The 1,091,467-nt window shown below is 43.0% G+C and overlaps 9 protein-coding genes, 4 long non-coding RNA genes and 1 pseudogene across 48 annotated transcripts; 3 read left to right on the plus strand and 11 right to left on the minus strand.

The window, feature by feature from the left end:
* Positions 1–844: 844 nt before the first annotated feature.
* TTC7B (tetratricopeptide repeat domain 7B) lies at positions 845–226,249 on the minus strand. Of its 7 annotated transcripts, XM_064486190.1 has the most exons (22): positions 226,091–226,249; positions 206,134–206,288; positions 202,702–202,870; positions 176,030–176,160; positions 160,622–160,743; positions 132,251–132,329; positions 126,714–126,886; positions 122,499–122,562; positions 118,396–118,533; positions 101,669–101,752; positions 100,570–100,674; positions 98,490–98,607; positions 96,490–96,547; positions 90,850–90,922; positions 87,959–88,119; positions 67,122–67,238; positions 60,505–60,602; positions 55,904–56,068; positions 53,430–53,480; positions 44,763–44,903; positions 31,282–31,484; positions 845–1,813 (listed from the first exon to the last, which is right to left on the minus strand). In XM_064486190.1, exons 1-22 carry the CDS (start codon positions 226,209–226,211, stop codon positions 1,592–1,594), a joined length of 2,748 nt encoding a protein of 915 aa, XP_064342260.1. In that variant the 5' UTR covers positions 226,212–226,249; the 3' UTR covers positions 845–1,591. The 7 variants fall into 7 exon arrangements, with proteins under 7 accessions (XP_064342260.1, XP_064342263.1, XP_064342262.1 ...); XM_064486193.1 differs by lacking the exon at positions 55,904–56,068; XM_064486192.1 differs by lacking the exon at positions 53,430–53,480.
* On the plus strand, positions 196,977–202,707 carry LOC135321334 (uncharacterized). 2 transcript variants are annotated; one of them, XR_010381057.1, is made up of 3 exons: positions 196,977–197,282; positions 197,753–198,696; positions 202,482–202,707. It is a non-coding gene; the product is annotated as an uncharacterized LOC135321334 (long non-coding RNA). The 2 variants fall into 2 exon arrangements; XR_010381056.1 differs by lacking the exon at positions 202,482–202,707 and having other exon boundaries at positions 197,753–197,808; positions 198,504–200,096.
* A 37,369-nt stretch (positions 226,250–263,618) lies between the features above and the next one.
* Positions 263,619–434,355, minus strand: RPS6KA5 (ribosomal protein S6 kinase A5). Of its 3 annotated transcripts, XM_031454182.2 has the most exons (17): positions 434,057–434,355; positions 377,939–378,010; positions 362,405–362,623; positions 338,899–339,014; positions 335,842–335,949; positions 314,396–314,479; positions 311,918–312,021; positions 294,475–294,625; positions 291,467–291,628; positions 289,500–289,625; positions 288,981–289,114; positions 288,227–288,320; positions 283,917–284,087; positions 280,014–280,205; positions 271,534–271,693; positions 270,062–270,225; positions 263,619–268,739 (listed from the first exon to the last, which is right to left on the minus strand). In XM_031454182.2, exons 1-17 carry the CDS (start codon positions 434,160–434,162, stop codon positions 268,500–268,502), a joined length of 2,403 nt encoding a protein of 800 aa, XP_031310042.2. In that variant the 5' UTR covers positions 434,163–434,355; the 3' UTR covers positions 263,619–268,499. The 3 variants fall into 3 exon arrangements, with proteins under 3 accessions (XP_031310042.2, XP_031310043.1, XP_031310044.1); XM_031454183.2 differs by lacking the exons at positions 335,842–335,949; positions 338,899–339,014; positions 377,939–378,010; positions 434,057–434,355 and having other exon boundaries at positions 362,405–362,544; XM_031454184.2 differs by lacking the exons at positions 311,918–312,021; positions 314,396–314,479; positions 335,842–335,949; ... (2 more) ...; positions 377,939–378,010; positions 434,057–434,355 and adding an exon at positions 311,021–311,793.
* Positions 433,995–554,157, plus strand: DGLUCY (D-glutamate cyclase). Of its 10 annotated transcripts, XM_064486198.1 has the most exons (16): positions 434,605–434,901; positions 436,782–436,890; positions 474,796–474,843; positions 505,362–505,494; positions 509,504–509,657; positions 511,367–511,565; positions 513,993–514,143; positions 515,270–515,392; positions 517,733–517,936; positions 521,972–522,232; positions 527,389–527,488; positions 530,451–530,599; positions 533,278–533,397; positions 535,259–535,348; positions 541,366–541,404; positions 548,970–549,122. In XM_064486198.1, exons 3-14 carry the CDS (start codon positions 474,817–474,819, stop codon positions 535,339–535,341), a joined length of 1,704 nt encoding a protein of 567 aa, XP_064342268.1. In that variant the 5' UTR covers positions 434,605–434,901; positions 436,782–436,890; positions 474,796–474,816; the 3' UTR covers positions 535,342–535,348; positions 541,366–541,404; positions 548,970–549,122. The 10 variants fall into 10 exon arrangements, with proteins under 10 accessions (XP_031310046.2, XP_064342267.1, XP_010986490.3 ...); XM_064486197.1 differs by lacking the exons at positions 434,605–434,901; positions 535,259–535,348; positions 541,366–541,404 and adding exons at positions 434,477–434,598; positions 552,980–554,157 and having other exon boundaries at positions 548,970–549,121; XM_064486196.1 differs by lacking the exons at positions 535,259–535,348; positions 541,366–541,404 and adding an exon at positions 552,980–554,157 and having other exon boundaries at positions 548,970–549,121.
* Positions 454,699–456,061, minus strand: LOC135321415 (uncharacterized). Its single transcript, XR_010381161.1, has 3 exons — positions 455,809–456,061; positions 455,107–455,255; positions 454,699–454,797 (listed from the first exon to the last, which is right to left on the minus strand). It is a non-coding gene; the product is annotated as an uncharacterized LOC135321415 (long non-coding RNA).
* A 3,486-nt stretch (positions 554,158–557,643) lies between the features above and the next one.
* Positions 557,644–585,822, minus strand: GPR68 (G protein-coupled receptor 68). 8 transcript variants are annotated; one of them, XM_064486199.1, is made up of 4 exons: positions 585,461–585,822; positions 584,532–584,736; positions 579,645–579,769; positions 557,644–560,898 (listed from the first exon to the last, which is right to left on the minus strand). In XM_064486199.1, the coding sequence occupies exon 4, from the start codon at positions 560,798–560,800 to the stop codon at positions 559,685–559,687; it is 1,116 nt and encodes a 371-aa protein (XP_064342269.1). In that variant the 5' UTR covers positions 560,801–560,898; positions 579,645–579,769; positions 584,532–584,736; positions 585,461–585,822; the 3' UTR covers positions 557,644–559,684. The 8 variants fall into 8 exon arrangements, with proteins under 8 accessions (XP_064342269.1, XP_064342272.1, XP_064342270.1 ...); XM_064486202.1 differs by lacking the exon at positions 584,532–584,736; XM_064486200.1 differs by lacking the exon at positions 579,645–579,769.
* Positions 567,922–574,432, plus strand: LOC135321335 (uncharacterized). 2 transcript variants are annotated; one of them, XR_010381058.1, is made up of 2 exons: positions 567,922–568,026; positions 574,170–574,432. It is a non-coding gene; the product is annotated as an uncharacterized LOC135321335 (long non-coding RNA). The 2 variants fall into 2 exon arrangements; XR_010381059.1 differs by lacking the exon at positions 567,922–568,026 and adding an exon at positions 573,505–573,734.
* Positions 585,823–589,117: 3,295 nt separating the features above from the next.
* Positions 589,118–711,152, minus strand: CCDC88C (coiled-coil domain containing 88C). Of its 6 annotated transcripts, XM_031454194.2 has the most exons (30): positions 710,917–711,152; positions 710,058–710,158; positions 702,262–702,370; positions 661,319–661,388; positions 648,941–648,999; positions 648,058–648,141; positions 645,516–645,656; positions 644,906–645,090; positions 644,137–644,218; positions 643,634–643,792; positions 635,235–635,381; positions 634,444–634,588; positions 631,231–631,415; positions 626,820–626,957; positions 624,478–625,548; positions 622,422–622,549; positions 621,103–621,244; positions 620,538–620,726; positions 619,266–619,427; positions 617,746–618,023; positions 615,336–615,479; positions 613,502–613,688; positions 611,631–611,776; positions 608,919–609,008; positions 607,423–607,661; positions 602,219–602,407; positions 598,747–598,815; positions 595,909–595,977; positions 594,674–594,966; positions 589,118–591,425 (listed from the first exon to the last, which is right to left on the minus strand). In XM_031454194.2, the coding sequence occupies exons 1-30, from the start codon at positions 710,974–710,976 to the stop codon at positions 590,433–590,435; spliced, it is 6,054 nt and encodes a 2,017-aa protein (XP_031310054.1). In that variant the 5' UTR covers positions 710,977–711,152; the 3' UTR covers positions 589,118–590,432. The 6 variants fall into 6 exon arrangements, with proteins under 6 accessions (XP_031310054.1, XP_064342274.1, XP_064342275.1 ...); XM_064486204.1 differs by lacking the exon at positions 626,820–626,957 and having other exon boundaries at positions 710,917–711,113; XM_064486205.1 differs by lacking the exon at positions 702,262–702,370 and having other exon boundaries at positions 710,917–710,943.
* Positions 711,153–730,601: 19,449 nt separating this feature from the next.
* Positions 730,602–731,009, minus strand: LOC105096160 (10 kDa heat shock protein, mitochondrial-like; annotated as a pseudogene).
* Positions 731,010–735,799: 4,790 nt separating this feature from the next.
* PPP4R3A (protein phosphatase 4 regulatory subunit 3A) lies at positions 735,800–770,617 on the minus strand. 2 transcript variants are annotated; one of them, XM_031454201.2, is made up of 15 exons: positions 769,607–770,617; positions 760,061–760,116; positions 756,890–756,988; positions 752,652–753,269; positions 749,784–749,861; positions 749,586–749,702; positions 749,032–749,148; positions 746,838–746,969; positions 746,634–746,736; positions 745,178–745,336; positions 740,018–740,187; positions 738,995–739,137; positions 738,149–738,339; positions 737,498–737,724; positions 735,800–736,520 (listed from the first exon to the last, which is right to left on the minus strand). In XM_031454201.2, the coding sequence occupies exons 1-15, from the start codon at positions 769,746–769,748 to the stop codon at positions 736,410–736,412; spliced, it is 2,463 nt and encodes an 820-aa protein (XP_031310061.1). In that variant the 5' UTR covers positions 769,749–770,617; the 3' UTR covers positions 735,800–736,409. The 2 variants fall into 2 exon arrangements, with proteins under 2 accessions (XP_031310061.1, XP_031310060.1); XM_031454200.2 differs by having other exon boundaries at positions 748,993–749,148.
* Positions 770,618–795,572: 24,955 nt separating this feature from the next.
* Positions 795,573–811,200, minus strand: LOC135321336 (uncharacterized). The gene is made up of 2 exons (XR_010381060.1): positions 809,751–811,200; positions 795,573–797,520 (listed from the first exon to the last, which is right to left on the minus strand). It is a non-coding gene; the product is annotated as an uncharacterized LOC135321336 (long non-coding RNA).
* A 13,696-nt stretch (positions 811,201–824,896) lies between these two features.
* On the minus strand, positions 824,897–911,875 carry CATSPERB (cation channel sperm associated auxiliary subunit beta). Its single transcript, XM_064486375.1, has 25 exons — positions 911,792–911,875; positions 909,658–909,798; positions 905,809–905,869; positions 896,306–896,401; positions 889,402–889,551; positions 886,162–886,260; positions 885,908–886,026; positions 884,755–884,787; positions 880,739–880,805; positions 880,419–880,465; positions 879,858–880,010; positions 878,073–878,222; positions 870,645–870,789; positions 857,842–857,996; positions 855,353–855,507; positions 844,047–844,237; positions 841,586–841,924; positions 836,282–836,421; positions 834,051–834,248; positions 833,166–833,276; positions 830,823–830,933; positions 829,397–829,532; positions 827,914–828,014; positions 827,154–827,228; positions 824,897–825,116 (listed from the first exon to the last, which is right to left on the minus strand). The coding sequence occupies exons 1-25, from the start codon at positions 911,873–911,875 to the stop codon at positions 824,946–824,948; spliced, it is 3,228 nt and encodes a 1,075-aa protein (XP_064342445.1). The 3' UTR covers positions 824,897–824,945.
* Positions 911,876–953,092: 41,217 nt separating this feature from the next.
* On the minus strand, positions 953,093–990,286 carry TC2N (tandem C2 domains, nuclear). Of its 2 annotated transcripts, XM_064486207.1 has the most exons (13): positions 990,227–990,286; positions 978,976–979,098; positions 977,404–977,631; positions 971,559–971,726; positions 970,371–970,462; positions 969,184–969,259; positions 968,546–968,646; positions 968,028–968,144; positions 964,756–964,947; positions 960,140–960,254; positions 957,619–957,818; positions 955,547–955,621; positions 953,093–954,061 (listed from the first exon to the last, which is right to left on the minus strand). In XM_064486207.1, exons 2-13 carry the CDS (start codon positions 979,040–979,042, stop codon positions 953,978–953,980), a joined length of 1,515 nt encoding a protein of 504 aa, XP_064342277.1. In that variant the 5' UTR covers positions 979,043–979,098; positions 990,227–990,286; the 3' UTR covers positions 953,093–953,977. The 2 variants fall into 2 exon arrangements, with proteins under 2 accessions (XP_064342277.1, XP_031310062.1); XM_031454202.2 differs by having other exon boundaries at positions 954,040–955,621.
* Positions 990,287–1,014,644: 24,358 nt separating this feature from the next.
* FBLN5 (fibulin 5) lies at positions 1,014,645–1,084,937 on the minus strand. 3 transcript variants are annotated; one of them, XM_031454210.2, is made up of 12 exons: positions 1,084,782–1,084,890; positions 1,084,409–1,084,619; positions 1,080,661–1,080,715; positions 1,078,508–1,078,559; positions 1,075,126–1,075,380; positions 1,039,665–1,039,787; positions 1,035,333–1,035,449; positions 1,031,664–1,031,783; positions 1,027,835–1,027,957; positions 1,026,683–1,026,809; positions 1,023,599–1,023,794; positions 1,014,645–1,015,607 (listed from the first exon to the last, which is right to left on the minus strand). In XM_031454210.2, exons 2-12 carry the CDS (start codon positions 1,084,423–1,084,425, stop codon positions 1,015,446–1,015,448), a joined length of 1,347 nt encoding a protein of 448 aa, XP_031310070.1. In that variant the 5' UTR covers positions 1,084,426–1,084,619; positions 1,084,782–1,084,890; the 3' UTR covers positions 1,014,645–1,015,445. The 3 variants fall into 3 exon arrangements, with proteins under 3 accessions (XP_031310070.1, XP_031310069.1, XP_010986438.1); XM_031454209.2 differs by having other exon boundaries at positions 1,084,409–1,084,937; XM_010988136.3 differs by lacking the exons at positions 1,084,409–1,084,619; positions 1,084,782–1,084,890 and adding an exon at positions 1,083,884–1,084,221.
* Between the last annotated feature and the right edge of the window lie 6,530 nt (positions 1,084,938–1,091,467).

Below are 1,091,467 nucleotides of genomic sequence, written 5' to 3' on the forward strand. Positions count from 1 at the left end.
CACCCCACACTCTTGCACCCCTTAGCCAGGGCTAACTGCTACCCCATCTAGACCTGCCCTTTCCTGCTGGTGTCTTATGTCTCAAATTCCATGACTTGTGACCACCTACAGCTCCAGATGCCGCCTGGCAGGGCCAGTGCTGAGGCTGGGATGCCTACGTGCTCTGCCTATAGTGAGCTCTTGCCTGCAGCGTCTCCCCAGACAACAGATGCTCCCTCGCCAGTGAGTTAGGGAGGTTGTACCCACTCTGAGTGGAGACCTCAAGACCTAGGGCGCCTAAGATCAGAGCTTAGGCCCCCTACCTTTCCCTGGGTCCTGGCAAAGTGGGGCCCCCTGCCACATGCTTGCTAAGCCAGCCAGCTCGGGGGGTTGGGGAGGCCTGCTCAGGTTCACTCTGGTTCTTGATCTTTACCATGCACTCTGCTGGCCTGAGTCTTTGGCTTCACGTTTGGCCCCAACACCTTCATACGCCCTCTCTTCATGGTGGCAGGAGGGCGGCTGAAGTTCCAGCCTCACCAATCAGGTTTAAGTCCAGCAGGCGAGCAAGAGCCTTTCCTTGCAGCTCCAACTGGACCACTTCAGGTCACATGCTCATTCCTGATCCTCTGCGTCCAGTGAATGCTGGATGCTGATTGGCCAGGCCTGAGTCGCACACTCCAATCCCAAACAACATGGGGAGAGATGAGAAAGGTGAATTCCCACACTAAAATCAGAGCTGGACCTCCCAGTGCCGAGGGCTGACCCGTCCAGGGCGGTCCCCAGGTGCCGCTAGCTCCCAACCCCAGGAACTGAGTCTCATCCTCTCTCGGGTCTGTGGCCTTTCATAAATAACACAAGCCATAGGTCCATTTAAAAATCATTTTATTATTAACATCATCTTTCCATTTAGCCAAGTGTCTGTCATGTATAAGGAATGTCGGTAAATATTCCATTTGAAGCTTCTTTGTACATATTTCCATCGATAAATAAACTCTGAATTCACATAAAAAAGTTAAACTTAAATAACTCATATTTCCTTCTCTTGTAACAGGCATATATTGGTAAAATATAAATATTCTTGGACTCAGGCTTTGTTCTAAGTGAGGATAGTAATTTATCACATGGTACAATTATTGACAACAAAACCAAGAAATTGTCAGCTGGTGTCCTGGCTTAGACTAGAACTGAGGTGGAAAACAGAAAATTCACATTTGGTTTCTGGGCCAAGGGTAGGGCAGGAGTGGTGAGGGGAGGAGAGAACAGTTTTCTTTACAGCTCTGATAAAAATAATCTGTTCTGCCACTGAATTTTAACTTTGAATATATTCTTCTACATTTGCTGATTAATTCCATAATTTTACTGAAAACTCAGATGTCAACTAACAAAATATGGCACATAATCCATTTTGAACAATGTCAGATTCAAAAACTATCATTGGGCTGGCAAGAACAACAGAAATGCACATGGAGAGCGATGATCGGGGGTTGGTTTGGTTAGTTCACTGCGGTAAATCGCACATTCATCGGGGCCTCCGTGTGGCAGACTCGTCTGGTCCCTCGGCACCCAGGCAGGGCCCCCTCGGCCTAAGCTGCAGCGAGGGTGGCAGTGCTGCTCAGAGCACGCGGGGGATGATGGTGAAGGGCACCGCGGGGCTGCTGGCCTCCAGCTCCAGGGCCGTCAGGAAGCACTCAGTGGCCGCCGCGTCGTTCCCCTGGGCTTGGAGGACCTCCCCGAGTCCGTTCCAGACCTCGTGGGCTGTGGAGTTCACCTGTACCGCGTCCCGGAGGATCTTCTCGGCCAGACTGTAGCGGCCCAGCTGATGAAGGATCAGGGCCTGCAGAGACAGACAGAGACAGTCAGAGAGATGACCGCTCTGGACTCCCAGCTGTCCTGGAGTTCCAGCACGTTCCTCGCAGGTAGGCATAAGTCTCCGCTGGGCTGGGCACATGGTAAGATCAAGTTCTTCCTGCACTCAGGATTCAGAGTCAAAAGAATCACTTGAACCATATGAAGTTACCAATGTTCAGCCATTTTTGAACCATTAAAATGGCAATTTCAAATGTTTCACTCAGGAATGAACCACGCAGGAACAGCCACGGTCTGTACTGACTCACGGCGTCCTGTGGGTAACCGCTAACACCTGCCTGCACAGAAGAGTGTCTGCCATCTTTTTTTTTTTAAACTAAAGAAATACCATTTGTGGCATTAGTATAACAATTAGAACAGAAATTTTCTACTTGCTCATTGTCCTGATGCCCCTGATCTCACTGTCCCCTGCTCAGCCCAGGCTCGGCCTCAGCACAGCTGTCATTTTACAGTTTTAATCATGGTGTCTATGTTGGTTCCCCAAATGTTTCCAAGTTGTACATCTCCACAACTGATGGGTTTGTACTGTTTCATCCAACAGACAGACTCTCATTTACTCAACCTCTCCCTCACGGTGGGGACATTTAGACTGTACCCAATCTCTCTTCTGCTATAAATCACCCCATGAAGAACATCTTTCCAGACAGCGCCTCTTCACTCTTTTAGACGAATGGATTTCAAATCGTTTTTACAGCCCTGGAAACCTTTGGTTAAATGGAATCTTAGTGAGAACAGCCACATATTGTGGGTACAAATAGACAAAAAGGAACTGCTGGGGGTAGACAATGGGGGAGGGGCCCAGAGTTCCCTGTGGGCTCCTCAGAGGCCCTGGACGAGGCTCAGTGGAACCAGCTTGACGACCATTTGGAGAGTCTTCCTTTAAGGGCAGATTTCCCCAAAGGGGCATTACTGGGTCAGAGAACAAGATTCTTTAGGGTTCTCCAAAATTTTGCAAATTAAGTCCCCAAAGGGCTGTGTCACATTTTTAGCCATTTACAGAGTTTCAGTGGTTGGTCCCCCGCTGTCCTTCCTCTTTAGTTTTACTACTTTTGTTAGAGCAGATTGTCTCTCCTTATGGAAAGCTGTATTTCTTCAGCAACAATTGAGGTTAAGTATCTCTCATGCCTATTAGAAGACATTCACCTGCTATCATAATTGTCGAATCTGTTTTTGACTTTTGAGATTCTTTTTTCTCCTAACAAAAGGTTTTAGTTTTTAAAATTGAATTCATTGATCCTTGTTTATTTATTGGTTGCTTCAAAGCTTAGACAGTTATCCTTTCAAAGAACTGACACATCTTGGATTCCATTTTTTGTGATCTGCCCTCTCCCTGTCGTTGTCCGCCTTCGGGCAGACAGGAACCTCAGTGGATCCTCTCTACTTGGCTGGACACAAACCAGCTACTCACCCTCCCCTCGCTCTTGCAAGGCACTGCCTCTGTCACACAGTGAATTATTCCACGAGATGGGGCCTCCTTGAATTTTCCAGTAAGCACAGAACCTCCCTTTCACATCAGCCCCGGGCTATTTGGATTTCCTTCTTCCACATCAGGATTCAACAGGTGGGATCAGAGCCTTTCCTCACTGCTCTCTGCTGTTAGTATATTTTCTGACGGTCTTGCCCTGTACTATTCCAGGTGAATTTAAAAACCATTTTGCGGATTCCCACTGGGAGTTGTACTTGCATTAAAGCTCAGTGTGTGAAGAAGCCTGACATCGTTACAGTGTTTAGTCTTCCTGCCCAAGAATGCGGCCTGGCCCGCTGGTCCTTCAGCTCTCAGCCAAACCTCCCAACCTCAGGTGAGGTTTCCCCAGTTTTCTCAAGCCTGCCCTTCACCAAGGGGGCAGCACAGGGGCACAAACTTGCCGCCAGAGGGCCGGCTGCTGCCAGAGCCACAAGTCATGGGCACCATGAGCACCGGCGCCGGCAGGCCCACTCAGAAGAGCGCTGGCCTGCAAGATGAGCTCCGAGGGGTCCGGGGTGCCTTCAGCAGGCAGTGTCCAGGCCTGAGGGCTGTCCAGCTGCCCTCGCCCCAGCGTGTGGCCCTGGGGGTGGTGTCTGAGGCCAGAGGAGCACCGAGAGTCACCGGCACCCGTGAGCGCCCGGCACAGGAGCCATGGGGCTGACACGGGAGGAGCTCGTGGTCAGAGGGGTGACGGCCTGGGAGACCCACACCTCAGCTCCGGGAGGAGGGGCAGTTCGGGGAGCGTCCCTCAGTGAAGAGGAGGAGGAGGCCTCAGGCTGACGGAGGCTGCGGGGACAGCGGACTTCAAGGTCAGGCCCACCCTCTCTGAGAGGAGAACTGAGAGGGAACATCATATGGTTCCCTTTTTATTAACATCTACACACGCCTTAACACTGTCCACGCTGGAGTCCTTGGGTAGGACCAGGCCCTGGATTGAGCCTGCAGAGCTGGGGGCTCCCAGAGGGGAACCAGGGCCAGGCAAGGGGGTGGCTCCCCCTTGAAGCTTCAGAACAAGAGAGAGAGCAGAAGTTGGTGCTCACAATTAGGACTACCCTGGCTTCTGGAATGTGCTCTCCTCAGACTGCAGTGAGAACTGCTGGGTTTCAGTGGCCTTTCCAGGCTGGTCAGGGTCAGGTTCGCAGGGACCACCCGTGAAAGCCCCCCACCCCTACCTGTTTGCACCTGAGGCCACCTTGGGGAAGCACTTCCCGTCTCCACGGGGTTTTCTCCGCACAGCTGTCTCCCCAGAGCACCCACTCCCTATCCACCCAGGAGGGATAAGGGAACTGTGAACCGAAATCAGGGGCAGACGTTCAGTGGGGACCCGGGCTCCCTGGCAGGAGGAATGTTAACAGTAGCAGCGAGTGCTAGCAGTGTTCACGACACAGTGGGCACTGCTCTGGGTGCTTACTTCACCTGGGGAACCCTGTGCAGTTTCATCACAGGCGTGGCCGGGACGCACCAGCACCTGCGTGCAAGGCCTGCTGTTCCTGCTGCGGGAAAGAGCCCATGGCTGGGGAGCACCTGTTACGTGGTGGGAAATGTACCCACGCACTGGGTCCTCCTGCTCCCACCCTGCAGGCCTCCAAGAGGCTTGGTCTCTTGACCAGGGCATCCAGCGGGCTCCCGCAGGGCTGGGCTGGAACCCATGTCTCCCAACTCTTAGAGCTTCCCTTGAGGGCCATTTGGTCATGGGGTGCAGAGTGGGGTAGTGGGTAATCACATCCATGCCCTCGGGGGGCGTGCCCCCAACTCCGGCCCTCCTTTAGAGAAAATCTGATAGCTGGACACCCTCACTTCCCAACCTCAGAGGTCAGGCGGGAAGAATGGGGTCGCTTTCCTAGGAGGTGAGGGCTAATGAGCTCCTGATGCCTTTCTCCCAGGGGAGGTTACCAGCCTGCACTTACTCTAGAACATTCTGATTTAGTCAACAGGGAAATAAGAGTAGGGAGGGGAGTCTGGGTAGTGGCAGCAAACAGCAGCGTTTAGAGGTTGCAGAAGGGGCCCCATCGTGTTCCTTCAAGGCAAGACTTTCTCAGTGCATCAAACTGTTGAACACACACACCTTTTCTGAGTGGCTCTACCAGGCAGGGAGACACAGATTGCGTGTTTGGCAAATGGTGATGGGCACAAGCCGCCTGGTAAGCCAGAAAGAGGCGTGCTTGGTTACTTGGTGCAGGTGGAGAACATAACTTAGGTCCCACTGGCTCTGCGGCTGTAGAAGCAGCCCCATTGGGCACTATGCTCGGTGCTTGGACTTGGCTCACCTCGTATCACCGCCACTTTACATACAAGGAGACAGGTTCAGAAAGGCCAGGCTTCCAGCCCAAGGTCACAGGGCCAATGAAGGCCAGCCCAGGTCTGCCTGAGCCCAAAGCCGGGTTCTCCGCACCATGGCTTCTCACCCGCTCACTGCTTCCTCTGTCACTTTAAGAGACAAGCCAAGTTCCCCTCAGGCACTAACCCAGTTACATCTGAGCAACAGCAAACAGGAACCTGCCCTGCTGTCTCTCCTTTCCATTTTCTCCAACCACTGACGGCTGGCTCCGTCGCTCCTTCCCACGGTTATGATGGGGAGATGGCTCCTCTCCAGGGCACAGCTTTTCTCCTTTTTTTTCCTGCTGTTTGGGAGCATCCAGTATATTCACTCAACGACTGGGAGGCTCCTTGTCTCCCTTTGTGATCTTGAGGCTCGGGATGGCTGCAGATGCCAAAGCACTGGGTAGGTTGGGGAGGGGGTCCTGTTAGCCAGAAAGTGGACCAATGAGACATGGAGACTCAGGAGGACCAGGGCCTTGGACCAGCGAGGCCTGGAGGTCACTGCTCTCGGTGGCAATGACCTGTTTTTATCCTGCTGAAGTGGGGACAAGGACATTAGTCCTTTTGCCAGGAATTTTGTTTACAAAGTGGTAGACTGCTGAATCTGCCCTATATGGGGGGTTCCAGGGTACATGGCAGGGCCATGGGCACCCCCCAAAACACCTGCAGGAACCCATTACCCTCAGCACTGGGCAGCTAAGAGCCTTTGTGATTCAGTAGTGTTCCAGGGTTCTTGTGGGCTTGGAAATTTCCAGCCCATTCCTGGATTTATATTCCAAATGTAGGAACAGGCTACCATTTCCAGATGACCTTGAAGCTTCCTGAGCAATCTGTTTAGTGGAATTAATTCCTAAAGCTGGAGTGGCTCAGGGAGACATCACAGACTTGCCAGAGGCTGCCAGCTCAGGCTTGGCAAGGGAATGAAAAATCGGTCTCTCCCCAGTGCCCCAGTGAACCAAGAGCAGCTCAGAAATCAGTCACACAAGGAGATCAGCCAGAGCAAGCTCCAGCTGGGGTCTGAGTCATAGCTTGGTGCCAGCATTGCGGGCAGCTTGGCTGGAGGTGGGCTGGGACCTGGACATGCCTGACCATCAGGACTGACACACCTCCCAAGGCCCTCTAAGGTGGGAGAGGCCTTCCCTGGCTTCGACGTGCTCTTATGCCCTAGGACCCAGATGTCCTTTCATTCTGCTTCCTCTCTTCTCCAAAGATCAAAGGCCTAACTCTCGAGGCTGGCATTTCGCTGTTCTCACCCCAGCTGGATCCAGCGTTCTCCCAGTATGATCTCTTGGTTCACCCCAGCTGATTTGTCAGTCCATGTACTTCTGCAGGATGCAGCCCCCAGCCCCCTCCCACCTCCCCAAGCTTAGTCAGTCTCAGCCTGGACCCTCCTGCTGGAGCTCTGGTCCATCTGCCCAAAGCCCTGACGATCCCCATTCCCCTCAAAGCCCAGGCCACCATGCCCCCTCTTAGGCGGTGATACTTGGAGGCACATGGCTCCTGCCTTCAGCCCTAAGGCTGGCAAGAGACAGAGATTTCGATGACTGATATATTTCATTACCTTAATAACCACCCCACGCCCAATATCAAAAGCACAAAGACTCACTGAGTGATTGCCCAGATCCCAGCCATGTGCTGGGGACACAGGTATGGGCAAGAAGCAGGAAGTAAGTGGCAGAGCTGAGATGTGAACTCTGCAGTCCGGGCTCCTAACGCTGGGCCCGCTCTCTTTCTCTTGGAGGGGATGTGCAAATGGGCCCCCACCTTGCCCTGCCCTGCCATCTCTGGAGCCAGCTAGGGCTGGCCTTCAGGGAAGACGGGAATCACTGAGGAGGTAACTCATTAGTTCCTTTCTTCAGACACAAGTGAAGGCAGTTTCCCAAGCTTGTAATTATTATAATCAGGTGTTTTGTACAAATAAGATCTTGGTGATGCACCAAATTGGAAATAAGGGATGAAATTAAACCTGTTATTTCAAATGAGACAAAATGGACTTGGCTAGTCTGAGGACAATTAGCATCTTCCTCATTCATGTCTTTTTGTGTGTGTGTGATAATTGCTGCCCAAGGACTAAACACCTTGCCACATGCTGAGGGCACCCGTGCAGAAGCCCTGTGCAGGCTCAAGTACCCAAGGAAGGCTTCCTAATGCAGCCCTGGCTCTGATGAGCACCCCTGCCCATGCTCCCAGGAGACCAACAGCAGGGCTGCAGGACAACAGCCCCTTGGGGATTTTAGGCATCCCCGTGGTGCTCTGACCAAGTGCCAAGTCAGCCCTTGAACATGGGTTCAAGGCCATGTCGCAGACCCCTGCTGGTCCCCCTAGGAGTACAGGTACAGGGAGATAACATCTCTGCAAGGAAGCATCCTTCCCAAAGCTGAGTGATCGCTAGAAAAGAAGTCACGTGGCCCCGCTCCGGTGGGACCAGGCAAACAAGTGGTCTCTCTCCATACGGCTGCTGCTTTTTCCCAAGCCTAATGCTTTGGAAATCAAACATCCTGGCAGCAGGATGGAGATGAACAATTCCCTGTGCTTTCCACGCTGGGGCCTGGCTGCTGCTGCGGACCCTGGGTCAGAGTGCTGGCCTGGGTTATGTAGAGGCTGCTGGGCCCCACCAAGCCCAGGTCGGGGAGTAAGTCTGGGGTCAGGGGTGGGACTGGAGCAGTTAAATATCTTCCTATCCCATCCCGGGATGGAAACTCCACCACCACACCACTGCAGGGCGCGGGGGTGGAGGGCCAGGGGCAGTGTGGTCAGGAGGCTCTTCCCAAAACACAAATGATCCTGCAAGGACAAATGCTTGGATCCATCAGGATCTACTCATCTTTAGTGTGTAAAGGATTATAACCAACGTACTGTACATTTTCCTGATTGCAAAGTGCTTTCATAACTGTCCTGTGAAACAGGTGCCACATTAGTCAGGGGCTTATCTCCATTGCTGTGTCCCTACTAGGCTTTGCTGTGAGTGTCAGGGGGGCAGGCACTGGGTAAGCAGTGGTCATACCTGCACTGCTAGGCCTGGTGCCGAGCAGGCAGACAGTCATCAGGGCAGAAGGAATAAACGCACAGACACCAAATATTTAAGAAACAAGAACAAAGTTGAAAGCCACCACTGACTGAATCCAGCTCTGCCCAGCCCAGAGCCCGGGCCCCTGCCCACCACAGCAGGCCTTAGAGAGGGTGAAGGATTCCCCTGGCACCCATGAGCCAGGGGCCCCACCCTGGATGGGGGCTGATGACCAGACCTGCAGCCTTTCCCAGAGCCTGGTCTACACCTGAGTTGCTGGGACCATTCAAGGCAAACCAGTGCCCCGAATGCTTTGGACAAAGATACGTAAGCCTCCTCCTGGTGGAATTTCTGTGGTCAAGACCCCGGGATTGTGAATGGTAGCTAAAGGAAAGCCTGTCTCCTCAGCTTGTCACTCCTGGGGACAATGACAGAGCTGCTGAGTTGGTGCATCGGGGTTATCAGGACGCAGGCTGTGTGCACCCTGGCCACTGCTGGTGGCTCATGTGTTACAGGGACCCACCGACAGCAGGGGAAAGGCCTGGCGCTCTCTCAGAGAGGGCAGAGAGTAGGTTAGGAGCAGGGGCCCTAGGCCCCACAGAACTGGGTTTAAATGCCAGCTCCTGGACAATTGCCTCTGGGTCTCAGGTGTTTTCTCTGTATAATTGGGACAAATACTGAAACATAGGAGAGCAGTGAGGCCTAATGAGACAGAGTTTGTAAAGTGCTCCGTGTAACAAGCCTTCAGTCAATGGGTCTCATCATCAATATTACGATTACAAGCGTTATCATTACTCATTACTGCTAACGACCGAGGGGAAGGGAGGACTTCCGTGATGCCCAGGGTTGGATGGCTGGTCACTGCCGTCCCTGACTCCCTCTTGACTGGCACCCTGTAAGAGCAGGGAGCATCTGAATTGCCTTCGTAAGTGCACCACCTAGACCAGGCCCGGCACATCCGAGGTTCTTGGGGAATGTTTGTTGAGTGGATGGAAGGATGGACGAGGGGATGGTGTGGATGCTGTGTGATGGTGGGAAGGGGGGAAGTGGGCATGGCCCCTCCCAGTGCTTTTGACTAATGAGCCCCTCAAAAGTTCTGGCCTCAGGTCACCCTTGTCCACACTCCCAAGTCAGACCCACTCACTCAGAGCCTTCTCTGCCTTCTAGGGACAGCAGCATGGTGGCCGGGTGAGGGACGGGAGCAGCCCCGGGGGAGAAGGCATTCTGTTCACACCGGAGTCCGGGGCAGCCACTGCCCGCCCCTCCACAGGCTGTCTGCTCACACACTGCAGATCTGACACTGCTCCCCAAGAAAAAGCCAGAAAGTACCACAGACTTTCCAGTCCTATATTATAGATAAGGACACAGAGGGCCAGAGAGGAAAGGAGCCTTATTCAAGGCCACAACCCCTGGATGCAGAGCGAGGCTGGATTCCTGAAGATGCCAGGAGGAGAGGGCCTGGTGTGGTGCCAGCATGTGGCAAGTGCCCTGTGTTTCAGACTCCAAGCCCAGTGCCCTCAATCCAGTTGCTGACTGCTTGTCCTGCCAGGGGTTATGTGCACAGCAGAGCGAGAGCTTTCTGGAGGCCCACCAGACTCCCAGGAGTGGCTTCCAACACTGGCGAGGGAACAGGGACCCCACACAAGCTCCCGCCCTTTCCCAGAGGCTGTTGGTTGATTGGTCTGAGATGGCACGAGCTGAAATGTCAGCATCGAGCGAGAAAAACCAGCACACTCACGTCACCACCCCTTTTCAGGTATTTGCATTTTCCTTCTTGAGGATGCAATCGGTCCAAGAGAAGCAGAGTGGTGGTGGCGGTGGTCTCAAAAAGTCTTTTAAATAAGAATATAAGTAGAGTGCAAGCCAGTGCCACTCTCGAAAGACCACAGGATTTCCTTGGAGCAGCTCTGAATGCCAAGGCGGGGGCTGCCCTCACCCCCCTCAAGAGCATTTTGTGGGTGCAGCGAGGGGGCCGCCCCGAGCCCCGCCCTGCTTTCCCACAATGCCTTGAAAAGGAGTGGAAACGAGCGGATGGGGGTGGTGTCCAGCTTTTCTACCTGGATCCCAGCAGCTCTGGGTGAGGCGTGGTCTACACTGGGCTCTGTTTCGTGTTTCATCTCTGTTTTGAGTGCTTAAAATCACACCGGCTTGCCAGGGGGCCCAGTGTGTGTGTGTCCCGGCAACTACGGTAGCCATGGAAGGCCCGCCTAACCTGGCCAGGAGTCCCAGGGAGCCCCATCTTAGGTGTCCTGCTGATGCTGAGGGCATCTGCAGCCCTGCCTCCTAGACCCCGGTGCCTGCCAGAGCTCCAGAGTGGGGAGGGTCAGCCTTCCCACTAGGCCAGCAAGAGAAGGCCCCCTGGGAGTCCTGCGACTCTGCTTTCCTCTCACCAGATCAGAAGTTTTGGGGAGGCACTGGTGTGAGGTTAGTCTTTTGTTCCAGCCACCTTATTCAGTTTGACCCGTCTTCCCCAAAGGCCAAGGCTAGCCATTCCTGATGAGCCAGGGGAGAGCCAGGCATGTGGGTGGCTGCTGCAGCTGTCACCTGGGGGTCTGAGTCCCACCAACCGGCCCTGGCCCTCAGGTGGGAACAGAATGTTCATGAGGCCACCCGACCTTCAGAGCAACAAAGGACGGCTGACGTCCTGTTCCAGGGCCCTGGACCAAAGCGCATGAAGGGGAGGGACAGTGAGGGCTGAGTGGCTCCGGGGGAAGGCCAGGTACTGGACAGTGACCTTGAGGAGTGGCTCCTGACTGGAGTCAACCAGGATTGAGAAGGGCTGGGGGTGGGGGAGGTGAGCGGGACACAGGCTCCCATGGTAACTGCCTTTGTTCACCTATGACGGGGCTGGAGACGGACATTATAGGAAAATCTCGCGTCCCTGTGGCCTCCATCCTCCACGACCACCCAGTCTCCCTGCTCCAATGTCAGAACCAAATCATGGGGTGGCTCCTTCCCTTACTCCCCTTCAAGTCAACCAGGCCAAATGCCCCATGTCCTCAGGTAAGCATGGGGGTGCAGCGCCCCAGTGGGGGGCCCCATGGCCCAAGGAACTAAAGAAGGGACAGTGATGCTTCTGGTCTAGGGCAAGGGAACAGTGGTCTGGGTGCTGAACGGATGCCCTTGGAGGCGTTTGCTAAGCAGCGTATGCTGCGAAATGGCACTTACTCTTCCAGAAGGGAGGAGGCAAAGACCCCCAGCCATTCCCCTCCCTCCCCCAGAGGACAGCCAGACGTGGCTGAGCGGCTGCCTGCACCTCCGTTCACGGGGACACCTGACAGCTATAGGGGGCTGTGCTCTCAGGGGGCCCCTTTCCAGGTCAAATGTTTTATTTGAAGAAATAAATGCCTTCTGGGGGCCAGGCCTTTCTAGCATTGTACTCAACTCACAAGGAAACAAAACTCAATTTTTCAAAAACCTCTTATTTTTTGAAGCTAGCAGCCAACCAGCTCTGGAAGCAGAAATCCTCAGGGTTAGGAGGGAGGCTTGGGCCTCTGCTCTTTGACACATAAGCCTCTGTTGCAGGCCCTGACAGGCAGCCTCCCACTCTTGCTTGCACCCTCCAGTGACGGGGAGCTCACCACTTCTCTGGGCAGCCCACACTATTTGTGGGCAGTCCAAACTGTCAGTTAAAAATGTGGAGACCTAATTAGGCTTTTTATCTAATTTCTACTCTTTGATGTTTGCTGAGGACTCTGGAGTCATGCAGAAAATTTCCCTCCCCTTTCTATACCACAGCCCTTCAGGCTCTGATGAAAGCTTCCAGAACTCTCTCTCTCTCACACACACACCCCCACCCACCCACCCACACACACACATACACACACAAACACTCCAGGGCTTTGGAGGAATGGTAAGTTCAGACTTCCCATCTTCCTGCCCCCACCTCACTGAATTCTGCTGCTTAATGCAGCACCCGAAGGAGACCTCACTGTGGGTTCAGAGAAAGAAGACTTTAAGCCCCAGGAAAATGTGAGCGTGGCTTTTCCTTTCTTTTTAAGCATTTGATTGGCAGAATCTCTTAAAGCTGCTTTCTTCTGGGATGGCTTGGAATATTCTGAAGAGTTCATCCTACAATTAGCGGAGTGATGGGCTGTCAGGTAGTAAACACCAGCAGTGAGGAGGGGGAGGTCTGGCCCTAGCCCAAAGGGCCTGTCCAGCCCGGAGTGGATTTCGCACAGACTTGGGCCCCTTGGACCCAAGTTTCCTCTGGCCTAATTTCTTTGAAACTGGGTACTTCAGCGTTGTTGCTGAAATATCTGCAGACTGCAGTGACTTTTAGAGAACAGTCGCTGGGGATTGGTGGGACATTCAGGGGAGGGACCACAGCCGGCCAGCCAGCAGCTTCCAAGCACCAAAGACCCACAGCCTGTCGCACCTCCAGCAGACGTCCAGAGGGTGCCCGGGGGCAGTGCAGAAGAGCACGCAAGCATCCCCAAAGGGCACGCCTTATGTGGGAAAGGGGGCCCTGGCGGGCGAGCACTCTGCCCAGGTCACAGAGTGAGCGGGGAGACAGCACCCCAGGTTCCCAGGGAGGGGCTCTCTCACTTGGCTACCACCAAAGCTGTTTCTAGTTCTTTCCTCCCTTGTGCAAACTTCTGTTGAGCGCCGTGCTGGGCGCTGGGAGCTCAGAGGCACATGCTGTCCCTCTGGCCGGGAGGGATTGGTTTACTGTGGGTCCTGCCCCAGATTGAGAGCCCCCTGATCTGGGCGGGTCTGTCATTCACAGGTGGAGGCTCAGCACCTAGAACAGAGCGAGGCTGCTGGAAGGAGGATAAGGGGGGACATTACAGAAGATAACATGATGCTCCTCGCTCTTTTTTTAAAGAAACGAATGGGAAGCTCATAGTTGGGGTGACTGGCTTATGGCCACAGAGCTATGAGGCACTGTCACCCCAAAGTGGATCTGATGCCTTCGCCTCTAAAAGCTTCCTGAAAACTGAAACCTGGTCCTGTGTGTCTCATTCTTCCTGGAGGAGACTGGCTCTTCCTAATTTTACGTGACAGGTCTGCAGCAGGCTCCCATCTTGGGAAGCCACACGGGGTCGGGGTCGGGTGGCCTTAGAGATGACACAGAAATGAAGAAACAGTCCTGGGAGGGCAAGTACCTGGCTCAGCTGCTAAGCCAGGTGGAGGTCAAGTTGGGTCTGAGAACCCAGGTTTCCCAAGGATTAGCTCAAGGCTCTTTGTCTGATGTCACATTACCAGGATCTCTGGAGAGGGCGCCAGGCATTTAGGGTTCAGAGATGCATTCCAAAAAGCTTTCTCTGGGTTAGCTGGCTCTGGACCCCCCCCAGCTCATGGCTGGGCTGCCTAGGGAGCAATCCCCCTTGGGGCAGGAATCTGGGGACGTGATATCCCCATCCAGCTCTGTCAGCCTGCCCCGGTACTGCAGGCCCTTCCTCCATGTGGTGGCTGCCAGATCGTGGGCTCTCCAGACCCAGGTGACCACCAGAAGACCTAGCTTGAGAGGGGCTGATGAGGTTGCACACAGTGAAGAGCGCCCACCTTACCTGGCCCCTCACCCAAACAGCGGCCCTTCAGTCTGGACTCTGCTGTGCAGAGCAGGACGGGATGAGACAGCCCAGCTCGCTTCCCAGAGACTTAACCCTGGCAGCATCCCGCCTGCTGCGCTAAGCTCACAACAAGCCCCCTCTGTAATCTCTGCCAGAGATGAGATCCTTTAAGTAACCAGTCAAACTCCAAATCAGACATGGGGCACCCTGTGCCCTCGACACTCCCTTCTGCCTCCGCGACAGCCCGGCCGTCTACAACAGAGCCCCTTCACTTGCCCTTCGGAATTCACGGTGTGGTGATTTTGCTAAGTCAGGAAAAAGAGGGAGTGCTGACTTCAGTAACAGCGGGATGACATCACCTCAGCATCAGTATGTCTGAGCACCTCTGACTTCAGCACTGGAAAGACCAAGGAGGCGTCTGCTTGCTCCCTGAAAGGCAGCGCAGAGGCAGGCTGGGAGCTGTTCCCTGTCTATGCCAAGTGCTGCTCCCATGCCCAGCCCTGGGAGCTGAATTACTTTGTTTAACAGTGTCGCAAGGCCTAGGTGTTCCACATGGTGGCAGGCGGGACCCTCGGAGACCAGGCTGGTAGGGTGATGTGGACCCTGTGCCCGGTCTGGTGGGGTCCCCACCGGCCGAGGCCTGAAGCAAGACACTCATCAATTCAATGAGTACGCACACAGAAACTCCGGCACAAGCATCTCTAAAGCCTTGCACTGACCTAACTGAAGAAATGTCAGATCAAGCAAGCCCCGTGCAATATCAAAGGACGTGGGTGAGAAGGAATCTCAGGGCTGCCTCTGCAGCTCAGACCGGGCGGGGGCCCTGATGAGGGCTGAAGGGGGACAAGAGGAAACCTCCAGGTCGCCAGAAGGATGTGGGGATGCCGGGCGTCCTGAGACAGTTCCTGGTAACATTCCAGATAAACCTCCAGCCTCGTCTCCCTCAACCTGCCATTGAAATCACGTGCTGTGTTGTTGTAGCAAGTATTAGCTCAGAGTCTCAGTGAACACGATTATTAGCTGCCAGCTCTTGAGAGAGAAAAAGCCACAGCTCGACCCCGGTGCTGCGGGACCTGCCACACCCCAGCCAGTGTTTTCTGTGGGTGCTAACACGGCTCCCCGCACTTGTACTTTTCCATTGGTAAACGGGCAAGAGACTCCTGCTGACTTACTTAAACATCTCCCTGGTTGACTTATTTATTTATTTTTATCCACCTTCCCCAATGACCAGTCAGGCAGGAACAACAGCACAGGTGGCCTGGAAGTCAGCGCTTCCCCACGGCCCGAGTTATCCACGCAGTGGAAAGTTTGGTGCTAATCACCCCCTGGAGGCCGAAGCCCAGCCTCCCAGCCTCAGGGGAGGCTGCTGCTGCTCCGGTGTATGTGGGAAGATGGCACCCCACCCCAGGCCTGTACAGCCCAGCCAGAGACTGAACTGCTTTGGGCCCAGCCTGCCCTGGGGCCCTGGCACCCTGGCCTCCACAGGTGAGAACAGCTGCCCGGGCAGTCACCTGCTCCCCCAGAAGCTGGTGCAGATGGAGTTGGTGATGGGGGGAGGGACGTGACCCCCAGAACTCTGGTGGGGGAAGCCGAGCTTCTCCATGGTCAGAAAAACAATTCACATGTGACCACCACCCACAGAGCTGAGCTGAGGGGCTTCCAGGGAGAAGCCAAGAGTGGGAAGGTCCTAGAAACCCCAGCTCCAGTCCTGAGGTCCAAGGCTGGGACCCCTCCTCAACCAGCCTGACACACCGTCATCAGGCCTCTGTCTCAACCTGGCCTCAGGTGGGGAGGGGTGGGGGCCACATCTTTGACAGGGGTGTCACTATACTCGGGTCTGGCTATTTATCACCAAACACTGAGAAACAGAAGCCTGTCCTGTTACTTCCAGTGAGAAGTTCGGGCCTTCCGTGGGCCAGGGGACAGGGCTGGGAGATGGTGCCCTGGTGGGGGGCATGTCCTCTCAGGCCTAGTCCGTGGTCCACTGCCAACTGCCCACTGTAGGCAGAACCTTTTCTCTAGCTTCTTCCCCAACCTAGAAAAGGAAGGGGCAGAGCAGATGATCTCCAGATGAAAATTCCAGGGTTTGGTAAAATGTTCTGTCCAACAGGTATTTTTAAAGCTCCCGCTACATGTCCAGTGCGCATCTGTTCTTTCAGGACTTAAACCTGAGTCGGAGAAACAAGGGGAAAATACTTCAGGGCAGCTTCTCTTTCCTGCTGTCTGTGGGGTAGAGTGCCCACAGGGTGCCAGGCAGGGGTGAGGGGCGGCGGCTGGCGCGGCTGGGAAGGGCTTCCTGGAGGAGGAGAGGCCCAGAGTGGCTGGACACAAACGGGAGAGCCGTCCTGGAGGCTCGCTCCCTACCACAGCGGCAGCACAGGCGGGAGGGAAAGGAGCGGGCTCTGCCCTGACTCTGCGTGGCCCTCGGCTCCGACCTAGCCTGACTGAGTGGGCCTCTGCAGGGTCACTGAGCAGTGCAGGGAGGCCTTCTCTCTGACCCTTAAAGGCAGCCCGTGGCTGGAGGCACTTCAGCCCCATGTGGAGTAGTGACAGAAGATGGGCTCACTGGGAGTACTGGAAGATTCTTGGGTTTACAGGAAAGTCTGAACAGCTCAAAAACATCAACAGTGCAGAGAAGAGTTACCAGCTGTTGGACCCAGGCTCCTGGAGGCTGGGGCCGTAGGGACTGGTCTGAGTTCCCAGACCCAGTGTGTGTGCCCTTGGGACCCAGTGGACGCTCAGTAAATACTGGCTGACTGAAAGGCAGTCGGGGCCCTTGGCACATGCTGGGTATACTGCAGGCACTCAGGGGGTGGCTAAGCCTAGGTGTCACCTCCAGCCCTGCTCACGTCACCCACTCCCATCCCGTGCAGCGCCCACCCTGAGAAGGGTGTGGGGGCCTCCACGGCCCCTCCGGGTGCACTGGAGCAGGAGGGGGAGGGGGAGAGAGGGCACTGTCGGGTGGTGGGTACCGGGTGGGTGCCTCAGCCGGGACAGCCAGCGGGGCTTGCAGGCTCCACCCCTGAGGCCACCCCGGGCTGCAGGCTCCATTTCACAGAGAACACGGCTACTCAACAGCCGCCGGGACGGCACAGGGCCAAGTTCTCCCATGTCTGGTTTCCAGCCAGTCCTGCTGGGGGCTCCGGCCTGAGGCCCACCCGGTGCTCCGTGCCGCCGCTGGAGGGGGACAGTGCTGGTGACTCACTGCCTGCCGCGGGGAACGTGGTCATTTTGGCGAGCGCCTCCTCATCCCTACCAGGGTTTGGCATGAACTATTTTTCCATTTTTACACAGGAACAAACAGAAACGATAAGCCAGTTTCTGATGAAGGGAGGACAGGAATTGATAAGCCTTTCCACAAATAACAGGACAACTCACAACACGGAGTCCGGGCAGGAAGGCGGGTGGGGCTGGGCCCGGGCTCCTATGCGCTCCCACTACCCTGCGTGCCTGGAGGCCAGAGCCCAGGAAAGCTGGCTTCAGGAGGAAAAGGAAACCGGCAGTGTGCTCGGGCATGGGGACTTTGGCTCCTCGGTTTTTGTTATAAACTTTCTCCCCAGGGCCCCCAGTCCCCATCCCAGGGCAGGAGCAGTGACTATGGCAGACGGGCGGGGGACACACGGGGAGTCCCTGGAACTGCGTGGCGGCCGAGAACATGGAACAGACTCGCCCTCACTCTTTCCCTACACAGTCGAGCTCTTATCATTGACACTTCAATACAGAGTGAATCAGTGTCAAGATTAGAGCCATTTCCTCAAAAATCCCCCATCAGCCCCGACGGGAAGAGCACAGTGATGTGGCCCCTCCACTGAAGAAGCCCTCGGGCCTGAGCTAAGGTGCATGGCCACCCACCGTTCAGTGGGCCTCTGCGCCCGGGGCGTGAAGACTTCTCCAGGCACATGCCTGTGCGGGAGCTCCCAGGTGGATCCCTGAGGGGCTGACCAGTCACCAAGAGGGAGTTGGGACACCAGGAAGGCAGGTTAAAGCAGCTGCAGATATTGCTCCCTTGGTTAAACTCGTGTAACTCTTGCATGTGTGAAGGTAGGGGCGGCAACGCTCACTGGGTCCACCGAGGTGGCTGCTCACAGCCAGGGTGACCTGCCTGCTGTCTCCACTGCCCCAGGAGCTGCAGGGATCCCGTCTCAGCCTCCCTGTTACCCACTTGGACACCCCCTGCTCTCTGACTGGGGTGCTTTGCTGAGAAGTGAGCCGTTTCCTCTCCCAAAGAATGGGGAAGGGCAGGTCCACGGGGGAGACCTAATGCCCCCTTCCATGGCCCGGGGACCTCTTCACTGCACACACGATCCCCACAGCCACGCTGCCTTGGGAGAAGGGAAGGCACAGAAACGTAACAGCTGCTGGGCGGTCGCACGTGCCGGGCAGACACCCTCACCACAGCAGTGTAAGGACGGAATTCTCATTTCTGTATGAGAGAGATCAAACTACATGTCCAAGGTCATAGGAACTGCCAGCGGATGGTAGGGCTAGAACTCAAACATGGGTCTTCTTTGCCCCAGGATGTGAGCCCTGCCTGCACCTGCTGGGGCAGTTCCGAGTCCTGTTCTTTCTCCCCGAAGTCCCCTCTCAGCTGTTGTCTCTACCTAGAGCCCCCACTGCACCTGTGCCACGAGCACCCTCCACCAGAACCCTGGGTCAGGGGCACCTGTTCTCCGCCAATGTCCACTGCTCCCCGCTTCTCCTTTGCCTTCCTTCCCCCCATTAAACCATCTGGTTCTGAGTCCAGTGATGTGCTGGTAAACTGGCTTTCTGAAAGAAAGGAAGGCCTGGTGTGTAGCGGTGGCCAATCTCCATGGTATAAAGACTCCCTCCACAGCTGTGTTCACATGATGTCACTGTAGGCTGAGCTGGGAAGAGGGAGCTCACTGGCCCTGCAGGCCGGCCTGTGTCCACTAACTGGCAGGAGCCGTGAGAGCCCCCTGCCCCCAAGAGCAGAGGGGCCGCAGGGAGAGGCAGGTGATGCTGGTGCCCTGAAACATGCCCATCCCGTCAACCAAAGCATGTGTTATCTTGATGCTGAGGGAGGTCAGCACAAAAATACTATTTCCTTCAGGGCTGAGGGCAGAAAGGGAGACGAGAGGCACGTTTCCTTCTATCATCAAGCAACTTGACTTGGGGATGCTCAGGGCATCGCTGAAATGCCCTCAGAACACCCACACCAGGACACAGGGCCTTTGTCTTCTCCCATTTGGTCTCCAAAGGATCACCTGGCACCACGGCTTTCTGAGCCTGATTTTCCTAAAGCCAATTCTCTTGTAAACTGGGCTGTGTCCTGTCACACTCGTGGGTGGGTGCACGGCAGTGGGGGTGTTTGGAGGGGGCTGCTGTCAGCAAGAAGGATGGGACAGCAGCTGGTTTCTTTCATCATTGCGGAAGCAGAAGCAGATTTGACACCTTTGTGTAAGACACCAGGCAGCAGGTAAAGAATCTAACAGCTTGTGGGAGTTCTAATTAGAGAGCCAATTATAACTCCATTACCTGCCCAGCTTTGAAAGGCCTGGAAAAATGCATGTTTGTCCTTAGGAAGAGGCAGATTTTGCTTCTAGTTTGTTCTGGGAGATTCCCCGCAGGGATCACTTGCTGGCACTTTGATTGTAGCCTCCTGCATCTGTTGGATGCTCGCTGCCCGGATGCAGAGGATCAGAGAGAACCTGTGGGGACTCTGGTCCCTACAGGGGAGGGGCCGTTTTCTGCATCAGGCTTGCTTCGCTCCTTTGTTTATGAAGAAAGACACAGCATCATATCCCATAGGCTCCCCTGCAGGGGCAGGCTTTCTGCTTCATTTGGAAGGACATCAGCCAGCATTTCAATTATGAATCTAATCAAAACCAACCTCTTGGCAAGGCCAGATCCCAGACTCACTCTCTGTGTGTGTGTATCCAAGCCTCCTTGCAGAAACAGTCACTGCTGTTATCAGCTTGGGTCACCTCCCCTCCCTTCAAAGGCTGATACCTGGCAGAGAATCAGGTCTCCAGCAGCCATGAAGAGGGGACGGTCCACATTTCTCCTGAGAACCAAGGTGGGCGTCCACTGTTAGACACCTTTGAGATCTAGGTGAAGCTAGAACAGTCCCCGACACGGAGCAGGGGCTCAGCTACTGAGTCCTCTCCTGCTTCGCCAGCCTTCTGGGCGGCCAGCTAGCTGGTGTTCTGAAAGACTCGGGGAAAAAACAATACCTGCAAAGGTATTTTAAGAGACAGGTGTTATGTAAACACCAAGTAGATGAAAAAAGGGAGGGAGGGAGCACACGTCTGTCATGAACCTGGTGGGTAGGGAAGGGGCAGAGTAACTCCAGGGAGAAGGAACTGCAGAGGCAACACCGCAAAGTGGTCGGGCTCCCAGGACCCTCGGCAGAGGAACTGTCCAGCTAAAGAGCTCCACACAAAGGGCGTTTCGAAACTCTTGAAGTCTGGGAGCTTTCTGGACACCGAGGCCCAGATCTGAGAACTAATGGGGGTGCTCTCAGAGTGGTTCTGCTCTCTCCCCAGGAGGCTGCTGACTGAGGTCTCTGGAGGCACACACACGGGGGCAAGGCCACCCCCAGACCCTGAGCGGCACCCTCACCCACTGCCCCTGTGTGGAGCCTCTGCACTCCTGCACCCCACCCCTCAGTCAGTGGTGCTCACAGGTTTCTAAGGGCAGGGTGTCTGCAATGACAGGCAGGCTTCTGCGCATCTGTGAGGGCAAGTCACAACCTTCTCAGAGTCCGAGGGTTTGCAACCTGGTGGTTCTTGGTATTTTGTCACTGGGACCCGTGGCATTCCTGCCTCCTGAGCGATCCCTCACCTTCACCCCACCCCCTTGGCAACAGGAGCGGTTGCTTTTCTGCACATGCCTGGGCTCTTCACTCAGTGCTGAGGCCGGTGACCTGGGCATGTCCAGGGCTCGGGCAGCTGTGGGAAGGGATGCTACACCAGGGAGAGACCCATTTGGGCAAGGTAGGAAGTAAGAAGAGATCAAGACTCACTCCAGCTGGGAGCAAAAGAGAAAGGAGACGGGCTCCGCAGATGCTGCCTGAACATCAGGACACAGAGTCGAGGCCTCTCATCCCCAGAGGATGGTGAAGATTCCCCTCCCCCCACCAGAGCTAGGGCAGAGTTCCCTGGGGCCAGGGTCAGCCCTGGAGGAGTTCAGAGAGCAGCTCCCTTTCACCCCCACCCCCCAACCCAAGAAGGAAGGGCTAATATCCCAGTTCACAGGCAAGGAAAGTAGGCATGAAACCTTCAAAAGTGATGGAATCAGGATTCCCGGTGGGCCTGACACTCAGTGCTGTGCCCCTGGCGAGTCCCTTCCCCGGTCGCCTCGGCCTCCCCATCTGTAAAAGGGGATACTTAGATGAGGGGATCCCACTGGTGCTCTAAATCCTTTACCTCTCTGGGGAGCTTCAGGTCCAAAGGCTTTCATCGGCTACCTGTCCATCCTGGGCCCTCATCCTTGGTACTGGTGAAGAAAAACCAGAAGCGGTACCTGGAGGAGACTTCTCATGGGAGGTCCTTCCCAGACCTTTGGGCTGAAGAGTTTTAAGCTCAGACTGTCAGAAGGTCCCCACAACACGTGGGAAGACATGGCCCAGAGAGAGTCCAGAAACACTGGTGGGGGTCTCTGGGGCCAGGACCAAATGATAGGGAAGCAATTGAGGCATGAGACGGGTCAGAGATGGCCAGCCCAGGTGGGCTGCCACTTTCTCACGGTGGCAGCCACGCCCTCTGGCTCAGCTGAGAGGCAGGCAGCACTGGGGAGGAGGGTGCTGAGGAACCCAAGAGATAGCAGGGCTAAAAATCCCAGAAGGCCTGAAATAAGGAGGGGGAATTAGGAGCCGGTATCTGAGAGCACAGAACAAGCCAGGTCAATGAAAACACCTGGACCAAATGTACCTGATCGGGGGTGGGGGGGGTGGGGAGGCATTAGGAATACAAACTACTAGACACACAATAGATAAATAACAAGGTCCTACTGTATAGAACAGGGAACTATATCCAATAGCTTGTAATAACTTATGATGGAAAAGAATGTATATATATATTTACATGCATAACTGAATCACTGTGCTGTGCCCTCCAAACTAACACACCATTGTAAATCAACTACACTTCTATTTATATGTATGTAAAATAGCCTGATCCAAGCCAGGGAGCAGTAACTGACAAGGCAGGAAGGCAGTGGAAGCGAAATGTCAAATTGCACTGGAATAATGGGGTAGAATTTCTAAGAATAAGTGGTTTGGGTAGAGTATGTCATATTTTAAATAATTTTAGATCATAATTAATGAGACACCGAACAGCCTTGCCTGTAATTAGTCATCTAAGACTCCGAAACAGAAAACAGAAATAAATACAGAATTAATTTTTTCCTTAAGCTGCAGTAAAGGAACGCCTAGAGGCATGGCTTGCATTTCAGAGCCTGCACTGGGTCTCTGGGGCACTGAGAGTGTCCCTGGGGAGAGACAACGGGGGTGGGGGGATGACCAACAGAAACTCCACTGCAAGAGAACTCACCTGGCCTAAGGGAGGGGGCTTGGGTGTCTGTTGCTTTCAGACAGGAAGTGATATTTCATGATACTTGCTTGGCGCACAGAGCTGAGAATAAGCCCCTCCCCCACCTCCCCCGGCACGCCCCAGGGCTCATCTGTAACCCCAGGACATTAGCAGGGAGGCTCTGGTCTAAAGGGAAGGTGACAGGTGGGAGAGTTCTGGACCAGGAAGAAGCTCTCTGTGCAGTCTGGATCTGGGTCCCCTGGTGTATGCCACGTCAACACATCAACACGTCAACACATCTGACTGGTGCCCCAGGCCACCCCAGGGTGGCTATCTCAGCCTCCCAGACACCTGTCTCTGGGGCAGGCCTCGAGGCTGGCATCTAGCTTAGGAGGTGAGCTCCTCCAGGGAGGAGGGAGAGCATAGGGGGTTCAACCGAGAAAAGGTGGATTCTTTATAAATTACCATATTGATTCCTGGTCTGGAACCAGGTTTCTGGTGGCCATGTTTCTCAGAGATGACTCCCTCTGACTGAACTGAGGGGGCCTCACGGCCCCAGCAGACAGCTGCACTGGACCTGACCGCCCTCGGCCCCGGGCCTCTCATTGCGACACTGCCTGTGAGGACAGAAGACCACTGCAGACGCCAGCATTGTTCCCACAGCAGTCTGTGGTCTAGCGAGGGTGACCACCATGCTCCCCAAATGGGGTTTAGCGTCTGACAAGGACGACTGTGCTCGGGGACAACAGGATGGAGTGTCCGAACTTCAGAGGGTGGTCACTCTTCCCTCTCAGGGCCTTTGAGCAGAGGGCTGCCCCTCCAGCCTCCTGCCACGTTTGGCTCCTGGAGAAGGTGCCACAGGTAAGTGTGAGGCCAACACACCGACAGGCCAACACGTCCTCTCCGAGATCCCATTGCCCTGGAAGCTTCCATTACTTAGCCCTGCCCTGGCCTCCATGGTCTCACGCTCAGCAGAGTGGTTGCATCCTCAGTCCCACCTCAACGTCATTTCCTGCACTGGTGGTGGACGGGACATTGTGCCAGGGCCAAGTCCACAAAGGGCTAGTTGACCTCTGACTGACCAGAACCAGCATGTTCCCACGAGATCTGCTCACAGCCTATTCATGGAAACAGCACCGAGGGCTCTGGGGGGCTTTGCTCATAAGAGGGGAGTAATGGCAGTTGTCAAGCTCAGGGTCGCTTGTAGTAGTTCTCCCCTCTCCCTCCTCCCCACCCCCCAACGCCGGCCACCCCTGGTTGACAGGACCACTGTGCTGCCTCAGGCATGGCACCCCCCACCCCGGGGAGCAGACAGACCAGTGAACAAACAACTCCGTGTTGGTTCTCTCAGTGATTCCAGGGAGGGGGTCGAGGGGCTGAGGGACCCCCTGTCGGGGGTAGGGTGGGGGTGGGATCCAGAAAGGTTTCTCAGAGGCTCCAGGACAGGCTCTGCTCTTCCTACAGCCCTGGCTGCTGTCTGGTGCCTGACCAGCCCCTGCCCCCAGGCCGAGGGCCCACCCCACCCTGGCCTCAGGGAGAGCCCATCTTCCAAGGCAGCCCTGGCCTGGCCCAGCCGGAAAAGATGCTCTCCATCTCTACCTGACAGCAGGTCACGCTGGCCGGGCCTCCACCGTTCCCTGACTCCTTTCAACTTTGATAACCGGGTTACAGGCTTGACAGAAACAGTCAGAAAGCAATACTGAAGAGCGAACGCGCCATGCTTTAGGCCAGCCGTGTGCCATGACATATGCTTATTTCAGCTCCTCCAACTGCTGGAATTTGGTTCAGAAGGAAAGCCACACCTAGTCATTCAGGAAAGAACTCGCTGTCAAACTGATGCAGAGGGGCTTCTGCCAGGGGTAGGTGTGACCTAAATTACGAAGAATGATAGTAAGACCCATAGCTAATGCTTGCAGAGCGCAACGCAGCCTGCGTGAACCTATTTAACCCGGAAAATAACACCCCCGGGAGGGGTCACTATTATCTCCATTTTACAGCCAAGAACATGGAAGCACAGGGACTTCTCTCAGGCCATACAGTTGGTAAGTGACAAGGCTGGACCATGGCTCCAGCGCCACGCCCTCAACCCCTGTGCTGTCCTACCAACTCAAGCCGTAGACTCTTCGATGACTCTGCCTTCCAGTCCCGGCTCTGCTCCTAACTTGAAATGTGACCTGAGGCCAGTCATCAAGGACAGTGTCCCCATCAGTAAAAGAGAAACTGCATTTCACCGCATACTGCAAGAGTAACATCAGGTGTGGCGAATGAGGTTTTACATTTCTTTTTGGAGGTCAAGGTGATATTCATGCCAAGTATTCATAATTCTTAAAAGGGCCTCAAGCTGTCAAAGGAGCTGAGGCAGAGTGTCCTGCCCACTAAAGGACGAGAGGGAAGCTGGAGTGAAGAACAGGGGCTCAGCAACTGGCAGAAGGCACGGCTGTTTCCTCTGCTCTGTTAGTTGGAGTCCCGGTCACAGCCAGTCAAGACACTGGAGAAATTAAGGCCCGTACACTTTTCAAAGCACCAGCAACAGCACACAGATGCACAGCAAGGGTGGACATCTAATACTTCATTAGTCTTTCTTCAAAGAAGAAAACTTGTCCTCCTCATGTTTAAAGCATTTTAAAAATCCTAGAAATAAATAAAATACAATTAATAGACAAGAGGGCCTTCTCACTAGGCTATGGCAAAGTTTTGCTCCCTGCCAGCTGTCTTTCCTAAGTACGGAAAGAAATTGATACCTTGGACGAAACGGATCTGTTTCTAAAGACCAGCATTTGAAAGGGGAAGGGCATCTCAATTCTGCTTCATTACCTTAATTGTACCTGGGTCTTCTCCAGAGCAACAGAAAGGATCAAAGTTCCCTTCTTGTGGACTGGTTTCTCCGAGGGGAAAATGCAGCCCTGCCCTGTCTGTCTGGGCCCTCGGCCCTGGCCTGCGTCCCCCTTACTAAATTGATGGATAAATCAGACTAGACATGGCTGTCAACCTCTGGAGTCACCCTGAAAAGTTTCCCAACTTCATGCTGCATCTGTCCCCAACAGGGACACAAACTGGAAAACATGCTTCTAAATAATAAAATGTGAGACACAAGCAATCCCCCTGCCCCGTCTCATGAAACAGATGGACACTTCAAAAGAGAGAGAGAGAGAAAAACACCGAAGGTTCATAATTTAGCACTGCAAGCTGCCTCAGGCAAGCCGGAGCTCACCTCTTTCCCTTGATTAAAACCCTCCCTGCCATCCTTCTGGCTCGTCATGCATAACAGGATGAAGTACCTTCCCACAGTAAACAAGCCAGGGAGCTTGAAGACAATTTAAAGAAAGCTCTGACTTCAGGCCCCTCTTTGAACTTCAGAAGAGCTGCCACCATCTCAGAGCGATGTCGTTAGCCTTGCTTTGATGAATGCATCTGGATCAAACTTTAGAGCTGTTAAAACAACCTAAAACATAGTAACAACCTAGAAGACGTCTCCAGTGCATGGAGCGTCCCAGGTCCTCTTTCCCGACTCACCACCAATGTGGCGTGCCTCTGGGTATCTCGTAATAAGCCACGCTTTTCTGACAGGGCAGCTGTTCTCCCTGCCAGCCTTTGCCACTAACGTGCTCCCCTGGAACAGAACAGCAACATGAATTCTAAGGTCTCACACTTGCTGTCACTCCAGGTCTCTGATGTTTCAGGAAATGTAAGATTACGGAGAAAACCCTTGAAGACAGCCTGCACTGAGACCTTTAGCCCGGAGCCATGTGGACTGAACTCGGGGTGGGGGTCACGTCACAATCCGTCCACAGAGGCCAGCCAGCACTTTTGGAGCCTTTGTGCCCCAAACAAAAAAGGCTTATTTTCTCATTCGACTGGCCCATTCTGGTGGCCTGCAAACTGTCTTTCCACCTATCAGGAAGCCCTTGCAGCCTCACTGGTGGGTCCTCTCTGCACTACAACCCACCATCGCGGGGCCCTCCAGCCCAGGCAGGCGGGCGGGCCTCAGCCACACTCCCTGGGCGGGTCGCCGGAGCCTAACCTCTGGCCGCCAACGGGTTCTCTTCCCAGTCGTCCTCCTCTTCTTCGGGAGGCTCCACCAGTGGTCTCACTAGTTCCTCTGGAGGAGCGGGTGAACTCACCACCTCCCCGGGCTCCTAGCTACCCTCTTTTCCAGGAGGAATGGCCTCTGTCCCTGTCCAGGAGTCCAGCCTTGTCGAGGGACCTTGGACATTAAAGGGCATGGCCCCTGGTGCTTTCACTCTCTATTTCCTCCCCTCTGGGCATCAGCTCTGAGAGATCCTTGTCTCTCCTTAGCTGAAGGCCCGTCCCTGGGTAGGGGGACGCATCAGTCCTCCTCCTTCCCTGGCTCACAGGACCCCCTGGCCCCTTCCCGTGCGCCTCTGGGCCCAGCCCCTCCCAGCTCACATCCTCCTCAAAGCTGCCTGGGCACGTCTGCCCCTCTCTCCCACACGCTGCCCCCTTACCCCCCAACCCTGGCACGCCCTGAGCGACCCCCATCATCTGCTTCTGTTTCACACCTTTTTCGACCTGTCAAGGGAGTTGGTAATATGCTCCTGGATAAGTGTATTTCTCAGCAATATCTTCCCCTTCTCATCTAGTCAACATTAGCTCCCCCAACACAGCCTTTCTGGGTTCCTTCCACAATCATCTCTCTCTCGAAGGCTCTTGTTCCTTTCCTACCCCCCAAGCTCACACATGGCCCTCGAAAGCCCCGGCTGATGATATCAGGGGGCAAGCAGATGTCCCTGTTTGCAGAGCCTGTCCCCGTCCTGGTCATCTTGTCCTTGGCTAACCCTGAGCCTGTGCCCATCCTCGGCCTGGGCGGCATCACCCCGAGGCCCTGCCTCTGCCCTCAGTTCACTGTGAGCCCTCTTCCCTCCGTTGCCGCCTACTCCAGTGCCAGGGTTACTGGTGTGGAAACAGTGGCTCTATGTTTCATTAATTCATTGGGGAATGGAAAGCTTTTTAACACAGCATGTAAATATATGTAAATTTATATACTTATGCAAAAACGATATGAAAATACGCCTTTAGATTTTCTGGAAAAAGTCTGATCACTCTGTAAATTCCTCCCCTTGTCAACATGACTCTGTAATTCCTCATCCTTTCTGCTCGCCGCTCCCTTAGTATCTGCCCACACTCAGCTCACTGCCTCGCTTGTCTTGAGCTAATTCATCATTCATATTAAAGACATTATTTTTCTTTTTTCTTCTCCCTCTATGTGAATTTAAGTACACATATGAAGGCTGAAACTACGAGGAAACTGTCAATTTTCACTGGGTTTTAATTACATTTCTGTTGTCAAGTCTGACCTTGTATTAACTTTAATACATTTAATACTTTAATTAATATCATCTGGCTCCAAGGCCTTATTGCTTTTTAACAATATTGATGTGTTCACATGTCTCTTAAGTCACACCTCTCCTACGAGCTGGGTGGGGCACAGGCTGCCGCTAACCTGCCCTGGGAGATAGCAAATAACAGTCCTCCTGACTGGGAACAGTGCTCTGTGGTCCCCACCAGCCCCTGTCTCCACCTGTGACAGACCACGTGGCTCCCTCTGACTGTCCCTTAGCTCCTCTCCTTCCTCTCTGAGCTCAGGGCCGACACAGACCACACTTTCTGTTCTCTTGAGTTTTTTCCATGACCCGCAATCTGCCTGCGGTCAGTTCCTTCCCTTGGAAGCTCCTTGGCTGGTCCTTTGGTGTGGTGGCCTCTGCTGCTCATGTTCCTTCTAGCCTTGACCTCTGACCCTCACCCTGGCCGGGCCAGGCAGGCCTCCCTGACCCCGTCGCTTGCCCACCCCTTCCCTGAGTCAGGCGAGTTGTCAATACTCATGTCTGTTCCGGCTCCTCTGCCACAGAAGTCTAGAGCCCCCTACTCTCCCCTGGGACTTGACCTGGTAAAAGGACACTGGTCTCCCTGCTGATCCTTCCTTTCACTTTGGGGCTTGCAAGTCAGTCTGGTTTCCATGAGGGTAGAGGCAGGACCTTCTGTGACTCAATAACAGATTTCAGTTTTCGTGCTTAATTTGTGTGTGGGACTAATGTTGTTTGCCCATTTGTGCAGCCGAGGAAACTGAGGCCAGTTTGGCCTGGAGCCTCCTCCTTAGCTGCCATTTTGTATGCAGAGGCCACCTTCCTCTTTTCCTTCACCCAAAGCCACAGAAACAGAGCTTTCCTGCAGCTGGGGAGGGAAGCAGGAAAGAGAGGGCTGTGATGTTTCAGGGCCAGAGGGCCTGGGTTCCAGGGGCGGCCTCTCCACAGGCACTGGAGGGTCCAGCAGCACCCGTGGGAGCCCCTTGGCTGCAGCAGGGCCCCCATCAGCTGTGGCTGGGTTGGGAGGACAAAGGCCAGCATGCATCACTTGCAAGATCACCAAAAAGGAACCCACCAAGCCCTACTTTAGGAGCCGCTACGATCACAGTCACTGGGCAGTTTCGGATCACAAGAATGTAAGCTCCTCAAAATTGTAGGCCTGTTCGTCTCAACCTGCCTCCAGTCTGGATGGTTTCTGAGTGTATCAGGATGCATCAAGAAGTATGAAGAGTTTATTATCATTACAGTTTTTCACTGGTGAGAGCTGCAAGGCAGCCAATGCCTCCAGGCCAGAGAAGGCTCAGTCGTTGCCCTGGATCCAACAGTCAACGCCTCTCCATCACCTGGCCCTCGCTCACCAGCTCTCCTGGGCTGGGCCCACTGCCGCTCTTTTCAGAAAGGAAAGTGTCTGGCATTTGTCAGGGAGCTCAGGTGTCTTGACAAGCTCCAAGGGTGAAACAGAAAACTTTCCCGGTGCGATTTTCCTATTTGATCTTTTGTCTCATGTGTTCCCCTTGGGGATGAACAAGAAATACGTCTCTGAATAATTCATAGGCCCCGGGGTAGAGACATGCTGCCTCTTTTTATTAAAAAGGCTGGGTACACGGTGTTGATTCTACCTCTTCTGTGATGCTTTAGCAAAAGCACAGAGATCTCGAAAGCTCTTCACAAAGTCGTCTTACAACAGTGAGACAAAAATTAAAAGCCATGTAATATTTTTAATCAAACAATGTTTTGATAATATGTAAAATTATTTATAAACCTCTAGGGAGCAACAAAATGCTCATAAAGGGAAGTTGAAAAAAATTAGCTGTAATTATTATAAGGTCTGATTTATTTTTAAAACTGATTGTCTTCAGTTTTCCATTCGATGAGCACCTACTAGGTGCCAGGTACTCTGCTAGGCTCGTTATGTAAATCATTTCATTTAGTTCTCACAATGAACTGGGTAAGTAACAGAACAACACTCAGAAACACCAAGGATATTAGAGGTTAAGCGACAAGCCTAAGGTGTCCCAGGAGCAGGGACGGGGCTGAGTTTGAACCCAGATCTGATTCAGAAGCCTACATCACCCATGGTGTCTAATGCTGAGAGCCTGGGTCATCTTCTGCTGAAAACCGGTAGTTACTGCTCAGCTCCATCTAAATTTTGTGATGTTACCATAAGCAACGGCGAGAGAACGAAACCTTTGGGATCCTTTGGAGAACATTTTACCTATTGGGTACAAAGTGGTATCCTTTTAGCACTGGACAGAAACTCACACCCTATGGAGTTGAATGTTTTCATTTTACAGAGAGGAAACTGAGTGCCGAGAGCTTATGGGCTCTCCCCAAAGTTCAAAAGCAAGCGAGGGACATGGCTGGGGCCAGAACCTTGTCCCTGGATGCCTTGCCAGTGCCTGCTCCTCCATGTCACACCCCACTGATTAAGGATGCTGGGCTACCCAGGGCTGCCCACCCGAGGGGCACCTCGGTTTGGTTACAAGGCTCTCCTTTCTCGTGTTCATGAAATCAGAGACGTCTTATACCGCTAACAATGAAACAAAAATTCAGAGTCGCAGGAAGAAGACGAAAGACTGTGGCTCCGTGCAGCAGCCGCGCCCCACATGTGTTTCTATCAGATGAGAACCCTCCAGAGTGGTCTGTCTAACCCACCCTACCCCACTGACCCCAAGGTGGCTGGGTGGCCGACTCCCAGGCCAGGGAGGGAGGGGAGCACTGGGGCAGCCCCCGGCTTGTGGTCTGCACTCCCAGAGGAGGGACGCGTGCATTTCTCCACACCCATTCACAGTGTGGAGCCAGGGTGACTTACCTGGGTCCTCTCGGTACAGTGGGGCTGCCCCTCCCTCCTCTGACAGGATGCCCCCCACTAGCCAGCGGCCTCAAGACAGGCTGGAGTCTCGGCTTCCTCAGGGTGAGAGAGCCCCCCAGTATGTAAAGTGCTCTGATTTTTATGCTGAAGTCTCCCTGGACTGTGGACACCCTCAGAGTGGCATGGAGACCAAGATTATTAAACCCAGAGCCACAGGGTGGCTTGAATGGCTGGCCAGGAGACCACTGACTCAAACGCTCCCCTCGCACTGAACAGGACAACCAGGGAGGGTGAATGAGGTTGTGCACAGCCGATTCCTAGGAGCTCTGTGTGCATCAACCATGATGAAATGGTGCCCACTGGCTTCGTGCACTGTTGACAACCTGGCAGGCCAAGTGTATCTGGCCTTCAGCACCAGCACAGGGTTTGAGGGTCATGAGTTACCTGCTGTGTTCAAGGGGGTCTCCAGTCAGGAGCGGAGGCCCGGCCAGCCCTCAGACTCACCAGTCGCTGCATGCTCTTCACGTGTGTGGGGCTGATGGATAAGGCCTCTTCGTACCACCGCCGGGCTTCCTCGATGTTCCCTCGGAGCTCGGCTACCTGACCCCGCATGTACAGGACGTTGTGGGACATCGGGAAGAGGTTGGCAGCTTCTTGGGTACAGGCTGTGGCTTCTGCGGGCTTCCCAATGCCAATGTAGACTTCGGCTGTGAGGAGGAGAGCACAGGCAGATGCTTTCCTGGTCCATTGCCCTTCAGAGGCCCTGCAAACGGCTGCTACTCTGGCTGGGACATTTACACCCCCCATGCCCCACGGGAGTCTAGCAGGGGCCCACCTGGAATACACAGGGCCCAGAGCCAGGCAGTCCCCGACCCCGAGTGGAAACAGCCATGGGCTGACAGTCCTTCCTGCCTGCCCACTGCTACACAGGGACTCAAGTCAAGTCTGTGGGGCCTTGGAGGGGACACTTGTCACCACCGAGAGGGAAGTGAGGCCTGCCTGGGCCCTGCCCCACCTCGGAGGACACCCACTCTCAGGGTCCACCTAGGACACCTGCCCTCAGCTCTGACAACCACAGAGAAAGCGCTGGGTGAGGCCGAGGACAACAAACCCGAGGGCGCGGCCCCCCCACAAGGAACAGCTCTGCCCTCAGGCCTGTTCTGATGCCAGGCAGGTGACAAGGGCGGCAGGCGGTGGCTTACACATCCGGGGCGCGAAATAAAATGGCTGCTTCATCTGACCACGCCCTTGGCCCGACCAGGGAAACCTACCGCAGCCTGGAGACTGCTAACCGTGAAACACTGATGAAGCCTTTGAAAAACCAAGCTGTCACTTTCAAAAAGCAGGAAAATGAGCTCTCCTTCAACCTCGGGCCTCAGGTCGCTCACATCTACGTGGACAGTCCCTAATTGCTCCGCAGCCCCGGCCTCCCTGAAGTAGCCGATCGTGCACGTCCAGTGGCCCCATCTGTCTCCCAGGTGCCCCCTTGTCCTGAGGGTCCTGTGGTCTCGGCACCACCGTCTCTCCAATGGCGGGGCCTGCATCTTCAAGGATGCCAGACTCCTGGCCTCCTCCTCAGCACCATCTATCAAGACCACCACCCAGAGCCCTGCTCAGGTGGCCGCTGTGCTCCCGGCCCGCTGACCCCATCTCCCACTTCCAGGACAGCCCCTTCCTCATCCGTTCCTGCCTGGACCACTGGCCTCCTCCCCTGGCAGTCAAAGCTGTTTGTGCCCATATCGCCAAGTTACATATATATTCATATACTGCGTATAATACAATGCACACAAGAATAGAAACAGTAGAAGAACACAATGAAAGAATATTTACTATTTTCCTCACGCACCTCACGAGTTGTCTCCTGGAGGCAAGCCCTCCTCCCGCCCCCGTCTCCAGCCTCACCTCTGGCCCGACTGTCCTGTGCAGTCACTGCCAGACCAACCTCCTTGGGTCGGGTCCCCCCTGCCGAAAAAGTGCTGCTTCCTTGGGGCCTCCGCTCCTGTGCACCCCTCACCCCTTCAGTCTTCCCTCGAGTGGCCTCCCTGACCATCCTACTTAAAGCTGCTGCTCCCCCACTCCGCCCTGACCCAGCACGACCCAACTCCTTTCCCCATTTTCTTCCCTCCCAATACCAGGTTGACCTTGTCTGTCTCACTGTCTGGGGGCCCCTCCAGAATATAAGCCACAGGCTTCACGAGGGCAGCGCTGTTTACTGCTGGGTCCCCAGTGATGGGCAGAGTGTATGGCACAACCAGAGCTCAGGAAAGGGGTGCTGGATGAGTGAATGAATGAATGGTATCAGTAATGATGACAGCAGCTGACAAGCTGACAATCGTCAAACACAGGCTTTGTGCCGGGAACTGCTCTCATGTCTCCTATCTACACAGTGGTCCAGGAGGTACTAGTGTTTCACCCCCATTGTTCAGATGAGGAAACTGAGGCATGGACAGGCTGAGCAGTTTGTTGGAACTCCCAGGGCAAGTTAGAGGCAGAGCCTGGCATGGAGCCCGTGCTTCCGCCTCTGCAGAGAACATCCAGATGCCTCTGTCTGGCACTCAGAGCCCTGGTGGCCAAACCCATCACCCTTACTGACCCATGTTCTGACTGCTCCCCACACCCCTGGGCTCTGCCACGTAAGCCCCTGCTCTCATCACACTCACTTTTGTTGATCCTCTTGCCTCTGCCTGTGATGGTGTCACCCTCGGCTCCCTTCAAGGCTCAGCTCAATTGCCACCACCTCCTGAAGCCACCGCTGACCCCACCCGGCTCCCCCAGCTGAAAGGGAGGCCCAGCCTCAGCACCTCTCCGACGGCTGTGTCCCTAGACACGTTTTGCGAGGGGTCCTGGCTACGCCCGTGGACAGCAAGTTCTTTGCGGGTCCTCCTTCTGACTCCTCACCTCCTGCTTCAGGTGTGTGTCCACAGTTGTGGTCAGTGCTGACCTGCTGGCTTTTTGACCTCCACCAGCCTCGACGGCTCCTCCCCTCGAGTACCCTCACTTCCCTGGTCAATCTCTCAACAGGGAGCAGAGATGGCAGGCTGGCCCAGGGATGCGGGGGAGAGGCCAGCCCCTCAGATGTGGGAACTCGGCCTTCACATACAACTGAGCCCTAAGGGGTCAGGGCTGGCACCGCGCCTGCTCCCTTCCTCCGAGATTCAGCTCCCACAACACACGGGGACTCCACAGGAACAAAGGCGACACGCATCTGCCCTTCCGTTTGGGCCCAGGCAAAACCTGCCCTCCTGGGAGATAAACACCCGCCTCGGAACACCGCAGGGCCACCTCACGTCTTCTAGTAACACGACTCTCCAGTGTGTGCCCGCGGGGGTTTCAGGTTCCCAGAGCTGCGGTGGCTGGGGAGCCGGACGTAACATTCCTCTCACTGTACGCCGGCTCCTGACTGGAGTCCCCTTTCGGGGGTGAGTTTATGCACTTTTTTCCAAGATCCCCAGGGCTGCCTGTGGGACACACCAGGCCTCCCCCATCTAGATCATTATAGAAAAAGGCCAACTTGAGAGAGCAGGATTGAACATTTTCAGATTTTTTTATAACAAGTCAAGGTATATGTGGTGGGGGGAGCCTTAAACACCAACATGACAATGCACATGAGGTCCTGTTCTGTGTGGGTCCCCGTGAAAACAAGCACGAGACCACGTGTCTTCTTGGTTCCATGTCTTCAGTCATGGGCCTGGTGCTTCTGCCCCAATGTCATGATGAGGCAATGGAACACGGGGCTGAGCTGAGTCATGATTGTGAGGGCGGGAGAAGGAATCCAGGCCTCCGAGAACTTCTTTCCAGCGCTGTCCAGGCTGTAGGAGGGAGCCCATGTCACGGGTGAGGCCTGTGCTTCTGTGGCACAGAGGCAGATGGACGCACGTCCTGGGTGCTCCCCAGTCCCTCCATTTTAAGCTCAAACAGAAAGACACAGGGCACCATCGAATGCGGAGATTTCAAACCATTTTTCCCAATGGAGCCTCTCTTCTCAAAAGAGATCTTAAGACTGGGCAGCTTGCCTTCCTCTTGGTTCAGTCCCCTCTCCTGGCCTCTGAGGCACCACAGGGGACCCCAGGGCTCTAGGGCACCCCATCCGTAAACCAGTGTCAGGAACGTGGTCCCTGCACCTGGGCCTTGTATGTGGCCTTGGCAAGGCCATCAACTTCCTTGGGCCTGTTCACCTGCCAGATGGGGGCCTGAGGCCGGCCCACATCTCTCCTAGGGCAGTGGCAAGGATCGACCAAGAGGGTGGAAGCCTGGAGTCCAGAGGGAGTTGACAAGGGTGAGGATAATGCTTAGCCCAGCCTCATCCTCTCGGAGACAGCAGAGCATCTTAATGGGGCACAGCGTGAGGCTCCAGGAATGAAACTTCAGTGGTGGGATTTCTGACATCTGTCATGTCACTTGGGAAGGAGTTGGGGAGGAAGAGGAAAGGATTACTGGGGCTTCCAGCATCCCTGAAATCCCAGAGGGGCCTTCCTGCCTGGGCACACAGCTGGTCACTTCAAATACAACAAGGCCATGCAGGTATCTACTATGAGCTTGTCTGCTTGGGAAGTCTTCCTTCCTGGGAGTCCGCAGCTCAAACAACGTCTCCCTGAAGAGAGTTCACAAGTGTCCATCCCTGACCCCACAGGGCCAGCAGCTCCCTCCTTTGTGTTCCTGTAGCACCTTGTACAGCCTCTGTCATCCCTCACGTGTATCACCATTGCTAGGGGACCCTCCAGTCTGCTGCTTCTTCCTATCGGGGGTCCATCTGCTGCGGTCCCACACCTGACCTCTCCCCAGCCCTCCCCCAGGTCCCATCTGACTGATGCATCTGGGAGAAGTTTTGCGTTGGCCTGCCATGATTCCGGAGCGCTCTCTGTCCAAAGTTTTGTCCCTTAGATGGCTACATTCTCGGCTTCCTTCTGCAGGCGTGACGTTGGGCTCTGCTGCTGCCACGGGGAGGCCAGGAATTTGGGATGGGTGAATTCAACTCAGCTGTGACGCATCAGGGAGCCGAGCTGGGGCCAGAAGTCATGCCACATTCTCTGGTCACCAAGCTGGGAGTGTGATCTCCACCTCAGTCCCCTGTCTATTTCTTAAATTGGTTCAGAACTCAGGAGGTAAAGAGGGTAATATTATTTACACATCCCTAAAGCCTCCAAAATACAGTCAGCATTGTCTTTTCCCACTAAAACTATGAGCAACTCCCAGCCAGTCAGTCACCTCTGAACCCCTTAGCGCAGAATCGAGCACTTAGTAGGTGCTCAGGGAAAGTGCGCAGATGAGTGGACGCTGAACGGGGCCAGAGGAGGGCAACGTCTCTGCGGCACAGGCCGATGGAGAGTCAAAGGCCAGAGAAGCCGCAGCGAGTGCCGCTTCCCTGACCAAACTTTCACCAAGGGCTAAATTCAAGTTAAAAAAAATAAACAAAGGGCCTTTTGACCTTATTAAGAGATGTAAGGGCTTTCACCGAAGGAACAGCAATGCAGAAGAACACCAGCTCTGGGAACTTAGAGCCAATTGGCACCCAACAAGAATACACTTCAGCGCAACATCAGAGCCCCCGCTGCAGGACGGGCTCTGAAAGTCACTCTCTGAAGAGGTCACAGGGACAGAGATTCCTTCCTGGTCATTGGCAGCTGACAGCCTCGACCCAAAGGTCATGGACACCTTCTACGTCATTCTGAAGCTCAGACTAAGCTCTGGCTGACCTCTTTGTAATGCTTTGGTTTGTCCTTGTTACCAGGTTACTTTGAAAAATGCTGGAAATCCCTCCTCCCCAACCCCTGACTGCCAACCCTCAGCGGTTTCCAACTGCCGGTGAATGTAACCCAAATGGTTTTGCTCAGTGTTCAAAATCAGGGACCTGCAACCCTTCCGTCTCCCTCCATGTTCAATGCACAGTCTTACCTCCACACCTCTGCTGTGCTGATCCTTCTGCCCCAAGTGCCTTCCCTGGACCGCCATCTGTTGAAGACCCATCACCCCTCAGTCTAGGCTCCACCAAACTCCCCCCTGCTCATGACTTGCCCAGGCATGTTGGGTGTACCATCCCTCCACCGCCCTGGGCGCCCTGGGTGCCTCACACCGGTCTGCCTCATGCTACGCTGACCGTGTGCTGCGACTTTCCTGCAGACGCTGTGCTCTGGGAGCGCCAGGATCAAGTCTGCTCCACCTTGGCACTGCTCTGTGCCCCCAACTCTGCCACCAGAAATCATTGGCTGAACCAGAGTAAAGATGTGACGTGAAAAGGGCTGAGCTACGCTGCCAAGGCCTGGGGACTCTCTCTTCCTCCCAACTGGGGGAGCCTGGCACTGGATGCACCCACCATGCCGCGCAGGCCCGGATTCCTCCTGTGTTCATCCACTCTTCTCACACTTGTCAGCAGCTACTCCACATCAGCCGCGAGGCTGGGAACTCAGGGCCAGGCAGGGTGTGCAGTGTGCAAAGGCTTGGGCGGAGCGGGGCTGACCAGCTTGGACCCCACTGATCTGGTGGTCGCCTGGTGCAGGGCTGCGTCTGGCCCTGGAAGGAGAGGAAGCTCTTTCTTCTCACCAAGGGGCCTTTGGCTAGCCAGAGGGGACACCTGTGAAACTCGTACAACGGAGCCGTGTATGTGAGAGGCAGCCTGAGCGCTGTACCTAGTGTGGGTGCCGTCAGATCCTCCATTCCGCCGGGGGCTGGCAGGGAGGCGTGAAGGCAAGTCTCGGGGGCCATCAGCTTCTCCTCAGTCTTATAGGGCAGGCCAGCCAGCACGCAGGCAGGCAGGGGGCTGGGCCGGCAGGCTCAACTGACCCCTCAGAACCATTTCCTTTACCCCAAACCCTGCTTCCCTAAAGAGAGGAGACTTGTGCTTGGGAGACAACCTTAGCAAGCCAGTCCTGGGGTAGCCCCGACCGCGGAGGGCAGAGGAGAGCTGGCGGCATGCGGGTGTCTGCCAGGAGCAGCCGTGCTCCCCAGCTCACCTTCCCGACTTCACCTCCGTGAACTGGCTCTTCTGTGTGGAAATCAGCACGTGGGCCAAAGAGGGCAGGGTCGTGGGAACTGATGAGTTTCTGGTCCCCTGGCCAAGTCACCAAGGCCTGGGGAGGCCTCAGTCCTTATCAGCTCTCACCGGCACTGTCTTCATTCCTTCTTTTCTTGGGAATCGGGATGTGAAGGAGGCAGTGATTTTGTTTCCAGGTGTCAGTCCTACCCTGAGCTCTTCTGGGCCAGACCCCAAGCGGGAGCCTGGAGTCCCCAAGACGAATGCAGCCCAGGTCCTGTCCTCACTGAGGGCCTGGCCAAAGGCCTCCGTCAGGGTCCTGGCTGCACAGCCGACACTGATTTCTGAGTTTGTGAATGGCTGTGTCAGCAGAGTGACCCCTTCCCAGGGGGCTCAGGGGGACGGCAGGACCAGCTCCTTGTCCTTCTACTATGTTTGCAATATACTTCATCCCTCCACCCAGCTGTTTTCCTGGCTCTTAGCCCCTTCCCCAAAGCCTCCTACCCCTTTGGCTGACCTTGACTCATCATTCAGAGACAGAGCAGAAGCCAGCAAAGCAGACCTGGTGGCTCTTCTCGCCACCAAACCCACAGGCTCGTCGCCGTCCTCTGTGCCCATCCTCCCTCCTGCTGCACCTGAGGGCTGACACCGCTGCCTGTGCCGTGGGCCCCACCGCTCTCTTGCCATCTCGAGGGATTCGTGTCTCCACACCCCCTTCTCTCCTGGATGATGAAGGTCCCCGTGAGCAGACAGCATGCTGCTACGTCAGCCACTTAAATCCCCTCTTGACTTCATAATCCTCCCGAGCACCTCTCATACCCCCACGCTGCTCCACAGGGGTTCTTCTTGCAAGGACTGTGCACCCTCTGTCTCCATGTCCCGACTTGCCCCCGCCTGCAGCCCACACCAGCGTGGCTCCGTCGCCACCGCTCCCCTAAACCTGTCTTCTCATGTCACCAATAACCCCCAGACGCCAAATCCAACAAATGCTTTTGTCTCCACCTTATTCAACCTCTCAGCATCACTTCCTGCCTACCACATCTATCTTAAAAACCATGATTTTACTGTGGGGATAGGGAAGGGGTAGGGGCAGCGTAGGGGTAGGGGGCTAAGAAGTACAAGCTATTAGGTATAAAATAAGCTACAAGGATATCTTCTACAACATGGGGGATCAGCAAGTGCTTTAAAATAACTATAAATGGAGTATAACCTTTACAAAATATAAATAAATAAATGGGGGGAGGGTAATAGCTCAGTGGTAGAGCACATGCTTTGCATGCACAAGGTCCTAGGTTCAGTCCCCAGTACCTCCATAAAAAAATAAAGGGACAAGAAATATCAATAAACAAATAAATACCATGCTGATAAAAAAACTGTTATTTTAATGGGTATTAAGTGTTCACCACCTGCTGAGCCCTCTCCACCCATTATCTTGTGCAATTGTCACAGCTGTCCTCATTCTGCAGAGGAGAGCACGCAGGACTCAGAGGAAGTAGGTCCCACTGCCAGACGGCGGAGGGATCAGGACTTCAGCTAGTCTTTGTCCAGGACCCACGTCCTTGATTGTACCGCACAGGCTCCTCTGTAAACCCCTTTGGCTGCTGGGACACCCCTCCCGGTTTCCTCCTTCCTCGCTGACAACTCCCTTTCTATTTCTTTGGCTTTTCCTCTCCTCCCAAACTTTTAATGTCGGGGGGCTCAGGTCTGGGTCCTGGACCTTTCCCTTTGCCATCAACGTTCTCTTCCTAGGCCTTCTCTTCACACCCCTCAGCTGTAAATCCCCACCTCCAAACTTATGTTCCTAGCCCAAATCTCAAGTATAGGCTTGAGTATCTGGCCACCGGCCTGACACCTTCACTGGCATGTCCTCAGGTACCTGACACTCCCAAGTTCAAACAGGGCTCTGGATTCTCTTGCTCCCTGACCCTTACCTGTCAGCTCCCTCCACAGATAATGTGCCCATCACAGATAATGGAATCACTAATCACCACTGACCTCAGCCCCCAACACAGGGTTCTCCCTTCTCCTTCATCCCACATCTAATCCATCAACAGGTCCTAGCAGTTCTACCTCGAAAATGCATCTCAGGGGTTCCCCTATCTCCACCCCCTGATGCTGCCTCAGACCAGCTGCCCCTTTGGTCACATGGATCAATGCACCTGACCTTCCCTTTCAACTGTGCTGCCTTCGGGGCCGTGCCCCACAGTCAGCGGGCGGGATCTTTTAAAAACCTCGCTCTGATCCTTTCACCCTCCTGCTGATGTCTTTCAATAGCTTTTCTGTAGAGATCTTGACCTGGCCACAGTGCGCTGGCTCATCCAGCCTCACCTCGGCCCCCCTACTCTTCCTCTCAGGCTTCACCCCTATGGCTCTGCCACCTGTCTAAGCTCAGAGCTCAGGGCCTGCAGGCCTGCCTGCACACCCGCTGGCCCCAGGTGGGGAAGACCTCTGCTCCCAGTTCTCACAGAGCCCACACTGGCCCTCCAGGGCACTCAGCACAGGGGACTGAGTGCTTCTGCAACTGGTATGTTCCACGTCTGTAAACTTCATGACAGCAGAGCCTGGGTCTGTGTTCTGACCGTGTGCTCCAGAACCTCACCCCGACGGTGGCCCAGAGACTGATGCTCACAGATACCAACCGTGCTCAATGGCTGAGTGCCCTCCCTGGGTAGGGGCTGGATTCTGGAGCCACACTGGTTGGTTTTGAATTCTGGTTTCTCCACTTATTAGCCGTGTAACCTTAGGCAGGTGACTTGAGAGTGGTGTCTGAAGATTCTTCATCTGTAAAATGGGGTTAGTAAGGGTATTTATACCTTATATGGCCTTGACATGGCTATGACAAGGACTAAACAAGTTAAGACACATTATGTCCTTGGAGTAATGTCTGATACATCCACGGTGCTTGGTAAACGCTAACTACCTGCCAGCCGTGGACCATGGATCAAGACGCCCTGGGCAGGAGAAGGGGCAGGGCTGGCAGGGCTGGCAGGTCTCATCCATGGAGACTGGCACTGTGTCAGGGCAGGCCTGACCCCCTGGGGACCGAGCGTTCCCTCCTGCAGGCACTCCCTGTGCAGTGACCCTCTCACCACCTGTCTGGGAGCTGTCTTTGTCTCGTCACGGGGGCCATGCCACAGGATTATCCCTTGACCCTGCCAGTGACGCGGCCTCGCAGTGGCTGGGAGGGGCCGGGCGGCGGGAAGGACACACGGGACAGGCCAAGCCCTGAAGGAATCTGTGAGTGTATCACGGCTTTACATTCCCAGCAGAAATCAGAAAATCTGATCTTGCACATCTAAGAATAGCCATTGGTTTCGACTGTGAGAGGTGCCAAAGTGAAAGCTGTAATTATTAGCAAGTAACAAGCAAAAATTATCCACCTACCACAAAGTCATTTTTAGCTGCCATCCCCGAGTGGAAAGTGAAGGATGGGCACCAAGAGGCTACCTAGCTGGGGAAAGGCTCTGGTTCAAGGTTGAATGACTGTGATTGTAGGGACTTCCGATGGCCAACCATAAGGTGTGCATTCTAAAGCAACTGCATGATTCCTAGGAAGGTATGTCTCGAGATACAATAAACAACAAACGCTCTAACTCCTGTCCCAGGGAGACCGCAGAGGCACTGACTTCTATTTGGCCTGGGTTTCCCTTCTGCAAAGTGAAGGAAAATAATCCTTTTGACCTTCTTTATAAGATGATGTATGCATGGATGGCATTGGGAGATAGTTGGAAGTTTTAGGAAAAGAGACCATAAAAATGGGTAGCTCCTTTCTGAATATCATGTGATGCCCAGATGCTATAAAGATTGATAAATGTAAAAAAAAAAATTGGCAACAACAACAAAACCCCAAAACACAAAGTTAAAATGGGGGCGAATATAACACGTATGATACAAGGCAAATTTCTCTGATACGTAATAAATGCTTACAAATCAAAAAGAGAGGCTCAGTATCAAAGAAGAGAAATGGGCAGAAGCCAGGAGGAGATAAGGGAAATATCACTTCCACCTGTCAGCCTGGCAAAGATCTACAAGTTTGGTAACTCTCTGTGTTATAAAGGACGTGAGAAAACGGGCATTCCCACCTTGTCGGCTGGAATGCGAACTGGCACGATTCCGTCGAAGGCAATGTGACAAAATTTATCAGAATTAAGAGGGCACGCCTTTTGATCCACCAATTCCACTTTGAGGAGTTTACCTCTCAGATACAGAACACTCTGCAGAATGATACACATGGATGCATCGTCTGTAACAGCAACATACTGGAAATAACCTAAACTAGTCAGTGGAGAACTGGTTAAGTTACGGTAAATTCATTCAGTGGATTTACCCTCAGATGTGCTGACAGGCAATGATCTCCAGCGAGCGTAACGTCTCTGGAAGGTGCACACGCTAACGGTGGTTGCCGAGGGGAGGAGGGGGTGACTGATGGTCAGGGATAAGAGGAAGCCTTTCACTCCACGGCTTCTGTGTCTTTATTCAAATATGACTTAAATAAAATTGTCACATAGGTCCAAGCAAACCAAGCAACAAAGTCCGCACAACTCATGGGGGTCGGCTGCCAGGTGTCCTGGGCCGAGCCTGAGGCACTGGCATCAGACGTGTCCAGGAAGGAGGAGGAGGCACAGAGGGAAGGGGGTGCCCAGGGGGCGGTCCCACCACACAGGAAGGGCCAAGCATCCCTGGCCTTGCTGAGTCTGTGCTCCCCGCTGGGCCTGTGGCTGTTCCCTCCCAGAGCAGCTGGAGGCTCAGGTGTCCTAGTCACGATCTCTTTGCCACTCAAATGGACACACAAATAGCCCAGGGACCTGTGCACAAAATAGGCTGGAAACCTGAGGTCGTCTCAGAGTGACGTGACCTGCCACGGGCTCCCATCATGAGCTCCCACTTCGCTCAGCTCACCAGGAAAAACAACGAGAGGAGACCCCCGGACGCCACAGAAACACCACAGCCTTGGGTGCCAGGCCTTGATTTCAACAGTTTCTTCTAAAGCTTGCAGCATGTACAGAATCTGGCAGCATGGCTGGAGCTGACGATGGACGCAGATGTTACCTGGTTTCCATAAGTTGTCAAAGAATGTGGGTCACTGCTGTTTTGCCTCCCAGAGCAGCAGAGCTCAAACCGCATATGGTAAAGCCTTATAGTTCAGTGGAAGCTTGTTTTAGGAATTCCTTCTGAATTTACCTCTTCAAAGACCACATGAATATATGATACAATTCTAATCAGACAAAGTCAGGGCTTTGAAGGAGCCAATGTGGCACAAAGTCTATAAAGATACTAATTTACTCCACTCATTCATATTATACAAGCACGATGCATATTCTGCCCAGCGTTTACAAGGCAGGTATGACATCCGCTTTCCAGGATTCAATTCCACCAACTTGGAGGATGTTAAAAGCCACACCCATCAGCCAGTAGTGAGAGCTGTGTTCTGCCCTGCAGGCTGCCACAGCGAGGAATGGCTATTAACCCGAGCACTGAAAATTCAAGGATCGCTCCAAATGGAATCTTAGCCCCCAAGCTCATCAATGTTCCTATAAACAGCTACAAAGTTTCCTCCAAGAGTTACAGCAGGTCACGCCAAGAGGAACAAAGTGGATAACTGAGTGAGGGCACCAAGCCTGTGGGTAAAGCTGTCCTAGAGCTGAGTGACCCTCACTCAGGTCATGAACTTTCCCAAGACACAAGCAAGAGAAGCAATGCCTGTGAGGTCAAGGGAGCTCCTTCCACCTGGAAGGATCACCTTCAGCCCTTCTGGTGCTTTTAGACATTGGCGCTTCAAAAACTTGACTTCATCCCCGTCTGCAGGGCAACTCTGCCCCTGTGCTAGCCTCACGGGTTCGGCCAGTCTCATGGGGCCCAGGCACTAGGGCATTCTCCTCTTTCTGTACTCTGCCATCTCTGCCCACGAAGGCGACTGAACAGGGCAGGCGCCAGGTCCTAGATGGGGAGCCTGGCTTCTCTGCAGGAGCCACAGGGGCAGGCACTCCTGCTGCTTGTGCCCTTGCAGTCGGCCCGTCTAGGACCCAGGGAGAGGCCGAACACTGGAAAGCGTCTGCACAGGAGGAACGATCAGCACATTCATGAATCATCCCTCTTTTGTACTTCTGCTTAGACGAATATAATTTGTTAATTTACGGTGGTTGTTATGGCTCAATTAAAGATGCCAACACAGACGAGGCTGGCGGAGCTTGGCTCTGTGACACGCCAGGGCCAGGTACATCCAACCGTGTTTCCTTACACAAAGGCCTGCCGGCGGTTCCGAACAAGGCTGAACGTCATGCAATTAGCCTTGGCAAAAAAAGGAGTAAACAGATGGACGATGGTGGATGACAAACACTTGCCCGGCCAAATCTGGGCTTTTACCGGGCACCCTGAGAATCAAGCTGGGGAAGGCCTTGCAGGTCAAATGATAAAACTGGAGAAACAGAAGTTATCTTTCGTATGGAACTATAAATACGTAAGCACATCCACAGCCAGCATCTGCTCCGCCTAGTGGGATGCTCGTGGCTAAAATGCCTGCGTGCCGGATTTATCTGGGGGATTTCTGGCTCTGCAGGAGCAGCCATGTGAAACTGGAGGAGGGGCAGTCATACCTGCTTTCTGGGCCAGTTTCCAGTTCAGCAGCTGCGGCTCCCTGCCTCCCTCTCTGTGGATTACCAGGAGCGCCTTCAGAGAGGGGAGCAGGGACATACCAAACACGGCCCCTTCCCGGGCTTACATAAAGACATCTGTGTCACCAGTACACCTGTCCCCTCTCCCGGGGTCTCTAAGGCTTCGCCGCTAGGATGTCCCAGGCTCTGTGCTCATCAACCCCAGGAGATGGGTGAGGAAACTGAGGCTGAGAGGTGAAGCTGTCAACTCAAGTCTGCACAGCTGGGAAGTAGCAGATCTGGGATGCCAGGCTCTGCTGTCCCCCGCAAAGGAAGTCTGGGGCGGAGATCACTGGCCCCTGCTGGACCCCACACTGCAAAGGTACCCCCCGGCCCAGCGGTGGGAAGGGTGAGGGGCAGAGCAGTACCTGCGTGGAGCCAGATCTGTGCCAGTGTCATCCAGGGGTGTAGCGGGCCCTGCTTGGGGGTGCTGCTCTGCAGAGACGAGGCCACTTCCGACAGCGCCTGCTCCACTCTGGAGGCTGCTACTGATGTGGCGTGGACAGAGCCTGCGAGAGGGTGGCGGGGAGATGGCGTCAGAAGTGAAAGGACAGACCCAACCAGCCAACCACCCGCACACCCAGCCGCCCCGGCCCCACACAGACACGCATTTGAGATGGACACACACACCTTCCCCACGAGGCTTCTGAGTTTCATTGCCCATATTGGCCACACAAGCACGATGGCCTGGACCCTTAGTTTCTACCCTTCGCTTTAGCTGATCTTTCAGTCACAACAGAGCTATGCCAAGTGCTCCCTCCAGGAGCTCAGTCGGGTACAGCCTGAGCATCAGGGGCAGCGGGGTTCAGCTAGTGCACAGCTGTGAGCACCCCCGAAACGTGGCACGAGTGAAGTACTGCAAAGGGAAGCCATAAAGGACCCCTGTCTGGGCCTAAACCTAGAAACTTCCTGGGGGTGAGGAGAGGAGTCACACTTGCTTCCCAGGCTAGTATTCGGAGCAGATGGAGGCCATTCTCAAGATAAACCCAGCAACTGCCCGTTTCAGTCCCTGGCCTGCAAGGGATTTGGAACCATATTCTAGGACATGACTTAAAACCTGTAGAAAAGGCACACTTTTGCCCTCTGTATAGGCAGATCTCCATCATCAAGACTAATCGGAGGCTAATGGAGGATAGGTTAGAGCAAAGAGACCTGGGGCCCAGAGGCTGCACCTGCCTCACTCTTCCGTAAAACTCACTGTCCTGGGAGGCTGAGGGATGCAGCGGACTGAGCACACTCACTGGTCAAAGGGGTCTGGCCAAAGAACTTCTACCCAGAAGTCAAATGAGTCAGGTGACACGTTCCTCTCCACGCTGACCTTCTAGAGGTCCTGGGAGTCAGAGGCCACCTCCTGAAAGAGGCCACCTCTTTCCAACATTCGGTCTCGGAGGAACGGTCTCAGCACAGAGAGCAGAAATCTCAGTTATTTCAAGTTTAAAACTGTTATTCATTTTCACTGGCAATGTTCTTAATTTGTAATTCATCATAAAGTGTAATATGGAGATAAACACTCCAACTCTGTCAGTGTTTAAAATGGTGATAATATAAAAAAAGAGTTATACTCTGGATAAGACAGGATTGTGAGCATAAAAACAATTTCTGCTGGGGCTTTGAAATGCACCACAGTTTATTCATTTTTAAGATTATTTGCAGCGATAGACCATAGGGCCATCCATACTGTGTTTTGACTGTTCGAACAGTCAAAGGAAACATGGATTCCTCAAAATACACTCAGCTCCTTCTGTGGAGGATTGGTGGAGGTGAAATGCAGGAGGCGGATGGGACCCAGACTGAGAATCTGGCTTCTGTGGATAATCCACTCACAGACAGGGCCCATGAGGACGAGTAAGAGGAGGGCGCCTCTGGGGAGGGACCGGTGAGTCCTCCAGAGTGACTGCTGCCCCACAAGAAAGAGGAACTGGAGGCCCAGTTCACAGACACTGATTGGTACCATGATGATGCAGGAAGTTCAGTGAAGTTCACTGAAGAACTGACCTTCCTTAGACAAAGTGTGTCGGACTACTAAAAAAAAAATCTAAAATGATTAAAATGCTGTTGGTTTTTTGGTCTTGTTTTGTTTTTAAACTTTTTATGGAAAATTAATATTTTAAGTTTGATAACAAAGATTTGATGTAGTTTCCCTGAGATTTTTAACAGCAACTATCGGTAAAATAAACAAGGTTGTTGTTGCTACGTCCTGACATTACCAAGCTGTTACCTTCCCACAGACTACCTTCGACAGTGGTTCTCAGCCTTGGCTTCACGCTGAAATCACTTAGGGACTGAACAAATCATGATGCCATAGCTATACCCCAGACCCACAGAATCACCGACTCCAGGGGCGAGGCCAAGCACCGATTTGTGAATCGCCCAGGTGATTCCAATGTGCAGCCAAGACTGAGGCCTACTGATCTGGAGATGGGAAGCAGGTGGTACTCACTGACATTTGGTCAAGAAAAGCCCGGAGGCATCCTCAGCACAGGCCAGCCAGCTTGAGCAATCCTGCTTCCCTGTAGCCCAGTGATCTGGGGAAAGAGTTCTGGGAAGATCTGGTTCTTAAGAACAGTGGTTCTCAGAATCCTCTTGGTCTCAGAATCTCTTTAGACTCTGCAAAGTTACTGAGACCCCTCAAGAGATCCTGTTTACATGGGTTATATCTATTGACATGTTAAACATCAAAACTGAGAAATGTTTAAAATATTTATTCATTCATTAAAAAATAACAATAATAAACTACTGCTCTAGAAAAATTCTACAAATTTTCTACCAGGTTCTCTGGCTCCTTTGCTACAAGGACTTGTGACATTTGGAGAGGCTAATTTTGCTTTTTGGATTAACTGCTTTGTTTGTTTTGTTCAGAAATGAACTAATCAGAAGTAATGTCAAAGTCCCTTCTCTTTGTGACAGCTACATACAACTAAATTAATTAATTCTTCACATAATAATGTTTCACTGTGAAGAAGGTCTGGCAAAGGATGATGATGGTGCCAGTTATCAGTTTGATGATGGGGTTATCAGTTCTAGTGAGCAGGGCCTGCTTCGGGCATCTGATTTGCATTTGACGTGCATTATTTCATTTAATCTTTAAATAATTCTTTGAGGCAGGTCACAACGTTATCTGCATTGTTAAGACGACAAAATTGACATGTAATGAGGTTACGTGATTTCCCCAAAGTCGGACAGCCAGCAGGTGGCAAAACCAGGACTCAAACACTACTCTAACTCCAAATCTAGCCTCTAAACCCAGCTCTGACACCACCTTCTCCAGGAAGGCACCTGTGAGCCTTCCGTTCCTTCTCCCTACCACTCTCGTGTAGAGTTAGGCCTTGGGTCCTTAGTGCCCTCTATCACCCCTGGGTATGGTTATCGCCGTACAAACCACACTGTTTTACGTTAAAGCTGATGTAACTGTCTCTCCTACGAGACTGGGTGGTTTTGGAACAAGGAACCATGCCCTCCATTTAGGTGTTTTCAGGGGCTAACAATGCCAGGCCCATGAAGGGTACTTGCTAAACGCTTGCGGAATGAATGAATAAATGATGGACGAATGAGTGCTGTCAACAGACATATCACTGTATGAAATTCGGAAGAGAGTGGCCCCCTTTTGGGGAAGCATCGCTGTGTGCCCTGTTCTCCTTCCCTAATGGCTCAGAGGCCAGAACCTTCCCTGTCTCAAGGGGCTTCTCAGCGTGGCTGTCCTCACTTCCAACAACCTGGACGAGGATGATGGTGGCACGCAGCTGGATCAACACCGCACTTCCCTGTGGACTTTCCCCGGCTCTAACATAACTAACCCACTTCAACATGGAGGGTAACTGAGGTTTATCGGAAATAACCGTGCCCTTCCTACAGTCCCGTTTCACACGTGTCTCACAGGGGAAGAGACCCATCGCGTTCTGAACTAGGGATGGAGGTCAGAGCATTCAGTATTTATTAATAATAGCAGGTGACTTAATGATAATGGTAAAATTATTTAATACTTAATGTCTACTATTCCTGGCAATAGCACAATGTATCAAATTCTTCCACTGGATTAGAATTTGGAGGGAAAAAAAGGGATAAACATCATTATGAATCCGAGTGTATAAATCTGATTACAAAAATATCAAAACAACCTGTATCTTACTGTTTCATAGGACTGAAACGGTCAGGGCCAAAATAGATTTGGATTGATGTAGGTAAACAACTAGAAATGCTGGTTCTACCCAATAAATTTTTAAAGCAACGCTTTTCTTTCTCACCAAAGCAAATGTATTCCCACAGCGTGCATGGGGGTTAAGAGGATTATTCCCCTAAGTGAAATGGACAAATTGAGGCTTGAGGAAGGAATTAGAGGGAGGAATATAAGACATATTTCTAATTTGAAATCCAAGACTCTGGAGAAATAAGCTTCTGAATAATCAGATTTGTCAGGTAAGCCAGGGAATGAGTCTGGCCGCTGGGTATCTCTTATTTCTCACATGAATTCAAGAAGCACTTATCCCTGTCATAACCCTGAAGGACGAGCAGCTGCTGCGCCCCACCAAGCCCCTCAGTCACAGGACGCAGTGGCTCTGAAAAGCCACTGCAAAACCAACTGAACTGAACCGACAGCTGACTCAGGCAGGTGAGAGCGTGCCCTAAAATCTGACCTAGGTTCTGTGACCTGATTGCCCGAATGGTCCGGGGGGCAGAAGATGCCCTGGAGCTGAGAAGCTCTGAATTTCCTCTCACCTAATGCCCAGGAGAAAATGTCATCTCGGACACCTGAAACATCAGCAAAGTGCCACGTGAAGAACTGTCCTGATCCCTAGATCCAGGGTTTCCACCTGGGTCTCCCTTTGGACCACCCTGTGGGTGGGATGGGTGAGAGGGGTGATGACAGAAGAGACCCCCAGACCTCAGGAAGCTCTAACTCCAAGCTCCGATCCCCTCCAGAGGATTTCTGCCCCTATCAGCTGCTAAAGCCAGTAGAGAAACCCTACCACAAGTAGGACCCTGGGACCAGCCTGCTCAAACTGCCTTTGCAGGTGAAGCCTTTCCCAAAATCCTTTTTCCAAAGCACGCTACACCTGTGGTCAACTTCATGTAGACCTCGAATGTTGCAATCACACGTGGACCCTATTTCAATATTCAAAGTTCATCATTAATCAGTCATTTGTTAAGCAAAAGGCACAATACATGACGTGGCCTAGTTACATTCCATAGCCCTGCATCTTCAAGAGCAGGGTCACTGAATGCACGAAACGCATTTGTATTCTAGCCACTCTTCTGACTGATCTGGTGGCATTAAGTAAACTGCAGCCTGAAGAATGCCACCTTCCCTCTCCCCTCGTATCTTCACAGCACCTAGAAGATTAATAGGTCTCAGATGAAACCTGCCTGCCTGGAGACTTGGTGAGCATTACAGTCCAGGAACAAGGGACAACTATGTTACATGACGTGTGAAAAAAATCCTCAACCAGAGATGTCAGTGGACACACCTCATGTGTGTTCTTTGCTTCCCAGCCCTGGAGAATTAACTCGGAAGCCTCGCGGGCATGACCATGGGAGAATGTGGAGCATGTGGCCCCAAGTCCCACCTCTCTGCTTGTCACCCACACTCTCTCTGCCTAATGCTGCAGCAGCAGGTACCTGCCCTCCCCTTGTTTTTCTGGAAAGAAACTGAGCGTGCAGAAATTACCCGTTGCTAATAAATCTCCATACTTATCTCCCCTCAGTCCTGAAATGATTCAATATTATCTGTCAATAGTTTATTCAGCTCCCAGTTCTTAGAAGCTGTACCTCTCAAACAATTACAGAATAAAAAAAGCAGTGGTTCCCCTCCTTAAGGACCCTGCACACTAAACAGCATCTGAATGACTAAGCATTCTGCCAGACAGCTTTGCTTAAAAATTTTCACTTTTAACAGGAAAAGGATGCCTGTTTCTCAAGATAGGGTTTGGAAGGAAATTAGTGCAGTCCTGCAGACTGCTGGCAGCGCGGTGACCTCCTCACACCTGCCCCCTGCGCTCCAAGAGCCAGCGTGTCCTCGGGGCTCAGGAGCTAGTGATGACTATCTCTCCTTTTCTGAGGGGGAGGAGAGGTGTGGGAGCCCACTCTCACCTCAACACTCAGATTAGGCATGTTTTCTCTGTACTTTAAAAAAAATATTAAACATCTCCCCTCCCCCCACCTCAGGTTGGGACAATTCCCTTTTTGCTGGAGGTGGTCCTGCTTCTCCGAGGCGGCTGATTTGGGGTGACGGGCTCCTCACACTATTCTGAGCTCCGTTTTACATTTTAATTCCCTAAGTAAGTGGCCACTTCCCCTCGTAGCAAGTCCACCAACGTGACGGGGGCACAGGGCTCTGATGGCTTTATGAGCCACCGCCTGGCTCTACGTAATTCCCCATCGACCATGAGGCCTCCTGCTTGTGGGTTCCGCTGATAAATAATTCTGGCAGCCAAGCTAGGAGATACTTCTCTTTTTCACCGAGTGAAAAGGAGACTAAGACAGCCTAGTAAATCCGGACAGCCAAACCCTTGGTCCCAAGACGAGATCACAATTTCCAAATGACTTTAACAGAATATCAAGCACAGTTTAAACCTGACAGGATGTGTCTTCTCCTGAAAGGGGAAAGTCCTTTCCAGGGAAAGCTTTAGGGAAGGATCCCATTAAGGAAGGGGTATGTGGTCACCAGTGGGCATGCGGGGGCAGCCCAGTGTGCTGCTGGCAGGGTCAAGTGGTCGCACGGAAAGCGTGGAGGGGAGGCGTTCTCAAGCATGCAGGGAGATGCCAGCGTCAGAGTGAGCCGAGAGGTGGCTCTGGGCTGGAGACAGCACCTTCTGAAGGACTACACTGGGCAGATGCTTCCACCTCTTCAAACCCTCCCCGCTGCATATTCATGAGGCCCTGTCCCTGGACCGAAGTGCCCTTCTGCTTGGGGAAGGCTGTCAGTCTCTGATGCAGCCGACGGGAGGAGCCTCCCAGGCTTGGGCGATGGTCTAGTTACTGGAAACGTACTCAGCTTCTCTCTGATGGCGATTTATCATTGACTTGTCAATCTGCTAAATTCCACCCAACCTTCTTTAAAGAAAGACACCACAGGACTAAATAAAGAGAACTAAATTAATTTTAATTAAATTAAAATAGCAAAAAAACAAAAGGTTTATACTTGAATTATTAGGGCTGGATTTTTTAAACTGCCACTCCTCAAAAGAGAGATTTTTTTGATCTACAGATAAAAATTTTATTCTATTAAGCAGGAGCAGAGGGTGAAATTCACCACCTGACTAGTCCCTTCCTGAGCAAGACAGATATTTTTGAACATTAGAAAATGCAAAGTCAATAATAAAATGCCAGCCATCATGGAAACAGAAAAAAACTACTACCTTGGCTCTATTTCTCAACCTTATTTCATTTGAGAGGTGTGTGTTTTTTGTTAGTGTTTATTCCCTTCTCCTGGTTCCTAAAGAGCGTAGCAGTTTCACCAGAATCGGTGATATGAAAAATGAACCACGCTTTGGGAGTAGAGAATAAAACAGCAACCCACATTTTTCTCTAGAATGATGATTGCTGGAGGCTCATGAATGGGGGCCCCTGGGGTCCTCAGGTCTTAGGAGTGAGGACAGCGTAGGGGGTGCCCCGGACGGCTGCGTTCCTGGCTGGCTGCTGGGCTGCAACTCAGGGAGAAGGGCACCTGACAGAGGCTTGAAATCAGGATGAGCTACCAGCAAACCATAAAGGTGTGTGTGAACAGAATAACTAGTAAACGTACATCTGTACAGATGAGGAAACGAAGGTCCAGGAAGGTTAAATGAGTTGCCTGGGTTCCTCTGCAGAACTGGCCCTTGAACCTGGGTTCTTGACCTTCCAGAGAGTTGGAGCTGTTTTCATGGAAATAAAGTCCCTTGTATAAATATACCAAGCCTCACTTTAACCAATAAGGGCTGCTTGAAGATTTTAATGTACCCTGGCTTTCTGAAAATCAATTTTTTTTCATGCATTTGAGGAGCCTGCTGTTGAAGAGGAGCCTGATGTTGAAAAGGAGCCCGGCAGTGAGACCTTTTTTCGGAACAACCCTGATGTGATGACGATACCAAACATACCTCTCTGCTATTGTGGACTTCCAAAAGCCAGAAATAAAGCCACATCTAGGCCGAGCTGGACTCAGAGGGGAAAGCAACGCCCTAAGGGGTAATATTTGCCATAAACAGTAAAGGTTCAGGTCGTTCAAATGCACTGGATCACCACGTACATTAGCACTTGCAAAATGCAGTCCCTGGAACACTGATGCTACAGGGTGGAAAACATGACATAGCTGGGAAACACTGGGTCAAAGTTCAGAGAGTCCTGAATCTATTAAATGGCAGGACTTCTCAGAGCCTTTAATGTGCTGATATGAACTGTGAGTCTCTAAGGAGATGCACTATTTCCCCAAAAATATCTGACCAGAAAAAATTAGTGATCTAACAAACGTCCTTTGGGAAATGTGATAATCTACTAATGCCTTAAAAGCATACTTAAAGCACTAGTCCTACGCCCGAGGAACTGCTTAGTCTCCTTCAAATTTTGGTAGAAGTAGTTTAAGTTTTATGATGCCTGTTTAGCTTACTTTAGGAAAATTAATTTTTAGAGTTTTTCTAGGTAGCAATAATGGTTGAACTAGAAAGGAATTTCAAGATTCAACTGGTTCCCTCTACCCTAGATTTAGATGACCCACCCTGGGGAGGCTGGATGTCTCGCACCTTTGATCGGCCCTGGTGGGGCTGCTGACCCGTCCAGTGCACGCCCTTACTCGGGCAGTCTTCCTGCCATGCCTTCTTCTGTAGTCCTTCCCAGACCAGTACTGCCTCCTCAGTATTTCAACCCAAGCGGAGGCAGAAAGCATTAGAATCTCAGGAGAGATGGCCCCAGGGGAGGGAGGGGTTAGCAAGCAGGTGGCAGCTGCATGTCCAGCCATCACGCCATCTCAACATTCCCAAAAACCAGCAGCCACAACACACACGGCACGGTGGAGGGAAGCGTGGTTCTGGAGACCCTCAGAAAGGTTAATAGATTGGTAAACTACTTACTAACTGAAAAAAGGGAGGGAAAACCATGAAAGTATACTTCTGGAGAGTTGCCTTGGAACAACAAATCAAACCAAAAATTAAAACCAAGAAACAAAACATTTGAAAAATCAAAATTCAGGCTAAAAAAGCAAATGGAGTTCTAATAACCTTCCAACTGTAAGCCTGGCTTGTCTGGAATTAGATTTCAATTCAAGAGTGACACATGTTTTTCCACTAACAATAATTTTTTTTTAAAGCAAAGAAAGGCCAACTGGGCATTCCCCTCTGTGTTTAAATGTTCACTCAGCACATGAAAGCTGACCAATTCATGTAATGTGTTTTGTTTCCAGGGCAGGAAATTCCAAAGGGAAGGGAAAAATAATCAAACAAGCAGTTTTCAGATCTTTCCACACATTAACCCTAATCATGACTCCAACAGTTTGTAGGGTTGGGCTAGTTTTCAGTCCTGTGAAGTCAAAGGATTGGAGGGAGAAATTCATAAAACTTCAGGTCTTGGCCATCTGTCCTAAAGGAAAGTGTGGGGATTCAAATTCACTACAATTTAATCAAGAAATTCTACATTTACCAGTAATGTATGGTACGTTTTCCTTTCTCTAACTAAATGTAGTACTTAAGGGGATAAAGATCCTTGGGCACTTCAGTCTTAGTTAAAACACCTGGTTACTGGCTACGCGTTCCCTAGGGATGGAAGATGACTCACAGTTTCACAAAGAATAAACAATTGAGCACGCTTGGTACAGAATACATTCCGCAGAAAGCCTGGTAGGAGCTCACTTTAACACTTGGCTAATTAATCTGATATAAAGTGCCTTACCAGAAGAGCCCGCACTTCAATCTTCAAAGGCTTAACGGGACTTAGGGCCCCTCAGGATGCAACACGATAAATACTGGCAGGGTGTGGACGTAGGTGGTTTGTTATGCAAACAAGAGTGGACGGGGCAGTGGGACCATCTAAGCAGAATGGTAAGATCCCATTTTAAGACGAATAAAACTGGGCAAAAGTCAACGTGAAAAACAATTTTTCTGGAAAAACCAAAGTTGGCAATTGCCCCTAGGCTCTGTATTAAGGGAAAATGTCTATTTTAAGAAGTGGATTAAAAACAACATAGGCAGTTTATAAACATTATCTTCATCTTCCATTTCATAAAACTGGGATTGCCATTAAGGCTGAGTTCAGAACACTTAATATGCAGATAAGTCAGGTCAGAGTGTTTCTTGGTTTGAATGATTTATTTTAGATGGTAGCCTCACTTCTGCCCAACTGTGTGTGTGTGTGTGTGTGTGTGTGTGTGTGTGTGTGTGTGTGTGTGTGTGTGTGTGTGTGTGTGTGTGTGTGTGTGTGTGTGTGTGTGTGTGTGTGTGTGTGTGTGTTTTAACACAGCAGGTTATCATCCAAAAGATGAGCACATTAGGGAAAGTAGTTCTTTCTGGCAGCAGCTCCCCTTATGAGCTTTTGTTCGGCATATAACTGAGCGTTTGGAACAAAGATGAGCCCTTATAAATCATGGATATAGAGATTAAATTTTCTGGCAGTGCTGCGGATAAAGTGAACATTAAATAAATGAGTGAAAGACCAACGGTGGATTTCCTGGGGACATCCATACTGAGGTGCCATTTAAGGACTTTACCAACCAGTGTTTCATTTCAATACAGGGGTCTTTCTTTTTTTTCATTGACAGGTCCCAGAATACCCTAACGCAGACTTTCAGATTTCCATATTATTTAAAAGCAACATTAGATTAAAATACTGTTCAATTTCCCTGCATAGTTTCATGACACAAACCCTACACTTTCTTTCCTTGCAAATGGAAAACAATTTATAGCATTGTTTCTCAAAATGTAATATACAACCCACTGGCACTGGAATCCTGAGGGCATTTTATAAATGCAGATCCCTGGGCCCCACCTCAGGCCTCCTGAAACATAAACTCTGGGGGTGGGGCCCAGGGGATCTGCAGTTTTCAAAGCTCTCTGGGTGATTTTAATGCACAGTAAAGTTTGAGGACTACATATTTAAGAGGCATATGACTGGTATCTTTAGAATACTATCTTGATTACTATATACTTGTTGAATTAACTTCTAAATTGAAATCCAAAAATATTTAGGAATAAATTATTATTTGCAAAATGTTCTAATTTGTCTTTTTTAAAAACAGGATCTTTATGCATTTATATCAATTCCAGGAAAGCACAGAAGTACCCAGGAACCAGAAGCAATATTTTAGAAAAGCTTCTATTTATTCTGCTCAAAGCAGATTTCCTTTACTTTTTGAAGAGGAGGTTGGATCTTGGGCACCAATGTCTCCTTCTGCCCCAAACAGCTTTCGGATTTTCAAACTAGCAAGATTTTTCTCTGAGGTAAATTTGCTGGAGTTTCCTATCCAGCTTATCAGTTAGGAAGATTATCAGAAAATGAAACATCAGGCAAATGAAGCAGATCTAACAAGAAAGGAAAAACCATAAAGCATGTTTACACAGAGAGGGTTCCTGGCGGGGACCTGGGTCACTGACTGAACGAGCTGCAGGGGGCCACACAAAGGTATCGGGTTTGGGATGAGAATGAAGATGAGAAGATACAAACAGGTGGAGAGGAGATTCGGTTCTTGAGAAAGAAGAGGAGGAGGAGGAGGAATCTGACACTAAAAAAGTGAAAGAGAAAAAAAAAAAAGGATAAAGGCAAAAAAAACTTTAGAAACACAAAGAAAAAAAATAAACCAACTTTTAATATACTCACATAAGCTGCAAAGAAAATAAGGTCATGTAATACACAATCATTCCTCTACTTGACAATAGAATACAAGTGCTTTTGGAAGAAAACAAATTGGCTGTTTTTCCACTGGTTATTTAATTGTTCTGCAGCAACACCATGGAATAAAAATAGCTCAGATTTACCTGGGCACATTTTCAGTAGCATGGTCCATTGACAATAATACGTCTTTAACCTATAATATCCAGGGAATTCTAGAGGAAAAGAAACTATTTGCTTTTCAATTGGAAAGGGTTAGAACTTGACTTTTCCTAGATTTTTTTTTTTTTTTTTTTTTTTTTTTTTTTTTGTGAGAAGCACTTATACAAAGTTTACTTGAAAACCTAGGTTTTCCTAGGTGCGGATACAGAGGTGCAACCCTAGGTCAGGCCCCAGCATCGTGACAATGGAGTGCTAAGCTTGCTAGGCTGGCTTATGGTTGGGTGCACTGGCCCGGCACTTTGAAAAGGAACCTATCACCATCACCTTTACAACTTCAGCTGGAGAGATGCACAGCAATGGGGAGACCACCGCAGTGACAATTAAAATATTTCCCAGACAAAATGGACCATACTTTCAACTTAAAAGAATCATTTTGTTTTGGATAGGTGTCTGGTAATAGCTCCCAATGATTAAAGATAAACCCCCTTACTCTACATCCTGTTTTGAAGGCAAAAGGAAGAAAAAACTTTTTTTCTCATTCTCTATTTAAGGAACTAACTTATTCCAAAGAAAAGACAATGATTCATAGCTTCAGAGTTAAAAGACTGTCACTCCATTTGATTCCTCTCTTTTGATGACTGGGACCTATAAGAAGACAGAGGAGGGGGGAAGGGGAGCCAGAGGTGATATGAGAAGGGAAATCAGATTCTTTAAGGATGTTTTCCTGTCTGCCACATCCTTTTAATAAAACCAACGTCCATTCTTTGGCCACAGTGGAGCCAGCCAGTCCCAAGCTTCTAGACATGGGCTCCCCTTCTGTTACTGCACAGATCTGCACATGGACAACTTCAGAGGTGCAAAACCACATTCCAAAATCAAGAACACTGAGCCTGCACTTTATAATGACCCAGATGGTATTTCAGGTTATATTTTTAAAAAGCTCTTATCTGTTTGACATATATACTGTAATTTTAACAGGCAAAATATGATGTTTAGGGTTTGCCTCAAAATTCTCTACAAAAACTAAGTGTGGGACAGAGGAGATGGAGGGAAAAAAGAATACTGATTGTTGAAGGCAGGTGGTGGGTACATGGGGGCTGCATTACATTAGTATTTTTATTTTGGTATATTCGACATTTTTCCACAATAGAAAATCAAAAAATAAAAAGCAAATAAATTTTGGTCCTAGAAAATGAAAACAACTATCCAAGGAGGCCTGTGGCTTCACAGTGGGTGACTCGGAATTGGCAGGAGCAAGACGGTGGCGGTTCGCCTTGGCATTGGCCACGCATCTTTGCGGGCTGTGGGATGCTATGCCCTTTAAATTAGGGCGTTTAGAGAAGCGGAGAAGCTCAGGGTGCGGCACGAACCCGTGCTACGGACAAACTGTCACCCGCCAGCGCTGAGTCCTCCCAGACCACGGCTGATCTCAGGGTCACTTCTGTTTTGATTTGGGGCCATTTTTAGCTTGGACAAAACCCTTTTCTCTCCTCTTCTACAACCCTGTGCTTTCCTGAGTGAGCAGTGCTGCAGTGAATATTCAAGACTAGCCAGATTCCTTCAGCACCACATGAACTGAAAACTGTGGCAAAGGGTAGGAAAACGGCTGAGATGGTACTGGATGGAGGAGTCCAGGCTGTGGGATCTGAGCGCCACGGAACTGCACGTGGCTGTAAAGAAGAGCGAGGACCTTCCGCAAAGGGATGCGGCGGGATCCTCTGGGCGTGAGCCAAGGGGCCCATCCCAGGGGCCCAGCAGCACTGTGTATAGTGCGCTATTTTTAAGTCAAGGGACATGGGAAATATCTATGCTTATTTGCATGGAAGGGTAAACAAAAAGCTAATAAAAATGGTTACCTTTAGGGAAAGGCAAGATGAGGGGCAGGGATGGAAGCAAAACATCTCTATAGAACCTTGGAGATCAGAGTCTAAACCAAATCTATGGGTCGTTCGCAAGACAGGCGGTCCACCCAGGGGCATGACTAAGAACGCACTGCCTCCTGACGGGCCGAGCTATACAGAATTGGGCGTTATTAATCAAGATGGAGGCAGCGTTTCCATTTTGAGGTGAACCTTCCTAATTTTTACGTCTCCGATTTTAATGAGCACTTGGAATGTTTTACCCTCATTTACAACCAGTCTGCAATTGAAAAGGCCTGCTAACACGGCCTTCTGTTTTTCTGATTCCTCGGCCTCCTGGGTGAGTAACTGGTGGTGTGTAAACCAAAAATCTGGGGTTCTGGAGGCAGGGCTGGTGAGAGGAGTCCTGGAGGGATTCACAAAATGGTCACTGTCCAGCACCTGGGAGGCTGTGGTTTTGCCCTGTTTGTCCAAGGGCACCTGCACCAGCCATCTACTCTCCAACCACCCCGGCTCGGAGCCAGTGCGAGAACAGGTGTGTGAACTCCACTAACGAGAAGGGGCCGTGAGCCCCAACTGCCACAGAGACACACCTCACCTGGATGCTACTGGCATCTGGGGTGTAACCTGAAGGGGGAACCTCCTGAGGGTGCTGGGGAAAGGTCCCAAGGGGCAGAGGGGAGAATGAATCTCAGGGCCTCACTCATTTTCTCCCACTGTCTGTTTTCAGTGTGGTTGGATTAAAGTTTCAGGACCTCAGGGAAAATGAAGATTCCCAGCTGGCTGGAAGGAAAAGGGGTCTGAATTTAGTACAACTGTCCAACTGTCCTCGCAGGCTCCTGGGGAGGGGGAGAAGGGGAAGACAGCCCCGGGCAGCCGCAGCAGCTGTTCTGAACCAGCCAGAATGGTTGCTGGTGGTGCAGTGAGTGTCACCTCCCTCTCTTTTCTCCCCAGGGTCCGAGCCTCGCCTCACAGCAGCCAAGTCCTGACAGCCTGACTGTCTTGCTCCTGCAGCGAGTGGCGTCAGACACATCCCTCTAGCAGGACTGGGCCCGCGAGCAGAGCTCTGCAGTGCTATTCCAGGTCGGAGTCTGCCTGCTTCAGCCTCAGCCCACCACCCACTGCTCCTCAATCCCGGGGCCAGGCTGCTCCGGGGGCCGAGTGTGTCTGTGGCTTAGTCAGCCTGCATTTGGAGCGGTGGCTGCAAGCCCTGTTAAACTGCACTAGTTTATAATTCGTGCTGCTTCCAAAGCCCAACACTCTTTTGACCTAGGAGCCCCGGGCACTGAGACCTGGCTTCTCAAGCTGACTTTAAATTTGGGAAAAGGGAGCCCGGCACAGGAAGGCAGCCTGCAGGCAGCTGTGAGGACAGGCCTTGGGGAGCACCACACACAGCTCCCATGCCGCCCAGGGAGAGGTTTTCCAAGGATGGCTGTGCGCACCTCGGGGCTGCTCTCTGGCTCTCTGGAGGGGCTTGGTTGGGAGCCGGGACCTGGCACAGCACAGAAGGCCTCGGGGCTCCTTTCATGAAGCCTGCCCACAGAAGACCAGGCATACCCGGACGGCAGCTAAGCCTGACACAGGCCCCTGCTGGGTGGAGAGAGAAGCAACAGAGCCAGCTTCCAGATGAGGCTCTGGAACTACCTCAGAGGCTCAAAGCACAGTGAATTTCTTTCTATGTTGTGGGTCTGTCGAGTCCTCTAAGTTGCTACTGAAGAGTTGCTATCACTATTAGAATTACTTGTTTGGAGTCCTGGAAATTACAGAGGTCTCTTTACCCCTCTGTACTCGGGAAGGTGTAAAAATGCGCATGGCAGCCGAGGTGTAAGTATTTGCTCCGAGGCAGTAAGTGCTACAGGCCTCCTTGTGGGGTCAGTAGAACCAGAAGCTCGGAACCCACCTGCCGCCCTGCAGGGTTTGGGTTGCGTCTATGTGTGTTCGTATGTGCAGCTGATTAGAAACCAAAACGCTGACTTCAGCAAGGTCTGAAATCTAAAGAGAGAGGGAGAAACAGAAAAGCAGAGGGGAAACTGGATGGGATGGGAACAATCTGATTTTAGTTTTGAATGTTCAGCTCCAAAAGCAAGAGGGAAAAAGAGAAGGATTTCAAAGAATTGTGCTGGGCAAGTAATATTCCTCTCCTCACTCTGAACACACTTGAAAAAGACACTGGAGGAGAGAGTTTAACCTGTTTGCCTGAGGACTTCTTCCAGCCCTAGGCCCTGGTGGTCTTCATCCCACACGGCCCGGGGCCGGGCCCCCCAATCTTGTTGAGACCATTTCAGCCCCTCTGGCTTTTTATTCTCACCTGTCTCAGGATCGCTGAAGTCTGGCAAAGTAATTGTATTAAGTTGTCGTCTGTCAGCAATGGTTCTATCTAAGAGGCTGCTCCCACGTCCAGAATCACTGCAAAACACAGCTACAAATGTCAGTCATCTGAAGGGTAGGCAGGGGGAGGGGATCAGAAGCAACGAATCCCAACACCCGAAATGCAGTAAAACCTTCCGTGCGTTTTTGACGTTCTTCAGCCCCTTCCCACTTATTACGAGGCGTCCTGCTTCCCGGCCGGGCCCGGGCTGGGACTCCTTTCAGTGTCCATATCAGAAACATGGCTTAAACCACACCCATAGGCCCGAGCTAATTTTTGTCTCTTTTGAATTGTTATAAGACACAAAAGTGAAAATTTCAAGCCAGGTTCTCCATCTATCGGGTGGGGGGAACTGACTGGCATCCTGTGCTGCAGTCTTAGACATATCAAGCCCATAAACACGTCAGCCTCAAGTTGTTTTTGGAACCAAGGTTCTACACCAGTGCCTCCAAGCCCCGGCTGCACAAGAAAAATCACCTGGGGCATCTCTGAGATCACTAATGCCCAGGTCCTGCTCCAAATAAATCAGAATTTCTGGTTTCCAAAGCTCCCCAGAATGGTTCTAATGTGACCAAATTAAAGAACCACTGACCCCTACTTTCAAAGGGTGATCACAGCCATAGACTCGTTTGTGTCCTAAGAACAGGCCTTTAAGATAAATGGCGTGGTTGATCCTTCTGTTTAATAGACGAGGAAAGGGAGGCGCGAGGCCACATGCTGGGCTGGTTGCCGGCAGAGCTGGAGCTGCAGTGTTCCTGAGTTAGGCAAGGTCGGGCCTTGGAGAGCACACAGCAGGGTTTGGCTCCGGCCTCCAGGCCGGTGCTCCCACCAGCTTCCTGCACTGAATTTCCCTCTCCCGTCTGCAAAAGCAGGGTTGGCCCCATTCGTTTGGCAAGTCACAGGAGACCACACTATGCCGAACTGGAATGAAGCACCGTTTAGGGAATTTAACTCATAAATACTCTCCCCCACACCCCACAACTCTAAGAAGCTTATAAGCACAAACAATTACATTCTTTTCTCCTCTATAATGATAGTCTGTCAAAGAAGCATATGTCTCTTGTGGTTTGAGTCTTTAACGCTTTTCTTCAAATCCATTTTTCCCCCCAATCTAGGGGTTCTACAAGTGATTTTTTTGTTGTTATTGTTAAGAAGTTCAAATACTACAATAAAGGGACACAGTTTCCTTCCTCTATGCAGCTGTTGCTAAAAGTGGTACAAACAAGATTTGGTATGAAACTTAATATGGTTTGCAGGCTGCAATTTCCACGTCCAGTGATGTAGTTAGAGAAATCCACAGGAAACAGAAGGAAACTGGCTTCAGTACAGACTGTTTGTCAGCCTATACTTATTACATCACTGGATACATGTTTTTGGAAACTGTTCTATTAATTATTTCCACAACTGAGGAACAATAAATGTCTCTGAGCCACAGACAACATAAAAGTATATGCAAGTTTCCATTAATCACATTACCGATAGAATATTTCTAGCATTGGTCTGTTCATGTATGTATTTTTAATATAAACATTACAAAAAAACTACAAAATATTACAAAGAGTTAATTATCTGACTGTTGCAATGGGTCCCCATTTAGGAATTTTTCAGGAGACGCTGTCTCAAAATACAGTTGTATTTTTCATCACCTTAGGGATTCCAGGCCCACAATGAGGTGTTGACATTGCAAAGGAAGGATTTGCCTGGGTTTTCAGTGGACCAGATCTGAATAAGTGAATGGGGAATTTGTTTTAGCTACAATCCTCCAGGCTGCTCATCTCACCAAGTTTCAGAGCACAGAGTTGGCTGCCGTGTGTTGATTTGGGTCCTGGAACCCAGCCAGGGGTCTGGGTTTTTATCCTACATCTGTCCCTAATGGTTGGTGACTTTGGGCAAGGCCACTTTCCCTGTGCCTCAGTGACTTCCCTGTGAGATGAGGGCAAGGACTGTCTTCCTACATAGACCTGTGTCAGGCTGAAGTGAGGTCATGTAGACAGAGCATTTGGAAGAGTTATAACTTCCAGGGACGTGCCAGGTGTCCTTATAAGCACCATATCTACAAACGTGCCTCTGGGGTTAACACGGCTGGCTAACTTCTGAATATGACTGATTCCTAGCCTTCCGGGGCAGCGGTGGGTGTGGGGAAACTGAGTCAAGGACCCCCTACGCCAAATGTTAGAAACCCTAACTAAAACCAAAATCTCAACTTGTGCACCTCACCTGCTGCTAAGGGCCCAGGACCGACGTCCCTTCTACCAGCTGAGAAACAGTATCTGGTTACACTCCTTAGTTCATCTTCCACAGAATACAGGAGACAAATAACTGTTCAAAATGGAGACGATGTTTCCGCTCTGACTTTGTGACTGAGAATTTTGCTGGGTGCTTCAAGCAATTTTTAGTTCTTCCTTTATATGGTGCAGAATTTGCCTTTGCTGTGATCCACAGAATGTGGAAGGATAAAGGGAGCCTAGACAACCCTCGAGTCTCCGTGACTCTCACTCTGGCCTGTGTCTCTCCCTCTGGGGCATGTCTGCCTGGGTACCTCCAGTGGACAACTCCCCCTACCCCACCCCAGGCCAGTCACCTCACCCCTAAGGGCCAGGACCTCCTCCCCAGGAGGATGGCAGGAAGGAAAGGAAAACCGTTCCTGGTCAGTGACTTGTGTTAATAGAGGGTTTATAGAAGGAAAACTGGAAGGAACCCCAAATCCACAGCACATGAGCTGCAGAGATCCACACATGTAGATGTATACATCCAGGTAACTTCTGTTCCCCATTTGGACTGAAAATCCTAAGTAAACTGTAGTGATGGTTAAAGTTATACTAGAAATTGGAAGCTTCTCTTGGAAATCTTCTGTCACCAATACACAGAAATCAGACACAGGAGGCAAGCTGGTGGTGGACTGGGAGTCAGAACCCTGGAGTTCTTGTCCCAGCTTTGTCCCCTCCCAGCTCTGAGATAGTGCCTGGCACACAATAAATATTGGATGTAATAGAGGGGCCTTGGAAAGGAAACCAGAGCGTTTCCCAGGCATCGTAAAGCTGGATTACAACAGTCAAGGCAAATTCCCAACATTCCTGAACTCAATTTTCTCATCAGTAAAATGGGTCTGATAGTAACATGACATTTGCCCATTTTATGGGGCTGCTTTGAAGATGAATCAGAGTACACTTTGTAAAAAGAAAAGCTCCAGCAAAATACTGGTGGATGTTAGCATCAAATGGGGTTTCCAATTTCCAACTGAGGTTAGAGCAAAGAAATAGTCTTTTTAAAAAAAACTTTAAATGCTATTCATTAATGTCATTGAAATGGGACTTAGGAAGAAAAAATTTTCTTCCAATCATAAGACTACATGATGGAGCTGGCCCAAGGGGCGGTGACAAGAGGGGTAAGAAGTAGTTAATAATGAAAAATAAAAATAAAGAGAAAGAAGTTGGTTGCCAACTCAAGAGACGCAGCGAGGGTGGTGGAGAGAGCTTTGATGTTAGGCAGACCTGGGTTTGAATCCTGACTCTTACTAGTTGTGTAATTGGGAAAACTAGGGCAAGTTCTTACGTGGAAAGAACAGTAGTTATCCTGCAAGGCTGAGGCCGGGGTGAGGATACCATATGAACAGCCTAGCACGGGGCTGGCACAGAGGAGGTGCACCATCCCTTCCTGAGATGCTGCAGTGCAGGGGGGCTGCTGGGCTTTCTGGCGAGGCTCTGGCCAGAAGTCATGCTGTCTCAAGTGGCCAAGACCTGAGAGAGCCCTGTGCTTTACTAGGAGAGAAGACAAAACATGAGGCCGATTTCTATCCTAAATGCAAGCAAAAATGTAGACCTCGGGAAATGAACCCAGGCTTCTGAAATGCCAGACACTTTGCCAAATGTACACTCAGGAGAATGCCACCCACCCTTTTGCCTACAGCAGGAGATGCGTTCTCAGCCTGCGGGTGGACCATGCTTGGCTCAGCGACTTGCTCAGAGTGTGGTTCCCCTTCAAGCCAAAGTAAAGCGGAGGGAGGAGTCGCAGAGAGCACGGAGCGAGTCTAGTCTCAGTTTGGCCCTGTTACTGCCCATGTCTTCCTCTGCCCTCCCTGTCCCCTGCTCTGGAGCCTCCAGCCTCCCGATGGGGCTGTTGGGGGTGGGGGTGGACCTTCTCCAGGTAGATACCAAATGCGTCCTGCCAAGATGCTTTCTGATCAGTTTTCTTTTTTTTTTTAAGCAGGGATGCTTCTTACCCACTTGTTCATCCTTTTCTAAAACCCTATGTGACCCGACTCGAGGCTGCTGGACCCAGAGCTGCCCTTATCTGGAGAACTGCGGAGTGTGTTTGTTGTCCCTGTCGAGACACAGCCCTCCCCTCTCTCTGTTTTATTCGATTGCCAGGGTCACGTCCTCCCCGACCACACTGGGGAGGATGTCTAAATTTGCACAATGGTGAGGGCTACAGGAGAAACGTTTATTTTTATCTCCAAGAAAATAAAGTTAAAAAAACAAACAGGAAGCTCCTTAATAAGGGGCTGCTCGATTGCCACCCCCCACCCCAGGCTGGCAGGGTAGCTGGAGGGGGCAGTTCTGCAGAGTCCACCCCCATCCCCCACCCCCATCCAGACTCTGCCTGGAGCCAGGGTTCCTCCCTCTCTGGCCCTGAAAGATCCTTCAGGAAACGGAGGAAGTATGGACGCAGCCCAGGCATTTGGTTAAGTATTTTTAAAAAGCTTTCCAATTCTGCTATTTTTTTCTCCTCACATTCAATATTCTTGGTTGCTAAGTGGGAGGAAATGTGGGGAGGTGGGAGAGGTGTGGAGAACTGAGGGAAAATTGGCAACGTGAGAGCTGATGGATTTATCTTCTCATTTCTAAAGAGGGTGCAGGCACAGGAACGTGCTCCAGTCCGGAAGCAGCCAGCCTGGGGAGCAGCTCCCATCGCTGGGCCTGTGGCACAGACGCTCCTCAAGTCCTGCTGCTTCCGGGGGCCGGGAGTGGGGGCCTTTGGGGGACATAAATACGGACATTTTCTATTTCTGCCTACAGACTTAGGAAAGTAGAATTTTCTTTAAAAAAATTAAAATAATCGTTACCTCCAGAACATCCCCCCAAAGGGGAGGGGCCAGTCTCCTGATCATCTCTTCGCCAAGAGGCCGATGGGCGCAGCGGGCCCAGTGATGTGCCTCAGTCTCTGCTTAGGAACGGGGCTCTCCCGCCTTCTAATTCTGTGACTCCCACTCTGCAGGGGTGGTTGTTGGCCGGTCCCCCCACCTTCTAGCTGCACTGCCCATGAGGCCTGGGCTCCCAAGTCTATCTAATCTCAGCTCCCAAGGACCCATTCCCTTACCAGGGTCCTGACTGTGAACATTTTCTTTAACTACAAACTTGTAAAACAAGATCTCACATGGAACCCCGCCCTGCGGCCTCCCGAACTCCCATCCACCTTTTCTCGCTGGCCAGCAGCCTCAGACCCGCCACCAGCTCACCTGCCTACCTCCTGGGTGAGCCACACCCCTGTGCACATTTATCACACGAGTTATACATTTTTATGCTCCTCTGCCGCTTTTCAGGAGCAGAAGGTGGGCTGTCCTTATATTTTGCTGTGAACTTGAAAAATATTCTGAGTGTATGAGCCGTTGTTTGACTTCACCTGAATCATAAGGTCCCTGTTCATTAAATCACTTCCCTCAGAGGTCAGGGCACACTTGGTAACCCAGGCATATGCTGGGAAAAACTGCCCAAGACTTGAGGACGGTGTCTTTCCGGGTCATGATGGGCGCTGACTAGTGGACCTTCCCCAGACTATCTGCCTCTGCCAGGTGGGCCCCTTTGACCGACTCCCACCGACTAGGCCATTTCACAGCTCTGGGGGGCAGAGTTAGCTGGTGGAAAACCTACGAATTTTGTCTGGTTGAGATACAATCGATTTCCACCTTGCAGAAACGATTCCACAAACAATACATTTCATTGTCCTACAGGATGTTGTTTTTGTATTTCTTTGCAAATTCATTTCGTCATGTCTATTTTCCAAATTCTTTGAATGGGTCTTAACATTTTACTGCTTCCCTCATTAGTGAAGTAAATCAAATCTTTGATAAGTGCTTCTTTTATGTTTGTTTGAGTCATGATTTTAACTTTTTGAAAATTACACTTTATCAGGCCAGGAGCGATGTCTACTTTTCTTACTGGGCTGTGGCCTGCTGTTTACGCAGGTCTTTTAAATATCACTGTGAGAACTGCATGGAATATATACTTGACTAGTCTTTCCATAAATCACCAGAAAGATGATGAGACTTGTCAAGGGAATTACATAAATGGCCAGTGAGAGACATCAGATAGAGACCAACTGGAATTGAGCCTGGGGGGCCACCGAGGCAACAAAAGCTAAAGAAACCCACGATTTGGAGGTTTCGTCAGACACTGGCAGAAAACCCCCTTAAAAATGGAGCATGTGAGGCTCCTGTGGTTCGCGGGGGCCCGGAGTTGCACAGACGTGAAGAGCTCGTCCTTCTAAATGCCAGTCAGGGATGGGCCGAGAGGCAGGGGTCATGCAAAACCCACGCACAGCAAGCACCGCTGGCCTCTTACCTGGGGTTGGTTAGGTTGTAGCAGGATTTCCAAATCTGTAACATGTGCTTACAAGTGAGCAGCGCCTCATCTGGGCCTCGGCAGAGTGACTCCAACTTCACTTTGGAAAACAGTAGTCTGTGGTGGGAAGACAAAGGGAGAAAAGAACACAGCTCAAGCCAGAGTCCCCGCCAGAACAAAACCAAGTGGCCAGAAGCCACTGTGCCTGTTCCAGAATGGGGTGTCCAAAGGCTGGATCCCAGGGAAGCAGTGGCCACAAGGTCAAGGGTTCCAGAACTCCCAGCTCAAGATACGGCTCTGCATTAAGTCTCACCACCAAGGCAGCACAGGCACACCACCACCATTTGTGGTCAGGTTTAAAGCATCAGAGTGGCTAATTTCATTCAGGACACAGGGCTTTTTATTAAGAGTGTGCTTTTTATTTTTACTTATTTCTATTTTTTGTTTTTTTAAGAGCATGCTTTTTAAAACAAAGCCATTTTATTTTCAAAACTTCAAAAATTCATCAAAAGTGAATCAATTTACTTACAAAATACACAGGGGATGTGACTCAGTTGATATAAATATCTACAAATAACCTTCCACAATGATCCTCATCCCATGAAGGTGAATACATCTCATCAGCCTCAAAAAGCCTGACCTGAAAGCACATAAAAAGGGGGCCTCTGGCTAAGGCCCTCTCCTCGCGGATCTTCTCCAGGCCTGCTATTTAGGGGGTAGGACTTCAGCAGCTCACCCATCATCACCAAATACCTCTTCCCTGTTTTTGTTACCCAGATGGCTTCGCGTTCCGTCCAGACCTTCCAAGCGCTCAGCTTAGACCCTTCTCCCTCTCCGCCCCCCAGAGTTGCTCCACTCCAAAGCCTACCTGTGTCTCTCTAGACATCAGCTCTCCTGGTCCCTGGGCTCTTCACAGCTATCCTTGTGGAAACCCCAGCATGAGCCCAGATCCCATCCGGACGGTCTTGCCCGGCTCTAAGAAATCATACTATAAAGATCTCTAAAAATCATTTTCAATCCCAGATCAAGAAACTGCAGTGATCCCTTACTGTCTGTAATAATAAGTCAAAATTCCTTATTGAGTCCTTGAAGACGCTCTGCCCACTGGCTGCCCCTATTTTACCGTCCCATTCGGGGCCACGTATCCCACCGGGCTCTACACTCCTACCAATATAATTCACTGGCCAATATGAATATGTTTTTCATAACTCTAAGAATATATATGCCATGTCTTCAATCTTAACTTCTACTCATCCACATCGGTCCTTAATTCCAACTAAATTCAGCTAACCACCCCCCCATCAGATAAGTCTTCACCGATAACCACTTTCACACCTGTATCTTCTTTACTCTGTGTGGCTCACATTAGCTGGTGTTGTTAATAAAACGAAGACAGAGACAGGGAGGAGCTCCTGTTTTTTAAAGGTCTTCTCTGTGCCTGTGCTGGCACTTTACGAAACAGTATCAGTGTTGTCTTTGTAAGGACCTTTCTCAGTAGGTGGTGTTTACTCCCCTTCAATAAAAGAACCCCATCCTCTCTCTCTCTCTGGCCTCACTCCCACAGTGCCTAGAATTGTGCTCTGAGGTCATTGGGCTTTAAATCAGCATCTGCTCACTGACTATTTTCTCTGTAAACCACAGAAGATAAAGAAATATGCTTCTAGTGATTTAAGTTAGATGTAGAGGAGAATTCCTCACTATTCATTCGAAGGTAGGCACTTTGGAGGAGGAAAGTCTTTTTTTTCCCCTGTGAGAGGTGGACTGAGGGTGGCCCTGTCACCACCCAAGGTGGGAATGGGTTAGCACCAAACACTCCCTCCAAATCGAACACAGGGGGTGCTGGGGGCCCCCAGAGGGGTCAGGCTGCAGCCTCCTCAAGCCTGGGTCTGCAGAAGTCTGGGACGACGGGGCAACGGGCCGGGGATGAGAGGGGTGTGGGTCCTGATCTACCAGCAGGTGGGCAAAAAGAGTGAGGCCAGATGTGAGAACAGCGTTTGGCTTCTTCTCAAAAAAAATCTCAAGCAGTGGAAATCCCCTGAGGCCTCTCTACTAAGAATGGTGGCCACTCAAGGTGCCTTGAGGGGTTTTAAGGAGCCGGAAGCTACTCTGCTGATGTCTTCTAGAGTCCAGAGGGTGGTAGAAGTTCTTTCCCACCAGAATCTCCCACCAAACATGGGTCGACTGGGAGCTGTGTTACAAAGGAAGGAGGAGCTGCCAAATGGTCACCTGTCAGCGCCTGGTGAAGACCTACCTGGAGGCCAGAGATTCTCATGAGTGAGGGCTGATTGCCAAGCAATTTTGGCCAGGGGAGACCCCATCGGGACCCGACAGGGACCAGGATGTTCACCGGAGGCACATCAAGTCCCCTGGATTAGCCTGGCTCGCAGCTTGCCTGCCCTGAGGAGGGCCAGGGGGTGGTGGGAAGGTGCCCCCTGCACGGCAGGCAGCAGTGCGGCTCTGGGAGCAATTATCCACGGTTCCTGTTACTGTACCCAAAGTACAAAATGCCAGGCTCGTCTGTAAGCCGCAGCCTGGGGGAGCAGTTCTGTGCAAGCCTTCTTGGCTGGAAAAAGAACTTCTAATTAACATGAAATAACAGCTTTCAAACACTTGACTCGGGATATGGAGTTGAAAAGGTGTGGGCTGGATTGCAGAGAACCAGACAGGAAGAACAATAGAACTGCTGAGCACAAATGATGGAAAGGGCACCTGGAAGTGAAGCAAGAGGACCAGCAAGAGCAGGAGGCTGGAAAACACGGGCTGGGGAGGAAGGGCAAAGCCTCTTGGCCGCTGTCACGTGTGTGCATCGCGATGGGCAGAAAGCGTCGGGCGCCTCTAACTCTGACACGCCCTTGAGTGCGACAGAGGAGCAGGAGACGTGGAGGCTGGGCCTTCCTTGTCACTTTTCCCCCAGCCCTCGGCTGGTTTGTAAGGCAGAGAACGGTGCGGACAACAGAACAAGGGACGTCTGTCATCAGGTTTGCCAACCCCTGCTCGTATGTTTCATGACTGTTTGAAAACATCTGGCTGGGTGCGTGTTACACCAGCCCGGACGTGAAGAGTACACAAACAACGATAAGTGTTAATTTGCTGCAGTTGATGTCCAAAGAGACTATGGATTCAATCTACTGAGCAAACCCTGAGGCAAAAAACCTGGGATAAACCAGCACTGACCGCACTTCAATATGTGGAACTGTCAACCTGACGGAGAGGGCAAAGGTACAGCCAGGCTGAGATGATTTGCCAGCCACGTCACCTACGTCCCACTGTAAAGTAAGGAAGATGTTTCCCTAAGTACAGCAGGAAGTCATGCTGGGAAAATGGTACATTCCTATCCCCTACCCCGGCTCAAAGTCCATTAACCTAATTACATTTTTTTTTTGTTCAGAGATTCATTGAATATTTATAGGAAATTAATGAAGAAATAGAGGAACCTCGCTGAAATACTGATCTGTGTCTCTGAGAGCCCAGCATCCTGCACAGTGCCTTTTATGATCTGGCTCCTGCCCACATGCTTAGCCTCAGGCTGCCCACCAGCTACGTCCCCCATTCTAGCTGCCATCAACTTCCTCCATATGTCACCCTCCTTCACGCCCCTGGGTCTTTGCACATGCTGGCCCTTCTGTCTAGAATGCCTTTTCCATCCATTTCTGCTTTTTAGGCCTCTACTCATCTTTCAAGATTCAAGTCAAACAGCACTCCCACCCCGGCCCTCCACTGAAGCCAGCCTTAAATAATGCTCTAAAACTCCCAAATGGAAATGCAGTTCCAGAAAATACAAGAGCTCTCAACTGTGAAATAATAAACTATAAACCAGGAAGCTTTGGTGTTCAAGACGAGTGGAATAATAACAATTACAGCAGCAGCTGCCAGATGCTTTACATACGTGATCACCGAGTCTCACAGCACCCCTGCACGCCAGGTTGAGAGCTAAGTCATGTGCCCGAGTTCACACTGCTGGTCACTGGCAGAGCAGAAATGTAAACCCAAACCCATCTGACTCCAAAGCACTGGGCAAAACAGAGAATGACTTAAAATATTCTAACCACACTACTGACACTAGTGAAGATACGGAGCATTTTCTAACCCACTGCCAAATACTTAAAATGCTAAAATGTGCAAAGGTATGTGTTAGATACTGTGTGGAATGAAAAGTGGCATGAAATAGGGTCCCTTGCCCTCAAAGAAATCATAGTCCAATCCACAGAAAAGACCTCGCCTCGAGTATCAGGCAGGATTTCTGGCTTCGGGACAGATCACAGACCTGAAAGCTGCTGGAAAAGAGGAGTCTGGGCTGCTGGGGCGTTGCTCCCAGGATCCATCATCCATGGTTCTTCAGAAACCATCATTTTGCCTGTGCTTCTTGTGACTTGCCTCTTTTACTCAAAAGTCAGGTGCATATAAAACTCTATTGTCATTTGAAGGAGGCAGTTAATCAAGATTTTACTTTTCATTCAAACTAATAGAAATGCTATTTTACCCTATTTTTGGAATTTTTTGAGGATCCCAAGACAACTCTTGAAATAACAACTGTCTGGCTTAGTGCAGAGCTTAGAAAGGAGCCCCACGGCCCCTGGTAAAGCTCTGAGCCTGTGGCATTGTGCCTTTTCACTGGGCACCTTAGGGAATGTATCAGGTATCAGGGTGGCACTTAATCAGGGATGAGGATGGTCTAATCCTCACCCCCAGGAAGACTCTCCTCACCCCCTGGAAACTGCCCCCAGCCAGTAGACACTCGCCTCCAGCACATCCCTCTGGTTTATCTTTATCCTGGACCCCACTCCCACGAGTCCCAGGCTCCACAGGATTCCTCGAGCTTATCGCAGACCCTCACATCTCCCTGCCTGAGTCCGTGGTGTTCCCTCTGCCTGCCTGGAAGTCCTCCCGCCTGCACCCCTCCCACTCCACCTGTGACAATCTCCCCATCGGATATCTCCCATGACCCCCAACCTTGGGCAGCATCTATCTTCTTCTTCATCTCATATATAAAAATGTTTTTTGTTATCTGTTTATTCACCCCATATTTGTACAGTTGACTACCTCTACGTCAATGTGCCAGATAATGAAATTGAATTTGTTCATCCTTTTGTCAGTCATTAAAAAAAAATGCCTGTTATGCCCAAGGCCACAGAGGGGAATAAGACAGAGTACCTTCCCCCTCCCAAAGCTCATAGTCTAGTGTTATATACACATGCTATGTGATGAACACAAACAGGCATATGGACAAGGTTCCTTGGCAGCACAAACAGAAGGAGACAGAATCTGCCTGGGGGTCATGGAAGATAGCGGAGAAGTAGGACCTGCACAATTAGAGTGGGAGAGGCAGAGGGGAGGGACCTTGGTGGAAGGAACATTTTGAGCAAAGGCAGGTGTGCTCAGGGAATGTCTGGAGTCTGGGATATGAGGTTGGGGACCGAGATAAAGCTAAAAGGGTAGATATTGCTAAACTCTGAAATTGAATATGCCTCACAAAGCTTTCTGGTGAAGAACTCTTAATGGAAATAAATTAGAAAAGTTTAGAGGAATACTACGGTAGCAATTCCCTCCAACCTTACTTGGCAGTAATAAAAAATGAGCTCATTAAACGCGTCACGGAGGAAACATAGGTATTAATAAATAAAACTCTAATTAGCAGATCTGTAAACGCTGTATTCAAGGCAGCTGATTCAGAAAGAAAACCACGGGAACCTTGAACGTTTGGTATTTCGCGCTGATCTGTGTTTGTGTGCTCTTGGGCTCAGCATGCCAGGGACCTGTCTTTGTTTATCTGCTGAATGTAGGCATGGATGCAAAACAGCTGTGCAGAGAATGCATGTGGTATCTGCCCAGGAGGGGCAATGGCCACAGGGGCCTTCAATACCGCCCATCTCTCGCTTCCAGGGAGCCTGACCTGAGAGCTGGAGTGGTGCTGGCAGCCAGACACCCGACGGGAAGTGAGCATCTGTTGCCAGATTAAAGGAAATAATAAAAGGCACTTTAAAAGAAATAATTAAAAGAAATAATGCACCAAGCAGAGGTGGGGGTGGGGCTAGGGAGGCAGGTATGTTGAAATGAAATTTTAAATTAGGAAGATGGTCTGGCAGCCCCAGATCAGAATGGTAAGAGCAGTCAAAAGAGATGTGCCCCAAGCACGTGGTGACTAGGAGGAGAGGTGGAAATCTGAAGCCAGTGAGTCAGCTGGGAAAGGAGTCTGAAAGGACTGAGCGGCAGCCCCTCGCTGGTTCTGCAGATGCTCTTACCAACGACCTCTAACCAGCCCCTCAGAGAGGGCTGCGGGCTGCTTTCAGATTCCAGCGTGGTGTCACGAAAAAAAAGTCCATCTCAATTCCTTGTCGCCCACCTTTCTGATGGCCTACTGGTCTCAGGGCCCTTGCTCTCCTGTCTGGGTTCCCAAAGAAATCCAGTCCCAGGAGGTGGTGTTCTCTGTAAAAAGCAGCCTCTGATCCAGGGCTGAGTCACCATCACTGAAAATCCACGCCGTGACAGGCCTGCGAGCAACCGGGCCTGGCGCGGTCCCACAGGCCCAGTCACCACCAGGTGAGCCAATGACAGGTGGGCTGCAGCCACGCCGGCCCCAAGCTGAAGCCTCCAGCTCCTGAGGCTCCTCTGACAACCGCTGGAAGGGCTGGGATGTGGAGGCAGTTCCTGTGACTGCTCCTATTAGACATCAAATGATGCTCGGGGTCTCACTAATGATGACTGTTCAATAAATGTCACCTGAGTGAATGATCTATCTACTCAGCTACAACACAGGAAATAAACAGTTTCCTTGATCATATGGCTCACCTAATTGCTGTACTGGCATGCTGTTCATTGACCTATTAGGGAAAAAGTACAGATTCTTCCCATTAACCCAAAGCTGGAGAAGGCCTTGAGAGGGCCTATGATGCTTTGCTGCTCGGTGCTGCCAGGCCAGGCAGCCTCTGCATCCCCTGGGAGCAAGTGAAAAATGCAGAAAATACCCCTACTCTAGACAAATGGATCAGAATCTTCATGCAACAAGATTCCCAGGTGATATGTGTGCAAATTTGAGTTCAGAAAGCACCACTCTACTTCACAACTCTCCATCCTAACCTTCAATGGTCTGATTTTTTTAAGACCCCTTTAAGAGGAACAGCATTCCCATAGCCCCTACACTTCGGAAATTCTACCTGTGTTTATTTCATCCCAGTGAGAATTTTGAGGGTATTCTATTCTTAAATTCAGAGGGAATTCTGATCAACCACTTACATTAAGCTTACAAACGAAGGCTGCCCTGACCTGTGGTCTGGAACAGACTGCTTCCCTTCCTTCTGGAGAGATTCCCTGGATGGCATCCTGGTGGCTGTGCTATAACCCCGTCCAGGCCCTTCCTGACCATCTCCAGGGAGGGTCAGCGTACTCATCCAGGGGCACCATTCACATTGTCACCCACATAAAGGGCAACCCCCGAGCCTACAGAGCACTAGCCAGTCATCCACTCCCTTGGGGGTCCTCTTCAGGGTGGGAAAACTCAAATGTCTTCCAGAACCAGGCAAATAAACAGGAGCTGGGCTCAAGAGCTCAGGGAGTGTCCAGAGTCATGCCTGCCTGCCTGCCCTAAAGGTAACCAAATGCAGACATTGATGGAACATACATTAACCTCCTGGAACTCTGCTAACACATGTCTGCTCGCTGGGAAATCCCTAGTCTGCCAGCTTTTTAGGGATCAAATCTGAGTACCTGGTTTCCTTGACAAACCCCCAAAGCACATGCTGACTCCTGCTTGGTTTGCTAACAGAACCACCAAAGTAGGGTTTGAAAGGTATGACTCTTGTCACGAGCGCATCTCTCTAAGAACAAAGCCCTGCTGAGCAACCGGCCCAGGTAGCTCGATGGCAGACTTCTGTCTGGTAGGTTGTTGTTTTTTTTTTTACCACTGAGGAAGTTCTAGAAATCTGAGCACTTTCAGGGCCTGTGGTTGCTGGAAAAGAGGGGCCGCACAGTGCCGGCAGATTTTGGGGGGGTCATTCAGCACATTTTCCACGCTGGCCTCCCTGTCACCATGAACCTCACCCCAGTCCAGGCTCCCAGATCTGCTGGTTCCTGGGAAAATCGACACCACGCTTGCTCGACAAAACAAAGTGTCAGGAGCAGACAGCCCGCTGTACAGAACTCAGCAGCCCCTCGTCCTCGCCTGGGAGGCTGCTTGTGAGTGACGGCGGTGCTGGGGACGGTCCCCGCCGTCTCTGAGCCTCTCTGTATCCTCATCCTGCCTCCTCTCTGTGACAGGCAGGGACTCCTGCTAGATTCCGTATCAGTTACATTTTGCTTCTCATTTCAGTCAAAGTGTCAACAATCTGGACTGCTCCCCCATCCTCCTGGTGGTATTTTTAGAACAAACAAACAACTGACATATTTAGCTGAAATAAATCACCTCAAGAAACCCCAGTTTGGCTTATTCTTTGCTCCCACCTCAGCTAGTTATCTCAGCTCCGATCGGTGGCCTGGAACCTAAGCTGGAAATGACCTGGACAGGCTGAACTGAAAACACCTGCAGAATCACTGGCCAGGTCTGAAAGGCCTCCTCCAAGTGACCGAGTTTGACACTTTTATGAAGGGAGCCATTTCATTCAGTGTTATGACCACTGACCCCAACAGTTGGGACGATTTCCTGAGCCCTGTCTGACCAGGCAGTACCAGGAGCTGGGAGGGGTGCACAGAAGTAGGAGGCAGAGAACCCCCTGCCCCCTAGTTTGGTGAGCGAGTCGGTGAGCAAGTGCCTTTGGCCCAGAGACTTATCTGGTACGTAAACGTGGGGATAGGAAATATTTGCAAGCAGGTTTTCTCATTTAACTACTCTGGCTCTAAAAAGAAACTGTTTATTCTCTCTGAACCACAAAGCCACTGGTCATCTCTAAAATGGGGAGGGTGTGAACCAAAAGCAGATCCACTGACCGGCCACTCCCCAAAGGCCATCTCTCTGCAGGACTTCCCTGTCTTTATTTCTGACTCAGCTGCCCTATTGCCCCACATCCCCGAGTCTGAGGATGGGAGCTCAAAAAGAAATGACACATTTGGGCCCATTTCAGGGATAACAGCAGATGTGAAAGGAATGGGAATTCTATAGTCACTGAGACCTAGAAGGTAGAGGGCCTGGCCAGGTGACACATGGACTCAAAGGGATCCCTGAAGTTCTGTGGTTCAGAACTGGCACCCTCCACCCAAAGTCAGGAAGGGCGCTGGAAAGGAAGAAATGGTGCTGGGAAGTTGGCTGGCTCTTTGGGACCAGAGGTGGACAAGGCATCCCCCCGGGATCAGAGGCCGAATGTGGCCATGAGTCCTTGCACAGAAACCTGCTTCTGTGAATCCTGGCCTGTTTTACCCATGTTCTCTCTTTACCTCCTGTATGTTCCCACTTAGCACACCATGAGGTTTGGTTGGTTTTGTTCTGCTTGTTTCCAAGGTGCCAAGGGAGATGGTGGGGACTGCGCTGCTCCTGGATGGCATGGGTGATGGTGGCCGCAATGGTGATCTTTGTTCTTCTGAGGCATTCAGCACAGCCCATGGCAACCCCTCCACATCGCACAGTGAGGTGTGTGAAAGCAGGGACGGCGCCTCCCTTGGCTGTGGCTCTCCTTGGCCTTGGCCTTGGCCTGGCACACACTTGGCAGAAAGCAGGGCTCTCTGATCCTTAACTGGGGGAATAGTTAAAGGACAGTGAGTCTGACTCTCTGCAGGTGGGTGATGTGTCCCCACCAGCTGTTTCAGCCCAGGATCCCACAAAAATGCTTAGGGGATAAATTGGGAGCTTCTCTTTTTGCTCTCCTTTGCACTCAGATGTTTTGTTTTGTTTTGAACTAGTATATTTTCATTACCTTAAAATGCAAAAGACCATGAACTGGCATTCAACTATATTTGGACCTTTTGAGTTTTTTCACGCTTGGCAGGGTAACTAGCAGGAGCTTTATATGACGTTTGCAGAAAGCAGACATCCTCATTTCATCACTTAGCGGAAGTTGGCAGAGTGAAAAAGGAAATGGATGCTAGAAGAAACACAGGTAGACATGCTTAGCTATGGACTAAGGCCTCCGGGCCACTCAGCAAGGTTGTCAGTTTCAACCACTCACTGCACAAATACATAGTGATGTTTCCAGCGAGCCAAGCTCTGGGCTAGAGGCTGGGGGTCCAGAGATTTCCAGGAAACACCCCTCTTCATGATTTCTGAAGATGATACTCCATCTTTTGAATGGTAGAATCAGATCTCTAGAATTTGAGGCGCTGTAAAGTTAAGCACTGAAAAAAATAAGCCTTCCGCATGCCACCATGGGGGATGGTTGGCTCTGTGTGGCTGCCCTGGCCTGGCCTCTCCCAGCAGCCAGGAAGCTCAGCATGCCCTGAAGGTTTTGTCTCCGGCATGCTCAGACAGAACCAGGTAAGGGGGGACTCTCAGGAAAGGAAGCAGAGTATTCCTGTGAGGACTGTAAACTGGGGGCAAACAGCCACATGCACACTGGGCACGCGGAAATGGGGAGAAGAGTTTGTGCCAGCACAACCCCATCTGCGGACGAGCCTCCCCAGCCCTGGAGGAAGGAGGATCCTCTCATAAGCAAACAGCTTCGAAAACATTTCTCCTTCAGCTCCTCTTTTCCAGTTCTTCTCCCCTTGTCTCACAACCCTGATCTTCAGTTTCTAGGACATTTTTCACCACTTTGGGGGGATTCTGTCCCTCTTGACAAGCATCTACTTTTACTGAAGGCAACCCATAGACCCAGAACCTCACAGAAAGATTACAGAAATGGCTGGAGTAGATAGAGGCTGCTTCCTTGCTTCAGCAAGTCCCTCCCAGAAGAATAGTGGCTTAATTATCCAGAACCAGAGAACCCAAGGGCAGAGGGCCCCCGCCACCTACTCTCAGCCCTGCGAGGATGCTGGAAACCCTCCTGCCACCACATGTCAAAAAGGAGAGGTCAGGAAGTTGATTTTTCAAAACTGTGGTAAAATATACAGAACATAAAATTTACAGTTTTAAAGTGTACAGTTCAGTGGCATTCAGTACATTCACACTGTTGTGCAACCACCACCACCATCCATCTCCAGAACCTTTTTCATCTTGCAAACCTGAAATTCTGTATCCATTAAACAGTAACTCCCCACCTTCCCCAGCTCCTGGCACCCACCATTCTACTTTCTGTCTCTGTGATTTTGACTACTCTGGGACCCTCATATAAGGGTAATCATACAGTGTTCGTCCTTTTGTGACTGACTTATTTCATTACCATAACATCGTCAAGGTTCATCCATGTCGTAGCAATGTGTCAGCATTGTTTAGAACAGCAATGTTCTAAAGCTGGATAACATTCCATTGTATGTGTGTACCGACTTTCGTTTATCCATTCATCCATCCACAGATACCTGGGTCCCTTCTACCTTTTGGATATTATGAATAATTCTACCATGAAATGAACATGAGTGTACAACATCTCAATTGAGCTCCTTCTTTCAATTCTTTTGAGTATTTACCCAGGAGTGGAATTGCTGGATCATATAGTTATCTATTTTTTTGGGGGGGGGGACCTCCATACTATTTTCCACAGTAGCAGCACCGCTTTACATTCTCACCAGCAGAGCACAAGGGTTCTAGCTTCTCTGCATCCTCTCCAACACTTGTTACTATCTGGGTTTTGGGTTTGTTTTTGTAATAATAGTCATCCTAATGGTATCTCATTGTGGTTTTGATTTGCATTTCCCTAATGATGAGTGATGCTAAGAATATTTTCATGTGTTTATTGGCCATCTGAATATCTACTTTGGAAAAATGTCTATTCAAATCCTTTGCCATTTTTAATTTGAGTTTTTTTTTTTAATTGTGGCAAGTTGATTTGAAATAAGCTACTGTCCCACTTAATTTGCTCTACTTTGATCTGTGGTGTCTTTTAGGCTGTCACCCACTCTCTGCCCAAAGATCCCCTCCCCAACTTATATCTGAGAACAGGCACCCCTGGTTTGGCTACCTTGCACTCATCCCTCCCAAACACCCTTCGGGTATCCATGGATCATTTCTCTAGTGTAAGAAGATGAACAGCCTCCTTCTTTGTGGTCCAACTTTCTATCAAATGCAAATTTAATGGGCATGTTCATTACTCCATCACTCAGCTCAGGCATAAAAATAGCCCATAACACCTGGCCTCTCAGTAATTGCTACATCAACACATTACTCAATATGATATTTCAGCTTAAACTGAGTTTCTCTGAGTGTGCGTGTGTGTGTTAAGTGAGACACAGTGAGAAAAAGACACAGTCTAACTTGTCAAGTCATGATTTGTTTTTAAACCAGATATATACTCCACTCAAGAAAAGAATGATCCTCATCATGTTTTCTGGTTTATTGGAGAGATTAACAAAGGAGATAGGATAGAAATCCTGCTCATGTGGACTGTTAGCTCTAAAAGAGCATAAACTGTCTTTCTCTTGTTCACAACAGCATTCCCAACCCTACACGTGGCAACTGGACTGTGGGGAGAATGCAGGGCTTTAAAGGCACAGAGTGCAGAGGCCAAGGCCAGCCTGCCTGGGTTCAAAGCATGACTCTGTCACTTACTAGGTGCATAATCTTGGACAAATCACTTAACCTCTCTGTGCGTTAGTTTCCCTAGCTGTAAATGGGGATGATCATACTACCAACCTTTGACGGTCTCAGGATTATTAAATTAGTTTAAAATATGTGAAGTCCTGATAAGAGTTGCCTGTCACAAAGCAGTAAGTAAATGCTAGTGGTTATTATTGCTAAATGAGTGAACAAATGGACGAAATAATGAATGTTATATATCTTCATTTCTTTCCATACAGTTGGTTCCTATTGGTGTAAACAGAAATGTGATTGTCTGACAAAATCTGCTTCCACACATGGGCGAGCAGAAGACGACCTGTGGAAGAAGAAGAGCTCATCTTCCAATCTGGTGACTGAGGGTTTGTTTCGACATCTGAGGTATCAAAGCCATGGATCCGAAAACACACTTTAAAAAGTTGTCCAAACAGCATAATGATCTCACTTCACTTGTATTTGTATTTTTGAGAAGTCTCAAAAGTTGCTTTTTGGTGCTTTTTGTGGTGACACTTGATGGTTTCTTAAGTGTGCTACTGATGTGATGACCTCTCGGAGAGCATGTGAATCAGGGAGTGCATGTGTTCTATTTAAGGAGGAAAGAGTAAAATTCAAATCAACTAAGAATCTGTAATTAGGAAAGTTGTACAACCACAATTTGTCTCAGGGCAAGAAACTGCACCCTGGCGTGGCTGCCCTTAGCAGCTGAATTCGAATAACACATCTCAGTTACACTAAAGTTCTCAAATGCCACCACTGGTATGATATTCTCTGATGTGTTTTCCAAAGACAAAAGAAACCAACTGTCAGTTCTCCTTGCAATATTTTATCTAAAAATAAATAATCCCATGGAAGAAACACAATGTCTGTGAGGGCCTGACTTAGCCCCAGACACACTGTCTTCAGGAGAGACAACAGTTCCAACATTACCTGGCACCTACTTCTTGGGCCAATGAGGAAAATTACTAAGTAAAATGTATTAATCAATTAGAACATTTTTGCAAAGCTGCATTTCAAAAGAAGAAAGATCGAGGCTCTTATACCAAGTACAAGAGATAGTGAATCTCTCAAGATTTACGAACACTGTTCAACATAAAAATGTGTACTTTGTTAAAGTTTATTTTGGGAAAACCTTACAGTGTGTTAGAGACATTTAACGCATAATCAACAAATACTAATCTTTCATTCTTTTGTTTAGGTATTTAATAGTTATAGGTTTTAAAAAACAATTTTTCAACAAGAAAAAAAAGGCAATAGAAGAGGAACAAAAAAGACAAGACACATATATAGAAATGGCAGATATATATTCAGTCATATTTAGTTGTATTAAATGTGAATGGACCAAACACTTGAGACAAAAGGCAGAAATTATTAGACTAAATAAAAAACCAAGAGCCAACTACATGCCACCTATAAGAGAAGAACTATTGGAAGAAACAATGGCTGAGAATTTTCTAGAAATGATAAACAATACAAACCATACATACCAAGCCACAGTTTTAACAAGTCCAGTGGGTCCCGAGCAGGATCCACTCTTAGCCATATCACAGTGAAAAGGCCAAGCATCACCAACAATGGCACTTAAAGCAGCCAGAGAGAAAAGACAGATGACACTGAAATGAACTAAAATTAAACAAATAGTTGATTTCTCAACAACCACTAAAAGAACAAGATCACTTCTTCTGTGAGGAAACGTGAGCCTAGACTCAGAGATCCAGTCTGCAAATCTCTTTTGAGAGTAAAGCCAAATACCATTTTAGACACAAATGGAGAAAGTTTGCCGGCAACAGGCCCTTAATAAAATTTCTAGGATAATCACTAAACAACAACAACCAAAACAATGTTTCTTTTCCAAATTAGTAAAGGAAAAATATGTAATAAAAAATAATCACTCTAAAAGAAGGTAGAAAAGGAGAGGAAGAGATATGAAAAAAGAGCAGGACATACAGAAAACACAAATGAAGTGGAAGACACTAATATAAATATGTCAGTATTTGCAATAAATGGAAATGACCTACATGTTCCAGATAAGACTCAGCCTGAGTTTAAAAAAAAAAACAGCTATATATAATGAGCACAAGAATGCATCTAAAACATAAGAATATAAAAAGTTCAAAGTAAAAGAATGGAAAATGTGTTCCAAGCGCACACACACATATTGTATGTGTGTATATATGTATAGGCACAGAAATATGTGGATATTTGTATATGGATGTGTGTGTAGATCATACAAAATAGACTTCAAGGAAAAATGAATTATGCAACTTCTTACATATTGGTAAAAGGCTGAATTTACCAAGAAGACATAGCAATTCTAAATTTATATGCACCTAACAGCATGGTTTTAAAATATATAAAGCAAAAATTGCTATAACTATGTGGTGAAGCAGGAAAATCTACCATTCTAGTGGTAGATTTCAACATACCTCTGCTCAATAATTGATAGATTAAGTAGACAAAAAATATTGATAAGAATAAAGATCTGAATAGCAGAGTTGCTAGTTTAACCTAATAAAATATAAAATATACAAAAATTTACCCTCAAATGCAGAAAGCATTCTTTTCAAGCACATATGAAATATTTATAACAAGGGACTATATGCTGGGCCATAAAACAAATCTCAACAAATTTCAAATTTGTATAGATTATAGTCTCTGAACACAATTCAATGAAGTTAAAAGCCCATTGACAAAAGATAAGTACAAAAACCCTCAAAAAACACTGTTCTAAAATAATGAGTCAAAAAAAGAATAATGGACATTTAAAAATATTTAGAACTAAACAAGAACAAAAATTCACATATTGAAACTTGTGGTTTATAGCTAAAGCAGTACTTAGTGGAATATTTTATCTTAAATGCTATGTCAGAAAATGAGAAAGTCAAAAAACTAATAAACTAAACATCCAACTTAAAATGTTAAGAAGGAAAACCAAATAAAACAAAACAGAACAAACTTCAAGAAAATAGGAGAAAAGAAATAATAGAAATAAGGACAGAAATTCATAAAAGAAAAAGTAGATGTATAGTCAAGATGATAAAAAAGCTTCTGGTTCTTTGAAAAGATCAATGACAGATTTCTGGCAAGACTGTTCAAGATGAAAAAACAAAAAAAGGAAGGCATATTAAACAATATTAGGAAGGAAAAAGACTTAACCACAGATGCTGTATGACAATAAATAATTTTAAAACATGATAAACAACTCTATGCCAATAAAATTCAGAATTTAGATTAAATGGACTAATTCTTAACGTATACAGAGGATATTAAACATAGCTTAATAAAATAAGAGGTAGAAAACCTGAATATCTTATAACTATTTTTAAAAAGCATCAGAAGTCTTTCCATGGAAAAAAGACCAGCCCCAGATGGTTTTATAGGCAAATTCAACCAAAACTTATTATTCTAGGAACAAATAATTCCAATCTTACACAAAGATTCCAAAACACACAAAAAAGAACTACTCCAACTCATTTTATGAGGCTGGCCTAACCTTGATGTCAAAACCTGACAAGGATATAAAGAGAAAGGAAAATTACAAGCTATTTCACACATAAACATAAATGTAAATCTTCTTTTAAAAATTTAGTAAACAGAATCCATTAAAAAAAAACTAGTGGATCATGATCAAGTTGGGCTTATTCCAAGAATACAAGGTTAACAACATTTAAAAGTATCAATATAATATTCACAGATGAAAGGAGTAAAATCATATAATCATCTCAATAAATACTGAAAAATCATCTGATAAAATTCAACATCAATTCATGATTAAAAAAAAAAAAACAACTCTCAGCAAGCCTTCTTGGGAAGAAGTAAATTTCCTTAACCTCTTAAATAGAGGTTTAAACAGAAAAGCATGGAATTTTTTTCAGGTAGCTAAGAATAAATCTAGTAAACATCATAAAATCATTATGAAGAAGATTATAAAACTTCTCTTAAAAAGCATTTTTAAAAGCCTAAATAATTAGGGAGATAATGGCCATAGATTAGAAAACCCACTGTCATAAATATCTAATTTTCCCCAAACTAAGCTATTGGATTAAATGTAATTCAAATCAAAATCTGAACAGGTTTTTTTTGTGGATCTTGAAAAGCTAATTTGTAGATTTATATGAAAGCTCAAAGTCATGAAAACAGCCAGAACATCCCTGAGGAGCAAGCTGCAGGGGTGGGCTGACCTCACGTGTAATAAAGTTGTAAGAAGGATGACAGAGTGGCAGTCACTCCGAGACGAGACGGGCACCCTGCCCAACGGAACCCAGTGGAAAGCTCAGAGACAGCCCCTCACACATATGGACACTTGACTTAAGAAAAAAGTGGCCCTGGGGAGGAACCAGGAAAGGAATCTTCAATACGTGATGCTGGGACAGTCGGTAACCACGTGAGAAAAAACTACATTGGATCTCTGACACTCACGTACATAAAACAGTCACTTACAGATGGACGCCTAGCTTCAAGGGTGAAAGAGAACATGAGAGAGCTTTAGAAGACGACCTAGGAAAGGTGTCTTAAACTAGACACAGAAGTACTAACCATAGATGCCACTGATAAATTCAACTATACTTAAAAATTAAGAACTTCTGCTCATCAAAAGGTATCATTAAGAGAAAGCAAAGACAAGACACAGATTGGGAGAAGATTTTTACCACACATATAACCAACAAGAGCATTTTTAACCATAATATATAAAGAAATCTTACAAATTAATATTGAAAAATACCAACCAAATAGAAAAGGAAGAAAGACTTCTATGTGTGCTTCATAAAAGAGAAAAATTTGGTGACCAATAAGCAAATAAAAAGGTGTTCAACCTCATTGATAATGAAGGACATGCAGCTTAAACTCACAATGTGACACCACTGACCAGCGATCAACACGCCTAACACCTAGCGTTGGTGTTTGGACCTGCATGTCTCCCGGGCGCTGTTGCTGGGGATGCAAATGACATGTCGGCTTTGGAGAACAGTTTGGAATTATTTGGTAGAATTGAAGATACTCGCAGCTTATGACCCAACAATTTCACTCCTAGGTGTCGACCTAACGAAAAGCTTACACTTGTGCACCAGGAGAACCGTGCAAGGACATTTACCGCAGCATCGTTCACAATAGCCGAAAACGGAAAACAACCCACATATCCACTTACGGTAGGCTAGAAAAATAAACCTTAATATATTTATACAATAAAATACTATCCATCACTATAAATGAATAAACTGCTGCTGTATGCAAGAAGGGAGAACCTCAGGAACATCATGTTAAGCAATGAAAGCAAGTAGCATATTGTACATGTTTGGTACAATTCCATTAAAATTTTTTTCAATATGCTAAACTGGAAATTTTTATTCTTTGCTTTTTTTTTCTTTCTTTTTGGTGGGGAAGGTTTGTTTGTTTGTTTGTTTATTTTAATGGAGGTACTGGCGATTGAACCCAGGACCGCATGCATGTTAAGCACACACTCTACCACTGAGCTACATCCTCTCTACCTAGAAATTCTTATTATTTAGGAGTACAAACATACATGGTATAGAAACATGAGAGAATGCTCAACACAGAATTCATGATGGTGGTTAACCTGTGAGGCCAGAGGTAAGGGAATAGGACAGCGGGAGTGCACAGGAAATTCATAGGCAACATCGATGATCTTTTTCTTTTTGTTTGCTTTTTGGGGGTGAGGCAATTAGGTTTTTATTTTTTATTTTTAGAGGAGGTACTGGGGATTGAACCCAGGACTTCATGCATGCTGAACATGCTCTCTACCACTTGAGCTATACCCTCCCCCACAATGTTCTTTTTCTTAAACGAAGAAGTGGGTACACATATGTTAGTTGTATCATTATTTTAAATAGATTTCATAAATAGTCTTTTGCTTCTACTCAATATTCAATAATTTGATTCTAAAATATCACAATTAAAGACACTGTACTAGTAGTAATGACAATATGAATTCCTACTTATTACTGGGTGATTGCCACGTACAAATGCCTTAAATGGACTGGTGAGGACAGCTGAATGCCCTTGGAGGAGCAGCTGGTCTCTCCAGTGTTACTCATCCTTACTGTCACCATGAGACAATAAAGTTGGTGGTTCAGTATTTTGAATAACCTTAACAGGGACCAGAAAGTTTTGTAGTTCTCTGCATTGAGCTAAGAGGCTAGTTCAATCAATTCTCGGTTCAACGGGTTCAGTGCTCAACTGTTGGACAGACCTGACCCGAACGGAGGGCAAGGCTCTCACCCCTAGCTAGCAGGGATGGATAAAACACCCATGACACACTCAGTCTGTGGGAGGTTACGGCTGCTAGGACACAAGAACCACGAGGCCACCCCAGGCTTCCAAGAGTCTACAGTTCTGCTGCAGACAAGCTTGTCACAAACAAACAGATGCTACCTGGCACTTGGGACAAGTGCCTACATAATCTGGTTTAGGTTGGAGTCGAGACATTTTTACCCAGGTCGGAAAGAAAACATGCGATCCACTCACTACATCTGGCCCTGACTTTTAATAAAGTGTTCTTGGGAAGAAGTTTCCCATCACAAAGGAAGAAATACAAATATTTAAAAAGCAAACAAGTCATCGGCTGCTCTCAGCCCTGCTGCCATATGCTTTGCTTTTTTGAGCTTACAGCTTAACATTAAAATAACAGGCTCGCATTCCTCAAATATCTCCACTGCTGTTCCTTACTTCTACTACTTGAAAAGGCTGTCAGCTGCTGTCACTTGGAGGCATTACCATATTAGCCACCACTGTTTACTGCTTACTGTGTGGTGTGGCTATTAGTTTAATAAGCCTCGTCTCGGATGATACCCCAGGCTGTCTACGCAGGAGCCACACGCTGGAGTCTAACATCTAACGTCTAATGAAGGTACTTGGGGAGGGAGGCAGAGACGGCCACTTTATAAATATTGATGAGAGAAGCTGAATTCAATTGCATCAGGCTATACTTCACTGATGGGTGAAAAACCGAGTATTTTTAAAAGTGCTTTAACCACTTTAAGGTTCCATGGACTAACCAGCTTTGGATAAAACCCAGAAATATGCTCGGTGTGCAAAAGAGCAAGTTTGAGACCTGCAGGAAGTGAAGCTCTGCGGCAAAGCTCTTTAATTCACTCTGCATAAATAGCTGAACCTACAAAAGAAATCTCTCATCAGAGGTTTCCTGGATGATAATGAGAATTTTCTCGACAGGGAGAAGAGAAGTGCCCTTTCGCTTGAAGACAAAGCAATGTTTGTAATGGAAATGTGTGAACCAATTTTCCAAGGGGAGCTGCTGAAATGCACTGATTAAAACCACAGAGAGGTGATGAGGCAGAGAAATAAAGCCAAGGCCCAGCCACTTAAAATGTGCGACTGTGTTATTTCTCAGAGTGAAGCGAGCCAGCCTTCCCTGCTCCCCCTGCCCCGGCCGCCCCCCGCACTGCTGACCCTGCCACTTGGACAATTAGAACCTGCCAGCCTGCAGGACTGTTTACTGTTTCTGGCCACTGTGTACCGGTTACTAAGCTACTCCGCGGAGGATAAAATAAGAACCGAGTAGCCCAAAAGACAATGCCCTTCTCAACAAAGCCTAACCAACTGGCCTGGCTTCAGTGATTCAGAGGAAAGAGGTGAAGATAAGCTGACAATTCCAGCACCTCACAGTCTGTGATGACAACCCTTAGGTTACGTACACATATCGTTGACTGATTGAAGGAATTCCACTTCCCACGGAATAAAACTGAGACACAAAGAGGTCAGGCATCCTGATCAAAGTTGCCTAAAATATAATAATCACCTGGAACTAGTGGAAGTCCTTGGTAACACAGGACCAACAAGCTATAAAGCAATGTTTTCCAAATTTCAGTCATCGGAGTCTGTTCAACATAGCTTTTGACATATCCATGTATATTAATATTTTCCTTTAAATTGACTTTAAAATAACTCCTTTAAAAACTCTTCATCTCACTCTGAGCAATAATTTCTATGAAGTCACACTTTGATGTGCAGCTATAATTTTTCTAATAAATGTTTAAAAACACATAACTATTAAAATTACAGTGTTCATCCATAATCCATTTAAAATCATCTTGTGTGCCTCAAAGGTACACACTGGGAGAGAAAGGAGAAAGTATTTCAACTTAGTAAGGTTGACCTGACAGACTACGTTTGTTTCTAAATATCATGGAAAAACAAGAACAAAGGGCATTTTGTACTATTTATCGCCAGGATGCCCACAAAGGACTGTGACAGATTGGAGAGAAGGAAGAATACCAATATGTAGTCCAGGATCACTTACATAAAATTTTCTGGGTATTCACTCAGGGCCATGTCAATGATGTTCAGAGCGTCGTGGTAATGCTTTTGTGCTGACAGCAGGAGGGCAAGGAGGTGCAGGGAGTTGGCATCATCGCCCTGAAGTTGAAGAGCTTGGCGTACGTATCCCAGAGCCTCTGGTATCTGGTTTAAAAGAAAACCAAAAAGAATTTTTAGAGACACACACACACACGCGCACGCGCAAGAAGCCACCATTTCAGTGTCTGATTCTCTGTAAACACCAGAAGTTGTCTCACCTCGTGCCACACTCAGATTTTAAGCTGTCTTTATAACAACCCCAGGATATTCACGACAAGCATGAAAACAGAGGCCCCTCCAGTGACAGGATGACTAATGAAGTGACACAGGAGGCTGTTTCTCAGCCTGTCAATACCAAATCTCTTCTTTCTCCCTAAATAAATAATCTCTCTTTTTCCACAAATCTGATTTACTCTTGATTATGCCCAAGATTATTTTACTCTAAATGGAGACAAATAACAAATTGCCAGAAGTTTTTATTGGAATTAAACTTCCTTAGCTGAAATTATTCTCTCTCTCTCTTTTTTAAAGTATTGCTGAAGTGAAAGTGCTTAATAATTTTCAAAACCTTAAACGGCTTTCCAAATGATCACACACCTGTGATTCTTTTCAAATTCCTCTGTCCTGGGTCTCCATTAGACATCAAGGAAATAGGCAAACAAACAAACACCCCACACCTTCCCAAACTACAATCCGAAACAACTACATCCAAGAAGCAAATTGCAATGCCACATACAAAGCAGGTGTATCCAGATTCAAGTAGGACCAGATACAACCTTAACCTTTAAAATCCAACAGCTGTTCAAGACTTTCTTCAAAATCATCCAAGTGCAGGAGTTGATAAAATGCATACATAATGGATATTTGAACACTCAAGATTCTGTGCAGGTTTAACAGTACCCAGGGAGAATTAGGACCTGAAGCTGGATTTTGAAACAGGCTCAGGACTGCAGCATCCTTACACAACATCCAGGGACTCCTTCCTTTCTCGCCTCCAACTCCAGGCCCTGGGCTGGACCTCTTCTGGCTCTCCTGCTTTTCCCCAAACCCTCAGTAGCCTCACCCCTTAGCAGGGAGCCTTCTCTTTCCCAAATCTGTTTGTTTTCCTCTCTGAAATCCCATTTTTGATGAATATAAGTTAAAATGATGGTTATAGAGGCTTTCAGCTTTTAAGCCATAGACTCACAGCCGGTACAGAGGGAGGAAATCATCCCGCCCCACCTGCCATTTCACAGGGAGGGCACTGAAGTCCAGAGAGGTGACATGACTGGAGCAAGGTCACCCAGCCACTAGACGAGAGTGGCTCTAGATCTGACTCCTCCCCGTCCTCTCCTCCTGGTCAAATGGCGTTGGCTCTTGACGATGAGGGCCATAGCCGCACGCCCGCTGAGCAGGAAAACACTGCACGCTGTCATGCTGCATGCCCACGAAGGCTTCTGCTGCACCCACAAGGCTCCATCTACTTCCCCTCTCCCACCCCCAGGGGACAGCCTGCTGTGTGAACAGCACTCAGCTGAGTATTCTGGGAGGGTCAGACAGACGGTACACTCACGATGTCTATTCCCAGGGATGACCAGCACCATCGAGAAAAAACTGATACAGGGTTCAAAGTGATGTCCTTAAGGGCTAGGCTGATTTGAAGGAATTCAATGCTGGTTCCTTCATTCAGCGAGTATTACTGAGCTCCTGCCACATGTCAGGCAGCGTTCCAGCTGCCAGGGCAGAGCAATGATGACAGACGTGGGCTCCTGCCCTTATGGAACCTCAAGTCTAGTGAGAAAGATACTGAACAGGAGAGCTAGGCTGGAGGAAGGAGAGGAGCAGGCTGCTGCGGGAAGGGGGCTTCACGGAGGAGGCAAGAGGAGCTCTCAGGGGAGGAGAGAGACCAGGTGGTTGCCACCAGCCCACAGCTGTTGCAGAAGCAGTCCAGCTGTGAGCCGCAAAATGCCTGATGAGATGACCTTGACAGGAGAGCTCTTTTGGTTTCCTCAGGCCCCAGGTCGCCTACGGGGGCCACTTCTGAGCACCGTTTCCAGGCCTCGGGGAAGTCAGAAGCATGCCTACAGCCCAGGCCTGCCAGGGGAATGGCATGTCTGAGGAACTGACCTTTGATTCACCCTCCAGTCAGCACTCAGGAATGTGCTGGGGTGACCACCAGTGTCTTGCACCTGGTGGGCAGGCAGGCATGTGGCCAGAGTCTCCAGAACAGCTGGGCGGGGAAGGGAGGGGATGAGAATGGCAAAGGCAGCTTCTGGAAGCTGCCGTTGGGAAGACGAAGGCCAGCAAAGCTTGTCCCTCCATGGAGGAGCATGCCGTTGAGTCTCCTATTTGGAGGAGCCACCGTGTGTAACTGTTCATGTCTACAGATTTGAGAGGAACCAGCATCTTTTGTCTATGCCTGTGGGCATCTTCCTGTCAATTACTGGTATCCTCATGACAAGCAGGCCCCACCAGTGACTAAATCCCCACAGGGCAGCTCAGCACTGGGCTCTGGTATAAAGTGACAAAGGCTCTTTGATGACCCCTGGGTTCAGGGTATACACTGCATGCTACAACCCCGGGAGCCATCTGACCCCGGGGCTCGGCCCTCCAGACTTGCGGATTTAATCTCCAAAAGCAGAGCCTGGTAGGCCTGTGTCTCCACAGCTGATGCTCCAACTGACCAGAACACCAGGGTCTTCGCCGTGAGGAGTCCACGTGCTCTGGGAGGAGTGCCTGCTCCAGGTCGGCCTCGGATGAATGAAGGAAGACCAGCCACCCCTTCAGACCGAGGCACTGAAGGAGCTGCGCCAAGGCAGAGCGGGCGGCCAGGGCAGGGGATGCTGGAGAACTGACCTGTCTGGAGATGGCAAGCTGCAGAGCCAGGTAGAAAGCTGCTTGGTGGTCTGTGGGCGACAGGCTGTGGGCCCTGAAAAAGTATTCACAGCTATTAGTACCCCAAGGAGGCCATTTGTACCTTCCCTGTCAGACAAGTGTCTGTATTTGCATTTTTATCCCAAAACCACGTGTTTATTTAATGTTTCATTTAAACTTTTCTCCTCTGTCCACAGACAGAAGGACTTTCCTCTCGCCACCGTCTATGGGACGACACAGGAACATGTTTCTGTGTTTGGTCCAGCATCTGGAAGGGCACCCGATGGTCCTTGGCCTTGACAAGGAGCCCTGAGCTCTGAGCCCCCCAGCAGATGCCTCCCTTGGGCTGAACAGGAGGAGCCCACGTGTCACGCTGGGACACGGCGAAGCCGTGGGTGTTCTTGGCAAGGCGACCGCTGCTTTGGTTAATTCTGGCTCAGCCTTCATGCTACTTCATCCAAATTTCTGGATTTCAGAGAAACCATATGAAAATCAAAGGCCCGGCTTTGCTTGTAAAACGAGGTTTTGGGTTTTGATGAACTATAGGGCGAAAGGGAGCATGCTCATCCAGTCTTTTGAAGCTTCTGCTAAGTCCCATGCAGTTGACTAATTTAGTCCACGTAACCGTGACACGTAAGACTCCATGCCAGACCCTAGACTTAGTCTATCAACTGGCTTTCGACCCGGAGGGGAAGAGGCTGTACTGGCCTCCTACTTGATGGCAAACATGTCATTCTTGCTTTCATGTGGAAGTCAACTGTATTTTACCACAAGCAACTCACAATGTGACTGTATGCAGGACATAATGCTGTGTTTAACAGTCTGGTGAGAAGAGACAAACAAACTTTTACTTTCTTTAAAAGGCACAATGGAGCAGACGAAATTGCAAACGGTGGGGCCCAGATAGTAAACAAACCTTCAGGCTGCTCTGTCAACATTCTGTGATTAAGGGAGGATCTTCTAGCAGCAGAAAGCAGATTCAAGATGGAATAGAGCCAAATCATTATGGAGTCAACTCTGGCAAACATGCCAAGGATGGCTTTCTGCAGTAACAAGGCCTTTTTAATGGAACTGCCTGTCTGCTGTGGGGAAAAGGGCTTAAAAGCCTTCTGGGTGTTTGCAAGCCAGAAAATGTGTGAAGTTCAAAAATCTGGGGCATTGTTTGTGCTCATGTGTGGAACTGGGGGATGGTGGAGGGCTAGGGTGGGGGCATGGTCCTCTGTCCTTTTATTCATCTTAAGAGCAAAACTCTCATTCCTGGGGAATCTTCACTAGTAACCTCGCCTCAAGACACAGCCTCAGGGCTCTTCTCACTTTCAGAGGCTGGGTCTGAGGATTTGCCTGTATTGCCCTTTCCCACGTCGTATTTCTCCTGGAGGCCTGCTCAGTATGCTCTAGTTCTTATTACTTGACAGGTATTGGTTTTCCATGAATTTGTACATCAAAGAATTTTTCTCTTTGGTGTTCATAAAAAGTGAGATTGGAATGTCATGGTTTCTGTCTCTCCCAATTATTCAGGGAAAATGAATACAAAATGAATTATGAAGAAGCTTTGAATTATTTAGCACTATTTATTTTACCTCATCTTCTTTCACAATTAATAAAACCAGCTTTCTACAACCCTCAAAAAGAATTCCATGGAGGTATAAGTTTTCTCAGTACAGTTTAGATTTTTTTTTTTTTCAAGTGAAGTTAAATCAAATCCTGGTTGCCTCTCTCCAACACCAGCCACGTGGAAAGCTGGTGATGGTCTGGTGAACTCAGGGTGTGGATCAGAATCATTCTGACCAAAGGCCCCACCTTGGCCTCCTCAAATGACTATAAACTGTTGGCCACGGCACTAAGAAACAAACAGAAGTGCTGGAAATCTTGGCATTTCTGGGGTGCATTGGGATAACATCTGAAGAACTGTCAACTTGGCTAACGATGGACAGCCAACAGCCAACAGCCAAATTTCTAACAAGGCACAACTTAAACATGCACGTTTTAAAAAAGCATTATTTCAGTAATTCGGCCAATCAGTTAAACTGGCCACTTCAGTTTATGAAAGGAAAAAGGAAACATGGAGATGCCCAAGAAAACTAGGAAAAGTGCGTGGTCACCATCTCAGGTCGATGCTAGAAAACTTGCCTCAGTCGTGTGGAACAAATGCAGCAGCTAGGCTTCCTGCGACAAAACCTCGTGCGGATGCCCACAGGAAACTTGTTCGGCAGAACCAGCAAGTGATGCAGGTGAGAGGGAGGACATTAGTGATCTCAAAAACTGCAAGCCCGCTGGACTCTGCACGTGAATTCATTCAGAGCAGCCCCCGTAAACCCCATTCCCATGGGATGAGCACCTGGTGAGGCAGCTCGGAGAAACCCAGAGACCTAAAAATGTCTCCACAGGGACACTCACAAAGTGCTTCCTTCGTCAAAGCACCTCCATGTCCATTAATTCTATTTCTCTTCCACAGGAAAAGAAAGATGGTTAGGCTACTGGCCCGCTGAGATCACCCATCCATCCACTTATCCATCCATCCATCCATCCATCCATCCATCCATCCATCCATCCACATTATGCAGTACCTGCCGTGATGTCAGGCCCTGTGCTAGCCCTCAGGGAGTCCAGAGATGAATAATACAAGTGCCCTTCCTTGAGGAGCTCCTCCTGGCCCCACAGAGGGGGACCCAAAGTGATCAGGATGGTGCAGTGGAGCAGTGCTCTGAGAGAGGCCTGCCAAGCTGCTCCTGGAGAGCTTGGCATGGGCCTCCCAGACCGCCTGGCTAAACCTTAGAACGCCTTGAGGTCCACCCCATCACTCTGCTAGACTCCAGTTGCAGCATCCTCTAGAGCTGAACCAAGAATACACAGACCACTGATCAATTTTGACCCTGGTCCACAAGACCTTGTAACAATGTTAACTACAACTTATGAAGCAGCTACTCTGAAGCACCTTGTTGGAGAACAAGCATCTTTCTTGAGCCAGAAGTGAAATCCCGAGGCCTGGTCTCTCCACCACGTCACCCTGCTGCCTTATTTAGCCAATTTTCCTTGACGTCCCCTTCAGTCCTGATTACAGTGGACATGGGCTTAGTGTATTACTAAGTCAAGAAAGAAAAGTGCAAACCTCGTTAATCTATTATTCAGGAACCTCCCATTAGTTACACACAGAGGATGACCCGTTTGTCCTGGCCTGCACAGTATTTTCCTGGTTTTAGCACTGAAAGTCTCATATTCTGGGAAACTGCTCAGTTCCCAAAAGACGGGGATGGCCGGGCACTCCATACCCACAAACATACCACATTCAAACTTAAACTCAAGTTAGGAGTGAGAGAGGAAACTAAAGTGAGACTGTGCCCCTCCACCACACTGAGGGACAAACACCGATGACTCCATGTCACCTCCTCCTCATGGAGCAGCTGGGCTTCCTGCCTGCTGGGGGATGAGGCAGGGAGACATGCGCTCGACTGTTTCCAGCCTTGCTTGTCTCTGCAGGATGTGAGAGCCCCCAGGAGCAGCCGCTCAGATCAATTCAGCATCTTAGGAAGCTTTGCAAACAACACATGTCTTTCTTCATCATACTTTTGGACAGGGCGAATGAACATGTTCAGCCTATTGGGCTGAGCTTATGAGTGTACAAACAGCCAAGGGTCTCAATATTAAGATGAAATCATGCAACTGGGATGTCTTCAAAAAATCACCTCTCTGAATCCAGGAGCGAGCAAAGCTCTCTGAATTCTGACTCCAGTCATAATTAAGAGTTACTACTCACATAGCTATGTCTGCAACTCCATCCCTTTTTGAGCTATACCATTTTCTTTTTAAACAAAAAATTGCCAAAACAAAAAAAAGGATAAACAGAATTGTGGAGAGAAGATTTAAAATACATAGTAAAAAAAGAGTTTCTCATCTAAGTGATTTTTAAACATCCATTTACATTTAAAAAATAATACAAGTCATTCTTAGTAAAATCTTTCCCTTATAGGCTTCTGTGAAGTCTACAGTGCACCAGGATAGTCCTAGTTAATGTGTACTTGAAACAAAGAGTTTTATTCCTTTGAAAAATATACTTTATTTCACACAAATACTAATCTAGGTTAGCCTTCCTCAATATAATCACGTAGGTTAGTAGGATTTTATAACTCTTTATTCCCATATGAACTAATATTTTAAAAAAATCTCTTTGAATTAAAAACTAAGCGAAAGAGGAACAAAAAGAAATTCAGGCCAATGGAACATGTTATGTAACATGAAGTTATGAATTCTGCGGCTCAAGGCAGACCACCACCATGGCTGTTTTTAGAGAGCCAGTACGATGTGCTGATTTAAGAAAAGTGAAACAGATGTAATGACCACTTTCTTAGGCATCCATGTGTGGGTTTTACAAACTAGGACTGAAGAATTTAAAACTCCAAATCATTTGAAATGGAAATGCTTTCCACACTCTGTGCTGAAGAACACCAACAAAAACTTAGCACAGAGAGAGGAGATCCGTCTGCAGATGTCACTTGGTACTTTCTGTCATTAATCAGTCTGGGACCGACAACGTGCAGGAGCTGTTGGCAAGGAAATGGGAGGAAAAGAGATGAAAGCGTTTCAGATGAACTGAAACCAAGCAATGATGATTGGGGGAAAAAAAAGGAGCATGTACCCTGTGACAAATCTGCAGGCAACCCCAGTTCTAAGGAAACTCAGGAAAATCTAACAACAGTTATTAGGCATTGAGAGGGCCTCGCGAAATTTCTGGAAAAGTAACTAAGTTTCTCATACAATTTCAAGAAATCAATATAACTCAGATATATTTAAGATGGCAGGATCAATACCAATTCTAGATGTGACATCATGGGGTTATACTTTCAGGCAATGGTTCACGTTAGTGATTTATTATACCTGCAATAAGAATTAGCTTAGGGCAGTGTGGTGGAGTGGGTAGCAGAACAGCTGGTCAGCATCAGGAGACCTTGACTCCATCCTGACTACAATGCGATGCTCTTCATTCCCGCATCTCAGTCCCTCACCTGCAGTGAAAGCGCTAATTGTTCCGTCTACCTTATTGCTGAGGGGTAGGGATCAAGTTAAATAAGGGATGTCAAAGAGCACTGTGACACTCAAGCTTTCTCTAACTATAAGGAGGTCTCCTAATCTCCTGAAATGTACAGTGATGGAGGCGAGCACAAGGTATTATGGAGCGTGGCGGGGGACTTGCGGGCCTGACTGTCTTGCATAGTATTTCAGAGACTGTCCTGAAATCTGGCCTTTTCATGTCTTAATATAAAAATCTGTAGCTTGACACGTTCAAAAAAAAAGTGGAAAAGAATGGTCCTTTACCTAGATGATGAGAAATGTCTTTAATAAAAAGCATCATCTCCCAAGACATAAAAAAGCATCTAGCTTAAGAGCTCAAATCGCTTCATTGCAATGACTAAAATGTGCCCGAATGAAAAAACAGATGAAGAACGCAGATTCACATGGCAACAAGTGATGCAGCAAGTTTTGATACTGTATGTTCGGTGCTCAAGAAGAAAGACTCTCCGGGTAAAACGCTGTTTACATAATCTTTATAAATATCTCTTCTTTTTATACTTATCATACTTTGGTGTCATTATGTACAGCCGAGTGAAAAGATGAACTCCCACTCACCTCTGAAATGCAAGAAGCGCCTTCCTCTGCAGGACCTCCTGCATCCCTCGCAGAGAAGCTAAGAAAAGGGTTCCATTAGTCAGTGGCATGGGAGATCAGTCGGTTTTCAACAAATACAAGATTTTTCACAAAGACTATACATTTGACTGGATTATAGCAACAAATTCTGGGTGCCTATGTGCCCCGTCCTGTCCCAGGTCAGCCTGAAGCCGTTGCACTGGTCGGGCATAATAACTGTGGCCTCGTGGCAACGGGTGAGTGTGAGTTGGCTGGTCACTCTTGGTACCCCTGGAAACAGGAGCCCATCTTCAAAAGACCGACTGGGAACTCCAGAGAGGAAAACATTCTCAAATGCAGGCACATAACTCCTGGGGGAAGAATGGCTCTGCCAGTACGGAATAAAGAGATTCAAGCACCAATGCTGTGGATTAGATGCCTTCAGAGTTCCTTCTGGCACCGAGAACCAAGGATGCTAGCCTGATGTCATGAAAGGCCACTTTAGTTCACAACGGGCAATGGTCAGGAGCTTTATTTATGTGAACACAAGGGACAGACCAGGCAAACCCAACACTGATACTAGAAAATCAACTGGATACTAGAAAAAGTCCTGGAGGAACCTGTTTTTTGCTGCAACTGGAGATTGCCCTCGTCTAACAAATCCAACATGGCAGATGCCATCCTTACATCACTCTGAGGACGGTGGAAGGCTGCCCAGAGAGCTGCATGTGGCTGCAACCCACGGCTAACTCAGAACAACAGTGAATGGGCTGGAAGGAACTGGAGAGGGGACACAGGTGAACCATGAATAACCCCAACAGGGTCGTGCGACTCCCCCAAAGTCACAGGGCTAATTAGGGGTCGAGTCCCAGCGAGGAATTTATATGGACAAATATAAGGTATTAAATTGACACTTCACTGGAAGTCTACTATAGTTAAAAAACGTTCTGCGTGTTGCCAATATATCATGTGTATGTGAAAAATAAACAAAAGATCCATTGTTGAAAATTGATAGGCAAAATTCTCCAGGGTCTTTGGTACTTCAGGGCAAAGAGAAAAAGATTTGGGGTAATGTGTAATAAACTATAGCAAAATTAGAAAGAAAGTGAGTGCCATAAAGGTCAGGGAAGTGTTTTCTCTGAAGGGGGGGCTTGTGATTGCCGGAGGGGTGCATATGAAGGGCTCCCAGGTGGCCAGCAAGGTTCTATGTCCTGATCAGGATGATGATCACAAGAATATTTTCCTTTATACCAATTCATTGAGTTATACATTCATTTTTGAGATTTTTTTGGTATTCATGTTATATTTAACAACAAAATGTTAAAGGGATAATAGAGTTCAGAAAAACAATTTATCACTTTACGTTTTCTGCAAAGATATAATTGAAAACTTCATTAAGTATAGAAAATATAATTAAGATTTTTTTTTTTTGGCCAGAAGCCCATCCAGCAAAACAGTAAGCACACCCAAAATGTATAATGTCACTGCACATACTGTGAGCTGCAACAGCACACGTGTACATATCTGTGAATTAAAATGTGTAGGTGGAAAAGGGGCAAGTACTAATAAATCAAGGGAAGCTTCCTGGAGGAGGTGGGCCTTGAATGCTTCCATAAGCTTATGCCTAAATCTCAACATCCCTTCATGTGGGGAGAGCTCAGGCCAAGTGTTGAGGCAGAGTCAGGTGCAGGCTGGGTTGGGTAAATTGTCTCTCAAGGCCTTGCTCACTCAAACCTCCTGGTAGATGCCCTGCACCTGCCCACTGAGCAGCTGTGCACCACTAGCACATGCACCTGTGGACAGGGCCTTCGTCCCTTCCCGCCCATCCTCCAACCTGTCTGAGCACAGAGGACAGCAGTCGCGGGCCCCACTGGATGGCACATCAGAATGACCCAGAGATGCGCCCTCCTAAGACAGAGCGGACAGTGGGAGTCCTGCAGGGCAGACTGGGGCAGCCCAGCCCTGTGGCCCCACAGCCCCCAGGGGGCTGGGACTTCGCTCACCGTCAGTGGCCTGCAGACTGTACGTAAGCCCCAGGGCTAAGTAGCCTTTGGCCTTGAACTCTGATGTTTTCTCTCCCGCATCAACGACAGTTTTGGCAAACTTCTCAGCCTCTTCCAACTGAAAAACCAGACAAGTTAAAAACAACAATAACCTGCAGAATTTCTAACATGAGTTCCCATAAGCATCTGCTGCCCAGAACAATTTCTGATGAGTCATTGTGAAAATAACTCCCGAATCTTCCAGTTCCACTCTGGTGATTCTGTTCTCTTTATCTGAGCCTCTCAAACTGTCCTCTGGATTCCCACCTTGCCTTTTTTTCTTCACACTTTTCCTTATAGCTTTTTTGCCCTCTTTTCCAACATCACTTTCATACTTGGTGGGAGTCTTTTGTGTCTCTATTTTTCACTGATTTCCTCTATAATACGGTTGTGCTAGGTATTCAGAAGTTTATATGTAATATGTGTATATACATATAAAACTTGTAAAGAATAAAGTTCTTGAAATGTTTGGTGCTTCGGTCTTTCCTATTTTGTATAACAAAGAATCCATTTAGGTTCAGATTCTCTTTCCCATAAGCTGTTAAAAATTTCAAAACTCCATGTATTTATTTTACAACACACAGCACATGGATCTTGCATCAGCAGATTCCAATGAGAAAATGTGCACCTGTAAACTCCACCCACATTAAAGACTTTTTGCACAACTCATTAGAGGCAAAAATAAAAAGATCTATTCCTTTGAAGTATGAAAGTGTTGATGTTATCGAAGCTGGGTGACAGCGCGTGGTGATAGTTGATGATATGCTTTACTTTTGTGGTATTTGGATATTTTAATAATAAAAATATAAAAAATACAGAAAAGATCTGTTATTCTCATCTTGAAAAAAAAAAAGAAGTTTATTTTGGGCGTCAGAGATGTATATGGCACCGCTGGAAGGGATGCAGCAGAATCACAGCTGGCATCTTCAAAACCAGAAAAGGTTTGATCCACTTCTCTGGCCGCTCTTGGAGCTGCCTGCATGCCCTGCGTTTGCCGCACCAAACTGTCGAAACCCGCGTGGGCCACACAAAGAAGCTATGTTTCAGGGGAGAGCCTGCTCTTTCAAAATGTCTTTTTTCTTCCACATTTTCCCAAGAAAAATTAAACAAAAGTAGAACACTTTCTTTACAAAGCTTACTTTTGTCCTGCTGGGTGAGGATAAGTGAAAAAAAAAAAAAGCAGCAGGGACCATAATGGTAAAAAAAAAAAAAAAAAAAAAAAAAAAAACCTCAGCATCAGTATTTTGGGTAATTTCTCATCACTAACTTTGATGTGAAGTTAAACAAAGAAATTAAAAGCCCATCAGAGTTGAGTGGGGAGGGTATAGCTCAGTGGTAGAGTGCCTGCCTAGCATGGATGAGTTCCTGGGTTCAATCCCCAGTACTTCCATTATAAAAACAAATACATGAATAAACCTAATTACCCACCCCCCCAAAACAAAACAAAATTTTTTAAGAAGTCCACCAGAGTGGCAATTGTCCACAGCACCATGTCAGCAATAGTCTGAGTCTCCTACTTTCTACACAAATGGTGTATTTTTGAGGGACTACAACTGTTAGAAATCAGGCTCTCCCCAGATTCAAATCTGGACAAGAACATTTGAGGAGGAAAGCCTCTGTGGAGGAGGAGGAAGGAAGGAAGTGGGTTTACACAGGAGCTCAAGTGGGGGTGACTCTGCTTCACAGAAAAACTCAGGCTCTGCTAAGATGCAATCACTGAGTGACCTAACCACTTTCCCTCCCCCATTACTTGCATCAGGATGTATCTGACTGTGAATTCCAATTCTGTCTTACCATTTCTACTTTTGAAGCACATTCGCATGAAAAAGAAAAACCTGGAGTGTTCCAGGAACCTGCTGCTTGTCCTAAGTCTTTGGGGTGACGGGTGAGGCCTGAGGAGGCCAGTGGCCCAGGCCAGGGGTCTGGGGCTCTGAACAGCCTTGTTTTGGGGTAGCTGATGAATTACTACTATTTCCCTTCTGCCAAGAAATGGAAACGGGTGGCAGCCCCACGCATGCGCCGAAGCCACGGCCCCACTCACCCAGTGAAGCGAGCCCATGCACAGCTTGGCAGCCAGGAGCGGGATGGTGGCGTCATCCGGCTTCAGACGGATGCACTCTTTCAGCACCTTCACGGCACGAGCAGACTTGGCAAAAGGAGATCATTTCCGTGAAACTCAAAATTTTTGACAGAACCAAACACTAAAGCTTTCCTAGCGGGGGTTTCTGGTTAGGGTGCCCTCTCAGTGAGGTTTTCCAACTTTGAGCCCAACTAAGCAGAGGCCCGGGGATGGCCATCACCACAGCTTGCTGCTCTTGGGGGAGTAAACTGTGGTTAAAACAAGTGAAGATGCTTCCATGGAATCGCCCTAGCTTTATTCCCTACCTGGGAAGCCACTGTAAAAATAAGAAAAAAAATAAAGACAGTGGAGGCTTGTTATTATAAAAAATAAACTATCCAATTGAAAGCATACCGTATAAAATTTCTGTCTCCACTGTGCTCATATAGTCTTATGTCTCAGGCTTAATTCACTAAAGAACCCAAAAGCACAAGAATAACAGTGGCTATCATCTTTACTGAGTGTGTTCGTGGTGGGGGTACTATTCTAAGCACCTGGTGGGTGTTACCTCATTACCTGATGGCAATCCTATGACGTCGGTACAACTCCTTCTCCACTGTGAGGAAGAGGACACTGAGACACTAAGCCACTTGCGGTGTGGCGCATGGCTGTGAGGGCAGCACCAGCCTCTCTCTCCATGGCCCATGCTTTCGACCAGTATCACACACCACCTAATATCATATATTGCTAAAGGTAACTAAAAGATTCCCCCTCCAGGAACAGTTTACATGCTCAAATGAGTGAAAGGGGACAGTGTGAAGAACTAACCCTGGTTTAAGCTACATCTTCAGATAATAAAGTTACAATGACTAGAAAAAGGCAAGAATTTCAGAATTCTTCTTCTCAGTGATATGTCCATGTTGGCCCCCTCCCCAAATAATTAAATTTGCTTGTTCACTTGTAAATTACCACAGGACAGTTTCAAATAGTTGGTTTAGACTTCTACTAGGTATCATGCCATCCCATGAAATTCAAATTAACCATCAACATAGAGAATTGCGTATCCCAAAGGGAGACTCACTTTTCCAGCAGCCATGAGTGACAGAGCAAACTGGTACCAGAGGTGGAACTCCTCAAAGGCAAACTTCATGGCTCTTTCCAAGCACTGGTTTGGAGAGAAGAACGAATGCAGATATCTGAGAATTGCTAATGTCACAACTGGACAGGTGTGAGTTTGTGTCTGTGCACACCAAGAGAATTCCTACAATATCTGCTTCCCTTGAATGCTTACAACATATTCCTCCACCACATCCCTCCTGAGGACTCCCCACAGGGTACCACGCACTGTGCCAGAAGCCAGAACAATCCGCAGTTGACTACAACACAACCCTTGATCTCAAGTGGTTTTTCATCCAGTACAGGGAAAGAGGCAGGTCCACAAACTACTCCAACACAAGGTCCCCACTGACAAGTGCCCCAAAAGCAGGACACAAAAAGTCCTGCAGGAAAGCGGTCGCAGGGGACGGGAATGGCGTCCTGGAAGAATGGTACTTGAGTTGGGTTTTGATTGAGGAGGGAAAAAACAAAGCTGTGAGCTGTGATTTGGAGATGGTACTCCAGGAAGAGATGGGATGAGCGAAGATGTGGAGGCATGAAAGAGTATGCTTCCACATGCCAATGGCAAGTGTCCAGTATGCACCTAGGCCCACAGCTGAGATCGAGTGGGCCTCGGGTGCACGGGAAGGCAGGGCAATCAGGCTGGAAGGCAGGCGTGGGCTGGGGCCACGTCACTGAGAGTCTGACACGGTAGCTCCTTTTCAAAGTCGTTCCATTTCCCTCCTCCACCTCAGCTTTGATTCTTCCTTCCCTGTCCTCCTAAAGTTCATAACTGTATGTTAATGGGATGTCTCCCCCCAGCCCAGCCCAGCCCAGCCCCACTGTGAGAAACCATCCCTGGCAGAGACCCTGACTGCTCTGCCTCCCCAGTGCCAGCCTGCGGTGGGAAACCTACAGATGGAGGTCACTCTCAGTCAGTCAGGAGCCTCTGGGTTCTGTGCAGAGAGTGACATGATGACATCAGCACTCACAGACGATCATGGGGTGGGTGTGTGGTGACGGGGTGAGTGTAAGACAGGGTGGATGAAGGCCAGGAATAAGGGAGATAGAATGTTCTAGGACTTCAGAACCAAGAAATGTGTCCAAATTAGAATCAGCAAGGGAGGGCTACCCAAGGAAGGTGGGGGAGGCTGGTGAGATGTGGGAGTAAAGGAGACCCCAGTCTCTGACCTGCATGCCTGGGAGCAAACCCACGGCAGGCAGGGCCCTGTATATGCAGGTGTGTGTGCGCGCGTGTGTTTATGCGAGCGAAAGACAGAGACACAGAGAGACAGGGATTTTTTAGGATAACAGGAGTGTGGGGAGGCAACAAGCAGGCAGAGAAGAAACTGAGAAGACAAATTAGAGAGCCAGGTCCCTGGAACAAGGGCCCCTGACATAAGGCCTTCTCCCAAGGAGGCCAGTTCTGTAGGATGCAGAGGAGAGGCCGCAGGGAGCTGTCCTGCAGCGGCTGTTTTCTCTCTGAAGATGGAATGAGGTGGTTGCTGGGAGGAAGGAAAAAGAACAGGGCTAGGAGTTTTTTAAAAGAACAGAAAAGCTTTCAATGACAACAAAAACTTCACCCCAAGGGGATGAGAGTTCACATCAGGGTCACCTCAAAGACTGGCGTAGACGTGCCGGGGCACCTACGGCTCCACGTAGCCGTTTTCTCTCGTGGTGCTCCGGGCGGCGGGAGCAGAGGGGGAGGACGGGCGGGGCGCGCGGGCTTGCTGGATGGACAAGGAGGGAGGGGCAGGGGCTATGCCGACAGACAAAGGAGCCACAGAGAGGGTGACATGCTGGTCACAATACAGCTATAATGAAGGGTGAGAGGAGAGGAAATAATTCCAGAGTTTTAAATGGTATTCACAGAGACAGTCCCAGGAAGTACTATGCTGGCTGGTTTACTGTGAAAACCTGCCCTAAACAATATATTAAAAAGCGAAGTGTAAGCAGTGACTAAGTCCCTACTGGCGAGTGTAGGATGTAAGACGGACACTTGTTTGCTCGTTCTGATCACACTGGAAACGCACTTAGCCAGAAACTTGGGGGTGGACCTGTGACTCCAGCTCGGACCAGGATGTCGGCAGAAGTTAAGGGGTGGGCGTCCTCAGTGGGCACACACCCTGCCCTCGGGCCTGGTCCTACTGCCTGGGACCCAGACTCAATACGGGAGGTGGGGCGGTCAGGAAGAGAGAAGCAGCATGAGGACACATGCCACTCTCTCGAATGACTGAGCAGAAAGAGAGGAGGCGCCGGGGCCCTGATGCCACGAGATGCTGAAGCTCTTCAGATGGCCGCCTCTCACCAGACTTCTCTGATGGGGGGAAAAGTAAACTCGTACTGGGTTAAGTCCCTAGAAGCTGGTTTCGTTCATTACTTCTGGATACACCTCTCACTAAGACACACACTGAATGGCAGAGCTGGGATCTGAACCTGCCCCCAGGGACCCTCTCACCTGCTCTGCTACACTGATGAGCAACAAGAAGGCATCACTGTGCCTTTAAGAAGCACAGCAGGGAAAGAAGATGAAAGCAGCTGGCTGAGATCAAGTGGGCAAGATGTGGTGGGGGGAGACGTAATCCAGGTGTGGGGTGGTACGGGCTGGGAACACGAGGGGGAGGACAGGTGTGATGGAGAGAATGCCAAGCAACGAAAAGCCAACGGTGCTTGGAAACTGATTTAGGGAAGGGGGACGAGGGATGATGGAGGAGGAAACAAGAATGATGATCACACTGGGCGGAATCCGGCAGAGGAGTCAGTATGTGGAGAGAAGTTGGTAGATGATGATCAAAAATGAGGTTTGTTCTAACAGCTCTACTCAACTAATTCATGGCACTATAACCACTAAGTACTTAAATATATACACAGAAACATTTAAATGTTTAAATGCTTTTCTTCCTCCTTTTGCTGAAAGGAATGATAAATATCAACTGTTTTCCTGATAAACAAAAGGAGCCCACAGCTGAAACAGTCTGTTCTGATTCAAAAAGCTCGATGCTATAAATAAGCACGCGTCCTTATTTCCTTCTGTGCCAAAGGCTAACTCACTCGTTATCCTCAGTGAGAAACATTCACCGGGAGCCTAACTGGTACAGAGCTCCATTCCAGGTGCCGCCGGGAAATGCCAGCCTCATGAAGAGGAGACTCACAGGCTTGGGGCTTCCAGGGAACTTGGGGAGCGTCTAGCTGAAGCCCTCAAAGGAGAGGACATCTGTCATTTTGGCTGCCTATCACCTCAAAACTCTTCTGACTTTCTGTTTTGTGGCAGCAGTGGGGGAGGACACCGCAGATAGAAGGGAAACAGACACCCGCTTCCCAGTGGCAAAGTCTGAGGGCAGAAGAAGGAACAGCAGTGTGCCACGTGACCCAAGCACGGCCGACCGGAAGCTTCTGCCAGCGGGCTGACTCCCGAGCTCAGGGCAGGCGGCTGGCTGTTGGAAGTTGTCTCCATGGCCAGGTCTGGGGGGGCCACAGTAGCAGTAGGGTTGGTGGAGGCCCTCCAGAGTTAACTTGTGTCCTCCCAAACTGGGGCAGGTACCTTAATTCCCTAACTTCTGTCCACCCCAGGTCTTCAGCTTTCTGTGCATCTGTGGGCTAAATGGTAAGCAATCAATTGTTGCCTTTTCTGTTACCTATAGCCAAGGCCCTGAAGGTAGACCCAATCACATGCTGCTGGCCCCCAACAAATAGTGGCACTACTTCTGCCTGAGAAGCTTCCAGCATTCACGACCCAAACAGTGGCTAGAAATAAAGAATCTAGGCATCACCATAGATGAAATATGTGCATCTGGGCAAGTCAATGAACCTCTCTATACCCAGATTCCTCACTCTAAAATGGGAAACATAATAGTAATTAGTGTAGAGAGTTATCAGAAAGATTAAATTGGTTAATACATAATAAGCAACAAGAACAGTACCTCAGATACAGGCTAGTGGTGCTAAATAAAGGTTAGCTATTACTCCTTTTTTAAAAAAACTAACATTCATATATTATTACCATATGATCCAGCAATCCCACTCCTAGGCATATATCTGGAGGGAACTCTAATTCAAAAAGACACATGCACCCCAATGTTCATAGCAGCACTATATACAACAGCAAGGACATGGAAACAACCTAAATGTCCACTGACAGATGACTGGATAAAGAAGATGTCTTATATTTATACAATGGAATACTACTCAACCTTAAAAAAGAATAAAATAATGCCATTTGCAGCAATATGGATGGACCTGGAGATCATCATTCTAAATGAAATGAACAAGAAAGAAAAATACCATGATATCATTTATATGTGGAATCAAAAAAAAAAAAAAAGACACAGATAAACTTATTTACAAAACAGAAATAGACTCACGACATAAAGAACAAACTTATGGTTGCCAGAGGGAAAGAGGGTAGGAAGGGATAAATTGGGAGTTCGAGATTCGCAGATACTGTATATAAATAGACAAAAAACAAGTTTCTACTGTACAGCACAGGGCACTATATTTATATTTTGTAGTAACCTATAATGAAAAAGAATATGAAAAGGAATATACGTATGTATATGTGTTACTGAAACATTATGCTGTACACCAAAAATTGACACAACATTGTAAACTGACTATATTTCAACAAAAAACCTCTGAAATAGAAAAGAAATACAACAAAATGCCTCTCATTTTACCCAAATTTAATATATGAAATTTCAAACTTATAATACATTATATCAGAAATAATTACTTACATTACTAAGTGTTTCCTTATTTTAGAAAAGGAGTCACTCTGAGACCTCTGAAAATAATGTCCAGCTTTACAGAGCTAAACTAGAACATATGTTGATAATTTCCTTAATAAGCAGTGTGGACAGAATGTTTGTGTTGACCCCCAAATTTATATGTTGGAACCTACTCCCCGACATGATGACGTTAGGAGGTGAGGCCTTTGTGGGGTGAGGAGGTCATGAGGGCAGAGCCACAGAGATCCCCTGCCCCTTCCACTGGATGAGGACATCGTGGTGAGGACAGTCTGCAATCAGAAGGTGGGCCTTCACCAGACATCAAATCTGCCAGAGTCACGGTCTTGGACTTCCCAGCATTGCAAGAGATAAACATTTGTTGTTTGTAAGCCATGCAGTCTGTGGCATTTTGTTACCACCGCCTCAACTGGCGGAGACAACGAGGTTTTTTACAACACCGTGAAGCCAGGCGTTCTTCTAATTGCTTTACAAGAATTGCCTCATTTGCTCGTCCTAACGACCCGACAAGGTACAAGCAAGTACTATTACTTTTACAGAGGAGGAAAATGGCGCACAGCTCTGCCATGTGACTGTGCAAGGTTGTGGGAGAGCCAGGATCTGTATCCAGGCAGTCTGGTTCCAGAGCTGGAGCTCTTAACCACAACACCAAGACTGTAATTACAGACCAGCCACTCAACTTATCAGGCCCACTTGCGCTGCATAAAGCAAAGTATAGCTAAATAAAAGGCTCCTAAAAATGTCACATGTTCCCTGAACTATTTTGGAGATTCAGCAATATTTTTGACTGCTAATGGGGCCCTTGCTCCCATGTCCTCTTTGGGAACCCCGAGGCTCTGACGGATGAGGCCTGTCCAGCTTGCAGAATTTTCAAGAAACTTCACAGATCCCATGATGTCTACTGGCACCACAGTGGCCAGTTATGCAGCGTCTCCAGCCCATCTCAACGACGCACAACTTGACAAAGACTTACATGGTCATGCATTTCCTCTCCACGGCAGATCTTTCACAGTCCCTCCCAGTTTGGACCCCTTTCTTAAAACTGTAAAAACCCACATCCCATTAAACCATAGGGGTGTCATATAGAGAATTAGGAAATGCAAGCCAACAATTACAAATTAACCCTTCACCCCACTTCAGAGGTATCTGAGCTCCCGCCTCACAGCTGATGGCTCTGTCTTCCTGTGGGCTCTTGGCATCCTACACCCGGTGATGGCAGCTGGCCCAGACAGCTCCAGATGCTCCTGAAGACTTGATGCCAAGCACACCGCTTGGCTAGATAACATGTCCTCCCCTATGTTCCTGTAAACATCGAGGTTATATAAACCCCTAAGCAGCTCAGGTCAACAGACCTCAATCACAAAGGGAAGTCCTCTTCCAAAGGATGCATCTAAGAGCAAAGGGAACTTAGGTTGTCACTGGGGGCATCTGCTATCCACACTCTCTGCCCCATAGACCAAGTCTTTGCTCACCCCAATCCTGTTTGACGATCCCCTTTTAAGTGCCCTAATTATATAAATTTGTGATAGAGTGAAAATTTCCAGTTTTAATGAAATAGGGAGATTGTAAACAGAATATATGCAGTAAAATAATTTTCATTTTAACAATGGTGCCAGTCTAAAAGAAGTACTGATGAAAATGGGCTTTTAAGAAGATGTAGGTGTTGGGGGATGGAGACGGACGGGGTGAGTGTATATAAGAGGCGGCTTCAGTCACCCAGGCCCAGCACGGCTGGGGGCAGCGAGGGCTAGCGAGGCAGCACCAGGAAGGGAGCAGAGCAAAGCCCTGCAGGTGTGCGGCCCTGAGTCCGGACCGCCCAGGCTTAACCCAAACTCCGCTCTCATGAGCCAGAGGCTTATTCTGGGGTTAAAGGAAATAATATATGTAAAATGCTTAAAAGAGTGTCTGGCACAGAGCGAATGCTGTAAACATGTTACTGTTGTTGCTTTTATGAAACAAAGACGTAGCAGACGCTGCAGGGCTGGATCTGCAGCAAGAAGCCCTCGGAATGGGGTAGGGGTGCCGGCGGGTGGCAGAGGGAGACGGAAAAGGGGAGGTGAGAGCTGGCCCCTGGCCCCTGGCCCCTTGTCCCTTTCCACTTCCGGTGTCCAGCGGAGAGATGGCAGAGAGGGACAGGGGGTCCAGTCCAGATCTGAGGATCCCTGAGTCACCCACGTGAAGCGGCAGGTGACATCTCCAAACCAGCTCCCGTACAAGAAAAAAAGATGGATTTGGCAACAGAATTCTTCCTGCCAGGAAAGAGAGGCCCATTCACTGTAATCATACTACTGCCACCTCTCTAAAGCCCAGATAACATTCACTTAATACCAAGAATATTTGGTAGAACAATAATGAGACTCTAACTGGCATCCTAATCATTTGAGTGGTAGTCAAAATGTCACTTCCAAAAAGGTTTCCTTTTGGGAGCGAGAGCTCAACCTTTCCAGTCTCCTGTTTTGGCTTTTCATAAATCAGACATCTCTGAGGGGCTCCTGGAATGAGAAGTTCTTCTGGCATAAGAAAGGGATTTAGCAACTACCTTCCTAGCACGCAAAGCCCAGTTACACAAACTGGGTGCATGGCAGTGACAGCTGTACAAGACCACAAGCAGGGAAAAGCCAACATCTATTTTTGGAATTCAAGGGTGAGACTCAGCATCCAGAAACCCATGGGGGTGGGGGCAGGAATAAAATAAGCAGATATTCCTCAAATTTAGCCTGGAGCTGAAGTCTAAAATTCATCACTACTAAAATAGAACAAATAACTTACGTGAACTGTCTTCATTGTTCATCTTTGTGGACAGGTTGGCCAAATCCTAAAAATTCCCATAACATAGAGCCTTCAATGGATTAGGAAGGTTTTCTTTTCTACATCATATATATTTAATGAGTCAATTAATAAATGTAATTCCTGGCAGTTGGGTAACAATTTTTAAAAAATTTAACATGGTATATGAGTAATATTTCAATTCTTTACTTTAGCAATGAAAAACCATCTAGGCAATTTAGACATTTTAGACCATTATGCTAGACCCACAGATTGACATAATGAGAGAGCGTGTTAACTTTTAAGATTACCTTGTCCCATTCTTACTTTATGACGTGGAAACTAAGACCCAGCGAGGAGACAGGACCTGTCCAGGGTCACACAGTGGCGGACCTGTAATTAGAAGCCAGGTCCCATGATGCTCAGTTCAGTGCCCTTATTTCTAGATTAACTAAATATAAGAGTAGATTACAGTGGAGTTCAGGAGATCTGCTCTACAAGGAGTCTGGGGCCAGGAAAAGCTTCTAAAAGGCATGCTTATGGGACTCAGCTACAGATCAAAGTTCTCCCATCCAGTTTTGAGGAAGCACAGACAACACCTGTCAAGGCTTACTCAAGTTTTCTCCCCTTAAACTGGAAATAAAATAAGGCAAACCCCGCATCCGTGCCCCCGCTTCCCATTTCTCTTTCTGCCCTAAAACAGCAATACGGCTCCAAGCAGAGGAGTGTCAAAGCTTTAACGCTTTGGCAGATGCTTAAATTAGAGGACATGACTGCCTCTGGCCATGGTGGGAGGAGCAGAGAGTGGGTTGTTTTTCAAAGGTCACAGACTTTATTATAGAACGTGAATACTGGACGCCAGCCTCTGGCAGCCTCTCCGTTCAAGTACAGGAAGCAACTGGATCAAGTCTGCACAGTGAGTAAAGGGCCACCAGGGATCTACTCAAGCAGTGCTCCATTGGCTCCTTTGCTGACGTGGCCCTTTGTTATTCTTATCAAATGAATCACTAAATTCTCAAGAAGTGGGCCTTTCATTCCTCTACCTTCTCCTTCCTCAACAGCCCTCACCTTTTTGGCCTTTATGTTCAGTCCGTCTCCCCTGACCCCCTGACTCTGGGCGCCAGGGACTTCAACCACGGCTGCCTCTGGACACATGCAAGACCTAGCGGGGAGGCGAGGAGTCCAGGGCGCTCCCCAGGGGTGTGTCTTATATAAAATGGGCGCTCAGTGAATGCTGGAACACAGACTGAATGTCAGCATCCGTTCTTTCGGGGATGTCCTTTAAGGGGGGCCACGGACGAACAAGGAAGCGCTGGGAGAAGAGCAGTGAAATGCAAAGAATCCAGAGATGACGCTCTATCAGAAAGGACTAAAATAGAGGCTGATAAATTACAGCCCGAGAGCCAAAGCCAAGCTGCTGCCTGTTTTCATGGAGTCTAAAGGCTAAGAATCGTTTTGCAGATGAACCCTGGCCATCAGTTTGATGAGAGGAAATACTAACTTTGAATCCAAATTAAGAGAAATGCCAACCCTCCCCTCCCAACAATCCCATTCCTATTAAAGGAGCTCACAACTTCCCAATTTCAAACAAAAAAGTTGTACTTGCTAGTTATAGTTTGAATTTTATCAGTAAAAAATCTTGTGGAAATTTATTTCCTCTCTTGTTGTACCTACACAATGCCCTTGATCCTGCCTCTTGGTCCTCAAACCCTAGAATATTTATTGTCTGGCCCTTTATAGACATATTTGCCAATCCACAGACTAAAAGGATAGAGCATTTTATGCTAGAGGAAAGAAGACATATAATAGTTGTCTTCAAAAAATTTGATGGGCTGTCTCTGAGGCAGGACTGGACTTGCTCTATGGCTCCAAAGAGATGGAACAGGTGAAAGTTACAAGGAGATACATTTTCAGATCAACCCTTTCTAATAACCAGAGAGGGATGGAATGCAGTGTATTACACACCAAGAGCTGTGCTGGCTGCCTGACACCTACTGAAGTCCAGAGTGGCTGAGCGTCTTTCCCAAAGTCAAGCAGCTGGGAAAGACCAAGATTTGAATCCAGGTCTGCCCAACTCCGTGGCTGAGTTTTTTCACCCAACAAAAGACCCTACTAAGGGTCAAGGGTCAGTGGCCAGGGTTATTACAAAGGGGATTTTTACATTAGAAGGCAGATTATCAACACCACTAGTAGCAATGATAACAGTAACACGCATTTTGTATACACTGTTTCTTTACTCCTCACAATAACCCTAGGAAGTAGGTCCTATTATCACCTGTATTTTCCACATAAGGGGCCGGGTTTAGAGAGGTAAAGGAATCTGCTCAAGTTCATACTCGGCATGTAAGGTAGCAGAATTGAGATTCAAAGCCAGATCTGCTATCAAAATGTGAGCTATTGTTAAGACGGCAACACCATCCCAGTGATCTACAGATTCAATGCAATCTCTGTCAAAAGTCTTTTTTGCAGAAATGGAAAAGCCAAGCTTCAAATTTATGTGGAATCACAAGGGGCCCTGAATAGGCAAAGCAATATTGAAAAAGAGCAAAGTTGGAGAACTCACAACTTCCCAATGTTAAAGCTTACAACAAAGCTACAGCAATCAAAACAGTGTGGTACTGGCATAAGAATAAACATACAGACCAATAGAATAGAACTGAGATCCCTGAAATAAACCCACATATCTGTGGCCAGCTGATTTCTGACAAAGGTGCCAAGTCCATTCAATGGGGAAAGAATAGCCTCTAAACAAATGTTGCCAGGAAGACTGGATTTCTACATGAAAAGGAATGAAGTTGGACCCCTATCTGACATCATATATGAAAATTAGCTCAAAATGGGCCAACAACCTAAATATATGGGTGAAAACCAAAAAATTCTTACAGGAAAACATAGGAGTAAACCTTCATGACCTTGGATTTGGCAATGGATTCTTAAATATGACACCAAAAGCATGAGCAACAAAAGAAAAAAAATCAATAGATTAGACTTCATCAGAATTAAAACCTTGTGTATATCAAAGGACATTATCAAGAAAGTGAAAAGACAACTATAGAATAGGAAAAAAATATTTTCAGATCATGTATCTGTTAAAGGCTTTTATCCACACTAAATAAAGAACCCCTATAACTCAACAACAAAAAGACAAACAGCCCCATTTTAAAATAGGCAAAGGTTTTGAATAGACATTTGTTCAAATAAGATACACAGATGACCAATATGCACATGAAAAGATGTTCAACATCATTAGTCAACAAGGAAATGCAAATCAAACCCACAATGAGATACTATTTCACATCTACTAGGATGGCTATAATAAAATGAAAAAAAACAAAAATAAAAAGTAAGTGTTGGTGAGGATGTGGAGAAATTGGAACCCTTGTGTCTTGCTGCTTGGGACATAAAATGGTGCAGCTGCTGTGAAAAACAGTTTGATAGTTCTTCAGAAAGTTAAATATAGAATTACCTTATGACCCAGAAATTTCACTCTTGGATACAGACCCAAAAGAACTGAAAACAGGAACTCAGATATGTATACACCAAGGTTCATTGCAGCATTATTCACAATAGCCAAGAGGTAAAAACAATCCATATGTCCATCAATAGATGAATGAATAGACAAAAATGTGGCATAGACACACAATGGAATGTTATTTAGTCATAAAAAGGAATAAAGTCCTGATACACATGATCAGATATATTATTACAACAAGGCTGAACCTTGAAAACATTAGGGTAAGTGAAATCAGCCAGAAACAAAAAAATTAGTACTGCAAGATTCCATTTATATAATGTACCCAGAATAGGCAAATTCATAGATGCAGAAAGCAGATTAGAAGTTACTAGGTTATGGGGGTTGCTAAACAGGTAGAGTTTCTGTCTGATGGTAAAGTTTGGACAAATGGTTACACAACACTGTGAATCCCACTGATGCCACTGAATTATACACTTTAAGACTGTTAACATGGTATTTTAAGTAAAGAAATTTTTTTTCCTTGAGGGCCACAAGAAGAGAGCAGTCATGATTAATTAAAAAACACTTCCATAATGGTAGGACTGTAGGTGCCAGCTGCCATTTCCAGAGCTGAGATTCTTCAGGGCAGGCCTGTCATTCAAAAATGATGTGGCTGATCCCCACAGGGCTGTCCCTCAAAGCTGGACCAGAGTTGGGATCTGTACCAGTGCTCTGCCTAACGCAGGGCCCACTTCTTCCTCTGCTGCTTAGTTCCAAGGTAAATGACCTTTAACCTTTAAGCCAATCTGGGGAAGACACACTCATTGCACATCTAGGGCCAGTTTACCCCCAAACCAAAGAAAAGCAGGATGGGAATGTACATTAGTTCTGAAGCACTGGTTTATCTGGCAAGCTGTTCCTGGGCACCTATCATGAACCTTGGTTTCTCAGGAGTCTTCAGCTTCACTTGTGCCAGGCCACTCCGATGCCTTCTGGGGACCTTGGCATGTGGGTCAAGGCTGGGTTTCTGCAGAGTGAGTGGGGCTGCATGAAATACTAAATGCTAATGTAAACTAACAAACAGTAGGCTGCTGAGATGTTCAAGTGTTTTCACAATGCTTCCTAATTAAACAAGTGTCTGGGGCAGAGATGTGTAAGGGTCCCCTTGGTATAAGCACTAGCCAGACAGTTCTACCCACAGAACTATAATGTTGTTGAGATTTACCATAAACAAATGAATACGAGTTCAAGACGAAAGATAAAAATATCACTTCTGTCTTTAAAGCTGCCATGTCTATGTAGGGGGGACACACACCCCCTTCAGAAAAGACCCCATAATGTTCTGTCAAAATGGAGCCATTAATAGTCAATTCAAGAAATAAACCTTCTTAGCAGCTTGGGTTCATTCTAAAAAACAGAGAAAGCGGTGCTTATTGCTTTACTTTTAATAGCACAGGTTGTCATGCCAACTAGTGCTACTGTTTAAACTGAAAGGGGGAAAAAATGTTCCTTCCTACACAAACCTTTCAGGAGGGCTCATATTAGTCTTTAAAAAACACGAGAACTCATAGCACTGGAGATACGATAAACACTGCGCTTATATTTAAAACCTGTCAGAATGAGGATGCGATGCACCTTTGGTTTGAATTTCCTTTGCACAGTGCTCCTCGTCCAGTATCTGGCTGAACAACGCCCCGAGAAAAAGAAAGGCATTGTGTGGGCGCACACCAAGGCAGCCGTCTTGAGATGGGAGAGGAGCCTTCCATCTTGAGCAAGAGAGACGGGCTATTTTTTTTTGGAAAGTGGCTCTGCTCCCCGAGTAAGCACAGTGTTTAAAGGGCTGGGTCTGCACAGTGCTTACAACACACGCAAAGGTGTGGCAGGAGGGGTGGCGAGAAGATGGGCTGGGCGCCGCGGCAGAGCCACCCCGACCCTGTCCCTGCTGGTGCAGGAGTGCCTGGGGCCCAGGGTGGCCGCATCCTGATGTGGAGGTGTTGTTGCTCAGGGACAAGAGAAGGGAGGAAAGTATGAGGACAGGGTGAGGAGGCAAGACTTCTCTCACAGTAGCCTGGTGGTGGTGAGCTCGCCTGCTCATGAAAGCTTCCACCCGGTGCAAAGGAAGATCCCGGCAGCGTCGCGGGGGCAGTGGAAACAGCACAGCAGCACAGGCTTCTGTTTAATGAGCTCTACGTACTGGGCTCTGTTCTGAGCACTTTACATGGATGAGCGAATGACCCTCACAATGACAGGAGACAGCTGTGATTATTATCCCTACTTTACAGAAGGAAAGACTGAGGCATAAGAGGTGAACGACTTGCTGGGATCACACAACTGCTAAGTGGCAGATCCAGAACTCAAACCCAAGCTCTCTGACTCCCGGGCCTGTGCCCAGGACACACAAGTTTGCTGACCCGGATTGGGAGGCTGAGGAGGCAGGGATGGGGAGGGGGCGTCGATGGAGGGGAGAAGAATGATGGAGAAGATCCACAATAAAATATCTACCTCAAAATGCCACCCCATGCCTTGAAACCTACATAAGTGCACATGCATTTATGCATAAAGGGATATGTGAAAAGGTGGTCTCTAAAATGCCAGTGGGCAGTCCACTGTCTCAGGAAGAGTGGGATTCTCAGTGACTTTTATTTTCCTTTCCATACATGTATGGATTCTTCAAGGAGTCTGCAGGGCTCCTGCATACGGCAGGAAGACAGAAAACGAAGACGATTTCATTACAGGAGGAAAAGGAAAGCAAAACAAAATAGAGGGAGGAAAAACAAGGGTGGGGGGAAGAGCCATGAAATGTTTCTCAGCAGGAGGGTGTGTGAGAGAGATCACTCTGGTGCCGGTGCAGGAGAGGGGGAAGGGATATGAACAACCCCCCGATGAATGATGCTAGTGACGTCATTGACCAACACCCGTGGGGCCCAGAGAAGTGAAACGGGAAGGGGAAAATCCAGTTACCCCTCCGTGGCACTATTCGCCGTAGCCAAATGCCCACCAGCTGATAAATGGAGAAGCAAACTGTGGTCTGTCAAAGGAATGTTATTCAGCTGTAAAAAGGGAGGAAGGACTGACACCTGCTATAGCACGGATGACCTTGAGAACACGATGCTCAGTGAAAGAAACCGGACACAAAGGGCCATATATTGGATAATTCCATTTATATGAAATACGCAAAATGGGTAAACCCACAGAGTCAGAGAACAGATGAGTAGCTGACAGGGACTGAAGGGAGGGCGGCATGGGGAACAACTGTTCCGTGGGGACGGGGTTTCCTTTCAAGGTGATGAAAATGTTTCGGAATTAGAGGTGATGGCTGCACAACAGCATGAATCTGCTAAACGCTGCTGAGTTGTACATCTTAGACTGGTTAAGTTTATGTTATATGAATTTACCTCAGTTTTTAAAAAATCCAGTTAGCCTTTTAATCTAAAGTCCTCAGAAGAATGGAAGAGCAGATGAGCAGTAAAGAAAAAGAAGGAAAGAAAACCCCAGCAAATGAAGCAAGCGAGACACTTGAAGTAGGATGTGGCCTGAGACCAAGGGACAAGGGTCCGTGCTCAGCCAAGGCTGGACCACGCCCCTGTCTCTGCGGACAGGACTGGCCCTTGAGATGCCCTGTACTTTCGCCTTCCTGTTCTCGTTAGATCTGAGACAGCGTGGCCGCCAAATATTTGCTGGGGGAAGCTCCACCTGCAAAAATAAGTAGAAACAGCAAGAAATGTGAAGGCCAAGGATTCAAACCCTTCATTACTGGATGCAGGCCCTGCATGGAGTGCCCCTCCTCGGCCACACCAGATGCAACTTCCTGCTGCTTGGCTGCCTCCCTCTGGACTGGGAGCTGCTCGGGGCAGGGACGGTGCCTCGCTCACCGCTGAATCCCTGGCCTTAATCACAGGCCCTGGCACAGAACCGGGGGCTGCACTTATGTGTGTTAAAGAAATGAATGTCTTCCGTTTTATATATTTGATCCATTGATTCATATTTTTAATAGATAAAACACAAGATATGGTACAAAAGTCATAAGGCCCCCAGGGAGATATGGTGATAAATTTCCCTTTCTCCCACTGTTCCACTCCAGCACCTTCAAGGCAACCCCTGGCACTGTCTCCACCATTGTCAGTGTGACTAGTGCCATGAAATTCTGAATCGCAAAGGCACTGGCAACCAACGACTCGGGCATCAGGTCACCACCACCAGAGGAAGCTACATGTGATGTCAAGGTGAAAGTCATCTGGATGAAAGCAAGGTCCCCGGATTCTGGAGGCACATGCCAGGGAGCCGTCAGCTCACGGAGGAGTGCGGCTAGGATGCAGCTGTCCCCCTGGAGTCATTCATGGCACAACGAGAAGTCTGTAGGCAGGGGCCATCCAGCCTGTCCACCACGCCAGCCACCTCGGGCTCCTCACACCTGTTCCAGACACAGGTGAATTTCAAGCTGGGGACAGGTTCTATGGCTACAGGATGGGAGGAAAGTAGATGTGCAAACCACGCTCAACCTTGGGCTCCGAGAGATGTTTTGTGGTTTGTCTGGGAGGAAAAAGTTCACCTTAAAGGAACTCAGCTGTGAGCTGGGTGGCCCCCTCCCCACAGATGGGCTCTGTGGACAGGAGCTAAGCTGGCCAGGAGCAGAGGGTCCCTGGAAGCCAAAGCCCCTGGGGTGGCGAAGAATCTGGGCCAGTCCCAAGGCTGGGCAGAGTCCCAGGGGGTGTCCCGTGTGTGACAGGAACATCTGGACTCGCTGCTTTATCCAGCCAGATTGTGAGGGGCTTTTTTTTTTGAGGACTGAGTAACCATTGCCCTGTATAGTCACCAAACCAAAGACTAAAAAAAGATCCAAGCCACGCAGGCTCGTCTGTTCTCCGAGGCTCCTGCCTAATGTGGCGATGAACCGGCAGGCTAGAGGGTGAGCCGGGCGCTTATCTGATTTCAGCCAATCTGTTACTGCATTTCATTCCCTGTCCCTGTGCCCAGAGGCTGTTGCAATGTGTATAAATTTAGAAAAAAGAAAGATAAATAACATGGAAAAGTTCATTTTAACAAAAGGAGTTGTTTTTCTTTCCTTCTTTCTTTTTACTCCAAGAAGGAAAAGAGAAAATGATTTTGTGACTGATTTAGCCTCTACCAGGGTGGATTTGGTATTCTAGGCAGCAACTCAGAAATGTATACCAGCTTCTTCTGAAACTGTAAAACAGTCGAGCTTCCATCCTAAATGTTTCTTAGCAGCTGAGAGAATGAGATGGCGATGCCTGGTGCGAGATCTGTAAGCAACTAGGGTCTCTTCTGAACAAGCAAAGACTCTATATGAAGACAGGGCTCATTTACGTGGAAGCCTGTACCAGCTCGTGTACTAGCCTGAAGTTACCATTTCACCAGGAGTAATGCACTGATACTTTAAATAAAATAAAACCTGTTTTACAAAGAAATTAATACCATAGGTGGGAGACCCGGGTTATGGTGGAAATTACACCGAAGGAGAAACTGCTTGAGACACACTTGCCTCATCTCACACACAAACTCACCCCCAAGAGGGTTTAGGGACCACTGGTAGGAAGTGATTGCCAATGAATTCCACCACCTAATCATTTAGCCCAATTCCCATTTGGCAGAGGAGGAAAGCAGATGATGGGTCCAGGGTCACACGGCTGCGGTGAGAGGGGGTGGGGGCCAGAATAGGTCCCAGGGCTGGTCCCAATGCTCACACGCCAGCACCACCCACTGCCGGGGAGTAACCAGACCCAAAGGCTGTACCTCTGACAGCATCTCGTACTGGCCTCTCCTCCCGAGAGCGATGGTCAGTAGATCATAGACCACAGACGCGCTCTGTAAACTGATGAGGCGGTCGCTCTTGTGCTCAGGAATCCTGCTCAGCACAGCATCCCGGTTGGCCTGAAAACAACAAGAAGAGAGAAGCAGATGGTGTGGCAGCCCGTGCACGCAGCCAGCACGCTGTGTGGAGAAGCCATCCAGGCCCTCTTGCCCCTGAGAGCTTGCTGAGGGTCTGGAGACAAGGGCAGGAATGAGTAAGGGGTCGCTTATTCACAATCCCCACATGGTACATGGCATCATCCAAACACGGGAGGCCTGGAGCCGCAATCCTAGGGGGCACTGGTACCCGTGAGCAGGCATCGGGAGGAAGCTTTAGGAGCTGATGCAAAGCAAGGTGGTTTGTCTGGGGCTGGGGCTCACAGACAGCCTCACTGCAACACAGCTGCGCTCTGGGGCACAGCGTCACCCGTCGAGCGAGGCCGTGCTGCGCCTCACTTGTAGACCCTGTGTCTGCTCGATATTAAAGAGCAGGGGGAAGTTTCCAGCCCCACACTGCCCATCACCAAATGGCGTCATCAAGTTCCACCAGCCCTATAGAGATAGATCGCACTTTTCCCCTGTCACCACAGCAACATTCAAATCTTTATGTGACATCTTCACTGGAACAGACTACAGAGACTAATTCAACCTTGTTTAGGGAAGCACAAAACAGATGCATGAGAGAAAGCAAGAAGCAAACCGATTTTTGTTTTGAAAGACAGAGGACTCAAGAGAGCCTCGCTTGCCTATTTCACTCCTCCACTGCTTAGCACAGAGATACAGCAGGCACATTCAAGCTTATTCATTTCATCTGCCTAGAAATCAACGGCTCTTCACAGCGACTTGTTTTCATTACTTTTGCCTGTATCGTTTGTTTTTAAGAGGGGGAAGTAATTAGGTTTACTCATTAATTTCTGCTTGAAGGAGGAACAGGGGATCGAACCCAGGAACTCTTGGCTGCTGAGCATGCACTCTACCACTTGAGCTATATACCCTTCCCCTGTTTTCATTACTTTTGACATCTCCCTCGATTCCTCCAGATACACCACGTGTACTGGAGACTCTAACTGCAGCTCATTTTCCTTTTCTCCTCAGTAGGAAGCTCGGTATCAATCAAGTCTTTTCTCCCCTGCTAATTAACGAAAGTCTCCACACCTGTCCGTCTCTAAGGAGCACAGAAAGGGTCCCTCAAGTTTCCCCATGAAGGTGGCACAAGAAGTACCAGGGTCACTGGTCCAGGCAGGCTGATGTTCACCTTCCTGCCTGACATGCGGAAAGGCCACGCACACACCTTCTCTCTCGCTGATGAGGTGAACGCTTTCTTTTGTGTGTGAGTCCAAGGCTTTGATTTGGAGCCACCCATCAGTACTTACTCATTTTAAAACTCCTTACTCTTAAATGTCAAAGACAAGTAAGAATATAGAAGACAGGCCACTTCCTACAAAGTGAGTCATCTCTTATGGAAATAAGCCTGCTTTTGAAGATTTCATTCTAAGTTTTTCTTGTTAGGAGGTGCCTTTTGAGGCAACAAAGGAAGCTCCAAGGGAAACCGGGCCTGCTATAAGTGGTTTATTTTATTTATTTGCTCTAAATGTTCCATATTGAGACCAATGTCTGGAAGAGAAGGGAACAAAACAAAACACTATTTAAGATTTTCAAGTTATGCCAAATGCATTCTTTTTTTTTCTTTTAAGAGAAAGCCTATCAGCGTCTTTTGATTAAAAAGGTACAATGTAGAACCTCAAACAGATCCCAAATAATAAATATCTCAGAACACTCTCTCTGTGGTAGTTGTGCAAATATAGTTCTGATGACCCCTTTCTCCCAGGGAAACTGATTTGCTTTAAGGTGAGAACGCAGTCCGATTCCAAATGAGTTCTTGTAGGTGGAGAGACTGTCAACAAATTTATGCTTCCAAGTTGAAGTCGGAACCAATGAAGAATATGATTTTCTGACACCAAAAAACACTACTATTCTCATTTTGGTTCTGAAATTAAGCACATCTATTTTCCATCTAAAAACTGAAAAAAAAATCAAGGAGTCAAGGGATATGAAAAAAGGCTTCCAAAGGCAACTTAATTTAGACTTTTGTCTACATAATTATGGAACAATTTACAGGGAGAACAGCATCATTCTCGTTGGCAACCTTGTCCTTCGTATTTACTGTCACTGGATTTCACCATCCTCCGAAGAGACCTGCTGGAAATTCAATGCGACAGGGCCACATCCGAGTGTCTCAGAGGGACCCAAGCTCTGAGTATTATTAGTTTCTATCGCTTCAGTGAGGGAGCAGGAGAGCTGGAGGCACCATTCCCAAGACATCTAAACTTAGAGCAGGCATCTTAGAGAAGTGGACCTGTGTCCCAGATTCCAAAATGGAACACAGTATTTTCAATCAGAATTGTCCAGGAATTCGAAAGTGTGTGATCACCCTGCTTTCAGAACGTTTACACTGTCACTAATCAAGTTTTCCCAAAGGGAGCTAACTGCCAGGTTGGGAGCACCCAGCCAGGAGGAGGGAATGTCAGCGAGGCCAGTGTGAGTGGGCCCCTCAGAGAACTGACGGCGAGGCTCAGGCAGCCCCGCTCGCCTGAAAGCCAGCTCCTGGGGGCCACCGCGCGCCAGCCTGTGCACATATGTGCCGCCGCAACCGTGCCAAGGCAGAGGAGAGAGTGTCAATGACACCGTCCTCAGTTACCAGCTGACAGTCAAGGAAAGATGAGCCACAGGGGCAACCTGTTTCCTTCAGAGGAAGTGGGGCCAATAACGTCAAGAACTTCCAAATAAAAAGAAGTGGTAACTCAAGCAGTCTTGCTCTTGTAAACATCATGGGGCCATTTCACAGAATAAGAAAACCCAAAGTTTTAAATTAAGGCAAGAAAGCTACTCTCCCTGCCTAATCCCAGCCTCTTCTGAGCCTCCTTCACTCAGCTTGTGGGCTCCGTTTCTAAGCCTTTTTCACCGGAGTGTGTTCCATGCCTCGATTTAAACCGCACGCTTGGGGAAGGAGGAAAATGCCTTCTCTTGCTTTAGCTACGATTCTTGTTTCTACTCCTTTCTCCTCCTGCCTGCCTGGCGGGGTGGGAGTTATGCATGGAGGCAGGACCATCTACTAGAAAGAGCAACAGACCACTGCAGGGGGCTTCCTTTTTGCCCGCTCTGGGTCTCTGGCTCCTCGTCCGTAAATGAGTGGGTGGACATGAGGACCTCGAGGTCCTTCCAAGTCCCAGGGGCTTGCCGTTCTGCTCAGGTGCTCAGCACACGCTGTTCACTTGCCAAGGTACAAATTAATTGTAACACATATTACTCTGGAATGTTTCAAGCTGGGTCGTCATGCCTGGCAACATGCAGAGTAGAAACCCAGTAAAATGATGAGAGGTGAAATTCTAGACCTAAATTCGATATCCTGGCCAAACACTAAGAAGACATTTCAAAGGAATCTGATGGTCTGGCAAAAACTCCCTCACAACAGCAGGGCCAGGTAACAGCAGTGTGCTCTCCCGGGCTGGGACTGGGCAATGCCTGGGGAACAGGCTGGGGTTCAGGGAGAGGACCTGGGCAGGAGGACGAGGCAGTTGCATCAGGCTGCTACTATGGAAACCAGAGGTTCGTGTATATAACGAGTGATTTACCCCCAAACTCCCCCTCCCTCCAAGGCAAATGGAGAACCTCATAAAGGTTACCTTTTGGGGGCTTCTTTTCGCCTTTAAGGTTCCTTTGGTGGTCATGTTAGCTGTAGTTTACCCATACACAGCTGTGTTGGTGTTCAGTCAACACTTGGTGGATAAATGAATGAACTCAGAGGCCTGCTAACTGCTAAGGGAAGACAAGCTCTGTGCTCCAGGCCGACCAAGGGACATTTCTAGCCAGTCCAAGAATTAAGAAACATCCTTCCTTCTAAATCGCTATGGTTTTTCCCCACCCAGGTATCCCCTTAAGAAAGTATTATTCTCCAAAGAAAAAGTCACATTCTGATGCAGTCACCATATCAAAACAGGGACTATAGAAACAGGGGAAAGAAAAATGTGAAAACACGTTCTACTCACCATTGATTCACTAATCAGCAATAACAACAGGGCTTCTTCAGTATTTTCTTGAGGACAAAAAATGCTGTATAAAGAAAATTGACTTTGATAGATGGCAGTTTCAAAGTAACACAAAATAAATGTCTAAGAGCAAAACTGAATGCTAAAAGCTTCTAGATTTTTATATAATATAGAACCCATGAAAAATATTGTATAATCTGGACACCCGAGTTCATCTGTCTATTTCTATGGTAATCTATGGAATTTATAATTTGAACTTTATAATTTGAAATTTATAATTTCATAGCAGGCAGCAGGGTAAAGCTGTAAAAACCAAGTTAAAAGCCAAACAACATTTGTGCCTATTATAAAGGCAGAAATTTCTATCACTACAAACTGACATTATAGAAATAATACAAGCTTTCTCCTAAACCCATTATGAGGTATAAATGCAGACGTGTCACTGTACAGTGTTCCTCTTACCTCTTCCTTGCCAGCTGGCCTATTTTATATTGTCATTTAGATGAAATAGGAGATTGGAAGCAACTTCAGAGTTTGACTAATTTCTGGAATACTGTAAGAATTTAGTGAGCTATCATACTTCAGCTGTCATTATGGGATGGCAGGCAAGCGCTGTCGTACTAATCAATATTATGGCCAAACTTGAACATCTTGGATTAAAAGAAAAAGCTTTTAAGCTCAATCATGCTCAGGATTACAGGACCATAAAAACCAAACATAACTCCGATCACCAATCTTGATATTCTGTTTATGTGTTTTGAGCATTTTAAAAGATCTCCAGCATTTCCCCTCCATTCTAAAGCTCTAGAGTCGTTTGAGTAGAACTGTGAGTGTTACCACCAGTTGGGCCAAACTCAACTCTTTTTTATGGAATGAAAGAAGAGTGCAATAAAAATGAACTTGGTTACCTGCAAATCTGAAATCCCAATTAACCACTATATAAAATAAACAGCAAGGTCCTACTGTATAGCACAGGGGCTATATTTAAGACCTTGTAATAGCCTATAATTAAAAAGAATATGAAAAGGAATATATATATGTGTGTGTGTGTGTGTGTGTGTGTGTGTGTGTATATATATATATATATATATATATATATATATATATATAAAACAGAATCACTATGCTGTACACCAGAAATTAACACAACACTGTAAACTGACTATACTCCAATAAGAAAAGTATTAAATACTAAAAAAAAAACTTGGTTAAAAAAAACTCCTGGATGTTTTAGAGATGACTAAATAAAGACTAAATTTACATCTTCCCAGGTAACACTACAATCATTTAACTTAAGACAAGGGATAATTTCCCCCAAGATGGCCAAAAAATGTTTTCCAAACCATTATAAATACTTGTTCTCTTTGAAGTGCTGGCAGCTTTTGTATTGCATCAGAGCAAGACAGAAAAGCACAGTGCCTCATACTGTTTTTACAGCCCTGAGATCCCCAGAGGTAAGGGAACCACCAGTGGGATGGCTCCAGTAGCTCTTGTGGGGCTAAAATTTTATAAAAGGGCTGGCCTGTGAATGAGGAATAAGATTCCGGAATCTGCAGTGACTTCCTTAAAGAGATGGCTTGAGGTGATGTGGGTTTTTAGAAGATGGAACATTTCTTTGCCCTTAAATTCAGAAACAGAGCCTACAGGCTTCACAGTAAAAATGTGGGGGGGGGGGGGTGTGCGTGCCCCCACTGAGCAATCATTTCCTAATATCCTGGCTTGTGCTTACATGCAATTGGGACCTTACAAATGAAGCAGTAACATTAACCATTTTCACTTCTTTGTGGCTCACCACGTCTGCATTGTCCAGACTAACTGAGAAGAGAAAGCCCATGCTAATTGTGACTTAACACCAGCAAATTCAGTCCATGGATAATCCCCAAATTCCATTTGAGCCATCAGCCTATTTACGTGCTAGGTTATGTTATTTTTACCAGAGCTGCTAACAAGTCGCACATTAACTGGTTTTAATTCTACTTCCCCTACCCTTCTTTTCAAGGCAGGCAAGGTGGGTACAAAGCTCTCAGGGCTGGCAGGAAGAAGGGGGGGTGGGGGAGCGGGAAAGGATAGTTTTAAGAGACATACTTGAAAAACTACACACTGGAATCCCCCTGCTCCATAATTAAGAATTCTCTAGACCCAGTTCTGGCCATTCTTTCCCTCTTCCCAGTTGAGGGAAGTATGGAGCTCAGGGTAGACAGTCAAAGTTGTTGGGAAAGCATCCAATCTTTCACTATGAGTATGAAGTTAGCTGTGGGTTTTCATAGGTGCCCTTCACCAGGCTGAGGAAAGCCCCTTCTATTACTAGTTTGTTACGTATATTTTATTGTGAAAAGGTGTTGCATTTTGTCAGATGTTTTTTCCGCATCTACTGAGATGGTCACCTGGGTTTTCTGCTTTATTCTATTGATGTGATGTGTGACAGTAATTGATTTTCAGATGTCAAGCCAACCTTGCATTCTGAAGTGAATCCCACTGGGCATACAGTCCTTACTTATTGCTGGGTTTGATTTGCTAGTATTTTGTTCAGGATTTTTATCAATAGTTATAAAAAATTGATCTGTAGTTTTCTTATCTCATGATGTCTTTGTCTAATTTTGTTATTAGGATAATACTGGCCTCATAGAATGAGTTGGGAAGTATTCCTTCCTCTTCTGTTTTTTGAAAGAGTTTGTGGAGAACTGGCATTAACTCTTCTTTAAATGTTTGGTAGAATTCACCAGTGAAGCCATCTGGGCCTGGGCTTTTCTTTGTGGGAATGTTTTTATTACTAATTCAATCTCTTTACTTGCTATAGATCTATTAAGATTTTCTGTTTCTTCAGTTTTGGTAGTTTGTGTCTTTCTTGAAATTTGTCCATTTCATCTAAGTTATCTAATTGGCTGGCATGCAGTTGTTCCTATATGGTTCTTTATATATATCACATGTATCTAAAAAAGAACCACAATTATACCCCTAAATAGTTCACAGTGAGGGGTCAGCATTTGAAAAGTGAGAGTCTAATTTTTTTTCCCTGCCCATCCTCAACAAGAGTTTGGGAATTGTGAGGACAATTGTTCCATGAATCTGGATGAGGACTAAGGAGTAAATACAACCTGTGAATTAAGCAAACTCATGGTAAGAGGCCCTGGAAAAAAGGGGATAACAACTAAGTTAAAGTAAGCCTAGGGGAAAAGTTAACAATATGCTCAGCAGTCTGAATTCATACAAGCAATGCAAACTGAACAAGCTAAGGAGGGAGGGAAATGCCAGGGCTGACTTGAGAGGATTAAGAGGCAGCCACTTTGAGAAATGCTGCCCCTTTGAAAACGCAACAATCATTTTCGGAATAATAACTATCTAGTCACCCCCACCTCTGTGTTTTCTGGGGCCTCAGAAGCAGCAGCCTGAGGTCTTGTCTTTCAGCCATTTTTCCCATTTGTGATGAGTGAAGAGGGGCTCCCTGTTTATTCGAACATTGCTCCCCTTTCCTTCATGGAGAGGTTCTGAAAAGCCACCTCGCACCCGTCCTCGTAGGAACAGGCAGAGATGGGGGTGACACTCAGAGCGGAGGAATCAGGAATGAGTCAGCCGCTGTTCCCGTCTCCCAGCCTTCACGTGGCCCACCTCCCTCCTATTCCCTTCCTGTCCTCCGTCCCCCGGACACGGGGAAGGTCCTCGCCGCTGAGATGGGGGTGCTCCGCTAGCCCATTTTCCTCAAGGGTGGTCAAGTCCCAAGTTCAAAACTTAAAACAATTAAGAAGTTCTAAAGAGACACCACCTTCCAATTACTTGCAAATGATTTAATTCTACTTCTTCTTGTAGCTTATTCAGCTTAAAACAAGTTTTTAACAAAAGGATCAAGGAATTGCTGAGGAAAAGAAAAAAGGGTTAACTCTGGCTTACTAACAGCTTTGTCGCTGATGGCTGTATAATGCTGAGGTTCTTGTAATAAATGGAATGAAAATCCTAAAGACCAATAGTGATGGCTGAGAACGGCAGCCAAGCACTAGATGAGAGCATCTTCCTACTTAAAATGCCCCCACCTGTGCATGGATATTTGCTGAAGTTATGAAAAGTAATGAGGTATCTCTATTAAACCGGTAAATGAGACTTGCTCACCTGGTTCTCTTTTAGGGGAAAAATCGACCTTTGAACTTCTGTTCATTGTTAAATTTCCCTGAAGTTTCCCTCCCATCCCCTAGCCTACAAATGAACACATGTCAACTCCCTTACTTCTCTCCTGAGTAGACACGGGCTTTCCGGGTGAGGGTGTAGGTTTTTGTGTTTGCTCCTTTCCGGAGGGGATCGTCCAGAGGTGACTGGCATGGCGGGTCCTCCAGGGGGTTCCAGTAGCTCTGCTCACACATGCCCCGCAGCAGTATCTCCGCCAACTGCCTGGCTATTGTCTGGGAACACAAAGGAGCAAAGGCACAGCCATGAATCTATTTTGTATCATTCATTCATTCACTCATTTAATAAATATTTTTCAGGCATCACCTTGTGCTAGGCACTATCCCAAGACTCACAATGAAAAAATTTTACTCCTATGATGAAAATTATATCAGTTGATGACAAAAAAGAAAAGGAAATATGATACACTAAGATATTTGAAATACTTAAAAAAATAAGTTTATGCCCTCCAAATGCCGCCCCGCCTCTGCCACAGTCTGGAATGCTAAACATGTTTTATACCTGAAACAATGGAAACTTTTAGTTAAGCTCTTTTCCAAAAGCTCTTATAAATAATAGGTGAACTGCAAGTATTTTCAGCAACTCCTGACTGATGCCTACTAAAGCCCGAATTTGGCAGAAAGCCAGTATTCAAGCTGGATGATGTAAACCCTGAAAAAAAATCTCTTCATTGATGATAAGCTGACGTTCAGTGCAGATTTTTAGAATGTCTTCCTTCTTAGGAGTGCCAAGGGCCAGTCCCACATGGCCCTGCCCTGTGACTCAGGCCCTGAGGCCCTGTTCCTCCTGCATCCTGGGCTTCCAGCCCAAAGGCCCCCCCTGGCCTTGTGCAAAGCGGAGAGGTGGGAAGAGGGGATTATGGCTGCTGATCAAGACTTTTTCCAAAGCTGGGTAGGTATCTCCCTTCTTACTGCGAAAACCCAGAAACATCTGGATGTTGTCCTCCTAAGTCAGATGCAGACGACTACACTTTTCCAAACTCTATAGCTGCCTAGCATAGGGGGAAGGAGGCGTGCCAACTACTAAGAAGTATTTTGTTGACTGATGCATATCAGTTAACTTACCTCACAATCTTCCAGTGACAAAGAAGAGAAGTGAGAAAAAAATCCCTCTGAAAACAGAAACACTGCACCTCAAGGTGGTCCGGGCTACCTCATGATCAGCCAGAGGCGGCCAATAAAACTTCAACCAGCAGGTTTTTCCACAAAGCTTTAGCATTCTTTGCAAGATGCAGACAAAGGATGCTGATCATCCCTGAGAATGAACCTTTTTAAATAAATATGTTCCAGACGATAACTTTGCGAGGCTTTGTGAAAGCTCTTAAAACACCACAAGGAAACCTAAATGCAACCAAATCACTAGCTTAGTGGTTTCTGATAACCACTGGGTAAAGGCAAATTTTCTTGATTATTCTCAGGTAGGACCCACTGGCTTTAAATGTCTATAAAAATGGGAAATTAAATGCACTCCTATCATCCCCAACTGAGCCATCAGTAAAGATCTCATAAGAACACAATTTTCAGTACCTAAACAGTTCCTGAACTGTTTTCTTAAACCTTCCATTATAGTTTCATTTTGATCTCATTGCAGTCATATAAGCTAATGACTTCTGCTGGAAGCATCGCCTGGCAAAAATAACCTCCACTCACTGTAGCTGAGGAAAAAAAAAAAGCGGTAAAGGAGAAAAATGAACAAGCAACTTCATTTTCTGTATCTATTTGCCGTGGAGGGATTCTAAGGTTGTAAAAGTCTCTGCCCTAAAAACAGTTTGTTCGTCCACTGCTGGACAGCTCATGCTAGACCTCATTTTCCCCCAGGGTATTAACCTACCTGAGGGACATTTCAAATGCGGTTTTGATGTGATTGCATATTTTAAAGGCATCACCTCATCATGCATTACTGATTAGGAAGGATGTTGGTTGTGTTCACTGAAAGCTTAAATGAAGCTCAGAAAAGGAGATTAACTATGAGAAATTATGAGCAAGATCACCAATATTTATCATACCTTTTACGTTTTATACTCGTTATATTTAGCTTGCAGTTTAAATGCCTAAAAATTGCTAGTAACTATCAAATAAATTTAGAATTAAGGAAGCTGGCTTGAAAAAAGACTTCTTGTACAAATTTGGCCATTAAATGCACTTCTTTGTATATGTTTTAAAATTGTGATAAAATTCACATAACATAAAATTTATCGTTTTAACCATTTTAAAGTGTATAATCCGATGGCATTTAGGACATGCATAATATTGTACAACCATGACCACTATCTAGTTCCAGAGCATTCTTTACCCTAAAAGGAAACCCTACACCCTTTAAAAAGCCACTCTCCGTTCCCCTCCTTCCAGACTCTGGGAACAACTAATCTGCTTTCTGTTTCTGCAGACTTGCCTATTCTGGACATTTCATTCAAATAGAATCATATAATGTGTGGTCTTTTTGCATCTGGCTTCTTTCATTTAGCGTATGTTTTCAAGGTTTATGCACATTGTCGCATGAATCAGTATGTCATCCCTTTTTGTAGCTGAATGATATTCCACTGTATAGATATACCACATTTTGTTTATGCAGGATAGACATTTGGATTGTTTCCATCTTTTGGCTACTGTAAATAGTGCTGCTATGAACATATACAAGTTTTTGTTTGAATGCCTGCTTTCAAGTCTTTGGAGTATTTATCTAGCAATGGGGTTGCTGTAAAAGTACCTTGTCCTTCTCTGCTATGGTCTCCACCAGACAGAGTTCACAAAGCAACTTTTCCATCTCATAAAGGTATCAGAAGTTTGCAATTATCAGCTAATCTAAAAAGAATCATACAGTAATTAAGGCTGATAGAAACATTGCCTTATGAATGGCAATAGCTGGAGAAGCTTCCTGATGCCCAGTGGAAACCAAGACACCAGTAAAGACGACTCAGGGAGTGCTTCTCAACTGGGGAGGTGGGGCAAAGAATCACTTGTGTAACTAGAAAATGTAGCTTCTCGGCCCAGCTGGTGCTTCCGAGGTGAGGCTCGGGGATATGCGTTTGTTCAAAGTTCCTTGGATAGTTCTGGTGCACACCTTTGGTTAAGCGCTCAAGGAATTTAGAAACAGTTTAACTTAGGTCACTTGAGGGTCATTAATCAAGACCAAAAGTGTACTTGAGTGGTGATATTGCATGCTAACATTAACCAGTTAGTTAACAGCTGAAAATGTCCGGGGGCAGCTTTAGTCTACCCAGACTTTCTTTAGAAGGCTCTTCATTGGACTTCTCAGAAAAAAGAGAAGAAAAAAACAAAACAAGATGAAAGCTCTCTCCCTTCCTAACATATCTCTATTCAGAATCTTATGTCACAGGATTTTATAAGTTAAAAATACATCGATTTGAAAATCATAAACCTTAGACAACAAGGAAGATATTCCCTAATTCTAAAAAATAATGTTGAATAAGCAGCACGCAGATTCCCACGGTGCACTCACACCTTTTAATGGGAAAAACCATTCATTTCCTAAATGAAATAAACATTTTTGGAGAGTCAACAATATGAACAAATGCTCCGTATTTAAGTAATTGTGAAAGATTGGCTTTTTAAATGTGCTTTTAAAACAATTGTAAGAACACTTGCCAATAGAACTAGTTACTTTAATTGTGCTTCCAAATCTTAGAAGAATCTGACCAGTTGAAAAGTGCATGGAATGTTGGGAGTAGGTCAATTTAAGAGAAAAAACATTTGGCAACAATTTTTATCTCTATTTTTGCAGGGTTTTTTCCTTTAAAAACCTGTTCAGATCAAGATGTTTTTAAAAAAATTTTATGTTTATTTATTTTAGTGGGGGAGGTAACTAGGTTTGTTTGTTTGTTTGTTTGTTAGTTTATTAGAGGAGGTACTGGGGATTGAACCCAGGACCTTATGCATGCTAAGCATATGCTCTACCACTTGAGCTATACCCTCCCCCTCAAAATGTTTTGTTTGAACTTCTTAGGGCACCCATAAATCACATCAATATGCAAATAAATATCAAAGACCAAGTGAGTTCTTGGTGGGGTATGTATGGGGAGTCGCCCAACTCGTCTTACCCCCCATAACTCTAGGAAAGCTATGGCTTAGCCATCTGGCCCCATGAGTTGTATGTCCACATCCTAAAACTCTGGAAGCACCAAAAATGAAGATACAGCCTCATTTCCCGTGACAGAAATCTCTTAGTCTTGCCCAACAGAGCATCCTCTCACAGCACTGAAAGGGTTCTCAACAATGGGAGGAAAACAGCGTGCATGACGGAAGACGACAGAAACTCAGCCTCACGTGGGGTCGCTGCATCAGCTGTGATGTGGGGCATTTGCTCAGCTTCTGTGAGCACCAGACCTTCCCCTAAACGTGGCTCTGAACAGTAAACTACAGAGGTAGAATGAATGAGCCTCCCAGACAGGAGAGTGAAAGGATTAAAAGGAAAGAGAGAGAACTCAAGTCAACAGAGAGTCAGACTGCTGATCAACCAGTTTATTGAACTAACTTTTCTACTTCTGAGCCTAATAGTCAATATAGTTAGTCAAATAGCCAGGTACTCCTCAGGATCTAATCTGCTTTGCTTTCTCTGGGTTTGTTATGAACCATCAGCAGACAACCAACGCCTTCACCACCGTGGCATCGGGAGGGCTTACGTTCTAACTGCCACACAGGATGTGTTTCTTATGTTTCGAGAGACAGCACTATCAAGCAATTGAAAAGATGCTCAACATCATTAGCCATCAGGGAAACGTAAATCAAAATCACCAGGGGAGAGCACTTCATACCCACTAGGATGGCTATCACTAAAATGATGATAACAAGTGCTGTTGAGGATGTGGAAAAATCAGAACCCTCATAATTTCTAGTGGGAATGTAAAATGGTGCAACCAATTTGGAAAATAGTCTGGCAATTCTTCCAAATGTTAACTAGCAATTACGTTCCTAGGTATATTCCCAAGAAAAATGAACACATATATACATGTAAAAACTTGTATAAGAATGTTCATAGCAGCATTATTCATAATAGCCCAAAGGTGGAGACAATCCAAATGTCTATTGACTGATGACTGAATAAACAAAATGTGGTATATCCATACAATGGGTATATATCATTCAGCTCTGACAAGGAATGAAGGATGGATACACGCTAAAACATGGATGAACCTTGAAAACATGCTAAGTAAAGGACATCAGTCACAAAAAGACAATATACTGTATAATTCCATTTATATGAAATGTCCAAAGTAGGCAAATCCATAGAAAAAGGAAGTTAATTAGTGATTGCCAGAGGCTGGGGAAAGGGGAAAATGGGAACTGACCACTAATCAGCACGGAGATGTTTTGGGGGTGATGAGAATGTTCTGAAATTAAATATGAGTGATGGCTGAACAATTCTGTGACTATACTAAAATGCAGTGACTTTAAATGGGTAAATATATGGTGTGTGTGTGTGTATACTTCATTGAGATATAATTTAAAATGTATATTTGTATTACACAACATATTATGATATATAATATATAACTTACAATACATACGTGTGTGAGAGAGAGAAAACACTTGAAGTGCCTTCAGGCCTCAACCAACACTTACCATTCGCAGGTTCTGGGTTGTTCTCGTTTCGACTGCTCTGAGGATCTCTCTAAATCTCCCGACTCCTCTTGTCAAGTTCCTGTGTGCACACAGAATTTGACAGGGTTTCCATCTGGTGTGTATTGATATTAAATATTTTATACACGTTTCAATGCATTTTGTCTACATAAAAACTGTTGGCTAGACTTTAAGCAAACAATTATTCTGCACATGTCTGCCCTTCTTTGTTCAATGTTGAAAAATCTGACCTACGATTGATGGTCTTTTGTGCTTCCACAATCAAATTTTCTCAAGAAAATAAGTGTCGGAAAATCAGATCTGAGGCGCAAAGGCAAGATATCTTTCAAGAGTGTATCTTCCACCTTACTGAGTGGCTCAGTAGTTTTCCTGCTCTGCTGAGCAGTACTGAAGTCTGTCTTTTCACCTAGAAGGTGGGTGGCAAAAGGGGATAGGAGTATCAGTGAGGCACCGTGTGCAGTGTGGTAAAGGCTTCTTGTAACCTGCAACCTTTACAGGCAAGACAAAGAGAAAAGGTATGAAAAATGAGGAGCTCCACCAAGCAAGCGCTCTGCATCTTTGAGAGCATACGTCACTGTCTGGTCAATCCATCAGCACCCCCTGACCCCAGTCAAACACCGACAAAAAGAAGCAGAGGGTCAAAGCCCCTCCTGCAGGGAGCGTGTGGGGACCGGAAGCTCCAACTTGCCTGGGATCAGCACATCTCATCTCGTTGCCCTACGTGCCTCACAGAGACACATACAGTGACATGTTTCACTAAGGGACAAATAATGCTTTAGTAAATCCTGGTCCATATACCCAGACCCGGCATGTTGTCTGTCCCCTCTGAAAGCTGAACCCGGCCTGTTCAGCTGGGAGCACTTCCCAGCAGGTCCTTCACATTGAGCTCTGCTACCTCCTATGACATAACCCACTGATATTTATAACCTGCTCATTAGAACACAGCTCATCTTTCCAAAAAGCCACAGAGCAGGTCAGCCGGTGCGAACCTGTCAGCCAGCCTCTGCAGGCGGTGGCAGGTGCTCTAGGGATTTGGCTCTCTTCTTGGATGACATTTTAAATCGCACAAAGGTATTAAATCAAACTGAATGTGGGTTCTGTAAGTTACCAGCACTCACCGGGGCTGTTAATTTGTATCTTATACCTATGTGACATCCCAGGACTCTCATTCACAAGAACAGCCCCAGAACTTTAAGATAACGGTTTACTGGCACAGGGACATAAATACTGCCACACTCCTCTCACCCACACATATCAGATGATATCTGATCAGAAGCTCTACAGTGGCATAAAAAGAGAAGCGTGTGCTCAGGACGCCCAGCAGCACTACAGGAGACGTTAGCAAAAATTAGGTAACAGGCCCTGGGACCTGCAATCTATCCTGCTTTCCCCTTCATTTGTTTTTATAGGATCCGCGTTCACAGGCAACAGAGTACATTTGCTTTGGACTGAAGCTCGGTTCTCTTAGGTAACATGGGGGGGGGGGAAGGAAACAGCTACAGCTAAAAAAGGGATGGGCAGGACACAGTAGCCTAATTTTATTCCAGAATCACAGATTAAGCTCCTACTATGTATAAGAGGAATGACATTTTGAACTGGATGACATAAGGGTGGGACTGGGACAACATAACTGCAGACGCAGGTTTAAAGGGCTGTTTCACTATAGTGGAAATTAGGCCTTGAGAAGGCAGAATCAAATCCAAATATCCTAACTCAGGGAGGGCTACCACAGAGGACCTGGCCATTCCGAATGTCTGCCATGCCCTCCCTGCAGAGTGCGATACTTAGCCAGTCGCAGAAGCACAGAATTTTCTAGCTATGAATGCTCCAGCACAGCCTGGTCCATTGTGACACAGAAGAGAAATGGCTTGTTCAGGTTTGCACACCCAGTGGAAGAGCGAGCTTGGAGCTTTCCACCGTCCCTGCCACCTTCCTGGCAAAAGAAATGTCAGCTCTCAGACCAAAGTGCAGCTCCAGAAGAAAGAGCAAAATATACATACAAGAGAGCTCAGGTCTGGTGCTGTACATCATTAATATGCAAATTAATACATACATATGATACAAATCTGATGCGGTCCAGTCATTCTAGCTAATGAGCTACTCCCCAGGAACTGGTTCAAAATTGGAAAGAAAGTCGGCTGGCCCAGGTGAAGCAGCCCACTGTCTGAGGGTGATGCCCTAGCTGCCCTGTACGAACGAGAAAGGATGGGCAGAGAAATTCACCTCCCTTCAGGGGAGCGGTTTCTCCCGCGCAGGACTGAGGCCCTCTGGTGGCCACTGGAGGAACGCCCCGTGCCTGAAGGGACGCCACACAGGCTGAGGACAAAACCAGCAACAACTGAGGGCGTCTTCCCAACGCACGACCTTGCCTTTGAGGCGAATTCAAGTTTCTCTCAGACTGTTTCAAGTTTATTTCTGAGGAGACCTTAGGCTTCAGAATCAAATTCTTCCTCGAGCTGGGAAGAATCCTGCTTGTAATCAAAGGCTGCACAGTAATCACAGGATGTCTCAGAAGGGCCCAGGCTGTGCTGGTCAAACGAAGGTGGCACTGTCAGGACAACCGTGAGGCTGGCTGTCCGGCCGCAGATCAGTGACAGCAGGGGGAAGGAGGGACTGGAGGTGAGAGACTGCAAACTTTAAATATCAGAAAAGGAAAAGAAGTATCCTAAATGCAAAAACATACAATTCTCAGCAATTGCTGTAACATTCATACATTCTTCTAGTCACATAATTTTATTCAAGTAATCACTTCCACGGTTGCCATGACGGCAGAAAAAATGTTCTTTAAAGCTAGATGGATTATCACGATAGAAAGGAACAAAAAAAGAAATTAATTTGCAAGAATTACATTCTAAATGCTATGAAAGACCCCAACTTGAGGGAAATAAAAGTCACATGATTGCTTTCATGTCTCTAAACTATTCATTTATTCTTAAAATGTTGAGCTCTATTAAATATCTAGAATGAACTGTTGCTTAAAAACTCCACTCCAAAACGAAGGGAGGAGAGCCAAGGAATTTCCCATTTTGAGGGTTTCCACGGACCCTTGGCAATAAGTGGTTTCTTCCATTTCGACACCCTTGACTGAGAGAGTGCAATGATGTCAGAATTCATTATGGCAAACTGTTCTCAAAAGGAATGTTCTTGCCAGCGTTCAGGCTGCCGGCACTGGCCAGCTGTCAGAACTTGGGGTTCATCTCCCACACCTCGCTGCAGCAAGCTCCCTGAGCTGGGTGCACTTTCCTCCACGTGGAACGGTTTCCAACGGCTCAGCTGTCACCAAGGAGAAAGGGCCTGCAAGTCCCTTGAGCACCAGCTGGTTGTTCAGCCCGACAGGCAGGCAAAACCCTGCCAGCATCACTGTCCGTTCCCAGCCCAGCACGGAGAGCTCAGGCCAGTGTCCCTCAGCCTTGCTCTCGTGCAAACCCAGGCAAGCTACTGCTCCGTCTTCAGCAGGAAAGCCCGCCCACGGTTCATGGGTACACATTCTATTTCTCCCTGACCTACTTCCATTTTTTCTTCTCTCCTTTCTTTTCTATCTGGTTTCACCATCCTCCTCCTGAACCTCCTCCTTCAAGGTCTTGTCTGCTGGTCAGTGCAGAAGCATGCCTTCCTGGGAACAGCCAGCGAGGGCACTGACTGGCCAGCACTCGGCCTCCATCTTGACCTCTTGCTGCCCTGAAATCAGTACTTTTGAAGGCTGGTCTCTGAAATTTACTTTCTTATGTACAAACCTATAGCAGCACCTGGTCTTGTCCTGTTCTGTTCTGTGACTCTGAACCACACTCTCAGCTATTTAATACGGTCTTTGTATGCCTCTTTGTACTTTCAAACCAAAGGGGAAATGTATATGGGAAGGAACCAGAGCTTCAAAAGCAAAAGCAAAATGGAAGATCACGGCTGGGAGGAACTCGGAGACCGGAGAACAAGTTCATCTTGGGATGGCAGCTACTTCAACAGCGAGCTCAATAATACATTTTTGTTTACATTCATTTACATTTTTTACATGCATTTCTTGGGAGAATACAATTCTCCCCTCAACTTGTCCTTCTAGATCGTCTTCTAACCTCAGAGTCTGGCCCAGGTCACCAATGCTCAACATCAATTATCATTGTCATGCAAACTCAAAGGTCTGATGTGAATAAAATACTTTTTATACTAGATGTCAAAATCCTGGGGAACAAGGGAAAGGTACCCTGCTGGCATATGTTCAATAATTTTTCTCCTCCGTGGTTGAGAACTTTGTAACTAAAGGCTAATTACAGAACAAGTCAACCAGTAGATCTCTCAGAACTAAGAAATCATTAGGCTTTTTCCATGTGCTTTCTTACCAACTGGTGCTTCTAAAACTCTTAAGCAGCACATAATTTCAATAATTTTGAGAATTATCATGCATCAGGTTCTAGGCTCATCCCTGACGACACACATTGAACAAGGGACACTGTCTGTGCCTCAGGGAGCTCGGAGGGCTTCACATCCCCCGTAAGAACGTAAGTGCCTTGAGGACCGGGAACTTTGTTTTGCTCACTGACATACCACAGACCCCTCAGACAGAGCCCAGCATCCAGAAAGTGCTCAATAAATATGTGTTGAAGGGATGAAATTCACAACCACCAGGAGCTGAAAGAACCAAGATCAGAAGGGGTGCATTTTTGACCCGTTTCTTGACCCTTCTTTCTCACTGCACGTGGACTGGCAGGCAGCACGGCAAGGGCTCCCTTAAATAGCACACGTCTCACATGTCCTGGGCGATGTTTGTAGCATGGGTGCCCGGGAGCAGTGACACCTGCAGCAAGCTAGGGCCCCAGGCTGCCCAGCCGGACAGCTTCTTAAGAGTTGTGTGGATAATGAGGACTTCAAGACTTTTTAAAAAAACTTCCAGACATTTCAGGGAAACTTTGCTGCCATGTGCCTTCCAACATGCTCTCTTTTCTGTCGAAGAGACCCGAGTCATCCTTCAAGACCCAGGTTGAAGGCCACCCTTGAGAACCTTTTCTGAGCTTCCCCAGGAAGACACGGCACTGCCGCCTGGGACCAACATACCTGCATGTATTTGGAGCACAGACAGCACTCAACACACTGATTTTTGTTTGTATTTATGTCCATCCGCCAGCCAAGCTGTGGCCTCCTAGAGAGCACCGGCCCTCTCTGTATCCGCCTCATCCTGTCCCAGCTGCCTCACAGAGCCAACCAGGTAACCAGAGACCCTTATTAAGCTGTGTACCCCAAAAGAAAGAAACAAATGAAGGCAATCTTACATTCTGAAATCCCTTTCCCCATCTCTTGGCTTTCCCCATCTCAAAGAGGCTAACTGAAGCAGATCCGTCTTACACCAGGAGCTCCACCCCATCAGTGTTGGAGACACTGCAAACACTTAGAATCTAAACAACAGAAATGCACCATGTATCTCCAGGTCAATTTCTCTTCATTCACAGGCTTGGGAATTGCTCCCCCCTTCATTTATACAACCCTTAGTATCATCTACATGGAAAAAGTCTGAAATCAAAACCAGATCTCCAGATCTGGAAAGTGGGAGAAGAAAAGACAGCCTTCACAGTCCAAAAGGACACTTCTGGCCGGCTGTCAGGGAGCTGCTTTTCCCAGAACAGATTCCAGCTTCTTCCTCTCGACACGTTCTTCGCCCCGGATCCACTGACACACATTTGTGAAGACAGATGGCTTGCTGGAGTCAGGGGCCAGGGATCAAACCCACAACCTTGGCCTCATTAGCAAAGGACTCTCTCTGATCAACGGAGTGAGCCAGCTGCAGCCTAGATACAGTGATGAGGCTGTGACAAGCAGGCAAAGCTTCCGGAAGTCTCATTTCAAACCTAATGAGAGTTGTACTAGGCTTAACAACATTTTTCTGACTACTTCGGCAAGGAAGGCTTCCTCGTGACCAAAGTAGAGTCAACCAGGCATTCTGGTCAGCCAGCCAGGCGGCAGGCGGCAACGTGAGAAAGCGCCGTGTCCCGGGCAGCAGGTGCACAAGTCCAGCGAGGCATAGGGAGCCTTGCAGAGCCGGGCCAGGCCGCACTAACGGGCCCTCCCGCACCGCGTGCTAAGGCCTCTGACACAGGACAAACTGCCCCAGGGGCTCGCGTGGAAGAACAAGGCATCCACCTACCTGTTCCCTCCCCTCACCCCCACCTCGGGTCTCTGGGGAAACACGGGGTACAGAAAGGCCTGCCCGTCTCCTGCCCTTCTTCCTTTCAACCTTTGGAAATGAGTCAGAGGATATCGATCCTCATTCAAAAAATATATATCGAGAGCCCGCTGTGCAGGAGGAAAGGAGCCCCAGGGATGCGATGGTGGGCCGGCCAGTGAACACGCTGCCTCACAGACCTGTATCTTAAGGATGCTCTACTTGACCCTTGACCCGAGACACCTCACAGTACCTAACATAGGTACTGCCTCCGCAATCTAAGAACACTTCCAACAGACAAACCAGAGCTTATCTAACATACGAGGCTCACCCTGCCGAGAATTCGCCTGGAAATCCGGGTACTTATCCCTGTCCTCAAACCTAACAGACGAAACAGAACATGGACGCTGAAGCCAGACTGTCTGGGCTCATAGTTGGTGATCTTGGGCAAGTGCTGTGCCTCAGTTTCCCCATCTGTAAAATGGTGATAACAAATGTACCCACCTCACAGACTGGCTGTGGGCATTAAGTGAGTAAATACATGGGCTCAGTGCTTTTTAAGTGCTCGCCACTATTACTACTATTATTCTCAAAACTCTGCCATTGCTAGAAGCAGTTTTGGAATTCTGGAATCTACCTTCCAGTTAATGTACAGACATGAAAGTCTGTTTCACTTCTCTGGAATCATTTAATTTTGAATAAAAAAAATACACTTCCTAGTTTGGTTCATTCATTCACTTTGCTATAAATTACTGAAAGCCTACCGTGCATGCAGTGACAAAAGACAACAACTGATGTCAGGTGAGGGGAGCGGAAAGCTCTCTCCTGGGGCCCTGCGGTCACTCTCACAGGAAAGGATGGTGACATCACCTCAGAGTGCTGGTGTGTGTGGGGAGGAGCACAGAGACTCCACCAACGGCCACAGGGGGAGGGTCAGAGACAAATGCAACACAGATGAAGTAAAGGAAATGAGCTGGCAACAGAGTCCTTCTTGTTCTAGCTCAGTTCATACAGCTAACCTCTAAGGTTGTTCCTGATCCATCAATAAGGGCCAGGCCAAACTGAAAAATCTGAGCCTGGGTGTTGAGCCACGAGAGATGATTCAGTGGCTCCAACTAGTGGTTTGGGTGGTTGAGCCACTGAAGTTCCAGGAGAGCATGATGCAAAGCTGACAAGGGAAAAGCTCAGCACCAACGTGATTTACTTCCACGGAGGGAAGTGTCTGGTCCAGACCCAGCCTGAGCCGGGAGACACGCACACGTAGCATGAGGAGGCAGGAGAGGCTGGGGTCCACGGCCTGCCCCTAAGAAGGGACACAGTTCATCACACAAGACCCTGATGAGCAAGAGGCCACTTTAATGTTCATTTCAAATGTCAACAGCAGAGTGGAAGAAAGATAATCTAGGAGGCAGAACGGGTCTGCTAACAATCTGACTTCAAACATTCATGAATTCTAAGCAGCAGAGTCACACAGATGAAAGGACTTTGGCCATCCCGTTCTAGTCATTTGGGTGGTTTAGAAGGAGAAAGGCAGCGAGGACAGCAAGGGGAGGACGGCCCTTCCAGATGGACCACGACACTTGAGCTGAAGGTTCAGTGCAAAGCAGAGAAGGCGGTGTTCACTTCCCTTTCAATGGCAGCGGACAGGAGATCGCATTTCCGAAACAACCTCTGGGGACATTTCAAAAGCCCTGACAAGTGAGAAAAAACTCCACGGACTCAGTTTAAAAAACAAGTGAGAAAAAACTCCATGGGACTCAGCTAAAAAAAAAAAAAAAAAAAAGCCTTTAACTGTCCAGGGGTAACTGGTCTAAATGCCTTCAGGAGCCAAGCAGGCAGCAGACCCTCCAGACACACGGTGGAGGGAAACAGCACGGGGCGCCGGGCCTCCGCGGGGAGGGCAAGAGCCGGGTAACCGCCTCTCTCACTGCTTCCTCACCCGGAAAATGGGACTAACGCTGGCCCCCGAGGCCTGAGTCAAGTGGCTCCTGGACGGCTCCTGGCCCAGCGCTGACAGTCACGCCCAGCCCCCCTTCCTGCCCCCCCACCTCCCACCCGCCACCATCTGGCTCTCCACTCCACAGACAAACGTTTATTGGGGAAAAGCCAAAAGCAGCCACTGGTATGTTTGTGTATCTTCGGTTTGGCAGAAAATAATGCAAAAATCAGAACTGGTTTTTATACATTATGTCAAAAAATTTTTTTCCCCAACTAACCAAGTATTTATTTAGCACCTTCTGTGGTTTTATACACGAGGAAACAAAGCTCAGAGAAATTACATAACGTGCCCGTGATCACCACGCAGCCCACAAACAGAAGAGCTGGTATTTGAACCCAGGCCCAATCTGACTCCAGTGCCCAGAAAAGCTGATGATCACTGTCATGCAGAAGCCTCTGCAAACAGTCTGGAAACTGTGACTAACTTGCATGACACAAAAACAAAAGCACGACACAGGCAGGAGAGGAGCACGGTTGGGAGCAGCGAGGGCCAGACCGAGGCTCTATCTGGGACACACTTGGCTCTGAAGAAAGGATGTGATTCATGGTCCTGCCGGTGGGGGCGGACGGCAAAGGGACAGCAGAGCCTTCCTGCTGCGTGGGCTACCTCCACAGCAGAAGCCGAACTCTGAAATAGGCTGTCAGGCCAAGACTAACATCGACAAAACGCTGACGATACGGAAACAGGTCTGTCCACAGTCGTTAGGACGAGCGTCTAAATCAAATGCTTCCATCACAGAATGCCTCATTTATGCGGCCCCTCCCAGTCGGGATTCACAGCCAATCGCTCTGACGGTGAGCTCCACTGGACCTTTGCACCATCCACAGGGAAAAAGCTTTGTTAAGCACATGAGCAGGGCAAATGTGATCAGTGGGGAGAATATGTCATTTGCTCAGTGGAAGACGCTATTTTCAAGCCCCTCTAAGCCAAAGAGAAGAGCCGACATTTGCTAGTAGACCGCTGATGAGACAATTACAAATGAGACCCTCTTTCTCCAAGAAAGCCCCCCTAAGACTTCTGGCTCCTTCAGGACAGAGACGGGGTCCTAAGAGTAAGACCAGCTGCACACCTGCTACTCGCAGGGCTGTTGTTGTGAGGATCACAGGAGCAACGTCCCTGCTCAGCGAACATTAGCCATCTTCACCTTCTTCTGAGGTCATGTGAGCTGGTCCCCTGCCATCCCCCGCCCACTGTTCCAGATGGTTCTCCACCCAACCAAGTGAGCAGACAGGACTTCGTTACCCTCAGCTGGCAGAGGAGGGAACAGGTCCCAGAGAGGGGACAGGAGAGGCCTGCCAACTGCACCGAGTGAGCGGCGGAGCCTGGACAAGGACCCTGGCCTCTTGATACCCAGTGCAGGGATCTCCACCGTGTCCCCTGCTGGTCTCCTTCTATCCCATCTTTGATTGACCCCCACCTCAACTATTTTTAAACTTTTATTTATATAAAATAAAGATACAGAGAGCCACGTAAAACAAATATACTGCTTGGGGAATTATTAAAAGGCAAAACCCCTTGTAATTATCACCTAACTTTTTTTTAAAAAAAGACCATTGTCACTCACCTCATCCCAATAAACAGGCCCCCTCCCTCCATCCAAAAGTAACTGCCACCTTGACTTTCAGAGTCATCGCTTCATTCCATCTCCTTATGACTTTATCACTCAAGTATATATCCCCGCATTATAGTTCAGTCTTGCTTGCTTTTTCTTACTTGATAAGTCTTTAAAATCTCTCAATCCACAGGTTCCCTTTCTACCTCTTTCTTTTCCTTATGATCCATCTGTTAAAGAATCTGAACTGTCTGACCTGTAGAGTTGCCCACCGGCTGGAAAACCACACAGTCATGCAGCTGGGTATATCCCTCCGTCCCTTGTATTGCTTGCGTTTGGAGGCTAGATTTCGAGGCTTGACTGATTCAGGTTCAGCCCCTTGCAAGACTTCGGCGGTGGTGTGGGCTTCGACCAGGAGGCACGTCTGATCTGGCTGTCATTCTTTTTTTGACATTAGCAGCCCTTGATGCTCGATGGTTAGAGACACTAATTCACTGGGAGTTACCAGATGGTGATATTCTAATTCTCTCACTTATTGGCTGGAATCATTTTATAGGGAGGTGTTCCCTTTTATCTAATATTTGGTTTTCCAGTTCATATAGTAAAGGTAGGATAAATGTTTGATTCTTTCTTTTCATCTACTTCGTTAGATACTGAATTAGAACTCATGAATTTAAACATATTTCATGAGACTACTGCAATTTTTATCCTCCTTGAAACTCAAATTGTCCCATATATGGCCTGAATTTCATGTTAAAAAACACAGCCATAGAAATCTTTGATAGTTCTTTTGCTATCTGGCTTGTAAAGATGACACAGGCTCATCTTCTTCATTTCCTGTTCCAGGACTGGAATGAGGTTTCTTTTATTGGAAAATGCTACTTCTAGATCACAATCCAGGCACTAGGGACGTTCACTGCTACTGGGTCAGTCACTAAGCTAGACCACTTCTCCTCTCCTTTCTTCTTTGAAAGACTTATTTAAAGGATCTCCCATGTGTGTGTGTGTGTGTATGTGTGTGTCTCTCTCTCTCACACATACACATATATGTGTATACATATACACATGCACACACAAATACACACAAAAACACACATACAGATACCCCATGATATCATATTGAAATTTCCAATTTAGTCATTCAAATGTAGGGCTACAGAGTTTTTCCTTGATCTCTTCTATCGTAAATCTATTTTACTTTCTTCCATACCAAGAATCCTGGTTCTCAAAGACATGGGGGGAAACAGAATTAGAACATTCCATAACTATTAATCTGCTTCACTCTATGGTATACAAAAACATTTCAAAATAGCAATACTAATCATACCACCATTATTATGATTACTGAAAGTCTGAAAACCTTATTTTCTGCATATGTGATCAGCATTCTTCTTTCAGTTTTTAGTCATTGGTTGTACTGCATCTGTTATGAGACATGCAAAGAAATAGGAAAGCATGATCTATGCTCAAAAAAAAAAAAAGAATAGTTAATATAAACTCACTCTTAATGGGCTCACATATTGAATTTAGAAGACAAAGACTTAAAAGAAGCTATTGAAGAGTGACCAAAGAATTAATAGAAACTATGTCTAAAGATTAAAAGAAAATAAGATGACAATGACTTACCAAGTGTGGAATCTCAACAGAGAAACAGAGACTATAAAAATTAACCAAATGGGGATTTTAAGGTTAAAAAGTATAACTAAAATGAAAAATTCCCTAAATGGTCTCAACAGCTTTGAGATGGCAGAAAAATTACCAACCTTACAGATAAATGAATAAAAATCATCCAATCCAAAGAAAAAAGAGGAAAAAAGCTAAAGAAAAATGATAAAACTGCTGGAAAACAAAGAAAAAAATCCTGACAGTAACAAGTGAAAAATAATTAATCATGGAGAAGGGAACAACACTAAAATTGAGTGACTTCTTACCAGATGTAATGGAAGATACACTCAAAGTGATAAAATTAAAAAAAAAAAACTATCACCAAGAATTCTATATAAAGCTGTCATTCAAAAATGAAGATAAAATAAAGATATTCCCAGATAAACAAAAAGTGGGAGAATTCATACCTAGCAGACATGCCCGATACAAAATTTTAAAGAAAGTCCTTAAAACTACAAGGAAATGACCACAGAGGGTAATTTGAACCCACAGGAATAAATTAGTAAGAGTATTAGCAATGCAAACATGTGGGTAAACATAAAATATTATATAAATGTATTTTAAAATCTTTTCTTTTAATTTCTATGAAAAATAAGATTGTATGAGGGAATAATTATTATAACACATTGCTGTGTTTATAACATACAGAGACATTAACAGCAAAAGAAGGGGGGAAGTGAAGCTATCTTAGAGCCAAGTTATATATTCTACTGAAATTAAGTCAGTATTAACTTGAAATAGATTAAGATGTATTTTGTAATTCATAGAGAAATCACCATAAAACTTTTTTAAAACTACAGGTGAAAAATCAACCAAGGAATTAAAATGTAACACTAACAGGTATTTGTTTAACCCAAAAAGAGGGTAACAGGGAGGAACAAGAATCAAAAAAGACAGGAGACACATAGGTAACAAAGAACAAAACGGCAGATGTAAATCTCACCACATCTCTAGTCAAATTACATGTGAATGAATTAAACATTCCAATCAATACATTTTTTAATACTGGATAAAGAAGCGAGATCCAACTATCCGCTATCTATAAGAGACACACAAGAGAAGTGCTTTAATTCAAAGACACAAATAGGTTGAAAGTAAAAGGATGAAAAAGATATACTATGTAAACAGTAACCACAAGAAGGCTGGAGTGCTTAAGACAGACTTCAAGCGAAGAAATATCACTAGAGTTAAAGAGGCATCTATGAAAAACCCACAGCTAACATCTCATTTAATGGTGAAACACTGAATGCTTTCTCCCTAAGACTGGGCAGGAGGAAGATAAGGATGTGAGCTCTCACCACTTCTATTCAACATTGTATTGAAGGTTCTGGACAGTGCCATCGGCAATAAGTAGAAATCAAAGACATACAGTTTGAGGGGGAGGGTATATAGCTCAAGCAGTAGAGTGCATGCTTAGAATGCACAAGGTCCTGGGTTCAATCCCCAGTACCTCCCCTAAAAACAAATAAATAAACCTAATTATCTCCCTCACCCACCAAAAAAAAAAAAAAAGAAAATAAGAATTAAAAAAAGAAAAAAAAGACACACAGTTTGGAAAGGAGGAAGTAAAACTGTTTTTATTCAGATGACATGATCCCATAGGTAAAAATCTTAAGTAATCTATTAAAAATTATAAGAACTAGTTAATAAGTTTAGCAAGGTTGCAAAATACAACATCCATATACAAAAATCAACAGTATTTCTATCTGAGAACAAAGACTAACCTGAAAATGAAATTAAGAAAACAATTTCATTAACAATAGCATAAAAATGAATAACACTTAGGAACAAATTTAAAAAAAAAATTTAAATCTGTACAATAAAAACTACAAAACATTTTTTAGAGAAATTAAAGAAGATCTAAATAAAAGAAGAGACACTGGATTGGAAGATTCACTATTGTTGATACGGCAGTTCTCCCTAAATTGACCTTCACTGCCATCCTGATCAAAATCCTGGCAGGCTATTTTATTTATTTATTTTTTTAGAAATTGACAAGTTAATTTTAAAATGTATATGGAAATAACAAAGACTGAGAATAGCCAAAATGATTTTGAAAAAGAACAAAGTCAGAAGACTTAAAGTTATCTAATTTCAAAACTTGCAATAAAGCTACATATTTAAGACACTGTGCTATTGGCTTAAGAATAGACATGCAAAACGATGACACAAGATAGAGACTCCAGAAATAAACCTTTACATTTATGTTCAATTAATTATTTTTACTAATTATCTTTTACTAAATTAAATTGTCAAGGCAATTTAATAGGAAAGAGTTGACATTTCAACAAATGGTCCTTGGACAACTGAATATCTAGATGCAAAAAGGAAAAAAAATTAACTTAGACCCTTACCCCACACCACACACAAATACTAACTCAAAATAGATTACAGACCTACATGTAAAAGCTAAAACTATAAAACTTCTAGAATAAAACATAGGAGAAAAATCTTTGTGGTCTTAGATTGGGCAAAAATTTCTCAGACATGACACCAGAAGGATGATCCACAAAAAGAAAAACTGGTAAGCTGGACGTCATCAAAATTAACTTTTCCTCTTTAAATGACATAATTTTTTAAAAAAAATGAATACCAGCCATAGACTGGCAGAAAATATTTGCAAATTGTATATCTGATAAAAGACTTGTGTCCAGAATATATAAGGAACTCTTACAACCTGGTAAGAAGACCGCCCAACTGAAAACAAGGCCAAAGATCTGAACAGGCATTTCACCTCAGAAGTTATAAGAACAGCTACAGGCACACACACAAAGCTGCTGAACATCGCTGATCGTTAGGGAAATGCAAATCAAAATCACCGTGAGATACCACTACAAACCCACCAGACTGGCTTTAATTTGAAAACTGGTAATACTGAGTGTTGAAGAGAACAGAAAGAAGCTGCAAATCGCAGACATTGCTGGTAGGAACGCAAAATGGTACAGCCACTTTGGAAAACAGCTGGGCAGTTGCTTAAAAAATTAAACATCAACTTATGATCCATCAATTCCACTCCTATGAATCTTACTAAGGGAAATAAAAACATGCGTCTACAGAAAGATTTGTACTTGAATGTTCATAGTGGCATTATTCACAATAGGCCAAAAGTGGAAAGTGTTCAAATGTTCATCAACTGGTGAATGGATAAACAATGGAGTAACTATTTTGCAACAAAAAGGAGTGACTTACAGATACATTCTGCTGATACATTCTAATGCAGGTAAACCTCAAACACATCATCCTAAGTGAAAGAAGCAAGACCCAAAGGACTATATATTCTGTGATTCCATTCATGTGAAATTTCTAGAAAAGACAAATCTACAGAGACAGGTTATCGGGGGTTCAGGGTAGGAGTGGGGATTGATTGCAAATAGGCACGAAGAACTTTTTAGGGTGATGGAAATGTTCTAAAGTTGAATTGTGCCCATGACCACAATGCTTGCAAAAATTTATTAAAAATAATTGAACGATGTGTTTACAACAGGTGAATTTTTGATATATAAATTATAACTGAATAAAGCTGCTTAAAAAAATATAGCAGCTTGCTTTATGACCATTCCTGGCTGTCTCCCCTCCTCCCACTTTTCAGCTCTACCTTACTGTTCTTTTCTCTCTTGTGTCACTTCTTGGTCAACTTTCATTCCACGCTCAGCATTCTCCTCGTTGTGGGGCCCAATCCCAGCAAAGAGCCCTAGCGGGTCAGTTTCAGGTCTTCAGAGGGACCAGACTGCCCCAGCCCCTCAGATCTCACTTGGCAAAAGCCTCTCATTTTCAGCTGCAAATCTCAAACTGGCCCGACAAGCTTTCCAGTCAATTCTGGTTGGCTATTTCAGGGTCTCCTGTTCTCAGGTCCATCAGATACCCTATTGCTTCCTTCTGTTTCTCCTAAACAAATGCAAATAACATGCTAGTTTACAGCTGTTGGTGGTTTGAGTTTGTCCCCATCACCTTGTACTTGGAAGTTCATGAGTTTACCTTGTCATCTAGTTTTGTTGTAAATGTAGTTCTGCGTCTTGGGTTTTGCTACCTGGTTACTGTGTCGTTTTTGTGTCAGTACATGAGAAGGTCCCAAAACTATGCTGGCACTGTTGTTACCCTCTTCCCAGATTTCTCAGCTGCCAATTCTTACCTATCTTTCTAGGGGGCTGACCAAAATCAAACAAAAAAACAAACCTTCACCCTGCAGGGTTTTACTAATTTATTTATCAAACTCTTGTATAGTGCTTACTATGTGCCAGACTCTGTGCAAACACACTCTAATTACTAACTCAATTAATCTGCCTCACAACACTATGAAGCAGGTACTATTATCATCCCCAGTTCACAAGTGAGGAAAGTGAAACACGGGAAGGCTAAGTGACTTGCCAAGGTCACAGCGCTTGCAAACGTAAGAGGGAGGGTTCAAACCCAGGCAGCTGGATCCAGAGTCAGTGCTCTTTACCCACTGGACAATGCTTGGTAGCCCTAGCATTCAATCACAACTATCATCCCTCCCCTCCGCTCCTCCCTAAGGTGGGGGTACCCTCTCCCTCCTCAAAGACCAAGTTCGAATGTCAATGTTTCTAAGAAACTTGATAAACTCACCCAGACAAGTGCTCCTTCCTCCTTCCTCCCCCCCTTCTCCTTCTCCCCCAGCCCATCTCTTCATTATAGTGTTTTTCACCAGGTGTTATAATTATTTGTCGACATCCTTGTCTTCCCCATGAGTTCAGAGAACATTTTTTATCCACCTCATATCCCAGAGCTTATCCTAGTGCCTGGCGCCCAGCAGGCTCTCAATAAACATACATGGAATTGAGTAGGCAATAGCTTTTTTTTTTTTTTAAACTAGCTCAAAATGTACTTGAAAGCAATATAATTGCATCTTTTAAAAAAAAAATCGGGTAATTCAGAGGTTTTACCAAGTCTGGCTAATGAGTTTTCTGGGTATTCTTTAGAAGAAACACAGCATCAGATTCTTCCTGGAATTTTAACTGCTTGTTTCCAACATGCAGATTGCTGCTTCTGATGCTAATTTGCCAGGGAGATTCAAAGGAGAACCAGCTCCCATACCCAACAACTAGGCACCTGCCAGCAAAGAGAAGATACAGGAGGAAGGTACAGTGTGTCTGTGCCAGGCCTAGAGAACTACCACCAAAGCCACCTGGAAATAAAAGGTAGAAATTCAAATCTAAAACAGAGAGGAAGGTGGAAAAACCAAATGTCAATCGAAAAAAAAATTCATTAATTTAAAAAAAATCTTACAATTTAATGCAGCGTGAGAACATACAATGATATTGTAGATTTCCTTATTGTGTACAGATCTATGGCAGACATTGCTACACAAATTGAAAGGCAGGTATCTATAAGAAAATTTATGGCCCCTCTCATTTTCAATAGAAGGTTCTAGTCCTTCCTAAGAAAAGTCTTAAATTCTCCAAAGATGTCTCAGTCATTTTCTGGGCTTTAGCTCAATCTCTCTGCAGCTCTAAGAGTTGACTGAAAATACCTCTGCAAAAAAAAAAAAAAAAAAAAAGGAATGGAGAAAAAAATGGTGATTTAAAAAGAAATATGTAGGAAATATCCCTTGAAAAGAGCTGGGGCTTCCGCCTCCCACCCTGCCCTCATATAAAATATTAATGCAGTTGACATCTAAATCACGGAAGGGAAAAAGCAGGTTGATGAGCTGTGTTCTGGGCAAGAGCCAGAACACAAACGCTGCGCACTTTCCCCGCACCCTTCCCATCCACCCTGCTTCCCGGGCAGATGCATCTGGACCCACTCTGCGGCGCAGACGTCACTAAATTACCGAGAAAGCTCCCCACAGTCTGACAGGCTCAGAGAGGGTGAAATCTGGCTTCCTTCTTGACCAGACAGGATGTGAATTCCTCTTTCCCAACACACATGTGTCATTTCAACAGTCTGCCCTCGAGGGGCTGCCTACAAAGGCCACACTTAAACAGCCTCGCAGGCTTCTGTGTCCAACCTCCCCCCGTGAGGTTTCAACTCAAAGAGCTACATACTCTTAAAAAATATGTGGGTCTGGGAGGCTCTGGGAGCAAATGTTCTCAACACTAAACCATGGAAGATGATCATTCTCTTTCCTGCTGTGGGAACTCTGGAATCCCATCCAGATGTGCACACGCTTAGGCTTAAGTCAAGAGGGCCACAAGCACCAAAATTCTGCCAAATTTGGAGCTTCTCAGAAATGAAAGAGTCCGTCAGGTCTGCTTGAGGAGTGTCATAAAAAAGCCAACGTTACTGGAAACAGCCTCCAATTTTAGAGATAGGCAGACAGCAGAAGTCCCTGTGATCCTCCCAGAAAACATATTATTTCTTACTGAGGTCAAAGAAATTGATACTTCATCCTCTTTCAACAGAAGGACGTCATCTTCTAGGCAGGAAGACCCAGACAGTCAGAGCACAGCTCCCTCTTTACCACCAAGTCCGAGAAGCCCGTCCCGGTTGCCTTGCTCATCCTGACATCCCCGCACCTAGCACAGTGATCAGCATGTCTAGCCCTCAGTAAATACACGCTGCACTCACTAATGTTAAAGAAAACACACCACTGCTAGGCGTCTGTGAGCCACTGCCGTCTCAGCTGAACAAGAGAAGTGCATTCACTCACTCATTTGTTCACGTACAACTGTATACCAGACACTGCTCAAGGTGCAGAGCCCTCCCAGACAAAACGGATAAAAACTCCCAGGACTTATATTCCAGTGATGGGAGTCAGACAATAAACAGACAAGTGAAAAAACACAGTGTGGGCAAAGAGTTAACAAATTCCTCTCCTCTTCTGCTTGAGAATTTGACCTTAGGTTAACTTTCTCATTCTGTTTCCCTGGAAACCTAATAAGGATAAAATGTCAATTACGTTACTAGGCAACATTGCTTATATTAGAAATGACCCCTGATTGATAAATTGCATCTGGACTGGAAGGAACTATAAATATCTGATGGGGTCAACGTAGCTTTGGGCTTCCCTGAATGTGAATGACTTACAACTGAGCATATCCCTTGGGGAGATGTTAAGCCGGGGCAGATCCCACCCCTACTTGATGTGAAGCTCTTTCTCCAGCATGTGAACTGTCACTTGACAGGGAGGAGCAAAGAGAACAGCTCTTGGGTGGCCGTATGGACTGTGGAGAGCACAGTTCACGTAGGAGAGAAACCCCTGACACTGCCCTACTGGCAACTGACGATTCTGTTCGGGACCTCTCTCAATACATGGGTGCCAAGTGTGGCCAGTGAAAATCTTGTGGGTCAGAATGTTTCACTGCATCTAAGAAGATCCCTGGTAAGCACTGTTCATAGTCTATTTGATGCTGGTTAAATGTTAAGGAGAAAAAGCAGAGAAAAAGGGTGGGTTTGTTGGACAAGATGCCCTGATGCTGGAGGACCCTTTGAGGTCTGAACACCTTCCCACCCCACATTGCCCTTGTGAGTCAGCTCCTATTCATTCATTCATCTTCAGACGGTGCGCAGTTATGTCCTCAGGAAAACCTCCCCCAACCACCAAGTGCAGGTCAACTTCATTTTCAAATGGACTTTCACGGAAATGGGTACCTTGCCTCCTGAGCGCTAGCTCAGGGTGTAGTGATATATCCAAGAATATAATGACCTGGTTTCTCTCCGAGAGCAAGAAGCATGTCTGGCTGCTCACCATTTCGCCCCCAGCACCAGAAATATGTCTGCCAGGAGTAGGAGCTGAAAAGATGCTGGCAGAACAAGTGAATGTTGTAACAAACCATCTGAAATCCAACGGAGGTGGGCAGTACTCCTCACGCCCCACCGTGTGTTCCTGCTGTGTTGATGCTACACCCATCCAGAGCATGACCCAAGAGTTGGCTGCAAATATTGCCATCTAATCAGCAAATTTCAGGGCCTCAATCTCCGACCATATCAAGAGTTACTGGGAAATACCAAAAAGATTAAAGTCAATTTTAACGTTTAGGCACTATTGTATAACCATCTCTCTTTGGGAAGACTTGCAAAGTGAAAGGCTAAATTAAAAAAAAAATAGTATTGTCTTCTTTCCTAAGGCTTAAGCCCACATGTAATTATTTATTTTCCTGCTGGACTAGAAAATCCACAGGGATCAGTTGCTGTCTCGACCCTAGCTCCTAGCACATAAATGTTTGATGGATGAATAAATAAGTGAATGAATAAACAAACAAAGAATCTCTCCCTCCCCTCCTGCCCCCATTAAAATAGAAAATCAGTACCCTAAACAAATCCAAGGTGAAGAACTGGGGCAAGCCCCTGTACCTGTTCATCTTTCAGGGAATTCTAATTCTGAACAGTGGCTGAAGGAAGCAGCCTAGAGCTGGGAGAAGCCACATGGGGAGGGGCCGTCATGAGATGACATTAACTGCCAATTAGTTCATTAGTTCCCCTCCCCACACCCCACCTCCCCGCCCCTCCTTGCACTTTGGAACACTAAAATGACCTACCCCCATTCTTGTGCTGAAGCCAAGGACAGACCAGCGCGATGCACACACCTTGCTGAACGCTGGTAACGCTTTCAGACAGTGCAGGACTCGAACACTCACCAAGTACTTGCACGTGTAAAGGACACTGAAAGCGAATACCCGTCCCTGTAATTCATTCCCCATAATTCATCACTGAAAGTGGTCCTGGAGTTTCATAATTAAAATTGACCAAGATTCTTTTGTTTTCATACTAAAGTTTTGATGGGCATTAAGGGATGAGCCAGACCTAGTATACATTTAAACAAAATAGAGAAGGTTTGGCTGACGCTGTTTATTACCTAAATAATCACATGCAGACTGGCTGTAGAAGTCCTGGTTTTCTAAGTGCAACATATTCTTTGGTGTTTTGCTGCCCAGAGCGCCATTTTACAGAAGACAGCACTACCTGGGCCTGGTAAGTCTGGCCCGAGTGGTAAGAAAACTGGGCTGGGTGTCGGGAGGAGGCACAGGTCCCAGCTCTGCCACCAACCAGCTGTGTGCCCCTGAGTAAATCACATTTCCTTGTTTATTCATTGTTTCCATAAGCAAAACGTAAACCCCATCAAGGCAGTGACTGGGTCTGACTCACATAGAGTCGCGTTTGGCACTCATAAGCAACCTAGTGAGGTTCTGGATAAATATTTATTGAATGATCATTGAATGTGAGTTCTCTGGATCTCAGATTCCTCATCTATAAAGGACAGTGCTTTTTTTTTTTTTTTTAATGTGCTGTAATCCATTTGGGCTCCAGAATTTTCAGACTCTATACCCTGCCATCAGCTCAACTATTATAAAAAATTTCCTTAGTAGTGAAATGACTCATGGGAAGTGCTTATCACAGTAAGCTGCGCTGATCCAAAGTCTTCCAGACACGTGGCTGCCTGAATGACACGTGGCATCACAGAGGTGGCCCTGGCTGGCCAGGCTGCAGGACAAACCTGGTCCATAAACTTCCCGCCTGAAGCTGTTGCAGTAAAGGAAGTAGCCCCTTTACACAGACTCCCTCCATCACCCCATCTTCCTCTCGGTCAAATGCATGCACAGTTCTTGCTGAGATCAGAATGTAACCTATGGCCCAAAACCAAGTAAAACAGACCAACTCCAGCTGAAATGGTGGGCATGACTCTGCTGGCAGGAGACTGCTGCCAACTGGAGCACCAGGTCTGGACCCTTCCTGACACCCTGCCCTTGTGATCAATGCCTTCTCCACACCTGGAGAATGAATTCCCTGTTCCTGAGCCCGGATCTGAGTCTTCCGTCATCTTTCTACCACCCATCCTTCCAGAAAGCACTCACTTGGAAAAGGAATGGGAACACGGCTCGCTGAAAGTGACGCACATCCAGTGCCGCCACTTGTTTGCTCCGCTCTGTCCCCCAGTCTAGCTTCCGCTCTGTCCTTGCAAGGTCACAGACGCTTTCCACGTTATCTAGTCCAGTGCTTTGGTCTCTACCCTTATTAACATCTCAGCACCACTCACACAGGCGATTGCTTCCCGCTTCTCACACACACTTTCCACTTCAGGCTTTCAGGAGAACACATCCTCATGGCGTCCCTCCTGCCTCAGGCAGCTCCTCCACGGGCCCCTCCTCCCTGACCCAGCTCCAGCTCTTGCAGGTTTCCAAGCTGGGTCCCAGGCTGTCTTTGCTTCTCTCTTTAAACTCTGTCCCTCCCTGATCTCATCCACTCTAGGGGTTTAAATATAATCAATGTGCTGAAACTCTCAACTTATAACTCAAGCTCTAACTTCCCCTGTGCTCATATATCCTCCTGACACTTCCACTTGGAAATCTCACAGGCCTCTCAAATAATGCACATCCAAGGGCAAATCTTTGATTTCTCTTTTTCCAGATCTGACCCTCTCCTAGTCCCCACTCAGTTGCTCAGACTGAAACTGGGGAGTCATCCCTGATTCCTCTGTTCCCCTCCCACTCCCCCTCAAACCCAGTTCATCAGCCAGTCCCCACACCAGTTGGGGCCATCAACCAACACCAGCGCCATCAGACGTCTCAAATCCACCCACTTCTCTAGTCCCCTACCACGACTGTCAACTTTCAGGAGAGCATCTAAAGCCTTGCCCAGACACTGTCACCTCACCTCCGTTCTGGTGACTTGGGGATTTTTTTGGACAATCCCCAGTCTTCCACTGTATGCTGCCACAGTGGATCTGCCCTTTTCAGGGTAAGCCAGACCAAGGGACTCTGTGATTCTCCCCTCTTCAACTCAGCTTCAGCCACACTGGACTGTTCAGATTCTTAAACACATCAAGCTGTTTACTGGGTCAAGACCTTGCACATGGCAGGCTCTCTGCTTGCAAGACTTTCTCCTGCTCTGGCATATTTACCTCCTTTTCATCCTTCAAGCCTTGGTCACATGTCACTGCCCCAGGAGGCCTGGCCCGACCGCCCTACCTAAGCAGGAGCCCTCTGATATCTGCTGCACCCATTCATTTCCTAGCACTTATTATAGTTTGTAATTAGATACATTCGTTTACTTGGTTACTGTCTCCCTCACTACACTGTCTCCTCCCTGAGAACCTGGACTACGTGTCTTATATTCACCAACTTAGTACCAAGCATGGTATTGGCACATAGCAGAACTCAATAAATACCTTTTTTCTAATTGAAAGTATAGGATTTTTATTCTCTTCTTTTTAATGTTATTCTTTATTGAAGTGTAGTTGACTTACAATGTTAGTTTCTGGTGTACAGCAAAGTGATTCAGTTATATATATATATATAATTTTTTTTTCCTTTTCAGATTCTTTTCCATTTTATGTTATTAAAAGAAATTGAATATATTCCCTGTGCTATACAGTAGGTCCTTGTTGTTTATCTATTTTATATGTAGTAATGCATATCTATTAATCCCAAACTCCTAATTTATTCCTCCCTGCCCTCTTCCCTTTGGTAACCATAGTTTGTTTTCTATGTCCATGAGTTTGGTTTTGGTTTATGAATAGAATTTGTATCATTTTTCTTTAGATTCCACATATAAGTGATATCATGTATTTGTCTTTCCCTATCTGTCTTACTTCACTTAATATGCTAATCTCTAGGTCCACCCATGTTGCTGCAAATAGCCAAATAGCATTATTTCATTCTTTTTTATGGCTGAGTAGTATTCCATTACACACACACGCACGCGCGCGCACACACACACACACACACACACACTCTTACATACACATATCACAATTTCTTTATCCAGTCATCTGTCATCTGTCGATGGACACTTAGTTTGTTTCCATGCCTTGGCTGTTGTAAATAGTGCTGCTAAGAACTCAATAATACTTGTTGGATGACTGACCAAATCTACTGCATGCCAGGTCTTATTCTGAGAGGTTTATGTAGAAATCCACACATTTCTATATAAACCTTTGCTCCACCCAGCGTGGTCTCCTCATACTCTGCAGAATATATACAATACTGAGTACGGTTCTAACCCCATGTTTCTGCCAACTGCTTGGAGTGTACCCCTGATTTTCCCCAGTCTGTCTGCTCTTACATCATTTCAAGCCCACTTCTCCAAAGCTTTACTCCTCATCCCAGATCTGCAGCTGTCTCAACATGCAGCTTCCTTATTTGCTTTGGTGGCAGCTTCGGCTTTCACTGTCACAACATAGACAAACTCTCCTGCAACTGCTTGTTTCAATTCTTAATTCTCTGAGGCAACGTTCTAGGAGGGCAAGGGCTTCGTCTCTCTTTTCACTATCAAAACCTCAACGCTAAGACAGGACCTGGCTCCTAATAGGTATGCAGTTTATCCTCATTAAATGAATGAATAAATACTGAATGAATGAACGAAGGGGCCTGGAAAGGTCAGCTCAGTTAAAGTGATTAGGTGTTCTTTCATTGTCGACCGTTTCACACAACCATGCTGCCACATTTAAAGTCACTTATTTTCAAATCTCACCCTTTTCCTATTCTCCTATTCTTCCCAGAGTGCAGGCTCATTTTGTTCTCTGAATCTCTTGAAGAATGTCACGTCCAGAAAGTTGACACATCTTAATGCTTACTGGAAATGTGTCTGAATTTTCTCATGGTCATTGCATTTCACTCCTAATGTAAAAAGTAGTGTACAGTTTAAAAAGTGACCACTTCTACCACTGCCAGAGGGAAGGCAAACCGAAGGCTAGAATGCAAAGGACAAGGCCAAGTCACCCAATGCCTGAGGAGACCAGCGCTTCGAGCAAAGCCCCATTACCTCCTGGCCGGCACCCGCCCCACCAGCACAGGGACTGCGGGAGCCCGTCTGCTGCTACAGTTTCTCTGAGGCCATAAACCCAGGAAGCTCGCAGCCCATGGGACACCGCAGGCCTCCAGCCCCTCTTCCTGCCTTCAGGGCTGAACAGTTGCAAAGGTCGACAAGATTACTGGGGAAGTTTAAAAACTTTGTAAAGCCAATGCATTGTGGTAATTAGTGGTCTATTTAAAGTCAGCGCATGGCGGTGACTGACTATAATAACAGAACTCCAAAAAGCCCTCCATCCCACTTTATTCCCTGGCTTGGCTGCAAGCATCTTGGGGAAGTCCAAAGTCTGACCGTACTGCCTTTTTACCTTCTCTGAGTCCGGGTCTCCCAGGCAGAACTCTGTGATGCCCCCTAGGAATGAGTACAACCTGGGAGGTACCTCTCCCAGGCACTGACGCTCATTTGCCTTCTTGCTTTAATTTAGCTCCACCCTTCCTGAATTAAAACTACTGCAGAACCAGGGAAAACACACACTATAATCCATTTTGCTGACCCAGTACACCTGATGTGGCAGACATGAACAAAGCTACTTGAAATGTCCTTTGCTACCCTTTGTTTATAAGACGTGGTTAAATATTCCTAAAACAGCACAGAGTAACTCAGCAGTGTCCCAAACCCAAGCTCCCCTGGCTGTTCTGGCTGCAAGGACTCAGGTGGGGGTAACATTTCTCTTCTTAGACGGCTGAGGGGAGCCCCAGGCTGAGGCCGTTTCTCGGCCGTTAGCTGTGCCGCCCAGAGCATCCAATGAGACTATGTCAGACCACCAGCTCACCTCCTTTCTCTGAAACATGTGGTATCAGTTCTTAGGGAGTATCCAAGCTAACTGCTATGCACCTCGAGCAGAGTCCACACAAACCAGCAGTCATAAATAAATGCCATTCCTTGAAAACTGGTGTGTGAGGCTCCACAATCACGTGAGTGATGCCTGCTTCGAGAACCTCCACACGTCAGCTGGAGTCTGACCTTCGTGCGGTCCCACTTCCAGCCGGGAAGTCAGCCGGGCATCACCATCACTGGAAAGTACAATTTACCACTTGCTGTTTGCCTGACGCTGCGCCAAGTGCTTCCACGTGCATTTTCTCATTTGCACCTCACCGCAGCCCTCAGAGGTGGGCGGTAGGGGCCCTATTTCACAGACGAAGAAACTGACACCCAGCGAAGAGAAGGGCCGGTTCCTTATCGGGTCCTCTGGCTCCAGCGCCCTTGCTGCCCCTCATCTGAGTGCTTGCTGGGGGCAAGGCGACTGGGGAAGCTGGGAGGCAGCAGCCCTGGCCAGCGGAGGGTAATGCTCTCTGACTTCACCCGCTGCAGAGCCTCAGCAAGATGTTTCCTTCATCCTTAACAGGCCTGCTGCTGCCACCCAGAGGGATAAGAGAAACTGATGTGAAATCATCGACTGGGTGCCTGCCAAGGCAGACCACGCCCAGGACACGTGGGGCTGGGATGACAACCAGGGGTTCTCTCCCTCCGAGGGGGCTGCAGAGAAGGGGGAGGGGGCAAAATGGCGAGGGAGTGGGGGGTGGAAAGGCAGGAGGAGAGGGGCAGCGGGAGCAGGAGAGAAGAAGAAACCGATGCTGCAGATGAGACAGGAGGAAAAGTGATGAGAAAAAACCAACCAGCAGAGGCTGGGAACCAGCCCCTGGAAACATCTTGTCCTCGGGTCAAGTGTTTTCTCACAAGAGAGACTGGGCGATGGACATGGCCATGGTTTGAGGGTCCGACCAAGGCCCTGCACATAGCATTTCCTCTGCAGTAGGGCAGTGCTGAAAGGACTAAAGTCAGAAGCCCGGCAGCCGGGTCATTGTGAGTAAAATAGAGGCAATGCTATTTATCCCGCCAACCTAACAAGGGTGCTGGCTGACATGGAAGAGACAATGCTGTGAGGGTCCAAGATGAAGTAAAAGTACTTGGTAAACAGAAAAGCGTCACTGGGATCTTAGGGATCGGGAAGGGCCCAGGAACTGGTTCTGGGGTCAGGTTCTTCCCTGAAAGAGATCCAAGTTCGTGGGTTTGGCAACCAAAAAGCTGAACATACTTCAGCTCTAGAGAAAAAGATACGCTTTATCAGTTTGTATCTCTTGTTGCTAAACTCTTCCACAATGCATTTTCCTGTTCCCGGAAATCAATCAAATCGTGCCCATTATATTCTTCCAGATACATATTTTTAAAAGGGTAGAAACATAAAAAAGGAGACAAGGGAGCAAAACACATTAGAAGATGGGAAGCCACTGGTGCTTAGGGACGGCAGCCGTCTCCATCTGTCCCCACTTGCTCCGTAGAGATACTGGTGGTAGGTGTCCCTAACGAATGCCCCCTGCCCAGGAGTGACTCTCGGGCCTTGAGTGACTGACTGTGTAAGTCTGGCAGCCCTGACAGTGCCTGGCATGTCCAAAACCTCCCTCTGGCTTCTCTCCTTTCATCCATATTTTGTGGGCTCAAAACTGGCCCTCACCTCTACCTACCCAAAAGTAACCTCTCATGACTGCTCACAACCCCAGCCTTTAGAACTCTACAGTTGGCAAGGGCGCTCTACAGTAGTTGGCTCAATGCATCACAGGTCTTTAGCGCCCAGGGAGAAGACAGAGAGGACAAGAAAAGAGAAAGGGCTTCAAAATCAAGCAGTCCCTTGATGTTGGCTATGTCAATGGGAATCTTCTTGAACTTGGGGAAGATAAAATGAGACATGAGCCAGTAAGCCATTCCCAGCATGTAATCCATCACCTAGGGCAAGGCTCTCATCATTATTTTTAACTTGGGTTCTGGGGGCATCCAAAGGTTCAGGGCAAGAAGTCAGAGCCCAATAGCCCTGTTTCTTCTTCCTCAACAAATAGGCTTCAAAGATGAAAACAAGTTATCCAGCCTACGCTTATCAATCTCTCACAAAGCAATTCAATAGAGGGTATTAGTTTAGGACTCCTGAAAGCCCCAGGAGAATGCATTCCAGCCCCTGGACTTGTACATCAATGGCACACCCACAGGCAGAGGGAGGAGAGCCAGGGTTGGAGGTTCCTCTGTGATGACCGTCATTTATTGTGAAAAGGGAGAAGAAATAGATCACTAGAAAAATATTTCACGTTCCCTCCCTTATCCCTCTATTTATAACAGAAAAGAAAGCAGAACCCGAAACTCAGCTTACAGGACATGCACCATCACTCAGATGATCTCAATCAGTGGCAGATGAGCTCAAACTCAAAAGCATCTTTATGCCCAAGCCACCTAGCCATTCCAAACCTTGGGGTATTTATTGCAGCCTTTTCTGGGCCATGACAACCTGAACACTTGGAGCAAAATAGGCCTTCTCCAAAACAATTTAATAGAATTTGGAAAACAAGCATTTATTCTCCAACAAATGGAAAATAGAAGCAAGTGGCTCTGGGCCACTAGGCAGATGAAATCCCATTTCCCTGAGCAATGCCCCAAGGTTTGAAACTCTTAAAAATGAAGAGGGAGCAACTCTACTGTTCATTTAGCCAAAGTCTGGGACTCATGTCCCCTCTACAGTTCAAAGAGCTACTGGACTATTCCTAGAGGGAAGGGAACAGGTCTCTAGGGGCCTCCTACGCACAGCCTAGGAGGAGCTACAGGGGAACCAGGTACCTACTGTTGGCCTCCGTGCACATCTATCCTGCAACACAAATGTCAAAACAAGGGACAGCTGAAGAGATGTGGAACACAATCATTGCATTTCATAGAAAAGCAATACGAAAAGGCAAACAAACATCAAATGCATTAGACAGCCACCCCTTACATTCAGGAGCTTAAACCTTTTAAAGACTCTTTTCAAAGGCAGCTCAAGGAGAAAAGCACTTGGTGGCATCACAGCCACACTCACTTTCATAAAAACCGCCCAAGACTCGGCAAATCCAGTTCTCTGAACTGATCAGCCATTCAAAGGGAGATGCTCCTGTGGGTCAAGGTTTCCAATTCATTAACTTCTCCCCCAGCAGAGCAGGGAGGCCTGTGCCATCCCCATGGCAGAAGGGCAGCCCAAAGCACGGCTCCCATCACAGCCCCCACTGGTCCTGGGGCTCCACACTGTGACTTGCACTCATGTAAGAGCCTCCTCCTCCCTTCACCCACCTTCAGATCTCATGGGAAAGCGAGAGAGCCAGGTGGAGAAGAGACAAAAGGGCCTATGTTCATTCTTAAAAAAAAAAAAAAAAAAAATTTCCAATTGTGGTTTACATTTAAAGTTGCTTTACTGTAATAACTAAACTGAAGACAGCATTATAAGGCTTTCTATTTTCCTTCTTTAGGAACTTGTTTTAAAAAAAGAAGAAGGCTTACCCATTTTTGAAATAGAGGACATGGGCTCTCTGGAGTCCTGTTTCTAGGAAAAAACCTAGTTCTTGATCGTGGGGAGCAGGGCCAGGCTTAGGACTTCTGTTTTGAATATTAGAAAGTATTACCTAGAAGGGGAGAAAATCGGAAAACTAATCAGATCCACATCCAAGCCTACCTCCTTCAAACCCTATCTCCAAATCCACGCAGGACCTGGGAAATCAGCTTCCTCACGCAAACATCAGGGCAAAGGCCCTGGCGTAAGCGCAGGGATGAGAAAAGCAGAGAGAATGACTTCTGTGAGCCAGGGAGCAATGGCTCACCCAGGGGCATGTGGGGCCCTCCTGGCACCGAAGGCTGAGGGGTGAAGGGCGCTGATGAGTGCTCGGGCCAGGAGAGGCATCAGAGGTGGAGTGGCTCTGCCAAGTGCCAGGATGCTGACAGAGAGGCTGAGTGGCACAGAAGCAGGTCCCAGCAATGGACGGAACCAGTCACCGTCCACCAATGGCTGAGGTCACGGATGGGCAGCCTGCAGCTTCAGCCCTCCGTGAGCTTGATGAGCTCCAAAAAGGGCTGGGAAGCGCCGTGATTGGCTGGCCCTGGAATTACCCGGAGAGGGCAAACTCACCAGGCTCCGAAGCTGAGGCCTGTGGACTGGGCAGAAGTCACCTATTCTTAAGGGCAGAGCTGAGAAAAACAGCCTCCGCTCCCTCTCTCCTCAGACTTGACCTCTTGTCTACAGATAACAAGGTTTGAAAGGTTTACGTGTTTATCCCTGTGAGAAAGACTGCCGACTGATCAGGAGAAGAACTTGCAGTCGAGTGGGTTACGGCGAAGTGTAAACACCTATCTACTATTACAGAGGCTACTCTCTTTAAACTCCCAAGTCAAATAAAGCATTTATCAAACAGAAGCTACTTGTGGCCCGTTTAAAAACCACACAAGTGTTCTCCAAACATGCTGTCCAGATGTCTGCAAGTCAGCAGCTCCCCAGAGACCCAGCTGTTAGCCAAACCCCCAATATTCTAGAGGTCTTGAAATTATTCTCCAAATGGAGTTGGAGCAATTGCTGGTTCTCTACCTTGTGAGCTTCGGGAAAAAGAAAAGTAGAAGACACACAATGAACAGTATGTTATGGAATGAAATCCAGGTGGGCAGCCCTGGCATTGGAACAACATTCCAGCATCTTATCAAAACTGCCTGGCTTCTTCCTGACTTAGCACTTGGCTCTGCAGGTGCGAAGAGGTAGGTGTCCCTCCTACCTCCGGGAACTGTCATTTTTGACTCCACTGCAGCTCCTCCCCCTCCTAACCCCTAACTGTTGCCAATGCACAGCGTGCAGTCCTGGGCACCTGTCCTTTCTCTCTTAGGTCTCTCTCAAGACAATCTCATCCCTTCCCCTGAACTTCAAAAATCATCAACATGCTGCCAACTTCCAAATTTATCATCTCTGGTCCAGACCTCCCCAGACTCATATATCCAGCTACTTCCTTGACATTTCCACTTGGAGGTCCAATGCTGAAACGTTAAAAAATTAGCCTTCATTTGCTTTGAAGAATTGTTTTTACCTTTTAAAAATGCTATGATTGTGTTAAAGCAAAAACAATTCAGTACAGTGCAAAAAGAAAATTAAAAACCATTCCAAAAACCTACCACATAAAAATAACCAGTTAAAACTGATAGAACAGTAATCCAGCTATCTCTGTATACATATGTAATCAAGAGGAGAGAAAGATAAAAATCATTTTACAAAAACTGAGATTGTGTTATATATGCCTGTTTTAAATTTAAACCATTACATTTAACTTTAATTAAATTTAACAGAAGAAACCAAAGTATGACCAAAGTAATCACTCAACCTTAGGAAAATGTGTTTTTTTTTACATATAGTTCATAAACGGTCTCTCTAAAGTTAAAAATGTATCTTGTATTTATTATACATATGTATGTGTGTAATATGTATGTGTGTGCACATGTATGTATGTGTATGGACAGAAAGAGAGAGACAGAGAGAGAAGAGAGAGAGAAGGTAGGTCACTCTTTTACCCACATGTGTCAGCTTTATACAGTATCTGTTGGCCCATGATAAAAATAAGGAAATTAGCATATTCATACTACCTTCTACTTTGCCTTCTCCTCAGCCTCCTATTTTTAATTATATTACTGTTTTATATTGCCAAAGTTCCAAACAATTATGTTCTATTCCATAATTGTTTCACATCAGTTCTATATTAAAATGCATTTGAGAGGCAAGATAGGGGCAGGGGATTCAGAGGTACAAACTAATATGCATAAAATAAATAAGCTTCAAGGATATACAGTACAATACAGGGAATATAGTGCATATTTTCAATAACTATAAATGGGATATAACCTTTAAAAAGCTTGAATCACTATGTTGTACCTCTAAAACTTATATAACATTATATGTCAACTATACCTCAATCAATCAATAATATGCATTCATTGTTTCTTTAAATCTTTATTTTAAATCAATTCTTGCTTGGTGGAATATTGCCAAAAAGGGCTCTCGATGCTATTGGCCCTGAATTCTTACATGTTTGAGAATGTCTGTCTCTTGCCTCCGTTCCTCTAAACCTGACTGAGTATGACGTTGTTGGATTTACACGTTCTCTCCCTCAGAACATGGGGGATGACACTCCCGTCTTCCAACACTGAACGCTGCTGCGGAGAACTAGGAAGCCAGCCTTCTCGTTCTCCCTGTAGACGATCTGCAAAGAGCAATCCTTTTCTCCTGAAGCCTAGAAAATGACCAGGAGGTGCCCTGCCACTCATCATTCTCCATCAGTTCTTAGAACACAGCATGAACTCTCCATCCACAAATTCGTCTTTAATATCAAGTTAAGGCAGTGGAGTCGGGCTGCCCTCCTGGGTTCGAGGCCCAGCTCCACCACTATGGGCAAGTCACAGTCTCTCTCAACTTCAGTTTTCTCCTTGGGAAAATGGAGGTGGCAATAGAATTTTTTCACTTAGTGTAGTCCTATGGACTAAATGGGATAATAAATGGGTAGAACGCTTAGCACAGTCTATACCAAGTGCTCAATAAAGCTTCACTTTGTTAAAGAATTTCTCTTTGATTATTCAATTGTATTTTTTATCTATTCTATTTTTTCCATTTTCTTTTTCAGAAATACTGTGTGTACTGTCTTAATTACTGTAGCTTTGTAGGAAGAGATTGGGAAGCGTTGAGTCCCTCACCTTTGTTCTTTTTCAAGATTGTTTTGGCTCTTCTGGTCCCTTGCACTTCCATATTAATTTGTAAATCAGAAAAGAAAAAATTCGTAAATCAGCTTGTCAATTTCTGCAAAAAAGGCACCTGAGATTTTGATGGGGATTGGTTTGAATTTGTAGATCAATTTGAAGAGTACTGTCCTCTTAACAAATTGAGTCTTTGATTCCATGAATGTAGAATGCCTTTCCATTTATTTAGGTTTTCTTTGACTTCTTTCAACAGCGATTTGTAGTTTTCAGTGTATAAGGTTTAAACTTCTCCTTATTATCCCAATGTATTTTAATCTTTTTGATGTTATTATAAGTGGAATTGTTATTTTAACTTCATTTTCAGATTGCTCATTGCACAAATAAAAGTGATTTTTGTGTACTAACCTTGGGTCCTATAGCCTTGCTGAAATTGTTTATTAGTTATATTTTTTGTGTGTGTGAGTTCCTTAGGATTTTCTACACACAAGATCTGTAAATAAAGATAATTTTACTTCTCCCTTTTCAATCTGTATGCCTTTTATTTCTTTTTCCTGCCTAATTGCACTGGCTAGAACCTCTTGTAAATAGAAGTAGTGAGAGCAGATATCCTTGTCTTCTTCCCGATCTTTGGAGGAAAGCATCCACTCTTCCACCATGATGTATGCTGTTAGACGTGGGTCTTTCATAGATGCCTTCTATCAGGTTGAGGATGTTAATTCCTAGTTTGTTGAGTGTTTTTATCATGAGGAGTGTTGAATTTTGTCAGTTGCTTTCTTTGCATCTACTGAAATTATCATTATCACGTGGTTTCTGTGCTTTATTCTATTGATATGTTGCATTACATTAATTGATTTCCATATGTTAAATCAACCTTTCATTTCTGAAATGAATCTTGCTTGATCATGGTATATAATTCTTTCTCCATGCTGCTAGATTCAGTTTGCTGGTATTTTGTCGCGGATATTTGAGTCTGTATTCATAAGAGATATTGGTCTCATAAAATTAGTTAAAGAGTGTTTTTCCTCCTCTTCTATGTTGCTATCATTTATCCCTTAAATTGAATTGCCCTTTACCATATAATATCACTAATATGTGGGAAAGAAAGAAAGAAAGAAAGAAAGAAAGAAAGAAAGAAAGAAAGAAAGAAAGAAAGGGAGGGAGGAAGGAAGGAAGGAAGGAAGGAAGGAAGAAAGAAAGAAAGAAAGAAAGAAAGAAAGAAAAGGGCACTATGACCTCATCTACAAAACAGAAAGAGACTCGCAGACGTAGTAAACAATCCTATGGTTACCTAGGAAACGGGGTGGGAAGGGATAAATTTGGGAGTTTGAGATTTATAAATGTTAGCTACCATATAAAAATAAATTTTAAAAAAAGTTTCTTCTGTATAGCACAGGGAACTATGTTCAATATCTTGTAATAACCTTTAATGAAAAAGAATATGAAAACGAATATATGTATATATATTCCTGACTGGGACATTATGCTGTACATCAGAAATTGACACATTGTAACTGACTGTACTTCAATTAAGAAAAAAATTGAATCTCCCTTCATTGAATTCACCAATGAAGCCAACGTGACCTATAGTTTTCTTTATGGGAAGGTTTTTAATGATAAATTCAATTTCTTTAAAACATATAGGAATATCTGGGTTATCTATTCCTTTTTAAGTGAGTTTTGGTACTTTGTGTCTTTCAGGGAACTTGTCTATTCTCTATAAATGATCAAGTTTTTTGGCATAAAGTTGGTTATAACTTTCCCTTACACCCTTTTAATGTCTATAGATCTATGTCAGTGCCTCCTTTTTTCTGGGTATTGATAATTTGTGTCTTCTCTCTTTTATTCTTGTTTAATCTTATTTTATTAGAATCCATTTTCTAAGAATCTATTTTTTTGTTTCACTAGTTTTTCTCTACTGTTTATCTGTTTTCTAATTCACTGGTTTCTGTTCTAATCTTTATTATTCCCTTCCTTCTGCTTATTTTGGCCTTAATTTGTTCTTCTTTTTCTAGTTTTTTGAGTTGGAAGCGTAGATCACTGATTTGAAAATTTTCTTCCTTTTTAATATAAGCATTTCATGTTATAAATTCTTTAACACATTTTGTTTTCTAAATCTTGAGGCTCTATTATTAGGTATACATACTTTTAGGATTATGTCTCAATGAATTGACTCCTTTTAGTATGAAATATCTCCCTTTATCTCATGTAGTATCCCTTGTTCCTGATTCTATTTTATGATACAACACAGCCATTCTAGCTTTGTTTTGGTTATCATTTGTATAGTCTACAATTTTACTTTTGTCTACCTAGGTATTAATATTTAAACGGTTTTCTTGTAGACAGCATATAATTAGGTCTTACTTTTTTTGTGTAGTCTGAAAATCTCTTCTTTTTAACTGAGATGCCTAGACAATTTACATTTAATGTAATTATTGACATGATTGGAACCATGTTTTTTATTGTCCCATGTGTTCTTTGTTCCTTTTTCTCTTTCTGCTTTTTTTTTTGAGGTGGGGAGGATTGATGATTCCATGTCATTTCCACTACTGACTGGCTAATAATGTCTCTTTTTTCCTTATTTTTTAGTGGTTGCTCTAGGGTTTTTAATATACCTTTTTAGCTTACCACATTCTATCTCTAAACAACATTACACCAATTCATATATAGTATAAACATCTTATAACAATATACTTCTGTTTCCTCCCCCTCCCTTATCCTTTTTGCTATTGTTGCCATACATTTTACTTCTATATTATAAGTCTCACAATACATTGTTAATATTTTTGGTTTAGGCAGTCAATTATCTTTTAAGGAAATTAAAAATAAAAAGTCTTTTATATTTACCCTCATTGTTACCACTTATGATGATCTTTATTTCACCGTGTGGATCTGTATTTACTTCTGCTTGAAGAACTTTAACATTTCATGTCATACAAGTCTATTGGCAATGTATTCTGTCAACTTTTGTTTGTTCTAAAAAAGTTTTTGTTTTGTCTTTCCAGTGTTTTCTAATTTGCATAGTTTCTGATGACAAGTCTGTTATAATTCTTATCTTTATTCTTCTGTATTTAAAATTTCTTCTTCTTTGGTTGCCTTCGACTTTTGTCTTCGGTTTTCAACAGTTTAACTATGATGCGTCTAAGTGCGTGTTTAATTGTCTCTGTGTGCTTGTGCTACAGAGGCGGTCTCTCTCATGCCCCTTTCCCAGCAGGATTCTGCTGTTACATGTTACCTGGTGCTGTGTTTGTTATGTGGCTGGTGGTGGGAGGGAGAAGTTCTTGGATCTCCTGGTCCAGCCTCAGTCTTAGGCAGGGTCTGTACATCAAGACTTCAGGGATGGGGCTCATCCCCAAGGGCCCATTTCTGGGCATCTCCCTCCTAGCTCCCACATGCCTTTCTAAGACAAGAGCCACCTAACTTCCACCTCAGAGAACTTCTGAGCATGATTATGCTCCTAGGAGTCCAGGTTCAGGTCCAAACTGAAGCCTCTATGATCACCCCATCTTAATCAATACAATTGGCCCTCTGTATCCATGGGTGCCACATCTATAGATGTGGAGGGCTGACTGTACTATGCCATTTTACATAAAGGACTTGAGCATCTGCAGATTTTGGTATTCACAGGGGGTCCTGGAACCAATCCTCCACAGACACCGAGGGGAGGCTCCAATGTCATCCAGTCAGCTGCCCAAATCAGACACTGCTGAGTGAGCCTTCACACCTTGACACTCTCTCACATCGAATCTATCACCATTTCCCTCATCATGTCTCAAATATGTCTGTATATATCCATTTCCACAACCGTGACCCTCATCAAAGCTACTATCACTTCCTATGAGATTTCTACCATAGCCTCCTTATAGAGTCTCCACGTCCTCTCTTGCTCCTTAACGTCCCTTCCACCACCTACAAGAAGCCCAGATAATTTTTTATAACACAGTCTGGATCATGTTACTGTTAGGTTCTTTCTCATCTCTCAGGTGTCAGCTTGATTGTCACTTCTCAGAAGGGCCTTTCCTGACCATAAAGTAGGCCTGCCTTTGTTAGCCCCCTCACAGCATCCTAATCTATTCCTTCATTGTGTTTATCAATTTTTTTACTTGATTATTGGCTGTCTCCCTCTATGGTATTGCAACTGCCACATCTATTTCATTTACTAATGAATCCAGTGTCTACTCCAGCGTCTAGAGCAGGGTAAGCATTCAATATACACAGTAAATGAATAAAATACATAGTAAATGGATGAATGAGTAAGTTTGTCGGGCCAATAAGAAATGTAGCAAAAAAGAGCAGTAAGAAAGTAACCTACTATACATTAGGCACTAGGTAGGTACCTAGGCTATCTCATTTATTCCCCCACAAAAACCCACTGAGATGCACACTATTACCCTCTCTTTACTGAAGAGAAACTGAGACTTTGTTCTACTGAGCGAGCTGCCCAAGTCACATGATTAGTGAGTGTTACAGCTGGTGTTGAAACTCAGGTCTACCTGACTTGGCAGTCCAGCTCCTTCCCCTTTGTCCTATTAGTCTGCGCTGGCCTGCAGAACAAAGTTCGAAAGACTCTGTCAGGTCAGGGCTTCCAGGATGAGGCTTTAGGTTATCAATGGGAGAAATGGGGAAAATGCAAGTGGGGAGGCAGAGGGAATGGCTTAGCTCAGAGTTTGCCCTGAAGCATCTTGGAGTTAATCCTTTCCTCGCAAAGAGGCTCTAACACATGGGTCTGGGCAGGAGTGTTGTCTGGCAGCTGTGAAGCCACCACTTGTTCTGCGGATAAACACTTCCCTGTGAGAGGACTACCAACAAGGATCCCTAACAATTACAGCCAGCTTCGGGGAAGGCACACACCCAGCGTCTGAGGAAGCAGGACTGCTAGGGGGTGGGGACCAAAGATTTTAGGTCAAAAGACCCAGGTTCAAGGTCTGGCTCTGACAGTCCTCAACACTTGTGGACTTAGGACAACTCCTGTGATCTCTCAGATCTCATTGTTTCCATCTGATTAATGAGGATCATAATATATACCTACCTAATTGTTATGAACTGCAAATGAGAAACTTAATGAGCTTGTAAATATTACATTCCTTATTGGAGATATTTTATAGTGTCACCTTCAAGAAGAAACAAAGTAAGGATATTTTCCACTACCTTTATTTTAACATTGTTTTTAAACAGTCTGGAGATGACGCACGAGAGAGAGATATAATGGAAAATATTAGAAAGGAAGAAACAACAACAGCACAAATCATTTCCTCTGCCGTATATTCATATTCTTAGAAAAATGAAAAGAATCAACTCTGTTTTTATAGAGGAGGTATTGTGGCTAATGATCCTATAGTGCTGTCCTTGTCAGCCTTCAAGATACAGCTCAGGCGTCATCTCTTCTAGGAGCAACCATGAACTTTCACACTGGTCCAAGACCCTTCTCTGGGCTTGCAGAATTCTGAGTGTTCTCCACCAAAGCATCCCACACTGTTTATGGACCTGTCTCCTCAGAAAATGATGAGTTTCCCAAGGACGTGCACTGTGGTTTATTCCTTCTACTGCCCCTGGTGTCAAGCACAGTGTGCAGAACAAAGAAGGCACTCATTAAATGTTTTTGCAATTGAATTTAAAAAAAATCGAAGCACTGCTGTATGTGAAAATACAGTGGAAAAATAATGATCCTGTACACAAAGCCATAGATACAGCAAAGATCTGGGAAATAATAAATCTACTGAAATCTGCAAAACAAGAAGTCTTACAAAATGGAAAGAGGTATCATGGTCATAGATGCGTGAAGACTAAATATAAATCTCCAAAGCAATGTACAGAGTTGATAAAAATGCAACCAAATTCCAACAGGATTTTTCAAGAACGCAACAAAACCACTCTAAAATGCATCTAGAAGTATCAACAGGAAAGGACAAAGGATACTCTGAAAAATAAGAGCAATAAGTAGTTACTGATTCTTTTGGATGTTAAAACATATCATAAAAAATTTTACTGAATCACTTAAAATACATGACAGAAAATACGAAAAAAGAAAGATAAGATCATCTTAAAGTGGCACTGAAATTTGGGGAAAACATGAATTTAGAGTCATATCTAATATCATACACCAAAATAAATCTCTCCAAGAAGATTTAGAAATTAAAAGTTGTTTATAAAAATATGGAAAATGATTGAAAACGTTTTAAATCCTAGAGAAGGCTTACCCTAATATTTCAGCTTTAAAACAATGAAATAAGTGTAATAAAAAAGATAATCAGATTCAACTACTACACACAGATTTAAAATTTATGAGCTACTTAAAAACGGAAAATTACTGATTGGGAAATCATTCAGAGCAAATAGATAAAGGGTTAACATATTTATGATATAGAGACTTCATTTAAATTTTAAGAATAAGACTACATTCAAAAACCAATGAGAAAGCATAAACAGATAAAAAAAAAAAGAAATACAAGGTTAAACATAAAGTTACCATATGACCCAGCAATTCCACTCCTAGGAATATAGTCAAGAAAAACGAAAGCATTTGTCCACACAAAATCTTACATACAAATCGTTATAGAGGCATTACTATAATAGCCCGAAGTGGAAACAACCTAAGTAAGTGATAAAACAATGACTGGATAAACACAATGTTGTATATCCATACAATTGCATATTATTTGTCAACAAAAGGAAATGGAGTATCAGTACGTGCTACAATATGGATGAATCTTGAGAACATTATGCCAAGCCAAAGAAGCCAGTCATGAAAGACCTCATAGTGTATGGTTCTATTGATATGAAAAGTCCAGAATATCCAAATCTATAGAGACTGGGGAAATTGGAGGTAAATGAGGAGTGACTGACAATGGGTACAGGGTTTCTTTGGGGGGATAATGAAAATGTTCTAGAATTAAATATTGGTGACCGTTGCAAAACTCTGTGACTATGTTAGAAACCACTGAATTCAATACTTCAAGTGGGTAAATTCTAAGGTATGTGAATTATATCTCAATAATGCTGTGATTAAAAAGAAAAGAAGAAAAATATAGCTAGTAAGCAAATAGATGGAAAAAATTTCAACCTGACTGACAGTCAAAGAAATGCAGACCAAAACTGCAGGTTACTGTTTTTACCTAGCAAATCAGTGAAAAACTAAAACAACTGCAACCATTTCAAGACTGCACAGCAACCACTACCCTCCTGTACTGCCACAGGTAGAAGATGTTAGTCTGACTTATAGAAAGCAGTTGGACACAATATGTAGTATTGAGAATGATAAAAATGTCCCCACTTCTTGGAACTTACTCTTAGGAAACAATGCAAACCAAGGGAAGGGTTACCTGAAGGAAGCTGGCATCACTGCATCATAAAAGCAGGTGATACCCAATTGTAAGCGAACTATATCAGAGAGGCTGTCCACTTGATAGAATATTATATAGCCATGAAAACACTTTAAAGTTCTGGCCTAATGTTGAGTAAAAACAGACAGACATAAAACACTTTAATGTTATAAAATTATAAGGGCAAAGACTGACCAAGAATATACAAATATTAAAATAAGCTACTCTTCCTTTCTAACTCAGTTTTAAGTGTGTTGTAGCCTCCTTTCCCAACCAGTCAGATGGCAGGCTCAAAGTCAAGCAACTTCCTGGCCCATCAGTTTCTTGACATTTCTTTAAGGAAGTAATTTAATCAGATATATGACATTAAGTCATGAACTACAACCCGCTGCTCTGGCTTGAGTAAAAAGACAGGGACTGCAAAGGGGAAGGGAAGAAAGAATCTATCTTTTCTTTATCGTCACTCATTTTAAATACAAAAGCACAGCCACATGGACCTCCTGAGTCACACCCTGCCTGCCACACCTGCAGCACTGGGTACTTTACCTAGGACATCTGGTTTGAGTTCAAGACACACAGTAACCTTAATCTAATCCGGTTCTGAATCCAACACCACAGCTAGGTCACTGCGAGATCTTCCTGTAGTGACCATGCAATACACCCCAGGACTGAGCACGATGACTAGTGAACAACTCCAGATGATCTGGGCCCTGCAATATTTGGGCAGATGTTGTTTCTTCTTAAAACTTTAGCCCTCTAACAGCCCGGGGAAGGGGGGGTTTAAAAAAAATCTATAGATGTCCCATAACTTAACATTAACTTCTTTTCTAAAATAGGGTGGAAAGGAATGAACTGTCAGCAGAAGGTAAAGTTCCACCCTGGCACTGCTTCTGCTCAAGAAAGCCATAACCAGCTGGTTGGCTGGTGCACGCAAAGGACAGAGACAGGATGATTTCATCTGCCAAGAGCAGGGCTCATATTCTGAAACTCAAGGATGAAGTCACCTTTATTCCTATCATTGCACCCCTAGAGCTCCTTGGGGGGCGGGTAACTTTATTTACTGTTGGCGCAATGCCCTCGTCCGAAGATAAACTAATCAAGACCATCCCATGTCATTTCTGATTCCATCCGTTCTAATTTGATTTATTTGATTAGATTATCCTATATGCACAATTTTGGAGGTATCTTTTATTCCCCTTTAGAGAACAAACTATCAGAGAAAACTATGAGTAGACGTCTCTGTAACCCCAACAGAACAAGGACAACACTAAACAAGTATTCAATGTACACGACTTTTGTGTATTCAAATTTTCTTTGGTCCCACCTCCACGTTTGAAACAAGGAGGGAGAATGACACATGGAAACTCCTATCGTACTGGGCAGAAACACTGGTGGCTCACTGGTTTTCTAGCCTGAGACACATCAGGCAGTATCAGCTCCACCATGGAAGTGGGAAGCTGAAAGGAACAGAAATAAACAACTAGACCAAGGTCAAACAGCCGGGGTGAACAGAAATTCAGACCCCAGATATGAACAATACAGGGGACTTCAGGCAAGTTGTTGTCCCCTTAGCTTCCACACAAGAGACGGAAAACCAAATTCTCCTGAAAAAACTACTCCATGTAGATCTCTTTAAAATTATTTCACACTTTTAATAAAATAGCATGTTTATAATACTGCATATTTTCATCTGAGTATCTGAAATCTTCCAAGGTTAGGAAAGATTCCACTGCCAGGTGACACAGGAGCAGATAATGACAACAAAGCTAACATTTACTGTGTGCTGAACATGTACTGGGGAGCACATGAGTTAACCCATTCCATCCTCACAACAGCCCTACAGCAATTGTTATCACTGTTTCACGGATGAGGATCCTGAGAAAGCACAGAGAGGCTGAGTAACTTGCCCAATGCCCCACAGCCAAGAGGTGGCAAGGCCAGGATCCCAACAGCCCCTTCGGCCTGCTGCCTTTCACAGCGGAAGTCCGCCGCCTCGAGGGGAAGCCACAGTCAGTCCCCTCGCTGAAGAGCCACTGCTCCTCAGGAAACAAACAACTCTAATATCACTAAACATACCCACTTTTAGAGAAATTCAAGGAATGAGGCTGCCTTGGAAACACAAATTGGTCGTTCCAGTTTATGAAAAAACATTTTCCACAGTACTCCAAACTGCCCTCAAAGTTCTCCCCAAATTTTATCCTTGCCAGTGAATGATGTCAAGACCAACAGTAATAAATAAAATGAAAAAAAAAAAAAAAAAAAAAGTCCAGGCAAACAGAAGTTTCTTCACTATAGAGTGGCTGGGGATGAGGGCGGAGCCATGGAGACTGCCCCCGCCCAGCAGAACAAACACAGCAGCAGAGGGTACCAGCTTTCCTCCCTGATAGGGCTGCCTGCCTGGAAAAGCAAAGCACTATTTATCCAACTTGCCCCAGCCTTTTATTTCATTCAGATTTTATTTCCCTAACATTTGCTTTCAATTTAGCATAACTTTTAAAATCATTCAAGTTTGTTTTTTTTTTTTTTTAAAAAAAAAAAGGCCAAATGGGTACCTTCTTCTGCAAAGCACCCATTATCTTGCCTCATAAAAACCCGTGAACTTCCACTAAGCCCAGGGGTCACTTAAGGAAGGTCATCTTCCCCCTAGAAGTCTTATCAATCGCAGGTAATTTCTGGAGCATCCACTACAGTCAGAACAGATATTCAGTTCATTCAGTCTCTCATTGCCAGTATCCCAGCTTGCTGGAACTGGGGAGCATCAAAGCGGTTTCCCATGAAGGAAAATTCAGAGCCAGAAATGGGAAAGTCATCTACATACCCTGACATTAAAGCCCAGGCTGAAGCTGCTTCCCCGCGTGACTAAGAGCTATGGCTTGCTTGGTCAGATATGCATTGAGCACTTTCTATGTCGAAGGGTGTGAGAAACTACAGGGTTCCACAGTTACTGGTTAGCAGCCGGGGATGATGAAGTGAGTGACACTCAAGCAGGTGTCAGGAGAGCTGGGTTCTAAGCTCAGCTTTGGCCCAGACTTCCTGTGTGTCCTTGGTCTTTCTCTTTCTGTGCCTCCATTTTCTTCTCAAAACGTAACATTCTGGATCACTCTTTCCTCAAAACCATGAAAAGTAGTTATTTTAAATCCTATGATTGTATGAGTCTCCCTGACGGTCTGGCTAAAGACTCAGTGGTGAATACGTGGTTATAAGTGAACACAGCAGGAGACACACCCTGGAGTGCCAATTCCCACGTCGTTAAAGACACACGTTAACAGATGAACCTCCATTCTCCCAGCCAGGAGGAGGCAGCCCCAGCGTGACAGAGCCGGACCGCGGTTAGAGAGTAAACTGCAGATGCAGGTCCTCTAAGTGGCAAGGACTGAGGGGTCCCCAGAACAGCTTAGCCGGGGTAAGCAGACTTCTCGCTGCCAGACACTGACTGTCAAGGAGGCAGACGGCGAAAACTGTGGATTTAAAAAGCAAGCTGCATCATCATTTCTCTAAAGATCGTGTCATAAATTCTGGATAACAAATAATTCCCTTCTCATCACAGACTTCTGATACAACAACATTGTGACAAGACAGCCGGAATATCTTCCTGAATTCCTGGACATGACGAACCGCGGTTTACAACCCATTCGGGTGGAGACCAGGTGGAGACCAGGTAAGACGCCACTCCCACCACGTTCCACCTCTCCTCTGGGGCTCTCACCCTACTCTCCCTGCTCTTAAAGGCTAATTCTGATCCTTGTCACACCCACCAACACACTACAAAGATTCATGAAAGAAATGACGTCCAGTCTGCACACTTACAGAATAACAAAAACTAGCAAGCCTGTGACAGTCCTTCTCTAGTCCTCAAGGAAACAGAGAGCCCATGAAGTTGATGGGAAACAAGATGAGGACGATTTTCAAAGTCTCACAGGACATCTAATCATTTCAGACAATCTCACAGGATACACGTCTGGGTCTGAAGGGGAAAACACCAGGGTCAAGCCTTGGTTAGAACACCAGGAAACTGCGGGGGCAGACATGGCTAGGAGCTAGTGCTACTGGTAAAAACAAGTGACACTGACCGAGAATCCAATATGGTCCTGAAGCTGGGCTAGGTGCCTTTATTTACGTGGCCTTTTAGAATCCCCACAAGAACTCCGTGAAGTAGGGACCACTATTAGGCTCCTTTCACAGATGGGAAAATCGAAGCTGAGAAGTGAGGGAAGTAACAGTAAAGTGCGGAGCCAAAAGCCAGTGATCCTTCTAAACAGACCAGTTGCCCACACATCCCCATCCCCATCCAGCCTCCAGCCTCCTCTGCCTGAGCGTGTGAACTCAGGGCCCCTCGCTTACTCGTTCTCTGCTCAGGTGGCCCTCGGCTCAGCTGCTGGTTCTCCCCACACCAGAGGCTAACCACTGGCTGCTGGGAGAAAACCATCCCAGATGGTCTCGGGGATACACCACCTGCTCCCGATAGCTCAGTTCAGAGTCCCCAGGAGACCTTGGCATGACCACTGAGGGAAAGCTTCTCAATCCCAGATGTACCCTCTGTCGGTACATAGTCCACACAAGAACAAGTGAAGCTCAACCCATTTTGCATACGAGAACAGGAATGATTGGCCAGTCTCAGGACACTGAGGGTATGAATAGATGTGTACTGTCATTTATGCCCAGGGGATGTTAAAATGCTTCCCAAACATTGACCCATCTATTTTCACAAGATGCTACATTCACCACCACACTCTCCTTAGCATTAAAGATTACAAGTAAAGCTTTGCACCCAGAGACAGACAAGCTGAAGGTTTCCAGAGATTGATCACAGTTCTGTACAGTCTGATTTGAAATTGTAAAAAATTATCAACTGAACGAAGACATGGTCCTCACTTACCTTTTCTATCTCTTGGAGGTACAAGAGTGCAATGTCCCCCGCTTTTTCGTAACAGGTGATGACATCCTGTTCCCGGTCCACGTGGAGATTACTGGCAGAAGAGGAAATAGGCAACTTCTCTAAACAAAGTCCTAAAATTCAAACATACAAAAACGGTGAGTTATTTTTCATAGAGCTTAATTTTTTACTATTGCTGGCCAGATAACATTAGAGAAGCATATTCTCCACCCTCTCTAAGGACAAAATGGAACATCAAAATGGAGCACCGATAACAATACCCACAGAAAGCACCATTTGATATTCAAGCTGAAAATCTGTCTGGACCACTGTATACCATTTTTTTTTTAAAAAAATAGCTCTGCTGAGAGATAATTTACATGCCATAGAATTCATTTACTTTAAGTAAAATTCAACAATTTTTAATAACTCATAGAGTTGTGCAACCATCAGCACAATCCAGTTTTAGAATATTTCCATCATCCCCAAATGATCCTTTCTGCCCAAAAGAAGCTGATCCCTATTCTCACCCCCAGCCTTCAGGCAACCACTAATCTGCTTTCTGTCTCCGTAGATTTACCTTTTCTGGACATTTCATAAAAATAGAATCATAGAATACATGGTATTTTGTGTCTAGTTTCTTTCACTTAGCATAATGTTTTCGACGTTCATCTAAGTTAATAGCAATGCTCCATTTCTTTTCACTGCTGTATGGTGTATGTTGTATGTTGCATTTTATCTGTTCACTTGCCAGTAACGGACTTTGGGCTGTTTCCTTTTTGGCTAATATGAATAATGCTGCTGTGAACACTCATGTATAATTTTTATGTGTAGACATATGTTTTTAATTCTCTTGGGTAGATAACTAGGGGTAGAATTGCTGGGTCAGATAGTAAATTTATTTTTAACTGTTTAAGAAACACCTGTTTTCCAAAGTGGCTATAGCACTTCATATTCCCACCAGCAATGAGGGTTCCAGTTTCTCCACATTCCTGTCAACACTTGTTATTGACTATTGTTTTATAGCCATCTAAGGGGATGTGAGGAGTAACTCACTGCGGTTTTAATTTGCATTTCCATCATGACTAATGATACTGACCATCTTTTCATGTGCTTGTTTGTTATCCATACATCTTCCTTGGTGAAGTGCCTATTGAAATCTTTTAGTCACTTTTATTGGGTTGTTCGTTTTCTTATTACTGAGTTTTGAGAGTTCTCCTTATATTCTGAATACAAACCCTCTATCAGATATGTGATTTGCAAATATTTTCTCTCAGTCCGTGATTTGTGTTTTCATTCCTTTAACATGTCTTTTGACAACTGGAAATTTTTAATTTTGACGAAGTCAAATTTACCAATATTTTCTTTCACAGACTGTGCTTTTGGTTTCATGTCTTCAAACGGTTATAAAGGGTTTCTCCTCCTATACGTTCTTCTAGAATTTTTACACTTTCAGGCTTTACATCTAGGTCTATAATCCATTAAAAAGTAATTTTTGTGTATGTTGCAAGATATAGATCAATGTTTACTTCTTTGCAAAAAGGCATCTGAATGTTCCAGTATACTTATTGAAGATCTTCCTTTCTCCATTGAATTGCCTTGCACTTCTGTAAAAACTCAGATGGGCATAAACACATGAGGCTATTTCTAGACCCTCTATTCTGATCCAATGATCTTTTGTCTATATTTATGCCAGTATCACCCTGTCTTGACTACTGCATCTTTATAAATCTTGAAAGTAGTGTTAGTGCTCCAATTTTATTCTTCTTTTTCAGTTTTTTGGCTACTCTTAGTCCCTTGCATTTCCACATAAAATTTGCTTGTCAATTTCTAAAAAGTTGGCTGGGATTTTGATTGATTTGTGTTGAATTTGTAGATCAATTTGGGGAGAACTGAAATCTAAATGGTATTGAATTTTCCAACCCATGCACACAGCATGTCTCTTTATTCACGTATGTCGTCTTTAGCAGCTGTCAGCGATGGTTTGTAGCTTTCAGGGCACATGTCCTGCAAACCTTTTCTCAGATTTACCCTTAAGTATTCCATATTTATTACGCTGTTATAAGGTACTGTTTTAATTTTAATTTTCTTTGGTTCACTGTTAATGTACAGAAATACAATGATTTTTGAATTCTGAGCTTGTATTCTGTAACCGTGCTAAATCCACTTACTAGTTCTACTACCGTTTTTGTAGATTCCATAAAAATTTCACACAATCATGTTGTTTGCAAATAAAGACAGTTCTACTTCCTCCTTTCCAATCTGGATGCCTTTTATTTCTATTTATTGCCTTGCTGCTTTAGTGCCCTGTCAAGAACCTCTAGTACAATGTTGAACAGTAGCAGTGAGAGCAGACGTCCTTATCTCATTTCTGATCTTAGGGAGAAAGCAGCCTTTCACACTAAGTTTGATGTTAACTATAAGGTTTTCCTTTTTTAGGTTGAGGAAAACCCCTTCCACACTAATTTTGCTAGGCATTTATATCAAAAATGGATGCTGGATTTTCTCAGGTCCTTTTTCCATCTTTTGAGATAATCATACGGCTTTTTCTTTTTTAGTTTCTTAATGTGGTGAACTACATCGATTGATTTTTCAAATGTTAAACCAAATTTTCTGAGATAAACCTATTGACCATGATGTGTTATCCTTCAACAATCCTATATTGTTAGATTTGATTTGTTAAAATTTTTGCTTGGATTTTTTTCCATCTATGTTCATGAGGAATATTTGTCTATAGTTTCCTTGTAATCTCTCTGTCTGGTTTTCGTTTTAAGGTTAAGTGCTAACTTCACAAGATGACTTGAGAAGTATTCCCTCCTCTTTAACTTCCTGGAAGAGTTCATGTAGAATTATTATTTTGTTCTTAAATGTTTGGTAGACTTTTCCAGCAAAGTCATCTTGGCCTGCAGTTTTCTTTGTGGGAAACTTTCTAACTATAAATTCTATTTCTTTGATTTAGGGTTGTTCAGATTATCTCTTTGTTCTTCAGTGAGCTTTGGTAGTTTATATCCTTTAAGTAGTTTGTCCATTTCTCCCAAGTTGTCAGATGTATTGGTGTGGTGTTGGCTACAATGCTCCCTGATCCTTTCAGCATCTGTAGAGTCTCTCATGGCGACATCTCTCTTATTCCTGACAATGACAATTTGTGTCCTCTCTTTTAATTACCTTTAACAGTCTGGCTAATGGTTTATCAGTTTTGTTGAAATTCTCAATAAAGATCTCTTGATTTCATTGATTTTGGTTTCATGGATTTTTCTCTATTACTTTCCTTGTTTCCTATTTCATTTATGTCTGCTCTGATCTTTATTATTTCCTTTCTTCTACACACACTGGATTTAATTTACTCTTCATTTTCCAGTTTCTTAAGGTGGAAGCCAAAGTATAAAGCTGGGACCTTTTTTCTTTCCTAATATAGGCATTTAGTGTTATAAATCTCACTAAGTACTGCTTTAGCAGTATCCTACAAATTTTGATATATTGTGTTTTAATTTTCACTCAGCTCACAATACTTTCTAACTTAACTTTTGAATTCTTCTTTATAAATGTGTTATTTAGTTTCCAAATACTTGGGTATTGTCCAAAGATCTTTCTGTTATTGATTTCTAAATGAATTCCATTATGGTCTGTGTAGCAAAGGGCTAAACAGGCTTGAGATGTTCAAATTCTGCACACTGCAGAGAAAGGACTGGCCTTTGACCAGCTGGGAGAGAAGCTCTAAGCCCTTGGAATATCCTACCCGATAAGAATGTCTTTGTACATCTGGGTCCTCAGGCCACACCAGATAGTTCTACTTAGAATGTGATTTATGGTGTAGGTCTTGAGTCATACTGTATCAGTATGATCTCTAGAGAGACTAGAGAATGAATAATTAAGTCCCACGGGCACTCTATGCCTACATGACTCATCCCTCATACAAACGCTGGACATGGTGGCCTCAGCGAGCTTCCCTGACTGGCAGTACACCATTAGTGTAGTGTTTCTGCATCGTTGCTCAGAGAATTAAGTGCTGTCCATACCACCCACTGGGAGAAGATGACAAATCTTGAGCCTGGTCTCTTCTGGACTCTGCCCTATGCACCTTTGGCCTTTACTAATTTTAATCTGCAGGTTTTTGCTGTGATAAACTCATCATGAGTATGACAGCTTTCCTGAGTTCTAGTGAATCACTGATCTGAGGGTGGTCTTGGGGATCCCAACACAGGTCAGAGAACATACTGGAACCTCCCCCTCTAAGTTTCTTGAAACTTACTTCTTGCCCAGAATATGGTCAATCTTCATAAGAATCTTGAAAAGAACATATATTCTGCTGTTGGGTGGAGTGACATGTAAATGTCAACTAGGTAAAACTAGTAGATTGTCTTGTGCAAGGTTTCTGTATCCTTACTGATCATCTGTCTACTTGTTCTGTCATTTATTGAAACTGGGTATTGAAGTCTCTGAGCATAACTGTCAGTGGTTGCTTTAAGGTTTACTATTATTGACATTATACCACATAATTTTACTATCGCATACTACCATTTCTCTCTTTCCAGTTCTTATTTTCTTATTATATACTCTATACTCTTACACAGATTATAAATCCCCCACATTACACGATTATTACTTTTATTTGAAATGGTCAGTTATCTTTTAAAGACACTTAAATAAGGAGGAAAAACTGATAGAGCTACCCATATTATTACGGTTTCCAGGGCTCTTTGTTTCTTCATGTAGATTCGTGTTTCTTTCTGGTATCCTACCTAAAGGGATTCCTTCAGCATTTCTTGTAGTGCAGCTCAGCTGGTGATGAGCTCTTTCCATCACTGTATGTCTGAAAAAGGCTTTATTTGGCCTGTACGTTTGAGAATACTTTCATCGAGTGTGGGATTCAGGGTTTACAGCTTGCTTCCCCCCATGTCCCCCACCCCCCAGGACTAAAGATGTTGCTCTATGGATTCTCACTAGCATGGGTTTTGACAATAAATCTGCTGTCACCGTTATGTTTATTCATCTGCATGTAATGTGTCTTTTTTTCTGGCTGCTTTTAAGATTTCTCTCTATCACTGGCTGTGAGCAGTTTGGATTACAACATGCTTTGGTTTTGTTTTCTTCATGTTTCTTGTACTTGGGCTTTGCTGAACTTTCTGGATCTGAGGATTTACAGTTTTCATAAAATTCGAGAAACATTCAGCCATTATTTCTTCAAGTTTTGTTGTTGTTGTTACCCTCCCCCTTCCTTAGGGGACTCCAGTTATACACATACTGGGCCACTTGAAGTTATCCCACAACTCACTTATGCTCTTTCCAGTTTAAAAAAAAAATCACTCTGTTTCACTCTGGATGGAGTTTGTTGTGACATCTTCAAGTTCACTAATCTTTTCTTCAATGTCTAATCTGCCATTAATCACATCCAGTGTGTTTTCCATCTTAGACATTGGTAAGTTTCATCTCTAGAAATCAGATTTAGGTCTATTTTTAACTTCTATGTCTCTACTAAACTTTGAATGTGAAGAATAGATATAATAACTGTTTTAATGTCCCTCCAGTCCTCAGTGCTCAATATTCACTCCCTTTCCATTTAGAGCCAAAGTTGTTAATGCATTTGCAAAAAAAAAAAAAAAAAAAAAAAAAATCACTAAGCAGTCTCTCTCTAGTGTAAACTCTGTTTCAACCTCTTGAAATTTTCTCTGAAGGAGAATACAAGATAAACTGAACAAATACCACTCCTAAATGTGCTTTAAGTGCTCATTTGTGCAAAACTAAAACCACCAGAAGACAACAAAAAGAAAGAAATTGTTTCATAATCTGCCTTCTGCTTGTATGAGAAGCAATCAAATAATATGCAAGTTGATATCAGGGATTTAATACGAAGGAAGCAAATTCTCCAGAGTGTGTCAAAGGGCCAGGAAGAAGTGGGTCTAGTCTTTGGCACTCTCTACTACTACAGGATGGACTCTGACCACTAATGCGCACGAAGATGACCCAGGCCCTCAGGGACCTGCCAAGCCCACGGAGTCAAAGAAAATCCAGCTCAACACAGTCCGACTGTCACCTGTACTGTGTGTTCTGAAATCTCTGAAATCCAGTCATCTAGGGCTGCAATTCACAGCCAGGCAGTTGGTAAGAATATTCACTTCAGCTACACAACTTACTCCATGTGAGGAGAGCATTGTGTTCTGTGGATTCCTATTCTAATGAGGCAGAAACATGGACACCCAACGTCTTGGCTGGCAAATGGGTCCTTGACAAGGAGTCCATTCTCAGGTAGGAGGCCTTTTATGGTAAATACTGTTCCTTTCTTTCTCTCAGATGATGTGACGTTCATTCCACGGGCACTGCGCACATCTCAGAGCAGCAGCGGAGTTGTTTACCACAGTGAACTCATGGCTGTGCAGCTCAGTTATCTGTCAAAAGCTGTGTACAGGACCTCTGGACTTGACTATAAATTTTCAAGTGTCTGGGATCAGATCAACACTGTCTGAGAAGCAGAGTCCGGAGGTCATGGTCCAAATTGGCCCCCATTAAAATGTCAGATGACACCTTGTCAGTTTGGATAGCTATCGTCAATAATGCTTTTAGTCACTTTCTCTTTTCCAGAGGAATGCATGACAAAAAAGTGAAAAACAGATTTGATAAACAGCTGGTGCGACAGCAATGCCTAATGAACATCTCAATATGATCTGCAACTGCAAAGTCAAAGCTGTGTAAAAAAAGAATAGAATCTAAGTGTTCCGTGACCAGTCATCAAGGCCAGCTTAAAAAAGCAAGGGTGAGAAAAGTGGCTGATTATGTGTCGTGATTTCAAGAACGCTGAGTAGCCACTGGACCCAAATTTATCTCCCTTCCCTGTGGAAATGCCCACAGATAGACTCACTTCTGATTCTGAAAGTTCCTTTCTGTGAAGAGTAATAACACATTTTAACTAAACTGATGATAATAAAATCATTTAGGTCCCATCTGACTGCTTCAAAGCTCCTCCACATGCATTAGTAATTTGAGTTCTGTCTAACAGGTTACTGTCCTTGTCCAAATCTTGTAGGAAAAGAAACAGGAGCTCAGTGACTTGCCGAAGGTCTGTGCAGGGGCCAGAACTGGAGATTACAAGGGGGCCCATGAGCTGGGACAAGTGGCTCCTGCCCCAGGTGATACTCCAAAAGTCCGAGGCAGGGTGGGCTCCGGGAAGTGGAGGTGCTGTGCAGACGCGGGGGAAGCAGTGGGACATCATGGTTGAGAGGGGCACTAGGCAGTGAGGAGCAGCTGAGGACCCTGGACATGTAAGAGCTCCAATGCACTCAGCCTCCACGTTGCTCTATTCAGGTGTATCTCACAGAGCATAATATGGCAAACTGGACTCCCCATCCTTTGTTTCCTTCCAAACCAAGGTTTCATCATCTCTGAAAAGGAGCCCCATTTTATTTCCTCAAGAGCTACACATCCTTGGAGGTTCGGCTGAGTTAGTGGAGAGCTACACGTCTCATTGCCAAAAAAAAAAAAAAAAAAAAAAAAAAAAAATCCAGCGATCACTGATAGGTTAACACTCCCAAATACTTTCAGGATTTACTAAATTTGAGATCCCTCAGCCAGGAGCCTGATCTGAGCATGTAAGATTGAAGAGTTTCAATAACTGTAAAGGTTCATTTCTCAAGGCCATACTCAGCACCCAGGACTATGCCTAGGGTTTGACACACACCACTTACTTCAAATCCCCACAGCCACCGTGGCAAGTAAGGTGTTAATAGCACCTTATAGATAAAAGTGAACTTCAGGCCCCACAGCTAATAAACGGCAGAGCCAAGTTTCGACCCCTGGTCTACCCGACCCCCAAAGTGCTCACAATATCCTGCCTCACTGAGCTGCAGACAGCATATTCAGTGTCTGATAACAGGAGTGACAATAAAAATGAGTTTCAAATTGTAAAGGCATAGAAATCAAAGTCCAGAGCCTCAGGGCAGTGGTGTCCTTTCCCACCAAGAGCTGCATCACCCTAGGCAAGCCCCTGGGTCGCCAGGCCTCCCAGTCCTCGTCTGTGTCGTGAGGGTTGAACTTCTGGGATACCATCTGGAGCTGTATGACTTTGGAGGAATAACAGCCAAAACAAATATTTTGATTTTTTTAATCGCATTAAAATGAACAGGGAATTAATTTCTTACGGAGTTATGCAACACAATAAAAGGCCATAAAATATAATTATAGGAACTATGTACTACAACATTAGGCTTTGTTTCCTCATTTATCTTAACCGCATCTCTGAAGCCAGGCCCGAGACAGGTACACTCTGATGCTTTGCTGTAACATGACCCACAGGGGAGTTTATAACTGGAAGTACCAGAAAACCTTTATTACAATACCAGGCCTCTGTGGCAAGGACTTCAAAGACAGTAGGACAATTTCCAGGGATCTCAAATTCCAAGGCTAAAAAGAAACTTGGAAAAGTGATTCAAGATTCTCGCAGCAAAGTGCTGGCAGGAGCAACTCCAGGTTCTCGCCTCTAGAACAGCCAGGTTCCCACAGGTGCCAGATGCACTCAACTCAAGACAAGCCCCGACACAGGCTGCAGAGCAGGGATGCTGAGGGAAACCCGCAAACGCTGAGGGGTCGGGGCTGGCCAGGACCTCCTGTGAAGTCCTTGTTAATCCAGAGCTTCCGTGATCTTTAGTGGTCTCTGGGCTGGGAGCCATGGTTAGCCCCTTCTGGGTGCTTTAAGAAATTGCTGTCTTCCTTCCAGAGTCATCATATTCCTCTGAGGAGGTGTGCATGTACACACACACACACACACACACACACACACACACACACCCCGCTTATAAAGAAGGAGATGACAAGCCCTGAATCAGACATTCACTTGCTACAGCAGATGATCTTATAATGTCCCTTCCAGCTTTATAATTCTGTGAGCAAATGAGAGGCTGATTCAACCTGAAATGTTCACTAAATAATTTGAATTAATGCTCTTCAAGTCTCTGCTTAGTAACCATAGGATAGTAATAACAACATGCAGTGAGCGCTACCTACATGCCAGACACCCTTCTGAGAGTTTGACATAATTTTCTAATCTTCCCAAGAAGGAGGGAGAATCTACTATCAGCCTCATTTCAGAGGGTAGGGAACTGGGGCTCTGAAGTGTCACGTATGACTCTGAGTCCTTGCTCTTAGCCTCTCCATACACTCGCGCGTGTCTCGGGTTTACCTGAATTCACGTGTAAAGCAGTACTCCCTAGCGGCTGAGCACGTGGGCTGGAGCCAGGCTCCCTGGTCCCTCCTCCGCAGCTGACGTTATATGTAAAACATTATGTGCTTAGAACAGTTCCTGGCGCATGGTGAGCACTCACAGCCCAGTAACTATCATGATTGTTCGTTACATCACTATTATCTTTAGGTAACAGTACTCTGGCAGGTCTCCAAGTGGCAGGATTTATTCATCTGTTATATTATCTTTATATACATTTTTAATAACAGTTTTATTGACATATTACTCACATAACACAAAATTCATTTGTTTGAATGTACAACTCAGTGGCTTTAGTATCTTCACATAGTTGTGGACCCATCACCACTAGCTATTTCCAGAACATCTGCTTCACCCCAAAAAGAAATCCCACACCCATTAGCAGTTGCTCCCCATTCCACGCTCCTCCCAGACCCTGGCAACCGCTAATCCACTTTCTGACTATGGATTTCCCTTTTCTAGATATTTCACATACATGGAAGCATACAATACGCGACCTTTTGTATCTGACTTCTTTCACTTAGCGTAACGTTCTCAAGGTCCATACCCACTGCAGCATGTATCGGTACTGCAGACCTTTTTTTTAAATTGAGAAGAAATTCACATGACATAAAATTAACCACTTTACAGTGAACAAATCAGCGACATTTACTACATTCACAATACTGCACAACCTCCTTCTCTAGTTCCAAATACTCCACTCTTTTTTGTTGCTGAACGATATCCCATTGTATGGATCTAACACACTTTATCTATCTGTTCAACAGTTGATGAACATTTGGGTTGTTTACACTTTTTGACTATTACGAATCATGCTGCTATGAACGTTCATGTACTGGTTTTTGTATGGACGTATGCGTTCAATTCTCTTGGGTATATACCTAGAATGGAATTAGTAGGTCAGGTGGTAATCCTATGTTTTGTTATATTATTTTTAATCTCTGTGCTACAATAACCAATCTGCTGGGTAGAATATTAAGAAGTGAAAAAAATACATGGACATGGAAAATACATGAAAATACATGAGTAGACAGACCTGGAAGAATCAAACCCGTGCTTCTCCACTTTCTAGCTCTGCGGCTTAGAGCAGCTTCCTCAGTATCTCAGGGCCTCTGTTGCCTCATCAAGCAAATGAAAACAACAGCACTTGCTCCAACTGATTATCATGAGGCTTGGCCCTCAGTCCAGCTACAGGAAAGGAAGTACTTGATAGACAGTAACTACGATTATCAACAAGCATCTTTCCTGGGGGGATGACAATCCTCCTCATTTTTTTTCAGGATTATCTGTACAGATACAGAAAAGCACTGAGAAGAAAATAGCAATCATCTACATCCCCACCACTCCCCACTAATCCCCACCACTGCATTAAGCACAGCTGATGTTTCAGCACAGCCCTCAACCTTGATAATACATGATGGCATGTAAACTTTGGTTTTGGTTCAAGCCTCTTTTCTAAGAATTACGGGATTCCTGCCGTGCTAAGCGCAGCCCTGACTACAGCAAGGAATGACAGCAGCCAGTGCACAGATGTGCTGTGCCTCTCCCTTCTCCATAAATTCTCCCTGAGCTCCACAGCTGGGCTTCCCAGAGCAGGACACAGTCTTCTCCCTCGAGAAGGCCCGGCTCTAGGGAATGCAGGAGAAAGACATTTCCAAAACAATGTGAAAAGTACAGTGACTCAGACAGACGGGGTGTCAGGGAAGAGCTGGGAACAAGCACCTCGGTGGACCTTCACCTAAGGCTCCAGCCCCCAAACTTTTTTGGGGCTCTTTGAGTCTCTGCTTACTTGCAAAAAAAGAACCAATGAGGAGCCTGACAACACAACCAACATTAAATATGAATATGGGTCAGCAGCAGTAAAAGGGCTCTTACTCTTCTTACACCATCTAAATATAAACAGGAAGCTCTGACTAGCAACCTGAGATGAGTGGCTACATGTAACAGGGCATCAAGCCACCCGCCGTTTGTGGAATCACTAAATCTAGATGGGAAGAGACCGGAGAGATCACCGAGTCCGAGGTCAACAGCTCCAGGAGGCTTACACAGCAGATCCCCAGCAGGCCACAGGCCTCTCAGCTCCTCCCAGTCACATCCCTCTCCCACATCTTCTGGATTTTGCACATGGGCAGAAGCACTGCAAGGTCTCCCCTGGCCCCACCTCTGCCACCTCATTCTCTCCACTCATGGATAGTTTTCTGTCAAGCTACCTTTATTCACTGCCCCTGAAGGGATCTCAAGGCTTCTAAGAAAAAAGACAAGCAGCTTCTAAAGGAAAAAACTGGATCCCTTATCTTCTCTCCTCTCCTCATTCTGCAGATAAGGAAATTTAAACTCAGAGAGGGTTCATGATTTGCCCCAGGTCACACAGCAGGTACTGGCAGAGACAACCCTGAGCCCTGCTGCAATGTGCTCACTATAAGCAAAGGTCCACGGTAGCTGAGACACAGCCTCCAACAGACTGAAGAATTTTCCTGCAGGGAGGAAGCATCCTGTCCAGGCTGTCCTCAGGCTCCAGGATACCTAGAAGGTCACGGTCATTAGCAACTATCCAATTCATAAAGGTCAGGATTAGGTTCTGTCACTTTAAGACTTGACAGTAATCTACTAAGAAGTATTTTAGGAAAATCCTCCTTGGGCTTCTACAGTTCTTATGACCAGGGATTTATTTTTCAGTTCATGAAAAAAAGGAGGCACATCAACTTCTGCTAAACCTCCACTACCAGAACTCATACTTGTAACTCCTTTCTCTTTTCAAGTGATCCGTGCACTGACTGTTCAATGTCCTGAAGGCTGTCAGCTCCAGTGGGAGTCTCTGTTAACGCCGTGGCCACAGAACAGTAAACGCGCACATCAGCAGAGGTTCGGTTCCGGCCTAATAAGAACCGGTGGGCATGTGTGTAATCGCCTCCACAAGGCACAGCTTTCGAGAAACGGCCCAGGAGTCTCTTAGGAAGCTCAGTGATCCAAGGTTAATAAAGACGGCTGGCAAGTTCACGCTTCTTCTCCGAACCCTGACCTCGCGTAGAACCTCCGAATGATCCAAATTTCAGGGCCATGGCCGCTGGGACGGCTCCGCGCATGCGCGAGCTCCGCAGCAAGGACGCGCCGCCCGCGCCCTCTGGCGGCGGCGATCGGCACTGCGGGAAGACCTCGACTGGCGCTCGCTGCCTGCAAGTCCCCTCACCCCCCACCTCAGGTTGGTGTGGTCCAAGACTGAGCTTTTAGCATGTGATCCGCTCAGAGATCTAATGTGGAATTCCTGTTGTTTAACATGCCCAGAATACTAAAGAACCCTGTTTCAGTAAGAAGGCTGTTATTTACGTTGTCCAGGGAAAAGGATGTTTTCCAAGACCTCCTGCAACGTCCAACCAGCTCTGGGTGCCGCTGAATGCAAACCAAGGCACCTCACAGAGCACCAGGGTAGACTTAGCCTCTTTCAGTGTGGCATTCACAGTCTCTGAACCTGGGAGTTCTTACACAAAGTTTACACCACCCACAATCTACAAAGCAAGCACCTGACAGGAAAGAAGAAAAAAAATGGGGGCTGAAACTGAGGGTCCACCTCCTCTTAACTGAGGACTCTTCTCTACCCGTGTGAGGACTAAGGACGTTAAGGGGCAAGTGCTTAGAGGCCATTTAGCAGGGTTTTTTTTTTTATGTTGTAATTACTATTATTAATTTACTACTATTATTCCAGAACCTGGCACATAGTAGGAACTTAACAAACTTGAGTTCCTCTCCCTGTCTTGTGAGGTTGTAGTGTCTCCTGCTGGGCGGTCACAGTTCTCTGTCCCATGGGTCAAGGGACTGTGCAGGGAGGCCCAGCCAGGGCCCAGCACGGCTGCCTGCTCCTCTGCACCAGCCCCAAGGTGCCTGGGGGAGGGCGGCAGTGCGGGCTCTGACACCCTCCCTCTCCACAGAACAGTCTGTGCTCTGCTCCCGCCCCCAGGGAGCTCTGAGCTTTCCAAATATGGATGCTTTTTTCATTCCCAAGGCATCAGGAACATTTGGGGGAAGAAAATGAACACCAGACGTGGTTTGGAAATGATGGAAGCCAAGTGATGGTGGGGGCAGAACAAGCACTGTACTAGAAGTCGGGAGTCCTGGCTTTAAAATATTAAATGGGAGTCTGGACTAGGTGGTCTTTTATAACCTGGCCAGCTTTGTATGAGTCTAGGCCCCAAGGAGATCCTAGAAATAAGGACCCAAGTCCTAAGAGTGAGATGCAGAGTGGCTAGCACACAACGCAGGGGAGAAAAACCACATTAAGGAGTCCCTGGCTCTCAAAGAAAATGAGCCATGGGAGACGGGCTCTTCACAGCCAAACAACCTGAAAGACAGTCCACAATTTGGGATAATCCAACCTGAAGGCAAGTGTGGGTAGAAGAGGAGTTAGAGACAAGATGATTTGTTTCATATCACACCCAAACCAGAATCTGTTTTCCTTTAAAATGACGAGTGTTTCAGAATATGCTAAGAACACTGCACTTTTGCTTAAGCAACTTGTGTTACTCAGATAGAGTCTGTCTTTGGTGGTGTGGTCCTGGATGCCAGGGAAAAACATTTAAGGAACCATCGCATAACAAGTACCCCTGTATGGCGAGCACCGACGTGGTGCAAACCTGGGATATGCAGCAAAAGCTTAGGTGTGGCACAGCCTCCGGGCCCCCCAGAGCAGGCACTCACATATTTGCTGATTTAATTAATTAACGACGCAATCTAGTCTGGGAGAGGAAAGTGACAGATGTGAAATAATTAAACAAAAACAGCATGCCAAACTGGATGGTTCTAACTATCAACAGAGGTGCGATCAGAGGAAGGAGAGGCTGAAGTCACCCAGGTGTCCCCACGGGTGGACTCCTCGCAGGGAAGAGGAAAGTACTCCGAGCCGGAGGGAGAAGACAAGCAGATGAGGGAAGAGGCCTGGCAGGGGCGAGCTGGGTGGGCCGGCAGGCCGCCTGGAACAGGGCGTGGGTGGGTCAGAGCAGGCCATGGGCCCAGCCTGGCCAGATCGGGACAGAGGCTGCAGAGTCTGGAAGAATGCACCACCGTGCCGGGACTTGTCGTGGTTCGCAGAACTCAGCAGGAGCCCCAGCTTCAACGATAAGGGAAAAGATCATGACCGCGGGGAAGGCAGTCCACTCCTGACCACCCTAGCATGGATTTTCCCATAGTTCATTAAGCCTCACACTGCTTACTGCCTTCACATTTTAACTTACTTAAGAATATAAATCTGCCACAGATGTACAAATGCTGATGAGTTTTAGGTCCTGTAAACCCCGGGGGGAAGCTCTCTGTCATCTGCATCCTGCCTCCCTGCATCCTCCCAGAGCCTGGCAGGCACCCAGCCAACAAGGAGAACTCCCCGTTACATGCTGGGCCTCTTGCCTTCCTCACTCTCTGTGGTCCTCATAGCAAGATTCAGCCCTCCTGGGTTGTAACCAAATCTACACACAGTCCAACGCTGAATCCTGACCAACAAATCAATACAGCCTAGCAGCCCTGGCCCTAATGCTGAGCAGCAGCTCAGGAATTGGAACTGTTCCCTGTACAGCGCCCCCTTGTGGTCTCAGTGGTATCACCATGTTCAACTCCAACCCAGCACCTTCTCCCCAGCTTCTAAGGAAAAGTGGCTCCTCCTCCTGTAAACCTTACCTGATTCAACAGCAGCATTACCTGCCCAGTGAGCTAAGCGAAAAACCTCACAGTCATCTTGATGCCTCCCTCAACCACCTTCCCACAGCAATTCCGCAACACACATACCATCTCAATGGCCTCCTGCAACCCAGGCTTTTGCAGTATCTGTCAGGATGCAGCTAGGACAAAGGAATCACTCCAGTTCTTTCAGTTAAAGGAGATTTGATATATGGGATTATCTACATAAGGGATGAAACAGATGAGAAGCCAGACAGGGTGGTATGGCACCCCCGAATTCTGTAACAGCAGAAGGCCACTAACATCACTAGGGCTGGAAAAGACAGAGAGAGGGGATGGAGTTAGAAGAAACTGGGGACAGAACCCAGTGGGAGCTGAAAGCACAGAGGGAGGGTTTGTCTGCCCACAGCTGGAGCAACTGAAGAGACACAGTTGCTGTCAGAGGTGCTGCCTGAGGGACACAGACAGAGAAATATCTGGCTTCTCCCTCCTCTTGCCCTCTAATTTCCTGCCAGTGGGCTGCTGGCTGAGCCCAGGCAGAAGCCAACTAATTTCAGCAGCTTGAAATATCTTGCAAAAGTCAGGCCCCCTGAAATGCAGAAGCCAAAGCCAGCTCACCTCTCCAGCCACTCTCCTTCCCCATAATCTTTAATTCCTTCTAATCTATTCTCCACTCTGTGCCAGAAAGATCGTTCTTGCTTATGAACTTAATTAAGCCATTCTTCCTCCTGCTTAAAACCTGGCAGTGGCTGGCAGTTTCCTAGCAGGAAAAAATAGGACTCATCCACCAGGCTGATCTTGTCAGTCAATTGCAAATATAGGAAGTGCTGCTTCCCTTGACTGGGACGTGTACTGAGTTTACGTTATAACATGGAGTGAGCTGCTACTCAAGGGATTATTGTGGAATAAAACAGAGACTGCTCTTCAGAGTCATCCACCCCGCAAATGGGAACTGGCTAAAGATAATTCCTCTCTGACCAGGACTCTTTGCCATGATCAAAAGGCCCAGCGCTCCGATGAAAAGATGCCGTGTAGAAAAAGAGGGGACCAAGTCAAGGCTATTAAAATCTATTAAAATAGCAGAGTATCAAGAGACTGAATTAGTAATCAAAAAACTTCCTACAAAGAAAAGCCCAGGCTCAGATGGCTTCCTGGTGAATTCTAACAAATATTTAACGAAGAATTGACACCAGTCCTTCACAAACTCTTCCAAAAAATAAAAGAGGAGGTAACACTTGACAACTCACTCTAGGACACCAGTATTAACCTGATACCAAAACCAGACAAAGATATCACAAGAAAACTACACCATTATGCATACAGATGTAAAAATCCTCAACAAAATATGAGTGTGCCAAGCTCAGAAACATATAAAGGATTATATACCATGACCAAGTGGGGTTTATTCCAAGAATGCAAGGCTAGCTTAACATGTGAAAATCAATCAATATAATACACCCTACTAGAAGAATAAGTCACAAAGATCACACAATTTCAGTAGAAAAGGCACTTGGCAAAATCTAATACCCTTTTATGATAAAAAAAACACTCAACAGACTAGAAATAGAGAACTTCAACCTGATAAAGGCCATTTATGGAAAACTCACAGCTAGCATAGTACTTACTGCTCAAAGACTGAAAGCTTTTCTCCTAATTCAAACATCTCTGCTCTAGTCACTTCTAGTCAACATTGTACCAGAGGTTCTAGCCAATGCAATCAGGCAACAAAAAGAAATAAACGGCATTCATATTGGAAAGAAAGAAGTGAAACTATCCTATTTACAGGTGACATGATCTTATTATAGAAAGCCCTAGAGAATCCACAAATAATTGCTGGATCTAATAAAGGTGGTAGGATAAAAGATCGATATACAAAAGTAAGTTTGTGTTCTATACACGAGCAATGAACATTCTGAAAAAAACAATTCCACTTATGACAGCATCCAAAAGAATAAAACTTGGGATTAATTTAACAAAAGGAATGTAAGACTTGTACCCTGAAAATTATGAAACATTTTTGAAAGGAATTAGACATCCCATGTTCGTGGACTGGAAGACTTACTATTGTTAAGATGGCAGCACTCCCGAAATTGATCTACAGATTCAACACGATCCATATCAAATTCAACATAATTCTTATCAAATTCCAAGCAAGCTTTTTTTTTTTTTTTTGCAGTAATTGACTATTTGATCCTAAAACTTATATGGAAATGTAAGGGATCCAGAAAAGCCAAGATAATCTTGGAAAGAAAAACAAAGTTGGAAGACTCACACTTCCCAATCTTAAAACTTCCTACAAAGCTACAGAAATAAAGACAGGGTGGTACTGGCATAAGGACAGACACATAGACCAACATAATAGAATTGAGAGTCCATAAATAAACCTATACATTCACATTCAGTTGAGTTCAACAAAGACATCAAAGTTATTCGAGGGGGGAAAATAGTCTTTCAACAAATGGTGCTGAAATAACTGGATATCCACAGACAGAAGAATGAAGTTGGACCCCTACCCCACACTGTATCAAAAATTAACTCAAAGTAGATCATAGACTTAAATGTAAGAGTTAAAACTATAAAACTCTTTTAAATTTTTTTTAAAAAATTTTGTGACCATGATTAGGCAATGGTTTCTTAGCTATAACACCAAAAGCACAAAAGAGACAAAAGAAAAAAATAGGTAAACTAAAATTAATCAAAATTTAAAGCTTTTGCATTTCAAAGGATACCATCAAGAAAGTGGAAAGACAACCTATAGAATGGGAGAAAATATTTTAAAACCACGTATCTGTAAAGGGACTTATATCTAGAATATATTAAGAACTATTACAACTCAGTAATAAAAAGACAAACTATCCAATTTTAAAATGGGCACAAGCTTTTCCAAAAAGGATACACAAATGGCCAATAAGCACATGAACAGTTGTTCAACATCATTTGTCATTAGGGAAACAAATTAAGAACCACAGTGAGATACCACTTCACACATACTAGGATGTCTGTAATCAAAAGAAAAGATAATAAAGTGTTAACAAGGATGTGGAGAAACTGGAACCTTTCAGAGTAGTATAGCCACTCTGGAAAACAGTTTGCAGTTCCTCAAAACGTTAAACATGGAGTTATCAGATGACCCACTGATTGCACTCCTAAGAATATGCCCAAGAGAAATGAAAACACTCCACTCCAAATGTTGTACACAAATGTTCATAGCAGCACTATTGGTAACAGCCAATGGAACAACCTCATGTCCATCATCTGATGCACAGATTAACAAAATGTGCAAAATGTGGTACCTTCATGCAATGGAATATTATTCAGCCATAAAAAGGAATGATATGTGCTGCAACACGTGAGAACCCTGAAAACAGTATACCAAGTGGAAGAAGCCAGACACCAAACCTCACATATTGTGACATTCCACCTACCTAAAATGTTTAGAATAGGCAAGTGTACAGAGAAAAAGCAGACTACTGGCCAACTAGGGCTGGGGTTGGGGGAGGGGGGTGGGTAATCAGACAATGGGAAGTGACTGTTAATAAGTACCTGTTTTTTAGAGGGGTGCTGGAAATGTTCTAAAGTTGACTGTGGTAATGGTTGCACAACTCTGAACATATTAAAAACCACTGGATTGTACACTATTTTACGGGAGTAAATTATATCTCAGTAAAGTTGTTTTTCAAAAAGCTATCGAGCATCTTTGTAATATGAAAACCTGAAGCAATAGATGTTCCACAGGCAACTGTTTCAAAAATATCCATAGGGCACAGGGCTGTGTAAATCCTTAAAAGCTGTCCAAAGATATTTAATGACTTGGAAAAATAATTGTCCACACACACACATATATACATGTAGTGAAAAAAGTAAAATAGTACATATAGCAAAATCCTTACTGTGTATAAAAATATATATCTTTATATATACTTTTATATAGTTAAAGAAATATAGATAGATACAGATTTTTTCTATGTATCTATATATATTTTTAAAATATGTCTTTAAAAGTTGTTGACTAACTCAAGTGGCAGTAGGGTGACTGATTTTACTTTCTGCTGTATCTTTTTCTTTATTTTCCAGATAGCCTATACTCATAAAACTGCAGAATAAATGTTCACTTTCCGATCAGAGGTCAGAATGAGAGGCGGCTGGTCCCACACACTGCAGGCAGGAAAGCACACAGTTACAGTGGTTTTGCAGGACAGTCCAGAAATACTTGTCTTTTGACCCAGAATCTCCACTTCTGGAAACCTCTCCTAGGGAAATCATTAATTTAGAACAAGCACAAAGACCAGGCTGAGAGAACGTTCATCACAGCCTTACATGTAAGAGTGAAAAGCTGAAAACGACCTACATGTCCAAAAATAGAGGCTTTTTAGTTAAATATATTATAGCTTATCCATACAACGAAACACTGTACAGCTGCTGAAATGCTGCAGAAATATAGCTGTTGTCACGGAAAGTGTTAGCAGGTCACAAAGCAGTATATATGATATAAACTCACTTTTCTAAAAAAAATCACACACTTGATAATAAGTGTGTGATAAGGTGATCTGGAAGGTAACACACTATAATGTTAATGGAATTTGGCTCTGGGTGGATGGGGCGATGGTTATTTTTATGTTCTTTTGACTGGTCTGTATTTCTGGTTTTTATATAATGCACAATGTATTTTGTCCGTATTAAGAAGAACAAAGTAAAATTATTCAGGAAGAGGCAAGGGGTCAGCCGAGGACAGCGAGAAGCATTACCGGCTACCCAAGCAAAGGAGCATGCTAGAAGGTGGGGAGGGCTGGGACCATCCCAGCCACCGCTGTTCCCAACCTCAGGAGTACCTGAGCTCGGACTACATTAATCCCCCACCTGCTGACCTCGGATTTCTATTTCTCAAAGCATTTCCCATTTTTGTCTTATTTATTCTTCTTGGTACTCTTGTCAGAGTATTTTTATCTCCACTTTGCAGACAAGAAAAGTGAGACTTACTAAATTACTTAAGAATCACAGAATAAAATCAGGGGTTAGCAGGTAATCCTCCATGAGAATTTCATCGACCACATGTCCGCTCCGAAGGCGAGGTTACGCTCCAAAGGAAAGGCAGCACAATAAAGCAAATACAGCATGGCGACCTCAGGCCTTGATTTGAATCCCTCCTCACCTCTGAAATTCGAGCTTTCACCCTCTCTGCAGGGAAAGATAATCCCCACAGTACAGGCTTGTTCTTGGGAGGAAGTGCAACCAGTAACCCTGCAAGCATCATGCCTGCCTCCCTCGAGGAGGGCTGACTCAGTACTAATCCAACAGGAGCTGCCCACCTCACGGTGCGGCCGCTAGAAAGACTTCCAGATAGCGGCGGGGGTGGGGGGTACCCCTGACTAAGGCTATATGCTTCCTCCGTGGTCTCAACATGTGACAGCCTGTTGGGAGTATGACAACACCCAAGTCATAACCACCCACCATCTGAAGAATTTCCAAGTCAATGTGTTTCATTTTTCGATACCACCCAGCTGCCCAGGACTGAGCAAAGTGTGGTGGAGAAACCCTCGAGCGACACCTGACGAAAGCCCCTCAACAATTAACCGTGTCCCTTGTGCTGACGGATCTGAATTCTGCCCTGGGAGGAGGCCCATGGAAGACAGTGAGCAATTCCCAGGGGCCACTTTCCCAAACATTCTGTCAGTGAATGTTTTAAGTCTTCGTCTTCTGGCCTAACGGCTGATCATGCCAAGCTGAGGTCAATGGGTCTGAGAAGACACTGGTTTTCAAGCTGGGGAGAGCAAGGCTGAGAGCCAAACCTTTTTGGAGATGGGTTCTGTATTTGAAGACTATCGCTTAGAAGCTTCGGAGGAACAGGCAGCACTTGTAAAAGCCTCCCCTGAGAGCACCCTAGCCCCTCGGCACTGCCCACCCTAGAAGCAGGCGTCTTCGTTCCCTCTCAACACTGCGCCCGGAGGTGGGACACTTACAGCACACAGCAGGCAGTCCAATGAAAGCCACGGGGCCAATGTCACACGAGGAAGGATGTAACCTCTGCAAGGGGAGGCCGTTACATAAGTCAGTTACCACTTCCCCACGGTTGCTCTCATCACAACTGCACTTCTGCCGAGCATGAGAGGCCCACAAGAAGGCCTTAAGAGAAGGGGAGGACTTAAGGGATCAGCCCTGGCCTCTGGCCAAAAAGGAAGGTCCGGTCAGAAGAGACAAGCCCCTTCCCTGGAGCCCTCCAGAGATGCGTTCTCCTCCTCTGCTGGCTCCTCTCCTATCAGCCAATGTACTAAGCAAGTTCCTTATGAAGACACCTGCCTGAGGACTGTGTGAATTACTCCTGCCTCTTAAAGGAACACTGCTTGAATCAACAGACCCATCCCAATGTGAACAGCCTTTCGTGATAAAACCGTTAAGGTAGGTCCAACTCTAAAGACCTCCAGCCTTCAGGCCAGCCCGGGGCAAGACTGGAGAAGTGTGCAGTGAAGTCTGTCTCTGGCCCCGCCCTGAAGCAGTCCCTTTAGGGTACCTGCTCCACCTGCCCCTGGCCGCTGGGGACTCCCCATCCTCCACACCATCAACAACTTTCCTCCCAAAGCAGCACTCCAGGCCTCAAATCGCTGCTGAATCTCCCACCTCTTGAATGCCAAACTCTCTGACAGACAAAGCAGACAGGGCTTTGTGTATCTCTCCCCCTCCCCATAACTGGGCATTACTGGGGGCTTCTGGAGAGACCTACCCATTTGGGGTCAAACCCAAGGGATACCTAAAAATAAAAACAGCTGACCTTTGTTGATCTGCCAGGCACTGTGCTAAGTGCTCTTACACATGTTCGCTCACTCAACAACCTCTCTAATGCAGATGGTATTATTATCTCCATTTTACAGATGAAAAGATGGAGCCCCAGTGAGGTGAAAGTACTCTGCACAAGATCCTAGAGCTAGTAAGTGACAGAGCTAGAGACCAAACCTGGGCAGCCTGGCTCCAAACCCCACACTCTGAACCAAGGTGTCAGAAGAGGAGTTTCAAACCCAGGAACAAAGGAGGAATAAAGAAAATGGAGGGGGCTCCATGCAGCTCCCCAACACTGTGACGCCGTCTCCACCTGGGCACAGGTGTCACGCAGCTTGACAGGGAAGCTTCCTACCAAGAAACGTCCCCCCATCCTGGCCCTGCCTACAGTTGACTGTGTGATGTCGGGCAAGTCCCTTACCCATTCTGGCACGTATGACAGATGGTTGCGAAGGCCCCGTCTATATTTTGGAATCAGTCTTTTTCTGCTTTGGTACCGTGCCACCTGGAAAGGAAGTTTAATACCACACCGTTGCTTCCAGGTTCATAATTTCCCTCCTCTTGGGCACCAATCCCAAGCCTCAGGTCCTACGTGTCCCCTTTCATTCACCCGAGTGCAGCCTACTTCTCTCTCCCTGCACCCTCCAACAGGTCCCACCTGGTTCAGAGACCAAGCTCTGATGGACATGTCCAAAAGAGGCTTATATGTCCCCCCAATCTCTTCCTTTTCCCAAGTGCCTGGTGGCTATGGTCCTGTAGCAGCTTCTCACCAATGGATGTCAGCAGAGCTGATGTGTGTTCATTCTGCTCACTTTAGATACCTCTCTCTTCTTTCCTTTCCATGAGCTGCAACACGCCAGCCAGCCAGCTTCATTCATCAATCACACAGATGAGGACTGCGCCCTAGCGGATGGGGGAGGAACAGCATCCTCGGAGAACACAGCTGCCCCCAGCCTTGACCAGCTGGACTATCACAGGACCAACACAGGTCTTCCCTCATATTGGAGCCAATGCCTTCGTGGTCCCTTTACTGCAACAGGTACATACCAAGGCTATTTATAAAAGCCATCCCTAGGAAGGCAAGGCACTTACAACTCCCACTGCCCTAGCTGCAGAAAGCTACCCAATGTCCAGTAGATTTAAGTCCCAAAATAGGCACTGGCCATGTGTTCACTGTTCCCAAGCTTCCCCACTTGGGAAAAGGACGTCTGTGGACACTCAGTGTCCTGGAGATGTCACTTGATATCTCAATCTGTACCCAGAGCAAAGATCTCTACTCACTTCATAAACCCAATTCTACCAGAAGCTAAAGGATTTCTCAGTTTTTCTATTCTCATTCTCTGTTTCTCTACTTAGGTTTAAGAGATAGGAGGAGGAGCTGGGGGGATGGAGGGGAATTGAGATCCACTTAGAGGCTCCTTGATGATGGAAATGAACTGAAACGTATAACCTTTGGGAAAGAGATCCATGTTGGGCTCTGTTAGAGTGTGAAGTTGGCACGCTGTTACAGGTATTCATCATAATTGGCAGGGAGTGAGTCTTCATTACCAACATACACTCAGTATGTTATCTAAAGGCAGAGAAAATGCATCTGACAATGAGAGGCTGGGAGCAGAGTCACCCCGAATCACCTGAATTACACGATGGGCATCTTGGTAGATATCTGAGCAGGGGAAATTCTATAAATTTTAATCAATAATTGAGCATCAATCATGATGCTCTGTGCTAGGACACTGTGCTAAGTTCTAAGGATGGCAGACAGACAAAACAAAGAGTTCTTCCTGGAGTGGAACTCACAGACTGGCAGGGTGTCTGATTACAGTACAACTAATTCTAATATGACTTTCACGCAATTCTAACCTACTGCGTATGAGAATTTCAAATATGATGGACTCTGAGCGGGTGAGTCCCAGAGGGCTTCAGGGAAGACAGGACATGTGAGCTTGAGCGCCAGAACTTACAGGAAGGAACTTGGGCAAGTCAAGAGTTAAGGGGGAGGAACAAGTGAGATGGGGCTGAGAGGAGGGGTGTGCATACAAGTCTAGGGTGTTCTCTAGTGGCCTGAGTGTCTTCTACCCGCAGAAACCTTACCTGGCCTGAGTGCATCTGAAGCACAGACCAACAGAGCAGAGTGATTCAGAACGAGGGCTTTGGAGCCGAACACTCTTCAGACTGAGTCCCCCTTCTGTCAGTCAATAGGGGTCTGGAGGTTTAAAAGACAATAAAACCCTAACGTGGTGTTGGCCCACAGGAGGTTCTCATAACTGAATGATGTTGGCTTCTGATTCCCAGCAACCCGAGGCTAACACTGCCCGGCTGGGGAAAGTGCTCCCGGCCACGGCCGGAGTGCAGATGTGGGGGTTCACTGACCTTAGGCTCCGGCTGAGAGCCCTGGTCAAGTCAGACCTCAGGGGACCACGGAAAAGTTGAGGTGACATGTGAAAGCGTGTAGGTCAGTTCCACGGCCTACAGCAGCCTGCAGGTGGCACAGGGAGGGGAGATTGCTGGTGGGGGTCCAGCCAAGGGGCACCTGCACTCGGCCCCAGCTGGGTCTTGCTCTGGGGGACTGAGGGGACAGCTCTTCCCTTCTTTCCACAGAAGATGGAAAGCCAAATTTGTAACTGGATGGTCCCAATTTGGAAATGTTAGCAGCCTTGGCAACACTGAGCCAGCTTTCTACACCTGCCTTGGGTGCCCACAGGCTAGTGGCTCACAGCTTCTGGCTCAGGAGTTCTCTGTGCACGAACATCCATCACATCCTTGTCGCAACCTCCCCTTAAAAATCCTCAAGGACCTGGATGAGGCAAGAAACACCAAGAAAAGTCCTGCACAGTCAGGACCAGGAGCCTCTTGAGCTCCTTAGAGAACTGGCCTGTGTGTGGGCATCTCCATGAATTAGAGGGGTGATTTCTGTTATTATAAGTCACTTCTTGTGGTCCCCCCACCCCACTTATCCTGTAAGCTAACGTGGACGTCATGTTCACTCTGTGCCAGACACTGTGGTAAGCATTTCACATATACCACCTCATGAAATCCTCATGACGTGCAACGAGAGCCTGACAGGTGGAGAAACTGAGGTACAGAGACGTTAAAAACTTGCACAAGGTCACAGAGCCAGCACGTGACAGAGTAGGAGTTGGACCCAGGCGGGTGGTTCCGGGTTGGTGCCCATAACCATCAGTCTACACTGCCTCTCGCCTGGCTCTCAGGGCCTGGGTCCTCCCAGGCTGTAGGCCACTTCCTCCAGGCAGAAATGACCTGTCCTACTCTCTGGATGTGTGTGACTCCCTGTGCCTACAGAAGTCAGAAACTAACCAGGACTGGGTCTCCCATGAGCCAGCCAGCATGTCCCAGGAGCCACGTGCCTCAGCCCGGTGGCTGGGCTCACTGCTAATCAGCCAGATACTACCCAGGGCAGGACTCAGGGCTCCTGTCCTCCTGGCCACCTTTGCATGGCAGTCACGAGACCAAGCTGGCGGGTGCCACCTGCAGACAGTCTGTCCCACCAGGCTGTCTCAGAGCCCAAATCAAGACCTGAGCTCGTGGTGCTAAGCAGGCCTTAGAGCCGTCCCCGCCCCCCAACAGGCAAACTAACTCGGCTACAGTCCACACGCCCCAAGTTGATCAGATGACTGGAATTGCCAGGTGAAGTCTTGCTCTTTTTGCAGAAAATAACACACACACACACGCACGCACACACACGTACAGCTCCCATAGGCCTAGGGCACGTGAGGTGCTGAGTGAACACAAGAGAGAGAAGAAGGCAGCCATCTGGCCCAGACCCCAACACACCCCCAGGCCCGGCACTCTCAGAATCCGAGACAGCCTCAAAGGACTGTGCCCATTAAACTGCCAGGTGCCCTGCCAAGAGTCACAGCATCTTTTCCTAGCTCACACGGACACTGAAAAGATTAATGAGAAGAACCTGGCAGTACTCAAGTGCAATTCCCCAGGGAACGGAGTGAATACGCCACCCCTGTCACAAAGTTCCTAGGCCTGCCTCCTGCTGGGTCTTTGTTCAGCATTGCACAGGACAACCAAGGCAGACGGCTGGCTGCACACAAGTGGGCAGCTCACTGCTGTCCCAGAGGATCAGCCCGCCCGGGGCCCAGGGTCTGTGCGGCCACAGTCAGCCACTGCGAGCGGTTTGGGTAGTGGGTGGCACGAAGGAAAGGAGCTGCTTCAGATGGTCTCCTTCTTACCCAGGCCTTTATGAGTCCAGTTCAAAGTGTCCCTTCTCCTCCAGGAAGCCTTCCTGGCCCTGCTGGCCTACGGTGAGCTTTCCTGCATCTGAAAAGCTGTAACGCATGCCTGGCTTTTCCCATTTGCTATTTTGTTTGAGGCCAGCATTTTAAAATATCATTTAGTAAGTGCTTTACATACATTATGTAACTTAATCCTCACAACTCTTATGAAGTGGATGTGATTACACCCATTTCACAGATGAGGAAATGGCAACTTGGAAAGGTCAAATAATGTATGTGTCCTGCCTTTCTGTCATTTTTTATTCCCATGGGACTGCACTCCCTCACATTAGATTATAAATTCCTCTGTGGCGACCAGGGCAATATTTACCTCTTCTATCCCCTGAGTCCCAGGGCACCCAGGTGGACACTGTGTGACTGGCTGTCACAGTGACCACTCAGCCTTAAGTAACCCAGAGGTGGCATTAATGAAGAAAAAAGTCATCAGCCACGTGGCCAACTGGCCATATGATAAGAATTCCTATATATGCTGTGAAGCATCTTAATTACCAAGGAAGGTCCCTGCTTAAGCTGCACATTAACCACAGGGAAACTTTACTGAAATGTTTTTCTTTCATAGACAAGTGAGGAGCTGCAGCCCTAAGGAAACACTGTGTCACTGGGCTTAAAACTATCCAGTGTATGTGGCGGGGCCGACCCCAGCAGTCTCACTGGGAGCTGCCCGAGCTAACCGTCAGCCGAGGGCACAGGGGTCAAACCGTGGGCTCCAGGGAGGCTCTGCGGCTCCAAACAGTGTGACCCAGGGCAAGTCCCCCAGAGAGAGAAGACGCGGACCTCACCTTTGGTGGCGTAGGCATCCGCAGCCATCCGCAACCTGTAAGGGGGGACACCTGTCAGTGGCCAGTCCTCGAGGCCCACCCGGGAGTAAATGTTGAGAGCTTCTTCATAGTCTCCTTCCACATAATGCAACTTGGCCATGATCAGATTGGACTCTTGTAGGAATTCTGACTAGAAGGAAAAGGAGAGAGAAAAACATTTTCCTGTGATATTCTGTGTGGTGCTCCTGCGGGGCCCTGCGGCTCTCCGCCCCACAATGTGCACACAGGTGTTCTTGGCGGTATTGTTCACAATGGCTCCAAAGTGGAACCAGCCCACGTGACCATCAACCAATGAGAGAGGTTAGCAAAATGTGGTCCAGCCCTACCACGGAATCTTACTCAGCCACGACCAGGAATGAAGTACTGACGGCCCCTGTGACAACACAGGTGAACTGCAAAAACATTATGCAAGTGAAAAAGCCAGTCACACAGGCTGCATATTGTGTGTTTCCATCTGTGTGAAACGGCCAGATTGGTCAAGTCTACTGAGGCAGAAAACAGCCTGGAGCGGCCTCGGGCTGGGAGGATGGCGGAACAGGAGGTGACTGACTACTAATGGTTACGGGTTTATTTCCAGGGTGATGAAAATGTTCGAAAATAGAGGTAACAGTGGCACAACTCTGTGAATATACTAAAAACCACTGGATTGTGAAGTGGATGAATTATATGGCATGTGAATTGTATTTCAATAAAGCTGCTGTAAAACAGGCTCCCCTCAGGCCTTGGGCTGGGCTGGGCCAAGAATGGAAGGCGTGTGTTATGGACAAAACCCATGAGCACCGGTCTCAGGAAAGGAGGCCCCCCAGACATCCTGGTGGGTCGCAAAGCACTGGGGGTGCACCAGACTGTAACCCAAATGACCCGAGGAGAGAGGCTTTCTAAACTGGTGCAAAAAACAGGACTTGCTTTCTTTCCAGGGACGGACTCTTCTCACTGAGCCATTCCAGCTTGTTTCGGTGCTGACCCCAGGCCCCCTCCCAGAGGCTGCAAGTTCTAACAGTCCTTCCTCTCCGTCAGGCAGTCCACACCCATTGGCCTCATCCTCTGCCCTCCTCCCACCCCAACTCATCAGCCAGCAAAGAGAAGGTGGCCCAGCCTTCCAAATAAGGAAACATTTATCATCCTCTCCCGGGCCTTCTCCTTGGATCCCTGGCTACACGAGGCCGGATTTTTGAGCCCACAGAAGCCTACCATGAAGCTGTACTCTTTTGTAATCTCTGGCTGAGCTGAGTGGGCAACATATAAGTGACCGGCCAGAGCAGGGTGAAGCTGTTTCACCAAGGGAGTCGGCTTCCAGGCTTTCCCTGAAAGGGAGCAGGGACAAGAGGCAGCACTGGAGAGGATGGCAGAATGGGCACAGAGACCAAAGGGAGCAAAAAAGTTTTAAGAGTGGTCCAAGGGAGTGGCACTGATGCAAGACATCAGAATTATATTTGGAAACAGAGAAAGAAATCAAAGCAGACTAAGAAAAGAGAAAAAGAGCTGTGAAAAGAAGCATCCACCACAGGGGCTCCCCACCAGGGTGGGGGCCAGGGCAGGCTTGGGTGTATAGAAAAGGCTTCACCTAGGAGATCCCACTGTGTCCTCCTTGTGTCCCCAGAACTGAGGACCATTGGCTGAGAAGCAAACTGAAGGGGGAGAGGGAGGGGAGTGTTTACTGGGTACAGGGCTTCAGTCTGGGATGATGAAAAGGTTCTGGAGATGGATGTGCTGATACAAATGCAAATACACTTAAAACCACTGAACCGTATACTAAAAAATGGTTATAATGGTAAATTTTATATTTATATTTTACAAGAAAAAAGTTTTAAAAATCAAACCTGAAAAAAAAAAAATTAATTAAAAAAAAAAAAAAAACAGTAAACTTGAAGGCGCAGATGGAAAAGACACAGCAGCCTGAAGAAAATCCCAAGTGTCAAGCACAGCATGGGTGCCCTGGGAGAGCCCTGCCGGGTGAGTCCAATCCGCAGCCCTGAGCAGGGGAGGGAACAGCTTGGCCAAGGCCACTGGGCTGCAGGGGACGGCGGAACAGCCCAGCCTTGTGCCCAGCTACCCTGCCCCTCACGAGTGCAATTTTCTTGACTTGAATCGGAAGCCAGGTCTCCTGTCCTAGTCCAGGCTCTTTCTGCCGCCACCCTGCTAGCTTGCTCTGGCCTCTCCAGCCTCAGTTCACTTGCGTTTTCTGGGCACCTACGTGTGCCTGGGGCTTTCACTAGCTCCCAGCCAGAAGACACTGGAACCTGAGGTCAACAGGAGAGGAAGCATCACATCAGCCAGTGTGAGGGGGCGGCCTGGCCAAGCAAGAGCTATACGACTTTGGAGAATTCTTGATAAGGCAGAGGAAGCCAAAAAATGGCAACAGGAGAAAAACTGTCTAGGTAGAGAACCAATAAAATAGCGGGGAAGAAAAAATGGCATGTATCTAGCTCTATTCAGCTGTGAAAGGACGTCTACACCTGAGACTCAGAACAACCTTGAGCTCAGTACACTTACAGATGAGCAGGAAGGAAAAAGTAAGTCAGAGCTTTAGAAGTTCACTGAAGACTGCCTTTCCCCAACAGAAACACAGCCTAGACTGAACAAGGACCCTAGAGAGGCTGACGGGGTGGCGGGATGCAGTCAGCTGTCTTAATGAGATCTGCCTCGGGACAGCAGTAAGAGCCTGACTTCAGGGCAGGGAAGTGTCCAGAGCCCAGCAGGTGACCTAGCAGCGGGCGGGGGGCCGGGCAGGGGCCTGAAGGCGAGATGAAAGGGGATTCCAAAGAAGCCAGAAAGGAAAGACATGGGAGAGGGAAGCTGAGTACAAACAGAGACCAGAACACAGGGCAGATGACAGAAGGGCGGCGTGCGGGGCTTCCTGTGTCCTGAGGGTCACAGCTCAGGCAGAGGGAAGTCCCTGCCCTGGTTCCTCCCACACCCAGGCGCCAGGCCTGCCGCCGCCAGTATGAACCCCCACGTGGCTCTGGGCCAGAGCAGCCGGGGACATTCACAAGCTGCACATTTTAGGCAGGATATTGTGCAGTGACACTCCTGATTCATTTCTTTCTTTCCAGTGGGACAAAGTGTCAGGTTGAGTTCTGGGCCACATATAACAGCTCTATTCTAAGCACCTGGGGAAGATTAGTGCCATGTTTCAGGATAATGTGCCATTGGAGACTCATCAGAGAGGCCCTATTGGTCTGGAAGCCCCACAAAGAGGTCAGCCAGCCAAGGGCTGACACAGTGACCGCACAGGGAGCCAGCCTGCTTCTAGGAAGACGAGCCCCAGAAGCGTGCGGGTGTGTTCCGACCATTGCCCAGTTCATCCCAGGCATCCTTTCATCCATATGCTTCCTGGAGGAGGTGGAGCCAGCATCTCCCCAGTGTCCCCCTCATCCCAGAGACCCACGGTACCTTGAGGTTCCCTCGGTCCAGGGCAGCGGTCAGATGCTTGCGAACCTCGGTAAGCTGGGGCCTGGGGCCTCGGGGACTGGCCCCCTGCCGCAGAGGGTGTTCCTTCAGGTACTGCTCCAGCTTTGACTCCCCGAGCAGGAGTTCAGCCATGTCATCTGAAAAGAACACAATGAGAAGCTAAATGGGGGCGAGGAATGGTCTATGTGCTGGGAACCGCCCCCCCCGCCAAGGACCTTAGGACGGCAAGTAGGCACCATCTGACAGTGAACTCTGCTCATTAGTAAAGAATGTTCCAGAGTGTGTATGCAAAAGCTCAGGTATTTAGTCATTCCTCTGAACTAGAAAGATGGACACACATTAACTTGGAGAGATCTCAAGTTCAGTAGAAAACACCAAGTTGTCTTATGATTTATTGAGTATGATCTTTACAAAACCCAATACTCTGTATTTTCCAAGAGTGATGCAGTGAAATCTTCTAGCTCTTTTGTACTTGTACATGGACATGAGCTGGTGAAACATCTTGTGTAGTCAGATTCTTAAAACAAGTTTATGTCAAAATGAACTGATTGCATGCAGTCTGTTTCTACCTAAAAATCAAAGCTATACACACGTGATAACTGGGAATGTTTGTATGAAGGTTTTACTCCTAAGGGTACATTACTTATAACTTTGTTAACGTCTGTGTTGGCTTGTTAATTAGAATAAAAACCTCACTCCATGAAGACCTACTGCATAGCACAGGCAACAATACTCAGTATATTGTAATAACCTGTACAGGAAAAGAATTTGAAAAAGAATAGATATAGATATACATGTAGATATGTATAACTGAATAATTTTGCTTTACACCTGAAACACTGTAAATCAATTGAACTATAGTTCAATTAAAAAAAAAAAAATTCCAAGAGCAAGTAGCTCTTTGGAATCCATACATCCAGGTAGTTCTGAATAAACCCAGAATGATTCATACCCCAGCCTGAACATGGTCCATTTTTTTTCTGTGATGGGATAGAACATAACTGTATTAAAATATAAAAGCAGTGTTTAAAGGTCTGGAAGGATATAACTCAAACTCATGGCACCGGGGTGTGGGGAGGACCTCAATGGGGCTGAGTAGAAAGACGGACTTTGGCTTTATCTGTAACAGCCTGGCCCTAGAAAGGAGAATAGGCTTGCCCATTATTTGTGCAATCTAAAATTAACTTTAAAAACAAAAATCAAAGAGGAGCCACAGAGATTTTGAAAACCAGGTCCCCTGAAGGCCGAGAGCTGTAACGAGAGCCTTTCCAAGTCCTCTGGTCAGTGACTCAAAGCTGCCGAATCTAGTTCTCAGCAGCCCCTCTATCCGTGCACTGGAAAGCCAAAAATAATCCTTTAGAGATGAGACCAAAGTTCCTGGGAGGAGCCAAGCAACACCAAAACAGGGCTGAGTTCAGTTGCTGGACACAAGAATTCTCTAGTGGTCCACAAAGAGAAAGCAATCGCCTACAAGATGCGGAGGATGTCAGGCCGGCCCCACGGCCGCGTGGAGACCATGAGGCCATGTCTGCACAAGAGCCCAGGGACACAGAGGGAAGCCCAGGTGAATGGGCCCAGCACAAACCCTGGTCAGGCACGAAAGCCACGGGCAGCTTCCCCCCAGAAGCATGAGCCCTTCTTAAGAAAGAAATGTAGCTAATAGTCCTGAAGTCCAGGACTCAGGGATGACCACGTGTAGGCGGAGGTCTGATGGTGAGAATCAGAGCAACTACATGTAAAATACGAAAGGCCTTCGAGAAGTACAGAACAGAACATGGGTGTTACAAACCAAAGTGATGCAAAAACAGTAATACGTCAAAAACTGGGGGCAGCTTCAGGGGCCACGTCCTCATCTTTCAAAACCCTGTACTATATGTTTAAAGGAAACAGTGACTGGATAAAGAAGTTGTGGTATATTTATGTAATGGAATACTCTTCTGCCATAAAAAAGAATAAAATAATGCCATTTGCAGCAATGTGGATGGACCTAGAGATCGTCATTCTAAGTTACGTAAGCCAGAAAGAGAAAGAAAAATACCATATATCACTCATATGTGGAATCTAAAAAAAAAAGGGACACTATGAACTCATCTACAAAACAGAAACAGACTCGCAGACTTAGTAAATAATCTTAAGGTTACTGCGGAAAGGGGGTGGGAAGGGATAAATTTGGGAGTTTGAGATTTTAAAATGTTAGCTACTATATACAAAAATAGATTTTTTTAAATAAGTGTCTTTTGTATAGCACAGGGAACTATGTTCAATATCTTGTAATAACCTTTAATGAAAAAAACATGAAAACAAATACATGTATGTATGTGCATGACTGGGACATTCTGCTGTACACCAGAGAGTGACACATTGTAATTGATTATACTTCAGTTTAAAAAAATTCATTTGTAAAGAAAACAAACAAACAAAAAAATAACATGACTCCAATCTTTTTAAAACTTCATTGGACTCTTTAGGAAATGATGTCACATGGTGAAGCATGTATTAGGAGCTCAACAACTCCTTCAGATTCAGTTCCTTCTTTCCATGAATACTTATCAACACTTTATTTTCTAAATACAGCATTGCTGCATAGAAATATATGCAAGCCACACGTTACTTTAAAAGTTTTAGTAGCTATATTAAAAGACAAAAAAAGAAACAGGTGAAGTTAATTGTTCATTTTAATAATATATTTTACTTAACTCAATATATCCAAAATATTATCAGTTTAACAAGTAATTAGTACTTTCAATTGTACTTAAAAATTACACTTATCTTACTGAGATATCTTACATTCTTTTTCATATTAAGTTTTTCTAAATCCAGTGTACCTTACACTTGCAGCCCATCTCATTTCGAACCTGCCACATTTCAAGGGGTCAACAGCTACACAAGGCTAGTGGTTACTATATTGGACAGGAGGATAACGGGTGTTTATAAAAGTATGTCCATGTCTCTTTGTATCTGTCTGTGTCCCTAGGAAGATGTCTAAAATGTATCACTGGAGTAAATGACAGGAATTTCTGAATGACAGCATTTGGGATAATTTTTAATTCTCATCTTTGTAGTTTGAATTATTTATATTGAGCAGAATAATTTTATATTACTTTTAGAAAAATTTCTTTACAAATTGGAACTCTTCTTTAAAACTGGAAGTATACATATATATACTTTCAGTTTATATATATATATCATGTATATATGTGTGTATATATATATATCATGATATTAATAGTGGTTATTTCTGAGTGGTAAGACTACCAGTATACACAGAATTTCTTTTCTGTATACTTTAAGTTTCAAAAAATAACATAAAGTAAAACGGGATTCAGAGTCCTAGATTTAAATCTCAGCTTGTCACTCTGTGACTCTGGCCCTAGGATTTAACCTCAGCATTTTGGGGGGCAATTCTAAGAAAGGCCCTCTGTACACCCGAGCTGAGGGTTCCTCACCCATTGTTGCACATTATTCTGCATTATCCCAAATTATCCCACATCATTCCCTGCCCCTCCAGCTCACCTCTCTGTTGCTGACCCTCTGACCCTGCATCTGAGCAGAATCCCCAGGCCAGAGAGCAGAAAGGACAAGCAGCAGGACAGGAGGAGCCTTGGTCTCCAACACTCAGGAGCTGCCATCAAGCCCTGGATGCTGCTTATGATCAGTTATTATATGAGAAACATTAACTTCAACCTCATTCTGCTTAAGCCGTTGTTATTCTGACCTTTGTTATGGCGGCCACACTGGAATCCTAAGCAGACCTCCCAAACACAAAAACAGGCTTTAAGCTGAGAACCACTGGGAAAACTTACCAACACCCATCCCCGAGTTCACCGCTTTCTAAACAGCCCTCTGCAGACCCAGCTGAGAGCTTTGGTGGAGCCCCTAGACACTCCACCTCTCCTCTTTCATGGGTTTTTACTTCCTAGGCTTGCAAAAATGTTCATGTAAACAAAGGACTGCATGGTTAAAGCAGAGTGTAAAAACCACTCCTGTGATGCTCTGTGGAACTCACGTCCTTTGTGTTAACTGATCTCCTGACACTGGGGCCACGCACCAGTCTTGATGCAAGAAGTGAGGAGAACCCGGCACTGTAGAGCAGCTGGGAGGGCCCTGGCAAAGGCTGAGTTGAGAGGAAGAGCCTCTCCTCAGAATCAGGAGACACCGCCCCTTTTCTCGTGGAGGCTGGAGTCCTTCAGGACTGTTCAGCACGGTGCGGGATCTAACAAAGATGCCGGCAGCCCTTGCTGGCTGGAGGAGGTGGATACAAAGCCTTCACCAAGAGTGTTACAGGTATATGTTTGCCAGGAGGAAAATATAGGGAAGGGCATTCTGGGCAGAAGGAACAGAATATGCAAAGGCACGACACAGCACAACAGTTGTTTGGGGCACTTCAAGTAGTTTGTTAGAGCTGAAACATGAGACGAAGAGGGAGAGGGGTAGTCGAGGGAGTATCCTGCCAGGTAGGAAGGATCAACACCTCAGTTCTGAAGGAGCTGCACACTCTGAGCAAAGAGCTTACAGTCTAATTTGAAATTTAGCATGGTAGCTACGAAATCATTTTAGCAATTTTAAAATTTCCAGCCTCCAATCAATCTCCCAAGCAAATTATGTTTTCTTGGCTTCCCTTCAAAAAAGATGACTTCCCTGCTACACAGTCTCCCAATGAGGAGGGCAGAGATCGTGAAAATATCAACCAGCTCATGCCAGACGAATGATACAGTCCTAATGATGGAAGGGGCTCCACGGGCACTGGCTGCACTGGTCCAGGACCTCACAGCTTCCCAATCAGAATCCACTGTCAACAAAAGAAACAGATGTCACCTACCCAGCAGTTTTTGTCCAACTGTGGTGTCCCACTACATGCTAGGACAGTGAGGCACAAGGAAAAAAGGCACCTTGGGGCATACAAGAAAATTAATTCCAGCTGGATTAAAAGAATTAAATATAAAGAGGATCAGAATGTTAAAAATAGACTTTCACTTCCAGCCAAGATGGACCAACTTTACCCTCCCATCTGAAATCAGGCAACAGAGGAAAGCGATCTCTGAGACCAGGGTGGCAAACGAGGTGCACCCTACGATTGCCTGGAGGGTTTTCCAGCCACAACACAGGAACAGGGAAAGCGGACATCAGAATCTTGCCCCATAAAAGACTTCAATCTGAGTATCTCTTCCTCCACTTGCCTACTCCCACTCCCGGGCACAGGGCAGAGCACACGGATGCCACAGCTGAGGGAGGGCAGCAGGACTGCAAAGTGGGGCCAGACGTGGACTTTCCAGAATGGGGAAGCCCGGTGGTACAATGCGAGGGAAGAGCTTTGGCCTCAGGCAGCCCTGGGCTTGAACCCCTGCCTCTCAGCTTGCTAGCTGTGTGGTACTGGGCAAGTTCCTTAACCCCTCTGAGTCTTGGTTTCCCCACCCGGCTACTGCGAGGACTAGAGACGACACATGTAATGCATATGGTGTCAGGCAGGTGCTGAATACATGTTAGTTACTGTTGCTGTTATTTTCATTCCTTCAGGACTTACTATTTCCCAGAGTGGTTATGTTGGATGTGGTGGGGCCAGAGAGCTCTCTGAGACACAGTCGCTGTGCTCGAGAGGCCTGCAGTCTAGCTGAAGTATACGGATGCTGCGCACCATCCATCACTAGCCAAGCCATACGGAGCTCTTACCAAACGCCAAGCAGCGTGCCAGGCAGTTCACATCATCCCGTGAGTCCTCCAAGCAGGACACTGAGACAATTATTATCTCCACCTCACAGACAGGGAACCAGGCACCACAGGTGGAGCAACACGCCAAAGGCCACAGAGCCCATCTGTCCTGGAGCTGGGGTTAGAACACAGGCCACTCCCTGCCCTGACTCCCCAGCAGGCCAGGCACAAACCATGTGAACGACATTTTGAGAGAAGGGGATCGGCCTCCTTCCCAACCCTGGCCAAGCCGCTTAACCCCTCCACTGCAAGGGCAGGACAGGCAGTTTCTAAGTCCCTGTCCTGCACCACCAGCTGGGATTCTCCGGTGACTGAAGTGAGGGGGCGCTCAGGGGTGCCTGGGGCTGGTCTCACCTTTCCCACGGGCATTTTGTGGGGGTTAAGTGAAGTGGCAGAAACCAGCTCCCCAGTGAAACAGAGAGCACTCCTGAGGACCCTCATGGGAAGAGCGAGGGAAATTAGCCCCCCGCAGGGGACTCTGGTCCCCGTTCCCTCTCCACAGACAATCCCATAAGCCTCGCGGCCAGTGTGGCTCTGCCCAGGGGTCCTTGGCCTCCCTGATGCCCCCAGGGAAGGAGTAGCTATACCCTTTGCCTCTTAAGTGACTGTCCCTTCCTCACAGCCTTCTCCCTTGTGGAATGAACAGCTGGAACTGAAATTTGATCAGATGGGGAAGAAAAAACTTAAGATTTCTACTCTGTTCCAGGGAGTACTTGATACCAATACAAAAAATCTCAACCACTCGGTTTATATGTCAATAGAGAAGCATTAGGTCTATTCAACCCATTCCTGCCGTGGCTCTGATCCAAGAGGAAAAAACAAACCCCTATTGAAGTAGGAACTGGTTCTTCAGTGTCCCCTTTGTTACCAGCAGAGACAGCCAGGTTCTCCATTTCCCAGTCTCCATACAACCTCAGTGAATTTCATCCCTGCGTCTGTTTGGCTTCTTGTAAATCACAGGTACCTTAACAGTTGCAGTCCTTGTGCTTCTCCGGCCTCCCAAGGAGTGTTCACAGAAAGACAGAGGCTATCGGATAGCACTGGGAGGAGTATAGCCCAATACGAGTGTCTACAGAGTGCAACGTAGCAACACCTACAAAACAAGGTATGCACCCGTGCCACGTGACCCAGAAATTCCAGTTCCCCTTCGTCCGCAGACACACACACTCTTGAGAACAAAGGTGCACATATAGGGATGTTTACTGCACGCAGCCCTACTGGTAATGGCAAAGGATAGAAACAATGCAGGGGACCTGCTGAACCGATGATGGTGTACCCCAGGCAAGGAGACAGAGTGTGTCCATTAAACAAAGGGAACAGATCGAAATACAACTCTGGGGTAGCCCAACTGCACCAACGGCCAGGTCCTCATGCTTCCCTGAATCCACATGCTTTGGGGCCTTTCTCACTCACCCTGGGCTTGGCCTCATGACTTGCTTCCATTAATATGACAGTAGTAAATCTGACGCACACAGAAACTTGGAAAGGGGCCTGCTCAGTTCTGCTTCCCTCTTGCTTCTCCGTGACCACCATGAGAACAAGCTTGGCCAGCCTGGAAGTAGAAGGCTGAAAGGCCACATGCAACAGGGCTGAGGGGTCTCCATGAGACCCTGGCACGCAAGAGAGCCCAGCCAAGGACAGCGGTGTCCCTGAGCTGACCTACCGCAGGCGGCTGATGCAGGAGCACGCTCTGGCCAGCCCAGAAACATGAAAAATAATAAAACAGTGATTGTTTCAAGGCACTTAATGTTGGGATGGTTTGTTACACAGTCAAAGGAAACAATCTCAAAGACAGAGGGATAAAAATAGGGAGCAGAGTATGTCACCACTGTGTGTGAAAAAAACCCAACAATACACTTTCTTATAAATGTACAGGTATACAGAGTGCTTCTGAAAGGACCCCTAGGGAAGTCCAAAGAGTGGTTGTTTCTGCAGAAGGGAGCAAGAGAACCTGGAGATGATATAGGAAGGCAGCTGCTTTTCGCTACATACTCCTTTGCATTATTAGATTTTTATAACTGTATACATTTGTTACCTACACAAGACATTAACTGGTTAATTTAAAATGAAAAAAAGGTGGCCTGTGTTACAGTGTGCTCCAAATAGAGAGCGGCTGGTCTGGTCATCCACAGAGAGGTTCCCACGACCAACACGGGAAGGTGTTTCAAGTCTGCGGTTACTACTGAGAGCCCATCTCCCGCTCTCCCTGGGCCTCCTACAGAGCAGGATCCAGGAGAGACAGACAGACAGGCAGACAACTGATCCTGGGGCGTGGGGAGACGACTGCGGGGGCTAATCTGGGAAGGCGAGAACAGAAGGGATTCAGAGCAAAGGTGAGGGGGCTGCAGGCCTTTGAGGAACTGAAGTCTCCAAGCAGGGAAGCAGGAAACCAGGTCAACTCGGTGGGAGGAAACGAGCGGGTCCCCTGATTGTTTCTATTTCCTAGAAAAAGAATGAGGCAAGGTCATGAGCAAGGAGTGAGAGCATGGCATTGAGAGGAGGTACAGGGTCTAAGAAGGGAAGAGAACATGCGATGGATGTTCTGGACAGTGGGGACAAACCTACTGGAGGAGCAGCAGCGCCTCTGAGGTCCCCGGTCACTAAGGGCATGTGGTCAGCGAGGTGAGGGCGTCCCTCAGCAGCATGCCTGGGTAGGCGGGGCTGGGCTGAACCAGGCAGGGTAGGGGCACTGTCATGCAGCAGGACGGGGAAGGGAAGGGCTCACACCTCAACTAGAAAAATGAATTAGCCGTCCTATACCTGTCTTCAAATCTAAGTCAGATCACGTCACCCCTCCCCTCAAAACCCTGCAGTGGCCCCCTCTCTCCCAAAGTGAGGACCCAGCTCCTTGTAACTGATCACCTTAGCTCTGACCTCCACCCTGATCTCCCTTACATTCAGGGTCGACCTCCAGCGCTGGGCACATAGCAGGGGTTCCAGACACATTTCTGGAATGAGCCAATCATGTCTCCCCTCCATAGACAGGGCCCAGCCAAGTACCTTAGTCTCTGGGACTCAGCTCCCCTGCCCGCCGGGCGCCTGGTGCACAGTCGGGGTGTCCCTGCTGACTGAGACCCAGGCCTCCCCATTCCTACCTTGGGCCCCCACTGTCCCCCTTCCACTATTTTTGTTTAGGCTGTGACCCAGTTCAGGGGGCCTGGCTACCTGGAACTCTGGACTGACAGGCAAAGAGGGCATAAGGCAAAGACTAAAGAGCTCAGAAGAAGTTGGCAGAAACAACATTTGGGGAAAGTGTTGGTAGTCAGAGTCCAGGCTTCATGCCAAAGCCCCCTCCCACCTGCCGTCCATACACAGTGCAGAAGCTGAAGGACAGGACGGGAGAGTAAAACGTGGAAGAGAAGACAATGCTTCCACTGCACTGGCAGAACCGACAAGTACACTGGTCTCACATGCACACACGTGTATGCACATGCACACACATGCATGCACACACACACACGTGCACACACACACACGCACACATGCACGCTTCCCCTAGAGAAACCTCGTCTGAGAAAAGACAAGGTAACTTGAAAGTCATGAGCTTGGAGTTGACTTGGCCTGGCCCCAGAGCTCAGCAGGGCAGGAAGTGACTCTGATGGGCAGGGGGGATGTTATCAGGCCAGCCCAGAAGGCTTGGAAATGGCTCTCAGGAAGCCAGCCCCACACAGACAAGTTAAACGTACACCCACACAGAGTCCATGAGTTCCTCCTGAAGACTCAAAGCCCCGGCCCAGTCCTTGCCTTCAAGGAGAAGGGTCTGCAGGGAGGCAGGCACCCCTAAGCCCTGTTCAGTGGCTTGGAAAGACCACCAGGGACACTCAGAAGGGTGTCAGAAGCAAGTGAGGTCTGAGGAGCCTGAGGAATTTCTCCAAATGAGGTTCCAGGCATAAGGGTGACTGGACACAACTGGGGTGTGTGCTGGAGCAGGGCAGGGAGGGGGCTGCCAGGCTGTGGGGCAGCTGCAAAGGGCCTGGGAGACCCACTTTCCCAGACCTCCAGGCCCAGGACTCAGTAGAGGGCTGACTCCCTTGGCCTGCTGCATGGGGGGCCAAGGAAGGGGGTGCGGCACCCTGGTCTTGGCACCCCACCCAGTGGTATCACCTCTCTGACCGGACACCCCTCCAAGGCTGGCTAACTTGAGAGAAAACTGCTGCTCATTAGGCTGAGAACCCACAAGGGCAGAGAGGGCAGTTCCTCTAGGGAGCCAGGCCTCACAGCAAAGAGGCTGAGCCAGCCCGAACGTGGGAAGAGAAGGACAAGGGGGCAGTGAGGGGATGGGCCTCCCAGCAAACGTCCACCCTGCAGTTGCCCAAGAAACAGAAGGGAAGGCCACCGGCAGTCGGTCAGTCCAAACGATAATCCACCAGCCTGGACTCACCGACCCCAGGCAGGCCCCAGCCCAGTCACACTTGGATGACACCAAGAAGCTCAGATGTGAGACCACATGGGAGTGGACCCTCCCGCCCCGGGGCCTCCACAGCCCTTGTCCCTCCACCACCCTGGCTGCACCACTTGTCGGCCACCTCTCCATGTACCAGACCTGGCGATCACTCTGTTCTGGGCCCTCAGCACAAGGGCAGGCACCCAGGAGGTGCTCAGTAGGTGTCTGATGAGTAAATGAAGCCAAGTTAACTCTGCAGAGCAGAGGCCAAGTTGTTCACTTAATGTTTAGTTGAGTATCTACTGTGTGCCAGCCTTGTGCTTGGTCCTTGAGATAGAGCAACAAACCAAAGAACAAAACAGTCTTGCCCCCTGGGGTGGCTAGCCCAGGGGTCTCACTCATCTTTGTGTCCCCACAACCCATCACAGCACCCCCACATCCCACCCTGGGCACCCTGGCTGGAGGAGGAGTCCTGAGGAGTCTGTCAGACCTGGGCTGAAGTGCTTACCCGTTCTGTGACCCAGCAAATACGGACTGTTGTCAGCTTCAGGCCTCAACCACAGCTTAGCACGGCAGGAACCCCACCCCCATCCCCCCGCCGCCCCGAACATCTTTGCTATCATTGCTATTGTTATCCTACCCGCTTCCTCCACACACACAACCCCATCCCCCCATAAAGGACCGAGTATCTGGAACTTTCTACCCTCCTTCCACACATAATACTCCTGATTCAGTCAGGCTGAGGCTGCTTCCGATAAACACTGGTGTTGGAAACTGCATTATCTTATTTACTCCTCAAAACAACCTTAGAGATAAAGAGTGAGGCTCAGAGAAGCTAAGTAACTCGCCCAAGGCCAGACCAGCAGTAAGTGTCAGTCCCGGGATTTGAACCCCCATCTAACAGGGCAAAGCCCATTGCTTTCTCCTGCACCAGGTCCCTTTCTTCTTTGCTAAAATACCTTCATCCGTCTAACAGGATGACTTGCCATCCTGCTGCCCAGGACTGAAGGTGTTCCCAGAACACAGAACTCAGTGCTAAAACCAGGAGAGCCTCAGGCCACCTAGGATGAGTTGTTCATCCTAAAGCCATGCTCTGCCAGGCCTCACCCACTGCCTCAGTCCGCTAGTAACCCAGCTGCACCCTGCAGCCTTAAGTGATGCTGTCACTGTTCTCAGGCTGCAGGGTGACACTCTGTCCCACCACTTGGACAATCATGTCTAACGTCTGGTCCTGGAACTCCCTGGACCACAATCCCCCTGGGTGACAATTCTACTCCATGAACCCAGACCAACTAAGATCTCCCCAAGCAGAAGCTCGGGCCCAGCCTGGGAATCCAAGTTGCAAAACAGCCCCACATGACTCAGCTGCCCAGAGGTTGAGTGACTGCCCCAAGCTGGAAGCTTCCTGTGGCTGGTGGCCTGCTCACTCTGCTTCTTCTGGTGCAGTGCTCCCCCGCACCACCCCTCGAGGAGGTGCTTATTAAACGCTAAGAATAGTGGCTGAGGGCAGGGGCTTCCAGACCTGCCTGATGACACAAATCACCAGGGGTTAAATTTTAAAATGCAGATTTCTCGCCTGCGTCTGGGACCAAGAGAATCACCACCCAGAGGAGAGGTATGGGAACTCATAATGTCCAGGCTCCCCTAATTCAGTGTTTCTCAGAGCACATCCGCGGACCAGTAGCCCGGCATCCTCTGGAAGCTTGTAAGGAGTGCAGAAGCTGAGGCCCCACTCCAGAAGGTCTGCATCAGGATCAACAGAAGTGAGGCCCAGAAGTCTAGATTCTAACAAGCCGGCCTGGTGATGCTTTGATCTGAAAAGTTTAGAAAAACATCAGTGTAGATCAGTGGGACCAGCGTCAGAAGTGGGCTAGAATCCTGTTCAATGAACATCTCCAAACCTCAGTCTACTTACGCCCTGAATGGGAATCATGACCCCGACCCCATTCCCCACTTGGCTGCTCTGATGATTAACTGGGATCCACGTAAAAGTTAGTGCTCAGAATCCAGCACATGGCAGAAGCTTGAGAAGTGCTTTTTCATTCTTCCTCCTTACTGGCACTGATTTAACACTCATGAAGTCAGGAAAACTAAGGTTCAGTGGATCAAGTGATGTGCACAACAAGGTCACTCAGAGGGCAAATGCTGGGAATTCAGACTCCAGGTCTAGCAGGCCTGGGAAAGGACCCAAAACTGTCTGTTCTGCCTGGTTCTGGCACCTGCACCACGCGCTGCTCTTGATGAACAAGCTCAGACAAACCCGGAGGGCGGCAGGGGCTGCGGCCGACCTTTGGTTTCTGTGGCACATGAGTTCACCCGCCTGCCAAACACTGCTCATTCTCATCTTGGCTGACGGGGATGGTTTCAAGAGGACTCAGAAGACCTCTTCCTTCTTCCTGGCTTCTCAAATGGGAAACACTGGCTTTCACACAAGTCAAAGGTCTGGAACCCTCCACCACCTGCCAAGCATGAGGTCATCCAGAGGGGCAGGGATCCACCCATGTGAGGGCAATGTGAATCAGGAGCAAAGGCCCTTCTGGAGCGGTGCCCCGTGCAAGGCTGGCGGGCAGCAGGGTGCTCTGGATAAGTGAGGCAGTGCACCAGTTAGAACACCTTCAGCAGCAAATAATGACTAAACACCCAACTCAACAAGAAGGTGTTTATTATCTCCCAAAACAGAAAGTCCAGGGGAAGACTGCTCCAGGCGTGGAGCCATCAGCAGCCCCGCGGTGTGATCAGGCCATGCTCTCCTTGTCTCTCTGTGTTCCCACCCTCCTTGGGTCAGCCTCCCTCCTGGGTCAAGGGCCTCCTGGCCACAAGATGGCTGCAGCTCCAGGCCTCAAAGGCATGAACAGCAATTTGCAGGGAAAGAAGAGAGAACATTCTTCTTCTCCTCTTAAGCCTGTATGTCACTCTTAAGCATGAAAAAATCTTCCCCAGAAGCCCCCCTCCCACAGCAAATGCCTCTGATGTCTCATGGGCTGGAACTAAGTCACATGCTCATGTCTCAACCAATGACGGGCAAGGGAGTGGACCCCCTGGGCCGAAGGCCCGCCTACAGTAAAATATACGGTGCCCGGAGATGCTGACTGTTGAACAAAATCGGGGCTCAATTAGGAAGGAGGAAAATGAGTGGAGGTGGAGAACGCCGGGCTGTCAACCAGGGAACCCCTGACCACCCTGACTCACTTGACACCAAAGGTAAACACCAGTCCCTGCAGGACGCCACTTCGCAGGGACGGGGCCATCACCTGTACCTCGGCCCTGGAGTCCATTTTGGAAAGCCCTCAGTCTTACTTTCTGAAATACCTGTTCCAATTGATCAGAAGCCTCCTTTGCAAAATCTGTGGGCCAACTCAACACAGCACACCAAGTACGGGCTACGAGGCTGACGGCGCCTTAAAGCAGGCCCAGGCCCTCTGTCCTCTGGAAGGACCACCCAAGCGTGAGCCGACGCACTCGCCCAGACAGACGACGTGAGGGAGGGGAAGGGGTCCTGAACTGGGAGGTGGGAGGCGACATCGCAGCCACCACCAGCCGGCAGCTGACGTCTCCTGAGGGCTCCCTGTGCAGGCACCATGCTAAGCACTTTCGGGAGCTCTTCTGTTTACTTGCTTTGTTTTGTTCTCATTTGGTCCTTCCAACCACCCTACCAACTGAGCACCATCATTACAGGTTCATGATCCCTTGTCTGTAATTTCCACCATCCAGACGTCTCTACAAACCAAAAGCTGGTTTCTGTTGTTGTTTACTTACTGGCTTGCAAAACTGAAACAACACGAGGTTATTTGTAGTCTATGTATCCCTTCTGAAATGACTGTTGATATGTTTTGAGGCAGAAATAATGATGTGTTTTATCATGAAGTACTACTCCTGACCCCACTGGGAGTGTCACATAAATGTCCAGTCATATATAGCGAATTCTGAAAAACTCTGCATCCTGAAACACAAGAGTTTCAAGAAAATGACTTTGGATGTGTGTCCCCACTTTACACACAGGGTTTCACAAGATGGAGTTAGTTAGGAAAGAGCAGAAACCCACTTTGAGCTGAAGCAACTGAAGCCGGGCCCAGACCTCTGACCCACCCTGCTGGCCTCTGCCATCACCAGCTGGTGGCTTTAAGGGAAGTCACCTCTCTCTGGGCCCGTTTTCTTATCTGTAAGATGAGATGGCTGGACTAGATCAGTGGGTTTCAAATGTGTTTTGTTAAGCACATTAGCCCATCCTTCAAAAGAGACCTTCAGGGAAAGTGTAACTGCTCCAGTGCCTGAGGCCTGCACACCCCAACCTCCAGGCCCCAGAAGCATGTTCCCTGGGGGTCTCTCGACAGGACAGTGTGAAAACAGCTATACAGTGTGATCTCTCAGAACGCACCTGACTCTAACACTCTGCGGTTGTCTCTCAGAGGCAAACAGCCTTTTCTGTGAGGACAGCTGGGAGGAACCTGAACTAGTCCTTGACAGATGGGTAGGCTTCTGACCTGCAGAGAGGGTTCCGGAGCCAAACAGCAGGAGCATGGATGGAAAGACGATAAGCAAGATGACGGAGAGGGTCCCCGGCCAAACCAGTCAAGGGGAGGAGGGTGCGCCACAGGGGTGGGAAGCCAGGCTGGAAAGGCTGGCTGACCAAGCAGATGGACTTCGGGAATCCTCCTCCCTCTCCACTCAGAGCCTGAAATTCCTGCACCCAGGAGGCCAAAGTCACCATCCTTCTGCCCTGACCACAGCAACCACGAGCCCACATGCCTAGCCCAGAGAACCAATGTGTTATTGTCGAGTAAGTGAATCTTCTGGATCCAAAAATCAGGATGTGTGGTCTGCCACAGAGGCATGTCTTTGAGACGGCAGGACAGAGCGTTTGAAAGTAGAACGCTGGCCTGGGAAGATCAGGAGGGAGCGTCACTGAAGTCTCCTTCCCCTCTGTCTGGGGACGGTCTGACTGCTGGGAGTGGTCTGACTGCTGGGAGTCTGCTCTACCCCAGAAATGTCCAAAGAAGCCATTCCAGGGCCACCTGCTCACCCTGCAGACGGCTGACAGCTACACCGCAGCCCTGTGCCCCAGGAAACCTCTAGGGCCAGCAGCGGAGCCCCAGGGCCACCATTACATCTCCCCCTCCCTGGGGAAGCTCCAGGGGCCTGAGCAAGACCTGCGGGCGGTCCAGGAGCCCTGCCCTCCCCCAGAAGGGAAGCCACAGTGCCACCAGTGCCCCTTCCTTCAAACAACAGGACTATCTGTTATTGGCAATGCAAGAACCTCACTCCCACTCAGTGGTCTAAGTACATTTTGTAACCAAACTTTGCCCTCCCAAATAGTCTTTGTTTCAGGCACCATTCCCCTACCTACTCATCACCAAGAGGTAATTAAAATGTCTCAAAATCACATCTAACCAGAAGGGCGATGGTCTCTTCAAGGAGACACTATCAATAGGGGCCTAATGGTTCTAAGTGAGCTCGGGGACTGGGCCACAGAGATGAGCAGCCCAGGGAAGGAGAGGCAGACACCGCCTTGGAAGGGAGCGGCTGTCTGGTGGGGTGGGCATGGGCTCCAAAAGGCCTGTTCTGTTCTAGAAATACACAGGCGTCTTGACCAAACACAGCTCAGATGTGTCATCTCTCAATCTCCCATGCTTTTTTCCCAACCAGGTGATATCCAGGACCTGGCCTGCCTTGCCCAGGGTCACACTGAGTCAGCAGGGGAGCATGAACACCAGTATTTCACATGTACCAAGTGTAACATATATCAATTCAAAAAAAAAAAACATATATCAACTCATTTCATCCTCACCGCCTAATGGAGTCAGAATTATTAACCTTATCTTACCGATGAGGAAACGCAGGCCCTGCCAGGTTGAGTAACTGGATGGGGGTCACCCCGCCAGCCTCAAGTAGAGTCCAAACTGAAGCCCAGGGCCAGATCACTACACCTTCTCACACAGCAGTGAACCTCGCCATCGGGAGGCTGGATGGTGACTTTCTGGGGACAGAAGGCAGGGAGGGCTGCCCTCCCAGGGGCCAGGGCTGACCTGTGAGCCCACAAGAAGCCAATGGGTGGTTCTCCATGTCCACCCCGACCCCCTCGGGCTGCCACCTCAGGTCAAGGGCAGGATCCCCAGACCTCCCAGTGCCCACCAATCCCCTGGACACCTGCTTAAGGTGCAAGCTGTGACCCTGCACGTCTGGGGTGGGGCCCGAGAGTCAGCACTCTGCACATGCTCCCAAATATTGCCCACGCTGCGGGTCCCCCGACCACACTTCATGCAGCAAGAGCCCGGACTTGAGTGGAATCTTCTCCCATCACCTTAGCTTCTGAGATCCCTCTCTTGCTGGAACTCATCAGGGCCTGGCAATCAGCTGCCACACATTTTGGTTTCTTGAGATGGAGTGATTAAAATGGTGACTTCAGTGGGGTAGGATGCAGAAAAGGGATTTCTGGGTTCTGTTTTCAGCTTGGCATTTGCCCTTTTCTTCCTTATCCGCCTCTTGGCAAAACTGTCTAGAGTAATTTATCTCAAAGGAGTTGGGCTGGAGCAGCGTGCCGGACAGTGTCCACTATTTACAGCCCTTTCTGGGGAGGGGCTGCTGTGCTCCCATCGCGTAAGCTGCTGTGCTGAGCAGAAGGCCGCTGCAGGCAGGAGCATCGAGGATGAGTGATACCTCTGCTCAGACCCCCCTCATGGCTCCCATGTCACTCAAAGAAAAGTCAAACCCTCAACCATGACCTAGGAGGCCCCATGCTATCTGGCCCTGCCATCGCTCTGCCCTTCTCTGCCCTTGAAGTCCCCTCCCTGGAATGCATTCCTCCACCACCTGAGCTCTTATCTCAGACGCTGCTCCCAGTGAGGCCTTCCCCAGCACCCCCCTACCCTGCTCCCAAAGCACCTTTCTCCTTTTCCCTCTTTATTCCTACCACTTACCACCATCCACCGTCCTGTACATTTTACTTAATGATTTTACTTATCTGTCGCCCTGCCCCTTCCCTATTAGAATGTGGGCATCATAAGGGCAGGGATGATTGCCATTTTTGTCTGTTTTGTTCACTGGTATTTCCCCAGTGCCTAAAACAGTGACTCGCACATGGCAAGGACTCCATATCTGTGGAGTGAATGACTAAGTGAGTGAATGAAGGGCCTACCTAATTAAGATCAGGTCAGCTGTCAGCCCTGGGCGTCTTCTAGCTCCTCTGAACCTCATAACAACCTTTACAAGGTAAGTCTTTTAGTCCCTATTCTAAGATGAAAAAACTGAGGCTCAGAGTGTTAAGTAACTTGGCCAAGGTCACAAAGTTAGGAAGTGGCAGGTCTAGGATTCAGGCACTGGTCTGGCTGGTTCCAAAGACCATGCTCGTTTCTGCCTCTGACTGCCTTCAAGGTAACTGCCTTGGTATGACAAACATGACATTAACTCGCTGTCCTTATTCTAAACAGTAAATGCTTTAGCGTAAAGATCTTGCTAAATCTGCCCAAAACTTCAGGTTTAGTGCACTAAAGTGGGTCTAAGGGGGAGCTGGTGCCCCCAAAGCCAGGAGGAAGTACCAGCCAAGGGAACCCCATAATCCAAAGGAAGGGAGAGACCTTCCTTCAAACACTTCTCTGAACCCTAAAGGAGAGCCACAATAATTCTGTTTTATTTTACTCTTTTTCTTTGCTTTATTATTATTATTTTTAATCTTCCTGAGCAATCTCTTTGACCTTTTCTAGTTTGGGTGAACTTTTGCAACTAAGTAGCCTTTGCCTAAGGCTGCGCCTTACCATGTGAGGTCTGGAGCAGAAATCTATCTCATGAGTTTTCCAAAAACCAAACTTGCACACAGACCCATGGACCACAATGGCCCACACAACCCGCTCCACCAGAAACCCCATTAATGACTGGCTTAGGTCACAGGGACCAGGTCTTGGGAAGGGAGCCAAGCCTGGGAGGAGCCATGAAGGTGAGTAAGATGGGCCCAAGACACCAAAAGCCCATCTATCTCTCATTCCAGGAATGATCACAGTTCGAGTCGCCCCTCTTCCCCTCCCTATCACTCTCCATCACACCACCTTGTCTGTTTTCTTTAAATCACCTCTATCTGAAGCTACCTTGTTTACTGACATCCATATTTTCTGTCTCCCCTTATCATCCGTCTCCTCAAAGGAGGTAAGTGCATGAGGGTAGGAGCTTGGTCAGTGCTGGCCACCACCATTGATGCCTGGCACATGTGGGCAGGCAAATATTGTTTGAAGGAGTAAATAAAGCAGGAAACAAGTGGGTTCTGAAAGGAAAAGCCAGGGGACGCACAAATGAACCCATTTAACCCTAAAATCAACCTGCCCTGAAGATACTATATGCTTGCACAGCTGAGAAGTCACGAAGCGGGCCCTGGTCGAAACCTGAGAAGAAACGAGAAAACATTGCAGGTACGGAAAAGAGAAGCAAGAGGACAAGGTGGTGCCCCTCACAGGGAGGGCGAGGTCAGGCTGCCTCTGGGGCCCAGGGGGCTGAACTCCTTTTCCTCAAATGCTGACATAACTGACAAGAGTCAACATTTTCCACCACACTGGGCCCAGGCAGGTCCGTGGTTCCTCCATGCCCCGGCACAATCATAGAACCTGCACTCGCCCGGGAAATACCTGCCCGAAGCACGCTACCATAGTTGAGAGTGCACAAAACCAAGTTCGTATTTTGAGGCACTAATGCCATAATAGGCACAAATATAAACCACTCTTGAAGAGGGCACGTGATATCCCTCTCCACTTCTGGGTAGTTTGAGGTGAGAAGGTTGAAAATAGTGCAGATGTCTTTTCTTAGAAAAATGTCATTCTATCATTTACACATTTGTTCAGCCAACATGTGCTCACCCAGCCTCAGGAAGCCAGAGATGAATTAGGGCAAAACCTCTGCCCTCTCGCCTGTCCATTGGTGCCTGCGGTCTTGGCGGGCACTAAAAGACAAGCAAATATTAAGGATACTTGCTGCCAAAACAAATAAGGCCACGTGGAGCTGCCCTCTGAAATGGGATTTGGGATGCAATTTTGATTCAATTGGGTATAAGAACCTATTGAGTCAAAGGGGTCACAGAGTAACTCCAGGAACCAGAGTCCTACTCAGTGACTTGCTCAGAGCCTCTCTTCCTCTAGGCACCAAGCCCCTCACACACCCAACCTCATTTTCCAACATTCCTCAGCCACATTCCCACCTCTCTCCACGGCATTCTCCCTCCTGACTCCCCTGACTCTATTTCCCTCATATTCCCAAACCCGACCTCTCTAGATCCTCAGTTTTGACATCCTACCCTCTGAACCCCAGGACACATCTCAACCTGCCTTCCACTACTATCCCCCCCCCACACCCCAAGTCTGGGCTTCCACCTAGAGCCCTTTGAATGCCATGCTTACAAAGCATATTTCCCAGGGGTCTCTTCGCAGGACCCTCCATAAACACATCCTAACTCCATGCACACCATACACACCCTGGATCCCCAGGCATCCACACCCATGTCCTGACGGAGCTCCCTCCCCCATCACCTCTAACTTCTTAGATCCCATAGGCCAGCCCCTGACCCCTTGGGACCCCGGTGCAGCGGCCGACTCCTTGAGACCCCCGACTCCCTGACTCTGCAGAAGCCCGCCCTGCACGACGTAACTCTGGGACGCCGGACACAAGCCCTCGGCCGCGGGACGCCCCCGCCGCGCGACCTCGGGGACCCGGAGTTCCCGAGGCCCTGGCCCCGCCGCGCACATCCCCGGGCGCAGTGCCCTCGCGCCCCGGCCGCGCCCCTGCCCGCGCCCCGCGCCCCGCGGCGCCTCGCGGCCCCGGCCATCGGCGGAGGCCCCGGCGCCCCCCGCAGCCCAGGCCGGCGCGCCCGGCGCGTACCGTTGGCGATGAGCTTGGCCGACAGCTGCTTGACCAACTCGGGGATCCGCTCCCACTGGCACTCGGACCGGCAGCGCTCGATCTCTGTCTCCAGCCGCGAGCCCGCTTTCTTGGTCGCCATCGCGGCCTGGCCGGGCCCGGCCCGCCCGCCTGCAGGCCCCGCAGGCCCCGCAGGCCCCGCCGCCGCCGCCGCTGCCGCCCGGGCGCCCCCGTCGCCGCCTCCCGCTGCCGCCGCGGGCTCGGGCTCCGGCTCCCGGCTCCGCGGCGTAACGGGAGCGCCGGCTGGGGAAGGGGCGGGGAGCGGGCGGCGGCGGCGGCGGCGGGCGCGGCGGGGCCCCGGGCGCCGAGAGGAGCGGCCCCTGCCGGCCAGGGCCGGAGCCGCAGCGCGGGCCGGGGCCGGGGCCAGGCGGGCCGGGCCGGGGGCAGCGGGAGGCGTGGGGAAGGGCGAGGTTTGGCGGAGGCCGGCGAGGGGCAGGGAGGCCCGGGAGCGGGACCTGAAGTGGGGCGGGGGCTAGGACCTAGACTCGAGGTGGAAGGGTTGGGGGAGGGAGGGGAGGAAAGTCAGGGGTGGTGGTAGGGGTCAGGCAGGATTGGTGGCATAAGGGAGGGAGACCCCAGAGGGAGAGAGGCAGACTGGAAGCCCGCAGAACCCTCAAGAATAGGGCCTACAAAGGGCAGTGACCCTGGGGAAGGTCACCGGTCAGGCAGGAATAGTTGGCCTGAGGTATGAGACGGGTGGGAGCTGAAGGCCTGCCTGAGCTTGTCCTGCCATCTCAGGTTTCCGGGAGAATCCTGTGGGCCTGGCTTGGCCTGTGCCCCTTAGCAGGCCCCCTTGTCCCAGACAGCCTTCGCCCCCATCCAGCCCGAGGTGGGCGGAGACTCATCCATCCCAGGCAGGCACAGCACCTGCCCAGGACTCCATAAATGTCTGTTGAACTGAACTCATTTGAGCCAGGCAAGGACTGCCAGCTCAGATGCCAGCTCCCCTGCCCTCCGAGGAGGATGTAGAGTCACCCGTGGGGTTTCCTTGTCTTGGTCCTGGAGACTAAGAGCCAGGGCAGGTGTCCAAGCTGCGCCTTCTTTCAGTTATCCCATGACTATGTAGTGATCACCTACTATGTGCCGGGCCATTTTAGGTGCTGTGGATACAGCAGAAAACTAACAAAATACCTGCCTTGGTTACATTCCAGAGAGGGGAATAAATAAGCAAAATGAACTAGTAAATTAGAAGGTGAAAATGGTTATTTGAAGAAACAGAGCAGGGTACAGGGAGAAGAATAAAGAATTGAGGAGGTGTGGGTTTTGTCATTTTAAATTGGGTGTAATGGATCGCATTGGACAAAGACTTGGAGGTGAGAGGGAGCCATGAGCATATCTCTTGGAGAAGAGCATTCTAGGCAGAAGGAAATAGCAAGTGCAGAGGCTCTGGGAGCATATTTAATGAGTTGGGGGAAACAGCAAAGAGACCCGAGTGGCTGGAATGGAGTGAGGGAGGGGGCGAAGCAGGGGAGCTCAGAGGCGGGAGGAAGAGCTGCAGTTCGTGTTGGGCCTGTGGGCCTTTATGAAGACTTTGGCTTCTCCTCTGGTGAAATGGGGCATCCATGCAAGAGTGTCATGATATGACCTACATTTTGTGAATATCGCTGTGGCAGCAGTGCTGAGAATACTGCCAGCATTTAAGGAGTGAGATGGTGGTAGATGGGCCAGGGTGACAGCTGTGGCTGTGGTGAGAGTGCTGGGTTCCGGATACTGCATCTGAGGATGGAGTGACAGTCTGGAAAGCTGGTATGAGTGAGCACCAAGTCATACGCAGCATCATCCCTTCTAGGGGTGCCTGACACTAGCTTTCCAAGAGTTCTCACCTGCGGGTTCGTCTCTCATCCCCTCAGCAGCCCTGAGGCTGTTCTTAGGAAGAAAAGACGTGGACCCCAGTTAACCAGTGACAAAACTCAGACACTAAGAGATGTGAGGAGGGAAGATCAGGAGATGCCTTCTGACGTGACCAACACAACATCAAGCACCTCCAAGGACCTATGAAGTGATGAAGTTTGGCCTGATGGGCCTTAGATGCTGTGGACAGCCCAAGGAAAGGGAAATAGAATGTCAAAGTTTCAACAGAGGTCCCTTTGGTTCCACCAAGAGGAAATAGGAAGGGAAGGAAAAGGAATCTCCAGAGGAAATATATACCTCCCCCCAGACTCTCCTTTTCTCCTCTCCGCTCTAGCATGGAAGTCTGTCTCTCCAGATGCTTGTATGGGATGGTTTCCCGCCTCTAGTCTAGGAGGAAAATTCCTGTGCATTCTTTGAGACCCAGGCCAAAGGTCACCAAGAAGCTCTGCTCACCATCTGGCAGATTCTGTGTGATTCCATGGCAGTTGCTATTTCCCTCTGTGATGAGGCTTCTGATAAACTGTGGCTGATCTTGTAATGACTGATGCTTCTGCTGCCTTGGTTGCCACGCTGTAAGGCAAATTTTTGTTGTCTATCTCTCTGGCCACCCAACCCCTTCTCCACAGTTGATAAGTTCCCAGACAAGGCCTGTGTCTTCATGAGGGCAGAGTGGAACTTGAACCCTGACGCAGCATGTGCTGCCTGGGCAGTTCCATTTAATCACTCCATGCCTTACTTTTGACAGTTCCTCAGCTGTAATACCTACCCCATAGAGTTGATTGAGAATTAAATGAGGAATTACAGGTAAAGCACTTAGAATGGTGTTGGTAGACCATAAGAGTGCAATAAATGTGACCTGCCATCCTGTATCTCTGTACCCCTTGCACCCAGCATGGAGTCTGGCACAGTGTAGGAACTTGAGTGAAAGAATGAATGAGTGAATGAATGAATGAGGCTGGAGATCCCCAAAGTCTAGAAAGAGCCTGCAAATGTTTTCCTTCAGGATTTAACACGACGGTAATAACTGACTACATTTGAGGCTTCCACCTTCATGGCAGTCTGCCCTGGAAGTGGCCAGCATCCACCAGAGTATCCTTCAGAACATCTGCTTGAGTGCTGAGGTTGCTGGGATATGGGCCTTGGAAGCAGAAACTGACAAACATTGTCATCCTGACCTAGTCTTCACGGTGTGGAGCCCAAGAACCGGGCTCCTTGATTTCTGGGCTCACTCCCACATCTGCGATGTTTCAATCCTCATGCACTGCCCCAGCTACTCTGACAGCTGCCACAGCAACCCTGGAGACAAACAGGTGATCACAGGAGGAGACTGTCCAGTCCCCAGATAGTTTTCCAGGTAAGTTTACCTGCAGACGGCCCTCAAGGAAACTAAGAAGTAGAAAGTCATTCATGCTAATAACAGTAATTAAGCCAACATCTTTTTTCCAGGCATTGGTATTATAGATTTGACAAGGGTGTGAAAAATCACAGCCTGTAGGCTGAATCCAGCCTTAAGGCCTTGCGATGCCGGGCAGGGAAGAAGCTAATTGGAAGATGGCTCGGGAAGTCTGACCCCAGGATCATTCCTTGAGGAGAGCTGGCTGCCAAGAGCCGCGGAGACGGGCTGTAGGATCAGAGCAAAGGTCATTGTGAATGGGGGAGCTTCTGAGGTCTAAAAAGACCTCCCAGCCTTCTTCCCCCAAAAGCCTGGGCCCCTGTACAACTAGAATAGGGCAGAGGTGAGCAGAGGGGCGAGGGCTTCAGAGGGATGGCAGGCTGTGGAGGTAGGGGGTGGGGGGAGGGAGTGGAAGGCAGGAGTGGGGGGTTGGGGGAGAAGTGGGGCGGGGAGGGGCTCCAGGAAAAGAAAGAGATCGAGTGAGAGCAGGGGCCGGGCCTTTGCCCTTGTGCCTCCCTCAGCCTGGAAGACCCTTCCCCACATATCCACGTCGTACCCTCCCTTTCTTTAGGTCTCTGACCCAGGCCACCCCCGCAGAGAGAACTTCCCGACCACCCAAGCCAAACCTGCTCCCTGCCTTTCCCTCCACCCTCTGTCCCCGCACTCAGCTGTAGGCTTCTGCTTGTCACCGCCTGATTTACATTGATTAATTTAATGTTAGTCTATCTCTCTCACGAGAATGTAAGCTCCGTGAGGGCAGGGACTTCTGTGTGGCCTTGTTCCCTGCTGCATCCCCAGCACTGAGAATGGCACTTGGCACATAGTAGGTGCTCAGTAAATACTCGTTGACTGGATGAACAAGTAGAAGGAAGGTGGTGGGGCTGGGGTTGCACTCCAGGCAGATGGGCTCATGGCGAAGCGGGAATCAGCTTGCTCAAGCATATGGGTCAGGTTTAAGGGGGGAGGGAAATCCAGAGAGGAAGTGACAAGAGTGCTAACAGAACAGTCACTGCTAACCTTTGACCTCCCCATGCTGGGCAGCAGTTCTGTCATCCGGCTGCCTGAGCCAGAGACTCCCCAGAGCCCCAGGCGGGTGTGAGCCATGCAGGCTAGGCCTGTGGGCGGGCACTAGAGCAATGCTTGGACAAAACGGGAAACCAGCCACAGCGCTCGTGCTTGGGTAATGATAGTTATAGTGCCTTTGCATGTCTTTAACTATGAAATATTTGACACATGCAAAAACGCATATAATCAAGAGGTGCCTATATAATAAAATAATAAAATGAACACCAAGGAATCAACTAACCATCTCAGAGTTTACCATGAGCTAATTTTTGTGTTTATTACACCCTTATTTTGTTTTTAAAGTAGTTTTACCACCAAACTCACTTCCTGCCACCTGTTGTAATGTAAGTCTAATACGTAACCCTATGACTCTGGTTTCACACTTTCTAAAATGGTCTCATGTTCTGTAACTTGTTTTGTTGCTCTTTATGCTTCTTGATTTGTCCTTATTGTGCGGAGCTGTGGTTCCTTTCTATTCTATGGTGTGTAATAATACTCCATGTATTATCCATCCTCCAGGTTTATCATACTTCCAGTGAACAGGTTTGCTTTTATGAATGAGGCTACTGTTTATAAAAGCTACATCACTGCTGTTGTTTTGAGCAGGGTTTCTGGGGATGATGCTAGATGACTCTGTGCCCCTCCCCCGCCTTGAAATACCGTGGGGTCTCCTGGCTTTCTTCCCAGGGCCATCTGCTGCTTCCTGGAGCCATGGTTCCCACTCAGGAACAAACCAGTGGGAAACTTGCTGAGCAACCCCATCGCAGGCAATGAAGCTCATGTTCCAATTAACCATATGCTGCCATTTGAGAGGGCTAGCCAGATGTAGGAGGCTGGCTGGCTGCTCAAGGAGGGACCCAGCACAGCCTGACCCGGGTGCAGAAACCACTTTCCTGGGTGGCCTTCAGTTCTGCAAGTGCAGAAACACATGGGCACTCCAGGATGCTCCACCTACTCCCACTGAGAAAGCCCACCAGAGACCACTGCTATGCTCCATGCCAACTTTCATTGATGATGGAAGCCACCCCGCAGTGTCCCATATCCCAAGACTCAGTTCCCATTGTCAGGATGCTTGCAAAACTGAAATGGTTCTTGGAGGTTGCTTGGTGAGCATGGACTTAGAACCAGAGAGACTGTCTCAAGAAGTTCATTATCCAAGCCCTGGAAAAACTCTGTGAGCCATCTTGGTACCATTTCTGAGCCTCCCTCTCCAGGCCTGAGAATATCCATAAGTCTCAGATTTGTGTCCCCCTGCCCAGGATGAGGCAGGACCAACTCTGAATTTTCACCTTTCATCTCCATTCACGGTGACCTTGCATAGACATTGGACACCATAAAAATAATCAGGTTGGTTTTTTGTTTATGTGATAGAAATCACTTATCTTCATGAGTGTTTTTTCTTTCACACTCAGAGTTCTGGGGACACTTTCCTGTTACCCTATATATCACCTGTCCTACCTTCTTCCAGAAAGGCAAAGAGTGGACTTCTTTTAACATATTAAAATACCCATCTATATCTGAAAATGAAAAAGTAAAGATCAGACGCTATGTGGATACAAGGGAGAACACTATACCTGTCACCAGGGAGAAGATTGTTCCTAAGAGTGTGGCTAGAATGATTTTTGAGTTTCCCAGCAGACCAGGCGAAGAAGAAAAAAATGCAGTGGTTTGATTTGAATAATGAAATTCTCACATCCGGAGTTTTAAAGGACAATCAGGAATTAGGTAAGCACAAGGGATCTGGTTGTTCTTACAGAGGTGTATTACAAACAGTTGTGAAGTTTTCATTTCAAACACTTTACTAATAAAAAGGAGCTAATTCTCATTCTGTGTGGGGCAGCCTCATAGACACAAAATCTGCCTCTGTTAAGAATTGTGAGTGATCATCCCCTGCACAAAGGGCCTAGCACGCAAGGTTTCCACAGTTCAACAAACATTTGTCATTTATGTGTCAGTGTTAGGTCCTGAGGATACAAAATTGTACGAAGTGTGTGCCATCGCTCAGGAATTCATTGTCTAGTTGGGAAAAGGGACAAAGAAGTGAACAATAGCTCTACAGTTGGACTCAGATGACTGGGGACTGCAGGAGACCTTGGCCCACCTGGGGGTTCTAGGAAGCCTTGTTGGAGGAGGTAAACCCTGAGCCAAGCCTTCAAAAAGGATCTCAGGGTAGTCTGTTCGCCAAATCTCCCCATCTAACAGAGTGGTCCTGAGTTTTCAAAAATCCTTGACCCAGAACTGGGTCACAGCCCCCGATCACCAAGGTCAGATGAGAAAAAATCCACAACTTGGTCTCCATTTCTGTCACAAAGCAGCTGTTAGAGAACTTGGGGAAGAGGGCTCATCTGAGCTGCTGGCCAACCGGAGAAGCAAGCACTTCCGATTGTTTTCTCACTCCCAAATCAGATGGTTTCAGTACTGAAACCATGCTGACTGCAGGGAACTTTTCCTGAGGACTTGTGGGCTTTCCATTCTTTCTGACATTTGGGGCTCATCACTGGACGAAAGAGCAAGAGGCCTGGGTCAAATCCTGCCTCTACCCACCACCACCTGTTTTGTGATCCCATCAGTTTCCTCATTTGTAAGCTAAGAGCTGCTCTAGGAGAGTGACGTCCATGATTCTACCATGTCAAAATGAGAGTTAGGCAGCCGCTAGAATGTGAGGAAACCTGGATTATCCCTTATTGGTATGTGGGTTCTCCTTCAGGTAGAGGTTCCTAAACTGCAATGCTGCTCTGAGCTCTCAGGCAGCAGATTGGTGTGTGTGTGTGTGTGCACGCGCAACACTAAAGTTGGAGTTAGGAGCCCTGGATCTGACTCTTACCTCTGTAACTAACCAGCTGGGTGACCTTGTGAAAGTCATATCCCCTCTCTGGGCGCCAGCCAATTCATTCCCAGGTTAAAGTGGGACAGATGATCACTAGCATTCCATGGTAAGGTCGGGCTTGAGAAATTCACCCACTGAGAAGCAAGACAAAACTCGTTAAAATACATGCTTAAAATAAGTGAGAAATAACTGTGATCTGCTAGGTACCGAGGAAAGGCTGACGACACCAGCTAAACTGCAGTAACGTAGCAGTCAAAGGTCAGAGCAGAAAAACCAGTACTTTGGGTAGTTGAAAGGCACTCAAGTCTGTCAGAAAGCAGAATTTTTCTTCTGAGGGATCTGTTTGAAAAGAAGCCCGAAAGGCTCGCTGACCAGGTTAAGAACTCAATCCGTCTTCAGCCTAGGGGCGGGGTCAGCGCAGCTTTCCAGAGCTCTAATGGAAGGGGCGGGCCCAGCGAAGTGAAGACAGCCAATGAGAGAGTCTCTCGATGAGGTCATGGAGTTCCTCGGCGCTTCATTGGCGGATCCCCCACGAGGCTTCGGCGCAGACTGCAGGGCGGGTCGGCCAGTGGCAGCCCGGGACCCTGGGATCCAGGGCTCGCACGACAGGTCTCCAAACTTTCTCCCAGGTTTTATTCACCCTGAGCAGCAAACCGCGCGACGGTCTCTTCTTGCAGAGAGAAATGAAAATGCTCGGAAAAAGAGCTCTTACCTACCCCAAAGGCCGGATTTACTTATCCTGAGGTAACCTGCATTTTCTTTGGTGAAAGTGGAGGGTTTGTTTGTTTTGTTTTTTGTTTTGTTTTGTTTTGTTTTGTTTTGTTTTAATCCAAACACACTGATTAATTAACCACTTTAACCATTGAAAGGCACTGAGCAAACGTCCCTTGGCTGGTCACCTTTTATTTCCCCATGGTGACACTCAAGGTTGGGAATAAAGACATTTCCGACGTTTTGAAACATTTAAAAACCGTGATTCTCAAACCGTGGTGCACAGAGGGATCCACAATGCTGGTCGCACACACTGGGCCCCACTTCTTGACTCCAGTCCTGACTCTGGATCCTGCAGGTTGAAGAAACTGGTAGGGCCAGGGCCATGGACCCCACTTTGGAAACCAAAGCATTTAAAGCATGGTCAGAGCTTGTTACAGATGCAGATTCTCAGATTGTGCTCCTCTAGACCTACTGAATTCGAAACTCTGAGGCAGGGTGTGGCCATCTGCGTTTTAACAAGTCCTCCAGGTGGTCCTAATGCACCCTCAAGTTTGAGAACTGATTTAAATCAACTCCTCCTGACCCTTGAGACTGCTTCAGAACAACCCAGAGTTACTCTGCAGTCCATTCACTCCTCCTGCACTCTCAGAGTCCTACAGCTAGGCAGGGGCCCATGTGGTCCAGTCCTTCTGGGGTAGATAATTTTGGAATGCCTGCCCTATTCTCACCATGAAGCTCCTGGGCTTCTGACTAGGTCTCAGAGCAGCCGCAGTGGTTTTGACTACAAGTCATTGGACCAGAGACACACGTGTGATAGTCCTTTCATGTGACTGAGATGGTTTTTCTGAGTGACTAGACTCTAAGGGTGAACTTGGTACCCAAGGGCAGCCTTGATCTGCCATATGGCCTGGGAGCAGAGGAAACCAGTCTACAGAAGGAAGAGGGGTGAGGCAGACACAAAGGCCCAGAGGTGGGAGGTAGAAAGAGAATCCATTCCAAGATGCCCTCCAGGCCCTGCACTTACAGCCCCTGCCTCTCTCAGACTTAACTCAGGCTCTGGCTCTGGCTCTGGCTCATGGGACCCTAGGCACATTGGTCTTCAAGCAAGAATAGCACAGGCCCACCTGAGATTTGTGCAGGCTGTTTCCTCTGCCTGGAACTCTTGCCCCTTATCATTCTCATGCTGCCTCATTCCTGACAGTCAGGAATGTCCTTAAATACCACATTCTCAGAGCATGGCATGCTGAAGTGGCCCCTCGTCCAGCCACATCTATCACATTAGCCTGCTCTAGTGTCTTCGTGGCATGTGTCATCTTCAGTGTTGTCACATGTATTCATTTGCTTCCTGGTTCATTCTAAGCTCCTTGAGAGCAGAGGTCTTGTGGGTTTGTTCATCACTGATCTCCAGGGCCTTGAACACAGTCTGGCACATACAGTGATAGCTCAGTAAATATTAGCTGATGAAAAGATCACTTCCAAACCTACCTGAGGTCCTGCTGCCTTCCAGCCCTCAGGTAGCAGGTGATTCCCCAGCCTGTATTCTCTGATAACAAACACCCCTCCTGGCTGACCCATGTGGATTCCTGGATTTGCTACCCAAAGACTATTTAGCAGTTCAGCTTTGTTTTACAAACGGATACCCAAGTGACCCACCCACGGTTATGTGGCCAGTTAGTGGGATAGTGAGAACAAGAGAACTAAGCCTTCAGGCCATAGCTGCATCCCCAGGGGACTCACCGTCATGACCTTGGGTCACAGCCCAGGGCTCTCCCCACAGCAAGACAGTCAAGTCAACCTCAGGCCTTTCGCCTGATCTTGCAAGCTTTTAATAAATCAGTTTCATTTTCAAAATACTATCCAGAATAGTCTGTGGTCAGCAGAAGGATGCTGACAGCACTGTCTATTCGAGGACGTTATTTTATTTTCTGATGAACTATAGCGGGAATGGGTGGTTTGAATATCTGTTGCTGAAGGATCATGACAGATGTTACACCTGTCCTCACCCCACCCAGATTTCTTTTTTAAGATGTACAATGATATGACCCAGTAATTCGACTTCAAGGTGTTTATCTGAAGAAAACGAAAACACAAATTCAGAATGATACGCACCCCATGTTCACTGTAGCATTATTTATGATAATACTCAAGACATGGTAATGGCCTCAGTGTCCACAGACAGATGAATGGATAAAGAAAATAAGGAAATCTGAGATATTATGTGTGTATTATGCTATATTTTATATATGTATATGTATATATCTTAGCCATAAAAAAAGAACGAAATCTTGCCATTTACAACACCATGAATGCACTTGGAGGGCATTATGCTAAATGAGGTAAGTCAGACATACCATATGATCTCGCTTTATGTGGACTCTTAACACAAAACAAAGTTCACAGATACACGGAACAGACTGGTGGTTGCCAGAGGCCGGGGTAGGGGTTTGGCAAAATGGAAAAGGGTGTCAAAAGGTACAGATTTCCAGTTATAAAGTAAATAAGTCATGAGGTGTAATATATGGCATGGTGACTATAGTTAATATTGTATATTTGAAAGTGGCCAAAAGAGTAAATCTTAATAGATCTCATCACAAGAAAAAAGTTCTTATCGGTGCTTTACCTGAGTGACTGTTATCAAACTCAGAGATTGTGCTGGTCAGGGAAGGCAAGGAGCAAAAAGAGTGTAATTACTAGCTGCCCTTAGTTGTGGGAGGCAGAACAGCCATTTCTCATGCCTTGTGGCTACCTAGGATCTTTATCTCCTTTCCCGTATTTGGGGAGTCCCCCACCTGGTGAGGCAGAACCTTCCTCCCACTGGAGAGGCTGAAAATGCCAGGCGCTCACTGTGCCAGACTCCCTTGTGGCTACAGTGAATGTGGGTAACCTCAACTCTCCCAGGCAGAGTCCAGGGGCAGTGGCCTCCGACACAGTTAAGGTTGTTCTGGCAGCTGTGGGTGGAGTTGGTCCAGGCATGCCTGCGAACCCACACGCAGCAGGGGTGGCAGTGCATTCTCTCCTTGCCAGGCCAGTCCTGAGGGGGATTTCCAGCCTCTGCTGCTGGCCGCCCAGATTTCCAGCCTGGTCCTCATCCTCCCAGAGATTGTGAACCACCTGAGATTTAATTCCATTAATGCCTAAATCAGCCAGCATTGGTTTCTGTGGCTTATAATGGTGAACAGGACTGATGGATGATGCTTCCTGAAGTAGGGCTGGGCACTGGCAGGGCTAGAAGAGGATGCAGGTGCCCAGGTAGAAGAAATGGCATTTTTGATAGGGGAGAGGTACCGCTGCACCATTGTCCTGCGGACCAAGTCACAAGTTGTGCGGAAGGAAGTGAGTCACCGAGCAGGTCAGAGCGTCTGCCAGCTCCTCACAGGGCTTCCAGAGGGTCAGAGGAATCATGAATGGGCTGGGGTGGGGGGGGGGGTTTCCTGTAAGTCTGGCTTCTTTCCCTTTGCTGCTTTCTGAGCTTTTCATTGAAGAATGTGAAGCTTTTCCTTTGTTGAAGGGAGGTTAGGAGGTTAGACTTTCCCAGCCTCTGCATAGGCAATTTCTCCGGTTCTGTTGTGAAGCCTTAAGGGTGCTCCCCCACCTCTAGTCCTGAGTTATCTGGAACTTTAGGTTAAGTTCTTCACCTAAAGCACTATTTAACTAGTGTGGATTTTCTTTTTTCTTCCTTCCTTCCTCCCTCCCTTCCTTCCTTTTACAATATTGCTTATGAGCATAGTAATTCAGGTTTCAGGGTTTTTTTTTTTTTTGGCAGATTATATTCCATTATAGGTTATTATAAAATATTGGATATAATTACCTGTGCTATACAGTAAATGCTTGTTGCTTATTTATTTTATGGATAGTAAAGTATAGTTTTTATCCGTTTATTCCATACTCCTAATTTGTCCATCCCCTCCTCCCTCTTCCCTTTGGTAACCATAGTTTGTTTTCTATATCTGTGAGTCTGTTTCTGTTTTGTATATAAATTCATCTGCATTATTTTTTAGATTCCACATATAGGTGGTACTATATAGTATTCCTTTCTCTGACTTATTTCACTCAGCATAATATTCTCTAGGACAATTCATGTTGCTACAAATGGCATTATTTCATTCTTTTTATGGCTGTATTCCATTATATATATACATACACACATACTACATATATCACGTCTTCTTTATACATTCATCTGTTGATAGACACTTAGGTTGCTTCCATGTCTTGGCTATTGCAAACTGTGCTGCTGTGAACATTGGGGTGCATGTATCTTTTCGAATTAGAGTTTTCATTTTTTCCAGATATATACCCAGGAGTGGGGCTGGATCATATGGTATCACTATTTCTAGTTTTTAAAGGAACCTCCATAGTGTCCTCCATAGTGGATGTACCAGTTTATATTCCCACCGACAATGTAGGAGGGTTCTCTTTTCTCTACAGCCTCTCCAGCATTTATTATTTGTAGACATTTTGATGATAGCCATTCTGACTGGTGTGAGGTGATACCTCATTGTGGCTTTGATTTGCATTTCTCTGATACTTAGTGATGTTGAGCATCTTTTCATCTGCCTGTTGGCCATCTGTATGTCTTTGGGAAAATGTCTATTTAGGTCTTCTGCCCATTTTTTGATTGGGTTGTTTGTTTTTTTCAATATTGAGTTATATGAGCTGCTTTGTATATTTTGGATATTAACCCTCTGTGGGTTGCACTGTTTGCAAATATTTTCTCCCATTCCATAGGCTGTCTTTTTGTTTTGATGATGGTTTCCTCTGTGGTGCAAAAGCTTTTAAATTTGATTAGGTCCCATTTGTTTATTTTTGCTTTTATTTCTTTTGCTTTGGGAGACTGATCTAAGAAAATATTGCCATAGTTTATGTCATAGAATGTTTCACATCTTGTTCTCTTCAAGTTTTATGGTATCATGTCTTACATTTAGGTCTTTAAACTATTTTGTGTTCATTTTTGTATATGGTGTGAGGGAATGTTCTAATTTCATTGATTTATATGTAACTGTCCAGCTTTCTCAACACCACTAGAAGAAACTGTCTTTTCTTCATTGTAATTCTTGCCTGCTTTGCCATAAAGTAAGTGATTGTAGGTACATAGGTTTATTTCTGGGCTTTCTATTTTGTTCCATTGATCTGTATGTCTATTTTTGTGCCAACACACACTGCTTTGATTACTCTAGCTTTGTAGTATAGTCTGAAGTCTGTAAGAGTTATACCTCCTGGATTGCTTTGAATTCTGGGTCTTTTGTGATTCCATATAAATTTTAGGATTATTTGTTCTAGTTCTGTGAAAAATGTCCATGTGTATTTCAATAGGGATTGCATTAAATCTGTAGATTTCTTTGGGTAGTATAGTCATTTTAACAATATTAATTCCAACAATCCAAAAGCACAGGATATCTTTCCATTTCTTTGAATCATCTTCAATTTCCTTTGTCAGTGTTCTATAGTTTTCAGCATATAGGTCTTTTACCTCCTTGGTTAAGTTTATCCCTAGGCATTTTATTTTTTGATGTGATTTTAAATGGGATTTTTAAAAATTTTCTCTTTTTGATATTTCGTTACTAGCGTAAAGAAGTACAACAGAGTTCTGTATATTAGTTTTGTATCCTGCTGCCTTGCTGAAATCATTTATTCATTCTAATAGTTTCTGTGTGGCGACTTTAGGGTTCTCTATATAGAATGTCATGTCATCTGCAAAAAGTGACAGTTTTACCTCCCCCTTTCCAATTTGGATACCTCTTATTTCTTTTTATTGTCTGATTGCTGTAGCTAAGACTTCCAATACTATGTTGAATAGAGTAGTGAGAGTGGGCATCCTTGTCTTGTTCCTGAATTCAGTGGGAAGGCTTTCAGCTTTTCTCTGTTGACTATTATGTTGGCTGTGAATTTGCTATACATGGACTTTAATATGTTGAGATGTGTTCTCTCTGTACCCACTTCGGTGAGAGTTTTATCATGAATGGATGTTGAATTTTATCAAATGCTTTTTCTGCATCTTTGAGATGATTGATTGTGGTTTTTCTCTTTCCTTTTGTTAATGTGGTGTATCACATTGGATTTTTGATTGCAGGGAGGTTTTTTTTACAATGCAGATTCTATTTTACTTCTAGTGATCAATCTGTTCAAATTATCTGTTTTTTCTTAACTCAGTCGTGACAGACTATATGTTTCTAGAACTTCTAGCAACAGCCAAGGCCTCGGGAACCTTCACCACATTAACAAACCAGTTATAGGCTGGCTTTTACATGTGGGGTCTCAAACATTTCTGTTGCATAAATAATCAAGTCATCCAGGCAAATAATAACCCCAGTGGCTGTTTGAAGGGCTCCCAGAAAGGCTTGTACCCAAAGGCCCTGCCCTTCCTCTCCCACTGTCCTTAGACATTCTCGCCTTGGGCAGGTGCCCTGTAACATGCCTGCCTGTCTGAGATAATACATGAAGCTATGATCACCTAGCTCAGATTAACTTCTTATCTCCCTTTCGCTTGCAGTTGGCAGGGAATTGTTCCCAGCAGAGCAAGGTGCCTCAGGTGGGCTGTGAGGGAAGCAAGGGGTGGAGAAAAGAGTAGAGGACCTGCCTCCCTGGAGGGGGAGAGGGTGGGGAGGAGGGCGCCTAGGAGAAACTTCCCTGACATGATTTTCCAAGACCAGGACTAAACAAATTCATGGCCGAATTCATGGCTGTTAAGAATATTAGGGCCAGAGGGAAGTCCTCAGAGAGCAGAGGGTCAAAGAGCACAGAGAAGGAAACCAGATCAGGGCATCAAAAGGACACATCTGCAGTCTGGAAGTAAGAGCTGGAGGTGAGACTGGAGCACAGGGCTCCATCTCCATCCTTCCCTGCGCTGTGCCTCCCTGCCCCAGAGGTCATTTCCTTCCAGCTCACTGAGTGTGGCGCCTGGGACAAAGCCAGATGCTGGCGACATGCAGTGGGGAGCTGCAGTGGGGAACTAATGGGGAAGGGATACATTCATTAGATTGGGTGCTGAACTGGGCTCTTCAACCTAGCATGGGGTCTGGGAAGTCTCCGTAAGGAGACGGTGATCTGAAGGCCTTGGGCTGAGAGCGGAGAATAGGGAAGCATCCTGACAGGTGAACTACAGTGAAGATCTGTCAGGAGGGGGTTGGGGGTGCTGGGGAAAGAGTGGGAAGGGCAAGGAGTGCCGGGGCCTAGGGCCTGGTCCACCATGAGGAGCACCCCACAGGGCTCTGGGGCTTCTCTCGGGAAGTAGTTGGGAGCCACAGAGGGGTTTCAGTGGGAACGTGGCACGATCAGATTTGAATTAGATGGTCACTGAGAGGATGTCCACCTCTAAAATCCCTGACCCTGCACCCCACTGGAGCCCAGGCTCCAACCCCAGAACTGCCACCCAGAAAAGCCTCTGCCAAGGATGGCTGCTCCCTCTGCATCCAGATCAGTGGCCCCTGTGTAGAAGCCACAGCTCAGGCTTCTCTCATTCACTTAAGAACAGGGGACACTTAAGCCCACTCTTCACCCTAACTTCACAGCATTTCCTTGGCTCCCAGAATCACCCTTTCTGGCCTTCTCTGAGCTGAAGACCCAGGACACCAGAGCACACAGGGGAGTTTGTGGGCTGGCTGGCCCCTAACCTGTGCCTAGGAGGCATAATACCATTCTTTCCAACTCCCCGAAATCTCAGGACAGCTACAGAGCCACCTTCTGACAAGAGTGGAGTGCTCCAGTCAGCGTGGTCCACCTGCAGGGGCAGAAGGATGCTGGGCGGGATGCTGGTGAACAGACAAAACCAGCTCTGGGACCCATCCCTTTGTCAAGGGAGCTGGGTTCTAAATCACCTGTGCTCCTCCTCTGTGGCCTATTTATTTGGGGTGTCTATCTACAAAGCTGGGAATGACATCTGTTTGTCTTTTTCTCTTTCTCTCTTAGGAAAATTTTTATAAAAAACAAAAAGAAACATGGTGTCCAGGGTGGAGCTATCCCTGAAGGTCTTTCCACCGGACTATGGGTAAGTCAGTTAATCTTTCTGAACCTCAGTTTTCTTGCTTGTAAATATTGCTTGACCTCAAAGTGTCTCAGAATAGGAATGTCTGGACACCCTACCCTGGTCAGCATCCAACTGTACAGTGTCTAGAAGCTCAAGTGTATTAGACCCTGGGCCTCCCGGGTCGTCCAGTAGGTTTCACCAGGAGGGTTTCACCTGATTGCAGAGTAGTAGACCCTGAGCTTCCAAGGGGCCGTCTGTGTCCATGACATCACAGAACAGCTCAGGGCCCAGCCTAAAACTTCAGGAAACATCCATGTATCAAAGGACAGTCATCAGGGAATATGGTTTTGTCTGTTTGTGAAGTTTTTTTTTTAAAGTGCTTTTGAAAAGAAATCTATGAAACTGTATATGATGACACAGGAGTTTGCCAATTATTCTTTCATGCTCCTGGCAATAGTCTGAGTTTGATCTTTCGCTGTTTAACACGTAAGAAGCAGACGGTGTTTATAAGTTCAAATAGTGGCTGTGATTTCACCAAGAAACTAGGGAAGCTTATTATTTCACATGTGGACCATGATGAGCAGATCAACTTGCTCCTGTGAAGGCTGGATTGCCCCGATTTCTCAGAGAGAATGTATGGCCCCTAATTACAGCGGCTACACAATTACTTCAAAAAGTAAGGTGTGCTGACAATAGGGAGAACAGATGTGACCTTTGACTGAGGCACTGAGTCATGTCCTTTCAAGATGCGAAGGGAAAGACCATGGGCTCTGGCATCAGTAGACTGGTGAACCAACACAACTTTGCTGTAATTGGCATTCCTCTCTTTCTCAAGGATGGATATTAATATTTGGCATCTCTTGAGTCTTTTTTCAGACTATCACAGACTAAAACCTTCACTGTCAGGTGCAATATCTTGATAGTAAATGGCAGAATTATATCCTGCACCACCACAGAGAATTGCTCAGCCTGAGCAGGGCAGGGGTGAGGAGCAAAAAGGAGCTTCCAGGGTAAAGTGGCCTCAGAAGCATAAAGCCAATGTGATATAATTAATCCTTGTCACTCTCCCTTAGAGCGCAAAAGTGTTTTGAACTGCCAGAAAGCACTTGGCAAAGATCTGCATTTCCATTTTTTGTTCTCTTTGATTTTCCTGAATTCAATTCCACGAGTAGTTATTAAGCAGTTACTGAGTATCCCGGATGGTGCTGAAGCCCCTCCCACCTCCTCCCGGCTCTTCACCTCTCCTCCCCCCGCACGTTCGTATAGGACGCCCCACTGTGTGGGGCTCACTGCTCAGAGGGGCCCCGTGGATGGATTCAGTTCCACAGGTCACTCATTCTGCAGGTCCATGACCCCCAGAAGCCTGTTGGCCTAACTGAGTGAGCACACACGGCTCCTCAAACTGAGCTTTGTACCATCTGCTCATTCACTCTCGGGATCATCTGGGTTAAAATGTTAATTCTTGGATGGCCTCCTCTCGCCATCCATCATGCTCAGGGCGGACTGCCTCCCCTTACAGTTGTTCAGGGAATGTTTTAAAACTAGTCTGAACAAACCACTGGCATGCCAGTCTGCTGCTTGTGGCGTTCCCTCTTACTGCATCTCTGTTCCTCTCTGCCAGGTTATGTAATCAAGAACTGACTGCTCTTTGCTGGTGGGATGGGGCCTACGTTGTCCTTTAAAAAATCATTAACAAATATTCCTGATATGCAATAAGGCATAAGGAATGCTATAGGGAACACCTGTGTGCTACCACTAAGCTCAAGAAATAAAACATCAGAAATATAACTGCAGCCTCCTACTTAAAGGGCCCCAAGCTCTAAGGCAGAGCTTTGCCACTTGCTGGCATGCTTGGGATCAATAGTGATTCTTTGGGTCACAATTAAACATAGCTTCTGAGTCTGATCTGGTAAGACACTGCAGAGTCGAAATGGGTCTAGGAGATTGCTAACAGCTATTATCCCTACCACTGTATTTTTCTGCATCCAGAATGGGTCACCAGTAGCAAAATCAACAGGGGCAGGCCTGTGTGAGGAGTTGGAATTTTGACTTCAGCCCACTGAGCCCCCTTCTCATCCTAATAATAACCACACTGTCAAGGTAGGGGGTTCTGGTCAGGCCGGAATTATGAAGTGTCACCCAGGCCCATGACTTTTCCCTCTGCCCAGATCTCCTGCAGGGCCACAGCCCCAACTTCTTCAGGTCATGCTGGCTCTTCCCACTCTGGGCGCCCCCTTTAAGCTGCATGGTATATTATTGGCCTTAGACACTACCTCAATATTTATAATCCACCAATAACTACCAAAATTTTTGAGCACTTCAAATGTATCAGACATTTTATATAGACTTTACAGCATAAAGAATTACCCCCAGAGAATGTCCCAGTCTTCTATGACAAAAGGATAACAATAATGTTATACCTATTTTGCAGGTGAGGAAACTGAGGCCCAGATGAGTTTGACCCTCCAGGGGTCGGAACATAGGCAGTGTCAAAGGGTCATATCAAACTTGCTGAGAAGGTAGGATTTTGAGGCACAGTTCTTCCCCAGACCTTCCACCGCAGGCTGATTGTTTTCTTGACAGGCTGGTCCATCCATAGTTTTGGGCTATCTTTCAGCCACTCGTGTTCACACTACATTATTCAATGGAGGGACTTAGGGTGGCCTTAATCTGTCTTTCCCATGAGTTCCACGTCAGTACCAGCTGCAGCCTTAAACTACCACTAGGTACCATCTGGAAGAACTGACTGCTGGTTTTGCTCAGCTGTATCACCAGTGACTTTGAAAGTCTGATAGAGTAAACACTAATAATATTTACTAGAAGCATCCACGGACACTTTACATATGTTATTATCTTACAAAAATGAGATTCTTGACTCAGTCCAAGCATGTGGCTCAGCATCATTTGCAGCTAAACCTTCTGCAAAGTAAACAAGCAGGTGGCCGCAGCCAGCCAGAGCCACTGTCCATGGGTCTTGGGTGGCCCGAGGTTATCGCCTTCACCCCACACCTTGCCTGGCTGCTCCATTCCCGGCCTTGGCATCACCTGGGGCTTACTTCTTCTTTGTCTTATAAATAGCCAGACACATGCCAGGGTTAGCTGTTAATCCGGGGGCTGGCTCTGAGTTTTCAGAATCACGTCTTCTTTAGACTGAGCTGACAGCTTACAGAGCCCAGCTGACCAAAGTTAAAAAAACATAGTAGGCGAAGCTCAAGTCCAGTTTTCAGAGTGTGGCTGGATTTGAGAATTGATCAAAGAGTGAAGTGTGCTACAAACAGCCCCTACAATGCAATCCTGTCTATGTTATCCTGTGTCCCAGGCCCTCCTGCTGCCGAAGACTCCACTACTCCCCAGTAATTCTTTGTGGTGAAAGGAAACTTCTTCCATTTGATCAGGAGGCTTCAGGGCCCAGGGAGAGCGAAGAGAAGGGGATAGGAATGGAGAGTGAAGGCTCCGGGAGCAGGAGGATGGGCCATAATTTCCAAGAAATAAAAAAAGGATAAAGAGTACAAAAAGAGAGGGGGAAGGTATATAGCTGAAGTGGTAGAGCACATGCTTAGCACACACAGGTCCTGGGTTCAATCCCCAGTATCTCCTCTAAAAAGCAATCCATCCATCAATCAATCAATCTAATCCCACCCCCAAATTAAAATTAAATTTAAAAAAATTGAAAAGTACAAAAAGGGGGAAACAAAGTACAAAAAGAGCTACGCCACAAGGTTGTCAACACTGACGAACAGCCTTCCTTCTCAGCAAATTAAAATCCCATTGCTCTTTTTTATTTTTATGCATCCAGTTTTAAACAAAGCCTTAGAAAAGATGTCCTGCAGTTTTAAACTTGATGCAAAATATACACAAATACTGCACTGGACACAGCCCAGCTGCAGGAATCCAAAAGTCAACTGTAAACAAATAAAGCTTTACTCTTGGGCCTAATAACAACCCAGGCTTCTAAGCTGAGGATACATTTATTTCACTCGCAAATTTTGGTTTTAGCTGGTTGAGCTCAAGATCAAATTGTCTTGAGAAGAGCCCTCAGGGGCATGAGTCCCAAGCAGGGCCACTCCTGGAGGTTGGTGGGAAGGGGGAGAGATTTGCTCATTTCTGGGAGCACTGGGCACTGGGAGATAGGCACTGTTTTGTCCCTGGCTTTTAAGAGGGGTCTCCTATATGCTGTGTTCCTTTGGTGTAAAGTAAAGCTTGTCTCACTCAAGGTGAGTAAAAAATACATCTGCCCCAGATGCTTTGCACTACCAAGGACGAAGAAAGCAGGTGCTGAGAGAGCGTGCGCACAATAGGGAGACCCAGCAGTGGGGTCTTGGCCAAACCCATGGTGGCCAGAGATGGGCATGTGATGTGTGTTTCCTATTTGCTGTAACAGTTCTGTACAGTAAACCACAGATATTTCAGATGTACAATTTGATGGATTTTAATAGATGTATACACCTGTGAAGCTTTCGAACTTCCAATTTATCTGTTCCCACCCGCTTTACCCCTGGTAACCTTAAGTTTGTTCTCTATGTCTGTGGGTCTTTCTGTTTTGTAAATAAGTTCATTTGTGTCCTTTTTTTTTTTTTTTAAAGATTCCACATATAAGCAAAATTATGGCATTTTTCTTTTCTCTTTCTGGCTTACTTCACTTAGAATGACAATCTCCAGGCCCATCCATGTTGCTGCAAATGGTGTTATTTTATTTTTTTCTATGGCTGAGTAGTATTCCATTGTATAAATATACCACAGCTTCTTTACCCAGTCATCTGTCAATGGACATTTAGGTTGTTTCCATGTCTTGGCTATTGTAAATAGTGCTGCTGTGAACACTGGGGTGCATGCGTCTTTTCAAATTATATTTTTCTCTGGATATATACCCAGGATTGGGATTGCTGGATCACATGGTGAGTTTATTTTTAGTTTTTTAAGGAATCTCCATATTGTTCTCCATAGTGGCTGCACCAATTTACATTCCCACCAACAAAGTAGAAGGGTTCCCTTTTCTCCACACCCTCTCCAGCATTTATCGTTTGTGGACTTTTAAATGAGGGCCATTCTGACTGGTGTGAGGTGATATCTCACTGTGGTTTTGATTTTCATTTCTCTAGCAATTAGTGATGTTGAGCATCTGTTCATATGCCTGTTGGCCATCTGGGTGTCTTCTTTGGAGAGATGTCTGTTTAGGTCTTCTGCCCATCTTTTGATTAGGATGCTTGATTTTTGGTATTAAGCTGTATGAGCTGTTTGTGTATTTTGGAAATTAGTCGCTCATTCGTTTTGTTGATGGTATCCTTTGATGTGCAAAAGCTTTTAAGTCCCATTTGTTTATTTTTGCTTTTATTTCCATTACTCTAGGAGCTGGTTTGAAAAAAAAGTATTGCTGTGATTTATGTCAAAGAGAGTCCTGCCTATGTTTTCCTCTAGGAGTTTCATAGTATCTGGTCTTACATTTAGGTCTTTAATCCATTTTGAGTTTATTTTTGTATATGGTGTTACAGAATGTTCTAATGTCAGTCTTTTACAGGTAGCTGTCTAGTTTTCCCAGCACTACTTATTGAAGAGACTGTCCATTGTATATTCTTGCCTCCTTTGTTGTAGATTGACCATAGTGTGTGGGTTTATTTCTGGGCTTTCTATCCTGTTCCATTGATCTAGGTGTCTGTTTTTGTGCCAGTACCATACTATTTTTTTTAATCTTTTTTGAAAAACTTTTTTTGGGGGAGGAATAATTAGATTTTTTAAATTAATTAATTACTTAATTTTTAAATGGGGGTACTGAGGATTGAACCCAGAACCTTGTGCATGCTAAGCACATGCTCTACCACTGAGCTATACCCTCCCCCAAGTACCATATTATTTTGATTACTGTAGCTTTGTAGTATAGTGTGAAGTCAGGGAGTGTGATTCTCCTGGCTCCGTTTGCCTTTTTCAAGAATGTTTTGGCTATTAGGGGTATTTTGTGTCTCCATAAGAATTTTAACGTTTTTTGTTCCAGCTCTGTGAAAAATGTCATTAGTAATTTGCTAGGGATTGCACTGAATCTGTTTATTGCCTTGGGTAGAATGGCCGTTTGAACAATACAGATTCTTCCAAGAATGTGGTCTATCTTTCGATCTGTTTATATCATCTTTAATTTCTTTTATCAATGTCTTATAGTTTTAGGAGTATAGGTCCTTTGCCTCCTTGGGTATGTTTATTCCTAGGTATTTTATTCTTTTTGGTGCAATGGTAACTGGGGTTGTTTCCTTTATTTCTTTTTCTGCTATTTTGTTATTAGTGTGTAGAAATGCAACTGATTTCTGTATATTAATTTTGTATCCTGTAAATTTACCAGATTCATTAATGAGCTCAAGTAGTTTTCTGATAGCATCTTTAGGATTTTCTATGTATAGTGTCATGTCATCTACATGACAGTGACAGTGACAATTCCAATGTCAATTCCTTTTATTTCTTTTTCTTCTCTGATTGCTATGGCTAGTACTTCCAAAACTATGTTGAATAAAAGTGATGAGAGTGGGTATCCTTGTCTTATTCCTGATCTTAGAGAATATGCTTTCAGCTTTTCACCATTAAGTATGATGTTAGCTGTGGGTTTGTCATATATGGCCTTTATTATGTTGAGGTATGTTCCATCTGTGCCCACTTTCTGGAGAGTTTTTACTGTAAATGGATATTGAATTTTATCAAAAGCTTTTTCTGCATCTATTGAGATAATCACGTGGTTTTTATTCTTCAATTTGTTAAGATGTTGTATCACATTGATTGATTTGCAGATATTGAAAAATTCTTGCATCCCTGGGATGAATCCTACTTGATCATGGTGTATGATCCTTTTAATTAATTGTTGGAGTCAATTTGCTAGTATTTTGTTGAGGATTTTTGAATCTATATTCATAAATGATATTGGCCTGTAATTTTCTTTTCTTGTGATACTTTTCATATTTTGGTATTGGGATGATGGTGGCCTCATGAGTTCAGAAGTGTTCCTTCCTCTGCAATTTTTTGGAGTAGTTTCAGAAGGATAGGTGTTAACTCTTCTCTACATGTTTGGTAGAATTCACCTGTGAAGTCATCTGGTCCTGGACATTCATTTGTTGGGAGTTTTTTAATTACTGATTTGATTTCAGTACTGGTAATTGATTTATTCATATTTTTTATTTCTTCCTGATTCAGTCTTGGCAAATTGTACTTTTCTAAGAAATTGTCTATTTCTTCTAGGTTGTCCTTTTTGTTGGTGTTTAGTTGCTCATAGTAGCCTTTTATGATCCCTTGTATTTCTGTGGTGTTGGTTGTAACTTCTCCTTTTTCATTTCTGATTTTATTAATTTGGGCCCTCTCCCTTGTTTTCTTGATGAGTCTGAATAAAGGTTTATCAATTTTGTTTATCTTTTCAAAGAACCATCTTTTAGTTTCATTGATCTTTTCTAATTTTTTGGTCTCTATTTCATTTATTTCTGCTCTAATCTTTATGATTTTTTTCCTTCTACTAACTTTGGGTTTTGTTTTTTCTTCTTTCTCTAGCTGCTTTAGGTGGAAGATTAGGTTGTTTATTTGAGATTTGTCTTATTTCCTGAGGTAAGCTTGTATTGCTATAAACTTTCTTGGAACTGCTTTTGCTGTGTCCCAGAGGTTTTTGATCATTGTGTTTTTCATTTTCATTTATCTCAAAGTATTTTTTTATTTCCTCTTTGATTTCTTCAGTGGTCCATTGGTTGTTTAGTAGGATATTGTTTAGCCTCCACATGTTTGCAATTTTTGCAGTTATTTTACTTGCAGTTGATTTCTAATCTCATAGCATTGTGGTCAGAAAAGATGCTTGATGTGATTTAAATTTTCTTAAATTCACCAAGGCTTGCTTTGTGGGCCAGCATGTGATCAATTCTGGAGAATGTTATGTGTACACTTGAGAAGAATGTGTACATGGGTTACCATGCAGCACTTCTTCCCAACTGAAACACATGAGAGACTCTGGTCTGAGCCAGAACCATCCAGCTAAGCCGCTCCTGAATTCTTGACCCATAGGAACAGGGAAGTAATAAATGGTGGTTGTCACACCACTGGGCTTGGGGACTATTTGTTATGCAGCAATGATAGCTGACACAGCACCTGAGCCTGGGCTCGTTCTGTTAACTGCTGCTGCCTCCAAAAAATAACCCAGTTAGGGAACCATTTCTTTGGAAGACTGAGAGAAGATGGCCTTAGGGGGTGGGAGGTGGGTGAGTTTCAGAGGATAAAAGTGAGGGATCAGTGGCCAAGGTAGCAGGGCCGAGAGTCATTTTTGGGGGAAGATTGGGTGAGAGGTGGCCAAGGAGATGGGAACCAGCTGCCCTGAGCTGTGGTAATGAAGCCCTGGCAAGCCCTCCCTTATGATCTATCAGGGGCTGGTTTCTTCTGAGGCCTTCAGGTCATGACAGAGATTTTTTGAGAAGGGTAATGACTGGGCAACTAGAGGACCAGACCTTTAGGGAACTCTATGCAGGGGAAGCTTCTTCTGCTTTTAAGACACTGCAGAGCAGTGCAGGCAAGCACTATTAGAACAACAGAAAACCCTGCATTCAGTTACCTCCATACAATTTTAGTATAAGCAAGTTAATTTGAGTCATTCTTCTAAGATACCAAATTCCTGATGTATACTGTTGTGTTTCTTTAGTAATCTTATTTAATTCCCAAAATAACATACTATAAACTCCTCTCTGCCACCCAACCCCCCACAAATCCAAGTCAGATATCAGGTATTTTACACTGACAGGTTTATTCTTTTCTTAAAGCTTGAACAAATACATCTCCACACACCCAGAAGTTGGTAAAAGGTAAGTCCTTAATGCTTTGTTAAAAATAAAACCCATACATAAAACTTTCTGGCCAAACTCCCAAGGCAAAAAAAGTCACACTTCTGTAATACATTCACTTTTGATACATGTGTGTTTTTCAGTCAATACAACTCACCCAGACCTGCCTGAACAAAGGGAAAACTAAATTTGAGACCAGGAAGGGAAAAAACACATGCCTCTTGTAAGTGTTAAAGACAAGCAGCCATGGGATTCTGAAAATTCTCAAGAAATAGTTCATAGTATACAAACTTTTAACTCCATATAGTTTACCTTTAATCAACAGTAGTACCAATTATCACTATAATAAAGCATTCAGAGAATATTCAAAAAACTATGCATATTTATAGCAATAAAAGAAACATGTACCATTTAGCTCTTCTAAGATTCTCAGAAGAGGGAAAATTCATTATAAATTAATACTTGAAGATTCTAGCCCAGCTAGAATGAATCAATTTCCAAAAAAAAAAAATTCTACCATAAAATATTATAAATATGGAATTCAGGAAAGCAGCTAAAGAAAAGCTTGTATTTACTTAATGCAGGAGGCATCAAGCCACTCCCTCTGGGGAGAATTAATACTAATAAAAACAATGGAAGATGACATAAAGGCAGATATAAAATAAAATTATTCCTTGATACGAGAATAATTTTATTTCTTGCATTGTAAGAATGTCATATTCTTCTATAGAGACTTAGAAAGAAAGTCATGCGAATAAAATTGTAATTGCACGCCAGTTGAGTGACTTTGTCAGAGGTCTGGCCCAGAAGGGCTTTTTCAAAGACGTTTAAAAACCCATTCTAATTGCCATCCCAAATTGAGGTTTACAACCAAAAGAAGAAATTATATACTCCCAAAGCACACCCTATTGGTAGAATTTTTACTTAAGAGCACTTATTGCTTCTTTCTTCAGTAAAAAGGAATTTTCCGTATTGGAAAATTGGGAGTACAGTGAGAGGGGGAGAGAAAAAGAGACAGATATCCAGGTAAAGAACCTCATTAAGGCAGGCAGAATATGACAGAGATCAACAGAAGAAAAACGCAAGCAAGCATCTGCAAATAGAGTAGTTCCCTCCTGTGATGACGAGTGGTCCTAGCTGGGGGGACCTGCACCAGGCTGCCTGGGAGTCTGAATATAATAGCTGCTCCTCTCATATTTAGGGAATGATGAATTAGCTACTGCCTATCAGGCAACCAACACAGCCAACACCAAAAAGGTTGCAAAGACACCTTCAGAACCAGCCCTTCTGAAACTGGAACAAAGTTTTGGCCAGAGATGAGCATGTACCCATATATATCTGAAAAGAGAAGTTTTTAAAGAGGGAAAAAGACTGTAGGTCTTTCATTTAAGAAACAGATTCACTCTGGTTGGTGATTCTTCTGCCTGAAAGGCCACCTAGGACTGTTGTGTAGCTGATGTGACTGGACAGCAAATAGCTGTTTAAAACTGTCTAAAATAGTTAATTTTGTGGCTACCCACAGATAATCACTGCTACAGGGTTTAGAGTCTAAGGCTGGTTCGTTTTAATACGGTAACCTGGTAACCTGGCTTGCAGCCAGAACAAGGACAGCCTCCTTTAGAAAGGTGGGAGGAAGTAGAAGGAATACCATGGGGAGAGAGAGAAAAGGAAAGAAAGAATGAAAGGGCGAGAGAGAAACAGAGAAATGAACACCAAATGAAAAGAAACAAAGTGATTTACTTTGTTGATGCAAATTTGGGCCAGTTAGCAAAACCAAGGTACTGTCATTTCCCAAAGATAGAACAAAGGGTGGAGTTAAACATCAAAGCTAGATATGTCCCCCACCTGACCTGTTAAAACAAAATCGACACATAGTTTCACAGCTGTCTCACCTGGCAGCTGGTCCTACACTAGAATGCCCTGTCTCTTGGGAGCATGCGCCCTAGAAGAAAATCGTTTCAAACATTGGGACACTCTTCTCTACTCTGGGGTCCCCTCAGCTTCCCTTTCCCCAGAGTTCCCGACATTACTTACCAGGCACTGCCCTGAAAGGAATGGCTTCCAGTTTTGAAGGACCTTTAAGTTGATGGTAGTCAGTCCAGTCGCCATAGAAAGACAAGAGTAGAAATCATGATCTCAGTCCATTTGACAAATAGACATCCCTCCCCTCCTTGCTACCATAAATGCTAAGTGGAAGAAGATGAAAATAAAAAGGGAAGAAAATATTGTCAAATTATGAGGAAAATGGAGAAAACAACCCAGTTAGTGGGGGAAACCATGCCGAAAATAAAAAACCTGAAAACAAAACCTAGGCCCTTTAAATCAGGGTGATGTTCAATACAAAATATTAAATGCCTGCATCTTCTAGTGTAATACATGAATGACTAGGTCCAAGTTTTTGGAAATTCTTAAACAAAAGAATTTACATCATAGCAGTAAAGGCAGCAGTACAGCCCTCCTTCCCCAAAATAATTTTCAGGAAGAGGATGCACAAGCGCCCATCAGTGACGTCACCCAGAAGGAGCCTGGCTCCCTGTAGGAAATCACACTGGCTGAGCTCTAAGGCTCCTACACTCTAAGATTCTGGGATACGCTAAAAATACTGCTATGACTATGGTTTGATCTGGGTTACTATGCAGCCCTCTGAAATAACAAAGTCAACTCAAATAGCCAGATGTTCTACAAATGAGCTGAGTGTAATTATACATTTTAAACCCACACTCAGACCTGTAATATACACTGTACAGTTTTACCAATGCTATTTGATGACTGTAAGTATTAAAAATCTGTGTAATTTTAAAAAAACTATAATCAATTTCTACTTCAAAATGCTAGCCATTGTTCACTATACAGAGCTAGGCAAAGGCACAATTAAATTGTTATATAACAAAGTCATTATTAAATAATAACTATATCTATATTCTGCCCACCTTTGGGATCAGTGCACCTTATAGATTTTTCCCCCCTCTATTTTAATTGATCCTCAGGATGCTGCTGAGGTAGGGGAGGACAGGTATAATTATTCCCATTTTATAGATGAAGAAACAGAGGCACAGAGAGGCTGAGTGGCCAGTCTGGACATTCAGTACTAAACTGCCTTCCCATCTCCTTTTTGCAGAATCATCAGCAATACTCATGGAGCTTCATACATAATAACATTTTATTCTTCAGTTAAAGCCAGGGGTTCAGGGAAGAGAGAAGGAATAAAGTGAGCTTTTTTTGGTAACTCTGTTCTCTTTTAGAGGACAAATGTGCTTTTCTTAAGATGCTGATAAGTATAATTATTAAAAACTGAAGGCTGAGAAACAAAGCTGGGGCACTGACTAAGCTACATGTGAATGACGGGCTTTCTGCTTCATTACTCAGAGCTTCCTGAGACATCGGTTCTCCTAAGAGGCTCACTGTACAATACTCAACTTTGCATCCAACTTCAACACACAGTGTTCCCAGTCACCTCAGAGCTCTTTTCAACAAAAAGAGCTAATTTAATAACACATTGGTTGATATAAAGGAGTATATAGTATTATTTGGTATCAGTCCTAGAATATAGATACATAGCTTCATCTACAAAAAAGTTAAGAATGGAAATTTCATCCAGAATGGCTCCTCAGATCTATGGCTCATAAGCAAACCATTAATTTTCAATGTCTAAATACCTTCAAAGGAGCAAATATTTATGTTAGTCCAGTCACGTGAAATCTGCCCCAATAAGATCTGATTTGAAAACACTTTCAACGTGAAGTGCTAAGTTAAATGAAAAATAGTCTATCTGCACACTGTTAGTATGGTTGGTATCTAATGCTGTGATGGAGTAATGCTAATGTAGAGTTTGCCATATGAGAGGCATATATGCAACTTTAATTTTCTCCGTATGAAAAGTGTTTCTTTAAACAAAAGTTCTAGTCAGTCTCTTATCAGGAAGGAACATTATTAAGTTTGTAAAACAGTCACAATGAAAAGAAGCCCAGAATATTAGCAAAAGCGGCTAAATATGCTTGTCATTCTATACATAAGATGAATTCACTGTGAAAAAAAAAAAGAATTCACTATGATGCTTTGCTTAATTTGCCTATCTCCCAATATAGGCTTTGAAAAATTCCTCTGAATGGCACAACTTTATAAAGGACATATATGTTTCATGATATTTTCTGCTGCAGAAACTTCTTAGTTTATCACCTCCCCCACACACAAAAAATCCCCAAAACCAACCAAACATAAAATTCAAATGCCCAAAACCTAGCAGAAAGAGTTGACTAGTCAAACTAAAATCTCCCATAAGGGCACCAACAATGAAGTAGCTAATTTAAAAAATCACATTTATAAAGTCTAGATAAAGTCAACCACGTAAACAAAATGCATTTCTTACTTAATCTTCAAAAAACAAATACCTACTACCTCTGGATGTTTTAAATGCCCAAGTTGAGGACTCTGAAGTCTTTGTATTAAATTAAAATCCTAACTGTCTTTAAAGCTACGTTGAAATAATTCTGGAACTCTGGAGTGTTATCACCTGTTTTAGCTATATTAGTTATTTAGGAAACCAGTCTGGTGCTATTAGTTTGAACTATTTGTATCCATATCTTTCATTTAAAAAGAAATGAATATCGATATCTCACACCCTATGGCTGATTGATCATTCATACCAAGAGTACTTCATTTTAGGTGGGGACCACAGCAGGGCAGATAGTCAATTTAAGGAGTGGGTCTTATTAATTAGGCATTGTAAGCCCTGAATATATGTGTGTGTGTGTATACACAGATACACACACACACACACGTAAGCACATTTCGCTGAACTATTACGTATCTAGTAACAATTAAGTTAACTGTTAACTAGAAAATAGAATAATATTTTTTCCTCCAAAATAAGATACCTATTTAGGCTGTTAATGCAAACTAATTTTAAGTAATTATAATGCATGTATGAAGATTTGATATTGTAACATAATTTAATAATTCCTAAATATGATACCAGATTTAAAACAAAACTCTTTACTATAGCCACCATAATCTGCTAATTTTTGAAAAACTTAACATGAAACCACTGTAGAAACTAACTTAAAAAGCCTACTTAATGAAGATTATACATTAATTTTAATGATCACAAATAGTTATCTTTTTAGCTTTCATAATATACATATGGCTCAAATGAGTCAACTTAAACTCTAATAAGATTTTTAAAAGACTCGAGTTTTTCCCTAAATGTATTTATCATTAGAAAAAGTTTTCTGGATTTTTAGATGAGTAGAGTTTGATTATTCTGACATTAGAAAGCCAACACTAGGCTCAAAAGCAAGGATATCGAAATAAAATAAAAAATCTGGAATACTTTGACAGTAGACTCTACTCCAATATCTAAAAGAACCACTCAGTAAAATAATACTGTACTTACTACAAATTAATCTTTATCTTCCCAGCCCATTCTTGTTTTAAAACATACGTACAATTAGACTAATGATAGAACAAAATACTTATAATACTTCATGCATTTTAGGTGTGCTTTATTCTAAATGTTTTAAGAAAAATTTTAGTAGTTAGTTACTATTAATAAATACCTTCAAACATTTCCCATTCAAAATTTATAAAAAGTGCTGCAATATATATCCTTCACAAAAAGATTTTATGTAAAACAATTTGTGGTTTGAAACAACTTTATTTGCATTTGCTATAAAAGCATTTTGAAATTTTCAAAGTCTATTTTCTTCAAAATAGTTCATCCTTGCTAGGACAAAAGAAAGTTTCATGTGCTATCTCAATTAATGAATAAAAAGATTTATAAATTCACTCTCATGTGGATAAAGCCTTTGCATTCACTGAGCATAAATAAATTATTGAGGATAAAAATATTTTAAATGCATACATGGAGTTAAGGGAGACAGTGTAGCCTCTGACTACAGTAGACCCTTGAACAACTCGGGAGTTAGGGACGCTGACTGTCCATGCAGTCGAAAATCCGCATATAATTTACAGTTGGCCCTCCTCGTAGGAGGTTCCTCTGTATCTGCTGATTCAAGCAACCGGGGATCATATAGTACTGTAGTATTTACTATTGAAAAAATCCGTGCCTAAATGGACCCGTACAGTTGAAACCAGTGTTAAGTTTGAGGGTCAACTCTACTTAGTAAAATGGCAAAGACATGAGTGGCATAATCTGGTATTTCAATGGTATTACGTTTTGAGAAAAAGATAACTGCTCCAGATGGCTTCATGATTAAATATTTCACTGCACACATGAATGCTTCTGAGAGCAAGTTAACAGAGGTAGGATTAGGGTGAACTGAGAAAAGATTCCCAAAGAAAAATGTACATAAAACAAAAGGCTGGTGGTCCCGTCATGACAATGGGGCCAAAAGCAACGCATTAACCCTCCAAGCAGAAATAACAGCATGAGAAGCTGGATGTAATCACCATGAAAACATAGAGCACGTTGATCTCCATCCAAACATTACCCAACACTGGTAAATATGGCCCAGAGGAGGTGCCCTCTCTCTCTTAGACTGGGTCTTTGTTATCTGCAAGAAACACATTCCATTTGTCTCCAAGAACTTAATTTCTGTTTGTAAGAGAAGATATTCCAGACATAGTATCAGTTATACTTCAAAACCAGAGTTGCTGCTAAAGTAAGGACGGCTGGGGAAGGTATTCTCTGAACAGCAAGGTGTTAGAACTGATGGGCTCAAAATAACTGTTTCCTTTCTGGCTGTCGTTCTTTTATGTGTGTGTGTGTGTGAGTATGATTTTTTAAAAAATTAAGGTAACATTCACATAACATAACATTTGCCATTTTAAGTGTACAAGTCAGTGGTTTTTAGTATATTCACATGGTTGTGCAACCATTACCACTATCTAATTTCAGAACATTTTCATCATCCCCAAACCTTATCACCTATACACATGAAGCAGCCACTTCCCATATCCCCCTCCCACCACCCACCAGAAAGGACTAATCCACTTTCTGTCTGTATGGATATGCCTATCTTGGACATTTCATATAAGTGGAATTATACAATACGTGGCCTTTTGCGTCTGGTTTCTTCTACTTTTAACTGGTCGTTCTTAAATCATTCCAAAAGGGCGGTAATTCCAAGGACATTAAAACACAGGTGCTGAAAATTCTTGATCTGTCCTCTGAGTGCACTCTAGTTTCTACAGAGCTACTACATATGACGATGTTCTAGCTCTTTAACTGCCTTTTGATCACATGAAAATGGACTGTAATTAAAAGTACAAATTATCATCTCTGGAATATGTCTTTGGAATAGAAAATGATCCACTGGATGAAGTTTCTGAAGTGATAAAGGAGAGCAAAGAACAGAGGAGTAAAATTTTTGATTTGACCATAACATCTTAACAGTGACCTGTGCCAAGCTTGTACTCTTTTCTCTGTAACAGTGACATTTAAGCTACTCTGGAAGACTGAGAGCACCAAGTCATTTTTTTAGTGTCTCAGTGCATTTAATAAGTGCTTTGTAGCATATGAAACGTAGCATGTGAAGACTGAAGTTAAAGTGAGAACCCACAAGGAGGCTGATTCTTTATCAGACTCATGTTGACACTCATGGAAAGATTTAATCTCAGAGTTAAATTTGTTCCCATAAGTCAGTTCCTGGAGCTTGAATTCAAATTGTCATAAAATTGTGCTCCAAAATAAGTTTTTCATACTTTTATTGTATCTGTATGATGTAGAAACTCACAGGTAAGGGATTAAGCATAATGTCTTAGCTTTCTGAAGGTGAACAGATATTGATATATTGTGTGTGAACTGTGAACTGAGTTAATCTCTGCAGAATTTTTTAAAAGGCTAAAAATATTTTGCATTAAGTAGGAAGGTGTTGTCATCCAAAAGGTCTTAGTCTCGGTCTTTCTCTCACCCACACATAAGAAAAAGTCTTTAATTAGGACAAGTATGATACAGAAACCATTTAGTAGCCTTTCTCTAAGACAACAGGCAGAGATCTTATCTGATTTACTGTTACAGTACCTGTCTCTAGAATAGTACCTGGCCTGAAGCAGCTCAAAAAATGTTTAGCGCATGACGGAACAAATGAATAAATGTGAGCCTGTGATCACCAAGTTCTCGCCAGAAGCCACTGTGTGGAAATAACAGTAGTGATTAAAAATATTACCATCGGATTTCTGCTTTGGCCACAGTAGAGTAGCTTGTGATTGGAACTAACTCTCCCACAGAAAACAACTATGAAAACTAAATAAAACACACAACATTTATTTACAGGCACTGGGGAGCAAGCCAAGGCAGGTAGACCCTACGGAGCTGCAACCCCTGAAAGAAGGGAAACAAGCTGCGGTGGCGTCCACCTTCGTTCCCACTTCTCCGAAGGTGCTGCAAATTTACAGCACGGGGAAGTGAATGCCTAGCAGAAAGCAGCAGTCTCACTTGGTTGAAGAAAGGAAGGTTGGAGTTTGGATTACCAAAGTAGCTAGGACTTGGGGGGCAAAGTTCCAGAGAGTATCATACCTCAGGAACGTGGGCCTGAGGTGCTGCTCCTTGAGGTGTTTGCCAATCCCAAACCACGTGCACAAGGGGAGACCTCCAGAAACCCAGCAAATGGCAGCAGCTGGGAAGTTAAGGAGCTGAGCAAAGCTCTTGGTGCTGAGGAGAAAGAGGCTGGAGTTCAGGGCCACCAAGGTGAAGGGTCCCCAGTAAACACAACAGGTTTTCAACTGAGAACCAGAAAGGCCATATGACAGGAATAAGGGCAAAAACTGAGACCAACCCTAACAAAATCTAGAATCAGTCCTCAGAGTGGTTACAGTGATCTGCCTGTACTCTACCTGCATGCAGGTAGGAAACAGAGCCATTTTAGGAGGAAGACATCATTCAGAGCATGCATAGTCTTTCCTATGCAACATGTGGTATTCAGCTAAACTTACCAAGCATCCTAAAAAACAGGTCCAAATGACAGAAAACCAAGAGGAAATATAAATGGACAATAGAAACAACCAATAGGTCGTAATTCAGACACTGGATTTATCAGATCAGAAGTTTAAAATTACTTTGATTAATAAGTTCAAGAATATAGAGGAAAAGATTGAGAATTTCAGCAGAGACCTGAAATCTATAAGAGAGAGTCAATGAATATTTTAGATTCCAAAATACAATATATGAAATAAAATATATGAAATAAAAATTAAAATTCATTAGATCCAGTGGGACAAAAGGTAACTGAGTTGGAAGACAGGTCAGTGAATATTACACAGATTGAAATAAAGGGAGATACAAAGGTGGAAAACACAGAAAAGACTGTAAGATACATATGGAACATGGTATAAAGGTTTGGAAGATTCCTAAAGAAGAGGAAAGAGAGAATGGATTGGAAAAAATTATTTGAAGAATGACTGGTGAAGAATTTCCAATATTCAGGAGGAACATCAACAGATTCAACAAGTTTACTATCCTTAGCGAAGATGGAAAAAACACGATACAACAGAGTCAAACTGTTAAAAACCAAATACGTAGACAAAAATCTTAAAAGTGACCTGAGAAAAAAAGACATACAGCCTTCAAAGAGCAACAGTAAAACTGAGGGCTGACTTTTCCACAGAACTTAAAGTATGGAATGACATCTTGAAAGTGTCGCACCTGGAATTTCACATCAGCAGAAATATCCTTCAAAAATAAAGGCAACATTGAATTTTACACTTTAAATGGGTGAATGGTATGTTATATGAATTTTATCTCCACATACATGTTACAAAAGGAAATAAATGCAAAAGAAGGTTTCAAAAAGCAAAAGCTATGATAATTAATTGATAGCAGACCTGGCACTAAAATAGATTCTAAAGAGAATTCTCCAGGCAGAAGGAAAATAATCCCAGATAGAATTAAATCTAAGGTGACTGCTAAATGAATTTAAAAAAAAAATCTCTAAACAAACTAAAATACTAGCAAAAAAAAAAAAAACAAACAAAAACAGGTAATAGAGAATACTTGCTTTATTCAAAGGCAGAACAAGAGAAATAGAGGAACCAAGAGGAAATGGGACAAATGAAAAACAAACTGTGAGATGGTAGACTTAAAATCAGGAATCAGTAGTCACATTAACTGTAAATGGACTAGATACTCCAAATAAAAGACAACTCAAAAATCTTAGGCAAAATATTAGCACATTGAAGCCACTGATACAGGAAATGAGTAATACACCATGACCAAGTGGGATTTATTCCAGGATTGTAGTATCTGAAAAATTAATCAATCTATACAAGAATAAAGGATAAAAATCACATGGTCATCTTAATAGAGGTAGAAAAAGCATTTAATAAAAACTCCCAGAAAGCTAGGAGTAAACAAAAACAATTTGGTAAATGGTGTCTATTTAAAACTCTACAGCAAACATCATATTGAATGGTGAAATACTGAATTCTTATTTTGAGTTCAGGAACAAGACAAAGAGGTCCATTGTTATCACTTCTATTTAACATTTTGCTAGATGTCCTAGTGAGCTCAATAAGGCAGGAAAAGAAAAGTTGGGATGGGAGAAATGAAACTATCATTATTTATAGAAGATATGGTTGTATATATACATGAAGAGATACAAAGGAATCTATAGAATTACAATAAAGTGAATTTAGTAAGGTGGCTAGGTGCAAAGGCAATATAAAAAATCAATTACATTTCTATATACTAACAAAAAAGAATTAGATAATAAAATACAAACATCAAAAATCTAGAAATAAGTCTAACCTCTATGTGTGAACCTTAAAACATTGATGAGACAAATTAAAGACCTAATCATTAACCATAAAATTTAAAAAAAATTAACCATAAAATTTGTATATTGGACTTCATAAAAATTAGTGCTTTCTGGTCATCAGAGGTCACCATCTGGAAAGCAGAAGAGCAAACCAAAGAGAAGATATTTATAATAATACATGAGACAGAAAACTCCTATCAATAAAATATAAAGAATTCCGGCAAATAATAGGAAAAAGACAGACAACCCAGTAAACATGAGCACGTGACTTGAATAGGCACTTAACAAGTGAAAATTCCCAAATGGCTAATAAAGATATAAAAAGATGTTCCACATATCATTACTTCTCAGAGAAATGTATATTAAAACCACAATAAAAAACATACTTACCATAATGGATAAAATTACAATGAAATACACACTTGCCAGAATGGCTAAAACTAGTAAGACTGATGGTACCAAGTACTGCTGAAGACATAGAACAACTGGATCTCTCATACGTTGTAGGTGGGAGTGTAAATTGGTGCAGCCACTGTTGAAAACTATTTGGCAATATCTTCTACAGCTAAATTTACACCCATCCTATGATTCAGTAGTTTCACTCTGATGTATAAACCCTAGAGAAATGAGTGCATGTGTGCACTAAAATATTTGTACAGGAACGTTCACAGCAGCTTTAGATAATAAAAGCCAAAAATTATTTTAAAAAGTCCATCAACAGTACAGTGGAAAAATTATGATATACTCAGTGGATAGACTACTACATAGTAATAAAAAAGGGCAACCTATTGTTCTTGCTACATGCAACAACAGAGATGAATTTCATAGACATAATGATGATCAAATGAAACTAGACACAAATACCAAAGACTGTATAATTCTGTTTACAGGAAGGTCAAGAACAGGCTAAACTATTCTATAATGACAGAAGTCAGAACAGTGGTTATGTCTGAGTATGCACTGGGAGCCTCACCTTGATCTAGGGTGATAGTTATATGGGTGCATATATCTGTGAAAATTCACTGAGCTGTCACTTAAGATTTGTGTACTTTATACATTATACTGCATTAAAAATGTTAAAAATATGATTACTACTTATATATAGTCTTAGTGCTCCATTTGGGCTGGTCTCTTTGGCCACAGAATGTCAGTGGTCTGGGCAGAAGGCAGTAGGAAAAGTTTAGGAGGATGTAGGGAAACAGAAAGGAGAAAGTTATCACATGGAACTCCTAGAAAAAAATAACCACCTTACAAAGCCTGTGTATAACATGTGAAGTAAGTTCAATTATCCACACAGTAGATAATGTTATTATAAGATATTGATCTACGTGGCCACTGAAGTAGCATTTTTGTAAATTAGCCCTCTCCACGTTCATTCCAAATATTTGTATCTCAGAGCTGTAAGACTGCTCACTTTCTCACATAGCATCATTATTTTCCTTATTCCTACAGAATTTTTCGTCCCCCAATTTTCCCTTCCCTGCCCTAATCAAGTCTTTATTTCTCTGATCTTAATTACAGTCTATAACCATTAGTCAGTACGTGGATACATTAAGAAGTAGTGAGTGAAATACCAGTGTAGGGATACATTAAAGTGTTGGTTATACAATTGGAAAACAGAAAAAAAAAATTGCGAGAGTACAACGGCTGTAGTTAATGAAGATGCCAGGGATGGCTAGGAATGGCATTCCTTTGAGCTGTGGCTTGACTATACTTCTATCTGTTCACATAGAACAGAAGTAAAACAATGTTTATCTTTTTATCTTCCATTTTCTTTCCAGCAAGACAAATTCTTATTTTTATGCAAAGCTGTGGAAGAATTTACATCGTTACATAGATTATTGCAGCTTATTTTCAGGAAGTTTTCAGTTCCATACCCAAGGATACATATCGTTTTAGACAGAAGTAGACCAGCTATACGTGAATGTGCCAGACTTTAAAAAGTTTTCTAAGTATGTCTATATGTGGTTTCTTCTTCTTTTTTAAAATTCATGCAGTAAGGTTTTTAGGGATATTTTTTCAGAAGCATTAACTGAATGTGATGCAGTACCTTCTTGTTTCCCTTCTTATTCATCAAAAGAATGAGCATTATTGTAACATTTAATCTCTCCTTTTATCAGTATAATTTGAGCAAATGGGATAGCACTACAGTACCTAAAATAAACTGTTATGAGTAATCAAATGTCTACCACGGCAACAGGTCTTTAATGAGGATATTATCACAGATCCATTCCAACACGACAGTGCCCATTTACACGACCAGCCTCTTACAAAGTTAAAAATAAAACTGCAGTTAAGAGTATCAAGTTCCAAAAAAAAAAAAAAATTTAGAATATAAAGTTCTTCAGTCTTACTGTATTTTAAAGCAAACAAGAGAAACAATGATTTTCCAATCTATCTACAAGCAGAAATGCCAGGAAATAAATCTGTAGTATTCTGTTCATAACAACTTAAATTTCCTTTTCTAAGTAATGACATTTTGGGGGGATATTCTTTCTGTTTTATTCTTCTTTTTTAATACAGGAGTATTTTAAAACAGAAAGTAAAAATCAAAACTGCTCACTATGGAAGGAACAAGTCCCTCTTTGTTTGCTTTTCTTTAGTGAAGAGACAAATTTTCTAAAAACAGTACAAATTTAAAATGTTATGCAGTGGAAAAGACTAGTGGAAACCACATGATGCTAAGTCTTATCCGAGTTTCCTGTGCTGTGGAGAAAAGTTGCTGTATTAAATACTATCTGACCAATCTGAAGTATTCAAGTGCTTGTGACAACCTAGGCAAGTACTCTCACTGGAAAAATAATATAAAATGTCCTACCTATTCCAGCAGAAATACATCAGGAAAATTAAGTCTGATGAATAACTACCAAGAATCCTCTCTTTTAATTCAAGTCTCCTCCAAAATACAAAATATCAAGCTTTTGGCCATGTGCTCAGAAGGAATAATGGAAAGGAAATGGCTGGCAATAAGCAGTACCTACTTCGCACTAGTATGAAGAAGCCAAGACACATAGATTTGGAACCCGCTTTAACTTCTTACTCCTTTTTGGTCTAATAGTAGGTGATTAAAAAAAAAAATGGCACCTGCTTAATTCACAAATTCAGGAACTAAAAAGTGGACAACCACCTTGGGGGAGGGAAGCTTCAGGTACCTAATTAGGTCACAGGGAGCTGGGCATACAAAGAAAAGGTCTCAGAAGAAATACCTTGAAAGCTCAAAGGTCAGAAATGCTGAAGATGAGGACTGGAAGGAGACTAACCAAATGTTCTTAAGACGAAAAATGTTGCCCCCTTGAAAATATACTTTGTCCTCCATTAAAAACAAAATTTAAATAACTACTTTTAGGGGAAACATTCTAAGGAATGACACAATTTGGAGTTACTTAACAAGACAGCAAATAAAACTTGTGCAGCTCCAGCAGCTGTCTTCTTTGGGTAGATTATACTTAAAATATTTATTTGATACATCTGATATTTTATGATCACTTTTCCATCCTTTGAGTTTTACAATGACTCGAATTTAAATTCTGAATTTCATTAGAGCCCGCTTCATTCATTTTAGTGCCAGACAAGGGTATCAAATGAAGAGGGACTCTTGTGTGGGGGATATAAATTAATTAGGGGCCAGAAATTGGGGTGTTTAAGGCATTTGAAGGTCCAAAAGTCAGACAGTTTTAAGATATTTCATTATATTACAATAATTCACCTATAATTATATTGATACAGTGTTAACTGGCACATCAGAATTTCACTTATTTACTGAGATCTTGAAGAATTTTAGAAGTGTGATCACACAAACACCCAAATCATATTCTTATTATTGGTCACATGGGAGAACACCCAAAGTAATCAGGTGGTCTGATGCCCATAGAGGGCCAATAACTTAGAAACTTTCACCATTTTAAGATACCCTGTTCTTAATAAATATGACAATAACAGGTACTTGAAATGGGGGCAAGGTGAACAAGTAGACAATAAACTGTACACTTTTTATAAAGTATTTGAGAACATACTATAAAAAACTGAGATACAAAAGGAATTTCCTTATTTAAAAAAAAATAGTCACAGCTATCCGAGTTGGTTTCTTTAAAATAACTTACCTTATACGAAGCCATTTACGTGGTTATTTGTCGGCATATCATAGTTATTTAAGAAATCAGCAGTAATATATAAAAAAAAAAAGGCTATTTTTCATGGGTAAGTGAATTTACAATTCCAAGGCAGACCAACATGTTGAAATTAACTCAGGAGACTTGATTTTCTGTTCCAGTGGTTCATTATTTTATAGCAGTTTGCAAGAATTAATGAATTTCAAAATAGCTGACTTAACTCATTCAGCCACAGGATCTGGCACAGTAATTAGAAGAAACTGGTCTTTTAAAATGTCTTTCCTTTATTACCTTCCTTTTCTTATTCTTGCCTCTCAGTTATCCACGCCTCTCAGTTATCCACATAGTTTTATAAAATATGCGAGTCAGGGTTTATGATGATATGAAAACTAAATACAATATAATCAGTAAGAGAAGAAGGAAAGGGGTGATTTGGCTCCAAAAGCGTTATAAAAAGAATTTAATACATGCATTTGTTTTTCTTAAATCTACTTCTATTTTACTCCTAATACCGAAAAAGAGTCCTTTCATTCAACATTTTCATATGAAGAATATTTCAGTTGATTTTTGATGTGACTAAACGAAAGCTTTGTGAATTTTGAAGTGCAGTTCACTGACACTGACGGCCTGCATGCGACATAAGTGCCACAGACTCAGGGTCTTTCTGGGATTTATACGTAGGTGAGGATGAAGATAGTCTATAACTGGGCACCACACTGAGTGTTTTCTGAGCTCTTCTCAAAAGCCCATTACAGATTATTCAAGAGGCTCATCCAGTTGATAAATTAACCTTCTCTTTCCTTGCTCTTACACCGCCTGCCATTTTATCCATCTCATTTTCTGTCAAGTCCTCCAGAAGAGGAGGCAAGGAAAAGAAATGAAAATGAAACCCATTAATTTCCAATATTCACCATGCATCAATGACACCATCAATCATTAGTGCATACTGACCTTTTTTTCTGGATCATTTTCCCTGAGCAACAAAGTTCCTTTAGTTTATACTTGACAGCTAGTATTTTCTACTAGAATGCACAGTTTTAAAAATGACTTGAAGAGTTAACTTACACATTTCTGGATGTATTCAACCTGACTATAGATATAAATAGACATTTTCTTGATTAGTGTAACTGTGTACTTGATGGAATCACATTCTGTGAATTAGCAATAGAGTTTGGCAATCATGCAGCTAAGATTTCCCGTCATTACTAGGAATGACCAAAAGCCAGAAGTACAAAATTTTCATTGACTCAATGAGAATTATGTAGTCATTTGGGCCACTGAAAAGTATAGAGTTATTTCCTGTAACCATTGTGGACAAAAATGTGAACAGGAGAATACATTTTGAAAATAGTTTAATATTTGCCATTTTTGTTGCCTGTGCTATTAATATATACATGGGTTCAGTAATAAATATTCTACTATTACATAGAGTGCAGTATTTTTAGTATTCATAACTGGTTGAAGTTAATGCTGCTATTATCTCAAGAATAAATAAATATCATGCCCAATTCCAAACTAATGCTCAAGGGGTTATCGTTAATGAAAACTATAAAATAAACACGTTGGGCATTACCTTTTTAAGCTTGATTCCTGTAAACATAGCAAAAATCACTTTTCTCAGTCCTGACATTTCGTATGATGGCTTTAAAAGAAAATACAGCATACAAATCCTATCGCTTCTTTTTTTGCATAGGGAATGAATTAATCGTATTTTAAAATGCAGCGATCTTTCAGTGAAATGTCTTCGGCACATAGCACTTGTTTTCTGTATGAATTCAGAACTTCTGAGCAATAAAAGTGCTCTGCATAAGTTTATAAAATATGCTTCCTGGATTTAAAATTTAACAGAAAAATTTCAAAACAAGTCATAGTTATGATTCTAAAATACTATGTACATAATATCCGACTACAGGAGGAAGAGCCTCACTGCAGCACAACACAGTGTACAAATAAGAAGCACAGTGTTCAATAGAATTTCCCTTTAGGTTTTCCTCACATCGGTCCCTTGGCGGCTAATGATTACGTTACACACCATGCCCATTCTACCTGTAGCTTCCAAAGTAGAAGGGGGATGTGAGGACAAATTTAAAGTTGATAATAGGGGGGGGGGAGGCAAAATTACAGTACATATGCTTTAAACAGTGCACTTTATAAAATAGCTCGCTTTATTCATATTCTTTTATAAAGTGCAATATTACTTGAAATAGAGACATGTACCTTAATATTTCGCAATAACCATTAAAACAAATTGCCAGGAAAGAGCAGTGCAAAATTAAAAACATACGTAGCTTAGCATGCATCTTAGATGGGTCCCCAAGACAGAGCATGGGACCTGAAGTTCTTATAACTTTTTATTTTTTTTACTTTTTAGAAAAAGATTAATAATAGCAGGTTATCATCATAGGTAACCATAAAATAAAAACAATAAGTTAAAATCCTCTCTCAAGAAATAAGTATAGGCCACACATAAAATTCATTACAGAATATTTTTGAAAACAGTTAGACCTTTTTTTTGCTGATAAATCACGGTTCAAAGGGTGCAAATCTCTTAAAAACCCACAATGCCCACAAGGCGAGCAAAAGGTGTCATCACAGTACGAGGAACTCTTGTCGGCAGACATCTGAAAACGCTGTGACTTATTTTCTAAGCAGCTCAGATCTCACCAGTCCCTACTTAAACGGACAGACCTCTTTGCTCGTTCAGGAACAGTCCTGTTGGCATCACGCTAGGTCACTCAACAGTGTGGGATGTGCTCTATTCACAGTAACATTTCTCTGTCCAGTGCTTGTGGACAAGGATAACCTGTTGGGTTTTCCTGAAAAAGATTCCCTACGAGGCAGATTCCAATGAGACCAACGGGATGTTTTTGAAAGCACAGAGCATGGCCTCAGGCCCACACTCAGGGAGCTGAGGGTACAGGGGCTCACTGGCTACCTTCCTGCCGCTCCTACGCTTTCAGTCCGAGAACTGGAAGAGGGTCTCCGGGTTATTGCTGTCGGCAGGGTGGCTTGGCTGCAGTGCCTTCGTGGGTGTCGTCTTGCCATGGGAGTGGGAGGAGGAGGAGTGAGAGCTCTCGCTGGAGCTGCTGCGCGTCTCCGTGCTGGTGCTGGTCTTCTTCATCTTCCTTCTCTTCGCCAGAGGGGCCTTATCCACATTCTGAAGGCAAAACCCCTCTCTCTTGTATTTGTTAAAGGCCTAGGGGAGGAAAAAAGGGAACCCCTGTGAAGACAAAGGATTGATGTCTTCTTGGCTATTATGACTTAGAGCAGAAGACAACTTTCAGTTGGCAGCCAGAGCTCCAAATTGTTCCGGGAACTCAGTCCTTAAAACCACTGTATCCAAAATGCCTGGCAGGTATGGAAGTTCATGGCAAAGGGTTTCTGAGGGCTCTGTTTAAATCAACCAGCTAGGCTGTGCAGAAGTCACAATTCTAATAAATCTTTTGAAGAGGTCAGTGCTACCCTCCCAATTAAAAAAAAAAAAAGCCCATTGACTGACTGGAAATTCCTTAAGAACATCAGCAATCTAACCGCTCCCCCTGCCCCATTACTTTTACTAGTTCTGCACCTGAGGTTGAAAATTCCGAACACAGAGTGTCAACCCAGAGCCCCTGCTCTCCATCCCCAAGTCAGTGCAATTTGTGTGTATCTTGGACACAGTATATGCAGAGATGAGCTCCACCAACCTCACAGCAGCCTGTCTTTACTTTTCTTAGATTCAAGCTTAGGCATCGCTGAGGTTACTCTCTACAACCTTGCATCATCTGTCACTGAGAAGACTTGGATCATCTGCCTCAAATTCTTGCATTTAATCTTGTCACACCTCAACACATCCTAGTTCATTAGTTTTTTAATCCATTTCTGTAGCTGAAGAGGAAATGCCATCCCTTCTCCTTTCTCAAGATAATCCCTTCAGAAGTAATTTTTATTTCCAATTCATCTACTCCTTATACAATTATCTTAATGTATTTGCATCTGCTTGGCAGGAATGTGCAGAATCTTCAGTTATTGCTGGGGAGTCTCAGCCCTTCAAGTGTACAATCTTTCTTAATACCAATTAATTTACTTCTCATCCCTCACAGTCCCCAGAACATCTCATGCACAAAATGGTTGTTGAGTGAACGGACTTTCACATGTGCCTTAGTTCCTAATGCTTATTTCTGGTTTTTACAGACAGTGACTTAGCTTATTTGAAAGAAAAAAGTTCTAACAGTATGCATATAGTTTTCATTACCTACTGAAAATTTTTAACTGTTCACGTATCTGACTACTGCCTCACCTCACAAACTCATTCTAAATGTCGAATAAGTATTTTGTGGGTTAGCAGTGACTCTGGTCCCCAGGCACCCTCTGTTTAGAAATATGTTTATATCATGAAGGGATTTATAGAAGCATAGCAAAAATTAAAAGAACTCATTATTTTAATTGTATTACTAAGCATGTGTCTCTGAGCCTACAGAGTAAGGATGTCCAATCTCTTTTCAAACCGTCCTGCAAGTGCAGAGCACAGAGCCTTACGTGGAAGGTTGCTTTCACACAAGTATGCACAGCAGCTCCTGAGGATCCTAGAATGTCTGGAGTCATCAGAGGATTTGAGGACAGCTGACTGCCATCCTGAAGCCATTCATTGTATCTCAAGCCAGACATTTTAAGCCTCTTATTTGGATCAACTGTGAGAAGTCCTGGGGGAATTAATAAGATATTTTTATTTTAGGATCTGTCATTTCAAACATAGTTTAAAATCAATCTCAGACATAGATCTCAATTATGTTCACATGACATGATGGTTTCTATAAGGCTTCAACCTCCTACAAAGATAATTATGTACATTTTCATATACATTTAAATCCCCTAGTGAATACTGGACGCTAATAGTAAAGCCCACAATAGCCTATTTCGAGGAGGCTGAAGGCCAGCTGGCTTTCAATCAGGAGAAAATAACCACCCAAAACAAGGACTCCCACAGGTGACCTGGTAAACTCCTAAAGAACAGGGTGCCGAGATGTACATTCATGTACCAAAATCTGCAAGTCAGGGAGTGTGGAAATGTGGAGATGGAGACTCAGAGAGGGAGACACACAGACAAAACCCAGCTGTCATCACATCAGGGGCAAGTGCAGGAGACATCCTCACACACGGCGAGCCCAGGGAAGCGCTCAGCCTGGCGGTGCAGGCACCCTTGATGGCTTCCAGAAGGTGACGCCTGGGGCATGAGCCAGAGCCGGCTCTAAGAAGAAGGGTGCCCCAGGGACTAGGAAGAGCACCTGCCGAATCCGAAAGCTTGGCCCCTTTGAGGAACTGAAGTGTTGGACGCTGGCGGAGGTGGATGATGGGAAGCAGTGGCAGGCGGGCCAGGCCACGAAGTGCAGGCTCCACTCTGGAGTCTGACATAAAGCTTGCAGGGATTCTTGGAGCGATTTTTAACAGAAAAGAGGCCTGATCACATCTGGACACTCGGAAGGTCTCTCTGCTGTCTGGTGACAGGCAGGGAAAGTCAGAGGAAGTAAGGCAAGCTGAAAGCATGCCGGAGGATTTTAGGGGAGCACTGACGACAAGACCTAAGGTGACAGCCGAGAGTGGGGAGGAGGGACGGCTGGGAGGGATGCTGAACCTGCAGGATGGGGTGGCGGCTGTGGAAGGTGGGACAGGTGCAGAGTCCAGGATGATGCCTGGGCTCTGTTTTGGTGATCTGGCTTCTCGGCAGTGCAGAAAGATGGGGAGGGGAGGGTGAAAAAGAAGAGGTTCGCTTTGAAGCTGTTAGGCTGAGATGCTGGTGGATCCAGTGCTAGTTCATACGATGATGTGAACAAGCTCACTGAGGGAGAGTGTGCCGATGAGAAGAAAATGAGGCTGAACCCTGAAGCCTGGAACCCTTTCAGAACACACAGGGATTCCTTGAGTAATTCACCAACAAATATGCGTGTGATGGGTATGATTCCCCTTCAGTACCTACACATCTTATAAAGTATAAATTTTCAGTAGATTCCTACCTTGGATCAAATCTTTAGCTTCTTGGGATACATTCTTCCAGGCTTCTCCTTCAAAGGAGAAATCTCCCTTTTTAATTTTCTTCATGATTTCCACTGCACTGGTGCACGTCAAACTTTTGTCATGAGATTGGAATGGAACTTGCCCTGACAACATTGTATACTATCAAGAGAAAAAGGAACAAAACAGAACGTCTGCCAAAATCACCGTCGAAGCCACTCTAGTACTTTCGTCACCAACCTCATCAGCATAATTTCCCAAATATTACAATTGGCATTATTGTGTTTAAAAGATTACATGACTTCTGTCACTGAAACAACCAACACATTTCAGACCTGTATATAAAGAGGAATGGTTTATTTTAATATCAAGATTTAAAACCATTTTTATAACTGTATTCAGCACAAGAAGAAAAAAGGGATACTTCAGCTATTTCAAAAGATGGTACTAATGTTAACAGAAAATTGAGAGACAGCAGAACCCCTTAATTTTTTTTTTCTGTCCAATTCCACACACCCTTTTCCTAGGATTTTAACTGTTTTTTATTTATGACTTCTTATTTGTTTGTAATTACTCCTATTTTAATTTTATTTTTCTCATTGTTGTGTTAAATATAATGAATTCACTACAACCATCTGTTTTCATTGTAGCCATGTGTTTGAAAATTTATGTTTAAGGTTTTTGCCCTTTAAAAAATCAACAGAGAAACCAAAAAGCTAAGGTGTGACTTTGTAGCACAGGCTGGATTTTTGAAGAGATCCTTTAAAATTCTAGGACGGTTTTCTCCCTGCTCACTGAGAGTTGTACAGGTTTGCAGGGGTAGAAGGCGAGCGGGAGGTGGCGGTGGACTGGCCGGTGTTCCTGTGCAGAGACCAGAGAGAACCGCGCGGTGTGGGGAGATGCTGGTGGGGACAGTGGGAGCCTGCCCACCATGGCAGTTAGTGAGGGGCGGACACAGGGAGGGGGGTCTCTGTTGGACCCCAGCCCTACGTAGGAGGTATGAAAGCTCCGGAGACGTCCCAGGGATCTAGAAGGAATATGCCATTTCCCTTCTGCTCCCTCATCCCCTGACAGGCTCACCTGGGAGGTCGTAGGTCACAAAGGCCTTGGAAGCTGGTCCCACCAGATCAAGCAATCGCTGCTCTTGTAACAAGCAGTCGCCAGCTCAGTAACACACCCAACCCCCATCCTGGCCTTGCTCTGTTTTCCCTTCCTTCTCCTTCCCTGGTGGGACAGCAGCAGGTACCCCATTCCCGATGTAAAGTGGGGCGTCAGACTAATGAGTCATGCAGCTTCAAAGCCCCTTCCTAAAGTTCAGCTTTCTGGGCCACTGTTGGCACCGTCTTAGCCTGGTTCCCCAGAAAGCAAAAAGTCTGAAGCAAAAGTTTATATATATTTATGTTAGTAAGGAGTGCGGTCCCTGAGGAGGGGGAATTGAGGAGAAAGGGGAATGTGTGCATGTCAGAAGACCTGCAGGCCCTGGCTGAAATGCACCAGCGGGGATCAGGGGACACAAATGAGAATGGATCTTGAAAATGCTGCACTGAGGTGGGTGTGTAGAACATAAGACCTGATGGAGAAGAAGTTGTTTCCGTGGAAACACTCATCTGAGACTCAGGGACACCTGGAACCAGTGCCAGTAGTTGGCTGAAATGGCTCCTTGAAGCTTGGAGCAATGGCTTAGGGCAAATAAGGGGAAATGCTGGATCTTCCTCGGCATAGTTTTGAGAAAGTGGTGAAAAGGCTCAAGGAAATGAGAATATTGAAAGAGCTGTATACCATGTAAGACCTGGGAACCTACTACCTGCCAGTATTTCTGGGGGGCTTAGAACACACTCCCTTCATCAAGGCAGTAAGGACCACAGCTGCGTCTTTGAGAAGTTTGATGACGGCTGTCTGCTGTAGGCCAGGGCTGACGGTGGAAGAGGCTGTCATGGGACTGAGCTCTCTAGCTCAGCGAGGTGACTGGATTTGGAATTTGGGCATAGCAGAGGCCGAGCAGCATCACTGAGCCACCAGAGGCAATAAAGCACGGCTGGGCAGACAATCATGGTGCTTTGATTTGGAGGGATCTGTAACTATGGTTAATAGGTCCAGGTGGGCAGAGGGATGGGCAGATGGCTAGTGTTGCTTGACTTGTGTATTATATCTCCCCCTAGGGAACTGAAGGCTAGCATCAGCCACTGAAAGGAAACACCAGCTGTCCCTCACTCAGTTTCTATATCTGAGACAGTTCAGAGACCCAGAGTTCTGATTGATGGGGAAGACAAGTCTCTTTGAAGAAGGGCCTTACAATGCCAGAGATAATATACAGTAAACATTTTCCCAATCTTGCCACGAATAGACATGTGGCCGTTTGCCAGGGTGTACTGGGAAAGGGGAAAACCCAGGTCTTTGGAGACCTGCTTGGGGTCCAAGTGCTGATACCAGGGGACCCAAAATACTATCATGGTCCTCTAGTGGGAATGGTATTTACTTACTCAGGTTTCAGACAGAGTTTTGGCCAAAGTGCATTTTGCAGTGCTTGGTACCGTCACAGCCCTCACACTGGCTTCCTGCCTTGTGGATGAAGAGCCACATGGGAGGAAGCGCCAAGGGGAAGTCCCTGAAGCTGTTTCTGGCCAGGATCCTAAATCATAAGCAATACCTAATCTCTAAGAGTAATGTCTCAACTAAAGACCTGAAGAATATGAGGTGGTAGGCCCCATCATATCTTCATTCAATTTGGCCCCTGCAGAACCCAGATGGATCATGAATGATGGAAGACAACCAACACCTGATTGCCAGGCCCCAAGTGCAGCTGCCATGCTCAATATGGTATAAGTTAATATGTCTCTGGCATGAATAAACACCTATTGATCTGGTCAATGGATTCTTCTTTCCATCAACAGTGAAGATCAAAGCAGTAAGTCTTTACATGGCAAGGACAGCATTCAGTGTCTTGCCCGAGAGCTATGCTGACCCTCCTGCTCTGTTACAATGTCTGCGGGGCCCTTGATCATATTGACAGTCTAGAGAACCCCATGCTGGGTCTCTATATTGATGTCTTCATTAAAGGAGACCTGGTGAGCGGGAACCAGCATGTGTCTTAAATGTCCTATACGCCACATGCATGCTGGCGGGTAGGAGATAAACTGCACAATGCTCAGAGGACTGTCACACTGGTACAGAGTTTAGAGCTCCAATGGGCCGGGCAGAGACAACCCCCTCAAAGAGATAAACTGCTGTACCTCATATCATGAAGAAAGAGGCACGGACACAGTGGGCTCCTTTGGATTTTGGCAGCAGCGTCCATTGCGCTTGAGAATACTGCTCTAATCTGTTTATCAAGTGACTTGGAAGGCTACCAGTTTCAAGTGGGGCCCAGCGTAAAGAGGGTTTTTCTGCAGGTCCGAGGTGTTACATAAGCTGTCCTGCTACTTAGGCTGTAGGATTTGGTGGAGCTGATTGTGCTTGAGAGTCTGTGAGAGCTGAGAATGCTGGGTGGAGACTCTGGCAACTCCAACAGAAGAGTTGCGGAGCAGACCCAAAGGATTCGGGTGCAGTGCCATGCCTTCTGTGGCAGAGAACTACTCTCTGAAAATCAGCTCCCAGGATACTCCTGGTCCCTGGTAGTTTCTGAGTGTCTAAACAAGCGATACCAAGAGCAGTGCATCGTGCACTAGGATTAGCAGATGCACTGATTCATAAAGCCCAGCAGTGATCCATGTCCCATGGACACGAGACACTCAGAATCAACCCGAGGTGGTCCAAAAGGCACAGCAAATTGCATGCATAGGTGCACATCACCTCGTTCTGTTGCAACAATGCTTCTTACTTAATTCACACCTATGGCCTCATTGCGGGTGGTTCCCTATGATCAGCTGATGAAGGAAGAAAGGAATTTGGGCCTACTTGACAGATGGGTTGGCATTCTTTCACTTGGGTGCAGCTGGCCTGTTAGAACATGAAAAGTTCAGTGAAGATACCATTTCAGGACAATGCCCTGGCGGGGCAGTGGGGCTGGAGGGCTGTCCTGGAGGACTGTGCTGAACCAATGGCTGATCCATTCACTGATGCTAGGCCCTCCATATCTAGTCTATGGATTCATGACCCCCTTTCTGCAGCCTTAGGGTCTGCTTAGTTAGAGGTCTTGGTTCCATGAACTCAAGTGATCAGCTCCACTTGGTAATAACGGGTGGTAACTCCATAGTGCATCCTCTGCTCTCCCCCTTTCCCTGCCTCCTTCCTCCCTCCCTAGGATTATGCTCCTTGGGAACATGACAAAACACACGCGTTAGCTTCAGGTTCTGCTTTCCAGGAAACCCAGATTAGAATATCTTTCTATTGTTGATGAACATTTGACTTGTTTCCAATTTGGGGCATTTTGAAACATGCTGCTGTGTCTACTTACATATGTCCTTTGATACATAAAAATACACATTTCTGTTGGCTGTATCTCTGGGATTGGAACTGCTGGGTCATCTGGTCTGTGTACGTTCAGTAGATAACTGCCAAGTAGTTTTTCAAAACCTGCTTCACTTCTTAATCTCATCCCACTTCCTAACAGATACAAACGGGGCTAAATACAAGAAAGTATCCTTTAGAATACAGTTTTCTTGCTTTCTGATGTGTAATAATTCAATAGGCTGTTGGATGGAAAACTGATTCTCTATCTTTGGAAGTATTCAAAGGAGATTAGTGACAGGGACTTTGCAGAAAAGATCCCTTCTCTGGAAGAGGTAGAATTAAACAAACTTTAAGTTCCTCTCAAATCCAAGATCTTACAATTTAGTTGATTATCCAGGAGTCAACTTCTGTTAAGAATAATTTTGTGTCTGCTAACTGCAAATGGCTGGGCAAGAAAGTATCTATATACACAAAGATATGTATCTATGTGTGTATGTGTGTGTGTGTACATATATACACACAAGGAGGAATTAGAATATTAAATGTTCACAGTATTATTCTCCCAAATTTTCTCTAGGTCTGAAATTTTCAAAATAAAATTTTGGGAATTCTGAATAAATCATTTGGAAGAAATATGTTTTAAATGTTATTATATTCCATCCCATGGGTATGCTATGTATACCTATGGGATGGCATATAATAATGTCCTATATTTTCTAAATACTGTATGTTATGGACTGAATTATCATGTGCCTTCAGAATTCATATGCTGAAGACCCAACCCCCAGTGTGACTGTACTTGTAGATAGGACCTTTATGGAGGTAAAGGTAATGAAGTCACAAGGGTGGGGTCCTCATCCAATAGGGTTACTGTCCTTACAAAAAGAGACATCACTGAGTTTGCTCACTCTCTCTCTTTTAAGTGTATGCACCAAGGAAAGGTCATGTGAGGACACAGTGAACAGATGGCTACTTGCAACCTAAGGGGGTTCACCAGATACCAACCCTGCTGGCACCTTGATGTTGGACTTCCCAGCCTCTAGAACTGTGAAATAAATTTCTGTTGTTTAAATCACCCAGTCTGCAGTATTTCATTATGGCAGTCATGAGCAGGCCAAGACACTGTGTAAGCTCAATTTTAATTAAAGTCTGGGTGGGGAGAGTATAGCTCAGTGGTAGAATGTGTGCCTAGCATGCATGAGGTCCTGGGTTTGATCTCCAGTACTTCTGTTAAATAAAATAAAATAATAAAATAAAATAAAATAAAATAAAATAAAATAAAATAAAATAAAATAAAATAAAAAATAAAATATAATATAATAAAATAAAATAATAAAATAAAAAAAAAATAAAATAAAATAAAAATAAAATGTCCTGTATGTTTCCACTGGAAACTGCACTTCCATGAGGTAGACTGAGTTGTAATCAAACCCACATGACACGTGATCCATCTTCGTAAATTACTTGTAAATTACTTGTTTTACTCAATGGGGAGAACATAAATTATTTTCCTATTAGTACCCACATTCATATAGATGCAACATGTAAAAACGCAAAAGATTTCTAAGGCAAACCAGACAAGTCCAAATAAATTTTGTGCTTACTACTTAGACCGTGTATTTAGATCCTCTGGAGAGATGCACTCATTTATGTGGAAAAGTTTGCAAAGCACTCTTCCTTTTGTTTGTTTAATGCAAGTGCTAACTTTGCTTTTCATCTGTAAATATTTTATTTTGTATCTCTAAAAGGCAAGGATTTTTAAAAACCACAATCTATTAATACACATAAAAACAGTTAGCAGTAATTCCTTTGTAGCATTCAATATCCAGTCAGTATTCAGATTTCCCCAATTCTGTTACATGCATTGTATAAATATTATTATAATTACATTTGTATGAAAGAGTTTGAGTTAAATAAGTAGAATCGGAATTCAAGTAAGATGCAAAAACTGTTTCTTAAGTGTCTTTTAATCTATAGGTTCCCAGGCTATTTTTCCTTATAACACTTATTTGCTGGAGAAACTGCATTGTTTGTCCTGTAGAACTTGCCGCAGTCTGGACATTGTGACTGTACTCCTGTGGTATGGCGTAATCTGTTCGTTGTCCCTGTTCCTGTTTAAAACTTGGCAATTAGATCTAGAGAGAAGCCCAGCTTCTCTCCATGCCATTATACAAAGTTATTTCCATGGATACGGCATTTGGAGGTTCTAAAATACCTGTCTGTATGTCTAAGACTGTCTTTTAAAACCTTCAAAGCATGATAATTATAATGGGCCTGTATTTGAGTGAGGGCTTTTTTACAAGGGGTAATCTTTTATTATTGCTAAAAATGAAAGGCTCTTTTTTATTTAGATGAATTTTTTAGGAGAGTGCTACTAATGCAAATGTAATGTTTAAGTCAAACATAACTCAAATCTACAGAAGTTAGTTGTTTAAAAATCGTGTTCATAAATATGTAATTTTAGTTTGAAAATTATAAATGATGACTTAAAATTCTTGAAATAAAAACCATATAAAGCTTAAAAATAAAAACCTGGACCATCCTGCAGGGACAACTGGCTAGCCATTGGAGGAAAACAAACTGACACCAAAATAAATCCCAGATGGAGTGCATAAGTATAAAAATAAAACATATTTCTAAAGGGAAATTTAAGAGAATATTTATATAATCTTGGGTTGGGGTGGAGTGACAATCTGACATCAAAGCCAGATACCATTAAGGGGAAGACTGATATACCTTACAACATAGAAATAAAAAAAAAAAACCTTCCCTTTCAAACCCCTCTAAAAACAAAATTAAAATTCCATATTACTATAAACAAAGTTTTCAAGGTAACAACAAATGCTAGACAAAGGATTAAAATCCTTAATAGAGCTTTAAATTTCAATAAGAAAAATTTCCCCTACAGGAAAATGGGCAAAGCTCATAAGCAGCAGTTCACAAAAGAAAAAAATACAAAATGTTCAAATGCATGAAAAGATGCTCAAACTGAATATTCATTAAATAAATGCATGCAAATTATAATAACAGTAGGAAATAATTTATGATTGAAATTGACAGTATCCAATGTATTTGCAAGCAGTTGATGAGAACATGGTCTGGTAAACCTTCTAGAAGGAAATCCAGGCATATATGTCAAAATAAAGATGTGTATGTCCTTCTCCTAAAACGGCAAGCACATATATTACAATATTCATCTGTGCAGCTTATACTTAATGAAAAAGTAGAAAATGCTAACTGCTCACTAGTAAAGAAATGGTAAATAAACTTTGGAGACTCAAACTACATATATAATATAATCTCATTTGTTAAAAAACCCAAATATCTAAATAAATATACTGAGAAACTTGTAGAAAGATATGAAGCATAAATAACACGGGGGAGGGAGAGGAGAGTGAAAGCTTAGGGTACAGTATCATCTCAGTGTGATGAGATTACAAGTGATTTCACTTTGTTCCTATCTTTCTGTACTGCCTGAAAATTCCTCCCTACGATTATGCATTACAAATTATATGCAGAAAAAGTAAAGCTATTTTGAGGAAAAAACATGCCGAGATTTTTCTAGCTTAATGTTCTGCTTCTGATCCTGGGAGCCAAGGACATTTTGTAAAAAGCCTCACCATGATTACTATAAGTTACTATAAATATTTAAAATTTTTTTCTCTATTAATTTGTTTATTTATTCTAAGTGATAGTCCTTAGTTATAGTTTTGGTCTGAAAACCTCAGAGAATTTTTAAAAAAATATTTTTCTATTAATGAGTCATTTTGCTATTTTGACATTATATCTAATATGCATATCTTATGAAAATATACTATTGCTTCTTTAATATATATACCTGTAATTCATATGAAGCACAGTTGTCTTAAATATTCCCAAATAAACCACAATAAAAATTCCTACATTTTCTCCAATGTAAATTTTAAGAAAGGGAAATAGTCGTCTGTCAGGTCTGTTATTGACTATACAGAAAAGAAACCAATTTGCCAATTTTTTCAGGAATTTAAGGAAAACAACAAAGAGGGAGATGTACAGAGGCCAGAGGCCATCAGGGAACTGGCTGAGTTCAGCGGCTCTGCTGACATGAACTCACCAAAATGACGCCCAAGCTCCAGAGGTCACAGGACTCATCGTAGCCGTTGTGATTCAAGAGCTCGGGGGCGGCGTAGTGAAGAGTGAAGCACGGTGTCTTCAGAGGCTGATTATCAGGCGGCTTTAAGCGTGCAAATCCAAAATCAATTACTTTGATTTCCAAATTGTCATTTTCATCGGTGAACAATAAATTCTGCCAGACACAAACACGTTAATTCATTAGTTTCTCATTAAAATGTCATGGGACTTGGTGATGCCACTGAGGCAGCATCGTCTGTCTATATGTTTGCAATGGATTCAGACACAGAGAGCTCTGCCGGGGGGTCTGGGAGCTGGATGTCAGTGTGCTGGTGCTCTCTGCTTTATGCTGTTTTGAATTATGTCAATTTTACGAGGTCATGTGGAAATTTTCGATGGTGCCATGCCTCTTCTTTGCCTACACTTTTCCCTCAGCGTGTGTTTGTCTTCTACTTCCTCCATCAACCTCCCTTCCAACCTGGCTCTCAGGCACCTACTTCTCATATAGCGATGCCGCCAAACTGAAGTTAGAAATTATTGTATTTACTTCAGGCATTTACTTTTCTTTCCAGTTATCAGCTCTGCATTATTAGCTCAGTGTCTTCACTTGTATTAGATCATTAATTGCATAAGGGCAGCATGTCCAGTTTATTCATGACTCTCATGCAGCATGTACTTGGTAAATATTTGTCCACTGAATGAAGTCATAAATAAAATAGTTATATAATATCTAGTATAGCCTATTAACATTGTAAATCAACTATAATTCAATTTAAAAAAGAATACACAGTGGAGACATACATTTTAGAAATATTTTCTCCAAAACAGTTAATATTTTTGATGCTTTTGGACATCTAACATTTTTTGATGCTTATGGATATTATCCCTCAAAGATTCAGAAAACACTGTTATTTTGAATCATTCACCAACCTATCTCAGTTGCTAAGGTTTTACTGATTACTTTTGTATTTACCACTTGTTTAAAAAATCCAACTGTACTGATTTTGTACACAAAATCACCGTTTTCATTAGTACATGAAGCTAGTACCCACAGTTAGTGAATCTGATTATACTGTCTTTAGACATCCTAACAAAATTTGTTACGCCTTTATGATCATTAAATTATTCCCCAGCTCTGGAACATCATTTGCTTTTTAATATTATTTAAGCTGAAATAAGATACATCATTGAAATCTTCATTGATACAAAGAAGAAAAGTCTTCTAAGCCTCCATTCAAAAGTTAAAAATGAAGGAAGTGGGAGGAAAGACAAGCAAAAAAATTAACTGAAAAGTTTTCTTAAATTTGCTATCATACAAAATGCTTAATCCTGAATATGCAATGGAATTAAAATGTGGGTATATCCACTTATATAACTGTTTTGAAATGATAAAACTGTAGAAATAGAGAACAGATTAGTAATTGCCAGGGTTAGGGACATGCGAGGGGACAGGGAAGTGAATGTGACCTTAAAGGCCAACAGGAGGATCCTTGTGGTGGTGGGACTGTTCTTACCTTGCATGACTGTATCAAGGTAAATATCCTGACTGTGATATTGGACTATAAATAGCATCAATTTGGGGAAAATGTGTAAAGGGTACAAGGGATTTCTCTATTATTTCTACAACTACATGTGAATCTATAATTCTCTCAAAATAAAAAAGATCAATTTACAAAACAAAAAAAAATTTAATGTAGATATAATTAAATGTAAGGCTTCATCACAACTGAAGTCACACCTGGGGTTCATGGATGTGTACTTGGGAGCAGTCTCAGCAAATGACTCCTGAGCTCCTCCAGCACAAGCACTGTGCTATGTACACAGCAGTGGATGAAGCACACCTGGCCAGTCTTCCCTGAGCCTGCAAGTCTTTGGAAATGACTTTAGTGTCTTCTATATTAAGACTGGCTAAGGACTTCCTTGATCTTAGATCTGGAAATGGAGGAGAAAGGCAGTCCCTCCCCACTCCTCTACCAATTCTCAGAGTAGAGTTGGGTGTGCATGGTCAGAAATGGTAGAAAGTAATCATTCAAACCCCTTTTATCCGTTCTGCTGGAAACTGATAAAATTTCTCAATCTTTCAAGAATATGGGGACCAGTTTGACAAATATAAAGCAGCCTACTAAGAATGTCAGCCAGCTTCTAAATTTATTTGATTCTCACCTAGAAATTATCTTGCCTATGCAGAATATGAATACCACATCAGTATCTACCAAAAGATACATAATCAGATCTTAAAATGCTACATCATTGGGAAAGGGATTAAACTTTTAGTCTGAAAATAATATATTCTGCCACTTAAAAGTCAAAGCTATTTTATTATGAAAATGTTAGTACAGGGCACATTTTCATGTCTCCAAAATTTATGCTGATTTGGGACTCTAATAGTAGAATGTCCTAAATAATCAGACAATTTTCCTTTTCAAATGACTGCTGGAAAGAAAAGCTTTATAACAAATAAGAAGAATTAAACTATGTGAGTTATCTTTTTAATCTGTAAAATAGGAAGGCAAACTTAAATTCTGCTGGAGAGGACAGTTGCATCATTGGAGACTCATGAGGTGACAGATGGCCAGTTATCAAAGAATAAAACATGTGAAAATGAATTCTAGACAGTCATGGAACAGATCTTCTCAATTTAAAAAATTACATGCTTGTTCCTTGTCTATCAAAAAAACATTTAAGTGGTGTGCTTTCACTTTTAAAAATAGATGCTAATCTCCAATGTACGGAGCACCATATTTTGAGTGGGTGTTGTGTAGGAGAGTGAGAACTCTGATGAAGGAAGCAGAGGGGTAGCTATCATAGTTACAATTTCATAAAATACAATTCACTTTTGATTAATTACAAGTAATATGACTAATAGTCATAGAAAGTACACAGACAGAGGTTTAAATCCTTTAGGAATCATTCAATTATATACGAATGCACAGAATTCCATTTTAAAAACATCTTCCTACCAATAATCCAAGATGCTTAAATAAAAGGCAAAAATGGTGCCTTTGGGGAACTATTCTTTGTGGTCTCACACAAAAAATAAACACCAACTTATTATTTTAAATACACTTGAAAATGCATTATAATCACATGGTAATTAAAACTGAAATTCTAATTTAGGGAGTAAATATATATAATTTTGCATATGGTAGATGATGATTCATTGTTACCCTTTTATAAATTATTGGATTTTGTTTTCCAATTTTCATTATTTTGATTTTTATAAAAGAGGAATTTTCATATTTTTGGTACTAAAAAGAGATAATTTTAGAGTTAGGACCTTCTTTAAGAACCTTTTGAAAGAAGAAATATATAAAAAGCTGCTACTTCTGCATTGCTACAGAGTTCTATAAATATTACATGAGCAAGGAAAAGCACTTGTAAGGATGGCAAACTAATTAAACTAAGAGAATGCTTTATATTTAAATATTTAGAACAGAATTATAAATACTCCTATTCATGAGCTAATCAATTTGATTATAAAAGTGAAAGATAAGTTTTCAAAATACACCATAAAAAAACCCCTCCAAAATGGTATACATTTAGGAGGGATATTTTCTGCCACAAAAATTTCCATTGCTATTTTTAGTCCACAACTGTTGCATAAAGTATTTCTTCCATAAAAGGCTCTCACACATATAAATATAAGCTCGAGATGATCGGCTGGCAAAAAAAAAAAAAAAAAAAAAAAAAAAGACAAATTTATTTTATACTGAAATAGAAGAGAAAAAAAATCCAAGAAACATGATATTTGCAAATATCTATTTAGCAGAAAGCCCTGAAAATAAAAACACAAAACAAAAACAAAACAAAAAAGCCCACACATATCTGGAGGATATTTAATAATGATGCTTGATTGCATTATATGAGAGAACATGTAATTTTATACCTCGGGTTTCAAATCTCTATGTACCACTCCGACATCATGCATGTGGCTTACAGCCGAAACAAGCTTCCGCATGATGTAGCTGGCTTCCGTCTCACTGAAGTGTTTCTTTCTCTTAATTCGCTCAAACAGCTCTCCTCCATTTAGAAGTTCCATCACTAGAAACGTGTGAAGCTAGAAAAGACAGGAGAATGTGGAGGGGCTTAATGCAGAGGAGTAGAAGCTAATCAATGTATAAAATATTTATTGAATATGAATCACTACCAACACATTTAAATAGTCCCTTGTTAAAATAATCAAGGGCAATCCTTGTATTTTAGAGGAAAGAGTTGAAGGATAATGTGGCTTTTTTAGAATTCTATTTCGGTAATGGAAAATTTCAAGCACTGCAGAGAAATCTTTATATATATCTCCTTGACTAATTCTTTCATTTGAATTCCATTCCAACGCTCTCTATCAAGTTTACATATCTTTCTTTTTAAAGTGTGACCTAGTACTGATAATAATGTGAAATTGGCTGTTTTAAATAATAAGGAAGATTGCTGACAGAACATGGGTAACTGTCCATGAGAGGCCTGACACACACATTTAATGGAAAATTTACCTTTCAAAAAAGGCATTGTTGGATGATGTCACTTTAAATCTGTTAGGGCTCAGCAGATTAGTTTCAGGGTTGCTGTTAATACTCACGGCAAACACTTATAACTCACTGTGGGCTTTTTTTTTTTAACTGCTTTTGATTCCAATGGCATTATCTTAATTAAATAACTTAAATAGTTATATATTTACTATTTCCATAAAGAAAATAACATAGGAGCTATTGAAAAGCAAAGGAATTGTATCAGCTCTCCAATGAACACAAAAAAGTTTAAAAAAGATATCAAGTCAATATTCAAATCCAGGTGCTATGCATTATAGCAGCACCAATGTCACTAAAGAAACAAAATAAAGTATGCTTCCCTTTGAATTAGCAAAGTCCAGAAACATTGCTTCATGGAAAAGACAACTATAAATACATTATCCTGCACGCAACTGTCAAATTCTAGAAGGTGAATAACACTTTTAACGAGAGAATTGCTCCCAGGCTACTAGAGATCATGCTGATTTATCTACATCAGACAGGTAAGGTCAGAGCTAAAGGTCTGCTACAGGTATATGCCAGCAAGCTTTAAAAAAATGGGGGCAACACTTACAGTGGTTTAAGAGATAGGTTTTAGAGTCAAACCTGGATCTGAATGCCAGTTCTGCTACTTATGAGAAGAGTATCTTAATTATCCATCAGAGTCAACAGTATGAGATGGGACTATGGAAACAAAAGATTAAAATGATACATGGAAGGGTCACAAACCAAGAATGTGGGCGGTCTCCAGAAGCTAAAAAAGGCAAGTCAATAAACTGACCCTTCGAATCTCCAGAAGGAACCAGCCCTGCTGATACTCTGACTTTACACCAGTGAGGCTGATTTTGAACTTCTGACCTCCAGTCTGTTAGATGATAAATTTATATTGTTTTAGGCTTGTGGGAATTTGTAACAGCAGCAATAGGAAAGGAATAAAGCAGTAACGTACAAATCATGGAACACAAAACTATACTGCTGTATGGTCAAAGGCTGGAGACACACCCTCAATCAGTTTCACCCATTAGTGAAAAAGAGGACGGTGTTGGATTTGGGGACGATCTAGGCAACTGTCACCATTATGGAAAAAATAACTCAAAGTACCAACAACTGTATATTAGAATAATAATATACTGGTATACGTAGGATTGTAACACGAGATAGTTTACATTCTAATAACTCTTTATAAAAATAGCAAATAATATGGACAGCCACATGTAAATCAATGAGGTTAGAACACTCCCTCACACCATACACAAAAATACACTCAAAATGGTGGTGCAGCCACTATGGAGGACAGTATGGAAGTTCCTTAAAAAACTAAAAGTAGAGTAACCATATGATCCAGCAATCCCACTCTTGGGCATATTTCTAGAAAAGATGAAAACTCTAATTCCTAAAGATAATGCACCCCAATGTTCACAGCAGCACTATTTACAACAGCCAAGACATGGAAGCAACCTAAGTATCTGTAACAGAGGAATGGATAAAGAAGATGTGGTATACGCGCACACACACACACACACACACACACACACAGGAATATTACTCAGCCATAAAAAAGAATGAATTAATGCCATCTGCAGCAACATGGAAGGACCTAGAAATTATCATACTAAGTGAAGTAAGTCAGAGAAAGATAAATATCATATGTTATCACTTATTTGTGGAATCTAAAAAAAATGATACAAGTGAACTTATTTACAAAACAGACTCACAGACACAGAAAACAATCTTATGGTTACCAAAAGGGAAGAGGGGGAAGGGATAAATTAGGAATTTGGTATTAACAGGTACACAGTACTATACATAAAATAGATAAACAACAAAGACCTACTGTATAGCACAGGGAACTATATCAGTATCTTATAATAACCTATAATGGAAAGGAATCTGAAAAAGAATAAGATAGATAGATAGACAGATAGATTGGATTGAATCACTTTGCTGTACACCTGAAACTAACACTACACTATAAATCAACTATACTTCAATAAAAAAATTTAAACAAAAAAAAAGCAAATAATAAATTTAACTTGTGACATAAAGAAAAAATCAGGGATGCAGTTCCTGAGATCTGACAGTGGCCTGAAGGTCAGAGAGTGAATGTCTTGGCTGGGAAGTAGCCAGGGGCACAGCTGCAAAACCACAGAGGGGCAACTTGAAGGTCATCCACCAAGCCCTTGATTGATATGTGAGTCATCTTCGACAGGAGACTGTCCAGGCTCTTCCTAACCATCCCCAGTGGACGGGGGACTCACTACCTCCACTGTAGTTGTAGTCCAATGAGGTGGAGGCAGTACATGAGCAGGGAGAGCACTTCCCCCTGAGTCTTTGCTTCAAAGATGCTCCTTTTCTGATTATAAGCACCAAACAGCAGGTAGATGGTGATGTCATTTCTGGATGCTCACCTCACCTGATGTGAAAACCAGGCTATGTGTCTGCCTCTCCTAAGGCAATAGACAAAGTCATGAAAGGCTGGTTTTGAGGTTGGACTGTGCGAGTTCAGATCCCAGCATTACCACTCACACACTGGGAAACCCTGTTACCTGATTTCTGTGAGTTTTGGCTTTCTCACCTCATAGAGTTACTATAAGGATTGAATAAGACAACACATTTAGAATGAGTGCTACCATACCTGGATCCCAAAAGGTGTATGGTTACCATGCCCCTGCTGCTGCTGCCTGGCTTCCCCACAATGTATCATCCTTGGCCATGGTGCTCGGGGAAAGTTCAGTGTGGTAGAGAACCAGGCCACAGCTCTCCAAGTACACGGATGTTACAGCAGCACCACGGAGAGAGCCCCAAAACAGAGACCAGGTTTTCCTACTAGATATTCACTGATTTGCTATGTGACTTCAGTTGGACAAGTCTCGTGACTACCCCCCCCCCTTTTTTCCCTGTGGGAAAACACTCATTGCCTTCCTGAACATCAGTTTCTTCTTTGGTAAAGTTAGGGCCAACTGCATCTAGGATTGGTTGTAGCTCTTGTGGCTAGCACATTGTCTTGAGTAAGACTGTGTCATCCCACCCAGTCTCAGGAGGAAAGGTGACTGTAATGGGGCAACTTCTGTTGGGGAAGGTGGCAGTGGAGGGGCTGGGAGGAGACATGGGTCTGATGCAACAGCGTTCCTCCCATATCCAAAGTTATACGCTTCTGGTTAGGCTCCTGCTGGAAAGTGATACTGGGGTTAGAAGAGGGGCGGCGAGCAGTGCTCGGAGCAGAATCCACCACCTAGAGGAAGATGCAAGGGGAGCATCTTTGCCCTTCTGCTTCCTATTTGGTCTTTAGTTTGCACTAATGCGGCTTCAGGCTCTCTAAGTTCTACTCTTGAAGTGAAAGGATTAAGTTAAAGGCTGAAAATTACTGAGTACTGAGAAGTACGTGGCAATGAAGCTTCATGGGGTGGCAGCTGAGCTGGCAATAAAAACAAGGAGCTGGTGGCAGTGCCCCGGGGCTCCCCACCCCCCACCCTACTTCTGTGTCCTACATGACCACTACTGAGTCATGAAAAGCAACAGTGAAAGAAGGCATTGATTTTGGGGTGGGTGAGACTGTGTGCGGAGTGGTTTCTCTGCCCTCTCGAGTGGCTGGGTCATGTCCCATATCCCCGACTGACCCAGCGGCACCAACAAAACTGGTGAAAAGTAGAACCTTGTATATGAATGAGGATGCATAGAAAAATAGGTGGGATACCTGATCATGAAAAACTTCATGTAGTTTCACGATATTGGGGTGTCCTTCACAGAGTTTCAGAGCTGTTATTTCTTTCTGAGTATTGGCTTCCATCCTGTAAGATAAAGCAGTTAGTCTCCACGTGCCTCATCACCAAGTTTTTGTAAGTATTGCCCCCAACTCTAATTTTGTTTTTATTTATGGTATATTCAGAATGTCAGTGTCAAAGTATCAGAACGAAGCTTCCATGAAAGTAGTGAGTCACGCACCAACCAGAACAAGTAGTGCATTATTCTTGAGGAAAATGAGTCAGAAAAGAGCTAATCATATGAAGAAACGGATGCCCTCCTTGCTTGACAACTTGGTAATAAGAATATATAATCACAGAGGTAATAATCAGTTACCAAACCAACTAGCTGTCTCTCAAAGCTACCCATAGATTGCTAAGTAATTTCAGAAAAAAATATTTCAAATGTACAACTAATAGGAAAGGCAACAGCTGCTGAATTCGCTAAGCAGGGCAGACTAAATATCACTACCACGAGAAAATCTTTTCACAATAATCTCAAAAGCAGACCATAGTCTGATTTATGTCTAAAATGGATTACTTTCTCAGAGTTAGAATTGTGGATCAACTGATGAGCTGAATGGCTAAAACCATGGTTAAAAACTTACAATATACCATTACTTTCCTTTTAAATACAAAAAAATCTTAATTTATGGACTCTGTTGACTAGGATGAAGACATAAGAGAGACTGCCAGAAATGGTGATACCTTTTGCTGATAATTTTGACTGCAAATGCTTGGTTACTTTTTTTGTGTATGCACTTTCGACAAATGGAAAAACTTCCTTCTCCCAATGGTTTGTCCTTCAGATCTAGGTCATAGTGTTGATAGAACGGAGAGTCCTGATGAGAAACCAACATCATTTAACTTAAGAAAATATTAGTAATACCCAGGGATAGATAAAATTGTAGAGCAACAGAACATCATTCATGTTAATAAATATGAATGGAATACATTTATTATCTTTAATAATTCACCTTTAGCTCATCTCTATCATCTATATCACTTATATAAAATACATAATTTTCTATTGCTGTAAAAAAGGAGCTCATTCAAACTGATGTTAATAATTCTCTAGGGCAAATACTGCTATTTCCATTTATTCATTTTTTTCAAATTACATTTTAGTTGAGTGGAAAGTCTATTAACCTTACTGGAGTTGAGAAAGTCAATTAGTGTTGGTATTTAAACCATAAATATGTCATATAATTAACCACATCTATATACCTTCATCATTGCACTCCTAGCAACATTTGTCACTCCAGGACGGTCAACTCCCACGTGAGACTGAAGAGGGTCTATGACGGCTGCATTACGCTTGAACAGGATAGAAGGAGCAACAAAGGAATAGCCCTAAAAAAAAAAAATAAAGAGTAAAAAAATAAAGATTTGCGATTTTCCAGTTTAGCACAGTCTCAATTGTAGCATTTTTTTCTTAAATCAAGAAAGAAGAATGAAAAGTGCTCAAGTATTTGTTAAGCTGAATCTAATTTTATCTTATTTGTAATCCAAAATGCAAGGTTATTTCAAATCAATAGAATAAGGCTTTTCAGAAGGAGATAATGCCATCTTCTGGTAGAACTAAACCAATTCAAAATTAAAGGCAGAAAGGCACCTCCTCCCTTTCCCATCCCCAATATCTGACTCATAGCTATAATTCTTTTGCATTGCTGATAAGTTTGCTTGTAAACATCTAAATTCTCAAAAAAGGTAGAGTTAAGGTACCAAAAAGTGAGTCAAATGCTACCATTTTTCAAACCAGAAAACTAGCAATTCCAGTTAATTTCTAATTCAACCATTATTTGACTCTGATTATATTTCCTTAGGTTAATTACATTTATAATCAAGTTTTAAAAGAGGAATAAACTCAAACAGCAGAACGATATGCTGAACGAAAAGTGGTACAGATCTTCCTTGACTTACCACGGGGTTATGTCCTGATAAACCCACCATAAATTGAAAATATCACAGGTTGAAAAATGCATGTAACACACCTAACCTATCGAACATCATAGTTTAGCCGAGCCTACCTTGAAACGTGCTCCGAACACTGACATTAGCCTATAGTTGGGCAGCATCATCTAACACAGAGCCTGTATATATAATATATAATATAATGAAGTGTTAACTATCTCATGTCCCTTACTGAACACTGTACTGAAAGTGAAAGACAATGGCTGTGTGAGTCCAGAACGGTTGTAAGTGTGTCAGCATTTATCCTTGGGACGCGGGGCTGACGGGCAGCTGTGCTCACTGCTGCCGCCCAGCATCATGGAGAGGACCGTACTGCGTATCATCATTCCAGGAAAGATAAAAATTCAAAGTGTGGCTTCTACTGAATGTGCATCACTTTTGCACTATTGTGAAGTCAAAAAATCCTAAATTGAACCCATAAATCAGGGACCATCTGCATAATGATGGGTGGTTAATCTGTTCAAGCTAGAACATTCACTAGTTCAAGGAATGTTTTTTTTCAACATCTGCTATGTGCCCAGCCAAGTGCTAGACAGTAGTGTCACCAATGTCCAGAGACAGTGTCTCAAAGGCCAGATTAAACCATACTACTGGGATATTTACTAGAGTCAAAGAAAGGAAGCTATGATGCCATTTAATGGTTAGAATATTTTATGTTAAGTTTGAGAAAAGATCCTAAATATGAAATTCTTTCTAAATCTTTTTTAAGAATTGGGAAATAGTTCAGATTATTCACTGAAAATAAAGAATCAGATAGGTGGGAGCGGGTATAGCTCAAGTGGCAGAGTGCATGCTTAGTATACACAAGGTCCTGGGTTCGATCCTCAGTACCTCCTCTAAAAATAAATAAATGAATAAACCTAATTACCTCCCTCTCAAAAAAAACAATTAAAAAAATCAGATAATATTGCATATGAATTAAGGACTATTTTGTATGAATAGATGTAAGCTAAAGTAGTATTGTATTTTCTATAAAAGAAACTGAACAAAAATAAAATTTCAGGTATAAATTCCACTTACATAAAAAAACACATAAATAATGTCTGCTATTTAACAAACCATAAGCTTCAGTTAACAATTTGCAATATCTCTGTACTTAATTTTGAAGAGATTAGAGAATCATGTTTTTCAAGATGCCAAAAAACTTTCAAATGGGAAAATTAATCTTCTCCTTCAAAGCACACATGGCCAACCAACCCGCGTGCGCCCTTGGAGGTTACCTGAAACAGCCTCTCGGAGCTCTGGGGCAGTGCCGCGGGAGAGTAGGTGGGGTCCATTTCTGTGAACTCTTCTGCAAAGTTACTCACATCTAATTCATCCCGGATGACTGGCTTAAAGGGCGCCGGCACTTTTTTGGCAGCTAAATCATCCCAATTTATTTTCTGAAACAGAGAAAGAAAATTGGTACAACAGAGAAATCAACAAAGTTGAAATGTATTTTTTAAAAATAACAAAGATAGATAATAATTTTAATTGATCAACAGAGAGAGAAGCACATATTTCAAACCAATGATTAAAAAAAAATTTTTTTTTCACAGGCAGGAGCACATTTTTTTTTATTGCAGCTTGTAGCTCCAGCCAATGCTGCGTCTGAAAGATGAGACTGCTCTCCATCACTGTGCCGTCTCATCCTGGCCTCTGGGGGGCACCAGGACACCCTAGTTTACCCCTAGGGATAACAAAAATTATTTTGTCCTGAGTCCCCTGAGAAAGGTGTTAAACCAAAACCAAACTGACCCAATCTAAACTAAACTATAATAAAGCTTTAGTATGGATATGAATACTAACTGCAAAGGAGTATTTCCATTTTCTAGAGGCAGTGTTAACTAGCTCTCCTCTTGTTCTTGATATTCCTCCTGGCCATCTGGACAGATTAGGCAATAAACAAACTCACTCTAACTCATGCTATGGTTTATGTCTGTAAGTCTAAATGATGCTGTGATAGTATGAACTGATGTAAGCACTCTTTTCTCATTCAACTGTATTCCAGCATTTCAACATTGCCTCTTCTCTTCCCCATGGGATAATCCAAGTCCCCTTTCCACCCATGTCAGTCACCTACTATCTGCTAAACTGCCATGTCTTCTATTTTTCAAATTCAACCCTCTCTTCTGTTTTCTTTATGCTCCTTCTGCCACTTAGAACAACCTCAGATAATACTGATTTGAATCCCACAGATATCCTATTAATGTATTTCTCTTAAATCTAAGATATCATCAATAGTAAGATACACCACTACTGAATGTACCATTAAGAAAGAAAAAGCATTACCAATTAGAATAGTAAGCTGTTGTCTGTTGTAAGCTGCATATTGCTTTCAGAGATGGTAAAACGGGAAACTTGTCCTTCCTGGTTGGTGACATTCAGTAAGTTTAATCAACTAACATTAAGTGTTTTTATTATGCCCTCTTGTGGAGGCAATGGAGGTAGAATCATTAAATTACAGATCTTCAAATTTTTAGCTAGAATGGTTTTAGAGATCATTTAGTTCAGTGCCTTTATTTGGTCCATGTGGAAACTGAAGCCCAGAAATAAGAACTAACCTTTTCATTTAAACGTTAGCCAGTGGAAGGGCCAGTCTCTCGACTTTCTAGTTCATGTTCTTTCCTCTATGTGGCTGTAATGTTTTCCATTACAAGCATATGATTTATTCTTGGCTATTGTACATACATTAAGAGAAACTTCCAGAGTAAAGGGGTAATTAAAAGAAATATGTTGTGAGCAGGAGAACGTTTAGTATGTAGAAAATTGAATGTTATTACAATCCTCTCCACCTTCACTCCATTTGGGTCTTTACAAGTAGAATTCTGGTCTTTCCTAGTAGAATTCTGGTCTTTCCTGAAGTATCCCTGTCATTGAAAAAGTCAAAGCAATTAAATAACCTAAAACTACTATTCAAAGCTACAGAAAAGAGAAATTTCTCTAATATGAAAGCTATATTGCAATACTCACAAATACAAGGAACCATGGAGAAAAAGATCCAAGGAAAATACGATTTAGGCTATTTTGCTTGAATATTTCCTTAAATTTTACCTTGTTAATTTTTGAGCCAAACTTCTGAACAAGATATTTGAAATAGTTTGTTTAAATGTTAACCTTTCCAAGCCATATTAATCTATGAAATGCACACACTGAGAAATTAACTTTATTTTAAATGTATTTCTCACCGTTACTGAACTTTTGTAAGATGTACAGTAATATTTTTTAAATGTTTACACCAAAAGACTGAAATAAATGTGCCCTTTTCCGGGCATACAAGTGCAGAGAGATAATTCTTATTCTCAATCACTATTTGTTTTTCTAAATTAAAAAAAAAAAAAACAGTAAGCAACAACATGAAAGCTTACTTTACAGCAGATTTTTTCTTTGTTTTGGTATGATACTTTCATTCATGTTGGTGATAACAATGTAAAAGCTCAGTTTGCAGAATAAAAATAAAACTTGGATGGTCTCTTTAGACCATAAATAGTGAGGTCATGCTTGTTGATAGGACAGAATTATTTAAAAGTCATAAGCTTAGAGTTTTAGAAATCAAGGTCATGTGATCCCAAGTTGACTATTTAGATTGAAATAACTAACCAACTCAGTCAATTTAACTTTTTTTTTCCAGTTACCTAAAATTTTGGTGACTTTTTTGGACCAAATTGAGCAAACTAGGTTGAGCAGATGTGCTGGTGCTCTGTAGAATGGTCTCATTAGGCTTTTTCAGAATAAGAAAAGCACCATCTCAAGTACAAAGAAAATAAATGAATAGTTCTCTAATATATTATAGATATGTAACTGAGAAATAGGCCGATTTTGAATTTTCTAAGATTGCTCCTGGGAGAAGAAGAGATGAGATCACCATTTAAATGGTATAACACAGTGGCAGTAATTACTCATAAACCGGGGAGAGATATAAAAAATAAAAGCAGAAGTCTCCTCAGTCCATATGCCTAAATCACGAGATCATAAATGGAAACCAGTACTCAGAAACTCTAACCAATTAGTATGTAGAAAATTGAATGTTAAGATTCTCCCCGCTCTCCGTTTACGGAGAAAAAGACCATATAGGTCTCTATATGGTCTGATCCTTTCTTAAAGGGTTCCTGTCATTTAAAAGAGATACAACGTACATAAAAATAGGGAAAAAATAACTCTAAAATGGTACATGTTCACTCATTTCATCAAGAATGCCAAGTACCCTGAAAACAGCAGGGCATATAAAACCATCTGTTCAATGTTTCACCTGAAAAAAGAGATGTTCTTTGATTTCATCCGCATCACGTGGACCACATCCCAGTCTTTTCTTGGGATCTTTCATCAAGAGACGCTGAATGAGGTCTTTGGCTACAGCACTCATTTCTTGGGGATACGGAGGCTCGCTTTTTAATATTCTCCTGGAGGCAGATAAAACTTGCTGTTAAAACAACCAGAGGACGAATCTACAGTGACAGTGTTCTTTGCAGAAACGATTACAGTGTGACACACTTTGAAATTGAACTATATATGAAAAACAGAGATAAAAATATTTAAATTGAGATACCATGAAATCACATTTCCGAAACTTAAATAAGCAGAAACAGGAAGTATTGGATCAATTTCTAGTACATCAATCCTAATAGGAAACTACCATCCCAAATATTTAATTAGGAAAAAAAGGCTTGGGGTTGAATTAGATTCCTTATCTAGGGACTTGACTCTATGATGAAAGATTTCATAGTAGAACCAACTTTAATAAATTCAGAGCAGTGAAGTCAGCACTCAGATTTGCAAGGACAAAAGAAACCCCAACTGTACCCGCCTCACTTCTCTTTCCCCGGATGCCAGTGAACAGAAGGCGCCAGCGGGAAGGCAGAGGGAAGGAAGACCGAGACAGGGAGAGTAAGAACCACTTGGAAGTGGCTCAGCTTCTGATATCTGAAAATGAGCACCAGAGCTGGGGGCTTTTCATGGGATGAAAGCATCTGCTTCACTACCTGCTACGATGAAACAGACAGGTAAGCCTTTGAAGGCGAGTGGTGCTCCAAGGTAGAGTGAACATTGCTATTTATTATGGAAAGTAAAAATTGGGATAGTCAGGTTTCCTGATGAAGTATTTTAGATTACTCTAAAGTCACAGAAGAAATCAATCCAATTCAAATGTACCTTTGCCCCTCTTAAAAGCCAGAGCAATAATTTAAAGAGAAATAATGGAAGGGCCTGAGTGAAATTAAGAAGCTTAACACAAGACACTTGGAGATAAATAGCTTCTCAATTATTTGGGTTTGCAAAAAGATTCCTCTGTTGTGCATTAAAATATCAATAACTGTTATGAAACCAAAAACAGATAATAAGTTGTAACAGACAGTATCATGCTGTAAGAACAGGGACTTTGGAGCCAGATCAGTTTCAAACACTGGCTCTGCTGCTTATTGGCTGTGTGACCTTGAAATAGGTAATTAATGTCTTTGCACCACAGTCTCAACCATTTTCTCCACAGCAGTACCTACCTAAATGGGTATTATGATGCATCAATGAGTTAAAGCGTCATATGGTGCTTGGAATAGCACCTGAAACGTAGCATATGCTTGATAAATGTGGGCTCTAGCTTTCCTACTCCCTCACTGAAGGCAACCACAGGAAAAGGGAGACACTGTGGCAAGTAGAAACTGAACATCAGTGAAACGATGGTGGAACGGTAGCTTTTAACTAAACATTCCAACAGGAGTGTTTATTTCAAAGCTAATTCTACTTCTAGGACTCCATCCTGGGAACCTAAGAAAATGCTGAAAGAACAAGCCAAAAAAAAAAAAAAAAGAAAAAAGCAGACCCCTCTTTTCTTTCTGATTCTTTAGTTTTCTCCCATTGCTCACTGCCCATCAGGGTTGCAACATTAGAGAGAAGAAGGCACTTTGGCTGACTTCATCTGAGGGTACTGACTCTGTACCGTTACTTAAACCTGAGTCACCGACCTTTACTGGACGTCTGCTCTGTACCAGGCACTGGGGAAAGGAATGGTCAGTCTTGTTGACCATAGTGGGTTCATGGAGAAGGAGGGCCAGCGAGACAGCAGTGAGCACCCGAAGACAGGCACGGCCCCACCGAGATGCCCAGACTGGAGGGAGGCCCGGGAGGCCCAGGAGACCCCGCGCACTCCTTGGGGCGGTGGTTTGGACACACCACCAGCAACACTGGTGTGTAACCGAGGTGTGCGGCAGGTCCACGTGCAGGGAACAGAAGTTTGGATTCAGATGAGACAGGGATTAGATCCGGAAGAAACAGAGTAGAAATCTCTAGGAATTCCTGCTGAAAACAGTGCTGAGAAGGGAACACAGAAAACAAACAGCGATGGCCCCAAACCCTCCCCTGTCCTAAGTGAAAATCCTGCGACCAGAACCAGCGGGGGCAGACCCTCACGGAGGATGCTGGACACCAACCACCCAGCGTGGAGGAGGGAAAGCGGGAGCCACGGTGGAGGATCACGGAAGGACCATCACCAGGCACCCTGTTGTCTCGTGAGCAGAGTGGCACGGGGTTTCCTCAGCGATGTGGAGAGGCTCGGAAGCCCACGAAGAGGACCTGAAACTGGGGGCAGGGTGGGAAGGAGGGAGGCTTACAGCAGGCTCAACCCTTTTCTCCACAGGAAGGTGATCTTAGATTTACCTTCTCCTTGTACTGTTTCCTTGAAACGCACCGGTTCAAGATGGCTGTGAAGCATCAGGTGCGAAGTCACCCCTGAGACGTGAACTGTGCCCGCCCGACAGGTGTGAGCAGGCACGTGGGCCCTGGGGGTTTGTTTCATCCAGGACTATTTCAAACACCTTCTCCAGTTTCTGTTGTTCTCCCCTCCCCAAGGGTGCCCTTGTTGGGGCTTGGAAGCCATGCTCATGGGAGTTAGAAGAGAGTCCCTCTGTTGAGCTTCCCATGCCGGGGTGGTCCACACCCACCCACCTGGTCTCATCACTAGTGGCTGAGGGTTTCCTTTCTGGGCTGGGAAGCCAGGCCTGGGTAGTTGGAAGGACCCCTGATGAAGATGTGTTTGATGCTGTCATGCCAATACACTGTGTTTCCTGACCTCTATCCTTCTAGAAAGCAAAGTAAAACTAGTGCCAGATTCTGGCCTACTGTGCCCTGTGAGTATGACCATCAATCTGAGTGCCAGTCCACTGGGGCTGTGCAGAGTGGGCACTAAGAAACGCAGAGGCAGGTGGAGGACTCCTCTGGGACGCCCAGTCGTAGCAATACCAGGGCATCCTGCAATGAGGGCTGGGAGACGTTGCTTGAGTGTTGCTGGCACTTCACCTCTTCCAATGTGCTTCATTTCTGAATCAGTAATAACCCAGAGCTATTTTTTTCTTGCTTGCAATTGAATCTTAGAGCCCTCTGTCAAATCAGAACAGGCTCTGAGTTAACACATCACGTTGAACACTGCACGTGTACGCTATCATTTAATCCATACACAATCCTATCCAAAGGTATTACTGTCCCTGTTCTACAGATGAGGAAAGATTCCTTTCAAAAAGCAAGAAATACACAGAGGAATTAAAATTTCAACCAGATATTTTATAACATGGATGATTTTAGTATTTATTCACCAGAATAATTGATAACATAGTTCAGAAAATTTGGAAAAAGAAAATAATTGGGGAGAATTTGCCCACCTACATATTAAAATGTATTATAAATAAAACTGTGAAAGTGAAGTGGTAGTAAAATAAGTGAACGGCCATATCAAGTGGACAGAAGAAACAACTTGAAAAATAGCCAGGCATATACAAAAAACTTACACTGTTTTTAAAAAGTGACCAGCCAACATAGGAGATGCCACGTTGTTTGACAAATATGTTGAGCAAACCAGCTATTTGGGAAAGTAACACACAAGACAAGACCTTGTCTTACATCACAACCCCAAATAAACTCTGAATGGATTGAGGAATTACATGTAAAAAGCAAAATAAAAATAAAATTAAAACCTGTAACAATATATAAATGAATATAACATTTCTTCCTATTCATGAATGTAAGTTTCTGAAAACCCCTGTGGTAAGAGAAATTCACAACTGATTAGCTTGAGAATTTATGGAGCAATAAAAAAAAGAATTTATGGAGTAAAGGGTGAGGACATCAAGATTAAAATGGCCCTAAGACGGAGAGAGAGATGGGTAGATGGGTAGATACATAATTAGCAAGTATGGTAAAATACTCAAGCTAGAATCATGGCAGTGAGTATGTGGGTGTCCACTGTAACAAATATTTGAAAATTTTCATAATAAAATGTGGAAACAGTGAGCCTGTGAAACTTGGCACATGTGTTTTGTATGTTCACTAAAATGTAACAACAAAAGGAACTGTCCCAATAAAAAAATTATCAATCCAAGACATGGAAACAACTTAAATGTCCACTGACAGATGACTGGATAAAGAAGTTGTGGTAAGTATATACAATGGAATACTACTCAGCCATAAAAAAGAATGGAATGCCATTTGCAACAACATGGAAGAACATGGAGATCATCATGCTAAGTGAAGTGAGCCAGAAAGAGAAAGAAAAATACCATATGATATCACTTATATGTGGAATCTAAAAAAAAAAAGGACATAAATGAACTTATTTACAAAATAGACTCACAGACAAAGAAAACAAACTTATGATCACCAGTGAGGGGAAAGGGTGGGGAAGGTTAAATTGGGAGTTTGGGATTTGCAGATAATTACTGTATATAAAATAAGTAAATAACAAGGTCCTCCTGTATTCAGGGAACTATATTCTATACCTTGTAATGAATGGCCTATAATGAAAAAGAACATGAAAAGGAAGAAAAAAATATATATGTATATCTGAATCACTAAGCTGTACACCAGAAATTAACACATTGTAAATTGACTATACTTCAATTAAAAAAAAGTTATCAATGACTTTTAGTACAGTGGTATGCTCACCCCCTCACTCCACTAAGGTCTTAACTGCACATCACCTAGATCTTACAAAATCACTGTTTCTCTACATTCTTTTCCTCTTTACCTTATTTTATTTTTCTTCATGGAATTTAAACACTATTCTATATTTTTGTCTATTATCCATCTCTCCCAATTAAAATGTAAGCTCAATGGCAGTAGGGATTCTCTTTTTTGAAAAAGCAGTCTTGTTCACTGCTTTATTCCCAGGGCCTGGAACACTTTAACACATAGCAAGTGCTCAACAAATATTTACTGAATCAATACATGTCTAATTGTCCTCCGTTTACTATACCAGGGTCTTTCTTCCTCAGTTTCGATAGATGCCTGCAGAGAACTGTTTTGCTTTTTTGCAGGTGGCATGCATTCTCATGGGTTGGTTGTTTATTTCCATTTGGCCTCCATTTGAAAGTTCACAATCTTTCCCATTGTGTGACTTAATGTTGTGGACTCTCACTTCCTGGTTTCCATGTGTTTCCAGAATTACAGAATTACTTATGCGCCTGCCTGAATTAGAAAGAGTTTTCAGTAAACTTCACTTACTCTAAATTTTTGTTCAATAATAGAGGAATAGTAAAGTATATTACAGTGCATCTATTCAATGGTATATTAAATAGCCACTATAAAATTATATTTATGAAGAGTTTGCAATTAGAGAATGCTTATAAATCTACATAAAAACTGCAAAATATGAAGTTACATTTCTAGTATGAGCACATTATTCAGGTGACTAAGACTGAAAGGAAATATTAGCAGTGTTGTCTCTGGGTAATATTACTGCTGTTTTCCCGTTATACGTGCTTTAAACTGTAATGAACATTACTTTTAGAACAGGAACAATAAAATGAACTTCATTTACAGGATGACAGACCCGCTGAGAGCAGTTCACAGACTGGCAAGGACTCCAGGGAGTCTCGAAGCTCCTGTCTGCAGGGCCCTGTGCGTGTTTCCCCACCATCTATCCGAAAGGCACTTCCTTCCACCCTTGGCCTGTGTTGTCTGTGGGCCCGTACTTCCCAGTCCTTTACTGGAAATAAGCATCTGCCTCCCCTAGAAACAGCTGCATGGAACCAAATGTTACCCAGGAGAGAGCATGAAGCAACTTCCCAGCCACTCTGCACTTGACCCCAGTCCCACCTCCCTGGAGTCTGAGCCTTTAGGTAACTAGCTTAGTGTCCTCGTCAGGGAACAGCACACGGCTGCACCAATTTGTCAGGGTTGTGAGGATTCAAGGACACGATGTAGGTGACTTCGGGCACAGAGGCCGGCACACCGCAGTGCCCTGGTGGACGAGGCCCTCAGCCCGGCCACTCCACAGGAGCCCCTTCTCTGAGCCACGAGACTGGCTGCCCAGAGGGGTCAGTCCCCTGCTGTCGCTTCCCTCTGGGCATTACCAAGTTCTTTCTTGACTCGTCTAACCTGTGCTAGGGCCACATCCGCAGGGTGATTAAGAATAATGAAATTAGATTCTGCGGCTGGTACCCTCACCTGCTTTTGGGGAACCTGGGACTCCACTCAAAGTCTCATCCAGTCATTTCTAGGAGTCCCCAGGGTACGTGCTATGTGAGCTGTGAATACTCTTCTTCATTTTCTCACGAAGCACCTCATTCCCTTCTTTCACTCAGCTCCCTGATGAGGTCTGCGACCCCCACTGCCTAGGAAGCCACCCGAGGGGCTCCACTCCTGCCACTGCTTCTGCTGCTGAAGGGAGAAAATGTCTGTTTCTCACAAGGTTAGAGGAACCAAAGTTGTGTGCATGGTCTCATAAATATTTTGGCTGAATTTCTTTTCTTTTCAACTTAGAGCATCTTTCCCCTAAGAGTGATGGATGCGACCCAGGACTGCCCTTCCTCTCTCAACGGCTAAGGCCTTGTGTCTGCTGGGCTCCTCTCCCTGGACTCACGTGCAGTCAGATGACCGATGGGTCTACGAGACCCATTTATCAAGATGCACCTGAACACGTCTTACTCTCAGGCAGGCACGGCTTAGGCCAAAGCTGGGATCCCACTGCCCTCCCGTGGCTTTACTGGAAGACCTCTTCCCAGTCCCTCTTCCTTCCTACCCTCTTTCCCGTGGCCCTGACAATGCTCTCCCAGCTTCGACCTCTCCACCCACTCCATCTGAGAGGGTGCCTTGCCCTGACAGGGCAAGATGAGAGGGATGGGAGAGGACCTTGGGTAATGGGATCCCAGCTGTGGCACGAAGGCAGTGTTTGAGGTCAAGGGCAGAGTGGACACAGGGAATTTCAAAGAGATGCTGAACGGAAAAGAGCCCAGGCAGAGAGCAAGAGCCTGAGGGTGGCGCCAGGATGCTCAGCCACAAGGGGAGGCCCTCCCAGGAGCCCCGAGAACTGCGACAGGGAAGGAATAGCGGACCACGCTGCAGACCAAGGTCAACAGCAGAGTCGTGAATGCAGAGGCTAACTCTTCCCTCCATGGCCTTTTCCACTGGATGGGAGGCTGACCTTTGAGGCTCTGGGTGGATGGGAACAGTGGAGACCTGGGTTGGGGGGAAATCAGAGGTAGCAGTGAAGTGCCAGACAGGGGCCACACCCAGAAAGAGCAGATGCCAGGTCTGGGGGGGGGGGCAGGGAGTGTCTAGACATGCAGCCATCCTGATGGTGTCTCTGAGGGACCCTCTCCATGGCTGAGAGGATTATCCCTATGTCGTATTCAGGGCTCCAAGCCCTCTAGCCCCTGAGGAGGTGCTTAGAGGGCAGGTTAGTAATACAGTGTGACTTGGTCTGACCTCCACATGATATATAAATTTAGCAGCAGTAAAAAGATCTGAAGGCTGAAAAAAGGAAAGAAGATGGAAAGCTGCAGAACACAAGGGTCCAGGGAAGGGTCATTGCCACCTCCCCCTCACCTGTCACTGGACTCCCGTCTGAAGCTGCCGTAACTCGTAAAATAACGTGTAGATGGATACCTCTTGTGACCAACATTAATAGACTTGGGGTAACTAGTCAAAACCCCCCTGGGAAATATAGATACTGCTATTGGATACAAAAAAGCTAGAAAGAGACAGAAGAGAAAAAAAAAAACCAAATAGCATATTGGGAATTAAGAAGGCTTTTTATAAACTATGCCGACAAAAAATTTCATTATAAAGACATAAGAAAGCTAAGGAAAAAAATAAATTTGATCTCTTCTTGAACTACAGTAAGAAATAATGATACTTGTTATTCTACACATCACTGACAGTAAGACATCAACAAACAGAAAATATTTAAATGGGCTAATTCAGTATGTTACTAATTAACATGGACAAAATACAAAAAATTCGACAGAATTACTGTTTTGATTTTGTATTTAGAAGACTAAATTAGCACATCATATCAAATAAATGTATTAAAACAACTACCTAAAGAGAAACACTCCTTGGGAGGACAAATAAATTTTTACCTAAACCAGGGAGGGGCTGGCAAACTTTTTGTAAAGGGCCCATGGTAGGCAGACTTCTAAGATCCCCAGTGATCACCATCTCCTTGTATTCACAGCCATGTGTGGGCTTGACCTGATAATGAATTTCATACAGTAAAGAGAGGATACCACTTCCACAATTAGGTTACAAAACATTCCATCTTCCTGGCAGACTCTATTGCCTTCTCAGCTTGCGTGCTTTGATGAAGCGAGCTGCCATGCTGGAGAGGTCCACATGGCAAGGAACTGAGGGGGATCTTGGGCCAATAGCCAGCAAGGAACTAAGGCTCTCAGTCCAGCAACCCAGAGGACCTGAATCCTGCCAACAACCTCACACACTTGGAAGTAGATCCTCTCTCAGTTGAGCCTTGAGATACTGACAGCCCAGCCAACACTCTGCCACCTATGAGTGACCTTGAAGTACAGAACTTAGCTAAGCTGTGCCCAGATTCCTGATAAACAGAAACTCAGAGATAACAAATGTATGTTGTTGTAAGCTGCTAAGTTCTGAGGTAATTTGTTACTGAGCACTGGATAATGGATAACAGATACAAGGTCAGACAATCAAAACTTCAGGCTTTGGAAGCTCTGCGGTCTCCTGAGCAATGATTCCTGCTGCAGCATGAAAGCAGCCAGACGGGGTGTGTAAATGAACGGGCACACTATATTCTAACAAAACTTTACTCATGGATGCCGAAAGTCAAATTTCATATAATTCTTACGTGTCATAAAATAGAGTTCGTCTTTTGAGTCTTTCAACATTTAGGAATATAAAAACCATTCTTAGCTCACAGGCCACACAAAAACAGGCAGCAGAATGGATTTGGCCTGTGGGCCATAGTTTGCTGACCCCAACCTAAAAAGCACAACTAGAACTCTGTTTAAGCCATTATTGTGATGAAACTTAGACCTGAATTTATGTAACAGTAGGCTTATAACAGCACAATAAAACATGTTAATAAAGTGTATTTTATTGCTAGGTAATGAAATACCAAATAAGCACCTCTTGGCAAATATTCTGTAAATTTCCAAGGCAGGAGAAATGAGACAGAAACAACCCTGCCAGAGATGAGGGAAGAGCTGAAAACAGAAGCTCTCCATCTGATTGCCAGGTGAGGGTACCCCCAATTATCCTGGTCTGTACAGCCCCAGGCAAGTCAGAGCTCCTTCTTGGAGGGGAGGCAGAAAAACTGCTGGAGACTACAGTGACAATACACCTGCCTGTGCAGCAGTGACATCCACCCGACAAGAAGGAGTTCTACAGAGGCAGTAAAAGCTAGTGGGAGGCCCACAAGAAAAGTATGTGCTACATACATGAAATAAAAATAAGAAACAGACTCACAGAAAAGCTAAAGAGGAATCATTCAAAGCTATAATGTTGACAACTTAATGTTTGTTCAAAATAGTACCAAGGCATGAGGAATCTAGGAATGATTTCACGTAAACAGTTAAGAGAACAAGAAAGGTTTACCCTAGATAAAAATACCTTCAAACACCTAAAGCAAAAACTATCTTCAAACACCTAAAGCAATGTCTGGAAGAAACAACAGAATTACTCTGTTCCTTAGAGGACAGGACCAGGACCAGGAATGCTGTGCAGAGATTGGAGGAAGCTAATTTCAGCTTGTTTTAAAGGGAAAAAATTCTGTCCAGCTAAGGCTCAAAAATGGAGGGGGCTTCCTTGAAAATACTTTACACAAGAGAGCTACCTGTTCTCTGATGGCGCTCAGAAAGGAGAGGACCGCCAGGGAGGCCGGTGAAGGGATTCTTACACCATGGAGAAAGTTTTCTTCTCATTCTAAATTCTTACTGTATTTTGAAATTTGATAACCAGAAAAGCATGTTTGTCTTGATTTTAAGCTACCTGTAGACAACAACAGTCAAGCAGGTAATTTGGATTAATACATTATTCTCAAGTATCTCAAACAGACTTAATAGAAAGTACACAGAGTTCAGGGAAGATCACAATAATTGAGGAATGGATGAATTCACTGATCAGAAAAAGCCCTGGCTAATTAAAACACCTGGGGACAAGATAATGATACATTTATCTGAATGTTGCATATTTTATAAAGAATACACTGAAAGATTTTACATCAGGAAAGACAATCAGAATGATTATCTTCAAAGGAAAAAGCAATATTGTATATATAATTCAGTTATTACAGTTTGCAAATTTCAGTAACAAAACAAAACAAAAAACCATGGAATCATAGGTTAATACCAAGCTTTAAACAAAATTATTAACAACATGACAAAGTGAATAATTAACTGAGTAAAGGGAAAAATCCTACTTAAATTCTTGAGAAATTTGCTCTAGTTTTAAGATTTTAGGCAATCTGATTTAGGCTCTCTTTCTCTTGCTAAAATCAAAATGCCAACGAATTGATCTAAAGGTAATAAAAGAAATTTAAATTTGAACATCACTTGGTTCAGAATATTCCTGCCATCATGACCAGCAATATACTATCTTTTCAGAGGTAGACCTGTGGGAAAGGAGGAATGTGAAAAGAAGATTGATTGTGTATGTAGAATCTGAAAGAGGGGAATTAGTCAGAAGGGGCCACTATTTAATGTCGTCAGGTTAAGGGTGCCCTTTCACCTGTCACGACGACAGGTATGACCTTTCAAGGGGACCCAAAATCTCAAGACTATGGTCAAGGTTTCTTGTAATTCTGAGGCATCTTCAAACTGTCAGAAAGCCCATTTAGAATAAGCAAAGTCATGTTTAGAATTTTTAATCACAGGTATGATTTAAATATGATTTTAAGAAGAAATATTCCTGATCACTTAGCTTCGATAATAAATAAGCTGGAATAGTGAGAAATGATTTACTTCCCCATCTGTCCTGTAGAATGTATGTTCTAAAAAATTTAGCAGTTTTATTGAAGTAAAATTGATTTACAATAAACTCACCACGTAAAGTGCACAATTTGATAAATTTTGACATATGTACATACCTGAGAAACCATCCCCACAATCAAGATAATGAACATACCCAACACCCTCCAGAGTGTCATTGTATCCCTCTGTCATCTTTCCTAACCACCCCCTCCAAGCCACTGCCCCTCAATCAATTCCCAGCCTTGAGGCAGGTCATATATCCCCAGCCTCTTGAATAAAGGGGAGGGTGGGTCACCTTGAGGAAGGACCCTGAATATTTATACTATTAATCTTTCTCCCAGCCTTCCCCAAAGGGACCTATGGCCTTTTACCTGTAACTGTAACTTTTAATTGTACACTGGGAAAAAAGAAATAATCAGACCTTTCGGGGACTACCAGTAAGAGGAGGGGCTTATGGAGGTCAGGTGATCGATGGAGTTTTAGCTCAAGTCCATCTCACAGTGGACTCAGTGGATCCCTGACCCCATCCCGTGGCTGTTTTCCCAGGACCAGAATGCATAATTGGAACAGAGATACTTAGAAGCTGGCAGAATTCCCATATTGGTTCCCTGACCTGTGGAGTGATGGCAATTTTGATGGGAAACGCCACGTGAAAGCCATTAGCACTGCCTCCTACCTAGAAAAATAGTAAATCAAAACGCAATATTGCATTCCTGGGGGATGGCTGAGATTAGTGTCACCAGCGAGGACTCGAAACATGTAGGAGTGGTGATTCTCACCACATCCCCATTTAACTCGCCTATCCGGTCTGTGCAGAAGACACATGGGTCTTATAGAATGACAGTGGATTACTGTCAATTTAACCAGGTGGTGACTCCAACTGCAGCTGCTGTAGCAGATGTGGTTTCACTGCTTGAGCAAATGAATACATCCCCTGGTATCTGGAGGGCAGCTATTGATCTGGCAAATGCCTTTTTCTCCACCCCTGTCCATAAGGCCCACCCGAAGGAGTTCCTTTCAGCTGGCAGGGCCAGCAATGATCCTTCATTGTCCTACCTCAGGGGTTATCAATTCCCCAGCTCTACATCATAATTAATTCACAAAGCTCTTGATCACCTCTCTTTTCCATGGATATCACACTGGTCCATTACACTGATGACCTTATGCTGATTGGACCTGGTGAACAAGAAGTAGCAACTACTCTAGACTTTCGGTAAGATATCCCCGGGTCAGAGGGTGGGAAATAAATCTGATTAAAATTCAGGGCCTCTGCCTTAGTAATTTCTAAGAGTCCAGTGGTGTAGGGCACATCTCTTCTAGAGTGAAGGATAAGTTGTAGCATCTGGCCCCTCCTACCACCAAAAAAGAGGCACAATGCCTAGTGGGCCTCTGGATTTGGGAGGTGACATATTCCTCATTTGGGTGTGTTACTCTGGCGCATTTACCACATGACCAGGAAAGCTGCGGTTGAGTGGGGTCTAGAACAAGAGAAGGTTCTGCAACAGCTCCAGGCCGCTGTGCAAGCTGCCCCGCCACTCGGTTCACCTGAACCAGCAGGTCCAACGGTGCCTGAAGTGGCGGAGAGCGGTGCTGGTCAGAGCCTTCGGCAGGCCCTAGAGGTGAACTGAGGCACAGGCCCTTAGTTAGGACTATAGAGCAAAACCCTGCCATCTTCTGAGAATAAATACTCCCCTTTTGAGAAGCAGCTCTTGGTTTGCTACTTGGCCTCAGTAGAGACTGAACACTTAACTATAGGCCCCCAAGTTACATGCAACCTGAGATGCCCATTGTAAACTGGGTGTTATCTGAAGCCATATAGTTGGGAGCACACGGCAACACTCCATCATCAAATCATCATCATCATCATCAAAGAGGTATACACGAGACTGGGCTGAGCAGGCACTGAAGGCACAGATATGTTACCTGAAGAAGTGGCCCAAATGCCATGGTCCCCAGTCCTGCTACACTGTCTTCTCCCTCCAGCCTGCACCTGTGACCTCCTGGGGAGTTCCTGATCACAGTTGACAGAGGAAGAGAAGCCTCAGGCTTGCTTTACAGCAAAGCAAGGTAAAGGTGATAGGGAAAGGTGAAAGCAAATCTTTACAGTGGGCAGAACTCTGAGCAGTGCACCTAGTCGTTCATTTTGCTTGGAAGGAGAAATGGCCAGGTGTGCAGTTTTATACTAATCAGTGGGCTGTGGCCAGTGGTTTGGATGGATGGTCAGAAGCTTGGAAGGAACATGATTGGAAAGTTGGTGACAAGGAAGTCTTGTTGACAAAGATATTTGGGAAAGAGGTTATGTGGACTGGCCTCTCTGAATTGGCAAAAAATGTGAAGGTATCTGTGTCCTATGTGAATGCTCACCAACAGGTGACCTGAGCAGAGGAGGATTTTAATAGTCAAGTGGATAGGATGATCTGTTCTGCTGATACCAGTAAGCCTCTCTCTGTCAACCCTGTCATGACCTGGTGGGCTCATGAACAAAGTGGCCATGGTGGCAGGGACAGCTTACACATGGGCTCAGCAACATGGACTTTGACTCACCAAGGCTGACCTGGGTTCAGCCACCACTGAGCGCCCAATCTGCCAGCAGTGGAGACCAACATCGAATGCCCAATGTGGCACCAATTCCCAGGGTGGTCAGGCAGCTACTGGTGGCAGGTTACTTACAGTGGACTAGAACAGATACTATGGAGATGGATTTGCTTTTCCTGCATGCAGCACTTCTGCCAAAGCTGCCATCTGCGGACTTACAAAATGCCTCATGCACTGTCATGGTACTCCACACAGCACTGCTTCTGATCAAGGAACTCACTTTACAGCAAGAGAAGGGTAGCAACAAGCCCATGCTCATGCAATTCACTGGTCTTACCATGTTCTTCACCATCCTGAAGCAGCTGGCTTGACAGGACGGTGGAATGGCCTTCTGAAGACTCAGCTGCAGAGTAAGTAGGCAGCGGGGTTCTCCAGGAGGCCATAAACGCTCTGAATCAACACCCAACATATAGTACTGTTTCTCTCACAGCCAGAATCCATGGGTCCAGAAATCAAGGGGTCGATATGGGAGTGGCACCACTCACTATTACGCCTAGTGACCCTCTAGCAAAATTTTTGCTTCCTGTTCCCATGACTTTATGCTCTGCTGGCCTAGAGGCCCTAGTTCCAGGGGGAGTAATGCTTCCTCTAAGAAACACAACAGTGATTCCACTGAACTGGAAATTAAGATTGCCACCCAGCCACTTTGGGCTCCTCATGCCTCTGAATCAACAGGCAAAGGAGCTGTGACACTGGCTAGGGTCAATGATCCTTACGACCAAGGGGAAACTGCACTACAATTCCACAATGGAAGGAGGGAAGAGGACATCTGGAATACAGGAGATGCCTTAAGGTGTCTATTGGTATTACCAGGCTGTGTCATTACAGTCCATTGAAAACCGCAACAACTCAATCTAGGCAGGACTACTAATGGCCCAGATCCTTAGGGAATGAAGGTTTGGGGCACCCCACAAGGTAAAGAACCATGAACAGCTGAGGTACTTGTTGAAGGCAAAGGGAATAAGAAGAAGGCAGTGAATGAATACCAGCTATGACCCTGTAATCAGTTACAGAAACGAGGACTGTAACTGCCTTGAGTGTTTCTCCTCATTTTGCCATGAATACGTGTGTGTATAATATACACGTTTGTTTTCTTTCCACCCTTATCCCCTCATCATGTCAGATAAGATGTGTTGACTTTATATTACGGAATTTAAGTATTTTAAATTTATGCCATACTATTTAACTTACGGGATTTCAAGAAGAGCAAACATCACTGTATCACCCAAGGACTTAACGTCCTCTTCTGGGGAAGAGGTTGGTGGGTTTTCAGGACAGATGTATCATGTTAGGTAGAATTATGACCTTGTTATTGTCTTTACTTGAAGATTAAGTATGGTTTAAGGAGATGTGAATGGCTGCCAAGTTGATAGGGGCCGGACTTGTGATGGTTAATTTTAAGTGTCACTTGACTGGGTTGCCCAGATTGAACATTATTTCTAGGTGTGTCTGTGAGAGCGTTTCTGGATGAGTTTAGCATTTGAATCCCCTCCCCATTGTGGGTGGACACCATCCTATCCCATGGGGACCTGAACAGAGGAAGGAAGACTCAGTCCCTGCCTGCTCAACCTGGGACAGTGGTCTTTTGCTCTCGAACTGGGATTTACACCACTGGCTCCTCATTCTCAGGCCTCCGAACTTAGACGAGAGCGGCACCATGGCTTTCCTGAGTCTCCAGCTTGCAGATGGCAGATTGTGAGACTTCTTACCTGCCGTAATAGTGTGAGCCGATTCCTTATAATAAACCTTCTTTTACATATATGAGTGTATATATCCCATTGGTTCTGTTTCTCTGGAGAACCCGAATAGAGTCAGTCTCTTTATTTTCAGCCATTCCAGGGAGTATATACAGTGGTATCTCACTGTGGTTTGATTTAATTTCCCTAAAGACTAATGATGTCATTAGTCTTTTATGTTCACATTTTTTATGTGCACATTTGCCACCCAAAGATCTTCTTTGGTGAACTGTCTGCTTAAGTATTTTTTTGCCCCTTTGAAAAATGGAGGTTTTTTCCTTGAGTTTTGACAGTTCTTTATATATTCTGGATACCGGTCCTTTATCAGTCAGGATTTGGAATTTTGTGCCACTCTGGCTTGTCTTTCCATTCACTTAACAGTTTCTCTCCAAGAGCAGAAGTATTTAATTTTGATGAAGTCCAATTTATCTATGTTTTTCCTTTATAGACTGCACTTCTTGTGTTGTATCTAAGAAATTTTTGCCTAATCCAAGGTCAAAAGAATTTTTCCTTTATGTTGTCTTCTAGAAATTTTGTGATTTCAGGCTTTACATGTAGGTCTATGATTCACTTTTAATTTTTCTATAGTACAAAGTTTTACAGAAGTTCATTTTTCCCCCATGATAGCCAATGGTTTTTAGCATTATTTGTTGAAAAAACTATCTTTTCTCCACCAAACTGACTTTGTACCTTTGTAAAAAAAAAAAAAATTTAGTTACTTATATCTGTGTGGTTCTATTTCTGGACTCTCTTTTCTTTTTCAGGGATGATTTATCTATCTTGATATATACACCACAGTGTATTTTTCTAACTTACAAGTCTTCAAATCAACTTTCGTCTATTTTTTCAAAGGTCGTTTGGCTATTCTAGGTCCGCTGCATTTCTAGATGAATTTTGGACCCAGATTGTCAATTTCTACCCCCACTCCCCAAAAAACCCTGCTGGGATTGTAATTGTGTTGAATCTGTAGATCAGTTTGGAAAGAAATAACATCTTAACTATATTGGGATATTGGGTAGTTTCCTGACACATGTGTGTTTATCAATATTTAATTGAATAGTACTTGAGGGGTAACTTCTGCAAATCTCTGGACTTTTCTCTCTGCAGCTGTCTCCCATTCAACACTGCCCTGCAAACTCTAGCTTCCTTGGTCTTCCTGGAGTATCACTTCCACCTCCTCAATTCTGCTTATTTTTCCCCTGCCTGCACTGCAGCCTGGACACTCTCTCAAGGCAGGAAGCTGGGCAATCACAGGGCTCACCTCGTTCATTTCCCGTCTCCCAGTGTTCACTGTGCTTCACTGCTAGATGGTCAATGTCTTCAATACTGTTGTTTCATACATTTTGCCCATTTAAAAAACTGTTTCAGGCAGGAAAGTAAATCCGGTCCCTGTTATTCCATCTTGGTAAGAAGTGGAAGTCTCAATTTTTAATTTTTAATGTCAAATCTGTTCTCAAAGTTATAAAATTCAAGTAAAAACAGGACAAAAACATAACTAGCAATTAGTATAATGTTTTACCACTCTTCGTTTATTTGTTCATTAGCTCACTTCATTCCTAAAACATTGACTGAACTCTGCATAGTAAGCCCTGAGCCAGCACCTCAGCACACAGGGCTGGGGCTCAAAGCCAGATGCGCCCCCTGGCTCTCACAGAGCTTATCTAGCGGGACAGACATTCATCAAGCAACTACAAACAAAAATGTAACACTGCCATTGTGCCAACTGCTGTGAAGGAAAGGAACAGAATAATGCTATGATAACCTACAACAGGGTGATTTCATGGTATTCATTTCTGTTGTGCCTATATCCATGATTTGAAAAATATCACTACTATTTAAATTAAAGTCACAAAGAAATTACATTATGTACACAGTGGGGGGAAAAGTATCCCATCAAATAAACACTAAGTTAAGACAATATGCTAAGTACTTTGAAGCACGAAAAAATTATGACACTATCTACGGGCAAGTAAGATACAGAGAAACATAAAAAAATGTAAGTATCTACATCCTATAGGAATATAATGGAAATTTACCACTTACACATCATTTTGTCTACCCCCATTAAAAAATTATTTTTTCCATCAGCTTAATTGCAGAAATTTGATCAGTTCCTTTGAGAAAAACAATACATTTATTTTATTTTGTTAGGTCTTACCTAGATATCTCAGCTTGGGAATTCTTCTCTCCATCAACAGTGAAAGGAGATGCTCCAGTTAGTAATTCATACATTAGAACACCTAAACTCCACCAGTCAACTGCCTATAAAACAACAGTAATTTCATTTTCTAGAATATTCACTAATTATATTTTATAAGAAAGAAAACTGAACAAAATTAAGCTATATATTTGGAAAATATTTTGACAAAAAGATTTTGTACATAGCTTTCTGTGTAAGGAGTATTAACAAATATCCAGGCATCCTCAGAACAGAATTTAAACAGAGAAATCAATCAAGGGGCTAAAAATGTTTCAATTATTTCCTAAACTAGTAATGGTTTTACTTTAGTTAATTAAAACAAGTTTTTTAATTTAAAATAAATTTAAAAAAATTTTAAGTAAATAAAATCTTTGGACTTATGGTGGGGGGGTGTACTAATCAGTATTTTTAATGGTTAATTACTCAGCTCCAGTAAGTATGAAATTTCTTAAAGAACAAAAATGAAAAAAAAATCACATCAAAAGGTGTTATTTTTCTTAATAACCACCTAAATCAATTCCTCTTATGGGACCTATCACATAACTCTAAGTCTTCATTTTGTGGGAGGTATGGAGAGATTGAAAATGATATAAAATAAAATGTGATCTACATTGGAATAAAAGCAGTTACCTGAACTGAGAGCACAGCAAATTATATATAATGGAAAGAATCTTGATATGTTGAAAATTAGTTCTTTTACGATTAGGCAAATCAAGATTTCAATAACTTGAATATATGAGCTTATTACACCAAGGAGAAATGAACTGGATGCTAAAACTTTAAACTCTCTGCTTCTAAATTTCAGAGCCAAGTTTTCAGGGAGATGATGCAAAATTTGTGAGCCTAGAGCTATTTTAAAGAAAATTCGTAACAATAACATATAAAACAGGATCCAGCAGACAGAGATCATGAAAGGAAGAGTAGGTGATGGGCACCCTGCATGTATTATCTCATTTAATTAACTCAAAGCTGTCGAGGCATTCCATGAATAAGAAAGAATATTTATTGATGAACTGTACTGTGGACCTTGGTATGTAGATATTCTAGGAGTAATATAAGGTTTCCTTTCCTAAAAATTGGTTCCATTAGGTCTTAGAAGTTAATTTTAACAGTTATAAACTCCTACCAAATTATCTGGTATCTTCAAAGAATACCATGAAGCAAATTAAACCAGCAATTCAATTCCTTTATTTATATAAGCAGTTTTACTGTCATTTGAGTCAGGACCCTCAGAATGTTAGATTTGAAATCATGCTCTCAAACTGATACAGATCTATAATCAGATTCCTAGTCATGGGCTGAAAGCAATACCACACAAACGTGAAGAATGGACTCTTAAATATATGATTAGTCATCTGCAAGGGGATCACTGGTTCTCCACACTTAAGAAATCTGGAGTGTGTATGTGAGATTTTGAAAGGGGGTGAGGAAGAGGTGAGATGAGGAGCAAAAAAAAAAAGTCATAATTCCTTATTTGCATAATGTTATTAATAAAACAAAAGTGTTAAGAAAGAACTGAACAAATTTGTACCCTTTAATATAGGAAGAAAAAAATATATGACCTAGATTTTATAACTACTCAGAAAGCCTCATCTACAGTCTTCATTTTGCATGAAGGGAAGCGAGGAGGTAAAAAATTGAGCTTTTTAGAGGGCTTAGGAAAACAAACTAAGACTATCTTGAATGCAGAATTCTTTTCTTTCTCCAAGGATTGTTACAATTTTTTTTTTCTGCTGACGAGATAAAGTCTCCAGTATCACTACAAAGCTAAAACCAGAAATTGGGAATAAGAAAGAATGAGAAATTCCCTTTTTAATGATCTCTCAGAAAGCAAATATCAACTAAAGGTGAACTAGTCAACTATATGTTTCTGTAAGTTTTTCTAGCAAAAATCAACATCAATAAGCACTGTCCAAATCATTCAGCACGAGGCAGACAGGAGCAAAGTGCACTGTTGATGCATTCAGTGGTACCTCTGCAATGTACTGCGGCTCAGTTGTGTCCTAAAAGACCATGCAACAGGTAAAAAGTGATTTTTGTAAAATAAAAAGAAAAAGAGTGATTTTTGTTCTAAATAGGGTTACAAATGGTGCTTTGCTCAAGACATGACACTTTTAATGGAAATAAAAATATTATTTGAGGAATTAGTCAATTTTGAGGTTTCCTTTAACAAGAGTGTTACTCTATAAAACAAAAAATTATCCTCACCAATAAAACCTGAATAAAGGGAAATCTAGAATGTCCTAACATCTGTATTATCTTTTTCCTCCAAAATACTAGCTATCATAATACGTTTGTGTATACAAAGTAAAGGAAACAAATGAAGACACCAGAAAGAGAGCTCTCTATTGAAGAGACTGTACCTAAGTTACTAACTAGGATTCCCATCATACATTTTATAGAGAGATACCAAGAAGTGTCAAAAACAGAACATACCTTGTCATGTCCTGAATCTCCCCCTCTGACAATATCTGGTGCCATGTATTCAATAGTTCCACAAAAGGAATATGCTCTTTCAGCCTTAAACAATGAAACAAAAAGGGATTTAATTTCAAGCTAGTATGACAAATGGCAGAAGCAGAGATTTAATACTACATGTCAGTGGTGAGATACGTCACAGTAGCAAAATGGTGGCAGACCCTATCTGACATACCCTATTCTCACCAGGGCAGATGCATATATACACACCCATATAGTATGTGGTAAATGGATACATGTAGTGTCAGAAAGACTTCCCATGCCTGAAACCCTACTATCATTCATCCATCCACTCATCCATCCATTCACAAACCCATTCATTCACTCTTCTTTTCTATATGTGTAATATTTCAATTATTGATTTCTTTAACCATTCCTGTAAGAATGCAAATAGTCCTAGTAAGGGAACATGGACTGTCTAATACTTTTAGCATGAGCGACTTTATTTCCAGATAGGCAAGGTTGGAAAAACACTGCGAAACCTGAAGGGGAAAGAAAGATCAAATGCTAAGAAGGGAAACAGGGAACCCAAAGATGAAAAAGGATGAAAAGAATTTTTCTGATCTCACCATCTTGTTTAAGTTTGGCACTGCCAGTGGTAGGTTTAGTGATGATGAGCAGAACTGTTTTTAAAATTCCTGTCTCTTAAAGACAGTTGTTTCTCTTTTGTAGAACTTTAAAAAGGGCTAGTTTAATATATCAGCCTGAAAATTAATCTTAAAAAATTCAGTAATTAAAAAAAAATGACTGAACGTGTCATATCTCAATGTAATAAAGGAGAATAAATATCTGAATTGCTACACAGATATTATCAAATGGGAAAATAATTCCTCTTTAATGAGGTACATTTGTATGGCTATATCTGAAATCTCAAAGGCACTCTGGTGCCATTAAAATATTTTACAAAACTACTTTAGAGGAAGCTTTTCAATTTACACTTTACTGTTCTTCCACAAGCAAGGTTTCAAGAAAAAAAGCATCCTTCTTATTCACCAATTTTAAACATAAAGAACACTACCCTAGAAATGTTATAGAAGTGGTCGAAGTCCCCAGCTTTATTGGGTAAAAGTTAAGCCCAGAGATAATGAATGCAGTAAATTTACTTAAACTCTATGATAACAAATGTATTAAAAGTACTTAATTATGATCTATATAACTCAATAATTTATATAAATAATTATATAATTTTATATAAATAAAATTAATATGGTTTATGACTCATTTCTTTCTTTTCATGGACTACATATACTGAATGATTACTATTCCCCTAGAAACTAAAAGAAATATTAAATTATGCTTAGATCTGCAGAAAATTTTCTTGTTAGCTAGCAGAATAATGTTACTGAATAGCTAATACAAACCATATATTAAATGTCACTACTCTGCTTCATCACTTTAGCATCAAATGCCAATTTTGTATCAAACTACTGGAAAGATTAAAGCTAAATAAAATTGATTCCATATAAATTTGCGTATGAAAAGTAATGAATATTTTTAAACATTTTGTTAGACATACTTAGAAAAAAATATATTACAAAGGATTCATCTCTTCACTGAATTATTTAAAAAGAAATACTACAAAATTACTCTTTAAGAAAATCCCTAAACTTCATAAAACTACTCAGTCTTTCTAGTTAATATACTGTTTATTATGCAATAGCTCTTTGGATATTAAGCAAAAATCATTTTATAGCTGACATAAAGAAACATAAAAAATTACTAAGTCATAGTACTTATCATTTGATCTCATCTTACAAGGTATCTTTAAAACATATTCTAAATCAAGTTTCTATATATGAAAAAGTAAAAATAATCTCCAGACTAGTTTCTGAGTAAAAAGATAATGATTTTTAATTTATTGCTCCTCTAGATTTTTATTTATGTAGAAAATGAGACTTTTTAGTACATACAAATTTTCATTTCCATTTATAGGCAGATTCATGTTACAAACCATTTTAGAATTATGGAAATTTCCTTCTAAGTATGAGACAATGATTAAATTTTACAAATTGAAAGTCATGAAAATCTGCACTCTTTTTCAAAACACTAGATATTCATAAGTTTCATGTAAAAAGGGTATGAAACATACAGATCTTACTGATTACTGTGGGAAAGATTTGACAGTCATCACCACTTCCCATGTCTTTCTTTTTTTTCTTTATCTGACAATGAGACCTATATAACTACAGAGCTCAGTTCTTCATTGTCTTGATATAGAGGAGCTCAGAACCACATTAAATCCTCAAAGATATTTCTTCTACCTTCTCCATGTGATTTCTGAGCTCTTTTTAAATTCACTTTATAGTTTCTCTGGTTTTCTTTTGGGGGGGAGGGGAGGACAGAAGTAGGTAGACTCTACATTAATAAGTAATTAAGAGATAACTATTTGATAAAAATTCTAGGAGACAGAAAGATTAAGCTTAACTGTTGGGAAGGTCCAGTGACTGAGGAATAATAGTAAACAAAGCCAAAGCGTTTAAGTCTCTCTGTTATTTTAAAACATTGCCATTTAAGCCCCTAGCAACTTTGTACCTTTTTCCTCTTTCTCTGCCCCAAATGGACATGGTATTCCCTCTGGGTTCTAACTTTCAGTATGTCAGCCTCAATTGCCTAAGAGTTTATCTTCTATTTGTAAAAATAGCTCCAATTTTAACTTTTTAATTTGTGTTTATCTGCCTAGGAAGATGCATGTTACCTGGAGTGTATACTGAATGCCTTTCAAATAATTCTACCCAGAAGACAAACTGAGGAGACATGGCAGGGGAAGGTCTCTGGTCAGGACAAAGAAGATTTTCAAGGTAATATCTTATGAACTATGATATAAAAAGGCTAGGATAATGTAGCTAAATTCTATTATGATTATTGTTTAATATTTGCTCAAAACTCTAATATTTTTCTCAAGATCGGAAATCAGCCTATTTAGCATTTAAGCCCATACTATTTTATAAGCAGCATTACTTATTATAGCTACTACCGGATTAAAAGATTGTGAAGGAGAATTTAATTGAATGTGAAAATAGTAAAAGCAGCGTGTGCACCACCCTGGCACATAATAAGAGTATCCTTGTGTGTAAGTGAGCAGCTGATCAAGGAGGCTTCACTGTGCCTTAGGGAGAAGGATCAGGTAACACTGGACAAAAAACTGGTTTCCTTCTAAGGAAGAATCCAAATAGGAACTCAACTGCCAAACTCTCAGGTATTTTCCAATCAACACTAGATTAAATCATGCCTAGCTTTTATCTGCCAGCTTTACCTTGATCTTTATCTGCTTGTGATAGATGGATCTGTGAATTAAATGTAAAATTACCACTGAAAAGTTTTTTTCCCCATCCTGTATTTTTTCCCATCTGAATTTTGATAAATCTCACAACAAATATCTAGAAATTCTGGATTTTTAAAAAGAAATACTGCATTGCTAATCATCCAAGTCTGTGCTCACAAGAAAGAAAGGGGAGGCCTAGGTGCCAGCCATGAAGAGGGTGCTGAAAACTAGAGAGGCAGGCCTAGGACCTGGGCTGCAGCAGCATGAAGGGAGGAAGGGAAGTTGTTTCAGGTCTCAGGATTCCAGAAGCTTGAATTTCAATACTCTTATGAGGACAAAAGATGAGGCCCTCGGTGCAAATGAGGTGGACTGGAATTACCACTCTTGTGTAAACCTTGGAATCTAAGAAAGCTGAACCCTCAGTGAAAGTAAAGTCTAGAAAAAATAAATTCACAGGTTTATTTCTGTCCGAGCCCTGGATTAAAAAACAAACAAATAAATGTTCCTCTTGTGAACTGAAATCCCTGGGCTTATGGCTCTTGTAGATTTGGGGGCCTAAATTTACTTATCCCTCCACAGTATGGGAAAGTCAGAAAATCTTGTCCAACATAATGATACTCTGGAACGTACGACAGTAGCAGAGAAATTCCCACAACTTAGCTCAAGATTCAAACAGAAAACGCCCTGGAGTCTCAAAAATCACAGATTAGTGAACTAGACTCTACAAACAAAACAGAAAGATTACTTGAAATACCAGAATAACAATCTAAAAAAGACTAGTATGTTGTAAAAGATGAAAGACATAAAGGGAAAAAAAGATCTGTAAGAAAATATAGCAGCATAGAGAAGACTAGAAAGATATGAAAAATAGTAAAACAGAATTGTATAAATGAAAAAGTATAAAAAATAGGCAGATTAAACAGAGTAGACACAACTAAGAAAGAATCTGTAAGGTATAAGATATATTTGAGAAAACTTCCCTGAATATTGCAAGAGTCCCAAGCAAACTAAATAAAAATATATCCATGGGTAGCAAATTTCTATTTCTTAACTTGAGGGGTGGTTATAAGAGTGTTTGCCTTATAAAATTCACTAAGCCAGGCTTTTCTTTTGTTTTGTATTTATTTTATTTTACAATAAAAAGATATCAAAACCAAAAACCTAGTGCATTCCTAGATATGTTTATACCCAGTTAAATTATCACTAAATATGCAGTGCAAAATAAAGGCATTTTAAGACAAAGACAGAATTTACTATTCACTGATCCTTGTTACAAAAGATATCTAAAGGATGCACTTCAGAAATAAACTCAACTCACGAGAAAAGAGTAAGATGCAAAAAAGCAACAATGAGCAGAGAAATTTGGTAAATGTGAGAAAATCTAAACAAGTAATGAATTTATAAATGAAAATAATAATTGCACAATAATTTAGGGAAATATAACACAAGGTAAGATTAAAATAATAAGTAACAATAATAAATAAAGCGAGATGGGTAACTGAAGCTAAAACATTCTAATGTTTTTGTACTTCTCATGACAATCAGACATAACGGTTAATTTTAGACTCTGTTAAGTCGATATACAGGCATACCTCATTTTATTGTATTTGCTTTATTGTGTTTCACAGACATTGTGTTTCTTGTAAGTTTTAGGTTGTGGCACTCCTATGACAAGCAAGTCTATCAGTGCAATTTTTCCATGATTTCTTGTCTCTGTGTCACATTTTGGTAATTCTCACAGTATTTCCACCTTTTCTACTGTAATTATTTTATTTGCTATGCTGATCTGTGATCAGTGATCTTTGATGTTACAATTGTAATTGTTTTGGGGTTCCATAAACTGGGCCCATATAGGACAGCAAACTTAACTGATAAATGTTGTGTGTGATCTGACATTGATTGGCTGTCCCCCCTTCTACCTCCCTCTCCTTGGGTCTGTCTAGTCCTTGAGACACAATAATATTGAAATTATGCCAATTAATAACCCTACAATGGCCTCTAAGTGTTCAAGTAAAAGAATAAACCACACATTTCTCACTTTTAATCAAAAGCTAGAAATGATTAAGCTTAGTGAGAAAGACATGTCAAAAGTCAAGACAGGCCAAAAGCTAGGCCTCTTGTGTCGAACAGTTAGCCAAGTTGTGAATGCAAAAGGAAAGTGCTTGAAGGAAATTAAAAGTGCTACTCCAGTGAACATGCAAATGATAAAAAAATGAAATAGCCTTATTGCTGATATGGACAAAGTTTTAGTGGCCTGGATAGAAGATCAAACCATCTACAACATTCTCTGGAGCCAAAGCCTAATCTAGAGCAAGGTCCTAACTCTCTTCAAATCTGTGAAGGCTAAGAGACGTAAGGAATCTGCAGACAAAAAGTTTGAAGCCTAGGAGATTTGAAGAAAGAAGCCATCTCCATAACATCAAAGTGCAGTGTGAAGCAGCAAGTGCTCATATAAAAGCTGCAGCAAGTTATCCAAAATATCTAGCTAAGATAATTCATGAAGGTGGCTACACTAAAGATTTTCAATGTAGACAAGACATTGTTCTATTGGAAGGTGCCATCTATGACTTTCATAGCCAGAGGGGAGAAGTCAATGACTGTATTCAAAGCTTCAAAGGAAAGGTTGACTCTCTTGGTTGGGGGCTAATGCAGTTAGTGACTTTAAGTTGAATCCAGTGCTCATTTACTGTTCTGAAAATCCTAGGGCCCGTAAGTATTATGCTAAATCTACTCTGTCTGTGCTCTTTAAATGAAACAACAAAGCCTGGATGACAGCACATCTGTTTATAACATGGTTTACAGAATATTTTAAACCCACTGTTAAGACCTACTGCTCAGAAAACAAGATTCCTTTCAAACTATTACTGCTCGTTGACAATGCACCTTGTTACCCGAGAGCCCTGATGGAGATGTACAATGAGATTAACACTACTTTCATGCCTGCTAACACAACAAACATTCTGCAGCTCATGAGATCAGGATTAATTTCAATTTTCAAGTCTTATCATCTAAGAAATACAGTTAAGGCTATAGGTGCCATAGATTCCTTTGGTGGATCTGGGCAAAGTAAATTGAAAACTTTCTGGACAGGATTCACCATTCTAAATGCCATTAAGAACATTTGTGATTCATGGGAAGAGGTCAAAATTTCAACATTAACAGGAGTTTAGAAAAAAGTTGATTGCAACCCTCATGGGTGACTTTGAGGGGTTCAAGACTTAAGTGGAGGAAGCAACAGTATATATAGTAGACAAAGCAAGAGAACTGGAATTAGAAGTGGAGTCTGAAGATGTGACTGAATTGCTGCAATTTTATGATAAAATTTTAACAGATGAGGAGTTGCTTCTTATGGATGAGTAAAGAAAGTGGTTTCCTGAGATGGAATCTACTCCTGGTGAAGAGGCTGTGAAGACTGCTGAAATGACAACAAAAGGTTCAGAAGATTACATAAACTTAGTTGATAAAGCAGTAGGAGGGTTTGGGAGGTTTCCAATTTTGAAAGAAGTAAGTTCTACTCAGATAAAATGCTATCAAATAGCACTGCATGCTACAGAGAAATCATTTGTGAAAGAAGAGTCAATTGATGTGGCAAACTTCATTGTTGTCTTATTTTAAGAAATTGCCACAGTGACCTCAACCTTCAGCAGCCACCACCCTGTTCAGTCAGCAGCCATCAACATCAAGACCCTCCACCAGCTAAAAGATTATGACTCACTGAAGGCTCAGGTGATGGTTAGCACTTTAGCAATAAAGTATTTTTTAATTAAGGTATGTACCTTTTTAGACATAATGCTATGTATTGCACACTTAAGAGACTACAGTTTAGTGTAACATAACTTCCATATGCACTAGGAAACCAAAAAGTTCACGTGACCTCCTTTATTGTGGTGTTCTGGTACTGAAGCCACAATATCTCTGAAGTATGCCTGTACAAGTTAAAAATTTCAGGGTAATAACCACTCAAAGAATAGATATGGAATATATTTAACTTCTAGACCACTGGGAATATGAAATAAAGAAACCTTAATCATTTAAATAGAAGATAGAAAAGAAGAGAGAAAAAAGCAAAGAGAAATGATAAAGAGAAACACACAGCAAGATAAGAGAAATAAATAAAAATAACAGTAATCATAATATACAGATTTAACTCACCAGTAAAAGACAGAAACTCTCTGGATCAAAAACAAAATCCAGTTATATGTTACTTACAAAAGGCACACCTAAAATATAATGACAAAGAAATACTGAAAGAGATGGAAAAAGATATATCAGACCAGCACTAACCAATAGAAAGCTGGAGTATCTTTATTAATAGCAGGAAAATAAACTTTAAGGCAAAAAAGATTCTTAAAATTATGCAGGGTCATTACACAATAATAAAAGGAACACTGCACTAGGGAAATAACGCCATTCCAAGTCTAAACAGCCTCAAAAATTTCTGAAGAGCATTAAACTATAGAAAGCAAAAACGTTGAGATCTCCAAGAAGAAATGAACAAATGTGGAATCATAGTGGGTACTTTAACATATCTGTTTTACAACTGACTGATCAAGCAGGAAAACAATCGGTGAAACTATGGAAGATCTGCACGATGTTCATGAAAATATACACCACTTTGTATCTAACAGAGAATGACTGTAGTCTTTTCAGGTATACAGAAGACATTTACTAAAATTAACCAAATAATAGGTCACAAAGCAAATCTCAAAACCACAGAAATAAAACCATATATATTTTCTTGTCCAAACAGAAAGCAATAAAATCAAAACTCATTTACAAAAATAAAACTCAAAAATTCTATATACTTGAAAACTTAAGAACCCATTTCTAAATAATTCATGGCCCAAGGAAAAAGTCACAATGAGTAACAGTAAAAAATGCTACATATCATAACTTGTGAGATACATTTAAAACTTATCAGAAATTCATTTTTATTAAAAAAGAAGGATTAAATATTAGTAAGCTGGATGTCCAACTCAAAAGTTTAAACAAAGAATACAAATGAAACTCACAGAAAGTAAAAGGAATAAAGTAATAAAGGAATATCATCAAAGAAACAGAAATAATGAGAGGCTTGATAAAAGCTGTTTCTTGGAAGAAGCTAATAAAATGGACAAATCTCTAGCAAACTGATCAAGAAAAAAGGAGGAAAGTTACAAATCAATAATACCAGTAATTTAAAAGGAAACATTACTACAGTTACAATTCAGATTAAAAACTAAGGAATTTCTATGAACAATATAATGCCAAAGAATTTAAAAAGAAAAAGTATAGTATTTTCTATAAAACTGTAACTTACCAAAATTGACCCAAGAATAAATGGAAAACCTGAATATAATTGTAAGTGTTTTAAAAAAAAATTAAATTAGTATTTGAAAAGCTACCCACAGTCATCTAGAAGGGAAAAAAGAGAAAAAAGGAAAAAGAAAAAAAATGCACCCTGATAGCTAGAGAAGTGCATTCAGAGCTACTGGATCTCTATCTTACATAAATTATTCCAAATTCCTTTCACGATGTCAGTATAACCTTCATGCCAAAGTCAGACAAATGCAATATTAGAAAGGAAAATTATAGGTCAACTTAGACAATAAAATCCTAAATATGATCAAACAAAATCCAGCAATATATTAAAAATACATGTCACAGAAAGTAAAGTTTATTCCAAAAACTGAAAGACGGTTTAACACTGAAAAAGAAAAAAAAAATTACTGTAACTTGCACCACTAGGTGATTAAAGAGAAAAACCATAATAATTTCCTTATATCAATGTATAATTAGAAACTGAGAAAATTAATTTATCTAGCAAAAATTTAGAGCAGATACCATACTAAATGGCTAAAACCAAGCACATGGGCTTAAAGTAAAAAGCAAGAATATATGCATGTAAAACTTAGTAGGCAGAGCAATAAAACCAAACCAAACCACCCATCTCCAAACACACACAAAATAAAAAGTATGGGAATCGAAAAGATATAAAGCCATCATTACCTACAAATAGTGGTTCTGATTTTTTCTTTTTTTTCGTCTACATAAAAAATCCAAGTGAATCTATAAATTAGTAGAACTAATATGAATTTACCAATATTGCTATGTACAAGATCAATAACATTCCTATGATTTGCCAAGAAAAACAAAGATATTCTAATTTTTGTAAATAGGAACAAAATTATAGTTAATAGAAATAGAACTAATAATATATGTATAAATCATTATAAAAATTAGAAAATATTATTGAAAGACATAAAAGACAATGAAATAAATGGAAATACATGAATATTCATTTATGCAAATTCATCAATGGACGTTTCAATATCCAAAGATCACAGTTTTTTCCAAATTAACTTATAGATTCAATTCCACAATTCATGTGGAACAAAAGACCAAGAATAGAGAAGATAGTGAAGAGGGAGGAGGAAGGTGAGGGGAAAGAAGGAGAGAAAGACAGGGTAAGAGTGGAGAGGAGAAAGATCTCACTTTTCCAGATTCAAGACTTACTATAAAACCATAGCCTTTCTGATTTTTTGGTTTTGACTCAGGGAAAGGCAAGCAGACAAATGGAATTGAAGGAAGATCCTAGAAATAGACTCACAAGCAGAAATGTGGCATATGACAAAGCTGCATTTCAAATCAGCAGGGAAGGGATTAAATGACTATTCAATGAAGAGGTCAGTCAACTGGGTTATCTATATAAAAAGAGATAAAATAAGATCCCCACTAAATACACACACACACACACACACACACACACACATATTAATTAATTCATTCATAACAAATTAAAGATTTCAATCTACTAATTTTATAAAGAAAACTAGAGAGTATCTTAGTGCACTCAAAGAGGAATGGGTTTCATTTTAAAAGATTCAAAGAAATCAACAACCTAATTTTATACCTCTAGGAACTAGAAAAAGAAGAACAAACCAAACCAAAAGTTAGCAGAAGGAAAAAAATAATAAAATATTGAAGCAGCAATAAATAAAACAGAGAATAGAAAAATATTAGAAAAAAGTAACAAAAGTAAGAGTTGGTTATTTGAAAAGATCAACAAAACTGACAAACTCTTAGTCAGATTAAGGAAAAAAGAGAAGATTCAACTAAAATCAGAAATTAAGGAAGAAGACCTTGTAAGAGACTAAATTATACACCAACAAATTGAATAACCTAGATTGGAGAAACTCCTAGAAACACAGTCTGTCAAGACTGAATTATGAAGAAATAAAAAAAATTGAACAGACCTATAATCAGTAAGGACACTGAATTAGTAATCAAAAATCTCCCAATGAAGAAAAGCTCCAACAAAGTAAGCCCAGGCTTACCAGGAAATTCTAAAAAAAATAAAAAATTAAAAAATTAAAGAGTAGTAGGACCATTCCTTCTCAAATTTTTCCAAAAAACTGAAGAGAACACTTCCAAACTAATTTTTTGAGGCCAGCATTTCCCTGATACCAAAGCCAGGGAAAGATACATAAGAAAATTACAGCCCAATATTCCTGATGAAAACTGATATAAAACTCTTTAAAAAAAATACTAGCAAACTGAATTCAACAGCACATAAAAAGAACTACACACCATGACCAAGTAAGATTCTGGAATGCAAGAATGGTTCAAGATTCAAAAACAATCACTGTAATACACATTAACAGAATGAAGGACAAAAACCAAGTGATCATCTCAACTGATGCAGAAACAGTATTCCACAAAATTCAACACACTTTTATGATTAGGGAAAAAAAAACACTTACCAACAAGCTAGGAATAGAAGGAAACTCTCTTAACAAAACAAAGGCCATGTATGAAAAGCCCACAGCAAACATCACACTCAAAGGTGAAAAACTGGAAGCTTTCCTCTCAGATCAGTAACAAAGGTAAGGATGCTCCCTCTCACCATTTCTATTCAACATAGCACTGAAAGTCTTACTCAGAGCAGTTAAGCAAGAAAAAGAAATCAAAGGCATCCAAATTGGAAAGGAAGAAATAAAATTACTTCGCTTGCAGATAATATGAACTTATACGTTAAAAAAAACCCTAAAGATTTCACCACAAAAACCCTGTTAGAACTAGTAAGCGAACACAGCAAAGTTACAAGATACAAAATCAACATACAAAAATTAGTCGTGTTTCTACACATTAACAATGAACAATTCTAAAAGGAAATTCAGGGGGGAACCCCATTTAAAATAAGCATGAAAATAATAAAATACTTAGAAAGTAATTTAACCAAGGGGCCAAAAGACTTGGAAAATTAAAATTATAAAATACTGTGAAAGAAATTTAAAAAGACATATATAAATGGAAAGATACCCCATGCTCATGGGTTAGAAGACTTAATATTGTTAAAATGTCCACACTACCCAAAGTGCTCCAGAGATTCAACATAATCCCTACCAAAATCTCAATATCATTTTTTTCATAAATGGAAAAATAAATCTTAAAATTCATATGGAATCTCAAGGGACCCTTAATAGCCAAAACAATCTTGAAAAAGAACAAAGTTGGAGGTCTCACACTTCCTGATTTCAAAACATATTACAAAGCTACAGTAATTAAAACATTTTTGATTGAAATAAAGACAAACATATACACCAATGGAACAAAATAGATTATAAACAAACCTTTATGCAGATGGTCAAATGATTTTCAGTAAGGTTGCCAATGGGGAAAGGACAGTCTTTTCAAAAAATGTTGCTAGAAAAGTGGATATCCACACACAAAAAAATGAAGTAGGATCCTTACCTTATAGCAAATACAAAAGTCAACTCAAAATAAATTTAAGACCTAAAACTATAAAACTCCTAGAAGAAAAAATAAGGAGAAAGTTTCTTGACATGGGATTTGGCAATGATTTCTTGGATATTACACCAAAAGCACAAGCAACAAAAGCAACAAAACAGACAAATGAAATGACATCAAAACATAAAACTTCCTTGCATCAAAGTAAACAAACAAAGTGAAAGACAATCAACAGAACAGGAGAAAAAAAATTGCAAATCATATATCTGATGGGGGTTAATATCCAGAATATATAAAGAACTCCTATAACTCAACAACAAAAAAGCAAATGAACTTGATTTAAAAAAAGGCAAAGGACTTCAATATACATCCACCCAAATATATATAACCATATATAAATGGTTAATAAGCATATGAAAATACTCTCAACATCACTAATTATTACAGAAATGCAAATTAAAACTACAATGAGATATCACTTCATACCCATTAGGTGGGCCACTATCAAAAAAGCAGAAATAACAAAGTAAGTATGTGAAGAAACTAAACCCTTATGCTCTGTTGATGGGAATATAAAATTGTGCAGCTGCTATGGGAAACAGTATGAAAGGTTCCCCCCAAAATTAAAAATAGAATTGTCATATGATCCAGCAGTTCCACTTCTGGGCACATATGAAAAAAAATTGAAAGCATTATCTCAAACAGATATTTGTACATTCATGTCTACTGCAGCATTATTCACAATAGCTAATAAGTAAAAGCAACTCAAGTGTCCATCAGCAGAAGAATGGATAAACAAACTGTGGAACACACATACAATGAAGTATTATTCAGCCTTAAAAAAGAAGGAAATCCTGTTGCATGCAACAACATGGATGGATCCTGAGGACATTATCCTAATCGAAGTTTAAGCCAGTCACAAAAAGATAAATACTGTATGATTCTACTTACATTAGGTATCTAAAATAGACAAACACATAGAAACAGAAAGAGAAATGGTGGTTGCTCAGGGCTAGGAGAGGGGAAAATGGGGAGTTGTTGTTCAATGGGTACAGAGTTTAGTTCTGTAAAACAAAAAGTTCTAGAGATCTGTTGCATAAAAATGTGAATATAGTTAACACTACTGAACTATATACTTGAAAATGGTTAAGATGGTAATTTTTATGTTATGTGTGTTTTACCACAATTTAAATGTTTATTTTTATTTTGGGGTTTTTTGGGGGGGGATGGGAGTAATTAGGTTTATTTATTTATTAATTTAACTGAGGCACTGGGAATTGAACCCAGGACCTTGTGCATGCTAAGCACACACTCTACTACTGAGCTATACCCTCCCCACCCCAAATATTTTTTAAAGAGTCAAAAAATGTAAATCTTGAGAGATCAATAAATTTGATTGTATTAAAAATGTCAAATCTGAAAAAAACACCATTAATCAAATTAAAGACAAGTAAAAGATTTAGAAAAGAAATTCACAAAATATAGAATTATCAAGAGTGGGTATCTAGAATATTTAAAGAACTCCAACAAAACAATAACATCAGAAAAAAGCTGCAACACCATGATTGAGAAAATACAGAAACCTAAATGTATCTCAGAAGAAGAATGAATAAATAACCTAGATAGTTCATATAAAAGAATATTATACAGCAGCTAAAATGAATGAAACAGATTTCTATTTATCAACTTGGATAAATTTCAAAAATAAGTCAAATATAAAACAATTTGCAATGTGCTATGCCACTTATGCACATTTTAGAAACACAAGCTAATAGTATATATTATTTATGGATATACATATATATAAAGTAAGGGTATAAAGCAAGATCAAATTCAGTCTACCATCCACTCTTTGCCTGCACCTGTGCTGCTAGATGTGGTTGGAAAAAAACCATTTTTATTTTGTATTTGTGGATGACAATATGCCTGCTCTCATTCTCTTTCTCCATAGGTTTAAATTGAGCCAGTGCTCAATTTTCAGTCCTCATCTTATTTGACCTAATAACAGTATTTGATATAGCTGATCATTTGCATCCCTGAAATCCTTCTTCACTTGGCTTCCAAGACAACGTACTTGCCTGTTTTCTTCTCAACTTCCAGGTCCCTTTTTCCTCAGTCTCCTCTATTGGTTCCTTCTCCTCTCTTACCTCTCTTAATGTTGGAATAGCTCAGAGTTTAGAACTTTTGTTGTTTTTTCCTTTCTATCTGTACTTACTCTGTTGGTGTTCTCATTAATTTTCATAATTTTAAATATTACTTACATATTGGCAAATTCCAAATTTGCATCTCTAGATGAGACTTCTCTCCTAAATTTCAGATTCATATACCCTACTGCCTATTAAACATCTGTTTGAACGTCTAATAGACATTTCTAACTCATCTGGTTCAACTGCACTCCTCCACCCACCCAAAACCTCCCCAATCAGCCTATCAGTTGATAGCAGCTTCATCCTTCCACATGCTCTGGCTAAAAACCTTGGAGTTACCCTAGGTTCCTCTTGTTCTCTCCCATCCCCTATTCAAGCCATCAAGAAATCTTGTTAGCTCTAATGTCAAAATGCATCTCAAATATGACTACTTCTTACAACCTACACTGCTACCACATGGTCTAAATCAGTGTCATCTCTTGCTGGGATTAATGCAACAGCTTCCTAACTGGTCTCCATGTTTCTAGGTTTGTCCCACTCCAGGACTATCATGCTTGGCAAACAGAATTACTCAGACCATGTCCCTCTTCTACTCAAAACTCTTCAAGGCTCCCCATTTGGACTCAGAGGAGCCACAGTCCTTACCACGGTCTTCCATGCCCTGCATGATCTGTGCAGTCCTTCCTCCATACGACCACCTCCACGCCCTTATTTCCTGCTACTCAAATCCTCACTCTCACGCTGACCTCCTTTTCATCCCAAGCATTTTCCCAACTGAGGGCCTTAACACTGGCTCACCTCTCTCCTAAGATACTGATGTGACTCATGCTCTCAATTCATGTCTCTACTCACCTGTTACCTTCTCAGGGAGCCTTTCCTGATCACCTCATTTACAAGTACAAGCTTTTCTCACTCTGATACTTCATATCTCTCCTTCCTAGTGCACCTGTCTTTGTGTAACTTACCATTATCTAATATATTCCATACATAGTTTCCTTCTTTACTTGTTATTGCCTGCCTCCCTGTCTAGGGGAGAAATTTTTGTCTATTTTGTTCTTTGCTAGATTCCAGCACCTAAATGGAACAGTGCCTGGATCACATTGGACATTCAATCAGTAATTGCTGAATGAGTGGTGGAAAAAACCCACAAAGTGTCCATAACTGTGTATGTGAATAGTGGATGCACAGATTCTGTTATATCATTTTCTCTACTTTATCACATTTGAAATATTTTATAATTTTTTTAAAATTTGGAAAATATAAACATTTATTAATGACATTTATGCAATGTTAGTATTCCAGGGTATCTTTTGCTAAATTCCCCTTAAAGGTTGAAAGTCCCTGACACTTAACATGGTTTTAAATCATTTTTCCTTCTTTCTTAGAAAAGAGATTAAAATAATCTATTTATACATTAATATATTGTTCATAGACTAATATGCCCTATATCAATATAGAATAATAATGTGACTCCTAAATATAGTTTTCAAGTAAGTAAAAAGTACATTTAACATAATTTGAACAAATGGAATACATAATAGAAGTTTCTGTGAAAAGAATCTCAGTTCAAAAGTTGTCCTCGCTAGCTCTGTGACATAATTTACATTAAACCTGCCCACCCACTGAACTTGTGCATCAAACCTGCCTTAAAATAAGAGATAGTATTACGAATAAATCTGACCTGAGCCAATAATTTCTACTATAAGAAAAGTTATAATGGGATCTGTGAGGCAGACACCTGAGGGCAAAGCCATCTCTCCTCCCTCCTCCTCCTCCTCCTGTCCAAGGGTAGGGTATCTGCTCTGAAATCTGGTGGGAAAAAACCTATACAAACAAATGGCTGAAGCTTATGCGTTAGTATCTGAATGTTGTGCAGCACTGTTTGAGAAGAAGAAAAATTGGGGCAACAGAAGAACACTTTGACCAGTTTCTAGGTCTCCTACTTTCCCAGCAGTTCCATCTCAATATTTACCTTAAAATAACTAAAATTATCCTAGGGTCATGGATTTTGGCAAATGACTGATAGGTCTGATTTACAGAGACTTAGTAGGTTCCTCAGAAGCACAGGCAAATGAAAAGAATCATGACTATATGTCACCACAAATCCATCAGGGAAGGAGACAGAGGAAACTAAAAAGCTGCCTTACAGAGCTGGCTGATCTGACTCCTCATGCAAACTCGCTCTTCATGGGTCCTGAACCTCACCTAGGCATCTTGAGACGTGTACACTGTAACAGCAGAATCCCACAAGCGACATTATTAAGTAGGGGTTTATTAGAGAAAGATGTAATTTAAAACTTTCCTACAAAGAAGAAAATTAGGGAGAATACTTTAAGATTCTCATTTGTATGTTTTAATTTTGTAATCTGAAATCTGAATGGTAGCTCTTTAAGTGGAAGTTGACAGTTACATCATGCTTTACACTTTAAAAAGTACTTTTATGAGCATAACTTATTGTGTCCATATGAAAATTATATAAATTAGATATGACAAATATTATTTTACAGACTGAGAGGGATTAAGGACTAAGTGACTTGCTCGGTATCACACAGCCAGGAAGTAAAGAATTGAAAAAAGGGATCCTCTAACTTCAATACGTGTTCTTTACACTAAAATGCCTCTTCCATGATCAAAGGATTAATTAATGAATAACATTATCTCAGTTGAGCAAAGGTTGCATTTTTTCCATTTTCTGGAAAGAAAAAACAGTCACAAATCCATAGGCCTTTTTCTCTTAAGTATAGCTACCATGGCAGTGAGTTATAATTAACTTAGCTACCTCTGTTTTAAATGTCCGGATGTTATTTTTCTTCTAGTTTTATTTATCCACCTGAAGATTCGTGTTGACAATCTGTTGTGAAATTCTTCAAATGCTCAGTGTTAAAATATGGAAACATAGAATGCATACGCCATATTTAAGAATAGGGTAATAACCTATGAATGTATCATTTTGATATTATTTTCTTATAAAGAGGTAAGAACAGATGCCCTTTTAAAAAAAATGCCTTTAAAGTCTTCAATGTCAGAATCATATATCCAATACCTAGCAGACTGTCTGACTCACAGTAAGAACTCCACAAATGTTTGCTGAACTGTACTCTCAAAAAATCCTCTGAAGGATATATTTTAGCCTATAGATATTTAGAAATGTCTTCTTTTATTCTCAGAATCACAAGGGATTTATCAAATTCTGTGGTTGAGAAAAGAACGTGTCAGTAAAAGTATCAAATCTGTAAAGTGTTCATTATCATATAAAAGCTTGTTAAGGTTTCTAAAATAAATCAATTTTATCCAGGATACAACTTAGTTTAGCAAACTACAATCTAGAAATAATTACATGAGGTAATGATGAATACCTCTAAAATACAGGCTCATGAGGGCAAGGAATTTGTTACGTTCACCACTGTATTTCTAGGGTCTAGTACACTACGTGGCACATAGTAGATACTCAATAAGTATTTGTTGGATTATTAAATTAACAAATATACAGAAAGATGAGTATTATACCATAAGCAGAAACTCCAAAGGTATAGCAAGTAAATTCCTAAAAATCAAATAGAAATATATTTCCCAGATGAAATGAGAGCATAATTTGTAACACACAAAATTCTGAGAAACTGAAAGAAGCAAATTTGGGTGGGAGAAGACTGATTCAGTTTTGGAAAGCTTGTGTGATCTATGAGAATCAAGTGGTGATACACTACAGGCACGTTTGGGTCTGGAGCACAGAAGGGAGGTCAGGGTTGGCCATATATATTTGGGCATCTCCAACACATGGGGAGAGAGAGCAGCATAAAAAGAAAAGGGTACCTAGGATGAAACCGTGAGGAGCTCTCAGGTAGAAGAGGAAGAGCCTGCGAAAGACAGCGAGAGAGAAGGAACGGCAGGGGGACACGGTGTCACAAAAGCCAAAGTGAGAGGCAATTTCCAGTTCAATACCACTAGACAGCCAGGTAAGGTGAGAACTAAAAAACATCTGAAACTGAGGTCAGTCCTGGCCTTGGCAAGAACAGTTTTAGTCAACTGGTAGGAGGTGTGAGCCAAATTGGAGTAGATTAAGGAATGAGTGACATGTGGGTAATAAAATGTATTGACAAATACTGACAAAGGAGAACACAGGACAAGAGCTGGAAGGAAACATGGGGTTCTGAGATTGCCTTCTGTCATTCAGTCAGTCCATCCAGCCATTTTTCTCTCTATTTCTTAAATTTTAAAATTTTAAGGCGAGACCAGGCATGTTTAAATGGTGACAGAAAGGGTCCGAGAGGAAGAAGAGGTAGAAAAGGAGAGAGGTCAACTAGAGGTAGAGACAGAGATGAACAATCTCTCTCTAGAAACCGGAAACCAAGGAGGGAACTCCTCAAGGTGAAGTTTAAACTGAAAACCAAGGAGGTAGAATAGCAACAGACAAAGAAGAAACTCATCCCAAGCAAGATGGTATTTTGCTCTAAGTCAGTCAGGCTGACATGTGAAATCGCTGGATGGGGATACATTTGAGGTGCAAAGGTCTAGGCAGGGAAACTTGCTAAGCAGAGGCCACGTAGAATCGGGGAAGCAAAGGACCATTAGATCAAGTCTTAGGGGAGTTCCTACTTGAGCCCCGAGAGTTAAACCTGAACCCTAGCAGGACAGCACGTCCTCTTGGGCTAAGAGGAAGGATGAGATGGTAGTCTGGGAGAGGAGAGAGATGAAACTGTAAAGCTTAATAACACATGACAGTAACACAAAACTGCATTAAATGCAGCTAGGGTGCATTCAGTGAATAATAAGGGAATCTGTAAAGTACTTCTCCACCTCAGATTATTATCCCATCATTTCATTTTTGCACGTAAACAAGTAAGTGCTCAAAAACTACGGCATCTGACAAGAATTACCTTCATTCCCTTGAGGAGTAGCTGTTGACATGACCAGCAGAAAACACAAGTCTCTCTTGTGAGAGGTGACCCGGCTGAAGCAGTTACCTGGCAGTTCTGACTCACTTGTATGACTGTACTTTGTATTACTTGAAACCCAACAACTCAGATCCATGTTTGATTTGTTTACTTTTGCTTCAGTTTCTAACATTTTGCTATTCCCCAGAGCCAAAGGCTGTTTCTGCCTATTGCCAAATGATCAGGCACACGTGCCCAGAAATGCAGGATTCACGAAGTGATTCTTTCATTGTGGTATCACCAGAACCTAGCCTGATACCTAGCAGATATAGGGCTCTCAACAAATACTGATGGTGTGAATGAGTAAATGTCTGAATGGTTCCACAGAGAGGAAAAAGTGATCACCAAATCTCTCTGTGCAGGGGGCATCCCCCACCTTTACATGCCAAGGACCCTTTGACAGTCTGTTGAAGCCGACAGACCCCCTTCTCAGAATAATGTTTTTAAATACATAGTATGACAAACTAATTTTACTGAAAAATACTGAAATCAAAATATGGAAAAAAAAAAAAAACTGCGCAGGCTGGGCTTGCCAAGACAAAGGCATCACTGTAGAGGGATCTGGCTGGGCCAGTTCACTGGCAAAACCACCCACAGACAGCATGTGCAGATTTCTGTTCTCAATTCTCAGAGTGAAAACCTCCCAATTCCTGTCTAGGAAGCGTCGCTCTCAGAGTGACGAGGCAGTGAGAGGCCATAGGCATCGGTGTGTCGGTCTTCACGTCACCCACCAGCTTTGATGGTGTCCTAGCCCTCAGCTGTGCTCCTTGTCCCTGAATCCTGTCTGTCTGTTTAACCTTTCCAGTGAGGGTCAGGAATAGTGTACACATGGATTCTGGGTGGTACCTCTTTCTTATACAGACTTCCAACCAATCCTCTTGTGTTCTATACTCCTACTTTGAGGGACACCTGGTTCCCCAATTCCTGAGCCTTTCTGGGGTTCAGAGGTGCAAATTAGCCTGCTTTGGGGCTTCTCATGTTACTGGCTTAGGATTCAGCTGTTTCAGGGATGCTAAATCAGTTACAACCAGTCTTTCTGCTGTCCATCTTCCAAAATCTGGTTGCTGTTTTCTCTCTCCCTTTTGAGTGCCTGCCTATTTCACTTCTTTATTTTTATTTATATTGGGGTTTAATGAGGAAACAACCGTGAACATACTGTATTTGTCACATTTTATTCACTAAAGCTTTTACAAAGGGGAAAAGTTTTAAAAATCAAACTTTGAAGTAAATTCCTTAAAAATTCATGTAATCTGTTTTATAACTATGATTTTTCTATCAAAGATAATCAATATATTATTATAACCACAGGCTCATGAAAGCAGAGACCATTTCCACTTTATTTATCATTGTATTATTCAATACCCAGCATAGCAGAAGCAGTTGATAAATATTTATTACTAAGTGAACTGAATAAATATAGATATGATAAAAGATTAGGATCCTTCATTTTCACAATTTCAATACTTATCTAACTTACCTAGGACTGCTTTGCAATATTTCAAAAAGCAAACAATCAGAAATAGAAACACCTAATTTGCAACCCAAGAATGTGTTTTACAACAGAGTCCTTTAGTACAAAAACTATATTGTGATTCTGTATGCTATAACAATAATTTCTTGGATAGAAATGAATTAGCATTCAAATTTACTTAGTTGTCTTAAATAACTAGTAGTGTAAAAACATATTTTATTACAACTGCTGCATAAATAGTATTTAATTAAACTAATGTACAATTATAAATGTCATTAAATAAATCTGTAATACTAAGTAAGTTTTAATCAGTACTGAAAATTCAAAGCCCTCCACATTAAAAATCTGTACATTAGCTATTACATTTTAGTTTGTATGAGCAAAAAACCAGCAAGATTAAAGAATTAGGTCTAGTAAATCCTTGTTATTCTTGTCAAGTTAGTTCACAAGGCCATCACGACATGTCCTACCCTGTAATTACAATATAAACCATATATGTGTTGTTTTGTAATTCTTTATTGGCTATTATCTAAGCCATGATTTTCCTAAAAGACTCAAAGGTTTATTGAAAAATTTCAGTTATATATTATGGAGAAAGTTATATGTATAATTTTATTTTGCTTTAGACTGGGGAATTCTGATATATTGACGAAGGGTTTACTGTAATTCTAACAGTATGGTTCCATGGTATTTTTAAACTAAAAAACCTTTATAGTCATTCATGTCAAAATGTTCCTCTGGGAAAACCTGTACAAATATCCATAATCTGTTTGGTACTATCCTGTTAAATCTTACCCTATAGCTAATTTTCACCATTGTTTATATTCTGTTTTACTAACTTCAAATTAAAATATAATACTCACTTCATCAGCCACAAACTCCTTACTCAGACCAAAGTCTGTCAGCACCACATGGCCATTAGAATCAAGTAGAATATTCTCAAGCTTAATGTCACGGTATATAATCCCCAACTGTAAAAACAAACAAATATGCATTTTAAAATAACAACTTCCAAAAAATAAATTAGGAAAGTCTTTCTTATCTACCTTAAAAAACAAACCGAAAGAGGCATTCTCCTGCTCAGGGTGCTCTGACGGCTCTGAGTCACAGGCCAGGGCAAATTTCAATTTTTCCACCTCAAACCTTATCTGCTGGGCTCCCAGGACCTGAAGGGTGCCCCATCAGCGACTGCTTCTTCCTGGATTATTTTTCTGAATGGATTTCATGCTCACTCCAGATGATCTTCAGATGCTTTCTTAGCCAATTCATCACTTACTTCTTAATGCCTTCTGAAGGCTTTCCTGACTAACCAGTTCCCACACTGGTCGTTTGTTTTCATTCCCATAGCACTTATATTTACCTTGTACTGACCTAAAAATAACTGGTATTTGCTAGGTATTTCCTATTTGTCTTGATATAAACATATCCTCGCTCTGTTTTTTCACTTTTTATACATTTATCTAGTATCTAGCAGTGTCATAAGTCAAATAAATAATTAATAAAGGCCTGTTGAATAACACTCTCCTAAACATGAAGGCTGAAGATCATATGTTAATTTTAGTGGCTCTTCAGATCTAAATAAGCAAAGTAAATCAATTAGATATTTAAATATCCTTCTATTTTGTTTTGCATGTAAGTTTTATAGCAAAACACTTCAGCTCTATCACATAAGTAAATCTACTCAAGTCTTTTAAGAAGTTCTTGACATATGTGAATTCTGCATTTCATGTTATGTTAGCCCAAATTAAATGTTTTTAAACTTAGAAACACTACTTTCCTCAATACTAAGTATATGAAAAAGAAGATTCTTAATACTTTCTCAAAATTGAAATAAAAAAATCACACAAGGAAAAACAACTACGCAATTCTCTTCCAAGAACCTCAAGTGTCCTACAAAAAAGAGAGGAAGGACAACATGTACAAACTGTTGAACAGACATGTGACTTGAAGCCTTACAAGTATCTAATAACCAGTATGACTTTTTTTTTTTAACAGCCTCTTTGGAAAAGATTTTAGGAATATGTCATTTACTACCTGCTTTACTTCATCATTTCCAAGTAAACTCCCCATTTTTGTCTCTTCCAGGGAACCCAGTGTTAGTAGCCATATCAAGATTAACATTACTGGCTTTGTATTGTATTTCTTTGTATTTATCTTTGTATGTAGTGAGATTAAGAGAAACTTAGCTAAGATCTAATCTGCTATATATTACTTCCACTCCATATCAATTACATTTATTTATAGGATTCATTGTGTCCTTCATCTCTACATTTCTGATTACCCTGTTGTAATAATAATGAAGGTTCATGGATTTTCCTTTAATAAACAGAATTAATAGTTTTCAAACAAATTAAAAACTGAACTTACAAGCTTACCTGTCATAGCTTTATATTTTGCTTGTTCTTACTCTGGGATTTATGGTGATTTCCACCAACATTTTTACACTATAAAAATTACATCTAATTCCCCTAATCATAAAACAAAGTTTTCCAGCCTATTCCTAGGCCCAGTTTGGCTCATGTATAAAGATGTCCTAACTACTTGATATCCCACAAAAATTACCGCTGGCATAAAGCTCATCGCCACACCAACAATTCCGTCAAAAGGAACACAGATGTCTGTTCCCATCACTTCAGTTCAGCACCCACCTCTGCGCCTCTTCCTCTCACTTCGCGGCACTGCAGACCCGGGCCCACGAGCCTCTCCTACTTCCCTCCTGGTCTTATACATTTGCCCCTCACTGCCCTTAGGATTCCTATTCTGAACTCTATCCCTCTACCTGCCCCGCTATGCTTCTGTTCTGGGCTAGATCAACCCATTTCTTGATCCCATTCTTCCTATATCTTACCATCTTTTCCCACAGCCTCTTGCATCTGCTGTCTCCATCCTGCAGTTCTAATCTCCCTGCCCCTTTAAAAGTTTCACCCTTCTTCCTTGCCTTTTTCCTTCATTTCTCTCCATTCTTTTCCATGCTCCATAATCCACACTTTAATCTTTTTTATCTGTAATCTAGTATAGAATCTGAATACATAACAAGGAAAAGTAGTGGCTTTATGATGTATCAATATCATCTGAATTTAGTGACTCAAGTCGTGCTCCTTATGGTCTCATACAACTTGGATAAAAATTATTGTAGTATTTTCTATTTCTTAGGAAATACACATAAGCCTAGTCTACATAACGACAGTTTGCTTTGACAATATAATGCTTCCTCATTAAAAAAATTTTAGTCAAGATTTCTTGGATCAAGATTAATAGTATCTGAAATAATACTTTTAAAAAGTTTAAACTGATTTTATAGATCCAAACAGCATCACATACAGACATGAATTCCATTTAAAGTCTTTAGCAACTGAGTTCATGTTACATGAAGGCAATGGAGCAGGAGGGAGGTAGAGGGAGCAGCAGAGGGCCTTTGGGGCAAAACAAATGGAAAAGAAAGCCAGAGTGAAAGAGTGGGATAGATGGGTAGCACAGGTTAAGTGCTTCTTTCAAATATTCCAAGCTAATTGGGATATATGCCCTGAAGATGTAAAGGCAGAGTCTGCAACAGAGTAAGTCACAATTAGGGAAATACATATTATGACTTGTGTTTTCATCTTAAAGGTTATTTTAAGAATGAAAATCTTTTACTCTAATGACATTATGTAGTAAGCACTAGAATTTTTCATGGACAACACCAAAAAATGCTCAGGCTCCACCTTCTTATCTTTTTAATCTGTATCACAGTGACTGCAAAAGGAAAGCAGACTTTTAAAAAGGGAACTAGAAATTGAAAAAATCGGTAATGGTTGCTAAGTGGGCTTTCACAATCTCCACTAACCCAATGACATGCAAACACATTAGTTCTTTTAGCACCATCATGACCTCAGTCAATAGATTTTTCAAAAGAAAGAAACCCCAAAGGTTAAGAATCTTACCTTGTGGAGGTGTTCGAGGGCAAGCACAATCTCTCCAACATAGATCTGCACCTCGTGCTCTGTGAAACGCTCTCTTTGAGAAAGATGAGTAAAAAGTTCTCCACCATTTATATAATCTAAAAATGAAATATATTTTTTTCTGTCTTTGACTTGTATTCATACGCTACAGGAAGTATTTCCTTTTAATCACTTTGGGTTAACCACAAGGCACTGATTTTAATATATTACTTTTGTACAATTCTTAGTATATAGTTTCATATGGAATATACTATTTCAATTCATGTAAATACAGTCTCGTAAGTTAATGATTACCCTGAACCGTGATCAAATGAATTTGTAAAGTATTATTATTAAAACTATTACATGAAATCTGCATATATTTAAACAATTTCCCCCCAATACAGCATATTGGAAACCTCTGCCATCACTATACAATACTTAACTTGCTGCAGAATACCAAAACATCAACCACTAAATACCTAACATAAAAAATGAACAGAATAAGACAAACAAAAATCCCAGCCTTTCCTTTGTAGTAGTTCCCAGTTACTATTTTTAAGCAGATTTCCTATTTTCCACAATTGTCTATGCATAGCCCTTCCAAAAATACATTTTAGGTAGCAGGTAGCTTTCCTATTGCTCCACGTAACCCAGATGTACAAGTAGCACACGCGGCTGAATCAAAACACCTGAAACTAAAAGATCCCCATTTCCCTTTCAATCTACCCTTTTTATCCCAAAAGGAATAATGAAATAAGAGACAAGAAGGCTACAGTGAGAAATAAAGAGGTGACTAATAATAATTAATCACAATTATGTTCATAATTGGCTCCAAGAAGACATTTATTGATAATTGATAATAGTTTCATCAGAAACTAACCATTACTACCTTATACAACATTTGTGTGTGAGAAACAATGTACACCTAGAAAATCGTCAGATATAGATCAACACTGTTCTCCTAAAAAATGTGAAAAGCATGTGTCCCAAGTGTATTCATTCGTCAAGTTTACCACAATTTGATAAAAGAACAAAGCAAAATCTTCATGAACTCACAAATGTTTATCTTGCCCATTTTACTTTATATTTTTCCCATTTTACTTTAAATTCCAAAAAGTAGATGCAATAGAATGAAAGAACTCTAAAAGCTGGTTGTTTTGCAGTATATTTTATAAAGCACATGCCAGCAAAAAGCTTTGCCCTTCCAAGGCTTCTGTATTTTGCCAAGGGGTTTTAATTATATCTTAACACAAAGCTAATTATTAAAAAGGTGTAAAGGAACACAGCATCCCTGCAAACTAACAATGAATTTTTTTCTACTTTTAAATAGTTATTTATTTAAATCTAATACTGATGTTTATGCACAAATGGTTTCTGTAGTTAGTCATGACACAGAAATAGGCATTCATAGGTCAGTTGACCAACTGACAAACTCCTACACATCCTTGAATGTCCTACTCAATTATCTCACCTTCAATAACAACTCCAGCAGAGTGGATCACTTCCTTTTACGTTAACCACTGTACTTATTAAAGATTTATACTACTGCAGTTACCTTGCTGCACTGAAAATGTTTATTTGCATACTTGTTTTCTCTGCTAAACTCTGGGTTTTTTAAAGTCAAGATCAATGCATTCATCTTTAAAAACCCAACACAGTGCCTGCATGCAATAAGCACTCAATAGATATTTATTCCATTAGTAACTGAACACAGATTCTTTATATTGGAATAAATATTAGAATCTGAAAAAATCTCTCTGAAACTCAAAGGCAAGTGGGTTATAAAAACAAAAATCCAACGTATTCCTGTCTTTGAGGCAATCTGATATAGTCCAAAGAATCTGGGTTTTGTAATCAATAAACCTGGACCAGGCAATGACTCCACTGTCTTGCCTTGAGCAAACGAAGTCTCTCTCAGTGTCAGTTCTTTATCTATAAAATGAGAATAATAGCTACTATGAATTATTGTTGCTCTGAACATAGAAAGTGTTTTATTTTCCATTTACTGGGGACACTAAGAAAAATTACAAATCTAAGAAGACAAACCTAAAACGGTATCAAGTAACCTAATTCCTACTTTTGGAATAGACCAACAGCCCAAGATGAAGACCTGACATTCATAAAATAAATATGCTTTATTTGTAGGTATATGGTTGCATCCTTTACAAGGTGAACAGCCAACTTTATCCAGTGCTGTTAATGATGGTAAAGTAGATACAGAGGCTGCCAAAGGGCTATAACAGCAGGAATTACGACACTTGGAGGGTTGTTACGGGGTGAGAGCTACAACCAATGGCAGGGATATGAGATTAATGGAAATCCCTGTAAGATAAGAACTTGTTATTCTCAGTTTGTTATAATTCTAGTTGTTCTGTTTAGTGTGTAGTGGTACCTTATTATGCTTTTAATTTGCATTTTCCTGAATAATAAAGATATTTAGTATCTTCTCACGGCCTTACTGTATTTTTTTTCCATGTAGGTACTGGGGATTGAACCCAGGGCTTCCTGCATGCTAAAGCATGTGCCCCCTATATCTTCTTTTGTGAAATGTCTATTAAGGTTTTTTTCTTTGCCCCTTTTGGTTTTTTTTAATTCGAAATTCACCCACATGAAGTGTAAAATTCAATGGTTTTTATTGTATTCAGAGTTGTGCAACCGTCACCACATTCAATTTTAAAATATTTTCATCACCTTCCCCGCCAGAAATCCAAGTTTATCTGTTTTTCTTTTTGTTGTTTGTTCTTTTCACGTCACATCTAAGAAACCACTGCTAAAACCAAGATCATAAAAATTTACCCCTGTTTTCTCCTAAGAGATTTCTATTTTTAGCTCTTACTTCTAATCTTCAATCTATTTTGAGTTAATTTTTGTATATGTTGTGAGGTATGGGCTCAACTGCATACTTTTGCACGTGGACATCCAGTTGTACCAGCACCATTTGTTAAAAAGACTGCTCTTTCTTCATTGGCATCCTTGTCAGAAAATTGACCGACCATAAATATGAAGGTTTATTTTTGGACTCTCAATTTTATTATCTACATGTCTGTCTTTATTCCGGTGCCACAGTTTTCTTGATTACTGTAGCTTTGTAGTAAATTTTAAAAGTGTGAGTCTTCCAACTTAGTTCTTCCTTTTCAAAATTCTTTTACCTATTTTAAGTTTCCTTGATTTTTCCATATAAATTTTAGGATGATTTTGTCAATTCTGATTTTGTCAATTCTGATTTTTTAAAAAGCTGAGATTTTGAGAGAGGTTTGTTAAACCTACAGATCAATTTGGGGAGTATTGCCATCTTAATATTATAAAGCCATTCAATCCGTAAACATAGGATCTGTTTGACTAGGTCGTCTTTCATTTCTTTCAACAGTATTTTATAGATTTCTGAGTACATGTTTTGTACTTCCTTTACTAAATTAATTCCTAAGTATTTTTGTTCTTGTTGATACTCATGTAAATGAAATTTTCATAATTTCATTTTCTCATTTTTCACTACAATCATACAGAACTACAATTAATTTTTGTATATTGATCATGTATCTTGCAACTTTGCCGAACTTGTTTACTAGTTCTGATAGTCTTTAGTGGATTTCTTAGGATTTTCGGTTTAAAAATTTTCGCCCTGCTTCCGATTTTAGGGAGAGAGCATTTAGTCTTTCCCCATTAAGTATTATGTTAGCTGTGGGTTTTTCAAAAATGTCTTTATCAGGCTGAGGAAATTCACTTCTAATCTTACTTTGTTGAATGCTTTTTATCATAAAGGAGTGTTGAATTTTGTCAAATGCTCTTTCAATGTCTATATGATTTTTGCCCTTTATTAATATGGTATGTTAATTGATTTTCATTTGCTAAACCAATCTTGCATTTCTGGATAAACCCCACCTGCCTATGGAATATAATCCTTTTTATTTGTTGCTGGATTCAGTTTGATAGTATTTTCTTGAGGACTTATGTGTTTCTAGTCATAAGAGATACTGGTCTGTAGCTTTCTTTTCTTGTGATCTTTTTACCGGGTTTTGGTATTGGGGTAATACTGGCCTCATAGAACGAGTTAGGAAGTGTTTCTTCCTCTTTTTTTTTTGGACATTTGTAAAGAATGGTATTAATTCCTTTTTAAATGTTTGGTAATGTTCAGTAGTGAAGTTATATGGACTGGGCTTCTCATTGTGGCTAGCTTTTATTACTACTACTATTACTACAACTAGTTCAATCTCCTTTATTACAGGTCTATTCAGATGTTGCATTTCTTAAGTCAATTCTAGTAGTTTGTCTTTCCAGGACTTTTTTAAAAATCTCATCTAAGTTATTTAATTTGTTGCTATATAGTGATTCATGATATTCTCTTATGATCCTTTTCAATTCTGCAAAGTCCCCTCTACCATTCTTGATTTTACTTGAGTCCTCTCCCTTTTTTTCTTGGTAAGTCTAGCTAAAGGTTTGTCAATTTTGTTTATCTTTTCAATTAACCATCTTTGGTTTCATTCACTTTCTCTATTTTCATATTCTCTACTTAATTTCTGCTCTGATATGTATTATTTCTCTCCTTTCTGCTTGCTGTGGGTTTTGTTAGCTCTTCTTTTTCCACTGCTTTAAGGTGGAGAATTAAGTTACTGATCTGAGATTTTTCTTCTTCTTCTTAAATTTAGGTAATTACAGCTATAAATTTCCCACTAAGCACTGCTTTAGCTGCATCACATAAGATTTGGTTTGTAGTGTCTTCATCTTCTGTCATCTCAGAGTGTTTTCTCATTTACCTTTTGATTTTCTCTTTGGCACATTGGTTATTTAGAAGTGTGCTGATTAATTTCACATAGCTGTGAAAATCCCAAATTTCTTTTTGTTATTCATTTCTAATTTCATTCCATTGTGGTCAGAGAACATACTTTGTATGATTTTAATCTTTTTAAATTTATTGAGTTTTTTTAAATGGCCCAGCATATGGTCTGTCCTGGAGAATGTTTCATATGCACTTAAGAAAAATATGCATTCAGTTATTGTAGTTTAGACAGTTCCATAGTGTCTTTTATATCTTGATGGTTTGTTTTCTACTTCCTTGTCAATCATTTGCCTATTTACACATTATTGAAAATGGAATATTATTGTTGAATTGTCTATCTTTCCCTCAATTTGTCAGTTTTTGCTTTATGTATTTTGAGTCTATGTTGTTGGATACATTCATGTTTATAATTGTTATATCTTCCTTATGGATTGGTCCTTTTATCATTATAAAGTGTCCCTTTTTATCTCTTTGTCATATTAGTAAAGCCACTCCTGCTTTCTTGTGGTTGCTGTTTGCATGATTTATCTTTTTCTATTCTTTTTCTCTTTAATCTATTTGTATCTTTGAATCCGCAGTTCTTCTACTATAAACAGTATAGTTGACTCTTTCCCCTTATCTGATAATGTCTGTTTTTGGATTGTACTGATTAATTTAGTCACATTTAATGTTATTATTGATATAGTTGGATTTATGTCTGCTATTATACTTTTCCATTTTCCACATATTTCATATCTTTGTTTATTCCTCTATTCCTTTTTACTTCTTCCTTTTCCATAAAGTGAATATTTTCAAGTGCAACATTTTAATTCCCTTCATGAATTTCACTGTTTTAGAGTTATTTTCTTAGTGGTTGCTCTAAGGCTTACCACACACACATTATCAGAAACAGTTTCAGATTTATACCAATTATACCATTAATTCCAGTGGTATATAGAAACATTACTCCTTCATAGATAACTCTATTCTCTCTTCCTCCCTTTTGAACTATCATTGTGAAACATGGTACAACTATATATGTTACAAATCCAGCAATATATTATAAATATTACCTTATACACTTTTATGTCTTTCGAAGAGGCTGAAAGAAAAGAGAGCAAGTATATATTCATAGTTTGTCATATTAGCCTTCCCATTTCCCATTTTTGGTTCTCTTTATTTTTTCTTGTGGCCCCTGGAGCTGGGCAGCACAGAGGTTCTGGCCATTGTATTTCATCTTTTACTGTGAATGAAATAAGAAGCCTCTAGAAGATTCTGAGTACAACAGTCGTATAAGACTTGCGTTTTAATAGAATCAATGACTCCAGCTGCTGTGTTGAGAACAGCAAGAGTGAAAATTGGGACATCACTTTCAATAAACACGAGAGATGATGGAGGCTAGGAGAAAGGTGACATCTGTGGTGGTGGTAAGGATCCAGCCCTACTTGAGCACATGAAGAGATGGAATTGATGTGACCTGAGATGGAGAAGGCTGCAAGAAGGACAGATTCAAAAGGGATGACCAAGAGTTCACTTTTGGATATGAGGAATGCACAGTGTCAAACAAATAGTAAAAGTTCAATAAATGGTAATTATCATCATCATCTTGAAAATTATACATTCTAATGCTGTTAAAAGGTACTAGAGAGCCCTTCTGGAATCTCTTCAGGAAGAGGAAGACAGATTTCTTTTGGCCAGCTTTAGATAATTAAAAGGAGACTCCACATAAATTCCTTGAAGTTATGTGCAATTTCTTCAGTATATGTAAGCATATGTGCATTCTTCTGCGAAGAGAGGGCCCACAGCTTTTATCAGATTCTCCAAGGAGTTGTAAGCCAAAAACAGTTTTAGGAACATCACCCTAAAGACAGCATTATAAATTTCAATGGAAAAGTGCCTATCAAGTTTATTTACAAATGAACCAATGAATGCGGACTGCCAGCATGTGGGAAACATCTGGGAGCAGCATCCTACAGCTTGCCAGCACCATAAACCTCATCATCACAGAGCACACACTCAGCACCGTTTCTCCTGAGCATTTAGATCGCTTCTCCCTGACTTCTAGCCTCGCTTGGCAGAGCTCTCCTGGAGCTTATTTGTATTTCAAATTGGACTGCTGAGGTTCAGAGCTTAAAAAAGTGAAATGGAGCATAAGGTTTCCATTTTCAACAAGATCTCTGACTACTGAGGATGTGCTGGAGCTGCATTTCTGGTGTCTTTACACCTCCGTGTTTACCCAGAGAGCCAGCCACTCTGTTAGGGGAAGGCCGGGGCCTGCTCTTGAAACTAAAAACAACTTAAGACAGGCAGTGAGACAACAAATAAAACATAACTGAGAAAGACTACAGGGATAGTATTAAATTTGAGTTGAATTATAAAATTTTTATTCTCTTGAAAGAAAACATTGGAATTAGGAATGCAGGCAGATGCTGGGACAGAGTTAGCAGTGACATGAATAGGGTCAGGGACGTCATGAAAACGCAGATTGTTACTGACATCTGAGAGAAAGATTCTTGTCAGCTTTATAACTCAAAGGACTCCCTCCCTTACCCACCCCCCAGCCCCTTTCAAATTGGGCATAAATTACATTTTTCCATATAAAGGAATTATTAAAAAGCTCAGATGGAACAAAGCACCTGAGTGGAAATTGTCTGCTACTAGAATTATTTAAGGTCCACTCTGCCTGATGGGCCCTTGGTCCAGGCCAATTTCTGCACCCTATATAACTTCCCTGTCAAAATTATGGATTCATTAGATTTCTAGAAATTAGATTTCTCAAATCTTTGCCAATTTCATCTACAACAACCTGTAAGCATGAGGTTTTGGTTTTTTTTTTTTAAGCCAATGCTGACTGTTCATACTCTCTTTATAAGATACAGCTTGAGAATGTTCAGTTTTTACTGCTACTCCTGAGGCTTTTTGCCTCTCTGGACATACAACGAAAATGGACTGAGTGGTGTTGGCTCAATATACACTCCTGGCTACTGCCGTTTGTGCAGAAGCAGCATCTCAGTAACCCCAGTTAGTCGTGGAAGTAGAAAGGGCTCCTGATAGATAAGAACTAAGTGATGGAAAACAGGGTTTTGGCTGCCGTCCTTTAAAGTCTGTATGTTAACATAGCTCACTGCCTTTAAGACCAGACAAAGAAATGATAACAACAAGAAATACTGGGCACTTTCTATGTGCCTGTTCTTTTTAGACATGATAACAAATTTGATCTTCATAAATAATGCTACTAAGTAGGTGCTGTTATAATAACAGCATAATTGCCAGAGAAAATAGGTAATCTCTAGAAAATAGTGAAACTCAGGAAGGTTAAACAAATTATCCAGAGTAACATATCCTTTAAGTGGGAGAAGAAGGATTATGAACATGGGCAATCTGAGTCCAAAAACAGTGATTTTTTTAATGCTATATAGAGTTACCCTTTTTTCCCTCCTGATATGGTTTTTACTGTCACTTAGTAGGAGCAGCCCCATCAGACAACTGGTATTGGGAATTACTGTTAGAAAAACTGACTAATCAACTACTCTGTCCTTCAAATACCTGAAAGGCTTAGAGCTGATAATCCTACACATTTGGTCATATAACTTCTATTTTACATGCTTTCATCCTGAAGTTTTGGCAGGCTCATTGAAAGGTCACAGTACTCAAAAGGAGACACTCTTAGGGGGCTATACTAAGATTTCTTTTTAACAGCCATGGTAAACAGTGATTTTCAACCTTTCCTTAGAATGTGCCAAACTGAAATTATCACTGACATATTTATGATACAGAACTTAAGAAAGTCAATTTATATCTTGTAGGAGTGGACCCAGGGCTGTTTTCTGAAAAAAAGTACTTGGCCTTCCTTGCTGCATTTGTCCCTTAACCCATTTTTTCTGTTAAACCAGATGGATCTGAATTTGGCAACAAAGAAGAGCTACAGTCTAGGTTCTTGCCAGAGACCAGAACCTCAAATTGTCTGCAATTCAAGTCCCATCATATGTTCAATTGTGAGAAATAACACACACAGGACAATAAATGTAATTTATAACATCTTTCTGATTATAGTAAAATGACTTTGAACAAAGAGCAGGAGAAAGCTATCAACTTGGATAACACTGTTTTGAAAAAAATTACACCCTAATCTTGTTCCACAGGCTGCCATTATAAGGAATAATGGCATGAAACTTGGAATGGTATCTTTTGTTAAGGAAGGCTGGTGAAAACTATCCATTATATCTGGGCCCTATTTTAAAATTTTTCCTAGATCACAATACCTTACCTTACCTTACCTGTGGGTTTAAAAAAAAAATTTTTTTTTAATCTTGATACAATTTCAAACTTACAAAAAATATTTGCAAGAGCAGCACAAGGAATCCCCATACACTCATTATGCAAATTCACCCATTATGCAAATTCACCAGTTGTTTACATTTTGCTTCACTCGCTTTAGTACTCTCTCTATGGGTTTTTATATGTGTGCATAATTTTCCTGAACCATTTGAGAGTAAGATGGAGACATGATGCTCATACCCCTAAATCCTTCAGTGTGCAAATACTAAAAAAAAGAACATCCTTTCATATAACCACAGGACAACTATCAACACCAGAAACTTTATGATAAAAACACTAGTATCTAATCTATACTCTCCAATTTAAAATCTGTCATTTGCCCCAGTAATGCTCTTTGTAGCTACTTTTCCCCAGCCCAGGATCTGGTTCATGATCACATATTCATTAGATATCATAGCTCTTCAGTTTGGACCTTCAGTCTTCCTTCTTTTCTACCTTTCTTGAACTTTATATCTTCGAAGAGGATAGGTCTCTGTGGGCCAACCTTCAATCTGAGTTTTATCTGCTGTTTTCTCATGATTGGATGCAAGTTATGCAGTCTTAGAAGAAATATCGATGAAATGATGTTACTTGTTTTAGAAAGTATAAGGAAACATGTGATGCTAGTTCTTCCACTACTGGTGTTAATTTGGATCACATGATTACTGTGGAGTCACTAAGGTGGTGCTGGCCAGGTTTCTCCTCTGTAAAATTACTATGTTTCCCTCGGTAATTAACTGCCAAACTGTGGGGAGATGAATTAAGACTATGTAAAAATACACTGTTCCTCATCCAACTGTCACCTACCCACTTAGAATCCAATAATGATTTTCTAACTGCACCTTTCCTACTCTATGTTGGTTGGACATATATTTCATCCACTTGGGCAGGTACAGATTAGCAGAACAGATTCCTGAAACTGGATTGCTAAGGTGCAATATACTTACAGAATAATTTTAATAGCTGCTGCCAATTTTTTATAGGTGATTTCCTCAAAAAAAAATCATTTATATTCCCCACTAACAGTGAATGGATGCCTTAAAAAACAAAGTTCTCACCAACTCTTGATATTATCATTATCTTTAATTTTTACCAATTTGATAGGCACTTCCAAGACACAAAAATTTTGAAGGTACAGAAGAAAGCAGACAGGAGGAAAATCTGAGATTGTGGAGCAGCTGGACTTGATATATTTTCAGTGGCATGAGGACAAGTGGTCACCTCAGGGAAGAAGGCAGTGACGGGGCTGCAGGATTGAGAAGTAGTGAGAGGCTGGAAAGACTCACACACAGCTCACAAGAGAGGAGTGAAATGTTTGCTAACCTCTGTGAAGTTCTGTTGAGACTCTCAGTGTGAATTTCATGCCAGACTCAGCTGACACACTTTGGAGACATATGAGGAGAGCTTAGAAAGCTGGCATTGGAAAAAAAAAAAAAAAAGTTGAGAGAGTAATCAAAGCAACTGCCATGTCAGGAAAGGAGGAAGGTTAACAGGGCAAGTGACTCTAGTGTGCCAGCCCAGGCAGGTTCCAGGCCAGTAAGGATGCACATGGAACCGAAAGACAGTGCATGGAGAGGTGCAGGAAAGACTCAAGGTCAAGGAGGATTAAAGAACAGGCTCAGGGAGTGTGAGAAAGGAGAAAACTGGAAGATTACGGTCAAAGAAGAAACCTGACTACGAAGGTGCACCTGGTTTGAGTGATAAAGCCCAATGTCTGGCTAGGCTTATAAATGGCAAAAGTGAAGTGAAGTTCAAAATGTTACAAGTCAAGGAGGTCTGGCATGGTGCTGAACGGTTATCAATATGGCTACTAAAATTGTGGAAGGGGATGGAAGGAAACTGGAGGAAAGGCAAGCTAAACCTGATGAGTAAGTCATTGGAAAAGGTGAGCATGTGTCCTAGGAGTCAGTTAACCACAGAACTGAGGGTAGGGAGTTAGAAAAAGTTCCTTCCAAAAGAAGCTCTGTTGAGAAATGACTTTTAAATGCGTTTCACCATCAACACTTTGTGGAGTGTAACGAGCAGAATGGGCAGATAGATGGTCTTCTGCGAAAGGGGCTGCTGGAGAAGTAGCATCCTCCAAGGACAGGAGGTTTTACTGAAGATGAAGGGATAAATGAGGCACACTAGGTTAAGACTTAGGGCACGTGCACATGGGGTCATCCAGAGGGCACGATGGAAGGGGTTAGTAGAGGAAGATAAGGGAAAGAAGAGGATTAAGACAGGGGAAGAATAGTTTTTAAATCCTGAGGATATTTTTTAAAAAACCTCTAAAGCTTCTAAAATAACAAGCATATACAAAGCTAAATTTTATAGACAGTACAGTCCATAAATAGACTCATACCTCTCTAATGACATGTTTTACCTTTTATTCTAGAAGCTAATTTAAATGTAATCTGTCAGAAATAACAGTTGATATCTGGCATCCATGAGGCAAATCGAAGTCCTAGGGAAATTTTTTCTCTGCCAGGCACAGGGTCTGACACTAGCAAGTACAAAGCATTTACTAATATTGGCTGCATGAAATGAATAAGCATGCAATACTCTGCTTACTGACTGCTGTAGCCATATAGGAGTATTAGGGTAGATTTTATCTCAACTTTACTAACAGTAAAAATAGAAAGAAATACTTAAATACTGTAATAGCTAAAAACTGCAACTGAGATGGACCAATGGGCAGCAGAAAAGAAGGGGAAAAGGAAAGAGGGAAGTGGTAATAACACAGTAAGAACACCTTTCCTTGTGGACATCCCTCTCCAGTTCAGCTCTCTTCCCCTCCTAAGAAGGTTCAGAATAAGTCTTATGATTCATCCTATTCATCACTGAAGAAGAAAATGGGACCATCAGTAGTACATCTTCTTGACAATAATTATAAATAAACAAGTGGATAAATATGAGGAGCTCTCAGGAGCTGTGAGGCACATTTCATCAATGTGACTCTTTGCAAAATATGTACCAACTTAAAGTTATACTGAGATTTATTTACAGTCCATACGATGGAAGACCTAATAAGATGATTGCACAGACTAATGGTTCCTTGATTAAACTAAAAGGAACTTCTTATATGAAAACGATTATATTTTTAATTCATTTCTATTTACTAAATGTTCTTTATATGTAGAATGGCTCCTACTCTAGATCTATAAAATACGAATTCCAACTCCCATATAAGATTGTCATGAGGATTAAATGAGTTAGCAAGAATTAAACATGGGCCAAATACACAATAAGCACTTATATTAAAAAAAAAACCTATTAATTACTGTTATTATTTATAGACATCAGTTATTATTTACAGAACTAAAAAATAATGACGTGTTTAACAGTAATGATTTTAAAATAAAATTCAAATTTATGCTGTACTGACTTATCTATTCTTTCAAAGTAAGCATAATTTCAAGGCTTATAAATGTTTAACATATATTTCTACAAAGTTCTACGGTCTAATTAGTTTTAGTCAGTATTAAGGGAAAGAGAAATTTTCTTAAATAATTAATATGTTAGTGTGGTCCTCATTTTTTAAAATTGCAGCGATATCTGGTTTTTATTCAAATGCATATAAATAGCTTTTTAAGATTTGTATGTGACCGTCCGTAGTTGGAGTGCCAGAGGAAATACAACTCTGATGTTGTATTTTTAAGAAGCATAAAAATAACACAGAAATCACAGAAATAACGTGAAAATTCAAAATCACAAAATCTCTCCCACTTTAATACACACTACCATCCTCCCTAAATGCCGTGTGTTCCATCTTCTCTTCCTCCTTCCTTTCAGGGAAAAAGTTCCTTAAAGAACTGCACATCCAATCTGACTCTCCTCACTTATCCTGTTTGCTTTGTCCTGTTGTAACAAATTACTACAGACTTGGTGGCTTAAAACAAGACAAATTTATTATTTTATGTTGCAAATTAGAAGTCTGATGTGGATGTCACTGGGCTAAAATCAAGGTGTCTGCATTTACTCTGGAACTTCTAGGGGAAAGTCTGTTTCCTGGCCTTTTCCGGCTTCATGAAGCTGCCCATGTTTCTTGGCTCCTGGCCTCCGCCTCCACCTTCTAAGGCAGCGTTGGCAGTTGAGTTACTTCTAACAGCACATCACCCTAACCTCTTCTGTATCCCATCTCTGTCTGACCCTCCCCTTCTGCCTTCCTCTTCCACTTTTAGACACGCCCATGATTACACTGTGCCCACCCAGATAATCCAGGATAATCTCTCTATTTTAAGGACTGTTAACTAACAACTTTAATTCCATCTACAACCTTAATAGTCTTAATTTGTTTTTCATGTAACCCAACGTACTCCCAAGTCCTGAGAATTAGAATGTCAGCATCTTTGTTTATTCTGCCTACCATAACCTCTGTGCACTCCTTGACACACTGCAGTACAATGTCCACCACCATAATATTGGCAGAGTCTGAGGGTTAAAACAACTTCATGTCACTAAGGTAAATGGATACTTTGAAGTCTCGTGTCTCTTGACTCTGCAGCTATACTTTGCAAACCAAGAGAAAGAATATTTCAAGAAGAGGAAAGAGACTAGCACAAGAACCATCCCTGTGGGTCCAGCCCAAAGTGAGTCCCTCCAAATGGCTGTGTTAAAGCCATTTAATTTGGGGTAGTCTGTTATGCAGAAAAGGCTAATGGATACATCAGTAAGTTGTGATCATGCTTGTAGCCAAGTGATTTGCTCAAGGTCATACAGTTATTAAATGACAAAGGTGGAATTTAAATCCAAGTCCATGTGGCTCTGGAATCTAAAGGCCCTGGACGATCCGACTTTACTACAGTGTGTTCACACTTACCTTTCTGCCTTCAGGCTATCACAGATGCCGGGTGCCTGTGCTGTTGACCCCTAACCTCTCCTGTTGCTCCTCTAAATTCTATTTTTCCTCTTAAACTACACTTTAAATGTCACTTCTCTGAAAGGCCTTCCCTAGTAACTCAGAATAGACTTGGGTCTTTTCACTAGTAAACTCTGCATTTCCTTCCACCTACTTATTTTAAGGGTAATTGCTTAATTGTGTACTAATTTGCTTAATGTCTGTCTCCCTTTTAGATTATAAGGCTCTGAGGACAAGAATCTCGTCTAGGTTGTTTGCTGCTATCATCCAAGAACCTGGCACATAGTAAACAGGCAGGAATTTGTAGCATGAGTGAAGAGTTCTAGAAGTGCCAGTGTCTTGATGCAGTTCACCTACTGTATCAGAGGGGTCAGTATCCCAGGAGCCCGCCAGGGACTTACACAATCAACATGAAGAATCTGAAGCCACATATCATCTCTCAGATGAGCCATCATTTACTCTGCTTTCAAGTCCTGCAAGGCTCCTGTGCTTCTGAGTGGCTCAAAATAAGGCCCATTGATTGAGAAAAAGGTTTCACCCCAAAATTTGGGTGAATTTTATGCCTAGAGAAGTAACAAGTTAGAATGCTTAAGACTTCTACCAATGTGCAATAATTCCAGTACTGTGACACATTAATATGTCCTTTGGAAGATAATTTAAAATTGCATTGTTACCATGCCAGATGCTTTATTTATTGTTCTCTTTTTATAAAAAAATATCTTTTTCTCTATTTGACTAGAATGACATTTCTTTAATTTAGGTCAAGCTTTTCTCATATTAAGGACGTAATTTATGTCTCATTTCAATGATACTTAACTGACACAGATATTTAACAATAGGAAGTAGATTTCATTTTGTTGCTGTAAGGTTACCCCACCCTCAATCACATTTCCTTCTTAGATTTAGGATAGCACTTGTCTGTGTGTGTGTGTGTGTGTGTGTGTGTGTGTGTGTGTGTGTGTGTGTAGGAAGGTGGGTGGAGACTGGAGCAGTAGCCTTTGAGCTAGTTAATTTATTTTTTAAAATAGTGAATTAATCTTAAGAACTTGTATTGAAGACCTCCACAAAATTTCCAGGATCCTAGCAACTCTAAGACAAAATTATTAATACAGCTCCGATATTTTATGGGGCTATCATTAACAACATTATATCGTGAAAACCTTTACGAGAGTCGATCTTAAAAGTTCTCCCTACACACACACACAAAAACTATGTGAGGTGACAGATGTTAACTTACTGTGGTGATCATTTCACAATATATACATGTATCAAATCATTATGTTGGTATCTGAAACTAATATAATGTTATATGTCAGTTACATCTCAGTAAGAGTGGAGAAAATATATCTTATGGGATTAACAGAGCAGACAGCATCTGTTTTCAATCAAAATTATTACTTTTTAAGTACACACTATTTAATTATTTACATTTCAAAGCAAAAAAAAAATTAGGTGTTCAAAGTCACTTGTTAAGTATTTGCAACAAGTTTTTCTGTTCATACTATTAACACCACTGTTGAGAAGCCATGCTCTTAGAGCATTAAGAGCACAGAACAAATTCACTTTGTTGAGAAGAAACTAGTTCTGCTTCAGTTCTAGTTTAATTACTAGTTGGTGGAGGACAGTTTCAGCTTTTCAAGACTTCTGCACATCTGACTCGGCTTAGTGTTGAACACAGAAACCTCTCCACTAGTTGTAGCTTATGTGCTTCTATTAACAGATCGAGAAACTGAAATCCACTGGAGATCCTGAGTTCCATCTGCCTTAGAGTATTGCTGAAAACTACAACCACCTAACAGCACTATTTTCCATTGAGGATGCCTAAGGATAACCTTAAAAAACTGCCCAGATCTTTCCGTGGTTATGTCTTGTTCATGCAATCTCATGGAAATCAGATAGTAGAGAGGAAGTAGCCAAGTTAACTAAGAGAAAGGGATAAATCCTACATCTCCTGCTTCTAAAGGAAAGATTCTGTGTTCTGCTTTCACTCTCCAAACACCTACTTTTATCTAGTAATACCCTGACTGACCTCTATCATCTAATCTTTTGATGTCAAATTCTCTTATTTAGAACTTCTCTCTTTCATATTTCATCTACGGTGGCAGCTTCCAAAGAGCTAACTACCATTATCCCATATATCCACCCTGATTAAGGACTCATCCGCCCCCAACCATGCTCTGTTCCTTGGTCTTATTTTTTTTTTTTTCCTACAAATTTTTCTATTCCTTCAGATACACCTCACATACATCAATCCCACACATCCTAGTTCTCATTTCCACCTCCTCTTCCTCCTCCAGACCACCTAAATCTTGCTTGACTGGCTCCTTTTTCTTGCCTTGCATCTAAGGTAGTTTTAACGTGATGCACCACACACACCTGAAGGTGATTTCTTTTCAATGTCATGCCAAAGTCATCTCACTTTTTTCTTTTTGGTTTTAGCTCAACATTCTAATAGCATCTCTTGCGAATGCATTCCAGCACATCAAAATCATTACAAAGTTCTGACTAAGACGTATCTATTTATCAGTGCTGTGGATTAGTCACATTTACTTCAAAGCAAGGAAGCTCTTTCAGTTACCGCCTGTTTTATGTACACTACAGACTGCCGTGGGCCATGAACCATTCTAATTGTTACCATCTCAGCAAGTATCCTCACCCCTGCAATTTTTTGAGATGCAATTAATACTCGAAAGTGAAACATTAATGTGGTAAATACCTTTTAGCTCATGTTGAAAGGATGACTCATGATGACAGAACTGTCTGCAAGGCAGGGGTGGCATTCATTACTGAGAATGCTCCCTGGCATCACCTTTATAAATATCTTTGTGATTTGTTTCTTTAGTGTCTTATGAATTCTACTGATTAATCTGACAGTTTATACAGTCATAGATCAGCTGGTGTTTTGACAAAATTACTACTAACAGAGATCAGAGAACACCAAAAGAAAAAAATTTTTATAGATTATTCTCTACATAGAATTCCTTCCCACTGACAGTTGAAATGAGTACGAGTCTTGAGAGAGAGAGAGAACAGATGAAAATATTTTTATATTTCTTGTTGTAAACATGCAGAGGTGCAGAAAAAGTTATAAAAAGAGGTATGGTCTCCACGTTATAAGATTTGGAAAGGCTGAAAAATACATAAAGGAGAAAACGTATCAAATCTGTATGATACCATTAGATATAAATTAAAACAAAGCCTAAAAAGATAATAATGATGCAGAATTAAAAGAAAAAAAAAAAGAGATGTGACTTAGATGGGTTTATTATAGGAGTCAACAAATTATAGCCCAGAGGCCAAATCACTGCTGCTGACCCTTGATTTAGAGCAGAGCAGACACAAGACAAATGGATGGAAAGCAATTACAACTAAACAAAGCACACTGTGGGAAACAAATCACACACAGTTCTGAAAGAAATGCTATATTCCATATCTGGCAAACATCAAAGCAGGCATCTGTCAAGGTCATACTAACATTATAAAACTCTTATCATTTGAAGAAGCATGTGCCAAGCAGGCAAATTTTATCCCAAAGGAACACACCTGGTCACAAAATCTCCCGTGAGCCATGAATCCTAGTGGAAGCATGATGATGACCGAGACCTGAATCTCCACATCTGCTCCCAAAACATCTCACAGAACAGTAAGGATGACTATAAACCTCCATGACCTATTCCTTCAGCAAAACTGCGAGAGTAAAAAAACACCGTGGGCAGGCTGAGAAGGGGGGGGGGGGGGGGGGGGACATGAGCCCTGCAGGAAGGTAAGGAAATGCAGCTAGATGACAAGAGATAAATGAATGTACAAAAATTAACATCTCTCGGAGAAGATACAGTGGAAGAGAAGACCCCATCTACAATAGCAACAGATGACTGAATATCTAAGATTAACTTAAGAAACGTGGGTAGGAGGAAAATGATAGACGCTCCTGAAGGTCTCAGAAGGAGATTTCAAGGTATGAGAAGACATACCATGTTCTTGAACAAGAACAGCCAATATCCTAAAAATGTCAATTCTCCCTAAATTTTTTTTAATTTAAAACAATCACAATAAAAGACATCCTAACAAGTTCCCCCTCAAAACTAGACAATTTGATTCGAAAGTTCATGTTGAAAATAAACATGATGAGCTCCCCAAAAGCTCTGAAAAATAACAAAAATGAAAGATAAAGGGAATCTAGCCTTGCCACATATTAAAACATACTGTAAAACTTTGATAAACTAAAGCGGTATGTTCATGGCATATGAGTCAACAAAACAAACAGAACAGTCAGTCAGGAAACAGACCTGAACAGACATGAGAACTTAAAATACGAAAAAGGAAGCACCTCAAGTTAGGGTACTTGGACTTTTACTATATGGTGCTGGGAAAACTCCACAGGGATGTTCTCCGTGCAAAAAATAAAACTCTACAAGTACTGAAAAAAAAAAATCAATGAATTTCTATATAACCTCAGAGTCAAGATCTTTCTAACTATGACTTAAAATCAATAACCCATAAAGACAGTTTTAAAACAAATTCTACTACACATAAATTCTAAAAATTTACATGGTAAAAACATCATCAAGTCAAAAGACAAATAGAAGACAGGGAAATATTTACAGTGCACACCACGAATGATTAATTTCTCCAAGAGCTCCTAGAAAACCGAGAAGAAAAAAAATAGGCAAAGGGTACAAACAAATAATTCTCAGAAAAAGACAAATGACCTTTTTAAACATATGAAAAGATGTTCAATCTCACTAAAAAAAAAAATGCAAATTAACTCTACACTAAGACCACTTCTCATCAATGAGACAGGCAAATATCCAGAAGTTTGAGAATACGCTCTGGGGAGACATGGGCGCTCTAATACGAGGAGGGTGGGAGTGTAACATGGTACAAAAGTACATGCAAAATTACAGACGGCAAAAATACAGACCAAGCACACTCCTTCCAGGAGTCAAGCCTACAGTTTTTTCCTATGGAGAGGGAAATGACACATGCAAGTTGTATCCTGAACCGTCAAAATAGAAGACTGGAAACAACCCAAGGATGCAGTCGTAGAGAGCTGGTTAAGTATGCTATGGGACAGAGTGTAATACTAAGCAGGGATAAAAAAGAATGGGGAAGATGTTTATGAACTGATAAAGGGTAAACTCCAGGATACTCTGTTAAGTGGAGAAAAGAAAGGTGAGAACAGTACACAGAGCAGGCTACCTTTGGTTATTACTGATGACAACTGATTATCAGGGACTCTGAACTACATAGCACTGGTTGAGTTAGCTCTTTAACTTCTTATTTTGAATATTGACAATTAAAGAGAATGAATCTTGCCTTTCCCTTAGAAACTGTATCTCAGGGTAACCAAAAATTTAGAGTGGATGAGAGAAAGCCAGAGTTTACAGAAGAATGCCAACTAATAAATACAGAAGGAATGACAATTTAGAAAAGTCATCATTTTGCAACTCATAACGAAACAGTTGATTTAAGCAAAGAATAATGAAGTGTTAAATGTTAAAACCATAAAGGGTCAAAACATCATACTGATTATTTTCACTTCAAAAGAAAATCATCACTCTATTTTAAAGGGACCAGGCTGTTATCTCTGAAATTTAGTCTTAGCATTACTAACAACCAGATAGTAGGTTTCTCCTGATATGATAAAATATGAAATATGCAACATCACATATGGTGTGTTCCAGCTAAAACATTTAATGTCACTCTATCAAGACCTTAGCTCTACCTTCCCAACTACTGGAATTCAGCAGAGGAATAAGCTAAAAACACTACGAGATATTTTTCTGGACCAGTTAGCCAAGGATATAAAAAAGGGAATGTTCCAGACTAAGAGACTTCAAGGATATAGCAACCATTGAGTGTTCCTGGTTTGACAAACCAGCTGTCAAGGATATTATGTGACAATCAGTGAGTGTGAACATGAACTTGTGTGGTAGATGGCCACAATTCTTTGCAATCACCTCATTAAGAAGTGAAGTCTATCAAGGACATGGAGACACGGGAACCCTTGTGCACTGTTGGTGGGAATGTAAATTGGTGCGGCCACTGTGCAAAACAATATGGAGGTTCCTCAAGAAATTAAAAATAGAACTACCATATGATCCAGCAACTCCACTCCTGTGTATTTATCTGAAGAAAAAAAGAAGCAAACATTACTTGAAAAGATAAATGCATCCCCAGGTTCAATGAGGCATTATGATAGGCAAGGTATGGAAGCAACCTGTGTGTCCATCAAAGAATGAATGAGTGAATAGAGAAAATGCTTGTGTGAGTGTGTGCGCACGCGCAGTGCACGCGCATGCATGCATAAAATGGCACATCACTCAGCCATAGAAAAGGATAAAATCTTGCCATTTGCAACACCATAGATGAACCTTGAGGGCATTATGCTAAGTGAAATGTCAGAGACAGAAAGACAAATACCACACAATCTCACTTATATGTGGAATCTAAAACAAACAAACCAACCAAGCTCACAGAGAACGGACTGGTGATTGCCAGAGGCGGGAGCTGCGGAGGGGTGGGGGGGTGGGCGGCAAAATGGGTGAAGGGAGTCAAAAGGCACAAACTTCCAGTTATAAAATTAAACAGTTATTGGGATATAATGCACAGCATGGTGACTATAGTTAATAATACTGGATGGCATATCTGAAAGTTGCCGAGAGAGTAAATCTTCAAAGATCTCATCACAACAACAACAAAAAATTCTGCAACTGTGTATGGTGACAAATGTTAACTAGACTTACTGTGGTGATCGTTCTGCAAGATATACAAATATCAAATCATTGTGTTGTACACCTGAAACTAATATAATGCTGTATGTCAATTATAGGTCAATTAAGAAAATCTACAAAAAAAAAAAAAAAGACATGAAAATTAGTGAAGACTCTCTATATAGCCATTAAATCTGGGTTGGTTTTGAGCTAGGAGTGAGGCTGTGGAAGTTCCAGAGTCTGGCCTCAGAAGGCCTTGCAACCTCCACCTTTGCCTTCTTGCTGTTTCATGAGCTGCCCTGAGATGGCCACAAAATGAGGAAGCTGAGCCCCTGCACTGGAGGGAGGAGGAGAGTGGTGCCCCAGGCAACAGCAGCACCAACTTTCAGACACAAGAGTGAAACCACCTCAGCTCTTCAAGCCCAGCCACCTCTCCAGCGGACCACTGTATGAGCAAGCCCGGGCAAAACCAGCCAACCCATAGAATCACAAGAAAATAAATCATCGGTTAAGCAACAAAATTTTAGAGTGGTTTGTTATGCAGCAATAAACAACATGTGTCACTAGATAGCAAATGAGATGCAAATTATTAACCAGGAAACGTAGATATCAGTAACCAGAAAAAAAGAGAAAAAGCAGGTGACAAATCCTGTGCACAGTATTTGGAGAACTGACCTAGTGTGTGTTCTGAGCACTGCAAACAAATAACTGAACCATAAAAACAGTTTGTAATAAAGTCCTCCTCTAGACTTCTGAAGAGTTTTACCTTTAAAGTCAAATAACAACTACAGCCATGCACCAAGAGAATTACAGTAAACATATCCATGTGGGGAGGAGGCGGAGGGCAGGCTTTCTAAATGCACTGCCTCACCTAAGATGGAACAGATACACTGTCTAGTCTGCACTGCACTCTCGAGCTGGCACAAGAGATGGGTCTTCTCGTCTGGTTTGTATTTCTTCATTTGTAGGCCACTGACAAACAGCAAAACTAATGGAGCACCAACAACGAAAAACCAACGTTATCCAAGACTGCTTTTTTTAAATCAAATACAAACGATTTCACTCATCTACTTTTAAGTTAAACATATTTACAAAAACTACACTATTTACAATAAATAATTTTTTAAAAATTGTGAACAGAAAAAGAGAGGGGAGAGAGAGAGAGAGAAAGCTGTGGTGTGATGGTGCCGAGGCCAGGAGCCTGGGTTCTTACTGCCTCTGGCTCGCACTTAGTTGTATGATTTTAGGCACATGATTTAACTTTTATGAGCTGGTTTATTGCAAAGAGAGAGACTTGAACAAGAGAATCATTTCTCAACCAGTCTTCATGAACTCCCTGAGGCTTCCTTGGCAATTTTGGTAGGGGGAGGACCAGAAATAAACTGTAGGGTTCGGTGCCCTTAAGCTCAGATTCAAATAGTGCTACTCATTTCTACTTGTTTTCCACTTGAATGTTTGTTTTTTCACTTGAGCGTGGAGTTCCGCTGCTAAAAATGTTGAAGACATTGTACTAAAATGCTCTGTCCCCGACAACCTACTAAGTAAAAGAAGTGAAGAAATACATATTTAAAAATCAGTAAATAACATAGCTGAGCAGACACGCACAAGAGGCAGAATGAAGGGCTGGAACAGCAGGCAGATGATAACAGCGGCGACTCTGACAGGACAGGAGAGACTGCGGCCTGTGTGTGTAAAAGATTTGGGATGGCGGGGTGATGGGAAGCATTGCAAAATGAGTCTGAATTGTAACTTCATGACTCAAAAAGTGAACAAAATTATAGGCATCATTAAGAAAAGTATAATTTCCAAAATGAGAACATTCAATACAACTGCCAAATTTATATATTAAAAAAAACCTGTTTGTACTACCAATACTCAAGAAAAACAGGCAGACTTTGAAATGAGTAAGACCGAGTTTCAATCTTCATTCTCAAGTTTATACAAGGTATATAACTTCAGGAAATGCGCTTCCAGAACCTTCAATATCATCACTGAGGGGGCTTTGGCAGTGTTGTTGTGAGGGTTAGTGATACTGCTGGTAACACCTAGCGTGGCGCCGGTATATTGAAGGCACTCAATGCTTACAGAGTACTGAGTGAAATTCTCTCTCCTCTAATACTCAGAAGAGTTCAGTAACAGGTGATTATCATACATAAATGCAAATTCTCATGAGAGTGGGACTAAAACTGTAACAGATGAGACGTACAATGATGGCAGAGTGTAATACCAGGAATATTGCCACTTACTTATAGTAGGAACAGACAATGGTTCAACTTTTCTGCAAAGTAACCTGGTAATGTCCACAGAGGACATTTCCAAAGTCCTTACATAATGATCCAACTCTATCTGGGAAAGGAAAGCATTCAGGAAGTGTCCGGGGGTAGAAATGGGAGTGATCAAGGGTTGACTAACTTGTGAGTATCTCCATTAAATGCAGGTTTTTCACTAGAAAAGCAAAGCATCTCTAGGAATAGAAACTTTTTCTTTCTTTTTTATTTTTCCCAGTTACTGATGTCTATAAATATCCCCTCGTTGGCCCAAACCTGTATGTTCCTAAGAACTCCTAAAGCAGGAATTACAGCCCACTTCACCATTCAGCTCCCCATGTTTGAATGGAAAACACCACTCAGGGAAGCAGCCACTCCTAGTGACTAAGTGTTTAAGATTAATAAAGGGGGGTGGAATAGAAGTACGTAAATTCCTTCAGGTTGAGACGTCCCAAATCCAGAGCAATTAATGATGCTCAAGGAAATGTCACTGCAAAGAGAAGAATGAAAGTCAAAAGATTTCATTTCTTCTAAATCTGAAGTATGCTGCCCTCTGAGTGCACTTCCACTCAAGATCCAAGTTTTTGTAAACAGTCAAAAGTCAGCTGACACTTACCTAAAATGAGATGAAGTTTGGTTTCTGTCTGGAAAGCATAGTGCAACGTCACCAAAAACGGAGACTGCCTGATGTGCTCCAGGACCTGTCGTTCCGTCCTCGTGTGCTCGGTGGTTTTGGCCTTTTGAACTATTGTTGCCTTTTTCAAAACTTTCATGGCGTACAGCTTTCCAGCATCGTGACCACTTATTTTACGAACCAGAAATACTTTTCCATAAGCTGAACATGAAAAGAAAAAAGAAGAAGAATTAAAAGGCTGCCCAGGCAGAGTGGTAATTTAGTGGAAGTTGAGAACTACAATGCACAAAAGAACACTCTTTGAATGAAAAAAGTATCCTTAGTGCTGTTTCTAATAGTTCTTTGACAGATTTCTTCAGTTTTATGCCAAATATATGTCTAGGTCTAACCTTCAGTATCTACGTATCTACCCACTGCTGACAAAGTTATGCTTTTACCTTTTTACTGTTATTCTCTACTCAATATTTTTAGCTGTAGGAAACTAGCTGTTATTATGGTCAATTAACCACGATCCAATTTTGGAACAGCTAGGACACTTTAGACATCAGATAGAACCTCTTGGTTTTGCTACTGTTGTAAACAAATGAAAACAGTTCTTAAAAAGAATCTCAACCACACCTATAAATCAAGTACCTCAAGTACCCCTCTAAACTTATTTAAAAAGTTTAAAGCAATATAAGCTGATATTATATAAACAAAAGAAATCTTCAGATTTAAAAGACATTGGAAGACCCTAAATTGCAAGCAATCCTGACAGAAGCCCCTTCACATCTCTGGGAGGAATTCTCTGGTTAGCAGGTCAACCTCGCCACATTTTCCCTAAGTGAGGGCTCAGCTGGGCAAATCCTGTGTAGAGTGCCACTCCCTGAGGTGGAAGAATTGGGCCACATGCACTCTGTGCACAGAGCAGGTCTCTGTGTTTATGTCCCTAGAGAAGGCGGCGGGGTGGGGCAGGAAGAGGTGAGAGGAAGCGGAGGCAAACACAGTGTGAGAGGGAAAGGGTAGGTTCTCAATTCATCCCCATAACGTACAAAGTTTCTTCCCTTTTCAAAATGCAAACACCTCCTGGGATGGTTGAGCCCAGTCCCACTTCTGAGGTTAAGTGCTTTAATCAGACTATTCTGGAGTTGGTCTGAGTTCTGACCCAGGCCTGTGCTTCCATGTACTCTGCCCACAGCTCTACAGTATTCAGCACATAGTTCTGTTTTAATCCACCCACTAGAATAAGAAAACTTTAAGGGAAGGGCTCTTGTACCCTGTATCTTATTCAGTTCAGTATTTCAGTAAGTAAACTGGTGCTGACACATGATGTACGGTGGGTTGGAGAAGACGGTGATGCTCCTGAAGGGAAGAGACAGCACATTTCTAAAGGACTTGGCTAGGGCAGACTCTGTGCCAACCACATTCTATGTAATGATTCACTTAATCCTCAGAACAGCCAATAAAGTTGGTACTTTGAGTAATTCCATTCCACAGATGAGAAAATAGGTTCAGAATACTCAAGGAAGTGGCCAAAAGACTTAGGGAAGAAGTGGCAGAACTGATTCAGATGCAACCTGTGTGACTCCAGGGACCATACGCTTAAGCATGAATGAGTTTTTAAAAAGGAAAAAAAAAGGTTCTTCATGAATACCAGACGTCAGATATTCTGGATTTTAATAAAATCAACACCATAGACATACTGAACACATTCTGGAATACCGGAAAATTTCACAAAAGGTTTGTGTCTTATCTCATGGAAAATAAAATAATTACAGATTGAGATTTTAGTAAAACAGAAATGAACCAAAAGAGAAAGTGACAACTTTTAGAACCTAACAAATTAACCTGAAGTATAAAAATGAAAAAAGTTAACCTATTCAGAAGCAGTGAAATGAAGCCAGAAAATATTCTAATAAACCATCCCCTCCACAGAGTAAGGCACTAGACAAACTCAGGAGAAAGTCAAGTCCTCTACAAGCACGGGGCTTTGTGTTCCTTACACGGGGCCCTACCCTAAATTCCTGTTCCCTGAGACACCTATCTGCAGAGTGCCATGGTCCTTAGAAATGATGCTATCCATCTCTCCTTTCCAACAAGGAAAATTCTTCTACAGCATCTGAAAGATGACTGCTGGCTTCTTCCCAGCACTCACATGTGTCTTTCAGCCCAGGTGCTGACCACATGGCAGACAGATCACAGGGTGTTAGCGTGTAACAGCTGAGAACTTGTCAGGCACTTTAGAAATAAACTCATTCTATTCTTATAACATCCCTATGAGGAGGTGAGGAGGATTACCTCCACTTTACAGACGAAGAAACTGGAGCATAGAAGAGTTGTGTCACTTACCCAAAGTCACACTGCCCATTTGGCCTGACTCCTGAGCCCACACTCTCAGCAGAGCTCCAGCCGCCTCCCTTAAGTGAGTGAGCTCATAGGCAAGTCAGTAAGGAACCAGACATTAAACAGAAGTCACAACAGGGGCTAGGAGTTATAATGGTGGAATGGACACAGTACTACTATTTCAAGAGGAGAAAGTTTTGTAAAGTAGCCCATTTTATTGATGGGAGGAATCTAAATAGTTGAAAATGTTCCTTACCTTGAGTGGAAACAGGCCTTTCTATAATATTGACCTGTTTGTCCTTCTATACCTTCTGGACTTACAGAAAGGAATATTAACTCTTCTATAAGATAACTTTTAAAATATCAAAAAATACTACCATGTCATGTCATCTAAGCAAAAAACTCCTTACACCAATCTAAAAGTAAATGACTTTGAGACTTTGTACCACTAGGAGGTTCCCTTGATGTGCTGTGAGTTAGTAAATATTTCTTCTTTGATTTCTTTCTTGTTATTTTTTAAAATGTCACATTTCACCTCAAGTAAATGTGAGGCAGCATAGGATGCTAATGTATGTGGGCCAATAATATAAAAGCATCCTTACTGCCACGTTATACACTGGAAGGTCACATAATAAACAAGTCATCCTCCTTGCCATGTGATGACGCCCAGAAGTTCTCCAATAGTACGAGCTAAACACTACGTGTCCTGCCGTTACCATTATTTTTATCAGAAAAATGTCAGGGGGAAAAGTGTGATGAAGCTTACAAAAAAATCTTTTGTTTTCACTTTTAGAATTGCCATGATTAACTCAAGCTATGGTACTTCTATCACATGGTAAGTGCCAATAGATGGTTATGTCAATACAGTTCAAGGAGTGCCTTACAATGTTTCAAACAACAAATATTTCAGACAAACAGGATCTTACTCGTGAGTAGGCTGCTTAGCGAAAACACAGTTGCCTCCAAACAGCCTTGTGCTTGAAGCACCGCTAAGGCTGCTTATCACATCGCAGGAGAAAGAAAACACACTGTTGGAGAGACCTTGAAGAAGCCACCTTCCCCGACTAAGTTGGTGTGCAGATCAGTGCGGAGGGAGAAAGTGAAGCAGTCCTTCTGTTGAGTAGTGCCATCCAGTCCAGAACCGCCCACATGTTTTCCAATATTTTAAGAGGGGTCACTGAAACTGAAATTGGTGGCAATATTATTTCCTTTTAGTTGCGACAAGATGAATGACTGACTGCCTCAAAGTGGAGCCAGTTTCTGGCTTTCATTTGCTATGTGTGCTTACAGTGTTAGAGAATTCTTGTTTTGAAAGCATCTTTTGCAAACTGCAAAGGCTACCAATGGTGAAACCAAAAAAGGCAAAGAGTAGTATTTCCTGCTTAGAGGGAGCCCCTGATGTTCAGCAACACACCTGGATTTGCTGCTCAGGTAAAGAGACTAAGTCTCATACGTCAGCACGGCTCTAACTTATGCATCAACACACAATGGCTTCAGATGCACTCCTAGCGATCTTCACGAAGTCCTGTGTACTGCTCTGAATCTTACCGATTTCTTCAGAGCCAGGGCCTTTCCAAGATACTCTGTCAAGAAATGTCAGCAGAAGAGGGCATGGAGTTCACTGGTTTCCCAGAGGACTAGCCTTGCAGGGCTTTGAGGGGACTTGAGGTAGAGGTTCTACTTATTTCGAGATTGAGGGGAAGTAGACTCTAAAAATAAATGACAAGAAGGATTAATTCCTGACTTAGCTTGACAGACATCTGTGACCATATGAATGAGGTAAATCTTTCAATTCAAGGCCGACAGACATTGTTTTGGATACTGCCCAAAACCTTACAGCCAAGCAGCCGTTTCCAAAGACAGGATTGGACCACGACAACTACATAAGCTTTTCCAAAGCTGGCAAAATAATTCCATAAGTTGGGGGAGGGGGGAGATGATGGATCTTTTGAAAGTCACTTCTGTTGAAACTGAAATGTGGATTTATAATCCCATCCCACCTGACGCAGGCAGCACGATGTTGACAGATCTTGATGACAATGATCTCAATGGCTTGATGATTAAGGAAATCACGTAAAATGAACTAAATGGAGTGTCATGGGGAAATGTCTAGCTCCTTGGACTAGGTCTCAGTTTGCTTTTCCACTGGTGTGATTCTCATTCCATTGGCCACAATTATCATTATGAATCAGGTTTTTAGCACTTGTCATAATAAAGAAAAGTTAAAACTGACTGACGGCTTTAAAGCAAGATGACATTCATGCTGTCACATTCAAAGCCACTGTACAATTTCAGCTCCTTTTTCAAGCTGAACAAAAGCAGCCTTCTTGCTGAAACTTACTTTGAGCACAATTAAACTAATCTTTTCACTTTATTTGTAAAATCCAAATTCAACAAAAATTTTTAGGAATAGCATTTAATCTTTGATTAAAATCAAAGGTTTTTAAATGATGAGATCAATTTGTTAAAAAATATTTTTACAGTCTATCTGTAAAAGCAGTCAATTTATAATGCTATATAATTAAATGCAAGGAAACTCTGTGTATGTTTACCTGCATTATTCTGGAGAAAGAGGTTAAGAACTGAAGGTGTCTGGTTTAATTCCTCTGGAGAGCGCTCACCTAGGACATGCTGCTCCCACTGGGATCCAAATGCTCAAGCACTGCGAGATCTCTGTTCTCTGTCACTCAAACTTCTATTAATGCTACTTAAAACTGCATACTCTGCACACACTGCTTACCAGCCATGCCACACTGCGGGTTCATACCGAACTTGTAGCATAAACAACTGTACCTGAACTACAGCTTTTAAAAAAATATGGCAGAAACCCTCCTGGTGACTTCCACTTAGACAACGCCCGAGACAAACTGGTACTCCCCTTTCTGTAAAACGCACCACTGCACGCCTACTACTGGTTCTCCCGTGCCCTCCTGTCCCCGCACAGTTCAGCTGTCTGCTTCACACCAGTCACTGATACACACTGCCTTACTTGTGTGTACATGTTATTTTCTTACGATATAATTTAACTCTATATTACATAAACCACTGAAATGCAAGTGTGAAATAAAAGAGAAAAAATGAGGTGGAAAGCTTTGGAAGAACTAGATAAAAGCAAGGCACTTAAAGAAAAGAACTGCTGAAAAAAACAAGGTATGGGGGTAACAATTCTAAAAGATTAGGGGAAAAAAACTGTGAAAATCTAAAAGGATTTTGTACCCAGACTACTTCAAATGTGTCTCATTCTCATTCTACTTCAAAGAATCAGAAACTTAATTTTAGATGATGCATTACAAGTATAGTTTATACAAAACAAACCATTGTTTAAGAAGCTCCTCTCAGAGCCTTGGGCCTACAAGTAAAGACTGGCAAGTGACATTTATACATTTTAGGTGATAAGTAATATGTTCAAAGTACATGTTTATATATCCTTTTAAAATGATTTTTCACTTTAAACAACTTTTTTTGATTAACCACAAGTACCAATCACGTCATACGAGAGAGATTCCACTAACGAAAGGGACATACTCATCACTGCTGGAATTTTTCCCTCTCTCAAGACAGTCATCTTGTTAAAGAGTGACTTGGCCATCAACCATACTAGCTATGTTCCCAGCTTGCTTTCACCCTCAATCTGGTAAAATATACCTTCTGTGTCGTCATCTAAATTGTTGATAAAAATATAACCCTTCTGGCTCAAAACACTTGATTTCCCATTATGCTTAAGATAATCTAAATTATCTGGCTTCTACCTACCTCTCTCCATCTCACCATCCCACTGACTCACTCCTTCAGATATACAGCCTTTTCCTGATTTCCCGGGCTACTACAGTTCCTCTACTTATACTCTCATGACATATGCATTCCCTACCATAAAAGTTATCAGAAACATGTGTTTTCATTTACTTGTGTGATTGCTTCACTGTGTAGCTTCCACTGGACTGTGAATTCCACAAAACCATGGACTACATCTGATTTCACTCACTTTGTATCATTAGCAAATAACTATGGAGCCAGCACACCATGGAAACTCAAATAATGTTGAATACATGAAAAAATAAGCAAGATAGCAAACAAAGAAAGAGTTCTGTAGCATACAGCCAAAACCCCTCTACTCAGTTGACAATTCTGATCTAAAGTTGAAGGTGGGTCTTTAGGAAAAGAAACTAACAATGCAGATCCACAGTAGAGAGCTATAGCCAGCTCCTTCCCTTTGGAGAAGGAACAGGCTTTTCATGAAGTAATCACTCTTAATGTGAGTATTAAATATGATTCCTGACAACATTCCCTGATGAAAAGTGAACTCAGGAAACTTAGCTGCCACCACTGTAAAAAAAAGAAAATAACATGGTGACATCTACATATGGCCACTGCTCTGTAAACTGCCACAACTACATAAGAATGGATTACAATGCCTGGCCACAACCTTTTCTCATATGTAACTTAAGCCGAAGAACGATTTCTATCTTTTCACATGTGATGTGTGCTGAATCCGCCTGCCTTCCCCTCCATCATGCCCTGTAGAACTCCACTCACCCCAAGTCAGCAGTGTCAGAAATGGAACTAAACAAGAAATACTCTCTTGGAACTCTAAATTTCACTTGTCCTGCCCTAGGAAATTGGTATCAAATGTACATATAAATAATGCTAGGGTGGTATATATATCAAGCCCCAGGAAAACCACCATCACTGGAAGGATTCTCAGAAGAGCAGCTTCATTTCAGTGTCAGCACAATCAGTGCACAAAAAGCTAACACTCAGGGGCTTCAACCGGGAGACTTGACCATCATCTGGTACTTTTAAAGACTCATTTGAAATATCTGATTAGTCAGACTTCAGAACTGAAAAGAAGCATTACTGTGCATCCCAGTAACTCCCTAAAATCTACCCTGTGTTAAGACAGATCAACAGAAAGCACCTCACTTGGTCTCTAAATTCTACCCGGAAACACTCTGGTGAGCTGAGGTTTAATCTTCTGTGTGCCACTTTTTAGAGACCACATAAAACAAAATTATGTGTCTTCAAGAATATCTCCGTATCTTTTATCGAAGAGGCTGTTCTCATTATATTATTTAATGTCCGTGACAAAGGAACCATTTGATAGCTTCAGCACTTGTTAAAAGTCTCTCTACATCAGTTTTTTTCGAACTGTGGGCTGTGACCCATTAGTGGAGGATGATATCAACTTAGTGGGTCCGACCAGCATTTTAAAACTAAAAAACTAAAAAAAGAAATGAATATACTAAAAGTGTTTCATGAAATTTCTCTTTCCTCTTTATATACATACACATGTGTAGGTATATGTGAATGTAAACAAGTCTAAGCACATGAAAGAGAAAAAAAATAGGGCAGAACAATGATGAACATAGACGCTGGTGCCTGACTGTCTGGATGTGAACCCTAGATATGCTATTTAATAACTGGGTGGCATTGGGCAAAATAGTTATCATGGCTGTGTCTCGATTTCCTCATTATGGATAGTAATAGTTCCTACATCACACGGTTTGGGGATTAAATAAATTAACATAAGGATCAAGAATAGGGCCTGACAGATAACAAACACTATGTAAGTGTTAGTGGAAAAAAGCATGTTAGTGTGTGTGTGTCTGTATGTCTGTATACATACATAAATACACATACTGAACTGCAATACAAAAATGTGCCTATTTTGTCCTATGGGTAATAGTCAAAAAAGCTTGAGAGCCTACTCTGCATGAATATATATGCCATTCCTTTAAAAAAAAACACATACACAAATTATGTAGGCCAAAGAATGTTCCCGTTATCCCTACCTCTTAGTAACCTCAGAGTTAAATTTAAGATTCAATTATAATGACTATCTCAAGCCCAGATGTCTATAATATCTATTCCACTTTTCTGTTATCTGCCTTTTGCTCTGTGTTCTTTTGTTTTTTTTAGGTTCCTTTTTTTCTACCTTTGAAAAATGCCCTTAAATCTCTTTTTGAAAATAGGTACATTTCAAAATACATTCAAAATAAAATGCACTTGACTTTACATCTTTATCAAACAGAAGCACTGATTCCTAAATTCCTTTATGCAACAGATGTCTTAATTGCACACTAAATTCCAAATTAAAAAAAAATACATACCTATAAAACTAAGTATTTCAACATGATTTTAAAATAAAAAAGGATAATTTTAACCATTTGATACAACCATTTTTTAAAGTTAGCCACTGTTGCCAGGATTTGTAAAATCATAAAAACAAAATGTCTAAAATGAATAAAGGTAGACTGATTATAAAACAGACTATTTTTCTAATATACAAGGAAAAGGTATGAACCCAAAACATGCTTGATTAAATAAACAGATGCTAAAGGCAAACGAGAGACAGTAAAAGCACATGAAATCACAGGCAATAATTTTTATGAAAGAGACTGAGATAGGCCATTTGTTTTAGGCATCAACACTTATACCCTCCCTAGAAGATACATAACAAAGAGGATCTGGAAGAAACTTAATAAAAGTGACAGCATTCCAGATTTAATTCAATTTTAGTTTTTAATCTAACCAGGGCCATTTGACTCATTTGCTTAACTACTTTAAATGGTCAAAAACAGCTGTACAGCTGAAAGAGGTTCACAATCAGAATGTTTTCTTGCGGATGGTCACAGCTTCTAAGAAAGACTTAATATGTAAAAGGTTGAAAATAAAAAAGTTACTGGACTGACTACCTACGGATTCCATTTATGCATACTGTTAGCTTGAATATTAGAGAATAATTGTATAGTATCTTCTAGATCAGCACTTTCTAATTTCAGAAAAAGTATTAAGATACCACATGCATTAAGCCAGCTAATAACTGCATGTATGCATGTGGTTGTGGCCAACACCAGACTGTCTCCATACGGATGGTTCATGTAGTCCATAGGCCATTTCTTACCCCTGGTCCCGAATGACCTGAAAACCAAAGATTCTGATTCAGCAGGAAAGGAGAAAAAGCTGCAAAGGAAACCATGTCCGACTATGAGGTCTAGGCTTGAATTGACTACCCATGGAATGTGATTACTGGAAGATCTTACTAAAAGAAAATTATAGGAAGACAAGGAAATAAGGACTAAGAAGCAAGTTCATAAATCATTCTTTGTTTATATCTCAACAAACAAGCTGTCTGGGTACAAAAGCCTTGCTTCCTCACTCTTGCTCCAAAACTCCCCATGGTTTAGGCTGAACCCAGACCCCAGCTTTGACCACAAGCTGCTTAGCCTCCTCCTATGCCCTGCCATTTCCCTCGCTCTCCCCTGAGAGCATTCCTGCAATAAATCAAATGTGCCCAAATCCTTGTCCCAGGTTCTGCTTCTAGCAAATGAGACCTACGACAGCATCAGTGATAAGCTTAATTGGATTTATACCAGGGAGACAATGTCAACCAACATCTTCAAACAGAATCATCTTTTGATTATGGTATAAAACATCACAAGCACTTAACCTCTAAGATTTCCTTAAACACTGTGTAGGCTTACACTGAACTATAAGATATGGGGGTACACACAGATGCAAAACTATAAACTTTTTTCGAATGTCAATTTTGACAATTTAATGAATACAGGCTTTTAAAAGTACTATTTTAATAGGGATACTTTCCAAACACTTAAGAGCATTAAATGACAAATGATGACTAAGTCATCATACTTGTTAAAACAGTCTTACATGACTCAGCCAAAGTTTTTTTCCCTTTGATCATATCGCTAAAAGGTAGCTGTGTCTTTAACTTGCCTAGTGCAATTCCTAGCACCATCTAGTGGCAAATTACCCAGGAAAAAAAGAAATACATTTAATAAGACGAGTTTCTGAAGTCTGCAATTAAAAAAAAAAAAAAAATTCAAAAAAGCTCTCATGTTGGGAATGATTTTCATAGAGTCTGGGACCAATGAGCAAAGACCTATCGGAGTTAATATTTCAACAATAGCACTTAAGGCTGGGGTAAACAACCCAACAGTATTCTCCCTACTCGATGAATAAGTATTTCCATGGAACAGCTTGCAAGATCTGTCAATTACACGATCCCTCCTACCACCAAAATCCACACGATAAGGAAAAAGTAACCTTATGAGGGCGCCAGGGACTGAGGTAGGCACAAATGGTTGCTGCTCATTAGACATTACTGGAGGTAAGGCATTTTGATTTCTACAGTCTGCCAGCATTCATCTGAAGGTTTCATAAACCCAGAAATAAATATTGAATGAAGACCATATTATTCAATTCGCAAGTTTGTATGTAATATATCTTTTTTTTTAATGCTCACTACTCTATCCCCAACACCCAGAATGGTACTTGCCTCTTAATAAATACATGTGAATGAATGAATCCCAAGAGCAATGGGAATGAACTGAAAGATTTTAAATAGAGAAGTGATATGATCAAATTTGCACTTAAGAAAGATCATTCTGGCTGTAGTGTGGAGAACTGATTAGAAAGGAACAGCCTGAAGCCTGGAAGACCTTTTGTGGTTGTATGTCTCTACTTATCGCTGGACATACTTTAGGCTTTACAATAAAATATCTGTTAAGAAATGACTATCACTTATGTATCAAGCTAATCTAAGACACTGGTAATGCATTATATCAGCTCTCTTAGAAGATGGGCTTCTTTCCCTTTCAAATATACAAGGAGCTGAAGTTTATATAGCATTTACTACGTGTCAGGTAATCTAAATGTTTCATTACTCATTTTATGCATATTTTAGCATAAGACTGTTAACCTAACACACAAAAAGTCATTCAGAACCTAAAATATTTGAATAGTTAAGATTAGAAAACAAATAAGAAGGAAATACAATCTTTCATTTGATATATTATTTTTAAGGTAACACACAAATAAACTTCTTAGAAATGCTAATAAAATTTCAACTATCAATATCTCATTTATGAAATATGTTTTCAATTGTTAGATTTTTATTATTAGAAATATAACTTCGGCTAAAATTACTCCTACATATGCTAACAGAGTGACTGTATGAAAGAACTAATTATCTACCCTTATGAATAAGGCCTAAATAATTTTGTCTTTCTAATTTAGGGTACAGTGTTACAGTGGAGTTCCCTGTTGAACACATAATCACAACTGATGGTTATCTAGCAACTGGCAATTCATATCGATTATCTCACATTATCGATTATAACAACATTAGTGAGGTAGGCATTATTAACTTAGGCCAAAAAGGACATAGGCTTACAGAGTTCATGTGATTTACCCAAGGAACACGAGTAGGCAATGATAGTGTCAAGATTCAAACCTGAGTCTTCTAAGTCATCCCTGATATCCAAGAACCTCACAACTGTGAATGCACCAGAATTAGAAGAGGAAATCAACTTGGCTGCACCTTTTATGGTTACATGGCAAAATTTATCTTTTTTTTTTTTTTGTCATAATGACAAAGGATCTGTGAAGTCCACATCAAGCATGATGAATAAAGAAAATTTAACAAGAATACATGCTCTAATTCATTAAGCATCAGAATTACTAATAATGTTATACAATGGGTACATTTAAAGACCTCCTCCCATACTTGGATAGATGTCTCAAAGAAAGCAAAATGGTCAAAAGGAAGGCAGCAGAAAAGGTAAAGAGAGAAATTTTTTAAAGAATCATTCATTACTCCACAAATAAGCCAAAATTACATCATGAAACAAAATTCTAAAAGAGGAACCAAAGATACTTCCTGCACTTAGGAGTATCAATCTTGAAAATAATGCTGGAGACAAAAGCATGAACTATATTCTTGTTAGACTATTATTAAACTTCATACTGTTGTGTATGGGGAGAAAGTAGGGCAATAGTGTTGGGAACATACATAAGGATGACCCTAAGAGCTTACAGTCTAGAAGAAAAATAGCAGATGTGAAGGAAAATTCAGAGAACCACTTAGTGACATTTCTCTATAAAGGACTTTCAGGGTCACAATTCAGAGAATGAAGTGATCAGGAAGGATTGGGACAGATGGAAAAGAGAAGAAGCACTAGGAAGGAACAAGGTAAGACAGGGCCTCAGAGGCTAGGAAAGTACACATAACCATGAGGAGTAAAAGAAAATCACCTGACTGGTACATAGGCGGAATATTGGGGTAACTGGAGGAAAAAAGACAGAAGAAAAGAGGGCTAAGCCTGAAAGGAAGACAAAAATGTGGGCTTGAATAGTTAACTGGAAGCAAAGGCGCTATAAATTCTGAAACAGGAGAATAGCAAATAGTGTTAAATTTTAATAAGGCTGAATATTACTTATAACAGAATGTGTATAAAATGCATAAAATGGAAGTGAGAACTTGCAGAAAGACAGACCAGTGAAAAAAAACCCTAACAACAATCCATGCACAAGGTAATATGAGCAATGGCCCTAGGAACAGAAAAGATAAACCCAAGGGTCATTTTGAAAGCGAAATTATGGGACTTTGAGAAATAAGACATAAAAAGGCCAAAATAGACCAGAATCAAAAATTATTTCCAAGTTTCTAGTTTAGGAAACTGATCAACAGACTAACAACAGAGGAAAAGAAATCAGATAGCTGAAAAGAGAAATAAATCAATACTCTGAGGTAAGAGAGCTTTTTTTCATGAATATTATATGTTTTTAAGTATGAGATCAAAAAGTAAATCTTTCATATTCCAATATTCCACATAATCTTCAAGATATTGGATGAACAGCATTTTTCTAGTTCAAAATATATAAAAATTAATTCATCAAAAGAGTTCTCAGTTTCATTTCCAAAGAAAACCTGACATGACACGTAAAGACATCTGATGAGGCTTTTCTATTATTCTAAGTTGTGCTGGAAAAAAGGTACCTTAAAAAGGTAATGAAACTGAAAGATTAGTGGTAAAATTTTTGAATAAAAATTGAGATTTTATTATGTTCATAATAGAAGTTTCCACCTACTCCATTTAGTCATCAAAACTGTGATTTTAAATACAGAAATACCTACGATGACATTTATTATTCTGTCTTCTTATAAGAGCAGGATACTGTCAGCAGACAAAAAGGAAAGGCAGTATCCATGGCTAACAACAGACCAGTTATAGGAAGAAGCATGAACAGAAATGCAAGTAAAATGTTATTGGCAAACGTTTCTCACCTTCACAGAATTATCTTAAAGATCTCCTATGATCAAACCACTCAAAAAGTTGAGGTAAAATAATGAGATAAAATGTTAAACATGTTAAAAGAAACATACAAGGATTTTACAAATTTGATATTAAATTTTAAAAATTTTTTAATTGATTTTTTAAACTGGCCTATAATTCTTCTTCCTCATACCCTTTTTGCATGTATTTGGATTCAAGGTGATACTAGCCTTATACAACAAGTTGGAGGAAATAATTCCACATTATATATTCTCTGAAAGAGTTTGTGGATTATTAGAATTATCTATGCCTTGAATGTTTGGCAGAACTCATTTTTAAAACCATACAAAGCGTCTTCCTAGCAGGAAGATTTTTACTTATTGACCAATTTCTTTAATGATTATAGGACTATTCAGGTTCTCTATTCTTTTTTCAATCAATTTGATCTCTTACACATTTCAAGATTCATACACATGTTAAAATTTGAGGAATACTACATCAGAACACTCAATTCCTATCACCTCCCAAATTATATGTTACTTTTGTCCAATATTGCAGTTTTCTTTTTTTAACCCTGCAAATTAGACATTTTGACTATGGTTTTACAGTCAATATTGTTTAGATCTTTTTTATTCATCTTAAATTTTTGCATCTTAGAAACTCTGAGATCAATTCCCTTCTCCCTACAATTATATCTTTAAGAAATTCTTTTAGTGAGGATCTATTTGTGGAAAACACACTCAGCTTTTGTCTGTCTGAAAATGTCTATTTTGCTCTCGCTGCTGGAAAAGAGTTTTGCTGGGTATACAATTCTAAATTGACAGCTATTTTCTCTGGGTATTTTGCAGACATTCTTCCACTCTCCTGCAGCTGTAGTTCATGGTTGCTGTTAAAAAGTAATTTGTTAATCACTCACTGTTCCTCTATAAATAAGTCTTTTCTCTCTGGCTGTTTCTAGGGTATGTTTCTGTCTCTGGTGTTCATAGTTTCTCTGCTGTATCTATGCAAGAATTTCTTTATACTTGTCTGCTTCAGATTTGCTGTTTCCTAAATCTGTAATTTCATACATTTAACCAATCCCAGAAAATTCCCAGCTATTATCTCTTTGGATAGTAGCTCTCCCAACTCTATCAGCTCCTTCTGGGATTCTGATTAGAAAAATTTATATCCTGACAAGACTAGCTACGTAATTGGCAGGATCAGTGCAAAATGAAAATGTGGGATGCCTTGTTCACAAATTATTTAGAATTTCAGAACCGTGAAAGCAGAACATTAAACCAAACTTAAGGGTCTTCTAAGTGCAGGCATCTCTGCACCTGCACAGGTCATACGCCCATGAGGCCCGGACTTTAGAGCAGCAAGAACAGTGATAGCAAAAATTCAGAAGACACAGAAAAGTGTAAAGCAGAAAATCAAGATCATATAAAATCTCAACACCCAGGGACAGCCACTGTTGTCATTCTGGTGTATAGCTCAGAGATTTTTCTATATATTCACATGTAGACATTTATTCATACAATGTTTATATTATGGAAATGGTATAATATACATTATCTTATCTAGTCTTTTTAAAAAATATATTACATTATGGGGAGCTTTCAAAAATGTTAGTAAATTCAAATCATTTCAACTCTACTTTATAGATAATAGAACGTACAGATCCATGTTCTTTTAATGAACTTCATACTGTTAGGTTTCTGAAGAGTCTAGAGTTTTCATTATTAAAAATGATGAGCATGGACTGTCAACAGAGTTGAGTGAGGACTGAATGAATCAATCAGAATAAAGCACTTCACACAGTACTTGGCAAGTAACAAGCTCTCTACAAATGTTAGTGATTTTTTAAAAAAACATTGTGTCCTGTGTGAAAACTGAACTCATTTACATTCCAACAACAGGGTAAGAGAGATTGGTTTTTCTAAATCTTTGCCAATCTTTAAATTTTGCATTTTGTATTTCTTCTATGAATGGCTTGTTTGTGTTCTTTGACAGTTCTCCTATTGGATTCCTTACGCTTTTTACATTTTAATTGATTTTGGTATTGAAATATCAATCCTTTCTGTTGTAGGGATATCAAGTACTTTTTTTTTCCTAAAAAAATAATTAACTTAAGACTTACCTCCAGTTCCTAGGACCTTCAGGAGCTCAAAATTTTCAATCCCCACCTTCTCTGCATGTCCTGTTAAATTAGCTAAAAAGGAGAGAAAGAAAATAAATAATTAAGGGGAGCAGCAACAGGAGGGGTCCACAAGGGCTTCTGAGGAACCAGCAATGTTTTTATTTCTTCACTTGGGTGGTTAAACAAGGGTTCACTTTATAATTATGCTAAGCTGTACAGCTATGTTTGGTACAATTTTCTGTATATTATACACTAGGATAAAATTTTTTTTAGAATTTATTAACTATGGATCATTTGCATCAAATATTAACATAAAAATAAAGTGCTAATAGACTCTCTACTGACCAAATAATCTGAAAATGAACATGAATTCTAGTATGTAGCTAGATATGTAGTGGAAAGAAAATTGGACAGATTTAGATGTATTCATTTATTCAACAAATATTTACTGAGTGTCTTATAAATGCCATTCGCAGGTTTTAGGCTGGGTTCCACTCCCACTTCTGCCACTAAGCACTTGAATATGAAGAAGCCTGCATTTGTCACCTGACACCCTGTATCTCAGTTCCCTCGTCTCTGAAATGAAAGCATTGGTCTCAATGAATTCTAAGATCTCTGATAGCTCTAAAATTCTACGACTATATTTAAAAATATAAAATCTTCAAAAACATATTCTCTAATAAACAAAATTAGGCTATCTTATAAATGAGCATTTTCTAGAGTATATTCCATTGAATTCTGGTCCTAACCTATGAGATGGTTAATAGGTATTATTTCTGGGGGAAGGGTGGGGAGCAGAGTTCTCTGGTTGAATATATCTGGAAATAAGTAGCTTAAACCAAGTTAAATAAGTTTCTTTATTGCTAAACCTCACAGATCCTGTACCATGAAAATATGCATGTGGATCTTCAAGATCGAGATACTTATATCTGTCCAACTTAATTGGACCACAAATTGCTTTTTATGGTAATACCTATTAATATTATGTGATTAGAAAGAAGCAACTAAGAAGGGCTTGGTCCAAATCCTAGTTCTACCACTTAAAAGCTGTGTGACCTTGAACAAATTACTTAACTTCTCTGTGTTTCAGATCCCTCTAGTGTAAAATGAAGATAATAAAAATGCCTACCCTCAAAGCATGCTGGTGTCTGCAGTTTACTTTGAAATGCATTTTAAAGAGGGACTGATGGACAAATACAGGTCTGGATAGATAAGTGATAGAGCAAATAAAACAAAATGTTAATTGCAGAATCTAGACAGTATAAGGATGTTCAACATAAAATCCTTTCAAATTCTCTGTATATTTGAAAATGTTCATAATAAAATGGCAGATAATAAAATAACACCTACCTCACAGAGCTGTGATGAGGATTATATGAGCTAATTCATACAGTGTTTGCTGTGCTCCATTAAGATTATTAGTGTTTGTAAATAAATTAATGTTTTGGGAATGCAATTTGAAGAAAATTAGACCCAACTAAGAACTTCTAGAATTAAATTTTTTCAGGGGATAAGTAATTTCACAAAATTTACCATCTTAACCATTTTTAAGCATCCAACACAGTGTTAACTATAGATATTTTGTTTTCAAGATCTCTGGAACTTTTTCACTTTGCAAAACAAACTCCGTTGAACAACTCCTCTTTTCCCTCTCTTTCAAGCTCTACTCTCTGTTCCTAAGAGTTTGACCATTAATGCATAATTTCACAGTAGGAACAAATCAGTGTACATAGCCCAGGACTCAAGTTCACATCGGCTTTAATATAAATCTAAAATGAATACCAAAAACATAGGTAGTATCTTAAAGAGTACACACCATTGCATATCCTCCTGTAGTATGTCAAACAGATTACATTTTAAAAGTCAAGCTCACAGGAAACCACTACTTTTGAAATAATGACTAGGCTCTCTTTTAACTGAATGTTAAATTCTGTTATTTTATTGTGCAAAAATTGTTAAAGTTTAAGACATTATTAAAGAGTCATACATTAAAAATTATCACCCCTGATTGTCACTATTAGGAGTCATCTTTTATTTACTAAGAGATGTGCAAAAGCCTAGCTTTCCAAAAGCACTGTCCGTATACTGTCTTTCTTGCATATCCATATTTACAGCTAGACAAAGAAGATAAGGAACTACCTTTTGACACACAGGCACTCCAACCTTTCTTCACTAACCAAGGAATTACTTTACAGGAAATTAAAAGAGGCCACAGATTAATTATACTTTGTTCTACAAAGTATACCTTCCAGGAAACCCTGGTTATTCACAAAGATCTTTCAGATAATCATGAAGGCCTGTTTTTGTTCATAATCTCCTACCTCTGCTACTTGATTTCTGACATAAATGAACACTTTGCCTGCAAAGGAGGCTGAAAGCTTCCCCAACCTCCAGTCCTGGGGGCGGGGGGAAGAACTGACAGGGCTCGAGATGAACAGCACTGACGCCTCTGTACTTGGGGGAGGAGTGGTGGTGGTGAAGGCTTCCCAGAGAAGAGGAGGTTTCTGCTTTCTTCAAGACACGTTCTCTTTGGATTCTCCTCTCCTGGCCTTAGCTGCTAAGACTTTGTTTACACCTTGTATTGCTTTCCTATTAATCTTGTTCCTAGGTGGCTGGTGAGGTAAGGCAGATCTTGGGAGAGGCTCTTTTCCTCCCTCGTACCTCAAGCCCAGGTCCTAGGAAAACCCAACAATGCTGGGCTTGAAAAGAGCTTAGCCCTGGGCTTATAAAAACACACATTTTCCACCTCAAGTTTCTCCGAGAGTTTTATCTTTCCTGGGCTTTTCTTGATTAAGAATGGGGAGATTCCAGTGAACAAGCTTAGAGGGTAGCATCTGCTTAGGGTACCAGTAAATCTTGAGCAGGTCCACGTGGCCCAGCGCAGCTTACCCAGAGCAAGGATTCGGTTTGTGGCAAGAGACCAAAGATCAAGCTTGTCATAAAACACTCCTTTCCTTCATTCTGCTGTGTCTTAACCTTACTTGGGGCCCAAGCAGGTGTAACTGTAACAGGGTAGGATACAGAGATCTTAATCTTGACAACAGTTCTCAAAGCTATTACCTGGGATTATCAGAAAACATACCATTGATTCGTATTTTTCTACTCTGAAGATATGAAAGACAGTAACTTTTTTATTTAATAGAATTAATTACAATTTCACTGGTGTTGAAACAAAAATAATTGTATTATTCACCATTTAACTCTGATTTTTCTTTTATTATTTTGCTTTTAAAGTGAGGAGAAGTAGAACAAACTTCATGGGTCAATTTTTTGCTCAAATGGAAAATTAACTGAAGATGTTTGAGCACTAAAAATCTACTGTTAATATTTCAAAGTTTTATGGAGGTATAATTTACATACAATAAAAATCATTCACTCAAATGAACAGTTTGATGCTTTTGATAATTGTGTCCAGTAGTGAAGCCTCCACTACAATAAAGATATAAAACAGTGCCACCCTCCCGAAAAGTTTCAGGATGTCCCTTTGAAGCCAGTCACTTCCCTGACCACTGACTCAGGCACCCAATAATCTAATTCCAGTTGCCAGAGTTTTAATTTCTTTAGAATTTCATATAAAGGGAGTCATACAGTACATAGTTTCTTTGCATTCTTCATTCACTTAGCCTGATGTTTCAGAGGTTTATCTGAGTTTTTTTGTGTGTTACTGCTTCATTCTTTTTTATTACAATATACAACTCTAACTACTAAAAATGCACCGTTTCACATAAAATACAGAAACCCTGCAATCATCCTTTCTCATATAGCCACTATAAATTACACGGGATTTGTAACATCTTCTGTATGTTATAAACTTTACAAGACAATGTTATGAGTTTTGCTTATATAATAAAGCAATTTATAAAGAAATTTACAAAGAAATAAAGAAAAAAGAGAGAGAGACTTTTGCATTTCTCCAGACACTTATCATTTCTGATGGTCTTTGTTTTCCAAATATCCAAAATTCTACCTGGTATCACATTTTTTCAGCCTTGAAGAACATTCTCTGACATTTCTTGCAGTGCATAGTATGAATTCTCTGAGTCTTCTTTTATCTGAAAAAGTCATTCTCCTACCTTCAAATTTTTACTGAGATATAATTAAGATACCATAAAATTCATCCTTCTAAAGTGTGTAATTCAGTGGTTTTTAATAAGTTCACAAGGTTGTACCATCACTACCACTGTCTAACTCCAGAATCATCTTCATTCTTGAAGAATATTTTCCTTTGACATAGAATTCTGGGTTGTATACTTTTTTTCTTTTCATCCAGCACTTTAAACCATGTTCTTCCACTCTCTGGTTTATGAGACAACGTTAGTCATTAAATAGATTTTGCTCCTCTATTTGAATGTGGTTTTTTTTCCTCTTACTGCTTTCAATATTGCTCTTTACCTTTGATTTTCAACAGTTTCGCCACAATGTTTCTTGATGTGGACTTCTTTGGGTTCATTCAGCCTGGTATTCACTGAGTATGCTGTATCTGTAAATTCTTGTTTTTCATCAAATTTGGGGAATTTTTGCCTTAATTTTTCAAATATTTGTTCTATCCCATTCTCTCTCCCCTTTATCTTCTTAGATTCCAATTACATGTATGTTGGATTGTTTGATACTAAGAGGTCCCTGAGACTATTCACATTTTTCCAATATGCTTCATCTCTGTTCTTTACATTAATTTCCTTTCTTCTATCTTCAAGTTCATGTATTTTTCCTTCTGACATCTCTATTGAATTGTTAAATCCATCCAGTGGATTTTAAATTTTCAAACAGTGTATTTTTCATTTCTAGAACTTCCAATTCATTTCCTTTTCATTCTATTTATCTGATAGGATTTATTTTTTCACTCACGGAGAGCATGTTTTTTAATTTCACTGAGGATACTGTAAGAGCTGCTTTAACATTCTTGTCTGCTATTGCCAGTTGCCAATGACTCAGTTACCTCAGGCTAGGACTCAGTTGTTTTTACTTCCTCCTGGGATGTGTTCCATTTTCCTGATTCTTCATATGTAGAGTAATTTTGAATTTTACACTTAATTAACCTTAACCCTTAAATGTTAATTTGTGAATACTCTAGATTGTTTTTGTTTTTGTTTTTTCCAGCAAGAGTTGTTTCTTTTGTTTTAGCAGGCAAATTATCTTGGCTTGGCTTGGCCTGACTTGAACTATAAACTCTGTTTCTTAGAAGGCAGTTTTAAGGCAATCCAGATTTTTTTGTATTTAGCTGAGTTGTTCTGAGTCTGTTGTACTCATGCATGGTTCAGAGGTCAGTCAGAGATGTATGTACAAATTTTGCACATGAAATTTGAGGATATCCCCTCCTTTGAAGCTCTCCTCCTTCCAGGATTCCTCTACTATCTTCAGTGGCCAGAGTTCTCTGGTTTTAGTTTTCTAGTTTCCCTGGCCAGAGACACTTTTTTTTTCTTTATTCTTTTATTATTATTATTATTATTATTATTATTATTATTATTATTATTATTATTATTATTATTATATAGTCAGTTATAATGTGTCAATTTTTGGTATACAGCACAATGTCCCAGTCATGTATGTATGTATGTATGTATGTGTGTGTATATATATATATATACATTTTCATATTATTTTTCATTAAAGGATATTGAATATAGTTCCCTGTGCTATACAGAAGAAATCTGGGGTTTTTAAATCTATTTTTATATACAGTGGCTAACATCTGCCAATCCCGAACTCCCAAATTTATCCCTTACCACCCCCTTTCCCCCAGTAACTGAAAGATTGTTTACTATGTCTACGAATCTTTTTCTGTTTTGTAGATGAGTTCACTAGTGTCCTCTTTTCTCCTTTCTTTCTTTCTTTTTTTTTTTTTTTTGATTCCATATATGAGCAGTATCATATGGCATTTTTCTTTTATCTTTCTGGCTTACTTGGCTTAGAATGATGATCTCTAGTTCCATCCATGCTGCTGCAAATAGCATTATTTTATTCCTTTTTATGGCTGAGAATTATTCCATTGTATATATATATATACACAACTTCTTTATCCAGTCATCTGCTGGTGGATATTTAGCTTGCTTCCATGTCTTGGCTATTGTATATAGTGATCCTATGAACACTGGGGTGCATATATCTTTTCAAATTAGAGTTCCCTCCAGATATATGTCCAAGAGTGGGACTGCTGCACCATATGGTAAGTCTGTTTTTAGTTTTTTGAGGAATCTCCGTACTGTTTTCCATAACGGCTGTACCAAACTACATTCCCGCCAGCAGTGTGGGAGGGTTTTCTTTTCTCCACACCCTTTCTAGCATTTATTTTTCATGGACTTTTTAATGATGGCCATTCTGACTGGTGTGGGGTGATACCTCATTGTGGTTTTGATTTGCATTTCTCTGATAATTAGCGATACTGAGTATTTTCTCATGTGCCTATTGGCCATTTGTATGTCTTCATTGGAGAATTGCTTGTTTAGGTCTTCTGCCCATTTTTTGGGTTGGGCTGCTTGGTTTTTATTATTAAGTTGTATGAGTGTTTATATATTCTGGAAATTAAATCTTTGTCAGCTGCATCATTAGCAAATATTTTCTCCCATTCCATAGGTTGTTGTTTTGTTTTACTTATGGTTTCCTTTGCTGTGCAAAAGCTTATAAGTTTAATTAGATCCCATTTGTTTATTATTGCTTTTATTTCTATTGCCTGGGTAGACTGCCCTAGGAGAACACTGCTAAGATGTATGTCAAAAAAAGTTTTGCCTATATTTTCTTCTAGGAGGTTTATCATGTCTTGTCTTACATTTAACTCTTTAAGCCATTTTGAGTTTATTTTGTGTATGGTGTGAGGGAGTGTTCTAACTTCACTGATTTACATGTTGCTGTCTAGTTTTCCCAACACCACTTGCTGAAGAGATTGTCTTTTCTCCATTGTACATTCTTGCCTCCTTTGTCGAAGATTAACTGACTGTAGGTTTGTGGGTTTATTTCTGGGCTCTCTATTCTGTTCCATTGATCTATATGTGTGTTTTTATGACAATACCATGCTGTTTTGATTCCTGTAGCTCTGTAGTATTGTCTGAAGTCTGGGAGGGTTATTTTCCAGCTTTGTTCTTTTTATTCAGTATTTCTTTGGCAATTCTGGGTCTTTTGTGAGTCCATATAAATTTTAGAGTTGTTTGTTCTAGATCTGCAAAAAATGTCATGGGTAATTTGATAGAGATCACATTAAACATGTAGATTGCCTTGGGTAGTATGGCCATTTTAACAATACTGATTCTTCCAATCCAAGAGCATGGGCTGTCTTTCCATTTCTTTAAGTCATCTTTAATTTCCTTAATCAGTGTTTTGTAGTTGTCCATGTGTAAGTCTTTCACCTCCTTGGTCAGATTTCCAGAGAGACTATTGTTTTTTCACCAGAATCCAAATAATATGGCCTGTACTTAGCTTGAAACTAAAATCAGTGAAAAGGCAATACTAACTTCGTTCCCTCCTCCAACTTTGTACTCCCCATAAGAGTCTACCTGCTTGTATTCATTTTCAAGTGCCTTAAATGTTGCTTTTTGTATGAAATTCAGTTTTTATAGTTGTTTTCTACAAAGTAATTCTCTAGCAGGGGGTCTTATTCTGGCATTACAAGAAGCAAAAGTCTTCCTACAGTCAACATTAAATAGTAGTTTCTACTTTTCCCTTCAACTACTGCTCTAGGAAGTCAACTTCAAAGAGTAAAATAAAACCTTAAAGGTGAAATGATATAGGCCCATCTCAGGGATCTTCAACTTCATATACATATGATCCTTTTTTTACATTATATCCGTTAGGTAAGTAAGAAACCACATATGTGGAAGCAAATCTATAGGAAGTTCTATCGTAGTTAGGCATGGGGTAGTATTTGCTAACTAAAAGATTTTTTTCATTGTGTTAATGACAAAACACATAAAAGCAAGTGGTAAATATGATGCTATATAGAATCCAAGCAATGGCAAGCATATACTCAAGCATGTGAGTGCAGGTGTCAAAATGGTTTTCATTTCTATGTTATTATTCGTCGCTGTAATTAGAAGCCTTTGAGCATGAAAGCTTAAAAATAAACTACAATTCCCTTAATTAAACTGTTAACCTAAGAGCAGGAGCTCAGATTTCCCAGCAACAACACTAACATTTATTAGAAGAATTCTTAAAATATTTACAACACTTTATTCCACCCTAGAGATGAAAGAGACATCAGCCACTTACAGAAATACTCTGTATTTCTGAATCATTCACATGCCTTAGGAAAGTCCAAAATGATATGTTGACCAGATGGTTTGGAGCAACCTGCATGCCTGGGACCAGACTGTACTAGAAATAGGCCTGCATGCTTTTGCCCAACCCCTTGTCTCGTTCTCCTCAAAGATAAGAGGTTATTAACCTAATTATCCAAGAGTCCAATATCCTAACGGGAGAAAGTCAGTAGTAGATGGAGTCTTTGTGTTAAGAACAGTCTTCCCACAAGGTCTGTTTTGTGCCTCAAGCTTCTGGCCTGGCCTGACCCCCTGGGAGCGCATGGCCATTCACCTGCACTCCTCCCTCCACCATATACAGTATTTAACTAAGCAGTTGTGCAGGTTCTCTTGGGATCTGGTGTTCATTCATTCGTTTGTTCTCCCCTCTAAAACTTGTAACTCGCACACCTCAACATGCTGGCCCCAAGATTATGATTAGACGGGGTTGGGAGGGAAGCAGGAGTTCTCACCTAGGCCGTAAGCCTAAATTACACGCACCAACGCAGCTTTTAAGAAGACTTCTACACTGTCGTGTTGGAAGCTCTCACAGCTTGTATCAATGTGGTGCTGAGTCCCACTAGCTACTGTTTCTTGAAGACGGTTCCCTCATGACTCCTGAGGGGTAAGAGTAATTTCACTGGGCAGAGTTTGGGCATTTTTGGGTTTCTGGGTATAGTAGCTTAATGGCAGCAAAATCTCATCATCAGCCCCTAAATCCTAACTGAAAGAATTAACTCCTTCCCACAGAAACAATGCCTATGAAAACTCTTCACAAACATATAAAATAACAAAGAATACCAACAAATGTACACAAGAGGTATTTAGTTGGTACACAGTATAACCATATCAATTGTTTCTCTATGGCATCTATTTTGATGCCCACATCATCTGAGTCATTAAATATTAGCAAACTTGGACTAAAACAACAAACATTTTTAAACTTTTCAAGGTCTACTTTAGGCTTATCTCTATTATTAATCAGCTTAGACTGTCTCCTCTCAGCAAACATTTATAGGTTTTTTACATTAATACAATACTAAGTTTAATCATTTTGAAAAGTTAGGTATAAACAGCTTTAATGCTTTCACAAAGCAATTTTAACTGACTTTTTCCTTATTAAAATATTACGAATGATCCTAGCAAAAATCCTTCATTTCTTGATTAGTGTTATTATCCAATAACATACACTCCTTGGTTAGGAAATCACTTTTAAGACTGAATTTAACTAAGCCCTTTACAAGAAATCAGTGGATTTTTAAAAGTATACTTGCCAAAACTCTAATAAATTTCAGTATTTAAATGACTCTCTTTAGAAAACAGTTTGACAGTTCTTAAAGAAAAAATCTTGTATTCCACAATGAATATAAAACACTTGGTTCTTTATAACTGGATTCCGTCAGCTCCTCCTATAATGTTAAAATGGTTACATGCAGTGTGGGAAAATGTGACTGGTGTAACTTTGAAATTAATAAATTTAGACAAAGAAGATAACTGTCTTTTGTCCCAAATTTAAATAGCTTTTGGGGTTTTTATTATAAAATAATCCAGGTTCATGGTTTAAAAAGATAAACAATATACATAAGCCTAAAGTGGACCTTGAGAATCTCCCATAGTACCACCAAAGATAACTACTGTTAATTCTTAGTATACTTTTCCAAGATTTTAGCCATAAACACATGATTGATAAATGGCTTCTTAACCCAAATTTCTAGGCAATTCTATTACCAAACAATTTGTAATGCATGTTACCTATAATCTTTTTTTTTTTTTTTAAGATGTGGGATATTTAACTTGGAACTTCTCACTCTTCGGGAGGAAAACAATCAGTAACAACACTTTTTTTTTTATTCTGTTGCCATAGTTTCTGCTAAGCTGCACAAATGTAATTGCACAGAGAATGTGCCGAAATCATTTGATTAGATCCAATGATTCATTTATGTTAAAGCTAAGAAAAGGCTTAATTTAAAACCACTTTTACAATAAACGTAGAAATAAAGAGAGTAATGCTTTTGAAGCCATTTCAAGTAGCTTTCTTCGTATATGACTAAGTTACTCATACACCTGATTTTATTCAATGAATTAATTACTTAATAAATTTACAATAAGCTGTGAAAATGTAATTTAATAAAAAAAAGATGATGGAGTCCATGGACATTAAGGGGATATCATTATCATGTGAAGCTAGTCAGATAAGCTCATTGAAAACACCAGTCCTCATTCACTCATTTAAGAAACATTCGCCAAGTGCCTACTAACACCTGAACTGGGTGTTACGTCTTTAGCTAACATGTGCAGGATTTGAACCGGCAAAGAGAACAGCTGGGAAATTCTGGACTAGAAGAGTAATTAGAGCATAAGCAGGAGTAAGTATTTTCCTAGCAGAGAGTAAGAGGACTGTTCTATTTTACCATAATAAACATGTGGGGAAAACAGTAAAAAATATGACATAAAATATGTACATGGAATGAGCTGATTCCAAACCTGGAATGCCAGACTAATTAGCTTCAACTGACTCTGTAAGCAATAATGGCGCTTGACAAGAGGAAAGAAGGGTTTTAGGAAAATTACCCTGGCAGTAGTGTGCCACGTGGACAGAAGCAAGAAGGACTAAAAGATGATGAAGTTATTGCAATAAACTAGATGTGTGCTAATGAGCATCTGGTCTGAGTAGACACTAGAAGGAAGAGGAAATAATGAACCTGAGAATCACCCTAATATTCAGTTCAAGAAACATTTGCTGAACACCTGATGTGGGTGCTGAGACTGCAAAAGCAAACAGGACAGGGGTCCCCATTTTCAAAGATAAACGAACTGAACTTCTGTTCCATTTTCTCCACACTGGACCCATATCTTGACTATAAGAAACGAAAGTCTGGTGAATGGTAGTGTTATTGACAGAATTCTGCTGAAAGGGGAAGTTGAAAGGGGAAGTTTTGGGGTTTCAACACTGATTTTGAAGCGATGCATGACATCCCCAAAAGTCTGCCATGTGAGCAGTTCTAGACAAGGAACTAAAGTTCTGCAGAGACAGCATGGGGTTCGGGACATGCTATCCCAAAACACAGTACCTTGGTATATGAATATTTTAAGCTGAAGGTATTTGAGAAACAGCACATGCAAGAAGGATTTTCTGACCTTCCCCTGAAGCACGTCATAAAATCCTCTGGTGCAAGGGGCCCTACCTATGTCCAGAGGAAAGGAGCCTCCTTATCTCTGAAGACAGGGGACACACAGAGGAATCTGAACAAATAGGACTTGCTGGGTTTTCCCCCATTTACTACATTAACCTCATACCCTTTGTCCTACCCACACCCTTTTCCCATGACTCTCCATTCTTCATCAAACCAAAATAAAAAAGCTCAGATTTAACCATTTCTTCAGGTCTTTATTTCCTGATGAAGGCTCCCATGTAACATAAAACTTGCATGAAATAAATGTATATACTTCTCTCTTGTTCATATTTTGTTACAAGGATCCAAGCTGAGAACTTAGAAGGGTGGAGAAAAAATATTTTTCCTCCCCTACAATGCACAAAAGTTATTGGAAGAGGGGCAATGGTGAAAGCTTTAAGAAGAAAGCCCTTTGGAAGGCCACACAAAAGAAGGACAAGTCTTGAAGAGGACCAGGAGTTAGGATGCAAGAAAAAGAGCCAAAGAAATGGTTAGGAAACAGTGTATAGAATCCAAGAAAAGACAGAATGGCAATAAAAATGGATCATCAATGAAGTCACACTGGTACAATGGGAAATACACATATTTGGTCTTAGTCCTTATTTGGTCTTAGTCCTAAAAGCTTAGGAATCTCCAGAGTGGTAAGAGTCTTTGGTATGCTAATGAATGAGGTGGCTGGGCCTACCCCCCTACCCCCCACCCCCACCAACCCCCGGACTGCGTCAGGATGGGGACTGGTTGCTAGAAACCAAGGACTTTCAGCCCCACCCTCTCACACTCCTTCCTCCCACCTCTGGGGAAGGAAAAGGGGCTGGTAATTCAGTTAATCACCAATGGCCATTATTTAATCTATCATGCCTAGTGAAGAAACCTCCATATTAACTCCTAAACAATGAGGTTTGAGGTACAGAGGGGTTCCGGGTCGGTACACACACAAGGGTGCTGGGATGGTGGGTGGTGCGCCCTGAGAGGTTATGAAAGGCCACATGTTCCATGGCCTCCCCCACCCCAAGTGCCTTGCCCTATGAATCTCTTCCATTTGGCTGTTCTTGAACTGTAGTTGTATAAATAAACAAAACTCGAACCTCAAGTTTACAGAGGGAGGGCAGGGTGTGAAGGTGGGGATGGAAAAACAAAGTAACATTCTTAAAAGCAATGAATATAGACAGCTTTATTCAGGAAATGGGGATATAAATGGAAGGGACAGAGGAAATGGTAAAGAATCATATGAAACTTTTTTCCAACTTAGAAGGCAGATGAGTGAGAAAGCCCATGGATAAATACAAGAGAGGCCGGAAAAAGTGGAGATGGGTAGCAGTTTCTTGGGGAGCAGATCCTTCAGAAAGTGATAAATAATGCATCCTTGAATAGAAAGGGTTAGAGAAAAGAATTAAAGGACAGAAAGAAGGATAAGGATAGGTCAAGGCATTAAGGATGGGAAAAAAGATTACATGTAGCCTTTCTAATGGACACAAATGGTCTCCAAAGAGAGTGCTGGAGAGGCAGTGCATTGAAACAAGAGTAAAAGACCTCAGCAATCAGCTTGGCTAAAATACACAACAAAGGATGAAATGAGATCTATGAAAACTTCCTGTAAATAGGGTAGAAGGATTTGAACTATCCTAACCAAAAGAACTAAAATATTTAAAGAATGGACAACAAAAGACAGCCTGGACAAAATGAAAACAAAAAACAGAATGTCAAATTGGGCAGTGTGTTTCTAGCACTTTCCTGGGGACAACCGAACTAACAGCTACAAACACCAGGGTCCCTAGGAAGGAACACCCCTATTTCAGACACGGCTGTATGGTGCTCCTGAGCCTTCATGTCCTCAGCTAGTAGAATACACAAACAACCCTCTTTTTTTCTAATTCCATGATCGCCAAGCAACCCAATTTTAACTTGACACATTTACCCAAATAGAAAAATGCACTAATCAAGCAAACACAAATGTTCCATATACTTGTTTATCCACATTGCCCACTGTAAGTTGGTAAAGTGTCACTGGAGTTTATACATCAGTCTTTTGCGATTATAACTAGAGCTTATATGCATGGAATCAGAGCATGAAGAGAAAACACAAATAGCATAATGATCTAACATTGAATCCCATTTGCCATCAACAAGGAACACTTAATTAACAGCAATATATGCAAGACACTGCAGTACAATCCTGTGACCCTATCAATGGTTTTATGACTTTTTTCTTTTCAGGAGAAAAGGAGAAAATTATAAAGCAACACTGTGAGATTTAGTTGTGAATGCAACAGGAAGTAGAGAAACTCACAGCTTGTTGCAGTTGAAACTGAAATAATTAAGCCATAATTTATTATAAATCTATGATCTATAGAATACGATCAACTTCTAAAACTTAAACACTGTCTCCACAAAATCGTACCAATTTTCAGGTACTTAACATTTTTTTTCTCTTTAAGACATTAACTTATAGATTAAAAAAAAAAAAAAAAAAGAGGGAAAAAAAGCCTAACATGTTAATTAAAAAGTTCCTGTTTTTGGTAAAGAAGGGAGTTTCAGTCCTGGTCCAAATTCCCTATTCCTCAATAATTATTTTCACCTTCCTCTTCCCAGCACATTCAGTAGTAAAGAACTCAGCATTAGCCTCATTTCCAAGTGCTGGTGTGAATAAGGCAACATCACGACACTGCAGACATTTTCCTCTTTTTAAAATTTTTCTTTTGTTGTGACCTGTAACAGAGAAAGTCTCAGAAGTGGGGGCAATTATAACCCCACCATCCTAAGCCCCTCTCATTTTGTAGTCATTTCCAGCCTTTTCCTGTTGTGTATGTATCCTAGTTACTACCTGGGCTTTGCCAGCTCCTTAGAATCTAGACTGATGGACTCAAATCCTGCAGAGCCCTGGCCAGTGCAGGTCCTAAGCCTCCGCTCCTTCAAGGCTTCTATCAAGTCCTAGGAAGCTGACATCCTCAGCTCCCTCTAAAGTACTCAGTATCATCTCTGTTCTGTGCTGCACCAATTCAAACAAGAGTGGGGGCCTTCTTTGAGTTCTATAAAAGAGAAAAACAAAACCCAAACTCATGCAGAAAGCATTCCTTAGCATGAAAGACTTGGGTGAAGATTTCTGGAGAAAGACAGAGAAGCAGCAAGCGTGGCAACAACGAAGAGGAAACTGGAAGTAGGAACATCCTTAAGCTCTCTTCCCTTCCCATCCTTAGGGGAGGGCGTTATCTCACCTACTCCCTGGCCTCCATCCTTTTTCTGCCTTTTCTCCTTCTTTTCCCTTTCCTTCCTCCTTCAGAACAAAACCAACAAATCTGGCCCCTTGTTTCCTGTCAGGCAGCTTCCTCCACTTCGGACCTCCCGGTCCCAGCTTACATTCCTACTCACACCCCTAGGAGAGCCTGAGAACAAGGCGGTGCCTCAGGGCTGTCCCTCCACACAAGGAATTCTGGTGCCCACCGCTGTGATAATACGTTTATTAGTCTCATCTCCTTACTTGTCTTGTGGGTTTTATGTAGTCATCATACTCTACATATACATATACAGTTTACTAACTGAAGAAGCATTCTGCATTCTCTCTTGTATCCAATACTGTGCAAAGCCCTGGGGAGCAGACACACTCTCTGATATCAAGCAGCACAGGGTCCAGAAGAGGCACTTGGGCAGGTTAAGCAGCCCAGGGTTCAAGCCTCGAAGAGGGGGATGAGGTAGCAAGTGAACCAGCTGAGCACGTGAGAGCATCTCACCCCATCTGAAGTTCTACACAGTCAGGCACTGATGGACAGAATACAAAAGCTCACCAAGAAGTCAGAGAGCACGGCGCATCTGGGAATCTGCAATGAGTGCAGATGGGCAAACACAGGCAAAAGGAAGACAGTGAAGGCCTGGCAAGACGAGGCAGAAACGAATTCATGGAAGACTCTGGTTTTAAAAAGATGGATTTTGTTCTAAAAGCAATGGAGAGCCAGTGAAAGACTTTAAGCAGAAGATTAAAATAATCAGCTCTGTACCTTAGAAAGGCTAGCAGCAGCAGCAGTGTGGAAGATGAATTAGAAAGGCATTCCCATGGAAGACAGCAAAACCAGTGCACAGGTTGATGCAACAGTCAAGGCCAGAAACAATAAAGGCTAACTTAAGGCACTGGAATTAGGGAAACAGAGGAAAAAGTACATTCCTTAATATGTTATTCACTAATACTAGTAAGCATAAGTGAAAACACTGAAATTTCTAAAATAGCTATTATGCAATCTTTAAAATTCACACTGATAGTCCTTAAGTGACCACGAGATCATAAAGCACTCAGAGTAAGAGAAGTTCAATTTTCCAAAATGTTGCACATGGACTGTATTCATTTGCCAAAATTCAAAACTATATGCCAAGAAGAACACACTTTCCTGTATATAAATTATACCCCAACAGAAAAAAATTAGGGCCATAAAGTAAGAATCATGAAAATATCTTCAAACATGAATATGATAAAGAAGAAATTTTCAGATTCAATAAGTTTTCTTAATGTTTACTCGGTTATTGTTTTGCACACATATCTATTTACTTATCACAGTTAATATTTACTTTTTTACAGAAGTCACATTATCTATAAATAGCAATATAAAGCTTCTAAGATAAATGCACACATCTTACACTACTTCATCTAAGCAACCTGATTTTAAATTTTATTAAAATAGATTATTTGTTTATAAGTGCATTATTCTTAAATGTTACAAGTTTTTCTGTCCTTGCTGGATTAGCATGGGATTTAATAGCGTATCACTACTTAATATGCAGCTTTGTGTGCGCGTATAGGTTTGGTGAACATAAACTTTATGAATTAAAAAGAAGTATGTGAAATGTCTGTGGAATTTCCAAACGAAGATGGCCAATGTACAATAAAGAATTTTAACTGTAGTCAGATTATTTAAAAATTCACAATCATTTTAAAAGATATGGCTTTAAAAGAACAATCAGTTCAAATACTTCATTTCCTGGCCATGTCACACAACTGAAATTAACATACACAAAAATATGCAGTAAAAGATAAATCAGAGAACAATATAACACATCAAAAGGACTGCATAAGTTTTTAGTAGACTTATTTTCAAAAGCAAGTTCCCATGGTGTTACCTTATAAATCATTAACTATCTGACAGACAGTTTAAAGACAATCATGCTTCGAACCTAAATCTGAATTAGACAAACAGAACCTCATTATGTACACTCAGCATGGCTTTCTTTATTCTCAAGTTAAGGTCTACCTTCATTTATGATTGGAGACATGCTTCAGTATTTTGACAAGCAAAAACTTAGATATCTATAAATGACAAAACTTAAATCATTACAGCAAGGTAAACATTCCAGCTTCCAAAGTGCTACCTTCAAATATTTTGATATTTGTTGATTTTTTTTAAATTATGTCTTCCATGCAAGATACAAGATAGTTTTTAATAGTCACAAGTAATATTCCCAGGGATCAGATTTCAACTTGATGTAAGAAAATGCAGCAGCTCTTTGTACCTCCTAAGTCATCACCTCATTTTTCCACTGTAATTCTACTGTCACCTCTACACTTAATTCCATTGTGAGAAAGTACTTTATCAACACCCTTTCCTTTTTCTCTTTTCCAGACTGCACGCTGCTAAGAGTGCCAATCTTGTTTCTATTAGCACTTGAATCAAATACCAGTTTGCAATAATTTGTGCTTACAGCTGTGAACTTTCGTAGGGCAACTGCCAACTCGTTCTTCAAGAATAATCCTACTTTTTAAAAAGGTTAATTTTAATTTTAACTCGTAGTGAACTATCTAATTTCATAATACCATGACCACTGGAGAATAAAAAAAAATTAAATCCAGCCTGTCCTGGCCCATTCTTCCTCTCCTATTTCAGTATTAGCTGTGTTTTCTTCAACATAGCCATGCTCCGATGCCAAGTCTGTGATTTAGAAAGAAAAGGTCAAGGAGTGCTCTGGAGGGACTTACAGGCACTAGAGCCCTGAGGCGCATGCTCCCTGCTGTGCCCTCCTATTCTTACTTCAAGTTGAAACCAAGTTGAGCAATTAATGCTTCCAATTCTCTGACAAGGGTATGAGCCCAATTATGTTGCCACATAAAAGGTCACGGATCGTTTGTGCTTCTTCACATTCTGCCGCATTTGTTTTCTCTCATACACTCACACCCACACTCACATACCCATTACTTCTTTTTTTATCTACTTCAGAGTAGTTTGCATGCATCATGCATCTTTACACCTTAATACACTGTGTTGTTCCTAAAATTTGTCTTAAGTAATCTCAGTACAGTTACCTCGTTCAGAAACTTGAATACTGATGAAATACTTCAATTTATAGTCCCTATTCTGATTTGCCAACTGTTTGGTGTACTTTGTGATGGTTAATTTAACGTGTTAACTTGGCTGGACCACAGAATGCCCAGATATTTGGTCAAACACGATTCTGGGTATTTCTATGAGTGTGTCTGGGGATACAATTAGTATTTAAATCGGTGGACTCTGAGTAAAGCACTTTGCCCTCCGTAAAGTTAGGCGTGCATGGCAACACTCCCTCATCAAGTGGAAGTGACATACGGGAGACTGGGCTGAGCAGGCCCGAAAGGCACAAGTAAGTTACCCGAAGAAGTGGCCCACGTGCCCTGCTACACTGCCTTCTCTCTCCCCGCCTGCACCTCCAGCCTCACAGGGAGTCCCTGAGATCAGCAGACAGAAAAGACAAGACTTGGGCCCGGTTTACAGATGGTTCCACACAATATGCAGGCACCACCTGAAAGCGGACAGTTATCACACAAAGCTCCTTTCTGGGACATCCATGAAGGACGCTAGTGAAGAGACCACGTGCCCAGCTACAGAGATGAAGGCTGCAACTGTCATGAGTTTTCCTTCCTTATTTTGTTATTTTGTCATTAATATGTGTGTGTGTATAATAACAAGCGTCTGTGTTCTCTTACCTCTCTTATCCCCTTAGGCTGTAACATACGATGCATTACCTTTATGTCATAGTATTTAAGTTATGGGATATGAAGAAGAGCAAACATCCCACAAGGACTATGAATCCTCTTCTGAGGAGTTAGTGTGTTTCCTGTTTTCAGGAGAGTTGTAAGATATTAGCTGAAAGTACGACCTTGATGGTCTTTATCTGGAGATTAAGTACGGTTTAAATAGATGCATATAGGTAGCCAGATATTTGGATAGTCAAACATTATTCTGGGTGTTTCTATGATGGTGTTTTTGATTAATATTTAAATCAATGGACTTAGAATGAAGCAGACTGTCCTCCATGATATGGGTGGGCCTCATCCAATCAGTTGAAAGCCTGAATAGGAAAAAAAAGACTAGCTTCCCACAGGGAAGAGAATTCTCCAGCAGGCTATTTTCAGACTGGACTGGAACATTGGCCCTTCTGGATTTCAAGCCTGCTGACCCACCTGCAGATTTTAGATAGATTTGGCCTCCAAAATAGCAGGAGCCAACTCCTTATAATAAATCTCTTTCTCTATTTATACACATCCTATTGCTTCTGTTTTTTGGGAGAATCCTGACTAGTAATCCTTTAACAGCATTTTTTGCTTGCATACAAAATCCAGCATATTGTCACAAACTGCATTTTCTGTCACATCTCTTTAATCGTTTAATCTCAAAGACTTCCTCAATTTATCTTTTATAACTGACTTTTTTGAAGAATAGAGGTCCTTATTTTTTGTTTGTTCAAATGGAACTCTCTGTTTGATCAGCGTTCTCTCATGGTTGAAGTCATGCACGCCCTGCTAGGATACTAGCTAAATGATGCGCGTTTCTCAAGGTATCACAACCAGCAGCATTCAATGCCAGTCTGTCCCTCATCAGCGACATTATTTTTGATTACCCACCACATGAGTACAATTTTCCCCCTGTAATAGGTTATCTTTGGAGAGACACTATAGGGCTATGAAAGTATCCTGTTTTTCATCAAACTCTTGCACCTAAACTTAGCACCCACTGATGAGTCTTGCCTGAACCAATCTTTACTATAGTGGTTACAAAATAGTAATTTTCAAACTCTTCCACTTCTTCCACGTTTATCAGTCAGCACTGTACTGTGAGAAGAATCCTCTCCTTTTTCTATCTAGTTATTATCATCAGACTATTCATGACTTACTATTTCTTCAATGACTTCCTTGTCCATTCTTGTCCTTAACTATTTTGATGCATAAATTGATCCAGATTTGGTCATTGGAAGCAAGCTGGCTTCTGTGCCTTTTGCCATGATGCCTTCATTTTCTTTCCTTTTCTTTTCTTCCTTTCTTTTTAAGCCCTTCTTTGCTTTCTCTTAAGTAGCCTCGGTTCCTTTCAATCAGAAATGGTATTAGAAACTAAGATCTGGGTGCCAGGTGTGCTCATTGCTACCAGAATATCTTGCCTTCTAGGCTCTTTCGTGAATAGAGCTAGGAAATGCATGTTTATATCATTTTATATATATTTAAATCTGTTGTACAAATACTTATGCTGTAATATGGACCTATGTTGTACACAGACTTTATGTTGTACACATATGTGGTATGTGTGTTTCAAAATGTTATAAGGGATACTTCATTCAGTTGGAGTATAACCATTTGCTTACAATTTACTAATGCAAATTATTTCTTTGTGAAATTAGAACAAATTTCTTATTTACTGGTTTAAGTCATGACAAATGAACCAAAAAGCATATGGTCAACTCACCCAGAAAAATAAGAATATGATGAGCACAAGAGTAATGATCTAACTTTGAATGATAAAACTGAAATAGTACAATGCTGAACTGATGGAATGTGAAGTATATCAATAATGCCCATGTCTCTAAATGATCTGCCATGCCACCATAAAGTCACTTCTCATCCAACAACCTGTGTGCTCACCTCCCTATGTCCTGCCAAGAAACATCAGAATGTCAGCAACTAGAGGATACCTGGTGGCGACTGAAGCAGAAAAAGAAGCTGAGCAATCTGAGGAGTCAGTGCCTATACCCCTTTCCCACCACCTTTTAAGCTTGGAGATAAATGCCTGGATTTGAGAATGTTTACATAGTCTGAGTGGTTTCTTGGTTCTGCTGAGTATGCTACATCTCAAAGAACTAGATTTTTGCTGTGACCTCAGGTTAAATTGAAACTGAATTTAAAACTGGGAACAAGCATGGATACATACTTACGCTCTAAGCACACTTGAGCAATTCAAATTACAATTATATATACAATACGATTTAAGGCTTACAAACTGTTCTTCTATCTGTGGCCCCATCTTTGCTTCAGTCTCAGCTCTATAACTAAATATCAAGTGCTCATCATCAGAGCTTTTCCTGTCTGTCTGTCTGGAGGGAACTCACTGTCCAGCAGATGCCTTAGGAAGCCTACTTGTGTAGGGTATCTCTGAGTTCTTGAATGCTCAACTTTTTTCCCTATTGCTTTAATCTTGAAAGCCGAATATAATTCTTGATCTGTACTTTCTTTAAGTTTCTTTTAAAAAAAAAATGTTGTTCCAGGGTTGCTTTGCTTTGTACATTTCTTTTGAGAAGTCTGATGTCAGCTACTTATGCTACCATTGTGTAATTTATTTTGTCTTTTGACCTGAAGCTCTGAGAATGTCTCTTTAAAGTCTAACAGTATTACTAGGATATGTTTCAGAGCTGATCATTACATCATTATCAATTTTTCCCAGTACCAGAGGCCATTTCAAATGTGTAGACCCAAGTCTTCTTTTATTTTTGGAATTACATTTCTTGGATAGTAGCTTATTTTTCATCTTTAAGAAATCCAGTTGTACATGTAACATCTTTGTCTGTCTTCCATTTCAACTACTTTCTCGCTGGCCTTTTTTCTTTCTTTCTTTCTGTATCTAATTTTTAAAAATTTGTTTCCCTGCTTTTCTTTAATCTCCCTTATTAAATTTTCATTTGGATCTATTCTTCCCTGAAGACTTTGTTAGTCTGCATTTCTGATTTGATTCTGTCTTTGCCTTCATTTTTTCCCCTGAATCCAATCAACTCTCACAGCATTTCCTTCTTCTTCTTCTTCTTTTTTTTTTTTTTTTTTTTTTTTTGGTCCATTTCTTTCTTAGTTTTTGAGTATCTGATTCAAGGTGTTTTTTTAATATCACCTACTGCTTTTCTAAAGATATTTATTCAGTTGAAAGTATTGTATTCCTGTTTTTCTTCTGCATAATTTGGATTTAGGTGAGAGTTTGCACCAGCCGAAATGATTGATTTGCGTTTTCTGTTTTCTTTTTACAGTAGTTTTGCGTTCATTTTCTTCTATTTCTAGGTATTTCGTGTTTAAGTTTCCTAGTGCAAGAGGGGCCCTATCACTTTAGTGAGGTATATTTTGTTTAATGGATGATAGGGAGGGATTGGTGGGCAATTTTTGTTTCTGTAAAATCTGTAATCTTCTGTTTCTTTTTTTTTCTCTTCACTGGCAACATTCCCAAGGTGCCCACTCCTTCCATATTTATTCTCCTCTAGAAGCAATGCTTCTTTAACACTGCCACTTCTGATCCTGCTCACTTTCAAGCCCTTTTCCTTAGCCAAAGCTGTGAGCTACCAAGTCCCCGGGTGGGAATCAGTTTTTGGCACATGCTGTTGAAACTTTTTCCTTCTGAGGGTGACTTTTGCCTATGTTTTGTCTAAGTTTTTTGTGCCTCTCTCTTCTCTTTCAACGAATCTCTTAAGACTACTCTCTCCCACTCTCGGCCCCACAGGACTGTTGCAGCAAGAGCTCTACTGGAACTTGGTGCTGCTTTCCTTCCCTACTTAGATTCCCCATCTCCCAGCAAAGCTAAAGATATGGATCAAAGGTGGTTTTATTTGAGTTTCTTATTGTTATGAGGGGTTTTCTTGCGTGGGGGGGTGGCAATACAGAATCGGGCAACTGTCATTATCCTCCAGACCTAGAATATCTATCTTTGTCCATTGTTAAAGTATCATTTCTGGAGTTCCCCCGCAAAAAAACAAAACCTCCTCAAGGCAAACTGAAAATTTCAAGCCTGGTCTGCGAGTCTCTTAGAGAATGTTCCAAAAGTTTAAAACCCTCCGACCCCATCTTCACCTGACCCTCAATGGAAAGCTAAAGACCACTATCCCTTTTTTCTGAAAAATGGTGGAGTCTTTGCAGCTTCATAGTCTTAAAAATTTAGAGAGGGCTCATATAAGACTTTCGCTACAGGAAGTTTTATCACTCAGAATCATCGAATTATACTGTAGCAACATATTATTCCAGTGGCTTAAAACACTAGTTTATTTCTCACTTATTCTACATGTCCATCATGGGTTGCCCAAGGGTTCTGTTCCATGTCTTCTTTACTGTGATACAGAGGATCACAGAGAAGACACTATCTAGAGTACTGACTGCTGCTGAAGCAGTAGGAATGAAATCTTTGAAGGATTTCACACTGGCAATCAAATGCACCAGCACTGTAGTCTTATATGTAACTTCTGGTCAATTTTGCTAGCCAGAACTAATCACATGACTCTACCCAACCACAAATGGACCTACCCTGTGCCAGAGAAGAACTAGAAACCTGTATAATAGAAGCTTCATCTTAAACCTGAAATGTTCCTAAGTATTTCTGTTAATTGTAATAAGTAAATGTACTTCTTAGCATGTGAAAACTAGACTGACTCAGTATTAAAATCAAAGAAATCATATTCTAATGAAATTGAAATGACATGTAAATCCAAATCAGGCCTGTCAAATATATGAAAAATATATGTAATATTTTAGTTGGCCAAATGATGGAAACTAAAAGGCTTTAATTAGAGTTCCCAGCAAACAAATTTAGCTGTGGCCAAAGTAAGCTATTGCCAACTTTAAATTATGGAAGATGACTGTATCCATAATACCCTTATGAAGATAATTTTCACAGATTTTAATAAAGGGAACAACTAATATATATACACAGAGGCTTACATTTATACACACAGAGATGTTTATGTAAATATGTATTTAGAAGTTGTTAATTATCTACTTACTTATAGCACAAATACATCAGCATATCAGAAGGGGTAATAAACACAAAGTAAGGTATTTATTTAATTTTGTTTAGAGCCGTTCTCTAACTTGGGCCATACACCTAGAAGGTAAAAAGACAAGTTTTAAAGTAGCTATAGTATCTGAACAATAGTACGTTGACAAGCATAACCATTTTTTTTTTAAATTCAAGGACATCCATACAGAAAGAAGATTAACCATAGAAAAGGCTTATTCTTTCTTTATTGTATGCCTGTAAAAGAAAATTTTAAAGGAATATTACAAGAATAAAAAGTTGAACACCCATAGACTCCACATGGGAAATGACATAAAAAATTCAATTTTGGTTTCCCATTATTTGCTTTATTATTGCCTCTCATTTCCTATAACTATTAAAATGTGGATGAAAACATAATAGCTTTTAAAAAGGAGGTCTCCACTTTACTAAGCTGTCCTTATTTATGATACTGAAACTGAATCTGAAAATAATGAGAGAATTTTAAAAATTAAGATTTCATATAGAACAGGATAGAAGTTGTCAACAGCTAAGCAAAAAGTATATCCTTCTCAATTAAACAAATTAAAACCCAGAGTATACTTTCAAATGTTTATTCTACAAATATCCAACCAGTTCTAAGTACATGTAAGCAATGCATAGAGCTATTTAGAACAGCAGTGACCTAGAGTCTCACTGTGTAGGTTAGAATCCAGGCGCTTTTTACTAGCCGTGCATTCTCAGACAAGCTGCCTAACTTCTCTCTCTGTACCTCTGTATCCTCATCTGTAAAAGGAGGATATTAATACCACTGGCCTAACAGGATTTGTTGTGGAGATCAAAAGAGTTAAAATATTCAAAATTCTTAGGAAAGTCAGTGTTTGGCCCAAATCAGATGTTGTACTGATTAAATAAGATAATGAATGTATTACACCACTTAGAATGACGTCACATATATAGTAAGTGCACGATATATGTTAACTGTTGCTATAATTTGTTGAAAGGAAATCATTTATTGACTTCCTATTTCAAGATGGTAAATACCTTCCTATATTCCAGTCCTCAAAAAACAAAACTAAACAAAACAAAGAACTGCTCCCCGACAATAAACAAGAAACTGGAACACATCCTACAATTAATAATACCCTAACACATCTATAACCCTAAGCTATAATGCGTGAGGATGGAAAATATTTGAAAGAATGGTAAAGGACTCAGCAAAGGGGAGAAAAGTCAAGTCAAAAAGCCTGCGGAGGAGCTGTTCATGTAAGCAAAGCTGGCTACCTCACAAAAGGCTCAGGACCTGGATGCACCAGAAACCATGGACAGCAAGGGACTGGGAGGAGAGGGGGGTGAAAAATGAAAACAGGGGAAATGAGTGAAAGCCTTTTGAGGAGTCTTATTCCCCAGGTCCCCACAGTCACGTGACACAGAATTAATAATTTCAGGAGGAGAAGAACCAGATTTGGGGTTATCAGACACAGTGAAGGGCAAGGATGGGGTAGGGAACTGAAAACAGAGAATTAAGAAGTCCACACCTCACCTGCTGGCTCAGGAAAGCAGAGAGCCAGGCTAGGGCCCCCCAAGCAGCAGAGGATCCCTCTCTGGAGAAATAGACAATCTTGAGTAAGACTTGTGGATATTGACATGTGGGATTCCCAATGAGAAAGCTCTAGAGTGTAAGCCTCCAACTAGCAAGGCAGGTATCCCTCACACTGAGTTTCTAATCAGTGCCTTAGCATCTTATCCATATTAATAGTCAAGGATCACCATTTAACTGAGAAAAGTCCCTATCACGCATGACATCAAAATAAATAGGAAAAGGGGAGAATTCAAAAAGAAAGAGCAGCAATTCAGGACACAAGGAAAATAAAGTTTTACAGAAAGTAAATTAATTAATATCCTTAAGGAAATATATTTTAACTATAAAACAGAAACAGGGTGCAATCAAAAAGAAATAAATTAGAACAATAAATAAGTGCTTAGAAAATTTTAAAAGCTGGGGGGGAAAAAGATGTCTATTAAAGATCTGGATATAAAGTTAAAAAAATAGGCTAAAGTAGAGTAAAAATTCAAGGAGATGAACAATAGGAGAGAACAATAAGAAATAATCAGAATAATTGTGGAAAGCCAGTATCTCAACAGAATTCTAGAGAGTGAACAGAAGAACCAAGAGGAAGAAATAATCAAATATGTAATTTAAAAATATCCCCAGATCCAAAGGAGTTTTAAGGGGGCACACTTGATCCTTAGCATAATGAATAAAAAAGTATCTACACCAAGCCATGTAAAATGTGAAATTCTAAAATTCCAAGCTAGGGATAAAGAGAAGATTCTAAAACTTCCTGAGATTAAAAAAGCTGGTCACATAACAAAGCACTTGGAATCAGAATGGCAACAAACTTCTCATCAGCATCATCAGAAGCTAGAAGACAACAGGACATGCCTCAAAATCCAGAGTGACAATTCAACCTAGAATTTGATACCAAGCCAATCACAGATATGAGAACATAATCAAGACATTTCTAGACCTGAAAAGTCTTTAAGAAAAAGAAAGCCACAGGATCCAGAAAACAAGATTAAGCACATCATTCTCAGGATGATAGCGAAGAAAAGTCCCATGATGACAATTACGCAGTAGCTGAGAGAGTAGCCCAATCCGGATGGCAGAGGACAGAGGGTTCCAGAAGGAATGTCTACAGGAAAAAAGTAGCCCTTAAATGTTATCTCAACGACAGAAAATCATACGGACAATTATTTTACAGAACTGCTAAAAGAAACACTTAAGAGACTCAAACAAAAGTAAATGAATGAAAAGACTGAGGCCATTTAAATTCCAGGAAAAACAAAGAATTTGCACAGGAAAGGAAACAAAAACATACTTGGCTCAACTATGAATATTTACATAACCGTTAAAGAGTGAACATGGATTCAACCACATAACTTCATTAAAACATGAGCAGAGAAATAAAGGAGGTCTAAAACTGATGAGATTTAAAATGTTATTAAAAATCGGTAGATGTTGGGGGAGGGTATTGCTCAGTGGTAGAGAGCATCCCTGGCACGCATGAGGTCCTAGGTTCAATCCCCAGTACCTCCATCAAATAAATAATAACCCTAATTACCTCCCTCTGAAAAAAAAAATGGTTGACAACATTAGAGGTAGAAACTGGAAATGGAATGGCAGATGAGGGTCGGGGGCTGATGATTTTGTTTTTGTTTTTGGTATAAGCTTTGTGGTGCTATATGATTTAAGTATCTATATGGATTATTTTTGATTAAAATGTTTAAATTAAATAAAGAATATTCATTCAGTACTCTCTATGGCAGATACTATATGCTGGTCCACCCAACACCATTCTCAGCCACCACTTTCCTTATCTAGAGAGGTTGGGAATAAATATTCAATCTCACAGCCTCCTTTGCAGAAGGATGGCCATATGACACCATATGGCTAAAACCAAAACATATTTTAAAAGTCTATTAATGAGGATTTCAAATCCTTCATAGGAAGAAAACGCCTCACAAACAGAAAGTGTTTTCCTCTTGCCCCATATTCCGACCTGAATGTGGAGAGTCAATGTCAATAGTCACCATCGAGGATAAGTCACTCACTGATGTCAGCAGAGCAGAAGGACAGAAAAAGCCTGGAGTCTTAGGAGCATGGGCTGCCTGACTCCAGACTCCTTGTTAAGTAGGAGTTTTTTTTAAAGCCTACTTTTTTAAACCACTGCAGCTGAGTTTTCTCTGACCGGTTACTATAACAGGCCCCGGGAACCAGTTTTTCTCATACCAGTTACTATGATAGGCAATAGGAAACAAAGACGAAGAAAACAGTTCCTCTCCCCCAAAGCTTATTATCTAATCAAGTAAACATTGCCAATAAATAATACCAAATAAGATGCACTTCTACCAAAATGTGATGCTGTAAGAAGTCAGAGGAAGGAGAGATCAGATCCAGTTGAAACATGAGGGAAGGCTTCTCCTGACTGCTGTGGGTCCTGCAGAACTGAGAGTTTTAATGAAAATATACATTCCATATTAAAGAAATAGCACAAAAAACAGAAACAGACTCACAGATTTAGAAAACAAACTTTTGGTTACCAGAGGGGAGAGGGGGGAGACAAATTAGGGGAATGGACTTAACAGATACAAACTCCTATGTATAAAATAGATCAGCAAGTGCTTCTGAGCTGAAAAGATCTAGTTTCAAACCTCAACTGTATAACTTACCAGGTTTGTGACCTTGGAAAATATACTGTATTTGAGATATATATCTATATATACACATACATATGTGTGTGTCTATATATATAAAACTGGCAAAAGATTACTATCCCAAATTTATAAAGAACTGCTACGTAAAAGTAAAGAAAGCCAAACTACCCAATAGAAAAACAGAAGCAAGCAGTTCCCAGAAGAAATCTAAAAAGCCAATAAACAAATGAAAAATGTTCAACCTCATTAGTAATCAGGGAAATGTAAGTTTAAAATCACAATAAGATCACAGTAAGATTCACACCTCCCATACTGGCAAAGATTTTTCTTAAATCTGACAATAAAAACTGCTGGGCAGAATGAAGAACAATCAAATTACTTATACATTGCTGGTAAGAATATAAATTAATACAACTATTTTGAAAAAAATCAGTATTACAGTATTTAACTTCTAGGTATATATTTTAGAGAAACTCTTCTACATATGCACCAAGAAAAATGTAACCAAAAAAATCATAGCAATAATGCTTTTAAAGGGAAAAAGAAAACAACGCAAGTGTTCATTGACAGAATGAATACATTGTAGTCTTCATATATGCAATAGTTTAAAACCATAATAATAAATGAAATACACTTACATGCAACAGCATAGATCAATTCAAGAATAAAAGGCCAGGTGAAAACACTCAAGTTGCAGAGGAGTGCATATAGCAGGATATTATGTTCATATTGTTTAGAGACCTACACATATGATAAAACTACAGAGAGCCAGAGAATGATTACACAAAAATCAAGATAATGATTCCCTCTCTGAAAAGGAAGTGTGGAATTGGGGGCTGGTCTCTAAGGTACTTCAAAAAGAAATTATTCTTTTTCATAAACTAGGTGATTGATTATTGGACAATTGCTATAGCATTATTCTTGACATTTTACATATATTTTATAATTTATTTAGTCTATTCCAGAGTTTAAATATTTTTTAAGTACACAGGATACACTGTGGACAAGATTCATCCTTAACTACAGTCCAAAAAAAAAAAAAAAACAACAACAGAAAAGACAGAAAAACATGCAGATAATTTGAGACAGAAAGAAAGTGATTTAAACAAATATAAAATAACCTTAATCTTTAAAGTCAACTAAGTCAGAGTCTGTTACTAAAAATAAGGAAGATGGAATTCATTCCATTGTACCTTTCCTCAAATATCTGAGAATCTACCATGTTCCAAATACTATTCTAGGTGATTAGATACAACCATGAAGAAGACACAGAATCTCCATTCCCAGAGAACTTTAATGCCAGTGGGGAGTCCAAAGCAACAGGGGAATAAAAAACACTTCAGAACAGCCAATGTGAACATAAAAACTCAACAAGCAATGTTAAGCATTGTGGAGGCCTAGACACACACACACACACACACACACACACACACACACACACACACACACACACACACTCAGGAAGATTTCAATACTGCTCTAACAACACTCAGAGTCCCTAAAGAGAAAAAATTTACTTTGGAAAGTTGCAATTCAGAATTTTAAAAGATAATTTTCATGTTGACTTACAATAATACATGCCAGTCTCAAAAGCTTATCATCACTTCTGATAGAGAACAGCAATGTCCACACTAATCTACAGGTCACAGTTCAGCAAATGCAGCCACTCAGAGTCCAAATACAAGCTCCCAAGAGGAACAGACCTCAGAGAGGCCTCCCAGATTTGGGGAAAGTAGTTCATCAAAGCACATTCTCTTCCCGAAAGACAAAATAATTCTCAGAGCCTCACCCAGTTAATTTTATCTAAATCAGACAGCAGAGAAGCAATTAAAAGCATCGAAAGCATCAAGAAGGAAACCAAGAGAAGAAAAGAAACAAAAGAAGGAAAAAAATAGTATAAAAGTAAACAGTAACTATAAAGGCACAGCAATTTAGGGCCACTGAGTACGAGAACACCAAGTCTCATATACCTTCAGCATTTCTGTCAAAACACAGCATAATAAATGCTGTTCACGGTCATTTTTTTTAAAGTTAAATTGTATCTAAGTTAAATCATATCCAAAATACTCTCTTTAAAAAGTTAGGGACACAGGGCATGTAACCACAAGAAATGAAGCATAAAGGACTCCTTTTAAACAAAGAAAACTAATCCAATTTTTAAAAACACAATTTTTAAGTAACAGAAAAATGATAGGCAATTTCACAAAAGAGGGAAACTAAATGGTCAAGAGATTTATTAAACCTATCAGTACTCAGGGAAATGCTACAAAAAGAGAGATTACTCTACCCCCACCAAATCAATTTAAAAATTTAAAAACCCAATAAAAGCAAGAATTGGCAAATAAAGTAAAATGAACACCTGTATCTCGTCAGTGGGAATATGAATTGGTACAATCAATTTGGAAAGCAATTCAGCAATACTGAATACAACTATTCTACTCTATAGAAAAACTCTTGCTATATGTATGTGGACAATACGTCATGCAGTCACCATTACTGCATGACAGCAAAAATTCAAAAATTAAATGTCCATTAATAAGAAAATGAATAAAGAAATTATGATAAAATCATACAATGGAATACCACAGAGCAATGAAAATAAATTAAAGTTACAGATGTCCATATAAGTAACTCTCACTTATAATGGTAGCATGGAAGGATATGTATGATACATATTATAAGGATATGTAAATGTTTATTAAAGATGTATATAATACAGTATCATCTATATAAAGAGAAAGACATGCAAAACATTATTATGTACTGTAATTTATACACATATACCTATGTTGTAGAAGTATAAAAACATAGCTGGGATGACAACAACTAAATTCAGGATAATGGCTACTTTTGGAAAAGAAGACAAAGGTGGGAGATGAGATCAAGGAGGGGTACATAGGGCTTCAACTGAATTAGTAACAATTTCTTGAAAAAACAGATACGAACCCAACATCACAAAATACAGTTTACTTACAATGCAGTGTTACTTTCTGCTGTACAGCAAAGTGATTCAGCTTTATATACATTTTTTTATATTCTTTTCCATTATGATTTATTACAGAATATCGAATATAGTTCTTGTGCTATACAGTAGGACCTTGTTGTTTATTTTATATATAGCTAATATATAAAATACCTGTGTATCTGCTAATCCCAAATTCTAATTTATCCCTCTCCTACCTCCTTTCCTCTTTGGTAACCATAAATTTGTTTTCTATATCTGTGAGTCTGTTTCTGTTTTATAAGTAAGTTCATTTGTACCATTTTTTCAGATTCCACATATAAGTGATATCATATATTTGTCTTTCTCTGTCTGACTTTTTTCACTCAGCCTAATATTCTCTAGGTCCATCCATGTTGCTGCAAATGGCATTATTTCATTCTTTTTATGGCTGAGTAGTATTCCATTATGTGTATGTCCCACTTCTTTATCCAATCATCTGTCAATGGACATTTAGGTTGTTTCCATGTCTGAGCTATTGTAAATAGTGCTGCTATGAACACTGTGGTGCATGTATCTTTTCAAATTTGAGTTTTCTTCAGATACAGGGCCAGGAGTGGAATTGCTGGATCATGCCCATTTTTTGATTGGCTTGTTTGTTTTTTAGTTATTAAGCTGTATGAGCTGTTTATATATTCTGGAAATTAAGCCCTTGTCAAGCACATCATTTGCAAATATTTTCTCCCAGTCCATAGGTTGTCTTTTTTTGTTTATGGTTTCCTTTGCTGTGCAAAAGCTTGTTAAGTTTAATTAGGTCCCAATAGTTTACTTTGCTTTTATTTCTATTGCCTTGGAGACTGACAATAAAATGTTGCTATGAATTATGTCAGACAATGTTTTACCTATGTTCTCTTCTAGGAGTTTTATGGTGTCATGTTTTATATTTAAGACTTTAAGCCATTTGAGGTTTATTTTTTTTTTAGGGTGTGAAGGAGTGTTCTAACATGCAGCTGTCTGGTTTTCCCAACACGACTTGCTGAAGAGACTAACTTTTCTCCATTGTATATTCTTGCCTTCGTTGTTGAAGACTAATTGACCATATGTATGTGGGTTTGTTTCTGGGGCTCTCTATTCTGTTTCACTGATCCATATGTCTGTTTTGATTACTGCAGCTTTGTAGTATTGTCTGAAGTCTGGGCAGGTTATACCTATAGCTTTGTTCTTTTTTCCTTAGGACTGTTTTGGCAATTCTGGGTCTTTTATGGTTCCATATAACTTTTAGGATTATTTGTTCTAGTTCTGTGAAAAATGTCATGGGTAACTTTATAGGGATCACATTTAAATCTGTAGACTGCTTTCGACAGCATGGCCATTTTGACAATATTAGTTCTTTCAATCCAAGAGCATGGCATATCTTTTCATTTACTTGAATTATCTTCACTTTCCTTTATTAGTGTTTCATAGTTCTCAGCAAATACGTCTTTCACCTCCATGGTCAGGTTTACTTCTAAGTATTTTATTTTTTAATGCAATTTTTTAAAAGATTTTTTTTTAACTTTCCCTTTCTGACATTTCATTATTAGCGTAAAGAAATGCAACAGATTTCTGTATGTTAATCTTGTTTCTGGATGCCTTGCTGAATTCATTTATCAGCTCTAGCAGTTTTTGTGTGGAGTCTTTAGTTTTCTACACATTGTGTCATCTGCATATAATGACAATTTTACCTCTTCCCTTCCAATTTGGATACTTTTATTTCTTTTTCTTGTCTTATTGCTGTGGCTAGGACTTCCAGTACTATGTTGAATAGAAGTGGTGAGGGTGGGCATCCTTGTCTTGTTCCACATTTTAGTGGGAAGGCTTTTGGTTTTTCACCATTGACTATTATGTTGGCTGTGAGTTTGTCATTAATAGCTTTTATTATGTTGAGCTATGGTCACTCTGTACCCACTTTGATAAAGAGTTTTTATCATTTATCAAATGCTTTTTCAGCATCTATTGAGATGATCATGTGGTTTTTGTCTTTTCTTTTGTTGATGTTGTGTATTACATTGATTGATTTGCATATGTTAAACCATCCTTGTGACTATGGGATGAATCCAACTTGACCGTGGTATATGATCTTTTTAATGTGCTGTTGGAATCGGCTGCTAATATTTTGTTGAGAATTTCTACATCTATATTCATGAAAGATGTTGGCCTGTAATTTTCTTTTTCGGTGGTGTCTTTATCTGTTTTTGGTATCAGGGTGATGGTGGCCTCATAGAATGACTTTGGGAGTGTCCACTCTTCTTCAATCTTTTGTAAGAGTTTGAGAAGGACTGGTATAAGTTCTTCTTTGTATGTTTGGTAGAATTTCCCAGTGAAGTCATCTGGTCCTGAACTTTTGTTTACAGGGAGTTTTTTTAAATCACAGATTCCATTTCACCTCTAATGATCTGTCTGTTCAAATGATCTATTTCTTCTTGATTCAGCTTTGGTAGGCTGTATGTTTCTAGAAACTAGCCCATTTCTTCTAGGTTGTCCAATTTGTTGGCACATAATTATTCATAGTATTCTTTTTTTGTGTTTTTGTTTTTGTTTTTTTCTTCAGTATTGGTTGTTATTTCTCCTCTTTCATTTCTTATTTTGTTTATTTGGGTCCTCTCTCTTTTCTTCTTGGTGAGCCTGGCCAAAGGTCTGTAGGTTTTGTTTACTCTTTAAAAGCATCAGCTCTTAGTTTTACTTAAGTTTCGTTTTTTCATCTCTATTTTATTTATTTCCTCTCTGATCTTTATTATTTTCTTCCTTCTGCTGACTTTAGGTTCTGTTTGTTCTTCTTTTTCTAATTCTTTCAGGTAGTAGGCTAGTTTCTTTATTTGAGATTTTTCTTGTTTTCTGAGAAAAGCCTATATCACTATGAACTTCCCTCTAAGGACTTTTTTTTGCTGCATTTTGCAGACTTTGTATGGTTGTGTTTTCATTGTCATTTGTCTCAAAATATTTTTAAATTTTCTCTTTGATTTCCATGTTGATGCATTGGTTTTTCATAGCATGTTGTCTAGGCTCCATATAATCATTTTTTTCTCATTTCTCTTCCTGTGGTTGATTTCTAGTTGCAGGCCATTGTGGTCAGAAAAGATGCTTAAAATAATTTCTATCCTCTTAAATCTGTTGAGGCTTTCCTTTTTTTTTTTTTTTTTTTTGCCCTAGTGTGTGGTCTATCCTAGAGAATGTTCCATCTGCATTTGAAAAGAATGTGTATTCTGGTTATTTTTGGATGTAATGCCCTGGAAATATCAATTAATTCTAACTGTTCTAATTTGTCATTTAGGATCTCTGTTGCCTTACAGATTTTCTGTCTGGAATATCTGTCCATTGATGTCAGTGGGGTGTTAATGTCCCCTACTGTTACTGTATTCCCATCAATTTCTCCCTTTCTGTTAGTATTTGTTTCATGTATATGGATGCATATATGTGAACAAACAAGTGTAATGTCTCCTCTTAAATTGATCCTTTTATCATTATATAGTGTCCTTCTTTATCTTTTTATGGCTTTTGTTTTAAAGTCTATTTTATCTGATATGACTATTACTACCCCTGCTTTCTTGTCATTTCCACTTGCACAAATATCTTTTTCCATCCACTTACTTTCAATCTGTGTGTGTCCTTCACTCTAAAATGGGTCTCTTGTAGGCAGTATATTGTAGGTCCATATTTTGTTATCCAATTTACCACTCTTTGTCTTTTGATTGGAATATTTAGTCTATTGATATTTAAGGTAACTACTGATAGATATGTATTTACTGCCATTTTAAACTTTGTTTTCCAGTTGATTTTGTATTTCTTTTTTTTTTCCTTTGTTTTGTTTTTCCTTTTGTGGGTTAATGGTTTTCTTCTGAATTATCCTTGTATTCTCTTCTTTGTAGTTTTTATAAATCTATTGTATGTTTTTAATCTATGATTACCCTGTTTTTCAAATACAACATCACAAAATATTAAGATTAGATAGCACTAGTTGGTAGGTTAATGGGTGTTTCCTCTCTACATGTATCAGAAAAGGTCCATGCTTTTAAAAATGGCCTCTTTAAAACTAAACTAAGGTAACTGATAAACTAAATTAAAGTAGCTGATAATTCCTAAAAAAAAACAAAAGCATTAGCTTCTCTTCCTTGGCTCACCACCCTCACTCCTCATCACCCTTGTTCTTACACCACCCCTGATTTAAAATACATAAATGAATAAATCAAGGTATGTACTTCTAAGGCAGGGTGGAAAATCAGTCATGAAAAAAGTGTTAGATAGAGCAGCCTCTGGAGTGCAAATATGCAGGTTCACACCCAGTTTTGCCACTTAGAAGATGTGTGAACTAAAGCAAAGCCTTTAACCTTAGTCTCTTCTTAGGCTCTGACACAAAGACAGTAATGGTACTACTGCATAGGGTAGCTAACAATTTCATGAGAATGCACATGTAAAGCACCTGCCTGAATTATACTACTTATAATAGTATTCATAACTGAGTAAAAGCGTAATAAATCTTATGCCCTGTCTCAAAAGGTCAGAGTACTGTATTTACAATCTTTTGAATGGCTTACAGAGGACACTGCTAAAAATAGTAGGGTTAAATGTCTTCTCATAAAGTCCACCTGAAATTTAATTTTTCCAAATCAATAATTCCACAGTTCTAGTTCCATGTGGCTTGCTCAGCATTTCTTTACAAAACAGCAAATACATAGTCAAAATATAGACTGCTAAAGTTAAAATATTATCATAAAATTAGTATAACTAAAGAAAATGATCTTTCAACTAAAACACTGTTGAAAAGAATGCCTATACCTTATGGCACACAAATATCAGGTGACTATCCATTCTGTTTTCTTTTGTCTTTTTCCTTATTAGGTTTTTATTTTCTCAGTTCATTTACAGAGACAGATTTCCCTTCTAACCTGTACATCAGTGAACTAATGTGGTACTACACTAACACCTGCTGTTTATAACAATATCTTTCTATAGAAAATTCTGGATGAAGTCAGGTTTTTTTAATCCTACAATAAAGTCTTTATAGATCTCTTACTTAATCTTCAAAATCTTATTTGATTTTTATATCTAAAAATCATGGCCTACAATACCAAATGGAGCATTATAATTAACAAAGAGGTTAAATGGATCCCTTGGTCTGAGAAGAAACAGTCCTCACTTTAAAAATGTTTATGTTATGAAAAGCTGAGCAGGAAAAAATAATTTTAACAATAGAATATTTAATAATTATGTAAAGGGTCTGTATTTTCACATATCCAGTTTCCATAAGGATGTACACCCATTTGTCAAATTCTTTATTTCAAAACCAGCTATAGAGAAAGCACAGGCCAGATCTCTGCAAGGTGCTAAAAAGTAGCAAAAACTGAGCAGAAGATGGATTTTGGCACTCCTATACCCAAAATCAATCAGATAAACTGAACATTGCACATTTAAGAACACAAACTTGTCTTTTCCATAGGTATATGGAACTTTAGCCATATAGCATATAAAATACACCTTGTATAGCAGAAAAGTAGAAAGTCACTTATACATTAAAATGATCCATTAAAAACAGTAATGTTGCAGAATCTTTTAACAGACACTCTTTAAAAAAAACAAACATGAATTATTTCAGATTCCAGACTTTTACCACTCAGTAATATTACAGGTAAGAAAAAGTTATTTCTGAAAGACATTTCAATTTTCAAAAATCAAATCAATTAACATTCAAGCTCTGTGGGGAAAAGTGTCAATCTTGTAACCTTAAACTTTAGTATTATAATATAAACCTGATCGTTATTCACATTTTCTACCTATCTTCTTTTAAAACTGAAGATCAATATGACCCAAAAAATATTCGCATTATTCATAGTGGATAGACGTGACATTCATCAACTGACTGTGCTTCTCTTCTGCTTTAAGTACATTAATCCAGTTAATGGGTACCACTATGTATCAGAAAAAAGAAAGATGTGATTTGCTGGTTAAAAGATATTCACAATTTGATGAGGGGAGGGGAGACAAACAACTATATAATTACAATGTAATATAACACATGAAATTAGAGAGAGGTAAAAGCAGTCAGGAATACAAGGTAGTGTATTGTATCTGAGCATGGAAACTGGAAAACTATCATGGAAGACTTCAAAGAAGAGAAGATGGAAAAGTTTGAGCTGAGTCTTTAAAAGTACAGAGAAATATCTGGCTTAGGGAGACAATGAAGGCTGCTGAATTTCAAACCTTCTCATTCACCCTCAAAAAAAAAAAAGACAAACAAAAAAAAACCACCACCAAAAAACCAACAAAGAGAGGAAGTAAAACCACATAAGACCCATGTCTTCAGCACTACAAGGAGACAAAGAATACTACAACCTTCAAATGACCTATAATAATAGAAAAACAAACCAAATTCCAACAGAGCTCCAGCCAACCCCACGGCAAGTCTGCAGATTTAGAGACAGAGAAGGACACTTAAGAGCCACTGAGAAACAGAAGAAGGGCACTGAGGACTTAGACAAAGCAAGACAAAATCATCCTCAGAAAAGGTCCAACAATAAAAGCCATAATATTGTACACAGGGCAGGACTTGGTACCTTAAAGCCCTGGTGAGGAAAAAGACTTGAAAGTCCGCGGACTCAGACAGAAATCGGGGAAGTATAGCTCCTGAGGGCAAACCAGAAAAAGAGAGAAGGTGGGGGTACCCCTGGAAACATGGCAGTGAAGGGAAAGGGAACAAAAGGGGAAAAATTAAGAAGCCCACAGAAATGAAAGAGAAACAAGACATATCTTACCTCCTCCCCCAACACCATCTAAAAAGCATAGAGGAAGGGGCTGTGGAATTCTCTTAGAAGGGAATGAACAGATATACAAAAAAGCAAAAAGCAGGCCATAGACACAGAAAACTACTGTTAAAAAAAATCAGAAAATGCTAATAAAAGCATTTCAGCTGATGAATCCCTACCCCTCCAAAAGAAAAGCCACAAAGCTGAAGAAAATGGTAATATAACACTCAGAACTGAATTTAAAATCTTCAAACAAGCATTTGGGATATGAAAAGGAAAAGTCCTGAAGCAGAAAATGAAACTCAGAACAGAACTGAGCAAACAAACAACAACCAGAAAAAGGAAGAAATGAAACAAGAGTTGATTGAAATCAGAAAAGAAACAGAAAGATGCAGCAACATAGACAGACCTGGAGATTGTCATTCTAAGTGAAGTAAGCCAGAAAGAGAAAGAAAAATACCATATGATATCACTCATATATCACTCATATGTGGAATCTAAAAAAAAAAAAAAAAAAGACAAATGAACTTATTTACAGAACAGAAACAGACTCACAGACATAGAAAACAAACTTATGGTTGCCAGAGGGGGAAAGGGGTAGGAAGAGATAAATTGGGAGTTTACGATTTGCAGATACTAATATATATAAAATAGATAAACAACAAGTTCATACTTTATAGCACAGGGAACTATATTCAATATCTTGTAGTAACTTATGGTTAAAAAGAATATGAAAACAAATATATGTACGTTCATATATGACTGAAGCATTATGTTGTACACCAGAAATTGACACAACATTGTAAACTGACTATACTTCAATAAATACATAAGTAAGTAAGTAAGTAAGTAAGTAAATAAATAAATAAATAAATATAAATTGTGTGTGTGTATAAAGAAAAGAAACAGAAAGAAACGGGCATTTTTCAAATACACTGTGTGGGGCACATCCTCCCACATTGAAGCACAAGAAAAGGAGAGGAACTCACTGGTAAAGGGATGAACACAGTCATGGCACAACTTGTATACTGGTGAACTCTCAACAACCTCTGGACTAGCAGGAAGGGCCAGCTGAGCATTTTGACGGACAAGCTAAGACCTACTGATTTCATCTTCCAAGGTAAGGCGGCAATATAATCAAGGAAGAAGAGAATGTGTTTTGGCTTTAGATGAACTCAGCTTAGAACTCAAGCTCTATCATTTACTAAAGCTGTGCTGGGCAATTATTTTTACCACTCTAAGCCCCTTATTTGTAATCTGTGATTGGATGAATGAATGGATGGATGGTAGCTAGGCAGATGGATGGTAGGTAGGCAGATGGATGAACAGATAGACAGACACACACACACCAACAGCAACTGTACCTGACTGGTACGTTAGGCCCTCCCAAAAGCACAGCTCAGAAAAGGATCTGTAAATAGGTAATTTCATGGAAGGAGAAGTAAAGGACCAGAAGGCTGAGACTGGAAAAGAGTGTAAGCCAATACAAGCATACCTTATTAGGGAGCTCACTGCTTTGGGTAGCTGGAGCTCAATCCTGCCAAGACTCTCTGAGGAATGATTAGACAGCTCTTAGAATTGTCTGTGCAAAGACAGGGAGAAGCCTTTCTGCACTGTTCCTGCTCCTGCTCCCTCTGGTTAAGGGCTGCCTTAGGGGGAGCATTAACTTCCAGGCACTTCCAGGCTGAGTAAGCCTCTGTGCCCTCCTACTAGTTTCTTCTGCTGGGTGGGCCTTGGAGAAGCCCTGGAGGAGAAAGGAAAAGATGCCTGGTGAGCATACTTGAGGTGAGACACTGTTGTAACAAAGTGAGTCAAAGCCTGCATAGAAGAGTTTGAAGATGATGTGAGCTGGTACTTCAGAGGCAACTGATAGACTATAGCTCAAATCCCCTCCTGCCTCCTTAAGTGTAAATCAGCATCTACATGTATCAAATCACCACACTGTACACCTGAAACTTACACAATGTTATACATCAACTATATCTTTATAAAGCTGGAGAATAAATCAATCAGGCATTGAGTCTTCAAAGAGAAGCTAACGTTGCTACTACATAACAGTGACGGGGAGGAGCTTACCTTGAACCCAAGGGCTTTACTAGGATGCTTCTTCCCACTTCATGACTAGTGAACAATGCTAAAGAGGCATCTGCAGCAACCAAAGTCCAACAAGTAAGAGGCAACTAAAGGCTAAAACCCTCAGAGATGAAGATCTAAATCATAAAAAGACAAGTAACATCCTGGCTGGTTGTCCACCTTTTGGCCCCATCACCTATTAGCCATAACCCCAGAGCTCAGTGGGTCAGGGCACCCTGAATGCCACTCTGGCCCATGATGGCAATTACATCTACCTTGCTCCTGATGGTAAGTACCACCACACGGCCTCTATTATTCCAGAACCACATCATTTCTATGGATCCAAGGGAACCCAGTTTCATGGACGCACCTCCTATCAACCCCAGCCAGCTTCCCATTACTAATGCAGTCTGTATGACTTTAGAATGAAGTGTTTTCTTTGGACCCTCCTAAGGAACACGGTCAGAAAGTGTGTTCTCCACTCCAGTCTCCAGCCTCATTTAATAAATCCACTCCAATATTCTCTTCTCTGAGACTTCTGACCTCAATATTCTGCCAAAGCAATCCTGCATATTTATCTACTTTATTGTAGGTCATATTCATGTCCAGGCTTCAAGAAACCATCCCAGCAGTATATTAGGAGGAGGTTACTAGGATATTAAATCCTGAGTTATGAATGGTGCTCTCATGTTAATAATTTCTCCCCTATCTAGCCTTATTATTCTGCCACTCCTGGGCCAATACCTTCACGATCCACTCCCCCACGCACCCTTGCTCCTCCTGTTCCTTTTGGTACATATTAGCCAGGTCCTGGAATCACTTCCCTGAGTATTTTCTCCCAACAAGAACAGCACCCTCGATCAGATTATGCTGAGATTGCATCTAGGTATCGTTCCAGAGGCAACACAGATTAGGGATGGAAGAGATTCGAAGGAGAACATGCATCGTCTTGAGAGGCATCCACCTCAGTGGGACCTTTACACGGTGTCCAAACAAGGGAAGGCTGTTCTCTTCTAACAAGGCACTGATTCTGCCTATCCAGAGGATTCGGGAATATTCAGGGAGTTCTCACCCACCACTACAGCCCACAATGGTGTCCTTCCTGCAGTCTCACCAGTGGGTGATGCACTCCAATAGCCCATCCAAGGTATGCTTTCTAGAGCCACTTTAGATACTGTCTTAGCCGGGACTCATGTGCCATTGGTTTATTTGGAAGGTAATTCCAGGGAGAAGGAATGAGGAAGAACTTAGGAGAGGGAAAGAGGGAAAAAGGAAAAGCCAATACAAGGATGCATTATCAACTTAATCTGCTGTGGACCTTTTCAGGAACATACGGGATGCCTCTCAAAATTTTCCACTTTAGGATCAATACAGAGAAACATTTACAATCATCCCTTGGTGTTTGCAAGCGGGAGTGGTTCCAGGAGACTTCCCCATTGCCAAAATCATCCAAGGATACTCAAGCTCCTTACATTAAATGGTGTGGTGTTTGCACATAACCTACACAATTCCCCCATACACTTTAAGCCATCTCTAGGCTATTTATAACACCTAATACAATATAAATGCTATGTAAATAATTATAAATACAATGTAAATAGTTGCCTATGCAGAGAAAATTCTAGTTTTGCTTTTTGGAACTTTATAGGATTTTTTTTTCCCAAATACTTTCCATCCTGGTTGGTTGAATCCGTAGATGTGGAACCCATGGACATGAAGTATGACTACTATCAGCTTTAATCCCCCATAAGCTAAGGACAGCCCTAGTGGGACATTAACACCTTACACCTCTGGGATGTACATCTGTGCTTGCCCAGCTAACTCCCACCAGGGTCCTAAACCTTGGAGTAGGAGCCAAAATCCTGGGCAGAAAGTGACAAACGTGCAGCATGCATGTCCAAAATTAGATGCCATCAACCTGAAGTAAGCTGATGCCCACAAGAACTGATTGTCACTGCCACAGCCGGACTCCAGAGTGAGGCAGATAGGATGTGAGCTTTTGCACCAGAGATGTCAGATACAATACCAATTACATACGTGTTGTGAGAATTAAATGCGACATGCAAAATGTTGGCAGAGTACCTAGCACATAAAGCTCAGTAAATGACAGCTATTATTATCAGGTTAGACACTGAACTAAGATCATGGCAGTGGCAATGGTGAGCAAAAAACAAATAAAGGAGACATTTCAGAAATATAATTGACACAACTGGGAGAACAAATTGGTGGGTGGGGAGAACGCCAGGCAGAAGTCTAGGATGTTTCCAGCTAGCATCCTGGCAGGATGGAGAACAGCAATGTCACTAAATAAAACATGGAAATCTGGAGGAAGAAGCTTCATCCTCCAACTTGAGAGTGTGAGGTAGCCGAGGGCTACCCAGATGTTTTATATTCAGTAGGCAGTTGGAAGTAACTAATAAACTCAAGAAAGAGATTTAAGCTGAAAACAGAGACTTGGATGGTGGTTCAAGCCATGATATTTGATTTCCCTGGAAGAGTATGAAGAGTTACAAGAAAAGAGGGCCGACAATGGATGATCACTATTTAAGAGACAAGCAGAGGGATGGAGGCCAGTGAAAGAGGGAGAGGGGCAGTGAGTGACAGAGCAGAACCAGGAAGAAGAGCACAGTGTCACTGGGTGAGGGGAGGACAGAGCCAGCACTCGAGCACCAACTGCTCTATAGGGGTTAAGTAAGATTAAACAGAGACATTTCTACCCGATTAGGAAAAGAGGGAGACATTAGTAAATTCAGAGAGAACACTGTTGGTGGAGGGATTGAGATGGAACCTGATGCTACAGCACATCAAAGAGTGAATGGGAGATAAAAAAGGAGAAACAGCTGGTATAAACTGCTCTTTCAAAATCTGGTGGAAAAGGGACTGATAAGAAAAGCCAGAGGACCATAGAGGATTTTTTTAAAAATATGACGACTCAAATGTGTTTGTGGGAAAAGGAGTTCGAGGACCAGGGAAAGAGGGAAAAAATAGAGTAAGTTCTCTGAGGAAGTGGAAGATTTCAAAAAGACGTGTAAGAGCACAATGTGACTCAATCGTCTTTATTTAATATGCCTGAATTTGTTCTTAATATACCAACTAGGAAATACGCATTTAGCATCTGATTTACTGCAACCACACCAATGAAGTTGTAAAATAACTTTTTTTTGTAAAATCTTGCCTTTTCTTACTCAATATGGCAAAAACATAAGCTTCTTGGACTAATTTAGTTTCAGTCAAAAGGTGACAATTGTATGCAGTGAGAAAAAAAATCTTCCTCTATTTCAGTTCTTTTTCCTTTTTGTCAGGGGGGAAAATATTTATACAACAATTTATCAGATAAACTCTAATTTAGGGGGTGTCCAGCACTGTAGCAACAGCACATACAAAACTCTGAAACCTGACATCGTTAACCCCTGTCTGCAGCATCCAATTAGCCCAATTCTCGAGAGCTTGAAAATAAGCTAAATAGCCAGTGCATTAGGCTCCTTTTCACTGCCAGGTGGTGAGCTATTCTGAAGCTGTTTAGATTTGTGGTTGAGCCTCAAACCATGTCTCTGGACAACATTCGGCTGGAGGCAGAACAAAGTTCTATTTAATATCTGTGTACTTTAAAACAATACTGCCCACTTTTCTCTTACTGCTGGGGTCACTTACCCTTAAGACTCACTGTACTTTTTGGTGTATGAAACAGCACTGTTTACTTATCCAATGATTCTGGAATTACATGACGGAGCCAATATGAAAACTGAGTCAATAAGAAAACAAATGCTTATAAAGCAGTAACAAGCAGTCTTTTTTTCCAATACGTGTACCAAATAAATTTAACTCAGAAGAACTGAACTAAATATAAAACACTTCAAAAAGAAGAAAAAGAACATTCTGCTTACTAAGAACTTTGGCATGATCTAGAGAACATGCTCAGGGAATGACCTCGGTGGAAAGCACAGAAGCATTTCAATGGCTTTGCCTGAAAACCTCTTTCTGGACGGTGTTCTACAACATTCTACCATAAACTTTCATTTTATAGCATGTAAATTCTGGTCAACTTTTTGTGTGTTTTTCTGTATCTAAGAATTTTCAAAAGATCAGAATAACAATTTTTTAAAACAATGAAGCTATTTTTCTCTTCTTGAATAAAGATTTGGCTTTTCTTCACTATTCATAGAGAAGGAAAAAAAAATCCATGAGATTTTATTCCCATATCTTCCTGCCACCAAATCTACAAATGCACCTGTATCCTCTCCCTCTTCCTATCATAACAGAAGCAATAGGCCTTCTCTTATCAGAGGTCAATCTCCCCTCTCCAATCCCCATGTCTCCCTTCTTAGGGACCTTGATGCCTTCAGCTATGCCCTCCTGTTTATTTTTAATACCCCTCTCTCTCCCTCTCTCTTTCCCTCTCACTGTAATGAACTCATTCACACTAGTGGTATTTAAAAGTGTTCAAGCCATCACTCATCTTAAAATAACAAAAAATAACCCTCCCCATGAACCCCACGTTTCTCTGGCTGTCTCTCTCTTTAATCCCCTTCAGAACCACATCTCTCAAAAGTTTTCACCTGCACCCACTCCTCAACGCATTCCACTCTGGCTTCTCCCACCAAATCTCCACCAAAACTGTTCTTGACAAGGTCATTAGCTAATCAGTCCAATCTGACACACGTCCCAAGCAGCACGTTTTCCTCCTTGGCTTCCATAACACTGCAGCTTCCTTGGGTTTTCATCTGGTTTTGCTTCTGGCTGTTCCTCCTCTGTATTGTTTCTGAGCAACTCTAAACTTTGTAGTTTTTCAGGGCTCAGTTCTGAGCCCTCCTCTTCTCTCCACGCTACAGTCTCTCCACCTTGGCTTTAAATGTCATGTAAACGCAATGATGCTAGAACTTTTACCTGCAGCCCAGACATCTTTCTGAGCTTCAGAAACATATCCCATTGATGAGTGAAAGTACAATATCTAGATGGGCCTTTGGGCCAGACCACTTGGTTTTCAAAACTAGTTCCTCTTCTTACTTCCTGTGTAATCCTGAGCAAGTTGGTGACCTCTCTAGACTCAGTTTCTCCATCTGTAAAATTGGAATAATAATAGTACTTACTTCATAAGGTTATTGTGTAGATTTAGAGAGTTGATAAAAGCACCTACTATGTAGCATCTACTAAGCTTTCACTATCCATGACTACTATTACCATGTGTGTCCATTAGATTATGTCAAAGGCATCTCAAACTTTATCTGTAGAAAACTGGATCCTATCTTCTCTACCTGCCCCAAATGCATCACTGCTGATTCACCATCTGTGAATTCTAAGGCAGAATTCTAAGATGACCCCAATGACCCCAATGACCCTTTGCATGATCTCCTCCCCCTGAGTGACTGAGTATAATGAGGAATCACTCTTGCGATAAAGGGTTTTGTTGCAGGTATAATTAAGGTCCCATATCAGTCAATCTTCTGATGGGAAGATTGTCTAGGTAGCTCTGACCTAATCACACAAAGCCTAGAGATCAGAAAGGACCTGGAAGTCAGAGAGTCAAAGCATGGGAAGCATGTGACACTCCTTTGCTGCCTGAGGATGGAGGAGCCCAATGAGAAGGAATGCAGGTGGCTCTACAAGCTGACAGAGTCCCCGGGCTGACAGCCATCATGGAAACTGTGACCTCAGACCAATGGCTACAGAACTAAAATCTGCCAACTACAGCAACGAGCTTGAAGTGGATTTTCCCCCAGGGCCTCCAGACAAGAACTCCGTCTAGTCACCAGCTTGATTTCAGCCATGCTGTGAGGAATTTTAACCTACCGAATTGTGCTCTAATAAATGGGCGCTATTACAAGCTAAGGTTGTGGCAATTTACTATGCAGCAATCGAAAATCAGCACATCATCTAAACAAATGAGACCTTCAAACATGTTTGTTCCAGCCCAAAAATTCCGTATCAGTACAACACCAGGTTCTGTTGATTCCATCTCCTAAATACATCTCAAATATATTTACAATTCTTAATCTCTAATTGTTACCCAATCCAAACTTGTATGTTCCATCTGAACTTCGGCAAGAGCCTTCTAAGACTGGTCTCCCTTCAGACACTCCTTCCGTTCTCCTCACAGCGAGGGAGTCATTTTTTACAGTACAAAATTTGTCTCTGAAAAATCCTCCAACAGCTTCACACTGCACTCAGGATAACACCTGAATGCCGTATCATTCTTTCTGTTTTGTTCTTTGTTTGGTTGGTTTTGGGGGGAGATAATTAGTTTTACTTATTTCTTTTAACGGACGCACTGGGGCTTGAACCCGAGACCTTGTGCATGCTAAGTGTGTGCTCCACCACTGAGCTATACCGTCCCTGCCATGAACGCCTTATCATAACCTACCAAGCCCAGCACAAACTGGCTCTGGCTACCTTCTCAGCCCCACTTCCTATGACTCCCCTGCTGGGATACAATGCTCAACTCACAGAGGCCTTTCTTTCAGTAATCCCGGTGTGCCAAGCCATTTCCCACTTTAGGACCATCTGTGTTACTGCCTTTGGCAAAAATGCTTTATCTCCCCACTCGTTACTGCATGATAGCCAGGGCCTCGGCTTGAACATTCACAGAACCCTTCCCTTACCCCTTGCATGCGGCCAGACCTCCCCATTAGGCTCTCTCATAGAACCCTGTACTCTTTTACAGTTTATCACAACTGCAATCTTATAGTTAGCTGTATGATTATGTATTTAAGGTCTCTGTCTTAGGTATAGTTCAGTGAGGGTAGGAGCCATGCCTAATTTGTTCCCTGCTAAAACCCACCATCTGCTACAGTGCCAGACACACAGTATCAACAAACCCTTAATGGATGACTAACACTGTGGCTGTTTTGCCAAACTTACCCATGACAAAATTAGGTCAAAGTTAAGAATTTGATTTGTGTGTGCCCCACTAGATTTGTCCTCATCTAGCCCTAACTGTGATGTTTCCTTACAAACGAAGGACATTGGTATAAAGGAAAAACATGGGCAAGTTCATGGGAAAGGGTTAATGTAAACTGACTGCTAAGATTCAGTGTTCCTGCTCTCTTAATGGAACATCATTCATTTAGATATGAAGTGATCATTATCCTTATGACATATTTTAAGCAGTTTTTCCTTTAGGAAAAACATATAATTCCACTCCAGTATTGATGTGGTTAGAGGACAGAGTGCTTCACTTGACTGAATTTTCCAGTTAATGATGGGCTAGTCCACTAATGTAGAAAATGCCTGGTACAAAGACAGCCCTGTGTATGACCTCCACCTTTTTGCCAAAAAAAATTTCTATTTAAAAGTATGCCTTGATTTTATTGATTTCTCATTTTTTATTTTTTTAAATCTAAAGTGTTATTAATTAATCAGAGACCTCACATTTTTTTTTCTTTTCAGGAGAAATATAAAAATAACATGCACGCCACATTACAAAGATTTTATTTAAGAAGCAAAACACTGGATAGAAGTCAAACATCTTTTCATAATGCCCGTATTATTCATGATTTATATATAGGTGCTTGTCTATAAATGCATTTATTTAATTATGTATTTACCTAATTCCTGCCTTGGTCCAGAAAAGACTTCAAGCAAATTATCTGAATTAATTAAAGCATAAGAAAATAAGAAGAAAGATTAGGATACAAAATGACACCAGGAAGAGGCTCAAGATGTAAGCTAGACCACAATTTTATGTGGTGTAGGCTTGAGATGGGAAGATTCCCAGCCACCAACTTGATAAAAGAGGTCCGCCCCAGGGATCCACTTCACAGCATTCCTATGAAAAACAGAACAGCTGGTCAAAAGCAGCTCCGCTAGACTTGGTACTAAGATCAGAAAGGAATGTCTTCTTGGGGATTCCCTAGAGAGCACACCATTCTACTTCTACTAAGTACGGCATCTGTTACCATGTTCTACTAAATAGTTGTTTAAATGACTGGCTGCTTCACATTGTTATCACATTCAGTTACCCAAGCCGGAGGCAAAGTTATCTCTTAGTTCATCTAGTCTTAAGCAAGATGTTTTCCTTTCCCACTGCTGCTATAAAAAATTACATAAACTTCATGGTTTATTAACAACATGAATTTGCCTTATTACAGTTCTGGAGATCAGAAGTCTCCAAGTGGGTCTTAACAGAGCTAAAATCAAGTGACAGTGGAGCTGCATTCCTTCTGGACACGCCAGGGGAGTATCTGTTCCTCAGCGGCTGGTGGCTGCTCCCATCCCTTGGCTCGTGGCCGGCTTCCAATCTCTGCTGCCACTGTCACATCTCCTCCTCTCCCCCTGTTTCCATTCTCACAACACCTTCTCTGACTCCGACCCACCTACCTCCCTCTTATAAGGACCCTGTAAGTACCTGGGGCCCACCTGGATAATCACCTCATCCTTAACTTAATCACATCTGCCAGGTCTCTTTGTCACCTAAGGAAACATAGGTTAGGGTTAGGACATGGATATCTTGGCAGGTGGTGGGGGGAGGGGGGTGTCTACCACACAAGACTCCATCATTTACCTGTTTGCAGCTACCTAAATTGTAAGGATTATGTCAGAAAATAGCAATATCTGGCCAAATCTATATCATAACAGTAAAGCCACAAATGGAAAACTTTAAATAAAGATTTTTTTTTAACTCAAGAGTTAACCATAGAATTCATTTAAGTACCAGGCTCACCTTCTATATTCCAAATAATTTGATATGTAAAAATATTATTTGCACAATTTTTTGTCAGGAACACACCAACTATATAAAAAGAAGCACACCTACACAAAAACTTGAGTGTGAAATTAAAAAAAAAAAAAAAACTGCAATGCCGAGTACTGTGCTAAAAATCCAGAACTTTACCATCTTATTCTTCCTGCAGTCACAGGGCAGGATGCCTACTGAGTATTTAAAAAAAAAAAAAAAAGTGACATAGCCAGCTCACTCATAACTTTAGGAAGATATAAAGTCCAGAGAACTTACTTGATTTTTGTAGGAATAGTTATAGCTGAACCCAGAGGGGCACTGCTGGAGACAAACATAATGAGGGCAAGATTCTATTTTTGACCCTATTCATCTTCCCTGAAAAACAAGAGGAATGTAGGAGAGCTCATACCTTTGAGATGCACCAAGATCTGTAAACCATCATAGGAGCTCAAAGGAGAAAACTGTGACAACCCCTCCCCCCACTGTATTTTGGGACTGACATCTCTCAACAGCGTATTTAATTGTGAAACTTCAGTCATCACATGATGTTATTACGCTAGATTTTCCCTAGAGGAATTTTCACCAAGCATCAGCTTCTTTTTCAAGGGAAGAATTCAATCCTGCCCACCAAATCACTCACGGCTCCAGGAAGCTAAGGTTTCAGGATTCTTTCTTGCTCTGCAGTAGAGGTTAATGTTGTGTTTGATACAACAGTAGACTTGCCACCTGAGAAGGTTTTCCCGCTTGTGGGCTGAAAATACAAAATATACTTGAATTCCCCTTAACTTAATGGCTGAGATGCCACCTCCTTTGCCCAGATAGGTCATTTTCTTAATCTCTAAAATTCATGGCAGAAAGTTAAGAAGGGACTTTCTTTTAAGGTCTAGGCTCTTGGGAATTAAGTTAGAGTACTGTCGATAACTTATTTATATTTTTGACTTTCCCAATGTATCCTATAAAGCTAAAGATAGAGCACAAGTTCTGTCTACTCTTCTCAAGGTGAGGAAAGTGTGAAAAAAAAAAAGGGGAGGGGGAAAGAACTATAAAAGTATGAACACGGACATGTATTTATGCATGCATAACATAAAAAGGAGAGTAGGATTGTTCTCCTTGATAACTAAGATTGTCACTGAAATTTTTCAAAGTGTCCTATTGTAGATCAACCTTATGGTCCTAAAAAGCTAACTATAAATTAAATCATTATAAATGGAATAATTCAAAGAGCATCAGGGAATTATTTTTCAGTGGCATTAAATCATGAATCATCTGACAAAACAAATCACCACACCTGACTTTCGTCTATATGAAGATTTCCACAGAAATTCCATAGAACATCAACTTAATGCTGGTAAGTATTGTGAATATAACAGTGCAACACCTTTACTTTATGGACAAGAAAACTTAGGTTCAGAAAAGTGAAATGATTTATCCCAGGTCACACAGCAAGTTGGGGGCAGAGCTAGAAATATAATCTACCCTCAGCCTCTGTTAGCCTTTACTTAGATTAGAAGACTCTAAATATGGATAACAGCAATCACACAGGTAAGCTCTTTTATTGGTGGCAGAAATCAGTCAAGCATGGTTTGGGGAAACCAGACAGAGACATCACAAAAAAAACAAAACTAGAGACAAATACCTCTTATGAATATAGACACAAAAATCCTCTATACCAGCAAACTGAATTCAGCATGGTGTATAAAAAGGATTATACACACTACCAAGTGGAATTTATCCCAGGAATACAAGGTTGGCTTAATACCCCCCAAAAATTAATTAATGTAATACACCTTATCAATAAAACAACAACAAAACATCCCCATAAATGCAAAAAGTCCAATGCCTTTTCATGATTAAAAACACTCAAACAAATTAGGAAAAGAAGAAAATTTCCTCAATCTGATAAGGGGCATCGATGAAAAATCCATAGCTAACCTCATATTTAATGGAGAAAGACTAAAGCTTCCCCTTAAGATCAGGAATAAAAGAAGGATGTGTGCTTTCACCAATTCTACTGTTACTGTGCTGAAGATTCTAGCCAAGGCAATTAAGCAAGAAAATTAAATAAAAGGGATATATATTGGAAAAGAAGAAGTAAAACTACCTCTTTTTGCAGATGACATGATATTGTAAGACAACCACTAAAAAACTATTAGAACTAATATACTAGTTCAGCAACATTGTAGGATATAAGATCGATACACAGAAATAAACTGTATCTCTATATACTTGCAATGAATAATCTAAAAATTAAACTAAGAAAATAATTATTTTACAATAGCATCAAAAAGAATAAAATATTTAGGAATAAATTTAACAAAAGAAGCACAAATATATATTATGAAAACTACAAAATGTTGTTGAAAGAAATTAAAGATCTAAATGAATGGAAACACAGTTCATGTTCATGGATCACTAGATTTAATATGCTAAGATGGCAACATTCTCAAAATTGATGTACAGATTCAATGCAATCCCTACCAGAATCATAGTTGGCTTCTTTGTAGAAACTGACAAGCTAATTCTAAAATTCATACGGAAATTCAAGGGGCCCAAAACAGCCAAAACAACCTTAAAAAAGAACAAGGTTGGAAATCTCAAAATTCCCAATTTCAAAACTTACTTAAAAGTTACAGTAGTCAAGACAGGGTGGTGCTGGCATAAGAACAGACATAAAAATCAGTGGAATTAAGCTGAGAGTCCAGAAATAAACCCATACATTCTATAGTCAATTGACTTTTGACAAGGGTTCTGAGACAATAAAATGGGAAAAGAACAGTCATTCAACAAATGGATCAAAAACCTAAATGTAACAGCCAAAACCCTAAAACTCTTAGAAGGAAATAGAGACATAAATCTTCATGACCTTGAATTAATCAATGATTTTTTAGATATGATACCAAAAGCATAAGAAACAGAAGAAAAAAAGAAATAAATTGGACTTCATCAAAATCAAAAACTGTAGTGCTTCTAACAATATCACCAAAAAAAAAAAAAAAGAGAGAGAGAGAGAGATAATCCACCTTATGGGAGAAAATATTTGCAAACCATGTATCTGACAAGGGATGTACATCCCTAGAATACATAAAGAACTCGTATCTCATAATAAAAAGACAAATTAATCAATTAAAAAATGGGCAAAGGATCTGGATAGACATTACTCCAAACATATACAAATGGCCCATAAGCACATGAAAAGATGCCCAATATCATTAGGCAGTAGGAAACACAAACCAGAACTATAGTGAGATACCACTTCTTAGTCACTAGGATGGCTACAAGCCAAAAGACAGACAGTAACAAGTGATGGCAAGGATGTGGAGAAATTGGAGCCCCTGTACACTGCTAGCAGACTGTAAAGCAGCACAGCCACTTTGGAAAACCTACAAAGTGAAACATAGATTTACCATGTCATCCAGTAATTTTATTCTTAAATACCTACCCAAGAAAAATGAAAACACAGGTCCACACAGAAACTTGTACACAAATGTACACAGCAGCATTATTCACAACAGCCAAAATGTGGAAACAACCCAAATGTCCATCAACTGATGAATGGACAAACAAAATGTGGTCTATCCATACAATGGAATGCTATCTGTCCATTTGAAAAATGAAGTGCTGACATGTGCTACAAATGGATGAATCTTGAAAGCACTGTGTTCGGTGAAAGAAGCCAGGCTTAAAAGGCCACACATTATAAAATTCTGTAATATGTAATGTTCCTAGGCAAATACATAGACAGAATACAGAATCAGCGGTTGACTAGGGCTGGGGATGTGGAATGACTGACACAAATGCATAAGACTTTTTTTAGGGTGATGGAAATGTTTTAAAATTAGATTGTGGTGATGGTTGTATAACCATAAATATACTAAAATTCACTGAACTGTACACTTAAAACAAGTGGATTTTATGATATGTAGATTATCTCTCAAAAAAGCTGTTTAACAAAAAAGACATTCCAGCTTCCACCTTGCTCTTTCTCTTCGATCACTTGTTCTGGGGGAGCCAGCTGTCATGTCATGAGGACATTCAAACAGCCCTACGGAGAGGTTCACGTGGCAAGGAACTGAAGCATCCTGCCAACAACACGTGAGTGATTTGTGTTAGAAGGGAATCTCCCACCCTAGACAAGTCTTCAGGTGAATGCAGTCCTGGCCAGGATTCTGACTACAACCTCATGGGAGAGACCCTGAGTCAGAACTATCAAGCTAAGCAACTCCTGAATTTCTAACCACAAAAATCATGTTGCTTTAAGCCACTAAGTTTGGAATAATTTGTTACACAGCAATAGATAACTAGTACCCCTCCTCTGACCCTCTCCCCTAATGATGGACATCTAAGGAAATGTCTTCCCAGCAACCCTTCCTCTTCTAAGAGTTCAGTTTCACTCCAGTCCATATGCTCATTGTAGTAGTTGTCATGTTAGTGAAACATGATCCCACTCCCTGGCCTTAGCTGAATGATCCAAAAGCAGGCACCTTACAAAAGCCAAGCTAATAAAGTCCTTCCCTAAGATTTCTGTACCTAAAGTTGATAAAAAGGCAGTGTCTTGCAGATACAAACTACTATATATAAAATAGATAAACAACAAGGCCCTACTGTATAGCACAGGGAACTATATTCAATAGCTTGAAATAACCTATAATGAATATATATATATATGTATAACTGAATCACTAAACTGTACACCAGAAACTAATGCAACACTGTAAATCAACTGTACTTCAATTAACCAAAAAAAAAAAAAAAGGCAGTGTCTCGCTGGTACCTGGAGCTGTAAGATGTAAAATTGGAGGTCTGTCATCAGCCATGTTCCTCCCCACGTAAGAAAAGGTAGACAGCAGTGGAGAAGAATGAAGCCATGGCATAGAGACAAGCAAGGATTCAAGATGGAGAGAGTACAGACAACTAAGTCTCTGGTTCCAGTGATTCCCAATGCAACCCTGTCCTTCCAGTGGGAAGACTGTATGTCTTATAACCCCAGCATATAAAACAGTACACAGAGGTAATGTACTGAATAAATGAATAAGATAATGCAATATCCTTCCAATAATACCCCACTTTTTTTTTTTGCTACTGTTGTTCAACAGCCAGATTTAATTATTTGAAACCTAAAAGTCCTAACATCTTCTTTGCTACCTGTATACTCTGTATATCCTTCTATTATTACAATAGGACAATACATCCTAATTACTGGTTTACAAAGCCTCCTCCCCTACCATCAGAGGGCAACAAATTTTCTTAGTCATTTTTGATATTATCAGTACCATTTAGCCTAGAAAATGGAAAGTGTCAAGAAATGTATGTTTAGCTGATCTAATCAACACTTTACTCTTCATTTTTAGCTTTGATAGTCACTATCATCAATTTGCCAACCACCTAACATCTGCAAGATACTGGGAATACAATAAACTGTTAGACTTTGTCCTGGATTTTCGCACAATTAATTTATTCACCAAGTATCTGATTACCTACCATATGCCAGGGGCTGAAAATGGATGGAGGACATGGTGTCTGTCCTGAAGGACCATACAGTCCAGCATAGACAAGCAAATCAATTATTACAGTTCTGTGTGTTAAATGTTGTTGAAGAAATATGTACAGGCTGCTAAGCAGCGGGGATCACTGGTAGTTTACACTCTACTTCAGGAGGCGAGACAATACAGAAAAAGACGACAGCCTGGCAATGCGGCAGAGGCTAAGCACCAAATGACTGATTTGTTTTCCAAGTGACACTGGATTCATTTGCAAACTTTAAGAAAAGACACTGTTACGGGTGATCTTCAGATTTACATGCAACCAACATCTCCTGAGTGCCTATTATGTGCCAAGCAAACTGCTTGGCACTTTTCTAACAGGGCCTCATTCAATTTTTACATTCTATAAAAGAGAGAAGTGACTCTAAGTGAAGTGACTTGCCCAAGTCTACAGAGCTAATAAATGGCAGGGTTGGGACTTAGAATTAAGTCTTCAATTCCACATCCAGATATGCCATGCTACTCAGTCTACACAACTGGAACAATTTCCAAGTCCTTACATGTAACTTGTATTGCTTTTTCACTCATCCCACAGCAGACAATACAGTGTTGGACACACATGGGCGATCACCAACTGCTGACTTGATACGACTATGTGCTTGTCCACATTTTGAGAAGCAAGGGACCACATCAGATCAAATTACTTTGGTGCCTATTATAGCACCATGTGCTGACAGGGGCCCAGTTGGCTGAAGATGAGCGAATCTTTCAAGTTATATTTTAACAGTATTTTTGACCACTGTATCCGGTCAGTTGTTCCATTGTTCAGTAATAAATCAAAATGACTGTTCATTTCCTTCGACAGTTAACAGTACTAATGAATTCAGTATAATCTCACCATCCATCAGAAAAATTTCTAAAATGCAAACTTGAAGCTGATGATTCACACAGTTAGTAGAGAAGGGGAAATAAAGCAGTACTCATTGTTTTCTACAAAACCAGCATTGTTTGCAAAACCCAGAAACTGAGCAGTTGGTTGACTACTAACGAATTAGGTTGCTCCTTGTTCATTTAGCAAAAAGCTGTTTGTTGCACCATGGTCAATGGATGAGGAGCATATGACTTCAAGCAGCTCCTGTTGTACAGCACGATTCTACATATATGAATCAGTGAATCGTTATGTAAGAAAGAAAAAGAAATTCAAAATCTCCAAACCAGAAAGCATCTGACACTGAGCTTGGCACAAATCAGATATTAATTCTGAATAAATGTTTACTGAATGAGTTATTTAACAGCCCTTTGAAAACATCAGTTGTCTATTAAATTGAGAGAGAAAAATCAAGCCAACCAAACCTAGACAGGTTATGTTAGGAACTCAAATAAATTACGGAGTAACTGTCTCAAGATACATGACAAATTCACAATGACCAAAAAATGTTTTAAACCAATGTTTTAAAATGTTGAAATAAGTAAGCATGCATTTGACATCCTTCTTAAATTAAGTGACCACACTGGCACTCACTGGAATGCTAACCAACAATAACAAAATCTAAAAGAATGGGTGACAGATCTAACTTCACAATCTGTTCAAAACACTAACAAGGTGTACTAGGCATACACCTGAAACCTGCTATATAAGCTCTGTGTCTACACAATAAAACAATATCCCGGTATGCCAAAGACACTGAATCAAAAACCTTCATAAATGCTCACAGAACATTTAAGAGTAATAATGAACAATTCATGAAAATGTATTATCCGTTCAGAAATGAAAAAAGATCTCTAATATGAGACTGGGCCCCAAAAATATAAACCCAAACTGTACTGATTAGTCCGAATAAACATTTTCCATTAAGGACCCACAACGAATAAAGTAATCCAACAAGTATACAGCTTGGGACGACTCTAGTGATCTCAAACATAAGAATGTAAGCGCTGGCTAGTTAGTCTCTTTTACCTAGAGCTTTAAATTTACTGAGCCTTCTTCTCAAGAGACCTCTGAAAGAAATTCAAGGCCAAGTATAGTATTTAATGATGATTGCAAATAAAAGCACTCAGTCCCTGGAGCCTGCGATCCCTCGTTATCTCACTAGGGACTGGACTCGGGAAAGGCCAGGGGACAGCAACCCTTTTATCTTGCACAGGACCCGAGCACCTTAGGGACCCCTCTAGGGAAGCAGAGGGGCGGAGAAGTGAGTCACGCTCCAAAACTAAGCGTCGTTCACTCCATACTGAGGAAGGCGCACCTTTCACCCTAGACAGGATGCAGTGACAGATGTGTCACCTGTGCGGGAAGGGGGCGCGAAGACATCCTCAGACATCCCTAGAGTCAGTACCAAAAGGGAGCTGTCAACTGCTCCGCGGGTCCCAACGCCCGCGCCCGCCGCTCATTCCCGGGCTCGGGAAAACTTTCGGCGGGCTCCCCTCGCGTGCGCCCCCACCTCGCGGGACCCCCGGCTCCCGCCCCGCCCGCGAGGCCCCGCCCCAGGCCCGCCCCCCGCGCCCAAGGCTCGGCCCCGCGCCCCCCGTCCCCCGCCCGCGCGGACACCCGCGTGCCCTCGGGGCGCGCCCCCGCGCCGAGTCCGGACGGCAGAAGGCGGGGTCGCTCACCAGTCCGCAGCTCGTGCTTGACGGTAAGGAGCTGCTCTTCCCCGGCGCCGCCGTCCTTGCTGGTCCCTGCGGCGGCAGCGCGGCCGCTGCCGCCCTCCTCCTCCATCTTCTCCCTTTCCTGATCCCGCGGGGTCCTCGGAGGGGACCCGGGAGACAGCGGACGCCTGGCCCCTCACAGCTCCCGCTGCAGCCCTAGGAGCCGCGGTGCGGCAGCTCCAGAACTCGGACGCCGAGACGAGTAGCTTTCCCGCTCTGGCCGCACAGCTTGCTCCTCCGCCTCCTCCCCCTTCGGCGGGCACCGCTAGTACCGCGCAACCAAACCGCCCCCTGCTCCTCCGCCAAGCCGCTCCGCCCACAGCTAGCAAGGTAGAGGAGCCATTCGAGCCGCCATCGCTTATTGGGCACGGGGCGCGCGCATCTGTTAACGCCGGCTCCCATTGGACAATCCGCTCAGACGCCTCAGGAGCCGCCCCGCTCCGCTCCTCGAGTTGTTGTTGCTTGGCGAGGAGGCAGGAGAGGGAGAAGCGCGACCGCTCCGATTGGTGAGGCCGGAATTCTGCCCCGCCCATCTCCCCTGATGCGCACGCGTAGTCTGGACCTTCCCTTCCCTGACATTCCCAGAACGGTCACACCCCTTATTCCCCAGCTTTGATCTGTTAGTAAACAGTGTCTAGTAGTCAGGAGGCGCTCGGGGTCTGTGATTGGCTATTGCTGAAAGAGGCGGGGAGGGCTGATTGGAACGTTTGGTCCGCCAATCACCGTGGGCAGAGGAGGAGCTTGGAGGAAAGCGTTTCTCACGCACGTGTTTGCAGACGTACCTATGGGTCCCAGTGCGCAATATACAGGTATGTGACCAGCTGGACGACAGCGTGTCTTTAAAAGGTGCCACTCGCTCTAGTGAGCCCTAAATAAGTTGAGTCTGTGCTTAAGTACAGGTAGTTCTTAGACATTTCAAAAATTCGCAGTCCTCCGTAAAGACTTTTGCAAAGGATCAACATTTCCATTTTGTACAAACGCACCGTAGGCACCAAAAGGCTACAGAGATTAATAAGATAGAATACAATCCCTGCCCATAAACAGCTTTGGATAGAATATAAGAAACAGACAATCTGTGTATATACACAGAAAACTGTAAAGCAGAATTTGAAATTAAACAGTCGTACAAACTGTTAGAGAATTGCACAGATAGTAATAATTATTCTCAGTAAAGGAGCTGGGGAAGGCTTTTAGGGCAAGGAGACATTCGAGATAACCAATTTAAAGGATGGGTGAGATAGAAATACTAGCAGCAGATATTTCATACAGAGTTAGTAACAGTGAACATAGCCCTGGAATTAGAGAAGAAAAGTGTGGGTTAAGTGATTGATAATAGAATAGTGAATAGAAGTATAACATAAGAGACACAGCTAAAAAAGTAAGGTTCAGTAAGATAATAGAGTAACTTGACCACAATGTTAAGCAGTACATATTTTATTTAGTACAGAATGGGAAGCCTCAAAGAAGAGCTAAAATATCAAACTGTTCTCTTGGAAATTAGCTTCGGTTATACTGAGAAAGATGGATCAAAGGGAGGAGAAGAAAGATGGCAGTTTAAGAATACTGTTGCAAGAACAGAATTTATGGGGGCCGAATTTCTGGCAGTGGACGTGAGAATGAGAAAAGGAGGGGATTAAATATGGACGCTTAGATATAATTCACATAGAAATGAACTTTTAAACTAAGCATGGATTGGATCAGAGGTCAGCAAACTTTTTCTGTAAAGGGCCAAATAGTAAATAGTAAATATTTTAGGCTTTGCAGGCCATGTGGTTTCTTTCACAACTATTCACCTCTGCTTTTGCAGTGTGAAAGCGGACAATAAGTAAACTAACAGATATGGTTGTGTTCCAATAAGTATTTATGGATATTGAAATTAAACTTCACATAATTTTCATGTCATGATATATTCTTTTAATTCTTTTCAAACGTTTAAATATATAAAAATGCTTCTTAGCTTTGGGCCATTGAAACAAAACAGGTAGTAAGTCAGATTTGGCCTGCAGGCCACCGTTTGCAGATTCCTGGATTTGAGTGCCATAGAAGAGAAGGCAGAAGCTTCAGCAGCTCCCAGGTGGCCTTATCAACCTGGGCTTACCTTCCTGGAATGTCTTACTTGTTTTTCTCCTCCACAAATAATGTGCTGTTTGTAGCCAGGGAATGACTGTGTGTCATTATTCGTTTGTTCACTCAACAACTTTTATGCCAGTTATGTACCAAGTACTGTGATGGGTGCTAGAGGCACAGTGAGGGCAAAACAGATGCAATCCTTGCTCCTATAGTGCATACCATCTAGAAATGGAAATAAGTATAAATCACATAAAAAAGTGTAAACTTTCCATTGTAACCATGTGGTAAAGGGAAGTTATAGGATACTGTAGTAGAATGTATTAGGGGGACCTAATTTAGGTTGGAGGAGCTTGAAGGCCTTTATGAGGAAGTGTTATTTAAGCTGATTCTTTAAGATGAGTAGATTTTAACCAGGATGTGGTAGAGATTGACCTGATGCTCACCAATCTCATTTCCTCTTCCTGGACACACAGGAAAACTACATTTTTTTTTCTCCTTTGCAGTTAGGCTAGGGTCACATGACTGTGACCTGGCCAGTAGGTTGTGGGCAGATGTGATATGTGCCATTTCCAGGCCTTGCCCCATGCATAATCATGCACACACTCTTCTCTTTCCACAGCAACTGCAAGGGCCACATCTGGAATATGGGCACGCCACAATATAGACAAACCCTGAAGCCCTGAGTCTCCACTTGAAGAAGAGCCACCCAACCTACATCAGACTGAAATGTGAGCAATAAATGAATCTTTTTAGGCATAAGCTACTGAGATGCTGGGGTTGTTTGCTACCAAGGCATAATCCAGCCTACCCTGACAATTTCACAAATGAATTGTTGGGGGAAGAAAATTATAGGAAGATGCATATGCAAAGTCCTGATACAAAGAGCCTGTTGTGTCTTAGGGATTGAGAGAAAGTAAATGGGGTCATAACACAGTAAGCAAGAGATGAGGTGAGAGAGGCAGACAAAGACCCAATCGTGAAGTTTGTGGTAGATCTGTTAATATTTTTTGAAGTTTTGCCTGTGTGAAGTCAGAAGTAATGGAAGGAATTTAAACAGGGGAATAATATAATTGGGGTAGTATTTTCAGAAGGTCACTGTGGTTCGCGTTAGGAGACTGGGCTGGAAGGAGCAAGAAAGGATACAGGGAGACCAGTTAGGAGCTTATCATGGCAGTCTGGGCAAAGGATGATCCAGGTACAGAAGATATGGAAAAAAATGGAAGGTGTCTAGGTACAGAGTTTGAACTTCCTGAAGGATTGATTTTGTGGGTGAGCATAAAAGACATGTTGAAATGACAGCAGATTTTCTAGCGGGTGCAACTGAGTGGATGGAAGAAGATGGTGCTACCGTGTAACAAAAGGGTTGTGAACTAATGGAAGAGCATGTGCAGAGGAAATATCAAGAGTTTAACTTTGAGATATTCAGTGCCAGTATTAAGTAGCTATATGGACATATGAGCTTGGAGCTCTGCAGAGCAATCTAGGATAGAGATACAAATTCAGGAATCACTGACATTTGGATGGTATTTGAGACTAGAGGTGTGAATAAGATTACCTGGGGAGAAAATGTACAGTAAGAAGAGAAGAGCCCAGGACGGAAGTCTAGGAATTTCAACGTTGAGACCTTGTAATGGGAAGGTGGAGGCTGAAGTGTAGGAGGAAAACCCAGAAAGTTTGTGTCTTGGAAGCCAAGTGTTTTAAGAAGGAGGGAGTGGTCAGCTGAGTTACATGCCTTGACAGGTCACATAAGATGAAGTCTGGGAAAGATCCCATAAATTTGCCAACTTGGTATCATTGTGACAATTTCCAAAGTGATTTTGTGAGAGCAAATGTGAGGCGAAGGAGTAGAAACAGTGGGTATGGACATCTTATTCAAGAAGTTTTCCTCTGAAAGAGAATAAAGAAGGAAGGCCCATGCTGGAGGGACCCAGGGAGATTTTTTTTTTCAGATAATTTTAAAATTGCAAATCAGTTGCAAAAAACAGTACAGTTTCCACATACCCTCCACCCAGCTTTCCCTAACATTAATATCTTACATACCATAGTTCAATCATCAAAACTGAGAAATTAACATTTGTACAATATTATTAAGTAAACTACAGACTCTACAGATTTCACCACTTATTCCATTAAAAAATGGTTTTTGTATTCGTAAATGGTTGAAAAATAATTAAAATAAGAAGAGTATACCATGACATATGTAAATTATGTGAGACTTACATTTCAATTTGCCAGAATCCAATCTGTTTTCCTGCATTACATTTAGTGGTCATGGCTCTTGAATCTCCTCCAATCTGTAGCAGTTCCTTATTCATTCTTTGCCTTTCATGACCTTAACTCTTTTGAAAAGTACTGATCAAGTATTTTTGTAGAATGCCCTTTGATTTGGGTTTGTCTGATGTTTGGTTTATGGTTAATTTGAAGTTACGCATTTTTGGCAAGAGTGCCATGGAGGTGACGTGCTCTGTCAACTCATCATATCAGGGGTCCAAGAAGTTTCTATTCGTATTAATTGTGATGTCAGCCTTGAACACTTGATTAAGGTGGTGTTTGCCAGATTTCTCTAACTTTATTATTTTCCCATTGTAATTAATAAATATTGGGAGGGCCTGTGAGATGCTTTTTGACTATGCAAACGTCCAGTTTCTCTTTAAACTCTCGCCCACTAATTTTAGCATCCATTGGTGGATCTTGCTTATAGCACAGCAGTTATGACTGTGATAGTTTAATTTTCTATTCGGTTGGTTTTTAAGATGAGAAGTACTTTGGTGATGGGGGAAGAGGTTGTAGAATCAATGAAGAGAATCTATAAAACAAAAAGTGGGCGGGGCTGGGAGCCTGAGCTCGCTGAGAGGTTTGCTTTTGATGGGAGGAGGCCTCAAGTCCCTCATTGTAGTGAGAGTTGGGGCGGGGGTGGGGAGGAATGCTGGAGGCAGACATGGACCAGCTTGTAGACTTGGGGATATCTTGGTCATCTCATCTCAGTACCCCTTGGCATCTAGAATTGGCTCTAGCCCAAAACGAGCTTTCAGTAAATGTTTGTTGAATGAATGAAAAATGAATGAGAGAAAGTAGGAAACCTACAATTAAAGAGTAGGTATATACTCAGCCATAAAAAAGAATGAAATAATGCCATTTGCAACCACATGGGTGGACCTGGAGATTATCATACTAAGTGAAGTAAGTCAGACAGAGAAGGACAGATATCTCATGATATCACTTGTGTATTGAATCTAAAATGTGATACAAATGAACTTATTTACAAAACAGAAATAGACTCACAGACATAGAAAAAATTACGGTTACCAAAGGAGAAAGGGGGAGGGATAAATTAGGAGTTTGGGATTAGGAGATACAAACTACTATATATAAAATAGATAAACAACAAGGTCCTAGTGTATAGCACAGGGAACTATATTCAATACCTTGTAATAACCTATAATGGAAAAGAATATGAAAAAGAATATATGTATATATATGTGTATAACTGAAACACTTTGCTGTACACCAGAAACTAACCCAACCATTGTAAATCAACCATACTTCAATTAAAACAAAAAAAGAATTACAGAGTAGGTATAAAAAGAATAGAAAATTATGAGTGTAATCGTAGTAAAGCAAGAATAGGCCCTATGAGCTGAACCCACCTGTAAATAGTTTAAAACCACTCAGATGTGCACACATGTAGCAAAGAGTTTATTTCAGAGAGTTAAACCCTATGTCGAGGGAGAGGGGAGATGGAATAAGATGGATTTGAGATTAGAGGACAGTGGAAACAGTTTGGAACAGTCACTGTGGAAAGTAAATATCGCGAGCCAGCTTAGATGATTGCTGACTAGCACCAGGGGCTCAGGTGGAGTTAGAAAGCCTGAATCAGGACAGTTTAATGTCTTTCTCAGCAACTTACATTCCCCCTCAGGTTTGGAGACTAGCAGTTAGGCAACAATCTGGTTGAAATGAGGGGCCCTGGGGGCCTAGATGGGTAAGAAGGCAGTGAAGCCAGGAAGAAACTGTTAGCCTGGGAGAACAGGGTGGAGTCCAGGAGCTGGAGCTGACATAGATGCGTAAAACAGCAGTTCTTAACCTTGGCTACACGTTGGAATCACCTGGGATACTTAAAAAAAATTCCATCCCCTGAAATAAGTATGAATTAGTTGGTCTGAGGCAGAGCCTGGACTTGGGGATTTTTTTTAAGCTCCCCAAATGATTATAATGTGGAACCAGTTTTGTAACATACAGCTCTGATGTATGACCATTAGACTAGAGGATGATAAACAAGAGCAAGCTGGAGTTTTGAAACAATGGCAACCTTTCGGAAGTAGTGATGGTGCCAGATAGGATAGGAAGAAAAATGATAATCAGTGGCTGAGAACCATATAGAACAGTTGTGTGGGGCTTAACTGATAAGACAGTGTAATGAGAGGATGGTTTGGAGTTAAAGGAGGAAAAGTTGTTGAAGGGGAGTGAGATCATGGACAAGGGTCTGGATGGAGCTGCTGGAATTGAGGAAAACGTCACTACTCCCTCGTGCCCTGAGAGATGGACAGGTAGGGAGGGCAAGTCTGCCCATGAAAGGGGTGGGAAAGGGAAAGTATCCAGGAGAAAGTCAGATTTCTGCTAAGGCTTTCTACTAAGAGGAAAAAGCTTGAAAATAGGTTTGTTTCCCCCTTCAATATTGCCTTTCAGCAGGCTCGCAGCACCTGGTGCTGGAGTTGGGCTCCCTGCTCATCCGTTACCTTGTGGGCCCGTGTCTGTGTCAGAAAGTCAAAGATGACATCATCAGCAACTTGATTCTGTTCTTGACCCTGGCAGAACCTTCACATGTGATGTGGATCCCATAAATTTAAGGGGCTCACTGCATGCACACAGACCAGCAGAGTTAGGGACTAGGAAGTTCATACTCTCAGAAGACAGCAAGCCACCGCTGAAGTTGATCTAGTGCCACTATTCTCAAAAAGGTTGTTGAGAAGGTGCACACACACCTGAGTTTACAACCTGGAAGGCAATCCTGTGAGGAGGACAGCAGCATTTAGACAGTGTCCTCACTCTACTTTCTCATATCCCAGGTGGAACCTCCAAAGCTTAGAAACCCTCCAAATGTGCAGATATGGAGCACTTGACTGAATCAGAGGACCTGGCCCAAGGTCTGGCTATGAGGACGTGTGCCAACAAGTGAACAACTGGGAGAGACTGTAGAGGCATGCACATTACATATATACCCAGTGAAAGACAGCAAAAACATTTTTACTCCCTCCGTTCTCACACACCATCACCCCTCCCCCAAATCTTCTGGAAGCAACGAAAAACAAAACAAAGCAAAACCCCAGAAAAAGCCTCATTTTTAATGAAACAGGGAAACTCTCGAAACCTCAAACCACAAACCATGAAGTATGCCTGCCAAATACTGTAAAATCTGTACTGAAATTGGTGAAATGTTGAGAGCCAACATACACTGCCTCCAGCCTTGAGCAGGAAACATATTTCCTTAAATGTTAGTGTCATTGTCCCAAGGAACCAAATCATCGCTCCTTGGATTGGAGTGGGGTTTCCCAAAGGCAAGGGGGATCTTGTATTACTGGGGGAACAGGAGATAAGTTTAGGCGGTACATCGACAGTCTTTATATCAAATAACATAATGAAAATGTGATTCATTTAGAGCTGCTTTCATTTGTGATCAGATCAAAAGGAGAGTCCTTGTTTGGTGCCAGTGGTCTTTAACTTATTTCTAATTTGTACTAATCTCTTTCTAACCAGGAAAATATAGACCTGTGACAACTGTATCTAGCTAGAACTTACTTTCATTGTTGTGCTTTCATTGGATTTATTTTAATAGCTACATCCTATTTATGGCAAGTGATACTGGTTTTTCATTTATGATAGTGATATGCCTCCTTATTAGATAAGTAAAAATTGGGAATTGATTCAAAGAAGAATATTGATCATAACAGAGCTGAAATGCAGATGAGGCATATATTGCAGAAATGGTACCCAAATGACTGAAATTTAGATTTGAGTAGCAAGATCCAAGGACCCCAGAGGAAGGGCAGGCTGTGTCCTTACAAAAACACAGGATGACAGCAGGGAAGGTCAACATTAAAGAGAAACCACGCTGATGTTTATTTATTTCTATTGTATGTGACCTGACCTCGCCAAGCCAATGGACTTTCCTGGTGATGAGAAGGTGAAGGGGGTGGAGAGAAAATTGCTAGATTATTGCCCAGAGAGCCTAGACTGAGACGGCCCTGCTGAGGACCTTAGGGACCTCTTCAGCACCCAAACCTGAGAATCTAAGAGACATTCTTTATGGAAAGGAAATTAACAAATTTGAAACACACTAAAGTAAAGTACAAGTGAAGCTACAAAGTGCCTCCATGCCCTTCTTCCACCCTTTCCCATGCTATTCTTTAACAAATAACTCTCCATCTCATTTCTCATTGAGAAATCACAAAATTATAATTAAAAAAGAAATCTCAAGGAGGAGGTTCAAGGGTACAAGTAAGGAATTACATAGCAACAAAAGAGGATAAAACTGAGTGGCAGAGCTCAAGAAAGGAAACAGTGGAAGGCCACTTTAGAATTAACCAAAAATAGAATGAACACAAATAAAAACACCATGGAACAATATGGAAAAGAACAAAGAAGTGATAAAAATTAAAGTTGGATAGTTACAGAAAATAAACAGTGGCGATCCAATATATGAATAATAGGCATTCCCGAGAAAGCGCCCAGAACAAATGGAGCAATAAAAGAAACTTAACTAAAAGGAAGACTTTTTGTCAGCAAATAGAAAGCACATACTTGTCAAGGTAAACTCGGTACAAAGTGATCAGTGATAAAACATACCAGATTAAAAAAAAAATCAAAAGCAACACCTAGTATCAAATGACAGTGAAGCAAGTCTACAAAGATCAAGAGCGTAAAGATATGACTTATGAATTTTATATTCTGCCAGGTTGTCCTTTTGTTATAAAGGCTATTGGCAGTCATTCTCAAGCATGAGAAACGCAGGGTTTGCACATTCTTGAAGAAAGTTCTTTACACTTAAATCCAGTCAACCGAAAGATAAATCAAAACAGATCTAGAGGTGAACTGAGGATTTTTAAAAAACTGCTGAAGATGAGTTTTGAATGATTTTAAATAGAGTTAAAACTAAAGAGCTGTGGGATTTACAGTTAAAGAGCAAAATGTAAACATTGCAAACTCTTACACTGTAAAAATAATTTTATACCTGGCAAAAATTGAGATATTGGGGGAAAAGGCAGTGGAAGAATTTATAAGTATGTAAATTTGGTCATCTGTAATGGCAGGGAAATAATTACTAGACAAAATTGAATTCATGAAGTGCAACTTTTTTAAGGAAACATGATTCCAGCTTCTTGAGGATTTTTATATTAGTTTTTCTTATCTTTAGAGGGGATGCTTCAAGAATGTTTATGGTATAGAAACATTTAGCTGAAGTTCAGCAATTCCTTCAATGTTATTTTAGTTTCTTCTATAAAGTTGATTTTAATCATTTTACTTAAAAGTAATTTGCAGAACAAAAATCCCACTGTTGTCTGTTGATCTTTCTGCTGTTTCTATGCACCAGGACCCATTGAGGTAATATATTCCAAATGTTGACGGCTGTTTCTAGGAAGTAAGATTTGGGGCATGTTTTTTTAAAAACTTCCTCTTTGTACTCTTCTGTGTTATTTTTATCATAAAACACACCATACATAAAAATAATAGTCATTTTCTGAGTAGAACAATAAAATGGCCACCACGACCTTTGTCCTCAGGTGTGACTCCCATGATTATGTGACATGGCAAAAAAGGGTTTCATAGATGTATTGAAGGTTGCTAAGTAGTTGACTTTAAGACTGGGAGATGATATGGGAGGGCCAACCTAGTCATACGAGCACTTTAATCCAGAGTGTTCTCTAGCCGGCAGCTGAAGTCACAGAGATTCAAAGCATAAGAAGGCTTCACTGCAAGAGAGCTATGCCAGTGTGGGCTTTGAGATGGAGGGGATCACATGAAAAGGCCCTGATTGCAGCCTCTAGGAGTTGATAGCAACCCCTTGCCGACAACCAACAGGAAGATCAAACTCTCAGCCTCAGAACTGCAAGAACCTGAATTCCACCAATGGCCTGAATGAACTTGGAAGAGATGCTTCTCCAGAGCCCCCAAATAGAAACCCAGCCTGGCCTACACCTGGATTTCAGCCTTCTGATCGCTAAGCAGGGAGACCATTTGATCTGGCAAGTTCTGACCTATAAAACTATCAGCTCATAACTGGGTGTTGTTTTAAGCTGCTGAAGTTTGTGGTCATTTGTTACGCAGTAATCAAAAATGAATCCAAGTCGTCAGCATTTTTCTCCATGCCAGACATACAGAATCAGAGCCCTCCTGGTCAATATCTTTCATCCCCATGCCATTCTCATCCTGTTGCCATTCCTTCATCTGCATCTGCAGGGCTCAGGGTATCTCCAGAAGCCCTAGCTGATCTGTGAGAAAATGGACCATTCTGGGTAATGGCTGGAAGACTCCAGTTTGGGATTAGATATTTGCGGACAGTTTGAATCATATTATGCTTTTGGTACTAGTTCACTTTTTAAACAACAATAACGAAGAATTGGTTTTAAATGGATAAGTCGAACAGTTGGGGCCAGAAAGCTGGAGGCGAAGGGGAGCGGGTTGGAGTGGGTGGGGTAGAGCGTAGGAAAGCAACATGGTGGGAGGCTGAGTTGACAGGAGCAGTGAAAATACCCCTGCCCCATCTCACCTTTTTCTCCCAGCTCCAGTCCTCGGAAATAATCATTTTAGCTCTTTTAGATATTTCTCCTCAGGTTATCTCTATATTTTTAAATAATCTGTTTCTATTACTATTGATTGATTTGCTTTTTACACTGTTTTTCCTTACATGATAAAAAAGGCTTTACCTCATTTTCACCAGCACTCCCCTTCTCTTTGTGTAATTACATAACTTCTTTGTTTTTCTATAGGTTACCTGTGTTACACTCATACACCTTTACTTCTTGTTCCATCAACTAAGGGCAGACTCTCTTGACTGTTCACTTCCTAAGAGGAAGGTAGAAGCAGCCTTGCACTTCTCCTCCACGTCTGCTTCCCAACTTCTGCCATATACAGTTTTAAGGATAAGAACATTTATATTCTATTCTTAATCATAATTAACTTGCCCACAGACTGATTCTACAAAATGAAAATCACTTAAACAGCATTTACACTGTTGGAACTCTGGACGTGTTTTCCTCCAAAGAAGCAAAGTGTTTTTGAAGATTGCTCCTCCCTTTGTGGTCCAGTTTTTTCCCTTGGATTTTCTATTTGCCTCTCTTCTGTGTTGTTGCATTTTTATTTATGATCTCTCATTTCCCCCCAGCTTCTTCATTCAATCAGATATTCTGCTGAGTTTTTAAGCAAGCCCTCCCCTCTGAGGCCCAGCATCCTCCTGCTGCAGAGCTGATGTGATGGATTTTCTTTTATGGGTTTCGTGGGTCAATTCCAAGCTTTCCAAGATCCACATCTCCCCACATCATAGATGATACCTTTCTTTTCCTGCAGCACATTTTTGCATAACTCCCTAAAGAAATAGTGTGTGAGAGGTCAATTTTCTGGGCCTTGGTTTGTCCCCAAAGATCTTTATTCTACACTCACTCGGATGATAGTTTGGCTGAGTATGACATTACGGGTTGAAAGTCATCTTCTTATAGATTACTGAAGGCATCAGACTATTGGCTTCTAGCATCCAGGGCTGTCGATGAGAAGTCTGTTTTATTTTTATTATTATTTTCCTTCCTCTAGAGATGACTTTTTTTTTAAGTTGGAAGTTTTAAAAATTGTTCTCTTTATCTTTGATGTTTAAAATCAGATTATGTGACCAGGTGGGTCTTTTTTCCAAACTCTGTATTTACCCCTCAGTGGACTCTTTCTGTTAGAGATGTGTGGCCTTCAGTGCTGGAAAATTCTCTGGTGGTATTTCTCTGATACTGTCCGCTCCCTTGAACTTCTTTGCTCTCTCTTTCTGTATCTACTATTAATTGGCTATTGGGACTCTTGTATTTACTTTCCATGTCTTTTTTCTCACCTTTTTTAATTGCTTTGTATTTTGGTTCTGCTTTCAGAAAGAGTACTGTAATTTTATCTTCCAAACTTTCTGTTGATTCTTTTATAACTATAAGAGTCATTTTTTTTTAATTTATAAGAGCTCAGCTTGTGAGTCCTTTGTCAGAGCATCCTATTCTTTTATGGACTAAATAGCTTCACAAGCCTTTCTGAATATATTAATTGGAGAGTTTTCATTTAGTTTGCTTTTGCTTTGAGTTCTCTTGCTCAAAATAACTATTTCCTCTGGGTTTGGTTTTTTTTTTTTTTTTAACTGTTTATTTTAGTCTGTCTCTTTTATTATGAAGTCTTCTATTGGAGTGCCTGAAGAATCTTTATTGTCCATTTTTAATTACAAATGAAGCCCCTGAGAACTGATTAGGGGTTCTGTGAGCTTGGACTTATACACTGGGAGGAAGGCTTCAAATGCTTGGAGTTCTGAATACTGTATCTTGTTGGTTTCCCCCACTCTATAGGTATTCCTTTTTTCTTTTTCTTTTCTTTTCTTTCTTTTTTTTTTAGGGTGGAGTCTGACAGTACCTTTCCTGGGTGATAGAGACCTTGCCTCAGGGATAGGGGTGAGATGAGAAGGACCAAGTGTTCTATACGCAGACCTGCAGTTGATTCCACTGTTCTCAGCCCTGAGGTCGCATCCTGAGTTTCTCTGAACTTCAGATAGGAAGATCAGCCTCCTCCCACCTGGGTCCCTCTGTGTGTGCTCCAGAGAAAGGGCCCCAAACCTCCTGCCATTCTGTGGATTGTTGCCCCCACCTCGGGAAACCCCCATCTAGACTGTGACTTTTTCTTCCCTGGGGTCACAAAGCTAATGAATACCAGAGCCTGAACTCAAACCCACCCTCTAATTCCAGAGCTGAGGTCCCTGTACTAACCACAGCGTCCTGGCAACGGCATGGTTGTGGTCTGATCCAGAAGGATGAGCTATGTGGGCCTGTTTTTCAACAGACATGATAGATTTGTTCCCTTTTAAGTGCTTGTAGTGCCTTAGGATCACATTCCTTCCTTCAGAGGTTTCCAACTCAAATAGTTCACATAGGCTAGACAGATAAAGTGAAGCAGCCAGGGAGACAGGGGGCAGAGGGGTACACACACCTCGTTCAGAGTGGCAGTCACCCCTCAGCTGCAGCCAGTTGCTGCCACGCAGAAATGCTGGCCAACCTTAGCCTAATCTTCCAATTTTTCAAGAAACATCAAAATCCAAATTATTAAGTACTAGGTATTATTGGGTAATGATTTTAAGTGTTGGCAAATAGTTCAAGTTCAACGGTGGCTGTAGACCAGCTGCCGTGACTGGTTTACTGCCTCTAGACATTGCACTTGGGAGGGAAAGCCTGAAACAAGATTGTGAAGGGAACAGAAAGTGAAAGCTGTGGCAGGACCCCCCAGCCAATCACAGAAGCCTGGTTAATACCAACCTAGGCTCCTCTCTGAGCCCCAAACACTCTGGGAGGTGGGTCTGGTAATCATTTCCTACTCTTCTTAACATTCACAAGCCCACTTCCTCTCTTAGACTTTAAGCCAGCTAGTTTCTCTCCTTTTCTTCTCTCACATCATTTTGCTCAAAGAAATCTTCTTCCTTTTGGATGACAGAGCCCAGAGCACAGCTAAAGGATTCAGGAATACTATCTAGAGGGTGGGAGGCAGGCTGCGATCAGAAACCCCGCGGACTGGTGACTTGGGGCAGGTTTTAGCCAGAGGCCTGCCTGGAGTCTGGGAAACGGACCAGAAACCATTGAGCATCATTGAGGCTGCACTTCTGCCTCTATAAAACTGAGATAATAAAAACAGCTGTTTATACTTCAGAGCATTGTTCCGAGAATCAAATGAGATAATGTGCAAGAGGATGGTATTGTGATTGCAAATAAACTGTCGCCTCTGTTGAAGAAATTAAGAATGCATTTGAATTGTACAAAGTGGGGGGCAGGGGGGCAGGAAACAAACCTTAGAAATATCCCAAGGTTACTCTGTGATGAAATTGCCAGTCATTTCAAGGTCGACATCATTCCATCTGATGGAACAGCCTGCAGTTTATTTTACTTAATTAAACCTATTTAAATAACAAGATACCCAAAATAACAAGATACATTAGGAAAGGAGGTGAGCCTATCATCAGAAGTCCTTGGAATCTGCTGACTTCTATATCCAAATGACATTCCAGAAGACGTAGATCCTCCCTGATTTTCAGGAACTCCATTTATATGCTGGTCAGTGAATCCCCTTTAGGCCTTACAGTCTTTTGGGAAACTGACAGAAAACTGTGGTGTTGAGGCCACACCAAGTTCTAATTCCATTAGCTGTCAGAAGAGCAGGAACTTCAAGGTTTCCTTGGGTTGGGAGATTATGACCTACTACCCTGACAGTGTCTGCTTTATCATTCAGTTTCATCGTTATTGGGTACATTTCATATTGAATGGCACACAGATTCATGTGCAAATATGTTCGCAGAAGCAATTTTTATAAGAGCAAACAATTTGAAATGACATTTGCTTAACAAGAGGGGAATGATTAAATAAATCATATTTTTATGATATAGGATTATGCAGCCATTAAAAGTGTATTTGCACAGTGGTTCACACTGGGGAATGGTAACGACATAGGTGTCGTTCTGCTGGACTGGACCGAGGCAGAATGGAAACATCCACTTCTGCCCGGTACAAGCCGGCTAAGGCCAAGTAATGCCGCACAGCCATGCAGTGCTGGTGAGCATCTGCATCCTATGGGCAGGTGAGGTCTGCAGCTGTCAGAGGTGGGGCTGTTCATAGCAGACAGACACAGCTGGCAACCTGCAAGGGGAAATGGATGTCACAGGCACTGCGTAATCCTCGCACATTTGCACCTGGGGAAACCCTAGAAGCCATCAGTGCACATTTTCTGAGAAGGCTGCATATGAAGACACTGCCCCCATCAGTGGTGTCTTCCCGAGTGAGAAGAACCAGGTCACCAGGACGTAGGATAAAAGAGCCAGGAGGAACTCAGCTCTGTGTGTCAGTGGAAGCAAGGCTCTGCAGGCTTACTCTAAGCTGTTATTTAATGCAAAAGAAAGTTGCAGTTGAGTCATTGCTTTTATTCTTGACCTTGGGTCATGTAATGGGTGGTGGGGTGGTTGGTCTTAACCTCAAATCCAAGTGAATGGGTTGGATAATCTCAACAGAGGCTGTTTTTTAGAGAGGTTTAAAGACCTCCTGGAATGAACATCCAGGCACGAAGAGATTTCCCTGAAAAGAAATTCATGGTAATCCAAGAGGCAAGGCATTTCTGACATTAGACTCCTAGCTGGGACTTTGAGGCTTTGCCTGGCTCAGGCCCCAGTGACCTCCTCTCTGAGTTCTGTGGGGTGCGGGCTGATGTGGGAAGTATTCATTGTACCAGAAACTCTCTTAAATATTGGGCCATATGTAGTATGGCTTTAGTGCCCCTCCAGCAAGGAACTGTAAACAGGACAGGGTGATCTCCCTCCCAAGTCATCCCAGATGACCCACCAAACCACTCTGGTGTCCTGGGTGGGGTCTGGACCCAGGGCATCGGTGAGAGTCCATGTGCCTGGCTGGACGTGGTGGTGCCCAGCAGGCATGGGCTTGCTTGTACGGGGGGAGGGAGGCACGCTTCAGAAGTCACTGAGGAAGGCTTTAACGGGGACCAGAGGCCCTGAAAGAGAAGACTGGGACAAGTACCAGGGAAACTGGTGACTCCATCTTTGTTCACACCATGTTGAGGCTTGAAAACCAGGTTCCATCTCGATGGGGAAACTGAGGCACGGAGAGGTTAAATCACTTGCCCAAAGGCATAGAGCTGTAAAGGGACAGACTCCAGATTTGAACTGAGATCTTCCTGACTTCTGCCTGTACTATTGTTCATCAGGCCTTTCAGAAGAAACCAGTGAATGTGGAAGGAGCACCAGTAATCCAGTTGGATGGAAAATCAAACTCATTGAGGGAATAATAACAAGCAAAGCTAGAAAGATATTTCAGACTATATTATGGAGTTTGCACTAATTTGGGTGATAATGGCGTAGTCCAGGGGTCAGCACACTGTGACCTACAGGTCAAATCTGCTCACTGTCTGTTTGGGGGCCATGAGTTAAGAACAATTTTTAAAGATGAACATTTACAGTTGATCTCATAAAAGGGGACACTGACTTTGAACCTCACTGAAGTAAAGTGTTATCCCATAAAAAAGAATTCCGTTCTTCTTATTCATAGCTGATATGACAAAATGTTATATTCAATTATCATTGTATTTTGATCTCATCAATAAATATTAGTGAAAATTTGTTTTCTTTCTTGATGCATGAGTATTTATATAATTCCTTGATTTTGCCTTTTGACCCCCAAAACCTAAATATTTATTAGCTGGCCCTTGACAGAAAAATTTTGCCAACCTCTGGCACGGTCAGTGATTGAAAAAGTTCATGGAGTATATGTAATTTTTTTATTGCACATGCTCATCAGTAAAAGTTTGGATATAAATGTCCTATTCATACATATTATTAGGTACATATTGTGTTTCACACTATTAATGTATATTAGCAACATCCATAGAGCTATGACTATAGTTAGAACTGTGAAGTGAGGCTGCCTGGGTTCAAATCCCAGACCTGCCACTTACTAGCTTTGTGACAGTGGACAAATTTCCTAACCCCTGTGCCCCAGTTTCCTCACCTAAAAAATGGGGGTAATAATAGTATCTATTTTATTGGATTATTGTGGGAATTAAATTGATGACTGTATGTAAAGTACTCAGAACAGTCTCTGAAATATATTAAGTGCTAAATAAGAGTTATCAGTACTAGTATGAACGTTATCATCCCCACAAAACAAATAAGAATTTTAAAATGGGGAGATGATAATAAAAGTCCTAAACTTCTCTTTTGTCACGCTGATGTGGTACCTCTCATCACCCCTGGGATGTGCTCAGGACAGACCCTGTGTGTTTTATGATTTATAAGGGGGGAGGTAATTAGATGTATTCATTGATTTCTGTTTGGAAGAGGTACAGGGGATTGAACCCAGGACCTCTTGCGTGCTGAGCATGCTCTCTACCACGTGAGCTATACCCTTCCCCCAAGCAGACCCTGTGTGATTAGGGTGACTTGTCAGGGCACAGAGGCAGGTGGTGGAGGGACAACTTAGGAGGTGATTTATTGATTTTTGGAAGTAGGATAGCCTGACTTTGGAGCTGGCTGACTGTGGGGATGGAGAAGAGGAAATGGAGTGAGAGCTCACCTCTTACTCCTGACCCAATGCATCTTATAATATCCTCTTTCAAGTCAATTCTTGCTACCACTAAATAACCAGTTGCCCAGTGGTTAGTTTGCTCATTCATTCAACAGTCTTTCCTGAGCCCTTTCCATATGCTGGCATTACAGGGGTTGGTTATAAAGATGAATCACAAACTGGCGTGCACTTAAGAAGTTCCTGGCAGGGCAAAAGGAGACAGACATGAAAACAGTTGTGTGGAGGGTTCTGATAGGAGCCTGTTTAGAGCCTGGCGGAGGTGAAAAGGCATGAGTGTTCAAATCCACTTGGGAGGAGGAGAGGGAAACTCAACCGGCCTGGCAATACTTGGGTTAAGTATTGAATTCGAGTGAGCAAGGGATGGAGGAGGCATTCCAGGGAAAGAAAACAGTGAAGGCAAAAACAAAAAGAAACAGCGCAGCAGCGGGGGTGGCAGAGTGTGGGGGGTGCAGATGCCCAGAGCCCAGAGGCTGCACACAGGGAGGAAGTCACATGCCAGGCCACAGGGCCAGGGTGACCCCGCAGGAGCTGGGAAATCACTCATGGCAGAGTAAAATAAATTTCTGTTCAGTAACATCCTGCAAAACAGACCCTGCTTATAATGTTTTTCTGGTACAGTCAACACTGGCAGGCCTTAAAAAACTAAACTAGTTTGTTTTCATTATTTTTAAAGGTAATATCAATGTCAATAAAAGCTACTTTGAAGGGTATGCTAATGAGCAATTAATTTCAGTTTCCCTGAAATTTAATCGCTTTGACCTACATTTACTTTCAAGGGACTTGGCTGTCTGCTTTTATCTTGAACATGAAAGCAAGTGTTTTAGAACCCAATTTTTTATGGTGAGGTGGCAGTGAGTGGAATGAAATAGGTCCCCCTTCCCTGCCGCATCGTTGGGTCTCTTCCTTTGCTATCCGTTCATCCATTAATTCACTAAATTGGTCAGCCTGCCTTTCTGTGAACAAGCAGATGCCTCTTTTGGAAAACAATAGATTGACTGCAACAACTAGAATTAATGTAGCAGTTGTTAGAAAAGAAGATAGCCTATACCCTGGAGGATGTGGCAGCCCCAGATAAGCAAGAACTGTGCCACGCTGAAGTTTTGGGATTTTAGATATTTGGGGGTTTTCGTCTTCAAACTAATCATGTTCTCTGAAGAACGCTGGAGAGTACAGGGAAGTAATAAAGAAATGAGGGGAAATAACCTTTTATCCAGCCATCTAGGGACAACCCCTGCTACTATTCTGAAATATTTTTTTCTAGTATTTTTATTCTATGTTATTTATTTTTAACATACCTGGGGGAGCCCAGTGAACTTCATGTTCAGCGTAGGCTTCATCGTCCCCAAAACAGGCTTTTGGTTAACTCGGTTGGAGGTGGGTGGGGGTTATAGTTCAAATGGTAGAGTGCATGCTTAGCATGCATGAGGTCCTGGGTTCAATCCCCAGTATCTCCTCTAAACATAAATAAATAAATAAACCTAATCACCTCCCTCCCAAATAAACAAAAACAAAACAAACAAACTTGGCTGGAGGCACAGGTTGTGCTTATTTAGAAAGATCTGCAGGCATTGCGTGCCCCACCCCTACTTTCAACCCCAAATTTACATATTGAGAACAGCATAGGGGAGAGAGCCTTATTTGTGAGCCTGCTGTGAGCACACTTACACCTTCACCACGTTGAGGGCTGTGGTCAGCCTCACACTAGCAGAGCAAAGAAACAAAGACCCGGAAAAGAATGAGTCTTCAGACCCAGATGTCCTACTGAGGGCGAGCAGCAGTAGAGGGAGCAAGACAATATGCTCCTTGAAGTTCTTTCCTGGGGAATGGAGATGTCTCCTTGCTCTTATGCCATCTTGAGCATAGGGTTGCCAGCCACGTTTTTTTCTTTAAAAAATTTTTTAAGATGTAAGAAATATGTGTTCCTGCCTTGATGCCATGGTGCATTGCCTCTAGGTCTTCCCCTGGCTTGCTGCTGAAGCACAGTTCAGGGTTCAGCTCAGCTGTCACTTCTTAGTGTCACTTCAGTGACTCCCAAGCCTTCTTCCACCCCACCTCACCCCCATCACTCTCCATCTCCTCACCTCACTTTATTATCTTCCTAGAATAAACCACTAATATGACCGTGTTCATTTATTTATTTGCTTTTTTGCTACACATCTTCCCCTTTCTAGAATACACGTTCCATGGAAGTAGGAGGCGTCCCTGTGCTGTTCTTTGCTGTGTCCCCAGTGCTTAGCACAGTCTGTGGCACACACGATGTCCTCAGAATCAGTGATGCATATTGTTGAATGAATGAGTGGTGCAGCCTGGGTCCGGCCCTGAGCCCCTACAAGCCCCACATCCATTCAATGCCAAGCCTCAACAGTCATCCCTTCCATCATCCGTCTCAAACCCATCTCTTCCTCTCCATTCCCCCCTTGCCCCCAGCACTGATGTTTAGCTCTTAAGACAGTGACAATGGTCATAACTGCTGTCTGCCCCAGTCTCTATCCCACCTTGCCGCACAGTGTTCCTCCTGCATCTCACTTGCTGATTCCTCATTCATAAGCCGACCTTCATGCCCCTCTGTGCAAACCAGTGGGCTGATTTCCATTATGGTGGCAGAGGGGGGCACCTTCTGGGGGTACCCAGGAGTTGGGGGTGAGAGTAAGGATGTGCAGATTGAAAGCATGACAATGCTTTTCCCACTAGCTTTACTCTGTTCTGTACTCACAATAATTAGTTTTTTTGTACCAAATATTGTGAAGGGGCAGTTTGAGATTCTCCGTTTATCAAGGAGGCTAGGGTGTGGTTTTTAAAAGTTAAGAGAGCTGCCAGTTGCTCTTTCTCCTAAATGGGTCATGATATCTCACTCTTTTGTGCCTCCCCACATGCGGGTCCTCCTTGCTGATCTCGATGTGGGAAACTCCGGCTTCTCTTCAGGGACCAGTTCAAAGGCCAGTTCTGGGTTGCCTGCCTACCTCTTTTTCCTCTTCCTCACTGGAGCTAACTGCCCCCTCCCTGAGCCCCATAGCCCTGCATCCACAGCTCTGATGGGTCACTACTCTGTACTTGTTCAAATTCCCCATCAGATTGGGTGGCCCATGAGGGCAAGGCACTCAGTATCCTAGTCAGCCAGGTCAGCTGTCATCACAAAATACCATAGACTAGGTGGCTTAAACAATAGACATTTATTTTCTCACAGTTCTGAGGGCTGGAAGTGTGAGGTCTGGTTGCCAGCATGTTGGGTTTGCATGAGGGCTCTCTTCCTGGCTTGTAGTGGTCATCTTCTGCTAGGACCCCCTATGGTGGAGAGAGAGAGAGAGAGCAAGCTACCTGACATCTCTTCTTAAAAGGACACTAATCCCATCAAACCAGGGCCCCACCCACATGAGCTCATCTAAACCTTATTACGTCCCCAAAGCCCCATCTCTAACTATGAATTTGGGGTGGGGTGGGACATAAACATTCAGTCTGTAAAACTCAGTAAACATTTTTTTAAATAAATAAAGAACCTAGGTTTCCTTAAATTCCCCTTGATCAAGGGCAGGGTTGATCCCAGGGTCCAAAGCAGGGCTGTACCTATAGGCAGCTGCAGTCCATGGGACCCACCTTTGAAAATGAGAGGCACAGAGAGGGTCCAGCAATTTGCTACAGTGTTAATGTAAGCTGATCTTGTCATCTGGTCTCCTTGTCACTGATCAAGAAAGTCAAGCCTCAGAGAAGTTCAGAGGACTTGGTCAATGTCTTATTCATCTGATCTGTGCGTAGAATCAAACATTACTTACAATATCATGTTTGTCCATTCAAAAAGCATGTTTTTGGAGAGGGGAAGTCATCATATTAAGTAAAGTTAACCAGAAAGAGAAAGAAAAATACCAATGTGATATCACTTATGGAATCTTATCACTTGTGGAGTCTAAAATTTAAAAAAAAAAAAAAGGGATACAACTTATTTATAAAACAGAGACCGACTCACAAACATAGAAAACAAACTTACGGTTACCAGGAGGGAAAGAATGTGGGAAGGGATAAATTGGGAGTTCGGGATTTGCAGATACTAACTAAACTATATATAGAATAGATGAACAACAAGGCCCTACTGTATAGTGTGGGGAACTATATTCAATACCTGGTAATGGCCTATAATGAAAAAGAATATGAAAATACATATACATATATAGGCAAAGAATATGAAAACACATATGTATGTATAAATATATATAAATGAATCATTATGCTGTATATCAGAAATTAACACAATATTGTAAGTCGACTATACTTCAATTTTTTAAAAAAGCACTTATTGATTACCTGCTGTGGGCCAGGAATTGTTGTGGCCTCCAGAGGCCTCCTGCTTGTTGAGGAGGCCTGTAATCAGCCACAGTGTGGTCTGTGCCTCAGACAGCCCAGGGGAGGGGCCTCTGACCAACCTAGTGGTCAGAGAAGGAGTCTTAAAGAAGAGATAGCTGAGTGGTCTCCAAGGATGAGGAGTTAGACAGGCAAAGAGCCAGAGGAAGATGTTCCAGGCAGAGAAGGCAAGCCGGAAGCCCGGGAGAACAGGGCCCCGCTGGGAACTGCAAGTAATTACTGAGAATTCAGTGTTATGTGCCAAGTGCGATTCCCAGCTCCAGGGTTACAGCAAAGCAGAAAACAAGGATCCTGCCCTCAAGGAAATTACAGTAAAAGATACTTGAAAGTGAAAAAAACAGCAGTTTGAGCATTGTGTTCCAATTTACGGGGGGGGGGGGGTGCTGTCAGCTAATAAGATGACACTTTAAATCTGCTTCTGAGCCCCTGTTTTTAGAATGCGTTTCTTCCTTTTGGGGGCATCTCCTTCCACAATAAGTCCACAACCCCAGGGGCCCTTCTTTGGTGCGTGAGAGTCCAGAGAAACCAGAAAAACTGGAGCCCTCTGGAGGGCTGTGTTCCCTCTTGTTATTTTTGCCACTACTGCCAAAAGTGCCTCGGCTGACACACGGGAGCCTGGGGCAGAGTTTGTCCAAGGAAGAAAGTTCTTCCAGCACAGACGTGTGAGCTGTGTCAGGAGGAGAGAGAGGGAAGAGGCCTCTTTTCCACAGGGTTCCCCTCAGTTTGGGATGCCGAGGTCATAGTGGACCTCAGCTCCCAATGCCCTAGACCCCATGAATACAGACACACACAGGCACACCTGCAGGTGAGGGGCTCCCAACCTAAAGCCACATGCATTCTGAGAACCAGCATCTTTCCTAAGGAACCCCGTCCTCTGAAGCAAGGAAACCTCTTCCTCTCCTGCTCCAAGGCCAGCTCCATCTCCCACCCCAGGATGAATAACATCACACTGTGGGAACTGAGGAGGAGTATGACCCTTCTCTAGTACATAAGTAACAATCAAGTAGTCAGATAAGTGACACAAGGGTCATTCAGTGGCTGTTTAATGTTGACTGTATTGGACACCATTAGGACTGACTACTCTATACCCTTTGCCCCTTCTAAAGTCCTCCCCCTCCTCCATTCTCTCTCTGGTTCCCTAGAGGGCTACAAGCTTCTAAAGCTGCCTGGCCCTCCTGCCCACAGTGGGGCCGTAAGTCCCTTCCTCAGAGTATTTTTGGGCTCGCCACTGAGAAAGTCAGTGTCCTTCTGATGATGGAAGCTGTCAAATGTACCACTCCAGAGCTGGTGGCAGCTCTGTCAAGAAGATATGGGTGATGCTGCAGTGAGAAAAGGCAACCACAGAATGGAAAGAAGCAAGGAGGAGAGACCATGAGGGATGGGACTCCCTGGTTCCCACCATGTTTGACTGCCCTGTGGTCCTGGCAATAAAATCCTCCCTTTGCTTAAGCTACTTTGTGTGCTTCATGTAAATCTGTCCATCATAACTAGGATGACCAAGTAATTTATTGTCCAAACCAGGACATTTTAAGAATGAAAGAGGTTACTATTAATACTTACCCTGGGACAACAGACGTTATCTGGGTGACACCGCTCACCCTCCTTACAACCCGCTAATCAATAATGGTGGAAGTCAATCTGTCCAGCATCGGGGTGCATGCAGCAGGTGGGGCCGTGAAGATGGAAGGCGTACCTGATGGTGTAGGTATTCCCTGGCAGCTGCAGCACTTTTCCTCCCTCACCAACTGCCTGACCAGACTCACTACCCCATAGAGGAAAGCGTCTTGCACCCAGCTTGTTCCAAAATTGCTTGTAGGGGAGCCTCACAGATTGGGAACTAGACTGGTTCCATTCCAGCCATGGATCTCAGGAAGGACCATTTACTCTCTCTAGACCTCAGTGTCTTCAACCAGAAAAGCAGAGGGGAAGGGAACCTGTTAAATGACAGTGATGTTGTCCCCATGTGCTTTGCCCCCCAGGATGCCGCTGCCTCCTGAGCTGCCACCTGCCTGTGACTTTTTTGTAACCTTCCCTCCCAGGTTCCTTTGAGCATCATTTCTGAGTTGAGGGCGACAAGGAGTTCCTGAAGGCTGGGCAGCGTCTCCTGCCTAGGCTCTGGGGGAGGCCTCTCCTAATTAGGAAACTGGGAGCCACCAGCGGGAGCTCATTGATGTCCAGGAAGAGAGTCCACTGGTGGCCACAGGGTGCATGACTCAGCTCCTGCCACCACATCTGGTGCCGTTTGCCGAGTCACACAGATCAGCTCTCCCAGACAGCTGGGAAAAGAGAGATCCTGGGAGAGTTGCCCACACCCTTCTTCTGGAGCCAGGCTGTCCTCATCAGAAACCCAGGAAGTATACACACTGAGGGTGGTGATGGCCCCATCCTCCAAGGTCACAAAGGGTGCGCTGTCAGGGACTATTCAGGGTTAGCCCTGGCGGCTGCATCCTCAGGTGTAATTCCACCAACCACTCCGGCTTCTCTAAACATCCCAGCCTCTTAGTCTTCTACCCTTTGCCCTCAACAAGCATGGGAGGAAGGTGTGGCCAGTGTGGACTTGACTATATGAAGGGCTGTTGCTTTAAGGAATGTTGAATGTGGAAAGACCTATAAAACCAGCCTGGTAAATTTCCAGTCCGTTTGTCCATTCCCAGAGGGCATAGGACTTTTCCTGAACCTGGAAATAATGCAAAGAGTTCTGGCAACTTGGCAAAGGTCCATAGTCTGCCTGAGCAATTCAGACTTGCATGTCCAGGGCAGAAGATAAAGACACCCAGGTCCTGCCGTAAGAGATCACTCTCAGTTCAGGCCCCTGTTCCATCCCTGGTGGGGTCCCTGTAATCACTGCAGCCTGGAATAAATGCCCTCAGGTCCCCTGAGCCCATCCCTGGCTCCAAGCTCTCCTGCCTCAGCCAGGCTGAGTTTCCTGGGACATAGCTTTCATTCAACCCTCTTCTGCTTTAAAACTTGAGTGGCTTTTGGCTGTTAATCAATCACCCTTGCAACTCCAGTGCTCTCTCCTCTGACCTCCTACCCATGGAAATTGACCACATCTCCCAAATCAAACCCTGGACCCCATGCAGACTGACATCTATCCTCCTATTCTCCTTACTCATTCCTATCTCTACGTGCCTGCAGCCCTCTGCCCCTTTCAAATCTTGCTATTCTTCAAGGAAGAATCTTTCTTGAAGCCTTTCCTAAGAACTTTAGCCCATACTGATTTCATTTATTATCCATATTGTTAGTTTAACAGTGAATCTCATGTGGACACATTCTTTACTATTACACTGGCTTGTGGGTCTGGTCTTCTCAGTTACATCATGTGCAGAACAGAAACTCCCTTCTGTGTATTCATATCCCCACTCCCCCATCTTGGTGCTTATGTTAGTACCAAACTCATAGTAGACGTTCAATAAACTCTCGTTAATGGTTTGATTTCCATACTGAGTGAAAACACTTTGGTTTCTGTTACTTTTGCTGTTTGCTAGTGGTTTCTGATCTCCTCAAATATGATGACATCGATGTGAGGTGAGTGGCACTCTGAGTACTGCAAGATCGAGAAGACACGTGGTGATAAAAGGCTTTTACATGACTTACATTTTATTCGTTCTAACACACATTCGAGAAACAGCCATGCCTGTAGGTTGAGGAGAGAAAGAGTAGCCACTGAGAGTACAGGAGATGCTTGCTGCCTATGGTTCAGGAACAACTTTGTGTAGCTGTATAGCAGAGACCCATAGCTTCATGGAACCCAGACTGAGACCCCATATGCAGTCAACACGATCATTGCAAGTACCTAATCCAGGCAGCTTCTCTCTGCTGCTGTCAAGCCCAATTGCACTTAAGATATTTTGTGAAACAAATGGATAGATACAACAGAGAAGAGGTTAGAGAAATTCATATACTCATAATGATAATATTAGTAATACATTACTGAGCACTAATTGCTGGGTGCTCTTTGTCACTTTATCTGTTGTGTGTGATTTAACCCTCCTAGAATGCGTTATTCCCATGAGGAGACTGTCAGCGGGGGTCATGTGAAAAAAGAGGAAGGGGCCAAGCTTTGCATTTAGGTAGACAAGATACAAAACAGCAACTACAGATAAACAAAATGTGGTCTATCCATGCAATGGAATATTACTCAGCCAATAAAAGGAGTGACATACTGATACCTGTTGCAATACGAATGAGCCTTGAAATAGTCTGCAAGGTGAAAGGAGCCAGACACAAAAGGTCACATATTATTCCATTTATATGGTTCCGTTTATATGAAATGTCCAGAATAGGTAAATCCAGATAGAGAGAAAGCAGATTAGTGGTTGCCAGGTGCTGTGAGGAGGGGGAAACTTCATACCTATTTATTTGCAGGTATGAAGTTTCCATTTGGAGTGGTGAAAAATGCTGGAACTAGAAACGGCTGAGGTTGTACAACATGGTGCATTCATTAACACCACTGAAATTATAAACTTTAAGAGTGGTAAATTTTATCTTATGTATATTTTACTATAATTTAGAAAAACTCACATGGAAACAGGATCCCAGAGGTGGGGGTGACCATCTGGAAAGAGCCCTCAGGAAGCCTTAGACACAGGTGGGAGTGCTTCAGAATTTCTTAAGGCTAGGAGCTAGAGTTCAAGCTGTGATCTCACAAGACTGGGCTGTCTGTTGTCTGGGCATCGAGATAAAGGATGTATAATTTTAGAAAAGGAACCACCACAAGTTGTAGTTAATGAAGCCGGCTCACTCTGTGACTTAGGCACCAGGATCTGAAGCACCGCGGGTGTCCTGTGTCCGGTGACCTCTCCTTGTCTCACAAAGGTCAAACCATCTTCTCCCCTCCCGAGGGGGCACCATCAGAAAGAAACCCACTCCAGGTCTTTCGTGGATTGCCTTGGCCCTGAAAGCAGACAGGAGACATGCTCACTTTTCTTCTCAGCAGCTACAGAGCAAATGTCATTTCTTGGTGGTCCTGCCTTTGAGTGCTTATTGCTAAGCATTAAGTCCACCCCTGCCCCAAGAGCCTCTAAGAGACAAGATTGGCAAATACTGTTTCCCTGTGGGGCACGAGGAGAGAGAAGAGTTGGGGAGCTGCTTCTCAGGATCCTGTAGGGTGAATCTCTACTCCTGGCCTGCGCTTTATCTCACCTCTGGCCACAACAAGGAAAGTGGCCATGAGTGGCCTCTCCGCTACCTTTTTGCGTGTGAGGGAAAGTGACTTGTAGATGCACTCCACGTTTTCTCTTATGCAAGGGATTGTTTTTTTCCTAATGGAGTCAAGCCTCTTAAAAGAAATACACACAGTTCAATCAATTTCTTTTGTGGATTTCAAAAGAGATGCTTTATTCAGTCTGGAAATATGGCAACAGCAGAGAACAAAAGCAAAGAACAAAGACTTGCAATTATTTGGAGAGTGGCATGGGAGGAGAGAGAGAAGACCATGCCAATGAGGGGAGAAAAATGGTGGCTGAAGGGAACAGATGGGAACAAATGCCCCTGATTTTTCCTCAATTGTTGGGGCCCTTTCCTTTCTTCATCTCATCAGTGGACTCTCCATTGATGTACCCCACCTTCTCCAGCATCACATCTGGGCCCATCTTTCCCCTAGACACACCCTCTTATCTTAATAACCTAGAGCTGGCACTACCACCCTGTCCCAAACCTCACATCTCAATGTCCCATGGACGCAGGATCCAATCCCTGCCTCCCATGGAGAGAACTTGCTGGGCTGAGACTCTGACCTGAGCTAGTGTATCTACAAGTCCTTGTGCCTTTCCACTCAAGCCCTCCTTACAAGAATCTCACCTGTGGTGTCAGGAGATAATGTCATAACTCAGAGAAATGATGGGATTTCAGGTGCCATATAGGCTGGTGGCAGGCATAAGTTGATCCAGATTGGGTCTTCATCATACCTTCAAGTTAAATTGTGGAAGTGGTTAACTGAACCTGTGAAACGATGCATTCTTGAAAATTGAGGAGTGAGACCCTCTCTCCACTCCTCCTGGGGCCACCAGGTCAGTGGAGCAGTTGGTACAGCTGTAAGGGCTCTGGGCTTTCCCAGAAATGCCTGAGTGGGAACTGACCACAGCACAGGTCTCCAGAGAGACTCGTCTGCCCTTGGAATGCTTGGAGTTCACACCCACACTCAGGGCACTGCTGAGGTCAGCACCTGCTGGCTCGTGTCTCTGAACTTCTCAACCACCAGGATCGTAGCTTCCAGCTTCAGCCAGGGGCCAGCTCTGATGACAGCTCAGCTCACCCGTGTGGACTTTCCCTTTCTGCTTCTTCCCAGGGAAAGCAGCTGGCCCACTGGGAAGGAGTGGGTAAGCGATGGCTAAAAGACGATTCTACTGACCTCATACTGGGAAAACTGGATAAATTTCTGAACTGGCACAGAGCATGCTACCCAGGAAACACTTTCCAAGATTAACTTGTACAATTTCTGGTTTCTGTGTCAGCTTAAAAAAGAAAAAACCTTAAATCTATAGAAGTTTTCATCATAAAATGATTAGGAAGTGATGAGTTTTGAGTGTGTATCACCTTTGTTTTTAATGCAATGTATTTAACTGTAAGTTTATATAATATGATTTTTAATAATGGCTGTGTTTAACTACTAGCTCACAAAATCCCTGAAAATTGATCCATCAGTTCCTATAAGCTTGAATGAGCCAGCTCCCGCCTGTCTCATCCTGACCATGTTCGTCTTCCTGCTGAAAAGACATAATTCTTAGAAGGGCAGCCTGGATATCCTTCAAAGGCAGGGAGAGTGGCCATCTTGTTGGTCACTGAATCACCCGTGTGGCCTAGTGGCCAGCAGGTACTAGGTACGCTCAGTGCGTGCGTGTTGACTGACAGCAAAGGGCCATGTCTTAGTAACCACGGCAGCAGTTAAAGAATTCTTGGCAAATAGTAGGCTCCTGGAAAGTCCTGGCTGTTTGAACATGGAAAATAATGGAAGAAGAGAAAGTGTAATGCAACTAGGTCTTTAGCTTATTCATCTTTTTAAGTTTAATAAAAATAAAAGATGTCTGTCCTGGGCCCAGGATGGGTGCTCTCTGCATGTGGGGTCCAATGTTAGAGGAGAATGAGAGAAGACGTAGAGTAGAAGGAAGCCTGCTTGAAGCAGGAAGTCGTTTTAGAAGAATTAAGGTAAAGAAACTGGTTTACCTTCTGACCTACAAAAGAGAAACACAAATTAAGAAGGGAGGCAACAACTGGGGTGGGGTCAGCACTTCCAAACTCATTTTAACACTTGTCCTTCACTGATAAGCATAAGAATCTCCCTTCTTTTTTAGAGCTTCTGATTTGTCCCCCTGGGGGATGGAGTCTAACCATTACCTTAGGATGAGAAGTCCTGGGTCACCCCACCAGCCCAAGGGATTTGCAGTTTTGTTTATGAACATAATGTTTTTGGTCAGTTGAGCTGTTTTTTTCAGTGGCCTCTTTCTGCCCTCAGCACCAAGGCTGAGAAACAGAATGTGAGAGACTGAGCCGAGGGCTGGCAGGGAGCAGACCTGGCTTCCAGGTCTGCACCCGGAAAGGCTGACCTGCTGAGCCACCTTCAGCAAGTCGCCACCCCTTTCTAAAGGGTCTCAATTTCCTCACCTTTAGCAAGAAAATTAGATGATTTTGAAGTTTCGTCTCAGCTCTAACATTCTATCAGCCCAAGTTCATTTCTCATCCTGACCTAGATTTTAAAGATAATGTATTTAAAATATTACAGAATTTGAAAGTGATCAGTTATCTCCTCCACTTGGAAATGTCATCCCTGGCAGTGCATTGGTGGGTGTTGGGGGCTATTTTGGTGCCTGGGTGTTCAGAAGAGGAGAAAGAGAGGGTGGAGAGATTACCAATTCAGTAACCTCCTCACGACTTCTGAGGCCAAGTCAATGCTTGTCTTGAATGCCTAATCCAAATAGCTATGAGCTGTGGAGGTGTGTTAGAATGGTTATTTTAAAAAAAAAAAAGCTGCCACTTTCTTTTACTGAGTGCCTCCTTGGAGCCTTGGACTTGGCATGATTCCTTTCTGATTTTCACAACAAACTCTCAAGGTGAGCAGGATGATTCCCATTTTGTAAGTGAGCAGGGAGGTAACTTGCTCAGGGTTCCATAGCTTGATGGAGCCAGGACTGAAACTCAAATTTGATACCAGCGCCTGTCTTCTTCCACTACATGGGGGTTAAAAAGTGTGGTCCCGGGCCAGCAACACCATATCCCTTGGGAGCTTAGAAATGCAAATTCCCTACCAAATAAAGAACTCTGGGGGTGCAGCCCAGAAATCCGTGTTTTAACAAGCCCTCCAGGGGATTCAGATGTACACTCACATTTGAGAACCCCTTATGATGTTAGGGTGCCTCTCGGCAATAGCTTGGCCAGCTGTCACACTGCAATCCCCAGAAATCCAATATTTCCAATGTTCTCATAATGATGTGACATTTCCACCAGGACGCTGAAAACCACCCACCCTCTGGCAAGGGGGAAGCATCCTAACACCTTAGGGAGGTTCCAAATGCCACACGAATCATAAAGTTGGGTTATTGAAGTATTCTTGAGTCAAGTCAAAATAAACCACCAGAAACTGTCTTTCTGGTCTGACTTTCTGGCTTCAATAAGGTGATCAGTATTCTAGACTTCTGGGTGTCTCTCTTACTCTTATTAAAGTTTTCTGGGAGATGATAAATGGATTCCAGAAGGTGGTGTTGGGGTGAATTGCCTCTCATTGAAATTTCCTTTTGTCCCCTATCTAGTAGAGGACTTGCCTCATTTTAGGATGAGCGGATCATAATGTCTGGAGTTTTGCATGTTGATTCTTACCTGGGATTGTTGCTCATACCTGCTGCCCTCTCTCTGGGACTGGAGACAAGAGCAAAAGGGAGGTGTCACTGGGAATGGGAGGCGGGTGCAATTTGCAGAGGAACGGGGCATACATTGGCGGAATGTGGAGGGTCAGCGGACTTTGGTCACAGCTTGGTGGGGTAGAGTAGGACTCACAGGCACGAGCACAGAGAGCGTGGACTTGGGGAACTGGGTGTGGTCTGGGAGATTTATGTGTCTCTGCTCCTGGGCATGAGAAGCTGCTATGCCCCACCCAGTTCTAGATCTTGAAGGTGCACAGGTACACACGTTTCCCTCTGGCTGAAGGAAGAACAACCAAAGGGTTGGGGCTCGGTTCCCGCAGGCTGCCTGGGGGAGCTTCCGCCAGTCACCGAGGCTCCGCCGAGCTGCTCCATGTGGTCTCCGCGTAGATGAAGTTGCTGCAGAAAATCCTCACACCACGTAGGCTGGCTTCATTTCAGTTTCCTGGCCTCAGACTGCAAATGGGCTAACAACACTGCCTGGCAATCCTACCCTCTTCTCCTTTTAGTCTGCTTTGCTCCAACACAAGTATTATGCCTTTTCCTCCCTCCTCCTCCCCGCTCTCCAGCCCAGCTCTGCTGCTGACCGAGCCTCATGCTTGGCTGGGAAAATAGAAGCCAACAGATGGGAACTCCCTCCCCTTGCCACCACCAAATGTACACACCTTCCTACATCTACTTCTGCAGCAGGCCTCTCTTTCCAGTCTTACACGGGAGGAAGTGTCTCTCCTCCCTTCAAGGGCAAATCCCTCATCTTGTCATCCAAATCCTATCCCCTTTTTGCCTATCCCAGAAAATCACAGCTACTGTTTCTCTCTCTCTCTCTCTCTCTCTACTTCATCAACAGATTTTCAGTCTCCTGGATCAATGCCATCAACCTATAGGCCTTCTCTGCTGTTATGTACTTGTGTGTGTACATACACATACACACACACACACATGCATATATACATAATGAGAGTTTTAAAACTTTTATATAAGTATATATGTGCATATGAATGTGTATATATACACACACATATATATAATTCATATATATATATGAGTTTTAAAAACAACAGCAAACGTCTCCCTTGACCCAGCCTCCCGCCTCCAGCCCCCACCTCGTTTCCGGCTCTCCTGCACCTCCCATTCTCTCCTCTACTTACTCCAATCTACCTCTGTCTGCACCACTCTAAAAGCAGCAATTCTTAGCCTGGAGCACTTTGGTCCCCCAAGAGACATTTGGCAATGTCTGGAAACATTTTTGGTTGCCGCTGCTTGGGGGAGGGCTGCTACTGGCCTCCAGCAGGTGAGGGCTGGGAATGCTACTGAGTATTCTGCAGTGCACAGGACAGCCCCCTGCAACACGGAGTTCTGGGGCCAATAGTGTAGTAGTTGAGAAATCCTGATAAGGAGACTACTCTTAGCCAAGTTGCCAAGAGCTTCCATGATGCCTAATCTAAGAAACTATCTTACGTTCTTATCAGGCCTGCTCTCCTGGGTTCCATGACACTTGTCTCTCTTGGTTTTCCACGTATACTTCGGGCCGCTCTTTGCATGGTCCCCCTCTACCTGACTCAATCCTGGGCTTTCTTCTCATATTTCTCTTTCTTCTCTCTTCTCAATTGGTCCATCCAGTGGCTTCGTATCATTTCCAGGCTGACTCTGAAGCCCGAGTGTCTACTTCGAGTAGCTCTCAGTTTCCTGGCTGTGTGTCCATAGTCACAATTTCTTCTGTTACTTGGCAGCCTCAGTTTCTTCTTCAGTAAAATGGGGGTGAGAAGAATAGCACTTACTGCACAGAGTGGAAATAACTGAGTAAGGAAACCCAAGTAAATGCATGGCAGAGAGTTTTATTCATATCAGCTGTTATTATTTTTATTTATGACTCTGACATAAAAATTGCACATTTTTTACTTTTCACCGGAGAGCTCAAGAATGGATACTGAAGACTCACCAGATGAAATTGAGAGAGGTGTTAAGTTCAATCTAATTTAAAAAAGAAAATCAGGGGGAGGGTGTAACTCAGTGGTAGAGTGTGTGCCTAGCATGCACAAGGTGCTGGGTTCAATTCCCCAGTACTTCCATCAAAAATAAAAAATAAAAGAAACAAACAAAGCTAATTACCTCCCTCCCCCCGCCAAATTTTTTTTAATTAGAAAGAAAAACAAAAACAAAAACCACTGCCTGAGCGTGAGCATGTGCCAGACACAGGGCTAAGACTGGGGATTTATGGCACAAGACAGGATTGCTTCCCTGAAGAGCTTAACTGACGTGAGTCCACCAGAGAGAAACATAGAGGAACACATGGAAGTATTAGGCAGCATATGATAGATGCCTGATTATTGAGAGACAGTAGTTTTCAAACAGGATTTCATGAAATCCACTCTTCAGAGATGCTTCAAGGGGGTCTTCAAACTTTTGAATTCAAATTTCCTTCTTTTAAATTGAGATATTACTGGCATGTAACATTATATTGCTTTCAGGGGTACAATATAATAGTTCGATATTCAGTTTCTATTTTAAAGTGTATTTTAAAGTGTCTTAAAATTGTAATAAGAAATTTCAAAATGATAATACCAATACGTTAAGTTTTGGTTTAGGTTGTTAAATTTTGTGCAGGTTGTAATGAAGTGTCTCCTTCCATTTCTTTTTGATAAAAGAAAATTTCCATTTATCTAAATACAAGTTGCAAGAAGGACTATTTTGTTTTAGTTTGTTTAACAACTTTATTGGTGATAGAATTCACCCATTTAAGTTGTGGTGTTTTTGTAATAGTTACAGACTGCAGCAGCTTATCTTAGTGAATCAAGATTCTCCTGAGTTTGTGCAGTCACAGAAAATGCAAATATAGAGTGAAATGAGGATGCTGCAAGGTGGTACCTGAGCCCCACAAGTGTCTATGACATCAATTTCTTAATTTTTATGTTCGAGCAAATAAAAATACTTCCTTTGGCCGCCTTCCTAAGTATTTATATAAATTTGAATGTATAAAATTATTTCATACTAACTAAAAACCTTCATTTATCTGCTTTATATATTGAGGGTGTACCTAAGAGTTAGATTGAAGAGAGATAATTTGACAAATACTAGTTGAGCGTGTGCCACATACCAGGCCCTGGCCTAGGCTCTGGAACTCGGCCATGAACAAACAGACATCAGGGCCTGCTCTCATGAAGCTTAGAGTCTAGTGCAATAACTAGAGAGAAATAAATCAAGTGGAACATCAAGCAGGCTGGGGGGTAGGGGGCAGGGGAGCTCAGGAGCTGGGCAGGGGAGGAGGCAGGAGACAGGGAACAGACCAGTGACGTAAGCATGCACGTGCAGGTGACATTTTGAAATTTCCGTCTTTCTGTGAAATCTTGGTATTTCGCTCATCATAGATGGTGCATTAGTTTTGATTTTTTTAAATCAATGCTTATCTCGGTGACTGTTTGATGCCCTCTTAAATTTTGCAGTACTTGCCCCCTGGTTTAATTCCCAGAAGCAGAGTCTGTGCAAATGGGGTTGCAGTCACCAGTGGAGGGCTTTGGATGCCTGGCTGTGTCTTTAGAAAGGTCACTGAAGGGTCTGGAGCAAATAGACGACGTGGCCAAAATATCATCTGGGGTCTGTTGGTCTGGGAGCACATGGAAAACGAGAGGAAGAGACCTGAACACCAGGACCAATCGGAAAGTTTATTGTGATGGTCCAGGCCCGGGTGTTGGAACAAAAGACAGTGGGAAGGAAAGCTGGTCACTTCATGCCTTTCATGCGCCTCTGCCGGCCTTAAACCATCCCCAGAAGTCAACATGTCCCAAACAACTGCACACGTAATGAATGCCAGCTTCTTGCCTCTTTCTGTTTTTAATATGGTTGATTTGTGCAAAACAGGAAGTGCTGCCGCGATAATGGCATTATTTGTAGCTGAGAAATGTTCTTTTGAAAACTCTGAAAACCATTGGTCCCTTGTGCTGAAGGTCAGCTGTGCTAGTGGACTCTCCCATTGGGTGGGCCCCGTTCCAACAGGCGCCATGATTTCCCTCTGCTCTGCCAGCAGAATGGACTCAAGGGCTGCTCTGTTCCTAAGACTGGCGACAAGGTTGCTTAGCCTTTCAGGAACTTCCAGCTGTGTGGGGCCCTGGCACTGCAGAGAGGGGCTGGCTGAGTGCCTGCCAGGCCCTGTGAAGGCAGAGAGATTTAAAGGGAGGTTACAGGAAACCCTCCCCTGCCCCAGGCTTTGGTCCTAGACAAACAGTTCAATTCAAGGTAGCGGCTGCAGGATAGGGGAACTCAGAGGAAAGGTAATTTCCTGAGACAGAAGCAGACGGGAACGTGCAGTGGGCACCGAGCTAGAGTTGGGAACCAGCCCCATAAGCTGGAAATTCTAGTCTTCTGTTCAGTTGAATCTGAATTTCTCACTTTGATTCACCCTGGTGGCCTCACTCACTCGGACTTCTCTAATCATTTTCTAAAATGACATTTTCACTGAGCCATGAAGATATTCTTTTGGAGAGCAGTCTTTTGGAATCAGAGCCTGGCTAGAAGCCTAACTCCATGGCTTCCTAACTGTGTAACCTTGGGCTGGTTGCTTAATCTCTCTGAGCCTCGGTTCCCTCATGAAGTTTACATGAGGATGAAATGCAGTTTTATGTATATATGGGACCCAACAATAGTCAAATCCCTGCTCTGTTACTTGACATCCCTATGGCCACAGGATATGTCTTGACACTTAACCAACTTCTCAGAGCTTCAGTTTCCTCATTTTTGATATGGGAATAATAAGAGTGCCCACTTCAGAGCCTAGCTGTCAGGGTCAAATGAAACAAACCCCTGAATTAGATAAACCAGAAACATGGCATATGGTAGGAACTCAGTAAATGGTTATTTTGATTACTAGTATGGTTGGAAATGGTAGCTATTATTAACATAACTTTGGGATAGAGTGGAATAAACATGGGAGCAAGTTTAATTTTCAGGATCTCAATGAAATATTTCAGATCTCCTTTTTCAGCTCTTCTGGTTCCCACTGATTCATTCCATCAAGTATTTACTGAGCACGTACTATGTGCCAGGCACTTTGTTAGGCACAGGGGACACGGCGGCCACCAAAACAGGCATGTTTCCTGTTTTCTTGCAGCCTAATGTCTAGTGGAAGAGTCAGACAATCAAATAATTTTATGGATTTAGAATTCTCTAAAGTAATGACTGCTTTGAAGGAAAAGCTTGGCAGCTTTGAGAATTTGTAACAGGAGATGCTGACTTGGTCTGGGAGGGGTCAGAGTGGCTTCTGGAGGAAGTAAAGCTTGATTTTGAGATCTGAAGATGCGGGAAGTGAGTAAGCCTGTCCCTCTGTCCCTCTGTCCCTCCCTGGACCTGCAGAGGCTGTGAAGCCTGGCAGTCTTCATGCCTTGGCCCCCTTAGATTCCAGGCATCTCATCCCCCAGGTGTAAGGTTCAGATTATTAATACTCAGTGATTTGCCTTCCTCCTTTACCTCGGAGTGATGGCGGAGGAGATCAGGGGTGCCACTGCCCTCTGCAGAAAGGGAAAGCTGTGTGACACCTGAGAAGGCAGAGGCCCACATGGAGACCCAGCCTGAACAGGAAACCAGAATCCAAGTCCTGCCCAGCTACCCCTGTGGAGCCAGCAGACGAGAACTTGCGTTTTTCCTGCCCTAACTTAAACTTCCTTGGGCTTATGTAAAAATGAGCATAAGGATGCTAAGGGTGCTGGCTGATGGCTGCTGGTTTCTCCTCTGGGTTTCCAGCCAGGGCCTGGATACTCTAGCTCAAAGGAGCTGAAACAGGAAATGGACTTTGGTCTCCCTGCAACAGTTTGCAGAAACCTTGATTCCAACCAGAGGCCAAATCAACTTTTGAGGACTAATCCCTCGGCCCTCGGCATTGTCAGAGGCGACCATTTCTGGAAGCTCCACATCTAATTCAGGTTGAGGTGTCTCTTTAGGAAAAGTATCTTAAATTCCAATTTCTATCACCCACTGAATCCCTTCAATTGTCTTCCCTTTTCTTAACTTTTAAATAGCTACAATTACCTGGCATACAATAGTTACCTGGGTTTATTTATTTTTTTTTTTTTTGAAGGGGCCTCATTTTAGCTAAGCAATTGCAAACAATAGCTTGGTTATACTTCTGAATTCTTTTGACACAAGCAATTGCTTCTTTTCCAAAGTGTGCTCTGACGCTATCTGAATAGTGCAATATTTCTCTCCCTTAGCAGTTTTGCCTGGATCTCACCCACTGAAAAACCAGCTGTAAATATTTGGCATTCCTTGCACCTCTGGTCGTCCGTCCACACAGTTCAAACTTCCGGGGCTCTGCATTTCAGCTTTAAAGCTGCAAGGAAAATGGAAAGGCTGGGGCTTGTTTCTGGCCCTAAAGCTCTGCTTCTATATAAACAGTCATCCTGTGAGGGGTACAGGTTTGGGTGTTGCCAAAGTTAAGGTTTCTATTGTGTGTGTGTGTGTGTGTGTGTGTGTGTGTGTGTGTGTGTGATAATATATACATAACATAAAACTGACCATTTTAGCCATTTTTTAAGTGTACAGCTCAGTAGCATTTTTAAGTACATTCACACTGTTCTGCAACCTTCAGCACCATCCATCTCCAAAACGTTTTCATCTTCCCAAACAGAAAATCCACACTCATTATACAGTAACTCCCCATTCTTCTCCCCCAGCCCCTGGTGCCCACTATCCTGCTTTCTGTCTCTATGAATTTGCCAATTCTGGTTATCTTATATAAGTGGAATCAGACAACACCTCTCCTTCTGTGACTAGCTTATTTCACTTAGCATAATGCCTTCAGGGTTCAGCCATATTGTCACCTATATCAGAACTTCATTCCTTTTTGTGGCTGAATAAAATTCTGTTGTACGTTCATGCCACGAGTTGTATATCCATTCGTGTTGATGGAGACGGGTTGTCTCCATCTTTTGGCTGTTGTCTAATAATGTTTAACATTAATAGATGGGATCTGGCTCCTCTGTGACCAATTTAACAACTATCTTTTGACTTTATTTTATTCTCTAGAAATAGGACATCAAACAGAGCAATTTGGACCCAGGGCTCGTCAGGCAAGCTGAGGCTGGGGAAGGGGAAAAGTGGGTAGCTTGGTCATTTGTGGACCTTTGCAGAGCTGTATCTGGAGGTCCAACTGGTCAGAGATAGCACCCTGGGTGGGCAGGGCTGCACGACACCGGGTTTCTGATTACATAAGAGAGCTTTCATTTAAACCCATTAATTTATTCATTCATTTACATACTCACTCATTCCAATATTATCGAATGTGGTAGTGAGCTCAGCCTGCCCTGAGCTTCTGACCACTAAAGGCAGAAAGAAAAGTACATCACTGTGCACAACGCCTAAGGGTGCGGGATTCGAGAGGAGAAGCATGGCATGCTGTGGGAACATGGAGGGGGACGCTCACCTGTACTTGGGACCCAGGAAAGGCTGTGGAGGAAGTCACACCTGTGCTAAGTCATAAGGAAAGGGAGGAAGTTAGCCAGGTGGAGGAAGAAGGCAGGAATAGTGGGCCAGGTTTAGGGAGGGAAAGGCAAGGGCCTGGAGTTCAAAGGGGGGGCCTGCAGTGGGCTTTGGTGTGTGCCTTGTGTTTTGAGGTGAGGGTGCCAACATTCATGGAGGCGGGAAAGGTGAAGCCACAGGTGCAAGCAGGAAATTTGCTAAGGGATCTCATATGGTGTTTGGGCTTAATCCTGGGGCAAAAGAGAAGTCCTTATGGCTTCCAAGGAGCCATCCTTGGAAGGGCATGAAACACAGCACAGATCAGAAGAAGGAGATCTGGTCTTCTCGTGAAGAAGGCATCTGGCTAAAGCTCATACAAGCCAGCATCTTCTGAGCACTTTCTGAGTACTGAGTGCTGTTGTGGTTAATCCTCACAACAGATGACCAAGTGATTGACAAGGAAACTGAGGCCTAGAGAGAAACTTACCAAGGCCTCCAAGTTGGGGCGGCAGGTCCAACCATCTTCTCGACTATTCAGTGTGGTCTGTGGACTAAAAGCAGCTACATCTCCTGGGAGCTTGTCAGAAATGCAGAACCTCAGCCTCATCCCGGACATTCTGGATCAGAACCTGGATTTTAACAGGGTCCCCAGGTAATTCTTGAGCACACTAAAGTTTGAAAATCACTGATGGTGATTCCCAAGACTGGCTGCACATTCGCATCTCCTGGGCAGCTTTGAAAATCCTTGGGGCCCGGGTTGCACTTCCAGATCAATTACATCAGAATTTCTGGGGCTGTCATCCAGGCATTAGAATTTTTAAAGTTCCGCAGGTGATGTGAGCTAGGCTCTTGCATTATGCATCCCTATTTCAAGGGAGGTCAGGCTAACTCCTGCAGGGAAACTGGACACAAGCCTGCATCCACCCACCGGGGGCTCTGCAGCTTTAAGAACTGGGACTGGCTGCCTGCCTAGGAGGCCACCCGCCATTGCACAGGCCACGTGAGCACAGGCTGTGGAGCGAGGCTGCGACAGTGCTGGGGCTGGCCTGGGCTTGCAGACCCGAGCCCTGCAGAACAACCCGGGTGGCGCAGGCGGGCGAGCCGAAGAAAGGGGAGCGTTGTGCCTTTTTGCGGGAAGCATACATTCTGCAAGGCGGTGGAAACAAAGAGAGGAACTGTTTGTAGCCCTAGTCCAGACGTCCCAAACAAACAGTAAGTCAGGAGGGCAAGGAACACAGCACAGCCACCCCCCTCCTCTGCCCCAGGCGACATCCATACACCCTACCCACTCCAAGGGCTGAAGGTCTTCAGAGCCTGCCTAGGGCAAAACCAGTTAGCAGGGCAGAAAATTCCCTGAAATCCTCCATGGGGGCCCCATCTGTTCCTCTCTAGGCTGGGCTCAGGACAGGTAGCGCCTGATGACTGACCACGCCTCTGGTATGGGGAGCTTGTCTCCTCTCTGTCCTCCCCCTCCAGAAGCCTTCCAGTGCAGGTCATTGCCCTGAGGACCCCAAGGTCCTGTGAGAGCACAGAAAGTGAAACTGAAACCTGTTAGAACTGTTGGCCTTTGGGCCACAAGCTTGCTGATGAAGGGGCCATGAAGCTAATGGGCAAAACGGGGGGGGGGGGGGGGGGGAGGGTGGCAGGGACTGCAGGAACTCCGGGCCGCAGCAGACATGGGCAGTCAGCTGGTCGTAGTTTGCCGGGCACCCACAGGACACAGGCAGGGACCTGTGGAGGAAGGAAAGGTGGAGGCGAGGCAGCATCCAGGCCATTACCTCCACCTTGGCTGGAGGCGGAGCTTTCTCCAGGCCATTAGCCCCTCTGTGTCAGTCTCCACTGGGGCGCCGGGACCGACGTGGCACAGGTGACCGCAGTGGTGGGCTTCTGACCTGTGGGCCACCAAACACTAGAGACAAAGCCTTGTGACTTTGGGGCGTCTCCTTTCTAGCATTACCTGTGCCTCCCTGCCCCTCCTTCATTACGGACGATCGAGAGCCCGCTGCAATCCCCCTTCCTTCCCAGGCAAGAGCCATCACATGTTGGGGCGGGTGGCAGGGTGAGACTGTGTTGGCAGGAAGACAGACGTTGGCATTGATTGGCATGCAGAGGAGGGAAGCTACTTTGTGTCTTCAAGATAACTGGGTGCAAGCTGAAAGGAAGGGAACGAGAGGTCCAGGAGCAGAAAGCAAAGGGAAAGTGGCTTTCCTGGAGGGGTGGAGTGAAGGTGAGGAAGAAGGAGGAGGAAGGTGGCATGGGGTGAGGCAGGGCAGGGCAGGGTGGGGTCGCCTGAGAGAAAGCTCAACTGTGGCTTGTGCATAATTATGATGAAACATCTTAAAGCATCAGATGTGACTTCTAGCTGCAGGGCTAGATCCCAGGAGATCAACTGGTGACCTCTGACAAATTTTACTTATAAATTTGAGCATCCTTAGGAAATGGGAGAATTTCACATGTGACTCTGAAAGTTCTGAAACACCAGGCTCACACTGCAGCAGGGCAGCTGAAGCAGGAGCTGCCTGTTCAAGCATTTTGCATTCCCCACCTCACGCCCCACCTTCTGTCCCTGCTTCCCAGAGGCCTAGCAGATTGTTGCTACTTTTGCTTTTGAGAATAATGGTTCTCTTCTACCTAGAGCCTGCATTTGTATGGATTTATGAGCGTGTACACGCCAGGCACACAGGTATGCTCTCTTTTAATTAATTTCGATTAACCTCTCCCTTTTTTCAGTTGAGGATGACAGATGCAAAAAAACCAAACTTAACTTTCTCCTTAACAGATTTTGCAGCCTTTCCAGGCAATCTGCCAAATTGCTAGATGGTATTTGCATTAAAAAAACATTTTTTTGAGTGCATTTTGTTATTTAGATTTTAAGGATTTCCCAGCCTGCCTTAAGGTGATATTTCATTTGTGCCCCGTTTTATAGCTCTCAAAGTATTTCTTGAACATACATGAATTTATTTTATTCTTCCGGCAGTTATGTGAGGTCAAGTAGTTTGGGTCTTCTTCCTTCACTCTCTTGGAGAGAACTGTCCAGCAGAGAAGCTAAATGACTTCCTTTTGTCCTGCAATAATTTTTCTTACTCATTTTTAAAAATTGAAGTATAGTTAATTTACAATGTTGTATTAGTTTCAGGTGTACACCAAAGTGATTTAGTTATATATATATGTTCTTTTCCAGATTCTTTTCCATTATGGGTTATTAGAAGAAATTGAATATAGTTCTTTGTGCTATACAATAGGTCCTTGTTGTTTATCTATCTTATATATAGTAGTGTGTTTATGTTGTTGACCAAAAATTAATCAGTTGATCTAAGAATGAAAGGGAAAATTTTATTCAAGCCAAATTTAAGCATTGTAACCCGGGAAGAACATCTCAGAAAGCTCTGAGAACTGCTCTGCTGATTAGAAATCAAGGCACAGTTTTATAAGTTTTTTGAGCCAGAGGGCTGTCCATCAAATGACATCTTATTGACAGTTTATATAATCCAGATTTAAGTGTCATCCTGGTGGGTCATGTGACCTCTTACAAAATCAAGAAGGAATGTTATCTTTTAAGGAGTTGCCTGTTGATGCTCAGAGAATGTTGCTTTTTGCGGTTGAGCAGGTATTCCTGCCGATGGGGGAGGTTTGACAGGTACACGATGCACAGTGCAGGGAGAGAGGAGGTCAAAGGACAGAGAAGAATTTTTATGTTTAAATTTTTCTTGTCTTGCCATAAATATGAATTTTATTCCACAGCGTTAATCCCAAACTCCTAATTTATCGTTCACCTTTTCCCCACTTTCCTATTTGGTAACCATAAATTTATTTTCTGTGTCTGTGAGTCTATTTCTGTTTTGTAAATAAGTTCATTTGTATCATTTTTTAGATTCCACATATAGGTGCTACCATGTGGTATTTATCTTTCTCTGTCTGACTTACTTCACTTAAAATGATAATCTCCAGGTCCATCCATGTTGCTGCAAATGGCATTATTTCATTTTTATGGCAAAATAATATTCCATTGTATATTTTTGTATTTTCTTGATCAGTCCTCTGTCAGTGGACACTTAGGTTGCTTCCATCTCTTGGCTATTGTAAATAGTGCTGCTGTGAACACTGGGGTGCATGTATCTTTTCAAATTACAGTTTTCTTTGGATATATGCCCAGGAGTGGGACTGCTGGATCATATGGTAAGTCTATTTTTAGTTTTTTATGGAACGTCCATACTGTTCTCCATAGTGGCTGCACCAATTTATGTTCCCGCTGACAGTTGGAAAAAAGGAGATTTCCTTTTTCTCCAAACCCTCTCCAGCATTTATTATTGGTAGACTTTTTGATGATGGCCATTTTTACTGGTGGGAGGTGATATCACATTGTAGTTTTGACTTGCATTTCTCTAATAATTAGCAATACTGAGCATCTTTTCATGTGCCTGTTGGCCATCTATATGTCTTCTTTGGAGAAATGTCTGTTTAGATCTTCTGCCCATTTTTTGATTGGGTTTTTTTTTTAATATATTATGCATCAAGCTGTATGAGCTGTTTATATATTTTGGAAATTAATCCCTTGTCAGTAGCATCATTTGCAAATATTTTCTCTCAATCCATAGGTTGTCTTTTCATTTTATTTATGGTTTCCTTTGCTGTGCAAAAGCTTCTAAGTTTAATTAAGTCCCATTTGTTTATTTTTGTTTTTCTTTCCATTTCTCTAGGAGACAGACCCAAAAAAAATTGCTGAGATTTTTGTCAGAGAATGTCCTGACTATGTTTTCCTCTAGAAATTTTATAGTATCCAGTCTTATATTTAGGTCCTTAATCCATTTTGAGTTTACTTTTGTATATTATGTTAGAGAATGTTCTAATTTCATTCTTTTACATGTAGCTGTTCAGTTTTCTCAGTGTCACTTATTGAAGAGACTATCTTTTTTGCATTGTATATTCTTGCCTTCTTTACTGTAGATTAATTGACCATAAGTGCATAGGTTTATTTCTGGGATTTCTATCCTGTTCCATTGATCTGTGTGTCAGTTTTTGTGCCAGTACCATACTGTTTTGATTACTGTAACTTTGTAGTCTGAAGTCAGGGCACATGATTCCTTCAGCTCCATTCTTCCTTCTCAAGATTGTTTTGGTTATTTGGGGGTCTTCTGTGTTTCCATATAAATTTAATTTTTTTGTTGTTCTAGTTCTGTGAAAAATGCCATTGGTAATTTGATAGGGATTTCATTGAATCTGTAGATTGCCTTGGGTAGAATGGTCATTTTAACAATATCGATTCTTCCAATCCAAGAACACAGTATGTCTTTTCATTTGTTTGTGTCATCTTCAGCCTCTTTCATCAGAGTCTTCTAGTTTTCAGAGTACAGGTCTTTTGCCTCCTTAGGTAGGTTTATTCCTAGGTATTTTATTCTTTTTGTGCAATGGGAAATGGGATTGTTTCCTTAATTTCTCTTTCTGATATTTCATTGTTAGTGTATAGAAATGCAATAGATTTCTGTATATCAATTTTGAATCTTGCAATTTTACCCAATTCATTGATGAGATCTAGTAGTTTTCTGGTAGTGCCTTTAGGATTTTCTATGTATAGTATTGTGTGATCTGCAAACAATGACAATTTTACTTCTTCCTTTCCAATTTGGATTCCTATTATTTCCTTTTCTTCTCTGATTGCTGTGATTAGAACCTCCAAAACTAAAATAAAAGTGGTAACAGTGAGCATCTTTGTTTTGTTCCTGATCTTAGAGGAATGCTTTCAGCTTTTCATCTTTGCATATAATGTTAGCTATGGGTTTGTCATACACAGCCTTTTTTATGTTGAGGTATGTTCCATTTATACCCACTCTCTGGAGAGTTTTTAATCATAAATGGATATTGAATTTTATCAAACGCTTTTTCTGAATCTATTGAGATGATTATATGGTTTTTATTCTTCAATTTGTTAATATGATGTATCACACTGATTTGCAGATATTGAAAAATCCTTGCATTCCTGGGATAAATCCTGCTTGATCATGGTGTATAATCCCTTTAATGTATTTGTTGGAGTCAATTTGCTAGTATTTTGTTGAAGATTTTTGCTAGTATTTGTTGGAGTCAATTTGCTAGTATTTTGTTGAAGATATGTTCATCAGTGATATTGGCCTGTAATTTTCTCTTTTTTGTGTGATATGTTTGTCTGGTTTTGGTATCAGGGTGATGGTGGCCTCATAGAATGAGTTTGGAAGTTTTCCTTCCTCTGCAATTTTTTGGAATGGTTTCAGAAGGATAGGTGTTAACTCTCATCTCAGTGTTTGGTAGAATTCACCTGTGAAGCCATCTGGTCCTGGACTTTTGTTTGTTGGGAGTTTGTAAATTACTGATTCAATTTCAGTGCTGGCAATTGGTATGTGTCCTGCAATAATTTTGAAGATAAGTTAACGTGCAGCCCCAGCTCTCTGGAAAACTAAGCTGTGTCCTTTTGACTGCATAGAATTGTGAAGAGTTATGCTTTGAAAACCAAGGTGACTAAGGGTATGGCCCTTCTGTAAAACACCTGAACCAGTGACTATTGTTAACTCAGGGGTCGACTTCATTTGACTATGGTGGTCAGTTTCTCTCTGTAACCAGCATCTCTCTCTAACCACTCTCCTCCACTTATCCTTCTGTGTGATTCCACCTAGCTACACCTCACTTCTAGGACTTTTTTGCCCTGCTCCTTCCTGGGGTGCTGACTGCTGCTGGAGGAATTGGTCCATCATGACTTTCTGGGCTGTCCTAGGGCCCAAGGGTGCCTGGAAACCCTTCCAGGTGTCCCTAAATACTTCCCTGTTCATTGCCTTTGGCATCTCCTCCTGACTGTCCCTCTTTCATCAACCCTTTTTTTAAACCTCCATTTCATTTTCTGTCATTGCCATTGACAGAGAATCCATCTTGTCCATTGATAAAATGGAACAAATTTAAGGTCCCAAGAAACTCTCTCAAAGTCTGCCTGCTCAGCCACCCAACATATCCCCTACTCTTCTCCATCCCTCCCATGCCAGGGAATAGATGTGTTCCTGCCCACAGCTGACCTTCCCCTTGTGCCCCTGAGACCTTCCTCCAGTCATTGCTCTCTCACTCACATCTTCAGCCTCATCTCTACCAACATTTCTCATCAATACCTGAACATGTTCAATCTCTCCAATCTGAAAAATACCCAGTTCTTGATCCTGTATTTCTGTCTAACTTCTCTCTTCAGTGTCTCTTTCTCTCTCTCTCTTCACAGCCAATCTTCTTTAAAGAATCGTCTACACTGGCCATCTGCACTGCCTACCTGCCCATTCAGTCCTCCATCACCCATTGCAATCTGGTTTCTGTTCTCATGATCAATGCTCAGACTAAAGTCATTAAAGGCAGCCATACTCCAGGTCCCAGACAGCGCTTTTCCTCCCTGATCTGGCTCCATCTCTGGAGCTTTGGTGCTGTTGGATGCCCCTGCACCTTGAGCTTCTCACACCGTGGCTCTACCCTCTAGGTTTCCACCCTAGTTTGCTGGACTTTTTGCAGTCTTCTTCACAGAGACCTCCTGTTCCACTCACTCCCTGAATATCCCCTGGGTCTCTGTGTCCCGCCCCCTGCTCATCTTGCCTTCTGCCCTCTCCCTTGGTGTCTGTCCTCAACCATGCATAAGCTGACAGCTCCATACAGATCTCTCTTCTGACATCTGAATGTCCAGCTTCTCGTGACCCTCTGCTTGTGGCTGTCCCACAGGCTCTTCCTACTTAGCATTCTAAAGCCAAACTCCTCATCAGTCTCTTCCAGGACATACCCCTCTACTTGTATCCCTTATTTTCAGGAATGTCACTATTACCCCAGTTGCCCATGCCAGAAAAAAGAAATCCAGTAATTATCTTGGATTCCTTCTTCTCATGGCATCTTTTACATTTGATCAAGTATTCTGTCTTGATGAGTCTACCTCTTCCAATTCCTTGAATCTCCCCTTCCTCTCATTCCCCTACCACTGAGGGGATTGCTTCTCACATAGCTATGTCAAAGAGACCTTGAGGGGCCTTCTCTACTTCCATCCCCCACTGCCAGGGTCATCTCTCCAGTGCTGTCTGTTCAGCATCCTCCTGCTCGTCAGTGTTCCCAAAGCTCTTGGCTGAAGTTCACATTCCTTAGGTTAATCACATGACCCTTCCTGATCCATTTCTTGTCTACCTTTCCAACCCCTCTCTAACTTTACTCCAGGTGTGCCAACCGCTTGGGGGCTGCAGATTCGTGCCCCGGGACATGCCTTCACCGCAGTGCTGCCTTCTCCCTTCCTCCTATGGCTGATTTCCAGTTGTCTGTCCCAACTCAGCTCATGCAACACCTCCCAGGACATAACTGCCTGGTGCTGTCATCACAGTGTCACATGCCTCTTTCCCACTGGCAGTTCCGGCGCTTAAGCATGTTGCCTAACACACAGAAGGGGCTCCGTCAATGGTAAAGGAAACTAACCATTTTTTCAGAGACTTTTAACTCTTACTCACAAAGCCTGATGCATCAGGTTAAGGTTCATTGTAACAACTCTTCAAGTTGTGTCTGATTTTTAAATGCAAGCATCATTTGGCTTTCATAGTCAAATGTTTGGAAGCTGCACACCCAGCCAACTGAGAATGAAACTCACTCCCAAGGAGTTAAACAAAAGGAAGCACTGTGTATCCCTCCTCCTTGCTGCCTTCTCTTTACTCTGGGGTTTCTGCATTCATTGTGTTACTACATTTGGCTCTGGGAGTCACTGTGCAGCAAGGTTTAAGGCTTGAGGTAGGAACTGGGGTGCCTGTGGGGGCAGCTGCTTTTTGATTTGAGGTAGCTTAGAATTTCTGAATACAGCACAGCTTTCCTCAACCAGGAGCACACGGAGGCTTGGAGAAAGTGCTGCTGGGAGGTGACGGTGCATTTGCCAGGGAAACTCGTGTCCCAGAGGGGCTGGTTGTAACTCAGTCTGATTCTGTGGCTGAACAGAAGTAAATCTTCAATGTTTTACAGAACATGAGCGAGCAACATTCTTTGTTTGTTATGATGCAATGTTACCTGCTGCACATGTAATGTTCTTGCTGTGAATCTGCTCTTTGCAATGACTGAGATTCTTTCTAATCTTTCGTAATTAATAGAGCACGTTGAATAAGGTAACTGGCTGCCTGTTCAGCTGAGGCAGGTCCAATGGCCCAGACTCTGAGAACTGGACCTATCAGGAGCCTTGTGCACGTCACCAAGAGGGACCTCTACTTCTGCTGCCCCTTTAAGCCGGGGCTTTCACATGGCTGCGCAGATCTGCTGGGATGGCCACCTGAGAGAATATGCAGATCAGGACCTGGGAAGTTTGCAAGCGAAGATCCCAGCTCAAACTGACATGCAAAAAAGATGAATTTACTAACTGAAAAGGCTGGAGGGAGACCTGCATTTAGGCATGGTTCTTTCTAGGTCCAGAGATGGCATCATTAAGACCCATCTCTCCTGTTGTACCCCTATCTCTGCTCACTTCTCTGTTGGCTTCTTTTCAGGCCAGCTCTCTCCGATGACTGACTTAGTTGGTTTGGGCTGCTAAAATAAAAATAGCACAGACTGGGTGGCTTAAACAGTAAACATGTATTTCTCACATTTCTGGAGGCTGGGAAGTCCAGGATTAAGGCACTGGCAGATTTGCTGTCTGGTGGAAGCCCACTTCCCAGTTCACAGGTGGCTGTCTTCTCGCTATGATTTCACACAGTGGAAGGGGAAGAGAGTTCTCTTGGGTCTTATAGAAGGGCACTAATCCCATTCATGAGGGCTCCACTCTCATGACCTAATCACCTCCCAGAGGCCCCACCTCCTAACACCATCACATTGGGAGTTAGGATTTCAATATATGAATTCTGAGGACACATAAACATTCAGTCCATTGCAGTTACTGTCCCCAGACCAAACACTGTGATCATGGGGATGGGGTATTTTGATAGGTCACCTAGCTCTGAGAGAGTGATTGACAGCCCCGCCAGGAGAGGGACAGTCTCAAAAATGTCTGGGTATGTGTTAGTCTCTTCGGGCTGCTGCAACAAATCAGCACAAATTGGTGGCTAAAAACAACAGAAATTTATTATCCCACAGTTCTGAAAGGCAGAAGTTCTAAATCAAGGTGTCGACAAGGCTGCACTCCCTCTGAAGACTGTAGGGCATAATCCTTCCTTGGCTCTTCCAGCTTCTTTGGCCCCAGGGAATCCTTGGTGTTTCTTGGTTTAAAGCTCATCATTCCAGTCAGTCCCAAACTCCATCTTCACGTGACCACCCGTCCTGTGATTCTCCTGTTCTGTCTCTCTCTTCTCTTCTAGACAGTTGTCATTGGATTCAGAGCCCACTCAGTGAATCCATAATGATCTCATCTCGAGACCCTGTGTTTAATAACATCTGTAAAGATCCCTTTTCCAAATAAGGTCACCTTTACAGGTACTAGGAGTTAGGACATGGGCATTTCTCTCGGGGGTGGGGGTGGAGTGGAGGCATAATTCAACCCATTACAGGGCAGAAAGAGATAACCACTCCACTGCGCTCCCTGACTTCCTAGCATGCTCTTTCCCACACATACAATTTCAGAAATGCACCACTCCTCCCCAACCTGACACAGGCTGCCCATATAAAAGCAAAACTGATCATTCTTTTTGATCAGGTTTGGATGTTGCTCTTAATAATCTGTCAACTGACAGCTAAATGATCAATTTAAACACCCCCGGCATTTAATAGTGGAGAAAAAGTAAGGTACTTGGAATAAAAACTACTTGCATTTATTAAAGAGGAGGAGGGGAAACATCATGATGCAGTCACTCATCCAGGCTCGTACAGAAGAGGATTGACAAGGAGCCACTTCATATCCCCTGGAAGATTTGAGTTCCGGAGTCAGACAGGGGTGCCTGGGATTCTGTCTCTGAAAGACTCTCCCTTGTCCACTGCCCTCCATGGGTAGCATCAGAGAGAATGTCCCTTCTGGAAGCTGTATACTCTAGCAGGCCATTGTTTGAGGATGGAAGTACGGAGGTCGGATCGGGCCCTGGTGATGGAGCAATGTCGTGCTGTGGTTTGCGAGACTGGGATGTCTCTGGCAGTATGACTCTCTCAAAGTCTTAGACAGTTGCTGGGAAGTTAGTTTTCTGATAACTCCTTAAGCAGGCAACCAGAGCCTGACTCCAGTCAAGTCATGCTCTGGAATCTGGACCCTGTCCTCTCTGTGTCTGCCTCCTGACAACCATCTCTGTGCTCTGCCCTCTCCCAGCCTTCATTCAGACTTCGTCCATTTGGCCTCTGCCCTGGACACACTGGGTTGGGGGATGGGGGAGGCAGGGCTAATCTGGCCACTTAGCTGCAGGCTCTTCCCCAGTGGACAGCTGTCTACACTGGGGCAACGGCCACTTCAGTCAGGCCGGGAGTGCCCGGCGGGAGCTGCTGGAGGGGAAGCCCTCTCCAAGTCCCTCTCCTGTCTCCCGCTGGGCTTTCCTTCTTCAAGCCTGTGCCTGCGCCAGCGTTAGCCTAGGGCAGGGATTTGACTGTTGCAATCCTAAAAAAAAATTATTTTCTGGCTCTCAGCTTGGTTAAATTAGTGGCCACAGGCAGAAAGAGGCTTTGTTTTCCCTTTTCCCTGCTTTCAGAAATACCAGCTGAGACTCATGTGTCTTTTCTCAAGGAACCTCACAAAAGGCTGAAGAAATGTCCAACACATCCCGGTAACCTGGCTTTTTTTAAAAAAACAATTCTTCTAAATTTCCACTCTAATTAGGTATGTGGTTTGACTCACCAGATTCAAGGAGAGAGTTTAGTGACTTTGCTCCACTTAACAGATACTGCTCACTGCTCACTTCCTGGTCAGGGATGGGAAACTCCACATGGCCCTGCTCCCCACCCCAACACAGCCAATTTCACCTGTTAGGGTCTGTCATTCACACATCCCTGCTCCTTGTACAAAGTTCTATGCTACGTAGGACACTTTTGATTGCAACTGGATCTATAACTGTCTACTTAATGGGAATCAGGAATGGCTGGATCCAGACACTCAAATGACAGGGTGAGGACTTTCTCTCTCTCCCTTACCTCCTCTCTCTGCCCCTCTGTGACACTCTAATCCTCCTTTCTGCTTTTCTCTCTGCTGGCCTCATTTTCAGCCTGATTTTCATGGAGCTCTTGGCTTATGCATTTACATATAGCAATCCCACCTCTTTCTTGATTGTTCCACCAGAAGGGCAGGGCTGGCTCTGATTGGGCTGGCTGGTGACCTCTGCTCATCCCTGTATTAACCACTGAGGCCAGACAAGTAGAAATACCCTCATTAGCTGGCCTGAGTCACATGCCCACCATTGATGTGACAGGTAATAACACATGAATGACAACCCCCACCCTTGGGTTGGAGGAAAGACAATTTCTGAAAGGAAAAAAATGCTGGGGTGATAAAAATAAGTGTTCAAGGGCCAGGCCTCTGAGCAGGCTCTTAATTTGCATTTTTCTCTTTGTCAAGAGCAGGCAACCTGCCTAGTCTTTACTTGTACCCACAGGGGATTTGACCCTCTGTCCACATTCTTACCCAGCCCTGGAGACACTTTTTATCCTTTCTTTTAATTAAAAAAAATGTGAAATACATATGCGTACATATAACCATATATTCAGCTTAAGAATTGTAAAACAAACACCTGCCCCACCATCCAAGTTAAGACATAGAACTGTGTCAGTTTCTTAGGAGCCTTTGAATGCTCCTTCCCAAACACGTATCCTGTCAGAAGGAAACTGTACAGATGAACTGTGTTCATCATCCCATGCTTTTCTTTACAGTTTTACTACACACACACACACACATACACATCACACGCTTAAATCTCTAAGCATTCTATTTTTCGGTTTTGCAGAGCACAGATACCTATTTTTAATGCTGTATTTAAGAATACAATGTATATTTTCCCATGACTTCTGTTAGTCAGCATTATGTTTTTGAGATTCATTTGTGTTGAAACAAGTAGCTGCAGTTTACTTTTTCCTGCTGTATAATACTCCAGTATAGGATTGTCTCACATTGCATGTATCTATTCAGGTCTTTAGAGTACATACCTATGAGTGGACTTGCGAGGCTGAAGTGTGCTCCCCCATCTTCAACTCTACAGGATATTGCTAATTATTTTCCTAAAGTGACTGTAACAATCTGCACTAGAAGTCAACTTTAATTTTTACCAATCCAGTGAGGTGTGACCTATGTCTCGTTAAAGTTATAATTTGCATTTATTTGATTACTATTGAAGTGGAGGATCTTTTCATGTTTACGGACCATCTGTTTTTTTCCCTCTATTGTGAAATGGCTGTTTGTCTTTTCCTCTGTTTTCTAATGAGCTGTTGGCATTTTTTTAAATTGATTCATAAGAATGCTTTATATATTCTAGATTATAATCCTGTGTTAATTTTTTAAATATATTTTATTGAAGTATAGTCAGTTTACAATGTTGTGTCAATTTATGGTGTACAGCACAGTACTTCAATCATATAGGAACATACATGTATTCATTTTCATATTCTTTTTAACCATAAGTTACTACAAGATATTGACTATAGTTCCCTGTGCTATACAGTATAAAGTTGTTGTTTATCTATTTTATTTATAGTAGTTAATATCTACAAATGTTCAGATATCTACTTGCAGTTTGGGTTTCTCTTTGCATTTTATTTATGGTGATTTTGAACGGAAGCTCTTAATTTTCATGTCAAATTTATCTTGTCTAAGAAAACTGTCCCAACTTGAGGTCATAAAAATAACTCTTTTCCATTCTCTTCTAAAAATTTCTTATTTTGTCCTTCATATTTAGTATTTAATCTTATATTTAAGTGTCTAATCTGTCTGGATTTGATTTTTGTGATGGTTCTAATAGACTTCTATTTTTACTTTTCCCCTCACTTATCTGCCATGTCCTCTCGGTCAGAAATCACGTTCCACATACGAGTGGGTTTTTTACCCCCTGAACTCTCAAGCTTTCTGTGTTGAACTCCAGTTTTGCCCATAATCCATTGCAGAACAATATTCTTGTAAATATAATAAAAATTAATTACTAGAAAAGCAAAATGAAAAAAGACACATAAAAGAAAGGCCCCAGTTATTTCTTATTAGATTCAACAGACATAAACTCACTCTATCAAATGCTATGAAATTTTCTGAATGCTTGCCATTCACTTCCGTGCTGATTGTGGGGCCTGTGACAAACAATGGTAACCGCTGTACAGTCGCACTTTGAGTCATGCTTATTTGTACTGCTCTACTGATACATTTGTTTGTTTCTGCTCTAATATCACTCAACCTTTTTTATTGTGCTAAAATATACATAACATAAAATGTACCATCTTAACTGTGTTTAACAGTATGGGTCAGTGGCTTTAAGTACATTCACATTGTTGTGTAACCATCACCATCACCATCACCACCATCCATCTCCAGAAATTTTTAGCATCCCAAATTGAAACTCTGTCCCCATTAAATAATAACACCTCATTCCCCCTTCCTCCTAGCCCCTAGTAACTGGCATTCTACTTTGTCTTTATGAATTTGACTGTTCCAGATACCTCATATAAGTAGAAACACATAGTATTTGTCCTTTTATGTCTAGCTTATTCCACTTAACATATCTTCAATGTTGACTCATGTTGCAGCATATATCAGAATTTTATTCCTTTTTAAAGCTAAATAATATTCATTATATGTGTGTACCACATACTTTTTTATCCATTCATCCATTAATGGACATTTGGATTGCTTCCACCTTTTGGCTATTGTGAATAACACTGCTATAAACATATATAACCAAATTGAATGAAAAGCAGGTGTCTGTCTGAGTCCCTGCTTTTCATTCAATTTGGTTATATATTCAGAAGCGGAACTGTGGTTCAATACTTAATTTTTTTAGAAAGTATTATACTGTTTTCAAAGAGGTTACACCATTTTACATCCCCACCAGCGATGAACGTAGGTTCCAGTTTCTCCGCATCCTTGCCAATATGTGTTATATTCTGGTTTTCTCTTTTCTTTCCTTTCTTTTATAATAGCCATCCTAATGAAATGTTGTCTCATTGTGGTTTTTATTTGCATTTCTGTGTTGAATATCTTTTCATGTACTGATGGTCATTTGTATATCTTCTTTGGAGAAGTGTCTTTTTTGTTTTTGTTTTTGTTTTTAATAGACTTTTTTTTTTTAGAGCAGTTTCAGGTTTACAGCAGAATTGAGCAGAAAATACAGAGTTCCCACACAGCCCTCCCCCCCCACACATATAGACTCCCCTATCCTCAGTATCCCTCATCAGTGTGGCCTATTTGTTTCAATCGATGAACCAACATGGACATATTATTATCAGCCGAAGTCCGTAGTTTACATTAGGGTTCTCAACTCTTGCTGTTGTACATTCTGTGGGCTTTGACAAATGCATAATGACATATAGCCACCACTAGAGTATCATACAGAATAATTTTATCGCCCTAAAAATCCCTTGTGCTCCATCTATTCATCCCTCCTTCCCTCTCCCCAAGCCCCTGGAAAGCATGATCTTTTTATTGTTTCTGTAGCTGTGCCTTTTCCAGAATGTCATTTGGTTGGAATTGTACGATTTGCAGCCTTTTCAGACTGGCTTCTTTCACTTAGTAATATGTCTTTAAAGTTTCTTCCATGTCTTTCATGACTTGATAGCTCATTTTTTTTTTCACTGCACATATATTTTTAAATTTACATACATGTACTGTTCATTGTTTCTAAGAACGTTTAGACCTTTAGCTTTTAAACTTACATAGTTATCAAAGGAATAAAGCCATCCACAAAATAAAAATTAATTCAAAAATGTACATACACCCTGCTATTAACAGCAACATTATGGAGAAGTGTCTTTGCAAATCATTTCCCAGTTTTTCATTGGGTTGCTTATTTTTTGTTTTTTTGTTTTGTTTTGTGTAGCTTTTTTTGCTGTTGGGTTGTGGGATTTCATCCAATCTTAATTACTATGGTATTATAATAAGTTTTGATACCTGGTATAGGAACTGCCTCCTTACCGCCCAGCTCCCACCCCCACCCCTGCCAACAGACACTTGTCTGTTGTTCCTCTTGGCTTTTTGCTCTTCCAAGTAAAATTTGGAATCAGCTTGTTGAGTTCCTTTTAAAAAAACTTGTTAGGATTTTGAATGAAATTGCCTAGAATATCAGTTTGGAGAGGAATGATGTATTCACAATGTCCAGTCTTCCTTGAACATTTGTTTAGATTTTTTATTTCAAACTTGTAATAAAATTTTTCTCTATAAAGGGCTTTCACGTATTTTGTTAGATTTACTCATGGGTATTTGGTATTTGTTCATGCTATTATAGGTGGTATCTTTTAAAATTACATTTTCTAGCCGTTCCTGGTGAATAGAAATGCAATTTACTTTTACACATTGATTTTGTACCTAGAAACCTTCCCGAACTCTCTTACTAATTTTAATAATTGACTTGTATAGAAAGTTGGATTTTCCATGCTGATAATCATAAGACTTGCAAGTTTTTTCCCTTCCTTTCCAATCTTTACACACTTATATTTGCTTTTTTTTCTTCTTCTGCTTGTTCTGCTACATAGGCTGGTATGATGGGACATCTTAGGCTTTGTTTCAGCTCTTAAAGGGAATGCTTTCAACATTTCATAATTAAGTACAAGTTTTTTGTTCTTTTTTCTCTTCTTGATAGATGTTCTTTATTAAGGGCTCGTTCAGACTAATTGAGTTCGTTAAATTTTTAGTGGATGTTAAGTGCCATTAATTTTTTTCTGAGTTTATTGAGATGGTAAATTCCTTACCTTTAATCTGGGAATATGATGAATTATATTAACCATTTTTCTAATATTAAACCAACCTTATATTCCTGGCGTAATCGCAACTTGGTTATGATATTTTTGTGATAACTTTTTTGATCCACTGCTGGATTTAATTTGCTGATATTCAGTTTGGGATTTTTTGCATCTATATTCATGAGTTAGATTAGCCTGTCACTTTCCTGTCCTGTTTTGTCCTTGTCTTCTTTTGGTCCTGCGGGTTCCTTTGATCCAGATAAACTTTGTTTCCTGCCTAAATAAGGATAGCAGATCAGTGGCTTTTGCTGACTTGGTAATACATCAGCAGCATTTGAGGATTTGTGCTTCTGATGGAGCATGATTCTGAATTATATTTAGACCATAATTTTGAATTATATTAAGACTATGTGCTAAACAGTCAGCTCCTGAGTAGGCTTGATGAGGACTCAACAAATTTTTATGTAAAGGACTAGATAGTAAATATTTTAGGTTTCGTGCAACGCATACATCTCTGTATTAGTCATGGGTCTCCAGAGAAACAGAACCAATAGGATATATATATAGAGAGAGAGATGGAATTGGCTCTCTATATATATCCTGTGGAGGCTGAGAAGTGCCACAATGTGGTATCTGTAAGCTGGACACCCAGGAGAGCCGGTGGTGCAGTTCCAGAAGAAGTCCGAAGACTTGAGAACCAGGAACTCTGTTGGTGTAAGTCCCTGTCACAGGGCAGGAGACCAATGTCTCAGCTCACACAGGCAGGCAGAGAGCAGTCTCCCTTCCTCTGCCCATTTGCTCTTCCAGGCCCTCACTGGACTGGGTGATCCCCATTCGCAGCAGGGAGGATGATCTTCTTGACTCAGTCTATCAATTCAAACACTAATCTCATCTGAAAATGCCCTCACAGACACACCTACAGGTAATGTTTAACCCCATACGTGGGTACCCTCTGATCCAGTCAAGTTGAGGCACACAATTAACTATCATGCTGTTATTATTTCTTCACCCCTTCCTCCTCCTCGTCCTTTTTAACAGCGCTTTAAAAATACAAAAACCATTCTTAGCTCACAGGCCATATCAGAAAACTTGCCAACCCCTGGTTTAGACTGTCTCCCAGATCTACGTCTCAATTAAGTTTTGCTGCTTCCTACAATACAGTGATGCTGTATGATTTCCTAAAGGAAATAATCTGTGGAGTCTAGGGTCAGATAGACAGCCACCTCTCACAGTGCTGATGTACACCCGCCCAGCGTGTGATCCACGCTGCCACACCTGCATCCATGAGACTTAGTGTCTTCTGCAGTTAGTACCAACCTGGACACACCACATAGGTACCCCTTACACGTAAGCATCGTGATTCTAATAGCTGCAGAGTTGGCCTCTGGCTTTCTCTTGCTGCCCTCTCCTGGCTGGCCCATTGCTGAGGTGCAGAGGAGCGTCCTGGGGGAGTTTATATGGCTCATAATATCCTTCCGGTCTGGTTGCTGGTCTGTAGACTTATCAAAATCTTTACCAGTAAAAAGTACTAGCAGGGATCTTGACACTGGTTGTGATGGCCAACTTTATTCCTTTGGTAGAGTCCCAAGACTTTTTGAAGAGTTATCACATAGTCAACATTTACTGTAGTTTACTATATGCCAAGCATCGCTAAATACATGTTATTTCATCTCATCCTTATAACAAGCACGTGAGCTCCATATCCCTTGACTGTTCAGCGTTCCCTTTGTACAGGTGACAAAACTGAGACCCAGAGAGGTTACACACCCAAGGTCCACAGGTAGTAGGTAGTGACGCTGGAGCTGAGAGTTAATCTGTATATATCTGACTGTAAAACCCACTTTATTAACTGCTACTCAAGATTCTCAGTCCTTCACACAGAGACTAATTCAAGAGGAATCCATAGAGCCAGACATTTGTATTTTTTTATCAAGAATGCTAGGACTCTGATGCAGGTGTCCACTTTGAGAACACTATCTCCCATAAATAGAAACTGAACTGCTTCCAGCAGAAGGGTGTAACTCTTCAGCACCAGAAGCCTCATTCTGGAGTGGAACAAAGTGCTGGGCCTACCCACATTCTTTGGGTTCAAGAGGAGATTAGAAGAGGTGATAAAATGTAAAGGAACCTTATCTCTTCTGAAGCTTCCTTACCCTCCCCTCAACTAAGCCCCAGAGAAATGCTGCTCTACCAAATTTACCTAAAGCCACGTAAGGGTCCCCTTTGCTGATGAGCAACCCTGAGTGAGTGTACGCTGGTTATATACTAACACGCACCATCTAAGGGAAGGCTGGCTGCTCGGAGGAATGACTGCACATCCTAATTGAGAGTGCGTCCTGAGCCACCCAGCAAGTCCCCTTTTCTTTCTTTAATAAGTCAGACCCGGTACTCAACCTGTCAGATCTGGAACAGGTCACGGCTTGCTAGGCAGAGGCAAAAGGAAAAAGGCTTAGTTATCATCTAAACACAATGAATTTGCAATGAAACACAGCAGCCTGGGCTACAACCATTCCTGGGTGTGCTCTGGCTTTCTGGCAGCAAATCTGTTTGGCAAGGAATGGGGTGGAAACTTCTCCCCACCTGATGGCCAGTGTTTTCTGGGACTTCTATATCTCTTTGGCAACTGGGTGGGGTTGGCCACCGTCCATTGCAGGGGGTGGGGACAGATGCCTGTGAGAGGGCCAGCCACTGGTTAGTGCCCAGCAAAGAAGAAATACTGTGGGGGAAAGAGCAAAACTGCCAGGCATTATGCTGGGTGTTTGATACGATTCAATCTTCCAACAACCCTGAGAGGTGTTGGGATTATATCTTCATTTGACAAATGAGAAAACTAAAGCATAAAAGTCAAAGTAAGCCAGAAAGAGAAAGAAAAATGCCATGTGATATCACTCATATGTGGAATCTAAAAAAAAAGAAAAGAAAAAAGAGGATACTAATGAACTCCTCTACAAAACAGAAACAGACTCGCAGACATAGTAAACAATTTTATGGTTACCAGGGAAAAGGGGGTGGGAAAAGATAAATTTGGGAATTAGAGATTTGCAAAGGTTAACCACTATATATAAAAATAGGTAAAAATACAGATTTCTTCTGTATATATAGCACAAGGAACTATATTCAATATCTTGTAATAACTTTTAATGAAAAAGAATATGAAAAGGAATATATGTATGTCTATACATGACTGGGACATTATACTGTACACCAGAAATTGACACATTGTAACTGACTATACTTCAATTAAAAAAAAAAAGTAACTTGCCCAACACCACCCAGATAATAAGTAGGGCCAGGAATCAAACTGAGTCCTTGTCCTTTCCACCTAGCCGTGTGCCTCTGGAAGGGACCCCTGCCCTCTGTGTTTGTTCCTTGGAATAGATCCTCCACTTCCAATCCAAACAGGTTGCACTTCCAGGCCTTGGTGAAAGGCCACTTGCCATTGGGTCCAAGAATAACGTAATCACAATGAACCATTTTCCAAAAATGAGATTACATATGTCAGTCACTTAGCCCAGTGCCTGGTCCTTTTAAATTACTCAGCAGACCTCCGGGCATTGTCAGGCCCCTGAGTCAGGGTGTTCCGGGCTGCAGGAGGTTCCGTTGACCAATTGGTAACAAACACTTCTCAAGTAACTACAATGGATGGTCAAAGTAGGAAATAAAAATAGCCTTGGACTTAAGAACTTTATAATCCAACTGGGGAATTGCAACATTTAGGAAAAGAAATCAAAACTTATTAATAGTTAACGTATCACACAGGCCCTCATTTCTAATTGTGGTCTTACCCACTACTAAATGTGTAGCCTGGGAGAAAATGACTTCCCATCCTTTTGGGCCTCAGTGTCCTCTTTGGGAAAATGGAGACACTACCAATCTCAAAGGATTTTATTGTTGGGATCACATATATGGTCAGTACTTAATGAACAGTGCATAGGAGGAAATAGAATCAGGTGGACTTCCTTCAGGACCTAACTTTGGAATGGAGCTCTGAACGAGGTGAGGGCCCTGGAGCTAGAGAGCAAGTGATGTTCCAGGTGCTTTTTATCCTCATGTTATAGAAAGTCCAACTGAAATTGGTTGAAACACAGATGGGGTTGATTGACTCATAGAACTAAGAAGTTCAGAGGTAAGGCAAGTTTGAGACGCTCTCGGTGTTCGTAATGCCATCACGGCCGCAGCTCTAGTTCCTGGCAGAGCTTTAGTTGGTACTCGTCATGTGTCAGCTTTACCTGCAGGCTGGCTTTGCCTGTAGGATTCATGGTCGAATGGCTGGAGCAGTCCAAGCCTCACCTCCGTCGCCCCTGAAGGCCTTCTGTCCCCCATTCTCAGGAAAAGTCCCAAGAGCCATTCTGATTGGACCAGTCTAGGCCACATGAACCAATCCCTGCACGCAGGGGAATGGAATTACATGATTGGCTTAGCTCGGTTTACATGTTCTATCCCCAGAGTAGCTCTGGAGTAGGGAACAGTTCCTTGGAAGCACATGGCTCCCCAAATGTGGGATTTGACAGGAAGACAGCCACAGTGCCCACAAATTGGGAAGGTGGTTTTATAAAGTAAAAAGGGTTGAGGAAGACATGAATGAGAGTGAACCCACAGACTTGTCTGGGAGAGCAGAGTATTCTCCAGGGGGAGTTATGAGAAATGGACCGCTTGAGAGAGAAGTGGGGGAACTGGAGGGACCATGCCAGCCTCTGGGGCCTGGGGTCTTGTGTGAGCCTGGGAGGTTCACTGCAGCACATACGAGCACCACCGGCAAATTCAGGAAATGAGCCCGTTTCCTTCTGTTACAAAGACTAATCCTTTATTCATTAAATAGACTATCCACTCCGCCTTAAAACATTCAGTGTGGGGGTTAGAAGAGGAGGGAGCCCAGTAGTGCTGACTCTGGACTAGAGGGTTTCCTGTGTTTCCTTTAGTGCTCCCAACCTCCTGCTGAGATGGAAACATTACCCCATTCACGGATGGGGGAGGGAAGGGAAGGGAAGTCCCTCAGCTAATAGATGGCAGGGGGAGACTGGAGCCCCCAGGGCTGCTTGTTCCCAAGCCCACAAGCAGGGCACCATGCTGGGATTTTCTGTGATTCCTGAGAACTCCACTGTCAGTGTGTGACAGCAGCGCCCAGGCTGATGACCCTTCTGCATGGTGACACCCACTTCAGAGCACAAGCTTGTCCTCAGGCACAACAATGTGACACTGATGAATGAGGGAGTCCAGAGGCAGGGGCTACTCTGAATGGGGGCCCTGTTTGTACCTGCCCCACTGGGACTGAGGGCCGGAAGTCAGGCCCTGGAGAACCAGGGCAGGCTGAGCGTCCTTGTCCTGGCTGTCATCGCTGTCCTCCTCCTCCCCACACCCTTCTCTCCAGCAGCTATGAGTGTTCTGCTCAGCACTTTAGTGTCTCCTCGAAAACAAAGTTCCTTCAAGGCAGATGTGATTACTCTCCCCATTTTATAGATGAGCAAAGCAAGGAACGGCCATGACAGCTGAGGTCGCAGCAACTGGCTTGTCCCTGAGGGTGTGTCTTCTCATCTCCGTTTTACAGACGAGGACGTTCCCCTCCTGGAGGTTGCCCATCGATCTCACATGCCTGGCAAGTGACTTGAGTTAGGGTTCGAAGTCAAGTTCTGACTCCAGAGACTGGATTAACTGCTCCGCTGTGAAAGGTGACCTTTAATTTAGGGAAAGCCTTCAGGGAGGCTGTTTGGCCTTGTGGACCTTTCTCCAGAAAGAATGTCCCAGGTGCTCCTGACCCACTTGGTTGGAATAAAGACAGATCTTTTCTTGGGTCACCTGTGTACACTGAGGTCACCATCTCTTTCCTCTCCTCCCCACTTCTTCCTCCCGCCCCCCCAATATCTGAACAAGCCCCAGAGGAGTCACTTCCTGTGTGGGCTCCCTCCACCCCAGGAATTTTCTGTCTGCAGCAAGTAGATTGCAAACTTCCTGGAGCCTCAGACCACATCACCCCCAAGATGATGCTGACACTGATAGTAAGCCTGTTATTTTTTAAGGCCACCTACAACAAAAACACAGGAACTGGGGATGCAGAGGTTCACATGAGCAGTCGTAAGGTGTGACAACAGCTGAGGGAGAAGGTGACTGCAGGGAAGCAGTTTGTCCCCCTTTTCTTTATGTTCTTTTTTTAGCCTGTGTTTTTCAGAGCAAGTAGGTGCCATGGTGATAGGTACCATAGAAATAGATGGAGCACACCGCCCAGCCGTTCCCATGGAAATACACCCAGCTGGGGAGAGCCCAGGATTCTGCTCAGTTCTGGCTGCCATGCGCGGCAGGACCCCGCAAGGGCGGGGCTCCCAGACGTGTCAACCACGTGGCTGGGGGAGAAGGCACCACTTTAGGATGGCCCCTTGAGATCTGAGGTCCCTGATAGCACTCTCTCCCTCAAAGGGCACCCGGGGCTGGGCAGGGGAGGAGTGGGCTTCTCTCTGCGTTGTCCCAAAGACTCGCTTATGGAGCTTTGGCTTTGCCCATCTGGGCCAATAGTGGCCCCTAAACTAACACTGCCTGTGTTCCTGTCCCCACAGATGGGAGTACACTGTCCCCATCCTGCCTAGGTGTGGCACTGTTGCAGGAGAGTGGGGGCACGGGGAGATAATCATGTCCCTGGTCTCGGGCGAGTCAATGGGATGGGCTGCTAAGTGAGCGTCTTCAGCTTCTCTCAGGGAAGAGTTCAAGAGCCAGCCACAGTAAAGTGAAAGCAAGTTTATTTAGAGAGATACACATTCCATAGGCTGAATGCAGTCCAGCTCAGAAGGGAGAGGGGCCCGGGCTGTGGGGGCAGCGGTTGGTTTTTATGGGCTGGGTAATTTCATATGCTAACAAGTGGGAGCATTATTCCAGCTATTTTGGGGAAGGGCAGAGATTTCCAGGAATCGGGCCACCGCCCACTTTTTGGCCTTTTATGGCCAGCCTGGGACCCGTCTTGGTGCCTACGGGTGTGTCATTTAGCATGCTAATGTATGACAATAAGCATATAATAAGGCTCAAGGTCTACTGGAAGGCAAATCCTCCAGCATCTTGGGCCCAGCTGATTCTAACCAGTGTATGTCATATCCTCGATGGCTGTCATTCTTTTAAAGGTTGAGCCCTGCCAGCTTCCCTCCTGTCTCAGAATGGTCACTGGTTTTATGCAATGGAAATAAAGAGCTTGTGGGGCAGAGATTGAGTCTCAGACATTTGGTGGCCAGGAATACTCATCAAATGAAATCTCAGAGGATTTCATCCAGAAAGCAGAGCAGGGGGAGGGTAGAACCACGTCTGAGGTTGTGGTTTCAGTTTGTGAACCCTCGGACAGTACAGGCCCAGGCCCAGGCCCAGGCCTCAAATATTTCTGGATGCAGCTTGAATGGATTGAAAGACACTTTGAAAGAACAGTGGGAGCCATCCTGTAGCATTTATGTAAGCCATCTCTGCATAGCTGTCGATAGATGTATGTAAGTGATCCTGTCTGAGCTTAGCTTATTTTTATTTGGGTTTAGATCAATTATATGTCTTCTGAACTATAACACCCTTTAAACCTTTAAATTTTATATTAAGCTTGGCATAAGAGAATTAAGTTTAAAGGACATGTGTTATTATATCTGTCCCATCATATTTACTTCTGCCATGGTTCTAACATATATATATATATATATTATATATATATATATATGTTTCCATACATTTACACTGTCAGATGGCAGCACAAGTAAGATTCTGGACCAATGTATAGTTCTGAGACCAGTAATTCTAAGCACTGCTCAACTGAGGTTAATTTTACTCTCAATTAAAGAAACACACAAGCACAAACGCTAACAAGGAAATTTTTTAATTTAATAATCAATACCACAATCAACTCACAAATTATTGCCTAACTAGTTACAGATTATGAAAATCATAGCACTGGAAGGCGCTAAAGTAATGTGTATCCTGACATATCTGGCTTTTGACAAGAAGAGACCAAGCCCCAAAGAGTCAAGATGCTTAGATATTTAGTTCCACATATCTTCTGTGTGTGCAGGCGGCGTGTCAGGTCATTACCCCTCGGCAAGCCCTTTCCCAGTGATGGAAATGCATGGAGCCTCCAGCTCCTCCAACGAGGGGGTGGTGCTCACAATGACCTTGAAGTAGGCTTCTAGTTCATGCCATTGGTCGAAGTGTGCAGTGGAAGGGCAGCTAGACATTAATGCAGCTTCCTGCTTTATCCCTAGGACTCACCCTTGAAACCATGTGACTCGACATTTACTGTTAGTAGCATCATACATGTAACCTGCATCTGGATTCCATGTGTCATGTTGCGTGGTTACAGGAATTTGGTGTGACTGAGCATTGCAAAACCTCTGATTTCAATAAGCAAGCACATGTGCTCCAGTTTTACAAGCCAAGCAAACTACGAAGCAGAAAGTTTTGCCTTTTTGCCCATAGTAGTGTCATACCTTGGAGTTTTTCCATTTGGTTGGATTGCTTTATTTGACTTAGTAACTAAAAGCAGACTTGCTTTGTAGAATAAGGCTCTCCAATCTTTCACAACTCTCTAAGAATGGACATTCACAGTCAAATTTGGCAGAGAGAGTTTTCCAAGTTTTCACAGAGTCATAAAGTTAACGTTTGGCCATGTAAAGCAAGCACAGAAACCTTCCTTTCCCAAGACAAGCTCCTTTCCATGGAGCTGGATCAGGGAACCAGAGCTAGAAAAGATTTTATATTTAAGGCAAGACACACACAAACCCTGGTGTCACTTCCCACCAACAATTTGAAAATAAACATTTAATGTGAACGTACCTTAACACAGGTTCCTTTTTTTATTTTAATTTTTTTATTGTGTGAAATACATATAACACAAAATTTACCATCTTAACCAGTTTCAAGTGTACAGTTCAGTAGCATTGAGAACATCCACATTGTTGTTCCACCATCCCCACCATCCATCTCTAGAGCTTTTCCATCATCCCTAACTTAAAATCTGTCCCCATTAAACACTAACTCCCTTTTCCCCATTGTCCCCAGCCCTTGACAACCACTCTTCCACTTTCTGTCTCTGTGAATTTGACTATTCCATGTATCTCATATAAGGGGAATCATATGGTACTTGCCCTTTTGTGACTGACTTCTTTTCATTAAGCATGATGACTTCAAGGTTCATCCATGTTGTAGCCGGTGACAGGATTTCCTTCCTTTTAAGGGCTGAATAATATTCCATTTTACATGTGTACCATATTTTGTTTATCTACAATTTAATTTTTCTTTAGTTTATTTCTTGTCATTTAAAAATTTTGAAACAATCACGAAGTGACAGAAAGATTACAAGGTACAAATGCAAAACAAGGTATGAAAAGAAAAACTTTTTTTTTTTGAACTCTTGAAAAATAAGTTGCCCTGATTCTCATCATCTTCACATACTTGCCTGTGTTTTTCTTTATATAAACAAAGACACTTTCTTACCTAACCACCACACAACCACCAACCCCAGGAAGCTAACACAGATTCGTAACTAGCATGGAAGCCTCAGACCCCGTCCAAGTTTTGCCAAGCATCACAATAGTGTCTTTTATCACAAAAGGATCTAGTTTAGAATCAGTCTTGGATTTTGTGATGTCTTTAGTCTCCTGCAGTCTGGAAGAACAGCTCCTCAGTCTCCCCTTGACTTTCATGACCTTGACACTTTTGAAGATCACAGACTTTGTAGAATGTCTGTCTGAGGTTTCCTCATGGTCAGATTCAGGTGATGCAGGAATACCACAGCAGTGATACTGCATTCTTCTTCTTGGACCCTGCCAAGGGTTTCCCCGTTTTAATTTGTTCCTATGCTAATGATGTTCACTTTGATCCCATGATTAAGGTGGTGCCTACCAAGTTATCTCCATTATAAAGTTAGTCTTTTCCTCTTTGTAATGAATAGGTATTTAATGGGGAAGTACCAATTTTTTTCTATTTTATATATAGTAGTGTGTATATGTTAATCCCAAAGTCTTAATTTATCCCTCCCCTCCTCCACCCTTTCCCCTTTGGTAACCACAGTTTGTTTTCTGTGTCCGAGAGTCTATTTCTAGTTTGTAAATAAGTTCATTTGTATCTTTTTTTTTGGATTCCACATATAAATGGTATCATGTGATATTTGTCTTTGACTTGCTTCGCTTAGTATGATATGGGGAGGTTCTCTGAAACTATGTAAATATCCCATGCCTCATCAACTTCAATTATTTTTTATATCCACATGGACTTATGGATTCCTGTGTTAGTGAGTTACACTCCATTTCCATCATTGTTAATTTTAAAGCTCACACTGGCCCCAGTTTGACCGGTGAGAGCCCCTTCAATCTGTGACCTTTCTATATGGGCCCATCATTCTTTGAGCACATCCTCACTTTTTCTGGCATGACAGGATGTTCTAGGCTCATCTTCTGTCCTTGCTCAGTTCTGGAATCAGCCTTTTCTCCAAGGAGTCTTAATCCACTTTAATGGAAAGTGGTATTTAGGATCCAAGATCTGGGCAGTAGACGTGCTCATTCCTGTTGAGACGTTGCTGCTCCCAGGCAGGGCTAAGGAATATATGTTTCCCTGCCCACATGTACGTGCACACACACATGTACACAGGTACACTTCTTACCCTCTGATACCACATGCTGGGCTGCCACTCCCCGACCCTCTGGAGAATCCCCCCACCCCGTTACCCTGATCAGGGTCTGACCCCACAGACCAGGCCACCCTCCCTGGGGGTGTCCTCCTCATCACTTGTGCTCTGAGCCTCACTTTGGGCCTTCATGGCTTTCTGCCCTTTATCCCCACCATGGACTCCTGCCTCTCCGCTCCACCTAATCACTGTACGACTGAACTGTTTAGGAAGAGGAGACCACCATTGGCTTTGGTTGCAAATACTTGTATTGTTAACAATCCTTTGCACATTGGGAGTCCTTGCACCTGACCTGCTAATAGACAATGCTAATCACGACTGCAAGCACTTTCCTAATCTTGTGTCTCTGCTATTGCAATGAAAACATTTTTATGAAATATTTATACAGCTAGGATGCCTTCTTCCTCACGGCAACATCTATTTTGGAAATTTGCAGTTGTATTTAGGCTGCCACCAGCAACTCTCTTGGCAAACACCGAGCAACTCCCACCACAAAAATTAACGAGTGAAGACAAGGTCTGTACACCTACTTATTCCAGGCTTCCATTATCAAGTTGTAGGACTCTGGGGAAGTGATCCAGGGGACATCTACAGAAACCAGAAATGGAGTTTTGTAATACTGGGAATTGCTATGTTGTGAATAATGAGATCTCCCTGGCTAGACTGTGAATGTCTAGGAAATGGGCTGTGTCTTCTACTGTTTTTTGTACCCCTCAAGGTCAGGTCCTAAGTATGATCTGTGCATGTACGTGGTGCTCCCCGTGCTTCTCGGCCAACAGAGCCGTGATGGCTCCGTCATGGCAGTGACGGAGAAAGAGCATGGGTTACAAAATCCCGTGGATGCCTGCTGGGCTTTATCCTCCTTGACCTCCATGACCACAAATTGCTCCTTGAAGCACTTGCTTCTTTGGCTGCTGAGCCACCTGGTTTCTCTCCTGCGTCCCTGGCTGCCTCATCTTGGTTGTCTTTGTACGTCCTGCTTGCTCTGCCTTCCCCCACCCCACCCCCCATCAACAGTGGACATTTACTGGGTGGCTTCTGTGTGCCAGGCACTGTTGTAGGTGCTGGAATAAAACAGTCTGCCAAAAGTCCCATCCTGGCAGAACTGAAGGGAAATAGAAAACCCCTGTGTGTGTGATCCCTTGTCCCCCGCTTCACGGGTGCAGCCTCAGCTGCTCTCTGAAGCGTGCTGAGCACTGGCCGGTCCAGCAGGGCACACGACGGGCTAAGGCAGCCTCTCTCCTGCAAAGTTCTTTTCTGGGAGGGAGACTTTCTAGATGCTCATCTCTCTGGCCTGGCCTCCTCTCTCATCTGCCAGCCTTCCACTCTGCCTGCCTCATAGTCCATCCCCTACCTGTAGCCAGAACCATCTTCATAAAAGGCAAGTCTTTCCAGGTCACTTGATTGCTGAAAACCTTTGTGATTTCCCATCGCTCTGGGGATAAACCCAAATTCCTTAGTGAGCCGGCCTCTGCTCCCCTCCTCAGCCCCTGCTCCCGCACCTCCTCTCTTGCACCATATGCTTCCGCAGGACCAGAAGCTGGTTCCCTCCAGGTGCTTCCCTGCCTTTGCTCCTGCTGCCCCGGCCGAGAGCACCCTCCTTCCCCACCCTTCTGCTAGTCTGAGCCCTACTCTTCCTTTCAGATTCAGCCCCGTTTCCTTCTCCACCTGCAGTCCATCTGGCCCAGGAGTGCTCAGAACAGCATGTGCAGAGTTACGTATTTACTTTTCTGTCTTTCCCTGGGAGACAGACACAATGGTAATTGTGTGTTTAATGTCTGTCTCCAGGGGTGTAAACCCTTTGTGAGCATGGGCTGGGGCTGTCTCACTCCCGCTGTATCTGCAGCAGGTGCTGGGCCGGGCGGGCGAGGAGCCATAAACATGCACAGTGTTTCCACGGTGCTAACTGTGGGCCCCGCCAGGAATTGTTCTGAGAACCTCACAAGTGTCAGCTAATTTAATCCTCACCATAACTCAATGAGGAACATACTGTTAGTAGTCCCTGTTTACAGATGAAAAAATAGACTCAGGGGGGTCAATGATTCCCTCTTAGGTGTAGAGGCAGGTTCAGAATCCAGACCATCTACTCCCGAAACTGTGCTCTGTACCACAATGCCCGTTGCCTGGATGGGTGATGGACTGGACCTGGATGCTGGGTACCAAGCAGGCACTTACTAAGTGGTAGCTGTTGTCACTGTCGCTGTGGGGTTCACACTCCCAGACATACTTGCCTTTAAAGGGGGATAAGTTCTGTTTTACTCACCTCCCTATACTCAGCATACCCCACATGGTCAGGGCTAAATAAATATTTCCTGAATGAATGAAAAAACTGAGTGACCCAAATCCTCAGAAATATAAGGAATAACTTATTTTATTGTAATGTTTACTTCTTTAAAAAGGACCTGATTCTACCTTCCTAATATATGTTTAAATTAAATTCCATTTTTGTGTTAGGTAATACTTCCATGTTGTGCTATTCAAAGGTGCAGGAAGTCCCTCTTCCACCAGGGCCACCTGTGGCACAACTCCAGAGGGCCCCATTCACATAGAATAATGTGGCAGCCGCTACTCCTGCTCAGGCCCCCATCACCCCAGTCTTCCGACTCTGCAGCCACCACTGATTCCAAGCTCTTCCCCATCTTTCCAGAGCCGGTCTATCTGCATTTGAACTGACCAGCTGTGTGCGTGTTATTCAGCATAGAATTCTTCACCTTGCTCTGTTCATTTTATATCTTCGGGAGAGTGCTTCATTTGAGGGGTACAGAGTAACTCATTCTTTTTTCTAGTTATGTATGATCTGTGTAGGGTGTGGGTGTAACCATAGTTTAGCTACTCTTCTATTTAACCAGTCCTCCGTGTATTTAATCAATTTCTATTAGGTTGTTTCTAAATTGTTTCTATTACAAATAGTGCTACCATGTGCTCACACTATCCCATCCGCTTTTTGAACACATCTGGAGGTTACATTCCCAGAACTGAATTGCTTGGGTAAAGCAGAGGACTGACTTTCTAATGGTAGAATTTGAGTCATCTGTGACAGGCATTGATGAGATTTTTTTCACACTAGGGTTTTGAGTGGGTCAGATTGTGCTCAGGAATGGATTGTCCAAGGGTCCCCCACCTCTCGGGAGTGATACTTGTGGACTTGATAGTTTGTTATTCTCCAAAGAGAAAAGAGGGGCCTCACAGCAGAAAGGTGGCTTCTTGGAGTCTGATCAAGGCTCACTGATTGGATCCCATCTTGCCTCACTTCTAGAGGGAGACCTTGCTGGGCAGTGCAGCACCTGAGCCACTCAGCAGTGAGTGCACAGAGGCCTTGAGAAGCCTGAGCTCAGGGATCAGTCCACAAAGAAATATGGTTGAACTCTGGCCCCAGAATCACCTTGTGGGGAAAAGGGAGAAGGCCCCTACTGTTCCTGAGACACTGAGGATGTGATTCCTACTAGGATACATGGTGGATGGGAGGCTGGATGGATACATAGACCCACTGATATCGATGAGTAGATACCCAACAAGCAAGCATGAACTGAGACTTGCTTTTGGATTGGGGCTCTACCACCTCCTATATATGGGACTTTAAGTCACTTCTTTGACCTCCCTGAGCCCCAGTTTCCTTGTCTATAGTGGCATTAGCAATGCCTTCTTTATGGGGCAGTGGTGAGGAGCCAATGGTTGTAAATCAATGAGGGTGAAGGGCCTAGCACAGTGCCTGGCCCACCGTGGTCTCCCCTATGTGGTTGTAGTGCTATCATTTATTTTATGACTGGGCATTCTCCAGTTGGTATATTGACAGCATTTCTTTGACAGGAGCCAATGAGCATGTATTTCATGCTCTGTTAGGCCCTTGCCTTCAAGGGAATGACCCAGTAGGTGGGGGTTCTCAGCCTTCTTACCTCCACCCCAGCATGCCTGGCAGGTGACATTCAAGTGCCTGGCACACTCCCAGCATGCATTTCACAGGGCAGGTCTTCCAGCTGCACTCATCCATCTCCAGGCTAGGAAAGTAACATTATTACAAGAATTACATAGATCTACTTAAATTTATATTAAAACAATAAATAAATAAATGAAAGAAAAGGCAGTAACTCCCAGATTTTGGTCTTCTGGGTATAATTTATTTGCAGAACAGCACCCAGCTTGCCTCTGCTGCCTTACAGAGTACTAACGGGGGGTGAAGGCTAGCAGGTACCTGTAGGGTCTCCCATGTCATTGCGTTTGGGGTAAACTTCATTCTCTCCTCCAGATACCAAGTGAGGACAGTTATCAGAGAGGTCTGGCCCCTGTCCCCACATGGTTAGGAAATAGTTCTCTCTTCGATCTTTGCTGAGGTGCTAAGCCCTCCACGGTGACTCCAGGGAACCACAGACATCCAGGACCTTAACTGGAGCCTTGGCTGCTTGGCTAAGAAGTCAGGCCTACTGGAGCCCAGGCGGTCTCTCTCAGTCCAACAGGCAAGTACAGGCTTGACCTGCCAAAGCAGCTGCTTTAAGCCTCAGGATCTTCAACTGGGGTATGAATCCAACCTCACCTGACCCTCCCAGCAACCCCACCCTAGCCCGCGGGGACCAACTGTTCTCTCCTCTGTGCCCCCACAGCATTGTGTTCCTGCAGCTCCAAAAGCACCTGCTGTCAGTTTAAAATATATCTTTACCCCTTTCAGGGCAGTATGTTTTATGTTTTGTTTGTTAGAGATTTTATACATGCTCAAATTCTTCATTATAATGGCCATGGGGTTTACGTGATTTTCTATCTAGCAGATTAGAGATGAAATCGGTGATTTGGAATCTGATTGGGCTCTTTGTAGATAGAAAGAGTTGTAGAAAATCAAGCTTGTCCAGAACCTTCACTGTCGACACTGCCCTTGAATCCTGCTTTCATCCATTCTCCAGTCAGTCAGTCATTCAACAAACACTTAGGAACTCCCACCTTTGTGCCAGGCACTATGCTAGGCACGTAGTATGATGAGGAAGATGAGGAAGACATGGGCTGTGCCTTTGAGACCAACACTGTGTCTCTCTAGCCCTAGATTTTGCTGACACATTGACACCTCTCTTTCTAGAGTGTAGGAAGTCAGTTTATAGGATTCCTTTCTGAGCATAATTTCTTGGAGCTTTGAAACTATCTCTGTATTTTAAAATGTATAGTATTGATTCATTTACCAAAAATCTGTGTAAGACCCTGTGCCTAGACCAGTGGTGGGAGCAGCAATATAAAGAAGAAAACATAAAGTTTCTACCTTCTAGGACCTAAAACTAAGTATCAGAAATCATACGTAGACGGAAAATCCGGCCTATTAATTGCTTTGTGATTGCACGTGGCAGTCATGCATTTCTTCCTTAACTCCTAACTGGGTTTGTTGTGTGCTGTGTGCTTCAGCTGTGATAAGTGCTGTGGGGCCCGTGGAAGAGCCCTAAATTGTGGCCCTGCCCTCTAGGCACTTGGGGTCTCCTTGGGAAAGAGAATGGGGCTCTGAGTCAAGTAGAACCTCAGGCCAACTGTAACTGCAAGGCCCAAATCAGTGGCTCAGAGAATGCTTTGGATAATTTGGGGGCAAGGTAGCCCTGCACCTGCCAGCGCGAGTCTGTTGGTGCTTCACAGAGATCGAAGATTCTGAGCTAGTTCTGAGGAGTGGAGAGGCCTTCGGGGAAGGAGGAAGGGGTGCGGGTGGGGAGAGCACTTGCTGTGAATGGCAGCCATCCCGGGACAGGGCCAGGAGCAGCCCTGATACCGCAGCTGCCACCTGCCTCCCAGGGAGCTGTGCTTTCTCATCTGCTCCTCTCCGTCCCCTCACCCAGATTCCCTGCGGCCTAGTCAAGAGTGACATGATGACCTTCACTCTCCTCCGGAAGTCCTGCCTTCCCTCTGCCGTAAGGAGTTTGATTCTACAGAAGAAACCAAACATCAGAAACATGTCCAGCTCAGCTGAAGGTGAGTGGTGCTAGATGTTAAAAGAAAATTCCCGGAAATATCAGAAAGGTAGGTCCCTGAGACTTCTGGCTTCTGCATGGGAGACAGAGAGTAAGAGCAGAATGCGGTTCTCCGTTTGGTCACTGCTTAACTTCCCAGAAGGAGGCAGCCCCTTGGACCAGACTCGGATGTGAAGTCTAGTACCATCCAGCTCTGCTTGGTCGCCAAGCTCCACGGGGAGAACCACCAGTGACCTCAAGTGATGAAAAGGTTTTCTCTCCCAGGAACAGTGCCCCCAGTTTACACTGCGTTTTATTCTGGTTTTGATTCAGTCCACGCCTCCCTCCTTGGACTGGTGTTCTTTTCTGGGCAGCACCCATCTCCCCGCTGTCTCCCAGGAGTGACACCCAGGGCTCTAGAAGGACCTCAGGAGAAAACAGACCCGAGTCCCAGCAAAATTCCATAGTAAAGATAGACTGTTCTGTTTACAGTGAGATCGCCAGCAGCACAGAGTAAAGGACTAAAGCAGGACAGTTTGCATCGTTTATGAGACTGTCTGGCCTCTGTCGCTATTTGTGGGTCCAGTTTTCTATTGTGGAATAACAAAGCACCCCCAAACTCAGTGGTTTCAACCATAGTTCTGCACTGAGGCTGGGCTTAGCTGGGTGGTTCTTCTGCTCCATTTGGTGTCTGCTGGGGCTGGACCACCAAGATGGCTTCTTCCTCACATGTCTGGAGTGTCCCCTGGGGTGGCTGGAACCGCTGGGACCAGCCCTCACATTCCTCACTGTAAGAAGTCTCTCCAGCAGTGGAAGCCAAACTTCTTTACGGAGTATCTCAGGCCTCCGTGAGAGAATATTCCAAGAAGATGTGCCCTCATGCACAAGCACACATCAAGCCTCTGCTTGCACCACATCTCCTCGTGTCCTGTTAGCAAAGCAAGTCACATGGCCCGGGCCACCGTCAAGGAGGAAGGGGCTCCCAGGGGGGTGAATACTGGGAAATGTGCTTTATAGAGGGTCAGCAAGTAACAGTCAACCACAACCCTTCACACAGAATGAACCAGCGAACACCAACTCAGCCAGGCTCACCAGAACCTCAGAGGAGGTGCTGAAACAGCGGGGCTCAGACAGGCTGGGTGTGAGTCCCAGCGTGGTTCCTTACCGGCCATAGCTGAGGGTGGGCTGTGTGACCTCGTGAAGCCTCACCTGTTCACTGAAAGTGATCACAGGCTCCTCCCCACGGAGCCGGCATGGGTGAGAGGCCGGGTCCTCGTTAGCGGCTGTCCGTCGTGGCTTCTCTGGGAGGAAAGCAGCTCGTTCTGTGGGGCAGCTGGAACGCTGCAGCTTGAGATGAGCTCTTCCAGGACTTCATGTCCGATTAGGAACGTTAAAGGGCTTTTGCTTGATTTTTTTTTTTTTTCCTCTTGTTATTAAGTTTTTTAGAAAGGTTGGAGGAGAGGGAGCATTGCTTTTTTGGGTAAAAGGATTCAGAGGACTCACTTGATTTCTCTCCACAAAGAAAACACTGTCATGACTTTAGTTGGAGGCCGAGAGGCTCAGGGGATTCATGAATCGCTTCAGACCTGAAGTCCCTCCGGTCATGTGTCCACTGCCCCCTCCAAAAAGACACCCCAGAGTCCTCTATTCGACGTCCTGTTACTCATGGGAACAATGTGGGGACTTTCTGTGACCAGAAGTGGAGATGAACAAAACCAGAACGCAGTGCCTTCTGAAGTCCATTTAATTAAGAAGGAGACAGAGAAGCTTTGTGCACCTAATGCCTCGTGATTTATGGTATTAATCCATTTTGCTCTTGAAACAGGCTTTGCAGGTAAGAAAGGGGTAGCCAGGAAATGGGAGGCCTCTGAGCTGGCAGGATTCCCTCCCTCCTCACTCCGGATGATTTTTGGAGGCATGCTGGGCTCGCCTGAGACATGCAGCCAGCTTCCTTGGGCTTGCGGCTGGGAGTGTGCAGTTGGTCCTCCTTTGGAAAGTCTGTAGCATTGGCAGGCATTGCAGGGTTTGAGATAATGAGTTCCAGGCTCTTAGAGCAGGAGCCAGTCCTAGTCTTTTCCCTGCAGAGGGTCACACCTGCCTCACTACACCATCCCGGAGAGGGTGGTGGACCCACGCTAGGGAGGCTCAGAGGTCACCTGTCTGAGACTTGAATCCTTGCTGTCCCAGCATGTAACCCAGCATGTAACCTTGAATCCATGTCCCAGCGGGGAGCCCTGAGAAAGTCACTCCAACTCTGTGAGCCTTATCCTCCTCTTGTATAAAATACAGATGATTGCACGTATAAATTACTTAGCACAGGGAGCCTGGCACATAATAAGCACTCGGAAAATACTAACTGACAAATATTATTGCAGAAAATAAATGTCCACATGTTGCTAGAGCAAATCTGGCATTTAGGAGATTTGTCACCAAGGTTATTTCTTCAAAAGAGTATAATTATATTTTTCTTTGGGATGATCTTTTTTAAAGGAAATAGTCCCCTTTTTTGAAACACAAAATTTTCTTGTTTTTCCTCCAGATACAGAATAATACCTATTTATTGCATAGATTTTAGAATACTGAAGAAAGCACAAAGAAGTAAATTAAAATCACCCACAATCTTGTCACTGGGAATACATGATTAACATGTAGATGTATCTCCTTCTAGTTCTTTCTCTTATCTTCTTTCAAAAGGAAAATATCCTGAACATACTGTTTGGTTACCTGGTAATGTTCCTTTGATGATACATCCCAAACATTTTTTAATATCATTAAATATTTCTTCTGAACCGTAATTTTAAAGGTCTGTACAAGATTCCTTGAGTGAATGTAACTCCAGTTCCTACTTCCTGAACACCCACGTGTTAGGTAATTTACAGATGGGAAAGGACTCACGGAGTTCTCTTTGAAGTGGGTGTGATTTATGCCACTTTATCCGTGGGAAAACCAAGCCCAGAGTCACACTACTGGCCAGAGGCAAAATCGGGATTCAAACCCGGGTTTGTTTGCCCTCAAAGCCAAAGAACTTCCCACTGCCGAGGCTGGTGGGTTGCCCCCCAGATGAGGTTGTGGTGTGCACATGGCTTCCTCTGTGGCTCCAGTGAGACTGTCTCTTTGGAGGGAAGTCAGGGATTCTGGAGCCTGCTCAGTTATGAACCTGCCCAAATAAAGGACGTGAAGAGTTTCTTTCCCAAAAATGATACCCGAATGGCCACTAAAACACATAAAAAGGCACTCATCCGCATTACTCGTCAGGGCGAGGCCGCTGCACACCTGCCTGCCGGAATGGCTGGAATGAGAAAGGCAGGCAGGACCGAGTGTCAGAGACGATACAGAGCAGCCAAGAGCTCACACCCCGCCGGCGGGAGCGCAGATCGGTACAACCACTTTGGACACTGCTTAGCAGCATTTACTAAATCAGAACAAGTGTGTTTCCTGCAATCGTAGGTGTGTACCAAACAGAGCTGGATACATGGGTGCCCAAAGCACACATTCTGAACAGTTCGCGGCAGCACCATTTGTAGTAACCTACACTGGAAGCCATTCAGATGTCCATCAGCAATAGTTTGGGGTAAATATGTTGTAATAATGAATTTACCACACATCAGGAGAAGAAACCAACTATTGTTAAATGCAGCTCTATGGATGGAGCTCCCAAACAGACTGGTGAGTGAAGGAAGCTAGACTCAAAACTCACAAATACCATGATCCCGTTACATGAAGGACATGTGTGAAGAACAGGCAAAAACGACCTGTGCTGCCAGATGTCTGGCAGTGGCTGCCCTTGTGGGGAGCGTGGGAGGGTGATGACTGGAAGGCGGGGCATGAGGGGGTTCTGGGATGCTGATAACACTCTGTTGCTTGACCAGGATGCTGGTTCCAAGAGTGTCTTCCTTTCGTGAAAGTTCATAAAGCTGTAAACTAACATGCATTTTTCTGTGTGTATGTTATGCTTCAATAAAAACGTTAAATTAAAAAGGCTCTACAAGAAGGAACTGACCGTGCCTTTGTCCTTCTCTCACCAAACCCAGGGCTCCAGCCAGCCAGCGTGGTGGTCCTGCCCAGGTCCCTTGCTCTGGCCTTTGAAAAGTTCTGCCAGGCCAACAGTGGCCCTCTGCCCCTGCTGGGCCGAAGTGAGCCGGGCAAGTGGACCTTGCCTGCCCTGGGTGCTATGCCAGACACCAGGTAAAATGCCTGGGCTTGGGGGTGAAAGCTGAGGAGTGGCCAGATGCTGCAGCCAGGTGTCTGTCACCAGGAAACTCTTTGTCCTGCCTCGGGGACCACCAGTGCCTGGCATGCAGCCCCAGTCATGACTGTGGCTCAGGAAGGTGCTGTCCTCTTCAAGTTCCCACTCCTACACCTGTTCCCTTTGCCTGCCCTGGGAAAAATCTCTGGGATCACCAAGAAAGTCCAGCCCTGGACAAATCCCCCTGGCACTGCCATCCATCCACATCATCACCCAAGCTAGAAACCTGGCTGCACAGGATTAAGAAAATAAAACCATCTGCATTACCAACACCCAGAGATAGACATTGTTAATATGTCATGTATGTTCTTTCATGCTTTTAAATCTAACATATGGGATAAATGGCCTTACTGATTCTGCCTCTGTAATAGCACTCCAGGGAGCCCACATTTCTCCCACCATGCTGGCTCGGGCTCGCATCTCTCTCCTAAACTCTTAGGACCTCTTAACTGTCCTCCTCGCCCCACTCTGACCCTCTCCTACTCCCCCGGCCCACCCCATCGTCTGCTCTCCCACTGGAGTGACTTCTTCTAACACTACATCTGATCGTGTGACTTCCCCATTTAAAGTTCTTCAGTGCCTTCCCATGGCTTCTACCTTAGCCCGATGAGGACGTGTAAGTGACCAGGCCCCCAGTGTCTGCCCCACCCCTGACACTCCAGTCATCCCCAGCCTTCTCCTCAGAGAGAAACCTTCCCAGGAACATTCTTCAGTTATCCTCTGCAGACTCCAGGGGTGGGAGGGTCCTTCAGAGCCCCTGCCTGGGCCCAAGGTCAGCCCCTTTGCCTCTTCTCTAGTCCCTCCCATGCTGCCACCTAAGGGGCTCCTAGAGCAGATCCCCCGATGTGTCATAGGGCTTGACGCCTCTGTGCTGTTCACACATTGCTCCCTCTGCCTAGAATGTGCTATCTTCCTTGTCCAATGGTGAACTCCTATTCACCCTTCAGGACCCAGCTCCAGCACCTCCCTGTTTGTGGCAAAGAATGGATTTCTCCCTTCCCTGAGTCACTCCTCTACCCAGACTGTTAACACTCGCTGCTCTGTATTGCAAGCATCTGATTTCAATGCACTCTCACCTGCCAGTGTAGGATTTCAAGCTTCTTAAAGGCTGGCTGGTGTCAGCTCCATAACTATAGCCCATCACCTGGCCTGTGCCAGGCATGGAGGACCGACTCAGCAAAATGGTTTTGGAGTGAATGAAGACTAGGCTTATAACCAAAGTCTTTCAATCCTGCAAGAGAATTTCTCTAAGGAAAGAGAGGCCTTTCAACTGCTAGAACTGAGAGCTTCCCTGAGACACATGCCTTCTGTCCCTTCCTTTTGTCTGTGGCCCTGCCTCCATGGCAGAGTGGGTGCCTTTGTTTTTGCCTTGCCGGTTTGGCTGGTCTCTGGTTGAGGTTACAGGAAATATAATAGGGTGGGGACAGGGGCCACATTATATTCATGCTGATTTAAAAGTTTCCAGTCTGGCAAGATTTGAAGGATGCCAGCAAGGACCCCTGCTCAAAATTGTGTTCCCTTCCTCAGTATTGGTGCCTGAAATTTCAGCCCCAGATGTCCTCTTTGCTCTCCCCAGTCCATTTTAAAAATGCACTGTCAGAGTGCATACTGAGTCTGGGGGCCAGTGAGCTTTCCCTTGTGTACTCAGGATGGGCTGTCCCCAGTTCCGGAAATACGAGTTTGGCACCTGCATGGGCAGCCTGACCTCGCTGGAGGAGTGCTCGGAGCAGCTGAAGGACATGGTGGCCTTCCTCCTGGGCTGCAGCTTCTCCCTGGAAGGCGCCTTGGAGGAAGCAGGGCTCCCTGGAAGGAACGCAGCTGACCATGGCCACCTGGGTGCATACAAGGTAGGGACGCCACCCACAGGGGCAGGATGATTTGAAAACAGGAGTCATTTTGTATTTTCCTGCTATGGGGAGAACGTTGGCCCAGGAGGTAGGGGACTAAAGCTCTGGCCTCAGCTCAGCTGTTTTCTAGCTGTGCAGCCCAGGACAAGTGGTGAACCTCTCTGAGCTTGTTTTCTCTCCTGGAAAATGGGATCACCAGCCTCTCTCCTGATTACCTCTAGAGGGGCTGTGAGTGCCCAGTGTGCCCTTCAGAGCGTGAGTCAAGCCCTTTGGGGCAGATCATTGTGCTGTGTAAACCCAACCTGTTTGGAATTTGTCTGGCTCCTTTAAACTAGGGCATCTCAGTGAGATTTTGGAAGACGCTCCCTGGCATCGAGCAGAATGCATCTGGCTGGGTAAATGCCCAGGGATCTGTGGCAGAGCCTCGGCCAGGCCGTTAGCTGCTGGGTTATGTCTCTGTCAGGAAAGCTGGGTCATGTTCTTGGCCAGAGGTGGCGGCCTCTCCCAGGATGAGCCCACTCTGGGGTCGCCTCCCTGCTGTGGCTCTGGGGTTTTATTCCAGCCACTGCTTGTCACGGGGAGAGAACCAGATCCCTCCTTCCACCGACCCCTCCTGGGACATTTGTGTGACGTCTGAGAATTTACCCTGCGGGGTGCATGGTCAGCCAGTGTCAGCATCCTGCCCTGGGGTTCCTGTAGGGAGGACTCGGGGAGATTTTGTCTAGGGCTCCAGGACGTTTATTAAAACATGCTTGGTTTGGGCTCCTGCCAGAGGGGCCCAAGCTGCCTCTGAGGAGAAACAAGGCTGCCCACAGCGTGTGCTGCTTTTCATGTGTGAAACGTGTGCCCCAGCGGTTTTCTTGAAGGTCCGGAAGGGTGGGGGCGGGACCGCAGCTGCGGAGGGGCCCCGGGCAGGGCGGGGGCAGGGCTGGCCCTGGCACACACCTCCGCTTGTAGCAGGTAGGAGCTGGGAGGATCTCAGGGCTTGTGTGTGCAGCCTTTCATTTAAGATGCAGAAACCAAGGCTCGAGAAGGAAGGGGACTTGCCCAAGTCCCCAAACCAGGCTGGAACCCAGGACCCCTGGCTCCCATCTATAAAATGCCCCTAGAGGGGGTGTGACAATTACAAGATGCTTTGCACAGAGGTGCCCATCACTTCCTACAGTAAGTGCTCAGCAGAGCCCTGGGTTTTCCACACCTCAGGGCCCCCGGTGGTGAGCAGGCAGCTTTCTGTCAACCACTGACGCCTCTGCGCCTTGACCCCAGGCAGGCATCTTGGGTTCAGCTGGCGGCCTTGAGGGCTGAAGTGCACCCCCAGAAGGAGGCGCCTCAGCCTCGGGGAGCACGGCCTGTCCTCTGTGAGCATCCCGGCATGTGCCCCCTCTCAAGTGCTGTTATTCAACACCAAACTGGCAGGCACACCAAGGTTTCGTACTGCTGCTGACAGGGTGCTAACAGCAAACCCTGCGGGCAGCCGCCCAGACTGTCTCAGGGCATTAGCCTCCTAGCCATGTCCTACCTCTTTCCTAAGCCCCGCTACAGGGACCAGAAACCATCCAGCAGGGAGAAAAAACATCGCTAGTCAAAGTCACACAGGTCATCCTGGCAGCTTTCACAGAGGCAAGAGGAGTGAGGCGAGGCTCTGTGGGCTCAGGGCACAGGCCTACGTCCCCTGAATGGACTCATGAGGCAGAGGAGACCCCGGGGATCCTGCCTCTGATTCTCCCAGAGGCCTTTGTTTGTGGTTTGCTGCGGTCCATGGTCCCCTCGAGTCGGTCTGTGGAGAAAATTCAGAGGGTCCGTGAAATTAGGTGGGAAAAAAAGTACATTTTGATTTTCCTAGCCTCAAACTGAAAATGAGCATTTCCTTCCATTTTGAATGCAGTGAAAAAACGTCATACCAGCAGACCCTGTGACTATGTGGCTGCCCAAAGAAATCAAAGATATTTTCATGTTCCATTGTAATCCTTCCTGATAACTCACAAATGTGCTATATATTGATCACTACTTCCAAATTCCAGTGGTGGGTTTGCCGTCTTCTTCCTTGAACTGTCATCAAGGAGGCATATCTATCACCATTACTACATTTAAAAAAAAAATTTGATAGTTGCATTAGCAGCATAACTGGTTTCCCTGCAATTCTATGCATTTCCTTTTATTCAGTTAAATATGTGACTTCTATGCGGGTCCGTAGCTGCACCAGACTACCAAAGGGGTCCAGGGCACACACAAAGTTGAGTCTCTCTTTTAGACCAATAATTACCAGCAAACGTCCTCATCTCTATGTCACATAAAAAAAGAAGCTATATTTTTGTGATAGCTCCTTGGACCTCCTCCTTCATTCAGCTGCCTTGAACTCATGTTGCTCAGAGCTTCGATCTGTGCTAATCCTATTTTTTAACATTTTTCACTCTGATTTCTGGGCAGACAGCCGTGCCTTGCGCCACCATCGCTGGCTTTTGCTGCCCTCTGGTGGTCACAATGAGGCCCGTTCCCAAGGACAAGCTGGAAAGGCTAGTGCAGGCCAGCTGCTCCGCGGCGGGTGAGCAAGGACAACCCGTTCACATTGGCGACCCAGGTCAGTGTCCACGCTCGTTCATGATTCTGACAGCTGCACTTGGACTTCTGCCCGAGAAGACAGGAACGTGCTGTGTTCCTGAGTTGTCCTGACTTGTTCTCATCTTTCCCAGGGGTCTCCAGGGGTGAAGGCCCTGGTCAAGACCCAGCTTCCTGCAGCAATCCTAGAGCTGGGTTTGCAGATGCCCTTCAGAGTTGAAGGTGATGCCCTTGGAAGAATAGCCAGCCTCACCCATTAGCCCCTGTGAACTTCAAGTGAACCTGGGGTGGGGGAGGACGTCAGCAGAGCTATTTGTCTTGAGATTTGAAATCATAGCAACTGCTAATCTAGGCTATTGTTCAGAGGCATATTTGGGCAGGAGACGGCTTCCTTCCAAGAGTTAACTTAAACTGAAATCCATTGATCCCCAGTGTATTAACTCAGTCTGACAGCAAGTGAGCAGATCCAAGCATGGAAGCTTCCCAGGCTTCTTGGAGGCTCTCAGAGGCCTGATGAGGGCTTGCGATTGGATCTGGGGTGAGAACCAGAGTTCAGCATAACTGAACTTTCTCAGCTGCATAACAAAGAAAATCAGACAAAGCCCAGCATTCTGTAAAAATGCCATCAGCACTCATCACTTTCCTCACAGAATGATGGTCTCAAGGCCACCCAAAGCGAAGTGTCTGCTGAGTTGTTTTATGACTAGTGGGTGGATTGAACCCAGTACATCCATCTTTGCTGTCCTCGTGAGCGCTCTGATGGCTGGACAGGGGTAGGGCCGTTGTTGGCGGTCAAGCAGTGGAGTTTCTGTGTGGGTTGTGTGATGGTCTGTACCAAGACAAACTCAGAATCACTGGCAATGATGACAGTACTGGGCCCCCAAGTCCCCTCCAACAAGCATACCAGGCATTTGAGATTCTGTGCTCTGAAACTGTGCCACTCAAAATGGACTAGAAGTCTGCAAGCATCCTGAGTTGTTAACGTCCTGATTCCTGGTCTTCTTCTGGTCCTTCTCCAGTACAGTTTACGGCAGTCCTGTGACTAGAGTTCCTCCTGGAGAAAAAACCATAAACTACTCAACGTGTTAAACTCGGGTGGTACCGGCCAGTGCGGGGCCCTTGGAATTCTCTTTTTTCCCCCACTGCAGGACTGTTGGGAATCAAAGACCTTTCCAAACCTGACTACGGGGAGCCTGTGGTGTGTCAGCCGGGGGACGTTCCAGTGTTCTGGCCTTCTCAGCTGACCAGTCTCGAAGCTGTCAGTGGCTGCAGTAAGTCTGGGCTTGTGGGGGCAGTTACTCTGACCGAGGATGAATTCAGGTGGGTCTCTAGTTCCTGAATGCATAGGCTTATGGTACAATGACTTAAGGAACAAAGCATAGGCCTACAGCCCACAGTGAAGATCTCTCTGGCTTCTTCCTTCCATCCCAGTGCTGGGTCTCACCAGTGAAATTCATCTTTCAGCTCAAATACGCTTTGATTAAATGTATTTCTTTCAGTGAAAGGCTCACAGCCCCTTCTAACAGAAGCACCAATGTCTAGCAAGACCTCTTGAGACATTTTGGAGGTTGGTGGGGCTTTGAAAGCAAAGGTGAAGGCAAACAACACAACTAAACAAAGCAGTTCACGTGGCTTTTGCAAGGTTATTTGAGACCCGTACTGTCAGTCCATTTTTCCAAAGGCCTAGGGTGATATTACAATGAAGCAACACACGAGGGCGCCCTAACTAGCTCACAGTAAGGTAGGGATGTGACAGAGTCATTAAAAATAATAATTATTGCAGCCCATCGCCGTAGACAGAGGAAAATTCTAGCCAGGTCAGCCTGGCTTGCACTACAGATAATATAATTTAGTGCTACTTTCAATTTATTTTTAAAGGATTCACGGAAGTTTAGCTATCAGAATGGCCTCACGATAGGGGAAGATTATCTCTAACATACGGTGATGCTGCGTAAACACCAGGACACAGGATTCTAGTCATTTGTTTATTTCACATTAATGTATTGGGAACCTGCTCTGTACCAGGCATCTTAGGCCCAGATCTTAGGCGTAAAATGCTGCAGGAAACATGATGCAGTTCTCAGGGAGCCAGCCTGTGATCGTTTCCGAGTGTGTGTGCACTCCCTTGTGTACACACATCCACACACCTGGAGTCAGCATCCTCCTGCCCGGTGACCTCACCCCTCCCCTGCCACCTGCCAGGGGAGGCCCTGCAGAAGAATTCTCCCTGCTGCCGGCTTACCAGCACAGGATCGCCCTTCAGTCCTGACTTGTGATAGCAGGTTTGATTGTAAATGAGGACAAATGACATCATTGGTCAGGGACAACCTTGAATCTTTCTAATTTACCATATCATGCTCAAACGTACATAGTGAAACTCCTAATGCAATCGATTCATTGCTGCATGTCTCACAGCTGGTAGGGCAAAATCCCATGTCACTCTCCAAGCTGACCGTTCTGATGTGTACCTGGCTTTAGAGTGACCAAGTTTAGGTTCTGTCTGAAACAGAAAAACTACGATTGCATTCATCAGTCAGTTCTCCCCCTTTATATCCTGGCTGAAAGTTGAACTAGAATGTTGACGCACATCAGTAGGTTTTCCTTCTGAAATGTTGGCTGACTATGGCTTTCTGTTAGATCTGAGAAATTTTACTGTTTTCTGTGAAATCTAAGATGTTATTAACTCAATTCATATCTGCATTTATTGAGCACCTATTGTGTGCCTTTGTGAGATGAATAAGCCATGTTCCCTCTTCTCAGGGAACATGTAGCTGAGTGGGGTTAGAGTTCTCAAGGACAATAATGACACTGAAAGAAAGGTCTAAATTAAATATATGGAGAATTAAGCACCTAGTCGGCACAAAGACCTAAGAGTGAATAAGATATAGCCCTGGCTCAGTAATGCAAACCACTGCTTACTGAGGGCTTACACTGGACCAGGCACTTGGCTAAACACTTTAATGTGCATTTCCCAGTTATGATCTGACAACAACCATATAAGGCAGTATCATTATTTTATAGTTGAGGAAACAGGTTTAAGGAGGATTAAGTTGCATCTCAAGCTCCAGTGTGTACACCGTGCTAAAGCCATGTTCTTAATAACTATGCTACAGCGGGTCACACTGCCTGGAATCTAGTAGGGGAGTTTTTAAAAGAACAAAATTAGCATAAACCAAAGCTAAATATATGGGCTATGAGAAAACTACAGGCTACGTTCAGAGAGAGCTGTTTGTCAGCAAATCTAACATCTGCTGCAAAGTAAATAAAGCAAGGTGGCCTGATGCATTGTTGGGTTCAGTAAGTGCTTTCTGATATCCGTGGGATTACATTGGTGGAAACTCCTAGAGCCCCATTTGTAGCTGTGGGCACCTCCCTTCTTTTCCCACACTCTACCCACCTTCACTTGCCTAAAAATCAGGGGCCCCTATTTAGATGGAACTTGATTTAGCCATAAGCCAGCTTGTTCTGACCCGGTGCCAACAAGTGGTATAGGGAGTGCTGTTGGCTGACTGGAGGTATGGATGCCATCTTTCCCATCAGTGGTGGGCCAGATGGGAATGGACAGGGTTTGATAAGTGGCTGGGCTTAATCCTTCCTGTTGTGTGCCATAGTGACCCCACTGGCTTTCACCAGCGCACCGGGTTGCACAGTGATGACTGACCTGAAGGGTCCAGCGGCTCCGGCCAGATGCCTCACCCCTGAGGGAATGCCAGAGGTCCATCACATTTCCCAGGATCCTTTGCACTATAGTATGGCATCAGCTTCAGCCGTTCGGAAGATCAGAGAACTGGAGACAATGATTGCTGTAGACCCAGGTAAGAAGCCAAGCAATCACACCCCAAAGGCCTGGAGAAAGTCATCACTGATGTCCCCGTTCAGTGAAAGGTGGCATGCAGACTGTGTCTGCAGTATGATTTTTTAAATGCTGTTAGTGTGTATGAATCCCAAAAAGAAGTCAGTGCACCAAAATACTGATGGTGATCTCTGGGGAGTGTGATTGTGGATGATTTTGGTTTCCGTCTTTATGTTTTCCCCCTAATTTTCAACACTAAATATGTGAGGGAGTTTAGGAGGTGAACTAATTATTAGCTGGGCACGTTGCCACCCAGAACTAAATTGAGGTTGGGTAGGGAAGAAAGACGGAGAATGGTTCCTAGGCGTCAACTGCCACCAGTGAAGCCAAGTCATCAGTTATTCAATAATGTCCCTAATCTTCCTCTTTTATGCCATTGCCCTGGGGTTGGGTGTAGACCAGTTTTGTGTACCAGGCAACAGGGAGAGGGGTGGAGGGCTGAACAGTTCCTCCTTGGGGGATCCTGGTGGGGCAGGACCCTGCAGAAAGACAGCCTCACAACAGTTTGCAGCCAACATGTATGTTGTATACGGAGTCTCAGAGGACAGCCCTTTTGAGGTTTGCAAGCCTCTGCCTTTCTAGACATGAGACAGGGCTGGTGGGGTCTCCTAGGGGTCTGCAGGTTCCAGTTAGGAGGAGGTTTGCTGAAAACGGCTTGAGGAGCTTTGAACTTGCACTGGTTCATTTTAGAACCAAAATGCTAATCCTGGGCAGCCAGCAGAGGGCGCCATCGTGCATATAAAATTTGATTCATTTGCTGGCAAAGGCTCTGGAGAGAACAAAGGTGTAGACTTCACACACACTCCCCATCTGTTTTCTGGGGTGATGACAATTATTCCTCCCTCTAGGGGTTATAAGAATAACAGGCAATAAGAATAGTGGCTATCATCTACTGAGTTTTACTCCAGGCAAAGCATGTGTTTAAAGCATTTACATGCTTCATCTTACTAAGTTCTCCCGGCGACCTTACAAGGAAGCTATGAGGTTAAGAAACTTGCCCAAGTCCACATATGCAGTAGACGGTCGAGGCAGAACTTGAACCCACGCCCACTGACCCAAGGCCCATGATCAGTAGGTACGGGAGAAATTGGGGTCTGAGTCTGCATGGTGTGTCACAGCCTCCCTGGGCAGTTAGAAGTGTCCTCCCAGCTCACACCCCATTCCCTTGTCCGCACCTTCTCACGGACTGTGATCCTAGACCTGCGAGTCCCGTGCACGCTGAATGTCTGGGGAAGGCATACCTGGCCTCCCTGCTGGCTCATCTGCCGTCCGTTTCCCAAGCAGAGACCTGCTCAGTGGTGGTGAGGGCCCTGCGGACAGCAGAGGGGTGTGGCCAGCTGGGGAGTTTAACCCTACAGGCCAGGCCCCGGACAGAGCTGAGCATGGTGACCTTGGTGCGGCAGCCACCTACAGAGAAGACCACCTGGGCCGGGTTGTAGAACAGAGAGCCTGGGTGCCCTTGGGTGTGGCCAGCACTGGGCCCAGAATCTGACAGTGCAGACCAGCCTTAAAGACGTCTGCTCTCTTCCCTGGGGCCCTGGGAGCAAAGGTTGCCCCTCAGTGGCAGGGGGTCCACAGTAACCAGACTTCCTGTGAAACCACAGGGCATAGCTTTTGGCTCATTTGTCTGTTAGGGTGTTCCTTCATTCACTCATTCATTCATTCCTTCTGCAGAGAGCACAGTTTCCTTTACATACAAACACACAGTAAATTCGGGCCATCTGCCTGGACCACGTGCATTCATGGAGGTGACGGCTCACGGCTGTGTCACACAGAGTCTCTTACGTAGTTGATTTCCTTGGAGGATATTTTTTTTTTAATTCTGTGATGCAGTGTCTCACAAACATTTTTACCCAGGCTGACAGCTCTCCTGCTCAGTACAAGGGTCATGAGGGAAGATGAAGTATTAACTGCCATCAGCTCAGATTTAAAAAGTACCTGGGATGTAAATTTATGGCAGACACCAGTGCTCCCATGGCTTAATCAGAATGATCTGGGGGGTCGCCCACAGTAACCCCCTTCAGTGCTTTTGTGGACTGTGTGTCCAGGCTTGAAGCACGAGGCTCAGGGAAAGGGCAGATTTATGACTGTCCAGAGATGCCAATATCGCCTATGAGGGAACATCTTTAATCCTTAGGAACAACAGATGCTTTTGATCCCCACTATATTAAGTAAGCAAATGTAAGATTGATGGCAGGGTTCTGAGCGCTACTCCCTGAGTGTAATAATAGAGCCACTCAGTCATTTTTGAGAGGACGTTGGCTGGCATCGGAGGGCCTGGAGAATATGAAGAAATACCAGGTTTATAATCCTGATGACTGCACTAGTACCGGTCCTCACAGAGGGAGAGACTGCGTCAAAGCCGACAAGGTTCTCTTCCCCTCCTCTCTCTACTGCTGCTCACCGCATCCTGTGAAATCGGTTACTTTCCGATTTTTTCTTTACAAATGTTCTACCATTTTATTAATGTCCTATTATTTAACACCATGCACAGCGTTGCCATGAACGTCCTTGTGACTATGTTTGCATAGCTACCCATGATCACTTTGTTAGGATAAGTTCCTGGATGTGAGTTGCTGGCTCCAGTGCGGTGGACAAATCTAAGGTACTAGTCACACTCCAGACAGGTGTTCCCATTTCCGCTCCCACTGGCATAGCCTTCCTCCACCTGGATCACCCCCGAGCTCCATGTAGGAAAACTGAGGTTCAGAGCAATCAAGGGACAAGGCCAAGGTCACAGAGCTACAGTGTGCCAGCGCCTGGACTGGAGTGTAAGCTTCCAGATTCTAGATGTGGAGCTGTTCCTCCACAAGCACAATCCAAGCCCCGTGTTCCTCCATGTTGTCCAGGCACCTCAGATGCCAAGCTGACGTCCCCTGACATCGTTTCAGCCACAGCTGGGGTGGCAGTTCTTAGTCACATCCCGCCCTCACTCGGTATGCCCTGAGGTGACCTGAGCCTGTCCAAAGGCACAGTGGTATGTGATGGCTGTCAGAGGCTGTGCTGCCTTCTGGGACTGGCTTGGCGGCCACGGTGGCCTCTGTAGCAGATGCAGCGGGGGGCCCGGGGTCACAGCAGCTGCTGTGGGCAGTTCCCAGCACAGCAGCTTCCCACCTGGGCCTCAGGTCTCTCTGCTGCTCCTCCAGAGCACAGCCCGGAGTGCCCACAGCCTCCGCCCGCGGGGATGGGAGCTGGTGAATGTCCAGCGGGCAGGACAGCCCTGGGGTGTGCACCACACGTCCCTTAGAGGCTCTCGGGCAGGATTGAGCCCCAGCCGCCTTCGGAGTTAACCTGCTCACTCACACATTGTTTCATGGCTTTTCCCCTGTCCTATCCCACGTCCTCCATCTTCTGACTTCTTTCCTGGGCTCACTGTCCATTGAGATACCTGCACCAAAGCCCTTGTCTTAGGGTCTGCTTTTGAGGAATCCCTAATTAAGACAGTCCCGTTTCCCTTCCTCCTTCTCTACTCCCTGGTTGGAGTTTGCTAAACTGCTATTGCAAATAATCCCCAAGAAGACAGTAGAAATGTGTGCCCCTCTCTCAGCAGTCCGGGGGGCCTCTGGGTGAGTGTTCCAGCTCAGCAGGGAGGGGGATCCTACGCCAGGTAGCTCAGGGACCCAGCCGCTCTGCCATCACATCCTGAGACCCCCAGGGGCCGCTAGCTGTCAGCATCCCAGACCCCAGGGAGGGCAGTCTTGGAGGGGTGCCTGGGAGGTATGTGGCCAGGCCCTGAGGAGGCCACATGGCTTCCACTCACATTCCCTTTCCACCCCTCTCCGACTGTCACATAGAGAGGACCTGGCCTGTGGCCACTTTCCCAGCCACTCTTTTGACTGGGCTGGAGAGAAAGCACATTCTGGTGGACAGTTTTCCAGCTCTGTCTCACCCCTCAGACCCACTTCTGTAATAAAAACAGATAGAAAAAACAAACTGCGTAAGTTTCTACCTGAAACACAACCAAGTGATTCTGTGATTTTATTTTTTGTAACTTTAGGCAGCCGGGGGATCGGGCACCTGCTCCGCCCAGACGAGCTGCTGCGGGCCTCTCTGTCGCTGTCCCACGCCCGCTCCCAGCTCCTCACCACCGGCCTCCCCACGCACTTCAACCACGAGCCTCCGGAGGAAACGGACGGCCCACCGGGAGCCGTGGCTCTGGCCGCCTTCCTGCAGGCCTTAGAGAAGAGGATCTGCATGGTCGTTGACCGGAGAGCCTTGAGTTTGTACAAGAAGCTGGTTGACGAGGCTGTAGAGCAAGGTGGGCAGTGAAAGGGGGGGGTTCCCTGTGCCCAACGGGCCTCTGTGTGCGGAGTGGGGCGGGACTCAGCGTTTGTGGAAGCCAGGCACAGTGCGTGCACTTGACACGAGGCATTTTCCCTAATGCTGAGAACAACTCTTTGATATAAACAGTTTATCCCCATTTTATAGATGAAGAGACTGAGGCTCTGAGAGGTCCAGGGGATTTACCCAGGTGGGAATGATGATGAGCTGGAATTTGAACCCAGGCCCACCAGGCTCTATGATCCCACCTGTGTACGTGCTGCCCTCCCTATGAGAGGCAGGGGTGACCTGCAGAGAACTCTCAGCAACCGGGGACAACCCTGAACCCCTGAGCTCGGGGTGGGGTGGTAGAGAACAGAGTGGTTGAGAGGCTGAGACAGCTGTGTCTCATGGCCCAAATGGGCAGGGATGCCCTGTGCTGCCCGGGTTCCCGGAGCACCCAGACGGGCCTCAGGGCCGAGAGTGCTGCTGATGTGAGGCTGAGCTGCTGCTGTGGGTGTGCCGAGGGGGGCCTCGGGGCAGGGCGAACTCCTGGTCTCTCCTCCGCTCTGCGCCACTCAGGCATCCGCAGGGAGCCTGGCCACTCTACCCTGCTTCCCACTGCCTGTCTGTCTGCCTCCCTCAAAATGCATTTTTCAGAGAAGTATTTTCTCCTTTTGGCCTCTAAGAAGGGCTTCACCCCCAGTAAGGTGGACCCTAAAGCACCTGTTACACTGTAAGTTGTGAAAAGGCTGTGTCTGGACATACAGAATCCATTTCATGCAACAAGAGTGTGTATTGAGTACCTACTCTGGGCCAGGTGTGATGTAAGGCTCATGAGATCCATTGGTGAGCAAGACTGCCAGGAGTGTGACAGGTAATGAACAACAAAGGAAAGAGATCTAGGAGGTATATATAGGATGTTAGAGGTGAGACACTCTGGGGGACGGTGGGCCAGGACCAGGGGAGCAGGGAGTGTCAGGCCAAGGGGGGAGGGTAAGCTGCTATCGTAAACAAGATGGTCAGGGAAGGCCTTGAGGAGAAGGTGCCGTGTGAGCAAGACACGAAGCATGTGAAGGAGTGGGGCCTGGGCTGGCTGAAGGAGTAGTGTCCCTGGCCGTGGCAATGGCCAGGGTGGGGGCTGTTAGGTAGAGTCGGGGCCCAGCAGGTTTAAGAAAGGGCACCAGCCAGTCGACTGGCCGGGAGTGGATGAGGAGGAGAGAAGCTGGATGGGGGACAGGGTCACGGGGCCACTGTGAGCAGCTGGGCTGCCCTGGGAGCCACTGAACAAAGAGGGCCCTGTGCTGGCTTAGGTTTTAAAGTCTCCCCCAGTTGCTGCAGGGACAAGGGTAGGACTGGCCAGGTTATTGCAGGCAGGAGACGAGGGTGGCTGGGGTGGGTGGCACCCTGTGGCAAGTCCTTTTCTTCCCCCAGTGGTTTCAGCCTCAGCTGGGGTGGAAGTTCTGAGTCACAGACCTGACCAGGCCAGCACACTGCAGGGGATTCTCCAAAAACCGCTGGAAAACTCCCCAGCCAGAAGTATGGGGGCTAATGCCTCCAGGGCCCGCTCAACCTGGGTGGGGGGCACGGGAGCTGGTGCCCTACCTCCTGTCCTTTGGAGATGTGCAGGGCCCCCCGTCCCAGAGGAACTAAGACCCCATTGCCTAGAGCAGTGACCCTGAAAATGCACAAACCCTCCCCTTGGCTTCTCCTTCCCACCCTCACTGTCCTTCTCCCCTCCTGCCTGCCCCCTGGGATCATCTCCCCAATAAACCACCTGCGCCCAAGTCTTTGTCTCAGACTCTGGTTTCAGGAGACTCAAACAGATGAGTGGTTCAGGTGGAGGCTGTGAAAAGTAGCCCTGTCTGTCTCTGTTTTGAAGGTAGAGTCTCTGTTTTGCAGGTGGACTGGCTGTGGGTGTGGGATAGAAGAATGAGGATTGCTCTAAGGTCTGGGGCAGGGTAACTGAAAGGATGGAGTTGCTGCGAACTGGGGTGGGGAAGACGGTGGGTGGGGCAGGCCTGACCCTTGCACCCTGTTGGTGGGGAGGTGAAATGGGGCGGCCGCTGTGGAAAACAGTATGGCAGTTCCTCAAAAAATTAAAAATAGAAAATACCATGTGATTCAGCAATCCCACTCCTGGGTATGCACCCAAAAGAACTGAAAGCAGGGACTCAAACAGGTATTTCCACACCCATTTACACACCCAGCAGTTACTGTTCACAATAGGCAAACGGTTGGAGCCCCCAACCATCCATTAACGAATGGATGGATAAACCAAGTGTAGTGTATACATACAATGGAATATTACTCCGACTTAAAAGGGAAAGAAATTCTAACACATGCTCCAACACAGATGAACCTTGAGGACGTTATGCTAAGTGAAATAAGCCATTTGTCACAAAAAGACAAATGCTATATGACTCCCTTTATATGAGGTACGCAGAGCAATTCACATCATAGGGGCAGAAAGTAGAATGGTGGCCGCTGGAGACTGGGGTTGGGGGGAATGGCAGGGACTTGGTGTTTAATGGGTGCAGACTTTCAGTTTGGGAAGATGTAAAAGTTCTGGGGGTGGATGGTGGTGATTCTCACACAGCAGTGTGAATGCACTTCATGCCAGAGAACTGTACTCTCAAACATGGATAAGATGGTAAATTTTACATTATGTATATTTTGCCACAATTACAATTAAAATTTTTTTTCAAAGAGTACCAGTTTGAGCCTGGGTAACTGAAAGTGTGGACACCTACTAGACACGCATGTGGGGAAGGCAGCAGGCAGTTGGATCTACGAGCTGAGTTCAGGAGAGCTGTCTGGGCTGGAAAGATAAGCAGAGAGCATTTGGCATATTGATGGCCTTTCAAGCCGAGACACTGGATGAGATCACAGAGGGAATAAGTGAGGACAGAGAGGAGGACTCGGATGGTACCCGAGGATGCTCCACGCAGATAGGTGGAGGGGAGGAGGGGGTCAGCAGGGAGACGGAGAAGGAGCAGCACTGAGGAAGGAGGAGGACCAAGACCACGTTGACACCAAGGAGAAGGGACAGCCAGCTTTGCCAACGGCTGACCACAGGCCGGTGGTCCTTTGCCTCTGACCGCCGCCCTGCTGGTGATCGAGCCACCCACTGCCCCCGAAGCCACTCTGCCCTCCAGCTCCCCTGACCGCCGGCCCCGAGGCACCCACCGGACGTCAGCTCAGAACGGGGTCTCGCCCACACGAGGCCTTAGAATTTTGAATTTGCTGTCTTACATTTTGCAGCACTTTCTAGAAGCAATTTGGCCTTTTAATGACAATGATTTCTGTGCTTTTTATTCCTAAAGCCTAGGAAATGTTTAAAGAAGAAAGCTCAGTCATTTCTTCCCTGTCTTGAGCAGAAATGGATAAATTGGTTCTTTGGAGCTCAGGGGCGGGGTGTCCTCTTGCCCCAACCTTTGTCGCTCAGGGCTCTCTCTCTCTCTGTGCCCCACTTGGGGATACGCTATGTTCCCTGCCCGGTGTGGCTCCCTGGTGCCCTGTTTTACTACTATTGTAATCCTCAATCCGATTTCAAAGAAATAAGAGAGTTGGGTTTACTCAACACGAAGCTCACTGCTTGCACACATCATACCACTGTGTGCACAGCGGTCCTGGGACTGGGCATGATTAACCCCGTCCTGCAGAGGGGGAAACCGAAGCTCAGGGAGGTCCGGTGGCTAGCCCCAGGGCACACAGCCAGGAACTGCTGCTTTCCACCCAGGTGGTTTGGTTCTATTCAGCCCAGGCTGCCCCTCACAGTACACAGGGGGGTGGATCTTTCGACTTGCTGTGACCGCCCCCCCATTCCCTGGGGTGAGGTGTCATATGCAGAATGAGCTTGGGGGTTACCCCTTGATACATCACTGCCCACGGCATGTCTTTCCCCCTAGGCGAGGGTGGGGCTGGAGAGGGGCTCAATGGAGCCAAGGCAGGGGCACTTCGGGATCTGACAGTGATCTGGCTCCTCATCCGCAGCTTGCCCCATGGGCCCACTGAGGTGGCCGTGACAGCTCCCGAAGGGCTTGGGTGACAACGTGGGGAAGCTGGGGTGGGAAGCAGCTACCTCGAAGCCTTGTGATTGTAGCATAGACAAGATGCTTACGTGGGTTGGCTTTATGTGAGAGAATGAGGGGCCGAGGATGGAGATGAGGGGGATGACCAGAGTGCCCCCAAGCTTCCCCTTGGCCTCACTGCCTGGCCGTGGAGCCAACGGGAGCTCCTGCAGAACCATCAGGATCGTGAGGGTGGGGTCCACCATCCCTGTCCTGGGCCCTCAAGTCTAGCCTGGACAAGACTTCATCCTAGGCCAGCAAATACACAAAGATTTTACCCCAGACTACTATGAGGTGATTTAGTTAATGAGAATCAGATCAATTTTATTTTACTCTGGGATTTGTGTGCGTGTTCCACATATTTTACCATAATACGTATTATTACTGTAATTAGAAAGTTGTGCCATTTCTGAGCAAGTTCATTTTGGAATCACTTTTATGCCAAGTAGCTAACTCAAGGCCCAGATTCTGGGAACTTTCCTGTTTTCTTGAACTTCCCTGAAGGTAGTCAGGGGGTTGGGGGGTGGGGAGCAGATGAGAACTTAAGTTGGGAACTGGAGTCATGACAGTGACCTACATACTTGGCTTTGCCCAAGTTATTTAGCATCTCTGAGCCTCAGTTTTCCTCCTCTGTAAAATGGGGATAACAGTGGTTCTTACCACACATAACTGTTGAGAAAATTGAGAGCATGCATGTAACATGCTTAGCACAGGGCTGGCTCACTGTCACCAGAGGCACCTAAATGTGTTCCCAATACTCACGATGCCAGCCAGTCAGAATTGGCCTCCGGTCACGTGGGCTTGAGGGCATCTGCCTGCAGCATATTTGCTGGCTGGCAAGGCTGGTGACACTAGCCCGACTCCACCCCCACACCCACCAACCCTAGGGTTTACCCCAAACTGAAAATAAACTTAAGTGTCCTCTGTGTCACGGCGTTGGCTTATCTAATGAAGTATTCTGTAGGTAGGTGTCATTCGGTCATAGTGATGATGCTTTCCAAGGAAGCTTTGGAAAAGCCAACATGAATTCCCAAATGCAGCACCAGGGCTGACGGCTCCACCCTTTGCCTTTATTTCCAAGGTATTCTGAAGACACGGATCCCCCTGCTGACTTACCAGGGCGGATCGACAGGAGCTGCTCAGGCGTTTCTGTGCGCAGATGGGGACCCCAAGTCACCTAGGTAAGTGTGTCCCATCCCCGTTTGAGTGGGTGAAGGTTCAGAAGCTCTTGTGCTGTTAACTTTGGCCACAAAGTGTCTGCACACCTCAGCCTCCCAGAGAGGACAGAACCAGGAGCCCAGGTTTCTGATGGGCCAGACTCACCAACGAGGCTAGAGGATTTCAAGGTGTCTGGGGCTTCGCAGAGGGTCCCTGGAAGTATCGAGTTCCCGAGAGATGTCATATCTTCCTGATAGAGAAGACAGGAAAACTACAAAACACAAAAACTAGCAGTTCCTCAAACTGGGTTTCCATTAGAGAGACGTGAAATCATTTCAGTGGGAGGTGACCAGCACCTTTGGAAAATGAAATAGAAATAGAATATGATTCTATTTCTTGTATAGTAATGGTTAGTACCCTCTTGTGAAACTTTTCGAGTATTTTTTATTTTGTGTTGTAGTCAAACATTTTGAAAAATATTTCTTTATTTTGTCTAGAGACGTATTTCAGGCCTTATAAGTTTGAATACAGTATTCTGCAATTTTTTTACAACAATCCGCCGTAATACATTTTGCATTGCAGATCAATACACACACACGTAACTGAAACAGAGATTTCAAACAATGTTTACTCTTGCTGTGTGCAATGTACTCCAATATTTTCTATTCTACTTTTCAGAAGATGCTGACCTTGCCTAGTAAGTTTATTTCACAATCCACTAATGAGTGTCCACTTCAAATTTTAAAACACCGCTTTAACAGGCCTGGGGGGCATAGCTCTGTTGCAGCTCCCAGCAGAACCCCATGTTTATAACGAGGACCCTGAGACCCTGAGTCACCAAGGAGAAGTTCGATAGTGGATCCGATATGCTATTCAAAGCTGCAAGAACGTGTGTGGTGCACATTAGAAATGTTTATATTCTCCAAATGGTTGGCTTACAAACAAAGCTCTGGCAACTCAAGGAGAAACTAGGAAGTTCTCCTGGGTGGGACCCCTGATGCCAGATTGCACAGGTGTCGCTGTTTGCTGAGTGGAGGGAAGTGAGCCAGACCTGACTGTGGGGAGAGACGATTCCACTGCCTTCAGAGAAGACGCAGTGAGTCCTCCCAGGGAGCAGACTTCCCAGGACTGGGTTACTGCTCCCTGTAGCTAAATGGACACTTCTGGCCAAAAAATAAAAGTCCACCTTCACACGGTAAGGAACTGAGTTCCCCGGGGGAAAGGTTCAGAAACAGCATTCTCCTTCCAGAACAGGGGACGTATTTATCTCAACCGGAACTCTTATTCTAAGCTGCGTTTTCATCACCATTGACATAGGTCTAGAGGAAATTCGAGGTCAAGGCTCCTTCCCCTTCCTGATTCTGCTTCTCAGAAAAAGTGGCTGCCTTTTTCTGTCCTAGACACATGCCTCAGGGCCACATTCCAACACCTCCTTAGTGGCCTGCCCTCCAAGCATACGTGATGTCCCTGCCTTCTAGCACAACTGAAGGACACGGACAGGCGTGTAGGTTTTGTTTTTTTAAACAAGTGCGAAAAAAAAGCATTCAGATTTAAGATTTTCTTTTATTGTTGTAAAGTGTGCATAAGATAAATTTTACTGTTTTAGCCATGTTTCAATGTGCAGTTCAGTGGTAATAAGGTGTATTCACATGTTGTACAACTATCACCACCATCCATCTCTCGAAATTTTTTGTCTTCCCAAACTGGGACTCTGTCCCCATTAAACAGTAACTCCTCATCGCACCCCCTCCCCAGCCCCTGGCGACCACCGTTCTACTTTCTGTCTCTAAGAATTTGATTACTCTAGTACCTCATATAAGTAAAATCATACAGTATTTGTCCTTTGCTGATTGGCTTATTTCACATAGCAAAATATCCTCAAAGTGCATCTATGTTATAACATGTCAGAATTTCCTTCCTTTTTAAGGCTGGGTAATATTCCCTTGTATGTGATTAGCACATTTTTCTTACTTGTTCATCCATCAGTGGACACATGGGTCGCTTCTACCTGCTGCCTAATGTGGCTAATAATGCTATGAACATGTGTACATAAACGTGTCTTTGAGGCCCAGCTTTCAGTTCTTTTGGGCCTGTACCCAGAAGCAGAATTGCTGGATCATTTGGTAACTCTATTTTAATTTTTTTGAGTAGCCACCATAAGGTTTTCCATAGCGGAGTTAAGATTTTGAAGAACTCCATCGTAGGGGAATTTAGAGAGAGAGAAACATGCAATTTTCATGTTCTTAAATTGGTTTATCAAGACAGCATTCCTCCTAATAATGATAGCAACCATAACCACAACCGCTGACCCTTACTCAGCCCTGAGTACGTGTGGGGGTCTCTTGTGCATTTCCTCGCTGAAGCCTTTCGACAGCGTATGAGACATGTATTGTTGTTAGGTCATCTGACAGGTGCGGAAAACGAAGATTAGGGAGTTTAAGGACTCGCCCAAGGCCACTGGCGTGAGGACCTGGAACCCATGCCATCCGACTCCACAACCCACATCCTTCCCACCATCCCATCTGTGTCCTCATCTCTCATCTCCTTCTATCTAAAGAAGTTTATCTTGTGTTAGATTCATTTGGCTTCTATTTCAATTCCTTGGTAGTCTGTTTCATGTCTGTGAACTGAACAAGACCCTGGAAAACGGTGGCGGTGGTGGGCCAGTAGCGGTCATCACTCCCCACGCTGGGTGCCAGCTCCCCTGCTGGTTAACGGATGTGCAGCATGGGGACCCTGCCAGCCACACCTTCTGCTCTCTCAGCCTCTGTCTCTAAAAACTGCTGAAGATTCTGATACTGTTTCTTAAAATGATAGATTAGCGCCCAGCACAGGCTCTGGCACGTAGTTGATGTTCCTCCAAGTTCTGTAGGAATGAAGGAAACACAGAGTGGAGCGTTCTTTGCACAAACACAGGAGGGCATGACCCAGCCAGGCCCCTGGCTCTCTGGAAGGCCCCTGTGCTCTGTCCTTGTACCCCCGCAGATTCGACCATCTGGTGGCGATAGAGCGCGTGGGAAGGGCTGCTGACGGTAATTACTACAACGCGAGGATGGTGAGCATCAGGCACCTGGTGGACCCCATCGACGAGCTTTTCCTGGCAGCGCAGAAGATTCCTGGCATCTCATCAACTGGTAAGCGAGGGGCACTGAGATTTCAACAAGACCAGCACCTAATGCCTTGTCATTGACTGTGGACCACAGGACTGGAAGGAGTTATACAGGACCATTGATTTCCACTCCAGAGAGGCTCTTTGTTTATTAGGGTTCATATAGACAATAATGACTTTGTAAACATTTAGAAATCCAGTGTTCCCATGAGCAGGAATGGGAAATGACACTTAACCGAGCATTTTCTATTTGCCCAACTCTAAAATATTAAAACTGACAATAAAATAATGACAATAATAAAATCAAAACATGGTACATAATTTTGGTCATATAGGAGGAATGTACCATGTGTATTATGTACCATCTTATGAAGTATATTAATTTTTAAATATATCTTAAATTTATGATTAGTGTGATATTTTAATCACTAATAACATAATGGTGTGATCATTCGTGTTTGTACAGAACTCTATAATTTTCAAAGAGGTTTCACAGCCATTGTATTGTTTAAGCCTCTTTAAAATCCTGTAGGTAAGGCAGGGATGGTTTCCAAAAGTGAGGCCTAGGGAGGTTTCTAGAGGTTGCCCAGCTAATCAGTGTTGCCGGTAGGATTAGGAGTCCAGACCCCCAGCGCCCTACCTGACATGCTTTTCATGGGCTCCTTTATGAATCTCTGAAAGGCTGGATGTGACGGGAGCACCAGCATTGCTCCCCCAGGGTGGGTGTCATACCCTGGAGTAGTTAAGATGTGTTTGTCATTCCATATTTATTTCTTCTCTCCATTAAAACTCTTCAGAGAGTTTCCCAGACTCATTAGTTGCCTTTGGCTTTTGAGGTTTTGATGAGACAATGAAAGGCTTCCTGGCTGAGTAGAAAATTTCTGCAAATCACCCTGGTCTTTCCCAGAAGAGACCTTGGGTGTGGTACCCACAGAGCGCTGGGTTTGTACTTCCTGCCTCTCTGGGTGGGGCAGGCGAGGACCTGAGGCCCAGGGAGGTGGCGGGGAGGCATCTCAGGGTGGAGAGGAAGGGATTTCTGCATCCAAAGGGGGAGCAGGGTCCCCAGGAGCCATAGAGCAGGTGCTCTTCCCCCGCCAAATGGACCCCCAGTCTGTGCTGATTCCCCCAGTGATGCCCCCAAGATCCCAGAGGAAACAGGTGGAGCCGGCTGTTTGTGCTTTCAAGTTACCCCCTTTGTGGACCCCTGACCCTTCGCTTGGCCTCAGAAGTCCAAGCCCCTCCTGTGTCTGCTTGCAGCCCCCTGTTCAGCAGAGCTGCCCGCCGCCCAATGCTCCTTTCTCTCCTCTGCTCCATCCACACTGCCTTGTCATGGAATCGCACTCAGTTGAGAATCAAGACACCCACCTCCCACTTACTACCGGGGCCCTGCCCCTCTCAGAGACAGGGAGCAAGGCCACAGACGGGACAGGGGAGTGAACAAGATGAAATTCATAAAATGCTAAAGTGCAGAGACAGAAGTAGACAAAACTCCAACACTGGGGGTTGTTGCTATTGTCCTTCGTTCAGTGGATCTGGAATACTGTTCTGAGAAGACCCGCAGGGTGCAGACCTAAGGCACTCGCAACCTAAGGCCTCCCACCGAGACCAGGTGTCCGGTGCCCCAGATGAGTCAGCTCCAGGCCCCTCTGCACCTTCCCGCAGTGAGCGCTCACCTCTGGTGGAATTCTTCCACGTGCTTGTGGAAGCAGACACGAAACAGTGCGGCATCCCTTCTGCCGGCTGGGGGGCCTGGCTCTTTGTCCTTAGGGCACTTGGACAAGCTTCACCTTGAGGCCCCTGCAACCATCTTCCAGAGGCCGATCCAGCTGACCTCCAGTCTACAGAGTCCTCCAGAAGTACCTGGACACGGACTAAGTGGTGTTTGAGCACCGCCTGACAGGGCGCAGGCTGCAGGGCTTGTTAGAGTTTGTCTCACCTTGTTCCCGCACAGGTGCAGTTGCCTGTTCGCTAGGTGTAGCCCGTTCACCTACTTTGAACACCATTCATCTCACCAATGAATTAAATAATTTCTAACATTTATTTATTCTAACATATTTATTTTAGCATTCATTATGCTAACTAACAACCTTCTGGTGCCTATCAGACTGGCCTTTAGGCTGAGGTCTCTTTCAGATACCACCCGGCCACCCCCCGGGTGTGTAATCCTGGTTAGGCTGCTTTACATGTTAACCAGGTGTCCATCTGGTGTGGATTAAAATTAACTGGCACACAAACACTTTACGTTCTTTAAACGGAAGCCTGTACAGTAAATTACAGAATTGACTTGAACAACCTGTACCAGTTGCCTTCTGCCAGTGGAATGCTGTCTGGTCACATTAATGGGGCTCAGGGGCTGTGGCCCTTCCCTAAGCAGAAGCCACTCAGAAAAAGAGGCAGTCCTGAGAGTCACCATCTCCTGTGAACCTGGCACCTTCAGCATAGAGGGCACTCTATCTGTGACTAGAGAGATGGCCCACTAGGGGACATGGCCACACGCTGGTGAGTTCCAAGCTTTGACTCATTTTTAGCTAGAGAAGTTTCTAGAATACCTGAAGAAGTACATCATCTCCTGGTTGTCTGAAAATGTATCCAGAGTCAACCCCCTCCTCCACCCTATGGCATAAGTGAAGGGGCCTTCCTGCCCCACGACCACCCCCCATCTTGACTGATCCTATACACTGACTCAGTTCCCCTTCCCTCCAGGGGTTGGTGATGGAGGCAATGAGCTTGGGATGGGCAAAGTCAAGGAGGCCGTGAAGCGCCACATACGAAATGGGGACGTCATTGCCTGTGACGTGGAGGCTGACTTTGCTGTTATCGCTGGTGAGTGCATGGATGGCCAGCCAGTCAGGCAAGGCTGCCCAGGGGCAGGGACCTGGCTTAGAGCCTGTGCAGCCAAAAACTCATCTGCTTCACGAGCAGAGTGTAAAGGGCACCAGGGCAAGAAGGGGACAAACTTTCTCATTCAGTCATTCAACAAACATTTACTATGTGCCAGGCATTGCTCTGTGCACTGAGGCTGCAGTAGCAAGGGCCCTGCTCCACAAAGCTCTTGCTCTAGTGTTGGACGATGAGTCTCAACAAATACATACATCAGATGGTGCTGAACAGCGGTAAGAGCCACACAAGGGTGAGAGAGAGCAGTAGGCAGGCCACTTTACAAAAGCGGTTAGGGAAAGCCTCTCTGGAGAGGAGTCACCTCTGCTTTTGCCTCCTGTGTGGTGGAAAGGAAGAGAACAATCTGGCAAATGTTTGGAGGATGCAAGAGACTTCCCACTCTCCTTTCACTAACCCCTGCCCCAAGCTGCCCTGCCCTTCCCTGCAGCTGCAAACTTTCCTGCGTCCAGGTCCTTCCAGGCCCCACCCTTCCTTCCTGGACTGCACCACAAGTTTCAGGAAATTCGACAGATACCTGAGAGGCCCTCTCCCATTTCATTATCAGAAAAAGCCAAGAGATGAGCAGAGATGTCTGAGGGAACCAGCACCTGGATAAGAAGATCTGAACCATAATTAGCAAATTGCTGGACGTTTCCTATGGACAAGTCTGAGTCAAAAGCTCCTGGTAGCCAAGATGGGGGAATATGGAGACCAGTCCTAGGAGCTCCCATGCTTCTATGAGCTTTACCTCGAGGAGCTCTACCAGGTCCACACAATGAATATCAGAGAAAATCCCCTCATGCTTTAGGTAGGGGAGGGGAGGGGAAATGGAACCATTTTGAAATACACCAGAGCACTCTGTTCTTCTGAACAAGGCCTGCCCTCAGAAGAAACAATTTTATCAGAGCCTAGCCTGCTGGGGTTTTATCAGAGCCTAACTTACCTAGGGGAAGGGACATACCCAAAAGGAGACAACATGCAACAACAGGTGGATAAGGTAAACAGACAAATGGAGATTCTAATAAAGAATCAAAAAGAAATGCTAGAGATGAAAAACAATTTAACAGAATAGAGAATGCTTTTGACATGCCCAGCTCTTAAATGCATTGTGTTCCAACTTTTGTCAATGTTGGTTAATTACCATAAATTGTTCTCAGAAACCACTACAGAAAAGAAAGGTGGAATCACGTCCCGTGCATAGACTGGACACACATGAGAAAATAATCTCTGACCTTGATGATATGATAGTAGGAACTTCCAGAACTAAAAAGATAAGAGAAAAAAGACAGAAAGAAACAGAAAAGTATATCCAAGAATTGCGGGACAACTACAAAGATGTAACGTACATGTAACGGGAATACCAGAAGGAGGAAAAAGAGAACAGGGTACAGAAGCAATATTTGAAGCAATAATGACTGAGAATTTTCCCCCAGATTGATATCAGACACCAAACCATATATTCAGGAAGCTCAGAGAACACAAAGCAGGATAAATGCCAAAAATCTACACCTAGATATATGTTAGAACTTCTGAAAATAAACAATAAAGAGAAAATCTGTAAAGAAGCTAAAGGGAAAAAACACTTTACCAAAAGAGGAGCAAACATAAGAATTACATCTAGTTTCTCCTCAGAAACCACCCAAGCAAGAAGAAAATGGAGTGAAATATTATATATAGTGTTGATAGAGAAAAACTACCAACCTAAAATTCTATATCCTGGAAAATTTTTCATCATAAGTGAAGGAGAAATCAAAAATTTCTCAAACAAAAATTAGGGGAATTTATTGCTAGTATAACTGTCTTGCAGGAAATGTTAACAGAAATTCTATACAGAGAAGGAAAAGTATATCAGATCTACACAAGAAAGGAAGAGCATTGGAGAATGAATAAAATAAAGGTAAAATTAAAACTTTTATTTTTCTTATTCTTACTTGATCTAACTGATAATAGTTTATTCAAAATAATAGTGGTGATAATATCATCAATAAATATATGTTTATGTGTATATATGCACATATGTATGTGAAATGAATGACAGCAATGATACAAGGGATGGGAGGGGGGAATTAGGAATATTTTGTTATTATAACATGCTTGAGCTACCTGTGAAATGGTTATTTGAAAGTGGACTTAGATTCGTTGTAAATGTATATTGCAAACTCTAGGGCAAACACTAAAAGTTTTTCTAAAAAGAGGTATTGATATACTAAGAAAGGAGAGAAAATAGCATCATATAAAGTGTTCAACTAAAACTACAAAAGTCAGAAAGACAAAATAGGAAAAAGAATAAAGGCACAAATATAAAACAGTAACAAATATGGCAGATAGTAACCAATCATATCAATAATCACCTTTAACGTCAATGGTCTAAATACTCCAATTAAAAGACAGAGATTGTCAAAGTGGATCAAAAACAAGCCACTACAGTTGTCTAAAGAAACCTACTTTAAATATAAAGATACTTATAGATTAACAGTAAAGGGGTAGAAAAAGATATACCTTGTTAATACTAATCAAAAGAAAGTAGGAGTAGCTATATTAATTTCAGACAGAGTAGACTTAAGGACAAAGAAAGTTACCAGGGTTAAAGGGAGCATTAAATAATTATAAAGGGATCAATACTCTAAGAAGACATAATAATTCTTAATGTGCATACTCCTAACAACAAGAATGTCAAAATATGTAAGACAAAAACTGATAGAACTGCAAGTTAGAATAGATGAATCCACTATTATAGTTGGAGACTTTAATACACCTCTATCAGAAATGGACAAATCCAGCAGGCAGAAAATCAGTAAGGGCATAGTTGAACTCAACAACACCATCAATCAACTGTCTATAACGGACAGCCTATGTCCTCCTCCATCCAACAGCAATAGCTTATGCATTCTTCTCAAGCTCACATGGAAAATTCACCAAGACGGAATACATGCAGAATCATAAAAACCACCTTAACAAGTTTAATAGAATAGAAACCATAACATGTCTGCTCTCAGATCACGATGGAATCAAACTAGAAATCAATAACAGAAAAATAGCTGGAAATTTCCCAAAGTACTGGGAGATCAAACAACATGAGTTTTCTAAATAACATGAGTCAAAGAGGAAATCTGAAGACAAATTTTAAAATGTTTTGAACTAGGTGAAAATACAACTTACCAAAAACTGTGGGATGCAGCAAAAGCAGGAAACTTTATTGCATTGAATGTATATATTAGAAAAGAAGAAAGACCTAAAATCAATCATCTAAGCTTTCACCTTAGGAAACCAGGCAAAGAAGAGACAAATACATCCAAAGAGGGAAAAGATAGTATCAATTAGAACAGAAATCAATGAAATTGAAAACAAGAAATCAATAGAGAAAAATAACAAAACCAAGAGCTAGTTCTTTGAAAAGATTAATAAAATTGATAAGGATCTAGGCATGCTAGCTAAGAAAAGAGAGAAGACACAAATTGCTAAAGATAGTTAAGGGCATATCACTACAGCTGCCATGGAAATTATAAAAATATTAAAGGGAAACTATGAACAACTCTGTGTCCATAATTTGATAAAAAATGAAATACTTAGGTATAAATCTAAAAAAATGTGTAATATGAAGAAAACTCTAGAACTCTGATAAACAATATCAAAAAAATAGATAGTCCATGTTCATAGGTTGGAAGACTCAATATTGTGAAGATGTCTGTTCTTCTCAACTTAATCTGTGGATTCAATGCAACCTCAATCAAAATCCCAGCAAGTTATTTTGTGGGTAGCGACAAAATGATTCTAAAGTTTATGTGGAGAAGCATAAGACCCATAATAAGCAACATGATTTTGAAGGAGAAAAACAAAGTTGGAGGACTGACACTACCTGGCTTCAAGGCTTACTATAAAGCTACGGCAATCATGAGTGCCATACTGGCAAGAGAATAGACAAATAATCAACTGAACAGAATAGAGTACCCAGAAATAGATCCATATAAATATAGTCAAATGATCTTTAACAAAGGAGCAAAGGTAATACAATGGAGCAAAGGCAGTCTTTTCAACAAATAGTGCTGGAACAACTGGACAGCCACATGCGAAAAAAAAAAAAAAAACACCACAGGGTCCTTATACCTTTCAAAAAGTTAACTCAAAGTGGATCACAGAACTAAATGTAAAATGTGACACTGTAAAACTACTAGAAAATAACATAGGAGAAAACCTAGACATTGTGTATGGTGATGCCTTTTTAGATGCAACACCAAGGCATGATCCATGAAAGAAAGAATCAATAAGCTGGACTTCATAAAAATTAAAAACTTTTGGAGAGTGGCCAAGATGGCAGATTAGGAAGACCCTGACTTCACCTTCTCCCACAAGCCCACCAAAATTACAACTATTTACAGAGCAACCATCAATGAGAATGACCCGGAGACTAGCAGAAAAGCTCTTTTACAACTAACGATATAAAGAAAGAACCACAACCAGATGCATTGAGGGGCAAAGATGTGGTATAGTCAAGACCTATACCCAAGTAGGCAGCCCACAAAGGAGGATCACTATAATTGCGGAGGTTCTTCTCAAGGATTGAGGAGTCTGAGCCCCACATTGGGCTCCCCAGCCTGGGGTCCTGCACTGGGAAGACCCCCAGAATGTTTAGCTTTGAAGGCCAATGGGGCTTACTTTCAGGAGAACCAGAGGGCTGTAGGAAACAGAGATTCTGCTCTTAAAGGGCACACACAAAATACCACATACTCTGAGACCCAGGGTAGAAGCAGTAATTTGAAGGAAGCCTGGGTCAGACTCACTTGCTGATCTTGGAGAGACTTCCAAATAATACTATGAAGCTACAATAATCCAAACAGCATGGTATTGGCACAAAAAAACTCATAGACCAATGGAACAGAATAGAGAGCCCAGAAATGAACTCATACTTTTATGGTCAATTAATCCATGACAAAGGAGGCAAGAATACACAATGTGGAAAAGACAGTCTCTTCAATAAATGGCACTGAGCAAACTAGACAGCTACAGGCAAAGGAATCAAACTGGACTACTTTCTCATACCATATACTAATCAAAATGTATTAAAGACTTAAATGTAAGACCTGAAACTTATGAAACTTCTAGAAGTAAACATAGCCAGTACATTCTTTGACATTGGTTTTAGCAATATTTTTTTGTATCTGTCTCCTCAGGGAAGGAAAACAAAAGCAAAAATAAACAAATGGGACTACATCAAACTAAAAAGTTTTTGCACAGCAAAGAAAACTATCAACAAAAGAAAAGCCACCCACTGAATGGGAGAAGATATTTGTAAATGATATATTTGATAAGGGGTTAATATCCAAAATATACAAAGGACTCATATAACTCAACATCAAAAAACAACATGATTAAAAAATGGGCAGAGGATCTGATGAGACTTTTTTTTCCAAAGAAGACATACAGATGGCTAACAGGCACATGAAAAGATGTTCAACATCACTAATCATCAGGGAAATGCAAATCAAAACCACAATGAGGTATCACCTCACACCTGTCAGAATGGCTACTCTCAAAAAGACAACAAATAACAAGTGTTGGCAAGGATGTGGGGAAAAGGGAACCCTCATGCACTGTTGGTGGGAATGTAAATTGGTGTAGTCACTATGAAAACAGTATGGAGATTCCTCAAAAAATTAAAGCTAGACCTACCATATAATCCAGCAAGTCCACTACTGGATATTTATCCAAAGGAAATAAAAACACTAATTCAAAAAGATATATGCACCCCCCTGTTCATTGCAGCATTATTTTCAATAACCAAGATATGGAAGCAACCTAAGTGCCCATCGACAGATGAATGGATAAAGAAGATATGCCATATATATATAATGGAATATTACTCAGCCATAAAAAAGAATGAAATCTTTCCGTTTGCAACAACATGGATGGACCTAGAAGGTATTATGCTAAGTGAAATAAGTCAGACAGAGGACAAATACTGTATGATTTCACTTATATGTGGAATCTAAAAAATAAAACAAATGAACAAACATAACTAAACAGAAACAGAATTACAGATACAGAGAACAAACAAGTGGTTGCCAAAGGGTTGTGGAGGAATGAAATAGTTGGCAAAGATTAAGAAATACAAGCTTCCAGTTACAAAATAAATGAGTCACAGGTAGGAAATGTACAGTGAGGGGAATATAGTTAATAATTATATAATATCTTTGTATGGTGACAGATATTAACTAGATTATTGTGGTGGTCATTTTGAAATGTATAGAAATACATAATCCTTATGTTGTGTAACAGGAAGTAGCATAGTGTTGTAGGTCAATTATATTTCAAAAATAAACAACCAAACTGATAGAAAAAGAGATCAGATTTGTGGTTACCAGAGGCAGAGGGTAGGGGTAGGGGTAATTGGATAAAGGTGGTCGAAAGGTACAAACTCCCAGTTATAAGATAAACAGGGGTAACATACAACATGATTAATATAATTAACACTGTCCTATATTATATATGCAAGTTGTTAAGAGAGTAAATCCTAAGAGTTCCCATAACAAGGAAAAAAATTTTTTCTATTTCTTTAATTTTGTATCTATATGAGATGATCGATGTTCAATAAACTGATTGTGGTAATCATTTCATGACGTATGTAAGTCAAATCGTTATACTTTACACCTTAAACTTATACAATGCTGTATTCAATTATATCTCAATAAAATTGGAAAGAAAAAAATTTAAAATTTCTGCTTGGCAAAAGACAATGTCAGGAGAGTGAAAAGACAAGCCACAGAGTGGAAGAAAACATTAACAGAAGGCATACTTAATAAAAGACTATTATCCAAAATATACAAAGAACTCTTAAAACTCAACAGTAAGAAAATAAACAGCCCAATTTAAAAATGGGCAAAAGTCCTGAACAGACATCTCACCAAAGAAAATATACAGTTGGCAAGTAAGGATACGAAAAGAAGTTCAACATTCTATATCTCTACCACTGATGTGGTGATTTTAGCAGCAGGTAGAGGCCCCCAGAGAGAAAAGGCAGATAGTGAAGGGTGACAGAGGGCAAAAGTACCATCTGTTTCACCATAACACAATCAGCATTTTCATTTTGCATGTTGGTTTCCAATTCTCATACTCAATATATACCCACTTTTGGCTTCTGACTAAGACATGATCTTCAAGCACATAAAGAGGTGATGCAACACAGCATGATGGAGCTGTTACCTGTCCCTCTGAGGATAGGCATCCGTGCAGCAGGAGTGAGTCAGGTTTAGCCATAAAGGAGGTTCGGGAGTGGCTTCCTAGGGTTATTTCCTAATTTTTTTTCTCTGAAAGTCATTAACAGTACATAATCCGGATGGTTTAGAACAATGGTTCTCAAACTTAATTTGCATCAGAATCACCTGGAGGGCATAATTTAAACTCAGTTTGCTCCTTCACTCCCCTGCTGAGTTTGGATTAAGTAAATCTAAGCTGTGGCCCAAGAATTTGCGTTTCTAACAAGTTTCTAGGTAGTACAGGTGCCGTTGGTCTTCAGACTATTCTTTGAGATGAGTTATGCTGCTTAGAGGCAGGGTGATGAACCTGTCAGGGAGCAAAATTTACAATGCCAAAATGTGTCTCCTTGGCATGAGGATTTATTTAGGCTGATTATTTTTAAGAAACAGAAGACTCAGGAAGTCTTTCTTTTCTGCTCCCCCTTAACTGCCTAAAGAATTTCAATAAAGGGCCTATTCCCCGAATAGAGCTACTACCAGAGATAACTGCTAAGAATATGGGCCAGGTGTTGGGCCTGGAGATCAGAGTCCACTCTCTGTCTCTTTGTCTCTGCACAGCGCAGCAAACATTTATTTACCAAACATTTCCTTTCCATCTCCACGTGAATTGCCTTCCTCCCCTTTGAAGTCTCAAACCAACACCCCAACATCCTCTTTTCTTTAGCTGAAGATGGCACTTAAGGTGAAGACTTCAGCCATTTGGGTGAGTTTTTCGGTTCTCTTGTGTCTCTCCCATGTATACATGTTATTACACTTCCGTTTTGTTTTCTCCTGTTAATTTGTCTCATGTCAACTCACTTCTTATACCAGCCTGAAGAACCTAGAAAGATAGAGGAAAATTCCTTCCTCCCTGACAGTTGGCATAGTCAGCAGGATTCAACCTGACTGGCTGGACGCTACTTACCCCAAATTTGCCACAGCTAAGAGATCTTGGGAGAACTGACAAAAGCCGGCAGATGGTAAGAGTTCTTACCTCTCAGTCTCCCAGATCTCTGCTTGCAGGGTCTATTGGAAGCGAGAGTGGTAAGAGCCCTTTATCTCTTTTCTAAAATTAAATTAGCAGGAGAAAATATTTGTGGAGCTAGTTCCTTGGACCCAGCGATTCTTGGTTTGAAAATGGGCAGAGTACTCGATTTGTTGATCCTTTTCCTCCCAAAGATGGTTATTATTTTTCTTTATCTCTGTCTATTGTGTTGTTTGCCATAAGAAGGAAATTCCATAGGTAGGATGCAGGCATCGGCCCTATAAGCCTGTTGTCCAGGCTGGCCCCACAGACTGGTGAGTTTGCAAGTCTCACTAGACCGGCGTCTATTTAGACAAACTTCACTGTGAGTTAATATGTACAAGATAAGAGCTATTGCTAAAGGATATCTTGGCAGTCATAGCTGCACCACTGGTCGGTACAGCTTGAACATTTAAGGGCCATCAGGGCTCTCACCACCTCAAGAAGGCACCCATGAAAGGATAAGTTAGTTGTTTAATGGGTTAAATAAACACTAGGTCACTTACCAACCTCAAGAATATTTCCGTGCCACACAGGGTACACTGTAAAATACCACACAATCCTCAGCCCCACAGTACATCCCTCTTAGGTATTAGTTTAGCTCCAAAAAGCTGTTAATGTGCATATAAGAAAAAAAAAAAACAGACATGGTTTTTCCATCTATCTTATACGTCCTGAAGAGCTTGGTTTGCTGACCAGTGTGCATTCTGCAGCTAGGCAGGCAGGCTGGGATTCCAGGCAGCTGTAGCCAGGTAACAGCCAGAGCTTGTGACCAGCATCTCTTTGTCTGGCCACGCCAGCTCTCAGGGGAGTTCGTCATAAGGGGCCTTTGTCATCTCAACCTTTGTTGCTTTGTTAGTGGTGTAACAAAGTTCTCTGCTTTCTTAGACTATTTTGGCGAGTGAAATTTCTGGATCTTGTGAGATCCTGTACATTCTTGTGGGATGCCTCTTTCATCCATAGTTAAAGCATAAAAAGTCTTACTGGTTTGAGTTGCTGCTAAGATGCTGCTCATCAGTGGCCAGTTGATGGATCCTTTGAATCAGAAAAACTTCTAAATTGGTAAATTTTTTAGAGAGCTCTCATTGTAAACAGCTGTTTTATGGATACCTGTGGAAAGACCAGATTAAAAGGTGGAAAAAAACAAACAAACAAAGGCTAACCTTAAGAACTCCCTTAATTAAACAACAAGAACAACAACAACCTGCCTCCCCCCCCAAAAAAACCCAAGGATTTGGGAAGCCCTGTCTAATTTGGTGTCTAAGCTTCCCTTGTGGGTGGTGCAGATGCTAATAAAAACCTTAGGTTAATTAAGAAAAGAATGGGAGGAAACCAGGGGAAAGTCAGGGTATTCTTCCCCAAAAGGTAGACATTTTTAAAGGGTTATTAAGAAGGTAAATAAAGCAAATATTGAAAGTTGCGGAATAAAGAGGACTCAGAAGGGGAAGACTCACAGGACTTGTGCAGCAGGATGGAAATCTTCAGATGGTTATTAAGAAATGGGATAAATACAATGGACATTGATGGGATTAAAACAGATTTTTCATACAGCACTACATGAGACTGGGCAGGCCAAAGGGACCCCCTTTGGTCCCCCAAACTTAAAGGGCCCCAAACAAGTCTCCTTTATTTACTCCAGTTTGGAGAAATTTTTAAAACTGGAAGGCAAAAATTACAATAAGAAATTTGACCAACAATCACTTGAGGCAACAATTAGATCAATTAATCAAGTTAAAGATTGACAAATGGGCCTGGGTCCTTTGGCTTAACCCCTCACTGCGGACCCAGAGCCTTTTACACAAGAGTGAGTGAATGGCTAGGGGGTGGAGAGACGTTTCTGGGACTCCATGATGCAGGAACCTCACAAGTTGTACCAAAATCCATTGGTGGAACCCTGACTCGGGCCACAGAGATTGAGGAAAGTGAAAAGTACAAGGGTTGGTAAGATTATGACGGACTGTTTGAGCGGATGATAAATGAAGAAGTTATACGATGCTGCATGAGTGTTTTATGGGAATGGATGCTCTGTCTGGTTGGGAATCCTCCCACCCAGTATTGGAAGACTGAGACTTGTTGATGGGGTCCTAATGGAGGCTATGATTAAAGGTATACAAGTTGATGAGATTGAGGTGGAAGCTTATTTAAAAAATTGGTATACTTGAATGGACTTTATGAGAGGTGGTGATGTCTCTTTTGCCTGATTGTATTGTGAGGGTAGATGTTGTGTTTCACTGGGGAATGTTTCCACTGCCTCGTATTGTAAGACGGGGCATATAAATCCACCCTTTGGGCAACGTAGTTAAATATGCATGAGAGCCAACAGGGTGGCCTGAGCCCACACAATGTGAGATGGAAACTGGGGGCTAATACTGGGGCCTGGTAGCAACAATAGTGGAGGCTTTTTGCCCCTTGTGTGAATTGGTCTGGGGTTGACTTGAGCACTCATAAAGAGAGCCTTTCTTGAATGCCTTGCACAGACTTTTTGAAGGCATGATACAGTGAACTCTGAAGTTCTAGAACACAGAAGTCTTTTGATTTCCATTTTAATTGGAAATCTCCCTGATATAAAGAAGTGAATTAAAGAAAATGCAATTGGATGGGCAGATCGGCCTTTTGATATGAGTTAGGTAGTAGCCCAGTTCTTTGGGGAACTGAAAGCAACTGTCTTTTTTCCTGCAAGTCTCTGCAAAATCAGAAATGTTAGCATCGCCTGCAGTTACCAGAGACTGAGCCCCATTAACTCAATCAGGAGAACTTACAAAAAAAAAAAAAGGGAAAGAGGTCTTTTCAAAAGTACAAACTACTGGAAAGGCTCTCTCACCCAAAATCTAATTCACAGCATCCTTACTAAGATTATTTGTCAAGGGCATATACAACTCTTAAAGGTCTTTTCCACAAAGAGTAAAAAGCCTTCACCATCTGAGTGGATAAATTTAACTTAATCCAGTTGTTATTTATAAACTAGTGAGTTTTATATTATGCCTGATTCATGACAAAAGTTTTAAAATGAAAGCTCTAAGGCCCCTGGTTGTGTCTGCCTGTATGTCTATGTATGTATGTTATAGACAGGGTATTTTCCTACCGTCTGATGGTATTGCCAAAATTTGTAAAAGAGCTCTCTTTCATTGGCTTAAAAGTAAACACTTATGAGTTGAATTATTTCTAAATATAACAGACTAACTCAAATCTTTTTTCAAGTTCACATGATCTATGATTAACTTTCAGTATACAGAAACAAATTTAAAGTTAGTGCTTTAGTGAGAATAGACATGTCTTTAGAATTATCAGCATTAAATATAAAACTTTTACTCTACTTGGGTTTACTAGTCACATAGATTCATATTATCTCCGTTACAAGGTTTGTCAGCAAGAAAAACAGCCTGGGATGGTGGCTGACTGTGTGTAACATCTCCTGAAGTTTTCATGGGCACTTTAAACGTGTCTGGAACAAATGATTTAGAGAAATGTAAATAGGATAAGACTTAGAAATAGCTTCCAAAGTTCCAAGTTCTTTTGGTAACTTAAAACTTTATAGAGTTTTGCTAAGTTAAGTGATGGGAATTCGTTGAATGTCTAGATCATTTCCAAATAAAATAAGATATTGAAATTACTAAGCAAGTCTAAGTTTACCTCCTTTTTGTCTTCTTGTTACAAAAAAAACTAAAGATGTTTGGATCTATTAGAAATGTGTCTTATACCACATTGAGAAAAAGAAATAATTATGCTGTTAGGAAATGTATGTTGCTAGAAAAGTATTACTTCTATTAATACATAATACGTGTAAAATATACATTATGAAATGTATTTTTTAAATGCTGGCATAACAAACAGTTCACAATTGTTTTCTTCTTAGTTTTCAGTAGAAATTAAGGTTTTCTAGGGTTAAGAATTCTAATGAACATATTATAGAACTACTAAAATTAATAAAGAAAACATCTGCATATGTGAGGAAGTTTTTAAGAAGGTATAAGGAATGGGAATGCATTTCGTTAAGGTAAAATAAAGTAATTTTGTCTTAAAAAGAGGTTTAAAGAAAAGGGAAAGCATAGGACAAAATCTGAATGTTAAAAAAGGGAGTTATGGAAGGTTTATGGAAAAGGAACTCTAACCCTAACCCTATCCCTAAGAAAAGAGTTTTGTGTGTGGTCAGGACTGGCTGAGATTAGAATAAATTTGAGTGAATGAGTCTTAATATTAAAAGTAAGCTGGTACAAAATTAGAATCTTGTCTTCCTTCTCTGTAAAAGAAAAAAGTCTGTTCTTCATAAGGAAATTGTAAAATATTTTTCTTTACCTTTGAGTAGTCCGCCTAAAAAGAAGGGTTTTATGTTTTATCAGAATAATTTCTTATGTTGATTTTATCAGGTCTTTGATTAATTAAACTGAGTCTTTTCAGTATTATAAGAACTATGTAGTTAAAAAAAAAACCAGTTATTTGCCTGTGAAGTCTTTGTGACTTTGATTAAATGGATAACTAAGTATGGTTTCACAGTGACCTATGATCCTATTTCACCAAGTGTTTTTAAACCTTTTGATATCTTTGACAGACTTCCCCAAATCAAATTCTAAATGCAGTAATTTTGACCGCTAACTAACTTTGGGATTTTTCAGAGGGCCCCTGAAAGATCTCAAAGAGAAGTATTAAACTAATTAGGCTCATTGGGTATGTTTAATTACATGGGAAGCATTGTCAAGTACATGATGATAGACCTTCATAGGTTATTCTGGATGAATAAATGTTATCAACATAAATATTCTAGAAATTATATAAAATCCTAAAAATTCAGATATGTACTGACATAATGTTATTAGTCATAATTCTAGTTATTATCTTAAAATGTTGTATGTTACAGAAATAACCAGGTTCCCTTGTCAACTGCATTATAATCAGATCTTTTACCATGCTATTTTAAGTCTTTTGTCATTTATAAAGTTACTGTTTTACGCTGATGATTTTAAAAAATGCTTCACCTTCAAGAAAGTTCGTAGGAAATACTTTTTGACGAATATAGGTTTCTGAAAACCTTCAGATCAGACCACTGAACTGGGTAAGAAATTACAGAGCTCTAATGGAAAAGCCTGATGGCTTCATAAAACTGCTAACAAAAGGTCAAGATCAACAAGAATTAATTACATGGGACTGAATGAACTGATAATTATAATTCTAATTTTTATGACTTTTTGTCTGAAATATTATTGGCTTTTTAATCTTTGTTTTCCAGATAAAAGAAAACCTTTCCTCTTAAGCTAATTGCCAGTTAACAGCAATTTGATAAATTATACCTTTGTAAGCAGAATTGAAACATTATCTTTTGAATTGAAAAATTATCTTTGTTCTCCCTACCCAATCCCTCTAGAATTTCAAAGCTCTTAGAGAGTATTCTTATTTTCATGACAAAATAGTTATTTACATAAGTTCACTAAAATTCTGTTTTACTTGTAACAGGACACAATTAGAAACACTGGTTTTATTACCAATGTTTTGACTGGGATGTCGTAGTTGAGAATATGCATAGACTCAGTTGTGACAAGACAGGTTTAAGGAACTAAGGTTGACTTTATGGCACCATAAAGAGCCTTAGAAAAACAGCCTGGTGCTCTGTTTATAGGGTTCTCAGTGCCCTACCAGGTGAGTAAGGAAGGTCAATTCTTGGCAGTATAGGAACCTCAGGATATTTTGGGGGCCTCGAAAAGAGAGGAATTCACTCAAATCTATAGGTATTACAGGTGAGTCTGATGGCAAGTTCTTGGCATGGGTTTCCTGGCCTTGAGAGGCTATTTAACGTTCAATCTGGAGATCCCTTATAAATAGTTCCAACAAAGCAGATGTAAAAGAGCCTGTATCATCAATTACTATTACGTAAATAATCAGGTCAAGTTTAATGAAACTAAACTTATCTTGCAAAGAAATTAGTTCCTAGTTTGGCTATCTTGAGTAGAAATGAGACTGATTTTAAAGAGAAAAAATGTCTTTCTATAGAAACTATAATACGTACTTGCGGATATTAGATTCTGGCTCTGTTAGTCATCTTTGAAGTCTTGTTTTTCCACCTGTAAACTGGACTGGATCCTGAATTCTTCTGATTTCCTCAAATATTTGGCTACAGCTTTCCAAACAAATGTTTCCAATTTTTTTCTGACTTTTGACTTGGAATCACTGAGAACCAAAGTTGCCCTTTTCCTGAAGCCCTGCAAGTTGAAGCTGAAAAACTTGATATAAACGTGAGAGAGGTCACCGCCATAGCCCACATTTAGACAATCTTCATGCCCATTGCTGTCTAAGCCACTCAGAAAGTTTACCTGAACACCTGATGACATCATCAAAGGCATTTCAAACTGCAAAAGATGCTTTGAGCCTGACATCTAGAAATCTTCTCAACTGGCAGTTCTCAGGACTCAGACCCTGGGTTTATAATCTACTCCAACTTTTATTTTCTTTCGTCCCCGTAGAAATGCCTCAGATTAAATACCTGATTGCTTGCACCTCATAAGCCCAACTTTGAGAGCCCACCTGTATCAGCACCTCCTGAAATGGGATTAACTGGACTGACCTATTGTCAGGAGGACTGAGAGACTGGTTTAATGAGAGGAGACAATTCACCAAGTCAGCTTCTGGACTGAGACTTCTTTAAGAAGTCTCAAAAGCGGGGATGTAAGGAGCAAAATCTGCCACCCCAAAATGTGCCTCCTTGGCATGAGGATTAATCTAGGCTGATTAGTTTTAAGAAACAGAAGACTCACGAAGTCTTTCTGTTCAGCTCCCCCTTAGCTGCCTAAAGGATTTAGATAAAGGGCTTATTCCCATACTAGCACCTGCCACCAGGGATCCCTGCAAAGAATCTGTGCTAGGTATGCTGGGGACAGCTCGGCAAGACCTAGAGCTCCGAGTCCACTCTCTGTCCCACTGTCTCTGCACGGCTCAGAATACAGTTATGGACCAATCATTTCCTTTCCAGCTCCATGTGAATTGCCATCCTCCCCTTTGAAGTCCCAAACCAGTGCCCCCAACATCCTCTTTTCTTTAGCTGAAGATGGTATTTAAGGTGAGGGCTTCAGCCATTCGGGTGTTTCTCGGTTCTCCTGGATTTCTCCCATATATACATGTTATTAAACTTCTGTTTGATTTTCTCCTGATTTTAATTGGTTTCACGTCAATTTAATTGTCAGACCAGCCAGAAGAACCTAGAAGAATAGAGGAAAATTTCTTTCTCCCAGACAAACTGCATGACCTTTCCAGTTCTATGACAGAATCTTTTTTTGTTCTAGGCGTTTCTAACTGGGGAGGTTATGCCTTGGCCTGTGCGCTGTACATCCTGAACTCATGTGAGGTCCACAGCCGTTACCTGAGGAAGGCAGTTGGGCCCTTCAGAGCACCTGGGGCACAGAGCTGGACTCAGGCTCTCCCATCTGTCGCTAAGGTAACATACTCTAGCAGGCCACTCTCATGGACACAACTTTTTTCTCCAGATGAGGAGTAGACGTGGTATTTCAAGCCATAAGCCAGGGGCCAGCAAGGAATTGGGGACCCACTGGGTGGCTTTTGTGTGGGCTCCTCCAGCTGCAGAGCCAGCTGTGAAGGGCTGTGTGCAGTTCTGGGCATTCCCCATAGACCAGCTGCTGAGATCTGAGTCTGGGCTCTGACTCCGTAGTCTGGGGTCTTCCTGACGTGGCTCAGAAGTTTCTGGATTCCTGGCAATGCCAGGGCACCGTGCGGAAGGGACAGGAAAGGAGGGCTCTGGCAGCTGCAGTGGCATGTTCAGGGAAAATGCTCTGCCCTGATGGGGCCCAGAGGGCCTTCTGTGCTTTCTTTGCACTTCCTGGATCTGAACTGGAAAAAACACTCAGAGGGCTGCCTCACACATGATTCCTGATTCACACAGACACAAAAGACTGAACCCAGCCAAACGAATTCACGCAGCCCCAACCCTTACCCTCTGGGGGTGGAAGTTCTCCTTCCACAGTTCCACCCAGTCTCTCATAAATACATGTGCCATCCTTATAAAAAAAAAAAAAAAGGGAACATCTTTAAAGCAAAAGTAAAAACGTGTTTGTTGAGCCCCGGCTCTGGGCCAACCCTGGGCTTGCTGTGGGAGACAGTGAGGGGTAGGGAACTCGGGATCCACAGGGGAGACAACACCTGAAAGGTGATTTAGGAGCCAGGATGGAAATGCCACACTGCTGTGGAGACACAGCAAACAGGTCCTTAGCTCATTCTGAGAGCTCAAGGAAGGCTGCCTAGAAGAGGTGGCACTGAACTGGGTCTCAGAGGCTGAGTAGGATATAAGGAAGAGGAGAGGAAGTGTGAGAAGGACCTTCCAGGCAGCAGGACACACATAAGCAAAGGCGCAGGGACATGACGCAGTGTGGTGTGCAGGGCATAACTAGGTTCGTCGTACTGGAGTTCTGCAGTCACTCCGCGGGGCCCTGGATGCTGGGCAGAGCTGTGGCCTGAGCTTTGGTGAAGCTGGACTGGTTAGAGGGTGGAGGAATGTCCTTCATCTCTGCTCCATGTGTTGTTTACAAGTAGGGCCTCTATATTCAGGGACAGTTCGTAGGGGATCTGATTGCGACTGTGGCAGGAGTTGTCACCATACTGAGGAGCCCAAGGAAGGTGGCCACCACCATCCAGGGCACACCCTGCCCACTCTGGCCCTTGGCTGTGCCCAGGGGTTTTACTTGAGGGCAAAGCAAATGGCTGGAGAGCATTCCCCACACCTTGTTAGGAGCCAAGAACTGATTGGAGACACCTTATAGAAGGAACTTTGGATAGTGGATGGGTGGATGGACAGCCTGATGGCGGGCGGGCTAGCTGGCTGGCTGGCTGGCTGGGTGGATGAGTGGATAATGGGTGGACGGACGGATGGATGGATGGATGATGCAGAGGCAGCAACATGGTCTCTGACCGCATCCTGGCTCCCACTCTCTCCCAGCCCTTTCATCCCATTCCACTTTTCTTTCTATCTTTGTTTAAACTGAGGTATAACTGACACAGTGAAGTTGTACAGTGGGTGAATTTTTACGTATGTATACACCCGTGCAGCCACCATCAAGATCACGACACAGAAGACTTCCAGCTTCCCAGGAGGCCCCTTTCTCCCACCGCGCTTTGAACAGCAACATCACCTACCCATGAATATCAGCCCCTTATGCTCCAAGCGTGAATTAATAGTGACCACCCCTACACTCAGCCTGGAAGCCCAGAAGTCATCCTGGGGCCTCTTTCCCTAGGCACAGTGAACTAGGCCCCAAGCCCTGCCCACTCTCCTGCTTCAGTCTTCTGTCCCTCCCCTCCTGCCCTTCCTGTCTCAGGCAGCCCCCAGGTACTCTGCCTCCTGCCACTCCCTGGTCAGTTCTCCTCCCCTGCCACCACCACCTCCACTTGGTGGGGCCTCCTGTAAGATGGTGTGGTCATTCCCTGACTCCTGGAAATTTGCAGGCAGTCACTATTGGCCCAGCTGTTCCCTGTGGCTCTTACAGGCTGAGGGCCAGCCGGTTCCTAAGCTGCTGACTGATCTCATGCACCCTGAGGACCCCAAGGGCCCTCGTTGGAACCCAGAAGGATGTGGATGATGGGGCAGGCAGTGTGCTGGGAGGAACTGGTCCTAAGATCCCAGAAGCATTGCCCCATAAAGAAAGGATGTGACCCAATGGAGAAGAGAAATGGGGGAACAGATACCAAACAGAAGTTGGAAAATGCCATTCGGGGCTGGGCAGCCCCTGGGAAGGGCTGCTAGACAAAGAGCTTGCCTGGAAATCCTCCTGGGCCCCCCTCCCGCCTCGTCCCCCAGAGAAGAATGGAAATGCAGGTTCTCAGGCCAGCGGAGAGTAGAGACACATCTTGGGTGACATTTACGAACACTTTCTCCATTGTTTTGAAGTTTTCAGTGAGTGCTCCCCAGACCCCCTGGCTTGGCCCATTCTCACTCTTTCGTCACCTATGGTCTTAGTCATGCCTTGTCCAGAAAGTCTTTTTTGAACCACTTCAATAAATGGAGTTGTGTGTTCCTGCTCTGTGCTCTGATCACCAAGGACTGTGCCTGCCTGATTGCTCATCTAGAATGTGACCCCAGGGACGAGGACTGTGTCACATTCACCACTGTATCCCTGGTTCAGGGCCTGGCACATAGCAGGTGCTCAATAAAACTCCAGTGGGTGAGGGAATGAGTGAGCAAATGCCTGAGCAGGAGGAGGAGAGCCCTCCTCATGTCTTTCCTAACCCTCCTGTCCTAGATTCCTCTGTCCCCCTCCTTTGTAAAGGAGGAGGAGGGTGTGCTTTACTTCTGCCCTTGGGCACCATCTTCTCTCCTGTGACTTTGCCTAAGACTCACCTTCCTCAGGGGGACCTGAGCTATTCAACCAGGGACGGACACATTAGTGGCTTAGACAGTTGGTTCTTTGGGAACTTCTTTTTAGAGGGAGATAGAAGGAGGCAACTCAAATCACTTAAAATAAAAATCAAGTCAGTTTAAGGAAGATAGCACTGGGCTAAAGACCTGGGAACCCAGCCCTGCCAGTAATAATCCAGCTGATTTCATGAGCACCTATTGTGTGCCCAGCACCATGCTAGGTGCTTTATTTGCATTATCTCATTTAGTCCTCACATCAGTTCTCTAAGGAAGCATTGTTATTATCACCAACCGCCCCATTATACAGATGAGGACACTGAGGCACAGAGAGCTTAAAATACCCAGCAGAGATCCAAGTCCGATCTGACTGATCCCAAACCATTCTGCCTGCTGGGCCCAGGTTGGGGCTGCATTTTCTGTAGCCCTGCTCCCTCCAGATGCTCCCACAACCATGCTGGGGGAGATCTAGACTGTAACTGCAGCAGGACGTGGCCCATCCCCACCGGAGGCTAACAGTGGGGTCTCAGGAGGAACTGGGGCGTCCGTGGCACAAAGGCAGATAACGCAGAGCTGGGCAAGGTTAGGTTGGCCGGAAGTAGCCACGCAGCACCTGCAGAAGTGAAGCTTTAGTGTTTGTTAGGAAAATGCAGTTTTCCATAAAAAGGCTACTATTCAGTTACATGAAGAAATAGCCCAAACTGTTCAAAGTGACAGCTTCTAGGGAGTGGATCTGGGGGCTGATGAGGGATGTAGGATGCTGCTATTTTTCATTATGAGTTTCCCAGTGGCATTAGTATTTTTAACCAAAGTCTTATTTTTAAAAAAGAGACTATGTCAAGTCGAACACTCTTTTTCCAGTTAGAAATGTATGTATTTCTTTCTTTTTCCTCCCCCTCTGCTACTTCTATCTCTGCCCCCATTTTTCCCCAGGAAGAAAAAATGTTGAGCATCCTGGTGCGGCACAGAGTCCGGAGTGGAGTCTCAGGCCTCGTGGGCATGGAGGTGGACGGGCTGCGCTTCCACGACACTCACGCCCAGATGATCCAGAAGCTGGTGGACGTCACCACGGTGCACGGGTGACCATGCTCATTAGAGGCATGGGGGGTATGGACCAGATGGTCACGCCTGGATCTAGGGAGGAGGGCCCCAAGGGCCCCAGCTTCCTTCCACAATAGCCTTGCAAATAAACCCTGGCTTCACACTGGCCTGGGAAACTTCATGCCCACCTCCTGGGAGGGCGGTGCAGGTGATGTGAACCAAGGAAAACACTTCTCTGGGGGTTCCAATTTCTGCTATTGTTCCTAAGTGTGGAAGAGGCATTGGTTTCAACCCTCCTCACCAGGGCTTCTTCAGATCACCCATGGAGTCTGCTCTGAGAGTCTTCTGACCGATCACTAATGGGGACACCAGTGAGCAGTGAACTGCCAGGCAGACATGAGGGGGCCCTGAATAATCCCCCAGGCTCATTAAGAAGCAGCAAAATATACAACTGTGTAGTGTATATAATGAAGCTCTGGGGCATCACTCAAGGTTTACTCATCACCACCACCGACAAAATATTTATACCTTTGAAAATCTCTTTTTCAAACAGCATTTTGTTTATTTAGGCAAAAGATGCCTAGAAGCTTATGTTTATCACCATCTCCTCCCTCTGCCCCTCCCCATCTGCTCACCCCAACTCCGAAGCCAGATTCTGCCCTTCTTGCATAGGAGGGCGGCCACACTCCTGGCGCCCGGGGGTGGGTCAGGACCATCCAGGGCTTAGATCACTCACAGAGTCCTCCTAGACAGTCATCAGCTTACTCTGTCTCCTTCACTACCTCCCACTGCACGTTCCCCAACTAAATCCAAGGCGTAGTCACTGACCACATCCCATGACACTCACTACTGAACCAGTAGTGTATCTTGTGCCGAGTGATGGCTGGCTCATCCAGATGGAGTAGTCCTACTTCCCAGCTGCGGCCCCAAACATTTATTGTGTCTATTTTATTTTATTTCCTTAAACATGTCTAGTTTGCTTCCTTTTGGGGCATTAGCTCTAAAGCATGGAACACATGCTGTAGAAATTAAATTGTACACTCAACAATAAAACCTAAGTGTTTAGTTAAGTGATTTGAGGTTAACTTCCAGCACTCCCTACACAGGGCATGGTGAAGCCCCCAGCCAGTAGCTGGGGTGCGGGCTGTCGTGACGTCCCTTTGTCATTCTGGTGGGGAGTCCCCACTGCAGGTCTGTGCTCCGGCTTGGTGAGGCATCAGCGCTCATGTGGCCTCTGTAACATGCTCACAGTCCCTCTCCATCTGTGACTTCTCACAGCTCAGTGACCTGCCTCAGCTCTAAGCCTCACTGGCCAAGTATCCTCCAATTATAATTTGTGCCCCTGACTTGGGACTGCAGAGCTGCACGTAATGGGGGCCTCTGAGAGTGCACCTGACATTGTTGAAATCTTGATGGCTGGAAGAGAGGAAACCATATCTGCTAAGGCTGCCAGCCCTCTTCTGACTCATATTTGGGGGGAATACACTAATGGGCCTCTGGTTTTGCAGTCGTAATAGCAGAAGTCTATCCCGGCATGGGGAAGTTTGTGGCATGACTGTGTAATAGGTTAGCTTCCCTGTGGGCAGAAGTTTACAGGGAGATGATTAAGTTGTTTGGGAAAGAGGCTAAGACCTGGGTGGAGCCCAGAGAAAGCTGACAGTAGGGGTCCTAGTTCTCGAGTGAGGCATCCAAAGTACCCCCTGCAGGGAGAGACAGGCTGTGGCCCTGCAGCAGGGGCTGAGGTCCAAGGAAGGGCCAGGAGAAGGCTCCTTGGCAGGGTCCAGCCCAGAGACCACAGGAGCTCTGAGTTCCAGGATGCAGTTTTATGCTTTTCTGTTCCATAATATGATTCCTGCTCAGGCCTTTAGTTAAGTTTTGCTTGAGTTCATCCTAGTCTTGGCTGCACTTTGGGGAAGGGCTCGTGTCCACATCTGAGGTGCCATGGTGAGCATGGCTGCCACCTGGAGAAGCTTACAGGGGATAAGAGGTGACCTACAGGAATGGTGGGGAGGCCCAGGGAGAGAGATGGGCTGGAGCGTCCACCAGGATGGATTCTTAGGGTGTGTGAGCATCCCTGGCATTTCCACGAATATTGTTGGGGGGACGGTCCTGGTAAGCAGTACCTGGGATGCTCTGTGGGTGTTCAAGGGCAGGCTGGAGACCTTGGGCAGCCTGAGGTGCACATGTCCCATGGACCCTGCAGGTGGGCCTGGAAGGTAAATGAACCAGGAAGGAGGTCAGGGCTCCTTAGTCCCCTGGCTGTCCTCTGGCCACGTGCTGCCCCATTGCTTACCTGGGCAGGGCATTCCTCTGGGGTCATTTTCTGCCTCTCATTGCATAGGCCCTACTGACCACCAGCCCCACCTTAGTCCATCCCACTTTCTGCCCATTCCATGGGGGTTCCACTGGCTCCACAATGACGTCTAACTCTCAGATTCAAAAGACCACTGCTCTAGGCAGGATGGAGAAGATGTGACTTAACAGCATTTCACATCAACTCAGTAGATGTCAGTGATGTGATGTGCTTGCCAGAAAGGCCATGGCATCAGTAGAAGCACAGTGTGGTAAATGGTCCTTCTGTCCCCAGTGCAGCTCATAGTTTGCTTCCAATCCAAGCATCATCTTTGAAGAGGTGAGTGTTGTTCAGATGGGGTACAGGAAGGTGAGTGCTTAAAGCCTGTTATGTGGAGGTGGCTTGAAGAGCTGTCTGTCAGAGTCTGCCAGACCCTCACCAATTCCGCTTCCTCTTCCTGCATACAAAGGAAAACTACATTTCCCAGCCTCCCTTGCAGTCACACTGGGGCCGTGTGACTGGGATCTGGCCAATAGAGTGTGAGTAGCAGGAATACCAACTACTTCCAGACTTCGCGGTAACCTCTCTGTGAGGATCTTTTTATGCTCCTTCTCCTACCTGTATGGATGGAAGGGGAAGACCCCAAGATAATGGAAGCTCTTGATGGACGAATCCTGAATCACTGCCATCGCTTGGGAAAAAGACTTGCCAGAAAGTAGTCACTCATGAACAGGACGTAAATTTTATTGTTTTAAGGCAGTGTGATTTGGGGGGTGGTACATTTGTCACTGCATTATAATCTAGCCTTGCCTAATACAAGCTTTGGAGATTTAACACTGAGAAGCAGGCTATGAGAGTTGTCTTCAAATACCAGTACCTAAAGGGTCGTGTGGCTTCAGGGGTCAGAACTAAGCCCACTTTGGCTCATTAGGAGTTAAGGGTTTTTGCCCAACTTTGGAATGACTCATCTTAGGTAGGAGTGACTTGGTGTTACTGGTGGTTTTTGCAGAGAAACTGGGGGAAATCTGAGGGGAGGGGAGCATCCAGAGGATAATTCATAGAGAGGGAATTGGGTATCACAACCTGTACAGTGCATTTCAACACCAATACCTAATGTCTCATCTACCAATATCTTCCTGACGGTTGTTGAATTAAAGCAAATGGAACTGAAATCCCACCATTTCTCCCAGAGTACTGGGCATTACTGTGAGCCTAGGGTTATTACCATCAAACGCCATCACCTTGTCAGATGAATTCCCGGAGGCTGCAGGAGTACTAGCTCCAAGAAGCACATTCTTCAGAAAAGCCCTGAGCCAAGGAGAGTCAGATTCTGGCTCTCTCTTGGTAGTAGAGCCAGAGGAAAGCAGCAGATGGGGATGGATTCTGTGCTGAAATTTCTCCCACACTTGTCAAGCCAACCCACGGACCAGTGTGTGTAAACAGGAAGATGAGCCTTTATCTGGCTAAGCAACACTGGTGAATAAGAAAGGAATCTAATGGCTTTTGCCACCTTCAGTCCAAACCAGATGGATCTCTTCTTCCACCCATTCTCTCAGGAGAGAAAGGAGTCTTAATCCCCAATAATGCCTTACTTAGTCTGTTTGGAAGAAGGATAAATTCTTCCGGAACACTCCAGGACTCCTGGACTCTGACCCAGGGAGGGATTAAGTGACTAAAACCAAATTTACATTTTAACATGATGCAGTTAATCCTTAGTGATAAACATGGAGCCTGCCACTGTCAAGAAGAAGCTCCAGCCTAGGAAGGCTGATCACCAAAGGTGGGGCTCCCTAAACAAAACCCCAGCAGTGAGGAGAGCCCCCAAGAGGGGGGTGCAGTGAGAAGGGGATGGTCTGATCAAGCTCCCCCTCACTGTGAGGAGCAGTTGCTTAGTGGGTTGACGGAGTTCTGTGTCCAAGGACAGGAAATGATATTCTCTAAACCTCAGGACTGAGCTGTCCTCAGAAGGGAAGTGGCCAAGTTAAATCCCAGAGTGGATCAGCAACACCGTGCTATAGAGCTTAAGACACTCCATGAATCTCAAGAAGAAGGAGAGAAGACCCTACTTCACCTGAAGGCTCCATCCTTCTTGGTCACTGGTGGGTAATCGAGGACAAATCCTCTAATTGCGCTGTTAGAGTTTTCTCTGAGAAAGTCAATCACTGAATGTCCCTGACTCTGTTGGATATTTCACGGGCTCTCTAGATCCCCCTGGTGTTAGAAGACCCTCCTTCCCCATAAGAACTGCAGCACACTCCACCTGTGGCTGGTTACTTTGCTTTATTTGTGACTCAAGTTTGCTACATAAATCCATTGCACGATCCAACACATGTATACTTGGCATAAAAGAGAGGACAGTACAAAAATACAACTCTTGATAGTGAATGGAACCATCCTCAGCTCATCCCAGTTTATCCCAGTGGGAATGTTTAAGATCAAAATGAGGCAGCATGGAGGGCTCAACCAGTGCTGCTGCCCCAGTAAGATCCTGGGTTGGGGCTGGGTAGGCTTTTCTTGGCCATATGGCCATCTCAGCCACCTTCAGACCTGGTCCCTTCCTCCTCCAAGGAGGGGAAGAGAACCTCCCCAGGTTATGGGAGACCTTTCAGAAGTAGCTGGTGCAGCAGCTGCCCATTCAAAGCCAAGTGCAGCCCTGAGGCCTCCCTTCCTTAGGGCCCTCCACCCTGGGCCGTCAGCCTCTGGGCACCCCTGACGGGAGGGTTCAGAAACTCAGAATAAGTTTGCTTCTGGGAGAGGGGAGGGGAGGGAGGGAGAGTGATTGAAGAAGGTGCTCTCCCCAGTTCTCCCTTTAGCAGATTCCAGAAATGTTCTACTGATGCCAGCTTCTATCTTCCTATCCCTGGTCCCTCCCCAGGGTTGAGCCCACCTAGCCCGTTGGCTGTGAGAGCTCAAATCCCAGGCCTTGAGGGAAGTCAGAGCTGGCTCCAGCCCACCGATTAGGAAATCTAAAGGGCTAGCATTTCTGTAAAGGTGGGCAGGTCCCTGGAGCAGCAAGAAGCTCTTCTGGTCCTTGGTATGTTTACCAGGGCAGGGGCTTAACATGATTGGACATGAAGTTGCAGGAGAGATGGACCCTGTACCCAGCCTTGCAGGACAGAACAAGAGACAGTGGTCAGTACCCTGGGCTGCATGTGGCCCACAGGCCCACCGTCACTCTCTAGGTGGGTGAGGTGGGACATCCAGCAGAGGAGCAGTGCTGGAGGACAAAGGAGGCACAGCAAGCCCAGGGCGCTCCTCTCCTTGTCACAGAAGCTATTTAAACCACAGTGGAGCTTCACCCCAGGCCTTTAGGCTGCGAGATGCCAGAGAACGCATCTCTGTTTTGTTCTGTTCTCAGAACTTAGAGAAAATGTCATGCTCCTTTCTGAGACTGCTAGGCACTCTGCAGTGTGTGTGGCAGGGGACACCACCAGCAGTCACATAACCCTAGCCTCAGTGTCTTGGTGCATAGCTATCACGGTGACCTTGGCATTTGAACCATGTACACACGCACACACATACACACACACACACAGTCTCAGGTTTCTGAGTGTGGTGCTTCTGGCCAGATAGGAACAGAAAGTGAGTTAGGAGGAATCTGTGTTGGACACACTGCTTGAGGCCTCTATCCTGACTCTTGAACTTCAGTGCTTCGGAACCACAGACATCATGCCCCACAGAGCCCCAGGGAGCCCTATGAGGCTTCTGTCAGCCATGAATCTGCTCACCTCTCCCTGTGACACTGTGACTGGGCTGGATCTGGGGTCTCCCCTACATACACTCTCAGTGCCCCAGACTCCTCCCCACCTTCCTTCTCCCCATCCAGCCTCCTAGCCCCACTCATCTTCCTCCCTACGTCTTTGTGGATTGGGGCTCAAGCGTTAAGGATGACAATACACCTTCGTGGGTCACCTCCTCAGGTAACACCAGTGCAACTGGACAGGTGTTACCTGTTACGACAGCACTGGAAGGCCCTGGCAGGCGTGCACCCAGGTACCCACCCTCGTCTCCCAGCACCCCCTCACTCCATGTCCTCACACTCTGTGCCCCCCAACCCCAGCTTCTCTTTGGAAACCTTCTGGAGGTGACCAGGTGACCAGGTCTTCCTCCCCCCAGCAGCCCAGCTAGCAGCAGCAGCCCCATAGGACTCAGCCCTACAGCCGCCTCCCTGGAACCAGAGAGGTCTGGCTGCAGCCCAGGCCCGTCGTCCCCTCCAGCAGAAAGAGGCACCTGTACTTAGCCAGGCTGGCGGCAGGTGTCAAGCCAGCCGAGGCCTCGCCCCACCCTGCACGTGGGTGACCTGGCTAAGCCAGCCCGCCCACGGGGCACCCTCTTGCTCCGGACGGGTGCGGGTTCTGGAAGGCCGGGTGGAGCTTCGCCAGCAGCTCGGGCTCCTCGCTCTTCCCGGAGGCCTCGGGGGCGCCCAGCGGGTAGGCCTCCCGGGCGCGGCCGGTCCGGGCGCAGGTGAGGAAGGCCAGGCAGGCCCCGCGGAGGCGGGCCAAGTCCCGGTGCGTGGTCTCGCTGACGAAGCAGTAGAGCACGGGGTCGGCCACGCAGTTGAAGCTGGTGAGGAGGAGGGAGAAGTGGTAGGCGTTGAAGACGCCCTTGGCGAAGTCGCAGCTGGACTCCCAGAGGCTGCGCACGAGCAGCAGCACGTGGTAGGGCAGGAAGCAGGCCAGGAAGATGACCACGGTGCTGAGCACCAGCCGCTGGATCTGGTCCTTGCGGCTCTTCTGGGTGCCGTGGCTGCGGCGCACGGCCCGCAGGATGCCCCGGTAGGAGGCCAGCAGCAGGCAGAGGGGGAAGAGGAAGCCCACCAGGAAGCGGTAGTAGTTGATGCCACGCTGCCGCGGCTCCAGCGGGTAGTGCTCGAAGCAGACGCGGTGCTGGTCCTCGTCCTCCACCACCTCCTTGTGCATGAGGAAGTAGATGCTGGTCAGCAGCTCCTTGACCCAGATGACCACGCTCACGGCCACGGCGGCCTTCAGGGTGCGGAACTGGTGGAAGCGGAAGGGGTGGGCCACGGCCAGGTAGCGGTCGATGGAGATGCAGCAGAGGAAGCCCACGCTGATGTAGATGTTCTCGTACAGGAGGATGCCGCACACCTGGCAGGACAGGTCGCCGTGGGACCAGTGGTCGTGCTGCAGCACATACTGCAGCCAGAAGGGGAGCGAACAGATGTAGAAGAGGTCGGCCACCGTCAGGTTGCACAGGTACACACCCAGCTCATTCCGAGCCTTGATCTGCAGGTAGCCAAAGTAGAGGGACAGGCAGTTGGCCGGGAAGCCCACCACCAGCACGGTGACATAGACCACCGGGGCCAGCGTCTGGTGGATGGTGTGGTCAATGGCACAGCTCAGCGAGGCGTTGTCTGCACTGATGTTCCCCATCTTTGGGCCTGAAGGGGCCTCACCCCTCATGGGCTCAGGAGTAAGCCAGTCTCTCTACCAACATCTTGTTTCTAGGATGTAGTTCCAGCTGTATCAAAGGCTAGGCCTCATTGGCGATGGGTAAAGCCCTGAAAGTCAAAGGTGGAAAGGCATAGGATAATAGGAGCTAACATTTATAAGCACCTACTGTGTGTCAGGCACTGTTCTAAGTGCCTCACTTAGTTTAGAAGGTGATCCAACCAGCCAACTCCAACTCAACTAGAGTATGTGACTGGATCACACACCAAGACACTGAAACGTGATTTATGTCTCCCCAGCCCCCTTCTCTGGCTTCCTGTCCCTGATTTCTTCTTCAGGTCCCTCGGTGCAGCAAGCAAGGCCTAGAGCTCTTGTGAACGTGCTCCCATCCCGAGCCAGCTCTCCCAGGGAAGCTCAAAGTAAAGATCAGCCCCAACCCACAAGCAACAGTGACGGCCCCAGCTACCCTCTTCTACAGCAATAAGCACCATTCACATTTTTGTACTTGCTCCCAGGAAGGTACCAGGTCGGTCAACAGTGAGCCCACAGCCCCTCCTGGGGTCCTCTCCAGGCAGCATGGTAGAGGCCCAACCTCATCTAAATCCTGCTACCTCTCCTCCTTGGAACTGGGGACACAGCACAGGGGACATCACAGGACGAAGCCCTGAAAGATGTGCGCACCAGGCCACGGTCAGTTGTTTACAGGCTGTACAAGTCATTTACCCTTTCTTAGCCTCAGTTTCCTCAACTATAAAATGGGGATAAAAACACCTGCTCTCAGGGTCAGTATCAGGGTCACATAAAATGATAGATGTCAAAATGCCTGGCAGTGTTTTATTGGAGGCAAAGAAGCAAAGTCATAGATGGTATTACATTAGTGAAAAGTTCACCTTGTCAGGAATTTAACAAAGAAAATGCTGTTGCTATATACAAAAATACATTTGAACAAGACAGAATAAAATATTTTGTTGTAAGCCTGCTTTAGAAATTAATATATCAAAAGGAAAGGCCTGAGCTGCTCTGTTGATTTAATACTTCTGGCTCAGATGAAAAAACCTTACTGTGTCTAAATCAACCTTTTTTTTTTTTTTCATAATCATCTTCCCAAGGAGCCTTTTTAGCCATTTTTTCCCTAACCACCCCTCCCCAGTGAACGTGAATACCCCAGCTGTACTGCGTGTCTGTTCATGTGTCATTGTCTTTTGGAGGGTGACAAATCATTGTAATATCTAAGATTTTTTTCACCCCGCCCCCCTTGAAAATGCAGTCTGTGAGGTTGCAAATTCCAAATGAATGGGGTCTGAATTAAGTTGTTTTGCAGTATCAGCAGATCAACCTTGCCCTTTGCTGTCTTTTCCTAGACAAGCTGGGACTCACGGACCAGAAGGGAAGCCCCTCCCACTACTGACGGACCACGTCTCACCACCTGCTGACCAGGGCCCCTCCCTCCGAGGCCTCCATCCTGCTGGCCCCTGGCTGGCCCTGCGGCCCCCAGAGCCAGCGGTCAGCCTGGAAGCTGGCACTGTGAGCTGGGCAGGGGCTCAGAGACATCCAGCCCAGCAGTTCCACTCCTGGGGTTCATGGATGATAAACTTGAGGGCTTCCCCTAAAATCACACGCTCAATCTTGTAAATATTTAAGTATATGCATCTTTCACGGAAAAGGGTCCTGTGGCTTCCATAAGATGGGACTGGCCCATAGCTGTCACCTCTCACCAGGACTCCCTGTGTCTCTGTAGCCAAGCCCTCCCCGACCCCAGTGCTCCCACTCATGCCCCGATCTTTATCTGAAGGGCAGCCACAGCATTCTTTCTAAAATGCAAACCACATCCTCCTCTTCCTTGCTTAAAACCCACTGAGACGGTTTCACAGTGGGTTATCACGCAGTCATACCAAACTCCTTATGGGACCTACAAGGACTGGCATGATCCTGTCCCAGCTCCCCCTACCTTGCCCGCCACCACCACACTCTTAGCCTCACCGGCCAGCTTTCTGTGCCTCAGTCACCCGGCCTCACTCCTGCCTCTCCTGGAGTGCCACTCCTCCCCTCCCCCACCCCCACCTCCATCCCAGGGCTGGCTCCTTTGCTGCCAGACCTCAGCTTAAACATCACCCCCTCGCGAGTCCCTCCCTGGCCACCCGACTAAAGCAGCCCCCTCCCCTGTCACCATCACACCTTCCTATTTGCATGCTCCCCAGAGCACCCATCGGTATGAGATTTTTCTTGTTTATTTACTTGTCTGGTTGTTGATGAATCTGTCTCCTCCATGAGGATGTAAATTCCAGGAGGGCCTCATGCACCTTGAACAGTGCCTGGCACATCATACAGGCACTCCTGAGTCCAATGGAATGAATACGTGAATGCTACCTCCCCACCATCCATCCCCAGAACTTTTCAGCTTCCTCAACTGAAAATCCGTCCTCCTTAAACACTAACTCCCCATTCTCCCTCCCCTCAGCTGCTGGCAACCACCAGACTACTTTCTGTCTCTATGAATTTGACTGTTCTTGGTCCCTCATCTAAGTGGAATCATACAGTATTTGTCTTTTTGTGACTGGTTTAGTTCACTTAGCAAAATGTCTTCAAGGTTCATCCATGTTATAGCACACATCAGAATTTCCTTCCCTTTTAAAGGCTGAATAATATTCCATTATATGTATATACTGCATTTTATTTTTTTGCATTCATTTGTCTTTGGACATTTGGGTTGTTTCTACCTTTTGGCTGTTGTGACTAATGCTGCTCTGAACATGGGTGTACAAACAGCAGTTTGAGTCCCTGCTTTCAGTCCTTTTGTGTATTTCCCCAGGAGTGGAGTTGCTGGATCATATGGTAGTTCTATTTTTAATTTTTTGAGGAACCACCATTCTGTTTTCCACAGTGACTGCACCATTTTACATTCCCACCAACAGCGTACAAGGGTGTTTTCTTGTTTTTTGCTTTTTGTGTTTTTGGGCTTTTTGCTTATATGTTTTGATAGTGAGAAGAAGGGGAAGAGGGGCAGCTGAGGCCTGTGACCCCTAAACTCTGCCCACAGCCTGGGGAGTCAAAATTTGGCCTCACTCGCCCTCCTCTTGCCAGCTCCCCTGTCCCTGAGTCCCAGACCCACACCTGTAGGTCCAAGTGGTTCCCCTGACTCCCACAGCAGCACAGGTCCCCGAACGGTCCCCAGGGGCCCACCCAGGAGGTCTGTGTGTCTGAATTTACCTCAGGTTCTCCACAATCCACATAAACTCAGCCTCAGGAAGATAAAAATTCATTCATAAGCACAGGCCCCCCCCCCCAGACACCCACAAAAACAGGCAAAGGAAACCAAAGTGAAAACAGTCCTGTCAGGTCTTAGGAATTCGTTGGGAGTCACCTGGCCGAAGGCTATTGTTTGCTAGTGTGTGGGGCGGCCTGGGGCAGCGGTTTGTCCGGGCCTCTTTCCTAGGCCAGCTGTAAGCAAATTCTGGCAGCCAAAGTCAGAAATGCTCAGGTCTGCCGAGCAAAGAAGAAACATACACAATGTTTAGATTAAAGTACCTCCTATGTTCACTTTGGAGCAAAAAAGAGGGCTTGGGAATTCTAGAGCAGTGATTCTCAAACTAAGGTGCATCGAAGTCACCAGGAGGATTTGTTAAAACAGATTCCAGAGCCCCACCTCCTGCGTTTCTGACTCAGTGGGTCTGGGGTGGTGCTCACGAATTTGCAGCCATTTGCCAGGTGAGGCTGGTGCCGCTGGGCCCGTGGACCACACTTTGAGTAGCAGAGCATTCTTGGGACTGGAAGGTCTGGGGTTTCACTCCTGATCCAGTGTCCTCTGTGAGTTCCCAGGCTAGGGTGCAGAGGTGGGTGGAAGGGAACTTAGAACCTGGCAGACACCTGGGCAGAACAAGGATGTAGCCCTTGGGAGATCAGCAGCCTGATTCAGGCCCTCAAGACATAGTGAGTGAGTCTGTCAGGGCTCTCACACTTCGAATTTGCAAAATCTTTCACAGTTTACACAGCATCTCACACCTGCCCTCTTGTCTCATCTGCACAGCAGCCCTATTATTTCTCCCATTTTAGGGATGAGGAAACTGAGGCCCAGAGGGATGGAGTGGCTTGTCCAACAGTCCAGTACCTCCTGGTTTCACACCACAGGTATCTGTGAACCACCTGCTCAGGGCACCAGGCTGGACATGGGGACTTAGAGATAAAGAAGAAATGGCTCCTACCCTCAGGGAGCCTCCAACCTTGTAGGAAAGGAATGCCACGTGCACAAACGAGTGCCACTCAGGGCCGTGGGTGGTGGGTGCTGGGGGCATCCCTTCCACTGACATTAAAGCTGGCTTGTCCTTTTGACTCCACACACACTGCACCTCCTCCATGATTTCAACCCCATCAATACTCTGATGAGTCCCCGACATCCTCCCCACCCCCAGGTGGAAGGTTGACAGAAACAGCTTTCTCCCACCACACGGGGCATGCTCGGTAAGGTCCCCTGCTTCCATCTTTTTCTCCACTAGTCTGTTCTTGGAAGTGGCGTCTCCACCTGCCCAGTCACTCATGTTGGATGGCTGGCCTTCAGTTTCTTCCCTCATCTCCATCCACAGCATCCATGTAATTACTCAGTTCAACTCGTAAATATTTCCCACATCCATCTCCTCCTCTTCAGCTCCCTCACCAATGCCCCAGATTGGTTTGGTCAAGACTTCCTCCCCCAAATCAGTGCACAGCCTCCGATGGGATTCCCTGTCTCCATCTCACCACCTGTCTCAAAGCCATCCTCCAGAACACAGATCTAAACTAATTACTCCTGCTTCAAACCCTTCAGTGGTTCTCCAGTCATCCATCCGTGTGCCTACCCATCCATCCATCCATCTGTCCACCAATTTATTCATTCATATAGCAAATCCTTATGAGTATCTATTATCTGGAAGGCACTGCACTAGACACTGGTCCCTGGTGTAACTCAAGTTGCTTTTAGTCTCACAGAAGAGGGGAGAAGGGAGGGGAGATGCTCCTAGAGACAGTACAGGACTTCAAGGGAGTTCATAGGAGGTGACCTAACCCAGCCAGAAAAGCCTTCCTGAGCAGCATGTTACTCTAAGATCAGGAGAAGAGGGAAGGGGCAGGGAGAGAGAGAATGGGCACCTGTGGGGGACTGAAAGTAGCTTGGCAAGATGAGCTAGGTGTGAGGAGGGCGTGGCCAGAGGGGAGACAACAAGAAGCTGAAGAATCTGCCAACTGATTAGAAGCGGGGTGGGGACAATCAGGGACAAATCTGAGATGCTCCTCAGTGCTTGGTCCTACAAGCTCCCCCAGATTATTTGCTAGATGGATGGATGGGTGAGATGTAGCTGGCTGGGTGGCTGGGTGGCTGGGGAGGTGGATAAATAAGATAAGTAAGTAGAAGGATGAGGGGGCCGAGGGAGAGATGGGTGAGTGAGTGGGCAAGTAGACGGATGAATGGGTGGGTGGATGGGTAGGGGGTTTTGAGGCTGGGTGCTGGGACAATGGAAATATCACTAACAGAAACAGAAAAGTGAGAGGCAGGAATTGCTGTGGCTCCCCTCCAGCCACCTGGCATCTGCTCAAGCTGCCTGGGCTGGTCACAGAGGGTCCTGCTTCTTCACCCCGGCCTTATCACAGCCAGCCCTCCCTTCTGCCACTCCCTGAGGACAGGCACCCCTACATGGAAACTACATCTTGCCAGGAGTGTCCCTTCTCTACCTCCTCTCCACAGGGAGCTTGCTCCTCAAAAATCAAAGGCACAGTGGATGCAAAGTGTTCTGTAAATGAAAACAAGTAGATGGGATGGAAGAATCAAGCCACACTGCATGAGCACCCTCCATGTGCCCAAACCGTTTCTGCACATTCATCCTCTCTCTCAACACCACTCTCATCAGCGCTCATTTGACAGATGAAAAAACTGAGGCTGCTCAAGATTCCACAGTTACAATGTAGGGAGCCAGGCTTTGAATTCAGACTGGCCCACGCTTTCCTTTACAACATCATGATTGTTACCAAGCAGCCACCCACCATCTCCAGGCTCCAGTCCTTCCTCAGAGATGCCACCACAAGGGCCAGCAGGCTTAGTCCTGGGCCAGCCTCCTGCACCTGGAGGATGCTCTGCCAGGTCAACCATTTCCTCAACACTCATCGAGGAACATCTGCTGTGTGCCCAGTGCAGGGATCCCCAAGGTGGCAGCAGTTGGGGTGAAGAATCCAAACACAGAGCTGCTGCATCTGCGTCACTTTATCATCCAGCTGAGAAACCCAGCAACCCAACACCTAAGAGCAAACCTGCAGACAAACGCCTATCAGCATAGAGGCTTCCGAGGACTTTAGCATCCAAGTCCGAGAGCAGTTACGTGCCCGAAAGAAAGGAAGGGCCTCTGACTCCAGCTAGGAGCTGTCTGCATGTTCCAAGCCAGAAGGCGGAGGTGCCCAGCACCGTCATTCAGCTGGCGCATAAACAGTGATCTAATCTGTCGCCCTTTGTTCCGTGTGGCGGCAGGCTGGCACGCGCACAGTTACTCACAGTGCCCCGTGGCTCTGCTCGGGGAGCCCCCAGCACTCAGAGCTGGGAGTTTCCTGTGGGCTCAGCTTCCCTTCCCTTTGGCTGGTCAAACTCCCACATGCTTTCAACAGGGCTGTTTCATTTCCTAAAAGTGCCCTTTTCAGAGGCTGCTGATGTTTCCCTCTGGGGCAGGAGTAGAAATTAGGCAGCATTTTTTCCTCGGTCTCCAGCCTTCCCCTAAATTGCCTCACTCCAGCAACAGCAAGGAAACAGTCTCATTTCTAAAGCCCTCCTAACTGTTTCAAAGTTCAGTCCCATCTGAGCTCACAAAGTCACTGTGAACCCATTTCACAGAACCTGAAGCCCAGAGAGGCTCACCTAGTTGCTTAAATTCACACAGTAAGTTGGGGGGATCTGAATCCAGCATCCAGATCCCCAACTCGCTGCCTTTAAGCTCTTTTGACCACAGTGAGGAATGCACTTGACCCTGTCACCAGCACACGCAGACATCATACACACTCACGGACTCACAGAGAAGCACACCTCCCTGGAGCAATACTTACCCTACTGCTTGCGACGCACTCTGATCATTTCCCCTCTGTTTTGTTTTTCTAAATGCAGGTCGTGAGCTACTAAATTGATTTTCTGACCCACTAATGGGTCAGTCAACATCCCCAGTTTAGAAGCAGCTGGACTGACCCTTGCCTGCTCAGCCTCCAGACCCCAGGAAGGGGACGGTCTCTGCAGCCAGGTGAGGGAGGAGTGGGCAGGGAGCGGCAGCCAGTCGAAGGGGCTCTGGGTCCTCTCCGAGCTCTGCCCTCAAACCTCAAACAGCCGGCTTCCTCCAGCACTCGCTTGCTCACAGAGGCCTGGGGAGCAGACAAGCCGCCCCTGGCCCGCCCGGCAGACCCCCCACGGGGGACCCTGCAGCCAGGACCTGCGCTCCCCCTCCGGCGATTTCCCGCAGACCACGCCTCCCAGCTCGGTCTAGAAAATCCCAGCTGGAGGCTGCCCATTCCTGAGCTGAGACAGAATCATGTGAACTCAGATCTGGTGTCAGGCTGGGTGGCTGTGAGGAACCCGCGCCAGACAAAGGATGAGGGCTGCGGAACCACTCCCTCCACGCACACTGGGCCTGCTTTCCACGCACTCCAGATGCAGGGAGTGACCTTGTGGGAGCACCAAAGCCTAAATTAGGGGCAGGGATCCAGGGACTTGAGGGATGGAAGCAGCAGGAGTGGGGTGCACTGATTCTCCCCATCCAACCACCTTTGAGTACCTACAAGACTCCAGGAGATACAGGATGTTGAACCCCAGAGCCGGGGGTCCTCACTTGAGCCAGACAGGTTGACACTCAGATAACTAGAAGGTACCGGCAAGAACAATGCAACAACAGGCAAGGGCAGGGAAGCTGACATTTCCACTCCCACCCCAGGCTATTACCCCTCAGCCGCTAGCAACCAGCATCCCGTCAGTGGGTCACAACTACATTAGCAAATTCTGGGGAGTTTGTAAAAAATAACATCACTGCCCAGACCCTACTCGAGATGAATGAAATCATACTTTCTAGAGGTGAGGTGCCAGCACCAGAGTTTTTAATAGCTCTCTGGACGATTCCAGAGGGCAGCCAGGTGGAGAAGCACTGATGGGGAGGTGGGTTGGATTCTGTCCTCAGATCCTTACTCCTGGGCTGTGAACAAGGCGAACATCAATGTTTTTAAACAGCAGGGCTCAGAGCGGGGAACAAGCACGGGACGCTGGCCTTGTGGGGTCTTCTGGCTGTTGGGAGCATTTCCTAAACTCCCTCAGCACAGCAGCGCTGACAGGACCCCTGGACATTACGTTACCTAGCCCAGCCTCCTCATTTTACAGACGGGGAAACACAGGCTCAGAGGGGCGAAGGCTCTGGATAGGGTCTCACGGCTAAATGATTGAGCCGTGATTCTCAAAACCGCTGCTGAGCTGTTTCGACTTAACCGCCTCGCTCCAAGGTAGTCTCCTTGGAAGCAGATTGTAGGATATGTTGCTGGAGCCAGAAAGCCAATGTCCACTATGCATGGGGGGTCATGAAGGATGTTTGTTCCCCCTGTTCTGTTGGGTGATTTTTGGTTTCATCTTCTCCAGAGAGCAACTCGCTACAGTCCTGCCTGGTGGCTGTATTGGTAGGGGTACCAGGAAAAATCCCCTCTGTGGGGCCTGGGTCTCCGAGCAAATGCTCCCACCCACGTCAGTTACAGCAGAAGCCCCGCCTTGTCACAGCACAGTTGTGTGCACATAGACACAGAGGCTATTTTTGAGTGTAGGGGTCTGGTGGGCTTTCCCTGATGTCGTATGAAAGGACAGGTGGGTTAGGAGTGCAGGATCGACTTCGTGCTGGATGCCTGGCTACCCCCAGGACACCTGGCCAAAGAGAGAACCCCTGACTCTCTTCATAGGGCAGCCCAGCCTAACAGGACACGCACACACAGGCTGTCTATACCATCAGCACCTCCACCGGCAGGAACACTGAGGGCACCGTGTCCCCCCTTTCCCCGGGGACCCTCCTTTCCCTTCCCATTGGGACTGCAGACAGAGGGTTGAAGCTGCCTTCAGTGTTGCTCAGACCGGCTAGCCCATGTCCTGCGTGAAATGCCCACCCAGGAAGAGAAAAAAGCGCCGGTCCTGTGCTCTACTTTGGTGCTAGGACTTTGTCTTAAGTCTAAAACAGGAAGGAAGGACTAGAAACCATGACACCAAGCACCAAGCGGTGGCCTGAAGGGTCCTAGACACCCCAAAACCTCAGCCCCCAAACCTCTCCCAGTAAACTTACAGCTAAGTAAAAGTAGTGAATTTGTGATTAAAACATAACCTCAAGAGAAACCCCCAGCCCCTATTCAGACTTCTCTCTTTAAGCCCCAAACGGCAGAATGTTGGAGCTGCCATTGATGAGAGGGGGCATTTTAGGGAAAGGTGAGAAGGCCTGAGCCATGTGGGGCGCTGGGGTGTGGTGACCACTAGGGCTGCCTCTGTGGCTCTTTCCATCCCGGAAAGACATAGCAGCCGAAGTTGGGCCAGGCCTGCCACCTGCACTCATCTCTCTCTCTCTCAGCCCCGTGACAATAGTCATGAAGCACTGCAGACCCACTGGGATGGCGGCCAGAGGAGGCTGGGCGGAGCCTGGGCATCCCACCTGTGCCCCCACAAACCTGGAGGCTCTGATGGGCTGGTTGACTTTTCTGAGCTGCTCTGGAGGCTGCTTAGAGGGCAACAGGGCCCTAGACCACAAGGCCTTCAGGTGCCTACTGGCCCCCCAGGGGTCCAGGCAGCCTGGGAGTCATCAGAGGGATGGCTCTGGAGTCTGCTCTGAGCTGGTGGCAGAATGCAAGGCCTCTGGCACATGGCACTAACCCCGAGGTCACAGGATGGAGCAGAAAGCGAGGCTCTGGGTCAGACTGCAGAGTTAAGTCCCTGTGCTGCCACTGTCTGGCTCTGTGACCTTGGGACACTGCATTCCTGGATGACCAGTAGACTTTTGTGAGACTTAGAGACGAGGTCCAGCAAGTGCCTGGCACTTAGTGGGTCCTGGATAAGGGGTAGTGAGGATGCAGTGATGATGAGGGTGGTGGTGGCAGTGGCGACAGCACCACACCCTCAGGCTAGAAGGGCCTGCCCCACCATCTGATTCTCCCTAGAGAGGGGGATGGATGGACAGGCCAACCTGGTAAGACGTTTGTCACAGTGTCCTACCGTGTTCCCCACGGGCCCTCTACTGATTTGGGGCTAGCTGGGGTAAGGCCTTGGAGGTTCTCCAAGGGCTCTGAAAATACAAGAAATGTCTGTCATGAGCCATCTGATGTTGGACTGCAGGGACCTTCACTGACTTGTGCATTGAAGGCTGGCCTTGGCCTCCCCAGGCCTTACACGTCAGCACACACCTATATCAGAGGAGCAATGCAAGGTGCCACTTTGTTGCAAGTTCCAAAGTGGCCGAGTGTGAATTAGGATGGCCTCAAGGACCAAGAGGAGGACCAGCAGCGAACCTCCTAAAGTTCCTGGCCCCCCAGCCTCCCTCGTGGGGTCAGAGAAGAGGAAGGAGTCACTTAAAATCAGGGAGCACAGTCATGGCCATATCGGGAGCATGTGCTTTGCACCAGGCTGAGCACCTTCCAAACATTTCCTGTTTTAACCCCCACATCAACCCTATTTTATAGGCAAGGCAACTGAGGCTCAGAGAGTGCCAGCAACTTGCTCAGCATCACACAGCAGGGAAACTGCATAACTGCCTGCCTCCAAAGACAGGGCTCTTGACTGGTTTCCTGTTGCTGCTGAAACACATTACCACAAACTCAGCAGCTTAAGACAACACATATTTTTCTTTCTTTCTTTCCCCTTCCTTCTTTCCTTCCTTTCTTTTTGGTAGCGATACTGGGGATTGAACCCAGGACTTTGTGCCTGTTGAGCATGTGCTCTGCCACTGAGCTATCACCCAACCCTCTCCTTTTCTTTTTCAGCACACATTTCTTATCTTACAGTCTGGTGGTCAAAAGTGGGTCTTGCTGGGCTAAAATCAGTGTTAGCAGGCCTGCATTTCTTCTGGAGGGTCTAGGGGAAAATCTATTTCCTTGCCTTTTCCAGCTTCTAGAGGTTTCTGGCATTCCTTGACTCGTGGCCCCCCTTCCATCTTCAAAGCCAGCAGTGTGTGTCTCTGACTCTGACCCTCCCGGCTCCTCTTCCACTTTTAAGGGCCCTGTGATCACTCTGGGCTCACTGGAATATCCCAGGACAATCCCCCTATTTGAAGGTCAGCTGATTAGCAACCTTAATTCCAGCTGCTGCCTTAATGTCCCTTTGCCATGTGAGGTAATATTCACAGGTCCCAGGGACTAGGAACTCAGCACCATTGAGGGGCCATTGTTTGGCCACCACAGCTACCATGTTGCACCTGTTTAAAACCCTGCACGGCAGTACTGTCTTTGTGCACACGCATCTCCCAGGACTCTTGTTTAAGTGCAGATTCCAGATCTGCAGGGCTGAGGGTGGTGGGGGGCAGCGAGCTTCTGCACTTCTAACCAGCTCCCAGGCCTATGAGCCCACACCCACCTTCCTCTCTTTTGCAGCCTCATGGTGATCGGTACAATGTTGCCCAAGGGGTGGGCACTTAATAAATGCTTGACACTGAAAGAATGAGGACAGCTGAGGTGGGGGGCTGGGGGGTGGGGAAAGAAGAGAGGAAATAAATAAATAAGTATTTAGAACACCCCCCCCCCCCGCCCCAACTCCTACCCTGGACAAAGCCTAACAGGAGAGAGGAGGAAGCACAATGAAACCAAAGCCATCTGGACCAACCAGTAGAGCCATCAATGATGTGAGGTGAGGGCAAGGCATGTTGCCCTCTGGGCGGGGCTGGGCTTTGAGCTCTACCCTGAGAGTGGGGGATTGGCAGCGTGGGCCCCTCCGCCCCCGGCTGGGAGGCTCTATATGTGGCCTACCCACTTCCCGGCCTCTGTTCCTCCTTCCAAAACTCTTCTCATCAGTCTTCAAGGCCAACCCCCCTCCATTCTCCAAAGCACTGTTTCCCAGGTGAGCCACAGGACACCTACCTCAGTATCCCCTGTTCAATGCAGGTTCCCAGGTCCTGCCTTGGATTCACCGAATCAGAATCACTGAGGGATGGGGGTCCAAGAAGCTGTACTTTGGGCAATTCCCTCAGGTTTTTCTGACACAACTAAAGTCTGAGAACTATTTGCTTTAAGGGCGGCTCAAACGCCACTTCCTCCGCACAGCCCTCCCTGACACCCAGGGGACGAGCATGTCCCTCCCCACCCCATCCCACAGCACCCACTTGAGCTTTCCCTGGGTTCTTTTCAGCCTTTCCTGGCCAACTTGAGACTTCTGAGCGGTGAGGCCTGGGTGCTGGATCACTGTGGCTGGGACCACAGAGACAGAAGTTGGCCAGTGAGTTCTGAATGACAGTTGGGTTCTGGACAAGGGCACGTGGGTGGCTGCTTACGTGCTTTGAGTTACCACTACACGGGAGCACTGTGCTTTCCCTAAGGTGCACTGATGTGCCTCACAGCAACTCTGCGAGGAAAGTACTGTTATCCTGGCCTTACCACTGAAGAGACCAAGGGTCACACGGCTGGCAAGTGGCAGTGCTGGGACTCAAGTCAAGGTCTGAATTAATTGTATTTTAATAATTACCATTGCAGCGCATGGGAATTTGTATGATTATTTGTTAGTGTCTGTCTCCTACTCTGGATGACAAGCTTCACGAGGAAGGAGGAGCTGGGTATGTATTGTACTCTGTTGGAGAGAAGGTGGTTTGGCCCAAAGTGCACAACAAAAATGTGCAGAACATCTGAATGAATAAATGACTCTAAGCTCCTCTTTCTTTCTGCAGCCTTCCTGGAAGGCCAGCGAAAGCCAAAATTGGAGCTGGGAGCTAACAAGCTGGGGGAGGCAGTCAGGCTATGGAATGAGGTAACAGGAAGAGGCTTGGTTATGACTCTGAGGGCATGTGGGTGGGTGGCCATGTGTGAAGGAGAGAGGCTGGTCTCTCTTCAGAGAGTCTGTGGTCTGTCTGAGAACGTCTGAATTGTCTGGGGCATCTTTCCGGCTTGGAGCCCAGCGCAAAAACCACAGGCCCCATGGTTACCATGGCAACACCCTGGGCCTGCCACCCCCGTCGGCCTCCTGCCTCCAGCCCTGGAGTGCTCCAGTCCATCAATTAATAACCTAATAATGTCTGACAACAATCACTCCAAACACCCAGGCGGATTTCCTCTTGAGAAACCGATTTCTCCGGGGAGTGAGAGCTACAGAGATGCTCATTACACTCAGTCTGGGCCACATGCTAAAATCTAGTTTTCTGAATTCAAATTACTCTCTCTCTTGCTTCCCCTTTTTGTTTTAAAGGCACGGGGCTGGCAGAGCTGGTGACAGAAGCCTCAGAAGTTCCAGGGAAAGAGACACTAGAGAAGCCACCACGTAGCTCACCTGCTCCCTCAGCCCTGAATCAGGACCAAGAAAACTGACCCTGACCAAACAGGCTCTGCGATAAGGCCCCAGTCACGGACATTTGTATCAATGCTGCTCTTCTCCTAGGAGAAACCCGACATCCTCAGCAAAGAGTAATTAATTTGTCACCATGGCACCCAGAAAAAAAAAAAAAGCAAAAAGGAAGACTTGCAATTTGTGGTAGATTCAAGATGGCTGGAAATTGATACTCTTCTCGTGGAGAATTGGGGTGTAAGTCCCCTTCCTTTGAATCCAGGTGGGCTCTGTGACTACTGGACCAACAAGATAACATGGAAGCCACATTGCGCCAGCTTCTGAGTCCAGGTCTAAAGAGATGGCAGCTCCCACCTCCTGTTTCTTGAGATAGTTGCTCCTGAAACCTAGGTGCCCCGCTGTGAGGAAGCCCAAGTAGCCTCTTCCGGAGGCCCTGCTGAGAGTACCCGAGGCCCTGGGTGGCAGCCCCAGCTGACAGCCAGGATCACCTGGCTTGCCACATGTGCGTGATCTTGGAAGAAGACCCTCCAGCTCCAGCTGGGCCATCCCAGCTGAGGCTGCAAGGAGCAGAGATAAGCTGCCCCCACCAAGCCCTGTCCAAATTGCAGCTTTGTGAGCAAAATGATGAGGACTGTTACTTTAAGCCACTATCTCTTGAAGTGGTTTTTGATGTAATAAAAGATAACTGGAACATAAGTATTATTTTTCTCCAAAATCACGTAAGGGTTTATCACACCTTATGAGATGGGTGTAATAATCTTCATTTTCCCCATGAGATACTAAAGCTCAGAGAGAGGTATCGTGTTTGAGACCAGTCAGGTAGGAAGGATGAAACTCTGTTTTCTACTCTTTGTGTTAGCTGTTAGATGAATCTCCTTGCCCTGCAGTGCGTGCTGTTCCCAGAAGCTGCAGCATACAGTAATGAGAAGAGTACTCAGAGCTCACATTTAGGGGGCACTGCAAGGCCTTCAAGGCAAGAGCCTCACCTGCGTGATCTCATGCTCCAGGAGGTATGCTAGATTTCCATTTCACAGAAGGTGATACTGAGGCTTAAAAAGAGGGCATGTGACTTGCCCAAGGTGACAGCTCTAATAGGGAAGAGCCCAGATTTGGACCCATACCGTCTGGTTCTGGAGCTGGGCTCGTCTACGTAGTCTAACGCATCCACATTGTTCTGGCCCTGTTTCCTCTGTTAGACTCAGAAATTCTTTTCCCTCCTTCCTTCTTCTGGAAGCTTAACATGTGTTGGGGGTGCAGGTGGGTGAAGCCAAACCTAACCATATCATCTCAACTTTGTAGAGTTTCAGACTATTCTCACATCTCTTTTTGTCCTCACAACCCCTCTGTGAAGTGGCGTGATTAGTATTCATCTCCATTTTACAGAGGTCCAGGCACAGCAAATGACCTGCCCAAAGCCACACAGCCTCTGGCTCCAAGTCAGCGCTCTCTCCTCTGCCCACCGCTAAATCCCCAAAAGCCTTGCCTCGCGGTTGGGTTCTCCAGCCGAGGACTACCTGGATCGCTTGACTACAGGCAGGGGCCCTGTCAACCAGACAGCCCACCTCGCCCTCCTTCGACCAATCATGGGCAAGCTTTCCCCTCCCTCCCTCGGTGGCAGGGGGGCTTGTTCTGGCCTCGGTGATGCGCCCTGTACCTGAGGAGCTGCCCTTCTCAGAGGAGGGACCGCGCAGATTTAAGGCAAGAAAAGGGAAGCCTGGTTCACACCCAATCTTTGGATAGCCTGTGCCTTCGAGTTACAGGAGGCAAAGGGTTAGCTGTCTGATTTTTGTTTCGGTGTGTGTGTGTCGGGGGTTGTTAGTAATCACCAGGTGGCCACGGAGCCAGCCGAGGGGGTGACTCCTAAACCCGGCAGCAACCGCAAGCGGGAGACATTCCACCCGCCGGCCCTGCCGCGGCCGCGCCGGCCCGCCGCCCTCCCGCACCCGCCTGGCCCGCTGCGGGCGCCGGCCCATGGCCTCCCCGCCCCGCCCCGCCCCGCCCCGCGCGCACGTGGGGCCCGGGGCCCGGGGCCCGCACCCTCGCCGCGCGCTCGCGGGGCTGCGCAGGGGGAGGCGCAGAGCTGGCTGCCCGGGACCGGAGCTGCCTGCCGCCCGCACGCGGTTTCCTGGGGCCCGCGGCCGGGGACCCCACCACGGTGGCGAGAGGAAGAAGACTGGCTCCGGGGATGAAGGGCACGTACCTGCGCGGCGAGAGACCTGGGCACCGGCCGCAGTCACCTCGCGCGTCTCCCGCGTCCCCTCCTCCTACGGCCGGCGCGCGGCGAGCAGGGTGGACACTGCGTCCTTGGGCTGCTGGCGGGGGTGGCCTGGGGACGCTGGCGGGCCGGTTTACGGGCTAGGCCCGCCTCCTCCTCGGTATGCGGGGCTGCGATGTGCCCCATTCCCCCCATCCCTCCTCCCGCCCCCGTCGGGCACACCCAGTCCTGCCTGTCAGCATCCTGCCTTTCACTGTGACCACAGGCCATAGGCTAGGCGCCGGCCAGGAAGAGTCGCGGTCTAGCAGACCGTCCTGGAGGTACAGCACTCCCCGCCCCCACTACCATCCTGTCCCCGGGACAGTCTCCAGATCTGCCAGTGGGAGCTCAGCCTGGGCCTGGCTGCAAAAGGAGAAGGGTCCTTCTCCAGCCACAGCCAGAACCCCTAGAAGGGTCCACGAAGGGACCTTTCTGTACTGTTCACTTCCTGGTCCCCAGCGCCAGCACATCAGTAGCCACTCAGTAGCTGCAGTGTGCCTTTGCTTTCAGAGCCTCTCTCCACCTCAGGGACCTCAGTGCTAGGGCCCAGCTTTGGAGGAGGAGGATGGGGGAGGGGGGAGGGGTTTGGGAGTAGGGGGTGAGGGGGATGGAGGGGGAATGGGAGGTGTCTGCACTTAGGTTTGCTGTCTCCTAGATCCCTACTCTGATGCCTCCTAGGACCTGGGTGTGCCTGCAGCAGGGGTGGCCAGGAACAGCACAGAGACCAACCTCCTACTGGTTTTGTTGAGAATTCAAAGAAGCTTTAGGGGCCCTCCACCCAACAAGCTCATGGATAAAAGCATTAACAACAGTCACAGGTCTGGGATTTTGAGTACTTACTGTGTGCCAAGCACTGTTCTAAGCACTTAAATACATGGACACATTTGGTCCTCACTGCTCTTTGGGGTAGGTACTGTTATTATCCCCATTTTACACATGCCAGAAAGAGGCCCAGAGAGGTCAAGTAACTTGCCCATGGTCACACAGGTAGTAAGTGGAGACAATAAGATTCAGCCCAGGCAGGTGAGTCCAGAGCCCCTATCACCATCTGCATCCTATCCCAAGCTACCCTTTTCTGTACCCTTAGTATCTTCTGCTCTTTCACATCTGCACACCTTAACTCCTGTGTCCCTCTCAAAAGACCTCCTGCCCCCAACTCCTGAACTCTTGCCTCAGGTGGGAGACCTGAAAGTCACCTCCCTTTTCAAGCCTTCTTGGTGGCCCTGACAATTTGTGCTGAGCCCCCTCCCTACTCCTTTGGCTCCCTTCTCTGCATTCTTTGCACTGCCCCCTGGGGTCACTGGCCCACAGCTATCTCTCCTCATTCCCAGCCCAGTGCCTGGCTCAGAGCAGGGTGCCTTAATTCTGTTTGGGAAATGAGTTTGGGACTGGTCACTGCAGGAGTCTGCAGAAGTTTGTGTGGTTGGTTGTCAGGACAGATGAGCGGGGGTTAGGGATGGAGGGCGGCTGGGGTGCAGGTGGTGGAGGTAAAAAGACAGATTGATGGCTCGCCTTCTGCTAACTCCTCTGGGTGGCTCAAAGCTCCACACTTTGTGACTTGGCCGCTAGGTGAGTCTCTGGAAGGAAATGGACTGTGGGCAAGAGAGCAGAAGATACCCTGGCAGGTGAGGCAGAGGGAGCAGGGGGAGGCAGAGGGAGCAGGGGGAGGCGGGGAATTTTGCTTTTCCTGTTGGGCACCTGCCCAGCAACCTGCCAGCAGGCTCTTCTCAGAGGCTGGTTCGGCCTCTTCTGCTGCTCCTCATTTTGAAATTCCTCCTTCTTGCAAAATCTTCACAAATGGAGTTTTCTGGATTAACTACTCATGCCATAAAAATGCACAGATACTTCTTTAAAATTGCCATAGTGAAAGTAGTTGTTAAGAGTTTGGCTTGGAAAGCCAGAGTGCCTGAGTTTGAATCCCAGCTCCGCTACCTGCTAGTAGCATGACCTTGGACAAATCCCTTCACCTCTCTGTGCCGGGTTCCTAGTGTGTGAAATGGGAGCATGACTTCAAATGGGGCTTGAGAGGATTGCATGAGTTAAATCAAGTAAAGCCCTTAGCTCAACACCCAGCACATATTAGGGTTCAATAGATGTTAGCAGATACCCTTTTATATATGGCTCTTATTTGAATGTTAACTATGTCCTTAGTGCTTATGAAAGATCTCTTTTCATCCCCAAAAGTATTTTTATTCTCTTTTCACAGATTGGGAAACTGACGCTCAGTGAATTGCCTAAGGCCACTCAGTTCTGAGGGTCTGAGCCAGGACTTGAACAGAGTTTCGACCATGAAGCTGTTTCCTGCAGCAATTATGTTCTGCCTCATCCTATCCCCCTGGGGAAGGAGTGGCGTGTTTTAAAGCCCACCATCAGTTACTAGATCCAGGATTCTGACTCTCAAAGGCACAGTGCATGCCATGTAGAAAGCTAATTACAAAGTGAATCCCACCAGGGCTGCCACATTGCACAGTTCCCGGTGGGGGCCACATACACTGTAACCTGTCGGGTGGTGGCTTCTGGAGTTGGGGCATTGTGGCAGCACTTGGTAGTCCTGCCTCCCTGCCTCTCTTTAGCCCACAATCTTTGGTCACACATGTCCAAATATATCTAGAACCTTTCACAGACTAAACAGTCAATTAAAACAAACTTCATTTGACTCATGTTTCGTTTTTTAGAGACAGAACAGCATGGCACCACATACCAGTTACTTACAGATCCAGAACTGGCCTGTGTTTCAGTATTGGCATCTCTGGCCACGTTCTCCCTAAGAAAATGCTAAATTCAGAGAAGCAGAGGTTCAACGCAATGCCTACAAAAGTTGCCTTTTGGCTAAATTTTGCTGTTTGTTGGTGTCAAGATGTCCAGTCCTTGACAGGGGCAGCAGAATTTGTTGTTTCATAAGCAAAATCTGGCTCTGGCTGTATAAACAACAAACAGCTCACTTGGTTAAAATGACGCATACATCATTTTCCAGAACCTTCCAGGACCTAGAGAATAGTAAATTATGGCCCACGCTCATGGAATGCTGATTTGAGGTGCTGCACTAATAACTATCTTTCTTGACCACAGGAATCCTCTCCCACGTTGGGCTGGGCTCCAGAGACGTGGTCAGAATTTCTCCATACCCAGTGCAAGTGACGTTTACGTCCATTTCTTCTTTTCCAGTCTCTCGTGGGTTTTTGGTCTTGGTGTTTGCATTTTCACGGTGTCAAGCCCAAGGCGGCGCACAGCAGATGCTCAGAAATGGCAGCTGGTGGAAAGGATGGGAGAGGTGGTTGCCGCTGGCCGGAAGCGGCCCGCCCAGATCCACTCTTGCCCTTCTCCATCCTACTCCACTGATTGTATCACGGGGTTCCCCTGCCCTCTGGCTTCTGCTGGCTTGGCCAAGGGAAGCCACTCACTGGGATCAGAGAATGGCCAGGGCCTGGTGTTGGGAGAGTATTTATACCCCTACCAGGGTTGCTCCAGGTTGGCTGCCTCCCTTTACTGCAGTCATCAGCTCTTGTTGGAATCACTGTCCTGTACCGCTCTCCCCTCTTCCTCCTCCAGGCCTGGGGACAGTCACAACTCCCCAGAGATGCTGGTCCTGGGGTGCTGCACATTCCGCATTGGTTCCTTTACCCTCCCCACACCCTTGACAACCATTCCTGTATTAACCTCTCCCAGCCACCCTGCTTGAGTGGCCCTGCTTCCTGCCAAGACCCTGACTGATGGAGAAGTGGACATGCCAGATGCGTCTTCACTGCAGACTCACACTAACGGAAGGATGTGTGCATATTTCTGAATGCGTACAGATTATCTACTTTAAAAAACTATTGTTTCTCCAGTTCATTCTTCCAATTAGCACAGCTGGCCAGTCTCGGAGGAAATCTCTCCTCATCCTCCAAACGACAGAATGAGTCCCTGCTCCCTCACTTGGCGCCAGCAGTGCCAGGCCTCGCTCAGCCCCGGGCCTCCCCTTGCAGATGCCCCTGCCCTGAGCTTCCTGACACCGTGAGCTTCCTTGCTTCCCCTTGGGGCAGACGGCTTTCCTTTTGAGAAATATTCGTAGTTGCTGAGTCAAGCAACTCCTAGGATGGTTTTAGGCAACAAGGCGCTGGTTTTTCTGAGAATTATCTTTTCTGGCATCAGCCACACTCCAGCAGGCTGGGGCCTGAGCTGATTAATCAGATAGCTGACCTGATTAATGCCACAATGTTGTTTCCGCTCCTGCTCAGATAATCTGTAGGCTCTCAGACAGAGTGTGACTAACTTGGACACTCGATAGCAGGAAACTCTGAGTCCAAGTCCAGGTGAAGCATGAACACACACATCTGGAGAGCTGAGCTGGGGGACCCGAGTCGCGTCCCTGGCTGGGCTGCAGACTCCTGGAGGAGGCCTTCAGGCTGGGCTTGCTCAGGCTGAGGCAGTTGGGGGTAGGGGTAGCATCTGAATGTCTGTGTGCAAATCCCAAATCTGTCGCTTTCTGGTTGTTAGAGCTCTGGCAAGTTATGCAGCCTCCCAGAGGCTCAGTTTCTTCTTCTTTAAAATGGGGTTAATAATGAAGGTCAGTGTAAGAATGAACTATAAAGGTGATCTCAAGCAATCTGGTTGATAAAGAAAGTGGGAGCCCAGACTAGCAGGTGCAAAGAGAGCAGATTATGCTGGGAAGGCACAAAAGAGGGGTTGACTGACTGAGTCAGGTGGGCCAGGCCAGGCTGGGCTGGAGTTGAGCAGCCTCTGCCTTGGTTCTCCTGCTTATGGAAAATAGATCGCGTCCTGGCTCTTCACACTGGCTGTGTGACCTCGGAAAGTCACATGACCTCTCTGTGCCTCAGTTTCCTGATCTGTGAAATGGGGATAACAGTACCTCACAGGGTTGTTGTATTAATGAGTTAGTAAGAATAAATTTCTTACAACTTTAGTGAGCGCTCTGTAAACATTAGGACACCTTTTTCATCCAGTGCTATGGAAGGCTTATGTGTGCCCCTCCAGCTCTGGTTCCAGGAGCTCCTCCAGACTTATCCATCTGGAGCCCCTAAAGGGAACCCCTGGAAGTTCCCTGCAGCTTCCCTGGATAAGCTTAGGTGCCTCCGATGGGGACTGGGGAGAAGGATGGTGAGAAAGGGCTGAAATGGGAGAATTTGTAGCCTATTTGGGGCCTCACCCAGAAAATTTTGGTGAAAATTCTCCCTGTGTTAGGCTTCAGACCTTGCCTGGCTGGCTCCCAGGCTGTTGGCTGGTGTCTTGGGGGTGATAAAGGTGTCAGGAAAGCAGTGTAACCTCAAAATTAGGAGGTGCTCCCTGGAGCCAGACAGCCTGGGTTCAAATCCCAGCTCAGCCACTTTCCTGGTTATTTAACCTGTCAGGGCCTCACCTGTAAAGGGAGGCTGAGAACAACAGCACCTGCTTCACAGAATGTGCTGTAACGTGCTCTGAACGGTTCCTGGCCTGGAATAAGTGCTCGGTAAACATCAGCTATTATTAATATGCCACCAGCCACTGTGCCCTCTGACTCCCAGGGACCGCTCTTGTGGTGACCAGAATCAAGGCCCCTTTCAAGGACATCCATATCCTAATCCTTGGAACCTGTCCATTTGTTGCTTTACATGGGATGAGGCACTTTGCAGGTGTGATTAAGTTAAAGATCTGGCGGTGGGGAGAGTAGCCTGGGTTACCCAGTGGGCCTGATGTAAGCAGAAGGGTGAAAGACGGAGGCAGAAGAGGGACCGTGTCAGTGATGTAGGGCAGGAGAGACTCCACCAGCCACTGTTGGCTTTGAAAATGGGAGTTGGCCATGAGCCAAGGAATGCAGGCAGCCTCTAGGAGCTGAAAAAGGCAACGAAATGGATTTGCTCCTAAAGCTTCCATAAAGGAACTCAGCTGTGAGACCCATTTCTGACCTCCAGAATTGTAAGATAATAAGCTTGTGTTGTTTTAAGCCACTGTTTGTGGTAATTTATTACAGCAGCAGCTGGGAACTCGTACAGCTGCCAAGACCCTAAACAACTGCATCCTTGAAGTAGGCACCATGTGAAGTCACCCTGTGGTAGTTACTGAGTCCCTGTGGTGTCACCCGTGCTGCATGCCTTCTGGATGTGTGGGGAACACACTGGAACTGAATGTCTCCTGGGCATAGGCACTGCCAGGAATGAAATATTCAGGGTGGGAGAGTGCAGGGTGGGCTCAGTTGGTTGAACAAGAGCTCCTGGAGAAGCTGAGCTCAGCAGGACCTTGAAGGAGGGCGGGTGTGGGGGTTGGACAGGGAGGAGGAGGAGGAAGGAAAGGCATTGCTGGAAGCAGCTGAGTGGGATCAAAGTCAAGGAGGTCAACCTAGTTATTCATTCATTATTCACTCAGTTCCTGTGCTCCAGGGCCTGTCGAGGGGACCTGGAGAGGGAAGCTAGTGAGATAGACCCGGTAGAAGCCAGTACGCCATTATAATAAAACACAACAAGCCTTACAGTGGGAGAAGTATGGCTTGTAGAGGGGGCACATCAGGATGGACTTTCTGGAGGAAGTGACTCTTCATCACAGGATGAACCGAAGGTTTGTTCTCTAACACTTTGGGCTCTGTGTGGTGCTCTGCACTCAACAGATGCTGACTGATAGGAGTTTAGCCATATAGTTTGTTATTCCCTGTCCAATTCTGTCATAATCCATCTTCTCACACTAAGGAGACGGTCTCAAGTAGGCACTAGCATGTCTTGAGCACCACTTTGATTCTTGCTAGTCTCCCTTTATAACCTAGAGAGCTGGTCTCAGATGTATTCTACAGGCAACAGGGGCTAATTAAATTAAATTAAATTAAATTAAATTTAAAAAGTTCTTAATTACCTTCCTTTGTGGCTGGGGGTACTGACTTTCCATTTTGGGGAGTAGAACACAATTTCCTTTAAAAAATAAGTGTATTTAAGTGTAATAGAACCACGAGTGAGTGAGTGGAGGGTTCTTCCTCTTGCCCTGGAGTTGACCACTGGGGTGCAGTTGAGGACAAAAAGGCACTAAGTGCCCCCCAGCGAGGGGCCTGACCACTCCTGCAGGACCTCCCCATCCTACTTCCCATCCCCCACACTCACACGCTGTACTGGGGAGGACAGGCACTGATTGGCTATGAGATTCTCCAAGAGTATTCTCATAGAGCTGAGGGTGGGGCTGCTGCAGGGAGAGAAGCCCAGGGGTCCATCACTGAGTGGACATCCGCTTAGGCAAGGGACATGCTAATCTGCTCAGTGTGCCTTTTTGGACAGGGAGGCAGGAAACCTGGAGAAAGACAGGAGCAGCCAGTGGACAGGGAGTGGCCTGCATGCCCTCCAGCTGTCATGCAGGGTTGTGGGGCTGAGTGGCTAAGGGGGAAAGGAGCTGACAGCTCTCAGGAGGGCTCTCTGATGGGGGCAGGAGCCGAAGGGGCATGGAGGAGATGGTGCTGGAGCCGAGGCTCCCATGTCAGGGATCTGGCCAGCAGAGAGGCCCCCGGGGACCTCTGAGGGACTCTGCCTTGTGCCCCTGTGGAGCTGCACAGGGGGCAGAGAAAAGAGATGATCTACAGCAAGAGGACCTCAGTGGTGACAGGCTGCATCATGGGCCACGGATCCCTGTCCTTCTCCCTCCTGCTCCCAACACACTAAGGGAGCAGGCCCTGGAGGGGTGGAGAAGGAGGGTGCCCTGGGCCCTGTCCTCTCTTTAGAATGTGGGTTTTTAGACCCTTTTTGTCCTCAGTTGGGGGCCCCAGGGGTCATTCTGAGGTAGCAGGGTTGGTAGCCAAGTTACAAAAAAACGTGATGGACTCTGCCCAAGAAGCTGTTGAGGAGCACAGGGGAGATCTGAAAATAGTGATGACAAGTTTCAAATTTCTATTCCCTGAACATAGGTTCTGCAGTAACCCTATGTCCAGAGTAAAATATTCAAAGAAAAACATTATGCATATAACAAAATGGAACTTGAATGGCTGAGTATTTGAAACTGGGATTGACACATCAATTACAGCTATGATTGGAGGATGATGGGCAGGGAGGAGCCATGCTCAAACTCACCTGATCAAGAGGAGGGCAGTCAGGGTAGCCTTCCTGGAAGGGGTGACTTCTAAGCTGAAACCCGCAAGGGAACTAGGTGGTATGCTGGGAATCCTCCCAGCAGTTGGTTACAGAAGGCGCCCTTTGAGTGTTGATGGTGGAGGATTTCTCATTAGTCCAGGGGTGTATTGCCGGAGGCAGATGCCCTCTTAGTTAGATTAGTCACCTGAGGCAAGAAGGAGAAACAGGGCGGACCTCCCACCAGTTACTCCTTGAATTAAGATCTGTCTCCCCAGCTAGAATGTGAGTGGTATGGGCAGGGACCAGCTCCCCTGACTTGGGGCTACCGCCCAGCAGGGAATCCGTTTCCCGAACGAATGAATGGCATGGAACCGGTGGAGGGATCATTTGAGACAAGTTAAAGGAGGTGATGCCTGAGAAGCCCAGGCACCGCAGGAGTTCAGTAGGTATTAGCTCACACTTCTGGAAGGCAATCAGGCTGGGACTGGGTCCTTGGGCTCCTCCCCCAGTGCTCTCCCCTGGGCTTAGTAACTGCAGTTACCTAGGGGCAGGGCATGTCCCCAGGGGACCTGGACAGTATTGGACTTTGGAGATCTGCCCCCAGGGACCTTGGGCAGGGCAGCCCCTCTGGCCAACAGCGCCCCCAAAGGCCACCCTCGCGGCACACCCTCTGGGAGGAAGCATCCTGAGCCCTCGAAGCACGAAAGATTTGGACACTGGAATGGCAGGGACCTCCCTCCCGGGTTTTCTCCCCCTCCAACCCCAGAGGCCTTTATCCGAGACAGGATTTTGAATTTTCTGCCCCAGGAGATGTCGGAGGCCGGCCTTGCTGAAGGTTGGTGGTCCTGTCTGTCGGGCGGCAGCCGCTGCGGTCCCTGCGCGCCCGCCCCGCTGTCTCGGCCCCACCAGAGCCGCCCAGGCGCACTCACCTCTCGGTCCCGGTGCCGGAGGCCGGGCCGCGGCTTGGTCCCTCCCGGCTGGGCCCAACCCCGCTGGAGGGGAGGACGGCCGCGCGGGGGCGTGGTGCGGGGGCCCTGCGCTCCGGCTCGCCCGCTCGCCGCGCCGCCGCCACCGGGAGGAGGAGGAAGGGGCGGAGGCTCCCGGCGGACCCACGGCGGCGGGGGCACAGCTGCCACCCCGGTGGCCGGGTAGGGTGCGGCTTCCAGAAGAGCTCACTGGGGGCATTGCTCTCCCGTGGGGAACATGGAGGGGCCCAGAGGCTTCCTCCCACCCTATTTATTTGGGGTCTCTTGCGGGAGGGGAGGTGGCGAGCAGGTGGCCAGGTTTTGCCTCTGTTGGCTCTCAGACTGCGGGTGCCACGTGACTCGGTGAACTTGACCTCAGTGGGCTGGGCCCAAAACCCAGAGCTTGGAAAGGGGAGGACATTTCTGAGCCTTGCCACAATCAAACCCCCCATCCCTTCCCAGGCACGCGCCAGACCTGCCAAGACCCCCTCCCAGGCTATTGCCTGACCTATCCCTGTCCGCTCTGCCTCGCTTTACAGATGGAGAGGTGATGGGCTTTCCCTAGGCCCACTCTTTCTGGTCTACCCGCTGGAGAAGGGCTAGGAGGGAGGACAGGAGAGAGAAACCTGGGTCAGAGTTTCAACCTCCAGACAGGCGCAAGTGGCCTCTGTGTGCCCTTTACTGGAGAACACTGTCTACGCACACCAGCATCCATTAGGATGGTCAGCTCTGCAAAGCTCCCAGGACCCAACTGCTCCTCTCGTTGCACGTTCCTCCTTCCTCAGTCACTTCTCAGTTATTCCGTCTCTTCCTTTTCAGCCCATGCCTAAAAAGTGGTTCTCCCAGTGGTGTTCTGGAGCCAGCCTTTATTGGCTTGTGGGAGCAGATGGGTGAATTTCCAGGAATTTTGCAAGCCAGTTGTTTAACACAGCCATCATTAACAATGAACTTATGTAAAGCTACGATTATTTATATTAAAAACAATGGTAATAAATACTGAAAATGTGCTGCTTCCTAATTATTGTTACCTGTGCTTTTCAGAATACTTGCCCCTGTTGCATCTGTATGGCAGTGACATTGTATAACAGGGTGTACTGCACATCTTTTTCCACCTCTAGTGATACTGTGGTGGCAGCTTGAAATTGGCCCTGGTGAGAGTATTTATGCCACCGAAATTGGCACATGTTACCAATCAGGGCTTGATTTGTCTATTCTGCAGTATCTAGGGTTTCTAGACTTATGAAAGCAATGCGAAAAATGTTAATAGTGCAGATTAAACTTAAAAGTGTGTCCTAGGTGACTATTATAGTATGTAAACTATATCCCTATTTAAAAAAAAACAAAGTGTGTTGTGTCTGTAAGCCATGACCATGTGAACAGCACAAAAAAAATGAGGAAATTAACCCAACATTCAGAAACTACTACCTGACTGAGCAGTCACTCATGTCATCAATGGCTGAGCGAAGTTCTGACATACATCTTTGGCTTGTTTCACGTTCATCTTTCTTGCTAACATAAAAGAAAACATTAACCAACCTTCATATTGGAACTATCCTCATTCGTCAGTTGCAAGCAGAGGTTGGCTATAAATACACAAGTTTGGCAAAAATCAATGAGAGCATTCTAAGAGAATCAATTGGCTGTATGGATTTTACAATAAAAAGTATTATATCATTTATATATTATAGTTTATTATTTATAAATTATGTGTCTCAAGCCTTTATATCCGTGTGTGTATGTGTCTTCCCTCCCTCTGGTTGGTTAATAAACATTTTGGGTGGATGTTTAACTTTGGCTGGTGCTTCCTTCTCAGGGTTTGTCTTATGCTTTCTAATTTTCTCACTTTAATGTTCTCTGAAGGGTGAGCCCCTCTTGTCCCACAGATGATCACAAATCTCTCTCCAGGTACATCTCACCCCTGAACTGTGGGCATGAGTATCAGTGGATATTTCCCAGACACCAGGTCACGTGTTTCCCAGGCCAGTGCAGACAGGGTCAGGCCCAGGAGCTCAGGAAGGGCACGATCTGGGACACTCCTTCAGCAGCAGAGCTCTGGGGTGCTGCCCAGAACTATCGCCTGGGGTTGGCTGTGTAGGCGAGCAAGATGTGAGAATTGGATCCAACTGATGGAGTGGTGGACAGGACCTGGGGAAGAGGGAGGGGGATGTCAAACACTGGATGTAATGGGACAAGACAGGATGAGATGGGAAACACTCAGAGGCTTTGTTGCAGGGGGAGGATGGCGCACTGTGTGTTAGGCATTTTGAGTTGGTGGTGTCTCTGGGACATCCAAGCTGGAAACACATGTCTGGAGGTTCCATGGAGAGGCTGGGGTTAGAGAGACGTTTGGAGCCTCTCGAACAGATTGTAATGAGAGTTGTGGATGTGTATGAGCTTGTCTGGGGCCAGAGGAGGGAGCGATAAAAGGGCTGGGTGCACCTTGAGGTGAGCCATGCTGAGGTGAGCCAAAGGACCAAGCCAGCAACAGGAGGGGTGTGGCAGGTGTGGTTTGGTGAATGCCCTGAGGTGCCATAAGGGCTGAGCTGTCTGACTGAGGCCGACAAACTAGTTGGCAGGCTACCAACAAATCCCAGGGCCAGGGTGTGCGGACAGGACCTAGGATGAGAACTGCTGGCTAAGGGGGGCCAGATTCCAGACATATTCTTAGGTCCAGGATGTGATCTAGAAAACGTGGGCTGTGGAGAGAGGAGGGGTGAGGCCCGCATCCAGAATTCCGGCTTCTGAGGTTGCACTACAGCTGGTGTCACTGGAGGAGTGAGGGAGGGGAGCTGAGGAAGCCCGCAGTCCAGGTGGGGGTCTGAGGGGCTGTCAGCACTCGGGGGCCAGGGTGGGGCCAGCCCCGAAGGGGTGCTTGGAGGGAGGCAGAACGTAGGACTTAGCACACAGGAAACTTTCAGTGGATGTCTGTGGAATGAATGAGTGAACGGAGAAGGGTAGAAAATCTGAGCACTGCAGAGCTGCCCCAGGACAGGGAGAGTCACTATAGAGGCTGAGAGTTTCAAGGGGTGACTGACCAGGTGTCAAATCCTGCAAAAGCCACACAGGACGAAGCGTGCAAGGTGGCCTGTTCAGAGGGCTGGAGGCAGCTCCTGCTGAGTGGTCAGACGCTTGGGAAAGAATGTGGAGGAGACAAGTGGAGACTCTTTAAAAAGTCTGGTGAGGAAGGAAGGAGACACAGGCAGTGGCAGAAAACCATTAGAAGAAAGATTTTTCACGTGTGAATATTTATATGCCTTCCTCCCTCCCTCCCCTCCCCTCCCTCCATCTGATTTAAGCATCTGATCCAGGGCCCCAAGATTGAATCCCAGGTCTGGCACTTCCTAGTTGAATAGCCTTGGGAAAATCCAAAGGACCACTTTAAGCTGAGTTCCTGCCATGACGTGAATCCCACATCAGAATGGGATTCAATTTACACTAAGTTAAAATAATACAATACTGGAAAAAAGCGGTTGTAAAGAGGAAAACCTTGCTCTCCATATCCCCTGACCTGGTGGCCAAGGGAGCTGTGGATTCCAGTGGCCAGTGCTGAGACGAGGACCCCAAGATGCCACAGCCTGGTCAGTGCTGCCATGCTGGGCGCTGAGGAAAACCAGGACTCCGTACTGTTCCATCTCCTTTTATTACAGCCCTGTCCTTGTGTTCCAGAAGGAATGGCTATTTCATACACAACCCAAAGCACTCCTAAAATTGACCTTAACATTCCCATTTCTTTTTCAGTATATGAAATCAAAAAGAAAAAAAAAAATCTTCAAAAAAAAAAATCACGAGATTTAGTACATCCCAGAAAGAGCACCTTTACTAAACAACCATCAGGAAACAAAACGTGTCAGGAATCTGACCGAATACACAAAGCAGCAGGTGAGATTCCTGATAGGAAAGAATGATGCCCTAGAGAACATAAATAGATCCCCTCAAAGTACATATATTTCACATGAGTGTGTACATACATATGTAATATATTAAGAGAAATTTGGTTTCTACCATGAGAAGTTACTCAGAAATAATAAATCAGCATCTCATCTGAGACAGGGGAGGTGGGGGTGCCGCAGCCACATCACAAACTGAGCGTGCACTTCACTCACACACGCTCCCCCCTGCACACTATGTACACTTGCTGGGTGAGGGTGAGGCGTCTCTCTGCCCCTTCCCCCCAGGCCCAGGAAATCCAGTGTTTGTGGAAAAGTGAGCTAGGGACGGCAGGTGTCTGTGTGGCCCAGAGCCCACTGTGCAGAGCCCAGGAGCTGGCTGCAGTGGGGAGGCACATGCCCAGGGCCACCACCTGCCTAGAAGGTCACCTTGGCCCTGGGGTGAAGGGAAGAGCAGGGGACCCTGGTAATGGCACGGCAGCAAGCCTGGTTTTCACAGCCAGACTGCCTCTGGGTCCACCCAAGGCCATCAAGGTCTTTGTAGTTTGGCCAGGCTGGGCTTCTCCTAGGATCAAATGGCTTTTGGGAAGGGAGTAGAGTTTCCAGACCCACTAGGGCTCAGCCCTGTGAGCATGTGTGTATGTGTATGTGTGTGTGAGTGTGTGTGTGCATGCACAAACACACGTGCTTTCGTGGAGGTCAACAAGTTGCAAACAAGTGTTCTACAAGGGCACGCTCAAATAGTGTCTGCGTTGGGGTCAGTTTAGTCACTGCAATTCTGAGCGTCCCCAAGCCAGAGTGGATTTGTTCAAAAGATATCAGTTGCCGGAGGCTACAGATACGGAAGACACGTTACACACCGGGAAGCGCAGTCCTCTCGGGGCTTGGCACAGTGCTCTCAGTGACAAAACAAACAGAAGAAACGCACAGGAACCCCTCTTCTCATCCTAAAACCCTCTGCCGGCACCACTGGCAGACGGGGAAGCGGCCACCATCGTCAGCAGGTGCAGTGGCTGTGAGGGTCAGGAGCCCCCGGTCCAGGAGGCGAGTCACACGCAGCCGTACTCGTACCACACCGTCTGCTGGTCCCCACCTGGCTCGGGGGACGCCGGCGTGCTCTTTGAGCTGCTCCCGCGACTGAAGTCCTCGGGGGCCCGGCTGCCATGGGGAGCCAGGTCAGGAGACCTGCCCGGACCCTTGGCAGGGAGGCCGTCACTGTGGCCCTGCCCGGGGGCCCCATCACCCTCCAAGGGGCTGAGCCCCGCCCGGACAGGGGCGACGGTGGCCACCTCCCCAGAGTGTGGGGGTGGCTGGGGCTTAGTCCGGGCAGCCGGGGCCACAGCAGGTGAGAAGTGCTGGAGCTGGGAGCTGCTGCCACCGCCAGTGGCAATGGCTGGGGACGTGGCGGACTGCTGCAGGGGAGCCAGCCTCTCCTCCTTTGGGGGAGCCAGCGAGAAGCGCCTCATGTCTGGTGGCCGGCTTCGGGGGCCAGGGCCCTGACAGGAGCTGCCAGTCTTTCCTGCAAGCGGGGTCCGCTCCCGGGCCAGGCTGTGGGAGCTGGGGGGTGTGGAGTTTGGCAGGGTGTGGCTGCCTGTTTCTCTTCCCCCCGAGGCCTCAGGACCCCCTGGCTCCTGTTTGCAGGCCTCTGGCCCGCTGGCCCGGAGAAGGTCGGCGGAGGCCAAGCTGAAGGCCCGGCTCAGGGATGTGCTGCGGCCGGCAGGCGTGTGGGAAGCTGGGGGCATCGTGGCTTGCCGGGGTCTGCCCAGAGACAGGCTCTGGGGCGGCTGGGCCTGCCTCAGGGGGGCACTGGGTGGGGCCTCGGCCTCAGCAGGTCTGAAGTTTGGCCTCACGTACTGCCCGGGCTTCAGCAGCTTCCCCTCGGAGGTGGTGACGGCCAGCTTGATGGTCGGGGCCACAAAGCTGGTAGGCATCTTGGCCCCTTCTTTCCTGGTAGGGGGACCCGGCTGGCCTCCAATGGCCGGGAGGTCACTGGCCTTTCTGAAGTAGTCACTTAGCAGGTCATCCCGGCAGCTGGGAGTGTCCTGCAGAGGAGAGAGGAAGAACTGAGTGAGGGCCAGGTGGTCCTTGGGGAGCCGTCCTCCCGCCAGGATGCTCCGTGCCGCCCACACAGCCAGGACTGAGGTCTCCTGCTCAGCCTCCTTCAGGACGCAGAGCCTAATGACGTCCCCACCGCACACACTGCCCGGGTTATGATTGGGGCAGGGGTGGCCAGACACGGATCATCAGGGAGAGAACCGAGCCTCCACTTAGCAGCCCCCTAACTTTACAAGCAAGAAAGCACATCCGGAGAGGAAACGACTTCCCCCAAGGCTCATCCACTTCAGGAACCATCAGGCCGCCTGTTACAATCTCTTCCCTAGTTTTCCACTGATCAGAGCAGATGCAGAAAGCTGATGGCAGAACTGGACCTCCTCCATCAGCCCACTGCGCTCAGCCACACTGCAAGGGCTTATCATGGGCCAGGGAGGAAGAGACCAGCTCCTGAAAAGCCAGAACCAACCAGCCTCCGGACCCTCACTTGCCACCCAGGTCTTCCTCCTGATGTGAGAAAGGAGAGCAGCAGGCACGAGGGGGTTGGGGGGAACCAGAAAGGTCGACCATCCAGGCGAAGAGCGAGGCGGCCCAGCCCTCTAGACTGTCCGCCTCAAGTGGCTGCCCCCCACTGAGCAGCTGCTGCCCCAGCCGGGCTTCCCCTGGCCAGGGAACCAGTATTCTCTGCCACCACCCTGAGGCCAAGCTCTGTGTCCCTGCTCAGTAACTTCAGCCTTCTGCCAGCACCTCAGCCTGGAGGGGCCAAGCAGAGGTTTTCCTGAGGCTGATGCTGCAAAAAGGGGAAGGGAAGTGAGTTCATGCCGGAGATGAGAGTCAGCAGCGGAGCGGCAGCAATCAGAGCCCAGCCCGCTGTGAACTGTCGGGGGGCGTCAGCCTGCAGGACAGGTCAGCAGCTCAGGAGCCACCTGCACCTGCCAGTAACTCCTTGCCCCTGAAAACATCTGGGTGCTCAACTTGACAGAGGTGCAGCCTGCTGTTTCATGCTAGTTTGAAGCCACACTTGGGGGGGGGGTGTGCAGCGAGACCCCGGGTTATCAATATGGACAGGAGCCATTCTTCGAGTGCTTCCCACGAGCCAGGCACTGCGCTACGAACCACATATGTAATCACAAAAAACTTAGTTTGATTCTGAGAATAACTCTGTGCAAGGTTGTTTAAAGGTGTATTAAAACACCCTTTAATAGGTAAGAGAATTAAGGTTGTAGAGGTTAAACATCTAGAGTGGCAGACTGGGGATTAGAACCCATGGCTGTCTGACTCTGGAGCTGTTTTCCATGCCTCCTGGCCCCCTTCTGCGTCTTTCACATCCACCTTTGTGAGGCTACCCAGGGGCCCATCTTGTGACACCCCCGTCCCAGCAGCATCAGCACTCAGGGAGTGGAGGCATGGGGTGGGGGCATCACTGTGATGTCTCCAGGCCCACTTTGGGGAGGACGGGTGGTGCCAAGTACATGGGGCTGGTGGGGGTGAGCTCCCTGGGCAGACGGGGAGGGTGGGGGTGGCTCCCAGCTTCCAACAGTAACAGCTGCAAGATGATTTGGGTCTCATTTAGGCTGAAAAGGGACAGGTAATGTAGGAGGTGAGGAACAGTGACTACGAGGACAGATCTGAGCTGAGGTGGGAGTATGGGGAGGAGCCCTGCCCCTTGCTCAGGATGCCTCCCACCCCTGACCTCTAGCAAGGGCGAGGAAACTCACTGTGGCAGGACATCATCAGAAAAGGACTGAGCAAGAGGGCCATCCAATTGCAGGCACCCCTGATTTCTGGACTGTTTTCATTTATTCCATTAGATCAGTGCTTCTCAGTCTGTGATGCCTAGACACAGTAACAGTGAGAGCAACATCTGGGAACTCAGCAGAGATGCAAAAATCTCAGAAACCTCAGGTCCAGCCTGTGTCCTGGCAAGCCCACCAGCCAGTCCGATGCACATAGAGTTTGAGACCCACTGCATCAGATCATCAACTTCTGGAGGGCAGGTTTTTGGTCTTTCTCAGCTTGATTTCTCCAGCTTCTAGCCCAGAGCAAGTGCCTGGTACACAGACATGCAAATGAAGAGAGGGCAGGGGCCACATTTTATATTTCTGTTGGTGCCAACCAACCACAAGACCAGGCACCATGCATACTGCCAAACACACAGCAGGTGCTCAATAAATATCTCCTGAACAAGTATTTTGTATTCTCTGTGTCACTGTGGCCCATTAAGGGCAGGTCACAGAGGTACTGTGTGGCTAAAGAAAGTTCAACTGTGTTTAAGGGAAATGAGATGGAATCACTGAAGCATTAAAAAACCTTAAAAGGTCTCAATGTCAAGACAGTATATATGTCATCTGTTCAAAAACCCAATAGCTCAGAGGACTAGATCAGACAAAGTATGTAAAAGACAGACATGCAGCTTCAGAAAAGCTCAGTGGAGACACTGGGAAGGTGAGAAAGGAGGGAGGTCCCAATACAGGTGATGTCTGGGGGTTGGAGCTGCAGAACAGATGTCAGCAAACCCAGCAAACCAGAGCTACGGCCCAGTTCCAGCTTGCTGCATGCACATTTTTATATGGCCTGTGAGCTAAAAATAGTTTTTATATTTTCAAATGATTGAAAAACATTTTTAAAGGAACAGTTTTTCATGACATGTGAAAAATTATACGAAATTCAAATGTCAACGTCCATGAGCAAAGTTTATAGGAACAGGGCCATTAACGTTCATTGACAGACGGTCCGTGGCTACTTTCCTGCTAACACGGCAGAGCTGAATATCTGCAAGAGACCGTCTGGCCTGGAAAGCCTAAAATATTTATTATTTGGCCCTTTAAAGGAGAAACTCAATGATCTCTGCCAGTGACTGCTCAGGAGAAGTGGGTATTCAGAGCTCTGCCACAAAACTGAGTGTGAGATCCCAGCCCTGTGAGTGGGGTGCTGGCCATATCTTCTCTAGAGAATCTCCCAGTAGTGGGCGTCACCATCCCCACCCCCTAGGCTGGCACCAACTTCTGTGCTCTCCTTTCACAGATGGAGAAAACAGCCTCCGAGGTCTGGGGCAGGCTGCCAGCACCTGGGGGTTTGCTGGCCAGCGGGTATCCTCCCCATCCAAGCAGCCCTGCATCTAGGCCACCCCCGCCCCACCCTTCTGTGACTCTGCTATCATGGTTTCTGCCTACAGTCCTGATTCCGGGAGAGAAGGAGGAAAGAGGGACCCGCTGCATCCAAGCCCTGGGCCACTCACGGGTGAGGGGGAGCCCCGGTTGCTTTCCTCCAGGAACTCCTCCAGGGTGACCATCTCACTGCTCGGGGAGGTGGAGCACGGCCGCACCCCGGCGGCGTGGGGCTGGGCCACGCCCCGCTTCTGGACGCCCTCCTGGGGGAGAGGCCCATTCCGGGGTGGGGGGTACTCATGGCGTCCAAGGGCGGGGCGCCCCGGGGTGCTGGCATCCCGTGGTGGAGGGGCCGTGTCCCTGCTGGGGATCAGGTCTTCGCTGCTGAAGCTCTCGGACCTGCCGTGGAGCTGGTCGGAGGAGCCTGGGGTCAGGGCGGGTGACATAGAGGAACACGCGTCAGTCTTCCTGTCTCTCTCGCCTGCCTCCAGTGGACTCACTCCAGAGAGGACCCTGCCGGAGAACCCAGGGCGTACTTCTCCCAGGCAGGGATTTTGGATGTTAAGGATACTCTGGAACACTTAGAACTCAGAAAAAAATAATTCGAGACAAAAATGGAAAGCTTCTACTGAAGTTTAAATTATTAATAGCTGTAAGGCACCAAACTCAGCTCTCATCCATTCATATATTTAAAGGTTTATATGGCACCTGTGACATGATAGGTGTTCTTTAGGGGCTGGCCATGTGGATGTTAAGAAGTAAAAAAATCTTGGGGTATAAGTCAGTGGTAAGTGCATGCCTAGCATACACGAGGCCCTGGGTTCAATTCTCAGTTCCTCCATTAAAACAAACAAACAAAGCTAATTACCATCCTCTCCCAAAACCCTAAAAAATAAATAAAAATATTTTCTAAAAAAAAAAAAAAAGTAAAAAAATCTGTGTAAGAGTTTATAGTCTTGGGACAACAAACACATTCTCTTCAGTTGTACAGGGAACATTCATTAAGAAAGACCATAAAATTAACTTTAAAAGACTTAAAAGAATCAAAGCCATCCACCATGATATCCAAGCACAGTGGAATGGAACTACTGTAACTGTCCCCATTCCAAAGATGAAGTAACTCAGATTCAGAGGATGGGTGACTCGCTTGGGTGCCCAGAGCTGGTCAGTGGGGGTGAAGGGATCGGAACCCAAATCCATTCAAACTCTGGGCCTTCGCTTGAAACCATGTGACATGGCCTAGGAATGCAGGGGGAGGGTGCATGGAAAATCTTGGTAGATGTTTTTTAAATTATAAATATCATCTAAGCCCAGAGCCAAAGATCCACATACACTGAAAAGTGCCCAGAGGGAAAGGCCAGCTTACCTTTCAGGTTAAGGGGTGAGCTGTCGCTGGATGCATTTCTACTGCTCTCCAAGCTCCCCGGCCGGGACACTGAAAAGAAATGCCAACGTTTAACCTGAAGGCAGATGACCAGGTCTGTCCTGGACCAAACTATCTAATCTGAGAAAACTTATGGAACAAGATAGCTCTGTGTGGTCGGAAGGACGGGCTTGGGGATCCTCCGTGCGCGCCCACAAGGAAGTCTAGCTCCACCGAGGGCTAGGCGCAGTAGACCATCCGGAAATGGCAACTTGTCGTATTTTTAATTAGGTCTAGGGCTGTGGCTTAAAACAATCTTGTTAATGAAGGACATCTCACGCAGAACTAAAAAAGCAGCAAAAAAATAAAGAATAAAGGCTGCTCTGGGCGAGCCAAGGGTTGGGTTTGGGGTGCCCACCTTTATTGCTGCACAGCACTTTCTGGAACATGCATGAAAATCCCCTGCCTAGACCACAACAGTGCAGCTTGGAGCGGGCAGGAGCTAAGAAATGGCGGTATGTGCACACACGTGTGTGTGCATCTGTGTGAGGGAGCGTGTGCCTGTGTGCAGGGCGGCTTCGGTCCCATGCACCTGGGAGTGGGAGCTGGGACCCTCAAGAGGGGAGGGGGTATTTCCCCTGGATGTTCGCTGTCCTTCAGCTCATCTGTCTCAACTTCACACCTGTCCCAAAGGGAAAAATCGACCTTTATGGTGGTAAGTGCTAGACGGAACCAGTCCTCCTGGCTGCTGTGTGCGCCTCAGCGTGTTTGTGGAGGTTCCAGGGCGGGTGGCCCCCTTTCTCCTGCAAAGGGCAGGCTGTGCCTTTAAGGCCTCCCAGCCCACATCTCCCAGGTCCCTCCTCCAGCAGCTCTCAGCCTCACAGCCCTTCTCGGCCTGCCCCTGCCCTGTATCAGTGTTTGTCTTGCTGGACCACGAAACCCTGGGGGACAGGGGCTGTGTTTTTGTCATCTCTGCATCCTCCCAGCACACAGCTGGTGTTGAGCTGGCTGCACTGAGAACTGAAGACACACTGCTTCCCACCTTCCCCTCCGAGGAAATTTGCTCTTGTTTTACTGGGTCTTTAGGGCACCCAGTTCCCAAGTGCTGGTGTGTTCTCTGCAAATAGCAGGCATCTGGAAAACACTTGCTAGCAAACAGGGCTTGGGGATGAGCCAAAAAACACATGGTTTTTGTGCACAGTAATAAAAGCTGAGTAAGTCTTCTCTTTGAGAAGGGAATATTTGAAATAAAAAAAATGCACATCTCTCTTTAAAAAGGAAATAAAGAATAAAGTTTCACTAAAAGAAACTTGTGATACAAATCAATGGGAGTTTATCCAAGCATTGCCTCAAAACCCCTGTTTTCCTTCTTTCTCCTGATAAGAGAAGCTCAAGGAATCAGAATACTTAGGAAGAAAACCCTCTGGTCAGCTGGCAAGCATCAATCTGGCTATTCAGGTTCACCAAATGTTGCAAGAGAGTCCTCCTACTGGTATTATCTGCCACTCAGTGTAAAGATAAAAGGGCCCCCTTGTGTCAAACTGTTTCATCACGGAGCCCATCTTTACTCATATAAATTATAAATGTCTGTATTTATAGTATAGAACTTTTAAGACGATGGATAGGGTAGGACGTAATGTTCCTACACTTATTAATCACTTCAGAAGTAAATTGATTAAATGTAAACTTTGAATTTTTTTAAAAAAGAATTATCTCCCCACTCTCCTAGGATTTTTGTTTTTCAAAGATTAAAATTAAAAAAAAAAAAACCCAAAACCAAAAACCCAAACCCAAAGCAGCAGCTTTTAATTTGAGAAGATTGTTATAATTCACAGTTTCCCTTCTGTAGAAATTTACAATATGCCTAAATCAAATGGCAAGTGCTTCTAACAATTTCTAAGACTAAATATAACTTACTCTGGGCAACTAAAGTCCTGAAATCAAGGCTTTCTGTGTGGGTCGCCAGAACTTCCTGGTGAACATGAGGGGTGCTTTAAAGCAAGGGAATTATGAAAAGACACATGCACCCCAATGTTCACAGCAGCACTATTTACAATAGCCAAGACACAGGAACAACCTAAATGTCCATCAACATCAATGACTGGATAAAGAAGTTGTGGTATAGATATGGAATACTACTCAGCTCTAAAAAAGAAGGAAGTAATGCCATCTGCAGCAACATGGATAGACCTAGAGGTTATATTAAGTGAAGCAAGTCTGACAGAGAAAGACAAATATATGATGTCATTTATATGTGGAATCTGAAAAAAAATACAAATTTTATTTACAAACCAGAAATAGACTCTCAGACACAGAAAACAAACTGTGGTTACCAGGGGGGGAAAGGGTAGAGGAAGGGTAGATTAGGAGTTTGGGATTAACAGATACATATTACTACATATAAAACAGATAAACAACAAGGACCTACCATATAGCACAGGGAACAATATTCAATTCTTGTAATGAGCCATAATGAAAAAGAAACTGAAAAAATATATAACTGAATTGATATGCTGTATACCTGAAACTAACACTGTAAGTAGACTACACTTCAATAAAAAAAAAAAAAGTAATGGGAATTAGCCTCCAGAAGTGGGACACTTGATAGGTAGTGACTTCCCCGTCATTGGAGGTGTATAAGCAGAAGCCACATGCTCAGGCCCCTGGGGAGGGCAAGGAAGGGGCCTGGAGGAACTGTGAGGCCCCCTTCCCACACCACCACCACATTCATTTCCTTCCTGTGCTGGACTTCCATACAGGACTTAGCCTGAAGGGAAAGCACTGTGGTTGAGAACAAGTCTGAGAAGCCGGGCGGGAGGACTCATGGCACTGACCACTCACCGTACTGCCTGTGGTGAGCAAACTCAAGTTCCAGGGACGGCTCGCAGAGGCTGTCGTCTGAATTACAGCCTGTGGTGAAAAGAAAAGAGTCAGGGGTCCCGGAACATCCTCAGGGAAACTCAGGCCCTCTGCCAGGCAGCCACCTCTGAACCTTGCCTGAGTCGCAGCAGTGTCCAGCTCTTGGGGACGTGGACCGTGCCTCCTCCATCCATCCCCCTACTCCTCCTGCTGGCACAGCCCTCACACTCCTGACTCCTATTCGATTTAACTTTAAATCACACTTCCGCCTGTGCAGTGACTGGGACTTGAAGATTAAAGCAGCGTTTTGGCTTACGGACAACACAGCAAGTGCGGCTGGATATTCGGTAGCCTGGGGAGCCCCTCCCAACCTCAAAGGCCAGGCTGTGCCAGCAGCTCCCCTCCAGGGGCCACACTGTCTTCAGGTGGCAGGAGGAAGGAAAAGGAAATGCTCCCCCACCTGGGGGGCAGGCCAACACACTGGAGGCCGCCCCGCCCTGCCTGCAGCTTCTAACCAGAAACAGACCTGGAACCCACAGGCCGCCTGGCAGCTGCCCTTCCCCTGAGAAGGGCTCACACGCCCGAGGCCTGCTAGTTTCTCTCTGACAGCACACCCTGGGTCCCCTCCAAAGTGAAAAGAGGGTTCTATGCCTCCAATTCCTATTATAAAAATTCTGGTAGGGAGACGGGCCCAAACTTAAGTATGATCTAACTGCTTCCTCTGCAGGTGAGTTTTGTCCCCCTTAGGAGATGAAGACACGACAACCCTTTTCTATTTTTTTTTTTTTTAACTCACTGAAGGCAGGAGAATATGACTTTTAGTATTCTCCCCTGATGCCTGACTCAAAGTAGTGGCTTAATTAAAACTTGCTGCTTGGATTACAACAGTACAGTATGGCTAGTGACATGTAGGTTATTGGTCATTAAACCTGGCTAATTATCATAATTTTTGGAAAACTCTTTAAAAATATGGATTCTTATTTAGGAAAAATACATATTTGTCTTTTGATCCAGCAATGCTATTTCTAGGAATCAACTCTGAAGACTGGTTGACTGAATAAACTGTAATACCACCATTTGAATTATTATGCACCTATAAAGAGTGAGAAAGATCTCCATGACATATGGCTAAATGAAGAAAAAAAATCAAGGTGCACATATTTTGTTTATTTTTGCCAAAAGAAACAGTGAAAGTATAAATAAGGAACTAAAATAAAAATGGTTATCCACAGGGTGATTCTGGAATGTAAGGTGGGGGAAAGAGATGTGAGACTTAGAAATCTCAGGATGCCTTTTAACATAGTTTAGCTTTAAAATCATGTAAATATTTAATGTATTAAAAACAATTTTAAAAGAAAACTAAGCAGGAGGACATAGTATGCACAAGGTCCTGGGTTCAATCCCCAGTACCTCCTCTAAAAATCAATAAATCTAATTACCTACCTCCCCCCAATTTAAAACATAAAAAAAAAAACCCTAAAACTGAAAGCAGATGCACATAAACCTTACTGTATATCAAAGTGCTAACATAATCATACAGAGAAAAAATTCCAGTGAATTTCGATGGTGCATCCTTAGCGAGATATAATCTGAGAACTAAAAGAGCCACGAAGAAAATGCAAACATCACTTAGTGATTTTATTAGTAGTAATATTGGTATTATACTTTTTAAACCATTATTGCATATTTTCAGGAAAATTAAGTGACTGTTTCAGGAGACAAGACTTTTGTGTAAGAAAAGGACAAATAAGAAATCAAAGAAATATCTCTGTAGCATTACATTGGAATTGGAAATATTGATATGAACTCATAATATCTACGTGTCCTAGCTTTACTGAAAGGGTCTAGAAGTAATGACAACTCTGTAGTGCCCAGATCTTGATTATTCAATTCTACTCTAAATGGGACTAGATTTACTTTAAAAAAAGCTGATTCTAAGGGAGGGTTTCCATTTTGAAGATGGTGATATGGCCACCGCCAATGACTGCCCGGAGTGTGAGAACTGGGCAGCCAGGGAATCGCCGTGGGCAGTGCTGGGCTTATGGTGCTGACGGACCCCTGTGCAGGCTCTGCAGGCGGATGAACGGCCAGTGATGGTTCTAGATCTGGGCTCCAGTTCAAGGATGGGATCCAGGCTGAGACAGCCCGTGGGTTGGTCTGGAGGGCTGGACCTTGAGCCACATAGACCACAGGAACACTGAGGGGGAGATGGTGTTCCCAGCTCTTCCCCAAGACCAGGCAGGGCTTCTGCACCCGAGCCCAGGAAACCAGGGAGACTGGTGACTGGACGAGACACCCTTGCCACGCCGGGCTCACAGCACGTCTGTCTCAGCCAGCACAGGGCACAGTTCCCTTGACATCCAGCAGTAAGTGACGGCACTCGCAGTGTCTGGCCAGCAGTGGAGAAAGACTGTCTGCCCTGTGCCTACTCAACACATCCTCTCCCCAGGGGTGTTTCCTACTTGTAAGCAACCAGGACAGGGCAGGGACCCGCCTATCTTTGCTTTGCTTATGAAACCAAGGTTGTGCACACTCCTGATTTCAAGAGCTGAGTGGGTGGTATTATTATTAAAAATAATAACCACTTCTTGTTCTCCGATTTCTAACACCCCAGGGCAATCACTTGCAACAATTTCAGCTGCTGCTTTGAATTATTATCTAATTTCTAAATTATCAGCAGAATGTCTTTTTTAGTTTTAAGCTTTATCTTTTCTGTTTGCTTATTTTAAACTTCCAAGGGCTCCTCCCTTGCTCTTTCTGTAGCATTGGTTCTTGCTTCACGGGTATGACAGCTCTTTTCATCCCTGGCTGTATCAATGATGGGCATCGTAAAGCTTTCATCTCCATGCTGACATCTGTTTACCCTGATGTCTCCCACACTGGTGTCAGCCTCTGCTCTCAGATGCTCTCCTGGGGTGTCCGTGGGCTTCACCTGGCAGGATGTGACTGAGACCTTCAGTTTGTGAATCCTTCCCCCAGTCCCTTTGTTTTCCATTTGGGACACTTGCCTTCAGCTCTGTTAATCTACCTCCCGTTCAGAGAGCCTCTCGTGTCTCCTCCCCAGAGAATAAATCTCCAGACTTCTACCAAGGTGAGCTGAGGGAGGGAGGGTGCCTGCTTTTAGCCCAACTCTGGCTCATCTCTTTTCGGGAGCTGCTTGGTGCCACCAGTTCCCGAACTGGTGGTGGCAGTGGGTCCTGGGGCTTTCCCACTCGTGGCTTAGGGTCATGCCTCTAAGGCGAAGTTACCTGCCCAGAGTCACCCACCCAGCTAGTAGGCAGTGTGAGGTCTGAACCTGTGTCTTTATGATGCCAGAGCCTGTCCACAGCTCACCCACTCTGCTCACCTCCTCTCAGCCTGAGACTCACCTGCCCCTGAGAGCCTGAGGTCTTTAGGAAGGACCCTGGGCCCCAGCTGCTCAGCTTTCTTGGTTCTTGAGGGGCCCACAACTCACCTTTGGTGCGGCCTGGGTGCCGGGAGATGGGGGTGGAACTGGAAGGGGTGGTAGTGACGGCTGAGGTCGAACAGGGCCGGGGGCCCAGCTCCACGGGCCAGGACTTCACGGCCAGGTCAGCGGAAGCGTCCTTGCGGTCAAGGCTGCCTCTGTGCGGGGAACCCCGCTTTGGCTTTAGGTCCCCAGGACCTGGGGCAGAGAAGGACACTGAGAAACGGGGCTGCAGAATCCTGTGCTCAGGCTGGGCTACACACAGAGGCCAAGAAGCAGGGGCAGCAGGGCACGCAGACCACAGGGACCAAAGCTGAGCTGCCACCTCCCCGGCAGCGGTTTAAACAGGAGGCCCCGGCTACAGGCCTGTGCCAGAGGCCCCGAGAAGCTGGCCCCGGCTCCAGTGACGGGCCACACTGCAAGCCCTGAAACCCTGGGAGAAAATAAAGAACTCAGGAGGACAAGCAAAGTGTTGGTGAAAGTCCAACATGTTAACTATAAGGCACACCCACTACAGAACACTGGGTGTAACTCAATGCTGATTTTAAAAAATCCTGACAGATATCTGCTCAGGCTCATTTCGGACCTGTGTGCATCCTTCCAACTGACTTCACTTACAATCCAAGAAAAAAGTTTACTGTCACCTTAACAATATGGGAACAAGTCTTTAATCTGCATGATGAGGCTGACTGCAAGAAGGATTTTTACTGTGTATTTTGTGCTCTTCTGCAGTGTCTAAATTTTTGACTATGAGGACATATTCTTGTCAATGTTAAATAAAATCTTATATAAAAACGTTAAAAAAAAAAAAAGCCCCCACCTTTCCAACTACCTAGTGGTAGGAAAGGGAATGGACTCTCCAAACACAAGACAAAAATTAATGCAGTTGGAATTCCTACTAGCATTAAGATAATGCTGGGTTTTTTTAAATTTTTTTTTTTTGGCGGGAGTAATTATCTAATTACAATCAATCAATCAATCAATCTATCTATTTATTTAATGGAGATACTGGGGATTGAACCCAGGACCTCACGCATGCTAGGCATGCGCTTTACCACTGAGCTCTACCCTCCCCCCTGACAATGCTGTTTTGTGTACTGCCTCAGTCCAGGCACCCCAAGGGCTGCAGGCCCACTACCAAGATCTCAGCCCCTCTCCACGCTCTCCCACAGACCTGATCCCACCTGCCCCTCAGCCACTCAAAGTCTGGACCCTCTGTGAAATTTTAAGCACCCAAATCTTATGACTTGAAATCAAGGTAAAATTTGGATGTTGAAAGATAACCTTGATGAGAAGCAAGATTCAAGTCTGGTGGAATGGGGGGGACAGACATCCAACAGGTGGAGTTAAAATGAGGAGCAGAGGGGAGGCGGAGATGACCAGTTAGCACGAATAGCGGAGAAACAGCACTGTTCCAGCGGCATGCTCAGGGCACAGGGGCCTGGAGGGCCAGGACCATGGCAGCCCAGGGTTCCCACGGTGGGGTAGGTGAGCTGAAGTCAGTGCCACGTCAGCCGACTTCAACATGTTAACACTTACGTATTTATTGTTATGGTTACCTTGTTTTTATGGTACTGGCTTTCCACTTACAGTACAGGTGTTAATCTTTCCTTTTGAAATAAATTTAAGTGCACACAGTGAGTCAATACAAGGAAAAATATGTAAGCGATCATACAGGTGATACGGCAAAAATCATGGAGATGGTACAAGAATGATTAAAGACAGAAAAAACTGCAGTAGCTAAAGGCCTCTATCGACCAGCCTTTCCCCCACTGTGGGCGTGACTGGGGTGCTGATGTTCTTTCCATCCACTGCTGTTTTAACTTCAGCATCCGAGATGTCAGAGAACTACAGCACAGTCATAAAACTCCTCTCTGGGCTGAACTCTGGCTGAGCAGCATCAATGCAATTATTCAAAATGCCTGAACGGAGCAATAAATCCTTCAAAACACAGAACACCTCTGAAAAGGGCCTCAATGGCAAAAGCCAAGAATTCAGGGCTTTGACAAAGAAAGAGGAGGAAAGGGCAGCAGTTTTAAATTTAGCTGCTTAAAAATAAGTCTAAAAATAAAAAAAAAAACTCACTTGACAGAGGCTGTACATCTTAGGAAGCATAGCGACAACTGACCAGTTCTGCTTTACACACGGGCATGACATAAGCCTGCAGGCGCGAGACAGAGGGACCAGCACACGGCCACTGGACTTACTTAGCACGGACAACCTGGCCCAAGGGCCTGTGCACGGATGTCCCGAGGCTCCCCTACAACTGTGCTGCGCTGGAGAAACGGTCCAGAGGGTGTGACAACTCATCTTCTCTTTTGAAATCAGAATCCACGCTGGCTACTTTAGGTCTGGCTTGGAATTGGGGTCAGGAAGAGGGGTCCACTCTGGGTCATCTGGCCTTTAGGTACTGTTTTTTTTTGTTTGTTTGTTTGAATTTCAGAAATGAAGGAGGATACACGATGAAGACACATGATAAAGGAAAAGGATTAGAAATCTCCAATTTCTGAAAAAGGGAGAGGCTCATTAGGAGAGGATGGGATGTCAGAAGAAGACCAGAACCGCAGGCGTTTAGACAGAGCCGGGTGGGCCGTCGGAGACTTGTCTTTGTCCTTGCTTTTGCTTCTCAAAAAGGGACTCTTTTTGCGCTGAGCTGCTAAACCGTTATCCCCCGGATAACCCAGGTGAGGAAGGAAAAAAAAAAGCAAATAAATGAAATGAATAACAACAAATGGCTCTAAATTAGCTCAATGTACTTAGGAAATGAGAATCCTGTCCAGCCCAGGAAAGACGGAAACAATATCCATGACAAGACGGGAGTCAGGCCTCCGTGAATTATTTATGCTCTGCCTCAATTTAATTAATTTAGTGGCATCTCAGTGCCAATGCTTTACTTACTCAACATGTGAGCAGAATTACATATTGCTCATGGAGCCAAGGGCTTAGATTATTTTTCAATTTCAATGTGTTAAATTATTGAATAAGAATGCTTATTAATTTAGAACCCAGCTTCTCTTACTCATCCATTTTAATGACCGGCTCCCTGACAATTTGGCCCACTCGCTACTCTTATTCCTGTTCAGAGATCTTGGAAATAATAGGTCTCTGGCCTGCTGTAATTAAACAGTCTACCTGAAGTACTCACTAATAATTCTTGTACATCTGAAATAACATCTTTCAGTAGGATGAGTTTAAAAACAATGAAAATATCTTTTTCATACCCCAAACCCCTCAACACCAAGAATTATATCCTGTTAGATCTCTTATGCATTCTCTATTTCATGACCTTTAAATTAGAGTATTATCAGAGCAGACAACTGGTCTAACTTTTTGAACATATACAGAAACATAATTGATGTATCCAACTTCTGACTTAGAATTCAGTTTGATACTAGAATCTCCATTATTTCCTCCTCCACAGCACCACCTGCTGGCCATTGCTCACACCACAGGATAAGGGACCCACTTTATGCGATGCTGCGGCCCCTGGTTAAGCAGCGTGTCTGCTCAGCTTTAACTGCAGGCTGTGCACGTGATGGTGAAGTGCTCAGGCACCAATGTCAACAGACCTGTGTCTGAATCCCAGTTCTACCAGTTATTACATGAGTGGGTAGTTTCACAGTGTCAAGCTTCACTCGATCAGCTCTAAAAAAGGGATGATTAATGATGCCGACCTCATAGGGTAGTCAGGATTACACGAGACAAAGTAAATCAGCTAAAAAGGTACTGAGCCTAAAGGAGGCACTCGATGTGTGGCTACTGTTATGAATAATAATCACCACTGACTTGCTCATTCATGACTGGTGCAAGCATTGTTTTCCTCTGAAAGTTTTCCTAACTCAATTAGGTTGACTATAGTTAACTAAGCCAACTTTAATACAAGTTGATGTGGTAGATATCAAAAAATTTAAACAGCCAATGTGAAAACCTGTGGCCACAGAACCCCTCTAGGTAAAAACAAATGTTAAGTTTCATTATCATTTACCTGCACAAGAGCCTTTTTGCCTAGTCTGCTCCCCTGTGCAGAATGGGGGTGCCAGCATCTGTCCCCAAACAATGTGCGTTTGAATACACATTTTCTTTCATGCATGTGGAAGTGACACAACAGCACCTGAAGTGGTGAGTGTCACCTTCCAAAAGGCTTGTCCACATGCCACACTCAGAGGGCGGCTTGTCACAGGCCCTCAGCACTATAATGTCAGCCCTGACCCAGGGGTGCAAAGGTCTCAGGCATAGGTCTGATCTTTGGGAAGTCCTCGTGTCTTTCATTAAGATTTAAATTATTCCGGGTGCAGGTTTGGCATAAACAATCCATGAACTGATATTTAAAAGCAAGTGTGGAAATTTAATGATGTTTAAGGTAACTGCTGTGTTTAATCGATTCTAAGCTGTACATTTCCCCCCATATCTGAGCACCTCTGAAATCAGGATGCAGCTCCAACAGTATGTGATAGTCACCACTGGGGCCAGATGGAACCATGACAAAACTGCCACATCCACAACCAGTGTATTTTGCTCATATTTCCTTTTACGTATATGCATAAAAATTTGTCTAATTAAGTCTTTTACAAGAGCTCTTCAACAAGAGTATAATAAAAACTCTTAAGTGGTAAGGCACTGCATCGTTTGACTGCCAGAGCTGTATAAAATAATTTTACAGCTTGTAATGGATAGCCTCTTAGATTGGATGAAATAAAGCACATTCAACTAGAAATCCACTTCAGAATCACTGGCAAACTGCAAATGACAGCCCTCATGAAAAGGTGAGCCAGGCCCCCTGGCTGGTAGGACTTCAGGTCAGACTGGAGAAGAAAACCTGCCTTTCCAAGTGATAAGATTAGAGCCACACTCGAACTTGTTGAAGACTAAACATATGCACATTCCGCGTTAACTGCGCCTGGGATCTCCCTACAGAAATAGCTTACTCTAAATCTCTGACACATGCAAGGAAATCCTCAAACATATGCTACTGAGCTGGTCTCTAGTGCCTGCGTGGTGATCAGCTGGTTTGAGCCCCTCCTACACGCTACATGAGTAGTGATGTAAAATTGGTCTGACTTGTTAACAAACCTACGGAGGCAGATGTGAGTGTCCACAGCACCCCCGCCTCACGCTGCTACACACGTGTGCACATCCACACGCAGTCTCCCTCTACCCCGTCCAATGAGAGAGTCCTCTCGGACCACCGCCTGCAGCCAGGGCAGCACTCCTACCTTTTCCCAGGGGTCCATTGTGGGTGTCATGCTCCTCTGCACAGTTTGAGCCCAGCGGGGTAGACTCGGGGTTCTCCGGCTGAGATCTGAGAGGCTGAGAGGCAGATGGTGAGGCTGGGTCTGGCGACTCCAGCTGCCGGGAAGGGCTGTCTGTGGTTGACTTCAGTCGTTCTCTGGAACCCTCTTTCTTTGGTTTGATGAATTTGACTAAGGCTTTGGCTCCAATCCAGTGGTTTTTCCTAGTTAGAAGTAGATTTTTAGGACACAACCAACCCTCACTGCCCCCTCCAGTGGGTCACTGGATGCCCTAACCTGCCTGGGAACCTGGCCATTAACTTGGGGTTTAGACTGATGGCATCTTCCCCGCCACCATGATCATTGTATTTGGGGCTCAGGAGTTAGAACAGAATTCCCAGGCAGGCTCAGGCCCGGGGATGGTAAAAGCATGTATCGTGGCAGGAATCCACACCAGTTGCTCAGGAAACAGAACTTCAGATACGCCCATCAACTCTCGATTATCTCTGTGAAATAGAGGAAGCAGTGCTCCGCTAATGTGATCTGTCAGTTGGCGACTTTTCTGCCAAAATGCGATTTTCAGAAACAGTGTCACATTCCCTGACCATTCCCAGCACTGGGGAAAAGCAGGGCCGTGCAAATTTAACAAGTAAGTGATAAAGCTGTAGCTAACAGGAAACGGAGGCTTCTGTGTAACAGAAGAGAACCACACCTAGGTTCTCACTCTGCTCTGCAACTGAACTGCACTGTGTTTACACAAATCACTCCATTTCCTCATCTGGGCCTCAACACCATCTATCAAAGTGAAGGCTGAGGCTGAGGTTCAGAAATTCTGTGGTTCTGTGATTTCAACAGAGAGGCCATGAAGTATGCATGGTGGTTCTGGCTTTGAGGCTAGGCTAGGACAAGACCATCCGTAGGGCCGACTCCTGGGGCCCAGGCCCAAGGGAAGCACCACTGGACAGATGCTGGCAGTGTCAGGGGACTGAGCCAGCCCTACAACCCACTGCCCTCCGGAGAAGAGGATGTGTTTGTGAAGCCGCCCTGGGGTTCAGCGAATCCAGAGGAATCTGTATAAGGCCAAAAGGTCCAAGTGTTTGAAGACCATGGGTACCGCGTCTGGAGTCCTATTCATGCTTCCTTCCCCAACCAGGAACGTGCTTTTCTACACTTTGCTAAATCTTGTACAAAAGCCAACAAGGCAACCCTTCTACCCTGCTTTCATGGTTCCAAACCACTGACTCTCTGTACCCTTCAAAGGGTTTGTGGTTCCATGAAGCCTGTGTCTTGTCAGGGTCAACTGGCATATGCCACCCCTCATAGGACAAGCTGGAGCACAGGGGCCGCGGGAGGGGCATGCACACAGTGAAAAGACACGGGCCCTATGCACTGGGCGCTGCTTGGAAGGCAACAGTTTTCACCCTGCGCGAGAAAAGGATTTCTGTTCTGTGTTTAAGTCACTGAAATGTAAATCAACTTACTTCTTTGGAGCAGGGTCATAGAACTTGTACTGATCCATGATTTTTTCTTCCAGTTTTTCCTTATGCCTCCGTAAGGCATTTAATTTGTCTCTGTGAATAGAGGGGAAAGAAAATCCATCAATCTGGTTTTAAATGAAACAAATGAACATACTCCTCAGCCCAGCCTGGGACCTGGCCCAGGAGGGGCCAGTATTTTTCTGGGATTCAGACATCATGGTGCTCATGACCATCACAATCACTGAGTTGGGAATACGTGAATGGAAGCGTCTGACACGGGTCCAGGCAGCCCTGATACCTATAGGAGGCCTGCTAAAGAACCTAGGATCCAGCTGGGAGTGAACTCAAGGGAGCAAAGCCCTAACCACCTGAAAACTCAAGCTCAGAAGCTCCAAGGACTTTCCAGCCAGGATGCTGGACACCCCAGGGTCAGACACAGAACCAGCTCCTGTGGGTGCATGTCAACAATACTTTGGGGGAAGGGGGTGAGGTCTGCTTTCAGGGAGTTAGATGGGCATCAAGGTTGAAAAAGTCATTTCAGCAGAGTCAAACCTCTGACCTGAACCCATTCTAACGTTGGGTTTCTGGTAAAATTTCCATGGGAACAAACTCAAAAGGCTTCAGGGGCCAGACAGAGAAGACAAGGAGCAAAGTGGACCTGGAAAGACTAGAAGGAGGGGTGGGGACTGTGGCAAGGCTGAGCTGCCCCAGCATATCTCTGCCACGTGGGAATGAATGCAGGCCAGGGAGCGGATGGGGTGGATGGGCGGATCTTTCCATTTTTTTTAGAGAAGCTGGAAACTCAAATTGTGAAACAAAATCTTCTGATTTGTAAATGCTGGAAACCAGTTTGTTTTCAAAAAACACAGAAAGGATCAAAGAAACCTCTTAAATCCTGGACTGCCAGAGAGCATGTCTGCTTCCTGGGACAGAGGCTCTGGCCTTCCTGATACAAAGAGGGTGCTTTTGTTTTATCTCAGGGAGTCATGCGGTTGGTGGAATCCAGACAACATTGCCCAGAGGGCCGCCGACTCCTGTCCTGCCCCAGCTCTGACCACCTGCGTCGTCTTGGAAGCTTGGACCCCTGGTTTCCCCAGTGGAAAATGAGGCCTCTGGGCCAGAGGCAACTGCTCAGGCTTCTTTCTATCAAGCTGCTGCCAAGGTTCCACCCAAACGGAGGTCTCTCCCAAGAGTTCCCCGTGAAGGGAGCACATCACGAACCACTGGGCCCTGGACCACCAGCCCCTCTCTGCTCCCAGCCCCCTTGGCTGGGTGACTGTGATCTGTTACTCTGTCCTCACGGCCATGCTGCTCAGCCACAAGCTGTGAGTGCTTAAGTGGCTGCGTTCAGCCCCAAAACACACACAAACTCAGAGAGCCAGCACCGTGCCCCTCCCAGCACCCGGCACAGCGCTCCACCCAGAGCAGCCTCTGGGCAGCCTGCCAACTCCTGGCCCTCTGCAGACACCCTCGAATGCAGAACTGTCATCACACCATCGCCCCGGGCTCCAGGTTCCTAGTCGTCTAGAAAGCACCTGCCCGGCGTCTGCTGGGAATTATTATCAGCTGGATTATAGGGGCCAACTTCAGGCAACCATCATTTCTACCCCAAAATTACAGTGTGGTTTTCACTGTAAACCATCTTTTGGTAGGTGGGGAGCCACCTCTAGACAAGCAGACGAAGCCGGGAGAACAAAAAGGAGCAGCACTACATTGGAGAGCTGGGACAGTGTGCCATCTCCCCGTGACCTCGTCCCTCTACCAGCCTGGCCCCTCTCGCCTTCCCTTCGCTGGCCAGCCATCCCCGACCACGAGGAAGGACAGTCAGACCACCACAGCAGAGTGTGAACGCCTCCCTGGATCCATGGACGCATCTTGGATTACTCCCCTTTCGAACCATGTGGCCCCAGCACCAGGCTCTTCCTCTTGACCTCACTGCTGGCAGCTTCCTAGGCCCTGCAAGATCAGCATCGCTTCAACACTCCCCAGTGAACCCCAACTTGTTAGCCAGGCATGGGAACCTCCCCTGACTGAGGATTCCTCTCCCTACAAGGTCCCTGTGCCCAGACCCCTCTGCTCCGCCGTCACATCCCCCGATCTGCCTTGCCGTCTCCCCGCCCTGCATCAGCAGCAGAACCCCACCCTCACCCCTCCTTCCACACCTCCGTGTAACTCCTCAGCTCTGTCTGGGATGGAAAGAGCCCTGCTCACACCCGCCAATCCTACTGGTTCCCGGTGACCAGGTCATCATGCACCTCACAGGGCCCACGCCAAAGCCGGCAGAAGTAAATACTGCAGCACAACGGTCACCCACCCTCCAGACGACCCAGGGGAAAAGACAGGCGATAGAAAGAGATGGGTTGTGGCACCTGTGCTCAGCCTTGCATTGGAATTCTTTCCCTGAGGTACTTTTTGTTAGCATGGTTGTTATTTTTAGAAGTGAACTTAATTCCTAAAGCAGATTAAGAAGCTTCTGGCAGTAGGCAATGTCTTTGAAAAGCAAAAGAAAGCCAACTGCCACCGCTTGCAGAAACCCAGAACCACTCCAGGGGCACGGAGAGAGGGATGCCCTGGTAAGACGGTCTGCCCCCGCCCTGAGGGACCCCAACAGGCCCCAGGGCCGCTACTTGCCCAGAGCGGAGCAGGTCTTGGCGGGGGAGGTGCGACCCCTGTGCCGACGCCCGCGTCCCCCCACCCCCCTCCACGGCCCCTCACATGTACTGCTTTTGCTCCTCGTGATACTGCTCCTTGTTCTCCATGTTCTGCTCGAGAAGCATCTGGTTCTGCTGGCTCAACAGCTGGATCTGGCTCAAGAGGTGATGATTTTCTTCCTCCAAGTTCCCCTTGAGGCGGGAGAGCAGCTAAAACAGAGATCAACCATGTCTCAAACACTGTGTGACCCCCGAGTCTACTGCTGGGAATCTAGCTTCCAAAAGGGAAAGGCCACATGCGCCAAGATGCCTGTCTCAGGATCATCCACACTTGTGAATGATCCTCGGCGACCACACTGTGCAATCCGATAGCCGCTGGCCACGTGTGGCCGCTGAGCACGTAAAAAACAGCCAGCCAGTCGGCGCTGAGCCGAGCTATGCCACAGGTGGGAAACACAGCAGATTCTGAAGGCTGAACTAAAATAAAGGATGTGAAATATCTCATTAATGAGTTTTTTGTGGTTACATGTTGAAATGGTAGTATTTTAGATATGCTAGCTAAATAAAATGTTATTAAAATTAAGCCCATCTGTTTCTTCCTTTTATTAAGATGGCTGCTGGAAAATTTTAAATTATATCTGGCAGCTGCATTATTATTTCTAGTGGATAGCTCTGTCCTAGACAAGAGTCAGCACACTACCTGGTAAAGACCCAGGTAGCAAATATTTTAGGCTTCTGGGCCAGACAGTGGTCTCTGTCGCAAATACTCAACTCTGCTGTCACAGCAGGAAGGTGGCCCAAGACAGAATGTGAACACACGGGTGTGACTGTGTTCCAATGGGACTTCGCTCATTAACATTGCCATTTATCTGTCAGACCATTTCTACTTGCCACAAAATAGGCTTTTCACCTCCCCAACCATTAAAAAGCATAAAAGCCATTCTTAGTGCACGGTCATTTCAAACAGGTGGCAGGCGGGACTGGATTTCTGGGCTGAGGTCAGCCAGTTCTGCTCTAGAATATGTACACATGATTGGTGCAGTAGCAGAATGACAAGCTTCGGCCTCAGACAGACTAGGTTGCAATCTCCTTCTGCAGACCCCAGCCTGAAGTCCCCTGGGAAACCCTGCAGCCCCTCCCTGGGTGGCACAGCCCACGGCAGGGGCTTTCCTCCGGCAGTGCTCACCTTTGTCTCGGCCCCCACCTCCTCCACAGGCCCCTGCCCCAGCCCAGCAGGCCCTTAGGTGTCTCCTGGGCCTCTGCGTCCTCATTCATGACAACATGGGGCTACCGTGAGCTCAAAGGAAAAGGCCTCTGAGAGTGTTTCTCACACACAAACCAGGAGAAGCTGTGTCCCGGGTCCCTGGCTGTCCTAGGGGCCACCTCAGAGCTGAGGTAGGACGCAGCTGCCCCTCCCTGCCTGATCCGCTTTGCCAGTCTTGTGTTTGAGTTAGTGGATGACTTCATCTGGGAGGGCGCTGCCGCTTAAGAAGATACTTTCTAAAAAGTGCACCAAAAGGGAGAGCTCTGCCCCTCTTGAAACCAGGGACTCCCGTGTAAGCTCCCTAACTGCCCCGGGATCAGGAACCAGTCAGCCAAACCCAAGCACGGAGGAAAATCTGTGCCATTTCTCTAGCACAGCGTGGCTATTGACATGAAAAGAAAAAGGAAACAGCATGGACCCAGCCAAGAGGACAGAGATAAAACAGTGCTTGGCTGTTTCCATGCACCTGCCTGACCCTGTGCAAAAAGCAAAGGTCAGATGAAAAGGTGTTTTCTAACACACCCCTACCAGCTGTGGTGTCCTGCCCCCTTTCACACACAGTCTTCGAGCAGAGACGCCAAGGAGGACCCATCACGACCCCACTGAGCCCAGGGCTGTCGTCCCCAGGGACCTGTCCTGGGGCCCCGAGGCCCTGCCCGGCCCAGGCCCACCTCGCAGTGGTTGTCCAGCTTGGTCAGCGAGATGTCCATGCTCTGGTGCTGCTCCTTCAGCTCGTCGAACTGGGCCTGCCAGCGGTTCAGCTCCAGCTGTGAGTTGTTCAGCGAGGTCTTCAGCTCCTTGGTGTGGGCGTACAGCTCCTCGTACTCCCCCTTCAGCTGACGGTGCAGGAAATTCACCCTGGGGGAGTGGAGAGCCACAGGGCCAAGGGCTGAAGAGCGCTCCCAGGCCCTGTCCCAGCTGTGCAACCTTCAACCAAACCACAGCCTTTCTGGGCCTCAAAATGAGGGGGCTGAACAAAATCAGCGGTTTTCATCAAATTGTGTTCTTTGGGGTTCTATGAAGGTACCCCTGGTGCCCCCACCTTGGCTGGGGGAGACAGGACAGGCAGGCTCAGACACTTGCTTCAACAGAACACCACTGTTACGATCTCTTCTATATTTAAGGCTGTGGTATATCTGTCTACTTGGAAAAAAGGATTCTGCTGTTTAAAAGATTTTTTTTTAAAAAAAAAACACTGAACCAGAACATTTCTACTGTAAAACTCTTTGTCTATGCCCAGCTCTTGTTCCCAATTCCAAGCCCCTTTCTAATTTCACGTTCTGAGATAAAGATGAGATTCTGGGGGTATTAGGTAGACCCACTGAAATCATCATAATACTAACTATTATCCACTGGGCTTTCTTGGGGGGAAGATTTAGAATAGGAAGCTCAAGTTACAGGGGCTCACGGACTCCCTGTCGCTGTCTGGTCACTGCTGGCACTCTTCGCCCACCTGCCTGGCACCTGCGTTTGCAGCCTCTGGTTCACGTTAACACGAGGACATGGCGGAAGAGGCAGTGTCACACGGTCATGCCACAGACAAGACTAGATTCAAACCCAGACTCTGCCCTGATGAGAAGACAGGCCCTGAACAAGGTGGCTTATTCTCTCCCCCATCTGTTTAAAACAAAAAAGCACAATAGTTCAGCAGAGTCTTGTCCCTCTCAGCAGTAACATTCCGTAAGATTCCCGAGACACTAAGTTAGCTCTCAGGGGAACACACAGGGGTGGGCTCCTGTGCGCCTCTGGTCACACATTATTGTCAGCTGATCAGGACATATCTTGTTTTATATGGTTTGTCTAAAGACACATTAGTGATAGGCTCCCAGCCGACAGCACTGTAATTCATGCCCCGAGGGAAGCTTACCTACCACCTGTATATTCTCCGTAAGGCACATGCCAGCCTTGCACTGAGAACACGAGACTGCACTTGAGTACTCCCGGGGGGGGGGGGGCATTTAAAACACTGAAATCGTCACCAAAAAGCACAAAAATACGAAAACCATGGCACTAAACAGGCCACAAAAAGACCGCTCGTTTGCAGTATGCGCTGACACAAGAAGGCAGAAGTTAAGCATCTCGTTCATCCTTGGCTGGAAACGTGTACACCAGGCGACTCAAGCACTTCGCCCCCCACCCACCCTGGGGCAAGTCCACCAAAGCTCCCCGAGCACTGACTCGGGGCTCACAACAAATGTTAGCAAGGAGGTGTATTCACCGAGAGGGAGTCTGCTGGGTGATGAAAAGTACCTGTGGCTGAGACAATCATGGTCACCTCACGGAGGGAGGTGAAGACACCAGCTTAGACAGACCACTGTCCCCAAGCGTCACTTTGGTCCTGCCATCCCAGCTACCAGCTAGTTCCCTTTAAGCGTGTTACCATCCAGCTGTTAACGTGGCAGGGTTTGTGAGAATAAACGATTCCCAGGGCCTCCCCTGTGATCCGCTCTGAGCATGCTGAGTGAGTAGATCTGACCGGAATCTGCGGGTGGGGCCCCCGCTTACCTGTCCAGCTCTTCCCGCAGCCTCTGGTTCTCGCTCACGGCCACAGCGCTTGTCCTCTGCTCCTGCTGCAGGGCCTCCCTCTCGGCCTTCACAAACTTCTCCAGCTCGTCCAGCTCTGCTTTGTGCTTCAGCAGGTCGCCATGCCTGTGGGAGGGGACACCCGCTGGCAGCTTGTCCATGCCTTCTTTCTCTGCAGGTACCTCACACCCTGGGAGATGGTGAAGCCTCCACGAAGAAGTGGGGTTCGTCTAGTGGCTTCTCTCTGCAGAGCCGAGGGGGACAGGAGGCCAGAGTGCAGAGGAACAGGAGGGGGTGGCTGGGAGAGGTGGCTGGGGCAGGGCCAGAGCCAGGGTGGGGCGGCTCTGGGGGTCTCCTCCAGCCCTGGAACCACAGGTGTCTTCTTCCCACCCCACATGCCCCTCAACTCCCTGTCAAAGCGGCCTTCCTCCCAGCCACCTCGGGAAGCCAGGATGATGCTAACTCCATGTGCTTCTCTAAGGGGTCTTAGTAAGTTACCAGTGGCCTGCTAAATGCAAACAGATCTAAAAGAAACCACCAAATAAACAGCTGAACACCACCACATATGACAGCTAATGTAACAGCGAATCCCCACTCAGCGGGGACTAGGTGACCCCCTCCCTCGGAAACCTGGCTCCCTGTTCTTGTATGGGCTGGGGGAGGGGTGGGCAGAGGCTAGTCCGGTGGGGCCCGGGCAGCTGCCGGGGGCCAGCTGTTCTCACACTCACTCACTCACACACACACTCACACACGTACACAGGGGACTGCTCCCGCACCCAGGCGTTACCCTCTCCCCCTTTTCATTTTCCTCTTTGTACTTTCTCCTCCGTCTCACTCTGTACAGGTTACCGCACAGCCATCTCTGGAGGGCAGCAGAGCACAAGGATGGAGTCCCTGACAAGCCTGGGCTGTTCCCCGACCCCCACCTGCTGTAAACTTCTGAGCTCACGATGACTCGAGAGCCCCCAAGTCTAAGGTGGTAACAGACGCGCCACCTTGCACCTTCCCCTCTCCAGCAGATCCCTCTCTCCAGATGTCCTTCCTGAGTTTTTCACACTCAGAGACCACCCAGCGTCCCAGGGTTTTCTAGCCTCGTCTCCAGACTCCACCCCGACCTCACCAGCCCCCACGTCAGCTGTATTTGGACTATCTGACTGGAGCCCAGTCTTGGGCAGGAATCAAGCTCAGAACCTGCTCGGGCAGCCGTATAAACACAAACTTTTGTGTGGCCTTAGCCGTGGGGCCGAGGCTCCCCAGTGTGGCCCAGTGAGAAGCTGGGCGGGGGCTTGGCCTGGCTTTTGGGGGCGATCTTTCTCAACCAGGCTGACGATTCCGGGGAAAGTCAGGCAAGGTCTGACAAATTAGGATCACGGGCTGACCATCAGGGACCCCAACTTCCACTTCCCTGTTGTAACGTCTTGGAAAAGTGCACCGACCAAGCACCTCTCTAACTATTAGTAACCACTCCTCTGCAGAACAGAACCTGAGTGAGTCTGGCTCACTGAATCCCTGGTGCGAGACAGGGTGCTCAGTAAGTATCTGGTAAGACAATGAATGAATGACTGTCTGATTTAAGTGTCAAATGAAATAAATATAGAGCCATCACCCCTGTGTTCCAGGTACCCACACTCCTGAACCCATAGCCCTGCTGCAGACACACCCAAGGGGCCTCCAGCCTCTGTCCAACCAGTAAAAAGTACTGAGTTAACACAGTGGTTCTGTGTTGAACCCTTCCTTCAGAGCCAGTCCAAACTCCACCTGCAAAAACCTTCCCCCACTGAACAGACAAGAAGAATATCATGAAACCTTCACAATAATAACACATAATAGGACACGTGGGTGCCTGGTGAGTGCGGGGCGCCATGCTAGTTTCAGAGTTGAGTGAACACTTCTCACTCCACTTCACTGGTCAACTGGGTGCACCCCCGACCACGTCTAGACACAGCACTATGTACACAGGAGGTGTCTACTAAGTGTCATGTGAATAAAGGTTGGGCGCAGGAAGAGGCAGAAGATGCTCGTTCTGGCTGGAAGGGATGGAGATCTGGGTGGATGAATGGGGTGGACTCCAGAAGGAGGCAGAAAGGAAGCACTGGGTGAGTGGAGGTGGGGGTCCTTAAGGGAGCAGGGACCCCAAAGCTGATGACAGGCTTTCCTGAGCTGGAACTGGCCGTGGCAACCCCCTTCTCCACCCAGGGCCCTCCTGCTACTGGGCCTTCATCTGTACAAACTCCAAATCGCTGAGGGTGACGCTGATTTCCTTTCCTTTGGGAAAGTTCTGATGCCCCAGATAGCATGACGCAGCAACCCAAGAGGAGAGGCGGTGTGGGGAGTAAGCGGGGGTGGGGACACAGACCCGGGGGAGCCCACCCCTCCAGCCCCCCACCCTCACCTCTCCCCGAGCTCCTTGTGCTCCAGCTCCAGGTTGCGATGCAGCGTCTTCAGGCAGCTGTGCTGGCGGATGAGGGCCTCGTACTCCGCGGACTGACGCTCGTGGAGCACGCCCAGGTGCTCGTGGTCCTGCAGCAGGGCCTGGTAGGCGGCCGTCAGCTGCTCCTGCTGCTTCTGCAGGGACTCGTTCTCGCTCTCCTTGGCTGCCTGCTGGTTCTGCAGCAGCGTGTACTGTGCGGTGAGCGAGGCGCTCTGGGAGCTCAGAGTGGAATTCTCCACCTGCCGAGGGAGAAGGGGCTGACACCGAGAGACCAGAGACCCTGGGACAGGCAGAACCCAGCTGGGGCTGAGGACAGATCCACCAGGATGTAAGGAGCCGCTGGAAGGGGCCAAACGGCATCAACTGACTGTCATGTGGGGCTTCAGCCCTGAGTCTGTCTCTACAGATGAGACCTTTCTGGGCAAATTAGGTCCTTTCTCTAAATAAGCTCCTTGGATACCCTCTCTGAATACTTTTAAAACCCTATTTCTTAGAGGGGAGGATATACCTTAGTGGTAAGAGTGCGTGCTTAGCAAGCATGAGGTCCTGGGTTCAATCCCCAGTATCTCTATTGAAAGACAAATAAATAAAAATAAATAAACCTAACTACCCCCCCAAAACCCCTATTTCTTAAAAGAAGTAAACAGGGCATCAGTGAGATACCGAATACCTCAACACCACCACCAAGCACCTTAACCTGATATTTACAGAACACCCATCCGACAATATCCGAACTTATCAGAAAACGGAAGAGGAGGGAACACTTCCTAACTCATTCTGAGGCCAGAATCACCCTGATACCAAAAGCAGACAAAGACATGACAACCACAGCAAAAAAAAAAAAAACCAACAAAAACAAAACTATGAACCAATATAACCAATATCCTATTTTCTTGTTTCAACGGAACAAATCCCAACCTCTATGCCAAACAGTTTCCTGTTTATTATCTGACTCATAACTTACGTATTTTCAAACATCTTTCTCAGAAACTGCAGTAAATGCTAACTCATTTTCCCACAATCCATTAATCGTAAATAAAAAAACAACAACCTAAAATGAGTGGCCCAGAACTAGTTTTGCTAGATGCTCTCAACAGCCTGGGAGCCACCCCACAGCCCACTTCCCTCGTGGAGATTACAAGTTCACATTCGCTTCCGCCAGGTTCTACAGTGAAGAAACCTGGTTAACTCTGCTGAACCAAACTCATCTGATCTCAGAGCTGCTTTTTCCAAGTCATTCCTAATAGCATCTTAAGAAACAGACAAGACTGCAAGTAAAAGCAGAGAAATAAACTTTTTTAGCCTGTGAGCCATGGGTTTGGTCACTGAAAACCACCTTCAAAGGTTCTGAGGCTCAGAACCTTTGTTTACAATGAGGCTATCAAAAATAAAATAAAACCCCAAACTCTCCCACGCTTTGTCCTGCTGGTCAGGAGTCAGAGCGCGCTGGGCCGGCAGGCCCCCGCGGGGCCGCGCCTCACCTGCAGCTGGGCCGTCTGGGTCTGCAGCGTGGTGTTGTGCTCCTGCAGGAAGGCGCTCTGCTTCTGCAGCGTCAGGACCTGACTGCTGAAGGCCGTGTTCTGGGTCTCCAGATGCTGCAGCTGTTCCTTGAGCAGCTGCTTCTCGGCCTGCAGAGCCGCGTTCTAGGGGACGGGGAAGGAGGAGGCCAATCGGACACCAGCTCCATCCATGCCCGCCGGCCGTGGGTACTTGAGATGTAAAGAACCCTCAAGAGTTGATGCTTTGGGGGCCAAAGCCAGAGTCCACCGGTGAGAGAAGCAACATTTTCCCTCTTGGAAAAGACAGTCAACAGAATTGAGGGGAAAAAGCTACTTTTTTGTATATACTTCCAAGATGGAAATGAACACACGTGATGGGGATACTGCAAAGAACTGTGTGCGAGGCCAGGCTGAGCTGGAGTTTAAACCGCTTCATCCCTTCTCTCTTTAATGCTCTTGTTTTCTGTGATCACCCTGAGAATGCCTGTCTGCCAGCATCCTGCACAGGACCGGGAGTCAGAGCCTGTGGCCACAGCCTCACCCCACTCAGGGGTGACAGCAGGTAGAACAAAGAGGTCCACACTCCACAAGACTCATAAAGACCAAGTAAAACATGCCACCACCTGGGCCAGGACGCGTGGGGTGTAGTCTTGCACTGTCCCTTACTAACGTGGGACTTAGGGTCAAGTCTCAACCTCTATCTCACCTTTCTCACCTGTCAAATGATGAAAATCATCATTATCTACTTTATAAAGTCATTGGGAGACGCCAAACAAGATCAGGGATTTAGACACACAATGGCAGACTTTCTCTGCAATTTTGGGGTTTGCCAACCATTTATTCCTGCTGTCGTGGTGGGGAGGCCACCCCACATGATACGTAAACAATGGTCGTATCTGTGATCTAATAAAATCTCATTTACAAAACCAGGTGGTGGGTCGTAGTTTGTCACCCTGCGGTAGAGCACTGAACACCATGGAAATGGAGCGCTGGTGTGTCACCTACAGGCCAAGTGTGATGGGCCGGAGGCAGAGAGCACATCTCCATGGGAAAACATGGACACGCCCTGTCACGTCAGAAAGGCTGAAGGGATCTCAGGTGAAAAGGAGCCCACAGGACTCGCCAGGAAACTCAAGAAGTGGCCTACTAGCTCTGGGTAAATCTCAATAGCTTCTGACATCCTGGGTCCTTGATGGAACATCGAATTCCCACGCTATCAGGGGACCCTCGGCAGGACACTCTCTCCCCACTCACATTGCGTTCCAGCTCGATGGCCCGGTCCTTCACGCGGAGAAGCTCCATCGTGGCTTCCTTGTGGCTGGGCCCCCAGGACTCCTTCCCCGGGTGCCCAGTGGCCAACGCCCCCACCGGGTGTCTGAAAGAGTTCTGCGCATGCTTCCCCTCCTCCTGGTTCTGTCTGAGGATCTCACACTCCTTCTTCAACTGTGGGAGCGGGACACGAAAGCAGACTTGGGGCAGGAAGAGGCACAGCTCAGATCCCAGCACCAAACCCATCTCCTCCGCACACCCGACCCCTCGCCAGGCTCTGGTGTGTGCACCAGGCAGCCACCGTTGCTTTCAGGAGGAGGGCACGTGACCTTAGTCCTCTGCAGAGATGATGGAGGGGCAGCGGCCGGGACCCAGTCCTGACTTTATCCCTGTGACTGGCAAGTCTTCTCCTTTCCCTGAGCCTCAGGTGTCCACTCCAGACACCTGCTCCAGAAAAATGGCATCCAGGCTGCCCCTCTGCCACCCAGGTGAGGGTCTGGAAAAGGTGCGGCGGGGACCCAAAGCTTGTCCCTACGGGGGCTGCTCTTACCACCTGGAGCTCGTTCTGTAGTTGGTGATTCAGGCTGGCTTTCTCTTCTACTTGCGCTTCTAAGAACACGATCTTTTCTTCTTTCATGGCTAGTGTTGTTTTTAGTGCGGATTCATTTATGCTCTCCAAAATCTTGTATTTCCTGAAAAATACAAATACGTAGTAGTATTTATCTGCCTCTTCCACCCATGAGCTCCCAATCTCTCAGCTGCCAACACATCCTGCCTCCATGAAGCTGGGTTCCTCATCACCTTGCAGCATTTAGCCCAGAACTGCAGGAGCCAAAACCCCTCCTCGGGCTCCTAGCAGAGACACATCCGTGACACCTTCACTGCTGTAGCTTTATAGGTGCCGTCTTAGGGAAGTATTATTATAGCCATTTTACAGATGGGAAAACTGAGTCCCAGAAGTTAAGTGATTCATCCAAGATCACAGGGCCAGATACTTGGTAAGTCTGTTTGGCCTTTTCACCACACCAAAAGGGTGTCACATTATCTGGCATGTCAGTTACAAGTCCAGCAATAGTTCAAGATGATAGATTTCCTTGAAAAGTGAGATGATTTAGGGGGAGGGTGTAGCTCAGTGGTAGAGTGCATGTTTAGCATGCACAAGGTCCTGGGTTCAATCCCCAGTATCTCCACTAAAAAAAAATTAAAAAAGAAAAAGAAAAGTGAGGTGATTTAGGAAAGCACTGGAGGCAAAAGCAGCAATGGTTAAATTGTTAAAAATTAAAGGGCTGGCGGAGGGAGAGAGGGGTGACTAGGTGGAACACAGGGGACTTTCAGGGCAGTGGAAGCACTCCGTTACTACAGGGGTGGATGCATGTCAGTACATGTTTGTCAAAACCCATAGAATGTGCAGCACCAAGAGTGAACCCCAATGTCAACTGTGGACTCCGGGTGAGGATGACGTGTCCGTGTAGGCTCACAGAGGGTAACACACGTACCCCTGGTCGGGGTGTTGGTGGGGAAGGGCATGAACGTCAGGGGAGGGGCTATGTGGGACATGTCTGTACCTTCCCCTCAATTTTGTTGTGAACCTAAAACTGCTCTTAAAAAGTCTGTTTTTTAAAAATTAAACTTTTTATTGGACAAAAGAAATCCCTTCCCCTCCTCCCTGGGGAACTCCAGGAAGGAGACCTGGAATGTAAAGGATTTCGGCTCGAGGAAGCACGTGACAACAGGCCCTGGGCTGTGAGGAGTAACTGGAGCCCTGGAGCCGGGGGGCACGTGGGGCACGAGCTGTGAAGCCTGCAGCCACGGGGGGGGGGGTTGGAGCGGGGGGGGGGGGGGGTCGGAGCTGGGGGGTGGGGTCCTCACGTGTCGCCGGTGCTGTTATCATCCTGCAGCAGCAGCTCCTTGTGCAGGCCGACCTTCTCCAGTTCCTGGCTCAGTTTGTCCAACTCGCTGCTCAGCTGCTGGCTCTTCAGCTTCTCCTGCACCAGGTCCTGCAAAGGCAGTGAAGACAAGGGTGGGACAAGAGCCCAGCAGAAACGGCCGGGAGGGCCGGGCAACCATCTCCTCGAGTCACGGCTGACTCAGGTGTCGCGAGGGCTGAGCGGGTGCTTCTCCGGGGATGGTGATCCCCAGGATGTCTTCAGAAGGGAAGGCATGAACACACTTCCCAGCCCGCGGCGTTCAAGACACCAGGCCACGCGGTAGTGTGTCCAGGATGGATTGAACGTGCTCCAAACACATCCAGATGTATGTATGAAATACCATTTATGTTGCCATTTGAGGAGCGGGTCTGAATTCTGCCAACACGATTGCTTTCTCTGTGAAGTAATGTAATCAAATGCTCACTGTAAAGAATTTAGAACAGACAGAAAAAAGTCCAAAGAGGAGAAAGATTTTACTTTAAACCCTGGTTTTGATTTACTTTTCAAAAGTGGTGTTGACCTCATTTAGGGGTTCACTGACTCTGGTCCACACCTCTGTAGCTCTCCAGAGCTACACCAGTTTTCTGTCTGGTGTCACAGCTTGTATGCATACCCTTACCAAACCCTGACAACATGACGGAGAGTAGTGCTCGCCAAACATTCGGTCTGCTCTCTCCAAATGTCCCAGACATCCAGCAGGTAGGTAAAGCCAGGTGACCAGTCCTGGCAGATGGGCTGGGGGTGGAAGTGATGTGGTCACCTCCCAGCTGTGGTGTGGAGAGGCCAGTGTGCGAACTTCCAGCTGCCTCTCTTCTGCCAGGGCAACTGCCTAAAGTCGTGTTAAGATGAAAGAGTCAGAAGATGAAAGCAGCCTGGACGCTGAGCCACGGCACCGAGGACAGGCTCCCCAAGAGTCACCTGGACTCTGGTGAGAGGAAAACTAGCCTTTGACATGGTACGCCCCTGTGATTCTGGGGTTGTCTGTAAATGCAGCGTCACGTAACCTATGCTTACAAAAGCGGGGTCCTGTTGGTGTTTTGTATCTCTCATCTGCCTGCACTGATTTTTTTTTTTAAACACAGAGATCTCTCTGTGTTCTCTGAATCTATTTCCTTTTCTTCCCTGGCACACAGCTGGACACACTCCCCAGCCTCCCTGGCATATAGGTAGTGTGGCACTCACCGAGTTCTGCCCTGTGAAGTGGGTCCTTCTCACTCACTCTCCTCCTCATCTACCTGCCACGGGCAGAGCGGCCAGAAGTGGCTCCACCACGGCTCGGCTGAGCCACGGATGGAAGAAACCAGGGGCCTGAGTCACTGCACTTAAGGCCACCTGTGAGCAGCCACCCTGAACTCCTACATGTGTGGAGACTCAACCTCTGTGATGGGCCGTTCAGATGCTGAAGTCGTTTACTGGAGCAGTGACACCCTCACACACTGCAGGAAAGCCCGGATGCAAAACACACCCGGGAGAAGTAGGACACATACTTACTAAGAATCTGTGAAAAGTCATACCCTTTTGATTCTATAATTCCACTTCTAGGCGTATCTCCTAGAAAACAGTCATGAAGGTGCATGTGTGCAAAGACATCCAATGTTATTTAAAATAGTGGAAAAAACTGTAAATAATCTAAATGTCTAGGAAAAAACCCACAGTTAAGTCTATAGAATTAATACCTTGCCACCATTAGAAATTGTGGCTTGAAATCTATTTAGAGCAATGAGAAAAGGCATAGTAAGTGAAACACAGAATAGGGTTAGGATGCAGAAAGTAGGATTTCAAGTGCGCACATACACAAATGCACTCGGGGAAAGATGGAATAAAAATATGCCAAACTCTCAGCAGTGGTTGTCTCTGCAATGAGAACATAACAGGGGATTCCTACTACTTCTTCATCCCTCTGGGTATTATTTGTTTAGAAGCAGGGGACACATTCCCCACCTCTACCCTGGAAGCTCCGCCGCCCACGTCAGAGGCGCTGCCTGCACCCGGCTCACCTCCCTCAGGGTGGTCAGAGTCCTCGTGTGCATGGTGACCTGCTTGGTGAGGTCCCTGTTGTCCTTCTCCAGCTCCTTCAGCTTGCCGGCCGCGTCCCGGCAGCGGGCCAGCTCCTTGTCCAGCGCGCGGCTCTCCCTCTCGGCGGCGGACAGCTTGGCGGAGCTGTCGTCCAGGACCGCATCCTTGAGCTCCACCTGCTGCCACAGCCGCTTGGCCTCCTTCTCCAGCAGCTTCTTGTCTTTCTCCAGCTGGGCCACCTCCTGCTCCAGCGCCTTCCGGTCCTGCTCGGACCTCTCGAGCTGCCGGTTGGCGAGCCGGAGGGCCTCCAGGTCCCGCTGCAGGGCCTGGTTCTCGGCCTCCAGCTCCCGCAGCTCCCGCTCCCGGGCCTGCGCCTTCTGGCCGCCGCTCTCCAGGCTCTGCTGCAGCCGCAGGTTCTCGGCGCTCAGGCTCTGGTAGCTGAGCTCCAGGCGCTCCGACTTCTTGCCCAGCGCCTTGAGCAGCTCCACGCTCTGCCTCAGCTCCTGCCTCTCCCGCTCCAGCTCCTGGTTCTCCCGCTCCATCTGGGCCACCTTGGCGCCGGTGAAGCGCATGGCCTCCACCATTCGGCGCAGCTCCAGGTTCTCCTCGTCCAGCTGCCGGTTGTCCCGCTCCAGGCCCGCCAGCTGCACCGACACGTTCTGCAGGGCATCCAAGGACTTGCGCAGCTGCCGGTTCTCCAGCACCAGGCCGCGGCTCTCGCGCTCCAGGGCGTCCGCCTTCTCCCCAGCCGCCTTCAGGGAGCTCACCTTCTGCACCAGCTTCCCCTTCTCCTCCTCCAGCCGCCGCAGCTCCTGCTCCAGTTCCTCCGCCCGCCCCACCTTCTCCTGCGCCTGCTCGAAGGCCCGGTGCAGCTGCTGCTGCTCCAGCTCCAGCCTGCTCAGCCGGCTGCTGGTCTCTGTCACCGTCTGGTGCAGGGCTCTGTTCTCCTTCTCGACGTCCTTCGCGCGAGCCTCACTGCTGACCTGCGACCTTTCCCGCAGCGACCACACCGCCTGGTTGAGATGATCCTTCTCTTGCTCAAGATCTTTGATCTGTGGGAAAACACAACAGGAGAGACATGGGCTGCGGCGCAAACACAGCTCAGGGATTTGGGGCCGAAGGGACTAAAGCACAGGCCCTGAAAGACCATTCCCATAGCGGAACCAGAAGTAGTCCTCGTGCTCCCCAGGGGCTGACATGGACACACGGTGAAGGCCACAGAGATCCCTAATGGAGACAGTTCAAGTCCAAACACATTCAGAGCAGCCAGGATGATTAGAAACATAAACCCCGTCTCTCCCTCCTACTTAAAACAACGGAAGTCATCCCCTTGGTAAGTTTACCCTGGTCAGCAGGACCCCTATGACCTGGCCACCCACCTCTTTGGGCTCCCTTATGCCCCTCTCCCCCTGCAGACCCTGCACCCAATCTTCCCTCTGCCCTGGACACCCCCTCCCCTGGCCTTCAGCATCCCTAGACCCTCCTCGTCCTCTAGGGCTCCATGTGAGCGCCAGCTCCTCAGGGAAGCCTTGCCCCATGACTCTACAGCGCCTGTATCCAGCAGGATTCTTTCCTCAGCAGCACACATCTCATAACACCTTGCTCGTGGCCTGTCATCCTGCTCTCTAGGCTGTAAGCCACACCTGGACAGGGGCCCTGCCTGTCTTTTCACCAAACGTGGCACCATCCCAGCCCCCTTTTTTGCTCTACTTCAGAGGCTGAAAAACTCAAATACCTGGTGTCAGGTGTGGCCAAGGAGATGTGATAGCAGGTCCCAGGAGGGCTTCCCTCTGCCCCTCACCCTCCACCTTCTTCCTCCTGTTCCTTGAGGGGGTGCAGCAGCCACTGCTAAGACCATCAGGACAGAAAGAGAGGCCTGGCCCCTGGATGGCATCCCTGAGCCCTGTACCAGCACTGGGTGGCCTCCTACCCAGGACTTCTTGTAATGGGGAGCAAATAAACCCCAGAAGTTTGTCAAGGTTCTCAGTGTGACAATATGGGCGGATCCTTCTCTGATGTGTGAGGCTGTCCTGTGTGTTACAGCGTGTTTGGCTGCATCCCTAGCCTCCACCCACCATGTGCCAGGAATATCCCCTCTCTCCTCCCCAAGACCCGATCATCAAAAACATCTTCAGGCACTGCCAGCGTCCCCTGGGAGGCAAACCCGCCCCCACTGCTGACTGAGAACTGCTGGTTTGGCTACAGCTAGGCTAGGGAACTGGTAATCCACGTTTCCCTGCTAAACTACTGGGAAATGGCTAAATCCTTGACTCTCCCTCCTGCAGGCTGGGGTTCCGGGAGAGCCATCCCTGAAGGCACCTACCTGCCTGGCCCTGTCGGCCTTCAGGGTCTCCATGTCACTCTGCAGCTGTTCTTTCTCTTTGATCAGCTCCTCACTCAGGGTCTCCAAATCCTGGTTACTCTGCTTCTCTCTCTCCAGCTGGATCTGTAACTTCTCAATCTGCAGAGCCAAAAGACCCCGCCATGCAACAGTTGGCTTCGCAAAGCAGACTATGCTTTAAAACAAACCAAAAACCCATCAGCCCTGCAGAACACTTTAACGGGACTTTTCTCAAGGGAAAACGTCCAGGCCTTGCTCTGAAGCAACCTCTGCACACCCTTGACCCTCAGCTCTCAGCCCACAACTTGCATTTCCAGCTCATAGAAGAGGAAGCCCCTGGGACCATCGGTCAGCCCCTCCCAGCCCACCCTTCCCCTCACCTGGGTCCCTTGCTTCTATCTCAGGCCTTGTCCACTTTCCGGAGGGTCGGACTACAGGCCCAGGGTCAGCACGGCTGGATGCCCTGCAGGGGCTTCACTTGGTTGATGACCCTCCCATTCACCCAGCTGCTCAGAGTGGTCTTCTGAAATGTCTCTCCTCCCTCTTTCACCCTCCAAGTCCCCAGGTCCTGTCCTCTCTACCCAAGCTGCTCTACCGTCACTGCCTGCCCTGGGCTGAACCACCTTCCCTCTGGGCTGGACAATCACTCAGTCATTGTCCTGACATCAAGTTCTTCTGCTGGGATGCACCAGCCTGGACTAAAACACAAACTACTAGTTTATTGTGCCTAACATCTGGATAATGTGGTGAATGCAGATTCTGACTCAGGAGGTTCAGGGCAGGGCCTGAGATTGGGCTCCCGGGTGATGCCCATGCTGCTTCTGCATTCGGAGGGCCTCAAGGCTGCTGTGGTCCCCTCCCAGTGACATCTTAGCATAGGGGACAGGTGTTGGGAAAAAGGCATGACTCTGGTGTCACAAGGACCATGGTTCAGAGCCCAGTCCCTCCCTACTAATGATGTGACCACATGTAGATGGCTGTTCTAAAAAGATGGATCGCAAAGATCAAATGGTTCTCAAAGCTTTGAAAGATCCTGGGTCTTGGGCCACCAATCAGACCCTCAGGGATAAAACCTTAGATGCCAGTGACCCCTGTGAGCAGAGGTCTGAGCTTGCTCTGGTTTAGCCCATCCGGGCCGAAGCCTCGCACGGACAGGATTCCAAAGCTCCTGGAAGGACTGCTGCACTAAAGCAGGCTTTGGCTACTTATCCTCAGTGAGGGGCGCCCGGCCTTCCTGCCCCGCGGGCCTGATGCTCTCAAACCTCCACGGAAGGAAGCAGCAGGAAAGTGCAGAGCTGGCCGAGCGAGGCTCATACTCACATCGTCACTTCTTTCTGTCAGCACCTTGACCCTCACCCCAACCGGGGGGCCCTCGCCTAGCCAGGCCGACAGGAAAACTCACCACCACTTGTCTAAGTCTTTCTCAAAGGCAAGAGCACCTTTCTTATCCTTCCTTATCTCTGCCCCACTTCCCAGCATTGAGGCCTGGGACTGAGCCGGGCACCAGGGATCACCATCAACAGCAGTGCCCCCACCTGGCGGAGTGGCCATGAGGTGTAAAGGCAATAAGCAGTTGTCTTTATTAACTGCCGTACTCAGGGGGACATGGGCCCAGAGGGGCTCAGTGACTTGCCCAAGGCCTCACAGTGAGGACGAGCTGGGACATGGCCGTGGGCTGACCCCAGGCCTCACTCGCAGTTTGGGGCCTGCCAGCTCACCCCCTCAATCTTACTGTTAATAGTTTACCCCTCTGCCCCTTCTCTCCCAGAGAAAAGAATATTACTCCAAGCTTTGCATTTCTTAATGTTGTTGCTTCTCATCCAAAGATGCGATTTCCACATGTCTCATCCCACCCTCTATCCTCCCCCTTGTCTGGTTCTTCCTGCGATGGAGCCAGAGCCCATTCCTGAAGGACCTCGGTGCCCCTGGGGCGAACTCGCTGGGCTGAGACGTGGTCTGGCTGCAGGCCTTCTGGCCCTGAGGGCTTTCCGTCCTTCCTGAAGCACCTGGCTCAGGCTGGAGGTGCAGCTCCAGCTCCCAGAGCACGTGGGTGACAGGGACCTGCCTCTCAGCCCCCGGCCTCTTCTGCCTTCCCATAGTAAGTCCCTTACAGGGCTGCTCCTCTCCCTCTGAAAATAAGGATTCTTTACTTCTTGGATCAAAGAACAAATTCTTACATCAACACAGATTTACAGTCACAGGAAGGAGGCAGCTCCTCTAAGGTCCACAGTTTTTGCAGCTTAGAAAGAAGGTTATTAACTTCGGAGAACTGTGGTTTCCAGACATTTCAGGCCTAAGCGAGCCTGCAGTCTGGGCTGTGCTTGGGGAGAGGGGAAGAGTCAGGCTGGCTCCGGGGGGTCTGGGCCACCGGGTGGTCATGGCCCCTGTGGGGCTCACCAGGGCCTGGGGGTTCATCTCTTGACTGAGAAGTGTCAGCTGGTGCCCAGACACACCATGTGGGGAGGAGACCAGGAAGGTGGGATGGCTGAGGTCAGAGAGAGAAAATTCAGGAGGAGCTGAGCTGGATTAGGGATAAAGGGTCCTGGGGGCGAGCCCTCTTGCTGGAGCTGAGGTGTCCATCCACCCAACACTGGGGAGCATCTGTCAGTGCCAGGCTCTTGTGGGGAGAAAGGAAAACCACCCCTGCTGGGTCAGGACAGCTTCCGTCAGGCCAGGGGCGGGCTGAGCAGGACGGGGGAGGTGCTCTGGCAGGCGGAGGGCTGCCTTCCCAGGGCTCCTGGCACTGGACATAGGACTGGTCTGGGAACTGTGGCACCTCCCTTCTGCCAGGGATTCTGTGCCAAGACATGCCTCCTAAGGGCTGCGGCAGGAGAGGGCTGGTGTCCTACCAGGGAACCGATCCCAAGAGGAAGCAGGAGGGTGGGACCCGAGAGACAGGGGGCTGAGGAGCAACACCGGGCCAGCAGCACCCACTGCCATCCTGCTTGTGCAGGGGAGGGGCCAGGGTGGACCGCAAGGCTGGGGGCAAAGTGAGAGCAGGCCTCACTACTACACTGCAGGCTTTCTGCGGCAGACCCATGAGGACCCGCACAGTCAAAGGTTCTCATCTGCCTAAAGGCTGATTCTTTTTTCATCTTGGCCGAGATACCTTGGACTGCCATTTATAAAGACATCCCCTGTGCCTGGCCCACATGAATCTAAAAACCCTTAACTGTCCGGCTGCCTTCCCTGTGCTGTTCTGCATCAAGGGACTTGGCATGAGACCAGGGTGGGGGTAGGGGTTTTCTATTGTCCTACAAAGACAGGACAAAATATTTGTTGGCTAAAATGCTGCAAGGAGCACAATGCTTCAACGGGACAAGAAAAGTGAGTAATAGAGCCTGGGAGGTCCCATGAGGGGACTCAAGAGACTAATTCACAGAAGGAGGAGCTGTTGCAAGCCTCACCCAGAGATAAAGTCCCAGCAGAGCCAGGGCCAGCGGAACCCAGGCCTCTGCCTGCAACCCATGTTCCTCCCACCAGCTCAGTGAACGAGGCTGGAAGGACTCATGGGCAGGTGGGACACCCAGCAGCTCCAGTCCTGCATGGTGGTCGGCAGCAAGCATGCTCCACCTCTCCCTCAGCTGGACTCTGGCGGCTGGTATACTCAGAGCCCACGATGCGACTGGTGCCACCGCACTGTCGGCTCGGTGTACTGATGCCCTCTGACCCGGACAGACCAAGACAAGGGGCCTCTCAATGGCCCCGTCCTGCACCTGAGACCGAATCCCCAGTGTGAACCCCAGTGGGGTCTTTGTAACCGCAGAAGGAAGACTGGTCTATAAGCCCGTCTGCTCTCTCAGATGTCTGTGCTCCCGGGAGGACCGAGGAGTGTCCTGAGAGGCAAATACAGTTGGGCCACCTCTTCTTCTCCATCCCGTAAACCAAGAAGAAGGAATGAGCACTGATCCTGTTTCACCACCAATGCCCTAAAATGGCCCATCAACGGTCCCTCCCTCCCACACGTGTGTGGGGCTCACATCACTGCTTCCTTGCCCCTACGCACACCCTATGTTTTCATCAGGGCACGGGTTTCTTTTCACTGAGCACTTACTATGCACCGGACCCCTTACATACACTAACTCATATAGTCCTCACAGCATGTATTAGGTGGGGGGCCCACTAACCCCATTTCACAGATGAAGACAAGGCACACAGAGGTCAAGTGGTATGGGGACACACCCTCAAGGTGAAGGTGTGGGCACAAGCTGCGCTGCCCCTCAACTCCTCTCAGTGACTGTTCCTCTGTGACAATGAACTGTGGCTTCCCTGGCTTCTGCACTTCTCCCAGCTGCGCGTCCTCACCACCACCTGCCTGCCGCGCCTGCCCACCTCCCGGCCTGTCTGGCAGAAGAGAGCGGGGGAGGGCTGTCCGCCCGCCTGGCTGGGTTACCTTCTTGCTGAGCTGCTGGTTCTCCTTCTCCAGCTCCCCGCACTTGAGGCTGCTCTCCTCCAGCGCCAGGGAGGCGTCCCGCAGCCCCTGGATGGTGCTCTGCAGGCTCTGGTTCTCCTTCTCCAGCTTCAAGATGCGGCTAGAGGCGCACTCATTCAGCTCAAACACGAACGATTTCCTGGAGGCTGAAGTATGAGGTAGAGTCAGGGCCAGGCTCCAGGAGCCTCTGCCCCCACCCTCTGCCTCCCACCCTGAGTTGGGGCCATCGGGTCCCCATGCCCCAGTTTGGGGAGGGGCTTCTGTAGGTCAGCTGGGTGTCCCTCTCCCGCATTTCATGAGGTGCTGTCACTGTCAGTGCCCGAGAGTCCCTTGGGCAGTTACGGTCCCTCCACTGGCACAGCTGGGTCCAGAGCTTAACAGGAGAGCAGATTACAGTGAAGACATCTTAGCCAAGTAAAAGACTGTGTTAACGGCTGGGAATTGTTTTTTACCAAGCTGCCAACCTGACTGTACAAACTCAAGGATCTTAGAGACTAACAGAGATGTCAAACAGGTGACATTTCCTGTGCCAGCTTTCAGAGGAGTGCAAGTCTGGGTGCCTCAGCCGGAGGGGCATGATAACCGACTAGTTATGTCTGCCAGGGGTGGTAGAAGGCTCTGTGGGTATGCGTGCCCAGTACCTGCCATCCCTGGATAAAGTCCTCTGGGCAGAGATTTCATTTTGTAATCCCACAATTACATTGGAGAAAAATGAGAGAGTACATGTAAATTGCTGTAAAAATTCTAAGTGAGATGAAAATATAAGCTAAAGATAGAAAAAGGCTGATTATCTACTCTACTTTCTTTCAAACAGCTTGAATGCAAATGGAGAAGGGGGGACAGACCTGCGAGTCAGGAAAGCAAGTTCTTAGCTCCTTCCTGCTACCAGCAGGTGCATGACTTTAGCTAAGTTTTGAGGCTCTTTTGGGAGGAAAGAAGAACGTATGTGAAAGCCCTTGAAAGAAGGGGTCAGGGTTGTTCCATCCTCACCTGCCCCATCAGTGCTAGGTACTCAGCTCTGGGAGCCTCATCACACTGTATTTCTAATACCACTGCCCCCCTCCAACCTGCTTCTTATTCAGCTCCCCAGGGGCTGGGGCACATACGGGAGGATGGCTTTCACAGTGAGCATGTCAAGCTGGAAACAAACGTGTGTGTTCAGACCCTTTGGGCAATCATAAGGACTGAAGGGCATCCGACACCTCCTTTGAATTCTCATCTTCCACCAAGGATAGCACGACAGACCCAACAGGCCCGAACGTCCTCAAGACCCCAAGCCGACAGCTGGTGCAGCAGCAGAGGTGGACGGAGCGTCTGGGGCCCTGACCTAGTCCCAGCGCTGACGCACATAAGCACACGTGCATCTCAACATGAAAATTATGCTACAAAGGAACCAAAACAAAAACTCTGCTAATTCAGAGCCTGTGATCATTCGGATGGTACCTCTGCAGCACTCATGAAAAAAGAACATTTTAAAAAATTGTGGTGAAACGTACATAATCTAAAATTTACCATTTTAACATTCTCAGTGTTATGCAACCGTCACCACCCCCATCTCCAGACTTTTTCATCGTCCCAAACTGAAACCCTCCTCAGGGGGAATCATTCCTAAGGTTCTACAAGTCCAACAGTGGAACTGACCACAAGCCTCATTGCCCTTTCATAAGAACCAGGGCCTCGAAGACTATTAGGATGACACAAGTCTACTACTGAGTGCCATGCTCCTCAACCAGAGCGATGGGATACAGTTTAATAAGCCAGAGGCAATAAGAACAGCCCCTTCCTGGTGCCCGTGGGCCAGGCAGATGTCATGCTTCACTGTCACCTCCTGCAAGGCAGCTTCACTGCCTCCATTTTGCAGATAAGGAAACTGAGGCCTAAAAGAGGTCACCTAGCTAACAAGTGGAGGAGGCAGGACTTTAAGCCACGTTTCTCTGACTCAAGAAGCCACCACACCACACACGGCAAGGTTCATGAAGCTCTGCCTGCATTACGCTTTCACTCGAGCCAACGTTCACGAACCCCCAGCTAAGCGCCAGGAGCTGGAAGCACCAAGAATAAATCATGCTCATGGACCTGAAAAGGGCCCACGAATTATACTGAGTAGTCTAAAGAGAGGAGGCTTCCTGGGTTTCTAACAGAAAAATTCTCATTTGGTCTGAGACTGTCCCAGGCAGCCTGCACAACCTCTCTGCTCCACCAGGGGGCAGCGGTCCTCCCCGGTGGAGCCGTACTCCCAAAGCAGGGAGTCCCGGAGATCCATCCACAGGCCCCAGCATGGTGCCCAGGCACCAAACCACAGAAATAACCGGCCTCTCTCACAGATTAATAGTTAAATAAACTGACTTTAGGTTTGGAACTGATGGGACCTCTCAAAGAGAAGACATTCCCAGCTACTTTCAACAACCTTTCCCTTATTCTTGGGGACATTTAACAGAATTGAAAAAGCAACCTCCTAAAACCAGCCGAAAGCCCCACCTCGCTCTGAAAAGCTCTCGGCAAACAATAACTCACACCATCAGGTGCACGTGTTCTATTTTTGAACTCAGGAACTGGCTTATTGTTTGCCGGGCGCTGCAGCTTCCTGCTGCAGGGCTGGCTGCTGCCCCACCCACCTTCCCCTGGCCGACACTTCGTCTGTGCAGGGGCAGCGGTGCCAGCACAGGAGGGAGGAGAGGAGGCCTGGGTCCTGCGAGAACCAGTCACTTAGCAGCCCCCACCCAGGGAGACAGAGAACAGACTGCATCCGTCCTGCCCAATTATGTAAATGAATGGAGGGAATAATGCCCAGGGTACATTTATAGTGGGGATTAGTGACCACTGGGGACGTCTCCTGCCATCCAGAGCTCTCAACCATCAACAGATAGGCCTACGATGTCCTCCGGGTGTCAGTGTGCTATAATCTGGAAGCTCCTGGGACTGTCCATATGGGAACTGGGAAACCTGGCAACACTTAATTTGTGTTTCATGTCCTGACATCAAGGCTGCCAGACGCCTCGTGTCCTCCTTGGGGAGAACGGCAATAAAACAGCTCCAAGTGGCAACTGGAGGAAATCCCATTTTCTGGGGGTGAACGGATGGCCTGACATAAAGGGCTGAGAGCCAAGGGCTCGGCTCCTCGGATGAGGAAGCGGCCGCAGCCAGGAGGGCTCCCAGGCCCCCGGCACTGCCTACCGTCGGACAGGTCCGCATTCCTGGACAGCTGCTCCAGCTCCCAGCCGAGGTGGGCGGATTCGTTCATGCTCTGCTTCTGTGCAATCTCGAGGACCATGTTTTCTTCCAGCAGCTCCTCAATTCGCTTCTTATCCGTGTCCCGATCCTAGTGTAAGGAGAGGGAAGCTGTGAGGATGTGGCTGGGGACCCCCTCTGCACAGGCCTGGCCCCCATGCCACCACCCTCATTCCCTGAGGATGAAAGGACTCCAGGCACCTGCTCAGCTCCCTGCACAGAAGTGAGTCCAACAGAGGGCCCAGCTGTGAGCATCACAGTCACGGAAAGATATCTCACCCTGGCAAGCCTGGTGACAGGGACAGGCCCAGGTCTCTGACTGAACACTGTCTCAACAAAGTGACTTATGGCCCAGGGCTTTAAAGTGAGTACCATAGTGACGGTGGCTTGGTCGTTCGAGGGAAGGCCTAACATGCCTTGAGAAGCCTATAGAGAAACTTACAAATTGTAGCTCAACCCACACCATAAACACCAGCAAAGACCCTTCTTGCAAAAGGTGCACAAGTACACCCACGTGTACAGAAAAGGAACACAGCGGTCCCGCCCTGTCCGTCTGTGGGCGGGAAGCGGAGCCTGGTCCAGCCCGCTGAGCTGAGCACGCTACTCTCTGCGGTCAACGGGTTACCGTGTCGGCAGCAGCCCCAAACCCAGTGACTGAAAAAATCAGAGGAGGGCACGGCGGAAATGTGAAACTGCCCCCAATCTGTAGCGAATGTGGTGACAAGAGCTTGCAGTACCAATTCCAGGTCGTGAAGCTTCGACTTCAGCTGCAGGTTCTCTTTCTCCAGCTCGTGAACTTTATCGCCCCGGGCCCGAGCGGCCGTCAGCTGTTCCTCCAGCATGGCCTTAGTCTCAATTAAAATGATGTTATCTTCTCTCAGCTCCTGGGCAGCAAGAACATGCACAAGAACCATCAGATAAGGGCACCTGGTTCATGACAACAGGGTGCAGAGACCACAGCTTTCCCAGCCTCCAAATCAAAAACAAACAATCCGGGGACGAGGCCACTGCTGTGGAGTTTTATCTCCACCATTTAGCACCTCTGCCTTTTTCAGTAGGTCGGGCCAAACCGACTTTCTCTGCTGAAAGGAAAAAAATCCATGAATCAAGAAAATATTTAAATTTGGGACAGTAACACTTCCCCAGTGTCTACTTTCTGCCGGCCACAGTGCAAAAGCAGCTACAGCCTCGTCTGGCAGGACAAGCAGACTCCACTGACAGACTCGAGACCTCACGGAGACCCCATTTCCTTAACAAGGAAGGGGTGGGGCTACGAGTCTGTCCTGGGTTCGAGGGCGGAGTCTAGTCCTCTGAATTCGACATTCATTCCACTGATGGGTCCTGGAAAAAAATAGCTATTCAGACAAGCTTTTGTTCAATGCACAGCTCATATCTGAGCATTTTACATACATGCTTTTGCAAAAACAACAGTTCTCAGCAGTCTCCTGGAAACAGGTCAGTCTTTAAGACAGTTAAGTCATAAACACATGTGAACCCATAGTAAGTGCCTCAGCCTCCTGTGTGTCAGGCACATGCTGGGTGTGGAACGTGATGGCTGTTCCCTTGCAGAGCCCCTCACGGGCAAGGGTCCACGGGACTCTCACTCCCGTGCACACGGTCCAGCACGCAGTGGGGTTTACCTCTTTTACCTCATCTCTGCTCCCCTCCTCACCCAGTTAAGGGGCTTCTCGATTTCTCCTCTCCTGGAGCCCTTCCAGCTCCACTCAGCATCTTGGGGCACTGAGGTTCCCCAGAACGCCTTCAGCTTGCCAACATGCACACCCAGAATTGTGTCAGTCTCTCCCAGTGGGCCTGCCCTGCCTGCCGGTTCTAACAATTGGGAGCCCCTGCTCATCCACCACTTGGTCATCTGCCCTCATGGGCCAGAATCCAAGACTCTTGGTAGAGGGGAAACTGCATGCCTTCCAGTCAGCAAACACAGTTCTGATCAAAGCCTGGCAGCCTTGAAGGGTTTAGTCATTAAAACTCTAGATTCACCTGGGCACCCTCTCTCTGCCGGAGAAGACGTCCAGTGTGTGGTTGGCCCCGCACCAGGTGCTCCCTGTCCCCGCCTCACTCACTCTTCATGGCAGCCCTGAGGGGAGGCAGAAGTGCCTTCCTACGGATGAAGAGGCTGATCTGGGTAAACTAAGGAATAAGCCCAAAGGGACAAAGCCAGCAAGCAGTGAAGCTGGGACTCGAACTTGGGCCACAGATCTCCAGACCTGTATCCTCTCCACTGCCCTCAGGCTGCCTGCAACCCATCCTTGAGGGGCTCCTGTGGGTAAGAGGCCCAGACTACCAATAACAGTGTGAGCCACAGCAGATAGAGGGGCTTCAAGCAGGAAGAAGACCTGGTCCTCTCTCTCCGGCAACTGTCTCCACTGTTCTCACCTCGCGTTCTAGCAAGACTGCCCACCAGCACTCCCCAGTATCACCACACTCTCGAGCCCTGAGCTCCCACACACAGCCACCCCTTCGTCCTCCCGACCAACTTCTACTCAACCTCCAAAGCCCAGCCTGAGTTGCCCCCTCTGAGAAGTGCTTAAAGATTCCCTCTGTCCCACCTGCTGAGTCAGGTACTTGGGCTCCCAGAGTGCCCTGGGCACACTGTGAGGCAGCGGTGAGCGGGACCGTCCTCCTTCCCCAGACTGAACTCCTCGGGGTAGGACTATTCCTCGTCTGCTCTTGTGGGCCATACGAAGTGTTAATGAACACCTGTCAGCTGAATCATGCCCTGATATGGGAAGTGGGCCCTGAAGGCCTTGGAGATTTCCAACACTCAGGGACAGATGAGGGTGACCGGGAGCAGAATACAGCAGGGGATAGGATAATTTCTATTACTCAAAAACGTCTCAGTTTTCTGGTGGTGTCAACCTCCACCACATACTAGGCAACAGAAATAAGGCAATCAGCCTTGCATACCCCACCACCCAGAAGTGAGAAGGCACATCTGTAAGACGCTGTGCCCAAGCTCCTACAGCAAACCAAGGGCTCAGCCCGCAGGGGGACGCCCAGCTCCTCGCCTCTGGGCATGGACCTGACCCCAACTGAACCAGAAGGCTATTTAAAGGCCTGGCCAACAGCTGAGAGGCCACATTTAGGAAGTCACAGGCCAGGCCTGACGGCCAGTCCCCAAGTGGCTGGAGAGCCGCCCCTGCTCGTCTACATGGTGACCGGAGCAGTGATTGGGAACGTGGGCTGACGGGCTCCCATCCCAGGCCTGCCACGTGCACTAGCAGCCGTGGGACCTGAAGCAAGTGCATGTCCCTCGACTGTGGATTCCTCCTTCCTGTGCTGGGCACGAAAACAGGGATGGGGCTAGATGCAATACCGCACGTGAATAGTCCCTGCCCAGTGCCTGAGGCCAGGAGGCAGGTCAGCAGCCATTATCACCGTCTCTTCATGCCCCGTAGGACACTGTTCAGTCCAGTGTTCAGTGAGCACCCACCATGCAACAAACACTTGTTTCCAGGGGTGCCTCCTGACCCCTCAAAAGCACCAAACTCCAGAAGGTGGGGGTAGAATCAGAGAAACAACCAGCTCCTTCACACTGTGCTCAGACTGCAGCACCAATGGACCCCCAAGGAGTGCAGAGCAACAGAAAGCCAGCCCCTTAGGTGGGGGGAGACCCTGAGTCACGCCACTCAGGGCGGGCGGACCTCCCACCCAGTAAAGATCGCCCCCTTGCTAACCTCAGTCTGCCCGCAGTCCTAGACGACTCACCTGCTTTTAAACTGTCTGACTGGGGGACTGCAGTGGACAGAACCGTAAACCAAGCATCGGGTTTGTCCTGCTCTAACTTTGTGTACTGAATTTTACCCATTTTCCTTAGAAGTTATTAGAAAACGCAAAGAAACAGAAACTCCTAAGTGGAACGGGTCTCCCTGTTCAAGGTGATCTTGGTTCCCTGCATTTTAACATTCCCCACTTACACCTTGATGTCCAGGTGCTGACATGAACCGCCAGAGGCCAGGCTCCCTCGGCCCTTCATGGCATCCAAGATCCTGGCTGCCACCACCACCTCGCCAAGCACCCCTATCCTCCTCTCCCCTGCACTGCCTTTGTCTGCATGACCCCATCCGTTTTATTTCCTTCTTCCTTGGCAAGGCTGGGGTCCTGGAGGTGCAGAGATGCATTTCAATGCCAGGCCCACCTCCTCACTAACTGTGATGCTGGACAAGTTACCAATTAATCCCCAGTTTTCTCATCTGAAAAAATAAGAGAAACTAACAGGGGCTGCTCAACCGCAGAGGGCCATCCTGAGGCTTAAATGTGATGATATGGTTTGAGCTAACAGTTCCTGGTGTGAAGGAAAAGCTGCATAAACGGAGTTACTGCTTCTCATTTAGAAACCTCACCTCACCCACTGTGGGCCAGACGATGGGTCTATAAAGGGCCAGGTAGTAAATGTTTCAGCCTTTTCAGGTCCAAAGTCTGTCAGTCACGACTGCTCAGCCCTGCTGGCACAGTGCAAAAGTAGCCCTGGACTGTGTGAAGGGGTGGGTGTAGCTGAGTTCCAATAACACTTTACTTTTAAGAACTGCTGGTGGGCCAGATTTTGCCCCTGGACTGTCTGAGCTGGACAACGTGCTGGGCTCCAAGGACTCAGACTCAAGGTCAGGAAGGCACAGACTCAGTCTTTAAGGAGCTCCCACTGTGAGTGGGAAGCAGGGACATGTATCTCTACAACTCCACGTGATGAGCCTGTCTGGGGGGCACAAGCCTGAAGAGCTTGGCCCACCCACTCCTCACCGGCCCTGTGCAGTAGCGGGGAGATGGGATGGGCTGGGGGGCCTCAGAGGGCACCAGGGGACCTGGAGGGAGCTCAGTGTGGCTGGAGCAGAAGGTTCCACGGGGACCAGAGTGGGTGAGCGTCAGAGGTGGAATGTGGATATTTTCCCAAGAGCAGCGGGGAGGTGCCTGAGGAGCTCTTAGAAAGGCCGCTCTGGCAGCAGCACAGGCGGATGTGAGAGAAAGACAGAGGAGAACGGCCATTTCAGATGGCTGTGGAGGGCGTTCTAGAATAAAGATGGTATTATTCCTGTGCAGGCACTGGGATAATATGTGCAATGACAGAGAAGGCTGGCACTGTGGTGGGACTCACTCTCCAAACACCTGCCCTGGCCAGGGACGGGCAGGGAGGTGGAAAAACGGACTCTGGAGGATGGAAAGCACCTGGGGCTGGGGTGGGGGAGGGTAGAGAGAGAGGAATCAAGGCTGACCAGGCTCTGGCCCAAGTACCTGGGTGGGTGGATGGTGGCCCCGGTACAAGCAGGTCTGAGGGAGGAGGGGGACACCGACCATGAGACAGACGGAAGTCCAGAGGGTGGGAGAGACCCAGCCCAAAGATGAAGATCTGAGACTTGTCAGCCTGTGCATGTCAGCTAAAGAAGGGGGTGGAAGGCAGAGAAGACATCGTGGAGAAAGGCCAGATAACAGAGCAGAGCAAGGTGACCACCTGCTTGGGCCCAAGAAGGTGAAGTGAGAGACTCGGGAAAGCCAGGTGAGTGAGGAGAGGAGGGCGGTGGTGTCCGAGGCCACAGAGAGGGCAGGCAAGGGAGGCTGGGAAGTGCCTACTGGGCTTGGCACCAGCACCATGGACCCTGATTCTTAAGCGTGGTTTCAGGTGAGTGGAGGTGGAGGCAGATCGGCTACGTGAAACAGGAGGGCCGGGGGTAGAAGGTGAGGCCATGAAGGACACAGCCGTATTCTCTCCTTTCCAACAGGCTTGGAGAGGGACCCGAGTGGCTGGTGAGGGACGGGGGAAAGTGGGAAGGGTTTGATTTTGTTTAATTAAAGATGGGAGCATCTTGGGGATCCTAAGGATGAGAGTCAAATCAACAAATGTATCTTGAGCATCACCCCCACCCCAAGATGATGGAGATGTAGTTTCTGACTCCAGAAGCTGCATCCTGGTGAGGAAATCTGCTGGAACCCCAGAGCGCAGGTGAGTGACTCTGCCTGGGGTCAGAGGGGCCTGGGCAGAGGGTGAGTGGAGACAGGGCCCCATCTCCCAGGCCGGGATGGGCAGGGCAGACCAAACCCACAGCCCATCTCCCCTCCTGAACCTGGGCAACACCAGGGATGTCTTAAGGGTGTGACATGTGTGAGCTGATCATTAACCCAGCTCCCAAATGCCTCACCAACAAACCAGCAATCCCTGCAGGGACTGGCTCCAGGGACCCCCATCTCTGTGGAGAGGGGCTTGCTAGGATAAGCTCACTGGGGCACCAGGGTCTCGGAGATGCCCAGACCACTTCTCCTTTTACAGAAGGGACAAGACTTGCCCAACACCCAGCAGGTTGATGTGGCAGCTAAGACTGTACCCTGCTAGGTCTCCACCTCTCAGACTTCTGTTTATTTCCGAGTCAGCACAGACCAGGAAGCTATAAACCTCAGAGGAGTGGAGACAGGCCCACCTTGTCTTCACCCTGCTCAGGACGCACACGGACCTATGCCTCTATCCTCACCACTGGGAATTTCAGCCAATTAACAAAACACAGGACAGCAGGAATCTCCCAGGCAGTCTCCCCTCCCACGCCCTCTGGACAGCACCCCCGTGCCCTGATAGCAGCGAGGTGTGACAACTGTTTACAAAGGGACCTCGAGGACCACCCCATGCCCCACCCAACATGGCCCGCTGTGCCTAGGGATCCCCACACTGCGCTCCTCTCCTTGAATCTTAATCCTTATGTAAGCTGGACTGGGACCCACATAAACACCACCAGGAGTTTAAAAACAAAACATGGAAATTTGTGTTCCATGTTATTCTAACCAAAATTAACCTTGCCCTCGCCCTGAACCCTCATCCTTTATCTTTCCTCCCACTTGGCCCTGACACACTCTCCCTTTCGTGATGTGCAGCTGTTTCTCGACGGTGAGACTGGACGGGCTCTGAGGGAGGGTTGCTCCCCCCTAAACCCAGAGGAGCGCCCCTGAACGGTGGCTGTCTGTGCGTGGGAGCTAGCTCATGATCACACCCCTCTCTCTGTCCCACTGCCCATCACAGCTAACACTGTCTTGTTCCGAAGGAGACAAAAACTCATGCTTCTTCCCCGTTCTTCTCTCCAGACAGCAAGTCTTTTCATTACTGAGCGATGACTTTTTACTTAACTTATGTAGTGATGACCAAGTGCCATGTGTGTGTCAAGCAGGCCCCGCCCTCAAGGCTCCAGGTCCACATGAGGCCCTGGGCCATGCAGGGTGGATGGCAGGTCTGCAGGTGGCTCGCAAGGCCATTGTACCTACACCAGTCCTAGGAGGGACAAGGACACGTGCTCCTTCTCGCCACTGATCTCTGAGCCCTGACATCACGGGCATCTGAGAAGAGCAGGGTCATCCTCTCTCTAGTGGCCTGGACTCACTAGCCAGCCTCGGCAACAAAGCATGTGCAGACCCACGTGTGTCACGTGTGCCTGCCCCAAGGAAACATCCGCATAGATGGACGCTACAGGACTTTCTCTCGTGATTAACAATATGAATGCAAAATTTAAGGCATTAGTAGCTTCATGGTAACTTCACTAAGAAAATTACTTATCAACATGAAAATACCACTGTTACCACACAGAGGCATGATATTTGAAAACATGGAAAAGCAGTTTCCAGGTGAAACACCTCTACAAGTCAGGAAGCACCCTGAATGCAGAGAGCGAGTCATTTGTGTCTGGATCTGGTATAGGACTTGGCCAGGAATGAAAACAGACTGCAACCTCCATGGATGGTGTCGGGGTGAGACATGGGAGCCATGCTTTTGTGGTCCCCAAGTGCAGGAGGGGCTGGAGGGGCCGCTGAGGCAGCAGTTGGGGAAAATCTGTGCTTGACTGTCCCCAATTCTCTCGGCAGCATTTCCAGCCATCCATGGAAGCCCTGGGATGTGCCTGTATCCTGGAACCTGCTGTGCCGGGATTTATGCCTTTCAAGTTCAGCAGAACCAGTGGACCACCTCCAGGACAAAGCCCAGAGCTAGTCTCCCACCCCCACCCTCTCTCAGCACCCAGGGGCCTTCTCTGCAGGGGACAAGGTGAGTGCTGTGTCATTAACATTCCACTGGGAACAGACACTCCCTGAGTAGGTCTGAGGAACTAACAAGCCCTGGACCACAGCCTTCCCTGACTTGCCTCTGCAGGGCCGAGGGGCCCGAGGGCCCACCTACAGCGGGAGAGCCTTCCCCAAGCACGCCTGTCAGCAGCTAGGCAGGAGGCCCTGAGCAGGGAGGACGCAACACTGTGCTTCCCAGCCCTCTGTTCGGTCCCTTCAAAAGCCTCCTAGGCAGCAAGAATCAACACTGGGATTATTTCTTACCATCGAAAAGGCCCCTCAGTATGTGTTGGTAAACTGACCCCCCCAGCTCATTAAAACCACCTCCAAACCCCAAGATTGGCAATGGGGCAAAATTCCTAAATTCTCAGAAAAGAGTGTCCAGGAACCCGCTGCTGATGTGAGGCAGTCAGGGTGAGTGGTCAAAGCATCAGTGACCCCTGGGCCCTGGTCTCTGTTCCTGCTTCAGCCCTGACAGCCTCCCCTCCACCTACCATAACCGGGGTATCAGTGTAGGGTCCAGCACCGAGGGCTTCCTGTGGCTGTTGCTCAAACACTACTAGGTATTTTACCTCTTTCATCTTAAAAACCTCAGGAATTAGTACAATTATCTCTATTTTACAGATAAGATGCTGGTCCTGGCCAGATGTAGCCACAGAAACTGCAAGAAGTCTAAGAAAGAAGACGACAGGTGACTAGAAAGTCATCACTGCGGCATGAAGCAGGAGAAAGAAAAATCTGGAAAGAAATCAGTACCCTTCACCACCCAACCATACTCCTTCCCTTGACCACCTGACACTTCGAGAGAGGGGAGGAGCAGAGATGGAGAAGCAGAGATGGAGGCCTGAGGTGCAGAGGAAGCATCAGCTGTATAAGTGTTACAGCTCTGCTCCCACCAAAGCCACCAAGGACAGAGCCATAGAAAGGGCTCTCTTAGAAGCGTCCTGAGAGGTGTCCTGCCAGCCCCGCCCCACCGGAAGCTCCCTGCTCACCTCCATGCGGGCCCCGCCCACCAGAAGCCCCACCTCCACGCGGGCCCCGCCCACCGGAAGCCCCCCTCCATGTGGGCCCCGCCCACCGGAAGTTCCCCGCTCACCTCCATGCGGGCCTTGTAAAAGTCCACATCGTGCAGCTTCTCCCGGCAGCGCACCAGCTCCATCTCCAGCCTCTCCACGCGGTTCGCTTTCTCCCGCAGGGAGTCCAGCTCATCGCGATAGGCGCGGGCAGACCGGGCGTCAGCTGCCAGCTGGATGTTCTGGGAGACGGGCAAAGACAGGAGCCTTGCTTAGGACACTCCTCTGGGGAGGGAGGAGAGGGCTGAGTCTTTGAAGTGCAGCGTTCCCACGCCATCTCGGTGGCCCAGGGGCTTCACGTGCAGGCCATTGCATGTGGTCCCCAAACGCTGTCCCTAAAAAACTGTCACCCTCACAGCTGTTCTCAGGACAACTGGCTCTCAGGCAGTGTTGCTTGAGTTTGAAAACAGTGGCCTTTGCTGAAAGCTCCCGGGTTGCATTCCTGAACCCCTGGGCCACAGGTACTGGCTACCGGGGAGCCCAATCCACCCCACCCCCCTCCACACCCACACCGCTTCCTGCTCACCTCCTGCTTGACTTTCTGCAGTTCTAGCACCAGCTGATCCACCTCATGCCTGGTGTCCACAAGCTGCTCTGTCTTCTCCTCCCTGGGGGCAATTGGGAGGACGCGTGGTGAGAGGGTCTACTCGGCAAGCACCCGGAGCAGCCCACCACCAGCGACACCCCGGCGGGGAAAGGAAGGAGGACTGGGCTCTGGGGATGATGAGGGAAACTGGCACGTGGGGCTGGCAGAAATGTCCCTGAGTCAAATTCTTTTCCACTTTAAGGTCTTAAACGCCTACCCTCAAACTACATCCATTGGGTACCAGGTAGGTTTCCCTCTGAGGTTACAAAGAGGTAAGGAGACCCTGGCCACAGCTGCAACATTCCCCTGCCAGCCAGGCCGCACGGCCCACTCACTGGTGAGGAGGTGGAAGTGGGCAGCTCCTCAGATGATGGGCACAATGTCACTCCCAGCTTAGGAAATGGGGAACACGCTCACCAGATGAGGTGAGCATCCTCCCTCAAGCCAAAAACCACACCAGTGCATGGCTATTTAAGGCCCAGACAGCCTGAGTGTGGACTGTCAGGAGCCCTGAAGACCTGGTAGAACCCCTCCTTGTGCAGGCTGGGGGAGGGAGGTAATCAACCCACGTTCAGAGCAGAGCCCAGCTGACTCTGGGGCCCAAGTCAGATCTCCTGTTCACTGCTACGCAGGAGTGAACCGCACATGCTAGAAACACGTCTCTGCATAAAAGCAGAACAAACAGCCCGGGGCCGGGCAGAGGACTCACAGCTCCTGCCTGACACGGCGCAGCCTGGCCTTCGTGTCTGCCAGCTCCACGGCCAGGTGCTGCTTGTCCTCGCTGGAGAGGCTGCTGGTGGGGCTGGGGGTGGACTCGGCGCTGGAGGACTTGATGGGGCTGGGTGGGTGCTGCGCCTGGAGGTAGTCCCGCTCCTGAGTAAGGTCCACGATCAGCTGCAGGGGGCAGGCAGGGAGAGGAAAAGGAGAGGCTAGCACCATGGGCTCCTGCACCCACACCCTGCACAGTACCTGCGCCCACATTCCGTGCACAACTAAGAAAAGACAAGAAGGCAATAAAAGATGTCGGCCAGACTGAGAAACCAGGAGGGAAACAGGAGAAATGGGATGTACGTTTTTAAAAGGAGATGAAGTATTTATTTAGTGGGACAAAAAGGAGCATGTGAATGAGGAGGGTCCCTGAGCTCTAAGTTTGGATGAACTTCTACCTTCCCACAGGGGTCTCGGGAGGTGACTCCACCAGAAACCAGACAGAGAGGGCCAGGGGGCATCAGACTTGAGATGAAGAGTCAGGATGAGGAGGGCAGTCCAGGCCCGCATCCCTCCCGGACCCGTCCTGCCAAGATCACCCGCACATGCACCTCCGTGCACTCATCCCGCTCGTCGATGAGCCTCCGGAGGTGAAAGACCATGTTCCTCGACAGGGCCTCCAGCTCCTCGGGGGCCACATCCGGGAGCTCCAACCACTGCAGGTCAAACACGTTCTCCTGGTTGTGGGTCACCTGTGGGCACAGAGTCGGGTACTGCAGAGGAGGGCAGGGAGTAGCCACGGGGGTCCCTGAGAGCGCCCCTCAGTGGCCAGGTGGGGCGGGCACAGCTGACTCAGTCCCCTGACATTATCCACCCTCGCTGGCAGATTTCCTGTGGCAAGGAGAGGGCTCCTTAAGCAAGTGCAAACTCCCCTCGGCCAAGGTCTGTTAAGACAAGCCGCGCCTGCTCTTGACAGTGGTTCCAAGAGGACACTGATTCCTTTTTTAAACACCAGAGAGCACTCCTTGTAACACAGTATTTCCCCAAACATAACCAGTCATCAGATATTCTTACTGAGGCATCGATTTACAACATAGAGAAGGTAAATCTTAGGGACACAAGGGGTGAGGATGTATGTTATTCAACGTATGTTATTTCTTAAAATCAAAGCCAAATACGGCAAATGTTAAAAATCTTACATTGGAATACTGAGTACATAACAATCTTACACTAACTTCTGGGCGAAGTATTTCATAATCTAAAACAATTTTCAGGTAAGCCTGTAACTCATCCCCACAGGCCACCTAAGATTGCCTAGTTTCTCCCTTTCTGGCAGGTGTGAGTGGAAGCCCACAGCTACGTATACACTGGGCAGCCTCTTCAATGACTCGGCCCCTCTGAGCGTCTCAACCTGACCACACCCCCCTCCAAAGACGTGCCACAGGAGATAGAAGATCTGTTCTGATTCCCCACGTTCTCAGTTGAGGGAGGTGCGTATTAGCAAAGTCGGGGCCCAGCAGGGAAATCAGAAAGAAAGCAGGGATATGCACACACAGAGGCACACACAAAAAGTGCTTACATTTTTCAAAGCAGTAAATGGAGAGAGCGAATAGCTTAAAAAAAAAAAAAAACCAATCCAAGGCCCTTCAGTTTCTCAAAAGACACCCACTTTCTTACCTCTCTCCATCTTACAAAGGAAAAGCTGGGATTTAGTCAATCTCAAGAGTTAGGAGAAATCTCACCCCCTGGTACAGGGCACCCTCAAGGCACGGAACTGGGAACGGGAGGCTGGGTTCCAGGCCTGCTCCATACCACTGCCTGGGAAAGGCCTCTGTAAAAGGGGTTCCAGGTGCAGCCACAGCCGCACACCAGGAACCCAAAGAGCTTTTCACTGAAGGCTTATGCTTCTCCTCCTGACTCTGACTCAGTGGGTCTCCTGTGGGCCTGGGCACCTGAATGTTTAAGAAGCACCCACTAATTCTGAGGCCTCGTCTCCATGGCCAGCCACTTAATTTGATAATCATGCGAGGACCCTTTTCTTGCTGTATACTTTTTTTTTTTTTTTTTTTTTTTAATATCCTACTGGCTGAGCAGGAAAGAGTAAGTGGCAAAGACCTGGCTAGTCTCAAAAGGACCCAGTCCCCAGATACACTTTCAAAACAGACACACAAGGAAAATTAAAAGGCAGAATAGTTCCTAGGCTAAAAGGTCACTGACACAAATGGTTGAGAATATTTCCTACCATACTGACTGTTCCCCTGATGCCGGCTTTGCTGGACCCCCTACCCACAACAAGCCTCACCTGTCTCTTGCTTCAAATCCTGACTCAGAACTCACCACCCACAGCGCCCTGGCCGGCGGTGAAAGGAAGCCCCTCAGCCCAGTGCAGCCTGTCCCCGGCACTGGTGTGGGCAGCTCGGGCTCAGCTGCCTCCGCCAGTTACACACCTGCTCCTACGTCATCCTGCTCGTGTCTTTTCCAGGCATGTATCTCATCTGTCCATTAGACAGAAGGCTGAACCATGTCTCCTGAGATATTAAAACATAAAGCACTTCTTCTTTTGAAGAGTGGGGTGGAGTTCAGGGAACTAACTTTCAGGTGAGTGCTTGGTTTCTAGGGGAACCGTCTTCTCAGTTGCTACCGCCTCCGCCAAGGTCAAGGTCCCGATCCCAGCCAGGGGGGGCTGAGCCTCCGGAGACAGCCCTTCTGGGGCTCTTCCCAAGGGGTGGTGGCTGTTCCTCTGCCATGTCACTGACGGAAGCTGAGAATCTTCTCTACAAAGATCAACCATTTGAAGCAGGGTGACATTTGCCAGAATACATTTTCAGGGACTGTAAATCAAATTCTGAGCCTAAACCACTTGACAGCTCTTAAAAATAGTCTGAGTCCATATTAGGCAAGAAGAAGAGGCAAAAGAAGACTTGATTGAGGTGGGTTTTTTGTAATTTTTATTTAACCCCCATTTTATTTTAGCTTGCTGACAGCTACCTTTCTAAATAGAATCAATTTGTCTGTGATGTCTGAAACCTAAAATTAGCAAACTCATTAATGGGGGATGTATTCTTCAGACTTTTCACTGGTGGAGAGAGCCTGCCTCCTGGGTGCCACGGGAGCAACTGTCCACAGCTGAGCCCCACAAAGCCACACACCTACCTCCTGTATATGGGCCACGATCCCAGCTTGGGTCTCAATGTCCAGCTGTTTGATTCTTTCGATAAATTCCTCTTTCCTCTCACACTGTGGAGGGTTACAAATGTTAATGAAAGCATTTTATAACGAGGGCAACTTGGGGCCACCAGAGCCATAGGAATACAGTTTCAAAAGGAACCACCCACCCAATCCCTGGCTTTTTCTTTTATAACCAAGGATGCTCTGCCCTTCTACCAGCCCCTTATGCTCAAGTTTCTCTAGAAGTGGCTCAGACCACCTATATCTGAATCACCTGGCTAGTGGAAGGGGTGCTTATTTTTAAAAACACTGGGTGTGGGACACAGGCAAGCTCTCCAGGGGATTCTTAAGCAACTGAAAATCAGGAACACCTGGTTTAGGCCAGCGGATACCAAACCTCACCTGTAACAGGCCAGGTGGTAAAAAAAAAAAAAAAAAAAAAAAAACTTAGACTGGGCAGGTCATCGTCTGAGCTCCGCTGCTGTACTGTGAAAGCAGCCACAGGTAATACGTAAAGGAATGAGCGCAGCCATGTTCCCATAAAACTTTATTTACAAAAATAGTTGGCAGGTCAAATCTGGCTCACGGGCAGTTGGCTGATCCTTGCTCAAGATGTTCTTATACTGGGGACAACTGGCTAAATGGCACTGGCCCCAGGGATCCCCACCTGGCCTCCTGCCTAATGGGCCCTCGTGCTAGAAATGGTTGTCACTTAAGACAGTGTTTGTCCCTTCCCTTGCAGGGACCCAGCAACCTTCCATTATCTTGGGCTGAAAGCAGTTTCACTCCTTCCTCACCTAAGGGGGTGCTTTATCCCCACCAATCCAAACACAAGAGCAGCCCTCTCTGTCCCCCCGCCAACCCCTACCTGGACAGCACAGCCCAGAACCAGCAGCAGCACCTTCTTAATCTCCTCCATACTCTTCCCTAAATCAAAAGAGCAACATATTTCATTAAGCTCAACTGTTTATAAAATTTTACCAGTGATATGCATCTGCTGGAAGGGGAAAAAAAAATCAGATAAACTAAAAAAAAATCACTCTACCCACTCGTATCCACTCAAGGTGTACACACTCCACTTGTTTTCTACACATGGGTTTGTTTATTTTTTAAACCCAATGAGAATTCTGTACATAATTTTTTGTGGCCCTTTTCCATTCAAATCTGTTGTAAGAAACAATCCTTCCATAATAACTGATGAACATCAGCATCGCTTTTCAGTGTTTGTGGTAGGCAGGGTACCATGGAAGAGAACAGTCCCCACAGGAAATACTCAGTAGACTCTGAGATAAGACTGTACCCAGCCCTGTCCTTCCATCGTACAAAATCTCAAACAAATAAGGGAGAAGAGTAACGTGGGCCCCTACACTTATCACTGGCTTTACACTATCAACATTTTCACAGCTAGTCCATCTCCCTCCCGTCCTCTTCATTTCTCAGTTTCAATGTCTGGCTGGAGCATCCAAAATAAAGCAAGTCCCAGACACTACACACACATTGTTTTTGATGGTCTCAGACTTACTTTTTACAAAGGCTACAAACGAATTCAATCCATCCCTTTCCAGAGATTTGATTTTTTTGATATTTTACTGTAAATGATGCTACAGAGAACATCCTGTGAGCTAATTCTTTATGCACACCCTCACTTCCTGCTTTAGGATAAACTCATCTTTTAAGCCTCTCCTACCTCCAAACTGCCCTGCAGAACAGCTCTGCCACTTTACTCTCTCACAACCAGTACACAATGCACCCCACCTCCCCACACCCAGACCAACGCGGTCTCACTGCTCTGTCTCAGTGTTGCCAGTTAGGCCAAAAAGTCCTATTTCATCATTTTGCATTGTGTCTTTCTTTATGCTTGAGGCCAAATGCCTCTTCACCTGTTTATTAATCACTTAAATAGAGTCAGGATAAGGGGCCTAAAGACCTGGCCTGGTCACCAGGAAGCCTGTGACCCGGACAAGCTGTACTTCTTTCCAGCCTCAGGCTCCACATCTGTGAAGTGGAGGCAGCTGGCCCGGGGGATGTGCAGGGCGCCTTTCAGGTGAAAAGCTCTATGGTTTTCTGCCTTTCTCACACACCCTTTTCTATTTGGAGAAGAAGGGACATGCCAGAAGAAGCACTGTTTCCCTGGAAGACTTACCAACACCTGCTCACGTGGTGCTAAAATGGCCCACAGCATCACCAACGACCCCTGGGATGAAGAAAACCAAACTTGTGCCCCAAGAACTAGCGCTGGGGTTCATTTTGGGTCCTCGGGTGTAAGGCGTGTATGGAGTAACATGTGACCTCGTCCTAATACCTCTCGGCTAAAAGCAGCTTTTCCTGAGACGACATTATTATGGTCGAGTCTCAGGGCTGGCGTCCCCCTTCCCACTTCCCAGTCTGAAGGTGGGCAGGATGGGTGGGCGGGCAGGACACAGGGTCCTTGCAGAGCATTCATATTCCACACTCACAACAATAAGAATCAACCCACGAAGATCAAACCTTCTCTTTGCTAATAAGTGGAGAACTTCCTCAATGTCTGAAATGGAACAATTCTCAAAAGATTTTTATGGGTTTTTTTTTCACTTGAGGCCTTTTATTTGGCCTAAGAGGCTCTAATCCTTAGACATAAACACATATATCCCTGCAATGACTCACTCCTGTATTAAGGCTGGAGTGATGATCAGTCACAATTTTAGTTCTGATAGAAAGCAAATGCCCATCTGAGTATTAAAATCCTCCAATGAGTCTCACCAAAATCTCCCCGTGGCCACAGTGTTCCCGTCCAGCCCACGTGCCTGTCCTCACCTCTGTCCCTTCGCAGTCAGTCCCCAGATGACTGGCAAAGGCTCCTTGTAGGCCCTTTGGTGGACAGAACAGGGACAGACCCCTTCTAGATGCCATCAGTTCCTTTTCATAAAGTGATTCACCTTCTGTCGGTCATGTACCTGGTGCTGCAACCAGCCCAGCCGACACGGGAAGAAAGCGTTTTAGGAGCCTCAAATCAGCCCAAACAGAAGTCAGAGTTCACAGAGAACATACAGCAAAGGCCCCAGAGGACCTAATTATATCATCCTCAAGAGAACTTAAACAGCCTTGACGATGCACTCCCTCAGCCCACAGCAGGAAAAAACGGCAAGTTAAAAGCGGGAAGGAGCACCAGACAGGCCCAGTGTGAGTAGCAAGAGCCCAGGCCGGTTCTCTGATAGCAAAGAAGATACCAGAAACCCCGCACACATACCCAAGGGCTCAGAGCTGCAGTCTGAGGCTGCTCAGGGAAAGAACAAAGGGCTCTCTGCCCGCTCCGCATCCCGCAGTTACGCACAACGACGACCCTGGGTCATTCATTCATTCATTCACTCACACCCATCAGACATCAAGAAAAAACTAAGCCTGACCCAGAGCACTGCTGGAAAAGGATGGAATTCCAGTTTTCTAAGTTTTGTAACAGAGAGGAGAGGAAAACACTTCAAAAGTAGAAAATTAATTTTAGAAAAATGTTCAGAAAAAAATTGCTTAGATTTCCTCACGATGAACAGGGCACTAGGAAATTCACCTCTACTCTCATTCACGTGAAGCAGGGCTGTGCTCACACCAAGCTACGTGAATAAGGACATTTGCTGTATTACAACAAATGTGTCCTGTGACCTTTACCTGTACACAGATTCCGAGGAAACTTAAAAAAAGAGAGAGAGAGAGAGAAAAGCAGAAGTTCCCTCATTTCTCGTGGGAAGCCGACGCCCAATTCCTCCCAGGATTTCAGCAGTAAGAAGAACTACTGCTATTTTCAAGAATCTACCAGATTGTGGGTTTTGAATAGTTTCAAAACACACCAGAAGACTCTCTACTGGGTCCCTGCCAGCAAGACTGGCACAGGAACACAGTTGAGCTGGCAAAGAAGAAACAAACCTACAGACAACTCCCTCCCGAGCACCGACCATGTGCTGGGTGCTCGCAGAGAACATAACCATAAGCAACAGGGCCCTCGGAGCTCAGACCTAGAAAACCAGCAATTTAAAGAAGCTGATTACATGCTACGGGAACCCAGAGGAAGGGCCTCGAGTGTGCAGTACGGATAAGGCAAGGCTTCCTAAAGGAAATGACTTTGGAGCTGAGACCCAAGGGTGAGGAGAGACTTGGGGGCTTTTCAGGGACAGGGAAGAGTGTGTGCAAAGGCCTAGACAAAAGAGAACAGCACATGGTGTGTGTCAAATTGTAAGTGCTTTGTGTTGAGTTTATTAAGTGGGTATTCAGAGTGAGAAATGGGCGGCGGGGTATGAAGCAACATGGTTTTCTGTACCTGGTGAGTCACAAGCAACCAATGGGTAGTAGGAGGGTCGAGCACATCACACATCCTTTGCATCTACCCACAACCCCAGGGGGAATCCCACAACAGCCTGAGCTAACGGCTGAGTCTACGAAAGACCTTATTTACTTACTATCTGCTTCGTAGAGTCTTGGCAAAGAGAAACTCACTCCAGCCTTTCTCAGCACAAATTGACTGCATATACGCTGCTCTGAGCTACATGTAAAGCTACAGATGTTTGCCGCAATCGGCTTCCAAAACAGAAGGGAAACTATCTGATATGCACGTGTGATAAAGGTGGGCTTGGGGATGAAGTGCAGTGGGACAAGTAAAGTACACCAAGCTCTAAAACGTGGAGGCTGAATCAGATCAGGGTTGGAAAATTCCCTGACTTTCTAATCTCATGTCCGTGGCAGACACGGCTAGTCAATTACGCTTTCTTACTGAGCCTGGAACAAGGCCTCAGAAACCTCCTGAACCCAGCACTGTACGTACAGCCACTGCCCATCAGTGAAAGTTGGCACATGAAACAAAACCTGTCTTCCATGCCTGGTTCATAATCTCTCAGGTCCTTTTGGTTCTATTCTTTGATTCTCTAAGATGCAGTCATTTGAATGTTCACACATTCTCTGGATATGGAAAATAAATTGTGTTGTCTACAAGTGATCACTTAGGTATAAAGGCAGAGATTTGGGCAAAGGAAGGCAAACAGCCTTTCCGAGAGGCAGCCCGTTCTGCTCCAAACTGCACACACTCTGCCTTACTGAGGGTGGATGGCACAGGGATTCACCCGCAGAGACGGGGGTCAGAGGCAAGCAGGGACCCTGACTTCTCCGTCTGGCTAACGCGGCTCCCACAACCGGAGGCCCAGGGCCCGTGAGTCACCAGCCAGGCTGCGGGTTGAACCCTCACCACCCGGAAGGACTGACCCATTCGAGTTAGCTCTGCCCTCCCCACGTGCCCTTCGCGCCTACAGGCCACGACTGCACTTTCATGTAACATGCTATCACTGGACTTAATCCTCAAAGCAATCCCCAAAGGACGGTATTATCTCCGTTTCACACACAAGAAGAGGCTCAGACAGGCTGAGCCACAGAGCCGAGATTTGGTCACCACCTGCTCTCCCCGCACTCGTCCCCCCCCGCCCCGACACTGCCATTATTTGTGCACATGTCCCTTCAGAGCAGGGCTCTCCTGTTTAGCTTCTGATCCCAGTGCCACAGTGCAGGCGTTTCACCAGTGTCTGCTGACGGAGTGACTGACGGTAACTCTTAGCAACAAGTCCCCGGTAGATGAACAAAGAGAACAGTTTCGGTTTCCTTTCTTTTTGGGGTGGAGATATATATATATATATATTTTTTTTCTTTATTAATAACTCTACATTCTGCTCTCCTCTGACTTACATGCTGGAGTTAATGACTAACTGTCCTTTCCCCGATTTCTTAAAAACTGGTCATTTTATAAGGATGGGGCTGTCTCACTGATGTGAAAGTAACATTACACTGAACATGACCCTGTTCCTCCTCAATGTATAATGACATCTCAAGACTCACCCACCCGGGCACAGCTCTGGAGGCCTTCCTGGGAGCTCTGCTTAGACTAAGAGCTGTTGTTAATTTAACAGTTACCTTGGGTTCCACAAGGAACAGCGTGGACAGTAATTCCTTGTGGATGGGCACGTGGGGACCCTCCATAACACCTGTCCCAGGCCATGGGGTAAGAGGCAGGCACCTCTACACACCACCTCACAGCCTGGAGAACAACTCCTGTGAAACCCTCACCTAGATTTCTTACACCCAGAACACTACACGTGTGAACTCCACCAGGCAAGCCCCAATTGGTTTAACTAGTCATTCAACAAACGTTGAGCACATGTGACCTTTGCAGGCACTGAGTCGCACTTCTGTGTGAAATGGTGCAGGGGACTCCACAGTGCATCCTGACCGGTGGCCCCCGTATCGCACTGTCTCTCCATCACCCACACCAAGTCTGTCCCTACCCCCAAGTATCCCCAGCACCACCGTGTGTGGGTAACGAGAAGCCTCTGCCCAGATGACGCAAGACAGAGGCGCCCAGATGACGCAAGACAGAGGCTCCCAGGTCACGCGGAGCAACTTCAAACAGGCACGTCAAGCCCCTCAGACAGCGTTACGACCAGAAACAACTCCCATCAGCCTGCCCAGGCCACAGAGGCTGAGAGCTATTTCACTTCCCAGCACCAAACAACTGGAGATCAGAAAAGGAGCATCAACCACAAGAATTCAGCCTGCGACCCAGAGTCAGCACTGGCTGGAGGGGAGGCAGAGGCAGGAGGCGATCTGAGAAAGGGGCCCTCCCAAGCACCAGGCAGAAAACGCAAAGCCCAGATATGATCACTGAACATAAAGACCTTTGACAAATAACAGCTCGTCCCTCCTCCTCGGACGGCCAGGGCCACAGAGAGCAGTCCCGCTGGAAGCCATGGCGCGTTCTCTCCGTGTGCAGCCCATTGCTAAGAGGCGATAAACACAGTCCGGTATCCAGGCAGATCCCCAGGCTGCCCGGGACACCAGCCTTTGGCTGTGCTCTGACGCTCGCCTGCGCCTGCCGTTAACCAAGCTTTTCACGTTCCTAGAAGAGCAAAGAGCTGGCTCTCAGCTCAAGTGCCCAGCAACCCCCCGTGCTCTAGATGGACCGGAGAACTCATTTCTGAATCCAGGAGGCAGCACAGAAGAAAAGGAGCAGGCCGCAAGCCACACCATTTAAAACAGCATTTGGGTGCCTTTCGGAACCTGCTCCCTCCTCAAGGAAATGCCTGCAAGAATAGTTTTTATTAACTTACTTCTTCCCTCTTCATTTAAAGGACCTAAGGTTTTTGCAAATAAAAAATTTTTTTTTAATATATACACACACAGAGGGTAAGAATTCAGGAGAAAAGAAAAAAAAAAACAGGTTATGGTTGGGAAAAAGAACACAAGAATCGCTCATTAACCCTAGTGGCAGGCCCCTGACCCACCATCTAGGTCACTTGGCCAGCAGGACACTGGGAAGGGAAGAGAATCTCAGTGGCAAGAAGATTGTTCCTAACAAACCAGACTCAGAGCCCTCCTCCCAGGTGCCGGGGATGGAGGTCGGCCAGCAAGCCCTCGGGTGCATGGACCCTCAGAGGTTCCTGTTAGTCATCAAAATCCAGAGCCGTGCACCATGAGGGAAGTTTCCATGGGATCCAAAAAGCACTTCAAGGACGCCCTTGACAGGAGAGCAAGTAAACACTGAGAGGGTTAAATATTAAATTCCAAGGAGCTTCAGGAGCTCCGTTTCCCTCCGGCCTTTGAAACATAAACTTCAGCCGTGACAGAAGACTTCCTCCCTGCCGCTCTGCACGGGCCTGCCAGCACATCTCCACTTCTCTGAGCCTGTCCCACTCAGGACGCTCTCCCTCTACTGCTCTGTCCAGAGTTCTCCGAGGCGCTGCCACACATCTCCGCCTCCAGGAAGCCTTCCTGACCTGCCCAGGCAGTACTCACTATCCACCTTGCACTCTGTGGGAAGCACGCTCACACCGCTTCTCACCCTGGAACAGACTTGTCACGGACACGGTCTTCCCCCTCTCCTGGCACAACGCAGACTGCGGGCTACTTACAGAGACAGCCTACTTGTCTCCACAGCGGGCATCTGACAGCTGTAACTGGAGGAGGGCTTGGGTAAGCTGCTCGGCGAGCCTCTAGCCCGCGGGTGCTACTCAGAGGAGGAAGGACACAAGGGGGTTCCTGTCCTCTATTTGGGAGGATCAGAAACTGGCCTCGGGTTCTCCAGCCAGAGCGGCAGCAGACCACCCGCATGAGCTGTGAAGGAAGGACGTCCACGGCACCTGTGGGCACAGAGGCTCCAGCTCCTCAAGGTGCCTTCTCTGTCCCTGGAGGCCCCTTCTGTAACTGCTCTGAGAGAAGCTGAAGACAAGGACCAGATCACTGAATAGCAACTAGTGGAATCTCCAAGGCTGTCCCCAAAGGTTCCAGGTGTACTCAGAGACAGGACCTGCAGGGAGCCAACATGGGGCCCCTCCATGGACCCGGGAATCCCACCTGGCATTAAGAACTCAAGAAACAGCAGGCAGAAAAATGACGGTGGCCCGTCCTCCTGCTTGGGACCAGTGATTGATTGTTCTCATATGTGACCATCTGTGTAACTTACTGTGATAAATATACCTCTTACCTATGGGACCACCGTGCTGTGTGCCTCTGGATGAGTTCCCTCCCCTCTCTGGGCCGGGTTTCTGCACCTATATGGTTCCCACTTCCCATTCTAAACAGCTTAGGAGCAATCAGCATTCACAAGTCTGAAAACCACCACTGCACTTGGATACAAGCCTTGGAAGAAGAAACAATGCTCTCTTCCAGCATGACTGTTCTATGATTCATCACAGAAATTAATTTGCTAACACCCTGGCTTCCTGTCAGACAAACCTAGGCAGTTTTGTGTGTGTGTGTGTGTGGCGGGGGGGGGGGGCACAGTGACAGGTCTGGCTGCTGAGAAACCAGAGCCTGATGGGACTGGGGAGCTGGTCTCGTTCGGCCAGCGCCTTCCCTCATTTTACAGATGCAGCAGACATCATGATCTCATGGTCTTCGTGCAGAATACACTTTTCGATAAACCATATAAATATGTTTAATGGGAGCACAGCTTGCAACATGGGGGTGCAGGCAGTTTTCAGTGCATCATTGTCGGCCTAGGGCAGCCACACACATGGTGCTGGGCAGAGACTGGCTCTCACTTGACCCTGAGCGCTGACACTTGACTGCTGTATCTGTAAGAGCATGTGGCTAACATCTGCAGGAGCACTGGCTTGAGGGAAGAGGGAAGTGGGGAGAGGAGGGGGAAGCAGATGAAGTGGGCCTCCAGCACTTAGGCTCGATATTTACTGAGCACCTACTATGTGTCAGACACTGCTCTGGACACTTAGGATACACTGGCAGTAACAACGAAAAACCCTCAAAGATTCCCACCCTCATAATAGATTACATCCTAGAGGGGGAAAAACAAGCAATGAAACAGACATTTAAAAAAAAGGAAATGATAGAGTGTATTGGAGGGTGATGAATGCTGTGAAAAACAGACAGCAGGGCGGGATGAGAGGGCTGGGCGTCCTGAGGGGGAGGGAGGGCTACAGTAGCAACAGGGAGGCCAGGATGGGCTGCACTTGGTAGGTGGCATTTGAGTAAAGACTGGAAGGACCTGTCTTGGGAGGATCTGGGAAAGTGTTCCTGGCAGAGGGAACAACTGGTGCACAGACCCCAGCACCAGGAGACAAGAGACATAATCTAATTAGTTAGAAGGCCACTCTACCAGTCAGGAAAAGGAGGGTGGTGTGGCAGCAGGGCAGGAGAGAAGAGCTCAGATGTTTTGCAAGTAGAGCCAAGGCACCTGTCTGAGGAATGAATGGGTGTGGGGAAAGAGAGAAGGCTAAGATTTGGACACCTGGAAACAAGACAAAGGATCCCCTGCAACACCCAGTCCCGTGAGTCTGCGCACGGCCCAGCTACTGGGGAAGGCTGCTGCGAGCCATTGTATTCACAAGAGCGAGGGTTCGAGCAGAGTTCTGCAGGACACCACGCTGGGCTCCAAGAAGCAGGGTCTTTAGTAACGAGGCACTAGACAGATGCTTTCCCAGGGACAGGTATCCAGGGAGATAGTTGCAAAACCACGCAGGATCAGAGAAGAAATCAAGAGAGATGATCGGAGGTACAAACAGGAAGTAAGAGAATGGGGGTTTGGGGCCAAGAGGGCAGATATTGAGGAGAGATTTTTAAAGTATATTAAGTGCTTTCTTATATCCATTAAGCTGTCCTTGAATCCCACTCAGGGCAGAAAAAAAGAGCCCAAGGGGTGCAGGATGTTAATTAGACATAGAGTAAAATCTCCTAATAGCATGAGTTGTGACATCTCCCTTTTTTTAGGTCAGAGGAAGGGGGACAAATGCTTGGTGTCTTGGGATCATTTAGTGTTGTTTTGGATTAGATGTTCCGCTGGGATCAGTCCTGCCCCTGGCACCTGGCTCTACTGAGGTGCATTTGCCAAAACCAAAAAATAACCCCAAACTGAAACGTTATAAATAACAGCATAGCGTCAACATCAGCTAAAAAGAGCACAGGCATGCTCCTGAGGTGCGTAGCAGAATTCGTTTAAAAAGCCGCCCCCCCACCACTACTTTTAGGCAACCACACACAAAAGAAACCAACTTTGTCCTTTATTTTAAAAGAAACCCAAAACACTTTACCCGTTTATTTTAAAATTTGACACAGAAAAAACCATCCATAAATATGTCTCTGGCACTCATGTCTGTGTCTTCTTGCTGGTGCACCTCCCCTGCCAACCTCCTCCGCTCTCGGAGCCCCCCGGGACTCCTGTCAAAACCCACCCATGCGTGCGCCCAGCTCTCTTCCCACCAGCCTTGACTGCGAGTGAGGCTCACTACCCCCCCCCCCACAGGGGCCCTCGGAGCCTGTGGCAGTGGGCAGGATTCTCGTCCTTCACCTTCCCAGGGCTCTCCACTTCATCTTTCCAATTTCTCCACCAGAGCCGGGGCCAGAGCCTCCCCCATTGATGTGCACTGATTCTCCATGATGCCGGGGACCGGGGGCACAGCACTCACCCATCACAGTTTAAAAGCTGCTTCTCCACAGTGTTCTAAAACTGGCCTGTGGCGACGGTTGCACAACTGTACGTTGACGGAAAAAAATCACTAAACTGTATACTTAGAATGGGTGCATTTCATGGTATGCAAATTATACCTTGATAAAGCTGTCCACATCTCTGCAGGTGCTTCTGGTTAGCACCAACCCGAGGTGGGACTTGTGTTCTCTGCATGGGGACAATCTCTCGGCCCCGTGTGGTTCTGAGGGGCTAGAACAGGGACTGCTGAGGGCAAGGCTGGAGCCAGGGTTCTGGCGTGTGGGGGTGCCTGCTGGAGAAAGGGCCCTGGGGGTCCAAGCTTCCAAACGGCAGCAGGAAGTTGGGACAAGGAAGAGGGGACACCGACAACAGGAAGGTGGGCAAGCTATGCAGTCTGATGGGGTGACAGGGTGGCTGGGTAGGGGAGGAGGATGTGTGAATTATTAGACTGAACCATATGCCACTGCCACCTCTGTAGGTCGAAGTGGTTGAATATCGTCAAATACCTACAGCTCAACCTAACAACTCTCCATGTGTGAGAGGGACGGGAGCTCCGCTCGGGGGCCAGACAAGCAGGCTCCCAATCAGCCCCTCTGCTCACAGGCTAAGTGACTGAGGGCTTGTCACTTCAAATCTGTGAGCTGCTGCCTTCTCATCTATACACGGATGGCACAGCCACACCCTAGAAGCACATTCCGTTTCCATTTTTAAATACATGTCCAATGCCCAGCACGGTGGGCTCACCAAGGACTCAAGCAGGGAGCGCCATTCCTCCTGCTCCCCCACCGTCCTGTCCTCATCGCACATGGCTGTCTCTAGAACAGATGGAACAGCAGAACTAAGCCTGGACCTACCTCTGCAGGCATCTCTCTCCTCTCTCCTTCTTAACACCAGCCCCCAAATAAGTCAGGACAGGCAGCACAGTTCTGCTCGGCAAAGCAGACCCTCACTTTCCTGACGTTACTACAGAAATACCAGAGTCCCAGTTGTCCCCGGGGCCCAGCCCTGCATCTGGCATCCTCTAGCTGGGGGAACCATGAATAAAGCCAGAAAACAGATGGTCCTAAGGCAGAGTGGAGAGCGGCACAAACCAAAGGCTCCCTGCTCCAAACCCACCAAGTGAGGGCGGATGCTCACTGCCAGGGGCCACCACGTGGACCTGGGGGCACCTGCGGAGCTAACGTGTGAGGCTGTGAGTGTTCACGGCTCAGCTGCGCTAAAGACGAACTGGTCAAGCCTCCCTCTGGCTCCCACAGAGCAAAGGCAAGCACATCAGCCAGGACACCTCTCATAAGTAGAGTGATTTGACGGGCAGCTGCACCTGACCCAGTGCCCCCAGAAGCCACTGTCGCTGCTGCTCTCAGGGCCACGTCCTCGGCGGGTCACTCAGTGTACTTCTCCTTTGTTCTCAAGGCAACGTTAGCTCACAAGGACAGGAACAAGGGTGGCCAGACTCGAGTGTGAGTGGGGCGAGGAGGTGCCGACAGAGGGAAGTTTCAGTTCCTCCTGCAAGAGCCTCTAATGCGTGGGATCCTTCCTGCATTCCCTGACCCCTCACCTATTGCAAGAGGCTAACGAGGTCCCCATGGGAACCAGGGAAGTCCCAGCAGGCGAGCACATCCGTCCTGCGGGCCTTGAGCGTCTATTCATGAGCCGTGGGGTGCAGGTGATGCACAGGGACCTGGAAGGGAGGGAATCCCTCACCCCATTCAGCTCACCCCGAGTCAACTGTCAGGTATGAATTAAGCTCTGACTTTCTGGAAGGTGTCCAGGAAGGACATTTCAGTCTTTCAAAGTCACATCAAATGTCTAAGACTTAGGACTTAGAACCATGCCCACCGGGACCCAAAGACCAGAGGGAGACGTGAAAACAGACACACAACAGGATGTCCTGGTGAGACCTACTGTCGGAGAACAAAGCGTCACAGGATCCCAGTGGAAGGGACACTAGATCCCTCAAAAGATTCTCTCTTGCCAATAGGTAGTACATCCCATAATGATGTAAGGAAGAGAGACCCCCATGGGGTCCCCCATATAACAACTCAGGACCTGAGGCAGTGGCCTCGCCTGCCTCTGCACTCAAATCTGAGGAGCGAGAGGATTCACTCTTAGGGAAGAAATGTGCTCTTGGCTTCATGCCTCAGGGTTGTAAGCCCACCCTTTAACATCGCACCAGAACGATCACGTTTCCACTGTGCTGCCTCCAAGCTGGCAGGCAGAGCTCTGCACCCAACAGCTGCCCAGAGCCGCTGGCACTGCCCAGGCTCTACGGGGGAGCGGGGGGCGGGGGCGGCTTCCACTCACCAGACAGCGGGTCCTTGCCAATCATCAAGACATTGGGCAAATTCATTACGATCAGCTGCTGGAGAACTTCCTGCAGAAACAAAGGGGAAAGGACACTGTTAAAACAAAATGAAGGCTGATTAAGAAAATTACAGTTTATCAAGTTACTGGATGAGCACGCAGCCATTAAACAGTAACTGTGAAAATACTATTTAACAGGAAGGACTAGTTCAGATACAAATAAATGAAAAGTCAGAGCTAACTGTGCTTCCACCTTGATCATTACCACGTTAAAAATGAGGTCTGCCTGTGTACTGAGACTTTGGGGGAAAAAAAGATATATTAGATGCTATTTTAGCAGCATTATGGGAGAGCTTCTTTTTAAAAGATGTCTTTATTTTTACTGCATGGTTTGCTTATGCAATTAAAAAATACAGAATAAAGGTTAAAGAGATGCTACCGAGTCTTTCCAACCTGATGATTCAGTATCCTAGCCTTCAGCAGGCCTTTGGTACAAATTGTAAATGATTAGACTTCTCTCATTTGCAGCAGTAACTTCCCCAGGAGAGGGATAAATCACAGCTCATCTGTGCCCGTCAGAGAGGCGGTGCACGGGAAATGTGCTGCCTTCTGGCCCTCACACCGAGGGCTTCTGAAAGGAGGCCCAGGCACCAGCCATCAGTCGCGCCCCTTGTCTGGGTGTTTTTAATAGGTTGCCCTCGGAGGGTGCCGACCCACCACCTACGTTTCCCAGGGCATTTCTCAAAGTGGCTTGGTCTTCCCTGCCCAGAGGTGCCTCGTTTTTCACAAGTCAGAGGATGAAAACCTATCTTTATGGACGACAAGTAAGGCGGCAGGACTCCTAAGTATTCCTGGTCCTACAGAGGTGGTCACTATAGAAACTCCTGACTGACAAGGCTCCTCTTATGCCTGTAAGAAAACGTGTCCATTGAGACACTTCTTTTAGCCATCGCTCTACTGTGTAATGTGAGGAATCTCTGTGTTCAGTATACTGCCAACTAGCGCTGACAAAGAAAGGGGGACAGCGAACACAACTGCCTGATTCCCTCACTGAATCCCCAGAAGAGAACAGTGGCCTCTGGAAGCACGCTAGGAGGCAACCACCATCCAAGAGTGTATACGAAGATTTTATCCACCCTCCTTGTTATCTTTCTATGGCTCCCGTCCACACCAGAAACTGGGAGGAGGGGATGCTAAACCATGAGGTGTACCCCACTCTCAAACACACCAGGCCCCTTTCCCCTCAATATGGGAGAATGCCTTTCTTAACTATCTGGGGTCACACATCACCGCATCAGAGATGATTAGTGTTTTCTCAAAACTATCTCAGTGTTGGGCAGAGCCTGAGTTGTGTAACAGCCTCGGCCCTCCTTCAGGGCTTGGAAAAGTCAACAGGGAAAAACTGTCTCTCAGTTGAACGCTCTCACCAAAGGATTCCACAGTCCCACCCTGGGGCAAAGCTCACACCATGAGTAAAATTGGAGAAGTCCACTTTCCAGCTTGCTCATCCTGCAAAAGGAAGGTCTCCCAACCAGATCAGTCCATTCTGTCACGGAGTCCCTAAACTCAAGTGCTCCACCCAACTTCTACAATATTTCCTAGTTATCACTGTCCAAACTTCTACAGTCCCTTCTGAAGTCTTGGCTGGTTTCCCTCTGCCATGGTCCACTGTCGGGGCATTAGCCCTATTAAACAAAACGGTATTTTTATGCTAATGATTACCTAAGCAAAGACTGCTGGAAATGTTGCTAGAAAATATTGCTGGAAAATTCATTCTCCTTCCAAAGCAGGATGTTTAATTTTGTCTGATCAGCACATTCTAATTTTCCCACAAGAAACATGTGTCCCTTGTACAATTAAGAAATACTGTTTTACGAACAATGTTTTATTGATCTGTTTCTTTCAGAACCCCATGGGGCTTCCAAGATTTAATCCTGCGGTCAAAAACACCCCCAGATGTTAACTGTTCTCCTCAAAGGGCCACCTGTCACATTTCCAGCAAAAGCAGGCTCAGAGGTGTGAGTGCCAGGGTCAGAGCTGTCCAGTAGAAATAGAACATGAGACACATTAATTTCAAATGTTCTAGAAGTCACCTTAAAAAAATTAAAAAGAAACAGGTGAAAATATTCTAATAATACACTTTAAGCCAGTATATCCAAAAAATTGTTGTTTCACCACGTAACTGACATAAAATCATGAATGAGATATTTCACATTCTTTTTCACACTAAGTCTCTGAAATCCGGTTCATAGTTTACACTCAAAGCACATCTCAATTCAGATGCTAAATTTTCATTGCAAACACGATCTCAAAAAGTAGACTTGCATACCCAACTTACTTCAAACACACCTAAAAGCTTCTTAATAACTGAATCGAGTGTCAATTTCTAAGTCTGAATTAATTAAAACTTCACTCCCTCAGGGAGAAGTGTATGGCTCAAGTAGTAGAGCGCATGCTCAGCACCCAGAGGTCCTGGGTTCAATCCCCGGTACCTCCTCCAAGTGGAAATCAATGAAGAAACCTAATTACCTCTCCCTCAGAAAAATTCACCTCAGTCACTCCCGCCACATCTGGAGGCCCCACCAGCCACATGTAGCTAGTGGCTGTCAGGCTCAACACTGGTGACTAAGGGACTCAGTGGCCCTCAGTCCTTGAGGAAAGCCAAGCAGATGCGCCCCCTCAGGGTGGCAGGGCCTCCAGGGCGACAGGCCAGGCCCTCGGTCTAGTGGGGACGTGAGGAGGCTGCAGACGAGGGGCCCCTCCCGCCTGGTACCCGGAACAGAAAGCCACTGTGGAGAGCACAGCTTACACTGGCCTGCTTGGCGGGCACCTGGTCACACCCCGCTGGCCACGTGGGGTGGGACAGAGCGAGCATGCAGAGCACAAGCCCCAAAGTGTGCTCTGAGCAGCCCCCAAATTTATAACAAGCCCTCCTCGTGCCACCTGGGCCTTTGCAAAGGCAGAAACAAAGGCCACTGTCACATCCTGAGGCCAGGACGAGGGAAAAGGACACACAAGCCTTGCAGCCTCTTGTGCCACCCCATCCTTGTGGCCTGACCCCTCCTGGAATGCCCCCCCCCCCCCGTAGAGAACTCAGGTGCAGGGAGGGAGGAATGGTGGGGGTGGGGGCTGGGGGAATTAAACACTGAAATCCAGAGCAGACTTTGTACCCCTCCTCCTTCCCACACCCCCTTTAGGTTTGTTCTCAGGTCCTAATAATAACATGTCGGGAAAACCCCAGATTTTCCTTTTCATAAATGAAACTGCACTAACTGCATCTTGGAAGGATCTCATCGGTGATCACTGTCAACAAACTAAAAGTCACAAAAATAGGTCAGAGCATGGTGGCTTTATCTGGATTCTTAGCAGCAAAGGGGCGGAGGCTGGAAAGTGCTTTGTAATGTAAAAGGGGAAAGAATCCATCTGACCCCACCCCAGAAGCAAATCTAAAACTTGGGATCTTAACTCCGGAAGTTCCTCCAGGGGCTGTCCTGACAGAAACAGGGCCCTGCACCTGGGGGAGGGAAGGGACCAGCCGGGACACTCTCCAAGAAGCGTCTGCCACCCCAGCAGGGGGTCCCAGGGACTGCATCCAGGTTTGCACATGGTGTCAACGAGCGGGGAGACTGCCAGCTTCCTGATCAGGAGCCTGATCCGGGGAGTGCCGAGGGCTGTCTGGAGGCCATGGCACTGGCTCCCAGAAGCCACAGGCGGGGGAGGGGGGGTGTTGGGGGCAAGAACCAGAACAGAACCAGGAAGCCTAGTGGAAGGAAAACGCTCCCTTCCTATTAGAATTCTCTCCCAACAAGGACAAACGTACTCTACTCAGTGGGGAAAACACAGGACACAGGCAAGCCCCATTCCAGGCTGCACAGGTAATGGAGCTCTGCCAGTGACAGGAAGGATGGAGGAGGAGCGGGTGAGCACATTCCAGCGGCACCTGGTCACGTGCAGAACTCACGCATGATCACAACTGAGTGAGCGGCCCTGGTGGATGGGGAGAACTCTCAGCCACCCCAGAGCAAACAAGACCAGCACCCAGGCTCATGGCCTCACTGAGCCACAACATCCCCGCTGGTCAGCACTGCTCCCCGACTCAGAACCCAACCCAGGGCCCAGGCTGCAACTCCTGGTCGGCTCTGAGAGGTCACATGGCACCCTTTCCGTCCCTCCTGTCACCAGCCTTCACATGGGCCAGCACTGCAGCCTAGACGTTCCTTCCCTTCCAAACACCCTCAAACCTCACTCTTCCCAGGGAAGCACCTAGGTTTCCTGAACGTCTGCACCTTATGGGTGTCGGTGGTGTTAAGTCTTAGGATAAAAAGATCTGGGGGGCTCAGCCATTGCCCTCTGCAAGGGAGCTCTGGGAGGCAGGGGCACAGAGGGAAGGGAAGACAGGGGCCTGTGGCAGCACAGGAGGGGCAGGGAGGGGCCCTGGAACAGACCCTGGGTCAGGCCCAGATGCCTCAATCCACCTGGTCTACCCCCAGGGCCTGAGGTGACCCTGCGGCTCCCAGGGCTTGTCGATGAAGCTCATTTTCTGCGTTTTGCCTAGTCGCCTCCAATAACTGTCAGGTCCCTGTGGGGGACAGGCCTCCCAATTCCTTCCTAGCCAGTCTCTACCCAAGACTTGGGGACAGTGCACGGACTCAGCCATGGCAGCCGAACGTCCCAGAAGCCCTAAAACAAGACTGTGCTTTCTGCCAGGACCTCCTCCCTTGGTTTGGAACAGGAGGACTCAGCTCAGCCCCCCTCAAACTCACCCCCTCGTCTCACCTTTGAGCATAAGTGTGTGTACCCCAAATGCTGCCTACTTTACCTTAAAACTGTCAACAGAATATTAACTAGAGGCTTTAAAACCAACCCCCCTAAAACCTCAAAATACAAATCCAAGTATGACGGGGCATGTGATAAGGAGACAGCACTTTAGTATCTGTCACAAACCGAAGCTGGGAAATGGTCAGGTAACAGAAGACAACGGCCACTATACTGGTTAGGAAGATGACAAAAAATGCTTAAATGAGTAAAAAGATACCTAACTGGAGATAGGATAATAAAGATATTCTGAAAAAGAAGGAACCCTCAAAGGAAACATGCCAAAACAACGGAACTCTCTTTATTAGAGTGACCAGGACAAGAGCAAGGTCTCCCAACATTTAAAAAAGATTCTGTAACATGGTTGCATGACTATAAATTATTTTCACCCAGTGGCATGACTTCCTAAAGAACGTACAGTCAGCAGCAACTCTTTAACAGATATTGAACTGTGAACATGACAGAGCCACTAAAAAAAAAAAGAAAAAATCCTTTCCTCAAGACAATTCACAAAGTATCCAACATGAAAAATAATATAGATTATTGGTTTTTTAAAATCATCCCCCCTCTCCAATCAAACTGTACTCCAGCATCGTCCATCAGGAACTGCAAAGCCTCCATCAGCCGGGAAGAAGCCAGGAGAACCCAGCTGGCTGACCAGGGATGAGGGCAGAGGCTGGCTTACAGCCCTGAGCCCCGTGTGAGGGGTGAGGCAGGAGGCCCTGTGGGAAGGGTGGGCTGTCAGAGCAACAGCCCCTGGAAATCAGAGGCTCAAGGATCCCAGAGAAGCACCCCCACTGCCTGAGGTAATGCAGGCGCCTCACTGAAAAGGCTTAAAATCCTGTCAGGGCCGCTGTCGACCTCTGCGCCTGCTCAAACAGACAGGCCACTTTCTCCGCCGGTGGAAGGAAGAAACACAAGGTCCTGGAAAAGTTGCAGGGTGGAAACACTGCATGTATCTTCAGTTTCCATCGGAAAGACTGGGATTGTCGGATAAAGACAATGATTTCATGAAGAAAGGGAAGAAATCTTTTCTCCTCCCAAAATGAAACTGAATTTTATGGCTCAACATTTTGTCAGGAAGGGAAAATAAATGCTGCTAAACGCCATGAGTTTAGGTCCACAGAATGACCCTTCATGGGGCTCTGAAAGGCTGTTAATGCAGAGTAAATGAGAGAGAGGGCCCAGAAGAGTTAAGACCAACACCCAGGAGAGGCATCCAGGAGGAAGATGATGCTCACGGTTGCCAAGGAGATCAGGATGGTCCAGACAAGTAAAATGTGCCTTCCACACAGCCAAAGGAACACAAGGACCTATCCAGTACTGAGAATCAGAAACACGAGTGGTAACAGCTTTGACTGTGCACCCAGCACACGCACTGCACACCTTTAGGTCTGGGGTTCAGATATTCAGAAACATACTCTGAGCACCTTGCTGTGAGCTGAGAACTCTCAGCTGGCCGAAAAGGCAGGGAGGCAGACAGTCACAGCACGAAAGGACAGGTGTCGGAGCGGCACAGCAGGAGAGCACTACCAAACGCTGCCCGGACAAATCTGGGAAGGCTTCCCAGAGGTGGCGGCTTCTGAGCTGGGCTGTGGAGAATGCTGAGGAGTCCCATAGGTGGGGAGAGAGCCAGGAAATGCATTAGCTGCTAAGTGTAGCCAGCAAGTCGAGCCTTTGGTTACACTGTACTCTACAAACTGCATTTCCCACTGGGGTGCTCTTTCTTCCTTGCACATCCCCGGCCCTGATTACCTTGGGTCAGAACCCTATCCATCCTCCAAAGCTCAGTAAAAATGCTACATCCTCCATGAAGCCAACCTTGATGTCCTTAATCACATATGACTTTCTTTCCCCTTAACTCTTAATGCTCCACCTGCCCCTTTTGTGCCATTTTCACATTTTGCCTCGTTAATCGACTCCCCACTCAGAGGCAGCAAAAAGCAGCTAAGCGACACCTGACAAAATCAGACTGATCAGAAAATATTCCTCAAAATTAATACTGAGTAGGGTTTTATTATTTTTTAAGTTTCTTTTTTGGAAGCAGTGTCTTGTCTCTCTCACACTAACAAGGGGACCGAGTCCTGAAAACCAAGCACATTGTTCCACTACCGTGAGATGAGAGCTGTTTCCCCTGTTAAGTTACTTCCTAAGCCTCAAATCCTGGCAAAATCGGCTGCCACATGCCTGAAGAGCCCTCAGCTTGTAGATGTTAACCAAAGCTAAAAACACCTCAAAGTGAATCTGTAATGCTGGTTTGAATACACCAGGCTTTCCAACTATAAAATCCCAAATGTGACAGTTTTAGGAGCAAACTAAGGATAATTTAAAATTCCTAAACTATAGAAGTGACTCAGATGGGACCCACATGTATTCCAATGTCCCCAGAGTCTATTCCAGTGCCCCAAGAGAGGAGGAGAGACTTCAAACCCCACAGCAATCACTCCTCCAGGAACCACCCAGCTAAGGTTCATGCAGGTGAGGTGCCTCTGGGACTCCAGAAGGCAGACGCTCTTCAGGGAGCCCCACGGAGAGACCTGGACCGTCAGGAGTAGCGTTCTAGGCACCCTCTGCACACATCACAGGGTTTACATTCACGCCTCCAAACCTCTCACCTAGGGGATCTGACCAAGTGGGGTTCCCGAATGCCCTTCAACCTTCTCGGTCCAAACAAAACCACCCCACAATCTGAATGGCAAACACACACCCAGACACAGGAAGGGTCCCCTCATTCCTCCTCCCAACATTCTTATGAGGTGGTCAGGCCAAGAATTACTAGAATTTCCAACCCAAGGGAACCATAATAGAACTTGGTAACAGGGTTTAACAGCGGGTCCAGAGCGAGGGCCAGGCTGGACGCTCTGGGCTGGTGAGCTTTCCCTTCAACCACATCAACCTCCCGATGGCCCAAACCGGGGCACCTTCTAGAGCGACTCTTGTGTCGGACCTTCCGTGTGACTTGTGATATTTACAGTCTGCTGCCCCCTCGCCGCCCAACCAATCATGCCTCACACAGTTGTCACCTCATCTGAGAGCAACAGGGACTTAACCCCCAAACCCAGTGACACCACCCATGTTCTTCGACGTTACAGCTGGAGAACGATTTTCTGATTTGGCTGCTGGGACGAGATGTAAGCCTGATGATTTACCCTCAGCCTCCTGCTCAGAGCCAGGCCCAAGGGCCATGTGCTTGTAATTACACCTGGACAAGGGGCTCTCATTCCCGCTGCCTTCCCTCCGACGGGGCAGGGAGCCCTGGCCAAACGAATGGGCAATGAAGTGCTTTTATGTTAAGAAGCTGTCACATAAAGCTGCTGATAGATTCGATCCATCTGTTCCACCTCGTTCCAGTTAATCCCGGGGTCCCCAGGGCCTGAAACCAGCTCGGATCACACAAGCCCAGGAGCACCGGCTCCCCTAACAAGGCTACACTGTCTCAGGACCCAGCGATTTAAGGCCATCAACCCAGGTCATCTGCGATGCCCACTGTCATAAAATCCCCTGCCCCACAACACTTCGTAACTGCCTGTCCTCATGGCTGTGACCATGGAAACAAACCAAGCCCATCCTTTGTTTGCAGAAAGAAAAACAAATATCGCCTTTGAGTTGACCCAGGAGGAGCAGACGTATAGGAAGGAGCACCTGGAAACTCAAACACCACCAGGTAAGGGCAAGCTACTGGCTGTGTGACCTCAGTCAAGTCACAGTCCCTCTCTGAGCCACACCTTCAGCTGTAGCAGGACCATCTCCAAGCAATGTTTGGCTCCTTCAGAAGATGGGGTCGGGGGTGAGGGTGCTGGCACAGAGGAGCCCAGCACACCTTAATAGAATTACTAACACAGGGCTGCTAATTCTGAAAACAGCCAAGTGCCCACACGTCCAAAAGAACCCAGGGGAAGCCCAACAGGGACAGGACTGGAGGATGCTTCAAGTGTCCCTGAGAACGCCTGCCATCTTCCCTCTGGGTTGCTCTGTGGGTGGAGTCCTCTTATCTGATGCTAGGAAGTGTCTCTTCTGAGTCCCTGGACCAAGGGAGGTGGTGGGGGCAGCCCCAGAAGCACCAGCACAGCACTGCGTTCATCTCCTCTGAGAAGAACTTCTGCCCATAAATGGTGTCTCAGGGACCATTTCACATGGTAAATTCAAGCCTAGTCACCAGCAGCCAAAGCTGGGCTCTGGGGAAGAACTTCTGCAGTGAGGCCACCAGCTTCCACTGTACCAAGGATCTCACTTCCATTCAACTGTGTCTACTCACGGCTAAATACACGCCAGGACCAGGCTCCAGTGGGGATCTGGGGGAGGGAGGAGAAGGATTTAGAGGATTAGGCACGATGCGGGGGGCTGGGGGGTCCTGTCCTCACACTTCAATGCCTGGAATGGCTCAGGGCTGCCCCATCCTCTCCTCCCAGTGAAACAGCAGCATCCGTGCCTGGGGCTGATGCCAGGAGCCCAATGTTACAATGGTGAGGGAACTTGCAACTGTGCATCAGAGCTGCGGAGTTCCTTTCTCTGAGCTTCTTGGAAAAGCCAACATTTCTGCTGATGGGCAGGCAAGGGGGTGCAGGGCTCAGAGAACAGCTTGTGGGGTCACAGCAGGGTGGAGACTCCCGTTCTGTGGGGCTGGCGGAGCCACCAACACCACCAGGTCCATGGGACCCAAACTGCTCCCCTGCATCCTTGTCAGGTGGGGGGTCTAGACTGGTTTCCCAGCACCTTCTGCCCGAGTCACGCCCCGTGGAGCTCAGTGGGGGAGGTGCAGCCTTCCCCTGTCCCGGTGAGCAGCTGGGCTGGGGGAGCATGTGTCTCTGCAGCCACCGTGCCCTCCTCCTCTCCAGCCCACCACTCATGCCAGGCAGGGCCGGGGCGGCCGCCACACTCTGGCAGCCCTCACTGGCCACCTGACGGTGCTAAACCAATTCCCTCAATCCCAGGGGACACGCTGGAGCAGGAGGGGCAGAGTTTGCCCAGGAGCCTCCATCAGCAGGTGGCAACCTGCCGGGACCTGTGAGGGCAGGGAGAGCAGGGCAGGGAAGCCAGGCTACGCCCCCGCCACAGAGCGTGAGCACCATGGGCCTCGGGGCACCACTGCTCCCAAGTCAGCCAGGCCTCACGCCCAGCTCCCCAGGGCAGGCGGCTGGCCGACAGGGAGAGCAGAGGGGTAGCAGTTCTTACTTATGCCACAGTATTTCCTGGGCACCTACTGGGTGTCAGGTGGTGCGCTGGTGGCCAGGGGTGGGGGGAATACACAGAAGAGACCTCTGTCCTCAAATCTAGGAAACACAGACAGATGAGCTCAACAAAACCAAGAGGGAGCAGTGAGGGTGTTCAGGGTGTGTGCAAGGGGTGAGGCCCTTCTCTCAGGGAGCCCACAGCCTGGCAGGGGATAGATCTGCTGGCATATCTGGTGCCCTCATAGAGGGGATGTGAAGCATCTGAGCTAGGGGGCAATGGGAGCACACAGGAGGGCTAATCTAGGAAGGCGTCCAGGAGGAGGTGGCACTTGGCTTAAGTGGAAATGAAGAAGACCAGGTACCATCAGGTGTGTGTGTGCTGGTGGCAGGGAGAGGTGGCAACAAAGGCAAAGGAAGCAGTGGAAGGCACCCTCCCCCACCTTGTGCTGGAATCACACCCTCCACCCACTGCAGTCCCAGGATGGAGAAGCAGAACCCCTGTGCAGGGTGGCAGCAGTGGCTCTGGAGTCCCCTAGCCAGGTGGCTGGGCAGGCGGGCATCCCATCTAATCCACAGGAGACCGAGCACAGCACCTGCAGGTAATTAGGCCTCCAGTGGGTGCTACTCCAGACACACTTAGGGAGGACGCACACGCCTGCCTCCTGCTTCAAGGGTCCCACCTGAGAACAGCCCTGCGGTGCACATACGCAGGCCTGTAGTGACTAGAAAGTGAAACCCGTAAAGGAGTCAGTCACAGTTCCTGGGGTGTGGGGGTTCACCCTGGAGGTCCCCAGGCATGGGGAAATCCTCCCCAGCCCCCGGCTCACCCACACCCCTTTCCTTCTCGATTGTGTGGGGCTCAGGGCCAGGCAGGAGTAGGGGCTGAGCAGGAATACCTGAATATCCTTCCCTTGCTCCTGCCTTCTCTCGCTTCCCTCTGGTCTCAAGGGAAAAAGCACACACACAACAGCCTGACCGCTAAGGGTGGCCGAGGTTTCAACTCTGAAGGGCTGGCAGGTGCTGGGCTGACAGTTCTAAGGGCAGGTCTGGGCTCCGGGACAGTGTGTATGGTTGATTAGCGGTCCCTGCCTTGGGCACAGCGACAGAATTTGTGCCTCTGAGAATGGTAAACGCTGAAAAAGTGGCTTAAGTTCTGTGGGAGCACGGGGGGAGCCGTCAGCTCTCCAGGGCGGATAAGTGAGTGAGGTAGGGCTGTGTCACCACCTCCCTGGCCCCCAACTGCCCCTCTGAAAAAGCTGCAGATGATACAGCGGGGACAAGCAACAAGTCCTGCAAACGGGTCACTTCTCATCATCATGGGAGTTTGCAACAAATGATCAAGACTTCACCCAGAGAGCAAGAAACTCTGGAAGGTTCTTTCAGTCTATGATCAAGAACTTATTCTATAGCAGGAAACTGGGGGAGGGCAACTCAGGACACAGTTGAAAAACTGGGGAGGAGGAAGGTTGAGAAAGTTGGTAATGACTAACATTTCAGCGGGAAGTGAAAATCTCAACAGATGGTATCGACTGATTTTGAGGCAGCTGTCCACACTGGGGAGTGGGCACCTGATGCAACCCTTTCTACCCTACAACGCCCACCTCCAGGGCCTCCTCCCCCTACCCAAACCCCTTGGTTGGAAATCATCACTTCCTTGTCTGTGCCCTCCAAGGCTTGGCATAGTGTACCCCACATCCGAGGTGACTGGAAACCTCAGGGCCCTGAGGGGAGGCACTGTAGGGTGCTCACTTCTGAATCCTCCCTCACCCCCTGGCCTTTGCACATGCCACCTTCAGCAGATGTGCACCAGCTGCCGGCTAACCTGAACTGATTGGTTCACACAGGGAGGAAGGGTCTGGTGAGAACAGAAGCCTCAGGACCCTGGAGAGGCCGCCAAACACACCCTCCCACTTCTAGACTGCAAAGAACACTTTCTTTTTGAACAATGATAAGGCAGGGCCTGGGACAGACACTTGGTATTATCTCTTTTAATCCTAACTGGCAGGGGGTATGCCTGGCCCACTATGATTTGCCAACACAAGATCCATTTGGTCAACACATGTGTTTGCTTGCTGGAGATACCGCAGTAAAGGAGGGAGATAAAGAGGTAAAAGAGTCTGTCACGTGTGTGTGCCAGGAAGCGCTAAGAAGAAAAATAAGGGCAGGTCGATCCAGCGCCATGGAAAATGAAACCATTATAGACAAGTGGTCAAAGAGGGCCCTCCGATTAAGTGACAGTTGAACAAACACGAGTGGAGAGAGCATGAGCGCCAGGTGGAGACGTGGAATGAGACTTTCAGGCAGAGGGAAAAGCAAGTGGGAAGGTCTTGTGGCGGGAACACGCCATGCTGTCCTACTGAGCACGACACTGGTGGTGGCCCAGCCCGACCATTTCCACCAGGGCCCGCAGTGCAGCGGGCCCCCGTGCTAAGACGTCCCATTCTGAAGCCTTGGGACGCACCAGGTGCTCTCACACAGGTCACCTACTGTGACACCAGAGGTTATAAAGAGGGGTTAAGACTGGGTGCCAGGCATATGTGATGGGTCGAAGCTACACAGAGTGCTGTGCTAAGAAGGATTCTGAGGCCAGGTCAGGGCTTAGGGCAGAAAGCGCCACGATCAATGAGTGATGTCTCCCTGAGCCAGGCATTAAGTGTGGTGTCACTCCCTTGTGTAACCCAACATGAAAAGCTCCGCAACACGTCTGTGGTGTGAAATACTGAGGGGAGAGGAGGAAGGGACCTGAGATTCTCTGCCACTAGTGATAAAGTTGCGCACTAAGCTTCCTCTGCTAAACCAGCATCAGCTTTCAAGTCTCCTGAACAGGCCGTGGGCTCCATTCCCACTGCTTCCCGGGGCCTGGCACAAGGAGGGGTCACTCAGCATCCGTCAAATGAGCTAATGAAGGGCTGCAAGTCCCAGAATGGCATGTGTGTTCACCGTGTGAACAGCCTAAACCTGGACCCTGAAGGGCAGGGGCAGAAACGATGCCTGCAGTTAGACCACTGGGCCCCTCCTGCATGAGGCTCCGACCTGAGGACCAGAAGAAAAAAAGGGCCCCCCCCTTTTCTTTCATTCTTTTCAAAAAGAGATTTTCTTCAGATGTGGGCAAGGTGAGTGTGAGGACCACCAGAATCAGAACACTTGGGAGGAGGTGGGAAAAGGAAGGCATGCAGACCCGCCCCGGCACCTGGTCTCAGGGCAGGCCAGCTGCTCCGGCTTCCTGCAGGCAGCTGGGAGCCCACACTTCACGCAAACACAGGCTCCCTCACCAGCTGCTCTGAGCCCAAATTGGGCAGGATGACAGTCTGTGCCCACCCCTACCCTGTCACCACAGCAAGTGGACTCCTTCAGGCCAAGCCAAAAAAAGACAGACCACTCAATTATACACATTAACTGAGCATCTACTGTGTTAGACTGGCGTGGAATGGGGGGTGTGTGAAGAGGATCTTACTCTGGCCCAACGCTTTCTGAGGTGCACACATCACCCTGTGCCCAGTGGGGCCAGTGCTCGAACTGCGCTCCTTCGACACAGGAATAAAGTGAGATACGGGCACATGGTAAGGACAGGCCTTGGGTCATGTGGCTAGTGATGACCGAGCTGGGGCTGGAATCCAGATCCTCCAGCCCTGGGAGCTCACAGCATGGTTGGTGAGAAGAGACATGAACGCAGTGAGCCTGCAGCCTGAGGGTATCCTCAGAAGGGACCCCAAGGAGGTGGGAGGGGGAGAGTGGTCCCTGCAGGCTGCAGTGGCCAGGAAAGGCTTCACTGGTCACTAAGGCTGATGCCCCAGGAGAGGCTGTGAGGCTTCTCGCCCTGAGCAACTTGTCCTCTCAGAGCCTCAAAACACCTAAGTGCTTCTCCTAGGACATTTGTACAGCTGTTTCTAGGGGCTTCTTTGTTTGCATCTGTGGCCCAAACTCGGCCATGGTCCTCTCTGCTCCATTCACTCCTAAACTGCCTTGCTCTGGGATTCATTTGTTCATTCATTCAACAAGCATTTACCGAACCCGAGTCTATTCCAGGCAGCGTGTGGGGAGTCGGGGGAGTGATGGCGAGTGAACTCAGACTGGTGATGGAGACAGGCTTTTATCACCAACCTCACTATCAAGTTCAGAGGCAGGAACGGGGCTCTGGCCCGGCAGGGGGTGGGCTCTAAATAAAAGTCTCCTGAATGAGTGCAGAGGAGAGAAGAAATGCTGGAGAGCCTGCATTTGGTCATCATAAATCCATCTCCCATCTGGAAGCAGAGAGCAAAGATGCAGAGAAGCGGCATGTGCTGCGCCCTCCCAGCCGGAGCCACGGGCCCAAAGTAGGACTGTGGTATCAGGACGCTGCGGCGTTGGCTCAGACCACAGCTGACGGCCACGCGCTCTCCAGGCCTGGTGAGGAAGGAAAGGCCTCTTCTGCCAACGGTCACCTTGCCACCACCCTGGCCACTCATTTCCAGGAAAGGCCGACCACCAGACATGGTACAGAACCACTCCATGCACACGTAAGCTGACCCCTCCGTTGCTGGCCTCACACCAGCACAGCTGCCACCCTCTCTGCACAGAATGGCTCACTTCGTGTCGACCGAGACACTGGTCTTTGCTAGAGGAGAAAAAAAAAATGAGTAACAGAAGCTAAAATAAAGCTCCTCTCTCTGGAAAAGCAAGCTCATCTCATCTCGGACTGTCCGCCCTGAGCTTTCTCTAGGAGGCAGAGGGGTCGCAGGGACCCCCGCAGGATGGCAGCATCAGGCCGGGAAGGGGGCACGTTCCACAGGCACAGATGTGTCATGGGGGCCACAAGCCCATTCCTGGAAAGTGGTGCCACTGCAGGGGGCAGGCCTCCAGGGGGGTTCATGACTCTGTAGCAGAGACTGGTGCAAAAATTACAGTTTGAGCAAATGAGTGTCTGGGGCATACGCCACTGAATGGCCGACAACCTAGGAACAGCTGACAATCTATGTTGCTTTAACTCTGGTGTCGCAGGCACGGTTCCCAACTTCCTGATCTAGTGGAGTTTGGAGGAGTGAGGTGACTCACCCAGGTCACCTGCAGGGGAGAGGAGCACGGGCCCCACAGCCAGCTCCTTGGTGTCCACATGTCAATTTAAGGTGCTGCTGACGTTTTTAATCCACAGAACTCATGGTGCAATCATCAGGCACTCACAGCGCTAAGAACCACATGCTGGGGGTGGTTACCTGCTACTTCCCTGAGAAGGAGGAAGGGGGAAGAAAGGCAGCTCTTAGGGAGACTTCTCAGAAGGAGGGCCCAACACTGCCACTTACATCTCACCCGGCGGCACGGCCACATCGAGCTGGAGGGAGGCTGGGGGTTCTTCTATTAAGGAAGAAGGGGCGAGTGAACAGGAGCAGGGGAGATAAAATGTGACCTCTGGCCTTGCAGAAATTACCATCTTGTTAGAAAGAGACACCCATGTGGGAATGATTGCAGGGCGAGGCCATATAACAAGGCACTGATTGTGCAGCACAGATAGGAAGCAAGTGGTTAAGGACGAGCAAAGCCCCAAGCCAGCGAGGCCACTGCAGCCAGCAGGCCCTGAGGAGGAGGGAGGGCTGAGCTGGACAGACGGCGCAGAGAGGTGGGGGGGCGGGCAGCGATGGGAACGCCACCCCCTCTCACCCCTCAACACTGGGCCATCACAGCCTTTGCTAAAATGGACTTGAGGCAGGAGTTGGGGAGTACTGGACCAGACATGCACAGAACTAGGTTAATTATTAATCATAATCCTTGGCTCTTGACGTTCACCTGTGGTCACACATGGCTCAGTTTCATGTAGTTACTTTTCACAATGTAATAACCACCTGCAAACCCACCACCACGAGCAGAGGCTGGGATTTTGACAAACAATAACCTACATCTAAGCAGACGGTGCCCCATCCCATACCCCGCCTCTTCCCATCCAAGATATCACCGACCTCAATCAGAAGTGCACATTCCTTTGCTCTTGTGTTTTGAGTTTTTTTGGGGGGGGGGGGCGAAATGTTCCTTAAAAGCACACTTATTAGCTACTTTCGACTTTATAAGGAAAGGATCAGCACTGTATGTAATCTTTGGAAGCACATGCTCCTGTATGACACTGCTAACATCCATCTCCGTCATTGCGTGTTGCTGTAGTTAATTTGTTTGGACAGCTGTATAATATTCCATTGTGTGGTCATGTCTCGGCGTATTCATCCATTCCCCCACTGATGGGCATCTGGGCTGCTTCCAGCCTTTTGCTGTTGTGCACGGAAAGACTGAACATTCCTGGACAAGTCTCCCAGAGTCCACGCACAGGAGTTTCTCTCCAGGATATGCCTACGCGTGAAGTTAGCTGGGCCGCAGGGCACATGGATGCTGAACTTTAGGCTTTAATGCCAGACTGTTTTCCAAAGTGCCTGCACCAATTTGTACTCCCTCCGGCAGTGGATGAGAAACAGAATGGCGAACACTTGCAACAGACAAGCCGCCAAGAGCTGTGATCCCTCCCAACTCCCTGTATTCATGCCCCCTTCACCGGGAGCAAACAGTGACCCAGGATCACCAACTACTGTGTGCAGGAGCTGAGTCTTGACCCGCAGCCAACGTGACTCTAAAACCGGGTGCTCCTCCCACCAAGGCCTCCTACTCCACCGGTCGACTCTTGCCAGAGGGAGAGGGCAGGCAGAGCGAGGATGACATTGCCGACAGAGGACTACATCAAGGTGGACACCCCAACAGAGTCAAGTCAGGCTCAAGGGCTAAAACACAGACACCCCAGGCCAGTCTGTGTACAGGACCTGGCCCCGTCTCCCGGGGACAGGGAATGCACCCACGGACGAGCCATTTTGAGGTCTGACCGGGTCTCGCACGGCCAGCACTTTCCCACTCCATCATTCACTGCGCTGCCTCATCGCCCACCTGAGTAGGAGGTGGACGGCGCCCCACGAGAGTGGACGTGGTGAGCTCAGCTCCTTCCTCTCCATCCCAGCACCTACTCTCCTTCTTGGCTCCAGGGCCAGGTCTGTACCCACACCAGTGCCTGGGCCTCCCACTGAAGAGTCTTATTCCTTCCCCATTTCGGGAGGAGGGGGGCAGTGTCTGCTTGAAACCAACATGAAAAAGCTCAACTTTCTCTGCCTGTAAGAAGCTTACTTTCTAGAGAAAGGGTCTACCCTGAGAACATGATGAGAAAATTTAAGGCAAAGGGGTCTGAGGCTGAATACAGGAGTTACGGTGTATCAAAATGGAGTGAGATACTGGGGACTGAACAAACCCACTGTGAGAAAGCAGCCCCATGCAATGGGATGGGATCCCCAAAAGGACCCGCACCTTCCAGCTTCTAGCTGATCTTGAGACCGGCAGGGCCCCTCCCCCATGGCATTCATTCATTTCCTATTTGTTTTGTCTTCATACACAGATGCTCAATAAATGCTCATCCAACAGAAACTAAACTCACATTACTATATATGCAGGAGTACCCCAAACCTTTGTAAAACAGAACCCTGGTCATCTTGGGCTGGCTGAATGTGCTGCAGCATAAATTACATAAAGGAGCAGGTCAGTTTCAACCACACGTGGGAGGAGGAAGCAGTACACACAGTGCCCCTGTGGAAGTCGGAAATGCATCTGTGAGTGAGAGCAGTTTTAGGAAAGAGCACCGAAAATTATACACAAGTCAAAGTTTTCAGTAGAAAATCCTATATGCTTTTAAACACTGTTATTGTGAAAAAAATTGCAGATATAAATAAAAGGAGAGACAACAGCCCTCATGGACCCATCCCACCAATTCAACAATGAGCAAGATTTGCCTCATCCATTTATTTTTTTCTCCTTTGTTACAAAATGAGCAAGAATTTTACAGCGAACTCTAGCACCTTGTCATTGCATCCCTCCATCAGAACGCGGCTCTAAAGAATACTCGCGTTTTCTTACATAACCACAATTACATGCTTTAAAATTTTTTTTTCCCTGTGTGCTTCTATGAAGCACTCTGTATACTTTTGGAGGCCAGCCCAGAAATGGGAGAGCAGCACAGCGGGGAGGAGGGAGCAGGGCCGGGCAGAGCCCGGACACAGGGCTCCTGTAGGTGAAATCTGCAGAGGCTCCAGGCCGGGTGCCTGATTTGCACGCCCCGAGCAGGTCTCTGTGACTTTGACCACTGGCCAAGGAGAACGTGAAATCGGGGAAGTGAGGACACCAAGGGTGGAGTGACACGGTTGGTAGAAAAATCAAGCAACTCCTGTAAGAGCCAAATTGACTCTTCATCCTGCAAGAAAAATGAGCTAAAATCTGGGACGTGAAGCAGACCCACCCGGTGTTTAAGCTGCTGACAGCAGCTGCTCCCATCATGGAAAACCTCACACCTGCATCACACAATGGCTCCCAGAGAAGCACCAGCTGGGCAGAAGTTAAAGGTGCAGGGTTACTCCGCGGGGCTGCGACCCGCCAGACCATCACAGGCTACCAGAGGGGCCGTGCAGGCAGTGAACCCCGAGTCTCCACACCGCCAGCGCACAAGTGCCGAGGGCACAGCAGGTGTGACACAGACCAGCCAGCAAACATGCAAAGAATCTCCAGGGTTTGGGATTTTGCCTTCTCCGCATTCTCAATGCCCATGAAGTTACCCACTCTTCCTGCTCCTGAAGGAAAACCTGACGCATCAAGAGAGTTGAGGATAGTGGTAGCTTCTGCATTCTGCCCACAGCCCGGGTGAGAGTCCTCACAGAAGGGATGGCAGAACTGTCTTCTGTCCCGGTGGGGCCTTTCCTGCAAGAGCCAGCTCCCTCCTCTCTCCAGTCAGAGCCCATCTCCCTGCCTCCATCCTGGTTTTCTGGTACAGTGTATTTTCTGAACAGCCCAGTCTGATACTTCCTCCTCACTGCTTCATGTTTCCACGTCTGGCCTCTGGTGAGGATGGGCTCTGCAGCGTCAGCGCAGTGGAAAGAGCACTGGGTTGAGATGCCACAGCCTTAGGTTCCAATTCCAGACCCACCACCAAGCACAGAGACAAGTCAGAACTTCTCTGGGTCTCCGTTCCTTCATCTGTAAAATCAGAGATAACACACACTGTGCAGAGTCTCCTCCTCCTTCCGCCTCCACGGCAGACATCACTAATCGATGAAGCTCTTTCCCACAGACCCACCTCAAGGTCTCCTCACCCTTCTCAACACAGCACCCTGAGCAGCCACGACTCATCCATCTGCACCATAGACTAAACCCATCTGCCACTCCCTGGTCTCTAAGGACACTGTAAATATGGTGGCCTAACAACACAGCACCTAGCAGAAGACTGTGCAAAAAGCAGAGTATCTGGACTCTGAACTGGTTCTCAGGAATAACAGGCTCTGGAGGGGCTCTTCAAATGAAGGCCTTTACAAAGCTGTGTGATCTCCAGCTCGGCCTCTGCCTCCCCTGTGTCCAGCTCTTCCAGAGCAGGGACAATGTCTGCCCTTCTCTCCATCCCTTCTCAGGGCCCAGGGCAGAGCCCAGTCCGTGCCAGGCCCCAAGGTAGCCAGTCCATGGCTGAGAGAGAGGAGAGGCGGAAAGACAGAGCAGAGCCCCAAGGCTGGGGGATAAAACCAGCCTGGCTTCAGCCTGAGAAGTGAGTGCCAGCGTGAGCAGGTGGTCCCTGTCTGGCCTCCTACAGAAAACTCAAGGGGGGACCACAGCTTTCCTGGACATGTGGCACAGACTCAACCACACCCTCCAAACCTGGCCCTGCCACCCGGTTTAAATCCTGACCCACCCCACTCAGGACACACAGCCTCATCCTCTGACTGGGCCCCTAACACCCTGTGGCGCAGGCCTGCAGGCACCCTCAACCCCTCAGGGGGAAGAGGAGGCCCTCACTCCTGAGATCCCTGCCCTCTCCCCTGCAAGGCTGGGGCCATCCTCCCTCCTCCAAGCTCCTCCGGGTACTGACCACAGCCCTGGAGGTGAGTGAGAGTCCAGCTGAAGGACCCCAGGGGCTCCAGCTCCCACGCACCACTGCACTCTGTTCTCAGCACCTGTCATCTCCCAAGCCCCAGGGCCTTCCTGCCAAACCACACAAAAAGCTTACAGCCCACAGCCACCTGCAGGAGCCCCCTCCTCCTCACCGTCAGCTTGGAGCTGGAGACGGGGAGAGAGAGTCAGCCCTGTGCCCCAGCTCTGCCCTGCCCCTGTGCCCGGAGCAGTCAGCTGACAGAAAGGCCCATCTCCCCAGGTGTCTGCTTAAAGCCCAGGCCTGCCCTGCTCCAGTAGGGGGTCCAGCCAGGAACTTCAGAGGACTGTGGGGGCCCCAGGCAAGACGGGCTTTGTTTGATGGAGACCTGCCCCCACTACACTCCGAGGAAAGGGGAGCCCTCCCTCATTCCGCTTGTGCACTCAAGTGTTGAGGACCAGGAGAGGTGAGGAGCCAGGGCCATGTGGCCTCCTCCAAGGTCCGCCAGTAACTTATTAAGCTGCCCATCCTTATTCACAGAGGATGCCCGCAGAGGTATCAGTTTACTTGGTAAAACCAGTTCTTGCTGCTTCAGGACGGTGTGGGGCTTGGTGAATGGCGGTGGGAAACCGGACACCCCTGGGAACAGCGCTGTGCTTGAGGAAGTGAAGCGCTGGGAAGAGACACCAGCGCCCTCGCAGGTTATAAACCGTTTTTACTGTCGGTTGCATGCTGGGGCAGGGCGCTGGGGTCGCCAACAGAGAGGACAGACCACCGAGATGCGATCACCTCAAACCGCATGACACACGTTTTTCTCACAGTGAGACAAACAAATTTATCTGTGTGTGTAAACTTTTCAGGTGATGCTGTGAAACCTGCAGGAAGTCAGCATCTCTCTATTCCTACTTCAAAGGCCACTTCTGCACCCCATATGAGGGAAAGGCCTTCTGGAGAGCCACACCTGGGGACGACAGAGCCCTGTGTATCCTGGGAGGCATCCCAAGGGTATCACACCTGAGGACCCAGTGCCCTCTGCATCCATTAAGATTGAGATGAGGGAATCAATGCATCAAAAATCATGCCATGAGGATCATCCAAATAGTCTTGGGAGGAAAGACCCTGACCTTCACTACTGTACTGTGAACTGTGCACTAGCACAGGTAACAGGGCAGTTCACTATCCCCCCACTGCACACCCTGGACCCCCATCAGCCACTCTCTCTTGCACTTCTGGCTGCTCCACGAGGCAGCTAGTGAATGAGGCTGGTCCCCGTGGCGCTAAGAGCCACACGCTGGACTCTGGGCCCCACAGTCCTCACTTCCCTGCTCTCAGACAGCCCTCGGGTGGATCCAGGCCCACTGGCATGCTCTCAGTCGTAAGAAGAGGACACATGGCTACATTTGATGCCCTGAACCCTCCCCCTTAAACCCACAGCATCAGGGTGGCTCTTGGGTCACCATCCACTCAGCATTAAAGAACACAGTTCCTACTCTCTGAAGACAAACTTTTCCTTTCAAAGGAACATTGCCCCACAAAGTGATGCAATGTGACCAATCAGACCCCCAAGAGCCTCTTCTAATGAGCCACACAGTGTGATCAGCACCTACAAACCCTCCCTTCCTGACACAAGAAAGGTCCACCAGGAGTACAGCACCCTGGGCTGGTTTTGCTTTGAGGTTTAGATTTGCAGGTCTACAGGACATCAAAGCCTCAGAACCCCAGGTGAAAAGTGTAGTCTGTTGGCCAGAGATTTAGTTTTGGGGTGGGAGGCAATTAGATTGATTGATTGACTGATTGATTGATTAATGGAGGTATTAGGGATTGAACCCAGGACCTCTTGCATGGTAGGCATGCAGTCTACCACTGAGCTATACCCTCCCCACTGTTGGCCAGGGATTTCATCTACAGGAATCTGGATATTTCCAACAATCTAGGAAAAAAGCAAATGTCATCCAGCCAAAGTTAGGACCCAATATGTCTTTCTGTCTCCCCAGTCAGAATTCTCTTGTTCAATCAAAACAAGGTACTTTAACACGAGATAAGACCCCGTAGCTGCACTCCCTGCCACCCCCATCCGATGGGGCCCATGGCCCACACCAGCTCCAATTCTGATGGACAGTGGTACCCAGGCACGCATCACAAAGTGCAGAGCTTCCCACAGCCTCAATGAGAAGGTGAGCCAACATGCAGGCACGAAATCTATGCTTGGAGACAGGCCTCAGGTCACTAGGTGGTGGGTGGCTCTGAAGGCAGGAGCTGGAGCCCTTCCTGGAGTGTCCAGGGTGTGCCACACAGAGGTCTGGATATCCTGGAGTTTTAAGTCCATTTTTGTCCTGGATAGGGTACAGGGCTCGCTGTTTATGGCCTATCTCAACCCACTTCCTCATCCTCTAGAAGACTATGTACATGTGTTATTCCAGAGGCCGCACAACGCAGAAGAAAACACTGCACCAGGAAAACACTGCACCAGGAGCAGAAAGGCCAGGGTGCCAATTTCAGGTCGGACACCCACCAGCTGTGCGTGACCCTGAGCAGGCCTGCTAACATCCCAGGGCCTCACCTCCTCATCTGACAAGCGAGGGTAACAACACCTGAAGCGTCCACCTCGTATTCTCTAGAGGCCCTTGGATGACTGTTCTCTCTCCTACAATGAAACTACAATTTAAAAAATTAACTGCAGCAGCAGACTTACGTCAGAACCGACAGGGCTTGTGTATGTTTGCCCACGTGTGCACACGCACATGCTTGTCACAGTCACATGTGGATTCCTCCCTGCTCTGGTAACTAGTTTCTGTTCAAAAGGGCAATCTGTGTGTTTTCTGCCCACGCAGCCTGTGTGGCATGTTGTAGGTTTCCCATGACGCCCACATCAATGTATGACACGACTGTTCAAACGGGAGGGAATCCTCGCTGGTTCCCTAGGCAGGCACCTTCCTCCTCACGCCATGTGCCAGGATGACCTCAGGGATCCAGGCCTCTGCTGTCCTGGGCTACGAGCCAGTCTAGACTCCTGGACCGTGTCAGGGGCCTGAGAACCTACTACTGCACTGGAGAGGGCAACCAGAGCCTACTGCAACCAGCCAGTTCTGGGCATCCTCTGCTATCAAATGCAATAATGGTACTGATGGCAAATACTTACACACTAAGTGCCAGGCTCTCCTCATGTATTTGAAATACACTGACTTAGTTATCCATGGTCCAACCTTGCTCTGACTCCCATTTTATAAATGAGAAAACTGAGATACAGGGACGTACAGTGACCAGGCCCAGGGTGACATCAGCTTTTATGGCAACCATTCACATCAAGGATGCACAGCCTCTAATGTGAGGACTTGTGTTGGAAAAGAAAATGAACCACAGGGATGGAAACACGAAATGTTTATGCAGAATCTGCCTTCAGAGAGTTGGGACTCTGAACCTGGTGCGGCTGAACCTCTCAGCCCCTCAGTTCCCACATCGGCAGCCCCTCTCAGGGTCGCCGTGGAGAGGGGTGGGCATGCAGTAGGCGCTCGAGGAGGGGGGCCTTCTCAGAGGGAGCCAGCCTGGAGCTGAGTGGGGATGGGGGTAGGGGGCACCCAGGGCTTCCTGCAGAGGCCTTTCAACGGAGAAGAGGCACAACGGGACCAGAAGCATCTGACACCCTGGAACCACCTCTCTGGATGGTTGAAACTTTGAACAGGATAACTACACCACGTAGCAACTAAAGCAGGAGCATAAATCCATCTAAGAACATCCGTCTGGCTCTTCAACAACAGTCTGTGTCCTCCAGCCTTACCAACGGGGGCTTGAGGACGAGCCAGTGGGCTTCAAAGGCGAAGGTGAGGCTTCTAGAGAGCTCCATGCTCCGCGATCACTGTGCTGAGGCCAGCAGGCAGAGGAGGCCAGTCCCGTGGGCTCCCCTGCGTCCTCCCCCAGGGACCCGCTCAAGCCAAGCCTCCGGGGCAGCGCGTGCTGCAGGAGTCACACAGTGCCTGCCTATGAGCGCTCTCTCCCCCTCAAAGTTCAAAGGCAGGTGCAAACAGAAAAGCCCCAGCTCTCCTGCCCTGTCCTGTTAGGCTGGAAAAAGCGCCAGGAAGCAGACTGAGGTGTTCTCCGGTCGGTCTGTCCTCAACAAGGACACAAGCCAGAGCCCTTCCAGCGACATCTGTGAGGCTTTCCACAACCTCACCAAGACCCCTGGCCAGGGAAGCAAGGAAGGAAGAGGGTGGGGGTGGAGAAGTGACCTCGGGGAGCAGGAACGGAGACCTCAGGTCCTGGACTCCGCCGCCTGCAACTCTGAATCGCTGACAAAAGGGACGAAAGCAAGCCACTCGATGGCCAGTGCTTCTCGTTCCCCGTTTGCTAAACAAGAAGCAGGGAGAGCAGAGTCAGTGGCTCTCAGCCTGGCCGCACATCAGAATCATCTAATCAGAAGCACCTAAGAGAGCTTCTAAACGATACTGATACCCAAGCCCACCTGACCAGTTAAATCAGAATCTCTCCCTCTCTGGGGAGGGGGCCACACGCTGTGTGGAAGGAGCTCCTGAGAGTCTGGCTGTGTGGCCAGGGGGCCAGAACCACCACACGGCCACCAGGCTGTAACACTCCACTGGCCACACGCCATGGGGACGTGTTCTGAACAACCCTCCACTAGAGTCACCTGAGCCTTAACAACGCAGAGAAACAATGATCAAGCCCCAGGATGTCCCACCCGGGTCTCTGGCCAGCAATCAGGAGAGGCTGGGCTAGTGAGTGAGCCCCAACCATGACACATGTCTGTCGTGTCACAGGGAGCTGGCTTCCAGCTCTGCTATTAACTCACCGTGTGGCCACAGCCAAGGCCCTCTCCCTTCTCCCACCCACTCCCCCTCCACGTGAAATGAGGGAACTGGGCCGTGCAGCTCTGGGCTGCCTCAGCCCAGCTTTCCACCGTGCCCGAGGCCGCCTTGAAACCTGAGCCTCCTGCCCTGTGAGGTCCATGCAGGTACCAGGCAGCTCCTGCTCTGGACATGCCCCAGGGGAGGGTGTCTGTCATCTCTGCCACAGTCACTCAAGACCCTGGCTGAGGGCCTCACCCCTCCCATGCGACACAAGCCACAGCAACCTCGGGGAACAGACGGAGACTGCGCCTGCTGCTCAAGCTGAGCTCGGAGGCCCCCACTGAGCTCGCAAACCCATCTGTAAACAAGAGATACACACGGCAAAGCCGTCAGCCACTTGTGGAACACAGAAGATGACTAAAAAAGGATCGAAACACTCCAACACGTGACACTAAACCAAATAAAGGCAGAAATGCATTTTCACAGTGGGCCGTGGCCCGGAGCACACTTGGGCAGGAAGATGTTAACCCTCCCCTTTGGGGCTGGCGCAGAGGACTTCCTGGCGTATTAATAGCCCCCAGCTGTCCCCACGAAAGCCACAGATTCCCTTCCCAGGGAATGACCACGGGCTCTGAAGGACAGGGAACTATGAACCACTTTAATGCGCTGAGGTGGCAGGACGGCGGGGCACATCGTTCTCCTCTCTTCTCAGGTGAAGTTTATTCTGATGACTACATTACTATCATTTACGTGATAAAAATAGAACACAGAAAAGAAAATATCCAGGTTCCTGATTCTGCTCAGTGGGCCAAGGTCTCCTTCACAGGGGCGGGGAAAGCTCATTTCCAGATGGAATACGACCCCTCCCCCAGCCACCGTTCACCAGTCCCAGGAGGGCTGTGCTAGACCAGCACCAAATCCCGGGAGAACCGAGCGTGCAGGGAGCACTCCTGTCCTCTGCCTGGAAGAGAGTCAAAGTAGTTCATTTTGAAGCCTCAGCAGCTAACGGCCGAATGGAGTGGGGCCTTTACAGGCCAGGCAGAGGTAGGGAATAAGAAAGAAAAAGCGGCTCCATCAGCCCCTCTCCAAGGCCAGACACTGACATGGGAACTGGGGGCACTGTGTACCCAACCTCTGCTACCACCTTCTTCACATCCCCACTCCCCGGCTTCATCAGAGACAAGTCAACAACTGGTCTTCTGGCCAGAGGTGATTCCAAGTTCAAAGGCGAAATCACTGACCTAGACCCAAAAGACCTCAAGAAGAAAGGGATGCTTCCGTGTGGGAACGTTTAATCCTGGTCTGACTTAAGCATGAACTGCTAAGGAGTCCTCAAAACCTAGGACTGTCCATCATCAACAGGGGCATCTTGGCTGTTGGGACTTTAGATTAATTGCTTCAGCGTGGAAACATCTCTATTTGACTCCAAGTGAAAAGGTTTTTCCTTTAAAACGAACAACAAAAAAAGGGAATTAAAAAAGGGAAAGTTAAGAAATGCTGACTGATTATGCTCGACTAAGCCATGTATGGTCATTTGGCCATTAAGTGGGACAGACCTGCCACTTTTACAGCTGGGGCGGAGGTTCCACACCCTTTACGATTAACATCACGTACATTCTTACTGGATGCCCTTTTCATTCCTTCACAAAATATTTGAGACCAGTGTCTGGCGCACGGCCATTACGTTCCACAAAAACCTTCTATCCTCCTCTTAATTTATGCTCTTAGCATCTCCACCTCATTACCATATTAGAGAGGGTGGGGATCCATCTAATTCAATGCAACGCCCAAAGCACGCCTCGTGCTCTGTGCTAAATGCAGAGATGACACAGCTGGCATCCTCAGCTGTATCAGCGTTAACTTAAGCCCTGATTGCACAACTTCAGAACCTTGAGCTGTAATGCAGAGCTGGAGAGGATGCCCCGGAGCACCCGCCAGTCCAACCTGTTGGTTTTTCTAACTGTCTGTTCCAAACCCACACTGCAGGACCCCAGGAGCCACACTTGCTGCACACCCCTGAAGGTGTCACCAAAGCCACCTTCCAGGTTCCTTTTGCAAAAAGCCAACAGCTGGTCTCACTCTATTTCCAGAGCCTAAACAAGTTAAAAACAAACAAAAAAACCCCAAACAACACAGAGAGTCCCCAAGTCCAGAGAATGGAGGGGAAACATCCTGCTTCCTCTGCTTGCATCCTGGGTCATCTATCTGAAGGAGAGAATGGAGAGAACAAGGAGCCTCCAGAAGGAAAGGGTGTAGGTTCAGTCCTTTTCAACATAAAATTATGGCAGAATACACATAAAACCACCTAAAATAAACATTGACATTTACCATCTTAACCAATTGTGAGTGCCCAGTACCGTAGTGGTAAGTGCATTCACACTGTTGTATCGATCTCCAGAATTCCTTTCATCTTGCAAAACTAAACTCTGTCCCATTAAACACTAACTCCCCATCCCCTACACTCTTTCTTCCCAGCCCCTGACAACCACCATTCCACTCTGTCTCTCTGATTTTGACTACTCTAAGTACCTTATTTAAGTGGAATCTTACAGTATCTGTCTTTTTGTGGCTGATTTATTTCATTCAGCATAATGTCCTCAAGGTTCATCTCTGTTGGAGCATGTGCCAGAATTTCCTTCCTTTTTAAGGATGAATAATATTCCATTGCATGCATATACCACATTTTGTTAATCCATTCATCTATAGATGGACACTTGGGCTGCCTCCACTAAACATGAGTGTAGTTCCCTGGTTTTTAAAAGTCAAAGATGACTTCCAAAGATGGCAGCTTCCTAAAAGACCAAACGTTATGTTTTCCTGAGTGTACCATATCCCTCTTGTCTTATTTATTTTTGGTCTACTCTGGAATAAAGTCTAGTTACCCTACCCTCCAACACCTTCCAAACTATTTCCAAGCAGATCTGAACATTCACTTGGATTTCAAAGCCACATCATGAATTCACCTCCCTACTCCATCTCTCTGCCCCCAAATTCTCCAGGACCTCTCAGGGTGGCAGCCACGGGGGCCACCACAACTGCTGCTCCCAGATGACCCTGTTCCTGCCAACCCGACCATCTCCAGGGGTTCAAGCTCTGCCTTCCTGAGTCTATTTAGGAGAAGTTCAAACACACAAGGAATTTAAAAGACCTGTGAACTTTGGCACTGGATCACCCATCCTCAAATATGTCCCCCAGCCCTGGAAAAGACCCCACCCCAGTAACTCTGGAGTTGAGAGTGGTTATGGACTAGGAACTCTGAGGTCCTGACTAGGATTTCCCAGAGCAGAGGGGGAAACCTCAGTCAGAACCAGAGGAGAACACTTCCAAAGGGAAAAAAAGAACAGAGAAAGGACTCTCTGGTCACACTTTCAATCACTTTCTGTTTAAAAAGGATGAGCGAGATTAAAAGGCTTGTCAAAGTGGCTTTCCCTTTAAAAATCAACTTATCCCACCTTTTGAACCCCAGGGTCAATAAAGATCCAGAGTTTCAACACAGGCTTTAAAGTAGGAACATTTTAGAGTCCAGCCCATCACATAAACTGCCCCTAGGGAGGTCTCACGCTGGCCCTGGACCCTCAGGCCAGGCAGGAACAGGTGGGCCAGTCTCGCCTGCTTCTTTCGGACATAGTTCACGGGATAGAAGCAGGTATCAGGGCGGCCCATACGCTGGCATTTTTTGTGCTCTCAGACCCTGAGAGGGCAAAGGCCACTCGAGTCCCTGCCCTGGGGGAGCCTGCAAACTGGTATAAGGCCCAGAGAAAGCAGCTGAGAACTGGAAGGTGTGATGTTGGTGATAATGAAAGCAATTAAACTCGGGTTCAGAGCAGCTGCATGGGCTTCACAGAGGCAGACAAAGGGAAGGTGTTCCGGGCAGGAGAAAATGCTCAGGCACAAAGCGTGGGTGCAGAAGGAGGGGGAGCAAAGATGGCAGGACAGGCCGGTCACCACCACAGTCCACCCACTCCAGGCTCCAGCCCTGCAGCCAGCACCACGCCAGGCATTGCACATACACTGTCTCGCTCTGAATCGTCACAACCCAGGGGGTCGGGTTCAGTTATTACCCTCACTGGACAAAGGACAAAACAACTTGGAGGGGTCCGGCCACTCGTCCCAGGTCACAGTGGTGTGTGTGTGTGTGCGTGTGTGCGTGTGCGTGTTTGGGGGAGGGGGTATTCCAACTTGCGCAGAGAAGTGAGGAGCCCCTGGAGAGGCTTGCAGGGCAGGGCTGGCAGACCCAGCTGCCTGCTGTTTGCAGAATGATGGGGAGGATGCTGTCCTGAGGCTCCCCCAGGATGCAGGTGAGGGGCAGACATGGTAAAGGCAAATGAGAGGAGTTAAGCTCCCAAAGGAAGAAACCTGGGTAATGGGTAGGTGATGAGGAGAGAGGCAGGACAGGCGGGAATCCAGCCCTCCTCCCAGGTGACCCACTCCTCAGTCCTCGTCTGCTTTCCTCTAAGAGTCTGGACGAGCTTCAGTCCCGGGCGGCTCAAGAGGAGCTTGGAGTCTTTAGAAACCACCAGTTCTTTCTTGTGGCATCTCCAGCTTGGGAAAGCCACAGCTGCGACTCAGCCCATCTCCATCGGAAAGCCCAATTTTGTAAACCCCACTCTGTAAAATTCGAATGTCACAAATTCTCACCCCAACGAAGTGGGGGAGGGTGTTTAGAAGACCAGCTTAGCACAACAATGCCAAAACTGCTTGAGTTTCTGATACCTTTAAGTAGCCACAATTCCACAAAGTAAAGGGAAATCAACTATTCTGACTGGCTGTAAGAACAGGAGGATGGTTACTGTGGTTTAGAAAGGAGGCAGTTATTTTTTAAAGTTTTAAAGTCATTAAGCATAAATACTGGCAAGCTCTAGGGAGCCAAGCTGGCTGGACAAAGTTGAAAACAATCAATTTAACTTCCACCCCCCAGGGACTGAGCCTCCTGGGTACCTGACATATGGCATCTCCATCAACAAAGCAAACACCACATGAAAAGCCGCAGGTTGGCGTGAAAGCAGCAGGGGAGCCCTGTAAGAGTGGGATTCAAAGGCTCTGCTCCCCCCCCCCCAGACTGTACTGCGTCTCCATCCTGGTTTGCCCCCTGCGGACACCCTAAACAGTCAAGCACTCAAGGGACATAGAATGAATAAAGCAGGGCCCCGTCTTCCAATTACTCAACTGTCTAGAAATGGGAAACAAGTCAGGGACCTTTGTAGGGTCATTTCAGCCTAGAGATAGGATCCTAGGTCCAGGCCAATAATGTGTTTCTCGAACACAATGACTTAGAGTCTCTAAATTTCTTACTCCGCTGAGTCACAGCTTCTATTGCTCTGTCTTGTCACTAACATATGCTGAATGATGGCAGGCATGTTTCCTTGCTGGTGTGGTGAGAGGCAGAGCCAGAGATGTAAGACCTGCTTTGAAGGCATTTCACTGCTGGTGGAGATAAAAATCAAGAGGCTGCCAAGAGATAACATGCTTAAGACATTCTGTATACTTTAAGCACAGTGGATGCTCTAAATAAAAAAGTGCTACAGGAGAGAAATGCGTATGGCGAGTCAAGCACACAAGTGCACACCTGTTGGACTCATCAAGTAAAGCAGAATGTAACTCTTGGAAGGGCCCCTCCGAAATCCGCTCACTAATAAACAAAGGAAGCACGGTCCAGGGAGGCAGGTCTGTGTAACGACCCCCCTCTGCTAGGCTGGTGGGCATCGCATCACCGCCAGCGTGAACCTGGCCAAGGCCCTTCCTCCACTCTCCCTGCAATCCTTGAGGCAGGCATTATTAACATCCCCACTTTTCAGATATGACTTTTGCAGATAAAGTTACCCAAGGCCACAAATCTGAGTCATGCACTCAAAGGAACCCACGTCTCTACCTTCTGTCTCTGCAGACGAGAGGCTTGCAGCTGCTTTTCTTAGTCTCCACCTACTTGTACCTGGATGTGTCTCCTGTCTCCCGAGTCCTCTGCCTACACAAGGGATGTGGCCCCGCCACCTGCAGCAGGCGGACACACAGCAGCAGCCCTGCTAAGTCAGCCTGGGAGCAGGAGCGATCACTGTTACTGCTCTTCACTGACTCAGGAACTTGGTGCAACTTCATTTGAGCCCCACCACAACCTGTAATACCATATTATCCATATTTTATAGGTGAAAACAAATGATGCACCCTAAGTCACACTGCTAGTAACAGTGATACACAAGTTTCTAGACCCTCGAAAGGATTAAGTGACTCGCCCTTATTTCTGCCCTCCCACCTCCCATCTTTTTTCTTCCTGCTCCAGCTTCACCTTCCTGACCTTCCAGGGAACCAGAGAAGCCACCCCCACAGAGCAAGCTCACTCTCTCTCGCTGGGGAGTGGCTATACCCCTATCTCCAGCTGAGAAAGCAAACCTGACTTCCCCTCCGGAGCTGACTGCCGCCAGGGCTGACCTGAGGGGCAGCTACAGAGGCAAAGGGAGGCTTCTCCCCCAAGTTGCACCACGCCCCTCTCTTCCCGTGGAGAGTGGGCCCATCCCTCTCCCCTTAACCTGCGGAAACCCAATCCCAAGCCAACAGAACCCTTGCAGCATTCAGCTGGCCGCCTCTTCACCCTTCTGAAACCTCCATCTCCTCTCAAAACATCACCAACAAACTCAGAATTGGGGGTACAAGGTGTGGCTGCTTCAACAGTCCCAGCTGAACCCACCAATTTAAGACAAGCACTTCCTCATCCTATTACTTTGTCTCTCTCATTACCAGAAAAGTAGGACTGAAACTGTACTGCGAAGGACCAAGGCCCTGAATGCCACAGCAAAGTAGCGGAAAAACTTTGCCTTTCCAAAAAGAACACTTGAATAACAAAAACTGTTATTAGCCCTGGATGCGAGCCAAGCAGCAGTCTTTACGGAGGGCAAAGCCTGCCCGGGCAAGTTCTCCATGAGTCCTTCTCACAAACCAGTTATAAGATCAAACATGCTGATCTTGGCATTTAACACCAAAACCTAAGGCAAAGGAGAGACTCTTTCTTTTTAAAAACTTGAGAAATCCATTTCCCTCGTTTCTGTCACAAAAGGCTGGTACCTCTCACCACCTCCTAATTGTCCAGTGTTTAGAATACTAGAAAAAAAGCTGTGTTTCTAATTTCATTCATCCAACATGTGATTCGCACTCCCTGAACACTCAGCAGCCCGGTCCTGACTCTGAGATGAACAAAATGAGGCAAATTAGCTCCATCCGAAAGCAGCACGGCTCTCTCTACTCTCGGCCTCCGAGCTCTTCACTGTTCCTCTCCTGCAGGAACAAACTCGGACCTCTTGCCTGATGACGGGGTGACGGCCAGCTTCTCACCCCTGACACAGGGCTGTCGCTCTCTGTGCACAGACCTCTCACGCAGGGCTCAAAACCTTAATACTCTTTAAACAAATGGCCATGGATTCAGAGAAAACTTGGTGAAAGACGAGAAAGTAAACACATGGTAAGAGCACATGTATCAGAAACATGAGAACGTCCAGATTGGTACATGGAAGGCGGTCTCAGGGCCAGCTGTGTCCTGGGCATTTGGACCAAAGCAAGGTGGCAGCCCACAGGGGTCTCGGGTGCGCACAAACACACACACACACACCCACACACACACACACACCCCAACTCCTGGCCTCAAGCCAGCTCTGCTAATTACATCAGACCCACCTTTCACCCTACCCCACCCCCTGCAATCAGCCCTTATTCTCTGCTTCCTGCAGCTCTGGGGGTGCAGGGTGAAGTCTGAGGCCAGCTGCTCCCTCTGTCCCACCCACTGCCCAACCCCGGAAGCGCTGATTTCAGGAGGTGCCTAAAGCAACCTAACCCCTTCCTCCTGGGCTCTGGGCTGGTGTGAAATCTAGTTAACAAGGGGGAACCCAAGCAGCAGACCCCAGGAAGCAGCACTCCCAGCCTGGCCCAGGGGATGAGGCTTCTGGCTCAGGGCCAGTCCTGCACTGGTATCACTGCAGACCCTGAGTGGCCCTGCCGACCTTCACAGAACAGCTGGTCTGCCCACAGCAAGCCATCTCCCTACATGACTGCAGAAAACTTTACTTTTAGAAGTTTCCCCAAGCAGCCAATGACCAAGAAAATTTGCAGCTCTCTAGGGCTTCTGTACCTTACTCCATGAGCCTCATTTTCCTAATCTGTAAAATGGGCACAGCAGTTTCTTCCTCAGTGACAAGGCTGAAAGCTCCCAGCATGGTGCCTGGCTTACAGTAGGCACCCAGTAATCTCCTCTCAGCCTTCTGACTGCGGCACAGGGGCGAGTCCCAAAGTTTCTGCTTGCTATTCAATACGCCTCCACAGCATTTCCTCTATAAACAAAACAGAAAAAAGAAACCAAGCCCAACTGGCACTTGGTCTCATGCCTTGCAAAAACAAAACCTGCCTCTGGAAAGGTCTGGGACTGTGTGGCCCGTGAGTAGGTGTCCTCAGCTCTGTCTGCTCCATCCTTGGCCAGCAGGACACGGAGGGTCGCAGGACAGGAATGAAAGCCTTCTGCTCAGTGTGGAAAGGGAATTCTAGTGGCCCTGAAACCTGCCGCCCTCCTGCAGCACCGCTCCGGCTCCCATCAGGCTGACCCAGAACCACTGCCGCTCAGCCCCACGGGGCCCTGCCCTGAAGTCTGGGGGGCAAGCAGACCTGCTGCGGAGCTCGGCTTTCCCGGGCCTGGGAAAGCGTTTTACCCTCCCCCGGATGCTCACTCCAAGCAAGCTGCTGTCCACAGCCCCACGTGAGTCCCCTAGAACATACCCCTCTCTCCTCTGCTCCTGGCTCCAAGACCTGCCCTGATTCTCCACTCTCTCCTGACCCAGAGCCCATTCTCAACATGGGTGTTAAGAGTTTTCTTTCTTAAACTTTCCTATTTAAACATATGCTATAAGGACTCCCAAGTGCTTCAGGATGAAGCTCAAATTCATTAGCATGGCATCCACCCTCTGGAACCTCTTTCCAGCCTCACCCATCACTATTCCCCACAGGCACCTCAACCTCCAGCTGCTCAGAGGGGACTTAGTCAGCGCTCAGGCTGTTCTATGTCTCTATAGTTTTGCAGGTGCTGTTCCTCCCCCAGGACACCCCCTATGCACCCCATTTTCGGCCAGTCTAGCTCCGTGCCAGTCTTTCAGGACTCAGGCCAAGCGTCACCCACTTCAGAAAGCTCTCCATGAGCTTTGCCCACTGCCGGGCTGGGAACCCCCTCCCATGTCCTGTGCTATGCCAGGTGTTACAGCAGCTGGTTTGCTGGCCCCTCTCCCACCCACTAGACGCGGGCATCTCAGGCCTGGAGAACGGCCTTAAGAACAAGGAGGAGACACAGAAGAGCGGGGTGACCCCCAGAGGGTCACACCCTCTTCTCTGGGGCACCAGAGTGTCCTTGTCCCACATTTCATCACCTTACACTGGAGAGAATGGAGTGGGGGGGGGCGGGAAGAGAGAGGAAGGAAAGAGGAAAGGAGGGGTCCGTGCAGACCACTGCCCTCCTCAGCCTCACTTCCCAACACAGTCTGGAAGGCCCTCTCTTGAACTTTAGATGGAAAGCAAACATTCACAGGGAAGTCGGTAATCTCTCGGGTCAAGTCCACGGCACACAAAGGCTGATATGGGGACAAGACACAGGACCCTCTGTGATGAAAACCCCCCGGTCCTGGAGCTGGGCCGCCCGGCCTCACCATGCCACAGTCCAGTCAGAGATTCCCAACCAGCATACAGGGATCCTCCCACTCAAGGACGTTCACCCAGATGTACGGCAAAAATAATCTCAGACCCTCATCCGCACGGCAGAGACACAGGAACCTCCAGCGCTCAGTAGCAGCACGAACACATTTTAACAGGTGCCGTCACAGTGGGTGAAGGGCACAAACAGGCAATTCAACAAAGGAAAACAAAAGGCCTGTAAAAAGGGCAATTTTGGCAATAGTAGCAGAAGTCCTCAAAGTATTCCTGCACTTTGACCCAGGAATTCCATGCTAGGAATTTATTCTAAGGATATAAAAACAGTTGTTGTAAGAGTTATGGACCAAGTATGTTCATGGTGGGATTGTTTATAATTCTAAGACAGAAAAACTCAGTATCAATGACAGTGGTACAGCCACACAATGAACTGCCATGCAGACACTAAAATTCACATTATGAAAGAATATTTAATGACATGGGAAGATGCTAACTACACAGCAAATGAAAAGAAAGGTTACACATAGTATGAATAATACCAACCACACCCTTAACGCACACACAGGCACAGACACAAAGTTGAGCAAAAATACCAAGATGTTAACAACCGTACGCCTTACTCAGAGAGACAGTGAGCAGGCTTAATTTTCTTTCTATTTCCCTAGCTGCAATCAGAAAACACTTTTATAGTAAAAAATGTTACTTCTAATTTCCTCAAAGCATAGACATAAGCTACATCATCAAGAATATCCAACTCACAGCCTTCCTCTGTAACCTTTAAAGTCAGGAGGGGAGAAAGTACTTTCTCCCCTACAAACTGAATACGAGGTACTATCCATCAAGCAAACTGCACTGGCACCAGTAGACAGGGTCTGAGCAGGCTACAGGTTCCCGTGAATACTGGCCCTCGTCCACCGAAGCACATCGTACCCCCATGAGACGTCACTTCACCTAAAAACCCTCTCGACCATACGGACGAGAAAGTTTACTTTGTTCCCACCAACAATGTCAAATATACATTTCCTTCTATTCTTACTTTTGACAAAAGTCTTTCATTTTTAATTTTTTTATTGAAGTATAGTTGGTTTATAATGGTGTGCTAATTCCTGGTGTGCAGCACAGTGATGCAGTTGTTTATAGATATATATTCCTTTTCATATTCTTTTTCATTATAGGTTATTACAAGCTATTGAATACAGTTCCCTGTGCTCTATAGTAGGACCCTGTTTGTCTATTTTATTTATAGTAGTTAGTATCTGCAAATTCCAAACTCCCAATTGATCCCTCCCTCCACCCCTTTGTAACCATAAGTTTGCTTTCTGTGTCTGTGAGTCTGTTTCTGTGAAAAGTGTTTCATTTTTTCAAGCTGAGCGTGCACATTACTAAAGATAACTCTAAGTTTTTTAGTAGTCAGCCCATGTTTATCTAATGTAACTGCCACAGAAAGCTGACAGATCCCAAAAGCAAGGCTGAGTGGGCAAGACGTACAGGCAGAATATAGAAGTTTTATCTGAAGATATCACAAAACTGTATGTGTACACACACACACACACACAAACACACACACACACACAAATTAGTGATACGGGTTACCTCCAGGGAGGGAGGGAAGGTTAACTGAATGCAGTAGGGGCATACCAGGGACGTCAATCAGAAAACATTTCTTAAAAGAAAGGTCTGAAGCAAATATGAAAAAATTCACATATGTTCATATTTATTTTGAACAGATACACAGGTGTTCATTATAACCATTTGTTTTATTTTTAATTTTTCAAAGCAATGAAGGAAAAAAGAGAAGATAAGGCAACTCTGGACTATTTCTTCTGGGACAAAGAACACTATTCTGGGTCCGCCCTGGCCTCATGACCATGATGAGAGACCAGAAGAGCTGAGTTCCAGGAACTTGTGACACAGAACTCCCTCGAGGGGATCTTAAATGCTAAACCTTGGTGGGCTCTGGCCATCATGCGACTGCGGAATTTCAGAACCACAAGGGCCCACCCTATTCTTGACAGATGAGAACGCAGGAGGCCTACAAAAGAAGGAAAGCTGCCTGTCCCAGTGCTTGGGCAGAGAGGGGTGGCGCTCAGATAAAGTCAGTGAATTTCCCATTTCCAAGTCAGTCCCGCAGGTGGGTCCCTACATCCCCCCAAGGTCCTGATTTCAGGACAGATATCCACATGTGACTCAGCAACAAAGACGTACATCTCCATCGACACATGCTGAGTTTGTCCAGGCCGCTGTGTGAAGTGCTTCGCATCAGCAGGAAGCCAGAGAAACCTCAGAAACTTCACGTGACAGTTGGGAGAAGGAGCTAGATCACAGGTGTCCAGGGCAGGGGACGGCAGCTGACACTATGTACAGCCCCCAAAGGATAAACACAAGTCAGCCATCTGCTACACCGAGGATTTCTGCGTAGACCAGCCTTATTTTCCTACTGGCTCCACCATCAAATGAGCATTCAGTAGACATACTCAAGGCTCTGGATGTAAAAAATAAACCAGTCTATAAATCCAAATTTTAACTTAAAAGGACTCAGGTGAAAAAGATACTGGCTAATGAGCAAGGAAAACAAGCGTCACATGATGCCGGGCTCAACGCTGACCAGCCAGGCAGCTTGAGGCAGTGTGCAGTTGTGGTCCAGGCCCGCCTTTCCTCCAAGCCTCTCTGCAGATGTCCTGTTTGTGGATTCTCATCCTGATCACCCTTTCCTTCTTTAAAATTCAGAGACTGAACCAGGCACTCTCCCCAAGGCCCTATACTACTCTGGCTTCCTCTGCCCCTTCCCAGCAACTCCCTCAATGACACCTGCTCCCACTGGTCACCTTCTCATCAGTGCAGCCTCTCCTCTGAGGGCTGCCAGGACCCCGCCTTCCTGTCCCAGGGCAGATGAGATGAGTGTCCACTGTATGTGATGGGGAGAAGTCACCTGGTGAGAACTGAGCCCTTCGGCCCCAGGAGACCCGACTGTCGTGCCTCTCCTAGACATCACAGAAATGCGCTAACCCACCAGTTCCCCCCAGTGTGCGTCGGAATCACCTGGAGGGCTTGTAAGACACAGGCTGCCGAACCCCGACAGCAGGTCAGGGGAGCAGAGCCTGACAACCAGGTGATGCCCATGCTGCTGGCCTGGGGGCCACACTTTGAGAACCACCGCTCTGGTGCACTGATTCCCCATCCTGCTGGAAGGATGGTAAGACCCAAACAGCTGGGGAACTTGTGAAAATGCAGAGTCCAAGCACCAACCCCAGAGAAGCCCAAGTAGGAGGCCTGAGACACCGTTGGTCAGACTGACCCTGACCACCTGGTTCTCACCCACCGTCTATCCTCTGGCCCAGAAAAAGGGCAAGGACCCTTGTCTCCACAGGTTTTCAGGGGCAAAACTTGAGCTTCCCAGTGGAAGAAGCACATGCTGTTCATGGGAGACTCCACCTTTCCTGACTGTCCCTGTCCCATGTGCCTCAGAAAAGAAGGGGACAGCCCGGGGGGCCGAGCAGTCGCTTGGCAAACAAGACCAAGAGTGGACTCCGTGCCCTCAACACTCTGCTGAAGAGCCACGGCCGAGAGGCAACCATTGCCCGGGGCTGACCTCCCGCCCTCCCTGGCCAGAGTAGGAACCACATCTGTCTCACTTTACCCCAAGCCCTCACGACCCGCAGGGCCTCTCCCTCAAGGGGATGCCGGGCGACATTTCTTTTAGAAAGCCTTCTTGATTGTCCCTTCACAGTAATAATCAGTTATGTTTTCACCACAATTGTCAGGTGGGAGGGGGAAAAAAGGCAGGATATGCAATTGTATATATGGCATGGCCACAACGGGGTAAAACAAAAACTATTCATGTGAAAACTGGAAGGAAGCACTTAAAATGCTCAGTGATTGTCTCTGGGTGGTGGGATTATGAGAAGTTCTTTTCTTTTTGCTACTTGTTTTCTAAGCTGTTTATAAAGAGCACATATTACTTATATGACCAGAACTTAACTTTACAATGAATCGGAAGGAAAAAACACACAGCAGAACACTGCCCACACCTAACCTGTGTCAGCTCAAAGGGCAAGTGAGCTGCCAGCTCCCTCCCAGGCAGCAGGGCTGACGGAGGGGCAGGGACGGCTCTCAGCTTTTAGCAAGTGCTTTCAGCAAACATTTGCTCTGGGCCGGGCTGAGGCTGCCGACACACACCAGCCCGGTCCTCAAAGAGCCAACAGTGCAGAAGCAGAACAAGGATGCAGGGTCCTCTTTTCTACCTGTGACTCTTTCTGGGCCCTGGGAATGGGCTGGTGACCATTTCCTTCCTGTGACTACTTCCCACCTTCTGGAACTGGACACGGTGCCCTAGGAGCGGCAATCTGCCTCCAAGCCGACAGTCTCAAGCCCTCCAGCTGGCCCAGGCCTGGACCGTCAGAGCTGCTGAGCGCCACCAGCACCTACATGGCCAAACAGCCTGCGGCCAGAGCCTGAGCGCTCCACGCTGCACACAGAGCTGCAGAACCTCACCTCCACTGTTGACCTTCACTGCCATCCCGGAGGGTTCCCACCTCCCAGCCACACCTGGGGCGGGAGCACACCTGTGCAGAGTTACCGCAGCTGGCCAGCCTTGCAAGCCTGTTCTGAACCCTGAATTTCTGTACCTCACGTTCACATCCTCCCCGGCTTTGACTCATCTGAAACTTGGTGAAACAGACCTTCATTCAAGCCGCTGTGGGAAATGCCGACCAGCACAGAGGACAGAACTGTCTCGTGCCTCCACCCGTCCTTCACCTCAACGCCCCCTCTACTTCCCATGACCCTCCAAACTAGGAAACTTGGTCATCTACCAAAACTCCACTCAGGTGTCCCCTCCTGCACGAAGACTTCCCCAATGCAACCCCTCCCCATGCAGCCTGGGTTGGGGTCTTGTCTCGAGCTGTTAGCACCATCTACTTCCCTGGCACTCAGCACAGAGCATCGAAACACCACTTACCCTGAATGGTGCCTGCAGCCAGGAAGCCAGCCCTGAGGAGATGCTCAACAGCCAGTAGAGCCCCCTCCATGCCCAGGCCCAAGTTCCCTGGCAGCACCAGCTTCCCCCAGCTAAGACCTACCTGCTGACAGCATGCCCAGCCCTGAGCGTGGTTCTCCTCACCAAGGAAACAAACCCTTTTCAGCCCCACAGATCCGGCTTTCCCTGACCCCGACCCCTCTTCAGCACAGCTGGCATCTGTAACTAAAAGCATGGGGCTGGTGCTAAGCCTCCCAAAGCCGACGTGGAGAGCTCATGGTGCTGCGCTACCAGCAGTCCACGGAATGAGCACAGGTGGCTTGAACTGGCCATGCAAGCAAAGCATCCCAGGCCGCCCCTCTTGTACCCCAACCCAGAGGGAGGAAAATGGAAACAATCATCTCAGAAAACCCAAGACACTATCCACTCCCTCCCTCTCCCATCTTGTTTCAAATTCAGCAACTACCACAGCCCTCTGCAGGAACCAGACCCAGAAGACAGCCTGAGGCCACAGCGCAACTCCACCCGGCAGCCTATCCCAGCGACCTTAGAACCGCACGAGGGTAGAGAGGGCAGCCAGAGGGCTTCCTCATGTTAACAGGGACTGCATGACTCTGAAGATGCTACTAAACTCCAGAACCAAGACCAAGCTCCAGCCCAGGAAGCTGGGGCTAGGAGCAGGTCTCAGAGGCAGAAGGTTCAGTGAAACTCCAGCATGAATCTGGAAGAAACTGGTTCTTGAGCAGTGGTTCTCAAACTGTGTTCCTGGGGTCCCAGGAACCCACAGAGATGCCCTGGAGGGAGAGGAGGGGGCTGAGCAGAGGTGCTAGGGCCCCTCAACCCCCAAGTCAATTGGAGTTGCTAGGGCTTCACCTGGGGGCTCAAGAAAAATTGTATGAAGAAGAAAGTTTCACTGTCCAGTTTGACAACCAGGGCCCCAAGGTGCACAGTTTAAATCTATTTCCCACCCATGCCGGCTGTATAAAGATCATGAACATCATCAAAGACTCTCAGCCAACCTTCCCAAGGCTGGGATGGGGATCTTCACAGTCCTTCCCCTTCAGGCCCTCTTGCCTGATCCACCGACTATCTGCTAACGAGATAAGGTGAGCATCTAGCAAGTAGACACTCCGTGCTGTGAACCCTGTGATCCTGGCTGCCAGCTGGGGGCTCATTGATTACATATTTGGCCTGAACATCACCCTTCTGTGGTCTCTTCTCTCCCTCAACCCTTTGAATCGCTCCCGTACAGACTCACTGAGCTGTGGGCGATAACCATGTCACGGTGCCCCTCCCAGAGCCTATTCCAGCCAGTCCCCACTTGACTGTGGGCTTGGGTCGTGGCTGTGAACCAAGACCTGTCTTTGGGGCCCTCAGATGCTTTGCACAAGGTACAATGTTTTTCACAAGGCTCAAAGCACATTCACTGGACAAAGTAAAGCAATCCTACCTCTGACCCTTCTCACAACGCCCCCAAAAAAGGATGCATGTGCAAACACACCAAGTGTCTGCAAGTAGATGCCTGACCACCATTTCCTCTCGGCTTCCTGTGGGGAAACCGTTCGAATGGTGATACTGCCGGACGCACAGCAGAACTCCAGGGGAAGAGAGAACCGCCTTACCTGGTAGTAGGTCTTGATGTTTCTCACCAAGATGGTCAAGTTCTGAATGCGCAGGTTCACATCATTGTTGACGTGCTTGTTGATGCGTTGATTTGTTGGCCTGGGATCTCTAGGGGGGAAATGAGAAGGGAAATTGCATCTCCCGGCATCGGCCACACCCCTGTCCTACCCAGGCCGCTACTGAGCATTCAGCCCTCTCTAAGGCTCGGTTACTATTCAGCTGTGGCTCAAGTGAAAACCCTAATTCTGACACTGCCAAGCCATGGATCTCATCACCTTCTGCTGCTCACCCCAAGCACCGAGCCCACCACAGGCCCTTGATCAATGTTATTTCCATTCCCACTGCTGGCAGCACCCATAAACCACCACCAAATGTCAATGCAGACTCAAAAGTTATCCTGTATAAAAATCAATAACCTACCCCAAGATCTATTTCAAGACTAAAAGGATTAAAAGCTGAACAAACCAAACTATGTGAAATATCAAGAAAGACAGAAAAGAGGGAAAAAAAAAACAGAGAAAAGAGAAAAAACAAACGAAAAAGAGGGAAAATGGTACATTTCTGACTTAATAAATCAATAAAATCATTAATGTTCCATTTCACAGGGGTCTCCTCTGCCACCTAACTGGTGCTGGGTTGGTCCTGCCTACGATTTACATACCAAGGATACAATTCAATCTTGAAAAACCACCACCACGAATCTGTGACACTGTGGTGTACAGCACACCCTACGAGAAATACTAAAAGTAGAGGCAAATAATTCACGCGGGAAACCCTCAAAGTGTCATTTATTTTCCAATCTCAGGCAAGAGTCAGGTCTGGTTGTGATGAAACTAGAAATCCGAAATCAAGTGATTTATAATTTCACTCATCTACGTACAGGACATTTCTCAAAAATTCTCAAAAAGGTTTCCTATTTGAAGAGAACAGATTCAACGGAACGTATTTAGCTTCCACCTCCCCACATACCCCACACTGCTCTTCCTAACAAAGCCCTCCTTCCCATTCTACTGTCCCAAGACACCATGAAGGATGTCTCATTCAAATGAGGGCTGTCTTCCGCTTTCATGTGTCTCTGAGCCCAGTGATAAGGGCGCTGAGCCCCCTGGGGCTGGAGTGACAAAGACAGTCCTCTTCCTCCTTCGTCAGTACCCAGGCCCCACGATGATGATGATGATGATGATGATGAAGATAATGAAAGTGATGAGAGACGCGCAGGAAGGGGAATTTGGGGAGTTAAGGAAATCAACCTCAATGCCATCCAACTCATTCCAAGCCAATAATCAATACAAAACTGACAAACAGGAAAAAAAAATCAACAAATAGAAATCATTTCAAATGTCACTGTAAGCACAATTTTTTTATAACACAAGCTGTTTAAAATTCAACCATTAAGTAAATGTCTGATATAGACACTAGGAGATCCCATGCTGTATTGTGTGTCTGCAAACCCCTTTACACATTCCATGCAATCATCAGCCATGGGTTTTATCCAGTCATCCTGGATAAATAGTCACATGGGCACCTTGGGGCAACCAGAGGACTTCTTTTAAACTGTCCTGGGACAACATTTCTTATTGTCCCCACAGAGGAATGGAGTCTGGCCAAGCCATTTACACATTACATGTTTCTCCTGGAGCCATTCATTACTGAGAAAATAAAGGTTAACAGTTCAGTGGAAATTAATTTAGCAGTAGAGCAGGCATTCAGATTTTAAACTGCATGGGCATTTTAGCTACAGAAATGCACCTAGCATGACAAAATAATTTATCTTAAGGGGGCAATTCTCTCTTTCCTATAGACACCTTAAGAGATGAGAAGCAATTTCATAATGTGACAAATGTGCCTCTTAAAATAGCAGAACTAGAGAACATGCAGGGCTTTTTCTGTTTTGTTGTTATTATAATCCCAGCTTTCATTAAGTCACACAGGACCACTCGAGGAGCTCCCAGAGCTGGAGGGCCCCGGCAAAGACGTGTCTGTTCACTGCGGGAGCAGAAGCACAACACACACACAGGGTCAGGGCCTGGGCAGCCGTCAGGTGATGGAGGGGAGGCCTCTGACCACCCTGCTTTGTTAGTCCCCAGTTTCAGGAAGCAATAACTAATTGAAACAATGCTCCAAAAGATTCTCACATTTACTCTATGAGTAATTAGGCTAATTACCATCGTCATTAGCACACCCTCCTTTAACTAAGGCTCTCAGGTTAAAGAGATTATTAGGGAACAATCGAAACAAGTCAACTCTGGTTAAGGTCTGTCCCCAACTCTGCCCAGCACCGAGTGACCCCCACCTCTCCATGCTTCAGAAAATGAGTCAGGAGCCACTGATTCCAAGCTGGGCCCCAGTGTGTTCACCTGCAAGATGCCCACAGGATCCGTCCAGCATTAAGAGGTTACCATTCTATGAAGGCCAGGTCTGCACTGGCGAACTGGGTACACGGTCCTAGATTCCAGGAAGAGGACATCATAGAACCACGGAAAGACTGTTTCCCCGAAAGCTATCATAATCCTGTCATAATCACAAGAATCTTGACCTGTTAGCCCTAGAACGCAAAAGCCTGACAATCCCACATCAGGACATCAGAGGACAGGAGAGACAAGACAGCAAGAAAGCATCTGGCGGCTTGTCCAAACTTGGAGAGTTCCAAGTCCAAAGTGCGGGGCCCCCAGGGCTTTCTTCTCATAAAAATTTTTAACTAGAAAACAAGAAATCGACTCACCCTAGAATTTTAAAGAGAGTCATGATTTAGGTTTATAGCAACCTTGCCTCCCTCCTTTGTGAAAAGGCCAGCCCCCAACTTTTGGTCATATCCCAAAGGCTTCCTAAATTTAAAACTGAATCAAGAAACTGTATCTATTCATAGAGCTGAATAACAAAAAAACAACCCAATCCAAAAATGGGCAGAAGACCTAAGCAAGCAATTCTCCAATGAAGACATACAAATGGCAAATAAGCACATAAAAAAATGCTCAATATCACTAATTATCAGAGAAATGCAAATCAAAACTACAATGAGGTATCACCTCACTCCGGTCAAAATGGCCATCATTAAAAAGTCCACAAATAATAAATGCTGGAGAGGGTGTGGAGAAAAGGGAACCCTCCTACACTGCTGGTGGGAATGTAGTTTGGAACAGCCATTATGGAAAACAGTATGAAGATTCCTCAAAAAACTAAAAATAAACTTACCATATGATCCAGCAATCCCAATCCTGGGCATATATCTGGAGGAAACTCTAATTCAAAAAGATACACGCACCCCAATGTTCACAGCAGCACTATTTACAATCGCCAAGACATGGAAACAACCTAAATGTCCATCAAAGGATGACTGGATAAAGAAGCTGTGGTATATTTACACAACAGAATCCCACTCAGCCACAGAAAAGAATAAAATATCATTTGCAGCAACATGGATGGACCTGAACATCGTCATTCTAAAAGAAGCCAGCCAGAAAGAAAAAGAAAAATACCATATGATATCACTCATATGTGGAATCTTAAAAAAAAAAAAAAAAAAAAGACACAAATGACCTTATTTACAAAACAGAAACAGACTCACACACATAGAAAATTACGGTTATAAGGAGGGAAAAGGGGTGGAAAGGGATAAATTGGGAGTTCGAGATTCGCAGATACTAACTACAATATGTAAAATAGATATATACAACAAGTTTCTTCTGCATAGCACAGGGAACTATATTCAATATGTTGCAGTAACCTATAATGAAAAAGGATATGAAAAGGGATTTATGTATGTATATGGATGACTGAAACATTAGGCTGTACCCCAGAAATTGACACAACATAGTAAACTGACTATACTTCAGTAAAAAAGAAACTATATTGAGACACAGATAATGGAGATGTTGATAATCTATCAGAGGTTAAAAAAAGATGTTAAACAGTAGGACGAGCCCATATTTGTATAAAAATACATTAGGAACATATATTAATATATACACATATCATAGACAACATCTGGGAGTCCCCAGAATATTAAATACCACTACCTCGACAGGGTAAAATTGTAGGCAATTTTTGTTTTGCTCATCTGTATGTTCCTACCCCCCCACAACGAATGTGAATTTTCTGTGTAATTGTTACAGACTCAAAGGCCCCATGAAGAGCGTCATATGCTGCAGCCACAAAAGAAAATCCCTTACATTCATAAGTAAAACTCTTTTCTGCTCCAACACTCTAGCACCAACACAAACTCATTCCACTAACAAGTATCTGCCCCTTTATCCTCAACTTTTACATCTACAGAATGGGAACACAACTCCTCCTTCAGAGCAGTAGAGGAAAAAATTATCCTTCAAATGCTTTTTAGAAGTTTAAGAAACCCTCCCACTGGCCTGATGGTATATTAATTATTCAGAAGTTGGAAATAACCCATTTGTAATTTTGCAGCTAGCACCAGGGGTTAGAAAGGAGTCTGAACAAAGCAAACAGCATTGGATTTAACACAGACCTTGCCCAGGCACAAGCTCGCAGCCCCAGTTCCAAGTTCCCAACAGCACTCAACAGCCACTACATTAAATCACGTGCCCACTCTCACATACACAGACGCACACTAACACATGCAAGGGAGCACACACACATAGCTCTGGGCCTCACTCTAACGGTAACAATGACTGACACTTGTGGGGCATTTCCATAATCTTATTTACTTCCCCCCAATCTATAAAATATCATCCTACTTATTATAGATCAGGAAATTGAGGCTTAGAGAGTTTAAGCAACTTGTCCAAGTTAATAGAACTAAGTGGCAGAGGGAGGATTTGAAGTCATTTGCCTGTTGCTAGAGTCAAAGCTCTTCATTTTCCTAAGAGACCATGAAAACATGTCCAAAGAGAATCAGATACCTTGTTTTCCCCTGGGTATCAGTAGGTACCCAGAGAACTGCATTTACAGAGGGGCTATTCAGCAAGTTTTCCCATGCAGATCCATCCACACCGCTCAATGCCTCACTTTCATTCAGGAATTCTCCTAGACCTGGGCCTCCCCTGAAAGCTGAGCTCACAGGGCTTTCCTGCTTCCAGGCACTGATGTCACTGGGAGGCCAGGGCGGAGAGACTACTACCGCAGCCTTCTTCAGTTGCCAGAGACAATGCCCAGGTGCAGCCACGTGACCCCCGCCAGCCTCCATATGGCTCCAAAGTGTTAGGTAACACGCCTCTTATCTGAGCTCCAGCAACATATTAGCACACTGCTCTCTGCAATTTTCTCAGGCTCTACCAACTTGGAGAGAATTTATCAAACTAGGCAAACTGCACGCAGTAGGGACTCCTAGGATGGGAGATAAGGCAGAACAGCCTTATCACTTACCTGCTAGTTAGCCTGACATTTCTCCATTTGGCAGAAGTGAAAACAGGTTTGGCTTAAATACAGTGCTAGATGTGAGGCCAGGGTGTGGGTCCCAGAGTCCAGTTTTGCCTTAAATCTTGTTGGGAGAGGGCTGAGGCCAAGAATTATGCAGTAAGCTAGGAGACTAAGAATGTAGGAGAAAAGTAGACTTAAAAAAAAAAAAACTCTTCTGGGGTGCCTCAAATCCTTTCTGGATTAAGATGGCAGATACTTAACTGACGTCAACACCTATTAAGCGGTAGGCACTATGCTAATTGCTAACACATCAACTCATTTAATCCGCACAACCTCTTAAGGAAGGTATTTTACTTCCCACTTTACAGGTGAGGAAACTGATATACTGAGTGATGTGCCCAGTGTCACATAGCTTGCACAAGAGAGACCTAGGGTTTGAAACCAAGCTAGCTACCAAGCCTTTTGACACCAGGTCTGGAATTCTTTTAATTTTTTTTTAATTTAGGTAATTTTTACATAAAGTGAAATGCATTTATCTAAAGTTACAGCTTGATGAGTTTTTAAAAATGAAATATATTCCAGTCAATATACAGAACATTTCTACCACCTTCAGAAGTTCCCTTGTGCCCCGTTTCCAGGCAATCCCCAACTACTTCCAGGAGCAAACCATGCTCTAATTTCTATCACCTGAAGCAGGTTATTCTGATCACCACCGTCAGTAAACTGTGTGCTGCTGGTGCCTCTCCCTCCTTGATTTCCTCCTTCTGGAAAACCACTCAAACAGCTTCCCTGTTGTCCCTTCCTCCAGGCCTAACCCTGGCCAAAGGACCCAGAAGCACTGCTGGAGCCCTGAGGAACTGCACACTTATCAGTCCCCACTTCCAGAACGATTACCTTGGCACATCGCAGATGAGAAAATAACATTTACAATTGTCAAGGGGAGGGGAGAAGCCCTTCAAGCTGAATTTAGCCACGGGCCAAGTGTGAACAAGTGATGAGCTGGCATTTCTCAAAGGAACGGTCCAACAGGCTTTCCTGATTTACAAGCAAGTGGTAAACGCTTCAGGAATTCCAAAGGTCAGGGAAGAAAGAGAAACAGTCCCAGGGCTTTTGTTCTCCCCTCGCCTGGGTGTAAAAGCTGAATGAAAAGGCTGGGGATACTGCTGGTTTTTTAATTAAACAGGACAGGTTGAAGTTCCCCTGGTCGCTGCCCAATGGAAATCCAGCAATTTTCGGGGTCTTACAGAACGAAGTGGGGAGAGATGCCAGAACTTGAATATGCCACAAGACAACCCCAGGAAAACTCCATCTCATCGATGTTCTCAAAGAAGTGCTGCCAAAGCCGACAACAGATCTGCCTTTTTAGAATCTAATCAAACACAAGATTGATTAATGCCTCAAAAAAAAATTAAGACTGAGGTATCTCTCCCATAGCATGACCATGACCGTCAAAATACTTATTAAACCAAAGGAGCAATGTTCTTGGGAAATTTTTTAACACAGACATTTGTAGGTAGATCTATTTAAACCACTTTCGGAATATGCCAAAGCTGACTCTCCTCCTCGTACATGGGCCAGAAACGAAGCTGATTCTCATCAGCTAATGGATTCACACTCAAGTCTGACAACTTGCTTAGTTGCAGGTGAGTAGGTGAGCATAAGGGCCCGATCCACAGAGAACATTAGGATGGTTTATTTTGCTTCAAGTGTCTGTGAATCATACTGACACTCAGTTCCAATATGTTCCCTGCAGTTTGAGTTAAAAACAGAATGCAGCGGTAGGAGCCAACACCTACATGTGGCAGGCTGTCAATCAGACAGGCTCTGCAGAATTCAGCAACAGGAAAGGATGTGGTCAGACAAACATGCTAGCAAATGTAACTTCCACCAAGACCCTGCTTAAGCCGCATGCTTCAAGACAAACAGTACCAGAGCCTTCTGATTCCCTGTGCTTCTCCCAACATTGTGGCTTTAAATTCAGTTCATGAGATGGAACTTAACCAGCTGCATTTGCTACAGGGGAAACGAAATGGAAGATGAAAGGGAGTTCAGAAACACAGGCGTCCTGACCTCGAATGAAACTTTATGATAGTCACTCACGGATGCTCTGGTCCCACCCGACACTTCCTGTAACCAGACACTCTTCGTTACAGTTTCTTGCCCCCAAAAAGAGTTTTCTTCGTGTCATTGCTCAAACAACAATTAAGTCCCTGAGTGTGAAGTCAACTGCACTATTCACACCATGTGGATGACAGTCATTCAGTTCCAAATTTCCTTCATCAAACTGCCAGCATACCATCCTGGAGTTCTTCATACCCCACAAATGGCGAAAAGGCACCTTAATATTAAGATACCGACGGCTCCACGTGCAAATAACCCTCCACAGCAACTTCACATTTTATTTCCACAACCTTAAATTCGACTTTCTGAAGCATTATTCTTTCCTTCCTTCCCGAGGGTGACTTACATTTGCAACATGATTTGGTTCAAAAAGATGCCATCTGCTAAATCCATGTACATTGTCAGGTTGTCCTGGTTGCCGCTTCCGAATGGACCAAAAGTTTTCACCTGCGGAAAGGGGAAAGTGGAGAGAAAGGCAGAAAAAGTCACCCCCCACATGCACAGTCTAAAGTTCTCCCGGGCAAAGGCTGGCAGGGCCCCTGTGGGCAGAAGGAGGTTATCCACGGCCACCCACCCTTCAACAGCCCCCTTCTCCAGGGCCTCTCTCTCCTCCCCGCGCCAGGCAACAGACGCGAGGCAGCAGAAAGAAAACTTCCTCGTCGCTTTTCTCCAGCGTCTCAGAGCGGAAAAAAAAAAATAAAAGGGACTTTTCAATAAATTTCTCACGTCTCAAATCCATTGGAAATCACTACGCCCACCCTAGCCTGTACACGTTCTCACTCGGAACATCCTAATCCCCACCGACAGTCACTCGCTGGTCTCAAAGGCTCAGAAACTAACCAGGATATTTTGGGTGAATGGGTCCTTTCCTCCAGTGGTCAAGCCATGGAGGCGAGGGTGACCACTCGAACGCTATCGCTTTACAGGGCCGCCAGCCCAACGCCCGGCGGGAACAGGTGTACCCGCTCAGCCCCTGCCAGGCCAGGAGCGCGGCGGGGTCCGGCACCGGGAACGCCGGCTCCAGAGTTTAAAACGCCTCCAGACCCCGGCACACTGACCCCGACCCTGGCCGGGGACACCTGATGTACCCTCTGCGTCCCAGGGGCTACCCGGGGCCCCGGCTGGGGTCGGGTGTGCTGCGACCGCAGGCGGGCGGGAGAGGAGCCAGTGCACCAACAATGGGGCGGGGAACCGGGCACACTCACCCAGGTCACCAGCGGGCTCTGCAGAAAGAGCTCCATGAGCTCCGAGACGGTCACGTCCATGCTGAGGCTGCGCCCGCCGGCTCCGCACCCCGCGTCCCCGTCCCCCGCGCCGCGGCACAAAGCGGCTCTGGCAGCGAGCGGCGGGCGCAGGGCTGCGGCGGCTCGCGCCCGGGAGACAAAGGCGGGGCGCGAGCCCACGTTCCTCGGCTTCGGCGGCCCCGCGCCCCGCCCGGGGCTGGGGGAAGGGGAGGGCCCGCCGCTCGGGGAGGAACAATGCGGGCGGCGGCCCCGCCCCTCGGCGGCCCTGGGCGGTCCGCGCGCCGCCTCGCGGTGCCGGGTCCTGGAGCCCGGGCCCGGGCGCGGGCGCGGCTGCGCGAGCCGCGGGGAGGGGGCGGCGGCCCGCACGTGCTTGGGGAAGGTGGGCGTGGGAACCTCCGGGCGGTGGGTCCTGGCTGCCGCACGTGGGGCTGCTGCCGTGCGCCTACGCCTAGTGCATCCTCCGCGCGTTTGGGGCCCCAGCACGTGGCGTTTCGTGCGCGCGTGCATTGGCCGCGGGGCCCCGGCGCCCAGTGCAGGCAGGAGCGCGCGAGCGTGGGTCCCGCTGGTGCCTCCCCGGGAGCGCGGGGGTGGGGCGGGGGAAAGGGGGCCCGGGACGCCCTGCCCGCTGAGGTCGCCCTAGACCTGCCTCGCGGTGGAGGCCCAGCGGAGCCCACCAACCCCGAGGCTGGAGGCCCCAGGCAGGTGCAGCCCATCAGTCTTGCGAATCAGCTGACCCTCCCCCCCTAGGTGCCACCGGGGCCCCGCCCAGGTCCGTGGCAGGAGAGCCCAGCCCGCGCGCCTAACGTGCTGGAGTCGGTCTCACAGGCAGGTGAGGCGCAGACCCGGAGATCAGAGGAGGAAAGTTTGTGTTGAGTTTAGACTGTAGGAGCACGACCTCTTGCGCCCCACTGTGCCACCTCCCTGTGTGCCCGCCTTCTAGAAGTTCCCTCAGGAAAGTGGTGATGTGGCGGCACCGACCTGGTCCCGCCCCAGGTACCCTCTCTTGCACCCCCAATACCACCGCTACTTTGCCGGAGAGGAGCCAAATTTCGGATTACAACTTGGAGGACATAGCAGCAGCTTGATGGCACACGACCGGAAAAAGGGCCCCAACTGGATGGAAAGCAAGCCCTTGAGCCCAGGCCCAGACCTCCCTGCTGAGAGACAGCTGCGGTGGACCCGGCCGGTCTAGGCACCTCACCTTAGGCTGGTAATAATTTCACACTATGATTAAGAGCATTGTTCAAAGCACTTTATACGATTTAACTAATCGAATTCTCACGCGCTTCCCAGATGAACCCACCGGTGCTGCGTCTCCCTGACTAGGGTAGTTATCAAGTATTGCCTAGGGTAATTGTCTATAAGTATACAGTAGGCACTAAATGGCTGCTGGTTTGGTTGTAATTTGAAAGTTGGCTCTGTCAAGTGTTGGGGCTGCGGCATCTTCCGGTTAAGTGTGGTATTGCAGCCGAGTTCTCGGTACCTTGTTGGGCTGGTGAGGGACTGGAATTGTCGCCCCAGGAGCCAAGTCGGCTGGGGGTCCCTAAAGAGAAGTCTGGAAGTCAGGGTGATAGAAAAGAACATGGGGGACTGGAGAAGAGCGAAAATTTTGAGCGTATGTGGGATTTGTTGTGCACCAGAAATTCATTAATCTCTTAATTGCCTATACCGTAAAATCAGTTGGAAAATAGATAAAATATGTATTCGCACCCATCTCTGTTTAGAACGCCCCTGTTCTGTGCGGCCAGTTTTTTTGGAAAGACAGGGAGAGGATATTTAAAGTTACTTGATAAGCATACTCTTTCACACTAAGAAATACCTAGGTAGAACAAATGCTTTGTGACATTTGTGGTAAGACATATCCCTTGTATGCGAGATTTTGTCCCTGGGCCACACCATGTCAGGAATTTCTGTTTGAGGGTCACTTAGCTGCTGTGATGATTCACCATCATTGGTGTATGAGCAGTTCATTGGCTCAACCCCACCTCACCCCATTCAGAAGGAACTGACTCAGCGTTCTTGTTCCCTTGTGAGGCAGAGTGTCAGGTAAACTGGATGGTGCCCAGATTGCAGGGTTGGAAGGCTTCAAAGGGCTGGATGGATGACCTGGACAAGGCACTTTCTAGAAGTCCTCTTACTCTGTAAAATCAGAATAAGAACATTCTGCCTGTATGACTTGACAAGGTAATTTTGAGGTTCAAAGTGATGCAAGGGTCTATAAAGGTGTCTTCCTCACTGTTTCATCCTAATCTTTTGCGTCCTTCTAACACTACTTTAATAAGAATTGTTTCCCATAAGTCTCCATCAGGCTGGGGCATAAGCTTCAGGGAGCAAACACATGGACGACCTGCTAACCACTAAGCAGTAGCGGTCCATCCCCGCTCCATCCCACTAGACCAACCCTTGGCTATCACTCCACCTCTGAGACTTAACCCTTTATTTAAACATTTTTTGTTGTTCATTCTGCATAAAAATAATTGCTTTATACATTGCTTCTTAGACAAAAGCAGTATTTAAATTATGTTCTTTATTCTGATAAAGGAATTTTCTCCCCTTCTCAGAAAATGGTGGCTCAGCAGTGAAGCTAGTGGTATCTCTCTTATTTGACAGGAGCTTAAATTATTTGTACAACTTTGGGGAGGGTGAGAGTGGCTATTTGTTAATGTGTCTTTGTATTTGATTTTTGTTATAATGAGCATATATTACTTTCATAACTTAAATTTATTGTGTTAAAATAGCATAAAGTTTACCATCTTAACCATTTTTAAGTGTACAGTTCAGTAGTATTTATTACACTCACTTTGTCATGCAGTCGTCACCACCGTTCATCCCTGTTAACACTTTTCATTTTGTAAATCTGACTCTATACCTCTGACTCTCTATCCTCTGCCTCCCTCCAGTCCCTGGCAAACCTAATTCTACTTTTCATCTTTATTATTTTGACTACTCTAAGTCCCTCATATAAGAGGAATCATGCATTATTTGACTTTCTGTGACTGACTTACTTCACTTAGTATAAGGTCTTTAAGATTCATCCATGTTGTAGCATATTGCAGAAATTCCTAGCTTTTTAAGGCTGAATAATATTCCATTGTACATATATACAGAATTTTACTTATCCATTCTTTGGTGAGTGGACACTTGGGTTGCTTCCATATTTTAGCTATTGTGAATAATGCTACTGTGAACACGTGTGTACAAGTATCTCTTTGAGACCCTGCTTTCAGTTCTTTTGGGTATATACCCAGCAGTGGGATTGCTGGATGATATGGTAATTCTGTTTTTAATTTTTTTGAGAACCTCCATACTGTTTTCCATACCGGCTGTATCATTTTAGATTCCCACCAACAGTGCACAAGGGTTCCAGTTTCTCCACATCCTGATCAACACTTGTTTTCTGTTTTTTTGCATTTTGTCTTTTATAGTAGTCATCTTAATGGGTGTGAGATGGTATCTCATTGTAGTTTTAATTTGCGATTTTCGTAATGATTAGTGATGATGAGCATCTTTTCATGTGCTTATTTACTATTTATATATCTTCTTTGGAGAAATGTATACTCAAGTTCTTTGAGCATTTTTTAGTGGGATTGTTTTTTAACTGTTGAGTGTAGGAGTTCTCTATGTATTCTGGATATTAATTCCTTGTCAGACATATCATTTGTAAACATTTTCTTATTCTGAGGGTTGCCTTTTTACTCTGTGGATAGAGTTTCTTGATGTACAAAATTTTTTAATTTTCATGAAGTCCAGTTTGTCTGTTTTTTCTTCTGTTGCTTGTGCCTTTAGTGTTATAGCCAAGAAATCATTGGCAAATCCAATGTCATGAAGCTTTTGTCATGAAGCTTTTGTCCTGTGTTTTCTTCCAAGAGTTTTATTGTTTTAGGTCTTATTTTTAGGTCCTTGATCTATTTTGAGTTAATTTTTGTATATGGTGTTAGGTAAGGATTCAACTTCATTTCTTTGCATATGGATATCCAGTTTTCCCAGCACCATTTGTTGAAAAGACTGTCCTTTCCCCATTGAATAGTCTTGACACCCTTGTCAAAAATCATTTAACTGTATATAAGAGGGCTTATTTTGGATTCTTTATTCCATTCATCTGTATGTCTGTCTTTATGCCAACATCATACTGTTTTGATTACTGTAGCTCTGTAGTAAGTTTTTTAGAAAAAAATTTTTATATTATTGAGATATAATTGACATATAGCAGTGTATAACTTTAAGGTGTACAGAATAATGATTTGACTTATATATATTATGAAATGATTAACACAGTAAATTTAGTTAATATCTATCATGTCATATATATACAAAAAAGGAAAAAAATTTTTCCTTATGATGAGATTTCTTAGGATTTACTGTTTCACAGCTTTCATATACACCGTACAGCAATGTTAACTGTCACCATCAAGATGTACATTACAGTACTTACTTATAACTGGAAGTTTGTACCTGTTGACTGCCTTCATCCAACTTCCCCTCCCTCTACCTCCTACCTCTGGTAACCACAAATCTGATCTTTTTTCCTGTGAATTTTAGAGGAGGAGTTGATTCTTTGCATTTTAGATTCCAAATAAATGTTAGATCATACAGTATTTGTCTTTCTTTCTGACTTATTTCACTTAGCTTCATGCCTTCAAGGTCCATCCAGGTTGTCCCAAATAGCAGGATCTCCTCCTTTTGTATGGCTGAATAATACTTCATTGTGTTTATATACCACAACTTTTTATCCATTCATCCATCAGTGGACACTTAGGTTGTTTCCATGTTTTGCTTATTGTAAATATGCTGCTGTGAAGACATCTCTTTGACATAGTGTTTTCATTTCCTTTAGATAGATACCCAGAATTAAAATTGCTGGATAGTTATGTGTGTGTGTGTGTGTGTGTGTGTATACACACACACACACACACACACACACATACATATACATATAATATATAATGGTAGTTATATTTTTAATTTTTTGAGGTATCTCTATACTATCTTCAGTAGTGGCTTTACCAGTTTACAGTCCCACCAGCTGTGCACAAGTGTTCCTTTTCTCCACATCTTTGCCAGCATTTATTATTTCTTGTCTTTCTGAGTCTAGACATTCTAACAGGTGTGAGGTGGTATCTTGTGTTTCTGATTTACATTTCCCTAATTATTACAGTGATGTTGATCATTTTCTTATGTACCTGTTTGCCATTTGAACATCTTTGGAAAAATGTCTGTTCCAATCCTTTGCCCATTTTTTAATTGGATTGTTTTTTTTTCTATTTAGTTGTATGATTTTTTAAACATATTTTGGATTATTAACCCATTATCGTATGTATGAGTTGCATATATTTTTCTCCCATTCCATAGGTTGCTTTTTCATTTTGTTGATGATTTTCTTTGTTGTGCATCTTTTTAGTTTGAGTTTATTTTTGCTTAGTTGCTTTTGCTTTTACTGCCAGATCTAGAAAATCACTGCCAAAATCAATGTCAAGAGGCTTACTGCCTGTGTTTTCTTCTGAGAACTTTATGGTTTCAGGTATTATATTCAACTCCTTATAATCAATCTTGAGGTTATTTTTGTATATGGTATTAGATAGGGGTCTAGTTTTATTCTTTTGCCTGTAGCTGTTTAGTATTCCCAACACCATTTATTAAAGATACTGTCCTTTCCCCATTGCATATTCTTGGCTCCTTTGTCATAAAATAATTGACTATATATGAATGGGTTTATTTCTGGACTCTCTGTTTTGTTTCATTGTTATGTGTGATGTTTTTGTTCAGTACCATTCTATTGTGATTGCTATAGCTTTGTAATATAGGTTGAAATCAGGAAGCCTCCAGCTTTGTTCTTCTTTCTCAAGATTGCTTTGGCATTCATGGTCTTTGTAGTTTCATACAAATTTTAGGATTTTTTTTTTCTATTTCTATAAAAAGTGCCATTGGAATTTTTATAGGGATTGCATTAAATCTGTGTACTGATTTGGGTAGTTTGGACATTTTAACGATATTAATTCTCCCAATCCATGAACATGGAATATCTTTCCATTTTATTTGTATCTTAAGTTGCTTTCATCAATGTCTTTATAGTTTTCCATGTACAGGTCTTTCACCTCCTTGGCTAAATTTGTTCCTAGGTATTTTATTCTTTTTGATGCAATTTTAAATAGGATTATTTCCTTAATTTCTCCTTCTGAGAGTTATTATTTGTGTATAGAAACACAACAGATTTTTTGTGTATTGAATTTGTATCCTGCTACACTACTGAATTCATTTATTAGTTTTTTTATTGTAGTACAGTCAATTACAGTGTATCAATTTCTGGTGTACAGCACAATGTCCCAGCCTTGCATATACATACATACATTCATTTTCATATTTTTTTTCCATTAAAGGTTATTATAAGATATTGAGCATAGTTCCCTGTGCTATACAAAAGAAACTTTTTAAAATCTATTTTTATATATAGTGGCTTAACATTTGTAAATATCAAACTCCCAAATTATCCCCTCCCACCACCACTTATTAGTTTAAAAATTTTTTGGTGGGGTCTTTTGGATTTTTTTATATATAACGTCATTTGCAAACAGTGACAGTTTTACTTCTCCCTTTGTGATTTTGGATACCTTTTCTTTCTTTTTCTTGCCTAATTATTCTGGCGAGGACTTCCAGTACTTTGTTGAAAAAAGTGATGAAAGTAGGCATCTTTATCTTGTTTCTCATCTGAGAGGAAAAGCTTTCAGCTTTTTACCATTAAGTATCATGTTAGCTATGGCCTCATCATATATGACCTTTATTATTACATTCCCTCTCTATGCACTTTATTCCAGAGTTTTTATCTTAAACGGATGTTGAATTTTGACAGATGCTTTTCCTGCACCTATTGAGGTGATAATTTGATTTTTATCCTTCATTTTGTGAATGTAGTGGACCACATTAATTTGCAGATGTTGAACCATCGTTGCACCCCTGAATAAATCCCACTTGACCATGGATATGAGCCTTTTGATGTATTGTTGAATTAGACTTGCTCATATTTTATTGAGGATTTTTGTGTCTGTGTTCATTGTGATATTGAACTCTAATTTTCTTGTGGCATCCATTTCTGGTTTTGGTGTCAGTGTAATGTTGGTCCTGTAAAATGAGTTTGGAAGTGTTTCTTCGTCTTCCTCTTATTTTTGGAAGAGTTTAAGTAGGATTGGTATTTATTCTTCTTTCACTGTTTTGGTAGAATTTACCAGTGAAATTGTCTGTTCCTATACTTTTTGTTTGTTGGGAACTGTTCGATTACTGATTCATTCTCCTTTCTGATGCTTGATCTACTCACATTTTCTATTTTTTCATGATTCAGTTTAGGAAGGTTTGTATGTTTCTAGGAATTTACTTGTTTTTCTAGGTTGTCCAATTTGTTGTTCTATAGCTGTTCATAGTAGTCTTTTACATCCTTTGTGTATCTGTGGTATCAGTTGTAATGTCTCCTTTTTTGTTTCTGATTTTATTTTTTGATTTCTTTTTTTCCTTGGTGAATCTGTTTGAAGGTTTGTCAGTTTTGTTTATCTTTTCAAAGAACCAGCTCGATCTTTTCTATTATCATTTTAGTCTATATACCATTTATTTCCACTCTGGTCTTTGTTATTTCCTTCCTTCTACTAACTTTGGGCTTTGTTCTTCTTTCTCCAGTTCTTTGAGGTATAAAGTTATTTGTTTGAGGCTTTTGTTGTTCTGGAGGCAGGTATTTATCACTGTGAACTTTCCTTTTAGAACTGCTTTTGCTGCATCCTATGCATTTTGGTATGTTGTATTTCCATTTTCATTTGTCTCAGGTATTTTTAATTTCTCTTTTGATTTCTCCATTGACCCATTGGTTCATCAGTAGCATGTTGTTAATCTTCGTATATTTGTGAATCTTCCAGTTTCCTTCTTATAATTGATTTCTAGTTTCATACCACTGTGGTCAGAAAAGATGTTTGATATGACTTCAGTCTTCTGAAATGTATTAAGATTTGTTTTGTGGCCTAGTACATTATTTATCCTGGAGAGTGTTACCTGTGCACTTGAGAAGAACGTGTGTTCTACTTTTGGATGGAATGTTCCCTATATATCTGTTAATGCCATTTGGTGTATTGTGTCCTTTAAAGGTGATGTTTCTTTACTGATTTTCTCTCTGGATGATCTATCCATTGATATAAGTGAAGTGTTAATATTCCCTGTTAATTATTGTATAGCTGGCTGTTTTTCCCTTTAGATTTGTTAACATTTGCTTTATAAATTCAAGTGCTCCTATGTTGGGTGCATAAATATTTACAAATGTTACATTCTCTTGTGAGATTGAGTTGCTTATCATTATGTAATGCCCTTCTTTGTCTCTTATTACAGTCTTTGTTTTAAAGTCTGTTTTGTCAGATCCAAGTATAGTTACCCCAGCTTTCTTTTGGTTTCCACATTTGCATGGAATGTCTTTTTCCACTCCTTCACTTTCAGTTGATGTTCCTCCTTACATCCAAAGTGAGTCTCTTGTAGGCAGCATATAGATAGATGGGTCTTGTTCTTTATCCATCCAGCCACTGGGTCTTTTGATTGGAAACTTTAGTTCATTTACATTTAAAGTAGTTATTGATAAATATATACTTATTGCCATTTTGTTAATTATTTTATGGATGTTTTGTAGTTCCTCTCTGTTCCTTTCTTCTCTTGCTCTCTTCCTGTGCGTTTGATGACTTTCTTTAGTATGCCTAGATTCCTTTCTCATTGTGTTTTGTGTGTCTACTATAGATTTCTGCCTTGTGGTTACCATGAGACATGTAACAACTTATATATATATATAGCAATCTATTATATGTTGATAACAACTTAAGTTTGAGCACATTCTAAAGCTCTACCTTTTTACTCCCCCATCCGGAGTTTTTTGTTTTTGATGTAACATTTTACGTCTTTTATCTTCTGTGTCCCTTAACTCATTGTTGTAGTTATAGTTATTCTGATCACTTTTGTCTTTCAACCTTCATATTAGCTTTGTAAGTGATTCGTCTGCTACCTTTACTATGTATTTACCTTTACCAGTGAGATTTATGCTTTCCTATGTTTTCTTGTCACTAATTAGCACCATTTCTCCTCAGTGTAAAGCACTCCCGTAACATTTCTTGTAAGGCTGATGTAGTGGTGATGAACTCCTTTAGTTTTTTACTTGTCTTCAGGACTCTTTATCTGCCCCTCAATCCTGAGTGATAACTTTGCCAGGAAGTCTTTTTTCTTTTAGCTCTTTGAATACATTGTGCCACTCCCTTCTGGCCTGGAAAGGTTCTGCTGAAAATTCTAGTATTATTGAAGGGGGGAGGCTCTTAAATACATTAAGTTGTTTCTCTCTTTTTGCTTTTAAGAGTCACTGACTCCTTGTCTTTAACTTTTGACATTTTAATTGTAATGTACCTTGTTGTGGGCCTCTTTGGGTTTATCTTATTTGGAACTCTCCATGCTTCCTCGACCCGGATGCCTGTTTTCTTCCCTAGGTTAGGAAAGTTTTCAGCCATTCTACCTTCAAGTAACTTTTTTAACCCTTTCTCTCTCGTGCGTGCACTCTCTCGCTCTCTCACTCTTTTCCTTTTGCAACCACTGTAATAAGAATATTAGTATGTTTGATACTGTCTTGTAAGCTCCTTAAGCTATCTTTACTTTTTTTTTTTTTCTTTTTGCTGCTATGATTGGGTGAGTTCCACTGCCCTGTTTTCAGGTTCACAGATCCCTTCTGTCTCATCTAGTTTACTGTTGAACTCCTCTAATGTATTTGCCAGTACAGTTACTGTATTCTTTAGCTCCATGACTTCTATTTGGTATTTATCAGGTAAATTACTTATTTCCATTTCATTTAGCTTTTTTTTTTCTTTTGAGGTTTATCTTGTTCTTTCCTTTGGAACATATTCCTCTGTTTCCTTACTTTGCTTGACTGTGTGTTGGTTTCTATACATTAGATGAAACAGCCATCTTTCTTAGTCTTGAAGGAGTGGCCTCATGTAGGAAATGAACCTTATCATTCAACCTTGTCCTAGCTCTTGGCTGTCTCTCAAACTTTTGTGATTGTGTAAGCAAGCTTATTTTATTTTTAATAGCTCCCAGGAGTCAAGGATGTGCCAGGGCATGTCCCAGAAGATGTACCAGAGTAAGTGATCTCAGCCAGCACCTAGACTCAGGCTGACTGGAAGCTGGACCCTCAGGAAGCAGCTTTTATGCAATTACAAAGTATCCAATGATGCAGAGTTCTGTAGGACTACAAGTATAAGCCCTATTAGCCACCAGAGTCTGGTAGTCTGGAGGTGTCCCCTGGGTGAAAGTCACAAAAAGTGGGGTTCCAGAAAGTGTAAAGGTCCTTTCTGGGAAATACAGGCAACTTGGAGTGAGGCAGAGGGAGAGCACAAAGATGGGGTCCCCTGCCCTACATTCCCTGAGAGCGTCTCTGTAGGCATCTGGATGTCTGCCAGACTTGAAGGCTGCCCCTCAGGCAGAAGCTCCAGTACAAGCAAACAGGCCTCATTCACAGAGAAACTGGGAATGTGTTTCAGTCTTCTGTGTGCACAGTGCCCTGGTGGTCTGCCAAGAACCATCTCTCTGATTGTTACGGTCCTGTGGGAGCCAAGAACATGGTTCCACCCCCCGCCCCAGGCCACCAGAGCCAGGTGATCAAGGGGCATTCTCTGTGGGAAAACCACAAAATCCACAGCACCAGACACGTGTAAGAGCTCCTCTCTGAGAGATACTGGTACTCGGGTGCAGCAGAGGAAGAGCGCCAAGATAGCACCCACCCTTCGGGGTCTCTGGAGAGGCTTACAGTCAGCTCTTAGATGTATGTTTAATTAGAAGCCTGCCCCTCAGGCTGCAGCTATGATGATAAACTAACAGGCCTCGTTCAGAGAAAGACTGAGCTCCTGGGTCTGTTGCTTCTTGCTGTGCCCTGAAGGTTGTTACTGTTCGAGAACTCTTTCTCCATTTACAGTCCTGTGGGCCCTGGGAGTATAAGCCCCACTGGCCACCAGAGCCAGGCAAGGTAGAGGTGGCCCCTGACCACAGCTGCAAAACCCGGGGCACAGACAAGAGTACAGGCTCCTTTCTGGGAGATACTGGTGAGCAGAGGGAAAGTGCAAACATTGCATCCCTTGGCCTCTGCTCCTTGATAGCACCTCCGTGTGCCAGACCAGAAGCCTGCCCCTCAGTCCAAAGCTCCTGGACAAGCAAATGGGCCTTTTTCTCAGAAAGATTAGGGGTCTGTTTCAGTCTTCTGGCTGTGTAGTGCCCTAGAGGTGGTAGTCTGCCAAAAGCTGTGTCTTCAGTTGTCACTGTCCCATGGGACCCAGGAACATAAGCCCTACTAGCTTCCAGAGCCAAATGATCAAGGGGTGTGCCCTGGACGGCAGCCACAAAAGCCTGGGCACCTGCGATGGAAAATCTCCCCTCAAGGAGATACTGGTGCTGTGGATCACAGCAGAGGCTGAGTGTGAAGATGGTGCCTGCTGAGGGGGGAAATAAAGATGGTGCCCTTCGCCATTAGCAAGGCAGAGGGAGAGGGTAAAAGTGGCACCCAGCAGTCTCCCGTCCCCGGAGAGTATCCCAGTAGACTTCTACCCTCTGACTGATGCTCTAAGATTAGCAAATGAATCTCATATAAAATCTGAGTGCTTTTCAAGTGGCTGTTTCTGCACAGTGCCCTGGGGCAGGTGAGTTTACATGTGAGCCCTTTAAAGGTCATTTCTCAGTTTGCTCCAGCCATTTGGGTCTTGTGGATGAGCCTCATTGGTTTTCAAAGCCACATGTTTTGGTGGCTTGTCTCTCAGGTACAGGTCTTAAAAGTTGGGATGTCCAATGTAGGTTACGAACCCTTTGCTCCTCAGGGGGAACCTCCAGTTTGTGAGTTCCCTCCCAGTTACAGGTCGCCATGCCACGGGAGGGGTTTATGGCAAGATTGTGTCTCAGCCTTTCCTACCTGCTTCCATGTTTCCTTTTTGTCATTTGCCTGATGTGAAGTGTTGATCAGCTGGTTTTCAGGTCTGTTTCAGAGGAAATATTTCCATACGTAGTTGAAGATTCTGTGTGTCCGTGGGAGGAGGTGAGTTCAGGATCTTCCTGTGTCACGAGTTAATTTTTTTGAGTGTGAATATGCAATTTTCCCCACACCATTTATTGAAGAGACTGTCTTTTCTCCATGGAGTATTCTTGGCTTCCTTGTCAGACATTATTTGACTGTATATGCATGGATTTATTTCTGGAGTCTCAATTCTGTTCCATTGGTCTCTTTCCAATGTGTCTTTTTTTTTTTTTAATGTCAGTACCATACTGTTTTGATTACTATAGCTTTAAAATATAGCTGGAAATCAGGATATGTGATGCCTCCTACTTTATTCTTCTTTCTCAGGATTGCTTTGGCTATTAAGGTCTTTTGTGGTTCCATATAAGTGTTAGGATTTTTTTTTCTACTTTCATTAAAAAAAAAATGCCATTGGAGTCTTGATAGAGATTGCCTTGATTCTATACATGGCTTCTGTAGTATGGACATTTTAACAATGTTCTTCCAATCCATGAACATGAGATACTTTTCCATTCATTTGTGTCTTCTTCAGTTTCTTTCATCAGTATCTTATAGTTTCCAGTGATTAGGTCTTTCACCTCCTTGATTAAATGTATTCCTAAGTATTTGTTTTTTATGCTATTGTAAATGAGGTCACTTTATTTCTTTTCCAGATAATTCATTCTTAGTATATAGAAATACTACTGATACGTGTATGATAATTTTGCATCCTGCAGCTTCACTAAATTCAGTTATTAGTTCTAGCAGTTTTTGAGGGGAGTCTTTAGGATTTTCTATGTATAAAATCATGTGATCTGCAAATAGGGACAACTTTTTCTTCCTTTCCAATTCTGATGCCTTCTTTTTCCTTGCCTAATTGCTCTAGCCAGGACTTCAAGTACTCTGTTGAATAGGAGTGGTGACAGTGGGCACCATTGTCTTGTTTCTGATCTTAAAGGAGAGGCTTTCAACTTTTCACCATTGAATATGATGTTAGCTGTGGACTTGCTATATATGACCTTTAATTTTGTTGAAGTACATTTCTTCTATACCTAATTTTTAAGAGTTTTTAAAATCATAAGTTGATGTTGAGCTTTGCCAAATGCTTTTTCTGCATCTATTGAAACAATCGTATGATTTTTTTCATTCATTCTATTAAGAGGATGCATTACAATGATTAATTTGTGTATGTTGAACCATCCTTGCATCCCAGGGATAAAGCCCACTTGATTGTGGTGAATGGCCTTTTTAATGTGCTGCTGAATTCGGTTTGCTAGTATTTTGTTGAGGATTTTTGCTTTGATTATTTGGGGGTCCCTTGAGCGTCCATATGAATTGTAGGATGTGTTTTCTATTTCTGCTGAAAACATTGTTGGGATTTTAGTAGAGATTTTACTAAATCTATACATTGCTTTTGGTAATACAGTTGATCCTTTAACAACATGGAGGTTAAGGGCAGTGACCCCTACATAGTCAGAAATTTGCATATAACTTTACAGTCGGCCCTCTGTAACTGAGACTCCACATTTGCAGTCTCAGCCAACTTCAGATCAGGTAGTACTGTAGCATGTATTTATTGAAGAAAAATCTGCATGTAAGTGGACCCATGCAGTTTAAGCCCATGTTGTTCAAGGGTCAACTAAATTGACATTTTAAAAATCTTAAAATCCACAAACATGGGTTGTGTTTCCGTTTATTTGTCTTTTCTGACTTCTTTCAGCAGCTTTGTAGTTTCCATTGTACAAGTCTTTCACCTTAAGGACATTAATTCCTAATCATGTATTCTTTTTGATGCTATCAAGAATGAAACTGTTTTACTAATTTCCTTTTCTGATTGTTAGTGTAGAAGCACAGATAAGTTTTGAGTGTTAATTTTTTTTGAGTTGTCATTTTGTTGATTGATTGATTGAAGTACAGTCAGTTACAATGTGTCAATTTCTGATGTACAGCACAGTGTCCCAGTCGTGCATATACATACATATATTCATTTTCATATTTTTTCTTGAGTGTTAATTTTATATACTGCTACTTTGTGGAATTGATTTACTAGTTCTAAGAGCCTTTTTTTTTTTTTTTGCAAAATCAATGGTTTTCTGCAAACAGATCATTCTACTTTTCTTTCCCAATTTGAAAGTATTTTATTTCTTTTTCCTGCCTAACTGCCCTTGCTAGAACTTCTAGTACTATGTTGAATAGAAGTGGTGAAAGCAGACATCCTTGCCTTGTTACTCATCTTAGAGGAAAAGCTTAAAAGTGGACAAAAGATATTTGAACAGGTAATTCACAAATAGATATTAAAAGGTAGCCTATAAACATAATCAAGTTCACTCACAATCAGAGAAATGCAAATGTAGACTACACTGAGATTCCATTTCTCACTGATCAGATTGCAAAGACTCAAGCTTGACAACACCCTTTGTTGGTAGAGTGGTGGGGAAACAAGTGCTTAGGTCTGAACATTTGATCATAAAATGATGTTTTCAGAACGCCAGAGTTAGGACACCGGTCATAGTCTGCAACAGGCTCTAAAAACGCGTTGTCCTGTTCAGCTTTGGTTATATGAGCAGAGATTTTTGAGGTGACTCTTTTAATGGCCACGTGGAGAAGTCATTTTCCTGTTGACTTTTAAAAAAATCCCCTTACACAAGTAAGCCTTTGTTGAATATGCTCACTGTCATATACTGAACGATAAACACTAGTTTCACCTGTGGACCGTTACAAATGAGAACATACTACAAGTCTGGAGTTTTGAGGTGAACCAGCATGGTCTGGGGCTCAGAGGATCGCCCTCTTGACTTCTTCCTGCCATGTGGCTACTCACTCTGTGACACTTGGGTGGGCCTGTACCTGTCAAGCCTTGTTTCCCCTCCACCCCCCATATACTCTGCCAGACACCATCGAACATGTTTCTACCGTGAGATGTCCTCTGATCCTGCATCTTTACAGTACATCCACCTTTGCCAAAACGGGGGCTCATGCTAGAGGCCACCTGGCAATGAAAGGGTGAATAGATTCTAGCTACAAGTCTCTTATCACGTATATGACTTGAGACTATTTTTCCCACTCTGAGATACTTGAGAGTTTGGATTTAACATATGAATTCTGGGGGAACACATTTCAGCCAATAGCAGTGTCCTTGTTGAAAGACAGTGGACCCGTAGGTGTATGGTTTTATTTCTGAACTCTCAATTCTATTTCATTGGTCTGTACTTCTGTACATCAGTACTACACCCTCTTTTGGTACTGTGTGGTATTGTGCTTTCTAGTAAGTTTTGAAATTTGGACGTGCACCCTCCTACTTTATGTTTCTTTTTGGAGGCTGTTTTAGCTATTTTGGGTCCCCTGCAATTCCATATACGTTTTATAAGTAGCTTTGCAATTTCTAAAAAAGTCAGCTGGGGATTTGGGTAGGGATTGCATTGACTCTGTAAGTGAATTTGAGGAGTATTTCTATAACAATATTATCTTTGAATCCATAAGTGTGGGATGTTTCTCCATTTATTTAGATCTTTCTTTCTACAATGTTTTATAGTTTCCAGGTTATAAATTTTGCATTTCTTTTGTTAAATTTGTTCCTAATTTCACATACTGTTGTAAGTGGAATTGTTTCATTTCATTTTTGTATCATTCATTGCAAATGTATAGAAATGTAATTGATTTTTATTTATTGATCTTGTTTCCTGAAACTTTGCTGAACCTATTTATTGGTTCTGACAGTTTTATAGTGGATTCCTTAGCATTTTCTACATGCCAGATTGTGTCATCTACAGATCATTTTACTTGTTCCTTACCAACCTGGATGCCTTTGATTTTCTTGCCTAATTTCCCTGGCTAGAACCTCCAGTACTATATTGAATAGAAGTACCAAAAGCAGATATCTGTGCCTTTTTTCTGATCTTAGGGGGAAAACATCCATTATTGTATCATTAAAGTATGATGTTAGCTGTAGGTTTTTGTAGATGGTCTTAATCAGATTGAAGACATTCCCTCTTCCCAGGTTGTTGAGCATTTTTATCATGAGAGTTGAATTCTGTCAAATGCTTTTTTCCCCTGTGTCTTTGAAGATGATCATGTAGTTTTTGTATTTTGTTCTTTTGTTTTCAGCTGGTAAACAACCATGCATTCCTGGGATAAATCCCAGTTAGCCATGGTGTATAATTCTTTTTATTTGTTACAGGATACATTTCTTATGTTTTATTGAATTTTTATGACCATATGCATAAGATATTGTTATGTAGATATTGTTTCCTGTGATGTCTTTATCTAGATTTGGGATCAAGGAATACTGACCTCACAAAACGAGTAGGGAAGTGATCCCTCCTCTTCAGTTTTTTTGGAGGAGTTTGTGAAAAACTGGAGAACTCAGTTTTGAAACCATTTGGGCTTGGACTTTTCTTTGTGCGTAGTTTTTTAAATCAATAATTCAATCTCTTCACTTGTTATGTAGATGTGCTCAAATTGTCTGGTTCTTTTTTGTTATGGATACAATTAACAAATGACTTTATATTAGTTTCAGGTGTACAACATAATGATTCAGTATTTGTTTTTTGCAAAATGATCACCACAATAAGTCTAGTGAATATCCATCACCACACAGTTACAATTTTTTTTTCTTGTGATGAGAACTTTGAAAGTTGCTGAAAGTAGATCTTAAAATACAATACAATATTACTAACTATAGTCACTATGCCATACATGACATCCTCGTGACTATTTTTATCACTGGAAGTTTGTACCTTGTGGCCCTCTTCAACAATTTGCCTACCCTCCATCCCCTATCTCTGACAATCACCAGTCTGTTCTCTGTAACTATGAGTTTGGTTTGGTTTATTTTTTATAAAATTCCACATATAAGTGAGATCATACAGTATTTGTCTTTGTCTGACTTATTTCATTTAGCATAATGCTTTCAAGTTCCATCCATGTCACAAATGGCAAGATTTCCTTCTTTTTTATGGCTGAATAATAATATCCGTTGTATATATGTGCCACATGTTCTTTATCTAGTCATCCACTGATGGTTGTTGGGTTGCTTCCATGTCTTGGCTATTGTAAATAATGCTACAATGAATAAGAAGGGTGGTATATATATCTTTTCTTCTGAATAAATAACCAGAAGTGGAATTGCTGGATCATATTGTAGTTCTATTTTTAATTTTTTGAGGAAATTTCATCCTGTTTTCCATAGTGGCTGTACCAGTTTACATTCCCACCAACAGTGTACGAGGGTCCCCTTTTCTCCATATTCTTGCCAACCCTTTTCTCTTTTTGGTAATACCCATTCTAACAGGTGATATCTCGTTGTGGTTGTGGTTTGCATTCCCCTGATTAGTGATGTTGAGCACCTTTTCACGTGCTTCTTGCAATTTGTGTGTCTCCTTTGGAAACATGTCTATTCAGGTCCTCTGCTTGCTTTTTAAATTGGGTTGTTTGTTTTTTGCTATTTTGTTATATGAATTCATAATATATTTTGGATATTAACTCTTTATCAGGTATATGAGTTGGAAATATTTTCTTCCATGTAATAAGTTAACCTTTTAATTTTATTGATAGTTTCATTTGCTGTGCAGAAGCTTTTTAGTTTAATGTAGTCCCACTTGTTTATTTTTGCTTTTGTTGCCTAATCTAAAAAAATCAGAGTCAAGACTGATATCAACAAGCTTAACACCTATGTTTTCTTCTAGGAGTTTTGAGGTTTCAGGTCTTACATTTAATTCTTTAATCCATTTTGAGTTAATTTTCGTGTATGGGGTAAGATAGAAGTGTAGTTTCATTCTTTTGCTTGTGCCTGTCCAGTTTTTCCAACACCATTTATTGAAGAGACTGTTCTTTCCCCATTCATTATATATTGAGTACTCAGTTGTAAATTAATTGACTGTATAGGTGTGGGTTTATTTCTGGGCTCTGTTCTGTGCCTTTGATCTGTGTGTCTGTTTTTATGCCAATATTATACTGTTTTGATCACTACGGCTTTGTAATATAGTTTGAAATCAGGAAGTGGGATGCTTCTGGCTTTGTTCTCTCTCAAGATCACTTTGGCTATTCAGAGTCTTTGTGGTTCCATACCGATTGTAGTTTTTTCTACTGCTGTGAAAAAAATGCCATTGGAATTCTGATAGGGATTACAGTGAATCTGTAGATTGCTTTGGGTAATATGGACATTTTAACAATATTGCTTCTTCCCGTACATGAGCATGGAATATCTTTCCATTTATTTGTCTTAAATTTCTTTCATCAATATCTTAAAGTTTTCATTGCTTAGGTCTTTCACCTCCCTGATCAAATTTATTCCTAGATATTTTATTCTTTTTGATCCAATTGTAAATGGGATTGCTTTTTAAATTTATTTCTGATAATTTCTTACTAGTATTTAGAAACACCACCAATTTCTGTATATTTATTTTGTATCCTGCAGCTTTACTGAATTTATTAGTTCCAGTTATTTTTTGATGGAATCTTTAATTTTCTCTATATAATGTCATCTGCAAATAGTTTTATTTCATTCTTGCCTAATTGTTCTGGCTGGACTTCCAGTATTACGCTGAATAAAAATGGTTAGAGTAGGCATCCTTGCCTCGTTCCTGACAGAGTATGAGGTTAGCTGTGGGCTTGTCATATATGGCCTTTATTATGAGGTTCATTCCCTCTGTACCCACTTTGTTGAGAGTTATCATAAATGTTGAATTTTGTCAAATGCTTTTTCTGCATCTATTGAGATGATCTTATGATATTCTTTATTTTGCTAATGTGATTTATTACATTGATTTGCAGAAGTTGAACCATCCTTGCATCTCTGGAGTAAATCCCACTTAACCATGGATATGATCATTTTAATGTATTGTTGAGTTTGGTTTGCTAGTATTTTGTTGACAATTTTTACATCTATGTTTATCAGGGACATTGGCTTATAACTTTCTTTTCTTGTGGTATCCTTGTCTGGTTTTGGTACCAGGGTAACACTGGCCTTGTAAAATTCAGAAGTGTTCCCTCCTCTTCTAAACTTTAAAAAGGAATGGTATTAATTTGTGTGTATGTGGGAGGGGTAGAAATCACTAGTGAATCTATCTGGCCCTGGACCTTTGTTTGCTGGGATGTTTTTAATTACTGATTCAACCTCCTTACTTGTTATTGGTCTATTCAGAATTTTGTCTTTTTCTTCTTGAGTTACAGTATTTTGTCTTGTTAGAAATTTGTCCATTTCATCTAATTTATTGGTATACAATTATTCACAGTATTCCTTTATAATCCTTTTCATTTCTGTAACAGTGTCCCAACTGAATATCTTTTACTTCTGATTTTAGTAATTTGAGTCTTCTTTTTTCTTGGTCAAGCTGCTGTTTCTATGAACCAAGGGAGTGTGTTTTTTCTTCCGCTCCAGATCAAGTCAGCCATTTTCAGCAGTGAAACTGCCTGTTTCAGAGCTGTCCTGGATTGGTAGACCTACCTAGCTGGTTGAGCTAAGGAAGTAGTGAGAGGTGGGGATGGGGGTAACCTCACGCCAAAATACCATAGACTCTCACTGTTTTTAATCACTTTTTTTTTTTCATTTATATATTTTTATTTGGAAATGTTTCTATCAGTACAGTGAAACTACATTTTAGAAACACTGGATGTCATTAGTTTGTATATCATTAGTTTATTATAAAATAGAGGATGTGGAAATTATTTACATGATGAAAAGATTTCAGAACTTCAGGGCAGCTTCATGTGATGCCATTCCAATAGTGACTTATTTCAGTCTACATATTTTCCAAGAATGTCACCATCTCTAGGTAAGAAATAATCCTTGTCATCTAGAACTACTTTGGTGCCTCCATATTCTAGGAGAACTTTATCTCCAACCTTCACACCTAACTGGTTGAATCTCTTCACCTTTAGAGCCAGATCCAAGAGCTACTATTGTTGCTTGCAGTACTTTCCTTTGAGATTTTTCTGGAAGCATAATGCCTCCTTTGGTTACAATTTCAGCTGCATTTTCAACTAATACTTGGTCAAAGAGAAGAAACTTTCTAAATGCTGCTGAAGTTTATACTTTGTTATGGAGCCACCACCACAAGGAGAAAACCCCAAGATTTTTGAATTAACTCTTCTTGATTTGTTATACACTTTTGGCTAATTTCCAGAACCCTGAAATGGTTGGTTTTGACAATTTTATCCAGTTTTTAAATTACTTTTTGTGGGGCAGATTTGCCAAGCTTCTCATGCTGCCATTCCTAAATTTCTAATTTTAACCAATACGTTAGGACATTGACCACCCCTCTTCATCTTCCCTACTCCATAGACTCTGAATGACTCCTAAAAACAGAGTTTCAAGTTTTAAAGACAAAATCAGTACCATAACCATCTCCCTCCAGATCTGGACTATATTAATGTAACATTAATTTAAATAGTTGCCATCTATTGACCATATGCCACTGGGCTAGCTGCTTTATATATATGTCTGTTCTACAGTCCTCACACTTGTAATGTTATTCCCATTACATATGGGAAAACCGAGGCTCAAGGAACTTTGTCTGATGTCTCAGTAGCAGAGTAAGAATTTAAACCCAGGCCATTCTGACTATGCTGTTATTACCATTATACCTTTTCTCTGTCTGCCAACTTCTCCCCACTTTCCCCAGGAAATGTACTTGGTATCAATTTTGGCTAATCAACACGCATGGAGCACATATTTTGAGTGAGGTTTCTTGAGCACTCAACCTCTTGTTCCTTCTATTCCCCTCCCCCATCCTAGTCTTCCAAAGTAGGTCCTCAGATGGGACTTGAATGGGAAGGTTTTGGGTGAAGAAGTTTTCACTAATAACAATTGAAACCACATTAACTTTTTGAAAGCCATCCAAGAATTCTAAAAGCCAGATTTTTCTGGGCTCTTGGTTTTGGTGAGACACCTACTTCTCACAGTGAGTTAAACAAAACCACCTCGGTGGTTGGTTAATAAAATGTCATTATTTCCTCTTCTTCCAGAACAGTACTTTAGAAGTAAGGGTAAGAAAACCTCAAGTAGCAATTTCTTTACAAATGAGTTAGCATTAAAGTAAAATTAATTGATCTTTTTTCTGCAACACAGCAGAAGCACATTCCTGTGTAAAGGTATTTAATGCTAGAATGCAGTGCTACAATTTGAGTGATCATATTCTTCAAGCTCTTTATCTAAAATGAGTTACCCTTTCAGAAACGAAGAAAATGCATCTCTTCTATAATTCCTATTAAGTCTCCTTTGAATTTACATAGGAAATCTATTTACCCAACCAATTTACTTCTATATGTAATCACATGAATCTGGACCTGCCTTCTAGGAACTCACATTCTAGGAAATAGAACAATATATAAAAGTTGAAAAGCATGAGATTTAATACAGTAACTATCAGACCAATAGATGAGAGGTTTGTGAAATCTACAGCTTATGGCTAGGTCCCGCAATAAAAGGAAGAGGTCTGTACTTATATGTGAAGACCTATGATCAACAGACCAATAAGAAAGTTAAGAGTTAGAGGTGCTAGAGCCCAGGATGAGTAGACCAGTGAAGCTTAAGTAGAATTTTAGTAGTTGTTAAACGACTCAAGATAGGTTAATTGTATGAACCAAAAATATCCCCTTGCTAGTGTTACTAGCCTAAAGCTCAAAGGTACAACGGGCAGGATAGAGGTCTTAAGTCCTCCCTTATACCCACAGGGAGAATTTTATGGTCAAGAATGAGTCAAACTGTGTCTAAGGGCATCAGCTAAAAGACTCTCCCAGTCTGTGTATTGTGTGCACATTTCTCAGTTTCCTTCATTCATCCAGTAACATCTGGAGACCCATTTGTGGGCTGGGTATCATGCCAGGCACTAGAGATAAAGTCGAAAAGGATATAAACCCGGTCTTCAAGGAAGGAGCTGAATGTCAGCAGAACACTTCTGAATGACAGGCAGGGCAAGAGGAGCATTCAGAGGGGCACGTGACAGGTTAAGGCAGTCTTCTAGGGCACAGCATGATTGGATCAGGGACATGTAAGTAATGTGGCTGGCTGGAGCTTGGGAAGATGAATACCCAAGATGGAACCCTTCCGGCATTTAAGAGGTAAAGTAAAGAAGAGAGGTATCAAAAGACAGAAAGGTCAGAAATGTTAAAGCACATGTTAGAGAAGCCAAGAGATTAAGGTATAAAGAAGACAGTGGATAGTAGCAAATGCTGCCTAAGTGTCAAGTAATATAAGGATTGTAAAGGGTCTGTCCATTCAATTTGCAGGTAGGATGTGACCTAAACCATGGTGAGAGTATAATTAAGTTAAACAAAAACCCATTTAGCATTATGTTGAAGAAATCACTACGTCCTACAAGTCCATGGAAGAATTTACCTAGGAGAGTGAAAAGGTCAGGGAAAGTCATCTCTCCAACCAGTTTATTTTAAGGAGCAAGACATCCGACTCCAGCAGTTGGAAGAACATTTATCTATCTGAAGACTCTCTACGGTTTTTAAAATTACCATTCTAAATAGCCAAGATGAAGCACTAAGATCAAAGAAAAATTAATTTAGCATTGATTATCACAACATAGTGATGACTGCCCCATTTCTTCATGTCTCAGTGTTCCACTAAAATGGTACACAATAATCCTTCCCATAAAATTGTGTTTATAATCTTCTTGCTCAAAATGGATGTTATAGCAGAAAAAGTTAACATAACCTTGTATCTATAAAGAATCCGACGGTCCTAAATTTTCCCCCAAAGGAATTCTGACAATGCTGTTTAAACAAAGTTATGAATAGAAATATGCTGACAACTTATGGTTATTCATTTGAAGAAACCGTCCAGCTTAAACTTTTTGCTGTTCTAATCTTGCAAGCTTTACAAAGGCCAGCTGCTTAAATTAAGAAAACAGAAGAATGCCCCCTATCCCTTGCCTTCCCTTCATTACCAGATTCACAAAGTTGACTTCCAGAGAAGATGACAAGCAGGATCTGAGTACAGTCAGGCGGGGGAAACCCATCAGGCTTCATTAAAAAAAAAAAAAAAAAAAAAAGCCAGAGTAGCATTCCTAGACAGGACAGGGGTCATGGTGTGTTCTGTAGTAGTTATAAATCTGTCTTTTTTGGAAATTGTTAGATAATCACACTGGGAAATAAAATTTTTAAGTGTTGTAAAATGAGTAAAAGAACCAATAGGTATCATTAAAATGGAAAATAACTATATCATTTTATTCACATCAGTTATCAAGATAGTATTTATGCCTAAAAGCATAGACTTGAGTCAGATGGAACTGTCAATTCAAGTACTGTGTTTCTAGAAATTTATTGCTGATAGTCTTCCTCCATGAAACATGAAACCTCCATGAAGCGATTTAGACTTCACTTCTCCTAATATAGCAACTTGTGTCAAGTTTCTGCTTCAGTAACCATAATCAGTAGAGAAATGCAACAATCCATCAATGAAAGGGCACCTCTTATTAAACGCCAAGAGTTAACATCTATTTTTTTAAAAAGATACCAGACAATCCATGAAAATAAGGGATGCTTCTTCCCACTACTCGAGAACCCCCAGAATACCAAGACCAGTTAAGTGTTCCACAAATCAATCAGAAAGGTCAGTTTAAGCTGGATGTGTAAGGCACAAACATTTCACATGGGACTTTCTAGATAATAAAAGACATAATATAGTTAAGTTAGATCCTATTAAGTTTTTCTTCTCTTTATTTGCAAGATAAGTTGATTAAAATTAATTGCCAGAACTTGTGACTCAGAAGTAGCTCTGTACTATAGTGAAATACATGTAAGTTCTTATAGTTAATAATGCACCCAAAGTTCTGTTAAAAATTATTAGCCAACAATAAAACTCTTTCCATGACTGTAGCAAGTTGTTGCTTTCTGGTTTTCTATTCAACTATTCCATATAACCTTGCTTTTGGTACCACAGCTTACTAAGAGCTAAGCAAAAGACGAGCTAAGGTAGAAGCACACAGTGCTTGCTAGATTATCCAGTTTATGAGTTTAAGTATATGATACTTAAAATAGTATCCTTTTCCTGGATATGAATTTTTATTCACATTTGCAAATACATTGTTTTATTAAGTTCTAAAATCTTCACTTTAAAAAAGTAAAGATATGTGGAATGGAGATACTTACTTTCATCTCCTCAAAAGAATTTTAGCACACCTAAGACAATAAAAAGAACCTATTTAAAAATACTGTCTTAGTAAGGTGATATCTGATGGTCCTCTGGCCAGGTATTTATTTAGGAACCACCACTTACAATTCCAACTGGTATTCCAAAGGGAATAGTTAAAGAAAAGAGAAAGAAAATACAACTAATACAGTTTCTCTTACTCTTCACTTTTCTTTTTATTATTCAAAAGTCAAATATGTTATTTTTAAATCATCCATCCTCAATTTTGATTTAATGTACCATCATTTTCCCAAGAAATGAAATTTCAGAATCTCTTTGGAATACTAATTTCACGTTTCTAGGTTTAACAAAACTGCTGAAATTTTAAATTCCACACTATTTCCCTGAATTCTCAAGACAGTTGATGTAAATTTTAATATAAAATATTTAGTCACAAAATAGTATTGCTTTTTGTATGCACATAGTTGTAAGATTACTTTGTTTTGTCAATAAAAACTATACCATCTTTCATAAAACTCTAAACAAATTAAGAACTGTGATGTAGAACAAAAATTACACATGGTAAAACAGGTACCAGCACAACGTTAGGTTATATTACATCAAAAAAAGTTTTAATGGTCCCAAATATATATACGCAACAACTAAGCATACACTCAGGGGAGAAAAAAATCAAAAACAAAATGAAACAAAAAAATTATGACACAAATGACCACATCTAGAATTCCACTCAATCTTTAATCAAGTAGGGACAATCCCTACTTAAAAAAAAATCTGCAGTTTGAAGGGCAAAGGGAACAGATAAAAAAGAGGAAATTTATATTCGCCCCTCCCCCATAGAGGTTTTCCAAACCTGTTGTAGCTTGACTAAAATGTTCAGAATGTACGGTTTTAAAGGCAGGTCTCTTTATACAAAGAAACTGCTGGCATTCTTAACTAGTGAAGAATTATGGCAGAAAAGCCTATTCTTCTGAGTCACAAACATGGTCCGAGAAAGCATATTCTGATTGTAGCAACTGACCAGTCAATCCAGAGATCCACTTACAAAAACCCCTGCCCTGTTGGCTTTTTGTTTCCATTTCCTTCCCTGAGAAAAGGGCAATGTGTGGTCCAAGCTGGAGAGCTCAAAGGCTTAAGTCTTTCCCCTAAGTGTGTAATATCCCCTCCTCCTGCTCCATTGAATTGGCACTTGATGAGCAGAGTCAAGTGTGCGAGGCTGATCTGTGTCAGTCATTCACAAGAGACCACTGCTTTGTTGTAGATTTTGTAGGGGGGAGGGGTAGAGAACCAGTTTTCTCAACAGGTACTGATCACAGGCAGTTGCCATTATTATGACTCAAACTTTGCTTTCTTTGATAATGGTAGCGTGTCTTCCTTGTCTTCATCCTCATCATCATCTTCATCATCATCAGGGTAATCTACCAGGCCCACGAGGCCTCCCTGTTCAGAAATAAGGATTATTTAAAAGAAAAGACACCATTACACTTTCAAATGCATGTTTTTCAAGTCTGGGTAAAGGTATATATATATATATAATTAAAAACTCTCCATGCCAGTATACTAATAGGTTATTTTTGGGTGGTAAGACTGTATGCAGCTGAAATTCATTATATATTTCCTAAATTTTCCATAATAAAATTTTAAGTAGTTCATGATACTAGCAAATCACCTAGGAGCTAAACATATTTAGTGTTTAAGACTTCATGCATTAAAAAATTTTTTAAATTAAAACTACAGAAGATAGATCATCAGAGGTTAGAAAGGTGATTCTGCCTTGTCCCTTCCCTGTTGTTTCATCCAGGCCTCCCTGTAGCTCTGGTACTTCATAAAAAATCACTGTAGCTCACTTTAGTCCTGATTTAGATCTATGAATCCCAAATGCCAGTCTGTTAACTGCTAGTCCAGGGCAACATAAGGCAGCCAAAAGAATTGGTCTTTATTCTGAAATTACGTCCTTCCTACATTTCTGGTGTTAAATTTTTTATCCTTTCTTAAAGGAATTGTTGGCGATAGTAGATGGTTAATTCTTTTTTTTAATAAACCTTGCTTGGCAAAATAAGTCAGGAGTGTCCAGATATTTAGATTATCTTCTCCCCACAAACCTGTTATCTGGATATTAATAGGGAAAGTTGATAAAAGTAATAATTAAACTGTAAAATTTCTGTAAATGTTTGACATATACAAATGTGAAACTACAGCTCTGAAATGCAAAACCAAAATATGAATATATTTAAACTTCCATATTGGTCACAAAAGTTTTCATAAATTTCTCAAACTTAAAGTTCAGCTGTGGTGGGAGAATGATTCTCTAGTTCACAAATATTAAATCAGTTCCAAAAGATAATAACCAAAGGGAGTTCTAGTCACAACAATTATTGCTAAGAAAGCTTAAATTTAGGTAGGCCTGGGAATCATACCTTGGTAGTAATAGCTGCCGTCTGAGATGTGTTTTTAGGGATGGATCCAGGAGAACCTGGAGATCCTGGAGATCCAGGTGATCCTGGAGAACCAGGCAGATTTGCTGCAGGTGACTGGCTGGTGAGGTTAGTTTTTGTTCCACTAGAGAGGGAAAGCTTGAAACTCGGGCTCTGCCGACCAGAAAGATTCGTTTTCAGAAGCACCTCCTTTTCCTCACTTTCTTTTACTAAAAATGAGAATATTGTCAATAGTTGTCACCCATACTCATCTTTTTAAAATACACCCAAGTGAGATGGCACTAAAACACAACTAACTAGCTTACTCCTTTGCTAGGAAGAAACACAAATTTCAGTTTATGAACTATGCTTTGCAAAATACTAAGCACCATGATCCACTGGACTTTACTACTGAGAAGGAAAACCTTCCGTGTTATATTCAGTGTTCCTACCCTTCCTGAAGTATCGCATTCACATCAAATTAAGAAAACTGAATCTATATCTTCACAACAAGCTACTAATTCACACCCTATAAAGCAACAGTCTTAATCTATGTCATGATACAAAGTAGATACTAATCACTTTGTCAAGAAAAAAAGGATAAACCTAAAGTGAGAAAGCCTTCATTTTTCCTTGCCCATCTTTTCAACATACATTTCTTCCTCTCCATGAATTTACTTATTGGATCCATAATGTCATCATCGTTCTTAGTTTTGTCAGATGGAGACACCACAGCTTCTCCATCCTCCATGTCATCTTCATCTGTGTTAAACCACATCTCCTCCTCATCTTCTAGTGTTCTGGCATCTCTTCGATATCTATGATTCCTCAGAATGGAACGCATACTATGAGTAGAGGAGAAAGTAAAATAGACTCATAAAAACTTACTTGTCTTCAAATATTGTCCCAAATTATAGTCTTAAATAGATTAATGGGCTAATACAGACTTATACACATAGAGGCTGACAAAACACCAGATTTTACCCAACATATAAAGAAAAAACACTCCACTATATCTAATGTTAACTAGTGGAATCAAACTTCCTGTTATTAAAATTATACTGTTACAGATCAGTTATTAAATGTGTTAACATTAGGAATTAACAAGTCATAATTTACATATTTTAAAATACACAAGTATGAATTATTTGGAAAAATCACACAAGATTCCTTAAAATTCGTTATGTAACCTTAAAGCAAAGCAAATAATTCTGATTTTACTTTGGACACTAAAAGCCTTACTAGCACATCAGTGTTTTACTTTTTTTCTTTTGCATTATCTAGCTTGATACATGCCTGAGGAAAAGTCTAGAGATATACTGATACCCACCCTAACACCATCAGGAAAACATTTACACTGACCGTTAGCAAAAACTACAACTTCTACTATCTGCTTCTTTCCCCCTCCCCTGCCAAGCTAAATAATGCCAAACAAGCAAAAAAGAGCCACCACCATAAAGCTGTCACTGAATGAGCAGGTTTAAATACATGGTAATCTACCTGTCAAGCTTCGGATTATCTTGCCTTTCTCTTTGTTGTTCAAATCTCAGTTTTAATCCTTTAAATGTCTGTACATAATCTACATCTTCCAGTGCTTTCCAGTAATTTTCAATTACATGAGCTGTTAATGATTTTATATCTTCCTGTAAAAAAGAATTATAATAAAAAGTGATAGGAAATGCTATTTTAGCAAGATATGAGGCTTAATTGTAGTTAACTAAAAAACCCATCCAAAATAGTGTAACTTCATAAAATTATTATCCAATCTTAGAGAAAAACAAATAAAAATGGGCTCAACACACACTGGCTACTCTAGTGGTCCCTGATTTTTGGTATACCTCAGAATTATCCATGGGTCTTTCTGAAGCACACGCCCAGGTCCCACCCTAGATGATTCTTATTCAGTAAGTCTTGGGTGGGATCTGGGCACATATATTTTAAAACCACACTGGAGAAGTGCTGGAGATGGACGGCGGTGATGACTGCACAATGATGTGAATGCACTTACCACTGAACTGTACACTTACAAAAATGGCTGAAAGGGCAACTTTTATGTTATGTATATCATAATTTTTTAAAAAGGGGCACCACATACAATTCTGATACACATCAGTGTTTAAGAACTGCTAGCCTACCATATCATTAAAGAATCAAGTTTGCTCTTTGGAGATATATGGGGGAAAGTCAAGAGAAATTCAGAAAACCTGAAAGTTAAAAACAGAACAAACAAAAACGCATCCAAATACTTATGTCAAATGTAATTTTACTTTCTTAAAATGATCACCATGACAGTGGTAAATCAGTTTTCAAACTATCCTGTAAATGATTTATAGCTGCTGAGAGAAATTATTCTGGTTTTTGTTAGTTTGAACTGAATCTCATAAGCTTTTGGTAACATTGGTTTTCTTTCAGAAATTCTCCCCAAATATTATAAGTCTCAAATAAGCCAAAATACCAAAAATGCATATTTGATTTTCATAAACAATTAAAACCAAAATTCTAACTAAGAAGTATAGAACCTACCACTCGAATAAATTCAAACATTTCTATTATGGCAGAGTTCATCAGATTGTAGCGGGATCCATTGTTGAGAAATGCTTTGACTACTGGTTCAAACAAAAAACTTTTCATTATGTAGCGGTTGTAAAACTCATCTTTTAATCCAATAATCTTTCTCTTAAAACGAAGAGCACCTGAAACACAGAGGCATTGTTGTTCAAATTACGTACCATATTTTCATTTTCTAGAATTACAAAAAAATCTGTTTAATAAACATAGTTCTTGCAGGCAATGATGTTATTGCTTCCAGAAATATGAACCTAAAGGTAAGGATTACAAAAGGGTTATCAGAAAAATGTATTCTAAAAGCAGCGTGTGTCATCATAGAACACAAGTCTTCAAGAGCCAGAGGATTTCTAGAAATAAGTTACTAATGACCAAAATGTACTTTACATCTGAAATAAGATAGGGCTAATAAATGAATTAACCTATCATACTAATTAAGATGAGAAAATTCTTAGTGTATCCTTTTGTATATACCTTTAAAACAATAGAAAAAAACAGATTTGGGCAATCCACTGTATAAGTTGATCTTAATTATTTTTGGACACTCTTATTTTTGCATCAGAGTTAATGGGTTTACAATGGTTTGTTTTTGGATGTGTTTGTAGAAATGACATAAACCCACAGAAATCTGCGTGACCCAAAATTTGCCTTCCCGTGGTTTAGGAATCAGTTTAGAGGATGCTTTAAACATGTGGTCCTCTATGTTTACTGCAGCGAGTATGCTTTTTAAATTTTTTCCTAGTTTTCCTTTTTACAATTAATTAGGCTTTAACTTACAGATTAAAAGGTATATTTACATCTTGAGGTATGGGGAGTTGCTTAAGTCACCATTCGTCAAGATCTAAATATACTGAGACAGCTAGACTTCAACAAAGCCCTCTTTACCTATATGGAATTATCAGTAAGTTAATGCCCCAGTTACTGTAAACAGTTCAAAAAAGCATACTCACTTCATGCAGTCACATCGTCTTCGGTTGGCAAGATTAAATATTGTGTTTGTATTTTGGTTTCTTTGGAGATCATGGAAGTGGCTCGTTAAATTGCCAATTTGTTATTAATCAAGTCCTTCATGAGCAGGTAGCCAGGCAACCATGCTGACACGGTTTCTGGGTAGGAAGGCAGAGGAGTAAAGCAGCTCAATTTTTCTTTAGTTGGCAGAAAGAGGTCCACAAGTGAATGCCCAATTAGGTACAGTTGCTTATAAACTGCCGTTAACAATCCAACATTTAACAGTGTCTCTTACTAAAGAGACACTCTGGGCAGGGCGTTTCAAAATAGTTTATAGACTAGTAATTCCATTTTATTTTTTAAACTACTGAATATTTTCAAATACATAAGCATGGAGAAATAAGACATTTTAAACAATAAGCGTCATCTTCTATGTGGTAGTAAGTCAAAGCCTAACAAGGGTTTATTTCCCCAAAACAATGATTTGAGAGCTTGGGTTGGCTGGTTTGTTTTTAACGTTACTTGACAAAGGAACATGGGCAGTTCCATTTATTAGAATATAGATCATTACTTTAGCGCTCATGCTAACAGGCCAAATTTTAAGGTTTTAGTAATTAAGGCAAGTGCTATTATTTTAAAAATTGGTATTCTAACTTTGCAGGCTTTGTGGAGACTTGTGTCCTACCATAACACACACTAGCTGAACCCTGTGCATGCAGTTCCTGGGTTAGTGAAAGAAAACTCCCTTCTTAGAATTAGTACTAAGACCAGAGTATGCAGATGGCGCCACTATCTCCTCAAGGGCAGTTCTGTTCAGAAAACTGCTGAGGTAGACAGAACGTGGTTCTAACAGGCTTTTGTTTTGCTCCTCATTTATTTTTATTAAGAACTGTGTCATTTCCACTCAGCCACCCCCAAAACAAACTTGGATGAAAAATATCCAACCACTATTCTTGCTGTTGGATAAAAACTTACTTTCAAAAATTACCAGTGAGTTCTATGAAGTCAAGTTGCTCAAAGGAGATTAGAGAAAATTGGGATAGGTCAAACTGGCACAACTGTAGGATTTTCCTTGCAGAAGTGCACTCTGCTCCCACTCACATCTCGAACCTTCATTAATATGTCAGGGATCTCTTATGCTTAGTTTCAATCATCTCTAAAACAAATAATTAGTCTTTATCTTACACAACGTAAGATTTTACATAAGTTTAAGACTTTTTGCCTCGTGTAACTGATAATAGCTGAATAAAAGCATCTACCACAAAAATTTTTTACTTTATTCCTCGTATAGATAGATTTCCGTATTTTAAATAAAACAACCAGACAACACAGAAGTATGAGCTAAAAAGCTACAATGTAAAATCCAAGAATCTGGAAAAGGGCAAAAGATTGATAAAACTGGTCTGTGTATATATGTATGCATGTGTGTTTGTGTGTGTGTGTGTACACACATGTATCTAACCTAAAAAGACTAAATGATTTTGAAAGGATTTCTGTTCTCACCCAGTCTTGATTAGCTGTCTTTAAATACAAGTATAATTATTAAGAACCAGAAGGTATAAAAAATGTAGTTCACAAACTGTTTACATTTAACCACACTATCTTTTGTCCTTACAAGTGGGCATCTAAATTAACTTATAAAACCCTCCCTTAAAAAAAAATACACTTTATTAAAATACTTTATTTCAATGTACTCTTTTCTAGGACTGAAAATATTTTACATTTCCTCAAGTTTGTATTTAGGTCTTTCAGAAATCCTTGATAAAAACTCCTATTGAATACAGCCAGTCCAAAAGAAATCATTCCTAATGACTGGCATCTTTCAGAAGTTACTAATCTCAATCCCAGGAAGAGAGCCGCACTGAGAATCAGCTGAGAAAGACTTAGGTTTAATTAATGATAACCTTAGTTTGGAAAATATTAATAATAAAACACAACTAAGAGTTTTGCTAGCCTTCTTAATTTTCTACAATATTAACTTTCACTAATTTGTAATGATTATCTTCGTAATTCTTATTAACCTATGAGAAATTTTCTTTGCAATACTGTAAGCAAAATAATGAGATGAAGAACTGAAGTAAAGGCCTTTGCCTTTCTGCCACTCTCCCACTAGACTCGTGTGTTCTATCGATACATAACCACTAACACACCACTCTTATTTGTTCATCTTAATTGTGCATTCAACCAAGAGTGTCGCATTCTCCCATGGTCAAGACACAACTTACTTCTTTCTGCAAGATTTTCCTGATCTGCCTCAATCATGTAGAATAAATCATTTCCACTATACTTCCAAACACACCTCAAAATAGTGCTTTTGGTGGTGTTTAGATTTTTACATACTATCTCCCCCTAATGAACCCCGAGCCTCAAGACAGCTGAGTCCAGGTCTTGACCATCTTTTTCCTGGTACCAGGTATGGATCATGCTTTATCAAATCTTAAGATGCCACTGATTGCAAAAAATCTCCTTTTCTACTAACGAAACAAAACAAAAAAGCTACCAATCATAATGACATGCTGTTAATTTTAAGACTCACCTTGATTTGAGAGATGATAAATGCATATCTTAGAGTCAAGATAACATGGTAGTAGGTGTTAAATTTATTGAAATAAATTAATTTACTCAGTTTTCCCATTCTGTCCCATCTACTCAAACTCTTCCCACACTCAAACAGAACCTTTACATTAACATTAAAGAACAATTCATTAACTCCCTCTCAACTTGGTTTTGGGAACTCTCACTTTTTGCTGATAGGTTTATAAGGAAAATGAATTTGTGTTTAAAAGTTCTTCTTTCCCATGTGCTAATAAGTTCATGGATATATGTACTAGTAAGATAGAACTGAAATTATTTTTTACTGTCCTTAGCAGTCTAGGTAATGCCACTAATGCTACCTATTGCTTTTGGCTGAAAAAGATCTGACCATGTGTATTTTCAGTTTATACTGCAGTGTGTACACTAGACTGAAAAGCCAATTCAGCTGTAACAACTGTTATCCCAATTAATTAAACTTTCTATTTTGAATACTATTTTAAAGATAAAACGTTGATAGAATAAATGAACTTCAGAAATATCCTTATAAACAATGCTTTTATAATAAGGATATTTTAAAAATCAATTAAGCAAAATATTTAAAGTAAAAAAAGATAACAAAAATGGATGTATATGTTCAGGCCTCTAATTAGTGGATGATTACGATATCTTTATAAAAAACCCAAACTTACCTATAAAAACCAAAAGGCAAGAGTTAGTTACCAACAGACATCCCTTACTAAGCCTCTAGGGCACCCTAAAACTGGTGTGCCATCTTACCAAAGGCTGACTGCCTCCTGATCAAGAATATTCTTGATTAACCTATTTCCAATTCAAAAACATGTTTTACTTCAAAAAACTAGGGTCTTAAAAGAATACAGTGAAAGTCAGTTTTAAGAACAGCCTTGTTAAAAGACTGTCTGTTGCTCTGAGTTCACAAACCTTTCCCACAAAGGTCCACACAATCCATATTCTAAGCTTCGTGAGCCACATATGATCTCTGTAGTTTTTTTTTTTAAACAACCCTTTAAAAACATAAAAACTTTTTCAGCTTGTAGACTGTAAAAACAGACCATGAGCTGGATTTGGCCACAGCTGTGGTTTGTCATCCCTGCTCTAAAATATGTGAAGTAACATAATGTCAAATATATCTCAGTAAAGCTGGCAAAAAAATATTTGTGGAATCAATGAATGGACCATCTGTAGGTATTTGTGCCAGGCACTCTGTAACTTAGAACATGTTTTGGGAACCAAGTGCTATTGGCTATACATTTTCCAAATTACAAAAGTGTCCTTCATGATTTAGTGTGAGACTCTAGTCTCACAGGAATGCCTAATTTGCGACTGTCATGTTATATATGCCAAGTCAAAAATAATTAACTGAGGTAAAATGATTTAAGGTGTTATTTTAATAATATAATACTTTAATATATTTTGCAGATACATTCTCACCCCTTTAGTGTATATTGAGAATCAGGAAAATCAACTGCTCAAAATGTATATTATCAGTGTAGTTTACTATTAGAACCTAGGTCTCCTGAAATCAGTCATCTTTTCTTCTCAGACAGTAAGACCTAAAGATAACAATGACATGATGATACACAGACAATAAATAATTCTACCAGAAGCAACACTTACATAATGCCAAGAAAGCATGCTTTGAGGCCATGAGAACTAACACTCTCCGGAGGATGTCCTTATTAATAATGTAGTTCTTTATGTGGTAGGTATGGTGTTCCACACAAAATGTTAACAATTCCAATACAAGTGCCAACAGCTGGGCAGTCTGAAAATCATCTAAACAAAACAAAACAAGACACAATTATACTTAATGGCTCCTATTATTTTCCTCCCCAAATATAAGAAACCCAAATTCCAATCAAGTACAATCCCTTCTATTAACCCAAATATTTTAAAGTTAAGGAAAAGGGAACTAACATCTATTGAATGCCTATCCTGTGCTAAGAACTGTGCTTTACACTTTTTCGTTTATTAAATTTAAACAACTCTGTGAATAATTAGTTTCACAAGATTCAAGTCTGAAATGTTACTACTAGTTAAGGTAAACATAGAATACAAATCTACTAGATCTGCTTTATTCCAAAGGGCAAGAATGCTCTACTGTTTTAACATGTCCCTCGACAGATGTAGGTATCATAGGAGGTCCTACCAGACACCAACTGGCTTTGGTGGAATTACTCTCAGCTCCTTTGAGTCTAGTGTGCTTTGAGCCTCCTTTACTGCACATGAGTCCACACTGAATTATAACTGCTGGCTTATTTTCCTCACCAGGCAGCAAGCCTCCAAAATTATATTACTCACTTTTTTCATTTCCCCCATTTAATCTCTAAAGATTATATATATAGCACAGTGCCTTCCACACAATGGGTTCTCAATAAATGTTTGATGAACTGAACATGGGGGTTTCAAAAGAAGCCTCAAGCTTTACCTACTATGAATAAAGTAGATAGGAAAAATGAGTATCACGTTTCCAAGACTTGATTCTAGAGTCACCAAAAAAGGTGAATTTAACATTTATTTTCTAAGTGGTATTATAAGTGAAATATACTATATTGATAATTCATTATAAGAAAATAATTTACTTATTCTCAAAGCTTCAATAAAGAATTTCCTAATGAAGAGCCTAAAACTACTTTCTAAATCAAACACACACACACAAGCTAAAGCTAAAAGAATAAAATGCAGAAATAAACAATCCTAACCTCGTAATAATCCCCAATGCAAATAAAAACAGCTTAATACTGAGTATAAGTTTTGCTCTATCTACACATTGGAGTACAAATAACTTAATGTGAATCTTCTCATAGCTACTTCCTTCTATTTGTTTCACAAATGTAAATGGAAACTAAATACAAATATTGCTTCAACAAAAAATTGCTTTAAAATTCTAAAAAAAGCAACAAGTATCTCCAGTATCTTCTTTTACATTTCTATTACCTCTGATAGCACTTTTAAAAGAAAATTTACCTTGAAATTACCTCTTTTGAAAATATATTAGGCTTCTGTGTTACTACTAACTCTGAGTTTCAGAATCCAAGAACAAGAACTTATTTAACAACCTGTATTCTCTTACCTTTGCTAGGTTTGTCTTCTGTTGTATTTGCCAGTAAGGGGGCAGTAAGGACATGCATACAGTGCTTGTAGAAGAAACCCAGAAATTCAGTCTTTTCTGTTTTCTAAGGAATCAAAAACACTTCCATGAACTTTAACTGCATTGGTTCCTACCAGCAATAAAAATTATACTAGTATGAAAGAGAGAAAAATGCCCATGGCTTACATTGGCAGTAGCTAACATGTTTTCTGGGTCAACTAATGTTCGAAGCAGGCCCATAAGTTGGACTGCTCCTCCAAGTTCAGGATCTGTATCACAAATCATATGTTCTATAATGAGGTTGATGAGCAAAATATCCTGGTGAGAAAAATACACATAGTAAGGATCACTTATTATGAGAGAGAATGAGAAAAGCATATACTATGACATACACTATACACCTAGCTCTTTATACATCATACACCTAGCTCTAGCTATCTTGTTAACTGCAAATAAAATTAAATGATTGACTGACTTCTTTAATAAGACACATGGCAGTTTCCCAATAGTATGGTATAGGCACATTACACTAAATAGCACCAAAAGAAAAGAAAGTTTCTTTAAATCCTCCTGATTAAAATAAAAAGAAAGTTTGTTTTGGTGCTAACAGATCCTTTATACCTCTTGGTAACAAACTCTCCCTTCTGAAGAAAGCTAATGGGCCTTCAGTTCATAGCTTTAACATTAACATTTAGCTAGAATTTAAAGCATTGTTTTTTCAGTGCATTTTTATAGATTCGTTCTATTTACGGCAAATAATAACTGTATCTGTTCTCCATTTATGGAAATAATAAAACATTTCCATTTAAAATAAATTTAAGAATAAATTAGTTGTACCTGAATGTCCGAAATTGGGAAAAACTAGATTATGGAATTTAGAGAGCAAACAGGAGAACAAATACATTATAGAGATTCCAAATGACATAGAAAAGTGGGACTGCTACTTTTCCCTGATGCTCTACTGTGATTGGTTTTACTGACCCAAGGAGTAAACAACAATTGAGGGATTCAGTGAGAAAATCCCTGCTCCTGCCTATATATGCAATCGCAGGATGGACAAAGAGGAAATGAAGACAGTACATGGAAATAACGATCAACATTAGGAATCATGAAGACTACTGTATATGAATGAAGTACATCAATGTATGTTCAACTAGGGGGTTACAGGGCCAACAAGGATAGCCTTTATCTTTAATAATATATATATTCTGGTTTTCAAGATAGGACTATTTTATAACAGCAAAATGTTGACAAAATATTCAACAGTTCAAACTGGCACTTGCCTGCACCTACCCTAACATTACAATTTTTAAACAAGTCTTAAATATACAAGTTACTATGCATTCCACTTCATTTTACCTGTTTTTTTGTTTGTTTGTTTGTTTTAATGAGGGGGAAGTAATTAGGTCTATTCATTTCTATTTGGAGGAGGTGCTGGGGACTGAACCCAGGATCCTGTGCATGGAAGCATGCGCTCTACCACTTAAGCTATACCCCCCTCCATTTTATTTCATTTTAACATCACATTAAGATTTTTTAAAAAAATAAAAAGTCTATTTTCTCATTTTGTAAAAATATAAAAGGCTGGAATTCTGCATAGATTTTTTTCCTTAGAGGCTGTCTTTTTACCCCCTCCCTTAAGGAGATGAAGGCAGAATATCTTAGTTCATTCTTAAGTAAAAAGTTACTTCCAAGATTTTATGTGGGAAGGAAGAAAAAAAAAAAATCGAATCACTGGTTTAATTATCTGAAAATAAAACAGAGCACACACATTTAGGGCTGCCACATGTGCCATGTACCATATACTCCAGGAACACCTTTCACATTATCAGGATACATTCTCTGACTCTTAATGATGGAGTTTGTATGTGTGTCTGTGTGTGCGCGCACGTGCGCGCAAACAGCTTGTTTCCTAAGGTTGGTCAGGCAGTAAAGAAAGCACTCTACTTTCCAAAGGACCGTGCTTCATCATTCTTGATGATTTGAGACTCTAACCCTAGCAAAGCCAATGGCTTCCCAGGGAAGTTACTCATGATTCCACGTACAGAAGAAAAATTTATTGATTAAATGATTTAAACAAGACAACATAACAAGTTAACTTCAGAATTAAGAAACAATCTCAAAAATTTAAGAAGAAATTTTAGTTGAGCATTAGCAAATAAATGCTGTAAAACACAATTTATAAACTGAGACAGGAGCCAATTTAGGGGAAGAATAAGCCATGATATTATGGCTATACTTCTCTCAAACATCAACTACTTAAACCTTTAAAAAATGAGTAATAAATACAGTTATAGCTCCCCATGTATAAATACTTACTGTTAGTGCAAATAATATTTACCTTGTTGGTTATTTTTTGCTCTGTTAACTTCTTACTTACATCATCATTCTGTTGTGCCTCCTGCATGACAAACTCTCGTACCATGGATGGATTATATTCAACCAAGTATGAGAATATATCAGTAGCAGCACTTCGCACCTGTGTATCATCCATGCCCTGCAGATAAAAAGCATTTATTTCTCCTATAATCATAAAAATATGGAGCTTACGGTTATATAAATCCCAAACCAAACAAATTGTAAGAAAACATTTCAATAAAAAAGACAGGTCAAGGAAATCCTGCTGCAAAATTGTTGTTCTATGGGTAAAGTTATACTTTCTTTTGTTCTTGTTTATTTTTCCACTTTAACATTTCAACTAATAGGCTGCAAGGTTAACAAATTATTAAAAATATGGAAAATTCCTGGAAGTGTCCTTTTAGTACTGTGCAAGGACTCTCTGATACTAGAATTTTATAGCTTTTTAACTTTATGTAATACAAGGCTGATATTAAATACTGGCTATAATCAAATAGTTCGCATGTTACATAAAAAATATACTTTTTGTGGATTAATAATATAATGGTAATTAGATATAAGGAGAAACAAACTTACAAGGATGACTTCTAAAGCTGGTAATATGCCCATGTTTGACAAAGTCTTGAAAAAAGCATCTCTATTTTGAGGTTGCAGCGTTTGCGAAAACGCACAAAATTCTTTTAAAAAGTTAACCTGAAATTAGGAAAAAGGTTAAGTGAATATAAATGGTGTGTTGTTTTAGCTTCATGCCCTTCATAATATCAAACTGCTTACCAATTCCTGTCTTTTTTCCTCATCTGTTGCTTCATCTGTTAGTTGTGCAAACAAATCTGTCAGAAATTTTTCATCTTCCTGTGAAGTCAAAGGATAAATTTCATTATGCTAATGGTAAAAGTGTAATAAAATGTATTTTCAAAATGCTATTATAGAAGATATAAATTTCAATAACTTTTTCCTAACTGGAAGAAAGGAAAGATGGTACTGGCAATGCTGTTTTTTAAAAGACAGAAGGAAAAAACTAAAAAGTTTTATTAAAGGATAAACAGGATTTATACAGAAACATTATCCTTTATATTTTGGCAGGGCTCTATTTCCTAAGTATTTGAATGTCACATTATAAATACTTTAGGCTTTGCAGGCCACACAGTCTCTACCACAACTACTCAGCTCTGTCGTTAGAGGGAAGCAGCCACAGACACTACATAAAGGAACGAGCATGGCTGTGTCACATCAACTTCATTTTACAAAACCACTTATGGGCCATGGTTTGGAGACCCCTCATTTTCACAGGGTTTCATTACCTTAACTGTAAGCCCAGTCACAGCAGGTAGAGCCTGATTGCCTGTTCAGTTTTTCCTATCACTATTTTTAATTACAAATGTGTTGTATTTTAATTCCATACTACCCCTGCTAGTAGAAATACATATGTATGTATGTATGTGAGTGTATAAAACCTCCCACTAGTTAATAAACTTTCCATATCCACTGCTATAGGTGCTCAAGAAACATTTTTATGAGACTAAATTATTTAGTTATTCCCTTCTTTTCCTACAACATATAAATAGGCCATATATCAAATAGCATTCATTTTCAAGATCCATCTCAGATATATCCCATGAAATGGAAATCAAATGATTAAAAAAGATTCTCTGGACTGCTTCACTTGGGGGTACCAAAGTATAGAGAATTAAGAATATTTAGCAATATTACACAGAAATCAGTCAATGGTAAGGGTTATGCTTGTGTACAAGGTGGGTAAGACCTTTAATTATACCTTAGTTAGTCCTTGTCAAAAAATTCATAAAACTCTCCTTTCTTCACAGCAGCACTTCAGATGTAAATGCTCAGCATCAGGAGAAACAGAAAGACCAACAGCACTGGCAGCCAGCATTTTACAGAGCATATTGTAGGGAAGCAATGACTTAATTGAAAATTATTCATACTTAATGATTAAAACTGGCATTTTACAGGTATGAAGGCCAAGAAAACACAAAAGTGACAAATCCCTACGTAACAAAATGAGAACCACAGGGAGCTAAAGAAAAGGGCCAGTACCATTCAGGACTATCCAAGGAAACCAGGAATCAAAACTAGACCAGAACAGAACTAGTTCCTTATCAAAGAACAAATGAAAATTGGTACCAGACCCCTTCTTCCATTATCAACCACAATACACTGTGTAGAGGATTACTGTTGTACTTACCAGATTGTATTGCCTATATTATTTGTCTGTCTTAAATGAATGGAAAACATGTCAAATTAGTCAACATGAACTGGAAATATCACTAGCTGCAGGAAAGCAGTTTTGATAAAACCAACTTTTCTACTTAAGTTCATATATATGTATATATATATATGTATGTATGTATGTGTGTATGTGTGTATTTTTTAAAGGTAACAAAGCCAGGGTCACTGGAAATATAGCAATTTTCTAAAAAGGAACAAATATTAAACTTACTGCTTTATTCATAGCTTGTGCTATCAAGCAGCTCTCTCACTGACATTTATTTGCCTCTTTAACTTAACAAATCCAGGTCAAATAATTAATTTATTTGTAGATCAGAAATAAGGTCTTACAAGATAGTGTCCTTCAAATCATATCACATGTTACTGTTACAACATCATGGGCATTGAAGAAACACATGGGAAGTGTGCAACTCACAGATCTCTGCATGCACTGTGCAAACTTCGATTTCAGTCGGAATAGACTAATTCACACAGTATGGGATAATTTACTGAGAGACTCTGACTTTGAGGGTGTTATAAATGCAGATTACATCTCAGAGATTTAGATTCTGTGTTTTGTACAGAATCCAGCAAACTGTACCCTAGGCAATTCTGATACAAGCACCCTAAAACACCATACCTGTGAGACTGGGAATACTATAAAAACAAAATGTGGAGTTTAACAGGCAATTATTAATAGATACTTAAAATTAATACTCAAGAGTCTTATATAATGTTCACTGCTTTATAAACATGCATCTTGTTTAATCTTCAGATGACCTTAGAGGATAGATACTAATATTACCATCCTTAAGATCAAGAAACTGAAGCTCTAAGAGATTAAAAAAGTCACCCAAGCCACATACCTATTAAGTGACAAGCAGAGCGTAAACTCTCATTCCCGTCTAAACTCCCCATACTCTCATCCATTACGAAAGCATGCCTTTTAGTAGGGAGCCATCCAGCTATAACCTGCCAACATCTGCTATATTCCCTTGACCCTAAAACTGGACCTTTAATAATTTCCCAGGAGTTCTATAACTTCTACAGAATCTATATTCTATGTTTAATGACAGAGCTCTTGGCTTCTATTTTATTTTTCTTTCCTCTTCCAATCTATTCTGCTCTTTGCATAACTAATTGATTAATATCCCTAAAATTCTACATTCAATTGTTTTATTAAGATCATTTCCCTGTAATTTCTTCAAGCTAGATTCTTTTTACATTCACCTTCCCTAACCCAAATACAACCTTCTGGTCCCATAGTATTATATATTATAATCTCTTATAATATCAACAAAATACATACCTTTAGACAAAAATTTTCAATTTTTATACTAAAAAGGAACAGAAAATTATTTCTGCTAAAGGCAAAAGGTATCTTTTTAAGTAGGAAAAAAAGATGATCTAACTCACCTGTAACATACCAACAATTTCTACCTTATTGAAAAAGATAAAGGAGTGAAGTGTTGATAACATATTTTCTTCAAAGACTGAAGGGGTAGGTAGAACCATATCTTGTATATACTGAACTCTGTATGTCTGATGAATTTTTTGTTTCAGCTCAGGATCTGATATGGGAATCACTTCTTTAAACTTGGCAGTTTTAGTTAGAAATTCCCTATGTTTTCGTGGTTGTGATAAAGCAGGATCATATTCTAAGCATCCAATGACGTCCATTATACATTCCTCGGAGAACATAACTTCAAAAAGAGCAGTTCGATTCAAAAGGAAGATGCCTTTGATAATTTCATACAAGTGGTGCAGTCCTTCAATATTTTCCAAATCCTCACACACATGAAAAAGCTCTAAGAGCTTTTTAATATAACCCTCATTTTCCAGTGCTAGTGCAAGTTTTTCACGACGCAGGGGGGAAGGTAAGGATGATGCCACAAGTTCTGCAATTTCTTCGAGGCGACTTAATTCACAAGATGGCAATTCTAAACCTGGTGATGACATATCATCAAAACGCTCCTCTTCAGATTCATCTACAAGGTCCTGAGTGATGTCCACTGATGGGTCCTTTCCTTGAACCTATTAAACAAGATTTATGATAGCTGACAAAATATAATCAAAGCAAATCTAAGTGATATTCCTAGATGAATACAAGAGATGTTATAAGAAAACTATAATGATAATTTTCAAGTTTAAGACTAGAACTTTCTTCAAACTTGACAAAATTGCCTACTTTCTAAGTTACATTTCTACAAATAACATACACTATCAATTTTAAGGAAGGAAGTTCAAAGTTCAGAAGTAGAATGAGCTTCCTTATCAGTATAAGGTCAACCAGGAACAGAAACAGTCTAGGATACCCTCAACTCACTGTGATTGTGACTATCAGTGTCCTGCAGATGCATAATACAGAGGCCTGGTGGTAAAGCATCTTCTCACATTTCCAAAGACCAGGGCAAACCCCAAACATTCCTAGCATTGTGCCCTGGTATAGCACCACAGAACTCCTCAAAGTTTAAGTAAAATTCAAGCAAATGTTGTGAGCTTAGAAGACATATAACTGAAAGCAATAAAAAAAAAAACTTATTATTAATTAATTTAGAAAACAACTGCCAAGAGAGCATGTACAAACTGGCTTTGTACCAAAGGGGGTCACTGATGTTGTATAAATGCTGGCTGGTAGCCTAAAAATATGATTAAGAAAAACTGAGTGGGAAACAAGGTGTACCCACACAAAAATGAAACCACATAAAAAGTAACTTCTACCTATGTGTAGTAGAGCTATCCCCTAAGAATACCTGCTTAAAGTTAAGTAACCAAATCAAGGAGGTTTTCCTTTCTACACACCCAAACCTGAACCTATCATGACCCCCCAGAAGCCCTGAAATTTGTCAAACCCCAAATTTATGCCTGTGTAGGACCTTTTATTATAAAAAGATTAACTTAGAAATCTTCACAATTAAACAAATTTTAATGTAAAAAAATTTTTTTACAAAAAGTCAAGGACATATTTTGGAATAAAATGAGTTTTACTTTCTCAGCCCTATAATTTGAGATACTGCCACTAAAGCTACCCATAAAACCAAGTTGAATGGTAATGGGATGGAAAAATTAGGCCTTAAAAGAAATGTCCAGGAAACTTAAAATTGCTCAGCACAGTTAAGAGATATTGATGGATACTAAAAGGAAAGAAGGCCTGGAATATGTCTTGAAATATACTGCAAGGTATACCGTCTCAACCTCAACCTAGTGGACAGTGCCACTGAAAGGAGGCTAGGCACATTGATGGCTTACACGTGGCATGGTCTCAAGTTAGCGCTGGATTTTTTTTAATTATATAAGCTCTCATCTCAGCTTTAAACTCCTAATATTCAAGCTTTACCTACAGAATAAATGGTAGGGTTTTATTAAACACTAAATTAAAAGGAGAACCCTTATTGTGATCAAAATGCTATTGAGTTAATTGGCAAATATGAAGGCTAAGAGGATAATCAAAAAGGCCTATGTTTAGGATACTCTTAGAATCTGATCTGCCCAGGAGAACAAGGTGGAACTGTAAAAATCTAACAAATATATTTCAGTCTTACTTTCAAAACGAGCAATAGACGAATGAAAATTTAAAAAGGAAAGTAGACTAAGCTAGGAGAGAGCTTTCCTTAAGAGAAAGGCTAAATCTTAGGGAAAAGAGATGCACCCACACATAACTGCTATCAAGAAGGATTCTAGAAAATAGGGAGATTTTTTAGTTGTTTCTAGATCAAAAAATGAGTAGATTTCAGGAAATAAATACACAAGATCTCAGAAAGCAAAATGTGGTAAATTTCCTAGAATAAGCCACGAACCATAAATTAATTGAGAAGCACAGACAGGAAAAAGTCATTGAAAAAAGACATCTTGAACATAAACTATGTAAAAGTTGGAGAAGTAGATCAGAAAAAGATTCTAAAGTAGCCAGTGATTCCTAGGAAAGTTAGTGTAGACAAAGGTATACAAGTACTACTACTTGTGCCCTAAGAGAAAATAACTGAAAAAGTATGGTATCACAGACCAAGGGAAAGTACAGTGAAGGTCTGATAATTTTAAGAGAGCCAGGCATGATAGTAACAGGCTGAGTCCAGGTATGACTTAAATATTCACCTAATAGAAGACTGTGTCCAGGGCGGAACTGTTTGTCTCACAAAGATGAAGGAGAACAAGATTTGTCTGAATTATGGGTGCTTTCAGCAAACCCCGAGCTCAATTATCTCACCTCTTTCTATGGAGAACTCCGTATGACAAAATCTAGAGGAACATACTGTAAAAACTGTACTGAACAGAAAGCAAAGAAAAAGCATGAAGAAGGCATAAATATAAATGCTAGTTTTTCACGTTAAGAGAAGGAAAGGACAGCTTAATAGGCAGGTTAGTTTATGACAAACACAGCTGAGTAGAATATATAGTAGAAATAATTCTACAAGTTAAAGAACTGTGCCTTAAGAACACTGCAGCTTCTATTTAGGCAGTGGATCTCAAACTTCAGGGTGCAGCAAAATCGCCTAAAGCAGGTGTTGACAAACAGCCACCAAACCTGGCCCACCACTTGTTTTTGTAAATAAAATTTTACTGGAAGAGAACCACATCCATTTATGTATATGTTACCTATGGCTACTTCCGCAGCACAACAGCAAAACTGAATAGCTGTTAAACTGCATGGTCCAGAAAGCCTAAAGTATTTACTATCTTGGCCTTTATAGAGACAATCTGACTTAGAGGGCTTGTTAAAATAGAATTACTGTTACCTCCTCGTGGAGTCTGATTCAGTAGATCTCAGAATTTGCATTTCTATCAGATCCCAGGTCATGCTTATCCTGCTGGTTTGAGACCCACACCTTGAGAACCAATGAATTAAGGAATCTGCTGAAGATTATTTATTCTCCAGAATAAATAAACATGGAGATAGAAAAAGTGTCCTTAGGATGCAGTGGTCCATAATAAGAGCCAATGGCTTTAGCCACAAAAGTGCATAAAAAATGACCAATCACAAAAGACAGTGGAAATGATTATCACTAGACTAGGTATCACTAGGGAATTCCAGAATCAACTGAGAACATGCAAGATAAGGTTGAAGATATAGTCAAGAGCCACAAGAGGTTACTGAACAAAGAGTAACATGATCAGACTTATACTTGAAAAAAGATCACCCTAGCTGTGGTACAGATTTGGGAAGATGAATCCACATAAAAGCAATAAACCAGGCAAGAAATGATGGTGGCTTAGTAAACTGTAATAGCAGTGAAAATGAAGATAAGTCAATCCATTTAAGATTTATAACTGAGGGACTGAATTGATACGAGGGATGGAGGAAGGATAAACAGGACCCACAAGTTTCTGGTTTCAGCAACTGGATGGCATTTACTGAGACGAGGGACATGGGAGAATGAACAAATCTCAATGAGATTACGTTCAGTTTTGGACTTAAAACTTGAGATGTTAGTGAGCATTCATGGAAGAGCTCTCAAAGGCAGCTAGATATAAAACTCTATAGAGTTCAACAAAGATCTGGGCTGGGCAGTTTGGTGTTAGTAAACTGAACTTTCCTAGTGAATTTAAATGATCTATATGAAATGTGTCTATCTAAAATTTGGGGTATGCTTAAAGCACAGCAAAAAATCCAAAATATTTAAAGAAAACGTGTTAAAATTTCAAAATTTTAAAATTACCTGACATATTTTCTCCCAAATTTCATCACATCCAGCCTTTTCTTGAAAGCTAAGGGCCAAGTCATAATTCTCTGCTTCAGACCACACAATCAACGTGTCCTGGAGAGGAAAAAAAAGAAGTCTGAATAATTAATATATATTATCACAAACTACTTCAAAGTATAAGGTAAGTGAACAAAGTAACACGGAACTGAGAACAATACTCATTTTTACTTTTTGCAACATTGATATTAATTAGCGATGCCTTTTCATACTTCGATTTATCTAATGTATAAAATGAAAGCAATGTTCTCCTTAAGAAGTTTAACCAATATATAAAAAGCACTACAAATTGAGCACACAATGTAAGTGTACCAAAAGATACAAACTTTGCTTGCACATTTAGGTTACATTTTATGCTCTAGTCAAAATGCCCAAAGAGGAAGTCTCAATATTCAATAACTAGGGCATGTTAGGAGGATGGGATTAATAATCGTAGCTCCTCCTCCTCTCTTCTCATTGTCAGCATCAGATGTTTTTTATTTATGTGGGGTGCTTAAGGCCCATGAAGCCCTTGAAATTATTGGGTAAATCTGTAATATGTGAGCATTTATCTGGACAGAGGTTTTTTAATTTTTACCAAAGTGCTGTGGTTCAAGAAGCAAGATGTTCCTGCCACCTACCACCCTTTCATTCCTTTCAGACAGACTTGCACTTTTTAATGATAAAAATGCAAGTTTGTCTGAAAAAGTTTATTTGAAAAACTACTGAACTATTTAATAAATGTTGTAAAGGATTACAACATAAAAGATGTAATCTCAGCAAGACATTACAATACTGAGATTTCCTGTAGTACAAATAATCTGTATTCTACAATATGCATGGTGATAAAATATTTATGGGGTCTAAGGTATATTTTCACTTACTGACTATAAATATACATGTACACTGTTTCAGAGCAATTAACCATTTCAAGAAAGGGGCCTCTTCTCCAAGAGGGATCTATGAATCATTTTATATAAGAATTGTTGATGGCACTAGGGAGAGCTACATTTGAAAAAGAAGCCTAATGAAACAGCTATCATGTAGCACTTTTCAAGCTGGTCCAAAGAGAACTAGGAGTAGGAATTAGGGTTAGATGGATCTGAACACAATATTAAAAAAATTTTTTTTTTTTTAAATCTGACTAGTAAGTAACTGAAAGGAGCCAAGCCAAGCCTGGCTAAGCATCTATCTGGATGAGAAAGGTTCCTGTACTGAGGAGGAAACATGACTAACTATCTTTAACGTATCTTAAAGGACCTATTTGATTTCTAATACTTTTCACTACCTTGGCAAGGACACTTCTTATTGCACAAATGGATCCCATGTTTAAAAACGTGTCTGCTAACACACATTAACTCTATTCAGTCAATTATATAACTGTCAATCATAAGACCAGTAGTCTCTTAATGAATAAAACTGATGTCAGCCGGAAGTAAAAAAAAATGATCCTTTGTATGGCTGTGCAGCATTACCAAGAGGGTAAATCCACAAGTCTTACTCAGAATTTTAAGAGCTCAAAGACCCCTTTTTAACTATCTTTAAGGACTTTACCAATCACAGATCCCAGGCAAGCAATCTGTTCCACAGTGACTGACTAGCTGTTCAAGCTCAAAATAATTTACATTAACACTGTAGGATCAACATGTCAGAAATTATAGTCAGTTGGGTAGCCTCCCTAAGCCTTGGTTTCTGTCTCCAGAATGGGTTAATACATACTGTTATGAAAATTGGTGATAACACAAGACCAATTGAAGAAGCCTAAAACCACTATCACATTAGTAATAAGACAGGCTTATTAATACAATTGTAAGCAACTCCTCTGCTATAATGTATATTCAGAATCATTTGCAGGCTTAAATCAGGGCACAACTAGACATATGCCCTCAGTTACCCATTTCACAAATTTTTAGTTTGAAAATTTTTAGGAACTGCTCTTCTCTTTTTCTTGAGGAACCTAAATTTTCACCAAGTCATCTTGTTTGATTATCGTCCAACAACCTATTAAGATATATAGATTTGTCCATTCATCCTCAAAATAGACTCATCTTTTCTTTTTCTTAGGATATGCTTTTCCTCTTTAGCTGACTGAAACCTTGAAATACAAAGTACAGAACATTAAAACAAAATACTCTAGTTTCCAGCCATTTCTATCAAACCAGAAAGTTTTCTTAAGAACACCAAATGCAGTTAAGTGCTAACAGGCCGCTGAACCATCAAGAAAACATTTCATATTGTACCAAGGCCTGTTGGATGAATAAACTGCCATTAAACAAATTTAGGAGTAAGTATCAGCTTTCCTAGGTACTATCTGTGTGAACTCAAGAAAGTCACAATCCTTAGACATCACCTAATGTGCAAAATAAAAACAATACTAACTTCCCTCTAGTAGTATTTTAATGGTCAATGATGAAGCAAAGCACTTTATCTTTATTTATAAATTTATAAAGTAATATATATAAATGTTTTGGTAATTTTAAGTTAATTTCAAGACAATGAGGGGACTGACATCGATTTCACTGGCTTTGTAGAGCACTCACTATTATCTGTGTGTCTGTATTCTGAATAAATACCATTTGATGTGCTGATAGGCACTATGTGAAGGAAAGATATCTCTTGCATATCAGAAGGTTACAAGAAAGAGTATACTCAAACTGAAAGTAGTCTTAAAAGTTGTTACATCATTATAAGGTCCTTTTCAGGCTATGTAAGAAATCAGATTCTTATTTACATTGAGTTGCTGTACAGAGAGATGAATGTTCCTTCCGCACTAGCATTTACAACAGCAAAGGAGGGAGTCTCTACCATTTAGTTGTATTAGTAGCTGATTATTCCATCAGTGATCACTTTTTAAATTCCCTTTAGGTAGAAACAAGAAAACTGTTGCTTTAGTTTAATTTGTGAAAATTAAAGCCCAGTTGGTTGAACATCTGGGAACGTAAGCTTAGCTTAACTCAAAGCAAGTTTTTTTTAAATGACTTATATGCTATAGAGATTGGCAGAATTGTATTTTAGAATCAGATTGGCAAAAAGCATGTTAGAATCTGTTCCGGATTTTTCACTGTAAGGAATGAGATGGTAAATTTTCATCTAATCACCAAACTGAGAGAATATTACGCAAGATAAAACACAACATCTTCAAAATTTTACCTGTTGTTTCTGGTATGCCGTATTAGGATTTATTTTGGACTCTAAAAGTAGAGAACCTAGGAAACAGAAAAAAAGACATTCCATTATATAATTGCAAAGCAGCAAAATTATACTCCGTTTCATACACATACATTTCCTTTTCTGAGTATTTGAGGCACATACAACTTGAGTTGAGAAAATACTACCAATACAAATTTAAGTATAATAACTTGTAACCTAAGAAATGCTTGCTTTATATACGCTTACTTTTAATTTTTTATTGAAGTATAGTCAGTTTACAATATTGTGTTAATTTCTGGTGTACAGCATAGTGATTCAGTTATACACTGCTATATATTCCTTTCCAAACTTTTTCCTTATAGGCTATTAAAAGATACTGAATATAGTTCCCTGTGTTATACAGTAGGACCTTGTTGTTTATCTACTTTATACAAAGTAGTTAGTAGCTGCAAATCCCGAACTCCCAATTTATCCCTCTAACCTCCTCTTCCCTTCTTACCACCATAAATTTGTCTTCTATGTCTGTGAATCTGTTTCTTATACATGCTTAGTTTTAACAAGACAGACATGATTGAAAAGTCAGGACTGGACGGTCTACATAAATCTACCAATTCCTGGGCAGCAGAAGGTAATGAAACAGCACAGTGTGCAGCCAGATGATTGGGGATTAAATCTTTGATATACAGTATTACTTAGAGAAATAACTTAAAATATGCAAATAAGCACTTTAAATAGTTATCTGCTCTTTCTCAAGACTGAAAATAAAAACAGAATTCATTTGCAAATGTTTGAAAACATCAAGGATATAGTTCACTGCCTAAGTACATCCCCAAGTTATGCTTCACTTTTAGAAAGCCTTACATTTCTGTTTTTTTTTTTTTTTCATTTTATGATGGGGAGGTAATTGGGTTTATTTATTTATTTATGTTTGGAGGAGGTACTGGGGATTGAACCCAGGACCTCATGCAGGCTAAGCATGCACTCTACCACTTGAACTATACCCTCCCCCCATTTCTGTTTCTTAATACAGGAATTACCACACTTCCCCATCTTCAAATAATCAATTTGCTTCTCAGAATAAGCTAACTTGCACATTTTTTGTTTTTCCCCTGGCAGTATCCTAAGACTCAAAATATTAGAAAATAACTACTGTTTAGTGGCAAACAGAAACTTTTGAGACTAAACTTATACCTCTCCCCGTATCAGCCAGTTCCAGTTTAAAGGCAAGTTCTGGCTCCAGATACTTGAGAAGCAACATTTTCTCTGCAGCTGTCTCTCATCCAAAGCTTTCATTTCTTCTCGTATTACACTTAACAGTTGCTTTAACCATTCCAAATAGTGGCTAGACACTTGAGAAAGGGTGCTCTTAACATTTCCAAATTTGACTAGTTTTGCTTTTATGTTAAAATTTGTTTACTAATTTTATGATGCTGTCCCACGGTAGTGATTTAATGCCCATTTACTACTATGTGATTGTAATGTTAGACGACACTGAATACAGAAATAACAGCACTTGCCAAGTTGTAATGACTTAATTTGCAAACACCTTGTGTGCATGAACAGTTCCTTACTTCACCTGAATCCTTCCACACTGTCTGGCACAGGTGAACTGCTTAACCAAAAATCTGTCTCTTATCCTTTCTGTACTTAAGGTAACCAAACAGTCTTCATATTTTCCCCACCTATAGCCTCAACACCCCATCTCTTTGGGCTCTTTTTGGTTCACTGAGGTTCAGACAAACATTCTCAATGTTCTGTAGAAGCCTGTTTAATCTCCATTGTCTTTTTCCAGCTTTTGCCAGAATAAAATAAATTTTCCAATGCCCCTTATTTTCTTTACACACAATCAATGGACTTTTATTTTGGTAATTATTAAGAGCTGTCTAGTGATACATTTATAACAAGAAAAAGCAACAAGCAAATGAACTCCATGCTTAGGGTCCCTTAAAAGTATTAAAAGTTTTCGGCTATCTTTGTAAATATTCTTTCAGTGTTTTGCTGTTTAATTACTAGAAAAAAAATTGCACTCCACTATTTCCCAATGAAATCACAAAGTATAGCAAGTACATTATGGATCAAACATACTTTTAAAAGATGAGTCCTGGCATATAATCATACTCAAAACATGGGTTTCTATGAGAAAACACATTCCAAAAAAAATACTTTGAAATATACCATGTACTCAGAAATAATTCATCTCTAGAGAACTACATAAATAACAAAGTGAAACAATACAGGGCATAGGGGTTGGAATTACCACTTCAAGTTATGATTTCAAGAAACACACACCTGACTCAGCAGCTGCTAAAACAAAAATTATCATATTTCATAAGATGCACAAGGTCTAGTGTCACAGAACCAAACTAAGTAATGCCACTTGAAAAGTCACAAAAAGCACAACCTACCAAAGGCAAAAATTGGACAGCATTAATAAGTGATGCTAACTGGACATAATCACAAGTAAAAACTTCTGTGCTACAAATACCTTAAAGAATGTGAAAAGACAATCCACAGAACAAGCAAAATTATCTGGAAATCATATATCCAATAATGGACTTGTTACCCAAATTTTTACAACTCAGTTGAAAAATGGACAATGGATCTGAACAGATTACTTCTCCAAGAAAGATATACAAATGGACAATACACATGAAAAGATACTCAGTATCACTGGTTATTAGTGAAGTGCAAGTCAAAACCACAAAAAGATGCCATTTCACACCAGCAAGGATGCCTATAATCAAAGACAATGACAAGTCCTGGCAACCATGTGGAGAAGCTGGAACCCTCATACATTTCACTTGTGGGTATATAAAAAGGCATCCACTGTGGAAAAGTTTGGCAGTTCCTAAAAGAGTTACCAGCGATTCTACTAAGTATATATCCAAGAGAAATGAAAACATATGCCCACACAAGTATGTGTACACATACATTCACAGCAGCATTATTCATAATAGCAAAAAGTGGAAACACTCCAAATGTCCAAAAACTCATGAATGGATAAATAAAATGAAACACTATTCATTTATACGAAGAATCCAACTTCTAATATATGCTTCAACAGATAAACTTTGAAAACAAAAGTGAAAGAAGACAGTCACAAAAGACCATATATTCTAGTATGGCATTTATGACTCGTCCAGAATATGCAAATTTAGAGTAAGATTTGTAAATCAGTGGTTGCTTAGGACCAGAAGGAAGGAGGAACAAATGGGTAGTGACCGCTAACGGGTGCATGACTTCTTTAAGAGGACAAAATGTCCTCTAATGTGGTGATGGTTGCATAACCTTGTGAATATACTAAAAAACACTAATGCACACTTTGAATGAGTGAATTATATGGCATGTGGATGTTGTTTAAAAAAAAACCAGCTATTGAGGGTGGGAAATAGCTCAGTGGTAGAGCACATGCTTAGCATGTTTAAGGTCCTGAGCTGAATCCCCAGTATCACCATTAAAAAAAAAAAAAACTAAAATATAAATATTCATACAATGGAGTATCGTATAGCAATGTTAATGAATGAATGAACCAAATATATGTGAATGTAACAATGTATACAAATCTTACAAACACGAATCAAGCCTCAGACAAAAGTATATACCATAAATTCAAAAAGTGGCAATTAATCTATCTTGTTAGAAGTTAGGTTAGCTTTGGGCTGATGGGGGAGTGACGGAAAATGAACATGAAACAGGCTTCCAGAGTGCTAGTTACATTGTTTCTTCATCAGTGTACTGGTTATTTTGTGAAAAATTCATCAAGTTGAATACTTAGGATTTGCGTACCTTTTTGATGTATTACACTTACAAAGATTTTTTTTCAAGTTTAAGAGAAGGGGTAAAACAACACAGGGCATAGGGGTTGGAGTTACTACTTCAAGTTGTGATTTCAAGAAACACACACCTGACTCAGCAGCTAAAACAAAACAAAAAACTTGGCAGTGATATAATTATTTTTCAAGCACTTTTTTTTTTTTTTTTGCATTTGCTTCAAAACTCTCCTTAGTATCACTACAGTGTTGGGATAACTAGAAAGGAAAAAAAAAGTCAGACTGAAAGTTTGAAGTGTTCTCTCCCAAAGTGCTGGCTAACACAAAAATAAGCACATAGTAAATGCCTCTGATGTTAGTAAGTTTTCCTTTTTTCCTGGGCCACTGAAGATGTGAAGGGGAATTATCTCTTCTGAAACCCATTTCAGCCATATCCCATGGCTTTAGTCTAAGATACCACTTTAGGAAATCCAGCTCTGGTCCTCAAATACCATGTCCTGTAAGATGTCAGTTAAGTTGTAGAGGCTGGAACATGGGAAACAGCCTTTTGGGGAGCAAAGTAAGATAACAAGGAAAAGACACATTTCTAGTTTATTTCTAGTTGACCTACTAGGTTCCCCACTCCTATCTTGTGGTTTCTACTGTATCAAGTCATGAGCACTTTTCCAATCAACTGGAAAAGATCCAGCTGAGTGTTAATACACTATTTACACAGTCCCTCCCCCCAACAAGTTTATTTGTATCAGCTGCTATAGCTACAGTAGTGAAAACAGGAGTTCCACTGCAGTAATACATGACTATGAATGGGGATGTAGAGTTCAACTGTAGGAGGTGAGAGACATTTAGCATTGTACCAGAGATAACAAGGGGAGAAATGAGGGAAATGACCCTGAGAAGGAGACGTTAAGTGACATCAAGGGAAGTAAAGTTCTTATTAAGAGGAACACATGCTTTTGATAATGGTTAGATCCAGTATACCTTAATAACTGAAGCACATATGCAAAACAGCCCCTCACACCAATTTATCTGAGAAACACATTCATCCTCTCCAATGAAACAGATGCCTTTATCCCAAGAGGAATTCATTCTTACCCTCCCCAAGACACCACCTCCTCACACATCTGAGAAAGACACTCTGTCACACAGACAAGAGAAAGACAAGCCTACACAGCAAACCCTAATGTCAAGACTTGAGAAGGGCCCTCCCACTTCCCACCTGAATTACTGGGAAGGAAATATGGAAACACAAATATCAAGAGAGTGATGAGGCTAAGGGGAATGCATCCATACACGTAATTTATTTTGTCATTGCAGAATCTATCATTCAGACCACTAGCAAAATCAACCATGCTCACGTGAACTAAAGACTACACCTGCAGAGCAAATGTTTGTCAGTCCATTCCAAAGAAGTTCTGATAGGTCTGCAAGTGTTTATTTGCACATATACTTCTCAAAAAAAAAAAAAAAAAAAAGTCCTTAATTCTCATTTACTATTACCAAGACCAAACATCAGCACAACCTTTTTGGAGGGTCATTTGTCTTTACCTACAAAGCTTTTAAACACATAACCACTCTTTGGTCCAACAATCCTTCTTGTAGGAAACTGTCCTACACCCCTCACACAGGTGCCAAGTATATGAATAAAGATGTCATTAGCAGTGTTTGTAATAGTGAAAAACAAAAACAAAACAAAACAAAACAAAAACCTAGAAAAAATCTCTATGCTACCTGTTCTCAAAGTGTGGGGATCTCAAGAGGTCTGGAAAATCAAAACTATTTTCATAATATTACTAAGAGATTATTTGCCTTTTTCATTCTTATTTCTCAGTGTCTACACTGATACTGCAACAGACTGAGTGCAGGAGCAGATGAGAATTCTCTTTTTAAAAAAAAATTAAACCAGACATTAAAAAGATTGTGAAAATGTAAAACAGTGACACCCCTGTCACTAAATTCTTGTTTTAGAAAAACTTTTTAAAGTCTTAGCTTGAATTTCTAATGTGGTAAATAATCAACAGGTATTTTTTGTTTAAACATAAACAAAATCTCTTGGGGACCCTCCATTTTAATAGTATAAAGCTATCCAGAGGAAATTTGAGAAATGCTACTCTACACCACCAACAGGATACTGTGTGAATTCAATGTATAGAGTGGAATACATATAGTGGAATACTATGCCACTTTTATTTATTTTTTGTTAGTGAAGGTAATGGGGACTAAACCCAGAATCTCGTGCATGCTAAGCACACATTCTACCATTGAACTATACGCTTCCCCCTACACTACTTTTACATAAGATAATCTCATGGGCTACAAAATCAGGAGGGCCCACATGATTTTCCAAGTGCACAGACATACTACAGGTTTAAAGTATACACAGTAAGATTTTGGACTTCCATTACCTCATTGTGATGCTGTTTTCTTCCTACTGACGAAACACAGTGCCTAAGTCCTGCCCTTAGCTTTGAGCACTGGTAAGGTCAATGTACTGGAGAGGCCGAGGTTGAACTGCTTACTCAGGAGGGACAGAGCTGGAACTCTTCATTGTGAAATCCTTAAGTATTTATCTAAATCTAAACTAAAGCCAGGATCTACGTTTCTAAACCCCAAACTAGATACTGCCATTCTACCTGAATGTGACTGAATGGGTTTGCTGATATCGAAAACAAAACTATATTATTGAAACTTATAGTATCTCATTTTTCCAGTGACAGGAATTGATATCTTCTTTACAAGTGAATTTTCCAGTATATTAAACTGTAACAGAAGATTAAAAACCTCAACAATTTTTATGGAATGTTTCCTGAATGTTATATACTAGAATGTTTTTCTTAAGCAGTATAATGAACCTGTGTTGGTTAGCCTTTCATTTGTAATGTGTTTCTGGATCATCGTTATCAATACTAATTTTTCTACTATTAACAGTACAGTAATGCCAGTGAAGTGATATTCTGATCATGCACTTAAAAAAAGGATTGAGTGAGTGCTGGTTATGTATTAGGTACTGGGGTAGGCACTTTAGTGTATATTTTCAGTTAATACTCAAAAGCAATCCTAGGAGGTATTTTTTAATATACAATCTTTTCATTTTAAAAGATTTTCATGACCTCAGTATATGAGTATGTTTGTTAGACTAGGCATCAAACAAGCTGTCTGCTGGCTGGATCCCTACTAGAGGCACTAGTTTTGATTTCTCTGATTTCAACTCTTCAAATGAGACTTCACTCTGTATGTACCAATTACCTTCCTGATTTTCAGTAAGTGTATAAGGTCCTCTAACAAGATAAATGACTCATTTTATGGAAAACCAGAAAAAACTTTCCATTTTGCTCATTACAATAAAAAGAAAATTCTCAATTACCCTGTAGTAGAGAATGAGGGAAGTACATAATAATGGATAACCCAAACTAGTAGCCAATACAAGAACTCCCACGTGTGGCTTTGAGATAAACTGTACTTTTAAGTATCTTTAGGCTAAAAATTGTTTTTATTTTCTTTGAAATAAACCCTGAGTCTAAGTATTAAGCAGCAAATGCAAGTAGACAATATGGGAGTTTAAAACACACTATAAACAGTTAATAATGCTAATTAAATGATGGATACTAGTTTCAAGCCATAGACTAGAAGTCTCACTCAATCCCAAATACCTCTCCCCAACTTCAGTTTGATTACTGACTTTCCTTGCTTTTTAATCTAGCTGTGTGATCTTAAGTTGTTTAGCTTCTCTGAGCCTCAGTTTCCCCATCTGTAAATATGGTTAATAACAGTACCTACACCAGGAGACATCAAAGAATACAAGTGAAGAATCCCTGGCACATAGTAGACACTCAATAAATTTCCACTATTATTCCTATTTGGAGTTTCCTGTTAGGAAAAAAACATTCATCGTCAAATCAAAGACTATTTACAGAATATTTCACAAGTATCCTGGAATTTCCTCTTTGGATTCACCCACTCTTTGGATTTGGTTTTCCTAACAACTTATAAATTTAACAAGGGCACATCAGTCAATTTATTTGAGCTCTCTTTCCCTATTAGATAAAAATTAAAGCCATTTTGTTTTAGTCATCCAACCAGCTCTATTGTAGGGTCCCAAACTTCCAAAGAGAGGGAAGGAGATAGCAGCTATTTCCAAAGTGACAAAAATAAAAATGGAAAAAAACCCTCAAGGTTCCTATATTATTATGAGAGTATGAGTCCCTATGATAATATGACATTACGATTTAGTGCTTAAAATACTTTAAACAAAGGACTTTGCATAATGAGTCTAACTTAACATATAATGGGAAGTTATGTCTTACTAACCTATACGTGCTCTCATCTCAAACAAGTTAACTGAACCTACAAAGCCCATACTTTCCAACTATGTAAAAAGTTTTCCAAACAGGCAAAAATGGAGAGGTTGGAATAGTTGGTTACTATGTGATAGTCATATACAAAATCACACTAACAGTTCACATTCAAACTTGTATTTTAAAAGGCAAATAACAAAGCCTCAGAAAAATATACCCAATGTATTCAAAATCCTTTAAATGCCTCCAAGAAGAAATAAGTTTTCTCCAGTTTTAAGTTATTTTATAAACTTTATAAAGTAACCTGTGGGCAATATACTCCAAATCACCATTTTTCAATTCAAATTGAAAAGCAATGTCTTTTCAATTTCAGAATGGTTAAGTCTTATTAGTCTTCCATAGAATTGGAGTTCTGGGTATAGAGTCCAATAAAGTTCCTTCAAATGAGTCTGTAATAATCCAGATACAGAACTACAATCATAATACACTGAGATTGTTAGCTACTGTAAAATTATAGGCCAATGTAACAAGACAGGTTTTCAAATTCAGAAGAAACAATTTTGAAATTAGTTTTACCGGAAGTGAACATTTTCTTTAAGTGAAATTCACAGTATGCCACCGAGGGAAGTGGCAAACCCTAATAGGAGAAAGCCTTTTAAAACGTGAAACACTTATCTTCAAACAACTTGGTCTTTGAACTTTGAGGGCTGTTTCAAAATATGTGAAGCAAAAGCACTAGGGCAGATTGGAAAGATTTTTAAAGGTATCCGCCAACTTCTCTCCACCTGTTAACTGAAACAAATTCTGAATATACATTTAATCAATCAAAAAGCTCCCATAAAATGATTCCAAACTTGCAGGACACTTACACACTGAAACCACACACAAAATTCTGCGTTTCTAACGAAAGTGACAACTAACACAGGGGGAATACATAAGCAGTATTTTCTCTGCCTAGAGTAGAGTTGCCATATTCATGAACCTACAACAGGATCGGAAAAATGCAGAAGAAATGTTCAAAAAAGTACAGCAAAATGTTCTCCAAAGAGTGAAACTGCGAAGAACTTTCTTAGCTCCGAGGAAAGTTTTCATGCCTGCTTTACAGATGGGTGAACTAAGGCAGGAGACTGGATTAATCAGTGCCTTCTCAAGGTCACTCTCGTGCAAAAGAACAGCACGGTCCGGGCTCCAGATCCCAGGCCCCCGACCTCTCCACACTCCCAGGCGGCACAGCTCGAACGTGCTTGGCTCCACTCGTACCCGCAAGTGCGACTGGGCACTCAAAGAAAACACTTTGAGCCCTCTCCGAGCAGTTCCGGGAGACCCGGGGCACCGGGGGTCCGCCCTCCCCCGAGGCGGCGGCCGCCCCTAGCCCCAGCCCTCCCCTCCATCCTCGCAGGAAGAAAGCCACCGTCTCCAAAGAACCGGCGGGGTGGCCCAGGCCGCGGGGGAGGCGCGGGTCCCGCCAACAGGGGTTCACTCACCGTCGCTCTCGGCCCTGACAAGCAGGGACATTCCCTTCAGCCGCTCCACGTAGCCGGACGACACATGCCCGGTGCCCCGGTCGTCCCACTGCCGGTCCTCGTTGAGCGTGTACACCTTCACCCGCCGCCGGGTGTCGGTCATCGTGCCGCCTGGGGCAAAGGCCCCGCCGGAGTCGCCCGCGAAGAGGGTCCGGGAGAAGCGGAAGCCGAGGCGGGAGAACACCCGCGAGCGGAGAGCTCCCCGACCTCACTGTCGCCGCTGGCCGCCGCGGGACCGCGCTGCCGCCCGCATGGCCCCCGCCGGGCCCGAGCTCTGGGCCCCCGCCTTTCCTCGCCTCCGGCTCCTCGGCGCTATTGTCCAGGCGGCCGGCGAGCCCAGCCGCCCCAAGTGGGGAGCGCAGCGCTTCGCGGCCTCCTGCCCCGCCGCGGTGGAAACTCGGGGCGCGGGTTACTGCCCTGCTCCCGCCTCCGCCATGATCTCCGTGAAGCCGCTTCCCGCGCCGCCGCCTCCTCAGGCCGCCGCCGCCATGTTTTCCTTCCCTTTACCTGGCCCTCCCACCGCAGCCGATGGCTGCGCTCCGCTCCCCGGCTTCAAATGTACGAAGCCGACGGGCGCCTGTTCCTGCTGCAGCTGCTACCACTGCGCAGGAGACTCCGGCAGCCCCTCGGCGCACGAGCTCTCCCGGCTACTGGAAGTCCCTTTCCCTCCGCCGCTGCCGCCGCCTCTTCCGTCTTCCTCACGGAGCCAAAGCCGCCGCCATCTTGGTTCGCCTCTCAATAGCGGCGCGCGGGGCCACCCAGGCAGCAGCTGCAGGGGCGGCCCCTTAGCCCCACCATTTAAAGAGACAGGAACGAAGCCGGGAGCCTCGCTGCGGCGGAGGCCTCGGACGGAGGCGGGAGGCGGGCGCCGAGTTGCCGAGGTGGCGGGAGCCCTGGGAGAGGAGGAGGCGGAACGCTGGTCGCGCCGGTGACGGCCCGGGGCTCCCTCGCGCTCCTTGCACGCACCGTCGTACGAGCGCGGGGCGGTGTGTGCGTCCGTCGCGCGTTGTGTTCGTCATCAGCCCGGCTCGGGATTCGAAAGGGGCGTGGAGCCCGCCTCCGGCTTCGGTGCGCAGGGGAGCTTCCTGCCCGCTGGGCGCTTTGCGTCTCGGGTCCGCCCCCAGCGTTCCCCGGTGGCTCGCTGTCCAGCCGCCGCTGCCCCTACCCTGCGGAGGCCGGGCGGCTTCGGCCCAGGGCTCTCCCGCCGCGCGCCCGCCCCCGCGAGTGTCCTGTCCGAGCTGCCTTTGGGGCTGGGTTGGGCACCCGGAGTGCGGAGGTCGGTGATGCCGGAGCCTCGCAGCGTCGGGCCATTCTCCTTTGGGAAGAAATTGAAAAGCTTCCGAGAAGGGCCACATATTTGGGCAGCGAGGTCAACGGCAGGTCTTGGGAGCTGCCGTGGGGCATTAACTGGGGCGCAAGTCTACGAACTTAGACAGTTCATTTTCTGGGCCTGGGACCAAGCCCGAAGTGACAAGCCTAAAACGTCTCCTTACAATCCAGCTACTACCTCCGTTCCTTTATCCTTTATCAGAACTGATTTTCTAGCCCTCCATGTTGCAAAAAGAACTTGAGGGGCTTACAAAAACAGAAGCGGTACTGTATAATCAGGATGAGTAATTCTCAGCGTTAAGAACTAATTTTCACAAAGGAATGACATTCTCATTCCTGTCATGCAAATAATAGCCACCATTTTGGGGTGGGGGGCTTTTTATTATTTGCTAGGCCATCTAGGTCATTGCAGTCCACTGGAAATAAAATGTGAGCCACATATGTAATTTTACAGTTCATAGTAGCCACTTTTTAAGTGTGTGGAAACTGCTGAATTTTATTTTAATGGTGTATTTTATTGTGTTGAGAAAAAAAAAAATGTTGCCTGCCATTCCAGTTCGACAAGGATCTAGCCATGAGACACAGTCGTCGCCCCAGACAGTGCACCCTGAGGGGAAGTCAGGTTGGAGAGAAACAGGAAGCATTTTGTGCTTTGGATACACTGATCTCTAGATAATTAAGATATATATCTAAGGAAAAATTCCAATGACCCTAGATTCTAACACCTGTCCATACACAGGGAAGTACTAAAATCATTAATTTGAGATGTCTATTCTTTGTGATAAGCAGTAACCTTTTTATACTTGACAAATGTTTTTCCCAGCAAAAAAGTTCAAATGTATTCTTGTCTCCTCCCTTGCCTCTTTGCAGCAGTTCCTCAGAGCTATCTGCCCCTGCAGGCTGTAGCCCTCAGTAAAGTCCCCAAATAGAACTTAACTACCCAACTTTTACTTTGTGTGTTTTTATTTCAGTTGATAGTTTAATGCAATACCTTCAATGCAAATTATTAATGAGACATTTTGAGTTACTTTTTTTCATTCTAAGTTCAAAATGTGATGTGTATTTTACCTTTAGTGATATTTCTATTTGCTGAATTTTCATTGGAAATATCTATTTAGGTTTCACTAAATTTACAATTTAAAAGTAGATTCACATACTGAAGTTATTTCAAATATACTTAATTTTATCCAAAAACAAATCAAGTATCAATTTTTAAATTTAAAATTTATTTCACATTAAATAAGATTTAAAATTCAGTTCCCTAGTCCCACTAGCCACAATTTCCAGGGCTTAGTTCCCACATGTGGCTAATGGCTACAATTTTGTAAGGTTCAGGTGCTTAGCATTATCAGGAAATCTCATCGAACCTGCAATGTACAATATTTTGAGCTATATCCATCTATTCAGAAAGAAGCCATGATAGTGTGACTAGGGCTGAGGAGTTCCCCAAGATGTTGGACTATCAGTTTTAAAATCAGAAGTTGAAACTTCCTCCTACACCATGTCAAATACAAAGAAGTGCCTGCAGAGAGCAACCATTTACAAACAAAACTGCAAAATTATAAAAAACAGAGCAATTGTTTTACCTAAAAACTAAACTGCAATAATTTCAAGCATCAGGGCATGACAGTAGTTTTCTCTACTTTTAACACAGACATCATTAAATTTATTCACATGTTATTACTGATTTGATCCCCAAACCAAACAAAATAATTTGTGGAAAAATCATACTGTATTTTATAATAACTTTTTAAGGTAAATTAAACAGCAGGATTTATTAAATGGAAAAAAGATTTAACTTTGTATATACATTACATATAATAGTGATGATTATGTTTAAATAAACCTTTAAATGTAATCTTGAATAGCTGTTGAGGTGTATCAGGCAGGATTCAACCAGAGAAATAACTAGTAGGATACATCTACGGAGAGAGAGAGAGAGAGAGAGAGAGAGAGATTTCAAAGAATTTGTTCATTTGATAGTGGGATCTGGCTAGGCAAGTCTGAAATACGTAGAGCAAGTCAGCAGCAGGCTCGAAACCCTCGGGCAGGACCTGACACTGCAGTCCCCAGAATTTCTTCTTCCTCAGGGACACCTCAGTTTTGATCTTAAAGCCTTTCCATTGATTGGATGAGGTCCACTCAGATTACTGAGGATAATCTCTTTTACTTAAAGTCAGTTGATTGTAGATGTTAATTACCTCCACAAAATACCCTCAGAGCAACACCTACATCAGTGTTTGAATAACTGGGTAATGTAGCCTAGCCAAATTGAAACAAAACTAACCATCATGTACCTTAGTTTATAATCACTTAATCACATACCTGGCACAAATAGTGATACAATTTAAGAAAATTCCTAATGGAGTTCAATAAGGGAGGTTGCAAATCACAAGCAGTTGAGATACATTATCACAGTGGGTGTGGGTGTTGGATTGTGAATCCAGTTCCTGCCTCTTAGTAACTATGTGATATTTTCAAGTTTCTTAACCTCTCTAACTCAGTTTCCTTGCCTGTAAAATAGGAGTAACAATAACTTCTAAGGGTGTAAGGATTAAATAAGATGCTGATTCCTCCTGTGTGCTAAATATAAAATTTTTCCCTTGAACCCTTGTACCTTCACCCTACACACACAACATAAACTTATAAAATATGCAGTAGAGTCAATTCATTACACAATATTTATACCTACTCGTATCATTTTATGGTAGTGCCTGCTTAAGCTAAAAATCCTCGAAAGAACAAGGCCAAGTCTGCTGGATTGTGCACTCCCAATTCCAGAATGCTCCCTCCACACAGATGACTTCCATGTTTGACCATGAGGATAACGGTGTCTGTGTAGGGAGAAGGATGTGGCACCAAATATTAGAAGAATTGAGCTGTAATTGAGGTTCAGCCACTAAACTGGTGGGTTAGGATAAGAACTACCTCTTTGGGCCTCAGTTTTCTAATCCTGATAAGATACTCTTTAGACACTTCTAGCTTTCAAATTCCGTAAGTGTGCAGCAATGATGACAAGAATGATAGAAATCATTAAATTCTCCCCATAAAGGCAGACCACACATGGGCACTTCCATGACATTCATGAGCATTTTATTACATAGCACCATGTAAAATAAATAGGTGAAAATGCTCAGAAAAAAATACTGAGCAGAAAAATATAGCAATCATCCGTTTTGCTCTAAACTATTCTCATAAGTTATGTAAATATTTAATTTGGTATATAATACTTGTGAAAAAATGTTAGTTTCTCTTAACCTACCCTTAACATAATGTTGTCATTAACAAATCTGAGAATGAAGGTAATTTTAGATAAAAGCTGTAGCAACAACAGACTTTGACCACCGTAGAACTCACTACCACCCACAGTTCATTTATTTATAAAAACTAGCCCACAAAATGCTGACTAGCAATTCTTCACGGATTAACAATAAGCGAAACAAGTGGCAAATTTATTTACAAAGAATAAGTTAAATTAGAAAGAAATTCTGTCATTCATTAGCATGCTTGAGGGACTCATTTAAGACGCTTTTAGGAAATGGAAATCACAATTGGAATTACTATGATTTGCTATCTGTTCTTTTCATTGTGTAGGTTTCTATCCCCCACCTCCCAAAAAATATCTTAAAAGAGGAAGGTAGTTTGTCCTTTCTCTTGAGTAGCTTTTTACATGGATTCCATATGTGTTTATTATTTCTTTTCATCAAAAATATGATAAATAGAAGCCCTCTTAAAAGTACAGCTTAAAAGTACTTTTAGGTAAGTGCAACATAAGAAACCCAATTGGTACCACACTGACATAGATTTATAATAAAAGGAGCAAAAGTCTGTGATGTTTAATTTTTATTAACTAACCGTGAGCTTTATTCATACTCAACTGTCATAATAAATGTATCACTCTAGTCTTAGAAATAGTCATTTATGTGTGTGCCCCAGTGAACAGCAATAAAAGCAGGGTAAGGAGAAGTCATTCTTTTACTAACGATATGCATGAAAAACAACAGGTGGATAGCTTAAGTATTTGTGCACTTTTAAAAATTTCAGTGTCTCCCCTTCACTCTAATCCAGGGAATGCCTTGCTAATAGAATTACATATGTTTGAAGTATGTATCCATGTTTACAGTAATATGCAGGAAATGCTAGAAACTCTTCAACAGATTCCCATTTTACCTAAACGGTCAAAGGCTGAAACAGTCAGCATCTCCCTTCATGATCTCTTACCTACCCCTTGAATTTTACACTCCAGGGGCAAACTTGACTGCTTCTAGTTCCCTAAATATTAGCTTTTGTTTTGTGTCTTTAAGCCTTGTGCCTCTGTCTAGAATGTCCTTTCCATCTTGTTTCCTTTAAAGTCCTGTACAGGCACCACCTACTCTGTTAGACCTTTCCTAGCAGCTCCCATCCCAGACAGCCTTAGCCATTGTCCCCTCTGAGTCTTTTCAATACTTACACGATCAGCTGTACACTACTGGTTTATTTACATGCTTGATTCTTCTACTAGCTTGTAAAGCTCCTTGAAGGCAGGACTTTTTCTCTTTCTTGTGTATACTCAATGTCAAGTACATTGCCTGGAATTTGGTTAGTGATTGGTAGGTATTTGTTGAACTGAATGCTAAACTGTCTAATTAGGAAGGTGACCTAGTAACTGAACACAGATTAGCTACAAGAAAATAAGTGTTAAGCTGAGGCAAAAATCCTGCTAAATGAACACAGAAGTTGTGATTTAAAAATGATGACTGCAGGGGTCAGAGAAGAGTTTTGTGGAAGAGGCAGCATTGGGATGTGACTTGAGGAGTTTGATGTCAAAGGAATGGAGAGAAGAGCATCTGAGGCTGCAGGATTAAGAGAGAAAATAGCAAGGAGATATGAACATGTATGGAAATTTAGGAAACTAAGCAGATAAGCATGACTGGGGAGTGCAAACTGAGGGAAAGTGGGAAATTAGGCAGAAAATGGAGTTTGGGGAAAGATTGTGAAAGCCTGAAATATGTGGGTATTTGTGTAGGTGTTACACTGAAGATGAATGGAGAGACATGTAAAATTTCTGGGGCAGAAAAGTGACACGACAAAAATCTACACTTTGAGAAAACAACTACATTTAAAGTAGCATCAAAAAGAATAAAATAGGAATAAACTTAGATGAGGAGGAGAAAGACTTGTACACTGAAAACTACACAATATTGCTGAAAGAAATTTTAAAAGACATAAAAAGTGGAAATCCCATGTTCATGGACTGGAAGACTTAATACTGTTAAGATGGCAATACTACCCAAAGCAATCTACAAATCCAATGCAACCTCTATCAAAATACCAATGCCTTTTTTTTTTTTTTTGGAAATGGAAAAATCCATCCTAAAATGTATATGGAAGCTGAAGGGATCTTAACTAGCCAAAACAATCTTAAGAAAGAATAAAACTGGGGACTCATACTTATTTCAAAACTTACTACAAAGCTACAATGAACAAAACAGTGTGGTACTGGCAAATAGACAGACATCTAGACCAACAGAACAGAATAGAGAGCCCGGAAATAAACTCTTGCATATATATGATCAGGTGATTTTTTTTTAACAAGGATGCCAAGACCATTCAGTGGTGGAGGAGGTGAGGAAGACAGCCTTTTCAACAAATGGTGCTAGGAAAACTGGGTATCTACATGTAAAAAGAAGGAAGTTGGACCCTGACATTATACCATATGCAAAAATTAACTCAAATAGATCAAAGACTAAACATAAGAGCTAAAACTTTCAAAAAAAAGCTTAGAGGAAAAGCTTCATGATATTGGATTTGACAATGATTTCTTGGACACCAAAAGCACAGGCAATTAAAGAAAAATAGGCACATTGGACTTAATAAAAATTAAAAACTTTTGTGCAAAGGACACTATCAAGAGAGTGAAAAGGCAACCACAGAATGAAAGAAAATATTAGCAAATCATCTGATAAGGGATTAATATCCAAAATACATAGAGAATTCCTACAACTCAACAACAAAAAAACAAACAAGCAATTAAAAACTGGGCGAACGCTTGAATAGACATTTCTCCAAGGAAGATACACAAATGGCCAATAAACACATGAAAAGATGCTCAACATCACTAATCCTTAAGGAAATGGAAATCAAAACCACAATGAGATACTACTTCACACCCATTAGGAGGGCTATTGTTGTCCAGGATGTGAAGAAATTGGAACTCTAGCTTGTGCACTGCTGGTGGAAATACAAAATGGTGCGGCTGCTATAGAAAACAGAATGGCGATTCCTTCAAAAAATGAAACACATAATTACCATATGATCTAGCAATTTTAGTCTAGGTATAAGCTCAAAAGAATTGAAATCAGGGACTTGAACAGATGTTTATACATCCATGTTCACTGCAACATTATTCCCAATAGCCAAAAGGTAGAACAACCCAAAGATCCACTGATAGATAAATGGATAAAAAAATGTGGCACATATATACAATGGAAATATTATTCGATCTTAAAAAGGAAGGAAATCTTGTCATATACTACAACATAGATGAAGTTTGAGGACATCACACTAAGTAATGCTCATCTATGTCCTTGGAGAGAAGAGAAGATATTAAATCCATGAAACAAAAATTGGACACAAAAAAACCAAATATTGTATGATTCAACTTGTATCAGGTACTTGGAATAGTCCAATTCATAGAGACAGAAAGTAGAACAGTGGTTACTAGGGGCTGGGAGCAGGTGGGAACAGGGAGTTACTGCTAGTGTGTACAGAGTTTCAGTTTGTGATGATGAAGTTCTGGAGAGGAATGGCAATGGTGTTGCACAACAACTAATGTACTTAATGCCTCTGAACAATACACTTAAAAATGCTTCCTCTGAATGCAACCATCTATCCTTTCAGCTTTCTCATTTGGTTATTCTTAAAACATCAGTATGTTTTTCTGGTTTGTCAGTCCCCTCCTGTCTTTGCAGTTTTACTCTTCTAACCTAAACTCCTTAACCCGTTGCTTTACTTTTTCTTAGTACCCTCGACTTCATCAGCCTATTATCCTTTTGTCTCATCCACCTTGAAAAACTTCGACCATACTGTACTCCAACTGTCCCTTTTTTGGGGTGCTTGCACCCAGGCAGCATTGCTGTAGATAAAATAAATATTCATGATTTAGGGATTTTTTTTTAACTTATAAAGTAAGACAGACCTCCCAGCTGGCACACTGCCTTCACTGTTAACCTCTCTTCTAAAACACTCTCTACATTATAGCTGGTGGTACTTTTGTGCTAGTAAGTACAGTCTAGCCAGACAAAGTGTTTTTGTTTTGATTATTTGTATTTTCCCTCACTACAAGTAAGAGAAAGACCTTGAGCCGCTGAAAGAAAACCTCTCTGCCTTCTGAAGGGATCTTGCTGTTAGACCTCACTGTGATGGCAGATGTTGGTAGGAGGGGACCTGTGGGGTGGCACAGTTAAGACTGGGGTCTACTGGGAGGGTGGGCGCTGCTATGGTGTAGATCGTGCTGCTTCAGTGGTTGCTTTCATACCCAAGCCAAGCTCCCAGATAAGGACAAGCCAAGCACCTGAAAATGGTCTTGGGTTCATTCCCTAGTACCTCCATTAAATAACAAACAAACAAACCCAATTACTTCCCCCTTCCAAAAAACAAACAAAATAAAATGAAGTGTCTGTAAAACAAGTTAGTCCAGAGCCATTGTCTAACACGTGAGATAAACATTTTTGAGTAATTTTCACTTCTTTTCTTCCTCACCCTTGCACCCAGGCCCTCATCAAGGCCTGCCAATTTCCCTCCCTTTCATATCCCTTGGAATTGATTCTACTGTTTTATTTCTTTGGTCATCACCCTAGGATTTTCTGTACCTGAATTCTCCAACTAAGTTACAAAAGGTGACTTCGGAATCTCTTGATACTCTAAAATGGAATTGCTCAGAGTCCTGTGAAAAGACGCTCACAGTCACTAGCAGAAAGTAGCAGTATTAATGTCAACATTTATGTCAATTTACAGGGCAAAGAGGAACCCAGAGGCTTCTTTCAGCCTGAATGCTACTGCAAAGAGAATTTCCCACCTATCTCCTAAGACCTCATGCATTAACTTCCATGCACTGGAATTAAAAGCAAGGATTCTTGAGGACCAGCCAAGGGTAATGTCTAAAGCAATGAAGAGAAAGAGGAGAGGGGCACTGGAATTTTTTAGAGAAATTTCGATGCACACATTTCCTCAGTTTCAGACGTTTCCCTCAGAGCTATGTGTTCACAAATGGACAATCCCTTTCTACCTCCTCTTGCTAGGTGTTTGAATAGCTCTAGCCCTACATACTCAGCGATGGCGAATGTGGTGGCCATGAGAACATGCCTCAAGACCTCTTTGTATAGGGAACATAATTCACCAAAGATGCCAGCTGCTGCTGTCTGAAATTCATCACTGTGAATGCCTCCCATCGGCTGCTCCCACCAATGACTTGATGCAGCAGGGCACTGAGGCAGATGCATTCCTGGGAGACTGACTTTGGCTCAAGGGTTCCCTTATCAGCTTTGCTAAACTTTCTTTAGGATGCACTTCAGTCTAGATGTTTCCACCCAACCTTCTCTCTTTCCTTCCTTCACTTAAGGTTGGACTGACGCCTCTCCCAGCCATTCTCTCTCCCTATTTCCTTTCACAGAGGTGCTTCCTCTGATAAAATCCTTATGGGTATAATCCCATCTTGGTGTGTACTTTTTGGAGGTCTCAGACTAACATCGCCAAGTATAGCTACATTCAGCTCTTAGATGCTGTAAGTCTTTAAATGTAAGAGAGATGGTTCCCAATTTATCCATAAGATTTTAACTAAAAATAAGAGAAAACTAAAATTCACTTACAGTTATGCTTATGCTGGAGACTGCTGATTTATACAGTGAAAGTTGATATTTGTGTCCTTAATGTCTTCGATTTTGATGCTATGTACTAGATAGACCTCCTTCTTCTATAGAATGAGAAGAATGTTTCTAATACAACTCCAACTGTTCTTTCTCAGATTTTCTTTTCTTAAGAATTCTGATTTCTGTCCACTACAAAATTTTGCAATACAAAAAGAAATTCTCTCTTTTCAAATTTATATCTGCTTGAGTTTTGAGAAGGACTTCAAGATCAAAAGCTCATATGCATCCTCTTTGCCCCATCTGAGTAGATCAGATCCCTACTAGGTCATGTTAAATCTGGATTTTTCTTTATGTCTGGCACCCTATTGACCCCCAAGTCTGAGTTGTATTCAGCTCAGTATCTTTGGTGTCTAGATTACAAGGGCTTCTTATCTTTTTCAGTTTATTGGCAAAAAGGAAATAATATAAGTATTTTCTGAATGTAAAATGCATCCACACATTCATTATTCTCAATTTATTTTTCTACCTTTTAATAAATGAAAAGGTAGCATAGATGGCCAAGGATGATGGCATCAATATAAAAGAAGTATTGAATTTATTTATTTAGCCATGTTTAAATCAGAAATCAAATGTTTGTAGCAGTACTATTTACAATAGCCAAGACATGTAAACAACCTGTGTCCACCAACAGATGACTGGATAAAGAAGATGTAAAAAAAAAAAAAAAAAACAATATATATATATATATATATATATATATATATATATATATAAAACACACACATGCAGACACACACACAATGGGATATTACTCAGCCTTAAAAAGGAACAACGTGGATGACCTAGAGATTATCATGCTAAGTGAAGTAAGTCAGATAGAGAAAGACAAATATCATATTGACATCACTTATGTGTGGAATCTAAAAAATTATACAAAAGAACTTACTTACAAAAAAGAAATAGATTCCCAAACATAGAAATCAAACTTATGGCTACCAAAGGGGAAAGGGGGTGGGGAGGGATAAATTAGGAGTATGGGATTATCATACACACTCTATTATATATAAAATAGATAAACAACATTACTGTATAGCCCAGGAAACTATATTCAGTATTTTGTAATAAAATATAATAAAAAAGAATTTGAAAAAAATATATGTATAACTGAATCACTTTGCTGTACACCTGAAACTAACACAATATTGTAAATCAGCTATACTTCAATAAAAATACAATTTAAAAAACTAAATGTTTGATTGTGACTTAGTTTTTGTTATTCCAAGTATTCTTTCCAACTTTATATTTGAGAATCATATGGTTATACTTAAATGATGCAAAAATTCTTTATCTTGCCCCCTGGCCACAGGTGTTAGTTTGGTACTTAACAGAAGTCAGGAGAACCAAAATATTGCCTGCATTTTTTTGACTATCACTGGGTGAGAAATGTTCTTACTTCCTGAATGTCACAGTTAGAAGGATGTGATACAGGGTTGCCTGTACCCACGTGCTCCCTTCTCCCACCCCCATCCTCAATGTGGGCAAATATGTCTGCATCAGAGAGAACAAAGCAGAACATTCTGTGGGGAGTCCAATTATCCCCCAGACAAGCGAGGTCTGTTAAGGTTCTGAGACCTGCTAAGAAGTGAGATGAACTGGTTCCTTCGTCTATACCCTACCTTGACCTCTGAAATTTATCTTACATTGTTAGTCATACATACAGTTTCTTTCCTTAGAACTCCACAAGTAAACAGTATATAAGGAAGTTTTAAAACTTGTTCTCAAGTTCTTTGACATTCCTCCCATCAAAAGTGGAGTCTCTATTTCCTGCTTTTAAATCCGGGCTGGACTTGGTGACATGTTTGTAATCAATGCAGTGAAGCAGAAGTACCACTGTGCACTAGTAGAGGCTGGGAAGGAAAGGCCGTGGAACTTCTGCATGGTTCTCCTGGAATGCTTTCTGTGCGAGGAAACAGCCACCAGGTGAGAGGTTCAACTCCCCTTCTGGGCTGTGTGTAGCTGCTCTGGTAGACATGTCTTACAGACATGTAAGAGCTCAGAAAACTGGACACCCAGATGTTTTTCCTTTAGAGGCAATTAGAAGATGTGCTCTACCAAAAAGAGGTATTAATCTAGCAGAACATAGAGGAGCCGGGAAACAGAAGATTCAGCAAAGGGAGACTATGGGGATGAAATAGTAAAAAGTGCTTTGAAAACTAAGAACAGGGAAAATAAAAAGGTTTTCAGGGAAGGAAGAGAAACATGGCTTACTTGTGACTGTGGTTTACATTGCTCAAGCAGTGTAAACAGTGAACAATGATTTGACTGAACTTTTGATAAAACTATAATGGGAGGATGGGAAGAGTGAGTGTGAACATATGGTGGTGATGGTGGGGCTCGTAAGAGAGATAAACCCCCTTTTCCATGGTGGAAAGTTAATAGATTATACTTATAACTTTTTAAAAAAGTAGTAATAAAAGCAAGTTTTTTTTTAGATACAGGGGGTAAATACTCAAATAAACAGCTGAAAGAATATTACGTGGTCGCCTCTAAGGAAAAGGAAATGGGAGAAGATTGTCTACAGGGAACTGATATTTGTCATAATAATTGTGGAATTATTTGAATTTTTGAACTATATGCAGGTATATACTTGATAATAATAATAACTAAATGAAAAATTTGAGCAGAGTAGGCTAGGGCTAGTTCAAGTTGGTGAATGATTTTCAACAGCTTATTAACATCTGATATTACCTGTAAAGTTATTTGCTAAATGTCCATTTGGTGTAATTTTGGTTATCCAACTGTGACTAGTCTAAGTCTTGCTTTCAAGTTTATTGACAGTGTAAGTACTTCATCTTCACTTTTTAAATATTAGAAGTCATTTTTAAGGTACATTTTAAATATTTACTGAACAGTATCCAAAGTACAGAGTACAAGTCAAATCTATGGATTCCAGCACTCTTGTGCAGCATATAGCTACATATAATGATAAGAATATCTACTTGCTCAAAAGCCCACTAGGTAGATTTAAACTATTCTGCTGAAGAATAACTTTTTCCCTGAAAATTATGAAGAATATTCTACATCCTAGGAAGTGGCTACTGTAAATGGGATGAAAGATGTCTTGATCCGTGAGAATAATTGGGCAAATATTTAATCATGTTTTATATTAGCCAGGTTAACCAGAATATAGGGGTACAATTATTTAATTATTTGAGCTATGAAGAATTGTGAAACCATGAAGAGTAAAATGATGGTCCTACCCATAAGCTGAAAAGGGAATTTTGTATAAAACATCTTATTTGGATTGAGATCTGGGACGCTAGTATTCATACACTGATGGACTCTGGCAGAAAATTTTATGATCTTGGGGGATGAGAATGGCGTTTGGCAAGGTGAGACTTTTGGTTCATGGATGCTCTAAAACTTAGATTGGCTTGAAGTTCAATGTGCTGGTTATTCTCCATCTGGCTACTCTTCCCCAGCCACATCCATTCTTCACCCTTCCTGTCCCTGCCCTGCGACCTGGGGGGAGTTGATCTGCATGGAGTATTTCACTCAGGCTCTCTCGCCCTCTGGCTTATTGCTTCTGGTTGGACTTAGCCCCTGGGAGGAATGGCAAGAGACTGCTGAGGGGGAGGAGATGGGAGGAAAAAGTGATTGTGGTGTTTTCTCTCTGGTTCTCTTTTTGCCTCGTGGCCTCAGATCTGCCAGGGCCTGCATTCCAGGACAGATGGTTTGATGTGGCTGGAGTGCAGGGATACGTGGTAGAGTGAGATGGTGCTGGAAAAGTCGGTAGCACCCAAATCCTGAAGGCCTCTCTTTGTTTTAGACTTTATTCTGGAGAGTACAGTGATTAATGAAAGGATTCTAAGCAGGGGAATGTGATGATTGGATTTGTGTTTTCTAAAGATCGCTCTGGAAGCATTGTGAAGGAAGGATGAGAGAGGCTATGTCTAAGTGAGGGAGCCCACTTATAAATGAACTGTCCCAGACCAGATAAGACATGACAAATTACTGAATAAAAGCACCTCTGGTGAGTACAGAGAAGAAGAAGTAGATTGCAAGTAATTCTTCTGCTTCCAGACAGGAAGGTATCAGAGGAGGCCTCCTGGGAGGCTGGAGCTCGCACCCCCACCCAGCGGTAAGGAGGAGCACCCAGCTTGGGTGTCAGAGAAGGCTAAGTGGAAACCTGGACTTTTACCTCCACTTGGCAGTAACAAGGCACCACTCCCTTTCTTTCCTGGAGTGGTGTCAGAAAAAGGCAGCCAAAAGGAAGGTTTAAAGAATACCCAGAATGTCACAATGCTACCCAAAATGTCCCAAACTAAACTGAAGTCATTGTCATATCAAGAACCAGGTAGAGCTCAGATTGAATAAAAAAGTACAACCAACAGATGCCAACACCAAGATGACAGAGATTAGAATTACCTGACAAAGATTATAAAGTAAACATCATAAAAATGCTTCAGCTAGCAATTACAAACACACTTGAACAAGTGAAGAAAAAGAAAATCTTGACAAACGGATGGAAGATATAAAGAAGAACCAAGTGGAAATTTTAAAACATGAAAACTAAAATAACTAAAATAAAAAAACTCAATGGGTGAGCTCAATAGTACAGTTGAGGACACAGAGGAAAGGACAGTGAACTTGAGAGAATAATAGAAATGACTCAGTCTGAACCACAGAGAAAAACAGACTGGGCAAAAAAACATCAACAGAGTCTCAGAGACCTGTGGACATAAAGTGAAAACCTAACATTCATGTCATTGGTGACCCAAAAGGAGGGCAGAAAGAAGGCAGGGCTGACAAAGTACTCAAATAAGTCATGACTGAAAACTCTCCCACTATGGCAAAATACATTAACTTAACAGTTCGAGAAGCTAAGTGTACTCCAAACAGGACAAACCTGAAGAAATCTCAAATCAGTCATCTAAGCTCTCCCCTCAAGACTTAGAAAAAGAGCAAAATAGACCCACAGCATGCAAGAAAGAGAAAATAACAAAATTTAGAGCAGAAATCAATGAAACTGAAAACAAAAAAACAGAGAAAATCAATATTAAAAACCTGATTTTTTTGAAAGTTTCAATAAAATTGACAAACCTCCAAATTATAAAGACTGACAAGAAATACCGAAAGAAAGAAGATAGAAATGATCAATATTGGGATAAATGGGATGTCATTAAAGACCCTGCCAGGCATCAAAAGGGTAATAAGGGAAGACTATGAACAATTCTACACACATCAACCTGACAACTTAGATGAAATAGACCAAGTCCTTGAAAAACACAGACTACCATAACTCACCCAATACGGAGTAGGTAATATGAATAGCTCCATAGTTATTAAGCCCTGTGACTTTTAATTACAATCTCCTCAAAAAGAAATCTTCAAGAAACTATGGGTTCACTGTAAACTTCCTCTCAAGATCCTTAAATTAATCACATCTTTTGCCGTATAAAGTGATATTCATGGATTCTGGGGATTAGGATGTGGCCATATTTTGGGGGGAGCCACTGTTCAGCCTACTACATATGCCCATAGTAATCAAGATGTGTGATATTGATGCAGGAATAGACATAAAGATAAAAAAATGAAATATGACCCAGCAATTGTACCCCTAGGCATTTATCCCAAAAAATTGAAACCTGTACATAATATGTTTCTAGAAGTTTCTTTGTAATAGTCAAAAACTTCAGACAGCCCTGATGTCCTTTTATGGGTGAATGGTTAAACAAACTATAGTTTAAAAAAACAAAACAAAACAGGATCAATCTAAAAGCCAACTCACACCTCAAAAAAAATTAACTCAAAATGGATCATAGACTTAAACGTAAAATGTAAAACTATAAAACTTCTAGCAAAAGACATAGGAAAAAATAGATAAATTGGACTTCAAAATTAGAAACTTCCTAGAAAAATCAGAAACTTCCATAGTATGCATGGAATACTATGCACCAATAAAGAAGAATGAACTACAGATACACACAACAACCTGGGTAAATATCCAGAGAATTACGCAGAGTGAAAAAAGTCAATCCCAAATGGATGCATATCCTATGATTCTATTTACATAACATTTTTGAATTGATTGAAATGGAGAACAGATCAGTGGTTGCCAAGGGTTAAGGAGCTAGGGGGACTAGGTGTGGCTGTAAAAAAGCAACAGAAGGGATCCTAATGGTGATGGAAAGTTCTGTATCTTAGCTGTATCCATGTCAACATCCATGTATTAGCTATGTAGTGTAATACTGCACTGTATATAATTTTACATGTTGTTTCCTTGGAGGAAACTGGGTAAAAAATACTTGGGATCCCTCTGTACTATTTATAATAACTACATGTAGATCTATAATGATCTCAAAATAAACATTTTAATAATAGGACTGTTGTGAAGCAAACAACTATGCAGCCACCCTATGCAGTTGGCCAGCATCTCAGAAGCCCTCTGCATGTCTCACCCCATTCAAAGTTACTCCCTTCCCCTAAAAGTAATCTCTATTCTGTCTTTTTATGGTACTTTCTGGCTTTTGTTTATAGCTTTACCACCTAAGTTTGCATCTTCCGACAAGGTAGCTAAGGTTTTCCTGTTGTTTTTTTTTTTTTAACTATGTATTACATGCTTATTTCCTGTTTCATTTATTTCTGCTTTGCTTTTTAGTTATTTCATTCCTTCTGTTTTATTTGAGTTTACATTGTTCTTTTTTTGACTTCAAGAGATGGATGCTTATCTCATTTGTTTGCAGACTGTTCTTTTCAAATATCAGTATACACTTTAAAGATGAAATGTTTTCCTCCAGATACTGCTTTAGCTGCATCCCCAACCTGGTTTGGTATGAAGTATTTTCATTATCATTAAGTTAAAAACATCTTAAAAGATCACTGTGATTTATTTTTTGACACCCCCAAGCAGAGATTCACTTTTTTTTTTTTTTAACAAAATAGAATTTTATTTTGGGAAATCAATTCCTTAATTTATGGCAAGGTCTTCTTTCAGAAATAAAACCACAAAACAACAGAGATTAACTTTTATGTTGTTGTTTCATTATTGATTTGTTAAACAGCAGTGTGGTGAGGAAACAGCCTGATTAATTACAAGCCTTCGAAATTTGCCGAGACTGCTTTATAGCCAGGATATGGTCAATTTTCATAACTTTTTTGTATGTGCTTTAGAAGTATTTGTAATATTGTAGTAGTTGTGTTCAGTATTCTATATATGGCCATTAGGTCAAATTTGCTCACTTTGCCATTCAAATCTTATATTCTTACGGATTTTTGTCTGCTGTTCTTTCAATTACTGAGAGTTTGTTACAAATCTCTCATTATACTGGTGGATTCCTCTATTTCTCAACGTTCATTTTACATATTTTGAGGTCATATTATTAAGTATTTATACATTTTAAATGGTTATTATCTTCCCGGTTGACTTAACTTTTATTATTGTAAAGTGATTATCATCAACTTGGTATTGCTTCTTGCTTAAAGTCAGTTTCACCTGGTATTAACACAGCACACCAGCTTTCTCACTGTTAATATTCACGTAGTATTAGCTATTCACAACCCTACAAGACATTCTTTTTATTATTTAATACATTTGGAGTAACCTATCCATTTGTTAACTCTTTACCCTTTATTTCTTTTTTGTCCCAATTCAGACCTTCCGTCTGGGGTCATTTTCTTTATGCCTGAAACTCATCAGTTTATAATTTCCTATAGTGAGACTGCACTCTTGGCAAACTCTCCTAGTCTTTGTCTGAAAATATTTTTTCCCCTTATTCCTGATAAATATTTTTGGTTGTTGTAGAATTCTAGGTTGATGGTTGTTTTCTTTTAAATACATTAAAGATATTTTTCCATTGTCTTCTGCCTCTCATTTTGCTGAAGAAATCAGATAATTTTTGATTGCTATTAATGGTTGCCTTTTTGAGGATAATATATTTCATTTTCTCAGGCTCCTTTTTACCTCTTTTTTATTTTTCTGGTTTTCTTTAGTTTCACTATTTTTTTCCCCCACTTTTTATTTGTATTGCTTGGGATGTGCCGAGCTTCATGAGTCAAAACTATTGCGTTTCATCATTTGCTTGACATTATCAACCATCATTCCTTCAAGTATTGCCCTCTGCCCTCTTATTTTCCCCTTGAGGGACTCCATATGATTGTGTTTTATATTTTCTTACTGCTTCTTCTAAGTCTACCGTATCTTTTGTATTTTCCATCTTTTTGTCTCTCTGATCCAGTCGGACATTCGTTTTTTAACTGGATTGTTTAATTATAACAGCCTATGATCCAGTTAACTAACCCTCTCTTTTCTAAGAGGTATTATCACACTTGTTTCTCATTTATTTAAACTTAGTTTGCACAGCTGTTTCATAGCCTATACCTGATAAATCCAGTGCCTGAAGACTGTGGGTCTGCTTTGCTTTGCTATTTCTGCTTCCTTTGACTTACAGAGCCTGATTTTTGTTGTTGTTGTTGTTGTTGTTGTTGTTCCTGTTATTCTTTGGCTGCAGTCTGGACATTGTATTTGAAAAATTATTTGTAGAAATAACTTGAGGCCAAGAATGGAGGTGCTTTCCTTCAGAGAAGAGTTGCATTTGCCTCTGCCAGTTTCCTGGGTTACTGATAATTTAGAACCACTTTAAAACAAGGTTAAGCCTTGTCAACCCAGCTGATTTGAAAATAAGCTATAATTCTGTGAAGACTCCTCCACTTTGGATTCATCCTGTTCTATTAGACTCCCTCCTAATATCCTGGGCTTCCATTTTGTCCTTCGCTCCTGGATAACTGGTTTCTCTTCACTTTTGGTCTTATGATTTCTTACTGTATTATCATTTTTAAAATGCTACTAAGATTTTAAAAAGTGTTCCAGCCACCACTTTTAGTTGTTTTTACCATGTAAATTAGCCTTCAATGACAAGATGACATATCGTATCTTCTTTTATCAGTAGACACAAAGTTCTTAGCAGTTACAAAGTTCTACAGAGTTAAACAATGTGATCTGAAGAAACAATTCACAATTAAAACCTCATTTGATAAGATCTGGAAACACTATAATTTCTCATCACAGATGAAAATATCTTTGAGTTCAAAATATAGTAGTCCTCTCTTAAGTGCTCTTTTAAGTTTCTATTATTAGAACAAATAAATACAAGCAACAATGGAAGACCAGAATATTTAAAAGCAGTTGAAGTTCTAGAAACACATCAGAAAGTGGTATAACTATGGTAATGCATCAGTTTCCTGTAACTGCTGTAACAAATTACCATAAACTGGGTGGTTTAGAACTTAGAAACTCATCTCTTACAGTTCTAGGGGCCAGAAGTCTGGAAACAAGGTGTCAGCAGGGTGATGCTTCCTCCAGAGGCTCTACGGGAGACAGTCTGTTCCTTGCCTTTTCTAGCTTCTAGTGGCTGCAGGTGTCCCTGGCTTGTAGCCACCTCCCTTGGATCTCCCACATGGTCACATGGCTTCCACCTCTTCTGTGTCTTCTCTTTTGTGTGTCTATCAAGTCTCCCTCTGCCTTTCTCTTATAAGGACACTTGTGATGGCACTGAAGTCTCATTCAGATTATCTAGGATCATCTCCCTATCCCCAAATCCTTAACTTAATTACATCTGCAAAGGCTCCCACCACCACCTGACAAAAAAGGCAACATTCACAGGTTCCAGGGATTCAGACATGGATATAACTTTTAAAGGGCCACTGAGAGAGAGAGAGAGAGAGAGAAAGAGAGAGAGAGAGAGAGAGAGAGAGAGAGAGAGAGAGAGAGAATGGGTTTTAAGAATCTCAAAGGAAAGGAGCCAATTAGAGTGACCTGGTATTTACACCATTAATACACATCATTTACTTGAATCTAATTTACTTAAGTTTCTTACTAATAGTATTTTGATCACATTGACACCATTAGAGTCTTGGTGTTCTCTACCACCTCAATTACTTAAAGGAATAGAATATCTGAGAATGAAAGGCAAGGTTCTAATTCAATTACAGATGCTTTTTAAGTTCAAGATAATTGTTGATACAAAGCATTCAGGTGATGACATCATGTAATCAAGACAAATGAATGTTGAACCCTGAGAAAAAGTCATACTTGAACCACATTTAATGCCAACTAAAGAGGAGAAAGTTCAATTATTAGAGAAATGCAAATCAAAAATGCAATGAGGTATCACCTCATACCGGTCAGAATGGCCATCATTAAAAAGTCCAGAAGCAATAAATGCTGGGGAGGGTATGGAGAAAAGGGAACCCTCCTACGCTGTTGGTGGGGATGTAAATTGGTGCAGCCACTATGGAAAACAGTACGGAGTTTCCTTAAAAAACTAAAAATAGACTTACCATATAATCCAGCAATCCCATTCCTGGGCATATATCCAGAGAAAACTCTAATTCAAAAAGATACATGCACCCCAATGTTCACAGCAGCAATTTTTACAATAGTCAAGGAAGCAACCTGTGTCCATCAACAGATAAATGGATAAAGGAGATGTGGTATATATACAATGGACTATTAGTCAGCCATAAAAAAGAAAATAATGCCATTTGCAGCAACATGGATGGACCTAGAGATTATCACACTGAGGTAAATCAGAGAAAGACAAATATTATATCATACATGTAAGCAATATATATGATATCACTTATGTGTGGAATCTAAAAAATAGTACAAATGAACTTATTTATAAAACAGAAAAAGATTCACAGACATAGAAAACAAACTTATGGTTACCAGAGAGGTTATGCATAAATTGGGAATATGGGATTAAGAGATGCATACTACCATATATAAAAAAATGAACAACAAGGATTTACCACATAGCACAGGGAACTGTTCAGTATCTTATAATAAACTATAATGGAAAAGAATCTTTCAAAAAGGATTATTCACATATATGTATAACTGAATCACTTTGCTCTACACCTGAAACTAACACAATATTATAAATCAACTATACTTCAATTAAAAAACAAAAAACAAAAACACTTTGTGAGCTGGGAATTGTGGGAAAAAAAAAGAGGAGGAGAAAGTTCAATATAAAAAATTTGACCATAAGGATATCTTTAGCATTACTTATGATGAAAAAGGTAACTTCATTTTTTTTAATAAAAAGGTATTGAGTACTAAACATTCATACATTGTAAAATAGGATAGAATATTGATCAACTGGAAGTTGAATGCTAAACATTGGTTAACTACTAAAAAGATTAAATAGAATCCTGTTTCTATAAATGAGAAATCTAGTAAATACATAGTGACAAATTTATTCAGAAGTTGTCATCCTTTTTAGTAGCCTGTCTACAATGACAAGAATTTATCTTCAGCAACTGTCTGGATATGTGACATTTTTCATATGTAATTTTAAATTCTGCTGTTAATTTGAGGATATTTTACTTAAGAAAAAAAAAAATCCCTAAAAAGATTGTCTGGAAATATTGTGATTTCTGAAGAGGAATTTAATTTATATGTAAAGTTCATGAGACTTTTTCTAAGATATTCATACTTCAAATTCTCTGAGGATATGATGGTTCACAGGATAATTTTGTGTTTAAAGGGATTTTTCACAATTTAATATCATATAGATCTTCTGCTAAAAAAATGAATGAATTTTTAAAAATATTTTTCATCAATTAGCCTAACAATATCTAGGAAACACTCTAAAGAATAAAAATAATACAATCATAAGTGGTTAGAGTGGGACTGAACCCCAGATGTCATGAGATCCAAGCCTCTAATTTTACTGATGAGGAAAATGAGGCTGAAAGAGGATTAGGACTTGCCCAGGGTTCTCAGAGCTAGCTAGAGAGGAGATAAAGCTTGAAGATGGGGCTCTGGACCCCAAATTCAATGCTCTTTCTATCAGAGTAAACTGCTTCACAAAGAGATTTAAAGCTTGGTGCAACCACTGTGGAAAACAGTATGGAGATTCCTCAAAAGACTAGGAATAGACTTACCTTATGACCCAGGAATCCCAGTCCTGGGCATATATCCAGAAGGAACCCTACTTCAGGACGATACCTGCACCCCAATGTTCATAGCAGCATTATTTACAATAGCCAAGACATGGAAACAACCTAAATGTCCATCAACAGATGACTGGATAAAGAAGATGTGGTATATTTATACAATGGAATATTACTCAGCCATAAAACCCGACAACATAATGCCATTTGCAGCAACATGGATGCGCCTGGAGAATGTTGTTCTAAGTGAAGTAAGCCAGAAAGAGAAAGAAAAATACCATATGAGATTGCTCATATGAGGAATCTAAAAAAAAAAACAACAAACAAACAAAGCATAAATACAAAACAGAAATAGACTCACAGACATAGAATACAAACCTGTGGTTGCCAAAGGGGCAGGGGGTGGGAAGAGATAGACTGGGATTTCAAAATTGTAGAATAGATAAACAAGATTATACTGTATAGCACAGGGAAATAAATACAAGATCTTATGGTAGCTCACAGAGAAAAAATATGACAATGAATATATACATGTTCATTTACAACTGGAAAATTGTGCTCTACACTGGAATTTGACACAACATTGTAAAATGACTATAAATCAATAAAAAAGTTTAAAAAAAGAGATTTAAAGCTTTTCCTCTTCAGATAATGAATACGATAATTCTAAGGAAGCCATTTGATTAAGAACATAATACATTCAAGAATGTTACGTATATTCTGTTTGCAATTTTTAAAAAGTCATAGTTTTTTTTTTTACTGCTTGTTAACATGATGTGTAGAGGGAATGTCAAATCTTTATTTTAGAAGTTAAAAAAAAGTTTATCATCTTACCATATAGTTTAGCAACAGATTTACATTTTAACAGAATATGGATACAATATGAAAATTTTGCCATCTACCAAGTGTTTAATGTTGGGATTCTACTCACACTAGGTCATTTAGAAGCTAAAAACCTCACAAATATCCCTCAATAAGACAATAAAAAAATTGAAAAAAAATCGTAGGATTACAAGCAGGGAACAGTACTTTGGTATCCTTTACTCTCTCTTCTGTCTTTATAATGGAGACTGACAACTGATGAAACACATGCCTAAAAGAGTCATGAGATAATCTGAATGACATGATCGGGGCTACTTTAGGTCAAGTTGGAATGTCCGTTTCTTCTTTATACTTTTTTCATTCTTCCATCTTCCCTCAGTGTCTCTGTTACTTAAATCATGACAGTAACACCCTCCTCTCACACCCAGTTACCTAAAAAATAGAGTGATTATGTGTACACTACGTCTTACATACAAAAACAATCAAGGCGGCATGGAAATTGGGCAAGTTAACTCTTAAATGTTAGCAGATTTCTCTAGGGAGAACTAGATGTGCATTCAGAATACATTGAGGACCCTCTCGTATTATAGATTGCCAGCACCCATCCTCAGAACTTTTTATGCATGCAGTTAGTCAAAATGTATACATACTGAAACTCCAATTTTATAGTCATTGCAAAAAGCCTTTAATCCTCGAGTTCTCTGACACTGAAGTGGCTTCCTATACTGTTTTCTGTTGCATTTCCCATCTGAGCCAGAAGGTGGCGATGTTCCTCAGTAGCGCCCTCACTCCTCTGCCAGTTCCTGACGCAGGAAGTCCAACATTCTATTTTGGAATTAGGGAGGCAGCTTTTTGAAAATTCATAATGGCATTCACTTCTTGAGTTTTAAAACATTAAATAATAAAACAAGCACTAAACGAGTGTTGGCTTGTTTGATAAACTAAATGTGAGAATGCTTGGCAGAAAGCTACATTTTTAAAAGATTTGAAATTGAGAGTATCTTTACCGTTTCTAAATGAACAGAGATTTTATGGTCCAACGCACCGCTGGGCCACCAATATCAGCTAACATTCTAGTAATCAACATGCCTCTGGTTTCTGCATGCTTAACCTCTTAGGTCCCTTACCAGGAGGAACTTTTTGTCCTCTGATTAGAGGTGGCAAACTGCCAATCTGAGGTCAAATCCAGTTCACTGACCTATGAAGTTTGCCTGTACAATTTAAAAATTGGGCAATTTTACATAAAAAAAGCTTGGTTTCTGACTTCCTTGAGGGATTGGGAAATCTGGCCACACTGCACACATTCCCACGGGACAATGACGGGTTGGTGATACACAGTAAAAACTAGCTTTGGAGAGGGCTTGCCAGCTCCGCTCAGCCACTAGATGTACCACGCCTGTCAGGTTTCACCCTTCCTGCTTCCTTATTGCTACCTGGCTCCTGTAGGCCCTTAAGTTTCTGACTATTCTTGGGAGAGTCAGAAGTGCCTTGTTGCTGAGACAGATAACTAGATTTTAAATGAGCCAGCAGAACAATTTTTTAAAGTTTTTATTTTGTTTTAGTACAACTGCAAGAAAATTAAGTTCCAAAACTTCAGCAGACTTAAAAAGAAGGAAAGTTTCCCTAGGTTATGTGATTTATATCACTTTTGAAGTTCCTTAATTCTTTCATTAGTTAATTTATCCATCTATCTATCAATCTATTTATTTTGTTTTTCTTTTGCTAAGGACATTAGAAAATTTAGCTGAAACTAAGAATTAAATCAAACTAAAAAATTTTTTTCACCAAGGCTATCTTTTCTTTCTAAAGTTATTAATAATTTCTTTTTCTTTTTAGTTAAACTGTGAACCAAGCAGGCATGTTGCCTGACGGCAGAGTTTACTGAAAGCTGTTATTTCCATTGTGTGGCTGTAAGCATCATCTCAATAATTTTTTTTAATCAACCAAAGTCCATAATTCACATTAGGGTTCACTCTTGATGTACATTCTATGGGTTTTGACAAATGAATAATGACATGTAGCCACCACTATAGTATCATACAGAATAATTTCATTGCCTTAGAAATCCCTTGTGCTCCATCCATTCATTCCTCCCTCCCTCCATCCCTGTCCCCAAACCCCTGGAAACCATGGTCTTTTTATTATTTCTGTAGCTTTGCCTTTTCCAGAATGTCATTTGGTTAGAATCGTACAGTTTGTAGCCTTTTCAGACTGGCTTCTTTCATTTAGTAATATGTCTTTTAAGCTTCTTCCATGTCTTCCATGGCTTGATAGATCTTTATTTTTTACTGCACATGTATTTTTAATTTACATATGTATACTGTTCATTGTTTCTAAGAATGTTTAGAGCTTTGGCTTTTTAAACTTACATAGTTATCAAAGAAATAAAGCCAACCACAAAATAAGAATTAATTCAAAAAGATACACACACCCTGCTATTTATTAACAGCAACATTATTTATAACTGCCAAGACACGGGGGCATCCTAAGTGCACATCAATAGTTGAATAGATAATGAAGATGCAGCATATATATATACACAAGTCATCCATAAAAAAAGGATATTTTTCCACTTGCGGCCCTTCATTCACTTTTTCTTTCCACTTCAAAAACCAGAATTTTATAACTGACAGAGACATTTCCATTACATCAAAAACAACAAAATACCTAGACATAAACTTAACCAAGGAGGTTACCTATACTCTGAAAACTGAAATGACACAAAGAAATGGAAAGATTTCTTGGGCTCTTGGATGGGAAGAATCAACACTATCAAAATGGCCATACTACCCAAAGCAATCCACAGATCCAACTCAACCCCCATCAAAATACTCGTGACATTCCTCACAGAACAAGAGCAAACAATTCCCAAATTTATAAGTAACCACAAAAGACCCCGAACAGCCAAAGCAATCTTTTGTAGGTCTCTCCCTTTTTTTTTTTTTTTTAACTCTTTCTTCTTTTTGTTCTGTTTTCTTATGGTTTGAAGACTAGAGAAGGTCATTTAACATTTATTGTAAAGCTGGTTTGGTGGTGCTGAAATCTTTTAGCTTTTGTTTATCTGTGAAGCTTTTGATTTCTCCATCAAGTCTGAATGAGAGCCTTGCTGGATAGAGTATTTTGGTTGTAAGTTTCCCCCTTTCATCACTTTAAATATATTGTGCCACTCCCTTCTGGCCTGTAGAGCTGATAACCTTATGGGAGTTCCCTTGAATGTTATTTGTTGCTTTTCTCTTGTTAATTTTAATATTTTTTCCTTATTCTTAATTTGATGACTATGTGCCTTGGTGTGTCCCTCTTTGGGTTGATTCTGTGTGGAACTCTCTGTGCTTCCTGGACTTGGGTGACTGTTTCCTTTCCCAAGTTGGGGAAGTTGTCAGTGATTATCTCTCCAAAAATTTTCTCAGGTCCTTTCTCTCTCTCTTCTCTTTCTGGGACCCCTACAATGCGAATATTAGAGTGCTTCATGTTGTCCCAGAGTTCTCAAACTAGTCTCATTTCTTTTCATTCCTTTTTCTTTTTTCTGTTCTAAAGTAGTGATTTCCACTAATCTGTCTTCTAGCTCACTGATCCATTCTTCTGCCTCATTTAGTCTATTGTTGGTTCCTTCTAGTGTATTGTTCATTTCAGCGATTTTATTCTTCAACACTGTTTGGGTATTCTTTATATTTTCCAACTCTGCTAAAAACTTCACTCTGTGCATCTATACTCCTCTTGAGTTCTCTGAACATCTTGGCCATCATTACTTTAAACTCTTTCTCAGATAAATTGCCTATCTCCTCATCACTTGTTTCTTCTTCTGGGATTTTATCTTGTGCCTTGACCTGGGACATATTCCTTTGCCCCCTCATATCGTCTATCTTTCTATATGTTTGTGGATTCCTTCCACAGGCTTTGGGACTGTTGTTTTCTTTGGGACTACTGTTATCTGCCCTGGTGGATGAGGCTGGATTAGAGGCTTATGCAGGTTTCCTGGCAAGAGGATCCTGTGCTTGCCCACTGCTGGGTGAAGCTTGGTCCTGGACCTCTGGTGGGTAGGGCTGTGTCTAGAGGCCTCTGTGGCTTAGGAAGTCTGCTGATGGGTGGGGCTGTGGTCTCATCCTGTATATTGTTTGGCCTGAGGCTTCTCTACAGGATGTTGGGTAGGGCTATGTCTTGGTGCTAATGATCCAATCAAGATGTCAGCCTCCAGGAAAGTTCATGTAGATTAACACTCCTGGAATGTTCACTACCAGCTTTTATGTCCCCTGAGTGAGCTGCAGCCGTCCCCCATGTCCCCAGGAGATCCTCCAAATCCAGCAGGCAGGTTTGGCCCAGGTTCCTATGAAATCACTGCCTCTGCCCTTGGACCTGGTGCACGTGAGTTTCCGTGTACTCTTCCCAAGTGAATGGAGTCTCCGTTTCCCCCAGTCCCATGGGGTTCCTGGCACCAAGTCCCCCTGGCCTTCAAAACCAGATGTCCTAGGGTCTCTTTCTCTTCCAAATGCCAGGACCCAAGCTGGGGAGCCTGACATGGGGCTTAGAATTGTCACTCCTGTGGGAGGGCCTCTGCGACTTAACAGATCTTCAGCTTGTGGGTCGCCCACTCCGGGGAAATGGGGCCCAATTATATCGTGAGCACGCCCCTCCTACCATCCTGCTGTGGTTCCCTCTTTATGTTTCCAGTTGCAGAAGATCTTTTTTGCTAGGTTCCAGTCTTTTGTTCATTTCATTCCAGTCTTTAGCATTCAGTTGTGGTTTCATTGTAGTCACGAGAAGAGGCGAGCTCGTGCGAGGAGAGGCGAGCTTGTGGTCTTACCACTCCACCATCTTGACCAGAAAATCCATCACCTCAATAATTTTTTATTTTCACTTCAAGCACATTCGGATTTCCAACTAACACTAGGATAAATGGTACATGTACCACATCAGCAGTTGCTGTGGAAACAAGAACAACTATTAACATTCACCTGGTAAGATAATGAAAAAATAACTATGTTTTTAAAAAGTCAACATTATACTCAGTGGCAAAACTCTAGAACAGAGGCCATGAACTGGTAGGCCCACACACCGTCCCACACACTGTATTAAATTTTTTTTGAGTTACCATAGTTGCAGACACTGGAAATTGCAACGCTTCAGTGCAGCCTCCACCAGGGGGTGCTTGCAGAACACGTGACTGGGTTAAATGACATGCCTGGCCCTGTAGGTATTAGTTTCTGACCTGTGCTCCAGTTACTATTTTTCAATTCAGAAATATTACAAAGAGCCTCATTTTCGCCATATTTTTCTAGTTTTAAAATGTATTGATAATATATTAAGACATGAAAAAAAAACCCCCAAGAAGTAGCTGTTGGAAATGATGAGGCTAAAATATGACATCATTGTATAAGTATAAAATCCAAATAAATTAGCACATGATCAGAACTAATCAGAAGATTTAATAAAATGATTGTGAATAGATAAATGTAGCTGTTAATAATGCTCTAGTATTTCAGCATGGAAAACAGGATAATTTATCCCTCATCTCATCTTTTAAAAAATATGTACTAAATATCAGTTAGTTCTTGCCACGTATGGTAGTTAAGTTCTATAAAGTCTCCACAAACTCCAAGTTCATGAATATTGAACCATTGCTTCTAGGGGAAACACAGGGATGGGTTCCTGGAGCCTTTGGTCACAACATTTTCGTCAGCTAATCATTATATAACTTTTTTGTATATTTCTGATTCAAGACATCTTACTTAATACATATTGTTGCCTCAGTAACATTGAACTCATAGTCAATGGCACTGTAACTCATGCCGGTAAGAAGCTTACCTGACACATATCTTCTCTGAAAGGTAATCACAGCCTTGCGCTTAGGAAACCCAGAGAGCACTTCAGCACTCTGCTTGGGGCCATTTTATTTACTTTTGTGGTGGGGGGAGGTAATTAGGATTTATTTATTTATTTATTTATTTTTAATGGTGGTACTGGGGATTGAACCCAGGAACTTGTGCATGCTGGGCATGCACTTTACCACTGAGCTGTACCCTCCCCTACTTGGGGCTATTTCAAACAGCAAAATCACCAACAAAAAGCATAAAAATGTGAAAACCATGGCCCTAAATAGATGGCAGAAAGGATACTTGTTGACAGTTGAGAGCTGCCGCCAGAAGACAGGGCATCTTCTTGTTCTGCCTTAGCTGGGAAGGGGCATATCCAACGACTCGAACATTTTCCCCAGTCTGAGTGTTTGCATGTCTGTGAATGACCTTGAAGGCATTCAAAGTATTGATTAGGGGATACAAATAAATTTTAGTAAATAGACTAATTAAAACATAGAGAATCTGCGAATAAGGATGATTGGCTGTATGTAAAATTACAAACTCAAATACATAATTTTACAAAGATACATATATACTTTCTTTAAATAAAGTTTTTTTTTCTTTAGCTTTCTGGTTGCTTCCTCTGCTCATTGTCCTTTCTCTCCTCTACAACGTCCTCCTTGACGTTCACCACCTCCCCCAGAGTAATTTATGTGGATAATTTGATTGGCATCATTCCATCTTTTCCTCACTTATTTAATCATGTAAAAAAATCCCACATGCATATACACATATTGTTTTACAAAACTAGAATCATATTAAACACTCATCTCCATCTTGTGCTTTTCTGACTCAACAATATCTCATGAAAATTCATCCAAGTCAACCAATATATCTTAACTCAGTCTTTATAACAGCTGTGTAATAGTCCATAGTTGGGGGGTGTATCTGTTTTCTGACTGATCAACATTCACTTTGTATTTTATTTTCGCTAGGACAAACTATGCTGCAGTAAAGGTCACAGGACATACATTCTTTTATTTCTATCAGCCAGGTTATCAGAAAAGGGATTGCTGGCTACTGCCAGATTATTTTCCAGAAAGTCTCTAGCGGCTAACATTTCTACCAGCAGCACTTGAGAGCACTCTTATTACACGTCCCTATAAAGGAACAGATGTTATGTGTCTTTTTTATTTTTGCCGGGATGCTGGTAAAAGGATCATCTATCTCAGTATTATTTTAGTTCGCATTTCCTGGACTATCACGGAGTTTGAGCAGTTTTTTGTGTTTGTTTTCTTTTGGGATTTGCTTATCTGAGAAAAACCTAAATTTCCATGGGACTGCCTAATCTTTTTGTTGAAATGAAAGCATTCCTTGTATATTTGAGATCTTAAATAATTTGTCCTCTGATTTAAAAATATTTTTCAAATTTGTTATTACACTTCAATTATAGTGTTTTTCCTAAGCATGGTTTTAATTTCAATATAATCAAAATGTTCACCTTTCTTTTTTAGCTTTTAGACTTCTAGTTTTGTTTATTGCCTGCCCTGCCCCTAGATTATATATGTGGTACCTTACAGTTTCTTGAAAGATATGTTTTTAATCCCTATAGAATTTATTTTTGTATGTGGTGCTAAGATGAGAATTCAATTTTATTTTCTTCCAGAGGGCTAGCCAGTTGTGTCAGCACCATTCAAAAAATAATCTACGATTTTCTACCAACTTGAAATAATACTTTTGTCACTATGAATTCAATTATATTTATATTAAGGACAAATACATCCCACTGATCTACTTGTCTCTTCTTATGCTATGTTCATTTGATCACAATGGCGTTGGAGCATGTTCTGCTATCTGGTAGGAAAGATCCCTCCTCGTTACTATTTTTTTAAACTTTTCTTGGCTATTATCAGACATTTATCCTTCAATATAAACTTAAAGATGATCTTTCCAAAGCCAAAAACAGAAACTCAAACAAATCTAAGCTCTAAACCCTTTGCAGATTTCAATTAGAATTGCATTAAAATTCTGTGTTAAAGACCTGACATTTTTATGTTACGTTTTCCCAGTCAAGAACATGATACCTGTTTCCATTTGTTCAAATCTTATTTTATGGCTCTCAAAGAGATTTTATAGTTTCCTTCATAAAGATCCCAGTCTGGTTAAATTTATTTCCAAATACTTGATAGATGTTCTTGCTATTATGAATGGAAAAATTCCCCCCTTTTTTTTCTAGGAAGTTATTGTTAAAAGAGAGAAAGGCTATTGACTTTTGTGCTTATAGGCCACCTTATGAAATTTATTAATTCTAATGCATTTTTTATTAGAATCTTTTAGACTTCTTGGGTAGAAAATGATAGCAACAGCAAATAGATGGCTTGTATCTCTGCTTTCCCAGTGTTACACCGATTACCGCATTTCTTCATCCTATTCTTCTCACTATAACTTCCAAGACAATGTTGAGTATGATAGTAAAAGCAGGTAGTCCTGCTTTGTTCCTGTTGGTTTGGAACAACCAGCCAATGTTGACTGAATGTTTTGAGAATCAGGCAGTATTCTAGGGTCTGAGAATACTCTGGGGAATAAAACAAGGTCCCCAGACACATGGTGTCCACAATCTAGAAGGGGTTCCCTGGAGGGACTTCGAGTACCTTCATTCCTACAAATGTTTGTTCGTGTTTCTGAATTTCATCAGTGTGGCTTCAGTGTTTTGCCATTTAAAGATGTCATTTGCTATTGATTTTTTCATAACTCTTCCTAATTTTTAAAAGGAAGAGTTGCCAAATTTTATCAAATACTTTTTAAGGATTAAATTATATGATTCTTCCATTTCTCTCTTGTAACTTGTTGATGCATCTGTAATGAAATGTGTTGATTAGCTTCCTAATACTGAATTATCCTTGTGTTCCTAGAAAATGTTACTTGATCATATTGTATCTTTCATTCGTTATACTGCTGGATTCTATTTACTAATATTTGATTTGAATTTTTGCATCTACTTTCAAAAGTGAATTTGCTCATTTTTATTACTAAATTTATATACGCTTTATAAAAAGACCAGGGATTTCCCACTTTATCCCTATGGTGTATAAATGTTCAAATAACATTGGAATTGTCTTATCTATTCCTTGTGTGTTAAATTAATCTCAGCTGTTGGTCCCTCCGATACTGGTCTTAGTTCAGTGGTACTTGTTTAATACTCTTTCCATTCTCTTTTATGACAACTCATTCATGCAAAGATTCTATTTCTTTCTTAATGTAGAGACCATTCTGCGTAAAGGATTTACTTTGGTAATTCAGAATTCGTTAGGAAACTATGCATTTCCTCCAGTTTTTAAAATTTGGTTTTTTCTTCATTGTATACGGAAATCTTACATTTCATTTAATCTTGCTACTGTTTGCTGTTTGCCTTATTTCACTTTTTCTTTCTTTATTTTTATTGGCTTTATTGAAGCACAACTAAAAAATAATAAAGTGCACGTATAAAAATGTATAATTTGGTAAGTTTTGACAAGTGTGTACACCAGTGAAACATCACCACGATCAAGATAATGAGGATACCCAGGAGCCTTCCGCTTAGCGTCAGCACCCGTTCGCCTGCCGGGAATGGGAATTTGTTTCCCCAAAGGCCTCACCCTCAGAGCTTCTGACTCTGTGCCCAGTACCTCTGCACTTTAGCGACTGTCACTGACCATCTTACTTTTCTTGTTCATACCGAAACCCCTGGATCCCCTTAAGTACTTTGTTAGACCGAATCCCCCCAAATTCATATATGGAAAACTAACCCCCAGTGTGATGTTATTTGGTAGTGGAGCCTCTGGGAGGTGATGAGGTCATGAGGGTAGAGCCTTTATGATGAGGTTAGTGCTCTTATAAAAGAGACCCCATGGAGGTCCCTCTCCCCTTCCACCATGTGAGGGCCCACCGTGAAGATGGCTGTGTCTGAACCAGGAAGCAGGCTCTCACCAGATGCCAAGTCTGCCAGTACCTTGATCTTGGACTCTCAGCCTCCAGAACCGGGAGAAATAAACCTCTGTTATCTATAAGCCACCAGGTGTGTGGTATTCTGTTATAGCCACCTGAACAGACTAAGATAAGTACCAACTATGTCAATGAAGATTTGGACTTTAGAGTGTTTACTCCACTCACTGACCAAAACCAGGAGGCTGAATCTCTTAAAGTAGAAACAAATCCTCCCTGTCACTTCCAAGATTACCATAATATCCTCTAAAAGCCTCATATCCTCCACAGTGTTCAATCTGTAACTTCAGGACTCCCCAACAAGGGGCTCTTAGTCCCCACATCCAGCCCCAGTAATACCTCCACACTCCGAATAAAGAAACTTACTGCCGAGGACACTGGCCAGTGCAAGACTTGTGACCGAGAAAACAGAGTAGTCAAACCCCGGTTTCCTCTGGTTTCTAATCCCACACCATTCTAGCCTCTACCCCACACTCCGTTCGCTTCATGCTCGGTGAGTTGTATTCTGCTTTTATCGATACACCTCTTCACCCCAACTCGCAATCTCTTCTTGCTTTCACAAGCACAAATCAGGAATATGCAGGGACTGTGATGCCTCAGGGGTTTACTGAGACCCTGACTTACTCCTCTAGGATCCTAAGTGAAAACCCATTACCCTTTTCCCTTTGTAAATGCGAAAGGGAAGGACATCCTTAGGCACCCTCACTCAAGCACACAACAAGCCATCGGCCCTTTTGGCACTTTGACCTCCATTTAGACCCAGTGGCTCAGGCACTTTTTCCTTATTTGTGAGCAGTTGCCAAGTTGGTCTAGAGCCTCCGTCGTGGTAGAGGAAATCTTAAAGGTCTCCTCTGCAAATATTGTTGGGCTGCTTCAATTCCCATACTGAAAAGGTAAACTCAATCTGCCTCCTCTGCCAGAAACACAGTCCTGGTGAAAAGGCAGAGGTGGGGCAAGGATGACAGCCAGCTCCCTTAGGTCCCTTTCTTCATTGGCAAATGTTTAAAAAAATTTTTTTAAGTGACATATAGTCCATTTACAATGTTGTGTTAATTTCTGGTGTACAGCACAGTGACTCAGTTATACATGGATATCCCTTTTCATATTCTTTTCCATTGTAGGCTATTACAAGCTATTGAATGTAGTTCCCTGTGCTGTGCAGAAGGAACTTGCTGTTTATCTATTTTATGTATACTAGTTAGTGTCTCCAAATCCCAAACTCCCGATTTATCCCTCCATTCCCCCCTTAACCGTCTGGTAACCACAAGTTTGTTTTCTATGTCTGTGAGTCCCTTTCTGTTTTGTAAATACGTTCATTTGTCTCATTTGTTTTATATCTGACATATAAGTGATATCACATGATATTTTTCTTTCTCTTTCTGGCTTACTTTACTCAGAATGACCATCTCCAGGTCCATCCATGTTGCTGCAAATGGTGTTATTTTATTCTTTTCTGGCAAATGGATTTTATTAAACTCCCAAGGTCTCATGGGTATAAACATGTTCTAACCATAGTCTGCATTCTAAAGGGAACGGTTGGAAGCTTTCCTCTGCGAATAGGCTACTGCCACGGCTTGAGCTTTTTGCCCACTTGAGGAATCCCTCTGTTCCTCTCTGGTGATAGAGGAACTCACTTCCTTATCAAGTACTTCCACTCTCACCAAAACTGCACTGTCCTTCCCATCTTTAATCCTCAAAAAATAGGATGGGCCAATGCCACTCTGACACCCAAATTAGTCAGACTCTGAGGAAATCAACCTGACTTGGCCCAAAGTCTTGCCATTAACTCTGATGACCCTTTGATCCTCATCCTCCTTTCAACATTGATTATCCTTTTATAAAATAATTACTAGCAGGCTCATGAAGATTCCTTACTCTTGCTGAACTACAGGAGATTCAAGTCTGATCCAATCTGACATGCTTAAATACTGATAAGCTCTTATTCAACACACTCATATTTATTACCAAGAGTTTAAGTCTACCTTTCCCCCAGATATCCCGCCTCAGCCCTTCCATGATCTTCAGGTTGAAGACTTAGTCTTCTGGAAAAAAACACCACTGAAAGACCAATCTTGAGCTCAGGTGGAAGGAACCTTATACTGTCTTCCTGACCTCTCATACTGCTGCAAAACTGTAAGGAATACAACCTCTCATCTTTCAATATTTAAAAAATACAAATCTTACTTTGAAGTTGGGCAAATTCTCCCCAAGAGCAGATCTTAAACTGAGGCCCTTTGAGAGCTCCCAGAAGAAGATAATGACATGAAACAAACTGCTTCCTCATGAATTTTGGAACAAGCAGATGGCATCACAATGGGGTCAGCTTCCACCCACGATGCTGGAACACAATTGCCTAGGATTCCCCTAGCCAACCCCCTCCACGTTGCTCCTTGCTAGCCTTCTCATCCTTCTTTAATTTCTCTCTTGTCCATTAGTTTCAGAACTTCCTGAGCCATGTCTTTTCTATTCCTTTTCATTTCTGTCTCTATTCATCTCTTTTATCTACAAACATGCAGGGTCCCCAACTGTCTCACGTTTGCTCCCTCAAATCTCTCTGACCTCTACATCATAGGCAAAAACATGTAAGATGTTAACCAAGAAAGTTACTGCACTGCCTCCCCAGTCCTGACCCCATCATTGAAGGATCTTGACATCAATTTCCTGGAATCCACTAGACTAGTTCCTGCTGGCCTCGATTCTTGGTTTTACTCCTTAATACAGCCTCTAATAATCAATTTTCTGCTCTCTCTTATAACTATCCTCCTAATTACCTTGAATGTCTTTTCTCCAGAACCCTTTCTCAGCTTCAGCTCACCATCGGAGCCCGACAGAGGACTCAGCTAGTGTTCCAAGGAGAGTGCAAGAAACTGCTCCTTTCATGGATGATGTCACTGAACCTGGACCAAAACCCCACGGAAATTATTCTAATGCCTGAGATTGTTCTAAGACAGATGCTGTTTGTATTGAACAAGGCCAAACACAGACCTTCCCCCTTTTGCCTGAACCAGTTGACAAGGCCAGATACTGACCTTCCAACTTCCCATTCTGTGTCTCATGATTGATTTGCTAAGATTAAAATTGTTTGTCCCATGAAACTAGCTAGCCACAGAAAAAACATTTCCTGTTCACATAACTGACTGAGACTTCTGCTTGGAAAACAACTATAAATCGCCCCTTTTGCAACTTGTTTACTCCTTCCTATAAAAGTCTAAGGCAGAACCACCCCATGGAGACACTGTGATCTTTGGATCTGGGATGCCTTCCTTATTGCCTGAAAGAAACCAATCTCCTTACTTGACTGATGTTTGTCTTTAATATAAATCACACTAAAAGTGATCAGAAAATAGAATATTAGTGTAAAACAAATGGACCAAGAAACAGAAATCAGTCCATGTTATGTAGGAATTTGATATATGAGAAATAATTTACCACCAAGGAATGGCAAGAAAAGTTGCTTAATTGATGGTGCTGGGCACAGGAGCTCACTCTGTGGAGAAAAATAAAGTTGAATCCTTACCTTATGTGAACTCAAAAAGGTGGGTCTCAGACGAAGTCCTAAATTCAAAAGGTAAATTTATAAATTTAATTGAAGAAAATGTAGGAGAATATCTGTGTGAAGTAGAAGTGGAGGGGAATCTCTTAATCAAGACTCAAATAATGAATAAATTTGAGTGCGCCAAAATTTAAAATTTCTGATAAACCCAGTTGGCAAGATTACCGGAGACATGACAAACTGGGAGATGTTTGCAAATCTCTAACTGACCAGGGATTATATCGAGGACAATTGATTTTAGATTATGATTTATAGACCATTATTGAGTGATATATTCAATTTAGAGAATTGCAATCAGAATTAAAAAAAATAAAGTAGACTAGAATAGAAAATATCGGATTTCTTAAGAAGTATTACGGGAATGTACTCATCAATCTTTCGTTTACATCATGTAAATAAAAATGTAAAGTTAACAATACACAAATAAACACATGATGTGTATTGGTTGGGGATATATACATATACATATATAATATATTTATATATTAACAATTAAACATATATGTTTAATTGTATAGACTTAATATACATTTAATATATCAATATATATTATTGATAAAAATCTATATACACTATAATTAATAATATATAATATATAAAATGTATACTCATATATTATATATGTATATATAAGTATATATACTTATAAGATTATAAGTATACATCTTATATATTAATGCATTAATGTATTATGTATTATATATAATGTGTATGTGTCAGTTGTGATGTAACATATACTTCTTACTGTTGATTGCCATCAGAACAGTGAATACCACTCAATATATAAGGGCCTCAAGCAAATCACTGAGGGAAAAAAAAATGATACTCAACAGAAAATTGAGCAAAGTACACCAACAGCAATAAACAGAGAGGGAAGCCTGAGAGCTAACAAGTGTATGAAGAGGATCTCAAACTTACTAGTAATCAGGGAGATACGTTTTAAAACTATAGATACCATGTTATACCCATCAGAATGTCAAAAATAAAAAAGATGTATGCTACTAAGTGTTGGAGAAGATGGGGTGTGTGGGAACTCTTGCAGTTCTGATGAAAGTATAAACTAGTAAGGACAGTCTAAAAATAAACTAGTAAGGACAGTCTAAAAATAAACTAGTAAGGACAGTCTAAAAATAATCATTTAGAGGCCCTTAGTAAAATTAAGAATATGAATTCTCTTTGACCCAGCAAATCCATTTCGAGGGATTTATATATATATAAAAATATAGTGGCAATTGCCACCCATACCCTTAGGATGGCACATACTGAGATGCTTGTTGTGGTGGTGTTTATGGTTGGGGAAGCTGGAGGTAGCTAAGGTTTTATTAGTAGGGAAACAGACACCTAAACTGTGGTAAATGCACATTTATAATATGAATTACCATCCACTAGTTGGGAGCAACAGACTAGATATACACAAAACAAAATGCTGAGTGACTGAGTGACAAAGGAAGAAACAGAGTAAGATTGATAGCATAATACTATTTAAGTTAAACATTATATTTATTATTTAACTTCATTGTATATATGTAATATATATGCAGATACTGCAAAGTACTGCATATTTTAAGTTAAAAGTGGTTGTCTGTAGGTAGGAGCAATGTGAACTTTTGCTCTTTTTTTCTCTTTCTCTTTCTTTTCTGTATTTTAAAAATTTCCCACATGTTTATATATATTTTTTAATAATGGAAGCATATATAGTAAATTTTACTATTAAAAAGCTACCTGTGTGATATTTCACTGTTTTGATTTTCATTTCCCTAATGATTAGTAATGTGGAAGATCTTTTCATGTTCCTATTGACCATCTGTATGTCTTCTTTGGAAAAATATCTATTCAGATCCTCTGCCCATTTTAAAATCAGGTTGTTTACTTTTTTGCTGCTGAGTTGTATGAGTTAATTATATATTTTGGATATTAACCCCTTATTGGATGTATGATTTGCAATTGTCTTTTCCTATTCAGTAGGTTGTCTCTTCATTTTGATAATGGTTTCCTTTCCTTCCTTTCCTTTCCTATCCTATTGCAGAATTGACATAGTCCCATTTATTTATTTTTGCTTTTGTTTCCCTGGCCTTTGGTGTCAGGTCCACAGCAACATCAGTAAGCTGATGTCAATGAGATTTACTACTGGTTTTTCTTCTAGGAATTTTATGGTTTTAGGTCTTACATTCAAACCTTTAACCCATTTTGAGTTAATTTTGTATATGGTGTAAGATAGTAGTCTAGCTTCATTTTTTTTTACAGTGGCTGTCCAGTTTTCCCAACACCATTAATTGAAGAGACTGTCCTTTCTCTATTGTATGTTCTTGGCCACTTTGTCAGAAGTTAATTGTCCATATTTGTGTGGGTTTATTATTTCTGGGCTTTCAATTGTGTACAATTAATTTCTGTGTCTGTTTTTTAACTGGCATCAAAACAGTAGTACCATTTACAATAACACTAAAACCATGAAATACTTAGCTGTAAATCTTTTAAATTGTGTGAAAGACTTGTATGCTGAAAACTACAAAACACTGATGAAATTCATTAAGGAAGACCCAAAAAGATGGAGAGAGATGTAGCATGTTCATGGGTTGGAAGACTCAGTATGGTTAAGACTTCAATTGTTCCCTAATTGAGGTACTGACTCTACACAATCTCAATCAAAATCCCAGCAGATTTTTGTGTACAAAACCTGTACACAAATGTTCATAGCATATTTATTCACAGTTGCCAAAAACTAGAAGCAACCAAAATATACTTCTATTGGTAAGTGGATAAACAAACTGTGGTTCATTCATACGATAGAACGCTACTTGGCAATAAAAAGGAAAAAAATACTGATACATGCAATGACATAGATGAATCCCAAGTGCATTCTGCTAAGGGAAAGAAGCCAGATTGACAAGAATATACACGTTCATATTCCACTTCTATTACAGTCTGGCAAAGAAAAACTGCAAGGACCGAAAAAACAGATCAGTGGTTCCCAGGGGGTGAAAGTGGAAGAGGTGTTGGCCACTAAGGGTTAGAAGAAACGTTGTGGAGTGATGGAAATGCTTTACATCTTGATTGTGAGGGTGGTTACATGACTGTTTACATACATTAGACGAGACTCATAGAACTGTACAGTAAAAAGGGAGAATCTCACTTGCTTATAAATGATGCCTCTCTAAACTTTAAAAAAAAAAAAAAAGACCAGAAATCACAATAACAATACTAGACAAGTTTGAGTTCCAGGCAAAATATATTAAATGTGCCAGAGTGATGTAACCATAGTAACAAAGAGTATAATACAAAATAAAGCATCGACTATTATGAATATTTACAAACCAAGTCAAAATATATAAAGCAAAGTTGTAGGAAATATAAAGGGAAAGAAGAAGACAATATTACTCAGTGACTAACTTACCACACGAAGTAGATAGAGTAAACAAAAGTAAGAATTAGGAGGATCTAAATAATATGATTTCCTAAATAAAACATGCAAATCAAATGCTATTTTCTGGAAATGAAGACTATGTCTTTCTTTCAAATATAATTTGAAATTAATCTATTAGTCCACACAGAGATGCTGAATTAAAACCTTTTGAGAAAAACAAACAGAAATATTCATAGTATTAGGAAAGCCAGGATATGACAATTTCTTAGTAAATGTACTCTCATAAAAGTATTTGGTCTGAATTTTTTTAAAATTGCAAAGTGATTAAAATCAATCATAACCTTTTTATCAACTTCAAAGTTTGGTTCAAAATAGCTTAATTCAAAAAGAAGTCGCCATGCATGAGTTATTAACATTTAAAATATAACCTACTTGCAAGAGAAGTAATTCAAACCATTTTTACCTGTGTTGTCAGCGGTGTTTTCTCTTGGAATATCAATCAACTAAGTAACCTCAGCAGCTTTTTTTTTTTTTTTTTTTTTTTTTAACAAAGAGCACATCAAAGAGGGTTTATCATCTTAATGGCACCTGTTAATATGAAAAGTAAATAAATCAGATCTCAAGCACTACTCTTTTGTTCTATATAGAGGGGGTGGGGAAGGGACATATTTTGATAAAGAATAATCTAGAAGGCCATGATGATGGTCAGCATTGCTATGAATGGGAGGGCTTATAAATCTGTGTCTCTTTATCTCTTGGAAAGTTAGCAATGTCCAAGCACTATTCAAAAATCTAACCATAATCTGGAAAAAATGCCACAGAGAAAAAGCAAAAACAGTGACAATAACTTACTCTTCCCCAGTGTCGACATCCTTCTTCATGTTCAAGGCCCACCTCGTGCACACACCGTTCGTTCCCTGGAAAGCATAGGCAGGGCAAGCCCTTTCCCGAACCCAAATCCTCTGCCAATTTTATTGATTTTAAATCCTCCTCTCCTTTAAATTAATTCACGTTGATAATTTCCTTCTGATGGCATCGCATCTGAATATTTTTTATTAAACTTATATGTTTTCCCCTCGCAGTAGACTCTAGGTTCAATAAGAGAAGAGAACGTGCTTCCTGCATGTTTATAGCCCCAACACCCAGCATGCGGCCTGGTACACAGAGTACCATTTATTTAATGAATAAATAAATAAATACATACCAAACGAATGAATGGATGTGTGTGAATAAACAGATAGCAATACTCTCAAATTAGGAAAGAAAGCAAGGAGGAAATTACTTTTACAAAATTAAAACAAACTCATTAGAGTCCAAAAGTTTTGTGGCTTCGTGATGTATGTGCTATTTTTAAACTCTAAAAAGAAAATGAGCACCTTATAGCTGAAATAAATATATTACTGTATTAGGAAAAAAGAGAGGTAACTTTAGTATAGAATAAAAATAAAATTAAAGATGGAAGTGTCACAAGTAAACATATCTGTTCCAATATAAAACAGGGACTCAACCAAGGAACAAAATGTCACTACCATCAGAGGGAAAAAAGGTCTGTTGGAGGAGGGGGAAGAAGTCTATACAGATTAGTGGGGGCCCAGAATGGTGCCTGAACCTTAATAAATATTTGTCAAATAAATGAATAAGATCAAATAAAGAAACTCAGTATATGGGAATAAATGATCAAATCGACATCTCAAGAAGGAAGCAGTAAGCTGGGGATCAAGAGAAGAAATGTTCCTAGAAGCTACTGTAGTAGAAAATGGGGATTAAAAAAATAGTGCTTAGTAAAATTAAAAATAAATAAATCCAGGAGGTTGTAGAAAGTAGAAAGAAGAGTGAAGCCCAGTGAGGCCTCCCTTGGATAGTCTTATTAGTGAGGTACAACATCTTCAAGCAACAGATAATTCCCACCTTGAACCAACACTTCCATAGAAGAGGGAAAGCTGCCACACTCATTTTATGACTGAACTATTTATAGGCTAAAACCAGATGCAGACGGTACCAGAAAAGAAAGTAGTAGGCTCATTCCACTTCCATGGATAGCTGTGAAAATCCAGAATATATTAGCTGGCCAGACTCAACGGTGTACTAGAGATAAGTAGGGTTTACTCTAGGATTGCAAGAATGGTTCAAGTACGGTCACATTACCAGTCTAGGCAGAAAGGCTGTGGTTGTAACTTTTTCTCTGTCAGAAAAGACTTTTTCCATCAGAAAAGTGAACTTTACTTCAACATGCCCAAGAACCTATAATTGGCACAATAAACTGGTAACCTCTCCGAGGTCAGACAAGAGGCCTCCCTCGGAAGTACTGGCACCCTGAGGATCACTGGCTGCTCTACTGATCTGGAGTACACTGGTGTATTCACTAGGTCCTGGACTGAAGGGGGAAAGCATTTCGTCACTCTAGAGAAGAGAGTGCTGGTGCCACAAACTGAATCAGTTTCGCCATCATCAAATTGAAGGACATTTAGACACAAATGAAATTTACACAACAGAGATAGACTCACAGACATAGAAAACAAACTTATGGTTACCAGTGGGGGTGGGGGTAGTGGGGGGGGTGGAGGGATAAATTGGGTGTTTGGGATTTGCAGACCCTAACTACTATATATAAAATAGATAAACAATGAGGTCCTACTGTACAGCACAGGGAACTGTATTCAATATCTTGTAATAGACTATAATGAAAAAGAATATGAAAAGGAATAAATATATGTATAATTGAATCACTACACTGTACACCGGAAATCAACACAACATTGTAAATTGACTATACTTCAATTAAGAAAAAAACTAAGCAGTGAGCAGCACCAGACATACCGTACTTCTGTATGAATAAGTTAATCATATCGAAAAAAATAAAAGGCCTTTATATCATTTACTATTACCCTAAATTCTCTCCATTATGCTAAAAATATAAATGTCTCTTAAATACTAGGTTCTTGTCTATGTTCCCTCTGGGTTTAAAGGTGCTCCAATGATGCTTGTACCTTTTACTTAGAATGATGTGTGTAACGAAAAAATTATGTGTGAGAATAGCTCTGCTTTGAATGTGGAATGAACTAAAATTCATTCATAAAACCTAACTAAGAAACTCCTCACAGGCAGTGACTGTGTCTGACTTCTACAGGTTTCCCTACAGATACTAAAACAGTGCTCATCACACAAGTGCCTCATCAGTACTTGTTAAAACTGATTTGAGTCTGAGGGCAAATTTGAATATGTTTCTATGAGTAGGACATGAGCCACTATTAAGAGGTTTAAATGTCCTGGTCCCACTAAAAATGTTGAACACAAGGCCTTCCACCTCAAGTGAAATTTGGAAGATAGAGGGGCAATCTAACAGAGGTTGGAGTATAATTTTTTTATCCCCATGGAAAAAGTACAAGATTATTGAGAATAGAGTCTGTATTCATTTATTCTCTGGCTCCCACAATTACTCTTTCCATAGCCATTCAGCTCAGTTATACTAGGCGGGGGTCAGGGGACTACATACAAGCAAAACATTTTAAAAAAGAATACGAAAGATCTTCACAAGTTTGTTTACATTTATGATAGGAATAGGGGGCAGCTCTCATTTCTATTTTCATTGTTAAAAAACCTTAGATCATTTGGTATCTTTTTTCAGACATGCAAACTGAAAGTAAATAATGTCTTTCTTAATTAGAAATTTTTACTGAATAATAATTAACTTACAATATTAAATTAGTTTCAGGTGTACAACGCAATGATTCTATATTTTTATACATTAGGAGATGCTCAGTGCAAGAAGGCCAGTTACCATCTGGCATACGGAGTTGTTACATTATTATTGACTAGATTTCCTGGGCTGTACATTACATCCCGGGACTTATTTATTTTACAGCTGAAAGTTTGTACCTCTTAATCCCCTTCACCTATTTCATTTACTCTCCTCCAGACCCTTCCCTCTGGCAACCACCAGTTTGTTCTCTGTATCTATGAATCTGTTTCTGTTTTGTTTGGTTTGCTTATTTGTTTTGTTATAAGATTCCACGTATACGTGAAATCATATGGTATTTGTTTTTCTTTGACTTATTTCACTTACCATAATATCCTCTAGGTCTATCCATGTTGTTGCAAATGGCAAGATTTCATCCTTTCTTTACGGTTGAATAGTATTCCCGTGTGTGTGTGTGTGTGTGTGTGTGTGTGTTTGTGTGTGTGTAACATCTTCTCTATCCATTCAGCTATTGATGGTCTTGGCTATTGTAGATGATGCTGCAATGAACATAAAGGTAGCTACACCTTTTCAAAATAGTATTTTCCTTTTCTTCAGGTAAATATGCAGAGGTAGAACTTCTGGATTGTATGGTAGTTCTATATTTAGTTTTTTGAGGAGCCTCCATACTGTTTTCCTTAGTGGCTGCACCAATTTCCACTCCTACTCACGGTGCACAAGAGTTCCTTTAACAGACTCAAATCCATACACAGCCTCACATGCTTTACACAGATCCTGCCGTGCTCTCCTGTACTACACAAGGCTACTCAATGTTCACGTCCTTGAAATTTTTTCTTCTACTCCTTTGTTACTGATGTTTCTTCTGCTTGGATTCTGCTCTCTTTTTGGCCTCTGAAAACCTTTGTCATCCTTCAAGGTCCAATTCAAACATCACTGAACTGCTTCCTCCTCTATGGCCCAGTAACACCTCCTTCTCACCTTGTTATTACTCTGAGCAGAACTGTCTTATAAGCAATTACTTTTGAGTGCTTTTGTGGGCTCCTGAAGAAAAGGCATCCTGGTTTATTTCGATTTACATCCCAACCATTTCACCCAGTACCCAGCATGTATTAGGTACTCAATACATGTTTGCTAAATTGAATCACTATAGTCCTCTTTCTAAGCACTAGTTTATTCTTATAAAACTGCCCATCAAAGGTGTCCTTATCCTACATTCGAGAGAATACTTTATCATAGGCAAGGATAAATCACCAGAGCATTAGAATTTTGAAAGTAATTATCAAAGGCAAATTAAAATAGATGACACCAGAATGAATAATAGTCACAATTCCCAAACTGGGAGGAATTCTCTTGATGTAAACAGTGTTAAAATCTTCTTTGTCCTTTGAAAGTGTAACTTGCCCTAAGAAATAACAACAAATATTTTCAGGGGGCAGGAAAAGTTACATAATTAGAGAGAAGAGTATATCATATTTATCCTTAAATAAGGGAGAGATTTTAAAGCACATATAAATAAGAAACAGTTATTGCTATTAATATGTCTAATTCAAATTAACAAAATACAACCTTTACATCTACAGTTTTGGAATAAGATTTATGACACTGATAACAGTGAAAAGACATGGGCTTTTAGAACAAGTCAATCTTTTTTTTTTTAGGAAGAATTTCTTAAAAAAAATTTTTTTAATTGAAATGTAGTTGATTTACAATGTTAGTTTCTGGTGTAAATCAAAGTGATTCAGTTATATATACGCACACACACATATATTTCCTTTTCAGATTCTTTTCCATGATATAGAACAAGGAAATCTTGTGTGAATTTTAGTTCTGCAAAATACAGGCTGAGGATCCTAGGAAAATTATCCAACTTTATTCCAGTAAAGGTTAAAGCTAACATATTTTTTTGAAAACATCTTACATGGTGTTTGTAACGTAAGTGATGTACAATAAATGTTTGTCCTCTTCATTTACATTTATATGATGTTGTGTAGTATTTAAAGCATTATCCTGTGTATTCTAATCTTTTAAACTTATCTTAACACTATGAGTACTAGTGAGTAATATTATCCCCAGGTCAGATAACTAGTAAGTAGAAGAGCTCGTTAAAGACACAGAATCTACATTTTCTACTTCTAATGTACTCATGTGTCACAATTCATTTTACCCAAGCTATAGTTTAAATCTATTAAGCCTTTAAATGTTAATTCATACAGAAAGTACAGAATTTTTAACGAGCCCAAAAGGTCTGTAACTCACCAGAGGACCAGATCACCTTTTACCTTTCCTGTCTTCTTACTCTCCCAGACTCAAAATCTTGAAGTTACCTCTGACTTCTTTCTTCTCCCCATATTATTCTTCTCTCTTGAATTTACTCAGTTCTCCGATGCTGATGAATGTCATATTTTTGGATTTGTCCCCTCCTTATAACTCTGCTATCACCCCTGCTAGCAAGGGGTCTCACCATTTCAGCTCTGGATTGTCACAATAGCATCCTAACAACCATTTTCTGTTTTGCTCTTGTCTTTTCAAACTGTCCTATTCTCACTAGTCAGGTTGGTATTCCAAACGTGACCTTCATTATGCTTTAAGAACTTACCTACCTCCTACCAACTTCTCAGATTCATGAATCCAGGGACCTAGTTATAGCTCCCTTACCCAGTCATTATACTCCTCCTCTCTGCATCCTCCTTCCAGGAAACACATTTAAAGTCTTATTTAACTGATACTTAAGGGACAATGGATGACAACACGACAGTCTGAGCATATTCCACGTCAAAAGGACTTGTCGGGTGTGAGGAGGTTCCCTTGATCTACAGTCTGTTTTCACTCTCTCTTTAATGGAGGGACTGGAAACAGGTGTTCTTCCAGGGAGAACCCATCAGGGATGTGTTGGGTCCTATACAAGTAACTCAGCATGAAGTCAGATCTCTGGGTGCCCAAGGGGAATGGTGGCCATGGAGGTGTCTGCTCAGGTCTCCAGAGGACCTGCAGTGAGGCGTGGGCTTGGCCGACAGCCTCCAGCTGCCACACCCTCTGCCCTCTGCAGAGTTCACTGGAGGCAAGGCCCTCCCTGCCCGGACAAGAGAGGACTGACGCCGAGAAGGACTTAGAACTGGCCATTTCTGTTTGACAAGAAACTCTTCTAATGGCAGCCCTTGTTCTTGGGCTCCCCACTAGCCGAGACCTCCTGAGAGATGCACGCAGCCTAAGGCTCTTCTTCCCCAACTTCCTCCATCCCTCCTTCTACAGGTGCCTTCATGGTCTGGGGGCCCTGACTGCCCTTGCTCCCTACCTCATCCCCTCTTTTCCTCCCTCGTACTTATCCAGTTCTACTTGGCTGCTGCTTCTCAGAGGACCCAAGCTACAACAGGACCCTAAAACTAGCTCTTGGATTAATAAGAAGATCTATAAAGTCCTGCAGTTCATTACTCGGGCCCTGGAACTTCAGGGTGATTTTAAAGAAGAGTACATGAGTGTAGAAGGCGTAGATTCCCTCAGTTGTAGGCTGTGTGATTCAAGACCAATCATAAGTCACCAACTTGCTAAACAGAACTTCTGTACTGACGATAATTTCTGTATTATCAACTTCTCTCCTTTTTCTGCTCTTCTTAAATCATTACCACAAAAGGTCTTACACCTTCTTACAGGGTCAATGGATCAAACATTTTTCCCTTACAGGAATTAAAAAAAATTCAATGCCTTCCATTACTTAGAGTCTTTAATTGTGCATTTTTTTTATCTTATTGTTTAATTTTTAACACCTAATTCTGTCTTTCCCTGGTTAACTCTGCTGGAGATAAATAGATTTGAAGTAGCATCTCTTCATTCATTCATTCATTCATTCATTCAACAGATACTTAGTAACTACTACATGTAGGAAACACTTTGCTGAAAGAAGAGACTGGATGGGAAGGAAATACATAAAAATTCCTGAGAAAGAAAGAACTATATTAAATGAAACAACTTGCCTTGATTATATTTAACTCCTGATTTCAAAAAAGACATTGTCAGACTTGAGACTGTGATAATTCCATCTCTATTAATGAAATTGGACATTTATAAAAATTGCTGTTAACTTGTAATTCATTTTCAATAGATCAGTTTGTTATCAGAGGGGTAATTTTTTTCTTCTAAGTCCCAAAAGAAAACTACATGCTCTTAATTATATGATTAAAGCAGAAAAAAAAACCTGACCAGAAAAATTAAGTGTGAACTTTATTGCAATTGGAATCTCTGAGATTTGTGAATGGCATAAGAGCAAATCAGAAAGTGATCCCTGACTTTATTTTATTCGATCCTAAGACATGTTCACAAGATACAACCAATTACAATCACTTATGCAGAGGCAGGATCTAGTATGATAGATGCTACTATTAACTGATCTAGACTGAGGACCAAAGGAGAGTGAAGACATTAAACACAAAGCGAGAGAGACCAACTACAGTCTGACCCAAAAACATTCTTCCAAGAGAATGCCCCAACTCTTGGTTGGACAAGTTATCTGATTTATTCTTCATAACAATTCCTATATCATTTAAAATTATTAACTGCAAAATTAACTAAAAAATTATTTATAATAGTAGGGTGATAAGTATATAGTAAAGAGGGACTTGAAACATTTGTGGTAAAATAGATGTTTGAATTAAAAAGACAAGCATCAATTTGGCCTTCTTTCCTTTTATTGTAAATTTGCAACACAGGAATAGCATATGAGTTTGGGTTATACTAATGCTTTCATAATAAAGCTTACTCATTTTTCTCTCCTCAGTCTACATTTGATCATGTACAATAATGCATTTCTTTAGCTGTGGAGGTCAGAATGGGGAACAAACCTATAAATTTTATAGGAGTTCTTAAAAAAGACATCAAAACAATACATAAAGAATATTATTCAACATCAAATGACCTTTCATGGGTTACTGAAGGGAGCTATATGTGCACAAAGTGCTCCCTGGATTCTAGGTGACACATGCAAAAAATAATTTAAATTAAAAAGGAAAAGAAAAAAAAAATCTGTGTCTGGCAAAAACACAAGCATTATTCTCAGAGGAAACAACTGATTTCTTTACTGCTTCCTCACTTTTTATAGGACCAGTAAAATTTATTTCTCAAAATATGTCCTTAACAACACAGTTCAGGTGGACTATCTTTCTGTGTTTGATGGGCACTCCAACAACGAGCAGACAAGCACAAAAGAAAAAGTGTCACCATGCTTGTTAACAGTGCACGGACCACCAATATATAGGGCTTCTGGGCAAGAATTATTCTAGTTAAGCAAAAAAATCAACATAATGCCATTCTTGCCAATGAAAGTGTTCAATAATTTTAAGTATCTTTTAACAAAAGTTACACTGAATGAATCTAGACATGGAAGACTTTGCTTTTGTTTTTAATTAGGAAAGACCTACATACAGTGAGGTACCAATGTCATTTGGTATTGAGCTCTTCATGTTACCTTCCATTTGGGCACCAGTTACTTTCTATGTTAGGTGTGCTTCATGTACTCATACACATGCGTGCACACGCACACCCAAAACATAAAAGATTAAGAAAACTTACTGAAATTTCAAGTGGTGTAATTTTCATTTTTCTTTCTACTTTTGTTTTCTAAATTTTCCAGTTATCAAAGACACCCTAAAAAGACTCCCTTATAATTTTACACATATCATATGATCCTCAAAGCCTCTTCTTTTGAGCACTTTCTTTGTATTCATCTGTTTATTCATTTTTCAACAAATGTCTACTGAGTGCCTACCTTGTGCCTGTGGGATGTTAGGTATTCTGCTACTTTATCTGAACTTCTCTTACAGCAAGATGCTCTTGTACTCATGTTCTCCTGTTCACCCCTGAATTTGACAATAAAGAGTTTTTACTCCCCAGTCACTTATTGAATACCAAGCATGTGTTAGTCACTACAGTGGACAGGCATCAAAAAGAAATGTGAAACTGCTCGCCAATGACATGATACTATACATAGAAAAACCCTAAAGAAGTGACCAGAAAACTACTAGAGCTCATCAATGAATTTGGTAAAGTTGCAGGATACAGAATCAATATACAGAAATCAGTTGCATTTCTATACACTAACAATGAAATAGAAGAAAGAAAGAAAGAAAGAAAGAAAGAAAGAAAGAAAGAAAGAAATTAAGGAAACAATCTGATTTACCATCACACCAAAAATACCTAGGAATAAACCTACCCAAGGAAGCAAAGTACCTGTACACCAAAAACTGTAAGACACTAATGAAAGAAATTGAAGACGGCATCAACAGATGGAAAGATATACTGTGTTCTTGGACTAGAAGAATCAGTATTGTTAAAATGGTCACACTACTCAAGGCAATATATAGATTCAATGCAATTTCTATCAAATTACCAATGATATTTTTCACAGAGCTGTAACAAAAAATGTTAAAATTTGTATGGAAATACAAAAGACCCTCCCAAATAGCCAGAACAGTCTTGAAAAAGGAGAATGGAGCTGGAGGAATCATGGTCTCTGACTTCAGACTATACTACAAAGCTATAGTAATCAAAACAGTATGGTACTGGCACAAAAACAGACACACAGATCAATGCAACAGGATAGAAAGTCCAGAAATAAACCCGCACACTTATGGTCAATTAATCTATGACAAAGAAGGCAAGAATATACAATGGAGAAAAGACAGTCTCCTCAACAAGTGGTGCTAGGAACACTGGACAGGTACCTGTAAGAGACTGAAATCAGAACATTCTCTAACACCATACACAAAAATAAACTCAAAATGGATTGAAGACTTAATGGAAGACCAGATACTACAAAACTCCTAGAGGAAAACATAGGCAGGACACTCTGACATAAATCACAGCAATATTTTTTTTGGAACCAGCTCCTAGAGAAATGGAAATAAAAGCAGAAATAAACAAATGGGATCTAATTAAACTTAAAAGCTTTCGCACAGCTAAGGATACCATCAACAAAACGAAAAGACAACCTACAGAATAGGAGAAAATATTGCAAATGATGCGATCAACAAGGGACTAATTTTCAAATTTAAAAACAGGTCATACAGCTTAATACCAAAAAAAGCAACCTTATTAAAAAAAGCAACCTACTCAAAAAACGGGCAGAAGACCTAAATAGACCTTTCTCCAAAGAAGACATCCAGATGGCCAAAAAGCATATGAAAAGATGCTCAGCGTCACTAATTGCTAGAGAAATGCAAATCGAAACTACAATGAGATATCACCTCACACCAGTCAGAATGGCCAACATTAAAAAGTCCACAAATGATAAATGCTGGAGAGGATGTGGAGAAAAGGGAATCCTCCTACATTGTTGGCAGGAATGTAAATTAGTGCAGCCACTATGGAGAACAGTACGGAGATTCCTCAAAAAACTAAAAACAGACTTCCATATGATCCAGTAATCCCATTCCTGGGCATATATCTGGAGGAAAATATAACTTAAAAAGACATATGTACCCCAATGTTCACAGCGGCACTTTTTTTTTTTACAACTGTTTTGTGACCCTTCTGAATGCAGCTCTCTTTGCCTGTGGCCAAAAGCTGAGATGACGAATACCCAGTTCAGGACTGATTTTGAGGATTTCCGAAGTAGACTGCCAGTTAGGTTCACAGGCCAGGTAAACTTCTTTGATGAATATTGAAGTGGCAGATTATACTTCCACAGATGACAGCGACAATCCCTCACAACCCTTTGGCTCCTTCACCATGTCACCTTTCCACTCAGCACAGATGGAGTCTATTTCTCCTCTCCTTGAATCTAGACTGACTCTGGGACCACCTTAAACCAACAGAATGAAGCAAAGGTGACATTCTGAGATCTGAAGTCCTAATATTAAAGAAAATCCGGCAGGTCCCACCTTTATGTTCTGGGGGAAGGCAACTAACTACATGTCAGAAGTCCAACTACCAAGATACTACAAGTCTGTGAGGAAGCCTAAGATAGTTCCATGGAGAAGCCATGTGGAGAGACAGATGCCTCCTGGCCAGTCCCCAGCTGCTCCAGCCAACCCAGCTGGGGAGCCAGACGTGTGAGTCAGGAAGCCATCTTGGATGGTCCAGCCCCAGCGTACAAAAGAGCCTACACTTGCTGAGGAGGGCGGTTTCTGATAGTCTGCTGCACTGGTGACTTCAATGAACCTCATCTCTCTATAATCATGATCGTGCATACTCGTCATCCCTGAAATCTGGGCCAAGCTGGTGACTTGCTTTAACCAACAGAACGTGGATGATGTCATGCCAGTACAAGGTCCAAGTGTGGCAGCTCCCCCTTTGGCATTTTTAGGAGCCCAGAGCAGCCACGTAGGAGGTTTAGCTACCCTGGTAAAGAAGCCACAGAGAAAGGCCATGGGGAAAAGGGAGAGGCACTGGGACTACATGGAGAGAGAAAGTAGCTCAGACACCAGGTGCCCAGCTGAGCCCAGCCCCCAGCCAACCTGCCAGCTCAAGGATGTACTAGAGGGACCACCAGCAAGACCAGCAGAACCACCCAGCTAAGTCCAGCCCAGACTTCCATCCTGGGCAAATAAAATGGTTGTTGTTTTAAGTCAGTAAATAGTGGAGTCCATTACCCAGCAATAGCTAACCGAAGCAACCAGGTAGGAATGGGATCTTAAAACTTGACATTTAGAATGAGAGCACTGTGCATCCCATCTCACTGATATTGGGCCTGGTCATGTGAATTCACCTGGCTGATGGAACATGAGCAGCCGTGATGTGCATTCCTTGACAGCTGGGGAGAGATCAGATGGTTTGGCTGGGTCCCTTGCATCGGGTCTGGTGCCACGAGAAGAGCTGCCTTGGTGGAACCTGCTTTTTAGCCTGTGTTCCAGCTGGACAGACACATGGGGCAGACCCACCTGGAGCAGAACCATCACAGCCAATTGGCAGACTGGTGAAAAAGAAAGATGTTTATTGTCCCAAGCCACGGAAAGCTGAGATGTCAGGGTTGCTGCTCCCTCCTATTTCCTACTTGTTATCAAATGGTGGATTCTGAGTCAAATAAGAGGGTGTTAAGCATAATTAGAATAGAAAAGAGTAATACCGTAGAATGGCAGATTATAAAATGTGTTCATTTTATAGTCAAAACACACGGGAAGTTTGTATGGACCAGGAACTTTGAGATGTTTGACCCAAGACTGAAGAACACAATATGTGATTATTCTCAATTCATTGCCATAGTGATACTGTATCCCACATGCTAGCTGAGGCTGCTGGCTGGGGTTCCTGGGGACTGGACTGACCAGTGCCACCCCGGCCTGAGAGCTGCACCATGCGAGGGGACACTGAAAGGCCAGAGAGCACCTATCCCAGTGGAGAGAGAACTCAAAGACTGATAGCACCCGGAAGTCTCTCTCCCCTTTCTCATTGGTGGGAGCAGATTGATAAGGGAAACATCTGAGTCGTTTAAGATGTGCTCTCTGACCTTCCCTGTACAACAGCTGACAGTTCTATGGCACTTGCTAGGTGCCAGGCTCTGTTCTAAGCATTTTATGTATATTAACTCCTTCAATTTCCAAGCAATCAGATGAGGCAAGTAACATAATTATCATGTTGGCAAAGAAACTGAGATAAAGAGAAGTTAAATAACTTTTTCGAGATGACACAGCTAGAAAGTGGCAAAGACAGCATTCCGACCTAGACGTTCTTACTCCGGATTCCTAGCTCTTAAGTGCTGTCTTAGTAGGACTGGATGAGGGTGGTTGTGCTGCAGTTAGAACCGGATCCCTGACGTTGACGGAAATGAGAGACACCTAAGATGCCCGCATCCCATGTTGTCAGTATAACAACATCAGAGTAGGCACAGAATAAGGACCAAGATTAATTTGGGTGGATCCTGGGCCACAAACTTCTAGTACCAGGGATACCCAAGGATAAAGATCACCGGAAACTAACTTGCAGGGTAACAGATATTTGATTACCGAAGGGCAGGTTTACCAAAGGCTCAGATCCTCCAGGGATGAAGACATGACATCAGGGCAAAAGACCCTAATCAGGCGCTGTGCTGGTCAAGGACAAGGGAGCACGTGGAATGCGGTGGAGAGAGAGCTCTAACTCACCTTTAGTAACGCTTACAGAAACGAGGCTCACAAATTACTCACATTTCTTGCTTTCTGCTAAAGTGCAACAATTATCACCACTTTCTTCCTTCTCAACAAGAAATTAAGTGAAACTGACAGCACCTGCAGAGTCTGGACTCCAAGAACAGTGGGTTTATGACATTACCTCTGGGCCCCATTGTTAGCTATGACTTTGGATAGTCATTTTGAGGGGAGAAGATGAGTGAATCTGTGGTTGCATGTAGAATAAATTATCTTAGTGGGAGCATCTTTGAATGCATGGGAAGACAGATGGGTGCACAGCATGCGTCTACATGCTCACATAGCCAAAGGGTGATGTGTATAGACCACAGTGTAGAATCTTAGGTTAAATAACCTTCACAAGGGCACACAGCTAGTAAGTGGTGGTGCTAGATAAAAACCAGGCTGTAAGATGTCAATATCAGGGGACAACTGGGTGTAGGTTAAATGAGAACCCTCTGTAGTATCTTCACAGCTTTTCTGTAAGTCTTAAACTACCCTTTTAAAAAAGGTTACTAAAAGAGAAAATACGGTTGTTAGACTCTGGAGCTTACACTTTTAACCACTGTGCCATGTCTTCTCTCTTGAGCCCTGGCCCAAGTGATGCCCTGAGGACTCACAAACTCCAGTTTCCTAGGTCCCCAGAATGGTTCTCGTTCCTTCCCATGACAAGAACTGATTGTCCAGATTTTGCCTTGATTATCTGACTCTCTGCAGTATTCTTCCAATAGGTGCTTCTTTTTGTTATAATTAGACAGAATCGCTTTCTGTTACTTGCAACCTAGCCACAACAGCTAACAGAGTAGTCACAGAGCCAAGCACTGTTCTAGTACATTACATGTATTGATTCACTTGACCCTCACAATAACCCTTTTAGGTAGGTATTAATGTTACCCCCATTTTACAGGTGAAAAAACTCAGGCACAAAGAAGTAACTTGCTCAAATCACACAGCTAGGAAGTAGCAAACCAGGGATGTCTGGCTCCCGAGTCTGATTGTTGGATCCACCTCGCTCACTGTCCTCTCAAGAGAACTCTCAGGATACACAGGTATGGCCGTGGTTTACAGCTCTCAGCACTGGCCTCTCCTGGACTGGATGCCTAGCCTCTCTTTATGTTGTCAGGGCGGTGTGCAGCTCCTCCTGAGCTTTTCCAGGAGAGGGTAACTCTCTGATCTCCAAATGTATTGGCCATCTTCTGGCTACTTTGGAACAGGTGCTCTGAGAGTACACAGAGGTACATCTTTTGGAATTCTACACATTGCATGCAGGTTTGTAAACCAATACTTCATCCAGACCCCATGTTCCTCTAACCCCATGATGGGGTCACATTTCTTTCTCATTAGCCTTTACAATCTGGTTTCCAAGTTGCCTCAAGAAACCCAGATGGCTTCGTCTTTAATTCCCACGAGGCTCTGAATGCACATATGTAGGTAAGCCTCCTTTATCATCTATCTTTCCCTGGCAGGACTGCATTCTACTCACACTCCAATCTGAAAAGAGCAAGGCTCTGGTGTTCTGATCCCATGGAATGGGCTCCAGTCAATAAAAGCTGCAAAATGCAGAAAACTCATTCCACACAGAGATGGTTATCATTTTATATTTTTCTAAAAACCTCAGGGAAAACCCCCTACATAAATGTTGATGTAAGAAATTTTCTATGTATTTAAAATAAGAGGATGGAATGAGAAACAAGTAACAATTTGAGTTAAAATGGTAATTCTATAGCATTTTATCTAGTTTTTACATTAACATTTAAATATTTATTTTTCTAGGAATTATCTAACAAAACTAAGAAATGAAGAGAAAATTATGATTATCACGTGTTCACTATTCATATTTTCATCTATAAACCGTCTGCCTGGCACTGACATTTCATAAGTTCATATTGTTTCTTCTAAGCAATTTTTGGCATGTATTCCATGGGTGGATGTTATGTATTTGGAATATAAATGCTACAAAGAACAACCCCCCTAGCACTACAGCCGCTGCGATGACAATAAGTGTGTGTCCTGGAAATGGCAGTGGTGCTTCGTCAACATAAATCTGCAACAGAGAAAGCAAAGCCTTTAAGCTTTCTGGACCCAGTAATTCAAAACACTGAACTTTATATGATTTTCACAATGGTGGATACACTATTATTCATTTAGCAAAATTCTTTCTGGACTTATACAGATATTCAGCATCCACAAAGCTTGGAAACAGTCTCTTGACAGGTACCAATTTGCATACGATATATAGGGAATAAGGATTCTATTATCCGATGCCTTTATCCTATGCCTTTAACGGCAGAGGTAGGCAGATAGAACTCTTATGCAGCAGGAAAACATTGTGTGTTGAGTTACAGAGGAATGGGCAAAGTGCTATGGGAACACCGTTAGGAAACGCCTAACTGCTTAGAGTAATCAGGGAATGTGATTCCTGAGCTGGGTCTTGAAGAATAAGAGAAAGAGAAGAAGGTACATTCAAGGTGGAGGGAACCAGTATGTGCCTTCAAACTATCATCTGTTTAGAAAATCCTCTGCACAAGTGCTGACTTCGGGAAGTTTCTGTAAATTCAAAGTGTTTCCTCTGTCTGCATGGATAATTCATAAAAATGAGTTCCTAGAGGAGAGCTAGGAATGCTGACAGAGAGGCACAGAGTTTTTTTCTCTGAGACCCGAGGCAAGGATGGATGCCATTTATGTTAAAAGCAGAAGGTGGGGCACGTGGAGAGGAAGGTGGTTCAAGCTTATGTTTTCACTGCAAAGTCGGAAGCAAGATCATCTTTTGAGGTGGAAGAAAGTAGAGATGAATGGAAACAGAACAGTGGGAATGTGGGGAAATGCCAGGACAAGCCAGAGGACTGACAAACCGCTTTAGGGTGCAGTTTAAGTTAAAGGTATCATCATCCTCCCAGTGACCCAAGGGTGCATCTACTTTTTAAGAAACAGTCTCATAAGCTATCTCTTCTTTTAAATTTCCTCTTAGACTCATTCCACAGGAGTTAGCCTGGAACTTAAGTGGTGTTTATACTGTAGTTTTATTTTGAAGCCTCTGCCGAGCTTCCGTAGGTGTGTTCTGCTCTTGTGCTGCTTGGCACTGGTGCTAGTGCATATGTGGAATCAGGGGTCTCCTTCTCCAGCTCTTAGGGAGTTCCCCCCACACTCTGTATTCCTGGAGGCCCTGATCCCTAGTCCTCTGGGAAGAAAGCTGGGATTCATTAGCGTTTCAGCCCCCTGTACTATTGTGCTGTTCCATGAAACTGGAGCTGAACTTTGGGACAAATAGGTGAGAAAACAGACAGAAAAACAATGGGGATTTTCTCTCATACTCCTCACATGACAGGTGTTCTTTTCTGAGACCCTCTGTCTAGTGGGATGGATTTTCTCTCAGGGTTTTGGGTGTCTGCACTGCTCCCATGGCCACCCAGCACCGCAGTTATGTGGCTCCATTACTGAGGCAGGGCCAGGATAGAAAAAGAAAAAAGAAAGAGAAAGTGAGAGAGATTGTTTTTGATAGTGTGGTATCACTATCTGGCAACAAATGTGCCATTAATCAATTTAATCCAATCCTTATTCCTTCCCATCTCCCACAGGCATCAGATATTACATGAATAAGAAAAAATGAGTCACGAGTCACTGAACATCATAGGGTGAATTCACAGGGGAGACTGATTTTGGTTCCCAATTCTTGTGGCTCTTAATGGCTTTTGCAGCATTTAAGACTCAACTGCAAATAACCAAAGGGAGGCTAATACTGGAAACTAAAATGTTACAGATATGGGTCTTTGTGGAGAAGTGGGGGTGAGAGGAAGGGCATTAAAAGTCAGAAAAACGAGCTAAATATGGAAGATAAAGAGAGAACAAAAACAAATACAGGAATTTATTAAAATTTCCCCAGCATCGACTGGTCTTGTGACCCAGCAAGTGTCCTAAGTTCATCCTTGCTGATAATGTCACTACCATTCTCCAGGACCCCCTCTCTAAGCCTTGTCCATCACATGAATCCTGCCGTTTTCTCTGTTCAGTGTCTCCTGGACAGATGCCTGTCATGTCATTTCCCCAGCCATCACCCCACTGGATACCTGTGCATTCACTGTACCTGAAATTCTTCAACTAAGCTACAAAAAGTGACCCCGGGAACAACAGACACTCTGAAGTGAAAGAGCTCCGAGCCCTGTAGAAAAAACAGGCATTAGCAACACTGACATGTATGCTCCTTCAAGGAAAAATACATGCTGGGGCCATTTTCCCTAGAGGTGCTGCATAGAAAAATTCCAGTCTCCTTCCCAAGGTTCCTGGGCATATACTTCATGTATCAAAATAAAAATGGAAGGAAGACAAGAGTCTGAAACAAAGGGATTTAATAGTTGATGCTTTTTTTTTGAATGAAGAAACAGAAACATAAAACCTAACATGGCCTAGATGACTACTTTGGGCTAACCCTCATGTTCATGGACATTTTGATATGTCCCCTAACTTTTATTGGCTTTCACAACAATAACTTAGATTATACCAACTTCATTTGTCCTTATGGGCATCTGGAACCAGAAGACCATGCATACCCAGGTGAAGATTACTAAGCCCATTTCCCCCCTAACTTTTGGGAACACCTTTTTCTGCTCCACCTTCATAATCTATGAATCTTGCCTTTCAGCTCAGAAAACGGTAAGTCAACGTTACATTCAACATTCAGGTATCTTTGGAAATAATAGCATCAAGGGAAATGAAGGAAAAACAAACTTCAAATACTTCAAAGATGCTCCTCCCACCACTTATGGATATCTACATTTTAAAATGTTAGTTTACACATAAAGGTTTTATCTAAGCTCAAAACAGGAAAAAAATGGCTGTCAACTTACTTTTATACTTAAGTTGAGGCCTAAAGGATTATACACTGGAGTATGAAGAATCGATTCTAAGTAGTCTTTCATTTTTTTTACATTTTCTGGTACAGCCTGTCCTAAAATTACACAAAGTATATCTTAAGCACACGTATGCTATCTTCTCATTTGGCATAAAGTTTCTTACATACATTAAGGTACGATGAAAGATTCCACTCTATAGCATGGCGAGCTTATTCCATACTTTTAGTTCTGCTTGACTTTGTGAAAAATACATTTAAGGGGAAATTAGACTCAGCATCTGACACTGCATCTTTTCAGTGGCATCGTCAAGACGGACAAGACCTCTGACCACCTTGATTTGGGCTGACCTTCCTTTCCTGCCCCATGACTAGTCCTGACCTGCACATATTTTAGATCTTTGGCAATGAATGAGATGCTTTCAGGACCACCTTAGTGGTTGGTAAATGGCTTTCCGTAAGGTGGCAGAAAAGTTCCACAATGAGATCATTTAAATCTTTTCCAAAAGTGATCAGTTACTCCTACCTTTCTTATAATTCTTTCTAAAACCAGGTAAGTAGTGTGGGGTTTAGGAATTGCAGTGGTGTGACGGTACATGAGATCTAAAGGGGCAAATAAAAGCTCTGATTGTAGCATTTGCCAATTTTCAGGGTGTGGGTATCCTCATCATGGCTGATTTCAAGCTGCCAATGGCTTAGCAACCAGCACACAAAGTGCTTGAATATTAACAATTGGTGCTCAGAAAGAGCAGGCTCCCGCACACCACAGAAAGTGGGGATGATAGAGCAAAATACTTAGTAGTTCTCTGCTGGATTTTGCATTTCAAAAGTGCATATGTTGGGCAGAGTTAAGACTCACCAAATAACAAATATCTGGATATTTGGTAACATTTGGAAATTTCATTGAATTCAATTGATCTATCAATGTATCTACTCTTTGATCTCCTTAAAAGTAGGCATTACCAAACAAACACAAATGTGCAACAAAAAAGTTGTATATTTGAGGTAAAGTCTAATTGCGGTAGATTTCATTTTTCTTATTTAGAAATATTTCTGCATCCTTTCAATTATTTTACCATATTTAAAGAACTTTTATCGTATAATTAGAAGAGAGATCCTATAGATAATCAGGGTACATGTTTTATATCTTCCTCTGCAACATTCCAAAAGCAAACATCAGACCAACGTGCAGGACAAATCCAGTCAATCATTTTGTGCTGCTAATCTGCATAATGGCTGTCAATGTTTTACAGTTCAAACTCTTCAAAAATGCTTTTATGCCACAGACTCGGGGTCACTGGATGTGATGATGAAATAAGTATGAGATAATAGAAAAGGAGTGAACAGCAATATGACAAATGATTTGCCCTCTTTTTCAAAGAATTCCTGGCTATCTCTCAGGAAACAGGCTTTGTAACCTTTTATCTAAGTAATAACATTACTTATGAGCTGTAATAACTATAGAAGAAAGCAAACCCTACTTAGTTTCCAGTTTTCCCTCCTGTTCACTTCAGTCACGGTAACCAGGTATGGCGCTTCCATTGGGAAATGTCCATCCTCACTGTAAATCTTCAAAGATACTGGATACTGTAAAACTGGAAATTTAAAACGAGGAACCTAAAATGTGAATTCCAAGAATGAATGTAAGTTTGGAAAATTCAATATTAACTTCATTTCCTAGTAAAGAATGAATCAATGTATTCCCAAGAGTTGGGCTATTCTAAATGAAATGTACTTCTGAGGGTTTCAGCCTTCTCAGGGCATGGGAAAAAACATCTGTCTTACAGCAGAATCATGTGAACTCCAAAAAGAACACGCAAACATTGTGGTAACAAAACTCGTACCTTTCTATCGGCCCTTTTTCACAGGAATTTGCTGTAATGATATTCAGACCTTTTTGACTAACCTTCATTCCCTAAGGTACCACATGAAGTGGATCTTGCCCAAATCCCTCTCCCCTCTCCCTCTGCCAGTCTCAATCTTTCAGCCACACTCATTAAACTCAGGCTCTGGAGTTCCAATCTATCTCCATATTAATGATACAATCTTTAGCAAATCACCAAATTTCTTTGCGCCTCAAATGAAATGAGACAAGTCATGGAGAAGCCTGAGACCAGTGTAGGGTAGATAGTAAATTCTCAGGAAATGTGGAATTCAGCATGGGGGCAGTTGTAGAGTTACATAATAGCAACCCTCATAATTTAACGAATGCTGACTTTATGTCCAATATTGCATTAAGTGATTTTAGCTTTACATAGATATTTTTTATATTTTTATATTTTATATAAAGATAAAATCACTTAAAGTAATGCCACACATAGTCCTACAAGGCCTTTGAAACAGATCTACTTGAGATTTATATTAAGTGCACACGTAAGTCAGCTAATGCAGATACCAACATTCAATGTGATACAGCTTTGAATGCTCTGAGACTAATTGAAGGAAATATTAAACACAGAACCTACTCTCTTAACTAACATACTATACTGTCTTCTATTTTGTCACAAGTATCTTGAGCTTCAACTTCTATATTTCCAGACCTTGATACACATTAGATACTCAATAATTTTTTGAATGAATCAATATTCACCATAATCTAGTGTAGCATTTGACAGGTTATAAATTGTTTTCATATAGAAGTGTGTGTGTGTGTGTGTGTGTATCTTTATAAGAACCCATGAAATGAACAAGACAGTGCAGATATTATTCTGTCTTACAGATGAGGTTAATTAATGTGTCTGAAGGGCATTTAAACCCAGATCTTTTAAACTCTGTGTCATATTTAGTTCTATGTCATAAAAAGGCATTACTTCTGTGTCTTAGCTTTCATGTTTAACCAAAAGGCACATTTCAAAATCTTATTAATATGAAAGTACTCCGTCTTCAGGAAATTAAAAATCATCTTACCTTTTCTCTGCAATCTGAGAAAGCGACAGCATATGAGAACTTCTGATAATTGGTGCAATTACACTCCTCCCGAGTAGACACATTAGCACACTGTTTGAATTTACCGGATGTCTGCAAATAGAATTAAATAGGTTGATGTGCTTTTTTTTTTTTCTGCCAGGATTTCTGCAAGTTGAGTAAATGTGCAATAAATATTTGATCCCTGAATGAATAAAATCCCCAAGAAAGGGGGAAAGGAAAAAAAAGGAAAAAAATCCATTAATAATAAAGTAAAAGTACAGTATTTCTGAATTTTGTCTCCTTGCTTGGTAATGAACGCAGGTTTCTCTTAGCTGCTTGCCAGCTTACCTAAAGGCACTTTATGGTTAACTTGCATGGGACCCAGACAGCCTGTATCATTCCAAAAGCAGTAATCAGGATGCCTGCCGCCCTATTCTAGGCCCCTCCCATTGCTGGCATGGAAACAGAGACGTAAAAGAGCAGACTTAATACTATGGGCTGCAGACTCTGTGGATACTCTCCAAACCTACTATTTCTTACTGGTCTCTTCTCCTAGCAGTTCAATAATGCTATGTAAAATCTCCACTATAACCATCTGTTTGTCATTCATTTTTCACTTGATCACTCTTGCTAGAGATTGGTTTATTTATTATTTTTTTCAAGAAACTGCTTTTGACTTTGATAATAAATTCTATTTATAAAAATGTTATTCTTCCTTCCACTATTTTTAGGACTACCATTTTCCCTTTCTTTGCTTCTTTTTTTTCTTCTTTTTATTGAGATAAAGTTTATCATTTTAACTATGTTCAAGGGTACAATGCAGTGGGTTTTAATATATTCACAATTCTGTTCAATCATCACCACAATCTAATTTCAGAACTCACTAATATGTTGTTTAGTTAGGTCCATTCAGTTATTCCAATCAATCTATTGAGCTCTCTGTTTCATGGGTTACATTTTAAATTTCCGATATCTTGTGTGTGTGTGTGTAATTATGTATGTATAAATGTGTATTATTAGTTTGTTCAACAGTTAAGCACTCCCTATGTCTGGCCCTTTTCTGGGTACTAAAGATATGGTAGAGGATAAAACATATTTAAAAACCCAAGAACAACCCTCCCTAAGGTAAGCTTAACTTTTAATGAAACACAGTAAGTAAAATACATTAAAAAACTGTAGTAAGTGCAACATTGTAAAATGACTATAACTCAATAAAAAAAATGTTTAAAAAAATGCAGTAAGTGCAATGAAGAAAAATAAGGCAGGGAAGGGGGATAGGGAATGGGTAACAATGGAGGTGGGGGTTATAATTCTAAACAGCGAGGCCAAGGAAGGCCTCACAATAAAGGTGACATTTAAGCAAAAACCTGAAGATGGTGATGGAACATGCCACATGACGTCTGGCAGATGTGCATTCCAGACAAGGGAATTTTTGAAGCTGCAGAGGCCCTGAGGTGGAAATGCGTCTGGCCTATTTGAAGAACAGTGAGGAGGCCAAGGTGGCCAGAGCAGATTGACCTGGGGGAAACCCGGTCAGATGTAAAGCCAAGGCCACACTGTGGAGGACCTTATGAACCATTGTAAGAATTTGGCTTTTATTCTGAATGAGACGGGGTGACAATGCAGAGTTTTCAACAACAGAAACAACCATTTAATGTCTCTGTGTGCGTGTGTACAGACATGAATGGGTATGAACATCTGCTTGTCCACGTGTACAGGCTAGGTAGGTGTGTTTTCCTGGAGAGAGATTCCACAGGTATCCATGAGATTTCCTCAAGAAGACACCCCGTGATGTACTTTTCTTCTGAACCCAGTGGTTTCTCTCTGTTCTCTCTACCTTGTTCATTCTGACTCCAGAGAGGCAGAGTGCAGCTGGGGTTGGGTTCTTTTCTAGGTGGATCCTCGGCAGGGGTTCAAGTGAGTCTATGTTGGAGCAAACACTCTTCTCTCCTTTTGGACATCATTCCTTCCACAAAGCCAGAGCTGTGAGATGGGCCTGGAGTCCTTTTCATTTAAATAAAGATGCTCTTACCCTCGGCATGCCCTTTGAAATCCAAATGGGAGCCAGGGAGAGGTCAATGGGAAAGAGTTCACTTAAGACTTCTTGGTTCCAAAACCACATCCAGGAATGACAATAAGAGAAGAGAGGGGATGTAGTAGTAGTAGTAACAACAACAACAACAACAACAACAACAATAAAAATAGCAATAACTTATACGGGCAGTTTATGTTGAATGTACCTTCCCATTTAATCCCAACAGCTAGGTCTGTCCATCTGTGATTTTACTGAATGATTGCTTGAATTCAAATGAATACTAGTTTATTTGCAGAAAAAATATTTACCTTTGACTTGTGAAATAGATTTCTTGGAATGGGTTTGCTAGGATCTGCATGATAAAAATTATCTGTAAGCGGAATAGCAATTCCCATATTAGAAGGAGGCCTGTAGTTTACCTGAAAATGATTAAACAAAGAAAGTGTAAAATTCATTATTATTTACTAAGTCTTTAATTTAAATATCTTGATCTTCTAGAAAAGCAATCAAAACAAATATTTCACTTTTAGCTCCAGGTATTTAAGTAAATTTCTCTTCCCTCAACACTCCCTGAATTTTGTTTTCTGGAATTTCAACCACCTCAGCCCATGGTAATGTAACTTGGATCTTGTAAATAAGTGAAAAAAGCTTTATTACCTAAAATAGCTGTCATAAAGTCAATGCACTAAAGTTTAAACACTTTATAAAGTGACACATTTAGTGAATAATTCTTCAAGTCTGTTTTTTTTTTTTTTGTCACAAAGAAAATGGTAAGTATTAAGTTCGTCAACAAAGAATAATAACATTTTTTTTTAAAGTCACAGATTCTGACAAGGCAAAAATTAAAACTGTGACTACATGGAAATGGGACTAGTGAGATATTTAGCTCAGGACAAGTCAACATAAAGGCAAATAACTATATACTGTGAAAGCCTGAGATTATACCACCATAATACAGCATAAAATGATATTAATGATGATGAGACTAAGTATCCAAGAAAAATCATTATTTCAGAAAGTTTTCACATTTTAGAAACAAACAGTCATCACATCCTCAAATGACATGAGGACTGAAAAACAACTGCAGTGCTTTGAGCATCTCAGGAAAGAAATGCTAAGACTGAATGGCCAGCCAATCACACAAAAGTAATACGTCACTGGTCCCCTTCAAACAATCTGCTTAGGTTTCTTACTGGCAAAACTTGGATCATATTAAAACCCTGACTGTCCGTGTGAACTCCACTGATCCAGTCTTCCATTGGGATAAGTGTGCTGGGGATGTGATGCATAGACTTGAAATAACTACAGCTGCTTTTCAATGTTGGCACGATTGTTGTAACAAAGCACTCAGTAGATGCTCCCCAGACAATAAACGCCAGTGAAGTTGAACCCTGGAAATATCCAAATAAATGAAGTTTATTTAAAGGAACTATTACTGACCAAACTGAGTCTACCCCAAATTCATTTGTTGACGTCTTAACCCCCAGTATCTCAGAATGTGATAAGCCCTTTAAAGAGGTCATTAAGTTGAGTTCGTTAGGGTAGATCCTAATCAATATGACAGGTGTCATATAACAAAAGGAAATTTGAACACAGACACACACAGCGAAAAACATGTGAAGGCACAGGGAGAAGATGGCCACCTGCAAACCAAGGCAAGAGGCCTGAGAAGAAACCAACCCTGCCAACACCTTGATCTTTGATTTCCAGCCTCTAGAACTGTGAGAAAATACAATTCTGTTGTTTAAGTCACTCAGTCTGCGGTCTTTCATTATGGCAGCCCTAGCAAACTAATACGTTAGCCAAGTAAAGAATATCGAAAATGAAAAGAAATAGAAAAGGAAGGATAATAGGAAATAGAAAAGGAAGGATAATATAAAATAAAAAGTCATTAAATTTGACCATATGATCTGTTTGATAGTACTCATTTTTTTTTCTTTTGTTTTATGAGGGGGAGGTGATTGGGTTTATTTGTTGATGGAGGTACTGAGGATAGAACCAAGGACCTCGTGCCTGCTAAGCATGCACTCTACTGCTTCAGCTATGCCCTCCTCCATGATCCATTTGAGAATAAATTATAACAGAAGACATATTCTTTTCTAGGAAGAAATGCATTCCAGTCTACTTGGTTGTGGGTGACATTTGGAAATGAGCAAGGATCAAGAAGGACTTGTTAAATAAATATCATTATTACATCCAACTCAGATCAGTGAGGCTTCCTTCATTCACTGATGAGCACCTGGATGTTTGCTTTGATAATATGAATAAAATAACTTCTACTGGTATATATTTTGAAAAGAAGTTATTTACTTAGCAATCACTGTATTTCACAAAGATATGTTTTAGTAGGAATTTATGTACAATAAATGTATTTGAACCTTGCACAATATTAAACATTCAACAAAATTTGATAAATTCTGTTTGAAATTTTCAAGTATATCTGAAAAATTTTAAATGTAGAAATACTAATTACCATGGTGATAGAGTAGACCCTGGTAGTGGTAGTTTCGCCCCTATTCTCATACTCAGTATATTATTAATAATTATATATTTTTAATGAATTTCTTCCAAAACACATTAAACTTAAATCTAAGCAGAGTTCTACTATTAAAGGAAATTTGGGGTGGGAGGAGCGGGGAGGCACAAGTTAAATAAGAAACAAACAGGAAAATCCAGAATACTGGAAATTCTACAACATAACTGGTCAATTTCTATAAGTCAACGGCAAGGGAAGAAAATGGAATAGTACCTACCTTTGATTAAAAGAAATTTAAGAGATTAAATAACACTGTGAGAATCTTGTTTGGATCCCAAATAAAACAAACCAACAATAAAATTTTTTTTTGAGAAAATCGGGGGAATTTGAACATTGATTGGGCTTTTTAGGATACCAAAAAATTAGTTTAAAAAGTTTTAGGGATGACAATGGCATTGTGGTTATGTTAAGTGGAAGGAGTAAATTTTTAAGTGTTTTCCCAGTTTTTGGGAAAAAAATAGAAAAATACTGTAAATTCAAAGAGGTTGAGCATTTTCTGTGTGCCAGACATTGTTTTAGATGGCCTACCTGAATATCACATTTAATTCTCAAAACAACCCAATGAGATAGGTATTATCACTTCCATTTTGTAGATGAAGAAACTTAGCCAGAGTGAAGTAACTTTCCCAAGCTCATAAAGATCGTATCAGTAGTGAAAACTAACCCAGGTCATCTTTTCCAGAGTTCACTTTTTAACCACTATTGTATACTGTTACACAGCCTTTTTGTAATACCCAAAATGTTAAAAGTTCTTGGTCATCCTTGTTTTTAAAATGTTCATCCTTGATAGGTAAGATTATATGTAATTTTTCCTTCTTTTTCTTGGTTTACATTATAAATTTTCTGTAAGTAATGGATTTTTTTTTTAATAATGAAAGAAAACCTTACTTGACGTAAAGTTTTGCTAGCTGCAGAAATTTCTATTAGATAACTATCAGTATCATCAAAAGAGCCTTCAGCTTTAACTTCCAGCAAATTTGGATTTCCAACAACTACTTCCATGAGGGGTATTTCAAGTATTTGAACACCTATGGAAACAAGGCCAAGGGTTAGCATGGAATCATGAAAATTTTAAGCAATTTCAGAACAATTTGCTAATCCAGGATTCTGGAACATCTACAGAAATCTATTATGAAGACTACAAAATGGCTACAGATATAGTTAGAGATTTATATGGAGTTAGCTTTAATAGTTCTCAGAAAAATATAACTTCGTGAATATTTTCTTCTATTTTTTTTCATGGAAATGTTGTCCCCCTCTGCACTTCATTCCTTAGCCAGGTTCTCAAATGCATATAAAGGTGACTTGGATGGTACAGGTCACACTGAGTTTGATAACTCAGCAGAGAAACTGAGAATACATGCTCAATTTAGAGAGCTGTCCTCAACTGTTGCCAAGGGGAAACCAGGCAGATGAAGCAGTTTGTCCTCAGGTGGATTCCTGCCTGCAGGAACTTGTTTCTGCCTGCAGAAACCCAGATTTCTGCCCTGTTTGCAACCTCTCCATACTGAGACATTTACTGGAATGAGAGATTTGAGAGACCATGTACTCCAACTGCCATCTTTACTACAGTATATCAGGGCTGAGAAGTAGTAAATGATTTGCCTGAAGTCTCATTTAGAGCAGTTTCCCTTGAACCAAAGTGCTCTGGCCAGTACTTCCTAAACAATAACTGAAGATTTTGTTAAAACGCCAATTATTATCCAGCAGGTCTGAGGAGGGGGCTGAGATTCCACACCCTGCCCCCTCCGTCCCTTTATTGAGTCTATATTTACATTGTATATATTTAAATTGTATGCTGTGGTGATTTGATGTATTCATACATCGTGAAATGATTGCCACAATTAAGTTAATTAATACAGCCGCCACTTTACATACTTATGTGAGAAGAACGCTTAGTTACCATGCTGTGTATAACATCCCCAGCACTTACTTATTTTACAACTGGAACTTTGTACCCTTTGATCAACATCTGCCCATTTTCTCCACCCCTCAATCCTTGGCAACCAGCATTCTATATTTATATGAGTTAGACTTTTCTCTCAGATTCCACGTATGAGTGAGATCATGTATGATTCATTTTCTCTGTGTGGTTTATTTCACTTAGCATAATGTCTTCCGGGTTCATCCATGTTGATGCAAATGGCAGGATTTCCTTCTTTTTAAATAATATTTCATTGTGTATATATACCACATTTTTTGAAATAATTAATTAATTATTTTAAATAGAGGTACTTAGTATTGAACCCAGGACCTTGTGCATGCTAACCATGCACTCTACCACAGAGATATTACCTCCCCTCCCCTGACATTTTCTTTATCCATTCATCTGTTGATAGGCACTTAGGTTATTTCCACACCCTGGGTATTGTGAGTAATGCTGCAATGAACATGGAAGTGCAGACATCTCTTCAAAATACCGCTTTTATTTTCTTCAGATATATACCCAGCAGTGGGATTGCTGGACCACATGGTAGTTCTATTTTTAACTTTTTAAAGAAACTTCTATACTGTTTTTCATAGTGATTGAATCAATATATTCCTACCAACAATGCACAAGGGTTCCCTTTACTTCACATCCTTGCCAGCACTTATTATTTCTTGTTTTTTCCTGATAACAGCCATTCTAACTAGTGTGAGGGTGATATCTCATTATAGTTCTGATTTGTATTTCCTTGATGCTTAGTGACGTTAAATACTTTTTCATGTACCTGTTGGCTATTTGTATATCTTCTTTGCAAACATGTCTATTCAAGTCCTTTGTACATTTTTAATTGTATCATTTGATTATTTGTTTGTTATATGAGTTCCTCTTATATTATGTTAACCCCTTATCAGATATATAGTTTGCAAATATTTTCTCCCATTCCATAAATTGCCTTTTAATTTTGCTTTGTTTCCTTTGCTATGCAGAAGCTTTTTAGTTTCATATAGTCCTATTCGTTTACTTTTGCTTTTTTTGCCTTTGATTTTGGTGACAATTCAAAAATATCATTGCCAAGAACCATGTCAAAGGGCTTTTTCCCTTATTTTTTTTTTTTTTAGGAGTTTTATGGTTTCAGGTCTTACATTGAAGTCTTTAACTCATTTAGAGTTAACTTCTGTGAGTAGTGTAAGACAGGGGTCCAGTTTTATTCTTTTGCATATGGCTGTCCAGTTTTCCCAACACCATTTGTTGAAGAGACCGTCCTTTCCCTAGTGTGTGTTCTTGGCTCCCCTGCAAAAATTATTTGACTGTGTAGGCATGGGTTTATTTCTCAGCTCTCTATTCTGTTGTATTGGTTTATGCGTCTCTTTTTATTCCATTACCATAATGTTTTGATTAGTATAGCTTTGTGGTATAGTTTGAAATCAGAAAGTGTGTTGCCTCTAGCTTTGTTCTTTTTCAAGATTGCTTTGGCTATGCAAGTCTTTAATGTGATACACCATGTTAATAGAGTGAAAGGTAAAAAGTGTTGATTATCTCAATATTTGTAGAAAAAGCATTTGACAAAATTCAACATCCATTCATGAATAAAATTCTTAACAAGTTAGGTAAGAAAGAATGTACCTCAACACAATATAGGCCATATGTGACAAGTCCATAGCTAACATCACACTCATACTCATCAAGCACAAAGCTTAAAGCTTTTCCTCTAAGATTAAGAACAAGACAAGGATGCACACTCTCACCACCTCTATTTAACATACTGGAAGCCCTACACAGAACAATTAGGCAAGAAAAAGAAAAGGCTTCCAAATCAGGAAGGAAGAAGTAAAATTGTGTCTGTTTGCAGATGATGTAATCTTATATTTAGAAAACCCTAAAGACTCTACAAAAAAAAAAAAAAAAACTGTAAGAATAAATAAGTTCAGCAGAGTTGCAGGATACAAAATCAGCGTACAAAAATGAGTTGTGTTTCTATACACTAACAATGAACTATCTGAAGAAAATTAAAGCGATCTCATTTACAATAGCATCAAAAAGAACAAAATATTAGTAATTTAACCGAGGACATAAAAGACCTGTATTCTGCAAGCTATAAGATATTGGTGAAAGAAACTGAAGAAGACACAAAGAAGTTGAAAGATATTTCATGTTCATGGACTGGAAGAATTAATATTATTAAAATGTCCCTACTGCATAAACCCATCTACAGATCCAGTGTAATTTCTATCAAAATTTCAATGGCATCTTTTTCACAGAAATAGGAAAGAAAACTCTAAAATTCTTATGGAACCACAGACGACTCCACAGTTCTAACAAGCGCCTAAATGATGCTGATGCAGCTGGTTCCCGGAAGACACTTTGAGTAGCTTAGACCAGGCTGTTCTTCACAAAGAGGCAACTGAGTTTACTTGCTGATTATTATTCTCTTCCTAAAACTGAATGAATATAACCGCACCATTTAACAACTAATTTGTTATATTTTAAAGCTAAAATGATCAGAAAATGTGGCTTTTGTGCTGGAATATAGAAAGGTAACAAAGGAACCGAATTTTAAAACTCCAGAAATGGTCGAAAAGAGAGGTAAATTGCATTGTTTTTAAAAATCGGTGAAGAAAGGATACGCTATTCAGTAAGTGATGTCGGAACAACTACCTTCACCACCTACAATACACCAAAACAAAATGTAGATAAATTAAAGAATTCAATGCACAGTTAAAACCATAAAGTAAAAACTCAAAAATTACTTGATGAAAATATGAACAGTTAGTCATATAATCAATGAGAAAGGATCCTAAGGGTTTCAGAAAGTTTTTCAGACTATTTAGTCCACAATATTGATGGAAATAGAAATAGATGTCTCCAATTTTTTCAAAACCTGTAATTTTCATTTTTGTAAGTAGTGTTTGGTTCTGTTTTTCAAATAAGTCTTTAAAAAATAGTATTTTTGTCCTTTCATTATGGTTCATCTATCTTCTTTTATCTTTTAAGAGTTTGACATACTTTATACTTTACAGTTATTTTTATACTGTTTTTCTGATTTTTCTATTATCCCAAGATTAAAATTTTCTGCTTCCTATGCTTGTTGACTTTCTCTTATGCTGGGTCATTTCTTTTTCTTTTTCTTTTTCTTTTTTTCTCTTTTTCTTAGGTTTTTATTTAGGGTCATGTCTTTACATGGGTTTAAGATTCTTTTTCTTAATTCATGTTCAACAGAGATCAATTTTTCTGTGGAATGCATGTTATCTGGTTTATGAAAGTATTACTACAAAGGGTTTTGTGCTTTCTTATCCTGAAGACCAGGTGTTATAATTATTTCTCACCTTATGATTCTTGTATCTGGTGGGTAACCTCTGGTGTTACATGCTCTTGGGTTTGGGTTTTTTACAGGAAATTCTTTGAGTCCCACGGAGATGGTAATCCCCCTACTCCCCCTTCTTTGGGTTGTTGGGTAGTGTCTTCCTAACCTCCTCATCACAATTTGATAGTCCTGGCTTTACTTAATGTTCCTAGTTTCAACTTTCTACTACAAGGTAGAAATGACCAAAGGTCCCTATCTCCTGCCAACGTTTGGGCATTAAAACCCACCCCACTGCCTTTATGGCCTATATCTGAGCCTCACAACCTCCCAGGAGCCACACGTTAGCCAATTTCTTTGGCTTTGCGTTCCCTCTTCATTTCTGGTGACAGGATTTTCTTCTTTCTCTCCCTTCCTTCCATCTTTCTCTCCTCACTTTCTAGCTAAGATATTTACTAAAATTTTTGTGTTACTCTTTCCAGTATACCAATTCCTCATTACCTTTAGTAAGTTCTATATTACCTTTACAATTAAAAAAAAAAAACCTGGAAAAAATGGAGAAAAGCATGAAATTCTATCTAAAAGTCATTTTTTGGGCTTAAAATAAATACTTGAAATCATTATAATAATACCGAGGTAATCATACAGTTTTCTTTTCAGAGGGCAGAAAAATCTAAACTAAAATCCTGTGTAAATTTGGGCCGGTAATTTAACCTCATTTTCCTCGTTTGTTAAAAAAAAGGATTATAATCTAGCCTTTTAGGGTTGTTATAAACGTTAAATTTTAAAATGTATGAAAATCATTTAATACAGAGCTTCATATAAGTTCAATAATCAGAAGCTAACATTGTTATTGATAAAATGCCACTACTATGGTATCTAAAGATAAAGGAAATATCAAAGAGTATATTTTACATTCTAGAAAAGCAACATCTCCTTTGATGTTTCCCAATAAAAATAAACTTACTTTTTGTGTTAGGCATGACCTTAATTTTCAAGGAGTTCGATTTCCCCAGATCAATGTACTTCAGGACATTGAGGGATAGTAAATCATCATGTTTTTGAAACCAGTAATTACACGGTTTCGAATATATGTTCCATGTTCGTCCATTCTTTTGCCCAAAGTTGTATAATAACCAGGAGTCTTTCAAAAAAGTCATATTGTTGGGTACTCTTCCAGGCATGGTAGCAATAGCTAAAGCATTCTCATTATCTAAAATTCTTGTGATCAGGAAGCTGCTGTAACCAGGAATCACCACCGTCTTCTCTACATCCGAATCTTGAAATGAGGAAATAGCACCTGAAGCTAAAATAGGAATGATTTGATATACAATAAAACAGCCAATGTTCTCCAAGCCTGCTGATGAACATACATGATGAATACACTATTTGAGATTTTAAACTATGGTCTTACCAGAGAACACATTTGCCAGATTCCAGGTTATAATTCAAATTATTTTGTAAAAAGTGTATCACAAATATGCCAAGCCCAACCTATAACTTTAATCTTTACGGTGAAACTAGTTCCGTAAAATTCTCATCAGAAAAAAATTATAGGGCTAAGTAATTATAAGAAAGTTTATTTCTTTACTATAGAACTGCCAAGAACCTTGATTAACCTAGACTCTTCATTGTGTTTTTACAAGAGAAGAATAACATAGCCAGTGTTTTTCCCCAGGGCCTAAAGTTCTGTCTATTACATAGCAGATGCTCAGTAAACATTTGTTGAATAAATGAATAATTGACTGTTACGGAGATCTTAAAGACTTAGAAGAGGCTCGACCATAATGAACATTATCATGCTATAATGGGAAGGAAAAAAATTCTACAAAGGAGACAAAGAAGAAATGATGGAGAAAATCCATCAGAGAGGATACGAGGCAAGTCAAAAGGAGAGGAAAGCCACACTACTACCTGTTTTGATAGGGCCTGAAACATGTCAACAACAATACTCACCACGTTCTGAAAAAATAAATAGAAGTAGTCAGAAGAGAACCTCATAATTCCATTCCTCATGCACACATGCTCTAATTTTTTCCCATTTTCAACAAACCAACAAAACCCCTTTTCCTACGTTCCTGCCAACTACCACTTGGTTTCTCTCCTCCTCTTGATCATGAAATTTCCTGAAAGAGTTGCCTTTATTCATTAGTGTCAATTCCTCTCCTAATTTTTTGACCTTAACACAATCAGAATTTTGCTTACATTGCTCCATCTATTGAGATGATCATGTGGTTTTAATTCTTCAGTTTGTTAATGTGGTGTATCATATAGATTGACTTACAGATATTGAAAAATCCTTGCATCCCTGGGATAAATCCCGCTTGATCATGGTGTACGATCCTTTTAAAGCACTATTGGAGTCGATTTGCTAGTATTTTATTGAGGATTTTTGCAGCTATATTCATAAGTAATGTTAGTCTGTGATTTTCTTTTTTTGTGATATCTTTAGTTTTGGTATCAGGGTGATGGTGGCCTCACAGAATGAGTTTGGAAGTGTTTCTTTCACTGCAATTTTTGGGAATAGTTTCAGAAAGATAGGTATTAACCCTTCTCTAAATGTTTGTTAAAATTTGCCTGTGAAGCCATCTGGTCCTGGACTTTTGTTTTGGGGAGTTTATTAATTACTGATTCGATTTCGGTGCTGGTACTTGGTCTATGTATGTTTTCTACTTCTTCTTGGTTTAGTCTTGGCAAATTGTACCTTTCTAAGAAAGACTGGCCAAAGGCCATCTTGGCCTCCAGTCATTCCTCAGTGACTGTTAAGCCCTCCACTCTTTCTTTCTCCACTTTGATGAATCACAGTCAGCTTATATTTAATATGACTTCTCCCCTGATTATTGGAATAGCCTCTCAACTGATTCCTCTGCTTTCCCTCTTGTCCTCTCTCCATCACCTGCCCAGTCTGTTTTCAACATAGCAGCCAAAGTGATATTGCTAAAACATAAACTAAATGATGTAATTTTCTGTTCAAAACACTCCAATGGCTTGCCATTTTCTCAGAGGAAAATCCAAATCCTTATAATAAACAATACTAACTTCTGCTTGTATCTACCATATAATCTTTTGAAATAGAAATATCCTGCATGACAGTGATTCAGAACTATTTCATTATGTAGGGTAACATCTACATGGACTTCCTATCTTCTCTCACTTCTCCTGAGCACTGTTTATGACAAAAATAGCATCATAGGAATAAATGATAGGCACTACTATTGATGAAATATCAATGAAGTGACAGCTAGGTTTTACTATATTAGAATTAAAGGATTCCTCCAGGAATCTAAGTATATGTAGACTTCTGTAGACTACCAATCAGACTAAATTTTGAAATCTGCTATTCTATAAAAGAGCATGAACACCCTTCCCAAAAGATAATTTTTTCATTTTTCCCAGCCATCAGAGATGTACTGTATTATTACACTTACTTTGTGATTGAAGAGTAAGTTGATAGGAGAAAATTCCAGTTTGATTAATGTAAAGGGAACTAGACAAACAAGAGCTCTCATGCACTTCCTCTATTCCAAAAGGGTCTATCACTTCTGCAATAACCGAGGACAAAAATCCTTCAGGAGTGTCATGTTGCAATATTTTTTTTATGTAAGCCATTCCAGTTTTCCTAAAAGACAAACCAACACGCGTAAGTCAATTTGGATAAAACAGTGGCTTAAATAAGCAAGTTTATGAACGTATAATTTACAAATAAAATATACCATAAATGGCTAACAAATGAAAATTTGAGTAACATTTGTTCAACCTCATTAGTAGTCGATAAAATGTCAATTATAGCAGTGGGATACAATTTTTCACCTATCAAATTAGCAAAGATTTTTTAAAAGACAGGGTTTAGTCGTGGCAGGAACTGAGTGGAGATAAGCATTCATCCACCACTAATGGGATGGTAAAGTGTTACCAGATTCCTAAGAATCAGTCTGACATTATGCATTAAGAACTCTAACATTATTTTTTCCCCTCTGATTCTATAAATCTACTGAGAGGACTCTCTCCTAAGTTAATAACTTGAAATATAGTGGTAAGAAAAGCTTTCTACACGAAGATGTTCATAATAGCATTATGATGAAAGTTAGAAATAAAAATGCCAACAATAGGAAAATTAAGTAAATGATATATCTGATCCACTTAGACAAAATGTATCTATTAAAATGTCACTTACGAAGAGTTTTTAACTACATAAGGAAAGTCATCTTATTAGAGTGTCTGAAAGAAGCATGGTGAAAAATGCTAAAATATATATTAAAAAGGACTTATCAGTAATTCATCAAAATGTTAACAGTCATGATGTCAATTGTCTTCTTTACATTTCACTGTCTTTTAGGAAATTTCTACAATAAGCACGTAGTCTATAATCAAGAAAAACAATGTTAAGCTAGGATTCCACATGCAAAAAAATAAATAAATCTAGACACAGACTTTACACTCTTCACAAAAATGAACTCAAAATAGATTATAGATTTAAATATAAAATGCAAAACTCTAAAACTTCTAGAAGATAACATAGGAGAAGATCTAGATGAACTCAGGTATGGTGATGACTTTTAGGTATAACAGTAAGGGCACAACACATGAAATTAAAAATTGACAACTATACTTTATTAAAACTAAAAACTTCTGCTCTGTGAAAGACACTGTCAAGATAATTAGAAGGTAAGCCACAGACTGGGACATAATAGCTGTGAAAAATGTATTTGACAAAGGACTGTTATCCATAATAACCTGTAGGGGAGGAATGAAGCCTATTTTCCCTCGACACTCCTAGATTTTGTGCCTAGGACCCAAGAAATTAAACTGACAAAAGACAGGCTAACAGCAGAAAATGAACAGTTTATTAATGTGTGTCATGCTTACACAGGGGGAGAACCTCAGTGATGAGTAACAGGTGGTTAGAACCTGGGGCTTATATAACATCTTTTTTTTTAACTTTTTTTTTTGATTTATAATCATTTTACAATGTTGTGTCAAATTCCAGTGTTCAGCACAATTTTTCAGTTATACATGAACATATATATATATTCATTGTCACATTTTTTTCTCTGTGAGCTACCGTAAGATTTTGTGTATATTTCCCTGTGCTATACAGTATAATCTTGTTTATCTATTCTACAATTTTGAAATCCCGTCTATCCCTTCCCACCCTCCGCTCCCTTGGCAACCACAATTTTGTATTCTATGTCTATGAGTCTGTTTCTGTTTTGTATTTACGCTTTGTTTTTGTTGTTGTTGTTTTTGTTTTTTAGGTTCCACATATGTGTGATCTCATATGGTATTTTTCTTTCTCTTTCTGGCTTACTTCACTTAGAATGACATTCTCCAGGAGCATCCATGTTGCTGCAAATGGCATTATGTTGTCGCTTTTTGGGGCTGAATAGTATTCCATTGTATAAATATACCACATCTTCTTTATCCAGTCATCTGTTAATAGACATTTAGGCTGTTTCCATGTTTTGGCTATTGTAAATAGTGCTGCTATGAACATTGGGTTAATAAAGAACAATAAGTCTATAGAGAAGTGAAAACATAAAGGAAAAAGGGCTAAGGCTTTTAGGGGTGGCAAACTGTGGAAAAGTAAATACATGGGGGAAACTACTGGAAGATAAGGGTTGTTTTCAGTCATGCCTGTTGTGTAGATTCCTCTTGGTGTCTCTGGACTGGTAAGTCTCCAGCTGTCTCTAGTGATTAAGAATCACCCTGCCCTTCTTGGTAGAGAGGGGGAGGGCAAAGAATTTTTTCATATGTCTGCTTCTTTTTCAATTACCTTCAGCTAAAAAGAATCTTTATGCCAAGGTGGTTTATTTTGGATTGGCATATGCTAATCCCCTACGATACAAAGAACTCTCAAAACTCAAACAGTAAGAAAACAAACAACTCAGTTAAAAAATGGGCAAAAGAGCTAAATAGACATCTCATTGAAGAAGACATGCAGATGGCAAATAAGGATATGAAAAGGTGTCCATAATCATCATGTAGCATCAGGACACACAAATTAATACAACCATGAGATACCAATACACACTTATTAGGATGGTAAAAGTCCAAAATACTGACAACACCAAATCCTGGTGAGGATGTGGAGCAACAGGAACTTTCATTCATTGCTGGTAGGAATGCAAAATGGTACAGCCAGTTTGGAAGGCAGTTTGGTAGTTTCTTACAAAACTAAACATGCTCTTACCACATGATCCAGCAAAGTCCTTGGTATTTATCCAAATGAGTTAAAAACATACCTCTACACAAAAACCTGAATAAGGATGTTTACAACAGCACAATTATTCAAAACTGCCAAAACTTGGAAGCAACCAAGATGTCCTTCAGTAGGAGAATGGATAAATTAACTGTGGTGCATCCATACAAGGGAATATTATTCAGTGGTAAACAGAAATGAGTTATCAAGTCATGAAAAGACATGGAGGAAGCTTAAACGCCTATTACTAAGTGAAAGAAACCAATTTGAAAAGCCTACACACTGTGTGATTCCAACTGTACGACACTGGGAAAAAGGCAAAATAATGAGACAGTATAGACGTCAGGAGCTAGGAGGAAGGGAAGAATTGGTGGAGCACAGAGGACTTTTAGGGCAGTGAAACTATTCTGTGTGATACTGTAAGGTAGATAAGTGTCATTACGCACTTGTCAAAATCCACAGAATGTACAACACCAAGGGTGAACCCTAATGTAAACCATGGACTTTGGGTGACTGATGAAGTGTCAATATATGTTCATCGATTGTAACAAATGTACCACTGGCGAGTAGGAGGTCAACAGTGAGGGAGATATGTGTGGAGAGGGGGTATGTGGGAACTCTCTGCACTTCCTGCTTAAATTTGCTGTGAACCTAAAACTGCTCTAAAAATTAAGTTTATTATTGTAATTTTAAAAATTAACCTCTTTGCATATGAAGTTAATTACCAACAGCCAGGCAGACACCTTAATTACCGAAGCTGTCTCCCCACCCCTCCCACCATCAGAGAAGTAAATGAGTCCCTTGTATTCAAGTGTCTAGGATTGCTCTTGGGGATAATCAGGCTCAAGAGGTGAGAAAGCAGCTTATAAAGGAGGGAAGGGGATTTGGGCAATGAAGGATGGGCTTAAAATTAGGAGTCAGTGAGTTCCTGAGGTGAAGCGGAATATTTGCTGAGTGGGGAAAACACTGCAAAAGACAGTCATTATCAAACTTAACTACCTACCTGTGCTAAGCTCCCATCCTAGCACCTTTGCTGCCTCCCCACTCCACTGCCCTCACCCTTTGCCAATGAACCTGCTTTAATAAGCGTTATTACAGCCTGGAATGGTTCCACATCCAAAGGCCACTTTGCTTCTTTCTGCTTATTTTATTCAATCTGTCAGCTATGTACTCCATACTTTCCAAAACACCCACCTCCCTGGCATATATGGCCCCACACTTTCCTGGGTTTTCTTCTATCTCAGTGGCTGCTCCCTCCTGGCTGGGGTCTCATTTTCTGTCCAATCTCTCTTCCTCGAGTGTCCAAGATCTTTTCTTCTCTACCTGCATCCAGAACAACTGTCAAATGCAGAGCTCCTGCTCTGACTTTTTGGGCTGTGAATTCACACATCCATGCAACTGCCAACCTCACATGGGTACCTAACAGGCACATCAAGCTTAATATTTCTAACCTGGAACTCCCAGTTTCCCTGCTTAACCCTGCACCCTTCATCTCAGAAAATAACAGCATTATCCACTCAGCTGTGAATCAGAACCCTAGATAATTCTTGATTGCTCTCTTGTTCAGACCCACAACAGGCAATCCGTCATCAAATCCTGTCGTTTCTCAAGTGCACCTGCTTCAGGCACCTTCATCTCCCACCAGTATTACTTCAACAGCTCTTCAAGCCTGGAAAGTGTGACTCTCACCCAGCAGTCAGAAGTGATCTTTTTGAAAATATAAATTATTTTACTCTCCTATATAAAACTCTCCAGTGGCTTCCCCCAGCACCAAGAATAAGATGTAAACTCCTCATGCAGCCCACAATGCCTTATACGATCTGGCACTGCCTACCTCATCGCTGACCTTTCCACCACTTCATCTCACTCTGCACCATCCACACCAGCCTCCTTCCTGTTTATTAAATGAACCCACATTTTTTCTTGCCTCACTGCATTTGCACTTGTCTTTTGCCAGGAAAGCTCTTCCCTTGGTTCTTTGCTCTTTGTTCTCAGCTGTGTGCTTATCTTTCTCACTCTATCACCGTATTTACTTTCTTCATAGCATTCCTAAGACCTAAAATTATTTTCATTTTTGCTTACCTGTTTATCACCTGTCTCTCTTCATCAGAACATCACTTCCATGTGGGAAAGGACCTTGTCTATCTTACTCACCACTATATTCCCAGTCTTAGCATAAGGTTTGACACATAATACTCAATAAATATTCATTGAATGAATGAATAGCTTTACTAAAAATTTTGTGTAAATGTTGATAATGCTTTCTTTCTGAGCAATTTAGTAGCAATGCTGACATTAAGTCATCATTTTTAGGATTTTGTGAAGATTCTTAAGAACAACTGAACTTGTTATGAAACGAGAGCAGCTCTGTCTCAGTACGTCACCATTTGTGGAAGGACTACACTTCCCCTGTTGCCGAGCAGATGCAGTTTTTTACCTAGGAATATATAATCAGTTCCCACATGGAAAGGATTTTGACTCAGTATCCGACATCTCATAGGTAGTGTCCCCCAAATCCAAAATCCTTGCTAGTGTTCTGAATCCCTTCTGTTTTATCATTTAACCTTAGTTCTTGACTATTATTCCTCAAATTCTCTTTTGAATTCCAGGCCTACTGTTTGCCATTTCCACATTGCCTGATTCCTCACCCAATTGTCTGTCTACCTCAAGTACCTGTCTTCTTAAGCACAATATGAGAACCTCAGATTCCATGACAGTAATAAGACAAGATGTAGCTGGATGTGGCACATGGGAGACAAATGTAGATGTGCTCTACAAGGCAATGAGTAAGGTAGTGGACATTGCTCTGGCTCCATTGTCCTTTTGGGTCTATCTCCCAAACCCATCCATTCCTCTCTATTTCTACTATCAATATCTTAGACTAAAACCAACAATTTTTGCCAAGACTACTCACTAAGAAGGTGTAACACAGTTCTAAACTTATATGTATCTAATAATAGCCTCAAAATATATAAGGCAAAACTGATAGAACTGCAATAAGAAATTGACAAGTCCAATATCATATTAGAAAATTTTAACATAACTCTCTCAATATTATTGATAAATCACGTAGGAAAAAAATCAGTAAGGATACAGAAAATTGGAACATCACAATTAACAAGATTAATCTAACAAATAAATACTAACACTGCACTCAACAATTTATGAAATGTATGAACATATATAATACACAGTGACCAAGATAGGTTTATTGTATGACTTCAAGTATGGTTCAACATTAAATCCATAATATAATTCATAATATTAAGTAGAAAGTTAAAGGAAAAAAATTCTATAGATTAGCTCAATAGATACAGAAGGAACATTTAAGTTAAAAACAAAAATAAAATACCTCTTAAACTGCAAAAAATTGTCTATAAGTAAAAAAGAGTTAAAAAAAACTATGGAAAGGATAATATGTGATGGCGAAAGGTTTAAAAAATCTTGCTATAGTCTGAATGTTTGTATCTCTCCAAAATTCTTATGTTGAAAACTGAATGCCCAAGGTGATGGTATTGGGAGGTGAAGCTTTAGGGAACTGATTTAGGTCATGAGGGTGGATTTGTGAATGAGATTAGTACCCTTACCAAAGGGGCTCCAAACAGATCCCCCGCCTCCTTCAACCGTGTGGAGACACAGAGACAAGTTGGCGGTCTGCAATGCACAAGCAGGTCCGCACTGGAACTTAACAGTTCTGGCACCTAATCTCGGACTTCCAGCCTTCAGAACTGTGAAAAATACATTTCTGTTGTTTATAAGCCAGCCAGTCGATGGGGTTTGATTACACCAGTACGAATGAACTAAGACACCCACTATCTTCATCCCTGTTAATGATTTTCTACATACTGTAACAGAAAAAGGGTATAATATGCTAAGAAATGTTAAACAAGAAACAAAACAAATTATTTGCAGGTAGTGTGATTATCTACTTAGAAAAAATATTTACTTCTACTCAGACCCCCCCCAAATATATTAAAAGTATTAAAATGATCAAAAGAATTTAGCAAATGTGAAAAATTTAAGGTTACTACACAGAAGTCAATTATAAGACATCTACTTTTGCTTTAGATGTAGAAAGAAGCAACCCAACAAGAAAAAAACAAACAAAGCAGATAAATTACAAAGTCATCACTTCCCTTAAGCCATCAGAGAACTAAGGTCACAAGATAACCAACCAGCCTGAAACCCAGGGGAATAAATCATTTCCAGGGGAGTATGAACACTGGAATAGTCTCACTTATGGAAGAGCGTGGAATGGAGAAACACAGTGCTGGCTACAAAAGAAGTGAGTAAGAATTAGCTAAAATTGTAAAGAAAAAAAATAATAACTGCCAAAAACCAAGTATGTGCTGGCATGTGGGTTTGGAAATGCTGGGGCAGTTTTCAAGAGGGAATCTGTATTCCCTTGCAAGTTCCTTCCCATGGGTTTCTCTGAAGGCTCAAGAGAGAGACTGGGGCAGGGAATAGACCAGAGAGAGTCCCAGATGGTGGTGCAGGGAGCAAGGGTGTGGGAGATGGGGTGATGGTGGGAGGAACAGAGGATGAGAGGAAATAGGTCTGAAGGATAACCCACTTCCCTGCATCTTCTTTCCTAAGAAGCAGAAGCCTTCAGCCACAGGAGGTTGGGCATTAAACACTCTTGCACACAGGTCTCAAAAGAGGTGATTGGAGGCTGGGGAGGGGGCCCTGGGGGGTGCTGTCACTGAAGCCTTGGCTCCCTCCCTCCCCCTGGTAGCAGAAGCTTTAAGTTACTGGGAGAGAGGCAGCAAAGCCATGCATCACCAGCGCACAGTCAAAGACACACTACGGATGAGGAAAGGATGAAATAACAACTCTCTATCCTTATGGAGGGTTGGGAAGCTGTCTCAGGCCTAAGATTCCAAGAGAACAAAATAGAGTTATCTTATTGTAAGAAGAGCCAGGAATCTCCACCCAAGATCTAACTGCAGACAGAAGGCAGAACCTGGCTATCATGAGAGGTAATTTCTATTATTAGGTGCTTTTTTAAAAAATCTTAATGGAGCATCACAAGCTGAACCTGACGTTGAAATGCAAGACCAAAGGCCAAGAAAAACCAGGAAGGGGTGCTATCCACATGGGTTACCTGGTTAGAGAAATTTAGTGTGACTTTGGGAAGACAAATACAGCAATGAAATAGAAGAGAAACAGAAAGAGATGGATGCACGTATTGAACTATGATACATCATGGGGTGATGCTGCAGACCAGGGGGAAAGAAGAGGCTTGTTTGGACAACTGGCTATCTATATTTAAAGAAAGAAAGAAATCGGATTTCCACATCAAATTACATGCAACATCAATCCTAGCTAGACTGAAAACTTAAAAATACAAAGCAAAAGTTTAAAACTACAACATAGGAGACTAGCTAAAGAGATTGTGGTATATTCATGTGAGTGAATTACAGATGCATATATCAGTATGGAGTAATTTAAAAAGCATATAGGATAATTTAAAAAGCAGAGGTTGAATGAAAGAGGCAAGTCACAGGAAAAGGCAGACATGGCTAAGAAATACATTTCACAAAACTAAACAATACATCTTGATACATATATATGTGTTAAAGCTATAAAAAATTTTTAGCCGATATTTTATAATAATTTTATATGGAGTACAATCTATAAAATATTGACTCACTATGTTGTACATCTGAAAGTAAAATAAAATTGCTAGTCAACTATACTTCAACTAAAAAACAAAAAACCCCACAAAGTCCTTTCCTTCCGTCCCCCTGAGCTAGTCCAGCAGGATATAATACTCTAGTCACCTCCTTGTGGAAGTGCCAGATTTCTATGTGGAAATGTTTTAAAATTAGGCTCAAGTTTTCCCTCTTTGGTGATCTGATCACAGGGAACTCCGTATGAGGTCACAGATGTGGATTACAGGAGAGGCGGTAAAGCAGGAGCAGGAGGTGTATCTGTCAGTTACGAACCTCCCACTCATGAAACATACCGGTGCTCTCCAGACCTGCTCATGTGTCATCTTTTTTGATTACTGTTTCCACTTGAGGACAGAGTGCTGCTACACACGCTACCATTTTATGGGTTGATGAGTCAGGGGACATCTGGTCAATTATAGGCATCTCAGATCACATGTTCACTTTGTGCCCCACAGACAGGATTTCAGCCTCTACCGTGGTCCAACAGCAAGCCAGGAGCTGTGTTACTGAGTTGAGATCTCTAGGAAGCAGACTCAGGGACAGAGTTAGAGGGTAGGGTGTTTGACTGTGAGTTCTTTGAGATTAACACCCATAGGGGGGAGGTGATGGAGGCAGGACTCAGCAGAGAGAGAAGTGGGGAACTCTGAAGCTAAAATGGCCCTTTAGAGCTGAACTGTGTTAGGGTGAAAATGCTAGGTCTTTCTGTTTCCACCTTGATCTGTCATTGGATGTGGCCAGCCCTGGGAAGGCTGTGACAGTTGAAGGGTGCCTTCTGAGAGCACTCCTGGGGCTCCTAGCAGCACTTCCAGAAACAAGTCCAGAGGCATAGTGCTGGGGGCCAGAAAAGAGGCAGGAAAGAAAAGAATGCTGCCCAGAAGCACTGCTGCAAGGGTACGGGCCCGCAGAGTGGAAGACTTGCAGAGGCCTGGGGGTGATGGGGACAGCTGTCCGCCAGTAGACGTGTCACCTCTTCAAAGGAGTCAGATCTCCCTCAGCAGACCCCTTTATCTTACCTCCCTCTCTCACCCAACTCCAGAAGGGGCTGGAAAGCCTCGACTTTTAGGGAGGGAGAATGTAAATGTGAAAATACTGAGAATGAGAAATTCTCCACCTCCCCACACTCTAGGCTCCCCAGGCTGGGTCAGGCCCAAACAGGGGTTGGAAAACAAACTTAAATTGGATAAGAGTTTGAAGTTTCTTAAAACACTGGACATGAATGGAGTCATGTAGTTATTAGACTGATTCAGACTTTTTAAAAAGCCAAGGAAATATTTACTTATTGTCTCAGAGAAAAGCTATGGGATCTGCCTGATATGTCATCTAGAGCCACAAACGAAATAGGTCCACAGAGGGATCTGAAGAGACCAGAAGGGGAAAAATAAAGTTGATATCCAGCTGGTTCGGTAAACAAATTACACACAGTCCATCCGGTTAGTCACCTAATTCAAAGCCTTCAATGCCTCCCCCTCTTGGAATAACATCCACATTCCTTAATGGGGCACAAAAGCCCCCCCGATCTGGTCTTGAATGATTTTTCTCCTTGGTTTATGGCACTGAAGTCACTCTGATTTCCTTGGGTTTCTCAAGCACACATCAGGCTCCCGCTGGCCTGGGGCCCTTTTCCACGCTGTTCTCAGGCTGGAACCTTTCACCCCACTCCCCTCCCACTTTCCTCCTCCTCATTTCATCATAAACATCACTGCCTCTGGGAAACCCTCCAAGATCCTCCAAACAAGGGCTCAATCCCCAGGAAACCACTCTCTCAATGCTCCACGCTCCTCCATTGCAGACTTACATCAACTATTATTACATAATGGTCGATGTCCTGTGCTGGAATCCAAGTTCAAGGAGTACACGGGCTCGAACGTCCTTCTCGTCCTCTATCACCCCATCTCCCAGACTGTCTTGCTTGCAGTGAGTGTTAAATAACTATTTGTCAACAGAAGAATGAAGGGCTTACCCTGCTTTGCCCCCTGACTACCTAGATACCTGCCTTTGGCCTATTGCTGACCTCATAACTTCCGGTTCCCAAATGCTTGACCTTCCCGGTCAGTTAGTCAGTCATCAAAACAAGAGATCAAGATACTTTTCTTAGAGACAGAATGTTCTACAATCTTTGTGGGAAAAATCTAATGCCAACGTTTGTTATATTGTGTCTAACCCCCATCCTCCAATCCCACCTCTGAGTGAGCTGTGCCGCGGGGTGCGTGGAGTTGCGGCTGTGGGACAGGATATGCACTGACAGCCCAATGCACGCGTAATAAACAGACCTCAGCCTCCTGGAATAGGGCCCATCACATTTGGGATGGGGGAGTCTCTGGTAATCTGAAACCATTCCTTTCCTGGTTGTTAGATCTGAGGGGGGAGTTACAGAATTCGCATTGTTTTTCAAAGAAAGTCTTTAAGCCTTAAGTGTAGCTTGAAGGGTCACTGGCTCTAGCTGGTATTTTCAAAGCAAGTGTTCCTGAGAACTCGGCACACCCTCCATGCAGTATTTCAGGCAGGATGGCCTCCTCTACGCTAGATGTGCTTGCCTTCAGGACATACACAGCTGTCCTGAGACCGAGCCCTGAAGATCAGCAGTATCCAATGCAGCCCACACGTCTTTGATGCTCAAGATGACAAACACGCAAGCCTGCAGCTTGGCCTGACAGTGCTGACAGACCCGGCCCCACATTTCTAAAACTGGCGCATTGCACAAGGCACCTTGGAGTCCATAAATGTATTTGGCCTTGTGAGGTGTTAAAGGAAAAACTTATCCTATGTGATCAAGAAAATTACTCAAAAAAGTAGGCTCAAAATTAAGAATTTAGAAACCAGTGTGCCATCAAAGTGAAATGTGAAGCTAGTCAGTCACTACCTGGAGTGGATCACTTTTCCAGCGTGAATGCCGTTGAACTTCTTGTTGTGTATATTTTCCTTAGGTTCATTCTTGGGTACATACGCAAAAAAGATCATCTCATTTACGGTGATATACTGTGGAGCAAGGGCAGTCTCAAAGCCCATATCAGGAGCCTGGGATATGAAAAGAGAAAATACTGTATTTCGAACAGCTTTGTCAATTATGACAAAATGCAAGTAACAGATTTGCTTCCACTTCACATCAAAACAATGCTGTTTTGCTTATCAATAGGAGGAATATTTCAATGGATTCTGTTTCATCCACGTGTGTGCAAGGGAAAAACGCATTTTTTTCTACCGAGGAGGAAAATCAATTCTGAGGAGTAAAATTCAGTTTAAGATTCCTGCGTAGAAGGTGGCGTGGAAGACTTGAGTGTCATGTCGTGTGTGTGGAGTTTGGAGGTGGTGACTCCAGAACTCAGTTCTTATTTGGAGTCGTATGTAAGTGGGGGGCTGAGAAGCACCTCTCCATCTGAGCGCTGACACGTCCAATCTCCTGCGGTGACCCTGCCCAGCGCTGAGGGCTCCCCAGCACTGGTGGCACGTGCCCTTCTCGCTCCCTCTGGCTCACAAGGCTTTTCCTGGCTGTTGACGTGGACACCTTTGGCCCACATTTCTGACCCAGGGGTCTTCTTTTCAACAACCCTTCTCTGATCCTGATCCTGTCCAGGTCTGGGCAGTTTGAGGGGCGAGAAGACAGGTGAGGACCATCCCCAAAGGGGATGCTGGAGTTGACCTTGTTGCTACGACACAAGGAGGGTGGTAGACAGTGCAGACTCGTTAGGGCACCACCATCAGGTTGTGCCTTCAAGACCCATTTCTCTCATGCCTTTTCCCTTGGTCTCTTAAATCTGGGAGCCCACCAAGTAGGGGAGAGAGTGGGAAACAGACACTGTGAGAATGTATTGGGACTGAACAGATGGCTTAAGGACTCTTGAAAATTACTGGCAAAGCTTTAAGATTTCTGTAGGACATCCTAGCCTGGGAGTGGCAAGTATGTCCCATGAAAAGAACGTGCAAGTCCCAGGAAAGGCGGCGCAGTGACTAACAGGACAGGCCCTGGAATCTGCTGTCTGCTTAGATGCCTTATTCCAGCAACTAACCAGTGGTGGGTGTAATTCTGGGTAAATTCTTTAGCCATGGGTAAAATGAGGAGAAACAGCTGTTAGGAAGACGAAGTGCTTTGCTAGTGCGTGGCACACAGTCAGAGCCAAATAAGATCCAGGAACTTTCTGTATCCAGAGGGGATGCTTGTATAGTTTGATTTGGGGGAGGGAGGTGATAATGCTGAGTGTGAGTTCCTGGAACTCATCTTGAGTATAAAAACCCCCATTGGCTTAAAAAAATTTTTTTGTCTTTTTTTGGGGGGGCAGATAATTAGGTTTATTTATTTGTTATTATTATTATTATTTTTTATTTGATGGAGGTACTGAGGATTGAACCCATGACCTTGTACATGCTAAGCATGTGCCCTACCACTGAGCTATACCCTCCCCCCAGCTTTTGATTTTAATAATTTAAACGTTGACATAAGAGAGCTAAGACATTTTCTACATATTGTGAAGTTACTGAAAAATTGAGGTAACTGCTTTTTTGGTGAGTGCGACCCTTCTGTTCATGTGGTTTGATATATTTCTTTGCAGATTCACACAACAGATCGGCAAATAAGGACACAGGGAGTCACAGGATGGCATCTTACTGTCACTACAAAGTTCCCTGTTACTCTCTACAGATACTCAGACAGGGGAAGTTAAAACACCATCCTCTGAACCACAGTCTTGGCCTGGTAATTCGGAAAGATCTAGTAAAACTAGAGTCATCTTTTATTCTGTTTCCTTTAGGCCAAAGGGCAGGTTTTACTAAACCTCAGTCAAAACATCTGTTTGATTCTTCACTGACATACTAATGAGAACTCTTTATCATGATCGTGTGCCATGAGGAGTTCTTAGGCATTTGTAACTTCCCAGGTGGGCACATGATACATCAAAACTATCAGGAAAATCTGCATGAAGTAGATGGTAAGTCCTCTATGTCAGCATTAGAAAAGGAAGAAATGAGGGGGCAGGGTTAATATGAAAGAGAAAAGGTAAACAAGTGGGAAAAACAGAACTCACATTTCTTCAAGGTCAACCTTGAGAGGTAGAGCATCAAACTCACCATGAACCTGGGTTGGATCTAGCTTAGAACATCTGGTGGTTTGCTGTGAAGACATTTATATGAAAATATTGTGGATGGAGTTAAATCTCTATAACCCTGGATAGGGCTTGAAAGATTTTGGAGATGTTCCTTGACACATGGAGGTTTTTCCCTTAGTTACATAGAGCAAAGAGCATTAATAAGGGTTTGTCCCAAGGAAAACACTTTCCCATTTCCCCATTGCTCTGTATATAGAATGTGGCATCTATTTTTAAAACAAGGCGAACTGCTTCAATGCATTGTATCACTGACCTGTCCAAAAATACCTTTAGAATTTCCAGAGCCAGCAAGCGACCCGCCAGCTTCAAAATGATCTGGAGTCAGTTTATGTATGAATCCCATGTGGTCATAGTATAATGTGAAAATTTTATCAGAAATAGATCCAATTTCACTATATCTTCCTAATCCTGTTAGGAAAGAAACAGAAGTCTCTTGATATTGATATGATATTATATAGAGAACTTTTCAAATTATACTTTATGAAAATTCTATTTAAACTAAGAGGTGGGAGAAGGGCTCTGAGACTGTGGGATTAGCAAAATACATGTTAGTCTTTGTTAAATCCCTGGAAAATCGCTCTCAAGCTTCCTTTGATTACAGGACCTGTTTGCTGAAGCAGGTGCAGGACAGACAGAGTGAGGGAATGTTAAGAGATCTTGAGGAAAAGAGCTTAGCATCTCCTGGCAGCGGGTTCTCTTTCTAACACTAAAGTCAGGTTCTTGACGGCAGTGAGAAAATAAACCCCAGGAGGTCAAGAGGAATTATCGGTAGAGACCACCAGGTCATTAGCTCTATTAGGATTAATATGTTGAATCCAACTTGGTGTCCTCTCTCTCATGTCTTAGGGCAACATATTGAGAGGAACTGGCAGTGCAGCAACTTTCACTTAACCAGACACTGATGCAGAGAAAGAGAGCGCCCCTCCCCCGGATGGAGGATGAAGCCAGACTGCACGCTGAGGTCTCAGGGTGAGAAAGGCTCATTTCCACCCTCCTTAGTTAGGCCAGGGTCTCCTGGTCCATTCTCCTGCCCTGACCTCTAACATCGGAGTGCCCCAGGGCTCAGCTCTGAGATCTCTTCTCTCGCTGTCTCTGGAGAGCTCGTCCAGTTTCAGGATTTTAAATTTTATGTGGTTGATTCCCAGGTTTAAACCTCCCATCTCATTCTCGTCCCTGAACTCCAGACTTATCTAACTGCCTCATGACATCGCCAGGTGCATGTCAGCCAAGCATCTCAAATGGAACTCATCCCAAACTGAACTCCTAGCACTCACACAAACCTCCATACTCAGCCTTTCTCATCTCCAATAAGGGCAATTGCATTATTCCTGTTGCTCAGTCCAAAACCTGTGCTGTCGTTCTTAATTCCTTTCTTCCTTTCATACCCTGCATCTAATCCATCAGCAAATCCCATTGACTTTAGCCCCAAAATACATATAGAACCCAGCCCCTTCTCGTCACTCTACTACAATCACCCTGGACAAGCCAATAGAGATATGCTTATTTATTATGAGATTTACTATGAGGAATGGGCTCATGCAATTATAGAGGCTGAGAAGTCCTACGATCTTCTGTCTGTAAGGCAGAGAACCAAAGGCCGAAGCACCAGGGGAGCTGAAGGTGGAACTCCCAGTTGGAGCCCAAAGGCCTGAGAACGGAGGTGGGGGAGGGGAAGGGATGATGTAAGTCTCAGTCCATGGGCAGGAGAAGACCAACGTCTCAGCTCAAGCGGGCAGGCAGGAAGCAAAAGGGATGAATTCCTCTCTCCTCCACCTTTTTGTTCTACTCAGGCCCTCGATGGACTGGAGGATGCCCACCCACACTGGGGAGGCCAGTCTACTTTCCTGAGTCCATGGATTCAAATGCTAATCTCATCCAGAATCACACTCACAGACATACTCAGAAATGATGTTTAATTTGGGCACCCCTTGGCCCAGTTAGGCTGACACGTAAAATTAACTGTTACAATTGTTAGGGTTCAATTTGCTATATTTCATCTATAAACATAAGACCCCCCCCCCCAACTTCTAGCACCTTGGAAATTGAGGTGTTTTACAATTGATGTGTCTTACAATCATTGTCCACTAGAGGGCACTTATGCTACAGCAGTCAACTGGCTACACATGCATGTACTTTTGTCTCTACTCTTTAAACCATCATCATGTTGAGTTTCCTGAATCACTAGTATAATACATGTTGAGTTCTAATGCTACTTAAAGTGTGAAAATATTACATTATAATTTGGTATTGCAACAAAATTGTGGGTGCAGCAAAGAGGGAAACAAGCAGGGCATATATTTATCTATAAAGCAAACATTACTGGAAGAATTACCACAACACCACATTTTATGGTAGAACAACCCCAAGTTTTTTATAGGACCTAAGGAAGGAAGAAAACCATAAGCAGATGTAACTGAATTATGTTTTACTACCGGGATACATGCGAGATGACTGCCTTATCACACAACAAGCTGGGAAAGTAATGTCAGTGTAATCCGTGTGTCACTATGACCTCTGTTAAAACACTGTGTTAAAGTTTAATTGGAAGAGTTTTCCTTTCTTTGTGCTAATAGAACAAAGTGTATCTTACAATCAGTGAATCTCAGACTTGATGAAATATAGTGTTTACAACATTCTTCTGTTGGTTTTGCATATGAACAACTAGTTGAGTTGGCTCCAAATTCTTAGGTAATATTATTTTTCTCTGAAAGTTCTTTAGAAGAATATGTGATATTCATTGTTGCAGTGGAAAAATCCAAGGCTGGCTTGATTTTTATTTATGCCTTTAAAATTGATTTTTACTTTCTGTTTCAAATAATTCAGAAGTGGTTTTGCTTTTATTATTTGTTTTGCTTTTAGTTTTTAAAAATGTCCTTGCAGCCACTATGGTAAACAGGATGGAGGTCCCTCAAAAAAACTACAAATAGAACTACCATATGATTCAGCAGATTTACTCCTGGGTATATATCCAGGAAAAAAAAAACACTAATTCAAAAAGATACATGCACCCCTATGTTCATAGCAACAGTATTTACAATAGCCAAGATTTGGAAGCAATCCAATTGCCCATCAACAGACAAATGGATAAAGAAGATGTATATATACATACAATGGAATATTACTCAGCCATAAAAAAGAGGGAAATTCTGCCGTTAACAGCCATGTGAATAGACCTAGAGAATATTATGTTTAGTAAAATAAGTCAGACAGGGGAAGACAAATACTGTATGATATCACTCATATGTGGAATCTAAAAAATAATACAAGTGAATGTATATGCAAAACAGAAGCAGATTCACAGACACAGAAAACAAACTCATGGTTACCAAAGGGGAAGGGGAATGGGGTAGAGGCAAATTAGAGGTATGAGATTAAGAGATACAAACTATTCTGTATAAAATAGATAAGCAACAAGGATGTATTGTACAGTACAATGAATTACAGCCATTATCTTGTAATAACTTTTAATGCAATATGGGCTGTAAAAATACTGAATCACTATGTTATACATCTGAAACTAATATAATATAAATCATCTATATGTCAATAAAAATTTTTTTAAATTAACATCTTAATATCAGTTTGGTTTACTTTATTCTTCCTACTTTCAGTGTTTATTCATTCATCCATCCATTCATTTTATCAGGGCTACAATGGGCCAGGAAGTGTAGATAAAATAGAGAAACAGAGAGCCTCACTTCTGTTCATCACTGGAAATTCCTACAATTTGCAGTTTCTCAACCTTTAACATTTATATTTCTCATTTTAGATTCCTTCCACTTATTTATTCATTCTACATGTAGACAGGTTTCTACAGTTTATATCTACAATTTGTAATAGCTTATAATTTATATTGTCAATTTAGTTTGGTTTTCTTAAGTCTTATAATTACCATTTCCAAAGCAATCTTGCTTAGTCTATTTTGATTTTTGGTTCATAATATGTGAGATTTGTTTATTCTCTATTTGCCTATTTACCCCCAGATCCATTCTCAGACGTTCTCTTTCCTGTTCAGGGCACTGGAAGGTCGACCCCTATGAATATGTGAGCTCTGCTTCCAGGTGGCCTCTGATTGGGTTTGGCTAGTGAAAGGCATTAGCAACAGGTAAGAACAAGGGAAGCAGAGAGAAATCTAGCTAGCTAGCTAGCATCTATTTATCTGCATTACTCCTTTAATCAAAGGGACTGTATGGCTTTCTTCCATTGCTAATCTCTGGATATTTTAATGTTGTTGTTGGTTCCTCTAACTTGTCCACCATTCTTCTGATAAAGGTTCTACAGGTGAAACACTTGAGTGGAATTATGTTTCCTGCCAGGACCATAACTGATACAATATTTTTATCAAAAATATCCCTGCAAAACAGAATATCAAGGCAAGATTGAGACTGAGTTGCTCACATATTTAAGGAATGCAAAGATGACTTCTTATGCTTGCTAAATACTGTGACACTAGTAATTCATACCAAGCAAGAGCAACACAATTACTAAAATTATTACTGGCAGTAGCATAGGATGGAGTAGTCTGTGGAGTGCTGGATTACAACAGCAAACATGGTTTTGAGGGAGACAGTATGGCTTAGTGGTAGACTGCATGTTTACCATGCACAAGGTCCTAGGTTCAATCCCCAGTACCTCCATTTAAAATAATAATAATAAATAAATAAAGCTAAGTACCACCGCCCTCCAAAAAAACAACTAAACAAAAAAAATTGTTAAAAATGAACATGGTTTTTGTAAAGATTGTGGGGTAGTATGATTTATGGATGTATTGGAGAGCTTACCAAAAACAAACAAATAAACAAACAAAAACCTATGACCTTGAATATCCAACTCAAGGCCAGAGTAGAGAACCTGACAGCTGTAAGAAAAAGGAAACTTATCTCACACCACACACAAATTTAGAAATTTTACACAGATCTATATAAGAAATCAGCTAGAAGAAAACAGGAGAATATCTTCATCAATTTGGGACAGGCAAAGATTTCTTAAACAGGATATAAGAAGCAAGAAGCACTAGCCATAAAAGAAAAGACTGAGGAATTTGAACTTTTAAAAATTAATAACTTTGTTCATCAAAAGATACCATGAAGTGAATAAAAATAACAAGCCACTAGTTGGGAAAAGATGATAGCAAGTCATATTTCTAAAAAAAGACTCCTACCCATAATGCATTAAAAACTCATAGAAGTCAATAAGAAAAAGTCAATACAATAAAAAATGGATTAAAAAAAGACTCAAAGAGATAATTTACAGAAAAAGATATAAAAATTGGCCAGTGAACACATGAAAATGTGCTCAACACTATTACCCATGCAAACGAAATCTTCAATGAGATACCATTACATACTCAGCATAATGGCTTACTATTTAAACAACTAACAATACTAAGAGTTGGTCAGAAGAGGGAGCAACTGGAATTCCTTTAGATTGCTGGTAGGACAGTACATTGATACAATCACCTTGGGAGAATGTTGGCAGCAGTCAATATTTTTTCTCACAAAAACCTAAACAAACATATACTTTATGATGTAGCAATTCCATTCTGAGGTATATACCCAACAGAAATAAAAGCTCTGCTTAGCAAAAACACACAAGAATGTTCATAACTACTTTATTTATAATAGGCCCCTAATGGAAGCAATTCAAATACCTATCAGTAGTGGTATGGAAAAATAAATTGCCATACATTCATACAGTGGAGGACTATGCAGCCGTGAAAAAGAACAAATTACTAATATGAAAGACTCTCACAGTCATAATGTTGACTGGAAAAAGTCAGACATACAAGAACATATACTGCATAATTCTGTTCATAGGAAGTTCAAAACCAAGCATAACTAATCTGTGGTATTAGAAGTCAGAGTAATGGCTACCCTTCAAGGTATACTGACAGGAAAGAGGCATGAGGGAGCTCTCTAGAGCACTGAGAATGCTCTATATTTTGCTCTACTTTCCAACCCTTCCCAATAAGATGGATAGTTTTTGTTTATTTCACAATCACACAATGCCTAGTGTCAGATTTCCAAATGCTACTACTGCATGACTGCTGTCTCAACAAATGATTCAGACAAATTAACCACAAAGATTAACCTTGATACCAACATAAACTGAACAGAAGTTTTGTGGCAGAAGAGAGAATAAACAAACACAGTGGTGAAGATCTGAGACAAGAATCAGAATTCTGTGGTCTCTCTTTATCCTGAATAAGGAAGGACTGTTGAGAGGATTTTATGATGGTAAAGCTGCTTCTGTTGGTGAGCATCAAGGACACAAAATCAAGGCCTTAGAAACCATGCTTTATAGAGTCATATCAGAAATCTTTAGAAAGCTTATTATTATCATAGACTTACAAGGGCAGAAGAACCTGGTTTTAAATTTAGACAGTCAAGAATGCTGACAATGTTAAAAACAAAGAAACAGACAAAAACCCCAGCCTTGCTCTTGTCTTGGAGACAATCAGTGTTTTGTATTTTTTTTTTGTAATCTGGTCTAATCAGTTATCTCCAAGCCTACCCCAATCTCTAAACTTATTCAATGATCTATGAAAGTTTCCTTGAACACTGGGAGATGTTCCTTCAGGGAGACTGTATTTCTGAAGGTAGATCTCATTTGTCTATTAAGTTACTGAATTTCAGCATTTTTTTTTTACAATTGGTAGTTTTATCAACTTATGAATGCCTGAAAAAGTGAACCAAAAAATGTATGAAAACTATAAGCTTCCCTGAAGAAAACATAGGATTAAATCTTCATGTCCATGAATTAGGCAATGGTTTCATTAGATAAGACACCAAAATCACAAACAACAAAAGGAAAAACAGATAAATTGGATTTGATCAAAATTTAAAATGCTTGTGCCTCAAAAAGAGCACCACCAAGAAAGTAAAAGATAACTCAGAGAATGAGAGAAGATACATGCAAATCATATATCTGATAAGAGACTTACCTCCAGAATATATAAAGAATATATAAAGTACTTTTACAACACAACAATAAAAAGACAATTAACCCAATGTTAAATGGGCAAAGGATTTGATGAGCTATTTCTTCAAAAAAAACAAACAAACAAACAAACAAAAAAAACTAATGGCCAATGAACACATGGAAAGATTCTTAACATCATTAGTTATTAGGGAAATGCAAACCAAAACCACACTGAGATACGACTTTTCATCCACTAGGGTAACTAAAGTTTTTCAAAGACAGACAATAATAAGTGCTGGTGAGGATGGAGGGCAATAATCTCCATATATTGCTAGCAGGAATGTAAAATAGTACAGTCACATTTCTTCAAAATGTTAAACACAGAGTTACCATATGACCCAGCAATGAGAATCCTAAGTATGCATTCAAGAGAACCGAAAGCATTATTTCTACACAAAACTTCTACACAAATGATCATAATAATATTAATCATAATAGCCAAAAAGTATAAAAAAATCAAATGCTCATGAATCCAAATATCCTGATAAATGGATAAAGAAAATGTGCCAAATCAGTACACTAAAATATTATTCAGCCACTAAAAGGAATGAAGTAATGCTATGACATGGATGAAACTTGAAGACATTATATTAAGTAAATAAGCCAGTCACAAAAGGACAAATACTGTATGATTCCACTTAGGTGGGGTGTCTAGAGTGGTCAAATTCATATATTCAGAAAGTAGTTAGAATAGATAAACAAGATTATATTGTATAGCACAGGGAAATATATACAAGATCTTGCAGTAGCTCACAGTGAAAAAAATGTGACAATGAAAAGATGTATGTTCATATATAACTGAAAAATTGTGCTCTACACTGGAATTTGGCACAACATTGTAAAATGACTATAACTCAATAAGAAAATGTAAAAAAAAAAAGAAAAGAAAAGAAAGTAGTTGCCAGAGGATGGGGGAAGAGAGAATGGGAAATTATTTAATGGCAATGGAGTCTAAGTCTGGGAAGATGGAAATATTCTGGAGGGACATGGATGCAGCATTTCACTGCAGCATTATTCAGAATAAATAAGACACAGAAACAACCTAAGTGTTCACTGACAGATGAATGAATAAAGAAAATGTGATATACACACAACAGAATATTATTTGGCCATAAAAAAGAAGAAAATCCTGACATTCACAACAATAGATAAAACTTAGGGCATTATTCTAAGTGAAGGTAAGTCAGAGAAAGACAAATACTGTATGACCTCACTTATATATGGAATCTACTAAAAAAGAATCAAACTTTTATAGAAATTGAGAGCAGAACGGTGGTTGCTGGGGTGTGGTGGCAAGCAGTGGGAAGGACTAATTGGTAAAGATGGTCAAAGTGTACAAATTTCCAATTATAAGATGAATAAGTTCTGGGGATGAAATGTATAGCACAGTGACATAGTTAATAATACTATACGTATATTTGAAGGTTGCTATAAGAGTAAACCTTACCTTAAAAGTTCTCATCATACAAAAAATTATAACTATGTGAGATGGTAAATGTGTTAACTAACCTTATTTTGATAATCATTTTGCAATATGTATATATATCAAATAATTACATTCTACATCATAAACGTATACAATATTATATCAATTACATCCCAATAAAGCTGGGGAGAAAAGCCAGGACATTCAAAAGCAACTGCATATACGAGGAAAATTAGAAACTGATTACACACACTTGGGAAAAGGCATTGACTCAGGAAAGACCTAAGATGACCTTAAGTTTTCACTTCAGGCTGATTCTTGGCATAGATACAACCCATAATGATAAAAACAAAAACATAACAAAAAAGCAAACCCTGGGGAAGGGGGAGAATCTGATTTCCAGATCTACTATATGATTATATTCAAATATCCAAAAAGATCACAAGGAATACAAAGAAACAGAAAAGTATAGCCCATTCAAAGGAATAAAAATAAATCAACAGAAATGTTCTATCTTAAATATGTTCAAAGAACGAAAGGATTATATGGTGAAAGTCAAGAAAATAATGTATGAACAAAATGGAAATATCATTAAAGAGACAGAAAACCTAAAAGAACCAAAAAGAAATTCTGCAGCTGAAAAGTACAAAAACCAAAATGAAAAAAACCTGCTAGAGGGACTCAAAGGTAGAAGAAGGAATTAGTTAACGTGAAGATAGGATAATGAAAATTATCAAGTCTGAGGAACAGAAAGAAAAGTGATTGAAGAAAAGTGAACAATGGTTTGTAACTGTACTTTTGTTTTCTACATGATTTAAGAGATTGACATATTTAAAGAAAAACCAATTAGTAATTTAAAAGCTAGTACTACTTACTGTTAACTTAGGTTTGAACTCTAAATCTCTTTTTCTACATAATTTTGGAGATTAATGAATTTAAAAGAATTATTAGTTTATGTTTGGGGACAAAAAGTACAATGATGTAATTTTGTGACATCAACAGCTAAAACAATAATAGTTGGAGACTTCAATACCCCACTCACAATTATGGATAGAACACCAGACAGAAGATACTTAAAGACATCAAGGACTTAAACAGCACAGTAAGCCAACTAGATCTAATAGACATATACAGAATGCTCCACCCAAAAACAATACATACACTTCTTCTCAAGGGCATATGAAACATTTTTCCAGGACAGACTATAAGTTATGCCACAAATTAAGTTTCAGTAGATTAAAAAATATAAATATCACACAATGTATCTTCTCTGATCACAAGGAAATGAAGTTAAAAATCAGTAACAAAGAAAACTGGAAAAGTCACAGAACTGTGGAAACTAAACAATGCACATTTAAACCACTAATCTATTAAAGAAGAATTCACAAGGGAAATTGGAAAATAACGTAGACACAAATGAAAATGAAAACACAACATACCAAAAGTTACGGAATGAAGCAAAACTGGTGCTAAGGGGGAAATATATTGTTATAAACATTTACTTTAAAAATAAATAAGAGATGACTGAAAGGAGCCAAAAGGCACAAACCTCTAATTATAAAATAAATAAGCCACGGAGATGTACAGGCATACATTGGAGATACTGCACATTTGTTTCCAGGCTACCACAATAAAGCGAATACTGCAAAATAGACAACCACATGAACTTTTTTGTTTCCCAGTATATATGAAAGTTATGTTTACACTAGGCTGTAGTCTATTAAGGGTGCAACAGTATTATGTCTTAACAAAAATATACATACCTTAATTTTAAAATACCTTATCACTAAAAAAGAGTGCTAACCATCATCTGACAATATATTTGTTATTGTCAATAATTGTCAACAATTCAATTTGTTAAAAAAAAAAGCAGTATCTGCAAAGTGCAATAAAGCAAAGTACAATAAAAGGATGTATTAGTGTATGCTTATAATGTACATTATGGTGACTATAGTTAATAATATCATATTACATATATGAAAGTTGCTGAGAGAGTAGACTTTAAAAGTTCTCATCATAAGAAAAAAAAAGATTTTTAACTGTGTATGTTGGCAATGTTAACTAGACTTACTGGCGTGGACATTTCACAATATATACAAATATCAAATTGCTGTACACCTGAAATTCATATAATGCTATATGTCGATTATACCTCAATTTAAAATTAATTACAATTGTTAAATTAAAACAAAAAAACAAGAAATTTCTCAAATCAACAATTTAACTTTAAAACTTAAGGACCTAGAGAAAGAAGAACAAAGTAAACCAAAAGCTAGCAGAAGGAAGGAAATAAAGATGAGGGAGATAAATGAAATAGAGAGTAGAAAAACAAGACAGAAGATCAATAAAACCAAAAGTTGGTTCTTTGAAAAGATCAATAAAACTTTACTCAGTTGAACTGAGAGAAAAGAGGAGACTCAAATTATTAAAATCAGAAATGAAAGTGGGGATATTACTACTGCTTCTACAGAAGTAGAGGGGATTATGAGAGAGTAGTGGAAACCCACAAATTGGATAAGCTAGATGACATGAAAAAATTCCTGGAAAAATAAAAGCTGTAAGATGAAATCATAAATAAATATAAAATCTGAACAGTTCTAAAACTAGTAAGGAGAATGAACTAATAACAAAAAAATCTCTCAACAAAGAAAAGCCCTGGACTGATGGCTTCACCAGTGAATTTTACAAAACACTTAAAGAACTAATACCAGTCCTTCTCAAACTTTTCCAAAAAATTGAAAAGGAAGGAATATTTCCCAACTTATTCCATGAGGTCAGTGTTATCTTGATACCAAAGTCAGACAAAGACACTACAAAAAAGAAAACAATAGACCAATATCCTTGATTAATACTGAAGCATAAATCCTCAAAATACTACAAACAGAATTTAGCAGCACATTAAAAGGATTATACGCCATGACTAAGTGGGATTTATTCCTGAAATGCAAGGGTGGTTTAACATAGGAAAATTGATCAATGTAATACCCCACATTAACAGAATGATAGGAAAAAACCCACAACATCATCTCAATTGATACAAAAAGGCATTTGACAAAATTCAGCATACTCTCATGATAAAAACACTTTATGGACTAGAATATGGGGTGGGGGGAACTACCTCAACACAATGAAAGCCATATAGGAGAAATCCACAGTGAGCATCATACTTAATGGTAAAAGACTTAAAGCTTTTCCTCTAAGATCAGGAATAAGACAAGGAAGCCCACTGTCACCGTTTCTATTCAATATAGTAGTGGAAGTTCTAACCAGAGCTGTTAGACAAAAAAAAAAAGCAATTAAAAACCACATATATTGAAAAGGAATTAGTAAAATAATCTCAGTTCACAGAGGATATAATCTTAAATGTAGAAAACCCTAAAGTTTCTCCAAAAAGACTGTTAGAATTTGGCAATGTAGTAGGATATAAAATCAATACTCAAAAATCAGTTGCGTTCCTATAGACTAACACAAATAATAAAAAAAGGAAATTAGGAAAACAATTCCATTTACAATAGCATCAAAAAGAATAAAATACTTAAGATATAACTTAACCAAAGAGGTTAAGGGTAACCCACAGAATGGGAGAAAATGTTTGCAAATCATATATCTGGTAAGGGATTAATATCGAGAATAAATACACCACTCCTAAAACTCAGTGATAGAAATAAGCAATCTGATTAATGGGCAAAGGACTTGAAAAGACATTTCTCCAAAGAAGATATAAAAATGGCCAATAAACACATGAAAAGATGCTCAACATCACTAACAACTAGGAAAATGCAATAAAAACCATAATGAAATACCACTTCATACCCATTAGGATGAATACTATTTAAAAAAAAAAACCCAGAAAATAACAAGTGTCAACAAGGATGTGGAGAAATTGGAACCCTTTTACACTGGTGGTCAGAATGTACGATGGTACAGTGCTGTGGAAAACAATATTGCGGCCTGACAAAAAATTAAAAATAGAATTATCATATGACCCAGCAATCTCACCTCTGGGTATAAACCCAAAAGAATTAAAAGCGAAGTCTCAAAGATATATTTGTACACCCACATTCATATTCACAATAGCTAAAATATGGAAGCAACCCAAGTGTCCACTGATGGATGAATGGATAAGCAAAATGTTGTATATACCAGTTAAATATTATTCAGCCTTAAAGATGAAGAAAACTCTGACATATGTTACCACAGGATGAACCTTGAGAACATTATGCTAAGTGAACTAATCTAGTCACAAAAGGACAAATGCTATATGATTCCACTTATATGAGGTACCAGAGTAGTCAAAAACATAGAAACAGAAAGTAGAATGGTGAGTTGTGAGGAGGTGCGGGGAGGAGGGAAATGGGGGTTTATTGTTTAAAAGGTATAGAATTTCAAGATGAAAAGAGTTATGGAGGTGGATGATGGTGATGGTTGTAGAATATCTGCATGTATTTAATAACACTGAACTTGTACACTTACACTTTAAGATGGTAAATATTGTGTTTGTTTTATCCCAATAACATTTTTTAAAAATCATTCACTCCTAATAGGTCTGAGACCCTAGGATTAGTTGATTAATATGGTAGATTTAAAAATCTATCTTCTAATCCCTGGCTCACATGTAGTGCTTATACCAATAAAAGTGAATTCCTCACCTGCCTTTGTCAAGTAAACCTTTCCACTTTGGGAAATGAAAGTAATATCTGAAGTATAAAAACTATGATAAGTATTCTTTATGATATCACCATGAAAGTCAGCTATTAGCTCAAAGGTGTTGCCGCCATCAATTGAAAGCCATACCTAAGGGAGTAAAAAGATAATACTTCACTAAAGAGCTACCATGTAACCGTCAACAATTACCTATCAGCCTAATCTTCCTAAATAAGAAAAATCATGCAGCACAGTCTTTCCCATACTCCTACATCCATTACACATACACACACACATACACACAAGTGTACAGACTGTTTACCTACTTGGTAAACCTTCCATTTCCTTCCTAGATTTTGTGCAACAGTATATGTGGCAGTTTTCAGTTCTATATAGTATGCATCATGAATGTATAAAAGAACAAAGTTATACTGCTATCTCCCAACTGAGTCCTCCTTGTTCATAAAAGGATGAAGTGTTGGGTGCATTTGGATATGGAAGGAGAGCACTTACCCATACTGAAATGAGACTTCTGTGCTAAATTCCTTTATTAGTTCTAAAAGTTTTTTTTGTTTTTGTTTTTGGAGAATCTTTAGAGTTTGTGGACAGAGATCATTTTACGTTCTACTTCTTCCTTTTCAATACAGATACTTTACATTTATTTTTCTTGTCTAATAGCTCTCACCACTTCTGGGTTTCCTTCCTTGTTCCTGATTTTAGAGGAAAAGCTTTCTTTCACCATCGAATATGTTGTTCACTGTGGGTTGCTCCTATGTGGCTTTCTTTATTTTGAGGTAGTTTTCATCTATTTAAATTATGTTAAGTGTTTTTATCATGAAAGTATGTTGAATTTTGTGAAATGCAATTTTATATCAATTGAGATGATGTTGTGGATTTTTTTCTCCTTCATTCCTTTAATGTGGTGTATTATATTGATCGACTTTCATATGTTGAACATTCCTATGTTCTAGGAACAAATCCCACTTGGTCATGGTATGGATAATCTTTTTTTTTTTTAAATTGAAGTATAGCTGATTTACAATGTTGTGTTAGTTTCTGGTATATAGCATAGTGATTCAGCCATCTACACATATGGCTAATCCTTTTAATGTGCTGTTGAGTTCAGTTTGCTAGTATTTTCTTGAGAATTTCTGCATCAGTGTTCTTCAGGGATTGGTCTCTAGTTTTTGTTTCCCATATTATCCTTGTCTAGCTTTGGTATCAGGGTAATGGTGGCTTCATAGAATGACTTTGGAAGTATTCTTTCCTCTTCAATTGTTTTGATAAGAGTTTGAGGAGGATTGGTGTTAATTCTTCTTTAGATATTTGGAACAATTCACCAATGAAGGCATCTGGTCTGGGCTTTTCTTTGTTGGGAGGTTTGATTACTGATTTAATCTCCTAACTAGTTATCGGTCTGTTCAAATGTCCTATTTCTTTATGATTTAGTATTGGTAGGTTGTGTGTTTCTAGGAATTTACTCATTTTCTCTAGGTTATCCAGTTTGTTAGCATACAACTGTTCATAATATTCTCAATTCCTCCTCATTTCTGTGACATCAATGGTAAAGTCCACTCTTTTCATTTTTTATTTTAGTTGAGTCTTCTTTTTCTTTTCTTTGTTAATCTAGCTAATGGTTGTTAATAAACAAGCTCTTAATTTCATTGCTTTTTTTCCCTCTTGTTTTTCTATTCTCTGTTGCATTTATATCTTCTCTAGTCTTTATTATTTCCTTCCATCTGCTAGCTTTTGGTTTGGTAGCTCTTCTTTGTCTAGCTCCTTAAGTTATAAAATTAGGTTGTTAATTTGAGGTTTTTTCTTTTTCATATGTGTTTATAGCTATAAACTTCCCTGATAGTACTACTATTGCTACATCCCATAAGTTATGGTATATTTTGTTTTCATTTAATTTTCTCAAGGTATTTTCTAATTTCCCTTATGACTACTTCTTTGACTCACTGGTTGTTTTAAAAATGTGTTGATTAATTCCACTTACATGTGGATTTTCCATCTTTCCTTCTATTGATTTCTAGTTTCATTCCATTTGGTTGGAAAATATACTTTGTATAATTTCAGTCTTTCTAAATGTGTTGAGACATGTTTTGTGGCCTTACATATGGTCTATTCTGGTTGTATTTGAGAAGAATTTATACTGCAGTTGCTGGGTACAGTATTCTGATTACATCTGTTAGGTCCAATTGGTCTGCAGTGTTGTGTAAGTCCTCTATTTCCTTACTCTTCTTCTGTCCATTTGTTCTATTCATTGAAAGTGGAGTATTGAGGTCTCCCACTATTATGTTGCTATTTCTCCCTTCAATTCTTTCTAATTCTGCATCATATATTTAGGAGCCCGGATATTTGATGCATAAATAGTTATAATAGTTATGTCTTCTTGGTGAATTGATTTTTTATTCTTATATAATATCTTTGTCAATTTTTGACTTAAAGTCAATTTTGTATGGTATTATATAGCCATCCTTGCTCTCTTTCAGATACCATTTGCATGAAATATTTTTAAAATCTTTTCACTTTCAGCTATGTGCATCCTCAGATCTAAAGAGAGTTTTTTGTAGACAGCATATTGTTGCATCTTGTTTTTTTGTAAATTCATTCAGCTAATTTATGTCTTTTGATTGGGAAATTTAGTCCATTTACATGTAAAGTAACTACTGTATGGAAGGACTTACTATTGCCATTTTGTTTATTGTTTTGTATGTCTTGTATCTTTTTGTCTTTCCTTTCCTTTCTTATTGTCTTGCTTTCTGCTTTGTTAAATTTTTTGTAGTGGCATGCTTTGATTTCCTTCTAATTTTCTTGTGCATATATTCTATACTTTTTTTTTTTCTGTGTGGTTACCATCACAATTACATTAAAAAATCTTATTCTATTTTTAATCTGATAACAATTTAACTTTAATTGCATACAGAATCTTCTATACATCCCCATCCCCCTTTATGCTATTAATGTCATATATTACATATTTTAATATTATATACTCATTAACATATTTATTGTTCAAAAATGTTTTCTTTTATAAATTCTATACAAGAATTAAATGTGAATTTATGCACCAAAATCACATTAATACAAGTGATTATGTTTGCACATGTATTTACATTATTGGAAAACTATACTTTCGTGTGATTTCATGTTGATGTCTAGCACCCTTTACTTTCATCTTGCAGGATTCATTTCAGCATTTTTTCTTTTTTTTTTTAGCAGAACAGTCATAGTTGTAATGAACTCTTTCAGCTTTAGTTTATCTGGGAAAAGTCAATTTCCCCATCATTTTTGAAAGACAGTTTACCAGATACAGTATTTTTTATGGATTTCTATTTTTTTAAATATATTTTTGTTGAAGTACCGTCAGTTTACAATGTTATATCAATTTCTGGTGCACAGCACAATACTTCAGTCACATAGGAACATACATATGTTCATTCTCATTATTCTTCACCATAGGTTACTACAAAATATTGAATATGGTTCCCTGTGCTATACAGTATAAACTTGTTGTTTATCTGTTTTATATATATTAGTTAGTATCTGCAAATCTCAAACTCCAAATTTATCCCTTCCTGCCCCCTTATCCCCCTGGTAACCATAAGTTTGTTTTTTATGTCTGTGAGTCTGTTTCTGTTTTGTAAATAAGTTCGTCTTTTTTTTTTTTTAAGTTTCCACATATAAGTGATATCACCATGTGGTATTTTTCTTGCTCCTTCTGGCTTAATTAACTTAGAATGACATTTTCCAGTTACAATATTCTTAACTGACAGGTTTTCTTCCCTTTCAGCACTTTGAATATATTATCCTATCCCCTTCTGACTTGCAAGGCTTCTGCTGAGAAATTCACTGATAATCTTATGAAAGTTCCCTTCTATGTGACAAAGTCACTTTTCTCTTGCTGTTTACAAGATCTCTTTCTGCCTTTGACTTTTGACCTTTTGATTTTCTGTGTCTTGGTGTTGGTCTCTTTGGACTTACTCTGATTGGAATTCCTTGAGCTTCTTTAATGTGTATGTCCATGTTTTCCCTTCAGATTTGAGAAGTATTTGACCATTATTTCTTTATATGAGCTCTGTGCCTACTTCTCTCTCTCTTCACCTTCTGAGACTCCCATAATGCATATGTAAGTCTGATAGCATCCCATAAGTTCCTGAGGCTCTCTTCACTTTTTTTCATTTGTTTTTCTTTTTTCTCCTCTGACTTGATGACTTCAATTTGCTGATTCTTTCTTCTGCTTGATCAAGTCTGTTGTTAAACTCCTCCAGTGAGTTTTCCAGTTTCAGTTCCAGAATTTCTCTTTGAGCTTTTAAATTAGTTTCTCTGATATTCTCATTTTGTCCATGCATTAGTTTCCTAATTTCTTTTAGTTGTCTATCTGTGTTCTTGTAAAGCTCATTGAGCATCTTTAGGAAGTTGTTTTAAATTCTTTGTCAGGCATCTCATAGATCTGCATTTCCTTAGGGTCATTTTTCTGGAGTTTTATTTTGTTCCTTTGATTGGACCATGCTTCCCCACTTCTTTGTTTTCCTTGTGACTGTTGTTTTGAGACTTGGGCATTTGCTAAAGCAACCACACCTCCCAGTTTTTATGGCCTGGTTTCACACAGACCTTTACCAATCTGCCCAGTTAAAGGTTCTAGGACCTCTGAAATCTTTTCTGAGAATACATCTTCTCTGGCTTGTGCTGTGCTTTCAGTTGTCTCAAATTCCCTGAACAGCTTATCTCTGACTCTTCTCAGAAGCCCATCAGCTCTTGTCGCCCCTAGCATCTGCCTGCAAAACCACAGTTCTAATGTGCTGCAGCAATATCTGTTTTCAGTAGTTTCCAAACAAGTCTACCAGTTCCATCAGTGTTCTGAGTCAGGCAAGACAGATTCTGTTCTGTCAGGTAGCCCCTGGTCTGGGCAGAATGTGGGGTGCACTGTTACCTCTTTTGTTTCTGTTCTGAGAGAGGATCCCTGGTGTGGGAAGTTTCCTTCAATTGTGCTGCACTAAATCAAATAGGGGAGGGATGGATGGATGTGCAAAATGTTGTAGGCTTTTCTATCTCTTTTGCTGGAATCCCTTTTGACTTCAGATTGGTCTGGGTGCTGTAGCTTCTCAACTTGTCTCTAAAGTTCTTGCAAAGGTATTCGGTCCATATATTGTTATCTTGGTGGCTTTGGGAGAAAGTGAGGGTCTGAAGCATCCTAGTCTGCCATCTTGTCAATATTGTTCCCCTCTTTCAGCAGTTTCCAAACACTGCTGTCTGTTGTGTCAGTGTTCTGAGTTAGGCAAATTCCCTTGAACAGCCCCCAGACAAGCCAGAACATTGGATGCAAGGTCTATTCTTCTGTTCCCATTCCAAGGGAGGATCCCTGCTGTTGGAGGGATGCTGGGTTGGATGCAGCGGGACAGATGGGCAAATGCTGCACATTTTCCTACCTTTTTTTAGAATCCCTTTTTGGTTTTATGTTGGGCTGTGTGCCATAGCTCCTCAATTGGTCTCTAAAGTTCTTGCAAAAGTACTCTGATCTGTATATTGTTGCTAACTCAGTGTCTCTGTGGGAGAGCAAGGGACTGAAGCTTCTTCGACTGCCGTCTTGCTGACCCAGGATTCTTCTTTTTAATGGAGGTGAAGTTCTCTTTTTTGTCATCGTTCCTGCTTTTTCAGTCTGGTTTTAAAATGCTTTCCTTACCCTGACTTCCAAATAATATTCACTATTTGTTCCTCTAAAAGTTTTGATATTTAAATTATTAATCCACCAGGAGTTGAACTTGCACCATGGGGATGTAATTCAACATTTTCCATATGTATAGCCAAACTTCCGATCCCATTTTGAGCAGTCTCTTATTTCCCCCTGTGATGTTACTTTGGCCTCTGTTAACGTTCTAGATATGCATGGGTCTATTTGTAGGCTATTTTATTCCATTGGTCAATTTGTCTGTTCCTGAGCCCAAACTGTATTATCATAATTACTACAGATTTTTTAAAAGGGTTAATGTCTGGTAATGCGATTCCTTCTTCCTTATTCTTCTTAAGAACTATCTTGGTTACTCTTCGTCTTTTGTTTTCCCATGTATATTTTCTTTTCTTAAAAAAATTATTGAGGTATAATTGACATATACCATATAGACTTAAGAGTCAACTAAACACCACATAAATCTTGGTATTTTGATTAGAGTTGTATTAGGTCTACAGATTAATTTAAGGAAGAACTGATAAGTCAAGTTTTCGTATCCATAAGAATGTTTATGTCCATTTCTTTATAAAGTTTTAAATGTCCTTCAGTAGGGTTTATAATTTTCTACATATAGGTCTTGGAAATCTTTTCTTAGATTTACTTTTAAGTACTTTATAGTTTTTATTTGTGTGTTTTTGTTTTGTTTTGGCTACTGTAAAAATAATGCCTTAAAAGTTATGCTTTCAAATTTACTGTTGATCATGTGCAGAAATGAAATTTACTTTACTTCCTACCATGTTTAGCATTTCATTTGTTTTAGCAATTTGTATGTAATTTTTAGATTTTCAATATAGACAATCATATCTTCTGCAAGTACCCAGTTTATTACTATTTAATATTCATGCCTTGATTTCTTTTTTTCTTTGTCTTATTGCATTCCTCAATGTACATTTTTCACTTCTTAATAGTTTCTTGATAGAACTCCAATTGTGGTTAATACAACCCCCCTCCTTCTCCACTACATCTATACACCTACAACTGAACATGAAGAACATTTAATAAAGTTGCACTAGTCACATGTTGAATTCATGAGCACAGAGCTCAAGCAATCATACTGCATTCTTTTAATCAATTCATTCTCCCGTCCTCCTAGGTAACTATTTTACTCTTCTCTCTTTCTTCAACACCCCAACATTCCTCCTTCATCCTCACTCTTAAATAATAACTTTGGTTTTTGTTGATAAAATAGAAAATAAATTCCCACATCTTCCATCACCATATCTACCCACGTACCAGCTTTTGAACTTGAAAACCCTTCCTTCCTCTTGTTACTACAGAACAACTGTCTATGCTCCTAAGGCCAACCTCTTCAGTGCTTCATAGATCTCATCTCCCTCATCTCTTTAGAAATGTCACTCTAGCAATTTCTTCTCTCTTTTCCCTGCATCCCCAATTTTCCCCTCTCTACTGAATAATTCCCATAATTACACATAATTCCTCCTATCTTAAAAATTTTTCTTCTTTTGACTTCCTTTTCCCTTTCAAACACTACAGCATTTACCTGCTCCCCTTTTCTGCAAAACTCAGCAAAAGATTTGTTTGTATTCACTGTCACTTTCCTTTTCCCTCATTCTCTCCTCATCAGGTTTTCCACCTCCCAGACCAGCTGAATGACTCTGTTCTTTATTTGATGTATAATCACTCAGCATAGAGGAAGTGAATGATTTATACCTATACTGCACTGCAAGGTTTCATTTGTACATACCTGATTACCATAAGCATACAGAAAATGACTTCGCGGGTGGAATACCATCCCAACAGGAGAAAATGATGAAGGAAACAAGAAAACTGGAAATTTTGGTACTAATCTTGGTTTGTTGTTTTTTAGGATCCTCACTGTGGCAGTGGTATCTTTCTAGAAACAGATAAACAAAGCATGAGCAAATCGTAAGAGTTCTCCTGTTATAGAAACGACAGGCCAGCCAAGAGACAAGCACCACTCGGAGGGTTGGAGTACTCAGATTTATTACGCCGGCGGGCTCAGACGGGCTTCTGCTCTGAAGCTCTGAGCACCTCCAAGACGTGTGCATGAGGTTTTATAGGGTTAATTACAAGCTCGGGGTATTCGGCCAATAGGCATGGAACAGCTTTAGCAGCATCATTATCACAAAAGCAGAGGCAGGGAATCAGCAAACCGACATTTATTAATTTAGATTTATGAGTTAGGTCCAGCAGAACTCAGATCAGTAATCCGACACTTGTTAAGCTTAGATTTACCAGTAGGCCCAGCCTGGCTTTTCCTTCACACTCCCATTAATATTACTAGTCTATGTTACAATTTTTAGAGTTTCTTGTTACTTGGATTTTGATTAAGATAGGGACACAACCATTAACAAATATAGAATTGGAAGGATTAGCAACAATTTGTATCTCTTTACTCTGCTTCCTCCAACAATAGAGGTCCATTTTATAGATGTTGAATGTGACGTTGAGGAGATTAAGTCATTTGTCCATAATAAATGTCACAAGGAGACTGATCATAGAATCATTACTGAACAGACAGACTCTAATGCCCATGCTCATAACTATCCTGTCAAACTACTTTTTAAGAAGTGTGGATGTTTGGGTCACACTCCAGTTATGTTGGATCATGATTTTGAAGGGGATCAGAATATATGCACCCCAAGATATGCTGCTTTGGTATAAAGATTATGTTAAGCTGAAGGTATCTGAGATTCAACAAATGCAGAAAAAAATCCTTCCCTTATCTGACTAAAAGCACCAATTTCTCAAATATAAGGCTGCCATTAATTCCTCTTCAGATCAGAACTACTCCTAGAAGGAAGAATATGAACATAACCTACCCCAAATCCCTCCTCCAAGAGAGTTTCATGCCCCTGAAGGAGATGGAAAGACCACTTATACCTGTATAAACAAACATAATCACAAACTCTCTTATCTCCCGTTTGTTCTCCTGTAAACCCACTATCTTTTCATTTGTTTTCCCTTAAGTGCCTATTCAGCTATTAAGATAGTATATAACCCCCAAATTTTAACCACCTTTTTCAATTACTCATTACTGACTTTCACCCCGCATGTACGTGTACTGCATGCAGAAATAAATTGTTTTCTTTTCTTCTGTTAATCTGTCTTTTGTCAGTTTAATTTGCAGGGCCCTAATAACTGAACATAAGAGGGTAGAGGAAAATTATTTTTTTCTCCCCCCAAATCATGAGAATAGGGCTAGTTCTACTTTTTGTTCATTTAAACTAACCATTTTATGGAGACTTAAATTTATATCCTGGAGAATAAGCAAAAAAGAATCACTATGCAAACAGCATATTTTCCATTTTCATCAAATTGAATGACAATCAGAGGCAAGAAATCTCTAAAGTGTCAAACTATATTATTAACTGTAAATAATTTTGCTGTAATCAATTTTATCAACTTCTACCACCAAAGATGACAAGAATTTGGAAATAAGTTTTGCTAAGGTAAATTCTCATGATTGTGGCGTCAAGAGCAATCATCTCTAGGCTGTGAGGCTTACCTGGTTATGGCAGAGGAAGACTCCAGAACTTTGCTCTTGGTCAACAAGAAATGTTACCAACGTTGAAGGAATAGTTTTCGTTCCTTTGGAAACGGGAGGTAAGCAAGACAACCATTCAAGAAATGGTTCTTTACTATAAAAACAAGAGCTTGCCTACAAAAAGAGAAAGGAAAAGTAAATGCCATTCCTGAACTGTCAGAGTCCTAATTAGTTCTCGTAGGTTCAAATAAACTAATGAACCACTGTGTTGTCGTGACCACAAATAATTGTGATATATCTTTAATGTCTGTGCTTCTCTTCTGGGGGATGTGACTTGAGAAAACACTGCAAAGCATCCCTTTTTCACATGAATTGTTTTTCTAGAACCACTGTAGTGGGTCTAGATTTAACATAATTTGGTAATTACCATTAAATCCAAATAGAGGTACCACTGGCAGCAGAGAGTGATTGCTAAGCTTTTCAGTCTGCAGAAGTGCCATTTTTTAGATTAATAACAATCTAAAAATGATGTAAATCATGTATAATAAAATTTTTTATCTATTAAAACATTTAACAGCATACCTCACTTAGGGTCCTGTTTCTCTCAAAGGTGATAGTAACATAATCAACTATAAAATATAAAGGTGCAGAGATTATAAGCAACATCTATATTTTGAAATGTACCATTAGTTAAGTATATTCAACTACAATTTTCTTGTGCTTATAACAGGGCATGTGTATTGTCTCAGATTAAATTGACTGTTCTCTCAGTTTTAGGCCATTAACTTATACAAATCTATCTTTACTGTTTATTCTATTTTTCTTTTATTTCATTTAATCAAATCTATATATGCTACCTATATTGAAAAAAGCTTATTAATAGTTTTGTAACTAAAATTTACCTTCAAAGTGTTCTCTATTAGCAAAACACCTTTCATTATACCACAGTTTTCCTTTAATGTAGTCAACCTACATAAATAAACAAAAATATCATTTAGGCAGTAAGTAGACTTAACTTCTAGAAGTTCCACAGTTCAGAAATCTGAGGCAAATAAAGAGAGAAAAACTCCATGCCAACAAAATAAAAGATCATAGAATGAGGACAAGAAACAAGAATATGCTTTTTGAACAACACACAAATAAGGAATAAAAAGAGAATGGAAGTGCAGATGATGTTAATGGAAGATGCTGCTATCTCTGAACTGTTTTTCCAAGGCCACCAGGAGCTGTTGGTCTTTCATGACAGTTACTATGAGCCACATAATAATCTTTTATTCTTCTTCAGCTGCAGCTGGATTTATGGTGTCTTCCCAGAAGCCTGACAGCAGCAGGAAGCAGTAAGAGAAAGCCACAAAAATACAGGTTTTCAAAAGTTGGTCATAAGAGAGAAGCTTCCAAAAAAGTTAGACTATACATATTGGATAAGAATTATATGCGAGAGTTTGAAATGGTTTTGTTATAGGATGATTCTGACTCTCAAATTATTATTGAGACCAAAGACAGACCTTCTTACATTTTTTAAAAGCAGTGATAAAATCTGCATAATCTGTGCATTTAAAAACCTTTTAAATGTTCTAGAATAGACTGTGGTGATGGTTGCAGAACTCTGTGAATATACTAAAGGCCCTTGAATTGTACACTTTAAGTGGGTGAATTTTATGCTATCTGAATTATATCTCAGTAAAACTGCTAGATAAACAAAAAAGACTTTTAAAATGGGATGGACAATAATGTACTTGAATTTCAGCCTAAGGTATTATATCAAATAAGCCTTCTGAGTTTTTATATAAATCTGCCAGTTTTCAGGACACCATAATTATCATAATATCTGGGCAATTAATATAGAATCTTTATTGGGCCCTGACTTATTCCTCCCCCCCCCCTTTAGATTCCTTCTTGCTCTTTTTCCCTACCTGGAAAGAAAACTGGTAATAGTCCAGTGAATATCCTTGGGGATAATTTAACCTCATCAGGCTGACTTCATTCCAAGGATGAGCTCATGCCCCAGGCCTGACTCAGAGTCACGAAGATGGGTCAGGAATGAACACGTGATCCAAGTCAGCCTAATGAGTCAGCCCTGAGACATGCTGGAACCACTGGGAAAGCAATACGTTATTCCCGTGGGGATTGCTAAACGGACTGCACACAAACCTGCGGCTGTTCTCACTGACAACTGGAGGAAACCCACTGAGAATGAAGCTCAGGGAGAGGCAAGCAGACCCGATCCTTGAGAAGACAGAGTCCGATGGACATCTGTCAGGCACTAAATCCAGTCATGTCTGGAAACAGGATTCATTTACTCCTTGAATTCCCTGTTCACATGAGCCAACAACTTCTCCTCCTTTGCTAAAATCAGGTTTAGTTTAGTTTCTGTCATCTACCTTCAAAAGGTTCTAACTATCTGTTTGGGAAGAGAATCCAGATTTTTTTTTTTTTTTAAGTTTCTACTTTGATTCATGAACCAGGCTGAGGTTTTTCTTACATCGCGTTATTTAATGACTTCACCTCTGAGAGGTAGATATTGTTAGGCCCATTTTAAAATGAAGAAATTGCGGTCCAGAGAGGTCTATCACTGTTCTAACTTCCATGCTACATGGCTACTAAACTCATGAAAGATTAGACTCTTGACTTTCATTTATTCACTCATGGAGTCAGCAAATACTATATTGAGACAGCCTATCTGCAAGGCAGTGTGCTAACTTATTAGCATCCAATAGTAAATAAGGTAGTCCTTGATATGAAACCTGAAGCCTGGTGAGGCTAGTGAGAGAACTCAGCAGACAAAATAGGGTAACAAGTGACAGGAATTCACGTGGAGAGCTCTGAGGTTGCACAGGAAAAGGCACCTTGGCAGTCTCAGAGGGCTTCCTGAAGGAGAAGTAGGAATTCTCTAAGTGAAATGAAAGGGAGGAGGAGGGAGTGCACCCTGAGAAGATGAAGCATCTCGTGCACAGGATTTGAGGTGTGAGAAGCCATGGCCCATCTGAGGGGGGGCGGTGGGGGGCAAGTGTTTTCCGTGGCAGGAGAGGATGGCCTGGGGTGAGGGCAGGCACGATGAAGCTGGAGCAGGTGAGGGAGGCTTCGACCACACAGGATTCTGTGTCTCAATTTACGGCCTTTGTACCTCTGTCTGGATATATTTTGTTGCTATCATTTTTTTAAGTCATTTGAGTTAAATGCTTAAATTTGACCTCCTTGGAGAGGCCTGCTATAATCACCCTGTTTAAAATACAATATTATCTTCCATTCAGTCTCTATTTCTCTTTCCTGCTTTAATTTCAATAAGCCCTATTACTGTCTCCAATCATATTCTGCAAGTTTGTGTACTTGTTGAGGGTCTGTCTCCCTTAGTAGGACGGGAGGGAAGCTACATGAGAGTCGAGACTTCATCTGTCTTGTTCACTATGCAATCCTCTGTCTAAACAAGCCTGGCTCAACAGACATCTGTTGAATGGGTGAATAAGTGAATGAAAAAATCATCAAGTATTAACTCTTTCAAGTTCCTGGCTGGACAGCCACACACATCCCATTCTTACTGTTGTTCCTTCAGTCATTACAAAAGAGGTCTTTTCTAAAGGTTAATCCCCATACTTTTAAGAATAAGTTCACTTTTGCCCTTTCCTCCCCTGCCACACGACCTCACTATTTTTGCAACACTTGTATTTCCCTTGTCCCTCCTCACTACCAAAAACCTCTGAGTTTTGCTGAGATATTTTAGCTCAAGAGGATGTATTACAATATCCTTGTAACTGCTTAAAAATCTCTATGAAAGGCATTTGTGATTGTCTTCTAATTTTAAATAAGCATTTACTCCTTGATGTGCTAATCCAAGTTCTAGGAATGTGTTGTACTGCTATACCTGGACACATACAAACTGGCTAGGTACAAATTATTAATGGCAGCATTGTTTGTAATACAAAAGCAAAAGATCAGAAAAGTACCCAAGTACCCATCAATAGGAGACAGGTTAGGTAAACTCTGGTAAGTCCACACAATGGAGAACTTGCAGCTATAAAAAAAAGGGCAGGTGGGCTCAGGTCTGGTGAAAGGCACAGGCAAGGTTCCCGCCTCGCTTAGAGCTCAGAGCTTACATTTCTAGTTCTTTCACCGCTTCTGGCATCCCCCTCCTTTGCGGGAGTCTCTGGGTGGTAAGCTCTCCTGATGTCTTACCTGTGAAACTTCCTCATTCTTGAGTGATATGGTTTAGCTCGGTTTGAAATTCCATCTTGACAGTTTTTCCCCTTGTTCTTTCTAATGTAAATCAGTTTTGGCTACCCCACCTTCTCAGTCCTCTCAGTTTTCTGCTTTATGTTTCTTCCAAACAATACAGCGGGAAGTCAGTTCCTTTTGCTTCCTGAGAAACAAGTGCCCCTTTCAGTGTGAGTGAGCGAGCATGTGCGTGCACCTGGGTGTGTGTGCCCCTGGGCCTGTATGAGCACAGAGAGGGAAGAGGACGTGGCAAAAGGCTAAAAATACTCATAATTTTATTGTGCTTTCCAAACAAAAGCATGTTTATCTGTTGATGGGAATGACTTAATTGAATCATACAACTTGACCTTGTAACAGAGAGGGGAGATAAGCAGTGATCTACGTAGACCAGGTAGGCACAGACCTCCCACTGTCTTTTCAATGGAACGCCTTTGTGCAGAATACACTGAACAACCACAGCAGTCCTGTGGACATATAAAGACGGGGAGGGACTGCCTCTGAAAAAAAGAGGGGCATTTCCTCCTTTGAAACAGAAGGGGAGATCATTGCTTAGTGGTTAATGGAAGCACATTTTTCAGTTCAAACTGTAAATAATACTATAGTATCAGGAATAATCTATATTATGAATTCTTGTCTTGTGCCTCATCTCTTATGTCATCAAGGAAACACATGTCTTATAACCAATCCTTGCAAGTTGAAAGTGTCTTACCCTTTCAAAACCACAAAAGCCTTTCCTTGAAAACTAAAAGAAAGAAAAAAAAAAGGAATTTTAATTTTTGTTTGCAAATCAGAAAGCCTAATAAAACATAGCAATTTAGACTAAAGGAAATGATTTTTTTTTTTAATATCCCAGCAGTTAGGAGTACAAAACACTAAAATCAGCCTCTTAAGTAGTTTATACAATATCTTGGAGATTTCCCCTTCAGTCTTTGCCTTGTTTCACCATTTAATTAAAGTATTTATATTTTAACTTAATTCCAGATAGGATTTGAGATTTTAAAAAACCTCATTTTTTAATGATTTAAGTAGAGGCATTGAGAAGTGTGTAGGAAGATACTAAGTCTGCCATCAACCAGGGTTTAGGGAGACAGACCCCCATCCCAGTGTTTTCTCCATGGCCACTTGGTCTTCTGTCCAGCCCAGTGCAGCCCCTCAGCCAGGCCCTCGGGATGTACACCACAAATTCTCTGTGCTTTGACCTTATGTCACTGTTTCTACTGTCTCAGTTCTCCACTTTAGCAATCACATGATAAGGACATAAAAGGCCAGATCTGTTAGCCGTCTGAGCAACACGTGGTACTTAAGAGATGATGAGGAAGAAGGAAGGCTATGAATATTCATATACCTGAGGAAATACCTGCTTCTTAGCCAGAACAACTGTCCCTTCTGCAGTTCCCTTATCCTCCCTCCCACTCTTCCTGCCTTTATTACTGCTCTTATTTCTGTGGAGGTAATTTTGAGAGGTATTTATTCACATGTTTAAGAATTTCATTCCCTTTTTCTCAATCCCAAAACTTACTTTTAATTTGTTACTCTGTAATATCATATTTAGCTTTATAAATTACCTTAAAACGTTTTGGGAACATATATAATTATAATATAAAGATAGCATATTTTCCACATGTAGGTATTTGAAACTTCCCATAAATTCATATGGCAATAAAACTAGCACCATTTCCAAATGATATACTCAACACCGTAAGGCAAAGGACAAAGTTACTATATTATGCTTTTACATTTTTTAAAAGCAAGAAGCATTCCCATTCTAAGATATACCACACATAACTCAAGTATCTAAAATTTCTATTTTATGTTACAGCAGGTATAAAGGTTCACTATTAGTTACAGAGCAATTCACCTACCGTTAAGACAGAAGATGATGGATAACGAAGATCTTCACTTATAAAAAGACCCAGAGAGGTGAGGATAACTAAAAAATGATTTGTTAAAACCATATCCACCAGTGAAATCTCTGTGTGTTCTAAAGGAAGAAATCATACTGTGGGTTAAAAATAAAGAAGGGGTGTGCTCAGCAAAGCAAAGACATTCTATGAATATTCATCATGTGTTGTTGGAAAGGAAATGCTGAAGATGAAGGCACTGGGAGAGGAATTACCTTCTGCAACTTGGGAATAGATCATATCAGTCAGGTTATACCACATGATACTGTCATAATTCCAAAATCCAGAAAAGCTGAGGCCTACGTAAACACCAACTATGAGAGAAGAGGGAAATTAAGGTAAGACAACTCTGCAAAGTGAGTAACTCACTCCTGTGGTGCTAAGTCTTCTAGGGGCAGAGCCTGCACCTGCTCCTCCTTCCAGCCCACTCTCCGCCCCTGCCTCAGCCCCTCCTCCCCCAGTTCAAATCTCACTTCCCCAAGCATTGGAAAGACAATGTAACTTTGGATTACACCACCAGAGTTTAGCCAACCAGCTAATTATTAAGGATTTTGTTTTGTATTAAAGGGGATCAAAATATGCCACCCCCAAAATATGAAGTGCTTTGTGATTAGTCTTGATCTTCTACACCAAGTACTAAAGGGCACAGTGAGAGAGGAAAGGGCAAGGAGGTGATGCAGATCATCTGAGGAGCAGAAAGAGGTATGACAAGGTCATCCTGCTGAGTGGGAAAGTAAGCGTCCCAGGGAAGAGATGATTTCTGGGTGGTGCTGAGTGCCCTTTGGAGATTTGTGATCATGAATTTTATAGTGCGACCACTTGGTGAAATGTTTAAGACTGGTGTGCAGTTTTTTTCTAGTAATATTCTGCTATTCCAGCAGAACTAGAGTTGGGATTGTGTAGGCAGGGAGGAAAGAGAAGCGCAAGGAAGTTACAGGAGTATTTATAAAGAGGGACTATGAAAATTGTGGTGAAAAGAGAGAAAAGTAAGGATGTTGAATAGTGAAAAAAGTGATAGTGACAACATATTAAAGTGTCCCTGAAATCTGAGAAATGTCAGAGTGTGAGCACTAGGGTAGGCTGAAAGAATAGGTGGTGGGCAGAGTGTGAGATGTCTGTAGTGGAGATTTTGGAGACAACAATGTCAAGAAAATGACCACAGAAGATGAGGGAAGGACCATTGGAGGAGAGGAGGTCTTAAAAGCATGAGCCATTCAAACGGATGGTGAAATCACCAACAATAGTGACAAAAATAAGGTGGAGAGGAAGGTGGGGGTCCAGAGGCTAAATTCGTCAATGAGAGTGAGTGATGGGAAGATCATCACAAGCTGGTGACCAAGAAGATTTAGACGGAGGTAAAGTATGAGTTCAAAGGAATTGGGCATCTTGAAGAAGACAGGAGTAACCTTTAAGAAGTAGCCCTAAGGAATAGGATGACTCCTTGAGACTCAGACACGTGACGTGCAAGAGGGCTGCTGGGGAAAGAATATTAACTGGGAATGGCCCGATTACTCTTTAGAGTAAGAAAATTAAGGGACAATTCAGAGAAAAGACTCATAGTATGGAGGAGTTTGCCGACTACAGACCACAAATCCTGATGAATGGATTTGGGTGGATGGAGAGGGACAGAGATCTGGGTGAAATTAAAGGAAGTCCAGAACAGTATGTGGGATAGGGTGACCACAGGTTTCTGGTGGTGACTGGTAAAACTGGGATGAGAGGCATGATGGATGTCAGGAGTGTCACAGAGGCGGAAGGTGGGTAATAAGTCCAAACTGGAACACATGGGGCTCCTGGATACCTGTTCCCACCATTAATTCCATGTGGTATGAAGCCCAGGGGGCGGGTGGATGAACTAGGGCTTCGCAAAGAAACTGCTAGTTTAGGCAGTGGAAGCTTGATACGGTGGGAACTTCTTTTCTGCTTCAGAACATCAGTGGCCAGCTGGGGGAAAAGCTGGTTTTATCTAAAAGCAGGTTTCCAAACTGTTTTCTTTTCTTGAGATGTTTAGGTGGTCAGGTGACGGAGACCCCAAGGAGTTGAGACTGCCCCTTCTCTCCTGTGACTCTCAAGTCTGTGGCAGGATCCAGAGACTGGCTCCTTTCTGTGACTCACAAAAGTAAGGCAGGTTTGGATAGAGAGGAGGAGGGGGACCTAGCCTGGCTTCCATGGAACAAAACTAGAAAAGGAGTTGAGTTTCCACATGGTTGACAGAGAGAAAAAAGAGACACGACTTCTAACTAAACTAATTCAGCAAAGCAGGCACTCAAAGCTAGAGATAAGTAAAAGACTGCAGGCCACTAGGAACTCAAAGAAATTTGGGGCAAGGCTCTTTGTCTATCCCTATGCCAATGTATACTGTTTGAAATCTTATTTTTTGATTCAGTGTATACTGTTTGAATCTATTACTTTATAAGAAGCCATGGTAAAGCAATCCTTTTTTTTTTTATTATTCTTTAAAATTATGTTTGTTATTTACGTTGCTTCAGTCTCCCACATGAATTTTGGGATAGACTTGTCAATTTCCACACACAAAAAAATAATGCTATAATTTTTCTTGGAATTGTATCAGACTGACTGATAAATCTGGAGAGAGTCAACATCTTTACAACACTGGAATTTTCTGTTGATGAACGTAAAACAGCTTTTTTGGTCTTTTTTATACAGTCTTCATTAAAGTTGAATATAATTTCTACACAACAAGCCTTGTAAATTTTTTTTAGTTTGTTTCTTTATCTCTAGGTCACTAATGGGGTTTATTACTTTCTCAATAGGATTTTTAAAATTATAATCTTCAATTAGCCTTTGGTAGAGTGATTTTTATATATTATTTTGTCTTTCAGTTCTGTAGCCACTCCCATATTTGTTCTGATAATTTGTTGATTCTTTTGGGTTTTTATATAGATACACATATAATCTATGAATAACAAAATTTTGTTTCTTATCTTTTAATTTTATTTCTTTTTTAAAATATTCATTGGATTTGGGGACTAGGAGGTCATCAATGACCTAAGAAAAACAATTATAATTTAGAATGATTAGTAATTGGAATGTGTAAGGATGCTACTAAACATTATGGAAAAACACATACCTAGTGAATAAAATAATGCTGTGATACCTTAGAACAACATTACCTATTTACACGTGGCAGGAATAGTAGATGGATTAGAAATGCAATGAATAATCTCTGGAAGGAATTAACACATTAATGGTGGACAGAGTATCAATAAAATCTGGAGAGCCACTAAAGTCACTATCAACATGGCAAAGTGTCACAGAGAAGTTTACCACACTAGCAAGCAGACAAGGGTAAGCGATGAAGAATAAATTCTTAGGTGTTTTTAGGAAACATGTTCACTCCATGTCTATATGTTTAAACCCATACTGCCAGTTAAACATCACTGTTATAAAATACAAAACACCACCTCCAACTTTGGATAAAGCTGCAAACTTACCGGCAAGCGTTGTATTCACAATGAAGCCAAGCAATGCCACATCGTTGGCACAGGGGCATTTTGTTGCTTTGAGATCTACCACATGTGGATATAATTTACTGATGTCATTTTTTGTCATACTAGTCCCAAGTTTCCACTGAAGAATAGGTTCTGTGGAAATCAAGTTTTGGTGTTTAAGTTGTGGCGGCATTCTTGAAAACGGAACATTACTGCCTTCCTTTAAGGGTTTAAAAGGAACTATTCCTTTTTTTTTTTTAAGGGTGTATTACCTCACTCTTCATCAGTTAAACATAGATCAAATATTTTTTTTCCCCAAAGTAGGAGAAATGAAGTCTAATTTCCTTGAAGGAGGTCTGGCAATGTCATACTGCAGAAGAGCTCATGGGATGGGAGATACCGCTTTGAACATCTTTGGAAAATACAATTGGCCACAAGATCTATCTCTAGAAATGGAACTGCTGGATTGCAGGGTTTGCACATTCATAACTTAGAGAATAACTTCTACTTCAAGAGGCCACACATTTCCTTTTTGTTCTCTTTCTCAACCCTATAGAAACTGTAGAAGTTATGTATAAATGAGAATATATCTGGAACAGCAGTAGAGAACAAGGAAAGTTGTAATCAGTGGCCAAGACACTGAGAGGGATTTCTGGAAGATATAAAGGAGTTGGGGTGGTACTAATAGGAAAAGCCAATCAGAGGTATTACATCTCCCACCCTTCCATCCAGAAATCTATTCTTAGATATACAAAGGACTGGAGCTGGATAAAGTCAAATTTGAATGCATGAGACACAGGAGGACTTTTTTTTCTTCTGAAAAAATGAGAAAAGAGAATACAAAAAGTAAGCCAAAACAGTTTGACAGACTACTGCTGTCTGAATTTCAAAAATAATCAAAGGACTTTTAAGAATAGAGATACATCCACTCTGTAGCTGTTTACATTTCTGCTCTGTGACTCTCTTCCATCTCTTCATCGGACTTTCAATAAAATCTGCTACAAAATCAAAGACTTTATGTGATATATACTTCACTAAGTGCAAACAAGAAAAGAAGCTAAGTTTCCATCTGGCTTGACATAGTACAGCACAGGGATGGCCAAGAAGGGAAAGAGACACAATTTATCACCAAACTAATCCACTCTGAAATTCAAAGAAATCTGGGGCAAGGCAGCTGACTTTCCAGGGTGTAGCATGCTTATACAGACAGCTAATGACCAGATCTTAGAGGACAGGGAGATATGAGCTTGCATCTGGGACATGATTGCACTGAATTGAAAATACCTCTTTACTTACGTACTATATTTTGAATGGTTTAAGAATAAGGAGTGAGTAAAAGTCTTGACAGCTGAAGCTAAAAAGGAGACAGGAAAGTGACCAGTGTGAATATAACTGGTGACTGTAATTAAGAGCAGTTTTAGTGGAGTGGTCTGGGGTGCAGGTCAGAGATTAGGAAGCAGGGACAATATTTTACAGCATCTCTTTTGCTTTTAGTAGTAAGTAAAGATTTCCAACTGTAACTCTGACCTTAACCCTAGAGTGCCACTTCGCGATGTTTCTCCCCATGTCTTCAGCATTTCAGTAAGTGATACAATACCATCATCCACTTAATTGCTTAAGTAAGAAAATCTAGGATTCATCCTTAATACCTGGGTTTCCTTTATCTCCAGTCCATCAGGAAGTCATATCAGCTCTACTTTCAAACTGCATACTGAAGACTGTTACTTCTCACCATCTCCTCATCCCACAGCCCAAGGACTCTGGACCATCTCCTGTGTGGATGTGGCAGCAGCTGCCAACCAATGTCCTTTTTTCCCTCTTGTATATATATTTTTTATTGAAGTGTAGTCAGTTTACAATGTTGTGTCAATTTCTGGTGTACAGCATAATGCTTCAGTCATATATGAACATACATATATTCGTTTTCATATTTTTTCACCATAAATTACAACAAGATATTGAATACAGTTCCCTGTGCTACACAGAAGAAACTTGTTGTTTCTTTGATATATATTAGTTAGTATCTGCAAATCTCAAACTCCCAATTTATCTCTTCCCACCTCCTTCATCACCTGTTAACCATAAGTTTTGTTTTCTATGTCTGTGAGTCTGTTTCTGTTTTGTAAATAAGTTCATCCTTTTTTTTTAGATTCCACATATAAGTGATATCATATGGTATTTTTTCTTTCTCTTTCAGGCTTACTTCACTTAGAATGACAATCTCCAGGTCCATTTATGTTGCTGCAAATGGCATTATTTTATTCTTTTGTATGGCTGAGTAGTATTCCATCATATAAACATACCACATCTTCTTTATCCATTCATCTGTCGATGGATATTTAGGTCATTTCCATGTCTTGGCTATTGTAAATAGTGCTGCTATGAACATTGGGGTGCATATATCTTTTTTGAGTTAAGGTTCCCCTGGATATATGCCCAGGAGTGAGATTGCTAGATCACGTGGTAAGTCTATTTTTAGTGTTTTGAGGAATTTCCATAATGGATGCATCAAACTACATTCCCATCAACAGTGTAGGAGGGTTCCCTTTCTCCACACCCTCTCCAGCATTTATTGTTTGTGGTCTTTTTAACTGATGGCCATTCTGACTGGTGTGAGGTGATACCTCACTGTAATTTTATTTGCAATTCTCTGATAATTAGCATTATTGACTATATTTTCTTGTGCCTATTGGCTATTTGTACCAAACAATGTCCCTTATTCCATCCTTGCCCACCTTCCCCAAGAATCAGTTCTCTACAGAGGAGTCAAAGCCATCTTTTTATGAAACATCAGTTCGAATTTATCACTCTCCTGCTTAAAACACTCCAGTGGCTTCTCATTACAAGTAGAATAAAATTCACACTTTTTACCGTGATCCCTGCCAGCCTCTCTAAACTCATCATATACCACTCTGTCATTCACCATACTTCCCCCCACTGGCCTCCTCTCAGTTCCTTAAACCGATGAATCTCACCTGTGCAGCTGGAACCTTTAAGAACTACTAATTTGTGAACCTCTATGCGGCCACAGTACCTCCATATATTCTCAATAAGTGTACGTTAAAATTTTAATGCAGTATGGAATATTCTGGGTACATCTCAGTATGTCAATGATTCAGGCTTCAGATTTTTTTTAAAAAATTGAAATAATTTTATATTGGTATTTTTATCTTTAAAAGTAGCACAGGACATCAAAATATCAGTCTCAAAAGCCAGTACTACAATTATTTGAACAACTGAATCACTATTGTTAAAAATTTTTGACACTATGAAAAAAATAAGAAAGCACATTGTATCATTTTCCTGCTTCAGATATTTTAATTTTTGATAAGCAAATCAATACAAACTGATCGAAGACACCTCTGCTCCCCTCCAGAGTTCCATTCCCAAATTCTTCCAAAATGTAACCACTATTATGAAATTGCTGTGTATGTTTCTAGTCTATGTTTTTATATTTTCACTATAATACATATGTATCCATGAACAGGGTATAGCATTGCTTTATGGGTTTTCTGAATTTTAGAGAAATGCTCTCCTGCTCTATTCTGAGACAACCTTTCACTCAATGTTGGTGAGTACTGTTCTTGATATATATATGTTTATTTCCTTCATTTTAATAGAATATTTGTCTTTACCCCTATTGATGAACATTTACGTTGTTTTCAGTTTTTTTTTCTTATTACAAATAATGTTGCATTAAATAGACCTGTATGTGTCTCTTGGCATATATGCAATGTTTTCTCTAGAGCAGTGTTCAATCTTTAAACATCAGAATCACCCTGGAAGTTTTTGTTTGTTTTTTTTAAACTGCCGATGGTTGGCTCCACCTATAGATGATCAGATTTTAACTGGTGTATGGTGGGGTCAAGACATCATTACTTTTTAAAAAGTTTTTCTTTCTCCCAATTTTGAGATATAATTGTCTATATCGCATAATGATTTGACTTACATGCATCATGAGATAATTATCACAATAAGTTTAGTGAACATCCATCATCTCATATAGATACAAAATAAAAGAAAAAAATATTTTTCTTTGTGATGTGAGCTCTTAGGATCTACTTTCTTAACAAGTTTCATATGTAAGATACAGCAGTGCTAGTTATATTTATCACGTTGTACATTACATTCCTAGTACTTACTTATCTTATAACTGAAAGTTTGTACGTTTTGACTGCCTTCATCCAAGTCCCCCTCCCCATCCCCCCTACCTCTGGTAACTACAAATCTGATCTCTTTTGCTATGAGTTTGTTTTTTGAAGTATAATCAACCTATAACACTATGTCAGTTTCATATGTGCAACACAGTGATTTGATATTTCTATATATCACATATCTGTTCATTTGTCCTGTTTTTTAGAGTCCACATGTAAATTAAATCATATGGTATTTCTCTTTCTCTGACTCATATTGCTTAGCACAATCCCCTACAACCATCTGTGTTGTTGCAAATGGCAAGGTTTCTTTCTTTTATATGGCTGAGTAATATTTCATTGTCTGTTTTTGTGTGTGTGTGTGTGTGTGTGTGTGTGTGTGTACACACACCGCATCTTCTTTATCTATTCATCTGTAAATAGACACTTAGGTTGTTTCCATATCTTGGCAATTGTAAATAATGCTGTGAATGAACATAAGGGTGCATATATCTTTTAAAATTAGCATTTTTATTTTCTTTGGAAAAACACCCAGGAGTGGAATTGCTCATATGGTACTTCCATTTAAAATTTTTTTAGAAATGTCCATTCTTTTCTCCACAGTGGCTGCACCAATTTACATCACCACCAACAGTGCACAAGGGTTCTCTTTTCTCCACATCCTCTCCAACACTTGTTGGTTGTTGTCTTTTTGATAATAGTCATTCTGACAGGTGTGAGGTGCTATCTCATTGTGGTTTTGATTTGCATTTCCCTGATGATTAGTGATGTTGAGTATCTTTTCATGTGCCTGTTGGCATCAGTATGCCTTCTTTAGAAAAATGTCTCTGCCCATTTTTAAAATCAGGTCTTTTTTTTAATGTTGAGTTGTGTGAGTTCTTTGTATATTTTGGGTATTAATCCCTTACCAGATATATCATTTGCAAATATCTTCTCCCATTCAGTAGACTGTCTTTTCAATTTGTTGATAGTTTCCTTCGCTGTGCAAAAGCCTTTTAGTTTTATGTAGCCCAATTGGGTTTTTGCTTTTATTTCCTTTGTGTAAGGAGATAGATCCAAAAAACATTGTTAAGACTGATGTCAAAGAGCGTGCTGCCTACATTTTCCTCTAGGAGTTTAATGAATTCAGGTCTTACATTCAAGTCTTTAATCCATTTTGAGTTTATTTTCCTATATAGTGTGAGAAAGTAGTCCAGTTTGATTCTGTTGCCTGTAGCTGTCCAGTTTTCCCAACACCAATTATTGAAGAAGCTATTTTCCCCCCAACTGCATATTCTTGTATATCCTTTGTTGTAGATTAATTGACCAAAAAAGTGCAGGTTCATTTCTGGGTTCTCTATTCTGTTCCATTGATCTATGTGTCTGCTTTTATGCCAGTCCCACACAATTCTGATTACTGTAGCTTTGTGGTACAATTTGAAATCAACGAGCATGAGACTTCTAGCTTTGTTCTTTCTCAAGATTGTTTTGGCTATTCAGGGTCTTTTCTGTTTCCATACAAATTTTTAAATTATTTGGTCTAGTTCTATGAAAAAAATGCCATTGATATTTTGATCGTGACTGCACTGAATCTGTATATTGCCTTGGGTAGTATGGCCATTTTAACAATGTTAATTGTTGTTTTTTTTTTTTTAATCCACTCAGCCACTATGTCTTCTAATTGGAGAATTTAGTCCATTTGCATTTAAGGTAAAATTATTGATAGGTAGCTACTTATTGACATTTTGTTCATTGTTTTCTGGTTGGGTTTGTGTGTTTTTTCTCCTGTTCCTCGCTTCTATTTCTCTCTTCCCTTGTGATTGATGACTACCTTAGAATTATGTTTGGATTCATTTCCCTTTTTTGTTTATCTAGTACAGGTTTTGGTTTGTGTTACCGTGAGGTTCACTATAACAACCTATGTACATAATTATTTACAAGATAAAATAGGTTGTTATACATGAACTTCATGGAGAGGTGAGCTCAGGGTCTTCCTCCATCTTGGCCTTGAATCATCATTACTTTTCTTTTTCTTTCTTTTTTTTTTTTAACATTTTTTATTGATTTATAATCATTTTACAATGTTGTGTCATCATTACTTTTCTTATAGCTACCCAGATGATTCTATAAGATGAAATATGTATTTATATATATTTACTTTGCTCCCACATAGCACCACATCAAAGTGGGAGCAAAAGAAGAAAAGTAAAAAGGGAAGGTGAGGAAAGTAAGGATAAATACAAAATCTGGGACTGAGCTTTTTACATACTGTAATGCTATAGGTGATCCAAAAACTGGACTATAGATCAGACAATTGAAAAAGAAAAGCCTAGTCGATTATACTCTTCAGTGCTTATAACCTTAAAACAACCAATTTTTTTATGAAAAAATACAAATGTTCTTACTAGGACTCAGCAAGAATTTTTGCTTGATGGGCCTCATAAAATAGACTGTGATGCAATAAACAATATCTTCTGTAACGTCTTTATAGAAATACAAAAGCTAACTTTATAGAGCCATTGTTTATGATGACCCCTCAATATGGCTATTAAAATGTATTTCATATTTCTACAGCACTATTTACAGACTTCTATTAATAATTACCTGTGTGTATTTAATTCTTTGTCTGCCTCATCAGAATGTGAGCCCTTCAAAGGTCATGATCATTTCTTATTTATCTCTAGTACTTAGCACAGAGTCTGGCATATAGTAGGTTAGAAGCCTGTTGAAAGACTACTACAAATTCTACTTTACTTTTATCTACTGGCATTTACCTCGAACACAATCCAACAGTGTTCCTTCAGTAGCATAAGTATTTAATCCATGTTGTAAACTGATCCTCACAAACCATTCTTCTACAGCTGTAATATCTGTTTGAAAACAAAAGGCAAGCAATTAGCTATTTCTTTGTATGTCATGGTGGTGAAATTTTAGGCTATGTGAACATTATCGATAGCAATTAACTTTCATTTCCCAATTATTTTGATTGTAATTATATGTCTTCCCAAAAAATATTTTGATGATAAAATAAGGAAAAAAGAATTATGAAGTGATCTAACCCCCACAGCAATGAAGCCAATAATGTATATATTCTATAATCTAATATTTTAGATTATAATTTTTCTGAGAGCTATTGTAGCTTAGAAAGAAGCAAATTGTGACACTTCAGGTGAAGTGGTATAATGTTATTTGAAAGTAGACCATGATTAATTAAAATATATAGAATAAATCCTAGGGACAACACTAAAAAATTTAAATAAGACAATATTTGAGACAAAATGGAATAATAAAAATGATTAATATGAATGAAGACAGAAAAAGAAAAGTAAAACAGAAGATGGAATAGTATATTTCAATACAACCATACTAACAATTACATTAAATGTAAATGGCCTAAAAATACTAATAAAAAGACAGATTTCCAGATTAGATGTAAAAATCAAGACTGAACTATATGCTAACTCTAAGAAATCCACTTAAATATAAAAGCATAAATGAGTTAAAAGTTAAAGAATGGGTGGGCCGGGGGAAGCCATGGGTGATGAACTTAGCCTGGGAGCTGCTGCAGCATTTCCACCCATGAGTTAAGGCTGAAACCAGGGTACACTTGTGAACAACATGCCTGACCCAAACATCTCAGCTGCATAAGCCCTCATGGTCACCCAGGCCTCTAGGTGGATCTGTGTACCACCCCTGGGAGGACATGGCTCTTCTGGTAGCAGCTGAAGCAGCTGGTAACCATGTAGGTCAAGGGCCATTCATGCTTCTTGCTGTCACTGCTCTCTATTAGCAGTTCCTGCACTTTGGGAAAGATAATGGTGTGAGAAAACATCATATATGTTTCTGCAAAGGGAGCTTCCTGAACAACTGGCCAACACAATGAGAGAAGTCAATCTTCTGATTGTTAACTGGCCTTCAGCGTGGCTGGTCAAAGTTGGTATATAAATAGCTTTCCTGAACAAGATATGAAAATAAGAGCCCTGAGAATCGATAGGTCTTGAATAACTTTCTGTAAGCCTTGATAAAAATAGAAACAACAATGTGGTTCCTATGGTACATGGATTGACTGAATAGAAGGCAAAGTATGAGTTTCATTAGCAGTGATATCCAATATTTTCTGGATTGGTTTTATACCAACTGCACTTCTGTTTGGTGGTGAAACTAATTCTGCTCATCCTAAACATACAGGAAATATTAATCCCACCTGTAATGTGGCTTATATAGTGAAAGATGTACATGGAACAGCCAAGAGACTGTGTGAACAGTGTTAGCTGGTAGATCCAGACCTGGAAGTTGAAGAGTTCAAGGCCAAAACTCTAGACAAATCTATTCAGGTAGTTTATGTGCCCTCCCATCTATTTCACATGCTATTGAGGAACTCAGTGAGAACAACACAACTGTGTGAAGAGTTACAGAAAAGAAGGTTACCTGGCTGTTAAAACCTTTGTACTTTGGGTAAAGAAGATGTAGCTATATGACCAAGGTGATTGTACCCATTCTGAAAAATAGCGCCATAGTTATTCCAATGCCTGAATGTTTATTTTCTCTATACCAGCTGGACATTTTCCGTGGGGCCCTTCCTATACTCCAGTTCTTCACTGAAACTAGTAACTTGAGTAATTTTCATATCTTGCTGCAATGTGGTTAATGCCTGACATACAAGAGCAGAGCCTCCCTAAAGTTCTAGTAGCCTCATATCCTCCACTTCATCATTTGAGAGTTGAGTGCCCACAATCTCTACAGGATTCTGAACTTCTTCCCCTTTTCAGATACAGCAGATATCTACTGTTGTTCTTTGTGACCAAGTATCATGTCTGTCCCAGACCACCAATTAGTGCCCAAGGTATCTGGAAGTTAAAGGTATCAGTTGAGTCTGTCTTGATAATTCAGCCTGTCAGGGTCCTTACTCCCTTGTGTGCATCTCTCCTCCATGCTCTGACTTAGACTTCTGCCTTCCTCCATCTGATTATAACCTCATTGTGAGGCATGGGTACTTTTGTGTTCTATCTTACTTGCTGGTGCATTGATTTTATTTTAAAATTAGTTTGTGTACTTATATTCTGTTGATTAATGTGTTCTAAAAGTTACCTTGCGGGCAGGGGAAGGTGGAAGGATGAAAAAACACATGTTATACAAACACTAATCAAAAGAAAGCTGTAGTGGCTGTATCAGTTTCTGACAAAGGATATTTCAGATTAAGGTTATATAATGAATAAAGGGGGGCAATACATACGATAAGGGGGAAATCAACTCACTAAAAAGATATGACAGCCCTAAATGTGTACATGCCTAACAGAGCTTCAAAATACATGAATCAAAAGCTAATAAAACTGAAAAGAGAAATAAATAAATCCACAATTATAGTTGGATATTTCAACACTCCTAAGTAACTGACAAAAATCAGTGAGGATAGAGAGATAAGTTGAACACCACCACCAACCAATGACCTAGTCAACATTTACAGAGCACTCCAACTAAGAACAGTATAAATAGTCTTTTCAAGTGCACGTGGAAGATGCACCAAATAGGCCATAAAAAAATCTTAACAAATTTTCACACAAAATATGTTCTCACAAGATAATAGAAGTAATCTATAAAAATCAATGACAGAAAGATAAGATATCTGGGAAATCCCCCAATATATGGACATTTTACAACCCATGTCTAAATAACTACAAAATAGAAAATATTTTGAATTGGAAGAGAATAAAAACACAACATACCATAATTTATGAAGTACAGATAAAGCAGTCCTGAAGAGAAATACATAGCAGTAAAATATTTATATTAAAAATGGAAAGCTCTCAAATCAATTATCTGAAGCAGAGACTGAGCAATATTAACAGCCTTATAAAATGCCAAACAGTAAATATTTGGGGCTTTGTGGGACATATGGTCTCTGTCACAACACTTTAACTCTGCTAGCACAAAGGCAGCTATAGCAAACAAATGGTTATGGTTGTTTTCCAATAAAACTTATTTACAAAAACAGGCAGCAGGCCAGATTTGTCCTGCAAACTAGCTTGCCAACCCCTGATTTAAAGGTTCCATCTTAAGAAACTAGAAAAAAAGGATCAAATGAAACCCAAAGCAAGTAGAAGGATGAGATAAAGAATGGAATCAATAAAATGAAGAACAGAAAAACAGTATCACAATCAATGAAATCAGAAGATGCTTCTTGGAAAGGATCAGAAAAATTGATGGATTTCTGCCAGATTGATCAAGAAGGAAATAAAGATACAAATAACTCATATTAGAGATGAAATAGGGCACATCACCACAGACCCTTTAAGGTTAATAAAAGAGTATCACAAAAACCCTTATGCCATAAATTCAACAATTTAGATGAAATGGACAAGTTCCTTGAAAGATACAAACTGTTAAAACTCACTTAAGAAAAAACAGAAAACTTGAATATTCCCATATCTATTAAGGAAATTGAATTTGAACTTAAAATTCTTCCCACAAAGAAAACTCCACACCCAGAAATCTTCAATGGTGAATCCTGCCAAACATTTGGAAAAAAAAAGATCTATGAAATCTACAAAAATTCTTCCCAGGATATAGGAGGGAACTGTGCCCAACTCTTATTTATTTCCCTTTTTAGAAATGAGGTTTATTTTCATTGCAATTTAGAGATTTTGTACTGACTTTGTCCTCCATCCAGGTTTACCTGCCAGTCAGGATTTCAAAATCCACAACAAACAAATCAAACACCTGTGGGATTCTGAGCAGCGCCCACCTGAGTTTCATTTTGGCAATTAAATCAGGACTCCCTTTCAAAGAAGTTTCTGAGTAAAACTCTGTATTTCCTAGAATGAGACTCCTTGTTTTTCCACCTTGAAATCACCCACTTGAAAAGTAGACCCAGCAACCTAAGCTTTCAGAACTCCTTCCCAATATCACCACATAAATCACTCTCACTCTAGCAACTGTTCAGTTAATGGCCCCCAAATTTCCTTTCATTAACAGAGGCTTCAAGGCAAGGCAAAGTTTCTCTTAACATGGTCGTGGGCTCCTGCCAACTGTCTTCCACAGGAATCAGTAATACTTCACCCTCAGAGTCCTGGGGATGACCTCAGCTGCCAAGAAGAGCCAGATTCCACCCAGGAGGAATTTGGACAGATTCCTTACTGGTCCCAGCACTGATGTCAAACCCAGAAACAATGAATTTACTCTTTACTCATAAACATTGTCATAACATAAACATAAACAATGAGGCTACCGTAAAACTTAGAAGCCAACCTTTCTGCTCAGATTCCTGGATAAAAACGATTTTTTAGAATCTGCGTAATTCAAACAAAATGATGTTTATTAAAAATAAAATCAAGAGGGGAGGGTACAGCTCAGTGGTAGGCATCAGGTCCTGTGTTCAATCCCTGGTACCTCCACCAAAAGTAATAAATGAATAGATAAACCTAATTACTCCCCCCAAAATTATTTTAAATAAATAAAATCAAGAAATAGTCAGACGTTTCTGGTGAAAGCTTGGTAAAAAATGGATTCCAGTATGATTATAAACGATCTAGATATGTTCTTTTGATTATGGGGAATGCAATGCTATCAGCCCCTTACATAAGCCCTCCTGAACTCATTAGTAGACAGCATTTCAATTCAGAGACCAAAGTGAAAATACCTTTGAAAGGAAAACAGTAATGCAGCTCGGAAACCATGTGCTTCTTGGCGATCATTTTCCCACCCACTACGAGCTTGGGTTTTCTGGTAAGGTCATCTGCTTTCCAGTCAAACACATTCTTGAAGTCTTCGGGAACAGAGGAACGGAGACGTGGTGTCTGGGCAGTTGTGTTCCTTGTTTCATATCTGGGGCTCAAGAGCTAACAGTAGGATCCTGCAGGACTCATGAAACGTTCCCCAGGATGATGAAGATTCTAAAGCTCAGTAAGAACTCAAGGCTCTTATCACCTGTACTGGGTTGCCTGGACTCCTCCCCAAAGGCCTGAGCACCCTTCCTGAAAGTGTGAAGTTGAGCACCGCCCCCAGTGTTCATTAGTAGCATCAGGAACAGCTGAGCAACTCCTTTTATAATGCCAGCACTACCAGACAACAAAAGGAGGTAAAGACTTTACAAAAAAGTAAAACTCCACGCTGATAATCCCAAGAACCTAGTAGCCAAACGAGTCCAGCCATACATAAAAAGGCTAACACATCATAAGGAAGAGTTGTTTATCGTAGGATTGAAAGGCTGGTTCAGAATTCAAAAATGAATCAATGAAATTCTCTATCAGAGGATGAAAAGAAAATCCTGATAATCATCTCAATAGATGCAGAAAGAGCATTTAACAAAATTCAACACCAATTCACGAACTCAGCAAACTAGGGGAATAGAAGGGAACTTCCTTAACCTGACAAAGGGCCCATTCCTATTCAACATTGTACTGGAGGTCCTACCAGTACAATGAGGCATAAGTAAGTAAGTAAATAAATAAATAGAGTACATATTGGAATGGAAGAAATGAAATTATCTCTATTTCTACATGGATGATTACTCACATAGAAAATTCCAAAGAATATACAAAAGACTACCAGAATCAAAAAGTGAATTTAACAAAGTTGCAAAATTTAAGGTCAATCTACAAAAATCAATTGTATATTTACATATAATCAATGAACAATTGGAAATTAAAATATTAAAAATAACCATTTAAAATAACACCAAACCCATGAAATACTTAAATATAAATTTTTTAAAAGTATATGCAATATCTCTATGCTGAAAACCACAAAACCCTGATGAAATAGATCAAAGGAGATGTAAATAGAGAGAGAGATACTGTGTCTGTGGACTGGAAGACTCAATATTGTTAAGATATCAATTCTCCCAAAACTATAGATTCAGTGCAATCCTAATTTTAAAATAATTACAGCAGAATATTTTGCAGAATTAAACAAATTGATTGTAAAATTTTCATGGGAAAGCAAAAGAACTAAAAGAACCATAGAAAAAGAAGATCAAAGTTGAAGGATTAATATTACTTGTTATAAGCTTATTATTTATAAAGCTAAAGTAATCAAGACAGTGCAGTATTGGGAAGGACAGAGAGCCCAGAAATAGCAACTCAGTGGAGGACAAAATAGCTTTTACAACAATGGTGCTGGAATAACTGGATATCCATATTCCTCCCAAATTAACCTCAGTCCATATATGCACAAAAATGAACTCAAATTCAGTAATAGACATAAATATAAAACCTAGAACAATAAACTTCTAGAAGTAAAGAGAGGAGAATTTTTTTGTAAGCTTGGGTTAAGCAAAGATTTCTTAGGTATAATGCCAAATGTACAATCCATAAAATTAAAAACTGATAAATAAGACTTCATCAGAATTGAAAACTCTGATTTGCAAGGGATATTCTTAAGAGATGAAAAATACAAGCCATAGACTGGGAGAAAATTTCTGTAAATCACATACCTGATGAAGGAGTTGTATCCAGAAAATATAACGAACTTGCAAAATATTTGAAAATTCACCAAATGGCAAATAAGCACCAAAAAAGATGCTCATTGTCATTAGTTATTAGGGAAATGTGAATTAAAACCATAATTAAATGCCATTATGCACCTATTAGAATGACTAAATTAAGTACATATATTTATACATATCAAGAAATATTTATATGTATACATATACATACTATAAAAAATATATATGTATAAATATATATATGTGTGTGTGTATGTATATATACATATATACAAACATATACCCACACTTATACCAAGTGCTGGTATGGATCCAGATAACCTGGTGGTGAGAATGCAAAATGATACAGCTACTTTAGAAAACAGTTTGACAACTTCTTATAAAGTTAAATTTACACTTACCATGTAACACAGTAATCCTACCACCCGGTATTAGCCAAGTGCAATGAAAATTTATGTTCACACAAGAATCTTTATCAGAATGCTTATAGCAGCTTTTTTCATAATTGTCAAAAACTGAAAAAATCCAAATGCCCTGCAACAAAATTAACTATGGTACATCCATACAGTGGAATACTACCCAATAAGAAAATGGAAGAAACTACAACACAGATGAATCTCAAATGAATTATGGTAAGTGAAAGTAGCCAGACTCAAAAGACTACATACATATTCATTGATTCTATTTATATGACTCTGGAATAGACAAAATAATAGAAACAGAAAAATCTGTGGTTGCTGGAGCCTGGGAGACAGAGAGTTGACTACAGGTGGGTTAATTTTATTGGATAATGGGACTGGGCTAAATCTTGATTGGTGATTACACAATTGTATACATCTGTGAAAACGTACGGAGATAGGCACTAAAAAGGGTATATTTTACTGAATGTAAATTATATTTTATTTTAAAGTGAAAAAAAAGAACAAATTGTGACGTATAAATCAAGGAGGGACTCTTTTTTCAACAGTTTTATGTAGTTCAAACTTCAAACTGCCTTCACTACTTTCTAGCTATCTCCAAATCTCCATATGGCTCCATAGGCCTCAGTTAAATCATTTAAAGATGGAGATAATAACGGTACCTAACACATAGTGAGTAATAAATGAATTAAGATAGGTAAAGTGTTTAGAGTTATGCTAGAAATACAATAAGAATTCAATAAATGCTACCTGCAAGTTCTACTACTACTGGTGATTATATTGCTACCTTTGTTGTTATGTTACCTAAAATATCCTTCCCAAGAATTTTACAGATACATGATACTCAAATTCATGGCAAGGAGGCAAATAAGATACAATTAAGGAGGAAAAAGTGAGTGAGCAAATCTGATTGCCTTTCCCTTGAACATTTTCTTTCCTGATTTCTAGCATATTACTAATATTAGACCACCCTCTTTTTTTAATATTTAAGCTCTCAGACCAGCTTTGTTCCTGTCTGGGTGACTTGAGAATCAATGTTTTTCTGAAATTAAAGTTTGTAAATAGAAGAAGTGAAAAATAACAAGTGATCTTCACTTCTTCAGTTGTCAAACTAATGTCAGTATTAGGCCAAGCAGCTAGAACAATCCATCATTAGACTGATGACAGTTAGGTTAGTTTTTTTTTTAAAAGAAGTAAAATTTTCAGGATGAATTCCTTGAAAAAAGAATCACAAAAAGTTCTGATAGATTAATTTGAAAAAATTGAGATGAATAATGGATAAAAATAGTGATATAATCCGTGTCAGCTGTTATAACACTGGGGCTTCTTTTGCAGTCTTTTCTATATTTTCTGCCTCACTCTCACTTTCCCCCAACCTTTACTCTGTAGGACACACAATTTGATATGTCCTTTAACTACTCCCATACCTAGAGGGGTAGGCCTGTATGGCTCGGCCTGTATGGCTCTCCCCTCCCACTGTCCCAATTCCTCATTCCCTGCCATATTTTATTGGCACACAAGTGGATGCTGGATCAACTCCAGGCCAATTGAAGATACTCTCCTGGGAATTTGGCATTGGGTTGGTATATATATATATATAAACTTGACAGCAGTGAGGCAGCTTTAGGAAACTAGTCTGCAAGAAAAGAAAAGAAAAATATAGATTTACAGAAAATATATATAAGAGAAACGGTGAAAATATTCCCTGGGTTCTTGATAGTTCTCCATTTCTTCCTTCTAATTCCTTCCTATAATCTGGTTGCGTTTTTGTGTTTGAGTTCCATGACAAAAACAAATTTAGCCTTTTTCCTTAAGTGAAGTCAGGATGGTTTCTGTTTCTTGCACCTACCATATTGAAATAATGTACCCTTTCTCATATTTAAACTATGGGAATGTGTCTTGTGCCTGAAGATCTACTAGCTCAGTTCACTAGCTCAATACTCACAACTTCTGGAATTCGATTTTCCTCCTCTTTCCTTCTGAATATTCAAGTAGCGTATAAACTGGGCTGCCACATAGCACTTAATAGTAGATTCCATGGTAAAACAATACATTACATATTATAGCCTATAATATTTTAAAATTAATGATTCAATTTCATTAAAATTAATTGGTAACTGAATTTCTCAATACTATAATTTTCAAGTTCTAGAAAATGAGTTTACTTTAAATAAAAATACTATAAATGCTATATATGTCAGAACCATCTATAATATAATTGCCAGATAAAATACAGGAAGCCTAGTTAAATTTGAATTTCAGATGAATCACAAATAATTTTTAGTATGTCCCAAATACCATAGGAGACACTTACATGGGATGACAATTGATTTTTAACATAATAAATGTTGTTTCAATTTGGTAAATTTGGCAATCCAGATGCATGAGTAAAAGAATTAATTCAGATCTCTCTTACCTGTATTTTTTGTGATGTTTTCTCTGGGAATATTAATCGACCAATAAACCTGGTCACTGAACTTGAATAAAGAAGACATCAGAAAACAGTATTTTACCATGTTAATAGCAACATTTATTTCAGCATACTCTATCCTGTATCTTAAAAACTAAAATTAAACAAAAACATCCAATGCATATATCTTTCACCTAGTAATTTCACTCTTGGGAATTTATTAAACTACATTTTACTCACATATGTGTGAAATGAAATGTGTTCAAGAATATTTTTATCATTATTTGTGATAGCAAAAGATTGGAAATAACTAAAGTATTCATGATTTATGTGGAAGAATATAGTCACAAAATGGAATATCAGCTGTTCTCAGGTGGCACAAAGCTAAAGCATTACTGGCATTACTAGCTTGATGTGTCAGAAGACAGAGCTTGGTGTTGACAGACAATTTAGGAATTTAGGAGGAAAACTCCAGGAGCAAGGGAACTGCAAAAATGATGATCTAAGAGTTAAATATAAGCTCTTCTCAAATCCTTGGGCAACACAAGTGCAGGGGAGACCTCTAGAAGGCCATGTTAAAAAGGATCAGCAGTAGAAGCTAAAAGAACTAAGCAGAACTAACAGCTGCTGAAACCATACGTAAGATCATGTGCAATTTGTGTCAAGGCAACTAATAGCCTTTTAGACCACCACCAACAAAAACAGCAGCAAATTCTTGTAAGAACATAGCAGAATCCAGGGTTGTTACAGCTTACTATTTTCAATGTTCAGTTTTTAACCAAAAATGACAAGACATAAAAAGAAACAGGAACATGTAACTGATATTCAGGAGAGAAAAGACAGACCATAAACTGACTCGAATGAGTTCAGATACAGATGAAGACTTCAAAGCAGCTATTAGAAATATGTAGATAGATTTAAGGAAAAACGTGTTAATGAGGGAATGGGTAGAAAATCCAGTACCGAAATAAAAAGTATAACAATAAAACCAAATGTAAATAATAAGGCTGAAAAGTATAACTGAAATAAAATACTTACAAATGAGTTCAATAGATTGGAGATGGCAAGAGAAAGAATAAGTGAACTTAGACATATAACAATAGAAATTATTCAATCTGAAAAAGGAGAAAAATGATTAAAGAAAAAATAAAAGCTGTAGAGATCTGTGGGTCAATATCATATATTCCAAAATGTGCATAATTGGAGTCCTAGGCAGGAAAATAGACAGAGAAAGAGGCAGAATATATATTTTTTTGATAAATAGTGGCTGAAGACTTTCCAAATTTGGTTTTGTTACAATCCAAGTAGCTCAGAGAATCCCAATCAGGGTAAATACAAAGAGAACATCTTAAAAGCACCCAGAGACAAAGGACACATTACATGCAGGGGCCAATAATAAAGTTAACAGCTGACTTCTTATTCAGAAACGATGTTAGGTGACATATTCAAAATGCAGAATGACATATTTAAACTGCTGAAAGGAAATTAAATCACCAAGAAATTCTATATCTGCCAAAACAATTATTCAAAATTAAGGTGACCACTAAAAAACTACTAAAATTTATAAATGAGTTCAGCAAGGTTTCAGGATACAAGCTTACTATAGAAAACTGTGTTTTTTATACACTTGCAAAGAACAATCTGGAAATAAGATTAAGAAAGCAATTCTCTTTACAAAGGCATCAAAAAAGAATAAAATGTTAGAGATAAATTTAATGAAAGTATAAAACATATACTCTGAAAACTATAAAATAGTACTGAAAGAAATTAAAGAATATCGAAATGATTATTCATGGATTGAAAGATTATTAAAATGGCAAACTCTCCAAACTGATCTACAGATTTAACACAATCCCTACCAGAATGCAGCTAGTTTCTTTGTGAAAAAAAAAAAAAAAATGACAAGGTTATCCTAAAATTTTTATGGAAACTAGTGAAATTAATATGGAAACTAGCAAAAACAATCTTGAAAAATAAGAATAAAGTTGGAGGACTCATGCTTCTCAATTTCAAAACTTACTATAAAGTAGCAGTATCAAAACAAGATGGCAATGTCACAGGGTAGATGTACAAATCAATGTAATAGATTTGAGAATCCAGAAATAATCCTCACATTAAGAATTGATTGATTTTCAACAAAAGTGCCAAAACAATTCAGTAGGAAAGAGTAATAGTATTTTCAACAAATGGTGCTAGAGTAGCTGGATAACCACGTGTAAAATAATGAATGTGGACCCCAGCCACCCCACACCACACACAAAAATGAACTCAAAATGGATCAAAGACCTAAATGTAAAAGGTTTAACTATGAACCTCTGAGAAGAAAACATAGGGATAAATCTGTATTACCTTGGATTAGGCAATGGTTTCCTATGTATGGCACCAAAAAGAATAGCAACAGAAGAAAAAAAAGATACATTAGACTTCATTAAAAAAAACTGGGGGCATCAAAAGACACTATCATGAAAGTGAAAAATCAACCCATAGAATGGAAGAAAATATTTGCAAATCATATGCCTGTTAAGAGACTTGAGAATATATAAAGAACTTTTACAATCAATAATAAAAAGACAACCCAATTAAAAATGGTCAAAGAATCTATATAGACACCTCCACAAAGAAGATATTCAAATGGCCAATAAACACATGAAAAGATGCTCAACATTATTAATCATCAGGAAAATGCAAATCAAAACATAATGAGATAGCATTTTATACCTACTGGGATGGCTATAACAATAAAAAATTAAAAAAAAAAACAGATAATAACAAGTGTTGGTGAGAATGTGGAAATTTGAACCCTAACACACTGATACTGGGAATGAGAAATGGTACAACAACTTTGGACAACAGTCTGGCAGTTCCTCTAAAAGTTAGATACAGAGTTACCATACGACTTAGCAATTCCACTTCCTAGGTATATACACAAGAAAAATTTAAAAATGTATTTCCACACAAAAGTTGTACACAAAAGTTCATAGTAGCATTATTCAAGAGCCAAAAAGTGGAAACAACTCAAATGTCCATCAACTGATGAATTGATAAACAAAATATGGTATCAATACAATGGAATATTATTTGGCAATAAAAGAATTGAAGTACTGATACGTGCTATTCACATGGATGAACACTGTGAAACACTGAAAATATTATGCTAGCTGAAAGAAGCCAGTTACAAAAGACTGCAAATTATATGATTTCATTTATGTGAAATGTTCAGAATAAGCAAATCTACAGGGACAGAAAGTAGATTAGAGGTTGCTCAGGACTGAGGAGTAGAGGATGGAATGGGGAGTGACTGTCAGGGGGTATGGGCTATTTTTGGGGGGTGATGAAAGTGTTTTAATATTAGATAGTAGTGATGGTGGCACACTGTATGAATATACTAAAAAACCATTTAATTGTACACTTTAAATGGGCAAATTGTATGGTATGTAAATTATATCTTAACAAAGTTGTCACCAAAAGAATAAAGGTGAAATGAAGACATATTCAATGGGAAAAAACTCCCAGAGAATTAATTTCCAGCAGACCTGCAGTGTAAGAAATGCTAAAAGTTCTTCATGCTGAAGGGATATGACACCAGATGGCAACTTATATTTATAGAAAAGAATGAAGAGCAGTGGAAATAGTAAATATGTGAATAAATAGTAAAAATCCATATTATTTTTCTTTTCTTCTCTTAATTTCTTTAAAAAAAATGACAGCTTAAAGTAAGAAGTATACCAATGTATTATTGAATTTAAACAAAATACAGATGTAATATTACTGGGTGAGCTATTTTTAAAAACACATACTAAAAGGAAGAGTATTCTTGTTAGTAACATATCACAGAATAATATAAAATGTAATTACCAAAGTTAAATTGAAGTGAAAGATGCCCATATATGTACTATTTGTGATTCCCAAGCTGGGAGCAAGTCCTTCTGCTGTGAACAAGTTAAGAAATTCCTTTGAAGTAAGCTCACTTTCAGATTGGAAAAAACACTGGATTTTCTTTAGGAAAGAGAAAAAAAAGTAGTTACAATTTGACAGAGAGAAGCATATTTTATATAAATTTAAAAGTGAGGTGAAATCTATGAAAAGTAGATGCTGCCAAAGATTGCTGTCTTTAGTAATTTCAGTCTTTACCTTGAAAAAAAATCTATTTTGAGAAGTACACTTTCAGAACTCAATAGCCTATTATGCTAGTGTCACCATAGGTTTCAATTCATCCTATAATAATCTCTTCTGTCATAGAAATGGTCATAAAGTTATTACACTTAATAAATACAGAATCAAAGCCACATGTTATTATATGTAGAAATTCCTATTTTATTAAAATTATTATTTTGTGTCTAAATAAAAAAGTAGCAAATATATAAAGCAAAACTCAATTTACTGCATTTTATTGACTATTTCCCAGTTTTGAGAAGGCATATGAAAAATACAGCAATCATAAATGGTGGATTTTCCTGAAAACCAATACAGAAAATAAGACCTTTATCTCATTTAGTTTTCCTAGTAGTTAAGATCACTTTATGCAGGTTACCTATCTGAATTTCAGTTTCCCTATCTATAAAGTGGGGAAACACATTCATTTTCAAAGATATTTACTGAGCCCTTACCATGAATCAGGCAGTCTTGCAGGTGCAGAGGAAACACAAGTAAACAAAACAGGCAAAAATCTCTGACCTGTTGGAACTTACATTCTAATGGGGATTCACAGGGAGATAAGCCCCAAACCTTTTCTTTTGTCTTATCACTTCTCCACAATTTATTGCACTTTGTTAAGATGGTATATAAGCTCCAAATTCTAACCACCCCTTTGAGTTACTCATCGTTGATTTCTCCCTTGGGTATGCGCATCGCATGTGTAAATAAACTGTTTTTATCTCCTGTTTAATCTGTCTTTTCTTAGTTTATTTTACAGGCCCCAGCCACTGAACCTAAGAGGGTAGTTTCAGTACTCCCCTACAGTCCTTATTTTACAGAAGATTAAATGTCATAATGAACATAAAACACCTTGAAAGATGCCTGACACACAAAAACAGTTTATAAATGTTAGCTATCATTTCCACTAATACCTCTTCTAGAACTACCACATCACAATTATCCAAAAAGTAGGTTATAATTCCCTGTGAAAAGGACAAAACTGAGGATCAGAGAAGTTAGGTAACCTGCCCTAGGGTGCATTTACCATATATGGCAGAACCAAAATTTGACCCCAGCTCTGTAGGTCTTTCTTCCTCTAAAGCCCATTCTTTTCTACAATACTTAATCACAAATAAGAAAGACACATTTGACTCAAAGGGCATGCACTTCACAATAGCTGTAAATAAAAAACTAAATATATGTTTGACATATCAAGAAGGAACTGGGAACTAAGTCAAAGCAGACTTTAAGATAAGTCTATTTGTCCTCATGGTGTTTTTCTTTGTTTTTGTTATATTTATCATAGATTTTTAGACAATCTGTGCAATTTTTATTAACTTATGTTTTTGTTAGCATTTGTTGCATGACTATTTTAACAGCACATTTTATTTTGCTGTGTTTTTTTTTAATCTGCCATTTTTTGAATCAAAGAAATCAAATCATCCCTTACCCAAAATGACCACTGCAATGTGGTACTTGTTATAAAAGGGATAGTTTTTTTCTCAAGGTCATGTGAGGTAACGTTCTTTCTCTAACAGGCTACATCTGTCAAACTTCAAATGGACAAATGAGATCTATAAAAAATGAAGATATTACAGCCAATCTTTAAAAAGAGGAAAGGAGTCATTAAGAAAAATGCAAACCATCCAGGGTGTTCAATAGCTAAATAAAATATTTTACCTGATCCAAGAGGAATGAAATAGAAATGATAGAATGGATTATTATTTATATTGAATTTCACCTCCCCAAGTCTGAAAATAGGAGGTATTTGAGAAGTGTAACAGTGCTACTGGTTTCACACATGGACTTGAAAGGAATATGAGAGGTTGTAACACATGCTATTAGTGGGCCTTACCAAGTCATCAGAAGAAAGATACAACTTGATTATTTCATTCTTTTTGGGGAATCCTTGGCTAGCACAAGCAAAATGTTTCTCCATATCACCTAAATTAAAAAATATATATATATATATTTTAGGTCACCGATGAAGAATTTCCACTAAAAAACTGTATTTTTTAAACTGAGAAAATATTTTTAAAAGAATAAGAATTATAATTGTGTATTTTAAATTCACATTACTCTAGATAAAATTAAAATATTCCACTTTTTTTTTTCATTTTAAAGATGCAATATCAGGACACTAAAAAGGAAGATTTGACTGAACTCTAAAATAAAATATAACACACGCTAGGCTATGATACAAATTTTCAGAGGTGGCCAAAAACCAGTTCTTGACTTTTAAACTCCTCAACTTTGGTGAACATATAAAATGGACAGAAATTGGAGATTGGAGACTGCATTTATGTTTTGATAAAGATCTACTGAAATGAACGTGACTCCTCTACCCAAAGTCGGGGGTGGGCACTGGGAGGAAGATCCCTCCTCCTTATCTTGATCTAAAGTGAGTCTCTTGTAGACAGCATAAAGTTAGATCATATGTTTTTATCCATACTACCAATCTCCCTCCTTTGATTGGGGAATTTAATTCATTTACATTTAAAGTAATTACTCATAAGGAGAGATTTCTGTCATTTTGCTGTTAGTTTTTTATAACTTATAACTTTTGTCCTTCATTTCCTGCATTCTTCTTTTGTATTTAGTTGATTTTTTTTGGTAATAAAACTTGTAAATTTCTTTCATATATATTTCATAGCAATTTTCTTTGTGATTACCATATGGATTACATTTAACATCCTAGAGGTATAGTCACCTTAACTTGAATTTATAGTAGCCCAGCTTTAATAACATACAAAAACTGTGTTCCTTGAGGGGAAGGTATAACTCAGTGGTAGAGTGCATACTTAGCATTCACAAGGTCCTGGGTTCAATCCTGAGTATCTCTATTAAAAAACAAAATAAAATAAACAAACCGAATTACCTCTCCCTGCGCCCCCCTCAAAAAACTGTGCTCCTTTACAGCTCCATCTCCACCTCTTTCAGTTATTGATATCACAAAATTATATATTTACACATTGTGTACCCCAAACATAAACTAGTAATTCTTTTAAGTGCATTAGTCTCTTAAATTATGTAGAAAACAAGATTTGGAGTTACAAACCAAAGTTACAATGATACTAATTTTTGCACTAATAATTATTTTCTTTCAATGTATTAGTCTTTTAAATCATGCAGAAAATAAAAAGTGGAGTAACAATTCATTGTTAGAATAATATAATTGCCCACATATTTACATTTATTGAGATCTTTATTTCTCCCTACAGCTTCAAGTTACTATCTAGTCTCCTTTCGTTTTCCCTTGCAGGGCTCCCTTGAACATTTTTTATAGGGCAAGTCTAGGGGTAACAAACTCCCTCAACTTTTGTTTATCTGGGAATGCTTTAATTTATTCCTCACTCATAAAGGACAATTTCCCCAGATATAGGAATCTTGGTTGCAGGTGTTTTGTTTGTTTGTTTTAGCAATTTGAGTATATCAGTCCATTGCCTTCTGGCCTCCAAAGTTTCTGATGAGAATTTTGGTGATTATCTAACTGAGTATCTTTTCTATGTGGTCATGCACTTTCCTCTTGCTGTTTTCAAGATTGTCTCTTTATATCACTGATGAATATAGACGCAAAAATCCTTACCAAAATATTAGCAAATAGAATCCAACAGCACATAAAAAATATTATACATCATGATCAAGTGGGGTTCATCCCAGGGACACAAGGGTGGTTCAACATACACAAATCAATTAATGTAATATATCACATCAACAAGAGAAAGGACAAAAATCACATGATCTTCTCAACAGATGCAGAAAAATCATTTGATAAAATTTAACACCCATTTATGATAAAAACTCTCAAATGTAAAAAGTGGGTATAGAGGGGACATGTATCAACATCATAAAAGCTATATATGACAAACCTACAGCCAGCATAGTACTCAATGGTGAAAATCTCAAAAGCTTCCCACTAAAACCTGGGACAAGACAAGGCTGCCCATTATCACCACTCCTATTCAACATAGTCTTGGAAGTCCTAGCCACAGCAATCAGGCAAGAGAGAGAAATAAAAAGGATCTAAACTGGAAAAGAAGAGGTAAAAGTGTCACTATATGCAGATGACATGGTACTATATGTAGAAAACCCTAAAAGGTCCACACAAAAACTACTAGAAATAATTGAAGAATTTAGCAAGGTAGCAGGTTACAAGATTAATGTTCAAAAGTCAGTTGCATTTCTTTCACTAATGATGAATCAACAGAAAAAAAAGTAAAGAAATAATCCCCTTTAAAATAGCACCCAAAGTAATAAAATACCTAGGAATAAATCTAACCAAGGAGGTGAAAGACTTTTACATGGTAAACTATAAACACTGATTAAGGAAATTAAAGAAGACTTAAAAAAATGGAAAGATATCCCATGCTCCTGGATTGGAAGACTCAATATTGTTAAAATGTTCATACTGCCCAAGGCAATCTACAAATTTAATGCAATCCCTATCAAATTACCTAGGACATATTTCACAGAACTAGAACAAATCATAATAAAATTTATATGGAAACACAAAAGACCTAGAATTGCCAAAGCATTGCTGAAGAAAAAGAAAGAGGCTGGAGGAATAACTCTCCCAGACTTCAGACAATACTATAGAGCTACAGTAATCAAAACAGCATGGTATTGGTACAAAAACAGACATATGGACCAATGGAACAGAATAGAGAGCCCAGAAATGAACCCACAAACTTTTGGTCAACTAATCTTCGACAAAGGAGGCAAGAATATACAATGGAATAAAGACAGTCTCTTTAGCAAATGGTGTTGGGAAAACTGGACAGCAGCATGTAAATCAATGAAGCTAGAATACTCCCTTACACCATACACAAAAATAAACTCAAAATGGATCAAAGACTTAAACATAAGACAAGATACAATAAACCTCCTAGAAGAAAATATAGGCATAACATTATCTGACATACATCTCAAAAATGTTCTCCTAGGGCAGTCTACCTAAGCAATAGAAATAAAAGCAAGAATAAACAAATGGGACCTAATTAAACTTGCAAGCTTCTGCACAGCAAAGGAAACCATAGTAAAACAAAACGACAATCTACGGAATGGGAGAAAATTTTTGCAGATGAAACCGACAAAGGCTTGATCTCCAGAATATATAAGCAGCTCATATGCTTTAATAAGAAAAAAACAAACAACCCCATCCAAAAATGAGCAGAAGACCTAAATAAGCAATTCTCCAAGGAAGAAATACAAATGATCAATAGGCACATGAAAAAATGCTCAATATCACTAATTATCAGAGAAATGCAAATCAAAACTACAATGAGGTATCACCTCACACCAGTCAGAATGGCCATCATTCAAAACACCAATGACAAACGCTGGCGAGGCTGTGAAGAAAAGGGAACCCTCCTACACTGCTGGTGGGAATGCAGTTTGGTGCAACCACTGTGGAAAACAATATGGAGATTCCCCAAAAGACTAGGAATAGACTTACCATATGACCCAGTAATCCTGCTCCTGGGCATATATCCAGAAGGAACCCTACTTCAAAAAGACACCTGCATCCCAATGTTCATAGCAGCACTATTTACAATAGCCAAGACATGGAAACAGCCTAAATGTCCATCAACAGATGACTGGATAAAGAAGATGTAGTATATTTATACAATGGAATTGTATTCAGCCATAAAAAAAGACAACATAACACCATTTGCAGCAACATGGATGTTCCTGGAGAATGTCATTCTAAATGAAGTAAGCCAGAAAGAGAAAGAAAAATACCATATGAGATTGCTCATATGCAGAATCTTAAAAAAAAAAAAAAAAAAAAAAGAAGAACATAAATACAAAACAGAAATAGACTCATAGACATGGAATATAAACTTGCGGTTGCCAAGGGTGGGAAGTGGGAAGGGATAGACTGGGAGTTTAAAATTTGTAGATATTGACAGGCATATGTAGAATAGATAAACAAGATTATATGGTATAGCACAAGGAAATGTATACAAGATCTTGTGGTAGCTCACAGTGAAAACAATATGACAATGAATATATGTATGTTCATGTATAACTGAAAAATTGTGCTCTACATTGGAATTTGACACAGCATTGTAAAATGACTATAACTTAATAAAAAATGTTAAAAAATAAAATTAAAAATAATAAAGTAATTAGACTATTTAAAAAAAGATTGTCTCTTTATCTTTGGCTTTTGAAATTTTGATAATAATGTGTCTTGGTGTGGGTCTGTGTGAGTTTATCTTACTTGGAGTTCACTTAGCTTCCTGGATATTCATATATGATATATATATTCATGTCTTTCATTAAATTTAGGAGGTTTTTAGCCATTATTTCTTCAAATTATCTGTCCCTCTCTCTCTTCTGTTACTCCCACAATGTGTACGTTGGTCCACTTGATGGTGTCCCACAAGTCCCTTACACTCTGTACACTTTTCTCCAATATTTTTTCTTTCTGTTCCTGAGACTTGATAATTAGAATTGTCTTATCTTCAAATTCAGATTTTTTTCTTGTACCTGCTCAGATCTGCTTTTGACTCCCTCTAGTGAGTTTTTCATTTTGGTTATTGTACTTTTCAGCTCCTGCATTTCTTCTTGGTTTCTCTTTAAGTTTTCTATCCCTCTATTGATATTTCCATTTTGTTCATACATTGTTTTATTGACCTTCTCCACATCTTCCTTTATTTGTTTGTTTGTTTGTCTATCTTTAACAGGTTGATTTAAAATCTTTGCCTAATAGAGAAATCAGACCTCTTTTGGGGACAATTTCTGTTGATTTATTTTTTTCCTTTGAATGGGCCATACTTTCCTGTTTCTTTGTATGCTTTGTAGTTTTTTGTTGAAAACTGGACATTTGAATCTAATAATGTGGTAACTCTGAAAATCAGAGTTTTCCAATTCCGCAGGCTTTGTCTTTTTTGTTATTGTTTTTGTTTATTGTTTTTTTAATTGTTGCAGGCTGTCTCTGTACCAAGGATCAACCTCAGGTATAAAATTATGGTCTTCTTAGGTCTTTACTGAGCCTTTCTTTCCCTGGGCTTGCATAGTCATTTTCTAATTTATCCCCATATATCCCCATATATGTTGTTTTTGAATGTCTTAGTCTTTAGGCTCGCTCCCAAAGGGGACAAAATGAAAAATGAAAGAGTGGGTAAAGGGCACTGGCCCTTTAAGTCCCTTGAAAATTACTTCCGCTGAGGGAGAGGGGCTTACAACAATGAGGGGAGGTACAACAACAATGGCTGCTGCCTCTTTGTCTGCACATCTGTGATCAGAAGCAGTAGTCAGCAATCAAGAGCCCAGATCCTCCATATTTGGAAAACAGGGTCCTTTTTTCCTCACCCTGGCTTCTTCAAGCTATGTGCAACTGCCCCAGGAACATATGCACAGTTGCTTGTCATGGAGCTGAGGCTGGGGGTTGGGTAGCTTCCATTGTAGTAACAGTTGACAATAACTGAAATTAATTGCAATTTACTATCCAAGACTTCCCTTGGAAGCTGCAAGCCTTTAATAGACTCCAGAGTTCCAAAACAGGTACATTAGGCAGATTCTGCCAGTGCAATTGTTGTTCAGGTAGAGAAACAGATTTCTGGCACTTCCTACTCTGCCATCTTCCAGGAATCCTCCATCTCTTCTCCTTATCTTGAGTCTGAGGAAAGAGGCTTTGACAGGACCCTCAGCAAGGTAGCATGTATTCCTCTAACTTAGGGTATAAATTCAGACTCCTTCTTGGAAAAAGGCAGATGATTTGATGGAGAGGATACAAGATGGTTTGATGGGAAGGAAGTGGTTCTGTTGGGAGTCCTGCACAACCCAGATTTTCTGCAGAATGCTTCCTGTGGGCCAGTTGTGAGAAATAGCTAGCATCAGGTCATCAGGTCATCCAGGGTCCTGTCCTCAAAGGTCTCTCTGAGTGGGAACTGGATCTCAGCAGAAAGAATTTGAATGTACAGACAGATTTTTAGGAGCTTATGAAGGAATAAATAATCAGTTGGAACAGAGAAGCTTTTGCCCTGTTAGAACTGTAATGTAATGGAAGGGAGGGGGTTCTCAAGGACCCAGGCAAGAGCCCAGAGACTGAGGGTCAAATTTACACAACTGCTGGATCCAGAGAGGGCTGATGTCAGATGGTTACCTTAGAATCAGTTAGGTAAGAACTGCTATATCCTTGCCTTCTCTCTCCCTGCCTACAGCCCTGTGGCAGGAAGAGTCAAAACTCAAAGTTAGCAAGGTGATAAAAAGGAATCTAAACTTCAGCTGGAGAAAAGGAAAAGCTGACCTTAACCCTTCTTCCCAAAATACAGGCTTTCCACCTCCATGGACCCAATCAAGAAGAAGGGAAGAAGCTTCTATTACAAAATATGAGTTCAGTTTTGACTATTACACAAGCTTGGATATTTTAATTACAACAATTACAATGCAAAACTGTATTTTATAATTTGAAATCACTGGAGAACTGTTTGAATAACCAAACTACAACCAAAAAAGACATGGGCCTGCCCAAATATTCATCCAGGGACAGAGGAAGCACTAACCCCAAGGAGTGCAAGATAAAAATGTTTTCTTTACGATTGTATGTTATTCATCTTGTTTGCACAGCATAACAGTTTTTGAATGCTGTTTCGAAAGTCCTATAAGTAAACTTATCTATGCAAGTATCACAAACATGGCTTAAAATACATTTTGAGGTTATAATGATAAGTAGTTTTCAAATCACTTTCAATATATACCTTCACTTTGTCCATATCTGACTATGCTACCAGATCTATTTTTTTAAAGCTATAATTTGATTCTAAAGGCCAAATCACTTCTCTGCTTAAAAATCAGTACTGACACACCATTTCCCAATTAATAAACACCTTAAATGGAGAGAAGCTAAGCAGAAGGAAACTAACTGCTTTGAATAACATACCCTGAGACAGACTCTGGGTTTACACGTCACCATGTGCCAGATGTATTGCTCTCCCATTTTCAGAGAAGACTAAACCAAGACTCAGGAAGATTAAGTTCTTGCTCAAGGTCAACCGACTCAATAGTAAGTCAGGTTCAAACCTCACTATTTCCATCTCTAAGAGTCATCCTCTATTCATCCTGCTAGATAGTCTTTAAATTTTTATTTTTTAACTTAAGTGGGTTTTTTTGGAGGGGGTTAGATAATTAGGTTTATTTATCTATTTTAATGGAGGTACTGGGGATTGAACCCAGGACCTTGTGTATGCTAAGCAGGGACTCTACCACTGAGCTACACCCTCCCCCACTGCTAGTTTTTAAAAGGCCAAGCCCCTCTACCTGACACCCCTGCACACAACCTACACTCCAGCACCCCTGGAGCAATCATGAGGTTCTCCCTACTTTTATTCTCTGCCTCAACTTTTAAGACATTTTAAGATGCCATTCAAGTAGAAGCTTTTTCTATTATTTGTCTCAGCAAACCTAGTCAATTTGTCCTTTGTACTTTGGTAGCATTTTGTGAATTATGTCCTCAAGTCAACAGGCTCTTTTGAGCTTGGGTTGTGAATGAGGAGGCAGAAAAAAACACAAGAGATACTGTGGTCAGAGACAGAGAAGCAATTCCAAACCCTCATACCCTTGCCTAGAAATTCTCAGATTATAGAGTTTTCTAGATTTTGTTTTAAAATGTAAGACAAAAAGAATTACTTTTTTTGTGAGCATCTAAAGGAAAGATATGCCAGAGAAGTTACATTTCCAACAGTATGTCACTTTAACATGACTCAAAACATAAAGGGAAACTATACAAGTGTAATCACTGAGGACTGTCTGGTTTGATTAGGGTAAGAAAACCGCCCTGGGACAAATTTATAGAAACACACCATCTATGGATTCATTCATTGTTCTATCCACAGTTACACAGTTGCAGCAATTGACAAAGACTCTCTCCTTGACTCAGTTTAGCCAGGCTCTCTAAGCCCTCTTCTCCACTAGGCCCCTTCCTTGCTAGACCTGCTTAGCTATTTTCACAAGAATCTTGCTAAGCCACCTAGAGAGAACCCTCTGTCCTTGATGTCTGATCACTCTCAATACCTATTCATGTTCCTCGTCTCCCACTGTCTACCCAGATGGTCATGCAGGCCTGTCCTCTGCAAAAATCCTGTTTCATTAGTTTAGCAAGAATCCCCCCTCCTCTTGATGTCTCCTCTTAGTAACTTTCCATCCACCAATATTCCCTCCCCGACGTTGAGTCTATTCCTTGGCTATAAATCCTCACTTGCCCATGCTGTATTTGGAAATGAGCCCAGTTCTATACTGAGATCTTTCTTCCTCAGTTGCATGAGTCCCTGAATAAATTGTGGTTTTACAGCTTTAAATACTGTCCAGCTCTGGCTTTCTTTGGCACAATGAAGTTGAAACCAGATGCAGCAAAAATACTGAAGGACATCATAGATGAGGCAGCTTTCATAGCAAACATGGGTTTTGATGGTTTATAATAGCAAAGTACTTTTTAAAAAATTGTCTAATTTAAAGATAATTTAAGGATTTTTTACATTACTTTTAAAAAATGTTCTAAAGTTTCTGATTTTTCTGGCCATTCTGACAAATGGCTGTCAGGAATATGCTGACAGATATTTTCAAAACAGTAAATCAGGACTCAATCTATCCTTTCAAATTAAAGGTTCATTTGAACAATGAACATGAAATTAAATATCTTAAGAAATGTGTGCTGTTGAGAGAGCATTCTGAATGCAGCTGGAAATGTTTATATCATTCTGTGATTTTTGTTGCTGGAAATCTCATAAATATATCATCTATAAAAATCATCATATCTGCACACTTTAAAAACTTGAAGGTAGAATTTTTTTACTCAATTTAAACCTTTCAAATGAAGAATTTCAATGAAGTTTGAAAAACCATTTGTTTAAAATGGGGAAAAATTGATTGACATACAGAAAGATGGAAGCTTACTAAAATTTTTTCAATAAAAACCTTTACAAAATTGCTAAATGGGATTGAAAAAATGAGTACCATGATTTAGTTGGTTAAGCCAATGCAAACTTATTCAATTTAGATACACAAAAAATTGTGAAGTTTTTTTAATAGATAATTAAAGTCAAATACCAAAATAAATTAAATTAGAGCCAGATATTCAACTCTCCATAAAGTTTGATTCCAAGATTTTTAAAAATAGATTCAAATTATTGTTCTCACTAAAATTCTTAAAATTTCAAAGAATTTTATGTTGATAAATACACTATAATAATTTTAAAAGATTAGTTCATCCTTTTTCATCCACTTTTAATTTCTTTTTCATGTAGGTTTATAAGGTACACAGTACATTAGTACAGTAGTACAAGTATATAATTTAAAAATAAATATGCAAATATTGGGGAATTAAGCTTAATATATATATATATTTTTACTGATGCAGTACATGACCAAAAGACTAATTTCATAACTGAATATCTGATGTAAACTGTGATGGTCTTCTGTCTGTTCTCTCTGCTTCCCATCTCTCCCTCCATCTATTTACTTTACTTAATGCTGCCATGTTAATCTTTCTAAACTATAGCTATGATACAGCACTTCCTTGCCCAGTCATTTTAAATGACTTCCCAATGAGTACAGACTAAAGCCCAAATTCCTTAGCCTGGCATTCAAGTACCTCTAATATAAGACAATTTGCTATCTTTCCAAAATATTTTACTTCTTCTATCCCTTTATTCTAGTCAAACTGAACTACTGCCCCCCACCACGTTCTATGGTTTCCTACCTCCACAACATTATTCATCACTTACCCAGGTGCTGTCTTTGTAGGATACTCTTCCCCATGCATGCATAGATAAATGTTAACCATTTGGGGGACTTACCTTTTGTGGAAAGCCTTCTCTGATACAACACACCCCTGCTCCAGTTGGAAGTAAACTCTCCCTTTCCTGAAATCTCATAAATTTGCCTGTGACTCTCCAATCTTAGATTATATTCATACTTGTGTAATATGTTCTCTAATAGAATACAAGAACTCAACTGGCTCATCCCAGAACTCACCCATTTCTGCAACACACTCATGTGTAGAGAGAGCCTGAGTCTTTCTCTCCATCCACTGAGCCAACAATTTTTTTTGAGCATCTACTGTGTTCTAGTAGATTCAGTTCAGGATACATAGAAGCTATACAATCTCCACAAATGAAGGTGGATTTGTCTTGCTCCTTTTACAAAGTTTTCCATTGTGAAAGTCCTATTGACTAATTTAATCCATGTGTTAATTTCAGAAAGTTCTCATCTACTAGTCTCATAATTCAGTTTATAGTTCATACTACATGCAACCATTCATAGAGGAAAAGTCAAAAAGATCTATCCAAATAATTAAAGTTTCACAAATATAAAATGCTCCTTAAAATTTAAATATTCTATAACTTATAAGAAATGAAACTCTATAACAAAAGCATTTTCCCAATGCACACAACTTAATAACAGTAGTTTCACAATGATATTATTGTGATTATAGTACAATAGATAATACCTGGGAAAAATTAGAAGATAAGGTAAAGAAGAAGTACTAAAAGAAAAATATTTTAACACTTAGTGAGGAAGGGGTATAAAGGGGAAATCCTGAGAAGCTTTTCTTTATTTTATAGAGTAAGACAGTCTGAAACTTACCTTTATTATATGTTATTCCTGATGAAAAATTAAACAAGTTCAAAAGTAAAATTATAACATATAAAAGTGGCAAGTCCATCTGTTGGAGGAAATAAGAATTATTTCTATACAATTACTCTGAACATACTTTTGAGTACCTTTTGCTATAAACAACTGCATAGTAAATAAATCATTTCTTCCTTCAAACTAAAAATATTTCTCATTATGAGGCAAAAGCAGACAATATAACAGTCGACTAAGCTCTACACTTACTCCTTAATTGGCATTAAAACTACAGTGAGGTATCACCTCATACAGGTCAGAATGGCCATCATTAAAAAGTCCATGAATGATAAATGCTAGAGAGGGTGTGGAGAAAAGGGAATGCTCCTACACTGTTGGTGGGAATGTATTTTGGTGCACTCACTATGGAAAACAGTATGATGATTCCTTAAAAAACTAAAAATAGTTACCATATAATCCAGCAATCCCACTCCTGGGCATATATCCAGAGAAAACTCCAATTCAAAAAGATACATGCATCTTAATGTTCATAGCAGCACTATTTACAATAGCCAAGACATGGAAGCAAACTAAATGTCCATCAACAGATAATTGGATGAAGAAATTCTGGTGTATATGTATACAATGGGATAGTACTCAGCCATAAAAAACAATGAAATAATGTCATTTGCAGCAACATAGATGGACCTAGAGATTATCTAATGGTTAGAGCAAAAGCATAGACTTTGGCCTAAGACCAGCTCTGCCCATTGAGATGTTCGGTCTTTGGAAAGTTACTTAACTTCTTGGAGTTCACTTTCTATTCAGTAAAACTGGGATAACACTTCATAGGGTTGTTGAGAGAATTAAAAGAATAGTACACTTAAAACATCTAACAGCTACTTTACACAGAATAAGTACTTGATAAATACTAGCTCTGAACCCATGTCTTTATATACTAACCATGTCTTCATACTCATCACACTCTCCTACTCACTCTTAGCAGTCAAATTACCTCCAGTTATGATTCCCATTTACTGCTTATGAGTTTCATATAACGGTCAGATATAGGTCACATATCTGGACATATGCTATTCTCTGGCACCAAATAAATATTGTGAATTGTCCCAAAGGAGGAACCTACCTCCCCCACCATATGGTTCATTTGTAGTTACTCTCTCCATAGAATAGTGATTACACTGTAAATTCATATTACACTGAGCCCTTATTTCTTACTGTAATTCCCTTTTAATGGGATGCCCAAGCAGTTGCGCTTCTCCTTTTTATATTTCCCCAAGCTTTCTTCCATAGAGGTTGAGAAAGAAGACCTCAAATTAGGAACTGATTTTTCAGTTTACTGGTTTAGCTGTCCACTTTGTCAACAGCCAATCAGCTGCTACCAAGTACAGAAGCATGCTTAGAAAATCTAAAGGACAGGCAGTTGGAATTTCCAATTAACTGCCTCTTTCTGGTCACCAAAAGTCATCTTTAAAATCTATAAGATGTGGAATTATTTAAAACCTACCATCTTTTATACAACATCCGTTTAATACAGATCAGAAACCTACATGTGACCATCTGCAAAATACTTCAGTCATCATGGGGTTATTGAATGTCTGAGGAAAATCATAAATGCTAAAAGGTCACACCAACTACCTATAATGAGGTTTAAGAGAAGATAGTCTGTCAGAGAGTGTCACAACTGTGTCCTGAAGGAAGAGTGGGACTTAAAACAGTGGAGAAGACTTTATTGACAGGGTAAACAAGATAATACACGAAGCCCAGAGATGGGAATGAGCTACTTATGCATGGGAATCAGTTAGGACTAAATGACTCCCAACCTCTCCTGCAGATTCACTCTGTGTGAATGTCCTTGGACGGGTTGATGTCACCTGCTCAGGCTGCCTCTGACTAGTAACCTGAGACTGAAACTTTCTGACTTAGCACTCTGACTAGTCATGAAGGTCACAGAGGCTAACATAATTTTTTAAATGATGATAATAAAACCTGCTTTACATCCATGTTTCTTTACAACCTCTCCTCACATGGCCACACAGAACCTGCTTACGATCTTGTCAAGAAAGATAGCTGGTATCTGGGTTCCTGGAAGAGTCAGTGTAAGAAATACCTTTCTCTCACCTTTACTGGTGACTTTAACCGAAAGAAGAAAGTTACTCCTCAACCTGAAACAATGTGCAGAACTCAACAAAATCTCTCACCTAATAAAGATTCAGTTCCTCCCCTAACAGAATAAGGATCTGCTTTCGATCAGTTACTGTTGAATTACACTGTGATGTGAATGAAAACTCCCATTCCAGAGCATTTATCTGTAACAGTGGAATGAAAATGTTCTTTCTCCTGGAAAACAAGTCAGGCACTAGGCATCTAGTTAGGAGATTTGGGGACAAGAGAAGGGGCTCATTGGAAGAAGAATGACTGACTTTTTTTGTAATTTTTTTCTGGCTATAAAAGTGCTCACTATGCGAAACTTGAAAAATGCAAACAGGTATAGAGAAATTAATTACAAAAAACTAACAATCATATATAACCACTGTTAATGTTTGACCTCTTTCTCAGTATGTCCGCTACACATTTATGTATTTCATGTAGCATCCTTCTGTATATAGCTTTCAGTCATTGGTTCAGACCATTTTCTCATGTAATTCAAGTGGTTTTTCAAAGTTTTTCATAATTATGTATCTAAAATAACTGCAATTTATTTAAACATGTCATTCAGCTGCTTCAAGTGTTTTCCTGTTATGACTAGTACAGTAATCAATAAACTGATAAAAATTTTCCCTGCATTTAAAAATATTTCCCAAGGATATAATTAAGATTATTGATATATGTTGGAAAAGTTCCAGAAAATATAGCATTGAGAATTAGACATAACTGATAACAATTTGATAGGCAAAAAAACTCATTGTTTTACTTTTTAAAATATTGGTGAAGTTGAATATTTAAAGTGTGCTTGTCAGTCATTTTTTTCCTATAAATTATCTGGACATATTCTTGACCATTTTCTACTGGAATTTTAGTATTTTGCTTGTGAAATAGTGGAAGAATCCTTTGCATATTTGCTGTGAATATAAATCCAGTTTGTCACTTAATTTTGTTTATAGTGGGCTTTGATGTACAATCATTCAAATCTGATGCAATCAAATTTACCCATATTTTCCTTTCAGATTATTTCCGTCACCTTATGGTTTCAAAGTCCACCCCTATCCAGAGATTTACTTTTCTCACCCTTTTTATAAAGTTAAAAAATTTAAAGACTCAAAAGGTTTAAAGAAGAAAATAACAAGGACATTTTGATCACCTCAGATTACTCCAGTCAAAAAAATTTTATTATGGGATATTTCAAGCATTAGAAAAAAGTAGAAAGAATTGTATAATCAGCATCTTTGTATCCACCGCTTAGCTTCAGTCTTGATTCATCAATACACCCACCCATCCATCTTTCTCCTGCAGGATCACCTTAAAAATATCCTAGTCATCTATACGTATTTCAGTGCATATTTCTAAGAGAAAAAATTACATTTAAAAAATAAAACCACAAAGCCATTTCATGCCTTGAAATTATAATAATTCCTGGATATCCATCCAGTGACTATATTTCCTCAGTATCTCATTCTTAAAATTTTTTATAGTTTGTAAGAATACAGATACAATAAGGTGCAGACTTTGCAACTGGTTGATATATCTTTAAAGTTTTTTAATCTATAGATAACTACCTTTCTTACCCCTAGTCATTTTCTGTCTCTCTTTTTCCCTGCAAATTATTAGTTAAAGAAGTAGTTAGTTTTAATGTTTTCTCACAGTCTGGGTTTTGCTGATTGCACCATCATGGTATCTTTTAAACCATGAGTTTATTTCATTTGTCCTGTAAATCTTTAAGTAGATTTAAAGGCTTGATCAGATTCAGGTTAATTTTTTTGGCAGAAACGTGTCAATGGTGGTGTTGAGTAATTCTAACAGGAGGCACATGTCTGGATGTTTCTCTTTCCATGATCCATCATTGATTGCCTAGATGTGCTAAATTCATTAGAGGTTGCAAGACGGTGATATGTTATCATTTATTCTTTACTCACTCGCTGGAATACTTCTGCAAAGATAAACTATTGGGTTACCAAGAGGTATATAATTCCTAAGGAAAGGCAAAATAAATGCTTCATTCTTTTCCACTCATTTAGCAGTTTCCCTAGCATTGATTCCCTAGCATCCTCGTAGAAGTAACCAGTAAGTTTCATTTTTAAGCATTGTTATGAGCTCATAGGTTCTTATTTAAAGATATTTGAGTGTTTCTATCCATTATGGTTATTATCCCTACTGAGGCTGAAAGTGTCCAATTGTGGGCAGATATGGCATTCTTAAAGTTGGCTCCTGAGTCTTTTCTTAAAATTTGTTTTTTAATATATTTTTAAAAATTTTTTATTGAAGTATAGTTGAGTTATAATGTTAGTTTCAGATGTATAGCAAAGCAATTCAGTTATACATACACACATATATATATTTCAGGTTCTTTTCCGTTATATATATATACTTTTAGTATCTCTATTTCTATTTTTTTTTTGAAGTATAGCCAGTTTGCTATGTTGCATCAATTTCTGGTGTACAGCATAATGTTTCAGTCATCCATATGCATACATATATTACTTTTCATATTCTTTTCATTATAGGTTACTACAAGGTATTGAATATAGTTCCCTGTGCTATACAGTAGGTCCTTGTTGTTTATCTATTTTATATATAGTAATGTTTTTGTTAATCCCAAACACCTTTGTTGTGATGTCATTCCTGTACTACACACATTTCAGATGTACAATTTGATGAATTTTGATAGATGTATACACCAATGAAACCACCATCACAATCAAGATAGCTAACATTTCCATCACTCCCCAAGAGGGGCAAATTTTGAGTTCCCAATTTATCCCTTCCCACCTTCTTTCCCCCCTGGTAACCATAAGTTTGTTCTCTATGTCTGTGAGTTTGTTTCTGAAAAACCTGAAGGTATTAAAGGCACATTATTCTCTTGTTAACAACGGTAACAACAAAATGAAAGGGGATAAGAAACTCTAGGAAAAACAAAATGCTCTGTAAGACAGTAATGTTCCAAATCATAATAAAAGATGTCACTTCTTAAAGCTACTGTGCTTTGCTTTTCCATTTTATTTTTTAATCAAAGTTATATATGCACATAAAGAGCCAAATTGTCCTATAAGACTGTGGCAAAAGAATAGCAGTTCCTTGCATCTTCCACAGCATTGTCCCCTTCCAGAGACAATACTTTCAGTCTTCTGTTGTTCTGTTTTAGTCTGAGGCATTATCTGTTGACTTTCCACTCTGCAAGAAGAGGATTTGGCTCTCTTCTCCTCCACTCTCCCAACATGTCTGCACCCTTTCCATTACCCCATCATCTAATGACCTTTTGGTCTGTTCATCTAATTTTCCTCCTACTCTTATTTCCCATCCCTTTGTCTTTTTGTTTAATTTTCCAAGAGTTTTCTCAATTTTGTCTTCCAATGATATATATATATTTTTTTTTTTTTACAATTTCTATAGTACTGTTTTCCAATAATTATGTTTTATTCTCAGAATGCTCCTTTTCATAGTGTTTGTTCTTATTTATGTAACATTCTCTTTTCTGAGACTATTAACGATAGGGTGTTTGGTTTTTTGTTTTTTTTTTAAACTCCTTGCATAGTTTGAGTTCTCCAAGTCATTTTTTCCTTTTCCTTTTTACTGGTCTCAGTCTTCCAATTTTGAGAGGTTCCCAGCATTCTTCATGTTCCTTGGTTGTTTTCTCAGACTTAAAAGCAGGTGCTAAAGTTTATTTGAAGTTCTGGATCCAAGAGAATGGTCTATCAACTGTGAAAAGGGATAAGAAACCATAGTATGTTCTGGAGAGGTTGTTTCATTTGGGAACAATCTCAGTGTTTTTAGGTCTTTTCTCTTTGGCTTCTCAAATTTCCCCTGGTCTCTCCAAATCCTTTCTAAAGAGTACAGGCCTGGGGCTAGCATTCTGGAGTGTCAGTATCTAGTATTTAAGCATTCATCCTCTCCCCTATATTCAGCATGGTACTCTCTTTCTCAAATATGCTTTATTTCTATTAGTCCAGCAACCTTCTGCTTTACTCTCTCCCAAGAATAAACTCCAGCCTCTTTTGGGCGGGGAAGGGTAGCTACTAGGCTGCAGAGTATTGAAGAGGACCTAAAAACTTCCGTAGATATTCAAACGATCCTACTGTTAGCCCCACTTTCATCTCCGCTTGAAGAGGTATTCAGTGCTACCGAGTCCTGACCCCTTTTTGGCATTCTGCAGTACAAATACCCCACTGCCGCCAATCTTTCCCCCATGCCAATTTAGGATTAAGCTTTCCTAGGTCAGCTAATTCAGTTACCACTTATCCATCTGCTTTCCAGCTTTCTAAATTTTGTTCCTATGGTCACTTCTCAAGTTCTCTCTGTCCCTACGGGTTTATGCCACTTTAGAAAGCCTTTTAGTGTTTATCGTGGTAGGAGTGAGAGTAAACATGCATGCTCAAAACCAGCAAACAGCAGTCCTAAATATGTCCTGAACAATTGATGAAGGGTAATAAAAAAGAAATCCACTTGATTTTGTTGCTATGAATACTCTTTTTAAAAATTTAGATATAATTGACATATAATGCTATATTAGTTTCAGGCGTACAAGATGATAATTCGGTATTTGTACTTACTGTATCATGAAATGATCACCACAATAAGTCTAGTTAATATCCATTTAGGAACATTCTTTTTTTGATGGTCTAGAAATCATGACATTGGACCCATAAAATAGGAAACATAATCCTGGCCTGGAAATGCATGGTATTTACACAATCATTGTGGCTGACCCACAATGATCCATGTTTTTGTATAATCCTTTCTCCCTGAGTGTAGGTGAGACCTGCAACTTGCTTCTAACCCACAGGATACAGCAAAGATGAGATGTCACTCCTCTGATTAGGTTACATTATATGACAAAGTGATGGGATGTCACCCTGTGATGGTGGTTCATCATATAAAGAGACTGAGCAGTTGAAGAGACCCTCCTGCTGGCTTTAAAAATGCGAATAGCCATGTTGAGAGCTGCGTATGGAGAGGGCCATGAGCAGGGAACTGCAGACAGCCATTAGCCACTGCAGGCGCCCTTAATTATACAACCATGAAGAAATATATTCTGCCAACAATCTGAGCTAAGAAGCAAAAATTTCCCCAGTGGAGACTTCAGGTGAAAAATCAGCCCAGCTGACAGCTCAGCTGCAGCCCTGTGAGATTCCAAACAGAGAACCGGCTAACCTGTGTCTGGACTCCTGACGCATGGGATAATAAATGTGTGTTGTTTTAGGCCACCAAGTCTGTGGTGCTTTGTTACACAGCAGTGGAGTACTAGTACAGATCACAACAATGATTTCACTGACCTGCAACTAGAGACTGCTACAAAGACACTCCAGCCTCTTCTGCCTCTGAATCAACAGGTGAAGAAGGGGATTACTCTACTAACTGCAGTAAGTGATCTTGACTACCAAGGGGAAACTGGATTGGTACAAGTAAGCAAGGGGGATGGATGGCTTATGGAAGAACCCCCCCTGGGCACCTTTTAGCACTCCCATGTCCTGTGATTAGAGTCAACAGAAAACTACAACAACCCAATTCAGGCAGGACTCCTAATAGGTCAGACGCTGCAGGAATGAATATAGTGTCATCCCATTGGACAAAAAACTAGTCAGCTGAGATGCTTGCTAAGGGCAAAGGAAATACAGAATGAGCAAAATGTTACAAATACCAGCAATAACTACATGATCAGTTATAGAAACAAAGGTAATAGCAGTCATGAATATTTCCTCCTTATTTTAATATGAAGTTGGTGTGTATATATATATACATGTGTGTATCTACACAAACATTTATGTGGCTTTCCCTCTCTCATTCCCCTCCCCTTTTCATCTAACATGTCCCGAAAGCTAATTTTACATCCCAGTATTTAAGCTACAGGATAGCAAAGGAGAAGAGTGCAATCCCTGAAGGAGTTTGTGTCCTCTTCTGGGGGAAAGGCTAGCCTGTCTGAGTTGTGCATGGCAGAATTGTATCACGTGAGGCAGAAATATGACTGTTATTGTCTCTACTTGGACAGTAAGTATGATTTAAGCAGATGTGTATGAGAGCCAAGTTGACAAAGGGTAGACCGTGATGGCTTTGTGATGTGTCAGCTTGGCTACCTTCCCCAGAATTCTCTTGCTAGCATGTTTCTAATTAGGTTGGGATATGAGGGATACTTTCTCACCAGTTGGAGAACAAATGGAAGGCAGCAGCCATTTTGTAGAATCCATGTACTGTCTCCCAGTTATTCAATCAGACACTAATCTAGGTGCTGCTGTGAAGGGATTTTGCAGGTGCAATCAAAGACCCTAACCAGTTGAGTTAAAATTAATGAAACGGGAGATTATCCTGGATTGACATGACCTTATCAGTTCAGAGGCTTCATGCTTCAGCTTGTGCTCATGGGTTCCAGGCTGTTTGTGATCGTCTGTTTCTTATTGCCTGCCCAACCGATGCCAAGCTTGCTTGGCCAGCCCCACCTTTGCATAAGCCACTTCATAATAAACAAAGAAAGTAAGTGTGTATGCAACATTCAGATATATGTCTCTCTATATACATACACAGATGATTGATAGAAGGATAGATAGATGATAGACAGACAGATAGATTCTGTCTGGTTCTGCTTCTCTGGTTGAACTCTGATACTATCATAATAATGTAAACACTACTGACCAGTTATCAATATTTAAACTGAACTTATTGAAAAGTAAATCAAGAAATAGAAGAATCATCATATTTTCTAAAGTTACCAGTGGTAATCACTGGAGGAACACAGAAACATCCCCAGAAGAGGGTATCTCTGGAGAGGGGGACTAAGGCAAGAACTGATTGGAGCCTGAAACTATTACTTTTCACTGTGATTTCTTAGGTGCTATTTTATTTGTTACCATATGTTTGTATATCTTCAAATAAAGGAAAGCAACACTTGGACAGCTTTAAAAAAAAAATACAATCCTATTCCCCACTGGAGACAATATAAATTAGTAAAGATCAGGGACTCTGCAGTTTGATTTCCTGCACTCTTATTCCTGTGGTCTTTGTTAATGGTGTTACTTTGAAAAGGTTATTTATCCTCTCTAACCCTGTTTCCTCCTCTGAAAAATGGGGATAATAATACTACTGATCTCACACAGTATGTGAGGGTGTGAGTGTTCAAATACACTTTTGCTTTTCCTTATAAAGTAGCTTACGATACACCCTGTTATATTCTGTACTTTGAACTTAACACTACATCTTGGAGCTCTTTCCTTATAGCTGCTCTGTTTCTTCTTAGAGGCCGCCTCTTGCTCCATCGTGTGGATGTACCGTAATTTATATAACCAGCCACTCACTGACAGGCATTGCAGTTATTTGCAACCTTTTTCTCTTACAAACAATATTCTCATCTATATGTCATTTCACACATGTGTAAATATAGTTACAAGAAATTTATCTTGTGTCTTTAAAGTTTTAAAGTTAAAGTGTCTTTAAAATTTTGCTATTATCAAATCACCCATCACTGCGGATGTAGAAATTAATGTACATTCTTACCACCAGTACCTTAGTGCCAGTGTCTCCACATCTTTACCAACCACATGCTATTATGTGGTGGAAAATACTGTATTGTTACAGTATTTGCATTTCTTATAGTATATATACTTCCTTGTTCTTGAGGTTTTGTTCATTTTTCCAGGATGTTGACCTTTTTCTTATTATTTGTAGGCATTCACATATGTTAAGGAAATTAGTCCTTTGTGAGGTGAATTACAAAAAAATGCCTCCATCTGTCCTTTGTCTTTTCACCTTTTTTATGGTAACATGATTTTTTTGTAGTTAAATAAGTGGATTTTCTCTTTTATCTTCTGGTAATTTATGGTTTCATTCTTTAACGTGACTTCTCTGATTCATCTGGAAATCACTTCATTATAATCTGTGAAGCAGAGATCCATTCTTTTTTTCAGATGGCTACTCCGTTGTCCCAACACCAGCTACTGAATAGTCCTTTTTTTCTCCGCTGTTTTGAAATAAGACCTTCATTTAATTGCTGTGTACATTTTGGGTCTGTTTCTGAGTTTTCTAGTCTGTTCCTATGAATTGTAGATTCACTTGTGTGCCAGTACCTCATTGTTCTCATTACTGCAGAATAAGTGCTTATATTTACTACAGTTTGTGCCTTTCCACTAATCTTCTCTTTTCAGAACTTTCTTGGTAATTTTTACTTTTTCATTTTCCCACACCATTTTTAGAACAGGCTTGTCCAGTTCCAAACAAAAACAAAAATAACCCTGTTGGAGTCAGTCAGACTAACCAAAGGAAAATCAATGTCATGATGACGCTAAATTTTCCTATCTAAATGTGGCAATACTTTTACATTTATTTAGGTCTTCTTTTTCCTCTCCATGGTGTTTTTACAGTTTTCTTCATACAAATGTTGTATGTTTCTGCTAAGTGTATTCCTTTCTATCTTTTTCAAACTTACCCAATGGGATTATTGTTTCTATTAACTAGTCGTTAATTGAATATATGAAGTTCTATTTCTGTACTTTTTATCTTGGTGACCTCAGTGAATTATCCTAGCACTTAGCCTTTCAGTTGATTTCTGGGGTCCACAAATATTGACTTTTTACTAGTGATTGTGTCAGTGTTCCTTTTTAAATGTACATTGTTTACTATTTATTTCCACTTCAGTCTAATTGCAATGGCCACTACCTTCAGAACAAAGATAATTACGATGACTCCACTCTCACCTCATTTCTGACTTTAACGGGAGTGTTTATAGTACTTCTTCATTAAGCATGATGCATCTGTTAGTCTTCATCAGCTTATGGTTGTTTGATTCTACAGTTGCTAATCTGTTAAGATCATTCCGTTTGAATGGGCTCATTTCATCTCAGCTTATTATACCCTAGCATACTGATTTTGAATCTAGACTGTCATAGGGAGAAAGGGCTTGGTGGAGAGTTAGCAGCTATGTGGGATGGTAGCAGCGTTACAAGATTTCTGAGAGTAGCCACACATGCAGATGACTATAAACTTTGAGAACTGGAAAACAAAGAAGGTCTCAGCTTAAAGGAGTGATAAAATTGTAGTAAAAAAAAAAATTGTACCAGTGTTACAGACGAAGCAAGATTCCCTGGAACCTGGGGTTGATATTCAGACCAAAACAAGTTGGCTGTTAGGAAAATTACTGGGCAATATATTTCTCGTAATTTCTAGAGCTCTTCAGTTTGATCTTTAGTTGTTAAAAAGAAGAACTGGAAGTAGCCAGGGTTAAAAAAAAAAAAAAAAAAAAGGCTAGATCACCTGCAAAGAAATAATTAGAAAGACAACTGACTTTTCTTTAGTGATAACTAAGACCAGGAAGCAATGGAAAAATACCTTCAAAGTGTTGAGAAAAAATAACTGTCAACCCATAATTGTGTACCCAGCAAAACTATCTTTTAAGAGTGAGAGTGAAATCAAGTTATTTACATATAAAAACAGAGTGTTCACTATCAAAAGTTCCACACCAAGGTAACTTCTAAAGTAAGTTCATTTTCAAGAAAGAAAATCACCCAGAAAGATAATCAAAAGTACAAGAAGAAATGATGACATAAAGGGAAATATGGAAAGAAAAAAGATAGTGTTCTTGGATGTAACTAACTATGACTGATTTTGAATTAGGAGTCAATTAAAAGGCTATTGATTGATCCACAGAATTGCTAGAAAAGCTCACAGGAGCCAAGATCACAGCCAAAAATCACACCATAGAACAATCCATGGGCACATTTTGCTGCAGCAACCAAAACACTGAAGACCTGCAGCTGATCACATGATCTCCACTGACCGAACACTGAGTGCCACTGCTGCAAAGAGGATGTTGCTAAGATTCTCTACTACCCCTGCTTCCTTCCACAAGCTCCAGACTCAAAGTCCACGTGGGTGTCGCTGACTGACCAAACTTAGGTCATATGCCTGGGCCCAAACTGCAAGGAAGGCTAAGATACCAACTATGTGGCATTTTGGGTTTCGTTTCACACTGACACCTATGTAAGGAAATCCCAAACACAGGAATAGGAAGTGCTGAGCAACACAGCACATCTGACAATGTCTACTACCGGCAGAAAGTTTAAAAATCTAATCAGGCCATTGTAACAAAAAATAAAAACCAACAGGACAAAATCATAACTAAAGGCAGAATGTTTCTCTTAAGATTTTTTAGATAACTAAGATTGCAGTGAGTAGAATCAGAGACATAATCCAAACAAAATATTTTATTGGAAAAATCACAGCTGAAGGCCCCCCGAAAGTGAAAAACCTCAGGCAGACATCCATAGAGTGGAGAAGTTCCAGGGCAAATCCTTCTGTTTGTGCCAAACTAGTCTGCCTCCAAGAAAAATAGGGGTAAATTATCCATGGGACAGCACTGTCATATCAGCCAAGTCACAAAAGATCATTCCATCACCAGACATTGCCTGGCTCAACTCTCAATCCCCTTCCCTAAGGTCTTCAAAGAAAGACAGTACCTGGGGCTCCCAACAAGGGCATAGCCCCAGAAATGTACCTGGAAATTAGAAGCCAATACAGGGCCAGTGATATGGAACAAGGTGGACAGGTCAGAGGTAGGCTGCACATAGCACCAGAAATACAAAGCAGCAAGTTGAAATTAGGCAAGCAGGGGACTGGAAGAATATGGTTATCAAAGACCAAGACTGTTTTAAAGGGTGAGGAGGGAGCACAGAACTATAAGTGGTGAAAAGCAGGTAAGGCAGTGCACTGAAGAGGAGGCAGGTGCAGTACAAAACCTAAGAAATCAACAGAAATTGAGAAAAGTTGGAGGTGGGCAAGCACTGTCACATACCAAACACTGAAAAGTAATAATGCAATTACACATGGTAAGATACAAATATTTATATAGAAGGGGAAAGAAAAAAGAACCCTTTATATCACTGTTTCTGCTAATTTTAAATTTTTTTCGTAATCACTTGATTTACTCATTCATTCAAAAATATTTATTAAATATGTGTAGTCTGGAATGAAATACTGACATGTTCTTGCATTCATGGAATGTATAATCCAATGAGGGATAAAGACAAAAATTAGCAAATGATTGAATTAAATGATTAAGAGATCAGGACTAGTATGGTGCTATGATAGAGAATACAGGGGTAGGGGATATGTACTAGTGAAGGAATGCCTCTGTGAGACGACACCTAAACTACAAGATGAGGAGGAGGCCTTCACGTGAAGAGTTGTGTACTTAGGGGGTTGGGTGGACAGGGGGGTGTGGAGGGCAGTGGGAGCAGCATGTGAACTCCTTAATCTTCTCATAGTATGATTCAATATCAATGGCAGTTAAAATAAGGATGTGTATAATGAGAGTACATAGGACAAACATGAATGGATGGATAGAAAGGGCAGAAAAAAAAAAAGTTCCAACATTGGGAAAATGCAACCAAAACACAATAATTTTCTATGATACAGCAAAACAAAAATCAGAAACTCTAGCCAAACTAGTTAGAATGGTTCCAAGTTATTAACTCTTTCTCAAGTCAGACTTCTGATTAAACCACAGAGATTAAGAGGGGCCCTGGTGGAGTAGTTCTGGTGTATAGTGGCAAAGGGAGAGTGATTCGAGGACTGCTGCAGGGGTGCTGACTATGACACATGTCACACTTGGTTGAGTCAATCCAGCACAAGCCCTTAGAGGAAAACTGAGTCTTCACATCAGATTGCTTCCCACTGCTCATACAGCCGAAGGGCAAAATTTAGTAAGTTCATATGCATGTAGCAGATGATGTCAGTGATACACCCCTACCCACTGGGATTCATTAGCCTTCCTGCACACTGGCTCCTGGTGGGCTTTCACTCTCCACAGCCACAGACAGAGCCAGTGTCTCTGTCCGAGGGCTGCTCTCAGGCTGCCACAGACAACTTTGTCTAAGAGCCTGAGGTTCCTGGGAATTCACACCTCCTCAGGGGCAACCCATAAAACAGTGGTTCTCAACTGGGGGCAGTTCTGACCTCCAGGGGTCAAAATGTCTAGAGGCATTTTTGGTTGTCACCACGGTGTAAGGAAGAAGGTTCGGATGCTACTGGTATCTAGGAGGTAGAAGCCAGGAATGCTGCTGGACACCCTACAATGCACAGGACAGACCCCTGCAACAAAGAACAAAGAACTATCCCCAAAATGTCAATAGTGTCCAGGCTAAGAAACTCCACCTTAAATAACAACTGATTGGCACAGAAGTATAAATACTCCAGGGCTCCTGTATGTGATTTGGAGACTTCTGAGAGATGATCTACACTGTCCCCAGAGCTCTCCTGTGGGACTGAGCTAAAATTAACTCCTTGGAAATCTGTGTGCTGTGATATCCTTGTGAGGTTTCCTTCTCTTCCCTGTCCACTTCCCCACTGCCCTAACCAGCTTTTCCTGAGAAACTTTCCTGATAACGCATTTACACAAATCTTGCTTTAAGAAAATAATTCAAAACAATATGTACAAGTGGATACTTAAGAAGAACTATGGATTTTATGGATTTAGGTGACTAAATGATTGGCTCTGCTCTAACAGAACCCACGTAGTTGGATAACCCCATAAGTGGAGGGTCAGAGTATATTAAATCCAAACCAGGAAAGCATGGTATGGTAGGAAGAGAAACTGAAAAGTTACAAAACCCGAGTCATCTCTGTGACTAGGAAGTCATGAGATCTTAAGTAAATCACAGCCATAAGGAAAATGAGAAAATACAATCGCTAAGGTCTTTTCTCTAACATTCTATTTTGCTTTGGAGTCGTGGTTCTCAACCAGGGGCAATTTTTCCCCCTAGGGGATATTTGGCAATGTTTGGAGACATTTGTGGCTGTCATATCCGGGGGCAGGGTGCCAGTGGCATCTAATGAGTAGAGGCCAGAGATGATGCTAGCTAGACATTCTACAACGTTTAGGCAAGTCCCTCCAGACCCCCCCTCCCCCAACAAAGAATTACTGAGCTCAAAATGTCAATAGTACCCAGGCTGAGAAAAGCTGTCTTAGGGAGATAGGTTATATATTAACTTGAGAAATTCCAATAGTTAAAATTTATTAAACGAGGCAATGTGTTGTTGAAGGAAACTATAACATAGTCTCTAAAAACATCCCTAGAAATAGCATAGACTATGGATGCTTTTATGTATAAGATTTACATGGGCTTATTCAAAACAGATCTTGAAATGTTACAGAGCAGAACTAAGCACCTATCCAAGTAGCCAGAGACAGACAGCTGGGCCTGAATCTTAGCAAGCTGGACATTATTCTGAAGCACTAACTCTCAGCCACATATTGGTTCTCAGCTCATAAATATTTTTGTGAGTATGCATCCTCCTCCCCTGTAATCACCAAAGAAGCCTCCTTCACGTGTCCATTAACCTGTGGATATAACTTTGGGGCTGAGTTTTCTCTCCTAAACATCTTCTTGGAGCAAAAAAGAAAAAGGTTCCCAAATTACATGCAGGTAAGAGTTGGAGAAAACTATTTTATAGCATAGTTGGCTTATCTGAGTTGATAAAAAATTTAAATTGATAAAAAATATATTTATTTATGAATCTGAGTCTGTTCATGTGACAGGTGGTACAATGATGCCATACTTAACTTTGACTTCACATTCCTGTTGGCCCAAACCTCTCACGCCCTTTTTAAACAAAGAGTTGGCAGTAAAGTCCAACACATTACACAACTAGCCAATGTTACATATTGGTCAGAAAACTCTACACTCCCAACAGGAAATTCTGGGAATGAAAGGGTTTCTCAGTTTCATTATCAGATAGGTGTCATGTTCCAGTCACCACAATAGGTAGGCCACAATGAAACCATTCATCCCTGGATTGTTGATTTCTTTGAAAGTGATTTAAGGAATCAACTAACAGTTTTTGAAGTAGGTCTGACATAATGAATTATTTCTTATCTTTGATAATGATATATTGACATGTGCATCAGAAAATCTTCTAAGGTGCTTAAAATTTTCAAAGACTAGCTGCTGTCAATTGGAAAGTAGGGTGATAGTTGAGATGGAGCCCAAAGTTTTCATTTGGCTTCTGAGGTGGATGGTCTGTACCCTGCACTTCACTGAAGTCTTTTTTATTAGGACTCAGGCAAAGAGGCATGCTCTCCTCTGTATGGTATCTTCGGTTGATCCCCCCATTAGAAGGGCCTAGATTCTATCTACCACAATTAACACCACAAGGCACTTTGACTACCTGTTGTCAATGGCCAAACCAATACATGTTTAATAGAAATGCAAAGTTTCGACTTTTCAGATCCGAGGTCTCAAAGCTGAGTATTTATTCTCAAATAATACTACAGCCCATATTTTAGTCAGCAGCAAAGCAAACATTTTAAACTGTGACTCACACTGCTTATAGTTACTAAATGCCAAATTTAGAAAACTAAATAGCAATGATTTTTTTTAACCCAAATTACCATGCCTTTCATCTCATGGGGATATATTATCAGAGAAGGGAATTAAAATTTATTGAGATTCAATGCCAAATTTTCCAATATTTCTAAGTAAAATGCACTCATTCTTGAAGGGGAAAGGGCAATTGAGGGTACAGATTCAAACAAAGGCTATTTTACTGCCACTTGTGGTATTTAAGAAATAATAATAAACTTAAAAACTAGATTTCCTTTATTTCTTTAGTTTGGCATGTCAATCTTTATTTGGTGTAGAAACAACAAAAAGTCAAGGCAAAGGAGATGCTTTAGTAAGATATGTTTCTCACCCACTCATATGAAAATAACCCTATTTCATTACTCAAAAAAAAAAAAAAAAAAAGGAAGAAAGAAACAGGGAAGAGGATGAATGTAATTCAACTAGGTAGATCTCTAATTGGTCAAATAATGGTTAAATCAATGATATCTAAAACATTAGACAGAGGAACAGCTTCTGGTAGCAGACAGCTGAACAACATTCCTACCTTGGCTGCATTAAGAACTTAATAAATAACTAAGGCAAAGCTATTAACAAAATGATTATTAAATTTTGAATTATACAAAGATATAGGCTTATTGCCTAGTTATTATTTGTTATCTCAATATTTCCTCTTCTATAACTGAAATGGGCAGTGACATGTTATAAAGTTATTATACAGTCTAAAATGATTTTAACCAAAATATGGCATTTAACATATTACCTAGAGATGTAACAGGTACTTGGTGATGTCTGTTGAGTCAAAGATCACTAGACTAGACATTAGGGAACATGAATCCTTGATTCAGCTGTCACTAATTAGCTGATAAATCTATGCAACATTTATTTAATGTTTTTATTATAAAATGTTCATTTTGCCTTTAACATTCAATGGTTCTAAGATTAATCAGATGGGCTAAATAGCTATTAATATATTAAAATAGAAATTATAACTTGAAAATATACACCTCATGTTAAATGCCATTAATTACTAAAAATAGGATTAGAAGAGGAGGAAGAAAATTGGCCTAAGGCTTAGTGGTTTTATTGAAGATTCAAAGAGTGATAAAACGGGGTAAAATGAATGAAATCCTGAGTCACATTAGTGGAAGTATAGCAGGCAGACCACGGAAGGGAATAAGCTTGTTGCAAGTGCTAAGAGCTGGGCAGATCTCATCTACAACATTCAGTATAACTGCAAACCAGAAATGTTGTAATTTCTTAATTTTATAAAATAAATTATTTCTAATGTTTCTTCAAAAGAAAAAGTTGCATAGCACTGACAATATTAATTCAGGCATCCAGGGCCCTAAATCCAAACTTGGGTTAGGGTGAGAAGAGGGAAGGGGTGATGATGAATTTCATGTGCCAACTTGGAAGGTGTTTTCAAATAAGATTAACTTTTAAATTGGTGCACTTTGGGTAAAGGATTGTCCTCCTTAATATGGGTGGGCTTCATCCTATCTGTTGAGGGCCTGAATAGAATGAAAAGACCAGGCTCTCTGAGCAAAAGGGAATTCTCCAGCAGACTGACTTGAGACCTCATCTGCTTCATTGGCTTTCCTGGGTCTCTGCCTGCTGGCCTTTGGACTAGAACTGCACCCTCTTCTCTCCTCAGTCTGAGCCTGCCTGCCCACACTGCAGATTTTAGATTTCCCAGCCTCTATAACTACGTGAGCTGATTCCTTATCACTTATGTGTGTATGTATGAATGTATATATTTTTAATTATTAAAAATATTAACTAATTACATTAAATATATTTTTATTATGAATCATATTGATTTATAAGAATAAATTATTATGAATATATATATACATATATATATAATCTCCTATTGATTCTGTTTCTCTAGAAAACCCTAAAATAGAAGGTTTCCTGGAGAAAATGATTTTAAGCTGAGACTCTCACAATATGTAGAAATTAGGTGGGTGGAGTGAGAAAGAGGAAGGCCCTGAATGAAGTGTTTCAGGCAATGGAAAACAACATGAACATAGCCCCAAAGGGCAAGAAGGTATATGAGACACCCACAGATAAACCCCAAGACCTAAGCTAATGATACCAGGTATTGAGATTTTATCAGAGTCTGTCTCTTATTCTGTATCCTGAGAAAAGGAGAAGCAAGCATTCCCAAGGAACATGGATTTACATATCATCAAATTACTTCTCTTTTTCTCAGGACAGACCATTTAAAGAGACTTCTGGCAAGTAATTAATCTCTGTTAGTTAATATTAACTACTGTTGTTTAACTTGAGTCAGATTCAGTCTGGAAGATATCCAACCATTAATGGTAATCCTGTTACACAAAAATCAGCTGAGCATTCCTTCCCACCACTTTCTCATGGATATGCATGTGAGGCAGTATATAAATACACGCTGAATAAATTAAATTTCAAATGACTGGCATACGAGGGGAGGGTATAGCTCAGTGGTAGAGTGCTCAACTCACATAGCATGCAGGAGGTCCTGGGTTCAATCCCCAGTACCTCCATTTGAATGAATGAACGAACGAACAAACAAACAAATGAACCTAATTACCTCCTCCCCTGACCGAAAAAAAAAAAAAAAGACTGGCCCACAGATTTAATTATAAAAGAAAAAAATACAGAATTTTTTATAGTTTTCCCTGGAACCCACATACAATCGATACCTCTTATATGTTAGTTGATTTGAAAGCTACATTTATTTGGATTAGTTTTAAGTCATTTATCTACATAGGATAAACCATTTCTCATGTGCTTGTAACTGTCTCTGGGTATGGATATGAACGTCTTCAAATGGGCATGATTACACTAATGACCAATTGGCTTGGTGATGGTGAGTGATGTTTTACTCTTGTTTTTCCTCCATGCCTGGAAACTAGAACCTGTGTGTATTTGTTTCCTCATTATTACTCCACCTCTATGACGAAATTATTTGGACTCTTAGCAGATAGAGCCTTTTCCATAAATGTAAGCTTCCAGATGTTTTTTATAAGAACACTATAGTAACTCTCCTCCTTCCAAAAAATTCTTGATGGTTTCTGTAATTGTGACCATATCCTAGAGACAGTAAGCAGAAAGGCTAATCTCAGATTAAGTAAATTTCTCAGTAGTTTAGCTCTAAGAACCTGTGATTTCTCTAGTAAATAGCTGTATATGCTAAACTGATGATCACCCTGCCATGTTGGTTTTAATGTGGATGTTGAACTGCTTTCAGGTAACTTTTATCCCACAAAAGGGGTAAAGATAGCACTGAGTGAAGGAATCTCTTTCCTTAAAATTAAGGCAATGTTATGAACTAATGTTCTCATCATGAAGAAACTCTACTTCTGAAACTTGCAGAAAATAGTGTGACAGTACAGGAATCTCAGTAAGTCTTTAAAACATAATACCCGTATAAGACTACATTTCTTCAGCTCTACACCATACTTGGAATGAAAAAGCTGTTTCTCATCATTTTCTTCTTAAGGCAGAAAAATGACAGAACATTGTCACTTTCAGACAAGTAAACTAAGATGCCAGACAGTATCAAAAGTATACTTCTTACACTCTCAAATGATCCTGCAATAAAAACAGAAATCTTGCTAGAGAGTGTGCGAAACATACAAAGACAGAGATAGCTGTTTTATAACAACAATTTTCCTATATCTTTGGAAAACAGCTCACTATTTGGAAACTATGGGATCCAGTCATCTAAATCCCAAACTTACATGTAGTTGGGATGCAGATTCACATAAGAATGACGATGACTTGAGATATTCTTTGACTAGCCAGAGAGGAATTCTACACCGATAAATTTCTTTTACCTTCCTTGTGATGTGAAGCCTCCAACTACAATATAAAGCCTGTCTAGTTTCCTTATCCTTTGAATGATAGTGCCATATTTTCCTTCATGTCTCATATAGTGCTTATAGCTACCCCAGCTAATGCAGTAATAAATGAATCAAAAAAAGTTTCTCAAAAATAAAATATTTTTAAAAGGAGGAGGTAATTAACTGTGTCAAAAGCTTTAAATGCTATTGATAGAACAAAAACTACAAACCTGGAGACTTCAGCTATATATTACCAAACATATATTTATATATTATCAAAGAGCAAGGAATTTCTAAAACTGCATGTCAGATGACCTGGTTATGTCTTGGAGACATCATATAATGTGATTATAACTTAGCAAGCTGAAACCTCATCAATTAAATGATAACTTGCCCAGCCAAAGACTCTGTAAATAGGTGGAGATTAACAGAATAAATTACAGCAAAGGGGGAAATCAAAGAGGCAGAATAAACCGCTTAAGTCCTATACTATCCAGGAGAAAGACCCTAAATATGGGCATCAGACAGAAGGGATTTTCAGCGGTCTCCTGTTTGGGGCAGGATGTTAAACCGGCCACATCAGAGCCTGGATTTTACCTCTGTCTACAATCCACTTCCCTTTGTTCTGATTTCACACTCTCCAATTATCTGGCTTCTAAAATTCAATTCTGTAGGTGCCTCAACATGAAACAGAGATTGATTGTGAAAGCAGACATAAATATTTCTTCACTGGAAGGGACTATCTTCCCTTTATAAATTAATAAACTGGTATTGTAGTTTGTACATCAGACTTTGGGAAGTTTTGTTAGCTAAGCCAATTTCCCTAATGTATTAGTGTTCTGAGAGAATGAAAATTCAAGCCTCTCATAACTGTGGGCCCAGACACTGCACTTCACTCAGGTGAAGTTGTCCTGAGCAGTCTTGGTCTCCCCAAGTGACTCCCACTTCCCTTCTCAAACAACAACCAAGTTCATCTACTGTCTTAAGGCAAGCAACAGCGATCACACAAGGTCCTGAAAACAGTTATTTCTACTTTCAAAGGAATAATTTGAGGAATTAAATCAATGTTTTCCAAATGTGGCTCAAGGATCAAAAGATTAATACCTTCCAACATCCTTTTAAAAATATATTTTAAAAACATAATTTAAAATAAAATATATGTACCTACTTTATTTTCCTTACTCCTAGGCCATGAAAAATACTTACACAATAGTATTCATAAGGAACAAGTACTTGAGAAATTCAAAAGGATAAATTACATTTTAACATGTGAACTGCCTAAAGATAAAATGACTCAGCCTAGGATTTGGCGATTTTTCTTGGATATGACACTGAAGGCACAGGCAACAAAAGTGAAAACAGACAAACTGGGCTTCATAAAAATTTTTAAATTTTGTGCATCAAAACAAAAATGTCAAAAAAAAAAAGTCAACAGAGTAAAAAGGCAGTCCACAGAATGGGAGTATGCATTTACAAATCATAATCTGATAATACCCAGAACATTTGGAGAACTCCTAAAACCCAATAAGAAGAACAACAACAAACTCAATTCAAACAAGGGAACAGGACTTGAATAGACATTTCTCCAAAGTTATACAAAGAGCCAATAAGGACTTGAAAAGATGCTTAACATTACTAATTTTTAGGGAAATGCAAATCAACATTACAATGAGATACCGCCTCATAAAGTTTAGAATGGCTATCATCAAAAAAACAAAACAAAGCAAAGAAAAAAACAGAACATAAGTGTTGGTGAGGATATGGAGAAATTGGAGCCCTTGTTCCCACCCTGTCAGTGGGAATGTAAAATGGTACAGTGACTATGGAAAACAGTAATGGTGGTTCCTCAAAAAAATTAAAACAGAATTACCATACGAAACAGCAATTTTGCCTCTGAGTATATACACAAAAGGACTGAAAGCAAAGTCCTTTTGTTGTTGTTGTTGAGGGGGGAGGTAATTAGGCTGATTGATTTAAATGGAGGCACTGGGGATTGAATCCCAGACCTTGTGCATGCTAGGCATGTGCTCTACCACTTGAGCTATACCCTCCCCCTGAAAACAGAGTCCTGAAGAGGTATTTGTACACCCAGGTTTGTAGTAACATTATTCACAATAGCTAAAATATGGAAGCAACCCAAGTGCCCATTTTTGGATGAATGGAAAAACAAAATGTCATAAACATGCAATGGGCTATTATTTAGTCTTAAAAAGGAAGGAAATTCTAATATATGCTACCACATGGATGAACCTTGAGGGCTAAGTGAAACAAACCAGTCACAAAAAGACAAATGCTGTATGATTCCACTTGCATGAGAGACCTAGAGTAGCCAAACTCATAGACATAAAGTAGAATGACAGGTGCCAGAGGCTGGGGGAGGGAGGAATGGGAGCTATTATTTAACGGATATAGACTTCGGCTTTTGCAATATGGGAAGAACCATGAAAATGGATGGTAGTGATGGCTACAGAACATATATTTAATACTTCTGAACTATAACACTTAAAAATGGTTAAGATGGTAAATTTTATGTTGTGCATATTTTACCACAATTTGAAAAACTGGGGGAAAAAGCCCACAAAACTATGTAGCCTAGGTGTATGTATGAATTTCACTATGGTCCACCTACTTCAGTAATTCTATAACAGGTATAACAAAATCACCTAGAGTTTTTTTTCCCCCCAAGATTCACAACCTGTGTGCAAATTATTGCCACTGTGACTGTTAGTGATGAAGTGTGTCACAGCCTTAGGGAGAAAAAAATGAAAAACTATTATCTTGTTTCATATACTCTTATATCACTAGGAAGAAAAATTTTAACTCAGCTTTCAAGAAGGATCCAGGAACAGGAAACCCTAGAGCATTGATTATTTATTATCTGCACAGCAGAGATAGAACATTAGACACAGTAAGCAACTCATGCCCATTAGAACTGTATGGTCTAATCCAAAAAACAATGACATCATTTCAAACATTTTCTTGTTTTGTTGTTTCTGTGACTTACTTGCTTCTGGACTAGGAAAGGGAAAACTTTTTTCCTTTGTTGTTTCTCAAGTTTAGTCTTTTTCTGGAATGGGAAAAGAAACAAACTTGACTGCGATCACATCTGTCATAATGTTTCCACCACTCTTCCAATGATTCCTGATGGAATCATTTATTCCCCTCACTTTCAAGAAAACAGATGTCATTTTTCTAATTCTACAAGATAAAGGACATGTGTGTTGCATGCATGTACGCACACACATCCTCTAAGGCAAATCCTACCACTTAATGTGCCTTTCTTGACTCCTGGTGTCACCATTTCCCTGCAAAGGCCCACTCTCTAGCCCACCTTTCCCTTTGCCTTGCCCACATGATTCAAAAGAGAAAAAGAAAAAAAAAAGTTTTTAGAAGAGACTCAACTACTTTTTCAATGTCTCTGAGAAGAAACTGCACTTAGTTAATAAAGGATCTAGTTTTTACATTTTAAGAAAATGTTTGTGATGCTTTTTGCCTTTCCTTCGTCTTCCAGTCTTAAGACAGAAAATAATTAACATATGTGACTACATTTAAGAGTATAAATATGAACACACACACACACACACACACAGAAAGTAAATGCAGAAAACTGAACATATTTTCTCTTTGGCCTTCCCAGATACTCTAAAGATAACCTCCTACAAAACAAGGACGTTCATTGTCTTTTTGACTAGTCTTTAAAAACAAAACCTCTACTCATCTCTACTATCAATATCATCTCAACTATCTTTTAAAAAGCCAGGAAAACCCAAACATACTAGTAACCCAGATAAAAATTGTTTGGTAGTAGGTTGTTCTTAAAATAACCACAGTACTTCCCTAGGTTAAGAATTCTGAGATGATTCACTTGATATATACGTCCTGTTTTAGCTCAGAGTAGCTCATAGAAAATAGTATCTTTAAAGTACCTCTTCTGAAAGAAAAAAGTCTAGATAACTCATCAATATATTATGAACATAAGTATCTGAAGTAAACTAAGACCGAAGGAAATTAAACGATGACCATCAGTACATGAGTCATATGGAAGGAAGACCAAGAATAGGTTTTCTGATCTATTTGTCCACCAAATTTTACTTGGAAATATTCTGTGTATTATGATATGTTCACTATAATATAACCTCTATGAGGGCAGAGTTTTTGTTTATTAGGTGTATTCCCAGCACTTAAAATGGGTGGCACAAAGTAGCCACTCAATAAATATTTGTTGAATAAATATCCCTATGTTCTAGATAGATGGGTATTTACATTAGAGGACTCTCAGGTCTTTTCCAGACACAAGAGTCAATGATTTTATTATCATAGAACAAATTAGTTTTCAGATTTTCTACAAAGAAAGCAAAAATTGAGTATGAGTTTTGGTAAGCAGCAGAGCGGGGGAGAGAGGGAGGGAGGAAAGATGGAGGAAAGAAGGAGAGGGAGGGATGGTATAAGAATCTTGTATACATTTCTCTGAAGGAAATCTGAATTATAACAGGGTGCCTTATATAAAAAGAAAAGAGTACAGTATTAGGAAGCATAGAGGGATCACTACATAACCACATCATTATGAGTAAGAAAACATTACCCACCTTCATTATCCCCAGACTTAACATGCCCTAGGTACTGAGATGTATACGGGGTTAGGCTTACTTCTCTGACAGCCTCTTCCCTGAATCCCTTTCTTAAATTCTATCAGAAAAGTTCTCCAAAATTCTCAATCTGTCCTTCCAGGATTAAAATTGTCACCTAACCAATCTCCTCATCTTTTCTATAGAAGTCTTATGAATCCTGTTTAGGCTGGCAAATAAATAGGTTATTTGCATCTTACAGGAAATTGTCAAACCTGGAAACAATCTAAGTATCCTTTCTATTTTATACAGGAATCAAACCTAACTGGTTCCCTGTAAAAAAACAAACGTGTTAAATAAACTAATACAATTCTTGTGCTCGGTAATGATACATATTAAGCTGTTAACATGCAACAATAAGGTAAAATCTGATGAATACTCAGCAACCCACAAAATTTAGCATTAATTATGTTACACTGTTCAAGATTTCAGAAATTTTTTTTCTAGGCCTATTTTTCCTATGCCATAACTCACAGTGTGAGGCTATCATATTTTTGTTTTCTATAATTAAGAAATGCATCAATGAATTTTAGAAGTAAATGTACGAGATGTATAATCCAGCATTATCTCCCTCAAGAAGAAAATATTGGCCTTTAACTATCACTTTACTGAGCAATAAAACATGACTCAATGTGTTCATTCATTTTTTTCAGTTTATTCATTGCTATATCCCTAACGCCCAAAACGCTGCTTATCAGTTAAATGAATGAATAAACAAGTATTTACATATGCCAGGTACTGCACCAGCCTCAGGAATGAAGCAAGAAACATGACCCTGCTTTCATGGAAATTTCAGTGTTAGTGGAGACACTAAACAAAAGTTATGCAATTATTTAATTACAACTATAATAAAAGCTATAAAGGGAAATTTATATGAAAACAGGATCTAGCATTGCCTAAGAGGTAAAAAAAAAAAAAAAAAAAAAAGACTTTTATGAGGAATAGACATTAAAGCTAGCATCCAGAAAAAGCATAGGATTTGGCAAAGGGAAGAGTAAAGCGGAAAACTATTCCCCACAGAAGAAACAACATGTGCAAGGATCCTGAGGAAGTGAGGTGTGTACCGTCTTCCAAGAATCGAAACAGGAATGGAAGGCAGAGCTTGGACTATATAGGGCCTTGTAGACCATGTGAAGGATTTTGGACTTCACACCAAGAGCACTGAGAACTAAGGAGTGATAATCATATTTGCATTAAAAAAATACCACTCTGGTTGCTGGGTGGAGACAGGATTAGAGAGAAACAAGAGGGAGATCAATTATGGGGACAGTACAGTACTATGGTGGAAGATGACGTTGCCTTTGCCTAGGCAAGTCCAGTGGAGATGGAGAAATGGATGGATTCCAGATCTACTTAAATACACGTCTGAATAGGATGACTGACTGAGCTCCAAAGTGATTCCTAGGTTTCTGGGATGAGCAACCAGGTGGGTGATAGTTTCCTTTACTTAGATGGGGAACAACGGAGCCAGACTTATGGTAGAAATGGGAAGTAAAAAGCTTGGTTTAGGATAATGTTCAAGAAAAGATGCCCACATTAGTCAAATGACAATGGACCTCATTAGCAAGATTTCTGTACAGATGAAAATTTGGCAGCCTTTAGCAATTAGACAGCATTTGGGAACAGTCATGGGACAGATAAGATTGTCCTGAGAGATAATGTGGAATGAGAAAAGAAGATGGTCAAGGACTGAGAACTAAGGAGCTCCCAATTTTTAAAGTGCATGAAGATGAGCTAACAGAGAAGAAAGAAAAGGAAAGGCTACAAAGGTAATAAGACAACAAGCAGAGCATGAAAGCTAAAGGAAGAAATGGTTTCAAGGAGGAGGAGATCTATTGTTAAGAAAACTGAGTAATAAAGAAAAAAACAGCTGAAAAGCACTTAAGACTTCAGCATGAGGTTCATGGAGTGGTGGGGAAGGAAGAATGAAGAGAACAGGGTAAGAACAGAGTGGTTAGAAATTACCTATGAAGGGGAGACCAAATAAACCAGAATCTAGATCAGGATGGGAGGCCTAGGAATTTCTTAAAATAAGGAAATAGGCTGCAGAGAGGCCTGAAGTACTGGTGACCTGACATACTATGCTGAGAAACTAATGTTCCTATTCATTAATTACACTTAAATTCTTAATAATTACTCAGGAAGCTTTTGGGACTGTCTTCTGCCAGTTAAAAACACTTGTTGAGCAAGCAGAAATGAAGGCTATGCTTAGGAATGAATAGCCAGGAAAGAAGGAAAGTGGAGAAAGAATAAAAATGCCCGTGAGAATGAAAACAGAGCTTCTGAGAGTCTCCACCGGCCACGTGTAGACTCACTCATAGTTGTACACCCCAGGGGGACCTGAGGGGACCTGGGAGGACAGATCTACACTGGGAGCAGGCTGCATTGTCCCTGCTTTATGTACTGTTTTCCTAAGTTCTTTCATCAGTACAGAAACTTGACACCCTCAGTTATGTCTGGTGGGTTCTTTCCATTGCACACATCACCAACGTATTTTGAGATAGTCATGCATGAACCGAGGAGATCTGAATGATGACAGGAAGAATCCAGTAGAGGAGAGGCTCAAGATAGGAGAGAATAGGCATAATAAAAGGAATGAGATTCCTGAAAAACAAAGGGTTGGATTCAGAATTCCCAAGAAAGAACTGACTTTCTAATGTAACAGGATGGATATGGGTAAAAATAAGTTTGTGGACATGATGGTGGGATGGTGAAGGAATGCCTGATACAGTTTTCTTTGTGAAGCATGAAATAGGATCTTCTATGAAGAGTAAAGGAAGGAGCAGGTGGGTTGAAGATTAGAAGAGGGTAGAAGGAAGTGTAAAGTGAGACAGCTGATATAAGAAATGAACTAAGATTCTGATCATGAATTAATAGTGATCATGAATTAATCATGAAGTGATCATGAATTAATAGTGCTACCAATCTGCCTAGTTTTGTGTGTTTCAGATCAGGGATTTACCAAACTTTTCCTAATCCCTTAAGCTGTATTTTTTCCCTTAAGCTGTAGTTAATTATTTCTTTATTCGAGTCTCTAAAGAAAGCATTTTGTCCATACCTCAAATCCTGCTTTTTATTACAACCCTGCTTTATAGCGTTTTATTTCCTCACTAAAATATAAAACCTCAGAGTAAAGAGAGATGGATTATTCATCTTTGTATCCCTGAAACACCTAGAACATTTCTTAACATGAAGTATTGTATCGATATTTTTGTACTTAATTATTAAATATATAAAATGGCTCATTGAAAAATTGAGTTTATAACTTACTCCATACATTGTATAATCAAAAAAGATTAATGACCCAGAAATTAACCTAGAAGACAATTCAGAGCCACAGTCAGCCAAATTTATCTGTTAAAATAAATCTAGTCCTATGATTAATGACAAATACATTTTAGCACCTTCCTGCCTCAGAAACTAAAGAATAGTGACCCAAGAAACAAGTTCCACAGCATGATGAAAATGAAAATGAAAATGATCATATTCTAAAAGACGTAATAGCATTCAGTGATTCAGTCCAGCATGGAATCAGATATCTTTAAGCCATCTGAGAAGACATACAGACCTTTCTTTCTAGACATCTATTGCTGTTATCAGAATCCTACAGTTTAATATAGTTACATAGTTATTATAGTTACATGCTTTAATTTGGTTATCAATTTAAATAAAGTAGTTATTTTAGAAATCACTTTTTATACATGAAAAAGTTTAAAAATCCATAACCACTAAGTTAAAAAAATTTTCAACTAGGAAATTACTGAAAATGTAGGCAGCATTCATCCTCAGACAATTCATCAACCATAAAATACAATCCAGCTTTGTAGGGCTACGTTTACTCTTGCAAAAAGAATAAGCAGAAACCTCAAATAGAGTTGGGAGATCAGAAGGGGGAGCTCTCATGCTCTGCAATGCTAGCCAAGCCCAACAAGAAGAGACTCCTCTTCTTTCCTGACTAGGACTCAGCCAATGAAAAGCCACAGACTTTTTCACCGTAGCCCTCCCAATTTCCTTTAACTCTCTATAAAAGTGTTCTCATTCCCTCGCGTGTGGGGACTTGCACACAGCTCACCGAGGTAGCAGACCCTCAATCGCAATTCTCTGCTGATCCCAAATAAATCCATCTTTCCTAAAGGAATATCTGCAGTCTATTTCAGGTTATCATTCTTTAAGGCCTTTTTTAATCTTAAATCTGTATTTCGAAATGGACATGGTACTTCATATACAACTACTTTTCATAATTTTTTCTCAATGTTTCAGCCAAAACTTCAAGCATTTGAAATTCATTGTTGAACAAGAATTATAACTAATGCATCAAAAGAATACTAGTAGGTATCTACCATAGTTAATTTTACATGCCAGCTTGACTGGCCAGGGGTGCCCAGATTAAATATGATTTCTGGGTGTGTCTGTGAGGGTATTTCTGGATGATACTGGGACTTGCATCATTGTGGGCATCTTTCAATCTGTTGGGGGCCTGAAAAGAACAAAAGGCAGAGGAAAGAGGAATTTGCCCTTCCCCCTCACCCCCGGTCTCACTGCTTGAGCTGGGACATCTCATCTCATCTTCTCCTGATCTCAGACTAGGATTTATAACCATTGGTTCCTCTGGTTCTCAGGCCTTTGGATTTGGACTGAATTATACCACTGCCTTTCCTGGGTCTCCAGCTTGCATGGCAGATTGTGGGATTTCTCAGCTTACATAAACATAAGACAATCTCTCACAATTACAAGAAAATTTGTATCTCCCTCCCTACCAATCTATCTCCTATTGGTTGTTTCTCTGGAAACTCTAATACAGTTGACCTTTGAACAACACAGGTTTGAAATGCACGGGTCCATTTATATGCAGATTTTTTGTCAATAAGAACATACTACAGTTCCACATAATCCAAAGTTATTTGAATCCATGGATTTGGGATCATGAAGGGCCAAATACAAAGTTATACTCAGATTTTCAACCACGCAAGGGGTGGTACCCAAACCCCTGTGTTTGTTCAAGGGTCAGTTGTAAATGTTCTCACAACTACTGTAGATACCTGCAACTTCCCTCAATATTCCCTATCAAATACCAAAAGAAAACATATATTGTTGAAATATCCATTACTGCCATAATATAAAAAGTTGAAATTCATTGCACATTTCTGAAATCCTTCAAAAATAAACAATTATTTGATTAAACAGTGGAAATTTTTGTTGGCAAATACAGTTTCTGTACATTAGTATCAGAGCAATTCACATAACTGTATTCAAACAGAAGATCAGTTTAGATTATCTTCAGATCACAATTACATAACTTATTTTCAAAATCTCACTGGTTCCCTCTGAACAGTCTGATAAGAGCTGTACCTCATATATTTCAATGGTAAGTTCTCTAATTCTGCTAAAAAAATCATGCAAAACCAAATGAAAGTCAAACAGTGGTGTTGTTTTGATATGCACTCCAGCTATTTAATTGTATTAATCTGAAGATTTATAAATAAATACACTACTAGGGATTAGCACTACAGAAACTATCAGCTATCAGTGAACCTTTCCATGAATTTCTCTGGTTAACTAGCATCATTTTGGTTCCTTCTCATTGTTATAGTGGGTAAAGGTCAAGGCATGCTAAGGAAATACAAAGGGAAGTGACTTTTTGGATAGTATCTCATTTTTTATTACCAATTTCCAATGTTTTCCTCATTATATGAGTAGCTATTAACAGAAGTGTTTTCTCATTATATTTCCACATAAAGCTTCAATTAAACAACAAAAATATCACCTGTATTCAGTACCTACCTCCCCATGAGAAAAAGGCTTACGTAAACACTAATTAAAATATTTGGGATCTTCATTACATCAATACTTCTGTAACTGAAGTCTTGTAAACGAAAAGTTTTTTTTTTAATTGTTTTATTTACCTAGGATTCTAAGACATATAAGAAACCAAGAACTCATAGCTTTCCTTCAAATTATACTTTACACACATATTGTAAAAATACTGAAAATTAAATAAAATTAAAAATTGAGTTAAATACATGACTATATATATAATAAGTTTAGGAATTGAAAGCATTGATAGAATACAAAAAAAAACTGCTCAAATAAAATTCTAGATTTTTTAAAACAAAGTCTGTTACTTAGCCTCTAAAAGCCTATACACTTACTTCTTTGGTAGCTGTTAAAATGGTTATATTTGCAGAGGATTTTTAGGGCAGTGAAAACTACTCTGTATGATACTAGAGTGGCAGATACATGTCATTTATGCATTTATCAAAACTCATAGAATGTAAAATATCAAAAATGAATCCTAATATAAACTATGGACTTTGGGTGATGATGATGTGCCAAAGAAGGTTCACTGATTTTTAACAAATGTATCCTTAGGGTGCAAGATGTTGATAGTGAGGGAGACTGTGCAAATGTGTGGGTAGAGGGTATGTGGGAACTCTGTAACTTCCTTTCAATTTTGCTGTGAACCTAAAACAGCTCTTAAAGTCTATTTTTAAAAAATCTTTAAAAGTAGTTGCCATTTATCTCAAAAATTCAAAACATTACCACACAGGGTGATTTCTCTTAAAAGTCCATGTGAGTACTCACCAATAGGCCATTTTTCACACATCTAAAAAAAAAAAAATTTCAAAATGCGCAGTGTCAGAGAGTACCTGTCAACATCACCAGTATACCATAAATTCTAGGCTACAGAAGAAAAGGGCATGTAAAATATGTACAATTTGTAGCTTGAGGAGGTGGTACCTAAGCAAAGAGGAATTAGCGTTTTATTGAGAAAATCTTAATGGGATACAGAGAAATTAAGAATTAAAATGAAAAGGGCAGACTTAAGTTACAGCAAAGTATATACTTCTATCCTAAAATATCACCATCTATCTCTTGGCATGTGTGGGACAAGGTAAGAGAAAAAGAAAAATGGAAGACCATGAACACAAAAAACTTAGTCTACCCATCGGCAAAAATAAAGTCATGGTTTCCAAGATCAGGGATGGTGTTATCTGTTTCTCCAAACAACTGTGCTTTTCGGCCATAGCTTGTATTATCAACTAAACTGAAATTATCCTTATATATTGAGTTGTAATAATTACCTGAGAGAAACTGCAACAGAAAATATTTATTTGCTACATAGTGTTATCATGTATGGTTATTTCAAAAATACAGGAAAATATTCTAATGTCCTAATGTTGCAGATTATAGAACAAGTAATTTATATTTTATATTCTAAGAACTAAAAACAAGGAAGTAATCATAAAACTCTCAATTTGCTACTTAAGCTCATTTAATTCTGCTAATTAGGATGGGCCATATATGGATGATAATCTTATTTCAAGTCCAAGTAAAACAAAGAGGCCGTGAAGGAGGAAAATATAGCAAAATGTGTGTATACTAGGTTTCCAATTTAGCTTCATCTTCTGGTGTTTTCATTTATTCTTGCCAAAACGTAGTTTTCTATGCCTGAAGTTTCTTGGCAATAAATAGCTTACAATGTGATAACTTATGGGTAAGAAATGACAAACACAGCGCACAAACTTCCCCCCAAATACAGAAGAGTTGAAGTGGTTCAATTCAATTTTGCTTTCTGAGAGAAACTATGTAGAAAGAAGTAAACAATGGAGTTAAGACCTAACAACAATGACTAGCACTGAAATAGTGCTAAAAGTCTTCTAAATGCCTAAAGTATAACAAAGGCTTGATATACCGGATTTTGACTATCTAGGTAAAGCTTAAAAAACCCCCGAAACATAGCAGTAACTATCTATGGCTGATATTTTCATTGATTTTATAATTTATTTAGTTGCCCTAGTAATACTACCCATTTATTTTATTGTCTATTTCAGCACAGTTTTAAAATATTTCTTTTACTTTGGAAAACTGATATAATTCATCCCATTTTTTCATCAAGTTTAATTTTCTATTAGATCCATTATATGCTATAATTAAGACCTCCATAAATAAACTGACAAATGTACTGATTTATCTCTTCTCATTGGTAGCAAACTGAAATTATAAGTCTTTTAAAAGAATGTCAAGTTCTTCACCAAATTAATATGCGAGGTCTTCAAGATGGATTTAATTTGTGCCACTTGATAACAACCTTTTCTGGATTTGTAATTGTCTCCTTCCACTGGTTCGCTGCTTCAATGTTATTACTATCTTCACTTATCCAAATCTGTAAAGGAATAGTACAATCATTTAATCTAACAGAATGATGGTAACTGAGTTCAAACAATTAATTACTCTTATTAATGAAAGACAACTGGAAGTTTGGTTTACAGATTTTCAATTAAGCATCTTTCCATTTTCCTAAGAGCTTGTTTATCTATTTGAAACTCAAATGTTAAAATATTTAATCTATTTAGTCACTCTGAAGACGATTTTATGTGATCCAATTCAATTAAAACATTCAACTTGAGATATTACAAAATCATTTCCTCCAAAATAATTATTAGTATCCTTTCTTATCCACTAAATCTAGGAGCTCAACTTAAACTGATCCTAATCACTCAAAAACATTTTTGTAAAGATTAACTAAGATTAATCATGATTTAAGTTGATTGGTAAGGAATGTGTTTTTAAAGTACCTTTTATATTAAATAAAACTGTAATTTAATTGAAATCTAATAAATAGTCATACTTGACCCATAGTAAACAATTTCATAGACTCTATTATTTATATAACTTTAGATACAGATGTGAATGAATCTGGGAAAACTGTAAAGCATTATGCAAATATAAGATATCACAATGGTGACAAACCATGGAGGCAAGGTGAACAAGGAAACAAAAAAATCTGAATTCTCAACTTAGCTATAGAACTAACAAATGCTGTTACTTTGGGGTTAACTTCTCTGAGACTCAGCTTCTAATTCTTTTAAATAAAGAAATTGGAACAGGCCACTCCAAAAAAGTTTGGTTTTCTAATTCCTTCTTTTAATTTCTTGATCTGAAGAACTTTTCCTTCAAATAAAAAATCTTACCATGAACCCCAATATATAAAACAGATAACACTAGGGTGCTTTGGCTGATATAGAAGTGGGAGACCTTGATTTCACATCTGGCTCCTGAAGCAACCAGAGAAGCCAGAAGGAAGAGATGACCAACAAGAACCTTTCCAGAATTATTACTCTTAACTGAAATCTCAACCAAGAAAGTGATCCTGAAAATCATGTGTCAAGTATATCTCCAATTCCATTCATACATGGCGGGTGAGGCTTGATGATGTGGGAAAACTTTAACTGAATCCATTTCTAAGGCCTCAAGACTTTGAAAACTATGTTAGCTTTATGAATTCTTGAGTTCAAACTCTTTTCCAAATAAGAGTAAATGAAGAACAACAAAACTATATTTTTGACAAATATTTTTGGTAAAATATAGGAAGAAAGGAATCAAAGTTAGTATCAATCTTTGAAAATTCACATATAATTTAAGGACGTAGTAGACTGCTAGTAACATCTTGTTTTGAAGTTGATGTTTTTAAAGCAATAACATAGATTTTGGAATTTAAATGTGACCAAACAATTGTAATTAAGATAAAAAATAATGTACAGTTACTACTAACTCACTAAGAGTAAAGAAAGAAATTACAAAAGGAAACAAGTTACTGTAGAATTGGCAAGCAATAAGCAAGTGTTATGTTATGCAAATTACCAAGAATTTTTAAATAGATTAATCCAGACACCATTATTGACAATTATAACAACCACTTAAAATTGATGTCTTCTAGGAATTCACATCTAACACAATTCAATTAGCAGCATACAGAGTTAAACATTAAATTTAACATGACACAGAATTTTTTTGTTAACATATAACAGTAAACATTTACTGCTTGTATATCTGCAGCCTTAAGAAATATGACTGAAATAGCACTCCCTTATTCACAAGGAACAAGTCAGGAGTACTGAAAACTTGATCTTTCTGATCACTTTTAAAGTTGAAAAGTTCGGAAAAAACTTAAGTCTGATTGCTCAGAAATTCCAACTATTTGTACTAAAGCAAAAAGTCTGACAAGATTTGATTTTTGTGGTAACACTGAATTTTAACTTATGATACTGAAGAATTTTACTCTATTCAACTTCAGTTTTATCCTGTATTCCATTTGTTAACTAACTGTATAGAAATGCATAGAAAAGTGTAAAGAATTCAAGATAAAAACTCCCTACTAACCTGCCCCACGAAATGTCGTCTTCTTACAGAGCTTCGACTATAAAGTTTAATAAGAAAAATAATTTCTTTTTCATTCTGGATAAGTGGAAAAATCATAGTCTCTCCCCACTTTACTCTCCCATTGGAGGCCTTCAGTAAGCGTGTCTTCTTCTTATAAATCAACTCTCCTGCACTCAACATTGCCACCTTCACAAAAAAACCTGAAAAATAAGAAATTTTACTATATAAAAAAATTTTAATGCCATATGAAGATATATAACCATATGTTCTAAAAATATAAACTTTTTTAAAGATCTGATGAACTATATCATCTAGCAAACTTTATTTTTATCACACTTTCAAATAACTACTGTAACCTCAAATGAATTTTAATCTTTCTCTAATCTGAATGCTACTAAAGACAGAAATCGTAGGCATAAATAACAATCAGCAGCACAAGAGAACATATTGAAAAGGATTACACAAAAGAGAGGTGCCAAATCTTTGGAGAGCTGGAGGAATTCATTCCACAAATCTATATAGGTAAAATTCTTTGCTTGAGACTCCAGAAGTTGAACATAAGCCCACGAGAGAAATCTATTCTTTAAATAAATTTGAGGTGTAGCGCTTCCAGTAATGGTAGAATAGCTTGTACAAAATAACCTTCCCATAGATGTCAATTATAAACTCTGGGGAAAATAGTAAAAACAACTGTTCAAGATACTAAACATTGACCAAAATCAAGAAGAAACTGGAGAGTCTATTCTTAAAAGATGGAAATTGCACTAAGTAAAATTCAGGTTTGTACAGCTTTTCACCTAAGCCTACTCCCCAGTCTGACACACGGTGCTTATAGCTCAAGGAGAAAGTGCAGTCTGACTAATTTGAGAAGTCATGGTAGAGATGGGGCTACCAGACAGCAAGAAGGTGAGGAGAGACCTTCCAGAAAGAAGGCAGCCACAAAGTGAGGACTGAGACTGACCATCATTTTTAAAATGGAGATCACTGGTAAACCTGATTGGCAGTTTTGATTAAAGGAAGACATCTATTAATCTACATCTGTAAATTTCTACTTTTGTCCTTGTTTCCTAGAATTAACCCTAGATAGTCCTGGTAATTTAATTTATTCTTTTAGTGCCAAGTTGGACTTTATTTGCTTTTTATTTTATGATTTTTCCATCTATCCATAGCTATTTTTTGTCTAAGCTATCCTTTCTGCTTTGATATCAAGAATATGCTGACCTCATAAAGTTAACTTTTTCTATTTTTTTTTTTCATATTGTGGAACAGCTTATATAGAATAGGAATTACATGTTCCTTGAAAGTTTGGTAGAATCTGCCGGTAAAATCATCTTGGCCTCTGCTTTTATTAGAGGCAATTCTTCAACTACTTTTACGTGGTTATTGTTCTATTCAGACTTATCCCTCTTTTGGAGTGAATTTCAACAATTTTCTTCTTAGAAAATCATTTATTTTATATAGATGTTCAAATGAATTGGCACAGTTATAAATGGATTGTCTTACTTATTTCTGAATCGCTTCTGAATTTGAAATTATATCCTTTTCGGCGTTCATGTTTTTATTCTTTGCTTGATCTAGCTTACTATAGGTTTGCCTACTTTAATATTCTTTTCAAGGAAAAATCTACTGGTTTCATTTTGTGTTTTGTTGTTGTCTCCATATTTATCAACTTCAACTTTAGCTTTAATTCCTACTTCTACTTCCCTTCGTGTTTGCTGCTAATTTTCTAGCTTCTTGAATTGAGTGCTAAGTTGTATTTATTTTCAGCCTTTACAGTTACAGTGGACATCCATTGCTTCTGCCTGCCTCCAGATATTTTCTCTTTACGTAGTAGGAAAAAGGAACACTCTTACCCAACTCTTACCCTAAAGGTAGGACTGACCTCAAACCTCAGCTCTAGGGGCAGCCTAGACATGTGAGCCAGGCCTAGACAATCAAAATACCAGAATCCCTGGCTGGGCTCAAAGGCACAGGGCAGGAAAAGTGTTTCAAGGTTTGTGTTTGATACTTTCAATGTTTTTAAATTAAGTTTCTAGTTAACAGAGTATACAAAACAGGGCATAGACCTACAGAGAGGATAAATTAACTACGCTGGTGAAACATAACTGACAATCCTCTGGATATTCAACCTATATTAACTAATGAGCTAAATAAGGAATAGCATCAAATGCAGAGACATCACAATTGGGTAAGAATCAAGAGACCGGCGGATTAAATTTCAAATGCCTAAATTTGAAACCCAATAAAGTAATTTTAAGCTACAAGGTAAGTGTTTAAGTTAAATAATAAAAGTAACTAAGATTTTTATCTCCATTGTAAGGAATACATACACACACACACACACACACACACATATAAATGGATCACTATGCTGTACACCAGAAATTAACACAACATTGTAAATCAACCACACTTCAGTAAAAAATACATATATAAAATCTCCATTGTAAGAACTGTAGGAAAAAACTATCTTTTACAAATACTTTCTGAAGATTCTTCTTTGAACCATTAACATACTTACTCAAAGCCAGGGGTGTCGATGAGCTTGGAAGGTACTGTGCCTCAAGAATTTGTACCTGAATTCTGCTATTTACCGCTTGAAAACAAGTCCCCAATTCAAGTTCTGCATGGCAAACCTGCATATTTAAAAAGCGTCATTTGTAATCAAGAATGAAGTTTTCGGATATTTCAAAAATACAAAAGTAAAGAGCTAAGGTTAGAAATTTTGAAAGCACTACCTTTTATTGACACGCAAAGCTAAGTGTCATAAAAGAAGGTTAAGATAAATGTCATAAATTCTGTCAATATGAGGTACTTATTCACTTTCATGGATTCTGATAATAAAAGTTACATGTACATACTGATCCCTAGAAATCAGGGAGACCAAAAGACAATTCAAATTAAAAATAAATTACATTCCTAAGCAGTTTTACTAGTGAAAATGTCAGTGAAATAAATACCAAAAAAAAGCACATTTTCAAAAGATTTAAATGTAGTTGTTTGAATTATTTTCTCAGAATATATGAAATGTGATTTTAAAAATGTTGTATATGGAAAGCATCATTATTTTTTCTATTGTAGAAATCAGAAGTGGTGCTCCCAAAATCAGAAGACAAAGGATTACTACAATGAATAGATTTCTGGGTTAAGAAGTGACTTACTATGCTAAATGGAAGTAAGCCAAAGATGAAAGTTGGCAAGAAGGAAGCTAGTGAAAGCGATGAGGCAGTAAATAAAGAAAAGGTCAAAGAAAACCTGAGGCAAACAATAAAATGAAGGAGGCTTAGAAAGGGGGAAAAGTTAAAATGTGCTCTTCAGTACTGCTGACTAACATCAGAAGAAAATTAATCATTTGTTTTACACAAGCCAACCTACTTACATGGATTCCAGGGTGCTTGAAGTGAAAAATAAAAAAGAGAAACAAAGTCTTCTAAACACAAAAGCATTACTGCTCACATGTTGAAAAGAGTGTAAGTATGGAATTAAAGAACATAATGTTAACAGATCTCACCAGGGCGCAGCATAGACAGTGCAGTCTTTGCTGGTATTGATTCCGACACAGCTGAAGAACAGCTGACTGACACTTCATGAAGAGGTTTATGCTGGATAATCACCCAGTATTCTCCAAAACTGGCTCACAGATCATTAAAAAAGAACCTTTCTACATCCATACCATAGACTGAACCTTGGGTATTTTCTTAATACATGATTCTGTGTTTTAAAATTGGTCATGCCGTAAGAAGTCAAAAGAGTGAAAAGTAAACCACCTAAAAGCATAAACTCAACTGCTGAGATTAGACTCCCTTTTGAAAAGTCCAAAATGATGATAAAAGTCGTCTATTTTGGCAATAAATGATGAATTCTAATAAATAGGTGAATGTACTGCTTTTGCTTTTAGTCAGAATAAGAATGGATTAATAAATCTTTTTACATGAACTAATTCAGTAGCCATATATAACACTTTGGCTGATTTTAAAAAAAAGCATCGCTGTCCTTAGCACTTAAAAAATACAGTTACTTATTGTTTACAAAACTCAAAGGAAACCATGGATAAAATTTTTTTTCACTAATTATTTTCAATATGGTTGTAAAGGTGGCAAAACTTCTCCAAGTGTTAAAGAGTTGTGGAGTTCACTCTCATAAATCAGAGCAGCATTTGGCAGTGGGTTTACCATTTCTTACTTTCCAAGGTTATTTCACAAATTCAATTTAGATTACAAGATATTAATTCAGATCATGAAAAACTATTCAAAGTGGTTTTCAATCTCAACCAAAAAATTAAAATTCCAATCAATGAGTAAGTGTATATACAGTGCATTTTTAATGAGCACAAAACTGTGGAATATAAAAATATGATCTCCATTTCTGAATAAGGTATCATTTTTTTAAAGAAAAGGAAACTTTTTTGGCCTTCCTAGAATTGCTGAAAGTGAAATGTTAAGCATAATTAAGAAATCTATGATCTGGTGATATGTGAGAATATCTTCTTAGGGGAAAAATACATGGCTGAAAAAAGATATTTTTACATATGGTATGGGGAAGTCATTCAGGCTTATACATGAGTTAACTTGAATTTTACGCTGACTAAAATAGCCTGTTTGTGGCCTATCATACATACATTGTACATGTGCTATTAAGGAAAAGGGTGCACTGATCATAAGTAAAGAATGTCCATACGTTAAAAATAAAGATTAAATGCCTCTCTTCCTGGGACGCCCATGTCGGTACTCATTCAATGATAATACTCCCTTCCCAGGTGCCAAGGCCATACTGACATACTGTGTGCAAGCTGATCTTTTTTTTATTATTATTATTTTGAAACCTTGAAGAAATATAACCCTGACTTGTTTGATGTTCTTTGTTTTCACAAGACATATAACTGTGCTGAAAACTATGCTTCTCTGGAATAGTTCCTCAGTTGTCTGAGGTTGTCTTCCAGCCTATAGTCCTAAGTTTGGCTCAAATAACTCTTTTCTATTTCTATTATAGACTGTTTGTTGATTATTTTCAGGGACATGGTAGAGTTAAGAGAGCTGGCTCTGGAATCAGAATGCCTCCATTCAAATCCTGATTCCCCAACTTCTGGATGCATGAACTCAGGCAAGTGCTTCGAGGTCTTGGTCTCCACAAGAGGAGCAAGCTCTAAGTCTTATGTGAGCATTACATCACTTAGGACCAAGTTAGTTATATGATAAGTTTCTTTAAATGTCAGCTATTTCTTCAGGCAAAATTTGTCTCTTCCACATTATTCAACACAGAAATGAGTTGTCAAGTAAATATTTACATTACTATTTGTTAAGGTCAAGAACTCTGTACTGAGGAAATTATTAGCTCTACATGAAAGTTCTGCTGTTCATGATGAAACAGCTGTCAGTGTGAAAGATGGATATGTAAGCCTGGCTCTTTCCATGTCACAATTAGAGTATCAATTCTCCACAACACAAGAAACAAAGCATATTATTCTTGCTTTTAGCCAATACTATGAAACATTCACACTCAGTAATCGAAATTCACTGGTTAAATATAATACAGCCTGAAAGCCCTTCTTTTAAGCCATCCATCTTTGTATCCATAGCACCTGGCATACAACAGAAAGATGAATGTTTGTAAGCCCTTTGATATGTAAAATATAATTTTGTAGAAACTTTGCCATAATGATTCATTCAGATTCTTCAAGGAAGATAAGATTATAACGTCTCAATTCTCAGACAATAACTTGGGGAGTTATCTTCTAATATACTCTACTAATCTTTAAAGTTTTAATCAATGAATTATCCATTTAAAATAGTAGATACGTGCCTTCTATAAAATATGGTTGCAGATTACTGTCTACTAAGCTAGTTTCAAAGATGTAAGTGACAAACTCCTGTCATAGTTACAAAACAAATTTGCTGTTTTTTAAGAGAAAATAATCTAATTTAGCATGCTTTCATTCATCATTTATTCTTTCGTATCAGCCTACATACAAATATTCAATGCAAAGAATAAGACAGGCCCTTACTAAGGGCACAGCAAAATATGAAGAAAACAGATGGAAGCTCAAGCCTTGTTTTGTTTTGTTTTAAAACAAGTAACTTAAATAATTCTAAGTTGTAATAAATGCTATAAAGAAAACATATTGGGTATAGAGACAGAAAACAATAAAATAACAAGATGTTTCAATTCTTCTTCATTATAGTAATCCTTTGTTCTTTATTTTTTAATCCCTAATTTCCCCTCAGTTCAGTGGTTCTCAAGCCAGGCTACACATTAGACCACCGGAGTAGCTTCTGAAAATTATAGACGCCTCTGGCTCACTCCGCTCAAAATTCTGATTTAATGGTTTAATTGTGGGCATTTTTTAAAGCTCCCCAGGTAATTCTAATGTGTAACCAGGTTAAGAACCACTATAAGTCACCTTAAATATTTGTAAAAGTAGGTAAAATATAAATCCTATGTAAATTTTAAATCATGTATAGGTTTGACCTTATAAATGGTTATGATTGATTTCTATATATGTTATTCTGACATAGAAACTACATAAAATTATCAGGAATTTCTAAACAACTTAAAAGAGTATTTAGCTAGGCTGACTGAAAGAAGCAAATATCAGGTCTCAAAAATCAATCAGCGCTACAGATGATCAAGTTCTTCACAAAATACACTAACTGTAAGATCCTCAGTTCTACCCAATTTATGGATAGATATAGAACTTACTCATGATTAAAACTTTCCTAATCTATTTCAAGGCAATCTCTGATTGAGTTTGGAGTTTATGATTCTTGCTTTTCCTAAGTTATCAGTTACTTAAAAAAAAAAAAAGCCAACCTAAAAATAATTATTTGAAATTATTCATACTTCGGGTTATTTTCCCCTGAAGTATGAAACATTAAACGTGTACTACAAAAAGGCAACCCTAAGATTATTTTCCAATAGAGAAAAAGGGTCTCCATTAGCATTTTATCCATTTTTTAAAAAATTATTCAACAATAACATTACTGCTACTTTTTTACATTATATTTATATTATTATCATTATTGCTCCCTGATCCTTTAACATATTCTGAGTGTTCAAGTTATACTCCGACAAACAAAAATTCATCCATTAAATAATTCTAAAAGTGTGAAATACTTTAACATTACATGTTATATCACTTACAGAAATTTTTGAAGGTGGTGATATATCCAAAGAGTAATCCATTTCCTGCGTGCTAAGAGTTCTGAGTGATAGTGAGCATTCGCCAATGGTTTTCTTCCTAGGGGTTTGGGTTTGAATCTTAAATACAAGTCTTACAGTTTGTAGACTTTGGAGTTTAATAGCAAATACAAAAGTTTCCATAAATTCAATAGTCTAAAATAAAAATCAAGAAAAACATAAAATATGAAAACAGAATAAAAAAGGGTCAATACAGAATAAACAAAAATAACTTTATAATCTAGGAAAGGCAAATTTAATATTTTTACAATAATGAAAGATATTTTTTAATGAAAATGAGAATGGCTATGACTTGTTTTCCCAGAATTTATTCTGGATACTGCCCTTCCTAATTTCACAATTCCTTTTAATTACTTAGTCAAGAATTCAGTCAATGTCAACAACAAGTTCACCAGAATATAACTTTTACCCTTTATGAAAATTAGATTTTTTCCATCTTTGGTTCCGGGGCATCATTCCTGCTATTTACCACAGATCTTCAATGGTTAACGAGAGTGCTTCAAGAATCTCCTGTGAGATCTCTCAGTACCCAAAATCTAACTTGTTCTCGTTAAAATACTTGAATTATTTCTCAATAATAAGAAAGATTCTTTGTCTAATGTTCTTCCCATCTAATTTGAGGTTCAATTTCTCCCTTAGTGAAAATGTTTGCTCCACTCTTTCCAATCTGAAAATCACTCTCTTTGATAAAGACAAAGAGAAATATGAGTTTAAATAAAGTTCTACCTTCTCTCATAATCTTCCACTCCAGGCAGCAAGTCAGTGTTCTCATGCCCAGACTATTTTCAAATGTTCTGTTACTTTTAATATTTTTAAAACATTGGCTTACCATGGGCTAACATCCTTGACACTAGACTATTTTTTTGCTTATAAACCTCCTTCTTTCCATCTTTTGTGCATCCTTTTGAAAAGAAGCTTTTTTTTTTTTTTTTTTTTTTTGCTTTTGAAAAGATGAACTGTCTGGGCAACTAACGTCAATATTTTAGATACTGTGCCCAAATGTTCACTTTTATTGTAATCACTTATGTCTGTGTAGACAGAATTGTGTTTCTGAGAGCTTCCCAACCATATGAGCTATCTTTTTCTTCCAGTCTCAAGCCATAGGATCACACTAATAATATAGTATACATAAAATGTTTAATTTTTAAACTCAGATGCAATGAGCTTACAAATGAAGCAAGTGTACTGGTTTACTTTGCATTTTGCCATAATAGGTGTCTCCTAAACAACTTGATAAATAATAAATTTTAAAAGATTTCATGCAAGATTTAATATGAGAACACTTTCCCATAATTTTCCTTAAGTTAACTTAGTCTTATTTGAAAGTCAAAAAGTGAAATTGTTTAATTCAGGAAGTACTCATCTGTGAATGTCAAAACTATAATCAGAGTTAAGATTTATTTACATCTAGACCGTCTACAACGCATATTTTTTCCTAATTATTTATATATCAGTTTTGGCTACTGCCTTTTCACTTATTAAGAACGTTTTTCCATATCCTTATAAACTTTCCCTAAATAATATTTTTCATGGCTGCCTAGTATTCTATCATATGGTGTTATGGTTTGAAATGTGTCCCCCAAATAAGATGTGTTGAAGTCCTAACCTCCAGTAACTCAGAATGTGGCCTTATTTGGAAATTGGGTCATTGAAGATGTAATTTGTGAAGTTAAGAAGAGGTTCAACTGGAGTAGGTAGACCCCTATAATGACTGGCATCCTTATAAGAAGATAGCCATGTGAAGACACAGACACACATTGAGAATGCTATGTGAAGATGAAAGCCAATGAGTAGAGTGAAGCCAAAGAATGCCAGGGACTGCTGGCCATCACCAGAGCTAGGAGAGAAGCCTGGAAGAGATGGAACAGATTCTCCCTCAGAGAAGGAACCAACATTGCTGACACCTTGATTTCAGGCTTCCTCCAAAACTGTGAGAGAGGAATATTTGTTGTTCTAAGCTACCCAGTTTGTGGTAGTTTGTTATAGTAATCATAGGAAACAAATACACATGGTATATCATGAGTTTTCTCAACCATTCCCCTATGGGAACCATTTAGATAGTTTCCAACCCTTCCCCTATGAACAAAACTGCTAAGAACACTTGATACATATTTTGTTTGCATTTTAGATTATTTCTACAAAACAGATTCCAAGTAGAAACACTGTGTTAAAAAGTATAAATACTTCAAGGTTTTAATGTGTATTGTCAAAATAATTTCTAGAAAGTTTTATGTGCTAGAGTGCTTGTAAAATTTTCCTAATTAAAATAAGAAAAAAAAAAAAAGAAAGAGAAAGCAATATGTAATTTAAATTTGTATATCTATAAATACTAGTGAGAGTAAATTTTTTCATGTTTATTAGCATTTGAATTACCTTATTTTTTAACCATTTTTATCGAAGTATAGTTAATTTACACTGCTGTGTTAGTTTCAGGTGTACAGCAAATTGATTCAGTTTTATGTTATGTGCGTGTATATATATACATACACATTATATATATACATATATGTATGTGTGTGTGTATTCTGTTTCAGATTCTTTTCCATTATAGGTTATTATAAGATAATGAATATAGTTCCCTATGCTATACAGTAGGTCTTTGTTGTTTATCTATTTTATATATGGTAGTGTACATATGTTAATCCCAAACTCCTAATTTATCCCTCCCCCCTCCTTCCCCCTTTATAAATTGCCTTATTTTTAAATGATATATTCTTGTAGAAGATATCTTTTATTTGAATGGAAAACTACTAACCTTTTACCCTTATCAGAAGATAAAAGTGAAGATATATTTAAATTAACGTGAAACTATAAAACCAAATTCAGGATCATTTGTCTTTCGGTTATAATAATTGAAAGTATTTAAAAGAAGATTGCAATCATGCAATTATTTCTCAAAGCCAAAGTAGGGTGGGAGGAGAGAAGATGAAAATATAGGCACTTACTTTCCTTATACACAAGGAGAGTAAATAGTTTTCTTAGATATTACTCATCTTCTATACATTTCAGTGATTAAGATTTTCTTTTTAAATATATTTCAATTTTGGACAATGAAATCACAAGTATTTTGAGGCCCAAAATTGTCTTTAAAAAAGCAAAGGGTGCATAATTTGTAGTTTCCCCAAAATAAAACACTTTCTTATTCCAATTCTTTATGTGAGTTAAAGTGACAAATAAGAGAAAAACATAAAAGATATTCAAACAAAAACACTTACATTCGAGCCTTCCTTGACTGAAGATTTGAAATGCACTGGTTTGGGAAATGTTAGTATTCCTTTTATAGAAATAGTAGGAGTATCTCCACAACTAGAGGGCCAACTTAAATCTCTGCACTAAAAAATTAAAAATACAGTTTGTTTTACACATAACACTAACAATATAAATATTTGATGTATTTCTTGAGTTATTAACTTAAATAAAAACTATAAAGTAAAGTTCAGTCTACTGAGACCTCTTATTTCATTTACATTAAAATAATTTGACATTTAATATTTTAGACATCATACCAATTTCCTTCTTGAGGTTAAAAACAAACATACTTCCATCATACCTATGGATTTATTTTCTTTAGATTCTTTATTAAATACTATGTTCTGCAAAATACTATACAACCCCTAAATCCCAAAGAAGGTACTGGCCCATTCCCCAGAAGAGAGCAACAGTACTTGTGTATAATTCACAGTATAAATATTCAATTTTGTAAGAAAAGTTGGTATTAACTATATTAACTTACCTGTAAAACTGTGATCCAGATTTGCTCAACTGAAGAATTATAAAACAATTTCACATTTAATCTCCCAAAATCTCTTTCATCTCCTGATAGAGTAATTGTATCTGAATTGTAAAAGGGCAAAGATGTTTGAGTTAGTATGCAATCCTTCCAACTCAACTGAGCTTTGATACAATCAAAAAACACGACTGAAAAGTGTTCATTATCTTTTAAAGTTGCCAATTTATTAAGACAAAAATCACACTTCAATGCTATTATTAAAGTGCTAGGGAATAGATATACTATAAAAAGTACATGACTTAAAAACTTAACCCAATTATAACCTGAGAGATTTAAGTTAAAACTAAGAAAAACTTTGCCAAATAACATTGATATGGCCCTAATATTGAATGCTTCTGGAAATCCCCTCATTAATATATTTTAAAACAGATGAAAGATACATAATTTAAAAGACATATTTGTACCTGAACACTAAAAAATGGACCATCTGATCTGAGTATTCGTATGCAGGTAACACTGCCATCATAGATATAATCATCTAGAGTTTTTTTTTTTTAAACCTTATCATAAATTCATTTAAATTACTATTAGGTAAAAATGATTCCCTTAAGAATATAAAAGTAAGATACTTTATTCCTTACCCAGGCTTCTGTTACTCCCTTGAGAATTTTTCCTTGAAGAAGAACTACTGGGCACACTGGACAATGAATCATGTCTCTACAAACAAAATTCTTCTTTAGTCAGATGTTGCAAATCAGACATTAAGGATTCTGAAACTTATTTCCCAATACCCACCACCCTAGCAAACTGAGTGCTATTCATTCTGAAGTGTTACTGGTCAGAATTTTCCACTTTTAGATAGTAAAGGGGGAAAAAGCTTTTTGTGTGTGTTATTAGGAAAATCTTAAATATCTTACTAGATAATATAAGGGAAAGCCTTTGCTGTTTTTGGTTTGGTTTTATAATAAGGAAGAAGAGATTATTGCTTATATTTCAAACTTGGAAGTACTAATGAAAATCAGAATATATTTGGAAGTATCCTGTTACCTAAAAATCTGTAAAGCAGCAGTTATCAAAGTGTGGGCCCTGGACCAGCAGTAGCAGTATCACCTGGGAACTTGTTAGAAATACAAACTCAGGTCCCTCCCAACACAGAGCTACTGAATCAAAAGCTCTGGTGGTGAGGCCTGGCAATCTGTATTTTAACGAGCTCTTCAAACAATTCTGATGCACATTAAAAAATTGGTGCTATAAAGAACTAATTCTGCAAAAACTTAACTGAAGACTATTAAGAATGCATATCCATTTTAATATATGTATATACATTCACATGGAAAAAAGTCCACAAGTATATATAACAATATTTTCATAGCACTTTTATTCTCAGTTATAGGGATAGAGGTGATTTATCTTTTTACCTTGCTTAATTCTATTTTCTAATTTTTAAATAATAATCACAAAACTCAACAGAAGAACTAATTTTTACTAACTAGGTAGTTACTTTCAATAAGGAAAGTTAAATCAATAAGGACTTTTAAATATACCATTTTAAATTCCAACTGTCTCAAGACTGCCTCAATGCATGCCAACTGAGAAGATTCATAAAAAAAAAAAAAAAGAAAAGAAAAGAAAAGAAAAATTATTGCAACTGAAGAGTTTCCTAAAATAATGCACATGGGAAATGCCAAGTGTTTATTCTTTAGATATTAGAATAAATATATCTACAAAAGATACATAACATGTTGTTCCTAAAATAATTCACACATTTCTGAATTTTTAGCTTGAAAATAAATTATTGCATATAATTAAATTTATATGAATAATTTACCTGGATGAACCGCTGAGATGAATTTGTAAGATCAAACATAGACTTGCTTAGCACCGGGGAATTGGGAAGTCTATTGGTCCTTAAATCACAAACTACAAAGGAACATTAAAAAATTACTTAATTTTATAGTAAAGTAGAAGAAACATTGGAATTCTACCTAATTACCATGAACTAAATCTTTATAGGAAACATATCATGAATATTATACATAAATCTGCTTAAGAGATAAAAGCCTTCTAATGAAGTTAAAAAAACTGCTTTTCAATTATTTTACTTTTGTTTGAAACAGAAATCAATACAAATCAAACAACATATCTTTCAGGAAAGATATCACATCAAATATCAAGCAGGAAAAATTCATTCCCTTTGCTTACATTATCCAATCCTTCATCCTGGAAGAATAATCTAAGAGGATGTATGTCCTCTGTGCTAAACGCAATTCAACTATTTAACGGTCATTTATTACATTAGAAAAATTAATATTGAATTCCATGAGCTGTTATATTTCTAGTCTCCCTCCTAAACTAAAACATACTTTAAAAATGGAATTCTGTATAAGACTTGTGTAGTCTAGCACAGTGCTGATATAAATATTTAAATAAGTACTTCTACTTTATTTTCAGTGCCTCACCCTGAATTCAGTGATTGAGATAATTATATTATCTAATAAGATAATTTTCACTGAAAAACACTGAAAATTTTGTGAATCAGATATATGTACAAGATCTATAACTGTTACAGTCTCAAACATTAAACTAAGAAAGTATTTAGGAATTTTCTTTTTTCTCTGTTTACGTTTTAATTTCATCATTTCTAAATTCACCATTTTCACTAAATAGAGTGAAAATAAATAGAGTGAGTAAATACCTATTGTAGAATTTATGAGTGGATAGATGTTATATAAAGTATATACAAAATCTAAAACTAAAATTTCTTTCAAAAAAGGACAAATAAAATGGAACTCGGAACTACCAATATATATAACTCATTAATCTTTCAATTTTTACATTAGCTATAATACCACAGAGAAGTTATGACGTTTACCACATCACTCTGAAGCCTGCTTCTCTCTTTATTTTTAAATTGTTTTTCATAAGAAGAATCATTACTTTCAGGATCTTAGATTTAATTTGATTTCTAAATTTGTTAAAGAAAAAGACAAAGAAGAAAAACAAATTTTTTCCATACCTGATCCATATAGTCTCGTTGCTTCTGAAGGAGGAGGAATGCGCCGACTCAAATCAGGTGACACGTGCTGATACATATAGAATGGGTTATATACATCATAGCTAGGTCCATGCTGGGATGAACTAGAAAGTTCTACCTTTCGATCTCCAAAAGATGCTCTGGCAGATCCTGAAAGCAAGCGTTTCTAAAGTTTTACAATACCCTTTACTTGGAGTCATTAGCCAAAAGCTGGTGCACCCAAGGCAAAGGAAAAAAAAACTGTCTCAGGTAATACTAAATCACATGCAATTGATATCTTAAAAAATCAGCACATGTTTACTGAGCTCTAACTGTGTGGAGTATTCTCCCAGGAATCAGCCATGAACCCCGCTCTCAAGACAGTCTAATAAATTTTTGGCATTCTTTGCCCCATAGACAATTCTATATTTTGTGACCTGAGTTTCCTTTTATTTTTCTACTTGCATAAAGAACATCTTTTAAGTAAAAAGATAATCATTTTTTGGGAGATGTACCCTTTTCACAAAGACAGAACATTTATAAAAATTGACTACATGCTGAGATACAAAGAGCAAGTCCCAATAAATTTGAAAGGATGGAAATCATACAGAGTATGTTCTATAACCACAGTGCAATAATGTCAGAAGTCAAATAACAAAAAGATGATTTAAAAATATTATATGTAAACAAGAAGAATCAAGAATAACCAAAAAAAAAAAAAAATTAAGAAGAACAAGATGGAAAGATTTGCTCTATTTGGTAGTAAGTGTAGAATATTAGCACAATAATAAGATCAATGGAACAGAATTGAAGGCCCAGAAAGAGACACCTATTTTGTGGACACTTGAATTATAATCAATGTGGCACTGCATAACAGTGGGGAAAGAATGGTTTTTCATTAAAACGTGATAAGACAACTGGACATTGATACAGAAAAAAACCCTTTTCAACCCAACCAAACATATTCAAAACATAAAGTCCATGTGGATTGTAGATCTAAATTAAAATGTTAAAGGCAAACCAGTAAAACTATATTTAAGTAAATTTATAAGAAAGTTCTCACAGCCTTTAAGCAGGAAAGCACTTCTTAAATGGAACACAGCATGAATCATAAAAACAATTTTAATAAACTTAACTACATTAAAATTGAAATTTTCCATTTGTCAGAAGACTAAGAGAGTAAAAAGGCAACCCACAGAGTAGGAGAAGATACGTGCAACAAATATTAACTGATAAAGGGCTCATATCCAGAATATATAAGGAACTTCCATAAATCAATAAGAAAAAGACAGGCAAACCCAAATATAAACTGGCTTAAGACTTAGCAGGTACTTCAGAAGAGAGGCTATCCAAATAGCCAAAAAATATGACCTGGTGATCAACCTCAATAATAATGAGGGAAATGCAAGTTAAAACTCCAATGAGATACCACTACACACTCAGAGAATGGTTAAAATTTAAAAGCCTAACAACAACAAGTGTTGACAAGAAAGTAGAGCAATCTGAACTATTATATTAAACTCTCTGGTGAGAATGTATAACATCAATACTGTGGAAAAGTTTGGCAATTTCTAATAAAGCTGAACATATTTATGCTCTATGACCCAACAATTTCATACGGGGACATACACATGACTGAAATGCTTGCATATGCGCACCAAGAGACAAGTACAGGAATGTTCATAAGCATCATTATCTGTAAGAGCCCAAAGTAAAAACAAATAATTAAATGTTCATCAACAGTAAAATAAACTGTAGTATATACTTACTACATAAAAATAATCTTACAGTATGCTATAAAGAAACACTACTGTATATCATGCCATTTAGAATACAAAAGAATACACATACTGAAAACTAACAACAATTTGAATGAAACTCACAAACACAACGTTGAATGAAAGAACCCATGACTAAAGAATATATATAGGTCAGAACAGAAAAAAATAAATAAATAAACCACAACATTCAGGGATATGTGCTTAAGTGGTAAAAAGTAAGAATAGCAAGAAAGTGATGATTGTAACAACTGAGATTCTGATTAGAGTGACTGAAAACGGGGAAGACGGAAGCTTTTGGTTTGCTGGTAATACTCTCTTTCTTTACCTGAGTGGTGACCATATATGTATTTTACTTTGTAATAAATCACTGAGTTGAATATTTCTATTTTGTTCCTTTTTTTCTATGTGTATTATACCTCATAATTTTAAATGGGTAAAGCAATAGACCAAATTCCTTTCAAAGTTAAGAATCACACTGGAAACAATATATAGACAAAGTTTTTTAAACGTTTAAATGATTATCATCTCTCAATTCTTTTTATCCCATTTGAAATAGAAACTACAGTATAAACTAATATTTTCTGAATTAAGGTAAACAATGAAACAGGTAGCTTCACACTGAGTTCAGAAAAGAACAATAAAATATGTGGTTATGAAGTGAGAGCTTATTCTCACACAATGGTTCAAATAACTATGTGTACAATCTAAACACTGTACATAGGCAGAGAGGTGCCACAAGGGAGGTCTGATGCCAGAGAGCCTTATAAGGAGTCTGTACACCTTATAAGCTAACACTTAAATCATTCAGACCATAAACACTGCTACAAAAGTCTGTTTATGGTAACAAGAGTAGCACTGTCAAGCGTAGTAGCATCAAAGATGACTCACTACCTTTATAGGTTATCCCTAAAAAAAGAATATTCTGATTTCATTTTTCCTTTACAAGTAAGCCACCAAAGAATTCCAATTTTCCCCTTAAACAACATACAGTGATATCATTTTTAAAGTTCAAGAGGAATTTCCCTCAATTTACAAAACCACAATCCTATAAAAACTAAATGTAAAGTAGCACAATTGCTTATACCTCTCAGAAGCCCAATTAGATATTTCAATATTTATTCAAAATGCATTCTCTTAATGGATAGGTAGGTAGATACGTGATAAAGGAAGCACAGTCAAATGTTAATAATACATTCTCTGTTATCAAAGCAGTAAGCTGCAACTGTAATCAGACCTATCAGCAAGTAAGGAATGGAACATAACAAATTTCAAATACCTGAGACGTAACTTTAGTTATTATTGATAGTCTTCTGCCCTATCTTCTTCTCAGAATCTCCATGTCAGCCAATCATTCACACATTCATATGTACATGCAACATACACATATTTGACTTCTATAATTAGATACTAAGAATACTTTCTTGACTTTAATGAAATAAAGTAATCTTCTCTCCAATTTGCTAAAAATCAGATGGTTTTACCACATATTCAGTGTGCCTATAACTTAGGTGTAAATCAATGTCTCACTTATTCAACTCAACAAGTACTGTTTCCTAGTGATACAATGAAAAAAAAAAAAAAAGAAAAATTATCATATATTGCCAGGTAGGTATTTCTTATTTATTTCCTGATAATGAAAATAATACATAAAATATCCTATATGTCTAAGAATAGAGAATTCATTAAATAAATTATAGTGCATCCATATGATTTAGTACCATGGAGCCATTAAAAAGCTCCATATATGATATGAATAAAACAGATTACAAGGCCATTTATATGCTTTAATTCCAATATTGTTAACAAGTACAAAAGAGAAAGATCAGTTGATCAGGGTATCCTGTGAGCCAGAACTTTTAAAAACTGTTTTTGAGAGACATTGCTTATATGTGCAAAACAATGTGGTAAGCCAGGCACAGGATTTATCTTTGTTTCTTAAAAAAAAAAAAAAAAAAAAAAATCATTCCTACCAGACCCAACTCTCTGGTAGATAGCAATAAACCCTAGACCAAAACCAAAACAAACAAACATACCCTGAAGGCATTGGAGAGTGAACAAAAGTAGTGAGGGTTCTGAACAGCACTTGACTCTGGGAAAAAAGGGAATGGCCACCTGTTTTTAATGACTTTTAGCTTGAGGGCTGGCCAAAATTGGCCCTGTGCATGATGGATAAAATTCCAATAGAAAATCTACAATCTTTCTGGCTTGAAGAACCAGAGGGCAGAATCAGAGCAACCAGAGCAGCTAGAAAGCAAGGTGGGAATCCTCAATGGGAGAAAACCCCAAAGTTTGTGATAAAAGTCTACTCAGATAACTGGCTGATCCCTGAACCACATATGTATGGGACAACTAAGGATAAAAGAACTAAACTTAGATAGCAGCTGCCACCAAAGACAGAATATGCACGACAGTCCAACCAAGTTAACGTGCCTGGTGAAAGAAGGAAGGAAGGAAGGAAGGAAGGAAGGAAGGAAGGAAGGAAGGAAGGAACCCTCTCAGAGTAATATAACAGATTCCAGAGTCTTCACAACATAACATCCAACATCCAGAATACAATCCAAAATTACTCCACATACAAAGAAATGGGAAAATGTGACTCATATTAAAAAAAAAAGGGGGTAATCTACAGAGTCCAAATCTGGATGATCCAGACATTAGAATAGTAGACAAATATGTTAAAACTAAAAGACATAAAAGAAAATAGGCTTCTGATAATGGTGGGAAAAAAGAAATCACAGCAAAGAAAAGAAACTATAAAAAAAAAAACAACCCAAATGTAAATATTACAACTGAAAAAATACACCTGGAATAAAAAACTCACTGGATGGGCTTAATAGCTGAACGGAGATAATGGAGGAAAGAGACAGTGAACTTGAAAATAGATCATTATATCCAATCTTAAGAATAGAGAGGAGGGAAAAGTTGAGAGGGAAAAAAAAAAGAAGTCTCATAGACACATAAAACAACATCAAGAGGTCCAACATATGTATAATTGGCATCCCAGAAGACAAGAGAGAGGATGGGCAGAAAAAAATGTTTAAAGAAATATTGTAGATCTTGATGGGAGTTTGGAATACACTATGTTATATTCATTTGTCAAAACTCAACAAACACACACTTAAAACTCGGGCAGTTCACTGTGTGTAAAGTTTATGTCAAAAGAAGAAAACTGTGCACAACTGAACTCTAGTAAATGATACATATATGCTTAAGTATTTACAGGGAATTGTACTGAGGGAATTGTACTGATGCCTGCAGTTTACTCTGAAATGCGTTCTCATCCTGCCCCTAAAAGAATTAAAAATGGTTTGAAGAATGGATAGATATGTAATAAACTATGTATAGTAAAATGTTAATGATAGAATCTATGTGGTGGATATACAGGTGTTCACCATTAAGTTCTCTCAACTATTCTGTACGTTTGAAATTTTTCATAATAAAATTTTGAGGGGAATAAACCATTGTGATTGACAGTGTTTCAATGAACTAAAACAAATTATTTCTAAAATACACAAGTACATGTTATTTCCTCTTATCTTCATTATTCCACTGGCCTCTACAACATCAGCCAAAATTCAGCCAATGAATCTACCTCATTCAAGTGGTTACTCAGACTGGGAAGTGTACTTAGACTGAGAAGCAAAATAGTGAAGAAAAAAGGGAAGGAAGAAAAGACAACTTCATTGTTTCCTTATTGCTTTTAACACTAAATTTTAGAAAATAATAAATAAGAATATTTCCTATATTTACTCATCAAATACAGAATAATTCCTCTATTTTTTTCTAGATGTGTGAAAGATAACTGACATACTACAATTAAGTTATTTTTTAGAAAGAGGCCAAATCTACACACAAATGTGTTGATTATGATCAGATTTCATAGTGGGACCTTTCAAAAACACTGTACATTAAGTTCCTCTACAGAAAGAGCAAAATATAAAAAAATGAAATGTAAAATTTGTATATAAAATATTTCATGTTTATATATGTAAATGAGCAAAATAAGAGCAATAACAGCATTTAAATACTGCATGTTGATTTTTAAATCCTGCCATCTTACTGTTTACCTTGAAGTTCTTCCAGATGTGAAGGAGTTCCTTGCATCTTGGGCTGAATATATGATAACTTAAACTTGGGCACCACAAATGGTACTTCTTTGCCATCAGATGGTAATTTGGAAAGTAAATAATCCTCAGTACAGCCAACCTGAGGCTTTACAGAAATGGAAGTCAATGGAGGTATACTGATAGTAGTATTTTGACTACTTGATACTTTAAAGTCTCTTTCCGTGTATACTGCATATAAAAGAAGAGAAAAAAGAAAAAGAAAAAATTTCAAATATGCGTGTAGATTTACATATAATAATCTAAACTTAACATGCTTTGGTATTTATTTATTTTAAAAGAAACTGCTGACACATTAACTACTCTTGGGTCCTATTAAGCATTCTGGAATCTACATTAATTCTGTTCAGCCAATATCTGAGAAGTTAATATACTATTGCCAAAGTATATTAACTTATCATAATGGTAAAAGCCGTTTTTAAAGAGTCTCATTTCCACAAAAGAGTTCACAGATGAAAAACAAGTTTATTTTGTAGTTAATTTCACAATGCTTTTAAGTAATAATCTAGTCATTTAAAAATGTTGTCAACACAGCAATTCTAGTTGTCAATACTAATGGTTAATTTCAGTCTTAAATAACAAAGCAATTCTGAAAAGAAGCTAAAGGTCTCCAAGTCTACAAAAATCTTCATCAAATCACAAAATAAAATATACTCTGACCCTAATATAATATCAACTCTCCCTATGCTAGCTTTTATGATCTATTTTGTTCATTATCCTGAATGATACATGATTCCTAAACTGCATGACTTCAGATGGGGAGGTAAGGGACACCCAGAGATAATCTTTATGTACAATTAGTACCATCTGTAGACTGAATGAAAGTACAACTACTATTGTGTTGGAATTTATGACATGTTTTATTGCAAAAAAAAGAAGCCTTCATACTCAAATATCCTAGGAAGCTAATGCTTTAGATTAAGAAATATAAGACAAAGCCAGAAAAAAAATAAAGTTCCAGTCATATCTGTGAAGAGATGCAACAGAAAGGGAAATCTCCAGCTGTCCTTGATAAATGTGGGTCTTGATAAAGTTACAGGTCTCTTCTCCACTGGTCATTCAGTAATGAAAGGCACTTTTTAATGAATTGTTTGTAAATTGGGAATTATCTTTACTTAAATTAAAATATTTGCCAGAATATGTTATCCTCCAAACACACCAAAAACTTCTCTCCCTACTTTTGCTTAGACTATTTCATCCACCTGTAATGCTCATGTCCAATCCTCACCTTCTCTTACTTCCTTCTTCCCACTCAGCTTGCTAAAATCCTCTTCAGACTTCCATACCACATGCCATCTCCTTTGCGGTGATGTGTTAGAGTGTCTCCTGGGTTGAATTAATCTTTCTCCCCTATGCTCCAGGGTACTTTCATACTTACCTACTGTGCCTTATATTTATGTTTCTGCCTCCCCCGTGAAGTTAGGAAATATGTCTCATTTATATTTATATTATACAATGCCACAAATAAAGATACTAAATGTTTGTTTGCTGAAATCAGAACAAAGCAAAACTCACAGTTGTGCTTTTCTGTTCCACCATAGAAACATCCTCTACAGCAACTCTTTATAAATTCCATTGCCATTACATTTAATTTCCAAGATCCAGTAAAAGATACAAACTTCCAATTTTAATATTAATCTGTTGGTAGAATAGAAAACAAGTTAACATGAACATGTTTAATGTCATTTGGTATCACTAAATAAATCATATTATCTGTCTTTCTAAGACATAATGAGGGCTCCAAAGCAAAATATTTAGAGGAAGATAGATTTTTGTTCCTTTACATAATTTTATGTAACCTAGGCTCCTTATAAGTTATTAAAATTCTTAAATATTACTAAATGAACAATCTCAATGTTAAATCTGAAGAAAAGAAAAACTCCACTCTCAATTTTCTTTTAACTGGTATACCTAAATCAATGTCCAAATAAAATTTACAAGAAAATACAGCACTCATTAAAAATGTGACAAAAATTGCACGTCCTCCAAATCAATTCTTTTGGTAATCCAAAGGCCCTATAATGAGGTCCAATAAACAAATAGCTTCATACTTTATGAATTAGTTTAATGCTGAGAATTACATTAACAGAAAAATATATTTTAAACTGTCTCTTTCTCTCTCACACACACACACACACACACATACACACACAAAGATACCAGCTAACTAAACCACAAATAAGATATAGCAGAAATAAAGAGTCTGTTTTAAATTTACTAAGAACATAATTGTATAAGAAGCCAACTGTCCACCTTGGCATCAATGACTTTTTTCCAAATGCACTCTCTTCATTTATGCCTATTTAAACTGTACATTTTTCATGGAAAATTTCAAATGTATACAAAGGAAGGAAGAATAGTGTAACAAAACCTCTGTCATCCAGACTAAACAGTGATGAACTCACAGCAAGTCTTAATTCATCTTTACCTCTCTACTTACTCTGTCCTTTGGGTTATTTTGAAAAAAATTCCAATAATTTCACCCATAAATATTTAAGTAATTATCTCTAAAAGATGTGGCAGAAGGACTCAGGAGTTAACTTTAAGGGGTTCTACTGGCTAAACATGGATCAAGTTGAACATAAAGACAAACAGTAACTGTAATGGACTGTAACATATCAAATATTTCTAAAAGGTACTCCATTTTTTTTAACATAACCATAATATATATATACAATAGATAAACAAGATGATACTGTATAGTACAGGGAAATATATACAAGATACTGTGGTAGCTCACGGTGAAACAGTATGTGACAATGACTATATGTATGTTCATGTATAACTGAAAAATTTTGTTCCACACTAGAAATTGACACAACATTGTAAACTGACTATAAGTCAATAAAATAAAATTTAAAAAAACATAACCATAATAGCATTATCACATCTAAAAAATTTAAGATAATTAACTACACACTGTTCAAACTTCCCCTGAAAATACGGTGAAATTTTTTACTGTTGTTTTCTTCAAATCAAGATCAAAGTTTGGATTGTTTCCAGTCTTCTGTTATTAGAAATAGTGACACAATAACTTTGTGCACACATATTTTCAGATATTTCCAGTATATATCTGTAAGACAGATTCCTAGGATGTTGATTCTTCCTATCCAGAATATTTGTTTAAGTTTATGTTTGTATCTTTGGGAGTTTTTTTTATAGTTTTCCTCATAAATTTTGAATTTTCTTGTTAAGTGTATGCCTATAAAATTTGTTTGGCTAAATGGCAATTTTTCTTCCATTATATTTTGCAATTAATTTTTTTTTAAATTTATACCTTTAAAAAAGCCCTTTTCAGTCTCAGTTTAGAGGATCTATTCCCTGACCACCCAGATCACACTAATTTCTCACATTTCTAAATATCTAGTGAATTAAAAAAAAAAAGTTTTTCACTTTTCTTGACATTTCATGACCCGTGTTCTATCTCCCCTGCTACAACAATTTTTCAGAAACAATATTTTACTCACTTTCTACTGAACACTCAGCACCCTGTATGATGCTGGGAATATAGTAGGAGCTCAGCAAATATGGAGTTGATAGATAAGGAAGCAAAGCACAATAACTAGCTTATATAAAAACTCCTAACATACTCATCAAACCGCATTTCTGACCTTAGTCAGCTTGCAAATACTTTATATTAATCATGAGGGGAATGTGAGAGAACTGGTTAAAAATTTTCTGGGGGAAAAGTCTTCAAAGTTGATGGCCTTGGGTCATCCAAAATGAATTGGAAAAGATAGGAGAGGGACACAGAAAAGGAAAACAGTTTATATGAATAAGAATAGGCAGCTAGAGTTTGCACGACAGACTATTGGAGAGTAGAGAGGTGTACACAGAGAGAAGCACAGACATCAGCAGAGGCTCCCACTCAAATATTAAGCAGAGGATCGATGAGAGCATGCTTGCAAGGAAACTACACAAGACTTGGAGGAAGACCACCAGAAAAGGTTACAAAAACCATAACCAACACTCACCAAGGTCAGTAATAGTGCCTGCCCCCACCAACCAAACTGGGAAAACCTCACATATGTTATTGAGTAGAGAGTACTCAGAGGGTCTTGCCTCAGTGATGGAGAATAAATAACCCTAAACTAAACACTAGTCCATTGCCTAACAAACCTTAAGAGCAAGACTCAAGAGAATAAAGCTATTTCTAAGAAACCTATGTCCCAAAGCAAAATAATAATTATAAAAATACAACAATATATATCATACAAGGTAAAATTCACAATGACTGGTAGAATCTAATAAAAAATTATCAGACATGCAAAGAAGAGGAAAAAAATAATGAAGAGAGAAATCAATCAATTGGAACCAACACAAATGAAATGGACAATTAAGGCCATCAAAACAGTTATAAGTGATTCTATGTGTTCAAAAAGTTAAGCAGAAACAACTTTTGTATCTTGGAAGATACAAGAAAAAAGACACAAACCCAACTTCTAAAGATGAAAACTGTAATATCTGAGATGGAAAATACACTACATGGGATTAATAACAGATTAGATATTGCAAAAGAAACAATAAAGGACATTAAAAAGAGAAGCTATCCAAAATGAAACACAGAGAGAAAAAAGAAAAAAAAAAAAAAAACGAAAAGAGCATCTGTGAACCATGGGACAATTTCAAGCAGCCTAACATATATGTAATTGAAGTCCATGAAGAAGATGGGGGGAGGCAGAAAAAATATTTGAAGAAATAATATTAAAATTTTCCAAATATGATACCTACAAATTTCAGGTCTAAGAACCTCCACAAACACTAAACTCAGGAAATATGAAGAAAACCATGCCAAAGCACATCATATTAACATGGCTCAAAATCATGATGAAGAGGAAATTTTAAAAGCAGCTGGAAAAAAAGAGACATGTTATATACATAGGAACAATGATAACAGCAGCAGCATGGTTCTCACTGGGAACAATGCAGGTAGGAAAAGGATGGAACAAAATCTTCAAAGTAGTAAAAGAAAAAAAAAAACTGTCAACATTGAATTTGACACCTGCAGAAAATCCTTCAAAAAAGGAAGCAATAAAAAGACTTTTTCAGACATAAAAAAAACTAAAAAAAGTACCACCATCAGATACACATTACAAGAAGTATTCAAGGACATCTTTCAGACAGAAGAGTGATACCAGATGAATTACAAATCTACACACAAGGAATTAAGAGTACCATTGATATAAATACATAAGATTTATTATAAGAGATTGTTGATGCTTAGACAAAAATAACAACATGGTGATATGGGGTTTATACCATTACAGCAATAGCACAAAGGCCAGCAGGGAGAAATAGAGTATTCTATTGTAAGGTCCTTGTAGTAGATGTGATGTGGTATATGTAACACCATTTGAAGGAAGACTATGTAAAGTTAAAAATATGTACTATAAACCCTAAAGTAATCACTAAAATAAGAAAACAGAGGTACAGTTAATAAGCCAATAAAGGAGATCAAATGGAATCACACTCAAAAATACTCAATTAATATAAAAGCATAAAAAGAAGAAAGAGAAAACAAAGAACAGATGGGATGAATAAAAAACAAATAACAAGATGGCAGACTAGGAGGAACAAAGAAGTGGGATGAATAGAAAAGAGCAAGATGATTGATTTAAACCTAACTGTATCAATAACCACATTAATTGGAAATGCTCTACACATGCCAATTAAAAGGCAGAGATTGTGAGACTGGATGAAAAAGCATGACCCAAATATATGCTGCTTAGAAGAAACATACTTTAAATATAAAGATACAAATAAGTTAAAAGTAAAACGATGAATATCCCTCATAGATATAGATACAAAAATCTTCAACAAAATAAGAGCAAACTGAATCCAGCAAATTATAAAAAGAATTATACATCATATCCAAGTGAGATTTATCCTAGGATTGCAAGGTTGGTTTAACATCAGAAAATCAATTCACATTATATCATACAAAAAAATAAGAAAACTACATAACATAATGAAGAGTATCTATGAAAAATCTACTGTTAACATCGTAACAGCTAAAAGACCTGAAAAAATGCACATAAAAACATGTTCAGCACCATTATTTGTTAAGGAAATGCAAATTAAAACTACAATGAGATAATACTCTACACTCATTAGAAAAGATGAAATTGCAAAGACTGACCATTCCAAGTATTTATAAGCATGTGGAACAAGTAAAACTCTCATATTCATCTGGTGGGAAAACAGTTTGGCAATTTAAGTTAAACATGTATCTGCATATGATCCAGACATTTCATTCTGAGTATTTACTCAAGAAAAAAGGACTCTTATGTTCATACAAAGCATGATGCACCAGTATTCATAGCATCTCTATTTGAAACAGACAAAAACCAGAAACTATCAACTGTCCATCAACAAGCAAATAAACAAATTTTGGTATACCTGTACAATAAGATACTAATCAGCAATAAAGGAATAAGTAATCTATGGATTGGTGTCTTCCCACCACTACTGGCAGATTTTCCACTATGAAAAATTCTCATTATTTCTTCTAATTGTTTATTGCTTCTGCTGATTCTCGTTCAGGTGGTCTTATTTCCTTGTGCACTTGGTTATCTTTGACAAATTAACCACTGACCTCAAAACTTTACTAGTTGGACTTTTTTAGGCCAAAGATGAAAGTATATTCCTACAGAGAATATTTACATTTTTTCACTATATCACTTTAAATTCGTGCCTTGACATATAACCCAATTTTAAAATGAGCAAAGAATATGAATAGACATCTCTCCAAAGAAAATAGACAAATGGCCAAAAGACACACAAAAAGTACTCAACATCATCAGTTATTAGGGAAATGCAAATCAAAATCTCAATGAGATACCACTTCACACACACTAGGATAGCTATAATCAAAGACAGACAAGTGTTGGTGAGGATGTAGAGAAACTAGAGCCCTCAAACATCGTTGGTAGTCATGAAAACTGGTGCAACTGCTTTGGAAAACAGTATGGTAGTTCCTCAAAACCTTAAACAGAGAACGCAGGACCCAGGAATTCCACTCCTAGGTAAATGAAGAATGGAAATATATTTCCTATGAGAATGGAAAATACATTTCTACAAAAAAACTTGCACACAAATGTTCATAGCAGCATTATTCATAATAGCCAAAAAAGTGGATCATCAACTAAAGAACAGGAAAACACAACATTATATTATCCATACAATGGATTATTATTCATCATTAAAAGGAATGAAGTCCTAATTCATGCTACAGCATGAATAATTCTTGAAAAGATTATGCTAAATGAAAGAAGCAAGACACAAAAGACTTATTGTCTGATTTCATTCACATGAAATGCCCAGAATAAGCAAATCATAGAGACAAAAAGTAGATTAGGGATTGCCAGGGGTTGAGAGAAAAGGGGAAAATGAGGAATGACTGCTAATGGGTATAAGGCTTTTTTTCTGGGGATAATAAGAATGTTCTGGAATTGGTGATGGTGGTTGCAAAACTTTGTAAATATATGAAAATTCACTGAATTATACACTTTCAAGGATGAATTTTATGGTATGTAAATTATATCTAAAGAAAAAAAAAGATTTAAAAAATTAACATCTTGAAATTTTTTTAGATCACCAAGGTGATGTGTACTTCCCCCATGATCTGGTAGTTACGACTGCCCAAGAACAGGTTTCTTTCCCCTCCGTTTTACTTGGCATCAAGACAGCTTTCCTTGCAGATCCTTGAAGGAGGCAGAGTGAGTTTTCATCTTTCCCATGACATCACAGGCCTCTGGGATCCCAGAATAATGGGCAGAAAGCCTCTTGTTAGCTAACCTTGAATGAACCCTGAGCTGACTTCGAACTATGCCTTCTGTCCTGCAAATCTACCAAATTCTTATTCAAATCCAATCAAGTTTCCCCAGTTTAGCAAATACCTTCAAAGCAAATAAGGCTTAGAGGTTTCTAGTCTCTCAGATTTTCAGCTTTCTCTAAGATTTTGGCATATTAAATCCTAAGTACCTTAAAATTTTTTTTTAATACAGCTATTCTTAGCTATTTTCAGTGGGAAGGTTTTTCCAAATGTCTTAACTATATTCCCAAAATGAAAATCCAATATTTATTTGTCAAGTTAAAATTAACTCTAGTGAGTTAGGACAGGATTTGCAAAAACTAAGACAGCCTAAAAAAGTCTACAACAAAGTAGCTTCAGTAGTACTTGTGACCTCAGGTGACTACAGTAGATATTTAAGACTTACATATTTCTGTATACTCCAACAAAAAGTTTACTTTAGGAAAAAAACATTAATTTGAGTTTTAAAAGAAGCATATATGCACGACCTGTCTCTCAGGTATCGAGGCTCTTTATACAACTAAAGTAAGACAGTAACAAGGATACACAAAGAGACCAAAGAAAGGATAGCCCAGAAACATTTGAACATCTGTATGGAAACTTGATATATGATACTTATAGATCACTGAGAGGAAAAACAGAATATTCAATAAATGATGTGAGGAAAAACTGATTACCCATATGGAAAAAGAATGAAACTGGAACCCCACTTCATACCACACAAAAGTCAATTTCACATGGACTAAGGACACAAATATGAAAAGAAACATTTTAAAGCTTTTAGAAGAAAATATCAGGCTATATCTTTATGACTTCTGGGAAGGGAAGAATTTGTTAAACAAGATGCCAAAAGAAAAACTGACGTATTCAACTATATCAAACTATAGACACTATAGAATGTGTCTATCAAAAACCACTATAAAGAAGTAAAAGGCAATCTATTTACTGGGAAAAAGATATTTGCCGCATGCATAACTGACAAGGGATTAGTATGCAGAATGTATATATATTCTAGAAATCAATTTTTAAAAAGACAAAAAGTTAAAAACAGACAAAAAACATAGAAGAGGAGCTATAAAAGGTTCAACATCGTCAGTAATTAAGGAAATGTAAATTAAACCCCAGTGAGGGTACCATTACTCACCCACCAGACTGCTGAAAAGAAAACAATCAGATAATTACAAATGTATAAATATCTCAAATGTTGAGAAAGGGAACAAAGTGAACACTTAACATACTGTTTGTGAGAGTATAGACTGGTACAACCTCTTTATAAAGCAATTCAGTATTATATAGCAAAACTGAAGATCCAGTACTCTACTCTTAGGCAAAAAGCCTAGGAAATTCTTGCACACAGACACAGAGAAACATGGATTTTGAACAGTACTAGCAAAACAGCTTTTAATGGCAAAAAGTAAAATTAAATTTAAAAAAGAAGACTGAAAACACCCCAAATATCCTTTAACAGGAGGATGGATAAACAGTGATAAAGCCATGTAATGGAATGCTATATAGCAGTAAAAAGTAAATGAACTATAATATAGCAACATAGATGAATCTCATAAATATAACTTGGTGCCCCAAAAAAGTCATGGAATAGACAAAACTAAACAACAGATTACTTATGTATACCTATGTTTATAGTAAAACTATACAGAAAATCAAGGAGCATGGAAAGAGAAAGACAAAATCAGGGAAAAAGACACAATCAGGGCTTCAAATACTATGTATTATTTCTAAAGCATGATATAGGTACAGAGGCATTTATTTTATTTGTATTCTCTAAATCTGTAGATGTATCAAAAGTACTATTTCACACATACAAAATGATTTCTCATTTAAAAATTAAGTAAATACACAGCTGTGGCAGAAAATATGAAAAATACATAAAACTATGTGAAGAAAATTAAATAATCAATAACCCCATCATCCTGAGACAACTACAGTACTTAAAAGAAATAAATATACTTAAATGGTATGTTTCCTTCTACTTTATTTTTATTTACTTTTTTTTTTTTACAGCTTTATTGAGGAACTGACTTACAGTAAACTGCATATATCTCAAATATACAATTACATGAGTCAGACATATGTATACACTGGTGACAGCATCTTCACAATCAAGAAAATTAATACACCCACAAACATAGCCGCCATCCCCAAAGTTTCCTCATAACCCCTTTTAATCCATTCCCTTTCCTTCCCCTCTTTCCCACCCTCAAGTAACCTTATCTGTTTTCTGTTACTTTAGACTAGTTTGCATTTTCTAGAATTTTGTCAGGTATTGTTTGAGCATAATTTATGCATATGTTTCACTTTAGTAGATATTGCCAAAAAGTTTTAGAAAATGATTTACACTTCTACCAGGAGAGTACGAGAGTTCCAGCTGTTCTACACCCTTATCAACACTTGATTGTTTGCCTTTTCCATTTTTAGCCATTCTTTCCATATCCTAAGGAAAATACACATAAAACTAGTGCCTGAACCACAACAAAAAAATTAAATTCTCAATGAAGACTGAAGTGAAACTCCTAAAGAAATTTTCATCTAAGAGCATTTGCCCTAAAATGCATGATAGCTGAAGCAAAGGCCCTAACTGGTGTATGCCTCATGAATTCTGATTTAGCCCAAATGTCTAATTTCTACGTAAGATTTTTAGGAAAGCCGTTGAGATACACATGAAAAAAAAAAATCACATGACTTAAAAAGTCAGGAGTATAAAAGTACTGGAACTCAGGTGAAACACAATCCAACACAGTTTGTTAAAGTGTAACTTTAACACTGATAACAATACCTGAACCCAACAGACCAAAATACCACTAAAACAGTGCTGATAATTCGAATTGGGAGATGAAATACTTTCCTAAAACAGTTCTATTCAATATGCTCAGCTACTTGCTCTCAGCTTCTGCTACTTAAAATGGAGAGAACTATGCTGTGAGATGCACTTTAACATAAAGATTATTCTATTGGCCTTATATTCTTTCTGATCCGACTATCAATTCCCCTCTACCACTCTGTCACTTTTCTTTCAAATCTTTGTTTCTCAAAATAAGGATTCTACACTCACTATCTTTATTTCTTCACCCTCTATTTACTCCTCAAAGTCATTCATATTTGGCTTCCATCCTTATCATTTTACTTAAATTACGTTTGCTGAGATCAGTGACCCCCCTCCTAACTACCAAAGCCAATAGACACTTTATCGGCTCCTACCTTCCTGATTCCTCTGACTCATCTGACTCTAAAATAGATTTCTATCCTCATTAAAACCTTTTCCTCTTCTGGCTACTAGGACACCAGTCTTTTTGCTTCCTCCTTGCCTGAATGCTCCTCCTTGGTCTCCTTGGCTGTCTCCACCTATCACTTAATTATTGGCGTTTTCCATCCTTGGTCTTCCTCTCTCCTTACTCTCTACTTACTTAAATGATTTCTTCCACTCTCACAAGATTAACTATCACAAATCTGTGGATGCTTACAACATTCACAACTCTGATCCTGACTTCAGAAAATCCTGACACCAATATATCTAACTGCCAACTAGACAACTCTGTCAGATGTCCTAGAAGAATCACAAACTCATTTTCTCTCAACCTGAATTAGTCTCTCAATTTGTTAGTTTCATTCATGAATACACAATTATAATTCAAGTAGAGCCAATAAAATACAAGAGGAGCTTAATTTTTTTCCTTTAAAGGTTAAAAAAGAGTAACTTTTAATAAAGGTTTTCTCCCTCCAGTTATGAAGATACTAAGTCATTAGCAAAAACTACAATACAAAGCACATGATAGAAGCAAATCCCCTCGAATCCCAGCTCTCAAAGGCAAGCAATATCAGTATTTCCTTCCAGAAAGAGCAATTTTTAAACTATGATAAAGTTACGTATCAAAATATTAAATTGGTAAACGGGTGGAGGTGTTAACTCCCAGTATTTTCGGGCTATTTATAACAGTACTATCGGGAAAAACAACTCTATTAACTGCCTATCTGCAGTGAGAATCAGTATAATATTTTAAATACGAAAGCAATCCTTTTACATGCTGTATTTTAAATATTCTAAAGGAATCAAAGTTTTTGGCTTGGCATCTATCTTGCCTATACTTGTACGTCCATCTGTGTGCAATATACCCACCGTTCACGCACAGAATTTTCTTTATTTAAAGAAAATCATACCAAAGAAAGAAGAAAAACTGGAAGAGATCTAGAATCTCAATCTAAAATTAAGCTAGGTAGATAATTCAAGTTTTGCAAAAACCAAAGCAAAGTAACATTTACCAGTCCTTCGCCGCTTCAAAAAGTTTCAGAAACACCACAGATAAAGCAATCCGCTAACATGTTCTCATCAGACCCTCCTGGCAAAGGAAGTTCGTTCGCTTCCCTCTTAGCCCAGAGCCCACCTGGGGCTGGTAGTCGGAAGCGCGCGCCCAGGCAGGGAGCGGGGCGAGCGGCCGGCGCCGCGCGGGCAGGGGTCTCCCCTCTGCCGGGCCCGGGGATCCCACCGAGCGGGCTCGGCGGACCCACAGCCCACCTTGCTCCACAGGGCGAGTCCCTGCCCTCCAGGCCACGCTGACCGCGGCTGTCGAGGGGCCCCAAACCTCCCTCAGGCCTCCGGGGAGCAAGCGTCGCTGAGGAGACTCACGAACAGCCCGCTGGGGCCCTAACAGAGGCGACTTTTTTTTTTAAGTTAAAGGAGACGAAAACCATACAAAACAGTCGCTCCACACCCAGCGCCGCGAGTCTGGGTGTGAGGGGCTACTTTGCCGCCCGCGCCGGGCAGCGACAGCTCGGGGCTCGCCACGCTGCGCACCCGGGAAAGCGCCCCTGACCGCACACCTGAGCACCCCACGCCGGCTCACTTCCCCGCCGCGGCGCCGGCGGTCTCCGCGCGCGGCTCTAGGGGAAGGCTCGCCTCACACCGAGCTGAGGAGGCGCGGCGCGGCCGGGGCCGGTTACCTGCTCCAGGCAGTGGGCTCTCTGGCGTCGCCCGCCAGCGCGAACCGTGATTCCCGTCACCTCGCGCGGCCGCGTCTTGAGGCCCCGCCCCATCCCCAGATCCGCCCCGCCCTTTCCCCAGGTCCGCCCCGCCCTCTTCCCAGGTCTACCCTGCGCGTCAGGAGGTAGAAGTCAAGGCGCGGGACGGGACGGGGCGGGGCCTCCCGCGCGTGTACCTGAGCGCGGTGCGCATGCGCCCTCGACACCTCCCCTCTCCTCTCCCACCGCAGCTCTCAGCTGGTCGCTCTGGAAGGGTCTTAAATGAAGGCAGTTGAGTTTGGAGTGTGTTGGGGGATCGAAGGGAAATAGAAGAGGGGTATAGAGGGAAAGCCATTGGCCTGATGAACCTCTGAGTAGGGAAGAAAGGAGCAGTCTCTCTTGCCAGAAGATATTTCTGCTCCTTTTTCTTGGAAACAGAGGACCTTTCCTTAGATGTGTTACTGATCTTTAGTGTTTATATCCTAATTATAAAGTCTGAGAATCAGCTCACAACGCTTCACTTTTGTGTCCTTACTACTGCCTTGCCAGCAGCAGGTATACTGGAAAGAGTCCCAAAGATACCCACTACAACGCCTCACCCCCATCTTTCCTGGAATTCCCTCTAGCACTCTGGCAAGGAGGTGGCTGGCCCTTTGCTTTTGTGCCTTCCATGCTGGAAATCTAAACACTGTACCTGGAAAGTTGTTGATGAATTCCTAGATTATCTGTTGATGAATGGCTCAGCTTTAGAAAGGCTGGATTGTAAACTGAAGTAAAAGTAATACTTTTCTTCCTGGAGAGCAGTCTTTCCCAAAGTGGATTCTTTTCATCTCCAGGCCCTAGAGATGCTGGAGTGGGAGTAGAGGGTGGGAGTAGACCCCCAAAACAAATTATTCTGGGAAAAGAGACACAATATAGTTGCTCTCCTTGAGTTTACAAGGCATTTAAGGTCTAAGAACGGTGTTTTACTTTGTATCATTCTGTATTTCTCAAATTTATTTGACCTGAAAAATGGCAGAATATCTCACCCCAAAATATGCCACGCTTTGGCATGAAGATTATTTTGAGTTTGCACTTGAAAAACAGCAGATGTAAGACGCACAATCTGAACTTCCTTTTTCTTCCTGAAAGCAGGAGATGAAACTCCCAGGTGAAAGGTGTCCTCCCTGTACCATGAGAAAAGAAACATTCTTATCACCAGAGATGGGAGTCAAGGATGAGGGAAATCTATCAAACAAACCTTGTTAAACTAACCCTTATCTTTATGGCCACTTCTCCACTGTTAATGGCCCTAGCTCAAGCCCCTTTGTCTTGTCCCATTTTCACTATTTACTACTCTTTGTCCAAATTAGTATATAAGTGCAGCTCTAACTGCTTCTTTGAGTCTTCATTTTCCTGTGGGTGCTCCTACATACACGTACAAAAATCTGTATGCTTTGCTCCTGTTACTGAATTTAATTCTCAGTTCCAGGCAGAAACCCTAAGAGGGTAAAGTTTTGCCTCCCCTCTGGACCATACAACTCTCTCCTTGAGAAACGCCACTTACCAGTCTGGGGCATTAATGTTTCATGAAACACACTTTGATAAACATTGCTTTAAAGTCCTAGTACATTCACCTTCAATAATTTTTCACTCTATTACAAATGTTTGCAAAGTTCTGTACTGTTTACACAAAGCTCTCACGTGAGTCATTTCATTTAATCCCAACAATTGTGATGTAACTGTTATTATCCTCGTTTTACAGTTGAAAATATTGAGGGTCAAACAAACAGTGGTTGCCCAAGTGTAGAATCAAGATTGACTCTGGACTTAAGACTCCAAGGCTTTTAAAGTATATATTATATAAAATATATAGAAGAGATGCTCTATTTAAGGGTCAAATGACTCTGTGTGTGTGTGTCTGTGTGTGACATATATATGTGTATGTATGTATGTGTGTGTGTGTGTGTGTGTGTGTATACACACATACTGTCTTTCTATTTCTCTCATTTGACCCTTAAGTAGAACACACCCTTGGTTGGAAACCTCTAGATTCATGAGTTACTTCCCCAGGTCAAGGACCTTTACCTATCTTTTACTCCCTGCAGCACTTGACATCATAGTGTAGGGCACAAAAGTGTCATTCAAGTGTGCTGGATAAACAAAGAGTGAATAAAGTTTCAATAGTACTCAGTGAACTGGACTGAGTGCTTTGTTCCCTGACTGAACAACCTTAACAACCTCCTCACTGATGCAGAAGTCCCAAGAACAAGAATTCCCCGAATTGTTCCTAAATTTCTTCTATCTTCCATCTAAAAAGTCTTCCATAGAAGAATCTACTCAGCTAATAGATATACTTCTTTGAAAACAATGAAACCACTTCCTATGTTTTCTTTGAAATGAGCCTCCTTCCTGTTCCACTTTCACAGACAAGGCTGCATTAATATGAATGTAGGATACCGTATACCTTTCTCTGTGCTCTTGTGTTCAACCTCCTCTCATAGAATGATGGTGGTCGCAACATTCTGAGTGGGTTTTTTGTTTGTTTCTTAATGTTAAACATTCATGTTTTTAATGTTTAATGTGATATTATTGGAGGTAGATCTAAGGAGAAAGAAAGATTTGGGTTGATGGGGATAACACTGCTGCTTAGATTTTGCTGTGCATATTATTTCACTTGGTAGAGACAAACTACTTAATCCCCGTCCTAATCCCTTTTCATTCTTCCTTCATTTAGTGCCATTTATAAATGCTTTGTGACTCAGTCCAGCCCTGCCTCTCCAACCTCACCTCCAGCTACCACCACACACTTTTGACCTTATGAATTAATTGCAATTCCTTAAGTTGCCAAATTTGCACTATTGTTCCCTTTACCTCCATCTTATGGGTATCAACTGGCAAATTCATGTCATCAGCTGCAGTATCACCTCTTCTGGAGGATGAAACTCCACAACATCCATCCCAGATTAGCACTCCCGCCGTTATCCATCCATGTCTCTGTCAAGGCAACTACATAATAACTGTGAGTACTGGCTTTTTTTTTTTTTTACCCCCTCTTCCTACTAAACTCATTCCATGTGAGTTACCAATAAATACCACCTGTTTCCTGAACACATACCAGAGCACCTGACACATAGCAGCACTCAGATATTTGTTGAATGAATGAAAAACCAATCTTTAAAAGAATATGAATTCCTAGAGTGCTTGTGAAATAATTTCACAAATATAAATGGCCCTATGAACACAGTAGGGGTGGCATACAGATTTTTCTGCTTCCCTTCAAATTGTTTTCTTCTTATTTTCTGTCTTAGAAAAACATAACAGCAGAAACCTATACATGGTCATTCATTCATTCATTTATTCACTGTTCAACAAACATTTTTGAATGCCTATAGTATATCAGGTACAGCCCTAAGCACTTGCTTCAAGGAGAAAGTGGCATTTCAACAGAATCTTGGATGTTCACCAAACATTAATTCCTTTTCCTGGCCTCAAAGCTAAACTACTTTGTTTATTCCCCTTGCAACTAGGTAAGGCCATGTGACCAGTTCTCATCAATGGAATCTGAGCATAAGTAGAGTTTCACTTCTGGACCTATACAGTTAAAAACTGAGAGCCTCTCTCCCTCTTCCCATCCCTTGACCATTTTGGACCATTGCTAAATCATTGCTAACCATTGCTAAAGCTAATGCTGCAACCAGATGGAAGGGGTCCTGGTTCCTGATTGACTTCATGGAACAAAGCTTCACTCACCACCTACTAATCTTGATTGGATTGTGATGTAGGTGAAAAACAAAATTTTGTGTGTAAACTACTGATATTGGGGGATTTTTTCCCCCAGCAGCTAGCTTTACTTACCCTGATTAACATTGTTAAAAGTGATAACATATAGACTACATAAAACACTAGAAAAACATATTATCCTGTTCTAGGCATTGCATGGGAAACATGGAAACATGAAAAGTAATCAAAGAAAATATTAAGGTCATAGAGACTTTAAGTTTATCTTTATGGATACACAACTCTTTTTTCTCTCACTCAGTTGGCCACCTGATCTGAATGCTGACACCTTGACCTGAAAACAAGCATAGAGTCACTATCACATCATCTTCATCATCTTTATCAGCCCTTGTCAGCCTCATTCATACCCTTGGAAGGGTTCCTCTGTGAGCCTCAGAAGGTCCAGAGTGACTTAAAGTACTGAGGAATGGTGGAAGAAGGGAAGACAAAGACAGGCTGTGAATATCTTGAATATCTTACCAAGGAGTTTGTAGATTAATCTACAGGACATATAGTTGAATAAACTAGGGACTATGTGTGGTGGGATGAGTTTTTTCTTTTTTTCCCTCCTTCTCCCATCCTCTTCTTTCCTGGGTAACTGGTACTTACTAAGGCTAAGGTAACAGTGGGAAAATGGCTGGTCATAGATGCTTCACCAAGAGACCTTATGATGATGATGTGCCCCACCCAGAGCGCTTCCCTTCTCCAACCCCATCAATCAATGAAACTTCATCTCACCAAAAGGCTGACAGTTTCATGAAGGCCTAAACGAAAAATATTCAGCCCCAAGGTGGGAGGCAATAGCACTGGTGGAATTAAAGGAAGATTATAAAAGAAGAAAGAAAAAAAAAGAGAGGATTCAGCAGGAAGAAAAAAAGAGGGTGTTCTCCCAACTGCAAGATCAATTCACCCAGGCTGGGAAGCTCACCCAAAGAGGATGAGAGACACTTGGAACACATCGTGTGAAATTGCCTTAGGATTCCAAAACAAAGCCCCCCAGACTCACTGAATAAAGCAAAGAAACATCTAAATCCCTACTTCCTGTGAATTCTGTGCAGATTGGAATAAATGACTCAAATCTGAAGTAAATAACTCTGCATTCTTCTAGGGTCCATGTGCAAGGGTTTAAACTGTATCAACTTGCTTGAGCTACAAGCACAGGAACTACATTTCCCAAAACTTCTTTCCCTCTATGGTTCAACGCTAGATTGATCAAAATTTGGGGCAAGATTTGGAAGGTAGAAGTGAAATAGCTATTACTCTCTGAAGATCCTCATGATTGCCAGTAGAATGAGATGGAAGGAACAGTGTTCAATTTCTGAGCTTAGGCCTGAAGAGGCCTCATGTTTCTGCTTGCCCTCTTGTGCTTCTGCCTCTGCCATGAGAAGATTTTGTCTGGGCCAGCCAGCTGGTCCAAGGAAGATGAGGGACATGCAGCAGAGCCATCCCAGATAAGCTCAGACTAGATGAGCTAATCCCTAGCTAAGCAGCAGACAGGTGAGAAATAACAGATAACTGTCATTTTATGCCATGGCATTTGAGGACTATTTGTTACACAGTAATAACTGTCTGACATACCCTCCAACCATGATTTTGTGGAATAGGGTGGAGGAGGTGTTCTTACCCCACATGGCCCCAGAGTTCCAGACCAGTGTGCCCAGGATTTCCCCTGTAAGTCACCAGAGGTCACCAACTGGGCCAATGGTAAGTTAGAGGATTCAGCTTCCCACATTCAGTAAGATCCTGTTTGACTTTTTCTGTCCTTTTGGTTAGATGTAAAACTCTAAATATTTGTCACAGCAGAGGAGAGAAAAAATTTTAAACTCTTCTGAAGACTACTTCTGAATATTAGTGGTTGTTTACAAATATCAGCTCAAAATCACTATGTGAAATAAAATTGAAAACTATCGTTTGTGATTTTTCTTTCACCAGAGTTTTAGGAAAACTCACACACCCAGCAAAATCCCCAGGCAGCTCAGGATGCCAAGGCTTTCTTGCCTTCTCTTTAAATCTGCTCCAAGTCCATAAGGAGAATTCATGAATAAATGTGCCTGGCAGATGAGCCAAAAAAAGCAAAGACATATTTTTATGACAATTTCATCTTAATTTGTTAGTTTGAAGTCTTTAAATGAATTCGAAGCATGGTGGGGGTGGGGGTGGGGGGTCTCAAAACACTTTACAATCCCATTTTTTTCCGACACTCCTTCTTTCCCCACCACTCCCTGCCTTTCACTAGCCTCCCCCACCCTAGTTTATGAGGGGACTGATGATGTTGGGAGATTTTTTTTCTGAGGAAATGTGGGAGGTCTGCAATCCATTTCCTACTTGATGTAGGCTTCATTTACCAGAAGGAAAAACAACAGCAATGCAAACATCCTTCCAGCACAGCTGGACAGCTGCTCCACGCACTGGCTTGTAAAGACCTAGCATATCACAAGGTCTGTGAAGACCAGTGAAGCCTGCCCTTCCATTCCTGAAAAACATCCCCTCAGGAAACAATTTGGCGTTCCCTGCAAAACATGAACTTGCTTGGCAGTCTGACCAAATCATCACCTCTGTTCATCTCATATCATTTGTCTGATTAATAACAATAACTAATCCAAGAACAGAGTGAATACAACTTTGATAGGAAAGGAGGCAGGGAGAGATAAATAGTGCCCTCACCAAGCAAACACATGTGCACACACGCCCACCCCACCCCCAAACATAAAAAGCCGCTTTAAAAATGTTGAGAAATATAAAGTGCCTCAATCAAAACCACTCTACATTACTGGGAACAGCGTTGGAAATTACTTCCCTTCTCCCATCCAAATATGTTTGGAATGATAATAGCTGCCATTCTTCATTGACCTGTCACGTGCCAAGAACTGCCTTAATGGTTCAAATACATTCACTTATTTTAATTCTTGCAGAAACCCTGCAGAGAAGGTATCTAAACTTTACACAAAAGTAACATTCCCAAAGTTACAAAGAAGTGAACAAGGAGCCAGGATTTGAACCCAAGGTTGTGTTTGATGCTAAAAGTCAAGCTTATTATATTAAATCACAGGCTTGGGTAGTAAAGTGTGAAGCCCAGACGTAGGAGTTGTTTTTACGTGAACCCAAGTCATTACTCAAGGCCCGTTGAAATTGCCATCTCATCTAAGAATTCTTGACTTATTCTAGACAAAGCTCTGATGGTTACAAGTTACAGAAACCCACTCAAACTCATTCCAGGGAAAGACGGAGGATGGTATTCTAGTCCTGGCCCTAACCTGGGAACATAAAGGAATTCTGATTTGAACAGGCAGGGCTCAGAAAAGGCAGGACCTGAGGCAGCCCAGACCAGCGTCAGCCTCTCACCTTAAAGAGATAACTTCTCTCTCACACCTGCACATCCCACCCAGCCTCTCTGAGTCTCCAGTCTGTCAAAGCTGCAGTCTACACTCCGTTCCACAATGGCTTCCTTGATGGCACATCTCCTAGGCCTTTGAGCTCCGGACCTACCACCTATGACGAGTAACTGCTCCTCCTTGTACAGGTTCCTAAGAGAGGAATCTGTGAGCTCAGCTCATGTTTTGCAGCCAGTCTACACACAAGGCACAGGTTGTTGGCTGGTCTATGTTGGGCACCCCTGGGTCAAATGTTCACCTGGTCCAGTCAGAGGTGGCTGGGGAAGGGAGGACCAAGTGCTTTGGGGCTGCACCTCCTGGGTGGGAGCCATACCCTGAAATCCAGTAAATGCTCAGCTCACCTTCACTCCCTTTTTCTTTAAAAGGCTGCTTTACATACCTGGCTTAGCATTTAATTTTAGGTAGCCTCCTGCTGTCCTTTAGCCTTTCCGATTGTCTTCTAGAGCCTTCTATTTATTTTCTAGGTTTCTGGAGAACCACATCTTACCGTCATTATATCTGCAATGCCTAGCCAAGTGCTAAGTGGACACTTAAAAATGACTCGTTACATTAGAATTCATTGTGGGGCAGAGCAATGCAGTGGATCAGGAAGAATTTCTTTATTCCTTCCTTTGCCCACGAAAAGACAATCAGAACTAGAAAGAGAATATCACATGTGACCCCAAGTCTTTAACCTCACTGGCTTAGCTGCAGCATATGGGGAGAAGGAAAATAATTTGACCCTTTAACACGCAAACTCTAAAGTTCCTCCCAAATCTTACTAAGAGAGGCATCCAGGCCAATAGCTCTCAACCTGGAGTAATGTTCCCACAAACTATAACCTTGCTCTGAATCCATCCTTTTGTCCATTTAGAGAAGTCTGCTAGAATTAAAATAAACGACTCTCATGCTATTATAATGGTAAGCCTGCTCTGGATTGTAAAAGAAAAAAAGTGATCAAAAATCTAGGTACTAAATTACTAGTAACTAATTACTAGTAAACACATTAAAATCCTCATTGTGATTGAGAGCTGTTAATCTATGACATTCTGCTGCCCGCAGCTGAGATGACACTAACTGTATCAACCAGGATGTTTTCTGCCATTAACAACAGAAACCTCAACTCAAATAGTCACAAAAATAAGGAAACATGTTAACTGGTGAGGTGGCTTAAATCATGCTTACAATTCTCTGAAATTCCTCTCATCAAGGTAGGGAGTCTATGTTCTCTCTCCTGTGTCTAGGGTAACCATTGTGACTGGTTGACCAAGAGAGACTGTGGAAATAACAGAATGTGACATCCAAGGCTGGGTCATAAAATGCAATACAATTTCTGCTTGGTTCTCACTGGTTTCTTACTCTTGGAATCCAGCCACCATGCTCTGTGGAAGCCCATGCAGTTTGTGGAGAGACTCACATGGAGAGGCCCACATGAAAAGGAACCAAGGGCCATGACTCTCAACTCTGACTGAGCCAGCCCCAACTCTCCAGCTACGTGGGTGAGCCATCTTGGAAGGGGACCCTCCAGCCCCTAGTGGAGCTGCCCCAGCTAACACCTCCAGGAGCAGAGACAAGCCTTCCCCACTGGGCCCAGTTCATACTGCAGATCCATGAACTAAATAATAATAACATGTTATTGTTTTAAGTCACTAAGTTTGGGGAAGTTTTGTTATACAACAATAGCTTAAAAAGGAAGCCCAAAGGTCAACCAGATTTCAGAGTCATTGATTCAGGAATTCAATCATTTATCATTGAATGTTTTTCTTTCCTTTGCTCTGTTCTAAATTATGTGAGCTTCATCCTAAATCTCGTGGTGTCATGTTTCTAGAATGGCAGCTGGGGACAATTAGACCTTCCTCTTTCAATTCAGGTGAGGGGGATACAATGGATTTCCCTGGACTATTCTTGAGAGAGAAACTTCCAGAAGCTGGCAAACCTATCCTCACATCTCTTCATCAGGACTGAGTCACATGCTCACTCATGAACCAATAACTGGCAGAGAGGATGAGATAATTTTGACTAATCAGGACTGCCCCTTAAGCTGAGATGAATTCCCCAAATCACGTTGCTGCCATTTATGGGATAGACTGGATGTTGGGAAAGCCACTTCTAAGACATTTGAAAAGAGGGCCAGGAAAATGGGAAAACCCCAGGTTGTGAGCAGCCCGGGGTTACGACTAGAAGGGTCACAGGATTGAGACTGTTCTGAGTAAGCTATACAGGATCTAGCTTTGTACAGGCTATGAAGGAGATAAAGGCTATTTTCAAAGCCCTTGACTCTGATCCTTTCTCTTACCCTCTTCTCTGGCATCTCCCATTTTAATCACCTGTCTCATCTTCATCAGCCGTCTGCATGTTACACCTGCTCTCTGGCAAATGTCAGCCAAGTGGGGAAAAAATGCACTATACAACTTCTGATAATTTTATTCTATTTTCTCTATGGAAAATAACCCTCTGACATGGGCAAGAGCTGGTATCATTTTTCCCATTTTTGCTGATGAAAATTAAGGCCTTATGGTGTGGGCAGGTGACTTCTCCCTGGATCTGTCTACTCACATGAAAGATGACTGGAGTAGACTAGAAGATTCATATCCTTTCTAGCTCCAGAGTTTCTGCATCCTGCCTCCTTTTGTCCCCAAGATGACTACAGCCATTTCTGAAAATTGGGGCAGTTTTCACAATCATGCTCTATGCTTAGTTCTTCTTCTTAGTCACCATATCCCATCCTTCACTAGTTTGCTTTCACTGCTCTGGGTCATTGCCAAATTCTGGCTTCCTTCTTCACTTCCCAGACTGGCCAAAAGTCATGAGGATTCAACTTTTCTACAGTTTTCCTGCTCATACCTTTTGAAATTGTGCCGACTCCTTTTAAACACAGCCCAGAATTGTGAAGGAGTTTAGCAAATATTTCAGTTCCCAAAATTGAACAGGATAGTTCTGGAAAAAAATAATTTGTGGATTAAGTTTAACATGTGCAGAGCAGACATCTGTTCATAATACGATCACAAGTACCATTGTTCTTCATGAGGACCACTTCAGATTTGTACTTCTAAAAGATGCTGCTATATCTTCCCATGATTTCACTCCCCTAATTAGAGTTGATTGGTTCACAAGAAGGCATCTGACCCAAGAATCGTCAATCAGAATCCTTCTCTAGAATTTTTTCCCCAAAGTATAGCTATAAAAGAATAGTCAGTCTTCTATTTAGCAATAGAAGACCTTTTGGTGGCCATGTCTACTAGGTAGACGAAGTCAGTAAATAATAAAGGAGAGTGAAGTCGATATGCTAATAGCAGCAAAGATAAAAGATTGTGAAAGAGGTTCCAAAGGCATTAGATTTCTCAGTTCCATTTGGTCCTGAGGGAAGATGCACTCTGTTGTTCCCATTGTATTAGTACCTAAGCCATACCAGCTATAAACCCATAAATTGCATCTTTTGCCTAACTTAATACATGTTTAGTTTCTGTCACTTGAACACAAGAGATCCGATATGAGTTCTGAAAAAAAACTAGGTCCTTATAAGATTCTTTGGAATTGGATCTTTGGCATTTCCATTCCATTGTGATTTGCATACATTTTCATTTGCTTTAAGTGCTTGCCTCTTAGTATCTGTTTATGGCATGGAATACTGGAAAAAATCTGGTGTTTGGAGACAGAAAATCTGAGTTTAAATTTTGGCTTTAATACTTTTTTTGTGACAGTGGAAGGGCCTCCCTAAGCTTCAATCTCTTTTCTAGAAAGTGAGGGTAATAATAATCTTTGCCCTAGCAACCTCTTGGGGTCATTATGATGATCAAAATAAGAAAATGGGGAGAGACAGGGCCATACTCATCTTTGCCCTCCTAAAGTCCACCACAAGGCGAGGAACAGTGTGTGGATACTGAGCAAATATTTGATGAATGAAAGAAAGAAATGAAAGCATTTTAAACACTTAAAAGCACTATTTAAACGTGAATTAATATGACTAAGACCACTTCACAACACCAGAGTGTATATATAAATATTTTTGTTGGCAAACTGAGTTGATCTTGGGCTGAATGACAATTTCAGTGTAATGAACAAAGCTTCCTATAAACAAGATGTGAAGTGAATGGAACTTTTGTCCACCACCCCTCCATTCTCTCTTTGATTATGCTCCTTCTGTTTGGTCCAGACAATGTGTCAGAGTGTCTCTAGTCCCAGATTCTAAAAGTAGTCAATGCTCTGCAGCTGATGGCTGCTGTTGCAGAAGCATCAAGATGAGGTGAAAAGAGGTTATTAACATGATCTAAGGCCCTTTCACTTACAATTAGCATATAAACTTTCTTCTCCCTCTAAAAGCATCAATACAGCTAAGGCTCCCACAAAACTCTCAGGATGCAACTGCCCACTTGTGATCCTTTTTTCCCTTCCCAAGTGCCAATGTTAAAACTGTACAAAGACACAAGGACTCAAGAAGCACTGTTGCCCAGGGCCATTCAGTGTAGGGACGAACAGATCTGCACATCGTATTGTGATACAGCAAAGTACAGCCACCAAAGTTTATAACAGTAATTCTGAATCATTATCAAGTAAAACTTTACACGTGGCACAGGCAGGCTACTGAGACAAGAAACTGGTCAATACTTCACTTTTAAAATCCACCAAAATGACTAAAATTATTCTAAAGGTTTAATGCTTCAAAAAGTATGTTCTGAACGATCTGAAACACATTTTCCAAAATGAGTCATTTTCCAACTATTTGAAAGAGTCTTAATTTTCAGGTATCATTGCTCCTTCGAAGGTATTGTAAGTTAACTGTAGGTACTAGGTGCCCATAACGTAAAGATCTCAACCCTTAACAATGTGCAGTAGGTGAAAATGGACAATCTTCCAATAGTAAGAAGTATCTTCATTTGGGATAAAAATGCTTTGCCTCACTAACCTTGACTTTTTTAATTTGTAAGGGCAATTGTCTTTGACAAAATTTTCTACAGCAAAGGTGGTTGAAAAAAAGAATTATCATGGGCTTTGGGCTTTTTTTTTATCCCCACCAATAGATCACTAACTTGTTAATTGTTCCAAACAAATTGTCTCCCACTTTCTTACCTTAATAGATATAATATGTAAACCATACAGAAGAAACACACATTTGCAGAAGTGAGAGGGCCAGAAGGACTGGGCGAAAGAAGGGAGGAAGAAGGGTAGAAATTGAGGACAGAGGAGTATAGGGTGGGGCTACGTAGGGGTAAAGGAGATAGTGTGGGCCATTGTAAAGACATTCCCTTTTACTCTGAATAGACTGAGAAGCCATTGGAGAATTTGGAGTAGAGGAATGATATGAACTGACTTAATGTTTATATACATCACTCCAGTTGTTGGGTTGAGGACAGACTGTAGGGGGCAGGAGGAAAGCTGGAAACTGAGAAACTGCTAGTTGATGGACAAGATACAGATGAGGAGGAGGGTAGCTGGGACAGGGTGGTCATATGGTAGTGGTGAAGGTGTGAGAATTCAATGATGTAACACATGCACAGAAAACAACGTAATGCTGGGCACAGTCGGTCCCCAGTAAATGCTGGCTGGTATTAAGCAAGAATTAGTATTACAACATTCTGAACCCGAAAACTCATCCATAAATGGTTGGTTGATTGACTGACAGAGCCAGGTGAGTGATTACAAATCAAAGAGTCAATATCAGGCTTAGAAAAGGAACCTTTTAAAACATTTCTGCATAGATCAACCAAAATGAACTGGAATTGAATCAAACCTAAAGAGTTCATGCTCCCCCTGATTAAACTGTCTACTTGGATTGTTTTTTTAAAATTACACAAAATCTGTGGTCAAAAGGGTTGTTGAATTGTTGCAATTGCCCAGAATCCAGCCTGACCTTGCAGCACTCCTAGATATTAAAAATCCTTTCCATGGTCTTATATTTTTTGGTTTAACAAGCACAAGAGGCCATGAACTCCAATATCTGAAGCAAACGTGTTAAACATCTGGGATCTGGCGCAAGTTTTTCCTGTGGGATGCATTGTTTGTGCAAACTTTTATTGAATTAAGAAAAAAAAAGTAAGGACTGAGTTTCAAAATATTCGTGTAACCTAGTAAGACTATTTCTCTGAAGCCCGAGTCAAAATACAGCGTTCTTCAAACGCTGTAATAAACTTAATTTAAAATCAGACTAGAAATCAGTTCTTGAAACACAGAGCAGTGACTGTAGGGAATCTAGCTGACGTAGCCAGAGCTCTCGCTCCAGCAAGAAGATGGCTAGTCTAAATTAAGTGGATTTTTCCAGGCTAAAGGCTGCAGTTCACAACCACTCAAAGAAAGGCTGTGGCATTTGCAGGAAGGGCACTGGTCTGTGGTTTTGGGCAAGCTCTGTCACTTAAACACAGATGATCTTAGGCAATTTACTTTACCTCTAGGTTTGATTTTCCTTATTTCCTATAAAAAGTAGAAAGAACAGCTGCCCCACGGGTATTGGAAATTTACAAGCGGAAAAAAGTAGAATAATAAGGGTGACAGAATGTTTAAAAGCACTATCCATATAGACACATGGGAGAAGAAGGAATACAAAGAGGGAGGAGGAGGAAATAGGATGTAAGAGATGATTATTAAATTATGGGAGAAATCAAACAAGCTGCACAAAGCTTTTCAAGAAGGAAAGCCAAGGCTGGTCTTCTGGAGTGTTCTTTAGGACTGACTTGTATTCTTTTAGTAACTCCCCAAAGTGCCCAGGGCAGCATCCACTGACTGAGAGGGACACACCCCTCTCAAATTTCACAATCCATTCCCTGAGCGTTCAAAGGAGTCAGGTGAGGGGAAAGGCCAACAGTCTAGCCGTTGTAAGGAAGCAGAGAAGTTTGTCTTCTCAAAAGGGGACAGGAAGAGTTTTTAAAATTCACATCTCCTTCCTAAGAGGGGCTGCTAGTCCCTGCAAAGTGTTTTTGTGCAGCTGAGCATCTGGCGGGGGCTTGGCCTGAATGGTGGACCAGGAGCTGAGTGTGAGAGTAGGAGCCCTACATCAGAGAGCGAGCTGAATTCAGAGTTTGTGGACTTCATAGGAAGGAGGGGTGGGGAGGCCAGTTGAGCACAGAAGAGGAAGGATGGGGAGTGGCGGAAGGAGCCAGTGAAACAGCAGGAATGGAGAGCCGAAATGTAAATTCCTCTCTGCCCCACCCTCCACTCTCAAAGCCTCAGTGAAGTTGACTATATACTGAAATGAAGATGGTGTTTGTGTTAGTTTCCTAGGACCTCTGTAACAAAGTACCACAAACTGGGTGGCTTAGAACAGCAGAAATGTATTCTCTCCCAATTCTGGAGGCTAGAATTCCAAAATCAAGGTGTCTGCAGGAGCATGCCCTCTCGGGAGGCTCTAGGGAAGAATCCTTCCTTGCCCCCTTCCGAGCTTCTAGTGACTCCTGGAAATCCTTGGCATTTCTTGGCTTCTAGTTGCATCACTCCAACTCTGCTTCCATCTTCACATGGCCTTTTTCTCTCTGTATATATTTGATATGCCCTCTCCTCTTTCTGTAAGCACATCAGTCATTGGATTCGGGGCTCACCCTATTGCAGTATGACCTCATCTTAATTTGACTGAGCGCATATGCAAAGACCCTATTTCCAAGTAAGTTCAACTCTGATATTCTGGGAAGACATGAATATGAGGGGTGGAGGGCACTATTTAATCTACTACAGTGTCATTTCATCTTGTTTCTGTGGAAATCAAGAGAAAGGCAGAGTTTCATGTTAGAATCAACTGACAAAGGACTGAAGGTGGCAGTGGCCATGTTGGTGGTGAAATGGCCTATGAGCCAAACGAACTCAAGAGAAGTTCAGAGTTTGGGGTCAGAAGTGACCACCTCCCATGGGAATATTCAGAAATCTGGAAAGGTTTTGGAATTCCACAGGGCACGGAATGAGGCGTTCAAGGCAATATTATCTGGATCTCATGGGCCAAGAGACCACAGCTGATTTCTGGGTTATCAATAAAAGAAAGACACCTGGGAGAGGGGAAAACAGAGAGGTGGAAGAGAAGGAAGAATAAATGGAGAAAAGGTAAGGAGATGAATAGGAAACACAGATGGGATTTTCAAAGGACACCAAGGAAAAAGAAAGCAGGGCTAAGAATCTAATGGCATACCTGGTATATTCAAAGTGCCCAAGATGAGTCTGGGGAAGAAAGAGAAGAAGAAAAGGAGGGAGGGAGGGAGACATGTATGTGGTAGGCCTCACGCAGTGTCACTGAAAATTGCCTCCAGTGTCACCCAGAGCTGTCCATACTGTAGCTGCTTGCTCGTGACCCTGATCAACTTCAAAGTCTACATGGGAACAGTTACTGCCTCTCTCTCTGTATCACAGTTCTGTAGACTAAAGAGACTGCAGTCCATTTTCCACCCAAGGCCTCTGAAGTCTTTTCTTTTCCAATGATGCATATTCTATCTCAACCTAATTTGAATTACCACATACTTGTGGCCTCTTTGTGGTTTTTGCTGTCCCTCATTGTGCCGGAGTTTACCTTACTGGATTTCCACGAAAGGACACAAAAGAGGTGTAAATTAGTGAGTGTCCTTCAACACAGAAGAGCAAAGAGAATCCTTGTGGATTGAGCAAATAGCTTTCAGATCACTTGAGATACAAGCAGTTAAAATAGCCTAAGATTGGAAAGATTCTGTGGTTTAGGAGAAGGAGAATTAGATCAGGAATCAGGAGACCTGTGTGTCAATCTACCACCAGATTACCTGGAGCAAGTCAATCCCCTATTCTCAGCCCCAGATTCCTGATTATAAACAAGGCAACTGGACTTCATGACACGATTTCTAGATCCTTTCAACTGTCAGGGTCTCTATGGAGGCGTTATCAATAAAATGCAATTAAAATGACCTACCTAGGATATTAATAGCATCATGGAAGAGTGAAAATGTTGCTAGAAAACACATTCCTAATTTGTAGAAAGTGGAGGTGAAATGGATCTGATTTCAAGTCATGAAATGAAATGAGAAGGAAGCTGCTGAGAATATACCAAGGAAAGAGGGGCCAGTTCGGTTCTCCAAGTTCCAGGAACTGTTTATAAACTGAGTTGTTGCTCCGGTGAATGGCTTGGATATTTGGAATATTTGAGGTGAAGAAAGACCTGGGGCAATTGCTGCTTGCTGGGATAATAAGAAAGAAAATCACCAAGCATTTCCACACACGTCATCTTATTTCTCAAAACAGCAGGAGGTATCATTATCCCCACTTCACAGATGAGGAAACTAAGGCTCAGAGAACCCAGGTCACAAACAAGTAAGTGGCAGACCTGGGACCCAAATCCAGGTCTATCCTACCCCAATCCCGGTGTTCCCCTGGCCTCCCCAGACTGGTGCTATTACACCCAGTTGTCTGAGCCAGAACATAATTCCTGTAAAGAGCCTGAGTGGCACACACCTCACTTTTTTGGCCGCTAGTGTAAAGAACACAGGTATGCTTTCAAATTAAGAGTGATGGCTACCTGGCCAGGGGCCAGAGCACAGACCTGTCAGAGCAGGGATTCTGAAGCAGGTCAGAGCCAAGAACAGCGCAGAAACTTGAAAAAATATTTATTGAGGAGTTAAGTAAATACAGGATTCAGGGTTAAATTTTTCTGCCGTTTTCGAAAGAAAAATCTGAGGCTCAGAGAGGCCAGGGGACTTGCCCTAGGTCAAGAGAGGCCTAGGAAAGTTCTCTCTTTTTTCAGAGAGAGCTGGAAAAAGAACCAAAGATGTTTAGACTTCCAGACTAGAGGTTTCCCCACCACATCACCATCACTTCTAAGGCCGATGGAATTGTTCCAATACATTTGATTAAATGCAGTATACTTTAGGAGGAAATGGATGCTAACCTCCAACCTAGAACACTTATTTGCCTAGCAGGTTGATTTGAAAAAAAAAAAAAGACTCTGCTATTTCAGGAAGCTAATAGATGGCTTGGTTAATGTAATTTTCAGTTTTGATATCAGATGATGAATCACTTTTGTTTATCTTAGCATTCTTTCCTCATGTGTGGTATGTGTCAATCATAATTACTGGGCTGGGGATAGGAGCACTGTCACTCACTCAGGAAAGTAATTGCCTCGCAGTGAATGGACGAGTGCTTCCATGAGTGTATTTGTTCATTTAGATTTTTAAAAATGGGTCTACAGTTTTCTTATCCCCAAGGAGCCACCTCATCTGCATCCCCAGGACCACTTTTTAAGGGACCCCCAGGGCTCAATATCTAGCACCAAGCTCTATCCTCCAACACATACTTCCGACCATCTTCAGAATACCTCCACCTGGATGTGTTGCAGTCATCTCAAATCCAGCAGATTCTATCCATCCAAGGGTATCTAGCTGTGGAATTAAGATCTATGCACTTCGCTGTATGTAAATTATACCTCCACAAAAATAAAAATAAAGAAGCAAATTTAAAATGGAATTCATCTTCCTCCACTTCCAAAACTCCTCCTCCCGAGGAGTTCTTTAGATCAGTTCTGGGTGTGCCTTAGCTCCCAAGCCTCCACACCCAATAAATCACCAAGAACTACTGATTCCACCTACTATAGTTCTCTCAAATCTTTCCCCTTCTCTCCATTTTCTCTTGTCAATTGCTGTGATAATATTCACTTGAATGACACTGACCCCTGCTTTGCTCCAGGCACTGTGCCGGCCCTTCTGTCTATATGCATGAGCAACACATAAATGGAGTCTTGAAAGCATTTGCACTGTCAATCCATGTGTTCATCACAGCTAACAAAACACAGGTAATATGGAAGGAGCGGTTCACTCTACATGGGAATCAAAGGCAGGGTGGGCAGTGCAGCTGCAGGGTTTCAGGGGTGGGTCTGGAAAGCTCAGAGAGGAGCTGACCTCTAAGGGGAATAGTCAGAGATGAGCAGGCATCTGGCAAGTGGATAGAGAGACGCACTGCCGATGAGAAGAGCTCTAGCAAGAGCAGCTGGAGGGAACATAGAAGCCCTTCTGTCTTGGCGGGGAGGGGCCTTGTTTGTTTGTTTGAGAACTTGTTATAAAGGAGGGGAAAGTGGTAGGAGCTGGAGCTGGAGAAGGAGGCAGGAGCCACATCACAGAAGGCTGTGTTAGTCTTGTTCAGGGGTTTGAATTTTATCCCATGGGTGGGTGGGTGGGGGGGTCAGTAAAGACCTTTAGGCAAGGAACTAGTCAGCCTTCTCTTTAAGATCAGTTTATAGATAATGATCTCCTGTGTGAACAACCACAATACTCTTCTTGACTCCCATTTCTCCCATCTCCGTACACCACTTCCAAAGTGCTCTTCCTAAAAATAAGACCTTGTCCCTTTCCTAATTAAAAAGCAAGAAAAAATAAAATAAAGACCCTACCATAGCTCCTCAGAGCAGACAGCAGCAATTCCCAAACTCCAGGGAGAATTATTCCTGGAGATGTTGATAGTTGTTCTCGGGAAAAAAAATTCCCTTGCAAATTAGTTTGATTAACCTTTATACAAAATTAAACAGGTTTCCTTTTCATTGCAGGACTTCTCAGAGGCTTTAATTTTCTAGTGTCAATTATGACTCTTTCAAAAAGGGGTTCAAAATTCAGATTCCCCAATCTAATAAACAAGTGAATTCTTCAGTCTTAGAGCACTGGTTAGCATCTCCACAGGCTAGTGATCTGGGAAATGCCGGCCTCTACAACAAAGTCTGAACTCAGTTAGATGAACAGGGCCATACATAATGGGAAAAATTCCATCGCTTCCTGCCGTATACACACTCCTGCACCCTCTGCTCCAACCACCTTGGTCTTCTCACTGTCCTTCCCTTCCTATGCTTGAGGGTTTCTTGGTCATCCTTTAAGTCATAGCCAAAACTCAACTCCACGGTGAAAAAGTTGTGTATGGCTGAAGATTACAAAGATATAAGTTGACCTGAGTAAAGGCTCCGGTCCATGATACCACAGTGTGTTCTATTTGGGAATAGTGTGGATAAATAATTCTATAATCTGTGAATCTATGAAAAGTGCTTGACTATATTTTACAAAGAAAATTAAGGGTTATTTATTACTGGTAAAGAGACCTTGGTCTTCAGAAACTGCACTGTCCTATGTTTAAAGGGTTAGGGTTATTATCTGCAGTCTCTCCATTCTAGAGTCAACTTTCTTCATTCCAACACCCCTTGTCCTGGAGAAAGGCTACCTCCACTCATTCCCAGAAAGTGCTGGATAATAAAGGACTCTCAGAGCGAATCCTCATCACAGGGAAGACCCAGGGTCAGATCAGTGGATAAAGATATTTTCTTTTTTGAGCAAGGATGACAGGAGAAAAATGAGAGCAGGGAAGCCGTGGCTTTGCTTAGGAAGGGATGTTTCAGAGACTAGGGGGAGGTTCTGTGTGTTTGGGAGGGAAGAGGAGGTGGAAGGAGAAGAGGTCAAGATACATCAGTAGCTTTGGACTCTGCCCCTCAGATTCAGTGGTGCTTTCACTGTTCAAGACCTGACCACTGACTTCCAACTTTGGGATGGAGATCAGATGGTATGTGTGAGGGGACAGTGCAGAAAGGAAGAGAGAGAAGAGAAGACAGGGAAGAAACGAGAAGAGGAAAAGGAAGGGAAGGAAGGATTCTCCCAACCCCAAGCCCCTGACCTTACTCAGAAGTAAAGCAAGGAAATGGAGTTCAAATTTGGGAGGAGGAAAAAGAGAAGCTCCATCTCCACCCTTGTCCTTTTCTTTCCCACCTCAGCCTGCAGCAGGTTGTTGAAGAATAAGCAAAGGAGTGGAATGGGGCTGAGGGAAATCCGGTGAAAATTAAGCATAAGAGCAGCCTTGAGGCAGTCTCCCAAGATGGAAGCTTGCAGCTGGAGGGAATGATTGTGAAGGGCAAAATATTTATTAGCTGAGTATTAGCGGAGGATTGGCTCAGTCTGAGCTGGAAGAAGCAACTTCCTTTCTTTCCAGAGCCTGACCCCTTCTCTGCAGTTGCTCCAAAGGAGGTTTGCTCCTTTTCCATCTGCCTTATTATCACAAAATTCTTGCAGTACACCTGGGAGCTCTTTACCACCTGCTTGTGAAAAGTCCTGGCTTTTATGATGAAAAGTGATGCCATGAGTTTTTTTAAAAGTGGTACTGAGGGCCCTAAAAGATAATACATTCCAAGATTCCAACTGGAAAAAAAAAAAAAGCAAGAAGCAAGAAGCTAGCTCTACCTCCTGTGCTGAGCCCCATAAATTCTGAGCTGAAAGGATCCTCTTGACTAACCATGGTTTTACTTTAAAAAGTAGATTATGATTTCAGTAGTGCCTCTGCACATGAAAATGCTGCCTTTGCAACAGTATTATTGGCTGTGGGCCAATAATAAGCACAGGTCTGCTTTTCAGAAAGACTGGGAAGATGCTGTGTGGCAATGCCAAGTTTGGGGTGGAAATCTCTGTGGGGTCTTTTTTGGTGTGGCACTAGAAGAAAACAAAACAAAATAAGGCAATGCAAAAATGCAAGACTACAGCATTACTGTAAAAGAGCTAAGTTATTTGCCAAAACCATGGCTTGGTTTCCATGATGACTTTTTTTAGTAAAATTTTTAAGGGCAGTTGATGGAGAGCATTCAAAAATATAACTGCAATCCATGCTCCTCTTTAAGGATAAATTACACGTGGTTTGCACATTAAAGCTCAGAAGAGCCCAAGGCACATGTTTGAAAGTAAAGCAGCTGTGTTGTGATGGAAGCCAGCTCTACAACATCAAATGTATTCTCGGTAGGAAGTTGGATAGCAAGAACTAGCAAAAAGGCTCGGATGAAACCAAAACAATCCTCCCCAAACAAAAATTACTTTTAAATGGCATCCAGCTATCCAGTGATCCTCTGGCCCTAACTCAGTATTAAGATATTAATAATTCATCAAATCTTGATTAATAGGTATCGTAAGGACCTTGGTGTTTGCATCTATGTACAATTTACTTCTATCTTCATCTTACATTATTGCTCAAGGATATTCCAAACTTCTGAAAAAATTGTTGTCAGTCCCCGCTTGTCAACATGTCATCCCTTCTGTGAGAGGACATCAACAGTGACAACTCAAAAGACCATTCCTGTGTTGACACCCATTTTTCACTCTAGTTGTCTCATTCACAGATGGATACTGGTGAAGATTCTGTAAGATTTGTTATGAGGAAGCATCAGAAAGTCAAAGATTCTAACTGGATGCTGTCACCACGCCTCTCCCCAACCTTCCACCAAAGAAAGATACCAAAATGATGAATCTTGCCTCAGTATACTCCCTTTTGTTCTGAAGATTCTTGGTTACTATTTTTTTAATCTTTCAGTCAAGGATTCTAATGAAGCTATCAGCCATCTGTTAAATAAAGACACTAAGAAATTTGAGGACAAAAACATCAACCAGAAGGAACATTCTGTATTTGTGTGTAGTTGATGAGCACTGGCCAATTCCAGAATCATGAAGAACTTTACTAAAAGTTTGCTCTTCTTTCCCCTAGAAATGAAAACATTGCATTTCAAAGTACACGCAAACAGTATCCAAAAGTAAGACAATTTTCAGCAAACGTCAATTTTGTGTTTCCTTTCAATGTATTTATTCATTATAAGCAGAGGCATCTTATTCTAAATTTCAAACATGTGTCTGTGGATGTTCATAAGAATTTTTGTTGTATAAAATAGATGTGTTTTAATAATTATGAAAATCTAACCAAAATCATTTCATTCACACTGCTAAAATGCACCCACTCTGTTATATTCCGATTTTGTCTTGTAGGCTGCATAAACCCTGAGATAAACATCTTTATCAGGGGCCTCTGACTCCAGGAACAGGCTCAAGCAAAATGAGGTGGGTGGGTGGGGGCTCACCCAAAGGGTGCTCTCCTCTTACAATAAAAGCCTTTTACAAACAGGATTTCGTGTGTTGAGAGAGGAGAAAAGAATCATTGTTCCTTTGTCAAGTCATCTTTCTCTGGGCGACCCTTTTGTCACCTACATGAAGAGCTTGTGCACGTTACAGTAAACACTCAAGCCACAAAAATACACTGAAACCACCAGAAATGAAGTCATCTGATCTGCTGAAATGTTTTCACCATCTGGGAAAATAACACCCAAGGGCCAAGACAGTTACCGAAGAAAATTTCTAAGTACGTTACCCAGGCCTGAGAGGCAACAGGTAGGTGGATTCTGTGCCAGTGAGAAAGTGTTATGATTGGCAAACCACGATGAAACTCTAAAATTGCAGTTTAATGGAAATGCTGGCTGTCATCCCCAAAGTACATTTCAAGGAATCACAAAACTTGAGAATTAAAGGCAGCTGCGTGGAAGTTTTCATCCATATTGAACCCAGAAGATTAGGTGGTAACACAAGAACTTTTGCAGGTGTCCCAGATCTTAATCCGGCGCCCTGCCCCACAGAACCCTTCATTCTTCAGGTCCTGATGGAACAGGGGTCATGTGACCAGCTCTCGGCCCAGCTCGGAGATGGGGCAAAGCTGACAAGGAACAGGCATAGAATGGCCAGAAACCTCAGGGTCCAAGGGAACAGTCAGCCCCAGCATACTCCAGCGGAGGCGGCACAAGGCTGAGATGCAAAAAGCAGGCTTATCCCCAGTCTCGTGAAAATGATAACACCCGGCCATTCCCAAGGAGAAGCCGAAGCCAACAGTTTTTCAGGTCCTGGGAGCCTCTGTAACTGTCTCCCGGATGTCTGGGGTTTGGCCTCACGGTACGAACACACTTTGCCTCAGGGCATTTTTCCCTTAATTTTTAGGCCCCAGTGTATTTTAAGGTAAATTGATCCCACATTGCTTCTGATTCATTTACACTGAACTCATCAGACTGTGTTTGGAAAGAGCAATCCGAGGTCCAAGAAGCCCTTTGAGGCTGCTTTTATGAGTCTCTCTGTGCCTTTTTTCTTAGAAGCAGGAAGCCACGTCTTGACATGGACCAATGAAACGTGAGCCCTAGAGACTCGGGTCTGCTTCCAAATGTGGCACCTCTGAAACCCACAGCCCCTCAGATCACCAAAACAAGGCTGTCCCTCCTCCTTTTTCAGAAGTCAAAGGAAACCTTACCCTTGTGCTGTGTGGAGCCCGAGTCAGTCCGTTGGAGCTGCTCGGCGCAGAGCTCCCATGAGCCTTCAGCGTTCCTAGCTCCACACCCAGGTGTGACACTGGCCTCCCCACGCTGGGAAGCAGCCGGCTCAGGGCCAATTCTGCTCTTTGCTCTGCAGAGCTGGGCCTGCGCAATGCTGGCAAGTCTGGAGGAAATGTCCTTTCTCTTCTGAGCTCTGAAACTGGGGCGTTCTGTTGTTGATTTGTTGCCGACAATAGTTATTGTCAACATCCCTTGAACCTGACCGAAGGGGCACAATGGGAAGTGGTTTGGAAGTGCTTTGTTTCAGAGAGAAAAAGCACAGCCAACAGCAAAGTTAGGTGTGCAGCGTGGGTGTGAGAGATGCTTCCTGAGTGGTGGAGCTGAACACGCTGTTTCCTCCACTGGGGAACTTGCCATTAACCCTAAGAATCCAGGGCACAGCTCCAGGCACGGGCGGAGCAGGTCTAATAATTATGTGCCCTGTGGTTGAATGGGAGCATCTGCAGCTTGTCCCATGGACTCAGCCTCAGACAAGTGTACATTCTGAAGCCTCCGGTCAATTCCTGGGATGGGACCCAGAGGCAGCCACCCTGCCTGTTCTCTCACCTGTGATTTGCACTGTTGACTCTCTTTGTCACCGCCTGGGCTTCCAAGATTGAAGGGAAACCAGGCCCCGGATCAGGAAAAGGACAATGAACCTTGCAAGTAACTGAAGAGATTCTGAGGGTGTGGTGGCCAGGGCTTGGGCCACATTTGTCTCTTTCTCTTTATACAGTGTGACCTCACTCTGGCTATTCAGTACGGTTTTTCAAACCCCCCATGCCTGGGCCCTACCAAAGACCAGTCAGAATCTCTGGTGGGGAGGCCCAGAAAATCAAGTTCTTTTCCTTGAAAGCTCCACTAGTCATCCTACTATGCAGTCAGGGTTAAGGGCTATTGATTTAAAGTAACTTGAATACATTCCTATTCTGGAAAAGTATATGGAAATAATCCACATAACAGAGGGATAGCTCATTGTGTTCTGATGGATTAGGATTCAGGGGAGATGCTCCCCCTCCCTTCTCCCCTGCCATCTCTCTGTGTCCCCACCCACCCACATGCCCGCCGCCACCACTCCCTGTCCCGTGCCTGAGTTTTCAATGATGATCTCGCTCTCCAGAGAGCTTTTGAAGCCAGGATAGAACAAAGTAAAGAGAACTAGAACCAATCCCAAATGCTGAATCATCTACCATGTCAAAATGAACCAAACACAAGATCTCTTCAAATATTTAATCAGTTTGGAGACCTCTGCCTTCCAACCCAGTTGGGTGAAAATTCTAAAGAAAGCATGATTAAGGGGTCCTCAAAGAAAATGTTGGGCTAAAATGGACAGGAGACTGGGTTTGGGAAGACAGAATATAACATGTGCCTTTTGAAGGAATTATTCTACCACTGATTAAAAAAAATACTCAAAATGAACAAGAAAGGATTAAACAGTTATACAAATTTAAGGACAACTAAAACTTCTTTTATGGCTGAAAATACCAGACATGGCTTTGAAATAGACTTAGAAAACCCTTAGATCCTGCTGTGGTTTCATTCCTTAGCCTTCTCTGTACATGCAAGAAGCCAACTAGCTACACCCAGCATCCCCATGAGCTCTCTGGGCCTTGGCAAAGAAGCGATCAGCGAGAGATAGAAAGAAGGCATGGAGGAGGTGAGAGGAAGCTGTTCACAGTCTTTGGACGTGGACCCAGACCCCAGCAATCCTAATCTATTTTCTTTGAAAAATATGGAGATAAACCGAAGGCCTTGAAAAATCACCATCGATCTCAGGTCAGGGTGCCGATGATAATGCGTTGCGATAGCTGCGCCGTAGGAACCGGGAGAAGCATGTCCTTCAGGGTGACGGGTCTACAATGATACAGGCGTGCTCGGGACTCGGGGCTGACTCCTCAGGAGACGTTCAGCAGGAAAGGCGTAACGTCTGTCTCGCTCTCGTTCTCCCTCTGGTTTCTTCTCTTCCCCTGTCCCTTGGTGCTGTAGAGAGGCAGTGTCAGAGGCTCCAGCCCAGGGCTCAGAACGGGTACTGAGACACGTATATCCGCAGTCGGATCACAGAGCTGCCTCTGAAGTTGATGACCGTGTTGACAGTGATCATTTCCAAGTCCAGCTGTATTTCCCGGGGCCCTTTGATGGGGCGTGTCATCACCAGGGTGGCACTGATGGGGCCCGTTTGCTGTGGACGGAACCGGAGATACTAGTTAGAGAAGGTCTGCCCCACTTACGGAGCCAGGGTGAGTTTGACCTCAGAAGCTGTTGAATGATGGCAGGGAGGGTGGGGAAAGCTGTCCATCGGGAGACGGGGCCTCTCAGACAGTCACCAAAGCAGAAGGCCAGGTGGTCTGGCCACAGTCGGCCTCGGCAGCCCCAATTGGGGCGCTCCCCCTTGCCTGCTCAGCAAACTGGCATCCACCAGTGGGAAAGCCACACTCATGCTCCACCTGGCTTGTTCCTGCTGCCCCTTCAGGTCTCACCTGAAATATCCCCTCCTCAGAGGCGCTCCTCTGCTTTCCCCAATCTAACTCAGGTCCCTGTGACCCTCTGCCAGGCACGCTCTACCTTGCCTGGGAAGGAAAAAACTCATTACCACGTGTCACTGTCCACTCTGTTTACTCGGTCCACGTCTGATGTCTAGGTCCACACTAGACAATGAGCGTGTAACAGAGAGGACCGAGGCCACCCCTGGACCCCCCAGGACCCAGCATGGTGCCTGGCATGCAGTAAGTGTTTGGTGAATGTGCCCTGTATGAGAGGACGAATAACTGATGGAACTAACCACATGACTCAGGGCTGTCACTTCGCTTTCCTGGGCCTCCTCTCTAAAGTAAACGTTTGTACCAGATCAGTAGTTCCCAAGTGAACAACTCTAAAGCATCTAGGACACTTTTTTTAAACTAACAATTCCAGGGGCCCAGTGCAGGGTTTTCTGCTTCAGTGGACTTTTAGATGATGCCTGGGGAATGGGACTTTTTTACCAGCCTCCAGGTAGGTCCGAGTGCAGCCCCTGCTGGAACCCCAGGCTGGATGCTTGTCCTCACCTCCAGCTTCACTGCTCTGTGACCCTATCACTGTGGTCTTAATAACTTCATGTGAGCTTTTTTCTTCCACTGAATCTTTTTCTAAAACTTTCAAGGAGGTAAGGAGAGAGGACTGACTTCAGCTGAACTTCCACCATGTGGGAGGTGCTCTTCTGGCCACTTTTATATCTATGTGCTTTTTTAGTCCCTGTAAAAACTCTGAAAGGCCTGACTACTCAATATGTGGTCCCTGGACCAACAGCATCAGCCTCACCAGGGAGCTTGTGAGAAATGTAGGATCTCAGCGCCCCCCCCCCCCCACTAAGACCTACTGAGCCAGAATCTGTAGCTTAACACAATCCCCAGGTGATTTATGGGCACATTAACAATTGAGAAGCTCTCATCTAAAAGCACAGGACCCAGCCTGGGGACCCTAGTTGCCATTCTGGAGGTATGTCTCATTACATCCCCATTTTATAAACAAGTGAACTGAGGCTCAATGAAGTTAAGCCATTGCTTAGGGTCACTAGACCAGTCAGGGACAGAGACAAGATACTGCATTCCAGTGCTTCTGTCTGACTTCAAGCCCCAGGATTTTTTCACTGCACAGCAACTATCAGAAAAAACTGCTGTGAGTTTTACTTCTCCCTAGCACGTCCCTAAAGAAGAGATGCTCAGTGCAATGGCCAGATAATGGGTCCCTGGAAAGGAAATAGCATAAGGGAACAGGACATGCTGGACGATTGCTTCCTACAAGCTGCTGAGGCCAACATTGAAAGCAGAAACTGAAAGCAACAAGCTCTGCAAGACCAAGAGGCATGGCTCGTTTAAAGCTATACCAGCGTCTTATCTGTCTCCACGAAGGGAGGGCTCCCCCAAGAGCTGCCACAGGCATGACAAGGGTAGGGCAGGCAGATAGGTGCTGTCCAGGTACTGGGACCTACCCTGTCCTCTGGGCTATCAGCAGCCCGACAGCCACGTAATTTCCTCCTGGCACCGGCTCCCTCCATTCCCATCAGCATCCACGCAATAGGTACCTTCTCACGCAGAGGCTCGCTCAGACTTCCTTGTCAACTCTTGGCAAAATCTCAGAGCCCTGGGCCAGGACTCCAGAGGGTATGGCCAAACAAGGAAATGCCCAGGGCATTTACACATACAAATATCTCACCAGCTTTTGCTGTTTGCATGAACAAAGGCCAAAGGTTGAGGACCCTGAGCTGTGGGTAGGCCTCTGGAGGGAGAGCTGCAGAGCCTGGGATGGGGACGGAACAGCTGGAAATGTCCCAGTTGTTCCTTTGGCCTGTCCCTATAAAAAGTCTCCAGAATGTGAGAGGACCTCTCCTGTTTGGAAGTAAGCTTAGAGGTTCAGCCAGTCTCATCTCCACGAGGGTCAGATCTGCAGCAGCCTGAGAAAGGCCTGCCCACGAGCACATGGAGGACTCAAGTGCCTGCCCAGAGAGCTGAGGACAGCCATCTCCAGTCCTCACTGGGCTGTTAGGGAAGAGCCAAGGTGTTAATGAAATAGCCAACCCCCCTGCCCCCAAGAGGCCCTGGCCATTGATGGGCTTGCTGGTCATTGGTACAAAATGATGTTGGTGGTGATGGTAGTAGTAGTGGTGGTAGATATTGGCATTTGGCTATGACCCTACATACATCTCCCATTTAATCCTCATAATCCTACAAGTTAAGGAGGCTGAGTACACTACAGAAGGTCATGAAACTGGCACATGGCACTGTGAATGAAAAATATTGCCAGCCGTGTCAGGAAACTCAGGATGCAGACAAGCAGGCAGCCCGGCCTCTGCTGTCACCTCCAATGGTGCCGCTTAAGGGAACTCAGGATGGGAGAGAGCAGGATTCTGGCCCTGAATAGCTAAGGTGCACATCAAAGGAATGGTTTTAATAAGCCCAGACCTTTGCACCTTCCCCTACATAGAAAAGTCCTCAATTTCCTAATTTGAGGTATTTGGTTTTCTTTAGTTAACTATAATCTGATGTTCCATCTACCTGGTCTTTGTGGCAAAACTCCTGTATATCCTGGCTCCTCCCCTGCCACTTTGGAACAGTTTCTTAGAGTGATCTGAGAGGCTGCCTCCTGGGTTCAGGTCCTCAAAAAGCCCATCAAATAAAATCATAACTCTCAGCATTCAGGTTGTGCATTTTTTAGTTGACAGTACTAGGAATGTCTGACTCCAAAAATCAAGCTTCTAGCCCCTAAGCTCAGTGATAAGGTCTCAGCACCTCCGTTGCCTGACACTTGGGCTACTTGAGAATCACTACTTTGCATTGTCAATGTTTGCCTGGTTGTTTGTCCCCACCCCACCGCCCCTCCGTAGTGGGGGATCCTCAGGGGCAGAGGCTACATCCTGTTTGTTCCTAAACTCTCAGGGCCTGGCTCAGAGCCGCACGTGTAGTGGTGCTGAATTAACGTCAGCAGAAGAGGGAACCAGTGACTGAAGGCCTGCAGACGTGCCCGCAGAGGAGTAGGCTGCACACAGCTCAGCTGATGTATGTCTTCTTGGCTCGGCTCCCACACATGCTCCAGTTTGTTTTGAGTCAGTCTGTGGGATGGTTTTGTCCGACACAGGGCAGGCAGGCAGGTCATAGCAAATCAGCTTCCCTTGGCCCCACCACCTGATCCCTGTGTGTCACGGGGTGAACGCACTTTGGCACAGTCTGAGCCCCGTGACAGTGCTCCTTCTTCCGGCCCTAATTGTGTCCCTAAGTCACCTGGCCAAAACCAGTCACCAGGCTTCCATCCAGGGCTCAGTGTGAGACAGATTATCAGTGGGGCTTGTCAAGGGGGTACATGCATACATATGTACCTGTGCGTTTGTGTGCACATGAGTGTATGCCCACATGTCTGTGCCTGTGCCTGTGCATACGGGTGAGTGAATGTGCACTTGGTGGATGTGGATGTGCACCCGTGTATACGTACGCGGGTGTGTGTGTGTGGCTTGCCCACTATGTGGAATGAAGCTCTTCCCAAGTGCTTGTAATAAACAGTGAATTGCAGGGTGGGAGAGCCTGAGCGGCTATCAAGCCCCACCACCCACATGATGCTCCAGTTCCTTGGGCATCTCCAACTTCTCCAGCGCCCAGCAGTTTACAACCTCCTAACAGCAGTAGCAGCAGAAACGACACTATCCATACAATCATAACTAACGCTGATTAAACACGTTCTATTATGAGTAGATGTTCAGGTAGAATTTTCTTGCTATCTCAATTTCTGCTGAGACCCCAAAGCTAGAAGAGTAGGTGAAAATACCCTACATCCTAAAGAGAAATTCAAGAGTATACACAGATATCTGTGGCCGACTGCCTGGGTTCAAACCCTGCTCTGGTGCTTCCCAGCTGTGAGGAGTTGGGCAAGCTCCTCAGCCTCTCTGTGCCTCAGTGCTCTCGTCTACAAAATCGGAGCAGTCAAGCAGGCCCTAGAGCATAGGATTGTTGTGAAGATGAAAGGAGGGATATACGGAAAACACTCGGCACACGCCCAGCACTGTATGGGGTTTGCTGCCGGAGCTGTCTGTGTAGTTCCTCTTGCTGTGACACAGAACTTCCACAGCCATTGTCCAAAGCCAGGTCTATTTGCTCTCACTCTGTCACCATCTCCAGCCTATATAAATATATTAAACAAACTTACCAGCCCCCACATCAAGCAATGTGGTTCCCCTGACTTTAAGGATGCAGACAGCGGCACTGGACTCCCCCTGGAGAAGTCTAGAGGAGAGAGCCCCAGAGATGCCTGCACCAAGGTGAGTAGAGGGAGCTGCTGGGGAGCTGGCTGTCAGTGTGCTCAAGGCCCTGGGTAAGGTCTGCCTGCCAGGGTGAGGCAACACCCCACACACACAGACTTTCTGCGACAGAGTTTAGGGGTGGCAAGTAGCCAACTAGAGACCCTATCGCCCACTCCGGAATGGTCAGGGCAAAGTCCTCAGGGAAATCTCCAAAGAACCCACAAAGCATCCCATGAAAACGAGAGCACGTGGGTCTCTGCCCCAGAGAGAGCACTAAGGCCTGCTTACAATGGGGTGTGACCCCGGACCCCCTAACCAGTCCCCTTCCACCATCCGTACCCCCAAAACCCAGCAGGAGGAGCCAGGGCAGCACTGTCAGTGGTGGGGGGCAGTACCGAGGCCAAGCATTCTTCCACCCTCCGCCGCAGCTCCGAGCTGAGGCAGGGAGAAACTCTACACTGAGAGAGAAACAGAGAGGTTGAAGTTTCCATATAAACCAGCACGGACTTGTGACATGGGAGGAGACAATTCAATAATAACTGAAAGTACCTGTGAATCTGATGGGATGCACCTGAGATGTCACCCAGGTGTGTGCGGGTTCAAGACAGCAGGATGAGAAAAAGAAAGTTATTGAATGTTTCATCCTGGCCAAATCCTGCCTGTTTGATCAAAACAGCCATTCTGTGCTCCAAGCACTGCACTAAGTAGATGATCTCATCCAATCTTAATTACTATCATTATCCCCTCTTTACAGATGAGGAAACTGAGGCTCAGGGAGGTTAGGTAATGTGCCCGAGGTCAAATGGTTGGTAAGTTGCAGAGCGCAATTGAGGTAGGTCAGCCTGGCTCCCACGTACACGTCAGAATGACTGTGTATGGCCTCTTGGGGTGGGCGCTGCAGCTTCAGACAGCTCGGAGTAGGAGCGCTCTGCCTCCTCCAGCAGGTTTCTGTCTTCCTGGCCCCCCTGTCTGGTGGTTTCACAGGGCCCCTACACCCAGCCTGTGTTCTCTTCCCAGGGGCAGCCCTCGGGACCTATCAAGCCAGGAACCACCTCCCCATCTGTGGTTTCGTTCAGCCATTCCCAAGGCATCCCCTCATCCCCTCAGTGTCCTGACGTCATCTGAATAAATACTGAAGAATCACAGCCCTTCTCAGTGTTTTCAGACAGAGTGCAAAACACAAAAAGCTCGAAGTGTTGTGAGTTTCAGGGGTCCCCTAGTTGCAGTGACAATCCAGGCACTAGAGGAATCTCCCGGGAAGGGGCCCTCCCTCCTATCCACTCCACCTGTAGAAGACAATCACCCTCCCCCACCACCTTGGGGTAGCTCTTCCAAGTCAGCCGCTGGGGGGAACATTTGGGTCTAGGAGATTTTAGTAAGTGGTGACCTGGGGAGTGCAATCTTGCCGAAACAAGGCCACTTCCTGCAGATCTTCTGTTCTGCTGGGGAAAAAACCTGAGGTAGGTGATATGTGTGATGGTATTTTAAAGCCCCAAGAGAGGCATCTTTGTGCTCTGTGACTGGAAGCAGCTGTGAGAGGCCAGATTAGAGACTGCTGATGGGTGAGGCTTCCGCTCACAGGGGCAGCCAGCCCACAGAGGCTCACAGAAGTGGGTTCTGCAGGACGGCCACGGCTTACGGGTTTGGAGGAAGGACTGACAGAGAGGCAGCTCCATCTTTTCAACTTGCAGAAGTTCCTCCACCCTCCACTCATTCCATCTCCTTCCAAAGCCCTTGACCCTGCTACACTGGTGTGCAGATGTTGGGTCCACAGCTGTGTTATCACATGTGATCCTGCCCTGTTAGGGTCTGGCTGAAAACATATTTATGAGGAAATAGGCATGATACCAGCCTAATCTTTTCTATTCCTGCTTCTGAGCCCTGTCTGTTTTCACAGTCCCAACCCCAGAGGCAAGGACTGGAAGATTCTGCCAGCGGCTGGGGAGAGGGCAGTCAGATACATGGTTCTTTCACAGGCCTGAGGGCAGTCTCCCAGAAAAGTGGACAAACTTCTGAGTCTAGTGCCCCACAGTGACCCTGGAGGACCACAGGCTGTATTTGTGAGAAATGCAGGTTCATAGGCTGAACCTGTAAACACTATCTTATATGGAAAAGGATCTTGGCAGATGTGATTAAGTTAAGGATCATGACGTGGGGAGATTATCCTGGATTATCTGAGTGGGCCCTAAGTCCAATCACAAGTGTCGTTATAAGAGGCAGAGGGAGATTTGATACACACAGAAGAGGAAGAGGTAACATGGAGCAGCGATCGGAGCGATGTGGTCACAAGTCAAGAAACGCTCACAGCCACCAGAAGCTGGGAGAGACAAGGAATGGATTCTCCCCTAGAGCCTCCAGAGGGAGCACAGCCCTCTGACACCTTGGTTTCAGCTCAGTGAAAATCATTCCAGACTTCTGGCTTCCAGAATAAATTTCTGTTGTCTTAAGCCACTAGTTGATGGCAATTCGTTACAGTAGCCACAGGAAACTGATACACTACGCCTTAGCCACCATCTCCTGAAATAAATTCTCTAGAGAGGAAGCTCTGGGATTCCTTTTTTTGACTAGTGCCCAAATTCACACTGAAATGTAAAAAACATAGCTCTAAGTCAGTGGGCTCTAAAAACATGTGATCACTCCAAAGTTTGCAGGAAACGAAGTTCAGCGATAGAAATGGTCCAGAACTGCATGTATGTAATTTACTAATAAGCAGGTATATTTTTCCTATATTTCCTATATATTTTTTCCTAATATAGATAAGTCAGTGCTGTCTAATAAAACTTTCCACGATGATAGAAACACTCCATATCTAAGCTAACTCAACAGCCACATGTGGCTTCTGAGCACTTGAAATGTGGCTAGTGCAATGGAAGAACCTAAGTTTTTATTTTATTTTATTTTAATTAGTTTAGGTTTAAAGAGCCACATGACTCCTGTGTTGGCCAATGTAGGTGGAACCCGTTTCTGGGAAGAATGCCTTTAGGTTCACTGCCATGTAAGTGTCATGAGGGCAGGGGTTCGGGACTGTTCTTCACTGCTGTATTCAGTTTCTAGAAGTCCATGGTAGGCACTTGTAAAATACTTGTCAAATGAGTGGACAGATCAATGGTTATGTGAATGCCTCTCCCACAGAACTGCAGAAAGAAAGAGATCAAAGACTGCATCTTGACCTAATTTCTCAGTGCACAGCTGAGGATCCAGGGTCTTACAGAGGAGCAGCAACTTTAGCAAGGACACACAGCAAGTGAGAGCAAACAGGACACTGGAGTCCTGCCTCCCATCCCTGCGCCTCTCCTCTTCACACCTGCCCCGCAGAGCTGCACTCTGGCCCATTTCTAGAAGCATGTGCCAGGCTAGACAACAGAATGCACTGTGAAAGACGGAGACCATCACGCCCCACCCCCTCTTACCCGCATATAGAACTCTCTGCCCTCATTCCCAGACTTGATCTGGAAAATGTAATAAGCCCCAGGGTAGCGGGTCGTTGCTTGCATTTGGAAGATGTCAGCAGGAACAGAGCGTCCCGACACCACGTCCATATCCCGGTACAGGATCGTGAAAGGCTGGTCTCGGCAGCCAGGGTTCTCAGCGGGACACATACAGCGGCTGCGGGGAAGGGAAACTGGGTGAGAACGCGGTACACCCCTTCCAGAGGCTGCTTGTACCTACTTCCTCACTTCAGACACTGGAAAGGAGGCCACCCCATTTTTATCATCCAAATGCTGTAACTGTAGAGTCTCTCCCCTCCTGGCCCTCATCTAAAAACTCTCCAGCTTGTGGGTGAGCTCTCTGTTTCCTACAGAGTGGCCTATTCTGGCCAATCAGATATTATTGCTACTAAGCATAAACCTTAGATGTCTGGATTCCAGAACACTGGGACATTCTCTAATGCATTTTACATCTGTCACATGTGGACACGGCAAAATGTGCCCCATAGCCCCTCACTTCCCCAGCCATACGTACTCAGTAAGAAATTTAGAAAGTGAGAGATTACATTAGATTGACAGGTCTTGAGTGGTCCTTTTACCTTTTCTATTGTACCTACCCCAGTCTGAGTCGAATATAATTTCACATTTTCTTTCTCTAAACAAGTACTCAGAACTCACTATGAGTAAAATATGACTTTAGGACATGACATTAAGATGTTAAGACATTAATTGCAATGATAAGTAAGAATCTGATCTTAAATATTTCACCCTCTAATTGGAGAAATAAATCATCAATACAAATCTCTCTAATACAAAGCAGCCAATTTGAAATGCTAGTGTATATCATAATATAAAATTATTGACTCATTACTAAGGAGTGCCTGTTAGAGACACCCCTTGATTTATCCCTAACCTCCCTCCATCTCTCTAGGAGTCAGGGTGCACACCAGATGAAGATAGTTGATCTATGTTTTGGTGCCCAGGACTGGAGGTAAGCCTTGCTGTGTTTCTGTCAGTCTCCCCTAACTTCCAGTCTATCTTCAGACTCTATCATTCTACTTCTAAAATGTAGCCCAGTAGAAAACAAACTATGGTTACCAAAGGGGAAAGGGATGGAGGGGAGGGATACATCAGGAGTTTGAGGTTAACAGATACACACCACTTTATATGTAGCAGATAAACAGCAAGGACCTACTGTACAGCACAGGGAGCTATATTCAATATCTCATAATAACCTATAATGGAAAAGAGTCTGAAAAAGAATATCTGTATATATGTATACATATAATTGAATCACTTTGCTGCACACCTGAAACTAATACATTGTAAGTCAACTATACTTCAATTTAAAAAAAATTTTTAAGTGAATAAACCTGATTCACAGCTAAAACAAAAATTTTAATAAACTAAAATGTAGTCCAAATCCAACCACTCCTCACCATCTCCACTGTCACTGCACTGTCTCCCGGTCTCACCTGGACCTCTGTGATGTCCTGCTGTGAAGGAGTGGAGGGTTCTTCCACTCTATTACATTGCAGGCACGGTGCCCTTTGTCAAACATAAATCAGATTATATCTCTATCCTGCTTCAAGGTTCTACAGTGGCACCCATTGCAACTTGAATAAAAACTAAACACCCACTTTATCCTCTAAAACCTCACAGTCTGGTCTCTGTCAATTTCTCTAACCTCGTCTCAGGTCACTGAAAATGTCATTCACTAGGCTGCAGCTTCTTCCAGTCCCTGAAGACATCAAGGTCACTCCTGTCTCATAGTCTTTGCACATGCTGTTCCCTCTGCTCTTCCACCCCCTGTTAACATTGACTCACCTTCGCATTCCAACCCAAATGTCATTTCCTCAGAAGGGCTTTTGGACTCCCCAGAGCAGACCAGGTCCAGCCTACTCTTTCATTTGATAAATTTCCATTCTTCCTCTTCCGAGCACCTATCACAATCTATGATTGTATATTCATTTGTGTGACAATTTGTTTAATGTATCTCTCTTTCATTAGCATAAGAACAAAAACCATAGCCCTTAGCACCGAGTCTGATACGTTAACAGGAGCTTGACTAACACTTAATAAATGAATTTATTAAAAAAATTTTTAAGTTTTGTTTTTTAAGACTACATCAAAATAGCCAAACCAAAATGTCCCTGGTGCCCAAATGTCCACATTAAAATGTCACATGTCATGCAAAAAATAAGTGTTTCCTAAAAGAAGTTTGGAGGCAGGAGAAATGGTTCCCAGTTGAAAAGGATGACAAACAGCTGGAGAGGTGACATCAGAGCTAAGGTCTGAAAGAGGGGGCAGATCTGTCTATGTGGCAATGGCAGGAATGCCTTCCATGTGGCCGAAAATGTGTGCACGGAAACCTGGAGGCTGGACATTTCAGGGCATCGGTGACAGTGAGAGCAGGTCCTGTTCAGGTTGGCAGGACTAAGGGGGCAGCTGGAGTAAGACTGGAATGGAGCCTGGAGGCAGGAGGTCTCCCAGGGTTTTCAGCCGCACAACAAGGACCTCACTGGTCACATCATCTCAGTGCTGTGAGCTGAACCAGCTCAGGTGCCCGCCACAGCCAAGGGCAGCCTGGAGAAACCCAGAGAGAACCAGGAATGGGAGCCAGTGAGAACAGCCCGAAGCTCTGATTTGCCACAAAGGACCCTCGAATCAGAATTCAAAGAGCCCTGTTCTAAAGGATTCCTAAAGGACCCGCCTGCCCTGGCTTCATCCTCTTTTGCCAGTTTTTGATCAAAGCAGGAAGCACACTGGTAAGCCGTGAACTCTTGGACGCTGCATCCCTAGAGGACATGATGGATGTGCCCACTCATCCCTCTACCTCCAGCGAGAGGCTGGGTGCTGCTCAGGGCAGTAAACTGTGACTGGAAGAGGTCAGAAGACGTATGTGCATGTGCACAAGTGAGTGTGTGTGTGTATGTGCGCACATGTGTAGTAGGCAGTCCATCAGGTCTCTGATTACTGGCAGCAGGTTCTGTCCTCTTCACACCTCACTGGGGCAACCAGAGCCAGTTCCCTCACCCATGTTCCCAGGAAGACGCCATGACTTACTTATCGCTGATGCGCAGATAAGGCTCCTCGCAGCGGATGGGGTCAATGCATTTGAAGCCCCCTTGCAAGTTGTAGCAAGTCTGCTGCAGGATGCACGTGTGGTTTCTGTGCTCACACTCGTTAATGTCTGAAATGCATGGCAGACAAGAGGCTGAAGCCAGGCAGCACTTCCAAGGTAGATGGGACAGGGTGGGGGTGGGGGCTGCCCGGATCTGTCTAGAGAGCTACTCTATCCAACATAGCAGCCGCTAGCACACGTGGCCACTGAGCACTTGAAACGTGGCTAGTCTGAATTGAGATGTGCTGTCAGTGGAAAATACATACTAGATTTTAACAACTCAGTACCAGAGAATGTAAAATTATCTCATCAATAATTTTTATATTGAGTACATATTGGAATGGCAACATTTGGGATACATTGAATTAAATAAAACATAGTCTTAATTTTACCTGTTTCTTTTTACTATTTTAATGTGACCATTAGAAAATTTAAAATTATATATATGGCTCAAATTTTAGCTCACATTATATTTCGACTGCCCGGCACTGCTGGGGAGAATTCTTGCTTGGTGTTGGGGTGAGGCAGTTTCAAAGAACTGAAAATGGGTCTGTTACTCAGCTACCTGCCTCCTTCAGTTGCCCCAGTGGGTGCAGCATGGGCTGGAAATCATCTCCAGCGGCCAATCTGGAGAAGACCCACTCTTTCCAGCCAGGGCTCCCGACCCTCTGAGGCACACAGCAGTCAGAGGTATGTGGTGTCCCCAGCACTCACTCTCTGGGAAGTCACTAGAGAAAAGCATCCCAGGCTGCCCTCCAGGAGCCGTGAGAAGATGCTCACGGACCAGGGTCAGGCCATAAGAAGTCCAGGTTGGTACTGGAGCAGTCCCCAGAGTGGCCGCAGAGATCTGCCTGGGGAGACAGGACCGGCCACCTCTATCTGCAGAGTTCATTCCAGAAGGAGAGTAGCCTTGTCCTTTCTGAGGCCAGAGGATGGATTGCAGGGCAGAAAGGCAGCAGCCCAGGCATGGGAGTCACCAGTACCCGCTCACGCCCTCCACGCTGCCTCCTTCCCCAGGTGAAGACATTCAGGTGCCCCCCTGAGACAGCCCCACCACACACCTCCCCCAGCCAGGCTTCTCTGAGCAGCCTTACCCTGGCAGCTTCGGTTGTCATCCAGCAGGATGTAGCCAGCTGGGCAGGAGCAGAAGTACGTGCCGGGCTGGTTCACACACTCATGTTGGCAGAGGAACTCGGAGAAGCTGCACTCGTCCATATCTGGGAGTGACAAGTTACACCTGCTGTTTATAGTCACAGATGACCTGGGGATGGGCACTTAGGGGCTCATCTATTACAGAGTCCAGGCTCTCCTGACACATGTGATAGCTTTACTGTCAAGAAGTTGCCAATTCATTTCTTGACCACTTCTGGTGACAGGGAGCTCACTGTCTACTGAGGAAGCCCATTGGCATTTGGACAGCTCTAATTGTTAGAAAAATTCTCTCCTCCATGGAGCTGAAATCTGTCTCCATCAAGCCTTCAACACCCTTTGCCTCTGGCTCAGCTACATCATCCACTCATCACTGGCTCATTCTGCCCTGTAGGTGAATCTACCCTCCACTTCTGGGAGTCAGATTTGTTTGCCTGCTGGAGTTTTCTGGGGGCCAAGCTCTTCCCCTAGACCTAAAAAGCATTCACTGGCCTCGGTCTTCTGAAAGGACAACTTTCCCAGTGCTAACTTCCCTGTAATCTCCCCCAAGTTGAGAAAAACTATTATTCCTAAAATCACAACTAAAAGGGATATATCCCAAAGGCCAGGGGGTATCAATTATATTAAAACTTCATTGTGAACCTCCTTGAAAGAGGAAACTCTGGGGTGGCATGGGGTGGCCTGCCTGCCTCCGGTGGTTCCTGGGACACAGGGTCCTGGAGCTGGGCCCCTGCCAGCTGCAGAGGTGGGGACCTGAAGGGGGCGCCATTGAACAAGTAGGCTGTGGCTGTAGATGCAGAAGCAGGCGTTCCAGAACCGCCAACCTTTCATCACACACAGCGTTTGGCAACAGAGCCCCCATTTGAGCCTCATTCGATGAGCATGCCAAAGAAAACATGTTTTTCTTTCATTTGTTGTTTCCCGAAAACTTGCTTTCCATGGTTTTCCCATGTGACACATTCTCGGAATGCTCTCTGGAATCACCCAGAGAGCGTGTCAGCACAAACGAGGCTGCTTCTCTACCGTCTGATAATTCCGGGTCTTACGTGCCTGTGTTATGTGTCTCTCACATCTGAGAAAAAAAAATTCCGTCCCTTCTCTCCTAAGGGCTTTCAGGCGACGGGTTAGGAGCTAGCAGAACTGGGATGCGGATTAGAAAAGTTAAAGCATGCTCAGTGAGTCAGATCTGCCTCTGCCATACCCCCCTCCTGCTCCCCTGGGGGCCCTGTAGAGTCTGGTCTCTGGCCCCAGCCATCCTAACAGAGACAGAGTGTCCTGCTTATTTCTGTTAAGCTTGTAGATTCCATTCATACCCTTAGTAGAGGCAGTGGTAAAACCTGTCATTTCCTGAAAGCTCATTACGTACCAAGCCCTGGGTGAAATGCTTTACACACCTCATCATATTTACTCCTCACCTCAGGCCATGAGGGAGGTGCTATTACTAGCCACACTTTCCGGAGGGAAAACTGAGGCTCACAGAGGTTAGGTAGTTCAGCCAAACCTACAGATAACGAGCAAGCACTAAAGCAGGGATCTGAACTCAGCCAACTGGCCTCTGGATCCTACACTCACCAACACAATGCCATAACGTCTCCCTGAGTAAATCATGCTCAGGACTTAAAATTGATGGATCTGGGGAGTCCTGGGGTTGAGAAGTCCCCTAAGCAGGGCTGGCCCCAGTGCAAATGGAGAGGGTAGCACCCAGCTCCACCTAACAAACCCACTCAGTTTATCTTAGGGCCACAATCCCCAGACTACCAATGGCTGTGGCTCCATCCTTCACCTGAAATACACAATCTGAGATATCAGCCCAGTTTCCAGCAGGGAGCACACACGAGGCCCTTTTCACTCATCCACGTGAGAACCCACTACGGTTTACAGGATCAGCTCTCTTAGCAAATCCGTAAGAGACACAGCTAGGAAGGGTCTAGGGCTGCACGGAGGAGCCACACCAGCTGTAATAACACAGAGAAGATAAAAGTTCCCAGGATAAGGGAGCAGCAGAGAAAGAGAGTAAGCAGGACAGGACAGACAACAAACTCCCCGCATCACACTGCTAGCCGGCACCAGCCCTCCAGCCCGCAGTGGACAGGGGTCACCCCACGTCTTAGGAAGGCGGGTGTCATGGTGAACGTGGACAAGAAGATAGCCATTTTGGTTAAAGTGAGTCAGCTGAAAATCCCTGCCAAACCACCAAGGATGTAAAATTCTTGAAAAGCCAAAAATTCCTTACACCGACGCTTAGAGAAAGTCAGTCAACACATAGAGACCCCCAAATCGTTTAATCCTTAGACCAACCTAGGAAGATGTTTGTTCACAAATGAGGAAACTGAGGCTCAGCAAGTGACCTGGCCAGGGACAGGACAATACAGGAGACACAGAATTTGAACTCAGCTCCATCTGACTACAGAGTCACTCTCCCATGCCTCCTCCACAGACAGCCAATAACCATCTGTGGATGTGCAAACGATTCTCCAAAGACAAATAACCCCAGCTCTTAATGATAAACTTTCCCCCTCTTAGTTCCTTGGCCCAGATTCCCCAAGGAGTGCTATGGAGGGGAGGGGACTGAAATCTAGGAAGAAAGCAGCTTTTCATGCCTGAGGGTGTTTTGCAGCTATTTCTGGGACTGAGATTTAATCGGTCTGAGGTTCTCTGTAACTGTGCCTACTTGGGCTCTAGCTTTCCTGCCCCAAGGCAGAAGTGCTCATTTGTTTCAGAGAATTCTGTCCCTAGATCACTCCAGTCCTCAGCAAAGCTATCACACAAGTCCCATTCATGACCTGGGTCCGTTCCCGTTACAGTGAAGCCCGAGATTAGGAAACTTTCCATTCTGCAGGACAGGAAGATTTTCATGCCCTCAGGTGTAGCCCACTTATTTTGAAAAATACAGCAGGGCATCATTAATTTGGACGGTGCTCCTTTACAATTGCTGATGATGCTAAAAGTGGGTGGAATGGAGTTTACTCTAATTCAATAGTTACAAAAAACAGGGAAAGAAAGAAAAGGAAAAAATGAAGCAAAGAATGAGCTGTACATGGCTGTGAGCAGGGCGCTACAGGAATGAGTATGAGTAAGACGCTGTCTCTAGTCTCAAGGCGTTTACAAGAGTTTACATGTTTCTAAGAAAATGATAATAGTGTCCACCAGCTAGCGTGGGCAGAGAATCACAGATTCGTGGGCTTGGAATAAATTTATAAAAGGTCAACGGAGCCGTCTCTGTTCTCACAACAAGCTAATTCAGCATCCAATCATTCCTTAGTTGATTTGAGAACTAATCGGTGCATGTACGCCGTGTGCAGGCCTGGAGCTAGGCACCGATGGCAGGGATTTTAGTAATTCACAGTGTTCTCACTTACATACCTGATCTCCTTCATTCAGTGCTCCCCATCCCAAACGTACCCCATGACATTTGCTTTTATTCCCGCCACGATTCCATTAGTACTATCTGCTCTACCCCGAGGACTTGACTCAGTGCTGAGTGATGACAGACAACTCATACCAACAGGCCATTTCCTCTTCAACCCCATGTCAGACCCTAAAAGGCAGCTCCACTGGTTTTTGCATTAGGGGTCAAATGACAAGGGACGTGGGGCTACACTCCACCTTTTGGGAAGTGACTCATCTCTGTTTTGTGTGGCTGTGCCCCCCACTGCACTGGAAAAAGTCCCAAACTGGAGATGTGTCTGGGACACGAGAGGAAACACCTGCGAGGAAAGCCCCCACCCCGGTGCTCCGAGTACAGGGAGTGGTCTCTGACGCCAAGCCCATTACCGCTGCAGTGAACACCGTCATCCTCGAGTTCATATCCTGGGTCACAGCGGCAGATGAAAGAGCCATAGGTGTTGACGCAGGTCTGCACGCAGGGATTCTCGGTTGCACACTCGTTCACATCTGTGGAAAACCAAAGCACATCACTGCCCATTCCCGTGACGGATCATGTGCACCGGCAACATAATCTACCACCCCTAGGACACCAGGTGCACGGGTACCAAGGATCTCCATCTAGGACCCATCAGATCGAGTTCAGATCCCACAGTGTTCACTGAAGAACCAGGGGCTCCAGCCATACGTCCCTTCGAGGGTTGCAAGTTGGGGAAGGTAGAAACAACATGTACACACGTCATATACGTGTACATGAACACATACACATGTACACATACACACCTCCCAGTAACTGCCCTCCAAGGCTCACCAACAGGAGTTTCTAGGCACATCTGCCCTTTCCCACCACCTACTGCATTCATCCCCAATGAGCTCTTCCCTCATCCCCACTGACTTTGAAGTTTCAGGTAAACAGATAAATCATCATGATAATTCTAATAACAACTCAAGTCATCATTGCCGTGGACTGAATTGTGTCTCCCTGCAAAAATACATACGTTGAAACCCTGACCCCGAAATGTGATATTTGGAGATGGGGCTTTTAGGAGGTAATGAAGGCCAAATGAACTCATCTGGGTGCGGCCCCCATGATGGATAAGTGCCCTTATTAAAAAGAGACACCAGAGAGCTTACTCTTGCCCTTCCTGCCACGTGAGGACACAGGGAGAAGGTAGCCTTCTACAAGCCAGGAAGAGAGGCCTCACATGCACCCAACCCTGCGGCACCTTCACCTTGGACTTCTAGCCTCCAGAACCGCGAGAAAGTGAAACTCTGCTGTGTAAGCCACCCAGTCTATGATATTTTGGCATGGTGGCCGGAATAGACTAAGACAATTACACGTGAGTAATGTTACTGATTATTACAAAAGGAGCTCACACTCACTGAATCCTTACAACCCTCCTTAAGGACCATCAGCCCATGTTATACATTCAGTAGGTTAAGGAGAAGACCACAAAGGGGCACAAGGAAACTTTAAGGAGCGATGGAATATTCACTATCTTGAGTTGGTGATGGTTTTGTGGAGGTATACACATGCCAAAGTGTATGAAATCATGCACCTTTAATCGTGCGGTTCATTTTACAACAATTATACATCCACAAAGATATTTCCCTTGGTTTTCAGGTTGAGAGATGTGCCCAAGTCCCCCAGCTAATAGGGGCACAGTTGAAACTGGGACATGAGTCAGGGGTCTTTCCAGGATACCCACAATTCTACACAGCTCATCAGAGGCAGGGAGGAAGGGAGGGAGCCCCTTTGGACAATGGCCCTGGCTGACCTGTTTTACGCCCCCCTTCTCCCACACTTCATATGGCAATGACCAAATTTCCAGCTGAGAGGATTTCTCTCGCCTTCAAAAGTCCGGGTAAACTTCTTATGACTCTTAACAGAGATTTGAGTGTTTTCGGAGTTAACAGGTGAGCAGCCTGAGAAGTTTCTCTTAAAGAAGAGGGCATTCCCATGCCCACACGTCTGCCGCTCCCTGGCACCTTTATAACCTCCAGAGGGAAAAAAATACAGTCAGGCAGGGAGGGTCCAGCGAGATGCCAGTCTCTCCTGGTGCCTAGTGGGAGTCTGGAGGCTATCCACCTAGAAGGCCAGGGAGGCCAGGAGAATGTCGTGGTGTGGGCCATGGAGAGCTGGTTCAAGCAGGACGGCCCGGATGAGTCTTAGGGCTGGAGGCCTCGGCTTCCAGCCAGACGCTGGCCACTCCAAGATGAATGAGGTCAGATTGTGCTCTCTCGCACCTTCCGCCCCCTGGGGCCCTGGCTGCCCTTTCCTGCCCCTCTGTGATCCACACATGATCAGACGCCCTCCTGAATCCCGTGGGAGCAGACCCCACCTCATGTCAACTTGCTGGACAGGAAGGCTGGACCCTTGGTTCTACACTCAACTCTGCCACCACTGAGCTGTGTGCCTTTGGCCAAGTTGCTTCACAGTCTTCCTCATCTGCCCTGCCTACCTCATGAGGCTAAGATTCGGGGCTCAGAGAACTTAAAGCGTGACAATGCTTTGAAGAGTGCAAAACACTCTTCCTCGCTTGAGATGTTAGGGTTACAAAAGCTCACTGGAGCTTGTCACATCCTGTGTTGCCGTGGGCCCTGCTGATGCAATATCCCAGTGACCAAGTGCCTGTGTCCAGGCCTGGGAGCTGGGCCTGCTGCTTTTTATCACACTGCTGGACCTGGCATCGCCAGGTGTGTTAACTGCTCCTTGTCAAAGGCCTGACCTTGAAGGACGATACATGGGCCTTTTGGCTCTGCTGTGCATGGCTGTGCCCCAGGAGGTGCTGGGAACACCAAGCCAGCCGCTGGGGGAAAACCTGGGCTGGCATCTCGAACCCGCAGGCCTGGCACAGAGAAGCCTGAATCTGCCTTAAGTCGCTTGTCCCAGCAGCAAGGGAGCCAGGCACCCGCTCCCAGCTCCGTCAGCTCCCTCAGCCTTCCAGCCCAGCCTCTGCTCTCAGAAGAAAATGACCCCTCCTGGCCAGAGGAACACAGCCGAGACTTCTTGGCACAATCAGCAGAACCGGCTTTGGAAGAGAGACTTACAAAGAATCCAGGATCAAACTCTTTAACGCTGATGCCTTCCTGTTTACCCAATGATTTAGATACGATTAAACGAATGGAGACATAATATCCTCCAACCAGCTGGCCGGGAGCCTGCCCGCCAGACCCCGAGTAGGGTGACAAGGAAATGGATCCTGCAAAACCTGGTGGCAGGCTCCAAACAAAGACCTCATTCTGAGTCTCCGGCGCTGCCTCCACCCTGGATGATGCAGCTGCCAGGGACTGGAGGCCCGGGCGACGGGCTTGGGGCGGGGAGTCGGGGGCCAGGCAGGACTTGCACTAATTCCTTGAGTCTTAAGTCCCCCCCATTCACTTCCTGAGCAGAAGAAACCTTCAGATGGAAAGGGGAACAGGCGTGAAGCTTGTTTTTCTTACTGATCAGTCTGGGAAGCGATCACATGAGCATCAGAAAACGGCTTTGTTTCCCTCTGTTACGGTGGGTGATGTCAGATTGGAGAGGGAATTACCACCACCCCCGGACTTTCTGCTAAGTAACAGGCCCTCCTAGTCCAGGCTGGAGGGAAACCTGTAACAAGAGGCATCAAAACTGCCCATGAAACCCCTGCACAGAGTGTTGGCAAATATTTTGCAATTCACCAAGAATCAGGAGACCTCTCGGATCTTCCCTCTTTGGGCCTCAGGAACTGGACTCAGGTTACAGGACATGCGAGAACATTTCTGATTAGCCAAGAAAGCTGACGGGGCTACTTCTGGATAGCAGAGGCACAGAGGGAACCATGAAATGGTAAGCTCCCAGCTGGTGGATGACTGTGGCTCTAATGTCAGCAAACCCAGAGCACACTTTGACGGGTTTCACATAACCTCAGTTGGGATCTCAGGTTTCTGTAAGCAGTGGGAAGGGTGGGCAGTGACAATGAGGGAGAATACACTTTAACAACAGCATTTCCCACCCACATAAACTATCAGACTCTGAAGAAGACAGCATCTAGGGTTTCACATTGTGCTCAAGCTATCATTCACATTACATACCTTGGCAAGACCTTCCATCTTCATTGAGGGTAAAACCAGGGTTGCATGTACAGGAATAGGATCCAGGAACATTCGCACACAGCTGCTGGCAGTAGCCATAACGGCATTCATCAATGTCTGGAAACAAGAGTTGCAAGCAAGGTGAGATATTTCTTCTCCATCACCGATGCCACCCCAGCATCATTATTGCCCAGCTCTTCTGGAGCAGGATCTCAAAGGGAAGCAAAGAGGAACTAACACAAAGATAGTGCCTACAAAGTGTCAGGGATGGTGATACCCTCTGGATTCCGAGGCTCAATTTCCCTACGATCCTCCGTGACCCATTTCTGTCCCACGAGAACTTGAACCTATCTGGAAAGTGGTAGAAGAAATTTCCACTTAGAGGGAGATGTTGGTTAAGATGGCCTCTCAGATTTTATCCAGCTCCAAGATTCAACACTGAATTTATCCAACATTAAGGGTCACTCTAAGATTCTACAGAAACGTTTCACTGCTTTGGGAAAAGACGAGTTAACTTGCAGTGTAAGAGGAATCCATATTCTGGCTTAGATAGGCTGCTTGCAGTTCCATTAACAGTGAATATATCTGTGGTGTTGAGAAAACTAGACAGCTGCATGTAAATCAAGGAAGTTAGAACACTCCCTCACATCATATACAAAAATAAACTCAAAATGGCTTCAAGACTTAAACATATAGACAAGTTTGCTTAGAAGAAAACATAGGCAAAACATCCTCTGACATAAATCTTAGCAATGTTCTCCTGGGCAGTCTACCCAGGCAATAGAAATAAAAGCAAAAAAAAAAAAAACAGATGGGACCTAATTAAACTTGTAAGCTTTTGCACAGGAAAGGAAACCCTAAGCAAAACAAAAAGACAACCTACGGAATGGGAGAAAATATTTACAAAAGATGAGACTGACAAGGGCTTAATTTCCAGAATACAACTTAATAATTTAAAAAAAAACCAATCCACAAATGGGCAGAAGGCCTAAACAGGAAATTCTCCAGTGAAAACATACGTATGGCCAATAGGTACATGAAAAAATGCTCAATATCGCTAATTATCAGAGAAATGCAAATCAAAACTATAATGAGGTATTGTCTCACACTGGTCAGAATGGTCATTATTAAAAAATTCACAAACATTAATACTGGAGAGGGTGTGGAGAAAAGGGAACCCTCCTACACTGTTGATGAGAATGTAGTTTGGTGCAGCCATTATGGAAAACAGTATGGAAATTCCTCAAAAGACTAAAAATAGACTTACCATATGATCTGGCAATCCCACTCCTGGGCATATATCCAGAGGGAACTTAATACATGCACCCCAATGTTCATAGCAGCACTATTTACAATAGCCAAGACTTGGAAACAACCTAAATGTCCATCGACAGATAACTGGATAAAGAAGTTGTGGTGTATTTATACAATGGAATGCTAATCAGCCATTAAAAATAATAAATTAATGCCATTTGCAGCAACCTGGATGGACCTGAAGACTGTCAGTACTAGGTAAAGCAAGCCAGAAAGAGAAAGAAAAATGCCATATGGTATCACTTATATATGGAATCTAGAAAAAAGACAAATGACCTTATTTACAAAACAGAAAAAGACTCACAGAAAACATAGACTCACATAGAAAACAAACTTACGGTTACTGGGGGGAAGGGGTTGGGAAGGGATAAATTGAAAGTTTGAGATTTGCAAATATTAAGAGTCTCATGCTCTACTGACTGAGCTAGCTGGGCAACTGCCTGAGATTTGCAAATATTAACTACTATATATAAAATAAACAACAAGTTTCTACTGTATAGCACAGGGAACGATATTCAATATCTTGTAGTAACCTATAATGAAAAAGAGTATGAAAACAAATATATGTATGTATATGTATGACTGAACTATTATGCTGCACCCCAGAAACTGATGCAACATTGTAAACTGACTATACTTCAATTAAAAAAAATGAATATGTCCAGCTGCCAGGAACGAGAGAGAGTGTAGGCTGGGACAAACTGGGTAGCACTACAGTCTGGAGACTGTGAATCCAGTAACACAAGGACACTGGAGTTCACCTTGGATCTCCTCCTTGGACAGAGTGGACATAAAACCCTGGATAAACACATCTCTTCCAAGCCAGGGCTGGCCTTTCCTGAGCAAGGAGCTCTGTGGGTGAATGGTTCCTTTTAGCAGAGCCAGGCTGACATATACTAGTCAACGGGGAGTCTGATGTCACTGAGAAAGCATTTCCCCGGACCCCAAGTTGATGGGCTGGATAATCCACTCCTGAAGGGTAGGATGTCTTGAATGAAGCCTCCAGGTGGGGGACCTGACTATAGTTGTAACTGGTCCTTGTTTCATCCTCACCTCCCCTCAAATGTTCCCTAACCTGGTACCCCTTCCTTTGGAACCAGAGTCAACCCAGGGCTCCAGGGGTCAGCTCAGAACTTGCCTCTGTGCCTAGTTTCTACCACCTACTGCCAGAAGGGACACCACCTTCACCTTACCCGTTGTCCCATCCTTCTGAGGAGGGCTGTGTCCCATTTTATCTCTGAGTCATAGCTACTTCTAACTTGGCTCAGTCCACTGCCCACTGAGTGCCATGCAGCTCCTGCTCAGAAAGCACATTGACTTGTGCAACTCTGGTCCTGACCTCTTACAAGCGCACAGCTGGGCGCATCACCAAGCCCAGGGAGGCAACAGTGGGGAAAGAGGGCAACCTCTGCCTAGGAGTAGCTCGGGGGAAAGGCAGTCCCCACCCCGCCCCTAGTTTTTCTACAAACGCAATGCCTCAAAAAGTGCATAGGAGGGGTGGTGGACAGCTGTGGAACTTACATTTTGAAACAGAAAAAAAAAGAATTTGGCCAGGGGACAGCATGAATTTAGCTAGAATTAGGAAAGGTCTTCACTTTGAATGTGAAGTGTAAGCGGGCTGTGCGCGCAGCATCATGTGACGCCTCCGAAAGCACCCCTCCCACAGCCTCATGCTCTGCGGAAGAGAACAGTCCTCCCAGGTAGAGGGATGTCCCAGTTACTGCCCCTGCTCAGGTGGTGAAGGGTCTCCTGGCCCTAAGGTCTCTGTTACCCCTTCTGTTTGGCCTGACCACCTGGTCTTCTCTAGCACCCCCTTGTGGTAGGGAAAAACTGGCCTGAGAAATAGGAGACTGATTTTAGACCCAACTCACTCTAACTTTGTCCAACATGTTCTTCCTCTTTGAGTCTCAGTTTCCAACTCTATAAAAGTTGGATGACATAATACCTAACATCCCTTCCAGCTCTGAAATTCTACATATTGAGTTCCCATACAAATAACTCACTCACACTGATCTGCTTATGTTCAAGTCAGTGGCATCAAATTTTCCAGAATAGCTAAGGTTGGTTAAAATGCAAAGCAGTCGTCATATTCACAAATGTCCATGTGCAGCCAGCTCTTCGGTGCCTGGAAAGGAGAACCAAGCCAAGGCTGGCTTGTCAGGCCCCAAGGATGCTTTGGACAGGGCTCTAGAGGACTCAGTCTCAATCAGGAAAGACTTGGAAAGAAGACACTTTTTGTTTGTTTGTTTCCAGGATGTTGTTTGGATTTGTTTCTCAGTTCCTCCTGGACTGACTTTCAGGCCACAGAATAGTGTCTTAGAGAATTTAAACCAGTAGGGCTTTTCCAAGAAAACGGCATAGAAATCACACCCTAGAAAGAGAAATTGAAGTGACAGCTGGAGAGTGCTATGAATTCATGCACTTGGCTAAATCAAAAACTAGAGGGGAAGAAAGGAAAACAGCCTTCCAGTAAAAATAAACAGAGAGACCATATAGCAGATGCCAACTACCAGGGACAAAATTCTCAATTGGTGATGACTGACTCCTTGAAAAAGACTACAGCTAGTGGGGAGGGCGTGCTGGTGTGGGCTAGGATAGGGTATTGGGACCAGATGATGTCAGATCAGAATCCAGTGGTCCACGTTTGAGACTTCGGACATCTCTGTGACTAAGCAAACATTCCCTTCTCTTCATGTGATTTCTAAGTAGGACAGAATAACCCTCATCCCTTATCATTTCTTGCCTTTGTTATAGACTGCCAGAAGGAAGAAAGAAGGTTGAGGTAAAATCAAACGTGAATCCTTAAAAAATATTTTCAAAAACTCTGATGATGACATGGCAGTGATGGTGAGGGCTGAATTTACGGGGTGATGTTACCTGTAAATGCAATAGCCTTCTGCTTCCCCCACCACCAGAGAAAAGCCCGCTGCCCTTACGTCACCCAGCTCTGCCCGCACTTCACAATACTCAACGCAACCATGCACTTTCAATAGTCTGTGTGCCGCAAAGAGCTGTTACCTAAGCACTGGCCTTCGAGAAGCCAGTAGCCATCGGTGCAGGAGCAGGTATACCCTCCTTCGGTGTTGATGCAAATCTGGGTAGGGTTGCACTGGTGGGAATCCGTTGCACATTCGTCCACATCTGTAACACAAACATATTCCAGAGAAAGTCACCTATATGTATTTAGAGCCCTGGAGCCACCAGAGATGCCAGCTGCTTGCTCATCTGGCTGGGTAGCCACTGATAATGTCCCTGGATTATATCCAAAGAGATGGAAGCACCTCCCTAACGGGTACCACCCGGAGATCCTGGCCTTTTTGGAGCAGGCAGAGCTAAGCTGCTCCCCAGAAATCCACAAAGGAAATGGCCAAAAAGAGAGCACACAACCTTAAGCACTTTTCTGCCCTCTTACCTCATCCTTCTCTGAAAGCAGGTCTCCTTGATAAACAACCAACCTAATCTAGAAATGCATTTGGTAGTAGGTTTATCCACTCGCATATTAAACACATCTGTTGTGTACCTACTGTGTACACAGAGCTGTGATAAACACCAAGGAGAGCATAACAGAAGAAAAAAAAATGTCCCTCACCGACGGACTCTTGTAGTCAAGTGACCTGATTGCATCCATGCACGAAAATCTTTCAGCTTAGGGCTCCTGCCCCTTCACGAAGCTTCCCCGAGCCCTCCGGCCACCCCTCCACTCCAGAGCTCCGGGGGCTGATCTCTGCTCACGTTGGGCTTCTCCATGCTGCTACATGCCCGTAACCGTCCGCCTGCTGCTGTGCAGGTCCTTGTGTCCCAGTTGGTCCCTTCTTAACTGAGATCTTCAGAGCAGAGCTGGACCCATTCTGCATTCGTGGCCACATTTCTCAAGACATCTGGTGTTCACAGCTCTCAAAACTGTTTCGGCTGAGACGAATCCCTCTTCCCTCTCTCCCCATACTGCACTTTAGGAAGAGCACACAGATCTATAGCAAGACCTCCTGACACCAAGCTCTCACTTTGACCTCAAGGATGAGACTCTCTAAACCTTCAGCTATTCATTCACTCCACAGGAACTGACCCGGCCGGGCTCCGCCTTCCCTGCTCATCATTCCCTCCCGCGCCGGTCTGCATCTCCACAGGGCTCCCTCATTTTGCCCCCTCGTTGCTGCAGTCAGGGTTTGCTCATCTACACCTTCTCCCTCCTCCCCAGAACAGACCATCAGGCCCTTGAAATAATATTAAAAGCTGCACTTCACTGAGCTTGCGCAGTGTGTCTGGCTCCTTTCATATGTTATCTCGTTTTTTTTTCTCCCCGTGCAGTGGGCTCATGATCCCCACTTTACAGACGAGAAGACTGTGCAGGAGGAGCTAAGTGAAGAGCCAGGCCAGGCCCCTCTGGCTGCCTGCCGCCCAGCCCCCTCTGGGCAGGAGTAGCAGCCGTCACACTGCTCAGGCCCAGGCAGGTTGGAGAAGGAACCAGCAGACCAGGAAGAGGAGAGAGGCTGAGCTTTGGCTGCCTTTTCCTGCCCCACCTGGAAAACCGTCTGCCTCTTGACATCATAGATGGCAGACTGTGGTGGGACTGGGAGGCGGCCAGGGCCCCAGAGCATCTGCTCTGGCACAGGTGTGCACTCGGGAAGTGAGCACAGCTGACCCAGTGAAACATTCAGCCAGGTAAGCGATGGTCTCCTGAGTTCAATCCACCACCATTGCGTCCAGAGTCAACACCAACATCACTGGTCAGTTCCCACCCCAGCTCCAAAGGACCAGGTGTCTGGGCATCACACAGAAACCAGGCTCCAGCCCTCTAAACACAGACAGCCTCCAAGAACCTGCTTCCATGAGGGCGGCAGCCTCCTCTCCGCCCCGATGCCTTGACGATGGGCAGCCTCGGTGGCAAAGACCCAGCCCCGTTCTCAGCTGCAAGAGCTCCTGCCTTTGCTCTGGGCCTCCCTTCCAGCCCAGTTCTGCCCACCCAGCAAAGCCTCCCAGGGGATCCAGTGCATAATACTTGGCCAGCATCCTGTCCTGCTCAAATCCATATCAAAGCCTATGATACTAAATAATGCCACTATTGGCCAGCACATTTACGGTTTTTTACATTTTTCCGGTGGGAAGTGATGGATGGCAACTGTACCCTGGGAACGACGTTGCCTTAGGAATTTGTGCTCTTTTCCCTGCTTTGAGGGGAATGGAGGGTGAGGGAGACTTCAGAGGAGCAGAGCTGTTAGAGACCCTTGGTGACAGCGAGTCCCCAAGGCTCTGTGTTTGTGTAACCGATGGTTTGCCCGCCGTGCCCGCAAAGCCCTAAAGAGAGGATCCAAATGTTGGCCAGTAGACGGGACTGGGCTCAGGAGGGCGAGAGGGGCCTCCGGGTGTATGCAGGTGCACACACAAGGGCACGTGCCAAATGTTCAAGTTCAGAAACAAAATCTCTAAAGTTTATTTTTTTGAAAAACACCACTTTCACTGACTTAAAGAATTAACTCATTTGTACCGCATTTCTGTTAATGTATGTTCAAAAAACTACTTGAACTGATGGATTGAATGATTGAATGGATTGAATGCATTGTCAGTTGATTAACATTGAATGGATGGATTGTCAATACAAACATATTTTGAGAACTCAGTAAGTCTGGAGTCTTGGAGGGGGATGTGTGTCCCATCCTTATACCCTCAAAGCACACTTGGTATAAGGCTGTGTCCATAGAAAATGTTCACTATTTGGTGAAATGAGTGAATGAACACGGGGGCAACAAACATTAAGGCCTTTCAGCCCCCAGACAAGTTTTTTCCAGCCAACCTGTTGACAAGACCATTCTGGTGGATGGACTTTAAAACCCACCACCCCCACCGAAAACCCCCGACAGCTTACACACCTGGTGGAGCTGAAGCTGAAAGTGTTCACGCTGTGAGTTCCGCCCGGGATTCAAAGACTCATCACACATTCCAGCTCACAGCTGAATTGCTTACATTAAATACCTTTGACTTAAATAACAGAAGGAATAATACATTGAACCACTCCAAGGACATTCTTTGGCAAAGGGTCCTTTTCTGCATCAGTGGAAAAGTACAAGCTACGGCAACCTGAGTAAGTGTCATTATCCTCGTACACAAACCATGCCTGGGACTCCTTTCCTTTTCTGTGTGATATTTAGGACGAGTCCCTTAAGAGAAAAGAATGCTGGGTTCACTCAATCACTTATGCACTCATTCACTTATTAATTTTTTGCATTCTACTGTGGCTCTGTGTATGTGTGTGTGTGTGTGTGTGCGCACGCGCACGCGTGTGTGTCCTCCCAGATCTCCAGCTCACTGGGAGAGCCTGCGTCAAGTGCAGCCCCTCCAGTTGTGTGTTTCCCGGAAGCAGACTTTCCCAAGAGTCCTTCTGCCGGCTCCCTGCATCCCGCCTGGGTAGCTGCCGGGGCCCCTAGAGGATCCCACCACAGCAGCCCTGGCTCCACCTGCCCAGCTGGAGGAACATCTACCCGCCGTCCGGACAACCAGCACCCCAGAAACTGGAGGAAAGCGCTCGCTGACTTCTCCAGATCCCAGCAGCAGGTCAAAGCCCAACATGGCCCCTGCCCAGGATGAAATCATCTGTGCTGTGTTGAGCAACACAGCTCAGCTGCCTCGTGCAGCTTTGTCTGAGCTGAAACTCCTCCCTTCAGACAACCCCAGCGTGGTCTCCAATGATGCCATTCTCAATCTGAAACAACCCCTCACTCAGGAAAAGTCCTCAAAGCAGGCCACCACGTCTCCTTGACACCCTCCCAGGAGGCAGAAGTAAGCTCCCAGCCTCGGGACAGTGACCCACACATCAGGGACACTCACGTAGGACATCATACTGATGGCTGGGTCCCACGTCCTCAGCAGGTGCGCTAAGGCAACAGCCTTCAAGTCCAGTCAAGACCTCACAGGAAGGCACCAGATGAAGGGCCTGGCCTCGAGGTATCAGACTACACCCACCCAGCAAACCAGGACAACAAAACCAACAGAATCTTCCAGGCCGACTCAAGGGACAGCATGGGAAAAGGTCACGGCCTACAAAGCTGCTGGAAATTTTAGCCCTTGGAGCAGGCGTCAGTGATGGAAGCACATGGTGATAGGCGGGGAGCCCCTCTCTCTTGTCAGATGGAGTTCTCACAGCATGTCCTGGGGCCCATGCTGTCTGTTTATGCCATAATATGTCCTTCCTTGGGAGTGAGTTAGTTCTTAGAAAATAGCAAACAACCCACTTTTCTGTCCCACGTAAAACTAATGGTTCCAGGTATAATTATAGTGTTAACTCACAGGTTATTCTATAAAAATCTCTACAGGCAGGTAGAATGGACAACTTACTGCTATAAATATGCATCAATACATTTGGATACAAATCATATGCACAGGTGTACGAGCTATTTATTGTATGTGAACATACATATTACACACCCACATGCCTTTACAGTTCTGCGCTTTTTCCTAAAGGTTAAAGGGAAAATAGCTAAACTGTTTTCATAACACAAATCCTCACTGAAATACAATGTCCTTTAAAAACTGTAAAGCAAAGCAAAACAAAACAAAACCTAATGGTTTCCCCAGGCCCACAGGGAGAGCATTTCCTAGGTCACTTGGCCAGCTCCAAAGCTAAAGAGGAAAGAAGATCAAAGGGCTGAGATCTCCCCAGAAAAGGCTACTGGGTAAAAAAAAAAAAAAAAAAAGAAAACTTTGGGTGCAGGCAGAGCTGGGTGTGAATCCAGGCTCCTGCACTTAATAACTGAATAATACCAAGCAAGCTGATTAACCTCTTGGGTCCTCAGGTGTCCTGCCAAACAGAGCTGCGGCAGCCTGCCTCCCCAGTCGCCATGAGAGTTCATACATCAATGTGTTCACAGGCCCCATCGCCACTGCCTGGCACGTAGTAGGTGCCTGAGAAATTTTTGTTCCCTTCCCCGGTGAGATGCTGTTTCTAACAGCAATGAAAGATCAGGATGCTTGGCTTCTGCCTGCTGCAGGCTTTGCTCTGGAATTCAGAAGACATCAAGTTGATACACCATGGGGGCTCAGTGGACTAGGAAACATGGTTAGTTCTACAGTTCAGCCAGAGCTGGAGATTTCTCCCCTCAAAGCCCCAGATATGTGGCAGGAGACTGAGACTAGAGGTGAGAAAAGGCAGGGTCTGTTCCTTTGTGGGATCCCAGGCTCCACCTCTGCACTTCAGCACCTGGGGATGGACCTAGGATTCTGTCACCGTGGACGTCCGAAAGCTTCAGGCTGTGTGCGTCTGCCTGAATTCCACAGCCAAGTACGATCAACCTTAACCCAGGGTACGATTCTTCCCTCTTGCTGTGTCTTCTCTTCTCCCAGACTGAGAAGGAGCAAGGGCTGCCTTGGTGAGCCTGTGTACACACCCTTAGCTGACTGTCTCGGTTCTTGTGTGAGAACGGCCATCAGCCAAAGGGAAACATTCTCACTGGGTGACACTGGGAGAAACTGGCCAAAAGTATTTGGAAGGCTGCACCTTTCCAAAGGCCTCCACAAGTCCTTTTTTGGACACGGCCAAATCATTTCCTTGGTAGTAAATTTTTACCCAGTGAAACAACATGTTTTCCCAGCCCGCCTTCGTTCCTTCCTCGCTCAAGCTAATGGGGCTTGATAAGGAAGAAGAAAATAACAATGGCGCATTCCGACGCCTCCAATTGAAGCCAGTTTCAGGCCTGCTGCTGGGCTGGATCCCTGCCATTTTTTCAGTGAGACAAGCTCCGCCAAGGCTGGAAGCCACACAGGACTGACTTCGCAAACACCTGCTTAATTAAAGATCTCAGCCCTGGAGAACTCGCTTGTTGAATTCCCGGGACATCTGCATTCCATGCGTCTTCTGGGTCCTGGGCACTCATCAGGAGCCAGAGCTTTTTGTGTTTACCCCACTGTTCCCAGTGCCTGGTATCACGCTTAGACCACAAAGCTTGCTCATTTCTGTGCCTCTAATTAAGCACCAAATATGTGATGCCTTTTCCAAACAACAAAAAGTCCTTTCCTCTTGCATGAAACCAGCTGGAAGGCAGGTTCCCGCCTCTCTATGGATTCTGTTTTTCTAGCCATAAAGTGAGGGCTCAGAGGAGAGCTCTGAAAGGCCCTTGCAGCTATGACCTTCTACAGAAACAAACTATGCAGCTAATGGAGATCACATTGTTGGGTTCTTGGGTAATTATTTTCATCCAGAGGACTTGGTAAACATCAGCTGACTTCAGTTGCTTTCAAACTGGGCAGTGAATCGGCCAAGCCCATTTAACTTTTGACAATGTATGAATGGTCCCTGCAGTTTTAGGGGTGGGGTGGGAGCGAGGCAGGTAAGATACATATGTTCCTTCTTGAGCTTCATGCATCAAACTGTCCTGAGAGTAAGGGGATGAGGCTGCTTCTTGCCAGTCCAGACATGGTACTTTTTTTTTTAAAGGGCATTAAGCTTTAGCCATTATTGTGATTATAAACCAAACAAATGTAGAGCTCAAACTAGATTTCCATTTGCTAAAATTCTTACCATTTGTCCATCAACAGAGAAGGATTTTTGAAACTATACAGGTCAGTGGTTCCCAAACCTAGCTACGCAAAAGGATCACCAGACTAGAGCAGAAATCCTGGGGTGGAGGCTTGGAAAGCTGTTTAAAGTTACCTAAATGATTCCAGTGCAAAACCCTAACTGGAACTGCTGTGCTGGACTAACAATTCTCAAACTTTAACGTGCATATGAATCAGTGGGGATCTTGCTGAAATGCAGGCTCTAATTTGGTCAGTTCTGCATTTCTAATAAGCTCCCAGGTGATGCCAGCGCTGCTGGCCCACGGACCACGCTTTGGGAGGCGAGGTGCTAGATTATTGTGAGTGATGTTTGGTTCTGTATCCATGCAACCTACTCAGAGTTTAAGAAGCTGTTCGAGAGAGTCTAGGAGAGAATTAAGTGTTCAAAAATCAAGCCAGCAACTCCTAACCAGACTCTTCTCTAAGATCAAATCTGTTGGTTACAATAGTATTGTGATTTTTAGAGTCTTATTCAAGAAGCTCTCAGCATAGTCTAAACCAAACTGCTTGCTTTCCTGGCGTACACACACAGCCATGACTGACTTCCACCTGCAGCGGTCCTGCCCAGGGCACTGGGTGCCTTCAGAAGGTTGTCTCCGCTTCAGTTTGCTGGTGGTGTTTTGATTTCCTGTGAGTTAACACAGTTCCCTAAATCTTAACTAAGTCCTTGGAAATACTGCCCCCCAAATGATGACAAAAAGTGCAAAAGATTCCAACTAGGAGAAAAGACAATGTCTTTCCTTTAGTACAGACCATCCCCTTTTCATGAACACTGTCTATAAATACTGCAGCTCTTCAGTCCTGTGCTGGCCACCGCATCTCCCCACAGGCTCCGTCTCCTAGTTCCCTCTGAGCCCGCTCCTCCCCCACATCCTCAACTCCACGCAACCCTCCTTGCCAAGGTCTGTGAGCTCCTTGTCCCCGACCCCCACACCCTCCTACGCCGATGCTGTCCCAGTTCACGGCGTTACTGTTTTCCTTCCTCCAACACCCTACTCTCACACAATTCTACTGAAAGTCTTGCAGATTCTTTCTTTACATCCCTTATCCCCCACCCCACGCCACATGCCAAGGCCTCTTTGTCTTTTCTCTAAATGATTGTAATAATTCCGTACTAGTCTGCTGGCTTCCAGTCTCACCCCCTGATAGCAAGCCAAACACAACCTCCAGAACCATTCAAGACACGAAAACAGTCGTGTGGGTCTGCTACTCCACACTGTGTAGCCCCTCCTGAGAAACCTCACAGCTTGCTTCTGACACCTCGGCCACAGAGATGTCACACCTACTTTTCTGCTCAGACATGTGCTCAGCACATCGGGTTTTCTAGCATTTCAGGCTGTTTTACATCACAGGCCAGGTAGGGCTCTATCTCCTTCCACTAAGCCACGAGTTTCTTGAAAACAAGAAGTGGGTCTTATTGGGTCTTATTGACCTTCGTGTCCTAGGCACCTAACACGGGGCCTGGCGGGACGGACAGCACGGAAGTGAAGGCTTTTGGAAAAGAAGATACTTTGTTCTTGGACTTATCTGAGGGCAAGGGGGAAAGTCAAGTATACCACAGGACAGGGGAGGAAGCGCGTTCAGCCACCCACCTCTTCGGCGGCCCGCATCTCATTCCACGGGGTGGAGGAGACCTGGCGGACGGCGCCAGCCCCTGCCGAGCCTCGGGTCCCAGCCTGCGGAGCCCGGGGCCTCCTCCCCATCCCAGTCTTCACCCAGGACTGATTTAAGAGTGTCCCCAACTTCCAGAGGCTCCGACACACCATGTGCTTGGCCTGATGGAGTGAGTTACGTTTCCTCTTTCCTACTAAAGTGCAGGACATCCCAGATGAAGAAGTTCACTCTCAACAGTCACAGAAGGGAGGGACATCAGAGGAGAGAAAAGATATACCCTTAACTGACCTGAAAACAGGCACCCACGGGACCTCTTTGGGCACAACCGGAAATCTAATCCATTTTTCAGGCTCAGGACATAACCCTCAGCCTGGGGCCAGCTGTGAGAATACCCAGGTGTGCAAATTCATCCCGTCGTCAGCCCCAAACATTCCCTGCGAGGTCACAGGAGCAAGATGATGGATCTGCATGTGTTCTCTTCCCCATGCCTGGGCTCAGAACCTCCACTGCCCCTTCTGATTCCATCACTTGCTAACCAGGGGGGCCCTGGGTGTGGCATTGACCTGCATTTGCTTCCTTGTCTCTGAAGTGGGGCCACCAATGCCTGTCCTCCTAGAACTAGCCGGCATTGAACAGAAACAAGTGTGTGGAGGCAGTGCCGAGGGCAACAAGGACACATAACTGCCAGTGCCCCACGTCTGGGCGGTGCGGGCAGGTCTTGACACTGGACAGTGATGCTGCCTTCACATACGCCCGTTCCTGGAACCCTAGGACAAGGGACGGAAGTGACAGATGGCTCTTTCAACATAACAAGTTACAAGCACCAGGCCAGCAGGTGACTAAGGATATAGATATTTCATCCTGAGACCAACCCACTCTGCCTTCCTCCTCTCTGCTCCCCCACCCTCGGCCCTGCTCTGGTGCAAAGCCCCCTGCTCCCCAGTCTAGCAGACGACCCCAGCATATCAGAGAATAACTGTTGAGGCTACAAGCAGGAGGAGGTGAAACCTCAGGGGATGCGAGGAAGAAGGGAGGAGCATGTAGGGACCACGGGGGTAGCGAGAGGGTGTTGGAGAGAGAGAGCGCGAGTCTTAGGGAGACTATCTCCCAGCTGAGGGGCTACAGGTCCTGAGAGTCTGGAAGCGAAGGCCCCACCCCAAATGGCACAGGGACTGAAACAGCCACACCTGCTCCCCACCACCCTTTGGACTTGGTTAGAGTTGGATTGTATCACTTAAACTTAAAATAAATATTTGAACTGATTAAACATTTTTCAGGATTGCATGTTTACCTAGATGATGGTACTAATAAGGGCTGCCCTCTTCCATCCACCCCTCTGTGGGCACCAGTGGACTCCTGGATTTCCATAGCTCAGAAGGCAGGGAGGTGAAGGAGCGACATGTGGGGCCAACCAGCTAGCTGACCTACCAGACCCATCCAGCCCTCCCTCCTGCCATAAGGAGCACGGTGCCCAGGTCCCAGAGCCCACAACAGAGCCAGTCAGGATTGCTTTATGCCTCACACTCCCTATGATCAGCACTGCTACAGGTTCTAGGGATTCAAAGATCAATGACACTTGATCACTTCTCTCTTCCCTCTGGCTAGGATGCAGGTGTGATGGTGAGAGCTGGAGCAGCTATCTTGGATCCAGAGGAGAGAGCCACACAGTGAGTTTGGCCGAGCCACTGTGCTAGCCCTGAACCACCTGCCTCTGGACTGTACCAAGGGAGAGAATTTTAATTCTCTCCTATTTAAACTAGTATGTTGAAGGTCTCTTTGTTATAGGAGCTTAGCTTGCACCCTAATACAAATGAGTAGGAGTTAGCCAAATGAAGTAGATTGGGAATGGCACATGCAAAGGCACTGAGGCATGAGAGGCACAGCACATTCAGTGAGCCAAGAGCAGTTAACACAAGCTTACATATGAGGGTGAGCACAATGAGTGCAGGGGGAGGGTAGGGGGTATGGGAGCCCATTTGTAAAAGGGTCATGTGCCAAGCTAAAGATGCTGGAGGAGAAGGAGGAGAGTGGGGGTAGAAAGAACTGGAAAGGGGAAAAGAAAAGAAAAAAAATGAAGAGACAATGAGGAGGGGACAAGAGGAGAGAGCAGAAGAGTGAAAACACAGCCATTCTCTCCTGCATGTGGGAGCTTGTATCAGTTCTCAATTAAGCCCCATGAAATTCCGAACCCCTTGCAGCTCTGCAAAAATTAGCATTAAGTTTTATGTTTCAATGAGCTCTCTGAGTTGGCTTCAATCAGAAAATTTTGACTTATATACTTTTTAAAGCCACAATAAGGCGAGACTTGAAAAAAATGTAGTCCCTGATTCTAAATGGTTGGATCAAGAGTCTGCTCAATCGGGTTCTCAATAAATTCTGGGGTTTTTTAAAAATATCACATTTGATCTTTTTTTAATTGAAGTATAGTCGGTTTACAATGTTGTGTTAATTTCTAGTGTACAGCATAGTGATTCAGTTATACGTATATACATAATTCCTTTTCATATTCTTTTTCATCATAGGTTATTATAAGATATTGAATACAGTTTCCTGTGCTATACAGTAGGACCTTGTTGTTTATCTATTCTATATATAGTAGTTAGTATCTGCAAATCCCAAACTCCCAATTTATCCCCCTACCCTCCCCTTTCCCCCCTGGTAACCATAAGTTTATTTTCTATGTCTGTGAGTCTGTTTTTATTTTGTAAATAAATTCATTTGTATTATTTGTTTAGATTCCACATATAAGTGATATCATATGGTTTTCTTATATCATATCATTTTTCTTTCTCTTTCTGGCTTACTTTACCTAGTACTGACAATCTACAGGTCCATACATGTTGCTGCAAGTAATAGATGCTTTTCTGATAAAAGTTAGTGGCAGTAGTGGAAGAAATGCTAATAAGAAACAATGAAAAACAAATGACCCATAAGCAAGAAGTTTATACTGTATAGCACAGGGAACTATATTTAATCTCTTATAGTAACTTATGATGAAAAAGAATATAAAAATGAATATATGTACGTTCATGTATGACTGAAGCATTACACTGTACATCAGAAATTGACACAACATTATAAACTGACTATACTTCAATAAAAATATATATATACAAAAAAAATGGCCCAATGTAACTCACTGGGACCCCCATATCTCTCTGTGTCCCTCTGCCACACAATTCCTAGAAGGAGTGTCTACAGTTGCTGCTCTGCCTCCTCACCGCCCACTCGCTCTTTGACCTGCTCCAATCAGACTTCCATTCCTCTGATTTGACTACAGCCTCTCTCGTCAAGGTCATCACTGACTTCCACCACATCAAATCCAATGGTTTGGTCTTTATCCTTCACTACTTCTCTGCAGCATTTGGCACAGTCAACCTCTCCCTTCTTATTTAAAGCCTTTCTTCACTAGACTTCCGCCATCCTACTCTCCCCTGGTTTGGGGTTTTCCCGAAGGTTGTCCTGGTAGTCAGTCTAGGTGGGTCAGGACATAACCCAAGCCTTTTTAAGTGAGCCCAGTCTGGTCTCGTCCCTCACACCCTAGCTGACCCAGAGCCCTGCACAGAGGACACAAATCAATAAGCACTTGCTGAACTAAGAAGTATTGCCAATGGCAGAACTTCACAACCAAAAAGAATTTAGAAGTCATCTTGTCTAATGTTTTTCTACCCTTGGCTCTTCATCTGTATCACCTGGGAAGCTCTAAAATATACTATACATGCCCACCCCAGACCAGTTCAGTCACAGCCCCTGGGAAGGGATGAGACAGATTTCAATGTGCAGCTTGATTAAGTACAGCTCTAACCCAATGGTGTGCATTAGAATCTCCTTGGAGACTTGGTTTTTTTTGATAATAATAAATATATATATAATATAATAATAAATGTAGCTCTTGATTCAGGAGGTCTAGAGCAAGTCCAGGGATCGGTATTTTTATCAGGCATCCCAGCTGATGCCAGTACAGGTATTCCTACTCACAGAAACACTGGTCTATCCAAGACCAAGTGACTCAAGGTCAAGAATCACATTGTATTTATCTTCAGAGTCCCCTTCTCCAAGCACAGTGCCTGGCATGGAATAGTCATTGAGAAACTAGTTGCTCACCTCAGTCCAGTTAGGATGGCTGCTGTAGGAAGGAAGGAAGGAAGGAAGGAAGGAAGGAAGGAAGGAAGGAAGGAAGGAAAAGAAAGAGAAAGAAAGAGAGAAAGAGAGAAAGAAAGAAAGAGAGAGAAAAGAAAAGAAGGAAGGAAACAGGGGAAGGAAGGAAGAGAGGGAGGGAGAAGGAAGATGGGAAGAAAAGAAGAAGAAAATAACAAGTGTTGGCGAGACTGTGGAGACACTGGAACCCTTGTGCGCTGCGGGTGGGAATGTAAAATGGTGCGGCCTTTGGGGAGAGCAGTACAGCAGCTCCACAAAAAAGTAAACATACAATTACCGTATGAACCAGCAATTCCACTCCTGGGTGTGTATCAAAAAGAAAAAAAATCACTATCTCTATGAGAGATCTGCACTTACATGTTCAGTACAGTATTATTCACAATAGCCAAGAGGTGGAAGCAACCCTAACGTCCATCCATGGATGAATGAAAAAACAAAATGTGGTCTGTACATACAATGGCACATTATTCAGCATTAAAAAGGGAGGAACTTCTGAAGTGTGCCACAACATGAATGAACCTTGAGGACATTATGCTAAGTGAAATAAGTCAGCCAAAAAAACCAAAAACAAAAACAAAACAAATATTGATGATTTCATTTATATGAAGTATCTAAAAGTAGTCAAATTCATGCACAATAGAAGGTAGAATGGTGATTACCAGGGGCCGAGGGGAGCAGTAAAAAGGGAGTTGCTGTTTAATCGTATAGAGTTTTAGATTTGCAAGATGAAAAAGTTCTGGAGATCTATTTCACAACAATGTGAATATACTTTACACTATTCGACTATACACTTAAAGATGGTTAAGATGATAAATTTCAAGTAATGTGTTTTTACCACAATAAAGTTAATATCTGTAAATCAAAGCGTATTTCTTCATTGAATTCTATTCTCAGTTTTATAAATCACCCCAACCCAAAGACATAATTGACCTATGATCTGGAATAAAATCCCAGAGAAGAAACATATGGCAGTGTCCTGTTCTCCTGAGGAGCTTAACTCTGCCCAAACTGCCCACATCTCCTCGGCAGCCCCCTTCTCCACGAAGGAATGAAGGTTTGAGTATCCCTAGGTGAGAGCAGAGAATCAGGAGGAAAAGAATGGAGAGGGAAAAAGATGAAGGCATGGAGGGTTGGGGAGGGAAGCAGGAACGAGGAGGTCTGGACTATGCCATGGGGCATCTCAAACGTCTAGTGATTTGGTTCAAAGGGCAACACAGGTTGGTGGGAGACAGGCTTTGGAGTCAGACTTCTTTCAAATCCTGCCGCCCCCATTTTTTTAGCCATGTGATTTTAAACAAATCCTGTTCTAGTTCTTTTGTTTGTTTGTTTTTAGCCCCTAAAAGCCTTGGCTTCCTCATTTGCAAAAGAGGAAGTACTTTTGTACTAGCGATAGTACAAAACTCAGGGGTGGAGTGAGGATCCCACACAGCCTGAGGCAGAGATGCCCCTAGTCAAAGTTGACGGATCCAGCTTCATGTCAAAAAGGGAGGAGGAGGAAGAAGGGGAAGAGAGGGATGGGAGAAGGAGGGGAGCCCACTTCTTAAAAGAACAGAAAAAAGAAGGGAGTGAAAGCCATGTTCTAGTCCAGAACTTTCCACTAGCTCAATGGTGGCCCCAGGCAAGTCTTTCTTGGCCTGTTTCCTCCTCTGAAAAAACAAGATCTGAGATCTCCTCCATCTGGAAACGTTGGGTAATCTGAATCCTCTGTGCTCCAGATGAGTTCCCCACTCTCATCACTCACTGTCTACACCTCTTACCTATGCAGGGCTAAGGAGGCCCTCTGGAGGTCACAGGAGGGAAAGACACAGGCATGGCTGAAAGAAGTTCACAGTTTGCCTCTGCATACAAAATGAGGACTTGCCCTTGCAGAACAAACTATTAGAATGTAGGGAGAAAACTTAGGGTAACAGAGTGACCCGAATAGGGAAGGGCTTCTTACCTGATGCTCTTAGGAAACACAACTAAGCTATTGTTTACTTTCTGGTCTGTCCCCTGTCAAGTGTCTATCACAAAATACAAACATTCTTACAATGTATGATCATTGTTACAGTATGTGAGCATTATTATATGTAAGTGTTATAATATATGAATGTTGTTATAAGGTATAAACATTGCCATCTCTCTTGAGATTTACTCTGAAATAAAAATGTTCTCATATTTCCATCTGAACCTCTTTCAAGACCTATTTAATATGCATCTTCAAAAGGCCCTTCTCAAGGGTTTAGGGAAAGACAAAGAAGCTGATGATTAATTATTTTCTCCTTTGTATGCCAGTTTCACCACTTACTAGGTTCATATCAACTTTCCTATTTTTTAAATGGGGGTGTCATGCCTCATTACTTTCAAGGATTCAATGAGATGGGTTTCCTTTGGAGGAAATGCCACATAACACATATTTTAGACACTACTACCATTGTAGAAAAATGTTTTTCTCCAGAGATAAGTTCAAAGCACTTATCTAACTTTATTACATTTAAGACTGGGTCTGGTGGTCTCACACTACCAGTTTTGCAAGCAACCTCTCACCCACTCACTCAGTGTCTGCTTCCCAGGCCAACAGAGGAAGGGTGTGAGCAGGATAGAAGACAATTTTGGCGGGCCATTATATTCCTAGTGCGCGTTTGTAAGGGTATTTTGGAGTAAGATGTAGCTGGCAAGATTGGACAACTTGGCTGAGCAAAAAGAGATAATTCCTCTAACGCCTGGCCACTAGACATTCGTTCATCTGTCATTCATTAGATTGGCAAACATTTACCAAACAGCTTCCACATTCTTGGCATTATGCTAGGCATTGTGGATACAAAGTGAATAAATCATGTTCGAAACAAATTTCACAAAATCAGTATCACACGAATCATATTCCGTGATGACAAAGCAATTAAGCAAAAATCAATAACCAAAAAGATAAACCCCGATAAATGTGTAAAAATTTTAAACTCATCACTAAATAAATCATGGACCATAAGAAGTAGTCACAATAAATCAGAAAATTCTTAGAACTTAAAGGCAATGAAAATACCACATATCCAAATCTGTAAAACACAGAGGAAAATACATAGTCTTAAATATCAGGAAAGAAAAATGGCTTAAAATTAATGAGCTAAGCATCCAGGTTAAGAAATTAGAAAAGGAACAAAGAAATCGAATTAAAAATTAGAAAGAATTTGAAGGAAGACAATAGAAAATAAAAGCAGAAATTAATGAAATAAAAAGCAAAAACTAAAAATAGAAAAAGATCGACAGAGCCAAAAATTGGTTCTTTGAAAATGACTAATAAAATAGATATGACTTTAGCACATTTTTGAAAGAGCACAAAAACATTAGGGATGAGAAAACAGCAACAGAACCACAGATTCAGCAGAGATTTAAAAGATGGTACCAAGAATGCAATGAACAGGTTCTTGCAAATTAATCTGAAAATGTAAATGGACAAATTCTCAGGAAAACATAACTTTGCAAAACTGACTTTAGGAGTAAAAAGCCAGTCTCATAACTGTTCAAGAAATTATATCAATAGCTAAAAATCTACACACACACACACACACACACACACCCCCCAGATCCTAATGACCTTACAGATAAATACCAATAGACTTTCCATGTGTAGATCATTCTAGCCTTCCAGAGCATATCTCACTCTATCAAGCTAATATGTTGACACCAAACTCAGCAACACTAATTTTAAAGAAGAAATGCGACAGGTCATTTTAATGTATAGACATTGATGAAAAAATCTGAAAAAAAATATGAGCCAAACAAACCCAGCAGTTTATTTTGAACAAATTATACTATATCATGATTAAGTCGGTTATCCTAGAAATGAATGAAAGGTGGTCTAATAAGAAAATCTATCATTGTAATTCCCTGATTTTCTTTCTTAGTCATGGCGTGGGGGTGTGTCCCTGGGCCATCATTCCAGTTCAAAGGCTTAGAAGCTATCTGCATATTGTAAGTGACAAATGGGACTTTTCTTCAAGGGTAAAAGTTAATGACTCTAATGAAACATGTCTTTGGGAACATATGGCTATATATAGCTATGTATCTTATTTATTGAACACTTTTTAATATCACATGCTTTGTATACATTCTTCTAATTCTTGCAGGAAAAAACTTATGAGATAGGCAGTACCCTCACTGTATAGATAAGAAAACCAAGGCCATTCCCAAGATTTATGATAAGGGGCCAGGAGATAAAGGATCAACAGCTCTGCACCTGTGAGTGGCGGCAATTAGAGTGCACAATCAGAGGTATCACCACATTAAAATAAAATGGGACCCGAACATATAGATGCTTCTACATACAGTATCCAAGACCTAAATGTCCATTGACAGATGACTGGATAAAGAAGATGTGGTGTATATATACAATGGACTACTACTCAGTGATTAAAAAAAAGAAAAAGAAAAAAATAATGCCATTTACAGCAATCTCCAGGTGAGCCTGGAGATCACCATTCTAAGTGAAGTAAACCAGAAAGAGAAAAATACCATATGATATCACTCGTATGTGGAATCTATAAAAAAGAAAGAAAGAAAAACAAAAGAAGACACTAATGAACTCATCTACAAAAGAAACAGCCTCAAAGACATAGTAAACAATCTTATGGTTCCTGGGGAAAGGAGATGGGAAGGGATAAATTTGGGAGTTTGAGATTTGCAAATGTTGACCACAACATGTAAAAGTAAATAAAAAATAAATTTCGTGTGACTGGAACATTATGCTGTACACCAGAAATTGACACATTATAACTGACTGTACTCAATTAAAAATAAACAAATCAAAACAAAAACAACAAAAAAGAAACATATAAGTGCTTGATGTGAGATGATGATGATGATGATGGTTATACGTGGCACTAAATCTTCCATTTTTTGTTTTTCCCAAAGGCAGGATGAGAAAGACAGTAGCACAAATGACTCAAGCAAGACACTAAGCATTTCTTCAGGACTCAAAGCATTATAACAGCCTGATATTTCCATAAGGAGGATTCACAGTGGTATCTTCTTGACAATTTTTAATGAAAGGGAGAGTTACTTGTCTTTGAGTGACAGTGTGGGCATCTACCTCCCTGAGGACAGATGGGCAGCATAAACTGTCAGTTCTGAGCCCCTTCCTTTTTTACTGGTGACCATCCCCCATCATCACAGAAGGATGTATGTATGATGCACACTGAGTCTGCTGGTGAGCACACTCTCCATTATCTGTACTATTGGCTCAGAATAAACTATGGTCCTTCTGTTTCTTCTGTTTCTATGTGGACACCAGGATCCCAGGTATAGCTCTTGCCCACTCAAACTCCAGATGCCCTTCAAATGGTAACAGCAATCCAATTTCCCTTTGAGAAACCATCTTTCCTCACTTCCACCCACTATGGCTCCGCATTGGACTTGTGGTGTGGGCTTGGCAAATCAAAGCCCCACATGCTGCTGCTCACAGTGATAAGTTCAGGAATGGGCATGTGACCCAAACTAGCTAACAGAGCCCGACCACATCTTCTTGCCGGAGTTCTAAACTGGTAAGAGGAAAGCCTGCGGCTGCCAGAGCCTACATCTTGAAAATGAAGAAGACTTCGTACTGGAGACAGAGATGGAGAGAGAAAAGAACCAAGCCCACATGACACCATCTGAATCCTTGAAGTCAGCCATGTCCGCAGCTAATTCCACTTATGGGCTTTTCAGTCACAAAAAAATAAGCTACGTGGGCATACACTTGTGTTTGTGTGCAGGTACGTGTTTTGTTGTTGGGTGTTTGGAAGTGTTTTGGGGGAGGGTTTGTTTTTTGGGGCTTTTTGTTTTGTTTCATTTTGCTTAAGCCACTCTGAGCTGGGTCTCTGTTACTTGCAACCACAAGAGTCCTGATAATTAATACACCAAATGTCATCAAACTGCCCTACAGCTTTATTGAACCACAGCGTCCTAATGTTGGCATGCAATTTATCCAAGGCTAGAGCACTGAGAGTAACAAGTGTTTCATTTTAAAAGCTAAATATTGAGACACCTCTTCTGTGAGCCTAGAAATCTCTGCAGAACACCTCAATGTAAAGTACCTTTTTTGTTTGGGGGCACACATACACAGAAAACTCGAGAAATGTATAAGACACAATGGAGAGGGCAAAGGCCAAGGACTCAGGCATCCAAGCCCCTGCCAACCATCCCAAGAGCTGAATGACTGATCCCCAGGCACACCTACTTCCCAGGGACCAGATGGGAAGCTTTACTAGAAGAAAATAAAGGTAGAAGAGGAGGGAACATGTTTCACAGCAAATCCTTAAACTGAGTCTTCTCTTGACAAGATGGGTGACCTGCCTTATCTGAGAGTACATTCTTCATCCTGCATATGCTATTCTGGAACAAAATGATTTCAAGTTATTAGTACGGTTTTTCAAAATCTGCCTGCCAAAATTCAGCTGCTTCTGCACAGTCAGGCTTTCTGGGGTGTGTGGCTCTGGGTTTGCGGGAAGGACCCTCACTCTGCTGAAAGCACTCCTTCTGTCTCCAGCAGACCCAGACGTTCAGCCAAGAAACAAGGGGACAGAAGGTCACTGGACTGAGCGGGGAAGGGGGCGTCTCCACAAAGCCGGGACACAAGAATGTCATTATTCAAGAAATGATTGAAGAGTTCCTTCCAGACTGGCCAAAGGAGTCATTCTCTTTGAACTCGGGGGGTTTAAGAATGCTGAACACCCAGTTGGCAGATCCTTCCGTTGACCCTTTGTGGTCAAACAAGGATAGAAGGGTGGAAGGAGCTTCTTTTCTTTATAAATCCAGGAGCTTGACATTGTCCACGAGTGCAAAGATGCTACGGAAAGGCATGTTGCTGTTTTATTAATAGCTGCATCTTCCTGTTTATCCAGCACTTATTACTCAATTTTCTTGGACAGCCAATCCATCAATGAGCCAACAAACATTATTGATCCTGCCCCAAATGCAAGACAGGAGTAGAGGATATGAGAGAGCTACAAAGATGCCTGACAGGAGGCGTCAATCAGTAGGGAGCATGGACACATTTCTAATTCAGTCCCTAGCAGAGGTAGGAGCCAAATGTTTGGGGAGGACAAGGGGAGGTGGGGAGCAGAATCCAGTGGGCTTGGGATGGGGCAGTAAAGATCAAAGAAGGTCCCCTAGAGGAAATCACATGTGGGCTGGGTCACCAAGGATAAGAGCAAAGAACGGCGTTCCCAAGGGTCTCTGACATCACAAGGGTCCCCACTGGAGGAAAAGGACTGTGCCCCATGTTGTGGGCTGAACTGTGTTCCCCCCAAAATTCACAGGTTGAAGTCAAATTGTGTCCCTCAAAATGTATATGTTGATGTTCTAACCCCTAGTACCTCAGAATGCGACTGTATTCAGAGACAGGGTCTTTAAAGAAGTGATGAAGTGAAAATAATGTCATTCCGGTGGATCTAAATCCAGTGTGACTAGTGTCCTCATAAGATGGGGTATCTGGACACAGAGATACACACAGAAAGAAGATGACGTGAAGATGGCTTTCTACAAGCCAAGGAGAGGAGCCTGGAGCAGACCCCTCCCTTGCGGCCCTCAGGAGGATCCAACTCTGCCAACACCGTGATCTTGGACTTCCAGCCTCCGGAACTGGGAGAAGATAAATGTCTGTTGTCCAAGAAGCCGCCTAGTCTGTGGTCCTTGTTACGGCCCGCGCACGCTGGCACTTTCTGTGTGCCTCCCCCGGCCTGAACACCGCCCACACTGGGGACTGTGCCCCAGCCTTGCCCTCCTCCCCCCTCGCCTGTCTGGCCTCAGGGTTCTCCATGTGCGTGGGGCTCGCTGGGCTGGGCTCTGGAACCCCCACGCTCTTGCTCATGGTCACTAGGCCGCACTGGAATGCGACCCTGGCAGGCCTGCCCTCCTCGTGAGAGCGAAAAGCCAAGTCACTCTTTCTCCTGCTGTCATAATCACTTTCTATTTTATTAACCCTTTTCTGGCTTGTCTGTTACTGAAGTACCAGGATCTCCTGCCTCGTGTTTTGTGTGTGTGTGTGTTTGTTTCATCTTCAGAGGGAGATCAAGCTAGCGGCCAAATTTATTCCATTTACAACACTTCATGAAGCTTGAGTGTGGAAAGAACAGAGTGCTATGACTTACGAAGAAGATGACGTTTGCCCCATCCCTGTAGCTGCGTTGGGGCAGAAATCCTGTGAACCCAGACTCTGGTTAAAGGAACTGAGGCCTGTGCAGTGAAAAGTGCTCGTGCACTTCAGAAAGACAGTTCCCTTTAAGGCCCTAACTCACCTGATCCTGCAAACACCAGCCTGACCAGACCACTGTGGATATAAACATTAACATGGCCGCAGAATCAGAGATCCCCAATTTGTCAAGCTGAGATCCTGGACTGTTCACTCGTGAGCCCCACAGTGAGGGAGGGCCTAAACCAGTCCTCCCGCTTAGCCTCCTCCATGAGGCCCACGGAGGGGAAGGGACTTGCTCAAGGTCACTTGGCTTCTGGTCTGGTGGTCACAGCACGACATGGTTTCCGGGGATTAGGAATCCAGGGACTTTGGGCTTCATCCCACAATACTTATTCTAGGGCAGCCGTACGGTGCTCTCCGCAAGAGCTGGCAACCCCTTTCCCTGACACACACACAAACACACACACTCCATTTGCGTGGGTCCTCGAAGGAGCCCTGTCCCCAGCTGGAGGATGAAGTGTGGGCCGGCTTGGCCCCAGCCCACCCTCAGTACACCCCCCCACCCCCGGCCACAACACTATCCTGGAAGGATCTGTAATCACCTCAGGCCTCATCTTCAACTCCCCTTTGCCAGGGAAGATCAAATTGGACAGCTGAAACCCAATTCCAGTCTGGCAAAATCTCAACTTTGTTCTTCTGAAACCAAAGAGTAGGAGAGGCCTCAGACACTGGCGGGGGCTGAAAGTACCACTCTGGGACTCGGGGGACGTGTTCCACGCAAGCCGGGCATAAAATTCTAATTCACTTACCCAGGCAGTTCCTGAGAGCTTTACAGCTGTGGCACTGGGGCCGGGTTGCACAGTTCATTTGAACACAGTGCTCATGAGCCCAAGATCAAGGTTTCTTCCCTTTGTGCCAATCTGCTGGTCACAGAGCGGAACTCTGAGCCGTGGTCACAGCCCGCACTCCCCCCTCTCCCGCCACCACTCCCTCTGCTGTCGTTTGTCCCAAGGCCGAGGAGTGAGGCTGTGCGTGTGGGTTCTCCCCAACCTGCTGGCAGGTGAGGTGAGTGTCAATGTGTAAGCAGAGCATGGAGACGGGGCAGACAGGGATCCGCGCTTGGCTGGATGCCCCATGGCTTGTTTGGATTTCTGACGACACCCCTTTAACCCAGACAACCCAATTCATTCCTCTAGGATCTTATGAAAATCATCTGTGAAATCTATATGCAATTTTAATAGTGACACTCAGAACAACAAACTGGTGAAAGTAACATAAAAAGAAACAGACTCACAGATACCGAGAACAAAATAGTGGTTCCCAGTGGGGAGAAGGAAGTGGGGAGGGGCAAGACAGGGCTAGAGGATTAAGAGGTACCAACTATTCTGTGTAAAATAAGCTACAAGGACATACTGTACAACACAGGGAATAGAGCCAATGATTTATAATAACTATAAATGATGTATAACTTTAAAAATTGTGAGTCACTATGTTGCACACCTGTAACATACATAGTATTGCACATCAACTATACTTCAATAAATATAAAAACAATAATGGGCCTTAGAAAAAGCTCAAGTGTGAAAGTCAAAGAAAAAGGTAGGAAGGTAGCAGGCGAGAAGAAATTAGACCAACCACCAGGGTTTCTGTCAATGTTTGACCATCCTTCTTGGGTGCAGGGAGATTATAAAGCAAGGAGTCTCGACTCAGCCTTCAGGCAACACTAACTTGACAAATATTTATCAAGCAGCAATGATGGACCAGGCACTGGGGATACAGCAGGAACAAAATAAGAGATGGGACAAAGAAATCAGTAAATACAGCCGAGATATGGAAGCAACCCAGGTGCCCATCAGTGGATGAACGGATAAAGAAAGTGCGGTATATACATACAAGGGAATATTATCCAGCCATAAGAAAAGGAAATCTTGCTATTTGTTACAACATGGATGGACCTTGGGGGCATTATGCTAAATGAAAAAAGTCAAAGAAAGACAAATTCCTCAGATCTCAGTTATATGTGGAATCTTTTTAAAAAAAAAAAAAAAAACAACAAGGTCATAGATACAGAGAACAGATTGCTGGTGGTCACCAGAGGCAGAATTCTGAGAGCAGACAAAATGGGTGAAGGTCAAAATGTTTTAAAATAAATATCCGGTTATAAAGTATATGTCATAGGGATGTCATATACCTCATGGTGACTATAGTTAATAATACTGTATTGAACGTTTGAAAGTTGTCGAGAGTAGATCTGAAAAGTTCCCATCACTTACCCCCCCAAAAATATCTTGTAACCACATATGGTGACAGTATGGTGACAAATGTTAACTAGACTTGTTGTGGTGATGCAATATATACAAACATTGAATCATTATGCTGTATACCCGAAACTCATATAATGTTACATGTCGATTATGCCTTAATAAAAATAAATAACTAATTAATTAAAAACAGTAGCTATCAATCAGTGGGTCTCAGAGTGAGACTCACTTGAAAGCCCACGCCCCACCCCAGACCTACTGAATCAGAAACTCCAGGGGGCGGGACGGGGTGGGAGCCAGAAATCTGTCTTTGAAGTCCTCTGGATGATTTTATGCATGCTCAAGTCTGGGACAGAAAATAATGACAAGGACTGTGATGGAGAGTGACTGTGGGGTGACTCTGGACAGGGTGGTCAGGGACGGGCTCTTCAAGAAGGTGTCATCTACTGAGCTGAAGCCTAAAAGAGGAGAACAAGACAGAGAGAGTTCCAAACTTGCAGGATTTGCAAGTGCAAAGGCCCTGAGGTAGGGAAGAGCCTGCCCTTTTTGAGGAAGACAAAGGAAGGATGTTGGGACAGTCACAGAGCCCTCCAAATATTCTCTAAATTGGGGAAACAACACTGAGTCTGCCTACTGGGCTATTTGAGAATTCAGTGAGCTAGTGGCTGTGAAAGCATTTGGAAAAGCAAGAGGCAGTATTCAAGTGGGAATCATTACAATTAAGGGAGTCACTTAAGGATGCAACCACAGGATCCAGCCTCCCACAGTGAGTAAGCATCAGAACACAGGGCAGCGCCTCCTGGTCCCTGGCCAACTCTGCTCTCTGGAGCTAAATGAGATTGAGATGGTCCTTTAAAAAGGGTCTCTTTGGGAGGTCTGAGGTGGGAGATTTCCCAGAAAGTTCTGATTGTAGAACTCTTACATTCTTACCCCATTGGTCACTAAAAAGATTCTTGGCTTCATAAGGAATTCGTGTTTTACTCCAGCTGCTTGCAAACTCTCCCCAGGTGTTATAAAGACAATGCTAGATTTCTTACAGAATCAGGCCATGTGCTATCAGCACAGTCAGAGCCAATTTCATCACCATCCACTTCTGCCCCTTTCCTGGAGGGACGCAAAAAAGGGCTCGTCTCTGCCTCGAGCTTAAAAGAAGGCTCCAACCAGGACTCTCTGAGAACATGAAGATGATATCAGAGGAGGCCCAATAATTAGCCCCCAGAGTTTAGACAGACTGCAAAATCACTTCCTCAAATGAAAAGATACTTTCTCTAGAATCTACCTGCTTCCAGAAGCTACTCTTCTCCTGTCACAAGCATTTTCATATCCTGAGTGGTCAGGGCTGGAGGGAGCTTTAGAGAACCAGCCCCTCTTGTAGAGATGGGAGAATGGAGCCCAGCAAGAGAAGGGACGGGAACTACAGCCCCCCACCCAGCTTGTGCAGTGATGAGATCAGACCAAGGACCCGGTCCACTTGGCCCCTAAACCAGGAATCTTCTTCAAACAGATGTCAACACACCAACCCTCCACTTAAAAACTAGTGTTCACAGTATGAAGCCCAAGCTGTTGGCATGGAGTTCAAGGCCCCCACAGTCTAGTTCCTGCCAAGTTTCTTAGCCTCAGCTCTCACTCTGTGCCTGCCCCACCACCCCGATGGCCCTCACAGTATTCCCCAAGGTGCCATGGAGTTTCTTGCCTCTATGTCTTTGCCCATGCTGTTCCTCCACCCAGAATGCCCTTCGCCATCTCCCACATGAAAATCCTACTCAGTCTTCCAAAGACTGACTTAAAGGCCATCATATCTGCTGCTAGAACAGAATCCTAATTCCTGGTGGGCACTCCTGCAGCACATGGCAATGTTTCTTTTACCACCTCTTCCCTCTGGTTTGTGTACAAGCTCAGATGAGGTATGTACATCCACCCCTCCCAACCCCCACTCACATCTGCTCAGCTGTGAGATCCTGAGGGTGGGGACCGGGTCTTAGGCATCTTTAGAGCCCCTCCCAGCACATGGCAGTGTCTGACACAGAGACATGCTCAGTGAATATCTGTTTAATCAAATAGATGCACAGATGTGTAACACCTGTCCCTGTGGAAGGATTCTGTCACCACTTCAGCCAGGACCAGCAGAGAGCCTCGTACCTGCTCTGGCTGATGTCCCATTCCACTGGGCTAAAACAAGGTATGTGTTGGGTTCCAGACATCCTACCAATCTACCCCAACTCCTGGCAAGAGAGGGTAAACTCCCCAGGGCAGTGAGGGTGCCTGATTTATCTCTGGGTGCACAGCACAGACCCCAGCACAGAAATGATAAATGAATGAAGTCCATTCTTGATAATAAATGAACCTATGTGAGTAACTGTACCTGAGACATAATCAGGTTCTCCTGCTTATTTGAGTCTTGTACATACAATTGACCACAGGTAGCTTTTCTACTTGTTCAACAAATATTTATCAGGCACTAAAAATACAACGGTGAACAAGACGGAAAGTTCCTGCTGGATCAAGAGATGTTAAGTAAACAAGCACAAATGTCTGCGTATCACAGTTGTGGAGCCTGGGCCAGAGGACACAGTGCAGGACGCTGTGGTCGCTGTTAGGTTGGCCTGCCCTATCGCCTCCATCCCATAATGCTTCATTTTGGTCACAGTGGCTCCAGCTGAGATGGCCACCCCTCACCCAGCTCAGATGCAGAAAACAGATGACTTGTCTTTCTCCCCCATGGGAATGAAGCAGTGTCCAAGTTTTTTGTGTCTTTGCGTTATTTAATATAATCTCCCTTAAATTATTATCCCCTGCTTCCCATGGGAGCTGTTGAAGATGCCAATTTCGTACTGATTCCGGATGCAAAGTCTGTTCTCTCTGACCTCATTGATTCCTGGGGGATGTGTTAAGACCTGTGAAATATCTGGGGCTCATAAATCAACTCTGGCTGGGTTTCTGCAAATGTTTTAGTTTGAAGGAAAGTCAGTTCACACTGACAAGTCCCCCACGCCTCACTGCCTCCCAGCCCCGACCCGCCCGCCATCCCCTGGAGTGTGTGGATGTCGGCTGCCTGGGGCAGGGCCCAGGGTTGGCTGTCCCCGTCTCCCCTCTGGCCTGGCTCCGACAAGCCCGAGGAGAATGAGAGGTCAGTCCTTAACATCCAGTCTGATGTCTGAGGCCCTCTGGAGGGAAGGAATCCTGTGAATGTCCTTTCCCTGCCAGCCCCCAAGGAAATGGCTGGGGGACCCTTCCCCAAGCACGCATCTCCATTTCCAAGATAAACAGGAGCCTTTGGCTGGTTGTTGGGCTCCAGGGGATGTTAATGGCATGTCATACAATTGAATGGTGCCCCTTGGAGTTGTGCGAGGAGTTGGCCCCAGGGACCCAGTCCTACCGTGGCAGAGAAACAAACCCTGGTTCCAGGTGAGACAGTACAGCCTTCCACAGATCTCCTCTGTGGCCCAGCCCGAAGTGGAAAGGAAGCGGGAGGTCAGTCTCTATAAATTAATCTGAGCAAATGGTTCTTCAAGCATCTTTTCCCATCAGCCGCTCAGCTACGGTATAAATTCAGTTTGATTCAACACTCCGTGAGTGCTGGTGGTGCAAGGAACCATGCTGGGTGTGGGCACACACACTGACCACGACCCTGGCCCACCGGGCACTCAAGGAACAAGGAGATGTGGTCATCGTGGTCCCCCTTGGCACCCAGCACAGTGAGGGCCAGTCAGGGTGTGCTTTGAGCGTGTGATGAAGGACCGAGTATGGAAGTGAGAGAAGGCCCCCCCTCACTTGCCTAGGTTTAACAGTGCCGGCACGCTCCTTCCATCCATCCATCATCCATCCATCATCCATCCATCCATCCACTCATTCATTCATTGACTAATGAACCACTTACTGAGAGCTGTCACTGCCAGATGCAGAGGATAAACATCCAAGGAATGCCCCCAACCACTGCCCCAATTCCCAACACTCACACCTGATGAGAGCATGGGCAGCATGCCCTCTGTCACACGCCTGGGGGCTGCCGGGAAGCCATGGCCTTTCTGTCTCCAAGCTGGAGACCAACCAGCCTGCTGGGGGAGGTCATCTGACAGGGGAGGTAGGGGTCTCTCTGATGACAGGTCTGCCCAGCCCACCAGCACTTCCCCAGTCACTGCCTGCTGGGGCAGCATGGTCTGGAGTCTGTTTTTCTGTCTATTTGCGTGTCCATGTGTCCAGAGAGGCTGGCAGCCAAAGGAAGAGATCGAAGGTACCCACCCGGCTTCTGAGCACGCCCAGAGCTAAGAAGGCCCCAGAGAATGGCTCAAAGCAGCCCCTCCAGCTGAGCGGGGGTCAGAGTGGAGCCAAGCAGAAGAGTCAGCATATGGTCACAAACTGTGAGGTGGTCCCTCACCTCTCTCCCCAAACCTCCTCTCCTGGGATAAGCAGCCAGTGAGCACCTGCCTTGTGTCTCACCCTGTGGCTGGGCAGGGTTTGGGAAGACGTGACAAATAGAGCTGCTGCCCCTCCAGGGAGGGGGTGGCAGGACTGACAGTGGCACTCACTTAGCCGGGGACAGACAGGACGATCAGACACTCAGCATATCCTTTGCTAAAAACAGTTCCACAAGGTAAGTACTATTATCCCATCCGGTAGGTAAGCCACTCAAAGGGTTTAAGGCTCCAGGCCAGGCACCTGTGCAGGGACGGGGTTCAAACCCCAGTACGTCTGAATCCAGAGCCCCACTCATCCCACACATCACACTGCCACCCCCAGCTCCCTGGCCTAGTCACCCGCTCCCTCGTGGCCTCCCTAACAGCAGACATGATAACTTGGGCCTATCAGATGATATTTACATGAGACTGTTGTTGGTAACATTAAATATGATTCCTAACTTAATGTTTCATGGTGTATTCAGGCACTGGCACACATGCCGTAACACTGTTACTTTGCATTCATATGGTATTTTTATTCCTTTATTTCATTTAGTCCATTTCTAATAGCACAAGGAGTCCCCAGATCACTCTGTTTCTTGCATCTTGCTGGGGTGGGAGTGGGAGACGCAGATGCCCTGCGGATACCATCCGCACACGCAGTTAAGAGCCGTACAGAACTCCCACAGAAGCTGCCCGTGCAGGCAGAGAACCCACACGAGCTATTCTGCTCTGAGTTTGCCAGTGGTGGACTCACCCTACTTCCATCAAAAGATTTTTGAGAAGAAATCAACAACTAACCTTGAAGACAAAAGAGGAGGTACAATCACCTTCCTACACATTTGGAAACACTGTGCCTCTTGGAGAAGCATCATGACATGCGTCTCCCACTAATTTAAACACATATGTCCAGTTTGCTAAATGGTCTGTTCAGCCCTGGCCCGAGGCAGGTAACTGCAACCTCCTGCCCTCCAGCAGGTGCTCTCTGGAGACCTGGACATCCACTCACCCAGGCCAGAACCATCCAAAGCAGAGCCGCTGCTGAAAGTCCACACTCCTCCATCCTCTTGCAACACGACTTGCTTTTGACACACAACTGGCTAATTCCAGAGTGGAACATAATTCATTAAAAGAAACATGACCAGACCAAGGAACGTAAGGTGAGATCCAAGAAGAAGTTGCAGGTCGTTGCAACAGCCGCCGTGCTAAGCAGTGGGGAACTGCCTACTACACACAAGGTCACCAAGGGCCGGGCGTGCCCCACAGTGGGTTCCCACCCAGCGCCGAGGCCGGTCAGTGCCTGAGCCAACCCCACGGCCAGCTCTAGCTGTGGGTGCGACGGGCTTCCTCGTCAATGGGGAACCGACGTGGTGCTGGCAGAAGATGTCACTGCGCATGTGGGCTGGTTGAAACACACAAGAAGAGAAGGACCACATCACAAGTGATCCGGGTGAGAACAAGTTAACAGAAAACCCAGACTGTCTGGACACAAACATTATCTTCCCTGAGGACTGGGAGCCAAAGAAATCATCTGGTCCAGGAAGCGCATTTTGCAGACTGTTGAAGCCATGGGGGAGCCTTTCTCAGAGTAATGCTTTTAATTGCATAAATTAAATCCACAGGATTACGAAAGACACCAATTATATTGAAAGAAGGTTATCAGAATATTTTTCAAACGAATGTGTGATATAGTAACATACATGCTTCTTCATCAGTGACAAGAATTATAAATGACAAGATTAAGCAGCAGGTCTGATATCTCCTACAATTTGAAAGTAATGGTAAGTGAGACTTTCAAAATAATGTTTTTTAAAAATGTCAAAAACTCCAAAATATGTCAGAATAACTGCCATAGCTGTAAGATGATGTATAAACATCTGTGTTCCTCCTGTTAATACTGCCACAGGAAAGAGTCCTATGGTTTATTGCCTATGTAATGGAAGATACTACTCATTTCATTAGAAGTTAGTGGGAAAGAAGATGAAAATCAATCCCCTGAATTGTATCCACAGACCCCATATTAAGATCCCTAATATCCTGCCATCCCTTCTTCTTACAGAGAATAAACCTTAGGCCAGAGAAGCCAAGGGACTTCCTTAACGTCACACAGCTGATAAACGGCCAGTCTGGGTTCAGAGTGCAGTTCTTACCGATGTCCTGTTTTTAAGCACTACAGCATGCTGCTTCAATTTAGGCCACAAAAAGATTTCTTTCGGATTTTTTGTTTTTGTTTTTTAAACAAGAGTAATACATTCTTCTAACAAATTCAAACAATATGGGAATTACATTTAAAAAATAAAGTTTCTACCTTTCTTGAAATGCAGGCCTATCTAAGAGGAGACAGATGGACCAGAGCCTTACTGATCTGAGTGCAGTCCCTGGACCAGGAGATTCTGCAAAGGTGGAACCCCAGGCCCCACCCCAGCCCTACGGAGTCAGATCTGCATCTCCCCAGGTGACTCATGGGCACTCTGGGAAGACCTGCTCTGGACAGCTTCCTCGAGACCCTTCTCTGCTGAGCTCTCCTTGGAAGCACAAGTAACCCCAACCCCTGCTGCTGAAAGTGCCAAGAATTAAACCTCAACCTTCTAAAAAGCCTGCACTAGTAAGTCTAATTCCCAGATGAAAGAATAAACAGTAACAGAATAACAGGACTAGAGGCTTGGAGGAGGAGAATTCATCGTGGAATGGTGAGATCTGGCACAACGAAAGCAACATTATCACCACTCACTCTTCTCACCCCTTATCACAAACCAGGCTCCATGCTAGACCAGTCACATGCACCATCTCACTGAATTCTCACAAATATCTGACACTAATAGTCGATAGCGTTATCCCTGTTTACAGACGGAAAAACTGAGGTTCAGAGAGGCCAAGCTGCTTGCTCACCATCCCAGCCAGTGACTGGGAAAGACTTGGATGGAGATGGGGCAACCTGAGTCGGGGGCTGCATGTGAACAGGCTTCCTGAGGCCCAGTGCACAAGGACATCTGTGCAAACCCAGCTGTGGGGGCCCCACCTCTGTCCCTGGCCTCCTCTTTCCCCCAGGCCTGCCTGGTCCCAATGCCTTCAGCAGCTAAAGAACTGAGTGATCTCAGCATCCTGTTTTCCCTTCTGGTCTCAACCTGAGGACTTGGTTTCAAATTTACACGAAAAATCAGCAGAAAGGCCTACAGGAGCCTGCCCCATCCTTGCCCTCTTGCCCTTGTCTGGGAACAAACGCCACATTGAGACAACGTCCCGTTGTTTTGTTTCACAATGAAATAAACCCGGGCTTTGCTGGCATCTCGAAACAGAATCTGACCAAAATCTCATAAAGCGCTGAACTCGGCAGAGCCTGGCAAGGTCCACCAGGTGGGTGGGTACCAAGCTTAGGTTTAGGTCATTTTAAAGGTTTTAAAGAATTAAGCCCTTGATACCTTTTCAGACTCCATGATGCTCCATAGGGTATCATCTCAAGACCCCAGAATCTTTCTCAGTTAACATTTACCATGTGATACTCTGTGCAGACACTAGGCAAGATATTTTCACATGTTACCTGTGAGGTAGGTATCATTATACCCATTTTACAGATGAGGAAGCTAAGTCCCAAGTCTTATAGCTAGGAATTTGCAGAACCAAGGCAAGAACCAAGGCCTGGCTGGCTTCCAAGTTCCAGTCCTCTCCACTCCAGGACACACAGCCCTCCCAGCTCTGCCTTCTCTTCGAACATCTCAGGAACCTATGAGAGGCCAGTATTTCAGCTGCCTATTCCATGTCTAATCTCCCTTCCTTGACGGTAAGCTCTGGAGAGAGCCTCACGGCTGTGCCGGGACTCCCTGGCCCCTCAGTGCTTAAGCCAGAGCCTGGTACCAAAGAGGTGCTCTGTAAACAGTGATTGAATAAATATTGGCTGCCTTTCAGGAAAAATAACTCAAGAGAAAGCCTCAGGCCAACTCCATTCATCTTCCAAAAGGATCCACATGTGTTCCTCTCTGCCCGCTCAGGCGCGTTGATCAATGAGAAAAGCCTGGGCCAGAGGGAGAATGAAGGTAATGCTTGTAAGTCCACAAATGACCAGAGAAATTGCTGCAGTCCCTGGAGCAGTGCAGCTCTAGGAAAAGGCTGCTTTCTCGGTTGCGAAACACTTCATGAACATTAGTTATTGGTGGAGTTCCTTGATATGCCACTGAGCCAAGTTGATCAGCAAAGCCAGAACAAAGACTGTCCACCCAGAGAAGTGACAAGAGTTGAGCCCCAAAGGGGACAAACATGCATAAACAAGTGGCATCAATGTTCAGGGACCTCAGCCAAAGGTCCTGTTCTCAGAGGCAGTATGATGATAGGAAAGTTCCTGAATGCAGAGGATTGAACCCGGGTGTCCCAACTGCTCGGCTCAGCTCACTCCCTCCCTGAATGTTCAGCACAGACACTGTTAACCCCACACCATCCCGCCTTTCCTGCAGCAGCCTTCCCTCCTTGCCAATTAACCATGTCCATCTGGCTCTCCATCCCCTGAGAGGCTGCCCACCAGTTCTCTCAAGGGGCCAGGATCTGGGAGACACATTCTAACCAGTCAGAGTCCCACCACTCTCGTGGAGGTTGCCCTGCTGCCGAGCAACCCCAAGGCAAGATTCCAGTCTTCTTGATAACGCAAAACTTTCTTGGCTCTTGGGCTATAATTCTTGGGTCACTACTCACTACGTCTGCAAGTGTCCTGAGTGTTCCAGACTTAATCTGGGGCCTTGTGGACTCAAACCCGAGGCCAGACTTTGTTCCAGAAGGAGCAGAGTCTAGTCACCTCCCAAGTAGAACCCAAAACAAAGAGGTTAAGAAGGAAGCTGGGAGGCGCAGGGGACCTGGCCGCTGTGGCTGGCCCTGCCTAGCTTGCAGACACAGGGGACAAGGCAGGAAACTGCAGCCTCGAAAGTGAGTCCAAAACCCAGAGAGAGTGAGTAAGCCACAGTGAAATGTCCCCTTGCTTCTTGAAGGCAGACTTTCTTATAGTTTATGTGAAGAAACCAGGGCATGGAGAGGAAGAAGATGAGGGCACCACTACGGAAACAGTTCACCCCCAAATCCAACTGAACTGGATTAAATCCCTAGATCTAACTGTTACCAGTTTACAGAACAATAGAGGGGATGGAGGAATATGTTAAACACCACCACAAGAACACAAGCAGCAAAATCCCAAATGTAGGAAATTCTACAGGACAAACAACTCAGCCTCTTCAACAAATAAGTGGCAAGAGAGATAAAGATTGAGAGAAAGTTACAAGACCTGTCAGCCAAATGCCATTTATAGTCCTTGTTTGAATCCGATTCCAAAAAAACAAGCGAAGAAAAGAACATTTATGAAATGATCAAGGAAATTTGAACACGACCTGGATATTTAATGATGAAAAGGAATTATTGTTGAGTTTTGTAGGTTTGATAATTGTATTGTGGCTATTATTTTTAAAGATGATTTATCTCTTAGAGATATATTCAGAAGGATTTAGGGATAAAGTGATTTGATGCCTGAGTTTTGTTTTAAATTAATCCACTGGGTCAGAGTAAAGAAAAAACAAAGAGTGGGTCTGTATTGACAGTTAAGAAGTTAGGTGATAAGCAGGTAAGTGCTCGTTGTGTTCGCTCTGCTTTTGTCCAAGTTCAAAGTTTCACAACACAAAAATTTTATTTACCACTCCCCCCCAAAAAAAGCAAGAGAAGGCCCTAGTTTTTCACCATGGCTCTAGGACTGTCTCCTGAGAGGCTTGAACAAAGCTTTACCTCTCTGAGCCCTAGTTTCCTCATCTAGACCCTGAATGGCCCTCATTCGCTGTGTGACCTTTGACAAATTCTTAACCTCTCTGTGCTTCAGGTCCAACAGGGCCAAGAGGAATAACAGTAGTCCTATCGCTTAGGGCTGTGATGAGGATTGAATGTGTTCATCCCTGTAAAGACCCTGGCACGCAGCACTATGTAAGTGTTGGTTATTATTACTACTGCTGCGGTTGGCACTGTTGTTGACTGTTTTCTAAGCTGAAGAGGAGGAGGAGGAAACCTCCTTGGAGATGTGTCCTCCTCTCCCCAAACTCCCAGTTCTCCCCGATCACACACCCTCTTCCGCTGCCTCTGCGCCTTGCTTTCCGTTGGCCTGTTCCCAGGCCCACCTCTCTCATCTGTGTCCCCATCCCCTCTCATGCCCCCTCCCCAGTGACGTCCCCTCTCACAATGCCCAGAAGGACCCGTGTAAACCAGGAAATGGCAGGGTCGGGTGGAGGGAGGTGAGAAAGAACCCAGGACTTGTGAATGCATAATGCTGAACTTTTTGGAAATGGACGGGCCGGGTGCCAGTCCTCGCTAGGGTTCCTAGATTGTATTCTTCTTACAAAAGGGCCATTATGAAGGCTCCGCATCTCCCGTGTGACAGGTTGGGGCCATAACACTGCATGACGTCACAGGGGCAGGAGATGAATAGACTTCCCAGCCATATCCTTATTCTCAGGGGCACTGGCATCCTGGAAAGCAGGCTGTGGGAGGAAGGAGGACATTCAGAGAACCCTTCGGCAGTTCCCAGCCATTCCACCAAAGGGGTTCACGGGCTGCCCAAGACATCGGGTGGAGCATCGGACACCCCATGGCCACCGAGGCCCCCTGCCAAAGTCACGAGTGCCTCAGTGTGCCATTACACCCCCTTCTTCACTTCAAGACGTGCACATGGTCACTCGGTTTATCCAGCCCCACAGGACACCCTGGAAGAGCAGCACCACCGCTCCCCCCAACACACACCTCTCTTTCTCTGCATTTCCTCTGGGATCACTTATTTTCCACCAACAGAGACGTCACATGGGTGAGTTAGGAAAACACAGGCTGGTAGTCAGGAGAGCTGAACTCCGAGACTACTTCTGTCATTTCTTAACTTGGTGGAGTCCACATTCCCTTTTTTGTAAAATGAACAGGCTGAAGTTAAAGCTTGTTGAAGCCCCTTCCAATTACAATGGTCTATTGTTCTGCTGGTGACAAGGAAGGGTGTTACTACCTTCTCCGCAGCTTGCCTGGGCCCCACACTCTTTCCTCTGTACACTCACCTACGTCCACAGTGACCGTCAACTGGCTCTCCTTGTCCCCCTCCCTCCACACCCCCCTCACCCCTTGAGACCACTAAGTATAAAGAAGTTGGGGTCAAGGTGTATCCAATCTTCCCTTTTAGCTCTGAAACACACTTGTTTGCATATTACTTCCATGTAGTCAGATGGAAGTGTACACGCTTTTGCATAAACCAAATAACCAACAGCCTCTCTCAGAGCTGCTGACAGCTCAAGACTTCAGAGCCCTAAAACGGGACCAACAAAAATCTCACCAAGTAAACTGATGGTCTCCCAAACTTTCAGGGGATAGGAAGGAAATATTAGAATTTCAACTCACATTTATTTTTATCACATCCTTTAAAATTTTCTATTTCTTATGTATGCTTTACATTCCCTAAACCATATGAGTGTAACAGGATATATATGTAATTTACTAATATGCATATAATAAGTTCTAAACGATTTTACAGATGGGATGTATGATCAAAAATGTTTGGAACCATCATCACCCCCAGACCATCTCCCAAAGCTGGAGACAGTTGCAAGCTTTTGGTCCAACCACAGACAAAGGGACATGGGAGGATCCCAGGTAACCCTCCACCAAGACCACACTGGCCAACAGGGCAGCAGCACTCACTAGGGCACCTGTCACACCACCTGCCAACAGCCTCGGGACCGCATGGCCTATTGCGTCCCCTCCCTCCCTGAGGTCTACCCTTGCTATGAGCTCCCATCGGGGAGGCTCCTTTTGATCAAAAGAACACTGGTCCCCACCAAGGAACCCACTTTCTTTCCAGAATAGTTGACCTTGACCCTCAAGGCTTATTTTATTTCAGAAGCATACATTCCATTCAAGGGTGAGCCATGCTGAAGACCCTAGAAAGCTGGTCCTTTCTAGATCTTCTTTCCGAGATGCACTTACTAAGTTTGGCCAGACATAATTTGCTATTGAAGAGAGAAAATATGAACTTCATCTTTAAATAGATAGATGATACATACCATCCAAAGGTAGGTAGGTAGGTAGGTAGATAGGTTGATTGACTGATTGATTGATTGATTGATTGATTGATTGACTGATGAAAATAAAGAAAAAACAAATTGGCTTTCTAGAGAACTGTCAGTGAAACAGCAAACTAAACTACTCCCTAGGTGGGAGGATGCCCAGAGACACAGGCTGCTAAGAGTGAAAGAACCACGTAGAAAGTAAGTTGTTTCTTCACTGACATCCCATTTGGGGTGGACCCACTGGGTTAGGACGATGCCTTCACCAGAGCACAGTGGACAGGAAACCGAGGATGCTGGGCTACTCACCTACACACTGGTTGCTTTCATCCATTTGGTATCCAAAGCGGCATATGAGAGGCCTCGAAATTGTGGGGTAGTTTGGGGCTGACAGCGGTGGGGCAGCTGCTGGGTATGGACCTGAGTAGGGGTTCGAGTAGGGGTTGGAGTAGGGCCCGCGGTACACGGGGTTTGTTCGGGGGATGCACAGGTACCCGCCGTTTTGGTTAACACACATCATGTCTCCTCGGCAGGCCTCAGGGATGGTCCGGCACTCATCGATATCTGGAGGGGCCACAGGAAGGACAAGCGTTAGTGGCCTCCTGGCCACACTGTGCATATTTAAGCAGAGCTCTGTACCAAGAGCGTCCCCCAAAACCAGCATCTGCTCCCCAACACGAAGGGCAGTACCTGGCTCATTGAGAGCAGATACTTCCAAATATTGGCTAAATTGACTTAAACTGACAAATGCCACCCAGACATCAGCCATCAAATACTACGATCAATGAATGACATTTGGGCCGTAGTTATAAAAACCTGTGCTGTCATGTGCGCAATACTTTTCTCTAAATGGACTCACGTTGAAAACCCAAGTAAACATATTTTTGACATCTTACATGACATCAGCAAATGAAAACATACTACCAATGATCAAAAATAGAAGGTAAGAGTAAAAATTAATACAGAACTATTACCATAAAGAGTGTTCTTGGATGTATCACCGAAAAGCATCTCAGGTACTCTTGTGGGTCCGCACGACGCTCGGGGAGCACTGGGATGGCCCTAACGATTGTACCCACTTCTACTCCAAGTGACAGTGGGGCAGGGAGAAAGAGTCCCTTGCAACCAGGAAGACAAGGCTTGGCCAAAAGCTGGTTACTTGTTAGGAAAGTGAAGACTTACTGGAGAGTCAGCTCACACCATGCGGACAAACAGGGAACGTTTCCAGCCAGAATGGTGCTCTGTGTGTGTGTGCAGGGGCGGAGCGGGGGGTAGGTTCTCTAGAAAATCAGCTGTGCAGGGCCAGGAACAGGGGAGGCACCAGCGTGAGCAGCTGACCCGATCCCACACACTGGGGCCTCTCATCAGTGTTGGGGTCTGCTCCCTATGGGACCAGAGGCTGGAGGAGAGAGGCCTGAATCCTGACAGTTCACCCCAGCCATCTCGTCTGAGAGACTTGTGTCAACCCCTACCTCGGGAAAGGGAAATTTTGAGCCCCGTTCTCTGGCTGTAAGCCTGAAATCTTCATTAAAACGGATGGGCCAGAAAAGAGGGCTGCCACCCCTCTCTGTGTCCCTTGGCACATGCTCACCTCCCTTCGCTTTAGGTCAAAGTGCAAGCCCAGAACTTCCAAGGCAAGGTCCTATTCCTCACCACCTGTCATTCTTTCCAACCCTAAGCTCAGAGATTACAGATGATTTGGCATAAATCAAATATAATTAAAAAGCTAAATATATCTCCAAGGTGGGAGCCTTCTTTCTTTATACCCTGTGCTCCATCCGCAACCAACTATTCTATATTCTGAATGTCCTTTCCACCCCTGGTCTTTGCTTATGCTGTTTCTCCCACCTGGAATGCCATTTCTCAGGGTCCTATTCATCCTTCAATACCCAATTCAAAAGTGACCTCCGTGAAGGCTATCTTTACTGACCCCAGACAAAAGACATCACTCTCTCGCTGACTTTTGCAGGACCGAGTGCTCTCCCCTCATCTTGGCAATGACTATTCCACCCTGTACAGAGTTTGCTCCATCCAGGTCCACCTCTTCCACCAGATGGCACACTAGGGGACTAGCCCCTAAATGTCTGTCCTTGGAACCTGGGACCACATGGCAAAGGCGAATTAGGTAGCACTTGGAAAGGAATTAAAGTTGCTAATCAGAAGACCTTGAGATGGGGGGGATATCTGGGTGGGCCCAGTGTAATCACATAAGCCCTTAAAAATGAAAGAAGAGGCAAAAGGGTTGGTCAGAGAGATGAGAGAACAGAAAAAGAAAAAAATTTGAAGAAAAAGAAGAGATTGGGAGCATGTGAGGGACCAATTTGCTGTCTTTGAAGATGGAGGAGGGGCTGTGAGCCACAGAAGAGGGCAGCCTCTAGAAACTGAGAAAGGCCCTCAGCTGACAGCCAGCAAGGAAACAGGGTCCTCGGTCCTACAACCCCGAGAAACTGAATTCTGTGGGAGTAGAAATCAGTGCAGCCACTATGGAAAACAGTATGGAGGTTCTCCCCAAAATTAAAAATAGAACTACCATATGATCCAGCAATTCCACTTTTGGGTCTCTATCCAAAGGAAATGAAAACAGAATCTTGAAGAGATTTCTGTTTTGCCATGTTGATTGCAGCTTTACTCACAATAGCCGAGATAGGGAAACAACCTAAGCGCCCACCCATGGACAAACATGCGGGAGACATATATATGTATGTATGTGTATATATATGACATTATTATCATCATCATATGAATGTTATTCTGCCATGAGAAAAAAACTTGCCATTTGCAACAACATGGATGGACCTTGAGGGCATGACGCTAAATGAAATGTCAGACAGAGAAAGACAAATATTACATGAAATCACTTAAAGGTGGAATCCAAAAAAGCCAAACTTATAGAAATAGAAAGTCGAATGGCGGCTACCAGGGGCTGGGGGGTGGGGGAAATGGGGAGATGTAAAGGGTACAAACTTCCAGCTAGAAGATGAAGAAGTTCTAAGGAACAATGCACTGCATGGTGATTATAATTAACAACACTGTATCGTATAGTGGAAAATTGCTAAGGGAGTAAATCTTGAATGTTCTCACTATAAAAAAGAAAAGGTAATTATGTGATATGATGGAGGTGTTAGCTAAGCTATGGTGGTAATCACATTGTACTATATAAGTATATCAAGTCAACACATTGTACACCTTAAACTTACACAATGTTATATGTCAATTATATCTCAATTAAAAAACAAAGAGACTGAATTCTACCAACAACATGAATGAGCAAGAAAATGGATTCTTCCCTAGAGCCTCCAGGAAGCAGTGAAGTCCCGCCAACACCTCGATGTTAGCCTGGTAGAACCTGTACGTGTGTGAGATCTTCAGTTTGTGTTGTTTAAGCCACTGAAGTGTGTGCCAAGTTTGTATGGCGGCCCTACGAAACTGATATGGATGGAGAGACCCCTGAGGATGGGAATCAATTCTCAACTCATCTTTGTCCCATCGCAGGGCTTACTCAGTGCTGGGCATAAGGAGGTGATCAGTGGAGATGTGTCACTGATTTCAACTACTCCACGCCACTGTTTTCTCCCGTCAGCAAGGCTGACACAGATTTGACAATATTGAACAACGGCTGAGAGAGACATGGCCCTGCAGTCGGGCTGCCACTGCACCCCCACCCAGCAAAGGATCTTCAGGGACCTCCTACCTAAGCACTGTCCTGATGAGCGGTCCAGGTCAAAGCCGTTAGTGCATTGTTGCTACAGGAGAGGAGAGAGAGACAGAGGAGAGGTCATTTCACTTACTTACTTTTTTTTTTTAACTATGGAAGTATTGTAACTGCATCACAGAAAGTGCAGGAAATAGAGTAAACAAACAAGGCATCCTTGATACCAGCACTTGTGTTACAACCCTTATTTATCCATTTTGGGGGTATTTTCTTACAATGATCTTACACTTAGCATTACTTTTTAAGCTCCTGCATCATTGCTTCAAAACACCCATTTTTAGAGGATGGTTATTCGGGCTTTTTCCTGCACTAGTTTTTTTTGGGGGGGAGGGGCTGGTAACTTGGTTCATTTATTAATTGGTATTATTTACTTAACGGAGGTACAGGGGATCGAACCCAGGACCTTGTGCGTGCTAAGCATACACTCTACCACTGAGCTATACCCTCCCCTGCTCTAGTTTTGAAGAGCAATAGTAATCCCATCTGATCTACGAGATGAGGCCTGCCCTATCCTCATCCCTTTCTGGGAGGGGATATGACTAATGTGAAGGACAACCACTCTTTCTTTGGAGGCTACTTAACCTCACCTTCTCAAAGGCCAGCATGAGCTCTTTGTCTCCTGTGAAATCCTCTACCTGAGTCTGAGGTCTTTGTATACAATAAATCTACATAGTGATGCGCTCGGTTTTCTAAGAAAAGTAGATTTGGGGAAATTCTTCCATTTCGCCCTCAGGAAGACAATGCCACAAAGATGCTTCCAGAGATAGCCAGATTTCAACGGTCCCCAGGGGTTGTAGGCTTCATGTATGACTTGAGTTACAACTTCCTGCATTTAGAAAAATCCCATAAGGTCGACAATCACCCCTGGAGCTGACATTTTATAGGAATAAGTAAAGAGGCGTATTTTTGCCTGTGGGGGCCCATCCCTGGCTTCCCCTACAGCTTCAGTGGTTCAGCTTCCCTGAGCTATGGCTGGGTTTGTGGAGAAAACAGATTTAGCCTGAAATCCTGGGGGTGGGCTCAGGCATCTTAGGGCCTTGGGGCAAGAGAAATGGAGCAGATGAGCCAGAAGTCTGCGCCACAAAGTTCAGGAGACTTAAGTTGCAGCCCTGGCTCCCTGACTAAATATAGTTGTGGGTTCAAGTCCACTGCCTGGCTTCAAATTCTCAGTTTAGCCCCTGCTCACTGCACAACTTTTCTCTGCCTCAGTTTCCTCATCTGTAAAATGGGGATAATCGTTCTTACTTCTGACTGGTTGTAAGGACTAAATTGTTAATGCATGTAAAGTAACTCTAGTGCAGTAAACACTACAGTATAACCCTGGCCCTCTCTGGGCCTAGATGTCTTCAATTGTCACCACAGAGCTGGACTAGAGGATGCCAAGTTCCCTCCATGTTCCAAAAAAGGCTTTGTTACTCTTTCCAAGATCCTTTCCACTTCCAATAAAATGTATTTCAAAATTCTTAATATGAAAGGAAAAACTTTCCCCTACTTGCCCACGGCCCCTCGGCCCTGCTCAAAGGTGCAGTTTCTCTCTTTTCTGAGCTGGAGACGTAGAGAAGCTGCCTTGAGCTTCTCCAGGGAGATCTGCCCACACTTCTCAGGGCAGACACAAAGGTCACGTTATACAATGGGGGATGCTGCTGGCTTCTCCCACACAGCCCCCCGCAGCCTGAGCTCCCCTTCACATTCCTCCCAGGGGTTCTCGTCCCAAGGTGGGTCCTTGTGGGCTGGGAGCTGAATCGCCCCAGACTGCATGTTAGCCTTCCTCTGCCCACCTCTGCCAGCAGGGGTGCGTGTCTGTGGACCACGTGGGCCACAGGCACCATCACCCGGAAACACTAGACCATGTCTGACTTTTTAACACTTACAATAAATCAAGACTGCCTACACAAATAAGGTGGCATGATCTGATTATAAGAGTCTTGGATTGGGAATCAGGACACCAAGGTCCCAGCCCTGCCACTTATAAACTACATCACCTGGGGCAAGCCTCAACTTCCCTGAGCCCCCCTCTCATCTCTATGCAATGAAGAGCCAGTTTAGGTAAACGACACAATTCTAGGATTCTAAAATGTGTAGCTGGACACCCTCACCCTGGTTTTTAACACTTTTTCTGATACAAATCTTACCTGTGCATCCCCAGGACTCGGAAGACAGAGTGCCAGAATAGTAACGGTGAGTATCCTGTGGAGAGCAAGAAGCCGAGGTAAGTGCCCAGGATGCTTCCAGGATCCAGGTCTGGGGTAGACAAGCACCTCATGCTGTCTGTGTGTTTACAATGGTGACTTCACCTTGTGCTTAAATTGGCAGAGGGTGGAGGCTGGTGGGGGGCGGCATGCTCCAGAAAGGCTGGGGGGCGGGGGTGGGAACTTCAGATGCCCCAGTCATCCCAAACAGAACCTCACCTCTTCCACTGGTTTCATATGTTGGGATAATGTGTTAGATGGCATTTTTTAAATAAAGGGTTTTGTTGTTTCAAAGAGCAAATCTAACACCCACCACCGTGATACGAACAATGCATCCACCAGCTGCTTGGCCCTGACTCCTGACACAGGGTGACTTGCCTGTTTTTTTTCTTTTTTCTTTTTTTTATTTATGGCTTTTTCTTTTTTTTAATTTTTAAAAAAATGTGGGGGGCAGCTAATTAGATTTATTTATTTATTTTTGATGGAGGTACGAGGGATTGAACCCAGAACCTTGTGCACACTAAGCACGCGCTCTACCACTGAGCTCTACCCTCCACCCCTTTGCCTGAGTTTTGAGCGTCTTTACTCTGAAATGATTACAGCAAAGGAGCGGTCACGCCCTCAAGTGATGAGAGAAAGGAAAGTAGAAACGTGAGGCATGTGAGTTCCACAGAACAGAGGTGTCACGGGACCACGTGGACTCCCAGGCACGCCTCCCACAGGCCCTGCTGGAGAGAAGACAGGAGAACCTGGGCAGCCTGGAGAAGAAGGGGCACCGTGGACCCTTGGGAGGAGGCGTCAAGAAACGGCATTTCTTCCCAAGCCACCAGCCCCCAGTCCTGCAATTTCTCCCCTTCGTCACTCATGAGCGTCTATCCAACAAAACCGTGGTCACTGATAAGCTTTAAGACTACAAGGTCGATACCACCTCACATCCACCAGGATGGCTGCAACCAAAAAAACAGAAAAAAAACTGCTGGGGAGGATGTGGAGAGACTGGGACCCTTGTGTGTTGCTGGTGTGAATACAAGTTGGTGCAGCCACTATGGAAAACAGTCTGGAGGACTCCTCAGAAATTTAAAAATAGAGCTACCGCATGATCCAGCAATCCCACTGCTGGATATATACACAAAAGAACTGAAAACAGCACAATATTGTAAAATGATTAAAAATCAATAAAAAATGTTAAAAAAAAAAAGAATTGAAAACAGGGTCTCAAAGAGATATTTGTACACCTATGTTCACAGCAGCATTATTCACAAAAGCCAAAAGATGGAAGCAACAAGTGTCCATCAACAGATGAACAGATAAACAATGTGTTATACACATACGGTGGAATATTATTCAGCCTTAAAAAGGAAAGAAATTCTGACAAGTGCTACAACATGGATGAGGACATTATGCTAAGTGAAATAAGCCAGGCACAAAAAGACAAATACTATTTAATTTCACTTATATGAGGGATTGAGAGCAATCAAAATTACAGAGACAGAAAGAAGAATGGTGGTTGTCAGGGGCTGGGGGGAGGAGGAAACAGTTGTTGTTTATGGCTATAGAGTTTCAGTTTTACAAGATAGAAAGAGGTCTGGACGTGGGTGGCACAGCAATGTGAACGCATTTAACATGACTCAACTGTATACTTAAAAATGATTAAGATAGTTTTTAAAAATCTATGTAAACACAGAATGTTATGTGGTGCTATTATTATTGAATTCAGTAGAGATTTATCTGAGCAACTACTATTTGCGGGCATGGACCCTCGACAGGCAGAAAATCTATAAAACTATGAGCCAGTCGCTGCCCTGGAGAGCTGGCTGGATTGCTATGTGAACAGATAATGTCTACACACTTTGGTTAGGATGCTAACAGACATGCCCACTGAGTGCCAAGAAAGCCAGGCTGGGGGTAGGGAATGGAAGGTCAGGGAAGGCTTCCTGGAGGAGGTGATCTCAAAGGCTTTGTCAGTAAAGCAGTGGACCTGGGACCTGGTTGGATTCAATGGCCTGTTACTGTCACGTACACCTTCATTTTATAATCCCTCCCTTCATAAAAAGAGTGTTCAGTAGATTACAGAACCCCATCCATGACACAAGGCTCATATGAATCAGTAATGTTGGGTACCTGGAGGGCCCCAGAATTAAGGTGACATCCAGAGGCAACAGGACCCTGATATGGTGTTAGGACATGAAGCCCACTTCCTTCCTCTAGTCCTCAATCCAAATAATAAAGACCCTGAGAGCCCACAAGTTTTCATTTCATCTGAGTGCCTGTGTGAGCCAGGTTCCAGAATGCTGGAGACAGCTCTAACCTTATAAAGTGCAGAGCCAAATCCCAGGGCTTTTTGATATTTGCAACGGCCAGATTTATATCTGGAAGGAATGAAAGAACAATAACAAATTTATTTTCCAGGCTGTATATTATGAATTTCAATGTTTTCCTGTTTCTTCACATGAAGTTTCCTTTCGGTTGGTTATAAAACCCTGTCTCGTTTATGTTGGAGACAGAACAGGCTGACTGAACTTCAAGAGCTGGGGGAAAAGACATGCTAACCCCCTGCCTCCCCCTACCCCCGACTCCCCCATTCCCTTTGGCTACAGGGCAGTCCCAGGACAGGTCTCCTCTGAGAGCTCCAGCCTCAAGCCCAGCCTCTTGGAAAAGCCACAGCTGGGTCCCAGGGGCCAAGCAAGCTCCAGGCTAATTGAGACAGTTTTCCAAAAATGAAATAATATCCAAGCATTGCTGCTCTCACAGTGTCACAAACAGTTGCACCTTGTGAAAAACTCTAGAAAACTCCAAAATAAATCAACTATTGGAACATTGGGGATCCTTTGATGCTCATAACAGGTCCCCGGAACTTTTGAAGGCAGGTAGGTCCACCTATGTGTGCACCATACTCGGCTGTAAAGACCAACCAAATCTCAGAGAAGTGCTGGTCCCCAATCCAGGATGACAGGATTACAGCTTCGTTTTCAGAACACAAACACACACACACACACACACACACACACACACACACACACACACAGATAATCTGTCTAAAGCAGCTACGTTTCCAAGAATTCCGTGGATAAAGACTGTGCAGATGTAATGTAGATAAAGTTCAAGATTTAAGGATCACTTGACTAGAATTGCAATTTCCTTAAAGAATAGCAAAATGTTTGCTTACACGCATTTCTGTCTGCAGTCCCCACTTTTCATTGGCTCGAGACTTCTGGGTCGCATGCCCGTTCCGAATCCCACACAGACATAGAGCAAATCTAGCCCCGGGATGTGCAGCTAGCCCGTTCGCTCGTCCAACAGCCGATGCAGCAAAATAACTACTAGTGAACTCGTAACTGAGCTCCTCAATTTAAAAAAAATATACGTTTAAAAAACTTTAAAACGGCACACAAATTTGGCTGCCCTTTTGGAAAAGAAAGAGGAGCACCACGCTCTGAGAGTTTTGCTGACCTCTCTCGGATGCTGGCTTCCGAAATGGCATTAGAAAATACCCACTCCCAAAAGAAGGCTTCGAGATGGAAATTACAGAGGCGCAGCTTTTTGTAATTAACAATATCATTGCATCACCAGCTAATGCCTTTTCCAATATCCTGACACAGCCTGAAACCCGGCCATAGCCATTTTCCACCCATCAGGTTTTCAGAAAGGTTTCCAGACCCTGGAGGGAAAAAGTCCGGAGCAGAGGACATACCTTTTGAATCCTGGCATGTCCAAGACGCGGGGACAGGAGAAGCCAGGGAGAGAGGAAAGAGCTCTCAGCACGGGACCCTCGGAGCAAGCAGTTCCTGAACTTCGGCCTCCTCTGGGCCTGCGGGGCTCGCCGAGATTTTTATTCCACAGGGGATGAGCGAGTCGTGGAGAGGACAAGGGGAGAGCCTGGGTCCTCCGAGCCACTGGAGAGCCTACAGAGAAAGCACCTGGTTTTGCTTAGCCCTCTTCAGTAATTCAGCATTAAACCAATTGGAGGAGGAATGTTAAAAATGAACACTTCATTTTCTAAGTATGTTAAACAATGCAAATGGGGCCTCAGTCTGGACACAGCTGGTTCAGATTACAGCGCTCACCAACTGGCTAGACTCCTCACAACAATCTTGGGGCGTCTGCCAGGACCAAGTGCTCAGCGCTGGGAGGAGAGAGCCCTTTCCCGGGCGGCGGAGCAGCCGCACTTGGGCTCCCAGCATCTCTACTGGAGGCGATTGGCGGGCAAGTGCAGGAGGGTGGGGTGCGGGGGAGCTGGGAGGGCCAGTTGACCCTTTACTTCCCACCCAGGGAGGACATCCTGGGGCTGGGCCGTCCTGGCCGAGGCGGGGGCGGGGACGCAGCCCCCAGCACTTCGCTGTGGCACTGGGACACCCGTGGACGTTACTCTTCCCTGGAAGAGGAGTAACTTGAACTCATGACAAACAGCGACAGGGACTAGAGTCCTTTGATTTATTGGGAAACCAGACCCAGGGAAGCAGAGGCTTGGGGTGGGCCACAGGAGACTTACGATTTTCCAGAAAAAGGGGTGGGGAGCAGGAGTGGGTGGGAGAGAGGAGGATGGAAACTGGCTGACCCTAATTCAAGATAGCAGCTTGTGCAATGCAGACCTTTGAGAGGACACTCTCCCCACCCCGCCCTCATCCCCTGACTCTTGGGGGCATGTTCTTGCTTTAATTAAAAAGTGTCCATGTATCGAATCAACACATTGTGTACACCTGAAACTTATGCAATGTTATATGTCAGGTATAGCTCAATAAAGCTGGAAGAATATTTTTAATTTTAAAGTGTCCCTTGGCTTGAAAAGTGATTTTAACAAGTTGCAAGGTGATTTGAAAAGACAAAAGGGCAGTCAGGGAAAGCAGAATGATGGATGATTATGATGATAATTAATAATAATAATAATAATAATAATAATTAATAATACTATGCTATGTCCTTTATATTCATTATATTGGTTGTTTCAAACTATGTCTGTTTCTTTCTTTCTTTTTTTTCCTTTTTTAGTTTCATTACATCCCTTTTTATCAAATGAAATCTTACCAAAGACACTATTTTTTAAGAGATGAAAAGGGTTGGCAGTAGTCCAAGCGCCTCCTTCCCCACCTGCCTCTTCCCTTGGGCCCCTCAACACAGTCCTACCTACAGCCTGAAAAGCACTGATGGGGTCCTTTCTCCTCATCATAATTCTGTGCAGCAGTAAGAATTATTATCTGCATTGTATTGGAGGGGGTTAAGAGAGGTTAGGTAACTTCCCCATGGTCACACAGCTATTCATTGATACAGCTGAGACTTCAAGTCCACATATTTAGCCTTCTCAAAGGGCATTTTTTGGGGTAAGTAAATGGAATCCTACTCATAAAAATACACTCAACAAGAATGGCAGAATGTTGGTAGTTATTGAAGCTGAATGTCCTACTACTATTCTATTTACTTTGTATGTATTGGACATTTCCCCCAATAAAGCATTTAAAAAATACATTATATGTTCCAGGTTGTTCACTGCTCCCATTGCTTGAAATAGCAAAAAAGAGTATAAAGAACCTTATCATCCATCAATCAGGCATCAATAGGGTTAAATAAAATAAGAGACTTCCAAAAATAGACTATTGGGCAACGAATTTTAAAAACCCAGACACATAAGAGTACATACTGAATGACTCCTTTGCTACAGAATTCAAAATGAGGTAGTGACTGGGAGGGGGTACCAGGGGCCTTCTGCATGCTGGTAATATTCTAATTATTTATCTTGATGCTGGTTCCACAGGGATGTGTACACTTAGGATTTGTGAAGTCTTACGTACATTACATTTTTTTTTAAAGGAGTGAAGCAGCTTCTTATGCACTGATATCAAAAGATTTCCAATAAATTTTGTGGTCAAAATGGTAGGATATTGGTAATTTCATACAGGTCAAACTAATATATTAATAAGTGTAAAAACAGGTTTTAGAACTGTGTGTAAAGCATGCCATCATTTGAGAAAAATGTATATACACAAGTTCTTGGTTGTCTATGTATAGAAAAGACCTCTCCAGGAGGCTATAGGAGACACTGTTAGCATCATTTGTCTCCCTAGGAAGCAAAAGTGGGTAGCTGATGGGGGGAGAGTTATTAGAGGAGAATTAGCTCTTCCCTGCTCACCTTTTGCTATAATTTGAATTGTGGAGCATGTACTATCATTGGAACCAGTCAAAATATGAGGTTAATTTAATTTTATTCAATAATATACTCTATTTACATAGAGCTCTATGGTGGGGTGGGAAGAGTTTTTAATGACTTCATCCATTACCTCACTCATACTATCAACTTTTCTGAAGGATAAGGAAGGAGAGGAAATCAATATGACTGCCCTCTACATGAGCAAATGGAGATTCTTGAAAACAAAACTGTCCAGAGACCCATCTTGAACCAGAGAGTGTTTCCACCTTAACACCATAGGGTTGGAAGAGGGGAAAGAATGAACATGCCCATAAAGGTCCAAGTCTTGATTTTCCTCACCTGTTGGGTGACCTTAGACAAGTCACTTAACTTCTAGGCATCTCGGTTTCCTCATTTGCAAAATGGAGATACTGTTTCTCTCTCAGGGTGGTTGTGGACATCAAATAACAGTGAATTATCCTCATGATTGTCACTGTGTCTAAACTGCCACCTTTTACACACTATTCTCCAAAATATCTTTAGTAACTAGTAAATCATCCATTTCTGTGGACAAAACAGCCTCACTCAATCCCCGTTGAGTAGCTTGAATTGTTAGAAAGTTCTGTCTTACGTTGAATCCAAATCCACTTCCCTATATATATGTAGCTATTTTCTGTGAGTTCTAATTCCCTCTCTGTAGCCATGGGCCATTCTTCTTCTACCAAGCCAGCTTCTGTGAGGACAGTTCCACTCTTTGCCCAGGCTGGTATCTTCTTCCCAAGGCTGAAGACACCTCAGTTCTTTCCATAAATCTCCTGTGTCACCTGAGCCTGCCACAGCCCATCTGTCTCCTCCTCCCTGGCCGCAGCACCTCTTGGTTGGCACTGAAATTGCGCCAAAAAAGACAACCCTTGGTCCACAGACTGCTTAACACCACCTCCTCCATCCTGCATTTCGGTTGCTAATTCTTTTCTTTCTTTCTTTCCTTTTTTTTTTTTTTTAAGTTTACCTCTGAAATTTATTATGTTCATCATTATAAATGCCTTCATTACAGCATTCTTGTAAACAAAACAATGAATGTGAAAGCATTTTGGTAAACCATAAAACATGATTCTTGTTTTAAAGCTGTAAGATATTATGTTGTAAACATGTATAATGTAGTAATTCAGTTGCGCCCTTAACAACTGTTTTTTTTTTTTTGAGAATCGTATTTATTCCACTCAAGTCAGAAAAACCCTCCAAAACACTATGTTAGAGAAATTATGCAGTCATAGACAGTACAAAAGGCGCTTGATTAGGGAAAAAAAAAAACAAAACAAACCTTCATTAGCCTGATTACATCCTTTCACCACTTCCTAAAGTGGCTTTTTAAAGGGAGATCAGGTTTTGGTTGTGTCCCTAGTAAATTTTTGTCCGTTGTTCAAGATCTTTTTCAACGTGAATCCTCCTGTCTAAAGCATTAAGCACCACTCCCAGCTTTGACCACTACAGATGTGTTCACTACAACTTTGGTGACTTTATCAGAGTTCACAATAGAAAATTTACCAGGACAGATGCTGGAGGGAGGCACTCTGTCCAGGCTGGCACTGATAGGCTTCTTTTATCAACATATTGGGGCCACTGCTGATTCTTTAATTCGGGGGTGCCACCAGCTCCTCTCTCTCAGCTTGCGCTTCCCCAAGTTGTCCACAAAGACTGGATGAGAGACTTTGCCACAGGTCCTGCTAACATCAAAATGCACGCTTTTATTGCATCTCCTGATCCAGCAATTCTGTTTTAAAAAAAGAAAATGAGATATGTTGAGCATGGGCTGCCAAGTGAGTCTGGCTGGTTTCTCATCACGTCCTTTCCTAAGTGGGGTTTTTTGTTGTTGTTGCAAAATAAGGATCCCAGCCTCTGCCCAGCCTCCCATTTTTAGAATCAAATACAATCACAACTACAGAACAACTTCACAAAATGTAAACAGTAGTGTGAATGTAAGAGGTTATCATCTGCTGAATGGGACTTTCCTGGCTCCGATGAAGCTCAGTTTGGCCATGGATGAGAAGAGACATGGGCTATGTTTGTTTTGTTTTGTTTTGTTTTGTTTTAAGATAATGCTTCAAATGGGGGGGGGGTGTGGATTCACAAAATTATTCATTTGATGATAGATTTTGGCTATTAATATTAAATTGTTTATTTTTTCACTGTCCAAAATTAATTCCATGGCAATGCCTTTCTAGGAGTGAATGCAAAACAGGGAAAAGGACATTATTAAATGTCTATGGTTGTGCTGGACTCTATGCACACCCTCTCCTTTGACCCCTTGACTGCTACAGTAACTCTGTCAATAGGAAGCTCTCCATTTTGCAGATAAAGAAACAGACCCAGAGAGATCAGAACCACATGGTCCAAATTCAAGCCCAGATCAAGCCTACTTGGTTCCAGAGCCCTCATTCCCTCCGGTTGACAGAGCCGTGCTTTCCCTGACTTACTGTTTACACGGCTGGTTCCCTCCTGTCCTGCCAGCTCCCCCAGGAACACTCCAGAACTCTACGGGCCCTTCTATCGTTACATTCTCTTTCTATTTTCTTAGCACTAAGTAAGATTTTTGCTTTTTTTTTTTTTTTTTTTGGTTTTAAATGGAGGTGCTGGGGATTGAACTCAGGACCTCGTGCACGCTAAGCATGTGCTCTACCACTGAGATATACCCTCCCCCTACTTCTTATATTATCCAAACTTGGCCCAAAACAATCCGAAAACTAAAGTGACAGCCAGCGCCTAAGTACAGTATTGGGCAGCGGCTCCACAGGTCTTCCCTCCCCGGAGAGGTGGGACACTGTTGTCCTGATGATCCCAGTGGCCTCCGTCTGCTCTCCTCCTCCTCACATCAGGCTTCTCAGTGAGGAGTGTCAGCCACCTTCTCACCACTGAGTCCTGCCTTAACCCTCTGAAATCTCGCCCTTTCCCCACCATTCACCCAAGATGGTGCTCCCTAAATTTCCTTGTGACCTCATGGCCAGATATAGGACTTTCACTCCACCCTTTGTCTCTGTGAAGGGTTTGACCATTGAAAGCCCATCTTCTCTCTCATGCCCATGACCCTGAGTTACCCTGGTTTCCCACTGTGACTCTGACTGCATTTTCTTCAGCCCCTCTTTTTTTCCTTTTCCTTCCTAACCAGAGTACCCCAAACTTAGATCCAGGCTCTCTACTCTTCCTCACTACCCTCTTGTCCTGGGAATAGTCACTGGTCCCAAAGCCATTACGGGACACAGTTCCCAAAAACGTCAGCATTACGCAGATGACACTCAAATACAAACCTCTCACCATCCCTGACTTCTCTCTTGCTCTGCAGACCAAACGTCCAACACCTTACGGGGTATTTCCCCCAACCCATTTCTTCTCCTGCCTTATCAGGCACCAAGGCAAAGTAATTAGTTGTTTCCCAGTCAACTAATAAAAATATTAAAATGATTCCACCCCAGTGGTGGTTTTTGGTTTGAGGTTTTGAAGGATGGTGGTTTGTGGTTTCTTTTTTTTTAACAGAAATAGCTCAACAATTATGTTTGATGATGAAATGACACATGTTCTCCCACCACACTCTGTAGGTTGGTGGCCCAGGGCTTGCTAGTGTGGCAGCTCCATCCTTAGGGTACCAGAGCTTCAGGCTCCTGTCATGTTTTTGCTTGGCAGCCTCTAGGGTGTTGACCTTCCTCTCCATCGTCCAAAATGGCACACCACAATCACTCCCACATTTCAGGAAGCAGGAAAGAAATTGATGGCCACATCTAGCTGCAAGGGGCATTGGGAGATGTAGTCTGTGTTCTGAGACATTATGAACCTACTTGCCCAAAAATCTGGAGTTCTCTTACTGTGACAGCAGGAGGCTGGATGTCAGAAGACAAGCAGCAACCTCCGTTAGAAGCCCTTCGAAGCGTCAACTATTTCTCTACTTTCTTCTCCCGTCTTTATTTCCATGGTGAAGATGTTTCTCCATTGCCATTTCTGCCGCAAGCTTTTTCCTCAGTTTGCCTTTTAATCTTGTTTATTACATTTTTGGAAACACCAACATTTTGCACTTTTATGTATTTAGATGACTTAATCCCACTCTGCATGGTTTCTTGTCCTCGCTGTCATGCTAAGTTAAACCTATAGTGACCTTTAAAAATACTGGTTTCTCTGGAGAAGCCTGACAAAGACAGGACCCTAAGCAAGTTTTTAACCTTGCTGAGCTTCAGGTTTTCAGCTATAAAGTGGGAGCAAAAATATATCAGTAGTAAGTAGGTAGTATTCATAAAGCACCTAGCAGGTGCCAAGGCACAGTAGGCTCTCAACAAAGGTGAGGTCCCTCGCTCTCTCTCTCTCTGTACCACGAGGCACTGATTGGTCAATAGAGAAAGTAGGTGCACATAAGCCAAGGGAGGGCATAGGATGTGCCCCCACCAGCCTTGGGAATGTTAAAAAAGGACATTGCCTGGAGGAGAGCACCAAGTCCTGACTCTTATAAATCGTTTATTTGACCCCTGAATTTTACAAATGTGAAAACTAAGGCCCAGAGAGATGAATTTACTCAAGATCCCAATTAGAGGCAGAGCAAGGATTGGAACCCAGGTTTTTGAACTTCTGCTCCAAGATGTCTTCCTCTACTAC

Source organism: Camelus dromedarius, chromosome 5 (genome assembly GCF_036321535.1).
Source record: "Camelus dromedarius isolate mCamDro1 chromosome 5, mCamDro1.pat, whole genome shotgun sequence".
NCBI classification, from domain to species: domain Eukaryota; kingdom Metazoa; phylum Chordata; class Mammalia; order Artiodactyla; family Camelidae; genus Camelus; species Camelus dromedarius.

Excerpts from the sequence above, each read along its gene's own strand:
- TC2N (XM_064486207.1), bottom strand. The coding sequence starts at position 979,042 with ATGGCAATGGAATTTATAAAGAGTTGCTGTAGAGGATGTTTCTATGGT. Across the intron at positions 977,632-978,975 it reads TGGAACAGAAAAGCACAACT|TATACACGGAAAGAGACTTT; the intron begins GTGAGTTTTGCT and ends TTTTATATGCAG. Across the intron at positions 954,062-955,546 it reads CAATTACAAATCCAGAAAAG|ATGTGTGAAAAATGGCCTAT; the intron begins GTTGTTATCAAG and ends TTTTTTTTTTAG.
- PPP4R3A (XM_031454200.2), bottom strand. The coding sequence starts at position 769,748 with ATGACCGACACCCGGCGGCGGGTGAAGGTGTACACGCTCAACGAGGAC. Across the intron at positions 746,970-748,992 it reads AGCAAAAAATAACCAACAAG|GATATTTTGCTCATCAACCT; the intron begins GTAAATATTATT and ends TTTTCTCACCAG. Across the intron at positions 736,521-737,497 it reads CGGCAGCTATTACTACCAAG|GGAGGCCTCGTGGGCCTGGT; the intron begins GTATGATTCCCA and ends ATTTCTGAACAG.
- GPR68 (XM_031454191.2), bottom strand. The coding sequence starts at position 560,800 with ATGAGGGGTGAGGCCCCTTCAGGCCCAAAGATGGGGAACATCAGTGCA.
- DGLUCY (XM_064486197.1), top strand. The coding sequence starts at position 474,817 with ATGAGCGTGTACACGCCAGGCACACAG. Across the intron at positions 517,937-521,971 it reads AATGATTGCTGTAGACCCAG|GCAGCCGGGGGATCGGGCAC; the intron begins GTAAGAAGCCAA and ends TTGTAACTTTAG. Across the intron at positions 533,398-548,969 it reads TGACTTTGCTGTTATCGCTG|GCGTTTCTAACTGGGGAGGT; the intron begins GTGAGTGCATGG and ends TTTTTGTTCTAG.
- CATSPERB (XM_064486375.1), bottom strand. The coding sequence starts at position 911,875 with ATGGAGAAACATTTTGCTTGTGCTAGCCAAGGATTCCCCAAAAAGAAT. Across the intron at positions 844,238-855,352 it reads GGAAAAGTGATCCACTCCAG|GAAAACTGGAATGGCTTACA; the intron begins GTAGTGACTGAC and ends TTTGTCTTTTAG. Across the intron at positions 828,015-829,396 it reads GAGGGAAAACTGGAAACTAA|GACAGGCTGTACCAGAAAAT; the intron begins GTAGGGTTTGCT and ends GTGTAATTTTAG.
- TTC7B (XM_064486190.1), bottom strand. The coding sequence starts at position 226,211 with ATGGCGACCAAGAAAGCGGGCTCGCGGCTGGAGACAGAGATCGAGCGC. Across the intron at positions 206,289-226,090 it reads GGCCAAGCTCATCGCCAACG|ATGACATGGCTGAACTCCTG; the intron begins GTACGCGCCGGG and ends TGTTCTTTTCAG. Across the intron at positions 96,548-98,489 it reads CAGTCTGCAGGCCACTGACG|CTTCTCTGCGAGGGATGCAG; the intron begins GTGAGCGAAGTC and ends CCCTTTTCTTAG.
- FBLN5 (XM_010988136.3), bottom strand. The coding sequence starts at position 1,083,939 with ATGCGACCCAGAAGTCTCGAGCCAATGAAAAGTGGGGACTGCAGACAG. Across the intron at positions 1,026,810-1,027,834 it reads TGACAACCGAAGCTGCCAGG|ACATTAACGAGTGTGAGCAC; the intron begins GTAAGGCTGCTC and ends CATGCATTTCAG. Across the intron at positions 1,015,608-1,023,598 it reads GCAGAGAGTTCTATATGCGG|CAAACGGGCCCCATCAGTGC; the intron begins GTAAGAGGGGGT and ends TTCCGTCCACAG.
- RPS6KA5 (XM_031454182.2), bottom strand. The coding sequence starts at position 434,162 with ATGGAGGAGGAGGGCGGCAGCGGCCGCGCTGCCGCCGCAGGGACCAGC. Across the intron at positions 339,015-362,404 it reads CAAACTTCATCTCATTTTAG|ATTATATAAATGGTGGAGAA; the intron begins GTAAGTGTCAGC and ends TTTCATTTTTAG. Across the intron at positions 312,022-314,395 it reads GAGATTCAGGACATGACAAG|GCAGTTGACTGGTGGAGTTT; the intron begins GTATGTTCTGTT and ends GTTGTTTTATAG.
- CCDC88C (XM_031454194.2), bottom strand. The coding sequence starts at position 710,976 with ATGGACGTGACCGTCTCGGAGCTCATGGAGCTCTTTCTGCAGAGCCCG. Across the intron at positions 645,091-645,515 it reads AGCGGGATGAGTGCACGGAG|CTGATCGTGGACCTTACTCA; the intron begins GTGCATGTGCGG and ends TGCCCCCTGCAG. Across the intron at positions 609,009-611,630 it reads GAGGAGCAAAAGCAGTACAT|AGACAAATTAAATGCCTTAC; the intron begins GTGAGGGGCCGT and ends CTCTATTCACAG.